The 944,379-nt window shown below is 41.5% G+C and overlaps 5 protein-coding genes, 2 long non-coding RNA genes and 2 pseudogenes across 18 annotated transcripts in view; 4 read left to right on the top strand and 5 right to left on the bottom strand.

The window, feature by feature from the left end:
- The first annotated feature begins 65,817 nt into the window (after window positions 1-65,817).
- Window positions 65,818-475,354, top strand: CREB5 (cAMP responsive element binding protein 5). Of its 2 annotated transcripts, XM_060156943.1 has the most exons (11): window positions 65,818-65,882; window positions 140,448-140,519; window positions 145,934-146,027; window positions 158,585-158,706; window positions 227,117-227,289; window positions 368,938-369,064; window positions 375,451-375,561; window positions 460,171-460,494; window positions 464,886-465,113; window positions 473,536-473,644; window positions 474,538-475,354. In XM_060156943.1, the coding sequence occupies exons 2-11, from the start codon at window positions 140,466-140,468 to the stop codon at window positions 474,699-474,701; spliced, it is 1,506 nt and encodes a 501-aa protein (XP_060012926.1). In that variant the 5' UTR covers window positions 65,818-65,882; window positions 140,448-140,465; the 3' UTR covers window positions 474,702-475,354. The 2 variants fall into 2 exon arrangements, with proteins under 2 accessions (XP_060012926.1, XP_060012927.1); XM_060156944.1 differs by lacking the exons at window positions 65,818-65,882; window positions 140,448-140,519; window positions 145,934-146,027; window positions 158,585-158,706; window positions 227,117-227,289 and adding an exon at window positions 341,326-341,374 and having other exon boundaries at window positions 474,538-475,353.
- LOC132524935 (small ribosomal subunit protein uS5-like) lies at window positions 269,080-285,458 on the bottom strand (annotated as a pseudogene).
- On the bottom strand, window positions 297,543-301,903 carry LOC132524674 (uncharacterized). Its single transcript, XR_009541966.1, has 3 exons — window positions 300,448-301,903; window positions 299,620-299,688; window positions 297,543-297,872 (listed from the first exon to the last, which is right to left on the bottom strand). It is a non-coding gene; the product is annotated as an uncharacterized LOC132524674 (long non-coding RNA).
- Window positions 311,508-312,038, top strand: LOC132524673 (large ribosomal subunit protein eL33-like). Its single transcript, XM_060156945.1, has one exon. The coding sequence runs from the start codon at window positions 311,668-311,670 to the stop codon at window positions 311,998-312,000; it is 333 nt and encodes a 110-aa protein (XP_060012928.1). The 5' UTR covers window positions 311,508-311,667; the 3' UTR covers window positions 312,001-312,038.
- On the bottom strand, window positions 431,933-585,020 carry TRIL (TLR4 interactor with leucine rich repeats). Of its 7 annotated transcripts, XM_060156938.1 has the most exons (7): window positions 582,197-585,020; window positions 568,612-568,717; window positions 464,211-465,065; window positions 459,659-459,735; window positions 459,464-459,559; window positions 447,551-447,608; window positions 446,235-446,916 (listed from the first exon to the last, which is right to left on the bottom strand). In XM_060156938.1, the coding sequence occupies exon 1, from the start codon at window positions 584,627-584,629 to the stop codon at window positions 582,197-582,199; it is 2,433 nt and encodes an 810-aa protein (XP_060012921.1). In that variant the 5' UTR covers window positions 584,630-585,020; the 3' UTR covers window positions 446,235-446,916; window positions 447,551-447,608; window positions 459,464-459,559; window positions 459,659-459,735; window positions 464,211-465,065; window positions 568,612-568,717. The 7 variants fall into 7 exon arrangements, with proteins under 7 accessions (XP_060012922.1, XP_060012921.1, XP_060012920.1 ...); XM_060156939.1 differs by lacking the exons at window positions 446,235-446,916; window positions 459,659-459,735 and adding an exon at window positions 431,933-432,040; XM_060156937.1 differs by lacking the exon at window positions 447,551-447,608.
- On the bottom strand, window positions 439,305-459,532 carry LOC132524934 (large ribosomal subunit protein uL16-like; annotated as a pseudogene).
- A 16,352-nt stretch (window positions 585,021-601,372) lies between the features above and the next one.
- Window positions 601,373-623,615, top strand: LOC132524203 (uncharacterized). 4 transcript variants are annotated; one of them, XR_009541817.1, is made up of 8 exons: window positions 601,373-601,762; window positions 604,585-604,684; window positions 605,227-605,324; window positions 605,866-605,916; window positions 606,679-606,748; window positions 606,915-607,018; window positions 610,579-610,651; window positions 618,632-618,757. It is a non-coding gene; the product is annotated as an uncharacterized LOC132524203 (long non-coding RNA). The 4 variants fall into 4 exon arrangements; XR_009541818.1 differs by having other exon boundaries at window positions 606,632-606,748; XR_009541816.1 differs by lacking the exon at window positions 618,632-618,757 and adding an exon at window positions 623,388-623,615 and having other exon boundaries at window positions 605,866-606,748.
- CPVL (carboxypeptidase vitellogenic like) lies at window positions 623,376-724,775 on the bottom strand. The gene is given in 8 exon segments (XM_060156046.1): window positions 623,376-623,508; window positions 649,010-649,192; window positions 673,149-673,322; window positions 691,272-691,338; window positions 696,598-696,677; window positions 698,088-698,146; window positions 699,132-699,246; window positions 724,662-724,775. Coding segments are annotated over 8 exon segments (897 nt in total). The 3' UTR covers window positions 623,376-623,403.
- Window positions 724,776-784,581: 59,806 nt separating this feature from the next.
- The window catches only part of CHN2 (chimerin 2), a 335,759-nt gene continuing 175,961 nt past the window's right edge, over window positions 784,582-944,379 (top strand). For both annotated transcript variants that reach the window (XM_060156930.1, XM_060156929.1), the window contains exon 1: window positions 784,582-785,036. In XM_060156930.1, the coding sequence (XP_060012913.1) occupies window positions 784,988-785,036 (49 nt within the window). In that variant the 5' untranslated portion in view covers window positions 784,582-784,987. The remainder of the gene's footprint in view (window positions 785,037-944,379) is intronic.

Here is a 944,379-nt window from a genome sequence, read left to right as displayed (position 1 = left end):
CAAGTACAAGTATATATAACTGATAAAAAATACAGAGAGGTGGAATGGGAAAGACGTGGAGAATACAGATTCTGGAGCAAGACTAGCTGGGTATGAATCCTGGCACTGCCACTTACCACCTGGGAGACCCCAGGCAAGTTACTTAACCTCTCTGGGCCTCACTTTCACCTCATCTGTAAAATGGAGCAATTACAGTACTTATCTCAAAGGACTGTTGAGAGGTTGAAACAAAGCACTTTGAACACCGGCTTACAGTTAGTGCTCTAAAAGTATTAACTTTTTAGTAAAAGCATTCTTTTTGTCTTCATTTCTTTCTTATCCCTTTCCTCCCCTTTTTCTTCTTCTTCTTTATCATCATCACCATCATCCACACTAAATAGTCAGGGCTGGCTACATAATTTGTAGGCGCAGTATACAATGAAATTTCAGGGTGTCTTGTCCAAAATCAAGAAAAAACTTTTTCCTTTCTTTTGTGGTCTCTCTCTCTCACCTCTCATGGTGTTTATTCGCTACCTAAAAACACACCTCCTTTCAAACACAAGGATTTTCCTGTGTTGAGTGCAGACCCTCACAAAGGCCTGGGGATCCTCCCTGTAACTTGGTGCACTCTAAGTGTGCCCCTAACTCTGACCCTCCTTGTGTTTGTGTCTAGCCTCCTGCCAGGGGTGAGGGCTGGCAGAGATCTCTGTGCAGGGGTGGAGGAGTGAGATGGCATACAGCCTTTTCTGGGGAGGCAGGGAGGTGGTGGGAGGAGGGACTACACATAAGCAGAGGCTCCAATCCCTGGCGAATACTTCATTGCCCCATTGGACTTCACTTACAAAGATAAAATTATTAAGAATTTTCAAGACAGTGATCACAGAGCATTAAAGCCCCAAGTGTGGGCTCCCTTGTGAACATGGGACCCTGTGTCACATGTCCATGAAGCTGGCCCTGAAAATAGCTAAAGAGATGTGAAATTACTTATCAGTCAATTAAAACCCCATTTTGATTATCAAGTGATTGGTTTAAGATGTGCAAACTGGAATTTGTTCCCAGTTTTGGTGAGGCCAACACAAAAGGGGTAAATCATTATATCCATTTGTGAAACTCATGGTGGAGGGAAAAAAAGTATACACACACACACACATATATATATATATATATATATATATATATATATATATATATATATATATATATAAAAACCAACTGGTCTACCCCAGAGATCTAGTTACAAAGTAACTTTTATAAAGATCTTTGTGCTCTCCTAACCAAAAGCATTAGGTCAGCGTTTTCCAAAGTGTGTTACATGAGAAAAGAGTTCTGCAGGGAAAAATTCGGTTACTGGGTAACACAAAATCAATTGAATTTAAAAATCAAATCATATCAGCACCACTTAGTTAATAGGACTAAATGTTTTCTTCCTGATTATTTACCTTATGTTTAACTCTTTTCTAATTATTACTGTTAGACTTTGGAAGGAGCAGAGAAACACAGAAAAAGAGAGCCCATTTAGCAAACAGATATCAACTTTCAGAATGAATTTATCTTGTAATTAAACTTGGCCTTCAGTTCTTCAACCAATGATCTGTTCTCTCACCTTCCATGGTTATCCACTCCCACGACCATACTCCTGACCCCCTCCTTCTGTCCTTTAGCTCACCTGCTTTAGTACTCACTAGCAGTTTATTGACCTTGTTGAGTTTTCCAAATCACTGACCATCACTTTCAATTACCTCCACTAGTGCCCTCATTTCCCTCCATATCCAGGTTAAATGCCATGTTTCAGCATTATGGACATTATTAATATCCTTAATTCTTGCATACTTATCCCCACCAAACATGGCTGGTAGAGCCTCAATCCTGGTTAAAACCATAAAAACCTACTCTGTGCTGGCACTTGGCTGGAGAAAAACTCACATCTGTGCTGACTGCTCTCACTTTAAACTCTTGGTCTCAAATCTCAAATGGACATTCAACAAAGCAGCAATCATATTCACTTCACTTTCCCACTCTCTAAAGTTACTATTTTATATGTTCTCCTCCTCACCCTCTCCCTATTCTTATCTTGTGACTCTGTCTCATTCTTCATTGGGAAAATAGAAACAGCCAGATAGGAATTCTCTTATTTTTTCCATCAGTTAATATATACATACTCTTTCCCTTCGCACCTTATATCATAATAAAGTGTCCTTGCTTCATCCTGTCAAAGACTGATTTGCACTTTGTAGCTGTCCCCTTACTTTTCAGTTAATTAACTCTTGCAAATATCTCTTCTCCTGTATCACTGCATCACAAATGTCCCTACTCTGTCTAGGGGATACACAACTAGAGCAAAAAACGTGCTCTAATATCTCCTGTCTAAACAACAAAATAAAAAACAAACCCTCCTCGACTCCATTTCTCTGCTCCCCTTCCTAGCAAATCTTAAAGAGTTGCCTATAACTGCTGTCTCTATATCCTTGTCTCACATTCTCTGTGTAACGCATTCCAGTTGGGTTTCTGTCCCCATTTCTCCTACTGAGACTGCTCTTGTCAAGGGCACCATTACTTTCATGTTACCAAATCCAGTGGTCTTACATTATATGACAGCTCTTAATTTTTTAAATCCCTTAAAAAAAATCTTGACTTCTAAGATGCCACATACTCCTCGTCTTCCTCCTACCTTACTGGCTATTCCTTCTCTGTCTCCTTTGCTGGTTCCTCTTCCCTGCTAGATAGATGATCTTTAGGGGCTGGAGGTTTCTGGAGCACATTCTTGGGTCCTCTTTTAATACCAAGCAATATATTTTTTTTTCCTGTGGGTGATCTCATCTAACTTTAAGGTCTTCAATATAACCTGCACACCAGTGACTACCAAATCTGTGTCAGTAGCTCTGACCTTTGCTTAGAATTTCAGATTTTCTATAGCCAACTGTCCACATGACATCATCACATGGATGTTGGATAAGGAGCTCAAACTTACCATGTCTATTGGAACAGAACTGTTGATATTTTTCTTACCCCCCAAATCTGTTTCTCTCCAAATCATCCCAAGTCAGCCCTGATATCCACTTAGCTACTGAAGCCAAAAATCTAGGAATTATCTTGATTTTCTCTTTTCTTTACTATTCCGTGTCAAATCTATCAGCAAACTGTCAACACTTCCTTCAGAATACATTCTTAACCTGCCCACTTTTTCCACTTCCAATACCACCACTCTACCACATGCCATCATCCTCTCTAGACTGAACAATTGCAATAACTTCCCAATTAATTTTTTTGCCTCCACTCTTAAACCATTATAATCCTTTCCCTACACAGAAGCCAGAGAAATGTCTTAAAAAAAAATCTAAACCAGAGCATGCTTAAAACATTCCAAAGGCTTCATATGACACTGGGAGCAAAACGCAAAATTCTTGTGTTGGTTATAAATTTTACCTGCTCTAGACCCTGTCAATGCCTCCATTTATCTCCTATATCTCTTCATGTGCACACTATGCATACCTCAGCCATGCTGCCCTTCTTTGCTTCTCAAACATGCCAAGGTCACCTTAGCCAAGGAACCCTTGTCCTAGTTGTTCCCACTGCCTGGAATTCTCATGACTCTTCTCATTCAGTGGCTTCTTCTTCTCATTCAGTGGCTTCTTCTTCTCATTCAGATATTGGCTCAAATAGCACGCTTGTTATTTATATCACTGTGGAATCATGAATTCCTATCTTATTCAATGTGTTATAACCAATTACCAGCATTATTTATTTTCCTGCTCAAATTGTTCCAGACTTGGACATTTAAGGGTCCCTTCAAGTTGCTTCCTGTGTCCTTTTGAGGTGTCTCTGTTATTCTTTGAGTACTTTATTATGTTCTGGCACAAAAAGACGTTTCAGGTTCATTTTATACTTTCTCTGGAATCAGCCATTTCTTCAAGGAACTTTGATTCCTTTTAGTGGAGAATGGTATTTAATAACCAAGATATGGGCTCTAGAAGTGCTCATTGTTATGGAGTATTATTATTTTTAAGACCTTCTCTGTAGACAGAACTAGCAAACATGTTATCTATTTATCTATCATCTACTTATCGATCTAATCATGAGTTCACACTGATACCCACAATTCCAGTATAACACTACATACTTTATTCTAGCCAATTCCCTTTCTATATTTGTAGTTCTCTTTTCCAACAGTGAGAAACCCATTATCTTTGATACATTTATTTGCTCAACCCCACTGTATGTAGCCAATCTCCTGGCACACAGGCTGTCTCCTTGGCCACACTAAGGTCCATGCAAGTTGAGACTCCATGCTCCCAGCCCTAGTGTTGTTCCAAATTAACCCCTTATAACTTTCCGGTAGGTATTCATTTATTCAGTCATTCTTTCATCTGCTCATCTAGCAAATGTTTACTGAGTATGTAGCCTATGTCAGGAACAAAGCTGAATGCTGTGGATACACCAATGACCAACGTAGCCAGAATATCTGACCTCATGGTTATTACCCTAGACCATATGTCTCTGCTCTAGCCTTTTTTTTTTTTTTCGCGGTACGCGGGCCTCTCACTGTTGTGGCCTCTCCCGTTGCGGAGCACAGGCTCCGGACGCGCAGACTCAGCGGCCATGGCTCACGGGCCCAGCCGCTCCATGGCATGTGGGATCTTCCCGGACCGGGGCACGAACCCGTGTCCCCTGCATCTCAACCACTGCGCCACCAGGGAAGCCCCCATTTTTTTTTTTAAATAATTTATTTTTGGCTGTGTTGGGTCTTCGTTGCTGCGCACAGGCTTTCTATAGTTGTGGTGAGCGGGGGCTACTCTTCATTGTGGTGTGCAGGCTTCTCATTGCGGTGGCTTCTCTTGTTGCAGAGCACAGGCTCTAGGTGCACAGGCTTCAGTAGTTGTGGCTCGCGGGCTCTAGGGTGCAGGCTCAGTAGCTGTGGCACATGAGTTTAGTTGCTCCGCAGCATGTGGGATCTTCCCAGACCAGGGCTCAAACCCACGTCCCCTGAATTGTCAGGCGGATTCTTAACCACTGCACCACCAGGGAAGTCTTATATATTTGTTTTTATTAAACTTTAAAGTTTGTTGTACCTAAGTGTATCTACATACCTATGTTATGCATAATTCTTATTCTAGAATTAGGGCTCAGTCACTCTTCACATACCCTTTTGCAGTCTCCATGCAGTCCCAAGTTAAAGAATGTTCTAGGTAGATATATGTGGATAAACATGTAGATGCCTTATTTGGTAGTCTTTATCTGACTCTGATTCTCAAACACAGAGTAGGCATAACCACATAAGTAATGCTTATTTCTCTCTGGTATGTTATGTGTTAACCATACCCATTTTGGCTCCAGGAAATGTTTCAAATCTGTAAATCTGCATTTTGTCATGTATCTCAGAGTGACTTAATGACCTGATTCATTATATTATAATAAAACACAATGGGCTCTTCTAAAGGAAATGAAATTAAATATATGGCCCTAATACTCATCTGCAAGTCAGCAGTGTCCCTTGAACACAGTAGGTTTTTGATAACAACTGGTTACTTTAATTAAAAGTTTTATATATATATATATATGTAATGTACTGCTGTAGTACGTATTGATTAAGACACATTAAGAGTTATTTCTCCTTCGTCTCCTTTCCTACTTCTCTCACACTTCGGCATTTCTGTTCCCTTTGTAAACCAACCTTTTGAGAGCTTTTCATTTTTTCTTTCATTTTCTAATTTTCTGTGGCCACATATCCAGCTGAAGAGTCTTGGCAAAAACATGCTTCCAGTTTTTAACATCTGTAAATACAGGTTTTCAGAATTTCACTGGAATAATTTTTACACCTCCCCCTGAGAGAGAAAATGCTAACACAGATATTAGAAATTGTTTAAGAGGCCTGATTTGTGGAAGATGGCTTCTTAGGGACTCAATTTGGGGATAAATGAGTTACTTTGTATTCCATTTCCTTTTTTAAAAAAAGACAAGTCTGGTTTTGTTCAGACCCCTTATTACATTTAGCTTCTGTTCTCATAATCCATCAAAATTACCAGCTGAAAGATCAAAAAATAAAAATAAGCGTTCCTGTTTTGAAGCATACTGTTTAAATAAATGCAACACTCCTCAAACATGTGGACCTATGTCCTATCTGCTTCTTGGATTTCCTGCAAAGTAGAGTCAGTTGTCTGCTATATCCAGTGAACTCTGAGGAGTAGATGAGAGCAAGCCACTTTTTTTTGGATGGCAACTTTCTGTAACTGTATTCAATCTAAGCCTGAAGTCCTCATTGGTTTCAGCTTCCCTTTTTAGTAAAATTCAATTTATAAACTTTATTTTCATTACATGTCATGCCTATGGTTGTTGGCCACAAAAAAGGAACTAAGAAACACAAAACAATTGAGACAGATAAAAGGTTATAACTGTGTCTCCACTGTCATTTTTGGTGAGGTACAGACCTCACTTTCAAATAGTTTCAAATATCCTCGGCAAGAGAAAAGCCTTCAACCAAGGTAGGAGACTGCCTAACTGCTGTGTATTTTCAAGGTGTGGCTGGGTTTCCACCTGGCTTTTTTTCTTTTGAATTAAGATGCCCTTACTGCCAAAAGGCTCTTAAATGCTCATTTGTAATGACGATAACAGTAAGATTTGCTGAGCACTATTGTCTGTACAGATTCTTCCAAGCTGAGACAGAGTCCTTCTAAACGTACCGTATATACTACCAGCAGAGACTCTGCTTTTGGAAGTGCTTCTCAAACTATCAAAATTAATCCCTTGGGAGAGAATGCTTAAAATGCAGATCTAGGCCACCACCAGAGATTTGATTTGCATGTTAGGATGGGGCTCAGGAATGTGCATTTCTCACAGGCTCCTGGTATAATTCTGTTGTGATGGACCATACTCTGAAGAACACTGTTTAGGGTATTGAGGGAACTCTTGGCTGTCACCATATCGTCGCATTTTTATGCGACGAATAACATTTCTGGAAAGCTATATATGCAAACACATTTTTGGTGAAGCCACCAGAATTCTGTCTGTGACTGACCCTGTTCTTTCTGAGAGGCATTACTGATTTGACGTCTGTAAACAGCAACCAAATATAACCAGTGAAGCTCTCTGTTCGAAGGAATATCTTAGTGGTTTATTTTGTAAGGTCAGGAATACATTTCTTATGTGAATACATGATCATCCTCTAATGGATTAATATGGATTAGCATATGGAAGGTTTCTCACAGAAAGGGAGCAATCATTCTCATATCACAAAACAATGACAACTGCCGGAATCTATTAGCTGAAATCACTTATGTCCCCTTTTCCTGCGTTATTTTCTGTTCTTCATCATAGCTATGGTTATAGTTGTGCTGCTAACGGGGTCACAGGCTGGGGTGGGGGCTCTGTTCGTGGTTTGAGGTTGAGGTTTCTGGTTTCCAGAAGCCTCAGTCTACAGGGAGTTCACCCTCATACTGGCCTTCCAGCCACAAGATGGGGTGACACTGGGGAGAAGTGTCTTTGAATTGGGGCTGTTGATTCTCAAGCTGGCTCTGGGCCCGAGGCTCCTGTGCTCAGAAAAAAAACCCAGCTTCAAATTTTAAACATTCATAAAAATCAGAATGGTGATATTTTTGACCTGCTGCCAACTTGTTTAACCTCTTTCTTCCTTTTTTTTTTTCTTTTTTAAATCAAATTGCTGGAATATGGTGTGTGAGATTTTAGAGCCAACGTTTTTTTTTTCTCCTGTTGGAAAAAAGTTCCCCAAGTGAGAAATTTTGTCAGGTTTTAGCCATGAAAGGGTGCAGCTCTTTCTTTGTCAATGATAAAACTGCAATTCTCCACGCATAATGTAACGATTTATGCCCTTGGCATCTTACAGTGTAACAGGGCCGAGGCGCATAAATTCTCCTCAGGTTAAAACAGGAGTAGACCTCACAACTTTGGCTGTGCCATCCCATGTGGCTCTAGTCGGAGAAGTAAAACCAAACCAAACACATTCAATAAGAGCAGATGCTTAAGTACTTTTTAAACCGATGGCTTTGTGGAGCTGTTTTCGCTTAAGGAGAGAATAATCTGAAACACCTTTTCCACCAGCTCATCCACTTGGGCAGCAGCTAAGCAGCTCCATGGGGCCTCTCCTGCTCTCGGTGCCTGCAAGGTTAGGTCCAGTGAAGGGCGAGCGTGGCCCAAGCCGCCCTCACTTGGCCACAGGTTTCAGAGGACATCTGCAAATCATTGTGTAAAACCAAAAAGTACAAATTCACCACAGCCTGACTCTCTTGAGTTGAGTCTGATGTTTCCTGTTTTGAAGGTTTCCTTGGTATCTTACACATCCACTGTGAAACACCAGCTGCTTTAAGTGACTTGAATTTACAGACCCTTTGATCAATTATCTTACCCAGTTTCTGATTAATTGAGAGGAGGGTTGAGCCATCCCCTTATGTAAATATAAGACTTAATTTTAAAAAATCCAGTCTTTTAAGCAAGTGCTATAGACAGAGACTTGCCTTTGTTTTTCTTATTTAATTTGCTTCAGCAGCAGGGTCTTTTCTCTCTAAGGATATTAACCCCCCCCACCCCCACTCCAGTGTTTCACAGCTAAAGCAAATGGGAAATGTTGCCAATGGCAGATTGAAAGCAACAGTGTGCCTTATCTCAGATTCTCACTCTTTGCTAATTCATTGAATTTGTAGCGTCCTTAGGATTTTTTCAAAATAGAGTAGGGAAAGTGAAGTAGCAAAAGAAAAGAAACAACCTCAGACTGAGCTAGGTCTCCCAGCTGAAGGGCAAGTTGAAAGCAACAGAACCTGTTTTCATTAGGCTGCTGTATTTTCCTTCTTGGTAGAAATTTTAAAGTGATGGTTAGGGCTTACGTTTGGTCATTGACATTCAGACTTGCAATAATTAGACTTGGTTTGTCTAGAAGCCAAAGCAGCTGAGCAAATACCCAACTGGGTTCATGGTATTGTGATATTTCTTTGTCATGTACTGATGAAGCTTAGCAAATATTTCTATACTAGTCCTGACATTTATCAAATGAAAATCCTCACTTAGCCACTACTTTAGTACTTCCAAGGATACAGTACTTACTATCGTGGGGCAGCCCTAGTTCACTACTAGTCAGTTTTGTTTGTAGAATGCTTCTCCACATTAATGAGGCCAAATTTGTCTCCCTAAAGCCTCATCCATTTGTTCAATTAATGAATTAACAGTTACTGAGTACTCTATCTACACGTTGATGGCCATGAGATAGTCTTTGGTTTTGTGGAAGCTCTGGTCTAGTTCAATATTTCTCAACTTTTTTTTCATTATTATTCCCTTAAGAAGCCTTTTTAAGACATTTTTCCCTTACTGCCATCCCCTCATGAAATTTTAATGTCATAGAAACACTGTATGTCTGATTATATACTATATGTATATTTGTGTTTTTACAAGTTTTTTCTTTTTTCTTTTTTTTTTTTGCTCTTCAAGAATGAATTTCTGCCCCTTGAGGGGAACAGCACCCCTACGAAGAATGCATAGTCTGGTAGCAACTGCAGATATATGAGCAAATAGCTAAATCCCGATATATCCACCAGAGCACCCGCTCCTCTACCTTATTCTCTGCCCTCTCTGGCACCCACACCTTGCACAGACTTCTAGAAAGACTGTACATTTCAAGTATTTGTTTAACCATTTCTAGTGGGCTCAATGACTGCTCCACACCCGTCACCCCCAAACAGATATGTCTACCAGGAACCAGTGAATGTAACCTTAGTTGGAAAAAAGGGTCTTTGCAGATGTAATTAAGTTAAGGATTTCAGGATGAGATCATCCTGGATTATTTGGATGGGCACTAAATCCAATGATAAGTGTCCTTAGTAGAGAACAGACTTGAGGGCACGGGGGGGGGAAGGGTAAGCTGGGACAAAGTGAGAGAGTAGCACTGACGTATATATACTACCAAGTGTAAAATAGATAGCTAGTGGGAAGCAGTCGCATGGCACAGGGAGATCAGCTCGGTGCTTTGTGACTACCTAGAGGGGTGGGATAGGGAGAGTGGGATAGGGAGAGTGGGATAGGGAGACGCAAGAGGGAGGAGATATGGGGATATCTGTATATGTATAGCTGATTCACTTTGTTATACAGCAGAAACGAACACACCATTGTAAAGCAATTATACTCCAATAAAGATGTGGGGGGAAAAAAAAAAGAGAAAGGCAGAGGGAAATTTGGCACAGACGCAGAAAAGCAGGCCATGTGAGATGGAGACAGAGACTGGAGTGATATGGCTACAAACCAAGGAATGCCAACAGCCACCAGAAGCTGGGAGACATTCTTCCCTGGAGCCTCTGCAGTGGAGAAGGCCTGGCCAAAACCTTGATTTCAGACTTCTGGCCTTTAGAACTGTGAGAGGGTAAATTTCTGTTGTTTGTAGCCACCAAGATTATAGTAATTTGTTGTGACAGCCACAGGAAACAAATAAGCCATCTCTCCTCCTCCTAGAGGCATACACACAGTCTTGTTCATCTGTGTGGTCCTAGTGCATAGCCTGGTGACTGACACATTGCACGGTAGGAACAGTGAGTGGGAAGCAACTCTAAGCTTACTGCTTCCTCTGCCAGATGGGAGCAGCTGAGGCCTACAGCCAGGTACTCCTTCCATTCCTCCTGCTCTCCCCAGCAATCTTCTCCTGTGTAGGCTAAACAGTCCTATCTTACATTTTCTTGTTTAGAAACATGCATTTTAAAAATGTTAAAAAACATAGATACACATAACTTTATATAAACTGGATTATATTATACAGGTTCTCCTGTAACCTGTTTTTTCTTCTCGTTAAATAACGTTATGGGCATCTCTCCATGTCAATAAATGTAGCTAAACATGTGTGGATTAATATAACTTATTTAACCAGTCTCCTACTGATGGATGCTAATATCTCTCTTAAAATGGAATAGCCATTTTGACATAGGTACTGTAAATCATGCCATATCAATAGAATGGAACTGTTACTGCTTTTGACTTGAATACTACACTTATTCTAATGTGGCAAATGGTTTCATGAGCTTTGTGACCTAGTTGCTACCTTTTTTTTTTTTTGATAGCATATTGCTATCTTCTTTTGACCCTGTGGTGAATTAAAATCCCTATATCTTTTAACCTGAATAGTTCTGAAGTAAAGGGCTCCTAAATTTGTGTTTGAGCAATTGATTACATATATTTAAAAACAATCCACGTGGGAGTTTTACATACACTTAGTCATAGTTTAGGCATGGTCTTGTTTCTGCTTTTAAACTGAACTCTATGTCATAAACATTTTTTTTCATACACTATTGACTTTTCTTTAAACTTTTAAGATTTTATATTTATTTCTGTTTATTATTGGGAAAAATGGATTTTCTCCCCTCATTTCAGCCCACTGAGATAATTCTGGAGCTACACTTTGTGCTCCATTATACAAGTCATTCACACCTAATAAGCAGGTACAGGCACACCTCAGATATTTGGGATTCAGTTCCACATCACCACAATAAAGCAAATATCACAATGAATTGAGTCACATGAATTTTTTGGTTTCCCAATGCATATAAAAGTTATGTTTACACTATACTGTATCTATCAAGTGTGCAATAGCAGTATGTCTTATAAAACCATGTACATAACTTAATTTTAAAATATTTTATTGCTAAAAAATGCTAACCATCATGGGAGCCTTCAACAAATCATGAGAGTAACATCAAAGATCACTGATCACAGATCACAATAATGAAGAAGTTTGAAATATTGCAAGAATTACCAAAATGTGATATAGAGATATAAAGTGAACAAATACTGTTGGAAAAATGGCACTGATAGGCCTCCTTGACACAGGGTTGCCACAAAACTTCACTTTGTAAAAATGCAATACTCTGAAGTACAATAAAATGAGGTATGCCCATATTTCAGTTTTTCCTCTGTGTTAGGGACTGCAGTGTCGAGCAGTACTAGGTGCAAGAGGGAACTCTGACTCTTACATCAAAAGGCTCCCCTCCTGGTTGATATTAAACTCCTAGTGGACATCCTGTCTTCCATTATTCTCCTCCCATACAATACCTCTATCAGATTGTACTGGCTTTTGTCTTGGCCCATTCAGGACAGGCCTTGCGCCTCTTTGTCCTGCTTTCCCTATAATACCTAGTACAGTGCCTGGTGTTCAACATAAGAGGTGCCGATTAACATTTGTTGTTTTAAATTGAAATGTCCCCAAGAATATAATGAATTCAATGTGGTGGATCCACATAGCCTCCCAGCAATCAGCATTTTCTTTTGCACTTGCTCATTAATCATCTATTCAATAATCCATTTCTGGAATTCACAAGGGATCGATGCCAAGCTCACTGGATTATATCCCCCTTTACCACTTTCTTGAAAGTCAGGACCTGGGAAAGCTTTGTGCAGGAAGTGGGGCTTCAAGTTGGTGTTGATGGACAGGTATGATATGAGTAAAGAGAAGGAGAGGCCTTTTGGAAACCAGAAATCTCTTTGTAGTAAATGTGGTTGGAAGACAGAGCTGTTCACAGATACAGAGAATAGTTTTATGTTAGTGAAATCTTGGTTAAGTGAGCACTATGATAACCCTGAAAAAGAGAATGTGGTGTTGGAAGCAGAGAATGGCCTATGCCCTCAGGCACATAGATGGAGAGGCAGGGAAGCCAGGCTGTTCTCTGCTTCCTATACCACATTCCCTTTCCAAGGCTGTTCTGGTGCTTGCTTAGCCAAGATTTCACTAATTCCATCATCTTTATAAATGTAAAACCTCAAATACATAAAAATATACTTATTGGGCTTCCCTGGTGGTGCAGTGGTTGAGAATCTGCCTGCCGATGCAGGGGACATGGTTCAAGCCCTGATCCGGGAGGATCCCACATGCCACGGTGCTCCGCAACGGGAGAGGCCGCGATAGTGAGAGGCCCGTGCACCGCGATGAAGAGTGGCCCCCGCTTGCCACAACTAGAGAAAGCCCTCGCACAGAAACGAAGACCCAACACAGCAAAAATAAATAAACTCCTACCCCCAACATCTTCAAAAAAAAAAAAAATATATATATATATATATATACACACACACACACACTTACTATCACCATACTTGTGTCCTATTTGATTTCTAGATATGGCTGTGGTGCCCAGCCACAGTGTGAAAGGACAGGAGGGGGTGAGTAGGAAGACCAAAGTGGTACAGAAGCCCCTTTTTGTCATGAGTTGGGAATGGTTAAGAAAGTAACTATTTGGGATATAAACCTCATTGATTCAGGCTAATTAGTGGTAATATAAGTAGAAGTGCAAAGTCTGAATTATTGAATACTTAGGAAAAGAAAGGCAAGTTGTAGGTGTTGAGTAACTCTAACAAATGCTTGCATCTACAACGTTCCTCATAATACAGCATTGCAGGTGCTGAGTTTAAATGGCAAGATCACAAAATTTAAGATTTCTTGATTTTCAAACTTCTATAAAGTTGTAAGTGCCAAAAAAGAGCCGCTTATTACTGTTAATACCATCCCATGTATATCTGCAACCCCTCCCTCTGTCCTACCTCCTGCCAAGCTTGTGAGGCCTTAAAAGTCACAGGTTACAGAAAGAACAAAACAATATCTGGGTTTCAGTTGTCACTTTTGAGATCACACTGAGCTCTCTACGTAACTTGAATAACAGGGTTTGTTGTGATGCGGGTCAAGTGATGCTGGAAGGAGGTAGGCCTGGTCTCAACTCACCCTTTAGAGCAGGGCAGGCCCTTCGTAAAGGGAGGTGCTGGGAGGTACCCTGTTAATTGCAGAGGCTCAGCCCAGTAGGTGAAACAGGCACACACAGTGGTTCAAGGGAGCAGGTGATAGCAATAGCCTGTCTTGAATTGGGCAGATGCTCAGCATGGGGCCAATGGGGAGGTGAAGGAGTTGCTTATTGGGAGGGTGGGAACTGCTGATGTGCCATGCAGATCCAGCAACTGACCAGGGGCTCATGGAGCAGTGGTACAGCTTGACCTTCAGTGGAAGACAGACCATCTCAGCATGCTGCCCCGAGCAGAAGCCCAGCCCTACAAACTGCAGAGATAGGGGTGGGTTAAGGTGGGACCTTTGTTCAACTCAAGATTTAGATACAGACGGGGGGCTCTGTAGGAATGTGTATCACAGGGTGAGTTCCCCAGGAAGCAGATTCTGAGATTCAAATCAGCATACAGGAGGTATATTTGGGAATGCTTTTGGGATCAACATCGGTGGAAGGATGAGATGGAAATCAGAATTGAATACAGAGAAAGGTTAGCTGAGATGCTGTCCCAGCAAAGGCCTTGACTGACCTCATGGGTAAACTTGGGAGAACTCAGCATTGCCCTGGGCTGGACGGAGAGACCCGAGGGGGTCAGGCCCTTATACTCCCAAATTGATCAGTCACTAGGTGCCGGCTGCCACTGGAAGGAGGTGTGGCTTTGGGCCAGACACTTTTCTTCAACAGAAGCAATTCTCAGAAATGGCTAACAGCTGAGGGCCATCTTCTGGCTGTACTCCCAGCAGCTGGAGGAATAAGTCCTTCCTTCCTGAAAGAGGATCTGGGGAGCACATCAGAATATCCACCTCAGTAAGTTACAGCCTGGGGGACAAGAGTGTCCAGTAGCCATGAATGATAGAATGGGGATATTAGAACTTTGATCAACATGAGAGGGAAGACATAATATTATATTAAATCTCACTGGATTGAGCCTGATGGGAGGGGAGGCTAGAGTGAGGGAGGGGTTATGAAAGATGGGAGGAATTGTCCATTACTATTTGCATACTTCCTCTCTCTGAACCCAGTTGCTCTGGGCCCTGGGGTGGGATGTGGAGGAGGGGAGGGCGATGGTGGGAGTTCACACAGGTTAAGGGCTTGATGATCCCAGCTATGAGAAGCTGAGGAAGACAGAGATGGGGAAATAAAAGGACTCTGTGGATATCTATGGGACATTTCTCCGTTCATTCTAGCAAATCTTGTACGTCATGACCCTGGGGCTTATAATGCCATAAAAATGTTCAAATAGTCAAATCCAGTCACCACGTACAAACACGCAATTTTAATTTTAAGAAATATTTGTCAAGGCATTGATGCAATTCTGTTCCTTAGGCCTAAATTAATATTCTTTTATTGTGAGATTTCCATTGTGTTGTTCCAGCCATTTTGTGTTTCAAGACCAGAGCAGGAGATTTTTTTATTAATTAATTTATTTTTAGAGAGACTCATCCCTTTTCTGCACAGCTCAAAGTGGTCTTCGATTTAACACCACTTGGAAGGCAGGAAGGAGGGAAAAATTGTTTAGATTGAGTCCAAGAATAGAAAATTGTTATACCAAAAAAACTTTCCCCTTTAAAAAAATGAAGTGAGTAAGCAGTGGGGAACTCACATTAGAGCATGTTTCAATGTCAGTGTTTAATGTGTCACAACATTTGGCTCATCTTGGCAAATCATGAAATTTTTCTAATTCCTAAGGTATCATTAAACAGCTGTTGTTTTTTTTCTAAATAATATTAACTCTGCCCCCTCCCCAACCAGGATTGTCTAGGTTTCAATAGCCTAGATTTTCAGTGCAATGGTGTCAATTTCACTTTGGAATCCTTTCACAGATTATGGATGTCCACTTCTCATGCGGGGGTATGAACATGCAAGAAATGGTCAAGAGTTTGCTGTTCGTGAAAAGATTCAGCTGTAGTGGCATCTGGACAACACACTTTCAAAACGGGGTTATTTCATAATTGCATCGGCTCTGTCCAAGAAAAGAGAACACATTCAAATTCCCTGTAATTCAAACCATTTGTTACCGGAGCTCTCTGTCCTGAGCTAGAGAGGACTGGTATCCTTGAGAGATTGTTGTGTTCCAAACTGTCCACGTCCCCTTGGCTTGAAAATTTCATTTTGGACTTGGTGCTGTGACCAGGGAAGTTGTATGAAGAGATGCTTTCCAGGTGAGAACAATGAAATGCTGCCCTTGGTTGGGCACGGACTATGTCTATGTGCTGAGATTTGTGTGTAATTCATCCAAACACTCCCATTGGTCAATCCAGAGGTTTGGTGCTCATAGGATCACCAGTTATTTGTGTGGCTTCTTACTCCACACGGGCAGAAGCCAGAGGTGGCAGGACGCAGAGTGACTTAGGGAGAAAAACATAGGGCTTGGGGGCCCAAAGAAAACTAGGTCTGCGTCTCATCGCTGGGCACATTCCTAGCCTTAAGCAAGCCATTTAACTTCTCTGAACATCAGCTTCCTTGTTTATAAGATGATCACACACACACACTCACACACACACTCACTCACTCACGCACTCACCTTACATGATGGTGATGAGAATTAGAGATAATATATCTAAGATGCTCAGCATACTACCTGGCTCATAGTGGATACCCAATACTTGGAAGTTATTATAATTGTTAGCTATTACTAAATAAAGTCTATGAAAAGGCTCTTTCTGTATAATCTAAATCCCCATTATGCTCGTCTTATGCCCAATCTGGCAGTAAAAGAGGGCTTGCTGACAGCATCCATCTTTCCATTCACAAGACACATGAAATATATGGCCTTCTTCCTAATGGTTTCCCAAAGGTCTGCTAGGTTTCCTGGCAATGAGTCAGCAATTCAAGCTGGTCCAGGTACAGAACAAAATTGTGCCAATAGCCACATTCCATGCACAGAACACTCCCCAACTGGGCCATACACGCGGCGGCCGTGTGTGCCAGCCTCTCGGGCCTGGCTCACCAGGCAGCTGCATAAATTGCTTCGAACATGAGGTTATTTATGGCATAACCAACCCTGCCTTTGGCCTAGCTCTTGTTCTCATTTCTTAAATGATGGTATTAGTGCTGGGGTAAGACACGCAACGTAGGAAACTGAATTCCACAGACAAACGTTGCCAGGTGCAGACTTACCAACTCCGACTGCGCTGGACCTTGTCAGTTTATTGTTGGCTCCGCAATTCCACGCTCCAGGGTGGCAAGAACTGCCCTAAGTGAAGACAGTCCACAGCACATCAGTGACAGCTAGGCAGAGAGCAACAGTCTGATTTTTCTGTAATTCTGAATTTGTGAGTGCTCTCAGCAGGGTATTCTGACAGTGATTATAACCTTAGAAGTAAAGTTAAAAGAAAATATATGTAAAAGAGTACCTAGGACTCTTTTATATATATTTCCAATTTTTGCCTCTTACCTCACCCTTTATCTGAAGAAACTTAAGATAGATGGAATGGTCTTTTATTCTTACCTTTCCCTAATTTTCAAGCCAAATTAACAACATATTGGAACCACACTTAAAATGTAATGAGTTTTACAGATTTTTATGATCCAAATTCTCCCCATCCCTAGTCAATCTAGTGCCCTTTTGTGGTGGGAAAAGGTACAGATGGGTGTAAGCCTTGGCACTGATTTTAGGAGAGAGGGCCGGTATGAGAGGTGTGAACTTTTATAATTTTGCTTTTGCTCCAAGTCCTTATGCCCTATGAACCAGCTGAGAAAGTAGGCCCATAATTGGCCCAGTGGGACTTAAATTTTTTTTAAAGCTGTGTCAGTGTGAATGGTCATCTGCTTCATCAGGGACTATAGCTCCAGAGATGTAGGGGCACCAGGAGATGATGGGATTGTGACCAAGTCCCTTTTTACTTTGACACCTGCATTTGTACCTTATTCAATCATTCATTCAATCAAAGAAATATCTGTTCAAATATTTATTCACATTCTACTATATGACACACACTGTGCCAAATGCTGGAGAAATAACTGAATTTTGTTTCCTGTGTGGTAGCTCTGGGGAAAGGGTGCTGTGATGCCCACCAAAAAACCGTCAATTCTTATTTTATTTGCAGGTGAATTACTTAATGAAATTATTGCTGTTGGTTCTAGTCAAGGCCTTTTAAATCATATACTGGGTGTTATATAGAAGCAATTAGAGAGGAAAGTTAACGACGTGAATTTCCCTTATGGATGCCAGCATTCAACCACCAATGATGGGATGCAGGACAAAGAGCTGACTTTTGTCCCTCAGAATCACAAAGGTTAACCTAAGGAATATACTAAGGAAATATATCTATATCCATGTTCATATCCATATATAATACCTATATCTACATCTTTTTAAGGATAGTTCATTGTCTTCTTATCTGACACCCTCTAAAGGGTTACATTGCATGATATCTCTGAGATGGAGAAGAGTGGCCATTTGTTGAGGGTAAGCTCTCTGAGTAGATATAGTGTTACTGCTTGATGCTTAGCACACTTTGCTTCTCCTCCCTGTTTAAAGTCCTTCCAATTTCCTTTGAGAAAGCTCCCTTCCTCCATTTCTACCATGTGGTGTGGGTGGAATTTTAACTCCCTTAAAACTTCATGCCTTAAGCTAATCACTCTGCTTCCTCTGGCTACAGTATTGCTTCAGGGAGAGACCATTAATCCAGTAATATACATTGAGATGAGAGAAAACCTTTGCTAGAATTTCTAGAAAAGAGAGATTCCTTTCTCTCTTCCATGGAATCCACTAGATTGAATGGTGTAGTACGTAAGAATGGAGACAGACATTCCTTTTGTCATCCCAAGGAAAGCCCTCAGCTTCAGGGGTGACACAGGGAGAAGAGGACACTGTGGAGAGCCTGAGGAAACTACAGAAGGAAGAGCAGAGAAATGCAGAGAAGCCTAATCCTTTGTGATACCTTTTTTTAAAATTTATTGTTATTTTTTGGCCACACTGCATTGTGGCATGTGGAATCTTAGTTCCCTGACCAGGGATTGAACCTGTGCCCCCTGCAGTAGAAGCTCAGTCTTAACCACTGAACCACCAGGGAAGTCTCCTGGGTTTTTCTGGGGTTTTTTTCCTTATTTTATAATTGAAGGATAGTTGACTTATAATATTATATTAATTTCAGGTGTACAACATAGTGATTCAATATATTTATAGATTATATTCCATTTAAAGTTATTACAAAATAATGGCTATGTTTCCCTGTATAATATATTCTTCTTGCTTATTTATTTTATACATAGTAGTTTGTATCTTTTAATCCTCTACTCCTATCTTGTTCCTCCTTCCTTCCCTCTCTCTACTGGTAACCACTAGTTTGTCCTCTGTATCTGTGAGTCTGTTTCTGTTTTGTCATATAGGTTCATTTGTTTTATTTTTTAGATTCCACCTGTAAGTGATAACATAGAGTATTTGTCTTACTTTGACTTATTTCATTAAGTAATACCCTCTAGGTCTATCTATGTTGTTGCAAATGGCAGAATTTAATTCTTTTTTATGGCTGAGTAATATTCTATTTTATATATGTATATATATAGAACACATCTTCTTTATCCATTCGTCTGTTGATAGACACTTAGGTTGCTTCTATATCTTGGTTATCGTAAATAGTGCTTGCTGCTCTTAACGCTGGGGTGCATGTATTTTTTCGAATTAGTGTTTTTGTTTCCTCTGGATATACACCCAGCAGTGGAATTGCTGGATCATATGGTGGTTCTTCTTTCAGTTTTTTGAGGGACCTCCATACTGTTTTCCACAGTGGCTGGATGGAATTATACAGTCCCACCAACAGTGTACTAGGGTTCCCTTATCTCCACATCCTTGCCAACATTTGTTACTTGTGCTCTTTTTCATGATAGCCATTTTGACAGGTGTGAGGCGATATCTCACTGTGATTTTGATTTGCATTTCTCTGATAATTAGCAATATTAAGCTTTTTTTCATGTGCCTCTTGGCCATTGATACTGTTGGAGCTTCTAGATCAAGCCTTACCTGAAGTTAGCATAACCTCTGGACTTTCCAACCATGGGAGCCAATACATTCCCTTTTTTTGCTTGAGTCAGTTTGAACTGGACTTTGTGTCAGTCATGACACACAGACACACACATGACATAAAGAGTCCCAATAGGTACCATGGATTTTGAACTCTTCCTAAATTTCCATCAGACACCTTTATATAATGATAGAAGTAAAGTGCATTCCAAAGGTACTCATAAATTCAATCCAGACGTAGATTACATACATCTCTGCTCATACAAATTAAGAGCTAACTGGAACAAGTGGCCGGGGTGGCAGGGAGAGGTGGGAACATTTGAGATTGTTCAAAGCATTTGAGACTGGGGGGGAGCAGTAACATATGACTTTCTGGAATAGCTTCCACTCTCGTGAATATGTTCATAAAACATATCTCCTAGAATAACAATCCTAGGACTACACAGTTAATAATACTAGGTTTCCCACTGTGCTCTGTCCTCTTTCCCACTCATAGGAATTAGTTCGCATTTAGGACACACCACAACCTGTGGTTGCAGGTCCACACTACTGGGCTGCATGAAGGAGGGAGAAAGATGTCTGTAAAGGAGCCAGGAAGAAGACAGGTTGCCTGAGCCGAGAATGGAGCGTCTTTTATGTTCTTTGATAACTTTGAGATTACCCTTTCCTATTCCTTTCTCCTCATCTATTAATGAACATGAACTACATCCTGGCCTTTAATCATTGATATCATTTCATATACACTTTTTCATTATCCTCATCTCTCTTTTGCTCCTACGAACATCTGTTTCCCAGACCCACTCTTTAGAATTGAGCATATACATGGCAGCTTTCCCCATCTCTGAGCCACGGAGCTAAATTTCCTATGCACCTTCAAGCATTAAATTGAAAATTAAGCTGCATGTACCATACTTTGTTATAATTACCGTTTAGAAAAAAATCCTTGTTAATTTGGTATCCAAGAAAGTTATGTGGTCCATATGCTATGTAAGAATTTATAGTCCAGAGCAATAAAGTTTGGTAATAAAGGGATAGTGATGAGTGAAAGGGACAAATGTAAATTAACATTCCCCAAATAAATCAAACAGTTTAGAAAACTGGGCCATTCATGGAAACCACATGCAACTAGTTATAATTGCCAGTTTCCAAGTTTCTGATTTTAGTTTCCTTAAAAAAATTTTTTAAAAACAAATAGACATGATTTGAAGCTTAACATTCTGGTATCATTTGACAGTCACAGCGCTGCTGAGCCTGCCACAGAAATCATTCTAATTATTCTTATAGAGTCTTTGGCATTGGCTTGGATAATGATAGGAATTAGTGAGTCTTACCTAGACAAGGTCCCTTCCTTTGAGGAATTTATCCTTTACAACTATCTGCACTGGCCTGAGCTGCACTGGGATCAGTCTCTCCTCATTGATCCAGAAGAGTCTCTTGGCTGACGATCATGACTGACATCATGTTTCACGGACTTCTCTGGGCCAGGCCCTGCACTGAGCTCTTCATATGCATTCTTTTCATTCTCACAGTCTTTAGAGGGAGTGTATTACCTAAGATTTTTTTCAGTTGTAAGTACGAAAAATGCCAACTAGAAATGACTTCTTAAGTGATAAAGAAATGAACTGTCTCTAGGAAAAAAAGGTCTAAAGGTAGGGCAGGCTGGTATAGTTGATAGATAAGGCTATAGAGGGGAAAAGAAGTGAACCATCAAAGACATTATTAAGCACATTAAGGAGTTTGAACTATAACCTGAGATCAGTGGTGAGTGATTAAGAATTTTTAGCAGAGGAAGGACTTGATCAGAATAAAATTTTAGCAAGATCTCTCTGACTGCAGGGTGGAGAGGAGATTCCTGTAGTATTAAGGCTGGGTTTACAAGTCCAAATAAAGCGGAGGAGGAAGGCCACTACTTGGCTAATTCAAGTGCCCTACTTGTGCATTATCTGGGGCCTCCCTGTGACTGACTTTGTTGGTTCACTTATCAGCCATTCCCAATTCCTTTCTCCTTTGTCCACATCCCACTTCAGAGACTGAAAAATCCAGATACTTTACTAGCCATTCATCTAGAGGTGGTCATGTGACCCAGTTTGACTATGGGCTTCTGGAAGAGTTCAACTTCTTGCCTGGAGCTGTCTTTTGACCCTGAAGAGACACAACTAAGGATGAATGCCCACATGGAGAAGGAGAATGGAAGGGACCTAGGACCCTGACGACATCACAAATTCTTCCTAGCTACCTTGTTCAGCAAGCAATAAATGTGCCTATGGTTTAGGCCAGTGTTTGTGACTTCTTCTGTTACCCACAGCAAAAAGCACTCCTAGGAAAGTGATTTTCAATTCTCTATTTCATTTTGATTGTGCATACACTTTTTGAATCCTTCAAGCAAGAGATGGAAGTTTCTATAGTGTGCTTATTACACTAACAGGCTGGAAGACAGAGCTCTGTAAAACTTCTGCTCCCTTTGGAATAAAAATGTGTATGTGCAATGCAGTACCTGCTTGGTCAGCCTGGAGAAGGCTTGGTGAATTCCTGCAGCCGTGGCTCCATTTCTTGCTGCCCACGATTGGCATGGGATTGGAGTGAAGTCCATTTGGCCTGTGACTGGACCTGAGGGACCAAAAGCAATAGTAGAGAGGATCATGAAGATTTTTTTTAAAAAGTACCATGAAGTTTTAATAAGGCTTCATGTTTGGAGAAGAATATTACTTACCAACATGCTTTTCCTTTAAGCAATTTATGTTAATAGAAAAGTGTCCGAAAGAAAAATTAAACAGAGCAGTGGGGCACGTTATATTTTTCTCAGACAGACACGGCACTTTTATTAGAACCTTAATGAAATGTATACCCATAAAAGACGCGTCCCCGCCCCCATCCCCACAACTTAAACATGGCCGACGGTAGTCACACACACAGAATACCCGAGCCAGCTCCACTGATTAACGTGTCGTCTGAGGTCTGCCATCACCTGACAGGATAAGGCTAATCCGAATCGACTGCATGCCATGTTTTTATGACATGGAGCTATTGAAAAGTACAGGAATAATTAACTGGAAATGTAATAGAGGAAGCTCTCTCTGAGCTCAGGCTGTCACAGAGTATAACACCTGATATGGCTTCCCTGAGCACCAGACCCACTGCAATAACACTTTTCATGCTACTTTCTTAAGAAACTGGTGACTCAAGTCATCCATCAGTGCAATTCGTTCTGAAGAGAGCATGACAGCTGTGGCAGGTACAAAACAGAGGCGCCTTGTTCCACTGAGTGACACTAATTATGGGTAAGGGCTTTGTAAACATGCCTCTCTGTTCGAGGGAAGTGAACAACATATAGTAAAGCACCAGCATAACCAAAATGACGTCTATAAATAAATAGAAAATAACTGCACTTTTCTAATTGAAGGCAGATAGGTAAATATATCAGGGGGCACTCAGGCCTGCTTTGGATACAATGAGTCATTTTCTACTCCCTGGCAAAGTGAAAAAGGCAATTGGCTCTTGAAATTTCCCCAGATGTGGCATGCTGGAAAGAAGGCTTTCCACCTATACAGCTTCTATCTCAATGAAAAGTGTGTATATGTTATAACACACATAGGTGTATGTTTATATGGGTTTGTGTGCAAGGCTCTCTCAACTTAGAAATAAATTTTTTATGATACAACATCATTTTAGGCAATGGTTTGGCACTCTGGCATTTAACAGAGAAGTGATAAACATGATGATTATTTACTGAGGCTAGCCCACTAAGTATGAGCTGAACTTGAACACAAATAAACCTATGGGGCAATCAGTAGGTTTGCGGGCATTCGTTAACCTGAGAAGATACACTCATCTGCTGTAGGCTTGTATCCATAGTTAGACTTGCATTCAGCTCTGAGAGAAAACCCAAGATAACAGCTTGGACTGATAGAAATCCCTTTCCGTCTCATGTGAAAATACAGGCAGATGGTTCAGGGCAGCTATGATGCTCAGTGGGTCAGGGAGCCAGGCTCTCTCTACTGTGCTGTTTCACCTTGGATGGCCCACACCCCAGGGTCACAACAGTGAGTGCTGTGTTTCAGCAGCAGGATGGAGAAAACTTGACAAGGGCACACCTGCACTGTTTCTTGGTTAGATTCCTGGAAGCTGCCACATGACACCTCTCATTGGCCAGAGCTAAGTCATATGGGCATACCTAGCGGCAAAAGGGCTGATGATGCGTCTCCATCCCTGGAGGTAAAGAATGTTATGAACGTAAAGAAGTGAACATGGATACTGAGAGGACTACTGGTAAGCTCTGCATACTTGTTCCTATTGAGGAAGAAAGCTGTTTTGTAGCATGTAATAAGATAAAAGCTCCTGCTGCCCTGGACCATTCCCATTTTCCTCATTCTTCTTTCCCTAAATCCCTCACTAAAACCAGAGATACTTGGTGTAGGCCAAGAAGCAAATCCTAAATGGAAGAATTTTTCTTACTCCCCAGGGAGGGGTAGTAGGAAGGCTGCCCCGCTGGTTCCTTCTCCCAAATCTTACTTTGCCCATGCCCAAATTCCATAGCACATCTTTTTCAGCATGAGTCTAGATTCTTGATCAAAAAGCAACTTCCTCTAGGAATAGCTTTCAATGTCTTTAAGATTTTTACAGTTTAATTTGAATGGGTTTCTGAGTTTTTTATCTTTCTTGAGTGCACAAGTCTTTACTAGAAGAAAATGACGTTGAGACTGCCCATCTAATATACTGGAGATGAAGGGAGGTATAATAAATTAGATATTTGTATGAATTTTTTAGGATTTTGCTGTTTGCAGCCTTTGGTTAAGAATTCTGTTAACCTGGATTTTTTTAAAGGAACATTTTTCTCCATGGGTCTTTTTTCATCTAAGCAATTAAATAATAAAGAAGAAAATATTACACCCAAACCTTTTTTCTGCTGAGTTTTTCTCTCTCTGGTTTAGAGATGTATGACTTTGTGTGCATGAGTGTATATCAGTTAGGTAATGTACTTTGAGGGCATGGAGTGTATGCATTAGAATTATTCTGTGTATGACAAGAGCTAAGTAAATACGGTATTGTGCCAGGAGTTCACTGTGGAAGCAATTGCTTGGAAGAGCATTTAGTGCCACTCTATCCAAGTCAGAGCTTTCACTGAAGAATTCTCAGAAGTGGCTCTAGCTCATATAAAGAAGGAAAGATCCCTAAAGTAAAAGGAGAGGGCATTTTGGGGAGTGATGAGCTGAACAGGGTGGAGGAGCAGAACTGAAACTCACATCACCACATTCAGCGTGTGCTCACTGATAGCAGAGGAGAAGGCCATGTGGAGGAAACCCATGTTGGGTTCTACAGTAAAGGAGATGATAGCCTTTACTGAGCATCTATTGTATGGCATGCATTTCCCTAGGTGTCTTGCAAACAGACCTTCATTTAGTCTTCACAACAAGCCTGGGAAACAAGCACAATCATCTAGTTTTACAGATGAAGAAACTGAGACCAAAAGAAATTAAAGACAAAGTCAAAGCTGGGGCTTGAATACAGTCTGCTGATTTCGCAGGCTCTGTCTACTATACCACACTGGGTTTGACACAAGGGGGGCAGAAAAGAAGAGCTGGTCAAGTGGTTTAACCTGGGGCTCTTGCTCACACAGCCCTCACATCTCATATTCCCCAGTAGTCACACTTTCATCAAAGCTGGGCCAGCTGCTGTGTCTCCAGGACTTGACATGGCCTCTAGCAGCTGGGGAGGCCGATGATGATGCACAGCAAACAGCAGGATCCTTAGTGGTTCTTGGATATCATTGCTGGTCACCACTTCCTAGCAGATGGGACAAGGCCTGGGAGTTCTAGTGGTTAACCAAGGCCTGTTGTTTTCTTTTTAGGCATTGTCTTGGTTCCCAATTAGCCAGGAGATTTGTTTTGCTTTTAAGTCACGAAGATCCCAGCTGTCAAAGTCTTTCCTTACCAAACATCTGTAGCCATCCCGCCTTGGGCTATAAACTCATCTGATCTCCTACTCCAAGCTGCCTTGAATTTGACCTAGTCTTGGCCATGAGACCTTCAATGAAATGTTAAGCGGTAAGTGGTATTTGTGAGTCAGTCTTCCCTCTGAGTCAGAAATAGAACAATGTCTCAGCATGTTAGAGGGAGTATGGGGCCACCCTGTGATGAAACACAAAGGGCTCTTCCCCCTTCATTTTCCTGGGGTACAAAGTGATTTGTGATGTATATTGAGAGTCTGTTTTTGGTGAGAGTGAGGATAAAACCTCGGGGCAGCCAGATGAATTCATTTTCCCTTCTTTCTTCTCTCCCTCCCTCCTTCCTTTCTTTCCTTCCTTCACTCTTTGACTTTTTACTTGCTCCAAAATAGTAAAACTTAATCATTCAAGGAGAATTTATATTTCTCCTTAACATTTTGATTAAGGAACTTATTCCTAATATTAATGCTATTGTTTAGTAAAACTGTGGTAGAATGGAAAAAATACTGGGTTAGAAGCAAACAAAACAAAACAAACTAAAAACCAAACCAAAAAGGTTTTTGAGTGATGGCTTGACAAATTGAGAACTGAGAGCTCTCAGGCAAGTCACAAACTCGATGAAGTTTCATTTTCCTAAAGGAAACAGAAAGACAACCAAATTTGCCTCACCTCCCCTACAGGAATGTTATCAGACACTAGTGAAATAATCTGTGTGCAAATGCTCTGTAAACTAATATGTGTCAAGAACATGGTTGGCAGTTTAGGTTCTGGTTTCAGACAGGTCTGGGAGCAATCCTTATGTGGTGTGACTTGGGAAAATGACTTTATCTCAGTGGTTCTCAACTGGGGGCAATTTTGTGCTGCCCCAGGGATATTTAGCAATGTCTGGAGACATTTTTGGTTGTCACAACTGGGAGGTGGGGTGCTACAGCATCTAGTGTGTAGAGGCCAGGGTTGCCACTGGACATCCTACAGTGTACAGGACAGCCTCCCATAAAAAAGAATTATCTGGCTCCAATGTCAATAGTGCCCACATTAAAAAACCCTGCTTTATCTTTATAAACCTCAGTTTTTATTTCATCTCAAGGTAAGACAGAAATAATAGAGTACTTATTGCACAGAGTTGTCACGCAGGTTGAATAAAGTAACACAACTAAATCTGAGCGCCTAGCATATGTTAAGTGTTCATGGAAGCTCTTCTGTGCTCAATGTTCCTGTAGCTGCTCGCCCCAGAATCCTTTCTACTTGTTTGCAACCCTTAATTATTAATCCTTCCTAAACTTACATTAGTAAATATACGTATCGTTGTGGCTGCCTAGTATTCATTGCCCCTCTTCAAGAGCATACCAGTTTCCTTTCTGAGAATTTCTTTTCCCCAATTATGTGAGCTCTTGGTGGGAACATAAATCTAGACACTTCTAAGGATGTGACAGGGGCCATGTTCTTCCTCTCCCTGTCCCTGCATAGCTGGGGAGAGGTCATGTGACCTGATCTTGGCCAATCAACCAATCTCTTCCAGGAGGTTGACTCCGGAGCTTAAGAAGTAATGAAAACATGTAGCAGCATGCTGGCCTTGGGGTTCCTGCTGCTACAAGTATGTCTGCTTCCCCATTCCACAGAGCCCCTTGGTTCCTGTCTCTTCCAGTGACTGTTCTCCAGCCTCTGGTGGACACACTAGGGTTGCCATAGCCTTCCAAAACATTTCCAGAGCTGTTTCTGTCTGTGGCAATTGAAACTCTTGGCTGATCACTTATCCATCAATGACCCAATGAATAGAACCATAGGACTATATGTATTGTGTCTGTTGGTAGAGGAGATAAGGATGGGGGCGTGGGTTTGTAGCCTAGATGGTAGCAAAACAGGGAAGAGCTTCTAACTGTATTTTTCCCAGTAGCACCGCAGCAATATTCAGTTCTAAGTTCTAGAGCTCACATTCTTTATCGAAGTAAAAGCTGAATCTTCCTCCTCCAGCCAAGTCCTTATCAATAAACATAAATTAGCAAAGTGTATTAACTCTGTCCTGTGATGAATCCTTTACATTTGGCTAATAGATTTGGGCAACAATATGACTTAAGCTATTGATTTAAGCAAATTCTCAGAAGTACATGGTACACTTATTGTAAAATACACATTTGAATCTATCCTTCTTTTCCACTTTATCTTTTGTGTTTGCCAGACCCTATTTTAATATCTGTATAGAATAGAAACCTACATTTTGTGTCCATTTGGGAATAGTCTAGCCAAACAATGACACTGGCTAGTGATAAGCACAAGGAAGAACAATTAACACATTCATTAACTGTTGTTTTTAGGTTGTTTCTCTGGACTAGAAGTGTGACTTCTGGTGGAAAAAAAATCCAATGAGTTTCACTTTCTCTTTAGAAATAACAGCTTAATAGCAAATCATATTTGTTCAGTGGGTTTAAAATTTGTCAAGCACTTTTTTAAAAAGAAAGAAATGGAAAATTTTATTTGAGCCAATCTGAGGATTGAGCATTTTTAAGTTTACGAAAAATATTGTACATGTATATCTTTTCTCATTAGAAATTCAAGTGTGTGAGAAATTTAAGCAGCTTTTCTTTTCTAAGGGTAGAAAACACTATATATATATATATATATATATATATATATATTCTTTTTCCTTATAATTACAAGATTTTGAGTATGGTTCCCTGTGCTCAAATTTTTAAAAAAAATAAAATCATTAAGTCTCTGATGAAGCCAGTTAGAAGTTCAAGACCTCTGAGGCTCAGTCTTCTCACCTCTAAAGTGGGAAAAGTAATAGTAATTATTGCAGTTGGTTGTTTGAATAAATGAAACCATGTGTGTATAGAGTTTTAAATTTATTTGAAGGGTTTGGTTATAGACAAAGATTTTATAATTTCTGATACTGGGGGAGAAGTTATTTTGTCAGTTAAGACTTTTTGCTAAGGATAAACTCAACTAAGCACTAGAAACAACCACCACTGTATATCACTCTGGGTCAATCAAAAGAGGAAACACGTCATGAATAGCATCTTCAGAGCAGTCACATATTTCAGAGGGAAATCTAGGACTGGAGAGACCTTGGTCTTTTCCAATATTAGTGACATAATGAAGACAACTCTCTCCACTTCTCTCTTCCCTCTCTTCCCCTCCCCAACATGGCAACACAAAGCAGATGCTTTTGGTCTTGGGACATGAAGAAAGCAAATACACAATTTTCCACTGATCAGCTTGGGTGTAGTCAAAGGAAATTGGCTAGTGACCTAATTTGGGCTACTGACCCCAAAAAGAGTGTGACTGATGCTTGGGGATTGAGCCCTACAGCTGTGAAAGTATCCTACCCCTGCTGAATTCCTGTCCATTTTTCAAATTCAAATAAGGCTTAGAACTAAAGTTTAGGCAAGTTGAAATGGAAACATAAAAATCTATCTAACTGCTTATTTCTCTAATATTTGCTCTCAGTCTTATCTGTGAATGGTTTAGTAATTATTATTTTTAGTTTATCTCATAATGAATTTGTGTTTCCTCAATTGGATGTTAAAATTTTCTGTTGGAAAACTGGATAGGCTTGAGCAGAAATATCCCTGAAATAAAAGAGAAAATGCCAGTCTTGAGATTACATGTCTGTTGCACTACTGCTCCCTGGTGGTGGCATACTCAAATTGCAGGAATACTAAGAAAACCCCCCAAAAAACCCAGTCCTTTGAGGATGAGATATGAAGAGACTGTTCACAAGTATAGTTTCTCTTTGACCAATTCCCCTACATCCACTGGTTTTCTGATTAGTGAAAAATGAAGAGGCTGAGTGGACACTTGTCCATGTATCTTCTAGCTAAGTCCTCTGGACTTTAGAATGCACTGAAGGCATGCCTTGTCAAGAGGGAAAATTCCATCACTGATATCACCAGCAGAAGCACAAGTCTCCTGGGCCATCCACCATCATCCAGATTCCCTCCCAAGTCCTTCTATTGTTCATGCTCACACTCTCAGTCTGTCATCAGCAAACTCCCTTGAATCCTCAACTGCTTCTCTGAATCACCCTTGGCCCTCTTGCTCCACCTGCACCTACCTCCCTGATATTTGTCTCAAGTGGTGGCTGCTCTTTCTCTCACGCTCCATATACCTGGGGGCATTGACACAGGATAGTTGTTCTATTCTCATGGTAGGTAATACCTATTACCCACGAGAAAGTATTTGCTTTCCTTCATTTTGCAGAAACCCCCATTTTTTTTTAAAGCTCATGACATATTACTATTCTACTCAACATTCTCTTATAGCCCTCGTCTACTAGCCTCCCAGTTAATCTATTTATAAGATTGTTACCTGATTCACTGTCTTCTTCTTCATTCTACTCCAGTTAGTATTCTTGGTGACTTCAATATCCATGTGGGTGATCCATCCAATACCTGGACTCTCAGCTACTTAATTTCATCACCTCTGATTACCTTTTCCTTCACTCTACCTCACCACCCATTCCCTTGATCAAACCAGTAATTGTATCCCCTCTAAAATATCAATTTCGAACATCTTTCTCTTCAATACTTCCTATTCTTCTATCTCATTTATTCTACTATCTTTACTCCAATAATTTTTTGACCTTATCAACTATGTCTCATCTCTTGATGCTACAGCATTTTTCACTACCCATCACCCTCTTCACCTTTAAACATAACAGCACTGGCTCCTACACCCACATCCTATGCCTTCTTTTCTATGACAGTGGAAGATATGTCCATGTTTCACTGTGCTCCAGATCCGAGTCTCTAACCTTTGCTCCTATTATCTCCTTTGTCTCATGTAGTATCAGTTGTTTTCTTCTCTACTTGATTCTCCCCATCAGCATACGAACACATTCTAGTACCTCCTTTCTATATCTACCTTCTTTCAATCCCCCATCCCTCCAGCTACTAATTCCTTTCTCTGCTCCCCTTCACAGCAGCATTTATTGACAGTTGTCTTTATTTGCAGTCTCTATTTCCTCACCTCCCATTCTCACTTCAACCTACTCCAACTAGGTTTCCAGTTCCTTCACTGTACTGAACTTGCACTGCACTGTACTTGCTCCAATCAAGGTGGTTAATGCCTGTTGCCAGTCCAATTGTACTCTCATTTTAGCCCCCACAGCATTCATACAGCTGACCACTCTCTGTTTGAAATCTTTTTTTTTCCTCTTGGCTTACATGTGTTGTTTTCAAACATTTTTGTTCATATAGCCCCTAAAAAATTTTAGTAAAATTTTGTAGACCCTTGCACATTTTTAGAGTTGACATCTATATTTTCATCATAAGTTTAAATAGTTGCTAGAAAGAAAATGTCCAGTATGTTATAAATATTGACATTTTAAAATTAAACTGTTATATTGCTCTTATTAAATGTTCCCAGTGGAATCTAAACACAATATAAATTTGATGTTCACTAACAACCATTTAGAAAACACATAGACTTCTTTTAACAGTTAGATATTTTATCAATACATTGTTTCCATTTCCCCTCGAATTTACATTTTCAATTAACTTGCTGCACAAAAATTTTCCTAATGTAATATATTGATATTTTATCACTCAACCAATTTTGTAACTAAATTATGTATATAAATTGATAATAAAACTTTAAAAATTTCCTATTCCTATAAGGCTCTACAAATTAAAACACTTCTTTTAGATTCAACTATCATTATAATTATTTATACACTTGATCAAAATAACATAAATACTGTATATTACACATTCTGATGAAGAAGTATTAACCTATAAAGAAAATTTTATTATAAACAAATTCTTATGAGTTGGCTAGGGCTTATTTTTTTCCCAATTAGTTCATATTTACACAGATACAACTTATTGTTATAATGAGACAGAATTCAGCATCAATTCTCTCCATTTTTCCTTTTCGAAAGATTTAAGCTGAGAAAACCTGTTTATATAAATAAGTAGATAGAATATTGCTTTAGAACTGTATGCAATTCTTTGAACTCCTGAGTTATATGCCAAAAATCACAGAGTAATTTATTACAAATTTTTTTTTAATAATCCACCAGTTCTCAACTCAATTAGGTTCTCCTCCAACTTTGTGGAAAGCAAAATATTGGCTATCACCTGACCTGCACAAGGCTTTGTCAGCTAGATATTACAGTCATGAACTTCATCAAACTGACACCAGTATTGTTTCTTTTTTGTGCCCGGGACAGTTTTACACTGTTGGGTACTGCTCTGTAGTAAGATCTGGGAGAGAAGAAAGTGGGAGACAAGTGATTGTGAAAGGAAATGAGCTGGAGAAGCTCTTAGTTTCAGTAGGCACATTCTCAGGCAGGTAAGTTTCTGGAGAGAGTGAATAAGAAGTCGAGGATCTGGAAATCACTTTCCTTAGCACTGTCTATGCTTGTATTACCCTTAAATCTTTGCATACTCTGAAGGCCTCTGGTTTTCCTCCTAAATCAATAGCCTTTCCTTCTCCGTCCCTTGGCTGGTTGTTCCTCCTTTGCTTACCTCTAGATGTTGAGGGCCCTGGGCATCATTCCTGGGCTCCCTTGGTTCCCTGTTTAGGCCATGTCTTCTCTAGGCGATCTTAGTCCCAGTGCTTCAAATACTGTCAATAAACTGAAGCTCCCAAACTTGTATCTCCCATCCTGATCCCTTCATGCCCTATCAGTTTTTCCTGGGAGCAATGCCTCAGTAAGTAACATGTCATGAATCCCCATCTCAAGCTCTGCTTCTATGGAACCTGACTAGGACAGTGGTCACCACCTTTTGTTCTACGAGAAGACATTTATGGGGTTTATAACCCTGGCAGCTAATTTTTTTCTGGTAATGCCAAGTCCATTAGTTATATTTACTTGCTCATAGTAAGAGCCTTATTTAGAAGTGAGAATTATCACGATGCCTTTGCATTAGTCTAATGATGATTGGAGGAGACACCTATCTTTAGAAGAAGAAAGAATGGAAAGGAGAAGTCATTACATTTTTCATTAAAGGAATAGGGGACAAAGCCCTAGAGTTTAAAAGTAAAGGCCTTTCTATCTTCTAATGGCATTTAAGTAGTGGCAGGATGTGCCCTAGTCTGAGCCTCGGCAATCCTGCATTCAAGAGGCCACTGATACTCACAGCTAGGCTGTGAGGCTTGGGGAGAAATACTCAACGTCTCTCTGCCTCACCTTTGTCAACTGTAAAATGAGAAAAATAATACAGAGTTGAAAGAAGTAAATGAAATCTTGTATGTGAAAGAGCTTGGTAATTATAAAACACATCATAAAGGTGAGGTGTTTGAGGTATAAAAGTGACATTCTGGTTAGTTCAGGAATTAGAAGTGAAGGAATTAAGATACTGCACAAATGTGAGCTTCTTTAAATATATAGAAATAGGGGAAATGTGTTAGAGTCTTATGCATTGTTTTTTGTTGTTGTTGTTGTTTTTTCTGCGGTACGTGGGCCTCTCACTGTTGTGGCCTCTCCCGTTGTGGAGCACAGGCTACAGACGCCGCAGGCTCAGCAGCCATGGCTCACGGGCCCAGCCACTCCACGGCATGTGGGATCTTTCCGGACTGGGGCACGAACCCATGTCCCCTGCATCGGCAGGCGGACTCTCAACCAATGCGCCACCAGGGAAGCCCTGCATTGTGTTTTAAAGAATTATTTTTGTGGAAAATATATTTCTCATACTTAAATAAAAGCAGAGTAAGGTAGAAGTACTTTGTAAATGATAAAATATATATACACACTATAGCTCCAGTGACTTCTGAGAACTATTTAGGGAGTTAAATTAACAGTATTTCATAGGATTTATTAGTCATAAAAAGCCCCCCAGAGCTGCCTACATAAGGCTTTAATTATTCAAAGATTGCACTTTGGCACCTCAAACATTGCCAAACCCAGAAATCAGAAAAATGAACACCTTTCTTGGTGGCAAGGAGAGACATTTTGCATAGGAAGCAGTCATGAAATTGGGAACCCCAAAGTTAGAGGCACCCACAACTTGAAGGTAACTTAGACGTCTGGGAATGAATTATTTTCTAGAGAAGAGGAAGGAAGCACTTGAAAGGGATTGGGATAAAGCCAAGAAGTAAAAAATAAATGACAGGAGACAGAAAAGATGAGCAAAGGAAAGCAGGAGCAGAAAGGTTAAGAAAGTGGCAGACAGTGATAAATGAGGAAACCAGAAGAGGCAGAGGGAGCTGGCAGAAGCAAAACATTCAAGCAGAACCAAGGAATGCTCAGAGACCAGGAGGGAAGCTGGTACAGGTCCCTCCATCTCTGTGGACCGCACCCTCCTCAGCGCCGCCTGCAGGCAGCACGGTGCCAGTAATATGACCTCTGTGCCCACCCTCTCCAGGTGACAGACATGGAAATAGCCTTGTTTTCCTATTTTCATTAATGAAAATAAAAGGTTTACTATTATTACTTGTCCTCTGGGACTTGGAACACCCTTTCCAGACACCATCTTCAACATTCAGGACAAAGGCTGCTATTTGAAGTACCTTTTCTGGTCCTCTAGAGTTGTAAGTCCCCTTTTTCTGCTTCTGCACTTCTCTCCTTACTCTGGTCCTAAGACAGTACTCAAGTGTTCCTCCAGTATTTGCTGATGAGCTCTCTGAGGGCAGGCCATCTTTACAAACTCAGTGCATAAGACTTGGTCTGGTATACACCGTTTCTAATTAAAATCTGCTTACGCAGGTAGGAAGACTCTTCCTCTTGAGACTGTACAATTTTAATGGCTCAATACTTAGATGGTTAAGACACCAGATATTCCAAGGACCCACATTTCCATCTATTTCTGAGTGTGCCACACTCTGTTCTGGGCAGTGGTGAGCATTTAAAGTCAATAATAAAGATGATAACAACGGGTAATATCAGGTCATGCCTGCTCTGTGCCAGGAGCTGTGCTAAGCGCCTTACATATACAGTTAGTTAATCCTCACAGCAAATTCTGCCCTCAAGAAAGACAGATAAACGATTTAATGAGACAGGCAGATATATACACTACTAATAAACAACAAATAAATTATAAAACAACACAGCAGGTAATATAAAAGTATGGGAACTAGGGACTGGAGGGTAACTTTCCTGCATCTAGTAAGGAACAGCTAAGTAATAATGGAGGTATCCTTGTAATTTTAAAGTTATTTCTTTCTTGGGACTTCCTCGGTGGTGTGACTAAGACTCCACACTCCCAATGCAGGCGGCCCGGGTTTGATCCCTGGTCAGGGAACTAGATCCCACATGCCGCAACTAAGAGTTTGCATGCCTCAACTAAAGATCCCACATGCCGCAATGAAGATCCCACGTGGCGCGACTAAGACCCGGCATAGCCAAATAAATAAATATTAAAAAAATAATAAAGTTATTTCTTTCTCAAGGATACAAATGGTCCAAATAGACCAGAAAAAGTCCCTCCCTGAGTATTACCCTTGCAAAAAACAAAATAAAGCTCAGCAATATATTTTATCCCATTGAAAAGCAAAAGTTCCGCATTACAATCTTATTATTTGGGAAGGATATATGAATTGCTTAAAGGTGCAAATATTATTTATGGTGCTTATATTTAACTAGGATGCTAGTAAGTATTATTGCTCTTATCTCTCCTGTTTATTATAGATTGGTATTAAGGCATGACTATAAAGCTCTTTGAATAAATAATTTTAACTGCCTAGTAATATGAGTGTTCACGTTGATTAAGTGGATATTTTGCACATGGCTAAGAGAATTCTCTTGAGCTTTTTCTTTGGAAAGACAGCCTCATAAAGTGCCATTTGTGGAATAACTGACTTTCCCATTATCAAACCGAGTACCATGCAACTATTTTAAAAATTATATTTAAGCATTTAATTTTGATCTTAAAATAGAGAGATGCCTAGCAGAAAGTGGGCTGCAAATTAGCTAGAATGTGTAAGGTTGCATCATGCTGTATGCAGTGTGGTGAGGTGGGAGGGTACTTATGTGGGGTAAAGATACACCAACTCTAAGTCCTGCGGAATGGTTGGTCATAGGAGTCACTGTTCTCTGGGCTCCAGCTTCTCTACTTGTTAAATGCAGGATTGGGACTCTACTAGTCTTTTATCTGCTACTAAGTTCTATCCTAGGACTTCATTCCTATTTTCTCTCATGAAGTCAATCCAGACTCATGATGTCCCTTCTGAATATGACATCATGATAGTAGGGGTATGTCCCTCCTATGACATTCAGGATAGTAGGAAAAAAGACATGACTTCAGAGATTTCAATAGGAAAGTTACTCTTTGTTATCTTGGAACTTAGAAGCATGTTAGAAAGTGATGTTTTTTAAAAATGATGCCCATTATATCAAAAATGCACAGAAGTGACCAAGTGTTAAAAAGTGGTTTGCTCTGGGTGGTTAAGACAATGGGTCATTTAAAATTTCTTCTAAATAGTTTTATATATTTTCCAAGTTTTCTGTAATGAATGTATATCACATGCATATACATATTAATATATTCAGAAAAAATAAAAGCACTTAAAAAAAGTGTCCCCAATGTTTATAAAGTGTCATCAGTGAACCAAACTCTACCAAACAGTTGTTTTTTACTCTATGTATAACTTAAATTTTATAAACACTAAAATAATTGGCAGGGACAGATGAGTACCTCAGGTAAAAAGGGTGAATTCGAGGTTACCAAAGTTACCACTGGTTACTTGTCCAAGATCACACAGCTAGTAAGAGGCATGAGTGGGGCTTGAATTCAGGTAGCTGGCCTCCAGGGCTCATCCTCTCCCCCCATGCCTTTTCCAGCTTCTCCAGACTGCAGCTGTATGTGGATTAGAAAAACCCAAGGGCAGGCTCCTCAAACGTTGGTTGCTTATCCAATTTGGTTCAGAGTGCCAATCATCTGCTGTTGCAGACCTTGAGGGCTGGGACTGTGACTGGTTATAAACACAAGCAAATGGCCTTTCTTTGTGGATTGCTTTCTTTTTTGAATAGCACCTTGGGATTCTTTCCAGAGAAGTACCTTTATGTTCTTAACACAGCCAAACACTTGATTTTCTGTTAATGAGCTTAATGCAGAACTGGAACTAAAGGTGAGCTGGCTGGATGAGTGCAAAAATTAAGTGAGTATGTTAGACACATGTTTTGAGTGGGTTATTTCCAGACTGAGCTTAGTTCAGTGATGTGCTAAGTCTCTCTTCAGCTGCATGTCAAAGCCTGAACCAAGCATATGCACTGTCTTCATGGATAACTCAGGCTGCAGCTCCACAACAGAACAGGCAGAGGCAAATTAGTTCTGTGGCCGTGACCTGGCATGTATTTGCATAACTAGATTGGCAAGATCTTCTTAGGAAAGGCTGGCTGCCCACTTGTCCCAGAATATCATGAATTGGTGGTTCATATAACCTCAATTCCCAAAACGGACAGTCATAGAATTATAGCTTCAGAATGAGAATGAACTTCAGGATTATCCATTCCCAGCCCCCACCCTATGCAGAAATGCCTAAATAACCGTTGACAGGTGGTCACCTAGTCTCAATTAGAACATATCCAATGACAAAGACCTCACCATTCTATAAGGGGACTTGTTCCATTTTGGGGGCAGTTCTATTAGAAAGTTCTTCCTCTCTAACATCTCTTAATTCACTCTCTTCTGCCCTGGGAAGCTAAAGAGCTGTGCTGTCCAATATGGTAGCCATGTTGAAGTGTGGCTCAGGCTAATTGAAATGTGCTGTAAATGTATAATACACATCAGATTTCAAAAACTCAATATGAAAAAGTTTTACGCTGATCATGTGTCGAAATGACACTGTTTTTAGTATATTGGGTTAAATGCAATATATTATTAAAATTAATTTCACCTGTTTCTTTTTACTTTAAAATGTGGCGACTAGAAAATTTTAAATTACGTATGTGACTAGCATTATATTTCTCCTGGATAGCACTGCTATAGAGTATTCTAAGTCTGCAGCCTCTTACAAAAGGCAGCCTTCAGATTTTGGAAGACTGCTATTGTGTTCCCTCTAATTTTTAAAAAGATATGTCATAGGTTCCTCCAGTGCTCTTTAACATAATTTCTAGACCTTTCACCATTTATATTGATACATTCCAGTTTTTCAGTCTCTACATTCAGCTGAATACTGTAAACTGAAGACTATAAGTAGGATGTAGCAAGCCCTGTGGGGCTATTATCTCCATTGTATTGATATTACACTTCTGTTAAAGCACATAGCTTGCTGTAGTTTTTATGTGGCCCAATTATACTATCCAAGGATTCTTAACTCCTAGTCTGTGACCCCTGCTGGTCACCGACAAACTCCAGCTGAAATTGTAAACCAAATTTTATGACTATGGACATTTGTCTATGAGATAGTCTTTAGCTTTTGTCAACTGAAAACAAGAAAACAAAACCCAAAAACTGCACAACCTAAAAGTTGCAAGTTATGTTTTATCCAAGGAACTTACTGAAGACTATAGCCTAGGAAACAGCCTCTCAGATAGCTCTGAGGAACTGCTCCAAAGAGGTAAGGAGGAGTCAGGATATAGAGGAGTTTCTCCTGAAAACAGACAGACATGTAGTTGAACATCAAAAGATTACTGCTAATCCAAAAAAACAGACATCTAAAGTTAATGATTTTAGTACTTTTCTACGTATGGAAAGATGCAAGAGTCTGGGCTCATTAAATTATTCCTTTGATGTGCATCTTAACTGTCTAGGGCCAGTATCCTGTTTTTCTCCATTCTGAATTCCCCTCACGGTGCACCATCTGGGGGGCAGCTGAAGTGGTTGATGGCCTGATGGTGGGCAACATACCTTGTTTACTGAAATGGCAAGCAAAATTTTTTTGTCCACATTTTCATAGATTTTCAAAGAGATCTGAGACCTACTAGATGGTATTAGGGCTATAGTTACTTTAAGTCCTGGGATGTCTTCTCACAAAACTATTTTTAATCTCAATCTGCCATACTACCATACTTTTGCATTTTATATTTTTAATGGATGATTTTACATTTATCCCTATTAAGTTTATTCTTATTCATGTCAGCCTGTTCTTTTAGTTTGTTGAGACCTTTTGCCTCTCTTGGTTTATCTGACATTTAATGAATTAGGCTTATCTCCCAGCTCTGTCACACCTGCAGTTTTGATAAGCATGTCTTTGTGTCTTCATCCATCATTAATTGAAATTTTGGACTGGATAAACCATAGATAGCACTTGGGAGTCTGTCATTGTGACTCCCCTTCGGGTAGGCAGTGGTTCATCAAGCAGATGACATTCCTTGGGTAAAGTTGTTCAACCAGCTACAAATCTACTCAATTGTACTGTCATTCATGTCATTCTTGCCCACAGGATGTCAAATTCTTTCTTGAAATTAAGATATATTTTTTTCCATGATATTCCCCTGATCTCCACGACCTGTAAGCCTGTCAAAAAGGGAAATGTGACTGGTTTGGTGAAAGACTGATTTTGGAAACCTATACTGTCTCCCAGCAATCACTTCTCACGAGCTTTTAAATAGTCTGTTCCAGAATTTTGCTAGAGGGTTGACATCAAACCCACAGGGCTGTAGTTTTTGGAATCTACATCCCCCATTCTCTAACATCTTTCTGAAAATTGGAACAATTGTCTTAACAAAGGCTTGGTTGAAAATTAAATTTACATTGGGGCTTCCCGGTGGCGCAGTGGTTGAGAGTCCACCTGCCAATGCGGGGGACACGGGTTCGTGCCCCGGTCCGGGAAGATTCCACATGCTGCGGAGCAGCTAGGCCCATGTGCCGTGGCCACTGAGCCTGCGCGTCTGGAGCCTGTGCTCCGCAACGGGAGAGGCCACAACAGTGAGAGGCCCGCGTACCTCAAAAGAAAAAAAAAAAAAATTTTACATTGGATTGAACATGAGAAATAACAGGCTTCTAAGTAAGCTGAGCCACAGTAATAAAAGGTGATAATGAATAATGATGCATGAAGTTAAACGACAAAGTTACCTGCTGCCAGGGGTCTAGATAAAGACACAACCTACCCCTCTGATATGTTCTATCCACCAATTTAAGCCATCTGCTCCCCCAAAGCAATGTAATTTGTTTATTACATTTTGTTTTCTGTTGACTCTTAACGTTCTTTAAGGTTCTGGAAGCTATTGTCTTTGAGATATCCACAGTTTATTTTGTTTTAAACTCTAGAACAGCCAAACGCTTTCCCACTAAGAATCATAAACATTTTCTCTTTTGTTAGAAAAAGCAGATGTCAGGATGCTTCCTCTGCTCAAGCCTTAGGGGTTATCAATAAGGACAAGGCTTGGCTCTCAGAGATCCCGGGGCAATGGTTCCCAAACTGGAATCACCTGGAAGTTTTAAAATCCTGGTGTCCAGATCACATCCCCAGAAATCTGGATTGCTGGCTTGGGTGTGGATGTGTGTCAGGATTTTTTAAAGCTCTACAGGAGATTCTAATGTGTAGCCAATGTCAAGACACTGAGCTTTGCAAATAGTTCTGAAAGTGGAGTCCAGACCAGCAGCATCAGCATCACCTGGAACTCGTTAAAATGCAAATTTTCACTCCACTCCCCCAACCCAGCTACCTCCAATCTACTCTAATGCTCCAATCTACTCAATCAGAAACTGTGGAGGAGCAGCAGGAATCTGTGTTTTAACAAGCCCTCCAGGTGAGTTTGATGCATACTAAGGTTTGAAAACCATTACTCTAGGCTCTCCTTTCTCCTGGAAAAAAGATTCCCCTGTGAGTGCCACTGACCCTGAGAACGTCTGGTCTGAGGCCAATTAAAGCTCTCTAAAGCCTCAGAAGCTGGCAGGTAAGCTACGCAGAAAGCTTTGAGTGCTCTATTCCCTCTCAGCCAGCGAGCTGGCCCGCAGAACGAACCATGAACGCTATCGAGCCAGGATGGCTGGTACATGGTCTACTTGTGATGGTGCTAGGCTGCTACAAAGGAACCAAGGAAGAATACCACCCTGGAGGTTAAAACGCAAATTTCGGTCACTTCTGGCACTTTGAGGAAACAGAACGTAAACATCAGCAGGCAGTTGGAAATTAGTGGAAGATCTTTGGTATCACACCTTGGGGTGGGGGGTGGAAGCATGGAGTGTTTGGAAGAAACTTTGGCCCGAAGCTGCACTGTCTGCAGCTGCAGAGCCACTTGTCTTAGCAGGGGCTGGCATTGGAGGAACTGTACCCGTTTTTTGGATCTTCTTTCTGGCAGTGTGACCTTGACTCCCATAATTTCTTTGAATCTCAGTTACCTCCGATAAAACCAGGGAACGATGAAACCTACCTCATGGGGTTGTTCTGAGGATTGAGATAATATTTGTGAAAATGCCCAGCACTGTTAAGTGGTGGTTATTCAATAAGCCTCCTGTGCACCCGCCAGGAAATCAGTTTTGTCTTTAGCTAGAGTTTTAGAATGAGGCCTTAGCAAAACCATGGAGCAGAACATTTGTCTGTAGAGCCTTTTCTGATCCCGGTTCTAGAAACTTCCTTTTTTCCCCATGGCCTCCTTCTTTCTCCTCGACCTAGAATCTTGGCCTCTCTTTACCCTTTTGAAATTCATTTCCATTTATCAATCAGATGGAAGAGAGGAATGTGCTAATCGAGATTAGGGTGTACATGGCTTAGAACTCCTTCACGTCTTAGAGTTTTCAGAGTGAGATGCAATTTAACAGTATCTGAACATCCTTTAGCCCTCAAGAGGAAAGGGAAGGGAACCCACACATATTGAGTGCCTTCCTCAGAACAGGCAGTTTGCTCTCCTTTTTGTGCTCATTTAATCCTCAGAAGAGGTGCTCCTATTACCCCATTTTAAAGGTGAGGAAATCAATGGTGGAATTTAAGAAACACCATCAGATGGTTGGGAAGTGGAATATTTTTCCCAGAGCCCCTCAAAACATCACACTGGTTTCAGATTTTGATTTCCCATAGGGTTAGTATAGATTCTTGGCTGAAACAAACAGAACGAAAAGTTTGTTTTCAAATCCATGCTGTATCTCTGCCTCGTTGAGGGCCATACAAAACTACCTCTACTTGTGGTTGAAGAAAACCATATATACCACAGCAGAATGAGCTATATGGGTTTGCTGACTGGTCAATTCCTAATAAAAATTTGACTTTTTCTTAACCCACCTATAACCTATTATTAGATAATAATTACTCCTAAGTACAAAACAGAACTGTATTGAGGTGGATATTTTCTCCCAGGGAGGAAGTTGGTAGTGGTTAAATTTTGCTTACCTCTTATTAGTCACAGGCAAAAAGTCCACCGAGGACCCCAGGAAAAATAAGATGGAATCCAGGTGATAAGGTCTTAACCTCTTCTTGCGCGCTTGGTCTAGTTTCACTTGCTCACAGGGTGCCGCGTGCAGAGGCCCTGCATCAACGGCCCTTCACACCACAGCTCCTGGCATGAAAACGCCGGGCCTTACCCCTCAGCTCCGTGACCGGGTGCAGAAGAGCCGAGCACATCACTGCAGTTCAAGATGGCGGCGGCTGGGAGACGCTGCTCCCAGCCTGTCAGTCTCGCGAGAACTTCACCCTCCTCCCCCGGAAGGAGAACCCTAAGAAGCAGCCCCACCCACAGCCTGCTGGGGAGGGGAGGGTATGTGTTCTAGAGTGTGAGCTCTCATCTCTCCATTCTCTGATCAAAGAATAAAACTTTGCTTTGCTTCGGAACTGAACTAGGTCTCCTTCTACAGGTAAGAGCTACACCAGGCAGGAGGACCCTTATGGAGTCTGACTTGAAAGTGTCAGTAACATTATTACATTATTTGCATGAACATTAATAGTCTACTGTTCATCGCATAATGTTCTGGAAGACAGTTCTCAAAATGACAACTTGTTATTCTATCATCTCCTGCTCTCCAAAGCCTTTCCTGCCCTGCCCTCGCCTGAAGAATCTCTCAGCCCGTTGGTGCGCTCACAGCACTCATGTGTAATAGCACCTAAAACGCTGATTAGCTTACTTGTCTGTCTCCCCACAACCTATCCCCATTAAGCAAGATACTTGTCAAAGAAAGGGGTCAGTGTTTTATTCAGCTTTGTTCTTTCCTCCTGAGTTACCAAGAAGAGAGAAAAGTAAATTTTATGAATCCGTGGAAATTGCCTGGCTGTCTGAAAGAGGGAAGGAATGTGAAGAGGTGTGGGGAGCAAGGCTGGGTAATTAGGCCTTGAAAATGAAGCAGAAGGATTTATGCTTAAGGTCGATGCAGCAGGGAGCCGTGTAGAGCGTCGTGGAGTGAGTGGTGTGGAAGGTAAAGGCAGAACGAGGCGCAGACTGTACAGAATGAATCCAAGCTCCAACCTGTGAGCCTGCCACTGGATACAGACATGAGATACACTCAGAGCTATGTTAGGTGCGTGCATATTAATGGTGAGAAAGAGGGGACCCAGAGAAATGAGGACGAGATGAGAATCAGAGGGAGAAAAATATCACTCCAAAGCTTCTACATCAGATAATTAGCCGAAGAATGGAAAAAGTAGTTGGAAAAGGGTAGCAATTTGGGGAGTACAGAAGCTGGGGAAGGAAGTTAGGATACATTTCATTAGTTGGATTTCTCTTTCTTTGAAGTGTTAAGTGGGCATACAGATATCTTAAAATTTAAATTCTGCTTTTTCCTAAAAGTATAACTTAAGGGTGAAATAACCTCATCACTCTTTACATTTTAAGGTGTCCTTATTTTAGATATTATCAATGTAGGCTTTAATTCTCTCTGGAAAATGAATACTTTCCTGGGTCCCATGGGAGTTGTTCCTTGTGGCATTTGCACAGACGACCATCTGAGCTGAGTGCTTGTTACATGGGATGAAATATTGTTTAGGGTTAGCAGGGAGACATTACAGGCCACCCACTGGACACCCTGAGAATGAAAAATAGGCCAAAGGTCTCGTGTCTTTAACTGGAAAAGTACAATTGCAAGATTAACAACAGCAATCCCAGTGTGCGTTACTGCTAGTGGAAACAAGCGTAGGATATCATAACAGAGGAAGAAAAGGCAGCAAATTTGCTTTCAAAGCCCAACATGTGACAGCTTTACAATCGTCTTTTGAATGGTGTCTGTATTGGTTTCCTATTGCTGCTGTAACAGATTACCACGAAATTTAGTGGCTTAAAATTATGCTGCCTATCCAAGTATTGCAGCATTATGCTTCCAATAAGAGTTCCCACCCTTACCCTACAGATAACCAAGAATGAACAAGCATTAGAATCTTCATATTTGAATGCAGATCATTTCATTTTAAAAAGAACCTGAACTGTTAAAGTAGTTACCTTTCCTAACCTAAAAAACAAAAGAGAGATTATTCATTTAATATCTTGGAAACGTTCTGTTTACTAGCTGCTGTCTGACAAGGAGATAAGTTTAGTAATCATTAGAGAGACACAGCATACTTGGTGCAAACAGAAAAGCAGGACATCAAAACAAGGCCACTTCAGAAGTATTTTCCAGTTTTTTTTTTCCTACTGAAGTAAATCAAAAGAGTTAATCTGAGTTCCTGTGAAACCCTTTGCCATTGAATGCTGTGACTGACTGAAACTCAAATTTGTAAATTTCCTTGTTGTTAAAACTAAAATAATTACATAGGAAAAATTCGAATTGTACCTCTCTTTATCTTAATCTAGAGATCTTTAATATTCCAGATTTACTGAAAAATACCAAACCAGAGTTTATGTAATTAAGATTTCTCTGTTAAAAAAACAATGAAAGTATTAACATTAGTTTTCTTTCAGAAGAGTCTTTCACTGATTATATGCACCTGTATTTTTTTAAATGTATATAATAGTTTAAAAGAAACAATGATAAAATAGCACTACAGCAAACACATGCACTTAGTTGACTTTTAAACTACATAAATATATATTAAATAGTTGAAAGATAAAGAGTATTTATGTCCTCTGAAAGCAATTCTTACTTGGAAGCAGAGTTGTCTTTTTAAGACAGATTAAAAAAAAAACAATAAAGAATCTTGCTCATGGATAATCACCTTTGCTAGTTAACCCAGTAACCACAGACATGATTCCTGTGCAGCTTTGTTAAACTAAATTGTTCTCCTTTGAAGTCAGTGGCAGAAGCCTTGTGCATGAGAATGAAAAAAGAGAGTAGATGGATTTTTATAATCATTTTTAAAATAAAAATATGAATATTACAAAACACAAAATAATAGATACAGAATGTTAGCATTGCATAGATATAATACAGTCTAGTGAGTTTCCAGCTAATTCTTCAAAGCCCCTGGGTGCACCCCAGCGGGTAGGAATCTCCTGCCCTCACATCCACCAGAAGAGCTCCATTCAAAATGATTTATATATTTACATACATATATTCATATATCTGTGTATCTGCTTACTCTGATCACTCCCCTTGCATCTAACATAATATTGTTGTCCACTATTTGGGGGCCACCTTTTTCTACTTTCCTGATTTAAACATTAATATTATTGTTTTATACAGTCAGTGTTTGTTTAGATTCACGCACTTATTTGCATTTTCTTTGTTTATCTTCCTTTCTGGCATCTCAGACCTTCCTTCCATGATCATTATCCTTTCTGAAGTTTACCCTTCAAATTTCCTTAACTGAGGGTATTCCAGATATACTGCATCACCGATGCAGTGATATACTACATCACTTTTAGGAATGTCTTTATTTCACCCTTGTATTTTTGCTGTATGTAAAATTCTAGGTTGATTGTTTCTCTAAACATTTTGTAGATTTTATTACACTATAGTCCGCTCTTTGTTGTGGCTGTTGAAAAGTCTGCTGCTAGTTTAACTATTCTTTTATGGATAACCTGTCTTATTCCCTCTAGGTGCTTTCAATACTGTCTTTAAGTCTTCTTTAAGTCTTTGGTGTCTTGCAGCTTTACTGTACTGGGTCTTCATATGAGTTTCTTATTATTTATCCTCCTTGGGATTTGTGCTTTCTAAATCTGAACATTCATGTCTTTCATCTGTTCTCAAAAATTCTATGCCATTATTACTGGCATTTTCTTTGAAATCATCATGAACTTCAATTAGACCTTTATCAAGTGTCTTATTCTATCCTTCATTTCTCATAATATTCTTTCACAGTTACCATTTCTTTGTCTCCCCCTCTCTCTCCTGTGTTTTGGTTAATTTCCTGAGTGTTATCCTCCATTTTGCCAACTTGTTTTTCAACTGACTAACCTATGAAGTTATCCATTGTGCTTTTAAATTACATTTTTAGTTTTTAAAATATTTGGTTCTGTTTCAAATCTGCCTAGTATTTTAAAGTATCACTACCTTCTTGAGTTTTTAATTCTGTATTTATTTCATTAACATTTTATACCTGGTTATTTTATGTTCTGTATCATCCATTCCAATATTCAGAATTCTTGGTGGTCTAATTCAGCTGTTATTGTTTCTGCTGACTCTCACTCATGGGACCTGTTTCCCCATGTACTTCATAATTTTGGATTTTGAGTGCCTCTTCAGCTTTATCTGTAGGAGTCCTGCAAGACCTGAGTTGAGGGTGAGTCCCTCAGAGGGAATCTGTGTTTACCTCTGCCAGGCCCTGCACGTCACTACTCATCTGGGTCCACACTGGGTTAACTTCTTTTTTTTTTTTTTTTGCGGTACGCGGGCCTCTCACTGTTGTGCCCTCTCCCGTTAAGGAGTACAGGCTCCGGACGCGCAGGCTCAGCGGCCATGGCTCACGGGCCCAGCCGCTCCGCGGCATGTGGGATCTTCCCGGACCGGGGCACCAACCCGTGTCCCCTGAATCGGCAGGTGGACTCTCAACCACTGCGCCACCAGGGAAGCCCCTGGGTTAACTTCTTGACCTGAGGTTTCCTGGACTGCACAGGTAGTATCAATTTAACCCCAAATTTTCAACAGGCTTGTGGTTATAAATTTTCAGGGAAGATGTAATATTCCAACCCAGAGCCTAGGCTGAGACAGAAGACTTCCTTGTTGTTTCCCTTCACGTGGTTTAATTTGGAAGGCGCATCCTTTCATTATTCTGGCTTTACATGAGGGCTCAGTTCCAATTCCCCATCTTGCTTTGGCCCTGGTGTGGCCATTAAAATCTAAGCCTCTTGGTTATAAAGATTGGCAGGATAGGCTCAGATTCAGCTAACACCTGTTTTGCAGCTCTCTTCAGTTCAACTATTTGTTTACCCTTCCTTACTTAATAGCTCAACTATTAAAAAGATGTTTATGATATTTCATCCAGCATTGCTAGGTACCCAGTTCTAAATATTTCTCCAAACAGGAGTTTCTCATTATTTTTTCTGATGAAGAAACTAAGGCCCAGAAAAGTTCATTGACTTTAAAAAGGCACAGCCAAGTGGAAACTAAAACTGAGCCTCTGAACTCCTTGTTCATGTCTTCATGGATCACACAAAATAATAGTGCTTCCACTCTTAGAGCTGGCGTTTGTTGTGTCACTCCTAGTAACTCTTGAGATAACTCTGAAATCAGAAGTCAGTTTCCCCCAAATTGTGATAACTTGCTAAAATAAGGTGAGATTAAATCACTGTCACAAGGTCATTTGATGTATTACAGCTGTGAGATAAGAAGCCTGTGTTTCTGACTTCCAAGGCTGTAGTGACATGAGTAGAAAATTTAGTTGTAATGATTTCTTAAAGCAGGTCTTGGCATCTGAATCTGGATTTGAAACCACTGATCATGGAGAGGAACAATCCATAGTTATGAAACAGACACATTTTTAGGCTTCATAGAGGTGTATCTTATCAGCATCCGGACTTTCTCACATGCAAAAGCTCCAAGTTAAGCATCTTTACTGCATATTAGGAAAATATGCATAATTTGAAATATATGTGTATTCATTATTCATTCTAAAAAAAGGAAACACTATTAAAAGGAATCTGAGTAATACTGTACAATACTGCAACTAGCAAATCTTAGAATAGGGAAAGCAAATATGTGTTTGAGGTTTCAATATAAAGAAAGAAAAGACATTTGGAATTTCAGTGATCCTGTCTCAAATGACTGCATGTTAACAAACCACCACCACCACCACCACCAAAAAAAGAAAAAAAAAAAAAAATATATATACACACACACCCCCCAATATAAAATGACCTAGGGCTATCTGCTGTGGTTTTGTTTTGCTTCATTCCAAATTCCTAAATCTCCGTTTGTCATCCGAATTTCACTTTTTTTTTCAATTTTATCAACTTTATTCAATTTTCATCTTGTTCTCAGACGGTGTTCACCTTACTTATTAGCATTTTTTCAAATGTAAGAAAACCGAAGTTGTGGGTTTGAAACTTCCTGTAGAGGGCGCTATTGATATTGTCAACTCTACTAAACATTAAAAAAAAATACATGGTTCATAAACTATAGTCTCTGCTTAGAAGTCATTAAGTTGATATTTGGGAGAGTTGCATGAAACCAAAACTCTAAGCAGACTAATAACTCTTAAGCTGTTTAAAACTTGTGAAACCAGCGTTCCTCTGCTGCAGGCTTTTTAACGCTGGAGTCTGAACGTTCTCTCCCCTCCCCCTTTATTATTTAATGGACAATTCCTCTTCTGGTCTGTATTAACAATGGTGCTTGGAACTCGGCATCGATAACACACTGTATGCCCTGTTGTGCTCCATGTTGAATGATTTGTGTGTCTTTGAGAAAGTCCAGCTTCTCTTCTTAATCTGGTATCCTGGAGGCTCTGTAATTTACTCCCACGGTTCCCTGCCATAACGTATTTCACGTCAAGTGGAAGGTTCTCTTTTTTTTTTTAAACTCTTAATAGAGATATTTTGAAACAAAGACAGAGGGCAAAGAGGATCTTCTTAGGATATTAAATGAGAACATAACCATAGCTTATTTTTCTTTTGTATTATGAGGCAATTGATGATTGCCTGGGGCTTTGTGGATGAATCAGACTTTTAATAAGTTTCAGTGAGAACAGTGTTCACGAAGATAATTAATTGCTCTGCTGTGTGAAAGCTCATGTAGATAGTGTTTTATTCTGTGTAGACTGTTCATAAAAAAGCACACTATTCTTTACTACACGAATGCTTATCGGCCTACCTTCTCAGAAAATATTACTTTTCTTTTTTTAAAAAAAAGAAATCATTAATAACCTTATTAAACCAGAAATGAAATATGTTACTGATCATTCTCCAAAAGTGGCACTGAAAAGAAATCTTTTCTTTCGGAGGATCTGATGTCTTGCATCTATTGTTTACAAAACTCTTCTGAATGCTGACAGACACCTCTCTTCTTATTACTTTTAACCTTGGAATTTTGGCAAAGTGCTTCTTTTTCCTCTACATTACTTGAGTGATTTCAAACCAGAAAAATTCTTTGTCCAATCTTTACCCTGTCTCTGTGGCAGCATTGTAAGGGACTGTAAGAAAATGACTTCTAAAGCATCACTTGTTAATACAGAGGGTTTTTCTCCTGATGGCTACAATTTACATGCCAGGGGCCCTATAAGCCCTCCAGCATTTTCTTGATGCTATGAAGGGAAAGAAAAAAAAAAAAATCAAAGTTTCTTAGAGTCTGGAATGCTTTCCCTGGCAATTCACAACAGAGTTCAAGTCAAGTTTATGATTTGGACTCAAACTTAAACTTTCTTTATGCATTTTTAACTCTTTGAAAGAGAGGCTGAAGATAATATAGTACGCATTACATGTCTCGTGCTATATTTGTTTTATTATTGATTGAATTTTTTAGTCTTTGCTAATAACTTTGTTTAGATTTTTTTTAAACAGAGAAAACAATCCACTTATTAATATGTTTGCTGTTAATTTTTTTCAGTTAAAAATTATTTATAGGATAAAACTATATTTGTATCATCACTTGGTTTTCTGTTCTAATTTGGTGTTCTGTTCAAATTTAGTATTATATCATAATTTTATCAAAACTTTTTTTATATGTGTCATTGTGGTCTTCAGACTTCTTATAGATTTCCATAAGTGCAATTTACTTGTGGCCTCAGGAATTATGCATTGTTCTCACATGTAAGAAGAGAGTAATCACACCTCTGTCAAAGGGCAATGTGAGGATTAAATGACCTCATCTGAATAGCCTAGCATAGTGCCTGGCACATAAGCACTCAGTAATGTTTCTCCTTTTTCTCCCTCTTCTTTCCTTGATCTTAATTGGCTTTCATTTGTCACCACTAATATGCCATTACATGTTGCAGAATGAATCTTTTGGAACATAATTACATGAGAAAATAAAACTGATTTAAAATATTTTCATGCTTTCCAGTATAATCATAACATGAAATAAATAAAATCAGATCAACTGGCCTAGAGAAAACTCTGTGCCACGAGGAGTTTTGCTGTGCTGTAAGGTCTACTCCAATTCCAGTGGGCAATCAGTTAGTGGCCTGCAGTGCCCCCTTTGGTGACAGCTGCCTATCAGACACTCTTAATTCACCAAGTATTTCTGTGGCTTCAGGAGTGATTGGATGTGGTTCTTCTCATTAAATATCAGAACAACAAATGACTCTCCCATCTCTTTCTCCTTTTTTTCACTTATGTTTTTCTACTCTAGGGTTGTTAGCTCTTCACCTTTCCTGTTCTAAGGAGAAATTTTATTTTCTGTGTTTTGGGGTGTGTTTCTCAGTAACCTTTGCATTCCTAGCCAGGGTCCATCCAGAAAGCATCCTTCCTCTCCTAAAGTGGCTGTTTTGGGAATATCCAAAGAACCCTCTTATTCTCCCCATTCTCCATCAGAGGGGCTGCACTCAGCTTCAGAAGATTCTGGCTTCTGGGCCTCCATGTCATGGTTGCCTCTTCTTTGATTCTCGAGTGGAGGGTTTATTCTACACACCATGCTCTTGCTTTTGGCAGCCCAGTATTATATGTGCCTATTTTGTGGGTTATACAATATTTCTCTTGTAGGGTTTCACCCTTGGGTCTTTTAAAATTCACTCTTGCCCTTTACCAATCATAGATCAATTTTTCCATTGTGCATCTAACCCTTCATAGAATCTTAGAATTTCAGTGCAGAGCAAGCTTACAGTTTATCTAGTCACATCCTCATTTTCATAGGTGCAGGAAAGGAGGCTGGGAGTGCTGAAGGGATTTTCTAGGTATAGGTGACACCTTAGTCCCGTAACTCAGACTTTGTCTGTCTCATGATGCTGTTTCAGCTTTAGTGAGTTCACGCTTAATGCTGTTTTTTTGTTTACTCATTCGTTCTTTTTAAGTATAGCAATCTTCCTCAACCCACAAAATAGTGATGCCTTTTAGCCAAGAAACATCAAATATTTCTGTTGGATCTGACTCTCTTCTCAGAAACCTTGTTTCCTCAGACTCTGCATTTCATAAAGAAAGCAACAAACTTAAAGTTTTAGATTTTCAAACATCTCTCCTCCTATCCCTTCTCTCTGCTACATTTCCACCCATCTCCCCACTTGTTTCAACTTTTCTTGGTTACTTTGATATTCTGATGATTGATTATGGATTCTGGTCTCATTACTATTTCTGTTAGATCTTAATTACCCTTTCTCTGCTTTCTCCTAGTCTTGTAAATGTGATGTAAATTAACGTCAACTTCTGGCTTCCAGTCCAGTATGTAAAGAGCTTGGAAGTCATCAATCCCATCCTCACAACTGAAAATTAACCATCTAACAGAAAATGGTTTGTTCAAAATCATAATAACAACGATATATTGGGTAATTATAGTTTATGGATAAGAGAAAGGAAGGCAAATTTATAAGGAGGAATTGGGAATTCTCTGTTATAATGTGCCTGGGCTACTCATGAAGTGGTATAGTGTTAACATGGACTTGAATTAAGATGTAAACAAATGTATATTGCAAATTCTAGGGAAACCACTAAAATTTTGTTTTAAAAGTATAATTGATACGTTAAAGAAGAAAGAGAAAATGGAATCATATAAAATGCTCAATTAAAAGCAGAGAAAGAAGAAAAAGAGTGGCAGACCAAAAAAGGAACAAAGAACAAGCAACAAATATAAAGCAGTTGCAAATATGGTAGATATAATTCCAGCTACATCAATAATCACTTTAAATGTGAATAGTCTAAACACACCAATTAAGAGAGCGACTGTGAGAGTAGATAAAAGAGACAAGCCCTAACTATATGTTGTCTGCGAGAAATGCACTTTAAATATAAAGACATATATAGATTAAAAGTAAAGGGATGGGGAAAGATATATCATGCTAACACTAGCCAAAAAAAAGAGCTGGAGTAGCTATATTAATTTCAGATTAATTACTCCTTAACATAAGTAATGTAGTCTTGTGGAGAGTAAGACATTATTTAGAAGTCTTTGCTTTCTTCTCATAAATTCCATATGAAGAGAGAGTCCCCCATCTTTCAACACTGGGCACAGACTTCACCTGCACTTGACTGTGCCCCCTGTAATTCAGTGATATGCCGTGTCTGTTCAGTGTTCAGGTCTGATTTGGTTTCACCATGGATCAAGAATTATTGCTCAAAATTTTGTCAGGAAAAGAAGCCCGTTTGGATATTCCTCTTCTAACCCTTGCATTTTTATTTGTTTACATAGAGGAAGTACAAAAGAATTATCATACATTCCTGTTTTGTTTTAGCACATTTGTTGGTTTTACACCTTTTTTTAATTGGAGTGACTTTTATGTATTTGGAAATGTTCACCAAAGTTATCTTCCTTCCTACTTTGAAAGGATAGAGCTTCTCTCTCTTCTCTGAAAGAGTAGAAGGACTGAAATTACTTCCCTGGGGGCATTTAAGAGGAAACTATTTGGAGGTGAAATTCACCATGTACCTGGGAACACTGTCTAAATTTTCCTTGGCAAAGGGCCTATATCAGGCTCTTCTCATGGAAGATAAACACAAACCCTTTTAAATGATGTCTGCTGATCTCATCATAATCTCAGATTCCAAGATTCAACTAGCTTGGGGTACTCACCTACTCTCCAGGGGAACAAGCCCACTCCAAAGCAGGATACAGCCATTTCCATTAGCGGTCAAGGGCAGTTTCTCTGAACACTGGCTTTGCAGTATGAACTTCCCTTTTATATAGTCTTCATTGAAGTGACATGATTTAGAGTGGGTGAAGACGAACATTTGTTAGGAACAAAGTAAAGGAAGAAGGAGAGGCCCTGCCTTCTTACTGACCTTCCTGGTGTTTCTGTTTTCAATTTTCCTTCATGCTACAGTCTTGGTACATGTCAGGACAAGGTTGGTGTTAACCAAGGTTCCCCGGACTCTTTTCTTTTTCCACTGGCTCAGTTGGGTAGCAAATATCTGACTTGCACTCCAGGTTGCAACAGGTTGGTCTACATTGTGTACTACATGCAGTGGGATGTGCTCCAATTACAAAGAACATCCTAAACAGCCCTTAATTTCAATAAAGACATAAAACCCTTTTTCCTTACTGGGGCCAAGAGTGTCAGACCAAAGGAGGTATTCTATGAAATGGTCTGTAACATAGGGCAAGGAGTTCCTTTTCCATTTTTTCTTTTTTCCTGTAACAACTCTAGGCAAATTCCTCAGAAATCAGATTGGCAAAGGCAAACAAGGGGTGGGCTGGAACTCTGGAATTTGGGCTTGCTGAATGCATGCCATTCCCTTGCCACGCAGCACAAATTGATGCCAACTGCAGAAAATAAAGATCCAAGTCAGAAGAGCAATGCAGGCACAAGGTAATCATCAGCTCAATTAAACTGGTCATTCCACAAATAACCTGGAAACAGCAGGATTGCCAAACAATCTCCAGCCCCTGAAACATTTGCAAATGAGCATGACAACTGAGATTTTTTTTTCTTTGTAGCCATACACTGTCACATTTTAATGATGGATTATAGACATGGGCTTTTGGGAACAGACTGTAGCAAACATGATTCTACACTTATTTTCTTCTAATCAGAAGATACAAAGGCTTATACATATATATGGCACTGTGCCCCAGAAAGAGTTAGATAAAGCTCTAGAAAGAGAAATGTGGGATGATGGGAATGTACATACACTTTCCCTTCTTTTTGAATGCAGGGCAGATATGCTTTTATTGTCATAAGATACCTTATCTTTTGTTTTATTTTACATGGTATTTTTGCACCTGTTGGGGATGTTTATAATAAAATATAAAACCAACTGGTATAGCATATGTATCTAATTCTATAATATATACTAATCTATATCAGTGTCATTTAAAAATGGCAAATTAAACATATTTTTCATAAACTAGTAATATAATCTCTCTATGTCATAAATATGAAAGTAACATGTTATTTCAATCGTCATGATGTCAGGAAGATATTATTTAGGAACTTAATGAGATCAGAGACTTACTGCACAGAAAAAAATATATTTTTCTATATGTTTGCTGTGTCTGTTCTACTTAGTTCAATCATTTTAATTGCAATTTCTTTTTATTTTTAAAACAGGACCATAACTCTTGGATGCTATTATTTCTTTTTATTTTTGGCAAGTTGAAGAATAGCAGGTAAGACTGTAAGAATGAAGCCACAACTTCTGTATTCTTCTGTTTTGTCCCTGTCTTGATCTATCTTTGTCTCCTTTTCCCTTCTCCTCCTCTCTGTGTTCTGGATTTACCTTTATTCATTTCACTGGGCTGTGAGTACAAAAAGAGGAAAAAATCTGGGTCTCTTTTTATGAAGACAGATTACCTTATGATACATTTTAAATGCCACGAGGATATACATTTTCTCGAAGTGTTTTCTTGTTCAGGACGGTACCTTGGACTGGAGGGATAAATAATATATGGAAAATGATTTCCCAAAAAGAACTTATTCTTAAACAGCAATGTAATAAATCAAAAATGCAGAGAAAAAATGTGGATCGGAAAAAAGTCCATAGCTTTGGTTTAGGTCCCATATGTGTGGATGTGTGACATCCATCAGTGGGATAAACAGTGCCTGGTGGCTGATTTACAGAGTGGGATTCCTCTCCAAAAAGGCAGCCATTTACCCCTTGACAATGCAATGAGTGATGGCTGCTGTATTCCAGAAGGATCTATTCGGGAAGCAAAATTTAGGATAGGGTAGGACCAACACAAAGAGATGGGGAGACGTAAGGACCCCATCTGCCTGGATCTCTTGGGTTGGAGCCAGCCTCTTGAGGATACAGTGGCTCCCTCTCCTTCCACTTTGTGGGATATTGAGGATTTACACTAAGGAAACCCATACCTGCCATAGCTGCCCCTTGGTCAGTTTATTTGGATTAGTGAATCAGGATAGAAATGGTTCCTCTTTTTTTTTTTTTGAGGGGGGGGCGCGGTTCGCGGCCCTCTCACTGTTGTGCCCTCTCCCGTTGCGGAGCACAGGCTCTGGACATGCAGGCTCAGCGGCCATGGCTCACGGGCCCAGCCACTCCGCGGCATGTGGGATCTTCCCGGACCGGGGCACGAACCCGTGTCCGCTGCATCGGCAGGCGAACTCTCAACCACTGCGCCACCAGGGAAGCCCTCCTCCTTTTTTTTTTAAACTGAGTCATCAGCCTAACATAAGACCTTCATGTCTTCATGTTTAGCAATTAGAATTACCACAGATGAGTTCAGTAATGGTAAGTCGGCAATGCTGAGGCTTGATTTGTGCCCTCACAATCCTACCTTTGCCACAAAGCCTCCCATTATTCTGGAAATATTCCATGGGTGCTATTCCTTTACCACACAAGAACCTACTCACCAAAAGAAAACATTAAAATCTGAGTTTAATTCAAGTGCACAATGAAGGAGAAAATGGTAGAACCAGTCAAAGCAGTTAGACTCTGGTATTTAAGCCTTGGGCTTTAACCTCAGGTTTCACGAGTTCAAATCCCAGTTCCAGGGGGAGAGGAAGTGAGGAATTACTGTCTAGTATGTACAGAGTTTCCATTTGGGATGATGAAAAAATTCTGGAAATAGATAAACAGTGGTGATAATTATACAACAGTGTGGATGTAAGTTAATGCCACCAAATTGTATACTTAAAAAGGTAAGTAATTTTATGTTCTTTCTATTTACCACAAATAAATGCTGGTGAGGATGTGGAGAAAAGGGAACCCTCCTACATTGTTACTAGGAATGTAAATGGTGCAGCCACTATGGAAAACAGTATGGAGACTTCCCAAAAAACTGAACACAGAACTACCATATGATCCAGCAATTCCACTCCTAGGTATTTATCCAGAAAAACAAAAAAACAAAAAACCCCCACTAATTCGAAAAGATACATGACCCCAACATTCATAGCAGCAAATTATTTACAATTGTCAAGATATGGAAGCAATCTAGGTGTCTATCAACAGATAGACAAGGATAAAGAAAGGATAGAAAGGATAAAGAAGATGTGATATATATATATATACACAAACACACACACACACACATATGTACACACACAATGGAATACTACTCAACCATAAAAAAGAATGAAATTTTGCCATTTGCAATGACATGGATGGACTTGGAGGGTAGTATGCTAAGTGAAATATGTCAGACAGAGAAAGACAAACACTGTAGGCTATCACTTATATGTGGAATCAAAAAAATAAAACAAACTAGTGAATATAACAAAACAGAAACAGGCTCACAGATACAGAGAACAAACTGGTGGTTACCAGTGGGGAGAGGGGAGCAGGAAGGGGCAAGACAAGGGTAGGGGATTAAAACGTACAAACTACTAGATATAAAATAAATAAGTTACAAGGATATATAGTATAACACAAGGAATATAGCCAATATTTTCTAATAACTATAAATGGAACATAACCTTCAAAAATTGTGAATCCGCGTTTTGTACACCTGAAACTTATATTATACATCGACTATATCTCAATTTAAAAAATGCAGAAAAAAATCCCAGTTTCACCTCTTGTCAGCCATTTAGGCAAATTGCTGTACCTCTCTATAATTCAGTTTCCTCTAGAATGGAAGAGGATAATAGTGATATTAGCTTCACAGGGTTATTCTAATTGAATGAGATGTGTGGGACAGACTTACACTGATTCCTAACAATCAGAGTTAGCTGTTGTTTGATGATTTATGAGTGTGAATTCTGTCATTAAAATCTCTTGCATCTGTAGTAGGATTCTTTGTGGAAACCATCAGTTTTAGTTCTGCTTATAAGGCAGACCTACATCTGTTTGAGATCTCATGTAAGACTTTCATTACTCTTAAAAGATGCCCCTATTGATAAGAGTGTGGGGGTGGGGGGCCCTCTTGCTGCTTGTAAGCCAGACAGTAATTGGTGCTACCATTCTGAAAGGCTATCAAGCAATATGGCAATATGGAACAACATTCAAAACATGCATAGCCGGTGCATGCAACACCATTTCTATGAAAAGTAGTCACATATGTGTGTTCAAGTAACAGGTATCCATTGTAGCACTGATTATAATAGCAACAAACTGGAAACTATATGAATATCTATTCATAGTCAATTGATTAAACCCCAAAATGGAATCCTATATAACCATGAAAAAGGATGATGCCATATTATAATATTCCTATAGATAAATGTCACAATAAATTGTAAAATTTAACACCAATTTATGGGAAAAGGCAGTTTGAGAACAGAGTATGTAGTCTGACCACATTCATGGAATTTATGCTTACATGTATGATACAATTTCTGAAAGGACAGTCATCAAACTTTTATAGTGGTTATCTCCAGATGGATTATAGGGAGACATTTACTTTCTGTTTTAAACACTTCTGTATTACTTGAGGTTTTTACAAGCATGTATTACTTTCATAATGTGCAGAAATAAAAAAAATATTTCCATTAAAAAAATGAAAGAGAGACCATAAGGGACCTCTTTGGCTATGGAGAGAAAGAACAAGCCCTCAAGGTGTTATTCTAATTTAAACCTTTTATTTTTATGTAGCATCCCCCAGATCTGAGTCCATAAAAGGAAACGGATGAACAACTACTGCAGTGACAGCAATAAATAGGGTCCCAGCAATCTTAATTATCTTTGCATCTGTCTTCCTCTGGCAAATTCAGTCAGTGTTTTGAGTATCCTTCCAGTCTCCACACCAGTGACCTCCACCTTCTTTGCCTTTGCTGATTTGTCTCCGTAGTGGAGCTAAGGTCAAAGCCTCATTCAGCAGCCCACTCTCATAATAAATGCTCAGGGCAGCCATTGGCTCTCTTGCCCACAGTCCCCCCAGCACATATGGGACTTGGATATGCCTGGATCACCAATAATGGCCAGGATCTTGCTATGCAGGGCCCTCTGTTCTTCATCAAACAGGTCTATTGCTCCCCCACAAACACAGGATTCAGCCTATGAAAGGATATGACTCCCACACAATGATCACTGAGAGGCACAGTGGCTTTCAACCTCTGTGTATATATGTGTGGGTGGGTTGCTCAACAAAACAAAATAGTGTTATGCAGGAGAGTGAAAGGAGAGACAAAGCATCTGGAAATAAAGGCCATTGCAGCAGGATGTGATGGAAAATGGGGATTCTGGAATCAGACTAGGTTAGAAACCCAGCTGCCTCACTTATTAGCTGTGTGGCCTTGGCCAAATTACTTAGCCTCTCTGAGTTTTAATACGCCCATCAATAAAATAGGAGTAATAACATCTTTCATCCAGAGTTGTCAGGATTCACTGAGATAAAATATATCATGGGCTTGAACCACAGTTAGTGCTCACAAATAATACTGTTCTTTCCTTCCCCTCAGACTTTGGCATAGCATTAAATAGCCACAGCAGTCTTGAAAATAGATGATTTTTCTAAAGAGCACAATGTTCCAGTGTACTGTTCGTACATGTTCTCTTTAAGTGTCAAGTAAGGGCAGTGTTGTGAAAGCTATAGACAGAATATTTTAAAACCAGGGTGGGGGAGTGGGGAGAAATGGGGAAGCTTTATATTTTCTAACTCCTTTAGTGGGCAATTTTCATGATTCAGATGAGGTTGAGAATAACTTTCCAGGTTTTAAATATTCTGTATCATGTAAGAATGAGGAGGAATCACAGATCAATTAGGTTTAAAAGCTACTGAAATTTTCGAGAATCATTTAAATAAAGTACTTATAAATGCTCCTAAAGAGATGTGAGTAACCTTCCACGTCAGCAGTACATGAGTTAAACATGTGGGTAACGATGATATAAAAAGAGGTGGTATGTGAAATATCAGTTCATATGAGGTGACGCTCAATATTAATTTATGTGATATCAATACTGTTTTAGTCTAAATGAACCTTGCCTATATATAAAACACTCCTAATTATTGTAAAACCGTTACTTTCCGCTTACCATTGATCTTTAAGGAAATTACTAAAATTTTTGGAATGTGCTGACACAGCACTATTATTCCGGGTCATTATTCAGAGCAGGTGTCAATCTCTTTTACTTAATAATAAGGCAGGGGAAAAAAAAACAAGAGTAGTTTTTCATTTAATCAAGTCTCTCTTTTAAAAAATAAAAGAGGAACACATTAAGATAAGTGTAACTTTTATAGGGATGTTAACACTCTAATACCCTTTGGGATAGGTGAAGCTTTTGATTTTCAGACCAGTTCAAGAGAAAACATGAAATTTTATAATGTGGGGAATACGATAATTCCTTAAAGGAATAGGTCAAGCCATCAGCAACTGATGGCTTTCCAGACGAGGTCTCCCAAACTTGAGCCAAGTGACCAGGTTGTCCCTTGTTAAACAACATTTCACAGTTGACACGCACCCCGACCTCCAATGCAAGAGTATAGCATTTTAGAGCTCTACCTGTTAGGATTTTAAGAAGTGACTGCAGTAAATCTCAACCACACAAGAGTTAATAATTACACAACTGCTGGTGTAAAAAGGCATTTGTATGTCAAGACTGGAAGGGAAAATTGTGATGGTTTCAATTAGAACATCAGCCTGTGTAAAACTGCTCTGTTGCCCACAAACTCAGGGCAGATTTGTTAATCTAACTGTGCTTCAAATACAAGTGGCTTATATGAAGGCTCTTAATTTGAGGACAAATGGGATTGATTCCTTTATTCTAATCCACAGAACTGCAATATTACAGCTTACATGCAATTTTATGTAATGAACATTTGCTGAACATATTCTAAACGACATGCCTGGTGCTAAGCAGTTGACATGGATTATTTTATGAAATTCTCTCCAAAACCTTATTAAGGCATAACAGTATCTAACATTTCTTCCAGTAATTATTATGTGCCAGGCATTGTTTTATGCACTTTACATATATTAATTTATTGAATCCTTGCAATATCCTGGGAGGTAGATGCTAACATTAGCTCCATTTTACAGACGAAGAATCTGAAGTTCAGAGAGGTTAAAAACTGGCCAGGGTCACACACTTAGTAAGTGACAAAGCTGAGGCTGTTAGACCTCCTGCTCTGCTTGCTGTTACTCTGAGTATGGTGAGCGTGGATCTGGGGGCATGGCGGATCTCATCAATCATGTGGCTGTACTTAGGGCTGGCTGCATAATTCCTGGACCCAGAGCTAACTGAAAATGCAGAGCACCTTGTTCAAAAGTCTGGGGAAAAGTGCCATTAAAGATATTAAGTAGAAAGGTTTTCCTCTCTCTCATAGTCAATCTCCCAACTTGTCACAGTGTTTTAAATTTACTATTTATTTTTTTGGCTGCGTCTGGTCTTAGTTGCGGCACTCATGATCTTAGTTGCGGTGTGTGGGATTTTTCCTTGCGTTGCCAGGCTTCTCTCTAGTTGTGGCGTGCGGGTTTTCTCTTCTCTACTTGCGCTCCTGGGCTCCAGAGTGCGTAGGCTCTGTAGTTTGCAGCCCGTGGGCTATCTAGTTGAGGCATACGAGCTCAGCAGTTGTGGCGCGTGGGCTTACGCCACATGTGGGAATCTTAGGTTCCCTGACCAGGGATAGAACCCACGTCCCCTGCATTGGAAGACAGATTCTTTACCACTGAACCACCAGGGAAGTCCCTAAATTTACTATTTAATGTCGTTCAAAGTAACAAAAAATTAAAATATTAAATTATTAGCATTTTACCATTCATCTTTATATTGTGCATGCCAGTTTTGAATGTAAATACGTTAACTTCTATACGGAATCACTGAATTCACACAATTTGTATTTCACGGCTCCTATGTGCATACGTATTTTGGTCTTACCTGCACAGTGCAAATGCTGCGCAAAGTGAACTCGGCTGTATTTCACACGTGCACACGTTCCACCAACATTCTGCCTTCTGTTTACTTCTAAGGAAAGACTGAAAGGAAAAGCAGTAAGGGCAGCTCTATCCTTCCTTTTCCACCTGTGTCATCATGTTCAGTTTAAGTGGTTAGTTGCCCAACACAGGGACTAACAAGAGTAAGATAGGATTCCTAAGTCTTTTGGGTGTCTTAGAGCGCCTCTGCCTTTTTTCTGAGTTCCAAGGAGGTTCTGGTTTGCAAGGTAAGCATGGTCTCTCAGGGCTCTCAGCGTCCGCCTCACCCCCATCCCACTCACCACAGAAGAAAAAGGCTTCCCTTTTAGCTGCTTCGCGTCTCACAGACTCCCATGCATCACCGGTCCAATAGAATTTTGTGCGTCAGGAAGCGCCTGGAGCGCTACATGCAAATTAGGTGGGAGGGAACAGTGAACGCGCTTACTGCGCAAAGCGCCTGTGCTCCCGCGCACGCACGCGCGCATGCTCTGTGTTCCATAGGACATGGCGCTGGTACTGGCTCGAGAGGTCTGGGGCTTTCTCCTCCCTCCGCCTTGGCCCAGCTGGGCAAGCTGCTCACTGCTCTAAGACTTGAGCTCCTCATTGCAAATGAGAATGGGTCCAGCCACCTCATAGGATTATTGTGAGGAGTAACTGAAAGAACACACATAAAGGTCTTCATACAAGTCTTGGCACAGAGTAAATGCTTGGTAAGTGTTAGCCAGTGTGCTGTGGTTGTTGCTGTCTTTGGATGAGTTTTGCAGTTCCGTTTATTTGAAAATATTTATCTCTTCAAATAAGACAATGAAGAAACCAGGGTAAGATTTATCTTAGAAGAGATGGAAACTTCCCAGTGGTCCCATAGCAATGGGTTTAATCACAAACCCAGCAACAGTCTTCCTATTACCACTGTTAACTCGGTTAAGAAGTTTTGAGTTGGGCTTCCCTGGTGGCGCAGTGGTTGAGAGTCCGCCTGCTGATGCAGGGGACACGGGCTCGTGCTCTGGTCCGGGAAGATCCCACATGCCGCGGAGCTGCTAGGCCCGTGAGCCATGGCCGCTGAGCCTTCGCGTCCGGAATCTGTGCTCAGCAACAGGAGAGAAAAGTCTTGAGTGAAAAATAAATGGGAAAGGTCCCTCTAAGTCGTGTATGTATAGAAGGGACGAGGGAAAGACTTCTCTAGGGCTATATGTGTCTTTATGGGAAGCAGCTAGAGGATTGATCTTAAGCATATGAACCTGGGGTCATTTTTTTTTCCTTTTTTTTTTTCTTTTCTTTTTAATTTTTTTTCTTAGTGTTGCAGGCAGCAGACTCTTCCTGTTCCCTCCCCGGCGTCCCAGGTCACTGCCCGTCTATGAATTCACTAGATCACAGTCACTCGAAGTGGGGTCCCCAGACGCCTCAGAATCACAAATGCAGAATCCTGGGCCCAATGCCAGATCCTTGAACAGAAATCCCTGGGGAAGTCAGGGAGTTAACAGGTTACCTAAGTGCTTCTTATGCCACTAAGTTTGAGAACCTCTGCAGGAGCCTAGGAGCTGGGAAGGAGACCCCTTTTCTTTTTTCCCTCCCCAGTACTGGGCAGGCCTGTCAACCTTTGTTGAATGTTGGAGAAATGACTGAATCCAAAGCATGAGGCAAAAGGATTTCTCCCCATCTGAGGACCCTTGGGATGGTTCTCCTCAGGCCTCATATTCAGTGGGTAAGCACTGGTAAGGCTGTAAACTTGTTAAAATATTAAAATTCTTCCATAGGGTTAGTATATACCCACTGCTCTGACCTCTTGGCTACCCCACTGGCCCAGCTGCCCAGGCCTCTTCCTTGGACTGCCCCATGATCCAGCAACTAAAGGGTTAACCTCTGGTCTAACAGGGGTCTCACCTATTCTCATTTGTCAGTGTAGGTACAAGCCAGCTCTTCATAGGTCCAATGAATGTGGTACCTTATGGGCAGGCTTGTGCCCTGCCTGTGCCCCTACCCTGTGGAGGTAGGTAGGGTGGGAGTGGAGAGGACCCTGGATGGTGGTACCCCAGCTCGTTTACCTTGACTCTAGTGTAAGGGTCTCTGTCTCCACATATCCCCCAGGCCATAATGGGTGGAATCCCAGTGGGTGAGGTGGCATTCTTGGAGGTGGTGCTGGCACCCCAGCAGGCAAATGCCCCAGGTTATGGCTGCCACCAGCTGAGGTACCCCTGCTTCTGGAAACTGCAGCCTCCATGGGACTTTGGCTGTGACAGATCCTGAAAGAGATGGGGTGAGCACGAGGCATGCAAAAATTCAAGTCCACAAATACGAGGGCTCTGTTGGCATGGTTTGACAGGCGAGAGCCTGCTTGGTACAGATGATGCATGCAGGGATTAGTGTGGGGCTAGGAGAAGTACAGGGAAACAGGTTGTCTTTTCATCTATTTGGTCAAGTTTGCTAAAATCACTGAATATCCTCCTGTCATGGCATTAGCCACATTATTTTCATTGATAAAAATGAGGGCAAGTGCTTATGTAGTATTTGTCCTGTGCCAAGCACAATTCTTAACTCCTTTGAATTAGTATAATTATCACCACCAGTCCCATTACAAAGATGAGGAAACTAAGGCCGAGAGGTTATTTAAAACTGAAGTAGCAGAGCCATGATTTGAACTCTGCCAGCCTGACATTGGAGTCCACACTTATAAACACCACCTCTCTTCTTCAGTTTACATTCAAAAAAATTGTGTGTGTGTGTGTCGGACTTAGTTGGTAACAGAGATCTGGAATATATAGAAAACTGTAATACAATGGCTTAGAAACATCGTGAATGAAATTGCTGTCAGTTCTGCAGAAGCTGACAGATGAGTCAGCACCATGAACAATATTGCTGATGTGGAGAGATTATCTGCTCATTGAGACTCCAGGTAACCTAATGATTATCAAGTTATTGAGATCACTGGAAAAGTTCCATGTGTGTTCCTTTGTCAACCATGGCTCGGACAGGGGCATTGTTTACCTGGTGACAGCATGTCAAACAAATGATCAGCAGCAGTTTTTAAAGACCAACAACTGATTTGGATAGTTTTAGAAACTGGTGAACTGCTTGCATTAAAACTCATATATATGTGCTTCTGTTTAGAGAATACTGGGAATTAAATGTTTTAAATTTATATGGTGATTAATTACTTACAGGTTTTTAAATATTTTGATTATTACCTCAGCTTTGCTTATTCAATTCTCCATTCTATTCCTTTGGTCCCCACCTATTAGCTGGGAAAAAAGATAAACTCTCAGACTTAGCACTACTACATCAAGCTGCATTCCTTTTCTGCCTCAAGCTTGCTCCTGGTCTGGCTTACACTTTTTCTTTGAGGGAGAAGGAGGTAGATTCCTGCTTTACTGGAAAAGGATGTCCTGATAATTGAGTGGGAATGTGGGCAAGGAGGCTGTTGCTTCCTTCCGTCAACCCAAGTAATTGAGCTGTCATATTTAACGTTTTATTGGTTAAGATTCAAGTTAGGGCTGGAGCCCTTCTTCTGCAATTCCTTCAGGGGCACATGTGGAAGACAGCAAATAGCAAACTCAGTGATGAGTTCTGAATAAGGCTGTGAGAAATGAACAGTCGGCAGTCCCTGTGGTATCAAGAAACACTAAAGGGAAGAGAGTTGTTTAAACACTTAGGAAGGAAACACAAAGCTCTTCCATTTAGTATGTCAAAACCAGCTCAGAAGTATGTGACAATCCAGGCAAAGCATTACAATTTCTAGCCAGTCCAGTCATGATTCTTTGGCAAACTGCACAGTCATGGTTGTGATGCATTGGGATAAGAGGTACTATATAAATGTCAGATGTTACATAAATGTCAGGAATGATTATTGTTTGTTAATGGGATCTAAACTGTTCCTAAGCAAAGCCCCGACATCCTTAGCAAAGGTTCTAACCCGTGAGAAGGTAAAGCTCAGCCCTGGTTCTAGAAAAGAGCCCAGTTGGGATTTGAGGTTTGAAAACAGGGGTTGGGGTGGTGCCGGTGCCACCACTTGATCAAGTGGCTTCAGGCCAGCCTCTTAACCTGGGGTTTGCCTTAGCTCACCTGTAAAATGGGGATAATTATAACACCTGCCCTATTTCTGCTCCTTGTGCTGGGCTGTTGCGAGAATCAAGGGAGTTAGTTCCACGTGGGTTTAATTGCTTTGTAAAGTGTGAGCTGCCGCGAGGATGACAGTGGTCGTCTGGGATATGCTGAAATTTAGCCTGTGCCTTCCCTTTGAGTCCGACTCACAGAGAGAACATCTGAATGGAAGTTAAGCTGAGGATGGTGATGGTGACTTGGCTGATGATGAAAGCGCCTGACTCCTCCTCTCAAGGAATTGTCGGGAAGATACTGCAGACCAGGGGCCCGGATCCTGCATTCTGGCTCTGGCTCTGCCACTTGCCAGCCTGTGAGCTTGGGCGAGTTACAGACGAGGCTCTGGAAGTGATCGCCAAGGGCCCTTCCGGCTCTGACGCTGAGTCTAAATCAGTCTCATCACTTGGCTCTAGCTGTGATTCACCTTCCCCCCCACCCCCCAGGAGCAACTCTCGTTCCAGCTTCTCACACGCGAGAAGCAGGGGTCTTGGAAAGGGTGGGGGCAGTGTATTGCAAGTGAGTGTGCACAATAAAGAAGTTATTCCTTTGGAAGTGAGGTGGAGAGGGGCGGGTGCGGGGCGGGCGGTGAAAAGGGGTGTCGAATGAGTGCTCTGAGAAGCCAGGATGCAGGGAACATTGTAATGAGGTCACGACTGTCGCAGGCAAAAAGGAGCTGGACATCTGCTGGTGGGGGAAGGGGGAGCGTCCTGCATTTCTGTTTGGAGAAAGTCTCTTCCGGCATTCTTCAGCACCCCCTCCCCACCTCTCCCCATCCCCACACCTTTCAAACGCTACCAGGCCCTCGTCACGGGACAGCCCGTGTCCCTGCCTCTCCTCCGTGGTCCTGTCTGAAACCATGAGGATTGTTTCCAAGCTGACTCACACCACTAATGTCAGGGAGCCGTGTCACACGGCGCTGGGCTCTGCAAGCTGTTGCTTGCGCGGTCGCCACTGCCGCCGCCGCTCCCCCGCGGGTGCACCAGGGTCCGCTCTTGGGGCGGGGGCGGGGCGGGGCCGGGGCGCGGCCCGCCCCCTCGGCGCGCCGGCCCCGCCCCTCCCTCCCTCCCCCACGGACCGCAATGATTTAGAAGTTCAGGAATCCCACGTGACGTCACCGGGGGGGTGATGTAATGCACTCTAAATAGAATGTATTGTAATCTTTGCTCAGTCCAACGTGGTCCCTTCACCCGGGCTCCGCTCTTGCCTTCTCCACACTTGTTTGGTAAGTTCCTAAAAATACGGCTCGGCCACATCTGGGGCTTTTGCATTTAGACACTTTTGTTGCACTTGCCGCGGGAGCCATCTCGGGAGCGTACTTGTTTGCAGGGGTTGGTTCTCGGCAGCAGCCGCGAGGTTACTTGGTCCAGTGGGCAGGTCGCAGGGCAAGGAGTAGGGAAGATGCGATGCATTTTTTTTGGAGGGTGATCTGTGTTTGTAAACACTTTGGCGGACCAGAGGGAAGTCCGGCCTCAAATGCTGGTGGACTGTGGAATCGGCTGTGTCCTGAGGCTATCCCAGAGACCCCACGCCGTGTCCGTCCCGGAGCGCGTCTTGGTGGCCGCCGCGCCGTGCGACTGGAGGGATGCTAACGTGGAACGAGCGCCGTGTCCGCCCCGGCGTGCGTGCGTGTGTGGGAGCGCGCGTGCGTTTCCCTGACACGGGGAACAGTTATGAATCGGGGGTGTGTGTTTGCCTCCAGAGACCTGGCAAGGTGCGGAACCCTCCAGAAGTGCGGTCAAGCGGCGGCAGCGGCGGCGGCAGCGGAGACGGCGAGCCAGGAACCTCCCCCCGCGTCCCCAACTTCCCGGTGATGCGGCGGAACCCCCGGAGAAAGTTTGCAAACTTCCAGCGGGCGCGGCGAGGACGCCGGGTCACCTAGGGGGCGGACGGGCCGGCGGGCGCACGGGGGGCTAGCTCCCTCCCGGGTGCCAAGCCTGCTGCTGCCACCTCTTCCGCAGAGCTGCCCACCGCAGGTGGTGGGCGCGCGCGCCGGGGGAGGGGACATCGTCCTTGGAGGGCACTTGGCTTTCACTCCAGGCGCGGAAGGCTCGAGCGTGGCGAGGCTCTCCTCGCCTTCACTCCTCCAGCCGCCTCTTGCCTCTGTCCGGTTCTCGCTGGCATCATTACCTCTTCCCCGCCGCTGCCCCAAATGACAGCTCCCGCTTTTGCCGCGGCGGCGCGGTGGCAGTTCTCAGGACCCGGCGGCAGAGTCTTCCTCTCCAGCAGATTCTCCACGGAATCGCTTAAAACTTTTCAAGACGTTCTTAGAGGGGCAAGACGCACAAAGGAACCAAGGAGATGTTTTCTTCCGGCGGCTGCATCCCGCTTTTCCTTTGCTATAGATTTATTTCGAGGAGGTAGTGGGGAGGTATCTGGTAGATAAAGCCTCTGATCTAGCCCACCCCAACTTTCCCTGAACGAGTGCAGCCTCCGCTTGAGGCTTGTTCAAGGCCAGGAACTGAAGTGGGCTGCTTGTAGATTTCGTTGTCAGAATCCGCTGAGTGTTTGATTTTTATTTTTCCCTCCCTCTCTGACATGTGTCAAGGAATAAAGGCTGAATACAGGTCCATTACGTCATTCTGCAGGCCAGTAAGTGTTTGATTAACAGCTTCAGATACTCAAGGGTTGGGGGCTTAGAAGTGCTGACAAAGCAACAATGCTTTCCGCCCCCAGCCCCCAACGTACTAGTACAATCGCCAGTTCCCTGGGCATCTTTATTGCCCTCTCCTCCCGGACCCCTCCTTCTCCACCCCTTCTCCCGCCCACACTGTTATCACTCTGGCCCTGCCTCCGCCTTTTACTGCTTTCCCTGGGGAGATCACAGTCCCCGGAGTGAGGGTAAGAGCTTCTGGTGGCTGAGGGGAGCGCGGTGCCTGCTCAGCGCACGCACAATCTGCCCTTTTCTATTATTTAAGAAAGGCACCAGCGAGCTCGCTTCTCCAGGGCAAAAATGCTCAACTCTGATAGAAAAGGCATCTCAGGAAATGTTTAGAGACATTATGATAATACAGTGTCCCTGTGGTGACTTAGGAAAACAACACACTCGCTGCAAGCAAAGTACTTAATTTTACATAGCGCCTTCCTCAGACCGGTTATCCGAAGAGGGATGATTGAGGATGCTGACTAAACCAAATTTAGCCAAAGGCTCAAGACTAAACGTTTCATTTCCAAAGTGAGGGAATGTGAGTCGTCGAACCCAAAGTACCATACAATAAATTGGTGCGTGTGTTTTAACCTTAAGTTTCTATATTTAAAGAGGAAGTTAAATACTAAGTCATTGAATTGAGTCAGAATCCACGTATCTGGCAGTTGAAATAAAAATACTGTGTGTGACATGTTTAAGGGGATAAAAGTAAAAAGAACTCGGGGATGGGGGCGCTGCAGTGTGCAGCAGAAATCAAACAAGAGATTTCCTAACAGGCTTTTGGATGGGGGTGGGTGGGTGCAGAAGATTTGAGTGCTCTCTGATTTGGAGTTGGTGAAAGCTAAATAAAGGAAAATTTATATTCTGAGTATGTGGGAATTTCTTGAAGAACACATGTTTTGTTATAATCAGATCTACTTTCTTCAGCGTGAAAGCCATGCTGTAGAGTAGGCATTTGTGAAACTCCTGTCTGGGGTCTAATTGACATCCTTCCCCAAGTTTGTGGCAGTATTTATTATTTATTCACATCTAGAGATGAAATAGTATAACCTCCACACAATACATGTGCATCTAAAATGTTAAACTCCTTGTTTGTGATGCATACATAGACCTAAAGGGGAAAATGGCCCGGGTCACCAGCACTGGAGAGTGTGATTAATGATCAGTGATTTAGTGATCAGTGATTAGTGGTTTTATTCAAACTGTTACCTCTGACCAGAAGCACACATCAGAGGATTAACAGGCTCTTTAGATAAATGCTCATTAGTGGAAGGGGAAAAGCAAAGATAATAGGCATGCACCCAGGGACAACTTTCGAAGAAAATCATTCCCCGTCTTCAGAATAATAAGCTCTATTAACAGAAAGCCCTTTTAATTTAAAACTTGCTTTTATCTTGTAAATCAAAGTTAGATGTAAAAGTTTGTAGTGCCATTATAACCTAAATTTTCCCATATCCACTAGATGTGGATTATCTCAGTAGCGATATTTTTTTTATTTAAATAAACAATTGGACCTTTAGAGCAGCTGAACTCTGACAAGTCCTTAAGTCCCAGGGTTTGAAGGTGTCCCCCCTTCTGGAATGGAGAGTGCAGCTTGCTAACTAGATGGCGCAGTGTTATTTGGTGTTCTGTGCTGTGTCGTGCAGGAGTCTAAAGGAGCAAGTAGCTGCTTGCGAGGTGTTCTTCAATACTTACAACAAAGTTGATTCTGTGTAAGGTTGGAGGCTAGACAGTTCTACAAGTTTTTAGTCACATTTTCCATGTCAGTTAAATCTGGGGAGTTCAAGGCTACTGGAAAAATTAGTCTCATTACTAAAAGAAATTTAGAGCCCGAAGGAGAGGAGGTACGGGAGTCCAGGAGGTACCCCTGGGCTGCAGAAGTGATTGTAAAATACCAGACCTGTTCTTTTTTTTTTTTTTTTTTCTTACTGAGAGCTAGTTTCACAGTCTTGAGGTCTGAACTATTGAGGCAATACTCAAAGCTTTATTTTCTTCCTAATCTTGCTGGGGAAAAAGAAGATACTAGAAAGAAAGGAAGAAAAAATTTGATTTGGTGTCTGCAGGAAGCAACACGTTGCTGATTTTATTCTACAGATAATGGTAAGGTGATGTTTATTACACTTATTAAGCAGAAAGGGAACTTTGTAGTTGGTTCCAGGAGAACGATCTTGTAGTTTCATAGGTGAGATTCACAAATGGAATTCTTACTTTACACTGACTTTTAATGTTGCTTTTGTAGTTTCCTGGGACTTGATAGCATTTTGTTGGAAGGTGTGTGTGTGTGTGTGTGTGTGTGTGTGTGTGTGTGTGTGTGTGTGTGAATAAGACCATTATTTCCTGGGTAAAATAATGTTCATGAGCATGGGAAGTGCAGTGGGGAAGCTACAAAGCATGTGAAATAATATGCCAGGTAAGAATTCTCTTTTCCACAAGCTTTCCTGAGATTTTTATTTTTCAACTTTACTCAGACTAAACTTGTTTACTCAGTTGATATCTTCCAGCCAACTGGTTTTGACTGTAAATTGCTGATATCCATAAATTGCTTGTCAATCAGAAGTCAGTTGTGACCTTATGTAGTTTATATATGAGCAGAGAGCTAATTAGAACATTCCCACAAAAAAGTGGAAACAGTGCCTTTATTTTTATATCTTTGTGATGTCGCAGCTTTTGTTCGAATAAGGGGTTAAGTGAATAGTAGTTTGTTAGATTTTCCCTGTATAGCTTTTCAATGACAGTAGAAGATTTTTGTTACGATTATTTGTTGCTATTATTTCCCACACCTGTGGATTCAAAACCAATCAGTTGTAGACTTTCCGTGGCTGTGTTCATACTAACGTCAGGTTCCTGCTCTCCTGATTTCTTGCTATAATTTGCTGTTTAGCAATGATGCACCACAATCCTATAGTGTTTCCTTAGCATTTCTTTGCTTCTGATTAAGCTGAAAATTATTTTGTGTGTGTGTGTGTGTGTGTGTGTGATGTTCACTGGATCACCAAGATGTGAATTTTGTGTCACATTTTGTAGTTGGTTTTCTTCTGGTTATGTTGTTAGATTAAAATTGGGGATTTGAGTGGACTTATTATTTTAGTCATCTTTTTTTCTTCTTCTTCTTCACTTCAAAGCAGTGCTGTTAGCCACAAAATTAATGTGATCATGGCTGGTGTTTCCCATCTATATGCTTCTTTTGCTTCTTCCAAATTGGATTTCTACAGCAATTTAAGATCTTTTTTTAGAGGCAGCTTTCTTGGATGAAGATGGAACAGTGATCTCAGTCAATTCATTATCTTGTCCAGTTTGACTACCAGCTGTATTATGGGAATCAACCAATGCTTTTATAAATTAGTGTTTAAAAATTTAAATCTAGGACTATTTCTCTGAATCCTATTTAAGAAAATTACACAGTTGAGATAAGGTAATAAACTGGAGTGGGGGGGGGGACCAGCTCCAAATATTTAAATGTGAGAAAGAAGCACTTTTAGATATGCTAAACAGACTTAAAGAACCTTTTTGTGTTGCTATTTGTAAACTAAATAAGCTATCTACTTTATGGCATTGCTTTAAATAGAAACTCTGACACTTTAAAAATGACATCATGTTTAATGTTTTCACTAAAGAGTTCTTACATTTTGTAATTAGGGGAAAAAATGGGCAATTAGTGTTTTTTGAGGATCCATTAGTATTTCATTGTTGGGAATCACAAATCATGGATTTAATGTAAGAAAAGAGAAGAGAGAGAGAAGGCTTTTACAAGTGTCCAGGTAATACTGGTAGTACTGTTGCAGAAACAAAAGTAAAATTTTTTCAAGCTCTTACTGAGACTCTGGTACCTTCAAAATAAAACGCTAAAAGTTTAGGGTAAATTCCTGAATGTATAAGATGTTACAGTGACATTTCCATATTTCATTCCTCCAAGCTCACTCTGTTGCCCATTTATCTTTTCCGAGAAATAGATCAGAATCAACTTAACACTTTAAAAGTACATATTTTAGCCGCTTCCTTCTACTTCCTCAAGGTTCATATTTGTAATCTGTACCCTAAGATTAACAAGGATTGAAAACTACCAGGTTGGCATTTGGCTTGAACTAAACTTAGTAAGAGTTCCTCTTGGCTTAGGGGTTCTGATGTGAAGTAGGCTTGTGTGATAGCATTAAGCAGAGCTGGAACTGGAGGGAGTCTTCTTATTGATAGAGCAAGCTCGTCACTTTGCAGAGGAAAATCTCGGGCCTGGTGGCTCTCCTGGCTCATCTAAGGCTGAGAGCTGGAGAGTGCCAAACGGAGCCTAGAAGCTGGGTCCCTGCCTCCAGGTTGGGTGGTCTTTCCGTGTGTCAGGCCGTAAATGCCCTTGTCCTGAAGGAAGCATAACCATGGCTTTGGATGCTTTGCTCTTTTCAAGCCTTTTGATCACTAACCTTTCAATGACAAATTTTTATCAGATCTTTTGAATGAATGCCCTGACCATAGAAACTATAGTTTCTTTTTTTTATAAATTTATTTTTATTTACTTATTTTTGGCTGCATTGGGTCTTTGTTGCTGCGCGCGGGCTTTGTCTAGCTGCGGCGAGCAGGGGCTACTCTTCGTTGCGGTGCGTGGGCCTCTCATTGCCGTGGCTTCTCTTGTTGCAGAGGACGGGCTTTAGGCGTGAGGGCTTCAGTAGTTGTGGCACGTGAGCTCTAGAGCGCAGGCCCAGTAGCTGTGGCACACGGGCTTAGCTGCTCTGCGGCATGTGGGATCTTCCTGGACCAGGGCTTGAACCCGTGTCATCTGCATTGGCAGGCGGATTCTTAACCACTGCGCCACCAGGGAAGCCCAACCTATAGTTTCTATTCTGGTTATTTTTATATATCTGCAATGTTGATTTTTCTAATATTGGCCTCCTTAGTTGAAGGCCGCTCTTCTTCTTTACCAATACGATTAGACATGCCCTGTAAAACTACACCATTCAGATTTCATTTGAGACTAAAGGCCAGGCAAAACAAAAAATGGTCTATAGGACTGTCTCAGAATAAGGCAGTAACTTCCTTTACTTCCTGTCTTTTCTTTTTCATCTCTGAGGAAGGGATCCAAAAAATTCTTAAAGTTAAAATAAATAATCTTTCTTTTTGTTGAATAGAGTAACAAGTGCTGTTTTCACGCTGGCAGATGCGCGTTTGCCTAGGATCCGTCTGTAATATATTATCTTTCCAGGCTGGTATATATGAGAGTGTTTAGAGGTGAATAAGGAATGAGTTGAGTCTGGAAGTATGCTGTTCGAGGTTTGAATGGCAAAACTTGACTAATCATAACTAATTCATGCATGCAACATAGGGGGCTCCAGAGCACCAAACATTTGATTTAAGATGATGTTTAGGTTTTGTTGTATTTAGGATGGAGCACAAGAATATCTCAGCAGAAATCTTGAATGCATCTACTGTGTGTGTTGTTTGGCCTGACCCACAGTTTTCCTTTCCAGCTCTTTGCATGAACACTTTAATATCAGAATTTAGGTCTCTTTTATTCTTTGATTACACTGAGGAGCCCCTGTGTTGCATGATTTCTCAAATATAACACATTTCAGCCAGTTTTATGCAGTTCTCTCTCTGCTGGCTTCCCAAGGGGGGAAAACCACACGAAACAAAAAACATCTTTGTTTTTGTTTGAATTAGCTGATTATTAGAAGAAATACATTTTATCTCCGTTTGCCAGATCTGGTGGGACCATTTTACTTTGTCAAAACAAGATTTTCTTCTTTAAGTCAACTATAATGCTGTTCGGCTTCTGAATGACCAGGTACTAATCCATGAACCAGAGGTAGAAGGCTTTGAGGATAAAGACCACTTCTAGCAGGGTACCTAGGTATGACGAGGTGTGCCATTATGAAGAGCTGATTTGCCTCACTGCAATGACAGCATTGCCCACAAAAACATTGCCTTCTGGAAGGAAAGAAATATTATAGGCTCAGACTTCTAAATTTTGAGCAGGGGCTGATGCTGTGCTGAAGATGACCCTCAGAATGTTGAGGGTCTCCATGGTGATTTATTAAACTGCAGCAGGATAAAATATTCACAGGCTAGAACTTGACCATCTACATCTTAAAAACCTTAATAGTCCTCTTCACTTATTCTCTGTATTTTCCTTATGCTAATGTTTTTCTAGATTTAATTTTTATTTTAATTTTTTATTTTAATTTTTTAATTTTTTTTATTTTTGCGGTACGCGGGCCTCTCTCTGTTGTGGCCTCTCCCGTTGCGGAGCACAGGCTCCGGACGCACAGGCTCAGAGGCCATGGCTCACGGGCCCAGCCGCTCCACGGCATGTGGGATCTTCCCGGACCGGGGCACGAACCCGTGTCTCCTGTATTGGCAGGCAGACTCTCAACCACTGCGCCACCAGGGAAGCCCTAGATTTATTTTTTAACATCCATTCTAGTTACTGTGCTTTCATGAGTAACCCTGCAATAACAAATCGCAAGTGTGTGCACAGCAGAGAGGGGATATTTTTCCATAAGCAAAATAGATTTCAATATCAAACCTTAGAAGAAACAATTAGCAAGACAAAAGAAAGAAAGGTTTGAAATCCGATTGGTGGCATGCCAGGCTCTGCCATTCCTAGCTCTGCAACAGTGTGGTTTAAGGCAACAGGAAAAGCCTGAGAGGCCAGAAGAGGGTATCCCCAAAGTGCTGCCTCGAACTCATTATGCTTCCCTGCCTCAGTTTCTTCATTTGTGATAAAGGAGTGTTGGTCTTGACCATCACTCTCCAACAGTGGGAGCCACAAATGCAAGCCACATATGTAATTTTAAATGTTCCAGTAGCCACATTAAAAATAGTTTAAAAAATCAAACAGGTGATGTTAATTTTAATAATTTTATTTAACCTAATATATCTGAAATATTATCATTTCAACATATAATCAATATAAAAATGTTGATGAGATACTTTATGATTTGGAGCGGGGGGGGGTACTAAGTCTTTGAAGTCTGGTGTGTGTTTATAATTACCCCACATTTCAATTCGGACTAGTCAAGTTTCAAGTGCTCATAGCCACATGTACCAGTGACTATGGTGTCAGGCAATGTAAATCTATAGGCTGTATCAATGCTTCTAATCCAGGCAGCCCAACAGAACCACCTGTGGAGTTTATAAAAAAAAATACTAATACCTTCCCTGTCCTGTCCATTTTGACTTACTTGGTTTGGGGTGGGGGCCTGGGCCTCTATATTTTTTAAAAGCTCCAGAAATGCTTCTGAAGTTTAGCCAGGGCTGAGAATTGCAATTCTAACTGATCACTAAGGAATCTTCTACTCTAATATTCCATGATTCTATTTAAGGAAAGGGATTGCAGTAAAGCATTCAGAGTTCAAAGGGCAACAAGCGGTTATTATTAGTGTGCTGCACTCTACAAAACATGTTTAAGAAAATGTAATTAATACAAATTAAAGTGTGCAGATTAAATATTTTAGAAGATAATTCTTGGTACCACAGATGAGCTCGGTTTTGTGTACGTTTCAGATATGGATTGTTTGCTTCCTGAGAAATCTTAATTTAGGATTTGGTTTGCACGCAGACTCTTCGAAACCCTCCGTTTTGGAAGAGGTCAAGATCACCACATTTCAGTTATTTTGCTAGCTTACTTCTTTGCCCCAGATACTACTTGCCTTTAGCTGGTTTTGGAGGGATGCTTTTACTCGATTTGAGACATCTGGATCCCCTTGTGTTTCTTCCCTCTAAGCTTTTAAAAAGCTTCGTGTCAGACCAAACTTGCTGTCTGCTCATGTCAAGATGTTAGTTGTAACCCCCCCAGACTTAAAGTGTTCCTTCTATTTGTCATCCTTTAAATACTAGAGAATCAATATTTCTCAGTACACACCAGAATGTTTTCCTTTAATAATTTTTTGAACAATATACCAGCTTGCGCATTCAGTAAATGATGCGAAGAACCCCAAAATAAAAAATAATAATTTCCAAACTCCTCACCCATCTTTTTTTGAAGTCAACAAACAGCATTGTTTGTGGAGGAGAGGAGAGACCTCAGGGACGGTCCCTTGTGACTTCATGCTGCCGAGAGCCTCTGCATTCCCACATTCGTGAGTCATTTCACCCTGAACCTCTCTCCTTATCCCCTGCATAGCAGTCTGGTTCCAAGTACATGTCTCTCTAACCATGAGCTTTTTAAACGTGACTTTAAACCTTTTTTAGCTACAAAGCTACACGTTTCTCTACATTTTGTGGTGGTAATATTTGTGTTTTCTGTAATACCATTCATCGGGAGAATTTTAAGCTCCGTTCATTAACACACAGCTTTTTTTTTATAAGTATTTTTTTAAAAATTTAATTAATTAATTTTTGGCTGTGTTGGGTCTTTGTTTCTGTGCAAGGGCTTTCTCTAGTTGCGGCAGGTGGGGGCCACTCTTAATCACGGTGCGCGGGCCTCACACTATCGTGTCCTCTCTTGTTGCGGAGCACAGGCTCCAGACGCACAGGCTCAGTAGTTGTGGCTCACGGGCCTGGTGGCTCCGCGGGCATGTGGGATCTTTCACGAATCAGGGCTTGAACCATGTCCCCTGCATTGGCAGGCAGATTCTCAACCACTGAGCCACCAGGGAAGACCAACACACAGTTTTTTGTTTGTTTGTTTGTTTGTTTTCTGTACGCGGGCCACTCACTGTTGTGGCCTCTCCCGTTGCGGAGCGCAGGCTCAGAGGCCATGGCTCACGGGCCCAGCCGCTCCACGGCATGTGGGATCTTCCCGGACCGGGGCATGAACCCGTGTCCCCTGCATCGGCAGGCGGGCTCTCAACCACTGCGCCACCGGGGAAGCCCCACACAGCTTTAATTCCCATTTTATAGATGGAGAAGCTGAGAGACTGATACTGTGTTCGTTAATTAGAAGGTGATCAGTGTGAGCTAAAAGCTCGTGTTTATTAGTGTCTAAATATAAGCACTGCTCTGGATGGCTTCCAGATGGGGAGTTCCCAATTGTGTATATTATTGCATTTGTCTTTGAATTTATAAATAATGTTCTTTCTGATACTTTTCCATGCATTATTTTTGCATCAATGATTTCTCTGCTAACTCTTACTTCCCAGCTTCAGGCTACATGTACAGACCTGGACTGATTAACAAATACATATGGGTATATCAACCTCTTAACATGGGATCTGCTCCAAAAGTTGCTGGAGACATCTGCTACAAACCTGTGTTTTTGGTGGTATCTAGGGAAACTTTCTTCAGGCTAGTTTGTGATTGACTGTTAGAGGACTTTGTGGAGAGACTATGAGATTAAAGATGTAAACTGTTAAACTCTTTTGGGTATTGAAAGGAAAGGGTTTTAGGTATTCATTTATTGAGCAAAATAGACTTTAGCCCTAGCTCTTGAATTGTCTTTAATAAAACATTTTAACTCTTGTTTTACCAGTGTCCTGTCTTCATACTTGACCTGGAGCCATGTGCTTTGGAGTATTCGGTTTTTGTTTTCTCCTAATAATGACTAGGGTTGGACTTAGTCATTTGCAGTCTCTGTCTACACCTCTGTATTTTCAGTGGATGAGATACAAGGTGGGATTAATAGTGTGATCTGTGACCAGTGCCAGGGAGGGGCCACTTTGGGTCCCTTTCTAAGCATTATACTAACGTTAAAGTAATTTTAATGACCACACATATATGTGGTTACGGTGGTTAAACTTGTATATAAACAAAAGCCTTAGCCGGTGAAGACCAGGATGTTATTGGCATATATACTTGTAAATGTGATTATCATCTTTTTTAGGATGCCCATGGATAAATTGTTCCTCCTTTTGAGCAATTGATTTAGATACACATATTGGTGATTAAAAGATATTGCTAGATTAAAAAAATTGAAGCCATCTTTTAAGACACTCTTCTTTTCTAATAAGGCCTGCCTAAGCTCACATTGTTTACAATTTCATCTTCCAGCTTTGTGAAGCCAGATGACTAACAACCACCATTCTAGTGCTGTGTTGGTGGATGTCATCAAAGATGATGGTGCACAGTGTTTTGGCACCACGAAGCAGCGTGTAATTTGAAATTGTACTTTTTGCTAAATACCCATGCTAATCTTCAAACCATTCAAAACATTAAAAAACAAAACAAAACAGTGATCTCTTCCCATTGGATGGAGGTAGTTCTGGCAGAGAAGCACAAGTATTTTTTTCATGTGCCTCAGAAGCACTCAGAAAAATCAGGGAAGGAAAAAAATTACACATAATTGCTTGATATGCCCTTTTGGGAGGGACATTCTTAAGACAGGCAGGTTAACCCTTTAACTCAAGATTCATTTTTACCCTTTCCAGGAAATATGCTTTTTTTTTTTTTTAAATTCCTGAAGCAAAAAAACTGTAGTATCTTTAAAAGAAAGGCTGTAAATGGATGCTTAATCTTTATTTAACATTTAGCAGATATTTTAGGAGGTATATTTAGGAACTCTTATATTCCTTTACATAGTTCTTGTTATTTAAGAACTATGATTTTATTTAAGAACTATGTATTTTATTATTGAAAAATAGAGGATTCTGGAGATTGGTTGCACGACAGTGTGAATATACTGAACACTACTGAACTGTGTACTTGAAAATTGTTAACACAGTAAATTTTGCTATGTGTATTTTACCATGATTTAAACAAAAAGGAGGGATAAGGTTTGCTTGTACCCATTCCCAGGATAGAGAAGTAGAAGGCATAGACCACTTGTTCAAAGTTAGGTATAGCAGCTTTAGTGTCTTAATGGGAGGAACAGAAATCTAAAGAGGACTTCTGTACTCCAGGCCAATGCAGAGAGGTGACAGATGTGCGATGTGATTCTGACATATTGGAAAATCCAGGGAGGACAATAATTAGATACGCGGCTCAGATTGTCTCTTTTCTGGAGACTGGCTCGGATCTGGATGCATCCTGTATATAGAAAACTGTATCATTTAGTTTGAAAAATCACACACCATTTGGCATTATTTAAATATCTCTCTTTGTATTGACTTGATTGCCTTTCTCAGTGCAAGGATATGTTCAACTAAGAGCAATGAAAAAACAGAGCCTTTGGTTTCTGTAAGGGAATAGAAACCCACACCTCTCCTCCCCTTCCCCCCTTTCCTTCCTTCCTGCCTTTATCAGCTATTTACCGAGCATCTATTACGTGCCAGGTACTAGGGATACATGATCGAAACCCAACGCAGTCCCTCTCCTCCCAGATCTTAACCGGTAGGAGAGACACCAAATAGGTCCTTGCAACAGAATGTTGTGGGAGGGTGAGGGGATGCAGGTCTGGAGGCAGAAAGCCCAGTGAGGGTGCTAGTGTGGTTGTCCAGACAAGAGGTGATAGTGGCTTGGGCTGGGATGGTGCCAGATTCAAAAGCCATTTAAGAAATAGGATCAATATGACTGGAGAATTGATTAACTATTCGATAAGGGAAGGGAGAGGGGTTTATTCATTCTAAGGGAAGAGGGAGCCAGGCAGGAGAAGCCTGACCCAGTAATGAAGTCTGGACTGTCCTTTGTGGCGGTAGAGGAGGGGAGGGTTTCTGGCCCGGTGCCCCATGGGCTTGTGTCAGAGTCCTTGGAAGAGAACAAAAAATAACTGTGAACAAAAACTCAAAGAGCCACTATAACTAAAAGCTGTAGTGCAGGTGTTGGGTTGCAAGGCAGTGCAGCTTTGGCGTTTTGTGTCAGAGAGAGGGGCCTCACCCCTCAAGACAACCACAGCTGTGGCACTCAGGGGGGGTCCAGCGCATGGCCAGGTATATTAGTTTGCTAGGCCTGCTGTAACAAAGTACCATAAACTGGGTGGCTTAAACGATAGAAATTTATTCTCTCACAGTTCTGGAGGCTAGAAGTCCACAATCAAGATGTCAGCAGGATTGGTTCCTTCGGAGGGCTGTGTGGGAAAATTGTTCCAAGTCTCTCTCTTCGGCTTGTAGATGGCTGTCTTCGTGTCCAAATTTCCCCTTTTTATAAAGATGCCTATCATGTTGGAGTAGGGCCCACCCTGAAGAGCTCACTTCACTTTGACTACCTCTGTAAAGACTTTATCTCCTATTAAAGTCACATTCTAGGGTACTGGAGATTTGGGGGACACAATTCAGCCCATAACAGTAAGTATGCCCATCAAGAAGGTAGCACCCAGGGCAAGTAGTACTGGGACCCTAAGGGAGCTGGCAGGTTGGGAGTTGTGGGAATCATAACCAGACATTTTTTTAGCACATGTTTAAAATAGACTTCTGATGGACCCCCAGAAAAACTTAGAACAAGCCTTCAGAGATGGGGGTCTATACATTACCAGGAATGGACAAAGTCAACAAAACAAGTCCATACTTTAAAACAGATGTATATATATTACACTGATGAATGAATTTGCTGATGTGGCCATTGTCCTTGGTTTGGCCTTGAATTTGTCTTCAGAGTTGTGAAAGAGCAATGCCAAAAGGGCAGCACCAACTTTTAACCTTGAGAACAAAGAATGAAATACAGCTGTAGTTTGTCACCCTGCCAGGCTTAACAACCGTTGTTTTGATGTGTTAATATTTACTGACAAGGACAAAAGCCACCAGTTCCCATAAGCAACAGACACATCAAGTTGAACATAGGTGTTTCAATGCAGGAAGAGAAGTAATTCTGCTTTTCTAATTGTTGATGGCCAATTTATGCCTATGCGCTACCTCTGTTTTACACAATGAAAGCACAGAAGACAAAATTTCGTGTTTTAAAAACATATCATCCTAAAAAGACAAATAACCAATTTAAAAATGGGCAAAGGATCATCTGAATAGACAGTTCTACAAAGAAGATATACAAGTGGCCAGTAAGCACATGAAAAGATGTTCAACATCACTAGCTATCAGGGAAATGCAAACCAAAACCACAGTGAGGGCTTCCCTGGTAGCGCAGTGGTTGAGAGTCCGCCTGCTGATTCAGGGGACGCGGGTTCGTGCCCCGGTCTGGGAAGATCCCACATGCCGTGGAGCGGCTGGGCCTGTGAGCCATGGCCGCTGAGCCTGCGCATCCGGAGCCTGTGCTCCGCGACAGGAGAGGCCACAACAGTGACAGGCCCGCGTACCGCAAAAAAAAAAAAACAAACAAACACAGTGAGATTACCACTTCACACCCACTAGGATGACTATAATGAAAATGACAGACAATAGCAAGTGTTGATGAGGATGTGGAGAACTGGGAGCCCTCATACGTTGCTGGTGGGATTGTCAGGTGGTACAGTCACTTTGAAAAACAGTCTGGCAATTCCTCAAAAAATTAAACATAAACCTTATGATCTACCAATTCCACTCCTTGGTATACACCCAAGAGAAATGAAAACATATGTCCACACAAAAACTTGTACATAAATGTTCAGAGCAGGGTTATTCATAATAGGCAAAACATGGAAATAACCCAAAGTCCATCAACTGATGAGTAGATAAACAAAATGGGGTATATCTGTATGTTGGAAAATTATTTGGTCATAAAAAGAGATGAAGTAATGCTATGTACTACAACATGCATGAATCTTGAAAACATTGTGCTGAGAAACAAAACCCAGACACAAAGGGCTCTATATTGTATGACTCATTTATATGAAAGGTCCAGAATAGCCAAATCTATGGAGACAGAAGGTAGATTAGTGGTTGCCTAGGGCTGAGGGTGGGGCTGGGGACTCGGGGGTGACTACTGAGGGAAGTGGGTTTTCTTCTTTTTTATACATTTATTTATTTTGTTTATTTATTTTTGGCTGCATTGGGTCTTCGTTGCTGCGGGTGGGCTTTCTCCAGTTGCAGCGAATGGGGGCTACTCTTCGTTGAGGTGCATGGGCTTCTCATTGTGGTGGCTTCTCGTTGTGGAACACGGGCTCTAGGCACGTGGACTTCAGTAGTTGTGGTGCGTGGGCTCAGTAGTTGTGGCTCGCGGGCTCAGTAGTTATGGCTCACAGGCTCTAGAGTGCAGGCTCAGTAGTTGTGGTGCATGGGCTTAGTTGCTCTGTGGCATGTGGGATCTTCCTGGACCAGGGCTCGAACCCATGTCCCCTGCATTGGCAGGTGGATTCTTAACCACTGTGCCACCAGGGAAGCCCTGTTTTCTTCTTGAGTTGATGAAAATGTTCTAAAATTTATTGTGGTGATAGTTGCACAAACCTGTGAATGAATATTCTAAGGCCATTGAATTGTAAACTTTAAGTGGGTGAATTGTATGATATGTGAATTATATATCTCTATAAGCTGTTAAAAAGAGATAACACATCATGGAGAAAAATACAGGATGCTAAAGTTAGTTAGACTATATGCCAACTACGGTATTTTGATCCAACAATTTCTCTACATATTTGGGATATATAAAGATGAGCTGTGGAGAAAGGTAGGTAAGAGCATTACAGACCTTGGTAATAGGAACAGTCAACTACTAAAAATCTTACAGCGTATGCCATGTGTCTCCAGCCCATGCCTCTCTCCCGGGCCATGAATCCTGACTTCTAGCTTCACCTTGACCATTTTTTCCTAGATGGGCTGCTGCTGTTCCTTAATTTTCAAATTGTTCAGACATGATCTAATCCTCATACCATTTCTCCTTCTGACATACCCATTTCAGTGGGGGCCAAAATCATCCGCTGAGCCCCCAGCTTGAATCTTCATGACAGTTGCTGACTTTGCCTTTTCCCTTGGCCATCATGAACATGTCACTGCCCATTCTTCTAGGTCCCACATGAACCGTGTCCTGTGATCCTTACCCTTCTGCCCTGTCTTTCTTCTCCACCAGTTCCTTCTCTGAACTGAGAATTAAGGGGAACAGAATGATTTATTGAGTCTTTACTGAACCTACTCTTTCGATCTACCATGTCATCCTTCCTAACAAACCTACCTAGGAGCTGGAGTTATCCTTTTTATAGATGAGGAAAGTGAGGTCCAGAGGTTGACTGACAAACCAGATAATGTGACAAAACCAGTAAATGGAGGCGTTGGAGTTTGGAACCATTTTGTTTGGTCCCTGAGCTCAGACTCTTTCCATTCTGGCTACTAAATGAATTTTTCTACTTTATGGCTCTGAACTTCTCATTTCCCTGCTCAAGAGCCTTTACAAGCATTTGTTTTAAGACCACTAGGCTAACGCCAGCCACCATCCCGGTGGGTATACACCATATTCAAGCCAGACCCATAATTAACTCTTATTTGTGTTGAGTGCCTCTCTGCCATGTTCAGACTCTCATCTTCCCTGGAACACCTGTTCTTGTCCCCTAACCCCTCACTTGTGGAAACACTCATCTCCAGATCTCTCAAACCAAAAACTGAATGCAAAATTAATTAATTCCTTTGTGCTTTGTTAATATTTTTCTTGGGACTAAAAAAAGTCATATTGTGGTTATTTTGGGGTTTGTCATAAATTCCTTCTCCTGGATCATCAGCTCCATCACAGCAGGAATTGCCTTTTGCTCAGTTTTGATTTCCCTCACAGAACCTAACATATAGTCCCTTACACAGAGTCGCTGGTTAATTAACCCTGAGTGAATTGATTATCGGGATACTCAAACATTGTTCTTTGTCATGAATTTCCTGTTACCAGCATGACATGTTTGATGTCTGGTGAGTGTTCCTGGGAGGACCAGCCTAGGGCGATTCTTTAAGTGTATTGATGGACGTTCCCATAGCTTAAAAACTATTGTAATAGCATTTTAGAACTCCAAAAATGGGGCGAGATGAGTAAATCACATTGGTTTTCACAACCCTAGGGAATAACTGATTTTTTCATTTGTCCAGAGATGAACGTAATTTTTAAACAGTTTCAATCAGAACATAGACACATTTAAAAATTCTGCTTCCTTCACTTAAAATTATACCACAGACATTTTTTTCATGTTGCTACATAGTTTTCAAAACTATGATTATGCGTCATATTCCATTGAGTTGCTATACCATAATTTCCTAACCATCCCCTATTGTTTGACATTTAAGTTTGCTGTGGAATTTTTTTTTTTTATGATTATAAAAAACACATGACCAATCTTTTGGCAAGAGGAATATGTACTCTGAAGAAGACCTTCATCTCCTTCCCCTTATGCTGGTTGAAAAATCTTCCTTTAGAGTTGAGCCTAGGCAAGATTATGACTGAGTCGAGGTTTGTCTTGGGCACCCTCACATTCTTTTTATTCCTTTTATTTCTGCCCCCCTTTCTCTCAGCACATTCTGTTCCACCACAGTGCCTGTCACAGAACCTCAGGGCTATCTTCCTCCCCCAGACCCTGACCTGTCTACCATAAACCCTACCCTTCTTCTCCCTCCTCCTGACCAGTCTTTTCTCTCCTTCTCTTGTTTCTCCAGAACCTCGATCTTAGTAAGATATTAGACATAATCAGTTTCCTAGGAGTTTGTAATTTTATGTGATCTGGAGATGGCCATGTGGTAGCCCAAAAAAGTACATCATTAACTGTGTACCTTTGCCCTCTTTTGCTAGAACTCTCCCAGGTTCTATGGGTATGGCAGGGCATCAACAGACAACATCTCTATACAACTAGAGAGGCATCATACAGCAGTTAAGTGCCAAAAAGAAAGATGAAGCCAGGGAAATGGATACAGTGTGCTCTTTCATCTTTCCAGATGGAGTAGTCAGGGGATGCGTTTCTGAGAAGGTGACTTATAAGTAGAGAGCTTTTGAAGTGAGGGAGCAATTCCTGCGGAGATCTGGAGAAAGAGCTTTTGGACAAAGGGAGCTGCTGCTCATACTAAGGCCCTGGTGTGAAAGCAGGGATGGAGACAGTAAGGAGGTGGGTGGCCAGATCATGTAGGGGCTTGCAGACCATGCTATGAACATTGGATATTAATCTCAGCAATAAAGGAAGCCATTGGAGAGTTTTGAGAAGAGAATTCATCACTTCTAAAGACCTCCATTGTTATGGTTGAAGAACAGACTGTATAGGGGGTAGGGGGGCAATGGGGAGACCTGTTAAGAGGAAGAGACCATGGCGGCTTGGAGTAGATGATTTTGAGAAGGAGTTTGGCTAATGGCTAATTTTGAAGGTAAAGGCTGAAATGATTTGCTGACAGATTGGATGGGGGATAAGCAAGAAGTCAGGGAGGGTGCTAAGGTTTTTGACCTGAGACACTGGGAGGATAGAGTTGCCATCAACAGATGAGATGTGGAGGGTTTGGTGGGAAAGACAAAGAACTTGATTTGGGGAATGTTATGTGTGAGGAGGCTTCCAGTAGACAGTGGGATGCTGCCACTCAGGGAAGGGTTTGGGGCTGCAGAGGCAAGATCACAGTCTTTGGAATCATCTAGGCCAGCCTCATCTCACAGCACACAGCCCCAATCACAGTGGAATTTCAGGTGGTTGAAAGCACCAAGCCTTTGTCAGCTGCAGGGTCTTTGCATATGCTGTGCCCTCTGCCTAGACCATTACAGCCTGGATAACTGCTACTTTCCCCTGGTTCCCTACTCTAAATTCGGTCCCCCTATTAAATTCTCAAGCTACCCTGAACTTTTCCTTCATTCATTTACTGTTTTCAAATGTATATTCCTTTAAGTGATTTTTAATTTTTAAAACTTTAAAATCCATATGTCCCAGTAGAATCTAAATTCTGAAACGTCAGGGGTCATGCATGATTGGTTCCTCTCCATTTTTCCAACATCTAGTGCTGGCGCATTGCAGACACTTCTTCAATATTTGCTGAATGAGTGTATGACTGTTATTAATTTATTACCTTATATGTGATATGTTGCAGTTCCTCTGTTTTGTAATCATATAGTATAGTTCCAAGGGTAATCGTACCTAATGATTTTCTTATCTTCTTAAAACGTAGACTAATTTATTATTTCATGGCTCCATGTGTTTCTTGTGAACAAACACTTTTTTATTAGGTAACAGTGAGTAGAGGCTGGACTGTGGTTGAAGACTGAATGGATCACTTGACTGTGAAACTTTGAAAAGAAAAGGAATTTAAGGCTTATATAAACCTTCCAATCAAAATCCCCCCACCTCCTGTTTCCGTATCAGCAGTTTTGTTGCATTTCTATGGAATCCTCTATCTGGCATCGCCTGAGATTATTTTATCATGACCTTTGACAAGACCTATTACTTCCTACTCACCATGTTTATTGGGGGACAGAGGCCAGGCATGGCGGGGGAGGGGTGGGAGCATTGTGGGGGAGTGATGGGGGTCTGGGTCGGCTGATGACCTCCTTTGGTGGCTCTTGGAAAGGTCCGTTGTCTCCAGCCTCATCCTGGAAGATTATAGGAAATGATATAATCATTTGTGAGGGAAGAGGTCTGATTTACCGAGAAAGGGTTGTTTGCTTTGAGTCTCTGTTTTTGGTGGTGTCGAACTGTATGAAAAACAGGATTAAATTAGAGATTTTTCTCTTTACTGTCTTTAAAGCTAGAGTGAGCTTTCAGAGGAGGCTGTGTTGTTTGGGAAACACAGATACTGGTTCCATGAATCGATACTGGTGTGTGACACAGTTATATGTAGAAACTGATTGGTAGATGGATTGATTGATATATGTCAATTGGAGAACTTCATGAAAAAAGTCACCGTCTTTATAGAGAACATTGTTGTGGGAGAGACCCACTCAACAAATATATGTTGAGTGCTAGACATTGGGGAAAAGTGGTGAACAAGGTAGAGAAGGTCCTTGCTTTCGTGGAAGTCATGAAATCTACTGTCAGTCTCCTTATCTGTAAGAGAGAGATCATAATCATACCTACTTCATAAACTTTTCAAGAGTAGCAGATGCCCCTGAATGTGAAAACACCAGCTGGATTTAAAAATGCTATATACGTTATGAGTGGCTATTATGATTGATGTACCAAATATAGTTATTATTCCCTTTGAGAATAAATCCTGATTAATTATTTCTAGTTCTGAATATTCTATATCCCCATGCGACCTGATTTTATCCTTATAATTTGGGGAGCTAAGCTTCCTTTCATTATAATCCTAATGGTAAGAAAAGAAAATGCCAAGTATATAGTTTGGGTTGTAAACAGTTGTATTAGTTAGCTATTGCTGTGTATCAAATTAGCCCCCCCCCCACCAACATATATTTATTAAGTCAGAGTTTCTGTGGGTCAGGAATCTGGCTGTGGCTTAGCTGGGTCCTCTGGCTCAGGGTCTCACAAGGCTATAATCAAGATGTTGGCCAGGTCTGCAGCCATCCTGAGCCTCAACTAAGGGAGGATATACTTCTAAACTCACATGGATGTTGCAGGCCTCAAGTTCCACGTGCAAACTTTTTTGTATGGCTGTTGGCAGGGTGAGAGTAAGCAAGGTTCTAAGAGGGAGAAAGCGAGAGATGGAAGTCACAGTCCTTTTGGTAATTTAACTGCAGAGACACAATATCCCATTAAATTTGCCATATTCTTTTTTTTTTAATGTTTATTTATTTATTTATTTTTGGCTGTGCCATGCAGCTTGCGGGATCTTAGTTCCCCGAGCAGGGATTGAACCCAGGCCCCTGGCAGTGAAAGCACTGAGTCCTAACCATTGGACCTCCAGGGAATTCCCACATTTGCCATATTCTGTTTGTTAGAAACAAGTCAGTAGGCCCAGCCGGTATTCAGGGGAGGAGATTACACACATGTATATCATAAGATTGGGATAATTAGGAGACATCTCAAAGACTGTCCGATATAGCAGTACTTGTAAATAATACTATGAGTTGATGCTGTAGTTATGGCATTAATAATGTTACACTTTTTGAAATGAAAGAAATAAGGGAAATAAGCACCATGACTTCCTTAAGACACAATAATTAGGACAGACAAGGGAGGTTGATGTTGGAAACTTCTAGATTTTGAATTGTGACCAATAAAGAATCCTGGTTCATTCTTTTGTTTCTGCCTTTGGCTCATGCTTGGACATTTATAACCTCTGTATTTTTCAGGAAAGCATTTGAAAGGTACCTTCTAAATATTGGAGGTAAACAAAGGTCAGTCTTTTCTAAGCAAGAATACCAAATTAAAAATATGTTAATTTTAATTTGCCATTTCACAGGATTGTTAAGTCACGTGTTCACTTGATTACTTTTTTGAAAAAATTAACTTTATTGAAGTACAGTTGACTTACAATGTTGTGTTAATTTCTGCTATACAGCAAAGTGATTCAGTTATACATGTATACATTCTTTTTCATATTTTTTTCCATTATGGTTTATCACAGGATATTGAATATTGCTCCCTGTGCTGTACAGTAGGACCTTGCTGCTTATCCATGCTATAAAAATAGTTTGTATCTGCTAGTCCCAGACTCCCAATCCATCCCTCCCCGACTCTCCCTCCCACTTGGCAACCACAAGTCTGTTCTCTATGTCTGTGAGTCTTTCTGTTTTGTAGTTAAATTCATTTGTGTCATACTTTAGAGTCCACATATAAGTGATATCATATAATATTTGTCTTTCTCAGTCTGACTTACTTCACTTAGTATGATAGTCTCTAGGTCCATCCATGTACCTGCAAATGGCACTATTTCATTCTTTTTTTTATGGCTGAATAGTAGTCCATTGTATATATATACCACATCTTCTTTATCCATTCATCTGTTGATGGACATTTAGGTTGTTTCCATTGTTCACTTGATTACTTTTAACCCCGACCTGAAAACAAGCTGGTCTAATCATTTGGAGGTCGTAGGAAAGAATATTCTCCTAAGATACAGAGGAGACCTAGTGCTATGGGAATGAGTTTGCCAGGGTTGAGAAAAAGCAAAAAAGACCAGTATGTCCAGAGTGTAGTGGGCAAGGGATTAAATGCTACAAGATGACGCTGGAGGTGAGGTGTATCAAGCCAGGTTAGGAGTTTAGATTTCAATCTAAATGCAGTGGAGAGCCATTGCAGGTTTTGGGGCGACTGCAAGCAGCAATACTTTTTTCTGTGTATGTGATTCTAATTGCATTTGTTATTGCATTGAGCTGTTTTTCAAAGAAAGATTCTGAAATCTATTAACTAAAGCCATGCTTGGGCAAAGATAAAACAAGCACTGAAACTTTATAATAGGATGTTTGAATTAGGCAGTTCATTTAACACAGAGGTGAAGTGTTGTGTATTTCGACCAGCCAATGGCAAAAGCAATGTGGTAGATGCATTTGGAATGAGGTCCTCGTATCATAGGGATTCCTAGTATTACATTAGTTTCACGTGACAGGACTTACAAGAAATTCATTCAGAAAAACATCCAGTGTAGGAGTCTTTTTGGCATGTTCTGTGCATATTTTCTCAAACAAGCCGCAATCATTTTTCGGTTGTGTCATTTATGGCTGGTGCCTGTATGTAGTCCTGGAGCTCTTTTCTAAGCCGGCAGGCACTGAGGCAGCTTGGCAGTGTCATGTGGGCTTGTAAAATTAGAGCACACCATTTAAAATAGTGGTCTTGGTAAATTCTCTTTCCTCCAAATTCCCTCTGAAGCTGACCTTGTGAGAAAAATACCCCGAAGAGGAACAATAGGGCATCTCTTTTTCCTGCAAGGGTAACTAGGAAAAGAAAGATCCAAAGTTTTAACACTGGAAATCGGCCAATCCTAATGCTAAAGTCTACTTGCTGGTGTGTTCCTTTCTGAGTCAAGATGAATTTTAGCTGGCTTGAACAAAAATGTGAAAAAATGCCAGCTAAATCTGAAGTTCAAGGATTCTCTTGGCTTTTTTTTTTCTTTAATTTTAGAGATAAATGTACTGTTTTCTGATTTAAGAAAAAAACTCATAGAAAATACAGAAACATGTAAAGAAGAAAATTCTAACCAAAGATAATCACTGTTGGTGATTTTGATGTATATCCTTCATATAATCTATGTCTATCCATCCATATCGTGTAGCTATAATTCATAGAGTGTTTGCAGTCTTGTGTTTGGATTTGTTTTCTGTTTAACGTTATTTTGTGATCATTTCCACAAGTTCATGATGTATGTTTTGAAAATATGATTTTAATGACTCTAATCTTCTATTTGTCATAATTAAGTCATTCTGCTTCTTATTAGATGCTTAGTCCATTTTGAATTTTTCTTTGGTAATGCATACGTTTTGATGACCCTTCTTTCACATAACTCTTCATCTACATCTCTCATTTTTCCAAAGGAATTAATCCAACAAATGGATTTTGATACATTTTATTAAATCGCTTTCAAACAGCCTGTACCAATTGCCTCATCATCATCAAGGCTATGCCGAGTGCCTTTCAAACTTGACCTCTAACCAGGATTTAGGTAGTCACTAAAAGAGAGATATTTGCCAATTTGTTAGGTCAAAATTGTTTTAATTTGCTTTTATTTGATTAAAAGGGACGTTGAACGTTATATCCATTTATTTACTGGCAGTTTGTCAATTGTCTGTTCATGTCTGTCTATGCCATTTGACCGTTTTAGAAAGTTTATTTTTTCTTTTTTTTTGATGGGGATGATTTTTAACGTCTTTATTGAATTTGTTACAATATTGCTTCTGTTTTATGTTTTGGTTTTTGGGCTGCGAGGCATGTGGGATCTTAGCTCCCCGACCAGGGATCGAACCCTCACCCCCTGCGTTGGAAGGCGAAGTCCTAATGACTGGACCGCCGGGAAAGTCCCCATTTTTCTTTTAGAGTATTAATGTTTCGCTTATTGAAATTTACATTTTTTAATATGGCAAGGGTATGCACTCTTAAAAATTTAGAGGCATAAATATAGCCATAGACTTCTACCATATAAAAAGGTTTAAATTTATTTTTTGTGGTTCTTAGTTCCTGATATAGTGGTTTATATCTGAGCTTGTAAATATATAAACACAGTTTACTTTTAGAATAATGTCACTTCTTGTTATTGGTTCAGTTACATGAATCTTCCTTATATTTTTCTGCCTGTTTCCCTTTCCTTCTCCTGTAATAAAATTTTTTTCAAGATCCAGACTTCTACTTATCTCACTTGATTCAACTACACTTTTAGGTGGCAGCTTGCCAAGGAAACCAAATCTGAAAAGAATCACATGGGAGAACTGAAGGGGGTCAGTAGCTCTAGAGAGAGGAATAGTCAACGAAAGAAAAAAGATAGCTACTTGTTTATGTCGTGTAAAGAATGAACTTCCTGATGCCAGCTCAGAGTGAGCAGGCTTAGTTAGGAGGCCGTGGGGCTCAGGAATTTCAGGTATCCGACAGCCCGCTCGCTCGCTGCTTTTTCTGCCTGTGGCCAGAGGCAACTGGTTCATCCCGGCTCCATCTCCGCTCCTCGTTTTATAATGGAGATAATAATACCTCAAAGGTATGCTCTAATTAATTCTTCTTAGAGCCTCTGAAAATATAATTACTAATTATGACAACTATTAGATCATTAATTCTTCATTCCTTTTATGGAATTTCAATCAAATGCCCCAAATTCAACACCCAGATTCCGTTGTTTGTGGAGACTTTGTTGCCTAGTATTAATAGTTTCTTGGCTTCCTTATGTTTATTTTACCCCATGCTAAGTGAATTCTTTAAAATGTAGAAATTTGAAAGTCTGTTGAAAATATTTAGAAATTTTGAAGTTCCAAGAAGAGGGAATGCCAAAAAAATTATAAAGTTAAAAAAAAATTTAAATTATAAAGTTTTATATCTCCACAGATCATTGTAACTCACTAATAAAAATAGCTAAATATTTGAGACTGTTGGTTTTTAAACCACGTTAACTTCTTTTTCCTCAAGGTGAACCATAAAATCTGGTCATTGGTAAATAATTATACCTAAGACTATTATAGTTTACCTAGATATTCAATAGGAGAGTCATGTGGGCGTAAATAATTTAACAAATGGGACACGTTCTGACCAGTGGCCCTGACTTTTACTGTGCGGTTTTAAGTTCGAAAATGTGTGTTGACTGATTAAGAATCTTTTTGTTAAATTCAGAAAATTAATATGGCTCTGAGTTGAAAAGAGTGAAAAGGGTTTATGCATAGCATTGGTGATTTTTGTTCAATGGCGTTGTTTGATTTAGTGTGTGAGCGTCTTATTTTTCTAATTAGGTCATGTGCACCCTAAGAGTAGAGACCATGTGTTGTAATTCCTCTAAAAGCAGAGGGATTGAATGAATGCTGGAATTATCACTTGGGCCACCTGGCTTTTTTCACCCTGACTCAACCTATAACCAGCTGTGAGTTTTTGGACACTTAGGTAACTGCATGCTGCCTCAGTTTCCCAGTCTCTAAATGGGAAAATGATACCTTCTCTAATTTACAAGGCTGTTGTGAAGTTCAAGTGAAAGGAACTCTATGGTTAAGAGCTTTGTGTGGGCTAGTAAAAATTCAGCGTCATTTTGTAAGGTTGGTTTTTTTCCAGATGTATGATTGTCAGTGGAGATGTGTGTTTTGACCTCTTCCCCTCCATTTTTGCCTGGGAGATTTTGCATGCTGATAAGAGCTAAGAGTTGATTTAGCATAGTTATTATCAGATGTTTCCTGCTCTCGTGGCCTCTAGCTTCTTCTGGTCTGGCCTTCATATGAACAAGGGCCATACAACCAGCCTCTTAAATTTAAGTGTCAGTGGCATCGTCTTCATCAGCAGAAACATCTCAAACATTTATTTTCTTTGCGGAAGGCAAGTTTTAGTGGGGGAGTCAGTTTATTTCTGAAACGATCTCATTTACCTGAATGAGGAGCGCATATTTATTTTCAGGGTAAGTGGCGAGGGTATGTAATTCTCGTGTGACAGATGAACTAGACACTCTGCTGTAAATTACATTTGGCTGGAAGAAGATGCTGTGGTATGAAACCACATTTCTGCCTTGCTTACTTTCTCTTCTTGGGTTGGGGCTGAGAGCTGGAAGATTGGTGAGTCTTTGATTTACCTAGAAAACGAAAACTATTCTTTAGAGAAAGCAGAAAGGGGTGAGTAATCCCATCTATACTTATTTATATAAAAAAGAGGATTTGCGGATGTGACCTGGGTCCAGCCTTTCTCTTGCCAGGAGACTAAAAGTGTCACAGAACATGTCTGAGTGGCTTGTGGCATTACAGTTTATTTTCAAAGGCCTTTTGATAACACAATTAAGCCTTTCCCTTTGTTTTATTTTAAAGTTGCCCTTACTGGCTACATTAGTGTGTCGCAAAGTGGGAATTTTTTTGTTGTTTCTGTGAGCCTTCAGTCTCATAAAAATTAAATGTGTGCATTCCTGTAACCTGATATGCCCTCTCCAGTGAAAATCAATGCTTCGTGCCCTTGCTTCTCAAGCTGCAGAGGTCTTATTTTGTAGCCTGTGTCCGTTGTGTGTGCATTTGCGCATATGGCCTTTCATCACCCATGTTTTCTGATGTTTCTGAAGCATATCTGAGACCTCAGCCCCACTACAAACAATCTATCGGCTTGTGTTTAGCTTCCCTGTGTGTTTGCTAGAGAACAGCAGAGGGTGGTTTTTTGTTTTGTTTTTGTTCTTTCTGTGGCCTGGGGAGTAGGCACAGAACAGCACCAGTTTATTACTCATCTGTGTATTATTCCCTTGGTTGTGGGTAGCAGGAACATCTGAAGAAGATGGATTTCTGGAGGGGTAGCAAAACTGAAAACCGTTCAGCTCCCCTTCAGACTTGAATTATATTATCTTAAATATGCCAAGTACAAAGAGTCTGATAGCCAATTATTTGCTAATAATTATAGCCAATTATTTGCCTGTGCTTAGATGCAATTATAATTTTTCCCTACCCAGTGGAGTTTCCATTGCAGGTTTCTTCTAGGAAATAATCAAATGTTGAATTTTAGGATTAGGTTCCGAAGTAGAAGAAAGACTCCGGGATTCTCTCAGATTCTCCTTGAACTAATCATTGCCTCTGATAAATGGGACCAGCCTAGCCTTTTGCAGCATTTGACTGTGAGATTTAAGGATATGTTACCAAGCTGATGGAATCTGGGAGAACAGGCTGCATTTATTCTGCTATATGAAAGTCCCCGAGTGTAATTTCATGCTATGCTGGTGAGGTAACGCAAAGGTTATGTTAGAGCAAATGATGAACTGTCCCTAATTGTCCTTCCCCCACTTTTAGAAGGACAGCAAGCATCAGAAGTTCTTTGGTTTGGTGCAATTCGGTCACGATTTTGTCTGATGTCACTGATTCAGTGACAGCATCCCTCAGAGGTCTCAGCTCTTACTCACAAGATGCCACTTGCATGATCAGTTGAAAGGATTCTTAGGGGCACGGCTAAAGACTTCTTATTACTGTTTGTGATTAATCAATTAATTTGATTAATGCCTACTATATGCTAGGCACTGTGTTAAATACTTTACTTACATTGTTTTATTTAGTTGGTATTATTATCTCTATTCTGATGAGGAAACTGAAGTTCAGAGAGACTGAAAATTTTACCCAAGATCATGTAGCTAATAAGTGGCAAAGACAGCATTCACTCTCTGTCATGGGTGCTCCCTTTCCTCATACTGTATACAGTGTTGGGAGCACAAGGAAAGGTCTGTAAAGCTTGCCAAGAGAGACCACCATTCCATCTTCTTCAGATAAAGCTATCTGTATGACGAAAATACCACTGAAGTCTTGAATCCATAGGTCTTCCTTCCACCACCTTCCACCAATACAAAATGCTTTCTAGTTCTGTCACCAAATATTTTACTGGGTCCCTACAGAATCCTAATTTTAAGTGGTCATTGATTTCAAGAAGTACAGTAAAAGCACAGCTTACTTCATGTAACAACGTGAAACTTAAGGTGCAGTTGGTACTATAGTCTAACTAAATGGAATTGCAAGTGCTGTTATTAGTAGTCGTAATATTAATAGCTGTGTTTAAAGATACAATCCTGTTAACTATAAGCAGTGTAATATCATCCCACTTCTTAAATGCAGTCACTCGATGATTAACATGCGCAGTATTATTTGTATGATTGTTTTTGGAATTATAGTCCTAAATCTGTTCTGGAACAGAAAAGAGAATATAGACATTTGTGAGATTAGAATCTGGTAACTTTCAGGCTCAGAGTGCATTTACAAACACTGGCATTCATCCCTGTGTGATATTTCCCAGTTATCCAAAAAGGCTTTTATTCAGGAGCCATTTGTGGTTGGGATGCATGGTGATGCATCATTTATACAGTGCCTTAAGTGTTTACTGGGTAGAGTGTGCAAGAGACAAAGCACAAGAATCCTGCCTGAAGCCCTTACTATCTAGAGACACATTTACTGTTATATAATAGAATTTCATCCAGGAGTAGATATTGCTTAACTCCTTCATTTCCTGAGAGCTGAAGTTCAGGGATTCCTTCAACGTTTCGATAGCCCCCAACATGCTGATTTGTGTTTTCACCTCCAAAAGACAGTCACACTAAAGAGTATGTTTTGCACTCTAAAAGTGGGCAGGAGGTGGGATGGGAAAGAGGGTGTGGACTCAACCAGCAAGTTATTGTTTAAGGGAGTGTTGGGACAGGGCAGCTGAGGGTAGACTAGAGATCACTGAATCCCAGCTTTACACCCGAAAGGCCCTCTTTGTGTTTTCTTACTTTTATATTTGAAAGATTTTTTTTCTACTCGTTAAGTATTAATTAATTCGTTTTCTTTAAAACTGAAGGCGTTCATCGTGGTAAATCAGAAACGGTGATAATCATGAGCTGACTGATGGTACCACGCCGAATCAAAAAGTTTCCAGCCAGAAGTAAAGCTGGCATTGTACTTGGCTTGTGAGAGCTTTTTTTGTGAATCATTAAATGTTTAAATATATGTTAAGCTTTTGGAAATACTGAAAAGTGAACTGAACTCTGTTATTACTTTCACAGACTGCTTAGGAATCCAGGGACCCCCAAGTGGGGAGCAATTGGATTTAGCAATTGCCATAAATTCCCTTCTACTTCTAACGCTCTGTGATTTGTGAACACCATTAAAACTAATAAAACTGACGTGTTGCCAGTGTGCTCCCAACAGCAAGTTTTGAAATCCAGGTCTGACATTTTGTGGGGTGAGGGAAGAAGCAAATTTAGATACCCCCAAAATTTGGAGAGCAGGGTAAGTATGTGGGAATAGCTGTGCTTTGGGTGTGTCCCACAGTTTTCCTTGGTAAGCAACCAAAGAGAGCAGTGTCTCCTTTGTCATCCTTGACCACAGACAGTTCTACTTGTGATAAAAACAAACAAACAAAACCAGACCCTTTATATGATGCTTTGTCTCCACATCACGTGTGGACCATACGCACGCAACCCTTTATTTAGCCCAGGCCCCACACTGCAGGCAGAATGATCTGGAACACCAAAGCCAACTCTATCAAACCCCTGTTGGGTCTCAACTGCCCATGGGAATAAAAATCTAACCTCTTTGGCTTCGTGTATAAAGTCATTGACAATATGACCTTAATCTATACCTGATTCATCTCCACACATACATTAGGAACCTGCTACACTGAATTTTTCATCATACTTGCAACTACCTGACCTTTCATTAACCATTGCCTTTACACATGCTATTCTTCTAACTGTAATATTTTTTCTGCTCAGTCTTCGTTGAATAAGTTCCTATAATAATCTGGCTAAGATAACAGCACTTATTATGTACCAGGCACTCATTGGAGCTTTACAGTGAGCTGGTTGCCATTATCAGTATCATTTTGCAGAGGAGGAACCTGGCCCAAAGTCACATAGCCAATAAGTGGTGGAGCCAGGATTTGAACCTGTACAGCCCATCATTTCTGGACCTATACTCTCAACCCCCATGCCATACTAGCCCTCCTCTAAGATGCACATACAAAGTTGAAGGTGTTCCTAAATCCCTCAAATGGAGTAACCTCTTTCATTCTTAGGATTCGCAAAGTGCTTTCTAGAGCAGTCTAGTAATAGAATTTAGCAAGTGGCATTATTATTTTGGTCTTTCTGTGCCTTTGTGATTTGTGGGTAATTTAAGTATCGTTCAGTTTTGTGGGCCCAGGGCCTGGCAACTTGCCTGCCACCAGGTAAACACTTAGTAGATTTATTTCTTCAATGAGAGAATGAATGAGTGAATGAACAAACACGGAAGCACTTGTCTGTACTCAGATGGGTCAGATCCTCTTTCCTTCTATGACATATTTCTGGGATATCAGTTGAAAAACACTTCCTTCCAGTAGACTTTACCTGTCTCAGGGGTGTAGAACATTCCAGCAGGAAAACTTAGAGCTTTCAGCTGTCATCTTCATGTGACAGTAAATCATTTCCAAATCCTGCAAAGATGCCCATGAATTCTGCTGAGTAGCCATGTAGCACTAGAGTCTGACAACATTGATTTATTTAAGTATAGGTTTGGTGCTCTGTGAGAGCTCACCATCTGCTTAAGTTGTGTTTACTTTAAGTACCAGTCAGTGTTTTCCTGACGAGTTATAGAAAAATGGTAGTTCGACTTAATTTTTAAGCGAAGTCTGTTTAAGAATAATTTGTTAATTACTAGTTGGTTGATCTCATTTCGTTAAATTAAGGGCTTCAGTTAATATCACATGCTTATTGCCAGCTTGCTAGAAGCCGCTGCAGTGGTGCCCGTAGTTGCATGATATACTGTAGTCCTATTCCTCTGTGCCAGCCTCTGCCCTGGCTTTTAAATTCATCTTTAGCTAATTTTACAAGCCTGGAGAGTAACCTGATGGTTTACTAACTTTAGGATTGCAGGTTGGAAGCTTAATTTAATAGCCACTTATAAAACCGTTTATGCGGAAATTGGTATAATAAGGCCTTCAATACCATGGGTGCACAGAGCCATTTCATCAAGGCTGATAATTCAAAATACAGGAGAATTGGAATACACACGATTTGGGCTGAAGGTGTTTCATCAACCGCACACAAGACAGCATCCAAACCTTGCTGTGGGGTGGTTTGGAGTCCAGTGATTTTTTTGGCAAGAAAGGAAATAGTTGGCAGACTGTCATTGGGGAGGTCTAAGGAGGCTGGCCTGGGCCATTATAAAGAACACAGTGAGGTTGGGTGAATCTGGATGTGTAATCGTTTTGTAAATGTTTTGGTTTCAATAAAATCCCAAACATATTTTATCAATGCATTTTCCCTCGTAATTTTCAGACCTTTGTGTATTTCAAGGGAAATTTCGTCCATATGTTTTTGATTCATTTATACTTAACTCATCAAAATGTTGTATTCTACGAGTTTATTTGATGTTCAAGAAGACTTTAGAGCTTGATTTAAATACCTTCTAGTGTTCTTTCCTTTCCTTTTTAAAAATAGAAAGCCATCTACTCTTGGCAAAACCTAAACGCACACACACCGAAAGTTTGCATTTGGTTGAAAGCTCTAAGCCCATAAAGCTGTTAAGCTGGGCCAAATGCATTCTTCAACTCCTGGTAAAGTGTGAGCTCTGTTCCTCAGAAGTATAGAGAGATCTTTACCTTTTGATAATCTCTGGTGGCTGTGCACATTGAAAGAAACTCTAAAAAATTAAAATGCCTGCCACCTGCTAGATCTTTGATCTTGGCACTTTACCTCCCTTCGCTTCAGTTTTCCCACCTGTAAAGTCAGGCCATCTTTGTCTTGTCTACCTCCCAGAATTACTGAGAGGATTAAAAGAGCTCATATGAAAATACTTTGGAAAACACAAATAGCTCCACAAATAGAATCACATCTCTTTTCTTGATGTTATTATCCTTTGAATAAAATAATAGATACTCAGCCTTTAGTCAATGTTGATCATGTGCCACGTGCTATGTTAGACATCTTACAAATTACTATCTTGTTTAATCCTCATGTTATTTGGTAAAGAGTAGATACTTTAAATTTCTACATTTTGGAATGTAAAACTACTCCATGTTATTTACCCAAGGTCTTCTAGTTTGTGGGAGAGCTAGAATGTAAATCTCGCCCTTTATGAGTTTTAACCATTAGGTTGTATAGTATATGGTTGAAGCCATATTAATCCCTGTCATGTTGACTCAATATCAAAGTTTATCTTGAGTTATAACTAAGTCTGTCCATGTGGTTAAGATCACTTACATTTTCTATTACATTCTCTTATTGAATAGAGTGAATGCATATATAATATTATGCTGTTTGATTATGTACATATTAAAAGATCATTCATTACATCGATAGCAGAGAAGCTAATTTTAATTGAATACCTACTTTGGACCAGACACTACAGAGCTCATTATCTGCTCATTGCCTTTCATCCTCACAACAGCTCTATGAGGTAGAGACTGTTATTGTCAAGTGCCGTGAAGATCTGGGATTTTACCCTACTTGCAAGCTAGCAAATTAGCCTGCCAGTTTCATGGATGCTGGAAAAAGTTATGAAACTCCTGGGTCAGAAATAAAGTTATTATTGACAGCCAGCAAGCAGCATCACTTTCATCTTTGCATCAGTTTCCCTTGGCCCCCAGGTCCTACCAGGGTGGTGTGCACTGGCCTATGTAGGTTTATGTTATGGCTGAGGAGCTAACCCCAAGCTTAGAGATCCATTGCTTTTAATACTGTGGTAAGAAACCTTGCCTGACCTTTGCTCCAGAAACAGACATTATCTTTATTATACTGGACGGTAAGCAAACCTGCCCCGTGCTCCAGATGGACACACTACATCTATCTTACTGTTCGCTATACAAACATGTTGGAAAAGTACCAGCCATGAGTGCCTCTGCTTGTAAGACAAACATAATGGCAAGAGACTTAATGGAGAGTTGTCTCCCAACAATTATCTCCATTTTACAGACAAGGAATCTGGGCTTAGAGAGGTTTAGTCATTCATTCATACCAGAAGTATTTATTGAGCACCTGTATGCATTAAGGTCACACCGCCAAACAGTAGAGGAGGGGGCAGCCAACATAGGCTCTAAGCTATTAACTTGTTTCCTGACCCACTTACCCCTCACCTCCTCAGTCATTATCCGTCGTGCCTCCCTACCTAATGACTAATGATATAAAACAGTAATTAACTTAAGATGATAATGACCCTTTGGGACACATGCTTCTCCTGCCATCAGGTTCTCCCTCTGCAGCTTGACCCAGCCCTAGATACCTAGATGCAGCAGGGTTGCCTAAGACGGGGGCATGGTATTGGCAGCGCCTGAGAGAAGTCAGATGTCATAGTTAACAGCACATGGAAGACAGCGGTGCTGGGTGATTAGAAAGTTAAATGTGAATAATTTTGTTATGGAAAATTTAGTTTTGGAACTTGGAATAATTTGGTCTCTGTACAAAATTCAGAAGGTTCTTTTTCCCCTGTTGCTCCCTCCCCCGGTTAATCAGTGTTATTTTATATTTGTATAACAATGCCATGAAATGAAGTCAAGGTTTTGGTAGTGCCCATGCTAGCTTGTGGGATTCCTCTTGTCATGTGCCTGAATCAATCTATGGGGAAATATTAAGTGATTATGAAGTTGGAATCTGGGGAGAAGAAAAAAGTCTTGGCAGTGATCTGACCAGAAGTATCCTTTGCAAACAAAGATGTCTCCTCCACCCCATGGGAAGGTGTCCCAGGCTGTAATTTCTCTCCTCTGTCAGCACAGGCTCCCCTGAGAGAGCTAGTTTGTCAGTTTTCCTAGAAAAAGAATAACAGTGGACACGGATTAATGAAGAGGGCTGGTATCTAGCTTTGCACTGTGGTGAAGAAACAAAGCAAAACTGAACTGGTCAACCTTTGCCCCTTTTAACCAAGAGACTTCAGGGGAGACATTCTTCCCCTGGCATCTCTCCATCAGAGGGGAAACTGTACCTTAAGAAAAAATGAGAGAAAGAAGCCTACCTTGATTCACATTTAGGCCCGTCACTGTGTTCATGGATTAGCGTAACACAGTGAGAAATCCTCTCCTGCTGGCCTACTTCTCAGCACCTGAAGCGATTGGCCCTGTTTCCTGAGCTTGTTTCACTCCCTTTGATGCCAGAGAAAATCTAATTAGTGAAGAATTTGAAGGAAGGAATTTTGGAGAGAACTCTGCCACCCCAAAATCTCAGCAGAATGGGGCCATGACTCTTCCTTGTGAGGCCCTCACTGTCAAGGGTTGCTTCCTAATCTTAAAAGTTAAGAAAGCAAGTTTATACACAAACTCTCTGTGATGGAGCCAGGCCTCCTTCAGAGCAGATGATTCTAGAGCCACTTATCTTGCAAATGGATTCTCTCTTTGGACAGCCTCTGTATATCTGTAGACTAGGCTTGCAGAAAGAGAACATTGCTTTGTGCACCTCAGCAGCAAAGTCAAGTGGAAGAAGAAAATAAGAATCTTTGGAACCAAGTTTTACTTAAGAATGAAAGTGGGCCTCAGGAGCTAATATTCTCTGAATATACTTGATGGGGTGAGGAGGAAATGTTTGCTGCTTTGCTCCGAATATCTGAGGTCTGTTCATGGCAGTTGCAAAACAACCTCAACAAACAAAACCAGACAAAAACCCAACAATGTGTGATGTGTTACTTTCCTAATTACTTGGTTCTGCGCCTTCCCCACCCTTCCCCCCAGGAAGCCCTTAGAGCAGCCAGAGTGCCTTTCCTTGGGGGAACCATGCAAGATGCCCCTGAACACATGTGGCTCCAAAGGAGCCTTCAGTGCAGACCCTCTCCCCCTCCCGCTTCGTTCCTTTTGATGGTTCCACCCCCAGTTTCCTTGTTGTTGTTTTTGGTTGATCTGTTTGTTTTGGGTCCCCTGCCCCACCCCCCAGCTCCAGGAAGCTGTACACACACTGGAGCATTTGGGGCTGACTTGGCAGGATAATGTGACTGCTGGCAGCTTCCAAAATATGACACCAGTGAAAATATGAACCAAATGTTCCTTGTATGCTAGGGTGTGAAGTCTTCATCACGCCTCTCTCTGAGAGCAGAGAGCACGAAAGATCTAGACAGCCTTGGGTCTTGGTCCTGGCTCTGTCTCTTAATTGCTGGGTGATATCTCTGCACACAGTTCTTTATTATAAAATAGCAATCGTCTTACCCACTTCATGAAGGTGTCATTGGGTTCAAACAGAGTCATTTACTGAGTGCCTACTACGTGCCAGAGAGTGTGCTGAGGTAGCTCCTCTGCTGAAGCATGAGCTCCTCAAAGGCAAGGTCATTTCATACTCCCACTGGGCTGGACAAGTTGAGTCTGACAGGCTGGGCTTGAGTCTTGTCTCTGTCCCTTGTTAGCTCTGTGACTTTGGGCAAGTTACTAACCTCTCACCTGGAAAGTGGCAATCATGACAGCACCTGCGTCAGAGAGCTCTTGTGAGAACTAAATAGGCTATCACACGTAGCCCAGGGCTTGGAAGGTGCTCCGTGAATGTCAACAATCGTTACTTATAAGCCCAGTACTGGGCACTTAGGCACGTATCTGTCTTTTGAAATATAGTAAATAGTAAGTGCTCAACAAATGCTAGTTCCTTTTTCCATAATCCCTCTTCAACAAGTCTTCCCTTTCATATCTGACAGGTTACCGTGGTGTGTTTCACTGGGGCCAATCCCAAGAAAGGAAGATAAGGTTTTTCCAGAGGGATTTTAACTCTGAAGGTTCTCTTCATACGTGTTTGTTCTTTCAGTCACTACAAACCTACAAAGGGATAAATGTGGACCAACCAACTCCACGTCTTAGGGTGTTTGTCCCTTCATGTAGTCATTTGCTTCAGTTGAGCGCAAGCTCAGTGATCCTTAGCCATGTTGGTGGTGGTGAGAAAGCAGTACCAGAGAATGTTCCCTCAGCATGTCACTGGGACGTGGACCCCACACATACACCTGCTGGGGGAAGGGAGTGGATGGTTGTGCGTGTCTGTAGCAGAGGTGGAGGTGGTCGGTGACTTCACAGCTGAGAGAGCTAGATAGAGAAGTCGATGACTCAAGGGTCTTTTCGTTTCCCCAGCATTTCCAAAGGGTGGCTTCTGATTACATAACTGTCCCAGATTCTTTGCCAACCTCAGGTACACCTCAGGCCTTCTCTTCTTCCCATTGGCTTCTTCTTTTGACTTGGAGCAATGTTTATGAAGACCAGAATCTACTAAAGAAAGAGTCAAGAAGCAGGAAGAAACCACTTCAGTGACTGAACGTTTTTGGGCGGGTAGGGGATGTGTATGTGTGGTTTCATTTATATTTGCTTCCAATTTTTTTTTCTAGATCTTAATTTACTGTTGGACATGTCAGAGTTCATTTGGCTCTGACAAGCTCCCTGACCCCAAGGACCTTCATTCTCTAAACTCCACTTCCCTCTGGACTCAGGAACCCTCAGTGTTAGTGATACGGAGCTGGTGGGTTTAGCTGTGGGATTTTGCCACCATCTTCGTGTGCCCCCTGGGGGACTCTTCAGATGTTGAAGTGGGCCTTTAGCCTGCTTAATTCTTTGCATGGCTTGACTGTGGTCGCTGGCTGTAACTTCCAGAATATGCAAGCCCTGAATCCTTTAGGGCCTGAGGGGTTGACAGATCTGGAGTGGGGTTTGTTGGGGGAGGGGCAGGATTGGTAAACTAGTAGGGCTTATCACTGCATTTACACTCAAATCTTGAAAACAAAAACCAAACAAAACCCAACTACCAACATGTGAAGTGTTACTTTCATAATTATTTGGTTCTATTTTCAGGATTTGAATGCAAACCCAGTTACATGGGCCCTGTGAGCAGGCAGCATTCGGGATGATCCAGTCTAACCTTTCCATTTTACAGATGTGGGAAACTGAGGCCCGGGACGGTGGGGAGCTCAAATGACTTGCTTCTGGTCACAGTGCTAGGAGCAGAGCCACGGCTGGGACTCAGGCCTTGTGATTCCTTCTTCAGGGTTCCTTCTGTTCTCCGCTCACACACCTATCCTTGACTGAGGTAGAAGCGAACCTCTGGCTTCTTAACAATTCTTAAGCATTTGGCAAACACTCTTACCTTTTTAAAAATGGAGTTTTCCTGCTCTTCCTCTTGGCTAAGTTTCTGCTCCTTCTCTCTCTTGTCATATGTGCACACGGAAGCAAAGTAAGTCACATGCAAAAAAACTCAAGTTGAAAAACCATCCTTTCCCCTGGCCACTCACCAGAGGTCATTTTTTGCACCTGGTTCTGTTTTTCTTTTTTCTGGAAGTGACTGCCAAACTCTAAATAATACACTTACATCTATGTTTCTTTCTTTATCATATTTTTACAGCATCTTTTGTTTGAAAATGGGGATTTAGCTCCGTTGCCCTGCTTCTTCTTTACCCGCTGCCTTCTCTCAGTGTTCCATTACTACTTCTACTCCTCTTGGTCAACTGTACCTTTAAATTGTAACTTGCACCTTCAGTTTGTGTTCTGTCAACTTTCAGCCAGTTTCCTACAATGGAGCTCTGAGCCCTTTGAGGACTCATTCCTTACCCCACTCCCTTCCACACTCCACCTTTTGTCAGCTCCAAGTTACTTTTCACCTTGTTCAGGTGATTTTCCATTCCATTCTGTCTTGCGACAACAGTCATGGCTTCTGTGCTTTGGTTAACTCTAAAGTTGAAAACCAACAGATAGCATTTACATACTGAGACTATGCAATTTCTGTTTGTTGCTTGGCCAAATAATGTATTACGATTTTCTCTAGGGAACTTAATGTCATAACTTGAGGGCCTGTCAAAGAGGAATATTCCTGACATCAAGGTCATGATTGGCTTTTTTTTAATGTTTCATTGGTTGTTGAAAATCATTTGACCAAGGTTGATAACAGTCAGTTTCTCCTGAGAAGGTCCCTGTCAGGCTTTCCGCCAATTTTTTCCCTACTTCTTTCTTCTAGCTCCATCCCACACTTCACGTCACAGTGAAATGGAGTCAAATACTGTTGAGTTTTCTTAGACTTAGAAACTCAGAATTTGAAGATGTGCTCTATGAGGTGTGCTCAGTCAATGATGAGATTGATTCTTTGGCCTTCTTTTGGACAACTAGAATGAAATCATACGTGCCCTATAATCATAAGAGAAGTTATTTTGGAGAATCAATTGATATTGCTGATGAGTTTAACTTTCTTTGTCTATTTATTTATTTTTGGCCTTTTCTTCCCAAAGGAAGATGTCAGTATAATAAATGCTGTTTGTTTGATGGGTCCTGTTGTGATTGATAATAATGATTCTGATGCTTTCTGTTGGACCAAGATCATAGAAAGCCCAAGGGTATTTATAATATGCCTAAACTGCGTTTTAAATCAATTAGTGGGTATCTGAGGGTTTTATATAATACATCAGTAGAAACAGCTACTTAAGGAAGAGCCTGGAAAATCTCAAAAATTATCCCAGTTTGAAAGTGTGATACCTGCTGTTCTAAATTACCATTCTGATACTTGATTTGTATATTATGTGGAATATTGAAATAGATAATTTACCAAGCATGCAATTTCTTATGCTGAAGAAAATATGCAATTAGGAAACAGCCAACATAGATTTAGAAAAAAGTATTTGCAGCAACTCAAATGGCTGATGTTAAACCATAATTTTCCCCAGATAATGGATTGCCACAGGAGCTGAATCTGCTTGGCCAGATGCTTCACCTCATCCTGGCTTTGTATCCCTTTCTCTCTCTCTATGGATCTTAAATGGGAGAAGACAATGTGGGGTAGCAGGAGATGAAAACTGGCTCTCTAGATTTGTCTCAAGTCTTGGCAAAATGTTGAAGATGGGTTATAAATATGTTCTCTGCAGTTCGTAAGTCCTTTTTTTCCCACTCTAAATGGTTCTTTTAAAATGATTTTTAATTTTTTATTGAAGTGTGGTTGATTTATAATGCATTAGTGTCAGGTGTACAGCAAAGAGATTCAGTCATATATATATATATATATATATATATATTCTTTTTTCAGATTCTTTTCCACTGTAGGTTATTGCAAGGTATTGAATATAGTTCCCTGTGCTATACAGTAAGTTCTATATATAGTAGTGTGTATCTGTTAATCCCAAACTCCTAATTTATCCCTCCCCCACTTTTCCCTTTGGTAATCATAAGTGTGTTTTCTATGTCTGTGAGTCTGTTTCTGTTTTGTAAATAAGTTCATTTGTTCATTTTTTTAGATTCCACGTATAAGTGATAGCGTATATTTGTCTTTCTCTGTCTGACTTACTTCGCTTAGAATGATAATCTCTAGGTCCATCCATGTTGCTGCATATGGCATTATTTCATTCTTTTTTACGACTGAGTAATATTCCATTGTATATATACACCACATCTCCTTTATCCATTCATCTGTCAATGGGTGTATAGGTTGCTTCCTTGTAAGTCCTTTTGAAACAGTCATTTTCTTTTTGATGTGATGGGGTGTTAGAAGTTGCTGATGATGAAATAGTGATTTGGGCAAAAAAAAATCTTCTAATATGCTTCACAAGTACCCTAGCACTAGTTATAATCTAGAAAACTGTAGGGGTCTGTGGTATGTGTGTGTGGAGTGGGTGTGGGAGAGCAGAAATAAGAGTATGATTGGGAGGGTCCCTGATAGGGAATCCCTATCCCAAGGGAAATATCATTATTGGAAAGTAGCTAATCTATATTGTTGCTGACATCTAACATTCCTCAGACCTAAAGTTAACACCATCTGTATTTGGCTTTCTGTAAGCCTTTCTGTGGTTTGGGCATAACAAGCAGGGCCCAGGCTGTTCTGGTCTTTTACAGTTGATCTAGATTCCAGCCACTTTCCTGGGATGCCATTCTGTCCTTTTGCTGTCCGTGTGTGTGTGTGTGTGTGTGTGTGTGTGTGTGTGTGTGTATTCTCCCTTCCCGCCGCCTGGAAAATTAGTCTTAGGTGAAGCTGGTTGTGAGGCTATAGCTTACAAAGGAGTGTATCTGAATCTACCTAGAGGTGGCATGATGTCTATGTGTATGTGTGTGTGTTGTGGATATACAGTGAGGTGGGACAAGGAAGATCAAGGTTGTGTGTGCACAGAAGTATGGCATTCCTACAGGAGCATCCCTATTCGGGTACCACTTTCCAGAGAGTGTTGCTAACCTGGTCTTCCTGTCCTGGGTCCTGGGAACTTGAATGTAAATATGGGTTGGGTTTATATACAGTACAGTTGGCTTACTTTTAAAAACGCTGATGGGTTTTGTGAAGATCTCTGAGCTCACATTCTTGACTAACTTCCATAGGGTTTCCCAAACAGATCATGTATTTTAAAGTGTATACATATAGAGCAGACATACATTTATAGCAATTGCAAGTTGTGTGTAGGTGTCACTGCTGCATGTCCTGGCATTAGCTGCCAGCTCCTCTTGGCAAGGAAATAGGTCCCGACTCCTCCCCTCTGCTTTTCCTGCCTCATCTGTCAGTCCATCTCTGAGCCACTCCAGCCCATCTTGGACTGGTGATTTCTTTCTATCATGGATGTTAACATCACTCCACAACCTCAGCTCTTTGCCTGCAGTTACTCAAAGTTATGTTTCCCCATTTCCATGTCCTCATCATCTCTAGCCTCATCGGATAAAATGATCCTTCTTTATGACAGATATTTTATAATAAACTGTTATAATCTTGCAGTGAATCTTTTTTTTTTTTTTTGCGGTACGCAGGCCTCTCACTGTTGTGGCCTCTCCCGTTGCGGAGCACAGGCTCCGGACATGCAGGCTCAGCGGCCATGGCTCATGGGCCCAGCCACTCCGCGGCATGTGGGATCTTCCCGGACCGGGGCACGAACCTGTGTCCCCTGCATCAGCAGGCGGACTCTCAACCACTGCACCACCAGGGAAGCCCTTGCAGTGAATCTTATAGTTAAAAAGCCTACCCAGACACATGATTACCAAAAATGCCCTAAATATAATATAATAGAGAAACAAAAGAAAGGTAATTTCAATAAAATAATATGTATTCATATCAATCAAGATCCCGACAGGAAAGAACACAATTAAACAAGAGCTTTTTTTAAACTGAAAAGACTTGAATGAATGTGAGGTTCGGGGTTAAGGGAACCAACTGAAGAGAGTAAGGGACCCAGAGACCAGGGACAGCTGGAAGCTCTTACCACCCCTAGGCCTACAGGAGCCCCACTAGAGCTGGAGCTGGAAGGTGGGAGGCAGCCATACCCTCACCCTTAGGGTTAGGAAGGAGGGAGGTGGGGAGTGAATACCCCAGTCTCTTCTACCTCTCATCCTGGGATCTCCTGCCACTGCCTCTCATTGGCTGGATGAGAGAAGACAGAGGGTCAGGGAGCGGGGGGATGCAGTCCCCAGGGCTCAGCGTCCTGATGCAGAAAGGACAGAGAAAGGCAGAGGATGGATCAAGGTGGGGTGGGGCAAATGGAGAAATCAGCACAGTATTTCAGTAGGCACCTGCCAGGTGCCATGCCACTGGAGGGCTTAACGAAGGGTCAAGTCCTCGCACCTTGTTGTAGGATTTCCCCAGGAATACGGGAACGCAACTAATGTATTGCCTTGTGTTGGCAACTCTGATGTTCTCAAATGGCAAACAACTTTCATTAAAGTTCCGAATTAAACCAAATACAATTTTCTCTTTCCAGGTTGCCTTTCTAAAAAAATCCTTCAGCATATATTAAAATCAAGTAAAAATACATTTTGTTTATACATAGAAAATTGAGTGAGTTTCTCAGATAATTTTAAGTATATTTTTCTTCTACATGAATGGCATTTGTGCTCTGGGGGAGGGGGGGTGCAGGGCAAGTATCTGTTCAGCAGGAGTGTCATGTCTATTACAGGATGATTGGTATCCCTGACCCCTACCCACTAAATAAATGCTCATAGCACCCTTCCAGTCACAGTAAAAAACAAAATGAAGCACCCAACAATTTTCAGAATAACCTCAGGCTAGGGCCTGTCCTGCTACCAGCCACTGCTCTAGCTATTCCTGGTGCCATTTACTATGTCATCACCCACGAAATTGCTAGAAGTACAAGTTTCCTCCAGTGCAGTTGGCGTAAAACAAAAGAAAATCTCTGTAAATTAAAATGCTGCCTTCCTCACCTTGCAGGGATGAGGGAGGTTTTGTAGAGCTTTTTGCTGGGAGAGGATGCAGTCCAGGCTAGTTGCTATCTGAAAGAGACTCCCTTCCAGTTCTTATTCCTGTGAAGGTTCCCGCATCACTTTTCTCCTAAGCTGTGTATTTGTAGCTAAGGTGGCCCAGCCACTGCTTTCTCGGACATCAGATCAGCCTGAATGTGGGCTCCTGAGGCACCTGTGATGACAGGTGCCAGCATCTGAGTCCCCGCCTCTCTGCCATCTATCAGCAGTTCTCAGTCTTCTCCCAGGACTTGTGTCTTCCAGTTTCCCTCCTCATCTGTGTTGGCTGTGCTGCCTCCCACTGCCACCTCACAACATCTGTGCATACCACACCACCACCTGAGCTTAGTAAGCCGGGCCAGTTTATGTCATGGTCTGTCTGATTGGTCTGCCTGTGGCTCCACCCTCCCCTTATTACTATGACGCTTGCTTCTTCTCTGTGTCTGTGTCTCAGGTCCCCAGATCCCACTGGAGTGAACATTATTCCTGTGGTATGCTATTAAGCACCTAAAATTCCTTTCTAAAGGACTGAGATTCCAGTATGCCAGTGTTGTTCTGCAATGTAAAAGAGCTGGTTCGCTATCTCTGCGGTATCTTCATCACGTGGAAGATTTGGCTAATTGTAATGGAATGTGTTTTAACATAGGGCTGGTCAGCCATGGAGGGTTGTGTATACTGGTACCCACCTCCACATCCCTTTCTGTAGTGGATGCTAAAGGGATGACCTTATAGTGGCTTCCGCATACCACCTCACTTGTCCTCAAATGGGGCTGCCTTATAATTGTGCAGTGTCGTCTGATCACCCCCCTAATGTATTGGGTTGGCCAGAAAGTTTGTTCGGGTTCTTCTGTAACATATGGAAAAAACCGGAACGAACTTTTTGGTCAACCCAATACATTAACACAGTACTTCTTTCACCTTCAGTTCTCTTAATCAGATGATGAACAGAAACTTTAAACATAGCCTTTGGCAGAAGAAGTGGGGGGAGGTAAAGCTGCACATGAAGCCTGTTCAAGTCACCAGTTACATGTGTTGAGGCATTACAGTTGTTCACTTATTAGTAGGCATATGTCAATCCCAGACATATTTTGCAATGCGTACGATGTGGAACACTCTAGGCTGAACTCCAAGGAGCTACAGAGATGGACAAGATTGAGGGTGCTTACTGTCTGGGGGGTATCAGGCAAGCAGACAGACCAGTTCATTATGATTTGGGAGTAAACCAAGGGGGCGAAGGGAGTAGAAATTTTTTTATGGGGACATTTGAACCAAGTACAAGAAGGTAGTACAAATTTTAATAAACAAAGAAGGGAGAAAGGGTGCAGCTGACTTAGCATGAGAAAAATGCTATTTGTAAATTAATTGCTAAAATTCTGTGGTTGGCCTGGGTAGTGGCAAGAGATTCAAGATGGTAGATATGTAGGATTTATGCAGCTCTGAACCTGGCAGGGGATAAAAGTTGGAGATGGATGGCAAAGCGCCTTGATCAACCGACTAAGGAGCATAGATTGCACTTGGGGGCTTTGACGCTTCAGATGGGCATTGAGGAGGGGCCAATCACAGCAAAACCAGGATTCTAGGAATATCGCTCTGGGACAGTGTGAAGGAGGGATTAGAGAGTTAAGAAAGCAGGAAAGATATGGTTAATGGGCTACTGAATAGCTCTGACCAAGATGATGTGGGCAAAAGGTCTGCACGTGCTCGTGGCAGATACAGGTGGAGAACTGCACTCATTTTACGTCTCGGTAATGTTGGAGGAATGACTGATACCTTTATTTCTCTTCTTACTATGTGAGAAGTGGTACTGACCTGGTCAGCTTTTAACCTCTCAGTCTCACTGAGGCCAGACCACAGAGGGGACGATCACATTTTTTTTTTTTCTGTGCTTTCACTGGTGCTGGGAAGAGAATGTGATATAATCTGTTAGTGTGAAATCATAAATGGAACTCAGATTATTCTTAGGCAGGCTGCTGACTTAATGTTTCTAAGCAATAGCTAGAGTTTACATCCTCCTCTTGAGAGGAAAAAAAAGTTCCATCTGAAGCGTGTACTAAAGAGAAAGGCTGAGAGGATTGATTTTTTTCCCCCAAAGAATCCATAAATATTTACATAAGTGCAAGTTACAAATCTGTGGCTTGGAGATTATTGAATTTCACTGCTTTTACACTCACAGCATATAAATTTCCAGCAGGCATTTGCTGGTTGTGAATGTTCGGTCTTTGGAGAATTGTCTCCTAGTTTGTTTCCTTTGCTCTTGGAAAACAAATCTCTCATGTGCTGTTTTTAATGCTCTCACTTATGGGTATGGATTGGGCCCTGGAAGCCATGTGACAATGGTCCTTAGCTGAGGGGGCTTCACTGTGATGGACTGCCTGCTGATGGGGGCACTGCACCCCGAGGCAAGATGCGGCTTTTAAAGACCCTTTTGGTAACACAATCATTCTCCCCAGAAGAGAGCCCTAGATAGTGGTGTAGTTCCAAAGTCTCTGTGGACTTCTTAAGTAAATGAAAAAACCTCTAAAGATCGTGTCCCTTTAGCGGAGAGACACGTCAGCAGGTCTTTCCTAAATATGGATGTTGCATCTGCCATTTTGCACGTGGGCAGACCTCAGCTGTTTTATTCTTGGCCTCTCTTTATAGAACTGGGCCAGGGGCGCACTCTCTTCTCGTTTGGCTGGTCAGAACAATTGCTGTCCAGTAAAGCTTTTCACTAGGACTCTGAATTTTATGATTGCTCGATTTTGGACTAGCCTACTAATCTCAGGGATCTAAATCTGTATATGCTGAGTAGTACGTTTCTTCAGTATGCAAGGGACAAAGTCCTCCCCTGTGTCTTGCCTGTGACCGGCGGTTAATACACATTTGTGGAAATGGAGAGTAGTTGACCTGAAAGCAGTTCCCATCTGTCTTCTTTCAAAATAATTTTAACGTTTGTTTTTAAATTTGAGAAGGTGCTACACAAAAAGTAAACAAAATGAATTTGAAATTCCTGCCAGTGGACCGTGCCAGAAAAACTTAGTTTGTAGAAGGTGGGCTTTCAGACAGAGAAACAGGGGCCATTTCTGTCTTGTGTTGGGACACCTTGGTCACTTGCAAAAGTGGGTACACCTTGGTCACTTGCAAAAGTGAGATTGGCGGTAGGTGGGCTTAGAACTGGGTTTACCCCCGGCCTCAGAACAGAATCTCAGGCCAGCCTGCCTGAGCAAAGGTTTAGCTTAGTGTCCGTGGCTGTAACTGGTGTGGTCCTGATGAGAGATTTGTGATGGGAACCCAACCTGGGGGCGGGTGAGGTTTCTCACCAAGCAGACAGACTGAGACCATAGAATGAATGGTGATTTTCCATCAGATTCTGTACCATTGGACAGGACTCCAGGTCAGGAAGGGGGACTTGGAAGAGCCTGGCAGGACGCTTGCCTCTACTACCTGACTGGAACAGGGAGCCAATATGGAACCCTTGAGAAGAAACCTAGAGTTGGGAGCCTTGCTCTCTGGGCATGTAGAAGCCCAGGTTTTTTAACTGGCGTAGAAGATTAGGACATACTAGCCATGAGGCAAATGATTCATGCCTCAGATTCAGGCAATAGCTCCTTTAAGAACCCCTACATGAGGTCAGGCTTAGCTTTGGGTCTTGGGGGAAGGCCTGAGACTGTGTCTTATTTATTGTATATCTTCTTGTGTCAAGCAAGATGCCTGACAGTGTAGTACTCATTAAGTAATGGATTGCAATGTGAGTGGCATGGGTGGTGTTTCAAGAATGTAATAAAGCAATGAAAGCCTGTGTAAGGTTGCATTTAAGTCTACAGCAACATTTAAAGAAAGCCTTTTACTAATACTGAGGTTATACAATCCCCAAAATAGGCAGGCAAGAAAGGGCTGTGTCAAGAGAGGGATCACGAACTTACTCTGGAAGCTGTGTATTCTGGTGAAAAAAGAAAAAACAAAACAGAACAAAACATGGGCTGTGGTTTCAGGCAGATCTGGGTTTGAATCTCAACTTTGCTAAATACTAATTATGTGATCATGGGTAATAACTTCACCTCTCTGAGCCCAACTTAGTCACCAGTAAAATATGGATATTTTTGCATTCCTGGAAGGGGTATTGCAGGAATAAAATATTTTAACGTAAGTTAAATACTTAGGAGGTGCCTGAGACCTAGTGGCCCATGGGAATGCAATTCCCATAGAGAGTCCTGAAAGAACCGACTGTGAAGGAGAGAGGCAAGAGGATTTTAATGCCTTGCTGTGGGATTTGATGACCCCAACGGGCCTCGTCCTTACACTCCCTGAGAGATGCGATTCTTGCTGACGTAATGGGCTGAGTCGACATTGTGCAGATCTGATGACAGGACACCTACACCCTGTCACCCTCCCTGCCAAGACGGACCATACTCATTGGCGCTGACCCCTCCCCATGAACTGGGCTTTACTCACATCCTCCTGGAAAATTCAGCCTGGTACGTTCTTAGCGAGGGACCGCCTCTCAATCACCTCTGCAAACCCCAGCCCTCTCATCCTTCATGCAGCCATCCAGGTTTCCTGTTTTATCAGGCAGAATTTGAGTTTGCATCTTGACTGTCCTTTCTTCTGATTTGGAGGAGTGGGAGAGCACAGAAAATAAGAATCAAGAAGAGAGGCTTTTTTTTTTCCTTCTGCCTGGACCCTCAGAAAAGTGAGACTAGCTGTTAGATCTGAGTCATGTAGCTCTGATGTTTTTCATTAGGTCACCCATAAAGGCAAGGCCTATGGGGCAGTTTTAGGTTCTGGAATCATGTCATCATGGGATGCATTAAATCCCCTCTTCTACACTTCTGCCCCCACCCCATCCCCCTCTTTTTCTTCCAGGTGAAGCAGAGGGCAGGCAGGATACACATTTATGGACCTACTCGTTCTACTGAAAACATGACCAGGCTCTGTGCACGTGGAAAGGTGGGCTGACACGGTAGCAAGTGTGTAGTCCAACTTGGGTTTGTGCCGCCCTTGCCTTTGACTGGCAGTGACCTTGCTCTTGTCAAGTACGGTTGTCACTGTCTAATATTTACTGAGTGTTTACTACGTTCCTAGCACTGAACAGGTGCTTCATATATGTTACCTTGTTTAACCCTCACTACAAATCATAAAGTATGTGTCATTATCCTCATTTTATACATGAATAAATGAGGCTTAGAGAAGTAGATGAGTAGAATGGAACTGTGAAACTAATGATTTTCCTCCAGCTGCAGTTCCTGCCACTGCTGATGTGTCTTCTGTTGCTCATGCTCTTGCCAAACCTCACTATCTGCCCCTTACAACTGCCCCACTGCATTCATGTGATGAAGACATTTGATGTCTCTATAAAATAATTTGTCTGGCCTACTTCACAGAATTGCTTTGAGGAAAAAGAGTTTTGCAAAGGACTAAATCTTTTACAACTGTAAGGAAACTCACTAATATGCAGTTTTATATAAAGGAAATGAAAGTTGGCAGGAATAGCAGAGATAAATAAAAATTGGTAAAAGAGAGAAGGTAAAAAGGAAAACGTGCTTACCATATCTAATTGCTTCACATGTGTTATTTTATTTAAACTTCATAACAAGTCAATGAGGTCCCTACTAGTACAATTATTACCCCTAATTTACAGATGAGCAAACTGAGGCACAAAGAGGTTAAGGACATTGCACAAGATCACATACCTGGTAAGCAGCAGACCTGGTCAGCAAGAGTCTGACTCAGGAGCCTGGAGTTTTAACTCTGATGATTTGATGTTCCGCCATCCAATGGCTTTCACAGGGGTAAGGGCAAGGGGCTAGGAAACCCATGAAAGGGTCTCCTAACTAATTTTTTAGATATGGTGTCTGTCATGGAGGTGGTGACAGCTAAGGTGACTTCTAAAGGACTCTTGGGAATTGGCAGTAAGACAGGAGGGTTAAGGAAGAACAGCATCACGCAGAACCTTATTAAGGAGTCTATACTTTACCCTAGAGGACAATGAAGGGTTGTGTATGCAGGGGAGGACCATGCTTAGCTTTGAGTTTTAGAAATATCACCCAGACAGCCACATTGACCATACGGCAGGGCTGGGGGAAGGGTGGTATGATGGGTGAGAATGAAAGCCATGGAGTGCAACAGACTCAACTGTTAATACCTGTCTGAGTCTTGATTTTCTCATTTTGAAAACAAAGAGTAATGACAACACTTACTTAGGAAGGTTACCCTGAGGATGAAATGAGAGCTGTTTTGCACAGTAAGTGCTTCATAAAGGCCAGCTGTTCATACTGTGAGTTGTTACAAGAAAGCAGTTAAGGATGAAGATGGTTTTATCTGGGATGGTGGCAGTGGGAATGGAAAGTGGACAGGTTTAAGAGATGTAGAATTGAGAGCATTTGACCATTAATCAGATGTGGGTGGTAAGAGAGGAGAGAAAGAGAGAGCTGTGAGAGGAGAGGAGTGGTAGAAAAAGGAGAAGAAAGCACAGAAAGGGAAGGAGAGGAGGAAGGGCTATCAAAGAAATGGAGAGCCTATAAAAATACCCAGTGTTAGCAAAGACATAATCATGGGAGGAGATAGACAGAGGAAATACACCAAAGAGAAAGAACATTTGTGGTTTGATGAGGGAAAAATCTACGTATTCATTCAACCATTGTTTATGGAGCACCTATTATACTAGACATCAATCAACAACGCAAGATGCTTTGGTTACTGCATATTTTGATTGTATATTTGTTTTAGCGTTTGTGCTCATTAAATGTTCGTACTCTGAGTTTAGGGTAGAAAATGAGTGATACTTATTTTCCTGCATAAATGCCTTTTGGTAGTCACAATTTTCCATGAACTCATCATGATTAGAGTCTAGAAATTAGTGTGTGTTTTTTGAGTAGTGAAGTATGTGTATTTCATGTGGACTGATGGCTGACATATGAGGCCATACTAGGATTTTCTGTGACAGCTCCATTTCCGTGTCATTGTAACACTTTCCCCACAGACGATTTGTTAAATGGCTCTTCTTTTTTTTTTAAGCATTTAAAAATTTTTAATTGAAATATAGTTAATTTACAATGTTGTGTTAGTTTCAGGTATACAGCAAATGATTCAGTTTTACATATATATATTCTTTTTCAGATTCTTTTCAGTTATAGGTTATTATAAGATATTGAATATAGTTCCCTGTGCTATACAGTAGGTCCTTGTTGTTTATCTATTTTATATTTAGTAGAGTGTATATGTTAATCCCCCACTCCTAATTTATCCTCCCCTGCCCCTCTATCCTCCTTGGTAACCTTAAGTTTGTTTTCTATGTCTGTGAGTCTATTTCTATTTTGTAAATAAGTTCAGTGTGATTGAATGTGTAGACCTTTTCATTTAAATAAATTAAAAAGCAGAAATCTCTTGCGTCAGAATGTGTCCTGATTTTGTTTCAGAAGATATTGGCCTTGTAGCCTTAGAGAGCTTAACTTGTAAATACATTGCCATTTTTCAAACTGAAAAACCGGGGTAAAATGTAGTGAACCCACTTGTAGACTTTAAAGTGTATGTGAAACAAGCTTTATTGAGATATAATTCACATACTATAAAATTTCCCCTTTAAAGTATACAGTTTAGTGTTTTCAAAAATATATTCACAGAATTGTATAACCATCACACTATCTAATTTTAGAACATTTTCATCACTCCCAAAAGAAAACCTGTATCCACTGGCAGTCACTGCACATTTTTCCTTCCCCCCCAGTCTCTGGCAATCATGAATCTACTTTCTGTCAGCATGGATTTGCCTATTCAGGGTATTTCATGTAAATGGAATCATACAACATGTGGCCTTTTGTGTCTGGGTTCTTTCACGTAGTATAATGTTTTTAAGGTTCATCCATGTTGTAGCATGTATCAGTACTTTCTTCCTTTTGATGGCCCAATACTATTTAAACATGAGGATAGACTGCGTTTTGTTTATCCAATCATTAGCTGTTGGAAATTTGGATAGTTTCCACTATTTGGCTATTACAAATAATGCTGCTATGCACATTCAAGTACAAGTGTACAAGTTTTTGTGTGGACATATGTTTTCATTTCTCTTAGGTGTAGACCCAGGAGTGGAATTGCTAGATCATATGGGAACTCTATGTTGAACATTTTGAAGAACTACCAAACTGTTTTCCAAAGTAGCTGCCTCATTTTACAGTCCCATCGGCAATATATGAGGGAATGTGATTTCTCCACCTTATCAATACTTATTATGTGTCTTTTTGATTTTAGCTGTACTAGTGGGTATGTCGTGTTTTGATTTGCATTTCCCTAGTGACAAATAATGTTGAACATTTTTTCATGTGTTTCTGGGCCATTTGGATATCTTCTTTAGAGAAATGTGTATTCAAATCATTTGTCCTCTTTCTAATTGGTCTATTTGTCTTTTTATTGTTGAGTCGTAAGAGTTTTTTATGTATTCTGGATACTAGATCCTTATTGAGGATATGACTTGAAAATGTTTTCTCCCACTGTATGGGTTGTCTTCATTTTCTTGATCGTGTCCATTGAAGCATGAAACTTTTACATTTTGATGAAGTCCAATTTACTCATTTTCTCTTTTGTTGCTTGTACTTTTTTGGTGTCATATTTAAAAATCTATTGTCAAATCCAAGGTCATGAAGATTTATGCCCATGTTTTCTTCTGAGTTTTATAGTTTGGTTCTTACATTTAGTTTTATAATCCATTTTGAGATAATTTTTGTATATGGTGTGAAGTAGGGTTCCAGCCTTATTCTTTTGCACCTGAATATCCAGTTGTCCCTGTACCATTTGCTGAAAAGACTCTTTTTTCTCCATTGAATGGTTTTGGTATCCTTCTTGAAAATCAACTGACCATAAATGTAAGGGTTTATTTCTAGACTCTTAACTCTATTCCGTTGATCTATGTGTCTTGATTACTACTGCTTTGTAGTAAGTTTTGAAATTAGGATGTGTGAATCCTTCAACTTTTTCTTTTTCCAGATTGTTTTGGCTGTTCTGGGTCTCTTGCATTTCCATATGGATTTTAGGGTCAGCTTGTCAATATCTGCAAAAAAGGCATCTGGGATCATGACTGGGACTGCATTGAATCTGAAGATGAACTTGCCATTTAACAAAATTAATGCTTGCAATTCACAAACTTGAAATGTCTTTCCATATATTTAGTTATCCTTTAATTTCTTTCAATGATACTTTTATGTTTTCAGTATACTAGTCTTGTACCTCTTTTGTTAAATTTATTGCTAAGTATTTTATTATTTTGATGCTATTGTAAGTGAAATTGTTTTCTTAATTTTATTTTCTGATCATACTGTATAGAAATACAAATGAGTTTTGTATATTGACTTGTATCCAGCAACCTTGTTTAGCATGTTTATTAGTTCTAATAGTTTTTTTTTTAATTGATAGGTTCCTTAGTATTTTCTACATAGAAGATTATGTCATCTGTGATTAGAGATTATTTTATTTATTTCTTTCTAATCCGGATGACTTTTATTTTGCTTTCTTGCCTAAACGTCCTGGCTAGACCTCTAGTGAAATAGAAGTGATAAGATGTGATATCCTTCTCTTGTTCCTTATCCTAGGGGTAAAGCATTCAGTCTTTCACCATCACATATGATATCAGCTATGGGGTGTTTTGGGTAAATTTCCTTTATCAGGTTTAGGAAGCTCACCTCTTTTCCTAGGTTTTTGAATGTTTTATCATGGAAGGGTGTTGAATTTTGTCAAATGCCTTTTCTGTGTCTACGGAGATAATGGTGTTTTTTTTTTTTTTTTCCATTTATTCTATTAACTTAGTGTGTTATATTGATTGATTTTCAGAAGATAAACCGACCTTGCATTCCTTGGATAAATTCCACTTGGTCATGGTGTATAATCCCTTTTATATGTTGTTAGATTTGGTTGGCTTGTATTTTGTTGAGGATTTTTGCATCTATATAAGAAATATTGGTGCATATTATTTTTTCCTTCTTGTGATGTCCTTGTCTGGTTTTGGTATCAGGGTAATGATAGCTTCATAGGATAAGTTGGAGAATATCCCCTTTTCTTTATTTTTTGGAAGATTTTGGGAAGGGTTGGTGTTAGTTCTTTAAACATTTGTAGAATTCACCACTTAATCCATTCAGGCCTGAGCTTTTCTTTGTGGGAATTTTTCTTTTTAATTGCTCATTTAGTCTCTTCATTTGTTATAGGTTTAATCAGATTTTCTACTGATATTTTCTCTTGAGTCATTTTTGATAGTTTGCGTCTTTCTAGGGATTTGTCCATTTCATCTAGATTATCAAACTTGTTTACATACAGTTTTTCATAACACATGTACTTTTGTTTCAAGTTATTACAAAAAAACGTTATTCTTTTTGAAAATAAAGTCTTCTGCAAGACATAGCTATGTAGCCTTAGAGTACAGGCCTGTGATTATAACTATTACAGAGTGCTTACTGTGTGCTGGATATTTTGCTAACTACCTTACATGTGTAGTTTCATGTGCTACAGTAACAGTTTGAGGTAGGTACTATGTTATCTGGAAACAGAGGCTCACAATGGTTATGCGGTTGGTATGTGGTGGGACTAGTAACTGCACCCAGATAACCTAGACACTTAACAGTAGAATCCTTTGGGAATAGGTACTGAGTCCCATCCTGTCCAAGTCTTGGGAGAGGAGGAATTCCAAAGTCACCTCTTTATACAGAATGTCAGGGGGTCCTGAGGACAGGATGTTGAGTGCAGAGATGTCAGGACTCGTGCAGCTTCAGGAGAGTTCCAGGAACCATGAGACTGTAGTACATACTGCAGAGGTAGAGAGTAGGACAAGAGGATGTTTTGAATTTACCCAGATTATTCTCTAGAGGATGCCTTAAGCTTAGGTCGAGCGGGGGTATGCTAGGGGCTTGGAGTGGGGATACAGCACAGAAGGTTTGGCAGCTTGATCCAGGGCAGAGGGTGCTAGAAAGGTGCTCGATGTAGTTTCTCCAGCTTCCAAGGTAAGAGGACAACTTGTACTCCATCTTTGGAAACACCCCATAGGGCCTGGAGCTTTCTAGAGCAGTACTTGTGTATTTGTATCATAAATGTATTTTCAGGACTCACTGGCACGTAGATTGATCCCTGCCCCCCCCCGGCAGGGGCAGAAACACTGGCAAATTGGTTGTTCTGCTCTGTTCTAAGAATATCCTAGTATTCAGGGTCAGAGGGCCCAAATTCAAGTCCTAGCTTTGCTTTTTACTTGTGGTGTGACCTCAGTCATATTACTTTCCCTGTCTAAATCTCAGATTCACCATCTGCAAAATGAGAAAAAAAATGCATCCCTCTCATTAATCATTCTAAGTTCCAAATTAAATTAATGTATGGAAAATGGCTTTGTAAACTGTTAAACCCTACAAAGGTTAACGAATGGCTCTTTTTTTTCCACATATGGAAAAAGCCACTGAATGAATTATCTCTTGCTTGAGTGTCCATTTATGTCAGCCCGCTGAGGTCATACGGTGTGGCTTTGAAGTGGAGAAAGTGTGACTGTCAGGTTTTAAAAAGAAAGCAGAGAGACTATTTCTCTTGCCTCTCTGCAAGGTAGCAAGCACAGCTGTAAAGGCAATGATTTCACAGAACCTGCAGCACCTTCCCGGGGCAGAAACAGTCAAAATAAGGACAACCGAGAAACCAGACTTGGGAAAGTTGGAGAAATGAAATAAAAACAGACCTGGAGGGCATAAACATCATCTTCAATTATAAAAAGCGTTATTAAAATAAATAGGTTCTTATGTTTCTTTTGTGGTCTTTCTAGAAATTTCCATCTAGTTATTACCTGATCACTTTTATCCTAAGTATATGACGGAAAAACAAAAGCTCTGAAGTTTTTAGCTTGGTACTTCGTGAAAATTGAGAGTGATAATATTTCTCCAGATAATGTCGTATCTATTATTGGTTATAGTTACTAGGGTTCACTGATGATTTGGGGAAAGTTTCAATCAGGCTTGAAAGAAAAAAGTGGTTAGGGTGGAGGAAAGACAGCAGGCATCGGGGTTGGCAGATATGTTTGTTTCCTGGCTCCCCTTTTTTCTAGCTGGGTTCCTTGGGGAAGTTATTTACCTCAGAAATTCTCATCTGTAAATTAGAAGAAAATACCTTTTCAGTAAGGTTGTGGTGAAGACTAAATAAACAGCAATAAATCTTTGTTTGTAGCCTTCCCTGCCTTCCTTTTGATTTAGCTTTTCATATCGTAAGACCAACATCACTTAATCAGAAAACATTTCCAAACAAGTTTTTCTCCCTCATTCCAAATATGCCCTGAATGGTCTGACTTTTCTTTGTCCAGGATTCTGAGAGCTACCCTAACAGGATGGTTGGATGACGTGTATCTGGTCCATTGACTCCTCCAGAGAATTCTGAAATCGTCTTGAGTCCCTAGGTCAAGGCCTTGTAAATCTGGGCTGTGATCTAGGAGAATTAGTGGTCACGGTGGTTCTAGGCATATGAACATGATTAAATATTCCTTGGACATAGACCACTGTATCTGTCAGGGTCCCCACAGCAATAGATGGCACTCTCCCAGGGATAATGAAAGGAAGTGTAGTGAAGAGACTACTTCAGAACTGTGGGCAGGCTAACAGGAGACCTGGAAGGGCGAGGGGGCCAAGGGAAGAACCCACTGGGGAGGGCTTGGCTGTGGGAAAGGGGCTGCCTACCATATGTGGAGACACAATCACTGCCACCCGAACCCCAGCAGAGAGGTAGTGCCAGGAGTGGACCCTTGACCTCTCTCCCTTTCCTCCCTCCAGTTAAGGAGATTTGGGGGCAGTTGGTAAAGGGCAGCCTACTAGGACATGGGATGGGGGTGCAGACAATGGATCTGGAGGGGCAGAGGAAAACCACCCAGAAGAACTGTCTTCTCTGTGAGGGAGGGTCCTTAGGACTGTCTCTGGCATTATGCAGACTGACTCCAGTCCTGGAACCACAGGGCAAGGGCAGCAACACACAAGTACAACCTTTTATTCCCGCCTTTTATTTCTTTCTGTCCTTTCACACATCTGGAAAGGAAAAGATTTAATACTACTCAGGTTTGGTTCTGAGAAGTGCTGTCTACTGCTTGCTTGCTTGCACTCTTGGCCACAACTCTGGCAATACGTACTTCAGATATAGCTCCTGTTTGCAAGATCTCTTTGAGGATTTATGAAAATGGGTTACTGCTCCTGGTGATGCTTGCAATTGTTTAGTTTCCTTCTGTAGACAGATGAGGAATTGCTCTTTTGGCGTGATATGAAGTGTATAGAAGTCACCCTAGATCACATCAACAGCCTACCCATTAGCCAGAATTTTCCAACATAGCTAATTTCTTGGGGCTACTGTCTTGAAGCTACTGCAAATGTTCCCTAGGATCAATGGCAGAGAAAAGCCGTAATCAGCCTAATGCCCATGTCAAGTTGGCCAGGGCTGCATCCTAGGAAAGAGGTTGGATTAGTGAAAGAACATCTCACGGGCGACAGCAGAAGCAACTTGGAGATATTTGGTCCCTCCAAGAAAAGTAGGGAGTGCCAGGCAGTTTTGATTGGCCTGAGGATACTTGAAATTCTGCCACATTAAAAAAAGATTATACTTCTGGATGGCCCCTAGGATCGGATGAGCCCAGTGACTGCAAGTTACAGGACGATGGGGTTTAGTTCCCTATGAGGAGGAAGTTCTTAAACAATGAGAGCACATGAAGATGGCCAGGTGGCCTTACAAAATCATGACATGCTTCTGCAAGGAGCAGTTTAATTCAAAGGTCAGAACTCCAGAAGCTGTGGCAGAGAGTAGGTCTGGGCACAGAGCCTGGGAACAGAGTGAGGCGGTGCTCAGTGCCCTGGACAGAAGTCATGAGTTTCTGAGTGACGCAGCTTACCTGCAGAATAGACATGGAGTCCCGAATTGCTGTGGCAGACAAGCCACAGGCATGCCGTGCTGAGCTCATTTCTGGGATGGAGTTTATCTGTCTCAGGCTGCTTCAAAGGCCTGAGCCGAGACCTAGCTGCTGATGCTGCCCAACATCTTAAAGATGGTGTCTAGTCTCTCACGGGGACAAGGTCACCATCACTGCAGGTCCTGCAGCTGCATCTGGTTGATGAGTTCTTTGGGATGTTGAACAGACTCAAGCATCACGCGTAGTTGGACAAGATAACCTTGACCTTCCAATTGGATGAGGATGAGAGTAAGCTCTGACTGGGTCTGGGGCTAGAGACAAGGAGAATGGGATCTTATCTGTCTTAGACAAGGGCAGATATGCCCAACCAAGGATCATGGTCAATGTGTTGGGAAGGCACTAGAAGGGGGAATAGAAGGTGCTAAGAATAATAGTTTAATTCCATTTTCCTGAGTCCTGACTCGTATGGGTAGATTGTCACTCCTGCTTCTGTGCTCTCAGAGTCTTCCTTGAAACTTGATCTAACTTTTCACATAGACATGTAGTTATCAGCTGCTGTCTGCTTCCCTTGAAGACCACATAACAATAGTTAACATTTATTGAGAGCTTACCATGTGCTAAATGAATTACAGGCAGCTTTTCATTCAGGCTTCGCAGCAAGCCAATGAGGTAGTAGCAGTAGTTGTTTTTCTTATTATTCCTATTTTGTAGATGAGGATACTCCTATTTTGAGCAGAGGGATAGGGAGAGGATGAAACTCATTTCTGTGTTATTCTGTATCTTGACCGCTATGTTATCTCTTGGGGACTTTGTTTTTTTTCCTATAGATCTCCCCAGTACCTAGGGTTCCAGGCAAGTTAGGCTTCCAGTAAAAATTGTTTTTGATAAATAAGTGGACAACCCGACTCCCCTCTGTGCTTGCCACACTGTGTGATTACATACTCTAACAAATATGCATGCAGATTTACTGAATTCTGTTCTATGCTGGTGGAAAAACGTAAAGACAGAATGATGCAGAGAAAATACTCCTTGGAGAAATTAGCTCAGGCAATTAAGTTTTCTGGGTAGTCCTCAAATTATAGCTTGTGTTTAATACATGGAATCAAATAAAAAATTAGGACCTTGATTTTTTTCCTTGTCGTATAAACATAACAAGTTTATATATGAATAAAAATTAATGTCTCTGCCAATGAATGATACAAAAATGCCATACTATTCTTGCTTGTTATTTTTGTCACCATAAAATAAACCATATTTACATGATTATGTAACCATATGCTTTTCAGAAGTTTTAGATTTAGATTTCATAATAGTAATAAGAACTGGCAGTTACATAGCATTTACCATGTGCTGGGCACTGTTCCAAATTGTTTACATATGTTAACTCCTTTAATCCTCATATACTCTTATATCCATGTGAGGTAAGTGCCATTATTATAAAATATGAGGAAACTGAGGCACAGAGAGGTTAAGTGACTTGTCTAAGGTCACACAGGGAATTAAGGAAAGAAAGATTTGAACCCAGGTGCTCTTAAAGACTACAGAGTACTATGGAGCTGTGATTTGTTGAGTAGTCACTGTATGCCTCATTCAATCTTTACCACAACGCTGTGTGGAAAAGAATTGTTTTGTCCATTTAACAAATAAAGAAACTAAAATTTAGGGAGGCTTAGAAATTTGCTGAAGATGGAACAGATAGCTGCAAAGGTCAAGGCAGGTTCACAGACCCTTACAGCGTCCTTGCCATCATCACATGCTTTTGGATGTATTCCTTTTATCTTACTCTGAGTCTTTGATTTATTTTGTACACAATCAATGTTCATTGTAGAAAGAAAAGGAATATATACATATACAAAAAATGGATCATCTCATTGCCTAGCTGCAACCACTGTAAACCTGTTAATGTTTTGGTATATATCCCTCAAAATTTCCTGTGTATATAAAATCACAACTTAAGATACAAGCATGATTTGTCAGTTACCAAAGTTTCTTGACTAACTTTCAATGGATAAACTGTCTTTACATTTAAAATAATTACTCAGCTCTGTAAAAACCAAAGCAAAACAAATCTAGTCTATTGAGAAATAAAAATTGTATTTGATGCACTTTCTCCACCCAAATGAAAATGTTCTTCTTTAAAAAAATATTTTTTATTGAGGTAACATTTGTTTATAACACCACATAAATTTCATGTGTACGGCATTATATTTTTACTTTTATATACGCTATAGCGTGCTCACCATTAAATTTTTGGTTTCCATCTGTCACCGCAGAGTTGACCCTCTTTACCCATTTTGCCCTCCCCCTGCCCCTTCCCCTCTGGTAACCACTACTCCATTCTCAGTATCTATGTGTTTGTTTTTGCTTGGTTTGGTTTGTTCATTTATTTATTTATTTTTAATATTCCACATACAAGTGAAATCATATGGTATTTGTCTTTCTGCACCTGACTTATTCCGCTTACCATTAATACCCTCAAGGTCCATCCATGTTATTGCAAATGGCAAGATTTCCTCTTTTTTACGACTGAGTAATATTCCACTGTGTGTATGTATGGATGTATGTATCTACGTGTATATATATATATGTTTGCATATGTATATATCAGTGTGTATGTGTATGTATGCATCTATGTATCTATATCTATCGATCAGTCTATATCTATCTATATATATCTCACATCTTTATCCATATATCCATTGACACTTAGCTTGTTTCCATATGTTAGCTATTGTAAGTAATGCTGCAATGAGCATGGGCGTGCATATATATTTTTGAATTAGTGTTTTCATATGCTTTGGGTAAGTACCCAGAAGTGGAGCTTTTGGTAGTTCTATTCTTAATTTTTTGTTTTCCATGGTGGCTGCACCAATTTACATTCCCACCAACAGTATCTAAGGGTTCCCTTTTCTCCACATACTTGCCAACACTTGTATTTCTTGCCTTTTCGATAATAGTCATTCTAACAGGTATGAGGTGGTATCTCATTGTGGTTTTGATATGCATTTCCTTAATAATTAGTGGTGCTAAACATCTTTTCATGTGCCTGTTGGCCATTTGTATGTCTTCTTTGGAAAAATATCTATTCAACACTGACAGTTTTTTAATTGGGTTGTTTTTTTGTTGTTGAGTTGTATGATGTTGTAATATGTTTTGAATATTAACCCCGTATCAGATATATGATTTTCAAATATCTTCTCCCATTCAGTAGGTTGTCTTTTCATTTTATTGATAGTGTCCTTTGCTATGCAGATGCTTTTTAGTTTGATGTAGCCCCATTTGTTTATTTTTGCTTCAAAAATATTCTTTTAACTACTAAATCCAAAATATGGTATTTAACAGTCAAAGCAAAAAAAAAAAATAGTACTTGATATTGTCCTAAATTTAGTTATATGAGATTGAAAAGGCTTCAGTGTCTTGTTTGAAAGGCAAATCAGTGTCTCTTCTGATAGAAAAAAAGTATTATTATTATATCTAATAAGTATTGTATATTCACTATACACCAGAAATTGTTCTCTCTCTATTCTGTATATAGGTTCTCTCTCTATTCTGTATATAGGTTCTCTCCATATATAATAAAAATATTATATATTTATATTATATATATAAATAAGTATATTATATATTTATATTATATATAAAAATAAATCTTCAAAATAAGCCTAGGAAATAGTTTTATCTCCATTTATAGATGAGAAAACATGCCCAGAGAAGTTAAGTTACCTCCCAAGGTGACACAGCCATGGTTTGAAACCAGGCAGTGTGACTTTAAGTTAGAGCTAAAGTGGTGACTGAGAGAATTAATCCCAAGGTCAGTGTTTAGACTCTCATACTGTCGGCCTGTGTTAGTTATGTCACAGGGATTGTTTCTTACTTTGGGGGAAGTCTAAATACTTATTTATGCATGACATAGGCTGTGTTGTTTAATTCATGAGAAGGTGAGCATCTGCCTTGTGTTCCAGCCTCTGTCCTAATCCTGGGATGTCTTTAACCCTCACAACAACCCCAAAGTAAAGTTATTATGATCCTCGTGTTTTATATGAGGACTGAGGAACAGAAAAGTTAACTGTTCCAAGTCCCTTTCTCTCCAGCCTGGAATTCTTTAGTGCTTTTCGTTACTCAGAATAAATCCTCCTCTTGGATGATTTGAGGCCTGCCTGCTTCTCAGTGACCCTTGACCCCTTTCTCTCTTGCCCACCACACTGCAGTCTCACCAGTCCCCTTTTAGTCCCTCAGACACCCCAGCTCTTTGCTTCTGGGGTCCTCTGTGCCTGGAACACCCTCTCTTGTTCATTTGCATAGTTGAGCTCATTTGCATATTTCAAACAGCTCATTTGCCTAGTTCAGGCCTTAGCCAACCTCTCCCTTAAATACGTTCCCTTGTCCACCTTTTTCTCTATCACATTGCCCTATTTATATCTTGCAATGGACTTTCCAAAATGTGCAGTTGTTTTTCTTGGTCACTTACTTGATTTGTGTGCCGGTGGTTTTTGCTTACTCTCTTTTTTGTTCTCCGTGAGAACAGGGACCTCATCTGTCTCCTGCTCTCACCTAACGAGGTCCTCCAGAGACATTTGCTGGAAGACTGACAAGTCTTCTGGAGGCAGACAGGGGACATGAGGGAAGAGAGTGACTCTTCAGCCACCTTAAAACCTGAACCCTGCACTGGGCTTGGGTGAGTGAAGATCTGTGCTGGAAGCAGCCAGCCCTGGGACAGGAATCTGGGGTCATCCGATGAGTGAAGACAGAGGCCACTGTCCACCGTCTGGAAAGGCCCTGTGCCCGGCTTATTTGTCCAGATGTTCTTGGGAGTGTCTCATTGTCACCTTTGGGTCCATGACCCTGGCCTGTGGCAGGGGAGCCTTGCTCGTACTTTGAAGATTTCTGATGAGTGCTGTGGGGTGTGCCTTGAAGTGGCTTGTGTGCACTGTTGAATTTGGCTTGCGACAGCCTCATTTTTTAAGGGACTATCTGAAGCCTGGTTTTGTTGTTTGTTTTGCTTTCCTTTTCTTACCTTAGCTCACTGAATCGCCTGGTTCAGGGGACATGTAGACACCAGGTTGACTCACTGTCCGGCCCTGACACTGAGCAATTTCTCTCATTCTGAGAAGTCTGCAGGACGTTGGGCGGCTGGGGGATGAGGCTCCGTGGAGAGAAGCTCTCTCTTATGCTACTCCTTTTTGAACTTTCTTTGAGTGATAGTAGCGGGAGAAGTCTTGCAGCGATGGTTTGGATGTGAGTGCTGGTCTGTGTAGGAAAACTTGAGAATCAATGAGCTTGGACTTCAGGGTGCATATTGGCGAATCCTGACCTCAGTTTCCTCGGGCGTTGACGGGTAACTATTGGTTTCCAGTGAGAGAGGGGAGCCTTAATCTCACCATGTGTGGGATGTGCCCCGTGGGGCTGTGTTTTGTAGGCAGTGAAGTTAAGGCTTGCCCAGAAAAATAACATGTTTTCCTTGCCTGGTGCTTGAGCTGTTTGCCCAGTGGCTGGCTGATTAGCGGTTTGGGAAGAAAGGAGACATTGGTTAACTTGGGTGTCCGGAGGATTTGTGTGTGTGTGTGTTTGTGTAAGTGGTTGTTTCTGTTTCTTTGGAAATAGTAGAGGACAGATGAAGAAATAACGATGATATTACTACTTTCAACTTGTGTTCAATTCCTTGAAGCATCTTACAAACATTAGCTTGATGTCATTATTTAAATAATCCCATCACGTCAAGAGTGCCAGAAATCCTTTAATGTGGGGATTACAAAGGTGGATAGGAAAACTGAAGGTTTTGGAAATGACTGAGAATTTTGCCATTCTAACTCATATTTGAATGGCTTTATCCGGCTGTGTTCCCTACAGAGGCACTTAGTGGAGAAGATAAATCAAAGCTGTATCTAATCAAGGCTTTCTTTCAGCCTTGACGGAAAATGCTTTTTTGAGATTAAAAATGGCTGACACATAGGATGTGGTGGTACATGGAAGAGATAGTTTCACTAAATAAAATTTTCACTACTCCCAAGCATTAAAAAAAACCCTCAAAATTTGCCAGGCTTTCCCTACATACAGACCTTTCTGCATTGGGAGGGTGATCTGCTTTGAGGCACAGAGGTCTTCGGCTAATCATCTTGGACAACCCAGTGTCCTGGGTTAGGGAATGTTGCTGTTATTGAGATGTGAGCTCCCCATTTGCCCAAGTGGTCTTATTGACCAGATCTTTGATTTGTACTGTGACTTGCTTTTTTCACTGCTAAACTCTTACTGCCTTATTCAAAGTATTTTTATTAAATACCACATGTGATATTTGGGGAATGAAAAGAAGAGGGAAGAAAAGAAAAAAATAGGGAAGAGTAAGAACAAGAATAAGCAGTAAGGTGATAAAGGATAATATAACTTGCTAAAGAAAATTTAATAACAAAAGGAAGATTCAGTTTCTTTTTTGGTAGCCCAAGTGGAGAGTGGATGTAAACAAATGTCATAATCTGTATTAGTCTTATTTCTTTTTTTCAGACTTTATTTTATCACATATATAAACATATATATGTATATATTGATATATACATAAAATCAGTATTTTAAATATCAAAATTTCTGTGTCTGTTTTACATCAACTGCATTTTTTTAACCTTTTGACCCCCCCCTTTACCTGTTAGTCTTATATTAGTCTTATTAATCTGTATTAGTCTTATTTCTAATGACTCCAGGTGAGCCTTAGAAGTACCCACTGATAAGAAGGCACTGAGTTTCTCAGTTTATCCCGGGTGCCTCCCAAACTCCACTTTTTTCCTACCATCAGTGAGACTGGAGTCTGGATGGTAAGGACAGCGTGGCCAAGCTGTCGGGGTGGACTTGCCTAGCAAAGAGCTTTCCCTTCATTTCTGTGGTTGGAAGCAGTGTTCCAGGAAGGTAAACAAATTCATGTGCCTTTCCAGCTCTGGCTCCTCCAAGCCCAGGGCGAGGTGTCTGATGCTCCCTGGCTTGCTCAGCCAGCAATAGCCAAATTTATCCCAGGGTCAAGTGACCCATTACCCAAGCTTATATGTCAGCTGGTATGTCACAGAGCTAAGGTTTGAACACAGACCAGACTCCAAAGCATTTCTTGACATTGCATCTCAATTAGAAGACAAAGAAAATAATTCTACTTGGGAGCCTACGAGTAAAAAGCTGGTAAATAAGGTTTGGCTTGGTAATTGCTAGATTATCAGAGAAGCGTAGGAGATCAGGATCTCTTTAAAGATCATCCTCTCCAACATCTTTCAGAATCTTTAATCTTTCTGCACAGGCTGTCAAATGTAGACATAACTCTTTGCACTATCCAGTACTTCAGCAATTCTATGTGCTTACTACAAGGTGACTGATAGAAACAGTAACCAACATTTCACAGTACTTTACAGTTTATGTAGTTCTTTTTAAAGCACATTTGTTCACCCAATACCCCCAGAGGCAGATGATGCCAGTATTGTCTGTAGTCTCTTTTTATAGTGAGAAAAGTAATGTTCAAAGAAGTTAAGTAATTTGCCCAAGATCACACACTAGTAAGCAAGGGAGCTGAGATTCAATTATTGATTTTCTAACATAAAATCTGGTCCCCTGGCCACAGCGTTAAGCTTGTTGCAAATAATGTAGTCTTATTTATCAGAATTAAAAGTAAAATAAAGCCTAAATTAAAACAAACATAAAAACCTTACTTCTAGTACAATTAAAAGATCGCTTCAAGGTGTGTGTGTGTTTGTTCCTTGAATTGATAGCTGATCGTGAGAAATGTTTAGCTGTGAAAGGAGATTATGTGGTATTTGACGTAGTTAATAAAACAGGCTTGCTTTCTCATGGCCCCTGATCTCTCATAGCACTTTGCTAAAACTACTTTATGGCCTTTAAAATTCTACCTTCCACCATAGACATCTGTACATGCCTCACCTCCCTACTGGATGGTCACTGCTCAAAGGGCAGGGGCTATTTTTATGAGCCTTCCTGTTCCTAGCATGGAGCTTAATGCTTGGTAGGTGCCCGGTGACTGTGTGAGGAAGGAATGAGTGAATGAGACCAGTGTCCTCGGTTTCTGATCCTGTCCCAGCGCATGCCGAGGTTGAATCACTTTGGAACAAGTTCTGGGCGACAGGTAATCAATCACTGTCCACAGGTCACTCTCCCTGAAGCTGCCCCTGAACAGTGCCCTATGAAGATCCTAGAACTGGCTCGTTGAACAGCTGTAATTCACCCATGTGGGCTTGGGGGCTCTCTGCTTCCCCTTTACCCAGCCTTTCAATGGAAATGTCTGACCGGCCTCCTTCCAAATCCCCTCTGGGTGCTTCGTGCCCCTGCCTGCTTTCACTTTTCCTCTCGGAAGAGTCCAGGTTCAGGGTATTTCCTAGGCCCTGACCTCCACCTCCTGAGTAGAGAGACCACAGTCAAGCTGAGGGAAAGGTCCTAGGTTTGGGGGAGCAGGGGCATTCAAAAAAGTCCCTTTCCCTTTCCATGCTGATTGGGAGTGTTGACTGAAAAATGGAGCTGTTGTCTGGGGGCCCGAGCCCTGGGGAGAGAAGGAGCTGGCCCCTCGTTTGTTTGTTAATAGCTAGGACCTTCTGATGAATTGGAGTCTGGTACAGTGTAACCTCTCGTGGGTGGTGGTTCAAGGAAAAGGCCTTTTCTTTCTGTGTCCTTTTTTCCAGTATGTTTCAGTGGGTTTATAGGCTTTAGTGAGTGGCTCTTTTGTTTAATAGGAAGTTGAAAAAGACATGAAGGACTTTTCTAGTCTGTGGAAACGACTTAGTGATTCTCAGAAATACATCTGATTTCTGCACTTTTAAAATACAGGCTTAATGATCCTTAACTGTGGTGAACTTGGGCTGCGAGGCAGACCCGGGTTTTCCTCTTATACCTCCTTGGAGCTCAGTAGCCTCCTCTGGGTTACGTTTAGGACTAGGTATCGGTTTTGAGGCTTGAGCTAGTTTATGGAGATGAAATAATCTCTGTAATGTGTGTCACACATACACACTGCAACCTATCAATTAGAAAACTTAGGCCGAAAGATAAAAAAAATTAAATGTGTATATATGTGTGTGTGTGTGTGTATGTATGTGTATTTATATATGTATGTATTTGTGTGTGTGTGTGTATATATGCCTATTAGTAAGTTTTTGCCCTATTAATAAGTTTTGAAGTTGGTTAGGGTTAGGGGGCCAGTGTTCCCCTAGTAAGTATCCTATGAGCTGATGATTGATGGTACCAGTAACATAAAAACAATTTGAAATCTTGTGACATTCTCCGCTTAAATTTTAAAAGGAAAAGAAAACCAAAATCAGACAAAGCATGGTCCTTTTGGTGATGCTGTCCTCAGCAATAATATAAAATTAACAAGGCAATTATCAGGAGTGAAAGGGCATCTGAACAAGAGCCGTTTCCACCTTGGGCCAAGGCTTTCTTTCGCTACCATTGCGTCAACACGGCTTAGAACGTTGTGGTAAGTGAACTGGAGAGTGGGGCTGTAGGTAGCCAAACGAGGTAATTCACTTAAAAAAGTCTACTCTAGTTTACTCATCTGTCTCCGCTATGGATTGAAAGCGTATGCTTATGCTTAGTTAAATTTTGGCAACAGTCCCCAGCCCTCCTTCACATTGAAAGGGAATGATAATTTCACATACTTTTTTGAATATTCATAAAGTTTTTATTGGCATTGAATCTAGCCTCATCCTAGGCTTAACTTTGCCTGCGTTTTCCAGAGCTGTGTGCAAAGTATAAAGAGGTGGGTATGTGTTTAGTCTCTTATTTTCATTTCCTCTGCTGTATGCTGACTTTGTTTTCGTTGTCTCACTCTTACTATTTTCTTACTCTTATCTGCTTTTTACCTCTAAACCAGTGGGCAGTGGGACTAATACTATGATTATTCTTGCAAAATCTGCACTATTAGCTGTTGGGTCGGGAAACTTTGGTGTTGCACGGGGCTGCCCATTCTGCACGTCATGGAATATTTCGTACCCCTGACCCCACCTATTAAATGACAGTGGTGACTCCCAGAAACAGTGGCAACTAAAAACTGGTTTCACATATTTCCAAATCCTCTTGCTGGGCCATGCAAGGAAATTGTGCCTTCTCTAGGAAAGCCGATGAAAATGTGCCTTTTGCTAGTATTTAAGATATATATACTTTTTTTTTTTTTAATTTTTTTTTGGGCTGCGTTGGGGCTTCGTTGCTGCACGCGGGCTTTCTCTAGTTGTGGCGAGATGGGGCTACTCTTCATTGAGGTGCGTGGGCTTCTCATTGCGGTGGCTTCTCTTGCTGCGAAGCGTGGGCTCTAGGTGTGCGGGCTTCAGTAGTTGTGGCGCGTGGGCTCTAGAGCGCAGGCTCAGTAGTTGTGGCTCGCAGGTTCTAGAGCACAGGCTCAGTAGTTGTGGTGCACGGGCTTACTTGCTCCGTGGCATGTGGGATCTTCCCGGACCAGGGCTCAAACCTGTGTCCCCTGCATTGGCAGGCGGATTCTTAACCACTGTGCCACCAGGGGAGTCCCTGCTAGTATTTACAGAGGGAACTTTATTAGAATGATGACAGAATCTTCAGATGACTTAAGATTTTTACCTAAACGTGGCCCTTAAGTGACCTGCTAGTACTGTCAAATGTTCACATGCTTGACATTTGACGCATAGTGCGGTAGGAATCTGAATCAAGTCTTTGAATGTATTTTACCCTTGTATTCAACTGACACGGTGAGATGGGGCAAGTTCTGAACACAACTGCTGGCTGCTTTAGATAGGACTTGAGAATGCCTAGCTTTCTTCTGGAGTAAAAGGTAAAAAACACTCAGTTTGATACCATCATTCTCAAATGTCTTTTACTAGTAAGTCAGTGATGGTAATCATAAGATTTAATACTAAGATGAAATAGCCTCTTACCGGGCCTTGCAGAGAGCAGAGAGGTCTGGCATGATCACCACTGTGTTTCATACACAGTGTCACATTTTGTAGCTCTGATTCATGCATGAGAAGGAAACTTCTCAGATGTTTTGTTAAAGATTACTTCAGCCTATACCTCACATGGACCAAACATATATTGTTGCTGGAGACGCAAGGATACTTGTATAGAATAAAGATACCAGGAAAACAGTTCTAGCCAATAAAAATCATTTGAATGTGTGAAAAGTAAGCCAAGACTAGAAAGTTGTAATTTTTCAGAATATTCGAAGATATTCTTTTTACATGAAAACAGTTTAAAAACCAAATGCACTCAAAATGTCTTAAAAAGTATCCAGAGGCAAAGTGGTCCCATTTGGGAGCGGGTTACAATTTTTAAAGTCAAATTTTACTATAGTAGAGCAAAAAAGGGAAAGAAAGAACTTTTTCTTTCTTCTGCTAAGTTATTCAATTTCTAAAGGCAAGCTGCTTTTGACCAGAATGAAGAATATACCTGGTTTTGCATTTAATTTCTTTGCTATCATAGTTTTTCCTCTCAGGGTTTCACAGGGCAATTATTTTAAATTGCAGTGGAAGACTTTCTGGAAAGGTACAGATGACAAGGTCAACTGAACCCCTGGTCACCTCCTATTCCAATTTTTTTTTTCTTTTCTCATCAGTTTGTTCGTATTGGGAGTAGGTAAAAGGAAGAGTTTGCTTTTCAGCCTGTCTTCTGAGGTTGGGTTCAGTCTCATTAGAAACAAGCCAAGTAATTTTGTTACATTCAATATTTCCTTCAAAACCTGAGAATCTCTAAGCTAGTGTTTTGTTAACCACATGCATGTCAAATAAACTTTTCATTGAAATGAGGTGTGTCCTGCCAAAAATGTATTGTGCAAGGTGGAAACAGGAAGAGGAACACAGACTTAGACATACGGCCTTGGGCACAGACACATACCCTGCAGAGACTAATACGCTGCACCTCTAAGGTCCAGCACTGTTGCTTAACAAGTATGTTCTGAACTTCTGAACCCATAGGTAGGAAAGCTGTGAGACAGTATTGTGTGAAACATAAGTAGAAATTAGCCAGTAACTTTGAAAACAGGGCTCATATCCAAAGAAACATATGGAAAACTTAACACAAAAACAAAAAAAAAAAAAAAGAGAGAGAGAGAAGACAGAGGAATCTAACATATGAAAACCCAATCCCACTGGAATGTTTTTTCATACACAGTATAAACGCCACATAAATAAAACCACAAACCTCTGCTAAAGTACACGAGAGGACGTGAGCCCCCAGCACTCTCTCCTGTGAGGGCCGGGAAGTAAGGCCCTGTGAGTTTCCAGAGACAAAAGCTCTTTGGAGATCCTTCCTCCTGGGAACCATGGGCCTGGTTCGAAGGGACATTTGCACAGTCCCTTAAGCGTGATGCAGCCTGTGAAACAACCCTAAAGAGGTCTGTGATTCAGGCTGTGGGACTCTGAACTTTGGGGATACCAGTGAATGGTGGACATCTTTTAAGGACAGTGATATTCTGGTTTGAACGGGATGGCAATGTTTAGCTGCAAGTGGTCTGGGTAGAGCTGAGGACTCCCAGGGAAGAGTTCTGGCTGTAAACTGCCCAGCAAGACACCCCCATTCTCGCCAAGTTCTGTTGAAATTTTCGCTGAGAAGGTAGAGTCCCACCCTTGGTCTTGTTCCCTGTATAAATCTCTAGTTTGAAAACTTTGCAGCATTCAAGGCGTTTCAAGCTTGAGGGCTGAAATGTCACTTTAAAAGCGGGGTTAAAAAGGTCACACAGCTGCAAATAATAATAGCCCAATGAAATTCAGATTCTAGCTGCAGCCCACTTCAAGAATAACACTGAAACAGGAAACAAGCCTACTAGATCTTTTTACCAGTAAAGCTAGTAAGAGCACATCTCATAAAATGAGTGTGTGTATGTGTGTGTGCGTGTGTGAGAGAGACAGACAGACAGACATACAAAGAGAGACAAAGACATACATAACAAGACAAAGACACAGAGAAACAGACATACAAAAAGAGAGACATAGAGTTTTCAAGAGAGAAGATACACACAGAAAAACAAAGACACAGAGAGACACAGATGCAGAGATGGATACTAAGACCCACTCACAAAATAATTGATTTTCTTGGACTGAGATTCAAGGGTGTTTATTTTTCTGTTTGAAGTTACGATATTAAAATAATTCTAAAGAATTTTAAAATAATTTAAAAATTATTTTTTAAATAATACCTCTGTAAATGGTCCTATTTACCATGTTTTACTAAAATGGCTCTGTATCACACATGAGCAAATAAAGTAGTGAAAGGTACCATATCCTTCAGATTAAATATATAATTCCTTTCCAATAGCTAGCCACGTGTTGGGAGAATGACCCTGCACCCTGGCTTTTAAAGTAGAATCAGGCATCTTAGAATAAAATACTTTAATGTGTGCTTTTGCTGAATTTGTGTTGGGTTATTACTGAGTGTGGCTGTTTGCGTTTCTGACCAAGACACTGAGAGAAATATTTGGCGTTTTTTTTTTTTTTCCAGAGACATGAAGTACAAATTGGCTATACCCTTAACTAATTTAGATAATAAACAGTCTTTGCTTCCAGAAACAAAGTAAGACTGATCTGGAATCTCACACAGTGTGATGAACTCAAGATGTTTGTCGGCTAACCTTGGCATTTTAGGAAGGACCTGTTTCCTCTTCTAGAACCCTTTCTGCAGTCTAGTAAGCTCAACAGGGTAGCGAAGATCTGCTTCACAGGAGTCCTGCCAAGAAGACTCATTCCACGCTCATTGTAGGGCAGTAAAGGCTGACAGAGGTTGTTAACATCGCTATTAAAATGCAAGCCCCCTTTCAGATCTCTAATGCATTCATGTCCAGATTAACAATACCAGAGCTGATGAGGATATCAATATTATTATTAGTGCTCATTTATATATACAGTTGTGGCTTTGAAGTTCCCAGAACTTTTGGTGTTGATAAAAGTGCATGCCAGATTTTCAGATTAAAACAACATTTTTAGTGTCTTACTATTCCAAATCCCATATCACTGTATGAATGTGTTTGCTCTTGTGGGGGAAATTTGGGCCATTACACTGAGATCGGAGTTTGCTGTTAACTAAGAATCCGTAATGACTTACTATGATTTAGATGGGGAAGCATCACTGTTGGCTGATTCTAGCAAAGCAGATGATGTAGGTTTTTTTCCTTTTGGGCTCGGTTGTTGCTCTTAAGTTGAAAATACGTATTTACAGTATTTTGTGTAGACTCTCCAAGTTTTTTGTAGCATTTGTTTTTTGCAGTGTTTGCCCTTCATGAAGTAGTAATTCCAAGTATATACCTAAATGCCTGGCAAAGCATTTGAATGGATTGCATCAGCCATTGTGGAAGATTTCCCATTTTAGACCAGGAGGAATTTGTAGGGTCAAACGCTAAACAATGAAAGAGATTCTTGCTCATTGAGAGGCCAGCTGAATCCAGTGGCAGTTTAGTTTGAATTGTAAATCAAACCTGTCATCTCCTTGTCGACTACGAAAAAGCTCTACTCGCTTTATACACCATTAGGGTTTGTTATTAGGGTTTTGTATTGTTTTCCAAAACTCTGAAGGGAGATTAGACTCTTGAGGCATTTGTTCTAAGTGAACATTGAAGCTAAACTTTGGAAAAGGAAGAACAAAAAATGATACTATTTGTAAAGAAACTCTGAAATGATTAGACAGCTCCCTCCACAATTATTACTGTATTTAACCAAAGATATGGGGCACTGGGTGTTACTCAGAGGGCCCTCTCGGGGTGCCATAAACAGTCCACACATGGTTAATAGACTGGACTCCAGTGGTTTCAGCATCTGTGACAATATTAACAGACTGAATTCATAATGAATTCATACCTTTACATGTGAAATTTAATGAAAACTAGACTGTTGTTTTCACCAAAAGCAACTTTGACTTTTTTCCATTAAACCTGGTGAGATTTCTTCTCTGGTCATAACTGGGAACAGGTGGAATTATTGGCCTGCACAAACTCTTGCCTTGCTGAAAACTTGGCTGTGGGCCGAAAAGTTTGAGGACCACTGCCTTAGGAGTAGGAAAAAAGCAAGCTGTTTGAGACGGTTTATTGTGGTGATTCAGGATTCATTATCCATCCCACAAATATTTATTGAACGCCTACTATGGCAGCTCTGTGCAGTGCAGCCTGGGGTATGGCGGTTGCCAAGCAAAACCTGGTTCATTAAAACATCCCAGCTAGTAAAACAACTGAATGGGAAATGAGAAGATGAGGCCTGACCTCTGAGGACCAAATGCAGAACAGCCTGGCTAAAATCATGTCTGAGTAATTTGCCCCCCATGTGATGGATGATAAAAGAATATACACAGGGCTTTAGTAGGAGTCTGCTTGAGAGAATAATTATTACAATATGTGCTAGAAAAGAACCATAATAATAGACCATAAAAAGAGATCATGGCTCTTGACTAATACATCAGACCAGATCATACTGGTTGATAAAAGTAATGAAGCCTGCGTGGTAGAGTGGTACTATTTAGTAAAACTATCCCCAACACCCACACAGGAGGAATGAGCAAGGGTGTGCTGTTTATAGAGGGCTAAATGTGGGAACGCAGAGCATCAAAATAAAGCAGTTGAGCTTCACACATATATATACACCCACTCAGACCTTATTCATCACTTAAAACGTATTTTATTTTAGCAGCTGCCATTTTACCTCAGGACACTTATTCCAATAGTATGTTGCCAAAGCATTTGGTCCATGGGATTCATAGCATGCGATAAATTGATACAGATTCATATATGTTTTAATAATAAAATAATACAATGACTGGTAACTCAGTTGAACATAATGAACTCTAAACTATTTGAAGGCAGACTCAGTAGTTGTCTAATTGATCCTATTCCTCTAAGTGTGGCGTCCAGACTATGAAGGCTCAATAAGACAGAGTAAATCTATATGACTGAAATTTTTTTTGCGACTGAACGTTGTTCAGTCTCCTATCACTAGCATCATATAATGCCATGATATTTGCTGCAGTTCGTATGCAAATTATAACCAATAATTAAGATAAGGTAGCTCATGTTGACGTTAAGCAGAATTGATAAACTATTACCATTAAGGGCCTGAATTTATGGGAAAAGTCAGCATTTTGGTGGACTCAGGTTTGGGATAGAGTTGTGACTATGGTAGAAGAATACTTCCTCCTCATACTGATGTGGCAAGGCTTGGTCAGTCTCTTTCTTCACTTTGGCTTATTAATGAATCCCCTTTAAACTGCAGCAGTAGCACTTCCAATCTCGACCACTTCTATTGGTTGGACATTAATTTATTTATTATCACGAATTACTTCTTTCAGATGTAGACCATACATGTATTTATATGGAACTTTCTTGGAACATTCCCATTTTACCATCATGTAATCTTAATATTGGTTAATAATATGACTAATATTGGCATTCTTTGGTTGCTTTAGCAACCAAAATTGTTAAATGATGTCCAAGAAAGACTTACTTTATAGCAACTTCTCCATTATACATGAGGAATAGTTAATATTAGAGTGAGGTTCCAGTAACACTTGTCCACAAAACCTCCCCCCACCTCCAAACACACACACTTAAATACCTTTAAGACCTTTCTCCATAATTTGGAAATGGCTCCCTAACTGATTGGTGTGATACAGGAATGAAGGAGTTGAAGATTGATATTCATACCCCCATTTAAAGGAGGGGAAATTGGGGCATGAAGCAGTTTAGTGACCTGGTAATGGTCAGGCAGATCATGGACCCAGAGACAGAAAAGTTCCAGGGAAGTGTTTTAAAAAGTTTACTAGAAAAACAAGGCATATTTAATATTAATGAATAACGCAGTTACTATGCTGTTTGTTCTATCTTGGATCAAAATCATTTTCTCAGCTTTAAAGTCACTCTTTATTTGGAGGCTTAGAAGTAAGTCATCAGCATTCACAGCGGGGAGGAGGGATGCTCTATGATAAGTGATGGCAAAATCACATGAATAATGAGATGTGAGAAGTCATTTTAGTTGCTCATGACTTTCCTCAGACAAGGGCAAGTGGAAAACTTCGGAAGATACTTGTATTTTTTTCCTTCTTCTTCTAAATATAATAGAGTAAAAAAGTTTAACCAATATTCCTGATACAGGAAAACTGTAAAATTATTCGACATTACTGCCTTGATAGGTGACTAGTCATTCCAAATGGAGAGTGAAAAGGGCATTACTTAGTGAAAATTGAGGAATAGTGATGTGAAGAGAGTTTACATTTAAAAATTTTTTTTTAATATCTGACTAGGAGTGTTATCTAAGGCAAGTGTTTTCATTTTGTGTTTCAGAAAAGTGAAAGTATGCCTCTATTTCCCAAAGAATATATGTGGATATATTAGTGTTTGGGGGAAGGCTGTAATGACGTACAAATTAGAATTGGTGTTTTTTTTTTTTTGCAAGATGATAAAGTTTTCTTGGATGAAGGGTAACTATTCCATGAGTGAAGCAGAGTTTCCTCTTTCAAGGGTGAAGGTGACTTAAGACTCCTTTGGAATAACCTACAAGTAGAATTTTAAGGAAGCACAGGACTTCCTTTCTTCAGAGACAAAACAGTAGGTTTTAGTTCTGTAATGAAGCCGTGTCCCACCAGCAGCACATGGAGCTTATTTAAACTCAGTTTCAAAACTGGCAAAAAGAAAAGTATGATTTAGAAAACTATTTAAATTGTGGAACTTCAATTGTATAGTATTCCTTATGATATTTTTTAAAAAAATTATGTTACTGTATAGATTAGTAACCACACAATCATATATATTGTACTTTTATCGGTTTGGGGGAAGATTTGCAAAGATATTTGATTACGCTCAATTTTTGCCTAATGAACTTACCTTAGAACCTAACCCCTGCATAAGAAAAGACCATACTATAGTTTAACATATGCCTGAGATCACAACATAAGGTTTCTCCCTGCAAACCTACCTTATTCCAGACAACTTATCTAGATCAGAGGGGCAGTCGCCTTAATCTGATTTTAATTTCAAATTAGCCTGTAAAACCAAATTAATGAAATATTTAAGGTAATGCTTTTTGCATTTGCTGATTTCTCGTCACTTCTGCACAACTTGGATAGCTTTTGTTGAGGCATCATCAAATGCCTGAGATGAAAGAGAATTTAAGACCGTGGCTCACTGCCAGGGTCATTTGCTAAGCTGGCTGTAGGGCTACCTTGCGTCCCTTGTTCATACTGAATCTCAGTGGGGTGATCATGGGAGAATCATTTGACCTGATGCTCAGGGTTGGTCCTCACACTGATGATTGCCCAGTAACTACCCTTCTCTTGCTCTTTGCCTTGCACAGGTGGCATTTTACCTGATAATAACACGCTCCAGGCAGAATTTCTGCTGCAATAGACATTGTTTTTGGTTGCACTTTGTTGGCATTTTTTCTTCAAAGTGCAGTAAATATGCACTCAAGAAAACACAGTGGGAACTTGGACTGCAGAGAGCCTAATAAACTTGAGCAAGGCAGGACCTGTTGTTCATGTTTATGTTTTTCTCATCTAATTTGGGAATTGGCATAGGAGTGGGCTCCGAGCCATTGCCTTTCTCAGGTAGAAGCAGGAGATATTCATGAATTTCTGTTTTCCTTCCTCTCTCCCCCTGACCCTTCAGATTTATGAGGAATCCAAGATGAATTTGGAGCAGGAGAGGCCGTTTGTCTGCAGTGCCCCAGGCTGCTCCCAGGTGAGTGTAGGGGGGTCCTCCACTCTGGCCTGCAGGGGATGCAGTACCTTCCCCACAGTGAGGCAACTCTCACTTGGCAGTCATGCCTGTTGTTGGCTTTTCTTCTTCACCAAGATATTCTCAAAGTCCCCCTCACCATCATCATCACCATCATCATCACCATCATCGTCACCATCATCATCACCATCATCATCACCATCATCATCACCATCATCATCATTTTCCACTTTGACTAGTTTGAACTACTTCCCTCACAGCCTCTGAAATACATCAGTGTTGGCCATTTCCATCCATAACTTTCCCCTGGAAGCGAGCCAGCCGCATCCTGCCCACCAGATGTTCAGGATTGTTATTTCAGACAGGGGGAAAGAGGGTGCTCTTTTTGACAATAGCCACTTGAAGTCTGGGCCTTTGGATTACTGGTAAAATAGCTCACCATCAGAGACTGAATTCGATTTTGTTTTGTTTTCCCGTTTGAGTAAAATAAACCCCCTATGACTCATCTAGAACCCATAGTTTTTCCATTTATCTAAACTTTGAGAGAGGAAGTTGGCCTGCTATGCTGGGTTAACCCTCTTTTAGCCTCTGATGGCTGCCATCAAGTGGATTAGACGTGAGGCTTACATGAGGTACTGTGTGTGGAGTGTTTAGTAAAGGACCTGCACGTTGTGCTCAATTGATGCCCACTGTTGCTATGGTGACTGCTGCTACTATTGTACTAGAACCCATCTCTTTGAAAGAAACTGGAAACATCCATCATCTAAAATCAGAATTTGACCTTTTTCCTTTGGAACAGGATGGTGACTTTTTCTACACTTGACCCTTAGGATATCTCCAAGTTCCAGTCATTGGAAAATGACCACACATGGTGCTCTCATGCCAAGATCTTCATTTTATGGGATAAAGGACAAGTTTAGAACCCCGAGCACAGGCATGTGGGTAGTTATGCTCTCTTTCTCTGAAGTGCCCAGTAGTTTCAGGTGGAATCAAGCCCCACTCTCTTGCCTGTTTATGTTGTGGGGTTGGCAGCACAGCGTAGAGCAATGTCTGGGAGTCAGTGAGAGGTGATGTCCATTAAGGACCCTTTTCATTGTATCTCCCCAGAGAGTTTGAGGAGGGTTCTGGAAGCTTCCTGGAGGGACTATGTCATGGAAACATGAAATGTTATTGCCTTGCGATGCCGCTGTTGACATCAGCCACCAGCTGAGAAACCAGCCTCCTTTGCTTGTGTTCTGGCAGATTCTCCAGGGGCTTTTATATGAATGTTGGTTTTTACCTAATAAATAAGGAAAGCAGTAGAGAATATTATTTTGAATTTCAACTATATTTTGGCAAGCTGGTTTTGGAGGTCCTTTTGAAATAGGAAACACTGGGAAGACACAGATAGGTTGAAGTACTGGGAAAAGTTCTGCTAGACCAGGACTCTCCATTGTGAATGCAGAAAATTGCCTTATCTAAGTTAAAACTGATTTCCACTTAGTTTCCTTAAGGGGGAGTCTCAATAGCCAGAAAGAATCCAATAACTTGAGCAGTTTGCTTTGCTTTGGCTGTAAAAATGTGACATTAAGTTTTATTCAATTTGAGTCACTCAGCACATTTTTGAGGGGCCTGCTCTGTGCATAAAACACATGTATCCCTGCCTTCACGGAACTTCTAGCCTAGGCATTACATGTGGAACCACATGAGCAATTCATCAGTTAATTAATGAATTGCAATTTTCCATGAAGGAAGAGCACAGGCCACCCTGAAGACCATCCTAGGGGGATTTACTTTACTTGGGGAGGATAATGGGGGTGTCTCTGTGGAAGGGGCATTTAAGGGAAAGGGATCCTCAAGACACTTAGCAAAGGCCAGAGAGGGTTCATGGCAAGTTAGGGTTCCAGGAGAGTCCAGGATTGTGAATGATGGTAGAGGAGAGCCTTTAAGAAAGGGGTATTTAGCCGCATCCAGCATTTGGATAAGTCAGAGAGAAAAGAAGTGCACAGAGGACATTGAACTGTGTGGCAGAATTTCCCAAGCTTGGCACTACCAATATTTGGGGCTGAATAATTCTTTGTTGTGTGTGTGGGGGGCTTCCCTGTGCATTATAGGAGGCTTAGCAGCATCCCTGACCTCTATGTGTTAGATCCCAGTAGCGCTCCCCAGTGGCGAAAACCAGAAATGTTTCCAGGCATTACTAAATGTCCCCTTGGGGGCCAAATTGCCCCCGGTTGAGAGTGACTGCCCAGTGACTTGCATTTTGGCTTTAGCCTTGTTTCTTTTTGGATCCTTTCCCTTTTGGGAATCACCTACTTCTAAGTGATGCTCCCCCATTCTGTATTTTAGGTATTGCTCTAAGCCATCTTTTCTCCTTTTTGGAATCAGGCAGGGTATAAATAAATAAATGCTACAGACGTGTGGTCACTGGTGTCAGACGCTGCTAGAGCTGGCACAGCGAGAGGCCTGAGCAGGGGCTGTTGGGTTTGGCAGTTGGCTGTTTGCCGGCGACCTATGAGAGAGGAGTCGGGGTGGGGGCCAGATTGAGTGAGTGGGTAGTGAGGAAGTGGAGGTAGCCAGCATAGAGGAGCCTTTCAAGAGTGCTAGGGAGTGACGGGAAGCAGAGTGATATAATGGTAGCCTGAGAAGGAAGCAGCTTGAGAAAAGGTTTTTTTTTTTTTTTTTTTTTAACATCTTTATTGGAGCAAAATTGCTTCACAGTGGTGTGTTAGTTTCTGCTTTATAACAAAGTGAATCAGCTATACGTATACATATATCAAGTCAAGGCTCGCCAGGCTGGATTTAGTCAAGGGCAAGGAGGAGTGAGCATGCTGGCTTGAAGGACCACAGCTGGAGTGCCCTTCCCCAGACTACAGGGGTGTAGAGGATCCTGTGTGGGGGGGGGGATGCTCATTCCTCAGAGACAGGAGGGAATGGAAATAGGACCTATGAAGTTAATGTAAATTCTGAGATGGAGGTGATAATAAATGTTGAAGGGGTGCATTTCAAATGACCTTGAACTTCAGTGAAGGAGCAGGTCATTTCCTTGAGAAGGCTGGGTGAACTGAGGAAAGGTTTGGAGAAACATGAGACTTGAGAATTTACATAGTTTCTTGGTTTTAAGGCAAAATTCCAAGCCTCTTCCTTCAACCCCCACTAAATTTAAATGTAAAGATATATCTAAAACTTGATGTCTCTATTTAATGTGGAAGTGTTTCTTTTTCTTGATAAGCTATTATAAAAATATGAGCATCTTTCAATTGAAGAGATATTAGAATTGAGAAAGTATGGTGGTTGGCCAGTGATTCCAGGGGTCTCCTGGTGGGGTGTTAGGGAATCAGTCCATCATGGCATTTACTTGAGCGATGTTCCATAGCCTGGGACCTGCATGGAGAAGAAAGGATGGCTGGGAATTGGAAAGGGGAGTAAATATGAATTATGTGTGCTTGCGCTGTGTTGGAGGTGATGGATGGATTCCCCTCCCACCCCCTTTTTCCCTCATTGGAAAGAACCTTTGCTCTATTAGGAATGGCCTATAATACCTGGGAGGTTTGTGTGTGTGTGTGTGTGTGTGTGTGTGTGTGTGTGTGTGTGTGTGTGTGTGTGTGTGTGTGTGTGTGTGTGTGTGTGTGTTACGGCTCCTTATAAGTTAGCTTTGTCCCAAAAGTGAGGAGAAACAAGCTTCTCTTGCTCTTTCTGATCTCACAAAGTCCAATGTTAACTTCACTGTTCCTTTGCCCTCTGCATTTACCTCATTTTAAGTTCCAGTGGCCTCTCTCAGCTCTGTATCTATTGCAGACTGTACCTTTTGGTTATTTACAATTTGCTATTTTCCTACCAAATAAAAAAAAAATCACAGATATCCTGTATTGTCTCATTTGGAAGGTAATTATAATTAATATGAGATATCATGGAGATTATTAGTAGTATATAATAAGTGTTTTTGTTTATATTCTATTTTAGGTTATTATTTTATGGAGCCAAAAATGGCTAACAAAATGACTGCAAATGAAGGCTATTCCCATGTTGTTTTTTGGTATATATTACAGAAAAGAATTATAATAAGGCTTTTGACAGAAAGACTACGAAATTTAACCTCTGTGTCTAAGCCACATATGGTAGTGTCACTTATTTGATGCAGTCATTCTACTATAGTGTTATAGAGGACCAGATGATCCTGCAGGAAAAACCCACATGTCATGAAGACTTCTGTGTATTCAGAAATCTGGCATGATCACCATGTGTTGCAACTTCTGTACTCTCCAATTTATGTTATACAAATGACAAAGAAATAAGTGATATTTATTTGAAGAACTACTTTTAGACTATTCCAAAGGATTTAGCCCAGTGAATCCCCTCATTCCCGTGAATACAAATTATGCTGTTTGCAGAAAAGATTTCTACCTTAATATACAATGGTAATTGAAGTTTATAATGGCTAGCCTGAGGAGCTGGGACACTCTGAGAGATTTTCTAGATTGTCAAAGATTCGGAAATATTCAGCAGACTTTATTGTCTTTTGTTGAATTTTCATTTGACTTTGATAAAGCAGATACTCTGTTAAGTTCAGTTATTAAAACATACCAGTCTGAGTCAGGATAGGCTGGGATCTGCTGCAATAACAAATTAGTTCAAAGCTTCAGTGACTTGACACAACAAAGGCTTATTTCAGTTGCCCAAGTGTACATTTCAGTTATAGATTGGCAGGATATTTTTCATAATCCTTCAGAATTCAGAGATGCTCTTCGTAATTCTTCAGAGATTTAGGATGATTGAGGGGCCACTATTTTTTGTACTGTGAATCTCTTTGCTAAAAGGGAGAGGGTCTTGCCCCAAGAAATAGATGCTCACATCTGGATGACATGTCACTTCCATTCATGACTCAATGGGTAGAACTACTCACACGGCCCCACCCAACCACAAGAGGGCCAGGAAATCCAATTCCACCATATGACCAGAAGCCAGACAGCTGAAAATATTTGGGCGCAGCATTTTTGACAACCATAATATCATTCCCTGAAAATTAAAAATAAAGTGTTGGTTTACTACACTGCATGGAGTATAGAACACTCAAAATAATTTGCTGTTAGTATAAATCATATGTATAATTATAATTAATGAGATAATCAGTGTGCAAGGTCTTCATAAACAGAAACATACTATGCAAATGTCATGGGGTACATCTGTAGATATATATGGCAAATAATTAAGCGTGACGTGTAGTTCTTTTCCAAAGTTTGACATGAATGCATATGTGGTTGCGTAAAATAATTTGTCATTTTACTTACCATGCTTTCACACTTTTTCAGAACTAATTTTTTGTTTTCCTTGTCACGTTTGCAGTGCTGAATGAATCTTTTTCTCTATGATGGTGAAATATATATTACAAAACTGAATGGCTCCTCTCCCCTCTCCCTTTTTTTCTATTTGTTTGACAGCGCTTCCCAACAGAGGACCATCTGATGATTCATAGGCACAAGCATGAAATGACTTTGAAGTTTCCCTCGATAAAAACAGACAATATGTTATCAGGTAAGGAACCATCAGGCAAAGACGCTTTGGGTGATCAGATCAGCCTCATGTGAGATACTTGTTCTACAGAATAGGATGATTTCCACTGGCAAATTCTACACCTTGAAAATTTATATTTCTAAAGTATAGCTGAGGCTTAAAATAATGGTAAGCAGGAATGTAATCCGCTAATGTAGTGTTCACTCAAATAATTGGAGAGCTCTGACTTCTTGTTTTCTGGAATGTGAAATATTTATTACTATGAAACTTGGCTCCATGTAAGGATTTTTTAACATCACATACCTGTAATTACTCAAGCAACAGATGTTAATTGAGCATCTGTAATGCACACTGCACTGTTCTGAGTGCTGTGGAGGTGCGAAGATTGATATGATTACTGTTTTCGAGGACATCACAGTGTGTGTGTGAAAACTTAGCTAAAATAGAGGACTGTCCATCATATCTATCAAATGAGCATTGTAAGGAAAAATGCTATGTGGCTTTAGCAGAAGGAGCTCTCTTTCTGGACTGAGCTGGTCAGTGAAGTTTTCCTTAAGAAATAGTACCTGCTTCATAATTGGGAAATTAAATAAGATAATGTGTGGAAATACAAGTGCTCAGCAAATGTGATCATAAATAAATAATAATGATAATCCATCAATTAATTTCCATTCTGTCCCGTCTTGAGAGGTAGTGTGGTAAATTAGAAAGAGTGCAAGGAGTAAGGAAACTTGAACTCTAGCCTGGCCAGATGACCTTGAGCAAGTTGGTAAACACTTCTGGGCTTCAGTTTCTTTTTCTATTAAATGGGAATGATTTTATCTGCCCAGTCTATTTCACAGGCTTATTGTGATCCAATGAAAGCATGTAAGTGCAAGAGTTTCATAAACCCTAGCAGGGCAATTGAAGCATTTTCTGTTGCCTTTCTCAGGCTAGAAATATTTCACTCAAGCCACTGTCTCCCTGGCATCGTGAAAGAAATAATACGCCCATGAACATGTTTTAAATGATATCAGAAGAGAAACTGACTGCACAGGCAAAACTGGCTCGTATAATTGAGCATTTCTATGGCAGTTAAATTTTACAAGTATTTTTTTTTTGCTGTACGCGGGCCTCTCACTGTTGTGACCTCTCCCGTTGCGGAGCACAGGCTCCGGAAGCATAGGCTCAGCGGCCATGGCTCACGGGACCAGCCGCTCCGCGGCACGTGGGATCTTCCTGGACCGGGGTCCGAACCCGCATCCCCTGCATCGGCAGGCGGACTCTCAACCACTGTGACACCAGGGAAGCCCTACAAGTATTTTATTATCGCTCTTATTAGTAAATACCCTAAGAGTTTTTTCAGACAGGTTATTATTACAACCCACATTTTACAGATAGAGATGAAGGGGCGTGGGAGAGGGAGCAACTTTCCCAAACTCACCAACAGGGCAAAAAAATAGGGCCCTTGATCCTGCAGTCCTAACCCTCTGACTTGCACCAGCTACTGCCTTGTCAGGCTTCATCAGTTTATATGTATGATCAAATACTCCCGGTGACGGGACTGTCCACAGGTCTTCACTGTCTGGCCCGTGACTTGTTAGTGGTGCAGATGGGCTGTGATTTGCAAGACTCTCGTGTTCAAAGGCAGCTTCTTCCCTTCCCTCCTCTACCACCTCTCTCTCAGCCTGTTTGTTTTTTATTGAACTAGATGGCTCTTCAGAAATAACTTTGTCTTTCCTTAAGTCTAGAAACAGAGATGCAGAAACTCAAATTTCTAAGAATTACGAAAGCCTAGAAGGGTTAGGAAGGGTGTTCTGTTCTTTTGTTTTTATCATTTATTACGTTCTATAGAGTCACACGTGGTGTAACCTTATAGTTTAACGATGAACATGTATAGGAAAGTAGCAAGGCTCTAGACTGTGGAATTCCCAATATTTCAAGTAATAAGTTCACCCTTTATTTCTCCCAAACAGGATCCCTAAAATAGGCTGCCTGGGGGTAGGGAAGTGGGAGGTGAGTGTGAAGGAGTGGTGATTATGTAGCGATATGATCACTATAGAGGTAAGTACCAGCATAGTATCTCTCAGGTAGACTGCTGGGATGGCCCTACAGGGAGCCCCATCCAAAGGTCTGAAAAAAAGTAGCTAAAGATGTGGGAACGTTTCTATAGATTTCCTGTAGGTTTTTGATGAAACTCTTGAAGCTTTTCAGTAGTTCTTACCAGATTCTTATTAATTTGTTATGTCAAACTCAGAATAAGAAAATGAAGGGAGAAATAAATGAGGAAGAACAGCATGAATGATATAAGGGCATATTTTATTTTGCTTTCTCAGGTTTTATATTGAAGCTGGTATGAGGCCATTTCATACTCCCAATGAAATTAAGTGCTAAATTTTTTTAAACCATTTTTTAATTGAAGGATAGTTGATTTACAGTGTTGTGCTAATTTCTGCTGTGCAGCAGAGGGACCCAGTTATACACAGATATACATTCTTTTAAAAAAATATTCTTTTCCATTATGGTTTATCCCAGGAGATTGGATATAGTTCCCTGTGCTAAATTTTTAAACTTGCTACCCACTCTGCATGTTTGTAGTCTCGTAGAAATTTCTTGCTGGAACAGAATACAGAGCTATCCAGTCCAGCTCCAGAGGCTGAGGTGTCAACTACATGTCATATGCCAATGTTGTCCACACTGAATTGTAATATGCTATTTGCTGAGTATTTGAGCTTTGCATTTTTTTTCCAGGAAAGTCTTTAAAATATATTTATCTCAAACATCATTTCAGTTTTAGCATATTAGATTGTGATTGTCAATATGGCTGAAGTTTTATTTGTTCGTATCTTAATTTACTCAGATTTGAATTTATCAAAAGCTTTAGAATCTGCTTTTATTAAAAATATGTTCATTAGAATTTTATTTCTTAATGTACCTTAAACCTATTTTGTGGCCTCTCATGAAGATGAATAATTTTGTACAGCTCAAAATATAGTAACAATAAAAATAAAAATAGTATAAATCAAATCTTAAATCAGAAAGCCTCATCAGGGCAAAAATGTTCAAGGCTATTTTTTTTTTTCAAGCAATATTTGGGCTATTTTTTTAAAGCAATATTCAGTTACCCAAAATTTCATTTCAGATGAATTGGAGTTTAACATATATTAAGGAGATAAAGTATAGTAGGTATGTTTATTACTAATTTCAGGGTGTCTAGCTAACCTAAATTTTGGAAAATCACTTCATCCTTCTTTAATTGCAAATATTATAGTTAGGGAAGTTATTAAGATATCACACATATACATTTGAAGGGTAAATGTCCAAAGAGTTGTAAGATCTGAAATAATTTTATAGCTTTGCCATAAAGTCCATTTTATTTAAGCCAGGTAGACTTTATTACTCAAAATGACTGTAAATAATCTTTTTTTTTTTTTTTGTAAATAATCTTTGACATGCCACAAAGCAGGATAATAAAAGTGACGGTCATGGTGTTTTATTAACATTAGTCTGCTTTTACTGATAGACAGTAAACATAAAACCCCTCCTTCTAAAGGGACAGTACATGTCCCTAGTAAGGACATGAATAGGGGTGGTGGTGTTGGATTCTGAGGGCAAAGACTTCCATTCCTTCCCACCTTGGTCCTTCCATCCTTATTTGGGCTCTGTGGTACATTTCCAGTGTCCTGATGTGACGAGGGGCATGAACCTTTCCCTTCAACTATTCTCCGTCTGATAGAAGATAATTTCATGGTGAGGGAAGTTGTGATAGCAAAGGTTTTTAGGTGCCAGTTTTGAAATGAGAATCCATTGAAGACAGTATACGTCCACATACAGGTTGTAAAATTACCAGCTACCACATGACACCAGATCTGTTTGGCTTGCAAATTATGATCAAATTTCAGTATTAGAGACAAAGAGGATGGTGTTTGGGTCTATTTTAATGGTATTATGTCTAGGTATCCAGAAATTCCTAAATCTTGCCCTATCAAACATCCCCACCCCCACTTCTTTACAGGGTTCCCAGGGTCTGTACAGGAAAAAGAAAAAAAAAAACAGAATAGGAATCAAAGTACAACTTTGTAGTTGAGCAAATAATAAGCAAATAATATACTAAATGAGAACTCTTGTGTGTGTATGTTGTGTGTTGGGGGAATACGGTAGAAATATTGACGTAGAAGATGACTGATTTTGCTTCATGAAAGGGAAGATGAAGTTCAAGAGTACTGCAAGCCTTTCCCAAAAGATAAAACCTGATCCACACTCAGGTGGGAAACCTGAGAAAGAGACAGGGGACCATGCCTTTAAATGCCTAGTCAGTTCCCTCACCAGACATCACAGCCCGATTAATGCTGCAGGCAACTGGGCTGTGCTTGGAGAGAAGTTAGGACAGGCACCAGCTGAGGTGTGGGAAGAGGGTCTGAAGTTGCCCCTTCATCACCATTCATTTAGTCAACAAACATTTAATGAGGGCCTGCAAGGATCCTATTGTGCTGGGTGCTGGGGATGTGGCATTGAACCAGACAGATGAGTTCCCTCTTCTATGGAACTGATTATATGCTGTTGTGGGTAGGGAGAAAGAGAGATAATAGACAAAAAAACCAAAAACCAAACAAAACCAAAAATCCCCAGATAAATAAACAAGAAAATATCAGTTAGGGAGAAGTGCTCCGATGAAGATAGAACATGATAATGTGACATCAGCGGCCAGCAGGCTCCCCAAGGGAGGTCAGGACAGGCCTCTTCTAGATGAGTGGCATTTCAGCCAAGACCTGATGTTCAGCACTCCAGGCTCAGGGATTCTTTCTCCCTGACCTCTGAATATGGTGGGGCTGGAAGTGGTAAAACCCCAAGACCAGATGCAGTGCAGCTGACTGTATCTTGCGCTGACACATGGAAGAGAGGCAAGAGAGACTGGCTTCTTCATCCCATCTTCCTTATCACCGTCTGATGCAGAGCATCTAATATAAATGACAGTATAGTCCTTCAGAACCCAACTGAGACCTGGATTAGGTCTAGTCTAGAAGTAGGGCCTATCTCTAGTTCCAGACTCTAAACCTAATACTTACTGTGGAGAAAGCAAAATGTTTTCAATGAAGTAGAACTTTTGTCTCCAAGAGATTGTTTGTGATCAACCAGACAATCTCAGAACCCGAATCCATTGCTCATGGCTCTTTGCTATAAACCCTACTTAATAATCCAAGAGCATTTTAAGGGAGGAGCCAGAGGAAAGGTGACATATCTCACTCCAGATTCTTTTTGGAATGAACTGGGATATAAAAAGTAAATATATATAAAAAAAAAAAGTAAATAAATCTCTGTCTCTGTCTCTGTCTCTCTGTCTCTCTTGCGCGCGCACACACACACACACACACACACACACACACACACACATGCTAAGTATGTCCCATACTTAGCTTCTTTCTCTTCCATTGATGGTAAAGTTACATAGTGACTTCTCATTATGGAAATTAATCAGATCTTTATGGAACAGAGGGTGGTGGAGATGGCTTGCATCAGAGGGCAGCATGATAATAGAAATAGCTACCATTTATTGCCTTATCTTATGCCTGTAATATTCCCCCTGCTTTATATACATTGTCATTTAATCCTGGCCACTTTTTTTTCATATGAGTAAACAAGATCAAGAGGATAAGCAATTTGTCCAAAGTCCCTATCTGTCTATAATTTTCTCACTGTACACATAGATTTGGTGAGGTACACATATTATTTTTAGTATGTTTCAGCCTTAGATTTATGTTTGGATATAAATCTATGAACTGATTTTTCTTATATTATTGACTTATCCCTTCAATACTCATCAAATGGAGAGACTGGTCAAACATTTTTAGAAGGAGATTGTAGCAACACATACGAACCTTCAAGTTGTGAACTTTCAAAGATGCAAACGTTGTTAGCGTGTCCAGTCACATAAGTTAGTTCACGTTGTCATGTGAGTGCATGTGGTTGTGCTTTTGTGTAGTTTACTGTACTGTGTTTGTTTGTTTTTTATGTATTATTTGTATGAAAAGTATTATAAACCTATTACGGTATAGTACGATATATCCGACTGTGTTAGTTGGGTACCTAGGCTAATTCTGTTGGACTTACATGAACGCACTTTTGACACAGAACTCTTTTGTATGTAGGGACTTACTGCATTGGCATTTGGACATGTCAGCTTCTCATTCATGTTTTTAGTTGGTCAAGCAAAATAGAATTTTGAAAATTCACCTGAATACGTCAAAGGCATTGATCTACAGTCTTCCTTTATATATGAAAAACTGGCTTCCAGTTTGTTTAATCTGGAAACCAATCCCTTTTGACAAAGAGTATAGTAGAACTCAGGCAATGAGTGACTAAGTGGAAACATTAAGCTTTAGCTTCCACTATTCAGGGCAAATTTTGATCCCTTTGTTCACGTGGCCAGCAGAGACATGGTTTCACAGTGTTAATAACCCTTTTTCCCAGCTCAGCTCCTCTAAAATGAAATAAAGTTGTGGCTTAATTGCTGTTGGAACACTTAGGGGTAAGCCATGGCTAATAGTGAGTATGTAGGTGTGGAAAGTATACTTGAATTATTTAAGTCTATATCTATGTCTTCTGGAGCCATGTGTTGTAAGAGATGCCTTTATCAGAGCATTTTCTAGTTGACTCACAGCCTCTCTAGTCTACCAGCTCTCTAGCTTGAAATAAATGGATTCCAGCATGTGATTCAAGAGTGTGAGAGCGTGTCTCACTGACCTGGATCACCCCAGTCCGGGTCAATTTTTAAGCATCCCACAGCTATTGTTTAAAAACCAGAGTTACCTTTGTTTGTCCCATGGTAGCACTGCCTCTTGGGACAGATGTAGGGAAATAGTTATGTCAGTGTTACTGAAAGGACCCTAGTGCTCCTATTGTATATTCACACTCAATAAAAGGCACATTTATCGCAAAGAAGCCTGTCTAGAATTCCTCGGAATTCTGTCAGTTGTTACTGATTATTACTCTTATAAAGGATTATGCATTTTAAAATTCATTTAATGTAAACTCAATTAGGACTTTATTAAAATTCAGATAAGGTATAAGAATATTTTAAAGAAAGCATTTGCTGAAAAATTCATGGGGTAAATATGACTATAAAAAGAATATTAAAAGTCTCGAAGAGAAATGCCTTTTTTGAGAACCCCAACTCTTACTAAAATAGATAGGCTAATTCCAATACTTTTCTCTACTGATTTGAACAGCATTCTTGAGGAATTCCATTAAGCTACATTTTGTTGGCTGAAATTGAGTCATGTAAATAATAAAAATGCATTGCCTTTTAAAAAATACCCTATAGTTAGAATGGTCACTAATTCAAACTGATCTTTCTTATAACTGGTCTGAATTAGTGAGGCTTTTATAGTATCAATTTAATACAAAATGATGTAGAATTACTTTATAGAGTCCTTTAGTGATACCGTAGCTGAGACTGTCAGACCAATAGGAAAAAACATTTGCTTAGGGGACTCATATTTTTCTCCTCTCGTATATGATGGGAAGTCTGCTTTTCCTTTTTTTTTTTCTTAATTGATGGCTTGTCACCTTGCCTTTATTTTTTTTCCCATTGAGGAAAATGAAATATAGACAAACATATAACTCAAACACAGCTCTGAAACCGAATAAGGTAGCAACCTATTATTAAATGTAGAACAGACTAAACACTTTTTAAAAGAAGAATCGGGTTTCTGCTTTAGCTGTGTGCTTGTCATTTAGGCTTTGGAATAATCATACTTGCTGGGACTGAAGCACTTGATGGTAGACAGACTATGGACTGATTGGAAAACTTAGTGAGATGCTTTTTTTTCCTAGTAGTCCTGACCATATACTTGTGGTCCTTCCCAGATGTAATGTGATACAGGATTTCCTATCATAGAAGTGATGGGTGAATTCCTAACTCATAATGCCAAGTTTGTGGCACTCTTCCGGGCAGATATGCAAGTAGAGCCTCTGCATGGCAAATGTCCTCTACCTAGCTATTTACAGAGGCAGTGATTTTATGAAAAGATGCTCCTGTTTTCAAGAAACAGACTCATCATTCCAGGAAGGGAACCAGATGTTGAAATATGATGAACTTTTCAATCTTTCATGTCCGATTGGTAAAGAAATCCCCAACGACGCTTGAGAGGAGTACAGGAGGGTAAGATTTCTCACTTGCACTGGCCCTGGGTGTCTAGGTCTTCTGAGAACCTGGTGTGCTCTTTGTAGACTGTGAGAAGGTAGCATGCAGGCATTTCTGCAGCACCAATGCAGATTTACAAAGGTAACAACAAAATACTTTCAACTCGGGTAAAGTTCAAACTCAAAAGCTATTAAATTTGTGTTTAGTTTGAGATTTGGGGTTATCTTCTCTCATTCAGATGGACCTCACTGGAGTGGAAGCACTAAAAGAAAGGGGAGCATAAGTCCTTAAACAGTCATCTCAGCTCTGAGTTCCCACTGGAACCAGTTCCTGTAAGACCTTGGAGTGTGGCCTGTCACTGCGGAACACACCTTAGCTATTATCCCCTAGTAGAGCATCGGTCACTGTTATTCAGGACATAGAAATTGCTGCTGCTGTAGCTAACTGGTGCATGCTTTTGGTTCTAAATAAGGTGTAGATTACAAGAATTTTAACTTATGACCATGGATATTACCCACTTACTTCTGGTCTAATTTCAGCTGGAGTAGTTATTTGACAAGGCATTCATGTGGCTGAGAAACTCTGCCTCTTTTATTTAAGCAGCTGATAGATTTAGCTGTTCCCCTTTTGAAGATTTGCACATTGCCTGGCTTACTTGGAACTGGTACCATGTGGGATCAAAGATGACTAGAGACCCTGTATTAATTCTAATAAATGTTAAAACAAAAGTTAAGCTCCATTTTCTGGTTCCTGTTGTAACTGGAAAGAATAGCTCATTCACAAGAAGAAAATGAATTAAATATTAGGAACAGTGTGCCTTATCTATTCCAAATGTGGATACAGATTACAGTTTTGCTTTTCCCTCACTCTTATCATATGGCAAAGAAAGTCACGTTTGGTAACAACTCTGGGGCCTTCCTCTGAGTCTTTGTCTCTGGGGATAGGAGGGAACCAGCTGTCTTTACTGCCCATAGCTCCCCTTGTTCCATAGCTTTGTTTCCCTATTGCTGCAGAGAGGCTCAGCATGATGGACGGTGCCATTACTGTCCTGTGCCATGCTCCTTCGGCCTCCCTTTGCTGAGAGGCTGTATGTAGGTGCATGCCGGTACCTGGGAATAATTTTGCGTTAGAGGAGACAGAAAACATCTCTCAACTTTGCTTGGGGCTTGGGCCCCCAACTGCCAACCTGAATTCAATTTCATGGAGCATCTCATGAACATGTCTCAGAGTTCAGGAGTCTCATGGAGCCTCTAGGATTGCTATTCTCTCTACCTGGAATCATGGTCCTCAACTTGTAAATCTCCAACAAAGGAGCATAGAGGAATAAAAGGAAAATTAAAACCTGGCAAACTAAATTCCCATTGATGACAAGTGGTCTACTATTTCAGTTCTGTCATGTGATACTTTCTCAGGTTTTTTAGTCACAAAAATGTTCCTCTCAGATAGTGAAGAGTCTGTAGGCTTGTAATGCAGTTCTATTGTGTGAGGGATATAAATGATTCCAAGATATTTCAGAAGAACCAAGAATTGTTAGGAATGTCAATTACTTATACAATTAAGCGACTCCATTACTAAATGGGGCCAAAGGCGACTTTCAGTTTCCTCATAAGTAAAATGGAGGAAATAATTTTTACCTAATGTGGTTGATGTGAAAATTAATGAGATGATGCATACAAAGGACTTAGCACTGTGCCTGGCACGGACTAAGCATCCAGTAAACGTATACACACGCACACACACACACACACGCACATACACCCTTAACACACACACACACCACCCTTAACACACACACACACACACCCCCCACACCCTTAACACACACACACACACACACACACACACACACACACACCACACCACACCCTTATATTTCCACTCTCACGTTTCGTCTATGTACACCTTCTGTTCATAAATCTCCTTTATCTATATATCTAGCCCTTACCTCTGGCCTAATTTCCAGTGTCTAACCAGTTGTTACTGATGTTCCTGTTCAACTATCCTTTATGTGGTCATATTTTCTTTGATCTACTAACAGTGACTTTTGCGGTACGCGGGACTCTCACTGTTGTGGCCTCTCCCGTTGCGGAGCACAGGCTCCGGAGCACAGGCTCAGCAGCCATGGCTCACGGGCCCAGCCGCTCTGCAGCATGTGGGATCTTCCCGGACCAGGGCACGAACCCGTGTCCCCTGCATCGGCAGGCGGACTCTCAACCACTGCGCCACCAGTGAAGCCCCCTAAAAGTGACTTCTGAAGCGAACCTAGTTGTGGTGGTGATTTTAGGATTCACAGAATCATGTAACTTTAGAACTTTATTTGAAAGATGATGAAGTTGAAGTCCAGAGAATGTAAGTAATTTCCCCAAAACCACATGATTTTCTAATCTGGATTTCTGGGTTGTCAGTGTTGTCTTTTACACATGCACCAAAGACCTTTGGACCTGGCAGGAGAGTCTAGGCAAAGCATGGGATTTAGATTGAGAAGGGATTATGTCCGAAAGTAAGAGAGGACTTAATAGTGATAAGATGGTTACAAATTGTGTGACCCTGTGCAAGGTACTTAACTTATTTCTCCTGTCCTAAAATAATATGCACCCTACTTACCACATAGGCTCTTGTGAGATCTATTAATAGATTCTAGACGATGTGGGTAAAAATGTAAACTGCAAAATGCTACATAAATACTAATTTTATATTTTATAAGCCACAACACATAACTGCTATAGGTATATATTGGATACTTAAGCATATATGTGTATCTTAATAAATTAATTAATTTTCTAATAAAACTATTTTCAGTGAAACCCAATCCTTTGCATGTCTTTTATCTATAATGTCCAATTTATGATCGTCTGTTGTAGGCTCTCTATGTACTGCAAAGAGAGCTCAGAAGCTTGGAGATTGGGCTAAGAATGGGAAAGAATGCAGATGGGTATTTTGTTGATTGGAATCCAGATCAGCCATTCGGTTACTTCTCAGGCAGTAAAGCTCTGTGCCCATAGGGTATCGGGAGACATTGCCTTGGAAGGGCTGATTAAGTGGAGATATCAAGCCATTTCAGCTTCATGGGTGTTAAGATATTCTTTGAATCTCAGTAGATAATTTACTGGGATTAATTACTCTAATAAATAAATAGGATTCTAATTTCTTGCCATATAGGAATTTCTAAAGAGAGTGCAGAAATTGCAAATTCGTATCAGCTTGAGGGCATTCTTCATTTGACTGGTGGTGATGGCTTAGAGGACTGTGCAGGAAGAGATTTGAGACTGAGTGTAGGTCAAGCTGGACAAGGGCCATAATCAATCTAGCAGTGTCTGCCACAGGCTCAGGTGGGAATAATGCATGTATATATATAATGGAAATAGCACCAAGCCCTTGGTTATAATCCTAGTGTTGCCACATCTACCTGGGAGACCTTGGACAAGACCCTTAATCACTCAGGCCTTCCATTTTCTTCGCTTGTAAAATAATTGGTGTGGCCAGACTTCCCCACTGGGAAGTGGTCCTCTCTGGTTCTTTTATCTTCTGTTTCTGTGAAAAAGGCAGTTTACACAGTTTTATTCATGTCCACTCGAGTGCACCTTTACAGGGAAGATGACTGTCCTTAATAATTACAAAGGTGAGATTCTACTCTGCTTACCTTATAGGATCTTGTGAGATCTAGATTCTAGAGAATGTGTGCGAAAATATTTTATAAACTGCAAATGCTGCATAAATATTAAGCCACAAATAGTGGTTTCAGATCCTCCAGTTTTTAAGTAGTACGCTCTCCAGACCATCAAGAATATGAAAGAAATTCTATTCCTTTTAGAGAGTCTTCTCAAAACATTCTTTTGGCTACAGCAAAAGGAAAATAAAATTAATAATTATATTTTTAAGGGATGGAAGCTGAATGTGTTTGACTTGGAACCTTTCATCATCCTTCTGTGACTCCGAAAATGAGAGAAAGAATTGCTAAATTTTTATTCTCCATTAAGAAAAAGGAATTGAATGCTTGTTTCTCTCTTTTTGTTTGATATAAACATTTATAATTTTTTTTGTCCTCCCAGCCCCCTAAAATCAGGCTTAACATGGACTCTGTAGATATTTTTGGCCTTATTTTAGCTAAATCATGTTTTCCAGTTAAAAGAGAGTTATTCCACACCTTGCAATGTGTATTCAAACGATATGAACTCCAGAAAGTCAACTGTGGGATCTCCTCGCCTGAAGTTGTCCAGAGGGAGGCTTGGGAAGCCCTCCCATGTCACAGCCTTCTACACATCATGTTGCTCCTCTGGGCTTTATGGTTTTATTTTCTTCCATATTCTCATTTTATTTAAAGGGCTGGAAGATTATGGGTGGCCACTCGGCATCGTCATTAAGGCGAGGGGAGGGGATTAGTGAATTTATTAGCTCATACTTGCCACGACTTTTGAGGAAAAGGTCCTGTTTATGATCCCTCGGTCTCTGTTTTCAGATCAGACTCCAACCCCAACGAGATTCCTGAAGAACTGCGAGGAGGTGGGGCTCTTCAATGAGCTGGACTGCTCCCTCGAGCATGAGTTCAGGAAGGCTCAAGAGGAAGAGAGCAGCAAGCGGGTAGGTTTGCTTGGACGGACACCTGGACAGGTGTCTCCTCTAGCACCTGCTAGAAACATCTGCATGGGAACTAGGTGGCACCGCAGACTGTGCTGATAATGCTCTAAAACAGCATTTATCCGTTTGCAAGTGTTTGATGGTTTTTGTTTTTGAAAATGGATGAATCCCTGGTTGTAGAATCCAAGGCTAGAAAAATCATGGGAAAAGCAGATTATCTGAAATATGAAATTGAAGCCAAAATAAAGTTACCTGATTCTTGACCTGAGTCAGAAAAACTCACAGAATTGTTCTATTCAAAAGTTGTTGTTAAAAAAAAAAAAAAAGTTGTTGTTTTACTGTGCTAAATAAGAGCAAGCTTTACCTGCGTGGTGAGTGCAAAGGACAAGGGTCAAGGGGTAAGATGACAAGCGAAGGATTGTAGCAGTAGAAGAGAGGATTTCACCTGATTTTGGCCCAGGTTGTAACTGTCTGATTTGCATTATCTTCCCGGTATCTCTCCACCACGTTCATAATTCCTTTCTGGTCATATTATTGAACATCTGTTGTTGTGGGAACAAATAGGTTCACTATAAGTGTGGATTATTTGTCCTTACAAATGTAGAAAAGTCACTTTACGAATCCCTCCAGAATATAGTCAGTTTTTATTGTAATGTCGTGTAAAGTGATTTAAAAATCACTTTACCAGATTAAGGAAAAGAAATAGAGTCACAACTAAATATGATAATGAAGCTTTTTGGTGTTTTTAAACTTTTTTGATAGACCATTATTGAATGCCCACAATGTACTAAACAACAAATTAGATACATCCCATGAACAGAGACTTAGACTGTGAAAGCTGGTTGAAAGGAAGCGCCGGCTACATCGTAATGGATTCTGAACTTCCAGCTGTTCCATCCGGAGAAGAAATTTTAAAAGGTTCTGATATTTCTCTAAGTGTTTCAAAACCTTTGAATCCTCCTCTATGTGAAATTATAATAATCCCCCTCCACCAGATTTTTCATGTCACATTCTCACATCAAAATAGCCATTTAGTCTGTACTGCTTTCGGAAAAATCCTGAAAATAGGTTACAAGAGGGGTTTAAAATCTCAGTCAACTCATTTGATTTATAATTAGTCATTCATACTTGACAACGCCCCTACACCCGCCCAGTGAAGCGCCTTTTTTCTTTTTCAAAGCAAACACTTATTTAGCACTTATTTGCCAGACACTGTTCTGAGCACTTGATATTTTTAACTAAATAAAAAAGAAGGCATGCGTTCTATATTTCATGGCAATAGAAATAGATTTTTAAAAAAACATAAAAACAGCAAGGGACCGAGGAACCAAAAAGTCTAGTAAATTTCCTCTGGTTGAGTAATAAATTTAGCTTTGCTGATGGACATGGCATATGTAGATGACTGAGGGATTAAGTTCATTCATTCCTTGAGATAGTCAAGGTTGGCTTCTTCCAAACTATAAGAAAGGTGTGTACTTGGTCTGTATCGTCTTCATTTCTGATAGAAGGGTTTTAATCGAAGTGTATACCCTTAATTTTCCCAAAGACATTTTCCAAGATTTAACAGCTTTAGGAAGCCCATGGTCGGGGGGCGGATTTAGATCTTCTCCTTTGCATAGTACTCATGATCTCCTATATGAAGCCCCATGGGAGGAAATTCTTGCAGATCTGAATTCCAGGAAATAGTTTGCTTCCCCTGAGGAACTGAAATATTTTCTCCTCGTGGACATGAGAATCCTGTAACCAGTTCTGTTTCTCTTTTTGCTTTGACTGCTTGTTAACGTGAAGCTGAGTTGACTGCTTAACTTTGAGAACTTTTTAGAACACTGTAATGAGCATTTTACTCCCCTCACGGACTAGATTTTCAGTTCCAGTTTATATTTCTTCTGGTTCCGATTTTTAATTTAAGAAAACATTTTCATGCTATACATTTTTTGTGTGTGTGAGTTGCCTTTGTGGGTTGAGTACAAATAATTAAATGCTAAAAATTAAAATAATTAGGCAAGCAAAGTTGAGGAGGACTATTGTCACTGTAGAAATAGTCTTTTTCTCTTTCACATGTTGCTCTTAGCAACACTAGTCATGTGATGACTTTGAGATGGGTATGTGGGTGGGGGACCCTGCAGCGAGCTTCCCCCCATGGTTTTGGGGTGGGCCCCTCAGGAGACCAGTGTCTCACACCCCAACTTCACTTTCACACACTAGAAGTTGGACAGCGTTCAGACTGTTGAGGTATCCTCTTCCATTGCCTAGTTCAAACTAGAGGGCCATATCCAGCCTCGGTGACCATGACTACACATTCTTGAGGCCTAATTCAGGATGACTCATCCAGTGGCCAGATGGGCTGTGTTGGTGGCTTCTGCCCTAGCATTTCCTTGGAAGCCACAGGATGGGGAAATGAGGAGTAGGAGATGCTCTCCAATCTGCCAACATACTTTTTTTTTTTGCGGTACATGGGCCTCTCACTGTTGTGGCCTCTCCCATTGCGGAGCACAGGCTCCGGATGCGCAGGCTCAGCGGCCATGGCTCACGGGCCCAGCCGCTCGCGGCATGTGGGATCTTCCCGGATCGGGGCGCGAACCCGTGTCCCCTGCATCGGCAGGTGGACTCTCAACCACTGCACCACCAGGGAAGCCCCCGCCAACATACTTTTACACATCCCTTTGACCACATTACTCCAGCTCCGAACATCCCTGGCACACTGCTACCCCCAGCTCCTACTTCATTTGTTTGTTCCCTGCTTGAAATGTAGGAATACAAGTTCTTTTTTCAACACATACCTTGTCATCATTAAGTTTTGTCTTCTTCCTCCCTTTCGCTCCACATTCAGATAACTATTCCTTTTTAATTTGAAGCTCCAACTCTCTTCTAATTTATTTTTCTCTGAGACTTTTAACAGAAGACTTGCATTAGTTCCCTCAGCAAGTTTTAGTAAAGTGGGAGATGGAATCGTTTATTGGGAAAATTTGGTTAAAAAAGGTTTTTGGCTTGAACTTTCTAAGTACTTTATACAGAAATGTTAGAAAGACTGGACTGGTCCTTCCCTCCACCTTTAAAATTCTAGCTGAAGTTTGGTCTAGAAAATTCTATCAAAGAGCAAATAGAGAATTGATCCTTGTTTAGCCCGTGTGGCTGTCTGTTGGGGAAAATTCTGTTCTACAGACTATATTTAATCCTGACACCCTTTTTCCAAAGCATCCCAATGTGTGTATAGAATGAGGACAGGCAAGAGGCAGGTAATGACCAATAGAAAAAGCCCCAATGTCTGTATCCATAGCATATATTATATAGCAGATGACACATTCCATAATTGCCTCAGTCTTCCATCGTAGTATAAACCCATAGCTTCAAAACTCTCTAATGAGAGATATTTTTTTTCCCTTGGAAAAGCATCCTTCACTAGCAGTATCACAAATCTCAACTTGCCTACGGCTTAGAAGTCAGGCTGGTCCTGAAACAGATGAGAAACTTTTGTTCATCATTCACGCAATAAATATTTTTGAGGGCCCACATTGTGCCAGGCACTGTCCAAGGCATTGGTGAATATACCGTGGACTAAAGCTGATTTTGAAACAAAAAAACAAACAAAAAAATCCCACCCTTCAGGTAGCTTACTTCTCATGGGCAAGACAAACAGTAAGCAAGTAAAAACAATAAAATGTATAATATGTCCATAGGTGATAAGTACTATAGAGAAAAATATGTAGCAGGGAAGAGGCACAGGGAGCGCTGGGGGTTGTCTGGGTGGGCATCACTGGTAAGCGGACATGCAGCCAAGACCTGAAGGAGGAGAAGGCTGAACCAGGTGCGTACTGGGGAGGAGAGTGGGGAGAGCAGCGGGTGCAAAGCCCTGAGGCTGGAGGGCGCTCTGTAGGCTGGAGGAACTGCAAAGAGCAAGGTACGTAGTGATGCAAAGAGTGGGCTGAGGGGGCCCGTCCAGGAAGGCTGTGTAGACTTCAGCTTTTATTCTGAGTGAGATGGAGAACTGTAGGACAGTTGTAAGCAGAGGTGTGATAGGATCTGACTTATATAGTAGAAAGTTTACTTGGCTGCCTAGTTGGAAGTAAACTGTTGGAGGGGAGTGGCAAAGTGAGACCAGGTAGGATGGTATTCAACGAATCTAGATTAAAAATGATGGCAGATTAGTCCAAGGTACAGATGGAGGGGGTGGTTAGATTCTGGATCTAAGTTGAAGATAGAGCCAACAGGAATTGCTGATGGATTACATCTGGGGAGTAAGAGGTGAACTTCAGGATGAACCCAGGTTTTTGACCTCAGCAACTGAAAGGATGGAGCTGTCTGTGGGAGGAACAGGTTTGAGGGGAAAATTGAGGAGATTTTTGCAGACTTGTTAAGTGGAAACATCTAATGGGCAAATGAATGTATAGGTATGTAATACAGGACCTGTCTGAAGATGTCAACTGGGGGGTCATCAGCATGTAGGTGGTGTTTAAATACATGAGACTCAATGAAATGACCTGGGCCAGGAGTGAATGGAAATGAGGTAGAGAAGAGGTCTGAGCAGGGAACGTGACAGAGTCCTCCATCCTCCAAGACAGAGCCTTCAAGTCTCCTCGGTGGGCAGAGATGACACAGAAGACCACGAGGCATGAAGAGTCAAGTCAAGTATGGGAACCCTAGCAGTAATACTGAATGGACTCCAGTAACTGGCAATCGACATGCCTATTTTGTGTTCCACGTTAGAGGAAGAAACAAAAACAAAAGATAATTTTTAAAAAGGGTGAATTAACCTTTCACATTTGATTTCTTTTTTAAAAAAGAGATCCAACAGTACATATGTAGGAGGTGGCAGATAGCTTCATCATATGATAGCAGTTGTGTGGGAGTGTGTGTGTCTGTATGTATAAGAAAGGAAGGGGAGTTGAAAGGACTAGAAATGAACTCCTTTGTCTTGCTGAGAGAAATATAACATTACAGCCTAACGTGGTGAAGGACCCTGAAGATGAAAAGCGCGGTGTATAAGTGTTAAGTGTTGTTATTCTCCCCTAGGACCTAAATCTGACTCATTATGCTGATGCAGCAATAGCAAATTAGGGCATTTCCATGCTCTAGAATTCCTACCCAAATGATGAAAAGTGCAGTCTATTCCCAGAGGGTGTTGACTGTTTAACACATGGGAACAGGGGACAAGCTACAATCTTAAGATCTTGGATCCCAGCTCAACAGGAGTCATGGAACAGGGCATGGCCAGGTCAGCCTCAGCTCAGAAAAATCGGCTGCTCAATCTGATTAAATTCTGTACCTGGAAATCATGTCACCGGACACTACCAGTTACTTGAGGAGAGAGGGCGCAGAAAGGGAGGCGCTTTGCCTGCGTTACAGTCTTGCTCTATCAGCTACTATCAGGCATGGCTGCTCTCTGGGGAAGATGTGAGTGGCATTGTGTGAGTGGCTGCTGGGTGGAAAATAAAAGATACCAAGTTGAGCGAACTTGCAACAGCTGATGTTTCCGGTTATGTTAACATGTTGCTTCTATGATATTTGTGTAATACAATCCCCCGCCCCAGAAGTCTGGAGAAAAAGAAACATTCTGAAACCTAAACTTGGTTTTATTGAGGTTTTGCAAATGTCACCATGTTTGCTAAATCCTAGTAGATGAGATTGTTTTTTATCTTTTTGGCTTTTTTTTTTTTTCCAATCAGCATGACTGAAAGGAAACACCCATTGGCAATGTCATTGAGAGATGACAACCTATTTCTTCCCCTACCCCAATAACTGGAAAATCTAACCCTTATATCATAAGAATTCTCTTGTCCTCCCCCTCCATTTCAGCACACTACAAATGTAAGGCACTTTCAGCTCTCTCCTTATAGGTTTAAATTGTGCTCTCAGCCTAGATGGAATTTGATGCTGGAAGAGAAGCTGGCTTGGTCTTTGCATCCCACTCAGTGGAATGACTAAACCAGTGGATAAACTGGAAGCTATTTCATGAGTTTTAGTTCCCTGGGATTTAGGATTAATGAGTACAATCTTAACAGAGATTATTAAGAGTTGGTATCCACTTCCACATATGTCAGTGAATCATGATGTGATCTCAGGCTCAATTTTAAAATGGAATGGGAGAGAAAAAACAACTCATAGAGTTGGTTTCTTTTATTTGTTTTTTGGTGGAAAGTCAGGGTATCCTCAAAGTTGCAAAATGCATCGTCTGTTGCCCTGCAAAGAGTGAGCACATAAAATCAAGTATCTTTGACGTGGATGATGAGGGAGGGAAGGCCCACGGCTCTGAGGAAAACTGACCCAGATGGGTACTGGGTGTTTGCTCATATCGTCCCTTGGACAGTTTGTATATTTGGCTAATTTGGACCTTAATGGATGAGTCGTCACAATCTAACTTTCACATTAAAGAGAAAATCTCTCTTGAGGCTGAGGGTTTACTTTCTAATGCTAAATCATCTGGCAGTTCATGACCCTGCCCTCAGCCAGTGTTAGGAGCCAAATTAAAAGGGGGTGGTCACTGGTAATGGCAGATGAATGGCAGATGAATGGCCTGTGAGTGGCAGGTTTTATTGTTGTTCAGTGGTTTTTTTGGTGTAGGTTTTATTTATATTTGCTGTCACATGACATTTGTTCTGACAAGACTGAGGTCTCTGCCTGAGGTCTTTTTGAGAACCAATTATAAGGTTTTCAGAGGCTGAAGTTTGAATTAGAAAGTTTTGCATTCATCCCATGCAGTGATGGGTGTTCTCCTCTGAGATACTGATGTTTCCATTTGAAGCTGTGGAGTAGAAGAGATTTGGAGGACTGGATCCTAAGATACAACATGAAGATTGCTAGAGGAAGCTTGGCATTGATTTTGGGAACGTCTATTTGTGTTGGAAATACTGCAGAATAAAATAGTATTTTCTTGCACCAGTATTTCCTATTCAGTTGTGACTGGGTATGGTAATAAAGTATTTCTATAGTCAGGAAGCATATCTGACACGTGGGACATTTTGAACATGTTATTAATGATAATTTGATTTTGGTCCCTCTAGTTAACAGGGAATAATTATAGGTGGTTATGGCAGTACTACATTCCCCATTTTAAATACAGAAGAATAAACTATCCAGAGAGACAAAAAGAGTTGATAGGCGTCCACTAAGGGGGTCCAGTGACAGGGGGTGCATATCCTGGCTTTTATCCTACCTCTCTGACTGTGCTCCCTCTGCCTCCTTGTCTTTTGCTGTATCCACTTTCGGGTGGTTTCTGTTTACACCTTCTCTTCAGAAAACTTGTACATTCTCATAACCTAGCAATCAACTCCACCCAACAATTCCTTTATCTGTCCTCACCGTGAATATTCATCTCTACTCTCCAGCTGTTACCAGCATTTCCACTTGAAGATGCCGCTGCTGTTTGTAACGTACTGTGCCCAGAACTGTGCTCAAGGCTTTCCTGCAGAAACTCATTGCCATGTCTAAACCCCCCCACCTGCCTCTGAGTCTGTCAGAGACATAGTTCATCCACCTCAGGAGGCAGCTTTGCCTTCCCTCCCTCCTTTGCACCCCATCAGCTTCCTTAGGCCAGAATCCTCATCTCTTCTCTTTATTTTCCATTTCTATCACCTCAAGTCTAGCCCATCATCACTTCCTACTGAGTTACCTACCGCTGCACATTCCAAGAAAATGTTTTGACCTCTAACCCAACTTTAAAGAAATACCTAGAATTACGTATTATCGCAAAATTGAATGTATTTTTTAATAAGTGAAAACAAACCGAAATATTTAGATGTAAAAAAAAAAATTGTTCTTGAAAGTGTTTGCCTCTCACTTGTGGTTAAGTTGAAAGTTCTTCCAAGTACTGTGATTGTTAAAAGGTAGAGGGGTTGGTGTGGGATGTCATCAGTATAAAAGGGAGTGCTTTGGGAGCTGTTAAACTGCAATCTTGATTCTAGGAGATTCTATGCATGGAATGCATCTAAAAGGACCAAAGCAGGGATGGGGGTGGGATGGGGAGGGGCACTTAAAAACTGAGTCACGGGCTTCCCTGGTGGCGCAGTGGTTGAGAGTCTGCCTGCCTATGCAGGGGACACGGGTTCGTGCCCCGGTCTGGGAGGATCCCACATGCCGCGGAGCGGCTGGGCCCGTGAGCCATGGCCGCTGGGCCTGCACGTCCGGAGCCGGTGCTCCGCAAAGGGAGAGGCCACAACAGTGAGAGGCCTGCGTACCGCAAAACAAACAAACAAACAAATAAAAACAACAACAAACAAAACTGAGTCACTCTGCTATACAGCGAGATTGGCACAGCTTTGTAAATCAACTAGATTTCAATAAAAAAAAAATTTAAAAAGACTAAGAAAAGGAACTAAAAATGGCCCAAAACACAATGGAGCCCTGAAGCTCTTCAGGCACCATCATCAACCCAGACTCAGGTTGTGAAGATCGCTTGTTTGGCCTGCCTTCCCATCAGGCGGGCTTACTGTAGCTGAAAATTAGTCCAATTGAATTATTTGGCTGGGAGGCTCCTCACTGAAATAATTACGAAGCTCAGCTTTAAGAGCCGAAAAAAGGGCAGCTTTTCCCAGCTGGAGACTTTCTCATCAGGGTGCTTTCTCTGTTTGGGGGGGGGGTTGGGTTGGGATCTCAGCTGGTTAAAATCACTCCTTACCTGTCCTGAGGCAGGCAAGCCAGGCTGGGATTTCAAGGTATTAACCCAAATGGAATCACAATGGCGAATGGACGCTCTCCTCTGAAGGAATCCATTTCCAGCTGTGAGTAATTCAGGACTTGCAACCCACCAGACTCCCGCGGCAGTGGGTGTGTACCTGGGGCCAGGAGGCTTTTGCGTCTGCCTAGGGAGCATGTCCTGTCCTCTGCGAGGCCCTGCATTCATGCTCCCGAAAGCAAGCAGGAAAACAGATCGGTTTTCTGGGCTGGATTAAAACAAAATGACTAAAAGATGAAGCTTCCGTTCTGGGCAAAAAAAACAACGCTCACATTTAGAAAATTGGACCACATGTTAGCCGCACTGAGCATCTGCAGCTAAGAATCACTTACCTGGGCCCCTCACAGAGATGTGAGGAAAAAAATGACACCAGGAAAAGAGGAAAGGAAAAGAATATAATAATTACAAGAGTCTCTGCTTCCATCATCTCATAAATCCAGGTGAACATTAAGTATGGTTAAGAGCAGGTATGGGAGTGATTTACTCTGGGAACCCTGCTTTAGCATTTGTGTGCTGTTAAGTTATTTCCATATTGATAAGGCTGAGGCCAGGAACTGGGATTCCACACATTCCTCCTGTCCGTGTTGCCAGCATATTGGCTGTCGACTCAAACCTGGGGTGCAGTGTCTGATTTTAGTACCAGAACCCTGGAGGAACAGTTTCCTTGTCCTTAACCCAACTTCCACCAAAACCCAAAAGCCTAGGAAAGCTGATAAAACGGTGGATTTCCCCCCCTGTACCACATTCCTACACTTTGGGGAACTGGCCCTTCTGCTGACCCACAGAGGCTGGTTGGATTGGAGAGGAGGTCAGGCCTTCCCTGGGGTGGCCAGGCACAATCACCTGCTGGCTCCTCCCTCTTGGGCTGGGATGCTTCTCATATGCTAGGAATATTGGCTGCAGACTTCTCCAGAACGTAGCTGGGCTTTCCTTTGTTCCTTGCTTTCTGGGATATGAAAGGCTGTTTTTAGCCTCTTCGAACCTGTGGCTCTTCCGTGTGATGGGGCCGGTTTCTCCTTTGGCTCTAGAGGGAAATGGAATGCCAGAAGGGCTTTACGCTCCGCATCTCCTCTAAGCGCATATTTTCTAATAAAACTCACTAGCGTTGGCAGAATCAGACTGTTGTGTATGGAGATGATATTTAGACTTTTTGACCTGAAGGCGAATGTGAGCTGTTTTACTGGACAGCTTTGGAGCTAGAAGGACGGATTGCCCCACCTGCAAGCTCTCCCTTCATTGTCCTGCATGCTGGGGGCTTCCCCAGTCTTCTCCGTGAAGTGGGGCAAACCCCGCATTTTGGGTTCAGCGTGGCTGCAGCCCAGGCATCCCTGGGATCTGAGTTACAGGCAGAGCACACCATCTGTTATATGAAAACTTTGAAAGTTGATCACAGTGCTGACCGATCCTGCCTGAGTCGGGTGCCGGGCGCCGCCTTTCTCTGTGGCTTTATGTTTGGGTGGGGGCTTGTTTGGGCTCTGCAAACAGTCATGTCCCCAAAGAAGAAAAGCAGTCGTGTTTTGTGTGCCTGTCGGGTTGATTGACTACAGATGGTGCAGTGCCAAGCATTCTGAATCACAGCCGCTCTCAAAGAAGTCGTCCCCTTTCTGGCTTCTCCCGGTATGGTTTGTTATGCACAGAGCTCAGGAACTTTCCCAGAGGATTTACAAACGTGAGGCTATTGCTGGATTCACTGGCACAGTTGGTCCAGGCATTCCTGTTGGTCCAGGCATTTCCACGGCAATGTAGAGCACATGTGAGCGCCACCCTTCCAGCCCCATTTGGTTGGTCCCCAAGTGACCAGAAGGGAACAAGATGGTCCAGAATCCTGGCAGCCCCTTTTGTGGTGTGGTGTGCCAAAGTGCGACATACACTGTCATACCTCTGTGCTGCTCGTCCACCTGAAAACTGCCTCCCGACACCTCCTGCGCTAATCGCAACAGCTCCGGTGTGGATTGTGAAGTAAGGCGGAGTGTTGTCTGAATTCAGGACGAGAGCAAGAAAACCAGACTCCATCCCTCATTCTCTAAAAGTCATGCAGCATGACTTCATTTTCTCACCGGTAAACTGGGCCTTTTAACTACCTTGGAGTTAAAAACATACATAGTTCAAATATATTGAGATCTGGAGCATAGAAAATAAAGCCGATTCCTAGGTACATGGTGTTAGATTCACATATTACTGCAACATCTCACCTCGTACATTCTTTCAGGTGACTGAAAGAAGTGTCCTAAAAGGGGTCCTGGGAACAGAATTCCAAGTCCACTTTCACAGAGACAGTAAGGCAGTGGTGACATCGCTGCCTGAAAGAACGTCTCTCCCCTTCATAGCAGGAGGAGGGGAAGAGCTCCTTATTCTAGATTTCTGCTAGATGTCTTTCTTTAGTATCATAATAATGCACATATACACAAGTACATGTCTTGGGCAAAGTGGGCCATCAGGCTTTGTGAATAATTCCTCGCTTTTCTGACCATTACCTAGTATTGCCTACCATGTGCAATTCAACACCAGTTTTAATGACATTTGATGTCCAAGTACAGCTGCCTGCTGCCCTCTGTGAAGGTGGCACGCCTGATTTGCCCATCAGCTGGGTGTGAACTTAGGAGTGATTTCCCATTAGTGGTGATGGATTTGCACGGATCCAAACACACACACCCGCCCATGGACCCCCTTTTGTGGCCAGAAGCACATATTGCCAGACAGCTGGCCAGGGCCAGGGGTGCAGTCTGTGATCACAGGAGGGAGGAGCTGCTCTGACCTCATTAGTGCCCTTCTTCTAATTGAGGGTCTAACACTCACAGACTACAGCTACCCATGCCGCACTCCTAATACAATGGACTGGTATATTTTACAGAAAACAATCTGTTAACAGTACTGATGGAGTAGTCCAAGCACTATTTTCTCTTCTGAGATTTTAAAATTTGCCCTTCCTAACGTCTTCTGCCTTTTAACAAAATCTCACCATACCTCAGCAAACTTGCCTAAATCGTGAAACAGTGGTTTGTTGCTGTGAAAGAACTCTGAGATTGCACATTTCTGTTTCAGTCAAACTGAAAGTGTAGAGGAAAGCCTGAGAAGCTCCTGTAGAATGGGCGACATCTATATGTCTCTGATCTTAGCGTTCGGGTGGGTGTTAGGAGGTAGAATGTGAATGAGGCTTTGTGTGTATGTTAGGAATGGCTTGAAAGTAAGTTCGCCACTAAAATACTTTCCTTGGATGCTTTGTGGGATTTATTCAGCTCATCCTCCTGGACTCACTGGCTTTTAATCAAAGAGTAAATAATCACTCCAACAGAGCCATGCCCTGTACACATGAAATGTTTGACTCGGTACAGTTTTCAAACATCCGTTTACGGCTTACTGTGCTCATAACTCTTTCACCCAGTTCCTCCTCCTTCATTTGGAAGTCCTAGCCCCGACTTCCTCATCCCCTGCCCGGGGTGTTTGTGAAGCCCCTTTAATCTGTGCCGCTGAGACCATCTGACATATTAGCCAGCCGAAGAATGAGGTCCCGACCAAGATGACTAATATTTGCATTCGTCTTTCCGTTCTGTAGAAAAGAAGAAAGAGACCAATTCTGATTCTTAAAGTGGTCCTCATTTTCCACTCCCCCCTGGCAGAGGTAACCTGTCCTTGTGCCAAATGCCTTTCCCAACAGCTGTTTGGTGATTCTGTGTTACCGGGCTCACTGTAAAATCAGGCATATCCTTTTAATTACCTGTTCATATTTCAGCCATGCCGAACTCCATGGCACAGAGAGAGGGGAGAAACCTTCATTGTAATGGATTTTTAGTAAGACTATCTCGGAGATAAGAGTCCTAAATCTTGGCAGGCTCTTTAGAGCACACACTTTGTGATTGCACACAAATTCTTGGCTCCCTAGAGCTGTGTTGTAAGTGAAGTGCACTGCACGGGGCTGGGTAATAAGATACTGCAGATACATTTGAGAGCAAGGTACACTTTTGCTTTATTTATGAAGATAGACATGCTGGTTGAGGGCTTAATCACAGCTGATAAATCATTTTAAGAAAGCCTATTAGAACCATATGCTGATTTTTTTGCATTAATATAGTGTGTCTGTTTCCAGTCTAATAAGACAGGGTTTTCTCTCATGCTCTCTGTTTCTCCAGTGTGGACTATTTATCTGTTTAAGTGGTATCACTCGTGTGGGAGCATTTATCTCTTTAAGAGGTACCATTAATAAAATAAGGTGAAAGGAAAGGGGGAAGGAAACATGAGTGAAAGGGCCCATTGCACAATGCCTGTGTGTGTGTGTGTGTTTGTGTGTGTGCGTGTGCATGTGTGTTTATGGTATTACAAAGGAAAGAGTCAAAAAGCTGAGAACAGGAAACATCTCAATTAGAGTTTCGGAAAACCGTGGATTGGTCTTCACTCGGCATAAGGTAGTCATTTCAGCCCAGGTGGTTATAATACTATAGTAAAAGATTATCTGAATATGGGTGGGGGGGTGGAGTGTGCACTGACATTTTGGTTACCTCACTTCTCCCCAAGCTAGCAGAGGTCTGCCCCAGGAACAGGTCCCAAGGCTCTTTAATGAGAGCCATATTGGGGCTCCAACTCGGAGCCAAGTTCTGTTTTTCGCTAATTGCAGGGGTGCCTTGCAGATCTTTTCTATTATTTCCTGATTATACCCCTGCTCTTTTTATTATCTTGCCAAAATTCAAACAGTAATAATTGCATGATTTATTGTTTATTTATAACCCCTTCTACTGTGTCAATCACTGTATTAAATAGATTTTTAAAACAGCAGTGGCTTTTACCAAATGACTAGATTTCTTTTACCTTCCACAGAGAAGCCATGCATGGTGAATCTCACTTGGTATTCCTCAGAGTGCTTCCATGGCCCTCCCTCTCCAGAATCCTGTCTTTCTGACCGTATAAATAAGGGCTGGTTTTGGTGCACAGAGAGAGCTTGCGTGCCAGGAAGATGTTTTAGGAAAGGATATTAATTTATCCTTTAGGAGTATATCCAGGTTTGGGTTATATGACTCCTAAGTTTCTTTCCAACTCACAGTTTCCACGATTCTCTGAAAACTGCGTTTAGAGATAAGGATACGTGAAAAGCCCATTTTAGACAAATTTAAACATAGTGGGGAAACCTGACACCAAATTACTAGAAATTGAGATTATGAACTAGTAATCATAAAATTCACTACCATTCACTTAGGGGTCCCTACTATTTGTCAGGCATGGTGCTAGAAGTTTTGTTTACATTATTCCCTGATTGTTGCAACAATCTTATGAGATAATTGTTTTTACCTTCATTTAACGTAATAAGAAGTTAAAGCTTAGGAGTTTAAATAATTTGCTGAAAGCCACAAAGCTCGGAAGTTACAGATCCAGTATTTGTACATAGGACTGTCTGCTGGAAAATGCCTGTGCTTCCCACTACTTCAGCCTCTTCCTATCTTTATTTCCTTATGGTACCTGTATTTTTTAATATACCTGCTAATTTACTTTAAAAAAATGTTCAGTGGAAGCTTTGCAAAACATCAAGCTCTGCTTGATCTCCACAAACACGTGAAAAAATCTTGACTGTACCCACTCTATCCTGGTCTTTAAAAATTCTTCTGTAGGCCTCCAGTCTCAGCCCCAAATTCTTCCGTGTTCTGTAGCTGCGGCTGCAGCAGCACAGCTGGCCCTGAAACCTCAGGAAAAAGGCAGCTTCTCTTCATAATGCATTTTTCAATGTCACTGAGGGCATGCAGTCCACCACCACCTCCCTACTCACCAAAATACATTAATTCCCGGTCCAAACCGGACCTGGGCCCATCTCTAGTGTTGTGTAACATCCTCCTATGAGATATTTCCTTCCTTGCTTGCTCCCAGTGACCACTGCTTTCCTGGAGTAAGATGAACATTTGCCGAGTGGAGCTGTATTTGGAGCCTACATTAAATTCTAATAGAGTAATACCTGGTTGAATGCCCCCGAGGAGAGCACACTTAGGAGAATGCTGCTATGGTATCTTAGGACATTGCCTTGAACTGGGGGGGGACGGTGGTTGCTACACCATTATTTCTGGGTGTCATAGGAATTTGGGCAGTAGGATAGAGTAATTTCTAATACGTAGGCTGTGGTCAGCGCTATATATTTAAACGTTTGATTTTAAAGGAAAGCTTTGTCGTGCACCTTCGCTCCACCCCCAACTTCCACCCCTGGAAATGTTTCTATTATGTCCTCCCAATTCAAGCCAACAAACTTTATTGACGGCTTAAGATGTCCCAGGTGCTGTGCTAGGGGGACCAGGTGCCAAGGCTGTGTTCTGTAGGGGAGCTGCTAGTCTGAGGGTACAGGGGGAAGCTTGGCTTTCTTGATGGGTCCTAAGCTCCTCTGGAATCACAGGTACAATAGAAATGGCAATGACTGTGGCTACTCAGTTTAGCTGCATATTCCTCATGACCTGACCCTGACTTAATTTACCAGTTTTCTCTTTTGTGTTATTTTCTCTCTTGTGTCTTTTCTGTTCCAGGAAAATGGAATAAGTCTCCCTTCCCTAAACCTATCTGTGTCTTCCCCACCTCACTGTGCTCTTGCCCACAACAGTTATCTCTACCTGGAAGGTGTTCCTCTCCCCTTATCTTTGACCAAATCTAACCCATTCATAAAAGCCTATGTCAGATGCCACCCCCATGAAGCCTTCTCTGATCCCCCCTCACCTGATGTAACCTGGGCCTCCCCGAATTCCCACATTACTTTTCAAGCACTTCTTGTGGCACTTCTACCTGCCTATGTCATGTTCTCCTATTCGCTGCATTCTCCTCTCTCCCCTCGACTGTAAGCCATGTTGTTGCAAGGCACTGCCTAGCCCCTTCTGTCACTCCCAGCACCATTGCCTCACACATGGAAGTAGCTCCATGAAGAATTATTGGAATGGGTGAATGAATGAACATAAACGCATGAATGAATGTCCTTAAACAGCAAGATTACTTTACCTGGTTTATCCGAGGCAAGGAGAGCTGAAGGGCCTTCTACGGCACTTTGAGAGGTCTCTTAAAGCGTTTCAGTATCCATTTTCTTTTCAAGAAATTTGCTAATCCATGAAGGAGCTAGGATGACTGAGGATGAAAAATACCCAACAACATAGTTATTGGTTAATAGTATACCGTGTAGAGAATCTTGAATTGAAAGCAAGAAGGCTTGGAATGAGGAATTCATCTTTTCATTCAGCAGTGTTTTATATGTGTCAGTCATTGGGATGCAATAAGATATCACTTAAAATGCCAGCACTTATAATAAAGTGTGACAAGTGTTTCGTACCATAATAGTAAAATAGGGCTAAACTAAGGATTTCCTAATGCAGTAGTGTGTGTGTGTGTGTGTGTGTGTGTGTGTGTGTGTGTGTGTGTGTGATGTGGGGAGAGTGGTAAGTTAGGTTAAGTAACGTAACATTATGAGCCTTGGTCTTCTCATCTGTAAAATGGTGATAATAATTATTTATCTCATAAAGTGTTGCTGATGGCAAACAAAGTCCCCTATGTAAAGCACTGTAACGTATATGCAGTGGTGCTCAATAATTCTTGTTTTCTTCCCCTTCACTATATGTATACCCAAGGCTGCTGAGACCTTAGTGCCAAATCTGCGGTGGGAAACTAAGCAAATACTTTATGCCCATAATTTTTCCTGGATTTTAGGTGGTAGTTGTGACTCAGAAGTCCCTTTCATCATTGCAATGGGCCAAGAGACTAAAACCTTCCAAAGCCTTTAGTCAAAACTCGGAGGTGGGTTTGGTGTCTATGATCCGTACCCAGCAGGAGACAGTCTTCTGTTGTTACAGGTGATTCTTATATAAATCCAAAGTCTTAGGGCTTCCCCAGCATTTTCTTTCACAACCCAGGTAGTGAGTATACCCACTATTTATTTTTAGGAAGGTTTGGCAGATGTTGGCTAGGCTGATTTCCAGGTCAGAAAAAATGTTCAAGGATGCTTTCTTCCGAGCAATGTAGTAGAAGTTCCCATGGGGCAGATGGAAATGAAACCGTAACATCTTTAGAACACACTCACCTATTCCTCAGTTACTTATCCGCAAAATTGCTGATCCTGTGGATACCATCTCATTTTGTCTTTTTTGGCGTTTGAATAGCTTCCCGGAACGATGTGCTTCTTCCAGTGTCTGGGTGTTGAGGACCACCAGAGCTTTGGTTACTACAGAACATTGTTGGTAAAGAAAAATAAAAATAAACCCTCTTTGGGGCAGGTTGAGTTCATGGTTTAGGCAAGTTTGGCCTGATTGGAGAAAACAGTCTGCATGGCCGAGTGGACTGGCCATTGCTGGCCATTTCAGGGCCAGCTATACACAAAAGAGATGCTGCTTGCCTGCCACTCCTGGTCCTTCTGGGGTGGGTAGGAGAGAACATGGGTATTGCCTGGGTCCACACCAGCTTGGAGCAAAGGCCCTGAATCATACAGTTCACTCCTTCTTTCTTTCTTTTTTGTCACAAATATTACAGATGCAGAGGCCCTCAATTCTCTACTTATGGTATCTGATTTATCCATACCTTATTACACCCCTTACCAAGAATGGGAAAACTGGGAAATATTAAATCCATGATGGGGGCAGAATGTTGACTCTTCCACCTTGTATCAAAGGAGGGCAACCCATGAGGGAGTTAGAGCTGAGACATGACAAATACCCTGGCCATTTGCAGTGAGAAATGCCAAAATGGGCTTTTCCAGTTTCCAAGAACTAGTTTGGGACCATCACAACCACAATTACTATTATCCCTTCCTAAGTAAGAGCTGAAAGACCAACTTTCTGCCCCAGTAAAAGCCTGTCTTCCTGTCTTTCCTTTTGCTACCAGAACCAAATAGCCAAAGGTCAGTGCCACACAAGTACTTCTATTTCAGGGTTTACCAAAATGTCTTCCCTGGAAAACCACTCCTGAGAAATATGCTGCATCAGAATCCCAGCATCACCAGCATCACCTGGGAACTTGCTAAAAAGACAGATTCTGGGACCCCACTCCAGACCGATTTGGTAAGTCTGGGTGTGGCAAGTCCCAAAGTAATGCTGATGCTGCTGGTCTGGAGACTACTTTGAAAATCACTGTTCTAAGGAAATGCTGCTCTAAGGATTCCTTTGTCAAGAGGTTCACTGTTCCTTTAATCTTACTCTTCTCTTGGGGATTCACAATGTACGTTGGCATTTTAAAGGCTTGAAGAGGTCCTGCGTGAAAGAGATCTTGCTCAACCCACCATTTTTTTTTTTTAACATCTTTATTGGGGTATAATTGCTTTACAATGGTGTGTTAGTTTCTGCTTTATAACAAAGTGAATCCGTTATACATATACATATGTTCCCATATGTCTTCCCTCTTGCGTCTCCCTCCCTCCCACCCTCCCTATCCCACCCCTCCAGGCTGTCACAAAGCACCGAGCCAATATCCCTGTGCCATGCGGCTGCTTCCCACTAGCTATCTACCTTACTACGTTTGTTAGTGTGTATATGTCCATGACTCTCTCTCGCCCTGTCACAGCTCACCCTTCCCCCTCCCCATATCCTCAAGTCCGTTCTCCAGTAGGTCTGCATCTTTATTCCTGTCTTACCCCTAGGTTCTTCATGACATTTTTTTCCCTTAAATTCCATATATATGTGTTAGCATACGGTATTTGTCTTTTTCTTTCTGACTTACTTCACTGTGTATGACAGACTCTAGGTCTATCCACCTCATTACAAATAGCTCAATTTCATTTCTTTTTATGACTGAGTAATATTCCATTGTATATATGTGCCACATCTTCTTTATCCATTCAACGGATGATGGACACTTAGGTTGTTTCCATCTCCGGGCTCTTGTAAATAGAGCTGCAATGAACATTTTGGTACATGACTCTTTTTGAATTTTGGTTTTCTCAGGGTATATGCCCAGGAGTGGGATTGCTGGGTCATATGGTAGTTCTATTTGTAGTTTTTTAAGGAACCTCCATACTGTTCTCCATAGTGGCTGAACCAATTCACATTCCCACCAGCAGTGCAAGAGTGTTCCCTTTTCTCCACACCCTCTCCAGCATTTATTGTTTGTAGATTTTTTGATGATGGCCATTCTGACTGGTGTGAGATGATATCTCATTGTAGTTTTGATTTGCATTTCTCTAATGATTAATGATGTTGAACATTCTTTCATGTGTTTGTTGGCAGTCTGTATATCTTCTTTGGAGAAATGTCTATTTAGGTCTTCTGCCCATTTTTGGATTGGGTTGTTTGTTTTTTTGTTATTGAGCTGCATGAGCTGCTTGTAAATTTTGGAGATTAATCCTTTGTCAGGTGCTTCATTTGCAAATATTTTCTCCCATTCTGAGGGTTGTCTTTTGGTCTTGTTTATGGTTTCCTTTGCTGTGCAAAAGCTTTGAAGTTTCATTAGGTCCCATTTGTTTATTTTTGTTTTTATTTCCATTACTCTAGGAGGAACCCACCATTTTTGTAACTTATTATTTGACCACAGAACCCTTCTCTTTCTGTGGAATAGCCCTTAACATTTCATGGAGCCATAATCCTTTGGAACCAGCTTTGCATGACTGCAATGGAAAGAGCTTGAGATATCTTGACTTATTGGTTTTGTGGCCTTACCAAGTCACCTAACATTTCTGAGCCTTCATTTCTGTCTGCCTTGTAAAGTTATGGTGGGGTTTAGGCATAATTATATGTAAAGGGCGTAGCAAGTTGCCTTGCTTGCATGTAGAATATACTTAATAAATGGAAAGTGTGTTTTGTCTAGTTTATGTCAGAGCTATGGTGACATTTGTTCCACCCCTACTCTCTTTGAATGTCCTGTCACTTCAGGACATTTTGAACGTGTCCAAAGATTTCTTGAAACTTGGGCCCATAGTTTCTGTCTTCAAGTGAGTAGCTCTTCTTGATATGGGCTCTAATTGAGTCAGCACCAACTGTTCTGTAATTGTCGAGGAGAATATTTTCATGATGAAGAAAAATAGCCAGCAGGAGAGTTTTTGAGGATGCTTTGACATCAAGAGTACATAGCCTTTTTTTTTTTTGTGGTACGCAGGCCTCTCACTGTTGTGGCCTCTCCTGTTGCGGAGCACAGGCTCCGGACACGCAGGCTCAGTGGCCATGGCTCACGGGTGCAGCCGCTCCGCGGCATGTGGGATCTTCCCGGACCGGGGCACGAACCCGTGTCCCCTGCATCGGCAGGTGGACTCTCAACCACTGCGCCACCAGGGAAGCCCAAGAGTACATAGCATTTTGATTCTAAATTATGTGAAAGTAGTGTATAAGCTTTAATGTGCTATAAAAATGAGTGATTGTGCTTATAATTATTATTACCTTAGCAAACGTTTTAGGTTAAAAAAAAAAGACTTGCCATTGCAGAATTGGTGTGTTTCTCTGAAAAGGAAGAATATGATATTTCTTCCCCTTCTTTGGTCATCCTCTGACCATCATCCGTCTCAGAATCTCTTTGGGCGGACCTCTACAACTGTATGGGTTATATATGGGCCTGTCACTTCAAGGCTGGAGCTCAGAGAGGCAATGAGAGGGTAGAACATTGAGTAACTTTTCAATAAGTCCTCACAACCCAAGGACACGCCCCAGTACTTCTGACGCAACAAAGTTGGAGACAGGGGAATATGATTTATGAGGAAAGGCAACAGATTTTTAATTCTTCTATGGGAGCAACTGGAAAGCTCTGGTCTGGAGCATGCAACTGGTTTCCATAACTTAATTGTGTGACCAGCTGGCCCCCTGGAAGGAGATGGGCTCCAATGTTCCCAGAATACGGGGAAGAGGTTGATGGACTGTGAGGCTCAGCAAAGCCTGAGGCCCAGGGAGTAGATGCTGAGGCCAGGAAGGGAGCCTTCTCAGCATGGCTCCCTGCAGGGAGGCCTGTTGGCAGGCAGAAGAGGGTGTATCAGGAAAGTAGGAAAGGAGTGAGGCAAGGGGAAAAAAAAAATCACGGATGTCCCAAGTTTCCACAATTTTATCAAAAAATTTTCCATGAGTCATCTTGTGACTTTCCCCCAAATTTAATGTGATAAAACCACTGCCCCAAGTATAATTAAACTGCAATTACCCAAGACCAAGGGGGTGGTGCATTTTAATCAACCTCTTCCTTCCCTCCACCACCCAATCCAAGGTGGGAAAAATAAAGAACACAAATTGTCTCTCTTCCTTCTTCCATCCTGATTCCCTTGCTCTATGGCCTTCTCAAAGGGGGAGCAAAACAGAAGGCATTCCAGAATAATTTCCTCCCACTCAAAAGTAGTGAAATAAAGTGAAAGCCATATAGAGGGTGCTGGAGGACTATGGCTTTTGCTTGTTTGTTAACTCAGCCCAATTTCAGGATATCTTCGGCTCCAACGCACTTTGCATTACATTTCCATATGGTAATCTGCCTTGAAGGAGGGGGTGTTTGGGACACTTGATCATAGCACTAGCTACTTTTTGCTTAGCACCTACTATCTGCCAGGTGTCTTACAAACATTGTCTCTTATCCCAATAAGAAGTCCATAAGGCAGGTTTTATCACTTAAAATTTTACGGATGAGAAAGGAAGCTCAGAAATTCAGTTACTTGTTCTTAGTCACCCAGTGGTAGAGCAGGGATTTAAAAAGTCCCAAGACAGTCCAATTCCAAAAGTCCCGTCTGATCCTGGGAAGGAGCAGTGATGAACGGAACAGGAACAAAAGCAATTCAGAGCTGCTGTTCTTGCTTTTGAATGCCTCCAGACTGTTTGTCACAGGCTCCAATCCACCCGACCCTTGTTTTTCTCACTATGACCGGATAAGAAGGGTCATGCTTGACCTGGAAGGTGTTGAAAGGCCTGCCGCTGAGTGCAGCTCATCGAAGGGGACCATGTTCGCCATTGCTGTGATCTGGGAAGGTGCTGTGGTCCAGCTGGACCCCTCTCCAGCTGCTCTGAGGTGGCTTGGGCTGCTGTCCAGAGTGCACTAAGCCATAGCCAATGTCAAGGACTCCTAACGTCCAAGCAGGAAACTGTGACTGAAAAGCTGAAAAAACATATGATCCCATAAAAAGCTGCCTCTGGGGAAAGAAGCCATTAGTCAGCCTTATTTATTTATTTTTTCTTCTTGCTGCAAAGTTCAATACAGACGAAGGGACTGTGATTATCATATAAAAGGCTATGCAAAATTGCCCTCCCTGTACAATGCTGGAGAAAACCTCATCCTGGCCCTTCCTTTATCCTGGCCCTTTGCCACAGTTAGCTTTGTTTATGTTCTTCAGATTCCTAATGCTTTGACCACAATTGTGATGGCCCACGTCGGAGCACAAGTGTGTCTCAAAATAAACAAGCAGAGTTGGAACTCTCCAGAGCCCCCTCTCATCTCCACTTCAGGCTTTTATCCTGCCTGATGACGGAGGCTGGAGGAATGGGGTGTCGGGGGCCTTATTAAGACAAGATCTTGTGCAGGAAAAATGTGCTTAATGAGCTTAGGAAATACCTTGTGGTCATGAAAGAGTAATAAAATATCCGCTTTCTTGGGCGAGATCAGGAAACCTTGACTGTCCACTCTGAGGTTTTGCCAGTTTTACTTGGGAATGTGCTTTTGGAAGGGCAAATGGTTTTTTTTTTTTTTTTTTTAATGGGTGGCAGGAAAAAGACACAATATAATCTTTTGAGGAAAGCCCCATGGTCAACCCATGGATGCAAGTGAACCTCACTTCTTGTCCTTTAGCAATCTTTTGGTACTAGAGATGTCAAGTCGTTTTTTTTTTTATTTCCTTACATCCGTATTAGTTTCCTAGGGCTTCTGTAACAAAGTACCATAAACTAGGTGGCTTAGAACAACAGAAATATATTGTCTCACAGTTCTGAAGACTGAAAGTCCAAGATCAAGATGTCAACAGGGTTGATTCCGTCTGAGAGCTGTGAAGGAGACTTGGTTCCATGCCCTTCTCCTAGGTTCTGGTGGTTTGTTCCAATCTTGGGGTGTTCCTTGGCCTGTAGATGCATCACCCTGATGTCCACCTTCATATTCATCTGGTGTACTCCATGTGGGAGTGTCTCTGTCCAAATTTCCCCTTTTTATAAGGACACTAATCATATTGGATCAGGGGCCCACCCTACTCTATCTTAACTAATTACATCTGCAACAACCCTATTTCTGAATAAAGTCACATACTGAAATACTAGGGCTTAGAACTTCAACAAATGAATTTGGGTACAATTCAGCACAATAACACCATCTGACAGACTTATCCAGGTTCTGTTTTACCTAGGAATTCTGAAAATCAGCCAGTACAGAGGGGTATGGAGACCCCAACTAAAAACCAAGGTTGAAATTTTATCAATGGAAAATTATTCATTACGTTTGAGACTTTGTTTGCTCTTGAAGCAGGATTTTGTAGGGCTTGAGGGAAGCCAGTGCCATGTCATGAGGACACTCCAAAAACCCTATAGAGAGGTCCATGTGGCGAGGAAATAAGGCCTCCTGTCAAGACAGTGGTATAAGTGACCCATCTTGGAAACAGACCTTCCAGCCCCAGTCAAACCTTTAGATGAATGTAGCACCAGCTAATGTCTTGACTGTAATCTCATGAGAAACTCTGAGCCAGAACTATTCAGCTAAACTGCTACTGAATTCCTGACCTAGAGAAACTGTGAGATTCTAAATGTTTATTGTTTTCAGAAACTGAGTTTGGGGTAATTTGTTATGTAGCAATAGAGATCTCATATGGCACTCCTGCTACCCCAACCTTGGAAAAGCAAATCCGTATCTATTATACTTTATGAACAGTATTATCCTGACAACATCAAGGGGGAAAGAGTCCCAGACCAACAGTGACACAGGCCTTAGGGGTAGGAAATTTTTCTGGTTTTATTTGTTTGCTTTTTTTTTTTTTTTAAACATCTTTATTGGGGTATAATTGCTTTACAGTGGTGTGTTAGTTTCTGCTTTATAACAAAGTGAATCAGTTATACATACACATATGTTCCCATATCTCTTCCCTCTTCCGTCTCCCTGCTTTTGTTTTTTAAAGAAATGGAGGAAATGAACTTCCAAAGCAATTGAAAATAGATATATTTTATCAACTACAAGCAATTTTGGCCAAATTGGCAATTTTGTTCAGTTGAGCAGCAGGATAGTATAACAGGAAGAGTACAGAGTTTTGAGCCAAGCTGTCTGTGCTCAGATACCAGCTTTTACCAGCTGTGTGATCCTGGGGAAATTGCTTTACCTCTCAGCCTTAGTTTTCTCGTCTGTAAAATGGAATAATAATAATAGTACCCACCTTATACAAAACAGTTAATAAAGGCAATAACTTAGGACTGTGTTTGGCACACAGTAAGATTAAGTTCCTACTTTTGAGAATACAGGGGTGGGAATATAACATGAAGTGTCCCATAGTTGAATTACGACACATGTTGAAAGATGCAGCCTCTCAGGAAATGGGAACTCAGAACTTGTATGACAAAGGGAAGACTGCGCTTTCATAACCTACCTTCCTGAACCTTTAGACATACATGAACATAATAAACTTCAGGAGGAAAGGTAACTGTTCCTAGCTACAGAAGGGACACTAAGAGCGGATGACTTGTTCAGGGCCATATGACTCATGGAAACTATGATTGCCACATCACTTCCAGCAGTGCTGCTGTCCTCTTTCCTTTCATTTACACCTGCATTTTACATGGAGAAGGTGACCTAAGTCATATTGTCAAGAAGTCATCTCAGAAAGTGCCACAAGGATTTCCTGAAGTACACGGTGTTTTCAACTCTATTTGATAAATACATAAAGGCTAAAAGGCTAAAGGACATGTTAACAGGATTTTGAGCTCTGCATTTGACGTGACATTTTCTAAGAAGCCTTCAATGGACTTAGTCCTGTATTAGGCAGAGATGGCCTCCTCTTCTGTTCTAAAGGAGCTTGAAATCCCTGTGCCTGTTTTTACTTCCTGGTACAATAACCAAACATGAGCATATTGTGGGGTGCCCATCCTGAGCCAAAGCCCTGAGAGGTTGGACCTTGATCTCCTCCTCCCCTTCCTCCCCTCCCTCTCCTCTTTCTCCCCCCTTGTTTCCCTATCCACCCTCTTTCTCCTAAATGATGCTACATAGGCTGAGTCAATATCTCTTTTTAAAATAAAAAACAAGTGTCAACATTGATGAATCACAGTGACAGGTCAAATTTGAGACTCCAACATTTGCTTTTGTCACAGGGTTTTTCAGTTACATTCTGGGGACCCAGATCCTGTCACTCGACCCTGGAAAAGCAAATCTGTATTATCCTGACAACTTCTGGTGAAAAGAATCCCAGACCAGCAGTGCCTCGGGCCTCGGGAATAGGAATTTCTAGAAGAAGAAAAAAAAAAAAAGAGGCATTTTTTTTTTTCTAACATCTTTATTGGAGTATAATTGCTTTACAATGTTGTGTTAGTTTCTGCTGTATAACAAAGTGAATCAGCTTTGATCCAGTTGCCCTTCGTATTGTTGTCTCCCTGTCCAATTTGCTAGAAAATTTCCCACTGGCTCTTGGCTTACTCTCAAATTGGAGTGCAGTCTTTCAGAGATTACTCTGTATGCTAAGAGACAAGGAACTCTTTATTACACAGAATGGGGAGGCCCTGGCTTCTAGGAAGGGCAGATGGAGGCTCTGGACACTGTGCCTTAGGCCCGCCCCTCCCTCCAGGGCACTCTCGGGCTCCTCCCTCTCCCAGTGGAGGGGGAAGGACCATGGGGACCCCTTTACTTAGGCTGGAGGGAGAATGCGATTTAAACTCAGTAACAATTAAGGCAACCCCTCCCCTGACTGGGGGGCCCCCTCACACAGCTATCCCTGCAGCAAGATAACACTTCTAGACGGGAATTCCAGTGGGAGGTGGGGATCCTCCTTCTTTACCCACTTTTCTCAAAATATGAGAATTTTCAAACAAGGGAAGAAGTCTCAGATAATATTTTCTTCTCTTCATGTCCACTTCATCTTTCATTTATCTTGCTTCCCTTCACTTACACTCGCTGAAAAGACCTAGATTTGCAGACACCATCTTCAACGTTATCACAACAAACATTTATGTAGTGCTTCCATATTAATTCATTTAGACCTCACAACGATGCTATGAGGCAGGTACTACTGTGTTCCCCATTTTAGAGATCTGAAAACTGAGGCACAGAGAGATGAAGTGACTTTCCCAGGGTCACAAAGCCCAGAGTTGACCCCAACGGGTCAGACTGCAGAACCTGAATTCTCAAACCTCTGGTGACCCACATCACTTCCCTCTTGTGATTTATTTCTCTTTAGAAATTCATTCTTCCCTAAAATTTGTTTTTGACGGGTGGGCTTATGTGCTGCAGCTCCCATTTCAGTTTCCTCCTAGTCCTGGGTGAATTATGCAGTGAAATAAGGTGAAGCCCTTGCCAACAGCCTGATCCCCCCGATGTATACCTTCTCCTATTTAAGGCCCAACCCAGTCATGCAGGAGCAGTCCTGCTAAGAATGCTAGGTCAAGCCTGATTTGATCGCAGATTCACAATTTCTGCAGGAATACAGCCCTTCCTCAGTATCTGCAGGGGACTCGTTCCAGAACCCCCGAGGATACCCGAATCTAAGGATGCTCAAGTCCCTTGTATAGATTATATTTGCATATAACCTAAGCACATCCTCCATATTCTTTAAATCATCTTGAGATTACTTATAACAATATGATGTAAATGTGGTATAAATTATTGTAAGTACAGTGTAAATGATATGTAAATAGTTGGCAGTATGTGGCAAATCCAAGGTCCAAGGTTTTGCTTTTTGGAACTTTTTGGTATCTGCCCCCCCCCGTCTCAGTTTCTATCTACAGTTGATTGAATACACGGATGTGAACCTCAGATATGGAAGCGGAGGCTTTGTCTCCTGCTGGCTGCAAATAGCAAAGTCTTCCAGAGTTAAGCTATTTTCTTTAGGAAGAGTGGACGGAGGGAGGGAGGGAGGGAGGGAGAGAGGAAAGAAGGATGGAAAGAAGGAAGAATAGAAGGAAAGAAGAGAAGAAGAGACAAGAGAGAGGAAGGGAAAAAGGAAAGAAGGGAGGGAGGGAGAGAGAGAGAAGAGAAAGAGGAAGGAAACAGGGAGGGAACTAATGGAAAGGAGGGAAGATAGCAGAAAAGAATATTCACTGGCATGGTGACCATGAATTTCTCAGGGAAGATGTTCTTTCAGGCCTCCTAAACCTGACCGTTTCTGCAGCAGGCTTCTTTTTCCCCTTGATTGGGTCATGCTAACTTTCGTCGCGCTGAGACTTTACGTTTGGAAGCCCGGTTATGTTCTTCAGGTTTCCTCTCTAAAAAGAAGGAATGGGAAAAAAATGTAGCAATTTAATTAAAACACATCAGATCAAATCAAGGTTCGGAGCCCAGAGCTGTAAAGGGGTCCCTCAGAGACCCTGAGACTTTCTTGGGGCTGCCAAAGTGTTTAGCGTCAGAAGTCACTCCTCACGGAGTGTCTGATTTCCCCATCGGGTAACACGCAGCCTGCCTGAGACACCAGCAGGACAGTGCTCGAAAAGCACCTGGACCTGGAGGGCACACGAGGGGGCCTCTTTCTAGCTTCCTCTATTGCAAAGACAGAATCATTTCGAGAGAACAGTGGGGAACACACGCCTTTCGAGTTTGCAGAGGTTCTACGCCATGGCGTCTGTCTTTCTCCATCCTCTCTTGGGGTCCGTTTCTCCTTTTTGCTTCTTCTCTTCTCCATCGCAAGGTGCATCTCCCTGGAATGTTGTCTTTGCTCCCTGCCTGCCAGGTAGTGAATTCCCTTCCAGCCCTGAAACTCAGTGATTCTCCCAGTGATGGGAACTCTGTCTCTGCTGTTTCCAGGCTCTGATCCAGCTCAGATCTCGAGTCCCTTGCAGTACGATTTGACACCTTCAGGAGGTAGCAGGGGGCTGGCCTGACCAGACTAGGGTTTGTGGAATCGCTTACTGAATAAGGCTCAGTTCCAGCATTCCAGTCCGGAGACAGTCATCAGTCTTAAATTATTCACATTATTTATAGCTTCAGTACCATTTCAAATAATATGTACCACTGGTTACTGAATATTCATCAGATGCTGAGTACGTACTAATCGCTTGTGAGTGTTCCTTGTTGCCCATTCAGTAGTATTTATGCACACAATCTTATTTAGTTTCACTTAATCCTCATACAACCCTAAAAAGTAGCTATTTAATGCCCATTTTACAGATGAGGAGACGGTTAAGCCCAGGGCGGTTAAGTAACTTGCTTAAGATCACTCTACCAGTACGTGGAGGTATCTGAAGTCTAACTAACCCTGGCTTGTCTTCATCTGTAATCATACCTCCAACAGAACTAGCTACCAAGTATTACACACATCCTATAACTGTGCTGGAAGTTTAAGGTGTGTAGTTTGATTTAGTCCTCATAATCACCTTGCAAGATGGGAGGGTTGACTCCATTTTTCAGGTAAGGAAACTGAGGGTTAGAGAGGTTGAAAATGACCACTCTGGTATATCCGCTGAAGTCCAATAATTGTTTAGAACAGCTCTGAACTTCACCGCCAAAACACAAAAGAAGTTTCTATAACATGCATTTAAAGGCTTTTTGTTTTTCAACATAGCAGAGCAGCTGCATTTATTTTGAGCACATGGTTGTTTAAAATTACCCCCTGAGACAGCACACCTGATGTGGATGCCTGGGAATGGACTTGGAGAAGGTGCAGACCCGACTGCTGGGATTACTGGAGAGAGTGGAAACAGTCTATTTTGATGAATACAGGGGGAGCTAACCGAGGCATAAATGGGGGGCTACATTTTGACGTTCCTCTGAGTGAAAAAGAGGGGAAGATTCTCAAGAAGAACATGAACTCCCAACAAGACTTCAAGATTTGTTTTCAAATCTTGCAAATTTACAGCTGAGTGTTTGGAGGACCAAAATAAGGTCAGTAGTCTGTCATGAGAAAGGAGAATTGAATCTCAGTTTCAAGCCCTCCGCATCATACTTGATATATGCACATCCTTCTTTTTCTCATTCAATCTTGGTTTTATATTAAGCAGTTTTGGGTGCAGTTTGGGTTTCGAACCACGCACCTATTGGTCATTCCCTACCTTGAAGTACCTTTCACTAATAAATCTCTGTAAATGGATATGACCAAGTTCAAGTGAAATATTTTAAAATGTCACTTACAAAAATACTGGGGGGAAAATCTGTATGTTGCCTCCATGGTTTCTTAACTCATTTCAACTAGGCACATGGACCCAGTCCTGCAATGAAGTCTCCTACATTGCCATTTCCTGAAAGTATTTGTAGTGGAGCTAACATGATTTGCTCAGCTGTAAATCCTCTATTCTGGTCAATATGTAAGTATTCAGAGGGACATTTTGGTTCAAATGCCAATGTTTTGCTTTAAAGAACAGTGAGCAAAAATAGACTTTGGTTTTTAAAATTTAAAGCCAAGGTAAAGTTAGACGTGATGATGGGCTGGAAGAAGAAAGGTATATCTTGTTTTATTGAGAACTTAACCATGTGCCACTTATTGTTTTAAGTGCATTTGTGTTTCTTCTCATTAAAAAAAAAAAAAAAGACCAAAAACAAACAGCCGAGAACACCTATAAGACAGGTACTATTGTCATTCCCATTTTACAGATAAGAAAACTGAGAAAGAGAAAGATTACGCAGCATGCTCAAATTCATATAACTGGCTAATGATAGAACTGGGATTTGAACCCAGGTGACCCTAACTCCAGACTAGACACTGTCTTTATGTTATACTGCTCTATGAAGGAAATAAGACCCCTGTATCATTCTGGGGCACCACTCACTGAAGAAAATTTTAGTTTGTAGAAATCCGTAGAAAAAGCCAGTCCTGAGGACCAGCTTCCTACAGCCCCAGCTGACAGATGGCTGTGCTTGCACCAACACTGTAAGAGACTTTGTGCCTCCTATGAATAGGCTGAAAACTCATAGAATAATCTGGCTGCGTTTTGGCTCCTCTAGAAATGTGTCAGAGAATTGGAAAGAGCACTGAGTCTGGAGTCTGAAAGTTTGTGTTCCAGTTCTAGCTCCATCCATCAGTGGCCACTGGAACCCCGGATAAATCACTTACACTGTTAAGTATCAGTAAAATAGGCAACAGTAACACTTCTGTCTACTTAAACAAACTTTAAAAACTCTTCTATGATCTACAGAGATTGAGAGAAAAAAGTAAAGTCCAACATCATCATAATTTTGAGACCTTATAAACTTTAGATTAAAGGGATCTAGATGCCATGTCTTTCCCGGACCACTGAGGAGTGAAATTAAAATGATTTTAGACTTACTGGAACTAAGGAGAAAACTTGGCTTTGGATTTTAATTTCCTTTTAAGTAAAATCCTAGTATTCAAAGCTAGGTGATTTTGCCATAGGCAGTGGCATTGGAAGTGTTCTTACCTGCCTGAAAATGCTTGCAGCTACTTCAAATATGATTCTATAATAATATTTTAACAGTGGTCAAGATATATTTACAGCCTTTGCAGAATAGCAGCTTAAAACACTGGGGGAAGAATATATCTTCTGTTTATGTCTATCAAGATGTTCTATTTCTTTTGGTGTCATTTTTATAAATTGAGCTTGTCTAGAAACTTGTCCTTTTAAGTAAAATTCCGAATTTATTGGCATCAAGTTTAGAAAATATCCTCTCTCTTTTTGTTTTCCACGGCATATATAGCAGTAGGCCTTTTTCATTCCTGATGTATGCCTCCTTTCTTTTTTTTTCTCGATTAGTCTTGGTGGGGGTCGATCAGTTTTATCAGTGTTTTCAAAGAATCAAGCTTTGACTTTGTCCGTCTTCTTGATTGTATGTGTGTTTCTTATTTCCTTGATTTCTACTTTTATTTTTCATAATTTTCTTCTACTTTCTTTGGGTACCCTTCTTTTTGTAACTTCTTGAGGTGGAAACTTAGATCAATTGAGATTGCAACCATTCTTCCTTTCTAACATACACAGTTAAAGCTATACATTTACTTCTTTTTTAAAAAAATGGATTTATTTATTTATTTTATTTTTGGCTGCGTTGGGTCTTCGTTGCTGCATGTGCGGGCTTTCTCTAGTTGTGGTGAGTGGGGGCTGCTCTTTGTTGCAGCGCGCGGGCCTCTCATTGTGGTGACTTCTCTTGTTGCAGAGCACAGGCTCTAGGCACACGGGCTTCGCTAGTTGTGGCTCGTGGGCTTAGTTGCTCCACTGCATGTGGGATCTTCCCAGACCAGGGCTCGAACCCACGTTCCCTGCTTTGGCAGGCAGATTCTTAACCACTGCGCCACCAGGGAAGTCCCTATACATTTCCTTCTAAACACAGCTTTAACTATATTCCACAAGTTTTGGTATATTAAATTTTTATTATCATTCAATGAAAAATATTTTCTAATTTTCACTGTGATTTCACCTTTAACCCATGAGTTGTTTGGAAGCATATTGTTTCAATTCCAAACATTTGGGAATTTTCTAGTCATCCTTCTGTTGCTGAGTCTAGCTCAATTTCATTGTGCATAGAGAACATATTCAGTATGATTTGAATTCTTTGAAACTTGCTGAGACTTGATTGTGTGCAACACTGGCAAGTTGCTTAACCTCTCCGTGCCTCAATTTCCTTGTCTGTAAAATGGAGATAATAATAGTGTCTTCGTCAAAGAAGTCCTGTGAGCATTAAGTTTGGTAATGTATTAAAAAACAGTACCTGCCACATAGTCAGTACTCGGCACCATCAGTAAATGTTAGCTATTATTAATTATTAATTAATTTTGTTACTGGTTACTGTGTTGGATCTAATATAAGCATCCATTGCCTGTCGCTAGCCCACCTTGCCTGTCTGCTCTCATTTGCTGTTAAACTGTAAGACATGTGTCTTAAATATCACATAAGTCTCACGGCATTCCCAAGAAATAGGCACTATTAATATCTGTGTCCTACCAACATGGGGATTAAGGTACAAACTAGGTTAAGAAACTTGAATGGAAGACTCTGTTTCTCAAGATATTAGCAACAGCCTGTCCTCAGTTCACATTTATATTCCTAGCTCATATTTCGTTCCATACAGATAAAGTAAGTAATAATTTTGGAATCAAGTGGTTTTGTGGTTGACATTTTTGTTGGGTGCTCCCTGTGGATATCTACATCTTTCAGGCCAATCTGTTCCCCCATCGGTAGGTTAGCCTCACCTCAGCCACTCAGTTTCAGTCTGAAAAAAGGCAGAGTCCTGGAGAGCTGAAAATATGCCCAGGTTCCCAGCCCTTAACACCCTCCAAAGACAAAATCCATCGTCGTCACCTTGTGGGAACTCAACAAATAGTGGCTGATAGACCGTCATGGTATCAGTTCTGAAAATAAGCACAGACATTTTTGGTTACCAGCCCACCGTCACCCAAGTCGTAAAGAGAGTGAAATCAACATTCTTTTCCATTCATTGGGCATAAATTGTTATGGCTGTTTCCAAGGATGCATGGTACACGTGTAACGTGGGGGTCTTTCAGGAAAATTTGACATTAAGCCTAGAGTCTTGAGAGACCAGTTGGTATTTTCAAAGAACATTGAAGACTTTACCATATTTCATAAATGGCATTTCCAAAACCATATTGGCACTAGTTTCTCAACCTATTTTACAACATGCAACACCTGGTCTCTTGCTTAGTGTGATTTCAAAGGGGCTGGTATGATTCTTCTGAGTATCCTAAATCTCCCTGGATGTCCTGTAATTGCACAATTTTATTCCCTTATTCCTTTAACATGTCACCTCCTACTTTGTTTATTGGTTCTAGTATACAATCCCTTGGGAAAGATAACATTAAATTTCATGAATTGTTCATACTGTGGATGGGTGAGTTTATTAGATTGGCTCCGAAGAGCTTGTTTAGGTTCAGATTTAGGAGGGGGAAGGGAGAGAAAGGAGGATATAGGTAAAATGGGCATCTGGGTTTGGGAGTGCTAGGTGAAAGAGCCCTGTCTTCTGAGGCTCTGCGTGTGATAGCCAAGGAAGCTTCATGTTTTGCCTGAGGCTGCCTCTGCCCACATCCTCCAACCGCACGCACATCCACATGCCATTTAATTAGATAATTGTTGTAAACCTTTAGCAGTAACACTGTTACTGTTATGTCAAAATGTTCTATTTTTATATTAAAAATTGCTCTTTTTCTGGTTCTTGGGTGCACAATTTGTATTCATCCCTGGTCTTAGAGAGCTTTTGGGGTTGTATCTAGTCTTGATGACAAAGAAGAGTTGAGAACAGGGAAGTGAGGGGATTTGAAGAATGTCAGTTAGAACTGTCACTGTGGGAGACACCTAGGGCTCATTCAGCTCTATTTTTTTTTAAATAAATTTATTTTATTTATTTTGTGGGGCCGCTTTGGGTCTTTGTTGCTACACATGGGCTTTCTCTAGTTGCGGTGAGTGGGAGCTACTCTTTGTTGTGGCGTGCGTGCTTCTCATTGTGGTGGCTTCTCGTTGCAGAGCACGGGCTCTAGGCATGTGGACTTCAGTAGTTGTGGTGCGCGGACTCAGTGGTTGTGGCTCGTGGGCTCTAGAGTGCAGGCTCAGTAGTTGTGGCGCACATGCTCCGTGGCATGTGGGATCTTCCCGGAGCAGGGCTCAAACCTGTGTCCCCTGCATTGGCAGGCGGATTCTTAACCACTGCGCCACCAGGGAAGTCCTCATTCAGCTCTATTGCCTCTTTCTGCCATGATACTCGGGAACACGTGGCAGAACTTCTTTTCATGGACCTGCCCTGCACCCACCTGGCAGATGAACTGATGCTCTTCATTCTGCTGGTAAAACAAAGCTGCTGATGCCCTTGACACCTTGAATGCTCATAACTGCCAGTTCTTTAGTGGTTACCAGTTGGCAGTTGTATTTATTTCTACACTGTCAATGCTGGTTATACCTATTGTTGTAATTCCATAACTTAATTAAATAATGTGTACATGAATGAAATATGAGCATGAAAGGCAAGACCTAATTTGAATGCTGGCAAAGACTTACTAGGAGAATCTCTTAGAAATGCTATCAAAATAAGTATGGGCAAGAATTATCAAAGACTGGTAAGGTATTAATATTTGTGGAAATACAGACAAGTTCTGCCCTCAGATTGCTTTTTCTGTGATCTTTAAGTTCTTGCTCTGCTGTTAAAGATCTAAAACTAGAAGCCATTGACTATACATTTAGGGTGTGGTTTATGCCAGAAAGAACATGCAGAGCTCAGTCAGCAGACCCACACTCAGAAAAGGCATTGGTCCTCCATCAGAAGATCTGCAGTGCACTTACTTTTATTTATATATATATATATATATATATATATATATTTTTTTTTTTTTTGCGGTACGCGGGCCTCTCACTGTTGTGGCCTCTCCCGTTGCGGAGCGCAGGCTCCGGATGCACAGGCTCCGTGGCCATGGCTCACGGACCCAGCCGCTCTGTGGCATGTGGGATCTTCCCGGACCGGGGCACGAACCCGTGTCTCCTGCATTGGTAGGCAGACTCTCAACCACTGCGCCACCAGGGAAGCCCTACTTTTATATATTTTAAGTTAACAAGATGCTTAAAGTATATACCTATGATGTTTATGCTCCTCCCTTTATTCAGCTTTTTAGTTAATCAACTAACTACTTTGTCTCAATGGCTTCTACTGTAGTTAGAAAGGTGTCTGTTCTTCTTTATGTGGAACTCAAAGGGCTTACTTTGTATCTAGACTCTGTCTAATTAACCAATATTATCTCACTCAATCCTCACAACAACCAAAGGAGTAGGCTTCATTACTATCTTCATTTTATAGGCAAATAGAGACAGAGAAAGGGAAAGTATGTTGCCCAAAGTAACACAGTAGATGGTAGATCCAGATTCTAAAGATTGACCCAGTGCTCATAACCATTGTGCTATTTATTTTTAAATATCTTAAGTCGTTTTCTGGCTTATTATGTGTATGGCTTCTTTTGGGGAACAGCGATGCTGGGAGCAAAATTGACTGCCTGCCAATATTCCTTTATTTCCAGAAGGTGATAAAACACTAGTCGTTTCAGACACCGTGCTGAGGACAATTCTGTTAAATCTTGTGAAAGAGACAGTGTGGAATATGCCGGACTTTGCACCTCAGACCAATAATCATTAATGTAGATAAACACAGACGTGAGTGTACATGTGTGTGTGTGAGCACGGGCGCACATGTGTCCTCATTCCCTGTGGCTCACTGATGAGGAACTGGTATTTTAGTGCCCTTTTGTGCCACTGTGCTTTTAACTGCTGTTAAGATAAGGAGTAATGTCCCTCCAGCTGTACATAATAATGTTGTAATTCCATCAAGGGGCTTTGATAACTTCATAAACCCTGACAGAAAAGCTTGAGTGGATTTTCATGTCACCATAACACCAAGATGGAATTACAGCCTTAATTTACTGTGTGTACATTTTGGGGGGTACATTATTTAATGTTAAATCCTGTTAAAAACAGATCAGCTGATGCCGTCTGGCTCTATTTTGTAGTGGCATCCCAGCCTCCCCACAATTTTTGATCTTCGATTATTATTTTCTTCATTGTCCTAATTACCCTGCTCATCACCATGGTGAATATCTTGTATCCATCATACCTTCCTTTTTTTAGTTTACAGAGTGCTTTCTCTTCCCATTCATGATCCTGGTAGCCTCATAAGAACCTCAATACTTGCTTTTTTCTCTCCCCTGGAACATCTGAAATTTAGTTATTTGTGTTATATGGAACATATGTACGTTGGTCATTTTTTAAGAATAAAAGCAATGTGAGCCCTCTGAAAATTTTCAGACAGGGCAGGAAGGCGTAAGATGAAAAGTAAAGTTTCCTGTCCTTCTGCCTTCCCATAGTGCCTCTCCCCACAGGTGATCCCTGTTAATAGTTTCTTTATATCATTCCAAAAAAATTATTCATATACCATAATTTATAGCATCCCAGAAAAAATAGTATACATTTCTTTGCCTGTCTATTCATTTATCTGTCCATCTCTCCTTTTCTGTTTATCCAAATGAGAAATGATCTGCCCCATGTCATTTTAAAATACTTAATTATATATCCTAGGCATCTTTCCATGTCATTATAAGTAGTTTTCCATCATTTTTGTAGCCACCACATAACAATGTCAGTCATTTAAAAGTCTGTTTTCCAGATATTATTTTAGGTTTTAAAATGCGTGAGTCAAGGGTACCTCAGGTTGAAGAGGTAGGCTTACAGTAGCCAGATCTTGTCAGGACATATCTCAATCCAATCCACCAGAGAAAAAAGGAAATTTCTTTCTTATTTTGTAAATGATTTCCTATATTCTGTGTTTAATATAAAAATAGAACCTCCTGAAAATGTCATGCAATGCCACATTTCTGCGTGACTGGGAGCAGTTGAGACAGGGAGGCGTTCTGGACCAGGTGCCTGGAGACCAGCCATGTAACCTTGAGCCTTTCTGGGCCTCTGTTTCGTTTTTTGGGGGTGTGGGAGGGTACATTTATCTAGACCTCAGTTTCTCCATCTGCAAAAGAGGGCAATTCAATAGATCTAATAGAGGCTGAATGAAGGTTAGAAGCATGGGCTCATTTTGAATTCCAGCTCCAGCGCTGATTCACCATGTTGGGCAAGTTACTTAACCCCTCTGAGCTCAGTTTTCTCACCTGTAAAATGGGATTAATCATATCTGCCTCATATGAATGCTGTGGTCATTAAAAGAGATGCTTATTTTTGCCTTGATAAATGGCTTAATGAGTATTCTAAGGCTGCTTCACAGTTTATAGTTGATGAAGTAGCTTTCCTTAGACGAAGCTGAATTTTTCAGCTTTCAGGAAAGCTATTGTCTTTCCATAACTTAGCATTTATTATTGTCCCTTAGATCACAAACTTTTAATGTAATGAAATTGATTTTGAAATGTGACTTACAAGAGTTGGTCTCATTGCCTTATAGATACATTATTGTTTGTTATTTTCTCTATCATAGCCAGGCACATGGTGGTTGCTTTGTAATCCTGGTTGATCCAGAGATTTGTGAACTTTGGATGTTGTACTGGGACGCTAGCTATAGAGGCTTTTCATGAATTCCTGACTTTGGGAGAAAAGTCTGCGCTCTCAGATGTGTGTTCCAGCCCACTTTCCGAAACTCTAATCCCTTCTCTTTTTAACAGAGAAGAACAACAGTCTAATTTGGATTTCCTAGTGTGCATGACTTTTTAATTTAACTTTTGCTCTGATAGACTTCCTGCGAGCTGATGTGTAATCCATAAAACACAGAATTAGCAGGCTGACACACTGGCCTAGTGCTTTGCGTTATGTTAAAAAAAAAAAAAGGCAGCAATATATTTTCTTAGGAAAACAAGTTTCTCTGGAGGACAGGTCTCCTAAGATAAACAGTGAGTTCTGGAGAGACATACAGGATAAGGCCTAGGCTCACCTCTGCACAGCGCTGACCCTGCAGAGCTGTCATTTGGAAAGTACACTGTTGTCTCCTAAAGATATTGCTGCGCATCCCAAGCTGGGAGCAGAGAAGGGAGTGTGGGGCAGGGCGGAGAGAGATCCATTAACCCGGTTGGTGTACAGAGGCAGCCAGAGACAATATAAATCTGGGAACTGCTCTGCGCGGTGAACGCCCCTGCAGAAGTTAGAGTAACAGACAAATTAGCATAATGTAATTGGCTGGTGGGGTCAGCCCCTGTCTGTGAGCACAAGCCGTTGGGAAGGTCGGGAGAGGCAGATAAAGGATTGTGGGGGGCAGCATTTTGTCTGTCACTGTGAAGGCGTTTTCATCTCACCACTGCATAGATCAGTATTACAGCCCTGGAGACAACCGTCTCCAAGTTAGTAAAGTTTCCATTTTTGAAAAATTCTTTCCTTGAAAACAAAATCTCAAAAATCCACTTCACTTCCCCTGGCCCCCAAACCCAAAGCAAACAAAATAAAACAATATAAGTAAAAAAGAATAGAAGAAGGTTTCCTTTTTTCTCTACTCAGCTACTTAACTCTCTCCACCGACTTTTGGAAGCTCCTTCTGGAACTTTGAAAACTGCGCGTTATCTTTTGACTAGTGAGTCTCTGGGTGATTAATTTGTCTAAATGACTTCACTCATTGCCTACTTGTTGTGCAAGCGCTACCTAATCCTTTCTGTGGGCAAGCTTAGATATATGTCTTTTTTTCTGGCCTAAGAGCTACACTTGCCTGTACAGAAAAGGACGCAGAGACACTCCCCTGCTGGGACAGAGGTGTTTTCCCTGCGCCATTTTGTTGCTCACGTTATTTTCAGAAACTTAGGAGAAGACCGTCTACTGGGGCTGCCGTATATTTTTTAAAGTTTCGTTTGCTTTCTTTACCTCCCTTAAATTTTCTTTCAAACTTCAGGAGCTGAGTTGAGCTAATCAACATTGTTAACTAACTTCTCTGGTCAAGTTGATTGTCATCATTGTCTGGGACAATCCCCACTCTCGCTGTATCTGTATTCTCCACTCTGTCTTCAGGTCCCATTCCCCTTTCTTTCCATAGTCACCCACTGCAGTGTACTCATTATATTCTTAAGTCTCCACGTATCCTTATAAAAATACACTTGTGTGTATCTGTGTGTGTGGAGTGGCAATGTGCTATCAATCATCTGCTGTTACTTTTTTCATGCAACACTCTTTTAAAGATTCACCCTTGTTGCATACTTCTTCATTGCTTCTAACTGCTATATAGCATTTTATGGTATGAATCCACCCATCCTATTTATCTATTACCACAAACAATTTTAGAACATTTTCATCACCCCAGAAAGAAACCTGATACCTATTAGGCATCACTTCCCATCCTCCATCCCTCCAGTCCTAGGCAACCATAATCTACTTTCTGTCGCTATGGATTTGTCTATCCTGGACATTTCATATAAATGGAGTCATATAATACGTGGGCTTTTGTGACTGACTTCTTTTATTTACCATAATGTTTTCAAGGTTCATCTATTTTGTATCATGTATCAGTACTTTTTATGGCCAAATACTTGTCCATTGTATGGATAAACTTTTTTTTGTTTATCCATTCATCAGTTGATGGACATTTGTGTTGTTTCCACTTTTCAGCTATTATGAATAATGCTGTTGTGAACATTTGGGCACACATTTTTTTGTGGACATAAGTTTTTTGTATGGCTTGGGAATATACCTAGCAGTGGAATTGCTGGGTCCTATGGTAGCTCTATGTTTAACTTTTTGCTGAACTGCCAGACTGTTTTCCAAAGTGGCTGTACCATTTTACAATCCTAACAGTTTGAGGATTCCAATTAGGGTTCTTCCTTGCAGGGACAGACTGCCCTGGCCTGACAGGTGGTCAAGACCTTATTGAGGCGAATGGGAGGATGTGCATGGAGCTTGTATGTTATATGTAGGCTGCAGTCTCTTTATCTCCAATAGGAGATATTTATCTATCTATCTCTAGAGAGAGAGAGGAGAGAAGAGAGAGAAAGAGAGATAGGACTAGGAAATCTGAAGCTTATAGAGCAGATCAGCAGCCTGGAAATTTGGGTAAGAGTCGATGAGTCCAAAATCTATAGGCTGGAAACTCAGGCAGAGTTTCTATACTGCAGTCTTGAGGCAGAATTGCTTCTTTTTTGGGAAACCTCAGTCTTTGTTCTTAAGGCCTTCAACTGATTGCATGAGGCCCACCCGCATTATGGAGGGTAATCTGCTTTACTCAAAGTCTATTGATATTAACGTTAATCACATTTTAAAAGTACATTCACAGCAACATCTAGACTGGTGTTTGACCAAACAACTGATGACCAAAGCCTAGCATAGTTGACACATAAAGTTTACCATCACACCTCTGGACTCTTGAACCACTCACTTGGCCTGTACTCATATGTAGGCTAATGACCTCTGGCATTGTCTTCTTCTGACATTTAACTTCATAAGTATATAAGGTTTGTCTTGCCAACTTCTTGAAGACAGGCATCATATCTTATACTTCCAGTGGGTTCCCCAAAATGCCTAGTGGGGTAATCCACATGTCATGCTTAATAAACTATTGTCCAAATGTGAGTGCACAAAAGAAGTGGCTTTTTAAAAATAACATCAGTGTAAATCTTTGGGGTGAAGAATTGATCTTTGGTATTTTGCATCCCATTCTCTTTACCCCCCAGTTACAAACCAAAAGACTTGAACAAATTCTCCAGACAATTTTTGATTTGAATTTTAGTAGCATCAGTTTTTTGGCCAGGCAAGCATTTCATTTCCCTTCTCTGGTATCAACTTGAGTTTAAACTCTGAAACTGACCTATAAATTTGATGCTCTTCTGGTCATTTTCACACCTGAAACACCTGGCTATCGGTGGGACATTCTGTGTCTTGAAAGTTCCTTTTGATTCTTGCAGCCCCATCTTTCCTAGCCCTTTTTAGCTTCCTATTCCATACCCTAGACAATTATATGAATGATGCCCCAATATATTTTGGGGTGTTTGATCCCAACTTTGGTGAAATGCAGTGGACCGAGTGAGCTCTGTGGTTTTCCCAGTCACTGGCGAAATGTTCCTATGATGTATTAAACTGTCTCAAGCTTACACAATAGAATGACTGTTGTCAGTGACAGATGACATTCATGGTACCACCCTAAAAGCAAAGAATAATTACAGTCAGATAATTGAGCACCAGGGCATTGGTGGGGTCAAATGGAGTTAAAGAGAGCTAAGCATACAGAAACGTCCAACTCTAGGTCTTACATGTGTTGGGAACGTTCCAAAATTCAGAGCATAGAAATCCCCACCCATGATGCTAGCTAGCTCAGTAAAGTTTCCAGAACATCTGAATCTTTATTGCCCTTTGAAAAACATAGCAGATTCTCCTTCTACCCACATGGCCAACTGTCCTGAGGGCTAATTAACCAAAATCATATTTTTTCCTAATTACTTCTTTGTTAAATACTACCACACATTATTTTCTTTATGAGTTTTCCCTAAGCCAGAGACATCCAAACTTTCTCAGGTCCAGGCACTCTTAGTGTTTCAATAATTTTTTCATGGCACGTGTTGGCCAAAAGAAATACCATGTCATTCTGCTTATTAAGTAGTTAGGTCCAGACATCTTCATAAGTATACAAACATCTCAGTAGCTATTTGAAATAAATAATACATACATATTGAAAGAAAAAAGAAAACTTTTATATCATTCTTAAATAATTATAATTACTTAATGGGGTATTTGTACCTGTTGGACTTCCCACAAGTTCTCAAACCTTAGAGTCAGATTGGACACCACCACCTTTGTTTTCTGTTCCATATTTATTTTTGCGTGATATTTGCTTTTTATCATGGTGATCAACCAAAATCCAGCTTTGCAAAGATGTGATATAATCAAAGGAATGTAGCATGATCTAATGTTGAAACACTGATGGCCTCAAGTTTGCACAGTGTCCAGCAGATTGCCATGTTTCCCTCAGGCTCTACAAGATCCTGCTGCAACCCTGTGAGTTCAGTGTGGCACCCTGGGGTATCTCGGTGCACAGTTTGGGAAATGCAACTCTAGGCATTAAATGTGAATTATTAGATCAAACATTAAATCTGTGAAATCTAGGAGGAATGGGACTTTCTGACTTGTCCTTAAGACTAAAATTTCTCTTCAAGCAGTCATATTCTGAGATTTATACCTATACACCTAGCTGTTCTTCATTTTCATAGGAAACTATATGTTTATGTTCAGGGTAGCATTTCTCCCCCTCTTCCTTTTCATTCTCTATTTTTTGAAATACATACAACTTGCCATTTCCCACTCTTTTTTTTGCGGTACGCGGGCCTCTCACTGCTGTGGTCTCTCCCGCTGCGGAGCACAGGCTCCGGACGCGCAGGCTCAGCGGCCATGGCTCACGGGCCTAGCCGCTCCCCGGCACGTGGGATCCTCCCGGACCGGGGCACGAACCCGTGTCCCCTGCATCGGCAGGCGGACCCTCAACCACTGCGCCACCAGGGAAGCCCTGCTATTTCCCACTCTTATTCCTTGTCAACAATCGTATGAGCCAGAACAGCCTGGTGAGCAATGCTGTTTACTTTATTGGTTGCCTGTTATTTTTGCACTGTCAACTTTCCGTTTTATTTTGGTTAGTAATTATTATTAAGCATCCTGAGGATGAGAAACCTAGTACAGAAACTACATATGGGGAAAGAGAAAATGCTGTTTTCTCACAGAGGTTACACACTGTGATTCTTGTAATTTCTGATGCTTTGCTTCAAGCCCTTAGCTGTTTGTGAGCCAGCAGATGTCACATGAACTAAGACCCCAGAGAGCATCAGCCACTTGCTTGGTTTCACGAGCCTGTGCTCTAGTGTCTGCAGTGGATTTTAATGCCGTGGCCTTTGGCTGCTTTTCTGAAGAAGTCTCATGACATCACTAAGCTTCAGGCTCAATGCTATTTTAGCCTTACTTTATGTCTCTTTTTATTCTAATAAAGATTCTGCCCCTGCTGCTTCTGCTGTTGTTGCTGCTGCCCTTGTTTCTCCCCCTCCTCCCTCTTCCGCCTTTTCTACCACCACCTCCTCCTTCCCCTCATTTTTCTTACGAAGGTGTCCACCATTTCTCTTGCAATATCTGAGCCCCAGGGGGCTAAACACCAAGCCCATTGGATGAGTGGCTACAGCAGCTGGAGGTCCATGGTGTCTCTCCCAGGTCCCCAGATCCAGGACGTCTTTCCAACGGACAGGGAGACTGGGAATAGGAACGCTGCCCAGTTGTGGAGGTGGCGTAAGTCAAAGTTGCAGTGAAAATGGCCATCCTTGGTCATTTGTTTCACGGTACAACCAAATAAATGACTCCCTCAGTTGCTGACCCTGCTCTCCTCCGTCCCTTCTGCATTTTCTAACTCCTCTCCCCCAGCATCGTCCCCCCTTCCATCTCTCATCCGTCCTTTACTGCCTCAACGTCTCCACTCAAATTTTGCATTCCACCTTTGACTCCAGCCTGTAAAATGTTCTCGCCGCTGTCCCCAGTCAGGTGGAGGCTGCCATAACTCCCGTGTGATATCAATAACCCACGCTGGCAAAGCCAATGAGGTAATTTTCCCTGAAGCTCTAAATATAATTTAACAAGTTAAACACTGTAGCATTGTGGTAGATGCGCTATTAAGGGACTGTAAATTGCTTACATAGCATCAATAAACACAGTGCCCTAAAGCGAGGGGCTGTTAAGACTCTATAATCTAAAGCAGCACTAGGAGTATCACCCCAAGGCTTTAACTTCACGTCAGATAAAAACAAAGTGGCTGAAGTCTTTAGTTGATGCCAAATGTACTCAAGAACACAACAAGCTTCAGGGGGTAATTACTTTCTGAGTGCCTGATGTGGATTCGCTGAGCAACACATCTGTTATCATATTTGCCAATGATTAATTTGATTCTTCCATTTCCACAGAAAATGGGGGAAGTTGATGGTTACAAGTGCCAAGCCAATTGGTATATGGCCCCCAGAGAATAATGTATCCTTTTCTTGGGATAAGAACAAAAGTTTTAGTATAATCTACTCTCACACTTTGGATTATACCCCATAGAATTATGTGTATAGAAAAAGATTTGGGGTAATTAAATTATCTTTGGCGTTGTTGAAAGGGTGCAGAGTTGTAAAAGTTAATGTCCTCTTTTGGAAGTGAAATAATTCGTGTTTCAGGTTTTGTAATCCTTAAAGCTTCTCTCCCCTTCTTTTCCCTTCCCCTGATGTGCACCCAACCCTAGTCAAATCCTTGCACAAAACATACTCCTTCTGCAGTTCCTTCCCAGGTTCATACCCTCAGCCAACTGGTGACTAACCCTTTCTGTGTTTTAACTATTATCCAGAGTATTTGGTCTAAAGTATTCGCATTTGAGTTCTGGAAAGCTCTTAGCATTTTACAAATGTTACCTCATTAATCACCACAACCATCAGACTGACAGTGTTTGCCTTATATTAAAAGCTGCGGAAAAAAGAAAGCTCAGAGTGGCTTGGGGACCTGACCAAGGTTGCTTGGTGAGTCAGGGTGGGGAGAGGGAGAGGACTTGCCATCTCAGGCACCATTCCATCCCCCAGACCTTGCACCTTCTCACCGAGGAACACCCCTAAAACCCTCTGGGGTAGGGCCTTCAGGTCTGCAGGATCTCTGGGTCACCTTTGTGATTTCTGAATATTTTGTTCTTTGTTTCTAACAAGCTAGCTGAGGTACAGTTAAGCCTGAACAAAAGCTCCTGAATAAGATTTAAAAGTTTCCTTTGTTTCTTTACAATCAGGACCATCTTAAGATGATGGGGACTTTTCACCTTGTTCCTCTAGGCTCTAGTATAAGATACCAATCCCTGGATGACAAGCAATAACTGTGAAAGAAGGATGCATCACTGGGGTTCAGAAGAACAGGCAAGATGCCCTCTGCTTATTTACCACCAGCAATAGCAACTCACCTTTCAACTGGGTGGTCCTGAGATTGCCCCTCTGCCTTTTCAGCCCCATCCTTTGGGCTGCATGTTGTGTTGCTTTGGGACTTTTCTCATCGGGGTGCATCCGAATTCTGGCTAACTGGGTTCACAGCAGAAAGATGGTTGAAGGAGGGGGATGACAGCATTATTTGACCTGGACCTAGCAGTCCACTTGGAATGGCATTGGTTCTGGGGCTGCGTTGAAATTCATTCTCTGTTGTGAAGGTAGGCAAGATCTGGGAGATATTGATACTTTTTACACATAGATGACTAAAACTGCTTCCAGCTGGTCCAGGCATCTCTGCTGGGAAATAGGCCACACTCCAGGAGATGTTTCAATTGATACCAGTATGCCAGGCTCACTACTACGCATCTGTCACTAAGCATGGGGGCGGGGGGTGATTCAATTTTCTCTCCTGGCTTTCTTCATGCCAAGAAGATACACTCAAAGTGCGCTACTTTTGATGATAAATTATAAAAATCCTAAGATCAAAAAATTTTCTAAACAAGAACAACTTCATCTGAATTCTGAGATGCTTTAGTTAATTTCCAAATTCTGTGGCACTGCAGGATTCCCCCTCTTCTCACCCATTCCTAATTCATTTCTTAAAACACAATCTAAATATATCATGGGAGATGCACCATTACTTTCCCTTCTTTCAAGTAATGCATTTTTGTGTAAACATGTTGTTTATGACAGAATCTTTTCTTTAAAATTAATTTATTTTATTTATTTATTTTTGGCTGCATTGGGTCTTCGTTGCTGCGCGCGAGCTTTCTCTAGTTGCAGTGCGCGGGGGCTACTCTTCGTTGCAGTGCGCGGGCTTCTCCTTGCGGTGGCTTGCTGCAGAGCACGGGCTCTAGGCCCGCGGGCTTCAGTAGTTGTGGTGCGCAGGCTCAGTAGTTGTGGCTCATGGGCTCTAGAGCGCAGGCTCAGTAGTTGCAGTGCAGGGGCTTAGTTGCTCCACTGCATGTGGGATCTTCCTGGACCAGGGATCGGACCCATGTCCCCTGCATTGGCAGGCAGATTCTCAACCACTGCGCCACCAGGGAAGCCCCTATGACAGAATCTTTTACGGATGCTTTGTGTTGCCTTTGCTCAAGAAAATACATTTTAAGAGAATTCTCCCCAGCGTGAATGTAATGTTTCATTAGCCAACACAACCTTGTTTATTTGCTTTTTAAAATTTTATTTGGGAAAGGAAATCAATTTGCACCCCTGACACGCTGCCAGGTTCCTGTTTATAAGCACACAATAGGCAGCTTGGAGGGGGCAAAAATAGATAGTTTATGATTTCAGCATTAAGTATGACACAATCTGTATATGAAACCATAGAGGCAACAGTGTTTTCCTGTCCCCGCAGTCACGCTCTGCAGTTTAAGCTTTTTTGTCAGCGCATTATCCAAGTATGCACGAAATAAGTGGTCCTAATTGTGCCGGGCACTTTAAGTGTGAGGAAGAATTGTCAGAACAAAAAGAGCTCTTAGCTGGGGTTTTTGTTGTTGTTGTTGTTTTAGAAAACACTTTAAGCAACTGGCTGGGACTCAGCCCTATAACTGTGCTGTGCTCTGGGGTAAGCGTCCCTGCAACATAATTCAGAGTGTCCTCAGGCCCTCTGCTGTCAGAGATTCCGATGGGCTGGCGGGAGATGGGCAGGACCTGAAGGCCAGTGTGCCCAGCATCGAAGAGAATCCCTTCCCCCTCACTCTAGACCCCTAAGGGTGATGTGAGGAGACGGTCATCCTCTGGACTTGACCCTCACTCCTCCCTTCTTTGAGTGTCCGTCTGCCTTTCTCTTGCCCAAGATGAAGTCATTACATTATTGGTCCAACATATTCAGGTCCAAAGGTGACCCTGAGATAAAGTTACTCTCTCCACTTCACAGAAGTTAAACTCTCTACAATCATCCATTATAGCAGAAAGAGCACTGAATTAGGAAGCAAGAGATCTAGAGTCTAGTCCTATTTCTGCCTTCATTTAGATGTGGGCCACTGGTGCGGTTGCTTCTCCTTCTCTGGCCTCCATTTTCTTCCCTCTAAAATCAAGGAGTTGGATTACAGGGTCTCTGTGGTATCTTTCATCTCGCAAGGTCTGAGAGCAGCTACGTATCAGCATCGTAGAAATCTTCTCCTGGAACTCGGAGTTTCTTCTTTCCTGTCTTCCCAGCCTGCATCCAAGCTGGATCTCCTGTGTTGGGTTTTTCCATCTGTGGTCCTGTTTCTATTCCTGATGAGGTGGAGATAACTTCATCCCTCCTTTTCACTGCCCTAGTTTCCACTGTTTCAGTAATTATTTTAACTTCCGTGAATCTGCTTTTTCTTTGTTCTTTTTCATGGTCCTAAATTGCCACTGAAACCCACGCTTAAATCCTGCATAGTTCCGCTGGCCAACAGAGTTAGTGTCTCTTGGCTTAGAGACCCTGTGCCTGGGGGCAGGACAGGGTCCCTTTCCATCCCACCTTGCCATTTGCAGTCAGTCTGTAGCCGCAGCCTCTTATTGAATCCCTGAAGTTCTTTTCCAGTTTCTTAAAGTGATTACTTCGCTGAGCTTGTAACAAGCTCTAGGTATGCTCTAGATGTGAATTTAGAATGTTCACATGGATGAGTCAAGGAGGGAAGCCAACTTGGGGTGGGGGAAGCTTGACTACAAGGGGAATCTTTCATTATTCATCTCTGCTAGTGATTAGAGGGCACTATTGGATAGATATAATTGGATCATATCCCAGAAATCAAGATAAAAGACCATAAATAAGCATTTCACCCTCCTCCTTCCAACACTGGTTAAGCAACCCCCTACCCACACTCCACAGCCTCCGCTTGAATTTTGTTCAGTCTGTGCTAAGTCTCAGTGAACTAGAGTTATCTTAGAAAGAGTAAGCACCACTCTGTGTGTGTGGTGTGTGTGTGCACAGAAAGCTTCCCCAAAGCTTGCACGTGCTAGAAAGATAGGTTTTCTGAATTCCCTCTCGGCAAAGATAAAAACTCAGTGTCAATTAGGTCTTTTCCTTCAGCTGCCATTGGAACAGCACTAAAGACCTTTCAAAAGAGTTCTTGACGGTTCTAATCCCAGTAAATGAAAGGGAAGAGAGAAAAGGGAAAGCGGTACCATTTAACCTTGTCAACACTTCTTCAGATATTGGAGCCTAAACCTCTATCAAATGTGGAGATGTGAAAAGATGTTTGAATGAATGGAGCAACACCCAGGACGTGGCTTGGGGGAATGGTCGCTTCTTCTGCCAGCAGATGATTAGATTTGATGCCTAAACACTGTCATCGTTCCATTAAAAAGGGGATGGAGAATTAGTTAGCTACCCAGAGAAACCCAGTATTATGTATAAATGCAGAACTTACTTGCAGGCTAAGCTGCTTAACCAGGGTGAAGATAATACAAGCAGTTCAAATACTTTGTCCTTCATCTTTTGCCCTGAATGAATATGCCTTTTACTAATGATTATAAACCTTTAAAATGGCTTTTCATGGTGAGATTCTGTTTAAGTTTCTAAATTCATCTGTAGGGGTTTGAAACTATCTCATAAAGTGACTAGTAAACAATATAGGTATGAAAAGACATATGAAAAGTATTTTTTAATACATAGGCCTACAATTGGTTTCTTTTCTTTAAAAGTAACCAGACAACAGATACATATATGTGTATGTATACACACACACACACACACACACACGTATCATCGGCTTAAGGACATGAGCATCAATGCAGAGGAAAAGATGTAGGCCTTTTGTCCAAGGACTCACTTACTAAAAGCTTCTACAATTTGAGTGTGTTTCTTTGCTTTTTCTTTCTTATTTTCTGCATGGCATGGGCTGAGAATCGAATCTGACTTCCCACATGGCAGGTGAGAATTCTGCCACTGAACCACCCATGTACCTGGGTGTGTTTCTTACGTGGGTCCCTAACTCCCCTGAGATCTCATCTTTGTTTTAGGTTTATAAATATTGTTTCTTAGCCATCAACTAATCAGTAAATTTGTTCCACCTTAAAGTTGTCAGTGGAGAAGCGTCGCAATGGGATGAAAATGAACTCAAGATGGCAAATTATAGAATGTTCAAGTTGCCGAACACCAGGACCCTATAGATTTGGTGTCTGACCACGAGAGTGAAAGGCTGCCGTGGGAGATCACCTAAATACAAGTATCTCATTGGCCTTAGTGCTTACTTAGCAAGCCAACCCGTAAGTCCTGACTATCTAGGGTAGAAAATGCAGCTTCTAAATGGACGCACTTTCCTCCCATCCAGTAGCTGACAGAAAGGAGAGCTGAGCTCAGCACAGTACTGGCGTTATGGTACCTAGACACCAGGTGCCAAATTCTTCCCTCTGTGATTCCCATGTGTGAAAGCGTGCTTATGCCGAGCCCAGTTGTTTCACCAGGAGGAAGGTAGACAAGTCGGAAGCTGTGGCCTCAAAGTAAGACCTTGCTTTCGGGGTGTGTAATTGGGTTCAGAGGAGCCTTACCTGTCCTGGCTCATCTTTGTGGGGTGGAGCTGGCACACGTGGGTTGGCTGCATCTTAGCTCTGCCTTCTGTTGTTTTTATCAACCCAGTCATGGTTTGTTAGGCACATGGGTAAATACAGAGCCAGTTCAGTTAGCGAAGTCCTGCCCTTAGATGGTTCAAATGAAAGGAAAGGAAATAAAGGTACAGATAACAATTTTTTTTTTTTAAGTTATAGTAGGTGGGGTGGAGTGAAAAATGTCACTGGGTCCCAAACTGGGGTTTCTTATCTTTTATCATAATGTATATATAAATATACATTATAAATAATATATATAGACTGTATATATAAACACACTATTCTGTGTGTGTGTGTGTGTGTGTGTGTGTGTGTGTGTGTGTGCTTTCAGAGGAACTATCTGAAGAGATATAGTAAAAGATTAATTTTTTCTGCATGTTAGGATGATAGGTAATTTTGTTCCCACTTACTTTTTTCTCGTATAAATTTTCTCCATGAACAAGTATATTACAGATACATAACTTGTAAAGTAAAATAATGCAAGTTTAATTGGAACATAGTTGTACTGCATATTTTCTGATTGTCCATGCAGGCCCATTTCCCCCTTTTCCGCTCCGCTGTCTGCCCTGCAAGGCTGACCCGTTTACACCACATGAATGAGCACCTTTAACCTGTCTTTTCCCACTGGATCTGGGCCAATGACCACAGGGGCACCACAACAGGTTCCAGAGAGGGAAGAAGGGGAGCCTGAGGGTCTGTTCTTACAGCTCCTTCAGTTACAGTTTGACTAAGGGTCACAGTTCTGGCCAGGTGCCCTCTCCACACAGCTCTCTCCTCCCCTGGTCCCGCTAACCTCTTCTCTCTCCTGAGTCCTGGTAACCTCTCCTTTCTCTCACTCCTGGAAGCCTAGGGATGCTAACAGCTCCCTGCTGAAACTGGGCCCAGGGTACTGCACTATGGCTTGTGCTTCCCTCCACTCTGCCCACAACTTTGCAGCTAGCTCCTCTGCTAATCACTCCTCAAATTACCCATTTTGAGCATGCAGTCTGTTTCCTACTGGGACCCAAAGTGATACAGTAGTCAGACACTCTGAAATTGTGCATTTACCTGTAGTAATTCTGCTAGATTAACTAAAGCATCAGTTTTCTTGTGTGACTAGAATTTTATCAACATTATGAAAGAGGTCTGATGGTATGATGGAGTGAAATGAGATTTTAGAAATCAAGGAATGTGAAACCTTCAGAAGACAAATTGTATGGAAAAATGAATTCATGACTCTTAAGGAAGTGTTTTAAAACCATGAGATCCAAGGGAGGAAAGTCCTAAAAGAGATCCTTGGTCGTCAAAAAAAAAAAAAAAAAAAGCCATTGGATTCTTTTCTTTGTTTAACATCTTTATTGGAGTATAATTGCTTTATGATAGTGTGTTAGTTTCTGCTTTATAACAAAGTGAATCAGCTGTACATATACATATATCCCCATATCTCTTCCCTCTTGCATTTCCCTCCCTCCCACCCTTCCTATCCCACCCCTCTACGTGGTCACAAAGCAGTGAGCTGATCTCCCTGTGCTATGCAGCTGCTTCCCACTAGCTATCGGTTTTACATTTGGTAGTGTATATATGTCCATGCCACTCTCTCACTTTGTTCCAGCTTACCATTCTCCCTCCCCATGTCCTGAAGTCCATTCTCTACATCAACGTCTTTATTCCTGTCCTGCCCCTAGGTTCTTCAGAACCAATTCTTTTTTTTTTTTTTTTAAGATTCCATATGTATGTGTTAGCATATGATATTTGTTTTCCTCTTTCTGACTTACTTCACTCTGTATGACAGACTCTGGGTCCATCCACCTCACTTCAAATTATTCAATTTCGTTTCTTTTTTATGGCTGAGTAATATTCCATTGTATATATGTGCCATATCTTCTTTATCCATTCATCTGTCGATGGACACTTAGGTTGTGTCCATGTCCTGGCTGTTGTAAATAGAGCTGCAAGGAACATTGTGGTACATGACTCTTTTTGAATTATGGTTTTCTCAGGTATATGCCCAGTAGTGGGATTGCTGGGTCGTATGGTAGTTCTGTTTTTAGTTTTTTAAGGAAACTCCATACTGTTCTCCATAGTGTATCAATTTACATTCTCACCAACAGTGCAAGAGGGTTCCCTTTTCTCCACACCCTCTCCAGCAATTATGGTTTCTAGATTTTTAGATGATGGCCATTCTGACTGGTGTGAGGTGATACCTCATTGTAGTTTTGATTTGCATTTCTCTAATGATTAGTGCTGTTGAGCATCCTTTCATGTGTTTGTTGGCAATCTGTATATCTTCTTTGGAGAAATATCTCTTTAGGTCTTCTGCCCATTTTTGGATTGGGTTGTTTGTTTTTTTGGTATTGAGCTGCATGAGCTGCTTGTATATTTTGGAGATTAATCCTTTGTCAGTTGCTTCATTTGCAAATATTTTCTCCCATTCTGAGGGTTGTCTTTTCGTCTTGTTCATAGTTTCCTTTGCTGTGCAAAAGCTTTGAAGTTTCATTAGGTCCCATTTGTTTATTTTTGTTTTTAATTTCATTTCTCTACAAGGTGGGTCAAAAAGGATCCTGCTGTGATTTACATCATAGAGTGTTCTGCCTATGTTTTCCTCTAAGAGTTTTATAATGTCTGGCCTTACATTTAGGTCTTTAATCCATGTTGAGTTTATTTTTGTGTATGGTGTTAGGGAGTGTTCTAATTTCATTCTTTCACATGTAGCTGTCCAGTTTTCCCAGCACCACTTATTGAAGAGGCTGTCTTTTCTCCATTGTATATATTCTTGCCTCCTTTACCAAAAATAAGGTGACCATATGTGCGTGGGTTTATCTCTGGGCTTTCTAACCTGTTCCATTGATCTATATTTCTGTTTCTGTGCCAGTACCACACTGTCTTGATTACTGTAGCTTTGTAGTATAGTCTGAAGTCCAGGAGCCTGATTCCTCCAACTCCTTTTTTCTTTCTCATGATTGCTTTGGCTATTCGGGGTCTTTTGTGCTTCCATACAAATTGTGAAATTTTTGTTCTAGTTCTGTGAAAAATGCCATTGGTAGTTTGATAGGGATTGCATTGAATCTGTAGATTGCTTTGGGTAGTATAGTCATTTTCACAATGTTGATTCTTCCAATCCAAGAACATGGTATATCTCTCCATCTATTTGTATCATCTTTAATTTCTTTCATCAGTGTCTTATAGTTTTCTGCATACAAGTCTTTTGTCGCCTTAGGTAGGTTTATTCCTAGGTATTTTATTCTTTTTGTTGCAATGGTAAATGGGAGTGTTTCCTTAATTTCACATTCAGATTTTTCATCGTTAGTGTATAGGAATGCAAGAGATTCTGTGCATTAATTTTGTATCCTGCTACTTTACCAGATTCATTGATTAGCTCTCGTAGTTTTCTGGTAGCATCTTTAGGATTCTCTACGTATAGTATCATGTCATCTGCAAACAGTGACAGCTTTACTTCTTCTTTTCTGATTTGGATTACTTTTATTTCTTTTTCTTCTCTGATTGCTGTGGCTAAAACTTCCAAAACAATGTTGAATAATAATGGTGAGAGTGGGCAACCTTGCCTTGTTCCTGATCTTAGTGGAAATGGTTTCAGTTTTTCACCATTGTGGATGATGTTGGCTGTGGGTTTGTCATATATGGCCTTTATTATGTTGAGGTAAGTTCCCTCTATGCCTACTTACTGGAGGGTTTTTATCATAAATGGGTGTTGAATTTTGTCAAAAGCTTTCTCTGCATCTATTGAGATGATCATATGGTTTTTATTCTTCAATTTGGTAATATGGCGTATCACGTTGATTGATTTGCATATATTGAAGAATCCTTGCATTCCTGGGATAAACCCCACTTGATCATGGTGTATGATCCTTTTAACGTGCTGTTTGCTAGTATTTTGTTGAGGATTTTTGCATCTATGTTCATCAGTGATATTGGCCTGTAGTTTTCTTTCTTTGTGAAATCTTTGTCTAGTTTTGGCATCAGGGTGATGGTGGCCTCATAGAATGAGTTTGGGAGTGTTCTTCCTTCTGCCCTGTTTTGGAAGGGTTTGAGAAGGATAGGTGTTATTAGCTCTTCTCTAAATGTTTGATAGAATTTGCCTGTGAAGCCATCTGGTCCTGGCCTTTTGTTTGTTGGAAGATATTTAATCACAGTTTCAATTTCAGAGATTGTGATTGGTCTGTTTATATTTTCTATTTCTTCCCGGTTCAGTCTCGGAAGGTTGTGCTTTTCTACGAATTGGTCCATTTCTTCCAGGTTGTCCATTTTATTGGCATATAGTTGCTTGCAGTAATCTCTCATGATCCTTTGTATTTCAGCAGTGTCAGTTGTTACTTCTCCTTTTTCATTTCTAATTCTGTTGATTTGAGTCTTCTCCCTTTTTTTCTTGATGAGTCTGGCTAATGGTTTATCATTTTTTTTTATCTTCTCAAAGAACCAGGTTTTAGTTTTATTGATCTTTGCTATTGTTTCCTTCCTTTTTCATTTATTTCTGATCTGATCTTTATGATTTCTTTCCTTCTGCTAACTTTGGGGTCTTTTTTGTTCTTCTTTCTCTACTTACTTTAGGTGTAAGGTTAGATTGTTTATTTGAGATGTTTCTTGTTTCTTAAGGTAGGATTGTATTGCTATAAACTTCCCTCTTAGAACTGTTTTTGCTGCATCCGATAGATTTGGGTCGTCGTGTTTTCATTGTCATTTGTTTCTAAGTATTTTTTGATTTCCTTTTTGATTTCTTCAGTGATCTCTTTGTTATTAAGTAGTGTATTGTTTAGCCTCCATGTGTTTGTATTTTTTACAGAGTTTTCCTGTAATTGATATCTAGTCTTCTAGCACTGTGGTCAGAAAAGATACTTGATACTATTTCAATTTTCTTAAATTTACCAAGGCTTGATTTGTGACCCAAGATATGATCTATCCTGGAGAATGTTCCATGAGCACTTGAGAAGAAAGTGTATTCTGTTGTTTTTGGATGGAATGTCCTATAAATATCAATTAAGTCCATCTTGTTTAATGCTCAGTTATTTAAAGCTTGTGTTTCCTTATTTATTTTCATTTTGGATGATCTGTCCATTGGTGAAAGTGGGGTGTTACAGTCCCCTACTATGATTGTGTTACCATTGATTTCCCCTTTTATGGCTGTTAGCATTTGCCTTCTGTATTGAGGTGCCCCTTGTTGGGTGAATAATTATTTACCATTGTTATATCTTCTTCTTGGATTGATCCCTTGATCATTATGTAGTGTCCTTCTTTGTCTCTTGTAATAGTCTTTGTTTTAAAGTCTATTTTGTGTGATATGAGAATTGCTACTGCAGCTTTCTTCTGATTTCCATTTGCATGGAATATCTTTTTCCATCCCATCACTTTCAGTCTGTATGTGTCCCTATGTCTGAAGTGGGTCTCTTGTGGACACCATATATACGGTCTTGTTTTTGTATCCATTCAGCCAGTCTTTGACTTTTGGTTGGAGCATTTAATCCATTTACATTTAAGGTAATTATCGATATGTATGCTCCTATTACCATTTTCTTAATTTTGGGGGGTTTATTATTGTAGGTCTTTTCCTTCTCTTGTGTTTCCTGCCTAGAGAAGTTCCTTTAGCATTTGCTGTAAAGCTGGTTTGGTGGTGCTGAATTCTCGTAGCTTTTGCTTATCTGTAAAGGTTTTAATTTCTCTGTCGAATCTGAATGAGATTCTTGCTGGGTAGAGTAATCTTGGTTATAGGTTTTTCCCTTTCATCACTTTAAATATGTCCTGCCACTCCCTTCTGGATTGCAGAGTTTCTGCTGAAAGATCAGCTGTTAACCTTATGGGGGTTCCCTTGTATGTTATTTGTTGTTTTTCCCTTTCTGCTTTTAATATTTTTTCTTTTTATTTAATTTTTGATAGTTTGATTAATATGTGTCTTGGCGTGTTTCTCGTTGGATTTATCCTGTATGGGACTCTCTGCGCTTCCTGGACTTGATTAATTTTTCCTTTCCCACATTAGGGAAGTTTTCAACTATAATCTCTTCAAATATTTTCTCAGTCCCTTTCTTTTTCTCTTCTTCTTCTGGGACCCCTATTATTCGAATGTTGGTGCATTTAATGTTTCCCAGAGGTCTCTGAGACGGTCCTCAATTCTTTTCATTCTTTTTTCTGTATTCTTCTCTGCAGTAGTTATTTCCACTATTTTATCTTCCAGGTCACTTATCCGTTCTTCTGCCTCAGTTATTCTGCTGTTGATTCCTTCTAGAGAATTTTTACTTATTGTGTTGTTCATCATTGTTTGTTTGCTCTTTAGTTCTTCTAGGTCTCTGTTAAATTTTTCTTGTATTTTCTCCATTCTATTTCCAAGATTTTGGATCATCTTTAGTATCATTACTCTGAATTCTTTTTCAGGTAGACTGCTTATTTCCTCTTCATTTGTTTGGTCTGGTGGGTTTTTACCTTGCTCCTTCATCTGCTGTGTGTTTCTCTGTCTTCTCATTTTGCTTAACTTACTGAGTTTGAGGTCTCTTTTCACAGGCTGCAGGTTCGTAGTTCCCGTTGGATTTGGTGTCTGCCCCCAGTGGCTAAGGTTGGTTCAGTGGGTTGTGTAGGCTTCCTGGTAGAGGGGACTAGTGCCTATGTTCTGGTGGATGAGGCTGGGTCTTGTCTTTCTGGTGGGCAGGTCCTCGTCTGGTGGTGTGATTTGGGGTGTCTGTGAACTTATTATGATTTTAGGCAGCCTCTCTTCTAATGCGTGGGGTTGTGTTCCTGTCTTGCTAGTTGTTTGGCATAGGGTGTCCAGCACTGTAGCTTTCTCGTCATTGAGTGGAGCTGGGTCTTGGCGTTGAGATGGAGATCTCTGGGAGATTTTTGCTGTTTGATATTACGTGGAGCTGGAAAGTGTCTGGTGGAGCAATGTCTTGAACTCGGCTCTCCCACCTCAGAGGCACAGGCCTGATGCCCAGCCGGAGCACCAAGACCCTGTCATCCACATGGCTCAGAATAAAAGGGAGAAAAAAAGAAAGAAAGAAAGAAAGAAAGAAAGAAAGAAAGAAAGAAAGAAAGAAAGAAAGAAGGAAAAATAAAATAATTAAAATTTAAAAATAATTATTAAAAAAATAATTTAAAAAGAAAGAAAGAAGAGAGCAACCAAACCAAAAAACAAATCCACCAATGATAACAAGCGCTAAAAACTATACTAAAAAGAAAAAACCCCAAAACAAGTGGGCAGACAGAACCCTAGGACAAATGGTAAAAGCAAAGTTACACAGACAAAATCACACACAGAAGCATGCACATACACACTGACAAAAAGAGAAAAAGGGGAAAAAAAAAATATCGTTGCTCCCAAAGTCCACCACTTCAATTTGGGATGATTCGTTGTCTATTCAGGTATTCCACAGATGCAGTACATCAAGTTGATTGTGGAGATTTAATCTGCTGCACCTGAGGCTGCTGGGAGAGATTTCCCTTTCTCTTTGTTCGCACAGCTCCTGAGGTTCAGCTTTGGATTTGGCTCCACCTCTGTGTCTAGGTCGCCTGAGGGTGTCTGTTCTTTGCTCAGACAGAACGGGGTTAAAGGAGCCGCTGATTTGGGGTCTCTGGCTCACTCAGGCCGGGGGGGAGGGAGGGGCACGGAGTGCGGGGCGAGCCTGCGCGGCAGAGGCCGGCGTGACGTTGCACCAGCCTGAGGCGTGCCGTGCGTTCTCCCGGGGAAGTTGTCCCTGGATCACGGGACCCTGGCAGTGGTGGGCTGCACAGGCTCCCAGGAGGGGAGGTGTGGAGAGTGTCCTGTCCTTGCACACAGGCTTCTTGGTGGCGGCAGCAGCAGCCTTAGCGTCTCATGCCCGTCTCTGGGGTCTGCGCTGATAGCCGCGGCTCGCGCCCGTCTCTGGAGCTCCTTTAAGCAGCGCTCTCAATCCCCTCTCCTCGCGCACCGGGAAACAAAGAGGCAAGAAAAAGCCTCTTGCCTCTTTGGCAGCTCCGGACTTTTTCCCGGACTCCCTCCCGGCCAGCCGTGGCGCACTAACCCCCTGCAGGCTGTGTTCACGCCGCCAACCCCAGTCCTCTCCCTGGGATCCGACCTCCGAAGCCCGAGCCTCAGCTCCCAGCCCCGCCCGCCCCGGCGGGTGAGCAGACAAGCCTCTCGTACTGGTGAGTGCTGGTCGGCCCTGATCCTCTGTGCGGGAATCTCTCTGCTTTGACCTCCGCACCCCTGTTGCTGTGCTCTCCTCAGTGTCTCCGAAGCTTTCCCCTCCGCCACCCGCCGTCTCTGCCCGCGAAGGGGCTTCCTAGTGTATGGAAACCTTTCCTCCTTCACAGCTCCCTCCCACTGGTGCAGGTCCCGTCTCTATCCTTTTGTCTCTGTTTTTCCTTTTTTTCTTTTGCCCGACCCAGGTACGTGAGGAGTTTCTTGCCTTTTGGGAGGTCTGAGGTCTTCTGCCAGCGTTCAGTAGGTGTTCTGTCGCAGCTGTTCCACATGTAGATGTATTTCTGATGTATTGGTGGGGAGGAAGGTGATCTCCGCGTCTTACTCTTCCGCCATCGTGAAGCGCCTCCAGCCATTGGATTTTTTGTGTATTTTTCTTTTCTTGAATTCTTGTTTTAAGAGTAAGGGTCAGAAGTGGTCTGGTGCTTTTGCAGTGAAATGAGTGAGGGAGGGATGGATGTTATGAATGGGAACGGATGGATGAAGTAGGGAAATGTGGACTCACGGAGGCAGAGTTGTGATGGCAAACAGAGTGGCCAGGCCTCAGACATAGGCCTCACTGGGAGGTAATGTTTGAGCAAACTTTTGGAAAAAGTGAGGGAGGTAGCCATGAGGATAATGCGAAGGAGCCTTCCAGCCTGTGGGAGCAGTGGCACCAAAGCTCCCATGTGTTAGCGGAACCTCAGGGAGGTCAGTGCGAGTCTGGAGCAGAGTGAATAAGAGGAGAGGGTGGTAGGAAATGAGGTCACAGTGATGGGTGATATCTCGTAGGTTGGGGGATGTACCTTGCAGGCACTGTAAACATGGAAACCATCTCATTGACCCCCATTGCACTTCTCTGGACACCTAAGGATTCAGAGAACCCAGGTTCCCAAAATTTTTAAAAATGGGCTCTTAATATTCAGACAGGATTTCCAGAAGCTTCTTTGGGGATTGTCATCTCCAGTTGTGGCCAGTTACTCTGCGCTACATAAGTGCTGTTTGGTTCGCTGTGGTCAAGAGAAAAATGTTATCTCTTTATATCAGGATTTCATCGAATCAGACAGACTGAATTGCTCACCAGTCACCTGTGTTGCATTATGCATTTGGGTTTTGCTCTAAGATTTAAACAGTAGTAGCTATGATTCAGTTTCCTTGGAAGCAATAACAGTTCAAAGCTTATCCAACGGCCAGTTTCCAGGACAGAAATATGCTGCTTAATTAATATCGATCATTAGAACAACCTCATAGGAACTTAGGTTAGTGAAGTACTAAACAATTTACAAAGCAAGGCCACTCATGGAGAGCCACCTGACGGGTTCCACCAGCAGCACAATGAAGTGCAAGCCTCTTCATTCGCTATTGTTTCAGAGGAGGAAGTCTATCTTGTTGCACATTTTCCTTCCCACTGAGGATCACATTTCTATTTTATGTTCAGAGAGCATAATGTTGCCAAATATTCAGGAATGCAGATGCCCAACCAGTGCTCCAGGCAGGGGAGTTTTGAAGCAAATCCATTTTAGTGGGCCAGCCCTACCTTCCAGCTCTTTTGGCCAGGAGAGAAGAGCTGAGGAATGGGGGCCTGGGAAAGGCAAGGGAGGGTCTCTCCTCAGACCTGTGCTGTATCATTAGCAGCTTTCAAGAGAGCGCTCCCTTTATACTTCTGGGCATTAAGCAAGTACTTCATTTTCTTTGAGATGGTGAAGAAATAGACCTCAGCATCCCTGTGGTAGTTTTACATGCGCTCTTATTTTTAGTACTTTTACATTTCCTGGTAAGGAAGGGAGAGAAATTTGTTTAGTGGTTCTAGAATGGGCCACTTGCCTGCTGCACAGCCGTACCAGGTGCTCAGTGTGACTTCTCAGCATTTCCCTGTGTGCTCAGTGCTGCTTTCATGATATTGAAGCCCCTTTTCTTCCTTATGCCACACAGAAGCGCCAGCATGGCAATGCCGTTGGTGCCATCTCCTTACCTTTCCTGCACCTGCCTCAAGACCCCAATGTTTTGCTTGTTTCTAATCACTTCACTTTGGCTTTTTTGGGTCTGTTTTCTAGTTGCTAAGGAAGGCCCGTCTTGCCTCGCTTCAACCAGGGCTTGAGTTGACCAGACACCTGGTGGTTTGAGGAGACTGCTGAGCTGTGTTCTGGCCTCTGTGTGTTGATAGGACGTATGAGGACTCAAACCCACAAATGTTCCCTCTTTATATCTTTGGCTTAAGATGACTGTGTGCCCAACTTAGACAAGAGGAAATTGTAGACTGATGGCTCTTATTTCCGTATCATTACCTCGGAAATCATAATTCATGTATCCATTCAATCATTGGTCATCTAGTTCTGTGCCAGGCATGGAGCTTAGGCACTAGCGATAGAAGAGAAAACGAGGCAGGCACTGTCCCTGCCTTCCTGAAATTTATAATATGGTGAACTGGAAATAGTAAGTTACTGTGTGATCAGGATAAGAGGTGATAAAGCTCCGGAACTTGTGGGAAAGCAAAGAAAACAGCTATGGGAATCGTTATGGAGGTAGAATCAACAGACTGAAGAAGTTAAGAAGGATCATGTGCTTAATGGTGGATCGGATGCAAACCCAGACCTGTTGACTAGCCCTTTGCCCTCCAGACTGTGGTCTAATCAGCTCTAGATGATGCGTCTTTCCCTCTTCCTAGTGCGTGTGTGAGAAGGTATTTTTCTGACTCATTTGTTTTTCATTCCCTTCTTTCCCTGGATTTCCATATTCCCTCTAAACTGTAGGTCCTCTAAGAGAGTGCCCACTTTTCCTTTTTTGTCTTTCCACAGTATTAGTTACACTTACTATGTATTCACTCAGCAAACATCTATGTGACAGGCATTGTATTAGGCCCTGAGGACAATGATACGAAATCACACCCTGTTCCTGTAACCAAAGTGTTCACAGCTAGAAGGGGAAAACTGACCTGAAGTATGTAAGTAAATGTACCCGTGTGTTACAGGAGCTTTGAAAGAAGTATGTATGGGATAAGATGGAGGACAGAGGAGTGGTTAATTAATTATAATACGGTGATGTGGAAATAATGATGACAGTTACACATTGTGCTGTGCTATAAAGGCAAGGATTGGGGTGCTGAGGTAGAAGATAACAGGGGGGTGGATATCTCTAGCTAGGGAGGTAGTGTTAGCATTGGTAGTCATCATGATAATAATAATTATAATAATGGCTACTAACACTTATTGGACATTTAATGTGTCCAACATTGCACTCAGCTCTGTATTTACATTACTTAAATTAATCTTTATAAAAATCTTACAAGGTAGGGTTGTTCCTATGTGACAAATGAGAAAAGTAAAGAGATGCTATAAGCTTGCCCAAGATCACACATCATTCATTTCTTCACCGAATAATTGAATTTACTGCACATCTACGAAGTGCGTGACACTGGCTGTTGTGAGATGAACATGGACTATTCCCTCCTCCAAGTTTCCTGGAGGAAGCATTTGTGAAAATAAGTCAGGCTTTCTAATGGAGTTGTGGACAAAGCACTGTGGGAGAGCAGAGCAGGGAACTAACGGGGCCAGAAGGAGTGGGGGAAGGCTTCACAGAGGAGGGAGCGTCAGAGCTGGATCTGATGAATGAATTGACTGCAGAGAGGAAGTGCTATGTGCCAAGGTGAAAAGGAGACATGAAATGGTGTGGGATAGTCAAGAAGCATTGAGGTCTGTGTGTGTGAGTGGTAGGGGAGGGGCTGGGGAGGATGGGTTGCCAGGAGGTGGTGTGGGAAAGATTGATGGGGCCCAGTTTGTAAAAGGCTGAAGTCGATGGGAAGGTACACATAGGAGGTCATGGATGTCCAGCAGAAGTGTTTAAGTAGGCTGGTGCTGTGAAGGAATGCACAGCTTTCTGGAAGAAGGTTCTTGAGAAATGAGGAACCTTACCAGTTAGCAGTACAATGTACAGTATCATTTTCAGTGGAGTTAAATGAATTTCTAACTTCCAGGATATCTGTATATACAACAGCCCCAGAAATTTGCTCCACTGTAATTCTAATAACCTGAATGAAATCCTAGTGCCGTTTCATTTGTTCTATCCCATAAGATGATATTTAGCAGAAGCAACCAAGACGGTAACATGGGAGATAAGAGCAGAGACACGGACAGTCCAAGGCACTGAGAATCTGAACAGGAAGGAGCAGGATCTTTGAGAGACACCCCAAAACTCTTTCTCACAGTCAAGGGTGGCACCTGAGAAGACATTTATTGTCTTGAGCATTTTACTACAGTACTAAATGAATAGCTATAAAATGCTTACAGGGATGCTTCAGGGCTCTGCTGCCTCAAACCCAGTATTAGAAAGGATAACAGAGGTCTGGGATTGGAGGAGAGCATGGACCAGTCAGACGGATCTTGCTGTTCTGTATCCTGCAGACTGATGTCCAGAGCCCCAGTCAGGGGGACTGCCTGCTTCCTGGAAATGTGTGAGTGGGCCAAGGCCACTGAGGGTTACATCAGCGTGCGAGCTGCCTTTCTACCCATTGCAAGAGAAGTTGCCTTAGAAGTTGAACTTGATCCAGACGTCAGAGAAATGGTCTCTTTCTCAGGCTTTCCCTGAGCTCTTGGAACTCTTAAGGAAGGTGAACTAACATCAAAGAGTGAGCTAGTGATGGTTGCTTGTTTGTTTTGGTAATTTGATAAAAGTATTGATCAACACTTTTTGAACTACAGCCTTCCCTCCCTAATCCTAATCTGCACTATTCATTGTAAATCAGTTTAGAAATGCCTGTGCAGCCAGCATGACCTCGAGACAAGGGTCGCTAATCAGTCACTTTGAAATAGATTAATGGTGTATTCCCAGGGTTTGCTAGGTGTGAAGGCAGTGGTGATGACATTGATCCAAATTAATGGTATGATAGATAGACTGTAGTTCTCAGGATCACATACCAGCATCAGTTAATAACTTCTTTTAATGTCCATAGAAAGGATATCAGGTATACTTCATTTTTTGCCGTGTCACTTTCCGCTAGAAAATATTTTTACAGAGAGACTATAGAGGCAGTGTGGCTTAGTAGGTAACAGCCTGGATTCTGAAGCCAAACTGCCTAGTTCCGAGCTTCTCCACTTATTGGTTGTGTGACTTTGAGGACACTTAACCTCTCTGTGCCTCAGTTTCCTCATCTGTAAAATGGGGATAATAATCATACCAAACTCCTAGGCTGATGATAAGGATTAAATGAGTTTTCTGATATATGGTCATGCTGTGTAAGTGTTAGCCATTATTTATAATATTTCCATTAATATCAGTCATAGGGAGTAGCCACCCAGAATGAACCATTACTCTCTGAGCTTCCCATTCTCAACTTTACTAGAAGGAAAGAAGTACACATTTGCTGTCAGGCACTATGATGGAACATTTGTTATCTTACGTGAAACTCTACAATCCGGCCCATTAGATGATTATCTCCATTTTAAAGATGAGGAAGGTATGGCTCAGAGAACTTAAATAACATGCCCCAGATGATATAGAGCTGAAGTGAACTTGAGCCCAATTGTAGTTCTCATGTTTTCCTTCTGTACTTTTGTTCCTTTTAGAATTCTCCAGGGATAAGTAGCAAACTCTGAAAAAGCAGAATTAAAAGTGCATGTCAACGCTGGCATTTTCACAGTACCCTGTGCTCTCTTCTCCCTTCCTCTCCTGCAGAGGTTGCCTGAGATGGTGTCTTATCTTATGTGGTCCATCTTGCACTGTGTGACTATGCCAAGGAGAGAGAGGCAGCCTGCGTGTCCCCTGGTCTCCCCCAGCCCCCTGCCTTGCCTCCTCTAATACCTCACTGGTTCCTCTGTCATGGAGCAGCCCACCCTCTCAGTAAGATTCAAAACACTCCTACTGTTCCAGCTCCCGAGAGCACCAGAAAGGAGTCAACACCCTCTAGAATCCCTCCTACACCTCCAGAGAGCCTAGTGCCTTCCAGAAGATTAGAACCTTTGTTATTCTGTGAAAGTCTCAGACATCTTTTGGATGCAGTTCCTCGATGTTTACATCTGGGAAGTTCTGAAAGTCTTCATAACTGCCCGGGCATCATTAAGATGCAGACAATTCTGAGATTGCACAACTCAGCTTGTAAACACATGTCGGGATGACCCTGGCTCTTTATAGAGAAACTTATGAAGTTTCTACACCTTGGCAGTTGGAAGGAATATAGATTTGAAGATAACATTTTGGTACTTCATGGGAATCAACATCATTTTGCCTCTATGCTCCAACCTTCACTTTCTCTGGTGGTCCACCTCCCTTCATCCTTCATTACCACACCCTAAAATTATAGTTGTTTGTAAGAGCATGGACGTACATTCATATACATCAGGTTGTTTTTTGCATATCGTATTCCAAGCCCATGCATGCAGGACAATTACCACTCTCCCTCCAGCTCACTGACTATGCAGTCAAGACTCATTATTACCCTGGTTCTCATCCCATTCACGCCCTTTATGTCTCAGAACAACAGTGAATGGAGAGCAAGGTATATTGCAGGACATGAAGGGAATAAGAAGGCCAAGGACATGGGGATAAATCTGAACTAAGGAGGGGAAATTTAGGTGAAGATGGTTTGTCTGAGGAGCTTATCATCTTTGATGTTTGAGAAATTTTACTTTTTGTTAGCTGTTTCTTGAATCATGATCCTTGGGTCTGGTGGAAAACTGTAATTTTTGGAAGGCTTATTTCTGCAAAAGCTTATGGTTATGGAGAAAAAGCAATGTTTGTAGGCCCGTGAATCAGAGTCTAAGGAGTCTGTTTGGATATTTAGTGTCTCATAAAATGTAACGTAGAAAAGACTTGTGGAGCATCAGAGCTGTAAAAGGTCGTGGAGACCATGTGGTCCTCACCCCTCCTTCTAGTGATGAGGCTGTGAAGCCAAGGGAAGCTGAATGATTTATGCAGGTTACATGGCTACAAGGAGGGTTAGAGAGACTGAGGTAGAAGAGACCTCCTGACTCCTAAACCAGAATATTTTCAACATTATCACACGTTACTAATCATTTGGAAGCATTTGAACCGAAGTATGAACCATGTATTATGAGAGAATCTTAGCAAGAAGAGACCTTGGAGGTCATCTAATGCCATCTCCCTCCTGATGCAAGAATCCTCTTGGTGACATTAACAGATGGCACTACTCCCTACTGATGCTAGGAAGCTTAGTACTTTATAAGGCAACTTGTTTTATCTTTGCCTATCCCTACATATTGGTAAATTTACCCCAACAAAAGGTCGAATTTCTATTTTTAAAGCCTCTGTCCAGGAGGAGTGAGTGTGGCCAAAGGGGAATGGAATGGTATTAGTGATGGTGTAGAGTTTTACTCCTAATGTAAGGATAACAATGCCTATCTTGTAGGGCCAGTGTGAGGATCAGAGGTGCAGTTTATAAAATATCTACCATAAAAGCTGCTTCAATAGGTACTCAAATTTTAGTTATTGTTGGCTTTTGTCATCATGATCCCATTTTTTGAAATTATGCCCTCTGGAGCGACATAGACTATGTCTAATCCCGCAAATATTTGGAAGGCAGTTAGCATGACCTCTAAGCCTTCTTTTCTTCAGACTAAATATTCCCTGATTCTTCTACCATTCTTCCTGTGATGCATTTTGGATGCCTCCGTTGCTTTCATTCCCTCCTATTTGTCAATTTTCCCCTTAAACTGTGGTGGCCAAGTGTGGTCAGTCCGATGTGCTTGACAGTAGAATAATTACATCCCTTGATCTGGACATCGCACTTCTCCTACAACAACCTAGATTTATGTTAGCATTTTTGGAGGCCAGATCACACAGTTGGCTCAAGTAAAACCTTGTTCTACTATCCAGAATGTTAGCGACGTCTCCCAACATTGTGTCAACCACAGATTTGACAAGCATGATTTTTACATCTTCATCCAAGCGGTTGATAAAAATGTTGAACAAGAAAAGGCCAAAGGCTGAGCCTCCCGGAACACCTCAGATCCTTCCCTGCATATTGACATCCAACCGCTGTTTGGTGACGTTGTTTCACCAGCTCCAAGTCTACTCACCTATGCTAACAAAAATGACTCAGCAAGATATAGTCATTCTTTGTGTTTTTGAAATTGGATATTTATTTAAAGATAAAATGCCATTCTTTTATCAAGGAAGACAGGTTTTGAACCCATAATTGGGAAAATGTGAACTCAGAAGTAATTTCATGTTTGAGTTACTATGTAATGCTGAAAGAAAAAAAAACAACAACTTCTCTTAATGTGAAATGTTAATGCTCGCTTAAATTTGTTTGTTTTTCCAAAATGTTTTGAAATTATTCTCTGGGTCTGGGGGAAGGAGGCTGGAGAATTTGCAGATTTCATGCGTTGGGGAGAAAGGAGATTTTTGAAATATTAGGATATAACTTTCAAGAGCTTTTTCCATCTCTGGTGGAGATCACAGAGACAAAGAGATCTCTTAAAAATGTTGGTGGGGGAGGGTGTGAAGTATATCCTAGATAGTCTTTTTTGATTCTTTTTAATGGTTCTCAGAGAAGATTCTTAAACTTTTTGAGGGGAGAGTTGTTTCTTTCTCTCATTTAATGTGATTTATGCTGAAGAAATCAAACCAGTGTCTTTGCACCAGGTTTCAACATTTTTGAACCAAGTTTTTCTTGGTTTCCATGGTGGAAACGATTATGGATATACCATTTGAGCCAAAGTGCTCAAAGACTTGAAGCTCGTTCCTTGGTATCTTCCTTGAAGGGCTCGTTTAATGTTTTCTCAAAGGCTTTACTTTCTAATCTACGTTCCACGTTTGTGGCTTCCTTCTTAATTCTGATCCTGTCTATGTCTCTACCCCATAATCAAACAGGTATGTTAACATCTAACATATCTTAACATCTTTTATTGTGATCACGCTCTGAGATTTCAAGATAAATAGACAGAAGAGTTAGCATTCTCAAAAATCGCCCAGGTAATAAAAGATAAGATTTCATTATACTGAATATTCTAGGAATGTCATTTTATAATTTACTCATTCTCTCACTATTTACTGCAAGCCTACTGTGCCAGGCACTGATCTGGGCCACAGAGACTCAATGGGAAGTAAAGTTCGACTTAGTCTCTTCTCTCATTGTGCTTATATTCTAGAGGGAGAAACAGATATTGATCAAATAATCGAAGACAATTGTAAACTTGTGAAAAGTGCTATGAAGGAGGGGGAGATGGTGCCCCTCATTGGAGAGGTCAGGGAAGGCTTTCTCTCATGACGCTTAGTTTGTGATTTGAAGGTGGAGTCTGGGGAAGAGTACAGGTGGCAGAAAACAGCATATTCAGCTCTGTGCTGAAATGGAGCATCCTCAGTATGAGAGCAGGAAAATTCATGCAGGTGGAGTGAATCGCAGACAGCCAGAGTGAAGGTGGTGTGAGATGAGCAGGGGAGGTAGGAAGGGTGTCATACAGGCCTTGGAGGTCACACTGAGAGTGCTGTCGGGGTCTTCTGAACCATGAGAAGCCACCTAAGAAGCATGGAGAGGGTGGGCCATGTAGCTGGATTTGTGTGCGATGAGATCAGTTTTGCCTTTTGAAAGGGTGACTGTGGCTGTATTATGGGAAAGAGGAGGAAGGGAAATCAAGTGAATGACCAGGGACCAGTTAGGAGAGCACTTGTTTAATCCAGGAAAGAAGATGGTGGTTGGGTGGAAGTTGGTGGAAAAAGAGACGGAAAGAGAAGGATGCTTACCTTGAATTTATGGTACTTGGGGACTACATGTGGGGGTGATAGAAAAGAGGGGCCAAAGGAGGGTTCAGACATTTTATATTATTGTTTGTGAACTTAAAGAGAATATTATTTTAAAAATTGTATAGCTCTATTGATAACGTTCACTAGCACAGCACAACAGGAATAATAAAAAGAGAGTCAGAAATCCTTCTGTGCCTCAGATATATTGACAAAGTAGGTGACTGTGAACAGGATGAAAAATTTCAAACATCTTTAAGGATCTAAACACTGGAAAAATAATACTTAAAATGTTTACTTCATCACAACCTCACTAAGACCTAGAGAAATAACTTGGTGAAGGTTCACTTTCGAAAGAAATAACGACTATCTTTATTTTCGCTATTACTTTTAGTTTGATTCTCTACGCCTCTAGATCCTAGAAAAAGGACTCAAGCGTATCCCTGTGCTGCCACCCCAATACAAATCACCGTTTCCTTTCACCTCACTTTAAGCAACCACAATATTTTCCCACATCAGAAAAACCTTCCAGTATATAAGGGGAGCCTTTGGATCGTGTGTGTGTGTCTAAGCCTGTTCATGCCTTTGGGATCTCAAGACAACAGTCGGCTTACAGTCTAAGCCAGGTGCCCAGTTGCCATCTGGGCTCCTGACAAGCTGTGTGGTCAGGGTATAGAAATCAGAAACCTGGGAAAGGTGCAGTGTGAGGGACACAAGCACCCCCGATACCATATATGTTATCACCGTCATTTAACACACAGTGCAGGAAATCCTGTTCTTTCCAGAAGAACTTCAAAGAACCACTACTAGTAGTCCTGGGTAACTGTTTTTTTTTTTTTTCTTTGCCAAAGCGCAGACAGATAGATATTTTTCCTCTAGTAAATTGCTAGTGACACTCCCATTTCTTTCCTGTCATCCTCAACCCATTGTCCAACTGACCTCTCAGATTTCCCTACCCTTCAAGGCTGAAGGGCTGTACCTGGCTGTTTCCAGAGGCCCACTGAGTTATGTTGCTTTGCCCTGAACTTTCTTTTTCTCTTCTAGGTTCTGAATTTCTCACATTTCAGCCCCACCATGTTGATCAGCCCTCTTCCGCCTCAGTGTGAATCCTCTCTTGTTGTCCCATTGACATTCTTTTCTAGGAAGAGCTGTCTTTTAAGCCAGCTTTATCATGCATATTTTACCTTAGTTTTGAATTTTAAACAAAGAAACCTTCGTTCAAGTCATCAGAAATAAATACATGATATTAGGTCCCTCAAGTGACTCAGTTGTGTCATTATTTTCTTCACTACTTTCATGCAGTGTTTGTTTACTAACTGCCTACTGTGCTCTAAGCACCATGGATAGAATAATGAACACAAACATTCTATATTCTTGAGGAAAAGACCGTGAACAAGTAAACAGACGAGAAATCATTGTCAGTATTCCATTCTTCCACCAAATTGTTAGAGATTGATTTTATGGAAATACAGCAGAGTTGTAACTCTCACTCCTGTCATTGGATCCCAGACACCCTGTTGTCTTTTCCAGTCGTTCATCCTCAGTCCCCAGGTTGTTGAGCTTGGGTCATGAGTACCCAGATTATGATTTGGAAAAGTAGTTTCCTGGAAAAAAAGAAGAGGTGGTTAGTCTTACAGGACTGAAAAAGAAAAAATAACAAGTGTGCTTGTCATTCAAAGCAAGGTGCTGAATGGCTCTTCGCTAAATCATAGTGTTATGCACTTACCACAGAAATCATTTTCAAATGCAATATATATCACACCAAGTCAGAGCAGATATGCACTAAACATCCCTGATGTAAACCTCCCATTGGGATGGCGGCAGGGTGATTAGCGAACTTCCAGGTATTTTCTTATGTGCTTTCCTCTTAAGGTGGATAGTTATTTTTCATCTCATCGTAGCTGTAAGTTGTAACAAAGATAAATGGACCCATGGCTTGCCAGAAGCCATAACTCTGTATTTAGTGGACATGACCAGATTCCCCATTTTGGCCTTTGAGAGTAGACTGAAGCATTCACCTCTTCTGACCCTTTTCCCTCTGTCTTCTGTCTTCTCTGGGCAGAATATCTCGATGCATAACACCGTTGGTGGGGCCATGGTGGGGCCTGGAGCTCACCAGCTTGGCAGCACGCGGATGCCCAACCATGACACCAGCGTTGTGATTCAGCAAGCCATGCCGTCACCCCAGTCCAGCTCTGTCATCACGCAGGCACCTTCCACCAACCGCCAGATCGGGTAAGGAGACCTCTTCGCTGTCTCTGGGTCCTGGCTGGAGCTCAGGGAATGTTCTAGACTTTCTCCTAGTTTCTAGTCCTCAGGTTGGATAAGACAGAAGTTGGTTTTCCTGGCTGGTGTGATATTGCCTAGAGCTCAGAGTGATGTTTTTGATGGGAGAAGGGAAGAGGGAGTCTCTGGTGGAAGCTCTTTGACCCTGACTTTGGGGAGAAAAGCAAGTCATTCTGTGTCATTGTTTCTTCAAACAAGATTCTTGAACTTCAAGATGACCATGGGGAAACCCCATGGATGTTGAGAGCAGAGCATGGTTCTCAGGACAAATGCTTGAGGATGGTGGAGGGAAGTGTCACCTGCCCAGCCTCCTCCCTAACAGAGTATGTCCGTCCATTCCTAAGGTCTAAGCCCATCACCTGTGTCTTTGGTGTATTTCCATGGTCCTCCTTCCCTCTGATCATTTCTTCTGTGCTTCTCTTCCTTTTTAATACCTTCTCATTAGCTCTCCTCTCTCCCTGCATTGGTCCATATTCATTCCTGGAGTAGACAAAACAAAGAAAGCAGGCCCTATCCCTCTCATTTACGTAAAAAAAAGACAACACTGAGGCATTGAGAAAAATAGGTAGAATGCTCCCAGACACTGTGTATTATGGGATGGAAAGAGAGCTCACTTCTGAGTATCAGGTGATAGCTCTCGGCCCTTGTTACTCAGAGTGTGGTCTGAGGACCGGCAGCGTGTGTATTACCCAGGCGCTTCTTAGAAATGCAGGATCTCTAGCCCAGCTTCCTTCTCTCCAGAATGAGGATGGTATCTCTTCTTTCCACCCTCACAAGAGTAAAGTGAAAAGGAAATAAAAGATTTAAGAGTGCTTGGGATCTTAGAAAGAAAAGGTAGTAACTTAAGCCAAAGAGCTATGATAAATTTATGTTGCTGGATGCTGAGAACTGCTTGCTCTCTGTTCCCAGAATTCTCTGTTTAAAATAGGAAAAGGAGCTTGCTGTGTTTGGTATACGCCATCAGAATTTAGTTTGAATATTCCATTGAATAATAGATACAGTGATTTTAAGAAAAATATTAGAAGCTGTCCCACTATTTGTCAGTCTGTCTTTTCCCTTTCTTGTTTTAAATGCTTGTAAGAATTCCACACCAACAGGGAGCACTAGGGACCATGGCTTATGCCTCCTTAGAACGCTCTAGAAAGGGTACCTTGTCTCTCACATTTCTCAACTCATCAGGATGGGTTGTGACATATGAAGATGAATCTTAAGTGGAAGTTGTGGGTGATGACTATGCTGTGAGTTTGCCATGGGTACATTTGGTTTCCCATCCAAGAAACAGAAAGTTAATCTGGCCATTTGAATGCGTGGCTTTGTTGGAAGAAGCCAATGCTAAATTCGCAAGTGTCTCTGTTAAAGATTTCTTTTCTTCTCAGATGACTGTGGGAGCCAATGTTGCACCACCTAAAGCAAAAACCTATAATATACTAAGAGGGTGGGGTCGTTAAAGACAGCATTTCAATCTCAAGGGACTCCTTCACTCCAGGGGCTTGGCTTTGGGCAAACAATTCACAGTTAGGCAAGCTAATTGTAATTATTTTATTTTCCTTTCAAGGGGAGAAAAACATAAAATGTGCTAGAGTTTACTAGCAGTTTTACAGCATTCCTTCTCCCCTGGAGTTCTGCTTCCTGCCCCACGACTGCCCTCTTGCAGGACCTTCGTATCTGGCCATTGTTAGTACAATGCTGGTGTTTGTGAAACAATCATTTAAGGGTTAGCACTAAATTCTAAGATGGGTACTGACTCTGTCAGTAATGTACCCAGCTGGCCCAGGGCTGTACAGTTGGATGACATTCCTAGGCTGTGTCACTGCCCTGGCAGGTGCGGGTGTTTCTCTGTTACATGTGACCTCCCGACCCACTCTGTCTTCTCGTTTATTCCCAATCCTGGGGTGTTATGTGTCTCTCCTGGTGTGTTCTAGGAGATAATGGTCACTTTTAGGACTCTATCTTGTTGCCGAGCTTGAAGGAAGCTGTTTCTTTGCTTCACATCCTTCCCTGTTGTGCTTACCATGTTGATTCCAACCCCTACTTCCTGTCATTTCCATTTTCTCCACGTGACCTATCTAAAACCTTGCCCGGATGATCATGGGGGCTCAGCAAGTAACAACCCAACCCATCTCACCAGTGGATTCAGAATGAAACTCTAGGTGGTAACATTTGGGGATGGTTGACTCTTTTAGTTCTCTCAGCAAAGAGGAAATGAGTACTTATTTTAAAACATGAGTTCCCTCTGGAGACTGTGTCTTTAAATGAGCATTTGAAATTGCAGATAGTTTTCTTTTTTTTTCTCTGAGGCTGCACAGACCCATATTGTAGTAATATTCTGATTTTTATCACAACCTCAAATATTTAAGTGTCAAAATCTGGCCAAGCCACCTGCAAATGTTTGCCATGGCTACTGGCCAACAAAAACAGCAAACAGCAATGAAAGTCTTCATTCAGGCTCAGCACTTAAGCTGCATCCAGCCAGAGAGGCTGGGACCCACCTGTGCCCACGCACAGGGCTCTTTTGCTGCGGCCAGTGGGTGTGTTCACGACTAGAACTTTGCGGGAGAGGGAGGGGGCTGCCTGTCTCCTATTCCCCCCTTTTCTTCCCTTCGACTAGTGCTCGGCTTCTGTTGCCAATCCCACTTTTGTTCTCCTTTCTGCCACTACCCCGCTTCATGTTGTATTTAAACTTAGCGGTTTGAATGGATTGGGAGTGATATTGACATGAAGGACGGGGAAATGAGAGTAGTGCCTGTTCTCAGGGAAGATTTGGGGGACAAAGTTTATGCATCCTTGTGTGCGCATTTGATTTTCGTACTTTTGGAGCAGGCATTGAGCCAAAGTAGAACAAAATGAGTGTGTATGCAAAAATCTGAAGAAATAAGGTTATAAAAGTAGGTAGACAAACCACATGGGCAACTTTCAGTGCATCCCATGTCCCCCCCCACACACACCATGCCGATGCCCAGTTCTGTCCAAGTAGCACTTTTATCCCAATAGAAACTGGAGGTAAGTATAAATATCCCAAATTGCACTCGTGTGGTTAGGCAGCCTAGAAAATCACACAGCGCTAGAGAGTGTAGGAGGCATCCCCAAACTAGTGACTACTTGTGCTTAGTCAAACGGGCGGACGCTCTGTCGGAAAGCGTGTCTTTGGCTGATTGATGGTAGCATTTTAGGAGATAAGTTTTCCAGGTGAAAAAAAAAAAAGAGTGAGCCATGGGCTGTGGGAGAGACAGAAAACAAGCATGTGTTAAATATAGATGAAATCGATTCAGGCTTGGACCAAATATGTGGCAGATTCCAAGCAGTATCTCTACTCCAGTCATTTTTATTAGATATCATGTAACAGGCTCATTAATTCAGGACCAAGTCTGCAAAACCCGGGAAAATGGTGGATGAGTAGGTAACAGTAATGCAAATGCTCTCTGTCTCTTCTTCTGTCTTCTTCTCTCTTTATCTCTCTCTCTCTCCTCATATGAGACATTTTTGTAGGAGCCAGTAATCAGTTACGTAGGTGGCTATAATCTTAATACACCCCAGCCTTCCTAAAGAAGCCGATTTCTCTTTATGGAGTCAATGTTATTAGATAATTCATGCTCAGTAATTCTTCAGGAGAACTGTGAAGATAATATAGAGTGTAGAGGTCTACAAAAATGGATGTCAGTACAGAGTTCTGACGGGTTATGGGAGGCACTGCCAAAATATTCCACAAAATTTCTTCCTGTTTTCAAAATGTTCCATAGATTTAGTTCTCTGTATGGAATTGGGCAAATACATAAGCTTTTTAGATTACTGGCGACAGTTATTTGACAGTAATTGTTCACAATGGAGGTGTGATACATCTAACATCAGAATATACAAGTGTTCCTACCAAGGCTGATATTTGCACAAAAGGTATCTGGTCCATTGTGGAATATTCTAGTTAAGATATCAGGAAACTAGAAAATATGTTCAACAGCGTGTGTATATGAAACCTCTCCCTGATTATATGCCCGTTTTAGTCCTGGCAAATATATGTTTGTGTGATGTGCAGCTCTATTAGCTGTTTGGTCATAAGCTCTATTTGCATGAAGCTGTCCTTAGGCAATGTAGACCTAAAACTTAGCCAGAAATTTGTATAAAATATCGTAGAAGCAAATCTTGTTTTATGTAAAAATAAAAAGGAACTGATACTCATCATAAATTGTATTTCTCACAGCTTTTACGTGATTCTTTAATAATAATACTAATAAAAAGAAGAGCTTATCCCATCTCGGAACTTGTTGGCATAAAAAGCAACACCACCTCGCCTATCGGGGAGAGTCATGTGGCTTTGTTGTATGAGTTGTCGTTGCTGCTTGAGGTGTCCATCGAGATGGGAATGTTAATTGATTCAAAGGTTTTTGTGTTATTGTTGCTCTGAAAAAAAAAAAAGGAGAGTGGTCAATAAATGATGCCATCACAGAAAGGCACCAATTAAAGAAGCCTTAGATAACAAAGCAGGTTACAGTTTAAGAATGTGCTTGCTCTGTAAGTGCATGGGTGTATAAATCCATTATTAAGAGTTTTCTTGAACTCCACAAACCAACGGAACATGATTAAGAGTGTCACTGCCCACAACCGGACAGTGCTAGCGGCATCCAGGCCAGCCTCTTCCTGCTAGAGGCAGCAGCCGGCAGGCCCCGGCTTATCACTGGCCGCCCCTGCCCCCTACCCTTCTCCAGGACAGCCTGAAGCCTCCTTTGAGTAATTCAGAACAGAAGCCATCATTTCCTGCTTTGTGTTTTGCTGAATATCACGGCCGTGAACATTGCTTTATTGTTAGAAAGTTGCTGGATCTTTCACAGCGCCGAGAACATTTACGAGGGCCCTTCAAGGGGATGCTTTCTGGGAGGGTTGACGGACTTAACCATATGGCTCCCGTTAAACCCCATACAGAGCCTTGAGAAATTACCTCTGACAAGGGGGCCAGCAGCCTTCCACTCACAGAGTTTTATGTGTGGAATGAAACATTAAGTACTGATACTTGAGGAAATATAAGGTTTCTTAACATTCAAAAGTTGTAATACCACATGGTATTGTGGCCAGATGAAGGGGGCAGAGCCAGAACACCAGAGCACATGGCTGCATATTCCAAGAAGCAGAAAAACACCCCTGCTCTCCTCTCTGAATCTGGTTCTTGCCTGTGATCCCTCAGGCCAGTCTTGTATGTCTTGGTGTCTCAGCTTCTCACCCAGAACACAGCAAGTCTGGTATCTTAGCTCAGACTGCTATAGAAAAATACCATAGACCCGGTGGCTTAAACAATAGGCATTTATTTCTCGCAGTTCTGGAGGCTGGAAAGTTCAAGGTCAAGGTGCTGGCAGATTTGGTTCTTGGTGAGGGCTCTCTTCCTGCCTCGCAGATGGCCGGCATCTCACTGTGTGATCACCTGACCTCTTCTTCGTGCATGAAGAGAGAGAGAGAGACAGACAGACAGACAGACAGACAGATTGACAGAGAGAGAGGAGAAAGAGACAGAGAGATGGTGTCTCTTCCTCTTCTTAGGACATTAATCCCATTATGGGGGCTCATGACCTGTTAAACCCGCAAAGGCCCCACCTCCTACTACCATCACACGGGGGTTAAGTCTTCAACATATGAATTTGGAGGAAGACACGTTCAGTCCATAACAGCTAGTCTTCTTGGGAAAGAAAATTGAAAGTCACTCTTCAGTGGCTTGAGCTATTTGTTAGAAAAGCCCGGGATTAGCAGGCTGATACTAAAGAGAAGAAAGGAAGCTAACGTTTATCCAACATCTACTATGTGCCAGGCACTGATCTAACTTTGCATGTTGTTTTCTATCACATTCCAAGAGCCCAGAGGGGTAGACATTAGTTGCTCTGGTTTTTTTTTTTTTTGCTCTAGGAAGAGAAGTAACTTGTCCAAAGTCATTAAGCCAGTGAGATGAGCAGATTTTTGAATGTGGCTCTATTGGACTTCAAAGCACATGTTTTCCCTGTGCTCCTGCCCATAGCAATCCCAGTGCTGTGGAAGACACATGAGCATGTCTCACCATTTGGGAGAGTCATCAAACCACAAGAGTTGGCTAATGCTTAGTCTCTGGTTACAGTGTAAAGAGCTTCTGTGCTTTCATACACCTGCAGGGCGGTCAAGGGCAGAGGTGGACACACTCAGTTGCCAGCAGCTGCTTCAGTCCTTCAGTAGAAATACACAGAAGTTCCCTGGCCCTCAAGGAAGGGGGATTGGGGGCTGTTTGAGCACGTGGATACAAAAAGGCCCTGTACCTGGGAGATCTGGCCAAATACCCTTATTTGTAAGAAAACCAAAGTCAGCACTGAGAGTGCTGCCCTTTCTCCAGCCATTTGGTTGCTGTACAGTTGGCTTTGTGGTTTGCAGGAAGACCCTATCCCCTGCCCAGATGAAGTGTGACTTCCAACCTATTCTGATTCCTGTGTGGATAGTTGACTTTGCCTGTGACATCCTCTTGGGGGAGGATTTCATTTCTGAATCTTACAAACAGAAGCCCTGCTTACAAAGTTCCAGAACCTTCCATATAAGTGTCTCTGTGTGTTTTGACCTTCTCTTCCCCCCGCCATTTCTAGACTAGATAGGCACAGGTTAGGGTCTGCTTCTAGAGCAAGTAGCCTAGGATCATTCAGTCTGTGTCTGTTGTAAATTTGGACACTTGTTCTTTTGTGCAGCATGTTGAAAAGATATGCCTGGAAAAGACGAGCTTGCTCAGAGCCAAACCATGTCAGGTCAGAGGGTAGTCTTGGAAAAGCATTGACCTTGGGTTCAGAAGTCATGGGTTAGGGCTCTGCCACTCAGAAAGGTTTATAACCTTGGCCAAGTGCACAACAGCCCTCGGCTCAGTTCCTTCATCTATACGTGAAAAGTTTAACCAGCTGATTACAAGTCACTCTCAGCAACACAATCCTCATTCAGTGCTTCTTTTCTGTCTCAAATATATTTTCTCTTTCGGTTTGTTTTCCTCCAGGAGCTGAGTTTGGTAGGGGGTCTAGATGATCTGAGTTCCAGGATGAGTTCATGTGCCCACATGGGTAAGAACAGGATAGGACTTGGGAATGCTTGGGAAGAGGAGACCAGTACGGTCAAGAGAAGGGTCCTAACATATGAAGCCAGAGAGACCTGACTTCCAGGCTCAAATCCTAGGTGAATCACAACAAATTTATAATTCTATCACATGGGAATGAACACACCCGTTTTACAGCTGAGTAAAGTGAGGTTCAGAGATTACATGACTTGCCCCAGGTCATACTGATGATGGCAAGAGGCAGAACTGGAAGCCAGGCCACCTACACCTCACTGTCCCAAGGGTCCAGATGAACTTGACTTCTCCAAGTTTTGACTTCCTCACATGTAAAATGAGGACGCATCACTAGAAAATTCTCAAAGTCTCATCCAGCACTAAAAAGCTGATGATTTTCATAACAGATTTAATTTTGAAAACTACTTGGAAGGTCAGTTGTTTGGGGGCTCAGTGCTATACGCAAGACTATGTAGTTTCCTCCCTTGCACTAATCTTATCAACAAACTGTTCTTTTATTCTCATTTTGCTAAAAGTGGCTTATTGCTGAAGATCTGACTAGAAAAACACCTAAACAACAGAACAGTCTTTTAGTGAAAGACATAAAACAAGTGTAATGCAAGAAATTGGGACAATTATCTTGCCAGACACAGCTCTATGGGAAGATGCAGTCCACTGTCTTCTTTTTTAGACTTAACTGTTTTTGGGGTTACTTTATAGATGGCCTGAAACATAAGGCTTTAGCTTATATCAATATTTAGTGTTTTCCTAGGGGTAAGCCTTGGATAAGATGCCAAATAACTAAACACTGGGACTTGAGGATATATATTTCTCATAATATAAAATGCAATGATTAACTGCACCTTTCTGTACTTGTCAGAGTTCCTACATGGGGATTGGCTCAGTATTTTCTGTTTTCAGGGCCCGAATCATGAAAGCCTAGCTGGCTCACCACTGTAGGTTTACATGAGTCCCAGTGTTGTGTTTAAAAGAGTCCCAGAGCTAAGTGTAATTATTCCTTGAAGAACACCAAAAGGTTTAGTAACATGGGAAAATGACTGGTATGTGCAACGCTCTCCAAGGTGAGCATGTTATGAGAAATGAACCTGATAAAGCAGAGTTGGTCCTTTGCAACTGGGAGGACACTTTGCTTTTTTGAAGACTGAGCATGTGCTTGTAACATGGCAGTGTCCCAGGGAGCATTTCTGATTATTTGTAACTTTCACATTCTTACAGACTAAATGTCTCATAAAGTATAAATAACTCTTGTCTGAAACTGATTGACAAGTAGTTTCTGAGTTAAAAGAGAAGGACTGCAGATAACCTGTGGTGCCCATTGCAATACTGTGTATTCACATAATTGGACATTTTAGGATTTAAAAGATAAAGGATTTAAAAAGTTCTCTCATATGTATTTTTCAGTAATATTAGTCCAAGTGGATTTTCTTTACCATTATTTTTTATATCCTTTCTATGGAGGATTTAGTTAAAGATGATACAAACTATGTGGACCTTTTACCTTTGGCTGGATGAGAATATCACATAAATATCCAGTTTGGTCTTGGATTTTGGATACAAAGGGAATCCTTCTGTTAAGTTTCAGTTACATGCAAATGGAATCCTATTTCAGTGAGGCAGTGCAATGCCATCGCTAGAGATTTGAGAGCCTGGCTGGTGGTTCTGACTCCACCACTCACAACCCCTTGACCTCTCTGGGCCCTACTTTTCCATCTTATAAAATGAAAGAATGAAACTAGATTGTCTAACAAGTGCCCTTTTCTAGCTCTTAGGAACATGTTTGTTTCCTTATCATGACTACCACTCGACCACAGCACTGTTTGGCTGGTAGGGATTATGGAAGAAAACATTTCATAAAACAGATACTCCACATTTAGCAGACAATCTAGTAATCTATTTACCGAGTATGTTGTGCTTTTGGTAAATATCAACTATAAAATTTCTATAGAGTAATAAACATTCTTAATGGTACCAGACACATTTAAAAGAACTTGGAGTTTTATAGTTTCCCCTGCTTTGGCAAAGTGCATTTTGGCTGGTGAATAGACCGGTAAAGTCTGTAAAATGATAGGACCCTGGTGAGTGTGGGGTACAGACATGCTGGAATGTGCTTGGGTTGCTTTTTACAGAGTTGCAGGTCTTTGCAGAGAACAGATGGCCCCAGACATCTTTGAAATGCTAGAAATGACTTCCTGAGTATACTCGTCATATATTGGTTCCGATCTGGTAATTCATAAGCCAAATACACAGCACTTTACAGCTGACCTCCGATCTATTATTTTCAGTCCATAAAACCAATAAACATCGGTACACAAACAATCATAATGACGACTGCCACAACAAACACCCATCCCCGGGTCACCAAGCCACTGAACACTTGTCAAATGCACGGTGGCATTCTCAGCGTCTGTGGGGGCTGGAGGCCAAGCGTTTGGCAGGTTCTTAGGGATCACTGCTTAGTGTGACATTTCTTCTCACTCTTCCCAGAGTTTTGCTCAAATTGAATACTTGAAGAGATAAGCAGTAAAGTGCTAGATTGAAGAGAACTGGAGACTGCTTCCACTTCAGTATTATTTGGGTAGTATGAGTGACGCCATTTGATGAGCCTGCAAACTCAGTGAAACCAAAGTCTACCCCTGAAGCTTTCTATAACCCTATATTGAGTCAGGGTGTATTTTTAATGACAAAATTAGACAAAAATGCAACTTTATAGTTACATGTTTCAAATCACAGCCTCTCTAAAACATAGAAAGAATGAATTTAAAAATAATCTGAACTAAATTGTATATTGTTAAAGGAGACTGGGGAATTTTTTTTTTTTTTTTTTTTTTTGCGGTACGCGGGCCTCTCACTGCTGTGGCCTCTCCCGTTGCTGAGCACAGGCTCCAGACGCGCAGGCTCAGCGGCCATGGCTCACGGGCCCAGCCGCTCCGTGGCATGTGGGATCCTCCAGGACCGGGGCACGAACCCATGTCTCCTGCATCGGCAAGCGGGCTCTCAACCACTTGCGCCACCAGGGAAGCCCAAGACTGGGGAATTTTAATCTCCAGTTGCATCCAAATGAAAATTGTGTGTGTGTGCCTGGTGTGTATGTGTACGCACATTTCCTAATACTTTTCTTTACTGGAACATGATTTAGGCCATTTGACATGTATATAACCTTATTCAAAACTCTTGAAGAAAATTTCCAGGGGTATTCCACAAAGCACGATTTTTCATAATGCCCTGAATGTTCTTTATAACCCCCCTCTTACATGACAATAAACTACGCCAGCACCTTGGAGCCACTTTTAAAGAATAGTCACAGAGACTAACAAGCATAATAAGATTAAAAAGGAAAAAAACTCATGTAGCTGCGCGTTAGGCCCTTAACCTAGTTTTCAGAAAACTGAAACAATTCCTCATTATCTAGAAAATGACCATTTGGTTGATGAATTATATTTTCAGGAGTAGCCACTTTTTATTTCTCTGACACCTTGACATCACTGGCGTGTGGGATGAGATACTTAAGTGCTAATGCGGAGGTCCCTGGAGGGTGGTGACAGCTAGATCCTAGAGTCGGGGAGAGAGAACGCCACCTCAGGGGGTGACTCCCTCCCTGTGAGGAACAGGGTGAATATCTCATAGAAAACTGGCTGTGGCACTAACCATGGGCTTGGGGCTTCACCAAAGAAGGATTTGATCTACTGGGAGATTCTGATTCATAACTGAAGTGAAATGGGGGTGGCAGGGCACTCCTCTAGAACCCTGACTTTCTCTTCCTCCTCTCTCCCTCTTTCCTCCCTCTTTTCTTCCCGTCTCCCCTAGAAAGAAAGGAGGAATCCCTCAAATTATTCATATCTGCCATTTGGCCATGGCTCTGGCTAAAAGTCTGGAATTGGAGAAAGCTTAAAACTTTTAACTAAAAGGAAAATAAGAGATTTTCCTTTTAGATTGTGTGTGTGTGTGTGTGTGTGTGTGTGTGTGGTGTCAATTACTCGAAATGTCCCAATCCCCCCTCATTGTGTGGATAGCTGCTATTTATTTAATTTAGCTCTGTAGTCAAGCACTTAGCAGGAAACCAGAGGAGTGACTTTGTCCAGATCTCTTTTGGCAAATGCATATGTGTGTTTGTGTGTGTGTGAGTGTGTGTGTGTGTGTGTGTGTGTGTGTGTGTGTGAGAGAGAGAGAGAGAGAGAGAGAGAGAGAGAGAGAGAGAGAGAGAGAGAGGTTGATTTTTATAAAAAGAGTGTGCGAAACTTTGGCTGCCCCACCGAAGCCACAGACAACCAACCTTATATTGGGTCCACTGCGTTCCATAATTATTATTGCCATTAGGAATAATTATTATTTGCCTCATTGAGTTGGCAGTTTGGAACCTGCCTGAGACTGAGGGCTTCTCACAGGAGCCGAAGCACACAAAGGCTGAGTATTCACCCACAAGTGCTTCAACATGTTTGGACGACATCCTTTGCTTGGTTCACTTCATTGTATTTCAGACACATCGAGCTTCAAATTGAATGAAAAGTTTATCAGATACAAAACCAGCGTGAATGAGCGCCTGCGCTCAGACAGCTTTTTTGATTGGGCGCCAGAATTCTTGGCTTTTCTCAAGTCTGGAGATGAGCAGTCTTTTCATGCCACTCTCTTCCTTTAATTAAAAATAGAAAAATAAGTAATAAGAAGGGTCTTCAGTTAGAGGCTGGGCTTGAAATGGTACAAGAGGGAAAAGCAGAAGAATGACAGGAACACCCAATGGCAAGGCAGCTCGTTCATTTAGGAGGCAGAATAGTTACAACCTTAACTTGATTTTTTCCTGATTTGTTTTGCCTCCTTGCCCACGGACTCTCCGGATTCCAGATTCTGTACTGTTTCCTCGTCCTTTTGCCTTATCATTTTGAAATAGCTGTGCCATGGGTATCCCCTCCGCCCTCCTTAGGGACCTCAGAGAGAATGTGATCAGGTATTTTGAACCATGGAGCCCTCACAACAGAAGCTGTTCTCGGCGGAAAGGTTCACTGAGTCATTAAAGAAAAAAGAGCATGACAAGATGTTCTTCCAGACGTTGTTTTTCCTATAAGACTTTGTGGGTTTCTTGCCAAAGTCTATACCAGTCACAGGCTGGTGAGCATTTAAAGAGAAGAGCCCACACCCTTCTGCGTGGGGGTCTGTCCCCTCCCCTTAACCTGTTCCTTCCAGAGTGGAAGTTTGTAGCAATAGCTGCTGAATCAGACCCCTCAAGAGCCTCCTCAAAACCGCTGAATCAGAAGGAAAAAAAACCCAACAGTTTCCATTCGATGTGTCAGACCCAACACAACTGAGTGAATGTTGACTTTGTCTCCAGACACCCAAACGGTCTGTCCTCCATCCCAAAACCAACTGCGATTCCTAGACAGGGTCAGGGAAGACCAGGGCAGCCTTGCTGGGCACTAGGCCAGGCACCATGTCTTCAAAATAAATATTCCTCAATCGGTCGGGAATGGAGGCAACTGGGTACCCGCCTTCTCCCAGATGTGGTGCCTGTATGGGGTGAGTGACAAGAACCTCTCCCCTGTCCTAGGCATTGAAAAGAGATTTCTTTTGTTATTACACTCCATTAAGTGGGTTCCTTGGGTGAATACTTCTGTACAAATGAGAAACAAGTGAAAGTTTCACTGTAGTGATTTCCAGGGATTTGTGGTCCTCGATAATATATGTATGAAAACTGTTTAGTGGGGAAAATATTACAGAGGAGCATTCCTGTCTGAGTTTTCATAAAAGATGGCAAAATCGTGCTGTAGAGAAAAAGAAATCCAGCACTTTCTCAGTAGTAGTAAAGCTCGTCTTCAGGTTAGATTTCCTGCGAGTGTAGAATTGCCGCTTTTTCATTTGTTCTAGGAATTTAGGGGTAGAGAAAGGCCAGGGAAATTGGCCTCCACCTGCATGGAGTTTAATAAAGATGGACCCTTAACTTGTTCATTTTCAATGGTAACCTTCACAAGGAACCGCTTTTTTACAAAGCCCTGTGGAGTATATTATTTATATCAGTCCTAATATACCTCATTGTTACTTTTTTATTCAAAGATCCTGTTGTACCAAGCCCTTTTTAGTCTTATGATAGAAAGTGCTTGTTTTCAGGGTATTTCTTTCTATAGAAAGCATTTGATCCTTCATGTTTTCATAATGAATTTCTCTGGAGTTTTACAAAATCTAATTGTTGTTACATTGGTTTCTATACTGATGGGTCTGATGTTTCTTCTACTAAATGTTGTCTCTCCGTTAATTGACTTAGCTTTGAGTCCTTTTCTACAGTCAAGCAATGAAAAGAGCTTGCAGATTTTGTTAATTGTTCCGAATGAGGTGTGTGGTGAGTTTTGGGGAGCTTCCGAACAGAACTGTGTACTGTCAGAGACAAAAGTCACATTAGATGGCAGACCCCAAGGGAGAAGAGATGATATCACAGTCTGCCATATGACAACGCCGGGGAAATAGTTGTTTTCTCAGCTGCACAGAGATTTCTCCCCTTTTTCTTTTTTTTTAAAAGGGAATTCCTTTATTTTTATTTTTTATTTGTTTATTTATTTATTTTTGGCTGTGTTGGGTCTTCATTTCTGCGCGAGGGCTTTCTCTAGTTGCGGTGAGCAGGGGCCACTCTTCATCATGGTGCGCGGGCCTCTCACTATCGCGGCCTCTCTTGTTGCGGAGCACAGGCTGCAGACGCGCAGGTTCAGTAGTTGTGGCTCACGGGCCTAGCTGCTCCGCGGCATGTGGGATCTTCCCAGACCAGGGCTCGAACCCGTGTCCCCTGCATTGGCAGGCAGATTCTCAACCACTGTGCCACCAGGGAAGCCCCCCCCTTTTTTTTTAAATGACTGCCTGGTATAAAAGATGAGCAGGTAGATCCCAGCACGTTATCATGTGATGTCTACGTGCCATGTTATAAATATGAATTATTAGAATACTAGAATCCACTCAACCATTCAGGAGCTGCCAAAGGCGAGGGTTGTGGCGATTGGCCAGGTGGGCAGGGCACCCCATCTCCCAGGTACCCCCTCACCCAGAGCAGTTCCACATTTATTCACTTAGTTGAGTTTCTACATAAACATTTCTCTTGATAAAGAGTTCTATAGCAAGAAAACAGTTTGAAAACTACAGGCTTAGGAGATTCTTTTCTGTATATGTACTAGGAGAGAAAAGGTGAATTCTTGGATGTGCTGATGCAGGCATCATCTTGAAGTCCACTTCCCCAGAGAAGTAGTGATACCTTCGCCATTGTGGAGGTAAATGAGATTGGAGAAACAAGCTGTGGTTTCTGAAGTGAGGGCGTGGTGAGGGGAATAAGCCATGAAAGAACTTTTAGCAACTGGATGGGAGGAAGAAAATTGTCAAAAGGAAAACATAAAGACTTCATGGAAATCTATCCATTTGAATCTCTCAGCAAAAGGTAGAACGACCACAGAGGAAATTGTACTGTTTCAGTTCACTCTTTTAGGCAGATGCAGTAACACTTGGGATCACAGGGTCTGAGGCGCTGAGACCCAGGAGGGCCAGAGAGGCAGCACCAATGGACCGAGGACCCCAGATGCCCTTGCGTCGCCCGTCCACCTTCAGTCTGCAGATCTCCTCTCTTTGCCTAATTCAGTTTAGCTCTCTAGGACTTTACTAGTATTTTTTCTCTCTGCAATTTCACCCGTCCCACAGTCCAGCCTGAACTCTGCCCCTCAGCATACCTAGAACAGTATAAAGGCAACTTCCTTGGAAGCCTCCGCCCCAGTGCTCAGCCCCTAGGATAATCCCTTACTTCTTCCTCCTTCGCAGGCCCAGCATGGCCTGTCTCATAGGCAAGCCTCAGTTATTTTCACCTTTAACTATGGTACATGTGTTGTTGTGAGTCGAATTGCATCCCCCCAAAAGATCTGTTGAAGTCCTAACCCCGGCTGCATCAGAATGTGACCTTATTTGCAAATAGGATCTTTGCAGATACAATCAAGTTAAGATGAGGTCATACTGGCTTCTGGGGGGCCCTAAACCTGATGATTGGTGTCCTTATGAGAAGGCCACATGGAGACACCAGGAGGATGCCATGGGATGGCACAGGCAGAGACTGCAGTGATGCAGCCGCAAGCCAAGGAAAGCTAAGATATGTCAGCAACTGCAGCAGCCGGGAGAGAGCCGGGGAACAGATCCTCCCTCAGGGCCTCCAGAAGGAACCAACCCTGTGACACCTTGACTTCCGACGTCTAACCTCCAAAACTGCGAGAGAATCAATTTCTGTTGTTTTTAAGCCACGCAGTCTGTGGTAATTTGTTATGACAGCCCTAGGAAACTAATACATGTGTCTTCATGTAATTATGGACCTGTTTGTTTTGCCAACAGAACTGTGGTTAAAAAAAAAAAAAATCTCTTACTCCATTCTCCTTTTATTCAACTGTAACAGATGTATGGATAAAAACATTAAGTGAAAAAAGCTAACTAGGAATAAAAATAAAACTACTCTCTGGAGTAGTGGTATCTTGGAGTCGGGACCTGTTCGGTGGGACACCCCCAAATCTCCATTTGTACAGAAAGGGAATAAAGATGACTGCTCTCCATCAAACAGATCCCCCATTAATATATTCTAATGAAAGATATTATTAGAGATGCATTTTACCTGGGCTTCAAACCTGTACTGCCATAAAATCCACTTTGAGGGGAACAGCGGAGAGTTTTCTTTAGCCATGCATTCTCTGCTCAGTGGTATCTGCCAGATTCCGAAGTATACACTTTTTGTTAATTAAGCTGTCTACTCTGTAGTTTGCAACAGAGGGAAGATCAACAATGCACGTAGCTATAGGGGCTTTTACACTCAGCCTTCCAGAAGTTTTTAGCAGCTAATGACATTCCCTGAACATTGAAGGCAAGGTCACCCATGACTGGTCTGAGGAAGGACAGTCCAGGGTGATGGGTTTTTTGGTTTTGTTTTCCTGTGTGTAGTGTGTGTGTGTGTGTGTGTGTGTTTGTGTGTTTGTGTTTGTGTATGTGTGTGTGTTTCTTTAGACAGTGAGCTTAATCACCAAGAGATTTCTTTTAGGTTGGTACCTAATTCCTTTCAGCCCTTCAGCCCGTGGGCTGGTGCTCATTTTCATGACTGATCAGGGTTTTAGCTGCTGTTCTCCTAATACACGTTTTTGAAAAAGGAAGTAGCTTATGTGGCGGCACTGTTCTTTTGATCTGTTAACTTTTCTTAATTCTTTTTGAAGCATCCTTCTGCCTCCATCTCTGGCTCTGAGTGATTTAAAGGAAAAATCCTGGAGTTTATATGCTCCAAGAAACCTAATGCTCTGAGAAATCCAATAAAGCCCACCGCCAGAATTGTGTCGGGAGGCGAGCGGGTACGAGATGACCACCCAGAGCGAGCGCCCGGATGGGAGGGCATTAAAACCAAGTAGACAGATATCTGTGTGAGTCCACCACTGAGCAGGGTTTGCCAGCTATAGATCCCTGTGAAGGTGGGACTAGACTGACACTGACTCAGCATTAGCAAATTTCTTATTTGCAATCGGGGAAGTTTATTCACTCCTCAGTGTAAAGAAACAAGGGCTCTTCTTGCCCTTCGCATTCCCCCCCCCCCACCCTTACTTAGCAGCTTTGTTTGAATTTTCACACCTTGGGAACTTTGCGTTTTTTTAGATCTAGAGTGATTCTGGGTTTTCTTTCTCTTAATGGGCTCATCAAATCACTATGTCACCTCGATTCCTTCATATTTTTAATAAACCTGAAAACGGAAGCAATTCCGCTGGCCAAGCCACTGAGGTGCTGTGTTGTGACACATCCTCAAGCTCATGCTGTTTGTGATCTTCATCCTTATTGGTCAGAACTCTGGTTGGGTGTTTTCCAAACGTGGGTTCCTCTCCCGGTCCTGGTGAAAGCCCCGTAGATGAGCATGGTGGCCATTATGGCAAGAGGAGAGGGAAGGAAGCAGAGAGTTCCCCGGAGCTGCTCAGAACTCTGGGAGGGATCCAAGATGTTCTGATAATTTTCGTCAAATAATAACTGTGAAGAAACTTCCCGCAGTTCAGACCAGTAAAAGCAATGGGATAATTGTTCCTGTCAGCCCTCTGACAACTCCTGCGTCTCCCCAGCTGAGACATAACAATGGAACTCTTCGTGTGGCTTATTCTATCCTTTTGTGCTTTATAACTTCCATCAGAAGTAGAGAATGATTAGGGGCAAGAGCAGGGTCAGGATAATTTGATCACTTTCACCAGCAAGCATTTTTCTCTGGCATGGTAAAGACAAGCAGGAAGGCATCATGAATCTCAGACTTTGAAATGATTAAAAAAAGTCCAACCTAAATACAAAATAAGTTTTCATTTACTAAGTCTTCTAAAAACTGATTTGTAAGCAAACCAGTAATAATCCCATTCTGGCTGGTGGCAACAAGTGGGAAAGAAGGACAGCCCAGCATGGCCTCAGGGCATGTTTTGTCCATCCCACAAAACTACCTTCTGGTCTGGCATCACTCTTCTCGCCTGGCAACTGCCTGGCTCAGAAGGGCTGCAGTCTGGAGTGTCCTGGCAGCACCCCACAGGGCATTTCTGATGGCAGAAAACCAGACCCAAGGTGGAGAGAGTGGTCCAGCCCTGGCTTCTGGCAGTGAGCCTCTTGCTATGTGACCAATCATACATAAGATCAGCTCAAATGTTACTGTAAAAGGTGGGTTATTAAATCCATAGGATTCTAAATAGTTCAGTTATTTATCTACACTTGACTTTATTCCAAAAAAAGGACTTACAGAGACTTACAGAAAGCACAGTACAACAGTATTAAAAACACACACAAAATCTGTGGAAGAAAGGAAAGCAGTGTGAGAAAATTCTAAATGAGATGGAAAGACACTGAAATAGTTTGCTGCTAATGACTCTTGTCATGATTGCTATCATCTTTTAAGTAAAATCAGTGCCTGAGTCTGCCAGCACGGAGCACTTCTGTAGGAGAGCACTTCTATAGGAGTCATCAACTTTTAGGAGAGAAATGAAGCTTGTTTTTGGCTCTGCAGTGGAGTTTTTTAGGTATACGTTCAACTTCATCTAATCATTGGTACTGTGTATCATCAGCATAGTGTTTTGGAACATGTGTTTATGAGCACTGAAAGAGGAGGCCAAAGGTAGCAGGATTCTTTGGGAATTAAAAAAAAATAAGTTTTGTAAAACTAAGCAGGCCATTGTGGAGGTGGACTGAGGGGGGGTGCGAGGGAGGGCAGACTCATTAGCATCCTGATATAAAGTTCTAAGCAGCGAATAAGAGGCTTAAATACATAAAGAGCGAGGCTAAATTTGGGCCAATTTCCTGTGAAATCTCTTGTGTAATATTTTCAATTTGTGCTTGTTTAATGTGGTTTATTTTCCTAAGGTTCACGGTATAGGTTTTAAATTCAGCCTTGACTACACACATGTGTCGAGAGGTTATAAAACGAGAACCAGCTCCTACCAGTCTCCTTTAGGTGGAAAACATTACCTCCTTTTCAATACCTAAAATTTCTTCATGGGCACTGACTTAATCTTTTTCCTATCCAGTTCCTGACTACTTTTCCATCACCTGGTTTCACCAGCACCTGTCCAGTGACATTGGTTAGTGCACCTAAGGATGCTACAAGGCCTCTTCACTCCAGATCAGGACTCCAAGGCTATTTTGGGCAGGCCTGACCCCTCTGTGAAATCTCAAATTCTTGACACAGAGGGATAATTCCACCCTTTCCAATTAAAAATAGAGAAAACACCTCAGGCCCTCCAGAGGGCTCTGATTTGCAGTACCAAGTTCTAATTTTGGCCTCTGATGTCCTGGATCACATCTACTCTAGGATGGGGCCATTTTGTATAGATAGCAGTAGTGTTTCGGTGACTTGAATACAGTATGCAGGACCTGTATTGTAAGTCAGACCTTAATTAAACTAAATAGGACCTCTCTGTTGTTTGTGGCACTTACTATATCAGACCTTGTCTTATAGTTACCTGGTGTTTGTCTCTCCCTCTAGGCTTTAAGTCCTTAAAACAAAGATTGTGGTGTATCTCCTGCAACACCCAACATGCTACATAATATAGAAGACTATATACTACTGAAAGTGTGCTTATACATGTGGGTATAAAGTTGTCGAAAAGAGACATCATGTATATGCCAAGTTTCTTAATTTAAACAGTAAGAGATCTATAGGAGAGATAATAAGTTGCCCGAGTGTTTTTATCTTCTTCATTACGTTACCATTCAACAAAATATTCATCATTCATTCATTCAGCTAACTTTTACCAGGGACTTTTTTTTTTTTTTTTCCTGAAGGTACACAAGCCTTCTAAGTCTAGGTTGTAAAACCAAATAATACTGTTCACAGTTCTAGTTTCATTTCCAGCTGTACCTGTGGTACAGGGTGCAGTGATGTTGAAATCGGGCATCTTCTCTTTGCCTCCACTGTATTTTCTTACCTATTCTTTTGACTTCTGTTTTCTCTTGGCATGAGTCTTTCTCAAGACTGTGGATCTGGGCTACAAATGGTCGAGTTATTCTCCAAGCCACTGTTTTCCCTGGAAGGGACAACCTAATTCTTAGCTGCTGCTGGCTTTCTTACTGGGGATGTAGTCTCTCTCTTCTCACCTGCCCACCCAGCTTTCTAAATAACTCAAGTGTGGTGTCAGGAAACTAGCAGGCTAGAAATGTGAGCCTCACTTTATGGTCACTTTCCCCCTGACATTCTATTACGAGAATTTTCAAATATAAGAAGCTTCAAGAATTATTTATTTACCACCTAGATTCTACAATAACCATTGCACTATACTTGCTTTATCATATATTTGTAGATTTATCTGTCTCTCTATCCATCCATAAATCCTTCTTTTTTTGATGCCTTTCAAAGTAAGTTGCAGACTCAGTCATTTTACCTCTAACCACTTCAGCATCCGTATCACTAAATAGAATTCCTTATTTAGTTATGGTTCTTTTTCTGTCTTTGAAGTTTATAAAGAGTAAACTGCACAGATCCTAAGTATGTTAACGGCCACATTTAATGTAGGATATCATTTTCTTTTCAGTTTTCCTCATTATCAGTAACTAATCATGAAGATAAAAAAAAAAGATTCTGTAATATCCAAGGTTAGCATATTTAGGTGGTGAGTATTCCCGTAAGTTTTTCTTACCTGGCAATATCTGTTCTAGTGTGAAAGGGGCAGGAAGAGAAAAGGAGTGTGTGAGGCTTACATGTTAAAGGCCTCGCTTTGTAGACAGACGAACAGCTCCTTCTACCACCTCTGTATTCACTGACTTTTTCTTCGGTCCCTTGTTGCTGCAACAGTAGGAGAGGTTGTATATGTGGTGGTAAGGGACACAAGTTTTGGCATCATAGAGCCTAAATTCAAACTCAAGTCACACTGACCTTGGACAAGTTGTATTTAATCATTGCTCAGTGCATCTGTTCCCTCTTCTGTTAAAATGAGGATAATATTACCATCTGAGGTTGTGATAATTCAATAAGATAATGGATGAAAGTTATCTGGTACATAGTACATGCTCAATGATATTAATTCGTACCATTATTACCACCTAAATACCAGCTCACTGTGTGGTTAGAGGTAAGTGCATAGGTGTGTAGTTAATTCAGAAAGACTTTAATTTGGTAATCTTCAGTTTTCAGATTACCAAAGTGAATCTTTTGTGTGCTCAAGGAATTTTCGAGGAAATACTGAAAATGTATTTTCCTCACTGTTTTAACGGAAATGAACACTATTTAGTGTCAACTGAGATGTCTACGTTTGTGTCAGACAGCATAACCATTGGCTTTTCCTCACAGTGTCTCCATCTTGTGTCCCCGGGGTAATGCCTTACCTAGGAAGGGAAGAGCAAGAGACAAAGGATTTCATGTTTCCTCCACACAGTTCCCAGGGCTTTCTTTGCAGCCTGAAGTCACAAGGTGGTTTCTTTTGTGCTCAACCACAATACCATTCCTTAAGCAGCCAGGCTTAAAACCCAGTAGCTCCCTTGGCTTCTCCGCTCCACTGCCCCCCATCTTAGATCAGCTGCACATTCATCTGAATTTGCTCCGTACTTCCCTGCCAAGCCTCACGTGTTGTGGTGGCTTGTACGGTAACACTCAGAAAATATCTGTTGATTCGCTTAGGTCATGTGGCTATTTCTCAGAAACCTACATGGGGAAAGTTCAGCTCTTCCTAGGAACTAAACCACAGTTACTTGCTGCTTCTGCCTGCCTTCAGAGGTGATAAGGGGAGACCAGTTTAGGAAGAGTTAGAAGCTGTGAAAGCTGTTCTAGAAGGTAGACACCGTCCAAGGAAGACTGGCCACAAAGTGGCATCAAAAGACCCACAGTGGGACAATCTGAGGCTAAAGCCTTCTTACTGAGTCAGAAAAGGACAGATGTTGGGCATCGCTGACCGTGGGGAGTGGAGGAAAGTGGCAATTCTGACATGTGGCTGATACAACGTTAGCAATTTCCCAGCTCTTCGTGTGTGGAACCTGTGTGCTCTGGGTGTGCCAGACACTTGCTAGCACAAGTGAAGATGCCCTGAGGGAGTATGCAGGGATTTCCAACCTTGCTGAGTTTAGAGAGTCATAAATGGGATGGAGCTGTAGTGTGGTCAGTGTGGGTTCTGAAACTAGAGTTGAGGCAGTTCGGATCCTTCAGCCCCTTTAAGTTAGTCTTATCGGATCAGGCCATCACGGAGCAGATAGACAGGTAAGTCTCGGAGACCTCTGAACCCAATTAAAGTTATACCACAAAGAAATCAAACTCATGTGGTTTGCATTTCAGAAAGCTACATTTGGTGGGCTGTTCCTGTTTTAATTCGGTAACCTAATGCAGACCATGTGAACATTTGAAACGCTTTTAACAGTTAAACCAGCTCAAATAACACAAAACCAGAGCAGCAATAAAGAATGAATTAAAGCTGATTGCAACTGTGGCCAACATAATTTTTTTTTTCCCTTGCAAAGAACCTGGGGGGAATAGAATGCAGGACCAGTGGGGGAAGAGACTGGTATCTCCATTTTCAACCTTGAGTAAAGCAGCAGGCACTTTGACTTCTTTTATTTCTTAAGCAAATGTTTGAAACAGATCAACTTAGAAGGTATATTTAAATCTTGAAGGGGTTTGCGGTGAGGGAGCAAAGGGGATTGACATCCTTTAGAACTGATATCTTGGTAGTTGGTAGCCCCGCATTCCCTCTGCTAAGTCGGGCAGTGGGCAAGGGCATGGTGCTAAGCCTACAGAGGTCAAGAGTTCAATCCTGCATGGGTCACTTAGCCTCATACTGGAGGAGGTGGGGAGGCGAAACTTGTTTGAGTGCCGTAGCCGGTACTTCCAAGTGTCTACAAAGGGTCGCCCAGGAAAGAGAAGCTGAGATAACGATAGTGATCAGTCAGTGTGTTCCATGTACCGGGCACTATTCTAGGTGCATTCAAGGCCACCTACCTAACCTGCCTACTGAATTCATCTGTGCCTCAGTTTTCTTATCTGTAAGCTGGAGATACAATTATTATTCTTATTTTACAGATGAGGAGAGAGGCACAGAGAAGTTCAATTACTTTCCTAAGGTTGCATAGATAATAAATGACAGGAGTAGGATTCAAACACTGGTAGTCTGGTATGCATAGCTTCAGCACCACCACAATATACCCCTCTAGCAAGTTAAGGAACTCGAAGACAAATCCAGTTGCGAATAATGTGAACAAATGACATAAGCCTCATCCTAAGTTATTAGCCTCTCGCCCAAAGAGGATTGACTGCACCGATAACCACACCCAGACATCACAGTGTGCTGTGTGCGCTTCACAGTAATTTCTCCGTTCATGTTGGTTGAACTGAATTTTATACACACCTGGAGGACGCCTCCCAAAAAATGGTTGGCGTGCTCCATCCATGAATGGAGAAATTTCTATGAATCAAATCTAAAAGAGATGGTGAGTGTCCACTGAATTTATTTCCATGTAATTCCAGGCACTTGATGGGAGAGCCATGGGGTGTGAGGATGGCAGCTTGGGCCCAGCCCTGCGACCTGTGCCGTAGGTGATAACTAACTAACCGCCTGCCCCATTCCCCAGAGTGTGCTGACTTTGTCAGAGATCCAAGGGAGTAAGGACCCATTAATGTCAGATCCATTAGCAACAGAAAGCCTGCCAAGTGGGAAAGAGTGAAACTACAGGAAGAAATTTTATTTGCAAACTCCTGAGAGGTTATCACCAGCAGCAGGGAGCCAAGGAATCACTGGTGGGCAAAGGGGCTCCACTGAACCCCTGAATTTGAGTTCCTTCCGGAGCAGTGGGAAGCCAGCCATCAATCTCTTACGCAGGCAATGCTCAGTTCATCTGCCTGACTTTCACAAGCACTCCTCCCCAGAGGATGAGAAATCTACCTCCTTTCTCCTTATAAAATGAAAACTGGTGTCTACATTGCCGGCTAGACCCCCTGAACAAAACAGAATTATGAAGTATAAATAAAAAGGTAAAGCTTACCACTGGTTTCTTTTTCTTAACCTCGTAGATAAAGTCAAATGGTTAATTATAGTATCTTAGACTAGGTAACTGTTTTCACCGCCCCTGCTCTATTATTAGTGGGGAGGAGTGGATTCAGATACTTGATGAATATGATGTCTGTTTGACTTGAAGGTAAAGGAAATCTAGTTTACCTCCTTCTACAACTCTGGTTTCAAGGATTACAGCCCACTTAACTCTCATTAAGGCCTGGATAAACATAGGCTGCCTATCTCCTAAACATTCCTCAGGTTATTGGTCTAGTTACAATTAGCTTTCTGGAGAAGTTTTCAACTCCTCCCGATTTCCCCAGGCCGACCCTGCCGTCTTCCTGTGGCGCACCTATGTGACTTTTAGCATGTCACTTACCCAGCTGGACTGGGCATGTCATGTGCCTGGAGCTCTGTAGATGATGATTAAATAATCAGTGAAGAGTACATGGTGATTGGTGTAGGCAGAATAGGATCTTGATTAACATTAGGGATAAAAATCTGTTTTCTCTCTAAGGAAGATTTTTCATATCAAACTCTATTTCAGCACCTGCTTCCAGAGAACCCAACCTGTGACAGGCTCCTTCATACCTATGTGGCCCAGATAACCAAATCCCTTGACTTCCAAACAGTTTTAAATTAATTCTTCCTCCTCATTCAGTCTTCTCTGCTAGAATTTAAAATTTCTGGTCAGCAGCCCCTGCAAGCCACTCTAGCTATAGGAGGACACAACATTCTCTGAAACTTCATATGGTTCAGGAACACGAGTTGTCAAAAGATCTTCTTACATCCCACTTGGGTCCTTGAACATCCTTAAGTTATTCTAACTCTAGTCTTTCAGTAAATACTTCTTGAGCATCCCCACCTTCAAACCCCCACTATCCAATGTCTGTGTTCTCCTCTATGAAAAAATATAGTTTACATATTATGCATATATATTTTTCATATATATTTTATATATACAGATGACCCTTGAACAGTGCAGGGGGTAGGGATGCCAACCCCCCTTCCCTCCGCACAGTAAAAAATCTGTGTATAACTTTTTTTTTTTTTTTGCGGTACGCGGGCCTCTCACTGCTGTGGCCTCTCCCGTTGTGGAGCACAGGCTCTGGACGCGCAGACTCAGTGGCCATGGTTCACGGGCACAGCCGCTCCGCGGCATGTGGGACCTTCCCAGACCGGGGCACGAACCCGTGTCCCCTGCATCGGCAGGCGGACTCTCAACCACTGCGCCACCAGGGAAGCCCTGCAAGTTTTTTTGAATGGTGGCAAATCTCAAGAAAATTTTCCAGTATACTTATTGAAAAATATCTGCATATAAGTGGACCTGTGCAGTTCAAACCTGTGTTGTCCAAGGGTCAATTGTATAAATAAATAATAAAATAAATAATATGTACTTTATATATTTTAATATATATTTTTTTATATTTGTATCATATTATGTGCCAGATACTGTGCTGGGCTCTGTGAAAATAATGGAGAGAAAAATAAACAGACATGATCATGGAACACATGGTCTATTGAGGGTGATGGACATTAATTAAAGCTTTATACAAATACCTATAAATTGTAACCCTTTAAAGTACAAATGCATGTTGGTATGAAAATATCTAGTAGAAGAGCTTGACTTTGTTAGGAAGGTCAGGGAAGATTTTTTCTGAGAAATTTTGAAAGACTTTCAATTCTTAAAGTCTCAAACTTTAAGAATAGTGATGGCGATATATATATATATATATATACACAACATATATATATATATATGTTGTATATATACATACATATATACGTGTGTGTGTGTGTGTGTGTGTGTATATATATATATATATATACAGCCAATCAATTATCTAATTTGAAATAGTTTTAATAGTTCAACACTTCTTTCTGCTTCTACCTCAAGTCCCACGGTATGCCCACTTTCTTTGGTGGGTTCTATGTATGTCTTCCATTTTATACAGCAAGCACCCAGCTGTGCAAAAAAGGATAAATCACTTTTAACTTTAGCCAAAGGCTGGACAAAAAGAGCCCTCCTCTTTCTACTTCTCAACCCTTCCCACCAACATGGTCTTAGTTTCAAAGCTGGTGACGAAGATTGAACGTGCAAAAGGGTCTGGCTTATGGCTCTTTCTTTTGGCAGCAGCAACCTTGGGAATAATTGAGAGATCACATTTCAGACCCATTTTGCACACCATCAAAGCAAAGGGGATAGGAGTGATGCTTTTGAAATTGGAGGGGCCAGGCCAGTTTTCATGTTACTCCAGTTGAAGTTCTCTGGCGTCACAAGTTCAGCAGATGGATATCATACACCTACCTCTGGTGTGGTGTTCTGGGTTCCTTGGGAAATCTGATCCTTGGCCTCACTTTCATCATGCCTACCACAGCGCTTTAGGCCAAGGCCTCCTAAATCACGTCATTCAACCCCCCTCCACCCAGTGAACCTAAATGTTGGGGATTTCCCTGACCTCTCCCAAAGGGACCACCTTTCTGACTGGAGGATTCTTCTCAGAGACGATATGGTGCAGTTTTTATGAGACTGTGGGGTATGTGGCAGCTACATAGCTATGATGAGTGAATATTCCCCCAAATCAAACATGATGAGTGAGAACTCCCCAGAATTGCTTTTACTAAATATCTGGGCAGCCAGGCCAGTGGGGGACCAAGATAAAGGTGGTCACTTCAAGGTTAGAGATGCTTTAAATAAAACAAACTGAAATTTTACTCTTCCCAAGGGGCAAAAAGGAGCCAACTACGCTGAATATCTCAGAACTGAATTTCTTGGATTGCATATATTAGAAGAAAAGTATGATCTAGACTACAACTTATTTCCATAGCAGCACTCTCGGATCCAAAAGAAGTGAGCCACAGATGCTTAGAAGCATCTCAGTTGCCCACTTTGAACAGTTCATATTAAACTGTTGAAAGGAGGATGCACTAGAATTTTCTTTTCCTATTTTTCTATCCAAATAAAACACGTTTTTTTTTTTGCCATATGTGAAGCCTTTTGAATGGGTTAAGAGCATAAACTTGTAGCTAGATAGACCTGAGTTCAAGTCCTGGTCCGACCAGTTAACAGCTCTGTGACCTTGGACATGCTTATCTTCTCCCCACCTTGGTTACATCATCCACAAAGTGTGGATATTAGCAATCAACTCACATAGCTGTCATCAGAAATAAATGTATGCATCAGATAATGCATACATAGAGTATTTAGCATTGTGTTCATTTTAAGGACACAAAAGTATTCGCTGTTATTATTGTTGCGATTGTTATTAGCATGTGATAGTGATTTTCAATAGTGAGAAGGATCCCAGTTTGCTTAATGACTTGTGAGCCTTGGAGCTAGGACAGTGCCATATGATGCTGTTCCCAGCATACCTGGTGCTTAAATTTGCACTGGGACCAAGCCCATAATTTAGTATGAAACATAAAATGTGTGATGTTCCAGCCTGCGCTCAAGAATGTGGTTAATGGATAGTTAAACTTTCCTGAGGCAAACTCAGAAATTACTGGATCCATTATCTCCTTGGCAGTATAAGCAGTGCAGCTCTTTTCCTTTCCCAGCTACAAAATGCCTGTTGACAGACAATCTGGAACCCAAGGGTTGGATAAGTATGGGTTGCATGAGGCCTTCCGTTTAGATCCTCTGTTATTGCTTTCTGATGAAGTGTAGGCATTTGGCCACCAGGAGCAGAGAGCAATACAGAAGAGCATATACCTCTCTGTAAGTGGAAAGCTCATCTCTTGGTCCTGCTTACTGTACCACAAGCGTTTTCAGGTGTCCACTGGGGCTGCTGAATGATACGTCCTTTCCAGTGTACTCTCCACCAATAAAATGTGATAACAGTACCCTTGGGAATGTTTAGAGAGACGTGATTCCAGATCAGGAAAGTTCAACAGTGGACCTGGAGAGTCTGGCCTAGATGCAAGTCAGATTTCATGCAAATAATTCTTGGCTGGATCCAACTTAGGTTTGGATGTTTCTATTAATTTGCTGTTGGACCAGATTAAAGGGAGTAAATAACCTGTCCTCATTCCCAACCTAGGACCACATCAACCCCTACCTCAACTCTAGACACTCCTCGTTCTCCTGACTTTGGGACCCTGACGAGCCACAGCTTAGCTGAGTCTTGCTGGTTCTACTTGGCAAGGATTCCCAGGCTATGTGGGAGGAGGGATGGTCTCCAAGGCATGGGAGAGCAAAATGGGGAGTAAAGAACAGGATGCCTCATTGGACTGCCTTCCATCAGGGGGAAAAGAGATAATACTTGTTCACTACATTTGAGTTCTAAGAAGGTGGGAAGATGGACCTAGAATTATACTTCTTTGGCAAACTGATGTTGATTTCCCTCTGAAGGAAAAGGCAGGAAAGGGAGCTAAAACTAAGATTTATTTATCCATGAACTTGGCATTTCAATGAGTTATCTCATGTAAGAGAAGGTGTGTGAAAATGGTGGGTAACCATTCGGAGGGCTAGAAGGATATTTTGTGTGTGGTGGAATGTTTTAAAGCTACCCTCGAGCATCATCAGATACTTGGTCTGTGAATTATTTCTCTGATCATTAGCCTGAAGAATTGTAACAACTTCTCGTGATGCATTTGGCCATTCCTTGTGTCCCAGGTTAATTAGTACTGGCAAGTCCATTAAGCCAGCGTAATATCACTCACCCCTCACCCAGAACTAGTGATTGAGCATCTTGAGGGCCACACGCCTTCTTTACCTCACTCCATCCATCATTACTTTATCTGAATCCTGCTCCCTCTGTGAAATTGGCCTTTTGCTCAATTTACATTCCGTGCAGTGACCTGATAGTGTGAAAAAGCTCAGCGTAGGTACAACCGGGGAGTTTTCCCTACAGAGTTTAAAGGGGATCTTGACTTAAAGTAGGGTGGGATTATTTTTATGCTCTATGGTATATTTTAGTGGAAAGAAGTTTCATTTGTTTTTGATAAGTGAGGGGAAACTCACTTTTTTTGAGTATCTGAAGTGACTTAGAAAAGGCAAAATAAGACTCATAGCTTTTGACGGTGTGTTCTCATACACAGCCCCAACCTTTCTCCTGTTTTGCTGACAGATTTCGAAGAGAATTTTCTGTAAGATAAAGATGGTTGTTTTCTGTACATTAAATTACAAGAGATTAGAAACATTCCCTTTTCTTCAAATTGTGTTGGCAGTTTGATCTGTAGGAGGTGATCGAAGCTTCAGCTTTCAACTAATTACTATAGCTTAAGTTTCTGTCTGAAAGTTTCATTTTAGTTCATTTGAAGTATATACAGGAAAGAAGAGAGAGAGAGGGAAGGATTGTAACAAATATGGTGTATTAGCTCAGATTGTATTTGGAATTTTCTTCCTCAAATAATATTAATTATAAAAGATGTGAAAATAAGCCCGTAACTATGTTTTCTTGGGGTTTTTTTCTTTCCTACTTATTAAAACTGAATCCATGAGAATGTCTGGAAATATAAAAATAATTTTAGAAGATGATATTTGCAAGCATTTTGGTCTGTTATTAACATGAGACTGTACTGGGGGGGGGTGTGTGAGAAGGTCTTTCACAGATACTTCATCTAGCCAAAGTTGATACCCCATTTCACAGCACAACCTCTGTCAGTGATGAGTCCCTAAGTGTATAATGACAGATGTCCCCAGCTCTGTACTATTGCCAATTAGTAAAATTATAAAATCGATTTCTATCTTACAAATAGGGAACTTTGGTTCTTAAAGTTCCAGGGCAAGCCCAGTTTTTGTCGATTGTTTTAGCTAAGACTTCATTCTTTGATCATCGTATTGTCCTTGTAAGCTGTCTAACAGGTCAGGAATATTTAGTCAATGCCTGGATGTGAGAATTGTTCCGTGATGATCTTTAAGATACCTATTGTCCATCCTTTTGTGATGTGCCTGCCTCGATAGAAATGCCGTCTGTGATTTGATTTCTGCTTGTCGTGAAGTTCAAGGGGGATGAATGGAGTTATTAAAAGGAGCCATGCCATGTTGAGAGGGTGGGGAGCGAGGTGTGTCTGGTAGGAGTTGGTGTGTGGGGGTGGAGGCTTAGGGAGGGCTGTAGGTACGTAGCACATTGTAGTGACTCCTGCCTCTTCCCAATCCTCTCTCCCCACCTCCAGTTCCATACCCCGGCCTTTATATCCCTGGATCCCTAGACCTGCCTTGTATCCTCCCTTCCTTAACACCCACCTCTCCTTGAGTTCCCTAATATGCCTTGGTGGTTTGGAAAGAAAATGCTGTTTGAATCCAGGAGTTGCTGAACAGGGGGTAGAGGAGCAGTGCAGACACTCCCTGTCCATTTCCTCGGCGTGCCCAGCCAAGCACGAGGCACAAGGCTTAACATTAATCAGAGCAGCTGCGTGAAGGTCAGACAGCGGGCCTTATGGGTAATTTCATATACGTCAAGTTTTTTAGCGTGGTTTTCCCGAGAATCCCTTTTGTGATAAAACTCACTGTAGCAGGCAAATGCCTGTGGTGGTTTAATTTAATGACATGAGAAGCAAGGATGGTAGGAAGGAGATGGAGAAGCGAAGGAGTTAGCTAGTACACAATTTATGTGAGAGAAACATTTTGCAGGCTAGACAGTCATCCGAAGATTTTGTTTGCTTTAAGATTTGGTGTGAGGCCAAGGCAAATTTTTCAGATTATTCCTATTCTACTACAAATACTGGGTAAAATGTGAAAGAATTGTGCCACTGGTACCGTCCCTGTTGTAGAAAAGCCAAAGGTGTGAGGGACAGGAACGGGAGTTATCCAAAAAATACTTGCAGTACATATTCTAGGGTGTTTAAGTATGTGTTCTCCTCTAGAGGAGTTGTGGGACTCAGAAACCACACAGGTAAATAAACAGCTCAACCCAAGTTAACACATTGCAGCTAAGAGTTATAACAGCCTCTTTGCCTCCCCTATCCCACCCCACCCTGCTAGAGCTTCGGTAAAGGGTCATTTCAACCAACATGAGTTTCACGTTCTTTCCTTTTTCTGCGTCTACCTTCTGGTTGGGTATATACAACCAAAATGAGAGAATCAAACGAGCAAAGGAAAGGAACATGTAACATTCCCAAGAATGGGTGATCTCCCTTCAAATAATCGCCATGTTGGTCTTCATCTTGGGGGACCCTTAGACCTTCTTTTATCCCTATTGTTGGGAGGGAGGGGAGGTGATGCCTGGTTCTACGTAATAAACTTTAGTAGACACTGTCTATTTTAGTGTATGGAGGGTGGGGTAAAATAGGAATTGTTCTAGAGACATAGAGGATAACGACAATAGAAAAACACAAAAGTAGGAACTATGTGAAACAAATATAGGAAGAGTGGGGAAATGAAAAGGGTATTAGGCAAACTGGACAAGCAGGGATGCAGTCTTTGAAGGTGGGAAAGTAGTGGGGACCATTAAAGACACAGGTGCTAGAACTAGACCCCTGGGTTTGAAACCTGAGAACTCCATTTGCTAAATGTGTGACTGGGGGAAATGTACCTCAATCCCTCTGAGCCTCAGTTTTCTCATCTGTGAAATGGAAATAATAATAGAGACCATTTGCAAGGGTATTTGTAATGTATAGAGGAGGCAGCCCATGAGCACTGGGCCCATGGAAAGTGCTCATCATGTGTTTGCTTCAATTATGGATGGGGTCTTAATAGCTTTAAGTGACAGAATAGGAAAGAGAGCTCTACACTTGGAACTTCTAGTTGCATTGGGAATATTTCTGTACATGAAATGGCTGAAAAGTTAAGCAAGACAGATCAAAGCCACTCAGAAATCTTGGAGATTGTTAATTCAATTCTTCGGTCTGGAAAAAATAGATATCTCTTAAAATTCTGTTTGCTGTAGAGGCCATTGAAGCATTACTGTAAAGATCTAGGACAAAAAAGGTATGTTTGGGCAGAAAGTTTTTGCTAGAGGCTTTTTTAAGCACCATAAAATTGGGACACATTATTGAGAACTTCTTATGGTCACCAAAAGGTAAAAGCCATAAAGTGAATGTATAATATTCATGTGTAATCAGTTTGTGAATAGATTATTCTATAGCATATTTTCATCCAGTCAGGACAGATCTTTTCTCTTTATACAACTAATCTGATCTGTGTCAGAATTCACAAATTTGGACAATTTTAAAATAAGAACCTGTTTCCAAATGTCCTTCAATGGAGGAATGGTTAACCAAACACTGGTACATCCATACCATGGAATATTACTCAGCAATAAAAAGTAACAAACTATTGAGACATGCAATAACTTAGGTGGATCTCAGGGGAATTACAGTTAATGGAAAAAGCTAACCTCAAAAAATTACATACTATATGTTTCCATTAATGTAACATTCTTGATATGACAGAATTATAGAGATGGAGAGCCGACTAGTAGTTGCCAAGAGTTAGGGTTGGTGGAGGGGCTGGAAGTAGCTATAAAGAGGTATTGTGAGTAATCCTTCTGGTGATGGAATAGTCTGTATCTTGACTGTGGTGGTGACCACACAAATCTACATATATGTTAAATTTTAGAGAACTAAACACATACACACAATGAGTGCCTATAAAACTGGTGAAATAAACTCTGTGGATTGTATCAGTGTCAGTATCTTGATTTGATGTTGCATTATAACTATGAAAGATGTTACCTTTGGAGGAAACTGAGTGAAGAGTACGAAGGACCTCCCTGTGCAATTTTATACAACCTATTGTGAATCTATAAGTATTCCTCCCCCCCCAGATTGAAAAATCAAAGATATGTTTAATTTCTAATTTGATTTTAAGTTAGTTGATTTCCACAATCCTACCCTGACAAGACAAGGTTCTCCCCTTTCAGGCACCCATGATAATCACTGAAAAGATCGACCGACTGACTGCTTTTTGAATGTGAGCATCTTAGGGTCAACAACTGCATACTACCCCGAAATTCATAAATTCACTGGATTCCATGGCTACCAGATGAAGATTCAATGACAGAAACCTTTATGTGCGATTAGGTGAACTCTAAAAAGCATGAAGAACGACTTGTCCACAGCCTTTAAGAACTTAGCCAGTACGACCCCAAATGTTTTGTTTTGATCACAGCCTATCTGTTGAGGTCTTCTGATCACATTGAAAGAGGAATTGGGCAGTCACTGATCTGAATCCTTGTTCCATGTAGTACCAGCTCCCTTATCACTATCCCTGTAACCTTTCTATCTCAACCAGATGGCAAAACAGGGAGGAGAGGCTGCAGTAGACTGTTCAGAACTGGGGCGCCCCAACCAGGGGGAAGTTGTCTCAAAGAAGGTCTTTGTTGCCTATGGCCACCACTGAACAGTGACTACAATCTGAATGTGTGTGACATCCTGCTGTGGGAGTTTGTATTTAGCTTGTAGATCTTCCAGGGAGTGTGATGTTTTTGAGGAATAATAACTGATTTGTCTGGGCCCTTTTCTGCCCATATTTTGAATTTAGATTTTTTTTTTTCCATTCCAGTTTAAACCTGGTAAGCTTACTGAACATGCTGCTTTCTGCCCCTATGTTTTAGTTAGTTGGTTAGTCAGTGAGTTAGCTGGTAAGTTACAGCCAGTTGTGCTTTTAGTTTAGAAAACAGAGTGTGGAAGATTTTGCTGTAGATTTAGGGCGTCTTTAGGTAATTTGTAAATGTGCATTGTTGATGTAAGAAGGAATGTGTCCTCAGGAGATCTGTGGCCAGAGCTGGATTGTTTCACAAATTTAAGGGTAGTGCTGACATAGGAATATGTATAGCATACAGTATTTAGAGAGATGGTATGCATAAAAGAGTGGTAATCCTCTGCATTTGTGTGACGCTTAAAAAGTTTTCAAACCAGATCACATGCATCTTTTTGTAATCTCACTCCAGGTAGAGCAGGAATGTGGGACAATTTCCAACTACATTTTTTTTTTAAACAAATAAAGAACCAAAGGAGACTAGAAGGGCCATGACTTATTCAAGGTCCCTACTACAGGAAGCGGGGAATCAAAGACGAGTTATAAAATTTTTTTTTTTTTTTTTTTTGTGGTACGCGGGCCTCTCACTGTTGTGGCCTCTCCCGTTGCGGAGCACAGGCTCCGGACGTGCAGGCTCAGCGGCCATGGCTCACGGGCCTAGCTGCTCTGCTGCATGTGGGATCTTCCCAGACCGGGGCACGAACCTGTGTCCCCTGCATCCGCAGGCGGACTCTTAACCACTGCGCCACCAGGGAAGCCCGAATTATAAAATTTTTATTTTGGTGCTCTTTTCCCTGGAACCCACTGCCTCTACACACACCCTTGATACCAAAGAACTATGACAAATTCTATTTCTCCTTTACATTGGCTTTAGATATTGGAAAGAATCTATGTTTATGGTGAGATCTGGGTTTATTTTCTGCCATCAGAGACTCACATGGGTGAGAGATTGACCTTGAGGAATGTCAGTGAAAGGATCATTTTAATGGCCATTGATCTTTTGAATATATAGTTAACAGAGTTTATAAACCCTTTTTTCCCTTATAGAACTAGATAATGTAAGACAAGACTGCCTACTAAGTAGTGCCTGATGTTGACTTACTATTCAGAAGAATTAAAACTTTTTTTGTTTGAATATTCATTCTATTTTAGTGGTTTGATTAACCTTCTTATTGGTCAGATAATCTGTCTGATGAAGGAAGTATTGCTCTTTCTAGGGCAAGAATCCGACATAATTTCTCACTAAATGATAAAATAATAAATATTAAATAAGTAATAAAATAATAAAATAGTCATGAGCACAGCCCTCTCTAATTCTTCTCAGTATACATCATCTTAGTTGTCTCCTGTTTTTGCCTTAGTTTTTTTCATCTATTACAATACCATAGATTAAAATAATCTTATCATTGGGATCAAAATTGTTTCAGTTGAAGTAGAAAGGTTCTTAATGACAAACACTACTCTTAAATAAATCATTTTAACTAATTTATTCTTTTGCTTTATTTCAAAAAAAATTATGTAAGTTGATTTATTGCTTGCATTATACCCCAGAGCCCTGGAAGAATTAATATTTTCTCTTCCAATCATTATGTGACAGCAGCTTGAGGACAAATAGAACCCAGGAGCTGATGTTTACGTAAAGACTTAGGACACAGAACAGTTTATGCCTTTTCTTATTTGAAAAAGTTGAGTCACACAGGAAGGTCTTAGAGGACATCAGGAAACAGAGTAGCCTAATAATTTTGATAATTAGGATTCTTCTGACACTGGGATGGCTTATATAGAGCGTATCAGGTCCATAGACAACTGTATGTCTCACACAACCAAAAATATCCTTGCTTGGTCCTAACAAGAAGAAGAAAGTATTCGTGTTTGGTGTTAAGTGGTGGTAAGTGAAAACTTCTAATTTATAAACCCAGGAAAATTCTACTTTAGGTGAGAAGAATAGCAGTAGGTTCAGAAATAAGTAATCCACAATTGCTTTGTACTTTAGTATTTTCCCAAATTCTTCTAGATATTGCGAGAAAACCCATCTCTTTCTTCTCTCTCTGATGTCATCGTCAAGCACTTATCTTGCATCTGTTTGGTCAAAGACCTAACACTTTAAGGCGTGTGTGGGAAAGAGTATGGGAAGGGTCTTCTTTTCTATGTTTAGCCTTCATGCTTGGAATCCCCTTATTCCAAAAATATCTTCTTGGGGAAACCCAAACAATGTGCTAAAATTAATACCCCAAAAGGAAATGAACTGGAGTTGACCTTTGCAACTTCCCACTCCTTGTTTCCTGCTATTCTAGTGACTTTCTCAAAAATGGCACTTGTCCATCCCTGGTCTGGTTATCAGAGTTGAAGCTGATTTCCTGACCATGAGATGCAGGAGTGAGGGGCACAGCACTTTGAGCAAAATGGTAGGTTTGGCAAGTCAAGATTAGAGATGACAGACACAAAAGAATGCATTTGTTATGATTCTGTTTCCATGAAATGCTAGAATAGGCAAAATGCCCTGTAGGAACAGAGAGCATGTTAGTGGTGGCCCAGGAGGGGACCGGCAGCAAAAGGACATGAGAGAAATTTTGGGGTGACAAAACTGTCTTGTGTCTTGATTATGTTGGTGGTGACACAGGTGTAGACACTTGCCAATACTCAATGACTTTCCACATGAAATGGATAAATTTTATCATACATAATTTATATCTCAATAAAGTTGATTAAAAAAATTGTGATTAGAATACAATTTGAAAATCATTACTGCCATCTCCTTGCTTGTCCTTTAATCTTGTCTTCAGGACAGAGGAAATGACAATATTTGGGGACAGTATTTTGATAGCAAGCACCACTGTTTATGTTTTATAAGATTAAAATGTCCATGTAATACCACTGAAAGATAATTTATCTCATGGAGCAGGATTGTTCTGCTTAATTTGAGACATTGACATTCTGTTCTTCAAATTATCCTATGCCTGCGGGTAGAAATACTCGTTTGACTTAAAAATATTTACATATTAATTTCATTGCTTCCCTGCTAAGAGTGTGAATAATCACCCAACGAGTTACTCCCATGTCTTCTTGATTCAAATCACACACCTTTTTTACAAAAAAAATTTATTTATTTATTTATTTTTGGCTGTGTTGGGTCTTCGTTTCTGTGCGAGGGCTTTCTCTAGTTGCGGCGAGCGGGGGCCACTCTTCATTGCGGTGCGCAGGCCTCTCACTGTCGCGGCCTCTCCCGTTGCGGAGCACAGGCTCCAGATGCGCAGGCTTAGTAGTTGTGGCTCACAGGCCTAGTTGCTCCGCGGCATGTGGGACCTTCCCGGGCCAGGGATCGAACCCATGTCCCCTGCATTGGCAGGTGGATTCTCAACCACCACGCCACCAGGGAAGCCCTGAAATCTCACACCTTTGTATGGCTTTCCTGGCAGATACCTTTGGTGTCCCTGCCCAGCTTTGGTATGAGAACAGCCACTCACCCCGGAAAAGAATCCTCAGCAAGCAGAAATGGCTCATATTCACTTGCCCTCTGCTTCCTGATTACAAAATGTTCCTAATCAGAACTGGCTCCTGTTAAGCCTTTGCAATCTTTGTTAGATGCAGCATGGCATTTCCTTCTCTGTATATGCTCTTTTCTTTTTAATTGTCTCAGGAATACCATCTTACGTTATACATGTAAGGTCGTCAGAAATAAATAAGAGATTTATCTGCTGACAAATATAATGATCCCTTTGAGAAACTAGATTGTGGTTACTATAGTTAGGCTTTGGAGGCAAATATAAAAGTTGTGATTTTCCGATTATTTTGCAGGACTCATTTCAAAGAGATTCTAGGTGAATGGCAACCCTTTAACTAGTATTTAAAATGTGAACTTTGAAAAGATATACGTACCCCCATATTCATTGCAACACTATTTACAAGAGCCAAGACATGGAGCCAACCTAATTGTCCATCAACAGATGAATGGGTAAAGAAGATGTGGCGTGTGTATATATATATATACATATACATACACAGTTGAGTTCTGAACAACATGGGTTTGAACTGCATGGGTCCACTCATACACAGGTTGTTTTTGATAGTAAATACTACTGTACTACATGATCCACACTTGGTTGAATCCACGGATGCAGAACCTTGGGTATGAAGGAACCATGGATACGGAGGGCCAACTAAAAGTTATAGCAGATTTCCGACTGCATAGAGGGTCAATGCCCCCAACTCCCACGTTGTTTCAGAGTCGACTGTACCATGGAGTATTATTCAGCCATAACAAAGAAGGAAATCCTGCCTTTTGTAACAACATGGATAGACTTAAAACACTAACCCAGAGATACAGAGAATGGACTGGTGGTGGCCAGAGGTGAGGGGAGGGGTTGGGGAGGGGAGGGGAGCACATGAGTGAAGGTGGTCAAAAAATACCCCAAATGTATATGTATTGGAGGTGGAGGATAAAACTACCCCAGAAATGTGTAAAAAGTGGGACCTCATGACTGAATGTAAGAGGAAATAAGGAGAAGAAAGAGAAGAAGAGAAGAAAAACGAAAGAAAGACATACATAATATGTCCTCTGAGTGGGAGCAAAACAGTGTGTACGTACATGTGCTGGGGGCATGTGAGGCCTTCCAGGGACTGGAAAGTGTAAATTCATCTGGCGCATTCGTTGCCAGGAGGACCCAATCCATAATAACAGACTGCCTGCCATATGAGAAAATCGTACCATATTTCAGCTGCTGCCTAATGGATCTGTAAAACCTTAAACCAGGTGGCTCTCTGAGTTTTAATGAAGTACACAACTCTGTGTTAGTTATGGGACCAAACTCTGGAAGTATGATGCATTGGAAGGGAAGTGGTTTTATGCTTTCTTCTTTGTTAAAACGAAATGATAAAGACCACTGACTTACCCAAAGGAAGACCAGTGCCCATAGATTTTTTTTTTTTTATCATGTGCATACTTGAAAAGATTTTCTCCTAACAAAATAAAAGAGGCAGACTTGGGATTTGGCTTGCTTTTAGAGCTCACAGCAGTACAGTTAAACTGAATTTCTCTTCCTCCCTCTGGCTTCCTTTGTTTTTCTCCAGACTTAGCGCTTTGAAACAAACACTGAACAGTACGGGACATGGTATTTCCTGGGTAATGTCATTGACTGTGAGCTTTGTTTATTAAGCATGACATTAGGGCACTGAGAGATCTTATATGGCTTCCTCTTGTACCATACAGATTACACACACACACACACACACACACACACACACACACACAGGCTCCTTTTGCCCTTCATTTTGGTTGTCTTTCCTCACTCTTTAGGAGAAAGCAGGGCAAGGAGTGTTTTCCCCCTTATGTGTGTTCACAGGTTTCATACTTTTCCATTTTCTTTTCTCTTTTCTTTCAGTTGTGATTTTTTTTAGTAGCAGAGGGGTGGGGGAGGTCGAGGAGTGTAGGTGGAAGGATAGGACTTTAGCAGTAAAATGCCAGAAAGACCCTTTTGGCAGTAACATAAGAAATTATGTTTTATTATGTTTTAAAACATGAATGGGGGGAGGGAAATGTTAAAGGGGAAATACTATGTAATTGAAGCTGCTAACTAGTCTATGGTCAGAGCCAGGCAGAATTTGGTTGGCAAGGGCGCTGCTCTAAGATGTCATTTGATATCAATCCCAGTCTCCCTGCCTCCCTGGCCCCTGTCTTTCCTCCTTCCCCACAGTACATGAGCAGGTTAAAATCCAGGATGTAAGGACTCATATCATTGACCTAAAACTGTTTTAGAAAATCAGATTCCATTGTTCACTCCTTCAGAAGTCATTACTGCTTTTCTTAAAACAGGTCTCTGAAATTCCTGAGGGCATGGGGCAACTTGATGGTTGACATGTGTTGATACATGAGTAATCTTTAGGTCAATAAAGGTTAATGATAGGGACTGGTTGGTTATATGTAAGTTTAAGTATTGCCTGGCTCAAATATGAGAAGAATAGGGTCTCTACATTTCTTCTTAAATTATCTTAATTTAAAAGAGAAGATTTTTTAATTATTGGCATAAAAATTGATCAGTTGTAATTATTCATCTGTGTTCATTCATAATCTGTGACCTACTTGTATATCATGCTATCTCTGTGGTTATAATAGGAAAGTCAAATAACTCCTCCTGGAGCTTACCATTTAAAGCAAGATGTCAGAGGCGTAACTTTATTTTTAGATATTTATTTTGTTAACATCTTCATTGGAGTATAATTGCTTCACAATGGTATGTTAGTTTCTGCTGTATAACAAAGTGAATCAGCTATACATATACATATATCCCCATATCTCCTCCCTCTTGCGTCTCCCTCCCACAGAGGTGTAAATTTAAATAGCCATGCAGATACATCCTTCTACAAAGTTAGACCTGAGGTAGTTACGCAACCATGATCAGCAGGAAGCAGTGATAATTTGAATTAGTACAGTAGTTCTTGAGTAGGAGGTTGTGTGTTTACCTTTTGAGAAATGTGTGCTTTTCTGACTCGTACATTTTAGACATAGCTTTCTTTTAGGTCCTAGGTCTATGGGACAGTTTGTCCTTTGCTTTGAAGCCATTTGTGCTGGACTGCCTATAGTTTCCATCTTGATGAATTTCTAGGCCCTGAGCTCACCTGCTCCTAGGCTCCTTAGCTCTGGGAGCACATTTTTTGCAGAATTTGCTCTAGGATGGTGGTTGAGTCCAAAGTGCTTTTTCTATCCTTTACATGGCATATGGCATGGGCTTATGCACCCAAAGAGCCTGGGTACCATCGTTACATTTGAGTGCCCATTTAGAATATTTGTTGAATGAGTGCAGTGCCTGGGAAGGATAGGAAATATTGAGCTATCCCTTTGCCTAATGAAAAAGGTAGTTTTTATTTTTATTTATTTGTTTTAAAAGGTAGTTTTTAAGTAGAATAATCCTCTTATGTGGATTTTGATTTTGATTTGATTTTGTCTTTAGGCTAGAGAGAGCTGTATGGAAGGATTTTTTCTTTCCTCCTGCCATGACTCTGTGCAATGAGCTGGTTTTCTCCTTTTGTTTCAGATCTGTCAGGGACCAAGGCCACCTGGTTGAGTTGGAAACACTAGGGTGTGTGGTCTTCACTGGGTCTCCTGCAGTCGGCAGTAGCGTTGGCTGAGTGGGAAGGCTTCATGCTCGTTGTGGTCAGAGCCCACAGCTTTTGAACCCAGCCTGGTGACTGGGCTCTGCCACCAGTGCCGGGGAGGGAGGTGGCAGAGAGATGAGCGTGTGGGGTCAGAGCGGGCAGGAGGAAAAATCGGCTAATGGACCATCGATCACCCAAGGTTACCGTCGTGAGGGGGACCTTGGGGGGGCCCGGAATCTGTGCCCTAGTGTCAGATAATGTTGATTCAAGGGGCCAAAGCTTAATATTGTTCTCAACCAAGAGTTGGAAGCTCTCCAAGGGCGTCTTCGAGGGCCTTTGTCGTTTTCCTTTTCTTGAGCAGCTTCTCCCTCACTGGCCTCCCAAGCGTTGCAACTCAGGCCGTCAGGTCTTCAGTTCTGTCCTTTCAGGCGCTGGAGTCCATCTTTTCTGGTACATGTTTAAAGGCTGTAGCAGTGTCTGCCGTTTATTCATCTTGGGCTTCTTTCTGTGTCCCACTCTGCCAGCTGGGTGAACGGGGGAGCTGGCAGCAAGGGAAGGGACCAGAGGGAAGGTGGTGAAAGGCCTGCTCAGAGGTATCTGGCTTTGGTTTTTCCAGAGTTTGATAGCATTCGGCTTAGTGACCACAATTCAATTATAAGCACCACACAGCCATCCTGAGTGACTATATTCTTGCCAAAAACTGCTGTGTAAAGGCGGCTGCATTTTTGTTATCCTTGCCTGATGGATTTTTAAGTATATTACCCACATACATTCACACAAAGGGGAATATTTACTACCTAAACAGGGGGACCTGAATCCCGCAGGCTAAATAAACCCAAATGAAAACACAAGAACTGCATTTACGGGCCTCCCAAAGATAAGAATTCAACCTTTATAAAGGTTCCTTCAAATGAAAAATGGATGGTAGAGCTGCTAATGGCCCAGTAACCTAGGAATGTAAAACTCTTCCCTAATGTGCAAGGCCCTCGGATCTGTTCCAGCTTCTCGGGATAGAGGATTTTCACCCCAGGCTTCCGCACGGGTCTGGGCCTAGAAGGTCCCGTTGTGGCCTTCAAGATTTTACGACCACCTTGGAGGACAGACCATCTTGGCAGTTTTTGTGTTGCCTCTGTTTTGTGTGCGTGTGCGTGTGTGTGTGTGTGTGTGTGTGTGTGTGTGTGTGTGTAAAAGAGAGAGAGAGAGAGCTTCCTGTGTGTGTCAGTCTATGGGGAGAGAGGCAAGGGCCAAGGTAGGGGAGAGCGTGTTTATCTCCAGCTTTTTCCAGTTAGAATTTGGTTGAGGTGGGAGACTGAAGGGAACTTAGTCTTCTGAAACAGTGGGAGATGCAAGTCTTCTTCTTAAGCTTGGAGGAAGAGTTAGGAAGCTAAGAATTTACCTAGTAGAATCACTCCTGCATGTGTTTCTCTGCAGAAATAGGTTATCCATTAGGGCAAATGTGAGGCAATAGATCTCGCCCAGCACGTTCTCAGACTTCTGGTGGTATGGAGTGTCTCTGAATCTCGCTACCAGTAAATCCTGCCACTATATTAAGGACAAGTCACAACATGCAGGTGACTTCATGTCTCTGTTGTAAATCATTTGAATATTATTTTAAAATAAATATGGTGGGTGGGGAAAGGGGTTAATTACAAAGGGGGTGAGGGAATTTTTTGAGGCGATGGAACTCTTCTATATCTTGGTTGTGGTAGTAGTTACATGACCCTATGCATTTGTCAAATTTCATAGAACTGCAATATTAAAAAGGGTGAATTTTACCATCTGTAAATTGTAACTCAACAAACCTGACCTCCCTTAAATTACAGATGAATAAATAAATAATGAATGAATGAATATTTCTTTCACTTGTCTCGTTGCTGCTTTGCCAGCCAACCAACCCTTTAGACGATGCCTCCTTTTCAAAGGAAGGACACCACGTGGTCAGCTCCAGCCTATGAGCTCATGATGCCAGTAAGGCTGTTCCAGAAAAACCAAAGATGGTGTGCATTTCCTTCTGGGGCAGATGACCTAATCCTCCAGGTAGCAGTGCCCTTGTATGGTTAGCACAGGTAGGGAAATACTTAGCTTCATGCTGACTCACCAGGTAAAGAATCATCTCTCTGAATGAGTCAGAATCACAAATGTGTTCTGCACAGTCTCATGTGTCTTGCACTGTGAAAGACTCAAAGCACCAATGAGGGCAGACGCTTGCAGGTCTCACTGGCCCTATATGGATAACATCCGCAATCTGCAGCTCCCCCATTTCCTGGCATGGTCCTGTTGAATTCAAGCCCTCTAGCTCAGTCAATCACATACCCAGTTAGGTACAGGAGAAACTAATTTAAATTTATGCTCTACTAATGTTGTTTATTCAGTTCTAGGTAAGCCTAATAATTGTAGAATAAAATGTTTCAGCGTTAAGTATATTTCTGGACGTATTTCTGGAAAGGAGGTGTGTGCGTGTGTGTGTGTGTGTGTGTGTGCGTGTGTGTGTGTGTGTGTAAGGATCCAGAATTAAAACAGGTTCGGGTAATGTAAAATACCACAGAAAGTAGGGGTTTCCAAGGAAAACATGGGGAAACGCTGTAGGAGAATCTAATGTATGCTATAGCTTTTAAAAGGAAACATTAATAGTGAAACATGCCCTCAAAGGGCAAGTCAGTAATAAATTTCGTGTCAGAAATTACCTGTCAGTAGGATTATGTTAAATAATGTTGAATTGTTATTAGTTGGAAGGGAAAGAGGAGAGTAACTTTCTCAAAAGTGTTCAAAGAGTGTCATGTTTCACACACAAATCCCATTATTGTTTAACAGGACTTTTGTGCTTAACCCTTCTCCAAGATGTATTGAAAATTTTGACCATTTTAGTTCATTCTCCAAATACAGTCATTAAAGAAAAGAAGCCAAAGTTTCTATGCAGGAATTTGGAAGTACCCAGAGGACTAGCGTATCTGATTAGACATCCATTGTAGAGTGTCCTGATTGATAAATGTATGCCTGCTTGCTGGAACCACAAAGAAAAATATCTTCACTTCTTTGCCTCAGCAAAGCAGTAATGAAATAGTGGCGGCCTCACCATTTCAACATTTTGCTTGTTTTGGCCAAATAACTAAAAATGTATTTTCCCCTTGAAGAAAGTCTCATTGCAAATGTGTGAATTTTTAAGGTTCACTGCAATATATTTGGTCTGAAACTGAGTCCGCTCATTGAGCCGGGGCCCAGAACCCCACCCTAGATTCAAAGAAGTTGGAGACTACTGGGAACAGAGTGGGAAACACAGCTGAGGCTTAAATGTGAGCTAACACATTGTCACTGGGCTTTTTACAAGGGCTGCTTATGACTCATAGGTGTCAAATCATCAAGCCATTACTCCTAGAATAAAAGATCACTTCAACTTGATGTGAACGGAATGAAGGGTGATTGCTCCATTGGATTTGGGTTTTTGAAGGACAAAGTTAGAGGTAAGCTTTGGGATCCCTCCATGTACTTTGATTTGACCCCTTGATTACTGATCATTACCTACCTTGGGTCCCTTTTGGAAACTGTCATACTTGATGACATATTTGACTTCATGACATTCACACAAGATCTTGCCAGTGAGTGACTGCCTGACTGCATTAGGCATTTGTGGAAATCTTTATTTCTTCAGGTCAGCAAATCTCAATATTTGTAAATTACCCCAGGAGTAATTTACACATGGCCTTGGAGTGGCTTAGAGTCATAGATAAACTTTCCAATGTGTAAGCCACTGCATCCTTTGGGGGCAACTTAGAATCCGGGGAGGCTTCTTGCGAGCCTGGAGCGTTCTGATCTGCTTCAGGAATGCTGTCTTGAGGGTGAGTACCCTGGCCATTTCAAAGCTTGCTCAGATGGCAGTCATTTGTGCTAGCCATTTGGGATTTAATCTTGCAGTTATGGAAAGATCTTTTAATTACATTGCAAAATATATAATTTCATAATGTCCTGTTATGATTAGTTACAACATACAGAGGCTAGGCTGCTGCTGTCACTCATAATATACTTGGTGAGACCAAGACCAAGTCAGTGAGACCATGCCTTTTACGTGAGATACCACGCTCACCACCAGCAGGTTTGCTGTCCTGGTCTAGTCTTGCTTCAATTGAAAAGGGTTGGATACTCTTGTTGTCACTTCGGAGAGATTCCTCATGCTCCAGTCATAATGAGGGACACCTGCATTTCCAAAAGCTTCTTACCTTCATGTGAAATCCCTTCCTGGCTTTCAGCATTTTTTTTAAACTATTAAGCGAAACTATCTTATGTTATAATTGTGAACAAAACTTCTTAAATATTTTAATCATAGAAATTTCAAATATTATGTAAGTACAAAGATCAGGATAATGACCCAGCATGAACCTACCACCCAACTTAAACAATTATCAGCTCACAACTGGTCATGGTTCATCCGTGTCTCTACCCACTTCCAGCCTCTCCCAAGGTTATTTGAAGCATATCCCAGATATCTAGCATTTTATCCATAAGTATATCAGCATGTAAGTATGAAAGATAAGTATTCTTTAAAGAAAAGTAACCATGATACCATATTTTCACCTAAGAAGTTACCCATAGTTTCTTAATATTTTAAAATATCCTTCAAATTTCCTTGTTTGTTTCATAGGATCTTGGCCCTTTATTTTTTTAAATTAATTAATTCACTTTATATTTCTTATATAAAACTGCTACAGTGGTGGCCATAGATGGAGCCTGGGCTCTCTACAGGGAGACTCTGGTGTGAGTCTGTAGGAGATGTCTCTGGATTCCTGATAGGGAGACTTGGTGAACACGGTCTCTTTTCAGAGGTCAGGGTGAGAGAGCTGTAAGTCTTGGAGATGGCATCATAGTTGCCCAGGTTGGCAGTGCAGCCCCGAGGATGACAAAGTGTGACAGTCATCCATACTGGCCATCAGCAGAAACTTCTTAAGTGCAGAGGCCAAGATGATGCCAGTGCCTCTGGAGGTGGGAAGAGGCACTCAGCATGGAGGCTGGTGCCTTGCAGGGACAGTGTGGGACCTGCCTGTCTTCTTCTCCCAGTAGCATTGCCGCACGGGGACAATGGAGAGCTTGATGATGGCCCCTAGGATGACCCTGGCAACCTCCTTGGAGCACTTAATACTCAGACCGACATGGCCGTAGTAGTACCAGATGGCAACAGAACCTGGTCCACTGGCTAGTGTAGGTCTGCTTTTGCATGGACATAATCTTCAAAACCTCATCCTTGAGGCACATCCCCAGGAGAAAGTCAGTGATTTCAGATTCCTTGATGGGAAAGGAGAAGAGAGGAATCTCCTCCAGGGATTTGGTCTCCCTGTCCTTGATCAGGTGGCCCAGCTCGGCCTTGCTTCCTTGAACTCTGTGATGTGAGCTGGGCTGTTGCTGCAGCCAGGAGTACCCCAGGAGTACGGGTATACCTCTGCCATTTGGTGCTTTCCCAGATAAGTGCCCTTTATTTTAATCGGGACTGAAATAAGGTCTGTACGTTAAAATTGGTTGACATGTCTTCTTACACGCTTTTAAATCACAGATCTGTTTCCCCCCGCCTTTTTTTTGTTTTGCCTTGAAATTTATTTGTTGAAGAGTTTGTAGAGTTTTGTACAAAGTGAATATTGTTGATTCCATTTTCATGGTGTCAGTTTAACTAGTTCCTTTGTTTCTTGTATTTCTCATAAATCGGTAATTCGGGCTTTCTAGACTTCATTTAACATCAAGTTCAATTTTTTGGCAAGAGTACTTCATAGGCAATGTGGGATACTTCTGTCAGGAGGCACCAAAATCTGCTCGTCTCTCTTTGGGATGCTGGCAGTCATTGACAATCCTCACCTAGATCCATTACATCTTTGGGGATTGCAAAATGGTGAAGTATATTTCTATCATTCCTTCTTCACTTATTAGCTAGAATACTTCTGTAAGGAGGACCTACCTTCAACTATGTGACTACCTGGAAGTCCAGTTCAAAACTTCCTACAGTCTGTGGCTCATTTATTTTAATGTCAGAGAGATGTCCTTTTACCCAGTAAGTACCCAGAAACAACCCTTCACCAGTAAAAGGCTGTAGCATGCAGCAGGAAAAACCAAGCCAGGACCTCAGGAGTCGTGCCTCTACCTCTGAGATCTGTATGATGTTGAACAAGCTATGTAATTTCTTAGAGCTGGCAGGTTCCAGGCCCCTACCTACACTTCAACCAGAGAAGCAGTTTTTTCTTAATTTCGTTTGAACAAATCAAGCCATGACTTTCTAAAAAAATTTTATTTTATTGAAGTATAGTTGATTTACAATGTCATGTTAATTTCTGCTGTACAGCAAAGTGATTCAGATATATATATATATTATTTTTCATATTCTTTTCCATTATGGTTTATCACAGGATATTGAATGTAGTTCCCTGTGCTATACAGTAGGACATTGTTGTTTATCCATTCTACATATAATAGTTTGCATCTACTAACCCCAAATTCCCAGTCCATCCCTCCTCTAACCCCCCTTCCCTTTGGCAACCACAAGTTTGTTCTCTATGTCTGTGAGTCTGTTTCTGTTTCATAGATAAGTTCATTAGTGAGGCCATGGCTTTTAAAAATCGTATGTAGTCTATCACTAAGGTCTCTTTCAGCTAAGACATTTTATGATTTTCATTTAGGGTAAAAAATATATAAGTCCCCATCAGGATATTTAGGATCCAGTGACCATGAAGAGCTAAGTGTTATTTCTAAGAATGTGTTATTTCATTTATTCATCCATCAGTTCAGTAGTTCATTTATATTTTTATTCTTTAAACAAAGGTTTATGCTATCTAAGTCGCTATAAAGTCTGAAGCTTGGGAGTGGGCATTGTGGGCAATAACCTTTAGGGGATCTCCTGGGGGTACCATTCTTGAAGCCTCAGCCTGAAGTTCAGAGAGTTGAGGAAAGGATGCTGGAATTCTTGGAAGTCTTTATTGACATCATCCATGAGAATGATTCCATGTACTTGAGAACTGTACTTGGAATTTTACCCGTGGAAAGCCTCCACAGGGGAGCCAGTGTAGGGGATGCTTAATGATATCCCTGAGAGGGAAAAGCAATTCAGAAGAACATCTGAAGAACTCTCGTTAATCGTTTACATGACAGAGTTAATCTCAAATTGTAGAGGAAAAATACAATAAAACGATCCTACTTCGAAACTCCCTGTCCACCTGTCCCTCAGTTCTCTGTGCAGAGAACTCTCATCCGTACAACTAATGAGTGAGTACAGGTTAGGAGCACAAAATCCAGTTTTAGCACAGTCCCAGGTTCCAAATAGGAAATGTGGACTCTGCTTTCTCATTAGTGCGCCTGAAATTCCTCTCTGGCTATGTGTATTCAGAGTGGCTCAGGTCGAGGGGGTGAGTAGAAGGAGGAAAGCAGAAAACACAATTCCAAAATCCACCATTGGAATCACACTGGCTTGTGACAGAAGGAGCACAAAAATAAAGTCGACAGTTGTCACCTCTGAAATGAGGAGCAAATGGGGGCTTCGCTTCATCACAGTTTCACTCAGTACTTAGTCACAGAAGGTGCTGCCGCTTCCCTGGCACTTAATTTAATAATGGGAGCAGTTCCTGGCAGGAGATGTTATGAAACAACCTTAAGCCTAAGAGGGGGAAAAAAGAGCACTGCTTCATTTAATAAATTCGGAGCCTTTCTTGGAGGCCATGAAGTTCTCAGTTCAAGTTAATTATTGTCAACAAATATTTATTTATTCACTTGATGAATATTTATTGAGTGACTCTTTTGAGCAGCGTGCGGTGTAGGTGTCACCCTGACACAGAGATGACAAGAGGCAGTCCCTTATAAGCAAAAGGCAGAGACAGTTTGCACAACTCATTATGAAACTAGGCAAACTTTGATAGCTCTGCATGAAAGGGGTCCAAATGAAAGTTTTATGAGGACACGGTAGGAAGCAGTTAGTTCTAGGTGGAGACTGAGAGGCAGCCTAGTAAAGGAGATGGTATCGAAACTGTACTTGGAAAACTGGGTAGAACTGCACTGGGAGAAGCCAGCAGGCATTCAGGATGGAGCATCCACAGTGAACCAGGAAAGGGCGTGGGGAACAGCTGTCCCCACTTGGCATCCATGTCTTCCTAAAGACATTAGAGCTTGGAGTCTGTGTGTATGCCGCTGGGTGAGAGCATGGTGCTGTAGGAAAAGGAGGAGATTTTTTTTTATGTTTCCTTCATTTGTATCAACTGCATTCCTACCGATCTTGTCAGAAATCACATGTCATCTCAAACTCTGAAAAAATTCATTTCATTCTGTTTTTTTACCCTGCATCAACACATCTTCTTCTCTATCAGATGCAACTCTGATTTCAGGACTGGTGAAAGGACTCTAGGCTCCCCTGAGTAGCCACCCACAGTTAGCAGTTGTCCCACTTTTCAGGGCTCCACGCGGCCTGTGGCTTTGCTCAGGTTATCCTGCAGGACTGGTAGGACTCTCGGATTCTAGATCTATACACAGACACAGACACAGCCACATGCAGCTGGGCCAGGCCTCCCATCCCAGTGAGCAAAATCTCCATGAGCCTCCCCTGAGACATGGAAACTCACCAGGCCTTGGGTAAACACCCCGCCTTGCTAGACACTAACTTCAACCATTTGATTCCTGCCTAACAAGCTACCAGTGGGGTTAGGCTAGGGATCGTAATATAAATCACTTTCTTTCTCAGTTTGAGGAGAAAGGGTAAATTCCTTGCAATAGGAAGGCAGGTATAATTCAGGCATTGCAGCTTTCTCTTCAGCACAACAGCAGTTATTCTCTAGATGCACAGAGCATTTTATGATTTATAAGGAACTTTCAAAGGCTTAATATAATTTGATTCTTGTTACAGGTTTGTCATTATTCCCACTTGCTATGTAAAGAAATCGAGAGGCTCATTCATTAAGATAACAAAAATAATGGCTCTCATCAGGCACATTGCCAAGTCTTGTCCTAAGTACTTTTTACATTTAACTCATGGAAGCCCCTAAATTGTCCTGCAAGGTAGATGGTGGTTGTCCTCATTTTGCTACCAAAGGAAACAGGCATAGAGGGGTTATATAACTTGCTCGAAGGACCACAGCTAGCAAGTGGGAGAGGTGGGATTTGATCTCAGCCATCATTGTCCTGCAAGGTAAATGGTGGTTGTCCTCATTTTGCTGCCAAAGGAAACAGGCACAGAGGGGTTATATAACTTGCTCGAAGGACCACAGCTAGCAAGTGGGAGAGGTGGGATTTGATCTCAGCCATCATGGCTCCAAGGTTGCACTAGGTGGCCCATAGCCTGGTTCTGGAAGAGAATGGTTATCCAAGTCTACCACTCACCCAGCCAAGAGGATTCCTGGATATCCCAGGGAATGCTCCCCAACGGCAAATGTTTCTTCTGGACAAATGCCTTCTCTCTCTTTGGCCTACTCTAACTTGGGTAGATTTTTTTTTTGCTGTACGCGGGCCTTTCACTGTTGTGGTCTCTCCCGTTGCGGAGCACAGGCTCCAGACGCGCAGGTTCAGCGGCCATGGCTCACGGGCCCAGCTGCTCCGCGGCATGTGGGATCCTCCCGGACCGGGGCACGAACCCGCGTCCCCTGCATTGGCAGGCGGACTCTCAACCACTGTGCCACCAGGGAAGCCCACTTGGGTAGATTTTGAGAGAGCTATTAAGGAGAAAATTGTTTGGTGCCTGCTTATTTTTCCCTGTCATTGGACATTGAGATAGACACCATCCTTTTCAGTAAGGAAACCACACATCTAAACCTGCCTGTTTCTCCAGAATGACAATGTAGAAAACCTTGGGAAGGAGAAGGTGTTTCCATGTTTTGTAGGGAACAGAGGCTCATAGGGAAACAGCACTGGACACAGCACTAGAAAACCTGGATTGTGGTCATGGGCTAAAGGTGTGACCTTGGACTAGTGGTTGTACCTCTCTGAGCCTCAGCTGTATCAAATAGTAACTCTTTCTGCCTGTCTCATGTTAAAAAAAGATTACAAGAATTACTGTGAAACTGTAGCATACCATACAAACGTAGTGTGTTACTATTGTCCTTTACAGTTTCTAGCCAGTAGTTTTCTCCTCAAAGCATATCCTTGTACTTCAATGCAAGACTTTTTAAAAAATGAGATTTGAAAACAGTTTGTAAGCTTCTGCATAATTTAGGCGTTATTGTAATAAAATGGACTTGATTTAGTGAAGATTTTCAAAACAATAACTTTTAAGATGGTACAGTAATTCATCCCATATGGTTTGAACCAGGGATATATTTAATCTATATAGATAAGAGAAACAACTTTTGCAAGCTTCTCATAGATTCTTCTAGAAAATTCACAATAAGTCAAACTTTTAAGATTTGAAAATATTTTAGATTTGAAAAGATTTGCTTTCAAGGAAATTAAATCTTGACAAATGGGGCTTCCCTAGTGGCGCAGTGGTTGAGAGTCCGCCTGCCGATGCAGGGAACACGGGTTCGTGCCCCGGTCTGGGAAGATCCCACATGCCGCGGAGCAGCTGGGCCGGTGAGCCATGGCCGCTGAGCCTGCGCGTCTGGAGCCTGTGCTCCGCAACGGGAGAGGCCACAACAGTGAGAGGCCCGCCTACAGCAAAAAAAAAAAAAAAAATCTTGACAAATGGAAACAATATTGTGAGGTAGTGAAGAGTGTGGGGGCCTCAGAGAAAAGCAGAACTTATCTGTAATCAGAAGAGTTGGGCTTGAGTGCTGGTTCCACCACTTCCTGTCCTGAGACCTTAGGCAGATTATTGAGCTGCTCTTGGCCACAATTCCTCACCTGAAAAATGGGTACATAATTATAATTAACGATATAGGTGTTTATGAGGATTAAATGAAATAATGCAAGTGAGCATTTAGCATAGTAAATGCTCAAAAATTGTTAGCTTTTTCTGAAAAAAATTGCATATTATAGAATTCCCTTCTTTAAGCATGGATACACCATATTTTCTTTATCCATTTATCTGTCGATGGACATTTAGGTTGTTTCCACATCATGGCTATTGCTAACAATGCTGCAGTGAACATGGAGTGCTAAAATCTCTTTGAAATTTTGATTTCCATTCTTTTGAATAAATACTCAGCTGTGGAATTCCAGGATCATATGGTAGTTTTTTTTTTTTTTTGAACTTCTGTACTGTTTTCTTTTTAACATCTTTATTAGAGTATAATTGCTTTACAATGATCTGTTAGTTGCTGCTTTATAACAAAGTGAATCAGCTATGCATATACATATATCCCTATATCTCCTCCCTCTTGCGTCTCCCTCTCATCCTCCCTATCCCACCCCTCTAGGTGGTCACAAAGCACTGAGCTCATCTCCCTGTGCTATGCAGCTGCTTCCCACTAGCTATCTATTTTACATTTGGTAGTGTATACATGTCCATGCCACTCTCTCACTCCGTCCAAGCTTACCCTTCTCCCTCCCCGTGTCCTCAAGTCCATTCTCTACGTCAACATCTTTATTCCTGTCCTGCCCCTAGGTTCTTCAGAACCAATTCCTCTTTTTTTTTTTTTTTTTTAGATTCCATATATATGTGTTAGCATACGATATTTGTTTTTCTCTTTCTGACTTACCTCACTCTGTATAACAGACTCTAGGTCCATCCACCTCACTACATATAACTCAATTTCATTTCTTTTTATGGCTGAGTAATATTCCATTGTATATGTGTGCCACATCTTCTTTATCCATTCATCTGTCGATGGACACTTAGGTTGCGTCCATGTCCTGGCTATTGTAAATAGAGCTGCAAGGAACATTGTGGTACATGACTCTTTTTGAATTATGGTTTTCTCAGGGTATATGCCCAGTAGTGGGATTGCTGGATCGTATAGGAGTTCCATTTTTAGTTTTTTAAGGAACCTCCATACTGTTCTCCATAGTGGCTGTATCAATTACATTCCCACCAACAGTGCAAGAGGATTTCCTTTTCTCCACACCCTCTCCGGCATTTATTGTTTGTAGATTTTTTGATGATGGACATTCTGACTGGTGTGAGGTGATACCTCATTGTAGTTTTGATTTGCATTTCTCTAATGATTAGTGATGTTGAGCATCCTTTCATGTGTTTGTTGGCAATCTGTATATCTTCTTTGGAGAAATGTCTGTTTAGGTCTTCTGCCCATTTTTGGATTGGGTTGTTTGTCTTTTTGATATTGAGCTGCATGAGCTGCTTGTAAATTTTGGAGATTAATCCTTTGTCAGTTGCTTCATTTGCAAATATTTTCTCCCATTCTGAGGGCTGTCTTTTCATCTTGTTTATGGTTTCCTTTGCTGTGCAAAAGCTTTGAAGTTTCATTAGGTCCCATTTGTTTATTTTTGTTTTTAATTCCATTTCTTTAGGATGTGGGTCAAAAAGGATCTTGCTGTGATTTACGTCATAGAGTGTTCTGCCTATGTTTTCCTCTAAGAGTTTTATAGTGTCTGGCCTTACATTTAGGTCTTTAATCCATTTTGAGTTTATTTTTGTGGATGGTGTTAGGCAGTGTTCTAATTTCATTCTTTTCCATGTAGCTGTCCGGTTTTCCCAGCACCACTTATTGAAGAGGCTGTCTTTTCTCCATTGTATATTCTTGCCTCCTTTATCAAAAATAAGTTGACCATATGTGCGTGGGTTTATCTCTGGGCTTTCTAACCTGTTCCATTGATCTATGTTTCTGTTTTTGTGCCAGTACCATGCTGTCTTGATTACTGTAGCTTTGTAGTATGGTCTGAAGTCAGGGGGCCTGATTCCTCCAGCTCCGTTTTTCTTTCTCAAGATTGCTTTGGCTATTTGGGGTCTTTTGTGTTTCCATACAAATTGTGAAATTTTTTGTTCCAGTTCTGTGAAAAATGCCATTGGTAGTTTGATAGGGATTGCATTGAATCTGTAGATTGCTTTGGGTAGTACAGTCATTTTCACAATGTTGATTCTTCCAATCCAAGAACATGTTATATCTCTCCATCTATTTGTATCATCTTTAATTTCTTTCATCAATTTCTTAGAGTTTTCTGCATACAGGTCTTTTATCTCCTTAGGTAGGTTTATTCCTAGGTATTTTATTTATTAACTTTTTGTTACAATGGTAAATGGGAGTGTTTCCTTAATTTCACATTCAGATTTTTCATCATTAGTGTATAGGAATGCAAAAGATTTCTGTGCATTAATTTTGTATCCTGCTACTTTACCAATTCATTGATTAGTTCTAGTAGTTTTCTGGTAGCATCTTTAGGATTCTCTATGTATAGTATCATGTCATCTGCAAACAGTGACAGCTTTACTTCTTCTTTTCTGATTTGGATTACTTTTATTTCTTTTTCTTCTCTGATTGCTGTGGCTAAAACTTCCAAAACTCTGTTGAATAATAGTGGTGAGAGTGGACAACCTTGTCTTCTTCCTGATCTTAGTGGAAATGCTTTCAGTTTTTAACCACTGAGAACAATGTTGGCTGTAGGTTTGTCATATATGGCCTTTATTATGTTGAGGTAAGTGGAACTTCTGTACTGTTTTCTATCAAGCTGCACCATTCTATATTCCCACCAACAATGTGCAGGGTTTCCAACTTCTCCACAGCCGTGCCAACACTTGTCTTTGGTTTTTTTGATAATAGCTGCCATGACAGGTGTGAGGTGTTAATCTCATTGTGGTTCCGATTTGCATTTCCCTGATGATTAGTGAGTTATATTGAGCATTTTTTCACATACATGTTGGCCAAGAAGTTATTATGTTAAGTGAAATGAGCCAGTCACAGAAAGACAAATACAGCAGGATTCTGTTTATATGAGGTATCAAAAATAGTTGAATTTGTAGAATCAGAGAGTGGAATGGTGGTTGCCAGGGGCTCAGAGAAAGGAGAAGTAGGGGAGTTCCTAATCAACCAGCATGAAGTGTCAGTCAAGCCAGATGAGTAAGCTCTAGAGACCTGCTGTACAACATTGTACTAATAGTCAACAACAATGTATAATAAAGTGTAATAATAATAATACATAATAATGTGTAATAAAATGTAATAATATACTTAAAAATTTGTTAAGTGGTTATATCTTATGTTAAGTGTTCTTACAACAATAAAGTAAAATTTTAAAGTGAAAATGGCCCTGAAAATTGAGAAGGTCTGACCCTGATTCTAAATATAGGAAAAAATATGAATATGGCTATTTAGATCATCCTCACAGAACTGGTCATTTCTTAAAATTGTTATGGTATAAGCTTAATAATACGTTTTTGAATTAGATATAGCACTGGCTAGTGACTCTTCGATAATGCTTAAATAAGAGATTCATCAATACGGAATAATTGGATAGGAGGAAGAAAGGGTATTAACATGGTAAATTATTTTGCACAGATCTATTAATAACAGGACCCTGGTGCCTTACTAGGTAAGCACCCAGTCTTCTGACATCATTTCTAGAATAGGATGGTCTCACTAAACCCCAGATTTGGATCTCCAGGAAGCTTCCATCTTAAATTAAATCCTACTCAATAGTAAATAGATTTTGATTTAATATCCTTGAACTGATGAGTGTGCTTAGATTACTGTATGATTTAAACAGTAAATAAAAGTTGTCTCTATCAAACATATAGTTGGAACTGAATCAGTGAAAGACTTAGAATTAATAGATCAGTGGAGCAGTCAATGCCACGTCTCTGATTTAGTCTCTGTTATTGAGGTAGCAGAAATAGAAGGAACCTACTCTTTGGAAATGCCCAAAATCACTATGCCTGAACCCTTTATGCTAAGATTGTTGAGGTTTTTGTTTTGGAGCCATCTGATGAGAAAAGCTACCTTGGAGGGAATTCCTTTAATTTCTTCAATAACTAAATCCACTTGGAAGAGGTGGTTCCATTTATACCAAGTGTCTTAGTGAACAGTGCTACTAAAGAATTCTACTATTAAAGGGAACATTCTAGAGCCCACTTTTCCTATGAAATCACACCCACCAAGGTCATGTCTTGGTATCACCAGATCTTCACGCAGGCCTGGTACCTAATAAAGATCATTATTGTCTCCAGAAGGAATCTTCTTTAAGTGATGAAGGTGTTCATAGGGTAACAGTTTCTAACTACAATTTATATTTGGCATTATGGAGATACTAGGAACCATATATCCAGGAAATGCCTATACCATTCACTTTTCCATACCTGGCCCCCACAATAAGGCTCCCTCCTTATTGTCATCCAGAGCCATCATGGTGAAGAGGAAAGAGGCCACAGATTAACCTGCATTTAATAATATGCTTATCCAGCCAGCCACTTTAGAGTCAAGAGATGTCTGTGAAGATTGCTGTGTCCTCTGCTGTAGAAATGCCATTAACCAAAGAGACAATCAAATGAAAAAGAGAGAATTAAATGAAAATCTATGATCCAGTTACTATTGAAGATGAAGGAATGCTTGCTGGCATTAACATTTTACAAAACCAATGAGGAGTCCCTGAATTAATTTCACCTAAAGTCTAGTCCCAAATTTGGAATTGAAGGCTAATCGAAAAAGTTATATTAAATCTCTATTTCCAAAAGAATTTCAGAATGGTGTGGACATTTCCACATGCCTAATATGGCAACATCTCCTGAGGGCCCTCAGAACTGAGTGGCCTTGGAATTGTGCAGTGAGACTAGGGCAGCCCCTAGAGATGTCCTGACTAGGATTAGTCAGAAAGTCCAATCTAGTCTTGGCTGGCCCTGGAGATTCAGAGGGGTCACAGGGAATCCTGCATCTCTGGTAGAATAATGTTTGCCTTGTCAGGCAGTGTGTAAAAAACTGTTGGCACGCAGGGTTACTGAAAAATGCCGAGAGCCAGAAAGTTTGGGTTATGATAGTTATGAACAAAGGAAAGTATTTACAATATCCCCTTGCTCCAAAATAGATTTAAACACTATACAAACACAATGGAATGTGTACATTCATTTCTAAATGGGTCGTCTCCTACCCCCATGTTTAGGTCATAGCTATTTCTAGGCTTTCATGTGACAAGACCTTCACAGACCAAATTCAGTAGTGTCACTTCTGAACCAAGTGGCTGCATGCGCTGTGGTTTTCCCTTGTTTATTTTGTCTTGTTTTATTTTACACAGCTTGTATCACTAGCCTCCCAATCAAGGTCAGTAGATTGAATTCAACCCCATTCGTTTAAAAGACCGATAAATTCATGCCAGCACCATGATCTCACCCCCCTGAGTAGCAGAATGTGGCCGTGCTGTGCTGTGAAGTCAGCCTTCCAGACGCAAGTGTTCAGTGTGACCCTGAAACCACACCTGAAAGACAGGATGGTGTCGTCATACCAGCACGTGTTCTGACTTCAGCTTCATTTATTAAGGGCAACATGTATCCGGAGGTGAAAGAAAAACCTGAAATGGTTGATGTATTGTTATAATTGAGGAAGCGCCTGTAATCTAAATAAACGATGTCAATGGAGAAGACTCATCCAAATACCAGCATGGAATTTCCTAATACTTGCTGCCAATTTGCTATCGAGGAGATGGTTAGGAAGCCTCAGGTGGATGCTAACTGCACAAGGGCCAAAAAGGATCTTATTACCAGGGTGGAGGTCAGTGATGAACATTATGATATGAAGTCATATTCCTTGCAGTGCAGTTCTTTGCAGTGTGCGAGGTTGGAGATCTGTGTGCAGGCAATGTCGAATGTTTCCTGTGTGTGAAACTCAGGTGAGGAGAGTGGCAAGTTTCTCTTGTCACCAGGTGAATTCTTGTACACATACACACATTCGTTCTCTCTCTCTCTCTGTTTCTCTTTCTCTCTCTCTCACACACACACACACACACGCACACAACACCCCCTTCCTCCCTCCAATCATATATCCTCCTAAAGATCTTCATTACATCAGCCATGCAGGAAGGGAAAGAAAACCCTTACCAACTTGTAGTCATCACACTTTCCCCTAAGGCAGCTATTACAACACTATGAAGATGTACTCTAGCAATGAAGGGGCACCCAAAGAGGAGGGAGACTGCACCATCCTATATAACAGCTGGGGCTGAAGAGAGCAGAATTACAGCTGGCATTTCTTAAACTTGTATTATGTGTACTGAGTGTTTTATATACATTTTCTTAGTTAATCTTCACATCAATGTCTTGAGGTAGGGACTGTACTTATTTCCATTTTATAGATGAAGAAATTGAGGCTCAGAGATGTTAAATGACTTATTTATGGTCACACAAATCCACTCTAAACCACTGTACAATGCAAGCCAAAATACTCCCATCTGCTTCTTTATATGAGAATGTGTAGAATGACAACTTGTTGCTCTGCACCAAATACAGTCTCTACTTAGATATGTATGAATACGGATGGCTAATAATATGTTTGGGCCTGAGTGTGTCCAAGATTTCATAGATGGACACTTGCACACTCTTATACTGGTAACATTTCGTCCTGTTAACAAATGTTTTGACCTTGTGGTAGCCTCTGGTCATATTCTAATATTTTTAGCCAAAGTTATAATAAAAGAATCTTTCTGTTTCGAAATAGCCTTGCAGATCAAGCTCTGTACAATCCAAAATGCCACTTCTCTGTTTGGCGAGGGTTAAATGGTTGTCTCAGGCCAGTGTTTAGTTCACATTCTATAAATGGCTCTTACTCCTTGATCTGACTCACTGTATGTATTACAGCAAAGTCACTTACAGATCAATTTATTTTTAGAATCTTAAAGAAACAGATTCAACCGGGAGTGTTTGTCAGACCACAGGCTAATGTGAGGGAAAACATACCTTGGTGAGGAACTTTCTGTTTGACTCCTCTGCCCACAGCTCTCTGTTAGTGATAGGCCTTTGCATGTTGTCTTAAATGTTTTGAATTATTTAAATAGCAGAGTGGCAGAATTTTATGCCAACATCATACATAAGAGAGGAGTTTTTGTGGTGTGCAAGTGGGAGAGCCTTCTGCATTTTAAGTAAAATAATGTCAGGAAATAATCAGCACAATCTTCATAAAGAAGAGAAAGATTATATACCCGTCGCCTACCTTGCGGCTTTGTAATGGAAATTTTCTTTAAGATCAAAACCCAGGAATATGATAGGAACAGTGATGATAATGGTGATGATGATGGTGACGATGATGAGAGCGGTGATGATGATGGTGATGGTGATGACGATGATAACCACCGCCACCATTAGGAAAGATTCTGTATCCGTCCATTAAATAAATATGGCATGCTGCCCTCTACAGGTATTCAGTCTAAACCGGATAGTATCAAATTCATATAAATAGATGAAGCATTCTCAAACACACAGACCAATGTATAAATGCAAATTGAATATTGAAGCCGGTTAAATAAGTAAAACCTTTATACTCTACAGGTCTCATTTGTGTGAATTCTGAAGCCAAAGAAGGAGCAAGCATTTAGTAACATTTATTTTAAGTTTCTCTTCTGAACTTTTGAGTATGTATATTTGAGGCCAATGTCAGAAGCTGGGGAGACCAGCTGGGAGTTTGTGGACTAGTTTTCTGTTGACACTAGAAAAAGCTAATTGTTCTTTGGTTTGCCTAAGGCCTGTTGTTTATGGATAACAACAGGTGTTTAATGGACAATTAATAAATAACAACGGGTCTGGAAATCTCAAATTTGTTTGCTTTTCAAAAAGGTTGGATTTTATACCACATTCAACTAACATTTTTAGAAACGAAACTAACAGGCTTTGAAAAAAAAAAGAGGGTCCACCTGGCTCCTTCTTCACCCTTCTACTTCTGCCTTACCCCAGTCAATCATTGTTATTTTAGTATCTGGGTTGAACATTTTTCTCAATTTACTCTGTGCTCTTCCTTGCTGGGGATATGAACCAACAGAGGAAACACTGCTGGGGAAAGAGTCTTTAGAATTGATTTCTTGTACCCTCCTTCTACCCTTGAGTTTAGTTTACGTTAGTTCAGCTTGATCACTGAACTGTTCTTAATGTTATTCCTTCACTCTAAAAGGAAGGGCTGGTCAGTGGAACTGAGAATCCCCTAGTCCTAACTTGCTGGGATTTTGCCATATGGGCCAATGAGAGCATAAAGCAGTAGTGATGAGCACCAGCTTTAGAGAAATCCTGGGCTTGTGTCCAGCTCCCTCCACTTACCTGCTGGGTGACAGTGGGCAAGTTATAGAATGCCTCTGAGCCTCAGTTTCCCATCAGCAAAATGAGTACAATAGTATCTACCTCATAGAAGTTTTGGGAGGATTTTAAAACACACTACAAGATAAAGCATTTTATAAGTACCATCTTGTTTCATTCCCATGACTACCTTGTAAGGAAGAGACTACTATCTCCCCAACTTACAGAATGAAGAAATGAAGCTGAAGGAGGTTAAGCAAATGAATCCAAAGTTACAGGGCTGGTAGGTGTGGAGCTGGATTCAAGCCCAGGCTGAGGCCATGCTTTTGACCTCTGTGTCATTCTGTCAGATATCTGTATCCATTTCCCCCCCCACATGTCACTAGGATGCTAAAAAGAATGTTTCACTTCACTCTTGAAGTCCTCCCTCTCCCCCATCCTTCCGATTTCTGGCCAGACTCTGGTTCCCCCAACTGCAAGAGGTACAGGTGACAAGAGAGTCAGGCTCTGCCACCTACGCTCTCAGTGCTTGGTGGACATGGAAGAAGCTACCAAAAAAATTCACTCTACCCCGTGGCTCTCAGAGTTGACTTATATAGTCAAAAAGGAGGGGATCCTTGTTAGTGGCTAGTGTTAAAATCCCGAAGCGCAGTCAGCCAAAACCTCATCCAGATGCAAGTGTGTGGTCACTGGTCATGCATTTCTGTTTGCTGAATTCCATACAGCCAAGGCAACTGCCTTGCCTCGCTGAAGATCCACAGGGGAAAAAAGTTATGTGCGCTAGTACGAAAAAACATGCAAGCAGAGTTCTCCCTTGTCATCAGGAATGTTTGAGACAGCCATGTTTATTCTGTGGCTGCCGTCCCTGGTAAATGTGCCATCATTTCTCATGTGGGGAAAACTGACCCAGAGCTTCCTTATTGGCTGCTCATTTTGTTAAACTGACATAACATCGTAGAGGATAATCTATTGCCATCAAAACAATTTTGTGGAATTATAAAAGTATATGCATTTTAGTGAAATAACTACTGCTAGAGGCTTTTTGGATGTTGTCAGACTGAAAACGTGTGTAAGTTGTCCCTAAGTACCATATGCTCCTTTTCTTCACCTAATTTCTTCCATCCTCTGGGGAAAGTTTACGATAGTGATATTCTAACAGATCATTGTCTTTCCTCATTAGGTACACTCATTTTATTAGTTCATTCTTTGCGAGTGCGTTTTTGTATATCTAAAATATGTAGTAGCCATTTTATGATAGTACAGATTCATTATTTTCTGTATATTCTTATCATAGATTGCTAGAATAAGTGACCTTTGCTGTGTATGAAGAATGACACTCAGTTCTACCTTTAAATATCACTTTTTGTCAAAGGCTCCACTGGCTTTACCATATCTGAATTGGATGATTTTTAATATAAAGTACTTGGAATTGTTGAAGTATGGAAGAATTCAAATCTAAAATTAAAATTTCCTGGTGATCTTTTTGATACAAGCACTAGCTAATATTCATTGACTGCTTACTATACCCCAGGCTTTGTTCCAAGCTTTATCTGTGTTAACCCCTCAATTCTCATAACCATCCTACAAGGTGCCCATTTTACAGACAGGAAAATCGAGGTGTGAGAGGTTAAGTAACCTGACCTTGGTGACACAGCTACTAAGTGCTGTTTCTGGAACTCAAACCCAAGGGGGTTGGGCCCAGCATCTGCTTTCTTAACCCCTCCCCTTTACTGCAACTTCCACAGCAGGGTGATAGAATCCATTTTATTGCTTTTAAAGGACATTTACATACTCTTTTTAAATGAATACAAATAGACTGTTACCTTTAGCCATAGAGAGAAGGAAGAGCCTATTTAAGAAGGGATCTAAACAATAAGCCATAATTTATTTTTTCTCATGCTCTATCGAAAGGCCTGGTGAAGGAGGCCTATTATGTCTTACTCCCCCTGGTGTTCAGGAAGGGTGCCTATGGGGGCCCTTAATCAGATGTAGCGAAAGGAGCCCTGGGAAGGCTTCATTTCCTTTCTGTTCCTGAGCTTGAGAAACAAAAAGCAGCTAGAATGTGATACAAGAGTTCCTTTCCTCATCTGTTTTTCCTCTCAAGGCTTGCAGTAAGTTCAGCATCCCATTGCAACCCTTGACGGCCAAAGTTATTAAAATTTCTAATTTCCTAAAATTTCTCCTGTCCTCCACCCCTATCGTTCTGCCACGCCCCTGGCCTTCCTCCAGGGCGTCTGGTTTTCCATAATTAGCATGGTGGTTCTGATAATCTTTCCCTGTCTTCAGCCCTGGCTGCTGGGCATTTTTTCCCCCAAATCTCCATCACAGTTTTCCTTGTTATTGTTTGCTTGGAGTTTCTGATAGCCAGTATTCCATGGAGAAAAATGTAAGATCACCTTGAACTTTCAAGTCAACTTGAGCTTCAATTGTTTGTATTAGATAAAACGGCACTGGGACCCTTAATTTAAAGAGTGGCTCAGCCCTGGCTACCTGTGGCTCTCACTTAGGAAGCGTTAAAAAATACCAGTGCTTGGGCTCCACCCCCAGAAAGTTTGAATCATTTCTTCTGGGGTGGAGCCCAGGCATCAGCGTTTTTATTCTTTTTTTTTTTTTTAATATGAGGTCATGGTTGAGAAACACTGTACTAAATTAATCTTTTGGCTTAAGTTTGAATACCAAGACCCTGAAAGGCCTTGGTTCAGAAATATATTAAATTCATTTAAATGGACAGTTGTAGTTCCTGTCTGTTTTAACCTGTTTGTTAAAATGTGAAAAGGGATTTTTGCTATACAGCATGGTCATCCCCAAATTAAAGGGAAAGGATGAAGTTCGTGGCACTTTTGAAGTGCCCTCCGCCCTAGGAATCTCTGGCCACATCCTTTGCAAGAGGCCAAAGTGTTCTGTAGCTGAGATGTTTCAGCTTATCTTCAGCCCTGAGGCAAATCAGGACGATCACCAGAAATCATTTTCATGTCAGTGCCTAGTGCATACTGGGTGTTCAAGAAATCAAAATTTGTATGTGGCTTAGTGCAAAATGCAGGGGCTACTGTTACTGTGTGATTTTGGAGATAAGTCTGGTTCCTCATCTGTACAATAGATTTAATAGTGCTTGCCTTACAGGATTGTATACAAATTGAATTACGTAATTTATGCAAAAGCTGCTAATCTACCCGCTACCACGCAGCAGTCACTCCTCCCCAAAGATCTGGAAACTCTTCCCAGCTCAGAGGAGGGAATTTCTCTCATACTGTCATTACTATGATATTGGCTGACATCATCGATTTTATCTTTCAAGGAGTCCTGTCATATCTCCCATCTGTAAGACCCTAAAGACAGACAGCGACCAGGGGCTTTTGTGGTTTGTGCTTACAGCACATACAATAAGACCACGTAGGTTTCCTGGACTTCCCTCTGTTGATTTACTGAAACCTGTTGCTGCCAGGGCTGCCACAGCATCCCCCCATGCCTGCCTTTTGTCCATATCCTGTCTGGTCACCTCCCCTGGTTCTGAGTCCTTCCAGCAGGCTTACCATCTGTCAATCTACTTTGCCCTCAAATCCTTCTTGAAGAGGTTTCAGCACCCAAGGGAAGTTAACAGGCTCCTCCAGAACCCAGGGGACTTGGCCAGGAAATTTGCATTTCAAGGGGTAAGAGAAGAAGATGACTAGAGAAAACCAGCAACTTCTATGTGAGCATCCAGAGGGGGCAGAACTGGAGAGAGAACAGTGTGAACTCAGAGAATATCACGTCCTGTAGGAGGACGGACGTGGTGGTCAAGGAATAGACTTAGGAAGTCAGACAGTAGCCCCCGAGACATTAGAGAGGCTCTGCTGCCTGTTAGTGCTCTTTGTGTAATATTTCTCTGACTTTTCTAGGAAAATCCTTCTTAGACATGTCCTCTGCTGTGTTCATTCACTCAGCAAACTGTGATGAAGTGCCTAGCATTGGCTAAGCAGAAAGGACAGCCCTGACTCAGGGAGTACAGCCTGGTGTGTGCGTGGTGGGGGAGGATATGAAACAGGCACTGAACACTGATAGTTTTAACTAGGTTAAAAACAGCCAAATTGAAAACAAACAAAAAACGTAAGCCAAACTTCCAATGCATTTCCTCCCTCAGGTTCCCGTTTTCCCACTTAACTAGTGGATAGTGGTTAAGAGCCCAGACTTCTAAGTGAGGTTATCTGTTTAAATGGTGGATTCACCACTACCTGTGTGATTTTTGGGCTAAATGATACCTCACTTTACGTCTCTGAAAACTGACATCATAAAAATGCTTACAGATTGTTATGGAGATTAAATGAGATAATACACACGCAAAATCCTTAGAAAAGTGTTAAGCACGTAGTAATCTCTGAACAAAGGTGAGGTTACTAGTATTAATCCACCAGACTATGTTAAGACAGAGAGTCTGAGGAGGGACACACAGAGGCAGGCCCTGTAGGGAAATCCAAATGACTAATTTATTGTCCCATTCTCCGTTCACCCTTCCCTTAGAGAGTTGTTCTGGAATCACGCACCCGGTGTACAGGTCAGCCAAACTTTTCGGCTACTGCTGGTTCCTGAACTCTTCTTTCTGGCCTCAATTGACAGAGCTGAGAGGCTCTGGGCAGCCAACAAACAACTCTGTATTTGCAGTCGAGCAGGCAGCTGCCAAGTGGGGAGTTTCTTTGCTCCAAAAGAGAAGCAGGACAGTCAGGGGCTGAATGGTCTCTGCTGCTTTCAGAAAACTCATTGGCCTTCCAGAGTTAGTCAGGACCCTGGACACATAGGGCTACAACATTCTCCTCCTGAGGTAGCCTTTACTTCTTAGGAGTCTCAAGTCTTCCCAGAGCTCTGACCCTCCCTGATTCAGATATTCTGAACAGCTGTCTCAGCTTTGTATAAGGGATGGTAACTAATAAATTTCAAAAGTTAATCTTTGTTTATCAGAGACGTCATTAACATACAAAGGCTCTCTGCCAAGTTGAGTTTCCACCATCAGAGAAGCATAGGCATTGATTACGTTTCTATAAACATCGAACTTTTGACCAATAATGGACCAAGGAGCATAGATTTGGAAGGACGGACTTCTACATCGCATTCAGAAAACATGGACTTCCGAGGTTGACAGGATCCTCAGAGGTCTCCCAGTCCAAGCTGTCCATCCAGTGGATAACTTCCAAACAGCCCTAAGAGGTTGTTGCCCAGCTCCTGCCCAAACCATTCTGTGATGCCCTGTGCTCACCTGCTCCTACAGCACCCTGCTCCTGTGATGCCTACTTGGACAGCTTAAAATTGTTAGAAAGTACCGCTTCTATGGAGTCAATTACGTTTTCCTGGATTTCTACCCATAAGACTTAGCACTACTCATTTGACTTAACACTAAATCCATGTATCCCTTCTCCAAAATGTTGCTCACTTCTCATACCAGCTGATTAATTACCTATTCCTAATAGCAACTTCGGGAACAATTAGAGATCTACATTTCAGTATAGTCTGTTTGAAATTCTTATTCTCAAATCTGTGTTTTTTGGAAACCCAAGAATACTTGAAACCAAGTGCTGAAAAAACATGTGTTTTTCATTTTCACCTGACATATTGCATCTTAAGGCATCATTCTGGGTGTGCAGCAGCTGAAAAAGTTTGAAAAAATGTAACTGCTCAAAACTAGAGTGATACGGGGACACATGGTGAAGCAAAATGGTCAATGCATAAAGCAGTTTGGTGTATGGCTTGGGGGTGGGAATCATTCCAATTGCATAGATTACCATAGAAGAGGACAATAGCATGGTTAAAAGTCTCAAAAGTTTCCAAATACATTTTTCACCTTGATTACTACCCTGCTAGTCAAGAGAGTGACTTTTTGTACACAGAAGACATATGTCGATAGGTTCCTTCAGTATTAATTCAACATTTATTTATTAAGTACCTTCCTTGTATTCCAGGCAGAGAATCAACACTAGGAGGTATGCGTGACTATCTTCCCCACGTTACAGGAGAGAAAACTAGGTACAAACATTAGTAACTTACCCAAAGTTATGTAACTAGTAAGTGGCTGCACTGGGGTTAGAACCAGAGATCTGGCCACAGAATGCATGGTCTCAACTGCCACCCAGCACCAACAGTGGGACACACAGACGTGTGGAAACCTTTCAGCCCTGAGCTGCTGAGTGTACCTTGAGCAGGACCGTTTGTTCTTTTTCTCTGTGGGAAGGATTTCAGGTTGCTGACTCCAAAGCGTCATCGGCTTTAATCTGTCTCTAAAAATTCCTCACCCCAGTTCCAGTGTGTGGGGTTTCCCCCCAAGTCATTCAAAGCAATTCTCTAACACCAGCTGGGTGTCCTACAATTCTACTCAATTCTGACACCATCTCTCCAGAGATAGCATCAGATCACACATGTTAATGGTTCAGTCCCACAAAACTGCCCTCCAGCCCACTTCAGACCCTGTTGCCAGTCTAGGTTGTCACCTGTGCTTCTGACCAGGACCAGCTATAGATCAGAGATCTCCATGATCCCCTCCTTGGGTTCAGTTAATTAGCTGGAGCAACTTACAGAACTCAGAGCAACATTCTACTTACTAGATTACTGGTTTATTATAAAAGGATCTAACTCTGGAACAGCCAGATGGAAGAGATGCATAGGGCAAGGCATGTGGGAAGGGGCACGGAGCCTCCATGCTCTCTCCTGGTGCCACTCTTTCCAAATCTCCAACCCCAAAGCTCTCTGAAACCTGTCCTTTTGGGTTTTTCTGGAAGGTTCGTTATGTAGGCATGGTTGATTAAGTCATTGGCCGTTGGCGATTGATTCAACCTTCAGCTCCTCTCTCCTCTTGGAGGTCTGGGGGTGGGACTGAAAGTTCCAACCCTCTAATCACGTGGTTGGTTGTCCTGGCAACCAGTCCTATCCCTAGGTTGGGGGAGGGTGTCCCAAAGTCACTCATTAACATAACAAAAGACACCTTAGGAAATTCCAAGGGTTTTAAAAGCTCTGTGCCAGAATTGGGGATGAAGACTAAATAAATAATTCTTTTGTAAGTCACAGTATCACAGCCTCCCAGCGGGGTACCCTAACCCCACGCCTCCCTTTGGTGCCCTGACAGTCATTTTGGAGTTGCTTTCTGTGTGGTGTGTAGTAGAAAGAACCCTAAGACTGAACACTGGAACTCCTGAGTTAGAGTCCCAGCTCCATCGGATAAGAGCTGTGTGACCCCTGGCAAGGCACTCCATCCCTTGAGATTCAGTTTCTTCCTTTGTAAAAATACCCATCTCCCAGGTTTGTGGTAAGGATTCTTTGCTTTCTAACAAATGTTGACCACCTCGGACGTGCCAAGCACTTGGTGAAGTTATGGGTATGCACTGGTAGATAAAATAGACGTGGGTGCTGCCTTTTTATAGAGCCTGCAATCACGTGGGGAAGGTAGACAAGAAGTAAGCAAACACGTGGATGATTGCAAATGGAAATGAGGGTTCCGAAAGAAATGAAAGAGCTCAGCATTAGGAAATTGAGTGGGTGGGAGTACCTGCTTAGGTAAGGCGTCCAGGGATGGTCTCCCTGGGAAAATGTGTCCAAAAGATGAGGAGATACCTGCCAAGTGAAGAGCAGGGAGAATTTCAGGCCTAGGAATGGCATCTTTACAGGCTCTGAGCTGGGAAATATGATTAAAGAACTGTAAGGCCAGCTGGCCCGAGGCCAGTGAACCTCGCCCGGGAGCGCTCCCTAATAAAGCTCACTTGAAGCTTTCCTCTGTTTCGCGGTGCCGTTTGTTAAGATCCGACCTTACAAGAACATTTATCATATATGTGTATGAGGGCCCTTTGTAAACCAAAATAGGATAAACCCATGTAAAAAACTTCAATTGCAAACAAAAAAACAGCATGGGCCCTGTGCAAAATCCACCTCGGACCATGTTCTTCCCATAAGAGTCAAGACTAACATTCTAACCCAGGGAAGTGTGTTCCCTTTCCACAAGATAACAGCCTTTATCCCTCACACCAACATTCGAGGTGCGTGGACTGAACAAACACAAGCAGTAATGTTTTCCTTGATTTCCATCATCTACCAAGGAGCAGAACTTCCTCCCTCTCTCACTTTTCCATTTCCTCTACCTCCTGTCCTTGCAGATTGGGCAACAGTTTCTAAAAATTTCCTGCAGTTGACTAATGACAGGACATGGGTGTCTGGAGTCCAAACTGCCTGACTAGAGCTAGGACAAGATGTTGAAAAAGAAGCAAGGAGGGTCCCTGTCTGATTCTCTGCTGACGCCTGGATTTGGGGGTGACTGTCAGTAGGGCTGAGCTCCTACTTTTCTCTTCAAATGTTTTGGTGTTTAAATGTTTTGTTCAGCATCCTTAAATATGTCTAGAGTACGTAAGGAACACTGGTAACGCTAAGGCAGGAAGGACTTATTGTAAGGGGATCCTTGGAGAACGTAGAATGCTGCCGCTTACTTCTCCTTAGTGTTCCTTACACAGAAGATGTAACTGAAGTATCAGCAACAGTGTCACCAAGAGAAGATTTTTCAGCCCATCCTCTTGAAGGTTAGCCAGCCCCTGACCCTAGTCATCCTCTATGACATCACCCATTGTCACTTTCCTCACAGCATTTATCATTCTCTGAAATATCATATATTTATTTTTTTGTTTGTTATCCACCTTCCCCACTACAACGTAAGCACCGTAAGTTCAAGGAACTCACCATCCTGTTCACCCTGTGTACCCAGTTTTCAAAATAGTGTCTATAGTTTAACGGTTACTCAGTGGCTGAATGATGAATGTATCCATAGATCAAACTGTAGTAATGACAGTGATCACTTCCATAGCTCTCATCAAGTTCTAGGCACTCCTCCAAGTGCTTTAAACATCTAATTCACTTAATCCTTTGGATAAACACATGAGGTAGGCATTAGTATTGTTCCTATTTGTAGATGAGTAAACTAGGGCACAGAGAAATGGAGTATTTTCCCGAGCTCACACAACACGTGCCAGAACTAGGATTCAGACTCAGACCGTCTGGCTCTAGAATCCACACTTTCATCCACTACACTGATATTGCATAGAACATGTTGTTGTTCCAAAAGAAATAGCCATGATACCAAAACAAAACAAACAAAACTCTTTGACCACAAAATTATTTTCCTCAAATGAGACCCTTAATCAGTTTAACTGAAGGAAGATTCAAGTGTGTTTGTGTGTGTTTGTGTGTGTGTGTGTAAAGAAAAGAGAGGTAGAAAATTTGGTGCTGTGAGTGTTCTTTTAGCCTGAATTCTTGGATTATCAAGAATTACTTCTGCTTCTGCCTACGTCTCACACCTAGAAAACTACTTTTGAGAACACCTGAAGAGAAAGTAAAGAAAGTGTCCCTTCTATAACAATGACCATTTCTACCCTGTGCAGGGTGCTCACACAGTAGTCAGGCCAGTCTGAGAATGGTGAGTCAGGAACCTTCCCTGGCATCCTTTTGATTTGCTGGCCACTTGGTGTATGGATCTAACAGCAGTGGCGGCGATGGTGGGGACTCAGGGTAGAGGGGGTCGGGACGGACGATTATAAATGTATGGGCGTCATAAGCTTGTCCAAAGAAATAAATACAGAGGCAGGGGCACTGCATCTCTCTTTGAGTCTCCTTGGTCTTGCATCTTCAAATCTAAAAGATAATAATCTAGCCTGTCTCCAGTTATTGGACAGCATAAATTCCATGCTGCCTATAAAATGAGACCAAATCTGTAAATCACTGTTATCTGAAGCCAGGAGTCTGGCTCTTAAACAAAAGAGTGAAAAGAAAATCGATGAGTCTGAAACCTTAGCCTGTCTTCTTGGCTATCTGATCAGTTAAGATTCCCAGAATAAAATGTAAAATGAAGGTAATTGATAACAATTTTGAGCCTCATCTTCTTCTCAAAGGTTGGCAGTGTTTTGTTAAGTGTGATCTTGGTTTTTCCCATTATAGCCTTATAAAATGGTGTACAAATTTCCACTTGAGTTTCGTTTGAACTTTAATCTATGCATCCAACCTGTCTCTGAACAGCCACTGGAATCTTTTGGCTCTGAAGGAGTTTGTTTTTAAAAAAACTATTTTCACCCAAAGCTTTAATCATGCCATTTCCCTTTCAGACCAGTTGAACAAATAAATGCATACTCATGAATTAAAACTGGTATTTTATAATAGGACGGGCAAAAAAAATCCGAATCTCCTCATTATATGCTTTACTCTCTCCTTAAGGGAAAATATTTAATATTCCACATCGTTTGATGATTATAATTTTAAAATTATTATGAGCTATGCATCACAGAACTTTTTCATTGTACCATTCACTGCTTAAAAAATGTAGCTGGCCTGATGTCTAAGGACCTTGCAAGCCCTTCTGTGTGTATCTTGCCTTATTTCCTCAGTTGTCACACTGGTTCTCCTCAGTGACTCATGCATAGAGCTTCAATTATGTAGTTCTTGTCTCTTTTTTTCTATAAACCAAAGTCCTACTACCTATCCTTCAAGTTCTGCCTTCTCCCCTCACTTTCTAGCTCTGGTCCACCTTACTTTCTGAACTCTTAGAGGAATTTAATCTGTATCTCCAGTATCCTCCTTTAATTTTATATTTTCATCTTTAAAAAATGTTTTCTACTATTACAATTGCCTTTTCAAGGAGATATAAGCAGCTTAAGGGTAGAGCACTATATCAGTTAGGAACGCATTTACCTGCAAGTAAGAAAAAAAAAATACAAAAAGACGCTTATTGTTCTCATGGAACAAGAAACACTTAACCCCCAAATAGCCAAAGCGATCTTGAGAAAAAAGAACAAAGCTGGAAGTATCAGGCTCCCTGATTTCCGACTATACTACAAAGCTACAGTAATCAACACAGCATGATACTGGCACAAAAACGGACACATAGTTCAACGGAACAGAATAGAAAGCCCAGAAATAAACCCAGGCACCAAGATCAATTAATCTATGACAAAGGAGGCAAGAAAGTACAAGGAGAAGAGACAGTCTCTTTAATAAGTGGTGCTGGGGAAACTGGACAGCTACATGTAAAAGAATGAAATTAGAACATTCTCTCATACCATATACAAAAATGAACTCAACATGGATTAAAGACCTAAATGTAGACCAAAACCCATAAAACTCCTAGAAGAAAACATAGGCAAACACTTTTTTTTTTAAATTTATTTATTTTTAGCTGTGTTGGGTCTTCATTGCTGCGTGTGGGCTTTCTCTAGCTGCGGTGAGCGGGGGCTACTCTTCATTGTGGTCCGTGGGCGGCTTCTTGCAATGGCTTCTCTTGTTGCAGAGCACGGGCTCTAGGGACGCAGGCTTCAGTAGTTGTGGCACACGGGCTCTAGAGTGCAGGCTCAGTAGTTGTGGTGCGTGGGCTTGTAGGATCTTCCTGGACCAGGGACTGAACCCATGTCCCCTGCATTGGCAGGCGGATTCTTAACCACTGTGCCACCAGGGAAGTCCTAGGCAGAACACTCTTTGTCATAAATTATAGTGATATTTTTTGGGATCTGTCTTCTAAGGCAAAGGAAATAAGAGCAAAAATAAACAAATTGGACTTAATTACACTTAAAAGCTTTTGCACAGCAAAGGAAACCATTGACAAAACAAACAAAAAAAACCTACTGAATGGGAGAAAATGTTTGCAAATGATATGACAGATAAAGGATTAATATCCAAAATATACAAACAGGTCATACAGCTCAATATCAAATAAACAACTCAATTAAAAATGGGCAGAAGACCTGAATAGACATTTCTCCAAAGAAGATATACAGACGGTCAACAGGCACATGAAAAGATGCTCAACATCGCTAATCATCAGAGAAATGCCATGCAAAACCACAATGAGATATTACCTCACACCTGTCAGCATGGTTATCATCGAAAAGTCCACAAATAAAAAGCGTTGGCAAGGACGTGGAGAAAAGGGCACCCTGTACACTGTTGGTAGGGATGTAAATTGTTGTGGCCTGTGTGGAAGGCAGTATGGAGACTTCCCAAAAAACTAAAAGCAGAACTACCATATGATCCAGTAATTCTACTCTTGGGTATATATCCAATGAAAACAAAAACACTAATTCAAAAGGATACATGCACCCCGATGTTCATAGCAGCATTAATTACAATGGCTGAAATATGGGAGCAACCTAAGTGTCCATCAACAGGTGAATGGACAGAGAAGATGGGTGTGTATATATATATATATATATATATATATATATATATATATATATATATACATACATACAGATGAATACTACTCAGCCGTAAAAAGGATGAAATTCTGCAACAACATGGATGGACCTAGAGAGTATTATGCTTAGTGAAATAAGTCAGACAAAGAAAGGCAAATACTGTATGTTATTATTTATATGTAGAACTAAAAAATAAAACAAATGAATATGACAAAACAGAAACAGACTCACAGATATAGAGAACAAATTAGTGGTTACTGGTAGTGAGAGGGAAGGGGGAAGGGCAAAATAGGGGTAGTGGATTAAGAGGCACAAACGACTATGTATAAAATAAATAAGCTATAAGGATATATTGCACAGCATGGGGAATATAGCCAATATTTTATAATAATTTTAAATGGAGTATAATCTATAAAATTATTGAATCACTGTGTTGTATACCTGAAACTAATAAAATACTTAAATCAGCTATACTTCAATTAAAAATTTTTTAAATTAAATAACAACAAAAAAGAAACACCTAATGTACTTAAATCAGTAGACCAATCTTGACAGATCTTTCAGTCTTCTTTATCATTTTGAAAGGGTTATTAGAATGACTCAGCTGACAAGTTGCTGATGCAAGAGATATTAGCCGTTTTAAAACCATAAACTCCCCAATTTAGTCAACAGTATTCTAACTTTATACCTCTTCTGTGCTCTATGTATTTGTCCCCTCTCCTAGACTGTAAACTCCATGATGACTGGTATTATGCCTGCCTGTTATATCCCTAATTATTTGTGGAATGAATAAATCACCATGGTCACCCAAAACTCTTCTACATTACCTACAGCTTGGTAGTTTGTGTTCTGTATATTATTTAGTGACTCTGAAAGTCTCTACCGTCTATGTATATTTATTTTGGTTTAGGGTTGCTAATTTTTGGACCAACCAATTTCAGTTGTCTGCTTTACAGTGTCTCTGTTGATTCTTTTATTCACTCATTCATATTGTTTTCTGGGTCCAGTCACATTCCAGAGAGGCACGTGCAGTTAACATGGTGCATCCCAAACTCTTGGCAGCCCACCTGAAAATTCTCAGTTGCTCCCAAGTCGTGCCATTGTTGCATGTAGCTCAGATCTGTGCGCCAAGATTGCTGAAGAGATGAACAAAAGCATGTCCAGTCAACTGAGCATGCCAAAGGAATCAAATAAAATCAACAAATAGTTATTGAGCAACAAAAACATAGGATTGCAGACTTGGATGAAACCTGAGAGATCATTTGTTCCAATTTCCTCCTTTCTAAAAAAAAGTTTAATGTGCTGGTCTTTTCTTTTCATATTTTAACCTTCTTTTTAAAATAAGCAAATAAATTCACACAATACCCCTCATTTAACAAAAGAGGAAAATGAAGTGCAAGATCACGCAGATAGTGAGTGGCCAGAAGCCATATTTGTGCTTCTGGTTTCTGCCCTATACTTCTTTTTTTTTTTTAAACATCTTTATTGGAGTATAATTGCTTTACAATGGTATGTTAGTTTCAGCTTCACAACAAAATGAATCAGTTATATATATACATATGTTCCCATATCTCTTCCCGCTTGCGTCTCCCTCCCTCCCACCCTCCCTATCCCACCCCTCCAGGCGGTCACAAAGCACCGAGCTGATCTCCCTGTGCCATGCGGCTGCTTCCCACTAGCTATCTACCTTACGTTTGTTAGTGTGTATATGTCCATGCCTCTCTCTCGCCCTGTCACAGCTCACCCTTCCCCCTCCCCATATCCTCAAGTCCGTTCTCCAGTAGGTCTGTGTCTTTATTCCTGTCTTACCCCTAGGTTCTTCATGACATTTTTTTTTCTTAAATTCCATATATATGTGTTAGCATACGGCATTTGTCTTTTTCTTTCTGACTTACTTCACTCTGTATGACAGACTCTAGGTCCATCCACCTCATTACAAATAGCTCAATTTCGTTTCTTTTTATGGCTGAGTAATATTCCATTGTATATATGTGCCACATCTTCTTTATCCATTCATCCGATGATGTCTGCCCTATACTTCTTAGAGGGACCATGTCTGGGGTTCTCTGCTGGGGAGATGAAGGACACAGAGGAGTAATAGTAACAGCCTTCATCTATGGAATGTGTTTAGAGCTTTTGCACATGGGACCATCACATTTGAAAGGACTGGCAAGGATTACTAATACCACATTACTGATGAATTTATCATCTTCCTCCTCTGGATTTGCTCTTCCTTCTGCATTTCCTGACTCAGGGCCACACCATACACCTGGTCACGTTCTTTCTGTGTAGCTTTTCAGGTATGATAAAATAATTTGTTTATATATAATGATTTGTTTTGAGCCTCCTCTCCTAGGTTATAAAGTCCATAATAACAGGTATCATGCCTGCCTGTTAAATCGCCAATTATTTGTGGAATGAATAAAACACCGTAGTCATCTAAAACTCTCCTACATAACCTACAACCTGGTAGTTTTTGTTCTATGTACTATTTACTGATTTTGAAAGTCTCACATTTGTTCTTTTGTCTTCATTGCTACCATAACTGCCTTAGTTCCGCCCCTCATCACCCTTTCTCTAGTCTCCTAAGTGGTCTCTCTTATCCAGCCTCCACACTCTTCAGCTGGAGTTACTTTTCTCAAACACAAACTTGATCACATGATGCTTCTGAGCTTAGAAAATCTCCAGCTTCAGTGGGGCCCTATAATTTTCATTCATTCATTCATTCATTCACTCACCCCAGAAATGGTTTTTGAGAGGCTATAATTTGGTAGGCACTGTATGAGGCACTTCTATGTAGAGGTTAATATAATAGTTTGCTCTCAAGGAGCTTGTAGACCGATGATAAACAAGTATAAAGTAGTTAAATATCTAATTACCATTTGTGATGACACTCAGTACAAAGGAAACAACTAGGGTGGTAAAAAGGAGACTAATGGAAGAGGGCAAAGGACAAGGGAGAGAGAGATTTAGATGGGTTATGCAGGAAACGCTTATCTGAAAAGTGACGTTTCACATGAGACCCCAAGGATCAGAAAGAGCTGTCCATGTGAAGATGCAGAGGGAAAAGGATTTTCACAGAAGGAACAAGGGATGAAGGCCCTTTGGTGGGGAAGAAGTTGCATCCTTCCATCTGTGAATTGAGGATGTTGCTGAATCCTTCTAGTTCTACAAGTCAATTAAGAACTTATATTTAAATGTAAAGTATTTGGTGATTTACAGTTTTTAATTTTATTTTTTACTGTATCACTGTGTTTTTCCAAAAACACTTGGTAAATAGTTTGACCAAGGAAGATTAGTAGATCCTAGGTCTGGAAATTAAGAATTCAGATAGCTCAGTGCTTCAGACTGCATGGTCTTATCAATTTATAGCTTGACACATCTTCTTTGGAAAATTAGTATGCGTCTTTTGGAATCTTTTTTATTATAGTCATTAGCCACAGGACTTCCTTCCCTTGGTATAAACATTGACTTAAGATATTTATTAATGGTTTTTGCTATATTTTTCCAATGTTTATCAAATTTCTGGGCTTCTGTGTGCTGATGCCAGGGTTCTTGTGAGGTATATCAGCAAAGATACGGACTAAACACCTATAATATGTAACAATCCCTATAGTGTTGGTTAAGAAAATCTTGGCCCAGTCTTCATTCAACTTACTATCTTAAAGAAAGAGATCAGGGCTTCCCTGGTGGCGCAGTGGTTGAGAGTCCGCCTGCCGATGCAGGGGACACGGGTTTGTGCCCCGGTCCGGGAGGATCCCACGTGCTGTGGAGCGGCTGGGCCTGTGAGCCATGGCCGCTGAGCCTGCGCGTCCGGAGCCTGTGCTCCACAACGGGAGAGGCCACAACAGTGAGAGGCCCGCGTACCGGGGGGAAAAAAAAAAAAAAAAAAAAAAAGAAAGAGATCAGACATATATGTATCATATACAACATATATATAACACATAAATGCAGAACTGGTTGCCAGGAGGATATACATGTTCTTTCTCTCTAAATCTTAAAGAGAATATGTCAATGCAATTGCTACTATTACAACTTATATCAATAAAAATGTACTCCACATAGCCTTCAGAAATTAGTCCGTTTTGTAGATGAATAACTGAGACTGATCATCTACCAATGATTTTTTTCAACTCACAGCAAATTAGAGAACCAAATCTGGACATTTTGTCTTCTTTGAGCAGGAGGTTGGATCATAAGTGGGGAATACTTTGTGCACTCCTTCCCAAATTTCAGAGAAATAAAATGTTTACATTCATCTTTTTTATCCTGATTATGTATTGCATGAAAGGAAAATTAGCACCTCTACTTATTTGAAATATTCTGGCTTCACTTTTTGAAAAAAATTTTAATGGAATATATTGGACTGAGAATGTGTAATGTCCACACCTAGCCAAGTAGCCTCCCTTCTGTACTTCATGAATGCTTCATAGCATTTGTTTCTCCGGACCGACTAAATAGTAATGACTCAGCATAATGATTTCAATTTCTCCTGATACTCAACTAGGGTCTGATAAGTTTCTTGGCCTAGTCTTATCTTTGTTTGGCCTTGAGCATTTTCTAGAATAAGTCCAACATTCTGATGCAAGCATAGGTCTCTTCTTAAGTCAGAATACAACAGAACAAAATTCCTTAAAACAAATGTGCCACGCTAAAATGTTAGCAGACATTTACTCTAGAAAAGGGAGTAAGCATTTCAGTAGGTTTAATTTTTATGTCCCAAGAGATACGAACTAAGAAACAGAAATATGGACTTCTGTGGTATTTATTACATTCTTCCTGAACTGTATACCTTTTATTTCTGAAAAGTGAGCAATGAACATACATCTGTATTTAACAAAAGGAATCTATATTTCAATTTTTTAGTATGTGAGAAAATTCAAAACAAAGTATCCATCATTCCTTGCTGTTGGCTTCTCATTGGAACTTGAATAATGCAGCTGGGCATTAAACATGGACTCAAAGACCACACAAAGCCTTATCTGAAGCTCACCAAGAGCAGATGGCAAGGAATCCTGATGTCCTGTCTTACCTACTATGTAAGAGAACCCAGTTCTCCACCAAGTTTAAACTACGACAGGCAAGAGCTAGTTATAAAGGAGGTTTACTTGACACTTAAAAGAATTTCAGGGCTTTCCTGGTGGCACAGTGGTTAAGAATCCGCCTGCCAATGCAGGGAACACGGGTTTGAGCCCTAGTCCCAGAAGATCTCACATGCCGCAGAGCAACTAAGCCCATGCGCCACAACTACTGAGCCTGCACTCTAGAGCTCTCAGGCCACAACTACTGAAGCATGCAAGCCACAACTACTGAAGCCTGTGCGCCTAGAGCCCGTGCTCTGCAACAAGAGAAGCCACCACGATGAGAGACCCGCGCACAACAAAGAAGAGTAGCCCCTGCTCGCCGCAATTAGAGAAAGCCCGCGTGCAGCAACGAAGACCCAATGCAGCCAAAAATAAATAAAATAAAATAAATTAATTAAAACAACAAAAAAAGAATTTCAACCCTGAGGCCAGCAGTGGTGCTGTGGAGTCAAAACAGATGTCTCTCAATCCTTCAGGAGACCACAGGAACTCACAACTGGTCGTGTTTGTAGTCTTCCATGCACCCACAGCTGCAAAAACTTGAGAGCTCTCTGTCTCTGTCTCTCTCTCTCTCTCTCTCTCTCTCTCTCTCTCTCTCTCTCTCTCTCTCTCTCTCTCACACACACACACACACACACACACACACACACACACACACACACACACACACACACACACACACACACACGCAGATGGACGTAAAACAGGAATATAATCCCTCTGTATCCACTGCATACAGGATAAAACCTGGCCTCACAATCTCAGATCTGGGAAGAATTTGGTTGAAAATGCTAACCTCAGTGATTACCTGCACTAGAGCATTGGAGGCAAATGAGCAGGGTGCCCTGTTCTGTCAGCTCAGTGCCGAACTGTGAAGTTCTAGGTAGTGAATCAAGAGCCTGAGCCACAGAGTCTAGTTCTCCACCAGGCTGCTCACACCAAAAAAAAAATGTGATGAGCAACCTTCACCTCGCTGATACTACTTATACTTAGACGTGTCCATTTTTACCACATGAACTCAATGACAACACCTCTGGGGTATGTTGACTGTGATCACATATGGACTAAAAGAATGCCGAAACACTGTGATGTTGGTAAAAAGTTGATCAAACATCTTTCAAAGCAACAACAACCATGCAAAAATAACAATTTCAACAACTACTACCCCAAACTATAGATACGTGGCAGTTCATATCACCATTTGAAGAAAAATGCTTCTTTTATATTATTCCTATCAAATGATTTCTTGTGAAAATTGGATTAAGGAAATTAGATTGAAAGCATTTTTTTAAAAAATTTACAGTGATCTTAGGAAGAACTATGGAAGTGACTTTCATACGGTGAGCTCCATAATTAAAAGGGATTACAAAATCTGAGCTGGCCACATGCCGAAAGAAAATGAGCCTTGACATTGAGAATGTGACAGGACAGCATTTTAAAATTACATACCTCCTGTAAAGGCATGAAACTCCTGTCTCCCCTTCTTCAAGCTGATAATTCCTACCTAGCTCCCCAGATCAAGACCCCCTTCCCCAGTGTACTGAGAGAAAATTTTTTCCTCACCTTCACTTCACTGGTCATTGTAGCAGCATGGCTCTGAGAAGGAGTTTTAATATCTAGTTCCATTTTTCCTCAGAGCTTCATTGACAGTACTTAAAAATCCATTCTCAAACACGTTTTGCTGCTTGTTCCAATTCTAAATCTTTGGCACAGCTGGGTTTTTCCTTTCGGAATGTTGGTTTTCTCCAAATGGTTGATGAGTGTTGTACTGAAAGACATCACCCAAAACTACTCCTCACCTTCACCTCAAGTCAGGGACCAGAATTTCATTATTAGAGGAGGTTCATTCTGGCCTCTAAGAATCCCTAATGGAAACACAGTGTTCCTGGGAGCTAAGAACCTTGGGTCAGTGCTAGTTAATACCCTGGAGGAGATTATTTGTCCCAGGCTACTCCCATGCAACTCAGGACCTGATGGTTAATAAGTTCTGAGGGAACAAGCCAGAAGCTGGATTTGAAGGGCCATGACAAATGAGCCCCCATCAGGTGATGGCTGGAGGGACCATTTTTGACTTATGGAAGATGGGGCTAAATTTTCAAAGAGGAAAGCATGGAATCAGGAACTGTTGGACCCAGACAAGTCCCTTGGAAAGGTCATTGTTCAGGTAAAGAAACTGAGACTCAAAGAGTTTGGTGATTTGCCAGAATCAACGTAGCAACTTTGTGCTGGGCCAGAACCAGCACGTGGATCTCTTGACTTCCAATCCGTACTCTTTCCACTCTGCCAGAAGGGACTTATCCTCAGGCGTGGCAAGGGTAGAGGAGTATAGACATTTATTTCCGGAAAAATTGGTGCTTTGGGTCTCCTGCATTCCTAGCAACATAATTTTCTCTAGGGGAAAGGAAATGATGAGTTAGACTAAAATAAGAAAATATTTTATAAAACCACCTTAGTGAGGAGTTTGTCACCTTCTTGTTCTTGTCCCAGACAAAATATCCCAAGTCCTTCAGGATTTCTCTTTTGTTCTTTACCTTCTGCTTCTCTGGCCTCCAGTCCCTATCCCATTAGTTTTTTTTTTTTTTTAATTAATTAATTAATTATTTTACATCTTTATTGGGGATCCCATTAGTTTTTAGGGATGGATCATGGAGACTGGAAATACACACACAGCAAATACATCTGTCCATTGGGTAAAAAGAAAAGCATGTGTGCACATGAGTAAGTCTGTGTTCATGTGTGTGCAGGCCATGATGTGTAGAAAGTTCAAGAGGTGCACCAAAATTAATGAGTCCTCCACAAATAGCTGGGTGCAAGATGGCCTGTATTCAACCCAGCAATTGTGCTGGAACCCCAAATCAGAGCCTACATTGTTCTTTGTTGCCTTTGTTTCAAGCTCAACACCAACCTTTTTTTTTTTTGCTATAAAAAAATAAATCTGAAAACAATAAGTCTTGTTCATTGACATAAACCGGCTGTCCGTTCCTTGTGGGACCCATGCTGATAAAAACCAGGGGGAAACTATTTTATTTGCAATGTAAAGAGTTTTAGCCTGTGGAGGTTTTTTTTAGTTCAACAGCAGTAAAGGTAGGGACAGCAACCAAATAAGCTGTTAAAATCTGTATCCCCCGCCTTCACCCTTCTCCCAGTCCCAAGAGACATAATTAAAACTCCAGAAAGTGAGAAGCTGTTACTAATACTAACATAACTATTTAGTGCAACAGAATCATGCATTTGCCAACTTCTTTTTTTAAAAATAGTTCAAGCTGAACTTTATTTTGCTATTTCACATACAAAGGCCTTTTCTCCATGTAAGTGCTTTCATATGATTTGCCAATCAGCCTATTAATAGTTGTCAAGGAGTAGACCTGTTGGCCGGCCGTGGGGTCATACTTCTTAGGGCCACTATGTACTCTTCAGATGTGCACTTCACTCCTGCTGAAAATGGTCTAATTGATGGCTCATATATTAGCCTCATTCCAGTTCTGTTTAGAAAGAGACTTGCAGTTCTAGCTGACTAAACTGTCCTCTGTAAGTTTTTGTATGCAATCAGAATAGACATTGGAGCAGATGGAAATGTGCGTATATAATAAGTAGTGTTTTTGTTAAGGTGGATGAAGGCATGCATGCCTAAACCTCGGCCCAGAGTTTATATATACACCTTGTTCAAAATTTGTAGAAAGAGACCGGAAGCGGAGTAGATTTTAACTCTGTGGAGTAGATTTTAACCCTGTTTTTCATGTTGGGGCACTACTGTTGAGGGGTTGACTTCCTCCTACACACACACACACACACACACACACACACACACACACACACACACACACACACACACACACACACACACGTCTGGCGCTTGTAGATTTTATGAACTTCTCCTCTCAGTCAATTAGTAATTATTTTACATCTTTATTGGGGATCCCATTAGTTTTTAGGGATGGATCATGGAGACTGGAAATACACACACAGCAAATACATCTGTCCATTGGGTAAAAAGAATCCAGCAGAGTCCTAGATCTGCCCCTGGAACCAGCTGTCCTGGGAATTTCTAAAAACACTTGCAAATTCCCGAAGGGAATCTTCTAGCTAATTTTAGGGTGTATTCATCCAAGGTCACTGAAAGGGCTGGAGTGTATGGGTCGAATTTCTAGGTGGTTTTGTGTATTTGGCACTTCTGTTTTTTTTTTTAGCATCCTTATTGGAGTATAATTGCTTTACATTGTTGTGTTAGTTTCTGCTGCATAAAAAAGTGAATCAGCTATACCTATACTTGTATCCCCATATCCCCTCCCTCTTGCGTCTCCCTCCCTATTCCATTCCACACTGGCTAGAGCGGAACTTTTCATTCTCCATTCACTTGTGGTGCACACCCTGTTCCCATGGAGACCTTTGGCCACTCCCTCCCCAATATACACGCAGAATCTCAGACACACATCCCCTCTAAATTGAATGGAACTGTAATGACCTTAGGAAGGTTAAGTCCTCTCTGTGTCTGTTTATCTATAATGGGAGATAATATAAGTATCTGCTTCAGCAGGTATTGTGAGACTAAATGAGATAATACATGTAATGAGTCTGGAAAGTGCCTAGCACATAGGAAGAGTCAGCGCGTCAGGTTTTACCATCATTAACGTCACAACTTTGAGCTTGAGACACCAAAACGCCTTCCTTCAATCTAGGACAGTGATTAATAAACTAGGGCTCCTGGGCCAAATTCAGCCTGCCACCTGCTTTTATATGGCTCATGAACTTAGAATTGTTTTTACGTTTTTAAATGATTAGAAAAATCAAAAGAATGATATTTCCTGATATGTAAAACTTACATGAAAGTCAAACTTCAGGTCTACAAATAAAGTTTTATTGGAACACATCCAGGCCCATTCATCGGCATACTGTCTACTGCTGCAGGATAGAAGGGTTGCAATAGAGAACGTATGGCCATGTGGCTGGCAAAGATGGTACTTTACAGAAAAATTTTGCCAAGCCCTGGCCTTGGAGATGGCATAAAGTATAGGTCATCCTCCAGACCACCAGAGAGTATTCGACCCACTTGGAAGGTATTTGACTCAGGATCAGAAAAGATAGTTTTGCCTTTTCATTTCAGACTTTTTTTCCACAATCCTCTCACTAAACTAATAGTAATGTTTTTTAGGAATAGATCATGTCTTATTATATCTTATGTCCTTTGTAGTGCCTTACAAATAGAAGGTAATCAATTGTTATTTGATGAATGAATAATTAAATGAGTGAAGGAATGAATGAATACATAGAGATAAATAGATGATAGATACATACATACATACAAACATACATGCATAGTGTTTTGGAACAAATTACTTACCTTTTTATTATTGCCACATATGAAATATCAGAATTATTATAGTCTTGAAGTAATGCTCTAATAAGCCATCTAATTACTAGAAAACACTTAGGATAATATCGAGAACAGTAAGCGTAACAGAAGAAGCTCTCTGAATTGAAAGTCATCTAACCGTTCACTTTGAAAATGTGCTGACTGATGGCCATGTCCCACAAAATGTGCAAAATCAGTAGGTAACTCTTTGGGCCCCATTTACACCTGTTTCCGTCATTTAAGTTGTGTACATACCAATAATCCACAATGTCTGCTTTTGGCGGTTGTACTTGATACTGAAAATGCGTAATCAATTAAATACTTGAAACATTCTGTGACCAGATTAAAGTGGGGAAAAGTAATATTTAAATACCTTCTCTGAGCCAGATGCTGAGTTGGGCATTTCACATAAACCTGGAAATGCAGATTCTCTGGAGCAAGGTTTTCTGTCCACATTCTTTGTAAATTGTGTCTACTTATAGCCATTGAATGGGACCATAGCCCAGCAGATGTGCTCATTTTTTGCTCTCTTCATAAGCAGTATTGATTGCCCTGGCCAAGTCAATTGTGTGGCCATTTCCATTTACACATCATTTAGCTGCCTGAATTGATTGCTTCTGCCAGGCCACAGTTATGCTGTTTCAATCATGTAGATCCAGGTAGTCTCAAACCTTTCACGTGGAACACTAAAACATCAAAACACCAGACTCTGAAGAATCAGCCTAGCATTTTTAATTCCGTAGGAAATTAATGTTAAGATTAATAGGAATTTTATCAGAAATTCATCAGAATTTTATGTTGTTCAATAGTACAAAATAGATCAGAAATTTCTGGAATACATATTTCTTAATAACAAAGAAAAAGAATATCACCAATTGTTTTCCAAACAAAGTATGCATTCACCAAGACAGGTAAATACCTTTGGTAGCAGATGGCTCTTTAGATCTCAAATTCAATGATCTTTTTTTAAAAAAGAGGAAACAAATGGTGATTTTAATCATCTTTGATCATTGGATGTTGGCATATTGAATTGAAGTTTTCTGATGTGTTTACTTGGTTCACATAAAGATAGCAAGGGTCGGTGACCTGGGAAAGCAAAGTACCGTGCTGAATGGGAACAAAACCCCCTTTACAGGCTACCTGCCGTGGTGGCAGCAATCCAGCGCTGGCACTGGTGGTAAAAGAAGGAATGGGAATATAAAGACAGCTCATTGCTCGAGGGCATGATTTTGCTTCCATTGGTGGTTTTTTTTTTTTTTTTTTTTTTTTCAATTAGTAGGAAAAGCAAGTTTGCACCTCCTGGCAAAATAACCTGTAAAACAAAATATATGCTTTAACAAATAGACTTTAGCATGGGCCAGGTAAATTCTATTGAAAATCACAGTAGTGACTAAAGGTATATTTACTGTTGCCGTCTTTTTAGACTGTCGTGGAGACTATGCTAAAAATAACACAAAAGGCTGTAACTGCATTCTTGGGGAGAAAGTGTGTTTCTCAGTGAATACATTCAAAAAGTGGCCTCACCAGATGCCTTATTAATGTTGTGGCAGTGTACGTGTAGCAACATATTGAACAAGCCCTAAATGAACTTGAATCACAGGTTTAGAACAACTTTGGGGCCTTTCTATTTCTGTTTCAACTTTTTTGGGTCCATTTTTATCCACCAAGCACTGGGTACCAACCTGTGCCAGACCTAACATTTTGCTTAACTTTCTTTCCTCCCATCACAACTTACCTGTTCAATGTGCTATTTGCATTATGAACAGCACAGGTTGCATTTTGAGCTGGAATTGTTTTTCTTTCATAGGCAGTGCTGCACCTGTCTCTTGAGCTTTCACACTTTGAAACTTTTATAAGTTCACTATTCTGTGTGCTATGGTGGAGTAAACACTGGATGGGAATCTTAAGAGCCTAATTTCAGTCTGCTCTGCTACTTTATACCTCTGAGCCTTAATTCCTCATTTGTAAAACAAGATAAATGACATTTGACCTACTTGTTTTTTGTGGTTAAAAGTGAAAGACATTGGGCTTCCCTGGTGGCACAGTGGTTAAGAATCTGCCTGCCAATTCAGGAGAACCGGGTTCGAGCCCTGGTCCGGGAAGATCCTACATGTGGCAGAACAACTAAGCCCGTGCACCACAACTACTGAGCCTGCGCTCTAGAGCTGCAAGCCACAGCTGCTGAGCCTGTGCGCCACAGCTACTGAAGCCCACGCGCCTAGAGCCCGTGCTCCGCAACAAGAGAAGCCACCGCAATGAGAACACAGCGCACCGCAACAAAGAGTAGCCTCTGCTTGCCGCAACCAGAGAAAAGCCCGCGTGCAGCAACGAAGACCCAACGCAGCCAAAAGTAAAATAAATAAAATAAAAATAGGTAATAAAAAAAAAAGTGAAAGATATTGATGTTGTTATTGTGCAAATTTGTAAACATAACCAAATAGTGTACTTTGGCTATGGAGTAATTTCTTGCTCCCAAAACAATTGATAAACAACTTTATTTTAAAGGTAAACTTAGATGAGATGCTGGTGCGGCTCCGAGGCTCTACCAGCTAATGATTTCTATGGATTCCAGCAACAGGGAGGACAGGATGGAGGAGATACGGGACTGATGGTGCTGGTCCCCTGACCTCCGAGAATGGGTGCTCCGGCCTGCTGGGAACAGGACTTCTAAAACGACAAATATGTCTGGAAGGCTGTGGTCCAAGGCCATTTTTGCTGGCTATAAGCGGGGTCTACGGAACCAGAGGGAGCACACAGCTCTCCTGAAAATTGAAGGTGTATATGCTCGAGATGAAACTGAATTCTGTCTAGGCAAGAGATGTGCTTACGTGTACAAAGCAAAGAACAATACAGTAACTCCTGGTGGAAAACCTAACAAAACCAGAGTAATCTGGGGAAAGATAACTCATGCTCATGGAAACAGTGGCATGGTTCGTGCCAAATTCCGAAGCAACCTTCCTGCTAAGGCCATTGGACACAGAATCCGTGTGAGGCTGTACCCTTCAAGGATTTAAACTTACTGAAAAGTAAATAAATAAAAGTGTGGATTTGTTCCCTTGTAAAAAAAAAAAAAAAAAAAGGTAAACTTATAGCAAGCCCTACTTCAAATTTTATATTAATTTCTCATATCTTACATTTTAAATAATGACTTTTCTACTCTAAATAGTGTTATTACAGTTAGAATAATCAGATGATATTTCATAATTCGCAACTGCACACCTAAGGCGAAAGCTCCCATTTAAAAATTGCTTTACAGCTGTAGTGGAAATGTTTTCACATTATAGTTTCAAAGTTTATTCTAGTAACCTAAACTCTTAATGGTTCTAATTTTATTAATGTCAAAACATGGCTATTTATAAAAAGCAGGTATAGAAGGGAGAGGACTATTCTGTGATCTAGTTAAGATAGCATTATATTGAGAAAGGTGGTATAAAGGAAAAAGGCTAGCTAGAGCAGGTGTGAATTCTGTCTCCTATACTTTCTGTGTGGTCTCTCTACTTTCTTAGAGCCATAATTTCCCCATCTATAAAATGGGAATAATAATATCTTGGAGCAATGTTGTAAAGGTTAGAGAGAATGCATGCAAGATGCTTTGTACACAGATAGATGCTCAATAAACTATTATTACATAACTATCCCCACACACATCCAGCTGGGAATGAACTCTCTTAGGTGCCCCTTGCTAATGGGATGATCACGATGGGTTCCTATGACACTACTCAAACATGTAGTTTCATTGCAGGCTGTCATGTAAGTTCAGGGAAAATCTGAGTCAATAAAAGATGATTGGTGTCCAGCTGCCTTTGCACACATGCCCCAAAAGTGAAAAATGTGGTGACAGATATTCCAAATTCAATCTTGTTTCTTCTATCTATGACAGTCTTTTTCAATGAGACTTGGTATGACATTGAGCCCTTTACCCCCCGACATGAGTGAAACAAAAATTAGGAAAAAACTGAAATTAAGAAAATAAGTAACCCAGTGTGTTTGATTTGGCAGAGAGTTGGAGTAATTACCCTGGACAATTTCCACATAAAATGTTAATATCTAATAGAAAATATTTCTTTTATCAAAAGATGTGAAGGTACCACTTTGACAGTGACTTTTATCCTGGAAGAGCCATCCATAAATCATTAGCGTTACCATTTGAAAAGTAGAACTGGGCATTTTCGCTAAACATCTATGAACCTTTTCCCTTTGAGGCACTTCGGGTTGATAGGATATTGAGGCGCCAGTGACTTTCTTGGGAACAGAAGTAATTCTGTACCCTGTCAGTGTGTTGACAGGGCATGCCCTTTCCAATTTCCAGCATGAAGGCAAGTAGTGTTTTATTGAGCCCGACTGAACGTGGGTGAAAACATTCATTATACATTTATTTTATTTCTTTAGAAGTAGCTATTTCCATGATCGCCATTTCCTGATTTAAACTTTGGGAAAATATGAGTTTTCCACTCATCCAGGAGAACACGGGAGACGTCACCTCACATTATTTACCAGTCAGGTACAAAGAGGTTTTCCCATAACAACTATCTGTGAATGAATCCATAGACTGTTCAAAAGACTCATTTCAGAATCCAGTAAAAATTAGGTTCAAGTGCAAACTCCACCTCCCAAAAGACGTGTAGCGGCAGTGGTGTGCTGGTAAACCAGCTTCCTGCAGGGGATGGTCCTGATTTGTAGGGTTTACCGATTTTTGTGCTCCTAGTGGTATGACCATTTCAACATAACAACAGTTTAAGAAGCGCTTACAGGATTCCTGAATATTTAACAATTGGCTCCCCCAAAGCTGGTGCAACTGGCTTTAGCACATCACAGCCTTTAGAGTGAACTTTAAAATCTGAAGCCCTGACCATTGAAATTTTTTTGGCTCCAAACGCATTTTAAAGAAGCTGGCAGGTGCCTGTTACTTGAGGCTGCATATAAGAACACATGGATTTTCCTCATGTACTTGCCTTTCCTGCATGGGTTAAAGCAGTCTTTCTTTTCCAGTAGCCAATATATGTTACACTTCTGAAGTTTCTGACACAACAGACCTCTAATGAAAACACTGATTTTTGCAAATAAGATTCTCTCTCTATCCAAGCAATTAAAAATTTAAGATACACTAGTGCATATTTCCTCAGCAATTAGCCAGGATTTGCTGCTTACAGGAGGCAGTGCAACTCATTCCTCTCCTGGTTCTCAGCTTGCCTTGGAGTTTTGCAGACACCCCTCTGCTAGTCGGGTGCTGCCTGCCTGTCGGTGGCTGGCAAAGTGATTTGATTCCTTTATGTATGTAATACAGTAAAGCGCTTTGAGGCTTGCAAATGACACTGTTTAAATCAATACATAATGATTTATCACATATCGTGGAGCGCTTATAAATGTATTATGAAGCACTAGAGCACAACAGCATCACAGGCTAGTGGGAGGCATGGGTGGGAGGCCTGCATGCTGTTTTCTTCTTCACTCTGCTACTGAGATGTCGTGTGACCCTGGATAATTCATTTACCTTTGCTGTACTTCGTTTTGTGTGTTTGGAGAGTAGGGTCACCAGTGTTGAGATTACAAATGGTTTGGAGACATGGGGTGGCATATGGGCAATATTCTTGCAAATTAAAAAATTACTATATTTTAATATCTCCCATAGAACCAAGCATCACAGTGGATACCAACTAGGTATCCTGGCTGAAAAGTGAGAGGTTCAAAATACGCACATTTGTAGTAAAAGTATAAAGGTAGACATAGGATGCTAATAGCCAAATTCACGACCCCATGACCACTATAGTTGGGGGAGGGGAGTGACTAGGGCCCGGGAGGGGGTTATGGGTGAAAATCCAATCCTATTTGTAACATTTTATTTCTCATTTTCAGTGGTGGGTACTGAGGTTTTTCTTGTATACTTTTTAAACTTTTGCTGTCTGAAAATTTATACCAAAAAGTCCTTAAATAAAATAAAAACTTAAAGGTTTCTGTTAGTCATGATATGGGTGAGCTTAGCTTTTATAATGGTGTCATATTTACCAATGAACGAAAAGGAGTTTTTGCTTGTGTCTTTGTTTTACACAGCCATGCAGTTGGGTGAGCTCTAAATGTCCTCAGTCAACTGAGCATTGTGCAAAGACCATAAAAGGAATAACAGCCAGGGTTTAATTAATCCCCATCAAAGCCAACAGTTCATTAACGTATTTCATTAAAATGTTCATTAAAACATTTTTGAAATGTAGGAAATTGAGCCTATTGAATAACATTTCTATTGATTAAGGAGAGAAAAGAAATAGAGATCTATTTGGGAACTTGTCTAAAATGCAGCCCAGCCATGCCCCTCTGTGCACTGGTCACATGACAATATCATTACAATTACTCATAACAATAACCAGTAAGGCACTTTTGACAAAAACTGGACTCTAATTGGACATAAGTTAAGTTAGCTCAGCTGAAAATAGAAACAATAGAGAAAATATTTTATGAAGAGGAGGATAGGGAGAGAGTTTTATTGAGATACTCTTTATTTTTTTTAATTTTTTTTAAAATTAAATGTACCCACGTTGGCATAGCCTTCCTCATTCCCAGAAATCAATATGGTAATGTGGTTTAGGCTCTTGGATGAAATCACTGAGTGCAGCATTCTTATGAACTAAAAAGAAGTCACTCTCGTTTATTTGCCCCTAATAATTTCTTCGTTTGCTATAAGAAAAGCAATATTCTGAGTTAAAATCTGATGATTTTGACGACAGCATGATGTATAAATGATCTGAACTCTGGATGCAGAGTCTAAAATGGGGAATACCAATGTCCCAACCAGTCCCGTTGGGATTTGCACTACACAAAAGGTTGTCAGTACAAGCTCCTCCTCTTCTCTCCTGGACAAGGGGCCCAGGGAGCGAACGAACAGGAGAGGCCTAAGAAAGTACATCTCTGCTCTGTCAGCACTTTCACTTGTCCTGGGGTTTAAAGAGGGAAGTTATTGCCATTTTATTCCAGAGCACTTTATTTGTAATGCATTCCTCCTTGATTATACCAAACCAGTTTTCATACATTGTACATTTGCATATAAGAAGATTTTAACTCCTCTTTTAGTATCCTTTTTTGAAAAATATTGCAAGATAGCCAACTCATGGGACAACCCATGAGACTATGTAGAGGAAAGAAAAGTAGAGGAAAAGGCACTTTTCTAGAGTATTTCAAATCATGGGATGCATGGGATATGCTTTCAGGCATAATGATCCCAAACACACGTAATCCCTTCTGAAAATACGCCTGTGCCATCTGTAAGGCACCGACCTTATCACCCGCATCTGCCATACTGACACAGGGTCTTAAGGGTATAGTGGATGTGGCTGTATAAAAGAATTTTCACGCCATGTATTGAAGTAGGTGACCAATTCAAAGTTCCAAGGAGAGGTCTCTGGACAGTTGGTGCCCAAATATAACCTTTCAGATCAGGAGGAATTCAGGACTAAGCCTGAGTCTGCTTTGACAGCTCTGTCTCGTGGCATGAGAGCTGAGTTGGTCCTCAGTCCCTTTGGTCTCCGCAATTCTTCTCCTCATCATCGCCCCCACCCCCAGCCCCACCCCTTGGCTACACTTAAAAAAATGGCTCCAAAGCTCTCTATTCCAGTCATTGTGTCTCCTTTGTGAAGTAGTGGAACCAATCGGCTATCCTAAGCCAGCTGCTTCGATATATGCTGACATGACTCATTAGAGTGCAGTCATAAACTCATTCATAGAAATATTCTGAAGGATGTTTTTATTGCTTTGTTGTGTGTGTAAATCTCTTTGTTTACACACAGAGAACACTGATTGTACAAATGATGAAGTGCTGGTTCCATTTCTTGTCTGCTCACTGAGCAGGCACATTATGGTCTATCTTAGGTTACTCTTGCGTAAACAATGTTAGTGACCATGAGCATCGTTCACTCCACACCTTTGTCCTTAATACAGAGCATGCAATGTGAATAAAAGCACTGATAAGGGTGGAGCATGGCTTGCACACCAGGAATAATTATGGCTACAGACAAATGATAAGATGAGTTTTTAATTGCTTTTTGGAGCCATTTCTCCTGTGCATGCCCCAAACTTTTATTTTCCAATGAATAGGGTAGAATGTCCAAAGTCAAGGAGTAAAAATTCATTTCATGACCAACTCTATGGTTGCCTGAACCCAGAAAGAAACAGAATTTGGGTCAAAACCATCCCTCCTCTATACCTCTGCCCATGAACGGATTGGAGTTGTTTGTTTTGTTTTAAAGGCTTCTTTTGTTAGATTGCCTCTCATTTGGGGTGTCACACAAGCTAGAGATGCTTCACATGGGTGGTGGAGGCAAGAGTCTCTGTTCTGTGCAAACAGCAATTATGGTCACTGCAAGAGAAGTCAGTCATTGCAGCTGCACTCAGAGCTCAGGCATCCTTGAATAAAGCACATCTGCACTCATGCATAGAGAAACGTGAGAGACGCTATCGTATAGACAGCTCGCTGAGGTCTGGCCAAGTGGCCCACCAGCAGTTCCTGGCGTTCCCCGGAGGATGCAGCCTGGCTTTCTCAGACTCCGAGCTGATTAAAGCAAGGGGTGATAGGAAGGCCATGCTGAGTCTCTAGTTTGGGGAGGGGGCTAAGAAAAGGGCTGACAGCTGCTGCACAACTGGAGACAAACATGGGTAGAGATAGCAGCCTCCTGTCATGAGAGACAAACAGCACAAAGATATGCTCTAGGCTATTTGCCATGAATGAGTGCTTCCTCAGTAGTCCTTCGATTGGCCAGATCTCTCTCACCTTTAAGTCTCACTGTGTACTAAATACGCATAAATAGGCACTAAGTATGATATATACGTCATAATTTATAATATAAGTCTTCAGATGGAGAGATCTCCAAAATGAGACTGAGCGTTTTATTTGGTCCTCTGCCTCAGGACGCTGCCTTCTTGGCTCATCCCGTCCACAAATGTGCAAGAGAGTCTGTTTTAAACAGCCTACTCAGTAAGTGTGCCAGGCGGATGGGATTTTTCCTGTTTATTAGGCGCCCATGAGGAAAGCCTTTGCAGGCGATTACTTAATATCTGGAAAGTCCCTCGGCAGCTGGAATCGGTTCCTGTGGCGCTCTAGAAGATGGAAATGGTGTTCAGAGTTAAATGCCTGATAGGATGTCAGATATTTTAGGCAAAGGAGGGCAAACCCAGGCTCCAAAAGAGGCAACAAGGCACTTTTTTTTCACTAGAGAGGAAGTTTAAGGTATCAGCTGCACACTTCCTAAACCCATTTCAGCAGCTTTTTATTCTTCTTTCAGTAGGCCGTGACACTCTCCTGTAGCCAGATACGCCTTGCGTACAAAGAGCCCAAAGCCTTTGACCAACATTTTATTATTAATCCTCATGGTATCCTTTGGCAGAAGGAACTGGAAACAAAGCTATAGAAATACACATCATTTTGTGACAACACATTTTACAATTATTTTTAGTTGTTAAGCTGCTTCCTAATTTACACACGCAAGAAAATCTGTTTCAGTATGGATTGGATTAAATCACACTAAATTTCAGTATGATTTGGTATGAGTTTAAAAAACAAAAGTGGAATACAAATACAGTGGTTCAAGATGGCAAACCAAGTGCATATACCTACCTCTCCTTGAAACAAGAAAAAAAAAATATATATATATATGAACTATAATCATACTGCAAAAAGACAGAGGGTACCATTATTGGATCAGAAAATTTGAGGATTTTCTAGAAGATATGATCAGAACAGAGGGAAAAAAGTCACATTGTCTTCTTCAGTGCTATATTCTCTGTCTGAATGCCTTTCAACACCCATTCATCTAGTACCAACTGAGCTTTTGCTATAGGCTGAATTTAGTTGGAAGGGTGGGGTTGAGGTGTAGAGGATGGAAACATGGCCCCTTCTTCAAGGATCTTATTGACTCCTGCTTCTGGTATTGTTCTCCCTGGCTTCCAAACCCCAGTTCAGATGTTGTTGCCTCCCCAGTAGAGCCTTCTTTAAATGCTTCGTTTCCTCAACCCCCATTCCCAGTGGTCTTTCTGCTGACACGTCGTACTGTGCTCCCATAGCATTTATTGCATCATACTTGTTTATGACTTAAATATATCACTTTTGCTAGATGCTTAATGTTTCTTAAATTAATATACTGAATGGGAATAAAGGTTTTCCCCTAAATATTCTCTCTTTTCCCCACCCCTCTCCCCCTAACTTCCATGGAACCCAGTCTTCATGTCATTAGAAACTGCTTCTCCCCCATCTGCATGAAAGAAAAGTTTTCTCAACTCCTTATCTGGCTGTTTGCATATCTGTCAGCATAAATTACTTGCTAGGTTTAGAGAGACTAAACTTCATAAAGAAAACTCCCTGTCTTTATCGAAACAGTCAAAGAATTCATTAAAGCTCTGATACTTTCTGAACTTTATTTCTCTGTTGAGTTGCTTTTTTTCACAGTTGATTGCTTTTTTTCAAGTTCATTCTGATTCTTCTGGCTTTAAGGCACACTCATTCACCTGTCCTTATCGGGGACAGGGGGGATCCTGCTTGGGTCACTACCCTTCTCTTGCATTTACAGAAAGTTTGAGAACCAATTACATTATTTTTAAGGGGAGGATAATGAGGATTTAATATAAAGTTGCAGAGACATGTGAAATTTATAAATGACCACTGCTTTTCCTGTCATAACAGGCAAACATGCCAGCCGTGAAGGAAACTGACCTGCTGTACTTGGGCAGAAACATCATGTCACAGGGAGACACAGTTCTTTGTTTGGATCCATTTCCTATGAGTGCATTTCACATTAGGTCTGTGCATGCCAACCCCCGGGGCAACATGGTTGCCCCTTAGTGAACAGCAGGAAAATCAGCTGCTCTTTCGGCTGGCTGCACAGTCCTGATCACCTAGAGAACATAGTTACATCACGATGAGGAAACTAAAGGAAGCAAGCAGAAGAAAGGTCTGGTTGTTCCTCTGAGGGTCTAGGGAGTTAAAAAGGCTGCCTTATGGCTCTGATCGGCCCCTATCCTTGATTAAAAAGGTGAGAAGAAAACCCAAGATGATATTCCAGGGGCTTGGACTATTATGAAGCAGAGACCCCCTGAGTACCTGCAAAGCTCCAATGGTGGGTGACTCCACCATTGTGGCTTCATCGCAGCTCAGGGTTTTACAGCACCACCGAGAGGCGTTCCAAACACGATGTGGGTAAGCGCGCTCTCGTGCTGTCCTCGGCAGGAAATGGTGGTTAAAGTTGGCCCGCTAAAACCTGCACAGCGCAGGGTTGTTGATTTTTGCTCCCCACAGCAAGTCTTTGGGGGCCAAACCATAAAGCTGACTTGTCATCTCTCTCTGAAGTTTGATATAAGCACTTGCCCCCTCCACACACACACACACACACACACACACACACACACACACACACACACACGCACACGCACACGCACACACACCCTAACCCTGATGAGCTGACCCATGAATATGCTGTGAGATGTGTGAGGAAGCTTCTCTGGAGCCTTCGGCCCTGGACAAGCTCTGTCTCTGTTTCTCTCAAGGAGGATAATGAAGGGATGAGAGAGTCTTTGGTTTATGAGTTAACAGTTGTCTGCCCATTTGGTTTCAGTATCAGGTTTACTAGTTAATACTCGTTGCTATGGAGGAAGATATATATGTGAGGGCATCAGTATAGTTGAAAGATCACAGTTTCCTCTGTTAGTAAAATCCACTTCTTATGTGTGTCAATATGTGGATAGGATATCACCTGGAGGAATATCTCCCCCCCCCCCTGCTGTGTGAAGCCTCAAGGAGTCCCTAAGGCAAGATGGGACCATAAATCTCTGGTTTAAGATTCCATATTTATATTTTCCAGTTGGAACAATCTCTGGTTTCTAGACCAAGGTATCAGAGACTGAAAGCCTGTTCTCATATGGTGATTTGATTTCTCTCCCCATATATTTCTGGTATTTATTTTTCTTCTAGGAATTTAATGATTCTCATCTTCCCTTTTTATGTATGTGTGTGTGCTCATTTTTTCTACCCTCTTCTCTCCTTTGCTCATAAGAAATGTGTTCTTTTTTTCCCCTTTTTTAAATTGAATTATAGTTGATTTACAGTGTTGTGCTAATTTCTGCTGTACAGCAAAGTGACTCAATTATACACATTCTTTTTTTATATTCTTTTCCTCTGTAGTTTATCCCAGGAGATTGGATATAATTCCCTGTGCTATACATTAGGACCTTGTTTTTATCCATTCTAAATGTAATAGTTTGCGTCTACTAACCACAAACTCCCAGGCCATCCCTCTCCCTCCCCTCCTCCCCCTTGGAGAAATGTGTTCTTCTACACCTTGTTATGTATTCTTTCTTGTGCTTTAGTACTCCTACTATTTTATCAAACGAGGGATTGATCATTACTATTCCTTCCCAAATGCAGGCTAAAATCTTTGGGGTGGGGGAGGGTGTTTACAGTGCCTCTCAGCCCACAGAAAAATTACCTGGAAGGCAATTACTCAGATTCCTAGGCCTCATCCTGAGAGATTCTGATTTGTGGGTCTGGACTGGGGCCCAGAAGTTGCATTTCTAACAAGTTCCCGGGTGATGCTGATGCTGCTGGTCTCAGGACCTCAATTAAGAGCTGTACGGCCCTAGAAACCCATCATACAGGACTTTTCTGCTTACTTACTTTCTAATATCTTTCCATTGGAGAGCTATCAGCCTTGTCATGAAAAACAAGCTGGACCAGTCATCTTGTTGATGGAGGTGGAATTAACATTCTTGTCTTCCAGCTATGTGTAAAATCGAGGAGCAATGAGCTAATTCAGCCCTTCAAGTACAATTTGATATTTCAGATTCCAAATCTTTTCCAGTTTCAATTCCTTATAGAAGTTTAAAAATAGTTTTGTCTATGGAAAGAGAAAAATATTATAAGTCGCTTTTTTCTTTCCTCCCCACCTCCTTTTTTCCTCCCTCCCTCCCTCCCTCCCTTCCTTCCTTCCTTCCTTCCTTCCTCTGAAGGTAAGGGTTTAAATAAATGATATTTCCTGTTTCATTCTTCTGATTACTCTTGTGCCTGCCATTTTTCCGTCGTTCTCCTTCCTGTGTTCCTGGGCAAAGAGTAGCAACTGAGTTGGAAAACATGAAGCCTGTATATTTAACATTTTCTCAAATGTGATAATTGGTGATTTTCCTGAGGCTTGCCACAGAGGCTATTTCAGCATGCAGTTTGTTTTTATATCCCAAAGATTCACCAAAAGGCATAAAAGATTAGAAACAGAACTCTTTTCGTCTACATTAATGTTTTTCCATAGCAAAATGGGCAGCTTTTTTCGGGTAGGGAGATGGAGGTGATTAATAGTGGAAGAGCAAGAAGGAAAGGAGAAGAGAGTTTTAGAAATAGTATATTCTCCCCAGAAGTCACAGAACATGTACAAATAATGAGAGTTCTGAAAGAAAGACAGACCTGGCTAAGTATGGTGTCGGGAACGTCTGTGATCTCAAGCTATTAAATATTACCCAGCTCTTTCTGGCTGTCATAATTCAAAACCACAGTGACACTGCGGTAGCTGTAAGTGTAATCTTGCTGTTGCCCAAAAGACTATGAAGAAGACAAAAGCTAGGAAAGATCAGAGAGCATATTGGGTTGAGATAAGGAGGTTACCTCATTTTTCTATGGAAGTTTCATGAAATACCCAGTTTGACCTCTGCTCTGGGATAATTAATTTCAGTGATGCGAAATAGGGGAGGAGTGAAAGGTATGGGTTGGGGGTTGGGGGGTGGAAGAGAACGGGAGCCAATGCTCAACATTTCCGGGATCTCCTGTAGCCCATCTAAAAGGACCGGGCAGGGTTGCATTAAACCTGATGGGAAAACTCTGCTTAATACATTAAAGAAACAGCTTGCAGAAACATCTACCTTCCTTCCTTCCTTCCTCCCCCAAACAGTAATGAGTCCAAATTGCTAATAAAACATAAAAACTCAAAGATGTTGTGCATGGGCCATTTTTCTGAGCTGGTTATTTTTTAATGTTAGTTTTCCCACAGCTGTGAGCATGCTGTAACTATCAACTTACCAAATGCCCCAGTTTAAATGAAACTTGAAAGAACGTATTTAGGAACTTTATAAAGAAGGTAGAGGGAAAAAACAGACAAGCAAGCGCTATCAATTTTTTTTTCTTTTGATAAGAAAGAGGAATTTGGGAAGGATATGGTGGGGGGATGGCTTGAACCGATAAAGTCTTAGCAAACAGTGGTTGAAAGAAAAGATAGATTTATTCCTCGCCTTGCAAAGCCAGTATTCAAAGATTGCATTCAACCTGAATGGAGAGCAAGACAGAAGTATGTGATAGAATTTCATGCACGTTACTGTGGACATGATCTAACTTCTGAGGTTAACTTACCCAAGTAGAATTAAGAGGCAGGTCTAAAGTACAAGGAAGAACAAAGAATGTTTCTTACAGCTTAAACATATACAAAATCCCAAGTAAAGGACATTCCACCCAGGATGGATCAAATGGTCTGAACTGTCTAAGGAAATGTACTTTGTGCTCTCTTTTTTCATTTCCACCTCTCAAAAAATAGTAAACATTCTTATTTGGAAATGTGTGAACACTGTTACAAGGGGCAGTTTGCCAAAAGTTTAGGTCATAATCAAGAAACGAGTGTGATGAAGATTAGGCGTGCACTTTAGACCCAGAATTAGAAGTTGAGCAGCATCATTCCAGCTGCAAAACACCTTAGGGATATTTAATGTTCTGTGCCCACCCTTTCTAAACGTATATGACTCAATATCCCCAATGAGTAATGTGTCTGGCAGCCATACCACCTTCAGCTAAGCTCTCGTAAGCTGAACAGGGCTGGGCTAGGTTGGTGTTCTTACGGGAGACCTCCAAAGTAACCCTGTCAGCGATGATTCAGTGGGTAGTTCCCTGCCTTGAGTCAGTCCCAAATCACTTTCCTTTCCTGGCATTAACAGGTCCTTTATATATGCAGGTGCAGCTTTTTCGAGAATCGGTCCAAAGCCTCTTTTTTTGCTTTAAAACATTTGTTTTGTAATTTAAAGTAAAAGGCAGTGTAGGAGTGGCCCAGAGAAAGGGAGGAGGAAAAGGAAGGCAGCGGCAGAAGGTGGAGAGAAGTGATCCATTGCAGGCCAGATCCCATTACAAGAAACTCACAAAGATGCCCCTAATTATTTGACTGTATACTGGGGCCTGGTTGCCATCAATTTTGCTTAGATCAAGTGGGTCACCAGCAACAAGATTTGGAGATCTCCTTTGATGTGGAGAGTGAAACAAGGATTGATGCTCTTGGGATCTTGTAGAAAGTTCTGACTTGCCCCCAGAAGATCCATTCTAGACAAACCCAGATGATTTGCACAGCCACATCTAAAAGTTCTCAGATGTATGCTGTCACTGGGTGGACCTGATCAGTCCCAGGGTGACCACTGAATTGCCAGCTAGAGCCGTCAAGGATACTAGTCCTTAGTGTGTGTTCTTGTAAGCACTTTCCCTGCCCTTCTAGTTGCTTGAAACTACCATCGAGCTTCGTTGTTGGCAGTTAAAATACTACTGTGTTCCTGTCTAGAAGCTGCTGTTTTGAGGATGTTTAAATTCTTAAAGATATAGAATGTTTTGACCTTTTTGGAGTATAAAGCACTTGTTAATATGTAAGAGGAACTGTGGCAATATTTCCTTTCTTCAATGAAATATGCTTAGGCTGCTTCTATCCACATTAAACCAAGGATATGAATAAATCTGCCTAAATATTTTCTTTGGGATAGGAATCATTTTCTAAGTAAATCCCATTGGATGATATAAAAAATAATAAAGAAAGAAAAGAAAAAAGATGAAACAGTTAAAAAAAAACCTTCTCAGTGCTACATAAGAGAAGAATTTGTTCTGTTTATTTGTAAACTTGCAAAATATTTCTAAGTTTGCAAATAAAATAAACATTTTTCTATACAGTTGTTTTTGAAGTCACATCCAGCCTGTCTCCCTAAGATGACAAAGCCCAGGAAACAAAAACAAATATCTGTTCAATGGAGTTGAAATTAGTCCATGTTTATACTTTTATTTGAAGGATGTGTTAGACTTTTAAAAAACTACAAGTGGTAAATATTCAATTATTATTAATAGATTTTTCTAAACTTTTGCTTTGCCTTTAAAAAGAAGAAGTTACAGTGAATAAGATAATTAAAGGTTCAAAAACTGCATGTCTGCCTTTTAGTCACATTTAAGTTAATTATATGTCTTCTTGCATAATTTCCCCAGCCTTGAATATTGCATAGTCATATAAAAAAATCAAACTTTTTCATAAAATGCTCTACAGTCAGGTTATACCATATTTTAATCTTTATTAAACTCTATTTGTTTCAGAATTCATTGTGAGGGTATGTAAAGAAAATTCATGAAGTTTCCCTTCCTAGGTCTAATGCGTGATCTCACTTTACACTGTTCAGTTTTTATTAAATTTCTTTGCTAACTGAATGCTAAAAGATATATAAGAAAACTAATAAAAAGCATATCACATCTTTTCATTTGCGGAAAAAGATCAACATTCTGCATTACAATATGAGGGGTCACGTCATACATTCCTTTCCATTTTCTGGGTTTTGAAAACATCTCTCGATATGTCAAACTTTATTTATTTTTTAGTAATCATGTTTATTATATATTGTTACTATACAAAATTCTATTGTAATTATGCAAATCTGAATGTAGAATTATGGAGGTTTGAAACAATTGCTATAGTCAGTAATACTTATATGTTTTCCCCTAAAGCATGGCTACAAAAGAAAAAATTACTTACTACAATCTTTAATATCATAAGAAAAGGACTAAATGCAAAAATTGGAACAAAAATGTTTACGAAGAGTTAGGTTTTCCTCTAAACAGAGTTTGGGTGAAAACAGGCTTTATTCCAGTTAGAGTAATGGAATGTAGGAAATAACTTACTCTTTCTATATTATTTTTATGATATGATTTCAGTCTATATTGGAACCACATTCTATTGGTATGCCTCAAGCATTCGAAGGCATTGGGTTTTACTAGTGGCTGAGCGTGTGAAGTTTTTTCCCCAAATTCACAGCAATACTTAACATCCAGGGACTCCTGTTACCTCCCTCTTCCAGGGGTCAGGGTCTCCTTTCTTACTGACCTCAGCTGCCCACGCCTTGCCCTTCCACCCTGCCCTGCTCTGATGTCCCATTTGGTGGGACCCTTCCCAGTGTGTAGCACAAGAAATGCACCAATTCCACCCACCAGAGATCCTTAGGCCAGAAAGAACACATCTGACATGAGGCACCAGGAATGCTTTCTTGAAGTAGAAAGCACGTGATTTGAGCCTTAAAGAAGGGATAGAACCATGAGTCCTGAAAAATGTTTCAAGTAGAAGGAACAGTGTGAGCAAAGTCGTAGATGTAGGAAAGATCAGGAGAGACTGTGTTGAGAGAAAGCAAACATGTCCAGTTTGGCTCCAAACAAACCTTATAGAATATATGCTGGTGAATAGTGGCAGATGATTCTAAAAATATAGGATGCAACCAAATAAGAACAGTTTACTTCAGTGAACAAGTGAAAGCTTGTTTTTGAGCAAGGAAATAAAATTATGAAAACCCCATTCTGATGGCATCCTGGAAAAGAAGAAAAATTAGTGAAAAAAGTGATGAAGTCTGTAGTTAACAGTATCAAACCGGTGTTAGTTTCTTAGTTTTGATAAATGTGCCAGGGTTAAATAAGATGTGAATATTAGGGAAAGCTCCGTGAAGAATGTGCGGAACAACTCTGTATCATCTTTGTGACTCTCTTGAAAATTGGAAATTATTTCAAAATAAAAAGAAACAACAATAAAACACTATGGGACTTTATCTCCAACACAGGACCCTCACATCTGGGCCATCAGGGGATGGTTTTGTTGTGGCTCCTAGAACAGAAGTAAAGCATTTGTTGTTTTGCTGTAAGCTCTGGAAGTCTGTTTCCTGTGTCAAGAATCTTTGTTTCTGTAATTTCACCTGCTCCTGGGGTCTGCTTCTTCCTGTGCCCGCCATAAGGATGTACCTCTCAGCTGGAAGCCAAGGGCGGCTCTGGGGACTCAGGCATCAGATCACGAAGGACTCCCAGCTCCTGGGGGCTTCTTTTCTTGCTTTCTGTACCAGTTGTCCCGCCATCCCCTTCCCTTGATGTCACTCTGAATATTCTTGCTGCATGTGATAGAAAGTAAAACGTTTTTAAGACCAGTTAGCACAGAATTTGAAAAAGGCTTATTTGAGTTCACTGCCTTTTAATAGGTGATTTTAAGTGTACCTCTCCATTAAGACCATGTACCTGAGTTTGGGATTCTAGGGGCTACCGTGTTTCTGTCACTGGAAATATTTTTACAGTCATTAATGCAAATTAAGAGAAGCTGATAGTTTATCCAAACATAATATAAACATATTTCATCCACGAATACTTGTACCCAGAGTAGCTTATATGAGGTAATTGTCCAAAGTTAGTTTTTAATTCTGCCTATTTCCCATGTGCCATCTCAAAAGCATGAGAGGACATATCTATACAAGTCAAGACAACAGGAGTTTGCTAATACAGAAATATACAGGTGTGTGCATATTTATATGGTGTGCATGTATGTTTTCCATCAGTCTATAACAGCCTGCTTTGTTGATGAAGTTATAATTACACTTCCTACAACAAACTCTTATCCCAAAATGTGTACTAGTTTGCTTGAGTTTTTTAGTGACATTTATTGCAAAATGAATACAGACACTTCCTATTTAGAAATATGTTTCCTGCTTTCCATGATCTCTTCTCAAAAAACGGAGGCTCTCTTACAACTAGCTTTAGCATAAGCATAGTTTGGGTACCTTAGATGTCGCTAGCTTCAACTAGAAGAGAGCAATCCTAATTTTGCAGATTGTCAAGAGACAAGCAAGAGACTTTCGGTCTTCTTCCCTGTCTCCAATACTTCTTCTTAAATTCTGGTAACACTTGGGTTACTCAGTTGCCAGTCTACATGTGAGGGTTCAAAGCAGATAATGAAGCCAAGAAAGAAGAATTGAGCCTTTCAGTTCTTGTTTTGTTTAACAGCTACCCCAAAGGAAAAGCAACAAGGTGTAGTGGATTAGAGTGGGGATACATCAATCAAGTGCCTGGGTTTGGGACTTGTCTCTGCCACGTGCCAGCTGTGGGATCTCGGGCAAGTTACTTTACCTCTCTGAACTTTATTCATCTGTAAAAGAGGGATGAGAATTGAAGCAAGCGTTTATTTAGTGAGAAATTGCAGATTCGCTTTTAGCACATTGCTTGGCATGTAGTAAGGATTTACTGATTAGTTTTTATGTTCATAATAATTATTATTACACTTCCCTATTCTTTTCTACCTCCAAAGTTCAACCATGTACCTCATGCCACTGAAGTGTACATTTAAAAAAGGTTAAAATGGTAAATTTTATGTTATGTCTGTTTTACCACAATTAAAAAAAAACCCAACATAATGAATGGGAAAAAACAAGAGTTCCGACCACCCCAGCTAACCAAATACAAAAATCACTTTTCAAAATTAAAAAACATACATCCAGGAGGCCAGACAGGTTATATTATGGAATTATATTATGAAAAATTAATAGTTTTCCAGAAAAATTATATTATGGAAAAAACACCACACTTAGAGGTCCTGGGATCTAGTTAGTAACTGTGCTCTTGGTCTAGTCCTTATACCTTTCTGACCTCAGCTTTCTCCTTGGGAAAAGTTCTAGGATGATTAAATGAGGTAACAATTACTTTGTAACATATAAATTGGCATGATTGTGGCCAGAGTCCCTGTTGCTTTTCATCCACTTCTAAGAACAGAGCCAGGATGTTGTACAGAACTGCAGGAAAAGTGTCCTGTTCATAATGCATTTATTGGTTACAAAAACATCAGGGCATTTAATAATGCGCTATGAAATAGGCCCTGACAAATTCTGATTGACAGAGACTGTCCGTCTTGACTCAGTTAAGGGGAAATGCCCTGGGCCCCAGCTGTTGAATCAGTGGGCCATTTCCAATGCCCCTCAGCTGACATCTTGTTCAGAGCACAGCCTCCCCTCGCAAGAGCCCAAAGCCAAGAACGAATTAAGGAAGATCACACAATGAGACTGTCTCTCCACAACTCAGAGATACCAGGCCTCTCGCCCAGGGTGTAGTAGAAAGAGCTCTGAAATAGGCACAGGGGCCTGGGGTGATTTTGAGCTTATGACCCTTTTCTGTACTTCACTTTTCTCACCTGCAAAATGAGGAAAGTTGGTCTTTAGAATTTTCATGGTCTAACACCTTACGAGGTTGTGTTAAAAATACTTTGAAAATTTTAGGATATTTCCCTGCTTTTCTCCCACATTTAAACATTGTAGCCCTTAGACTCACAGACACCTTGGCTTCCTGCACCCCAAGACCCCCCCACCCCCCATCCTTCCCCTCCATTGCCCTTTCTAAGTCAATATAGGCCATCTGCAGAGGAGGGACAGATTTATTTAAACCCAATGCCACTACTGTTTAGGAAAATTTGGGTTTACCTGGAACAACATAAGGATTTTCATAAAAACATCCACAATTTAACTTTCCAATTTTAAGATGTATTATTTGGTTTTTGAAATTTGGGGTGGTAAATTTCTCAAGTGTCTCCATTTTTTAAAACAATCCAGGGCCTCCAGGTCTAATAGAATGAATAGTATCACACATTGCAAAGGACCTCCCCATTTTAAAACGTGTCCCAGGATATTTGTTTTCTTTAGAAAACATCTGCTGGAAAGCAGCCTCTTACAACCTGTTGGGCAGCCCGCATTCCCAAACTGACCTGGGACCATCTCCAAGTGAGAAATGTCTTAGAGGTTTTAAAATCACATACAGTAAAGTTTGTTGTTTCAAAACATGTTTTAGGATTTTCTTTTTAATCTCGTTCCCTAGCTTTTGAGGCAAAAGACGTTCTCCATCTAAAGCTCATGGATAATTTCAATTTTATCATTTCTGCTAAATCTCAAAAATGGTAATGGGTAAAGCAGAAGCCTCTGTTGACAGGAAGTTTATCTCTTGCTAATAAAAACTACACATATTTATCTGAGTGTTAGAGCCATGTTTTAACTCATTCAAGAACAGTGAATTGTAAAGGGGAAAGTACCCAGGCAGAGGGTATCTAAAAGCTTTGGCCCCATGTAGAATTGTTTTAAAGCTCCTTATCTTTTGTTGCTGGCAAATAAAATCTTCAAATTCTCTGCATTAGAGTAATTTCTTTCTTGATATTTACAAGCCTGGGGAGAAGGGGTAGAGTGCTTGCAGGAAGGTGATAGGGCAAAGGAAGCTGATTCCCTCAGGCAGCTGACTCTGTTGCCTTTTCATCTTTTCCTAGGCAGAGCACAGCCACAGGAGGGACTGGATAGATGATTCTCAGTAAATTTGTACTCCTTAGTCATCTGAAGTGACTATTGTACTTATACTGACTTCAGGGCTCTCCCCTGCCTCCTTCCTGGATTTTACTCCTACCTCACTAACTGATCCTCCTCTTTCTGTAAGAGCGGCCTGCATGACTCAGTTCTGAGACTTACACAGTCTGTGGCTTTCGAGATAATGCATTGGAATTGATGCCCAATGGATGTCTTCAGCCCTAACTGCCCTGCTGAGCTCAGATGTTCCTACCCCTCTGCCTTCCTGATTTTTCCATCTGTATGTCACTAGACATCTCAGATTTAACTTGTCCAGAGCAAAAGTCTCCCCCCTCTGCAAGTCATCTACAATACCAGTCTTCTTCATCAAGGTCATCAAGGTCAATAGCAACAGCATTTACCCACTTGATCGGGTCAAAAATGTGGAGTCCTCCTTGCCTCCTCTTCCTTGCTCCTGTGGCCACACAGGTGCTGCTGGCTTCACCTCGGTCTCTCCTGGCTCTGCGGTCTTCTCACCCACGTGTTCTGCTACCAGCCTAGCGCAAGTCCCCATCGCCACTCCTACAGACTATTGCGAAATCTCTCAACCGTCCCCCAAACTTGAATTCTTACCTTCTGACGGTCCATTTTCCATACAGCAATTAATGCAACTTCTTAAAAATACAAATTGGATTATGGCAGTCCCTTCTGTAGACTTACCAATGGCTTCTCTCTGCCTTAAAAGAAAATAGAAACTTTTTGCTATGGTCTGCAAGACCCCTACCTACCTCTCCCAGGTTCTCTCTTTCCACTGTCCTTCTCTTTCCCTGATGGCCTTCTTTCTTTCCCTGCAGGGAACACATACAGTCCTTTCCCGTCTTAGCACATCAATCCAGTTTGTTCTCTCTGCACACTTTCTCTCCCATATCTATACCTACACCTCTGTATGTCCTTATTTGATTCTCAGGTAAAATGTCATCTTTTTGGAGCAGACTTCCCCGAACACTTTATCTGAAAGACTTCACCACACCCAGTATCCCATCTCATCACCAGGTTTTATTTACTTTGTAGGAGTTCAAACTATCTGTAATTATTTATTTGTTTGTTTACTAGTTTATCATCTCTTTCCATCCATTAGAATGCTGTCTCCCTGAAGTCTGAGACCTTGTTGGTTTTGCTTTCTGCTGTGTCTCTGAAACCTAGAACCTAAGACTCAGCAGCATCCTTCTCCCGATACACTTCCCTCCCATTTTCTGTACTGGTGCCTCCAGTACCACCCCAAGACCTTATGGCTTTGCATTTCCTTGAGTTCTCAGTATATACTATGCTACAAATTTGCCTTTATCAGCTAAAATCTTCTGTGAGATGACTTGAAACCAGTTAAGAACAAAAGGGCATCAAGAAATGTAGACAGAGATATTGAAAGAGGAGACGAGAGAGAAACAAAAGGATCTCAATTTTGCTGAGGTTTGGCCAGGCCAAGAGATATCCGGTAACACCAAATAGCCTTTGTTAAAATAACAGAAACTTTTGACAAATTAAAATGAAGCTGCCCCAGACTGATTTATGGGGCCTTCCAGGCTCAAAACCGTCTAACCTTGCAAAATTGTGCTACCCTATGCAACCTTGCATCGAGGATACTGTTTCAGTTTGAAATAAGGTGCACATGCGCTCTCACACACAAAGGCATCTCAGATTTGAGACAGAGAAGACCCTGGGTTGGACTATGAGAAATCAACAAGAAGGATTTTTTTTCACCAGATGGAAAGCGCAGTTTGCTGGCAATTCTAGAGTATTCATTTCTGAAAGTATCCAGAACTTTAAAGAAGATGGCTACTCCCAAACTATTTCATTCAAAGATGAGAGTCATTAATAACGATCAGTATCTCTTCATTCCCCAACTCTTGGAAGCCTTCCTCTTTTGTCAACAGGAAGCTCCTCTCAGTAAATGGATGTAAAAAGCTTCAACAAGTGTCAGAATGAAAGGGGTAGGATGGCCCCTGACTAGAAGGGTAGTAAGTGACCAAAGAAATGCTTGCGAGACCTCTTTGCTTTTGGCATAGCCATCATTATTTTTGATGTTCACTGCCCTTTATCTCTTACAGCATTGCTACCTCTGTTGCAGCATTATTTCCCAGACATTTGGCACCTCCCAAGGTTTTTCCTTTTGTCTGTCCCCTGCTTGGGTGTGTGGTGTCTATTTCAATAGCTGTTTCAGTGGTGCTGTGACCATATTAATATGACAGAGAGTTGGTCCAAAAGAAATTACAAGGACCATCATTGTAATTCAGACACTTAATTCCCACTTAGCAGTAGATGCAGCCCTTGATGACTCACAGGTCATAATCCTCATTCCCCTTTATCGGTCACTCTTGTTTTTGGGTCTGTGGATGGACTGGCACTTTTTGAGGTTAAAAATAAAAGACTTCTGAAAAACATTGATAAGATCCTTTGGAGAAAGAAAAGAACCCCAGAGAAGGGGACCCTGTGCAGAAATCTGTAGCATTCTGTTGTATACCGAACCAGGACCACTGTTGGACGTTCAGTTAAAGTTCTAGAAGATAACCAAGTTATGCCAAAGTTGTGGTGGGCTGGCACCATGCAATATACTCGTCAGTTACCACTAATATTTCCTTCCCCTCCCCAAGGTACCCTCCCTGTGATTGTCATTAGGAGACTGGGAATATTGCAAAGTAAACATCTGGAAGCATTGATAGTAAACATAGGAGAGAAATGCCTTGCTACACCAGCCACAGGTCAGGAAACCCTAATCTTATCGGGGGTCCTGGAGACCATAATTCCATAGACTGTTTAGATGGCGTTATGTTACTGTGAACACATATGTTTTGTTTCCATCCTTTTTAGGCATCCTGTTTGGGGAAAGCTGGTTTTTAAAGACTTGATCATTTTAGGGCAGATTATTCTGCTTTTTACCTTAAAAAAAAAAGATGAAAGAAAATCACAGCTCCTTTAGAGCCTGAACAGCAGGGAATATACACAGGTATTTCTGTTTGTTTTCTTTTATTTAGTTAGTTTATTTGCTTGCACTATTTCAGGGACTAAGGATGACCACATAGAATTCAGTCTTCTTCAAGTGTGGTCTATGGATCAGTAGCATCAAAATCTGGGGCGTTTTGCTTAAAAATACATATACTTAGGCCCCACCTTGGCTGTTGGAATCTTTGAGGCAGCACCTGGGAATCTGCATTTTAATCTGGTCTCAGGTACACCAAATCTGAAAACCACTGAACTAGAAAAACACCCCGGTCTGCTGGTTGGTTATAGTACCTGGCTGGGGGTTAGCCTTCAAAGCATTGAGATTCATCTGTGCATGCCTGCTTTTCTTTCCCTGTAAAAGGGGCATAGCTTAAGTTTAATACAAAGAGAGCATGCTTTTTTCTTGGGGACTTTTAACCTGGGGTCCATGGTTAAAAGGAGGGTTCCCAGTTTTTATGAGATCCTCAAGGAGGATCGTTGCTCCAGAAAAGCATGTTCCAACACCAACTTAAAAGCATACTTTCCAGTTTGGGTGGGAACATTGGGAACTCAGATTGGCCCAGACGGTGCTTGAGTTTCTCATTCTTTCCTATTTCTATTAATGTCAGAGGAATTCTAAAGCTATGGAGAATGAGAAATTTAGGATTTTTTACCTCCAAACCTAAAGACCCCTTGGACATCAAAACATCTACTTTTTCTCTCAGAGGAATGGAGAGGACAAGACTAAGTTATTTATGAATTGTACAGCGCTACATGTCTAGAAAGACAGGAACACATAGCCGTGCATATGAAAGTGTCACTATGATTGTCGTCTTAAAGGTCTAGATCTGAATTTCAGCATAAGGCAGGATTAACTGCACCTTTCTCTCTGGGATTTCTGGTGTAAATACAGACACCAGAGTCATGTACAAGCCTGAGAGGGAAAGTAGAATGTGGAAGCGGGTTTGGAAACCAAAATATTATGTCAGCAGTTTTCTCTTTCATTTATTCTCTCTTATCAAAACCAACTTTTTAACTCAGGGGCTCTGTTAATAAAAACATAGATAATTTCATTTGGAAGACCCCAGAGCTTCATGTTTGGGGTTAAAAAAAAATTCCTCTCATCCCCTCCGGGGAAAAGTGTTGGAGGGCTCATTCTTCTCTCAGAACCCTCTGAATAAATCAGTGCTGGTGAACTCTCCTCAGAGTAAGGGGAGGTCAGTTATTAAATACACACAGAACCTATAGCTGGAATCTCTGTGAAAAGAAAAACAACCACAAGTACAATTTCTAAGTTTAAGCCTTCCTTTTTATTTCTAGTACCCTCAAAACCTCTTCAAATTCATTCTTACTTTTGCATTTGTTTTTTTCATTTTAAAATGTTTAACAATGAAAACAGCTAATAAGAGTATACTCTCAGGGCTATTATCCAAACAAGTTAAGTCGTCTTTTTCAGAAAGCCTTTTTGTGCAACTGCAAAGTATTTGGGGGTCACTATTTACAAAGAAGACACCCAGTGTTTTAATTAAAATTATGCAAAGGGGTAGCATCCCAGATAGGAATTCTCAGCAAATGATGGTCAGGTTCCGGTAGGCACATGTTTTCCTCCCCGTGAAACGAGGAGACCCAGCAAGAAAGAAGGAGCCTCGGAAGCCAGCAGCGTGAGGGCTCTAGGAGAGCGATAGGTATGAACGTTGCAGTGTTGGCTCAGGATGTGGGCCCTGATGAGATTTCAGGGTGTGACGAGGAGGTGGTGAAGACCAGGTGAGGGGTGTGAGGCAGGCAGCACCATCCACTTACCTGAGAGAGGGGAACTCCGTTTCTTACTTTTTGTTTGTTTGTTTTGTTTTGTTTTTTGCTGTACGCGGGCCTCTCCCCGCCGTGGCCTCCCCTGTTGCGGAGCACAGGCTCCGGACATACATATGTATATAGTCAGCTATTGTACGTATATGTAAATATATGTGTATATATGTATGTTCATATATATGTATGTCTACATATGTGTGTGTATATATATATATATGTGGCAATGAGACATACAATAGCTACAAAACAAGGAAAAGTATCAATTTCTGCAAATTTTAACAGGGAGGATAGACAAGGCCATAATTTTGATGTTTCACACAAGCAACAATTACAGTGGGGAAAATAGAATGGCAAGCTAAAAGACATGGAATTGAGAAGAAGGAAAGTTTGACGGAAGTGATGCTTCCGAGGAAAAGTCCAGTCCGTTGCAGGCCTCACCGACTTCTCCCCAGCTGGCCGGGTAGACCCAGAGCCTCTCCTGATATCATTTGCCTAGCCCTGCTGGTGCTCATGAAGTACACAGAGAGCAGTAAGTCTTCACCACCCAGGGCCTGGACCAAGGAGGCAAGTGGGGCACCCAGTCTCAAGGTTGTGCAGTTGCTGCCCTGCCCTTGAACGCCCCCAGGAGTGCATGCCTCCTTAAATTTTGCACCCTACACATCTCGTCTGCTTCACCCTAGAGGAGGCCAGTCACCACACTTTGTCTACAGGGACAATGGGACTTTGGTAGATAACCTCTCCTAACCAAGGTTATCTACTGAGCCTGTGGTAGAGGCCTCTTTCTCCCACACCGTCAGGCGCCCACCTCTCCTGAGCAGAGCAGGATTATTCCCCAGACGGTCCTGTTCAGCCATGTCCTGGCTCCGCTCAAGACCAGAACATGAATTCAGTGCAGTCTGGCAACACCATTAGCCTCTGATCCTGTTTATAATTCTACCCACAGACATTTGAACCTCCTGTCCTCCACCATTTTCATTGTGTTCTTCCTGTAGTCCTAACCTTGAGTTGTAGGAACTGCTGGTTAGAACAGACACCACACAAGCACTTTACAATATATGTAAATTAGACCCTCACACTGTCTTAAACTTAAACAGTGATGTATGTCAATCACTTCTCAGTAAGACAATAAAACAGGAAAAAAAGAAAAAAAAAAAAGAACTGACGCCACCGTTCTTTAGGGATGAGTAAGTCTCAGTGGCAATTTCCCTTTCCTTAGGGTGACCCGACAACCATATGAGAAGCACCCCAACCAATAGGAGAATGCCAGTTCCTCTCACCTAGAGTTTCAATTCCCCTGGATACTTCATATAAGAAATTGGCGGAAATAGTCTAATGTCAGCTGCTCTGATAATAAAAACCTCAGGGTGCTCATACTGGCATCGCTGCCACGTGGATTTTGGGAAACGGAAGCAAGAGGAATCTAAGGCCCCCAGAGGAGAAGTGACATAGTGCAGGGATGGACAAGGCCAACCAATACATTTTCTGGTATTTATTATTATTATTATTCCAGGTATTCTAGAAGCTCCAGATCTTAAGGAAGCCACAGAAGAGGTGTAAGAATGGAAAAGGGGAAAAGGACTTTTAGGAGGGAACATATTCAGGGAAGACCGAGCAGCCTGTGCTGCCATCACTCAGTTCAGTCACATTTCTTGAAGACCTACTGTATGTGAGTCAGGTGCTTGCTAAGAGCTAGGGGAACTGAGGTGGATCGGCCCATCCTCTGCCCTGAAGAAGCTAACGACTCCCAAGGAAGACAGGCACGGAATGGGTACTTTCCATAAGTGGCTTATTGCTGCGGTAGAATCTGATCCAGGAGCCCAGAGAAAGGGGCACTTCTACCCCAGCCTGGGAGTCCAGCAAGGTGTTCACGGAAAAGGGAATGCCTGAACCGAGGAGTTTATTCATTCATTCACTCGTTCATTTATCCAGCAAATATCCATTGAGCGTCAACTGCTTTTCAGATAACTGTGGTGCGTTCGAGTGATACAACGACATTCACATTTTACAGATGGAGACGTTAGGGGGAAAAATACACTATGAGTCGGCAGAATTGATGATAATATTTTAGGGCTGATCGAAGGTCTCTCATAACCTCCCAATACCTACCCCCAAGGCTTCCCGATGCCTCCATCATTAGAAATTCATTCCTTTGTCTGTCACATTCAACATCGCCACTTCAGAATATCAAAAATAGGTTTGGACACAAGGAAGGCCAGCAAGTTGCCTGAGGGTACTTGGAGCCAGAGCTGGGATGTAGGAATTACAGTAGGTATGAGACAGAAGTAACCAATGGCTGACCACTCTCTCGCTTTCTCCCTGGGAGTGCCAGGAGCTGACGCTAGCAGACCTAGCCATCCAAACCAGCGAATCCTGCTTGCACACAGTTTAGGAAGCATGCTGCACAGGTTGACCTAGGCAGCCCCTCAGCCTCTGTCCACTGTGAAAACACGGGACACCCAAGTTGAAGGGAACGCTGAATGACACCATGTGGGTATGCAGTGGTCTGTGACCGGAAGGTTCGCTGGAAGCAATTTGCAAAGGAGGCCTTAGAAAACCACCTGGATGGTTATTATAAATTAAAAAAGGAAGAGATGCCACTTTTTTTCTGAATAATTTTTAATACTAGGTTTATGGCTGGGTACATGTGATAGTCATTAGAGCTTATTTAACTCTGAAATTATCTGGCCCCTCAAATTCCACTGGGACTGTAGGAATCGTGGGTTAAATTTTAAAAACAATGTCTGAAAGAAGACGATATGCTTTTCCTTGAGGAAAATAAATTCAGACTTAAAAGAAAAAAAAAATCAGCTCTGTCTAGGAAGGATCGTTATCATTTCTTACATTTGCTGTGTGTTTCCGTAATGTGTTGGAGCTAAGAAATTCACCCAGGCACACAAAATTTACTTTAGTTGGCTATTGTGCTCTTCAGTCCTGCAGTCCAAGTTGTGCTTTTCGAGTGGGTTGTTTTGGAGATAGTCCAAATCCGTTCTGAACTCTGAGCTCAGATCTCAGAGGTTTTCACTTCTTCGGAGCCGAACATTTCATCAGGAGTTGCGAGTATGTGAGTTACACCGAACAGCTGCACGGTACCCACCACCCTCTCCCCAAGGAGGACACGTTCTGAAAGGAGGGTGTCGTAAGCATTCCTGAGCAAGCCAGCTAATCTGGAGGCCTAGCCTGTTGGCCAGGGGCTACTTCTAAGAAGGCTCCCGCTGGAATTACAGCATCTTAAAACCCTGATCCTCAAAGCCCCTCTTCTTCAGAAGAGCAACTAGAACATGGAGGGGGCTAGCGGGGAGAGACGACGAGAGGGCCAAATGGGTGAAAAAAGAAGCTCTTGAGTCGGAGGGGAATTTCCTTTTGGGAACAGGATATTCTCTATCATTAGCTGCTCACAGGAAGGGAAATAGGAAAGCAGGCTTTCTTTTCAGGTGGGGAGAAGCCCATAAGCCAGTGAGAATGCCTGATTTGGAATGGCGGGGAAGGGGAGGGTACTTATGTTCAGAAGGCAAGTGCAAATATAGTACTCAGACCCCTTTGAACTCTGAATTCTGACTCCGGCCAGTGCTCCAAAGAAGTTTTATTAGAGTGTCAGTGTGTCCTGCACATTGTTGGCCCAGTGGCATCATCATCTCATCATCATCAGGTACAGGGTCCTCGGAGTTTGGCTAGAAGCACTGAACCCATTGGTCACGTCACCCCCTGATCAGAGGCACCCTCGCTGCCTTGGAACCTTTGGCCTCTTCCTCCTCCCAGCAGGAGCAAAGATGCTGGTGTGTCTCGTGAGAGGTCTGTGCCTGGCTTTGGCCAAAACTGCCATCTCCTTTGTTACTTTCCAAGGAAGGCACAAGAAAGGTACCTTTATGTAATCTTTACCTACAGCACAGGGCCCCTTTTACTTACTTCAGTAAAAAAAAAAAAGAGAAAACAAAAAGCCCCATCTAGCAGCTTAACCCAGTCCCTGGGACAGGGTGTAAGAAAAAATCCCGTAGAGAGCATTTTCCCCTTGTGGTTACAGGAAGGTGTCAATTTGGAAAGCGGCACCACATATCCATTTTGATGTCTAAAATAATAACATTTAAATATGAAAAGTAAGGCAAGCTGTAGGGAGTGGAGAAGGGAAAGTGAAAATCCTCAGTATATTAACCAACGTGGTCGATGGCTCTTATAAAAAGGAGAAAGTCATTTATATAAAATCTTATCATCCTGCCTTGAAGTGGAAAGGGTGGTAGAAGCGATTGGAGATTTTGTTTTATTTATTCCCTGCATCAGAAGAAAAATCAATAGCTGCTTGGCGAGTCAGACGTAAGTGAGTTATACAGGCCACTGACATGGTGGACCAAACTTTATAACAACCACATTTGCTGCTGTCAGGCCACAGGCTTCAGTGGCGCCAGCTGTAATTGCGGCTGATCACCTCTAATTCAGAGCTGCCTGCCTTGATAAAGGTGTCACTGGAGCAACTGTGGCATCAGCGTCAATTGGGGATTTCATGCTCCAGGGCAGACTGCTGGAGAAAGCTCTCCGCCACCCCAGCCTCCAGGGTCGGGAGACTGTTGGGCAAAACTTGCTTTTTAAGTCTTCACTCTGAGTTTGGTGATAGTCCCTAAAGCTCTGATTGAAATTCCAAGGGACTCAGATGAACAGCCCTGTCCCCTGGCAGCAGATATCTTTAAGAAGCTAGGAGATTTCTCTGAAAGCAGAGTTTAGAAGTGGGGATCTTTTCTGCTTGGCCACATGTGAAGAGACCAACATTTGTATCACCTGGTCAACTCACTGATCACAAAAAGCGACGAGAGGCAATAGATGATTATTTTTGAAAAAAAAATAAATTGCAACCCCATGCCTTTCTTCTGCTTTTGGTGGCATTAAAAAAAAAATTCTAGCGAACTTCCCATTTTTTAAAATTACTTTTTCTTTTCTTTCTGAAGGAGACATTAAGGGTGAGGGGACGAGAAAACGGAGAGAAGAAAGAGTTAAAAAGCTGTGCTAACAAAGCGGCCAAGTGTCTGGACAGTTCTAGGTAAAGTCCTGAGCAGGAGAGGCGTGAAGTGAGGGGTAGAATTCCGCCATTTAAAGGGCTTCACTGTCATTTGTGAAGGATAATGTTTGACTCCCCCGCACAACCACCCCAGGCTGTTTTTCCTCCCTCTGTCATTACAAAAGAGACACACATGCTGCCCTCCCTGTATCCTCACAGACGGCCCCACCCACACCAGTGCTCCCCCAGCCAGTGGGGGGGACCCATAGCTTGTCTTCATTTTGAGGGTGAACGTATTCTAACTCCCTCTTCTTCGAATGACTCACCTGAGAGTGGAGTGCTAATCTCAGGCAGACGAGGTCTGTGTTTTGCAACGAGGGTCCTTTTCCCTTCTGCACATAAAAGCGACCAGCAGCGTGGGCCAAGCGAGCAGGGACTGTGATTCCCCCTTCTGGATGGCTCCACACGCAGGCGAGTGTTTGGCCCAGAGTGGGTTTGCCCTTGCTGACAGGGAGGTCAGATGCGACAGATCTCTGGAGGGCTGGTGGTTGGCACTGAGCAACAGAAAATCCCATCCAGCTCCAGGAAAAGAAAGGGCTGTGGGTCATGGAAACGTGTCACCTGGTCCTGAAGAAAGCCTGCGCTGGTGGCCTGTCCTGGTTTTTCCTGCTCATCCTTCCAACCTGCTCTTCCACCTCTTCGTCTCCACCTCTGCCTGTGTCTCCACTGTTATTTCCCTTTCACCAAATTCAGGGACTTTCTTCTTTTTTTTTTAACCAGCATTAAAAAAAAAAAAAAAAGAAAATTGGAACCAGTGGACCCCTGCCCGTAGAACTCCGGGTCCCCCTCTGAGTCCCAGGCAGCTGCTGGGCCATCCCCAGGCGGTACTGTTTCCCGGCTCTGTTTACTCGTTTCTAAGGGCAATTGCACCACTAAGGCTCCCTGAGTCTGGAACTCGGCCTGGGGCTGTTTTGGTTACATTGAAGTTTCTGCTTCAGTTCTGCCAGATTTAAATGGTGACTTCACCAGCACTGAGCTAAAAAGGAGAAGGGGGAGGAGGGCGAGCCCAGGAGAAAGAGAGCGAGCAAGCCGGAGGGAGAGAGCCAGAGCTGGGCGCAAGAGAAGGGCCAGCACATTACATCATCGCTTGGCCTGGAATCAAGTGGGAAGGATGTGACTCACTCAGGCTAGTTAAGCCTTGGCTCAAATTCTACACACACTCATTCCAGAGCTCTCATGTTCTGCACCTCAGGAGGGAATTCAGCCTCAGTGATGTCCATGAGGTTTGTTTTTAATTTTATTTTCTTTTTTCCGATTTTATAGATTTTTTTTTTTGGCCCCTACCGCCTTCTTTTCTTGAGTCTTCGTCGTCGTCCTCCTCCTCTGTCTCTCCCCCTTCTCCCCTTTCTGCCCGTCTTTGTTTCTCCTCTTCTTCCTTCTCCTCTTTCCCCAGCCCCTCCGCTCCTCTTCTGGTCCCGAAGAGGCATTTCTTTTCACTTGGATCAGAGTTTTTGTTCTAGTACAGCGACCTGAATGAGTTGAACCGAGGCTGGGTTGGGCACACACACACACAAAAGCAGCGCGAGCCCGAGGGATTGGAGCATAAGGGGCCACAAATAAAAAGCGAAGCGAGAAAGCAAACTCGGGCGAAGTTTCTTTGCTGCGGTGTCGATCCTAATCGGAGGAGACAGGGAGAGAGTTAAAATGCAGGAACCAATCGCTTGAATGGTGATGTAATGCAAGAACCGCAGGGTAGTTAAGTAATGTGAGAGCAAGGGGGTCAGGGTTGCAAAGCATTTACCTGCTCTCAAGGGGTTTTCAGTTTATTATCAATTGCAGTGACTGTAACTGGCTTCAGACTGCAATCTCTAATTATTCACAGACGCCCCTTTTTTATCTTTTATTATTAAAAGTAAAACTATATTATGGTATTTTAAAAAAACATGATATTATCACAGCTGTGTATTATTTTCCACGAGGATTCTCTCTCTTTCTCTTCTTAAATGGCTCAAAACGGTTGTCTTTTCATAAAAGGTCGAAGTGAAGTGACAGTGGGAGTGGGGGTGACTTTTTGGGTGTAACTGGTGAATTGCAAATGCCTGGAAAACCCTTTGGTTTGTCATGCTGAGTAGGAAGAGTTGTACTATTGCATTTATTATTAAGAATGTACTGTCGGTTTTTAAAGTAATAGATGATGATCCCCAAAAGCAGCTACAGCCTTTCACCTATTATTTCAGTTAATGCTAACAGCGGTTAATTTTAACTTCCTGCTCTTTCACGTGACAATTAACTTAATCCCGTGCTAACTTTCAAACCTGTATGTTCTTGAATTATTTTCGAGATGAGATTCTCTAGTTGTGGGAGAGATGATGAAAATTTCTGGATTGATTTGTTGAGAAACAGCTAGTTAATATTTGTGAGTAAGGAATTAACATGAAATAAATGGAGAGAGGGACAGTCGATGGTGTTCTTAATGTTCTAACGATCCAGGGTACCCAGAGAGAGAGAGACTTATACGTTTTGAAAATTATGACCACACTTCTGTGCGTTTCGTAAAATATATTTAGTGCTATGATGCTCTGCCTGTGCTGAATGCTTTCTGAAACCATCCAGCATTATTAGATAGTTCTCAGCCGAAGCCCTCCGCAACTAGAGAGCCAGCCCAATGAGAGAGTAATCCCCGACTCCTGGCTGCTCTAAAACTTCTCTGGCTCAGTCTTGACCATCATACAGCTGGTGCGTATTGAGGCATGGGGCACGTACCAGAAAGGTGTTTATGTTTATTTATTTCATGCATGTTTTGGATATAATTAATCATGACTTTTTATGGATCTTCTCCCCTCTCGCCTTTTTTGGGCAGAGGTGGAAGGGGGAGATGATTTTTGGAAGAAACGGCATGATGTGGTGGAGGTCAGGAGGCCTGAGTGCTAATCCTGGTGAACCTTGAGCGAGTCCCTTAAAGCATCTGGGCTTCATTTCAAAATGAGGGAGCAGACAAGGTGGGTGACAAGCCCCTCCTCCCCACGTGGAACCAATCTCAGGTGATCTCTGAAGTCCCTTCCAGCTCTAAAGTTCTGTGTCTGTGTCCGTGTTCTGTTAAACGGTATTTGACATAAGTTTTCAGAGAAAAGTACATTTGAATTCGAGATGAATTAGTGCCTTGAAAGAAATGAATGGAGGAGGGTGAAGGGGAACATGTTTTTTCTCACTTTAAAAGTTGGTTTTTGTTTTTGGCATGAATGTTCCTCTTGTGAAATTCTTAGTTTCCATGTGCAGTCTGTAAGGAGTCCTCAGTGAGATATAAAGATGCATAAAGTGGTCCTAAAAATGCAGGAGACATTTCTGTGTTGTCCACTCGTATTCATATTCAGAACAGAATTTTTAATTGAATTTATTCTCCCCCCCAAAGACTGCACAACTTCTTGATATGTTTCTGTAATTTTAACATAAACTTAAGTTTTTAGATGCAATTGAAGGCTATTTAAAACCTTCGAGAAACTTGAAAGGCAAAACTACATGTGCTTGTTAGAAAGATAATTTTACCAGACAATATCCCTATTCTTCAGCCAAATTCCAGGGTAGTAGCCTTATTGTAAAGTATGTATTTATGGATCCAGCTTCATTGTGCACAGGGAAGGATCACAACTGTGCCTATTTGGCGGGGAGGAGGCGGGTGGTGTGGGGCTGGGATTACCCAGAACTGAAACGAAACCACTAGTGAAGGTTATTAGTCATTGTGCAGAGTTTGATGACTGCCAAGTGGGTGCTTGAGAGTCTTCAGGAATAAAGAGAGCGTGATTTCTTTTTTAGAGCATTACAGTTTATGTTGACCTGGCTCCAAGGTGTTCACCTATAATCAGAAGGGTCCTGAAATGACTGACGGAGAGGCAGGGCAAGGGGCATGAGCCCAGCTATGATCCTTGGTCAGACTTACAGTAGTGCCTCACTTCCTCCCCATGATAACCCAGAAGGATAAGAAGAATCATTAGCTCTGCTGTTCGGTGATTGTTTTGTTTTGTTTGGAGTTTTTGTTTTGATTATTGTTGTTTTCTAATTGAAATTTTTATTCAGGTACTTGTAGGCTTACATGAATTTGTAAGAAGTAATACAGAGATTCCCACGTACCCGTTACCCAGTTTCCCCCATTGGTGACATCTGACAAAACTCTAGTAATATCACAACCAGGATATCGACAGTGCTACAGTTCACTGCTGTTGCTCAGTGTTCCTTAGACTTACCTCTACTTGTGTGTGTGTGTGTGTGTGTGTGTGTGTGTGTGTGTGTGTTTTGCTTTTATCAATGTGAAAACTAAGGGTCAGCCTTGCCACAGTTCACACAAGCTCTAACCCCTTGGGTCCAGTCCACACAAGGTCTAGCTTGCCATCACTGACAAATTTTCCTCCACCGTCAGGACCATCAGGGGCCTCGTGGCTGTGCTTGTTAATGGGCTATCTTGGTGATTGTCCATGTTTTACGTTCCTTGGGGCATGGCCTTAGTGGTAGCTTTGCCCTCTGTGGAGGGTCCTCGGAGCCACGCCTCACATATTAGCATCAGCAGGTGGAGGGGGAGGTAGGGCTTTGATGGCATAAAAGAAGTAGCACAAGTCTATTCCATGTGTATGCCAGGCACAGAGCAGAGGGTTGCCCACTGTACATGCCTAAGCTTAACCCTAAGTCAGTGCTGAACTCAGCCTTCTTCCTCTTCTCCTGCCATTTCCCCCCTGGTAGACACATCTATGACATGAAGAAAGGGGAGGACACCAGGAAGTCAGGCAGCTATTGGTCAGAGAAGTAGTGCGGGATCTTCTGAAAAGAGCATGTGTTTGTGGGTCAAAAGGCCTGGGTTCAAGTCACTCTTCCACTTCCTGGTTGTGTGACTTTGGCATGCTACTTAACCTCACTGTGCCATGGTTTCTGTCTTCTTTGTAAAATGAGGATAACCATACCTACCATGTGGAGTTGTGAGGGATAGAGACATTCTTTTTTTTTTTTTGCGGTACACGGGCCCCTCACTGCTGTGGCCTCTCCCCTTATGGAGCACAAGCTCCAGACACGCAGGCCCAGCGGCCATGGCTCACGGGCCCAGCCGCTCCGCGGCATGTGGGATCCTCCCAGACCGGGGCACGAACCTGTGTCCCCTGCATCGGCAGGCGGACTCCCAACCACTGCGCCACCAGGGAAGCCCTAGAGACATTCTTTAAGGGCCCTGGCACACAGTGAGATCACAGGAATCGAGTCTCAGCTGCTCCCGTCATGATGATGCAGGAAAGGGTCCTCCTGGGAAGTCTCTATGCAGGCGACTGACTGCAGATTCTAACTGGACGTCCTGTTCCCAGCGTCGCTCAGTCTTCTTCCTTTTCCAGCCTCTCTTCCCTTATGCCTTGTTTCTATTCAGAAAATCATGCAGGTCTGAGATCAAGTCAGGTACTTGAAACAGAACTACAAGTACCATTCTGATTAAAGTGAGGTGAGGACTAGTGCTGATGAAACCTGCCAAATTCCCAGTGACCTGAGTGGGGGGAGAGATGAGAACAATGCAGGTTGGAAGAAAGACCCTTGTGTCCCCATTCATGCTCAGCGATGGCTTTGTGAATGGGAAAATGGAGTGAAATGGAGATGAGTGAATTCAGTCGTGAGAACTGGATTCTACTCCTGGCTTGATTAAGAGAATTTCTATTTGCAATAGTTTATGTGTGTAACGCCTATCTTTAGTCGGGTGAGGCTCCCTTTTAAGCTTGTTACCTCCTCTCGCATATCTTTTCTGGTGGTAAAAATGATGTTTGGAGAATGAAGAGAAGTCCATACCTCTTTTCTTCCTGTGCCTACCCTGGCAGGAGATTGATGAAGCAACGCTGCACCCGAGAAGAATTAATCAATAGTTCGCAATCATTATGGAGAGCACAACAGTAGTTATACGATAGCCAAGACCCAGCTAGCTATCAGCAAAGTCTTGCTTTCCACCACATGATACCCAAAATTGAATTCTACCGTATAATTTTTTTCCTTGCTGTCTTTAATGACTAAAATAGCACTGGATGTGTCCAAAACAGCAAAGCCTGGAAAAAAACAATAATAAGGTTTCAAAGGAATGCCAAGGTATCTATTAATCCATAGACTCAATCACTCGTCTTAATGGGAGATGGAAAATGGGGCCAAGAGGCTGTGTTCTATAAGCTGGAATGCCTACTATGAATTACTGTATTTTAGGAACCTATGGACTTTTCAAATCAAAGATCTTTAAAGGCTGAAGTCACGTGGAGCTGGATACATGTGCTGACGTGGCAGAGAGGCCATCTAGGCCCCTTGTAGCCTTGTGGGCCTGGCTGCCCACTTGGCTCTGCCCCTCTGCCCTCAGTGGGGCCCATATCACTGCTAAGTAAGGGCTGACAAGCAAGCTCCTTTGCAGAGGTGGAGACTGCTTATTCAAAATCAATACGGCCCATGTGACTGTGCCCCATGAAGCTCTTTGGAGTCAGACAGCTCTGTGTTCAGGCTCTGGCTTTGCCACTTGTAGCTGTGTGATTTCTGACAATATGCTGCAAGTCTCTGAGCCTCCATTACTTCATCTATGAAATGGAATCCATGAGATAATGCCTAAATGCACTTAGCGTGGGAAATGTTCAATAAGTGTTAGTTATTTAATAATGGGACCAGCTGACTTTTTTTGGAAGTCTGAATAATAGTCTATTTGGGGCATCAATAGTTTAGAGAGAAACACTGTCATTTACCAGTTCCTTCCCAGAAAGGTAAACTGAGTCACAGAATGCCAAGGAGACTGTGGACAGAAGAGGTGAGGAGAGAAGCATATCATTGGCTCTATTCTCTGTGAGCATCTCTTCACTGGCCAGAAAATGAGGCTTAAGCTCTCACTTGAAAGCAGTTTATTTCAGAGCCAAGAAGAGCTGGGTCTTTTTTTTCTTCCTATGCCTTTTAGTAGTAGATTTCTTTTTTAGATGGCATAAAGCAATTTTTCTTTTGCATTTACCTCTTCTTGACCTTCTTATGTATCATAGTACTTCAGTCAGCTCAGCAACACTCTGCAATAAGTGGCTGATCTCCTTTAATTCCTCTGGAATTAATAATAATAGCAATTATGATAAACCCATTTAGTATAAATGTACACGTAAATTACTCTCACGTTGCATTTTCACCTTTAGTTTTGCTTTCACCAGCATCCACCCTAATATGGTTTACAAAGTGAGCTCTCTCTAGGCAAATTATTTTTCTTAATTCAGACCTGGCCCTAGCTCGGGACGAGGCTGCTTTTTGCCTTTTCCTTCCACCGAGGGTGAAGAGGAAGCTCCAGTGTACAGGTCACAAGGGATGGCATTTGCTTTGCCTTTACTCTCAGCACCCAGAACTTCCTTAGCAATAGAATAATAATCCTCTCATTCTAAATGCATTGATGAGGCGGGAACTTTAGAGATCCTTCAACCCAGCGCATTCATCTTACCGATCAGGAATTGAGGCCACCCCAAACTGTGACTAATTATCTGCTATCATAAAGCTATTTGGTGGCAGGTGCCAAGACCTGGCTCTAATGCAATGAAGAGAACATTTTCACCCTGCCAGGCTCTTGGGTTTCCTGGAGCCAGGAACCGCATCTTCTTGCTCAAGCTGATGCTTCTTAATCCCCTTTTGAGTTCTGGCTCCTGGGGATGGTGTGGTAGGAAGAGTGCAAAGAAGGACTCAGAGGTGCAGGGGCACAGGGGAGCTGCTGGCAGGCCTGGAGAAGCTGGGAGTCATTCAGGCACCTGGCTGTGCAAACACTCCATCCTCTGGTCTGGAGGGAGGGGTGGGGAGGCGGACAAGATACTTTGCTTTCTGCTTCCAACCAAAAGCTCCCTGGTGTCTAGTTAGTGGGTGGGGCGAACCGTCCCTAGTCCATAAGTGAGACGGGGTAAACGTCCAGGAGTCAGCTCTGTCTGCTTGCCACCGCTCTCTCGCTTCCTCCCTCTCCCCACACCAGCCCTTGATACACTGAGTGCCTGGCGATGAGGACAGAGCTTGGAAACCCCCCCGAACCAGCACCCACCCACCTGCAGGATGACCTCTGGGCTCTGAAACTTGCTGCTTCCTCCCTCTCGCTCCCCACCTAGGGAACGGTTTTAGACCACAATTCCCAACCCAGCCCCACTTTGCACTTTAATCCCAAAGAGACTCTGACACTTTGTGACCACAGAAAACTTGTCACTTCATTACGATTCTGGAAAAAAAAAAAAAAAAAAAAGCGAGAGAGCAAAGGGTAATTCATAGTTGTTTTAATGACTTTGCATCCTTTCCCAGGGAGGCAGCTTTCAGCTGTTAGGCACAAAGGACGCCAGCACTGACATCTAAGAGTGCAAAGCGGGCAGCATTTTTCATAATGCTTTATCACGAGATTCTTCACAGCCAGTTAACCCAATTAATCTTCCCACAGTAATTATCCAGGTGCTGTACTATTCAGCTTCCCTGCAGTCTCCAAAGCTCCGTGGTGTGGAGATGAACTATTGTGCCTCCCGACCTTGAAAGGATGTTTCTAACTAATTAATGACTGTTAAGTGCTTGGAAAATGCACTTTGGAAATATGCTGGTGCTAAGATGTCTGGATCTTGCACTGTGCAACTGCATGGTATGCGAGTCGGAAATCATTCTTGCTGTTTGTAAATCATACGAAGATGAGTATGACCCCTTCTTTTCTCAGCTAGATATCTGTCCCCACATCCCTCCCCTACCACACATTTGTTCCTTGTTCATTTCTCCCAATCTGTATTAAGCTGACTTTGGTGAGATAGTCTGGTGATTCTTAGGATTTCTTCCAGGAAGTGAGAAGGCTCATCATCGTGCTGGGTCTTCCAGCCATGTGGTCTTTAACGAGGCGAATTGAAAACTGCTATTGGCTGAACTGCCAGGAAAAGAAACATGGTTTTCTGTATGGTAAAGGGGTTTTGAAACTTTTTTTTTTTTTAATTTATTTTTGGCTGCGTTGGGTCTTCATTGCTGTGCGCGGGCTTTCTCTAGTTGTGGCGAGCGGGGGCTACTCTTCGTTGCCGTGCGCGGGCTTCTCATTGAGGTCGCTTCGCTTGTTGCAGAGCACGGGCTCTAGGCGTGCAGGCTCAGTAGTTGTGGCTCACGGGCTTAGTTGCTCCACGGCACGTGGGATCTTCCCGGGCCAGGGTTTGAACCTGTGGCCCCTGCACTGACAGGCGGATTCTTAACCACTGCGCCACCAGGGAAGCCCTCGAAACTTTTTTGATATGAACAACAGTAAGAAATATATTTTATACCACAGCCCAGTGTACTCATATGTATATGTTTACCTATGTGTGTGTATGTATAGTTTGATGAAACAATTCTTAATCTTAACTGTGTCTAACTTCTCGGATATCACATCCTATAAAACACTAGCCATGTCAGATTAACCTGATTTCACCAATTTCTCACTAATTGATCCACTAATGAACTACAGCCAGAGTTCAAAAAGCACTGGCCCAGTGGAAAGGTCAGTGGAGTACTGGACCAGGGTCAGGAGACCTGGGTTATATTGCCAGCTCTGTCCCAACTCCAAGATTCCGTCCCCAGACCTCAGTGTCCTCATATAAAGTTAAGGTATTTGTTTTCAAACTGAATTTACTCTTAGAGTACTTTAAAAAAAAAAAAAAAAAGAACTTTTTATGGGGAAGCCCAGTATGGAAAATAGAGCCTCTGATTGGCCCACAGCTCCTACCTCAACTCATGTCCCCACCTCCACCCAGAAGTCCTTGGAACACAATCTGAATATTACTGGACTAGAAATTTCCTAAGTCTCTTCTTGTTCTGGCATTCATTGATAATTTTATTTCCTAGGTAAGAGAGTTATCTAATGAAACACACCAGGTTTTACTTCCATTGATTCCGAGCTGGGAATTTTCAACTGGTCATCTCCAGAATGAGTGGGAATTTTTGCTGTAGGACCATAGTTCTTTTCCTGTTTCAGCGTTATGGCTTGTTCTTAGGCCTCATGGGCTAGGCTTCTTCAGGGAAAGAATGAGTTTGAAAGGCCTTTGGTGGACCTGCGAGCAGGCAGACGTGAAGATGTTTATTTATGTCATTGTGTCTGTTTTCTTGCCTACTAAATTCAGCAGGTTCTTGACTGTTAACACAGCTCAAGGCATTTGGCTTACAGCTGGTAAAATACAATTTTCTGGTTCTCCGAAAGAAAGGTTTTTCAGACTTATCAAGAGAGAAGCTCATAAGACTTCTTGAACATCAAATAGCTCTTACAAAACACCATTTTGATGAGTTAAGTGTAAATGAATCAGAAACATACAGATTAAATTTCCCTTGAAAGACACATGGGTTTAAGAATTAAGGGGGGGAAAGTGCTTGGCAAGATGGATTTCAGGTTTTTGCCAAACCTCAAAATGTTTGAAAAATGGTTTGAGACATTTTTACTGAACGCAAAATGCCACGGAGTTCACCCATCCCAGACATAATAGCGAATCTTTCTGACAACAACTTTATGACAAGAAAAAAGGCCTGTGGGGCTTAGCCATTTTCTCAGTTCTCTTTTAATACCGCCCTCCCACCCCACCCACCAAAAAGCCCCACATTTATAGGGCGAGGAGAACTGTCTGATTGACAAACTAAAGTTTCAAGTCAGGCAATTACCAGAAAATAACCCCACCACTCTTAAATTTTTGGATTTTTTTCCCCCATACTACCCAAAGTCAATTATACCATTTTCTAAGTGGAATAATACACTCTAGGGATATGCAGTATTTGATATATTTTATTCACTGGTGTCTAGAGCAATGCACAGTTATTCTAGTCAGTTGTCTGACATTATAGTGTCAGCTTCTTTGGAGACAGAAAAAAAAAGTCCACTGAAAGCAAACGGACTGGAGGGAAATATCCATTGGTTTATTAAAACAGCCGCACTGTGGAAATGCTATATATTATAGAGGCAGGGCATGGGTTGCGGTTTTCAAGTTGCTGGGAACGGTCCCAGGAACTTGAATTCTGTTATAGCTTCTTTATTGAATAAGCTATATAGAACTTTTCCACACTTTAGAATTTTTACTGGCGTGAGGAAAATCAGGAGCAACATAGGAAGGACCCGTGGACTGATTACGTTAGGAGAGCTGTGCATCTTGTGTATTCAGTGCCCTCCCATCCCATTCTTTTTTACTAGGTACTCCTGACAGAAGCCAGCTGACAATCTCATTTTTCACATGCGAAAGCACAGACAGAGTGGGTTTTGGGTAAGCTGCGCACAGCGAGTGAGGGAAGGAGCCTGGGTGAGAAGGCTTGGGCCAGGCCATTTGCTCTGTGAAGCTACCTTGTCTTAAGCCCTTGTTTCATTTTCCTGTTTAAGCCAGGATGACCAAGGTTTGCTTGCCTGCTTCCTTCCTTCCTTTCTTTTCCTTTGAAATAAAGGGTGTATTCAGTGACTGCCAATATCGATTTAGAAAGTAGGGGACAACAATGTACTTTTCAAAATGTTTCAAGTCAATGTAGACCACACACACACACAAATCTATGCTATCTTTAAATCTATACGTTTTAACTTTATGCTGGAAGTAATGGGAAATCTATTATCTTGTTAGTACAGCATCTGACACCATGTTTTGAGGTAGGACCTTCCTCTCCAGGAACTAAAATTAATTTGTTGCAAAAGGAGCGCCCAAAAGGGAGAGTAGAAGTCACAAGAAACACAGAAAACTGTTTTCAGTACCTCCAATGAGAATCCTACATGGCAGTGATTGTTAAAATATACAACCCCTCCCCATCTCATGCCTATTTATGTTTATTGAGCTCAAAGTGAGAAATAAATGAAAACTAGGAATACTGGAGAGAAAACTCAGTGATACCAGCTTCAGAATCAGAAAAAGTAGGGCCAAATTCTGGCTCCATTTTTACCTTTTCCAAAGCAGCTTAATATAGGATAATAGGGCCAAGAAGGGCTTCTTTGTTTCCAGAAAATGCTGAGCCCCTGCCCATAGCTCAGTGCCTCCCTGCCACTTACCCCAAATCTCTGTCTCCCTTTTAGTGTACTGCCCTCTAATTCAAAAAGGATCAAATGTGTGCACTACAGTCTATCAAGCTGTCCTTTTAGTTTGTAACTCAGACACCTATGTGAAATAATAGAAAATTAATTTTAAAAATTCTCAATGTATGTAGTCATCTACATACCCAGTTTGTCCTCTCCAGGGGGGTCAGGCTGAATGGACACACATCAGATAGCATGTATTTCTAGACAGGGCTTGTTATCACTCAAAGAGATTGTTCTCATCTCGTGTTAAGCTATGAACAGCAGTAATTATTTAATATCTCGTTGGCCTGTGTTGATGTACTTTAACAACCTGCTTTGCACAGATGGTTAACTCGGCTTTGAGCCTCTACTTACCAATATCTCCTCTCCCTCACTTTCACACACACATATGTAAGTGAACGCACACACACGTGTGCTAACTTCTCATCTTTCCTGGAACAATTCTTGTGTCTCCTTTCCTAAGTTCCCTCCCCTGAAACCCCCAGGGTATCAGATATCAGTTGGGGGATTCTCCCTTTACACCTACTCTGACTTCCATGCCTTGTCTGTTTCCCTTACTACATGATGGATTTCTTAAGGGCAGGGATGATCTTTTATTGACTCTGGGCTCCCAGCACAGTTCTTGAAACATAGCAGGAGCTGAGTAAATGTTTAAAAAAATAAACTTAAAAAATAATTTTAGTTGTGTTTCTGTTGGATTGTATTTTTACTGAAGCCACAAAAAGTAGGTGGGACTGAAATTGCCCCTCCTCAGGCCCTCTTGGGTTCTTGGTCCTTGTAGAAAATTCAAGCAGTAAAATACAGTGGAGTTTTTGCTCAGATGATGAGCTCCCTGCTTGATTTCAACATTCTCCCTCCCCTAACCTATGTTTATCTGCATGGTCTTATTTATATCTATTTCCTTTTGATAAAAATAGAAGCTCAAAAAAGTGAATTTACCACACAAGGGATGATACTTTTGACTCGAGCCTGAGTTCACAGATATAGTTAAGATGCTGCCCTGCATGTGGTTGTCCAGCTAGATGCTCATTTTCTGAGTCATCTGACTTCTGAGTTTTCACTTTTTTAAGAGTATAATTAAGATAGGTTCCCAGGGGGTTTAAAAAAAAAGTGAGTAAAGCAGACAGTCTATATGTTGAGACCCATATAAGGAGATTTGTGGGCACCTGCCCAAATTGAGAGAAGCATTACAAGCTACTCAAAACCTACTGAAATGTCAACACACTTTTGAAAAGGGTCCATTAGGGATGCAAATTTGTGGTTCCCTGATTATGATAAGCAGTGGAAAGAAAACAGTGAAAACCATTAGGAGGTTTTGAGAACTTGGTTTTGAAGAGTGGGGAAGGGAACTCTAGTTTTTTGTTAAGGGCTGGGCTTCGTTTCTTTTCCTAGCCCTTCCCTGCATTCTGAACCAACAATTCTCATGATTTAAATGATCCTTAAAATTCCTTCGGTTTTGGATAAAGCCAATTAACTCATGTCTAAATGGGGCAACTTTGAAATTTCACACATGTCAGATAAAGTTCATTTTAATAAGATTCATTCTGTGGATTACAAAGCTCACATCAGGCTTCTGATGTATTTCGGTTTGTTCTTACAGGGGTTTTTCCTATAAAAGGTTAATTGTAATTTAAAATCTATAATTCTAACTGCGTAGTCTTTTACAAATCAACTCACACCAGAGGTATATTTCTATTTAATAATCATTTAGGGCTTTTCTGTGAAAATAACCGATTCATCTAATTAGAAGGACACCTTTAATTCTGGCTGTCCTGAGTTGTTCACACATGACATCAAATGATATCCATAGTAATGGATAAACTAAATTGGGGCATAATTTTTGTGTAATCACTCTCAATGTAAAAAAAAAAAAAAAAAAACGTAATTGATTTCTCCATCTTCCTTGATCTGGAAGGAATTGTATCAATTTCCAGGACGTCATAAAACAAAATATTTAAAGTATGTTTCAAATAATAAAAAAAAAAGAAATACTTAACTTAATAAAGATGTGGAATTCATTTGTGAAGAAAAACACTGGCTGTGGACCAATAGGCCAAAGAGTTTGCCAGAAGTCTGCAGTAGACAGTCATTCCTGAATGTCCACTCTCTCCATCACTCCGGAGCCCACTCCATATTAAGAAAATGAATTCTCTCAGCCACACTGGACTTTGAAATCACTGATTTTGTTTACTTTGTTTTTGAGTAAAAAACCAGAAGATCCTTTTTTCAATTTTCTGCCCACTCCATATTAAGAAAATGAATTCTCTCAGCCACAGTGGACTTTGAAATCACTGATTTTGTTTACTTTGTTTTTGAGTAAAAAACCAGAAGATCCTTTTTTCAATTTTCTGCCTTATAAGGAAAGCAATCCATGGCACTTATAACTATAGTTCTTTATGCCCTGTTTTAACTAAAGAAGCTTGCTTGGCATATATATTTGATGCTTGGGAACCTTACTTAAAAATTATGGGTTTGGACTCTTCTGGAGAGCTTCAACAATTGAAACCATTGGCAAAAAAGGAAAACACTTAACTATCATAAGAACCGTTGACTGCTTCAACATTAACCTAAAGCAAAAATCAGAAGCCCTGGAATGAACATTTCCACTTGGCATTTTTGCTTTTGTGCTTTTCAAAAGGAACAGCCTCAGGCTTCAGAAGGGCAGAAAGGTCTATTACTAAGAAGAGCATGTAGGTGAATACCCTGGTACTCACTTACTTTGGATCATCGTCTTAACTTCTAGAAATCTTTCCAGATTATGGTATTCTCCGTCCTTCTCCATCCAAATGGAGTGGAATATTCCAGAAAGCAAGCACAGATTTTCTCAATGGTTAAAAGAAATCAGAATGACTTTACCTCTGGCCGTCAAAAGGTACATAGCCCCTGCCATCAGGGAGCTATGAGTCTAATGGGAAAGATTGACACTAAATAAATAATCATACCTATAAAAATATTGTTAGAAATAGCATGAAGGAAAAGCACATGGAGCTATGGAACCCTCTAAATTAGAGGCACCTGGAATTTGGGGGTCAGAGATAATTTTAAGAAAGTGATATTTAAACTGAGACCTAAAAGGTAAATAAGAGCTGGTCAACAAAAGAGCAGATGGCTAAACATGCCAGGCAAAGGCAGTAGGATGTATTAAGGTCCTGGGGTAGGAAAGAGCTTGGCACATTCTAGGAAACGAATGAAAGCCAGGATGGGTGAAACATATCAAGTCAGATTGGAAAGTAGTACTACAGATATCAAAGAGGTAGAACGCTTAAAGGATGATTTTATTAAATTCTGATATGCTGAGCAAAGCCATGGAAGAATGTTGAGGAGGGAAATGTCATGATTAGATCATTCTGGCTGTGATGCAGAGGTTGGATTGGAGAGGAGCAAAACTGGAGGTGGAAACTGTGGGAAGAACCAAGTGAGAAAAGATGGTGTTTTGGACTAGGATCTTGGTAGTGCAGATGGAGCCAAGTGGATGGATTCCAGGTCTATTTTGAGGGTGGAGAGAATAGAATTTGGTGAATGATTAGAAGTAGAGGATGAGGGGTTGTGAAAGTTAATGCCTGGATTCCACGAATTCCCTGCTATCAAATATATTTAACGAAATATAGGACCCTTTCTAGGGAAAAGGTTCTAAAGAGGAGACACTGCATTAGTTAGGGGTCTCCAGAGAAAAAGAACCGATAGACAATAGGCTATGAAGATATATATGACTTATTATAAAAAATTGGCTCACACCGATTATGGAGGCCGAGAAGTCCCATGCTCTTATCCCTGCGAGCTGAAGTCCTAGGAAAGCTGGTGGTACAAATTTCAGTCCAAATCCAAAACCCTGAGAATCAGGAACACTGATGGCGTAAGTCCCAGTTCAGGGGCTGGAGAAGGCTGATGTCCCAGCTCAACCAGTCAGACAGAGGGGTACGGGGGGCGACTATTCAACCTTTCTCCTTTTTATCCTTTTTAGGTCCTCAGCAGGTTGAATGATGCCTACTTACCTGGGGAGGGCAATCTGCTTTACTCATTCACGAATTCAAATGCTAATCTCTTCCAGAAACACCTTCACAGACACACCAAGAAATAATGTTTAACCAGATATTTGCACATCCCACTGCCCAGTCAAGTTGACACCTAAAATTAACCATCCCAGGCACCATGACCGGATCATCCATAGGGCTCAACGTAGGCAATTAGGGAATGTTATCTTAGCTCTTTAACAGGTAGGGTCAGATAGCGTTTACTCCTCAGTAGTGAAAATGTTTCCTGGCAAGTCACAGACTTGGAGGATTTTTGTCATTCTCAGAATTGTCCAGTTTAGTCCCAGTCCCAAAGGGCCCAGTGGTACCACAATGAAAAGACAGTAATGGCTTATTTGGTAACCTGCCCCGCCTCTCTCAAAGAATATTATTCTGTTTAATAATAACTAATTCTAGTGTACGGAAGAGTGAAGCCTTTATTTCATGCTAATTAAAAGGATCATTTTTCATATGCAAGAAGGAACTACCCCCTCACCTACCCCTCAGAACTTCTGGTTCCTGCCCTGCTCGGCTAAATGGTCCCTGCACCCAGGCATCTTTGGAGCCTGCTTCTTGTTCAAGGAAAGGGAATGTCCAAAAAAGGCTAGTGACGAATTACCCGTTTGTCCACAGCTTTGAGGAAAACCCACTCACAACTGACGTGCTGCGTCCCTGAAGTAAATAGCTCTGGGCCTCTCCATAAGCCAGGTTACCTAATTATATAATTTTAGAGTCAGAATGTCCTTAAAGATTGTCGGCTCAGCCACTTTATTTTATACGTGAAGAAACAGAAACTCAGAGGTCTTGAGGACACAGCCCATGATCACCAGGCAAACCAGTAGTTGAGAAAGTGACATGCTTTCTGGGATATTCAGATTCAAAGCCAAGGGCTCAGTTACTTCACTGTATCTTTTTATGATCTTCAGATTGACACATTCTGTTCTGGTGAGCCACTGATTTCCCAGGGCCTGAGGAGAAACCAAGCTGTCGTCACAGATCAGTGAAGGGATTTCTTGGGGAACGGTGAACTCCTATGAGCAAGCATAATGTGGCACGTGTCCTTTAAATGCACTGACAGTCACTTTCTATTTCTATTTCTAGTAGGGGCTTACTGTCGATAGCTAAAATTGACATTTACTGTGACCATAACTCTACCACAAATTAAAATCAGACCCATGTCCCTCTGGGGAAGATGTTTATTAAGCTGTAGGAAGACATCTGAAATGATACCAAATTACATTTAAACTTGAAACCCCAAATACCACACTTGTTTGGGCGTAGGAATAGGACTGTCTGGGGAATAATATGGGAAACTGAGCAAGTCACCCTCTTTGGCAAAACGCAAGGCCACCAGGGAAGGGAAAAGTGCCTTAGAAGAGATGCTTTATACATAAACCCCCGTGTGGCTTTTAACTAATCATTTAAGCCTAAACAAAATTTCCTTCAGAATGAACTTAAAGGAAAAATAAGCCCTGTAAAAGTTCCATGCCTTTAAAGAACAGACACAGATGTTCCAATTGTTTTTATAAATACACTGAGAAGGGGCTTGAAAGAAATATCACAATAAAACAAGTCTACCAAAACGCAGACCTGCGTTCCAGGGTTTGACCCAGCTAATGCAGACAAAAGCATGCTTGGGACCGAAAGTCTTTATATCACTTTTGCCTTTTAACATGTAGATGTCTGATGTCTGTGGGTGTTTGTGTGTAGTGGGTGTGTTTATGCACGTAGTACGGTCACAATCTCAATCTCTGAGCCTAATGATAGAACCAACTCTGTCCAAAGGGAAGCTAAAACTCAGTGGCTTCTTTGCTTGTGTGTCCAGCCCATGTGTAGCTTTGAAAATAGCAAAAGCCTCGTTGCAAAGCCCTTTGAGATCCTTGGATGCAAAGTGCAAAGTAAATGCCAAGTATCATTATTATGAACTTTATTGCCACTATTTTATTAAGTCTTTCAGACTAATATCAATTTAGCTTCATGATAAGTGCTACAAAGTGGGAGAACTTGAAAGGAAGCCCGGGAAAGGTTGCACAAGAAGGGCACACGAGTTTCCTAGAAACTCCACCCCTGCCCCAAATCCCCCTTGCTCAAGTCAATGATAAGTTGACTGTCCCTTCAGGATGGAGTTTCAAGTCATCATGATCTTTAAAAAAGAGGCCTGTCATGGATGTGTCATGGGGGTACTGCTGCCAGGAAGTGAAACACCATGTACAGTGCGGTAACCTCATTAAGTCATTCAACAAACCTTTATAAGGCTCCTGTTGTGTGCTGAGCTCAGTGCCCTGTGATACTCTCCCTCCAGTCTAAGGGAGAGACTGGGACCCGCTATGAGAGCACATAGCAGAGACTAGCCTGGACTGAAGAAATCAGCAGGTTTCTCCAAAAAGATAATATGCCAGGATACACCAGGACTCCCAGTATTGGAAAAGACATTCAGATCCCTCAGAGAGGCTGGATGTTCTGAGTCTTTTCCCCAAACCACTTCACCCTGAAATTTAGGAGAATATAGATTTAGTCTATATTTTAAAATGACACTAGCAATGATTTTATGTTCTGAAATAGATGAATCATTTCTTGAATAGAATATACGCTGATCATCCTCCAAGGGCCAAGCGCACACAGAATATTATCTCATGTAGGATTATCAGATCATCCTCCTGCCACACCTGTGAAGTGGTGACGATGGCCCTCTTTTTGCCTATGAGAAAACAGAGAAGTTAAATGATTTGTGCAGAGCGCACACTTGTGGTCCGTGGTGGGGCCAGCAAGCGACTCAAAGCCTCTGCCTTGTCAGCAGCACAAGGCTGCTTTATTCGACTTACTGGTTAATGATGGCAGCCAGCATCCTCTCTATCATTTCTGTCAGCCACTCTGACTGGAATAAGTGAAAAGAACAGACCTACTTTAGGACCATGAGAGGTCTGCCAGTTCTTCCACCTCCTCCCCTACAAACCCTGCCAGATGGGAACGAATCTATTTTTTCAGAGCCTAATAAGAGGAAATTCCAAAACCTCAGTAAGCCATTTAATTGTTTTACACTATTCATTCTCAGCAAATATTCCATCTTTTAAGTTAAATCCCATGTGCTGCTGAATAGGTGTACTTATTCTTATTGTTATTATTCTGCTTCAGTTGGGTTTGAAAGTAACTGGTCACCATTCTCTGAATATAGTCATTTGGAAATTTGAAGATCGTATCGTCATCTCCCAGTCTTCTTGTTCCTTTCACTTTTCCATTTAGGTCTTCCCTTCTGGCCTTTTAGTATTTTTCAGTGCTTCTTTGGAACCTTCTCCAAGTCCTCCATACCTTCCCCTTCTGCCTCCCCCCACCAACCCCTCACACCCCATCCTATGTATTTTGGTTATTTGGTTACAGCCTTGGTTTAGAATTTGCAGCTGTCTGTTAGGATGTAACCTAGTGAGGAGATTACCAAGCCTTAGGAGTGTCTCTTTCCTTGTCTGCGTTTCCCTGGAGAGCAAGTTACCCTTGAGCATTTCAGTTACCTAATCATTAAGAACAACTTGAGAAATCAGGCTTTTAGCAGGCTGAGGTTGCAGAGTCTGTGCATGTCATCTCAGCTGCCCAAAACCGCTCCTACATCGTTGACACATCCCCTCTCCTGCCAGTATACCTGTGGAGCTAATCATTCCTATCACCTCTTCCTAAAGAGCTGAAATCATCCTGGGAAGTGGCTGTGTGGGACCTGTCATAAATTTGGTCTCCCGGGAGAGGTATTTGAAAACTGCCTAAGAGACTGTGCCTCTCGATCCAAGAAGAGGTTAGATAAAGACGTTAGTGAGGGTGACCTAGTGGAGAGCCTTGCAAAATGCAAGGATGAGTAAAGGTTGCCCAGATGATCCTTTCAAGAGCTCTTCTCTTTTTGCTGGCTGAAGTCTTTCGCAGCTGAGCGCCTCCATCATTCAGCGGCAAAAAAAAAAGCAGTCCATTTGGAACATAGGTATTGGGGGATTGTGCTGGGTGTGGATTCCACCACAAATTACCATTCAAATATGGTCAGCGACAAGCTGAGAGTCCAGAAGAAATCAAAACCGAATTGCTGACTTAGAGCTGGGGGAAGGGGATGTTTGTAAGCGCAGGGAGCTCTCTGCCTCTCCGGAACATCCAGGCAAATGTGTCAGTGAAGGTTTTCATGAATTATTCATTTATGGGGAATGAATGCAAGCAGCAGTCACATGTAAATGACAAGGCTCATAATCAGAGTGCTACTTATTTGTCCTTAGGAAGCAAGGAAGAAGCTTATTAACAACTCACAAACAGGAAGACATTTTACTTAGAGAGATGTTTCTATGGAGAAGAAATTTGCCCCTAGCCAGCCAGTAGATACATATCATTTATTTGAGCTTGCATTCAAAATCATCTTTTATTTTATGTCTTTTGAACTGCATTTACTTCCTCTTTCCAAGTGTACTTTATAAATAATTGATACAACTGAGAAGTTATTGGCTAACTGAAAAGCCATCTCTTCATGTCTTTAAGTCTGACCCATGGCTAAAGCCAAACTGTTCAGGCATTTAGGGTCTTTTATAAAGGGTCTTTATAAAGAGGCTTTAGCTCTTTACCAGGAAAAAAAAATCAGATTTTGAAAATGAATTTTTTTCAACAATAGTGCATCAGAAACCAATCCAAAAGTGTTTTTGGTTAACTTAAGTGAATCAAGCTGACTGCATGACTAATTCAGATTAATGGTGCAGAAATCAGTCATTAAAGAAGAAAAAAAAGATTGATTTACTAGTCTCAACAGAATGACCATAAATTCGCATCTCCCCTGCTATCACTACTCTCTCTGTTTAAAACATTTGAAAGCACTAGTAAACATCTCCTCTGCCTGAGTAGATGCAGCATATATGCTATAAAACCCAGCAAAGACTCCAGCAGGATGCAGCTCTGTTAGCTGTATGACATTTTATTACTACCATTGGCCCTCTTGTTGTCAGGCTTTCATTGAAAGAAAAAGAAGTTACATTTCCAAGATATCAGATATTACATCTGTAAGATAAAAGCAGCAGTAATACAAAACTGATTTTTTAAAAAGAGGCCCAAATTTATTTTGCATGGTAAATTTAATTTCTGACATCCCTGGTGATAATTACAAAAGTGTTCTTGTCAATATCGGTAAATCAGTGCAAAGCAGATATGTTTAGTTGACCGTGGTGTGGGTGTCACTGGTACGTCTGAGTTCAGAGCTCTGAACATTATAAAGTGCAGCCTTATTACAGGGCAGGCATCCAATTTTTAAAACATTATATAGATTAGAGAGAGATGAGTGTTCCTGAATTATTCATAGCCTTTTCTTATGAAATGCCCAAAATATAATTTCAAATGGAAATTAATTTAATTCATGCAAAAATAAATGGGTCTAGAACTCATCTGAAAGCTTGAGTTTAATCTAAGGGGCACTGATAAAAAGTACGGATTACCTTGGAGGTAACTAGTTATGCTTTTCAAGAACAGAATTGGGTTATGTTAGGCTGTTAATGTACATTAGTTTCACTTAACGACTTGTAAATCAAGTTCTCGTTAGTTAGCAGAGATAATTTATTGAACACTGTTCTTGCCATGTTCATTGCTAGTCGAAGAGATCCTTGAAAACTATGTTTTCTTAATTCAAGAAGTAATTATTAAACACCTATTAGGGGCGTCTCTGGTGGCGCAGTGGTTAAGAATCTGCCTGCCGATGCAGGGGACATGGGTTCGAGCCCTGGTCCAGGAAGATCCCACGTACCGCGGAGCAACTAAGCCCGTGCGCCACAACTACTGAGCCTGCGCTCTAGAGCCCATGAGCCACAACTGCTCTGCAACCACAGAAAAGTCCGCGTGCAGAAACGAAGACCTACTGCAGCCAAAAAATAAATAAATAAAATAAAAATAATAAAATAAGTAAATTTATTTAGGAAAAAACAACACCTATTAGGTATCATGTGCTTTCTCAAGTTTCGGAAGTATCTGCCTTGGTGAACAAAGCAGACACAATCTCGGACTTATGAAGTGTATTGTCTTGTTGGGAGCAAGGCATTTTTAAAAATCACTCAAAATCATTAATGAATTATAATTGGGAAGCAGAGATGGTAAACTCCAAGAGGCCATGAAACATATCTATTTTGTTTATCATCCTGTTGTCACCAGTTGAACATTTGTAAATGAATTATTATGCAAGTGACCTAATTTGCCAAATAGGTTTTCCCCTCTGAAATAAAAGTGTATAGAGCCCAACACGTATTAGGTGCTTCATTGGTTTTTTGATGATTGATTGAATAAATGGTGATTAAATACGACTAGGGAAAAGTACAGGGTGCCTGAGAGCATGGCAAAAAAGGCCCCATCCTGGTGTGATTACCCGGAGAAGGTTGTAGGATTACTTATGTCAAGGGTCTGGGGCAGGAAGGAAGATGGCGCTTTCATAAAGCTGGAAGAAAGTCATTATGGCAGGTGTGTGTAGCCCAGGGCCGTGAGCTGGGAAGGCAGCGAGGGGCCAGATGGTTCAGGGCCGTGGAGCCGTGTTGAGTTCTATCACGAGGATATGGGTTTACTGGTATTGCTGATGAGCTAAAGCATTTGCCATTTTGCATTGGCTATTTTACTAGCTTTTCGGGACAAGATAGGGGCTAGGGGCTGGGTAGAGGATAGGATGCAGATACTAAGGCAAAATTCTCTTCCTGGACACCCAGAGGTCTATGTCACCAAAGGAAAAGTGGGGTGAGGGGTGGACAGTTCTTTCAAGGAGATTCCCGATCTTTATCAGAGGTCCTCCCTTGAGCCTGAGGAAGCTTTGAAAGGGAAAAATACATATTTTAATTGAATTCTGCTGATATTTTTGTGCCTTTTCTCAAGCTATTTCTACTTCATAGTAGAATTTCTACTTTCAAATTCCTCATTTGTTAAAAGAGGAAATACAGTATTTGCCATCCAACTTCAGGAGCTTGGCCGTGAGACCTGGTACAGAGCATGAGCTCATTCTAAAAGATACAAGTAATATGATGTCTTTTAGAATGTGGGCCAGATAGCTTTCTTGTTTTCCCAGTTATTGCTTCAGTTGGATTTTTGTCATTGTTTTCAGGAAAAACAAGAGACTGAGGACTGATCTCTGGGGAACTAGTTTGGTTCCATTTTGAGGAAATATTTTCAAGGATCCTTTCTGAGAAATACCGTGAAGTCATTTTGCAATTCTGTAAAATTGTTGGTGGGAGGAATCCATTTGCCTCCATGAAAAGGTTTGGGATTCTAAAGTTGATGGGTTTTAAAAGAAATATATATGCGAGGAGTTTTGGACTCTTTTATATCTGTTAGATTGTAGTTGTTCAATTAAAGCTAAGGGTTGATGTTCTTTAAGATCCCAGCCTTACTCAGCGCTTTCACTGCCATGGGCCTGGCTTCGATCCCTGGCCGGGGAACTAAGATCCCACAAAAAGAAAAAAGAAGAAAAAAAAAAAAAGATCCCAGCCTTAAGCCACAGTTGCTTGATTGAAGTATAGTAATTAAGCTGTTGTTTGGTCAATGCTCCAGAATAATAATAACAAAAACAATCACAACTAATTTTATTAAGCATATTCAATATATTTAATATGTGATAACTCCTAATGCCCTGAGGTAAATCTCTCTATCACCTCATTTTACTCTGGAGGAAACGGAGGCACAGAGAGACCAAGTAACTTTCCCGAGGTTTCACAGCTAATAAATGGCAGAGCTGAGATTCCAAGTTGGCAGACCAGCTCCTGAGCCCATGTGCTTCACTACCCCACTCTACAATGTAGTTAGTACTACAGGGAAGAAATTAACTCTGCTGTCTTTCCATTTCACATTCTGCTTGATTATCCTGGCAATTTGCTTTCTTTACAAAACTAGGAATTTTAAAATCCCACTTAGGAGAAGAATGAGTAAATAAGCATTTCTCATTACAAACTGCCTCCTCTTAAGACTTAAAGAGTTTTGTGTTCACCTCTTCAACTCTTCAGTCTCCCCATCCCAGACAGAGACTAGTTTGCTAAATTAGGCCACAACACTTCATTGAAGAAGGTCCAGAGGAAGCACATCTTTCTTCTCATAAGCAAATACAAAGATAGCAGTCAACAAGGTTTCTCTAGTCTGTGTGTGAGATCGTGTTACATTTAAATGAGAGTGAAGTGTGGGCCCCATAGAATGGATTGGGTCCGTTTTTAAGCAATTTCTCTCACTTTTTAGGAACACCTTCTATTTGGAATTTAAGAACTAGGTGCTGTACCAGCTCAATTTCACTTAAGAGAGACACACTGAGCCCCTCCTATGTGCCAGGTGCCAGGTTAAGGGCTGTGGACGCACCAGTGAGCAGTAAAGAATACCCTTATCATAATGAAACATATAGTCTCACTAGGTTGAGAATATCTCATTTTCAGTTCGAGCCCTAGAATCTGAATTTGAGAGTTTCAAGGACCTGTAGTCTGATCCATTCATGAAACAGATGATGAGAAGGAGAGCCTAAAAGCTAAGGAAGTTTCTTCTCCAGAGTCAGAAACTCTAATAGCAATGGCATCTGGATCCCCTGCTGCTTGCCCACTCTGCCTGCCATTTTCTTGCTTTTCAAGCTTTTCTTCAGTCTTTCCCCCGCCCCCCAACACCAAGTTCTTTTGTTGTTATTTTTTTATCTGCTCAAGATTTCTTAGATGGCTGTGGTCTGATTTTGATGCTAATATTGATCTTCCAATTTTCCAACCTAATTTTCTTTTCATCATTCGCCTCTTCCCTTTGCCTGTCCACGTACCTGGCCTATCTGCCTGTCTTTAGAGTTTAATAAGCAATCCCAGGAGGTCGTGGATCTGGTGAAGACCTGGGAAAGAGGAGCAGTCTGCCGTGATCCTCCCGAGATCTTGCAAACAAAAGCACTGGCCCTTGGCTCCTTAAAGATAGTTGGGCTTGCCCAAGGGCAAGGAAGACCAGCAGGCATCTTTACTGACATCCCTAGATTGGATAACATCCTTTGGAGGGAAAAACGAGGCCATGAAATCTCTCGCTGTGGTACCTATCATTCTATTAAGGACGGTGAAAACACAGTCTGTCATCCCTGACATCGTAATTGAAAGAAAAGCTTACATAGATTTCAGCCATAAGCAGTATGTTTATACAAGTGTATAAAGAGGAATAATCTGTCAAGTTGGAAAACTCTTAATGCTATGGGACTCAGTTTCATAATTGAACAATCCAATATGAGCTCACACATCTTACCTTGTTCCATGCCTCAATAATTTTTAGTAGAAATACTTTACCTAGAGGCATATGCTTATTAAAAAGGAGGCTCGGCTCGCTCAAAGCCTGGAATTAACTCATGGCAACAAGCCTGCACTGGAGAGAGACTGTTGGGTCTTTGTTTTCACAACTTTGCTGCAATTTGCCATCTTATTTTCAGAGCCTAGCTGATGTGTTGTTTGGGAAGTTTGGGTTTTTTTTAAAGGAAGAAAACATAATTTCACATGGATCAGTGACTTCTCAAGTTAGCAGTATTGCAGAATTTTACGACTTCATTGGAAAGTCCAGGGAGCAATGTGAATATCAAAGGAAATGGACCATGGATTTATTTTAATATAAAAAAATCAATAACTTAGTTATGCGAGCCATCAAGGTGGGATGGGGGCAGCCCTATATTGCAAGTTGAGAATAAGTCCTACTTCTTTTCATGACCCGTATGACCTTGGGCAAATTTAAATGTCTCTTAATTCAGCTTCCTCCTAAGTAAAATGGGAGTAATAGGACCTACCTACCACATTGCATTGTTTCAAGTCACATGAAGGTGAACATATTTAGAAAAGTATGAAGCAATGTATAAGTGCAATATAAAAAATTTTATGCAATGTATTACATAATTATTATTTCTACATGCACAAAGGGAATTAGACAATTAATGCAAGTATTCCAATACCATTCTTGCTTCAGTGGTCTGAATATTCTGGACAAATGATTATTTCTCAGGCCAAGCTACATAATAACCCCATTCTAGTCCTTTGTATATCTAGTGATGGGTAGCCATAGATTTTTGGTTTTGCAGTTTTTGTAGTTTTAAAAACCTAAGCAAGAAGCCTAGAAAACTCCATTGGTTTTGCAGGTGGAGTTGGGGAAATTATTTACAGAATCTGGGTAAAACAATAATTCAAAATTATTCAGAATTCAAACATACAGATTTCTGTAATAACCATTTTTCCCTCCAAGTATACGTTGCTAATTGGCCTGATTGGTATCATTAGTAATTATTATTATAATCCCAAGGGAACCCAGTACCCTGAAAGATTTTCTTAATTAATGAGGGAATACTTGATATTTTAAAATCTAGGAGACCTATGCATGGTGTGGAAATAACTGACCTAATAAGAACATTGAATTAAATAAAACATACTATTCCCCAATTATTCTGTACAACTGGGAGTTTTCCACAGTTTGGGGAAGAACGAAAACTTGTTTTAAATTTAATTACTTTTGCGTCTTCATTTATATCACCATTAAGTTGTTTAATTGATTTCTTTTTTAAAAAATAGCCCATCAATAAAAACTGATAATCAAGGTTACCATTAATATGTTGGGAACAAAATATAAATGATGATAATGTGTTGCCCTTGTTTGAGGATGATACTGCACATCAACATAATCTAATATTTTTAGTTGTCTTTCCTATAACAGTTTTTACGTGTCCCTAACTGTCTGCACTCAAAGCATTACCTCTGGTGACTAGGGGAACAGATATATGGTAGAAGACTGTATGTATGTATAGATTTATGTATCTATATGCATGCATGTATGTATAGATGTCTGTCTCTATCTATGTGGATATCTTTAGATGAATGGTTGGATGGATAATTAACTATCTGTAGGGTTTCATTATGAAAGTGGGGAGTTCAGATTATTAATCTTGTACTTAGAGGAACTGACCATTATTAAATATTCTGTACTTTGATATATAGCTATTTTCTTTTCAGCAAAGGTCCCAAACAAAACATTAAGACTGTAGGATACAAAATAAATGTCTGATGACTGAGCAGCATTTTATACCTCTCTGACTGAGCTCTTCACCTCTGAATGACATAGACTTTAAGACCCAGTGACATTACAACTACAGAATTTTGGACCAGTTGAGACCAACAATTTCCTAGAATTGTACAAGCTGAAGGGCCTTCAAAGGCCTTACTAATCCTTACTGTTCATCCATCCTCCAGAGGTCCCAGGGGTACATGCCAAGAAATACCCATAGTACTTCATTTGCTTTTCTGAGAACACTCATTTCATTGTTACAAGCTTCTTATATTAGCCTATCTATGTAACCACTCACACACATTCTATTAATAGAACTGGTTGTAATTTGTGTACATCTCCGTAAACTCTGTGTAAAGGTTTTATATATTTTTTATATTTTCATATATACAACTTCCTAAACATAAATCTAGGACTAATCCTTCTATGATGTGTGTAACTCTGATAGCAAGCTATGTTTCCAAGGGACCTTTCAGGCGAAGAGAACAGAAAACTTAATCTTCTTTGGAATCGTAACAGCAATGCGAAGGAAGAATATCTTGGCATTCTTTTTCCCAGTTTAGGCTCCATGAGTCACCCATGGGAGGCAAATGAGCTCCAAAGAAAAGACTCTTCATGCTACCCTTCCCTGAAACACAGGAAGGCGTTGGCCTGCAGAGAACGTCTCTCGGCAATCCTTACCCAGCGCTTAGCATGAGGGATTTTTTTTTTTTTTTTTTTTTTTTTTAGAAAATACATTAATTTGGGAGGCACAAGTTTCTATCACGGCATTCAGGATAAGATGGTTTAACATGGAAGACTCAGAGGTCCTGAAGGGTGTTTGTTTATTTTGTTTTATTTGTTTGTTGTTAAGTCTTTACTTCGATGGTTTGACATTTATACAGCTCCCCAGAGCGAGAGCATCAGGAGATTGAGAATCTAGCCAAGGAGGTCACTTGTTTGCCATTTTTAATAAACACAAATAATTCCCTTTTTCCCTCAGTCCCATATTCCCTGCCTCATTAAATCAATTTAAGACCCTTAAATTTTTTTCTGGCAAATTGAAGCAAAAGAACTGTGTACTCCCCCAAGGAATGCTTACCCAAGTCCTGCAGGTCAGGCCGAAATCAGTTCCTGTCACACAGCCTAACACCTCGAGCTATTAATGAAATGAGGGATTGGTAATTGGGGGCTGGGCTCCAGACTTGCCTTGAGAAAGGCTCGTTGCATTGCTGTGAACCATAATCTAGCTACTTTGGTTTGTGACCTGGGTTTGTTGGGGTTTTTTTTCCACTCAAAGTAGAGAACTGTGAAAAAGTCAAAATGGATTTCTATTGGGAAATTATGAATGAAGTTGACTCTGCAAATCCAGATAGTGAAAGTATATCCAGAGCAAAGCCAGGCAGGCTTCCAGGCAGCGGTGTGAGAGAGTGTGGATAAAACAAATGTACACAGATCTCAGGCTCTAAGGTCCTCCAGAGGGCAGAGGCTTCAGAGTAAACACACAGGATTTCACCACCAGGTCCCTTTCCTGAGATGCAAGGTTGTAGAAGATTTACCGGCGTGTTGTCTATTGAATATCAGTTAGATAACAGAGGTCAGGAAATGAACTGGAATTTGATGTATTAACTAGGAAGTAGCAAAGGAAGCCAGGCTTGTATTTCATTTGTTATTATTTCCCTAATATCCTTAATTATGTGGCTCCCATCAGGGGATCTGATCTGCTGCTCATGTAATGGTGTTGTCCCCGCTGGCTCTGGACATGGGAAACAGGCAGTGAATCCCCTGATCAGGGCATTGAGAATAATGTTTGCTATTTTTTTGTTGTTGTTGTTCCCAGGCCTGTCCCAGGCTCTCTATCTTCTCTGCTCCATCTTCACAACAGACAGAGACAGCCCATGCCAGCCTCCATGCCAGGGACCCTGCCCAACCCTACAATGCCGGGCTCTTCTGCCGTCTTGATGCCAGTAAGTGCTTCTGACTTGTGCCGAGGTTGCCCCATTTGAAAGAGTACAGGAAGAGCTGAGATCTAAGCTGACAGGGAAGAAAGTGGCTTCTTCTGGATGGAGAGTTGAGCTGGGCGCCAGTCTGCTTTGAGTGCCTTGCTGTGCATCCCTAGGCATCTTGCTGGCTTCTCCATCCTACAGTGCTTCCCTAATGAGGCATGGTTCCATCTTCCTGCTGGTGACAAGTGAGCTTGTCATACCCAGGGAATGGAATTTGTCCAGGGACACGGGATTTTATGACTACTCCAAAGCCTATAGCTTGGGCTACATACAGAGTGTCATTAAATTGCCAGTGAGTGGTCTAGCCAGGACTCAGAGTGATAATTAGAATAATAGCAATAATAACGATGGTACATAATAACTGCTAACACGTATCCGTGTGTATCATGTTCTGTTAATCACGTTAGCAGCGTTTATTGAGGGCTTCCCGTGTGCCAGTCACTCTCTGAGCATTTCATCAACATGTGAAACAACCCTCTCAGGTAGGTACTAATACTATCCCATTTATTTGAATGGAGAAAGTAAGGTAATAGCTTGCTTGGCTGAGAAGTAGAGTAGCTGAGTTTTGAACCCAGGAATTCTCTCTCAACCACTACATGATCCGTACATTCTCTCCTTTCCCTCTCACAGCAAACCTCTGAGGTATGCACTGTTATTACCCTCATTTTGCAGATGAGGAAGCTGAGGCACAGGAGGCTAAGGAACCTGGTTAAGTGACTAAGTCACTAAGAGCTAGTGAGTGACAGAATCAGGATTTAAATCCAGGTGGTCTGGCTCCTGAGTCTACAGGCGTACATGCTATTATACTGCCCCTTCTGAAAACAACAGATTCATGTAGAACGCACATACAGACTGTTTCAGAGCAAACCTTGCTCTCCTGCCGCGGGATCCCCACCCCGTACATCGTCATCCTCCCTGGCATTGTGCTTCGGTGCACATGGCTGGTGTTATGATTTACAGGGCCATAAGGTTCTGAAAAGCCTTAGAGGTGATATGACAGTTCAATTAAAACCCTCCCACAATAATATCAGGAATGTTTTGCAGAGCACTTTTAGCATTCTAAGGAACTGTCTACATTTGCTGTTTCATTTTGTCCTCACAGCAGTCCTGTGGGAATATGATCGCAGTCATTATTGATATACTTATTTTACCAATGAAAAGCTGAAGAGTCAGACATTGAAGGGATTTGTCTAATGTCACACAGCTTGTAAGGGAAGACTCGTGACTAGGACGCACACTCACCTCATGCTGAACAGCCCAGATCATCCCAGGATGAGCAATTTGCTCATTTATCCAAGTGGAAGCAGGGGGGTGGAGAAAGCCTTGGTGGACCAATTGTAGAGACATGGACCTGCCCACTGTAAGTATCAGGTAGTTCAGGCTAGAAAGATTCTTTGCAAAATTGGGTCAGAAAGACAAGTGAGCTGACTGACTTTACCTGCACCACTCACCTTAAACATCTTTAGGTAAAGGAAAACAGCACCACCAATGCTGTGATGCTGGGTTTCATTCAACCCCACTAATTGCATGGAGACTTCTACCACAAGCCATCTTCATCCAGGCTTTAAATCCTTCTTGTCCAAAATAGTTTCCTTTCGGGAATTCTATGCATTGTCCAGAAAAATATCACTACAATGACCTTTTTTCCCTATTTGACTAAACTGTGTTCCATTCCCAGGGGCAAAGGTGGGACATTCAGGCTGAAAAGACCCAGAGAAAAGCGTGCCTGGCCCTGGTTTCTACCACATCACTTCATTGTACAACTTGAAATAATAGAGGAGTTGAACAGAAAAAGAGTCTTTGGGTCTTACCTGGTGGTCCAGTGGTTAAGATTTCGCCTTCCAACGCAGGGGGTGTGAGTTCGATCCCTGGTCGGGGAGCTAAGATCCTACATCCCCGTGGCCAAAAAACCAAAACATAAAACAGGAGCAGTATTGTAACAGATTCAATAAAGACTTTAAAAAAAAATGGTCCACATCAAAAAAAAGAAAAAGAGTCTTTAAAGTTTTAACAGAGAAGTCAATACACTTGAAATTTTTAAAAAATGTTGATGCGTCGGAATAGAAGCAAAGGATCAGGTGCATGGTAAAGAGCCAGTGTAGATAAAGAGAGTCAGGAGTTCCCAAACCCATGTCAGCGATGTGTACAGCTGTCATGAAAATAGTGTCAATCTGGAGCAGTGATTCTCAACTGTGGACAGTTTTTTACTCCAGAGGTTATTTGGCAATATCTGAAGACACTGTTGGTTGTCACAACTTTGGGAAAGTGCTACTGCATCTAGTGGGTAGAGGCCAGGGATGCTGTTAAACATTCTACAATGCGCAGGATAGTTACGACGACAAAGAATTATTTGGCCCCAAATGTCAGTAGCGCCAAGGTTGGGAAATCGTGATTCGGTGTGACACTAATGTAGCTCAAGAAAATTAACACAAGGTATCTAAAAGCATATCCTAAGAGTTCTAGGCCCTAGAAATCTGGGCCTTTTCTTCCTTATTATCAAGTCGCCAGCCCTTGCACTGTAATTTTGGCTTGTCAAGTGTGGTCTTGCCATAGAGTTCTTGCCCTGAGAAATCATGCTTCCTGTGGCATAAAAGATTAGTTTATGTCTGTAGGTGAAGGTGAGATTCTTAACTGATCTGTAGTGCACGCTGTCAGGCTACGTATTTCACAAAGCTCTAGGTCAGAAACAAATGATGAATTTGTTCATTCATTTATTTATTTCGTAACATTTTGTTGAGCACCTGCCATGGAGCAAGCCCTGTGCTAGATGCTGGCATGTGGTGAAGAAAAAGGCGGGCGTTGACTTCCAGCACTTCACTGGGTCGTGATTTCTGATCTTGAAAGTCAAATGCCGAGATAATTTGGGAATATGAACACCCATTTATAATTCCAAAACCCCAGTGAACCGCAGGCATTTTAGCTCCTGTTTTCCAGTTTGTTTCAAGGGAAAAGAAGAAGCTCAAAAAAAGGTGATATCCTTTCCCTGGATGTTTTACCTACAGTGCTCAATGTCGCTTAGTATTTAGCAAAGCCACTCCCATCTTCTGACCTCTTAATTCTAGTCCACTCATTAGAGCCACACTCACGGGCAGAGCGTTATTAGCACAAAGCACCGAATGGTGGTTTTAAAGAGGCTCTTGCTAACCCCCTATAATTACTTAGGTGGAAAAATGCAATTTTTTAAGGTAGGAAAATCAGCCTGTTTTCAGTATTCTGTTTAATTAGTCAGTCATAAGGTAGAAAGGGTCCTAGACTGTAATTTTTCTGAAAAGTGGGAAGCGTGGCTGACTCTGGATCAAGAGGCAGCAAGCAGGCTGCTCTCACTTCTTTGTAGAACATGATGGCTACAAAGCATGACGGAAGACGCTGGATAATCATGTGTCCTTCTGAACCATCCTCCTTCAGGAAACTGAAAGCCAAAGCTCCTTTGGACTTGATTTCCCTCTAGGAGAAGGTCACTAATTGGAATAAAGTGTTGAATCCTATTCCGACTCTCCTATCCCCTAGCCTCTGGAAATGGGAGTTATAAAGTAATAAGCATTTTTTAGAGAAATCTCCGTGACTTAACAACGAGAGTACACAGATGTACTTTATGACACTGAACTGTACACTTAAAAAGAGTTAAAATGGTAAATTTTATATTATGTATATTTTACCATGGTTTTAAAAAAATTAGACTACCCAGGCTGCCTGGAGATTTAGGGGAATATGAGAGTGAATACAGCTGGCCCTCCGTACCTGTGGGTTCCGTATCTGCAGATTCAACGAACCATGGACTGAAAATATATTTTTTAATACCAGAAAGTTCCAGAAAACATCACTTGAATTTGCCAAGTGCTGGCAACTATTTACATAGTATTTACATTGTATTAGGTATTATAGGTAATCTGGAGATGATTTAAAGTATAAGGGAGGGGGGCTTCCCCGGTGGCGCAGTGGTTGAGAATCTGCCTGCTAATGCGGGGACACGGGTTCGAGCCCTGGTCTGGGAGGATCCCACATGCCGCGGAGCAACTAGGCCTAGGCCCAGGCCCGTGAGCTACAGCTACCGAGCGTGCGCGTCTGGAGCCTGTGCTCCGCAACGGGGGGCCGCGACTGTGAGAGGCCCGCGCACCGCGATGAAGAATGGCCCCCGCTCGCCGCAACTGGAGAAAGCCCTCGCACAGAAACGAAGACCCAACACAGCCAAAAATAAATAAATAAATTTAAATTAAAAAAAAAAAAAGTATAAGGGAGGATGTGTGTAAGGTTTATGCAGTTACTATGCCATTTTATATAAGGGACTTGAGCATCCTTGGATTTTGGTATCAGAGGTGGGTCCTGGAACCAATCCCCAGAGGATACTGAGGGACAACTCTATTTTATTTTGTTGAATTGGTGCTGCAAAAGGTTTTGCTAGAGTGCTCTAGAAAGTTCTCCTTCATTAAGTAGCTCCTTTGGAAACAATTTCACATATTCATACATTGCTAGATAACTGATAAGCTAATTCTGGCCAAGGTAAGGCTGATGGTGCTTTGCTGTGACAGGAAATGTGCCCCAGTCATTCATGAGAGGCCTTAGGCAGGCACCTCTACTAATCCACACATGGGTGTCATAACTATACTCCCCCCACCCCTGCCCTTGGGGTGGACACAGCAGGAATTGCAGTGATAGAGTCCCAACAATGGTAAAGGGTCATTTAGTTCAACTATTACTCTCAACTCTTCTTTGTGAGGTTTCCATCCTCCACACTTTGACAAACTCCAGGGATAAGGAACTCTGTATTTTCTAAGACTACTTAGGCTAACTGAGCAGAAACCTGGTTCCCTAAAATTTCCAACCATTGTTTTCATTTCCATCCTTTGGCAAATGGAAAAACTCTTGCATTGAAGAAACTATTTCCCCCCCTGAGGAAAGTCGAATTATTTTCTGTGGGATTTCAGTATTAAGTATTTATTAAGCATTATTCTAGTTCTTCAAAAAGTGCTAATTTTCTACTAAACAGAAAATATGAATCAGACGCACCCTTCCTTGACTGAAATAGAGATTTTGCTGTATTTACTTTTTAACAGGGACGTGCCCCAGAGACAAAAGAAACGAAATTGAGTTATTTGTAGTGAGGTGGATGGACCTAGAGTCTGTCATACCGAGTGAAGTTAAGTCAGAAAGAGAAAAACAAATGCCGTATGCTAACACATATATATGGAATCTAAGGAAAAAAAAAAAAGGTCATAAGAACCTAGGGGTAAGACGTGAATAAAGACACAGACCTAGTAGAGAATGGACTTGAGGATACGGGGAGGGGGAAGGGTAAGCTGGGACAAAGTGAGAGAGTGGCATGGACATATATACACTACCAAACGTAAAATAGATAGCTAGTGAGAAGCAGCCGCATAGCACAGGGAGATCAGCTCGGTGCTTTGTGACCACCTAGCGGGGTGGGATAGAGAGGGAGGGAGGGAGGGAGGGAGGGAGACGCAAGAGGGAAGAGATATGGGAACATATGTGTATGTATAACTGATTCACTTTGTTATAAAGCAGAAACTAACACACCATTGTAAAGCAATTATACTCCAATAAAGATGTTACCAAAAAAAAAATGCCAGAACTCAATTCAGATATTTGAATGTTAATTCTAGACACTAGGGCAGGCCAGCAGGACAGTGGGGGTCATTGATCACGAGTCTTCAGCACCCTGACTGCTTTCTTCACCTTTCCAGAGCCCTAGCCCTGCTGTGAGGCCTAAAACTGCTCCGGTGTAGTCAGACACGGTTAACAGGGAAGAGAAGATGTTCCAGGGGCAGCAGCTCAGATACCTCTGCTGAATCATTTTGATTGTGGTCATGAGTTAGAGAGACAGGGAGACACGTCATCTTTAAGAGGGTGGCTTTTTAAATGAATTTTTTCTTATTGCTAAAATGATTCACGTTTCTGTATAAAATTTAGAGTGAACAAAGGAGCCACAGATAACCTGAGATAACCGTTTGGTATAGTCTGTATCCTTCCAGCATTCTTCTATGCATACGTTATTCTGTGTAGCTATAAAAATAAGCATGATGAGTAGTATTTGGAGTGTTCGCAAAAGTGGAAGTATTGCATACTTTTGTTTGGAAATGATCTACCATGACAACACGTAGCTCTCTTTGGCATCGGGCGTATTCTCTAGAAGGCGCAGCTTTGGATGATTCTTTGATGTGCGTGAGTCCAAGGCTCAGGAGTATATTGTTTACCCTTCAGCAAACCACAGGCTTTGCCGGGAGTTATTCACAGAAATTCTAAACGATCCATTTGAAAGAGAAATGCAGCTTTGTCTATGACCTAGACTGCCTTTCTCAGACTTCTGATCCTGTTACTTTCCTTTCTCTTAGATGGAGAGACAAATGTCAGTGAACTCCAACCTCCTGGGAATGCAAGGTCCAAATCTCAGCAACCCCTGTGCTTCTCCCCAAGTCCAGCCGATGCATTCGGAAGCCAAAATGGTAAATAACAGTTATAATCATCCTTTTGTTATTTCACGACGTTTTCTTTCTTTTGATTTCTGCTCTGACTTCCAGACTTCAGTTAAGTCAGGTAGATGGCTCTGTCTTTGTTTCAGTGAATAGGTCTTTCTGTGGAAAAGCTGTGCAGAGCTTGGCTCTCTCTTTGAGGCTATTTGTTACTGAACCTTGGCGTCGGATGCTCATATAACAAACGTTGGACCAGCATGTGGCCTTGGTGAAAGGGACGTTTGGAAGTTTGGGGAGATCCATAGGAGTTGAGGAGGGATGCACCCAAGTATGTGTATATTTGCTCAGAAAGTGAAATTAGCATAAACAATCCAGAGTTTCTCTCCTTCGAGGTAGTCACAGTTTCAGTGCCACTCTTCCTGTCCCCACGGCCACCAAGACAGACATGTGATTTTTAAGCACATACTACTATGAAAATATTTTTCAGTTTTTGTTATAGTCAGATGTGACATTGAGCTGAAAGGACCAGTGCCTTGTTTTCTCACAGGGTAACTGCAGGTCATGCTGAAACGTGTGATTTCAGGTGACAACTTCAGTGACTTTTAACGTATGAGACTGATGTGCAGTAAGGTCAGTCCTTCCAATCAAAGTGATAGATTCATGCATTTCTGTTCTACCAAATATTAATAAAAGCAATGCCTGTCGATCTTGGCCGTATAAAGTAAATTTGCTGGTTATATTTAGTGGAGTTACTTGAAGTAGGTCATTCAGTTTTCGTACAAATTCTGACACCACAGTTAGTAAGGTATCAAATGTCAACAAAATACACTGCAGCAAAGTTTTTAGTATCTGCTGTTGGATGGATAGCTTTTGCTAGGAGTTGGGAGATTTATTTGGTTTGCTGACTGACAGCGTCAGGGACCCTGTCTAATGGCTGGGGTGAGGATGTTATTGACATCTCTGAAAATTAGCCATCCATACCCAGTGACTTCGTTTTCAATGGCAGCAAGTTTTTTTGGCGCCTGCTTTGGTCACGTTCTCTTGGAAACTTCACTCATTTCACTTGCAGCTTCTCAGCCCAAGGAAGCAACTGAACTCCCAGTGTTGGCTACGTTGAGCAAATAAAATCTGTGGTTGGGAGAGTTCTCTTTGCTGTGCCACAGTCCCTGTGACATGCCAGATGGCGCCGGCACCTTCAGCAAAGCTCGTTAAATCTTTTTGGAATCGGCAAATATTTTTTCAACTCAGGCCCTGCTGAGCCAAAACAAATACTTGCTGGCAGAGTAAAGTCCAAACTGGCATCTGTTTTGGAGACTAGAGTAATGCCATTTACATTTTTTTAAAGGAAAATAAAAAATGAATTGTGACGGTACTTAAGAAAAAAATAAAATTAAGTTATTCATGTGTATGAATAAGTGTTCTGGGTCTAAGCATCAGATGCTACTCCTCCAGCTGGATTATTTCGGAATCACCTAGTTTAGTTCAGGGTCTGTATCCCTTTTGAGGGACCTGCCAGACAAACTTGAGGTAGATTCTAAAGCACACTTCCAAAGCAACTTTCCCTGCAGTTGAGTTTCATTGGATTTTACGCCACCACTTGACTCTGAAGTGTCCTGCCCCTCTTCTTGCTGGCAAAGAAGGAAAATGCTTCCAAAGGGAGTACAGGTTTCTAGTTATTTACATGTATGAAATAAAAACGTACGATATGGCAGATTAATAGTGAATGATATCAGCAGGAGACAAAAGGGAGAATTGGGCTGTACTTGTAAAAATAGCGTGACCCTGTGAATGTTCGTCGAGTTAAATGTTGAGCAGGCATACTCCTCTGCTGATTCATGTTCTAAGTGAATGAATATTTCCAGATCCATGGTGTCTGGGCAAACCAACTGTATCATGAAGTAGATACAGCTTTTCCCCCTGCTCCAAACTCCCACGCCTAACCCGGGTATTGCCAATACAAATATGGATTACTGTTAATCCAAAGGGAAAAATTGTAATATTGGCCACTTATATTTTGGAAGAAGAGCATTTACCTAGTAGCTTGGAAAAGCGTTAAGTGAATGACTTTTAATACATTACTGAGCGTCCCTATTCTGATTTCTGCTTGCTTTATTCACTGGAGAAACCTGTCATTGCCATCTACTAACCGTACAATATTTTCTAGCAGCTTTGGTTTACTTAGATGAAAAGCTTTTATAAAATACAACGTAGAGAAGGAAAAAAATCTTCCACAATGTTAATGTCAGCCAGAGCCTCCCCAGGTTTCTCAGAGCTATGGGCTTTGTTGTTCTATGCCTAATTTTCTTCCTGTGTAAGACTAGAATGGATTCCAGATTTCAACTAAGACTCTGGTTTCGCTGTTTTCAAGGACTTTTCCAAAGGTCACACATGAGCTTTTGTGATGAAGGCGCTGTGTGGGGTGTGTTCTCAGAGCACAAGAGAAAGCAGAGAGCTGCCTGGGAGGTGTTGCCTACCTCACAACGCTGCAGACCTAGTCTCCTGGGAATGGTGCTGTCAGAGTGTCCGCTTTACACTCCCTCTTGGCCACTGACAAAAGCCATCATCCTGAATCTCTGGGGAAACTCAGAGGTCCTCGAGGTGGACAAAAGCTGTAGACAGGATTGCTTTACAGGTACAGTTTTATTAGAAGCTGTCTGACAAGTGATGGCTCAGTAGAAGACATCCATTTTCTTTGCCCCAAATCGGTCACTTCTGTTGTGGAAGAGAGCAAAATAGGTGTCCCCAGTTAGCTCCATCTTGCATTAACCTGCAACATCTTAAATCAAAATCATACATGTTCTTCTTTTGATTTAATGTGTATTAGTATCAAGCAGTGCACTTCAGTGTATCCAAGCTGATTTGATCATAAGTCTGGCAGATAATAATTTCGTTTTATGGATCTTTTTCTGAAGAATTAAGCCAAGAAGCATATAACTTCACAATTATGCAAGTGAATATGTGCATATTGGGTTTCATTTGGGGGTCAGAGCAGACTCAGAGCTGTGAGAGCCTTCCATCTTTGCAACCACACAGAGAGATAGGCTCCTCCTTCCAGATTCCTGGGATTGGTGGGTGTCTTCCCTGAAAATGGGGTCGGCTAGGAGGAAGTTCACTGGATACCTGATGGACAGTTTTAACACTCAAAGGGGAGAGAGAGAGAGAAAGAGGAGGATGAGCAGAGAGAAGTGGAAAAGGGGAGGAAGAAGGAGACAGAACAGGTAGGAAATGCAAACCAGACTGGGACCCGTATTTCTAGCCTTTGCTGGGTGCGAGTGATTCTGCAATGATGTGGATGTGCTGCTCTCAGAGTTATGTAGATTTGTGTTCATTTCTAGCTGTGAGAATTAGACCAATTCTATCTAACTTTGAAAAAGGTTTTCCTTTTCTTCTTTTTAAAGAAGTCAATAATAGGGTTGGAAACTACATAAGGGGTGGGGAGAACTTGTCCATACACCTGTCTTGAGTCTCATTAATGATGAGATGACAACTCTCATATTGGAACTGATTAAAATGAGGACGGCATATAAACAACAATTCATGGAGGGCTCTGGCCACTCTGCCCAGATTCCACCTTCAGTTTGGACAGGGCTAGGAAGCCCAGGAAGTATTGATACCAGTGAGAAGGTATGTATAGCTGGGACCTGATTTTATTCTCAGGACAGCCCCATAACAGGGATATTGTCCCCATTTTACAGCTGAGGCAACTGAGGCTCCAAGAGGTTAAAAAACTGGCCCAATGACACATCACTTAGCAAAAGCTAAAGTCTCAGACTCTGATGACAAAGCTCTTCCGTCACAACATTGATCCTTTGATAAAAATACACAGCTTCCAGGTATCAGTAACCAGATGATTAAATCAAATTCTTTTTAGGTGAATTTATATATACATACTAACGGGAGACAAGGATGGCAAGGATAGTTTAGATCTCCAGATAACCTGGAAAAAATGTGGAGTGGTTGTTTAGTTAAACAACCAAACTTACCTCTTGGTTAAACCAGAGCTCTGTGGCTTCACTGACTGCTCCAGCCTCACTGCCTCTTATTCAAACACATTTTAATCATGACATTTCTTGTTTTACATGTGTGTCTCCCGCACTTGATTGATTGGAAGCTCCTTGAAAATAATCCTTGCATTGTGTAAGCTCCGTGTACTGAGAAAGGCCCCATGAATGAGAACTGAATTTAATTGAGTTGAGTTGAATTAAAATTATGAGAAGGAACCAAACCCTAGCCCTGGAAATGAGGGTGAGATGGAGTGAGTAGGGGGTACAGGTGGGGCTAAGAAGGAGAGGATAAAGTGTGTTAAATGTTAAGCTAAGTATTCAGCTTGTAAAGAGTAGCTGACGACATTTGATGTGTTTGAAAGACATCTAGAAACAATATCCGTCATAGTTTTTCTTTGAGAGGAAAGGAATATGTCATGTCTGTTCCTTAGAAAACAGAACCTGGAATATCATTGCCCTCCTAGGAATTGAGAGCAATCAATACTAAATGCTGTTTCTTCCACTGTGGTGGATTGATTGTGCTGTATTTTGGTCACCTACTGTCAATACCTCATCCACAGTTAGGTTTGCAGTTTATTCAATGAATACATAAATATATACATTAATGAATGAATGAAAGAAGCCAAAAGGATTGAGAGTCAAGACCTTTGAGAGATGGAGGGCACTTAGTGAAGAACTTGTCCAGTTCCTCATTTCACAAGTGAGGACACCAAACCTGGTAGAGACTTAGGGAGATCAAGCCATCATTTAAACACAAAGCTGGGCTCCAACAAAGGCCTTCACGCTTCTATCCAGAATTGTGCTTTTTCCACCAGCTGTACTGATAAATTACGAACAGTGCTTCTTTTTTTGGCTCATGGTTTCCTCCTGGCAGATTGGCAGACAAGAAAACTGGGGTGGTAGAGTCAGCAATCCATGGTTAAATCTCTGCTTTGTTTTGAATGTCAACCTGGGTGTGTTTGTGTTTGCCTTTCCCCTCCCTAATTATCGAGCTGGATAACTGTTTGCCTACAGTGCCCGTTGGCCACCCACTGTCCAACAGATAAATCACAGAGAAGCCTGGCTCCATATGGAGTTGCCTGGAAAGTTTATACACATGAAAAGACAGTCTCCAGGTAACATCTCTCTGGCACTCTTGAGAAATGCCGTTCTGCGATTTGCCTATTTGCTTTAATCATCCCCAGCTTCACTTCCTAAGTGTCCAGGAATAAAAAAGCAGTGAATAAATAGGCTGTCTGCTTCTCAGAAGCTTTGTGGAGAGGCAGGAAATGCTGTTGACTTGACAGACACTCTCTTCTCATTAACTTTCGAATCATGCCAGCAGCCATGTGTCCCCGTAGCCAGTGATCAAAACGCGATGATGGGCTGAACCAAGATGACCACCCTTCAGAATCATTCTCCCTCAGTGCTGTGAAAAACCACTGTCCAATATGCAGGTGGATAGGAATTAGGTAAGATTCTATGACAACAATCACGAAAATCTACACTGTCACTAATATGTATGATGGATCTTATTTTAAGGGCAATTTGCCTTCTTAGAACACCATGGTAGAAAATAATAATTGTCAACAGTAATTAATCACTTGTGTATGTGGCAGAAATTATGTTAAGCATCTTGCAATATATTATCTCATTTAATTCTCCAAACAATACACTTAGGGAGGTACTGTTCTTAATCTCATTTTATAAATGAACTGAGAGGTTGAATAACTTGTGAAGAACAGACAAGCTGGTAAAATATGGTGCTGGGATGTGAACCCAGGCATTGGGCCCTTGGTCCTGACCGTAAACCGTAATGTTTTGCCAGCAGTGGGGATGATCGTCCTATGAGTTCATATTAGTAGAGCACTTTCCAAATTGCAAAGTGCTTCCATGTACATTGTCTCCTCGGAGCCTCATAGCAATCCTCTAAGGTCAACAGGGAATTATTACTATCCTCATTTTATAGACACAGAGAGGTTCTAAGTGACTTTTCCAGCATGATCCAGTGGCATAACCAGGCCCTGAGCCCAAGTCTTCTTTGATTTTTGTCCTGTTTCTACTATATCATGCTGACCCTGGAGTCCCCATGATAACTTATCCCGAATCGAAGCAAGTTCTTATAAAAGCGAAATTCAGTGGTGTTAAAGTATCAATAAGATGAAGCTCAAATTAATAGCTAGGCCCAGCCACCTAACTATTCGCTTCTCTAGTTCTCGTCATCTAAACACCAGAGAGAAAGCTGATTCATATTTCTGTCTGGCCAAGACAACTGCTGAATTAAAGAACGAAAAGCAACAACACAACTCTAGGAGCTAATACAAGCCCTGACTCCTTTCTCTTGGCTGGAAGTATAAACTTTCACATGCCATTACCACTTCGCCCGTTTAAACTGTAGAATGTTTAATTTAGGAATATATTGTGTGGAGTTTTGTGGTACAATGTAAGTGATTAGATTATGAGATCACTGATAAGAGCTAGCAACCATGTATTTATATTTCTACAGAACAATAAATTCCTACAGCATTTACATTCCGTGTGCTGATCAGGATCCCAAACACATGGGATTATACATTTGACTATATTTGTTTTGAAAATGAGAATTTGAGAGATTAGCAATTGCTTATGAATCACCAAATTCCAAAGCAGGAAAGGATTATATTGGCAAAATTCTTTCCTTTGAGAAACAAAGGTCTGAAGTTCAAGTTAACAGCTGGTCTAAGGTCACATAGCTAATTAGCAAAAGAAGGGGAATTAGAACCCAGATTCCAGGTTTTCAGTTTATAGTACTTCACTCTCCATGTGCTAGTCAGGAGTTGACAGAGAAAGCCATCTGCTGGTTGCTGTGATAGTGAATTTTCTAAGGGAGTGTTTCCTGAAGCGTTGTCAGTACCTGGGGAGAAGAGGGTCGATCAGCTTTTCCCGTTTATATCCAATGGGAATTGAAGTTCATCATCAGAATGCCTGAAGGAATGGGTCCAGTTTCTGTAATTCTTCCTGAGACTTGGGGGTCTTGACGTGAGACCACTAAGCTATTCTGCTTGGTCATCCAAAGCATGGATTCATGATAAGTATTGCCTCTCTTGGCACCCAGTACAAACTGACTTGATTTTGCCTGCCACCAAGCAAAAGTAAACTTCCCACTTCTCATTGCTGTGATTTTGGGGACTGCATGGATCTTACTTGGGCTTTCGGAGATCTGTTTCGTGCTGGTGTGAAGTGGGGACCGAGCTCTCTGAGCACCCAACACAAAGCAGTATTGAAATTGTCCCTTTCCATCAGCCCTCTCTGGGCTCTCACCATCTCCACCCTCACCAGCGGCTCCGCGCACACACACATTCAGATAGTCTCCTAGGACTCACTGTCTTCCCAGTTCTCCCTCTTTCTCTTTCTGCAAGTATCCACCCTGTTTTGGTAACCGTGGCAACAGGTGAAATACAATCCCAATATTTGCTTGCTGCCTCTGTCACCCAGCCCAGCACGCGCATCGCCGGCTCTTGTTTTTGTGTTTGTTTAACGTCCCCAAGCCTGAAGTCAGATGCATCTGGGCAAGGACGCCACGCACGGTCGGTCTGGTTTGGAACACCCCCTCTCACACAGTCCTCAGGCACGTCTTCTTTGTGTGTTTGTATACGTGTGCGCACGCGTGTCTCCTTGTCTGCTTTGGAACGTTGTACAAAGAAGTTCAGCTTATGTTAGAATAGCCAAGCGGGAAAAAAAGGAATTTAACACAACTTGTTACAAGGAAGTTCTGCTTTGCAGAGATATATTTTGGTCTTTTTCTTGGAATTTATGTCGCTTACACTTTCCAAGATTTTTGCCAGCACCGCTAATAAGGAAAGTTTGCTTTGCACTTCGGGATGATGGTCTGCCTTGAGTTGGTTTTTTATGTGGCAGGTACAGCAGATCTGTCAGAAAACTTGTGCCTTGAGGGGGATGGAAGTGGGGGCATTGGGGAAGATAGAGGAGGGAGGCAGAGTTTTCCTAAAAGTGTGGGATTTTTCTTTTGTTAACAAAATAAAAGGGAGAATCCAATCTTCAAATCCCAAACTAACCAAGAATATATTTTTCCTGTTGGTATCCTTTAAAATGGTCTTTCTGTCCCCTGTTTGTTTGAAAATCTAGCTGTACTATATAGTATTGTATATTTTATATATTTTATCTGCCTTAGTATAAGATGAATCATTAGGTTCTCAGAACCGGTGAGTCTCCACAGTAAAAATAAGTACATCAAGTATTTTTATTTTGAAACGGTATTTGCAATCACCAGACAGAAGATGTGTTTAAGGAGGATGAGATTTTCATCCAACTGTGGCCTTGGATTCTAGAGATTAGAAGTGCAACCAGGCAGTAACCTGATTTCAGTAGAGAGCCAGCATCTGAAGAATAAGAGGGAACAAGAAGAGCGCACTTGGGTAGAATTTCAGAGTCGGCAAGTGTTTCACTTGCACCCTTTCCTGGAATGTGCTTCTCCCTTTTGGCACCTCCGCATGGAAATGTGCCCATGTTTCCAGGGTACCAGTCCTGTGTCCCTCCCAGCCTCTCCTGCTTCACTCAGCTCCGCGCACCATGGTCACTCTCTGAAAGCCCCTCCCAGGAGGCTGGCATTTTTCTGAGGGCTTCTGGCTGCCTTGCCTCTCCTATCCTATTTCCTTCGCTTTGCAAACTGCACTCCTCCTTTTTTTACAAGACTTAGCTCAAATGCACATCACATTTCCTGCAAAGTCTTCTCAACTTCCTCAGGTAGACAGGAGCCACGCCTTCTGCTGGGGTAGACTCCATTTGCACCTTGTTTATCTATTCCTTGTACAGGATTTATTACATGTCATCGTCTGTGTACCTGCCTCACTGCCAGCCTGTGAACTCCTTGAGAACAGAGGCCAATTTGATGCCATGTCCCAGGGCTGGCATCTTTCCTGCACGTTCTAGGTGCCCAGTAAATGTTTGTTGATAGAATGAAGGAAGGCAAGTCATAAACCAATTTAGATGGAGATGGTACTGTGACTTATTATGCCGTTCCACGCTTTGGGCTTTTTTTTTTTTTTTTTTTTTTTAAAGCTCCAGGGATAAGGTAGGACTTAACTCAGATGATTGATTCACCAGTGGTAGAATTTCAGGACCCATGACAAGTGGGTGGGAGAGAGACATTTGAGCAGGTGAGAATCCTTCCCACAATTTCCCAAATCCCTGCATCGGTATCTGGGGGCTCTGCCAGCCACAGCCAAGTGCAGCTCTGCAGAGAAGCCCTGCATAAGACTTCTAGTTTATATCCTGCTTTTGAAAAATTTCACATGATACTATGAGCATTTTCCCATATCACTAAATATCTTTTGAAAACATGTTAATAATTGTATAACTTATCCTATGGCTATTACATAAAAATTTTCACTTTATTTCTATTTCTGGGTATTTAGATTTTCTCTACTAGAAATAACCTTTTGATTAGAAAAATAAATCAAACAAAAAACGGATCTGAAATTATTTAATTATATCTTTGATTATTTCCTTAGGACAGATTCCTAGAATTAGGATTACTAGGTCAAAGGGAATAAACATCTTAAAGACTTGATATATGTACTACCAAATTTCTTAAAATTTACACTTATTTTCATTCCTCTCTGTAACATAGGAGGACATCTATCTCATAGCATTTTCAGAAGTATTAAACATTCTCATTTTAAAACAAAATCTTGGCCAGTTTTTGTTTGTATTTTGTACATTATGGTAATGTTACACATCTTTTTCTATATTTGTTGGCCACTTGATTTTCTTTTTTTGATACATTTCTATACTTTCATGCAATTTTTCTTCATTGGGGTGAGTATTGGAATACAGGGAACAAATGATAGAGCAGGTTATCCTCCCTCTACTGCATTTTTCAAATTCTTAATAATTAGCTGGCTTTACTACCTTACTTTACGAATTATATTTTTGTTTCTAAAACTCAGTGCATGTCTGAAAATATATTTAGGAGTTCTTTGGTGTTTTGTTTACGTGTCTCTTTTGCTTGGATGCACAGTGTTTTGAGGGTTTAAAAAATATCCTTAAGCTTTCTGATTTTTATAGTTATTCAACTGACTTATTGCAAAAAATGTTGGCTTCCCTAGGAGTATGAATGTGGCTCTTCCACATTTTCTGTGCTTCTCTAACCAAGCCTTTGTTTATTTAAATATAAATCCAAGTATCTTAAATAAACTGGAGATATGTTTGTGTCTCTCACACTTATCTGAGGTAGATTATATGGATCCTGCTTTATCCCATTTATGAGAAATCAATCTCTGACCATTTTTATTTCACCAGCCATGATGGAAGTATACGGATTTATATTGATTGAACTTTATCGTATTACTCAATGGTTAAATGTCACTGAATCCGTTCTCAAGCAAGAAAGTTAAACTGAAAATATAAAATAGCTAAATTCCCATGGGGTGATATTAATGGAGTATTATTTTAAGGCTGAGTGAGTCTTATGTTAACCAGACTGTAACCTCCTTGCTAGTGCCTAGGCCCCCTCAGGGGAGGGATCTGACTACCTAGCACATAGTTGGCACAGAATGTCTCTTCGTCAAATCAATGGATGTGAGTAACTATATAATAATATCAAACATGCATTCAGTGCTGATCATGGGCCATGTGACCATGTGATTTTCATGTTATGAAGATTCAGTGAGGAACGGCACATAAAGCACTGAGACTAGGCATTTACATGTATTCTCTTATTCCATCCTCACAACTACCTTATGAGGTAGGTATCCCTGGTTTTTGTTGTTGTTGTTTGTTTTATTGAAGTATAGTTGATTTACAGTGTCATGTTAGTTTCAGGTGTATAGCTCAGTGATTCAGATTAGATAGATAGATAGATAGATAGATAGATAGATAGATAGATAGATCTCCCTGTATTTATAGGCAGATTAGCTGATGTTCAGAGGACAGTGCCCAGGATCACTCAGCCAGCAAGTAGCAAACTGAAGATTTGAACCCTACTCTGAAATCTGACCCTTCCATGCTGGATCTCTGCTTTGGCAACCCCAAAACAACACGGTGACTGGATTCTAGTAGGGGTAGAAGCAGTGACAATTAATTGGTACGTATTTATTATTAGTGTCAGCTATGCACTAGGCTTCCTTTTTTCTTCTTCTTCTTCTTTTTTTAAGCAGTAGACCCCTGACATTCCTGAGAGTTTTGCCTGGCATTGCTGGGAATCCCCAAACCCATGCAGGTAGCACATCACATCCCTGTACCCAGGACAATAGGCAGAGAAAACCACATTGCAGTCCTGACCCTGGATGGAGGGCCAGACTGACAGTATTCCTGCCCAGAACTGTGTAGCAAATGTAGTTTAAATCTGCACCCCAGCGAAAGTTCAAATTACTATAGGTCCTGAAATTTGAGGGTTATTTTTTAGTATTTGAAACCTTGAATGTTAAATTGGAAAATACCAAGTCTCTGTGCCTTTAACGATAATGTTAATAATGACTGATAGCTCATATTTTAAGATATGTAGAACATTTTCCCACCTTTCACACAGATGATCAAGCTAGCCTTTTATGGGAGCCACAACTCTCAACTAGAATTAAGAATAAGATGAGTTTGCTTTTTGTTTTTCTTTGAGAAGTAGAATGAACCATTGGTTGAGAACAAAGACCCTACAATCAGACTGCCTGGCTTCAAATCCTAGCTGCCGGACCTGATTGCTTAACCTCTCTGTTCCTCGTTTTCTCATCTGTAAAATGGGGATAATGGTAGAGCCTCACTTATAGAGTTATTTTCAGGATTACATGAGGTGATACAGGGACATCATCTGATACAGTACCTGAGACACAGTAATTTCTCTTTCTCTTTATGTATTATCTTCTTTCCTTCCCCCCCCTACTTCAAAGGTTACTTCTCTTTCTTTTATTGGTTTAATTCATGATTTTTAAAACATACTTGTACAAAGTTCTCATAGAAGAGAAAACTGAGACTAAGAGAGATTAAGTACCTTACCTTTGATCATTCAGCAAAGCTGTGGTAAACGCAGTTCTAGAATTCAACTCCCAGTTTTGATTAATGCACTAAATTACTCTGCTCCTTATAGGGACTTAGATATGAAAACCCCTGGGAGTTACACAGCTGTTGCTTTGAATTCACCAATTAATTGAAATATGTAAGAATAAAAATGACTTTAAAAAATGTTTAAAATAGTTAAAAGCTTATTTTAGAAAGCAGAGCTCAGTGCAGCATATTTTTGAATCTCAAACACATGTTCTTGTTTTATGGTTTGTCAGTCCACAAACATATGAATATGAAAACATTTTATAACATTGAATATTTTAATGTTAAAATATTAGGGCTAAAATTACACAAAAGATGAAAGGCTCACCAAGAAATATATATTAAATTCCACTGCCTAAAATAGGCTTTCACTATGTCTGTACAAATTACTTGAAATTATACAAATATTTGGAATATGTCTAGCCGCGAGGCTCAGCTATGTACCCTCAAATGACATGAGCGGTGCTATGCCAACTTTCGGCATTTATTGGTTTTCCGAGACACCTAGGATCATTATTGGTTTGAATGAGAACTTCCCTTATGCTCTGCAAGTGGGTTTGGAAGAAATGCTAGTGAAGGAGAACTTCCCAGTCCCTTGGATGGAGGTGGTTGAGTCTCTAGGACATAGTTAAGAAGGCTCTTTGCCAACATACCCTTTGGAACAACCATACCCGTGATAACAGAGTGTGAAGACCTGATTATTTTCAAATCTGATGAATGAGTCCAGCTGTTCTGTAGACTGGTATGGGGTATGTGAGAACATGGCATCACAGCGAGAGCATGTTTATCTCACTTCATCATTGCAGTGAATTTTATCTCCTGGGAATTTTCTTAAAGAGCAAGTCTGGACAGTCATGGCTTAATGACCAGGAGCTCTGCAAGCTAGTCGTTCCTCAGTTCCAGTTATGCAGAAGACAGGGCCTGCATTTGGAAGGAAAGATAAGCTAAAGAGCTGTGCATGTTCCTTAGACAGAGATAATTTGTCACATCATCACCATTAATCTCTTAGTTCCCAGCTCACTTGGTTCCAAGATATCTGCTTTGTAGATTTATTATATCTGTAGAAATGTCTCTACCAGTCCACTGAGCCATCAGTTCCTTTTTTCATCCTTTCATTGAAAAAAATATCGAGCCCCTCTAAAATGCCAATATTATACTTGGTCTTTGGGAATAAAACTATGAATAAGACGTAATTCAAGCCTATAGGAACTTACAGTCCAATGGAGGAATCAGGTAAACATACAGACTACCAAGTATATTGTGATAAAGGTTATGATAAAGTCAAGTGCAGAGTGTGTGTTAAATCCACCTTCACGGTGATGGCACTAAGACCTCCAGAGTGGCTCTCCAGGAAGACCTCTTGGATGAGTTAAGCTCCTATTATGCTCTTCAGCACAGTGGCCACTAGCCACATGTGGCTACTTAAATTTTAAATTCATTAAAATATAATAAAATTTAAAACTCCAGTTCTCAGTTTCACTAGCTGCATTTTAATGTTCAGTAGCCACATGTGGCCAGTGACTACCATATCGGACAGCACAGATAAGGAGCATTTCCATCATCACAGAAGTTTTGATCCAACAGCACTGGTCTAAGCAGATCGAAAGGGTGAGAAGGAAGGGTTTTCCAGGGGGAATAAATAGAGTGACCAGAAGCCTGGAGATACTAGAGAAGAGATAGTGTAGGAAGTTAGCTAAAAAAAAAAAGAAAAATTTAAAACATGCATGTATGTATATATGTATGTATGTATGTATGTATTCATTCAAGAAGCATGTATTGTTTATGCTACAGTTACGGATTTTGCAAAGACACAATGCCAGCCTCTAAATAACCTGTATATATTGAGCAAGGTTGGGGGAGGGGTCATAAAAAATTACCAAAAACTGTATTTGAGTTCAAAAGAGAGACTGATTATTGGGGGTCAGGAAGGAGACTTGAAGGGTCAGACCAGTTCAGTCTTCATGAAGTTACTGCTTTTGATCTGGGTCTTGAAGAGCTGTTAGGATTCAGACAGGGAGGTAGAGTTAAATTCCTTACCTTGGTTAAAAAAAACATTCGAGTTTCTTCCAGCGTTAGGGTTCCAGCAAGCAGCTGAGAAGCTGAGGACTCTCCCCACCGGCATATTCATTAATGTCTTTCTCGTAAGACTGCCGTTTGTACAATGGAGAGCTTATTCGGCTGTGCCAACTTACACGGAATAGTCCCCCTTCTAAATGGTGTTAGCATGGATTAGTTTAGGGAAGCTTGAGCCAGATCTTGTTTGCAGTAGGTGGCTGAAAAAAGAACTTGGGGAGGGAGGTATTAAGGATTATGCAAATCACTGGCTGATATGTAGGCTGGCAACTGGAGACTTCTGTAAAAGCAGCTTTTATGTGCCACTAGTTGAGGGAACTTGGAAGCAGTTCTAGGCATGTTATGGGCAGATGACTTAGGCAGATCCAATGAAAATAACAGTAAACAACCATGTATGTATATAAATTTTATCCTCTGAATTGTACAATCAGGTCTCATAAAACTCACCCCTGGCCGCTTATTCCCTAAAGTTAGAGACAGTGAGCACTTCCCTTTTCTGTTTGGTATTTTTCCTCTGCTGGGAGTGTCTACAAAGTGCAATTGAGTTCTTGCTTATCGAAAAAGCCGCTTGGCCTTCCATTTCTAGGTGATGTACTTTGTTGTTTGGGAAACACTGGTCACAGAAATCTGTTTGAAGGAAGAGAAGGATTCGAGGGACCAACAGAGAAAGGTCTCCTTAACAAAAACTATTCTAAAGTGTGCTTTATACTCACGTGGAGATCAGGTCTTTAGAAATTGTGTAAAATGGTGAACAAGATAAAGGGAAAAACAGTTTTGTTGCAGATCCCTATTTAAACTCTCCTTCCTTTTTTATTCTTTTTCAGTAGAAAACCATTTCATACGTCTAACTCTTAAGAAAACAAAAAGGTAATTGCAAAGATGGCATGAATGGTTTGGGAGAAAAGGAGACTTTTTTTTTCCATTATCACTTGGCAAGTAATTTCTAAAGTTTACTTAAATGTAGTTTGATATTTATTCAAGCAAATGAAACTTAAAAGGACAATATTCTATCTGGATTTTAGGCTTTGAGCTTCTCAAGACCAAGAACACACTATGAACACATTACCTGGCCACCCAGTGGATTTTCTACACACTTGCTAAATTAACAGATTTCTACTTGACTGAAGGTTGTTGAGTTACCAGAAGTTCTGTGGGGTGGGGCACATTTCAAAAGGCTTGTAGTGCTGCCTTTGGAACTCCAAGGTGGATCTTCTGCAAGGAGTTCTTCTGCCTTTAAGGCAGGCCTGACTCTCACACAGGACTGGTGTTCCCCAAATGTGTTTAAAAGTCAGTCATTCAGAACTCAAAACAATTTTTTTCACAAGAAATGTCAGAGATGGTTACTTTCCCAGGGCTGCCCACAAAAGCCTTTTATTCCGTAATGTAGCTAAAAGAGTCTGTCTACACGTGTTGAGAGAAGAATGGAGTAGTATAAATAGGACTCCCCTCCCACCATCACTGGAGACCGTGCTTTTTAGTTGCTGTAGGGGCAGCCACCTGGGCTTTACTGAGAAGGAAAGGAAACACGTTTCTCTCTGAGGGGAGCATATCCCTGGAGTCGTCCCTGGTACGGGCTCTCGTAGAGTGAACCTCTACAAAGTCAAGATGTATTACTTTTTTAAAAAGACAACTCAATACCTCCAGAATGAAGTGTGTTTTGAACTTTCTCTTCTTTTATTACTGTGAGCTCCATTATGGCTATTTCACACCATTACTGGATTTAGAAACCAGAGGAATGATGATCATACACTGAAGAAATCAATGTCCCTAGGATTCGTCATTAGCAAAGACAGGCATCTCATACTGGCTTAAGATATCGACATTTTCATAGCCCTTAAAAATAGCCACAGTGCACCGTTCTCACATTCGATTGATATATTGTGACTTTTTGATGTCGGAGCAATTGATTGATTGATTCTTTTTAGCACCAAAACCAAAGGCAGGAGTGATGGAGATGACCTAGAGGAAGATTAAGTCTTGCCCTGCCAGGGCTGAATTAACTGAAGCGATTCTATATGCTTTACTTCATCTTAGACAACAAGCCCTTCATCTCCTCCTCATCGTTAATAACACTACCATTTTCTAACATTTTTGTCCACCTAGAAGTTATATCTATGAGTTCTTAAAACATAAATTACTACCCTGCCAACCGTCATTCACCTATAATGATACACTTGCAAAATTTTCAACCAGTATCACAGACTATTGCTTTTTCCTGCTTTGCTTTCACTATCTGAGAGTTGAGACTTGGATGAAAGTTTAGACCCTAAAAGGCTATGGCTAGTTGTCCTTAGTGATCAAGGCTATTTTTGAAAGAAGAAAAAAAAACAAAACTGGACAGTAGAACACTTAGGGAACAGTTTCTCTATTGGTTCGTTGAGCTGCCATAACAAAGTACCATAGACTGGATAACCTAAACAACAGAAATGTGTTGTCCCTCAGTTCTGGAGGGTAGAAGTCCAGGATCAAGGTGTCAGGAGGGTTGCTTCCTTTGGAGGGATGTGAAAGAAGGCTCTGTTCCAGGCCTTTCTCCTAGGTGGCCCCCTTCTCCCTGTGTCTTCACATGGCTTTCCTCTGTGTGTCTTTGTCCTAATCTCTGTTTATAAGGAAGGACATCAGTCATATTAGATTAGAGCCCACCCATAGGACTTCATTTTACCTTAATTACCTCTTTAAAGGCCCTATCTCCAAATATAGTCACATTCAGAGGTACTGGGGGTTTGGACTTCAATGTATGTATTGTCAGGGGGAGCACAATTCAGCCCATATCAATTTCCAAAAGTAAACTGAAGATTACTTAAATCTCAGACTCTTAAAACAAAACCCTGACCAGGACCCTGTGATCGGCCTTTGCAAAATCAAATCTCAAATTCTGGCAGAACTTTGGTGGGAACCTATAAAGCCCCGCAGTGTCGAGTTGGTCTGTCCGATTAAGAGCTCTCCCTCAGTAAACATAGAAGCTTGCAGAGTGGTCCACTTCTGAAGCTTAGCTTCAGGGCTGGGTTAGGGTGATGGAACAAGAGAGGTGCCCAGGGTACAAATTTAAGAAAGCACTCACTCTTAGAGTTGTGCAAATGATGACTTTGCACTGATGCACTTGCACAACCATGACAGTGAGTATCCCCTTAAGAGTTGTGCCCTGGGTACCTCTCTTGCTCACCCTAGTCCCAGTGCTTCTTCGGAGGAAGGAGAAAGCTGTCCCCATGTCACATTCACATGGCTCTTTCAACTACATCCTGGCAAACATCTAGTGTTTAAGTGTTCTCAGAAGTAACTGAAAGTGTGATTAACAGAGGTCGGGGGAGGGAATATGGGTCCTGAGTCCTCAGCTGGTTGTTAGTGACAGCCACTGAACCAGGGATAGCTTTTGAGGTCCCTGTGCCGTATCTCCACATTCATGACCCAGTGGCAGACTTGCTCTTGTTTGGCCATATTCTCAGCCATGTACTCAGTGGCCTAGAGAACAGCACGGAATTTGGGAAGTGGGTCATTGCCCCTTTGCCTGAGTCTATGCCCAGCTTAGAATGTGCTGAGATTTTGGGTACTGTATCAGTGCCCTGGCCCCATCTGAAATGCCAGGCTGTGTTCTGAGAGCTGAGAAGAAGCAGAGGCACCCTCACCTCGGCCCATGGCTGTCGCCTCTGCCATGAACTTGAGAAACCTATCTGCCATGGCAGAGCAGAGCCCCGTGGCCCAGAGCAGATGTGGCCACGTTGGCTTGGAGCTGTCTAGACAGGGGAGAAGTTTCCTTCTTACCCGCTTCAGTGACGGGTCTGACCACTGAAGCAATGCAGATGTTCTCCTTCGAGAAGAGGCGTGATTAGCGAGGCAGTGAATGCTGCTGTTTTCTAAGAGACCAGCAAGGACAGCTCAGTCCAAGGCTTTCAGGATTAACATTTTCATGCTACCCAGGACCCTCTGGCTCCCCTCTTTTGCTGAAGAACCTGTACTTCCTTTTAGAGCCTGCGGGAGTACTCCTATAGAAAACCCAGCTTCATGCTAGCTCAGTGCCTTGATGTGAATTTGTAGAGCCTGACTAAATATCTCCTGGTTCTGAGAGGAAAATAAAAACTATCTCTACCCTTCCATCTAACTATTAAAAATGCACTGTAGAATTTCCTTTACAAGTTGGTCTCTAAGGAGATGCAAAGCTAATTTTCCAACAGGCCCCATCTATTTTAGTGTCACATTAAAGTTTCACCAATTATATTAGTGATAATAAATTCTCTAGCGACACGAAGGGAAAGAAATTTCAGTACAAGGGCAATCTGCCTGTAACTTTCTCATTCTGTCCTGCCATGTGGAGCAGCAAGAAAAAGTAGGTTCAACATGGCAACCATCTGTAGCAGACCATTTTAACACCATGAAGGCTACTTGAATTGTGTCTTGGGGTAAATTATCTTATCCAAGACATTGCTGCTCAAAGTGGGGTTTCTGAACCCACAGCATTAGCATCACCTGGGCGCTGGTTGGAGCTGCAGGATCTCGGACCCCACCTTGGACTTACTAAATGCAAACCTGCATTTTAAAAAGATGGTCAGGTGGCTCAGAGGCATATGAAGGTGAGGAGAACTGATTTAGGAACTATTGAACCTGAGGAGATTCTGGCCCAAGACAGGAATATTTTGAAGTATCCACTTTACCCAAAAGCTGCTAATTAACTTTAGCAGTTCTGTTACAGAAGATGGTTTTTTCCTGTCGAGTCCTTTTGTAGTTGGTCCCTGACTTATCCAGTCTTCATAAGGCCCCTTCAGTTTCTAATGAAGCTTAATTGATTAGCTCTATTTGTGAAAGGCTCAGGCCCAAGTAAGTACATGCCCCCACTGGGTACACAACTAAATAGTTTATGAGGTAATTCGTATTTTAATGTCTTTCCTAATGAGTCCTTTCAGTAATGAAATCCCCTGAGAAAATGTTACTGGTTTACAGACATTTCTTAGGATTCTACAGAGGGGAGACTGATGGAGCTAGAAATTTTAGGCTCCAGTGTAGAAAATAGTTTCAGTTCAAAACAGGTCTGATTTTCTTTTTTCTCAAAAAATTTTATACCTTCTTTTTCATACCTTATTTTATAAAGTTTTTTATACTTTATTTTCTAAGCTCCTTCCTTCTCCATCATTTTCCGTATTAGAAATAAGATTTTCTTTCCTGAGGCAGTTCTGGAACTCCTTACTTCTGCTGTAAATAAATAATATGAGGGCTGCCAATGTGTATCATCTTATATGAACAAGAAGGATAGATGGAGAGGAAGAGAAAAAGGGACACACACACACGCACACACACACGCATACACATGCACATACACAAGCGCACGCACATAAGCGCCGGGTCGGTGATTTGATGGTTTTTCGTTGTATTTTAAATATTCTCAGCATCATTTCTGTAATAGACAGTGAGTGCATCAATCATTACTCATTAAGGCTAAAGCCAAAATGAATCCCATAATGAGAAAGAAGCATTTAGAACTGCAAAGTGGCTGAACAACAAGACAGTTATCTGCAGCATGGCAGAATTCTATCCAAAGAGAGGTACAGCCAATTCCCTTTACGTGAGGGAGGCAGCAATGTCGTACAGGTTTGCTGGCAGCTGTGTAGAACCTGTCATGGTGAAGGGACTCACTTTCCTGTTTCCATGGCAGAGCAGAGAGAAGATACACGCACTCTTAAACCCTAACTTGAAGCCAGATACCCAGGCAAGGAGGACCAGTCCCAGCGCATTTTTTCCAGTTTCATCCTCTGAGGAAGGTTCAGGCATGTTCTGGGCTAGCCTGCTGACATGACACCTGTGGCCTGTCCTGTAAGTGATGGAGAGGCAAAGCTTGGCCCTACTTTGCTTGACACAAAGATCAAAGCCTCCCAGCCTGTACTGGATGATGAAAAACAGCCTTTGTTTACCAGTTTTGCCCTTTCATTTGTTAATAGCCCCCCTTCCTGAGGGAACAAGCTTTCTTACCTGGATCCAGGAAATGGAGAAGATCCTGAAAGGTGTGGGGAAGGCCCTTCTATAATCACTGTTCAGGGTGGTGTGGTGATGTCTGTTCCTCTAGGAGAAAAGCCAGCACAATATGACAGGGTCAGTGGATGTATTCCAATTGGGCCTGTGGCCATGTGGCTGGCTTTGGTTGATGGTTTGTTACCTGATGGCGTTGGATAAGCAGGATAAAAAATAATGACTTAATAGGCCATGTTTTAATAACATGTCTATAGGTCACTTGGAACAGGAACAGTGAAGAGCTGAAGCGGAGTGTTTTGTTTTCCTACAGCCTGGACGGCCTTCATGGTAGTCTAAGCAAGTCCAAGTCTATATAAGCCACATTTAGTGGTAAATCCCTAGAGCTGTGCGTATCTTGGGTTTTTATGAATGAGGCAAGCAAGTAGATGTGTAGGACCCCTTTGAAATCCAAGTTAGAACTCTGGTTGTCATCATGTGAAAGAACAATGTGTAGGTTAGGGGAAATCTCTTTACTTGAAGCCAGAGTTGGTGATTTTCAGGGCAGAGACTGCATTCTGAGCATGACCCTATTGCAACGAGAGAACATGCATCCCAGCCAAAGAGGATGAGTTACTAGGGCTCAATGTTGTGAAACAAGAAGAATCCCAGAGTTCTGAGAAGACTCTCCAAACGCCCTGAGCAGGCTTTGTGGAGGCTACTTTGTTCTTGAGAAGTGAGACTTCATTATCTATGGAACAAATGAAGCTAGAACTTGGCATTGGAGGATACCGCTGAGCAAGGAAGCCTCTATACTTGACTTACTACGCAGGGAGGAAAAGAAGCCTGCCTGTGCACTGGCATGCAGTTAGGATTTTAGAATGGCTTGTAGGTCTTGGTCCTCCAGACAGTGGGCTTGTGAGATGCTGCCTGGAAAGGAACAAAATGAAAGAGGGGAAGAAAAGCTCAATGCAGTTTTTCTTCCAGTGACACAGCTGCTTTTGTGCAGAGACAAAGAAAGCAACAAGAGAGCAGGAGGCTATGAGTTAAAAAAAATTTTTTTTATTTAGCAATCAAAGAGGATGTAGTGCTTTTGAAAGTTCATGCTTCTACTAAAGCTACCTTGAGCCAGTTGTACCTATCTGTGAGGAAGAAAATAGCAAGGGGGAATTTGTGAGCAGAATTCAAGCCTGGCCGTATAAGGCACATACTCTAGCCCCCTATTCTCTAGGTATTTCAGCATCTGTGAGAGCCAAGGCCTCAACACAGAGTGGTAATTTCAGCAACTTCTCTGAACACCGTTCTGGGTGAGTCAAGTCAGCTCCTTCCCATTTACTTATGAGTTAATTGGCATTTAAACTCAAGGCTCCAGGCCAGTGATTTATTTTAATAATAAGTTAGCCCCATGGCAGGCCCATGACTTCATGACTGCAGCAGTGGAGAAAGGGCACACCGCCCTGATGGATGTCTCAGTGCTGCATGTGGCTGATTTACAAGGTGCTCCTCTGATCTGAGTCACTCTTGCCTCCTCTGCTTCAAGCCCCATTGGGTGGCACCCAGCTATTGGAGAGTCTACCTGCTTAAAGGGACAGTGAAAAGAAGTGGATTGAATACAAGTAATTGGGAGGAAATTATCCTTGAATAAGAAATCATCAGACACTACAAATTGTGAGGGCAGCTGGTACACTGGCCAAATCCAATCAGTTTCCATATGTTCATTGTATGTTGCTTTTGTGAAGACAAAAGACCATAGATGCTGGTATTAACTCAGACTTTAAATTATTGTTTTGAGTTCTATCAAATGTCATCTGCATTTTAGAGGTCTCATTACAACAATGCTCGTAGTGATGGAATCAGCTGATTTTTCAAAGCAGTCTTTAAGGTTATTTCATGTTTATTAGGTTGCTAGGGGTACCTAATACATCAGTATGAGTAGAAGAAGTGTTTAATGCAGTTGCCAGACTTTTGTGCAAGATAAATAGTTTTACATGTCTCAGAAGTAGAATCCAATTGGCCAAGAAGTTGGCTAAGAACTGAAATTTGACATCATTCTTGGCAACTCACCTTTTTTTTAATGTGTATAATATAAAAAAGTACACTATATCTTTTCTAGATATAATACTAGACCCAAAATGTAACCTTTAATAATAAATCTATATATGCAAACGATCAGGTATTTTTCCTAATTCTTGGTCATCGTAATAGACAGCATTTCAAATGGAATAGACTTTTTTCTTTTTTCCCTTAGTATTCTTAAAATGAGAGCATATGTAGTACACATGTATGTTACAAAGCACAGATGATATAACAAATACCTGTGAATGTACCGCCCAGCCCCAGAACTACATCACCAGTCGTTTCTAACTACCTGCGTGCTCTTCCACAGCCCATTCTCCTACCTCACCCTAGGTCACCACTATCCTGAGATTTGTGCTAATCATTCCTTAGCATCTAAAATGTAGTTTTATCATGCATATGTGAGTTTCTTAGCAATAATATTATTTAATTTTGCTTATCTTTAAGCTTTATATGGAATGGTTCTTGTATGGAGTTATCTGGACTTGCTTTTTCATTTAACATGACAAATTTCTGATAAGAAAACTCATGAATATCATTTTAAAGAATTGGTTGGCTGTATATTAAACATTTTAAACTCATATCATAGGCATCTGATATACAAGAAATATAAGAAATACATTTTAAGCCTTAATGTGAGCTATGTAATTCTTCCCTATTAGAGTTAGAGACGCTTACAGTTTCCATACTTATTATATTTTAATTAGTAAAAGATGATTAAAACATATGAATTAAGCCTTATTTTGATGTTTCTGCAATGTGGTAATTAAACCCAGAGAAGATATATTTTCCATGATATACTTATACCTAATTAGCATGTAATAATTATCAAATTAAATACTCATTTTAAATATGGAATTGAAATGTCATGAGTTGAAATCTAATTTTTTGGAATGAATTTATCAGGTAATGAAATTTCAGGCTTCCATCAGCTTTCAGGATTGTGCTAAACATAGGCCTAATTATCCCTATGGAATCTTTCAATTATCTATCTGGTTGAATACAGATTCTGAAAAATTTTAAGGGCGGAAATAGAATAGTTGATAATCTCATCAAGGATTAAATGGCACACCCCTGGTTGAAATGTTTTGGTTTAGATTCTCTAGACTTTTCCTAAATATCAAGGCAATTTTTTTTCCTTCCGCATTAGCCAACAAAGGAAACAATTTGGCTGCCCACAAGCCTGGGAAGTATCAGGTAGCACAAGCAGACTGTGCATGGGGCAGTGAGGATGGAGTGGAGGGGAGAGATGCTCCTTCTTCTCTTATGTGTATTTGTTTACTAAGATGCCGTTCTCAGCATTCTAAGAAAGGCACGACTCTGAAGGGATGGCCACATCCCTGGTATTAGGTATGTTATAGAACAGCATCTCTTAAAATATTTTCCACTGGAAACATGTATTTTTCTTAACCTCCTTACTATTTCTGACAAAAAAATGAGATTCCTTTCAGCAACGAATAAAGAATAAATATAACATGTACTCAGGTTTCCGTAAAAACGGGTTAAATTAGCCATTTCAGAATGGAGGGTGATTTTTCTACTCAGTCATGGAGTTACTTATGGTTTGCAAATATCTGGGAGGATCCAGTGCCTTCCAGATAGGACTTGCCTTTTTATGTGAAATTTGTGTGTTATAGGTGCATTTTGTTTTTTTCTTTTTATTATTAATGTAATTAAAACATTTTTTTTTACTTTTCATTTTGAAATAATTTTAAACTTACAGAAAATTTGCAAAAATATACAGAGAGTTCCCATATACCCTTCATCAAACTTTCCCTAATGTTAACATCTTCTATAACCATAGAATAATTATCAAAACCAGGAAATTAACATTGGTGCAATGCTGTTAGCTAAACTACAGACTTTCTTCATATTTTACCTTACCCCCCCGCAGTGTCTTGTTTCTGTTCTGGCCCCCAACTGAGGATCTCACACTGCATTTATTTGTCATGTCTCCTTGGTCTCTCTGATCTGTGAGTTTCTCAGTCGATCCTCAGTCTTTCATGAACTTGATATTTTTAAGAGTCAGTTACTTTATAGAATGTCCCCCAGTGTGTGTTTGTCTGAGGTTTTCTCCTGATTATTGGGGTTAAGTATGTTTTAGAAGAACACCTCAGAGGTGATGCTGTGTCCTTTTCAGTGTATCATGTCAGGGGTACATCATGATGATAAATCTTATTACTGGTGGTATTAACTTTGATCATTTGGTTAAGGTGGTCTCTGTCAGGTTTCTCCACCATAAAGTTACTATCTTTCCCTTTGCAATTAATAAGTATCTCAGGAGAATATTTTGAGACTAAGGTACTCCTTGTTTTGAGGAAGATCTTCACATAGAAATCTGAATTTGTGAAGTAAATGCTGTTGTAATTTCCAGCATTAACAAAGGATCCTACATTTTCCCAAAGGATTCACCCCAAGATTTCATTTTAAATAGCAAGCTCAGTTCTAATACATTTAAAATATGGCTCATCTAATAAGCGGGGAATTATACAACTCTTTGAGGCAATGTCTACTACAATGTCTTCTTTTACGATAACATATGTCTTCTCCAACAATGCACGAATATATTCTCATCCTCTTATATGATTAGAAAAATAAGTAGAATTTCTCATACCTGGCAGGTCATTGAAAGAAGAAACTAGAGTTTATCTTCCACTCTTTGTTCGTTGCTGAAAGGAATCTTTTTTTTTTATTGTCAGAAATAGTAAGGAGGTTAAGAAAAATACATATTTTCCAGTGGAAAATGTTTTAAGAGATGCTGCTGTTCTATAACATACCTAATACTAAAGTAGATCGGCTAAGAGGATATCAATTATATGCCACACATAATGATTCTATTCCCTGGAAAACAAATTGACAAGCTATACCAAGACCTTTGAGGTTTTAGTTAGCCTTGAAATTGTCTGTATACTTCAGTTCCACCTAAAAGAATCAATTCAACAAAATAATTGCAGAACTAGGCAGAGGATCTTCACTGCAGGGCTGTAGAAGTGGTTGGGTAAACAATGAGGAAACAATGTAATGCTGTAGAACAATTAAAATCATATTTTCAAAAAACAATGTCAGGAGAAAATGCTCTGGTGATCACAGTAATATACTATGTGGAAAAATAAAAATAATACTGTCTATACAATATGTCCCTAATCTCTCTCTCTCTCTCTCCCTCTCTCTCTCTCTCTCTCTCTCCCTCTCTCTCTCTCTCTCTCTCTCTCTCTCTCTCTCTCTCTCTCTCTTTCTCACACACACACACACACACACACAGAAACACACACACAGAAACACACACACACACACACACACACACACACACACACACACACACACACACACACACACACACACACACACACACACACACACACACACACACACACACACACACACACACACACACACACACACACACACCCCTACCTGGTAGGAATATATCAGAAAGTTATCTTCAGATGTTAGAAGCATGAGTGATATTTATTTTCTTCTTTATGCTTGTTTTTCAACTCTTCTACTCTAGGTTTCTTTTATTAACAAGAAAAAAATATTTCTGAGAAATTAAAATTAGCAGTAATTCCACAGGTGCCTTTTGGGGAACTGGATTCTTTGAAACCTCTTTCCAAGTCCTCTTTTCAGCTCTATGTAGATTACAACTTTGAAAGCAACTAAATGCAGTTTCTGAGCTTATTCTAAATATTTGTTTGTATGCATATGCACACACACACATTCAGATAGTCATAATGAACTTCTTGGTTAAATAAAATGAATAAAAGTTTAAAAATTATATCTGTATTTCAAGAAGAGGTTTCAATGTCTATATTTTCTATGGTTGACTTTCTAACAATAAACAGAAAATCTGTGGGATCTAAGGACTGTGATACAAGAAAGGATGAAAGAAGGGTAACCCTACAAGGGAATATAGTTCCCCCTGGCAAAACTAAAGGTGGAGGGGGTGCTGGTTATTTTTTCTATTATTTTTTTTCAAGCTTAGTCTTTAAAATTAAACTTATTAAAAAAAACCACCCTATTTCAACCCCATCAAATTGCAGAAAGCCAAATATCTAGCTTTCATTTTTAATCAAACAGGCTAAATATTCATGTTTATGTGACTAAATGAAACTTTTGTATGCAGTGTTTCACTCCATCTGCATGAATAGTAGCATTGTGGCAGGGTGAGGTCACTGCAGAAGGGAAAGTGAGGTAAGAACACAGCTGAGTCTACAGGCTTTTCTGCTGCAGGGCGCACCAGCTCCTTCTTAAAGCCATAGAACTGCCATTCTCACACCAAAGGCCCTCAGTTTGTTTGCCCTGGGCTGCAGCAGGGCTTGTCTGTGTGCAGGGATGCGCTGTGTGTCATGAATAATTCAAGTGTTCCAAGAGAGAACCAGAGGTGCAAGGAGTAGCCTGTGGCCAGAACCGCAGTCGTGTATAGTTTCTGTCCTCTGAACATCCATTTTGGCCACCTGCTCTCAAGGGAAAAGATGGTCCCATCCGTTTCCTGCTGCTCACTCACAAGACCCGGGAGGGATCTCTGCTGTAGTGATGCGATCCCACGGTGGTGTGTTGCCCTCCCCGGCAGCGGCAGGCTGACATCTCAGAGCTAAGTCACCAAAAGATTGGCTAAAGATGAGTGTCTGTACATATTTTACTTACAGTTCCTACTAACTTAGAGGAAGAAGTCGGTTGCCAAGAGCACGCTGGCAAGCAGCCCTTTGCCAACACCATCTTATTAGAGCTGTGAGAACTTGGAAAAAAAAAACACTCCTTTTTTCCGCCCCGCAACAAGCTCTCCAAGATTTTTACCTCTTGCTTTATAATGGAGAGGAATCCTTTACTCTCCGCTTGGCATCAAGCAGCATCCAATTTAAAATATGGATACCAAGCCTTTGCTTGTATCTGCCTTGGTAGGTGCCACGATACGAAGAATAACAGCTTTTTTAAGCTTTTTTTTTTTTAATTTGACCTTGGTGTGAAATACATTTTTTTCTTTTTTTTAAATTAAGGGTACTTTATTTTATTTATTTATTTTTGTCTGTGTTGGGTCTTCGTTTCTGTGCGAGGGCTTTCTCTAGTTGTGGCAAGCGGGGGCCACTCTTCATCGCGGTGCGCGGGCCTCTCACTATCGCGGCCTCTCTTGTTGCAGAGCACAGGCTCCAGACGCGCAGGCTCAGTAGCTGTGGCCCACGGGCCCAGTCGCTCCGCGGCATGTGGGATCCTCCCAGACAAGGTCCCGAACCCATGTCCCCCGCATTAGCAGGCAGACTCTCAACCACTGCGCCACCAGGGAAGCCCGAATAACACCTTTTAAAAGCTCTCCAGGAGAACTCTCTCACCTGAGATCCAACCCCCATCACCTAAAAAGGTGACCACTCTGAACCGAAACTGTAAGAATGTAAGGTTGATTCTTTAAAATTACCACGTTCCATAGATTGCATCCAGGATTCAGTATTGAGGATAAATGAAAGCTTAAGGTTAACCAGGTTAGGCAATCTGACGGTTACAAGATCCATGCCCCTGAGAAGGTTATAGCCCCACGGAAGTAGGGGAGCAGGAAGTTAAACAATGCAAGGCAGTTTGTGACCAATGTGCCATAGGCATGCGATCAGGAGGAAGTACTATAGAAATTCAGGGAAGGAAAATGTGCTTCTGGACTTGGTGGACTTCGAGAGAAGACCTGGTCAGGCAATGAACAGGGCACTGAAGGGGGAACAGGCTTAGGCTTTTCCGGTTGAGAAAACCAGTATGAAGAGAGGGGTGGTGATGTCTTATTTGTAACAGCTGCTCAAGATAGGATATACGTATATGTATAACTGAACCACTTTGCTGTACACCTGAAACTAGCACAACATTGTAAATCAACTATACCCCAATATAAAATAAAAATTAAATTTAAGGAAAAGATACAAATTCTCGAATAGATGAATCAGCTGACAGCTGACCAACTCTGTGTACCGGGATGGGCAGTAAGTAGACCTGTTGAGCTGAGAGGTTGCTCTGTCTGAGAGACATGGGGAGTCCTATTAACAGGGCATGCTGGGCGCTAGCCAGACCCTGGAGGCTCTGGAATGCCAGGCTCAGGAAATGGTCATTATCTTTTAGGCAAGAATGAGTCACTGAGGATTAGGAGCAGGGAGGAACACGATGAAATCAGCTTTTCTGGAAGATGAATCTGGCAGTGACATGCAAGAAGCACATATCAGCTAATCATAATAAGGAAAACACCGCACTGCGGAATATTACAGGTTCCACGTTGGACAGCGTTAGACCGTGATTAAACGATGAGTTCTGCTCATTTCTGGTAGTGGCTGCAGAACATTGATCCGGGCGGCTGCTCACTATGAGAAGAATGAAATGGACACTGCCAGCCAGACACCCAGCTACCACTCAGGTAGCCTCTCAGGAGCAAAAGTGTATTTCCGAAGTGTTTCAGAGATCTTCAAGTCCATTCATTCATTCATTCATTTAGCAAACATTTGTTCAAACCTGCTGTATGCTGGGCACCGTGATGGGCCCTGGGGGTCTAAAGAAAAACAAAACAAAACAAACAAAAAAGAAAAACAAAACACATTCTATCTCCTCAAAGAACTTATATCTAATTATTATAGATTTTTAGTACAGAACGTCGGAAGGTGCAGAAGCCCAGAATTTACAGCAGATGTAGTCCCAGTGTGTGTAAACCCTGTTCCCTTGAGTGATTTACCCACCTGTTGGTAAGCACTCACTGGCCTTGCAGAGGGTCAGTTCCTCTGTGGCCCTGCATCTAAGAGAGAGAAGGGAAATGGAGGGCAAGTCACAGCCAGCGGAAGGCCTCCCAGCTCCCTTTCTCGGTCAAAAGCAGATTGTGTCTAAGTAGCCCTTGCATTTCAGTGGGATGGAGACCTGTTTATTTTGCACTTAGGAATCTTTTCCAGAAATTTTAATTGAGAACCCAGACTTCCTGCACCAACATGCCTGACACTGGTGTTCTGCAAAGCGGCCCCTCCTCCCTGGTTATTATTTTCAGCCACAACCGTATACTTTAATATGTATAACTGATGTTCAGAGACATTTGTTGGAAGCTGAGAGCAGTATTCAGAGAGAGAGAGACAGAGAGGTCAGTTGGCTATCCTTGCATCATGTTTAAATTGCTGGTTACAAGTCAGTGGTTTTACAGATAATTGGTTCAGGCACTCACCTTTCTAGGATTGTATGATCAACTGTTAATAAATGAATTTTGACAGTCTGCAATATGTTGTTTACAGGTCCCATGTTAAACGCAGTTAGTGCCTATCACATTACATTATTGCCAGTTATCAATTACCCATGCTAATTTTTTTTGAGCATACTGTTAAATGGTGTTTTCTCTGAACCAGGCACTGTTCTAAATACTTTACAGATATTAGCACCCTGCATCCTTATAACAGTCTCATGAGGTATTTACTAATATCATTCTTATTTTATAGAGGAGGAAGCTGAAGCACAGAAAGGTTACATAGCTTATTCAAAGTCATGCAGTCATGCAGAGTCACGGTAAATAGCAGAATTGACATTTAAACCCAGGAGTCCCACTGCTAGAGTTTACACCTTTAACCACTATGCTGCCATAGCAATAGGCAGCAATATGAGTAAAGAAAATACTGAGAGTAATAGTATTAATAATGCTAGTTGGAGTAGTTTTGTAGCAGTGGTAGCAGTATTGTAGTAATAGCAGTATAGTATTGTAGTAGTAGTAGCAGTATAGTAGTAATAGCAGTATAGTATTGTAGTAGTAGTAGCAGTATAGTAGTAATAGCAGTATAGTATTGTAGTAGTAGTAGTAGTAGTATAGTAGTAAAGTGTAGCAGCAGCAGCATTAATGGTAGTAATAGTAGCATTGTAGTAATTGTATTGTACTATTATGGTACCAGTAGTATCGTAGTAGTGGTGTAGCAGTAGCAGCTGGTTGTAATAGTAGCAGTAGTGATGGTGCCCAAAGTACTGTAGTAGTACTGCTGTAGTAGTAGTAGTGGTGGTGGTGGTGGTGGTAGTGGTAGTAGTGGTGGTGGTATTGTGGAAGTAGCAGTGTAATGGTTACAGCCATCATGGTCTCTTCCATCCTTGTCACTGTTTTCTCCTTTCAGAGATGCCGATATGGAGGCTTAGAAAGGCCTAATAACTAGCAAGTTGCAGAACAGGGTTTGTGCCCACATGTATCTGCGTCCTTTGCTACCTCCTAGGATGAACGCATGAGAAATAGCTGTTTCTGTAGCCTGTAGAAATCACTGCTCAGGTACGCTTATGTCAAGTACACAACAGCCATTGATTTGGTGGTGCTGCCCTAACCTCTGTGGTGCTTGAATGGTTTGTTGTGGCTGTTATCCTTGGTTGAATCTCTTGTCATATTCAAGCTGCCAGTTGGCTGGGGTGTTGCTGGTGAATGTGAGGGCTGGTGTGTGAAGGGAAGGGAGTCCCTTGGGAAAAGCCAGCCAAATTAGTTGTGACTGAATTAACTTGTTGATTCAGTGAGACACATCAACCCAGTAGCCTCATGTAGACACCGCTGGGGTCTGAGCCACCAGTCTGTAGGTCACTGACTCCAGCCCCTGTGAAGTCCCCACCACCACTTAGAGCAGTAAAGACTGATTAAACATGTTTATATGTAATTTGAAAATGGTTCTTTCAGGAAACGTGTGGTTCTTTAAAGTCATTTTAAAACCTGAGATTTTACTTTCATTTATTTACATTCTAGCCCAAAAGAGCCCAGAGTTGAGCACAAAGTCCCATGATGTATGGAGTCCTCCAGGAGAATTGTCAGAGCTGTTTTATATATTTTTACTCTATCAATATAGCCTTTCACAGTTCCTAATTAGTTTTGTTAGTTGACTTACAGAAAAGTGTATTTAAAGTGAGACGTCAGTAATTCCACTGAGAGAACGGCATTAATGGAAAGCACACACTGTCAGGAAGCCAATGGGAGAGCAAAGGGTTCCGTCCTGAGCACCCCTAGTTTGTACTGGGGGTGATTAACTCAACTGTTTCTCTTGTTAGAACACACTTCAGTAGAAACCTCTGGAGAATATTCAGGCAATGGTTGTATGTGTTTGTGAGTGTACAGGCGTGCACACACACACACACACACACAAAAAATATAATTTTTTTCTTAAAAGAAGTAAATAAAGATTAATTGAGCTTTTGGAATACCTACCCAGTATACTTCTGTTAACATTTATGTCACAGAGATTGTGTTGGAAACTCAGCTGCTTTTGGGCTAAGGTACCTGCATATCTTGCCAAGTAGAAAGGAAATAGCTCCAAAATAAAGAGAAGGAGCAATAAAATATAAATTTACCCAATTCTGACATGTACTTTTGCCAGATATGTGAAATCTGACTTCGGTTATTTATACTTACATGGGATTTCTTAGAATAATGTATTTGAAGAATGCTGTCTCAGAATTTCAATACCCAGAGCAGATGTGCAGTGTACTTCTGAGGTTTTTACACTAGGTATCTGTGTGCAGTCTGCCAGAAGTTAAAGATGCACAATTAGATTTTTACAGTGTACACATTCACGCAGATCAAACCGTGTTCCTTAGGTGAGGACTTACTTTTCTTTATTTCCTCCTGACTTTACCAAGTGGAGCCTTGGCTGCCAGCATTTCTAGCTAAGTAAGTTTGCTGCAAAGCCATCTCCATTCGTGCTCAGGCCAGGATGGAGGGTCACTTGCCTTTGTACAGAGGATGCAAACTAGGAGGGTCCTGTGTCATTACTCGATCTTGTCTCTGGTCTGGCAGCCCTGGCAGTGGGAACTGTTGGGAATGTACGTACCACGCAATTTTTCAGAATGCATGACATGGTCAGTTTATGTTTTTCTGTGGTGTGTCGTGGTTGTTTATTATGTGGAAGAAATGGAAAGCTTGCCAATCCACATCACTAATGCAAGTCTGACTAATGACATCAGCAGTAAACTAGAATTTAGCTTCTAACCACATACAAGTAGGTCTCAGGCTGCTGGTTATGCTACGATGTCAACCCGGTGCCCCCTTCATTAGCTGAAGTGCTCTTCAAGGTAGATGCCAAGAGAAAGAATTTGGTTTTGTTTTCCTAAAGCACAAAACATCTTTTGAACAATACACATACTTCTCTATCATCAGTTTTCTGGCTTGTTGATTTCCCAACTCTGTTAATTACACCCTCTGAGTTCTGTATTTCCAGGTCTTTATTAGAACCAACATTACCTACAGGAGAGTTGATTTCTAAATCAGATTGAGTTTACACACACACACCTGTCTCTCCTCTCCCCGGAGACCCCGTTGGGTATCTACATGTGGCAGCACTTCTGATGCATCCTGACAGGTTAAGACAGTAGCCTAACCAGTGAGGAAAGATGTTTACAAGGTCCTACTGATGATACCACCTTGAAGATCCGAGGGAATGATTCAGACCCGCCAAAGTTTTAGCTTCAGCCAATGCTGCCTCTGCACGTTTGTGTTCATCTGATGGGCAGCCTTGCCGTAACTTATGTGGGGCACATAGTATCATTTGTGGCTGTCTCATTGCGAATCAGCATTTAGCTTGTTGGTAGCCTGTTTTACCACACACAACAAAACTATTTATCAAAAGGCATTTCACTCCAAAGTATAGCAATGACTTATGAATATGTGTCCATTCAGGGCAGATCTGTGTCTAGAAAGAAGAAGAAGTGATAAAAGAATAGAAATATTTAAAAAGAAGTAGAAAGGGGCTTCCCTGGTGGCGCAGTGGTTGAGAGTCCGCCTGCCGATGCAGGGGACACGGGTTCGTGCCCTGGTTCGGGAGGATCCCACATGCCGCGGAGCGGCTGGGCCCGTGAGCTATGGCCGCTGGGCCTGCGCGTCCGGAGCCTGTGCTCCACAACGGGAGAGGCCACAACAGTGAGAGGCTCACGTACCGCAAAAAAAAAAAAAAAAAAGAAGTAGAAAGAAGCAAAACCAACCTATGACTGGTTTTCACATTAATGCCTGTATAAGCCTACACAGCTATTTTCTTGGCACAGAAACACATACAAATGAAATTGTTGCTGAGTATAGAAGAGAGAAATTTAATTAGGTGTAATAATAGCACTTTTCATTTTCAAAGCACTTTACCAATGCTAACTAATTAATCTTCCATGATATTTCTAAGTGGCACAGTTGTCCATTCCTCCACATCTGCTGAGGGTAGCACATATAGGGTACTCCCCTCCAGGAAGATGCTGGGAGTCTCTGTCTATGCACACTTTCTCCTGCTTCCCACACATTAAACCTAAGAGAATATTGTCAAATGGGGGAACTATGACATGGCACAGAACAGACTGACAGGGTTAGAAATAGAGACAAAGGAAGCAGATGATGATATCCAGAAATTCCAAATGAGTCAGTGTATGCCTGATGATCTCAAGTTCAAGAAGAGAAAAAATTCAGATGGAAAAAAATGTATTTTTAAAAGCAGTTGTTTGCTTAGATGTGAAATGTGTTCCTGAGAGCAAGGAAGAGCTTGGAGGAAACCGTAGATGGGGTTCCACGTTCGCAGTTAACCAGCAGTGGGCAAGTTATTACCTGCTCTAGAAGTTTCCTTGCCTATAAAATTGTGGATGTCAGACAAGATCTCTAAGGTCCCTTTTTCCCTCAGATTCGTGGGTTTCTGCTCAAGGTAAATGGTGAGTCAACAGGCATTTTTCAGAAGCGTCTTGGCAGAATATTTTCTGAGCAGCTACCTCTTCAGCTGCTGAGCTGGGATGTGGTATAAATCACCAGGCAGTACATTTATCTAATTAAATTTAAACTCAAGCCTCAATTAAAGATTTCTCTCTCATGGTGCTGTCCCAATATCACAGATGCAAAGAGGGTTGGGTCTTTTTCAGTTGGAGAAAGTCACGTCGCTAACATTTTATGTGATGGGAGGGGTCCATATTTTCTCCTATATGTGGTCACTTTAAACTGTAAGATGTAAGTGTATTTATCATTTGCCCTATGGAAATATTTGCCTGTGTAATAAAAATGATAATTTCAGGAAAATAAGCCAATTGTATATGCCAAGAGTTGAGAAGGTTTCAGTGATTCCTTAAGTATTTGTCATTTTTTTTAAATTGTTTGATCCTGGTTGTTTTGGGAAGCAGAATAGTTTTTAGAACTGAATTTGTGACATAAATATAAAATAGTGAGAAACATCTGAATCTAAACTATAACATAATTGGTTGAGGATAAAACTGACCTCATTCTCAGACTTCTTGAGGAAGAAAGATGGTGGTGAGGAGAAAGGTCAACTTGCCAGCCCAGACATTTAAATGAAAGCTTTAGAGATTTCCCCAAATAATCCATGCAATGATGCAACCCAAATTTATTTGTTCTTTAAAGTTGGTTACCATATTTGGCATAAACTATTGTTTTGATTGTCAATTTGGGTCAGTTAACTTAAACACCTCACATTTCAAATAAAATCCTAAGGAAAAAATAAAGAATTATTGTACCAAAAAAAATTTAGTATTAATAGAATGCTACAGATTTAAATGTCAAAAGGACGTGATCAAATTGTCAGGTCATATAGATTAATTTAATTTTAAAGGAATTTGAAATTTCTTGGTGGTTTGAATTTTCTTGCCAACACTTAATAAAGAACTATCTTTTGTTGTTATTATCAATGTTGACAGGGACTTAAAATTGTATATATAGCATTGAATGCAAATATTCTGCTGAAACATGACTAATGCTATGGAACTTAAAGCAGAATAATGCTGTGACATAATAATTTTAGTGACCATATAAAAACTGTCTCACTGTGCACTCAGAATTGAGAACCGTCTGTGTCTTGAACCCTCCACCCTACTCAACACAAAAGAAAATAAAACAAAAACTTGATAAACCTAAGTAGATTTTTCTTTCCTTCAGCAAAATAGTTATCTATCCTAAATTTAAATTCTTGACCATTTTTTTAGACTCTCAGATGACCTCTAGACAGTATAAAACTGAGAGCACTGTTCTTTTCATTCATTTATTTCCTCATACTACTTTCATGCTTCATTTAGAGCTGAGAGACATAATAAATCAGTTAGAAATTCTTGGCTTTAATCATTAATTCGTATAAATACAGAGTCCCAGAGGATCTTTTTCATAAAAGCATTCAGCTGAAATGCGGGGCTTGTTTCTTACCTTCGCAGAGTTTACCCAGGGAAGATACAGAGTGCCAGGAGCTGCGAAAAAAGTGGGAATCGTAATGGAGGCCTAACCAGGCTTACAGCATGACTTGAGCACCTTCATCAGCCCCAGAGCTCCTTTTTTTTTTTTTTTAAATTTATGGCAGTGTTGGGTCTTCATTGCTGTGAGCAGGCTTTTTCTAGTGTCAGTGAGTGGGCTTCTCATTGCAGTGGCTTCTCTTGTTGCGAAGCACGGGCTCTGGGCACGCAGACTTCAGTAGTCGTGGCATGCGGGCTCAGTAGTTGTGGCTCGCGGGTTCTAGAGCGCAGGCTCAGTAGTTGTGGCGCACGGGCTTAGTTGTTCCGCGGCATGTGGGATCTTCCGGACCAGGGCTTGAACCCGTGTGCCCTGCGTTGGTAGGTGGATTCTTAACCACTGCGCCACCAGCGAAGCCCAGCCCCAGAGCTTCTTGAGTGTGATGAGATCTGAAGTTCCCTTGTTTTTCCTGTGAGCTTTTCCTGATGATCTGTTCTCCTGTTTAATATGAAAACATGCTTACTCTCACAACCAAGAAAATCTTTTCCATGCTCCTCTGCATCCTTAGTACTTTACTAACAGGTAAAGTAACATTCTGCAGTGTGTGTCCATTATATAAATATATCTTTTTTTTAGGAGTGCAATAAGCGATGTTTCAAAGGGAGTCCCCTTTTCTTTCTATAATTTGTTTTTCAAGACAGGCCAAAATTTCTCAGGAGCTTGGGACGGGGAGAAAATTTTAGTCTTTGGGAATATGAAAATCTTGGGCTTGGTGCTTTAATATTGTCAAGAAATCTGTGACGTTCCCCTTATAGCTAATTAAACACCCTCCATTCCTAACCCCTGTTATCCTGCCACACTTTAGCCTTTAAAGTTGGTCCTGACGCAAGGCACAACTTTCCTTTCTCCTGTGTTTAACTGCTTTAGAAATAGGCCTGACAATAAGAAGGGCCCTTGAATATATTTTCAGTGGATTCTCAATATTCCTATGAATTATCCTGCTCGTATTCTGGGGGGTTTGGTGATTGATAACAGACATATTTCTATTAGAAATATTTGTTGACATTTTTCCCCTTATTCATAAGATATGAAAGCATGATATAATCAGAAATGTAGAGATTATTTTATTTGGTTAGGGCAGTATAGAAATACATTCATGGTGCTAGAGATGTGTCCTTCAGTAACTACTCAATGGATATAAAAACCATTTTTTTTTTCTATTGACCTGAATTCACCCCTAAGTTCTCTATCATTTTCTTATGTCACTCATTATTTAAAAAAATTTCAACCAAACTGTAAATGATATAATGTTAACATTATAACAAATTACACAGTGTTATAAACAGGCCAGAGCTGAAATTCAGGGACAGTCCCGATTTTCTTTTAAGGAGAGTGACCTAGAAGTTGACACTTTTAGTCTACCACTAGCCATCTGGGCTTTGGATGGCAAACATAACTCTTTGCCAAACTGTAAAATTCATGATGTTTAAGAGAAAGATCAAAACTAAAACGAGAGGGTTTATATGTACAAATATTTGCTTAGTGCATATTTGGATGGTCTTAGAACATTTGATTCCGTTGGGTTAAAAGAAAGTCTGAGCCATAATTTATTTGTTTTCTATTTTCATAGTATGTTTTTCCACTTTTAAAAACTCTTCGCAAATATTACTGATTTCTAAAGCTGTTATCTTCCTGTGAGAAATAAAATCCCTCACCACGGATTGACTATTACATTTTAAAACTCAGGTCAGTTTTACATGTTGTAAAAATAAAAGGATTTCTTTTATTCTCTTCCTTAGTGTCTAGATATAAATGTTGGTGGTAATTTCTGTTTCTCTTGTTGTGAAGAATTTATTTCTGAGGATGACAAGATTTAGAAGGGTCACTTACACTCTGTTGATGTCACATAAATCATCTTTAGTCACTTCCATGTCTTATCGGACCAAACAATTTTGCCTTCACATGGTCTTTTGTAGATGTATACATAATGAAGTTTATAGTCAAATTCTCTGCTTATATAGCCATGAAATACCTAAACATTGGTCATCAAAATGGTGACAAAGATGAGCTGATTATCTCACTGTTATTTATGTGAGTGATATTTTTATTATTTTGAATTATGAAATATTTGATAGCAGACTTTGTTACAAATTAGCCTTTGAATATTTCACCTGTTTTTGTCACTTGTGTCGTGGCAGAAACTTTGTTACAAATTAGCCTTTGAATATTTCACCTGTTTTTGTCACTTGTGTCGTGGTAGAAACCATAAAAAGTGGGGGCAATGGTAGACATATTTACATTGCCCATAGTCTGGTCTGATTTTCTCCAACGCAATCTGAGTTTTGGTAAAGGGCAGTAACACAAGAGTCTGTATTTCCTAGATGTTTTACCCTTGTACAAATCTAGCACTTTAAAATGTAAAAATATTCATTCAAGATTCTTTATAAACTTTTCATTCAAAGAACCATGATTACATTTTAGATTGCAATTAAATATTTAATTGTTGCTCCTTCCTTTGGCATTCTCTTAGTAGAGAAAATGCCAGAAAATCACATTGGCCTTACCCATATCTTTGCATTTACATCTATTTTTAATCTTTCTTGTGGAGCCATGACTTAAGTGGACAATAAAGGAGAAAAAAAGAAAGAAAAAACCCCACAAAAACAACTGAAAAAAAGAGAGTCAGCACGAGCGATAAAAAGAGAGAAAAATATTGGTCAAGACATGAATGGCTGCAGAGGAGGAATCTCTTCTTTGCCTGTTGGTATTTACAGCAGAAAATCTGTTTCTCATTCATTGCGCCGGATCTCAAACCCAGCAATATTTATGATGGGCACTTACTAACGTGTCATTAGAGAGTAAATGGGGTAACAGATAGAGTGTGTTTCCAAATGTGGTCACCACCCTGCTTCAGGCCCCCTCTCTCTACCCTGTTGGTGGCTGATTGCTGCAGCTAATGCCTACGAGCAGGTCAGTTTGGGAATTAACCCCAAGTCATCATTGACTCTAATGTCAGAAGTTTACTTTGGGTGGTACAACAGGAAAAAGCAAGACCTTTAAAATCAGACGAACATGAGTTTAACACCTTGGACAACTGACTTAGACTTGGAGCTACAGTTTTCCAGAGAGTAAACTAGCAGACCTAATACACATCAAATAAAAAAATAAATGAGATAATATTTGTATATTCCTTAGCATCTGCCTAGTGCATAAGAAGAACTCATTAAATATTGTTTACTGGTTTAGCCACTATGTTTATTTTCTTTATGTTATACAGCATCTCTTTAAAGTTACTGAAAAATCATTTGGTTAGATAAATGAGAAATAAAACCCTTTCTAGTGAAAAGAAGGAAATGTGCCACTTCATGTCCTAGGATTTTTGTTAAATTCTCCACTTGGTTCTTGGTAAGGGATTGAAACAGACTTCTTGAACCCTTCGAAATTGCTGTCTAGCTTCCTCTGGAAAGCGCAGGAGAAGGTGAATTGGTTAGAGTATAGCAAACACTTGAGAATCTAGGAGTGGGAATGCCAAGTTTTCAGCTGTAAGATTGAAGACGGTCCATCATCTGTGGCTGCTTGTTGAGATGGAGACCTGGGAATGGGTTTCATGAGTAATTAAGCCTTAAATAGCAATTAGGAGGACCCTCCCTCAGGCTCCAGGTCAGCCAGACTTGGTAAACCTTCTAGACTTTTTGGTCCCCTCACCTACTAGTCTCCACTGGAAAGTGTAGGGACAACCATGCCTCCTTAGCAAGGTTTCATTTACAAGATAACTCTTGGGGTCAGGGAGATACCATGCTTTGAGCCTCCATAAATATGAATCATGTACACCAATCATTTGTGCACCAATTTAAACACCGAGCCCAAACATTATTTCTATACTGATGACTAGTTGTGCTTCTTTTGTGTGTTTCTTTTAACAAAGAGTAATACACGCTTGGTTTTAAACTGCATGCCAGGAGAAAAATTCTGGAAGGGGAATTGCTCTGGACCCTATGTTTTGTCTTCACATCATGATGTAATTTTTAAAAAATCAAACTGACTTCCTTCAAGATTTATGTACCCAAGTAACTTAGCCCATTTTTAAATTCTTTCTGCCCCCCCTCTGTGTATGAATTTTTTATTTCTTTTCATTGTGACTGTGTGTACCAGACTCAGCTATAGGCAGTACGTCACTGACAAGTCAGAAAGCATATCTAAGAGAGAGAGAGAAAGAGAGACAGAGTAGACATTCTGAGATGGGTTAGCCAGGCTCTCTTGCGTTGCTCTATTCACAACATTGTTTTTTTTGGTTGAGCTTTGCTCTGTCCTTTCAGGAATCTTCCTATTAGTAAATATCTTAACAAACCTGGGTTCATTTTGAAGTTGGCAGGAGTTTTGATTAGAGATGTTGCAAAATAACCATTCAGCCCAACGTGGCTCTAAAGACTCAGAGTTTCCAAGATGAATCAGGACAGACATGGCATAAACTGATTAACATTTTTAACCTTTAACCTGGGGGTGGGAAGAGAAGAGGGACACTGTGAATTGGCAAACACCCTTTCTACCACCCTCAATTTTATTTCTGTGGCTTTTTCCATGTGGCAATTTCTTTCAAGATTATTAAGTTGCAAAGCATCTGTATCTATCCAGCCCCTGCTTCAAAGTTCCCAGCTAGGGACAGAAACAGCCCATTTTGCCTGAAGCCTCTTCAACCTAAAGCCATTTCCTATAGATCCATCCATTCCTGAGCCATTTAAAATTCAATTCCTGTGTAAGGAATTTTGCATTTATTCAGGTGGCCCGCAAATACATTAAAGTTTAATTTCGTTGCAAAAAGAAAAAAATTAAAATGTGAAGAAAGGTACTTTAGAAAAACTATGCAAATGTCCTTAAAGTATTTGAAAGTTGGCCAGTTGAAAAAGATTCCCATCAGGATAGAAAACAGTACTATCATTTATGAAATCTTTGGATTTTGCACGTATTAGACTCATTTGGTTAAAAATGCAGAATTCAATCCGAGTTGGATGTATCGTGAGAGAGGGGAGTGAAGGTGGGGAGGGGGAGTCTGAGGGGGCAGGTTCCGTAGTGTGGAGGGGGACATGAAATACCCATGGTGGAGGCAGGGACACTTCTTCCCTTTCCTTGGAAAAGATAGTGAAGAAAAAGACTCTTGTGGGAGGTGAGAGGGTATGGAGATGGCGAAGTTTGAAGGAGGTGACCAATGGCAATTGGAGGCTCTTATATCCCATGCACTAGTCTTATGGATGTAGAAGTGAGGTCAAGTTCTTGTGGGGGGGGGGAGTTTCACCTCACCCAAATGGGTAGAGAATCTGAAAACCATGCTGCATGAAGAAGGGGTGGAAGGCTCCCAATCCCTAATCTGAGATGTGATAATTATCTTCATATATTTGAAAATCTGCAGTGTGGGAGAGGAGTTGGAGTTTCAGAAAGACAGATATTACCTCAGGGTGGAATAAGTCACTTCTTAGTCAGTGAGCTTTTCCTTTCTGGGTTAGAGGATAAAATGGCAGCCTTCTGAGGATACTGTGTATGTGTTTGGGGGAAAGGGATGCCTGCATGGAGTCTCTTCTAGTCTTAGTTCTTTATGAATAAGTTAAAGTTTTAAGTACTCACTTCTGGACAGATACCAAGAGAGTCCTACAAACACAGAAATTTGGTCAGGAGCTCCAATCTAGTCCCGCCATTTATGACACCACATAGAGAAATTCCTCCCACCCAAATGAGTTAATCGTGTTGGCCATCTTCCCAGAAGGAGAGAGTGTCAACCAGTTGATAAGATCTGAGTTGAGCAGCTTTCATTGAGGATAACCTTCAGTCAGTCTCACCCTTCTTCTCAGGCAGCCTCCTGGGCAAGGCAAGAACTTTCTCACTCTTCAAGACTATTCAGAAGACCCTGTCCTATAATGAGTGAGCATAAACCTCTAGCCATGAATGCTTGGGTGTAAATTCAGTCCTCTGATACTCTAAAGAGGACTGAACGATGAAACATTAATATGCAAAGAGTTGGGGAGGTTTAAAAAAGGGGCATTTATCTTCATTCCTTAGATTACTCAATTTATTTAAAACAAAACAATTCATCCATTTCTCCCTCCCCCCTCCACCTCTGGCAAACCACCAATCCTTTATCTGTATCTCTGAGCTTGATTTATTTTGTTTTGTTTTGTTTTGTTGGTTTTGTTTTTTTTAGATTCCACATATAAGAGAGATCATACAGTATTTGTCTTTCTCTGTCTGACTTATTTCACTTAACATAATTCTCTCGAGGTCCATTCCTGTTGTTAGAAATGGCAAGATTTCATTCTTTTTTATGGCTAAATAATATTTCATTGTGTATATATACACCATAATTTCTTTATCCATTCATCTAGCGATGGACACTTAGGTTGTCTCCATATCTTGGTTATTGTAAATAATGCTGTAATGAACGTGGGGGTGTGTATATCTTTCTGAGTTAGTGTCATTTTCTTTGAATAAATACTCAGAAGTGGAAGAGCTGAGTCAGATGGTAGTTGTGTTTTTAATTTTTTGAGGAACCTCCAAACTGTTTTTCACAGTAGCTGCACCAATTTACAGTCCCACCAACAGTGCACAAAGGTTCCCTTTTCTCTACATCCTCGCCAACACTTGTTATTTCTAGTCTTTTTGGTAATAGCCATTCTGACAGGTGCGAGGTAGTAGCTCATCGTGGTTTTGATTTGCATTTCCCTGCTGATTAGTGATGTTGAGTGTCTTTTCATGTACCAGTTGGCCATCTGTATGTCTTCTTTGGAAAAATGTCTATTCAGACCTTCTGCCATTTTTTTAATCCAATTGTTTGGTTTTTTACTATTGAGTTGTGTGAGTTTTTTAGAAAATATATTTTGGATATTAGCCCCTTATCAGATACATGATTTGCAAATATTTTCTTCCATTAAGTTGCCTTTTCATTTTGTTGATGTTTCCTTTGTTGTGCAGAATCTTTATAGTTTGATGTATTCCCACTTATTTATTTTTGCTTTTGCTGCTTTTGCTTTTGGTGTCAAATTCAAAAAATCATCTTCAGGACCTATGTGAAGGAGCTTACTGCCTGTGCTTTCTTCTAGGAGTCTTATGGTTTCAGGTCTTATTCAAGTCTTTAATACGAGTTGATTTTTGTGCATGGTGTAAGATACTAGTCCAGTTTCATTTTATTGCATGTGGCTATCCAGTTTTCCCAACACCATATATTGAAGAGACTGTCATTTACCCACTGTATATCTTGGATTCTTTGTCACAAGTTAGTTGACCAGATATGTGTGGGTTTATTTCTGGGCTCTTTATTCTGTTTCACTGATCTATGTATCTGTTTTTAATGCCAGTATGACACTGTTTTAATTACTATAGCTTTGTAATATAGTTTGAAACCAGGGGGTGTGATGACTCCAGCTTTGTCATTCTTTCTCAAGATTGCTTTGGCTATTTGGGATCTTTTATGGTTCCATTACAAAGTTTATGGTTGTTTGTTCTATTTCTGTGAAAAATGACATTGGAATTTTGATAGCAATTGCATTGAATCTATATATGGTTTGGGGTATTATGGACATTCTAACAATATTAATTCTTCCAATCCCTGAGTACAGAATATCTTTTTTTTTTTTTTTCCTTTTTCTTTTACTTAGATCAACTAGTCCTCTTTTGACCAGGCCTGCAGCTGTAATCTTATTCAGTGGGTGCCTTGTTTATGAACCTCCCATTTATGTAAATGACATGTCCTGGAGCCTCTAAGCATATGTCCTGCTGCAGCTATGACATAGTTAACTATACATTCAAGTGGATGCAATTAGGCTTCAAAGTTAACACCTTATTAAGGAGGAGGGAGGAGTCGGAGGAGGCTCCTTTGATACCTGACTGAAATGTAATTTCTTGAACCCCCATGGGGACAATCAGAGTAAGACCATGGTCAAAATGAGGTAAACCATCATTTGGAATTCAGGAAGGTGGAATCCAGGAAGGTGGGATCAGATTTAAAAGGTGAATAGGATCGTTGGAACATCCTTCCAACTTTAAAATCATTACAACAAAAGAGAAGGGCTATTGACAGTGGGGAATTTAGGCCACTTATTAGCAGTAGGCCTTGTAGCTCTATACAGCTATGTCCTGAGTGAGCTACTGCTGGCCAGTGACAGACATGGAACCCAAGCTCAGACTGGAGCAGGCCCCACAACAACTTCTCCCAACAGCCCCATTCTTGCCTGTGATGGAAAATTTTGTATAGGAGGTAAGAGTTGTGAAAAATGAGCTGTGAGGAAGGGGAGGCAGTGGAGGGAAGGGGAGAGAAGAGGTTTCAGGCAAATCTCCATCTGTTGTCCTGCCGGCGAGAGCAGAGCTGTGGCCACTTTGAGGCAGAAGCTTGTTGCCAGCTTTCTTAGGTCTCTGCACAAGTCTAGTGTACTGGAGCACCTGCTTCTCACCTGCTTCTAATTGCTACTAAGCTTAGTCCCCCCACCAAAGTTGGGAGTAGGGAAGGAGAAACACAACAAAACACAGAGCTTTTACACATTCCCTGCAGTCTTGCCCAAGAACATCTTCAGTAGCCAACCTTCCTGAATAAAGTATGGGAAGAAGAAAAGAATTTTTATTGGCTATGCAGGGATACATTGTAGAGTTTTCATCATGATTCACTTTTTTCATTCATTAGTCCACTTACTATTTGGTTTTCATAACCAGAAAAAAATAACTAAGAAAAAGGATCTTACTTACAGTAAAGACAGATCTTACAGTAAAGACAGTCACATCAATGATGATACAATGAGTTGATAATCTACTGACGGTTTTTGCCAGTGAACAAAATGTGGGTGAGCCTTCAATTTTGAGTCGCAACGTCACTGGTGCTTTTCTCTTTCTTCTACTAATGGGGGAGTTCTCTCATATGTTAAAAAAAATACATGCAATAGTAGCAGAGCCAAAAAGAAGAGCTTTGTCACCAATTAGTTTCAGTCTTTGACTAAATCACCCTACATCTCTATGCCTCAATTTCTTTCTTTGTTCTGTGAGAGAGTTTGGATGAACTGAACTCTAAGGCCCCTGTGGTTCTATAAAGCAGAAAGAAAAAATGCTCTTCCTTTAGGGGAGGAATCAAGGTTTGAAATTCCATGGTCACAATTCCAAGGATTTTTCAAGGGAATGTTTAGTCAGTTAATGTTGCCTTGTCATGGTTGCCATCTTAGAATAGGGGGATTCTCCTCAAGTGAGCCTGGGCAAGTTCCTTCTCCTGTTAGGGCCCCCCTTCATCTTCGATAGGAAGATAATGATACCCACCACAGAGAGTTGTGTGAATGCGTGAAATGATTCTTATCAGGCTCCTGGCACATGTTAGAAGCAGGACATCCTTCTCATGTCATGCTCTCTCTGTGTGGGCATTTCATCTATAGCTCTACCCCTTCCAGAAACTTCCAAGTGTATTTTTAAGTGGCAAGTGCTTAAAACAAAAAAGGATCTATATTGAGGCCCAGACCTGGCACTTCATAATGTTTAAAGCATCGGCTGCCAATTTGCCATGTCGGTAACATCTGATTTACAGCTCCCCGTGGGTGGGTGGGTGGGTGGGTGAGTGAGAGCAGTCTCTCAGGAGAAGACATTTTTCATGCTTACAATTTTTTTCTTTGGTCATTTCAAGAAGGGTTGAGTGACTGTGCTCCGTGGAGTCAGAGCATTCCTGGCCTCTGCATGGCTGGTGTGTGAGCCTCTGTTTTCCCCAGGCAGTACATTTCTCAGGAGGGGCAGGTCGCCTCTTTCTTCGTGGCTGGTAGAAACTAGACAGCAAAGGGCAGTTCTCATTTGTGAAACTCGCCCACTTTCTTGGGCAGCCACCTACCTTGGCTGCCCAGCCTCGGCTTTAAGGGGCGTGGAGTGGTTTCACATATAAAAGTAGTTCCACTTCCTCAGACAGCAGACGCTGGTGGGGTTTCCTGAATTTGGCCGAATCTCTCTTTACAGAGACCCCACTTCAGGCTGCCAGAAACTAGGACCTGTGGGCTCAGGATTAGAAAATGCTCAGGTTAATGGCCAAAAAGTGTTGGAAGCTGGTGCAAAAGAGCAACGAGGGCAGCAGTGTGACCTGGGCAGGCTGAGGCAATTGCTTAGAGCAAAACTGAATGGGAAGCAGGGTGTCCATGAGGGCCCTGGAGAATGTGAAGCCACACCCACCAACAGAGGCCGTGAGACAGGATCCCCTGAACCCTGACTTCCCAGGAGCAACAGAAAGTGAAGAGAGGTGGGGGCCAGTGTGTCCACCACAAACTCACCCCCTACATGAAACTGCTGATTCATCCAGCCAAATACTTAAGAAAGGAGTAAGAATTGCTATGAACAAAGGAAACACAGGAAGGTAAATTCTCTTTTAGAGACCTTTCCAAACTACATATAGTAAAATTCTCAACTATAGTTTTCATAGAGCAAAGCAGTAACGTCTTTTGTAGAACATGATCACTCACTCATTTTTTTGATATATTAACTGAGAGCCAGAGAGACTGAAAGACTTGTCCAAGCTCACTCAGGTTTAAGACAAGAGAGCTCAGCTTTCCTAAGCAAGTCCCCCTTCTAAGAGTCACTGCCTGGAAGTATGGAAAGCATTTGGATTTGAAAGTGAGCCTGTGATCTGGGTCTCGCCCACCATTTTGCTAGGCCATGATCACAGGCAGCTTTCTTAACCTCATTGATCTCAATATGGACCACGTACTATCAAATGTATAGGCAGTTGTAAGGATTAAATGAGTTATTACAAGGCAATGCTTTAGAGAGCTTTAGAAATTGTTACTATTATTTTCAAGCATGTAAATTTCCCCTTTAAGCCCCCATCTAGCATTTCTTTTTCAGTGCTTTATTAATACTTTCTTAAGTAGCTTGGTTTCCAAAAAGGAATCATCTTAAGATTGGTTGTGTTAGATTCTGCCTACCTCTACTGTCATGCTTTCATGCAGAGCAAAAAAAAAAAAAAAAAGTTAAGACCTAATTTCAAGTGTTACAGCCTAATTTAATTTAATATATAATTTACACTTACCCTTAATTAGGAAAATACAATAACCAAAAAGAACCCAAGGAAGTAGTTTTTTGCTCTAAGGCTTAAGCAAAAATACCTAAAGGTGGTGCCCAGCTAGATAGCTATTCTTACCAATTATTCTTCTAAAAGGTTTTTAACAACTGAAGCTGTTCCAGATAACTGGTAAATTGAAGCAGAGGTGGGCAAACTGTTTCTGAAAAGGGCCAGATAATCAATACTTCGGCTTCGTGGGCCATATGATGTCTGTAACTTCCCAAGTCTGCCATTATATCTCAAAAGCAGCCATACACAATACATGAATGAATGGGCATAGCTATGTTCCAATAAAACTTTATTTACAAAATCAGACAGCTAGCACATTTGGCCCAAGGGCAGTAGTTTGCCAACCCCTATCTTTAAGAAACGCGTATCTTTCCCTGAATTTCCCTGTTTAGAGTGGTTTTCATTGACACCCCTGTCCCCTGAGCTCACACAATTTCACCTAGTATGGCTCCATCCCAGTGAGTGGCTTGAGGGACTTAGGGAACACTTAAATTCAGAGCTGATTTTTAATGGGCAAAGTCAGCCTGTAAGAGCCTGAGTCACTTAATCTTTTCCTAGCATCTTTCATTTCATTTCCCATGCCAGGGCTTTACAATATAGGGGTGGATGGAGAGTTGTTTTCCAACATGAAGATTTAAGCTGGAATATTGCCCAGGTCATTTCTCTCATATTTCCCTCTAATTTAGAGGTTGTTCATTAACTGGTAGACTTAGAGGGGAGAGTTTTATGCTCTTGACTACTGAGGAATTCTTTCATCTTTTTTTAATTGAAAGGTCTCCAGTATGAGGGCATTTTTTGTTTTGTTTTGTTTTCATTTCCAGTTCATAGTTGCTGTCAAGACTTGGAGAGTTTTCTGTTTTCTACCAATAGGTTGCTTTCATACTTTCAGAATTTTAGCTGATAAATAAACCAACGGCTTCTGCAGGTAGTAGTTGAGACTGAGCTGAGATAATCAATAACTCGAGTTTTGTTCCCCCCCCCCCTTTTTCGGCATTCATTTTGTCAGGGCCATGTCACTTCACTCACTCAGGCCTTCATTTCCTGGACTATGAAAGTATTATCAGAGGCCAGATATCACTCATGAAGTTGCCTCTGGGTCCTTTTAAAAGGCAACCTCTTCCTCGGCTTCTTTTCAAAGACCTGGAGTGTTCTTCCCAGAATTCTACATTTATAGTATGGACATTTGTTATTCTGAGACTTACTCTTGCCATAAGGTATTACATAATTATTTTCCCTTTAGGTATAATTACTGAATTGCCAACCTTGAGACTCTGTTTTGCGTTATTTCACACGTATTTTCGAGTTTTGATTTAGGTCTCTGCGTGGTTTGCCATAAATCAGCAGAGTGGGGGTGGGTAGCGAAAGGACATCAAAACACAGCCCCACTGCTATAGAATGTTACTCAAGTGACACTCCATAATTCAAATCCTGCAAACCATGGGGTAGCCAAAGCAGGGCACTGTGACAGTATGAGCTGTTTTTGTTAATAGAGATGAAATTATGGGTGTAACTAGCTGGCAGTCCTCAAACAGACTTCAACAAACTGTTTACTCAGCTGTCCTCAGGCAACAACTTAATACTTGTGGATAAAATTATTCTCCCACCATCTCCCAAGTGGTATATTCCAGGGATCCCAATTTGTTCTCACTAATAAAAAGAAAGAACAAGTTTGTAATTCTCCAAACACAGTTTGAGATTCTGGTTAGGTTTTGTTTTTAATGTATTCATAAAAATCGCCTTATCCTTTTGTGTTCTGCTGTTCAAAAATCTATAAGAAACTGGAGATCTAAAATGCTTTGTGTGGCCTAAAGAAACCTTGTGGTCCCTAACACCAAAACCTTGTGATTTTTTTCTTTGCTTGCACTATTCCCTTCATCCTCAGTGCCTTCCCTTCCTCTCTCCTCTCACGCATCCTTTTTGGTCCAGCTCAGGCTACTCCTCCTAGAAGTCTTCCCTTATCCCCTAGCTTCATCCACCTGAAATTGACCTATGAATTTTCTCTGATCCAGTTTTTTTAAAATTTCATGCACTGTTTTAAGATATACAAGACTATACAACAAATAATCAACAATAATCACCAATTTTCCCACCACCCATAGGGTAGAAGCCCCCTGAGTACTAGAAGAACCACTATCTGATTTTGATATTTATCATTCCCATGGATATCCCCATATAATTACATATTTTACATATTTTATATAATATATAATACATTTATGTATGATATATAATTATATGCTCTACATAAAATATTAACAGGTATTTGATATTAACGGATATATATAGTATAAATACTGTAATATTTTAGTACATTTTTTTTGTTTGTTTGTTTTGGGTTTTTTTAGTTTTTTTTCTTGGTGGTACGCGGGCCTCTCACTGTTGTGGCCTCTCCTGTTGCGGAGCACAGGCTCCGGACACGCAGGCTCAGTGGCGATGGCTCATGGGCCCAGCCGCTCTGCGGCATGTGGGATCTTCCCGGACCGGGGCACGAACCCGTGTCCCCTGCATCGGCAGGCGGACTCTCAACCACTGCGCCACCAGGGAAGCCCAATATTTTAGTACATTTTAAGCTTTATGTAAATGTTTCTATGCTGTGTGTCTTCTTCTAAAACTTGCTTATTAGGGAGGGGGGCTCACATTTAGGTTTATCAGATTTATCATGTTGATTCTCATAGTTCAGTCATTTCTGCTCCTATAATGTATCTCATCATCAAAAGTTATCACTCTTGTTGGTGCGCATTTAAGGTGTTTTCACCTGAGCCCATAAATTTTTTAAAATCACTATTATGACACTACTGTTGTATCTTAAGATTATGTACCTATATATTTTTTTACCCTCTATGAGATTGAAGGTTTACTTGAGGGCAGAGACCACTTTTTGTTCATCTTTATATTTGCTGCAATGCCTCCTACTGTCCCATGAACCCAGTTGGTGATCCATGTGTGTTTGTTGTTTTGAATCAGATCCCTACATGAGAGCCAGGAGGCATCTCTTTTTTACAAATGAGGAAACTGACATCATGTAACTGTCCTGTGAGCTTAGAAGTTAGATCCCCTGGTTCCCTTGGCTAGGAAGTTAAGCAGTGCTGTCTTAAAAACCATTTTCATTTACTAGAGATCAGAATTGCTTTTAATCTCTATATTTCTATCAAAATATATTCATAAGACTCTGAAGTTTTTAGTCCAGAACTTGAAACTTCTTGGAAAAAATTTAAAAGTCACATTAGCTCTGCTTTTCATATGGAGGAACTGCATCTCATGATAAAATGTGATTGAATTAAAAACAATTTTTTAACGAAGATATAATTCATATACCATAAAATTTACCTGTTAAAAATGTACAATTCCGTGGTTTTTAGTATATATACAGAGTTGTGCATCAATACTATCTAATTTTAGAACATTTTCATCACCCCAAAAAGAAATTCCTTATCCTTCTTCTCCCATCTCCAGCCCCTGGAAACCACTAATCTACTTCTTGTCTCTAAAGATTTGCCTGTTTTGGATGTCTCATATCAATGGAATCATACAGTGTGTGGCCTTTTGTGACTGGCTTCTTTCACCTAGTATAATATAAGGTGCTTTTAAGGTTCATCCATGAACCTTGTCAAGGTTGCATCATGTATCAGCACTTCATTCCTTTTTATTGTCAAATGATATTCCATTATATGGCTATACCACATTTTATTCATCCATTCATTAACTGATGGGTATTTGGCTTGTTTCTATTTTTTGGCTATTATGAATAATGCTGCTTTGAGCCTTCATGTACAAGGTTTTTTTTTTTTTTTTTTTTTTCACGTACAAGTTTTTGTGTAGACGTATGTTTTCAGTTCTCTTGGGTGTATACCTATGAGTAGAATTGCTGGGTCATACGGTAACTCTATGTTTAATTTTTTGAAGATCTGCCAAACTGTTTTCCAAAGCAGCTGTACCATTTTACGTAGTACAATAGTTCCTTATAAGGAACTCAACACTCCAAAGACATTCCTAGCTTAATTCTTACCATTGAATGTTCTGAATTTTAAAACAATGTCTGAACTCACTGTATTATTCCCCGATGTCACTACACTTGTATTTCTCTAACTTAATTTTCTCATTCTTACCCTTATAGTTGTGAATGAAACAATCTCATTTCAGGTTGCATTTATATATTAACCTCAATTTGGCCTAGTTTCACTGTAGTGAAAAGTCCTTGTAGTGCTTTCCCTCCCAAGTTTGTTTTATCTAGCAAACAAATGGCTCTGGTATAAAAAGATTATCAGAAAAGTACCCACCCTGGTTTTAAAATATTGATCTTTTCATGTAACTGCATTAACTGTAGCAATGTAGGTGATTTATATTTGAATGAAAAGAAGAAAATAAGACAGTGGGAAGTGTGAAGTCCTGCAATCATCACCGCAAAACAATCAGAACAAGAACAAATTAATCGGCTGTCCAGATGTTTGCCCATCAAAAGTTCTGGGACTTGTGACTCATCTCTGTTTTGGAGGCTTTTTTTAATTGCACAAATATAAGCCTTCACACTGTTTCTTTTAAATTTTTTGACGCTTGGTGAATTTTTTAAATTGAATTTATTTTTTTCTGATTGAAAGATATGTGTTAATGCCAAAAACAATTTTTAGGAAATGTAGGAAAAAAGAAAAATAAATAAAAGTAAGTAACCTATAACCCAATTACTCAGAAATGACTACTCTCAACAGAGTATTTTCTTTCAGTCTTTTGTCTATGCATAAATATTCTTTGAAAACATCGTTTCTCTGGTTGAACGACATGTCTTCATATGAATGTACCATGATTTATGGGACCATCCCCCTGATGAAGAACAGTTTATTGATCTTTTCTGTATTGTTTGTTGATGTTTCCATGCTGAATTGTGAATACCTTTAATTCATTTTCACATTATGGTGGGAAAGATGACCCAGGCATACAGAACTTACCTACTCTTCCCGTGGGAAAAACAGGAAACAAGAAAATTTCATAAGAAAATACTGAGAACTTGTAGGTACTAGAAAAACATCTTCATGTAAACAGTTTTCCAGCTGTACTTTATAATTTCATGTACAATTAATATAAAAAGTTGCCTAGTACTTAGGTCTAATAATGACAAGGCAATAGTTTTTAACTTAAAAGCAGAGGATTATGGTAACTGTGCATAGAAAGAGGCCAAATAACACTTTAAGGACTTTTGGTACATTAAAGATGTAGGGATAGGAAATTATCCCTCCCCTTCCTTTTAAGATTTGGCTGTCAGTTATCATTAGAACTGATTATTGTTGTAAATCTGTGATTCTCGATCATGTTGGAGATATAACATTAGTTAAATTTAATAAAAGTCTTCATGCTTTCCTTCATGAAATCCATTTACAGATACAGGGACTATTTCCATGGGCATATCAGTAATAAGGAGTATGAGTATGAAATGAATTCAAATTACATTTATCATTATCATTTTTGGAAACTCCTTAAGGAAATGGAAAACGTCCTAGTATGTTGCCAAAAACGACAAAAAAATGACTGGGAGTAGAGAATAAAGATCATTTTTATAATTAATTCATATGATCCAGAGTAATAAATATCACTTGGGTAATTAAACAAGACTGAAAAAGAAAGTTAACAAAATAAACTTATTTCAAAATGCTGACTACTTTTTCCCTTCATTTCTTACCCATGAGTCAGATATATCAAATATATCTTGACTTTATGTTAGGATTTAATAGCATATTTTTACAGATTTTAAAACTCCTCTCATTCATTCCAAACTGAGGAAGCCAATCATTTTTACCGTTGTTGTGAAATACCAGCCATGCCAAGACAGATTTCTTCCTTCTCAATGCATGTGCAATCTTATAAAGAGCTTCTGGTGACTCAGAAAATCCCATGCATCAATTTTCCAAATTGGATCTTATGTGATTAAAAATAAATTTAAATCAAACAGAGACTTTGGTGTGCTGAGAATTCCCATGTCAGGAGTTGGCAAGTGTCAACCATGTGTAGGTGTATGTGTGCTCACTAATACTATATGAGCCTTTAGGACCTTATTTGAAAAGTTCTTTCCTGGAAGAAGAGTAAAGCGTACCGTTTTGGAACGCAGCCGGCCATATCCAGCTCTGCTTCAGAGGAAAAGAGAGGGGGGTGGGTAGACACAAAAAAACTCCACCGTTTAAAAATCAAAGAAACGGCTCACCAGATTTGTTACCCTGGGATATTTATTACCTGGAATTAGTTTCTGCCTAACCCTTCTTAGGTGAAGGAGAAAGGAGAAGGATGAGTATTCTTATAGCACAAATAATGCATTTTTCTAAATTATACTGACTCCCTCATCCAGGCCTGCTTCCCATGACTGTCATCAGTTGGTGGCTGTGACTAGGTTTTTCTGTTTATAGATGAAATTGACCAAAGGCATAACCTGCTTTTGGTTAGTGAAAGAAAAGGGTAAACCTACATAAGTAGTCAACATCTGGGGTCCCTTGAAGTAAATAAGGAGTGTTGGCAATGAATAGAGGAAGAAAAGGGCGCTTCTTCCAAGAAGGTCATATGGTTGGTTATCTAGGTAAGGTCTCTAAGCCTTGTTAGAAACTTGGAATTTGTGCTCCTCAGACTGCCCTGTAAGACCCAGCTGAAAACCGCCTGGCTGTGACTCACCCTCCTGTCACCCCAGATGCTGTCCAGTTCTCTGACGCTCATTTTCTGTCCCTTCCACTAATCTGGCACTTAAGACTGTCAGGATTTGGTATGTATACTTTTTATTCTTCCAACTAGACAGTAAGTTTCTTGAGGGTAGGAGCCAGGTCTTCTGCTTCTCTTCACTTCCTGCTGTCTTTCCCACACTGTCCAGCCTGTTGGATTGGTTTCTGTGTCTCAGGCAAGGAAACTGCAGTCTGCAGTGTAATGCTTCTGCCTTTATACTTGGGAGATGACGAAGCTGAATGTCAACTGAACAGACAATCCCCCCATGAAGTGGCTGTGCTCTACACCACGCAAAACACAACTTTCCCATTCTAAATGGAGGAAATAGCCTTTAACTGAGTACTAGAAAAGGCATTCCACAATTCAAGGCATGATTAATACTGTATTAAAATTATTCAGAATCAAACCTGTGTAGAGCACCTGTACTTTGGTTCTTAGTGGTTCTTTCCACTGTTGTTCTTTGAAATATATTGAAGCAGATCCCCAACATACAAGACAATGTTTTTTTCTTTCAGCAGTGAGTAGCTACAGCCTACTTTTTCCCCTTTGCCCTGTAGTTTACATTTGTGATGGCAGAGTGGCAACATATATCCAAACTGTCTTAGCCAAAATAGGGCTAGATTCTGAATACATATTAAATTGGAACTTGAGGAATCGATTTATGTTATTTCTGTAACATTGAACTCTGAGGGGAGAAATATTCATTCCTGCCAAAGCATCGCCAAACGTTTTACATCCTAAAGGAGGGGTGGATTTGCTGTGTCATAGTGTAGGGAAGGCCACGGTGTGGCTGAGTTGACCTTTCTAGGGGCAGATGCCCTAGCGGGGACAGTAATGAATGAAGCCATTTGGAGAGATCAGTGCCCTTTGATTATCCTGCATTCAGCAAAACAGATGGGATACCCATGCTCTAGGGAAAGTATGAAGAGAAATCCTGAAAAATCCCTAATCTGCCTGATTCATATTGAAATTATGCCTTATTTGCACAAAGCCGTTAAATAGGCTGTGATGGGAAAAAGAACTTCTAAAATGTTGGTATGTGGTCTTAACGAATCTACAGGAGTGGAACTATCTGGCAGTGTTTTCATTTCCAAGGGAACTGGGCTTGAAATGTAAAATTTGTCTTTAGTCATAAGAACCTTCTGCAAGCCAACTCCAGAAGTCAATTTGAGAAATACCTTTGTGAAAGGTCAAGCAGTGCTCAGGGTAAGTCATCCACAGCCTTTCCTGCCCAACCTGAGAAGCCAGACCTTTAGCACTAAGGTGGCTTCCACACAATATAAAGATATTTCCCTCAATTTTAGGGTATTTCTCTCACCTGTATAAAAGTGTAACTTAATCATTTGAAATAAATTGAGAGGTCGGACAAGATAGTTACACAGAGTAGCTGTGAATTCTTCCATGAAATTTCCTGCCAATCAAGTAGTTTATTGTTTTATACAATAATTTTTTTTTTTCTAGAAATAGTGTATCTAGTGCTTAGACTGCGCCGAGGCAGAGGGTTTGGGCTTTTCTACAATTTTAAAAATTAAAAACGAACTTTAGGAACTGAACTTTTACTAGAGATATTGCTGAACCCAAAAATACATTAGACTTCAACAGCGTGAAATTTTAAATTGAACAGTTTTTCCCATACATGAACAAACTTCTCAACCAAAAATAGATGACTATGCATACTCGTATGTCTGTCTGTTGTTTTGGTGAAAATACAGTAGGAATGTTTTTGACCCAAGACTGCTGAAGAAATTTTTAGAAAGGTTTACACAGCATCTTTTCAGATATAAAAAGTTAAGGTAATGCTAGGATGTTTGTTACGGTGGCCTTGCCACCTCCAGATATAAGTGTCACACAAAATTTGTAAAGTTTCATGTTGATACACCGTCAGCAGCAGAAACTAAGAACAGCATGCTTAACTGGAAAACCTGAACATGTATGAAAAATAAGAGAATATATCCAAAGTAAGTAAAATATATCAGTTTTTTTAATTGAAGTATAGTTGATTTACAATGTTGTGTTAATTTCTTCTGTACAGCACAGTGATTCGGTTATACATACATATACATTTTTTGTTTTTATATTCTTTTCCATTATGGTTTATCATAGGATATTGAATATAGTTATCTGTGCTACACAGTAGGACCTTGATGCTTAAAAATATATCAGTTTTAAAATTAATTTTTTTAAGTTAAAATGAAAAGAAGAAATGAAAGAAACCCTGGTGCCTCGTTACATAAACTTCCCGTTTTTGAAAGCAGAATCTCTCAACCAGTAACAACTGAGGAGGTTGTTAATGTTAATTAAAGATGTTAATAGGAAGATGGGATTTAATTCCACTTGATTTTATCCAACTCAGTAGACATTTTGGGGAAGGGAGTATTGGAAGGTAAGTGTTGAAAATACCAAGAAGACTTCACATTAAGGATTTGGCATTTCTTGGGGCATTTTATTTTATTTTATTGTTTAGGTTTGTTTTTATTGATTTAAAAACTGTATGTTTTAGTCAAAAACCTTGGAATATTTATTTGTTTATTTAATTTACTTTTTACTGAAGTATAGTTGAATTACAGTGTTGTGTTAATTTCTTCTGGACAGCAAAGTGACTCAGTTATACATATATATATACATTTCTTTTTTCATATTGTTTTCCCTTATGGTTTATCACAGGATATTGAATATAGTTCCCTGTGCTATACAGTAGGACCTTGTTGTTTATCTATTCTATACATACCAGTTTGCATCTGCTAATCCCAAACTCCCACTCCTACCTTCTTCCACCCCTCTCCCCCTTGGCAACTGCCAGTCTATTCTCTATGTCCCTGATTTTGTTTCTGTTTCATAGATAGGTTCATTTGTGTCATATTTTAAATTCCACATACAAATGATATCATATGGCATTTGTCTTTCTCTTTCTGACTTACTTCCCTTAGTATGATAATCTCTAGTTGCATCCATGTTGCTGCAAATGGCATTATTTCATTCTTTTTTATGGCTGAGTAGTATTCCATTGTGTATATGTACCACATCTTCTTTATCCATTCATCTGTTGATGGACATTCAGGTTGTTTCCATGTCTTGGCTATCGTGAATAGTGCTGCTATGAATGTAGGGGTGCATGTGTTTTTTTGAATTACAGTTTTGTCTGGATATATGCCCAGGACTGGGATTGCTGGTTCATATGGTAACTATTTTTAGTTTTCTGAGGAACCTCCATACTGTCTTCCACAGTGGCTGCACAAACTTACATTCCCACCAACAGTGCAGGAGGGTTCCCTTTTCTCCACACCCTCTCCAGCGTTTTTTATTTGTAGACTTTTTAATGATGGGCATTTTAGAAGTGAGCAAGTTGTCGAGGGAGGAATAAGGTTCAATGAGCCAGAGACTGAGTTAGCCAGTGGTGAGGGGAGGGGGACACCATAGGCTCTTCCACAGGCTGTATGGAGCAGAGGAGACACCGGAGTGACAGTGACATTGCTGTGAGGTCTTGCACACACATCCACCTGTGCACCTGAGGTTTTGTTTTACTTGGCACTTCTTGCATGAGAGAAGGAAGGAAGGAAGAAAGGGAGGGAGAAAAAAAGAAACGATAAGGATGATTTGACATTTCCAGAAGTTAGGGGAAAACCCTTGCCCCCATGAAATTAGTGATTGATATGAACAATGAAGGGGTCTAAGTATTAGCATGAGACAGAGAAGCTAGCATAATAGATCTCCAGAATACTAACCCTCAGGGGAATCCTTAGGTGTCTCCCTCATCTCATGCTTAAGCCCAGCCCTGATACATAAGCTCACAGATCACATTTCCCCTTAATATGCAGTGTCCCTCCTAAAGGCTGACTTGGTCTTGTCATTGGCACCATCTTCATGTCACATTTACTGCTTCATTAACTGGCTGATGAACCAGAATTATTTATCACATTCTTATATTATGGTTCTTCTCCCCTATTTTTTATCCAAAATATCACTTGTTCCAAATTACATGTGAAAATTAGTAGACTTAAATATTGGTCCCAAAGTCATCTTCCTTCAAGTTTATAAAACACTTTATTTGTAAGGCTAATGAGGGAAATCATTATATTCTGAATAAAAACAAAATCAAATGTATACCATATAACCATTTGTCATGATTAGGTTATTTTGAAATAAAACAAGAAAATTGTAGACATCTCTTCCTTTTTCCTCCTCCTTTTCTACTTGCCACCAACAGGATCAGCAGAAAATGTACCCTCTGGGTCACCAGGTAGACGTTTGGCTTAGACTGGCCAAGAACAGGGTCAAGAGTGTGGACAGCTGCGATGAAATGAGGGGGGCATTTAGGGACACCTGGTTTGAGAGCCTTGAGGGAATCCTCGGGTGAATCAATTAAAATCTCTGCCTTAGCTGGCTCATGGTTAAATGGGCACAAATCTTATCCACCACCTGAGGATCCAATATAACCAGTAACTCTAGCGTAAGCACCACAAACAGAGCTTGGCACAAAGCGGCAGTTAATAAACCTTGCTTGGGTTTTCTTTAATAAGCCACTTCCTGAATGAATGATTCCTCTGATCCTGGGCAACGCTGGTCTGGACAAACTGCCGATACACTGGCAGCCTTAGGTATAAATATCCACCAAGGAATGAGAAAACAACAAAAGCAACCACCCAAATGAGTACGGGAAGGACGCCATATTATCTCTGAATATGGCCCCTGAGTGGGTGATAAACACTAATGACTGTCATCACTCAGATGACTTTGTCCTGTTCTGAGCATCTTCCCACCCTCATATTTCATTACAATTGATGGGTTTTCTCGTCACGCATGAAGCATTCAGGGTAAACACAGCTAGTGCGACACTCCAAGTCTTGCAGGGGTAAGAATGTGTGTCTCCACTTGCCTTCAGGGCCTGCAGGGCCTGCAAAAGACAGCTTGACACGGGCATCCTTTGGCCTTCTCTCCGCCCCTGCTAACCCAGCCCTGATAAATAAGCCAGCTAATTGAATTAATAAACAACTCTTTCTTTTTTTTTTTAAACAGCCAGCTGGCGTGCAATCAAAATGTGTGATAAATTGTCTGTCACTGCTTTAACCACAGCAGGAGGGGAGTGGAAAAATTAGCCACTTCAACCCTTTCTCGCTGCTCCCAGTTTTCCTACTCTGTTCGCTCAGCTATAGGATTTTCCCCGCGCCCTGGCGTTCTCACTTTGGCTGAGGTCCAGGACCGAGTCGCTATGGGTAGAGAAACGTATTTGGCTGCCCTTGATGATGGATCCTTAAGCCCAGGCATTGTGGGGGGAGGCAAAAATGCCGAGCCAGCCTGTGGGAAAGCGAGATTTGTCTGCTGCCCTGGCAGGGAGGGTTCGGTTGTGAGCCTGTGGTTTGCGCCCACAAGATTCTCGTTAAGGGAGGGGAGTGGATGTGGTTCACAAGCAAAGTATTGTGATGTCTGCTTTTTCTTGCCCACCTCTAATGCCAAACAGCTTTGGGGACTTTCTGGAATGAGTGCGAAGGGCTCGCCAGAGTCTTCGGGATTATAAGTGGCAACCACTTTTCACCCATTCTTGCACCTTAGTTTTCTTCAGTATCTCCTTCCACTCTTTTCTACCCTAAGACCTGATTTCAAGTCACTCCTGTTAAAGGTATTGACGTTCAGAAGCTGGTCTTCAGGATAACAGATTCTGTACAATTGAAGGGGACTTTTCCGTATTCATTTTTTGGCTGATCCCCAGTGCAGTTTCTCAAAGTCAAAAAAATAAACAGTCCCCTTCGGGCTAAATCCATGTGGAGCCGTCATTAGGCTTTTCTGTGTCGTCTCATTTTGTCGGGAGTGGAGACCTCCTGGGGTTCACCCGAGTTGGGAAGCATCTGGATTGTATATTCACTTTAACACCGTAATTCTCTTAGAGGTGCTTTCATTTTAGGATGTTGCCTTGTGTAATAATATACAAGTCATCCGCAGGGAACGATCGGGAACTGGCAACAGATGTAGACTGGGTGAATGCAGGGGTTCTTGATCTGTTTGATTCATGGGCTTCCAAACACTTACACTTCCAAGGAACTTTTCCCAGAGGATATGTGCTTTATTGTCTATATAGAGCAAAACCTTAATCCACTACCCTTAAATGGGGCTGCATGAAGCCAGGATAAAGTGATGGCTTTTTTTTTTTTTTCTCATCCTTCAGGAAAACAAAACTTTTTGGGTAAACTTCATGGAATTGCTAAAGTCAGACCTTGATTATTATCAGGCAAAAAATGGGCAAAAACTTGATTATATTCTTATACTAGAATGTTTACTACAGGTCTTTTTCCTGCTTTCATTGGTATTTTCATCCCTGGCTGTGCTAAGCTTCTCTGCAGATCCAACAGCTTCTTAATGCGGTTGGGATGGTGGAAAGGAGAATTAAAGTAATTCTGAACCGACAATGTGAAGTATTGTGCTTGGGAAACTCCAGGACATTCACACCTCTGTGGAACAGTAACTGGCTGCCCTGAAGAATGCACTTGAACTCCATGGGACAGAATCCAAAAATTCCAACAAGGATCCTGTTTAAAGGGCCATAGGAAAATCTCTGGGCAGACTTATGCATTATTTCTGGGACCTGGTCATGTGCCATTGTACCTTCCCCCTCCCCTTTCCCCCTTCTTCATCCTATACACACGTGCACACAGACACACACACCCATATACACTGACTGACTCCATGTTTTGTTCCATTTCCTTGGTCATGAGGCAGATTCCGATGGTGTTGAGAGAGAGAGAGATGGTGATAGTTCCCAGAAGGATATTAGTGGTCATGTCAAAAGGCTGAAGAAGGAGACAGCCAACTTGCATGAAGCTTCGTGACATGCTTCGTGAAGGATTTTATATGCCTTGTCCCCAACGCTTTCAAAGAAAACATGAGACAGAAAATTCAAGCTTCCATTTTTCTATGACATACTCTGTTTTTATTTTACAGAAGATCTGAGAGGAGAAAAGAAGTAAGGGGAAGTTATGCAGATTTCCATATTTCCAGGCTCCCCTCTTAAAATTCTTTATAGATGGAAGGTAGGGTGTAGGTGGGAGGGAAGTCCTCCTCCCACCCTTATTGACTAAATAAAGGTGGACTCTATCTGCTAAAAAGGTTTATGAGAATGTTTACTGTAATCTCTGGATTTTGGTTAATTATTTGAAAGTAGGAGTATTAAATTCACTGTTGAATTCAGAGCCCACTGTGATTAGTTTTCTGCAGACAAATAGGGTATATACCTCTTCTCCCACTACACAGGCCCAATTCCATGTGCAAACCTAAGAAGTTACAGAGAAGAGAATGTCAGGGCTGAAACTTTACATACTTCCCTTTAAAGATCTTTACGGGGTTGGAATTATTTGCAAGATAACAGAATACAATGCAATAACCATTTTAGGAGCCAGAGGGAGAAAACTGGGAGAAGTGCCCCAGCTGCCACTGGGAAAGGAGAGTACGGTTAGGCCCTTACTGACACTCCCCGATAGGTCTTGGGATCTGCCCTTGCCTCCTAGTTTGGCAGATGCTACCAGGAGCACCCGCCTCCAGCTGAGGAGATGCAGATGCCTGCCAGTTTAACAAACTCTACTCCTAGCTTCCCCCCAAGCACAGTGGCTGACACTGTCACTGTGGCTCCTGACAAGAAGTAGCCCAGCCTCAGAACACATTGCCTCAGTGCCACGGAAAATACACAGCACATGGAAAATACACAAATAGGGTATATACCTCTTCTCCCACTACACAGGCCCAATTCCATGTGCAAACCTAAGAAGTTACAGAGAAGAGAATGTCAGGGCTGAAACTTTACATACTTCCCTTTAAAGATCTTTACGGGGTTGGAATTATTTGCAAGATAACAGAATACAATGCAATAACCATTTTAGGAGCCAGAGGGAGAAAACTGGGAGAAGTGCCCCAGCTGCCACTGGGAAAGGAGAGTACGGTTAGGCCCTTACTGACACTCCCCGATAGGTCTTGGGATCTGCCCTTGCCTCCTAGTTTGGCAGATGCTACCAGGAGCACCCGCCTCCAGCTGAGGAGATGCAGATGCCTGCCAGTTTAACAAACTCTACTCCTAGCTTCCCCCCAAGCACAGTGGCTGACACTGTCACTGTGGCTCCTGACAAGAAGTAGCCCAGCCTCAGAACACATTGCCTCAGTGCCACGGAAAATACACAGCACATGGGCTGTTAGCATTTTCAGATGTCATCTCTGTTTCTTATTTAACTTCAAGATGCAGCTGAGTTCCAGATTAGTCTCCAGGATAGCAGAGGAAGCTTAGACTGGCAGTCAGGAGGCATGGGATCTAATTCACCTTCAACCTTGAACTTGTCATGGGACCACGATAGCCTTTTCATCTTGCTGAGCCTCCTTTTTTTTAATCTGTGAAAGATATCTTGAAATATAAATAAAATGTAATCTGTGTTTTGCTCCAGGTGGGCCCCCAAACTCTTCCAGTTATTAGAGCCTGTGGTTATAGAAAATAATTCTTGGTGTCGTTTATGATCACTGCCATTTGTGAGACAGAGTGAGTTGATGAATTCCATTAAGGACAGAGAGGAAATGTCACACGGAAGATATTTTGTTATTAAGTTGGATTTTGATATCAGCCCATTTTAATACCCACATCACAACGGTCTTGTGAAGTCTCCTTCAAAGTAATAAAATAAATAACTGGTTGGTAAATGGCATTGACTCCTGGTTTAGTTAACCTGGCAGTCAGATTAAGGCAGGGTTTCTCGATCTTGGAATTATTGACATTTTGGCTAGAGAATTCTTGTTGTGAGGGACTGTCCCATGCGTTATTAAATGTTCAGCAGTATCTCTAGGCTGTACCCATTAGATGCCAGTAGCACCTCCCCTCCAAGTTGTGACAATCAAAAATGTCTCCAGATATTGCCAAGTGTCCCCCAGGGGGCAAAATCACCCTCGGCTGAGAACCACTGGATTGAGTCGTGACTGAAAGTCCCCAGTTTAGGTCAGGTTTAACTACATATATTTGATATGCTGCAATCTGAAAATGCTAGTTAGCCCCAGAACACCAGCAGTATCTATTAGGTTCAGGTTAGAACAATCTAACCTTGATCGGAAATAGCACTAGAAATAACCATTTAATTTACAATGTCCCAGGACCTCAGAATAATGGAATCTACTAGATTTCAATCTTTTTGGAAATGGGCAGAATTGTCTTTGTAGAATATATCTTACTGTGCACAGAATAAATGCTCATTAAATGTATGTTGAAAGAATGAACAACTTCCCCCAAAACACCAGGGGAGCACAGAAGGAGGAGCTGCCATGCACAGCCAGTCATTCTGGGTGATCTTTATTCTACAGGAGAAAATGAAGCAAGTGTTGGCCAGTTGGAAGGGAAGAATCTTTGGGAGGGAGGCTGTCATTACCCTAGCTGAAATGGAGCCAGGTTAAAACTCTCTTCTGATTTAAAAAAAAAAAAAAAGTCATGGAACATTTAATGACCAACCACAGTGCATCAGAGCCCAAGCTATATGTACGTCACCCATGCCCCCCAAGAGCATGTAAGAGTGAAAGATTCAGTTACTTTAAGTCTTCTGTATTCCTAAATTGGCATATATTTTAGTGGCGTGGGATGTGGAGGTCTCATATGTGCATCTGACATGTTAATCTCCCTAAAATGGTGGCCTCACTGTTTTTCCTAATGCACTTCAAGAGTATGACCTTAAATTGCATTTGAAATGTCTCACTCAGTTGTCCTGACAACTTTCTTTTCTCACAGAATCCACCTGTATCTCTCACCAGAGACATGAGTACTGTATTGAGTTGGTTTTCATGGTTGGTGTTTTATAGGTATTCTTTGAACCAACCTTCAAATTCAGGACAATATTAAATCTAAATTCACGAATCATCAGGTTCATGAGATGTGTAGATTTTGGCTGATATTATTTTGTAACCATTAAGTTCTGAAATGAGCAAAATTGACTTAATAGGAGAAGCTTTGCCTCTTACCTGGGTAATTATTGTCATTTAGAAGGAAATCAACCAGGCTGGTGATCTTCCAGCCCCATCTCCACACTTCACTGTGGGTGTCTGTTTTAAAATTTGAATGGCAAGTGCTTTGGGGAACCATTACCTAATTAGCCCTAGGTGAGAAATTCTCTTCTGTGGTGTCCTTTTGATAATATACTTAATTGACAACTGAGGTTACCGAGATCTGAATTTTATCTGAGATCAAAACTAAGCAAAGAGCAGGAGAGAGTGCTTTCGGAGGGCTTACCATCTCTGCACATGAAAAGTGTGCAAAATTAGGATTCAGAAAGAAGTGTAACTGTTATTTCAGAAGGTAGATTAATATAGTACTAAGTACCAGTGTGCTCAGCATGAATCTTGAATACACACTCCTAGAGTCCCTGATTTTTATCCTGTGATACACACTCTATCTTTAAGTGAAAAATGGAGACTAGTTTAAAAATTTTAAACCTGGGATGATAAAAGAAAGACTTAGAAGAATGAGTACATGCTTCTTTACATTCATTTTCCCTGTCTATATTTCCCGTCTTCCAAGAACACCAAGGGAGGCAATACTGTGTAGCCAGATTGAGTAACTTAGATGTATTTTTTCTTGTTGGAATCTGATTTAAAGATTCCCCACCCTCTCCCCTGGGAAAATAGTTGGGGTTGGTTGCAAAAGAGTATCATATTTACTTCTTTGTTTGTTTAAAAATTGAGTTTTTAGTACATATCCCTCCTACTTCCAGCAAGGATTCTTTTTTTGTTTTTGTAAAGAAAGTAGGATTTATTGGTGGGCATGAGTAAGGAGGGGACAGCAACAAGGCTTTCATTAGTGCAGGGCCCACGGTTTGTCCAGAGGGCCACGATTAGGGATGTATTTGGCCCCACAGCCATCCGGGATAAGCCGCTTTTCTGCCACCATGTTTTCAAATTCGTCGGAGTTAAACTTAGTAAATCCCCACTTCTTGGATATGTGGATCTTCTGGCGGCCAGAGAACTTGAACTTGGCCCTGTGGAGGGCCTCAGTCACATGCTCCTTGTTCTGTAGCTTGGTGCGGATGGACATTATGACTTGGCCAATGTGGACCCTAGCCACTGTGCTCTGGGGCTTTCCAAAGGCACCACGGCCTATCAGCTCCAGCACAGGACAGCATCTTGTCGATGCGGATGACAGTGGAAGAGGTGGAGCTGCACTCGGATGTGAAAACCATCCTTGCCACAGCTTTTCACCACGTATTTGTTGGCACAAATACAGGGAGCCTCCAGGGCTTCAGAGGAGCGCTGCTCATACCCATCCGACACACCATGTGGCCACAGAGTGGGAACTCATCCACCTTTGACCTCTTCCGCCCCAGGTCAAAGATGCGGATCTTAGCATCAGGGACACCTCGGCAGAAGCGAGATTTTGGGTACGGCTTGTTCTTACAATACCGGTAACAGCGAGCGGGGCGGCGTCCCACGGTGACACCATGATCTTTAGTGGTGCGCCGAAGGGAAAGAGGCGCTCCCACGCCTGCTCATGCCTTATATAGGCAGTCTGTCTTCACGCGTAGGAACCATGGAGTCCGGGCGAGGGCGGGTAGACGCCCTCAGGTCGAATTTTACCTGAGATCAAAACTAAGCAAAGGGCAGTGGACTGACGAGAGTCCTTTTGGAGGGCTTATCTCTCTGCACACATGAAGAGTGTGCAGAATTAAGTCCACTCTTGCAGAAGCAGTAGTCTGTAAATGCAGATGGCCCTTCCCCTGGTCAGCTGGGCTTCCCCCACGTGAAGTCTGCAGCCTCCAATATACTCTTCAAAGCATTATGCCATTCTGAAAGTCAGGCTGGATGCTGGGTGGAATGTGTCGCAGAAACGGAAGAACAACTCCCCATTGCTAGAGCTGCCATCACTATTTCCACTGGGCTTAGCAGTGACACGTTTGGTTAACCATTTTGTTAGCCTCCGGTTAACCACGCATGCTTTGAAAACCTTACAGAAGTGGGGAGATGTCTATATATAATGTTATTCATATAAAAAACAACCCCACAAGATACAGTTCTTTCCTTAGCTGCCACACCAAATCCAGACTCTCTATAACTGGCATTTGGTGAAAGGAAGAAATCACTTGATAAACACCCTTTGGTGATTAATTTATCTGTAAACTAGGGTGGAGTGGAAAATTCTCTAAAAAAGGGAATTGAGCTTGTCTGAGTTTGGAGTCCTTTGACTCAATCTTGTATCCACTTCTCTTTTACAATGATTCTGCCTTATCATTGTATACAAATAAATACAAATATTAGAGCCCTTGGGTAGATAGAGCATGTTTTCCACCTCCAGTTGAGCTGACTTCCTTTCCTCCTCTGTATCTTTTTCCCTTCCCTCTGGCCTTTTGCCTCTTTCTTCCTTTTTGCCTTTTCCACATGCTTTTTATATTATCTACCATCTTCTTCTAGCTAGGCAAACTGTCAGGCTGCACCACAAAGAACAACGTCAGGTTCAAATCCCTTGTCTACACTGGCTCTCGAGCAGGTGACTTAACATTTATTTCTTCAGAGGAATTTCCTACATCTTCAGATCATGGGGGATGATCTTCATCACCTACTTCGAAGGTTTAATATCTGCAAAGAACTTTGCTCACTCTAGAAGGAAGGCACTGATTTAGGATAAGCTACTACATTATTGTCAGTCCCTGGTGAGTAGTTGCTTAGAAGAAACTTGGAGTCAGAAAAGAAATTGCTTAAGCTGGAAGAGAAGACAGTGCATGAAAATGATATCTTAAGCTTGTTAGAAGATAAATTCTTAGGCCATTTTCAATGAATAAATCAAACAGAAAGCTTTCTGTTTGGCGTTTTTAGAACGGTACTTAGTTGTGACAATATGATTTAAAGAGGTGGTTCCACATTCCCCACTCCACCACCCCCATTACTTAGGTTGTAGGCAGTGAAACAGTAGAGTTAGGTCTCTGGTTTATTGAATTGTACACCATGGAGACAATAGAAATGAAGAGGTAAAAAGATAGCTTAGCAAGAGACTGTAATTTCACTCTTAAAAATGTGCCAAATAGTTAATGTATTCTGCTAGTCATACCTCCTGAAACAAGAAAAGCTCTCCAATTAGAAAAGAGTACAGAAAACTTATTCTTCAACAGCTAGATATTAATGGAATTTTTAAAATGCGTGTGAGAATCAACATGATTTGGATACACATCAGCTCAGAAAAAAAAGTTGTTCCTCATTTTTTGGCTGGAAATGCTCTGGACTATCATCTTCTTGGGCCTAATTCAAAAGTTCTCCTTAAGCATAACTTTTTATAAACACACAAACAACCAGACTCTTCATAAATTATAAATGGCTTCTCTTGGAAATGCCTTAAATGTAGATATGCATTATAAAAAATATTTTTTTTTGCCTTAAATGTAAACATCAACCAAAAAAACCCCCATCTTTTGTGTTTTGTTTTAGTTTCCCCATGCACAGCTTTATTCTTGCTGCTGTGTTTTGCCTAAAAACCCAAAGATTGTGCTGTGATAGAAGCTTTTATTAATGATGGTGCTCCTTCATCCCAAGTCTCTCCCAGGTTTCTCCTGGTCCTTCCTGCTCAGTGAGAACAGGCCATTGACAAATGGCATTACTGATTCTCCATGTGCTCAGAGCCCAGGGGCTATTGGTGGATGTGCTGTCTGTGTTGTCTGAGAGCTGCTGAGCTGAGCACCATACAGTCCAGACCACTGACAGGCAGACCGGGAACTCTTTTTTAGGAGGATCGTAGAGCCATCAGAGCAAGTTGATTTGGCTATTGGTCCAGTGGCTTTGGACCACGAACACTTACAAAGCACCCCCCAAAAAACTTAAGCAGCACTTAATGATCAGAGTTTATTACACACTCTTTCTCTTCCCCATCCCCATCCCCAGTCTTCTCCCATATCTTTGTTGACATGCTTGGGGGAACTCAAGCAGGGATCAGATCAGAGGCAAAGGAGAGTGTGGAGAACAGAATGTACCATACTATTTTACCAAGAAGAAAAACAGAACTGGTCATACGCCACATGTTAGTGAGGTGTGGATATCGATACCAAGGGGCAGAACAACTTATACTTCCATACAATCTACTACCCATAGTTTAAGAGAAACACATGGAGACTTTTTACCTATAATAACCTTGAGGCCCCCTTGGCCAGACAACACATGTCTCCACAAGGAATGGCACACATCTTGCCATTCCCCAGCAAGTGGAATAAAGCTAGAACATGACAATATGGAACATGACAATATGGAACAGCCGTCTTGGAGAAGCCTTGCCAACACCAGGCAGAGGTGTGTCCGGGAAGGTCCTTTTAGTCAGACATTCAGATGCAGAAGTTTGAGCATCTGAGTTACTGAGAGGTGTCCTCTGGGGATGGAGTGGGGGTGGGAGGGCAGTGCCCACTGAACACAGCTGCTCTAGGAAGGGTGTGGGTAAGGATCTGATGGAGGACTGGTGATGGGGTGCCTGGCTGCTCCACCCGAGCAGCGCACTGCCAAGTTGTGGACCTCCCGCCTCCGACACTGCCGTGCAGTGGCTCTTCGTGATGGTCATCAAGCACACACCCAAGGGCTGCTGTGCATTAAAAGGGGAGCAATTGGTATAGTTAATGTTGCCCGCTGTCCATCTTTCTTGGGATGATGGGAAGTGTAGCAGTGAGGAGAAATCCTATCCATCACTATTCATTGCATCACGTTTTTGCCCAGTAATGAGGTCACCCCAGTCAGGAAGGGCCCTGGGATGCACATATGGTATCAAGTTTGCTGTGGGAACTTGAATCTGAATTTCATGACTTCTGTGCAATTAAAACCCCAAACTTAGTGTTGCATTAACATGGATTTTCCATAGTGAGTTATAAATGCAAAGTTCTATGTTTCATATGTCTTTTTCTAACATATGTTACTGCCTGTGTTTCTGATTAAAAGCTCGTCCAAAATAAAATAACAAAGGATGACTTTTTTTCCAATAGAACTTTCTTCTATGAAAGCTAGAAATAAGCCCTTACCTAAAATTACCCAGGCTTGCAGGTGCTGGGTTTTGGGGTGTGTGTAGTGTTCACTAGCAAGACAAAGGGCATTATTCTCCCTGCAACCACCACCAGAAGGCATTCTTTCTGTGGAGAAAATTGTAGGCCAACGTTTTAAAGACATTCCATGGCTAGGCACCACTCCTGGAGACTTGCAGGCAGCAGGCAGGCAGGAAGGCAATCATCAAATATTTATTCTAAGGCCACTGCGTATTCAGCACCTTTAAAATTGCCAGGGAAACCAGCCAGGAGCATGTAATACCTGCTAGGGCCAAGTTAGTACCCAAGGTCATTCCGTAGTGCTTAAGGAGCTCAGTAATCTGAAAGGAGCAGGGAACCCTAAAACTGTAAGATGGCAGTATCTCACCTGGGTATGGGGATATTGACAGAATAGGAAAATAAAATCCAAGAAAAGGCTCATTAACTAAAGCCGATACTTAACAGTTGCACCACCCCCATCTTTTCCTTTTACATCCCCCTTAACAGACACCCAGCTCCCATTCCCTACACACAACACACATACACACACACACACACACACACACACACACACACACAAGCATGCACTACTGCTACCATTCACCATCATCATCACCTCTGCCCAGAAACTGAACCCAACTGGATGGATCAAGTCATCAGTTTGTTTTTTTTTAAATAATGAACACATTTTAAAAATAACAAGGCAAATGTGCTAAGCTGTGCAAATACAAGGATATTCATCACAGTGTCCTTAGAGAGGGAAAATGGTAGCAGCATGTATGGAACATCAACTGAGAATTGGGATACTCCTCTAGAGAAAATCCAGCGTCTATTAGGCATGACGTGAGATTTTGTGGGGGGCAGGGATATGGGGACACGGGCTTGTATGGCACACATCCTGGCCTGTGCAGAGGTGAGCAGGACTCTCACCCTCTTGCATTAAGTTCTCTAATCTAGTTTTGTTGATGCAACTGAAAAGTCACATTAGTTGGTTTTTTTTTAAATTATATTTATTTTATTTATTTATTATTTTTGGCTGCGTTGGGTCTTCATTGCTGCATTTCTCTAGTTGCGGCAAGTGGGGGCTACTCTTTGTTGCGGTGTGAGGGCTTCTCATTGCAGTGGCCTCTCCCGTTGCGGAGCATGGGCTCTAGGCGTGCAGGCTTCAGTAGTTGTGGCTCACGGGCTCTAGAGCGCAGGCTCAGTAGTTGTGGCGCACGGGCTCAGTTGCTCCGTGGCATGTGGGATCCTCCCGGACCAGGGCTTGGACCCGCATCCCCTGCATCGGCAGGTGGACTCCCAACCACTGCGCCACCGGGGAAGCCCCACATTAGTTGTTTTGACATGTGCGTCACATAGGGGTGCTCTACAAAGTCATACGAAATCCCTGCATCCTCTGTTACATATGTAACCGCCAAGCTGCGTCTCCTCTGAGCTTCCAGTGTACAGTACTGGTGTTTTGGGGGGTTTGTTTTTGTTAACCAAGCATACGATGTTACACTGATCCCCGTTAAATTTCTCATATTGGATTCCTTGATGCTCGTCTGCCAAGATCTTTTTGGATACTGGCTCATCGTCCAGTGTATTTAACACTCTCTACTAGCTTTGTATCATGCACAGTTGATGGATGTGGCTTGTGCATTTTCTCTTTAGTTCTAAGCCAGCTGGGAGATGATAGAATTGTAGAAAAAAGAGGGTGCCAGTGTGTGGCAGAGGAGTCAAATTCCCTGAGACATACCGAAAACCTGGCTTGGACCGTATCCATTCTAGGGCAAAGTATCTTTTTGGCTTTTATTGTTCACAATACAGTGTTTCACTTAAGGTGACATCATAGTGAATATCAGTCATTCTCAGATGAAGTCGAGAGTTTCTATTAGCCCTATTAAAAGATAAGAGATTCTTATTTTGCTTAAGTGCTTTATTTTTAAAATAATTTTTAATTGACAAAATTCATATAACATAAAATTAGCCATTATAAATTGTACCTTTCAGTGGCATTTAGTACATTCAAAACGTTGTGCAGGGCTTCCCTGGTGGCGCAGTGGTTGGGAGTCCGCCTGCCGATGCAGGGGACACGGGTTCGTGCCCCAGTCCGGGAGGATCCCGCGTGCCGCGGGGTGGCCGGGCCCGTGAGCCGTGGCCGCTGAGCCTGCATGTCCAGAGCCTGTGCTCCGCAATGGGAGAGGCCACAACAGTGAGAGGCCCGCGTACTGAAAAAAAAAAAAAAAAAAAAAAAAATGCACAGCCTCTTAAAATGCTCACCAGCCTGCTGAATTATAAATGACAGCCCCTGAGTCAAAGAGATGCAGGGAAGCAGTATCTGAAATAGAACAATTCTATAAATGTGTGTTCATTAATTTCTTCACTTAAGAATAAATTGAAGGCTCACTCTTGCAGAACAGTAATTACTATACGATTTAGACATTAATATAAAAAGGGTGGCAGGGAAATTGCTTAAGATTTGTCTCTGGGGTTTGTTTGGCATTTTAACCACCGAAGTTTAACATGTCACCTAGCGCTTAGGTCTGCTTTACCTCACTTTAGAAGTTATACCCGCAAATGGACAATGAGAGCGTGAAATCAAACACTGAATTCTTTTCCTTGCTTACTTTAGAATTGCCGAAGTTCCACTTTTCTGAGGTACCATCCTTATTTGTGAGATTTCCTTGCATCATTTTCCAGTGGACTAGAGTATTGATGTATAATACAATTCCTTTGTGTTTTTTAATAATTACATCATTTCTAATATCTTCACAGTTAATACTTTTTAATGACAACATGACAAAGAGTATGAATAGTTTTCCTCCCAGACCCTATAGGATCCTCCCCTTTCCCTGGTAATCTCTTCTGCCAACCTGGTAGCCTTTTTTGAAATTTTACTACCAAACCAAAATCTAAAGCAGAAGAATACTTAAACTGTGAAACCATCAGAGCTGAGTTACATTATACAAGTTTTCAAAGGAGCATACTTTATTCCAAGTGATTAAGCCGGGTGTGATTTTAATTTTCTTAACAATGATTCTGAAATAAATATGGATTTTAAGATCCACTCTGCTATCAGAGTTATATGATCATTCTCAACAGACATCCTGAAGCCAAGATGTGAATCTGGGCATTAAAGCTACTTCTGCCTTGGCTAAGTGAAGTGCATAGTTTGTGTAACTATCCCGTGGCACCCTCTCATCCCTACCTCTTTCCAACTTTGGGAAGCATTTTGGGATCCAACTGGCGACATAGTGTCATAAAATTCCGTGGATAAATATCAGTTATTTTTCGTGAATTCAGAGACTTAATTTCAGAAATCCTTGATACCTAGAGCAAGTCAGTAATCATCGATATTGCAAGCACTCCTCCAGTGAAGGCTTCTGGAGGTGTCACACCATTGACCATGTGGACCATTCAGGAGCCTGTGTTACCACCTCCGCTGATCAACTATGTTGGGAAGGAGAAAGAAAGAGGAAATTACATTTACAGAAATACTTTGGGGTGGCCACTGATGGTGATTGTTTCATGTTCAAAAGGAAATACGAAGATGGATTTTATCTTATTTTCATATAGATAGTCTCTCACTTGTGGTCAATCAGCAACACTACATTTTGATGTTATCACGTTCTTTTCTGGAACAAAACCCAAGAGCCGTTTTTAATTAAAACCTTTCTAGAAAGAATGCTTCAACCATGCCTACCCCCCATCCAACTGAATTTCAAATATTTGTTTAATTCGGTTTGGCTTTCAGAGTCTGTAAAGCATAAGCAATCGGCCGAGCTGAAAATGGAGAAGAAATGTTTTTACAGTTCCACAAATGTTTCTAATGGGCAAGAGTGAGTTGTTAATGGGAGATAAATTGCCTGGGGTGGGTGTGGGTGGCTGTGTCGTGCGAGTGTGCTCACGCAGGCCACATGCGTGCACCCACGTGGAGGTAATGACGTTTGCGTGTACCTGGGCCTCACAGGACATGCTGTGATGCAAAACTGTGCTAAGCTGGAGAGTAAAGAGGTGCTGGGACGGGGCCACCATGGCAGCGGTCGTGCATGGTATGGGATGAGGTAGATAGCTGGTTTCTTACCAGAACTCAGATCCTGGGCAGCAGGCCCATCCTCCCGTTGGGAACAGTGAACAAGGAGCTGATAAAATACACAGACCGAATGAAAATGACCCCTATTGACTGAAACCAGCTGTGTCAGGCTTCTCGCCGTCTCTCCTGATTTGCTCTCTCAAATAAATGGATGTGGTAGAGGATGAGAGAAAGTAAACAGAATCATTTTTTCTTTCTTGCAGTCGCACCTCAGTAACAGCCCTGGTTTTTGTAGCTGAAAAATATATTTGCTCATTAATTTCCCTCTCTCTCCCTTGCCTTTTCTTGGCATTGGGTAGAATGTTATTTAAAATAAGACACAGTTCGGCTTCAAAAAGAAAAATCATTCTGCAAAATACAGCTTGGACTCATTTGCTGGTCATTTATCATCCCTAAGAGAGTGGGGTACAAATATCTTTATTTGGTATGTTTCAATGATTCATAGGGCGATGACTCTTGTTGGCACTGGGTTACAGGGAAGCAGCGGTCTCTTTAGGACTTTTAGAAGTGCCCCAAACTGTTTAGAAATGACATGGAGAATATTAAATGGGGCATATGCACAGCAGCTCGATAATCATTTGTCTTCACCGCCTTCCTTTCAAAGATGAGGTAGGCTGGTGCTTTGGGGGTGGACTCAACCCACAGGCCTGAGATTCTCTAAGGGGTGCTTAAAAGTCTTCATTTCCACACTCGGGTGTGTGTGTTTTCTTTCCAGTACTTCAAAAAGGCTTTGGTTTTATGTGTCTCCCATTTCCTTCGGGTAGTGGGCAAATAATAATGTGCCTAACATTAGTGCCCAATAAATATTTGTTGAACGAACAGTTAAATGGAATGTTATAAGGCTTATTAGTATTATTGCCTTGGCATGAAACCTGCAAGAATAGACTTGAGGCAATCAAGTAATTTCCCTTAACGGTGCAAGCTAATTATTTGAGAGATGAAGATCTGGTGCATAGTATTTATTTGTCAGGCTCCATTTGCTCCTAATTGAAGGTGGAAAAGTTGTTTGTAGCATTGAAGGGATAACATAGTGACCCACTGCTAAACAGCTTTTCAATTTTCCATGCTACTCTTTCAGGGAAAATGTATCAAGATGAAGTTAATGCGCATTCCTTTTGTTTATTTGTGTTTTCTTTTTTGCTGTTATCATTTTTTTTAGATTTTTAAAATTTATTTATTTTTGGCTGCGTGGTGTCTTAGTTGCAGCACGTGGGATCTTCGTTGAGGCATGCCTTTTTGTTGCGGCGTGTGGGCTCCTCGTTGCGGTGCGTGGGCTTCTTTCTAGTTGTGGCGTGCGGGTTTTCTCTTCTCTAGTTGTGGCGCTCAGGCTCCAGAGCACGTGGGCTCTGCAGTTTGCAGCTCGCGGGCTCTAGTTGAGGCACGCAAGCTCAGTAGTTGTGGCATGCGGGCTTAGTTGCCCCGCCACACGTGGGATACTAGTTCGCCGGCTAGGGATCGAACCTGCATCCCCTGCATTGTAAGGCAGATTCTTTACCACTGGACCACCAGAGAAGTCCCTTCTGTTATCATTTTTAGAGGGCAGGCAGGGTGTGGAGCGGGGATCTCTTTTGACAGTAATTTTATAATCCACCTACCTGCCTGTATGACTTCTGAAGTCATTCTGCTAATGTTGGTTGTCTGATAAAATTGTCCTTTCATGGGAATGCCACCTGCAGTGATCCAAGATGAAAATGCTACATTCGCATCCTAAACCTCAGAAACTTTCATTTCTTCATTCATTCCAGAAATATGAATTCAGTGCCCAATATGTGCCAGGCTCCGTGCTAAAGCTTTGAATTTAATACTGAGCAAAATCCAGCATGGTTCCTGCTGTCATGAAGCTTATAATCTGGGGTGGTTGGTGGGTATTAACTGAATGATCATACTAAAAATCGTAACTACAAACTGAATTTTAAAAAGAGGAATATGGTTCTACTGGGTCCATGTAACAACAGGAATTGATTCAGACCAGGAGACCAGGGAGAAGTTTACTAAGGAGGATCCTGCGGCTGAGAGCTCTAGAATGTCTGAGGAGAAGGAAAGATCATCCCAGGCAAGAAGATGATCAAATGCAAAGCGTTGGTGGGAAGGCCGGGCCACACTCCTCAGTGCCTATGCATATACTATATTAAGGGCTTGACCTTCATCCTCTGAACATTGGAAAGACCTAGAACGGTAATATATCTGAAGGTTAGGAAGTAGGGCTAGGGAGAACAGATACCTGGACCTTATCAGATCTGTGTTTGGGGGGGAAATATAAGGACCCATTCTTCATAAATGTAACGAGAGGTGATCGTGCTAAGCTCTGGATGGTCCTTTGCTGCAGTTGAGCTGCCTGGAAATTCTCACCACCCACCCTTCCCTCTGCCAAGTTTTGGAACGAGTGTATCGGGGTCTCCACTTGTGTGCTGGACTGTGCAGCAATGGCATCTTGTCATTTTTTTCTGGGTCCTGCTCTTCTTTCTGCCTTTCCTTTTAATGATGGGGAGGTGGTATAACACAGTTTATTCCTGTTTTGGCAAAGTGTGCATGGCAAGCCTTTCAGCCCCTTCTCTGCTGGCGTAGAGAACAGGCTGTGGAGGTAACTCACCTCCACCCCTCTCCAGCGGCGAGAGCTTGGGCACGTGGCTTAGTCTCTCTTTGTGCCTTGCAGGGTTGTTCTGAGGATTAGGTGAGTTAATACTTGTAAAACACAGAACGAGGAGTGGCACATCGTGAGTGCTCAGTTGATGCCAGCAGTTATTATTAGCTATTTTTACTGATATGGCAAGGTGTCAAAGATGTGTATTGTTGAAGTGAAAAAAAGCAAGATACCAAACGATATATCATAAAAAGGGCTTGCACAAACGTATTCTGATAAACGTTAAGGATATGTCTGCGGATACTTGGTGGTTATATCTGAGGAATGGGGCTTAGAAGGAAGAAGGTAGGCAGGTAGTTTTTACTTTCTCACCACATATTCTTTTCTGTTTGTTTGTTTCGTTTTTTTGCGGTATGCGGCCCTCTCACCGCTGTGGACTCTCCCGTTGTGGAGCACAGGCTCCGGACGCGCGGGCCCAGCGGCCATAGCTCACGGGCCCAGCCGCTCCAGCACGTGGGATCTTCCCGGACCGGGGCACGAACCCGCGTCCCCTGCATCGGCAGGCGGACCCTCAACCACTGCGCCACCAGGGAAGCCCACCACATATTCTTGTAGTATTTTTTTTTTTTTTTTACTATGCAGCTGTATATTTTTATAATAATGAAATTATAAAGAATAGTCTAGAAAATCCATCAATAGTATTTGCTATGTCAATTAAAAAATAATGATCTCAATATATTTTTTCATAATTTTCTTCACTTTTAAGTTTGGAGATATCACTTAGAAACTTTTCTTGGAGTAAAGAAATGTGTATCTGAAGTCCAGCAATTCATCCAATGTTCACTTCTTTTGTTTATGTTCTATTCAAATAAGAGTTTTTTTAAACCACGTGCTATCCCATTGTTATAAAATTATTCTACTTGTTCTTCCGTCTCTACATATGCACAGAGAGAGCTGTCTGGAATACTGTTCACCCACCAAACAAACAATGCATTTGGTTCATTGGTTGCTGACTTCATTGTACTTTTAAGAGTTGCTTAAATTTTTTATAATGAGCATTTTTATAAAAACACTGAAATCGGGGCTTCCCTGGTGGCGCAGTGGTTGAGAGTCTGCCTGCCGATGCAGGGGACACGGGTTCGTGCCCCGGTCCAGGAAGATCCCACATGCCGCGGGCCCGTGAGCCATGGCCGCTGAGCCTGCGCGTGCAGAGCCTGTGCTCCGCAATGGGAGAGGACACAACAGTGAGAGGCCCGCTTACCGCAAAACAAAACAAAACAAAACACTGAAATCATTTCTAAAAATTGGAGATGAGGAGTATCTGTTCACTTTTCTGTTTAGTAATAAACACAATATGAAGCATCTAATCATTCCCAGGGATTCAGGAAGCTTAACTTTTTCAGGATGATCCTGGTGCAGGTCAGTAGCTTCTGTGTGGTACATGTTGCTCATGAAAGAGGAGGCAAGTGGGCTCAGTGGTTACTGCATCAGGGCACAGGAAATGTATTCAGTGATTATCGGATATTAACATATAGTCTGTCAAACTGCCCCCCCTTTTTTTAACAGGTGGAGGCTGTTTACATTTGACTAAAGATTTTGACGAACTGAGTTGGTACTTATCAATAGTTTAGTCTGACCAGCTGAGAATCATTAATATTGTACAGGGCTGGCACATGGTTGCTTCCATCATCATTTAAATACAACTCTTCCATTTCGCAGTGATTACACGCCACCATCATCAATCAGATAAGAATGCAAATCAGGAGAGAACTTTGAGTCCCCTAGTAAATATTTTATGAAGCCAATGTAAGCTTGCCAACTAGAATATCATCTCTGCAGAAGATACATTTCCAAGGGGTAACTGCATTATACAGTACTTAGTACATTGTGCCCCTCAGGATATGATGATAATTGTCCATGTACAAGAAAAAACAATTTTGAAGAAACTGCGACCAAGTTGATTGCCAACTGATTTTTTTTTTAACATCTTTATTGGAGTATAATTGCTTTACAATGCTGTGTTAGTTTCTGCTTTATAACAAAGTGAATCAGCTGTACATATACATATATCCCCATATCTCATCCCTCTTGCGTCTCGTTCCCTCCCTATCCCACCCCTCTAGATGGTCACAAAGCACTGAGCTGATCTCCCTGTGCTATGCGGCTGCTTCCCACTAGCTATCTATTTTACGTTTGGTAGTGTATATAAGTCCATGCCCCTCTCTTACTTTGTCCCGGCTTACCCTTCCCCCTCCCTGTGTCTTCAGGTCCATTCTCTACATCTGCGTATTTATTCCTGTCTTGCCCTTAGGTTCTTCACAACCTTTTTTTTTTTTTTAGATTCCCTATATATGTGTTAGCATATGGTATTTGTTTTTCTCTTTCTGACTTACTTCACTCTGTATGACAGACTCTAAGTCCATCCACCTCACTACAAATAACTCAATTTCATTTATTTTTATGGCTCAGTAATATTCCATTGTATATATGTGCCACATCTTCTTCATCCATTCATCTGTCGATGGATACTTAGGTTTCTTCCATGTCCTGCCTATTGTAAATAGAGCTGCAGTGAACATTGTGGTACATGACTCTTTTTAAATGATGGTTTACTCAGGGTTTATGCCCAGTAGTGGGATTGCTGGGTTGTATGGTAGTTCTGTTTTTACTTTTTTTAAGGAACCTCCATACTGTTCTCCATAGTGGCTGTATCAATTTACATTCCCACCAGCGGTGCAAGAGTGTTCCCTTTTCTCCACACCCTCTCCAGCATTTATTGTTTGTAGACTTTTTTTGGCCGTACGTGGACCTCTTACTGCTGTGGCCTCTCCCGTTGCAGAGCACAGGCCCCGGACGCGCAGGCTCAGCAGCCATGGCTCACGGGCCCAGCCGCTCCGTGGCATGTGGGACCTTCCCAGACCGGGGCACGAACCCGTGTCTCCTGCATTGGCAGGTGGACTCTCAACCACTGCGCCACCAGGGAAGCCCCTGTTTGTAGACTTTTTGATGATGGCCATTCTGACTGGTGTAAGGTGATACCTCATTGTAGTTTTGATTTGCATTTCTCTAATGATTAGTGATGTTGAGCATCCTTTCATGTGTTTGTTGGCAATCTGTATATCTTCTTTGGAGAAATGTCTATTTAGGTCTTCTGCCCATTTTTGGATTGGGTTGTTTTTTTGATATTGAGCTGCATGAGCTGCTTGTATATTTTGGAGATTAATCCTTTGTCAGTTGCTTCGTTTGCAAATATTTTCTCCCATTCTGAGTGTTGTCTTTTCATTTTATGGTTTACGGTTTCCTTTGCTGTGCAAAAGCTTTTAAGTTTCATTAGGTCCCATTTGTTTATTTTTGCTTTTAGTTCCATTTCTCTAGGAGGTGGATTAAGAAGGATCTTTCTGTGATTTATGTCATAGAGTGTTCTGCCTATCTTTTCCTCTAAGAGTTTTATAGTGTCTGGCCTTATATTTAGGTCTTTAATCCATTTTGAGTTTATTTTTGTGTATGGTGTTAGGGAGTGTTCTACTTTCATCATTTTACATGTAGCTGTCCAGTTTTCCCAGCACCACTTATTGAAGAGGCTGTCTTTTCTCCATTGTATATTCTTGCCTCCTTTATCAAAGATAAGGTGACCATATGTGCGTGGGTTTATCTCTGGGCTTTCTATCCTGTTCCACTGATCTATATTTCTGTTTTTGTGCCAGTACCATAGTGTCTTGATTACTGTAGCTCTGTAGTATAGTCTGAAGTCAGGGAGCCTGATTCCTCCAACTCCGTTTTTCTTTCTCAAGATTGCTTTGGCTATTTGGGGTCTTTTGTGTTTCCATACAAATTGTGAACTTTTTTGCTCTAGTTCTGTGAAAAATGCCTTTGGTAATTTGATAGGGATTGCATTGAATCTGTAGATTGCTTTGGGTAGTACAGTCATTTTCACAGTGTTGATTCTTCCATCCAAGAACATGGTATATCTCTCCATCTTTTTTTAATCTCTTTAATTTCTTTTATCAGTGTCTTATAATTTTCTGCATACAGGTCTTTTGTCTCCTTAGGTAGGCTTATTCCTAGGTATTTATTCTTTTTGTTGCAGTGGTAAATGGGAGGTTTCCTTAATTTCTCTTTCAGATTTTTCATCATTAGTGTATAGGAATGCAAGAGATTTCTGTGCATTAATTTTGTATCCTGCTACATTACCAAATTCATTGATTAGCTCTAGTAGTTTTTTGATGGCATCTTTAGGATTCTCTAGGTATAGTATCATGTCATCTGCAAACAGTGACAGTTTTACTTCTTCTTTTCCGATTTGGATTCCTTTATTTCTTTTTCCTAATTGCTGGGCTAAAACTTCCAAAAGTGTGTTTAATAATAGTGGTGAGAGTGGGCAACCCTGTCTTGTTCCTGATCTTAGTGGAAATGGGTTCAGTCTTTCACCATTGAGAATGATGTTGGCCGTGGGTTTGTCATATATAGCCTTTATTATGTTGAGGTAAGTTCCCTCTGTGCCTACTTTCTGGAGAGTTTCTATCATAAATGGGTGTTGAATCTTGTCAAAAGCTTTTTCTGCATCTATTGAGATGATCATATGTTTTTTTCTCCTTCAATTTGTTAATATGGTATATCACATTGGTTGATTTGCATATATTGAAGAATCCTTGCATTCCTGGGATAAACCCCACTTGATCATGGTGTATGATCCTTTTAATGTGCTACTGGATTCTGTTTGCTAGTATTTTGTTGAGGATTTTTGCATCTATGTTCATCAGTGATATTGGCCTGTAGTTTTCTTTCTTTGTGACATCTTTGTCTGGTTTTGGTATCAGGGTGATGGTGGCCTTGTAGAATGAGTTTGGGAGTGTTCCTCCCTCTGCTATATTTTGTAAGAGTTTGAGAAGGATAGGTGTTAGCTCTTCTTTAAACGTCTGATAGAATTCACCTGTGAAGCCATCTGGTCCTGGGCTTTTTGTTTGTTGGAAGATTTTTAATCACAGTTTCAATTTCAGTGCTTGTGATCGGTCTGTTTATATTTTCTATTTCTTCCTGGTTCAGTCTCGGAAGGTTGTGCTTTTCTAAGAATTTGCCCATTTCTTCCATGTTGTCCATTTTATTGGCATATAGTTGCTTGTAGTAATCTCTCATGATCCTTTGTATTTCTGTAGGGTCACTTGTTACTTCTCCTTTTTCATTTCTAATTCTGTAGATTTGAGTCCTCTCCCTTTTTTTCTTGATGAGTCTGGCTAATGGTTTATAAATTTTATCTTCTCAAAGAACCAGCTTTTAGTTTCATTGATCTTTGCTATCATTTCCCTCATTTCTTTTTCATTTATTTCTGATCTGATCTTTATGATTTCTTTCCTTCTGATAACTTTGGGGGTTTTTTGTTCTTCTTTCTCTAATTGCTGTCGGTATAAGTTTAGGTTGTTTGTTTGAGATGTTTCTTGTTTCTTGAGGTAGGATTGTATTGGTATAAACTTCCCTCTTAGAACTGCTTTTGCTGCATCCCATAGGTTTTGGGTTGTCGTATTTTCATTACCATTTGTTTCTGGTATTTTTTTATTTCCTCTTTGATTCATCAGTGATCTCTTGGTTATTTAGTAGTGTATTGTTTAGCCTCCATGTGTTTGTATTTTTTACAGTTTTTTCCCTGTAATTGGTATCTAGTCTTATAGCATTGTGGTTGGAAAAGATACTTGATGCAATTTCAATTTTCTTAAATTTACCAAGGCTTGATTTGTGACCCAAGATATGATCTATCCTGGAGAATGTTCCATGAGCACTTGAGAAGAAAGTGTATTCTGTTGTTTTTGTATGGAATGCCCTATAAATATCAATTAAGTCCATCTTGTTTAATGTATCATTTAAAGCTTGTGTTTCCTTACTTATTTTCATTTTGGTTGGTATGTCCATTGGTGAAAGTAGGGTGTTAAAGTCCCCCACTATTATTGTGTTACTGTCGATTTCCCTTTTTATGGCTGTTAGCATTTGCCTTCTGTATTGAGGTGCTCCTATGTTGGGTGCATAAATATTTACAATTGTTATATCTTCTTGGATTGATCCCTTGATCATTATGTAGTGTCCTTCTTTGTCTCTTGTAATAGTCTTTATTTTAAAGTCTATTTTGTCTGATATGAGAATTGCTACTCCAGCTTTCTTTTGATTTCCATTTGCATGGAATATCTTCTTCCATCCCCTCACTTTCAGTCTGTATGTATCCCTAGGTCTGAAGTGGGTCTCTTGTACACAGCATATATATGGGTCTTGTTTTTGTATCCATTCAGCCAGTCTATGTCTTTTGGTTGGAGCATTTAATCCATTTACATTTAAGGTAATTACTGATCTGTATGTTCCTATTACCATTTTCTTAATTATTTTGGGTTTGTTATTGTCTTTTCCTTCTCTTTTGTTTTCTGCCTAGAGAAGTTCCTTTAACATTTGTTGTAGAGCTGGTTTGGTGGGCTGAATTCTCTTAGCTTTTGCTTCTTTGTAAAGGTTTTAATTTCTCCATCGAATCTGAATGAGACCCTTGCTGGGTAGAGTAATCATGGTTGTAGGTTTTTCCCTTTCATCCCTTTAAGTATGTCCTGCCACTCCCTTCTGGCTTGCAGAGTTTCTGCTGAAAAATAACAGTTAATAAGCTGTTAACCTCATGGGGATTCCCTTGTATGTTATTTGTTGCTTTTCCCTTGCTGCTTGTAATATTTTTTCTTTGTATTTAATTTTTGACAGTTTCATTACTATGTGTCTTGGCATGTTTCTCCTTGGATTTATCCTGTATGGCACTCTCTGTGCTTCCTGGACTTGACTATTTCCTTTCCCATATTAGAGAAGTTTTCAACGATAATCTCTTCGAATATTTTCTCAGTCCCTTTCTTTTTCTCTTCTTCTTCTGGGACCCCTATAATTCAAATGTTGGTGCATTTAATGTTGTCTCAGAGGTCTCTGAGACTGTCCTCAGTTCTTTTCATTCTTTTTTCTTTATTCTTTTCTGAGGCAGTTATTTCCACTATTTTATCTTCCAGGTCACCTATCCATTCTTCTGCCTCAGTTATTCTGCTATTGATTCCTTCTAGAAGTTTTTAAATTTCATTTATTGTGTTGTTCATCATTGTTTGCTCTTTAGTTCTTCTAGGTCCTTGTTAAACATTTCTTGTATTTTCTCCTTTCTATTTCCAAGATTTTGGATCATCTTTACTCTCATTACTCTGAATTCTTTTTCAGGTAGACTGATTATTTCCTCTTCACTTGTTTGTTCTGGTGGGTTTTTACCTTACTCCTTCATCTTCTGTGTATTTCTCTATCTTCTCATTTTGCTTAACTTACTGTGTTTGGGGTCTCCTTTTCACAGGCTGCAGATTTGTAGTTCCCGTTGTTTTTGGTGTCTGCCCCCAGTGAGTAAGGTTGCTTCAGTGTGTTGTGTAGGCATCCTGTTAGTGGGGACTGGTGCCTGTGTTCTGGTGGATGAGGCGGGATCTTGTCTTTCTGGTGGGCAGGACCATGTCCGGTGGTGTGTTTTAGGGTGTCTGTGAACTTATTATGATTTTAGGCAGCCTCTCTGCTAATGGGTGGGGTTGTGTTCCTGTCTTGCTAGTTGTTTGGCATGGGGTGTCCAGCACTGGAGCTTGTTGGTCATTGAGTGGAGCTGGGTCTTAGTGTTGCGATAGAGATCTCTACGAGAGCTCTCGTCGATTGATATTACGAGGGGCTGGGAGGTCTCTAGTGGACCAATGTCCTGTACTCAGCTCTCCCACCTCAGAGGCTCAGGCCTGACATCTGGCCAGAGCACCAAGACCCGGTCAGCCACACGGCTCAGAAGAAAAGGGAAAAAAGAAAGAAAGAAAAATAAAGTTATTAAAATAAAAAATAAATTATTAAAATTAAAAAATAAAGTAATTAAAAGAAAAGAAGAGAGCAACCAAACCAATAAACAAATCCACCAATGATAACAAGCACTAAAAACTATCCTAAAAAAAAAAAAAAGCGGACAGAACCCTAGGACAAATGGTAAAAGCAAAGCTATACAGACAAAATCACACAAAGAAGCATACACATACACACTCACAAAAAGAGAAAAAGGGGGAAAAAAAAAAAATATATATATATATATAAAGGAAGAGAGCAACCAAATCAATAAACAAATCTACCAATGATAATAAGTTCTAAATACTAAACTAAGATAAACATAAAACCAGAAACAAATTAGATGCAGAAAGGAAACCCCAAGTCTACAGTTTCTCCCAAAGTCCACTGCCTCAGTTTTGGGATGATTCATTGTCTATTCAGATATTCCAGAGATGCAGGGTACATCAAGTTGATGGTAGAGATTTAATCTGCTGCTCCCGAGGCTGCTGGGAGAGATTTCCCTTTCTCTTCTTTGTTCACACAGCTCCTGGGGTTCAGCTTTGGATTTGGCCCCGCCTCTGCGTGTAGGTCACCCTCTGGCATCTGTTCTTTTGGGAGGTCTGAGGTCTTCTGCCAGCGTTCAGTAGGTGTTCTGTAGGAGCTGTTCCACATGTAGATGTATTTTTGATGTATTTGTGGGGAGGAAGGTGATCTCCACGTCTTACTCCTCTGCCATCTTGAAGGTCCTCCCTGCCAACTGATTCTTTAAATCTGGCCCAGACTCTTTTATTTATTTATTTATTTATGGCTGTGTTGGGTCTTCATTGCTGTGCGTGGACTTTTCTCTAGTTGTGGTGAGTGGCGGCTACTCTTTGCTGCAGTGCGCGGGCTTCTCATTGCGTTGGCTTCTCGTTGCGCAGCACAGGCTCTAGGCGTGTGGGCTTCAGTAGTTGCAGCACGCGGGCTCAGTAGTTGTGGCTCGCAGGCTCTAGAGTGCAGGCTCAGTAGTTGTGGCGCACGGGCTTAGTTGCTCCGTGGCATGCGGGATCTTCCCAGATCAGGGCTCGAACCCGTGTCCCAGACTCTTTAAATCTGGCCCACTGCCTAATTTTGCACAGCACAGGAGCTAAAAATGGTTTTTCCATTTTAAAATGATGGAAAAATATCAAAAGTAGAATAGCATTTCGTGTCATGTGAACGTTATATGAAATTCAGATATCCTGTCCCTGTCCCTGTCCAATATATGTAAAGTTGTATTGGAACACAGCATAGTCATTTGTTTACATACTGTTTACAGCTGTTTTTGTGCTAAAAGGGCTGAGTTGAGTAGTTGTGAGAGACCTTAAGGCATGCAATGAGGAAAACATTTACTATCTGACTTTTTATAGAAAAGCTTGCTGAGCCCTGCTTAGAGATCAGATTCAGGGAGAAGTTATTTGTGTGCATGTCTGTTTGCTTATTGATGGACGATGCTTTCGTGTTGGACGTACCTGGCCTGTGACGTGGTCATCAAAGAAGCTGTAGGAGTGCAGTGGTCCATATTCTTCTACTTTCCTCATTTCCTTCCCAAAGTCAGAAGAACGTTACTATGTGAGAAAATTAGATTATTAAAGGGACTGTGAGAAGTATCATGGTAACAAATGGGAAGATCTACATATTGACTCAAGAAGTTATGGATTTCTTACCTAATTTGAAGACTTAACATTAGTTCTGTTCCTGTATTCCAAAATTTGAAGTGATTTCCTCTTTGGGTCTGAGAAATCTTTTGAAAGGCAAAAATGTTTTATTCTTATGACTCATCATAAAACACAGTGCCATATCGGATGGGCCCTTTGTTCAGTGGCATTATCACATTGAATGGTTCCATTGGGTTTATACTTGCATTTGGCTGTCAGTAGGATATGATTAACAACTGGATAGTAGGAAATACCTTTTAGCAGAATATCTAGGGTATCCTGCTCATTTCCCATGACAGTTGAATTAATTAACATTCATGGCTGACATTGATTCTTCTACCTACCATAATATATATGAAAATTTGAAATTAATATAAAAGTCATACTGCTACCAGTAAAAAAATGTTAACAATAGTACCATAAAATATTATAAAATTGAAAATATGAGTCATTTTGATTCAAAATCCCTATTGTGTACACGACTGACCTCAGCTGTCCCCTCTTGTTTTGTTCTGTTTCAGAGGTTGAAGGCTGCGTTGACTCACCACCCTGCTGCCATGTCAAATGGGAATATGAACACCATGGGACACATGATGGAAATGATGGGGTCCCGTCAGGACCAGACGCCACACCATCACATGCACTCACACCCACATCAGCACCAGACACTGCCAGCCCATCACCCCTACCCGCACCAGCACCAGCACCCAGCACACCATCCTCATCCTCAGCCCCATCACCAGCAGAACCACCCACATCATCACTCCCACTCCCACCTTCATGCACACCCGGCACATCACCAGACCTCGCCACACCCACCCCTGCACTCCGGCAACCAAGCACAGGTACACCTTTTTCATCACCTCTTTCTCCCTTCTCGTTAACAGTACAAGCTCAAATATGGGGCTCATTGGCAGCAACCTTGTTTGACGAGCCCAGGTGTTCTATCTGACACTCTGGGGGGGGGGGCTCTGGGTTACCCATAAGACCCTACCAGATCATAGTTTCTATAACTAATAAGGTAAATATCAGGTTTAGTTTCTAGGGGCAAACGTAAGCTTCAAGTTCTCCAAAATCTATTTTGCAGTGTGTTATAATGTTAACCCTAAAAAAGTAACACCAATGGAGGACTAAGAATTTAAGCTTTAAAGAAAGATGTGAAAAAAGGATGAGAAAAATAAGTTAATTCTAACCATGGTTCTATCTGCAGTACTTTATAACATCATAGAGACTCAATTTTGTCACCTGCAAAATGGAAGTTAAATACAATGGGCAATCTTCTGAATAACAGTAAGTGTTAAAAATATAAAGGGTAACAATTTCAGGCAGACAAAGAGGCCCGGTAATGGATGTTAGGGTGTAAGGTGTTGTGTAAATGGTAAAGAAAGGTGACTCATTCCACCCAGTGAGAAATGTGTTGGAGGGAGAAGGCAGAGAGCCAGGCTCTGTAGATGATCAGTTCAAGGGGAAGGCCAAATCCCAGTGGTGGAAAGTCACCAGGAGTGGCTAGAAAGAAAGCCAGCATTTAGACACAACCGGAAGAGGGTCGGGGGATCTGGCAGACATTACGTCACCCAGCCCAAGAAGAGCGGCGGGTCCATGTACCCGAGTGAGTTTTAGTAAGTGGATGAAGGGCATGTATAGGAGCATGGCTAGTCCTAGACATTTTGGACCTTCAAGTGGGATGACCTTTGTCAGTTCCCTCCACCCATTCAAACTGCCAGGTTCCAACCAGCTGGGTCAGAATGGTGTCAGAAGCTTGGAATCACACTTATTCACTGTCTCCTCCATTGTCTGCCTCTGTACCTCTCACCGGGCAGCTTTTAGAGACTTGCATCAACCCCTCCAACACACACCAAACCTGGACAGCCATCCACAAAATGTGTTATCCATAAGCAACTCTCCATTCAATAGATAAGCTTATTTATTAGCTAAGCTTACTTTTGCAAAGTTCTTAGAGGTATTCTATATAGAAAATAAGAGTGTAGGCTTTGGAGTGAGAAAACTTTCATTCTTTTCCCACCTTACTTGTTGTATGACTGTGGTCAGTAGATGAACCTCTCTAAGCCTCAGTTTTCCCATCTGTAAAATGGGGTGATAATAGACCAAGCTCATAGACCCTCAGGAGTATTAAATAAGAGAATGTTTTGCCCTTGGCACAGTTTTCAATACATGATAGCCATGATTAATTCCAAACCGAATAATGTGATAGAAGCTTAGCAAGTAGTTTAGCAATAAAATGCTATCCAAAGCACCTTTTTAGTCATGTGCCATAGTAGGACATATATTTAGAAGGGAAAAAGAGAACTATAATAGATCAACTATAAACTATAATAAGGTCAAAGATAGGCAGAGAGAGTCACATGTATACTTCTATTTTTTAAAAATGGATAGCATCAAGTTTTGGTTGCATTTGTGAGCGAGTTACTTCACAGACAAGCTTAACAGTTCATTAAATATAAAAGCCATTCATTAGCTAATTACGAATTAGCCAATTGCCCTCCATCTCAAGTCAGTAAGTGGCCAGTTTTATATGCAATCAGTTAATTGCCTTTATAATTGGCTGCACAAAGTTGCTTTTTTATCCTATGCTACTAAAAAGAAAGAGTCCAGGTTGGTCTTGTTGAAATTTGAACAAGATCATTTAGACCGTATTCAAAATGCCACTGTTAACTGTATTAACTTGGTTGATATTGAGATTCTTGTCATGTGGCCTAATTGTATGATTGTCAGAACAACAGAAGTTTATTAAGGTCATCCAACTCTGAGATTCTAAGATGACTTGGAATAAATTCTGTCATTTTGAAATTACAGTTAATTATTTTTGATCAAAATTTTCAGAGCATCTGTGTCAACATAATGCCATTCTATTTATTTTACTGAAGTATAGTTTGTTTATAATATTGTGTTAGTTTCAGGTGTACAGCAAAGTGATTTGGTTATGCATATATATGTATATTCTTTTTTATTCTTTTCCATTATAGTTTATTACAAGAACTATGAATATAGTTCCCTGCGCTATACAGTAAATCCTTCTTGTTTATCTATTTTATGTATGGTAGTGTGCCTCTGTTAATCCCATACTTCCAATTTATCCCTCCCACCCCACCCCTACAGAATGCTATTTTAAAAAGATAATGATAGGTAACGATAATTATCGTTTTTGATAATTTTGTTTAAAGCACAAATTCTGGTCTTAGGGTTGCATTTTCAATTTCTCCTGGCTTCTTGCGATTCTTTTGCATATAAGAATGTGACTTCAGAGTCCTGGTACCACTCCTTGGCCACCAGGAATTTCTCTTAACCAAACCACACCTTGACCCTGAACCTGGACTGCACCTGAAACCACCATGTAACTTACCCCTTTGGGTAAAGGCAGAGGAGAAGCATGGGGGTAAAGGCTTGTTAACGTTAGCGTGGTAGAATACAGTATTGAAAGAGAGGTCCCTGCACCGGAGATTAAAACCCGGTTTTACCTACTTGAGAGTCTTGTCTAGGGCTGGCAGTGAGAGATCACTAATTCATACAAAGAAATGAATGAATGTATTTCATTCATTTTTTGCCTGTTAATCCCATACTCCCAATTTATCCCTCCCACCCCACCCCGACAGAATGCAAAAATAGCCAGGTTAGCGCCTTCTTTCCTAGTGCTTTGCTTTGCGGTGGTTAGCTCAGAAGTTACTGCACCTGAAATGACTAGTGCTAAACGTTTGCCAATAACAAGGAATACATCTTCATCAGCCGCTCTGGTGAGTAAGATCTTAGACAATTTATTTTGTTATTCCTCTGTGATTCGGAGGAAAGGAATTGCCAATAAACAGTTTTAGAAAATGCCTTTGCTTTAAACAAAATTACTGAGATGCAATCTAACCTCAGTCCTGAGACTGATTCTTTTTCAGTTAGTCATGGAGGGTTTGATAGAGTTAGTTTAGGATTAAAATATATCATCATCAGTCAGCTGATGTCAACCAGGAGCCATTATTAGTGCAATTACAGTCGTTCTGATTGATTTCAATCATAGGGTTGGAATGTGGTAGAAAAGGTGGCTGGGTTTCATTTTTAAAACTTTTTGCCTGTTATTTCTGCAGGTTAAATGCCTCTTGTAAAACAACTTTATAGGTATTACAGCCATAAGCCTGAGTGACTGAGCAATGAGAGGGAGGAGAAAAAAAACACCACCACCCTTTATTGAGAATGAAGAAAAGGGAAGGAGTGAAGTGCATTAGGGAAGCATTAGGTGTCCAGACTCATCAACAATCAGTCATAGAAATTTCACTAGGTGCTGAGTGTCTGCTGTATGAAGGGAAATAAAGCCATATGTGTGGGAGTCCCTAAAACCTTAGATGTTGTTGAGCCCCATGCAGACCTTACAAGGAATCTATAAGCATAGTAAAACTTTTTAATAAAGTGCTTTGCCACTCCTAGGATTTCCTTATAATGTAAGTATATACAACCACCCCTCCCTGTCAACAGACACGGTGTATTAACAGGGCTCAGTGCTGCATCACGATGGACTTTCGAAGGCCCCGCTTCCCCATCACCTAGAAATTCACCCACTCACCATCTCCTGTAACTCCTTCAGCCTTGGTCAAGCTCTGAGGAGGAGACAGGTCCATTTGCAGTTTGCAGGTCCAGCTAGGCATTTGCAGTAAGAACTGTGAAATTGTGACTGACAAAAGGATTTCAGCTGCTTTCCAGGCTTCAGGGGGTTCTTTTGATAGGAGTCACAATGGCAGTGCTGTCCCAGAGGTGTGTTCTAGGAACATGGTTTTGACACCATTAGTATGAAAGGCATTCACAACCTGCCCAGAAGGAGTTTTCTGCAGATGACAGAAGACTCATCAGTAGGGTGACAGTCACCCTGACCTCTGTTTTCACCTGTGCCATACATTGGCACTTTGAGATTTTACAAGGCACCTTAAAATATTTTTAACATCTGAGGAGAAAAAAAAGTTTCTTCTATCGTGATTCAGCCAAATGCCAGTCAGGGGGAAAAAACCTACTTGACTCTCTTTTCGCAGATCATCCCTGTATCTTTTGCCAAAATATCACAGAAGATAGCGGGGGTGATGCTTTTCCTTCTCATGAGCGTGATCTCATTGTTGACTTCATTCTTAGAAAACAAGTGTAACGTGCTAACTAAAACAAGCGACTCCCTGTGTTTTGCATTTCAACACCTTACCCAGCCGTTCCTCCTCTCTCCCCATCACCCCCTCCCCCCTCTCTTTCCCAGCAGGTTTCACCAGCGACACAACAGATGCAGGCCACCCAGACGATACAGCCGCCTCAGCCCACAGGGGGGCGCCGGCGAAGGGTGGTGGATGAGGATCCTGACGAGAGGCGGCGGAAATTTCTGGAACGGAACCGGGCAGCCGCCACCCGCTGCAGACAGAAGAGGAAGGTCTGGGTGATGTCACTGGAAAAGAAAGCAGAAGAACTCACCCAGACAAACATGCAGCTTCAGGTGCAGGCCACTGTCTCTCTCCACAGGACTCAAAGGCCCTGTGTAACATTGGCATTTCCTGCCCCGGCAGGCACTTGTTGACCTAAGCACTAACACCACCCCTTAGCCCGCAGAGCAACTGCAGGCTGATTCCTCAAGGTTATTAGTTCCGAGACACTCTACAAAACAAAACAACCATTCAGTTTTACATCGGTCTGCTCTGAGGAGGGAAACCCTGCCCAATTAATTTATAGGGCTGGGAGCAGAAGCTTGGTCAGACAGAGGTTCAAACTCTTGTTCTGTACCCACCTGCTGGGTTTAACCTCTCTGGCTCTCAGTTTCCTCACCTATAAAATGGGAATAATAACCTCATAAAGTTGTTGGGAGGAATAAATGAACTAATGTCTACAGAGCCGTTTGTACATCATAAATCTGCAACCGAAAGGCCGCTCTTTATGTCCACTGGGTGACGGGGTTGCTTCACTTTACACTAGATTATCTATATTTTTGTTTAGTGGAAAAAAGGGAGGTTTGTGTTTATTATTTTGCTCCATAAGAAAAGGCATGTTTCCATCTCATTTTTAAACTTGACAAGATTTGGATCTTGCATGATTTTTGCTTTCCATGGGTGGCTCAGTGGGGGGACATTTTATAACAAGGCCACTTCTAGGAATTTTTGAGAACCTCCAGCACCTGGAGCTTCTCCAGCGGACTTCATGCCATACACATGACACAGTTCAGGACATTTGTTCTAACACAAAAAGAAGTGCACTGTTCACCAGCAGAAGAAAAAGCAAGTATTATATAAGTCACAAGCAGGCAGGGATAGCAGTAAAAATCGTGGATTATAGTGCTGGATTATATACAGTGCTTCCAGGAGCAGAGATAATGGCTAAAGAGTGGAGGGAAGAGGGGAGAGAATGCCTAAAATAGGGAGAATCTGCTCCTCAGTAGTTCATAGGTCACCTTCACCCCCCATCCTCTGCGCATCCTCAGAAAGGAGCAATTAGGGTGCCAAACCCCCCTTTGCATATTTAATTCCATTAAGTGGAAATGGTCTTGAGACATCCAGTGTACAAATTGAAATTATACAAAGAAAGTTTGGGTTATACAGGGACTGACTGTCATCATTTATGGATGTTCACTCTCCCCCCCAAAGTTTATCATTCTTTTAACGATAGACATGAGAAAGAAACTGGGAAACGTATATAGCAGATATGGGGGAAGTAAGATAAGAAATCCTCCCACTGGCTTGTACGAAGCTTGTGTGAAGTTGGAGACTCTGTTACCCTCTCCCCCGACCACTTACCCCCTTTTCTAATGTCGGGTCTAGCGTGGAGAGTTCCTGAGTGTCTGTACTCAGTATCTGCTGAATAAATGAATGAGCTCCCCATCTCTGGAGTGTCCAAGAACTAGCTGCCTGACCACTTGGCAAAGATGCGATTTAAGGGAATCAAGCCGCAGAGTTTGGCTGGACTCAAACACCGCCGAAACCACTCTAACTTGAAAGTCTATAATTCTAGAATCTGGCAGGCCTAGTAGTATGTGAGAAGCTTTTAGGTGGACATGAGTACACATTTTTAATATTACTAATAATATTTTAATTTTTATGTGCACTGAAAAATGTAATCAGAACATCAAACCTTCAGTTTCACAGATATTTTTGGTAAGGACCAGGCTAAATCTTTAAAAAATGAGTTAATTTGTACAAACATGTTAAGTAAATAAAAGTTCTGGTGTATGTGACCTAGCAAATATCACAGCAGTGGTTTTGTAATGACTGAAATGTGAGAAGCCCTGGAATTTGCTACCAGTTCTGAGATCTGCAAGAGGATCATGAACAGGTGCAGGTTTTCTCAATCTCAGCACGATTACCTTGGGGCTCAGTAATTCTTTGTTGTCTCCAGTGCAGTGTAGATACTTAGCAGTATCCTTGACCTCTACCCTCTAGGTATCAGTAGCACCCTCTACCCCACCCCCAAGTTGTGACAACTGAAAAACGTTCAGACAATACCAAACGTCCCCCGTGGGGGGCAAGATTACCCCTGAGTGAGACCCACTGACCTAGATGAAGGAGCCTTGAGTAGTCAGCTGACATGTAATCAGATGCGGACAAGTTCTTAAATCAGTTTTAACTAAAATGAGTCCTTGCAGAATGACCCCAGGGTATTGACCATCATTCTAGAGCCTGAAGACATGGAGGGGGTCATAGCAGAGAGCCAGGAAAAGTGAGGATACTGGTTTACTTTGACGTCAGATGTGTTCATGACTTGACATATGAACATATGTTATAGCTTTCACTTAACATATAAGGTACTTAACATATAAGGTATATCCTTTATGCGAACCTAATCTACTTTTTTAAAAGAGTATATTTTAAAACATGCTTATTGCCAGAAGAGAGACTTTTTATTTTATTTATTTATTTTTGGCTGCATTGGGTCTTAGTTGTGGCTCATGGGATCTTTTGTTGCAGCTCACGGGCTTCTCTCTAATTGTGGCACTCGGGCTCAGTAGTTGCGGCCCGGGCTTAGTTGTCCTGCAGCATGTGGGATCTTAGTTCCCCAACCAGGGCTCGAACCTGCATCCACTGCATTGGAAGGCAGATTCTTAACCACTGGAGTACCAGGGAAGTCCCAAACGTAATCTATTAATTTTCACATTTTTAGAACCAAAATGGAAGGATAAGAGATACTAGAATTCTAGCCCCTGAAAACCAGAAAAAAAGTCCTATTGGGGCCATTCAACAGGCACCAGTATTTTTGGTTGTTAAAGCAGTGCCTGAGGAAGGGACGGTCTCTGAAAAGACTACGTTGTTGGTGTTTCCAACCACTGCTTTGCTTCACAGGGACAGAAACCACAAGGGCTCCATGTTTTCTGTGATGCCGAGTGCTCTGCATCATGCCGTGTGATGCTGGAGAGGATATGCAGATTCTGCTACCTTTGAATGACCCTTTCCCTCTCACTGGACCTTTGTCAAAAGAAAAAGTTGTCTCTCTTGAGGCTGGTCCAGTGAGCCAAATTTTAAGTAAACAGAAATGGAAGGTGCTACACAAACAAACTCCCTCCAAAAGGAATATCCAAGGTCTGGATGGCCAGCTGCCACCTTTGAGTTGTTTTCCAGCATAAATCTAGTTAGGCTGCAGAGCTTCAGATTGGAAAAATTAGAACTGAGAAAACAAAATCAAACTCCCAGACTTCATTTCCTCATCTCACAACAAATCTCTACCCAAGAGGTCAACACAGGTATAGGAATTGGAAATATTAGAAACCACCCAATCTGAGATTTTATTTGGGAGAAACTGAGTCTCGGGGGACACGAGAAGTCTTCCTGAAAGTCACACAACCAGCAAGTAGTAGGATGAAAACCCAAGCGAGTCTTCTCTTGACCTAACCCACTGCTCTGTGATCTTTCATTCTAGAAAGTTCTTCAACTATGAAGGAATCCACATTCTTTTCACTGACAGAGTGGCTGAGATCAGCTCTAAATTCATCAACTACTAATGTGGTGCTCAGTGGATTGTGTTCAATAGATGATACGGAAATCGTGTGGTCGCCCACGGAAATAATTGCTTTTCTTTTTCAGTACAAAGACACATGGCCTAAGTCGCTGCTGAAATTTTAGACACACGAGCTCAGGTTTAGGACTTGGCAAGAGAATAGGCCAGATGGGAACTGTTGCTGTACAAATTGAAAGTCCTTTGTTTTAGAATGAACCAAACCTGGCCTCAGTTAATCTACAAAAAAAAAAAAAAAAAAAAAAATAGGGGAGGGGCTATGTGGCAGGGCTCATTTTGATAATTATTTTTTTGGCATGGACTACTGCTTGCATCAAAAAGCATTTGGAGTTTATCATATTAACAAAATGACATCCCCCCAAAACTGAAAATGTAGCTATTAGGGACTTCTTGGAGTGCTTGTTTAAAGTATGTTATTACAGTGTTGAATGTCTATATAGGGGTGCTGCTTCATCCCAAGGCAACTTTATGGGTTTAAGAACAGATTAATCTTAACTACATCTATACTCTTACAGTCCCTATTTAAATGGCTAAACTTTTAGGAGTAGCAAACCCAAACTAGTTTAGAAAAAAGAATGAAGAGCTGATTTCAGCAAGAGAATCAATACTTATTATTAATACTTTGCTTTTGCAAAGTGCTTCTATATGAAGACCTATAGTTATTATTAGAAACTACACAAGGGAGTAAAAAAAAAAATTGGTGATCTGCATCAATTCATAATGCAAGGCAATTCAGAATAAGAAAATGTCTCCAGAAGTCCTGGTTTCTATTTCCCTACTAGAACTGCAGGCCACTTTTGATTTCTTTCATGCATTTTGAAACATTTGCTGTCTGGTTCTTCTCTTCCAAAATGTATTCAAGGTGATTTCTATTAATGTTATCTTGAAAAGGATTTTTATTTAAAATATAGTCTAGTATTTGTGCATTTCCTACATCAGTCGGTCTATCAATATAGAATGATATCTATCAGTATCTATCAATATGGAATGTTTATGCATGTGCACAGCACACATGATTCACTCCGCTTCCTCTAGGGCAGAGATTCTCTACTGTTTTTAACCCAGATGCTCCCTTATGGAATCTGATGAAGGCTCTGTAGACTCTCACAATATGGAAATGTACATGGACTTGAAATTTTGCACAAAAGTGAAACTGTAAATGTTGCTTTGGAATCTGCCCTGTTAAGATTTGGAAGTACAGGAGGTGCTAGAACTGGCTCCCTTAGGAAATATATGACTTGATATATAAGCCCATTTGAGAACACCAGAAGCAATTAACTAGTGAATAAAAAATCAAGATGGAGACCTTCATTAGATTATTAGGTAATTAGCATTCTCAGTAGAAGGCAACTCATAGAATAAAAAACTATCTTGCAGGAAGTAACTAGAAAACTAGTCCAACCACCTTGTTTTACACTAGGTTGGTGTGGCAATTTGGGGAGCCAAACCCGATTATTCTCAACTCTCATTTGAGAGTTCCTTTTTCTGCTGGAAGCTGCCCCATGAATTTCTGTTGCTTCTCTGGCCATTAGACTTTTATTTAGTCCTTATCAGTATCGTACTTATGTGTGCATGATCTAAGCAAGAGGGAGGCTGATTGCTCTTGTCTATGGAGAATATTAATTGGCATTCATTTTCCAACCCTAACATAGCTAAATAACATAATTACTAATATATTACATTAAGAAATATGTCCATATTCACATATATCTTTAAATGATGGTCAGTTGTTACAGTGCTCTCCAGGTTCCTACATTTTTACAGACCCTCACAACTCCCAGGTCCTCAGTTTCTATACTTACAATGTATTGGTTTATTAATAAAGTGCTTTGCTGTCCAGAGACAAAAAAAATGCCACTAAAGTCATCTATTTTCTATGGGGCTTTGGTTATAGGCCAGGACACCACATACACTGTTTGTTGTGGTGATTGGTGCTGTTTTATTGTGGCCTCTCATGAAAGCAAAAGGTTTATCCTGAAATGGTTTGGGATATGCCAAGTATTGTAGGCAGTTAGCTCCTTGCAATTGTAGGAGCCCGAAGAACGGAATTCAAGGTGTTTTTTTTAAGGAAGGGGCAACGTACACTTCGAGTCTGGGGGATGGAAGACTGCCTAGAAAAGGTGTGACTGCTGAGGACACAGAGGAGGAAGAAATGGAGACTAAAATCATCCCCTCCAAGGCAGCCGCCAAGTGAGACTTTTCTTTTCTTCCAGAAGTAGAAGAAGGCAACAGAGTCCTGTTGTTTTATTTTAAATACTTTCCTCGTTTGTTTCCTAGATCATGGAAGAAAAGTATGGCTGGATTCACTAAGGACTAGAGCGTTACTCCACTTTCTTAGAACCATTGTCTACAACGGACAGTTTCCCCTTAGGGTCCAGGTGTCTAGCAGTTGTGATTTCAGAAAAGTGTTATCTCTATAGTCCAAAGACAAATCATGTCACATTTCATTCTGAGGCCAAATATGTATACATTCAAACATCTTAGTTTTTTCTCCTTTTTCTGTTCTGTTTTTGTCTGTTTTGTTTTTAACCAGGGGCTGCCTTCTGTTTAATGGTCTAAAAGTAACTTTCTTTTACACAGGCTATTTTAAGCAGAGGGGGAGCTGGGAAAAGGAAGGATGGCTATCTGAATTTAAATGGGCATAAAATTAGAGAAAAAAATAGTGTTTAAGGCTAAAATAAATTGTCCTATAAATAAACTTGTCCCACTGACCCCCAAATTGACAAGGGTCACTTTCAGCTTTGATAGGGCCCCTTATCAACTGCACTCATTTGGAGGTGGGAGGTGCAATTCACCTTCCTGAACGTTCTCAAATTTAAGAGCAGTTTTCCTGTGAAATTAAGTGATTTATTCATCATTAGTGCTAATTTCTCAGGCATTTAAAAAAAAATTTATTGGAGTATAGTTGATTCACAATGTTGTGTTAGTTTCAGGTGTACAGCAAAGTGAATCAGTTATACATATACACATACCCATTCTTTATTAGATTCTATTCCCATATAGGTTATTTCAGAATATTGAGCAGAGTTCCCTGTGCTATACAGTAGGTCCTTATTAGTTATCTGTTTTATATATAGTAGTGCATATATGTTAATCCCAGTCTCCTAACTTATCCCTCCCCGCTTTCGTCAGATAGGCATAAAAGCCTTGTAGATGAGATTTTTATTATTTTTTTATTCATGCTACTCAACATTTGATTACTTATAATGTATTTTGCAAATGAATCTGAAATTAGGAGGTATTCTTTGAAACAATTTTCCAAAAAATTTTTTAATTAACTTCAGAATCCCAAACTTACTTTTTAGGTGATAAATACATGCCTCAAAAGCCAAGTTCATACTGAAAGTGTAGATACAACTTAATGACAAATGTTAAAACACCTTCTTCTGTGTGCATGCTTTTGAAACGTCTCCTCCACGTGGAGTGTAATTGCGGGGCAGCCACAAATGAACATGGGCCAGAGAGAGGTGTTACTTATCACAACTGTAAAATGGCTTATTTGCTACGTTTACAGTTTACTTTTATCAAGTGGCAGCACCTTGGAAGCATCTGTTCTACATTTATACAGTTGTCCCTCAATATCAGCGGGTATTGGTTCCAAGACTGGCCTCAGATCCCATAATCCGCTTATGCTCAAACCCCATCCTCAGCCCTCTGTATCCGTGGTTCCGCATCCTCAGATTCTGTCAACTGCTAATCATGTAGTATTGTTATCTATGGAAAAAATCTGCACGGAAGTGGACCCGCACAGTTCAGACCCGTGTTGTTCAAGGGTCAACTGTATTTGTAGACGACGGTGCCAAGTACATTATTCCACAAACTATGAACCTATCTTTGTGAATTACTACATAAAGTGGAGATTTGTGGCACTTATCTAAGTAAATCCACAACACCCTGATATTGAGGAGGGAAAAAGTTTATAGACTGAAATTAGCCAAACTAGTTAATGAACCAGTCAAATTAACTCAGTCATGGCCCTAAACTCTATTGCCCTTGGCCTCCCTGGGCTGACCTGATCCCACCAATCGAGGACCTACGTTTGCTCTGTATACTTCCATGCTTCCTCCTAAGTGGCATCAGGCAGAAGGACGTGCTTTGTTGAACTCTAGCCCATGAAGAACTTCTTTTGGGAAATCGGCTTATTCTGAGGGCATTTCAGTTTGAAGCCGCTCACCCTGCCACACAGTTCCTCCCCGGGCCTCACGTTCACCTTCTATTCGTGGTCAATGTCAAACCTGAACCTGTAAGATAGCATGGGGACTTCCCTGGCAGTCCAGTGGTTAAGACTTTGCCTTCCAGTGCAGGGGGTGTGGGTTCGATCCCTGGTCGGGGAGCTAAGATCCCACATGCCCTGCAGCCAAACAACCAAAATATAAAACAGAAGCAGTATTGTAACAAATTTCAATAAAGACCTTAAAAACACATGGTCCATGTCAAAAAAAAAAAAAAAAACTTAAAAAAAAAAGACAGCCTGAAGAGATTATGAGAGCTAAATTTATTGAGCACTTCGTATGTGCTAGGCATTGTTCTGCGTGTTTTGCATGTTACCTCATTTAATCCTCACAACAACTCAAAGAACTTTGTACTATTTTCATTCCCATCCAAGGTTGCTAGAGCTTAGCTGGGTTATGTTACCTGCCTAGAGTCACCCAGTCAGTGTAGAATGGAGGGTCCCACCTAAGTAACTTTTAATAGGATTAAGCTCTTGAGTTAAAACCTAGTCTCTTCAGAAAGCCCCTGGGAAACCTGAGGGCCAAATCAAAGGCAAGCTACAAATTTTCAGGTGAATCCCGTTAAATAATACTATTAATGTCATTCAGACATAACAGAAAAGAAGTGTGCCGGTTACACTGTTGAAAGTGCACGGGGCCGTGGGCTTGTATTCTCTGGTCTTCTTAACATGACTTGGATCCGTCTCTTTCCAGAATGAAGTGTCCATGTTGAAAAACGAGGTGGCACAGCTGAAACAGCTGTTGTTAACGCATAAAGACTGCCCCATAACAGCCATGCAGAAAGAATCACAAGGATATCTAAGTAAGTCATTGACTTGTTTGCTTGTCTTAGTGTCCAGTTCTTTTGCCACCAATTTCTCATTGGATTTATTGAAAGAACAAAAGTAAAGCATAGACTGCACACCCAGGTGGATATCATGCTAGAATTCTTGAGTGGCTGCCAGACTACTGCACCAGAGGGAACCCTTCTTTTCTGACCCCATTCATCACCATGACCGCCACCTCCTAATAATTTCTGGCTAGACGTTCCCTGGCATTCCACATTGTAAAATCCCACCAAATTCCAATCCTGCAGCCGGTAGGAGCCCAATTACTGGTGGGCTAGCAGTCTTTTATGGGCTGGGAAACAGGATTTGGGTGAATTATATCCAGTGCCTCAGGATATGCTACATGTTATTCACCAGGCTGAAAAGCTAGTGACCTTGTCTCAGTTTACCAATATGTAAAGTGGATCTGTTTTTCTAGATCCCAATATCTGCACCTGGAATGTCAATAGGTTCAATGCTAATTGAGTAGGGGATGGCGGAAGAAGGGGGGATTCATGGCTGAAGGTCAATTTCTTTTCAAATAATTTTTTAGATTGAGCAACACAGATTCTCCCACCACATGTGAGTATTTTTCCACATTTGATATATGGATGGCTCTTTGAAAAGACAAGATGGGGACTTCACATGCCACAACTTAAACACATCAATTCATGTTGCTGATCTAGAAAGCATGGCTTTGCTTGTAGCTATAAACTGGGAAGGCATAGCTTTGTGACTTTAAAATAAAGTTTTGGAATTAACCTCCAGGAGAAAACGTGTGAAACGCTCCTATTTCTAGCAAGCATCTAGCAATATTTTTTGAGTAGTCTCCAAGTCCACCCAGGAAAGAGCTATATTGGGGTGTGTGTGTGTGTGTGCTTTTTCCTAGGTCCAGAGAGTAGCCCTCCTGCAAGCCCCGTCCCCACGTGCTCTCAGCAGCAGGTCATCCAGCATAACACCATCACCACTTCCTCGGCCGTCAGCGAGGTGGTAGGAAGCTCCACCCTCAGTCAGCTCACCACTCACAGAACAGACCTGAATCCGATTCTCTAAAATCCGAGGGTCAGACCTTGCCTCCAAGGAGAGCTGTCGCATATCCTGCGTCCTTTCTTTTAAGGGCATTTTTAGAATTAACTCAGACCTGGAAGACTCCTCAGCCCTTCAAAGACTGGCTTTCATTTTTATAGTTATTATGGAAATGTTGTCTTTTATACTCAGTTATATAAGCAAAAAAGGGAGTTATGCAATTAATAATCTATCAGCTTGGGAAATGCTTTGGTGCTTTTCTCCAATTTTCTGGTACCAGTTACTTGTTTATAAACTGAACTCTTTCTGTATATAGTCATGGTTTCATTCTTATCAGTCCAACCCTTTGCCTGAAACGTTGAATCTTGTTAAGCCACAGCTTTTAGCCAAAATGAGGCGTACCTAGATGTCCAGTATACAGACTGCAAGGCAACTGGGGGAGAAGTCTGATGATGTCATAGCTTATGTTGAGTTGGTGCTATGATGTCACCAGAATCCCAGATAAATGGAGAGCCTTTTCCACAACCCTGTTTCTCTTACTATAAAAAAAAGTATAAGCTCCATTGATGTCCAAATAAAATCAGCAAGCATCTCACCACCTCTCCTCCTACTCTTGGTCCACTTCCTTGAATGCCCAATTTTCCTTTCCATTTCCACTTTTACCTGGGCTCCCTATTGACTCTTTATTTTTACTTTCTGTTTTATTTTTTCCCCTTTAGCGTTGCATGCAAAGAAGAAAATAATGTTTAAAGGAAAAAAAAAAAAGCTAATGTGGACCTAGCCATGGCTTCCCTTGCCCCTGACCCATTCAACTCTTGCTTTTCACAAAAGAGTAACCGGGAGATGTTTAATGTGCCTGGTTTAATGTTTTTAATAATCAGAGCAAATAAAAGGTGGCTTAGCCGTAGGTGAAGCACCGTTGAATGCCAGCTGTGGAGACGCTAGGGAAGGGAGCTTTATAGCCTCAATTGTGGGAGTCCAAATTATGATGCAGAGCTAGAACATCATACCCTCGAATTACAACTGGTTTTATATGGCCTGTCTATAATGTTGAAAATCCATGTACTATATAATAATTCAGAAGGGCTCTGTTCACTACACAGATTATGTTGTTCAATCATTAGCTGCTAATAGCCTAAGATATATTATTATTTTTTTCTTAAGCCTATGGAACCGTCTTTGCTGTTCTGGTGGGTGAAAGTAGACGAACTACTGGAGGAACAGAGAGAGAAAGAAAACCTAATGTTTCCATGGAGGTGCTTTCCGCCCTCCCACAGCAGTTAAAGCACTCTGGCTGCTCAAAGTATCCCCTGGATATGGCTACTCCACTCTTCTGAATAATTCTGATTTATACTTTCAGCAACTTTCCTGGATTTGCCCATTATAAAAAGCAGATAGTCCGAACCACAGTTGTGCCTCCTTGAAACAAGCCATTCTACTGTGCTAAGGTTTTAATATCACATCTCACAGATAACTGGGGCTAATGTTCTTCTCTAGTTGTCTAGGCAGGTGCTGGTGTTTCATCTCCATTTGAATGCTTGACCTCCAAACATGTGTGTGTGTGTGTGTGTGTGTGTGTGTGTGTGTGTGTGTGTGTGTGTGTGTGTGTGTGTGTGTGTGTGAGAGAGAGAGAGAGAGCGAGAGAGCGAGAGAGCGAGCGAGCGCGCAAGATAATGGGATTTAAAAAAGTAGTATTTTACAAAAGGTGTAGCTTTTATAAGAGTTCGGAAAAGGGAAGGATGTGGGTTTTTTTCTCTCAGTATAGTGTAAGAATCTATTTTGGAGAAAAAAAGAAAATATAAGGGTTATGAAGCATGGTTTTTATAACTAGTTTCAGTTTTATCTAATAACTTACTTTTTAAATCAATATTTATCAACAATCTTTTCATGTATGCAGTGCTTTCAAAAAGAAAGTTTTGAGTTTCCAGGGAAACGCATAACTTGGATATATGATCTAAAAAATCAAAACAAAAGCAAAAAAAAAAAGAGAAAAAAGACAAAAATGCAAACAAGGATTTTCTATTATATTTTAGACAAACATATCATTTTTAAGTATTTTAAATACTGAATTCAGTTATTTTGTTTTGTTTTGAATCCCAGCTGTAATAGCTGAATGGTTTAACCTAACTGGCTTCCTAAGAAGTTTAAGATTTAGCTAAAAAAGCAGTTAACATTCTTGTCTCTATTTTGAAATCAAAAATAATTTTTTCTAAACTCCTTCCTAGGACCATTTATGTGTCCCTCTAAAAAGGAGAAAGAGCTCATTGAAATATTTGGGTATTTTAATTTTTTAATTTTTAAAAAAATTTTGTTTTGCTTTAAGTGAAAAATATTTTCTTTCTTTACTGCATGCATAGCACTTAATGAAATGGATTTTTAAAAAATCCACTGGTGATATCAGAATGTCCAAGGAGTGGGCTGTCACTAAAATTATGGTTTACTTTACTTCTGTTCCACCTCTTAATTGAAATATTTAGTTGTTAAACCAAAAGCCTCTGCAGTTAAGAACTTGCCTGAGTTTTAATTCAGCAGCTTGACAGTCTGACTGACGTGCATTATAGATAGCTCAATTATGTCTGTTTTTTATGCTAAGAAGGCAAACCACCACACACAGGTTAGCAAACGGGCCTCAACGTATAATTAGAATAAACTTCTTCTTATACTCAGGGCCTTTAGGTATGTTCATTAGCAGTGTGGAAATACAGTGAATGGAGGATGCCAGCACGTTGTCAGAGCTTCTTGAAATCCTGAACAGAAAGGCTCATTGGTCAAATCCAACACTCGACTTATCATTATTAAATATTTCACTTGAAGGCCTAGCTTTCACCAGACTGTAGAATCATCTGTCTGCCTGAAAATCTCTCCATTCTTGTCCCACACTTTTTGCCAATCTGGGGAAACATTCTGCCCCGTTCTCCTCTCCCACCCAGCTACTGGGTCATCCGTCCATACGGTCACAGATCAGTTGCAATGACCTTCAGAGCACCCATCCTGAGGAGGGAGGGCCTGCAGCGCAGCACTGCCTCTCCTCGTTCACAGGTGGGTTTCTGTCAGCAGGATCTGCTTCTGAAGTCACTGCCAACCTGCCTGGAAACTTCCACAGCGCCTCCCCTGCCTCCTGTGACAGGAATTAGCAGCCAAGATAGGGACACCTGATAGCGTTTCTACCAGGTCAGTCCTTACCTACACTGAGGCATTCCCATCTTAATTGTTTCTCCTTAAGACATTTCTGAACATATGCCAGGACAGGTAGAGTGAAAATCCTCCCTGTGCATGAATGGACTCGTTTTAACGCCTGGCGTGAGGTCGGATGTTTTCCCTTTACCCTTCCCCGCAGCCCTCTCCTATCTCCACATCAGTGTTTGCCAGTCACAGTCTTAACACGGCCCATGGGGACGAGCAATCTGTGTACTGTCACTGCATGCCTTCTTTTCATTAGGGTGACTTACTTGGAGCAGTTGCTCTTTGGAGCCTGTCAGGTCCAAGAAATCAAATGCAGTGCGTGTTCCGAATAGAGGGGCATCCGTGGTGAATGTGCAGGTGGCTGTGGTCTGTTAGTTCAGAAAATTGTCGTGTGCTAGTTGAGCTTGTCATTAAAAGTCAGCCAGCTGCCATAAAAGACCAGCCTTTGGCTGGGGGGGTTTTAAGCATCTGTAACTGCTATAAACCTAGCCATCCAGTTAGGATAGAATGTGCTTCTTTCTGGTTAATAAAAAACCATCTAAGAAAATATATATGTATGTATGTGTGTATACAGTGGAATTCAAGGACCAAAGCAAAATTTGAACAGGAATCTATTAATTTAGAATTTTATAAGATATTTATTAATAAATGTTATTTTTAAACATTCCATTTGAACAATATTCTTCTGTAGGATCTACTTGTTTTTAAAGGATTAGTTCATAATAAACTACTCTAGTTGTGTGTATCTTCATTTTACAGGGTTTCTAATGGCTATTCTCCATCATTTGGTGGAAATGTTTGTTTAGACCTCTGTGCATAGAAATTTCAAGGATTTGTATTGCTCTGTGAGTTATTTTTTAATCTATGTTCGGAACAGTTTTAAATCATCTATTTCTTTTTTCATTTTTAAAGTAAGCTCTTTCCTTTAGGAAGCAGAGTTCAGCTAAAGGGAATCGGTAACTATAACTGGAACAGCTCTCTTGTAAAAGTGTAAAAACAGCTTCATCTCTGCTTCTCCCCACCGCACCCCAACTTCCCAGAATGCCTTGCACTATTCAGCTTCCTTAGTGCTCTTCTCGTCCCTTCCCAAACCGTGTGCAGTAGCTTTAAGCCATTCAAGTTCCATTATGCAGTATATCTGAGAAGGGAAAGGAAATAACCCGTTTAAGTTGGAATAAAATCGTGCCTATGCGAACAGTAGCAATTTAGAATCACTCTTCTGCTTTTAAAATAATTTATATTTTAAAATTGCACTTTAGCATTTGTAATCCCCGTCAGTTTCTCTCGTTCTCTTTCAGACCTCCTCCCTGCCCTTAAACTTGCCTTCACCCTCCCCTTCCCAACTACCCCACGCTTCCTCTAAGGCTCTGAGCTGCATCATTTAAAATACTTTACGGAATATTTGCACCAGGTACATTTGCGTGCGTTCACCAGTAGCATAGCCAAGACGCATTGCTCACATCAACCTAGATGAAGCCTGCTACGAGAATGCCAAGGAGAAGAGCCAGTATACTCTTTCTCCCTTTATTCACAGCATGTTTTTTTAAAATGTTATATTATGCAACAGATGTGAGGGAGCAGCTATGCTACACTTAAGAATTTTCTATCTTATCCTCCAACCAAAGTGTGCTGAATGAGCCAGGAGACATTCTCTTGTGCATCACCATGCACATCAGACTGTCGTCCTCGCCATCGTCTCTCTGGGCTGCTGAAAAAGAAACGGTGACCCTAACTATTTCACTCCTAGGTCTCAAAAATACAATGTTGCCTTGTACCGTAATTAGGGACAGCACCTCTATTTTACAATTATAACCTAAGAAAGGACAAGAAGACACTGAAGCAATAAACTTACAAGTAAGATCCAATACCAAAACAAAGAAAAAAACAAAACAAAACCCAGCTCGTCATGTTGTGAAAATGAAAAAGTGTATGTCCGTTCAAAATATTTTACTATTTCTTGTGGAGTTTTTCAGTGATGTAATGCTTATAGCCAAATTGCTTAAAGAGTGTTTATATATTTTTTTCCTTATAAATTGTCTATTTTTTAAAAAAGCTATTTAACCACAAGTTGAAGAGGGGGGGTAAGGCCAAACTGCCAGCATTTCTTAAAAGATTAATGTTCTTAAGTGGCGCTCTGATGCCTTTCCAAGCTTATCGTCAGAGGGGGCTCAATAATGATCAGCTGTTATACTTAGACCAACTTATAATATCTAGCTCATTAGAAGCCAGGATTTAGAAAGCTCTTCTTAAGCCATTGAAGATTTTCTTGCATTGTGTTTCATTTTATAGAACTTTATAGGATTCTTTTTTTTAACAGAATCATTTTAGCCTCAGGACTGAGAATGTGGAACCTGAATACATTAGCTTTAAATACATCATTAAAATCTTATGCACAATAAGCTCATTAGAGTCTAGTTTGCTCCTTTAGAATACCAAGGCTATAGACGCTACAGGACGTGATGAAAGGTATCAGCCATGCTGAAGTGGAGGGGGTTTCAGAGAAAGGACCCTTCCCCACCAGCCAGCCAATAGAACAGAAGAACTGCTCGCCCTCTTTCCTTCTGTGTTCTGCTAAATCACACCTGCCTCATAGAGAGAGGAGTTCTGCCTTTGAGGTTTGTCTTGGAGAAAAGATAAACTTGAAATGTCCTCCCTGGAGAGGACATGGGATTTGGGATCTTCCGAAAAGGCCCAGAAAAAATGGCTCAGTTCAAACACAGTGTTCTAGGACAATTGGAATATAAATATTGTCCAAAAGATAGAACTAAGAGAAAAAAGGTTAACATTGTGCAAAGTAAGTGTTAACTAAGGAAGTCCTCGGAAAAGGTGCTGTCACTTTAAGTTCTGGACTCCGTGGGGTGGGGGCGGGGGGGGGGGTTATTTGTAATTGTAAACAGCAAAGCATTTGTGTTTGTTTGTCTGTTTGTAAAGCAACCACCTTCCTTATTGGAAGGAGAAAAAAACTGGGGGTACATACATGTAAATTCTTGCAGCAGCATTTAATATGTTTAATTTTATGTTAAGCTTTTTGTTGCATCGTGAACACATTTATTGTTACCAACGGACAATGAGTTCATTAAGACTGTTCAACTAGGTCAGATTTTTACATCTCTTTCTAGCAAGAAGAGACAAGATTTTGTGCATTTGTACAAATGTTAATAATATCACTGCAACCCCAATATAATAAAGCACTCAAATGCAAATAATATATGTACCCTCTGTATGATGAAATTTGGGTTGGGGCCTAATGACATCTACTCTGCACAAGGTTTTATTCCTGCCTCATAAACCAAGGCTTAGGCTTTCAGGGTCACCATCATCTAGGGACAAAAGCAGGTGAGATTTTCTCCTTCCCAGACCATCACTACTCTCCCACTGCCTCTTCCATCCAACTTCCCAACTGAGGCAACAAGTCTAACACATTCACAGTGGGTTGGCCACATGACTTTGGGATCAGCAGATTTTAACAGTCAAGATATACAGCCAGTGTAAATTCATGTTTAAGTTGTGTCTGTGAACCAAGAATCACTTGCTGGCTAGTCTGACAGTCACATCCTGGTGTTCTTTGTTTGACCTCCAGAGAAGTCCGAAGGACAGGCTTATTAGCCCAGTATGCATGCACTCTTATAAACATGAACCCCCGCCTTCCTCTTCCTCCTGCCTTCCTTCCTCTTCCTTATTCTTTTATTATTTTTTCTAGTCATGCTTCTCTTTTTCTTACACTCAATCTGATCCATCAGCATGGCCAGAACCCAACCATCCTTTATCACCAATGTTACTGTTGCAGTTCTGTCCAAGCTACCAGCATCTCTTATCTGGATTAGTGCAGTGCTCTTCGAACTGGCAGCCACAGGGAGTGTTTGAAAATGGAAGTCAGACTGTATTCCTCTACTACTTAAAACCCTGCAAGGACTTCTCCACTCATTCAGAGCAAAAGCCAAATACCTTACTATCAGGTTCTATAAAGATCCCACCTGCCCTCACCCTGTTCATTCTGAGTTCATCTCTTACCATTTTCCTTCCCCGCTCACACCTCTCCAGCTCCATTAATATCTTTGAGGTTCCTCAAACATCCTCTCACTATCCACCAGAGAACCTTTTCACACACTGTTCATTCCCTCTATCCAAGATATTCTTCCCCCAGGTGTCAGCCTAGCTCCCTTTCTCATCTGTCTCCCTCTCAGTAAAGCCTTTCTATCCTACATGAAATTATATCACTCTCACTCTTCCTTCTCATCTGCCTTGCCCAGACTATACCTTCTATAGAATTTACCTCCATCTAACATAATTTTTTTTTTTTTTTATTGTCAGTCTCCCCCAAGTAGAATGGAAGCGCCACAAGAGAAAGGGCGTTTTCAACCTTCTTCACCCTTGCAACCCAAGATCTAGAACAGTGGATACACAATGGGCACACAGTAAACATCTGCAAGACGGGGATCTGTTATTTCCCTTCTGCCTTCTCCTTTGTTATCAGAATGCTCCAACCCATCCACCTGGTTGTGTGGCCATAGCAGTCCGATTTTAAAACCAAGTGCCAGGGCATGTCATCTGACACCTCGCCTGACCTTGGGACAGGATATTTGAAATTGGGACAGAAACAACAATTTGGGGTATGGGGCGATGATGGCTGTTCTAATGGCAATCCCATCTGTTACATTTGCATTAGGACCACTCAGTACACACATGGTTCCCAAGAGAGGCTTCGTAATACCCATCCCACACTCATTTGCAATTTTAAAGCCATTAATATTGGTTAAAAAAATTGTTATGATCCCACATTTATACTTTGAGGATAGACGACTCTAATCTCTACCCTTCCTTTCATCCCTGTGTGTCCCTGGGGCTTCATAATGTCCTTTTATCTCACATTTGCTATTGTGGTTGATTATTCGTTGGTTACTGGATCACATTTTAATTTTGCATTCCATATTTTCTTATCCAAGAAAAATAGTTTTTTAGCAAGACAACCTTGTGGTTTGGGACCTAAGTATCTTCATTATGAGATCATAAAATTCTGGAGCACAATGGGCCCCCTTTTTAAAGTAATTGAAAGCAAGACGTTTTGTGAGACCTGTTCCCATGGCAGTAACATCAACTTTAGCAGAACAAGCATGAAAATTTCAGCTGCAAAAGAGAAAAAATACTGATTTTAAAAATATAAAGACAGGGCTTCCCTGGTGGCGCAGTGATTGAGAGTCCGCCTGCCGATATAGGGGACACGGGTTTGTGCCCCGGTCCGGGAGGATCCCACGTGCCGCGGAGCGGCTGGGCCCGTGAGCCATGGCCGCTGAGCCTGCGCATCCGGAGCCTGTGCTCCGCAACGGGAGAGGCCACAACAGTGAGAGGCCCGCGTACCGCAAAATAAAAAAAAAAAAATATATATATATATATAAAGACAGAGTCTGGGTTTAGATTTGCCCACTTCAGAAGCTACTTCCTTTTAGCAACTGTAGATGATTTTTCAAAATGGCTGAAAGGATGGATACATGATAACATCTGAAAAATAGTCTTTTAGCTGGTAAACCTAGCAAAACTATTATTGTTATCATTGTTATTGTTGTTATTGAAAATGGTTATATTTATACCTGAGACTAACACAATATTGTAAGTCAACTATACCCCAATAAAAATTAAAAAAAAAGAAAATGGTTATATTTAAACCTGAAAATTAAGTCATAAAACTTTTAGTAACCACTAAGTTTCATCTTATATGTTGTCAGATACAGTGTCTCTGCTCACATCGTATTTCCTTATATCAACTGGAGGCTGAACTGCAGCAATTGTCAGTAATCTTCCATAAATTTCTTGAGACCAGTATTACTACAACATAGATGCAATGGGCTATAAAAAGTTCTCCCATAAGTCACCTGCACTTTCTCAGAAAGAGATCTGCCTACATGTTCCCTTAAATGAATAAAAAAAGGAAGATCCTACATTCACAATACATTCTAATTCCTCAATACTCCTACAGCAAGAAAATTGTTCTGAGTAAACATGATTGCTTGTATTGCATTTACACAGGATGAGTCCTTGATCTACTAATATTATATTCGAGTTACCTTAAATGGAGCACCCTCTATTTAAATTAGCTCACTGACTTTGACCTTCATCAACTCATCCCTTAGTCAGAGGGGATTTGCTTAAAGAAAGAAAAACCCTGTCAAGTATGCTTGAGTGAAGGTGAATTTCTTAGGATGTATGAGGTAGGTCATGGAGCCCAACTAGGTATGGTGGCAACTATGACAATGACTCTGGAAAGTCATTAAATAGCTAATCTCTCTGGTTTGTCTTGGCCTCTGATGCCAGATGTTTTCTCTTCCTGCTCCATGTCTGCTTCTCTTTCTCTCTTTCTCTCTCTTTCTCTGCAAACTGGTTTGTATACTCACTTAATTGCTTCTCTGTGGGCCCATCATTTCTGCTCCAAAGTAACAGCCTCAGCCTCCAGCATATCTATGGTCTTTTAGTTCTAACTCCCAACACCAGCTCAGTTTCTGTCTTTCTGTTCCAATTTCTCAGGAGAAAGAATCCGATTGACCATATGGGGTCAGGTTTTTATCCCTGGTACAATCAACTATGTCTAGGGAAGCAGGGTTACATGGAATTATAGCTCCTACTTCTGGGGGCAGAGCAGGATTTCCAAAAAGGGAGTGAGGAGAAAATGACTGCTAAGAGAAATAGTTGTTATTTCTAAAACCACTTCATAGAAACAATTAAAACATACCAAGGGAAAAAAGTGCAGTGAGGAGACAGCATAAAGCTGGGCATAGAGCAGATGTTAACAAACGTTTGTTGAATGAATGAATGGTTAATAAATTCTTATGTTACTGGAAGCTTGGAACTGAAACAAATTGAATATTCATTAAACATTAAAAACTAATTTTACAAAGCAAAGAAATTTTCTGGATACTACGGCTCAGCTTGTAAGGCCATAATATCTAAAATATAAAAATTAACCATCAACAAGAGTGAGAAAGATTTTGCTTGTCATGTTTTATAACTTCCTACTCTCTTGCTTTAAACTGACTGATTACACTTAACAGTTTCCAAGAAAGATCACTGCTATATTTTTCTCATATTCTCCATAAGTGATTCCAGTGTGTTTGTGTTTGTAAGTATGTTGGCATAATGTCTCCAGGGATGAGGTTAGGAAACACTCTTGTCCCCAAACTCCCTCCAGGTACTATAGTAACTTTCTAAAGAAGGCTTTGTGACAAGGAAATAGGGCAGCTCTTAGCAACAAGCCTCCAAGAAAGCAATGAGAACTGCTACCAAGAAGGCTAGAATAAGTGAACATAACAGCCTAGAGTAAGAATGAACAGTTCTTCATTTTCATTCTAAATTGTCTATTGATTTCCTACATGACCTTAAACCAACACAGCTGTCTTCTCCTTACTTGTATCCTTTGTCAGTATAAATATACACAGAGTGAAGTGGGAATTATTTCTGTGGTGGCTACATAAGGAACTCTGCCCAATACTGCACCATACCCTTCTCTGGAAATTTCTCTTCCCCTTACTCCATCCACCTGGCTCTGGCAGGAGATTGATGGCCCAGCCCTCTGGCCATAGCTTCTCAGTCTAATACTCTGCCCCTGGCTCCCAATGAACAATGAGCCCCAGTAACTGGATATAGGGGCAGGGGACCTAGAGAGTCAGCCTGTCTCTCTCTGGTAGCTGAATCTAAAAGATGTAAACTTGGGAGCTACCAGGAGCTAAGTTCCCACCCAGTAAGGGAACTAGTCTGTAGCAAGAGAGAGAAATAAAGCCAAAACAGCAGAAACAGAAGCAAGAGGCAGAAAGAGAATTCTGGTAATGGTCACTTCCTGTTGACGTAGTCCTTAACGGCTCACTGCAACCGTGTCCCTCCCCATCGCATGGTTTTACCATAAAATAGCCCAAGGTCCTTTGGATAAATCTCTCCTTTCACTTCAACTAGGTGAGTTTCTTGGAGGCAAGAGAGGTCTAGTAAATGCTCTCTCCCCAACGCTGCCATGGGAAACCACTGGAAGGGCTTCTCCAGCCCTTTAAGACTGCCGCACCAACATAGGAAAGGAAATGCAACGTTCCCAGCCGTTGCAAAGCAGACACAGCTTATTCTCACTCCACACACCAGGGCATTGCCACACTTGAACATGTGTTTGAAGTGGCTCCCTACACCTACAAGCCGCAGGTACCGAAGGATATCCACACCATCTATTTCACAGATGACATGTCAAGTTTAAGTTCTTCTTCTTAAGGAATGTTTGCAAAACTAGCATTATACTTGCCGAGAATGGAATTGTTTTCAATATTTTGTTGAATGGATAAAAACTGCTAATGTCCTTCATTCTCTATGGGTCCTTATATGCACAGTAAAATAAACATGTAAGTAATACTTTTCACTACAAGTAACAGACAACTCAACTTCCAGTGGCTTAAGCAAATAGGGATTTATTTTTCTGACATAATAAGAAATCTGAAGATTGAGCTCTTGGCATTAATCTGGAAACTGAATGAGGTCAGCACCAGTAGCTCTGCAGTACTCCTGACCTCTCTCTGATACCTCTCTCACTTCTTAGTCACAAGATGGCTGCTGAAGCTCTAGAGCACATCCCCAGTCCAGGGAGAAAGGATTGGGGGAGGATCAGTACCAGACCCATTCGTTTTTCTTCTCTTTTACTTGGAAAACAAAACCTGTCCCTGAACTACTCCTATCCCTGGTCAACCCAGTTGTGTATCATGGACCAGAACTAGGTCATTTAGCCTCTCTTAGCTTTCAAAGAGGCTGCAACAGTGGGGAACCAGATCGTCATGCTTGCTTGGACCCAAGCTTCCCAACTAGTGCACTGTGTGGAATAAGGCCTGCGGGTTGCAGTTAAGCCACATAAAACTGTTCCCCTCATTTCCTGGTATAGCAGAAGCCTTCTGGCTGGTTGTCTTTGGCTATTAGCATGGTCTTCCAGAACTCCTTGCAGGGTGGTGTCCAACGACACGCTCTGTTGTACCTGCAGGCGGTGAGCACAGGGACCAGGTGAGCATGACTGCAAAGGTGCTGCCCCCGGGCGTGTGCTGGAGGAGCCAGCTGCAGAGTCTGCAATGGTGCACAGGGACAAGAGGCCTGTGGGCTGCTGGAGGAGTTTCTAAGGGACAAGCGGTTTCTAAGAGACACCTATAGCAGGCATCTAAGGAGGAGTTTGCATAGCCCAAGGTGTGGTCATTAGGGGTTGGGGATCGATCAGGGAGGTCAAATAGGGGCTTCTGGTGGGCCCCACTCTGGTTGGCTACCCCCAATCTCAGCCTTTACCTCTATCAGGAACTTCTGTCCCTGGGCAATTGATGTACCATTTTAGTAACATCCAACCTACCAGCAGGGCCGACTACACATTCTGAAGATTAGAACTTCATCATGATCTTTAGATACTTGATATGAAAAGTTTTACTGAATTTGAAATACATTCACATCATCACATAAAATTTTAATACTCGTCAAAGAAACATTAGACTTGAAAAAAAAACTTTTCAACTATTATAATTTTGAATGGTTGTAAACATGTTTCTGATTATTTTTTTTAGTCACCAATTTTGTGTGAGCAAAAATTGTGATGGCGATCAAGAACTTGAAAAGAAAAATTTGGAAGAGAAATGACAGAATGTTTAATTAACCATTTCAAGCCTAAAATCTGATTTTTAAATGTTAGGTTTGTGGAAACACGATTGAGTTTCTTATTTTAAAATATTAGGAAATATCTTATTTGGAAATATCATCCAAATTTAACAATTTGTCTCTTTCTAAATATTTGTATTTCCTTTTTCTTACCATAATTATATAATATGGAAAGAATATAATAGATTTGTTTTTCTCCAAGCCCCATATTGATGCCTACAGATTCCCTCCAGGCTAGCGCAGCCTATTGTGAAGATTTAATCATTTTCTATGTGTCGAGTCATGAAAAAATGTTTGGAAGCACCGGGTGAGACCATCTACCATCCATCCCCAGAGGTGGGCACGCCACCATCCCGAACACACTGAGGTCCTTTTCGCAAAGAAGACTGGGTGGAAGAATGGCAGCTGGGCAGCCTGACAGCATCTGCCACGATGGGTTATAAGTTTCCATTATATTGAATTCAGAGCACTGAGTAGCTGTGTATGCTCATTTCCTTAGCTCTCATTTAAAGGTAAGCTAAGACTTGGCCCCTTGTACAAAGCAATTAAATGAAGTCCATCTGTGCATAGCTCTTTCCTCCAGGTATGTCCCGGAGTATGGTCCAATTACCTTAATAGCAACATTACAAAATAATTCCATTTTGAATAGACTATTTTGCCAGCCATAAGCCAAGCTTTCTGACTGAACTGGGATGGCTACACTGTTTCTTATTCCTTTGCCATCTTCCAGCCTCTGAGAACAAAGAGTTTCAAGAGAACAATGTCTTCTGCAAAGCCATTTTGTCTGCATCTCATGGGGGGTGCTAAGTCTGCCTTGATCACCTTAAATCTTGTATCCACGGCTCTCCCTTACCCTCACTTTTCTACCTTTTTCTACTTTTCAAATGAATCTTATTCAGTACGCAAAACCCATGAGTCAGTACAATGGACTTGAAGTCAGCATTTCCAGGCCTGAATGCTGGCTCTGTCATTGGCAGAGTTTTTCTCCTGGGTTATAACCTAACTGAGAATGTAGACTGGTATCTCATCAGTACTTCAAACAAATAAGGTGCTCAATAAAAATGTACTAAACCGTCCTGATGTCTGGATACACATCAGGCATTGAAAAGGATTGAAACTGTGCAAATGAAGGAAGCTGGCGTGTCATGTGAAAAGAATTATCAGATATCATCCATTTTTTAGGCTGAGGGCTACTGGTGATTCAAAGACAGCCATGGGGTTCACCACCTGCTTTGTCCTGTTTCACTTTTGTGGTCCAGATTCAAGGGGAAGTTTCAGAAAACTAGAGTTGACTTCAAAACCCAGAATAATAAGATTCATTTGAAAAATGAAGTCCGACTAACAATTTAGCACAATAAAATGGTGCAGGTCTTAGAGAGATAGAGTTGTAAAATAGCAAAGGGGAGCATTTGCTAAGCCATCTCAAGATACAAAGTAGGCAGTGTCAGGATCACTTAAACAAAGGGAGAGAAAGATAACTCTGCTGGCTTAATATGTGGCAGCAGTTATGCAAGCCAACTAAACATTTGATGGCAGGGCTGTAAGACAAGAGGATAAATCAGAAGAAAGTAATGGGATACTTTAAGGCTTCACCTGAAATGAAGGGATGCACTGCATGACTGCACTGATGCATCCTGTGACCAGGGACCAGCCACATTGGAATCACCTGGGAGCTGGTTAGAAATGCAGAATGTCAGCCCTCACCCCCAGACCTAATGAACCAGAATCTTCATTTTGATAAGAACCTCAAGTGTCTGACGAGCAGTTAGAGTTTGAAAAGCATTCCTTTAGGTAGACCTATTCCATCTGGTGGCCTTGATTTGGAGACCTTGATCATGAAAGAAAGTAACAGGAAAGGAACCAAAGGGTCTCAGAAGACCACATATACCTACTGGTGCTGATACAGGTTTCGTTCACTGGTAAACACACAGCCTCCTCTGCTTATTTCCAATTCAGCTTTTTTCTGTTCCTTTTCTGCCCTCCACTCCAACACTTGCCTCAGACTTTCCTTTCATAAAATAACACCATTTAGTTCTAACTTAGGCCTCCAATCTACATCCAGGGGAAATATTATCAATATTGATTGCTGACTTTAAATTTTTTGTAAAGCAGAAACTCATTCTGCTGATAAACCAAGCTCACAAGAAGTTCAGCAGTCGATTAGCCCTGTTCTTGGGAATAGAATCCAACATTTAATATAGCACTCTACCACTTTCTTTTTTACTTTTAAAATATTTATTTATTTATAATTGAAGGGACTTCCCTGGTGGCCCAGTGGTAAAGAATCTGCCTTACAATGCAGGGGACACAGGTTCGATCCCTGGTCAGGGAACTAAGATCCCACATGCTGTGGGGCAACTAAGCCCGCGCACCACAACTACTGAGCTGGCGTGCCTCAACCGGAGAGGCTGCGCACCGCAACTACCGAGCCCATGCGCCCTGGAAACTGCGCGCCACAACTAGAGAGAGAAAACCCACACGCCACAACTAGAGAGAAGCCCGCGTGCCACAACAAAAGATCCTGCATGCCTCAATGAAGATCCTGCGTGCGGCAACTAAGACCCAATGCAGACGAAATAAACAAATCAAATAAACAAATAAACGATAAACATAATTGAAATACGTTTGACTTATAACACTGTATAAATTTAAGGTATACACCATGTTGATTTGGAACGATTATATATGATAATATGATTGCCACTGTAGTGGTTGTTAGCTCTGCTGTCAAATCACATTTCTTTTTTGTGGTGGGAATAATTAAGATCTAGTCTCTTAGCAAGTTTGATGATTATGCTACAGTATTGTTGTCTCTAATCACTATACTGTGCATTAGATCTGCGGGATTTTTTTAATCTACTAGTTGTAAGTTTGTACCCTTAAACCACGTCTCTCCTTTTCTCCACCACCCCAGTCCACGGTAACCATCATTTTACTCTCTGTCTTTACGAGTCTGATTTATTTATATTTCACCTATAAGTGACATCATATGGAATTTGCCTTTCTCTGCTTGATTACCTCACTGAGCATAATGCCCTCAAGGTCTATCCATGTTGCCACAAATACTCTACCACAGGGCTTCCCTGGTGGCGCAGTGGTTGAGAGTCCGCCTGCCGATGCAGGGGACACAGGTTTGTGCCCCGGTCCGGGAGGATCCCACATGCCGCGGAGCGGCTGGGCCCGTGAGCCATGGTCGCTGAGCCTGCGCGTCCGGAGCCTGTGCTCCGCAACGGGAGAGGTCACAACAGTGAGGCCCGCGTACCACACACACACACACAAAAAAAAAGAACTCTACCACTTACACTACACAAATAAACTTGTAAAAAATCTACTTTCTAGTAGAGATCAGATAGTTTTCTGATTAATAGGAAATCGGGACAGATTTCATTATTTTGAATTAATCAGTTATCATGACGGAAAAGCCTCCATTGAGTTCATCACATCGTTCAGAGCTACTAAGAGATCTTAGAAAACACCAAATTCAGTTGTTCTCAAAGTGTGGTCCTGGCACCAGCCCAGAAACATCACCTGGGAACCTGTAAGAAACAAAAAGTCTCAGACCCCACCTTAGACTGTTTAAACCAGAAACTCTGGGAGCGAGGTCCAGTAATCTGTGTCTTTAAAAGCCCTCCAGGTGATTCTGACGCCCACTCAAATTTTTAAATTACCGGTATAATTTAAGAACAGATAAATCCGTCAGAAAGAAAGATCAGGCCAAAGGAACCAAGGAGTTTTCATAGAAAAAAACTAAAGCATACTCACAGCAAGTATTTCCAACTAGGATCCTGACTCTCATCCTCAGCACCAGCTTAGTCAAAGGCAAAACATGTGGGATTGCATTGTTTAAAGAGTCAAGTAGAAATACCTGTTTCCTCAGGTGATTTTAATTGGTAGCAAACATTCAAATACTCATTTATATGAAGGTGTTTTTCAAAGAAGACACTGTTCCGTAATCAGCTAGCAGCCTAGAAACGATAGAAAGGGATCCTGGCAATTTCGCTGGAGGTGTTGCTTCTCTGCTTTTAAGGTTTATAAAAAGTCTGCTCCCGGGTCACATCATTTTACTCTTGTTAACTTACACTTTCAGATTACAAAACACTTAATAATCAGAGTGGCTCTTCTGTATCCTATAGTGCATTCAGGCCTTTCGGCTAATGGATAAATTTCCACCCCCCCTTTCGAGTGTTCACTTATCATAAGAAGCATTTCAACTCCATTTCGGTATGCAAACAGCCAGATCCTGCAATTAGTCCGTGCTCAGTTCTCCCAAACCAGGGGCCGCTTAGACACAGGTCAGGACTACATGATTTTTATGTTCAGGAGTTGATTACACTGGCTAAGGGAGAGGCACTTAAGTAAAGTGCACTATGCTTTAGTAGCTGTCTTTATGGTACAGGGAAAACCAACATCTTAATACCTGCAGTCTTTTTATCAAGTTAATCAAATTTTAATATGAGAATGTGTATTAAAATTAGGTCACTTAGTACAGGCTAAGACCCTTCTTCCTCCCTCCTTGTCTGTTCTGCAGGCCACACAATGCCATGTTATGAAAACTGCCCTTTAAACCTGATAAAATATTTAAGACATGTGTCCTGATAGTGTTATGTAAGCAAATACCAAGAAAAGTCCAACCATTAGTGAACCTGATCAGGCCAGTCTCCAAGGACTGGGAAAACAACCCAGCGATGGCTGCAGAGCTGACCTGCACAGAGAGATTCCGAGGTGTAGATGCCTACAAGCTCAGAGACCAAACACCCCAGACCCTTCTTGAAAAGCGATCCTCTACTTTATCTCTTGTTACTTTAGTTAGGTTCAAGCAGTGCCAAACCTCGGTAACTTTACTTAGGAAAGATTAAATATTTGTGCCTATAGCATTGAAATCATAGGAAAAAACAAAGAACGGGTGATCTTGAGTGATGGGCAAAGATGATATATTATATATATATATATGTGGTTTTTTTCTCAGCAAAAGAACTACAAGTCACACCAAATGAAATTTTAGGATTGGAGGATCAGATAATTTTATGAGACCTTTTTCCCACAATGAACTTTCTCCTTGAGCCAGCACCTGGATTCACAGATCGCTTTTAGAAGGACAACTCCCAAGTCTATAACACAGAAACCTAATTACTGTCATGATTTCTTGACCCCAATTCCCAGTGCCACTGGAGCTCCATAGCTGTCTTAGTCCATTGGATCCCAGTCCCCACTCAGTGCCTGCAGGCGCTCAATAACGATTTGCCTTGTGCATTAATAAATGGATACATGGATATGCAAAGTGGTTCCTTTTTCTCCTTCCCCATCCCAAGCCAGCCTGGTGCCCTAGAACCCCGGTACCTATTTTGTACACCTTCACCATCATCTGTAACCCTCAGTTCTAATTATTTGGCAACTTTGGCTACTTTGCCTTCATAATAAAACCCAAATCTACCTCCTCTTCACCATGCCCTCGTCTTTCCTGTAGACTTCATTGTTTCTGAGCTGGGTCACTGCAATCCCCTGCTAACAGGCCTCCCTGCTTCCATTCATGTCCTTGCATTGCCCCAACTGCCAACCCACTTCCTTTTTAAGGCACAGATTGCCTCTCCCCCCTCCTTCTTCTCTCCTCTCTCCCTCCCTCCTGCATGCAGATACACGCGCACGCACACACACACTCACTCACACACACACTCACTCACACACACACTCCTGCCCCAACTTATACATCTTCAATGGCTCTTCACTGGGAAACAAGCCAAGTCCAGATTTAGTAACTAGATGCATCGATAGGATTCCACAGTATCACTTCAGACTACCCTCTCCTTCTATCTTCCCACATCCTCTGTATCTCCTCCCCACTCCACACTCTGCCCCCACCACCCCAGTGATGCCTTTCCCCACACAAGGCCTGAACCTTCTCCTGGATGACTGTTCCTCAGGAATCCTTCCACTGACCCCTCCAACCCGAGTGAGCCTGCCCAGCTCACTCATCCTCTGAGCCCCTGCCGCTACCCGTTCTTCCACAAAGCTTTTCCAAGATATTGCCAACTAAAATGCATCTATCCCTCTACCCTCCTCTCACAGTGCTTTAATCTTATTTTTATCACGGCACACTGTGCTTCATATCAATATTTATATGTGTTGTCTCTCCCACTAGACGATGGTATCTACTGGATCAGTGTTGTATTTTACTCATTTCTATAATCCCATATGGCTTGGCACTCAGTTTACTTAGCACTGAGAAAGAGCTCAGCAGAGCTTGAATATATGCCATGACTTCTATAACAGTGTCAGAGATATACACATTCTCTGTCTCCTGCTTCCTCTCTCTTTCATACACGCACACGCACACACACACACACACACACACACACACACACACATAATTAGCCCCAACCCAAAATAAAAATTTTACGTAAGGACTCTGATATCCACATACAAGAATATTTTGTCCAGTGATGTCCAGCCTAAGGCCTTCATTTTTCTCATGTGACCTCCTCAGGCAATTAGTGAAATCATCAGTCATATGAAGAACATGTAACTTGCAAGCCCCCTTAAAAGCACATGTAGATGGAAACACACAGCACAGCTCCCGGCCATTTCTCTGGTGATGGGCATTAACTCTGCGTTGGGAGAGCCATTCCAGGAGTCCAGCAGAGCTCTCTACTCCCACTCCACACTGATGTGCTCCTTCAGACCGTCAAATTGGGCTCCCTGGTTTGCATTCTACACTAATAGTGCTTTCATCCCTTTGATTCAGTGAGTCACTTTCTCCCAAATCAGCCATTTTCTGATTCTGACCCAATAGTTGCCTCAGGCTAACAATCTTTGCCAGATAAGCACGTGAATTGTTGTTGAAGCTGGGAGGAACCTCCTAAGTCTCCACTTGGGTTAGACCCTCTCGTGATTCCGCAGACGTGGCTGCAGGATACTGCTTAGAGCAGACTGACAACTTGCCCTTGTGATCTGGGCATCCCAATCTGTTTACCAACTAGCAAGCACAAGCATTTGTCTACATCTTCCTCAATTCAGCAAATACACTCTTCATTCTAGACACTGGGCAAACCTCAAAGGTGATAAACTGCAGAAATGGATTAAAACATCCCCCAAATTATATTAAAATCCTCTGAGTAAACATGACATTCAATCGAAAGGAAAGAAACAGACACTGGAGACCTGAGTATGGAATTTAAAAATTACTAAATATAAGACCAAAAATATTTGTTTTCATATTTTTCCTACTCCTATTTTCGAGGTGGAGAAAATTATTTTTCTTCCAGATCATTTCCTCTGTAGAGCTTGTGCTTGGCACCCAGAGCAGTTCTAATCCTTTGATTGGTAAGAGCTGTTGAAGAGAATGTGTCTAATTAAATCCTGTATTCTAGAAATAAATAGGCTAGTTAGCTGCTATTCACAGCTGTTCAACTTCTCTCATCAGTGGTGTTAGCAGTTGAGGAAGGTGTGGACTTGGTTAACCCCAGATTCCAAGGAGGAAGAAGTCTTCCTGGCCTTGTCCTCAGGTTTTTCTTTTACTGGGTCTTTAGTGAACCTACAAGGCCAAGTTCCTGGAATCAGGGTGACATTTATTCATTTATTAAGTCAATCAACATAATTCAACCGAGCTAAAATTAAAAAACTAAACACTCAGTTAAAAATCATAGAAATAAATAAAATACAGCTCTTGCCTCAATTCACAGACCATCAATGAGGATGGACAGGTAGCAGGAGAACAGGCTGACAGGTGATATAACAGAGGTGAGCCCAGCGCTGGAGCCCTGGAAGAGGCATGACAATCTGCCTGGTGTGCTTCACAGAGGAGGGGATGCTTGAGAAGGGGTGACCTGCATGGAGATTCCCAATGGGCACAGATTGCAAAGCAGGAAGATTTACGACAGAAATTCAGCCCTGGATATCGGAACGGAAAATGAAGACTTTATAGGTTATGTCCTAACAACAACAAAACTTTCTCAAGCATAGCCTTTAGACATTTATTTTTCACTGTGACAGATTATAGTTTCTAAAAGGGACAACAGTACCTCCCATCGCACATACCCCTCTGCAACATGATCTTGGCCATCTCCCGTTAAAAGGAGGAATCTGTATCCACACTCCTTGAACGTGAATAAGCCCTGGGACTGCTTTCACCAGTAGAATTGCACTGAAGTAACACTGAGGTTGTCCCAGGCATAGGCCTTCACTGGCTTGGCTTCTTTCACTTCTTACCTCTTGAAAGCCAGCCCCCATGTAAGAAGCGTGCCTCCCCAGGAGCCCACTGTGCTGTGAAAAGGCCAAGGCACATCCACATAGAGACGCCCTGGAGGAAGAGATGCCATAGGAAGAGAAGAGAGAGATTGAGAGAGAGAGAGAGAGAGAGAGAAGAAGAAGGAGGAGGAGGAGGAGAGAGGCCCAGGGTTTTCCAGACACATGAATGAAGACGCCATCTTGGAAAAGATCCTCCAGCCCCAGCAGTCCCAGCTGACTTCATGCAGACCAGAGATAACTACCCAACCAATGCTTTCCGGAACGCCCGACCCACAAAACTGTGAGCAAAATAAAACGGTTGGTTTAAGCCACTAGGTTTGGGGATAGTTTTTTGTGTGTGCAGTGAAGCACTTACTGAAATACAGAGCTTCTAAGGTAGGTACATGATGCTTAGGGAAACAGAATCCTAACATGACGTAGGTTGTCATCTTGTTATCCCATAAATATCGAGATGAAAGAGAAACCCAAGTCCCTTTGTGTTCTCTGCTGTTTCATGTGTACTTCCATTCTACTTCTGGGACTGATCTTCTCCCTTTATGTAGGTCAAAGGCAAACAGTACAGCAATTCATAATATTCCTAATGCGTAAAAGATCTTTTGTGGAAGCTACCTGGGTGTTGTCCTCCCCGTGCCCAGCCTCCAAGTAAAGGAGCTGTTTAAGTGTTAGCCTGTCAAATAATGGAGAAAACACTTTCCAACCGTTTTTCATCTTTGCTATAAATTCTAAAGGTATACTCGCACACAGGTTAATAAAGACTTGGGTATTCATCACTCATGTGACCCCAGAGGCATGATTACCTGCTTTGAAGGCTTTTAAAATCTCCCAGCGGTGGCTTCCCTGGTGGCGCAGTGGTTGAGAGTCCGCCTGCCGATTCGGGGGTCCGCCTGCCCATGCGGGGGACGCGGGTTCGTGCTCCGGTCCGGGAGGATCCCACACGCCGCGGAGCGGCTGGGCCCGTGAGCCATGGCCGCTGAGCCTGCGCGTTCGGAGCCTGTGCTCCGCGGCGGGAGGGGCCACAGCTGTGAGAGGCCCGCGTACCGCAAGGAAAAAAAAAAAATCTCCCAGCGAATACTGTAATACTTCACTGCACTGTAGGTAAAGGGTCACTCAAGTTTTTATGCATGGTTAATATGAAAGAGGGAGAAAATTCAGCTTAGGGCACTGAGATTTGTTTGTTTGTTTGTTTTTTGCGGTCCGCGGGCCTCTCACAGCTGTGGCCCCTCCCAACGCTGAGCACAGGCTCCGGACGCGCAGGCTCAGCGGCCATGGCTCACGGGCCCAGCTGCTCCGCGGCATGTGGGATCCTCCCGGACCGGGGCACGAACCCATGTTCCCTGCATTGGCAGGCGGACTCTCAACCACTGCGCCACCAGGGAAGCCCCAAGGGCATTGAGTTTTACATTAAGCGGGGACTAGTTTAGTCTTAGAAATAGCAGAGTAGGTTGGAATCACTTGCTATGGGACTATAAGTCCACATCTCCCACCAAACACTGAGGTGCCCCATAGAGCTTTCCAAAATGAAATGAACTCACCCAATACATTAGGAAGGTGGGAAAATAGACTCAATAGCTCAGCTTTGTGTCTTCTTTTCCTGCCCTCATCCAGCCCCAGCCCCAGCTTTGAGTCCTGGATTCATGGACTCTGATTTCACTCCACTTGGAAATTAGCAAATGGCAACACTGACCAAAAAACTTGTCATCAGGCAGGACCTTTGTGAAATGGCTCTCTAATTAGCCATTTCATATTTTTGTTATTTCTTCTGCGATTCATGTTAAAAATATGTTCCACGGATGCCAGCCCGCTAGGACGCGAGGAGCCCTTGTCACTCAGCAGTAATTCAGTGAAATAATAAATAACCGCGTCGGCAGCTCTGCCGCCCACATCAGCTCTTCCCCATATGCTCCCAGGCCAGGGGCCCGGGCTCCCCACACCAGTCTCCATGCTCTCCGCAGGGCACAAGTGGTCACCACAAACAAGGAGGGGATCCTGTCCTCCCAGGAGCCTGCTCTTGGCAAAGAGAGAAGGATTGTGGGTATGTCTCCTGTGTCAGAGGTCACCCAAGGACTCGTGTAAAAAGCTGTCTTCTCTTACACCCTGTTATCAAAAGCAGCGTATATCTCTTGAGTGTAATTTCAGGAATGGAGGTTCCTAAGGGAAAGGTGCCATTTCATCCACTAAAGCCGGATCAGCTGGAACTGGGAGACAATGGCTTACATCTGCAGAAGAGCTTAGACCCGGACCTTGTGTTCTGTCAGCTTCTAGGTGGGATCCCCTCGCAGGCTCTCGCCAAGATTTCAGCCAGGTCCTCACCCTACCCTGGCCCATATTCGTCCTCCCTGAGCATCTCAAGAGAGAAACAGTAACTTCCCCTCAGAGGCTCACCCTTCCTCATCTGTGTTAGAAGAACAGTAGGGAACTATCAAAATATGACAGAGAAAGATGTTATTCAGACAACCCTGGGCTACAGTCATCATGTTCATTGTGGCAAGCCAAATGTGGCCTGACATACCAGGCAGTATGTCAGTGGAGATGACAGAGAGAGAAAGCAGCGAGGCAGAGAGAACTCAGCCTCCGTCCCCACCCCACAGAAGGCTGGATTCTCATTTAGGGCCAAGGGTTTTAATCCAGCCTATCGCTGGATGTCAAAGAAATAAGAAAATTCCATAGAGGCATTAGAATTTATGTCCACTCAGGGACACTCAGAAACACTCCTGTTCTTTTTAGAACCTTCTGTACACAATGAACAGAGTTCTGATGAGAGATTCTCACTTCCCTTATTTTTTGTACCCTTATTGGCACACCATCCCCAGCGAGTGGGTCTTGGATGCCTTTTACTCCATAGATTTCTAGATAATGTCAATCTTCTGATCTAGCAGCCATAGGTGAATGACAATGGAGACCACCACTGAAACAATCACACCTCCTGTGACAGGAAATGAGCAGAAAGGGTAGAGCAGTTCTGTTATTCTTCCAAGGCCCTGTAGGATGAGATAAAGAATAAAGGCAGTTAGTGAAATGTTCTAGCCATTCATTTTTCTTTTTGCTCTCTTGATTTTTTAAGCAATCATTGTGTGATGTGGACACCCTCAAAACATTAATTCTTTTGAAAAGTCCCTTATATCCATCATGTATCATTTCTAAGTAAAGAATAGGTTTTTCTTCACTTCTCTTAAACTTCGTCAGTGCTGCCTGCATAAAAGGTAATTGATTTTAGAAATAGATTTTTTCGTATAGTAATCTGAGGTTTCGCTGAAATCTCAAATTGTCAGTATTTTCTGATCATTTCGTGTAAGTTTGCTTAGTGCTATGTTTTCTGTATAGGCAGATTGTCTTAATCCAAGACTCATGAGGAATGCAAGCAGAACCCATGTGTTCCATGATTTCTTTTCTCGACACTCCAAACATTAAAGAAATTGAATTTACTTTAGAGCTATACACCTTTGGAAGAAGATCCTTGGAACAATCTAGGAAAACAGAACGATGATGTGGCCACAAATGGCCTCTTGACTGTTTGCATGGAGTTTTTTAAACTGGTCCTTTCTGGAGAGGGATGAGGCACAAAGTCACTGTCTTAAAATTGCATTTCATACCAAAAAAAAAAAAAATACCCGAAAGCAACATAAATGGCTAATTTTGGAAAGTCAGTTGAATTAATTTTGATATATTTATATGGTGTAATGCTCGAAAGCTTTTTAAAATGGTGATGACTTCTGTATTTATCCATAGCAAAGACGCTCATGATACATTAAGTGAAAAAGTAGATTAGACTGTATAGTGTAATGCATATTTTGGTTTTTTTAAAGGTGCATGTAGAACCACAGAAAAATATCTGGACAAACATATGTCAAAATAGTGTATGTGTCAAAACGGAACAGTGCTTATGCCTGAGTTTTGGGTGGAATTATGAGGGATATTTATTTTCTTCTTTACACTTTTATTTATGGTGTGACTTTATTTTAATTCAGAATATCTATTACTTTGTACTAAAAATAATGAGATTTTCAATTATAATATTTTTCCTTAAAATGTGGATTCTTAGCACATTTCTAAACTGTGCTATCTCATTCTGTCGTTCAACACTGAAGATTCTGGGATGGCTAGGAAGGTGTCTGCCCTCAAAGACACTTTTACAGGGGAAGACAGTGCAAAAAAATCTAGAGGTGATAAAGAGATATTCAAGATATAAGGCTGGCAATAAAGAATGAATAGACCACATATCCAGGGTGTTTTTAAATTCTCGACCTAAACAGTTTTTGGATACGTTATAGAAACATTTTATTAATTCAAATCCCACAAATTCAGAACTTGTAAAATGTCTTTAGGAGCTGAATGGAAGTTATCTTTGGAAAGTTACTTATTAAGAAAGACCTATTAGGGCTTCCCTGGTGGCGCAGTGGTTGAGAGTCCGCCTGCCGATGCAGGGGACACGGGTTCGTGCCCCGGTCTGGGAAGATCCCACATGCCGCGGAGCAGCTGGGCCCGTGAGCCATGGCCGCTGAGCCTGCGCGTCCGGAGCCTGTGCTCCGCAACGGGAGAGGCCACAACAGTGAGAGGCCCGCGTACCGCAAAAAAAAAAAAAAAAAAAAGAAAGACCTATTAAACAACAAGTAATTCTTTAACTTTCGTAAAGAGCCATTTGAATTGTGTCTTCTAGTTGACAAACTGCATCCTTCTCAATTCTTGTGTAAGCCCACTCTGTGCAGTGCAAGACATCATAGGTGCTCGACAAAAGGGTTGTTATTATTATTACTACATTTCATATGACTTTACTATAACGCACTTACAGTTCATTCCTTACATGCAAATAAGGCTATTTCTTACAAATGAATGTTATCAATAGTCATCTTGTTGAATGCACTTGGAAGTAACACTGTGAAAAAGGTTCCTTTTATACCGAAAGTATTGATAATACAACTGCATTCTAGTCAGGCTTTGAACTAAATTTCTTCTGCTGATTAACCTACAAGATTAACAGGTCATATAACTTCAGATTTTTTTTTTTTTTTTGCGGTACGCGTGCCTCTCACTGTTGTGGCCTCTCCCGTTGCGGAGCACAGGCTCCGGACGCGCAGGCTCAGCGACCATGGCTCACGGGCCCAGCCGCTCCGCGGCACGTGGGATCTTCCCGGACCGGGGCACGAACCTGTGTCCCCTGCATCGGCAGGCGGACTCTCAACCACTGCGCCACCAGGGAAGCCCAACTTCAGATTTAATTAACAAAATTTAAACTGGTAGTAGAACGTCAAACGAATAGTAATCAAATACATTTCATCTGAAAATTGAGATTCTTTTACATATTTTGCTTCTCCTGACTGCTTACTATTTGATTAGATTATACTAACATTTTCTTTTCATCCTAATGAAATCAAATAATTCTAATAAGAAATGTCATTTTCCTGCGAAGTATTCTTACAGTGTAACATTCTTTTCATGCACAGCATTGTAATTGGTATCGTTTGCTGCTCATTGAATTACATTAATTATATAGAGGTATCAAATTTGCAAATAAAGAACATTGGGATGCAACATAGAATAAGATGTTATTCACAATTTCATTGTCAGCCAACAGTGATGATATTCAAAGAGAAAGAAAAGTTGTGTGTGTGTGTATCATGCACACAGTATAAGCCACAGAACAGAAACATTACATCTAAACAATAATGAAACAGAAATAACTGTGACCAATTTTGAAAAAGAAAGGACGGATTCACTTCGTTAAATAATATCCTTCTTTAAATTCACTGTGAATAAGATAGTAGAAAAGAACATGTAATATTCTTATCCCAAAGCAGAGGGCTTTCTGCCTCCCCAGTTCTTTTTCTTCCTTTCCCCCCTGTTGCTCTGTCTTCTTTGCCCCACTTCCCAACTCACACTTACACACACACACACACACACACACACACACACACACACAGCATTAAGTAGCTAGGAATTTACCAAAACATAGCAATACTAAAAAAAAAAAAAAAAAAATTGAAGATATTTATGCACTCAGCTCTAAGAATAGTCAGAAATGATGTACCAGGAAAGTCTAGATTCAGACCTCTGGCCATGGCACGTGGGGTTTTTTTCAGGCTTCATTGTGTGAAGTCAGAGGTCTGTCATCTATGAAACACTAACACTGACTTGTTACTTAGAAAATAGCCAGTGGTATAACTAGTCCCATCTTGATTCCAGATTTAGACAAACAACTGAAGAGAAATGCAGTCCTTCTTGAACTGGAGAATCATAAATGGGACAGGGGCACCAAAAATGCCCCTTCAAACCTCAGTCTTATTTCTATTTTCGTTGTTAACAAATGAAGTCCAAATTGCTATTTAAATATCAAAGGAAGATTAATCCAAAAATTCTGATAATTGAACCTATTTTACATTTTAATTTTGTTTAAAAGTATGAATATTTTCTTTCTTTTATTTATTTAAAAAATTTTAGCACCATGAAGTCAAGGAATTCCAGCATAAACTCTCATCTTCCCCAAACGTTTCATTAGGGTAAAACACTTTTTCTTTGTATTTGAGTTCATTTTTGGGGGGATGGGGGTGGGGGAAGAAAGGGCGGGATTCTGACATAAGAGAATGGCAGTGCTTCCCAGATGCTTTCTGCCATGCTTTAGGGCAGCTTACTTTAAAATGTACGTGGGAGAGGTTTCTAGACTGCCTTTCCACACCTAATAACTCACCCTTCGAGACTTCATGCCCGTACTTATCAGGGTTGGGAACAATTTTTTTTATTATTATTTAAAAGTCTTCCTTGCAGTTACTTCCTCTGAAACAGACCACCTCTTTCATTAGGAATATTTATGGGAAATAATATATTTGTACAGTTGAAAGCATCACCTGTTTTGCTAAGTCAATTCGTGTCTGAATGCAAATTGTTAGAGGATTTACTCAACAACATTTGTTAATGGAAAGTACTAATCAAAACTTTTCTACAGCAGTAAATTTTTATATTTTTTAACTACTGGATTCCAATTAAATGTATTCAATAGAGCAAGCTTTGATTAAAATTTTTTTTAAGAGATTATGTATACAGCACTGTGGAAAACAAGGCAGACTAGGTATGCAGGCACTTGTACCTTCTTAATAGAAGTCTTTACCTGAAGGTAAAACCCAATAAAGTGTACCCTATAATGTGCTGTGGACTCTTACGTTGATTTACCTGAGTTACCCTGTCAGCAGAAATCAACTTTACCAGGTACACACTATGCTTATATATTTAGTGCATATAAAAGTGCATATAAAAGATCCTTTTTTCTTTTTATAAAGAAGTACTGAATTTCATTAGGGCACTTGTTTTCTTTAAAAAGTTCTTTGTTAACCATGGGATATACTGATTGCAAATAAAGGAAGTTATGGCACTGTGTTGATGTTTTTAAAGGGAGGGAAAATCCTTAATATGAGCCTACAATTTCAACGAAAAAAAAAAAGCATAAATACAAGGTTTGGCCTTACTCGAATTTAGCAACATCTCTCAAAGAATCTCCTTGATTTCACTGATATATAAATATTTTCCTAAATGACTCAAAAAGATGTTATTTTATTTAATTGAAGTCTGTGAGGAGAGGATTGGGAATAGATGGCTGAAAATCATTTGGGTTTTGGGGGGGTGGAATCCCAATTTTCTTTCTCATCTAAGGATATTTAAACACAACATCTTTGCACATTTCCTGTAAAAATTTCACAGACCTTTCATATGTAGGATTCTTGCCCCTATATTTAAGTTTCAGGATTAGTTGCAGTCTTAAAAAAATATTTAATTCTCTTTGCTCTGTGACATGGCTTAATGAATCTAGGTTGAGTTTCTTTAGGAAACATAAGAAGCTTCTTGACAACTGAGAAGTCTCCCAGACACTCATTCCTGTCAGAGTTTTCCAAAACCACACATAAGCTGAGGCCACGAGGTTCCTACATCAGACAAGAAAAGAAGACCGCGGCTTCCCTCCCTGACCTCGGTTATGATTGAGTGAGAAATGTGTTTATTGCTCAGGCTCGCTGAGTGTTTAAATGTCCCTATTGTGCGAATTATGAGTGCTTTGAGTGCAAATTATGAGCAGAGCAGCCACTCTTTATAATTTCCAACTGTCTGATCTACTCTATTTGTCCTTGCTCACCATCCACCCTTGAGAATTGCAAAATCCCAGGCCCATTATTATTTTTAATAATGCCGTTGCATTAAAACCTTGGTTGAAGTCCTCTAGTGATTTTTCTTTCCCTCAAAATCTATATTGCTTTTAAAAGCATTTCATTAAGACTGCGTTTTTAAGGAGGAAAGAGAAAGGAGAGATGGGTGACATTAGTCAGCTGCGGCAGACATCCTTTTTAATCCTAAGATTAAAGACAAAACCCCCAAAACTACAGAAAAGAACTGTCTCTTTGCCTTGGGCCCCTGACTTTTAAGGGGGTAGCACTGCTGGTGAGAGGCGCAGTTACGTAGGAGAGAGATGCAGAACGGGCTGCAACTCTGCAGCAGCCGGGCTGCGCGCGGCCACCTGGCCTGCGCCCAGGTGTCCTTGCGCACCCATGGGAGGGGAGCGGAAGCCAGGTGCCTTCCTCTCGGGACAGGGGGCCTTCCGGCGCCCCGAGCACTGAGACACTCTGCCCTCGGGTTTCAGGAGTAGGAGGTAGGGGCCGACAGTTTGACAAATGAGGCAGGAGATACCTCCGGTCTCTCCTCAGTTGTCCTGAGGCCGCCGCCTCTCCCCAGCAAGCGCCCCTTCCCATCCCTTACAAAGGAAAGCGAATCTATTAGCTCTTCGCTCCCAGGAGTCCCGTCTGCCCCTCCCTGAAACATGCACATAAAAGGTGGCAGCCTTGATAGGGGTCCTGGGGAAGGAGAGGTATGAGTGCCAGGGGCTCCGGGTCACCGCCCCAGATTCGCCGGCGTCGCAGCACCGGCATCTTGGCCTCTCCTGGAGCCCCGCGGCGTTTTCCTCTGCTCGCGCGCCCTCTGGCAGCACTATGGAGAGATTTACCCGGCGCGGGGAGCCGTGGGGGGGAAAACACAGAGCAGCTGCGTGCCTTTGGCCGGGAAGAAAGCAAGGTGGGCGTGGATCTGGTGGCCCGCCACCTACCTAATACACTGGACTGGGCTCTTCCCCAGTGTGTCAAGGTGATGGAAGCTGAGGTCATGGCTTCCCTGAGCTATATGTTAGTCACCAATGCACCCCAAACAGACTTTCCTAAGACCCCAGATTTAGAAAGGAGAGCAAGGAGGTCCCACCATTTCTGGTACTCACCTCCCCGCCCCCCGCCCGCCCCCCAGCTCCATCTACACACACACACACACACACACACACACACACACACACACACACACACACACACACACACACACACACACCCCAACCACCTATTTTCTTTACTCATCCACAGCATCTCCAACACATTCTTAAACCCATGTGATGGCTTTTTTGATGTCGGCTTGGCTAAGCTAAAGTACCCAGTTATTCCATCAGACATTAATCTAGATGTACTGTGAAGGGCGTTTGCAGATGTCATTAAAGTCACTAATCGGTTGGCTTTAAGTAAGGGACAATCTGGGTGGGCCTGACTTAATCAGTTGGAAGCCCTTAAAAGCAGGGCCAAGACGAGAGAGAGAGAGAGAGAGAGAGAGAGAGAGAGAGAGAGAGAGAGAGAGAGAGAGAGAGAGAGAGAGCGCGAGAGCGACAGAGAGCGAGAGAGAGCGAGAGCGAGAGCGAGAGCGAGAGAGAGAGCGCGAGCACGAGAGAGGGAGCTGGAGAAGAATCCCGCCTGTGGACAACAGCTTCAGCCCTGCCTACGCAGCCCCACTCTGCTCGTGAACTTCTTTTCCTGATTGCCTGCCCTACAAATTTTGGACTTGCTCCGCTGGCTCCCACGATACTATAAGCCGGTTCCTTGTAATAAATCTCAATATATAAATGTATTGATTCTGTGTCTGGTTGAACCTAGATGATACAATTCATATGGCCCAAATCAGAAGAAAGTACTAAGGAAATTCACAGTGCCAGAAGATTACACCCCAGTTCCTCCCAACTGTCAGCCAATAGATAGTTTCTGAATGTCTATTGGTGGCAGGAACAAGGCACTGTACTCTGGAGATGCAACCGAGAGCTGAGAGGGTTTCTTCCCTTGGGAAGCTCTCTCATATACACACACACCCAGCTCCATATGGCAACTTTGGTCTTTTCAAACCTGGACCAGAAGCTAGCTCTAATTAATGGTTTGTTGTGGGTACCAGTGGCATGCTTGGAGCTATACAAAAATCTAGTAGGAGAACCAGAGCCTTAAGGGCTCTCCGTCTATCAGCAGGAAAGGTGAAATGCTCATTTATCCCATTGCCAAACATCCTGAGGCATCAGTCCCCACGGTGTTTTCTTTGCCCTTACGGTTTCTATATATGGCAAAGGGATGACACCTACTGATAATGGATTAGAGCTGTAGAATGTTGGCAAAAGCAAACTCAACTCAGGCTGGCAAAAGGGCGGCTCCTCTCTAGATTCATCAGCAGAACCCCTGGTCCTAAGCCAAACTGAGAAGCCCAATAAAAGACCTCATTCCTTCTCCAGCATCTCCTACCCCTGCCTCAAGGCTCAGGGCCTGTCCCATGATGGCAGGAACCCAGTGCATTTCAATCCAACAAATGTTTAATGAGTACCTTCCATGCTACAAGTTTACCTTCTACGATCTCATGTCCTGAAATAGGTTTTGTAATCACCATTGGCCTGCAAATGAATTGCTATATTGAATGATAATTTCATGGGTATCCTATTGACTTCTCCATGTTGTTGTTGTTCTTTAACCTTTTATTTTTCTCCTTGATATTGACACCTTCACTTGGGTTGGGTCAGAACTCTTTCCTGATTTTACCTTCTGTTAGTCTGTTTTGCTTCCTCTCAGCCCCATCTGGAAGGATTTTCTTCTCACCCTAGCCCTCATGATTATAAAGCAGGTGTGTTCAAGGGCTCTGTATTGGTCACTCTGTTGTCTGAATCTACTCCCTCGCCTCCAGAGATGAACTGTACACTGAAGGCCCCATATCTGTACTCATATACAGGAGAGAGGATGGACCTCTCTCCTGAGCCATATATTCTATTGCTGTGGACACTTGGGTGCAGCACAAGCACCAGTTCCCCCAAAAGAACTCAGCATCTTCTCTCCTTCTTTTCTAATCTGTCGCTCATTCTAAAAGCCATAGCTGAGTTAATGGTGTTGAGAACCGTGTCTACCCAAAAGCCCACTCCAGGAACTCATGAGGCATTCCTGCTTTCCTCTTCCTTACCTTGTGCATTCAATTGGTAGCTGAGTTTTATCAATCCGTTGCAGAATGTCTCTGGTCTCTGATCCTCCGACCCACTGGAAGTGCCTTAGTCTAGGCCTTACGAAGTTCACATCAGGAGCAAATGGTCTTCTAATGATATCCCCGCTTGCATGTCTCTGCTCTCTCCCCCATTCATCTTTCTAAAATGCAAATCCTCTTGTGACACCTTCCCATGTCAGAAGTGTCAGTGGTTTCCTGAAAGCCTTCCATGACCTTCTGCCTTCCCTCCCCGTGCCCGCTCTGAGCTAGCTGACGGGTGGCCCTCCTCTGTGTTCCCACTGCATCCCAATCTCACCCCTATCACAGCACTTAGCACAATGTAGCAGTTTCTTCTTTAAACATTTCAAACAGAGAAAAGTGCAAAAAAAAATAACATAACAACTACCAACATACTCACCACCCAAACTAAACAAAACTTTGATGTACTGATTTCAGTACTTCTTTTTAAAAGAAATTAGCCATGATAAAAATAGTTGAGATCCCTTTGTGATTCATCTATCATTGAAGCCACCGCTGTTCAAGTTTGGGGTTGATTTGTTGCTGAGCTCTTACACTTGATTATTAACTCCCAATAATGGTTTCCCTCTCTTGTTCATCTACGAATCCCCGGGACTTGCCAGATGGAAATAAATAAAGGGAACGAGTAAACATTCGTTAAACGATTGTATGAATGCGTAGGTCCACGCCCATGCCTCCTGTGGCTCAATCCTCATCACACTGAAATGCTATCTCTTAAAATTTTGCCTAATTAAAGTACAATACTTTTAGAGGCATTGGACCCTAAGAAGTTATCCCTGTTTTCTAGAGGTGTTACCCTTAACTAGTAGCTCTCTATGTTGACTGCACGTTGGAATCCACTGGGGAGATATTAGAGGGCTAATATCTGGATTCTGCCCCCAGCGATTCCTATTTAATGGATGAGATGCCTCCTAGGCAGTGGGTTGTTAAAAGCTCCCAGTGCTTATGACATACAGACAAGGCTGAGAACCTCCATTACCTCCTAGAGGCCTCATTATCACTAGCGTCATCAATAGCACCAGCACTGGCCATTGGTGAGTACTAACTTTATGCTATTTATGTACATTATCTTGTTGATTTCTCACCACAACCTAAGTACTTTTATTATCCTCATTTTACAAAGGAAGAAAGAAAGCAACACTCAGAAGGGTTAAGTAACTTGCCCAGAGTCAAACAGCCCCTGGGCCCTGCTGTTCTCACTGCATCACCAGCTTCCACCATGACCATATAGTCCCATCCCTTAACTTGCCTATGGCTCTTACAAAGCCCAGGATTAACAGAATCTCAAATACCCCTAAAGAAAGTCGTTGAAGCCTGGCATCACCAGTGCTCTCTAAAACCCCGAGCTTTCATTGCTAACCCTGCTTCTTTCTTGAGTCATTTCCTGAAGTTGGCTATAAACTCCTTGCCTGAGCAGCTGCCAGAGACTCAAAAAGGTGGAGTCCCTTCAGCCTCTGCCCACCACACCCTCTTTGACTACAGGAAGATTCCTCTCAATTACACCCTTTAACGCTCTGTTCCTCCCTCCCTTGTCATGCTGGACTGCTTTTTCCATTGCTCTCTGTCTCTTGTTCTTCCTTTACAGTATTGACATGATACCATTACACCAAAAATACACAAGACTTACAACTCGAGATCACACTACTGCCTCTTTATTCTCCTGCTCTGTCTTTTTAAGGCAAGCGTAGGAGGAAAATACACATCAGTATCTACTCTGTATACTGATTTCTTTATAAGTGTCATGCATGTGCTTTCAATAGTGTTCACTAGTGTTTTTCAATAATGTTCCAGCAACAGGATTTTACTGTAGGAGAGACCAAGGTGCGTCGTCTTGGAATCTTGGAACGTTACGGTGTGAAGGGATCTGGGAGATCACCTAGTCTGAGTGCGGCCATAACAAAAGAACTCAAAATGGAAATCTGTGGCACTGCCTCAATGGTTCAGCGGTGGACAGTGAGGAAACAAATGTCAGATTCGGGGGAAATGCTCCTCCTTGTTATGCAGTCTATTGGCTGCAAGAACGTAGGAGACCAAAATGTAGGCGATCACGGGGTAGTAAGCCTACCGCTCCTGGGGAAGAGGTTGCTATTGACTCTGTGTGGCAAAGTGTAAGAAGAAAGAGATGAGCTCAAGAAAGAACTGACTGTTTTACAAGCAGAAAAGAAAGGAAATACATTCCAAAAATTTGAGGCCTGATAAAGCTGGTCAAGGGACCACTTCCTGATTCCTGATAGTACTGAGAAAAGATTCAAGCAACAAAGATCCAAAGCAACTGAGGGGAAAAAAATCAGACTAATGGTATGGTGCCCAATGAAACCTTTCCGCTGGATAAAAAGACCCCAGGTAAAAGCCTATGAAAGGAGTAGCTTTCCCACCAAAGCAGAAGAGCACCATGAAGTTGTGACATGGAGGGCCACGGAGGTAAGAAAGCAAGGAAATAAAGATTGGATCATTTCTCTAGAAGAATGATGGGCGTGGTTGCTGGCTCATAGAATTGACTGGAAGCAGAGAGATGAGAAAACTGCTATTGGTTCGAAAGAATCTATTTGAGATTTAATATTTTGCAAGCAGGAAATGGGCTGAGAGAGCCATTCATCTCTCTAACAGGACATGTCCCCTAACACCTACTTCGTATTTGACCAAAAGGAAAATAATGGAGAAGGAAGAAACTTCAACAGGTGGAGCCACACACTGTGAAGAATCTTGAACCCTGTTATTTTTTTCAAATAGATCTTTATAGGAGTATAATTGTTTCACGATACTGTGTTAGTTTCTGTTGCACAACAAAGTAAAAATCGGCCATATGCACACACATGTCCCCATATCCCCTCCCTCTTGAGCCTCCCTCCCACCCTCCCCATCCCACCCTCTAGGTCATCGCAAAGCACCGAGCCGATCTCCCTGTGCTGTGCTGCTGCTTCCCACCAGCCAACTATTTTACATTCGGTAGTGTATATATGTCGATGCTACTCTCACTTCGCCCCAGCTTCGCCCTCCCACCCCATGTCCTCAGGTCCGTTCTCTATGCTTACCTCTTTATTCCTTCCCTGCAACTAGGTTCATGAGTACCTTTTTTTATTTTTTAGATTCCATATATATGCGTTACCATACGGTATTTGCTTTTCTCTTTCTGACTTGCTTCACTCTGTATTACAGACTCTAGGTCTATCCACCTCACTACAAATAACTCAATTTTGTTTCTTTTTATGGCTGAGTAATATGCCATTGTATATATGTGCCACATCTTCTTTATCCATTCATCTGTCGATGGACACTTAGGTTGCTTCCATGTCCTGGTTATTGTAAATAGAGCTGCCATGAACATTGTGGTACATGACTCGTTTTGAATGATGGTTTTCTCAGGGTATATGCCCAGTAGTGGGATTGCTGGGTCATATGGTAGTTCTATTTTTAGTTTTTTAAGGAACCTCCATACTGTTTTCCATAGTGGTTATAGCAATTTACATTCCCACCGACAGTGCAGGAGGTTGAACCCTGTTATTGACCAGATACTGCGTTATGTCTTACAATCTTCTTTTTTCCAAAAGGGAGCATGATTTGTGGTTGCCCCATCCCTGTACCACCATTGTATATTGGGCGTGGGGGGAGGGGGCAGATAATCTGTCATTTTAGTTCACACGTCTGGACCATCATGAGCTTTATCCTGACCCAGAAGAGATGCCACATATAGCACATCCCCTGCAGATCCAGGACTTAGAGCTGGATGCAGTGACTAGGTGGGACTTCAGATAATCTCCCTTGGACAGGTGTGAGTTGGTTTATGTGTGTTCAAGGTGGACTGTTGTAGAGACATTTTCCTCACCAAATAGTCATTCACTCCTCCATATTGCAAGCCCCCTTGCAATTAGGCAGAGTCTCGTGGGCAGCTCTGGCTAATGGGCTGTGATCAAAAAGAGTGTTTGTTCATTTTATAATCCCTTTTAACCTGGCAAAGATGTTCACCCTTTTCCCATGTCCAGTTATAAGAAAAGAATGGTAAATAGCTAATAAATTAGAATTAGGTTTATAATTTTATATCCAGGATAATTACCGGTTTTTAATATGCATTTTAGCTTATCTGTAAATAACCTAAAAGTGATGTTAAGATCCAACCAGGTAAATCCCTTCTGTCATATTCAAGTATAAGCTGGTGGGTGCTGTGTGATAAATGACCACAATGTTCCAAAAACACGCAACATAATGTATCATATATTTTAAATGTTCAGTAAATATCCATTTATTATCCTTTCTTTTTGAAAAAAAAAAGAAAGAAAGAAAAAGAGTCTCTTGCTTCTGGGCCAAAGCATTTAGAAGCTGGTGTGTGAACTGCTGGCTCTCTCTTTGCTAGGAGACCAGGGAGCCACGGATTATGATGGCAGCACGATAATATCAAAACAGTCCAGATAGTGGAAATGCCTCATGGAGAAGAGGTGCCCTAGAGCGTGGCCCAGCCTGCAATGGAGTTTGTGTGAGTAAAAACCTTTTGTTGTCTTCAGCCACTGAGGTTTTCAGGGTATTTGTTACTGCAGCCTCACCTCACCTAGCCTATCTAACACAATGGCTATGACTTCTGGTGTGTCATTCTGTTACCCACATGACTGTGAGGCCCAGAGAGAGACACACAATAATGGGCTGACCCTGAATGCCACTCAGAAAATCATTAATGAGGCAAGAGGAATGGACTTGACACATAAATGTCGGTGTGTGAGCCCTCTTTGATTCATTCACTCAATGGCGTTTATTGAGGTTCTACCATGTACCAAACATTTATAGGTGCTGGAGATACGGTGCCCAAAAGAGGGGAGGTCTCTGGTCTCAGGTAGCTGACATCCCTGTTGGAGATAACCAAGGGAACACAAAGGACAAACAAGATCATTTCAGAGAGTGGGTAACTGCTACGGAGAGAATAATTGGGCAATGTTGTAGAAAGTGAGTGGGCGGTCAGGGAAGGTCTTGGTGAGAAGGTGACAGCTAAGCTGAGACCCTAATACCAGGAACCAGCCATGCAAAGATCTGGAGGTGCAACTTCCAGACAGAGGGAACAGCAGCTGTCAAAGCCCTGAAGTGGATGAGTTCTTATTTGGTGGGTTTGAGTTTTCGGTTTGACGGAAGTCTGGTTTGGCTGGAAAGGTGTGAATCAAGAGTACAGAGAATGAAATCAGAGAAGTAGACAGGGGATCGTCTAGGACCTTTAAAGACATCTTGAGGTGGTTGGGTCTTATTTTAAGGACAGTGGGAAGCTGTCAGATGATTCAAAAGAGGGAAGTTACACGGTCTGATTGGAGACTGATTAACAGCAGTGGCAGCAACCCAGGTAAGAGAAGATGAGGCTTCAAAGGAGGTGGATGACCGTGGATACATGTTGGAGAAAAGCAGCCCTTGCAGATGGTTTGGATGTTGCAAATGAGAACAAGAGAGAAAGGAATCAAGGATGACTTGTAGGTTTTCAGCTTGAGTAATGAATAGCAGTGGTGCCGCGTACAGAGCTGTGAAGACTTGGCGAAGCCTGGACTGGGCATCCGAGAGCATGCAAAATTCTCACTTTGAGATGCCGTGAGACATTCCCATGACTATGGGAGGGAAGCAGGTGGAGTTTCAGGGCAAGGTTTGGCCTGGAGATATAAATTTGGGGCCAATCAATTTATAAATGTTATTTAAAGCCAAGGAACTGAATGAGATCACTTAGAGAGAGTGTGTAAATACACAAGAGGTCCCAAGACTGGGGTCTAGGATCCAACATCTATCTCAAGGTCAGAGAGAGGAGGAGTCGTTCTTCCAGAATACTGAGACCTTTTCCACTCCAAAGGGCGGTTTGCTTTTTAAAAGATGTTCTAAGACATATAGATTTTTCCACATATCTTAGTAATAAATGTTACATCAGAGTCTCCTGTGAGTTTTAAGTCACACGTGTCACTGTGGGGAAGCAGCTGTGGTATAGTGGGAAGTGCATGCAGCCGAGGGTCAGAAAACCCTGGAAGCTTTCAGCCACTTTGCCACTTACCAGTGATGTGATGAGATAAGTCATAGGTTTGGGTTGTCGCCAGAATTAAAGAAAGTAACGGACGTGAACGTATTTTGTACGTTCTCAGCTGCCCTGTCTCTTACAGTAGTCTCTAGCCACATGTGGCTATTTAAATTTAAATCAAATCAACTTAAATACTCAGTCCTTCACGACTAAGAAGACACGATGAGTAACTGCAATGTGGGATCCTGGATTGGATCCTAGGACAGAAAAACAGACACTAGTAGAAGAAACTGGTGATATCTGAATAAAGCCTGTAGGTGAGTTAGTAGTATTGTATCAAGGTTGATTTCTTCATGTTGACAAGTGTAATGGGTTATGTAAGTTGTTGATGTCAGGAGAAGCTGGGAGAAAGATATAGGAAACTCTCTGTGCTCACACAATAAAAAGTTAAAGAAAACTCAGTTTCTCCGCCACACCAACCACATTTTGAGTGTCCATTAGTCACATCGTCATGGACAATCTCCATCATGGCAGAAAGTACTATTGGACAGTGTTGCCTACAGTCGTAAACGAATGTACAGTTTTATTAAGTAGGGCACTTGACCACAGCACTGTGCCTCACAATGATTTCTGTGGGAGAAAGTCAATGGTTTCAATGAAAGGACTAAAGTCATGTCTAGGAACAAAACTCCAGTCTGCCCTCTCACACCCAAATTAACTGTGTTATTTTACACTAGCTTCTGTTTTCTCCTCCAAAATGTGACAGGGTTAAACCAAATGATGTCTGAAGTACCCTTTCCATCTAACATGCCACGGATTGTGAACAAAGAATACTATGAGGAAATAGTTCATTATCTCAGTAACCCATGGAGAAGATGCTTCTGTGGCAAAATTTAAGTCCGCAGGGGTGGGAGGGGAGCAGCAATTCCCCATCCCACCCCTGATCTGCCCCAGTGCCAGGTCATTCAGCCCTGTTGATGGTGCAGGAAGGATCTTGAAACACACCCCCCTTTACAGAGAGAGGCGGCACACACAGGGTTTTGATGAGTAGACAATAGAGGAGAATAAATAGGAAGTACTTTTCTTAATGTTAGAAGCATCTTACTTTATGCTAATTTTTTTGTTCATGACTCACAGTTTTAAAAAGTGAAATAACTCAGCTTAGACTACATAAGGATTTAGAAAACACTATTGACCAAGGAAGGTAGTGACTATTGATTTTTTCCTCCTCTTCATACCCCAGTGAGCAGTCAGTAATAGTAATCTGCTGTCCTAATGAAGCACTTTCCATCCAAAGACATTTAAGATGAAGCATGAATATTAACCCATTTATTTCCACCATGTTCATTGACATTAAGATACGGTATCTTAATCATTGACAATAAGATGTGGTCTGAAATTCTGAGCACTATTTATTTCCTTCCTTCCCTTGTTCTTCATTAAGTATACATCGGTTGGGATTCTTGGCTAAAACTTCTGGCAAGTTTAAGCCAAAGGGATTCTTACACCACAGATCTCCTGGGAGACTTGCCCTGAGATTTCATAATTCCCCCAAAGGAAACTGGAGTGCCAATAGGAAAGGGCAGCCAGAATGAGAGAATGCCCACCACAGAGTTCAACCCATTTATATTTTGTGTTTTTTATGCATATTCATTCGTTTTATAAATTAATCATAACCTGAATGCATAAATGTGGAACTTTTATTACTTAAGTTACTGTTATACTCCCCCCCGCCACCAACCCTCTCTCTCTCTCTCTCTCTCTCTCTCTCTCTCTCTCTCTCTGTGTTCATCAGAGAAAGTATATGTAGTCATTGATACTCATCATTGTCTTGAGTTAAACAGCAAAGAAAGATCCTATTAAGGGCCCTTAATCTCTAAACACTATATTTTCAATAAGACAGATATATGAACAAAGGAATAGATATCAGTATAACGTATCATTTGCCAAGGCTTAATAAATATTGGTTTGATGAGTTAGTAAGTCCTATAATAGAAACTGTTGTTTAAATAACCAACTATTAGGTTGAACAAATAAGTATTAAGAGATGCACTTTCTATCAATAACTTGATAATTAATGATCACTAACCATGGAATATATACTACGGCTAGGAGAAAGATGACAAGAGGATTCTGCTATCTTTTCAAATGCACCCTTGTACCTTACGTGCAGCTAGAATCCAAGTTCTCACCTGTAATGTAATAGCTGATGCTTATAAACTGGGTTCTGTAATAACCTTTAAGAGTTTTAAAGAATTCTTTCTGTTCTATCCAAGCCTAGAAAAAGGCAATATTATATATCTTTGTTACAATATTTGAGTTTATTTTCACAGCACGTTAGGGCAATAATAAATAACAGTGGCTTCATACTTTCTCCATCTACACCCTTGTTACAATCCTTTCCACCAGCCCTTAGAAATGATTAGTTGTATTCGTTAAAAGCCCAACTACCATGGAACTGAATGGTTTTTTATGTCTTGAGATTAACAGCATCTTCTTAAGAGAAATGCAAACAACTGCTGAATTCCAGAGGAAAGGCAGAAAGCAGCCAGTGAGATTCCAGATCGTCACTGAGCATTAAGGTATATTTCTAAGGGAGGGGTGGCACTGTTTGTTTCCACACCCTCTTCTATAGACGGATCATCCAGAACAGACATAGGGAGCCATTGGTGGCCTTGAATTCCGTCTCCTGGGAGAGAGAGGACTGTCAATGACATTGCTAGACAAGTTCAATGTTCCAATCATGTAGAGACTGTATCAGGGATGTGACTTAAGCATGCTAAGCAGAGACAACCCCCTCCATCGCACTGCAATATCTTCTGCACCCTTTTAAGAAGCATGCCTTTGGGTTTGGAAATTACTCAGATATTTCTGACAGTGATGTTTTCTGGAGGACTAACACTAAGAGTCTATCAGGTAACACCTTGGCAAGGATTGCTGGTGGCTAACCCATGCTGGCTCTGCTCCAGGAACCTAATAAAGTCTGAGGGAGCACCCCTGAGAGGGGGTCTGTGCCGTGGAGAACCAGATTCCAGGTCAGGTCAACCTGGTAGCCGTCAGCTGAGTGTCACAGTCAAGAGATGGCAAGGGCACTGCAGGCAGTCAGGCATAAAGGGCAACATGAGAACAGCCCAGAGAGAAAGGTGGGTGGCCAATAAGTCAGAGTTATGACAAAAGCAGAGTTAAGGCAGAAGAGGCTCCCCAAAGCTCCTGGTTGCTAGATCCCTTTATATAGGAAACTGAGATCCCTCATGGCTTAAAGGAGCAGAGCCTCCCCCGACCAGGCCCAGGAGAACTTACCCAGAGAAGGCAGGAGAGCACCAATGGGTGAGCAGTAAGAGGAAAACCCCACATCTGGGGAAGGTATTTGCATTCCTCTCTAACTGTTCCTCTACCAAGCACGCTGCTGCCTCTGGGCCTTTGAACTTGCTCTTCCTTCAGCCTGGAAGCCTGCTGCTCCAGGATTCACCAGCCTCCTCCCTGGCCTCGTTCAGATCACTGCCCCATCAAAGAGGCCTTTCCTGACCACCCTATCTAAAAGAGCACCTTCTGTACTGTCTCCCTCTCATCCTCCTTTATTTTCCTACATATTCTAGCACCAGCTTCTACATTAAATATTTTCAAAAATAGAATTCAAGCTTCCCGAGAGCAGGAACTTAGAGTGTTTGGTCCATTGCTGTGCCCCTAACACTGAGCACTGTTCTTGGTAGTTGCTTAAGACATATTTTTTTGAACGAACGAACTGAGAAATTATTCTTGCATCTTTACATGGGTTTGGTTTACATCGTATAATTCATTCTCTTGTATTGGGGATGTAATTATATGATCCTTCTTTGCTTTTGTAAAATACTTAGGTTATACCTTGTAGTCCCTGTCTCTCTTTCTCTCTGCTTTTCCCGTGCTCCCTTCTATTTCTTCTCTCTCCTACCCACCCACTTCTAAACCTGGCCACCCGTAAAATATTTCTGCATCCTGCATTCATGAATCCATTCAACCAGCATTACTGGATGCTCACCATGTGCTAGGCACAGTGCTAGGTGCTGGGGATTTCATGGCAAAGGAGGAAGAAACAAACTCTGCCACCAGGAAAGTTATGGTCTACTGGAGAAGCCAGGAATTAATTTTTAAAAGCTCACAAATAAATGGAAAATCACCCCTTGATGGGGGTGTCCAGGATTGGTGCGTGTGCTAAGTGCCGTTTGTGGGGGATGAGCTGGTCAAGGAGCTCAGGGAAGATTCCAGTGGGGACACGGTGAGGCTCTACCATGGGGCTGAGGAGCCTGGGGAAGAAAGGCGAGAGGCCAGTGTGGCTACAAAAGTTGGTAGGAGCAGATCATGCAGGGCTGGGAAAGTGGCCCAGAGGACTTTGGCCATTATCCTGAGGTCTGGAGAACCACAGGAATCAATCCACTGACAGGTGTGAGTAAATACGTGAGGCCAGTGAACACCGTGTGGGAGAGAAACACGATCACACTGGGCGGAAATTCAGTTGGGTCCACTCTAGACACTGGGGTTCATTCTTATAAAAAATACAAAGATAAATGATCCCTGTCCTTAAAAGCCTTTAAAGCCAGAAAGCCCCATTGGCTAAATAAAGGAAAACTTGCATGGTACAAACAAATGATTCCTGGCCAAAGCCTCCGAAAAATAGTTGATCACAAAGTACCCTTGTTGAACTATCTTTCCGATGATCCCTAGATAGTCCCAAACCAATCCATTGAACCCTACTATTCTCAAATAATAAGGGAACATTTTCTTCAAAGATTAAAACGTAAGTTTTCTATGATTCTGAGATGGCAGATGGGGAAGAAATTGGCCTTTTATAGGATCAGCTGTGCCTGATGAGATTTTGTAATGAAAGTCCCTGGGTTTGTTTGATCTGGACAAACCCCCTGGCCAAGTTCATTGCTAGCGTTAACTATAATAGAGGAAACTATCAATTTTACTATAGAAGCGCAAGGGCACTTAGCGCCTTCTATGTGAGGGATATTATCCCTCTCTGAAGTAGGTTGGGAAAATAAAAAATGTTATTTTGTGTCAGACTTATTTAATGTATATTTATTTATTTGACTTTAAAGCTATTTAAGGGATAAAGGGGCTCATCTTTAAGTTTCCTCCAGCATTGGTGGAACGTTACCAAATAAATCTGAAAGACGTAATAGGTGTGGAATAAAAGGAGGCAGAATTAAGGTGTGAAGAGAGGGACATATCGTGCGTGGTACACTTACGACATTTAAAAACTGGTTTCTTAATATGCTCTCAGATGTGTTTATGGTTTATGTGCTTATGATATTATGTCTCCAGAGAAAAAAAAAAGAAATGGGCTGAGTGTGGAGTTGTGGAAGCATGGGTAGGGAGACAATATACACTCTTCTTTCAATGGGGAGTCTCTCTCCATCACCGGAAGTCTCTTGTGCAAACTAAAGATATAAAGAGCATGGAAACCGTAGTCCAAGCATCCCCACAGTGATGTGTTTTGTGTGATGTTTGATTTCATTTTAGTTACTATTTAATATTTTCTTAATCTAGGCTGCCTTTTATCTGACATCCTGGAACATTTCCCTGTACTTTCTCTATTATTTCCTTCCCTACTAATGATGTTTCTGGAACTGAAGTATCCTCTTGATACGGGTTCTCTTCATTAACAAAGGGAGCACTGGGTTTGATTTATCTGTAAAACCCCTGGGATGAATTTTATGCTTAGATGTCAAAGAAATTCTCCATCTCCTTCTTGACCATTAATTTTATCATTATGGAAATAGCTTCCATAATTGATAAAACATTGTCAACTGAGTTTGACAGACTATTAAAACACTTCTGAAGATTTGTAATCTCAAGCTCCTGTCTCTTGGGGCTTGCTTAAAACATTCACACCCATATTTATATTCTCTCTTAAATGTCAGTGGAAAAAAATGTTTGTGATAAGGTCATTGTAATGCACACAGACAGTGATCAAGAATCATTTCCCTCCAGTCCTGGCCAAGTCATGTTATTATTAATAAAACAGGGTAAGTCATTCATCTTTTCCCACTAGCTGAGAAAGTTGAAGCTTTGCCATAAAGAGGAAGAGGACCACCCTACTAAAGGCATAGCCTGTTGTGAAGTCTGGAGTATCTATTTTTTTAATTGAACTTTTTTATGTTGAGATAACTGTGGATTCACATGCAGTTCTAAGAAATAATAGAGCTCCCATACGCCCTATACCCAGTTGCCCCTAAAAATAACATCTTGCAAAAACTACAGAACAATATCTCAACAAAACTACTGACATTGATATGATTCAGATTTTCCCTGTTTCACTTGTACTCATTTGTGTGTGCACGTAAGTTCCATGCAATTTTATCACATGTGCATATATTTGTATATCTACCACCACAGTCAAGTTACTGAGTAGTTTCTATACTACCAGGATCCCTTGTGTTACTCTTTAATAATCATACCCACCTTCCTTCCTCTCCCTTCCCTATATGGTATCTATTTTTCTTTGAGCTTTTATGCGTAATAAAGAGAATTCAAATTATGAAAATTAGTTGCCTTCAATGAAAGCATTTGAGCTTCTAAAGAAAGGTGTCCCCTTGTGACGGATGCGGCCAGAGCTTGATTTCTACACCTGGTTTCAGCCCCCACTCACCTACCCGGATGGGCAGCTTTGTAAAGGGTCTAGCCTGCACAAGTGCGTGTGTGCTTTGCATTCAAGGAGACAACAGTGATAAGAGATGAGGCATTATGTGTTAGTAAGCTTCATTTTTTTGCAAAATGCCATTGACAATATTCCACTGAAATGAAGAATTTTCAGATAAACCAAGAAATTGTTGCCAATCTCAGGGGCTTCTTGGAAAGTTATAAGTGGTGGCGTCCAAGGTACACAATTACCTACTAGTTAGGATGAGGACAGTATAACTCTCTGGAATTTATACTTAGATGAACATGTATCACGAGAATTTTCCAAAATTCATTTTTAAACCAATGTGGAAAGTCAGCTCCAGTTTCTCTCTTTTGTTGCAAACTGAGTTTTTTTTTTTTTAAATATGAACTCCCAGGCCAACACTTTGTACCTGCTAATGTAGGCATCTTTGCCCATCTGATATAAAATGCCAGCAAGTAAGTCCTCAAAGCCAGCTCAATGGCTCAATAAAATATGGTCTCCTTGTCACCCTTGGTGCTTAAATCATTTGCTGTCAAACTGGGTGGCTTTCAGAGTTGACATTTACTGCTGTTTGCTGCAAAAGAGATTGTAGCCGCAAGGAGAGGGCCAGAACTGTCATTAAGCACTGCCAACTATGAGAACAAAGGCCTTGGTTAATTTTTTGTGATTCTGTTGCAGTCCTATGGTTCTTAAGACAGATGGTTTTTAAATGATGGATTTTCAACAAGAGACACTCAGGAAGTGTTTACCCAGTGGTCCCAATGGCCTCATGCATATACAGACACTCAAACCCATACAAAGAAACATTATAAGATCTTTTATCTTCCTTCTCCCAACCCCCCTCCTCTCGCTGTCTTTCACTCAGTTCTTTTTCCAAAGTCTCTAAGTAAGTTAGATCCAACATGGATAGGCCATACACATATAAGGAATTCATATCAGCAGTAGGAATGAATTTAAGAAGCTTTCAAAGGTTCAACAAAGACATTATCAAGTGCCTTATATGTTTATGGCACTATGACAGTTGCTTTGGTGGACACCAAAATGAGTTTCATCCTTCAAAATGGAAGAAGCTAATACTTATCAAGCACTCATATGAGCCAAACCCTTTGTATTTGTCATTTCATGCTACTCTCACGAAGACTCTGTGATACTTCGGCGCTACGATTTTCCACATCAGGAAGCAGGAGCCCAGACAGGTTAAAGGACTGGCCTAAGGTCACAGCTAATAAGAGGCAGAGCTGAGATTCAAGCCAGGTGTATTGGAAATCCATGCTCTTTCCATACTGTGTCCTTTAACTTGCAAAGAAGGGGATAATACAGGTTTGGAAATGCAAGTATACACACAACTGTAAAACAAAGCAGATTACAGTAAATTGTGTAAGAAATGTCAAATCAAAGAGTTACAAAGAGGGACTTCCCTGGTGGTGCAGTGGTTAAGAATCCACCGGCCAATGCAGGGGACATGGGCTCGATCCCTGGTCCAGGAGGATCCCACATGCCATGGAGCAACTAAGTCCATGCGCCACAACTACTGAGCCTGCGCTCTAGAGCCCGTGAGTCACAACTACTGAAGCCCACGTGTCTAGAGCCTGTGCTCCACAAGAAGAGAAGCCACCGCAATGAGAAGCCTGTGCACCGTAAGGAAGAATAGCCCCCGCTTGCCGCAACTAGAGAAAGCCCGTGTGCAGCAGCGAAGACCCAATGCAGCCAAAACTAAATAAATAAAATAAATAAATTTCTAAAAAAAAAAAAGAGTTACAAAGAAACTCAACATAAGGTTGATGTGGTGGACATTTCCATGATTACGTTTCAATGACAGACTCATTGTCTCAGCTGCTGGGAGTGCTGATGACATACAACCATTCAGCTGTCAGCCCCTTCAGGGACTGTCCCATCTACAGAGAGCTACCTTGTCTAAAGTCATACCTTCTCCCAAGAAGCCACATCTATTGATTGTTTGATGTGGAAGCAAAAGCTTGGACATCCTGGCTCGACTCAGTATACCTCTTAAGGATCGTTCTAGCTCCAGAGCTCCCCATGCGTTGGCTGCATCTGTTGTTGATCCATCACTAGAGCTCCTGCTCTCATCCCCTGCCTTCCACAGGGGTTGACCCCAAGGACACTCCTTAATAAACATCCTATATGCTAAGCTCTAACTCAGAGATTACTTCCCAAAGAAACCAACACATGACAGTTGGATAGATTTGAAAATTCTTCACAGGAAACAGCACATGAAGTAGATCTTGGGTGACAAGTATGATTCCAACAGGACAACCATGTAGTTATTGTTGGAAAGGCAATTGTGACTCTGCTATAGAAGGTCTTGAAAACTAGATAAGGAGTTTGTACCTAGCTGAGAAACAGAGCGCCTTTGAAGCCTTTGAGCAGAGATGTGACGTGAAGCAGGCTATAACTTAGAAAATGGTGTGGTCATTTATGAGGACAAATGTTGAAGATGGAGACAGAAGATTGGGAGTTCACAGAGGAGCTGGTGGCCCAGATAACTCCCATCGGCAGAATATTAGATAATTTGGCAGAAGACTTAGGTCTGAATCCTGGCTCTGCCTCTTACTATCTGTGGGACTTTTGGAAGTCCCTTTATCCCTCCAAACTCAATTTCTTCTTCTGCCAACTAAGACAATACTTACAGTGTGGAATGGCTGTGAGCTTGCAAAACATTACACACACACACACACACACATACACACACACACAGACGCACAAACCAATCTATAAATCCCTAAACAAATGCAGGTTTTAGCTGTGAAGATAAAGAAAGCTAGCCTAGAGCAGGAGCTAGCAAATAACCCACCATATTCAGTCAGCCTGTCTGGAACACAGCCATGCCCATGCATTTAGGTATTGTCTGTGGCTGTTTTCAGGCTACAATGGCAGAGATGAAGAGTTGCTATATGACCCTGCAGAACCTAAAATATCTACTATCTGGCCCTTTACATTAAAAGTTTGCTACCCCTGACCCTGAGCATAGAAAGAAAAAGGAGATGACTGATGTAAAAGACAGGACAGAGGTCAAATCTATAAGACCAGTAAATGCTTGGGCTTAGGGAAACAGAGAGAGCAAGAGAAAGGACCAATAACCTTGAGGTTTCTAGCCCAGGTCCCAGCAAGATGGCATTGTCATTAACTACACTGAAGAAATCGGAAGAACAGTTTCACTTAATTGTTGGTTTCATTCTGGACATTCTGAGTTTCAAGTGCTGGTAAGAATGTTCAGCAGAATGATGAAGACATGAACCTGGTCCTCTGGCAAGGGTTCAGAGGTGAGGTTTTGGCTTTTGGAACAGTGTGCATTGACATGAAAAAGAAATGAAGGAAAACTGGTGATTCTGTAGGCAGTATAATTTTGACTTTAGTCTTCCACTTTTAAATGGATTGAGTTCTGTCTCATATTTGAAAAGTTATCCAAAAGACTTAGTGCTTAAATTGGATAGTTAAAGCAAGGCTTTCCGATCATTATTATATTAAGCAGAAAATGAGAAAAAGACAGTAAAGTTCTATTGTTGCTAGAAAGGAAATATTTTAGAACCAGGCAAAGGCTCCTCTGCATGGAGGGCATCTGACCACGTTACTGGCCCCTAAGCAGCACTTGAAAACCAGTTCTCATGTCCCAACTGATGTGGGTCCCGGGAGATATTTAATGGTTTTCTGCAAATAAAAGGATTTCATGGTTAAACAACTTTGGATAAAACCAGATGAAACAAAGTTAAGGCTTTCTTTAATTAAAGAACTTCTCAGAGCTTTCATTGTGTTAAGAGGCACTGGAATCCCCAAGAGGTAGACAAAGTAAGTAGATAAGAAAACTGGGGTTTAACGCAGTAACTTGCCCAGGATTACAGAGCTATTAAGAAGCAGCACTAGGAATCAAACTCAGAAACTGCTTCAGTGCTCACAGCAATTACTCTTTCCTAATAATGATGATAAAGGGATGATGATGGTGGTGGTGGTGAGAAGTGTGATTACTGCCAAGTGGTTCCTGTGGTACTTGCTATCCCTTGGAAAGCTGTGGTAATCCTTAGACCAGTGTATCAGTCACCTGGTGACAAAGGAATGTCATATCAACCACTTGAAACTCAGTGACATACAATAGTAAGCATTTATTCTATTGCATGCATCTGCAGGTTGGCTGGGCAGTTTTGCTGATCTCATTAGGGTTTGGCTCCAGCCTGTGGGTTCAGATCAGGTCTGCCATATGGAGCTCTCATCTGTCTCAGATGAGCAGGCGGCCACTGGCAGAGTCCCCTCACGGTGGAGGCAGAGAGCCTCCTTTTGCATCACAAAGTCACATGCCTGCACCCTAGTCAAGGGGCAGGGATTTCCCCTCCATCTCTAGGGAGAACTGCAAAGTCAAATGGCAAAGGGGGTAGATACCAGGAAGAATGAGGAAGAATGAAGAAATGGAACCAATTATTCAATCTCCCATGACCCATGTATAAAATTCATCTTGGGACCATACAATAAAAAAATTTAATCTGTCTCTTTAAATAATTCACAGAACCCTGGCACCATGAATTCAAGTTCAGTCAATGCAGTATGTAACAACAATTTTCTTTTTACTCTTATCCCTGCTTATTTAGAATCTGCCCAAGCCTGGGCTAAATAAAGTATACACTCTTGAAACAGCTCTAAGGGTTTACTAAGTATATTAACAAATGGTCTACAAGTCCCTTTGTGTTCCTTTGCCCAGGGTATTAGAACTGTTCACATGGCCTGTCTGCTGATGCTTCTCTGGGTCCTGCCATGCTTGGGGCCTGCTGTCCAACTGCCTCTCCCCAGCCGGTGAGACTAGAGGCTCAAACTGAGGCTGAGGTTTTAGGGGAACTGAGTAGGGCCAGCTTGAGTGTTTTTGAGTGTCCCTGAGCCTGCGAGGATTGCTTGGGCCAGGAGTCCAAGGGGGTGGTCAGAGAGAAGGGTGAAGAGCAGAAAACTTGCCCAAAGGAAGGAGATCTGAAGGTGGAGCAGCTGAGAAAAAGTGTGGAAAGAGGGTGAGGTTTTTGTGAGAGTCTTGTGGCCTCGTTCTCAAAAAGGAGCGAAGCTGGAGACTGTATCTCTGAAAGCTGTAAGATTCTTTGATGACAGTGATGATGAAATATCTGATACATGAAAGAGAAGATATGTAATATATATTCACTTAGAAATATAAAATGATACCTGTCACCTCACTGCTCACCTTAGAAACCAGTATATTACAGCATCCACCTGTATGCTCCACCTCTTTCTTGAGGGAAACCACTCTTAGAATGCTGTGTTGATAGTTCTCTTGCTTTAAAACAAATTGTCATATCCTGTATGTACATTCTTGAACATGCAGGAGACAATGCTTAGTTTTCCTGGTATTTGAGTTTTATAAATATGGCATCACATTACATGTAATCTCCTGCACCTTGTCATTATTATGTCCCTGAAATTCTTCATGGTTTGGAGTCGCTATGTTTCATTCATTTTCACTGCTCCACAATATACTTTATTAGAAATATACCAGCTTATTCGTTCTCCTGTTCGTAAACATTTTAAGCTGTTTCATTTTTGCTATTATGAACAATTCCATAATTTGGATGTGTTTCCAGATACAGGTACCCAAGAGTTTCTCTGGGATACGTAATTCAGAGTGGAATTTCTGGTTTAAAAGCTTTTACACTGTTGTTTGCAATTTTATTCCAAAGTCATTCTTTCAGTTTGTAAGTCACTAGCAGGGTGTGAGAGTTCTTGTAGAATCACATTCTCAGCAACACTGTGTATTGTCAGACTTCTAAATTTTTGCCAGTCAAGCAGGTAGAAGACAAATCCCCTTGTAGTTTAAATTTGTACTTTTTGATTACCGATGAGGTTGAGCATCTTTTCATGATTTAATTCACCATGTATGTTTCTTCTTCAGTGAAATACTCATTTCTTTCTTTTGCTTATTTTCTTATTTCTACTAGGTTTTTTCTTATTGATTTATTGTAGTTCATTATAAATACTAGATACTAATCTCTTGCCAATTACGTATAGTACAAACATCTTTTCCCATTGTGTCGCTTGTCTTTTCATCCGTTTTATGGTGTCTTTTGACAAACAGAAATTTTCAGCTTTGAGGTAATCAAAGTACCTCAAACTTTTCATTGTGTTTTCTTAGAGATATATCCCTGCCCCAAGTTTATAAAGACATACTCTTCATTTGTCTCCTAAAAGTCTTAAAGTTTTGTTTTGAACATTTAAGCTTTTAATCTATTTGAGATTTGGGGGGTGGGGTGAAGCTATGGTGTGAGGTAGGGATCTGAATGAATTTTTTTCCATGTGGATAACCCATAATCTCAACATATTTAATCACAGTGACTCTCCCACCCATCCACCTCATGAATCATCTGCAAGGACACCTCTTCCAGGTAGCAAGGCTGCCTCATGTACAGGGGATGTTGCATTGATCAATATGTCTTCTCCTGTACCCAAACCATACCACCTCAATTACTCTGGCTTTACAATAAATCTTGATACCTGGTAGGACCTCCTGGTAACTAGGTTACAGTTTGACTTTGAGGCAAAGAATGAGGCTCAAACATTCTAACGAAGAGGATAAGAGAAAAGATGTTAAAGAGTTTAGTCCATTGTTTGCTTAAAAATAATATATGTTATTCTCTTCTGTTCCTTAAGGCTAGACTAAGATTGCTTTCATTAGAAATGCATGTTAGTGATTCTAGCTGATATACAAAATTCAGACTCCCCGGTGATCCAGACGAAGGTGGTGAAATTTGACTTTTCTCTTTTTGCTTCAAGGCATCAGCTGAGATATGTTGCAAAAATGATCAGCCCTTTATGACCCTTAGAAAATAAGGCCACATTAAAATGTTACTTTTGTGCTTATTCTCAAGTATCTCTAATGCTGTGACATGTCTGCATTTCTTCAAGGTTATTTATACAGGGCTTCATGTTTATAGAACTAAGATAACTGGATGAACTTGAAGTTTCCTCGGGGCGGGGGGTGGGGGTGGGGGAGTCTTAGGGACTCTTCTATAAACTCTCTGCTCTCTATGGACCACACATTTTATAACTCATTCTGTATAAACAGCCCAAATCTTTTGAGCATTTTCCATCCAGTGAATGTTGAATAAATTCCTTTTAGTGGTGACATTGACTTTTTAGGCTGTTTATTTGGACTTCCTCATTGGAGATATAGTCATACAAATTGAAGAATCTTTTAAATGTGATGGCCAGGATGCACTGTAAGTCATGTTTATAAATGGGTTTTTTTTCTGTTTTTTGGATTTTTTTTAAACAGGACGAGACAAGGTGTAGTAAGTGTCAGGACTCAGGAAGGACTTCACAGAGGAGATGTTTTTTTTTTTTTTTTCAAGAAGATGTTGGGGATTGGAGTTTATTAATTAATTTATTTATTTTGGTTGTGTTGGGTCTTCGTTTCTGTGCGAGGGCTTTCTCTAGTTGTGGCAAGCGGGGGCACTCTTCATCGCGGTGAGCAGGCCTCTCACTATTGCAGCCTCTCTTGTTGTGGAGCACAGGCTCCAGATGCGCAGGCTCAGTAGTTGTGGCTCACGGACCCAGTTGCTCCGCGGCATGTGGGATCTTCCCAGACCAGGGCTCGAACCCATGTCCCCTGCATTAGCAGGCAGATTCTCAACCACTGCGCCACCAGGGAAGCCCATAAATGGGGTTTAATATTCTCCATGAAGGTGCAGAAAGAGAGGCAATATATAGTATACACAGTACTCACTATTCAGTCCAATACATGGTAGAGCACATAAAAAGTAGCCCTGGGGGTGGTAAATGTGTATCTATATAAATGTATATTTTAAAGAACTTTGAAAATTGGCTTACAAAGGAATATTAAAGTTGCAAAGAATTAGCAATATATGTTTAAGTATCACCTACTAGAGAACATACTCATGGTTGAAGAGCAGGAATCAATAGCTTAGAAAGAAGAAAGCCAGCCTTCTGGGTTCCTTTTCATTTCCCGTCATCTCTCTTACTCCCTTCCAAGCCCTGATACCCTTGTCTTCCCTTTGCCCACCCGCAGGTAGCAGCATTATCTTTCTTAAACATGCTCATTGAGCCCTTTCTGTCTCTTTCAGTTCTCCTCTCATGTTCCACCCCACTGTGGACCCCAGGCCTGTTCTTCTATTAGAAAGGTCTGTGCATATCCTGGTCCACCTCCTCTTTCCTTGATGGACTAAGAAGCAAACTTCCTGTGGGAGTCCTTAGCTCTCTCAAGGTTTAACCACCATGAGTATAAATGGTGACATGGCTGGTGTACCACTGGAAAATAATAAATCCCCAAAGAAGTTAGACCTTGGAGCAAAGATGCTTCTCTGTTGCCTCTGGCTCTTTTTCCTACTTGTACAAGGGAGGTGCCTGCCTAAGTGTAAAGTTCACAAAAAGCCTTGCCAGAAGCTGGAAGGGCTTTGAGATGAGGTGTGATTCTTGCGTCATTGAACTCCCACACTGGACTTCCTTTGGGCGTGTCACACATCTGCAGAGGGAGGCCCCACAGGAAAGTTTTACAACCTCTAAGGGAGGAACATGAACTAACCTATCTATACAGTTTATGAAGCTTATTTTTTACTTTTATCCATATATTCCCTTTTCTTCCTTTTCCCTCCCTTCCTTCCTTCTTTCCTTCCTTCCTATCTTTTTTCTTGTTCTCATCCTTTCATTCTCAACCTGTTTTTTTCCCCTGACTTAAATCTCTTTAGCTTTTCAAACCAGTCCCCACCTTGGCTCATGGCACCTATAGGATAAACATGATTCTTCCCTTGGACAGTTTTCATATTCTGAAACGTCAGTATTTAAACAGTCCTCTGGAGTCTACTCTCCCTTCTCCAGGCTGATGTGGTTCTCATTATCTTCTGGCCAGGTGTCGTCCCACTTTTATTCCTGCTGGGGTGGTTTTCTTCTCCCCTTTGTGCATTCAGAGGACTGAGAAGAATATACTCAGTGTCACCCAGCTGGTTATTTCATTAAGTTCGCAGAGCTTGCTCCATTTTACCTGAAGGAAAATATTTTTCATGGCTAAATTGAAAGCTAGTATAGATTATGGTATATCGGTTGCAGAAATGAAGTTTACAATGGGAAGAGATTCTAATTGGGGGTCAGAAAGCATGATGAAAAATGTTTTAATGGTGTCGTTAGTATTGTAATTTATTCATTGATTCTTGGTTTGTTACTTATGCATTCATAAGTACCTGCTTGATCCATAGCCATCCCCTACACTGAGAATCTCATGATGAGAAACTTCAAATTGTCTTCAGAAAAGCATGCATAGCATCAATTTGAAATTGATGGTGTATTAGTTAGGGTTATTAGTTAGGGTTAGGCTTCTGTAGCAAAGAGACACCCCTCAAATACAATGGCTTAAATAAGATTGGATTTTAATTCTTTCTCACATAAATAGGCAGCAGGGCGGTTCTGCTCAGATTCACTGAGGGGCTCATTTTCATTTAATCTTGCTGTTGCGCCCGCCATCCTTAAAATGTTATCTTTGTCTAAATGATTGAAACTGGGTTAGTGTTTTGTCTGATTTTAATCCCTTGGGAAAGGGAAAGAAAGGAAATAGAAGGCAAACAATTTCCTTTCAGATAAATGAGGTGGAAAATGCTCACATCATTGAAGCTTAGATTTCATTGGTGAAAAACAGCCAGAGAGCTATTCCTAACTACAAAGGAGTCTGGGAAATCTAGTTTCCAGCTGGGAAGCCATATTCCCAGGAAAAAAGGAGGAGGAATTTAAAGAGATAAATAGTAGTCTGTAATAGGTACTCTGAGGTATCAATTTTGGAACCAATTCCAATTATCATCAGTTCTTCAAGGCACTATAGAATGATGGTCAAATGCTCTAGCTCTGGAGGCAGAAAGCCATGAGTTCTAGTTTGGGCTCTACCATTTACTAGTTGTGTGGCCATAAGCAGGTTACTTAACTTCCTTAAAACCTCAGTTTCCTCAACTGTAAAATGGGAAACATAATGGAATCCGTGTTAAAGATTATATGAGGGACTTCCCTTGTGGCGCAGTGGTTAAGAATCCGCCTGTCAATGCAGGGGACATGGGTTCGAGACCTGGTCCAGGAAGATCCCACATGCTGTGGAGCAGCTAAGCCCGTGCGCCACAATTACTGAGCCTGCGCGCCACAACTACTGAGCCCACGCACCACAACCACTGAAGCCCGCCCGCCTAGAGCCCGTGCTCTGCAACAGGAGAAGCCACTGTAGTGAGAAGACCGCACACCACAACAAAGAGTTGCCCCCGCTTGTTGCAACTAGAGAAGCCTGTGCAGCAACGAAGACCCAATGCAGCCATTAATTAATTAATTAATTTTTAAAAAAGATTATATGAAATACACAAGTGCTCACATGATAAGTGGTCAATAAATGTTTCCTTGACTTAGTTCCCTGAAGGGAGGAATTGACCTCTTGTTAATAATAAGACTTCCAGGCCAATGAGAGGTCATCCAATAAACAGCTTCCTTGTTTCAGCAAAATTGATTTAACAAGAGTCTACTTTATAGAGGGCACTGGGATCGTAGCTATTAATTTATGAGCTAGTTCTGCACCTCAAATGACATGGATATAGCAATAGTCCTTTTCTCATTGAATTTAGAGGGATAAACAAGATACGTTTTTCAAGAGCATAACTCCCTCTCTGGCATATAGTAAGTGCTGAATATATGTTAACTCAATATGATATAAGGTAAATGCTAAATATTGTTACAGGCAGTGCTATGGGAATACAAAGGAAGAAACAATTCTGACTTGGAGGAACAGGGAAGGTTTCAAAGAGGTGATAGCACTTTAGCTGGGTTATTAAGGATGAGTAAGATTTCAAAAATTTGAGATTTTAAAGGGATGATTTCATCAGAAAAAACTACATGGGCAAAGTATGTAGGTGAGCTACAGTGTGGCATGTTCAAGGAGAGAATGTCTAGATCACAGATGCATGAAATAAGAATGGGAGAAGTTGTGGAGGATAATACAGTGTGAGATCAGATAGTGAATGCCACGCTTATGAATTTACACGTCACTCATGAAGCAGTGGAGAGGTTTCTGAGGAAGAGATTTTCATACTCTGAGCTATGTATGAGGTTGCCCACCTCTGATATCAGAAAACAGGTAGATTAGAGGGGAGAAAAATGGATGAAATGAGAGGCTGGGAGTTCAGATGGGTGACCACTGCAGTAGTCCAGGAAAAGAATGATAGGGTCTGAATCTGGGCATTATCATTGATAATGGAAAGTAAAGGATAGAAAAGAGTCACTGAAGAGGTAGAATCAATAGGTCTTTAAGACTGACCAAATAAGAGATGTAAAGGAGAGAAGAGAGTTTAAAACACATAAGATTTCTGCGTATTATAACTCAGGGAATGTACGCTAACTTCAAATAGATCTGCTGAAACTAAAATCTACTTGAACATAGCTATTAAGATTTCCAATATAAATGACCTGAGGCAATGGTACTTCTTGCATGATTGGTGCTGTAATAAGTTTGAGTAGAAAAAAAATGCATAAATCCCCAATGTGAGTACCCAATTGTATTCAAAATTTAGCCTGACAGGGTCTTCAAATGTCACCAGAGAATAACATTCACTTTAAGAAACATGATATGAAGATGACTTCTGCTTCCAGTTTAATGACATACCTGGTATCAGACTACCCCTCCTGCTGGGGACAACTGTCAAGTTGGAAAAGATACAAAGAAAAAAATCAGCTGTTTGAAGCTATCAGAGAGTATCCAAAGAAAAGAGGACTTGAGATGCTCAGATCCTAGGGAGAGGAAAAGTACATTGAGGAGAGCCCAATACTCTGTACTGGTTGCCCCTCAAGGTATTTGCTGACTCCTGAGATGTATATATGTGAGGTGAAATTTGTGAAACTAAACCCAAAGTACTTACTAGGTAGAGATTTTGACAGTTTCACAGCACAAGGAAGACAAAATTAGAGCTCTGAGCCTATAACAAGGAGTCTCCAATGATTTTTAGTTGAGAGCCCTGAAAGTGATACACCTTAAAAGTAAGAGCAAATGAGAACTCTACGATCCTCAACTGGATCAAGGTGATTTTTTAATATGCTATATGCTTGCCAGAAGAAAATTAATGTCCGGGTTCAGGAAGATAACACAATCCAGATTCTCTACAATTTTTCATATTCAGTGTCCATGATCTTTCATAAAAGATATAACAGGCATTTTCACTAAGATAAGGAACAAGGCAAGGGTGACCACCGTCTCTTCTATTCAACATTGTACTAGAATTATTAGCCAGTGCAATCAGACAACAGAACTCAAAGGTATAAGGAGTAAAATGAAGTAAAATGATCTCTATCTGGAGATGATATAAAAGTATACTAGTAAAGCCACAAGGAATCAATGATGAAACTAACTTAAACAATAAAACAATTCAGTAATGTAGCAGGATATAAAACCGACATTAAAAATCAATAGCTTTCATATATACAAGCAATCTAAAGTTAAAAGCTATAATGGTAGAGGAAACTTCATTTAGCACCAAAAAAGCTAAAATACTTAAGAACAAATTTAATTATAAATGTGTAAAATTTATACATACAAGGAACATTTTAGTAAACTCCTGAAAGACTAAAAAGTAGATCTGAAAAAATGGAAAGACATCTTTTCTCGGACAGGATAGCTCAACATTATAAAGATGTGAGTTTTCCCTAAGTTAATTTACATATGCAGTGCAATCCCAATAAAAATACCAACAAGCTATTTTATGGAGTTAAGTTGATACCGAAGTTTATATGGAAAAACAAACATGCAGGAATAGCCAGGAAACATTGAAAATAAATATTTATGAGGGGGAACTAGCAGACACTAAAACATACTATAAAGTCTCTATAATTAAAACAGTGTGGTACTGGCACAAGGCCAGTAGAATAGAAAAGAAAATCAAGAAATAAACTCAAAAACACACGAAAATTTAATATATGATAAGGGTGGCATTTGAAACCACTGGAGTAAAGATGGACTTTTAAATAAATGATGTTGGACAACTGAGTGGCCCTTTGGAAAAAAAGATAAAATTAAATCCATATCTCACATTATACATGAGAATAAACTCCAAATGGTCTGGGGATATAAAGAAAAAGAAATGAAACTATAAAGTACTAGAAGTTTATATGGGTCAATTCTTCTTTAGCGTTAATGTAGGAAAGCCTTCCTAACTATGACTCAAAATACAGAGGTATTACAAGAAGAGACAGAAAACAAACTTGACTAATAATAATTAAAAGGTTTTTGCATGACAAAAACAACAAAATACAATTTTTAAAAAGCCAAAAGACAACTGACAAACTGGGAGAAATTGTTTCCCCAAAATATAAAAAATACTTAAAATGTGTAAATAAAGGTATTGATATTTCACAATGCATTACAGATTGAATTCATTAATTCTCACAATGCTTTTAAGGTGGGTGGCCAGTATTATATGTGATACTTTCAGATGGAGAAAAAGGGGCAGAAATATTAGAAAATCAGCCTAAGTCACACAAAAGACTAAAGTATCAGCAGCCCTACTCCCCAGCTAACGCTCCTCTCTGTGCATATCCTTCTCATTGAGCATACACTCTCAAACCCCAAGTCTTTGTTTCTGTTTTCCTTATACCAGGAACAACCTCCCTCTTTCTGATTATTTCACTTCAATTCCTGGCCATGCAACCACGTCCCAGAAATTACAGTTCAAATCCCACCTCCTTTGGAGAGCTCCACAATCCTGACCCTTTTATCAGCCATGACACATTTTTTAAATGTTGTTTGCAAATTGATTTATCTCCCGAGAATCTTCATGTTATGTTGACATGAAGTTTTCATGGCTTTCTTTCCCAACTATACTCCTTCCTGTGGCAGTTTCTATGGGAAGAAAACTGTTTGGAATTAGAAAAACATAAATCTTAGCTGAATAAGTGGTGGCCTTAAAAGCCATACTAGATTGAACAAACCAATCATTTATTTTTACTCTTGATATGATAAGGGTGGCATTAAACTACAGCATGTCTGATAATGACAATGTTATATTGCGATCTAAGTTTTTTGAGTGCGACCACACGTATTCAGGCTGTGGTGGATAGGGACTGAAGTTTTGCCAGGCTAGGGTTCCCAGATCACCAGCTTAATTTCCTGCCAAGCTCTGCCAGTTCAGAGCTTCCAGACAAGTGGGGCTTAATTTAAGCCTCAGGGCCAGCTGCTGCCCCAGTCTACTCACTGACAGCTCCTGGGATCACAGGACAGTGGTTGGTGGAGAGTAACCAGAAAGACAGCAATTCCCCCACTAACGACGGTCTCTTTAAAAAAAGCTGGGAGGTGCTTCTCTAGCTCCTCCTCTTAATTTTACATAACTCTGCCAGTTGATCAGAGCATCAATTCACATGCCCTGCGAAAGCAAACAGCAGAGAGCAAAGAAATTGTTAGGGCTGCTTTGGACTCTGTTAGAGGGTGGAATTTTGAAAACATCCTACAGTGTTAAATAGTTATAAATTCTGTTTTGTTCAACCCAGAACTCAAAATTTCCTTTTGTGTGTGTGTATGTGTCATTCTATTAAGTTATTAAGTAATTTATTAAGTTAAGTAATTTTAAAATTCATTCCTATTATAAATTATTCAAGTAAATAGAAAAATATATACAGAGCAACACATAAAGGTCATCCTGCTAAGCCTTATAAAAACATCTTGATGGAAATTTCATTGAAATTAAACTGAACTTTTAGATTAATTTGGGGATAAGATTGTCACTTTTACAACTGATTTTTTCCTATTCAGGAACATGGTACATTTTTGTTTATTTAAGTCTTTTTAATGTCTTTCAGTAAAATTTTATCATTTTTAAAGTCTTGCATATTTTTGGTTTCATTTGTGCTTTGGTATTTATTTTATGTTTCAAGTTGGTATTTTGAAATGGATATATTTTTCCCCAATAAAATAGTGTATAAAAGCACAGTTGATTTTTATATGTTGATCACTATCTGGCCACTTATTGACCTTATTTGATTCACTTGCATTTTTTTTTAAAATAATGCTTCCTCTCCACGACCAGAGAGTTTATTTTTTTATAAATTTATTTATTTTTGGCAGCATTGGGTCTTTGTTGCTGCGGCGGGCTTTCTCTAGTTGTGGCAGGCGAGGGGCTATTCTTCGTTGCAGTGCGCGGGCTTCTCATTGCGGTGGCTCCTCTTGTTGTGGAGCACAGGCTCTAGGCACGTGGGCTTCAGTAGTTGTGGAACGTGGGCTCAGTAGTTGTGGCGCACAGGCTTAGTTGCTCCGCGTCATGTGGGATCTTCCTGGACCAGGGCTCAAACCCGTGTCCCCTGCATTGGCAGGTGGATTCTTAACCACTGCACCACGAGGGAAGTCCTCACTTGCATTTTTAAGTAGATATTTGTATTAGTTTGTTAAGACTGCCATAATAACTACTACAGAATGGGTAGCTTAAACAACAGAGATTAATTTTCTCACAGTTCTGGAGGCTAGAAGTCTGAGATCAAGATGCTTGACGGGTTCGGTTTTTTTGAGGCCCCTCTCCTTGACTAGCAGATGGCTGCTTTCTCACTGTGTTCGCATATGGTCACACCTTCATCTGCACATGTTTTGGTGTCTCTATGTGTCCAAATTTCCTGTTCTTATAAGGACACCGTTCATATTAGATTAGGGCTCACCCTAAAAAACTCATTTTAACTTACTCAGCTCTCTAAAGACCTTTTCTCTAAATATAATTACATTCTGAGGATTAGGACTTCAACATACAAATTTAGTGGGGGAGGAGGGGAATGACAAAAATTCAGTCCATAATAACAATTATATCTGCAAATAGTGACAATTTTATTTCTTCCTCTTGTTCTAGTCATACTTCTAATTTCTTTTTCTGGTCTTACTACATTATCTAACTCCCAAATATAGTGTTGAATTCTATGGTAATAATGGACATCTTTTTCTTTTTTCTAATTTATTAGGAATACTTCCCAGGTTTCAATGTTCAGTGTGATGTTTGCTCTTGTTCTCTAGTAGATAATCTTTATTAGGTTGAGTAACTTCCTTCTCTTATAGCTTACTAAAGGTTTCGTAGGGTTTTGTTTGGCTGGTTGGTTGTTGTTTCTTTTGTTGTTTTTATTTATTTATTTATTCATGTAGAGCTATTTGATCGTAGCTGTTTGACTTTTCCCCCCTACCCCACCCTGATTTCAATTAAACATTTAAAAAATTTCAACCACCAGTAAGGGGTACATGGAAGAGAGATTTGGAGTGACATTAAGATCTGTTTTCAATCTCACTATTTTTTTCAGTTTTATCCTCAACAAATAACTATGTTTGTGAATGACATGGGATTTATTCCAAAAATGTATTTTATAAATGCAGTGTTTCATACAACCTGAAAGCTAGACAATAGCACTGCAAAGGGTGAAGATCAGACCTCAAATATTCTTTAAACCATGAATTAGAAAACATTCCTTTACACTCTCCCTGCCTAAATCTTCACTATGCCCTCCATTCACCTTTGTCTTTTGGCTTCTCTAAAAGACAAATAGAAAGTCTTACAGCTAATATAAGATTATCTTTACACATTGAAGTAGGAAAGCCCAAAGAGAAAACTATGCTGTTCAACCCTTTAGCAGTTGTTACTGAGTACCCAGTGATAATGCTAAGTTTCCACTCATTGGGTGCCTCTCACTTCCAGTGTTTTTCAGAGTGCCAGGGAACTAACAATGAGTAAGACACAAAGGGCTTACAGTCCAGTTTTGGAATCAAACTGCTAATGCAGGTTTGTTATATTTTTCCTTAGATTCTGTTCAATATGTTGGCAGTACTTGGGTAAGGACAGATAGCACTTAATTGCAAATAATTCTGGAGCTTCTTGGCAATGCAGAGCTACTTGAAATGAGAGAAAAGCAAGTGTACTTATATGATGAATAATATTAGAACCCAGGAGGCATTTAGAAGATGGAAAAAAAGGAGTGGGTTAATTTTGAACCATTTTCAATTTCCATACCAGTCATTACCCACATTAGTGGATTTATTATGTTCTTTTTCTTTCCCTAATAAGAGCCTTGTAAAATTCAGCACATCATCAGGCAACCTAATAATTACCATATTTAGGGGCAAATGTTAGATCTTAGACAGAGACTATTTATTACGTCCCATTCCCTAAAGTTTGACTGAATGGTCATTTTTCTGCTTCCCCATTAATAATCATAATAAGTAAACTGCAAATAAAGAGGAGGAAAGAACTCAGCAAATCAAAACTTAGAAAACTGGAAAGGTCAGAGCAATAAAGCATCCTGCCATTACTCACAGACTGTGTAAGATATTAGTTATGATTCTTAATTTTCATGACCAAAATTCTAAAGGGAATGAAAATGGCACCAAATGAATCCATTCAATTAATGTGGAAGCTCAGATGGAAAAAAGAGCAAAATAAATAATTCCCTGAATCTGCCTTTTACCAACTCAAGTCCAAAATCGTAGGCCTCCCTGGAGCCTAAGAATCACAAAACAAAAGCTTAATGTGACTGGTAACTTAAGTGTTTGCTAACCTTTTGTCCTTTAAGCTCCGTGGAACAACCAGAAAAACATTGCGTGATGAAGTTGCGCTGGTTGAATGTGCACTGGGTAATGGCATCAATCTTCGAATATTCCCGATCCAGGATTTGAAATACAGAAACAACTCCACCCCGAAGATTTTTTTTTAGAAAGCTCTTTTGTTTCTTTGGATTACACTCAAAGATTTTCTTGCTGATTTCCAAAAGCGCATTATTCATTTAGTAAACTTACCCCTTGCTTCATCACAAAAGATGTTATAGATACCTAAACTCTAACTCAATACAATTACACGTCAAGGAAATATTTTGGAGCTACCACATAATTTTTTGGTTACCCATTGTTTGGCTTTCAATTTGAAAATGCCTTTTGCAACAGACATATAAAAGTCTGCTCTGGAAGATTTTGCATTTTTTTTCCCCTGCCTTTCTGTTTTCTTATCCAAATGTGAAACCAATAGCTTTGTTCCCATTATAGTTTTCTTTCCTCCTCCTAAAATCTGGGCATTTTGGAGTGGGTGTTTAAAGACACCTTCTTCAAGTATTCCCTAAGGCTAAAGCAACAAGAACTCACTCTCTGTTTTTGAAAAGTTAGAACAGTTGGAAATTTTGAACAACTACTTAGTGCCAACACTGCCCTTGATCTTCTTTTTACAGTACATGGGGTTTACACTTTGTGAGCCAGATTCAATCCCAGCGGACCTCTGCTGGAGAACACAGGAAGAAATCTCCCCGCATGTCTGCAGGGAGTATTTTCCGGCCAGAATGCATAAACCATTGAGAATATCTTCCATAGAGTCTGCAGAGAGGAAGATAATCCATTACCCTCCAGGCATTTGGCTGGGGTAAGGGGGTGGGGGGAGCCCCGCCTCCAGTGATACTAATGGGAGTTACATTTGAAAATCTCTCAAAAGCCAGATCCTGGAATACAGTTCTTTCTCCCCACAGGTTTTGCATTTCTCTGAAAGCCACATTAGGAGAGCTAGGGAACCAGAAAGTAAATCATAAGCTTTAAGAAAATATATAAATCCAAAGAATGGATAAATATATTCTATTTGCATAGCCGCTCTGAAGAGTTGCATTAGCTAGATCGAGACAAACCTTCGTGCCCCGGTTTCAAAAACCCTTTCCACACTGACCAAATCAAATCAGCCTCTCCTAGTGACCCTCAACTTTAACACTTCAAAGTGACGCACTGAATTACTTTTATTGTTGCCACAGTATTTGACAGCAATCCAGAGAAGGCCAATGAAAACCAGGACCAGAGAGAGTTAAATGCTTTCATGGAAAAGAAATGCCCTTTGCTGACACTGAGTGCCAGCACATCATTAAGGGAAAGACAGGAGTGAGGCCTTCTTAAGAGCTGACATTAAAAATTGCCATCCACGCCGTAAAAGACAGGCCTTGTGTATTTTTTAAAGCCCAAAGCCATAGCAGCTAAAGGGTAATAAAAATTGCATATAAGAACATTATGGTGGGGAGACTGTTCCCAAGAACGCTTGATCCAGGATTTGGTATATATTATATGAATTTGGAATATATCTATATGAAAACTCCACCCAAAGCTAGTGGGACTTTTCAAATTTCAGAGTGGGGAAAACCAAGAATCTGATAAAAAAAAAAAAAATGGGCAAGTAATCTGAAAGCACGCTGTTCCCAGAAAATAAGTAGAATACAAATATTTGAAAAGTCCTTGACCATAATTACAATGAAAGAAAATCAAATCAGAAAAAAAAGTATGTTTTTCACCATGAGATAAGCAATGATGAACCAGTTTGGTGACACACAAGTTAAAGACGTAGGGAAATGGCATGTTTATTCTCTATGAGTTGGCTGTGTATTTGGAGATAGTATGAACGGAAATAGACAATCAGTTTGGCAATATTTAGCAGAACAAAAAATGTATATATCCTTTGCTCCAGCAACTCTACTTCTAAGGGTTTACAAATAGATATACAGCAAGTTTTTAGTAATAGAAAACAATCTAAATGTTTAGGACTGGTTACATTAAATACAGTGCATCCATTCGTGAAATACTTGGGGCATTGCTAGATGTAATGAGGCAGATCAACAAATAAATACGGACTTGGAAAGAACTTCAAAGTATAGTGTGAACTTTGTGGGGGTTTATTGTAAGTGTGATAATACTCTCCCCTTTGTGTAAAAAAAAAAGAAAGAAAAAGAAACATATATGCAAATGTTTATATACTTGCATATACATAGAAAAAATCTGGAAGGTTACATAAGAAATCATTAATAATGGTTGCCCCAGGGAATGGGATTGTAATGTGTGTTTGATTGTATGTTTTTTGTAGAGTTGGAAACATTTTATCATATCATTATATATATATAATCAAGAAAAAGTGCAGAGATGCTCAAATTGGGATGAGGTGGAATTGCCCTGGTTCTCTTGCACATTGCCCTGGTTCTCTTGTTTAAGTGGCTGAAAAACAATAGGTATCCCTTATGGACAACTTAGACATGGAGAGAGTGTTGTCCTCTAAGAAGCCACCAGAGGACAAGTTCAATCATGTATATATGATACTCCTGGATTCTTTCATAGGAGAAATTGTCCTAGACCTCCTTTTTTTTAAAAAAAACTACAGTCACCAACCATGCTGTACATTACATCCCCAGGACTTATTTATCTTATAACTGGAAGTTTGCCCCTTTGACCACCTTTACCCCCCCCCACCCCCGCCCCCGCCCTGGCAAAACCAATCTGTTCTCTGTATCTATGAGCACGGGTTTTGTTCTCTTTTTAGATGCCACATATAAGTGAGATCATATATTTGTCTTTCTCTGTCTGACCTCACTTTTAATTGATGCCCTGAGCATAAAGAAATGATTTCCATGTTTAGAACTCTGTTTAAAGTGGTAAGTACATCAATTCAAACAAAGTAAATGTTTTACCAGCTTTTGTTTCTCAATGAAAGTACTCCTTTCGACAGAGATTTTTACCAAAGAAATGCTTGCTTTTCAGGCAGAATTTCCATGAGTGTCAACAAATATTTGCAAATGCTGTTGTCTTTAATTAATCAACTTAAGTTCTATGAATTTAATGGGGAAGTATATGGTGTAAGTGTTAAAAAAGGAAGAGGAATTGACAACTAATAGACAGTGGTGTTACAGATTTTCATTTTTAAGAAAGCATTTGATGAAACACTGGACTATCATTTTCCATTGAAAATCTATTGTCAGTGTTATATGAAGAAATGACCTGTTCATCCAAACACCAGTCATCAGCAAACTTGGCCACCTATCCTACATCAACTTCATTTGGGAATACTAAAAATGAAATAAAAGGGCTGAAGAACAACAGAGCTATCACAAAACCATGAAAAATGCAAGGTGCATCTCATGTTTGTTCATTGAACAGAGAAAGGAATGAGAAGTGACAATAAGGGGAGGTAACAGAAGAGCATCGAGAATCTCTTCTAGAGGCCCCTGATTTCACGAAAAGATTCCCAAAGAAGCCAACTCAGATACAGGATGGAAGGGTTGTTTGGCTGCAGATTTGCAACCCCATGGATGGTCAAGGTCGATTCCATGTTTTTCTTTCCTTCCTCTGAGCTTCCAAATTGGAGGACGGTTATTCTTCCATTGTGGATATAAGTAGGGTGGCTCCATGGCCAGGTTTGCCAGGGGTGGTCCTGGTTCATTCCTGTAGTTTCTAATGTCATACCCTCCTCTTTCACTATCAAAACTGTCCTAGTTCAGATGATAAATTATATAGCCACCCTAATATAAATGGATTAAAGTGGGGAATAAGGAACAGGGCCCCTTGGATTATGACTGCTATGCTGAAAACATTTTTTGACCACCTCCTTAAAAGCTAAGTAATTGATGGGATATTTAAAAAAGTATTCTTGGAAATCAACTGAATTTCTCTGCAGATACCACTCTACATGGCTCAGAAAAGAGAAAACGATTCTTTCTCTGTTATTTGCCTAAAGTATGTTGTCCATAGGGTGGAAACACATCGTAGTATGTGAAATTCCACGTCCTGGAATTATGCCCTATATAATCCCCATCGCTTGAGCATTCTCATAAAATCCCCTCTCCTTGGCTAGACCAAGTGATTTACTTCTAATCAATCGAATATGAGAAAGGTTGTGGTGGAGGGAGGGTCAAAAGATAAGACTTGGCTTTTGTTAGCACACATACTGTTTTGCTGGTTTTGATGAAGAAAACTGCACCTTTAAGAGGCTCCTGCAGGGCTTCCCTGGTGGCATAGTGGTTGAGAGTCCGCCTGCCGATGCAGGGGACGCGGGTTCGTGCCCCGGTCCGGGAGGATCCCATGTGCCGCGGAGCGGCTGGGCCCGTGAGCCATGGCCGCTGAGCCTGTGCGTCCGGAGCCTGTGCTCCACGGCGGGAGAGGCCACAGCGGTGAGAGGCCCGCGTACCGCAAAAAAAAAAAAAAAAAAAAAAAAAAAGAGGCTCCTGCGGCAAAAGATTAGGGGAAGCTTCCCGCCAACAAACAGAGACTGAAATCCTCAGCCCAACAGCCTCAAGGATCTGGATTCTGCCAAAACTACACAGATGAGCTTGGGGGCTCTTCCCCATGCAAGTTTTCACATGAGACCCCAGCTCTGGCTGATACCTGATTGCAGCCTTGCGAGGAGTCCCCGAAGCGGAGGGCCCAGCTAAACAGTGCCAGATCCTGGAGGCACAGAAACTGCAAGATGATAAGCTGTGTCAGGCTGCTAAATTGGGGGGTAATTTGTAACCTACACCGATAACGATTAGATTCTGTGTGATGTTGGTAAAAACCACTTAACACCTCTAGGCCTCGGTTTTCTCTTCCGCTTTGTGCAGAGTAAGGCCGAATAGATAAATATTCGTGGGCTAAACGAATGTGACACAGAGGTGGACTAGTTAATCTCTAAAACTCCCCCTAATGCAAACACTTGACAACGCATTGTTTAGAAAGGGACAGCTCTTGCTGACAGATTTTAAAATATGTGTTGTACTACTTCTCCTTTGATGCTACATTTTTCAGTATTTTTATATTGCCTTCAATGTAGATGTGCTTTTAAAAAGAACCTCAAAACAGAGGCTTCTTGTTTGAAAGGTTGCCTCACCAAGTTTTTTTGTTTTAAAAATATTTTGACCTGTGCACGTCTGCATAGTTGAGGATCACTGCAAATCTTTGATGGAAATGGTCACGCACCCTGCAACTTTTGAGCAGATACGGGTGTGTTTTATGATCACTGTCTCACCTGGCTCCAGAGCAACACCTGCCTCTCATTTAGGATGCAGGGCGACTGCAGCCTGGCCAGGGTGTTGGACACATTTCATTTCACCTTTCTCTGAATTCATGGTAGAACCTTTTTATACATTTTCCAGGTCATTTCCAAGAATCTCTGGTACTAAAATACCACAGGTCTGTGCTGACCCTGCTTTCGTGAGGACTAAACTTTGCTTCATTGTGGGTAAAAATGGTGTTTTACAGGCTGGAAACAATATCTTTGATGTTAAAATCATTCCCATGGTGAACTCCAAAAATCTTTTTGGAGGCGACACTTTACGATCTTTACCAAAACTTATTTGAACATTTAAAAAACTTATTTCTTTTTTAGGGAGTTATTTAAACAGTGAAAGAAAAATGCTACCATCCCAGCGCCATCTTGCACGTGTACCCATACACAAGTTCCACATATGCAGCTCCAGACAGCCAAATAGAAAGAGGAAAACCAATTATGCCTCTGTGGCCAAGTGCCTGGGCTCAGCGGTATGGAGATAAAATACTCAAGGCTTGGGGCTTATTTTATTTGTATGTGGATATTCCGGCTTTGTGTGATGACTCACTGATTATTCTTATGATGGTATTCTACAAAAGGGACTGCTTTTGGTTTAAATAAGTAAACAAAAACACTACACAGAAATGTCTCTTTTCTCGGGTAGAAGAGTAGGAAAAACAATATGAAATTTGTGTACATGAAAAAGGTTATAGGTTATAACTTCATGTTTTCTAGAATCACTGAGGTCTCCTTAAAATCCTTTATATTTTCAGAGAATTTAAACGCTTCCTCTTAACCCCCACTGCAGGATCTTACTTGTCCCCAAATTATGGCTTAATATGTTAACCACACAGTTTCCACAGAGGCCTTGTGAGGTGGCAATTTCAAAAATCTTATAGATAAGTGTACCTAGAGCTGATGCATTAACTCTACCATCCTAACCAATGAAAGATGCAGAGCAGGTATATTTTGGGTATGAACAAGCACTTCACTGCCACAGTGCCAGGTGTTTCTGGGGAAAAGTCAGATAAAAGAAGTTGTTAGGAAGGAAAGGTCACTAATTCCAAGAACTGTGATTTCTGCAAGCTGGTTTTGTTTTGTGACTTTTTAGTGTAGTTTAAAAAATAATGACTGTATGACATTTCACATAAGCATGAGATTTCTAGTTGTAAGGCATCTTAGAGATCAGTTTAATTCAATCACCTCATTGTCGGAATTGAGGAATCCAAGACCCATCAGTAGGTGAGTGAGTGACTTAAACAAGAACATATATCTAGTGGAAGATTCGAGACTCTGGCTCATAAAGGAGGCTATTACAAGGGTGAGTGAATGACACTGAATAATTTATAAGGAATTAATGAGGATCCAAAGTTGAAAGATGGCCGAAACATGAAAGCTCTAAATTTACAGTTTTTGTTACTATTTAAAAATATATTTGTGAGGGAGCACCTTAGAAAGATGTAGTATGTACAGTATTGGAGGGAGAGGTTCTGGTGAGGAAATCTCTCTCAATGCTTTATTAGCACCTGTCCTACTTAACAGATAATATGAAATCTCACAGCCATAACCAGGGAAGGTTTTCCATGAAGGTTTTCAGTCCAGCATGAAGCTGGACTGAAAACACCAGCCCTTTAAGCCCAGAGAGTTTGCTAGCAACACGGAACCAACCTGCCAGATGAAAAAAAGGTAGGAATAGGCTTTATTTCCTCCCTTGTGGTCTGATTCCTGGCTCAGAGGAAGAGACTAACCAAAACATTCAAAAACTATAATTATGATAGCAAAAATATAGTTAACAGTAAAATGATGAAGAGTAAAAATGTTGCTTTAGGACAACAAATCACTGAGATGAAAAAATCCCTTGAAGGACCAGGAGAAAGGGCAAACTGATGAAGGGAAGTGATAGTTATGGAGGCACAAGCAAGACTCAACCTATAAAGCACAGGGATTCCAACCTACAAAGTGCAGAAAAGCTCAAGGAAAGCTGCAACAGACTTGATACCAAAGATATGACTGAAAAGAAGTTAATACTTATGAACTTACTGATTTTAATAGTTATAATTATTTAGCTTTGGGGTGTTTTAGAAATAAGATAAAACAACGAAAAGAAGGTAAACATGAAATAAATAAAAACAGAGACATGAAACTAGGCCAAACATAACAACTATAACAATAACTATAAATGGCTTAGTAAAACCTCTTTTTAAAAGATGGGTTTAGCAAACCTAAATCCAGTTATATGCTGCTAATAAGGGATATGCCTAAACCAAAAAGACACTAAAAAGTTAAATTATAGGCAATTAAGAGAGTGGGCTACTAGCAGAAGGATAAACAAATAGACCAGGGAACAGAACAGAGAATCCAGAAACACGCTTATATAGTTGCTTCATTCACGACAATGTGACACTACAGTGCAGTGGGGGAAGCACAGACTTTTAAATCAATGGTGCTGGGTTAACTGGATAACCATATGGGGGAAAAACCTCATCCATTACCTCACACCATACACCAAGATAATTTTGGATAACTGATAAATGTGTGAAAGATAAAAAAAATTAAGTACTATGGAAAAAAAAAAAAACTTTGGAAAATATCTTCATGACCTGGGGGTAGGTAAAGGTTTCTTAAACGTGTTACAAAAAAGTACTAACCACAAAGGGACAAATAAGTGTATATCATTAAAATTAAGAATGTCTGTTCATTAGAAGACACCATTATGAGAGTGAAAAGGCAAATCACAGCGTGGGAGAAGATATTTGCAATCTGTATATTAACAAAAGACATATGGAGAATATATACAGAATTTCTACAAATTAAAAGACGACCCAATAGAAAAATGGGCAAAAGTCTCAAACAGGCACTTCACATAGAGAATATTCAACTGGCAAATAAGCATAGAAAAAGGTGTTTAATATCATCAGACATCAGGGAAATTCAAGTGGAAACCATAATGAGATACGACGGCATACGCACTAGAATGACTGAAAGTCAAAAGCCTGACATACCAAGTGATGCAGAGCAACCGAAGCCCTGACCCACTACTAGTGGGAGTGAAGTTGGCACAGCTACTTTAGAAGATGATTTGACACTGTCCACTCAATCAGAACACCAGCAGATCCAATCACCCAGCAGGCCCATCCAGTTTTATAGCAAAGTGAAATGCATGTGCGTGTACACCAAAGATGGGTACGAGAATGTTCACAGCAGAACGATGTAATTGCCCCAAACTGGAAACAACCCAGATGTACATTACTCTAAAGTGGGTAAATGGTGGTATAGTCATAGAATGGATTCTACTCAGCAATGACAAGGATTGTGCTCTTTCTCCATGCCAACAAGTGAATGGATATCGAAGCATAATGATGAGTGGGAGAAGTCAAACACAAAACAGTACAACTGTATGATTTCGTTTATAAAAGGTACAAAAACAGGTGAACCTAATTTTTGCTGTTAGGAGTCAGATTACTGTTTATCTTTGGCGTGGGGTTGTGACAGGGAGGGAGCTTGACGGAACCTTTTGGGATGCTGGTGATATTCCATTTCTTGATCTGGGAACTGGCTACACCAGGCAGTTCACCGTGGCAAATTTCTCAAGTTACACATCCTCATTTCTGTATATACGTTATACTTCAACATAATTTTTTTTAAGTGTTAAATGCAAATTATAGGCAGGTTTTTCAAGCAAATACAAACTAAAAGTAAGCAGAAGTCGCAGTCATAATATCAGAAAAGGCCATTTCATGGCATGCAGTATTACATGAATCAAAGAACATCATTTTCTATCTACTGGATCAATCCACCATCAAGGTAATCAGTTGCAAACCTCTATGCATCAGATGAACTAGAATCAAATCATATTAAGTAAAATCTTTGAAAAAGAAATTTACCAAAACAATATTGTTAGGTATACCACGTAGATTCCCATTTATAAACAGGTACATAGCAATTAATGATGGCAGAGGCACGGTCTACAACTTGAACTTCCTCTCACTAAGGCTAATCGCACGATTGTCACCTCCTTGGTCAGAAAACCTGTAACCTAATACGTTCTGTTCCTCGTGAGGACCAACCAGCTACTTGATGTCAGGCCCAACGTATACAGACCCTCTCTAGAGGGTGGCAATTTGCCCTCACTGTGCACTGTACATCTGGGACAGGAGGTGACACAGAAGAGATGAGGCTGTATCAGGTGGGCCAGAGTGGGACGAGAAAGTTTTAGGGCAACTGGTAGCATTGATTCCTCCCCAAGGCCATCACTGATTTTGGTCCATGTGTGCACACTTTGTAAAGTTTGTTGCTTTTAGACCTTTATCGTGCACTCATGACCAAAAATAACTAGAGGGAACGCTGATCTTCAAGAGAATCTCTGGACTTTGAACTGGCCCATCCATTACCTGGTGTGTGAAACTTGATGGACCCAGTACCACTTTCCTGTCTTATGTACAGGAAAACCCTAGAAGCAAAAAAAAAAATGTCAGTGCCTACACTTTGGGCATTTGGCCTAATTTTCTAGTGCTGTCTGGGAAAGGAAATGTGGAGGGTTCCACCTACACCAACTCACAACTTTGTTTATTTTCCTTTCAAGACTCCTTCGGAGGCCAAGATGTTGATGAGATGAATAGTCCATTTATTGCCCTGGGTTAGGACATCACAGTCTGTCATTGCACCATGTGTTTTTATGTGTGAACTTGGATGCTATATGAACCCTTAAAGTGGGGGAGGCAGTAGGGGGATGACAGCCGGTGGGAATGAATGGACTCGTTTCAAGATTGATTTAAAAGATGATGGGGTCGTAGTAGACCCTACCCTGAATATCAGTGGGCAACGGCTGTAAGAAAATAAACAAGTCTAGAATAAAATATGTGGAAGATAGCACTAGCACGCATTAAATAAAGTTGACACATTTAATCACCCGCGGTTCACTTGTGATCTGCGTGGCCAAAGGAGAATTTGTAAATACTGTGAGAAGTCAGAGGAGATGCTAACTGAGTGAAATGGAATAATTGTTATAAAAAATGACTAATGACACCCATCTGCCCAGCTGCCACTTTAAGAGAACAAAATATAAATGCACATGCTCTAAGTGGGGAGGGGGCACAACTGTATTACTGATCACTAGAGTAGGAACATGCAAGAGTCTTATAGAGCCATTCCACTGAGCACGGTCTGACCCAAAAGAAATGGAGTAAATGTCAGAGCCCTGGAAGCAGAGGGGGAGGCTGGGGTCCAGATCTGGGCAGACAGAAAATGGAGACAACTAAAAACAGATGATGAAAACTTCTGGAGGATTAACTGACAGTAGCTGCCATGCCTCCAGCCCAGGATAAAGGAGTGTTTCAGCACTTGTACCTCATCTTCCTCTGCAAGGGATGAATAACATCTTAAGTTGATCTAGAAGCCACAAGCAGGGACAATTTTTTCTTGTCTTAACAGCCCAGAAGCTGTTGTTTCTCCTTCACTACTGATTAGTTTGTGTCTTAAGGACCTGGGACTCCTGGAACTTACCATGTTTCTTCTTTGTTTCAATTGCTAGCAAACTCCAAACTAAACCTATGATTCGTCAAAAGTTTCACAGAACTTCATTTTCCTTAGGAGCTCTGTGGGCTGTCTCCAGTCTGGCTCTGTTTTATGTCCCTTTCCTTTTCTCCTTTTGCCTTATGCCTTGTGCCTATTTTTATTTTATGTTATTTTGTATTCTATCTAGATCTCAAAAAACATCTTAAATATTTTGACACGAGGTTCTGGTAAAAATAAAAGGCACCAGGGTGACTTTTCGTAATTGTGCTCTATAAAATAGGATTTGCCTTAAAAAGGACATTTTTGAACAAGATCAACAAATACGGAAATGGCGAAACTGGAACTTGGGAGAAGGAATCCACGTTTCTTGCCTTGCGGGGTCACGCTCCTCAAAAGGTAATGAAACTATTTTAGATCTGTGGTCAGATAAGCTCCTCCATTTCACCTTAAGAAGCAAGGAAAATACCAGGGAATTAATACAAATTCTACCAAAACTAATACATATTTTAAAGTTTTAAATAATAAAATAAAATACAATATTTCCCTAACCTGTTTACCTTATTTTCAGGGCGTGTTATGTTTCAGATGGGCATATGTTTGGATCTTCATTTTTTTATTTGTATATTTTAAGATTGTTTTATTATGAAAGATATACAAATTTGTGTTAATACATGAATGAAAGATAAAGTAAAAGTCTTCATTCTCTTGCCCTCATCTTCATCTCCAGAGGTTAGGATTATTGACCATTTCATGTCTGTCTTTCTTGAATTTCCTGTGTGTCCACACACACAAATGCACAGATTTGTGATGTTACTGATACATTACAAAAAGAAGCTTTCCATTGTAAATGGATCGTATTAATATACCACAGTTTGTTTATCCTTTGGGTGATCTATTTAACGTTTTCAGTGTTTGCTCTCATTTGATTTAACAGCTAAAATGGGAAAACAGACAGTGGCCATGTCAGCCCATGGTCATTGGAGGCATTCCCCATTGAATCCTAACACATCGGTGGAGCTGAATTCACTTGCTGATAATTTCTCTCATCTACAGCAGGAATTTAATGAGAACAAACATGGCCGTACTTCACTGGTCACATGTCAGTGGGTTCAGGTTCCCTGGACAGGACTTGGCACTCACCAACAGCCTTCCTGGGTGCTAGAGATCATTGCTGCCTTAAATTTGTGTTAAATTAGTAACTTCCCAAAACGGCCACCAGAGGGCAACAACCACCCAGAGCATTCAAAGCTATTGAGCCCCTAGCACTTCCAGGCCGATGTTTAGCTCCTAGCTTGAATGTGTGCTTCTGCTCACATTGGCTAGTTGTTTTTTTTTTTTTTTAATTCCCTTATAACATTTTAAAGGGACATGACTGACCTCCCCCTCTCCAATTACTGAATGCAACAATGCAGGTAAAGTGCTTTACACGGTGCATTGCTAAATAAACATTTAGTTATTATTTTCTCTCTTATCCCATGGTAAAAAACAGAATCATCCCTTGCTGTGATAGTCTCCCTAACAAATATATCCTTGTCATGCTCTTCCATTTAATATCGGTCAAATGCAGGGTTATTGCGTCATTTCCAAAAGTGCTTCTGCCTTGAACTGTTTGATTAATTCACGTATAGATGAGTGAGTCTAGCTAAGTACACTTTAAAACTTTGTTTTGATCCTTATTTCTTGTTAAAGATGTATTACCTTATGTACTCCCTGCCCAATAAAATATATTTTGTGGAATATACACATTATATGTACCTTTTCATCAGCATATTGGGGGAAATATCCTTTTAAAAGTGCATTTTCTTAGTTACCATCATCACAGAGGCAGAATTGTGGCCGAAATTAAGCTTGTTATCACTCACAAACATTATTCAATCACTTTCATGCCAAGGACAAATGGAAACTTCCTTTCACTAACAAGTGGTTCACAAATGCAGCTGAAGGGGGGTTCCACTGAATTTTTTTAAATTTCCACTAGGTACATATATTTTATATGTAAATATAGGCAAATGTGTTTTAATTTAAACAGAAAATAGACTTCTGATACTTACCTGCCAATATTTATAATTAAAAATTCAAAGATTTAAATGAGTAGTGAAGACAGTAAACCATGAGACCACACGGTGGCGCTATTTCACAAACTTGAGAAATGCTAGAAACAATCCTGGTGAAAACAGGAAGACCATGACTATACGCGAATGAATTGCCTTCATAGTATTACCCCAATTAGAAGGAAAGAATCCAGTAGAGTTTAATGTTTTCAATTAATTTCTATAACCTATCTAAACAATTAAGCAGCACCAAAGTGCAAATGTAAGGAGTATGAGGAAATCTCATTGTTGAAAAGTGAGTTAAGAAATTACACATAACGGCTCCACGATGCTAACTTATACTATTGCTTTTAATAGCAATATCTTATCGCTCTCTCTAGATGTGCAAGGAATTTCCACTTGCATTGTTATATTTTGTTCTTCCAGTGAAGCAGGCAAGGGAGCTTTTGTCCCCATTTTACAGCTGAGGAAACTGAAACATTAAGAAGTTAAGTGATAGCTCCTGGCATTCAAAAATTGCAAAACCTTCTGCAGCGCTGAGGAGCATTTGGGGTCCTAACACCTTACTGATGTCTGAGAGGGAGTATAAATTCCACTGGCGCTTCACCTAAGCCACTTGGGCACTCTGGCTCTCAAGTGCTCCCCACACCCCACCCAGGCGGAACTGGTTGTATCCTAAAGTTTCCATCCATTCCCCATCGGCCAGCACAGGCTACATCCACAGCGCTGATCATGAAGAAGACCACAGCTTCCACAATCACAGAATCCCCAAGGAGCCTGTCTTCCATCCCAGAAATGTGAAATGATTTATTATCTGCACCCTCCCTTTAGCCGTGGAGCAGGAATCTGCATCCTGTGTCTAGTCTCATGATAGGGGACTGCAGAAAACAAAATACCATCCCCTCATTTCTTATTCATAGAGAAGGCAATGTATAATCTGATTACATACATGATGGATTGGATCCGACAGACAGTATAAAAGGCAAGCCAGAGAATATTAACTAGGGAATGGATTTTTCACTGATATTCAATGTCTCCTGTAGTCAACAGTGAAGGGAGACAAATGCAAAGAGACACACAAATAACTTTCCGTTTCAAACTTTCAAATAAATCCCTCCATCAGGCAAAGGCTGTTTGCTCCATGCCAGGCACCTGGTTGTGTGCTTTATCTACTTCACCTCTTTTAATCACCCTTGTTTTACAGACACGAAAAAAAGAGGTTCCAAGAAGTGGTGCACAAACAGGACTTGGAACCCATCTTGCCGAGCACACCCAGACCGATACTCTTGACCACGAACTACACTGCCTCTCGGCATGTTTCCGGGACGCACCCTCGGATGCCGTTCAGGACCTTCCTGCATGGCCACAGGCTGCTTTCAGCTGCTGACCATTCTGAGTGATGGCTCCTGAGACTAGATGTGGAATTTGAAGAAGTGAATGAAGCTGAAGCCTTCTTGAGCTCAGGCCACTGTGAGTTCTAGGAGTCACTGAGGACTCCAGGGCAGCAGAGGAAGCCAAGTTGCAATCAGAAAGCATTTCTAATTAAGCATCTTTGGTACACTGCCTAAAGAGGTCTTCAAGAGAAAGGACCGAAGCCTCCAAGTTTCTAGTAATTTGCTGCGATTTAGTTTTTCATTCTCAGTAAATATTCTCTATCGTGCCTAATTTTGTACTTGTCATTGTATAGCTTTTTGTTTGTTTGTTTGTTTAAAGAGAGAGTTCCCCAAATTGTATAAACTTCAGGTTTCACAAAGTCGGGATCTGCCCCTGCCTGTGCCTTTGTTAAATATTTTGCCTCTCATCTCCTAAGAGGCTGAAACAATTTCTCACAAATCTTCAGGCTGTCATGGCTCAACAGAGTGCCTGAAACACAGCTGTCCTGGAAAAGGAGAGGGAAGGAAAGAAAAAAGGAATGGAGAGAAGAAGGAAATGGACAGGATTATACGTAGTTGGAAATCGGTTTGATCCATGGAGGGAGAGTCAGCACTGTTAAGAGCATTATTTTTTTTTAAAAAGCAACCTTCTAAATAAACTGGATCTCTGCTCTTCTGATAATTCTAGCACACTTAGGACAGCTTCAATAGACTATCCAATAATAAGCCAAAAGACTCACTTTATCAGGGCCTCTGTATGGCTAGAGACAAAATCTAGACTTTATTCCTGTGATTTTTTTTTGACATTTTGTTAACTAGAATTACCCGATTATGTTAACCACTAAGGATCAATCATGCATTATTTGGCCCCCGCCCAGCTGGAGGGTCTTGAAATTCCTTAAACAACTCAGCCACTTGTTCTGGAAGTTTGCAGCAGCCCTGTCTCCTCTGTCACACAGTAGCTGCCCCCCAGTCATCTTGGGTGCCGTGTTTACAGAGCTTTAACTGTCATTTAGATCCTTGGATCTGAGGATGGGTAATGTAACTGCTATACCAACTTCACTGGCCCACGCTACCTGGGTTCACCATCTATGCTGAACATATTGACAAATTCATTGATGATAACCCTTCTTTTACACCTCCATAGATGTCATTTTTTCTTTTAGGTAGTATCTATCTCCAGAGTATTGGGGCTCAGGCTCATGTCAACTTGGGGTGTCAGAGTCATACTAAGTAAAATGACAAGGGAAAAATGGTTAAACAAGCTTCAGAAATATAAACAAACACATAGGAAATGCTTATTCTTTCCATTTTTTAAGTAAAACATCTGTGCTTGTTTTATGGTCTTAAAACACAAGCTGCTGCTTAATCAAGTCATTCACATTAAGAGACAAGAAAAGACAAGGGAAGATTTTTTTCAAATGTGGGGCATTTAAAGGAAGTAGTGGAGTGTCTTCATCTGCTGTATGTTCATATAAAGTAGAAATAAACAAGGGCATGTTTATTCTATTAAGCGTATAAATCTTAAGGAAACCCAGCTGCTGTCCATCCCCAAGGCTTCTACAAATTTCCTGTTCATAATGTCTGACCTTCTTTGTTATTTGTTGTTCTTTGTTTGTATGGCCTAAACTCAGAACTACATTAATAGCTCTAGTCTACAATTAAACTTCTGAGTCATTTGTTTTACCTAATTGTTAAGAGAAAGTCTAGTTCCCATAGTCTTGAATAAAATTTTATTTTATGGAAATAGAAAACACCCTTTGCAAAAAAAGTAATTATCTATCATGAATTCACCATCCAAGCTTGGGTAGGTGATGTTTGAGCATTATATTTTGAGACAGGTAAATATATAATTGAAGCCCAAATGTAGATGTAAAGTTACTTTTAAAAATATCCTCCTTGAAGATGAGGTTTAACTCTGTAGAGTAGCTTTCTTTGTCTCCATTCTCTTGGTTTTCATCTTTTTTTTTTTAATAAAGCTACCCTCAAAAGCTTTATAGGATTACTAATTACCCAATGTCACCTATTGACAGAAGAAAGCCATTAGAATGGTCTCTAGTTACCTGAAATTCAAGTTGGCTTGCCAAAGCTCTTAAGGACAAATACATGCATTTGTTGGGCTGCTCCTGTCCCACGGGGTTAACTAAATGATCTGGAGGTGGGTGAGGATACAGGGGCCCTTGCAAAGCAGTGCTCTCCCCTGGGGAGGAAAGACATCCTGGGGATGTGCAGCTTAAAACAAACAAACAACAAATTATCTATATTTTTTCAGCTGAATCATATCTTTTCACGTAGCAACTCTCTTCAGGGCATTCATAAAACGCTTCCCGTCGGATATTTCTAGCTACAGGATGCTCTTTTTATTTAAAATGGAAGCAGCTTTGAATTCTCTCCGCAGAGAAGAGGCCCAGAACGCCGGCGGGAAGGAGCAAAGGGTCATGGGCTGCTGGGATGCGCAGGAGTGGAGTCGCAGGAAGGCCGGGTGGGGCTCGGGGAGGAACGGGCGCGGCTGGACGAAGGCGTCCACGTATCACAACGAGGCTGAGCCAGAAGCTACAGTGTTCTTTGCACCCGCCCACTTCCCCAGTCCCCTCCTTGGCTTCATTCTTAAAAGCAATTTCAGGAGCGCCTTTCTTCTGCGCGCTACAAAACGAAGTGGCCGCTAGAGGGCAATATGGTGCAAGACAAGAGCTTGGTCTCACCCCGAGGTGAAATTATAGCCATATAGATAAACAAAATAAAACAGACAGGTATTGTAAAGAAGTGTGCTGAGTATGCTTTCCAATCCTTCTTCTCCATACACTCCCCAAAATATCAAAAATTAAATGAGTGATAAAGTACTGTGGATGCTAATCCATCATTTTTTCTCCTAGGTTGTGAGAATTAGAAGGAATTTTAGAGAAAATCTCAACTCCTCAACCTCGAAACAGTCTAATTTCTGGAAGCGTTCTCTGCTCATAAACCCAAATTACACGATCAAAGAAGTGGAACTCAACCAGGGGGGTTCTGCTTCTCAAAATGTCGATAGCACAGAGGTTGAGGAATCCTGGTCCAAGGCGACAGCACAGCTTTTAGATGCATTTCTACCCAGGGATGTAATCTAGTCCTGCAGCATTTTAAACCAGGCACACTCTTCTTGTTGTCTATATGCATCTCCTATGCACTGTGCATCTGTTCCCTAAGTAGACCTGTCAGTGTGACTGAAATGTATTCAGCAGATAAGCTGGTTTTTCAGATCCCTGCCAGACCCACGAGACCCCTCCACTGCACTTCACTCCTTCATCTCAGGAGTGATGAAGCGCTCGGGGAGCCCTCCGTGTCCCCAGAAAAGCTGTCACCAGCTGCCCCCTCACCACACCTGGACTCCTGGGTCCTGGACTGACAGCAGTGGATCCCCTGGCCCTGCCCCTGCAGGTGGCCAAGCCAGTGGGCAGGAGATCAACTCTACCCCAAGGCACTCTGGTCTGGGTTTCCACCACTTGTCATCTGCGTGACCTTAAACAAGTCACTTAGCCTCACCTGTAAAATGGGGATGATAACAGCACCAGCCCCATAAGGGTGCTGTGAGGAGCAGATGAGCTAATATATGGAAAGCCCGGTAGGTCTGTAAACATGACGGGCATTTCCCTTCTCTCACCCATAGTGCACAATCCACTTTTCGTTTCTTCTCTCCCAGGGCTTCGCCCAAGTGCATGTGCAACTTCTGTCATTGTCTCATCATTTAATTGTTTAAAAAATACTTATTTTATATGTCATTACTATATGTTTCACCTTATTATTAGCACTTTCAACTATTTTGCCCAGAGACAGTGCAGAGCAGTGATTGCAAACTCTAGCCCCGGAATGCCTGAGACTGAATCTCTCTCTGCATGTCTCTAGATTTCTGACCTTGAACAAGTTACTTAACCTCCCTATGCCTCAGTCTTCCCATCTCTAAAATGGGTGTGATAACAGTACCCATTGTTATAAGATTAAATTAATATTGTTAAAGTACTTGGCGCAGTGCCTGGCACATAATAAGTACTAAATAAGATATACGTAAGTGAAAACAACAGTGATGAGGTTAATACTATTTCCCCAGTACCTGAAAACAGAACCCAAATGTGCCAGAATAACAAATGATGGAATAGCTGAGGCTAAACTTACAAGGCAAGAACTCTAGGGTCATCCATTCTCTGTGGGGGGGGGCGGGGGCTTGAGGGGAAAGCTTCCTTTCCATCTACAAACATTTGTGTGCAGGAAATGCACGTTTGGTCCAATCCTCTAATTTTACCAAGAAGACAAATTGAGTACAACGTAGTCAGTGCTGCCTTGTTCAGAGGGAGGAAGACCAGGACCTGGGCTAGACCCACAGCTGGCTGCCCTTCTCCCTCCATTTAGTGAGTTCCATAACGGTAGTATTGATCTGACACTGTTATGAACCTTCTCCGTGACTTGCAACCCAGCTTCCCCATAGCCTGAAGCAGCTTTATGTTTCTTACCACGTGGCCCTCCGAGGACGTTTGATGTCTCAGGGGCACAAAATTCAAAGTATCTAGAAAATAATAGCTGATTTTTTTTTCTTCTATCAGTGGGTTTCACCTCAAATAGAATACCATTAATACCACAGAAAGAGAAATTAAAAGGAAATAAAATCAGTAAACAGACTACAAGAAGGACATTATGGAATTGTTCTTTAAAACTCTGCTGTCCTGGGCTTCCCTGGTGGCGCAGTGGTTGAGAGTCCGCCTGCCGATGCAGGGGACACGGGTTCGTGCCCCAGGCCGGGAAGATCCCACATGCCGCGGAGCGGCTGGGCCCGTGAGCCATGGCCGCTGAGCCTGTGCATCCGGAGCCTGTGCTCCGCAACGGGAGAGGCCACAACAGTGAGAGGCCCGCGTACCGCAAACAAACAAACAAACAAACAAAAAACTCTGCTGTCCTTCAAGGGTCACTCCAATAACACCCTGTACTTCCCAAATGCGTTTCGTATCCTGCTGGCTTATTTCTCTCTCCAGTCTATGAAATTTAAGGGCAGGGACTGTCACCATGAACTCTGTGCCCACAGCAGCCCGAGCACAGCGTCAAGCACACAGCAAATCTTACAAATATTTGCTGCTGCCTTGGAAGATGATGTGGACCCAGGCCCAGGAGGACAGCATTTCCCGGAGTGTGGCATGTGGACCACTGCTCTCTCTCAGATTTTAAGTAGAAAGAGAGATGCTTTTAGATAGGACATGGACAAGGTATTAAACAACATTGAATTATATAATGAGAAAGCTATTCCTCTTTCATTCATCCTTCTATCTTTCTGATTCCTTCAGGGGGAAAGTTTCCATTTGTGCTAATATGTTTTAGGATGTCTTCAACTCTTCTTTCTCTCCCCACCGCCAACATCCCAGACAAACTAAATAAACCTAAGAATCAGAATGTTTAGCAGGCAAAAATATCTACCAAGAATTTAATACACTGTCCTCATTACATCTGTTTATGACCATCCCTTATTCACAGCAAGTGACAACATCGGTTTTCCATTTTCCATCCTTGTGGCAGAAGCAGTTGTGCTTGGCAAATATCCCACAAAACTCTGCTCCCCTTCCGTCTGCAGTCAGGAGGGACCATGTGACTGACGTTTACCTGTGAGATGTGGGCGGAAACATCTGAGGACACAGCAGACACGATCCTGCACACTCTGCACATTTAATCCTCAGAGCACACAAATGCAGAAACCGTTGTGTGATTATCCCCTTAACACTGATGAGAAAACCAAGACTTAGCTGGAGAGGGTGAGTGACTTCCTAGAAGTTACTAGAGTCACTCGGTCACTAAGTGGGGGGCCGGAACTCAAAGTCAAGTGCATGTGGGCATGGAGCCCGCAGCCACCACGCTTCCCTCCTCCCGGCAAGGACAGGCTGCTAGGGAAGGCAAGGTGTGGGTTGTTACTGACGCTTCGATGTGGTTCTTTGGACTGTGACACAGCCCCAGATTTTTAAACTAGGTCTGGCTACACAGGGTTAATCTGAATTGGGCAGGGGTGGACAGGCATGCGACAGTCAGCACTGCCAGAGTGCACCACGCTACTTAGCAACGGGGAAAACAAGGGGCACGCCAGAAGGAAGGGAAATGAGCCTCAGGGGTGGGTGGAGGAAAGAGGGCAGGCGGGGGGAGGGGCTGGACCCTGCCGAATCTGGGAGGTTGTGAGCGGTATGGGCACTGTGGGCTTTGGCCCTTGCCAGTGAGGAGAGGATCCTGTGGGGAGGTCACCCCCACTGCCAAGGGCTTTCCTGTAAAGCAAGAAAGGCCCTGCTAACCTTGGAGGATGACGAGGCCAGCAGAGCCGTCTGTTTTGACATCCAGACCCTATGTCTCTTTGGTGCTCTCTCTCCCTGGCCTTATGGAGGGTAGAGGTGATACCAGGATCTTGAACGTTTTAACCTGAATGCTATTCACTTAACCGATCTGAACACTTTCTCCTTATTCTTCTCAACCGGTCACTATGCTTATGAGGTGCCAAGGCCAAAAAGGAAGGCAGAAAACAGAAGTCCCTGGTCATCTAAGTTCAACTTAACCTCGGCATATAGGTGGCCTGCAGATGGTGAGCAGAGGAGCCAGCCCTCAAAGGGACTAGACTGTGGAAGCATGGCCTGAGGATGGGCCAGAGAGAGGACGCAACTGTCCAAAGCCAAAGTCTACTGCGACCCCTGACAGGAGAGAACTCCAGATTAGTAAGAAAGCCCCAAGGAAGGCCCACCCATCCGGGAAAAAACTGGGCCGTTTCAAACTTCCAACTAAAATGTGTGAGGAGGTACAACGGATACCCCCATCCCTCCTTAGTGTGGGTTATTTCTGTTCTGTTACACAATTAGAGAGATGCAGAGAAGCTGCACCTCAAATACCTCCATGAAAATTGTATTATATTTCCAAGGAATTATCTTTAATTTTGTAAAGGGTGATAAAGATACTGTGTTTATATTTTTCTTTTTAAAAAGAGGCATTTTGAAGTAGGATAAGATGATGTGATGTCTGGGATAAGCTTTAAAATAATTCAACAAAGAATAAAAAAGAAAAAGGAGATGTTGCAAATCATTGATAATTGTTTATCTGAGTAATGAATCTTTGAGGCTTGTACTATCCCTACTGTTGTACTATCCCTACTACTTTTATGTGTGTTTGAAATTCATCGTGAAAACTAAAACGTATTCATGGAACAGACACCAAAAAAACTTGCCAATGTGCCCAGGATATATTCCTTTGGTTTGAGTAACTTCAAAACAGCTGAAACAAATTTCCACAAAACCTTCAGGCCTAAAATCTCTGGGCTTTAATGGGCACTTTGTGAAAATCGATTAATCAGGTGATATTGTTATTAATGTAGGGAATTAGGGGAATGACAAATGAAGAAAAATGTGTTTTTCAAAGAAAAAATAGAGGCTGGGTACCAGGAAGCTGGTAAAGGAGGATGTAAAGTGCAGAAACCACATTGTGGGTTTCAGGAAGTTGGCAGAATGTCTTCTCAAAGGAGTTCTCTGATGGAAATAAAGTACCACGGATGGAAGACCGGCATACCTGGGCACTACTCTGGTCCTTGCCACTAACTTGTTGTCTGTCTTTGGGCATCTCATTTGTGTATGTATTCATCAAACATCTGCAACACCAAGGTGGGGAGAAAGACCCAAATGGCACCAGCTAGTCCTGGGCTGCTCAGCGTCTCTGGGAGAGGATGCTGACTAACCAGGCCCTGTTTAGCGTGGTCCAGTGCTGAGCGCGCACTATGGAAGGCATGATGGGGTTGTTGAGGCCCCAGGGGAATGCAGAGGGATGAAGAAGGGAGGGGCATGTGTGAAAAGGGGAGACAGGGTATTGTAGGGGGAAGGAACCGCATGAACAAATTTATGGAAGCGTGATACAGATCTTCACGGATCTTACACGGCTGGAGCGCAGGGTGTTTTAAGGAGGTGCCAGGGGACACAGCTAGAGAAGTAGGTGAGGCTCAGATCCATATGACAATTCACTCAACACGTAACTATTGAGTTCTTACTGCGTACCAGGCAGTGTGCCAGGGATGGGATATAGCAGCGAATAAGTTAGAGAAAAATACCCAACTTGGCAGAAATTACCTTGGCGCCGGTGAGGAAAGAGACCATAAAGGAGGCGAATGAAGATAAGAGTCTATCAACCAACAAGCTGACAAGCGCAGTGTGGTATCGAAACACACCAGTGGCGGGGGGCGGGGGCGGAATGAGGGGTGGGGAGACAGATAAGGAGTGTCAAGGGTGTTTGGTTTCAGTTTGAATATTTGAAACGTGTTCTGAAGGAAGAGAGGAATGAGCCTTGCTGGTAGCTGGGGGAAAAACATTCTGGAAAGAGCTTTTAGGACCTCGCATACTAAGAGGGAAACCTTTGTCCTCACAGCTATGGAAACAATGGATTTTAATCCAAGGATCCAAACCGTCAAATTTCAGTCTGTAGAGGACCATTTTCATAGTTCTATACGGCAGGTAGGTAGAAAGAGGCTGGGAGACCAATTGGGAAACAATTCCAGAAAAGACACTCTAAGGGTATAAATTAGAAGGAGTTGGGGAAGGGGGGTGCAGTGCAAGAACATACAGAGAAGAACTCCAAGTTGGTACGATCCGTGTGACACTGGCTGGGAAGGAGGAGGGAGGATGGAGGTTCCGATGACCCCTGTTCTGATTCTCACAGAGGGGAGGGCTATGGGGCATGTTTGAGTTGGCCACCTACTAACCTTGCCCGATCCTTGGTCACATGTCTTACCACCAGGGACACAGCTCTCACCAGGACAAGAAGGGCCAGTCCACACCCAGGGCTGCCAGCAGCCACCCTAGCACACGGAGGGTTACTCTTCCTGCCTGTGGTCAGCATCTCTCCACGTCACACAGCATGGCCTCACTCCCTGGGGAAGGATGCACCCACACCACCAGCTGGAAATCTTGCGTATTTTGAAAAGAACACCCTATCCTAAAAGGCACATTGCAATGAAAATTTCCAAGGAGAGGAGAATGCCACTGTGTCTGTTAACTACCAGAGCCACGTTTTGTTTACTGGGGCAGGCTGCTGTACAGTTCTGCTCCATTAGGCTAACTTGTTTTCAGATATAAATTAGAGCTGATGTCCCGAACCCACTGTGCTGCCTCTTCACACAAACACCCCGTTCCCTGGTGAATGAGTTAGCAGGTTTGGTAGATGCAGAAGATACATCTTTGATTTAATATTCAAGCTAAACAAGAAAAACCGCCCACTGGAGCACAGAAATAATGATGCAGTATAATAGCGAGTGGTCCACGCAAAAGCCACATATCTGGGGCAGGTCAAAGGTCTAACTGCTTCCTGATGTGCCATTTGCTGTTACACTTACTGCATCAGAAAGCACTTGGCCACTGAGAAGATGCAGCAGGAATTCTCCTGCCCCTGGGCCATATGCAGGAGTGCTCAAAGCGTAGGAATCACCCTGAGAGGCCTGTAGCCATCTGGGCAGGCAGGGCTGGTTAATATAAGCCCCCTCCATGGCTGTAATCACCTAGGATGGCAGAAGGTTCTCTGTCCCTGACATCTTTCCACACATCTGCCTGGTTACCACCACCACCACCACTGGTGACTTCATTAAGTTAAGGCAATGGCTCTTGACTAGTGGTCAACAGGACTGGCTACATATTTTGTTGGACCCAGTGCAAAGGGAAAATACGGGGCCCTTTGTCCAAAAAGTAGGGAAAAAGTGCAGTTGAACTAAAGTATAATTTTTTTTCCTTCTTCTCTAGTCTCTACCTCAACTTGTTATGGTATTATTAACTTGCTATTTAATGCCATGCTAAGTAAAGAAAACTTTAAAATTTAAAGAGTTCATGTGAATTTCACTGTTCATCTTCACACAATGCAATGCTAGTTTTAAAGGCAAATAGAAGTGCATTTAACTCATACATGAAACCATCAAAATTACACAGCTTCCGTTTCATAGCTCATGCATGCATATGTATTTCATTCTTACCAGAATGGCGGAAATGTTGCACAAAATGAACTCAAATCGCTTCTTGATCACAGGCTTTCTACCAATGCTCTCTGCTTTTTGCTTACTGAGAATTAAGGAAAGAAAAAGGAAATACAGGCTATCCTGTCTTTCCCTTTCCTTCTCTGTTATTGTGTCCAGGGTAAGTAGTAGCCTCATACAGTTCATAATAACTGATCAGTGTTAGTTTCTTAGTTTTGACAGATGTATCATGGTTGTGTAAGATCATAACATCAGAGGGAAATAGGTTAGAGAACGTATATGGGACCTCTCTGTATTACCTTTGCAACTTATATGTAAATCTAAAATTATTCCAAGATAAAAAGCTTATCAAAAAGAGAAAAGACTTTTGTAGCACACACCTTGTCAAGAATTACTGGGTTAAAAAGGAAAAAAAAAGCATTTAAGGCATGACAGCAGCATTTATCTAACTTGCCTGATAAGCTTCACCTGGGATGAATTCCTATACCCATTTCTAGAAGATTCTGATTTATTCGATCTGTAGCAGGTCCCAGGATCGGACTTTTTAAAATTTTTATTGGAGTATAGTTGATTTACAATGTTGTTACTTTCTGCTGTACATCAAGGTGAATCAGTTATACACACACGTATATCAGGATGGGATTTTCAACAAGCCCTCACGCTGAGAAGTCTTAGCAGACAAATTCGGGAAATATCGCGAGAGTGCAGTGGAACTAGTATAGTTTTAAGAGTCAGGCAAACTTGGGGCCACACTCCAGCTGTGTGGCCTTTTCTTACCAGATTTTTTTACTTACCAGCTATGTGACCTTTTAAGCACTGACTTAACTTCTTAGAAAATCAGTAGTAATAGGGCCTTACCGTAGTAACATTTAAATGAAGTACCTACAAAAATACCTAGCACAGGGCTTGACACGCCATGTGTTATAATTGGCACAAACACCTTGTATTCTGATTTCTCCTTCTAAGGAGAACGTGAGGTTAATGAACTGTGACCATAGTTCTTTAAACACGTTACACCAAGACCCATGCCTTTTTTCCAGAAGATGACTTAACACCAAGAAAATAGGGGGTATAGTCTCTTCTTCAAGTGTCCCTTTATTTAGAGATTGGCTTGCTCGTTCATTTTCTGGTAGACAATAGAGAGACAGCTGCCCTTCATCGTGCCAAATGACAAGAGAGTCAGACTGGACATGTCCACAGGCTTCTGCCCTGAGGGAAGGTCGCTTGTACAAGCACAGCTGTGGCAGGAGCAGAACCCTCTGTGTGTCCTCCTTCCCCACCGGCCACCCCAGTGCAGGCCCCAGCACAGCTGGGGCACTGGAGGAAATCCCTCCTTTGACAGAGGCCAAGAAGCAGTGTGGGTAAAACATGAACACTGCTTAGCGCTATATCTCATGGGAAATAAAAAGACAGTGAAATCCTTTGGCTGCCTTTTGTCTCCGGATGTCCTGAAGCTTCTGGTCTCTTTATGATGGAAAGAACTGCCCCCTAATTGAGACAAGCCCTAAGGTAGTGTGCCACAAAATGCTGGTTCTCTCACCCCTGATAAAATAATACATTAAATTTGTATCATGTCTGCACATCTTAGAGAAAAATCCTTCGTGGTGCTGAGAAGAGGGACATGTCGCAGGCATTGGCCAAGAAGCAAATGAGGTAAAGAGGTAATGAAGATTTGAAGCTTAAGAGGTAACATCCATGAACAACAAGGTCCTACTGTATAGCACAGGGACTGTATTCAATACCCTGAGATAAATCACAATGGAAAAGAATATTAAATATATATATATATCTGAATCACTTTGCTGTACAGCAGAAATTAATACAACATTGTAAATCAACTAGACTTCAATAAAAATGTTTTTTAAATAAAAAATGTTTTTAAAAAAAGAGGCAGCACCTGGCACAAGGTTTTATAGAGAGGACACATGCAAGATCTCGGGGGAGACCAAAAGGGAAATGGAGGGTCATCCTTTATAGAAGGTTTCCCGTTCTACAGTAAGACCGCCCTCGATGCCGGGGCTATTCTAACCATCCTTTCGACACATATGTAATGGGGCCTACGTATTCCAAGTCTCACGCTAGATAGCCATTCATGACACTGTTCTCAGATGCCATCCAAGCCCAAGGAAATGTTAGATGGTATGTTGTAGTTTACACACACACACACACACACACACACACACACACACACACACACACTAACCTACTGAGAGCAGCCAAAGTAAAAAGGGAGACTTTACTGGGAGACCCTAAGGGTTCCCAATGAAGGGCAATCAGGCTTCACAAGGGCCTGAAAATAGGAAGTGGATAGTCACTCCAAATCAAGGAAGTGCCTCGCCTGGCTCTCCAGGGATGGGCAGTCTCTGGTATCTGCTGCCCTCACCATCTCTGATTCACGGCAGAATTCCCCCACCCCCTCGCTTTCTACCTCTCTGGACACATGGCTGAAAATGGTGCCCCCGAACTCCAGAGCTCTGCCTTCTCCAAGCTCCAGCCCAACCCAACAACCAGCCCACTTTCCGGTTCCTGGAGCAAGAGTCTACTGTGCCCAGCTTGGGCCATGAGTTGACCAGCCTTGTGGGGTCTCGTAAACTAAGCACGATCCACACTCACAGTCCCTCCTGTGCTATGGGAGGTCAGGACCAACCCTCCAAGAAAGGGGCTTGGTCTCAGTAGATACCTCAAAGGACATTTACTGCAGGTGAAAATGTCGTGCTGCTAAGTCAGAAATTTCTTCTAGCACCTTTGCCCTCTTTTTCATATCTCCTCTGTTCATCAGTTCTGTGTTGCACACTAGGATGTTGGCATCTGGATGAGAAAGGAAATAAAGTGAAGGAAGATAGCAATGACAAACCATTTTAACTTAAAGATTATCTGCGAAACAGAGATATCCAGACTGCCTGCAATGTTTTTTTCTCACTTCACGCGCTTGAAATTCATACTGGAGCAGAAACGTCAGTCAATTCTGCAAGTTCCACTTATGGCGTGGAGGAGGGAAAAGGTGCCTTTTCCCCAGGAGTGGCCTTCCAGGCCACAACTCACAGGCGGAAGGCACAAACACGGGAGGCTATAAACTGCTCACAAAGGAAGAAAGGCAGAGTGGAAAGGATAGGAATGAAAAAGGATCTGAGGGCAGGAAGGCTGGTTCAAATTAATGAGACAATGCGAGCCTTGACATTCTTGATGGATGTCAGTGGTTAAGTGCTAGCCGGACCTTCTGAGGTTACAACCTCCATTCAAACCTCAGCCCAGGATGGCAACCTGAAACCCAAGGCCATGGGCAGCGAGCATCTGTGAGCCCGGCATGGATTAGTGCCGTGGCCTTGGGAGGCCCCTCCAGGCGGCTGCTTCCTCCCTGTGTACCAATTACCCCCCAAGCCAGGTGTGCTCTGGGGCGGGGGGGCGACAATAATACCAAGTAATTAAGACAAAATGTTCTTGGCTGTGTCTCAGGCATATTCCTTGTGACAAGAACAAAGGGTTAGTTGATGAACTAATTTTTGGTGGGGGAAGCAGCAGCATCTATTATTAAATGAATGCTTAGAATTTTTGTTTGTTTGTTTTTCAATAGCCCCATTATAATTTCAGTTCAGATACTCCAAAGCTCATGTTTCCTAATTTATTATCGCTTGCTACAGTCCTCTGGGATCCAGTAATTGAATTTTACTGGCGTCATTACCATATCCACAAACAAGCGAGTCTTCCTGAACTAAATCAGTCAAAGCCTGTTGGCTGACCCACAGGAGATGTGCCCAGAGTGGGAGCTGATCTCAGCATAGAGAGGCGGGCATGTTTCCCTGGCCAGGGAGACTGGTTACCGCTGGGTGCCAGGGAGGCTGCACGTGGTCAGCTCTGAACATCTGCGGGAGAAGTAGGAGCAGAAGAAAAGAAAAACAGGAGGCTCCAAAGACCAGACTCCCCAGATAACCAGGTTATTATCCCACTGCAGTCCAAAATAGATGAGCGCTGAGAGGCGGGATCTACATACTTGGTTGAGAACCAGGAAATTCCACAAGGAGATGTTGAAATTCCATCTTAAAAAAAAAAAGCAGATCGACAGCCTACATCCTCCCCTTTTTACATCCAAAACAGGAAAATAAAAATCATAACCTCAGATGCATTTTAGGGCTACATGGACACACGGTGATCATCTAAATAAATCCAGTCTCCTCATTTTACACAGGATGCTCATAGGAAAAAAAAAAAAAAGAATTCTTATCTCAGTGTGATATTTAAGATTTGTTTTTTAAAAATCCACGTCTTTCAAAGATTTACCTTCAAAAACTTAGGGCAGGACTTCCCTGGTGGCACAGTGGTTAAGAACCCACCTGCGAATGCAGGGGACATGGGTTCGAACCCTGGTCCAGGAAGATCCCACATGCCATGGAGCAACTAAGCCCGTGTGCCACAGCTACTGAGCCCATGTGCCACAACTACTGAAGCCTGGGCGCCCTAGAGCCTTAGAGCCTGTGCTCTGCAGCCAGAGAAGCCACCGCAATGAGAAGCCCGTGCACCGCAACTAGAAAAAGCCCGCGTGCAGCAACAAACACCAACGTAGCCAAAAATAAATAAATAAATAAATTTATTGAAAACAAAAAACAACAACAACAAAAAACCTTAGGGCAGCACGGAGGCGGAGTGCAATGAATACAGACAGAAATCAACTGCTACTTGATGCCTATAAGCCCCCGGGCAAGTCGCTGAACTCTAAGGCTTGATTCCTTCATCTGGAAAATGGGAATAATCATATTATTGGCTTCTCTGAGTACGGACATAATGCATACAAGATATCTCACAAAGCATCCGGCGCCCAGTCTTAGTGAAACATCATTCTACCTTGGCATTTGTTAAGGAAATAGATCACTTATTTTGAAAACACTGTACTACTAGGAAAATAAGTGGCTGAAAGGATAGGACTGTTTTGATGGACCTGATCCTTCTCGAATAGTTCCCACTATATTTGAGAGCCCAGGAAAGGAGAAAGGCCCCTCAGGTGAGCATCACCAAATTTATGAAGGCATCGGGCAAAGACTTTGGGTAACTTTGTCTGGGTGGCTGAAATACACACCACTGGGAGTTTGCAAAAGCTATGGGGACTTTGGTGCTCTGACCCACAGATCATATCTCAACTCAGATACCGCGATGCACAATTAGGGAATCCTACTACTTCTCCCCCACAGGCTTCAGTCTCCCAGGTCCTGATTTTTTGTCAGAAGAAAAAAAGCAACTGCTCCACCATTTCCTCCCCTGTTTCCATGCCCCTTCCCTATATCCTTTAAGTAATAATCAAGAAAAATATCCCCAACTAAATCAACCATCAACACGTTGAATTCTGTTAGGGGCTGAGTTGTGTCTCCCCCTTGACCCCAAAATTCAGATGTTCAACTCCTAACCCCCAGGACCTTAGAACGAGACGTTATCTGGAAATTGGGTCACCGCAGTTGTCATTACTGTTAAGATGAGGTCATATGGAAGTAGGGTAGGCTTTTTCTTCAGTAGGACTGGTGTCCTCATAAAAGGGGGAAATTTAGACACAGGCAGAATGTCACACGAGGATTAAGTCAGAGGTCAGGCTGATGCACCTACAAGCCACGGAAAACCCAAGATTGCCCGAAAACCACGAGCAGCTAGGAGATAGGTGTGGAGCTGGTTTTCCCCACAGCCCTCAGAAGGAATCAACCCTGCTGACACCCTGATCTTGGACTTACAGTCTCCAGAACTATGAGAAAAGACATCTCTGTTGTTTAAGCCAGCCAGTCCACGGTACTTTGTTACAGCAGCCCCAGCAAAGCAAAACGCATGGCAACCCCTTTGTTACGGAAATAAAGCCTCTTTTACCTCCTCAACCTTGTTCCAGGACCACTGTGACCTGAGCACCTAGCGCCCTGCTACCCACACCCCCTTCTCCACAACACCTTCATGGAACAGGCTTGGTGGTGTCTGTGAACTCAGGTCCCAGAGTTTGCCTCTAAACTCCAGGCCAGGAAGCAGTTAGTACCATGCTGGTGTAGGGGGCTGGGGGGAGACAGCACCAACACCATCCAAGGTCACATCCCTCACCCCTGGCCTCCCCTCATCAGATGGCTATCATAGCCTGAGAGATGATAACACAGATTATCCGTGTTTTGCAGCCTTATTCAGCTCCCTTATAAGGGAGAACTATGCCCCTAGAACTCTTGCAAACTGGAGTAGCTATTATAAATCTGAGCTTGCAGATGAGAGACTGATGTCATCCTCTCTTTTCAGTAAAAATAGAAAAAAGTTAAAAGAGGAAAGAAAATGCAAGAAACCATCTCTAGCCCCCCACCCCCTCTCTCTTATCAACACACACACACACACACACACACACACACACACACACACACCCCACCTATACACACAAATTCTTTTCCACTAGCTTGTGTCTCCTTTTATGGATGTGTATTCACAAGAACACACATACTGGTTTCTGTCCCCTGGGGTAATGATGATAAATATGCCAAGGTCAGCAGCTCCATCAGCCATGGAAGCTGCTCGCTCTGGCAACTGCAGATAATCATTTACCTGGTGAGACTGGTTGCCTATACGACAATTCATGCTTCACCATATCGCTGAAATGTCCCTTATCTCACAAAAACACTTGTCTTATTGTGTCTTTCTGGTGCACAAAGAAATTCATAATGATTGTTTTGCTTTGGATTTTTTTTTAAAAGTCTTAGTCATGATTTTGTGGGGGAAGAAGTTACTAGAAAACGGGGACTAGGTGGAAAATAACATCAGTGTGTTGACAAAAATATTCTGTTCCGTATCCTAGAAAGCAAAAACTCAGGCTTCAGTAGATCCAGAAGATCTTCGATGGAAAACTCCTCTTAGCCTAACTCTCTTCTAATAGGACTAATGCTTAAAATTAAAAAAAAAAAAAAATCCATCAGCTTTTATTGAGAAACTACTATGTGAAATGCACCATATTAGATGATAGGAATACCAACATAAATAAGACACAATTCCAGATTTATTCTAAGCAACATGAAATCTGTACATAGTACACAAAGGGAAGAAATGTATGTTAAATTTCCCAAATGTTCACTGTTTGAGAACTATGCTCCTATATTAAAGGTAGAAAAAGTAGAATCATATGGTACCCTGAGTCAAATATACCATCTTAGAGCACCCATCAGTTTTCAACCATTGCTATATAAATGGACATTTGGATGGAATTACAGCTATTAAATGACTTGCCCTGATACACCAAGTGTATATGACTTACGTGAACAGTCTGGCATGTGTGTCTCAGTGGGAAAGGTTGAATAGCTGCCTTGCAGCACTCGTTAATAAGCAGGTATCCAGGAACTCTACTTTAAGCTCGCCAGGCTCTGTGGAGACACAAAGAGAAATGCAAGATGGGATTTTTGTCCTAAGGGAGCTCACAAACCAGTGGAAAGAACTAACCTCACAGCATAAGACAGTGACCCATCCATGTCAAGACAGAAGGAAGCGTTTGTGGCTGTGAGATGGACTACCCGTCTCTCATTAAATATTTACAGATGAATAATGTAACTCTGGGTATTGTCCTTGACGTATAGTACAGATTAAGAAAAAGAGGCATAAATAAAGGCCAAACTACTTACAGATGATTTTTAAAGTGTTGTATTACGGAAGAAAAGAAACGTTTGCAGTGAACCTTGAGAACAATCCCCTGATGTTTTATCAGTTGTCCTGTGTGCATGCAAGGCCCCAGAGCGTCAGGATTGACAGCTAGGACTCGAGCCAGCCTGGCTTCCCATGGAGACTCAAACACCTCCCCACTCAGGGATCTTGGTCTGAACGTATAACTTCTCTGTGCCGCCATCTCTTCACCTCTAACGTGAGGATAGTAATGGTACCTACCTCAGAGAGTTACTGTGAGGACTGAATGAATCAGTGTAGGGAAAGCTCTTAAAATAGTGCCTGAAACAAAACTAAACACCCTCTGTCCCCAAATAGTCAATACTTGAGTCTTACTTACTCGCTTTATGCAACACTCACTTTAAGTCTTTACATACAGGAAATAATACAGATATAAAACCATATAGCACAGGGAGATCAGCTTGGTGCTTTGTGACCACCTAGAGGGGTGGGATAGGGAGGGTGGGAGGGAGATGCAAGAGGGAGGGGATATGGGGATATATGTATATGTATAGCTGATTCACTTTGTTATAAGGCAGAAACTAACACACCATTGTAAAGCGATTATACTCCAATAAAGATGTCAAAAAAAAAAAAAGATTTAGACAGGAGAGTCTGGAAGGCAAAAAACGGAGAGTGCATTGCATCTTAAACCAGACAGCTGCTGGATACTGGAGTTAGCTCTTAGAAAAGAGCTCAGTGAAAATAACTGAAGACGGAAGACTAAGTGCCTTTTGGACCTTGCCTAGTTGCTGTTACTGTGTAGCACTTTGGAAGAAAAATATTGTGAAAATTTACTAAATAAAAAAAGCTTTGGCAATTTAAAAAAAAACAAAGATAAAAATCTCAAATAGAGCATCTCCCTTCTGTAAGATATTCCACGTTGTCAGTTAATAATAGGCAATATTAAAACTAAGTTTTTTTTATTTTCTCTGTGACAATGAGCTATTTTTTGTCTATCTAAAATTTTGAGATCTGGTGATTATTACACAGTATCAGGTTTGCACAATCCTTGCCAGGAGTGGGGCATCTGTGGATTATTCCACTAAACAAGAATCCTACTGTATATAATTCTTTGTGTTCCTTCTCCATCAGTTTGGTTTCAGGTTAAGTATTTGTTTAGAGTTCAATGTGAACAATAGAAAGGCACTGGCTTTTACAAGACAGGCCTTCTTCCTAAGCAAATGAAGTATATAGTAAAATGTCTAATTGAGAATTCATGATACCATGATTGATGATGTTCTCAAGTTGACACTGAAAGCCCCAAACATAGGGCTTTAAAAAGTACACAACTCTTCACTCTCCTTCACTTGAACTCTTTCCGATGCTACCTGCATGTAATCCAATTCATAGAGCTGTTCATTTCAAAAGAAATCTCACATTAATCTTATTTGGAAAGGAGTCTCCATGTTTTATATAACGTTGGGGGGTTAAGAGTTAAGTAAAAATAAAACATATTCCTGGGTGCTAATTTGCATTATATTAACATAAATTATTACACAAACTTAACTTAAAAACATCCAGGTGTATAAAATCTCCAAAAACACAGTCTGTCAAATCAAGGAAATTTCTTATTTACTACACATAATAAATGCTTCTGAAAATAAACAATTTAAAAAATCAAGGTTAAACATGCTGTTTGACAAATAAATCTGCATATGACTGAATAAATTTGAAGTCTGTGGTACACTAATAGCAACAAGAAAATCCAGACTCAGCTCAAATACTGACTTAGTTGATTCAATTCTTCACTGGTATAGCCTAACAGAAGAAGAGTTGTATCCGCTTCTGGGCATAAATACTGTTTGTCTCCGTCTTGCATATTCTTCTGACATGATGTCTAGCATTCATTTATAAGACTTATAAAGCTCAGAAGAAGAAAGCATGATAAAACAGCCTATTGCTTAAATATAAAGCAATCAATAAAACTAGATTCAGATGCCTAGATGTTGAAACTATTAGACAGAGACTTTACTACAATTAAGAATTAACATATTAAAAGATCTAGTGGAAAGTTACACGACACAAATGAACAGATATGGAATTTCAACAGAGAGGAACATTTTTAAAAAGAAACCAGGGCTTCCCTGGTGGCACAGTGGTTAAGAATCCACCTGCCAATGCAGGAGACACGGGTTCGAGCCCTGGTCCGGGAAGATCCCACATGCCATGGAGCAAATAAGCCCATGTGCCACAACTACTGAAGCCCGCATGCCCTAGAGCCTGTGCTCCGCAACAAGAGAAGCCACCGCAACGAGAAGTCTGCACACCACAGTGAAGAGTAGCCCCACTCGCCGCAACTAGAGAAAGCCCATGTGCAGCAATGAAGACCCAGTGCAGACAAAAATACATACATACATTAATTAATTAATTAATTTTAAAAAGCATTTATTAAAAAAAAAAGAAACCAAAGAAAATGCTAGGGAAATAAAAAGGTATCAGGGATGAGTAATTTCTTGAAGGGCTAATTAGCAGACTAGAACCAGTTGGAAAAAGATTAGTAAACTTAAGGATAGGCCAATAGAGATTATCTAAACTGAATTACAAAGATTTTAAACATGTAAAAGAAAAAGGAGTACAGAATATCCAAGAGGTACATAGGACAATAATAAGTGGTCTAACATACATGTAATTAGATTTCCAGGTAAAAGAGAGAAGGAAACCAGAGCAGAAGAAATATTTGAAAAACTATTTCAAATGGTTAAGAATTTCCTAAAACTACTGAAAGACAACCACAGATGCAAGAAGCTCAAAGAGACCTAAGCAGTTTGAACAATGTTTAAAACACATGGACACATCACAAGCACACTGCTGAAAGACAACTTAAAGAGAAAAATCTTGAATGCAGCTAGAACAAAGACAGACATTATATAGAGAAACCGATGTAATTAGAGCCTTGCCAAAAGCTAAGCAAGCTAGAAGACAATAGAGAAACACTTCTAAAGTACTGAAAGAAAAAAAGTCAATGAAGAAATCTCTACACCCCCAAAGAAATATCTCAGAAAATAAAGACATTTTCTGAAAACAAAAGACAAGATAATTCATTGCCAACAGAACTACAAGAAATGTTAAAGGAAGTTCTTCAGGTAGAAGGAAACTGGGACTTACTCTCATAATTATAGAGTACCAGAAATGATTTTTTTAAATAAGAATATATGTATGTATTATAAAGCATATAATGTTATATATAAGTATATATATTATTTTACATAAACATATATATAATTTCCCCCAAAGAAAACTGAACTGGCTATATTTTTAGCAAGGATAAAGAGAGACATTACATAATGCAAAGGGTTTGTTAGATAATAAGAAAAAACAATCCAAAATAGAGCTTCAAAATACACAAAAACAATTGAGATAACTGAAAGGAACAGACAAATCCACATTATATTGGAGACTTCAACATTTCTTTCTCAGTAGTAGAGCAGATAGACAAAAGAAATCAGCAACGAAATAGAAGAGCTGAACGATACTATCAACCAGCCGTATTTACTTTACATTTATTAGATACTTTACATAAAATAGCAGAATATATATTCTTTTCATGTGCACATGGAACGTTTATCAATATAGAAAATATTCTGGGCCATAAAACAAATTTCGACAAGTGTAAAAGAATTGAAATCTCTGACCACAAAGGAATCAAACCAGAAATCAACAACAGAATGATATCTGGAAGATCTCCAAATATTTGGAAATTAAACAACACACTTCTCAGGAGAAGCCATAATGGAAATCAGAAAATATTTTCAGTTGAATCAAAATTGAAATACAACATAACAAAATTTGTGGGGAAACTGATAGCCTTTATAGTACTAAATGACTATATTAGTAGAACAAAAAAGGTCACAATGATCTAAAGTTTTTACATTAAGCAACTAGAAAAAGAAGAGATCCAAAGCAAGGAGAAAGTTGAGGATGATGATGACGATAAGAGCATAAATCAATAAAACTGAAAAACAATAGTCAATGACATCAAAAGCTGACTCTTTGTAAAGATCAGTAAAATTGACAAACCTTTAGCCAAACCGAAAAGGAGAAGACACAAATTTCCAATATCCAAAATGAAATAGGGGACATCACTATAGATTCTACCGATATTAAACGAATAATAGGAGAATAGTCTAAACAGCTTTATGCCAATAAATTTGATAACTTTCATGAGATGGGCAAATTCCTTGAAAGACATAAATGACCAAAGCTTATTCAATAATATTAGATAATCTGAAGAGTCCTATATCTATTTAAGAAATTTAATTCGTCGTTAAAAACCTTCCCACAAAGAAAACTTCAGGCAAAGAAGTGAACCACCAACATTTAAGGAAGAAATAATGCATATTCTACACAAGCTCTTTCAGAAAATAGAAATGGAAGAAACGGTGCTCACTTTATGGAGCTAGCATTGCTCTGGCACCAAAACCAGACACAGACATTACAAGAAAAGAAAACTAGAAACAAATACTCATTAGGAACATAAATGAAAAAATTCTTCTTCACAAAACATGGAGAAGTTGAAACTAGCAATACATAAAAATGATAACGTATCATGACTAAGTGGGATTCATCCTAGAAATTTGTGATTGGTTCAGCTCAAATATAATCAATGTTAATTCACCATATCCACAAACTAAAAAGGAAAATAGTATGATCATTTCAATAATGGAGAAAAAGCAACTGACAAAACTCAACATACTTTCATGATAAAAACTCAGCAAACTAACTTCCTCATTCTGATAAAGGGATCCTGTTAATATACAAAATCTTGAGCTGACATCATACTTAATGTCAATGATTGACTGTTTTCTCCCTAAGATTAGCAATGAGTCAAGAAAACCTTATCTCACCACCTCTATTCAACATTGGGTTGCTGTTTCTTTTTTCTTTTTTTTTTTTTTTTTTTTCGGTACGCGGGCCTCTCACTGTTGGGGCCTCTCCCATTGCAGAGCACAGGCTCCGGACGCGCAGGCTCAGCGGCCATGGCTCACGGGCCCAGCCGCTCCGCGGCACGTGGGATCTTCCCGGATTGGGGCACGAACCCGTGTCCCCTGCATCGGCAGGCGGACTCTCAACCACTGCGCCACCAGGGAAGCCCTAAAACCAATTTGATTTCTATATGCTAGAAATAGACACCTGGGAATTGAAGTTTTTAAAAAGTACCATTTACAAAAGTATCAAAAATGTGAAATACTTAGAGATAGAGCTGACAATATAGGTGCAAGGTTTGCAGGCTGAAATTATAAAACATTTGTTAGAGAAATTTAAAAGAACAAACTGAATTGAGAGATATACTGTATTCACAGATCAAGAGTCAGTATTAAGATGTCAATTATCACCAGCTGATCTATAAATTTAAGGCAATCCAAATCAAAATCCCACCGGGCTTTTTAACTTTTTTTGTTGCAATAACAAGCTGATTCTAAAATTTTTATGGAAAATTAAAAAAGCTAAACAGCCAAAATCAACTTTGATAAAGGAGAAAATCTGGATGATTCACACAACTTGATTTCGAGAAAATTTGGTATTGGCACAAAGACAGACATATAGATCAATGGACCAGAACAGAGTGTCAAGAAACAGACCCACACGTAGGGCCAACAGATTGTTTTCAACAAAGTTGCAGAGATTTTTCAATAGAGAAAGTATTGTTTCTTCAACAAAAGTTGCTGGACCAGTAGATATACCTATGCCAAAAAAAAAAAAGTTATGGGCTTCCCTGGTGGCGCGGTGGTTGAGAGTCCGCCTGCCGATGCAGGGTACACGGGTTCGTGCCCCAGTCCGGGAGGATCCCACATGCCACGGAGCGGCTAGGCCCGTGAGCCATGGCAGCTGAGCCTGCGCGTCCGGAGCCTGTGCTCCCCAACGGGAGAGGCCCCAACAGTAAGAGGCCCGCCTACCACCAAAAAAAAAAAAAAAGTTAACTTTGCTGGATTCATACCTCACACCATACAAAAATCAATTTGAAATGGATTATAGTCCTAAATGTAAAGAAAAACACCGCTAGGAAAATGAAAAGGTAAACCAGAGACTGGGAGAAAATATTTGCATAACATATATTTGACAAGGGACTTGTATCCAAAACACAAAAAATATTCTTATAACCTCATAAGAATACAAAGAACCCAATAAAAAACAAAAGATCTGAACAAACACTTCCCCAAAGATACACAAGTGGCAAATACTTACATGAAAAGATTCTCAATATCATCAGTCATTAGGGAAATACAAATTAAACCAAATAAAAGAATACTACACACCTAATAGAATGGCTTTATTGAAACAGGGAAAAACCAAGTGCTGACAAGTGTGTAAAACAACGTGAAATTTCATACATTGCTGGTGGGAATGCAAAATGGCAGAGGGCAACTTTGGAAAACAGTTTGGCATTTTCTTATAAAGTTAAACACACACTTACCAAACATCCTAGCAATCCCACTCCTAGAATCTACTAAAGAGAAATGAAACACATTTCCATACCAAGACTTGTATGCAAACGTTTTAGCTGCTTTGTTCATAACAGCACCAAATGAAAACAACTCAAATATCCATTAATTGGCAAATAGATAAACAAAGTGTGGTACATCCACACAATGGAATACTACTCAGCAGCGGAAAGGAATGAACTTCTGATTCACACAATAAAATGGATGTATCTTAAAGCATTATGATGAGGGGAAAAGGCAGACACAAAATGCAACATACTGTATGATTGCATATATATGCAATTATAGAACAGGCAAAATTATAGGGACAGAAATCAAATCTGTAATTGCCCATGGCTGGAGTCGGGGGAAGGGGATTGACTAAAAAGGAACTTTTTGTGTCGATGGAAATGCTTTATATCTTGATTGGGGTGGTAGCTACATGACTGTATGCATTTGTGAAAACGAATGGAACTGTACTCAAAAAGGGTAAATTGAACTCTACGTAAATTATACCTCAATAAACCTTACTTTAAAAAAAAGAAAACAAAATTGAAAAATGGAAAGAGAGGGAAAGAAAGAAAAAAAGAGAGAATAACATGACAACAAAATGCAATGCATGATTCTACATTGATCCAAGGGGATAATAGCTAAGAAGGGCATTATTATGACAAATGACAAATTTTGAATATGGAATGTAGATTTGACAATAGCATTTTATGAGTGTTAACTTTTCTGATCTTGATAATTGTACTATGGTTATAATGAGTGACACCAACAAGGTATAAGAAAGAACAGCCTAAACAGAATTAAGCACAAGGCAAAAATAAACAGAAATTGGTGTGTGTGTGTGTGTGTGTCCAGCAATCACAACGGAAATAGAAAAAGCATACAACCAAACAAGGTGTGTGAAAGCACTAAGAGCACATAAATGAGATCTTCCAAGAAGCAAACTATATTCTTCTCAGAGCAAGTCACCCTTTTCCTTGGCACAAAGAGTGTCAGAAAGTCTTTCAAAAGAGATGGGAAGCAGAGGTCAACACCTTCTGAAAAGTGGTTCCAGAGCAGGTGGGGTCAGGGATATACTTAGCCCAGGGATGTACTTAGCCCAGGGATGTACTCAGCCCAGGGATGTACTCAGCCCAGGGATGTACTCAGCCCAGGGATGTACTTAGCCCAGGGATGTACTTAGCCCTTTTTTCTTTGTGGAGCCCTTCCTGAGAATTGGGGAAGTAGTAAGTGTGCAAAGGTAAGAAAAGACACGCAAATAGGTACAGTTTAAATGTATGATAAGCAGTCCTAAAGAAGAAATATAGAGATTCTGCACATGTAGCAAGGGAGCAAAACACTTCAGAGAGAATAACCAGAAAATATCAAACTAAAATTGTTTTAAAAGAAACCCTTCCCACTTCCAGCCTCAACACACACACCCAAAGCCACCATCATCAACAATACATCCACATGATGTGGTTACCATTTAAAAGACAAAAGATTGCTAAAAATAAAACTACTATATGATCCAGCTACCCACTTCTGGGTATTTATTCAAAGAAAACAAAAACACTAACTTGAAAAGATACCTGCACCCCCAATATTCATGGCAGCATTATTTACAGTAGCCAAGATATGGAAACAACCTAAGTCTCCATCAACAGATTAATGGATAAAGAAGATGTGATATATATATATATATATATATATACACACACAATGGAATATTACTTAGCCATAAAAAGAAGGGAATCTTCTTAGTGCCACATTTTTTGCATTTTCCTGCTTTTTGTTGGCAATTTTGCTGTTTAAAAGGGCTCCCAAGCACAGTGCAGAAGTGCAGGCTAATGTCCCTAAGTGCAGAAAGGCTGTGACGTGTCTTAGGGGGAAAACACACAAGTTAGATACACTTCCTTCAGGCACAAGTTATGGTGCTGTTGGGCATGAGTTCAATGTTAATAAATTAATTATATATATTAAATAAGGTGTCTTTAAACAGAAACACACATAAAATAAGGGTATATATTGATAGGTTGATGAAAATGTTGTGACCAGAGGCTCACAGGAACCTAACCCTGAATTTCTCCTGGGAGCAATGGTTCAGTATTTGCTAATTCAATGTTTGCTGTGACCTTATACAACATAACTTCTGTGAATGAGGAGAACTGACTGTTAGAAGGACACATATCCAACTCACAGTGGTAGTTACTTTAGAAGACAGAGTGTGCGGAAGGAAATCAGGGGTTTTGTCAATAAAGACATTTATTAAGGCTGAAAACAAACATTGCAAAATGTTAACTGTCATTGAGTGGTGCTAATATGGGTGTTTGTTATTATTTGCACTCAGTTTAATTTCCTAAAATAAAAATCCTTAGAAAGACACAATTGAGAAAGAAAGGAAATAAGAGGGTGGTCACCATTAAAAGTATGTCTGCACATGGTACAGTGTACATATACTAAGAGTTAAGTATACAGTCAGCTGTAGGGTAAGCATTACTTCATCAAAAACTGTAACTTGGAAAGGTGAATAACTGCTACTTGGCTACAGCTGGTCTAAACATACAACAGTGCTGCCTGTCTCAGCATTAACTATGGCACAGAGCTAGCATTTATAAAACTTTGGTGAGTTTGAAAGAAATGTTATGAAGTTACACAGCCAGGAGATGCTGTTGCTTGCAATGTTGGCACATGACAATTTATTTCTCTAGTGTCCGATGCCAGTTCACAGCCAAATTACAAAGCCACGTTTCTGTGTCCATACGGAATCACACTGCCTGGAGCTTAAAATCTCTCAAACATATGTAATGGGATATTTTGGTAGTCTGCCTCAAGTTAAAGCAACCAGGTTTCAGGAAGCTACATTTTTTCCTAATTATTTCAGTAGTCAATATAAGTAAGTATAATCTCCAAATACTTCAGTCTCCCGTGCAAAATGAAAAGAACACTATTTGCCACATGATAGAGAAGGACGAAGTGACCTGAAATCCCTAGGAAAAAAGCACTTGTGTGTGCAAAGTATCCTTCTGAGTAAACTAAGAGTAAAAGGACACTTGGAAATGTTATCACTAAATTAACAGGAAGAGGGGCCCTATGTAAGCAAGACCATTTACGCAGCCTTAGTTCCTATCTAAAGGATGAATTAACTTACGCCAACAGTTTACTAAACATAGGAAAGTTTGCTCAAGTAGTAGCATATTCACTTCCTTTTTTTAAGTAATGAGAAAGTATTTCAAGAGCTATCCTTCCACACCAAATTATAGAAGAGCCTCAATTAAACAAAACAAGGGGAAGGGAGAGGCACCTTAATCTCATTACATGAATCTTCTAATTGGTTAGGGCAGAATGCCTTGTCCGTGAAACTTCTAAAATGTATCATACAACTGTCATGCTACCAATAATACATCTAATATTTATTGAACACTTGCCCTGTAACCGGTGCTAACACTTTTTACCCATTTATTCCTTAAAATTGCACTATGGAGTCAGGACCCAGGATTCCCATTTTACTGCTGCAGAAGCTAAGGCACAAAGAGATTAAGTAAATGAAAAGAATGCAATCTCAGATGACTTAAAATTCTTTCACCACTTTAAAATCATTCTGAACCTTAGTGATGTTATAATTCTCTGAGATGATGAAGATATGAGGCTGGGTAGGAATCTGTCTTCATCCCGGGTCATGGTCTGGAAGTTTGAATACATTTCTGACATGAGAATGCTTCATTATCACTTATCCCCAACTCTCAGAGGCAAAGGGGGGAGTGGTGAAGTACAAACACCAGGTAATCCAGTGTCTATTGTAATAGTTTCTTAATATACAGTAGCTGCCCATGTTACTGTACTTCTGGTGAAAACCAGGTGTTTGGCAAATCAGTGAAGGTGGTCTGATCACACGCTAATTATTACCTGGCAGCATCACAAAACGATCTGCCCTCATGAAAGCAATAATCTTACTGGCTGAGCCGAGGACCCCAACACATTCCAGACTGTGTCAATGGCTCTTTAATTGAACACTCCTACCTCTTACAAAGTTTATTCTTTTTTTCTTTAGGAGTTTTATTTTTCATGTACTTCGTAATGGCAAAGATGGCCTCCAGTTCAAGGTAATTCCTTCTCATTGACCATGAGAGTCAAAGGGCTTGACTTCTAATTCAGTGTCCTTTAAACAGCTGAATCCTGCTGAGACCCATCATTTTCCTGTCACTGGTGTTTTAACAGCATTTTCACACCACAGCTGACCACCTGCTTTTAGAGTCATCTCATTGTTTCTTTGGCTAGAAGGTCACACAGCATTTCTTAAAAATTAAGTCCACACTCTACTGTGGAAATGGAAATTAAAAGAGTGAAAGAGGAAAGACTTCCAGCTTATGTTTCATTTTCTTTGATGAAAACTGCTGTAGAAAAATGCAGTGTACCATTACGAAGGGTATAAAATATTGGAAACTCCAACAAGAAAACATCTCCATTAGTAAGTGGGTTTATTGACATAACTGAACATAACAATGTATAACATTTATTCATTTCCCACTGAAAGACTTTCCAGTGAAAGTGTTTTTACATGGATTTAGGCATTAAGCATTTTCAGTGATTTTTGCAGTTGAAAGGGTAGGTGGTGGGAAGAACCAGAGGTGTTGTTCAGACTTTCAATGGGACTCACTTTATTACACTACTGTGTAAAAGCAAGAGCTAAGAAATGCAATTGCTCTCTGAATGAAAAAGCTAGGAGCACAAAAGGTGCAAGATAACCAAAAGGTTGCACATAAGAGCAAACAACTACACTTCTCCCAAGTACCAATACGCTTGGAATCTGAAGCAAGCCCTGGCAGCAAACTAAGAATAACAGCCTATTTCCTGTGGTTTATTAAGTTTGGACCCCACAGATAAGACTGCCAGAAAAACAGCTGTACTTTAAGTGGTCTGGACATTTACTCATCTGAACATAAACAAAGATCAGCTCATTTAAATCCCTGTGTCCCGACTCAGCTGTTGGGACGACAGCAGGCCTGGCTCAGTGGAGGCCAAACATAAAAGGAGTGGAATGGGGTTGAAGGATCCCTGGACTATGATAGATTCCCTGAGTCTTCAGGACCCTCGGGGGCTTAAGGCCCTAAACAGAAGATTCACTGTTAGCCTTAGCACCTTTGCAGTGGCCTCCCCGGCACCCCACTGCCAATGAATCTACAACCACGGTGAATACAACCATCCTGTACATCTTCCAAGTGACTGCGTTTTTTGACCACACACAAAATTATTAATGTAAACCAAAGCACTACATTTAGTGATAAACATCTACTTCATAAATATCAGGGAATGAAAGTATCCCAAACAGCTGAAAACAACTGAACAAATAAAGGAGCCTAACCCTAAGTTTAAAACAAAAACATTTAAAAGAAATACTGCAATTATTAACTAAAAGATAAGATTTAATAACATGGAAAAAAAACACTGGGTAATGGAGGAATTCATTTGCAAAATATATAATTATTTCACAGTGAGGTTTAAGTACTCATAATCTTCTGGTTTTAGTAGAAACATACAACCACCGATGCACATTTTTTCACATTTTCCCTCTCTACTCTTTCATATAAAGACAATAACATGATCAAACATTATACTATCAATTGCAAGTCACCTTTTGCTCACTTCCTATTAGGAAATTACCTTGATCACTTAACTGTGCAACTCAAGAGAAGTAGGGCACAGTCGACTGCGTGTCACTGATGAAAACGTGAGAGGTACCACATCACATTTATTCCAATCTGGACAGGTTGTCAGAGATGTGGTAAGTGAACTAGAACACTGCCATTCCCTATGGGGTCATCGGTTATGTACACGTTACATTCTTCTATCGAGTCTGGCATTGACATTTCCTTTTCCACATATAGGTTTAAAAAAATAAAATTAAAAAGCCACAGGAGCAACCCTGACAGAGAAGTCTTGCATGCAGTCTTCTCCTGAGAAACTATGTAATCTTAGTTAACCCCAAGGTCAGCAAAAGTTTTTGTGGTGTTAATGTTAAAAGGAAAATAGTTGAACTGCCCGGCTCAACTAAAATAGTCCTTGAGTTTATTGGTCAGTGTGTTAAATGTTAGAGCTCTTCACATTGTTGAAAAAGAAAAATAGCGTCTCTAATTATTTAAACATTAAGTTTTCCTGAATGTGCTATCAACCAACAAAGAGTTCCTCTGCGAGTGTTAAACTTTACCACCTGTTTACAACATCACCCTTCTTGGCCGAGACCACCAGGCCAGGGGAGTCAGTTGCCAAGCCTCCTTTGTAATGGTAATAAGTTCTTTTTTCCTTAAATAGAAACAAAACTCCTCTGTTTGACACTGAACAACCAAAAAAAGCATGCATCCAAATCTCTTTCTGGTCACGTAGGGAGCAAGGAGCACCCTTTTCTATCCCAAAGGGGGCCAGCCTACTGCATTACAATGCCAAAAAAACCCCAAAAAACATCCATTCTCATAGCTGCACCAATGTCTGCACGTTAAGAAGGCCTCCTACCTCTGGACCCCACCATCCATTTGTCCCCTACTCTTGCTCTTGACCACCAATACCATCCATTTACTTCACAAGTGAGCACTGGGATTGGAAGGTGGTGCAGAATTAGCCATCTGTCCCCTTTGGCCTCTCTGGCAAGCGCACAAAAGGGGGAAAAGAGGTCGGATAAAATGAGATCTTCCCCTGAGGGGGGCTGCGGGGGCCCGCGGAGAGGTGGCTCCCCTCCTCAAGGCCAGTGAGATGGTCTCCACACCCCTGGAGGCCCGGATCTACCTAGTCGGCAAATCGCTGCAGGAGATGGTCCTCCCGCCTCAGGCTGCCGCCCGCGCCGCCGCCCCCGCTGTCCATGAAGCGGTCGCACGGGAACTCGATGAGGTCCGCCTCGCTGAGTGCGCACACGGTGGTGCGCGGCCGGTGCGACTGGAAGCCAGAGAAGTCTGCAGACACGCCGGTGCCCATGGAGCGCAGGGGCCGTCGGGTAGAGTACATGTGGCGAACGTGGACGGGGGCCCCGCCCTTCCGCCTGGCCCGCAGCTTCCTACGCAGCCAGCGCGACGCCCAGGCCGCCAAGGCCAGGAGTACCAGCAGTGCGTTGACGGCCAGCAGGGCCAAGGTCAGCAGTTGGTAGTCGACGCTGCTCTGGCTCCCAGGCTCCGGCAGGGTGACCAGCCCCGCGCAGTGGTCCCGGGGAGCCACCGGGCAGACCCGGCCGCCTAGCACGCCCTCCACGCACACCAGGTAGGGAGTGTCTGCCCGCAGCTCGCGAAGCGTGGCCGAGTCGCTGCGCTCAGGCAGGTAGACGAAGCGGTGGAATTTAGGCTGCTGGCCAAAGCGGTCGAAGAGTAGGCGGAAGCGCGCGCCGCCCAGCGTCCGGGGACTGCGGTGCTCGCGCACCGCCCAGCGCACCGCGGCGCTGTTGGCGCCCACCGCTTCCACGGTCAGGTTGCACAGGATGAACTTGTTGAAGTCACACGGGTCGGATACCAGCGGCGGCAGGCCGACCCCGCCGTCGGACTGGGCGGTGCTCTCCTGCTGCTGCGCAGCCAGGTGCTGCTTCGCCGCGCGCTGCCAGGGGTCGCCGGCTGGCGCAGAGCCCAGCGTGGCCGTCGGGGTGGGCTCCGTGTGGGCTGGATCCGACGGAGTCGGACGTCCCCGCTCAGGCTTCTCGAGGAGGTCCAGGGGGTGTGGCGCCGGGCCCGCGGCAGCAGCGGCGTTGGAGCTCGGCTGCTGGAGGCCCGGGCCCCGCCGGCTCAGCCTTAGGGCGCTGCGGTTACTCAAAAGCTCCCTGGCGGCCCCATCCCAGGTCACCCCTGGCAGAAATCGACCCCTTTGCTGTGGCTGTGGCTGCGGCGGCGGCTGCTCCACGAGGGCACCTGCAGGGGGCGCCACCTCCTCCCCCAGGGCTGTGGGTAGGGCATGCCGCTTGCTCTCGGCAGTCGGGGAAACCGAAGGTGAGGGATCTGTGCAAGACCCGTTCTGCAGTTGCTGGTCATCCAGGTAATCCAGGTACTTGCCCCGCAGGGCCGGAGGGTGGCGACACTGCACGAAGACGGTGAGGAGCCGGCCCTGCGAGTGCCAGTCACCCATCCAGCGCTTCAGGTCCCTCAGCCGGCAGTCGCAGGTCCAGCCGTTGCCGTCTAGATCCAACCGATAGAGGGCTGGGCTGGAGGCGAAGATGTCCCCGGAGAGGGCACTGAGCGCATTGTCGCGCAAGCTGAGCTCGCGCAGCCGGCCCAGGTGGCCAAAGATAGTGGGGTGCAGAGCGGACAGCTCATTGCCGCTCAGGTCCAGCGCCTCCAGGCTGTGCAGAGGCTCCAGCAGCGCCACGGGCAGCTGGCTTAGCCGATTGCCCTCCAGGCGCAGCTCGCGCAAGGCCTCCAACCCCCAAAAAGCCTCGGGCGCGAGGTGCGTGAGCTGGTTGCCCCTGAGCGAGAGTAGGCCAAGGCGCGGCAGGTGCTGGAAGACGCGCGGCCCGAGGTGCTGCAGGCTGTTGGCCGAGAGGATGAGGGTGGAGAGAGAGCGCAGCGGTGCGAAGGTGGCCGCGTGGCGTAGGGAGGGCTGCAGCTCGTTGGCAGAGAGGTTGAGGAAGCGCAGCTTCCCCAGATGGGCGAAGGCGTTCTTGCCCAGAAAACGGATCCGGTTGGACTCCAGATGTAGGTAGAGCAAGTTACCCAAGGGGGCAAAGACGGCGTCCGGCAGCGCCCCCAGGGCGTTCCCGTCCAGCCGCAGCTTGACCAGGCTCTCCAGTCCCTCGAAGGAGCCTCGGCTGAGGCGGCTGATCTCGTTCCCGTTGGCGTAGAGGATGCGCAGCTTGCGCAGCGGCGCCAGCGTGCCCGGGGCGAGCGCCTGCAGGAGGTTGTTGCCCAGGTAGAGCTCCTCCAGCCGCGAGAGCTTCTCGAAGGTCTTGGGGTGCAGAGAACGGATCTGGTTGTACTGCAGGTCCAGCCGTCTGAGCTGCCCCAGGCGGTGGAAGTCGAAGGCCGTGATGTTGGTTATGAAGTTGCCGCCGAGGCTGTAGGTGAGCACGTCCTGCGGGCTCGGCAGCGAGCTGGTCTTGGGCACGGCGCGGAGCCCCCTGTTGGTGCACAGGAGGTGCTGGGGGTGCTGGCAGTCGCAGCGCTCCGGACACACCGGCTGGGCCCGCGGCGGGAGCGCAAGGCAGCCGCACACCACGAGCAGGAAGCGCAAGGCGCGGGCAGCCTCCATCGCCGCCCGCCCTGCGTTCTGCGGCCCGATCGTCCTCTTGGCCCGCCGGCTCTGTGTCTCCTCTGCATTCCCCTTGGCCTGGCCAGAGTCGCTAAATGGCCTCTTTCGGACTTAGCAGCGCCGTCCAGCCCCTCCTCCGCCCTTTGTCCGGTGGCTGGCCCGGGTCTCTGCAGGCGGGCTTTGCCTGGCCAAGTCAGGCGGCGCAGGGCGCTCCGCGAGCTCCGGGTGCTACTTGTTGCATTTTTGCAGAACTTTCTCCGGGTGCGCGTCGGGGGCGGGGGGGCCGTGGAGGGAGGGAGCAAGACCTGAGCTTTTTGTTTGCAGCTTGAGTCCGGAGAGCTGGATTCCCTGGCACGGATTCTCCCCGCCAGCGGATTCCCCAGCTGCAGGCGGGAGCCCTTCCAAGAGCTCCTCCGGGCGCGGCTTGGCTGCTGCGCCGGGGAGGCTCGGCCCCCGCAGCCCGCGCCTCCTCGCTCCCAGTCCGGGACCGGTAGCGCGGCCTGGGTGGAACAGCCCCGGGAGGAGCCGGGGGTGTGCAGGCTGCGTCCGGAAGGGACCCAAGTCTGCGAGTGGCGAGCAAACCGGGCGGAAATTCGTTCTTCCCACACTCTGCCCCCCGGGGATGCAGGCGGGGGGGTGGGGGGAAGGAGATGGCGGAGGGAGGACAGACCCCGGTAGGGGGAGGAGGAAACACTAAGTGGCTCCGCGTCTGGTCAACCGGAGCCCGGGACGCCAAGTGAGAAAAGTAGGGATTAAAAACAGCTGTACGAGTCGGACACGCCGGGCTGGGGGCGGGGGTGGATTACCGGGCGAGCAAACGGGATTTGCAGACAGAAACCTTATTTTAGACGAGCACACCAGTCGCTTCGAAGCAATGGGATCGTGAGTCGTTTTATTAGTTTTTAAGACACTTGCTCTTCCAGGTGGCCCCCTGCAAGAAGTTGGGGCAGCACGGAACCTGCCAGCGTTCTACGGGAAGTTTCGGGCAGCAACAAGGCTGGCTGCCAAGAGCTGTCGGTGGGCTACTGTCAGAAGAGGCTAAATCAAGACATCCTGGCTGTTGCGTGCTTGGGTTTTTGACATCGTTGTACTGGTGGCCAATAGCCGAGGAGAGGTTCCGCCCCTTCTTAGGGATCTAAACTGAGTAGTTGCTTGGCCCTGCTGTAGGCAAGAGCATGGAGAAAGCTCAGAACTGGTTCTGCCACCGTGAAAGTCTGTCAGATTTAGGTGATTTAGTCCCATTAATCCTCCTCCAGTCTTAGAGCCCTTGGGGCAGGCTCTGCACGTGTGCATGTATATATAATAACCTTCACAGACCCTCTGGTAACTGCTACCTGCTGGGCCCTCCCCCTTTATGCCTGGACTTGTGGTGATCTTCAAAAATTTTGCCCACAATTTTTCAGACCTGGTTTACTTGGGGGAGTCTTAACACTTATTATCAATAGGGAGTGGAGCATTTATTAATGGCTCCATTCAGGGCAGCCCCAGCTGAGAAGGAGAATGGGCAAGGAAGAGCTGTTAATTACTGTTTGTTCCTGCAAGCTACCCCCTACCCTCATCCCAGGGTGTTCAGAAAATGTAATTTTAAGGACCTACTGTGTGGAAAATTAAAGGAGAGAGACATATCCTCACCTCAGGAGGCTGACAATCTAGTGGGGAGGGCAAGACAGGAAAGGTCAAATAACAGTGTAAGGCTGTAGTATGAGAAAGCTGCTGAGATGCAAATGATTTTGAATAATTCAGTGGTGATTAATTGCCTCCTTCAACGATTCATATAGGCAAGTGAATTTAAAGAAAAATGAGACCGTTGGCAGCATAGTCAGTGAACACTTATGGATGAGCAGGGACCTTGGGTCCAGGGAGATGGGGCTGGAGAATGGAAGGTAGGTAGGTAGGGAAATGTCCATTCAGAGCACAGTGCACAGAGCAAGTTTGCTTGTGATTTGTTTTGAGATTTCTAATAAAGGATGAACTTGGGGAACCAAGTATCTTTCTGAACAAGATGAAAGATGAAGTTGCCCAGGCAGTTTTGTAGTTTGGGTTTTAGTTCTCCTTGTGAGAAACCTCTGAAATCCTTTAGTTCTTGACTCCAGTCCTCCTTATGAAGGTCTGGCTGCCCTAGAGGGTGAGGCCCAAGCTTGTACCGTGTAGCACAATTTCTGATCTGGGCCCCAGAAGCTGCGAGGAGGACCTCAGTCCTTGGTGGCAACAGAGGTCATTCGATTGTTCAGAGGAAAGAATACTAAGAAGCTGCTGGCTTTCAAATTGAGCTACTAGATCTACCTGGGCTGCAGCTATAGCAGCATCTGCTTTTGAGGCCCTAGCCTTGGGACGCACAAACGGCCTTCTGAGCGGGAAGGAGGTCGGAAACTGAGCGGTGTGATGTGGAAGTGGAAGGAGCAGAAATCAGACCCTCCTCCTTTGCATAAGCTTCCTCTTTTCCTGACTCTTACAAGAAAATTTTCAGAGTAAACGAGGCCGGGAGGGGCATTCCCTCAGAGCTCACTAGTTTGGACTAATCACTTACTCCACCGAGGGTGTTGTTCCTTTGTAGATGCCTCTAAGTAAGATTAACAAAGTTATCAGACCCCTGCAGTTGTTCAGTATTTTTTTTAATGTCTTGGGTATTATTGTCCAGTGCTTAATATTTCTACCAGTAGTCCTGGATTGCAGGTAAAAATAACATCTTCCATGGTTTCATGTCAAAAGACGATTGGTTTCCCATAACGTTCAGTTTTCTTGAAGTAACACATCTGCCCCATGTAGTTAGCCTTGCTTAAAATAGATAATAGTATGCCAGATTTCAAATAAGTAGAAACAGTTTCTGATAGGTGTCGCTAGCACCCTCAATCTAGTTTCAGTTAGGGTAAAATTTTGAGATCTGCAGGTAAAGTAAGTGTGTGTATGGGTGCGTATACGTTCTTTCTGAAAAAGCGTGATTGCCATCTTTTAAGAAATGCTTCCCTTTTTAAAGGCATATAACCTGAGGTCAACTTTACAAATGAATGACATTAAAAAACTTCAGAGTACACATATGTGATATCCATATGTGCCCCCAATGGTCTCCATGTCTGTGGTGCTGTGTGTTCAGGTGTTCGATTTAATCTCAGACCATGTCTCTCTTCAGGAGTTAAAATTTTGCTTGAATTCGGTAGTCTTAGAGCCCCTGGTAGTAAAGAGCTATAAACGTAACTCCGTATTGCTGCTGGTGATCAGGCAAGAAGCATGTAGTGAGAACTTAGCATGTGCCAAATCCCAGGATGAGCCCTGGGAAGGCAGCGCTGATAAGACACAGGGCCTGACCTTAGGGTGCAACAACGTAGTGCGGAGACTGATGGGCGGGGAGCCGTTGCCGTGGGAGCCCTGAGGAGGTGCACCTGGCTGGACTGAGAGCTTGAGGAAGGTTTCCAGAGGAGGGAAGTGCTGAGTACCACCTATGTGATGGCGAGCAGGGCAGGAAAAGTGCAAGAGACTGACTTAGAAACCTCCAAATCTTCTGTCTGAATCTTTGTTGGTGAGATTCTTTTGACATGTGTTTTTTTAATAGTATCACACAACCTGTTCATACAATGACTTCCAAATAAATAGTCCCTTATTCCCCTTTAAGGCTTTCAGCAGGGAGTTGACATGATCACATTTGCACTGCAACATCAAGAGGTATCTCTGCCTAAACAAAGTAGGTGCCACACAAAGAAAATGTTCTCTCTCTAGTTCTTGCCGCCTCGAACCTTGAAATCTCTGACAGATTTGTGTGGGACATGTGTTGACAGAACGTCCAGACCCAGGTATTCCCTTATGTAACATACACCCAGGCATTATATAGATACTATAGATACAGTACACTCTTGGACCAGGGCAACCTAGGTCCCTACCCTGGACCCTACACTTTAGAGGGCCATAAGAGCAGGATTTTGATTTCAGGCTTCCAAAGATATGTAACCACCCACTGTCCACATCCCCACTCCTGCTCAGGATTCCTGGGACCCTGGAATTCCTTACTTAATTACCTAAGTCTGTGCAGGCCTTTTTCCTATCTGTCCTCCTGGAGACCAATCATATCACAAGTGTATACCCCTAGGGCCAAGAGAAGGCTAAAGGGTAGCTGTCAAAAGAATCTGGAGGTGTGGGTTGGGATTTCAACTCTAATGCCTGGGAGACCTCCAGGAGATTCCTGGTAACGCAGGACCCAGAGCTAAGAGGAGGAACCATAGACCAGTGCTCTAACCCCAGCCTTCTCAAACATTGGAGATGTCTGTCCATATGTAGCATTTTAGGAGAAGAAAGTACATGTACGTGGATTAAAGAACAAGGAGAAAAATTACAGGAGTTTGAAGGAAAGCATTTTTTAAAACATAAATTCTACTTTATTATAACATAGCCTATACCTAATTTTCTATAAAAAGCAATAATTTTTAGTAAGAGTAAGGACAGAGTTGTCTCCATTTAAATGCCTATCTCTTAACTATGTAATGTCTTTGTTTATGGATGGATCCCAGCTTGATCAGGTTCCAGGAGAGACAAGTATTGATTATGCTTAAATGTATAATTTGCATAATCACAAGTAGAGAAACCCAGGAAGGAAAGCTGTTCGTAAGAGAAACAAGAGTTTTGTCATTTCACTTTTGGAAAGTTTGCCCTTTAAATCTCAAGCACTCTGGGGGTAGTTTCAGAGGTCAGAAGCACGAGCAACTTTGGGCTGGTTTCATGATACATATATGTGGCCTAAAGGTTTTCAGCTATTCTTGCCCAGGCATGGAATCTCGGGCTTGCCAAGGATGTACACACTTCCTTCCCAAGCAACCTGTGGTTCCCTTGATCTTCAGATATAGAGGCAGGAGGGATTCCAGGCCATGTCTTCAGCAGCCCCTGGAGCTGGCGTGAGTTGGCCCAGGCTGCCCTGGTGCAGGACAGGTTAGGGGAGAAGAGCTCAGGCCTAGCTCCTAGCTGCAGGCCTAGCTGCAGGGAGAGGTAGGCCTGCCACTCCCTGCTGGAGCGGCAGGCTTAGCTGACTCAGGGCAGCCTGCAGAGACGGCAGCTGTTTCCTCATCCCTAGTGAGCCAACCCCAGACAGGCAGTGTGGCCCCTGACACAGATGAAGTAGGACACCAAGAGTCCCAGTGGTTCCTTGGCATGCTGTCAAATGACCCCCAAAACTCTATCTGAATCGAGCCTCATCTTAGCCCCAGTCTGAGAGGCAAGTTTCTTTGCCTTGGGGATTAGCAATGTGAATGAGAGAATCACTGGTTTACTGCATATCTGCTGATTCTCCATTTTTGCCCTTAAGGAATGCAGATTCCTGGAGAGGTATTAGCCTGATTAAATCAGAATCTCAGGGGGCAAGGCCCCAGCACCTGCATTTATAAGCCACCAGATGATTTTTTTTTCACCAGATGATTTTTAGGCACATTTAAGTTTGAGAAAATTGATAGACACTATTTCCAGAACACCTGTTCATGATTGGCTGATCATATCCTAGTAACAACAGTAGTAACGCTGCCACTGATGTAATGCTGAGTGCCAGGCAGTAGCCTAAACGCTCTACATAAAGTAACTCGTCCATTTCCACACCTACCTAGGGAGGTAGGAACTACTGTTATCCCCATTTCACAGAAGAAGAAACCGAAGAGCTTATTAAAAATACAGGATCCTAGGCCCAGCCGCGGAGAATCTGATTCAGAACCTCTGGAACAGGGCCTAGCAATCTTTATTTAGCACATTCCCAGGTATCGCCTTAGGTATTGTGACTGAAGGAGAATTCTTACGGGCTTATTCAAACATTTCAGTGTCTCCTTTTCTAGGAGCCTAGGGATTGACAGAGTAGACAAGGTCCATGCCTTCTGGGAGCTAAGCATGGCCCGGGAGTTAAATGCATATAAAAATCCAGGAGCATGGTGGCATCATAAACAGGATGAGCACCATTTGCTATGCTCGTAGCAATTATCTTTTGGAAAGAAAATAATAAAGAACTAAAACCTTTGTAGAAAGCATCAGTCCACTTAATACTGTATGTGTCTAAGGCCATTTACAAGGTGGAAGCTAGAAGAAACTTTTTGAAATGTTAACAGTTGAGAAAAAGAAAAAGCTAGAAGAAAATTTTTGAAATGTTAAGTTGTTATCTTTACACGGTGAGAAGATGAATAATTGTTTACACCCTAGGCTTTGGCATTTTCTAAATGCTATACAATTACTATGGATTTCTTTGAAATTAATAAAAAAATTTTAAACAAGTGCTTTCATATTTAATATCTGATTTCACCTCAACATGTCTCATAAGGCAATTAGGTGAGGGATATTCATATCCCCAATTTGGAGGCAAGGATGCTAAGAATTAAAGGAATTAGCTAACTTCTGGAATGATCCACCGCTGTAATGATAGAGTTCAGACCACAATCTAAACTGTTGACTTCTGACCCCAGGATTTTATAGTTAGATCTCGCTGGGCTCCCTGTTGATACAAGCCTATGTGTACAACTATTGAGGCCAGTTCGGGGTGATAGTCAAAATATTTAGCAACTGGTCCAATAAGAGCACCAGCCAACAAGGTTTGTCAACCAGGTTTGGCGCTGCCTGGTCAGGAGAGACAGAGGCCAGGCCAGTGCCCACCAGCTGAGAGTGTACTCACCTGCACTTGACTAAACTTTTTTTTTTTTAATTTATTTTATTTTATTTTATTTGCGGTGCACGGGCCTCTCACTGTTGGGGCCTCTCCTGTTGCGGAGCAAAGGCTCCAGACGCGCAGGCTCAGTGGCCACGGCTCACGGGCCCAGCCGCTCCACGGCATGTGGGATCTTCCCGGACCAGGGAACGAACCCGTGTTCCCTGCATCGGCAGGCAGACTCTCAACCACTGCGCCACCAGGGAAGCCCTGACTAAACTTTTTGAATGGTGCTTTAGGCATCTCTTTTTTCTCTTAATAACTGCATTATTAAAAACAATTTATGTAAGGCTTGGCACAATAATCAGTAACCATGAGAAACAACACACAAAGTTTTCCTGGGTCCACGTTTCTTCCAAACTGCAAACTTGCCTGAGGCCTGGTGCGTTGCAGTCACTCAAACCTAACAGCAGGATGTTGGTGAGAGGGCACAGATGATCCACTTTGACAAAAATACGAGTTTTGTTTTCAATATTTTAATTCAGAAATTGTCTCCCACTGTCTTTGGTGGACTGACAGATACATTTGAAGGGAATTTCATAAAAAAATACTATTTTTCTCACAACTTGATCCGAATTGTTATAATTAATGGCTTAAAAATATTTGTAGGGAAGACACCTCTTTTGAAGAGTATCAACTTCAAGGATTAGCCACTCATCCTGTAAATGTTCAGTGATTTCTTATCAAAATCTGGCATGTACAAGTGGCAAGTACTCCCCACCCAAGAAACCTCCCCCAGAACTGTGGATGTCTCCTTATGCTAACATCACTGTATGGGGCCAAAATCGTGGAGGCAGTTTCATACCCGTGTGGTAATTGGGCACAAAAACCATGACTCTGTTCTGGCAGGAAACACTGTCAATCTTAGTAATGGAAATAATCTTGGACAGTGAAATAATTGACTGTATACAGTGTAAAATACCCTCAAACTATTTGCAGATTTCATCAAAAGACCAAATGTTTTTTACTTAAGACCAGGAACATGGCAGGAAAGGAAATTAGAGGAAGGAAGCATCCGTCCCTTTTTCAGTCTCTGTAATTTCTATAAAGATTTGCACTTTGATTATGCTTAGTAGCACCATATGCTGGAGTGGGACTCAAGATCAAAGGTTCCAGCCACAGCACTGGAGCCTTGCTGTAGGCAGGATCAAACATTACTGTTGGTAGAATGCTAATGTATCTGTAAGGACACTCCTTCAGCTTCTATGCATCCCTATTTAATTTCCAAAATGTAATTGGTATACCTCAAACTTGAATGCTTTTTTTATTGTCTGCTGTGATACATTGTACGTTGAAAAAAAAGTGGTTGTTACCATTTAAAGATATTTAGAACTAAAGAATTTTCAAAAGCTTAATGTAAATTGTCAAGTTTTATAGTGTGTATGACTTTAAAAACTGGGGGGAGTGAAGGATGGCTGAACCCTACTTTGCTTTGGTTGATGAGAGAACAGTACTTTTTTTTTCCATTCTCCTTTTCTCTGCAATCAAAATTTTCTGCGATGAACACTTTATTAAAATAAATTTATTCATTTAGTTTTTGGCTGCGTTGGGTCGGGTCTTCATTGCTGCGCATGGGCTTTCTCTAGTTGCAGTGAGCGGGGGCTACTCTTCGTTGCGGTGCACGGCCTTCTTACTGTGGTGGATTCTCTTGTTGCAGAGCACGGGCTCCAGGCGCACAGGCTTCAGTAGTTGTGGCACTCGGGCTCTAGAGCGCAGGCTCAGTAGTTGTGGCGCATGGGCTTAGTTGCAGCGTGGTACATGGGATCTTCCTGGACCAGGGCTCGAACTCGTGTTCCCTGCATTGGCATGTGGATTCTTAACCACTGTGCAACCAGGGAAGTCCCTGAACATTTGTTTTTGCAGTTAAAAATCTTTGGTAAAAACGTACATGATACCATTTTCACTTTTGCTTTCTCCATTGCCCTGCCATGTCTTCCTTCCCTTGCTACAAATTGCTTTTCTTATAAACCTTTTAAAAAAATCAGTCTTAATAACGTACATCATCTTGGATACAAACAATTTACTATATGCAGTGTAAAAACCCCCAAAGCATTTGCAGTTGTCATCAAAAAGCCAAACATTTGTCATAAACTGCCCATGTGATACCTATGGGGTAATCAGAAGATGGAGTCCACTTGCTGGGTCTCTGACCTTGAACTGTGTCACAGTCTCTCTGATCAGTGGTTCATTTTCTCATGTATAAAGAGGGACAAATAATACTTGCCCAATATATGAGTTTTGGGAAATATATGTGAAAGCTCTTACAAACTATAAGTGTTAGGAAAATAGGATTGTTGCTAACATTTCAACTTCCTGTGTGCCTTCTCAATGAGAATCTGAGGTCCTCCAGGGCAAGACCTTAAGCCTTATGCACAGCTTTTTGTCATCCTCTGTAACACGCAAGAATATCTTTCTTAAATTGTAGGTCTTTAATAAGTGTTAGGCTGAGCAGAAAGGCAAAGAGGAGGGAGGCACATTCTCAGGTGACTGTTTCTTCTCCCTTTCCTTGTAGGTTCTGTTTCCATTTTTTCATTGTTCCTTTGCTCTACTCCAGGCTGCTCAGGCCCAGGGCACAAAGTCTTCAGCACACAGGTTCTCTCCAGAGAGCTCTACAAACAGGCCTAGATTCTGAGCCAGCTCTGTGATCATTTAGTTCACCAAGTGAATCATTTGGCCGCTCTGGTCATCGTGCTCTATGAAATGGCTGTAATACATCGTTGTTTGCCCGGAGGATTCTTATCACCAGTAACAGCCCTTGTGAAGTTAAAAAATTATAAGGGCAAAAAGGATGAGCTTCTGTGGTCCGGATGGGTCATATACCGGGTCTTGGTCTTGGAGAGTCACAGTGTACAAGAGCATGTTCAAGGCTTGGGGAAAAAAATCCCGCAGAAAACAAAAGAAAAAAGAAATGGGAGGTGGCAGGTAGGACCATGAATCTAGTCTGAGACACACTGAATTAAAATGATCACTAAGATCCCTTCCAGCTTTAAACATTAAAGAATCCATTGCATTTCTTCCGTGGAACATTATTCAGTATCACTAGAGTTTGTTAATGATAAAGTTCTTCAAATGTGGTGTTTTATTTGTGCTTGACTGATCTCAACAACTCACAGTATCCGATTGGTTTAATATCAATTCACAATGAGCAGGAAGATATATACTGAAGTTGTCTCCAGTCTCTCATCCTCCTGCAAAACTTGTTTTCTTTGCCCCCAGGTTGTCAAACTAGCAAATTATTAGACTCCTCTTTCTAACAGCTTACAGGTGTTAGAGTCCCATAGTGGTAAGTGCCATTCGTCGTATTGATGATTCTGGGCTAAGTAATTGTTGATGCTTCAAAATTATTTAGCCACTGTACTGGCACTGGTGGGGTGTTTCCTGGGAACCCAGCCATTTGGGAAAAACTCCCAATAGTGAAACCCTCAGGGTAATTACTCTAGTCTCCTGTGGGTGTAAGAACGCTATTGATAATCAGTGCATGACTCTCATGATTTTTAGAGGTGACAGATTATAAGTACCAGTTTAACTAATCCAGAGTGATTTTCCATCCGAGACAGGGGGCTACAAACACCTGCCAGAAAAATAAACAAAAACGACTAGCATTTACAGAGTGTTTGTCATGTGCCAGGCATGGTTCTAAGCCCTCCACAGGCTTTAAATCATTTAATCCTTCAATAACACCATGAGGAAAGTACAGTCATTACCTTCATTTTATAGACAATGTAATGGAAGCAAGAAGAGGTTAAATAACTGGCACAAGGTCGCACAGCTAGTAAGTGACAGAGCTGAGACTTGAACTCACATTTTATGAAAATTGTCATTCACACTTTTCACATGAATCCTTGGTCACAGTGTCCTTGTCATCACTAGAGTCATTTTTCAGATACACAGCATTTTCCAGAATGTCATCTGCCATTTCATCCACGTTGTTTGAACTATAGGATTTTTTAATATGATTCTGTCAGTGGAAATTTTCCAAGCCACCAATACTTATTCACATATAATTAGGTCACATGTTTTCTTTACTCCTACTATAGGTATACAGCCATGATCTCCAAAATACTACCACTTAATGATATTGTTTCCTCCCCCATCACTATACTTATTTTTCAATGAAGAACAGCCTTTTGTTATTACAGAAGCAGTATATATGCATTGTAGAAAACCAGAAAATACAGAGGGCAACAATAAGAAGATAAATATATATCATGTTCCCACTGTGGTAGGCTGGATAATGGCCCTTCAAAGATATCTATGTCCTGATCCCCAGAACTTGTGAACATGTTAAGCTACATGGCAAAGGGGAAGTAAGGTTGCAGGTGGAATTAAGGTTGCTAATCAACTGACCTTGAGATGGGAGGGTATCCTGGATTACCTTCATGGAAACCGATTATCACAAAGGTCCTAAAAAGTGGAAGAGGGATGCAGAAGAGAAGTTCAGGGCGATGCAATACGAGAAGGACTTGACCTGCTGTTGCTGGCTTTGAAGATGAAGGAAGGACCATGAGCCAGGGAATGTGGGCAGCCTCTAGAACCTGGAAAAAGCAAGGAAATGGATTCTCCCCTAGAGCCTCCAGAAAGGAATGCAGCCCTGCCAACACCCTGATTTAGCTCAGTGAGACCACGTTGGACTTCTAACTTACCGAAGAAATTTAATCCACCAAATTTTTTGGTAATTCGTGTGCAACAATGGAAAACTAATACACCCACCAACCAGAAACTGTTAAGTGTTAATATTTTATTATATATATTTCTAGATATTTTTATACACACATATGTATTTTTTTTAATTTTTATTTTTTTGTTGTTGTTTATTTATTTATTTATTGGCCATGCCATGCAGCTTGTGGGATCTTTTTTTTTTTTTTTTTTTTTTTTGTGGTACGCGGGCCTCTCACTGTTGTGGCCTCTCCCGTTGCGGAGCACAGGCTCCGGACGCGCAGGCTCAGCGGCCATGGCTCACGGGCCCAGCCGCTCCGCGGCATGTGGGATCTTCCCAGACCGGGGCACGAACCCGTGTCCCCTGCATCGGCAGGCGGACTCCCAACCACTGCGCCACCAGGGAAGCCCCATATGTATTTTTTAACTAAAACAAGATCATGATGCTGTAAAGAGTTTGTTTTCCTTTAATAATAATCTCTCTCTTTCCCTGTCAATAAATTTTCATAGCATCTAATACTGCAATCATATTGAAATTACCCTAATTGTTCCCCAGCTATTCCCCCAAAGCTGGTTTGTCCAAATCAGGATTTAGGTCTGGGCCATGCATTTTTTTTTTTTTTGGGCCATGCATTTTTAATGGTTTTATGTCCCTTAGGTATTTTTAATCTAAAACAGTCAGTTTTTTCATCTACTAATTTTCCTTCTCAATGTTTGTCTGATCGCTTCCTCATGTGGTCACTTAGCTTGCTCCTCTGTCCCCTGTATTTCCTATAAATTGGAAGTTACATCAGAGAGCTTGGTCGATTCACGTTAATAAATTTTGTCTAGAATACATTTTGGGTGCTGTTGTGGGTTTCATATGGCACTCCATCAGGAGGTACACGCCATCTGGTTTCCACCATTAGATATCGAAACTCAGACTGTCCTCTGGTTATGGGATGGCAGCCCGAGCTTGCTGCTCTAGAGGGATGTTATTCCCTTGTAATCAGAAAGTATTCTGTGTGGATTTACTTTAATGCCATACAGATGTGCAGTTTCCCCTCAACTACGCACCTACTGGCCAGCTCCATCGGACAGCCCTTGCCTGAATGACTGTTCATGAGAAATCACAAAATGGTGATTTTTCTAATGCTATCATTTTTTTCTACATTAATTAGCTGCCATTTCTTAGTGAAGAGACTCTTTCCCTAATCAACTAGGTCTGTTTGGTTACCCTGACAAACATTTTGGATTGGGGAAGCATTTTGGACTGCTTCTTCCTTTAGTCATCAATTCTCAAAGGGAGGAATTTAACAACAACCTCAATGATGACAACTAATATTTTTCTGCCTCTTTTCGAGTATCATTATGAGCTCACAGATTTTCACAACATCAGGGTATTCCTTTCTAGAATCCTCCTGCGTGATCATGTTACCAATTTGATGTATGTTTAGGTTTTTCAATTCTAGGATTTTTTTTTTAGTTGTAATTTTTTAACAGGTAATGCATTTATGTAATTCAATATCAAAATTATATGGAAAAATATTCCCAAAGAATTCTTATTTCTACCCCTGCTCCCTTCCCTCCTATATAACAATATTTTATTAGTTTCTTATTTATATGTCCAGTGTAGTGGGGTTTTTTTGCATATATAAGTGTGTGTGTGTGTGTGTGTGTGTGTGTGTGTGTGTGTGTGTGTGTGTGGTGTAGATATACAGCCTTACTTTAACCCCTCTCCAATTCGTATATATACCCCTTTCTTTTTTTCTTCCACTTAATGGTATATTTTGGAGATCTCTCTATATCAGTACACAGAAGCCTTTCTCATTCTCTTTAGAACTTCTTAGAACTTCATTGTGTGACGTCCTGCAGTTTATTCAACCGGTTGCCTGTTGTTGAACTCTTGCATTCTTTCTAACCTTATATTATTGCAAAAAAATGCTTCAGTGAATAAACGTGTACATTTATTATCTTGTACTTGAGCAGATATAAAGGTAATAGATTCCTAGACTTTGCATTGCTGGGCCAACGGGTTATTATATCAGTAATTTTCTTTGTGTTTCTAGATTATCCTGCAAGGACTCAATACTTTTAACTACTATGCTAAATTGCTTCTTGAAGGTCTTGGTGTCATCACACAGATGAGTGCATTAAAAAAAAAAAATGGAGCCTTAAAAACATATTAACAACACTAAGGTGAGACCATGTAGCAACTATCTATAGAACTCTTGTACAATGCTGGGAGGAGCATAAAATGATACAATCATTCTAGGGGACGGTTTGGCAATTTCTATATTAAGTTAAACATGCGTCTATCCCATAGCCAAGAAATATCACCTCTAGGTATTTACCCAAGAGAAATGAAAACATGTTTTGAAAAAAGAATTTAAGAAGTATATTCAGAGTAGCCTTATTTCTAATAAATCTAAACTGGAAACGACTCAAATGTCCATCAACAGTAAATGGATTAACAAATAGTGGTATATCTGTAGAATGTCACTCAACCATAAAAAGGAATGACATGTATTGATACATTAATAATGTGGATAAATCCCAAAATAATTATGCTGAGTAGAAGAAGCCAGACCAAAAAAGGACCGTGGGTTCCATTTATATGAAGTTCTAAAACAGATAATGCTAATTTATGGTGATTGAAATCAGAATGGTGGTGGCCTCTGTGAGTGCTGGGAATTGGCTAGATAGGATCAAGGTACTAGGGAACTTTCTGGGGTGATGGCAGTGTTCTATATTTTGATTAAGGTTGATTACGTGAGTGTAAACAATGATCAACAGTCATAACTGAATGCTTAATATCTTTGTAGTCGTTTTATTGTGTCATGTAAATTATGCCTTCAATTTTTAAAAATTTGGTCCTCAGCAAGACTCTTTAAGAAGGGACATAGCCTTCTTCCCTCATCACCCCAACCCTGTCTCCTCTCTTGTTCTGGATCTCTTAATACTCTTGACCTCTCTGACCCAGTCTTACATTTGACTAGCTTTTACTTTTATAGGCCCAAGTCTTAACTCCCCGAGTAGGTTGTAAGTATCCTAAAACAGAGTTAGGATCATGCCACCTCACCTCAATACCCTTTACAACAATGGTTGATAACCTAGGCTGCATATTATTAGAATCACCTGGTGTCTTAGCTCAGCCTGCCATAACAAAATACCAGGGGCTGTGTGGCATAAACAACAGAGATTTATTTTCTCACAGTTCTGGAGGCTGGAAGTTCAAGATCAGAATGCCAGCATAGTCAGGTTCTGGTGTGGCCTCTCTTCCTGGCTTTCAGATGGCTGCCTTCTCACTGTGTCTCACATGGCAGAGAGGGAGAGCAAGCTCTCTGGTGTCTCCTCTTATAAGGACACTAATGCCACCATGAAGGCCCCACCTCATCACTTCATCCAAACCCAATTACCTCCCAAAGGCCCCATCTCCAAATACTATCACATTGGGGGTTACAGCTTCAACATAGGAATTTGGGGGGGCCACATTCAGTGCATAGCACTTGGGAACATTAAAAAAAAAATTAGCAGTGCTTGAGTCTCATGCCCAGAGATCCTGATTCTCTTGATCTGAAGTGGGACCTGGACATCTGTATTTCTTTTAGATTCCCCCATAACATGCAGCTAGGGTTGAGGACTACTCTGTACCTTCCTGTTCAAGGTGAGGTCTGTGGACCAACAACATCAGCTTGTTAGAAATGCAGAATCTCTGGTCCCATCCCAGACTGGTGAACCCAAATTTGTATGGTAACAAAATCCCCAGCTGATTCCTTCGCACCATAAAACCTGAAAAATGCTGGTTTACGGCATCTTGCATAGACTCTCATATAAGTATAAGAATGCTTCATCAGTCAATTCCTGTTTAAATCCAAATAGATGAACATTTTGTCAGCAAACCAAATTTCAGCTTTTTTTCATCTTGGAAGCCTGGCAGGGTGCAGATCTTGTCTACAAATAATTGCACCTTAGTGTGAAGCTTTTATATATTGCCCGTATATCACTGTCTATTAACAAAAAAGCAGCAAATAGACCCAATGTTACAAACAAAATCCCAATGTTTTTGCAAATATTTATACTACCATCCCAGCAATTCTATCACAATGAATGATTACTTCCTTAGCTTCAGGTGAGCTTTAAAATTGACAATGAAACAGAATAAGGTACTTGTACTCCAACTGAAAGAGAAGTGGCATTTAGCACGGAGTCTGAATACTGTGTAACTAATAAATAATTCAGTAAACTAGGGAAAGAAAAAACATGCAAGCTTAAACAAACAGCAGAGCATTCCTAATGCTTAAAATATCCTTAAGGTTGGGAAATGAGAAGATTATTATATATGATGCTATTTTGTGGCACAGAGTGCTAGGTTTCAAAAGATTTGATTACAATAATTATGCTTAATACTAAAAATATAGAAAGGAATGCAGTCTTACCTGATGTTTCAGAAGGCACTTGAAGGTCTTGTCATCCATCAAGATCATCAATGTGGTCTTCAATATGAATGTGGCTCATGAAAGTACTGAATAAGAGATTCCAGGCTGACACACTAAAAATGATGAATTTCCACTTTCCCTTTTCAGAAGTATCTAATGGATAGTTCTTTATTTTTAAGAACTAGTAATATGAGAACCTTTGTGCTTAAAATATCCTCTGAATTCAGTATAAATGTGTTTTTAAACTCCAACCTCAAGGATAATTTCTGCTACTGCCGATTGGTCACCTCATTTTCCTTTCTGTTCGTAATTGATAACTTCCTCATTATTAATGACATAATTAACTGGTTTGCTAAATTATATCAAAATAACTTTCTGGTTTAGTTCATAGCACCCTTATGTTCTATCCAATAAACTAAAAAGAAAAAATGCTAATCTATGTTAAGTACACATACATGTATACACACCTACAAATTCACCTTTATTTATTTATTTAAAACCTTACATATTTTTCATTATTTTTTTTGGCAGTGCCACAGCTTGCGGGACCTTAGTTCCCTGACTAGGGATTGAACCTACGCGCCCTGCGGTGGAAGCGTGGAGTCTTAACCACTGGACCGCCAGGGAAGTCCCACAAACTCACCTTTAAAAGAAGGGAGCCTCAATAATGTCTTGTATTTAAATTCCATTTCCCAATGCTTACGGTTGACATTCATCTAATTAGTGATCTGATTCGACCCAAAACGTTTTTATGGGATGCCTATTGTGTGCCCAACAGAAATACACTTTGAAATTAAAAATCTTTTTTTCTTGATTGAATTATAGTTGACTTAAAATATTATATTTGAAACTAAAAATCTTTTATATTGGATAAACATAAAGAGAATTTATATCCCAGTGTTGCAAATATTGAGTAAAGACCTTGCTGTTTCAGTAAAAATCAATTTAAAAGGATTTTTTTCCCCATTCCTTCCAAAACAACCTAGAAGATAATGGCATTTCTCCCTTAAACATTATACAAGAAAATCTCCTTTACATTAATAAAGTAAGAGACAGAAGTTTTTAATTTACATTTTTCCTTTTAGCAAAGATTTTTTTCTATTTTTATTAATTTTTAATGAAAAATAATAAATACACTTCTTACAAACAATTGAAACATTAGAAAAGGATATCCAGTGGGAAGTAGGTCCACATCTCTCAGAAGTGTTCCAGGCACATACAAACATGTGTTTTATATCAATTTATAGCTCCATCTTTGCACATCATCTTATTCTCTGCTTTTTTTCACAGGTGCCATGTATTCTTCCGTACCCTGATGTTTTTCACTTAAGTAATTTTGGAGGTTTCCCCAGAACAGTACATGTAGATCAAGCTCATTTTCAATGCTGCATGGTATTCCAGGTATGGATTTAACCATCCACTATCCATATACATTTAAGTTTTTTTTCTAGGCTTTTGATATTATAGACAGTGTTTAATAAATAATGTGAAAATGTGTCCTTGCACCTAGATGCTAATATCTTCAGAATAGAATCTTGAAAATAAAACTGCTGTGTCCAAGAATATGGGCATCTATAATTTTGATACATGATGCCATGTTTCCCTTCAAAACGCTTGACCCAGTATGCAGTATCTCCAGAAGCGTTTGAGGGTGCCTGTTTGCCTGTATGGGTGCCCATACATCGTTTTAGCAATTCATTCCTCACTCTCTTATATCATTAGTGTCTCCCGCTCTACTGGATCAGTCGGAATACGAACATGCTCTTGTTTCTTGCATCTTAAAAGAAAAAAACCATTTATTGGCCCCACTTGCCCAGTCCATTACAGCCCCATTTGTCTGGTTCCCTTTTGTGGCAAAACTACTAGAAAAATGATGTCTACACTTACTGTCTCTAATCCTTCTCTTCCCTGTCTCCGGACGCACAGACTCAGCGGTCATGGCTCACGGGCCCAGCCGCTCCGCGGCATGTGGGATCTTCCCGGACCGGGGCACGAACCCGCATCCCCTGCATCGGCAGGCGGACTCTCAACCACTGCGCTACCAGGGAAGCCCTTCCCTGCCTTCTTGAATCTTCTCCAGTTAGGACTTTCAGCCTCACCACTTTACCAAAACTGCTTCCGGCAAGTTGCCAATGACCATTGCTTCAGTAGTGGTGAATTCTTAGTCTTCATCTTGCTCTGCTTGTGAGCAGCCTTTGAGAGGGTTGATCCATCCATTATTCTTGGACCATTTCTCGTGGCTTCAGTGATGCCACACTCTCCTTCAACCATACAAACTGCTCCTTCTCACTTTCCTTTGTTGGTTTCTTCCCATCTCCATGACGTCTTTTCTTTCTTTTTTTAAAATAAGTTTATTTATTTATGGCTGCATTGGGTCTTCGTTGCTGCGCGCGGGCTTTCTCTAGTTGTGGCGAGCGGGGGCTACTCTTCGTTGTGGTGTGCAGACTTCTCATTGTGGTGGCTTCTCTTGTTGCGGAGCACGGGCTCTAGGGGCATGGGCTCAGTAGTTGTAGTGCACGGGCTTAGTTGCTCCGCAGCATGTGGGATCTTCCCGGACCAGGGATGGAACCCGTGTCCCCTGCACTGGCAGGCTGATTCTTAACCACTGTGCCACCAGGGAAGTCCCTCCATGACATCTTGATGTTGGAGTGCCCCAGGTCCCAGTCTTTGGACCTCATCCCTGTCTGTGCCTCTCCTTTGGCAATCCAGTCTACCCACATGGCATTAAATACCTTGTCTGTCTCAAAGACCTCAAATTGTCTGGTTGGATCTGGCCTTGATCTCTCTTCTAAACACAAACTTGTGTGTTGAACTACCTACTTGATATCTCTACTTGCATATCAGAGGGATCTCAAGAGACATGTCAAAAGTGTAGTATTTTCCTAAAACTTCTTTCTTCCACTTGTTCACACATCACATCCAACCCACTAGGAAACCTTGTTGGCTCTACCTTCAGAATATATCCAGAGTCTGTCCACGTCTTGGCACTTCCACCTGCAACACCCCGGTCCAGGCAGCTGTCATCTCTCACCTGGATTATTTCAATAACTTCCCACTTCCATTCTCGCCCCCCCCCACCATCTGTTCTCCATAGCACAACACAGCAGCCAGAGTGATCTTGTTATTACCTATCAAATCACATCACCCCCTGCTCAGAACCTTTCCATGGCTCACAGAGTTTAAAGGCAGAATGTGACTCTCCCCCCCCCCCCCCCCGAGAACATTCCTCTCTGATCTCATCTCCTATTACTCTGCTCCTCTCTCTGCTCTAGTCCCACTGGCCTTTTTGCTATTCTTCTGGTGCCAGAGCAGGCATAAGCTAAGGGATCTAAGGGAAGAAAAGAACAGAATCCAGAAATGGACTTATCTGTGTATTTAAATGCTTTATTTAAAATGCTTGTTTTAGCATTTACTGAAAAGGGGGGAAATGATATACTTTCCAAGAAATGGTTTTGGGACATTCAGGAATGAAATGCAGGCAGATCTGAAGTCTGAGCCTCCTGGGTGATACTCTGTGAAATTGCATTTCATTTCACCCAATCTCCTAGTTAACACTCAGAAACACAGGGGTTGTTTTGCACCCCATGAGTGTGTAGGCACGTTAGCAGAGTCTCGGGAACAGACGGATGTGAGGCAGGGCCAGGAGGGAATAAAAGCCCACGAGTGTACTTCTAGGCTACAGTGGAACCCTCAGTGCTCAAGACAGTACCATCCACAGCTGCCTATCTCCTTTGGGGACCTGGGAAGCTGTGGCTGTGTCTGGGAGCACGCCGTCTTATCTCTTACCTTCTCTGTGGAGATATAACCATCTCTATGTGTTTCCACATCATTTGCCATCATAACTGGTACATTGAACAAGCAGATCTTAGAAGGTTCAATTGCAAAGCAACATTATTTGTATTTCCAAGTATCTTCTATAATCCATTCCATGGGATATTTCTTTACCATCACCTAGATGAAAATTCAGGCAGACCCCTGAGTTGTCTGGTGACTCTTCAATAATACAAATGGATCTGCAGTCAGTCACTTTAAATCGCAAAAACCCACTCATTTTAGTAATTAAATTCCATGTAATAGTTAAAACCTTGCTTTGCAGATAAACCTTCTCATCCTCTAAGCCTGCAGTAGGGGTGGGGTTGTGATCAGCTTTTTCTCTTTTTGTCCAAGCAGGGCTTCTCCTCTTGTTACCCTATTATGCTAACCACAGTTTCTGGCTTCTCCAGGATGGAGATCTGGGGAGACAGAGTGGTAAGAAGAATGGAAGATCTTTCCTGATTGATATTATTGTGGTCAGTCTTCTCCAGACTCAGCAGATATTTTAAGGTAACTCTCTTATGTGGGGATCCTTCAGAAACCCACCGATGAAAGAAGACACCTTCGTTAAAATAGACTTCCGGATTTCCATCAGTGACAGGCTTCTGGAGGGGCAGAGCCAAGTGGCAGCCCTTAACAGCCAGCAGCAAGGTGGGTGCAGTTACTATAATGGGCAGAGTGTCTGCAGCAGCAAAGCAGAGTATTTCAGCACATGAGAATCTTTGGTGTTTGTTCATTGTTCATGGTGGCCCTAGGACCAAAACAGATCGGAATTCTACTAGGAATCACTTGATTTATGTAACTGGGAAATCTCTAGATCCAGTGACTATAAACCTGAGTTCAATGTAGAGTCATAGCTCATCACCCAAGTCTCAGATCTGAATCAGCTGAAAGACAGAAATGCCCGGATCACTGATTTTGCAGCTGGGTCCAAGGAGGAGCCGCAGCGACAGCACCTGGGAATTTGTTAGAAATGCAAATTTCCAGACCCTCCCCCAGCCCTACGGACGCAAACACTCTGGAGGAGGGTCCAGCAGTCTTTGTTTTAGCAGGCACTTCAGCTGAGTCCTGTGCATGCTAAGGTCTGAGAACTCTGACCTTAAGGGAAGGAGAGGCTGGGAAGCCTTAGAAGGGACCCTGTAACATTGCTGTAAGTACCTAGTGTCAATCTGCCTTTAAGTCTTCTCCGGAAGATCTGCAGCCATTAACTAGGGTAACTGCAGTGAGGAAGGGGGACTGTCTAGGCCTTTGGGAAATTTCTAGACGTTAGTTCTGAGTGGATGCTAATCTGTAAAGTTCCAACATGCCTCTGGACCACGGAGAGGGGTTGGGGGTAGGGGTCTCGTGTGGTGATCAAATAATAAATGAAATTTGGGGGTGTGGCTGCCTCACAGTGGGTCTACTCACCCCCACTATGGTTACTTTCCCATCCCTGAATAGAGCTGTAATAGGTGTCCTCAGCAACTAGAAGAACCCCTGTATTGATTCCCTGACCTGGGTGATGAGCCTTATTATGGTAGGCAGGACCATGCAGAAGCCACCTGGAATTTCCTCTTCTTACCTAAGAGTAAACTAAAAGCAATGCCACATCCCTGGGAGAATTGCAGAGATTAGTATTTCCATCTAATATTTGAACAATACAGGGGCTGTTCCACCACATCCTCATTTAACTTATCTGTTTGGCATGACAGAAGGAAGATGGTTATTGGAGAATGACTGTGGATTCTTATGGAATCATTCAGGTACCGGACCAGATGTAGCCTCTTTACTGGATAACACAACAGTGCTTCTGGTGCTTTGAAGGCAACCATTGATCTGGCGGTTGCTTTTTTTCCTCAACACCAAATTAGCAAAGATCCCCAGGTGGAGTTTGCTCCCAATTAGCAGGATCAGCAAAACACCCTCCCTGTCTTACCTCAGACCTCTGTGACTCTTCCGCTGTCTGACAACATCCAGTCTGCAGGGGCCTGGATCATCTTGATATTCCCCGGAACACCATGCTAATATATTACATTATTGACACGGTGAGCAGGAAGCAGCACATACTCTCCATGCCTTAATAAGACATATGTAGGCCAGAGGGTGGGAGAGAAACGCCAAGAAAAGTCAAAGGCCTACTACCTCAGTGAAGTTTCTAAGGGGTCCAGGGGTCTGAGAAATGTGGGCATTTCCTCTCCAAATAGAAGGGCAAATTGCTATACTTTGTATCACCTACCACTGAGAAAGAGCTACAGTGTTCTATATCTCTTGATTTTTGAGATAACATAGCCTCTTTCTGAGGGTATTGTTCAAAGCAACATTTGAGTGATCCACAAAGCTGCCGAGTTTTGTGTGGGGACCAGAGCAGAAAAAGCCTCCCTAGCAGCGTTTCTCAGCATCAGCAGTGCTGACATTTGGGGGACAAATAATTCTTCAATGTGGGAGGCTATCTGTGAATGGTAGGATGTTGTTTAGCAGCATCCCTGGCCTCTACGTCCGGTTGTGACATCCAGAAATCTCTACAGACATCGCCAGATATCCCAGGGGGAGCAAAACTGCTGTCACTTGAGAATCCCTGGCCTACAGCATGTCTAGGTAAGCCTCGGGGTGAGTAAAGCGCTGGCTGACGCTTAACTGCAACCTCGTGAGAGACCCCCGACCCAGATCTTTCTAACTAAGCTATTCCTGGATTCCTGACTCTCAGAAACCATGAGAGATAATGAATGCTTGTTGCTAAGTTTGGGGATAATTTGTTTTGCAGCAATACACTGATCTACCAAGCCATACGGTTGGCGTACACAGCAGCAATTGTCCAGTGTAGGCAGTGTACACCAGACTGGAGTTGAGCAGGTCCTGAATGTGCAGGTGAGCTCCGTGAGCAGGCAGCTCCTACTCCCATAGCATCTCCTCTTGCTGCACTGTAAGTCTCCCTCAACCCACACCTTTGTCCTTTTGGGATTGACAGATGGTGGGGGAAGAAACTGTTTGGACCAGGTTCACAGATGGTCCCTTACAATTTGAAGGCATCAGATAGATGTGGACTGTAGAAGCATTATAGCCCAAAGCAGGAATGCGGTAAGAGAAGTTCTCTCAAGGCTGAAACCTGAGCAGTTGTCCACTTTGTCTGGATGGAGAGATGGCCAGAGTAGGGGTATTTGCCAATTCGTGGGTGACTAGTGGTTTGGTGTATTGGTGGCACAGGAGTCTGAGGAAGACGTTTGCAGATGAATCTCTAAATATGGGCACCCTCCTATGTGAATGCTCACCATAGGGCATCCGGAATGAGGCTCTCAGTAACCAATTGGACGGGATGCCCATTTTGTGGATGTCAGCAGGCAGCCCCTTTCCCAGCCACCCTGAGGCTTGCTCAGTAGGCTCACGTAGGATGTGGCCATTGTGGCAGGAAGCCAAGTCACGTGTGGGCTCAACAATATGGACTTCCCCTCCGCAAGGCTGCTCTGGCTGTTGTCACTGCTGGATGCCTAAGCTGCTGACAGCAGAGACTAATGCTGAGCCCTGATGCGGCATCATTCCCCAGGGGGACCAGCCAGCCACCTAGTAGCAAGTTTATTACATTGAACTCTTTCCATTGTGGAAAAAAACGTTATTGGAATAGTCACACTCCTTAGAAAGGAAGGTTTAAATCATCTTGCCAGGAAGGAGCCCCAAACAACTGAAGTGTTGGTTAAAGGCAAATGGAACATGGGTTAGACACTGGAAGAAGCTCATTAACAATTATTATTCAACTATTATCATTATCAATCAACTAGTTTTGTTACCAGTTACCAAAACAAGAACTTTTGCAACTCTGCAATTTCTTCTTTGCTTGTTAAGCATAACACTGAGTGTCGTTGGTGGTTAAATTTACAATTTAGTCTTTAGGTTAAGGAATATCCAAGGTGCTATGGTGACTAAAAGAGAAGAACTGACATCACCCAGAGCTCAATACAGTGGCTGAGGCTGCCTCCTTATAGCGGTGCCACTCTGTGTTACCCCCCTTTTGGGGACAGAGTGAGCCTACATTCATTTATATGACGCGGAAGTATGACGTTGGATGGATACAATGGAATGTGTGGATCTGAGTAGCAAAAGAATGGATATACCAGATTGTGTCTCTTGGCTGTTAGGTCCGAATTCATCCTTCTAGATACTCTCCATCCCCTTTTCCAGACTCACTCATCTGGCCAATTTCTTGTTAGGTTCTTCCAGTGGGAGGCATAGGTAGTAGGTCCCAGTGTGAGAGAAAGAGATTAATCATTTCCCCGGCTACTGGCAGCAGCAAGATTGTGCAGCTGGGCTTGACTGCTTGTGCTACAAGCTCCACAAGCCTGGGGGTGGTTGCGGCAACACTGGCAGTAAGTAGCCACTCATAGGATCCAGCCGAGGGACAGTGGCAGCTTCCCATTCTAGGTTACAGCTGCCTCCTTTCTCTGCTCCTAGCACTTCCAGCAGTTTTTAACCAGTTCCCTACACTGCAACCTTCTCTGCTTGAAATATATATAGTGGTTTCTACTCTCCTGTTTGGACACCGAGTGCTACAGAGGTCTTTCTGTATCAGAACAAAGTCAGCTTCCTCATTCTCTAGTTTAAAAAAAGAAAAAAAAGTGCATCATATTTATGTAAGAAGACCCAGATAATGGATACTTAAGTTGCTCTCAATCTTCTTTCTTCATCAGTAAGGGCAATAAAGACATTTCCATTTTAGTAAAGTATCGTCAAGGCATATATTTGGCAATGTTTGTCTCTTCCTCAGTCTGGAACGATACCTGCTAAAGTTCTTATGCAGGGATCTAAATGGCTGTTATGAGATTCAACTAGACTGTAGAATCTAGAGAGTGTCCATCTGCAGCTAGTTATTTATTGCTTAATAAATATTCTAAAGTACTGTCCACATATATGCTAGTCTTATCTCTTCCAAATGAATTTCAAGCACCTTGAGGCTGGATCTTATATCACCTTTTGAATATGTTAATGGGGTGTGGAGAGAAGTTTTAGTAGTGCCTCTTCCCTTATGATTAATGTCATCTGAATGTGTCATCTGATTGGCAGTCTGGGAAGAGCCCTACATGCCTTCATGCGAATGGGGCTCAGGTTTTCTCTTGAGAAAGAAGCTGATGACACAGCTAACACTGCCACATAGCGTTGTGGCTCAGATCGAGGTCCAGTTAATTTTATTATTGGTCTTCCTCCAAATCCCTTTCCTGGAGGCAGTGCTCCTTAGAAACCATTTTCCCTTAATTATAAAATATTTTACTTGATTTGTGGGCAGTGCTCTAATTCCACCTGTGCGGCCTGTCCCCTTGGTCCACCTCGGGGCTGGAAGGCTGCCCAGCCCAGCACAATGCCCTCGTCCCCACGAGGCTGCCTCAGTCCCCATCTCAGCCATCTGATATTCTGCTTCCGCTAGACGAAAGAATGAAGGCCTCTTTAGCTCTTTGCTAACACCATCCTTCTACTCTGTTTTCTGATTGTATCTTCTTTAATTAAACAGCACTTCTGCTATCTTCTCATCTTTTAGGTATTCAGATCATTCTGGCATTCTACTTCCAGCTCTTAGATTTATTTGAGTTTTCTAAAATGGGAAAGGTTGGGTCCTGTTGACAGTTGCCATGCCAACTCCCAATCAGCCTTTTCCTTGGGAGGATTTTTCTTTAGCTGCTCTACACTTTCACAGCAACTTATAGTGTGACAGGAATCTTCAAACATTCACAAGCAACTTGGCCAATAGGGATGTGGGGCTGCAGTTCCTAAGATGAATATCCAGGCTTTTTCCAGGAGGGTTCTACTTTTATAATCTTCAACATAATCCCTTTAAAGCAAGAATCCCTGGCAAATCTAAGCTGCTATGGTATGAAAATTCTAATTAAAGGCAACAATCAAAGCTGCTTTTGGTGGTAATGCTGTTATACTGTCAACCTCATTGTCAGTCAGATTAACAAAATACACTTCTAATAACCCAGCTAATGCAGGGAGAAGTAAACAGCCAAGTCCATTTAACTCTCAGAAGCTTAAATGCTGTTAAATCACATTTCCTGTTTATGAGGCTGAATCCGAGAAGATATGCATTAATTATATGTCTAAATAGTCCAAAAACATGATAAGGCATTTTTTATATTTCAGTAATAATCACACATAACAGTGATTTATGATCGCTTCTACTACAGTTAACAAAATAGTTTATACTGAACATTTAATAGATTAAACAGCAGTTATCCAAGATAAATCGTCCATTGATATGCTCATTTTCTCGATAGCCACATCCACAGGCTAAGTCCACAACTGGATCACATCCACATTTCATGGTAATTGGTTTTAAAACTATCAAAACAGGAGGAACATGGAAATTCCATCCGCAAATCCTCAACGGCCCATTGGAGATCTCTTAATGCATGTGCTTTTCTTTTCATGGGAATTCCACATGCAAGTTGTGAAGCAGAGGAAGGTGCTATTAGAAGTACCAGGTCTGACATCAACACGAATTGGTTTTACCTCTTGCTGGTATGTATTCCCTATGCTCACATTCAAAGAAAACCCAGAAAACTCTTAGATCTCCATCTGAATTTCAGTCAAAGGATTCAGTTCTGCCTCTTTCATCCCAGCCCAGTTTTCCTGTCAGGAGCACCACTGGTTTTCTCTTTAGCTGTCAGCACATTTGGAACAGATTTTTCTTTCTGGGAAAAGATTCTACAGCAGTCTAGATTTTAGTTTATAATTTCATTATAAATAAGAGAGGCTTTTAAAGAGTCACTTCAGAATCATTGCACAGCTTCATCTGGGATTTGGCCAACAGTTGTTAGAGTTCTATTAAATCAGCTTTCTTCTAACAGTGAAAAGAAGAGGTGGAAATTTTGTATTTTCTCAAATCCTCAACCACTGCATCAAATAGCTAAGAATGATTAAAAATAAAACGACATGGAGTATTTGGGGACTGTACATTCTACTTTTGTTTTGTTTCCCCAGAGATGAAGAGAATTGAGAAAATGTCATCTTAGCATATGTAATTTGAAGTCTGTCCCTTCTACCCGAGCCTAGAATCCTCTTGTTAGGCATAACATAGGGTGAGGAATATGTTGTTATTACAGACAGGGCTTAGCTTGTAGCTGACAAAGGAGTACTGCTATGACAGAAGATGGAATTTTTATTTGTAATGGAAGAAAGGGTTGACTTTCTAAATACCTAGTGGTAGATCGAAATTTTAAAGAAAGCTAGATAAAAATCTATTTTCAGAGCCTTGTTGCTTCCTAAGAGTGAAACTAGAATTTCCCTTCTTAACCCCAAGATAGATAAACACTTCTGTTTCACACAAAACACCACAAATCAAATGATGGCCAGACTTTCAGTTTCCCATTAGAAAATACCTCGGTTCATTCAACAGTAAATATTAATGAACACTTGTGAAGTGCCAGCTACTCTATTAGAAGCTGTGTCCGGGGTTGAACACAAGAGACCAAAGTCCCTGTCTCTATAGAGCTCACGCAAGCTTCTCGTAAGGGCTTCTGGAGTGAATTGAAACATTAACAAAGCGTTGATATGATGAACGAACTAGTGTTCTTCACTAAATGGGTGAAGTCGCAAATGTGATAAGAATCATAAATTTAAAAATACTACCTAAAGAACTTCTGCGACATTCTTTTCCTTTATGTAGCACCGAGGTCCCTGAACTTCTTCACTGTTGTGCTAATTGTAATGAACAGAACTTCTATATTCATTTGTCCCGTGCAAAGGGTTGTTTTCCGGAAACTATCTCGCTGAAGAGAAAAAAGTCTCTTTTCTGGGGAGGTTCAGACACGGAGCTGTAAATGATTCTGGCAGGATGCGTGCTGAAGGGAGAGGATATTAGCAATTGGAAAATGGCTTTGTTGCCAGAGGCTACATACGAAGGCATTAGAAGCCACATGATAGAATTAGACGGAGGATCTGTACAGGTCTGGTTAAGCTTAAAATGTCTAACAACCCACCAGGAATTGATTGTAGGACAGCCTTAGAGCAGCCAAATGTACCTTTTATTATCTCTGAGAAGGGAGTCTTATTTTGAAATCCAGAATTTTGGGAGAGTGATCATGACTGAAGTCCTAGATGCTTTGCTCTAGTCCACCCACCCCACTCCTCAGTTTTGGTACCCAGCTCCATCCCACTGTGCCTTCTCATTTAAAAGAGCTCCAACCTTGAACGTCCCCATTGCTGAAAAAGGAAAGAGGAGGAGAAAGAGGAAGATAGGAAATACTTCTCTGCTACTGCAAGTGATTTGAAGGTTTGGGACTGTGCTGGGGGATGTATAGCCGCTTCTGTCCTTAGACACGTCCCAACCATCTGGTCACTTGGGCTCCCCCCTCCATCTGGCTCTAATCATCTCAGCCAAACTTAGGGTTGTCTGTTGGTGGCTGTGATTTTCTTTTCTTAAGTTTCTCATTAATTTTGTCCTGCCTTAGTTTTGTTTTCCTTTTAGTAATGCAAGTCTTGAATAAATTAATTTGTTGCTCATGGGCAAAAAAGTGGCTTCAACAACCAGCCCAAAACATCCTCAAGCTATAACAATGTTGATTCACCTGTAAAAATCTGCATTTACTCTACTCAAACCTAATGGTGTCTTCCTTTTGGGCCATGAACACACCCATTATATTTCTCCGGGGGCTAAGAGGACACCTCAGCACAGGTCCTACAGTTCTTCCAGAAAGAGCTGTCCCGAAAGCAGATGGAAGGATAGGAGGCGGCATCAGAGAAGAGCTTAGGCTTGATTTCTGTTAAGTCTTTCTGATTTTTTTTTTAAACCCATGCACATGTTTATTTAAATAGCTGAAGAGTTTATAATCCTGGACATTGAAAATAAATACATTTTCTCTTAGGTGTTTTGACTTGGTTTGAGCTATGTTTCCTTGTGTTACAAAATGGTCTGGTCTTTTAGGAAGCCACAAGTTGTAGACACTGAATTGAGCTGAATCATTTATCCAGCGAGAGCATTAGGAACAGGTGGGAGCAGTTACTAGAGGTAAAACAGAGACCCAAGAAGAACAAAATGACCCTCTAGGAAATGTTCCAATGCCTCAAGACCAGAGGGACAGGGGGAGAAGTCACAGGCACCATCTCGCTAATGATGACCACACCCTCTGCACAGGGAAGCCGGGGCATTCCCTGTATTAGAGAGCAGCGGGCATCCTGCAGCCAGGAGACCCATGCTGTCACTCTGTCTCAGTCTACAGGTTTGGTGGCCCGTAGATCCCCCTCCTCATAAAATTCACTGGCTTCTGAGCACCTCCTGTGGCCCTTAAGAAAGAATCAGCCGCTTTGTGACCACTTTGTCCAAGCTGCTGCAACCGGTTAGAGATACACTTAAGTATCACTTAAGTATCTTCAGTGAGTTAGTGGATGATATTAAAAATTGCAGTAGGATTAAGTGAAGACAACAGGACATACTGTTGTCTCAAATGCAAAAAGAAATAGGATCTACAAATAATAAATGACTAGAAGGACTAGTATTAAAAGTTTAAAATTCGTTATATCTGGGCTACGAGCTTATGGATCGTTTTTACATCCTATATTTATTCGTATTTTTATGTGTTATCTATTACTTCTCAACGTGGCATAAATAGCGGTGCTTGATGCTTGGACACCCCCCCCTTCAGTTAAATACTTCCTGAGCACACACAGTGCGTGGCACCCGGTGGAGGGAGCAAAGCTGAGCACGTTCCAGGGCTTTACCTTGAACTACTGCTTCCGTGAGTCTGACAGCACCGGCCCCTCCTCCAGGATGAGATCCTGAGCTTTTATTCCCTTCACAGGCCCAGGACTCCCAGCTGGTCCTGCAGTGTTGGTAGTATACTCTCTCAGGTATGGGCGAGGCTCCCTCCTGCCCTTCCTTCAGACCCAGCTCGGATGTCAGCACATCAGGAGGGCTTTCCGGACCACCCGATGTAATCATGCCCTCACCTCCCACCACACCGGATTCCGCGTCGTGCTTTGATTTTCTTTATGGCGTTTGTCAATATGTATCTCTGTAGGTATGTGTGCACTTGAACGCTGACCTGCCACCAGAATGTAATGCCTTGGAGGAGAGGTCTCCAGGCTTGCTCATTGCTATATCTCTGTCCATCTAGAACAGTGCCTGTCACATAGTGGGCACTCAATAAATATTGTTGAATTGAAGTTCTCTTCCTCAAGGCAAAAGGAGAACAGAGATGCAAAAGACATTGCTGAAATAGAGTAAACAGGATTTGACCACTGGTTGAATCGGAGAGAAAGGCAGGAGAAGGATGGTGATTGCAAGAATGGGTGTGTTCTCAGCAGACAAAGAAAAACTAAGAGGAGCTTCTGGTTTGGAGGGAAAGAGGACCAGTCTGGACATGTTAAATCTGAGTTTCCATCTGGAAAGTTGGAGTTGTGGGTGAGAGGCTCTGAAGAGAGGTCATGACTTTGCCATGCTAGAAAGGGAATATGGGCAGTGATGTTGCAGCAGCATGTTGGGGTGAAGGAAGAAAACAGGGATCCAGTGTCAGATCTTTTTGATCGTCTCAGTAGACTAGGAGGCAAGGCCACTCGCTGAGAGTAAGGACAGCAGTCAGTGTGTCATTTGGAACTTGAGCCCAGGCACAGTTTGAAACAACTGCTCTGGTGAACATACAGTCAACTCCTGAGGAACAGCAGGGCAGACCCATGTAGTTTTTCTCTCCAATAAATATAGAATCCTTTTATAGTGGTTTTATGAAAACTATTCAGGAAGATGTGAGAAGGAATAGCCTTGACATTGTATATCCATTTTGAGGCATATATTAGTTTTATCACTCTCTTTGTTTTCTGCTAGACAGTTTTTTTTACATATTGTTATGCCTTTCATTAGGAATTTGTTTTGGGGAATTTATTAAGATGCCAGAATCCTTCAACATCATAAACATGGAAAAGTAGCAACTATTCATTGCCAACATTCCCAACTCCTCTGCTGTCTTTCCCAGTGTTGAACATCTGTCCCCAGGGAAGCCCATCATCACCTCCCCTCCACTCCTAATACCAAGTTGTTTTCTTTACTCGGTGGCTTTGGGCAGAGGGGAGAAAGAGCTCATCATGAAGACTGGTGGTACTTGGGCCTTCCAGGCCACTGTTGCATCGAAAAGGGGAGCAGGGGAGAAAGGGGGACCCTAAAATCCATCTCACTGTCTGGGGAGGGCACCACATGCTGCCCTGGTGGTTCAGGACCCACCCCTATGTACCTCCTTTTGGTCTTTTCCAAGCATGCCTCCCCTATCTCTCTAGATCTGATCTCTTGTTTTTATTTGATGGTACCTCTGTTGGGAATTTAGGGATTTGTGTGGAGTGAGAAGCAGGAAATAATAATAATAATAATTTACATTCCCACCAACAGTGCAGGAGGGTTCCCTTTTCTCCACACCCTCTCCAGCGTTTACTGTTTGTAGACTTTTTGATGATGGCCATTCTGACCAGTGTGAGGTGATATCTCATTGTGGTTTTAACTTGCATTTCTTTAATGATTGGCACTAGTGTTTTTAAACCACCCAATTCCAGTTTTCATAACTGGGGGTATGCTAATAACTCAAGTTTATTGAATTCTTTTTCTTGTCTTTGTAATGTTTCCAAATTGAATATGTGACTAACAACTCCTTTTACTCTACTTAAGCCCAGGGAGAAAAAATTCCACTAAGGAGTTGAAAATCCCAGAAAATTTGGAATTGGGGTTCAAAATCACATGCTCCCTGGGCTGGTGCATCTTTTTACTCTCTGACCACCCAGCAAGGGAAGAATATGATCTAGAAGCAAAGCTACATGGAGTTTGGTTTATTTAAGAGGCCAAAAGAGAACTACATCTCTCAGTGCATAAGAAACTAGAACTCTTAAAGACCTTAGAACTAGAACTCTTAAATATCCTTAGAACCTGTTAGGTTCTAGGCTAACAAATGTTAAGGTTTTTCAGGGGTAGAAGGAGCTCATTCGAGGGAGCCGTGTCTTATTAGAGATCCCTTTCCCTCTGTCCCTCACAGCGCTACCCAGGAAAGTATATGCTGGTGAAACTTCACCCTGAACAAACAATTTACTAAACAAAATCCCTCTCCACTATTCCCTCTGTCCTGCCCAAGATCAGCTTCAATTTTCCAGTGCAACACCACTCCCAGTCTTTTTTTTTGGATAGAATTGATGTATTTTTTTCACTTTTGTTTATTTTTGCCCCAAAGCTTTTGGCATTTCCCTCCAGTGAGTCACACTCTGGGACCATCTCAAAATGACCTCCTTACAGGATGTTTCTCTTCCCCGGGGAGATGGGAAATTCGTATAAGACAGCCTGTCCCAATATGTTACTGTACAGTGTGTGGGGATTTCAATAAAGAAATGCCATTTCACATGCCACCAAAGCCACTTGATGGATGGACTTACAGGCAGATAGCCTTCGAAATCTTTCCCCAACTCTATAGAGACAAGATGGAAAAACGAAAGCATGGTCGTTAGGGGTTTACTCAAATCAGTTGAATATGGGAATCAGTCCTTCTACTTTTTCCATCGCAGAAGTTTAGAGTATAGTTCTTTGAGAATTTAGATTTTGTAACAAAATAATTGAACTATCAGGGGTGGGAGGATAAAAACAGGAGGAGAGAAGGCAGGGGTGCCCAGAGCCTCACCATTTCCCCAGCACACTTGCGCTCATGCTTTAGGCAAGGTCAATGCTACTCTCTGGACCTCCAGCCTTCCTCCACCCCTCAGTTTGGAAAACTTCTCCTCCCCAGGAATAATTCATCACTCCCTATTCTCTGCTCTCAGAGCGCTTTGTACCTTCCTCTACGAAAGCACTTAGCACTCTGGGACTATGGTTATTTGTGCAGTGGTTACCCACCTTCCCTCTCCCATGCTCCCCTCTCCCCAGTTAGAGGGTCTCAGAGGCAGGGGAGTGTTGGCAAAAATTGTCTCTGTATCTTTAGCACCCAGAACAGGTCCTGTCACCTATGAGGTTTAATATGGCACATTCTAGTGCAACCATGATGGCAGCCATGATGGGGCCAGGGATCCAGGAGAATCTCTATTCATAATGTTGATGTATCTAGTTTTCCTGTTCTCTTCCAACAATGCTCCCCCTTCCCCCTCCACAATTCTGTCAGGCACTCACTTCCCTTCTCCCCTTGGATTCATGTAAGAAAATTTTAAGTATCAGCAAAGATTCCTAGATGTACATGTGAGTTTTGATTATAAATATTCATTGGGAAATAAGGAAGATTAACAGTGTGTATTCCCACTGTATGTCAAAAGGTAGAGTTGGCTTTACTCTTTCTACTGAGCTTTGACTTCTGCATATGGTGGACGTTTTTTGGCTCTGGGCTGCCTGGCATCCGGGCTTCCTTTCTTCTAGTAACAACACCTTGTTTTGATTTTTTTCGGTGGGGCGGTAATTGTCTTCCCCCATTGGGTGCAGTCTTAGTGGTACTGAGTTCAAGGTAGCCCACCCTCCCTTAGCCTGGGATGAGTTATCAGTGGTCACCACTGGTATGGTGTGGAGTTGGGGAGGGGATGTTTTTACTTAACTTTTGCAATAAACAATTTGCAAATTAAAGATTTAAGAAAAAGAGTAATATTGACCCAAAAGATCTGGCTAGATGCAACGAATTTTCCTGTTAAATCCGTTTGAACAGCAACCACAGGCCTGGCCTCTTCTACTCAATTGCAGAGCCCAGGGGAATGCAGACAGCCCACGTCACACTCCTGAAGTTGCCAAAATTCCCTTTAAAATGATCCAACAGATGTCCTTCCTTGGGGTCGAGCAGATATAAATCACAATGGTCTGCTTTCAATTCCTAACTCGGTGTCTTAGGGGCAGCAAAATCAATCACTCTCAGGTTTGTTTTCTGAATGTTTTTTAAATCTTCCAAATTATAATAGCAATAACCATTACAGTATGCAAGAAAAGGTAATCTGAGCAGGTAGTTGTATTTCATCCCAGGGTACAAACTTCCTTTGTGATGGTGGAGTTGAATGGGCCCCCATCACTCATCTTTGCAGCTAGTCCCATGGACCAGAGAGCAACCCCGAAAGTGCTCAGCATGAAGAATGAAATGGTTTCTGAACTTAGAACCAGGGGCTTACATGGCATAAATATCGATACGGCCATGCCCACATACCATCAGCAGTAAGAGGAGGGGTCTTGTCATTCACAGGAAGATAGAAAGGGAATGCCAGACTTTCCCAGACAAATCAGGGCTCAAGTCAAGCAGTTTATTCCAGGATCTGTCTTGGTTTCTGGCCTTATCTACCACGTTTCTGGTAGCATGAGAAAAGATGGCTAAAGAACTTCATATACATAAGTAATTAAATGAAAGCTCTTAGTACTTTCCAGAGAATCAGGATTCCAATTTAAACTAGTTCCTCTTGGACAACATCTAGTTTCCTATAATCTGGTGTATGTAATATTTAAAAATAAAGCCCATTTTAAATTCTGGTATACACTGCAACCCCAAATGGGGTCACCTGACACTTACCCATTGATGTCATCAGGTGAGAAAGCTTCAGGATCAGGAGGCAGGGTGCCTTCTCTGTGGAAAAAGGATGGAGTTTAAGGAGAGACACATGAGTTTGAATCTGGACTGGCTCTGCCATTGGCTGTAGGAACCTCAGGCAAGTCTCTCTGTATCAATGACGTTCCATGACCTCCTCTGTGAAATGGGAAAACCATCTACCTGGTGATGTCTTGGTGAACATCTGGCACATTTTAGGGGCTTAAAAAGAATAGCTGTTATTATTACTTCTGATTCACAGAATTAGGTGTCTACAGCTGAAATGAATCCCCAGGGAAGGCCTGTTTCGCCTCGTGGTAACAACCTCTTAGAGGTTGAGGCTGGGCCTTCCAGACCTACTCATGGGCTTCCCAATAGACTTCCACTGCAACAGAAATGCTTTTCTGCCTCTTTACAATTGCAACCCAAAGGTCAAATCAAGTCACTCCCCACCCCACCCCGCAGCACAATGCAACGACAGCATTCAGCAAGCTCCCCCTGCCCTACTTTGTGTCTAGTGGGGGTGGGGAGGGCAGGGCTAACACTGCTTCTCATTCCAGATTCTGCAGAACTCTTCACTTCTCTGATCTCAGCAGACATGTTGCCAGGGTCTCCCTCTTTCACCTCCTCAAACCCCACCTTTTCTTGAATTTTTTGCAGCATCTCCTCTCCACTGTCAGGCCGCCCAGGGAACCCAAACACTCTTCCTCTGGCCTTCTGCTGAGCAGACTTAGCCATGGACCTATCCTCAGGGCTCTGCTTCCACAGAAATATGACCCAAAAGGCAGTTCTTTCTCTGAGAGCCTGAGGCCAGATTTTTAATATTTACATATATAACATAAGCACAAAACGGTATAAAAATCAAAATATACTTAAAAAATTGTCTCTTTCACACCCATGCCCAGTAACACATTGTCAACACTTCCTCCCCTACCGTTATTGGTTCCTTGTTTATCTTTCCAGAGGCACTCTATTCCTTACAAAACTTCTGTGTGTCTCTCTCCCTCCCTTATTTATTTATTTGTTTGATTTTATTTCCCTTCCTTCCTTTCTCCCTTCCTTTCTTATAAATGAAACATACTATATTTTTAGATGCCTTGTTTTTTTTAACTTAACAAAATCAGTGCATAGTTTAAGGCCACTGTTAAAGTTAGACTTTTTCTGTCCTCTCAGTGTTCTCCAAACCTTTATGCTATGTCACCCCTTTTGTTAAAAAATTGCTGAAGGCATACCAAAATATGTATAATTATTCACTCATTTATAAAGTATAACCATGCCACTACTATACTAAGAACATTTATACTATGAAATATTAATTAAAATGGAAACTTTAAAATGATAAAGGATGACATTTTAAATACTTAATTCTTAAAAATTGATTTTTAGTAGTACAAAATATTTATGTGTTGAATATACTTTGTCATGTTTGAAAATCTTGGATTACCCTTTTGTGAGATAACATTCAAATGTCTGGTTATATGTTCAGTTTATTTTGACACCTGGTTTCCAAGTCCATCAGAGCTGAAAAAGACACATTCCAGAGCTGTAGATCCAAATGGAAGCAATACCTCATTAGATGAGCTTGATTAACTCCCAACATGCATTTTTCAATCCCATCTTTTATGTAAAGACATTTGTTGAAATTTTTCCTGAGTTAAGGATTTTTTTTTTTTTTGGTAATGCACACACAGTAAATGGAAATATTTCCAAATATCTGTTTTCAAAATGCTCTTGCCATAGATTAAATTTCTTTTGAAAAGAAATTACATTCTCACTAATTTTTAAAGTATCACTTCTACCTTGAAAGGGCAGATTATGTGTTTACTTTTTTTAAAAATATCTGCTAGATGACATACTAACAATAGCCACTCACTCATCTGCAAGCCTCGTCTTTTTGTCAAAGAAAGAAAGAATGCAGGACCCATTCTCAGGTTCTACAGCTCCTTTAAATACACTGCCCTGAGATAGCCCATGTGGTACGAGAGACTGACCCGGCCATTTCCCATTGCATGGCAAAGAGTTATAGAGATCCTACTATTTGAAGACGTTGTTTTTATGAAATGAACCACAATGATAACATCCTACAGGCGTGTACGTTGCAGTCACTGGCAGTATGCTGGACCCAGAAGCTTGAGAAGATGCCTCACCTGTCCTCACTATAATTCCCCTTGTTTATATAAGTTGTCTGCTTGCAGTAATGGCAGTCATGTGACACTTTCTGCCTGTCTCTTGTCTGGACTAAGGGAGGGCACCTTAATGGACTGGTGTGTCTCATGGAGGATGCCTACCCCGCTGGGAGAGTCTCTCCACAAAGGACTCTCTCCAATTAAATTCAAAATTTTGCTTTTCTTTAGTCTCTGAACTCCCCTCCCCTCCCTTCTTTTAATGTAACATACCTGCCAGATTCAGTCTCCATAGGACTGTAGCCTCAAGGGACTTGGCTAGGGTTGCTCTGGGAAGGCCTGGCATGTTGTCCCCAACAGTCCCCACTGGCCTAGTGCCTGGGACAGGGAGATGATAAAAATGACAACATCTAAAATACTGACAACATCTACCACTTCTACTTATTGAGCTCTGATTTTGTGTTGATCCCTACTCTAAGTGTTCCATAAGAACACTCCATTCTGCCTGTTCACTGTAGATATTTTCTATAACACCTCCCTAAACACTGAATTAGAGTTCTGAAACACTGCTCCCAGGGAAATCCAGGATTTGGTTCCTACTAGCCTTTGGTCACAACATTTTGGTCATCCAATCAAAACATAACCTTGTTTTATGTGTGTTAAAGAAACCTTATTTAACATATATTGTTGCTTCAATAATATTGACCTCATAGCCAACAGCATATAACTCACGCCTAAACGAACCTTATCTAACACACATCTTTTCGCCATAAGGCACATCACAGCCTTCTTGTGCTCAAGAACACTAGCACTTCAGCACTATGCTTGGGAGTCCTTTTAAATAGCAAAATCACCAATAAAAGCACAAACATGCAGAAAATGTGGCACTAAGTAGACTGCCAAAAGGATGCTTGTTTACATTAGGAGAGCTGAAACAAGAAGGCAGTGTTGCCTCGTTTGACCTCAGCTGAGAATGTGCACATTGGGTAACTCAAATTCGTCATCACTCTGTGCATGTTCACAAATGACCACAAAGTGAGCAAGTATTGATTTGGGGATTACAAGTCAATTTTAATCAGTAGGGGATGCAAATATGGAATCCACTAATAATGAGGCTTGCCTATATCGTCTCATGGTTCCTTGGTGAAACAAACATGGTTCCTTGTCAACTATGACAATGATATATGAGCTGGAAGGAACCTCAGAAATCTCTTCTGGCTATCTTCTTTGAGACTTTGGGAGGCCAGTACAGTGAGATGACTTATCCAAAACATCCAGTGCATGTGCGACACACCTGGGACTAAATCCCAGGTCTCCCAGCCACAGTTGGTGCTCTTTCCACTACATTATTATTGGGACCAAATGCAAATATTTAACTTGCATGTGGGGCTATATGCAAAGCTTTGTGCACACTTCCCCCAGTTTATTCTCTGCAATAATTAAAATTTGCTTTTGATCAGAATGTTCAATTTGAGGTTTCACAGTATATGGGCACAATGAACAACATGTATAAAAAAAAAAAAGGAAAATCTCAACCCTGAATGAAATCAGGAACAAAATGAGAAATTAAAAGAACTCAATAAAATATCTTCAGCATGAGGCTTTGACTTTTTAAATTTAGTTTCCCAGTGAGCCAATTCATAGATGGGTAATATGAGGGGGAAATGATGTGGAAAAAGCCAAATGTGCTGTAGAATTAGAGATGTGAGCATGTGATGCATAAATAGGAAAGATGTGCTGAGATGTGATATTTTAGTTGGAAAATTACTCATGTATGCATATTTATAAATGTATATATCTTGATGCAAGATGATCTCAAATTTTTCTGATATTCCAACAATTATTATACAAAATTAGGTTATTCTTTATTTGGCTAAAAGAAGTACAGAATTTAAAACCCAAATTAAAAATGTCTCTTAACTAATGTGGCCTGCAGGCTGTTTGATAAATGCGTATATTTCAAATGAACCGACAAACTAAAAAAAACAAAACAAAAAGAAGAAAGAAAGAAAAGGCAAAGATTTAGTATGTTCTCTGATTAAGATCCTCTGCTTATCGTCAATCAGTACATCATTTCTTTTACATATAAGATTTCTAATTCAAAGAATTCCAAGCTACCTTTCTTGCTAAGACTTTCTACATTCCAATGTCTCTTCCTCACCACCATTATAAGGTCACCCATTCCTCTGGAATGATGTCAGATGTTCTTACCGGATATTTACCAAACACCTTCAGATGCATGGTATGATAAACTTTTCTGTTATTTGTAGAACAAGATGTAGTTACAACTTTATTGATTTACTGCACTTTTCACATCATTTTAGAAGGAATTTAAAATTCCTATTCAAGGCCCCAATATCCCATTTATTTATCCATTTCCATCTGAATCGGTGTCTCAGAATCCATCCTTTCCATCCCTTAAGTTAAAAGATGTAATTCTAACTCATGCACAGCACCTTCTTACAGTTAATTTTGTAGTGATCCTCCAAAACAGAACCTCACTCGTTTCAAGGATAATTTTTATTGATGAGAAACATTTTGCAGATTTAAAAAGATAATTTTCCTATTTATGTGACATTTTCTGTTTTGAAAATTTTCTTTTCAAAGATTAAAATCCCTGACGTTCTCTTTTAGGAAAGTAGCTGATCCATCAATAAGGATCCCATCCTCTTTCAAAAATGAATCGTTTAATCATGTCAAAAGATCTCAAAGGCTGATCATAGGGCAAAATGTGGCCTCCACCTCGAACAATTACCTTAAAGAAGAAAAACAGAAGAAAAACTGAAATCTAGAGAATCGGATATTCCAGATAAATGGCAAGTTTTAATTTGGATTTAAGTATTCTTAAAGCTTACATGAAATAAAGAACATATTATATCAATCCATGCCTTTGGATATGTTGATTGTCTGCTTTTGATAGCATTAATAATAGGTACCTTAAGGTAAGAAAGTTTTAAGATTGTGTAGTTATTCAATTTTATACCAAGTTGCGTTCATCTTTGACATGTATAGAACTGGAAAATTCCTCCTTGTCTTTTTCCTCTTGGGACGAAGCTGTCTGCGCCTCCGTGCTGTGCTGTAATTCTTACCCGGTTATGGCACTAAGGTGGGGAGACCTACCCCAGACCAGCTCTGCCTGCAACTGGGTGGAGGAATCTGCCTAATTCCACCCTTCAGTTAGCTGGTCCACTTGGCTGTCACACTAAGCTATACCTTCCGCCTTAGCCTGTACCATTAATAAAGGAGATATTTTGATCCTCCAAAAAATTAAAACAATAACAAAAGAGAAATCCTTGATAGTTGAAATTTTAAGAGCCCATTTTTGAGCAGCAAAGAGTTAGAACATTCTATTTCTCCTGACATTTTATTATGAAACATTTTCAAACATAGCAAATTTGAAAGAATTTCATATATGCACCATTTAGATATTCTCATTAACACTCACTTTTCTTCTTACAGATGGATCTCACTATTCATCTATTAATCCACCTTATCTTTTTGACACATTTCAAAGTAAAATGGGGGTATCAGTATACTTCTCCCCAAATTCTGTGTATAATTTACATATAACGGAATCCACTAGTCTTAGGGGTAAACTCAACAAGTTTGGATAACAATGGACCCCTCTGTCACCTCTCAGGATATATAAAGCATCCTTAAAACTTCTGTAGTTGAGGTGAGTTCAGACTCACACAAGAGCCTACAAGGGGCCACCCTTAACGCCAGGCTCTGCACTCGGAAAGTCTGGCTTCAGCCAATGTCCCAAGGACCTCTCTACAACAAGGGCAGGCCTTCATGATTCAAAAAGGGAAAGAACCGACACTGAGTGCTGGGAGGCCGCATGCAGGAGAGATCCCTGTGGCCTGAGGGGTCCTGTTGCACATGTGGAGAACGGACAGGAGTTAGTAGTGGCTGATGTAAGTGAACACATGCAGTAAAGCAATCACATTCAGTGACTTCTAGCTGCTGAATCACAATCAAGAATTAAAGGCTACTTTAAAAAAGTCCCTTTATTAGCGGCCGACCTTGTACCTGCATCAATCTGAAAAGACCTGAAGCAGAAAAAAAAAAAAAAATATATATATATATGTATATTTGCATAGTGTGTTGATTATATTACCCCCTCCCCCCAACACCCACCATCTTCCAACCTTGCTGTGAGATAAGTGGATCAACGTTATTAGATGAATTTTATTTTGCAGCTTACAGCTGTAGAAGCTGTGCCCTGAACAACGGCAGAGAGCACCCTTCACAGCAGCGTCGAGGAGACTGTTTGGAGCTATAAGGGGGCTTGTCCAGGTCATACAATTGTAAGTGGAGGAAGCAGCTAGAACCCTGGCTTCTAATGCAAACACCAGTGTTTTTAATCAAATTACTTACACAATAATTCCTTACTTTGAACAGAACTTTACGGCTTAGTCCCAGAACGTTTCACTCGCCTCTGAACAGCCCTCTGAGGTAGGTGAGGAATGAGATTGGCCCTTACCCCTCATATACCACTGGAGACATCTGCTCTATGCTACCCTCCATCAGCCGTCGCCTGTGCCTTGCTGCTCTGACAGTGGCGTCCATCTACCATTTGTGTTCCAGCTTGCATCTGGAAACACCCCGTGTCCCACTTTTTGTCACAGACTGAAAGTAAACACATCTGTGACAAGAGCCCGTGCATGTGGCTCTGGAGGGAAACTTCTGCTGCCCCCACTATCCCAGGCTAGAATTCTCTTCCTGTAGCTTCTCATCCAATTCTCCGGCCTTGGCAGGAATCCGATGAGCGATTTCTATGCAGCTTCAGCTCAGCCGAGGACATTTGACGAAGTCATGTTTATGACAAAACCCAGCTGCTTAAGCTGGAAATGAGTTTGGTGGCAACCATCCAGAACAGTAATAAACTGAGTACTCAGGAGCTAAAGGTCATCCTGTCCTCCAGACCAGAGCTGCCACTAATGGGGGAATAGCACAGTGCTTGATGGCCTGGGCTCGGGAGTCAAAGTGCAGGAGCACGACCAGAGGCACAGCAAGCTGTGTGACCTTGGGCAATTAACTTCATGTCTCTGAGTTTCTGTTTCCTTAACTGTACAACAGAGAATAAAATATTATGTCCTGGGATAGTTGTATAAGGAATTAATGGAATAATATTGGAATACTTGGCACAGTGCCTGGCCTGGGATGGTACTTAAGAAATATCAGCCGTTGTAATTATTCTTCCAGTAATTATCTGTATTCAAATTCCAAGATCAAAATGCTTGCATCAACCTAACCAACCTAGAACATTGTGTTCCTACATTAGCATGGAAAAATCTTGGTTTAAGCGAGTTAACACAGTAGTTCTCAAACAAACGTGCATAAAAGTACCTGAGCTTGTTAAAGCAGACTGCTGTGCCCCCTGCATTGGCAGGCAGATTCTTAACCACTGCACCACCAGGGAGGCCCCTAAGAATTTGTGTTTCAAACAGTTCCAAAGTAACGTTGGTGCTGCTGGTCCAAAGACTACGCTTTGAGAACTGCTATTTAAACCAACTTTCTATTTTGTGAGAAACCAGGCAGTTCTGTTTTTACATCAAGGGAGAATACAAAGAGAAGTTTGGTTAACATCTACTCATGACCTCACCTTAGTGTATTTTTTCCTGATCATCTGCTCTCCTGGTGTTTATACACACACACACACGCACACACACACACAGTCTCTCGCATACATACATCCACCTTCTACATCCATGATAAACAAGTGGTAAAGAAGAGATGACAGGGGTTAGGTGTTATAATTCTTATTCACAGTGAGTTGCCTGATCCCTGGTCCAATTCTGAGCTGCCATATGTAATGACCAAATGACATCATAAATGATGTCATTAAGATTGGAAAGAAAAGCTCATTTAGGAACAAAGTCTTTTTCACATACCACAAAATTCTCGATGTTCTCTATCAGATTCCCATACAGCATTTTACTGAAGTTAACCTCAGAAATAAATTTATGAGTGCTGAAAAAAAACCCACTCTGCTGTTTATAGCCAAGCCACTCACCACTCACGAATCAAGAACACAAATCACTACAGAGTTTTTAGAGCTGTGTAAAAAAATGTGACAGGGTCATGATTACATATTTAAATGTGACAAGATTAATCTCAAGGCCTCCTGGATAGAAATGGTCTCATCACCAGAAACGGTATTTTTTGGGTGCTTTCACACTAGAACTGAAACCCCTAAACTCATGTGTTCCAGATGTCATGAATTTTCAAAGGGTTATACAAAACACTTTAAAGCTTCATTCCACTTTACGTTTTAGAAAACAATACAATGCTCCCAGCAACTAGAAACGTGGACGTGGCAATAAAGGTTTCTCAGTTGTGCCTTTTGAGATGAAATATAGAGGGAAATTCACAATGGGTGTGTTGACATAGATGTGTCAGGGGAGACTTCCTGGGAGTCTTGGAGGAGCAGATCACCGGACAATGGTGGGTGGGGAGGGGGAAAGGGATACACTAAAGACAAAGGAAACTGTGAGTTCAAAAACAGTGGGAAGGGCTTCCCTGGTGGCAGTGGTTGAGAATCCTCCTGCCAATGTGGGGGACGCGGGTTCGAGCCCTGGTCCAGGAAGATCCCACATGCCAAGGAGCAACTAAGCCCGTGTGCCACAACTACTGAGCCTGGGCTCTGGAGCCCGCGAGCCACAACTACTGAGCCCACATGCCACAACTACTGAAGCCTGCGCACCTGGAGCCCATGCTCCGCGGCAGGAGAGGTCACAACAGTGAGAGACCCGCACGCAGCAGCGGAGGGTAGCCCCTGCTTGCCGCAACTGGAAGGAGACCGCGCATAGCAACGAAGACCCAACGCAGGCAAAAATAAATAAATTAAAAAAAAACAAAAGCAAAAAACTGTGGGGCATGAAACTGCATGGCACGTGCAGTAATCCAAAAGAGGTTCCAATTGTAAAGAGTTAGTGGGAAAGCAGAAGGGACCGTTGAACAGGTAAACCCCATATGACATGCTGCTGGGATGCATGGACCTTATCCTATAGGATTTGTGTGTGTGTGTGTGTATGCGTGTGTGTGTTAAAATACACATAATATAAAATTATCATTCTAACCATTTTACAGTGAACAATTCAGTAGCATTTAGTATATTCACAGTGTTGTGCAACCATCACCACTATCTAGTTGCAGAACGTTTTCATCACCCCAGAGGAAACCCTATACTCATTAGCAATCACTTTCCATTCCCTTCTTCCTGCCAGTCCCTGGCAATCACTAATCTACTTTCTGTCTCTATGGGTTTGCCTATTCTGGATATATTCTCGAGGGTTTTAAGCAGAGTAGTGATACGCTCAGATCTGCATTGTAGAAAGATGACTTAATATGTAATGAGGGGGCTGATTTGGAAGGAAGTGATACTGAAGTAACGAGGCAAATGAGGAGACTAGATCTCCAGGTGAGAGATGATGTACGCTCATGTGACAGATGGTGAGAAGGGGAAGGGAAGAGAGATGCTGGGGTAGAAATAATAAAATTAGTGATTACTCAGACACAAAGTTTAAGTGAAAGCACCCCCCACCCTCCAACACACAAACATCCTCCCCATTTCAGGCTTCTGACATGTGCAGCTTTGCAAGAAGTGATGTTATTAACCAAGAAAGAAGAAGAGAGGCACATGGCAGAAGCAGATTTGGGAGGCAGATGATACAGGATAGTTTATAGTCCTTGTTTTCTACTACAGGTTGATACAGACACTCAAGAGAATCTTGTTTGTTAGTTTCTGATTTACACTAAATTTCTTTTATTATTTTTATTCCATTCCACATTTACAAACTCTTACCTTTTTGTTTTCAGACACTAACCCTGAGTAGAAATAAAATAAATATGCACTCAAATAAAAAATATACTAAAAAGAAAGGGTACTTGGTAATGAGAATAAAAAATAAGCCAAAGCTGTTAGCAGCCACCTCTTAACAAAGAGTGAGGCAAGTCACTTTCAAAAAAAAAACCAAAAAACAAAGTGAAGGTCAAGGCTCAGGGCTGCTCCCACAACACTCAGGGAAAATGCCTTCAGATTCACCACTATAAGTTCTAGGGTAGCAAATAATTATTGAGGGGAAAGATGCTGACCTAAATGTAGCCATCACAGTGGCATCGTTTCTAGAGTAGTCAATATGGAGCTTTGATGCTACCTTACAGTTCCCAAGAGGCTCTCTAGGTGCACCATCTAACTTAATCAGTTGCAACAATATCATAATTTAGGATTTCCACTTTTGATTATGACACAATAATAGCATGGGTCAAACCAACCCCACTCTATTAAGAACAACAATAAAAGCTTAAAGGCATGGACTCAGGATTTAGCAGATCTGGGTTGGAGCCCAGCTCCATGACCTGGGCACAATGACTTAACTAACTCTATTTTCCCATCTGTAAAATGGAGATAAGAATTAGGGTGACCAGTTGTCCCAGTTTGCCCAGGACTGAGGAGTTACTGCAAACATAAAACTTTTAGTGCTAACACTGAAAAAGTGCCAGGCGATCTGGAATGGTTAGTCATGCTAAGAATATTTAACTTTCTGTGAGAATTCATAGAAATAATGCATATAAAATGTTACATGGCACTTGGTCCACAGATGTGTATTAAGCTTGCACCACGTATCATACAGGCAAATAATAAGCACTCAACCAAAGGTCATCATACTATTATTATCTGAATTTTTATGGTCAAAGGAATATGTTTTTCCTTTAAGAGCAGAGAAAGATTAGAAGTTACTAGGAACTGTAAACTTCCTTACTATACTTCTTCAGAAAGATAGGTTATAGTATTTTCTTTAGAAGGGGAAAGATAGATTATAATATTTTCTTTAGGAGGGGAAATATTTCTCTTCCAGGCTTCTTTTATTTCCGTGCTATGAATCTTTCCTTCCCATGGGAAAGAATATTCCAGTTAAAGTAAGAAAGCAACTTAAATAGGAAATCAAACCTCTGTCAACAGGCTTAACTGTCTAGAGTGAATTGTATCCCTTAAGCCTGACACCACCAGGATCCATCCCATTCTTTCTACCCCCTTTCACCTCATGCAATGCCAAACACCCTCTTCTCCCCACACAGAAATGTCAAGCAAGCAAGACCTTACTTGTCTCAGCAGAATGGCAAAAGCTGTTGTGTCCTTTTTCCCTTTTAAGAACCCACTTTACAACACAGGGTTTCATGCAATTAAAAAGTAATCAAAACGTTACTCCCTCCATGTCCAGTTTGTATATTAGATATCCACAAGAGGATAAAAAGCACGATCCAGTTCATTAACTACCCTTACTCAATATCTAGCTTTATGATCCACATTTGTAGTTTTCTTTGGGAAGAGAGAATGAGAATGGGGGAGGAGAGGGCAGAGGTTATAGCAGCAAATGCTCTCTGCCGGGAGTGTTGTGAGGACTTAGATCCTGGCTCGCTGTCTTCTGGCTAACATGGAAACCAGAACCAGCCAACTTGCCAAAATTTTGCTTCCTGCAAACAGTAGTGCAGGCCAGCTCCAGCAGTGGTGTGCTGGAATTCTTTCCCACTGGTTTAGGAGATTGGATTATGCACGTGGCTGCCCCACTCCACATTTGGGGACATTATGTTGGTAGCCTGAAAACAGCCATGGTGGGAGCATTTACACCACGGAAATTGGCAAACACTACAGATCAGTGGCTCCCCTCCCTCCCAAGCTGGTTTACTCTCAGACCACTGGTTCTCTGACATTTTGATGTTCCTGGGGAAACACGAGACATTAAGGCATTCTTCCCCTTTCCCAAAATAAATCAAAGAAATATCCGTCCAAATGGGTAAATTATCTTCTCTGAAACTTTGGCGCAGGATATCAGATGGTCTGGGTTTCAAATATTTGCAGGAAGGTAAGAAGGTCCTGTTGCCTGCTTCCATTCCTGCCTGTCCCCACTGAGTTCTAGTATTACCGGCAGTAATAGTTTCAAGACCACACCACCAAGTTGTCAGGATCCTTCTGTGTATCAGAGCCCCTAAGACACTCCAAAGGTGGTCTTTTTGGGGCCACTCCTGACCAGAGAGGGTATCTACATTCAACTGTGTTCCTGACCCACAGCCTAAGGGGACCCCAGACCCGCAAAGGCCCCCAGGTTCCAGGAATTTAGAAGACAAAATACGGCAAACGGTGCAACATTTTCTATGATGCCATTTGTTGAAACAGAACAAGGCACACTGTCTTTACTGCTAAACAAAAGAGTGCAAGGCAAAAATAATGCCCTTAGTCCAGCTGACAACATAGCAATACTGCAACACCACTTTATTTTGTTCCTTCATGCTGCCCACTTCTCTACCCAACTCCACGCCCTACCTTGTTTGTTTATTGGCTCCATTTACTATTCCCACAAACAACTTTGTAAATCTGGTTATGCTTCAAATTGAAACAACGAAAAGTTATTGTTTAAAAGGTAACCCCCCATTCCTCTTTGTTCCTCAATAACATTAATTTTTAAAACCTGTTCTCCATGTGCAGATAATACTTTAAATGTTAGCCTTCTTAGTATTTATTCACTTCCCATAATGAAATGGTTCTCGGTTAAATTTCAATAGATTATTGAAAACCACTCAATAGCTAAGAGAAAATTATGCATCATTGCTGAGCTGTTACACCTCAGCAAATAGATCTGCCATCCAATTTATAGTTTAAATAATACAATAAATTAGCCCCCTGAGTATTAACTAAGTGCATATTTGGGTAGCTTAATTTAGTAGCCTTCTTTTTAAGCTCATCAGTCCTCTTTAATGAAATAGAACCACATGAACTAAGACGACTCTTGGCAAATAATCAGAGTAAAATTGGGAGTTGCTATTGTTTATTATTGCCTTTGTTTTCAAGAAGCAAGCTGTATGTTTTTTTCAGAAAAGGGAAAAAAAAAAACCCTCAAATACTGAGAATTCAATTTTTTTTAAAGGACAGGACACACTAGTCAGCCAGTGAGATAATGAAACTTCTACAACCCCTTCCATAAATTTTTTTTCCCAGAATATTTCTCCTTTTTTCTCTTATGTAACACAGAAAGGAAATAGTCTTCAGTGGACATAAACAATGCATCCTTTCGTTTAATGGGCATTGTTTTGAACTATTCATCATCTCAGCATGTCTAGTCTATTTCCTAGAAGACATTCTGGTGTGTACTTGCATTCCTTGAGAATTGTAGTATTTGAATATACACACAAATGAGAGGGGTGTGGGTATAAGGTAGGGGACAATTTGATTTTAATTCTAATTCGCTGAACATTTACTGAGTGCCAGGAACTGTGCTAAGGGGGTTGCTACAATCATAAATCGTACATTATTCCTGTCCTCAAGGAGCTCAGCGTCAAATAGAGGAAGAAGGCAATTGAAGAGGCAAATGAAAACCCAGTGTGGTACATGCAACAGGAGATGTACATAGAGAGAGATGCAGAGAAGGAGGAATTCTGGGAGAAGGGCTTCCTAGAGGTGATGCTGGAACTTAGCTCTGAAAGGCAAATGGGGGTTTTCCAGGCAGTCAGAGGAGTAGGAAAGGCCTTATAAGAAAAGCGGAGGGAATCCATGGGAATTATTGGCTGACAGAACAGTAAGGTGTGCTTGGGGAATTATAAGGTGTTTTGTTTTGTTTTTCAGGATTCTAGTTAAGAAGGAGGGAGAGTGAGAGTCCAGGTTGAGGAAGGAAGCAGAAGCCAGATCAAACATCTTTACTCTTCTATGTAAAGAGTTCAGACTTTATTCTTCAGGTATCAGGGAGTTAGTGAGGGATTTTAAACAAGGAAAAACAGGATCGGACTTGCATTTTGGAAAAAGCACAGAGAGAAGGGTAGGTTGGAGAGAAAGGAGACTAGTTAAGACCAGTTAATGAGGCTATTGTAAAAGGGAAAAAGTTTAAACAACTTAAAAACACATATTCAGAGTGTTCTTGAATAGCATCTTTTAAAATTTGTGGCTTTTCTTAAAACACCACAAGGCAAAAACTTTTTCATTCTAGAATTTATAATGTAGGGTAGCCATTGTTTTTTTATGTCCCCCAAAATGCTGTATGTTTTTTTATTGGTTTGTATAAAATCAGTGTTTTTCTTTTGAAGTAGTTCTTTGTGGTTTCTGTGTCAAGCAGTAGGAAGTGAGTAAATCAGGTCAGTGAGAAGGATCCTATAAAGCAGATGTGAGAAAGGCTAGCTAAAGAACTGGGTGAGTAGTATTTGCCAATTACTATTCTTCTTAATTTTCTGGTAAGACTCACAGCAAAGCGACTGGCTAAAAAACTTCACTCCCTCGTCGTTTCAATGGAAAAGTGATGGAAGTGAGGGGATTTGTGCTGTGTTAGAAAAAAGATTCAGGTTCTTCTCCCTGTGGTCTAGGCCTTGCCCGCAAATCCAGGCTTAAGTTGAAATGCCTATTTTATTAGTTGCTTCTTACACTGAGCCACTGTTGGTAAGCTGAAGTGATAAGGTGTTGAAGGAGTAAATTTCTAATTTTTTTTAAAGCTGGTTATTTTGATAGCCAGCATCAGCCCAGGCCATCCAGAAAGAAAAGTGCATCCACACAACCAAAGCAGTACCAAGACTTGGATATGACATGTCCACTCCACCCTTTCACTGGGTGTGGATGCTACAGTCTTTCAACTGATGGTAGCCAGAGAAGAAGATGGGAAAGAGAGCAAGAGAAAAAGAAGACAGACCATGTTTATTAGACATGGGAAAAGACATTAAGTGCCCCCTTCCACTTAACAAGCCCAGCTGAAAGATGCCTAGAGACAAGTCCAAGAGTTGGCGAGATAGTGGAATAACCAGAACCCTTGTACATTACTGGAAAGAATACAATCAATTTGGAAAACAGTTTGGCATTACCTAAGGAAGTTGAAGATGCTCAAACCCTGTGAACTCATCCATTCCACCTCTAGGAATTATTCTTAGAGAAAGTCTTGCACGCAGGCCCAAGGAGACATTTGCAAGACTGTGTACAGCTGCAGTATTTATAGTAGCAAAAAGCTGGAAACAACCCAAATGCCCATCAGCAGTGGAATGGACAAATGATATAATCACACAATGGAATACTATGCAGCAATGTAAAGGAACGAAGCACAATTTTGCATGTATCAACACGATGAATCTCAAAGTATTGAAGAGCAAAAGTATATTGCAAAATCATACAGAATAATTCCTTTTATATAAAATTAAACATGAAAAGTAAAATATCATTTATGGAGATGTATATCTGCAGTAAAACTATTAATTTTTTTAAAAAAGGAAAAGGGTGATAAAAAAATCCAGGGCAGTGGTTTACCTCCAGGGCCAGTGAGGGAAGGGGATGGGCTGCTGGTAATGCTGCATTTCCTAAATGACTGGTAAGCGCAAGGGTATTCATTTATCATTGCTTTATCTTACACAAGTATGATACGTATTTTTGGATATTATTCAATTTTTAACTAAAAAAGAAAAGAAAAAACCCACCTACTGATGCTGCCAAACTCACAAAAATGAATCTTGAAGAAATTTAACGTGTTCTCTGTTGTGCTTTTTCCTTCTGCCCAACACAGGGATGATGAGATGAACCCTATATCTAAAAACAATAAGTGGGGAGGATACAGAGAAGCAATTGAAGGAAACAAAGGCAAAAGTGGGAAGTCCCCCTCTGGCAAGCAGCTCCAAGAAGACAGAGCTGGTGCCAGAATAGAAACCTTGGGACTCCGGTTGCTGCATAAAAAAATAAATAGAGGAACAAAAATAACACCCACATCTCCATGCTGGACAGCAGAAGAGCAAGAAGTTGCCAAACATTTGGTTTTTTGTTTTTGCTAGATTATTTTTTACTCTCTAAATCTAAGCTCCTATATTCCCCTTCTTCCCTGTTTCTATATGTTAGAAGCTCAGTACAAATGAAAAATAACAAAACAAAACAAAACCAGAACAAAAGCATTAAGGCTGGATGCTTCATTTATTGTCAACAGGGATGTTTCAGATTATTGTTAAACTAGAAGGGACTCAATGCTTTAGAAACATCTCATCACTAAATTTAGTGATTTTCATATACTTTTGTTAGACTGCCATGCAGCAAAACATGGAACACCTCCCCAGTCCCCTCTACTTCTTCCATCTCTCATCAAGACAGTTTCCTTGTTATGGTGAAGGGAAAACTGGATACAACTGCCATATTTCTAGTCCTATCTGATGAATAATACTCAGCCCATTTCATCATCTGAGCCTTTAAGACACAATATCTCTTAAGGACCCTGTTAGATGGGGTTGGGGGAAGCGTCTTGCCCTGTGAAAACAGATTCATGCTAGGAGAGGTCAACAAAGACAATAAAATAAATATTTATTACATGCTTACTAGATGCCAGACAGAGTGTCAAGTAATAAATGAGCATTATCTTAATTAATTCTAATAATGAATCCTTCTGCAAGAGAGGTAGGTATTAATATCAACCCCAGTTTACAGATGAGGGACCTCCTGGAGAGGTTAAGTAACTTGCCCAAGGTCACACAGCTAGTAAGTGGTAGAGCTGGAAGCTAATCCAGGTCTAACACAGTATTCATTATCTTAATCCCTAAACTATAATGTCACTTGAGTATGATGATAATAGAAGTAGTGAGAATCGCCAAGGTAATAAAAAATAAATAAAATTCAAGCTCATAACTTCTCAATCTGAGGTCACCAAAGGTAGTCCATGGTTTGGGTTGGGGAGAGTCTATGAATTATTTTCAACAATTCCAATAGTCTAATCCATGGGTTCTTTGTCTTTTGTGTGCCTTGGACCCCTATGGCTATTTAGTATAGCCTATAGATACCTCTCAGAACAATGTGTGGGTTTTTTTTGTTTTTTTTTTCTGGTACGCGGGCCTCTCACTGCTGTGGCCTCTCCCATTGCGGAGCACAGGCTCCGGACGTGCAGGCTCAGTGGGCATGGCCCACAGGCCCAGCCGCTCCGTGGCATGTGGGATCCTCCCGGACCGGGGCACGAACCCCCGTCCCCCGCATCAGCAGGCGGACTCTCAACCACTGCGCCACCAGGGAAGCCCCAGAATAATGTTTTTAAATACATGATTCACTCATATATATATTATGATACATATCATAATATATATACATATATATTATAGATTACAGATGAAACCATTACATTGAAATGATCAAAACAGCTAAACATGAATTTGTGATACATCAACATACAACCTTCTATATGAACACATATAGAAGAGCAACCTGTGGGTCTGATAACTCCTGTAACTTTAAAGTAGTGATGGTCATAAGCATTGTTTCTAGCTATTTGCAACAGCATCTGTATTTGATATGAAAATATCTCTGCTTTCTATGGTGACAAAGTCAAAGGCACTGCTAATACTGCTGTGGTTTGTTGCCTACATTCATAATGGAAGGAAATGATGTTTCAGTTAGAGGTTAGTGAAAATAAGGATGCAATTTCTTTCCCTTCTAAGTTCACTGACCCCTTGAATCCTAACCACAAACCCTTACCCCAGGTTAGGAATCTATTAAATAACCAACGATCACCTAATGGAAGTGCTAAGTTTACTCCTGATAAGGCTTCAGTCTAAATCATAGCATTTTTATTTTTGCTTTGGCATGGAACTAATTGTATCAATCTATGATATCAATAGTGTTTGATCAACAATTAATATCCAGAAACACACTGTGACTGGTGGGCAACATCTGTGCTGAGAACTCCTCTGGATGATGTTTACAGGAGACGCTGCTTGATCTAGTTGTATCTTTGCTGCAAAGTAACAGAAGACTTTGCACATGAGGATCACATCATTTCAGCATGAGACAGAATGCTGCTGGGAAAAGGAAGCTAATGTTTTGAGTAAATAAAAGAGTTCTTCTACGAGTCTAAATTACCAATGGTCTATCAGTATTTTGAGAGAACAAAGATCACTTGTAAACCTACAATGCATGGCAGGGAACTGAGGTTTAAAATTTAGTTTAAGGTTTTGGCTGAGGATTTCAGAGAACCAGAGCCATACCAGTAAATACTGTTGACTAGAGGACACTTTTCTAAATGTGATGCTTCAGATCAATGGCTGGTTTGTTAAGAGTAAATCTATGTTCTCAGGTTTCCGGTTGGCCTGTAAGTAAGTAAAATAGGTCAGGATTTAGAGCACCCTTTAGGCATCGGAACAGAAGTTTCTCCAAACGTAAGCCACACAGGATTCCTGCAAGATGGAAGCCATTTCCTTATCAATAGAGGAACAAAAGACATCACAGTTTAGGGTTCCCCAAAACCAGATGCATATTAAATTCCCTAAGAAGTCTAAATATTGATGCTCAGGTCTTACCCCAGACCAGTAAAGTTAGAATATCTGGAAATAGGCCTTGGGAATCTATATTTGCAAGGGTTGAGACACAATGGCTTAGGAAAATGTAGTGGACAAGGATGGTTCCAAATTCTTTGCCATTCTTGCCATCAGGAGGAATATGGCCTTACTCTGTGATTTGCTTTGACCAAAAGAATGCAATGGAAATAACAGTCTGGGGCTTTTGAACCCTGGCCTTAAAAGGATGGGCATCTTTTGCTTCTCAGGTTGGGAGACCTGCTGCTATGCTGTGAAGTCCAGGCCAGGACACTAGATGGTTAGAGGTCATATGGAGAGAGCACTGGAGGACAGGAGATTCCCTTGGAGACTACCTAGGAGACTACCTTACCCAGCTTTAGCCAAACTCTCAGCTGAATGCAGCTGCGTGTGCGACCTCGGCCTACCCCAATCAGAAGAACCACTCTACTGAGCCCATTCCACCCACATAATTGTGAGAAATAATAAATTATTGTTGTGGTAAGCCAGTAAGTTTTGGAGCGATTTCTTATTCTGTAATAAATAACTGAAAAAGGGAAATATTTCTTGACAATTCTTGATTCTTTTCCCTGAAAGATCTGTTGTTCCTATCTTGGCATCTTGATGTGAACTGAAAAGCAAGGCTGGATCCATCTTTCTAACGGCAGATAGAAGACATAATGACACTAAGAGCTCAAGTGAAAGCTTACATTATGCAAACAAAGGAAGACCAATACCCCATGTGGCCTTAGGCAAACCACCAACTCCTGCTGCTGTCTATTCACCCACCCCCACACAAACCCTGAGAGCTTGCAACTGCATTGTCTTGGTGGCCTTTGTGGTAGACAGATGCATCATCAGATCCCCTTTCAAGGATGGACTTGCAGCCCAGCTGTGGGAAGTCCAGTCAGCAGACCGCCTCCAGCTCCTTCGGGGTCTGCCTCAGCTGCAGAGCACAGCCTTTCCCCAAAATGATGCCCTTCCTGGGGCATCCCACATTTGGTGACTGAGTGAGGTGGGGATATAAAGGCCTGATCATTTTTGTCTGATGTAAGATGCTCTGATGGAAACTACTCTCTCTGGAGCTCCCTTGCAGGTTGGCCAAGGTCTGTCAGGCCTCTATCATAGTTTGGTTTTCTCCTCTGCCAATTCTACTTCCTACCCCTTCCTTTCTCAGGTGTTAATCCCTAATAAACATCGTGCACTCCAAACTTTGCCTCAATGCCTGCTTCTGGAGAATCCGTGAAGCTCTTGACGGCAAGTTTTATATTGAGGGCGGGGGTATGTTTTGATTGCTATGTCTGATTTTCTGTCCACAGTCTGATTCCCAAAAGTGGACAGAAGAACTTTCCCCAGGTCTGGAAGATGGAGACAAAGAACCCATGAATCAGGCCATCCCTCTTGGTAAAAATCAAGAGCTGGGAGAGAGATGAAGATTCTGTTTAACAATTTCTGTAACAAAGCCAAAACATTTTCCCAGGAATTAGCTGCATTTGGTAATCACTGTCTCAAATCTGTTTAACAGTTACTTTCCTCCATTAAATACTGTTTTAATTTCTCATGCCCTATCAATTAGTTGAATGCAATAGTTACATTTATTGCTCTTTGCTTACTCTGATTTTGTCAGTGCAAACAAGGACTTGCTGAAGACCTTTCTAGAACTGTTGGTTTCTTCAGAAATAGTTTCTAATGCTCCCTAAGATGTTTAAAATTCTAAATTAAAAGAAAAAAAGAATTATCAGAAAGTTCAAGAGAGGCAGGTGGCCAGCTCGGTCATTCTCTCTGGATTATCCGTGGACATCATGAAATCCTAGCCTGACCTTCCCTTCAACTTGAAGGACTGTGGTTATTCTTTTCTCCCTTTTTCAGTTGTGTGTAGTCAAAGAAACAAAATAGTTGATGTTAATTTTAGAAAAGCACAATTAAGAAGCCGTAGTTGTTAATTGTTTTCTGTCTGCACGCCGGTCTTATCCCCATCCTCCTACTCCCTGTAAGCACTCTGCTTTTCTTTAGAAAACAGCCTCTTTTTTTTTTTGCGCTACGCGGGCCTCTCACTGTTATGGCCTCTCCCGTTGCGGAGCACAGGCTCCGGACGCGCAGGCTCAGCGGCCATGGCTCACGGGCCCAGCCGCTCCGCGGCATGTGGGATCTTCCCAGACCGGGGCACGAACCCGTGTCCCCTGCATCGGCAGGCGGACTCTCAACCACTGAGCCACCAGGGAAGCCCGAAAACAGCCTCTTCTATGTGGACTGGATGTACTGCCAAACACACTGGCCACCACCCACACTCTACCCACCTCTGTCACCACCACCACCAAGGGCAGACTTGTAGCCTTGGTCCGGTGGCCAACCAGAATCTTCCATCCTTCCCGCTCCATGGCCCCCACAGGTACTTAAAGCACAGCAGTGCTGGGGAAAGAGCAAGATGTGGGCTGTCAAATCTCAGATACTATTACTATTTGAAGCCTTAATCAAGTTTTCCAGGTGAAACTTGTTTCTACATTTATAAGTTAGTAAATACAATCACATAATTTACAGGGGAGCTATGAGTATTCCATAAAATTGTGGATAAGAAAGTGTGTGGCAGACCACTGGCCTGAGGGCTTGCAAATGCTGAAGGATTGGTAGCCATCCTTAAGGTCTCCTTTGGCCTTCCTGACACCCCCATGCACCAGCGACCAGCCCACAGCCGGTAAGTGGCAAAACTGAAATTCACATAGGTTGGTCTAACTCCACAGTCCACCTTCCTCTCATTACCCCAGACCGCCTCCCATTGGTCACGACTCTCCAAAACAGTCAAGCTTTGAGGGTGGTGGGCTCCTTCCCTTGGTTTCTCTGTATGTAACCCCTAACAGAAGGTCTGATTCCTGTTGGAAACTCAGGGAGAAGCCCCTGAGAAGAGTTTGGCAGAACACAGTCCTGAGGACTCCATAAGCCAAACCTGGGTCAAGGTCAAAGTATAAGTCATGGCTCAGGGCTTGTGCTTTTGGGGGCTGGGGGACTCACTGTGGCTGCCTGAGGAGGGCACCAGGATGACACCAGCATGCCAGGTGCTCCCTGTGGATACCTAGCTTTCAAGCTGGTTTAACTACACAGGAAACACCATGTCTCAAACAGGGATCAGTCCTCACAGCTTAGACATTACAAAGCTCGTCTCCTCTATTTCAGGACCTCAGAATCAAGTATCAAGAAGGTGGTCTCAGAAAGTAGATGGAGAACCTTCTTCCAATACAGCTCCTAACATGACTCCCTATTTCCTGGGGATCCTCCTTCTCTGACCTCTATCTGGCCTGAATTCATCCCACTGCTGCCATTTTAAACTTTCCAAAGCTTTGAAAATGTGTTTAAACATCTTCCACAGCGACAAACACTGCATGCTTCCACTTATATGAGATACTTAGAGTAGTCAGATTCATAGAGACGGGGTAGAATGGTGGTTGCCAGGCTCTGGGGAAGGGGTAATGGGGAGCTGGTGTTTAGTTACAGAGTTTCAGCTTTACAAGAGGAAAAGAACTGTAGAGGGCTTCCCTGGTGGCACAGTGGTTGAGAGTCCGCCTGCAGATGCAGGGGACGCGGGTCGTGCCCCAGTCCGGGAAGATCCCACATGCCGCAGAACGGCTGGGCCCATGAGCCATGGCCAAAAAAAAAACCAAAAAAACAAAAAACTGTGGAGATGGATGGTGCACAACATTATGAATGCATTAATACCACTCAACTGTATACTTTAAAATGGTTAAGATGGCAAATTTTGTTATGTATATTTTATCACAATTAAAAAAATTGGAAAAAAATAAACTTTCAGTGGCCCCCCACTACTTAAACAATGGAACACTCACCCCTTTGCCTACCATCAAGGTCCCATGATCTCTTTCCAGTTTCTCTCCCAGCTTTCATCCTTTACGCTCCAGATTAGAAACCAGACTGTATGCTCTGCCTGTACCCTGCCCTGTACGCTCTCATTCTGAGGCTCTGCCCACCAGTTTCCTCTGTTCATTTTAGCCAATTTCAGCATCTGTTCTTTTACTAACATTAGAAATTCCCAGGTAAAGCTATAACCTTTCCTAACACTGCATGAACCTTGCCTCACCACTTATTGAGCTCTAGCACCTTTTTAAAAATCCCAATACTCTGTCTGACTATAGACGGGCACATGCATGTAACTGAACAGCTGACACTGGAAGTAAAATACATTATTTCTCAGGCCTGCCTTAATTATGGCAGATATGTATGCAGGTTCCAATTTTAACTGTACTAGTTTACTACTGCCAATCCATCATTCCAGACGTGGGTGCCCTTGTGAAGTAGAAAACCTCTGGGCTGGAAGACAGAGGGCCTAGAATCTAATCTCAGCTCAGACATAAAATGGGTAGGAGACTTTGGAACAGTCACTTAACCTCTGGGCTTCAGTTTCCCCACCTGGAAAATGAGATCTAAAATTTGTTTCAACTGGAAAATGCTACCTAGAATATGGAGATAATCCATCCTGTAATTATTGAATAACCTAAGCTGATATTGAAAATGAAAACATAAAATAAAATTAATGATGACTCAAATTGCAATCAGGAAAACAGAGTTGTTGGAAACAATGCAAAACTCATGGTAGAAGAAGCTACACCCAGTATGATTGCATAGGAATGAAAATTGACCAGGGACTCAAGTCTTCCTTTTAATGTTTACATAGAAAATAATTAATCTCCGTTAGAATATTTTCATTGAAATCAAGATAGAAAAAATGCTTTTTTCAGAAAATTTAGCTTCATGAAGCTTTTTTCTAGAAAGATGTTTTTAAAGAAATTCATCAGTGTTATTACTCTGATTAAAATTTTATACTGATTAAATTTTATATTAAATGTGGCATCAAAAAGTCTTTGGAGTTGAAATGACAATTCAGTGATGTAAGAACAAAATGTCCTGCATTTCAAAAGCAGTGGCAACATCAAAACAGATCATGAACAGCAACTGTGACATTTGGAGAAAGGCAGAGAAAGACCCCAAAAGGAGCAGCAGGGTGGCCTCGACAGTGATGCACATGGGTTGCCACCAGCTAGCGGGAGAGAGAGGATTAGACCTTTGTTCTATACTGCAACACTATTGAGTCATACAAACACACACATCACACTCTGAAGGCAACTATCTATTCTATACTGCTTGCAAACTGAGCCCCTCCGGACATTAATGAAAAATATGTCTCAGATCTTTCTTTGAAGATATCTTAGCGATAACTCAGTTCAAACCTTGTATTTTACAGATGAACAAACTGAAGCTCAGAAAAGCCCAGGACTTCCCAGATGATGTAACAAGGGAGGGTGCAAGTCTTAGAATGGCACAGATTGTGGAGGCCAGGCCAACAAGGGGCAACAAAGAGCACTCATTCTTCATCTGATCTCCGAAGGCCTGACGGAGCTGGTTGGTTTTCCTGGGCCTCCCTTGATGGAGAAACGGCTGCCCATCTCCGTACCTTGACACTCCCCCGGGAGAGCTGTCATTCCTTTAAGTGGACATTTTAGGGAACCATCCAGAGACAAGTCTACTTTGGTTTCGATTTTTAAATTAAGAGCTGTGGAGTTTGGCAGAGAGTGAGTTTTCTTTTTTGGCAGACACATACACATGCTTCTGTTTTGTGTGTCAAATGCTAAAAAGCCAAGTCCACGGTTGAGGCCCGTTTCTTTCATTATCAGATGCCTGACATCTGAACAGTATCCTTAATCCACAGAGAATGCTTTTGTGAACACCAGAGCTCCTTTCCCTCCTTCATCCCTGCCCCTCCCCCCAATCTCCACACACCATCCCCAATCCTACGCTGAGGCATTAGGGGAAAGAGCGCCGCCAGCACTGTAAAATCACCTACATAAAATGCAGATCCCTCGCCGCTGTGTGGTAAAACACTTCTATCACAAACACATGTGGGCCTCGCTTCTTTTGTTAGCCGGGTTTTGGCAGCCACAGGAGTGCCATTTCATCTCTCAATGTGTTTTGCATTCACCACAAGAGTCAGCGGGCTCAGTGTGACATTTGCCACAAGCTTCTGAGTGGTGGTCAGTCCCTTGTCCCACCTCTACGGCCCAGGCTGCCCTGCAGCCCCAATCTCGCCTCCCAAGCTGGGCGTTCCGTGCACAGCACCGAGCAGGACACGTGTGATGCCAGGCACTGGAGCGTTTCACAAGGAAGGTCCATGGGACATAGACTAACAGGTGGCTGAGGCAGCCGTCAAAGGATCTGGAGGACATGCTGAATGCGACCGGCCGGATTCTCATCATAAAGCAGTGCGGCGGACAGGGGGTTAAGGATGTGCCCATCGCTTCCTGGCAGCTCGGCATGCGTGTTTACCCTTAATGGCCTGAATACTAATACTCCAACTTTCCTCTAAGGGAAAATCAAACATTTTCCCTGATCTTGATTTTTACCATTTATAATTTTCCTTTCTTTTGTGTATATTCTTATAAGTGATCCATGGTAACAAAAATAATAGCAAATGTTTCCTATAAGTCAGGGACTGCTCTAAGCTAATTAGCTTATTGAATCCCCTCAATAACCCTATGAGGATACTATAGACTGAGTGGCTTAAAGAACAGAAATTTCTCACGTTTTTGGCAACTGGGAAGTCCAAGACCAAGGTGCTAGCTGACTGGGTTTCTGACGAGAGCTCTCTTCCTGGCTTGCAGATGGCTGCCTTCTTGCTGTGTCCTCACATGGCCGAGACAGAGAGAGGGCAAGCGACCTCTCTGCCGTCTCTTCTTAATCCCATAGAATCAGGGCCCTGCCCTTATGACCTCATTTAACCTTAATTACCTCCTTAGAGGCCATATCTCCAAATACAGACACATCCTAAGTTAGGTCTTCAACATCCTAAGTTAGGGAGACACAATTCAGTCCATAACAGGTAGATATTATTACTACCCCTATTTTATAGGAGATGAAGTCATGGTATAGAGAGGTGAAAAACTTGCCCAAGGTCACACAGCTATTAAGTAGAAGATTAAGGAGGCAAACCATGGTCTTCCTGCCTCAAATACTCTATTATAGTACTGAGGACACTGGAACACTCTATTATAGTATTGGAGGCCACTGGAACACTGTAGTATAATGTTGGAGGCCCCTGTAACACTGTACCATACTATTGGAGGCCACTGTAACACTCTATTATAGTATTGGAGGCCACTGGAACACTCTATTATAGTATTGGAGGCCACTAGAACACTCTATTATAGTATTGAGACCACTGTAATACTCTACTATAGTACTGAGACCACTCTAATGGTCTATTATAGTATTAGAGGCCACTCTATAGTGGTCTCTAACCACTCTGTTACACAGTCTCTACATATTTTATAGGTATACACATGTATAACACACATACACAAACACACATATCCATATAACCTAATACTGTATACAGTTTTCTTCAGTAACAATGATCATTCCTAAACTAGTCAGCAGTTGAGGTAAAAAAAATCTCCCCAACAGAAAGATGTCTACAAGCAAATTTTTCCTTGTGGGAAAAAAGAACTCAATTAAGAGTGTGTGTGTAGAGGGTCATGATACCAAAGAGGATAGCATGAATATGCTCAGAAGTTGCACTGGAAGGGATCTCAAACCAGAGCAAGAAGTTTAGAGCTCTGTCTATGGGATGTGATTAACTTTCTGAGTACAAACTCTACCCTGACCCGCCAGGTCCCGTATGATATGGCCACAGCCAATCCTCCATCTTTGCTTCCCCTCTTTCCCTATTCCTCCCTCAGATCCACTGGCCCTCCTTCCTTTCCTCAGGCACATCCAGCTTATTTCTGCCCCTTGGCACATTTAGACATTCTCTGCATGGAAACGCTGGCCCACATCTGCACACAGAGGCTGCTTCATGTCCTACTGTCTCACCTCTTCAGTGAGGCTTCTGGGACCCACCATCCAAAGTAGTCCCTGTACCAGCTGTTTCACATCATCCAGTTTTATTTTCTGGCATTATCTGATTTGTGAATGTCTATATTTGCTTATTTTCTGCCTTTATTTCTTCCCTCCTTTGAGTAAAATCTCCTTGATAGAGTAGACTTTATTATCATATTCAGTCTGCTGATCTTATAGCAGCCAGACCATCCAGTCAGTGAATGGGAGGATGCAATCAGAAATAAAAGAATGTGGGCATTTCATTATTAAGCTAATATTTCTTCATTTCTAGCCACAGGGAAAGCATTACTGTATTCTAATCATGGGAGGTAAGTTTAGAACCTCATGAGTATTGATAAATATCTTTTTTTTTTTTTTTTGCGGTACGCGGGCCTCTCACTGCCGTGGCCTCTCTTGCTGCGGAGCACAGGCTCCGGACGCGCAGGCTCAGCGGCCATAGCTCACGGGCCCAGCTGCTCCATGGCACGTGGCATCCTCCCGGACGGGGGCACAAACCCGCGTCTCCAGCATCGGCAGGCGGACTCCCAACCACTGCGCCACCAGGGAAGCCCGATAAATATCTTTTTTTTATACTGCCCCTAAGGAACGCCTAACAAATGTCTTTCAAACATGTGAAAAGATTAAATAAACAAGTTTTTTTCCTGAGTGCTCCTCTTCTCTTCTATTTAGTTAACATTCTCCATCTTACTGGCAATTAAGTATCAGAGGCAATCTGACAGACATAGGCACACAGGCTCTGGGAACAAACTGAATAAAGTTTGAATCCCAGTGCTGTCATTGGATGATTCTGGATTAACTGTTTACCTTCTCAGAGTCTGTTTCCTCATATGTAAGTAAAATGGAAATTATATTATATAATTTTCAGAGGTTATTCTAATATCCATGAAGTACCTATCACAACAGTCGGCACATATTTAGTGTTCAACAAACGAAAGCTATCTTTATCATCATTGAACTTAAATATAGGTAGGTGAGCCCATCCCTTATAACTCTGATCTTTTATTTGCCTCTTCTTCATTTATTTTGCACACAAAAAATCATAATCTATCTTTTGCCTGATTTATTTGCATAGCTTATGTAGATCAGTAGGACTACTGACACACATGATATTAGTTCTGTACTGGCAGAGACACTTGTTGCTCTCAATCCTCCTACTAAGAAAAACTAGAAAAGCTGGACAAAATACAGAACACACCCACCTGAAAATCCTGAGGCTCACCCAAGGCAGCCAGGATATAAGGGGTGTATTAGTTTCCTATTGTTGCTATAACAAACCACCACAAATGTAAGTGTTTTAAAACAACAATAATTTCTTATTTTATAATTCTGGAGGTCAGAAGTCAGAAATGGTCCCACTGGACTAAAGATGCTGGCTAAGCTAACTAAGATGTTGGCAAAGTTCCATTCCTTCTGGAGGCTCTAGGGGAGAATCTGTTTCTTTGTGATTCCTAATTTCTAGAGGCTGCCTGCACTCCTTAGCTCATGGTCCTTCCTCTGTCTTCAAAGCCAGCAACAGAGCATCTTTGAAACCCTCTCTGACTCTGACTCACCTGCTTCCCTCATTCACTCATAAGGATCTTTGTGATTACACTGGTCCATCTGGATAATCCAGAATAATGTCCCCATCTCTAGGTCAGATGATTAACAACCTTATTTCCATATGTAGCCTTGATTCCTTCTTTCCATACGATACAACATATTGACAGGTTCCAGAGATTAGGGGGAAGGTCTCTTTGGGGGCCCATTATTCTGCCCACTACAAGGGGCCAGGCTTGCAAACTGAAGGGAGGGCAACAAACTGAGTGTGGCATTCTCTGACCCTGTCCACATCAAAGCAATAGTTGATTCAGCGGCCAAGAGGCTACAAAACCAAGCATAAAGTGGTAGTTAAGAGACTGGAAACTTGAATGGAGCTTTGGGAGACAAAAAGTACAGATTTAAAGTCACTCAATTCCAGACTTAATAAAGGTGCTTGCCTCTATTCTAATTGCCTGACAGAAGCAAAGCAAAATCTCTTTGAAGATAAATATCATCAGCCAGAAACTCAAACTATCTCCATAATTTTACCTGTTTAATGTCTGACATTCAACTGAAAATTTCTAAGCATATCAGGAAAAAGTACCCAACTACCATATAAAAAGAGAAGAAATAAATCTCATGAACACAAAGCTGAGCAAACATACCACACAGGAAAGAGTACATACTGAATATGTCCATTTATAAAAATTCAAAAACTTGCAAAAGTAATCTAGGCTATTAGAAGTCAGGACAGTGGTTACTTCGGGGAGGAGGGGAGTAGTGACTATGGGGCGGGGGGGGGCACTGGTTCTATTCTCTTTATTTAGGTAATAGTCACAGGGGTATGTTCACTTTGTGAAAATTCATTTACTTGTATATTTGTGACTTGTTCACTTTTCCATATTATGTTATAACTCAGTAAGTAACAAAGTAGAATCAACCTTATATTACACTGTTAAAATTATGCAAAAACCTGTACCTGTGAACATATGAATCAATTAAAATGCAATTTCAGATGTTGAAATTGTTGAACTTTTTCTTTTTTAAAAATATTTGAATTGCTATATAACTTGTGTTACTTAAAAAGAGACAAATAAACAACAAAATTAAGTCCAGATTATTTTCTGCAACTGAAGAGCCTCCACTTGTCCAGGAATTTCAATATTTTGGAATCTGTCTTCAGAGTTAACTATTTATTGTGGTCCACAACTCAATACCAGATTCAAGATCACTCAAGTTTACAGAAGCAGATGGGGCTGACAAGGCACTTCCCATCCTCTCTTGAGATCTCTCTGCATGTAAACAGACACTTCTTTCTGTCCTTCCCTGTCCCATTTTCAGATTTCATATATATACTGCCAGAACTGTTCCTGCTCTGAGACATTTAGTTTGCCATTCCACCAGTAGTTAATTCTTTGGTATAATTTATCTCGATTTAGAAACTGTAACGTTATAACTTTTCAAAGTTTACCTTCACTTGAGCCCAGAAATATGTCTCTCAACTGTTTCCATTGTCCAAGGTAGTTAACATTTTGTGTAATATTTAAATTTCTGTTAAATTTCATGTTATTTAATGGTTAGAATGACCGGGGTAGGGTAGGAAGGCTACCTTTTCACATTAGAATACCCGTAATTTCTGCTGGATCTATCATTTTTTTAAACATAAATGAGTAATTCAGGTGATAACCCAGTGACCCCTGATAAAATACTTTGTTATCTCTCATTTACAGTTCCAAAGCAAAGTACTTTTGAAGTAATATTCCTATGATTAATTTCTGTTTGGAGCATGGATTTGCCTAAAGGAAAACTCAAGCATTAGAAAGCTATTCTTCCAAATACTTGGAGGTACAGAATTGAGGTCCCAGTGTTACCTCACATAAAAAATTGGGGAATAAAATCCAGTCTAGAAGAATACATTTTTCCTCTTGAGACTAACTAAGCAAAACTAAGGGGCTTTCTTAATTCCTCCAGAAACTTTCTGGAGGTAAACAGTGTAATCATTGCGTAAACATTAAGGAAGACCTATTCATCTTCGAGGAGCTGAGACCTGCAAACTGGAGGAGCAGTGGACAGGCTTGGCCAGAGTAACATCTGACCCCTAAAGGAGAGGTCACACTAGGGCATCAGATAGATTTTGTCCTGGGGTTCCATGTGTAATACGTGAATGTGATCATAGGTTTGCCAGAGGAGATTACATTGAACCTTCCTCATGTAATTTGTTCACGCTCTCTTTTGTTCCCCAAATAGACTAATTCTCTCATTAATGATTCACCTTTTGGGGTTGAGTATTATCCTTTTTTTAATCTTTTTAATTGTCACCTTATCTCTTAAATAATACCTACACTATTGCCTGTCAACTTTTGTCTTAAACATTGAGTATTTGTATTTTAATATGAACTCAGACCACCCTTCCCTGTGGAAAGGAGGGCAACAGAAGACACCTTTAGGTTGTTGTATGACTTTGCTTAAGGCTGACCATGTCTTATGGGTATTCGGGCTTTCGTTTCAATCTCATCATCCCATTCTCAAAACCTGCGTGCCGGGAAGCATTTTCATACCTGATAGAAGCTATCCACTTGCCGTACATAACCAGCCACTTCAGGATCAGATTTAAGGACCTTCCAAACTTTTCTTTCTGCCTTCTTATAATCCTGGGATCCTTTCCAGTTCATGGCCATCAAGGAGCGCTCTGTCAGGGGAGCTGCCACGATGATGTCCAGTTGGCCATTGTAGATTAGAACCTGAAATGAAATTGAGCCGTGAGCAAATGCAGGATTCAGCAGGGGAAGCCAGTCAATGTATCTAGGTACAGATAGTGCACACAAGAGAGAAAAGGGAATGTTAGCTGCTCTGGGGCACTGCTCAGAGACGCCAACCCAGGAACTCAGTAGGGTCCCTTTCTTCCAGTTGGCTACATACACCAACAACCTGAAATAAACTCAAGCCTTGTCTCAACCACTGCATTCTTCCAAAAGTATGATTCTTCATAGGAATCTGCAAACATCTCTCTTGTTGCAAAAGCATTTGTGCTGTATTACCCAGCAATATAGGTTTTACTTGGATGTATGGCTATGATAAGGAAGAAGACTGTGGTTACAGTTCAGTGGAACTAAGGAATGGTACACGCTGGGACTGTCATGAAGCCTGCATTTGATTATTTTCACTTTTCAGGCCCTGCAGCAGCTGGCAAGCTGGGCATTCCCTCGTGGCTGCTGGTAATCCATGTTGCTTTCCACTCCTACATTTCAGTGACAACTATAATTTTTTGAGGCAGACAGATAGATGCAGGTGCCTCAAATTTGTTATTTGTTGGAGGCAACCATGTCTGCTATGCCACTTCCAAAGACCTCCTTTCTTAAATAGGATAGCCACTTGTCAAAAATGAGGAATGTCCTTCAAAATGCCTAAGATACATTTTTTTTTAGCCAAGTTGATGGGTACTATAGGAGAAACTCTGAGGCAACTCTGGTCTTTTCTTCCCAAACAGCTTTCAAGATATTCAGATAATACCCAATGCTGCTGAAGTTGTGAAGCTACTGGGGGCAGTGTGAATGGCATTACTCTTCAGGAAAGCAACCATCACTTTTTAATGCAAAGACTTTATAATGTTGAGACTTTGTCCCAGTAATCCCAGTTTGTGGAATAAACTCTATGAAAATGAGCCCAAAGAAATAAAAAATATATATATTTAACAATATTCACTGAAACTTTATAATGACAAATTTGAACACAGTCTAAAAGTTCCATATTAGTGAGTGGTTAAATAACCACGGTACAGAAATTCTATGAGATATTGCAAAGCCGTTTAAACTGTTGGACTACAAAGTTGTCACCTCATTCTCCTTGAGTCCAGCCTCTTTCACCTGAACTCAGGAGATGGCTATCTTAAGCTTGTGTTCCTCATCCCATTTTTCATTCCAGAAGTGCACATTATGGGGCTCACTGCCCTGCTCTTTGGATCTGTGCTCTTTACTGCCTGTTGATAAAGTCTGAAAATTATTGCCTCATATACTATATCCATCTTATATCTGTTTATAGTGTAAGTGCAAACTCAGTGGATGATAATGCCACAAGAAGAATTCTGATTTAAAAAAAAAATTGTTCATCATCAGCTTTCTCACAAAATAGTTGTGGTTCATTTATTCTCTGTAAATAAAAAATTATTTTTTCTTGTAAAAATAAATAAACTGTTGGACTAAACCACGAAGCAATGTAGAAAATGCTTATCACATAATGTTAAGTATGAAAGCTGAATGCCAAATATATATCCCAATTATGATATATAAAATTGACATACTTATTTACATATATGGAATGAAACTTAAAAAAAAGGAATAGAGTTGATTAATTTTGGTGGTGGAAATCTGAGTAATTTCCCCCTTTGTTTTCTACTCTCCTTAGGCTATTTTTCACACTTGTTGATTCTCATTGTCACTCCACCACCAACGAAGAGATTTTCTTCAACTCCATGCTACCTTTGATCTATTTGGAAGCTCTGGTTTGACTCAAGTGAAGACCTTCTGTTGAATCCTCAAACTGGATATAAAATGTTTCACTGCATGTTTCCATCTCTGCCCTCCTGGTACAGGCTTCTTAAAAGGCTTATACATAATTAAAAAGCCCAGGACTTTTACACACTCCAAATCCTCAAGCAGCAGTGGGCCAGGATTCAGCCTAAGATGAAAGAGCCCTGGGCCTCACCTATAGGAACACAGGGTCTTTCATGTTACTCAGTCCTCATCACCACATCCACTCTCCTATGAAGAACCCCCCCTTACAGAAAATCCTGATGGATTTAAAGCCTTTTTAAAAAACTCAACTATAGCAATAAAAATTTGCATTGTTTATACAAAGAAATTGCCTCAAAGACCTTGAATACTTATGGCCCATGCAAAACTCCTACAGCTGTTTTGCCAACAGTATGGAAACAATTACACATGATCTGTACCAGGAAACAAGGCTCAAATACTTCACCATCCTAGGAAGGCCTGATTATAGCTGATTAACGAAGATAATCATCTATAAAGTAATTCTTCTAGAATCCAGTGAAAAGATGCTGATTAACTAGCAAACACTCAAGTGTATGTAGCCATCTTTCTTCCTCGTGGCTACTCTGTGAAGCTTGCATCTTTCTGAGTGTCATCAGGATATTGTTACCTTACTATCATCAGGATATTCTGAAACTGGTTTGAATTTTCATCTTTGAGGGATGATAGCAAACTCCACAGGTTACAGCAAAAACAGGCTGATATGTACAGCATTAGGGTACACGTTTGTTGAAATGAATTGAAACGAAGCCCATCCCTGAGCCATTTCCCTTGTTTTTCAAGACATCATAAACAAGAATACTAACACTCCAGAATGAGGCAGTGAAGGGCTGGACTGCGTAATTTTGTGCATGTGATGTGCAGAAAGCCTACTTTTGGGGGCAAATGGAAATCCTTCCTTTGCAAAGCAAGGAAAACAGTTTTAACTACTAAAGGGTACGTAAGTCAAATGCAGCAAAAAAAGAAATCAGGTTAATGATCAAGCGAAGTGATTTCAGAGCTGGCATTTAAGGCTGCCTTAAATATAAGAATTCCAGAGCTTCTATTTTTATCTAAATGTCACATTTACTCTCTTCAGCCCCCACAGGAATATCCCAGTTGGGTGCCTCCAGGGCTGGGTGAGTGGGTGAGATATCCCAGGATCCGGTGACAGTGAGCTGAGAAGCCAGGTGGGTGTAGCACAGGGCTGGGTGGTCCTGAAGCCGGAGGGCACGTGTTGGCCACCCACATCCTGAGTGACAGAGAAGTTCCAGGACAAGGCTTAAACCGCAACGGGTTGGCCACTTACGAAGGATCTGCACACATTCGCCCACTTCTTCCTGGTGGGGTGATCTGTCCCGGTTTGCCCTGGACGGAGGAGTTTCCCAGGATGCTGGGCTTGCAGGCTAAAACTGGGACAGTCTGGGGCAAACCTTCCCCTGAGGCTTGCTGGTATTTTAAGCAACAGGGTGTAAAGACAGAGAGGTGGAGACAGAAATGAATGCAGCTTTTAGCTACGCTTCCCTTGTCAGGAGTGACTCTAACAAAACAAGGGGCAGGGAAAGCGCTGGTTGGAGCAGGTTTCCAGGGACACAGCAGGCAGCACTCCTGAGCAACCAGTGTCCTCACTTTCCTTTCTGGTCAGCTGTGAGGCCTCAGTTAAAGAGCAGAGGCACTCCTTTTAGGGAATGTTCTTTTCTTTTACTACTTAGAGGTCTGACTGGTTAGTTTGTTGAAACTGATGGTGATGCGAAGACATGGAAAAATACTTATTAAAAAAATCAATGAAAAACTATGATCCTACTGTTCATGCTCTATAATTACTATATTTTAAAAGGATGCTTCAAACTTGGGAAAAGAATACATCAAAATACTAGCAGTTAAGGTAGTCAAAATATGGGCGATTTGTTTTAACTTGGCTATTTTCTAAGTTTTGGGGGTATGTTGGGATGCTTCCAAAACGAAAAAATAATAAAAAGAACAATAACACTAAGAGGTTGGACACCTCAATTTGGCAAAAGATGGGTCTTTATTGGGGAATAATTTGTGCTAACTCAAGTATTACCAGCTCTCAGTTCTTTTCATGACAACTAGGTAAACAGCATAACTTTAGTTCAATCATAGATGATCTTAAAAACTCATTCCAGAATTCAAGCATTTACAAGAGATGGCACTAGGCGATTTGGATTACGAGCATCCCTCTCTCTCTCTTTTTTTTTCCAAAAGGAAGAGATGAGAAAATCATTTTTTTAATGTTCTTTACTTTCCAAAGTGTTTTCATGTACACATAGCTTTATTCACATCCAGCTTCACAGGGTAGGGATGAGACGTATTACAGGGCCCGCCTCCACTTTACTGTAAAGGAAATCGTGACACAGGGAGGTGTCAGAATGCATCCTAGATCCCACACTTCCAAACTTCTTCCTAAAACGCCTTAAGAAAGGAGCTAAATTCCTGCAAACAGCAAGCATTTACTGACTCCCCACAGCTACATGTTTAAGTGCTACTCCAAGCCTTAGGAAACAGAGTTGGTGGAGAAGGAGACATAGTTCACATCTCCGGTTCAGAAACAATCTCATCTGTTTGTCCAACTCTGGAGACATCTCTCATTCCTCACTTTGGCTCTATGGACCAGGATGTGTGCAAGGACATTACTCAGCTGGCAACAGATGCCTGACTTCTGTTATAGGGACTGGCCCTCCTTAAGCAGCTGTGGAACAGCATCAGCTCCTGAAGAAGAGAGATCTCTTAGCCCTCACTCCACCTGCAGCCCTTGCACGGTGCCTGACACCCCATAAGACATATGGACACTTGTAGAGTACAGGCAATTGTGCTCTTTAAAGGCTTTCTGTAATGCTGTATAGTGATTGCCCTTTTGTTTGGCCCAGGTCCACTCCCCCTTCCCCTGGTAACTGTATTCCCATTCCCTCAATGGATACAGCCCTAGCGGAGGCTGGCGATCAGTGTTCTTCCTCCTCTATGCAAGGGATGAGCATGTGACCTAAGCTAGGGCACTCAAATGCTCTCTCCCTAGAATTTGGATTGTGGACAGAATGACACAGGGTTCCCTGATGAGTCTGCCCGTTAGTTTTGCTACTTGGATCCCCAGAGTTTTCCCTGGTCCCTATCTTTCCTCACTCTAGTTCTTCAGTTTGTCCATGAATTCTGTGACCTATCCTGTCTTCTGACCAGTTCTTTTCATGCTTCAAGTAACCACAGTTGCTGCTGTTGCTAAAAGCATGAAATCCAAACTCATACACCATTGGACCAGTGCCTCACATGCCCCAGCATGCAGTAACTGGGAATTCTTGGACATGTGGTTTAACCTCCATGAGTTGTGGTTGCCTTTCCTGAACATGTAGATGTAAGACCTACATCTCACTGTAGTGAGAATTAATGAGAAAATATGAACAGGGTTCTAAGCACAGCACTGGATACAAATTGGGGGAGTTAGGTAAATATGGTCCTCCTCTTCAAGTAGGTTGATAATGTGATAATGACTTGGAAGACTGCCTCAACAAAGAACTTCTTCTAGAATAAACCTCCAAAATATGCATATGGTCTTTCTGTGTCAAATACTCTTTTGTCAGTCTCACTCTTTTAGACAAAGGCCAACAGTAGGAGGGAATCCAGCCAGGGTAAACCTGAACTCTATGTACTCAAATGCATGAAATAGCATGCCTTTCATGACTAATTTTACACACATTGGGCATGGTGTCTCAGCAGTCTTTTCTTGGTACTCAGAGCCATAAGTCTATAAATTACCCTTTAAAAGGAACTTGTAATTTTGAAGCATCCCAAGGAATTTCCCCATACCTAAATGCTAGAAAAGTATGGTTAAGAGTATAGCTTTTAAAAGGACATTTGGGAATAGTAGAACTCTCTCATTGTTCTAATTAAGTTGCAGGAACTGTGCTAAGCATTTTATATCCATGATTTTACAACACCCCCAGAAGGCAAGTGTTATTTATGCCATTTTAGGAACAAAGGGACAGAGATGCAGGGAGGTGAGCCAGCTGGTAACAGAGATTCAAGTTCAGATCTGCCTGAGTCCAAAGTGTGTGCTTCTAACCCCTCTTCCACACTGCTCAGTGTATTCCGCTCCCTCCACTGCTCCCCCGCCCAGAGAATACACTGAACAGGTGGTTTATTCTTTGTAATTACACATGCAAGGAGCAAACTTAAATGTAAGCATGACTCTTTGGAATGAAGGATACATGTTTATAGTTAAGAGCACAGGCTCTGTAGCTGGGTTTGAACCTAGCTCTGCCACTTACTAGCAGGATTATCTTGATTAAGTTACATAGCCTGTCTAGAGGTCAGTTTCCTCATCTGTAAAATGGATAGAAGAGAAACATATATGAGAGAATTACATAACATAATGCATGTAAGCTCTTTGTGTCCCAGGCACATAGTAAGTGTTCAGTTAACACTAGCTATTATTATTGCATTTGAATAATTCAAATAGCTATTCAAATAGCTCAATTTCCAAATGAGATGTTACCTGTGGATTTCAATTGTGATTTTGGAGGTTAGAGTTAGAATAACGCTTAGGATGGCAAGAGTTCTAACGTAACTGCACTAGGTCATCAATTTCATAAAACAAATGGCAGGGGCTTATAAAAGTCGTATGACACTTGCAGACAGGAGTCTTGAGCTCCAGCCCTGGCTCAGTCTCCCAAGGCCTGTGCTACTGAGTGCCTTGGAGCTGTCATCTACTCACTCTGAGCCTTAATTTTCTCCTCTGTGAAGTGGAATATCTATATCCTAGAGTTCTTGGGAGGACCACATGGGATACTAGTTATAAAAATATCCTATAAGCTGAAGAGCAAGGTTTTATTATTGTTTTTGTTACTCTTTATTAAGAATAATCTGAAAAATAAATTTCTATAGTGGTGTGCAAACGTTTTCAATTGGCTGCATTTAGCTTGAAGATATATTCATCTAGGTCCACATGGTGTTGTTATTGTTTTTGCAATTAGATGCTGTCATTTAAATACCCAGACATCTGACCACGCCAGGCCTATATTTCCACTCGGCCACGATGAGTGCAGGCTGTGCAATAGTTATCTCCCTAAGACACAGTCCTACCCCTTCCTGAGTGTCCTTCCCTCACCCCCAACAGAGATGCAAGGGCAGCTGTCATTTATTCAATGCTTATGCTATCGTTCTTCTTAGAAGAGAAACATATTCCTCTGTATCTATGTCTCTGTCACGGGTAGGAAAGAAAGATCAATAGGTCTCAATCCAACTCTACTCATTCATTTCATTTTCTTCAGCTAAGTTTCACTTCCATGTGAAATGGAAAGGAAGTGGCCTTTTGTCTGAGCTGGAGAAAAGAGTTCCTGTTCACTTATACATGGAATGTGTTTGTTTGTTGGTTTAATCTGCTCATGTGAAATTTCTATTTATCCAACAGTAAATCTTTGTGGTGAGCCTAAGGATGGGCACCAAGAGAACAGACATGAAAAGATGTGACCCTGTCCTCCTTATACTCCAGATATTTTTTTAACTTTTCAATATAGTGAATAATCAAAAGAGGAAAAGCAAGTTTACTCTTTCGTTCTCTAAGTTTTCCTTAAAAAGAGGACTTAAAAAAAGTCAGTTTCACTTAAATCTTTCTAAAATCTAAATCATTTTAACATTTCAAACCATAAACGTTTCAGGTTCTGGATGTACATAAATCAGTAGTTTTTTCATGGATTTCACCCTCTCAGCAAGAAAACCTCCCTCTAGGAAAGACCTAGTGAAAAGAATCAGATGATGATTAACCCTTATTTTACACAGTATAAGCTTCTGAAGGATAAATATTTTCCAGGCAGATATAAAGCAACCAATTGTGTCTGCTAAAGATAGCTGCACGCCAGTTTACCTGCCAACTCAACTAAGAAGATCCCACACCCTCTAAACTCAGATTTTGACTTCAAGTAAGTTTGGGGGACAAGGGATGATACTCAAAGGGGAAAAGAGACAACTGTGTTTTTGATGGTGCCTGCGAACACTTGAAAGAAGGGGTTTGGGGCAAAAAATGTAAATAAATGTGCATTTTGTTATATTTTCATTGTTGCCTGTATTAAAGCATAAGCCTGAAAATAAATCACATTAGGCCCACTTTCTGGTCTAAACTTTACCTTTTTAAAAATCCAAACTGAAACACACGTGTTGCTGACGGAGAACACAAAGCATTTCTCTTTAAATCCCTGATACCTCCCCTACTTATTAGGAAAATTACAGAGATGCCGCAGAAGGAGGCTTTGGTCTCTCAGCACAACAGGAAAGCAAACTGAGCTTTTGTGAGAAGGCTGGATTTTTGTTGTTGCGTTTTTAGACGAAAGATTTATGCTTATATTTTGGCCCATTTACAATCCATCATAATACTTTGCAGACAAAGTTATGCTCTTTTCCCAATGATCCAGTGACCTTAATCTCTAACATTTTGTGGTTTCCTGTTTGGGGAAACAGCCTAAGCTATTCCAGGCTGCACAGCATTCCCAGTTGGCTGCTGTCTGTCTTAGTTTTGAATGTTCTCCTGTTCGCTAATCAAAAAAAAAAAAAAATTTTTTTTAAAAGAAGCCTTCCCTACAGATGCTAAATCAATGAAACTCCTACAAAGCAGCCCCCCACACTTCCTCTTCTGGCTGCCTTACCTATCATTCTTCTATTACAAACTCCAACATAGCCAGGAGTTCTCTCTGCCTGGAGCAATTAGCATGACCCGCCAGTAACTTTCTCCCAAATAGAAGAGAATTAATTTCATTAATATCCAACTCAACCCAGGGCAATCCCCAAGGGTTTCTCAAAAGCTCAGCTGCAAAAGAAAAACAATTTCAGCTATATAGTATAACGTTTAGCAATTTTCCCCACTGGAGGCAGAGTTGTTATTCTTCCAGGGACAACGCCTGGGCCCCAGTTGCCCGTCGCTCGCACTTTTGGCCCTACTTCTTCCTGGTGACTTTGCAGGGATATAGGGCTACAACACTCAGGAAGCCTGAGTCCCCTGGGCCTGCCTGGAGGAGACTGTGGTAGAAAAATAATGCCAGCATTGAACGAAACAGTAGTCACTTCTGCAACCAAGCCGTTCTTCAAATGAGACATACTTTGCTTCCAAGTTTAAGGAAGACAAAGAAAGAGAGAAAATGGACTTAGAATAAACACCCCCATGTTCGTGCCATTCCCCTACCAGCTGGTTTTGCCAAGATGAGTAAAGAAAAATGAGAGTGGGGCAGGGAGTTTGAGTAAGTGTCCAGTGGTTACACAAATAATAGTGAGTGTCCAGTGATTACACAAAGAAAATTATTCCTGCTTTCTTGCAACTTAACTCCAAATAATTTAGTTGCTTTTAGAATGGAACAAGAAGCAAAGCCAACCTGAAAATAATCCAGTGAGCCAGCACTCCAACTGAGGGATCTTTGAAAAAATTTTAACTACCTAGAACAGCATAATTAACATGACTTTTAATAATGACCCCGAATAATATTTTCCTCCCATTTGAATAGAAGAGTCCTGGGGGCCCACTCTAGGGGGTCCTTTGCTCTGCTTCTTGTTTCAGGGTCTGTTCTCATAGCCCTTTTCTGATCCCCTCACCTCTAACCATCACCTCTCACCTATTGTCCATCCTCAGTAACTGGATTTAATGAACTCAAAGTGCTCCAGGAGCAGGCCTGCCTCTCCCCCAGACAAGTCTCTCCAGAGAGGAGTGTCCTCCCTGGTTGTCAGAATGTCAGCTTCAAGGTCATGCCAAGGGTCCTCTCCAAACACTGCCCCATGCTTGCCAATGTTATCACTCTACTAAAAAAGTGGGCTGAGGAACCAATTACTTTACCTTTCCACATTATTAAATGTACTTAATTAATCAGTACACATTTGCACATAAACCAAACCAACAAGAAACAGCCCCGAAAAGCAAACAAGAATTGCTATAATTTATAATATTTAAGTCTATAGGAATTGACTCACACTCATCAATACAGTAGCCACTGGCCACACATGGCCAGTGAGCTCTTGAAATGTAGCTAGTCCAAACTGAGATGTGCTCTAAGATACACATTGAATTGTGAAGACTTAATACAAAGAAAAGAATGTATAATCTCTCAATAATTTTTTAATATTGATTAAATGCTGGTATGATAACATATTGGATATACTGGGTTAAAGAAAAGATGTTATTAAATTAATTTCATCCGTTTCTTTTGATATTTTTAATGTGCCTTCTAGAAAATTTAACATTCTATATGTGACTTGTATTGCTATTGGACAGCAGCCACATACCTTGGATTTGGTATGTCCTGCAAAGAAAACTGGTCCCTTTGTCAACAGCTGCCAGATGACAGCAGTAACTTCCAAGGACAGCCACTCTTAGAGGAGTGATCTGCAGTGCATGAAGCTGGATTAAGCAAATCAGGAAGAATTTCCTATGGAGGAGTGGAAGATGCTCCTACAGTCTCAATCATTACAGCAGGAATAGGTAGGAGCTACAGGAAAACCCCTTGCCATCAAGTCCCCCTGCCAGCTCCCTGTTCCCCAACATTATCAACATCACTCAAGTTCAAAAAAACAATAGTTGTCGCCATAAAATTGAATGGATTCACCAAGGATTTTGAGGGTGAACAAAACCTGAAAGCTGAGCCCCTGCCACTAAACAGTGTCACTGCTGCCCTACTACCCATTGTGCCCAGGCAAGACAGGGAATGATCTCCCTGCTGAAGTTATCCTGAGGGCCAGCTGAGAGCAGAGTGGTCTTGTTGCAGGAGGAATGCTAAACCACCTGGAAAAAGCATTAATTTAGAGGAACCTGGAAGCTCCCAAAGGAATATAAACAGTGGGAAGGGAGGCCTTAGAGAGGCCGTAGAGTACTCACCAAGCAGCAAGGTGCAGCTCACTTTGCGACCCACTTCTCCCATAATAAACTTTCCTTCTAGCTTGAGAAAATTCTAGTTCTCTGTGGATGAAGATTACTTTGTCTTTCTCTTAGGAGAGGACTAGAGTGACAGTAAGTAGGCCCTCATCCAAAGAGCCAGACAGGTCACTTCTACAAGTCTAATTCCTACCTGTTGTTATCAATCTCCAGGTGAGTAGCAAAGTCAGTGAAAAGCTTCCAGCCAGGCTGATCTCACGAAAGAAAGCAAGTGGCTGGTTGTACAGCTTACTTTTCTTTATCAAAAAGTTTTTTTTAAAAGTCTAAGTGGTGCTCTGGCCTCTTTATGTTTTCATCTACATGGGAAAACCTGGTATCAGTCAGGTTGCAAGATTCTCTGCCCCATACTCTCAATAGTGATATTCACCAAGGTCCCCTCATTACTCTGCAATTAGGGTTTTTTTGGTGGTTTTTTCCTCCCCCAAACACAACTCTCCCTTATTTGTTAAGGAAAGCATCCCTTTCCCTTTTCTTCCTAGAGAACGTCAAATGGTCTCAAAAGGATTGTACACATCCCTGTAGCAAATAGGGGGACTGTCAGGGGGCTGAAGAAACAGACTTGAAGGTGCAGTGAAAGGAGCACCACGTGAGGAAAATCAAGACGGAGGAGGTCAAGGGCTCCTGCCCAGAGCGATTCTTTCGAAAGCTTGGTTGAAGGTTCTTCTGGCTTTCATTTAGTCACATGCCATTCGGCACAAGGACACTGTGCCGGGTGCTGTTACCCAGTGACAACACTAGAGAGCTGCTCATAACGAGTAAGTAGATAGCACAGGCTGCCCCATTGGGGGGGGGTTGGCACGGGGTGGGACGACTTCTACAGTGCAGGCCAGGCAAATCCAGTAGGGAAAAGCCCCTAGGAAGAGCCTGAGAGTTGTGAATGTGGCTTCCTTAGGCAGTGGGAAGTATGTGAACGCTGCTCTCCTTACTGGACTACAAGGCCAGGGCCAAAAGCCATGGAATTAAGTCATCCACATTCAGATGGAAGCAGAGGAAACTGCAGTGCAAAGAGCCCTGGGCCTGGAGGCAGATCCTGTGGCAAACAGACTTAAATGATGATGGTGATGATGATGACTGTGATTAGGAAAACCCAAACCCAAACCCAAACCCTGGGTCTATCACATCTGATGTGACTATCGTAGAGAGCAAATAAGCGCCCTAGTGCCAATCTATCCATTAAACACGAGTAAAGCTTATTTCTTAATTTCCTTTTTTTAAAAAATAAAATATTAATGTACACTATTTTCCCCCCACACCCCAGGGGACGGTGGTTGGCACACGCTACTTTGAAGACCACTGGTTTCCAACAATCCAATCTTTTAGAACATGTTGGCATCGTTTTGCATCTTCTGTTATACTAAGACACAAGAAATAAAGACTGAGAAGCTACTGCAGCGTGGTGACATGATTGCACAAGAGATATTCCTCATTGTTTCCAGAAAGCAATACTCTTCTCACGCTTTCCGTATTTATCTTTTCAAAGTAAAGTCAACTGATGTAATTGCCTGTGTTTCATACCAGCTGGATTTCATAGCAACTGGATTTAAATGTGCGTTTCTTAGCTTGTTGATTTTTAGGTCCCTGGAATCTACATAACAAATGGTATCACCACTTAATATCTTTCTTCTTGGAACATCCTCACTCTGCTGTATTTGGGTGGCCCCAGATTAAATTCTACTTTTATGTTGCCATAAATCACAAACGTACCTTCTAATGTTCTGAGCATGAGGTACCTTCAAACAACACATCATCAACAAGCAAAGCAATCTGAAATAAACCAATTCACACAGCAGAATATATTATCAAATGGCTTAAAGAAATAAGTAAGAGTAAATAAAAATATATGCTGGTTCTCATTTGAGTATTTCATCCCAACATCAGCTTAAAGGACAAACAAGAAAAGGCGTCAATAGCATGGCAATTTGGGGTGAAGTCAAAATCTGTTTAATAATTTATGGGTATGCTTTTTTCCTTTTATTCATTGAAATGCTTAAAAATGAAAGAAGCCCAGGAGAAGCATGCCTCATTAAAAAAAATTACTGCTGGGCTTCCCTGGTGGCGCAGTGGTTGGGGGTCCGCCTGCCAATATAGGGGACACGGGTTCGTGCCCCGGTCCGGGAGGATCCCACATGCCACGGAGCGGCTGGGCCCGTGGGCCATGGCCGCTGAGCCTGCGCGTCCGGAGCCTGTGCTCTGCAAGGGGAGAGGCCACAACAGTGAGAGGCCCATGTACTGCAAAAAAAAAAAAAATTACTGCTGTTCTTGCACTTGGATTATAACTAAAATAGGTAAAAGTAATTCACAAGGAACTCGACAGTGTAACTGATTTTCAAATGCATACTATTTTTATTTGCCTGCAAAGTGATGACTGCTTATTGATAGTATGATTACATAAAACACATGTCCCAGGATTAGCTTCCCTCTCTTCTGTTATGCTTCCCTAAAAACTACTCCCTCCTCACAGAAGTTTTTCACAGAATGGTACTGGCATTCTCTTTATGGTCTTCAAAGGGTTTGAAAGAAAAGTGATCATATCAGATTATAGTCAACAAAGCTAGACTTTTCCCATCACGGTCCGATGGAAGCTCAGAGTCCAACTTAGCAGTTGAATTGGACCCAATTAAGTGTTAAATTTTTATTGATACACTAGACATTTATCAAATCTAGTTTCCTGGCACTATCACCATTGACATTTTGCCATCAGAAGATGTTATGAAGGAAAATGCCACAAGCAATTAAAATGACTGCTAAAATGACTTAGATTTACTAGAAAAATTTACCTTTCAAACTTCTAAGTCACATCCATTAGCCAGGAATTGCCCATTTCTAAAGGAAGAGCTTTTGATAGCCTAGGATAAGTAAATAAAACTCCTGACGACCTGGGTGTCAAGATTTCAGTCTGGTGGTGAAGCTGAGAAGCATTAAGATCCTGAATTCTGAAGATGCAATTAGTTGAAACTTAATGAGCTGCAGAATGATAAGTGACAGGGAAATGTAACTTTATATTTACAATTTCCTGACTAGATGAACTTTTAAACACAGCAAACTAAGCCCTACCCAAGGGCAATTTAACCTTTAAAAGCAAAAGCATATGGAGGTATTAGCCTTTGGAGATGGTACCTCTTAAAACATCAGTGGCCTTCCAGACAACTTAGCAACAAGGGCAACCTCAATCCAAGGGCAACATTTTGCTTTGGATCCAAATGGCCTCTAGAGCTGTAGCTCCTGTTTTTTTGAAATAATGGTTTCATACAGGAAATACACCCCCCCCCACACACACACACACACACTCACAAACACACACTCACATTCTCTCTCTCATGTACTCTTAGTCTTTAAAAATATAGCTTATATATTTTTAGGAAGGCAAGAGCTGCAACCAAACAGAAATGGAGGTTGGAAACATATTCAGAATCTCTAGCAAGAATCTTTATAAGAAAATGTAACTTCTTTATCATAAAGTACTAAGGACCGGGGGACTTCTACAAAGAACACGGGACTCAAAACCAATAGCTTTCATGGGGTATGGGCTGCATTTCCTAGATTTTAGAGATGCCCTATCCCTATCTATCTGTCCATCTATCTATCTATCTATCTATCCACCCGCTACTATATTTTATTACTTTGAAAATCAGGATACATCTTACAATCAGTGTATTTGTTTTTGTTTTCTAAAAAATGCTGCTTAAAAGAGGAAGGAATATAACATACATAATATAATCAATAGTAACTGGAGTGGTGAATTATTTGCACTTACTAAAATTCAAATAAGTTTACTATAAAGACAGCTTATGATGTAAATGAACAGATCATCTGTCTTCTTTCTGTCATTCTGTCCTTTCCCCACTCCTTTCCTTCCTTCCATCCCTCCTTCCTTTCTTCAAAGTTTACGGCACACTACTATGTGTTAGTTGCTATACTAGGCAACTAAATCAGAACCTTTGGTGGACGGGGTTGTAATTAAGTATTTTTTAAAGCTTCCCAGGCACTTCTAATGCAAAGAGAGCAATGTGAACCACAGCTGAAGTGGAAGAACAGTTTAAGAATGGTAGGAAAAGAGAAGATTAAGGGAAGTAAAATGTTCTAAGCAACATCTACTCTCTGTGAAGCCTTTTATTACTTCCTTTGTTCCCAAGACAATTCTTCTTTCATTATTAACGTTTGTTAAGTGCCTACTATGTGCCAGGCACAGTGGTAGGCCCTGGGTACAGAGTGGTGAACAAGAAGGTAAGATGGCTGCCCTTACTCGGTTTGTTGTCTATGAGATAGAATTTTACAGATTAGGAAGTGAAAGGGAGAACTTCAATTCCAGGCAGCTTGACTTCTGACACCGAACATATTTTAACATCACCATCAGGGAGTTGTAACATAATTTGCAAGTAAATTGGCTACCCACCAATGAGCATAGAGAGCCAGGTAGAAAAAGATTATTTTAATTACCTGCTATTTTGGATTATGTAATCAATGTCTACCAGCGAGGAAAACTGATGGAATTCTCTGTGAGAGCAGATCAGTGTCCTTGCCTCCACCACAATGCCTCATAATTCTCTGAAGTATGCTGAGGGACTTTAAAGTCATGGCCATACTAAGCAGTCCACATGCTCACAACATGGTCAATTAAATCTCTGCAAAGCACTAATCACAGTCTACCTCCTTCAAAATTTTATTGTATATATTATATATACACCAAAGAATGTATTATAACATATCTGTAGGTTAGGAAGTATAAGAATAAATATACATTCACAGATGCACCAGCCACCTTAAGAACTAGTATAGTACCAATATCATTGAATCTACCCAGTGAACTTCTCCCCTATCCCCACCCCCGTCTGTCTACCCCACAGAGAGAACCACTATATAATACCATTTCATTTATAGGCAATATCCAAAACAGGCAAATCCACACATACAGTAGATTAGTGGTTTCCAGGGGGTGGAGGGAGGGAGAAAATGGGAATTACTGCTAAAGCATAAGGGGTTTGGGGAGAACATGACAAAAATATTCTAAAATTAAACAGTGATGATGGTTGCAAAAACTTGTGCATATTTAAAAAACTACAGACTTGGGGCTTCCCTGGTGGTGCAGTGGTTGAGAGTCCACCTGCTGATGCAGGGGACATGGGTTCGTGCCCTGGTCTGGGAAGACCCCACGTGCCGCAGAGCGGCTAGGCCCATGAGCCTGCACGTCCGGAGCCTGTGCTCCACAACGGGAGAGGCCACAACAGTGAGAGGCCCACGTACCACAAAAAACAAAAAACAAACAAAAAACTACAGACTTGAACATTTTAAATGGGTGAATTCTGTATTATGTGAATTATATCTTCAATCAAGCTGCTAAAGAAATAGTATAAAGAAATCTTTATACTCTTTATGTATACTTTATGTATACTCTTTATGTATGTAATACATATATGTATACTTTATGTATACTCTTTATGTATGTAATACTCTTTATGTAGCCTTCAAAATATTAATGTTTTAAATAACCACCATGCAATCATCAAAACCAGAAAATTAACAGTGATATAATACTATTTTCTTGCTACAGATTTTATTAAAAAATTTCCACTTGTCCCTTAATAACCTTTTTCTGATCCTGGATGCAATAAAAGGTCACATGTTATATATATTTAGTTGTAAAGTCTCCTTAATCCCTCAGTGTTTGTGTGTGTGTAGGTATGTGTGTGTCATTCATGTCCTTTGACAAGTACCAGCCAGTTATTTTGTGGCTAAATTTTGTCCCCTAATTTGAGTTCGTCTGCTGTTGCCTCATGATCAAATTCATTCATTTTTGGCAACACACATTAGTGTTGTTGTGTCCTTCTCAGTGCAACATATCAGGAGGCACAAATGTTGATTTGTCCCATTACTGGTGATGTTAACTTAGATCCTTTGGTTCATATGCCAGACTTCTCCACTATAAAGCTACTATTTTCCCCTTCATCATAAATATTTTGAAGGAGGATACTTTGAGGCTATGTAAACATTCTGATTCTCATCATACTTTCACTAACTGATGTTAGTATCCACTGATGATTCTTTCTTGAAGCAATTATTACTGTCCTATTTGTCAAATAATGATTTTCTATTCCATTATTTCTTACACACTTATTAATTGGATTTTTCTCCCATTCATTTTTTATTTGTTTACATCATCATGAACTCTGACTTTAAAGGGAATGCATATTATGTTTTATAGAACAGAATAATGCTTACTGGTAGATTTTTATTAGGTCAAGAAAGTCCCATACTATGGTAGGCTAAATAATGCCCTGTCACAACATATCTAGTCCTAATCCCTGGAACCAGTGAATGTTACCTTATGCAGAATAAATAAATAAATAAATTAATTAATTAATTTAAAAAATAGAGACTTTGCATGTGTGATTAACTTAAGCATCTTGAGATGGGGAGATTATCTAGGAGGTCCTTAAATGCAATCTCATGTATTCTTCTAAGAGGGAGGCAGACGATATTTGACCACAGAAGAGGAGAGGGCAATGTGACCACAGAGGCAGATGTTAGAATAATATGGCCACAAGCCAAGGAAGGCCAACAGCCACCAGAAGCTGGAATGGATTATCCCATTACAGCTACCCTATTGACACCTTGGTTTCAGCCCAGTGAAAGTGACTTTGGATTTCTAACCTCCAGAACTGCGAGAAAATAAATTTTTGTAGTTTATGCCATCAAGTTTGTGGTAATCCATTAGAGCAAGCACAGGAAATCAATACAGATACTACTATTCCTCGTTTGCTAAAAATTTTTATCCTAAGTGGGTTTTAATTTTATCAAATCCACTTTTTTGCATCTATTAAGATAGAAAATTTTTCTCTTTTAACATTTTAGGTGGTAAATTACATGATAGAACTTCTAATACAAAAATATCCTTGCATTCATGGGATCAACCCAACCTGATCTTTTTTATTCACTGGTGGATTAGGTTGTATTAATATTCTGTTTAGGATTTGTACATATATGCTCATAAGTGACGCTGCTCATTGTATTGCCTTTGCTCCTTTGTCAATGATCAGCTGACTATATTTATGTGAGTCTATTTCTGGGCTCTCTATTCTCTTCCATTTATCTATTTGTCTGTTCTCCAGCCAATACTATACTGTCTTTTTGTGTGTGTGTGGTACGTGGGCCTCTCACTGTTGTGGCCTCTCCCGTTGCGGAGCACAGGCTCTGGTCACACAGGCTCAGTGGCCATGGCTCACGGGCCCAGCCGCTCTGCGGCATGTGGGATCTTCCCGGACCAGGGCACGAACCCGTGTCCCCTGCATCAGCAGGCAGACTCTCAACCACTGCGCCACCAGGAAGTCCTATACTGTCTTAATTATTGCAGTTTTATATTAAGTTTCCAAGTCAAGAAGTGTCATTCATCTGACTTTGTTCTTCTCCTTCAATACTGAGTTGGCTATTCTGAGTCTCTGCCTTTCCATATAAGCTTTAGAATTAGTTTGCCAATACCCATAAAATAACTTGCTGAGATTTTGGTTGAGATTTCATTGAACGTGTAGATCACGTTGGGAAGAACTGACACTTTGATAATATTAAGCCTTCCTATTCATGAACATGGAATATCTCTCTATTTATTTAGTTCTTTGATTTCATTCATCAAACTTTTGTAGTTTTCTGCATATAGGTTTGTACATAATTTGTTATATTTATGCCTAAGCATTTCAATAGTTTTGGTACTGATGTAAATGGTTTTGGATTTTTTTTTTTAAATTATTTATTTCTTTCGTTGCACCAGGTCTTAGCTGCAGCTCCAGAGCTCCTTTAGTTGCAGCTCTCCAGCTGCTTAGTTGTGGCATGCGAACCCTTAGTTGCAGCATGCATGTGGGATCTAGTTCCCTGACCAGGGATTGAACCCAGGTCCCCTGCATTGGGAGCGCAGAGTCTTATCCACTGCGCCACCAGGGAAGTCCCGGTTTTGGATTTTTAATTTCAAATTCCACTTGTTCATTGCTGGTATATTGAAAAGTGATTGGTGTTTGTATATTAACTCTGTATCTTGCAACTTTGCTATAATCACTTATTAGTTCCAGGAGTTTTCTATTGATTCTTTCAGATTTTCTACATAGACAATCATGCCATCTTCACTTACTCATTCTCCAATACTTTTATTTTCTTTATATAGAGCTGAGTTTCCGATCTATAACATTATCCTTCCCTGTGAAGAACTTCTTTTAACATAATTGGCAAGGTAGGTCTACTGGCAATAAATTCCTTCAATTTGTACTTGTCTGAAAACATCTTTATTTCTGCCCCATTTCTGAGGGATAGTTTCATAGGACACAGAATCCTAGGTTGGTGATTTTTTTTCTCTCAACTCTTCAGATATTTCATTCTCTTTTCGCTTGCATGGTTTCTGAGGAGAAGTTAGATGTAATTCGTACCTTTGCTTCTTTATAGGTAAGGTGTTTTTTCCCCTCTCTGGCTTCTTTCAAGATTTTTTTCTTTATCTCTGATTTTCTAAAGTTTACATATGATATACCTAGGTGTCGTTTTTTGGCATTTGTTTGCTTGGTGTTCTCTGAGCTTCCTGGATCTGTGGTTTGGTGTCTGACATTAACTTGGGAAAATTCTCAATCATTATTTCTTCAGATTTTGTTTCTGTTCCTTTCTCTCTTTTCTTTCTGGTATTCCCATTATGCATATGTTACATCTTTTATAGTTGTTCCATTTTTTGGATTTTCTGGTTTTGTTCAGTCTCTGTTCCCTTTGATTTTCAGTTTTGGAAGTTTCTACTGTCATATCCTCAAGATCAGCAATTCTTTCCTCAGCCATGTAGTCTACTAAAGAGCCCATCAAAGGCATTCTTCATTTCTGTTACAGTTTTTGATTTCTAGCATTTCTTTTGTCATTCTTTCTTAGAATTTCCATATCTTTGCTTACATCATCCATCTATTATTGTATGTTGCCTACTTTTTCCACTGAAGCCCTTAGCATATTAATCATAGTTTGCAAAAATTCCTGGTCTGATAATTTCAACATCCCTGTCCTATCTGACTCTGGTTCTAATGCTCGTTCAGTCTTTTTAAAGTGTGGTTTTTGCCTTTTAGTATGCCTGGTAATTTTTTGTTGAAAGATGTACATGGTGCACTGGATGGATACAGGGTACTGTGCTAAATAACCCTTTTGTAACATGGTGGTAAGATGTGGGGGATGGAAAGCACACTAGAGTCCTAGGATTAGGTCTCAGTCTTTTAGGAGCCTATGCCCCTGGACTGCGAACCTCACCAGTGCTTTGCAGTTGCTCCCCCTCACCTCTTAGGTGGGACAGCATAGCTAAAGGCAGCTGGAATTGGGTGTTTCCTTTCCCCCACATGGAAGTCTAGAGCTGAAGTTGAGTATTTCCCTTCCCACAGGTAGATCAGGCTCTGATAACCCCTCAGTGGGTTAGGCTGTGGTAAAATAGCTTTCTGAGGGCAGGCCTTATTACAAAAAACAAAATGCTCTGGTGTATTTCAAGGTGGTTACTTTTACCTCCTCCTGCCATAAGCAGAAGGGATTTTTCACCAGTATTCACTGTGAAGACATTGCAGAACTCCTGGAGATAAAACTACAAAAGTGGGGGCTTCCTCCCATGACTGGATTCCCCTGGAGTTTTTAAGGCTCAGGCTTATCCCCACTGAGCCTCCAGTAATTCATGAATTACAGCTCAGGTTTTCCTATCCTGGCACTGGTTCTTGTGGAGGTTTCTGCTCATGGATTTCTGCTTAGAAAAGTGATTCTCTGTACCCACCTGTCGGTCTCTCCTGTTTGTGAAGTAGTTTGCCCTGTGATGACTTCACTTCTCTCACAGGTCTAAGAGGAGTTGTTGCTTTTTCAGTTTGTTCAGCTTTTTACTTGTTGTTAGGACAGAATGGTAACTTCCAAGTTCCTGACATGCCAGACTGGAAACCAGAAGTCTGTCAAGTCTTTTTTGCTTTTGTGTTTTCCATGGTTTTTTGTATAACTTTTCTATGTAGCAGGTGTTTAAAGGCTTCTGCTGAAATGTGTTGAACATCATCAGTAATAGCTTATATTTTCAAGCACTTTCTAAGCACCAGTCATTGTTTTAAGTGTTTTATCTAAATAATCTATTTAAACCTCATAAGAACTCACCTGTAAGTACCATTATTATTCCCATTTCACAGATGAGGAAGCTGAAGCACAGAGTGTTTTAAGTATCCTCCCCCAAAGGAACATAGCCAGTGAATAGTGGAAACAGAATTCAAACTCAAAATGTCTAACGTGAGAACCCATGCTTATAACCACCATGTGCCATGGACCCAGGTAACTCCTAGAAATCGTGATAATATTTAACCATGATCTGATTTAATCATGAATTCCAATAGTCCAACAGATTATTTCTCACTCTAGTTGTTCTGGAAACTGCTAAAATGATATTTCAATTTACCACCTAAATATTTGAAATTACTGAAAAGAGGATGACTTTGAGTACACATCCCCTGTAGGTCTTTACAAGAAAAGGATTATGTTTTCACATAGTCTGTACAGAAACTGATGTACTACACCCTTGTTCTTTTAGTTCTATTAGTTTCCAGAAACTGATGAAGGTCTTCCTCAGCCCATCAGATATCCCACATTGCATAAAATGAATCTAATACTAGAAAGAGACTTCCATGTTCCTATGAATAGAAGCATGTGCACTATTTTCTATGACAAATTACTACTGAGTCTTACATAAATATAACCTTGAGGGTACTAATGTTTTAAGCCAACCTAGATTGTTCTGATTCCACTGCATACACATTGAGGTTCACCACCATTAACAGACAAGCCAAGGATAATCGCTGCCCTGTGGGCTATGCCAGCTGTAGCCATGGATATGCGGTCTGTTTCAGCAACAGCCACTTTTTGGTCTGCACTCAGACTGACTGCATACTTTATTCTCTTTCTTTCTGGAAACATGGTTTATCTGCACCATTAATCTATTCTCTTTTTCTGACAACTGATTCAGAGTTTGAAAGTTTAGAAAACATTCTGATTTCACTGGAATTCACATTGATAGGTTTAGGATACATGGGAAACAGAAACAGATATCTTTAAATATCAAGGTGCAGGCTCATTTTTAATCAGCATATTCTCCCTTATCAAGCAAGTGGACACTGTATGGCGATCAGCCAATACCAGGAGAGTTTACACCATCAGGTGAACTATATGTCTCACGCTATCCTCACTTGGCTGAGAAAGCAATCATACTCTAGTTAAATTTATACAGTGAGAAAACCTATCTTGCAAGGGCACAGAAAAATATACATGGGAACTTCCTTATCTGCTCTCCACTCAAAAAAACCATTTTGCATTCCTTAATGTTACATTATAGCCCAGTGTTTACATCTTGAAAACATAAGTGCTAAGCTCTTTTTGGTTTAATAAATTTGTGGATAATAAATACCTGATGGATTATGAACAAGTTTATTAGATATATTTTTGATAGACCACTAATTTATAGAACTGAATTTTCATTCATTCATTCATTCATGTGTTACTGACATCTGCTCAAGGCTGGTGCTATGACTGACAGCCCACAATGGCAGTACAGTGTGCTAAGTGTGACCACAGCAGTAGAGAGCACATGGTCTGAGACCTCAGAGAAGAGGACAACCTGAAGGTGCTCAGAGAAGGCTCCAAGCAGGCAAGCACTAAGGGCCACTACATTTCCCTCACAGAACCAAACACAAGAGTGGCTGAAATCCTGACCTCATCTAGTTAGGCCCTTTCTTGCCTACAAAGTAAGTATTTCATGAAGTTCTGCAGGTATATAATGGGTGTGTAGACTCTGCATGCCATTGGCCTTAGATTATTTTGAATAAAAGTTGTATGTCTAGGGCTTCCCTGGTGGCGCAGTGGTTGAGAGTCCACCTGCCAATGCAGGGGACGTGGGTTCGTGTCCCGGTCCGGGAAGATCCCACATGCCGCAGAGCAGCTAGGCCCGTGAGCCATGGCCGCTGAGCCTGCGCGTCCATAGCCTGTGCTCCGCAAGGGGAGAGGCCACAACAGTGAGAGGCCCGTGTACCGCAAAAAAAAAAAAAAAAAATTGTATGTCTAGGATTCAAACTCTGTGTACTAGAGGCAGGATCAGAAAATAGGTCTTCTAGGTCGGGCATATTCTAAAACACAATCTAGTAAGGGTGTATTAGGTCAAGGGCTCCCTGGGTAGTACTGAAGGTTGTGCACTGAACAATCCCAAGATACACTATTCCTAACTTAGACATTGCTGAAATGTGTTTTCCTTATGTCAGAAAATGGCAGTAAAGAGTCTGGTTCAAATAAAAGCAGTATATTAGGACAATTTTTGGACAGATAGAAATAAAGTATCTTGAGGAGAGGTTGCCTTTTGTCTGATTCATGTGCTGGTTACTGGTTACCCTGTTTTTTGTTCATTCCAAACATTACTCTTGCCTCTGCCAGGAAACAGAGAGAAAGTGGATCACCTCTGGTGGTGATCTTCTCTATCATAACACACTTATCCTGTTGAGCTACCCCCAGACCATGCCTAGGACATATGCTAACAGTCCTGGAGGATCAGAGGAGGAGGTAAGAAGAGAAATAAAGGGGAAAGAAATGCACAGGATGACTGTCTCCCTGTCACCTGCTCATGGTGTCCTTCCCTCACAGTGAGAATTCGAGGGTCCACAGTTCCTTTGCTTGAACCTCTGGTACCACCAGCAGCAAATCAGGCAGAACATCTCAGTCAGATAACACAGTGATTGACTTTACATGCCTCGAAACAGGGACATTGTCTCATTCAATGCTTCAACCTGACAGACTAGCACAACGTTTGGCTTAAAGCGGCCCTGAAGAAACTGTGATTGAGCAACGTGAATGAATGCAATTATCAAGCAAAAAGCATTTTTGGAATAACCAGTTGATTTCATTTATCCCTGACTTCATTGGGATTAACATAATAAAGCAAACAATAAGGGAAAATTGGCTTACACAAGGTCAGTCATCTTCTCGGCTCTGCTCTCTATTTTTAAGAAATGATGAGAGGTGTCATGTGCCAAAGAGAATTTCATTTTTAGGAACTTACGGGGGAAAGTGATTTAATTAGAAGGAAAAAAATAAAATTTTTAATTCAAAGAAATCAAACAATGCAGCAGTTGTTACTTACATTTGTAAGATATCATAAAAGTAAAAAAAGGCAGGAGTCAAATTAAGAATAAAAGAAGGTCACTTCTGCTTTGGGTGATCTGAAAAGTTCCTAAAATAGACAGTAACTAAAGTTAAGTCTCTTACCTTATAATTATTCATGATTTCAGTTAACCATGGTTTCACTGACTTTACTGTATCTTCTCGCAAGTACTTTTCAACTTTGGATCCATCACTAAAAGCCTGGTTTCCCACGTGGATGGCTTGTCTCACTTGTGGGAGGGACAAAAATTTCCTGTAGTAACTTTGGTCCTCAGGTTCCTGGCATCAGAAAAATATTAGGGAAAACGAGTGGGTGGTGGGAACAGTACTCTGGGGAAAGCTTCAAATTTCTCCTAAGATATATCACAATGAACAAGATGTGACACCACTATTAACTGGTCTCTACCCTGAATATTTTAACTTGGGGGGTTGGGGAAATTCAATTTTACCAAGCAAATCTGGATGACCTGATACTCTTGGAGCCAGTATCCAATTTGCAAATGCTGGATTTTTCCTTTTTGTAACAACAAAACTTTTGTGATCTGTAACTCCAATTAAAAACCCCATTCAAGGCAAAAATAGGAAAAATGAAGAGGCGAGATTATCAAAATCAATTTGCTCCTTGTTGGAGGCTCTTGGAAAAGAAGGTGAAATGGACCACAAGGGGCCAGGGAGGTGATGAGGTGGATTAAAACCTGAGGATTTCTTTTTCATGTTCTGCCGTTTATTAAAACCACACACACAAAATAATCAGCTGACCATAATTTAAGGAGGAAAATATTATCAAGTGTAAGAACAGATGATACCTTATGAAGGACATAAGACAAAAGAGAAGTTGTCCATGAGCCTTATTTTTTAAAAATACTGCATAAAAGTCTCTGTAAGATTCATTACGCTAAAAGAAAAAAAAAAGGAGTAAATGCTGTTTTTAAAAAGTTACAAAAGGATAAAAAAGAGTTTGAAATCAACAATTTTGTGAATCATCAATATTTTTTGCTAACTGTGAATACATTCTCTTTGTAAAGAAAAAAAATTAATCACAAATTTTGCTTCTTTCTTGCCTAGCGTATGTTTTTCTCTTGGTAGAATCTAAATCCAAAACCACAGGGTTGGCAAATTCCATTGAAATTAGCTTTATATTTTATTTACAAAATAGTTAATAAGTAAGGCAATTTTAAAAACAGAATGTATTGTCATATCCACTAGACATGGTTATACAAATCCAAATCCCCAGTCTGGCTCCCTCTATCTTATTTGATTAATTCTACCCAAAAGGCATCAAATTTTGGCCCACTTTTATGAAAGAAACTATTTGAATACTTTGAGAAATATTCCAGAGGGCTTGAAGTGAGGGCCGTACTGAATGCATGAAACATCTTATGTTAAAAGTAAGACAAAGCAAATATTTTCATAAAGGCTTTGGCAGTTTGGATTATCCAAGCTGTCTTAAGTACAGAACAAATAATGTGGGCATTTTCAAGAAACTCACTACAGGATTGGAGCTCTGGGACCTGATACCCATAACTGCAATCCTGGCCTGTCTCCTTCACAAAAGAACTTCTGTATAACAAGCTCTAGTGGGGGAAACTGTGTTAATCGGAGACTTTTTTTGAGTTATCTGGAATATCACGCACTCTCAATGGTCAGATTATAATGTATACAACACTGGCAGGGTAAAAAATCCTATAGATTAGTATACCAAATAATGCAATAGAGTTTGGACATGTTTGTCTAGTGTAAAGTCAGCTCTCCTATTTCTTAAATTGGAGGAAGTTTGGTTTTGCCAAAAGTTTTAAGTAAACACTATTATGTTTTTTAAAATTGTTGTCATTACCGTGCACTGTAAAAGGTTGTAGTAATTAGAACATCCTGTAACATTCTGGAAGTAGGAAGGCTCGCTTATTAACTCACCATCTAGCAGCTTATCCAGTAACTAGGTTGGGAGAGAGGGGAGAAAGGAAGGAGGAAAACATCAGGGCGGGTAAAAATATACAGGCATTTGTCATTTCATTTATTCAATAACTGTTTCATTCACAACCACTTCCCACACATCTTCTCTGCGCTATAGACACTGTCCAAGGCATTGGGGAAACAGCAGTGAACAAGGCAGGCCGAAAATGCTCCCTCATAGAGCTTATATTCTAGAGGGTACGATAAACAAGCATTCACAGGTAAAATATGCAGTGTATTAGAGAATGATAAGGGCTAAGGAGAAAACTAACAAGGAGAAGGGTACAGGAAGTGCCACGGGTGCCTGTGGGGTGTGTGTGCCTGGGTGGTGGGTGTGGGGGACACTGCAGAGAGGAGGAAACGGGTCTCACTTAGAAGGTGGCATTTGAGTAAAGACCTGTTGGAAGGAAGGAAGCAAGCCCGGAAGACATCTAGGAAAAGAACTTTCCAAGTAGAGGAAACAGTGAGCCCAAAGGCCCCGACTGCGGGAGTGAGTCTTGTGGGGAAGGGTTACCATAACATGATCATTGACCACTCACCCATGTACGAGGAGACAGGGCAGAGGATATGGACATACACCCAGGCGCTTGGAACTGGTGGAAGTTATCTTTGGACTGCTGACATTGAAAACCTGGTCATCAGCTGAAGGTGAGAGCAGTCAGCATACTTGTGTGCTTTTCTCAGGTCATGTTGAGCTGCACAAAGGCAGGCATGGAGTGGTATAGAGAGGGGCATCTAGCCAGGACTGTGGTTTGGCCAAAGGAGTTGGAGGAGGTGCAAAGGGGGGCCGTAGGTGGGGAATGTATGTAATGACTGAGCTTGGGTTTATGTTGGGTAATTAGAGAAATTAAGACCTGCAGGGGTAGGGGACCATGAAGAGGTAGTAGGATCCATGGACTGAAAGACAATGGGGTTGCAGGACTGTAATTCAGAGAAGTGAGCTGGGAGGAAGGGAGGTGGCAGCTGGGGGAAGACGTTTGAATCTGTTGAATCTGAGATTGTGGAGTGATTGCTGGCTTTTTTGCAGGGGGTAATGGGAATAAGCAGCTAAGGTAAAGAGAACAAGATCACTAAATGAGAGGAGACTAAGAAACTGAGGGACCAAGCATTAAAAAGATCATCCATGTGGAGACTTCAGTCACCAGAAATGATGACAAGAGTAATGCTGGAAAGTGACACTGAGGCAGGAGCCAAAATATTCAGAGAATGAGAAGGCGAACGCCAGGGGTGTGTGTCGGGAGAGAAGCTGATCCTTTCAGCTCCGACTTACCGCTCTTTTATTAACTAAATCATTTTAAGGGATCAGAACATCAAAAAGGCTTTATTATTTAGGCTTGAGATTTTGACATTTGTATTCTCTTGGGTTTCAGGATTTCTTGGAGTCTTGTATTGCATAACGTGAAACACATTTTACCACTACTTGATTACTTTCCTAAGTATCATTTCATCTATTTCCTGTGAAAAAGCAAAAGTCTTTTCATTTATCACACAAGATTTTGGACCAGTGGTCACAGAGACGTTGCATACCTTCAAGAGTTTTTTTGTGGGGGGAGGGGTGGGGGGTTTCTCTAGTTTTTGATGAATCTGGTTTGGGAGAGACCTCATGGGTCATCTTGTCGTTATCTCTGAATACACACAATATCTGAACTTTTCAACAGTTTCACTAATCCTGTGGACGCTTAGGCTGCTGGATCACGCACCACAGACATCTTTCTGCTTTCTTTATCCCTTTGAGTCTATCAAATATTCTTGCTCTTGACACTGCTTACGTTTGCTCTTGACATATGCTTCTTCAGAAACACATCAAATGTCTCGCTTGCAGATGGGTCTCATGCAATGTAAAATCTCATACTAATTCTAAATTCTAAACGCTTAGTCCTTTTTACCCTTTCTGCCTACCACAGCAGACAGCCTAAAACCGGTCTTGAAAATACTGTGATTGCAAGTTGAAGAATGACCCAACATGTCCCTGATAAGATCCTTCTTCTTTCCTTCACATTCACAATTGCACAAGAAATTCTGAATCCACGCTCTGCAGCCGCATCAAGTGTCCCGGCACAGAAAGGGGAGCCCGCCAGGGTGCTGCGGGGTGGCTCGGGACTTCCTGAGTTCTCCTATTTACACAGCTTGCTGCCGTCAGAACTCACAACAAGGGCAGTCACTGCCCTGGCACCCTATTTGTAAAATGGAGCACAACTTTGTTACCCCACCCTTCTCCATAAGTTTGTATGTCTGCTGTTTTGATCTGAACCAGCTGACCTACAGCGCCTAAAAGACTATTAATACCAGGCCTCGGCCTTAATAATAACAATGCTGTTAGGTAAACTGTGACAGGCTGTGTTCCCAGTAACAAGATTAAAGGTCTCAAAATTCAGTCCTCACCTCATTTACTAATGTGTCAAACACACAGGCTCTATGGCAAAGGTGACAAAACCCCCCAAGGAAGATTGCTTACACATGATCTTTGTCTGCACTGGCCAAAAACCAAATGAGCAACAAACAAGACCCTCCTGCATCCTAATACTTAGTATAGTCTTACATTTTAAACAACCAAAAAAAAAAAAATAAAGGTTGAAGAATATAACTATGTTACTTGGTCCTCAAATTTAATTTTAGGAGAGCGATGTGGCGATATTTACAAATGCCAATGGCTCTCTGTAAAAGTTTCAAGCGACCACCCTTTATACTCTTTGTTCCTGACACACAGGAACATGTGACATTTGTTACACTGTGGCCACTTCCCCAGCTGGAGCACTGTGTGTGGATATTACCCTCTGAAGGGTTTAGAGCACATGTGGAAGCATATGCATCCACTTTCCAGGTTGCCTTTCTTCTGATTTCTTTATGGTAGGGATGCCTTGAGGGCCTACACAGCATTTCAAGAAATCAAAACAGTTAATGAAAGACACAGTTAGATAAACACCCCGAGGTGATCTCAGGTTTAAAATATGGTCAAAGTAAATTCAAAGAAACCCAGATGGCTCTTTTCTTCCTTACGAGCCCACTGTCTCGCCTCCTGATCTCGGGACGGCACCAAGGAAACACCTTTGCTAACAACAAAGAGCCAGGCCAGGCACCGCAGTGCTTCCGGGACCTTCTCAGATGGTGCTCATTGCGCCAGGGCAGCGCAGGCCACAGAACTCACTTCAAAGGCCTGAGACCACTTCTCCTCCTGGATGTATTTCACGCACTGATCGCACTGCTTCTGGAAGTAGTTTCTCTGCTTCTCATCCAACAAGCCAATTTGGAACAGGAATGGTGCATAGCCCTGTATGATCTGAGGAGAAAAGAAGCAATCACAGACGCTGCATGGAGAGAGAGGGATGTGAGGGAAGCCCATCTGCTTGTGAAATAACCCTTTGTAATTTCTCAATTAGCGGAGCAGGACAACACACACACATATACACACACCCCCCACACAAACATAGACGTACAACACACACAATGCATACACAACACAAAATACACCACACAAACACACATACATAAGACATACACACGACACACACATACACACACACATACACAAACACACACACACCACACACACAATTCGTGTATAACACACAAATACACCATACAAACACATATACACAAAACATACACACACACCACATAACCACACAAACACTCATACAACACACATGTACACAAAATACACACAAACACACCAAGCACAGGTACACACACTTGTACATACACACACTGACACTTGCACTCACAGCCAACGTAGGCTGACATATAGTAAGTTGACACTGTAAAACATTTGGTAAAAATTAGAAGATTTAAATCATTAGAAAGTCAACTGAGCAACAGTATTTCCCTTGACGAAGTTAGGTCTGTAGGGTAAGAGGAGCGTCCATCTGATTAAAGGGTATTTACTCTCCTTAAGGAACAAAATGGAAAGGAAAAAAGAGTCACCTACTGACTCGGGATCAGAATACGCGTCTCCAAGAGCAATTCCCTTCAGGTTAATCTTCATGGTCATCACGGGGTTGAGCATGTGGATGTAGTGGGCAATGGCTGGCACGTATTTCCCCGCGTAAGACTGAGAAGGGTAGACGTTAAAATGAACCATCACAAATCAATGCTACTAAAATGAGGTGTTTATGCAAATTAAAATCACAATAAAACAGTCAGTATTTTCACAAGACACATGTATTTCTTAACCTCGCATTGCAAATTTGACAATAGCATGGAGCTCTGTCCCTTCCTTCTTTTGTCATCCCAAATAGCATGGAGTGACATGCAGGTCACAGGTTAGGAGGGCAAAAAAATAAGTGAACGTGTCCTAAGTGAACATTCTAATTTCCTTCCAAAAGAAAGAACATGGACACCAGTGAACACAATTCTGCCACCCTTAGGGTTTTCCTTACCAGAAAGTTCCATTGCAAGCTTTATTTAAAAAAAAAAAAAATCCCAAGGCCAAAATTAAGATTTTAAAATCTGTACAATGATGCCAAAATTTGAAATCAACATGGATTAAAGGAAGAGGAAAAGGATAAATAATATTTATTGGCCACTAAAATGGTCACTTGAACTTACCTCTGTTTCCAACCTTTTCCAATACAAGGCTCTTTTTCAATTTCAAAATAGTTTGCTGACACAAACATGATAATACTGCTTTTAGATTATGCTGACAAGAGCCACTATTGGTTCAGTAATATTTAAAAATAGTTCTGTGTTTCTTCCATTAAAAAGTTGCCTTCCTGACATCTCCACTTGTATGTCTAATATTAAACTTCCTATGTTCAAAACGAATCTCCAATCCCCAAGCCCTCCTTGCAGCCTCCATTTCCATGAATGTAAACTCTGTTCTAACTGCTCAGGCCCAAAATCCTGGTGCCACCGTTTATCTCTTTGACTCACACCTCGTGAAAAGTCCATTAGTGAATCTCATCAACTCTACCTATTCTATCAAAACACATCCGGAATCCAGTGTCTTTGCACACACCCCCTTTGTCACCTTGCTCCAGGTACCATCATCTCTCGCCTGGATTCTTGCAGCAGCCTCCTCAATGGGCCTCTGTTTTTGCTCTTACCGTCATCCAGTCTAATTTCAAGACAGTGGTCTGTTAAATTAGATCATGCCACTCCTCTGCTCAAATCCTCTAATGACTTCCCATCTCTCTCAAAGAAAAAGTGAAGTGCTTTTTCTGGGGCATAAGGGCTGACATGATCTGGTCACTTCACTCACATTACCCCCTACTATCCTCTTGCTCATTCCTCTCCAGCCTCTCTCAGACCAAATCATAATTGTGATCTGTACTGTTCCTCCCCTTGCATTAGCTCTTTCTGTCCCTGGAATGTTCTTCCCCAGATATCCATACGGTTAACTCCCTCACTTCCTTCAGTGAGGCTTTCTGAGGGTTGCCCTCCATGGCCACCCTATCAAAAATTTTAACACCCCTTTCTTGATATTTTATATTCCCCTTCTCTCCTCTTTCGTCTTAATCTTTATCACTCTCCAACAAACTTTTACTTTTTACCTTGTGTATTGTTATTCCCCTACCCACACTAGAATAGAAGATCCACGGACACAGGGATATCTGTCTGTTTTGTTTATTAGTGTATCCCCTGTACCTGACGCTGTTTGTTATTGCTCAATAAACAACTGCTCAATGAATGAATCTTGAATTAGCCTACATGCATTTGAAAAACAGCAATGCACATATATTCTAGATAGACTAGATACATCATGTGGGTACATATGGATCTGCAGAACTTTTACAATATGTCCAAGGCTCTCCAGGGCCCTGAAGTTCAAAGACTGGAAATTCTGGAGAGCTCTCATTTTTTCCATGCCATAATCATATGCTGCAGTTATCATTATTCCCATTTCAACGTAAGGACACTGGGGCTCAGAGAGGTTAAGTGATAGAGTCAGAATTAAACCTGGTCTGACCTACTCCAAATCCTAAACCCCTTCCAAATTATGATGGAAGAACTTAACTGACATAACTCACACAAGATCCCTTCACTGATGCACTCCTCTTGTGAAATAATAATTATTTCGGCAAAGTATTGAATCAAAGCAGCTTATCCATTCATACTCATGACTACTTTTTATTTTTTATTTTTTGCGGTACGTGGGCCTCTCAGTGCTGTGGCCTCCCCCGTTGCGGACGCGCAGGCTCAGCAGCCATGGCTCACGGGCCCAGCCGCTCCACGGCATGTGGGATCCTCCCGGACCGGGGAACAAACCCGTGTCCCCTGCATCGGCAGGCGGACTCCCAACCATTGCGCCACCAGGGAAGCCCTCATGACTACTTTTTAGCTTCCATGTCTGAAATTTGCTTTGCTGTATAACTTTGCTATATTCTCCTTCTAGGGACAGTACGTGAACATTTATCAAGTAAAATTTCTGTAAATTGACCAAAAAAGCAAATTCTCTTGACTAATCATTTCACTGGTACAGATGTATTATATAATCTTCATTCAATGATGGTTTATTGGGCAACTCTTCTGTCAAAGGTATCATAACAGATACTTGAGTAGACACAAAAATGAATAAAGCACAAAACTCATAAAGATCACAATATCTTTTAAAAATACATTATGGAAAACTTGACTCAAATGTGATAAGGCAGAGTCTACCATTTCATGGCTTATTATTTCCACAATGTGTACAATAGCCAGCACATAGTAGGTACATAAAAACATAGCTGATAAATGAATGACTAATCTGACATTATTTCTAAACACGTTTTCTCTACTGGAAATCAGTACAAATGCTAAGAAAGTACACCTTCCAGTGATGCTAGCACTCAAGGTGTCTTGTTATAAGACCTAGCAACAAAACACCTCCCTTGACTTTTTCAGAGATGGAAGGGTATGTACTTTATAGGTAGTGATGACAAACTTAGGCTAAAACAGTCACATTTTTATGGCACCTTCCCCCTTGCGACCATCATATGTATCCGGGATTCAGGCAGGAGATTAAAAAGGTACACCCACTCAATCTGAGCATCCACCATCAACAGATTATTTCACCTACTTTAATTCGAGCCAATGTAAAGTTAACATTATCTTCCTATATTTTAAAATGATGAAAACAAAGGTCTGTGTGTTTCACATGCCCACCTGGAATTCTGTCCGGGCTTGGCTGCCTCCACGCTTCCCATTTCTCATATCAAATCACATTTCAGTCAAGGGTCCTGGATAGACTAGGGATCTCTGGTCCCCCAACCTGGGACCCACCCTTGGATTTATCCACTGCACACTTGCTAAGTGGACCATTTAGGAAAATGAGACAGTGAGATGGGTAGTTCTATAACCACATTCAAAACAGATTCCTCAATGTTCAGTCTACATCTACTAACCTAACTGTGATGATGTTTACCTTGGTTTTGGCTTTCTAATGACTATCACACACTTCCTTGCCCTGTGTCAGTGTGACAAATCCTTCACTGCCGTTTTCATTAATCATTCCACTGGTTGAGCGACTCAGGCTGTCACACAGTAGACAATTATAGGATTATTTTATGGAAAACAGACACCGAAACATTACAATGAAATTTTAATTATTTTCACTCTCCTTGTTGAGACACATTTCTTTTTTCTTCAAGATCAGATTTGTTTATTCTTCCTGAACCATTTGTTTCTCGATTTAATGATTCTCTGACCACCACGAGCACTTTAAAAGACAACCAGACAATAAATCAAGTATGTTTGATTTTACCCAGTTTTCCCTTTTCCGGATATGTTTTAAATAGAATAGAATGTCAGACTCTGGGGGGAGAAGTTAGGTGTGGTTGTCTGATGGATCAGAAATGGACTATATGGCCCTTAGGACTTATAATTGTGATCCTGTAATTTTATGAACTCTTGTTTCTTTTGTTCTGAGTTCTGCCCATAACAACAACTAAAGCAATGACAACCACAACTATCAGCCCTGTGGTTTCTCTGATCTCTGGCTGGGGTTCACCAATGTGGTCAGCAGCTGGCCAACGAAGTTCCTGAAGTCTGTGAATTAACGCTAACCTTCTACCCTCAGATCAGACACTGGCCTCAAACAAGCTCTGAACAGCATCAAAGCAATTATAAAAGGAAAGAGGAAAAGTGTGTCCAGAAACTGTTTGAACACATACTATTTTAGAATTCAGCAGTGACCTTCAAATGAGGAACTCAGTCAGACAAATATATTTAACTAACATAATAATTCAAACTAGATTAGCAATCAACACGTCAGGATTTTAGTTTGCCCTTAGTAATTATTCCTTTCCAATATTTAAAGAAGCTGCAATTTCCAACACTATTCTTGTATGGCTCCTTTGCCCCATGGTGACCGTATTTTGAGCTCACCTCTGACAAGAAGGGGCAGAGCCATTAGGGTATGTTCGTATGTGCTTCTATTCGGAGCTTAAAGAAGCAGTAAACCTCCTGTTTTCCTCTGACATCAGAAGGATCTCAAAATTCAGCTCTCAAACGTTTATTTCCCCCATGAGAGAAAAAAGGTCTCAACATCAGAGTTGAATAGTGTTTTTGAATCTTGGTTTGCAATCTTTCTGTGTTCTTACATGATGTTTGGAACAGCCTAATGGAAATCACGTTAGGAGCATATTGTACTTGTAAAAATAGTCTAGAGAGAATGTAATACTTGGTTAATTATCCAGATGTGTAAAAGCAAAATGAAACGGGACTTAAAGAAACTTGTAATTGTGTATTCCATCTGAATCTCTCCCTTCTTACATGTTTCAACAACATTCACAGCCGACTTACTGTACCCCTGCCACCCCATTACTTTTAAGGGAGTCAAAAAATCCATATCGAAAATCAAGCTTCAATCAGCTCCTCCAGAAGAAACAAAACCGTGTCAGAGAATAATATTATAATGGAAACAATGTCCTCTTACAGAAATATCACATATGTTAGCAGTTACTATTGTTTAAGCTACTCTTAGTCGTCTGCATTTCTTACTGAAGTTTAGTTTAAAAAAAAAAAAAGTAGATGCAGCTACATTCACTCTCTGACTTGTTTCTAAATATACCTTTTATGGTAAAACTCGCAGAACCTTTATCAGTGATAATGAGCAATGGCCTTTGAACCTGGTTACCAAGTGTCACTATTCATTGGCCCTCACCTCTGCCTGGAAGTGGAAAAAGGGAGTTGTCATCCTCGGCAATGGCATGTCAAGGATGGTCAGGGTCATTCTATGCTCGTTTCCCTGCTCTGCCCCCAAACCCCCAGCCACTCCAGCTAGAATGAATGTCTCTGAAGAGTTCACTTCGGGGCTGGTGAGAACTCTTCCATGTCCTCCGGGAGGAAACCAGGTGGGCTGCCCTTCTGGAGAGAGTCACATTGGTGTCATGTCCTCTAGCTGTCCCCAAACACAGACTATGGTGGAACCAGCCCCATGTACAGGGGTGGCCAGAGTGAATAGGGGGATATGCTTTGAAGAGAATTTTATACACACATTGAAAACTACAAAACTTGGTGAAAAGCCTAAGTTTAACGGAGTCACACAGGACACAGCAGCCAAGAGGACAGGATTAAGCTAGGGTGACCCTGACTTCATCTAGCCTTGGGGTAGAATCTTACTTCACTTGGCACCATTATTGCTTCTGAGGAGAGAATAGGTGTGGCCTTAACACGGCCAGTTCAGAAAATTAATGAATGGAGAAAACTGGAGCTTTGGTATTGTGGTAATCTCTACAACTTCTTAGACATTGCTAGACCATGTGTCATCTAATTTCAAGACCACACTGCTGTGATTTAAAAAAAAAAAAAAGGCTTCTAACGAGAATATGACTTTATCTAAACATCTATTTCTCTTGACTATGAGCTTAAAAAGAAATGTAGAATCTACAGGAATACACATATGAGAAAAACATTTTGATGTGTATCCAACTTTTAGTCACATAAATTTATGCAAAAGTATGTACAGCCTTTCAAATATGTTCTTATTTCGTTTTGAGATGATGCTTCTTTAAAAATTAATTCCATCAGTGACAAACATACGTGAAAAGGATGTACCTCGCCTCCCCCCAACTCTAACTTCAGTGCCAGTTTTGGAGAAATTCATACCCAGCTTGAAGCCAGGTGACTTGAACAGATGAATAAACCCTTTTGTTTAGAGATTACAGTTAATTTGACTTTTAAATAAAGAGTGTGAATATACTGGGCCACAGTCAACAAACTGAGTCCTTCACTTGCTCACTATAGATAGAAGTCAGAAGGTTGAAGCTGCATAATAGATATAATTTAGCATTTCTGGTCCCCAGCCTAGACATCTCATCCAATTGGGTACTATTTGTGTCGCCATGCCACTTGGTCTAGCATAGTAGCTCACTTCAGACAAAGCTTATATTGACGTCTGATTTACTCATAGTCTTTTCCACGTAACCAGAGAATCAGCAAATATGTGTTGATTTGACTTAGATACGCTATCCAAAAGCCCGAGGCCCAATTTTGCAAACATTTCCATATGCCCCTGTTCAGTTCTCCAGGTTGCAGCGTAAACCTTGACTTTTCTAATATTAAATTCATTAAATAGTCACAAATCCGTTTTCAATTCTAAAAGAAAATATTGGCAAGTCAGAGGAACATAACTGAAAATAGACATCTGTCATGAGCTCAAGAGTTAAACCAGCTCAAATGTCATCTAGTCATATTCAGCAAGTTCCAAGCTTGGAGAAAGAATTACATTCTAAGGACTTCAAGCCTTTATATCACTTGAAACTTCCATTTACTCCATAAAACTTGATGATCAAAAGACAGAAATATCCAAGAAGCTAGAGAACTTCTTTTCTGTTTGTATAAGGTTAGTAACCCTTAGAGATTCTGTACAAAATATGTAAGGGATGTCCGACTCCCTTGTACAGACAGTGGATCTATTCTGTGGGAAAAGGCAAGTCTTGGAAACAGTGCAGTTTTGAGGAGCCAGGCTCCAGAGAGCATCTTCACGAAGCGGGTTACCATCCTTAGCCCATCCTGTGACTACAGTCTTTGGGTGATGGAGTCTGGCTGCTTAGGTTCCAATCTTGGCTGGGTGAGCTTGTAAAGCCTACGTGACCTCTCTAAGCCTCAGTCATCTCAACTGTAAAATGGGGATGATAATAACAGTGCCCGCTTCATAAGGCAGCTGTGACGATTAAACAAGGTAATGCACGAAACACTGCTTAGCATCACGCCTGTCATATGATCCACTCTCAATAAACATTCTCAAATAAGATCTACAAATAAAACAAGGGGACTAGATACGTTTGAAGGCATCCTTCTAATCACCAAATTTAATGATCATAAGCCTGGACTAATAAGATAAAGGTATGGCCTACATAAAACAATTATAGGCCTATAGTTAGGGTAGTTCTCCCTTCCCACCCCTTCACACGTATGTCAGTGCGTGAAGTTCCCCTATTACAAGTATCTTTCTATGGCTTAGGCTCTGTCCTCTATTCAAGGACAAGTATGTTGGAAGTACATTTAATTGATCAGATTCTCTCTAATGGATAGTGAGCTGGTAACAAGTCAGAATGGGGGAGAGAAACAGTACAATCATGATGGGGATGGAAGAAGCATGGGAGAAATAGGACCTGAGCACAGCACAGCCAAGGAAAGGAAGGCCTTGGGTGGCAGGCAGGGCACTGGATGACCCTGGAAAATAAGGGAGTAGAAAGGAGGTTCCCAGGGCCTGGGGTGCAGTACAGGGAGAGAAGAGCCATGAAAAGAGATGTAAAACAGCCAAAGAGAAATATCATTGATATTTTTATTTTATCTGGCAAATGCCGTGTGTGAAGCCACTCTATAACATCCATTCAACACTGTGCCTGGTATTGTATGAAACAAATGAAACAAACCTGGCTCTCACCTCCTGGGAGCCTGCCACCAGAACCCAGGACCATGACGATTTCAATAAAGAAATCAGACCCTGTGAGCCCAGCAGGACTTCACTCATGCAGATGAAGATAAAGTATCCTATTAAGCTCACTAATTTTTAAATAGCTTCAAAGTATTGCCTCAGATTCAGCCTTCGAATTAATCACGGTTGCAAAACTGCTTCTAAGGAAAGTAGGCCTCTCCTGCTGATCGGGAGATGCCCAGTTTTAACCACATGCCCTGCCAGTTTGGAAGTGCTCCCACCCATTGGCACAAACGCCTCTACACGCTAAATCTTTCCCATGAGTGGACAGAAAGCCACAGGCTCAGAGGCCAGTGGGCAGACCCCTCCCTACCGTCACCTCCCTGCCTTCCAGCGCCAGGGCTGTTGTGCTTTAAGTTTTAGCTGGGCCCACATACACTTGAGTGGATCCTAAAGAGTGTCTGTACCTCAAGAAAAAGAGCAATCTCACTAATAGTTACTGGCTCGGAAAGGATGACACTTAGGAAGAAAGTTAATGATATGAATGAAATGCAGCTTGTTCCTCTTTTTGAAGTACATTTTTTTCATGCCTTGAGGAGGGTGATTTATAGACACATTTGTCTCTCTTTAGAGAAAATTAATTCCAGTTGGTGTTCTGGGCAGAAATGGAGAGAAGGGAAGGAGACAAAGCAGTTCTTCCTTCTCCGCTGCCCCAACTGCAGGTCTGCACTATGCCTTGCTGTGGCCTCGCGTGGTCCACACGGCAGGGGCGAAGGGCCTGGATCGGTCCCCACACATTTTGCTACCATCCAAAACTTCTAAGCTCCACCATCATTTTCTGATGGAGCAAACAATTTCTTTTAAAGATGATTTCAAAATAAGAGGGGAGACAATGCCATACCCCAAGAACAAGTGAGCAGAGCCTTGTAAACATCTCAGCCCCTGTTTACATGCATTAGGCCATATGCTTTGGAGCCATAACATTTTAATATAGCTTTTCAACATGAATGGTAATAATAGTCATCATATGCTGGGTACTCACCACAGCCAGTCACTCTGCTAAATATTTGAGGAGGATTATCTAATTAAATGCTCAAAACAACCCCATGCAGTAGGTACTGTTATTACTTCCAGACTCCCTTACACCAAAGTTAGGGCGCTGAACAGCTGTTCCAGCCCCTTTGAGCACCAGGCTACCCTCATTCATAGCACACAAATGTGGAGGATATTTAGGTCTAGTACCTTTGCAATCAAAAGCAGAAAACCATTTCTGAGTTTATGCATTTGTTTTCCAAGAACAATTCTACAAATCTAGCGGCATTATTTGTTCAGGAAATTAAGAGTTCACAAGAGAAAAGATTGCCCTTTCTTGAAAAATCTATTACAACATTTTTTATGGTGGCGGACACAGGGAGGGTGGGTTGGTATTATGTTAAAACTGCAATTGTATACAGATGCTTTAAGAGTACATCTAGGTAACTACAGTTGAGTATCCAGTAAAGTAAAATATCCCCGGAAGTGATCTAATCTAAAAACCAACCCTTCTGATTGTAAGATGAAAAGCAGAGGCCCAGAGAGGTCACAGAACTTGTCTGGAATCATCCAGAGAGAGGCAAAGCCAGCAATGAACCTCAGGTCTCCTGATTATTAATCCAGAATTCCACTTCTCCATTCTGCCTCCTAGCCTTAAAACCGAAAGACCAGGTGGGACAAAGTAGACTAGGGAAACACAGCATTCTGCCAATAATAAACCATCAAGGCATTATTTAGTGCTCTACCTTTTAGAAAAAGATGTGCCCCCAGATTTAATGTATCTTGTGTGGTTCTCATGAAGATGCTGCTGCCTGGCAAGTGCATCTCCGTCCCAGGCTCTGCCTGCCCTCATTCCCGTCTTCCTTCATCACTTGGAAGGCACAGGTTTCCTTAAAAGTATTCATCCTGGCAGCAGAGAATATAAAAAGAAAATTGTCCTTTGCCACACACATTCAGAAACTACATGCATGAAACCACCAGGCAGACATGAGATAGACAAGTCAACTTTTTCATTTGGTATTCGGTAGCTTTGCCGAAAGTTCAACATGATGGTTAACAACATTGTCACATTATTTGCAAGACGAGGAATTACACACTAAGCAGATCACTCTTCTGTTGGTGGTGGAGAACTGGGTGTTTTCCAGGGTTGCTACCAAAATGACAGGAGTGTCACTTCCTCCATCCCCCTGACTCCAGTTATTAGTTCTAGAATGGCCATGGGATTCAAATGGATAATGAGATTCAGGTATATGGTGGAATTATTGGGAAAGAGAAGTTGAGCTGGTAGGCTATACCTAGAGCTCTGGAGTGGGTTGGAGAGTCAAGGGCACAGGTGAAAAGAACTTATCTGAGAATGAAATCAGGGAAGTGCAAAGCCAAGTGAATAGATGGAGAGAACGTGAGACAAGATCCTGATAAGGTTTGAGCAACCAGATCCAGCCACACCTGATGCCAACAATTCAATCCCCTGTTTTACTTAAGACACTTTGAATAGGGTTTCTGTCACTTGCAAGCAAAAGAGCCTTGACTAATACACCCATATTTATCCTTCAAAATCCAATTTAATTGCTGTCTCCTCTGTTTGACTTTTCCTGAGGATCCCATATTGAGAGGTAGCTATTTGCTCACCTTACACTATTTGTCTTTACAGCTACTTCTCCAACTGTACTCTTCATCCTGTATGGTTAGACTCTGATTTACAGTAGAGTTAATGTCTTAATCATTGACTTTCTAATACTTGTCCAAAGCCTCAGACATAGTACATACTCAGTATATGTGTGTTGAACTGAATTGAATTTGATTCTCAATACTGTTTCAGGAAACACTGAACCCTTCAATGGTTTCCCATTACACTTAGAATAAAGTCTAACCACTCTGCCATGAGCAACAGGGCCCTACACGATCAGCCTGCCTCTCCCATCTAAGCTCCTTCTACAGAGGCTCAATGTTTCTCCTTGAGTGCACCAAGCCTGTCCCTACCTCAGAGTCTTTGCATTTGCTGTTCCTTCTTCCAGGAAAGCTCTTCTCACAGATATTGCAGAGATCACTCCACTACGTCACTCAGGAATCTGCTCAATTGTCTCCTTACCGAAGAGACTTTCTCTGACAATCTTATCCAAAATAACACTTCCATCACTCTCCAGCCCTCACCCTGCTTATCTTTTTCATGACATCTTTTTCAGACATATCGCTGCCTGACCATCTGGTACATATTTATTTCTTTCATTATCACTGCTTTCACCTCTGGAATGTACGAATGCAGGGAATTTTTCTGTTTTGTTCACAACTGTACTCCTAGCACCTAAGAATTTTTGTGTTCTCAAAATATCGGCTGCTATACATTTTTAAAATAACCTTAAATTTAAAAGGATGAAAAACAGCAAACCTTAAGATTGAAACCAACATATGCAAATGAACTGTTCATTAAATTGTAACATAATCACCCTGGAAAAAACCAGAATTAATTCCCTGCTAGGGCAGGGAAACTACAAGATAATCCTATAACTTATAACTAATTTGTGCCAAAGAGCAAGGAAATGCTCAAAGGCTAACGGGGACAAACGGGGACAATGTGTCAAAAGGACACAGGAGCCAGCCTGAAGGGTTCCCATTGACCAACTATAGGAAAATACAAGCATCAAAAACAATAATAATATCAATAAAATTTAACACAGCAAACAGAATTTACAATCCATGAGTCCCCAGTGATATTTTTAAAGTACATATCAGAGAAGAGGAAGAAGGAAAGATGTTCTCTACAGAAGAATGCCAGATGATATCTAAAGGAAGATAGATCAGAAAAATCACCATTTTATAACCCCCAGTATAATAACTGATTCAGACAGGAATCATCAGTGGATGCTAAAACTACTTGGTGACATATTTGGTGTGTGTGTTGGGGGAAACAGATGTTCACATGGTCTCAGATTATTTATTAATTTCAAAGGGAAAATGGTACCTTTTCAATGGTGAGATCTGGCAGATACCATCTTGACTAAGTGACCAGTAATGGAACAAAGATGTTATATGCCTTCTGATGTGATTGAATAGAAAGTAAACAACATCCTCTATGTAGTGTTCTTGCCAAATGTTTTCAGTGAATCTAAGCATTGGAAAAGAGTCAGACAAAGTCAGAAAATGGGACATTCTACAAGGCACCTTGTCTAGACTCTGGATAATCATCATCACAACTGACAACACCACCAACAAAGACATGGTACTGAGACATGACAACCCACTGTGATATATGAATCTTTATTGGGCACTGAATTTTTAAAACTATGCTATGGAGGACATCTGCGGGATAATTGGAGAATTTTTTATATGGGCTGAATTAATATTGATGTGTGTGTGTGTATATACTGAATGAATAAACCACAAGCGTCATAATATATTTCAGTCCTGAAGATGTTGGAAGCATGCAAGAAAACATGACTTCAACTCACCTCCCCAGTGGCATAAAAGTCATTGTCTTTATAGTCAGAGAACAACTGGAAAAACTGAGTAAGTGCACTGCAAAAAGAAGAACAACAATAAAAATCACATGGAATCATGCTATGCTACACAATTTCACCCTTGGACAATAGGCTTCACATTTGAGTTAAGATACTATTATGCTATAAGTTCCTGTAGGCATTTTTTCAACGTCTCATGTGCATAACACTCCATACTCTGTGGATGGTTAGAAGAATACTTGTGGGCTTACTTTGTGATACTCAAAGTTGAGACAAGTGAACATCAACACTCTGGGAAGGTTTCCAATTCCCTGGGTTACCAACTTGGATCACCCACCTGTTGAGGGGACCCTTGAGCAAAGTGCTACAGGCTTTCACCTATTACTTAGCAATTTGTGGAGTTAGTTCTGCAAACCTTATGACCCCATTAATCTCGGGTTGCGGTGAGGTAATGGGAACCTTAGTTGCTTACCAACCTCCCTCTGTGGGGAAGCTGAACATTTCTATATTCTAACGGGGCTCCCAGCATTTCAGTGTTTTAATAACCAAAGAACAGAAAAGGTGTAAAATGACTGTAGTCTAAGGGAAAACCACCAAATGGTCACAGACATTGAAGTAAATGCACAGTGGCCTCCAGGGTCAAAAGAATCACATTTAGGAAAGAATGACAACAGCCACCTTGGTAAGCTGAAATAGATTTAAACAGCCTCCAGAAATTATTTTATAATAAGCAAGAAAAGGGTGGATTATTGAATCATTCTCTACTTGAACAAAATCTTTCAGACAGGAAACAAAAACTTGTGAAACTCAGAAGCTTTATGAATGTTTTGACCCAGATTGCAATGCCTGAGAAGCTAGGCAGGGTTTCTGTTCCAGTTTCCTGCTGAGGGACTAAAAGCCGTAAACCAGCCAGTGAACATGAAAGGCAAGGAGGCCCTGCAAAACCAGGAGAAAGAGAAAGTTCAAGGGTCACCCAGAGGCAAAACTGGGTCATTACAATCACCGTGATCCTGGAAATACTTAATTTTCAAAGGCTTCATAAAAACCCACCATTAAACTCTACTGTAGAGTTTCAGTTTATTTCTCTGTTTATTATTTATAGTAACTAAAATCTTTGTAGCAACTAAATCTGGGAAGCTGCATTATACAGCGTCCATGTTTGTGCTGGCAATGAGCTAGCTTTAGAGCTGATATAAAAATAGGAGTTTATTCTCCAGCCTTCCCTCTCCAAACTTCAGGCTAAAAACTGCTTGCCTTTCTCTCTGCCTGCTAGTTGGAATGGCAATAGACATTTTAATATAGTAAATCTGAACAAAGCCTTGTGCTTTAGCTTAAAGCTTATTTCCTTAAAGAATTTGTTGGAGGATTGTCAGGGCTGCTAGATTTAGCAAATAAAAACAAAAGATGTACAATTAAATTTGAGTTTCAGATAAACAACAAATAATGTTTCAGTATTAATATGTTCCAAATATTTCATGCGACATACATAGATTAAAACACTATTCGTTGTTCATCTGAAATTCAAATTTAACTGGGCATTCTGTATTTTATCTGACAATCTTAGCTGAAGGAGATAATCTCCTAGGTTGCTTCCAGCCTGAAAAAGCAGGATTATCTAGCTGAGGTTTCCAAGGCAAGGTCCCACTTGAGGAAGCTATCACAGAGATTTAATTTCACAGTAGGATATGAACAAAAATTTGGCTAATCATAGCAAGGCCTTAGTAGGTCTTTCTAAAATGGGAACGAAGCATAAAATAGATAAATTTAGTAAGTTGCACGTACATATATCATTTGCTCATTGAACTGTGTTTTCATCAAGGACTATACCATTATGTGGTGAAGGGTTGTTTCAAAATAATATCTAGAATAATGCTCACATAAAATTGCAAATTTTAGAAGTAGAAATGCCAAAATACATAAGGCATAATACATGCACATGTGTGTGCCGTGCACTCCATGCATTTACTCAGGCACAAGCGCCACATGGCACACAAGGCATGCCTCTTCCAGGTGTTTCCATTTGACGACCTTGCTGGCATTGTGCCAAGGCCTTGTCAATTTGAGTCAAATTTTAGTCAACGGCTACCTGGTGGCAGAAAGGTACATTAAAGGACAATAGGATGAAACACAGATTGCAAGGGTGAATGAGTAGGAGAAAATACTCAGATAATTTTTTTAAAAGGGAAGATGGGTTCAGGGCAGAGAAGATAGACGTAAATGATAACGCATTAGAGATCCAAAGACAACCTTGGACTTTGGTCAGCTCTAGTGGAGTCAGGGTCATAGTAAGTACAAGACATCCAGGAGAACTGAGGTTAAAATAATCTCAGCAGAAGCTCCGTACCAACAAAAGCCAAACAAGGTATAGCTTTTGTTGCTGACAGGCTGAAAGCAGCACAGCAACAAGAATCTCGGTGGTTTCGTTCTGTTGCATCAGATCAGGAGCCATCCTCTGCATTCATTCATTCCACTTCTAGTATGGCCAGGCCATGATCTCTGCCTGCACCCAGCACGCAGTATTGTTCTAATTAAATATAGGAAACTGTTTCATAGTCATACTGCCATGAAGCTTTGTTTAGCAATACATACTATCTCCCATGCAAACCAATACGTGGAATAGAATAGCAGCATTTCCGTCTGGCTGCTAAGAAGACAACTTCAGGCACACTGGGGGAGTGGGGACTGGGGAGCTTGCGTACTACTGTGTCAGCAGCACCAGGAACCATGTCGGGCACATAGTAGGCAATCAAAAAATAATGGTACATGCCGCGGAGTGGCTGGGCCCATGAGCCACAGCTGCTGAGCTTGCGCGTCCGGAGGCTGTGCTCTGCAACGGGAGAGGCCACAACAGTGAGAGACCCGCGTACCGCAAAAAAAAAAAAAATAGTGGTAGAGGGAGAGTGGCACCAGCTGGTCTACTCCAGTTAGAAAATTTATTATTCTTTAGGAAATTTATATATTTTTCTAAACCAGAGAGGCATTGTGGTCCTAAACACATTCCAAATAGAAAAAAAAAAATTTAAACATCTTGTTAGTGAAAAAGTTTCACTTCCAAACACAAAGAAAAGCAGCCTAAATGTGAATGTCAAATGTCTTTAGGAGTCTCCTTACAGCCGTGCACTAATAATAGCGAAAAGGAATTGGATTTTCAGAAAAAAAGAAAGATGGTTTTCAAAGGGAGAAAAAGAATGTTCTACTCTTTAAACCAATAGTAGACAATTTATAGGTTTCAAAGCGGCCTTCTTACTCCAAACACCCATCTGGACAGCTGGAGAGAAGACTCTAGTCACAAAGGGAAACAAATAGTGCAAACCATAAAGGAAACAGCTGAAATCAGTTTTCTGCACTACTCTTGATTAACTACTTTCCAGTTCTAAGAGCCTGAAGCAAAAAGAACTAAAACATCTATAAACAATGGATGCTTTGAAATAGGTTCTCTTTACATGTCTTGCAAGAGGAGATGAACCACATGTCAGCAGTAAATATCCACTCAGAGGGTCAACTGGAAGCTGTGACCATCTCTGGGGGAGGGGCAAGAGAGTCAGAAAAGGAAGGGCAAGGGTGCAAGGCTCGGGCTTAGAGGGTCTGATGCATTTCTTTAATACAGACCCTCCGCCCTCAGGGTGTTTGCTAGTTAAACAACTGAGGTTGTTTGGATTTAAGCCAAAAGAGGGTTGGAGTAGGAGGAGGGTATGGGGGAGAAGCAGGTTTCCAATCTGAAAAATGAGAGCTCACAGTCAGTGCTAAATGAGAAAGACATGGCGCTTGAGTAAACTTGTAAAAGACAGCGGGCAGGATTATGTCTGTGGCAGGGGAAAAAGGAGGTGCCTGAGCTGTGGGCAGGGAAGAGACCCCTGTCAGGATCTGGCTAATCTGCCCCCAGGACCCATTCATTGTATCTGGAAGCAGAAGTGTGCGTCCTATCCAGCCCGCCTAGAAACTGAATGCAAGTGTTAAAATAATGGGACATGTGGCAGATGAAAGTGTGCAAGACAGACAACAACCATATCATTTTCTGGGGCAGCAGAGAAGAGAGAAAAATCTCTGGGAGAGAGGCCGGAAGTTCTTCCTTCCTCTCCCCCACTCCCACCCCTCCCAGCCATTGGCCTTGGGGAGAAAGAAGAATAAAACGGAAAGCTTTTGTCAGAGATCAAAAAACTCTGACTCCTATTAGATTCACTTTCACTTTGGGGATTGGTTGGGTTTGCTCACCAAGTAATTAGCAGAATGAGTGTTTGGTAAAAGTGGGGGGCAGGGTAAAGGAGCTAGTTAACTCTTCCTGGCCACTAAGATTCTTTTAGTAAATTATTACAATGCGTAAAGGGGTGCCCTAGTGATCTGAAAGAATCCAGGACTTGGTCTCTAGTAATAATTTACAGACTGAAAAAAAAATGTGACCGAATAAGAAAGGTCACTTACTTTAAAAACAAGTACTAAAAAATAGCTATAATGAATGTAAGAAAAAGAAAGGAAGACATTAGACGTATACTGTTTGATCAGGCTTACAACGTCACATTTTCCTTAATTTCTTTTTTAGTAAAATAATAATTTTGTAATATGAAGGGAAAAGTAAGAGACTCGCTAACAAGCTAGCTTTCAGCCTGGAAAAGGCATGAAGGAGAAACACAAGAGTAAAAAACTGCATTTTGTGAAGGCCACAAAAAGAGGAATCCTGGGAAAGAAAACAAACAAACATCCAAGATGTTGTTTCCTGGCAAGAGCGAAGTTCAATATAATGTTGGAAAGCAAGCAGAAACCTCTTAGGCATCTAGGTGAAAGGTTGGAAAATCATCTTTGGTTGAACAATTCTGCTCTGTTTCCATTGTTTTTCAAAAGCTATGTTTACAAAATTAAAATTATGCCTTAAGATGTCAGTTCTTCTTGCTACTTTCTCTACTTTCATACTTATCAATGATAATGTAATAAAGTGGAAAATAGGCCGTGTGCGCGCACACACACACCTCACATAGAAGTATTCTTAAAAGATCTTCAGGAAATGGACTATGAAGACCAATCAATAATACTTCTAGGGCTTCCCTGGTGGCTCAGTGGTTGAGAGTCCGCCTGCCGATGCAGGGGACACGGGTTCGTACCCCGGTCCGGGAAGATCCCACATGCTGCGGAGCGGCTGGGCCCGTGAGCCATGGCCGCTGAGCCTGTGCTCCGCAACAGGAAAGGCCACAACAGTGAGAGGCCTGCGTACCGCAAAAAAAAAATAATAATAATAATAATAATATTTCTACTACTGGAAGAATTTTCCTGTTGAAATAGAAAAACGTTTGGTCTGAAGAAGGCTGAAAGAGTCAGGGCCTTTTACCTGTATAAGTCTCGTGCCACATCGTCCTCATCCACTGCATATCCCTGGAGATGTTCAGTAAAACTGAAGCCTGTGCCCACCTGAAGGTGAAATAAATAAGCAGGTATAAACATAGAGAAACACATGTCCTGCTGAGAGATATCACCTGGGAAGGAAATCAATCTTATTCCAAAGGCCATGACTTTGACCTCAGATTTTTGCCATCACCCACATGCACTCAGCCGTCCTCACAGGAGGATGCTGCATGTCACCTAGGTCCCCCTTCCCTCCTCCAAGCCCAAACAAAAGAGCAGCGCAAAGCTCTGCCCTGAAGTCAGTGACTGAGCTGTGCTGATCCTGCAGCGGGGACCCTGCCAGATGTTGCTTTAAGAACAAGAAATTCACCTTTCCTGGCTCCTGCTATAGTATCAAAAGACCCCAAGTTGTCTCCTCTCTGAAACCTGGAGGATGCACTGCTCTGCCTGCTAAGAAGGAACTTAGGCTGGAGATAAAAGATAGTTGTGTGTGTGTGTAGTTATTTTTTCCCATTTCTTTATTTATGGGAAATATGGCCACTAAGCCCTTTCACCTTCAGCAGACAAGGGGCTTTAAAATAAAGATTAGCTTTAAACTAATATTTCCTTATACCTAGAAGTTCATGGACAACTGAGCTGTAAATCAATAGAAGAAGCTACTACTTATTTTGGGTCAATAATATACATAAGGAATGCACCCCCTCCACACACACCAGTTGTAAATATTTTTGCTTTTGTTTTTTCTCCAAACACCCAAGAGAACAGGACATTTAATTAAACTTTTATTTAAATACGGTATTATAGACTAGGAAAAAGGATGGTTGACAAAACATGGGGGAGGGCAAGAATGTTGGACTTTTTTCTCCCTATTTTTCTGTTTTATCTTTGAACCATCTGGGAAATGAAAGAACTTAGAGGAATTAGTTAGAGGACAAAGAAGATACTCCCAATCTGCAGAAGCTGACCCTAAAGTTACTTTCCTATACTGCAGTTTATAGGATTTAAATTCATAAGAACTTCCCAAGGAGAATTCCACCTTTTGCTCCCCCTGAGATGAGGCATTCTGTTCACTGTGATAAGTGACGGGGGCCAGTTTTGACTTTTTATATCTAGAACTCAGTTTGAAAGATTAGGACTTCCCATACTATATAATAACCCATGCTATAGCGAAACCCACATCATCAGGAGAAAGAAACTAATCCCTTATCCTGGATGGTATAATTCAGTGATCAGGACATTTTATAAGATTAGAAATGAGGGAAGGAGAGAAGGCAGCAAGTAAAATTCCCAAACTTGGATGTAATGATACATGTTAGAAAAGTTAAATTTCAAATGTGTTCTTTAAATAGACAATTATATTTTAAAAAGAAAAAAAATTCAATCTGTATTTTTTTCTATTTCTTAAATGTACTTAATGAAAGAAAAAAGACAAGAGAGACCAACACTGCCATTTCACAGGAGCCTGGGGATACTCACTGGATTATCAATGTAGAGCATGGAAAATACAGTGGTCCAAGGAAAGTCTCTGGCACGCACTAGTAAAGCAGAGAAGAGGTTTTAGACTGGGTCATTAATAAAACATCCCATCTAATGCCTAGCTCTGGTTAGGAGCCCAACATGCCTACCTGTCCTCTTCAGGTGAGCGAACCCTTGGTGTCCCTCTGACGTTGCATTATACTCTCATAGTAGGGAACAGATACCGGCACCTTTTTCTTCTCCCCTCCTCTCCTTTACTTTTCCCAGAATCAGAGAGTTTCTACATCTAAGATGAACTTTGGAAACAAAACCCCGTGCAACTGGTTCATGCAGAAACACCCATCAACCAGGGATGTAATAAACCCATCTGCCCAGTTGGGTGAATCATCCTTAATGTCCAATTCTCCAGAATCTGCTTCCTCCCATCCAATGCTGAAGAGAACCACAACTTCACAGAATTGTGTACGTGAATATACTGAGTCACAAACTGGTTCACCCTCCACATTCTGACCCAGGGAAAGTAAACAGTCTCCCCTCCCCACCAAAAAAATGAGATGGAGGTAAACCTGGGTTACAGCTGGATGTGGTTCCTTCTCCATTCCTTCCTTCATGCCAGCCCCAGCCCTCAGTATCTTGCTTCCAAGATATCCGATCATTCATGTGACTGAACCGTACAGTGTTCAGTTCATGTGAATAACTAGGGATATAATTCCACCCATTTGTCCTACGCAAAAGGGCTTACCCAAATACTAATAAATACCAACTGTTTTCATAAGCCCGGGTTGCTTGAGTCAGGAGGAGACTGGCAGAACAAAGCTTGGAACCTTTCACCCAAATTTTAAGGGAGAAAGCAGCCCAGCCAGGACACGCACCCTGGTGGCTCCTCCTTCTTGGACAAACGTTGCCAGAAAGTTATGTTTTTATAATCTGGAACTGTAAAGCTATTATTAGTGGCTCACTGTTCACTCTAAGTTATTTCTAGAGCAGATATAAAGTTCAAATGAAAAACTCTCCATGGGAAAACAGAGTCCAAGCAGCACTTACCGGCCATGTTTCTTGTGACAATATAAGGTCCGTGTTCCACAAAGAGTCCAAACATGGATGAGCCTCCCGGCCCTCCCTGCAGCCAGAGGACGACTGGAGCATTCCACGGCTCTATCTAGAAGGGACAAAGAACCCAGTGACTAAATAGAGTGCTAAGGCTGCAGAATACATCCAAGCAAATTTACCCCAACCCTCTGTCTTTCACAGCCTTGACTCATCTAAGTCTCATCAAGCCTTCTCAGACCCCAGTGACCACTCTCCACTGTCATCTCTTGTTGTTTTGATTTAGTATTTGTTTCATATGCCGGCATCTATCTTGTGCAGTTAAGTCTTTTCTCACTAATGGCCATAAAAGCCACAGATTGTAGAAGCTTAGCCTTTGTGTGCCCCTAGACACCCAGCATACTGCCTAGGGCACGGTTAGATTTCTTTAAAGCTCTTTAAACTTTCTGGGGACTCTTCCATTTGACCAACATATTCCCAAAGAGGCACAACAAAGAATCCATCCTCCTCAGTGACAATTTTCCCCTTTCACTGAGAGCCCAAATTGCCTTTCTGATTTTATTTCCAGAGAAGGTGACCACGGAGATAACAGGAACTTCATTCAACATGATGAAACTGAGAAGAACAGAGAGAGGCCCTGAGTCATCTAGTCCATGCAAACAATAGCAACAAAACCCTGAACGAGGTATGGATTTATTTAGGAGATGTGGCTGATGTAAATAAGGAAAGGTCACTGGCAGGGTTGGGATGCTGGAAATGAGCCACTGGTAGTGGTCAACACCGTCACCCCTGATGACAGAGTGGTCTTTACTTCTTTCACGCAGCACCTCGCGGGGGTCGGCACCACGCTAGGAGGAGGTCCTAGCAGAGCAGTGAGTGAAAAAGACAATTCCTTGCCCTCTTCAAGCTGACATTTCATTGGAAATACTGACAGTAAATGAATGAATAAATACGAGGATTAAAGAGTGTGGAGAGGAAATAAGGGTGATGTTAAAAGAGCGAGTGAGGGCAAAGAAAGAGGCATTTCCTTTGGACACAGTGATCAGGGAAGTTCTCAGTGAGATCCTGAGAATGAAATTGAGACGTGGAAGCTGAGAAGGATCCAGCCACAAGGAGAGCCAGGGAATGATACTGTAGATGGAAGAAATCCTCAAGACAGAGAAGAACTGGGTGGGAGAGCAGTGAGCATGGAGGTTGCCTGGCCCTACGTGAAGCCTTGGGAGCAATCTGAAAGAAGGTCCACTTGGTCTCCACAAGGCTCAAAGCAGAACCTGATAGTGAGTCCTCATTGGATGTCATGGCTCATCTGATGTGCAGTCAGTCAGGTCTGGCAAGAAAGGATCCTACTGCTTCAGCCCAGAATGAAATCCTGCAACCTCTTACTTAGCCCAGTCACACAGAGACAGATCAGTGTTGCATTAGAAGGTCAAAGTGGATTGGCTCATCCATCTGGATGATGTGAGAAGGCCGTGGGCAGAAGGCAAGACGAACTCAAGGGGAGGGGATCTGGCACCCACAGCCAAGAACCTGGAAGAAGAGCTGAGCTTACAGGGTTCTAACCATGAAAACAGCAGGGACAGAGGGATTTCTCTTATCTAGTCACCAAATATCTACAGAGTCCTTTGGCAGCTTTGGGGAGGGGCCAAGGGAGCGGGCTGAAAGAGTGGCAGCGGTCAGAACAGCTGTGAGCTGGAGAAAAGCCTGCCTAGGAGGGGCCACCTGGGATCTACTCTCCAGTGTTAAGGAATTAAATGAGATAATATAATATTTGTAAAGCCCTTGGAGCAAAACCTAATGCATGATAAAAAGCACATTAAGCACGAATGATTATTATAACTAAGGAAGCAGGTAGAAAAAGTTGGAGCCCAGAGTCAGACTGGGAACTCAGATCAGGGCTGTAGCTCCAAGTGTCAGCACAGTGTAATGGATAAGTCTTGTGAGCTCTTGTTCCAAACTGGATTCCAATCTGGGCCACTAGCTGTGTGACTTTAGGCAAGTTGCCTAAGTCCTGTGGACCTCAGTTTCCCCACCTGTAAAATGGGGATCAATGATAGTACCTATGCCATGTGGTGGTTGGGAGGACTAAATAAATTAATTTTCATAAAACCCAGTGAGTGGCATATAGTGCCTGTTCTACAGATGTTAGCTATTGCTACTGGGTTGGCCAAAAGAGTTAGTTCGGGTTTTTCTGTACCATCTTATGGAAAAACCTAAAGGAACTTTTTGGCCAACTCAACATAATAGAAAAATACTAGGAATTTATAGACAGTTTTCATGTAAAACATCTATAAATGAGAGAATAGGAAAAGTGGGTCGTTTGCTGTTTATTCTTGCTCCTTTGGACATCTTCCCTGGTCAGTTTTTCGCTAGTTGGTTCTCTTGCCTCAAGTGTTGCAAATGTCTATAAAGAATTCAAGAGAACCAGGAACTTATAAGTTGAGGGAGAAAAAATTAACATCAAAGCTGGACTTTTAAAGCCACTGTAGGGAAGCAGAGTGACCCTGGAACTGGTAGCCAGACAGGTGCTGGTTCTACTTGGCCACGTAATAGCTGCGTAATCCTGGGCCTCAGATTCTTCCAGCCCTCTGCTGCCTCGTCCATCAAAGGGCAATAAATGCTCACCTCAGAGGCTTGCCCAAGGACCCTAATGAGAAAACGTATCATGAAATGATACTGTCAACTCTATTGTGCTGAATAAATATAACTACCTCTGCCCTAGACTGCCTGGCCCCAACTGTGTGTTTTGTTTGAACAAGTGATTTTTATCTCCCCTCCAATCCGCTATCTTGCTATTCAATATCACTCCCCAGGACCACCTTCCACTTGTATTCACTCAGCAGTAGGAGAGTATTAGAGGTGGAGAAAGGATGGAATCCAAATGGAAGTAGTTCCTGCCTCCCGGGCGTGTGAGATACTGTGAGTCCATCCATTCCAGTGGACCTCCAGCCCCCCACTTCCTTCCTATCGTGCACATGAGCTTCTAGAAGCCCTGGAGAGCTACCCATGAGCCAGTGGTTCTCAACCTTGGACACCCATTAAAATAACTCGGAGAGCTTTTTTTTTTTTTTAAAAAAAACTACTGCTTAGGCCCAAATCCCAGAGATTCCAATTCAACTGGTCTGGGGTGAGGCAGGCACCCGTCTGTTTTAAAAGCTCCCAGGTGGTTAAATGTACAGGCAGGGCTGAAAAATCTGTGAGGGTGATAGAGAGTTTGCCCTCTTGGGTGCCCGGGGCCCTCTGATCTCCACCCTATCCTCCCCTGCTTTTCATGTCCCTTCCTGTGACCTGGCACAATGATGGGACCTCCGGGCTCTCAGAAAAATAGGCTGACCCTGAGAGGCCACACTACAAAGTCAAGTCTAACACCTCAGTGCCAAACATCTTTATTATGCGACTTTGAAGCACAGGACACTGAATTCTTGGAATGCTTAAATAATAGGAGATCTGCACACACCCCTCCAACCTCAGCTGACCCTGCTCCTCAAATTTACTTTCCTGAAGGAGGTGAATGAGCTCAACAACCTCTGAAGAAGCTCATTTTTTAAAAGAAAACTCCACGCACACATCTTCTTACTCTGATGAGCCAACGAACCTGTGAACTAATACTACCCATATCTGGAATGAAATGCAAAAGTCAGATGCTGGAAAAGAAAGGTTCACGTGTACATCGCAAAAAGTTAGTTATAACACAGCCTGCGGACTTCTGTAATATACTGTGACATCACAATGTCATGACATATAACAATAATTATGTCAATAATAATGGCATAAAGTTATTATGTGATAATTCCTTGGGTGATATATTCAGCTCTCAGTTGTGAGAATGAAACCCTTCTCCCACTCGCTAACCCCCATTTAGGAAAGAATAAAAGTAAATGAAGACACCCTGAACAAAACCACACTGCAAAACTTAGGATCAAATGAAGTAAGAAACAACTGCTTTACTTCATTTACAGATTTACAAAATTCAGGACTTTTAAAGTGCTTATTATTTTGAAACTATAATTCAAGAGTGTATGAAACAAGAGAGAGAATGTGTTTATTTTTGTTCAAATTTTGAAAAATTTTACTTAAAGCTTTTCATATTATAAAGAAAGTACTTACTCTTAATTTTTTTCCAAAGAGGGTATAAAAAAATTCCCCCTTGCCCCACCAATCCTATTCCCTAGAGATGATCATAGAAATATTTAGTCTTCCAGATTTTTCTCTATACCCCACCTCACCTCCCCACATGTACATATACACGAATCTTACAGATGTTACATATGCGATATACATAAGCACTTTTTTTTTTTTCAAAAATAGAATCAGGCTATACATAATATTCTGTATTTGCTGTATTCACTTAACAACATGTTGTGGAAATATCTTCGTATCAGTACATATTATCATTTGGCTGAATAGTCTGACACTCTGAATTTACAACAATGTATTAATTCATTTAACATATAACATGAACAGGCATTATTCTAGGGCTGGGGATTCAGACCAGCTCCACTCATGGACAGGAAGGATACTTAATGATTAAGAGCATAGGTTTTGGCACCAGACTGCCAGGGTATGAATTCTAATTATGTGATTTTAGAGCTGTGTGACCTTGGGCAAGTTACTTAACGTCTCTGTGTCTCAGTGTCTTCTGCTTGAAAATAATAATAATAATGTCTATCGTACAGGATTGCTGTGCAGATTCAGAGTTAATATACGCCCAGCAATTGAACAGCTCCTGACATGTCTACTTAAGTGTTAGCTCTGATTACTCTTCTGGTAGGGTGGGAAGACAGGTAATAAATAAGCGGGTGATATGAAAGAGCAATGGAAAGACGTTAGATTGAACAGTTAAAGAAGTCCTCCGGTGATGGGCTAACATTTGAGCTGAGACCGGAAAGGTGAGTAATCCCCTATTGATAAAAATTTATATATTTAATTAAAAAGAAAATAAAATCTCTACTAATGACATATAGGTCAGAGTAGTGTAGCAAGAACTGATGATCAAAAAGAAGGGACAAGGAAATTCTAAATATAAAAGAAGGGACAAAGGAATCATAAATAGTTAAGTGAGAAGTCTTTCTAACAACAGAAGGGTGGGCACGCAAGTCCCACAAATCTGCCCTCTGCTTGGTGAGCAAGAAACTATGGCTTTGCCTCAGAAGTCCTTTCAATTCTTCTGGTGACCCCTGGTGGCCAATTCAAGAACTTCGACATTCCTCCCTCAGGGTTTGTTCCTAAAGGAACAGCCCAGAAGGAGGCAGGTTATCTACTGTTTTTTAGATCCCTACTGAAGTAAATTTCAGTCTCTCACATTAGTAGATTCCATTATTTATTCACTATGATAGTGAAAAAATCTACCCTATGCCTTAATAGATTGTCATTCGAAGTAAGTAAAACATTTATTTGGTTTAACATTCTGTACTTAAAGAGATTCTTAGAAACACCCAGCTTTTTCCTTTCTCCTTGCTTCTAAGTGAGCGTAGAGGAGACTCTATATGGGAACACTAATAAAATGAAACCAGTACTCAACCCTCCTGCCCTACTGCTTCCCATGTGGGTACCATCCCCTTATGTCCTGAGTCTTCCTTTTCATCCCTGCTCCCCATCAAACCATACCCATCTTCGTTCCGTCCTCCCAGGTCCTCCTCTACATCACGTGGTAGAGACAACCTTCTACTCAGGCCTTACACATAATCACTGAAGTAGTACATTCATACATCAGGGCCAGGGGAGCACTAAAGACTTGCCGATTTCAGTACTCTCAGGTAACAACACTGTATTTTACACAGAGGACTTGCTGGAGTAACTCTAGGGAATCTTAGGTACCCAACAAGTATTGGGGCAATATTTTCTGCCAATGCCTAGGGCTGGGTACATATTCTAGCCACCCTCTTCCTGAACCCCCAACAAGGAACACCACACTTTGTAAGAGAAAACAGCAACTTAACCACTATAGACTCAAATCAATGTACCACTTAAAATAAGAAGTACAATTAGTAAATTAAGGCTCCCTTCACACTTCTACATGCAGAGGCTGATCATTTTTGGTTTAAGCAATGTGTTCTGTCATAACGGAAGTCATTAGTACCCCAAGTAAATGTTTTGAAATTCCCCCGAGTATGTTTGAATGGACTCGCATTTTGCCACACAGATCCCAGTTCAGCTGCTACACTAATGGTATTAATCAAGACACAGCTTTTTATTTAAAGCAATTGGTTTTTTGCCTAAAATTGTTAACTAGGTACCTAACAAAATTTTTTAATAGTATTTTTAAATTAATTTATTTATTTTTGGTTGTTTTCGGTCTCCATTGTTGCACGCGGGCTTTCTCTAGTTGCGTCGAGCAGGGTCTACTCTTCATTGGGGTGCACGGGCTTCTCATTGCAGTGGTTTCTCTTGTTGCAGAGCACAGGCTCTAGGCACGTGGGCTTCAGTAGTTGTGGCACGCAGGCTCAGTAGTTGTGGTGCACAGGCTTGGTTGCTCCGCAGCATGTGGGATCTTCCCGGACCAGGGATTGAACCTGTGTCCTCTGCGTTGGCAGGTGGATTCTTAACCACTGCGCCACCAGAGAAGTCTCCCTAATAACATTTAAATTCTACATACATACTCCCAACACATGTAAACAACTTGCTTAAGACATTCAGTGCTTTTCAGGGGAATTTTACTTACAGAGGTTGGTTTCGGCCACTCACTTAAAACTTCCTACACAATGACTGTTGCCACTGCACTATCATACAGGCAACTAACTTTTCCAAACTTTTATCTGTTTCTGAAGCCTCCTTATATCACTCCCAAGCTCCCACTGACTCTCAACAAGTTTTGAATTGTCTCATTAATTTGAGCCAACTCACATCCCACTAGAATTCTCTTTACCTTTCTCCTCATTAACCTTTCTACCTGGCTCTCATTCCTTCATGAGGTAAATCTGGCTTCTCTGTGCCTCCTTCAAGAAAGCTGGACATTAGAAGGAATGGGGGGAGGGTGTTAGAGAAAAGGCCTGACTTTCCTTTCTTAATGCATAGAAAGAAATTGCTGAAAAGGTTGCTCTCTTCTCCATGTTAAAATTTCATTTCTCAGGGTTTCCCTGGTGGTGCGGTGGTTGACAGTCCGCCTATCGATGCAGGAGACGTGGGTTCGTGCCCCGGTCCGGGAAGATCCCACATGCCGCAGAGCGGCTAGGCCCGTGAGCCATGGCCGCTGAGCCTGCGCGTCTGGAGCCTGTGCTCCGCAAGGGGAGAGGCCACAACAGTAAGAGGCCCGCGAACCCAAAAAAGAAAAAAAAAAAAAAATTTAATTTCTCAAAGGGAATCAGGCACGCAAAGGTTTCTTCAAAGATTGACTATATCTATGGATGGGATAATCTGTAATTTATCTTTTGTAGCTACTTTCTTTTTGATTTGTCTCACTCCACCTACCTTCTACTTTTCTAGGTCTCTGATGCCATTAGTACATAGCAAAGAGAAGATAAACAGTGAAAGTTAAGAAGATAAATGTCTGTGACTTCCACAGCTTTACTGTTACTAGTGGATTTGTAGCCATCCGTGGTAGACATATTTTAAGAGATCTGTCCAGACCACATTCCCTACTCTAAGAATTGATTCTCCATTCACCAATGGAAAGAGCCCATTAGCCATGTTTATTATCACATGACCCAGCAACCTCAGCCTCAGCTGACTGGACCAAGAAAGAACACCTGACCCAAACTGGGCCAATCACACTTTGCCCCTAGGAGAAGTGCTAGTTAATCTCTGTTGATTGTACAATCCAAGGACAGATAGGCTTGGAAACTGTAGGGTAGCCATCTTCTGCCAAATGCCTGTAGAAGCAAAGCACATTGATCTGCAACGAAGCACAGATGAGTGATCCATTGGTCTTGACAGAATAAGGCTGAGACAGAAAGACTGGCTGCCCTGGCTCCTGACGCCTTCTCAACAAACACACAGTAAATTTTTCTACTTTTTTAACTATTATTTTTTCAACCTGGAAACACTGACCTTCAATTCTGTTACAAGTTCTAGTGTTTGCCCTGGCCTCCGTCAGCCATGAGTATCATATCCAGCCCAGGGCAAGAGTAGGGGCAGAATGCCAGAGGGGTCTGCTCCCCGCTGAGCCACTTCTTCAGTGTTCGCCAACTGCCAGCATGCTAGGTAGGCTTCCTGTGTCCACCAAGGAACAAGGAGATTTTAACATAAAGGGGTATTCATTATAATGGGAGAATAACCATAAATATATAAAGAGAACTCTAAAGTGTATTCTGGGCTAAGGGAGAATGTCCACGATGGACAAACTCATAAGGTGGGGCGCGGCCCTTCCCAAGGCTACGGTCCAGACCTTGTTGGGTAGCTGAGAAGTTCACGGAGGTGCCCAGGCAAAGCTGGCCAACAACCCCTGGGCAAGTAGGAAAGGCCGCCTGGACAGTGGGCTGTGGTGGCAGGGCCGGGAGTGCAGAGGAAGTCAGGATGTTGGGAGCCTCCTTGCTTGAACGAAGGCACAAAACCAGGAGTGCATGGTGTCCACGTCAGGAGGGCTGTGGGAAGCCACTCTCCGGGATGCAGGTGGTCCAGGCTGGTGAGAGGGTGCCAGAGAAAGCTGGGCTGTAGGAAGCCTGCTCACTGGCAAGACCTGGGATGAATGGTGTCTATCTTGTGAGGGCCATAGTCAGGTGGTCACTGGGACAGAGTCCAGACTGTAAGCTTGCTGAGGGTCTTCGCGGTCTGGGTGCCCAGCTAAGGCAGAGCGCCACTGGTTGTCCCTCCACACACACTGCTGACAGACTGAGCAGCAGGTCCAAGAGAAAGCAAAACGCAGGACAAGGGGCCAGGAAAAGAAGCCAATTTCCTCCTGCAATGTCCCTCCAGCACCCTCTACTGTCAAAGCTTAATATCGTGTTCACTGAAAATTCAATACACGTTAAGTTGATCAGTTATTATTTGAACATAGGGAGTATAAGAAAATACGTTTGGAGATTACATTAGAGAAAGATGCAGGAACTAGTCCATAAGGAATCTGGTGTGTTTAATAAAGTTGTTTAAAAATTTATAATAGATTATACTTGTTCGTAGAAACCAATCTGGAAAGCATAAAACAGACAGAAAAAACAAGTTTTTTTAATCCTCCTAGCCTAAAATCATTGTGAACATTTTGATAGCATTTGTATTCTTGCTTTTACATTATGATTTAATATGTAAATAAATTTGCTTTTGTCTTCAAAAAAAAATATCGTGTTTGCTGAACAGGAAAAATATTTAAAACTCTAGTACTGTGGAGCAGGTAAGAGGGTAGAATTGGAGCCGAGAGGCAAAAAACACAAAAAACAAAAAAAAAGTACAAAAAACACAAAAGCGCGCACATAAACACACACACAACCAAAAGAAAACTGGTACAGTAGTCACCACTCCAGAAGTTCTAGATGTCACAAGATATCACAAACATAGCCCAAAAGTACATGACAAGAGGCTCTATGAGCTATCTAATGCTGCATAACACGTCTCTAAAATTTAGGGGCTGAAGACAATAATAATCACTTATTATCTCTCTTGGTTTCTGTGGGACAGGAATTTGGGGCTATCTGGCTGGACAGTTATGGCTCAGGGTCTCTCATGAGGTTGTAGTCAAGATATCAACCAGGGCTGCAAGTTGTCTGAAGGCCTGACTCCAATGTTGACTGGAGGGTGGAGGCCTCACTTCCTCTCCAGAAGAGTTTGTCCATATGGCTGTTTTAGCATCCTTCCAGCATGGCATCTGGCTTTCCTCAGAGTGAGTGGTCCAAAACACCAAGGCAGAAGCAGCATTGTTCTTAATGGTCCAGGCTTGGAAGTCACACAGCATCATTTCTGCTATTAATGTGTGGGTCACTAAGGCCAGCCTTGATTCAGTATGGAAGGGGACTACACAGGAGAACACATACCAAGAAATGAAGATCACTGGGGACTCTCTTGAAGGCCAGTTACCACAGAGGCCACAAATTCAAGAGTTCATTCACAAACCAGAGTTCTCGGATGCTTTTATAACTTTGGTTGCACATTAAGGGATGTTTTGTAGGCAAGCCGACTAAAACTGTAGATACCATAGAATGGAATGTAAGACTGGGAAGGGACCTTAGGAATCAACTTTAACATCTTTATTTCTCTATGAGAAAACGGGGGCTCAGAGAGTATAAATGCCCTGTCCCAAGTTATATAGTGAGGAACCGCAGACCTGCAACTAGAATCCCAGTTTCCTGACCTCTAGTTCTCTCTTCCTAAATTCAAGTGCACGGACAACTGCACTGGAATCACTGTGGAGCTTGATAGAAATACTGATCCCTGGGCCCTCTCCAGGTCAAATGAAACAGAATCTCTGCTGGGAGAGACTGCACACTGAGCTGGGGAATCTATCATATTTGTAAAGCTCCACAGGTATGTCTGATGAGCTGTAGCAAATTTGGGAACTACTGCTTTCTACCACCCTGGCTGTTACTGAAGCAGTCCAGACACCCAGAGGAGGGAGTGAACTGAGTTTGTGCAGAGGCCCCGTGGAGCCTGATTCCATGTCTGCACTCCCTGAGTGGGCTTTTTTACTGGCTTCCAGGGACCCTTGGGGACCTGCTCTCCTGCTCCCAGAGAGAATGCCTTCTGCTTTGGCCATGTGCATCAGAGTGGCTCACTGCCCCTGCACCGCACTGTGGATTTGTGGACCTGGACCGCGTTGCTGGATATCTTTTTCCAATGAAAAGGATGCTAATATCAAAAAATAATAATCCATATGTCTTTTTATATTCGTGAACAAGAAAAATCCCAATTTCACTTTGTAATTTCCTTACCCAGTAACAATTAGTCCACATTCTTGGCTGGCATCCAACTCCTTCCAATTTGGAATTGCTCCTTATCTCTTGCTTCTTTAACCTCCCCAACTGTGTCTGATTTTGTTCTGTAGAGTATTTGTGTTAATACGAGGAAAACTAATGATGATGATGATGATAATGACATAATAACAGCCACTCTACTTACTATGTATCTATTTTTATTTTATTAATTTTTTTTACATCTTTATTGGAGTATAATTGCTTTAAAATGGTGTGTTAGTTTCTGCTTTATAACAAAGTGAATCAGTTATACATATACATATGTTCCCATATCTCTTCCCTCTTGCATCTCTCTCCCTCCCACCCTCCCTATCCCACCCTCCCTATCCCACCCCTCTAGGTGGTCACAAAGCACAGAGCTGATCTCCCTGTGCTATGCGGCTGCTTCCCACTAGCTATCTATTTTACGTTTGATAGTGTATATGTGTCCATGCCACTCTCTCGCTTTGTCACAGCTTACCCTTCCCCCTCCCCATATCCTCAAGTCCATTCTCTAGTAGGTCTGTGTCTTTATTCCTGTCTTACCCCTAGGTTCTTCATGACATTTTTTTTTTCTTAAATTCCATATATATGTGTTACCATATGGTATTTGTCTTTCTCTTTCTGACTTACTTCACTCTGTATGATAGACTCTAGGTCCATCCACCTCACTACAAATAGCTCAATTTCATTTCTTTTTATGGCTGAGTAATATTCCATTGTATATATGTGCCACACCTTCTTTATCCATTCATCTGATGATGGACACTTAGGTTGTTTCCATCTCCGGGCTATTGTAAATAGAGCTGCAATGAACATTTTGGTACATGACTCTTTTTGAATTATGGTTTTCTCAGGGTATATGCCCAGTAGTGGGATTGCTGGGTCATATGGTACTTCTATTTATAGTTTTTTAAGGAACCTCCATACTGTTCTCCATAGTGGCTGTACCAATTCACATTCCCACCAGCAATGCAAGAGGGTTCCCTTTTCTCCACACCCTCTCCAGCATTTATTGTTTCTAGATTTTTTGATGATGGCCATTCTGACTGGTGTGAGATGATATCTCATTGTAGTTTTGAATTGCATTTCTCTAATGATTAATGATGTTGAGCATTCTTTCATGTGTTTGTTGGCAGTCTGTATATCTTCTTTGGAGAAATGTCTATTTAGGTCTTCTGCCCATTTTTGGATTGGGTTGTTTGTTTTTTTTGTTATTGACCTGCATGAGCTGCTTATAAATTTTGGAGATTAATCCTTTGTCAGTTGCTTCATTTGAAAATATTTTCTCCCATTCTGAGGGTTGCCTTTTGGTCTTTTTTATGGTTTCCTTTGCTGTGCAAAAGCTTTGAAGTTTCATTAGGACCCATTTGCTTATTTTTGTTTTTATTTCCATTTCTCTAGGAGGTGGGTCAAAAAGGATCTTGCCGTGATTTATGTCATAGAGTGTTCTGCCTATGTTTTCCTATAAGAGTTTGATAGCTTCTAGCCTTACATTTAGGTCTTTAATCCATCTTGAGCTTATTTTTGTGTATGGTGTTAGGGAGTGATCTAATCTCATACTTTTACATGTACCTGTCCAGTTTCCCAGCACCGCTCATTGAAGAGGCTGTCCTTTTTCCACTGTACATTCCTGCCTCCTTTATCAAAGATAAGGTGACCATATGTGCGTGGCTTTATCTCTGGGCTTTCTATCCTGTTCCATTGATCTATATTTCTGTTTTTGTGCCAGTACCATACTGTCTTGATTACTGTAGCTTTGTAGTATAGTCTGAAGTCAGGGAGCCTGATTCCTCCAGCTCCGTTTTTCGTTCTCAAGATTGCTTTGGGTATTTGGGGTCTTTTGTGTTTCCATACAAATTGTGAAATTTTTTGCTCTAGTTCTGTGAAAAATGCCAGTGGTAGTTTGATAGGGATTGCATTGAATCTGTAGATTGTTTTGGGTAGTAATAGAGTCATTTTCACAATGTTGATTCTTCCAATCCAAGAACATGGTATATCTCTCCATCTATTTGTATCATCTTTAATTTCTTTCATCAGTGTCTTATAATTTTCTGCATAGAGGTCTTTTATCTCCTTAGGTAGGTTTATTCCTAGATATTTTGTTCTTTTTGTTGCAATGGTAAATGGGAGTGTTTTCTTGATTTCACTGTCAGATTTTTCATCATTAGTATATAGGAATGCCAGAGATTTCTGTGCATTAATTTTGTATCCTGCTACTTTACCAAATTCATTGATTAGCTCTAGTAGTTTTCTCGTAGCATCTTTAGGATTCTCTATGTACAGTATCATGTCATCTGCAAATAGTGACAGCTTTACTTCTTTTCCGATTTGGATTCCTTTTATTTCCTTTTCTTCTCTGATTGCTGTGGCTAAAACTTCCAAAACTATGTTGAGTAAGAGTGGTGAGAGTGGGCAACCTTGTCTTGTTCCTGATCTTAGTGGAAATGCTTTCAGTTTTTCACCATTGAGGACGATGTTGGCTGTGGGTTTGTCGTATACGGCCTTTATTATGTTGAGGAAAGTTCCCTCTATGCCTACTTTCTGCAGGGTTTTTATCATAAATGGGTGTTGAATTTTGTCGAAAGCTTTCTCTGCATCTATTGAGATGACCATATGGTTTTTCTCCTTCAGTTTGTTAATATGGTGTATCACATTGATTGATTTGCATATACTGAAGAATCCTTGCATTCCTGGAATAAACCCCACTTGATCATGGTGTATGATCCTTTTAATGTGCTGTTGGATTCTGTTTGCTAGTCTTTTGTTGAGGATTTTTGCATCTATGTTCCTCAGTGATATTGGCCTGTAGTTTTCTTTCTTTGTGACATCCTTGTCTGGTTTTGGTATCAAGGTGATGGTGGCCTCGTAGAATGAGTTTGGGAGTGTTCCTTCCTCTGCTATATTTTGGAAGAGTTTGAGAAGGATAGGTGTTAGCTCTTCTCTAAATGTTTGGTGGAATTCACCTGTGAAGCCATCTGGTCTGGGCTTTTGTTTGTTGGAAGATTTTTAATCACAGTTTCAATTTCAGTGCTTGTGATTGGTCTGTTCATCTTTTCTATTTCTTCCTGATTCAGTCTTGGCAGGTTGTGCATTTCTAAGAATTTGTCCATTTCTTCCAGGTTGTCCATTTTATTGGCATAGAGTTGCTTGTAGTAATCTCTCATGATCTTCTGTATTTCTGTAGTGTCAGTTGTTACTTCTCTTTTTTCATTTCTAATTCTATTGATTTGAGTCTTCTCTCTTTCTTTCTTGATGAGTCTGGCTATTGATTTATCAATTTTGTTTATCTTCTCAAAGAACCAGCTTTTAGTTTTGTTGATCTTTGCTATCGTTTCCTTCATTTCTTTATCATTTATTTCTGATCTGATCTTTATGATTTCTTTCCTTCTGCTAACTTTGGGGTTTTTTTGTTCTTCTTTCTCTCTTACTATGTATCTAATAGCAACTCTACTTACTACGTATCTGACACCATTCTGAGACTTTATCATATTATCTCATTTCTCTCAAAGCCATTGTTCAGAAGGTATTTTGATTCTCATTTTAAAACAAGGAAACCAATGCTCAGAGAAGTTAAGAATGTGCCCAAGGAAGGTCACATTTGGCATAAGGAGTGGAGCCAAGGTTTTATCCAAGCCTGACTAACTCAAGAGCTATACTTTTCACAGCTGTTATCTATTGCCTTTCATGACTAGTTTTCTCAGGATCAACATGGGATGATCAAGAGCAAAGATTTCTCCACCAGAGACCTCATTTTAAAATCTAATTCTGCCCATTTCTAGTTGAGTAACTTGGGGCTAATTATCTAATCTCTGTAATCCTCTTCATCTGTAAAATGAGGACAGTAATTCCCTCCTCATGTGGCTTTAGTACGGTCTTCAGAAGAAAATGCACAGTGCTTTATTAGCACATAGTCAACGTTCAGTTAAGAACAGCTATTTTAATTGCTAACATTTTTATTGGCTTCATTGTACTTTTTTTTTAATAAATTTATTTATTTATTTTTGGCTGAGTTAGGTCTTTGTTGCTGCACGCAGGCTTTCTCTAGTTGTGGCGAGCAGGGGCTACTCTTCATTGCGGTGCGTGGGCTTCTCATTGTGGTGACTTCTCTTGTTGCAGAGCATGGGCTCTAGGCATGCAGACTTCAGTTGTTGTGGCTCGTGGGTTCTAGAGCAAGGCTCAGTAGTTGTGGTGTGTGGGCTTAGTTGCTCCATGGCATGTGGGATCTTCCTGGACTGGGGATTGAATCAGTGTCCCCTGCATTGACAGGCAGATTCTTAACCACTGAGCCACCAGGGAAGCCCTTCATTGTATTTTTTATTCCATGCAAAATGCCTATTCATTTCTCTTGTAGATTGCGTCCCTAACTGCAGACCGATTTCAAGTTCTGGAACCCATTATGCACTGATTTGTATATAATAACAGGGGAGCCTCCCAGAAATAACAGGAAAAGAAAATTAATTTCAGAAACAGCAGTCCAAAAAAATACTCAGAGGATATGACAAGTGTGGCATCCTTCCTGGGTTTTTCATTTTCTCTACCTTCAGTTTTTTTAAGGGGTCACTTCTCTCCTGATGATCATTATCAGCTGCTTCCCTGTGACAGGCAACGAACTAGTATTTCTGCCAAATGAAAGGAACTCTCTCCCATCTCGGTGACCACTGCTTCTCCTTCTCGCATGCTTTATCTCCTTCACCTAAACTTGCCTGGTCCATAATTTACAGCCTGACTGGCTCCGCAGGAATGGTTGCCTTGAGGCCTTGGAGACCTAACTGTGTGTGTGGGCTCCCCTGTAAGGAGGTCTTGGAAAAATCTATCCCAGCTGCCATGTGGTGACACCTAGTACCGTCTGTGGTGACAGCTGTCAATGGTACCATCTTTTCATCTCTGCCTCTTCCTGAAGCTCAGTCTATCACTTCCAACAGAATACTATGTGCTTAAGCATCTTCTTTCCTGCTGTGGTGGTGTGGTTTTTATGTCTTCTGGGATCATCTTAGAACGTATTTAGGGCTATAATTCTGGGCCCAGAAGAACATAATCTGGTCAGGGGGTACATAGGTAGGTCTTCATTTAATTAAAAGGGGGGCCCCAATAGCACAGTTATTGTTTACTGCAGGGGGTTTCAGTCTGGAAACCAGGAGTGGGTACAGCAGACCCTAAGCCCACTTCCCTGACTAGCTTTATAGTCCCAGAGAATCACCAATATCCTAGATAAAGCTGTTCACCTCTCAGAGGCAACCTAAAAGGGAAAGGACTGGGTCTTTGTTTGGTTTTCATTTGATCACTTCCCTCAACATTAATTGCTGTTTTCACAAATCTGGATCATTACTAAAAAAAAGTCACCATGTAGAAGTCAATGGGGAACTTACTGGTATCATAACCAGCCACCGAAGCAGAAGAGAGAGTAAGGAATCAGGTTTGGCAGGGCTGGGGTGCAGGTGGAGCCCTGGTAGGACTTAGAGGAGTAGGAAGCAGGATTAGGAGTGCTGACCCCACAGGCTGCACTCGCCGCCTCAGTCCTCCATTCTAGCCCTCATCCTAGGCGGACGAGTGGGACAACGTACCACCTCTATTGGGGTTTGCCTGCTCTAGGTGTTTCCAGTAAAAGAACTGTGGGCCACTTTGGGGCCAGGAGCACTGAATCCAGGGTGGTAGCCTGTAGGCTAGAGTGATGGTTTCTCAAGTGTGGTCTACCTGCTAATTCTACAACTTGCTGGCCTCTCCCAGTTTACAAGTCAGAATCTCTGGGGGAACGTGAAGATCATTCCTAAGTACAATAAAATGTGAGGATCACTGAGAGAGAACATACTGCAAATCACTAATCCAGGTAAAATTTTCAAGTATCCATTTTGCACAGAATAATGGCCTCCAAAGACGTCACATCCAAAACCCCAGAATGTGTGAATATGTTAAGCTACGCGGTAAAGGGGAATTAAGGTTGCAGATGGAATTAAGGTTGCTAGTCAACTGACATTAAAACAGGGAGAGTATCCTGGATTATCCAAGTGGGCCCAAAGTAATCCCAAGGGTCCTTAAATGAAGAGGGAGGCAAAAGACAAGAGGCACGGAAGGTTACATGAGTATGGAGTCGGCCAGAGTGATGCAATGTAAGAAGGATTCAACTCACTGATGCTGGCTTTGGAGATAGAAAAAGGAGCCATTAGCCAAGGAATGCCAGCAGCCTCTAGAAACTGCAAAAGGCAAGGACATGCATTCTCCCCTGGAGCCTCCAGAAGGACCACAGCCCGGCTGACACCTTGATTTTAGGCCAGTGAGACCGGTGTAGGACTTCTAACCTCCAGAACTGTGAAATAAAAAATCTGTGTTGTTTAAGCCACTAAATTTGTGCAAATTTGTACAATAGCAATAGAAAACTAATATAACTCCTATTCATGATAAATGCCTGTATTCATGATAAATGCCTGTATTCAATGATATGGATAGATGTGATATCACAAACCATACAGTATGGTTTCTGAAAGGCATAGAGTTTAAGGGACTTCCAAGAACATGAAGAAAATTTCCACCTGTTAGAAACAGGTCATCTTTCTAGGCTTAATTTATCTCCTCAAGATAGCTGTGCTAGATATTGGGATATTTACTTGGTTGCTTCTGAAGATCCAGTCTCTACTCTGCTCTGTGCCCTGGTAGGCAGATCTCTATGGACCAGACTCCCTTGCCCTTTGTTTTCCAGCTGGGTTCCCCCAATGGGAGGTACCAGTAGGAGAGTCTAGAGGTCACTCAGGTACCAGCCTTGCACTTGTACAACCCTGAGAGTGAGTCTCTCCTTAAATTTTGTGCTCTAGGTACCTTACTTGCCTCACTCAACAGTAACAATGAGGAAGAAATATGTAAGGGGTCCAGGAGAAGCCTTCCCAGAGTGGGTGACAGCCTGAAAATGGCTATGAGCTCCAACTATAAAGTATCTAGAATTCCTCCCCATTTCTTATATGCCTCCTTCCACCCACAACTACCTGGTGAACTGTCAGAGGCTATGGTTGAGAAAGTAGAAATGAAAAATCAAGAAAATATGATCCAACAGTACCAAGAGAAGCAATTTAGTTCAAGCAATTTACCCAGTCATTACATATGCAATGCTGTTATATGCAAATCACATGCAAATATAAATACTACCCTCCACAGGAGGGTAAACATTTTTTGTTTTCTCTGGCTTCTAACGCAAATTCAATTTGGAAAATAAAAATAGAAAACTACCCTGTGTTGGGATAAAATTTGTTTATGCATCTCACTACCTCTTACAATAACCCCAATAGTATCCATAGGCCTAAAGCAGTTTGTTCCTGCTGAGGAATTGTGTGACCTTGACGTGAGCTAAACAGAATTGCTAAAGTACAAGCATATACGAACCTGTGTCTGTATGGATGTGAGAAGGTAAATAGCCCCCTCATCCAGGAAGCCATCCTGGGTCACTGGTCCTCCCCACCCCTCCCCTAAAGGCCCACAGAGTGAGTTCAATTCTCTCTCCTCTGTATCCCCACAGAGCACTACTCAGTAAATGGGTATTGGATGCATGAAGGAGTGAGTGTAAGAATGATAATTGGCACAGCAAAATCCATAGACAGAGCAGCCAAATAAGACTACAATTGACTAAATTTAAACAGGCTTAGACATGCATCACCTGTGAACTTCAGGAATCTCCCCACTCCTTGTCCTTCCTTGGCTCCCCAAGGCCCAACCCTGCCCTCAAGTATTTTTAGAACAAAACAACAAAAAGATAGGAAGAAGACTGTGGCAGGAAGAAGGTGGCAGCATTAATATTCTGAACAAGGCTGCAAGGAATTTAAAAGCCGGACCTCCCCCACTAACGTTTGTTTCCTGCACATAAACAGGAACACCACGCAGAGTCACTGCACTTATTTTTAGAAAAAAAATCGAAAAGATTTAAAAGAAAAGAAAAGCACCCTTAGGTTGGTTGAAGACCAATGTTTCTACCTGAAGCAACAGAGTCAGCTCTTGAGCATCAGTGTCCTGTGAGGGCGCTGTTGCGGGCCTACCTGAGCTGGAAAGAACCAGAAGAAAAGGTTGCTGTTGTAAGTCTTATTCACAGTGATGTAGCCGGAATAACTCGTCAAATTCCATCCTGGGAAAGGAGTCACCGAGCTCAACCGTCTTCCTAGGGGGGGAAAAATATTTACCCGAGGATTAGACAAATAATAAATACGGGGTGAGCCATTCCATCTTGGCCAGACTTCTCCCAGGGGCCAGGTCTGGAATGAAGTGATCAGAAAGGCTACAAGGGGATTGGTATAAAGGTGTTTACTGGTAGCAACTTCCAGCCTGCCCTGGCCAGTTCCACATATTCAAAATTCACCATTTAGCCAAGGGCAAGTGACATTTTAAACCTTTTCTTTTTGGTTCATACCTTATGAACTATAATAAGAATTTTTTTAAGAAGAAAAGAAAATCACCTATCCTTAGCTCCACTCTAAAGAGTAAACCAAGGTGTTCACATGGGGCCACCTGGAAGGCCAAGGCAGGATAAAGTCACCTAACCCCAAAAGGTGGGGCGGGGGTGGGGGGGAGTGAAAGAGAAATAACAGCTAAGGAGCTCTCAGCCTGTGTTCTCCACACTCTTCTTGTGGTGAAAGCAAAGGGCCTGCTACTTCCACTAAGGGAAATGGACCAGGCATGTGGGGAGTAAGAATGACTGGGGCCGGCTGGGGAGGGTGGGGAGAGGCAGGCAGTGAGACTATGGGTGATCACGTGGCTACTCAGAAGGAGCCAAATAGGACAAGGGGCAGCTGTAGAGGGCAGAGGTCCTGGTTTTCTAAGGGCAGCAAAAGGACAGGGACAGGGAGGAGGAAAGAGGGAATGCTCAGAGAGGTGAAGCGCCCAGGAGTAAACAATACTACTATCAATAGAACTGGGAACACCTACAAGGCCACTATACCAAGGGCTTTACATTACGTGGTAGGTATAATTATTATCTCCATTTTACAGATGAGAAAGCTGAAGCACAGAGAGGATAAGTAACTTGCCCGAGGTCACACAGCTAGCACCGGAGAGCTGGGATTTAAACCCAGAAGTCGGGCTGCGGAGTTAGCCCCTGCCCCTACCCTGCTACACTGCATCTCAGCTAGAGAGTTAGTCAAAAGGTATGAGAAGCAGGGAATGGAGGGGGAAGCAGTGATTAGGAAAGGAGTGGAGAAGGGACAGTAAACAGGTAGGAAGCAGGGTGTGGTGGGGAAGTCTGGGTGAAGAAGAGTCCTTTAGGGGGAACAAAGTAAGTGTCCCCAATAAAAACAAAATTGTTCAAGAAAAGCTACTTAAGTCTGAGACTTATTAAGTTGGAGACTGTTTAGTAGACAGTAGGTAAGGAAGCTCGATCCTACTCATGTGCCACCAACTAAAGATGTCTTCAGTGGGGTACCAGAGCCCATGGGCCCTGGAGTGCTAATTGACATCTCTTCCCAACTCGGCGTTCAGTGACAGCACAGACAGGATGCAGGAAGCCATGGTGTCAATGTGGATGCTGATTTGTCCACCCTGGGCTTTGTGTGAGGATCAAATGAAAACATGCATATGACCCTTGAGCACAGAGATGGACATAAAATAAGGGCTTAGGCAAAGAGAGGGATGATTCTCATTAGCCTGTGGGCCACCCCAAGAATAGCCTAGAAGACTTTACCTTTTTGGGGCTCAGTCCAGTTCCCCCAGGAAAGATTGTTTATTCCAACCTCTTTACCTCTTCGCCATTCTCTTCCCAATGAGATCTATCCCTCCCCACCAAAAAAAAAAAAAAAAAAAAAAAAAAAAAGATTTTAAGGAAAAGAAAAGGGAGATGTTTTGGGGAAAGTGGTATGTGCCTGCCCTTCCTATGCCCCACCCTTCCCTCTTCCCATCTTTGCTTCCACTCTCAATTAGCCCACAGAAAGATCACCTCCAGGGCTGGGCAGCCTTTAAAACACTTCTTTTGGCCTTTTTTTTTTTTTTTATTGAGGTGTAATTGACATACAACATGACATTAGTTTCAGATATATATAACATGATTGAATATTTGTATATGTTGTGAAATGATCACCACAATAAATCTAGTTAACATCTCTCATCACACACAGCTACAAATTTTTTTCTTGTGATGAGGACTTTTAAGCTCTACTCTCTTAGCAACTTTCAAATAGCAAGACAGTATTATTAACTACAGTTACCATGCTGTGCATTACATCCCTGGAACTTATGTCTTTTGTAGCTGGTAGTTTGTACCTAAAACACTTTTGAAATATTTTTCACAAAACTATTAATCTTCTCAAAATCCAACAGAGATCCCCCCCAACAAGGAGGGCAGAGAACCAAAGGCTGAAGCATTGGGAATGAGTGAGATGTGAATCCCAGAGGGCTAAGTGAGCACTTGAGAAAGACAGAGAAAAATGAGAAAGGTCAAAGTAGAATGAGAAAAAGAGAAAACATATAACAGAAAGGAGCTGGAGGGAATGGACTGTGGGAGATGGGGTGATTGAATCTATCTATCTCTCTGAGACCAGCACAACACAAGGTCCGCTGGCCTGCTCTGAAAATGACTCAGATGCTTACACAGTCCTTCCTTTCTGAGCATTGTAAAGCTGTTTCTCTGCTGCCTTGTACTGACTGGAGTTTACTTTCTACCTTCTCTCCTGGATCAGGGGCTTGTTGGGAAGCAGGGAATTTGTCTTGTTTATCTTTGTACCCCCAGGGACACAGTATGCTGGTTTATACACTTAAGACATTCGATACACATTTTTTAATGAATAAATGTGAATGAATGAACTAAAACATGACACACTGGCAATGCACTAGGATTAGCTTACTTCTACAAAAACCTCCTAAGGCAGGCAGGCCTTATTAAGATCTCAAGAAATTTAGAAAGACTTTTCTCTGCCCCACAAAAAAGTGTTTCATCCTGTTTTAAATTTCCTTTAACTAAACCCCAGTAAAATAAAAGCTTTTTCAACTAAATTGATTTTTTGCATTTTCAAATGTCCCGTTCATCCTTCTAGAATCTATTAATGGAATGTGGAAAATAAACTCCCAAGATGGAGGAGTTTCTTTCTTCCTGGAACCGTGACTCATAATACAAATGTTGAAAACAGTTGAAAAAAGGAAAAAGGTTTTCTTTGAAGCGACTTCACTTCCTACTTGTTATTTACTGTGCTTGTGATAGAAACACTTTCAAAAAGATTAGAGTATGACCAAAGAAGGGCTTGAACCAGTTAATCAGGTACTTCATATTTGCAAAGACTTGCATCATCATCAGGATGGACAGGACACTACCAGGCCATAAGTAATAATAAATTAAGACCTAATAGCAAAATATTCTTTAAAGTTGGTGAAAAGGCAATGTCTGGAAACATGCTAAAACTGGCCTCCTACATTCATTTTGTTTCAGAGAGTGAGGATTTATTCTAGCTGCAGAGAAAGCAAACATGCAATTACAGTTACATAAAACTAAGCCAGTTAGTTTATGTTGGAGATTTTTTAAAAAATTAAAATTTCCCTTGTCTTTTTGTCAATTACTGTTTATCTCAAAAATGTTCCATTACGATATTAAGACTCATGTTCCTAAGATTCTGACAGACTTGATAAACAAAAGGGATTCAGCGGAGTGAGCTGACCATCTGTCCAGAGCTTCCTGAACTTTCAGTAAAGCGGATGAATACAATTATCCTTAATTGTGTTGTCAGGACTGCAGTTGAATACCCAGAGGTACCTGATTTTGGATTAGTCATTTAAAATTCTGTTCAAAGATTTTTGACAGAACTTTAGAAAGTGACATTACACCAGATTTAATATTTTAAATGTTGTCACTCATCAGATGGTGATCTATCAGGCTTAGCACAAAAAAGGACAGAAGATAAAACTATCTCCCTCAGAATCTTTCTTTACTACTGCTGACACCCATGACCGTGAAATGCTTGTAGGCGAGAAATCCAGGAATGGGAGGGATGTGGACAATCTCTCAGGCAGATTTCTCTGTATTCTTTGCACTTGTTCTACCAGATGTACGATTCAGAGACACCATGGCCACATTGCCTTAATGCTCTGTTTAAGCTGTCTTACTCAGTATGCACAGGCCCTTTCTTATTTGCCCAAATCTTACCCTACACCCTCAAGTCTGGTCACATAGTACAGCGGTTCATACCTCAGGCTCTGGAGTCAGCAGAAATAGGTTTTAATTCCATATCTGCCACTTACTACCTTTAAATGGTCCTGGGCAAGACACCTAATTTCTCTGGGCTTTAGTTTTCTCATTCGTAAAATGGGAACAATAAGTATTCATTTTTCATTAGAGTTGCTATAAGGATTAAAAGAGCTAATTTGTATAAAGCATAACGTCTGAAACATAGGTCTCAAATTTAAATTCTACAAATATTTATTGAGTGCCTATTACATACAGCCGCTGTGCCAGGTACTCGGGATACAATTACTACTAAATGTTAGCTATTTATTGATATTATTCTTACTACTACTACTACTACTGCTACTACTTTCTATCTGGATTATGCCAACCAACAGGGATAGCTTCCTTCTAAAAATTTCCAGCACGCCTTCCTCAAATGTAATACTTTAGAACTTTAGTATGCATTGCCTGATTCCTTAATTGTTTCACGTGTGTGCATCTGGTCACTCCAAAAGAGGACAAGCTTCTTAAACAAAGGAAAATAAATTATAGCAGGCGAATTACAGAGCGCAAGTCAGAAAATTTGGGTCTTAGACTCATCTGTACTACTATTTATTACCTATGTCCCCTTGGGCAAGTCATGTAAAATATTTGAGTCTCAAATTCCTCATCTGTGAATTGGCAGGGTTTGGTTATGAGTATTTAACTCCTTTTCAGCTCCAAACGAAATGATTTGCTTTGATTTACTGTGAATAAACATAATCTAAGTCATCAGTATCCATGGAAGCCAAAAGGAAGGCATATGATCCAGTTTGGTGGATTTGGGTTAATGATATTTTGCCTCTTCATTTATGCCTAGTGATATCAGCCTATGCCATTGGGCTGCCATCTTTTCATGACTTTTCTACATCAAGCAAAAACAAGTCTTAAAAAAAAAAGACTACACAGCCTCACTACATTATCACTGACTATATTATCAAAGTTTTTCATCTTTTCTTAGAAAAGAGATGGTGAAACATGGAGCCAATGTATATTTCAGACAAAGATATATGAGCAGGACTCCAATGCACCCTTAAGAGGGGAAAATAGGGCTTCCCTGGTGGCGCAGTGGTTGAGAGTCCGCCTGCCGATGCAGGGGACACGGGGTCGTGCCCCGGTCCGGGAAGATCCCACATGCCGCGGAGCGGCTGGGCCGTGAGCCATGGCCGCTGAGCCTGCGCGTCCGGAGCCTGTGCTCCGCAAGGGGAGAGGCCACAACAGTGAGAGGCCCGCGTACCGCCAAAAAAAAAAAAAAAAAGGGGGGGGGGAGAATATTTTGGTTTTAAATCAAACCAAAGACAAAAATGATGACAGCCTATTGACTATGAGAACTAAAGAAAAGTTGCTTTATTTTAAACTTCCATACAGAGTATGTACATTTATTTTAGATCTTTAAAATGATCATTTCCTTAAAATTTCCAGTTTCAGCTCCACAGTCCCATGAAATCTACCAACTTATCAGCCTCACAAGCATTAACTCTGCCTTCCCACCTGCGACTAGGGATAAACTCCGAAGCAAACACCAAGATCTCCATCCATGGATTCTCATCTCCTTCAAGAAAATGTTCCACAACAGACGTCCCACCCCAATCTACTTTCCCCTCTCTACTGGACTATTTCCATCATTACCTCCTACCCTCCGTAACTCTCTTCCTGACCCTTCCTGACTCCATAACTCCCTCCAGCCACCACCCCATTTCTCTGCTCCCTTTTACAAACAGCTCTGCCTATATACCGGTTTATATTTCAGGAGTGTCCTGAGGTCCAGAAAGATTACATAATTGATCTTACACAGTGATTTACCTAAGCACGAAGAAGCATTAAGGGCAGAGGCACGTCATAGTTTTTAGTCTCTGATGACATCAGAAGACACTTTTTTTGTATTAATAATAGAAAAACCCACAAACTCTAAATAAAAGCCATCAGCAAACACTAATATTTAGAGAGCAATTTACAGGTTATAAAGAGTTTTCACATGCATTTCCTCATATGATTCTTTTAACATCCCTGAGACTTGGGTGGGTTGTTTTTTCTCCATCTTATTAATGAGGAAACTGAGTCCTAGGATGTTAAGTCAACTTACCAGGCAAAGGGGCCCAGCACAGTGGCTGTGAGCCTAGGCTTTGGAATGAAGCTATCGGGGTGTGAATTCTGCATCTACCAGCTGGTGTCTGTATGACTCTGGCAAGTAACTTCATCTCCTTCTGCTTTAGTTTTCTTGTGTGTAAAACAGATGCACTTCCTGGCTCGCTGCGATGCTAAAATGATTTTTACATCAAATGCATGGAAGCAGTAACTGACATGTAGTAACCAATTGTAGACAGGCCCTATATTAGTTTTATAAATAGATATGCAGGGACTCAACCACTGGTTAATCTGACCCTGATGAACTTTCATTTTAGCTCTAAACTCTGATACTATATGACACCAAATCATTAATATTTGAAATAAAACAATTGAGTAAAATACTAGAATGTATTTTGGATCCTGTGAGACAACTGCTAAAAAAAAAAAACAACTGTTGAAACTATACCAGAAGGTAAGTTTCTGATTTAAACTTACCTTCTGCAAACTTCCCAGCTTCAATATAAGGAGTTAGAAATAATGGCTGTCCTGGATCTCCTTTATGTGGTGTGGAAACATGGGCGTTTCTGTATAAGGAGCGAAACAGCCCATCACCACCAGGGCTGAGCACCAACAGGGCCAGCAAAGCAAGCGCCTTCCACATGGCACCAACCGTTCTGTCTAGACCTAGGATGGAAACAATAACATTCCACAAATAAATACAGAGTAAAAATTTACCAATCCCCTTTACACGCAAGACATTCATTTAGTTACTCAAAGAAAAATATATATAAAGCTCTTTGCTAAGTACCTTAGATACAACCTAAATAAGAAAGACCCAATCCTTGCTCACCCTGAAATTAACAGCCTAATGGAAGGCTATTCAAGGGATTTACAATGCAACTAAAGAAACGATTTATATTTCTAAAACTGTGGTCTGGAAAGTAAATTTGATGAAGGATTACATGACGCATCAAGACAACAGGGACTCTGTAAATAGATCGTGAAATGAGTGGGAGAGACAGTCATCTGCTACAGGCAGAGGACTGAGAACACATTTCAGGCCAAGAGAACCTAGGAAGGCCTTACCAAGGTCGGAGGTGAATAAAAGGTGGGTGGAACTCAGCTAGGCAGAAGAAATGGGGAAGCATCATTGGTGGGAGGCACAGCTTGAGAAAAGGTGAGACCTGAGCTGTCCCTGGGCATTTTGCATGTGATTTCTGGTCACGTTTCCATCTCTTACAAATCACTAAACTTTGCATCCAAGAACAAAAAAGAAAGAGACAGGGAGGGTCCTACAACAATTTTCAGGCCCCTGCCCCTATAGCTAGCTGACAAATGAACTCAAGAGTTAGACTTCACACTTTATTAACACAAAGCTTTCCAAGGATCTTCCACTCTGATGTTTGCTTAGAGTATTCATCTGAGCTGATAATAATAATGGCGTAAAATTTTACAGTGATTTCTCTAAACTTGTAAACACATAAATTGTATTTACAATGGGCTTTCCCATGTATTTTTAGCTGATTTGAACATCCTAATAAATCAAGCAGGAAAGCAAGGATTATTATCATCAATCCTAGACAAAGAAAACTTGACTCAAAGGAGTGCCTTATCCATGGACATCAAAGTAGAGAAATAGGAACTAGTATGCAATCAGGGCCGGGACCCGGGTAAGGTGAGTCTGGTGCAGATGCAGGGTGGGAACTCGTCTTTTTTTAAATTTTGAGACTTTGTCTATCGTGGGTTTTTTTTGTACTATTTTTGATTTTTTCAAGTATTGCATTAAAATACTATTTATCTTGATTATTGAGTTTTTTGGCACTCTTAAATTTTGTATCCAAGGCAGGCACCTCACTTGCTTCCCCTTAATCCTGACTCTGCTAAGTATTATAATGCCTACATCAGTGCTATTACATTACTCTGCACTGCTGCTAGTTAAATACTCTGCTCACTCAGATTTCTGGATGCAAAAAGAAATATACAATTTATGCAAATATAATGTCCGCTTTTGACTGTTTAGTGCTTTAAAATACAAAGCCACTAAAATACCTTAAAAACTCAAAATGTGTAGAAATCTATTAATCACATGCTTATCACAACCCAACTTGGCATAATAGGAAAATATTGCTTGTAGAAAATTTTAAAAGCTTTTCAGCCACATTTCCCCAATAAAATAAAAGTTTATAATTTGATTGAATACATAATCCTTGTCAAGTCTTTCATGGTTAACTTAATAGAACGCCCCAGACTTAATGTAAACAAGCCCAACCAAATAGAGTATGTAGCTAAAAAATGCTTTTCTCTATTATTTACTATAATAAGGAACAAAATGAATTTAGAAACTAAGTTTAGGTTCCCAAGAAGCCCAAGGGTAATTTAATGATCACTATGGCACTGATAATACATTTTTTTAAATTATGAAAACTTGTTACGCTAACGTTTTACTAACAGCTACTTTCAAGGAATGCTTGAATCAACAATCTTACTGTCTAACAGGTTCGCAGGGAAAAAAAAAAAATCTGTGGTATTAGAAACATATTGGAAGAAGCTCTTCCATTAAGAGGTTTTTTTCCCGTGGGCAGAAACAAGAAACTAATCACACCACCTAATTTCTCAATCTTTCTGCTGCAAACATCCAGCCCCCGTTAATGGAAGTCATTAATATTAAAATAACCAGGGTAGTTACAGCACTTTTTCTGTAAGCAGATGTTGACTCAAAGATGTTAAAGACAGAAAGGTAAAACCAGTCTCGTTTTAACTGCCATAAACCTAACACATAAAAGTAAGAGTTGGGTCAATTTAGGAGCTCCCATTGACATTTAATCAAATAACTATTAGAGTCATGGTTTCCCATGTAGGTGAATTAAAGTAACAACATACTTCATTTCACTGTTTCATTTAATGGTCAGAATTCCTGAACTGTGCTTAGCTGTCATCTCTCCTAATGAAAACGAAAGCCATATCATGAACGGAGAAGTGTTTCTTTTTTTTTAAACATCTTTTACAAATGTTTTTGCCTATCCTAAATTAGTCAGAATCTTTTTATTTATTGAATATTTATTGAGTACTTTCTAAACTAATAAACCCTGTACTGGAAGTTATTGCCCACAGAGAGTGAAAAAAAAAATTATTAACCCTACACTGTATCACGTGTCTACTTGAAGTGATATGAAAACATGCGTGCTATTTCCAGTTCAAATACATCCTACTGAAGGATTCAGGCAAACTGTTCCTCTTAAGAAATGTTCAGAAACCGAATAAAATCTAGGCAGATACAAAACAATATTGGCAGACTCAAATAAGCTAAAGGTCAAAACCATGTGATTCACTAAAACTGTCTTACTAAGCCTTAAATATTACAATTGGAAATCATGTGTCTAATGTAAATTTTTTTGATATAAACAAAGCTATTTATCACAGTGTTATTTAGAATAATGAAAACTGTCAACAATGTAGACAATTTAAGATAAGTAAGTTACTGTACATCAAAAAGATGGAATTATATACAGCAATTAAAATGACTACTGAGAATGTTTTGGAAAATATACTAAAATATTAGGTAAAGAAAAGCAGACTATTAAAATAGATGTATGGTATTTTCTCCTTATTTAATACACTTAAGAATTTCTAAATTTTCTACAATAATTAACCTTATAATTAGAAGAAAATTATTTTCGGTTTTGCTTTTTTATCACACAGTGAAGCAACTGGTAGGCATGGCTTGTTCCTTATTCCTTATTACTACCTGGTTATGACCTCTCGCGTTTCCTAGGAGTAAGAGTTCTGTCTGTTCTTTTAGAATAAGTTCTGCTCTAACATTCTGTGAAGATGTGTCCTGATCTCCTAAAACCATAGAACCTCAGAGACTCAAAGTAAAGTCTGTCTTTGGTGAATTAGAAGGCTCTACACTAATGTGAGATGTTGTTCTAATAATAATTACTCTTATTATATTTATATTTAGTTCTGCCTGGAGTAGAGTCCATAACGAATGTGCATATAATTGGTACTAAGCAAATATGTGTTGAATTCGTGGGTCTAAATAGTGAATCATGGTATGTTAGACATATGGGCGATAGTACATGCTCATATGGTTCAATTCCTTCATCTCACAGACTAGACAACTGAACAACTACAGAAGTAAGCAAGTAACTTATAAGTAAGATTACACCACTGGTGAGCAGTAGGACCAAGACTCAAAGCCAGGACTCACTTATGGCTCTAAATCTAATCTGCTTTCCACTCTCCCATCTTTGGTTATGATTATATATATTCAAATATTTTGACTCTTATTGTCTCAGTAGATAGTAACAGTCTGTTATAGTCCTAAACCCCTTTCATTAGATCATTAGAGCATGCAGTAAAACAATAAATAAACAAATGAATATACAGAAACATTAATAAGTAAGTCTTTCTAGAGAAATTTAGGTTTTAGAAATGATTTGTACTAATTCAGGTTCTAACACGACTCATTCACTGAACCTTGGGCAGGACACTGACTTTTCTGGGTCTCGGTCAATGTGTTAAAACCAACGGTTAGATTTCCAGGAACTGTGAGAGCCAGCTGTCCAACACAGCCATTGTTTAAAATTAAACTATAAAAGCTTACCATTAAATAAGTTATATTAAAAACATAAGTAATAAATACTCAAAACTCATCACTTCTTAACTATTTTACTACATTTTACCATCATCTATGCTCTGGAGTTATATTTTTCATATTTGTCTAATGGACAGATTATATAATGGTTTGCTACTGTGCATTCCTTTCCAACTTGGTGTTCAGCAACATCTCATAGCTTGAAATCAGCCACAGTGGGAGTATTTACACCACAGAAATCAGAGACACCACAAATCAGGGCTTCCCCTGCCCACCCTACCCCAGGGAACTAGATGTTCAACATTTACCTGCTCATGTGAGTCTCACGTTCCTTATTTGAAAAATGAGCTGGAAACTACGTTCCATCAACTCACACCCCAATCTAATGGAAATGATCAGAAGAGACAAAAGGGGAAAATCTGGCAAGTTGTCATCCGTGTGTAGAAGCAACCAGTAACACGCCCAGATAGGCAAGGCTTAGAGAAAAGAAACCTGAAAAAGCCACTGGAAAGTGTGTGTTCTACCAGGGAAAAAAAGAATCATAAACAAAAACTCCAGAATGAGGACAAAGAAACAAACAGCAAACGTGTCAAGCAGCCCTATGTTTTCCTCTTCTCTCCTTCCCATGTCTCCATTTTACATTATAGATTATTCCAAACAAAGGATAAACATCATTCATGTAATAAATGTCATAGCTGCAATTAAAACAATTATTTGGAGTCCCCTCACATATTTAACTGGCTTTAATAGCTCCCAACACAAGAAAAATATTCCCCTGGACAAACAAACAAAAAACAGGCCAACTAGTAACAGACGTTTCCATGAAACCTGTAATTAAAGGGAAAAGAAAGTGATCCCTCTACCCAAATAAGACTCAGTCACCTCACAAGATTATTCAGGTATATCCAAAGCATTTGAATCCTGTAATGAAGGGCTATTGTGCAACCCTGAATTAAATACCAACCCAAATCCCAAGTCTAGCTATTTTTGTTAAAGGATTTCCATGCCAACAAATGGTAAAAGAAAACCTTTATTTCAAAGGATCCAGTATTCATTTTCCTTTGGACATCATTTTCATTTCTAAAATTGATATTTGAAGCACTCTTTTCCCAGAAAGGACTAGTACATGACACAAGGTGATGGGCAACCTTTTGCTGAAGCATCACTGAGACTTACATGCCTATCTCCTTTCCACAGGCTACCCCTCCAGCATCAGACAGTGGCGTCTAATCTTGCTAGTTGAATTAGTCATCCCTATCTCTGCCACCATATCCTTGGGCTCACAGGAAAGGGAAACAAACTCGAGTTACGTGGCAGGTAGAGAATAAAAAGAATCAGGAAGAGGAGGAAATAATACTATCTGACACTATAGTAGGGAGCTTACCTTGAAATCTCACTCCAACCAGAAGGAAAATTGGCATGGGGGTAGGAAGTACAAAGTAGACATGTCCCAAAATGTTAATACCAGCTTTGAAACAGAAAGACCATCCCCATGATCCAGGACATCCTCATGAGAACGATACCAGTAAAAGCTACCAATTATTCAATGCACTCCAGGTACATGAACTGTGCTAACTGCTTTCTATTTTTATTTCTAATCTTTACCAGGTAGGTACTATTATCACCCCATTTTACAGATGAGAAATTGATCCTCAGAGAATTTAAGTTACTTGCCCAGGGTCACACAGCTAGAAAGCAGTAGAGCAACGAATTGAGGCCAGTACCAATCAATTTTCAAAGACCATTCTATAGTCCCATACCAGCATCTCCCAAAATGTGCTATGTGTGCCAGGGGCTTATCTCCCTATTCAGGTAAGTATGGAAATACAATACACAAAAATAAAATTTTTGCCAGAAGGTAAATGAGGATGAGAGAAGATTCTTCCCCCATGTTTCAGAGGGAACATGGTCCCACCAACACATTGATTTTGGACTTCCAGGCTGCAGAAATCTGAGACAATAAATTTGTGATGTTTTAAGCCACCCGGTTTGCGGTACTTTGTTATAGCAGCCTTAGAAAACTAATACACAGATAGTTGGGAAGACTGTGGAAGGAGTCAAGGTGGAGGGGATTACAAAGAGTGGAACTTAAACAGTTCTACTTTAAGTTATTATTAACCATTCAAGCGAAAATTCTGAGAGGTCAACAGTAAAACGGGAAAGGGAAGCTAAATTGAGTTTGCATTTAAGACATGTCTGGCATTCTGGTAAGCCAGGATTTCCCACAGAATCCTTTATGGAATACTAGTTCAGCAATATATAATTAGATTTTATAAGAACAAAACGTTGGGAAAATCTGGGCTAAACAAACTTAAACGGGTTTCTTGGTTACAGAATGAACATTTCCGAGCCTTTCACTTGCTACTGGATAGCATGTGTTTATTTGACTGTGTCACTATCCTTAGGCCCTAAGTTCCGAGATTTATATAAGACATACTCAGATGAGGAAACTAAATCCTAGGTTGACTAGTTTCTCAAGCACTAGGTTTAATTTTCTCAAGCCCCCGACTCAACCACTAGATAGTAAAGCTCGAATTTGAAGCCAGATCTAGATGATTCCAAAGTCCATGTATTTTTCATATATCGTTATATAAATGACATAATACAACAAAATCTGCCTCCATGCAAATTTTGACAAAAGCAGAATTCTGGGTAAACTGGATTACCTTGGCATGCTATTTGCAAAATTTATAGGTGCTGAAATTGCAAGTGATTTAAGGGCACGTTTATTTACAAAGAAGTGAGACTCACATGACCAGAGATTGCTTCAAAATGAATATCTAGCTTCCTTCTGTTTTGAAAATAATTTGAGGGGATGGATGAAGCCCTCAATCCTCATGGCAAAAGAAATGTCTTCCACTGAGAAATTCCTTATTTTTGGTGAAGTAAATGTAGCCCTATTCTTTTTAAAACGATCCTCCTTTTTGCTATCTACTATGACTAAATTTTCCATACAAAAAATCAGGATACACAGTGTGGCAAATACAAGGATAAGACTGGGTATAATGGATAAGAATATTTTATATGAGGATGATCCTGGGAAATCACTCCATGTTGTCACCTTACCCAGGTGACAGGTAACTCCTTGATTCCAAAAGAGATAATGTTGTCATTGGGAGTAATCTCCATGCAACACTCCCTTAGATTATTCCAGTACTTCCCACATCTCTTCTCTACACATAGTCTCATTGGATCTTCACCACCACTCTTGAAAGGAGTTAATGCAGCTCTTCAACAGAGGCCCAGGTGGATGGAGCAACGTCCCAAGTAATGACACTCTAGTCAGTAGCAGAGCTGGGACAGATTCCAAGTTCACTGGACCAGTTATTCATTTGATAACCAAATATATTTTAGCTCCTACTATGTGCTAGACTCCAATGCAGGCACAGAAAACAAGAGAGACAAAGTGTCTGCCTTCATGAAGCTTCCCATACAATGGAGACAAGAGAGAGGAAACATATTAAGAACATCAAAGCAGGGTGAACGGTTACAGAGGGATGGGGTCAAGAAGCGATATTATTTTATTTTATTTATTTATTTTATTTTTTGCAGTACGCGGGCCTCTCACTGTTGTGGCCTCTCCCGTTGCGGAGCACAGGCTCCAGCCACGCAGCTTCAGCGGCCATGGCTCATGGGCCTAGCCACTCTGTGGCATGCAGGATCTTCCCGGACCAGGGCACGAACCCGTGTCCCCTGCATTGGCAGGCGGATTCTCAACCACTGCGCCACCAGGGAAGCCCAGGAGTGATATTATTTTAGATTGGGTGGTCAGGGAAGGCCCCTCTGAGGTGGTGACAGGTGAGAGGATCTGAAGGTATTAGAGAATTTCAAGTGACTATCTAGGGAGAAGAGAGTTCTGGGCTCGGGTAAGGAAAAAGAGGAACATAATATGTAAACAAGTGGTACAATGGGAAAAGCAGAAGATTGATGGAGTGAAACAAGCAAGTAAACAAATATAAAAGAGAGCTTTTCTCCAGCTCACTTTAAAAAGAAATCAGCAGAGGACTGAAGGTGTGATCTTCAGGAGAATTAATGAATTGATTGTTAAACTCAGCCTTAGGGGGTGGCATTTCTGAGAGGGTGTGACTCTTCCTGCAGAGTTAAAGAAGTTGAGTGACACAGACATAGAGAACAAACTTGTGGTTGCTAAGGGGGGTTGGGAGAGGGATGGATTGGGGGATTAGCAAATGCAAACTATTATATATAGAATGGATAAACAACAAGGTCCAACTGTATAGCACAGGGAACTACATTCAACATCCTGTGATAAGCCATAATGGAAAATATGAAAAAGAATGCATATATATATGCATAACTGAATCACTTTGCTGTGCAGCAGAAATTAACACAACATTGTAAACCAACTATATTTCAATAAAATAAATTTAAAAAAAAGAAGTTGAATGAAAATAAAATAGGGCAAGAGGGTAGATACCCCACCAATAATAACCAACTGAGCAATTTTGGTTTGAGCTTTCCTTGGAATTACCTACCAAACCAGAGGGATGAAATGAAGGAACCCACATGTGCAAACACCAGATATAATGCCTGGCACACAGTCAGCAAGTATTTGGGAAGGTAATACAGTCCAATGGGAGGAGCAGAAAGAATTTAGACACAGCTTCAAATGTGGCTCTGTCACTCAAAAACTCTGTACCACTAGACAAAGTACTGGTATACTGAGTGGACCCACACTACCACTCATTGTTATGGTGACAATGATATCGTACATATATAAACTCATACCGGGTATAGCAGAGAGATGAAAGACAGTCCCTGCCCTCACCTTCTGAGACCTTAGAACAGTCCCTGACCACAGAAGAGATGCTAATTAAATCTAATTTCCTTTGCCTTGTCAGTGAATTATTATAATAAGATGGGTTTACAGACCTGAATATTTATTCAACACATAGAGCATATATGAAAATATTAATATAAAAAGGGAGAGAGGAGTTTTAGTTGCTAAATATTTGGATAAAGGCTTGGTGACCATGCATTCAGAATGTGTCCCACCTGAGGTTTCATTCGGAAAATATGGCCACCATCACAATAGGTTGTTATGGTTCCCAGATTAAGTAGGCACTGCCTTCTGAAAAGATAGACAAATTCATTAAATTACCTGGCTTCCTGATATTTGGTTGACATGGATAAAGCTCTGTGTACTCTAAAAGTCCAAGATAAAAAATATTTCAGTTTCCCTCTTTCCTGCCCTCTGCCACCTTATTCTCCATCCTCTTTTCACACCCTCCCCCTGTGCCTCCTACAGTGGGAGTAGGAAAGACTCCACTCCATTCATATGGGTACATTTTTTAGTTTGTTATAAGTTATCAAGGAGAACTGTGGCTTCAATAACGCCGTAGATAGAACCATCATTAATATATAAACTGACAATTAACACGTATTTTTTTTTCTGTTTCAAGAACTCTATATATTCAGATTTTCCTCAAGGTCCTGCCCTTTTTCTCTCCTTCTGTACATTCTCATTCAACCATCCCTTGATCACTAACTGCTAGTCCAGAATTTTGTTCCTGACCTTGCTGTTGGGCTCCCCACACTCAGAAGGCTCCTCTGCATGGGTACCCAGTTGGTTCCTCAAACCCATCGAGTCTTATAACAAAACATCAACATCCCCCCTGAACTTCCCCCTCCTCTAACTTCCTGATTCCTAATGACACCCAAGGCTCATGTTAAGTCATTCACAAAATCCCACCTCTCTTCTTTTTTTTTTCCCTTTTGGTTCATAAGTCAACCCTCACTTGCCCTGGGGACATTTGCAAAGCCTCCTAACTTGTCTCTCAGACCTCAGGTCCTCTCCACACCCATTCAGTCTAACACTGATGCCGAAGTGAGCTTTCTAAAGCGCAAGACACTCCCCTCCTCAAATGCCTTCAGTGGTTCCCAACTGCAACCAGAATAAAGTATAAACTTCCTGCCATGTAATTCAATGTCTTCCACAATGTGACTCTGGCATAACTTTCCAGAGCAAAGTGATACGACCCCTTCATAAACACTATGTTCCAGCCAAATCAAACCCTTTTGTGTTCCCCAACTTTACTCTGCCTTCTATGTCTTTACCTCCAGGCAAATAGTAGGCACTAAATCAATATCAGTTGAATGATAATAGAATTTAGGTGGGAGTATACAGTACACTGTAAAATTCTTTCAACTCTTCTGAATGTTTGAAAATTTTCAAAATCAAACATCAGTAAAAATATTAGTCCATTTAGGATGAAAGAATGAATCTCTTGGGAGGTGGGTTATCCTCCCCAGATACAGGTACAAGAAGATATGTCAAGGGGTCTTTCTGAAAGATGAGTAACAGAATATGGAGTCGCAAAAGGGAAAGGAGGAAGAGCTAGCCCCTAGATGTCTAAATAAATATTTTGGCCAGTAAGCAACCTTAGCAATTTAAACACAGCCACTACCTAGAATCAGAACACAAAGAGAAGGTTAAGAGGTAAGACCTAAGGATACTGGAAAGATGTGATGCTAAGAATTTGCTTTTTCAGGCTAATGGATCTAAGAACATCAAGACTTATTACCACCACCCTGATCTTGCTCCCCAGATTCTAAGGTTAAAGCAGTAAAAGAAAAGCATGTGGTTTCATGTCCAAGGCAGTACCTGCAATATCTTCTTTGGTTCAGTTATACTCAGGAGCATAGGTTTTATGAAGAAAGCACCTGATCACTGTCCTGTGAACTGAGTCTTGCTTAAAGCTTTGAACTTGCAACTATATAGCATGAAAGTTCAAACTCCATCACTTGTTTTGACCAAGTACAGTTCTTAGCCCTCTGTCCAGGTTACCCCTCTCCCGAATGAATATAGGTATTAATTATTTGTTCTTCTAGAACAAATTCTAGAGGAACCTTTCTAATTATGGGAAACTTGTCCTTCTTAAGGTCTTCTTCTAAACCGCTGGGAATGTTAAACAAAAATAATCATGTTTGCTCTTTAAAATGAACTATACTTCATTTTAAAGAATGGGTCATTACCTATTTTAAAGGTAACTTTACTTCTTTAAAGGTAACTTTACCTTCTTTAAAGGTAACTTTACTTCTTTAAAGGTAACTTTACTTCTTTACTTTAAAGGTAACTTTACTTACATTACCTATTTTAAAGGTAACTTTACTTACTTACTTGAACTATACTTCATTTTAAAGAATGGGTCATTACCTATTTACCTTGGGTATTTGGGAAAAGATAAAGGGGTATCTGGTGTTAGCTGGGGCAGTAACTAAGCTCTTCCTCTCTTACTGTCTTAGTTTCATGCACACCAGGGTAATATTCAACACAATTTTTCTTCTAACAAATCATACACTTTCCAAAACAAAAACAGTCATTAACAAAATACTGTTATGCTGTTTGCATTTTTTTTCTCCCCCCAAGGGCAGTGAACTGATAAGTCCAGTGGACTTCCTAAACACTCTTCTAAGTCATTTGAACTGCCTGTCAGTCAAAGCCCACTTATTTCTCAGGCTATAAAATCAGTCTAATAGAACCCCACTGTAAATTAGTTTATAAGCTGGATTCGTATGTAGTGTTGGGCCAATGACATCCCTCCAAAAGAACCGACTCCTATAAAAGAAGAATAAAACAGCTTCTTGCTAAGAACACTTGCATCACATTATAAAGGGTTTCCACTGGACTTAGATTAGCCTGCAGTACAATTCTAGAAAGCCCAATCAGCTAAGGGGTTTTGACAACTTTTCAGACTTTCATATGCCAGCAAAGCCAGTGCAATCTACTTTTCCAAAAGCATTCCAATTCCTATTTTGAACAGCTTTCTTAAAAGTTATTTTTCAAGTTACTAAAATGCTCCTTGGATTTTTTTTTTCTCCTTACATCTCTGTTCTTCCTCATCCCTCACCAAAAAAAGTAAAAAGCAGTTGTACAAGTATCTTTCAAATGCAGAGACTGAAGCTTAGTAAGCTTAAATAATTTGTTCAAGGTCACCAACTCGCCAAAGGCAGAGCTAGGATTCAAATCCATACATATGCCAAAGCAGCTTTTTTTTCAGGACACCAAGCTGACGTGAAAGACACTGGATGTTTCCATTTACACACATCTCTACGTGTCCCTCTGGCTCCTATGAATTCCCCTGCAAGGACCTAATCCACTTGGCAGAAAGTTGCTTCCACCTGTGCCATGCCCCTGGTTTTCTTCTAATCCTACATTCCGGGAAAAACAGCCTTTTCGTGTGCCTTCCTTCACTCAAGCCAAGTCTCCTTTTGTGGGACACGCACTAATTAAAGGCATTTTCCGCTTTCCTCCACAGAACCCACGAAATAAAACATCCCAAAGGGACTCGGTGAAGGAGAAGGAGGTCGTGTCCGACGCCCACCCCTCGCACTGAGAGTTATGGCGGACCACACAGCTTCGCGCTTCCCTGGAGGGGCGCCTGGCCTGGAAGAAGCCCGGAGGCGACCTCCTCAGATTGTGCCAGAAGCCTTCGGGAGCACGTTCCGGGCTGGGCGCACACAGAGCAGAATACCAGGACTCCGATTTGGAAACTACTAGCCGGCCCAAACCACCTGACCCCAATCTCACCTCACCGGGCTTGCTTTCTCTACGGTGCTGAAGGCTTCTGAGACCGCCCTCCTTACGCTCCGTGCGTCCGGGGCCCAGAAATCCCCGCGGAGCCGCGCACTTACGCAGGGCACACGGCGCTCCTCCCTGCCTCGCGGTGCGCGGGGACCGAGTCCGGAAAGAGTGAGGCGGTCTCCCTTCGTCGCCCCTCGCAGTCACGCGTACCCTGCAGACCGCGAGTTTTTGAGTGCTTCTCTCAGGAGGAGGAGACCCACGTGACCTACACCTACGGAGCCAAAGGTAAGTCCCCACCTATTTCTCCCCGCGACCTGGCCGCGCCCGGTCAGCGCTTTCCGTCGTGGAAAAAGCCAGCAGTCTTAGAGTGAAATCTTAAAAATGAACAGAGAAAGACTGACCACGGTGCAGCTCCATTTGGTTTGTTTGTTCCTTTGTGTTCCTTTTGACTTTCTCGCCTGCTTTTTTTTTTTTTTTTTTTGTGGTACGCGGGCCTCTCACTGTTGTGGCCTCTCCTGTTGCGGAGCACAGGCTTCGGACGCGCAGACTCAGCGGCCATGGCTCACGGGCCCAGCCGCTCCGCGGCATGTGGGATCTTCCCGGACCAGGGCACGAACCCGTGTCCCCTGCATCGGCAGGCGGACTCTCAACCACTGCACCACCAGGGAAGTCCTCGCCTGCTTTTTTGAAGCTGCTATCTTAGAATTTCCACCGTATTTTGAAATAATGTCCCCACGCCCGTGCTTGCAAGCCTGGTGTTTGCACCTGGAAGCAGAGTGGGGTTTTACTCCCCCTGTTTAAAAGGCCCACATGCATTCCTGGATAGTTATTACACATGGTAATGGCGCTAACACTGGGGACACACTGAGAGCCAGTACTGTGTCCAGTGCGTTCTCTGCCTTACTGCATTGGGATGTTAGAGCAACCCGATGTGTTCTGTGCTATAACTATCCTCACTTTGCAGGCGGGAAACTGGGACTTAGAGAGATTAAGGAGCCCATTCAGGGTCATCTCTTATAAGTGACCTACCTGAGTAGGTAGTATTAACCACCACCAGGTGCTGGCCACTAAGCCAGACACTGGAGGAAGACAGAGACTTGTTTAAAAAAAAAGAAACAACAGACCCAAAATGGGGTCTCTTGTGCTAAGCCCCTGTCACCAAACCAAGACCTAATACCTAACCTGATTGCAATTCCAACCTTCCCTATTAACATAATCTTAACCAGTCAGTCTGAAATTTCCTGGTCAGCACCAGTGAGGTAATTCACCTGATGGACCCTTTGTCCTCCAAAAGAAGGCGAAGTTGCCTGAAATAGCCTAAAATAATTCATTTTTTTCCATTTATGACTTCCTATCCCACCCCCACCCCCACCTTTAAAAACTTTTCCTTTTCTGCAGCTTTTTGGGACTCCTTTCTATTTGCTAGATGAGATTCAGATGGGATTCTACCCAGTTCCCGACTTAAAGCCAATTAGATCTTCAACTTTACTTGATTGAATTTTGTTTTTTAAGACTAAATAGGTAAGGAGATTGCAAGAGCAAGGGGATAAGACAAAATACAGGAGTGTCATCATTCCCATGTCTAAGTCCCCAACAGGTCCCGTGGTTCAGAAAAGGCACAGTTATTAGAGCATCCCAGCCAGGCCACTTGGCTTTGAATCCTGGCTCTGCTATTTAGCTACTAGCTCTGATCCATTGTTTTTAAAGGTGGCCAAAACAACGTCACCATGCTCCTTTGCAGGGTGACTTGGCCGTTCGTCCCATCAACAGGTGAAGTCTCTCTTCCCTCCCCTTGAATCAGGACTGGCTTTGTGTCATGTTTTGACCATTAGAATGTGAGCAAGTGCCAGTTCTATCCCAGGAATCAAAAGGCCTTGCAGCTTCTGCTCTGAGACAGCTGCCTTGGGACCACCATGACAAGAAGCAGGTGTGGCTCCTGAAGAGTGAGAGGTCACGTGCAGGGGAACCGAGGCATCCCAGAGACAGGAGCACCAACTGGGAGACTGGTGAGAGAAGCCATTGGGACCTTCCAGCTCAGCCCACCCTGCAGCAGAGTGCAGCTGCATGAGCCAGCCCAGGTGAAACCAGCAGTGGAACAGCCTGGGCAGCCCACCAATCAGGGAAAAAAAATATCACTGTTGTTTTAAGCCACTTCAGTTTGGGGGAGTTTGTTATGCCACTAAGGCTAACTGTAGCATTAACTTTCGGATCTGGAACAAATTGCTTAATGTCACTGAGTCTCAGTTTTCTCATAAATACTTACTTTATTGGGTTGTGGTGGACACTAAATGTAAGTCATCTGGCCCAGAGTGTGTGCTGGGTGGCTGCAGCCATTGCTATCTGCCATCATACACTATGCAAGGAAGTACATTCTACACACTTATCTTTTTATGGAGAAAAATTTATTGGTGGGAAAAAATTTTCCTTTAGGACCAAAATCACACCACCCTTAACAAACTATTAAATAAAATAGGTGCAACCTTCCTACCTGGACAAATATACCTTTAAAATGACCTGCAAGGCCAGATACAAACTCCTAGATGATCTGCACCTGGATGTGGTGATGTAGGGAGAGCTGGTCTCCAGCCCCTGGTCTGCAGCCACTTCCCTTTTTCCCAGTAAGCTCCAGTCCCAGTATACTTTACTGAAGTATAGCTGATTAACAATGTTGTGTTAATTTCTGCTATACAGCAAAGTGATTCAGTTATACATATATATATTCTTTTTAATATTCTTTTCCATTATGGTTTATCTCAGGATATTGAATATAGTTCCCTGTGCTATACAGCAGACCCTTGTTGTTTACCAGTCTTTAAGAAACTTGGAGTTTAGCTGGGGGGGCAGGTGGAGGGAGGCACTTAAATTGATCCTTTAATTGACACTTAAATGCTAAGTACTATCATTGAGGCCTATTAAAATCGCTGTAGGAACAGAGAACCAACTGACTCTGCATAGGAGCCAGGGAAAACCCCTCAGAGGAGGTGACATGAAGCTGGGCATTAAAAATGAATAGACATTGGGCTTCCCTGGTGGCGCAGTGGTTGAGAGTCCACCTGTCGATGCAGGGGACATGGGTTCGTTTCCCGGTCCGGGAGGATCCCACATGCCGCGGAGCTGCTGGGCCCGTGAGCCGTGGCCGCTGAGCCTGTGCGTCCGGAGCCCGTGCTCCGAAACGGGAGAGGCCACAACAGTGAGAGGCCCGCGTACCGCAAAAAAAACAAAAAAAAATAATGAATAGACATTGAGGGGAAAGGGTATAGCACAAGCACATAGCATGCCGTCTGTGAATTGATGCTGTGTTCTGGGAATGACTGACTGTTTGGAGCTACTGGATGCATTTGGGATGGATCAGAGGTTGGCTAAATGGAGGTTAAAAATTGGTGTGGGAAAAGCTTGAATGAAGTCTGATGACATTCAGAATTAGTAGACTGGAAAATCAATTTTCTTAATGAAATAGGTTAGAATAGAACAGAACAGAAGAGCATGTGTTTGCCAGGACTGCTATAACAAAGTACCCAAAACTGGGTGGCTATAAACGGTAGAAATTTGTTGTCTCGCAGTTCTACAGCCTTCAAGTCTGAAATAAAGGTGTCTGCAGGGCCGCATTCCCACTGCAGTAGGAGGATTCTTCCTTGCCTTTTCCAGCTTCTGGTAGCCCCAGGCACTCCTTGGCTTATGGCATCATAATTCTAATCTCTGCCTTGGTCTTCATAGGATGCTCCCCTTTTTTATAAGAGCACCAGTCATATTGGATTAGGGCCAGCCTAATGACCTCATTTAACTTATTACCTCTGTGAAGACCCTATTTCCAAATAAGGCTGCATTCTGAGGTACCGGAGGGTGGGGGTTGAGGAATTCAACATATCTTTTTGAGGGGACATAATTAAATCCATGAAGATGGGAAAGAAAACATCAGAGTATATCATGTGTTATGAAACTGTTTCAGTGTGTGTACATATGTGTCATGGCACTAGTTTCCTGTTGGTACTGTAACGAATTACCACAGTTTAGTGGCTGAAAACAACTCAAACTTACTGTCTTATAGTTCTGAAGTTGGAAGTCTAAAATCAAGGTTTCAGCAGGGCTGCATTCCTTCTGGAGGATTCGGGGAGAATATGATTCTTTGCCTTTTTCATCTTCTAGAAGCTGCCCACATTATTTGTCTCCTGGCCCTGTACTTGCATCACTCCAAGCATTGCTTCCATCCTCACATCTCCTACTAATCGTTCTGATCCTTCTGTCTCTCTCTTATAGTGGGCCCAACAGATAATCCAACAGATAATCCAGGGTGTAGGGAGGCAAAATTTGCCACCCCAAAGTGTGTCTCTTGAGTCTCATTTTTCTCATGGGGCCCTTGTAAGTATGTAATTAAATTTGATTTTCTCCTGTTCATCTGTCTCAGGTCAATTTAATTTTTAGACAAGCTAGAAGAACCTAGAAAAAGTATGAGGAATTTTTTTTTTTTTAAATAGGTGGTGTATCCAGCAGGATCCTTCACTGGCTGGAAAAACTGCTTTCCAGAAGACCACTGCAGATAAAGAGATCCTGGGACATCTGATAAAAGCTGGCATGAAGGTAAGATTTCCTATTACATCAGCCTTCCAGAATCTCTGTCTGTGGGATTTGGTAGAGCAAAAGTGGTGTGAATGTTTTCACTCTCTCTTTCTAAATATAGATTAGTAGGAGAAAATATCTGTGGAACTACAATACCTTGGACTTAGTGACTCTGGTCAATTTGGTACTTACCAAATGGCTTTAATGATCCATTTCCTCCCAGAGACAGTCAGTGTTTTTTCTTTGTCCTTGTCTTTTATGTTTGTCATAAGGAGGAAAAACCACAGAATAATTACAGAGGCATAGGCTGTATAGGGCCCTAGAACCTGCAGTTTGAGCCTCAAAGACTAGTGAGTTCACAGTTCTCAGCAGACTGGCATCTGTTTAGACAAACTTTGCTGTGGATTAATAGGCACATGAGGTAAAAGCTGTTGCTAAGGGACATCTTGGAAGCCAAAGCCACAAAATTGGTTGACATGGATCGAGCATTTAAGAGCCATTAGGGTGCTTGCCACCTCAAAAAGGCACCCATGAGAGGATAAGTTGGTCACGGAATGGGTTAGATCAACACTAGATCACCTGCCAACCTCAAGAAAATTTCCATGTAACGAGGTACTCTGTAAAACAACACATAACCCCCAACCCCATGACATATTCCTCCTAGGTACTTCACTTACAGGGTTCCTGGCAGCCTTACCAGGTGTGTAAGGATGGTCACTTCCTGGAAGGTACAGGAACCTCAAGGTATTTTGGGGACCTCGAGAAGAGAAGAATTCACTGAAATGTGTAGGTATTGCATGTGAGTCTGATGGCAAGTCCTTAGCTTGGCTTCCTGGCCTGAAGAGGCATTTAAAAGTCCAATCTGAAATTTCTTAAGAAAAGTTCCAACAAAGCAGATTAAAAGAGTTACATGGTCAATTGCTATTCTTGCTATACTTACATAAACAGGCCAAGTTTTTTGAAACTAGTTTTGCAAACAAATTAGTCCTAAGTTGTCTACCTTTGGTAAAAATTAGGATGATTTTAGAGAGAAAAATTATGTTTTAGTAATATACTTGTGGCTATAGATTCTAATACTGTCCCTTGTCTTCGAGGTTTGTTTTCTACCTATAAACTGGGTTGGATCCTGAATTCTTCTTCCAGTTTCCTCCAATATTTGGCTACAACTCTCCAAGCTAACATTTCTAATTTTCTCTCCCACCCTTTTGACTTGAAATCATTAAGAACTAAAACTGTCCTTTTTCTGAAGCCATGCAAGCTAAAATTGGACAACCTGATATAAACGTCAGAGAAATCACCATTATAGCTCATATATAGTCTTCATATCTGTTGCCATATAAGCCACTCAGAAAGATCACAAGAGACATTCAAACTGCAAACTAGGAAAATTTGTCAGTTTGCCACTACCTGCCCTCACTCTATCTGAAAATGCTTTGAGCCAGACATCTAGAAATATTTACTGGCTACCCTCAGAACTCAGAAGCTGGGATTATGTTTTGCTCCAATCACTAGCCGTTATTCTACTTTGTTTCCATAGAAGTGCCTCTTATTAAACACCTGATTGCTTGCACTATAGTCCTGACTCTGGGAGCTCACCTGCATCACCACCTCCTGAAATGAGTTTAGCCAAAGTGACCTATTGTCAGGGCTAAGAATCTGGTTCAGTGAGATAGAACAATCTACCAACTCAACTTTTGGACTGTGAAACTTCTTGGGGAAGTTTCAAAGGCATAACTATAGGGAAGCAAAATTTGCCACCCTAGAATGTTACTCTTTGGCATGAGGATTATTTTAGGTTGATTGTCTTTAAGAAACAGAAGACTCAGGAAGTCTTTTTTTTTTTAGCCTCTCCCTTAAGCTGCCTAAGAGAAGTTAGATACTGGTCCTGGAAGAGCACCATCACCAGAGATATCTACAAAGAATATGGGTTATAGGTGTGGTAGGGGGACTCAGCAGGGCCTTAAGACCAAAGTTCTCTCTGGGTCCCATTGCCTTTGCATGGCATAGCAAACGTTTGTTTACCAAACATTTGTTTTTCCATCTCCATATGAATTTCCGTTCTCCCCTTTGAGGTTCCCAAACCCCTACCCCCTTCTCCTTCTCTCAGATGGCATATAAGCCTCAATTACTAACTTGTCCATGGCCCTCATTTTTCTTATGGGGTCCCTGTATATACATAATTAAATTTGATTTTTTCCTGTTAAAGTGTCTTATGTCAGTTTAATTCTCACCAGCCAGAAGAACCTAGAAAGGGTAGAATGAACTTTTTTCTTTTGCCAACAGTGACATTCACAGCTTCTGGAGATTAGGGTATAGACATCTTTGGAGGGAGTGGCATTACTCAGTCTACTATAGTCATAATGCAAACCATATTTGTTACTAGGAGATGAGGTCAAAATAGCTTGAAAACCACTGAACTGGAAGTCTTCTGAATTTTTCAAGTAAGCTATATTGCTTATTTTTTTATTATGAACATAATACATTATCATTATAGAAATATGAGGATATATGAAAAGATCAGATAAAAATCCTGTTGTGACTCCTAAGAGATAACCAAATGATACATTTTTTTCTAATCTTTTCTCTATACAAATATGTTTAAAACAAAACTGAAATTATATTATACAGAGTTATTTATCTTCTTTAACAGGTAGCGTATTATATCCCAGTTATTTTCACACATAGTTAATTCAAAAACATAATGTTAATGGCTGCATAATGTTCACCTATATGAATATACCATAATTTATTCAACCATTTTCCAACATTTGGTCATTTGAATTGCTTCCAATTTTTTATTGCTATTAATTCACTAAAACGAATCCCTGCAAAAGATGATGAGGGCTTGGGCCAAATTGTATGTGGTAGTTCCTATATTAGTTTCCTAGAACTGCTGTAACAAATGACCACAAACTGGATGCCTTAAAGCAACAGAAATTGATTCTCTCACAGTTCTGGAGAAGTCTGAAATGAAGGTGTTGGCAGGACTGCTCTCTCTCCTGAAGCTCTGGGGTAGGATCCTTCCTTGTTTCTTCCAGCTCCCAGAAATCCCCGGCATTCCTTGCCCTGTAGCTGCATCACTCCAATCTCTGCCTCCATGTTTACGTGACTTTTTCTCTGTGTGTGTCTCTTCATGTCTTCGCCTCTTCTTATAAGGATGCCAGTTATGGGATTTAGGGCCCATCCTAATCCAGTATGACTTCATCTTAACTATCTCCATCTGCAAAGACCCTCTTTCCAAATAAGGTCACATTCTGAGGTTTTGGGTGGATATGAATTTTGAGGGGACACTATTCAACCCACTACATTCCCTATGGAAAGGGTACAACTTTGAAAGATATTTAGGTGCATTGAGAGGATTTGGGGACAGCTAACCATGGGATGGGCAAAAAGGATGAACCCGTACATTTTCATGAAATAATCATTTCCCTGTCTTTATTCACACCCATTCTCCAGTGAACTGTGGCTTCTGAAATGGCACATCTAGTGAATCCATGAGCAAATTCTGTTTGGAAACGACACTGCAGTGGAGGAGATCATCTGTAGGGTGTGCTTGCATCCAGACTGTGCAGGTATAATTGGCAGCAGCGTGGGAGAGATGATTTTGGTGCGTTTCTTTCCTTAGAGACAAACGTATTCCTTTTCTACACTATTCACTGGCATATTTTGGCATAGCTGGTCAAATATTACTAATACTTTAAAGAGTATTTCTTTACATTTCTCTCCAAGTGACCATAATTGTAATCAACCTAACAGCTGAAAAATCAAAATATATGACTTGCAGAGGAGGATCAAACTGCTAGAAATAGTATTTTTAGCCCATTTCTGTATCAAGAGTTCTCAAAGGTGGACAAAAGAATGGCTGTGTAAAAAGATTGGTTAAGCCTTCTTCTCTGATTGGCTTTTCTGAGAACAACTTTAAATTGGCCAGTTGATCAGTCCAGATGACTTCAGGGTCCCCTAAGCCCTTGTGTTCTCTGCACCTGCATATCCTGGGAAGGTTCTAGTTTGTTAAGCCCTGGTGGTTCACAGCATGAGTTGGACCCAGGTTCAGATCTAGGACCTGCCATCTGGTGACCTCAGCAAGTTACTTAATCTCAGCTTTTTCAACCATACATGGTAAAAATAATATTAGCTACCTCACAATGTTATTAAGAGGGTGAAATGAGAGTGTGTCCATCAAGTACTTGTCATATAGAATGGGCCCAATGAGCCATAGCTATAGCAATAGTAATGATGAGCATGACGATCTGTGAGATTTCAGTCCTGTGACTGTCATGCTTTTCAACTGTCTCACCCAAGGTACTAAATTGTGTCCTCTCCCCCAGTGTCTTCCATGGTATCTGGACACCACAGAAAAGTGTGTTCCTCACTGATCTACCGCCAGAGCTTTGCAGTATGTCTTACATCCTGTCTAAGAAGATACAGAGAATAGCTCGTTTCCATGTCTCAAGCAGGTAAATACAATTTCAGTCGTCTTGGCTTTCACGTTTGTAGCTGCTGCCGCCAAGATAATGTGGACCTGGAATGAAAACCAAGGGAACTGATTAACCTTGTAGACAGCCATGCCGCTGTTGGAAGTGTCTTTGTCTCTCCCTACACTTGTCATGGCCTCTGCCATTGCTCCTTTGAAGTGTTGTTAGTATCTTCAACAGCGCCTCATGGCTTGAGAACACAGCTTGGAGGCACATCAGAAAGAGGAATGTCACGGCCTGCCCATTGTATTAACTTGCTCTATAAGCCGGTTGCTTCAGAAAAGAAGTCAGATGTGTCGCATTCACACACGTGCAAAAAAAAGTCATTGTGCTATGAGGAGAGGAGAGGAGAGTGGATCCAGTGGCTGAGACCCCACAGCTCTTCTGCCCCTTGGCCATCAGCTTTGAGAAGTAGGCCCAGGTGGCGCTGACCCAGCTGTAAGGCACAGACACGTGCCCTGATAAATTTATGGAAGTGCTTCAGTCTCCTTACACTTAGTTAGGAAGGGCCACCTCCTAAGACCAGCCACAGGCTACAGCCTCAGGGAAGTTGTGGATAATTACATGGTAATTATTTATAATAAGTGCTTCCACTCTCAGCACGATTATCCTTCCCTGGGTTGCTTGCCTTCTTGTGCCTGGTTTATGTAGGGAAGTAATGTCCAAATTAATCTACATCTTTTGTAAGTGAATCTACTGTCCTCTGATGATCCAGCACCCTTTGGCAGCAGGTGTTAAGCCTTCCTTACAGAAGGCATATTTTCAGTTTCCCTTTGGTTACAGAGAAAGCCAGGCAAACAAGACTTTGGTGGATTAAGGATGAATTGTGGGATTAATATAGACTTGGTCACTAAGGACAGCAGAGCTGCCTCTGTGTAAAGCCTTGACAAATAATCACAGGGAAGCTTTGCAGGGCCTCATGGTTTGCCGAACACTTTTCATATATATCATCTCTTTAATTTGCACGCCAGCCCTGCAAGGTATATATTGATGTGATGATGAACCTGCCAGTACGCTCACTGGAGTATCTGATTAAGGGCACAGCATGGCTCATGGAGAAGACTGATGGGGATTTGAATCCCAGCTCATTAGCGGTGTGACCTTTGCTGTGTTAATTAACCTCTCTAAGCCTTCAGTTTCTCATATATGGAAAGAGGACAGCCCTACAGGGCTGATCTGAGGATTTACTAACTTGCATGTAGAGCTGATATAACAATGCCTGGCCCATTGCAAGCAAGTTATTCATTGGTTAAAGGCAAAAAATTTACAAATGATAAACAAAGATCAAAGGAACCAAATTGGTGAAATGGCATGTGGTGTCTCCTCTTTTTGTTTTATTCAGGTTTTATTTTATTTTCCTCTGATGCTAATAGTGGTTAGTCCAGGGGCTCTCCTTACTAACAAAATATTGTGCCTGTGATTACTTGCATGATTCAAAGAAGAGTTGGCCTAGAAAAGGGATTCTCTATTTTTCTGGTTCTGTAACCTCTTGAGGGCTTCCAAGAACTTCAGGAACTAAGTAATATTACCAAATAAAGGGATACAAATGAAATAGGTGAAGGGTGGTCCTCGGCAGGAATGCTCAGTCAATGACATGAAACATCATGTTTTTTTTTTTGCGGTACGCGGGCCTCTCACTGTTGTGGCCTCTCCCGTTGCGGAGCACAGGCTCCGGACGCACAGGCTCAGCGACCATGGCTCACGGGCCCAGCCGCTCCGTGGCATGTGGGATCTTCCCGGACCGGAGCACGAACCCGTGCCCCCTGCATCGGCAGGCGGACTCTTAACCACTGCGCCACCAGGGAAGCCCATGTTGTTTTTTATATAGGGTGGTTCAGGCTAAACTGCTCAGAACCTCCTGCTTGGTTGACTTCTATGGGTTTAAAAGATTCTCCCTTGAATTTAAGATGGCTATACTCTCAGAGCACACAACAGTTGGGAAGAGAGGATGCGCTAGAAGACCAGTTCCAAGGTCTCTTTCTTCTCTAGTCTCTGTCACTGGCTACAGCCTGTCTCTCAACTCTGGTTTCCTTATCTGAAAGTGGATGTTGTAACAACTCATCTACTCCATCCACCTTTACTACCATCCTCACCCCAGAGAGTGGTGATGGATGACTAAGTGAGCTGAGGAATAAGAAGAATGCACTGGGCTAATTGTGCAGGGCATGTCGTGGGTGGCACAGTGATCACCAATGTGATATAAACTGGCAGTGCTTAACTGGTCCTCTTCCACCCCACACAGAGATCTGTCAGCAAAAAGAATAGAAAAGGAATGATCCCTTCCTCTTCTCAGAAGAACTCAACACTAGATTCTTCAAAATCTGGGCTTCTTTGCAACCGGAATGGTCAGGAGAGTTAGTAACCCCACTTTTCCTCTTTCTGTGTACCCAGTTGTTCATTTCTCTCAGGAAATTCTTGACAAAAACAAGCAAACAAAACAAAACACAGTCACTATTCATTCTTTGTGGATTCCATATTTGCAGATTCGCCTCCATGGTTTGGATAACACGGCCCTCAGAATTCCTTGCCCAAATGTCTGCAAGTCTGATTCCAGAGCCTGCATGCTAATCTTTTTTGGATTCTGGCTCCGCTTGGGGGGTGTCCAAGGAGCATACTTACAGATCTTGTATGTATAGGATAGGGTGTCAAGGAGCAGGACAGGCTAAAAGGCTATCCTGCCCTATACTACCACGTTCTGACATAGAGCATTAGGGAAGGAGTCGCGGAATTCTAAATTCAAATCTCATTTTCCAGGTTGTTATAAAGGCATATTTTTCAAGGTAAGAAGTGTCCAAAGACGGAGAGAATGAAGAGTGCCCACCACTGAACTAAGAAGGTATCTTGAGACTGAAAAATGAGGTAGGCAGTTGCATATAATCAGTGGATCAGTTTATTATAGGATAAATTACATATAGAGTGGAATTGGGTAAACGGCGATACCCCTGTTTGTACTGTAATTCTCTGCTCCGCTGAGGGGCCTTCGGGACGTTTTTATAGTTAAACTAGGATATGGGGGTATGTGCTCAGAGACAAGGAGTGTATTCCTAAGTTGCAATCGTATCTGACTTACGATGGGTAACTAGTCTTGTGGATGCCAGAAATGCGTCAGTATCATTGTTTGGAGACTAACAGAGCATAGAGGCCACCCAGAACTAATGAACATTAAACAATATCTATTAACTATAAAGCCTTTGACAATAGAGAAGAGATTTACTACACAGTACAGTCCTAGGTAGGTTCAGTGGAAGGACAGGAAGAACTGAACAGGCCCAAGATGGTATTGGTTATGCTAACAGCCATACAAGAGGGTAGAACGTATTTTGTTTGTTACCTTGGTTTATAACTTTTAAATACTTAGACATATGGTACTTGGGGCTCCATTCGTACTTTAGGCTTGGAAAGAAATGAACCTTTGGTGAGTCGGGTTACTAATATTTGGGACTATCATAACCTGGTTTATTCTGACTATTATACCAGGGCAGTGGGTCTCACGGTTTCAGAACCTCTGTAGCCATATGATCTGGCAGCATGGGTGCCAGTAGGGGCTCAACCCAGCAAGTAGTGCTGGGAGCCTCTGAGAACGTGACTGTGTTCTGTGGTGAGGGCTGCCATGGGGGCATGTCTGTAATCTACCTAGGGCAGGGTGCCGACAGATAAGGAGCAACAGTCAGAACTGCACGGAGTAAGTGACAGAGCAGTAGGACCAGAAAGATTGTGAATCCCGAAGATCAGGCCCCTTCCCTTATATATATAAGGAATAGCTCCTAGCATGTTCTAGGATCTAAATGGGAGAAGGGAGATTCCCCATCCCTTCTCCATATCCCTTTAAACCATTCGTTTTTGGACTTCTCTCCAAATTCAGCAAGGGTGAGCTCAAACTGGATTCTTTTTCAACAATATAAAAAGATAGGACACTTCTTACACTCCAGGTGTGACAAAACAGTACACATCTGACCAATATATAAAGTACTCTTATTATCGTCTAAACTTGGTTGACACCATTTGAGAGAAAACAAATACATTTTAACGGCCTAAATAAAAAAAGCAATTACCAAAAAAATAAATCTCTTTTCAAAGTTAGAGGGGAAGACAAGGACCCTCTGGTCCTTGAGAAAAAGGTATTGAGCTCTAAAAACAAAAAAGGCACTGAGCCCTAAAAAAACAAAAGCTGTTACGCCCTTACTATTAGCCGAAAGCCATGCTAAGTGTATCACACACATTATCTCATTTAGACCTCACCCTAACCCTAAAAGGTAGGTATGATAGTCTCCATTCCATAACAGAAGTAACTGAAGAACAGAGATGTTCAACAATTGGTCCAAGGTCAAAGAGCTATTAAGTGTCAGAATCAAGATTCAAATTGAGGCCTATCTGATACTAAAACACCCATCCTTTTTACATCTATGTCTAGTGGCCTCCATTCTGGAGCTTAAAATAAATAATTGGATTATTCACATCACCTGCTCTGCTTCCCTGTTTCTAAATTCTGTCCCTTTAGCAAGGTCACCAGTGGACAGTCCTCCCTCATCTGGGACCAGGAAGTTAGGCTGGCTGGAGGGGGCCAGTTGACAAATGTCATCTTTGTGGTGGATTTCTTATAGGGTACAGAGCAGCTGGAGAGGACACTTCTTAAATATCCTCTGTTTGTGTTGAAACAGTATTAGGGCATCCTGTCAGGCTCTGAGTGCTGGGCAATAAGCCATGAGCTGACGGGTCCATTGGAAGCCACATACCCCTACAGAGTGGATCAAGCATTCACCCTTTGGCTATTGGTTTAGCAGACTTACTTTTACATTCAACCTTGTTTTTTCCTCTCAGATGTAAAGAGGGCCAGGGGTAGAGCAGTGAAGCATGATAAAATGGAAGAAAGTTTAGATACAAGGTTATCCTAGACTTCAGAGAGGCACTTTGAAAATCATGCATGTACTTTGAATTTTTTGACATCACGATCTCTTGTCTTCCCTTCCCCTACCAGACTAGTCCATTTTCCCTCTATTTGTAAATTCTCACGTGGCATGTCACCTTCCTTGCAAATCTGTTGCGAAGTAATCACATCTCTGTATTAGGTTCCGTTTCTAAAAATGTCAAAACAAATCTCAATGATTAAATGCAATGGATTAAGCTTTAAGCTTTTTACTTCTCTAAAATGGATACGATTTTAATTAGAAAATTATAAATCTAAGCCACTGTATCACCAGACCACCTCCAAAATATGTATAAAGCTCTAACTCTGAAAAAAAAAAGTTAAATTCTATATAATGACAGTGATCTTGTTAAATAACCAGCCACATCTCGTTTTATTTCATTTGGGTTGAGATTTTGCCCTGAGGCATCTGAGAGTAAGACATCTCTTATAAAGGTCGTCTATGAGAGAACCTCTGAATTTTTTCTCTGTCTATAAACTCTAATTAAATATGCATTTATTGGTGTGATTTTGACCAGGGAGCTTTTTATTAGTATAGAAGTGACTATTACTCTCTGGCACAGTTTATCTATGGCATTATGCTAAATGTTGAGATTTTTCGGTTCTGCATAGCGAAAGACAAAGTCCAAGAAGTTGTAATTCTTTATCAAAACTGACACTTGTTTTATGCATTTGGGGATCTGTGTAGAGAACGCTACCCTGCATCCTCAGCGTTAAAATCCTGTGGCTGCCAGTCACCAATACATCTAATTTTAACGCAAGAAAAAATGTCTAGCAAACATCAAAACAAAAGCTACCCTTTGAGCTTCATTTTCTTTTTCATGCATTTGTCCATTCTGCTCCCTCTTGGTGTCAGCAGGAAGTAATCTCACTTTTGGAAAGGAAGTCAGTATCCTAGCTGTGCTGACAAATTGTAGGGAAATGATTGCTGAATTTTATCCCTCTTTATTTCCAAAAGAAGAATAATGAAGAGCTCTCTTTTCTTCCACTTAACATCCTAATGATCCACATCTGCAGTTTACATTGCAGCTACCCATACCTCTGCACAGGAAGAAAAAAAGAATGAGCTGTGACACCCCTCCCCCTCCCCTGCCACACACATTGGAACCTGTCGCTAGTACATCCTTAATCAATCTCTGAAATTGCTCTGGGAACTATACAATCCTACCCCAGTCAATGCCCAGCCCCTGCTGGTTGAGGCAGCTACATAGCTTGTGGTAAACTGCTATCCACTATTCCTCTATATTTAGAACTTCTCTAGAGAAATGGCGTTATCTCAGTCACTAAGCTGAAAGCGGCTTAAAGTTAGTTTTTCACAGTTGTTTATTCACAGTCTGTTTCATGCACCCTTCATTCACCTTGCTTTAAAAAACTTCCGATTGATGCACAACCACAGAAATGCAAACTGTTGAAATATCGCCTCCTAGAAAATTGACTGTGATTTGCATTTTGCTAATGTTGGAGTGGGTCAAAATGTTATTTTTCTCTCTCTTCTCAATAATGTTTCATTAAAGGTAAATTCTACTCCCTTCTACCAGTGAAAAGCCACTCAATGACCTGAATAAGATCTGGTGATAGGAAACATATTTTCAGTAATACTGAACTCATTTTTCTGCCAGAACAAATTAGTCAGTAACTATCGTGTATGTCACAGAGGTTTTCAAGAGGCACTTAGGAGGATGCTAGAAAAAAAATCCTTCTGTGTAGATTATTAGAAATGTCATGGTGCTAATGGAAAAATGCTGTAGTAATCTTTTTGTTTCATTCTTCCCTCCTAAACTACTCTTTCTTGTTTGCAATTCAGCTCTTAGAAGATATCTTCTGAAAAATGGTTCCAAAGAGAAGCAGAAAGGAAATTTTATAATTTATCCCAGAAAAGGCAAGATAGAGGGGTAATCAGATAATGGAGGCAAAGATGCAACTGAACTAATCATTTCTCTGAGTTCCCATCTTCACTGAAAACTGAATAAGGAAAGGGAAGTGGGCTGGGTTTAGAGGATGCTTTCCTTAGAGTAGGGTATGTTAGAAATAGAGTGAGTCTCTGAATGAATGAATGAATGACTGTAATCAAGGACTGTCTTAATGCTCTTTGGAATTTGAAGGAAAAGCAGTGTACAGCATACGCATAACCCCTTGGGACCTCAGTTTCCACCATCTTGTAATAGAGCAAACAATTGCTACATTTATGGGCTGTTGAGATTAAATACCGTGATGTGAATGAAACATCTAACATGGTGTCTGGTCCATAGTCATAGAAAACCAGAGTAATGCGTAAAGCTATGATGCAGGTATGTAGGGGTGGGGGTGGCTAAATCATGAAAATTCGGGCAGAAAGACTGACTTTATTTATTGTGTAGCCTGGTCTTTATGTGATTGCGTTACTATCAAAGTTTATCAGAGAGGAAAAGTGACTCTTCGGCATCCTCTGCGTGATCCATTTTCTCATGTGCGGAGTTGATTGTGTATTTGTAGGGACAATTTATGCATTTCCCCCAACTCTCTGTTATAATGAGTTATTAGGCATGATTTGAGTTAACTTTTTAAATATTTATTTATTTGGCTGCATCGGGTCTCAGTTGCGAGAGTTAACAGTTTAACATCAAAGTGTTCCCCGGGATTTTGCTGGTTCCTTTTGGCTTCTACTCGAACTTAACAGAGATTAGTAGAAGTAGTATTTGTGGTTTCATCCTGTCTTAAATATTTACAGACGCTTAACTCTTAGAGAGATACTTTTCATTTTCCAGCAGATGTAAACTTTAAGTATAAACATTCCTTTGGGAGCTTTCACTTTGTTCTGAAAGTGAAAACTATCAGAGGAATGTGACTTAAACCTGATTTCCAAATGAGACATCGTCCAGCAATTGAAATATCCTATGCAGTTATTATTCCACTGGAAAGTACCCTTTCCCCCCAAGGAATGTGCTGTAAGAGGAAATTAAAACCTAGCTGCCCAAATTAAAGCCTATTCAGTCATTAGATGGCTCTTTAGCCTTCGTGAGCCTCGTTTGCCTTCTGGGTTGCAGGGAACAAGAAGGCCTTCCGGAGCAGGTGAGAAGAGGCTACTGCAGACTCCTGTAAGCAGGAGTGTGATTTATCTGAGGATCACAGAATTTAGACCTGAGATGGATCTAGGGCATCATCCTCTTCAGCTCCCTCAATTTGCAGACAAGGAAACTGAGCACAGAAGAGGTTAAATGGTTTTTCCAAAATCCACAGCTGTTTGAGGAAGACTCAGAGTTAACCCCCAAATCCCTACCACATCCTGAAATCACAGAGCCCACTAGTCCTGAAGGTAGGGTGAATTTCTCTAGACCCATGTGCTTTGGATGGTGGAATTTGAAAACTCTCTGGGTTGATGGTTGCCTCAGAAGAAATAAAAAAGCTACTCTTTTTAAAAGGTAGAGCAGTTACAATGTGTTTTTTTTTGTAACATATCATGTACTATCACTGAGTTGATCCTGAGTTCCATGGTGCATTTAATCTGTATTTTGTATAAACAAACTGCTAGTGATCACTACCTAAAGTAGTTTGGAAAGCAAGGTAATTGAAAATTACGAATTCGACTCTTTTGAAAATGCAATTTTGGCCAAAACAAATGTCTCCTTTAAAGAAGCAGAAAGTGGAATCTGTGCATGGCCTGTTGAAACTAATTATTTAGAGTCAAAGGATCTGGGAGCTGGAAGGGATCACACAGATCAGCCAATTCAACCCTTTATTTTACAGAAAAGGACACTGAGGCCCATTGAGTTTACCTAAAGTCACACGAACCAGTGACAAAACTGGGAAGTGTAGCACTCCAAAATAAGACTGATCTCTTTTTCTACTTAACTGGAAAGTCTCACTTAGAGAACATCAGGGTAGAATCATGATGACTTCATAAATGTTCTCTAAATTTTTGTAGAATTTATAATTTATCCACATCTTAAATCCAGTGCATTGATTCAGCTTACCTGTCAAGGACTAATCATTCCCATGACACCGTCCAGGTTACAGTTCTTACAAATAAACATTAACTGGAAAAGTATATTAATGTGATAATAAACAAGCAACAATAAAATTAAGGCAATTCGTCCTTAATCACTTAAACACAAGCACTATATTTTCTTGTTAAATGTGAAATGGCAAAGAAATATGAAATCCACATCAGTGCCAAAAATCGAAATGGGCATACAGAGGTCCTCAACTTTGTTTCAAGGAGAAGCAGCGGCTCACTTCCCTGATACATTGAGATCTCTCAGGGAAGGTTTGGAAGGCCCATGTTTCTAGAGGGCTGGAGGCAAGGGTAAGTGCCAATAATAAAGTCCCTCGGTAGAGCAGGGAAATGGGATGCCTGATATTAGACACAGCCTTCCCACAAGTCCTCTTGGCCATCCTTCACCTCCTTGGCGAGTTTGTTCAGTTGTCACCTTCTCAGTGAGGTGTCCCTGACCACCCTGTTTAACCCCTCCCACAGTGCCCACCCCAGGATTACTGACCCCTTTGACCCTGTTCTATTTATTTTCCATAGCACTTAATCACTTGCCAACTTAATTCACTTTGCAGGCTGTAACTTACTCATTATTATGCTAGAATATAAGCTCATGGGAGTAGGAAGTGTTTCGTTGTTTTTGTTCGCTAATGTTTTGCAAGTACTTAGAACAGTGCCTGATATATAACATGGTCTCAATAAGTATTTGCAGAAGGAACTAATGCTTTCTCCTCAAATGGCATTCTTTGGGCTGTCAAAGGTGCCCACCTTTTTTCTTCTTCCCATTGGTGGTCACCGTCTTCTGCCTGGACATGCCCTGTCCATCAACACGCAGTCATGGTGAAGAGCCAGGCTTCATTATTACCTTGCCCTCCTGAAAAATAAACACTGTGGATTTGGGCTCTCTGATAAAGATAGGCTACTTTCTTAATATCAGTGTGATTTTTCAGCCCTCATAAATATTTCTACATGTTTAAATCCTACTCAGTTTGCCACCTTCTGCATTCTACATTAACCTAAAATGTGTATTGAACACCTACAATATGCACAGTTGGTGCCAGACATTCAGTGGTGATGGGAAACATATGTAGTATATTCTGGAATTTATTAGACTAGTGTCCCATAAAGCTTCTCTAACTCCCTGATACTCCTCCGGTCAATTCTTTTGTACTTCTCTGGGGCAGACAAGGTTACTTGCTTATCCATCAGTCATTCCCCTTCCTGTTTGCTGTCTCAGTTTAGTTTGGGCAGGGCAACAATGTGCTAGGAGTTGAGTCATGTTTGACCTCAGTCAATCATGGCAATCCCTTTCCCCTTTGGCAGTGACTGTTCTACAAGTGGTCACGTAACCCAGTCCTGGTCAGTGAATTGTAATGAGAATTCTAGTGGAAGGCTTGGGATAGATTTTCCTCCCTGTTAAAAGATAGGGGAAGTTCAGCAATCCCCACTCCAAATCCCAAAGTCTTGATTCCTAATTTGAGTGGTGTCATGTGAGAATGTGATACCTGGTGCTGTGACAGCCATATTGTGACCATGAGGAAAACCATCACATGTGCACTAAGGATAGCAGAGAGGAAGGATTGAAGGTGTCTGGGCTCTTAATGAGATTGTTAAGCCAACAAATCCAGTCTGAGACCACTCTTATCCCCTGACTTACTGACCGCATTCACATATCTCTTAATCATTGATATCTCTTAAGCACTGATATCAAATCTGCAGTCTTTTCTATTTTTGATCAGTGTGAAAAATTATAGACTATTTTTGTCTAAAAATGTCTGTCAACCTTGGGATAATAATATTAAGAAAAGATTTTACTTTCTTGAGCTTCTCCTCTATCACTGAGTTTTTCTTTTGTTAACTTTATTTTCTCAACCTTCTTTTATAAAATCTTGTTTCTATTAATTTTCTGTACAATAATACCTATAAGCTGTCTCGCTTCTTACGAGATATTATCTTAAGCCCCTTCTTTGTACCTTAATAACAAGATAGGGTAAGGTGCTCAAGATTAGGGGAAAAACTTTAATGTTTTCAACATTATCCCAGACCAGACTCTCATGGCTGAGAGTTTGGAGAGGGAAACAGGAGGAAGGAGAGGAGAGCATGGTTGCAACATTTCCAGTCCTCTTTGAACACTGCTACCAGTGAATCTTCCTAAAACACTGCCTGCAGTAACATCTTTCTCCTGTTTAGAAAGTCCCAAGGACTCTGTAGGGCCTGCCAGATAAGGCTTCCACCCTCTTCTTAGTGTTCAGCATCTTTCACAATCTAGACCCAATTGACCGTTCCAGCAGGAGCATCTCTGCTTGTCCTGAATCTCACTCTTTACCCAATTGGATCTGTCTATTTGCCTGTAACTTTCCTTACCCATTCATGCTTCTGGTCCTGTTTATATTGGTCCCTCACCTGGAAGGATGCCCATCCAAATTCTACCCATCCTCTAAACTGTGTTATTTACTAGTTAGCGACAGGCTTCATGTGGGTACCTGAAAATTGCATAGTGAGACTGGCCTTTTTATCCAATTTTTAATTTAATTCAATTTGAATTAAAAAACTGATAATTGAAAATTAAAAACTTTTGCTCAGTGAAAGACCTTGTTAAGAGGTTGAAAAGACAAGACACTGGCTGGGAGAAAAAATTGACAAATTATGTATCTTATAAAGGATTCATATGTAGAATATATAAGAACTCTCTGAACTCAACAGTGAGAAAATAAAAAATTATTTATAAAATAAGTAAACGTGTTGAATAGATATTTCACCAAAGATATATGGTTGGCAAATAAGCACATGAAAGTTGTTCCACACCACTAGCCATTAGGGAAATACAAATTTAACTCCTAAAGATGTATATCAATACATATCTATTAGAATGTCTAAAATAAGAATTATAATAACAAATGTTGGCATGGATGCTGGGAAATTGGATCTCTCAGACATTGCTGATAGAAATGTAAAATGATGCAGCCACCCTGGGAATCTGGCAGTCTTATTAAACATATGTTTACCACACAATTCAGCAATAGCACTTAGGCATTTATCCTAGAGAAGTAAAAATTTTAGAGTTGATGCTGGAATGAGTTAAGACTTTTGGGGCTGTTGGGATGGCATGAAAGAATTTTGTATGTGAAAAGGACATGAATTTTAGGGGCCCAGTGGCAGAATGCTATGGACTGAACTGTGTCCTCCAAAATTCATATGTCAAAGCCCTAACCCCCAACGTAACCCCAAAAGGGTCTTTTAGGAGGTTAAGTGAGGTCATAAAGGTGGGGCCCTAATCTGATAGGACTGTGACCTTATGAGAAGAGGAAGAGAGCGAGATCTCTGTCTGCTGTGTGAGGACACAGTGAGGAAGTGACCGTCTGCACCTCAAGGAGAGAGCTCTCACCAGACACTGACCCTGCTGGCACCTTGATCTTGCACTTCCAGTCACCAGAACTGTGTGAAAATAAATTTCAGTTGGTTAAACAACCCAGTCTGTGGTATTTTGTTATGGCAGCCTGAGCAGACTAAGACAGAGCTTTTCAGATTATCTGTTTCTTCTTGAGTGATCTTTGGGAGATTGTTTCTTTCAAAAAGTTTACCTGTTTCATCTAAGTTGACAAATATGTTGGCACAACGTTGTTCATAATATTCTCTTATCTTTTAGTATCTACAACATCTGTAGTGGTATCCTCCCTCTCATCACCATAATTGGTAATTTACATCATCTCTTTTTTCTTATCAATCTAGCTAAAGGTTAATCATTCTTATTGGTCTCAAATAACCAGCATTTAATTCTACTGATATTCTCTATATTTTTTTTATTTCCTACTTAATTTTCTATCTTTTGTTTTCACTATTATCTATATTGTTTCCTTTCCTCTCCTTACTTTGAGTTTAATTTGTTTTTTCTCTAGTTCCTTAAGGTGCAAGCTTAGGTCACAGATGAGAGATTTTTTCTAATGTAAGGATTTAATGCTATAAATTTCTCTCTAAACATTTGTGATATTGTGATTTGTAATTAGAAATATGTATTTGGTCTTTGTCTCCATTCCTGGAAAAAGCTTCTAAAACTTCTGGAATTTCTTAAGTGATAAGAGTGATGAAAGTGTCTTTTTTTATTTAGAACAAATCCTTTTCAATCACACCTGAGTTTGCATTAATGAGGTGATTATAGAGAGCCCCTAAAGGTGGGGGCTTTTGCCAAGGGAATAAACCCTGTGACTAGAGGGTTGAACTTTCAGCTCCATCTCCTGACCTCCAGGGAGGGGAGAGGGGTTGGGGACTGACTTAATCACTAATGGCCAGTGATTTAATCAATCATGTTTAGGTTGTGAAACCTTCATAAAAATCCCTGAAGTATGAGGTTCAGAGAGCTTCCAGGTGGGTGAACTCATGGGGCTCCTGAGAGGTGACAGGTCTGGAGAGGGCATGGAAGCTCCACACCCCTTCCCCATACCTTGCCCTATGCATCTCTTCCATAGGGCTGTTTCTGAGTTATATCCTTTGTAATCAACCTGTAATCTAGTAAGTAAACTGTTTTCTTGAGTTCTGTGAGATGCTCTAGCAAACTATCAAACCCTAGGTGGGAGTCATGGGCACCTCCAACTTACACCTGATATGTCAGAAGCACAGGTGACAACCTGGACTTGAAATCGGTGTCTAAAGTGGGGACAGTCTGTGGAACTGAGCCAACCTGTAGGATTTGACACTATCTCCAGGTAGATGGTGGTAGAATTGAGTTAAATTATAGGACACCCAGCTGATGCTGAGAATTGCTTGGTGTGGGGAAAAAACTGCTACATATTTGTGACCAGAAGTGAAGTATATTAAGAGCAGAATGTTGTAAGAAAGTAGAGGAGAAGCAGGAGTGATTTTCCTTTACAATACTACTTTGGCAACATAACACAAATTTTGATATATCTTGTTTCATTTGCATTGAGTTCAGAATACTGTCTAATTTCTCATGTGACTTCCTCTTTGACCCATGGGTTGATTAGAACTGTATTTTTTAGTTTCCATTTTGTAACATGCTTCTTCTCCTAAAGGACTTTTTTTCAGTGTTTCGGGTAGTGTTGAACTGCTAGTGAAGTATATCCTTAGCTTTTGCATCTATCAAAAAATCTTTATTCTCCATTTTTGAAAGATATTTTTACTGGGTAAAGAATTCTAAGTTAACAGTATTTTTTCCCAAATACTTTAAAGAGTTTACTCCAGTCTTCTGGTTTGCATTTTTTTTTTTTGAAGGGAAATCTACTGTAATTCTCATCTTTATGCCTCTGTATGTAAAATGTGTCTCCCTTTCCCTTCCCCAACCCAGCTCCTTTTAAGATTCTTTGTTACTGGTTTTCAGCAGTTGATTATGATGTGCTATGTTGTAGATTTTATCAGTTTAAAAAGTTCATTGAACTTCCTGAACCTGTATATTTATAGTTTTCTTCATATTGGAACAAATTTCAGGCATTTTTTATTAAAATATTTTTCTGTCTCCCCTTCCCATGATCCCCCTGTGACTCCAATTATACACGTATTAGGCCAGTTGGTGTTAATGTATAGACCACTGATGCACTGTTCATTTTTTTCCTGTCTTTTTTTGTGTGTGTGTTTCATTTTTTGCAGTTTCTATGGCTTCAAGTGCACTAAGCTTTTTTTCTGTTGTGTCGAATTCATTAATCCCATTCAGTGGATTTTTATATCAATTATTAATTTTTCATCTCTAGAAATTTGATTTGGGTTTTTAAAATATTTTTAATTTTTCTCTTCATTGTGTTCATGTTTTCCTCTACCTTCTTAAACTTGACTACTAATTCTACCATTTGTGCCATTGTTTTGTTCCTATTGATTGGTTTTTCTCCACAATATGAGAAGTATTTCACTGTTATTTTTGTGTGTGTGTGTGCACAAATAAACAAGAGTGTATATAATGTATACATACAAGTTAAAGAATACTAATAAAATAAACACATGTTTAAAGCTCCATTATTAAAAAATAATAAGCTTATTGTTCCAAAAAAAATTACTACCACCTTATCAGTCCCTCCCTGATCACACCCCTCCCTCAGTCCACTCAGAGGTGACATCTGTGTTGAATTGTGTGCTTCACTAAGATTTATTTATTTATTTACATATTTATTTATATTCCTAAAACAATATATTATTTTTGATTATTTTAAGCCTTTCCCAAAACACCACAGTTCTTGACATATATTTTTCACTCAATATGTTTTTGAAATTGAACTGAATAAAAGTGTATATCTTTTGTTCATTCATTTTGCATACTGAATAGTATCTCATAAATAAATATTCCCAAAATTATCTATTTTCCTGTTTCTGCATGTGAAAGCTATTTCCAGTGTGATTTTTATTTGCTTACCAATAGTGCTGCTATAACCACATTTCCAGTTATCCCCCTTTCCAAGCACAGAGAAGGAGGAATTACACTTCCTGACCCCTTGTGGTTGGGTGAGTTCATGTGACTTGTACTGACTAATGAGTTATGAAAAGATGTGTGCAGCTTCCAGGCTGGAGCAATTAACTGCTGATGCAAATACCTCCCTGACTGTCTCCCCTCTGGAAAGGAGACCTACAACATTCAGGAAGTGACTGCCGTATGACCTTGGGAACATGAGTGACTATGATGAATAGAGCCTCCCAACTGACCTAAAATGGCTAGTTAGTGTGAGTGAGACATAAAATTTTGTTAGTATAAGATTCTTGGGTGTTGGCAGCAACAAAGTCTATCATGATGTAGGAAATATCTCATTGTGGTTTTAATTTGCATTTTCCTGCTTACTTAATGAGGCCAAACATCTTTTGATATTTTACTGGACATTTTTTGTCCCTTCATAGAATGCTCACTGATGGCTTTTCCATTTTTCAATTGATTTCTTTGTCTTTTATTGATTTATAGGAGTTCTTAAAACATTTTGGATTCTTATCTTTTGTCAGTTGTGTTTCAAATTTCTTTCTATAATTTATGGTTTTTCTTTTAATCCTATGGTTCTTTAAAAAAATAGCTTTTCATTTTAGAAAATTTCAGACATATACAAAAATAGAGAAAATAGTATAATAAACCCTCATGGAGCCATAACCCAGGTTCAGCAGTTATTGACTCATGGCCACTCTTGTTTCATCAGTGATCCCTATTCATTTCCCTCACTGGTGGATTATTCTGAAGAAAATTCCAGTCCTCACATAATTTCATCTGTGTATGTCTGAAGAGAAGATCTCTTTGCTATTTGTAGACTCAGCTTTGTGTAAACTCTGTTCCCGTCTCCCACCTTGCACAGGCTGAAGGCTTTTTCCCCTTCCCCTCAAACCGAAGCTGTAGGCTTCTGAGGAGCATTTGTGTTTCAGCCCACCAGGTGGCTTTAGCCATCCTTTCAATTATATTGGGCTAAAAGCACTATAAATAATTAAGCTTAGTATATACTCATGTTGCTTAGATATTTACTGGTAGGTGTGTTTTATGCTCATATGTTTTTTACACTGTGTGTGTTTACCACTGTCCATTTTAACCTATAAGTTTCTAAAATGTATGAATTGTTCCTATTGGCCTTGTTTGAAATAATGCCCAGCCCAATGTGATTCAGAATTAAATATAGAATAAATTATATTTGGTGAAAGTGGACATCCTGGTAGTTGTTAGGATATCGTGAGGAAAATGAACTCAAGTTATGGCTTGATTTTCATAGACAGTTCTAATGGGTATAAGAAGAAATTTATCTCACATGGAACAAAATGTTTCCGTGTTCTACTCATTTCAGTTTTCTTTTTTTCACACCTATTCTAGGTAGTCTATGCATTGTATGTTCAGCACTGTTGTTTTTTAAAGGTACTTAAAATATGTGGTCCTACTGTGGGTAAAGGCACTATACTGATATTACCACGCTACAAGAATCTGGAAGGAGCATTCTGTCATTTAATCCCTTCAACTGTATCATCTAATCAAGTTGCTTCTTCTCAATTATTTGTGTACAATGTACTTTGTCTTTCAGAGTTTAACAATTCCGTTTGCATACCTCTCTGAAGTAATGTTTTTAATAGTTATTTTAAGCAACACTCCGTTAGTGATTTCTGTCCTATATTTTTTTATAAATGCCTAAATACAATGATTTTCTGTTAATTAAAAAATAAATACAGTGGTTTTATTGCTTTTATATTATCTTTCACTTAAAAAAGGAGAAAGAGCAGATTAAGTAGCTGACAGTATATCAAAGAGTAACTGAAAAGACCAACACAGGATCACTGCCTTTTCCTGCTTTTTCTCCTTTGGTTTCTACCAGTTCGCGTCCTTTGCAGGGCTGTCATTGCAGCGCTGTCTCTTTTCCTTGGGGCTTGCTTAATACGTTTGATCCAGAAATGCCCCTCCCTTCCCTCTGACTGCTGCTTGCACAGGTGTCATGCCTATAGCTCTGCTTGCCCTTATTCCATGGTTATCTGGCAGGGATAAGAATTGTGCATCCCTTTGATCCTTATATTTGACCTTCTTGATTAACCCGGTGCTTCCAGACTTCCAGCTGAAGCCCATGGTCTAGAGTTGTGCTCAAGGAATCTCACAGAGTAGAGAGGCTTCCCTGAGCTCTTGCACCTGCTTCTAATGTGCTTTCTTGGCCACTTTATGTTTAGCGATTGATTGATGGTGATACTAACGAAACTTTTTCTTTGCTTTAATATCTGACACATTTTTTTCCAATTTTCATTACCAGAGCAACTCTAGGGAACAACGAATCTTCAAACGCAAGATTTTAATATGCCTTCTGTATTAGGGTTCTCCTGAGAAACAGGACCAATAGGATATAGATATAGATGTAGAGAGAGAGAGAGGAGAGAGATTTATTATGAGGAATTGGCTCATACAGTTACGGAGGCTGAGAAGCCCCACAAGCTGCCCTCTGCAAGTTGGAAATCCAGGAAAGCTGGTGGTATAATTCAGTCGAGTCCAAAGGCCTGGGAACTAGGGAAGCCAATGGCGTAAATCCCAGTCCAACGGCAGGAGATGAGATGAGACGCTCTAGTTCAAGCAGTGAGGCAGGAAAAAAGAGGCAAATTCCTCCTTCCTCCACCTTTTGTTCTATTCAGACCCGAGTCTACCAATTCAAACGCTAATCTCATTTGGAAACACCTCACAGACATAGCCAGAAACAATGTGTAACCTAGGCATCCAGCGGTCCACTCAGATTGATGCATAAAATTAATCATCACACTTTCCTTCATGCCAGTGTTTCTTTTATCTGCATCCTTAATAAAACATTTGTTCTATTTGATCCCAGAGGTTTGCCCTTCCTTTAAATTAATTTGGATGCTGTGAATGTTAGTCCCCCTGCTCCCCACATAGTTCATATTTTCACCAGTTGTTCATCGGATGGCTCATTTAAGTAATTTGTATCTATCCCCACTTTATACTGGCTTTTGAATGTTTAGTGAATATTTCTAAGACCAATCATTACGTGACAAATGTATGTCTTCTAGTATTTTTGTTCCCAAGCTCCGTGGACTCCTTCTGACTTTCTGTAATATCTAACCTCAGGCAAAAACAACTTACAGTGCTCTGTAACTCAGCCAATCCATTTCTCTAATGGATACAAACCCACATTTCTCTTGTGGAAAATGACTGTCTACCACGTATGTCAATCAAGCTGAAAGGTGCTGAAAGTAATGAACTGCCAGTTTGGTTCCCAGTCCTGACTCTTGGTTGCAAAGCCCTGTTGCTACTTACATATGCACTGCTCTTTAATAACGGGCTCTGACAGCACCTTATAAGCTTCCCACTCCATTCTTTCTGCCACACTTCCAGAAACCAAAAAGCCCTTAGGAACACCCAGGGGATTTCACAGGTCTGTAAGAAGAACAACCTGTTAATTGGGCTTGGTTATTCTGTGGGGATAGCATCCAACATAATATGTGCGTAATGGGATAACGTACAGCATGAGCCAGTTCAGAGCCCTGAGGATGAGCTTGCCAGGAGAAAGAGCATCTCGCCCCAAATAAGCGAGTAGGGTGGGACCCCAGAGGGAAGGAATTTACCCAGACTCCTCTTCAATTCAATCCTGAGGTTTTTATCAAGAGTCTTCTGTATACAGAGTGTAAGGTCAGAGACTTTTAATATTTCATTCACATGTGGGCAGGGAAGACAAGCTCTAAAATCTTGAGATACTGTTTAATCAAATTCCACAAACTAAGTATCTGCCAAGAGACAAATCAGAGCATAAACTTGTTGCAGCCAAATCCGGGCATGTGACATAATTAAGGAAACTACCCGTGTGTCTCCGAATAATGCATGTTCGTTTTTCAGTATAAACACATGCCAAAAAGGAATAGGCCTCATCTCAAGCCAATACCAAGTTAAAATACTCATGTTGCTGTTTAAAAGTAGCCATTCCTTGATTTGGAAAATAAAAATATGGTTCCTTCTCTCATATGGCCTTTGTCTCTAGGGTATGTAGTGTGACAAATAGACAGGAAAACAAATAGGTTCTGCAAACAGTGCAGAATAACAAACCTAGGTAAAACCTTTTCCAGTTATAGTTAAGAGGTTTTTGGTTGTTCTTAAGGTACAGATGTAGTGGAGTGATAATCCTTTGACATAGAATTTAAGTGGACCAAGGAAAGGATACCCAGTCCAAAATGTTTTCTCCATATCCATATCACAGTGCCTGAAATTCAGTAAACACTCTTGGGAGCTAAGGTACCTCTGAAATTTTAGTCTCTAGTAGTTTTCATGCTGAAAACTCAGCCTCTTTGCACTGGTGCCAAATCGAATCGCAGAGACGGAGTTTTGGGTGAAGTAGAAAAGAATAGCTTTATTGTTTTGCCAGGCAAAGGGGGACACAGCAGGCTCGTGCCCCTCAAAACTGTGTGTCCCAACCCAGGAAGATTTGGTGTAGAGTTTTATAACAATAGTTCAAGGGTGGAGTTGCTAATAAGGATCAGGGTGTGTGCAGGGCCTGCAGTCCTTTAATCTGGCCTCAGGTGGTCTCCTGGTGAGATTCTCTGGTTCTCCAGGCTATCAAACCACAGCCTTCTCTCTGGAATGAGAACTGCTTCATCAAGTAGTTTATCCTCCATTTGTTGGGGGTGTTAGTTCTGTAGAAGAGGTCAAAGATAGTGTTATGTGTATCCCTTGAGGTGGACCCAGGGCCTGCCCCAAGGCTGCATTATTGTTTCTTGACTGCTCCTCCCTTGTCTCTGCATCCCTCCCTTCCCTGATTAGCAACTGTTCGAATCTGCCCTTTGGAACTCAGGGAAGGTTATGGAGGCTGGAGTCTATTCCCTACAAACAAGAAACAGGGGACATGGAAAGTCTTTGTGCCCAGGAGCCCCACAGGGTCCTGCTTGGTTTCAGTTTCAATGAAAAAGGTTAATTCATGAGCACATTAATCAACATTATCATCTTGAGTAAGATTTTCCATGGCTTACATGTCTCCTTTTAGAGTCCTAAGAGTTTGAGATTGGAGACTGGAGTGGGGAGGACACATCTAAAGCATGAGGTTTTCCTTGGGAAGGATTGAAAAATAAAACTAGTAATTTGCAGCCTATTATGTTCCAGGCATTGTGCGTTGTGCCTGAGGCCATCATGATCAGTTCATTGAGCAATCCAGGGACACTCATACTTTTATCAACCAGGCCTCTTGTAGTGGCAGGGAACACAGTCAAAAGGCTCTTTTCTCTCTCTCTCTCTCTCTTTTTTTTTTTTTTTAAATTAGGTAACTAAAAAGTCTAGAGGTTATTTCTTTCAGGTACAGCTGGATGTGGGTGCTTGAACTGTGCTTTCAGAATCTCTTAGCCTTTTTTTCCTTTGGAGTTATCCTTATGAGATCTCCCAGTTTACATGGCCTCTGTTTTGGTTTGTCATCTCAAGAGGAGAAACATACTCTCTCTCCCAGCATCCTTATCAATCCCAAATGGAACTTATAAGGGACTTGGATTGGCCTTGCTCAGCCCTGTTGTTCACCTGGGTAGTGGGGCTCCCTAGACCATCACAAGAACCCAGGAAGGCACTGGAATACCTGGGTAGAGTCAGTACAGAGTAAAGCATAAAGTGGGTAATGAGAGACATGAGAACAGGAGGCTGTGTTAGTTTCCTAGTGCTGCTGTAACAAATTACCATAAATCTAGTGGCTTCCAGGAACACAAATATATTATTTCATAGTTCTGTGGATCATAAGTCTGAAATGGGTCTCACCAGGCTATAATCAAGGTGTCTGCAGGGATGCATTCTTTCTTAAGGCTCCTGGGAAGAGTCTCCTTCCTTGCTCATGCAGGTGTTGGCAGAATTCACAAGTTGTGTTCGTAGGACTGAGGTCCTCATTGCCTCGCTGGCTCTTGGTCATGGTCACTCTCAGCTTTTGGAGGCTGCCTGGATTTGCTCTCTCATGGCCTCTTTCGTCTTCAAAGTCATCAGCAGTGGGTCAGGTCCCTGTCTTGTTCTGAATCTTTGCTGCCTCTTCTTCCTTTGGATTTCTCTGACCACAGCTGGCAAAGAGTCTTTGTTTTTAAGTACAGCAGTCCCCCCTTATCTGCAGTTCTGCTTTTCATGGCTCTGTTACCCGAGGTCATGCACAATGAAAAATATTAAATTGAAAATTCCAGAAATAAACAATTCATAAGTTTTAAATTGCACATCATTCTAAGTAACATGATGTAATCTCGAGCTGTCCAGTTCTGTCCTGCCCAGGACCTGAATCATCCCTATGTCCAGTGTCTCCTGAAAGTCACTTAGTAGCTGTCTAGGTTATCTGATCCACTGTCGCGGTTATCAGATTGACTGTCGCAGTATCTCAGTGCTTGTGTTCAAGTCACTTTTATTTTGCTTAGTAATTGCCCCAAACGTCAAGAGTAGTGATGCTGGCAATTCGGATATGCCACAGAGAAGCTGTAAAGTGCTTCCTTTACAGGTGAAATCTCTCAACTTAATAAGGAAAGAAAAAATTATATGCTGAGGTTGCTAAGATCTACGGTAAGAACGAATCTTCTATCCATGAAATTGTGAAGAAGGAAAAAGAAATTTGTGCTAATTTTGCTGTTGAACCTCAAACTGCAGTCATGATAAATGCCTGGTTAAGGTGGAAAAGGCATTAAATTTGTACGAGATATTTTGAGAGAGAGACACCACATTTTCATAACTTTTATTAGAATATATTGTTATAATTGTTCTATTTTGTTATTAGTTATTGCTGTTACTCTCTTACTGTGCCTAATATGTAAATTAAACTTTATCACAGGTATGTATCTCTAGGACAAAACATAGTATGTATAGGGTTCAGTACTATCTGCAGTTTCAGGCATCCTCTGCGAGTCTTAGAACATATCCCCCGTAGAGAAGCGGCAGAGGACCACTGTCCTCATTTGACTAAATTGGACCCACTCAGAATCTAGGGTAATTTTAAGATTATCTCATGATCCATAACCTTAATCACATCTACAAAGTCCCTTTGGCCATGTAAGGTAACTTATTCATAGGTCCTAGGGATTAGGGTGAGGGCATCTTTGAGAGGCCGTTATTTGGCCTGCCAGAGAGGGGTAGGGAAATGCCAAAAAAAAACTATCGAATGCATCATTTTAAAGGAATGAAGTAATTGTAACTGAAGCTTTCAAGCATGCCTTCACATATAGTTCCTACAGATGGAACTTAAGAGCTGATTTGGAGGGAATCCCCCAATTCCTATATCCTTGACTGTAAAGAACAGTCAGTCCTGTGTGAAAAGGTTGTCCTCAATTGAGCACTCAGTGTGCACAGGGGAAAACTCATGGAATAGAGAAGGAGGAAGAAGACAGCCATCCAGTTAGCAAGATCAACCGAATCAGATGTAGGGTCTAACGGATCATGTTAACATATTGGGATAACGTTACCTCCTAAATGGAACCCAAGAAGTAACTAGGTTTATTATGTAGGGAATTCACACAATGATCCAGTCCCTTAATGAAACGTCTTACTGTAGGTCATTAAAAGTCAGCATTGGGCTTCCCTGGTGGCGCAGTGGTTGAGAGTCCGCCTGTCGATGCAGGGGACGCGGGTTCGTGCCCCGGTCCGGGAGGATCCCACATGCTGCAGGGCGGCTGGGCCCATTAGCCGTGGCTGCTGAGCCTGCGCGTCCGGAGCCTGTGCTCCGCAACGGGAGAGGCCACAACAGTGAGAGGCCTGCGTACCGCAAAAAAAAAAAAAAAGAAGTCAGCATTATCTTCTCTCCAGGATCTAGTCCCACTGCGGTCATGGTAGCATAGGTGCTGTAGGCATCCTAGCTGATTTCTGTTATTTGACTGGTTGTATCTAGTCGATCAACTTTCTGACCCAAGAATCCTCTGACTTTCAGACTTAGGCTCACCTTTGCTTATGATGAGATCAGTGTCTAAAGTTTACATTAGTATACTATAACAACAGTCTATGAATCTGTCTATTTATCTATCGTCATGTAACCATCCACTCATCATTTGTCAAAAAATTTTTTGTTAAAAATAACCTTTTGGATTCAGGAAAATCCTCAAAATCAATTTTCTTTCTCTTGCAGTTGGAAAATGAATTCTAAATTATTCATGTTAATATCCTCTAGATAAATTGAATTTTTAGAGTATTTAAGAAAAGCTTAGTAAAGTCAATCTTTTACATTAATGGATTTCATTTTTAAAATATTAATTTCACATTAACCATTGCTTTTTGACTTATGCAGCCTTCTAATCAACAGTTTTGAGAATCATTCATCTTAATAAGAAAAATAGGAAATTATTAAAATTTTAACGTTATAAAACACTTCTTTTTTCAACTTTTGTTTCTGGCCATATGCCTTACTCGATATCTGGAAGAGACTCTGTTGTTATGTATCACTTTAAAATGCTGGATAAGATAGTTTTTTAAAAAACATCCTTTTAAATGCATGTCTGAGCTTACAGAAAAATAAGGGAAATCGTCTCAGGCCAGCAAAATAAGACAGCAGGAATCCAGAGCACTGCAGCTGGCGTTGCCCTGAAGGCACCTGCCAGATGCTCCTGGCTTTGAGCTTGGGCCTGACCTTCAGTAGCCACGTAGTAATTTATCCTCCAGACCGGAGTGCTTGGGAAGTGAAAGGTGGTGCTGTTTGGAATACACTGGGAATTCCACTCCTGCTCAAGATCTTGGAGAGCTGCTAGAGAGTGTCCCTCCCATCCTAACAACAGGAAAATGCTTAACGGTGTACAAAATCAATCACAGTTTTCCTGAACTCATCAGAGGGCTGAGGTCACTGGCAACCAGGAAACTGAATTTCAAATAGTAAAAAGTCCCCCTCAAGGAGAGTCAGGACACATGGATTGTTTTACCTTTGACAGTGCATGGGAGGAAGAGGCGGCTGCCATAGGGTGGGGGAAGAAAATATTAAAAACAAACAAAAAAAAAAGAATTCCTAAAGGCTGAATAGGCAGTAGTATATCAATTAGAATAACTGGGTACCCCAGACACATGGGGATTTGTACCCACTCCCAAGCTCCTCCCCTTAGTCTCCACTGGGCGCTTCTGAGAAAGATTTCGGGTAGGTCAGAGGCTGGAGAGAGCCCCTTTTGATTGGCACAGGATACAGGGAGGAGGTCACTGTGACTGTGCCCTGATGCTCCTCTCATGGTGCATAACTAAGCCTTGTCATATAGTAGGAGCTCAGTTATTATTTGTTGGATGAACATTTGACATTAATTCCACAACTTGGGGTAAAAAAGTGGTTACATCATTTCATTTTTAATAAATAATCTGGCCGGGATCCCATCTACCAGAGCTAACAAGAATTTCTACCCTCTCGGTCATTGTTAAGTGGTCTCTTGACCCCTTAGGGTTGCAGAGGATCCAGGAGTGTCTCGTGCTGTCAGGGAATAGGAAACCATTCTCTAATCTGTGCTGACACACTTATACCCCTCATGGTCCCTTTGAATGCAACGCTTCCAGTTTCTTTTTACCAAGCCTGGGCACGAGGCTTATTTGCGTTAGGTCACACCGCCATCTGGGAGGACCCTTAAAAGGTTCTGTCCCCTCACAGAGCACTGGGTGATGGTGGGCATGGGCTGCCATCCTTGAGAACTGCCACCCCCACTCCACGTCGTGGGGAAGTTTGCTCGCTTCACTCCCTGGAAAGATCACTTGTGCCTTTCCACGACCCAGCCTCAGCCTCTCGGTCAGCCTTGATGGAGAAAGGACTGCTGAAGGTTCTGCTCAGAAACCTCAGGCTTGAATTTTACCATATAAGAGTTGTTTGACCACCTTCAGACACTAGGGGACCCAGGAACCCAGGCTCAACACGAAGACTTCTTGTGGTAGGAAGGGAAAATTCTCACACTTATCCTAAGTCTCCTTCAGCAACAAGAATAAGGCAGACATCAATATGTCAATAGTTTTTATATATCCTTTGTCAAACAGCATTATTGTGATATATGTAAATAAATACTCTCCTTTTCTAAGTAGAGGGACCAGGTATAATTACTATGCATTCACTTCTCAAATGACAAAATATAAAATACTTAATAACTGTTCTGTATCATACGAACGAAAAGCACAGTTGAGAACTAGACATTTGTTGGGACTGTTTGGTGTTCATTATGTTTATTTTTTTTTTATGCTAGACCTTCAGTGAGTTAGTGCACATGAGGGTATATTATTTCCAGCAAATTAGCTTAGGTATTACAAACCTCATCTAATCACTACCTTATTTTGAAAATATTAGAATAATTTACATTGCTAAGCATTTGATTGATCTATTGTCTTATATTTTCGAGTTATTATGTTCCCCTAAAGGTGGTAGAAACACCACTGAGAATTAAGATGTCTCTTCATTAATGATATAGATTATTTGATTTCCAGATATTCACATATTATGGTTACGTGTTCTATTCTTAATATTCCAAAGTCAGTTCTTCCTCTAATAGTTTTTTTTTTTTTTACTTAGAAAGGAAAATATCATTTCACACCAAGCATTTTAATACCTGAATCAAATTTTAAATATTTAAAACGTGACAGAGGGCTAATATCATTGTTATACAAAGAAGTCATGTAAGTTGATATGAAGAAAGGCTTAAATCTATAGTATATCAAGTTAAGGCAAATAATGAGCCAAGAAAAATGAATTTGCTCCAAATTGGACCAAATTTTATTACAATTATTATATAAAGAGTTATTACATACTAATAAGAGGAACACTGGCATAGCAATGAAGGAGCACTATAGTGCAATGATAAAGAGCCCAGACTCTGGAGTTAGAGCTAAGTTCAGATCCAAGTCCTATCACTTGCTGAGGGACCTTGAGCAAGATCCTTAACTTTCACACACCTCTTAGTGTTCTAATGTGTAACACAGAGTTACTAAAAGTGACTGCTTACCATGTAATTGAGAAGAGGTAAGTAAGATCATACGTGTACAACTCTTAGTGCAATTACTGGAACCCAGTACCTATTGTGATTTTGGCAAAAGACATGAATAGGCAGTTTGCAAAAGAAGAAATACAAGTGACTAATAGACATAAGCAAAAATTTTGATCTCACTAGTAATCAAAGATAAAACAGCAATGAGATACCATTTTTTTCCCTAGCAAATTTGAAATGTTCAAATGAAAATATGTTCTCATTCTTACTTTTGATATGTATGTGGTGAGTCCTGGAATGAATATAAATTGAGACAATTTTTCCAGCAGGCAATTTGCCAGTTTTTATTAAGGGCTTTAAACATTTCCTTCATCTTTGATGACACTCAACCGTTGCTCTACTCCAACGGACTCAACTCACATTGTAGTTTGAAATTGCACCATTTATATAGAACACACCGTGTCTGGTGCCCTCAAGAGTCACACATCTGGGGCCCTGCCAGTGACATGCACAACTTACAGCAACCAAGCCTAAGAAAGTAAACAGAAAGGCACCTACAGATTTATGTGCAAGAATTTTTATCCCAGCATAATTCACAAATAGCAGAAGCCATGGAATAATTTAAATTTTAATTAAGACTATGTAATGACATGGGGAATATTCATATAAATTTATTCCAAAACAAAGGTAGCTTTCTTACTGATTCCAATATAAAAGTAAAATATAATCGTTTTAAATGACACAATATAGAAAATTAAAGTAGTCATAATAATTTCAACATACAAAGAGATAGCCACTTTTGATATATGTCCTAACAAAGTATTTTACACGTGTATATTCATATTCCTACATAAACTGCAAAGAGCAGACTGCTAAACTGCTAATCCCCACAGGGAGAAAAATACAACAGAAGTATTAACATAGTTATTCATGCTGATGGGATTATGGACAATTTGTCTTTTCTTTTGCTGATCTCTTTTTTACTTCTAACATGTCTACAGTTAGCATGATTACTTTTTAAGAAAAACATTTTAAATAACATGCTGTAAATGACTTGATGTTCAGCTAACTTATAACTATTTCTTTCAGTGATTTGAATGCAGAATATAAAAAATAGACATATTTCTTTTGCAAAATGTGAAATAACATTCATTAATCACTTTGCTGTCTTCCTCTTAATGAAGACATGCAAATGCGTATGCAAACAAGCTGAACTTCTGTTCTGAGGCTGTGACAGGATGCTCTGCAAAAGAGAAGGTAATGATAGAGCTTGAAAAGTAGGAGGGCAGAGGAAGGTTAGCAGTGATGGAAGATTTCGATTCTGAATGCCTTAAAAGAATTGTATGAGCCTATAGTGTTCTGTCTAACAATAATAAAATAAGATCACAAACAGCATCTTTAAGAGAAGAAAGCTAGTCATTGTGGTATGACAAACAGAGTGTAACCGAATGGGGAGACGAAGACTCGTATCAAAATGAAAGTGTATAAAGTTGCAACTTTGTTCAGACTTCTCCCTAAGTCTTGCCAGATCATCATTTTCAACTACTTGACAAGTTCAGTCAATATTACTCACTTATAACCCTAGGATATTTTTACCCAGTATTATACATTTGGATCAAAATTGAAAAAGTCAGTTCAACATTTAAACATTTTATCTACACAATTCCATACATTTACATGTCTAGAAATGTAAATTGAGTGAACTCGGTGTCCCCCAAGATCATTAGGGTTCAATAGAAAAGACTTCAATGTCACAAGAGGGTATGAAACATTAAGATTCTAGATATAACTGTCCCAAAAAGAATTGGAGCTAGGCTTATAGAAGGTTAAAGTCTTTGGACAGGGCAGAAGAGAATATCAGACAGCATCCTATTGTGTTAATTCTACTCCTGCCTTTTTGTGTGGAAAATCGGGACAGCCTACCGCCTTTAAATGGCTTGGGAAACCAGAACAAAGATAAACACTCAGCTGGATTTTACAAACATTTTTGAAATTCTATTATAGGAAAGGTTCTTGGGTTGGGGAAGGGAGATGCAAAAATGGCAAAACATCATTGCTGCCCTCCAGAATCTTCCCATCGCGTGAGAGCACCAGATAGAAAGAAAACTGCAAATCATAGTGGAATTTCTTTAAGGGCTGAACTGGTGGTATAAACACAGGAAGTGGAGATTAAAGGGCAGTCCCCTGGAAGGGGGCTGTGATCATTATTACAATGATGGTAGACCTCTTCACTCAGAGCAGGGTTCATGGAATAGCATCGCCCAGGAGCTTGTGAGAGATGCAGACACTCAGCCCCTCCTCCCCGCCCAGACCTCCTGAATCAGAATCTCTGAGGGTGGGACCCAGTTTTAACAGCTCTGCAGGTAATATTCATAGGTTTTAAAGTTGGAGAAGCCACATTGCTCTGAAGTATAGACACCTGTGATGTAAGAGGATATGGTTCTTCCTGTTGTGCATTTAATAGCCCACAATTTAAAAAATCAGTGATGATACAATCCCATTTTAGAAAAATATATGAAAATATGGAGAAATACAAAATATGAAAAAATTGCCCTTATGAATTATTAGTCAGGGTTCTCCAGATAGACTAAGTAGAATATATATGGCCAACCCAATTCCTTTATATATGGAGGCCGGTAAGTTCCGGATCTGCAGTGAGCAAACCGGAGACCTAGGAGAACTGATGGTTTATTTCTAGTCCAAAGGTCAACAGGCTTAAGACCCAGAAAGAGCTGATGTTTCAAGTCAAGAAACAAAGGCAAGAAAAGAACTGGTGTTGCAGTCTGAAGGCTTTGGGGAAGAATTCTCTCTTAACTCGGGGAGGATCAGCCTTTTTGTTTTATTCAGGCCTTCTGCTGATTAGATGGGGCCCATCCACATTAGGGAGGACGATCTGCTTTACTCAGTCTACTGATTTAAATGTTAATTTCATCCAAAACCAGCCTCATGGAAACACCCAGAATAATATTTGACCAAATATCTGGGCACCCCATGGCTCAGTCAGGTTGACACATGAAATTAACCATCGTACCTGAATTAACTGCTGTAAACATTTTGGTTTACCTTGTCACCTTTTCAGTTTCAACCCTGAGGAATGGGAGTGTATGTGGGTGAGGATAAATTCTTTGGGTATAATAGTTAGCTAAAGTACCTTTTGCCTGCCTGCTGCCACATAGGAGGTGGAAGTCAAGTTCATTCACCTATGTTACTACCTCTTTATGTCCAACCTGAGGGTTTCATTTTCATATATTCATGACGCATAAGAAGTTGAGGGGTTTTCTTCTCCAAAGCGATTTTTCTGGCTGTGGCGTGAAGTACTTCTCTGGCATAAACATCACTCTTCAACCCCATCTGAGCTGAAAATCCCATCTCTAATCTTTCTGATTGAGATTTGCTGGGAAACATCTGCCTCCCTGACGGCTGGTGGCTTTTGTGGGATTGGCCCTAAGGTCATAGCATATTGATGCTTATTCATCGAGAAGTATATTTTAAAAATCATAATGTGGACTAAAATTCAAAGAAGAACTGCCCCCATGTTGATTGAGAAAATTTTATCCGAATGTTAGATTATATTCTGTTTTCTTTCATCACAGTGGCGGGGGTCGTGTGGTCTTACAAAAGGTCTTGACAAGAACTTGATTCTCTCTTTTTCCTTTATGACCAGAGACAGCCCTAAAAAAATCATTAAAGCAACATTAGCCCTCCCCATTCCCAACTGACTCCTTTGACAGTACGTTCTCTTTTCTAAATCCCGTCTTTCCCATAAGTGGCTCTACATCTTAGCAGTACATTGGAATCACCAAGGAGTTATAAAAAATACCGATGTTTGGTTCCCACTCGCAGAGATTTTCGATTTGATTTTCCTGGGGTGCAAGCTGGGCATTGGGATTTCTGAAAGGCTTTAGGTGACTCTGATGTGCGGCCAGAGTTGCAAACCATTGCCCCAGGACCCTTGTTATTCAAGGTGTATTGATGCGCCATCTGCATCACCTGGGGCTTGTTAGAAATGCAGAATTGAAGTCTGCCCCATACCTGCGGAATCTGAATCTGCATTTTAACAAGACTCCTAGGTAATCTGTAGGCACCTTAAATGTTGCATAGCCCTGTCCTATGTATTGGTGTTAAAATCAATTAAAATTGGTATAAAATCCCTGGGTATTAAAATCAGTTTAGGGGATAGGGAAACTCACTCAAGTGAAAATAGCTATGGTTTAATGTCTTAGGTCCCCCAAAGGTGATTGAATTCTAGTAGGTGTTCACAGCACTGTTTGATTAAGTCAGAAGTGAAAATTCTCACCTGAAGCTAACACAACATTGTAAATTAACTGTACTTCAATTAAAATTTTTTTCCAAAAAAAAGTGGAAGTTCTACTTATGGGACTTCCAGCAACTGGAAGCTGGATAGGATGGAGTTTTTTTGTTTTTTTTTAAATTTATTTATTTATTTTTGCGTTGGGTCTTCATTGCTGTGCGCAGGCTTTCTCTGGTTGCTGTGAGCAGGGCTACTCTTCGTTGCGGTGCGCGGGCTTCTCATTGCAGTGGCTTCTCTTGTTGTGGAGCACGGGCTCTAGGCGCGTGGGCTTCAGTAGTTGTGGCAAACGGGCTCAGTAGTTGTGGCTCGCGGGCTCTAGAGTGCAGGCTCAGTAGCTGTGGCGCACAGGCTTAGTTGCTCCGTGGCATGTGGGATCTTCCCAGACCAGGGTTTGAACCCATGTCCCCTGCATTGGCAGGCGGATTCTTAACCACTGCACAACCAGGGAAGCCCTAGGATGGAGATTTTGATCAGGAGCATTCGTGGTTCCCTGAAATCCCCTCACTTGGGCAAATGCCTTAGTATCCCCGACACTATGCCCGTCCCTGCCCAGGCCCTTGGAGTCAGATCCCAAGCTCATCCTGTGAACTGTCCAGAGCCCGGCCTGTGCAAAGGTGTGTGTTTCAGGCAAGGAAAATGATAGTATCCTTCTGGGTTCAAATAGAGAAACACCAGTGCTTAAAGCAAAGAAAATGTAAAGACTTCATTTCTCACCTGAGCAAAGGCTCAAACAGGAAAGTGTTTACCAAAAAAGCAGAAAGAAACTTCAAACAGAAACTAAAAAGTCAATTTTCTTTTCATGTGTTCTGAAAAGAATCAGCCAAAGCGGGGTTCAAATTGATGCCTGTAACCGTGATAAATTATGTACCCTCTCTCACTTTTGGTTTTCTTAACCAAATAAAGTGAGGATGCTAATACGTCCCACTAGGTTTGTAGTTCATTTTTAAAAGATGTAAGTTTTTTGGCCTCAGTTTCCCCAAATGGAAAATGGAGCTCACGACTTCAGACTTCAGGATTGTTGTGAATATAGGTTAACATGTACAGCATGGTCCTGGCGCACAATAAATGCTTATTATGTGGAAGGTGATTTTTCTGTATCACTAGTGGCAGGGAACGTCCTGAGTGGTGATAAAAGTAGCAGCAATAGTAGTCGTCAGCAAATATGAGTTTTCTCCCCTTTTTTCTTATGGGGGCCAGATTTAACAGAGAGTTTATGTCATCTGCCTACCTTCTTACCCTGAACCCTACTTTCAAATTCTACCAGGATTCTTATCCAAAGAAGCTGGTGGGAAAATGTCTCAGTGTGAGGTATTGCCATCTTGTGTAGGGTGTGTGTGTGTGTGTGTGTGTGTGTGTGTGTGAGTGTGAGAGAGAGAGGGAGAGAGAGGACTTGAGTAAAACTTTTAATATTATACATGCCACTCCCTGGAGATTCTGAAACACTCTCTACCTAGCAAAGTCACCCTCTCTCCAGCTGGACATAAATATTATTGAGTACTAAAATAACGTTGCATACACGAATATCATTGCCTTTTACCTAAGAATAAGAAAAGTTAAGCTCCTTGTCCAAGGTTACCACATGATATGTAGCAGAATCAGGGTTTGAACTCTGATTTATCTCCAGAGCCCAGGCCTCTCTCACCTGTCTTAATGTAATCTCACACAAGTGATGGAACATAGGAGTGGTAGGTAGAGATGAAAATTACTTTTGCCTCAGACCATTATTCTTCCAGACTACTCTGGAGAGATAGGTGTAAGCACACTGTGCTTTGCTCTGAGGAATAGACACCCAGAACTCCTAACTGGGCTTCTGTGTGGTAGACGCTGCATTACATCTGTTGTTTCATTTGAGCTTCACAAACTCTGAAGTAAGTACTGTTCACCCCATTTTAAAGATCAGGAGACTGAGATGAAGTAACTTGCTGAAGGTCTCACAGCTAATAAATGACAAACTAAGATTGAAATCTGGGTCTGTCTGACTGCATAGATACACATTCAACTTTTCCAGAATCATTTCATACCTTGTTTTACAAACAAATCTGGAATATTTGCAAAAGGCTAAAATATGTTTTCTTATATCAGAAAGTTGGCCCAGATATTGTGTCTGTTAGCTTTCTTCCAATGCCCACTTACCCTCCCTCCTTAAAAAAAAAAAAAAAAAGGTTTGTTTCTGTTGTGTTGTTGAATCTGTAGCTGCCACAGGGAATGAAATGAGAATATTGATTCAGAACTTTTCTGGGAGGTGAGGGCACAGAACATTTAGAGTACAGTATCCTGCTTAGTTCTCTGAGCTGACAAGCTAAAACTGAATGAGAAAATGCCAATTATCTAGAAACAGACTTTAAGGCTTAATTTTGGATGTTTTGTTAAAAAAAAAATGCTGAAAATAAAGTTGCCACCAGCATAGGTAATACCTATAATTCCCAATTAGAGATAATTTTTGTAGCTTAAAACCTTGTCCCAGCTAAAATGTAAATGTTCCAGGGAGGAGGAGAGGCATGGTACTGTAGGATGCCCCAGGGCAAGAATGTAGCTTTCCTCTTATCTTTCTTCCCAGCATACTTTCTTCCTAGCTACTCCCTGACACATGGTGAGTGCTCAGTAAACATCACTGAGTGAAGTGGTGAATGCATAAATGAGTGAAAAGTTAGAGAACAAATCCATCTGATACTTTTATGAAAGCAAACTTCGATAATGAGAGCATAAAGCCAGAGGTACCCCAGAAGACGTGAAAAACAAACTCACTGCACACATTTGCCCAGAGTAGGCTTAGAGCTCTCTTCAGTTTAGTTTATCCTAGATTTCTCTTTGGACATAGAGGGTAGAAAAGATTTTTGTTATCTAAAATGTCAGGGAACAAAGCCAGAGGTGAACTGTGGAAGAATGCATATTCAATGAGTTTTTGAACTCTATCACTGAATTTCTGAACTCTGATTTTTTTTTCCTTTAGAAAGAAAGAAAAGCCTTCATTTCTCTTTTTCTCTCTCAATACCTCTGTCTCTCTCTTCCTCCCCACTTCTCTCTCAAGTCAAAGAGGTTGTAGCTGACAGCCATGCCATAAGTGTGTGCCTGATCTCCCAAGTTAAGTGGCAAACAGGGAAACTCGGTGTTACCCCGGACCCCTCCGCATCTCAGATTCAGGAACACTTGTGCTTGCGGCATGTCGCCACTAGGGGTCCCCAGCGGCAGGCGGTGTGAACTGGGACTTGGGTAGCCGAGGCGGCCTCCTTTGTCTGCACCCCAGGTGTGGACTCCTTTTGTTCAGAGGCTGGGCTGCTACCTGCGGCGTCTGAGCTGTCTGCTCCAGTCACCCAGCCCTGGGCTGTCTGCGCACCTCTTCGGAGGACGTGCACTGTTTCTCAGCTTCTGCCTTTAGTTACACCTGACGTTACCCCGGAAGAGCCAGTGTTTTCTCTTTAACAGGACTAGGTATCTTTGCATTAGAAACACGGCTTAAACTGCAAAGGGAAATATTTCTCACTACAACAAAGAGTATATCTATGTTGAGAAATTAATGGCAAAAGGACCCCTTTTCTATAGTAGAGTATTTGCCATAAAATATTTAAAACTAGTTGACAAATAGCCCCACTCTTCTCCCGAAAGATGGCCCCTGGATTAATCTTGAAAGTCAAGAATGTTTCATTCTATGCTTAGCAAGGAGAAGAGGAATGACCTTCACAAACACCCCCAAGTGCCTGAAATGTGGGAGCCCAGCTCCAGCCACAACAGCCGCATGTACCCTTCAGTGTTTTCACGTCTGCCTTTAAACTTCAAAGGAAGGAACAGTAAAGCAAAAATAAACAAATTACAGTAACAGAAGAGCGCCTCTGTAAACAATAAATTACAGGAGTTGTAACAGCTGGTGATGGGAGTGGGGGTGGGGAATGCAAACATTTGCTCCATGGAAATTTATTCTTGTTTTCACCATCTTAGTTTTTCTTGTTCACAGCAAAATAGTGGGTCCTTAACATGCCCGTCAACTTTTTTGTGCTCCAGATGCGTCACTCATCACCTAGTTGCTCAGTGGTCACAGCTACTGATGTGAAAATTAATTGGTGTACATGAGAACCATTCATGGATTCATTCGTTCCTTGGTTTACTCACTTATTCCACAGATATCCACTGAGCACCTATTGCGTGTACAGCATGGTAGAGACTACAAAGGCCAGCCAGACAAGGATCTTACCCCCCAGGAAGCTTTTAGTAAAGTAGGGAGGTCAAATATGTTCCACAATTGTGACCAAAGCAAGACAGAGCATCTGCCATTTGAGAGGTGCAGAGAAAAGACTATAGGAATTCAACAGAAGGAGAGCCGATTTCTGGCTTGGGGTTCAGGGACGATTCCCCAAGAAGGTACATTCTTCTTGAACCTTCACGGTCTGTAGGAGGTCCAGCAGGGAGGGATGGGAAAAGGCCAGTGCTGGCAGCCCCAGCGGTTAGGGGGCGAGGTGAGGCAGGGTTACGTTTGTGACAGGGACAACAGGAAATATGTTTGGAGAGGGAAGGTGGGAAGGCTTTAAATGCTAAGCTAAGCATGAATGCTAGGTTAAAACAAAATGGTAATTTTTAAGCCTAAATAGACTAAGTTATCAAGACTCCTTTCATCCCATAAGTACTTTACTCTTTGAAGAAAGAAGGTAGAAATATCTTTAAAAAATCCCCACTTCTCAAACAGACTTAAGATCTTTGTAGCACCAATATTTCCGTTTTTACCAGCAGATAGGCATTACCTAGAAATAAGGCCGTACATGAGTGAATAAAATATATGAATGAATTTTCTTATTGCTTCATTTAGAGGAATGCTTTGGAAGGTCCACAAACAGGTTCCTGAGCCTACTGAGGAGGTTAGCATCTTGTTTCCTCTCCCTTCTGCTAATATATTGATATTAAACATTTTTGCAAGTAGCAGCGAGCCATTAAGCCTCTGAAACTAAGTTGATGGTGAGCGATCATGCCTGCTGAGTTTTCTCTGTTGGTTATGACTTTAACAATCCAAGTTATTAACTTTCAGATTTTAGTACTGAACCTAGAGCTTTCCTTTTGTTCTTCAAAATAATGGACTTCAGAGTTTCCGTCCATCTCCTACCAATTAGCTAAGCCTCCCCAGTCATCCCGTTTCTACTCAGCAAGCGTATTTGTGGGTCTTGTATTCTTCTGACCTCTGGACCCAGTGGAAAAAAAATTATTTTCCATCTTATTCTACTTTTGTACACAGGGTGCCTTGGGGTGATGCCTTCACAGCAAGTGTCCCTCTGTCCCTTCATCTGTCAATTGGGAATAAAAAAATAATCTACTTCACAGGGCCATGCTTTACTTTCTCTAACTAAGGACTGTAAAGCTCTATGAGGGTAGATATCATCATCCAAACTGCAGAAATAGAATTTGACATCCCTTTGTGAGACTTCTGAGTGATGAAACCTGTTGGCATATTTCTTGATTTGGGACAAGAAAGATACAAACCTTGGGCCGAAGATGAGCATTTCCCCTGGTAGAACAGGTCACTGCTGATTAGTTATCTCCAGTTATCTCCAGATGCAGTGGAGAAAGCCAAAGTTGTTCAAATCATAGATTCCATCTTTCAAGTAAAAAATTTACAATCACTTATGGAGCACAAACTGTATACCAGGTACACTGTGACTTTACACATCTCATGTCATTTAATTTTCACCACGCCCTACATTATCAGGAGTTTGGTTGGGGGTGGAGAAACTGAACCTCAGCAAATGTGAGTAATTTGCTCAAGGTCCCACAGCTAATAAGTGGCAGAACCAGAGTTTGAATCCAGGTGTAGTCTCCTTCAAAGCCCAGAGGGAGACAACCCTACTAGGTGACATAGCCAAGTCAGACAGTCCACCAGCTAAAGATCTGGAGGGATACACAGATCACTAGTCAGAGAGGTAGATGATGCCTTTGGTCAGGAGAACTCTGAAAAAAACAGGAATTCTATTCTGACAGAGAGGTCAAGGTTGTGATGGGCCATATGTCCTTGAAGGGCTCCACATAAAGCTGCATCAAGGCTGCATTACACAAAGAAGAAGAAGAATGGGAGGGGGGCGGAGTGGAGGTGCTTGGGTCTCCGTATACCAGGCTGGGATGTTTCAAGTTCCATGTAGATGAGTGTCAGGAGGACTCAGTCCAATGTGACTGGAGAGTGCTCCGGAGCCCTCAACTATTCTGCAAGCTGCATTAAAAACAAAACAAGGGCTTCCCTGGTGGCGCAGTGGTTGAGAGTCCGCCTGCCGATGCAGAGGACGCGGGTTCGTGCCCCAGTCCGGGAAGATCCCTCATGCTGCGGAGCGGCTGGGCCCATGAGCCATGGCCGTTGAGCCTGCGCGTCCGGAGCCTGTGCTCCTCAACGGGAGAGGCCACAACAGTGAGAGGCCCGCGTACCGCAAAAAAAAAAAAAAAAAAAAAAAAAAGAGCCTTATTGGGAACATACACTGGGATGGCATCCTGGAGGGAATTAAAAAAAAAAAAAGTTTAAATCAACTAGAAAATGTGACATGGGTGCATACTGTGATTATTCAACATTTATTATTCACTGTGTGTTAGGTGCTTGGTTGAGGTGGACCCCCTAGGATTGGCTGCTGTTCCTGTGTCACTCCTGATAATTTTTAAATTGACTATGTCCTTTTAACCATGTTTTTAAAAATTGAACAACCACAATGTGAACAATTTCCACTTTGCTACATAATGAGAGTACTTTCATTCCTTTAATGTTTGCTTTTTCCTTTGAACTAACAATTTCTGTTCAAATTTCACAGTTTTCTGTGGCTTCAGGAATGAAAGAACCGATTACCCTGCTGGGAGCGTGAAATAGACTTAAAAAATCTGCATGATATTTCCTCCCAGTGAAATTAATTTAGGTTTAAGTACAGGAGTAAAGTACACACCTTGTGCCAGAGTCTCTTTCTCTCACACACCTGAGTAGTTCCTTATCCAGAAAGGGCACAATTGGACCTGCTGCTAAGTCTTAAGTCTTTTGTGAAGATCCTTTGCAAGACTGCAGTGTGAGAACCTCTTTTTCTTTGACACCCGGCTTTGTGTGGGCCTGATGGCATATCTGGAACGTCTCTATTTCTTTGAAGGCCCAGCTCAAAAGCCCAGTGGACCCGTCGGGCACTGTCCATGGCTGGGGTACTTAAGAGCAGCCGGATTGGCTTGCCGGGTGTTTCGAGGGTATTTTAGGAAACGCACCTTCTTGCAGGGCAGGAATCCTCAGCTCCAGAGCGACAAAGGACAATTTGGAGGGGAGTGCAAGGAGCGCTCCATAGCCGCTCTGGCATCCCAGGCCCCCTTACGCCTAGCATCGTGTCCTTAGTGACCCCGCCTTCGCCCTCTGGATCGCACCCCGGCTGTCTCGCTGCTCCCGAGTCCGGGCGGGCGTCGCGAGTCCCGCCACCTTCCCCCACGCCCCACACCCGGTCGCCCTCAAACCTTTGGAGCCGCGCTGCGCACCGCAGCCATGCTCACCCCGCGCCCCCCAGCGGCTTCCCCGGCACCTCGGGGTCCGGCTCCCCGGGCCAGTGTCGCCCCGCCCTGCAGCCCACAGCCTCCCCCTCCAGCCCCCGTCGCAGGAGCTGTCAAGCCCGCGGCAGCTGAACCAGCCCCCGAGCTCCCGCGTCTCCTCTCCTTCCTTTGTGTGCGCGCGAGCGGAGTTGGGGAGGAGGGAGAAGGGGGAGGTCGCTCTGTCTGTCTGTCTCCCGCCGCCTTTGCCCGGGCAGCTTGAAGTGCCGCCGGGGAGGCGGGAGCCGGGGGGAGGGTGCGGGGAGCCGGCGGGGCGTCTCGGGGCCGCCCGGGCGCCCTGGTCCCAGCCGCGCGCTGGGGAGCGCGCACCGCAGCTGGGGCTCAGCTGGAGGCACGATTCGTCTGGTTCGGCCGCCCCTCGGCCTCCCTCCGCTCCCACCTACCCTCGACACTCGCAGAAAAGCGTGCGAAGGCGCCGAGAGTGACGGAAACCACAAATAAATAGCGGCGGCAGCAGCGCGTCATCTGGCGGAGCAGGAAGTGCAGGCAGAGTCCGGAGGCTGGTGCTTTCTGCGCGTCCCCAGGACTTTGCCATGGGCTGGGGGCCGCGGAGGCTGCGAGCTGCCGGGCCAGGACAGCGGCGGCGGCGTCCGCACCGCGGCTGAGCGAGCAGCGTCGCGCGGGGCGCGCGGAGATGGCAGCGTCCAGCAACTCCAGCCTGTCCGGCTCTTCGGTGTCCTCCGGTGAGTTTCAGCCCGTCGGGCGCGATTGCCCCGCTGGGTCTGTTGCCCGCTGCCCTCGCCCCGCACTCTGGGATGGAGAGAGCCTACCTGTGGCCGTCTTGCCCGCTCTCCCGGGGTGAGGGCAGGCGGCCGGTGTGACACTTGTTTGGCTGGCCAGCACCCTCGGTGCCCACAGCACCTCCGCGCCTGGCGTCTGACAGCGCAGAGGTGGGGGAGCGGGGCGCCCTTAGTGTGCAGACGCGGGGGTTCTGGAGATTTGGGGAGCAGCAGGCGAGAAGCGAACCGGGTAGGGGCGGGCTCGCACTTTCTGGCGCCGCTGGAACCCGGGCTGGCGGGGCGGGGAAGGTTAGGGTGACGCTGGACGCCCCAACCCGCTAGCTCTGGGGTGCCCGCTCCGCGGGATGTCCACATTCAAGGCAGTGGGGAGCAAACCCTCGCTTCTCGCAGACTTGATTTTCTTTGTTTGTTTCAGAAATTAGCTCCGTGGAGACCCACGCTTGGGGTATGGGTTTGAGATAGAGGTAATTCTCTTTCTGGTTCTGATCGAAGCGAGTTAGGGGACGCGAGGTCGAGCCAGCCTTTGACAATTTGCCCGTTTGCGTGTGTGTGTGTGTGTGTGTGTGTGTGTGTGTGTGTGTGTGTGTGTGTGTGTGTGTGTGATTTTCCTCTGTGGCCTCTTGGAATATGTTCTGTGATTTTACTTTCCAGGCATACATATTTTTTTTTTCAAGTGCGGCCGAGGAAGGAAGGGCTTCTTTCAGCTTTTCTACGTTGAACAGCGGGTCTAATTGAAGAGAACAAATTGCTAATGAATCTGAAGGAGTAGGAATCAATAGAAGCAGACCCACTGGGTTCTGAGTATGACAGGTTTCTAATCAGGATGATGCATTAGGTAGAATTCTTCTACTTCGCTAGTCATTGAAAACTTTAATGACAAACCCTAAAGGGTTAGCTGATAAGACATTTAGTGTAGTTTACAGCATTCATGGGTCAAGAAGGTCTTGAAGTCCTAATGGAGATGCTTAATATATCAATATTGTATTAATTCCTATTGTGTGTGTGTTTTAAATTATTACCCAAAAATTAAACTCACAAGAAGAAACACCTTGTTGGAGGCATTGGACAGCAAGCCAAGCATTAAGGAACCATATCTCTAGATGTGTGACTAATTAAATCATAAATGCAAGGTGATTTGACTAAGGTGCAGTTGTGACGTGGAACAAGGTGATCACTTGAAAGCCATTTATTATCTTTTTTGGCAGGTTTTAGTTCCAGGGAAATAGCACTTCCTTTCTTGATCACTGCCAACTAATGAAAAGCACAGTGTTGTTATGTGTACGATGTAGTTGAAGTTTCTGGTAGTAGCAACCAATGGGGCAGAACAGTCATATCTTATTAAGAGCAGCAACAAGTTGACCGCCTGTGGTTTTAATTCTGAGAACTCAGCAAATGCTACAGCTTATTTTTAGTACCCCCAAACCACTGCTGCTGCTTTTCAGTTCATTTTGGTTGACTAACATTGAATTTAAAACACAGTGATGTTAGCTTATGATTAGCATATGGTTATCCCTCTCCGAAAATGGCCCACAAGAAAATGAACTGGTGGGGGAGAGGTGACGAAGGGAAAGAAGAAAGGATAAAGGACAATAAGGCAGTGTTATCACATGATTTACTGAAGGTATAAATTACAGATGCTGTGGCATCTGAATTTTCAGATCTTGATGAAAGATCTCCTTAAGCTTAAGGAATGTTATTGAAAAACCTAACTCAGCCTTAGGAAGAATACATGGGTTTGAAGCAGCACAGTATAAGCTTTAGATGATGTTAATTGCTTTGTAGATAGAATAGAGATGCTTGTGATGGCTCTTTTTTCTGCTTTAGTTACCACTGTTTTAAATCCTAATGGAAACTGGAAAATTTTGCGAAAGCTTAAATTCAAAAAGTGGGCAGAGGTATATTTTTTGGTATGACTCAACCATGGGCCATGAGCTTATATTGGCTAATTCACCAATTAATCAGGCACTTTGTCTTGAAAAATTTGAGAGCCAGCATTCTCTTTTTAAGCTCACCATCGTGTGGATCATGAATAATTCAGGTGACACAAGCAATTCACACCTGTGGGAGGTGTTGGGCAGGAAAGAATAGAGCCTGTTTGTGGTGGCAGCTGGGTTCTCTCAGGCAAAGGCCAGAGTCTGAAAAATTAGGACACTCCATCAATCTATTAATCACCGTTTTGGAGGGCCTACTATGTGCCAGGCAGTAAGTTATAAGCATCAGATTCAAGGAGGTTAAGTGAGGAAGATAATTTAAAGGATTTCTTCAAGTTCTGAAGTTCTGGGATTATTGTCCTTGAGTTTGGCTCCAGCAGTGGGTAACTTGGGGTAAGTTATTTAACTTCTCCAAGCCTCAATTTCCTCATCGATAAATGAGACTGATGCTAATAACAGGAACTATTTCATAAGAATGTCATGGGGATTAAGTGAGATAACGTGTATAGAGCGTTTAGCACAGGGTGTGGCACTAAATAAGTGCTTGGTGTGAATAAAGTTTGTTCCTTGGAGGAATGAAAAAGAAAGCTCTCACTGACTCAGACTTTAGGTACAGAAATAAGTCCAACACACATCAAGTCTGCCTCTTACCTTGCATGTTAAGTTTGGTCTTGCGGTTTGAGCTCCATTAAACAAGCATTTATTAAGTTTCTTTTAGGTTTCAGGCATAATCCCAAGTGTATGGAATAGAAAAATGCGTCAAGATCCTTTTCCTCTCCATCCAGCAGCAGAGATGGACAAGCAAATAGCAATCTATTTTCCATTTTGATAAAATAAATTATGGGGAGGAGAGTGCAGGGAAGAGAGTGATGACCTCAGTTGTGAGGGGTCAGTAGGGGTGACATATGAGTTGAGCCTTGAAGGATGAGTGGAATGTTTTCAAAAAGCAGAGCGCGGGAAAGGCATTTCAGGAAGAGGTAAGATCTTAGGCAAAGACCTGGAGATAGGGAAGTTCACTGCCTAATTTTCAACTCCCTCCTTAGGGCTATTGACCTGTTTTCTTGGTGGTTCCTCTTCTCTGGACAGTTTCTTTCTGCTCAGGTAGCAATGGGTTTAGTGGCACAGCTCTCCAGTACCTTAGGACATACTTGGGCAATTGAGCACTGAGAAAGGAATGGTTGATTCTGTAGGGTCCAGGATATGGAGAGGTGAACTTGAATAGAATACCATGGGTTAAACCTCTCTTAGAGGAATAGCCTCTATTTCTGGGAGGTTTAGGTTTGGATGGATTTGTGTGAAGAGTAAAAATCTAATAATTTACTCATATTAAGCTCAAAATTATCTGATTTTCCTGAGAATATGTTCTTACCTGCTGTTGTTGGACCACATTACCCAAGCATCTCATTTATTCTACATTACCAGCTGAGTCACAACAGATGAAATAATCAGGTTAAAATTAATTTTTAAATACATTTTCTGAGAACTCTTTAGAAATGTGTTTCTGAAATATTCAATTATGTGTAAAAGAAATTGCTTTGGGGCTTCCCTGGTGGCGCAGTGGTTGAGAGTCCGCCTGCCGATGCAGGGGACACGGGTTCATGCCCCGGTCCGGGAGGATCCCACATGCTGCGGAGCGGCTGGGCCCGTGAGCCATGGCCGCTGAGCCTGTGCGTCCGGAGCGTGTGCTCCACAACGGGAGAGGCCACAACAGTGAGAAGCCCGCATACCACAAAAAAAAAAAAGAAAAAAGAAAAGAAATTGCTTTGCCTTTTTTTTAATGATAACTGCTGGTGATTAAATTTCACAGGCACCTAGGTTGGCAGGAAGGTTTGATTACCTGTTTTATTTTAAATCAGGGGGAAAAAAATCCCTATCCTTAAGTTTTTAATCTAGCCTGTGGTACTTGATTATATTCTGAAATAAACAGTGGTTGACTTGCAAAGTACTTCTCTTAATAGTCATGAATTAGATTTGCTTTTATAATTGAAATAAGAACTTTTTGCATATTAGTCATGTGATCACCAAATGGGTAATTTCATAAAGTAACGAAAAAAATCAACTCAAGTAAAGTAATAGATAAAAAAGCTATGAGATGTTTTCCAGTAACTGAACAAAGTAAAAAAATAATAAAGGGACTCCTGGGATAAGAAGTTGTTAAGATTTTGAAAACATAAACACACTGTATTATAGAAATAATATTGACAGGGACTTTTGAAATTAAAATGCAAATAGAAAAAGGTAAAAATCAGCGTTATGTGCAGAGTCATTGAAACCGTAATTGGGAAAAGAACATTCCTGAATGGATTGAGGGATTTATTTTTCCAGATTCTATACAACAGTAATTGTGTGCCAGGTAAGTAATGCCATTTTCTGCTGTCAAACTGGTGTTGATCCTAGAAATGATAAATAGGAATTTTCATTACTTGTTATTGGCGAGTCACAACCAGCGGCATATACAAATCTTTCACATTCCTAGATGCAGAAGGCAAAATTGAACTACAGTAATGCTGCCAAGACTTATATACGTGTAATTAGAAACTCCATGGATCCAATACTACAAAACAGGGTATCTTTGTTGAAACAGACATTCACACTGAGAAGTCTTCTAGTCCTTTAGACTTCAGAAACATTCAATTATGTGTAAGCAAAATAGCTTTACCTTTGTTTTAGTGATAACTGCTGGCAGTTTAATTTCAGTCACCTAGAACGGCAGGAAGATTTGATCACCTTTATTTGAAATCGTGTGCACAAAAAAATTGCGATTTCAGAAACATTGCAAATATTTTTAAAATCACAATCTAAAAGTCAATCCCCTGAGAGAAATCATTCACTCAGTTGAAGAATATTGTTTTTTGCTGTTTTTCTGGTGACCTTTCCACAGCTTATTTTAACTTATTAGATTTTCACTGTACTTTGTGGTACCTGAGATGAACTCAGTGATATAAAATCTGAGAGAAAAGGAGGCTCTTCTTAAGCATGACAGCTTGTTTGCAGTGTTTGACAAAGGCCCACTGATTTGTGTACTTTGGTTAAAACTCCAGATGCCCCCCCCCACTCCCACTAACCCTATGAAGAGTTTTGAATGACCTTGACATTTGTTCAACTTTTGGGGGATGCAAACCCCAGGTATTTTCTGAGGCCAGTCTCTGTGGGGTTTAACTGAACAATGTGTTCTTTACACTGCCTCCTGGGGCTTGGCCTGAGTGTCAGTCCTGCTGAGGGCCTTCTGCTGCTCTGCAGGGTCTCCTGTTTTCACATAATGGTGAAAATAACCGGACATTAGGATTGGAAAACCTATACATGAGCAGTGTCATCTTGGTATGGTTTGGGAAAGCGTTTTCTGCCGGAAGGTTAAGATTCCTGCCAAGATAGTTAGATATAAAGAAAGAGAAAGGAACTGAGTGATAGACATAAGATTAATAGCACCCAGCTATCATTCACCCATGATTTATCTTTTATGAATGTATTCACATTTCATGGCTCCTAAAATATGTCATTGAATTTTCAAAATGAATGGTTGGCTTGCCTCTCTCTCTGTCTCTTTCTTTCTTTCTCCCTTTTGGTTTTCTCATCAGTTATTATGTTGGTCACATTTCTATTTAGAGATGTTTTCAGAAACCCTGCCTTTGGTCTACTTTACTGTTAATAGTTTCCTAGTCCTCCAAGCACCTTGCTGCTTCTCCTTCCACTTGCTCAGTGGGAAAGGCAGCTACTGTTCTCACATGGATTCTGGTCAGAGCATCAAGATGGACACCTCCATCTCTGGTGCAGGCTGGTGGGTGTGACAGAACACACTCATGTGTCTCAAAGTTACAAACGAAAGAAGAGGTTTATATAAACTTTCCATGGCTAGAGGAAAACCCAGTTGGAATGTGCTGAACCCACATGCAGTCTGCTCTGCCAGGGGACCCGTGTGGCTGTCCACTGGGGTCTGAGGCTGAAGATGGCATGTGTGCACTGGGGGAGAGCCATCCACCAGCTGCTTGTGCAAATAACCTGCTTCTTCCCTCATTTATTACTAATTGAACACCATCGTGGGGACCAGTCTTCTAATATAGTCTTTAGAGTATGGCCTAATGACAACATGGCCTTGCTTCAGCAGTTTGGCCTGTCAAAGTCACCCAACTTCAGCCCATTCACAGTATCACCTCCACAGTTTAAAGTGTTATTTTCAATCATCCAATGTCTTAGTTCCCATAGACATTCTCTAAGAAAGGTGTTCAATTAATAACCTTATTTAAAATGTCATCATCACCTCAGGTCAGAGGGGACATTGATCAGATTCCTGGAATTGAGATATCGCCCACTCACTATGCAGGCCGCCAATCACCCCATGCCTTTGGTGGGCCTGTGGAGGAGAGCATTTTGTCGAGGAGAGAGGCTAGATGCCAGTTGCCTGGCATAATCAAATAGATCTGAATTGATACAGCTACTATGGAGAACAATATGGAGGTTTCTTAAAAAACTAAAAATAGAATTACCATATGACCCAACAATCCCACTACTGGGCATATACCCTGAGAAAACCATAATTCAAAAAGACACATGCACCCCAATGTTCATTGCAGCACTATTTACAATAACCAGGTCATGGAAGCAACCTAAATGTCCATCAACAGATGAAAGGATAAAGAAGATGTGGTGTGTATATATATATATATATATATATATATATATATATATATATATATATATATATAAAATGGAAAAATAGTAACTCATGAAAAGGACCGAAATTGGGTCATTTGTAGAGATGTGGAAGGAGTCTGTCATACAGAGTGAAGTAAGTCAGAAAGAGAGAAACCAATATCATATATGAATGCATACATGTGGAATTTAGAAAAATGATACTGAATAACCTATTTGCAGGGCAGGAATAGAGACGCAGATGTAGAGAATGGATGGGTGGACATGGGGGAAGGGGAGGGTGGGATGAATTGGGAGATTAGGATTGACATATATACACTACAATGTATAAAGTAGATAGCTAGTGGGAACCTGCTATATAGCACAGGGAGCTCAGCTCTGTGCTCTGTGATGACCTAGATGGGTGGGATGAGGGGTGGGTGGGAGGGAGGTCCAAGAGGGAGGGGATATATGTATACATATAGCTGATTCACTTTTTTGTACAGCAGAAACTAACACAACATTGTAAAGTAATTATACTCCAATGTAAAAAAAAAAAAAAAAAGAATCAAATAGATCTGGAGAAACAGTCTGCTTCCTTGAGCTGGGGAGAGATCCCACCTTCTGAAATGTGTCTTCGTTAGATGTTGTAGGAAGAGCCATAAATGTGGAATCAGAAGATTCCGGACATTTAAACCTTTAACCAGGATATTTAAACCCTTAGCCAGGGCACCTACATCTTTTACCAAAGCCCTTAAATCCTCTGTCAGAGCCCTTAAGCCCTTAACCAGGACCCTTAAACCATTAACCAAGGCCCTTGAACCCTTTACCAAGGCTCCTCAACCCTTAACATAGGCACTTTAACCAGATACTTAACGAAACCAACTATCTAGCTATGTGGTCTTTGGTGAAGTTAGCCCCTCTGAACCTTAAATGCCTCGCTGCAAACTGCAGTTGTGAGAGTCTGTTTCTGGAGCTGAGATGAGCATCGACAGAGGTGATAGAAGCATCCCCTCTACAGACCTGGCCAGCACGCCTGCTTATTAGAGGCCAGTTCTCTTTTCCCTGTCTCCTTCCCTTAATGTCTCTGAGCCTCAGTTCTCTTGGCTGTAAACCAGAAATAGTGATATCTGACAAATTTATCCCATGGGGTTGTCATTCCTGAATTACTGTTTGGGAAAATGCGTAGTAAACTGTAAAAGCAACTAACACTACTGAATGGCTGCTAAGTGTCATTCTGTTTACATTATCTCACACAATTTTCGCAATATTTCTCTGAGGCAGACATTATATCCCATTTTGTAAACAAAGAAATAGGTTCAGAGAGGGATGGGGCTTGGATTTGAGGTGATAGGATTAGAGCAAAGTCTTCCTAATTTCAAAGATCATGCTTTTCCCTCTTGAAACATAAGGGGTTGGTTCATTTCTATCTATTTACAAAGTTGCTGACATTAGAGTTTACCGCTGAAATCCATGCTCATGGTTGACAGAGAAAATATAGTTACATACTTGTGCTTTATTTTGTTGCCCTCAGTAGTTAGCCAGACCCTCACCTCAGTCTGACCAAAGCTTATTCTCACCAGCAATACGAACTGGGAGGTGTTATCACGTCATTACTCTTCAGAGTGAACACCCAGGATATTAGACTTGTGAGTATCTATACTTGAGAATAGTCTTGCAAGGTGAAGGGTATATAGGTATCCATTGTACTATTCTTGCATCTTTTCTAAAGGTTTGAAAATTTTCTCAGTGAAAGAAAAAAATTAGGCAAAAAAAGAAAAGTACTACTTAGCATTCAGTTGATTTTCTTCACTGGCATTTCAAAAGCGTTCCATTTTGTGTGAGGACAAATTTTGTGTCCTGTTATCATCTCATGAAACTCCCAGATTCTGAATCCTCAGGCAGCAGAATGTCTATTTCTTAGCTTATATCTTAAGTGAAAGCATAAAGGAGCTGAAATTACAGAAGCAGGTCAGGCAGAACACACGCAACAATTTCTGCCTGAGAATTGTTGGTTTTTTTCTCCCGACCTGGATTGACCTGACTTTTCACTGTAGGTTTGGACCAAAGAGGGGCCTTGGAGGTTGTTTAGAAGATGCCAGCATAGTATAAGCAAGAGAATCAGGGTCCAAAGAACTCCAGGAACTGCCCAGTGCCACTCACCTAGTTGGTGGTGGGGCTAGAGCTGAACTGTAGTCTAGGACCCACGTTTCCAGAACATCATTCTCCATCCTCCTTCCTGGCTCATCCTAAAGAGTAGTTATCATCCTTAGAGAACTTCTCGCAGATGTTTTTTCTGTCTGGCTTCATACAGGCTGTTCTATTTAATTATTTAATATTTTCAACAAAGAGGTCATAAAGCGCTTTGTATGTTAGATGGGCCTTAGAACTCAAGGCTGTTGTGTCAACAGAGACAGAGACTTAAGTGATCTGGTGTCTGCCCTAACTATATATAGCTATGCTGTCCAATATGGTAACCACTAGACACATGTAGCTATTTAAATTTAAATTAAAAACATTCATTTCCTCAGTTGTAGTAGGCACATTTCAAGGGCTTAGTAGTACACATGGTACTACTGTGGTAGCTAGTGGCTACCATATTAGGCCACGCAGAAATAGAACATTTCCACCATTCTGCAAAAGATTCTGTTGGGCAACACTTGTAGACAGGGTATGAAGTTCTAAGACAGGGACTTTACTAATGTAAAATTAATTAGCTAAGGATAGAAAATTTGATAAAATGTTCACCCATTCTTGTGTTTGCTCCTTGTGCTGCTTGGGTTGGATTTTACTAATTCTGCAAATTGGCTTTTCATAAGTAATTTTTTCATAACTTTGAGGCAAACTGTGGAATGACAGCTAGAATATAATGTTGGGAAGAGTAATTAAAATGTTGATAAACACTGCTAGTCCTGAAGTTTGATTCAAGCTTTTTAAAAAATGGTCTGTAGTTTCCTTAATGGCAGCTCCATTTCTTTTTGAAATAAACCCACAGTGAGTTGTAATTTCACCCTCCAAGAGGAAAAAATGCCATATCCAGAAGAAGTTTGGATCTTATAACTGCATTTCTTCCCCAAAATTATAAATAAAATAGGGAAATTGTGAATGTGTGGACTGAGGTTGCTAGTGGCATATCTAAGCTATGCTATTTAAGAGAGATTTTCTGCCAACTTGGCCATCAGCAAACCATTTGCCTAGAAGTATTTTGCTTCTGCAAAAGCCCACATACAGGGCAAAGAAAATGCACTGGTTTTTGGAAAATAAAGTTAGCTTTTGGAATTTTCAGCACATTTAATTGGGGGAAATGTGTGCATATAAGATGCAGGAACATGACAGTTCCTACGAAAAGGAAGCTGCCCTCCTCCTTGAACTTCTGTTACCATCTTCAAGTGGAACAAAAAAATGGAAAGGTGGAGGGTATCTTTCAAGTGTCAAGCAGCTGTCAAGGAAGAGGTGGATGTTGAGGCCAGTGGCCTCAGAAACCACACTAGCCAGAAGCCTGTGGCATGAATGCTTGTTCTTTATTGATATGATTCAGATCACAAATTTCAGGCAGTATGAATCACAGAATCACTTGGGTGATAACCTTACATAGTTCTTTTCTCTTCAGAGGCCCAGTACCTAGATTTCATCATGCCCCATCACTGCCCTGAGGACTACCCTCAGTCCTGGCTGAACACTATCTTCTTCAAGGAAAGGAAACCTAGCACTTCTTAGTTATCTCACATAATGCCACTCTAACAATGTAAAGTGCTTTTTCTTAAATAATTTTGTTTCCAAGGAATAAACCTGAGAAAGATCAATTTTGGGGGCAGCAAGTAAGCAGGAAGCAGGGAGCATGGTTTTGGGGGTAAATCTTCTGCAGCATCTACTAGAGTGTGAGGGCTGCAACACTGACCTGTAAGGGTCTTCTCAAGACCTATACCTGCACTGTCCAATATGGTAGCCACCTGGGCAACTTAGCCCTTGAAATGTGGCTAGTCTGAGATGGGCTGCAAGCTAAAATACACACCAGAATTGAAGACTTCGTACAAAACAAAAAGAATGTAAAATGTCTCATGAATAACTTTGTTATATTATATTTTGAAATGATAACATTTTTTGGATATTAGGTTAAAAGAAAACATATTTTAAGAAACTTATTTAAAAATGTTTAAAGTAGCTGCCAGAATATTTAAAATTACATATGTGGCTCACATTATATTTGGATTAGACAGCACTGGTCTGGACAACTCCAGTGAGAATGTTCTAGCCTTTCTCACAGAATCCCTGCTGCTTGGCTCAGTGGCTCTCATGGTTGCCGTCCTGTCCACTTTCCAAGCCAGAAACTTACCCTCCCTCCCACCCCCCAGGTCCAGTTCAGCCCTGATTCTTAAGTCCCTGTTTTGGATTAGTCTCAGACACTGAGAGACATCCTTCATTTTTCTGGGTCTGTACAGTGACTTTGAAATGAAATACTATAGAGAGGGACAAACTGGGAGTTTCATCAGATTCTTGTTTATATAGGTTTTGTGCTTTGTTTTTTTTTTGGTTTTTGCTTCACGATAGTTCTAGACTTTACATATTTACTTGTGAGTTTTATGTATACCCCTCTTTCCAAAGAAAGCCTGCCATGTGATAATGCTATGAAGTTGGAAAGAGAAGCTGAGAGAATAAGGAACACATTTTCTCTTGACCTGAAGCTTCTTGCCATGAGTATGCATATGTGTATACACGCATGTACATGCGTGGTATATGTCTGTATGTGTGTGTTTATGTGTATATGTATACACAGAAAGCCAAAGTGGATTGGGTTTCAAACAAAAGTTATTTCCCACCAAATGTATGTTAATATCAAGGGAAGTGAAAAGTCAAGCCTAGCATTACTTTTGGTAATGAAAAAATTCACTTGGGATTTTGCTAATGATGTGTAGATATTAATACACATAATTTGGCTGCCTAACATTGATTTAAGTTGCTCATTCAAATTCATTTTATTACAGAAAAATTAGCCATTTTGTTCTACAGTGTTTGTCCCTGCAGACAGTGAGACTGTAAAACCGTGTTTATTGGGTAAATAATACTATTTTGCTGACTTTCACATGCAAAGAGAGCATTATGATGTCTCCTTCAGGAAGTGCTGTGAGCAGTTAAGTTCTCGTTGGGGGTCTGGTGAGTTCAGTCAGGTGTCCTCTGGTTATCTCCCTCGTGATCCATATCTAGGGTTGAAGGTACTGTCAGTAACCTGGGCACAGAGGGGTTTTTTTTCTTATGTGATGTGCCTGAGGGTTGAACTTTGTCCCTGTGAGAGCCCTATGCTTGTTTTAAGCGACCAAACTAACCCACGTGCTTTTATTTCTTTTTTTTTTCTTTTAAAGCAAATGTGAGTTCTTCCTCAGAGGAAAAAGCAATTGACAGTGGCTTTGTCAACTCTCTTGAAATAATATCAGGTTCAGATTAGGAGCATAACCACAGCAAATCCTAGGGAATTATGAACAGAAGACATGATTTGGAACTAGACAATGTAATTTGTCACAAGAACATAATAATTGCCACCGTACTTATTTGGTTCTATATTCTAACCCCAGGAATAACATTAAGGGGTGTTTTGTAAAAATGCACAGCAGTCTTTCAGGGAAGAGATGCCCTGCAGATATCTTATTTTTCATAAATAACTGAGTGTAAATCTGTCATTCAGGAATTCATGTAAACATGTTTCTGAGAGCATATGTAGCTCTAGCTTGTGCTTCTTCTTATAGTAATGAGTTCCATCCATTTTCTGTCCTCAGAGTGGACTTGTATTTCTTTTTATTGCTTTGAATGTAACTCTCTGAAACTTATTTTTAACATCCATTCCTGGCTTTGTAAATAAATGTGGGTTCATTTGAACCCTGGACTTCAAGGGTGATGTGTCATGTATCACGTGCTGTGAAGTTGGGGATCTGGCCCAAACACTAGCACCAACGGCTGTGTTAACTTGGCCCCCTCTGAATTTCCATTTTCTCATCCATGAAATGGGCTAATAATACCTGTTGTGAGAATCAAATGGGAATATGTTTGTGAAAGAAACTTGAAACTTGAAAATTTGTGAACAAAATGTAAAAGTCTCTGGTCTCATGAAGTTCCCATTCTAATAGATGCTCCATAGATTTCTTTCCTGGGTGATAAGTTGATGATGCAGAGTTCATGATCATCTAATATAACTGGAAAAATCTCTTCTAAATGTATTATTTTGCTCTTCTTCAACAACCTTTCAAAATCTTGAAGCGTAATCCCACCAGTTTAGAATTTCTCCACTCAGTGTGAGACTTCACTGTGCATCCCATATTCCCGTAAACATTTGAAATGAGCCTGGACAAATCTCTCATCCAAAGGCACATCACTGTTTATACTTTACAATCCAGAGGAGTGGCTCTTTTATAAATCAAATTTGATGTAATAATTAATATATGCAAATGAATATCTGTAATAGACATGCAAGTTACAAAGCACAGCAAGGTAACTCACATAAGGAGAGCTACCACCCAACCTAAAACACTTTGTTCCCTTGCATCTTCCTGGGTTCTCTTCTCCCTTCTCCCTTCCCTCCCCCACCTTCTGTCTTCCTTTCTCTCTCTCTTTCTTTCTTTCTTCCCTTCCTTCCTTCCTTCTTTCTTTCTTTCTTTTTCCTTCTCTCTTTCTTTCTTAATTGGAGTATAATTGCTTTACAATGTTGTGTTAGTTTCTGCTGTACAACGAAGTGAATCAGCTATATGTATCCCTATATCCCCTCCCTCTTGGACCTCCCTCCCATCCCCCCCATCCCCCCCATCTAGGTCATCACAGAGGACTGAGCTGAGCTCCCTGTGCTATATAGCAGGTTCCCACTGGCTGTCTATTTTACACATGGTAGAGTATTTATGTCAAATCTAATCTCCCAATTCGTCCCACCCTCCCCTTCCGTGTCCTCCCTCCAGAGTAACCACTACTTTGAATTTCCTGCTTATTATTCCCTTGGTTTTCTTTCTTGAAATGATTTTATCACATATCACTAAAATACGTGCTCCGTGATGGTGGATATTTTTTGTCTGTTTTGTTCAGTCAATCCCCAGTGCCTAGAACTGTGTCTGGCATGTAGTAGGCACTCAATAACTAGTTGTTGAGTAAATGAATATGTCAGTATCCCAAGTCTATCAAAGGAATGCCGCTATAGTCCCTCTTTTATCTCTTGTAGGTAAATCAGTTCTGTAAGTGATGTAAATTCCATCACTGTTTCACATTAGCTGCGTGCCTTTAATGATTTTTAGAAAATTAGTATTTTTTAAACTGATAATACAGATTATTTGCATTTAGTTGCAATAGGAGACTCCCAGAAAAATTACATAGACTTTTCTGAACCAGGACTTCTTTTTAAACTTGATTTGTAGTTCACAAGCAGTTTTCAGGAGTGAATAGTGAACACTCAAGGAACATAAGTAGTAAAGCTAGAGTTCAACAGGGAGAGCTGTAGAGAAATTTGTTTTAAACGGATAAAATATACGTGCTACAACAAGGATGAACCTTGAAAACATTATGCTAAGTGAAAGAAGCCAGCTAAGAAAGACCACATACTGTATGATTCCACTTATGTGAAATGTCCAGAATAGGCAAATCATAGCGACAGAAAGTCGATTAGTTATTTCCTCCTGCTGGGAGGGTTGGAGGGAAACCAGAGTGACTACTAATGGGGTATGGCTTTCTTTTGGTGGTGATGAAATTGTTCTAAAATTGATTGCAATAATGGTTGCACCTGTGTGTGATTACACTAAAAGTCATTGAACTGTACACTTTTTTTTCCCTTTTTTTTCTTTTTTGTGGTACGCGGGCCTCTCACTGTTGTGGCCTCTCCCGCTGCGGAGCACAGGCTCTGGACGCACAGGCTCCGGACGCACAGGCTCAGCGGCCATGGCTCACAGGCCCAGCCACTCCGCGGCATGTGGGATCCTCCCAGACCAGGGCATGAACCTGTGTCCCCTGCATCGGCAGGTGGACTCCCAACCACTGCGCCACCAGGGAAGCCCTGAACTGTACACTTTTAAAGAGGTGAATTGTAGGTGTGTGAATTATATCTCAGTAAACCCGTTATTTAAAAGAGGCCAAAAAATTAATAGAGTAGGCATGAGAGGGTGAAAAGACTGGAATATACTTAAAGATCAAGTCCTTTCCAGATAGGATGCTTGTAATCATATGGGAGGCATTCACTCCAGTATTCACTGATATCTTTATCAACACATGGAGGTACCTCTCCTCTTCCCATTTTTGTTTGCACATTCATCTTTTTCTGCTGCCAGCCTCCGATCTCCTGTAAAGGTTCCACAGAAACGTGTTCTCTGTGACTGGTTCTCAGGGTCAGCTCTGCCTGCACTAGGCAGATACCTCCTTCCCCAGTGTCCCCTAAAGGCCATGGTGTCCTCCGTCCTCTGGCTGAAAAATGAGGGACAGCAGCAGGTCTCTGCTGATGCTGGACAAAGCAATTAATGCATTTCTCATGACTAGTTAATTAGATTTTTATGCAGCTTTTCAAGCCCTGGGCACAACTCTTATGCCCTCCAAGTGGAACGGCGGTCATCTGGGAACCAAGTTTCCCACTGTGTACATGGTGCTGCTGGATGTTATCAGCGCAGTGATGCCTCTCTTCCTCTCTTCCATGCCCCACCAGATGGATGCATGTGCAAACGTTTCCAAGGGTATCATCTGTTGGCTCTTTTGTTGTTTCTAATCAAAGAGCTGACACCCTTTGATCATGTCAGATCACAGTATTGTACTGTAAATACTTTGTTAGAAAGACTAAAATATTACATGGGTACAGCTGTCTCAGCTGTTCTGACTGCTTACTTTCACCCTGAACAAGTAGAGAAAAATGCATTTGATCAGATCAGATGTAAAATATGAATATTACAAATATGAAATTTTCTAGAACCACATAGAGTTCACTACAATGAATCCAATCAATAAGCATTTTAAAAAGACCTGTTGGTTTTGAGTACCAGGTTGTTGTAGAAATCCTCCTTTCCCCACAAGTTTAGAGTCTCCTAGAGCAAGATAGACTTCCCGTTGGTTGGAGGAATATCTGGCTCTGGTGGGGAGCTTACGGAGATAGAGACTGGCATCTTTGGGGAGCAGAGTCCCTGGGTCATCACTTTCATGGGCAGGCTTCAATCTTCAAAGGCTTGTATGAATTTATACGATGACTGGCTCCCCTTCAACTTGTTCATGGCCTGTCCTCTTTCTTTCTCCCCATGGGAGAGCTAAGATGGGTACCCACACAAGATCCACATAAATACCCATTCATGGGAGTGTGAAGGCAAAGCAAGTACGGAAACGTCTTCCTTAGTTCTTTCCTTAAGGTCCCATTTGCAGTATTTTCTTGGCACCCAGAGGAGGAAGTGGGTACGGGCTACAGTGGATTTGTTGTTCTGTGTCCTCCCTCGGGAAATCTGGATGCCCTGAGTCCCCTGCGACAACGTGGGCAAGGTATTGTGCCTTGTGCTGGCCTCTGCAGCTGCCCTCACGTCTCACCCCAGGTGTGGATTTTATACATTGGTCCTCCTACTTGCTAATGTCCTTGGCCAAGCTTTCCCTAACAAAAGACACACTGTCCCTGGGACATCCTGTGCGTGTAATTTTTCTCATGCTGACACATTTCTCATGCTGACACATTTCTCATTTCTCATGCTAACGCATTCACACTTCCTAATTTCCTGACTAGAACATTCCAGGGCGTGATTATTGCATGGGTTAGGATGCTTCTGCAGAAAACCCCCAAAGAAGCGGGAGATAGGGATACTATACACTGTGGCATTCCACTCTCTCTGCTTCTCTGCAGTTCTGTGGGCTCTCCCTCTTGGTGGATGGGCTCTGTCCTCAGCTTTACTCTCCTTTTGGCGTCAAGATGACATCGGCAGTCCCTGGCATCACGTTTACAAAGAGAAAAGGGATAATATTTTCCTCCTGACTTGGTGGAAAGTAAGAACACCTGTCTCAGAAGCATTCCTCCCCCCAGCAGACTTCTCCTTGCCTCATTGGTCACAGTTTTCTCACATGCTCATATGCAAGCCAATCACTGGCAAGAATAGGATTCCCGTGGTGCACACAGTCCAGTCATGACCCCCTTCCTGGAATGGAGATGGGGCCAGCCTCTGGAAAAGTGAGGACATCTGGAGGGAGCAGGGTTCTGTGAAGGAGGATGGAGGAACCAAAAGTGTCTGCCACAGGTATGTCAAGAATGTCTGCAGCCCTTGAAATCTCTAAGGGCACCTAGAAATACTGAGAGTTCTAAGAAACCTGGCCTCCCCCAGTCAAATGACTTATTTAGTCTAGTTGAGAACCTAATGATTAGTGAACCTATTCATTCTGTAATAATATTCAGTCCCTGACAAAAAAAATGTATCTGCTTCCCTTCCAAGTTAAGGTGACTGACAGCTTTTACTGATGCATTGTTTTCACTTGTTAGTGCCTTATGGTTTGAAACACTTTGTTTTGTGGTTATGAGCCATCCATCAAAAAATGGATGGATTCTTCAGCTCTAATGAAAAGTAGGACAGTGAGGGTTGAAGGTTTTGATTCTCAACTGACTTTAACACCCCTGAGCCTGGTGTAAGTTGGAATTGTTTTATTAGAAATTCAGGGAATAATAGCAGCTGATTCAACCACTCCTGGTTGCTATGGTGAGGAATTTTTAAAGCTTTGATTTATGAGAAACGGTGATCATTAGCAGCTCTTTGTTTTTAAAACAGAAAGCCCCGCAAATTGTGAAGGCTTGAGTGGAATAGATGACTGGCACCTAATTGGAGAAAGAATCTCAGGTTATTTCCAAAGAAAAGAGAACAGGCAGAAGGCTTTTGGAGAGCAGATTCCTGTTTTTCATTTTTATGGCAGGCCAGAGTGTGTGAAGATCGTTGGACAAGGGGTCATGTGACCCAGGTCTATGCTAGTTCTGTCTCGGCATTTGCTTTTCATATGGCCTGGGGCCAATTACATCATCATTTTGTAAATTTTTGATGCTCATCTGTCGAATTATTAGGTCGGACCAGATCATCTCTGAGGGTCTTGAAAATTATTTTGTGACTCTGCCGATATCCTCTTGCCAATTTACAGTGTTCTGGTGGTGTGCTGAAGGGAACAACCCTCTGTCCTCCCACGCGTACTGCACATAGCAGTTATCACTGGCCCTATTTGCTCCTGGCACCTGGTCTGTAAGATATGAAGAATTACTGCGTACCTTTCCTGCACCCACTTTTCAGTCCTTACAGTAAGCCCAGAGATATCCCAAGTGTGCTCCAAGGGGAATATTATACAAGCCTTTCGGAATTTCTTACACTAAGAAATATATTTTATACTACAACTCAGAACACACAGACTGTGCGCGCGCGCGCACACACACACACACACACATACACACAATTCAGTGTGTACTTATTGAGTATTTATGATGTTCTAAGTGTTAGAAATATTATTGCAGTGAACAAAACAGACAAAAATTCTGGTCCTTATAGAGCTTCTAAATACAGAGAAGTAATAAACCAAAGAAACTATATGTAATCTGTATATTTATGAAATATATGCAACATTATTATATATAACTTATAATTTCCTTAATATATTAGAAGGTGGTAAGGTCTATGGAGAAAAATAAAGCAGGAAGGGAGATAGGAAATAGTGGGGGGTGGTGTCTGATTATTAAACTGTGTAGTCAGGGAAGGCCTTACTGAGAAGATGACATTGGTGTTGAGGGAGCCAGCACGCAGATATCTGGAGGAAGAGCATTTCGGACAGAGGGAACAGCAGTTACAGATGCCTGCATGCGGGCGTGTGCCTGATGTGTTCCAGGAACAGAAGTAATATCAATGGGTCTGGGGTGAATAAGGGGTAAATAGGACTGAGCAGAAGGGGGATGGGGCAGATCACGGTGGGCTGTACAGGCCATTGTAAGGACTTGGGCTTTTACTCTGAGATCCATTATCCCTTGGTAATCCATAAGGTTCTAGAAGAATGACATGATCTGACTTGGGTTTTAACCAAGAACCATTCTGGCTATTGTATTGAGAGTAGACTAAACATAACACTCTGTGTGTGTGAGAAAGCTCCACAAGCTGTGCTTACCCCTTCATGTGTGATGTGCTGTATTTTCTTTTCTATTGTATTCTACTTCATTCATCTAAAAACTGGTCAGCGCCCACAAATTGATTTCACTATCAGGTGGCAACTGGCAGTTTGAAAAACAGATTATAAATTGGCCTAGAGCCCCGAAGATGTAACAATTGAGCTTCCTTGCTCAAGGCATGGTTGTGGTATACATGGCACCCTATGGAAACCTCGTATTTACGCTCAATAATAGTTTTCAAGGAGCTTTTGTTCATTTTTTAACTTACACTGAATAGCTATTTTATTAAAAGCTGATTTAAAAGTTCATCTTTTCCTACATATTCAGCAGACTTTTATTACCAATTTGGTTCTTTTTGTTTTTTTTTTTTTTGCGGTACGCGGGCCTCTCACTGTTGTGGCCTCTCCCATTGCGGAACACAGGCTCCGGACGCGCAGGCTCAGCAGCCATGGCTCACGGGCCCAGCCGCTCCGCAGCATGTGGGATCCTCCCAGACTGGGGCACGAACCCGTGTCCCCTGCATCGGCAGGCGGACTCTCAACCACTGCGCCACCAGGGAAGCCCCCCAATTTGTATTTTAAATAGCTTTCTTTTTGTTGAAGTATAGTTGATTTACAATCCAGGTGTACAGCATAGCAATTCAGTTTTTTCTGATTATATTCTATTATAGGTTATTATAAGATATTGAATATAGTTCCCTGTGCTATACAGCAAATCCTTGTTGCTTATCTATTTTATGTAGAGTGGTGTGTATCTGTTACTCCCATACTCCTAATATATTCCTCCCCCACTCCCTCTCCACTTTGGAAATAACTTTTATATAGAGCATTTTAAATATATTTAAAGTAAAGAGAAAATTATAATGAACCAACTTGAACAATTGTAAACTCATGGTCTGGTGTCATCTAAACTCAACCCCTATAGTTCGGATCATTTTGAAGCAGGTCTCAGGCCTGGTGTTATTTCATCTGTAAAGGTTTCAGTTGTTATCTTAAAAGATAAGAACTCTTTACAAAAATATGCCACATTAGTATTCTCTCACATGAGCGCACACATAGACACAGACATGCGCGCACACACACACACATACACAAGCAGTAATTCCCCGTTTAGTCTGGTCAGCAGTGTCTCTGTTCATTCACCTGAGGACAGAAATGCAAGTGACTTTAATGAAATGAAGCTGTGGTCATTGTGGTCATGCTTTCCTGATGCTGAAGATGGTATTTCTGGATGCTGCCAAGCCCCTGTTGAAGAAATACTTTCTTACTTTCAAAAATGAGTCACTTCAGGGCTTCCCTGGTGGCGCAGTGGTTCAGAGTCCGCCTGCTGGTGCAGGGGATGCGGCTTCGTGCCCCGGTCCGGGAAGATCCCACGTGCCGCGGAGCGGCTGGGCCCGTGAGCCATGGCCGCTGAGCCTGCGCGTCTGGAGCCTGTGCTCCGCACCGGGAGAGGCCACAGCAGTGAGAGGCCCGCATACAGCAAAAAAAAAAAAAAAAAGAGTCACTTCAATCCTATTCCCCATTTATACCTTGGTTTCTTCTTAAGTGTGACCTCCTTTTCTGTGGCTCTTGACTAATCAGTAGTAAGCGCCTTGAGAGAAGGTCTTGGGTCTTATGACCCTTGTGCCACCCAGTGGCTTGATGTGGCTCCCCACACACAGCAGCCATCACACTTTTGTTAATGTTCTTACTTCCTTTTCTAAATGCAGAGTTGGGGTAGCCTTTCTTGGCCCTGTGGCCCATTACTCCTTTGGCCACATGTTGTAGCATCATTAACATCTGACTTTTCCAGGAAGCCTCACTTCTACCAGGATGGAAGCTTTCTGGATCAGTATTAACTCTTTGACAGGAGGCTTCAAGTTGACCTCTGTTCTTAAAGAGCATTTTTTGTCCCTTCTATTCCTTGAGCTCATTATCCTCAATCAGTAGAGTGTGGTGTTTCTCTTTCTATGATAGTGGCCCTAATCTCCACCAATTGATTGACAAAATTCTAATTTGCTATGGGTTACATTACTGGAAACATTGTCATTTCTAAATATGTGTAGTAGTCATAATTCCAGGTAGAGGTAAGTAAATATTTGTATGTTTGAGTATATGGTGTATACTAATTCAGTGTTGAGTGTCCCTTATTTAGCAAATTAATTACCCAAATATTTTATCTGTAAGATTGGTAAGGGAAGTGGCAATACTTCAAGCCTTATTCTTTTCATCCTTGCTTTCTCCAACCTTTTCCCCTTCTCTTTTCCATAAAAATTGAGTGCATACTTGTGCCAGCCACCATGTGTGGCTCTGGGTAACACAAAGATGGGAAGCAGCATCCTTGTAATTTCTTGTTCAGAGTTTGTCCCCAGTGGATTGTCTGTCACTCCATAAAGGCAGGGACCCTCAGGTCACCAGCTACTAGCAGAGGGCCTGCCATATAATAGCTTCTTAAGAACAGTTTTTGGATGAATGGCTGAATGAATGGAGATATGAACCTCACCACAAAGGAGTTTACAGCCCAAGATTTGGTAGTGAGTGTGGACTTGGTGGAACTTGGTAGAACTTGTAAGGTCCTTATCATTTATAAATATTTGCAGTTTGAAACTTTTCCCTTAAGTTGCTACCCCTCCTGGCCACTATCTCCTGAGTTTTCAGTACCCTCTTAAAGATGCCAGAAGCTTGACATGGGGATTCTTACACACAAGAGCATAGGTATGGCCTCTGGACAACAAACAAGAAAGACTGAAACGGGGGGGGGGCGGGGGGGGGAGGACTTCACTTCCTTCACTGTCTACCTCTCCTGCGTATGTAGCTCTAGCTAGATGAGACACTCCCAGTTGCTCATCCTCTCTGGTTCTGGAAACGTCTCAGTCTTGGGAGGCCTCCCGGATGTCCTGATTATGGGGCTTGTTTAGCCTGGAGGCAGCCCTGTAGTTGTAACTTGTTACCATGAGGAAAGCACTTTCAAAACCAGCACACAGATCTACGTCTGTCTTTTCTTCTCTCCGAGTTACAATTTTATGTTTATGCTCTGCCAGGAGACGTTTACTACTGGTTAAAGAGGAATTAAAAATACTTGTTGCTCTGTCATTCCAGGGCAAGGATTCACTCTGGTGGAAATTAATGTTGTGTGTGTGTGTGTGTGTGAATGTCTGCATTTATGCATGTCAGGGTGTGTCTGTGAGTTGCTGTATGTGTGCACATGTGTGTGTCTGTTTGTCTCGGTTTGTGTTAGTGTGTCAGTGTATGTGTGTGTCTTTGTGGGATATATGTGTGTCTTTGTGTCATAAGGCAGATTCAGTTCCCAGGGGAAAGAAAACTTTCAGAGGCCCACAACCCATGGGACAAGTTTTCAGCTACTATTTTTTTTTTTTTTTTTTGCGGTACGCGGGCCTCTCAGTGTTGTGGCCTCTCCCCTTGTGGAGCACAGGCTCCAGACAGGCTCAGCGGCCATGGCTTACGGGCCCAGCTGCTCCACAGCATCTGGGATCTTCCCAGACCGGGGCACGAACCCGTGTCCCCTGCATACGCAGGCGGACTCTCAACCACTGCGCCACCAGGGAAGCCCTCAGCTACTATCTTTTCTTGTGGTTTTGAATTATTTACTCCTCTTCCTGAAGTGACTGATTCAGAATATGAAAGAGTTCTCTCAGAGAATGGAAAAGATATCATTTAACATTTTAATGGTTATATATAATTAATCTTATTATGTAAACCAATTATTTTTAATCCCTGGTGGAGTTTGTAACTAAGCCTAAGTAATTCTCCAGGTATGATGAATGACAAGCCACAGAGTCAGAATGTCAGAGAAGCAACTATTTTGGGGGGTTGGAACATTTTCTTTTTGAATAGACGTTTTTAGTTGCTGAAAGAGTCCTCATAGATTCCCCTCAAAATTAGAAAAGCAAGAGGAAGAGGAAATTACAATGAATAGTCTTAAAATTCCAATTAATCTCTCAAATAGTGATTAATTTCCAGAGACCTGGAGACTCAGCAGTATATCGGAGAGAAAGGAAAAGACAATTAGGATTGGGGAAATTGGTAGAGGACACTTGGGTAGGTGGAAATCCCACCAGGATTGAAGACTGTGCTAGGATTGAGATAATTGACAAGGTTGGAAGCCTGCCAAAAACTATCTGGCGTTGGCTCTTCTTAATGGGACAAATGTGCCCATTTGGAAACCCACGAACCATGTTTTCTAAAACTGTCTGTTGTCTCTTTATGGGAAACCTCAAATAAGATCTGTTATCAAATTAGAGTGCTTTCTTTGTCACCTTTTAGCTCATCCTTTGGCTGAAACGTTGGCCCCTTACCCTTCTTTGTGCTCACGGCATTCTTGGGGCTCTCCTCTTCCTAACAATCAACATTTCAGTGAGCTGGTTCAAATCTGTGTTGGTTTAAGATAGTGGATGCTTTAAATTTCTGAGACCACTGATGTAGCCTGGAAATCACAAAAACCAATTGATGCATCAACTTTTTCCTCTATAAAGGCAAAATAACACCATGGCAGTTTTTTTTGTGTGTGTGTAAATTATTGAGGACAGGATAAATTGGAACAAAGAAAAAAATAGCATGTTCTCACAGAGCTGGCTATACTTATGAAAATAATACTTAGTGTAACACGCAAATGCTAAGATCGAGTGGATTCAGTTTTAAGTCGTTTGGAACTTACTTGTATGTACCTGAAGTTTTAATTACAGGGTAATGAAGATGGTGTTAAACTTTTAGAGTAGCATGACTTTTGATCTGTTTCTTCTTTCCAGTCTCCTAGCAGTACTTATTAGGGGGAAAAACTCTCTAGAGAGTGAGGAATAAACATCACAGTCCCTTAAATTTCTATGTGTATGCAGCACTTTACAGAAATAATGTTAAGTGAAGTAACCATTTGTGGTCAGCTGGAAAATGTAACTTTCAGAGGGATTTGACCAGCTATACTGACCTAGAAAACTAAATAAGCAGTTTGGAAAATCTGGTTTGTGTGTATAATTATTTTTATATTATCTCAGGCTGTGCCTTGCAAAGAGCAGACCACAGTAGTTATCTGACCTATTGCTCTACCCTTGCCTTTTCTTCAACACGGTAATTATGTAAGACTCAGCATGTTTTTCACTAACTATGAGCCATATGCACATTCCTTAACTTCAGCAGCCCTCTATCTGGAGGCGACTCAAGTGCTCTGTAATCTCTCAGTTTGAATAGGAAAGATATCTTAAATTGGGACCAGTGGTAACATTTATAGACTGGGAGGGCCACTGGGAAAATAAAAGCATTTGGCACTTTTATCAGCTGAAAATGTCTTGAAAGTTGTGAGGTCTCAGCTATTTTTAATTAAAACAGAAAAGTATCTTCAAGATCAAAGAGTCCTAACAATGCTTTTCATTTGAATATAAATATTTAGTTGGGGTATAGGTTACAGGATGTCTTTAAGGACCTAAGGTCCTTTGGGCTTACTGTTTTTAATTCTGGTTCTTCCTTTAGTTGCTTGGAGCACAGAAAAATGATTTCCTTTAGATTGTATGCATGCTCCTAAGGATATCTGAATAAAAGATACATTTCTGATAATTTGCCATCTCAGCTTCATCCCTTGGGCAGCAGGCTGGAATGCAGTAACTTAACCTGAATGTGAATGAATGCATATGTGCAAGAGGGTGTGTGTCTCTTCCTGGATTTGAAGGAATTGGCATTAAAGCAGTTTAATCAGGATACCTTGGATGGCTTATCATCTTGATTAGCTAGCGTTGCAATTAGAAGACGCTGAACTTTTGTTTAAAACATGAAAGTGACTGGTGGAGTTCAGATATTAATAAAACTAGGCTTAGCCTATAGTTTTAACCCTCTACTATCTTACATTAAGAAGAAATAAAAAGACGATTCAAGGGAAACAAGGAACTGGAATTAACTACAAAGCTGTAAAGGGTCCTGGGTGATTTTAGTCTTATTTGGGATTGTGATATCCCCTCCTACCCATCCACAACCCTGACCCCCTCCAGCACAGCAGCACCTCTGTTCTCAGCTCCTGAGTTGGTTCCTTTTTCTTCTTTATTGTAACCATAAATACTAGACGGTAGAAGTCATGCTTAGTGAAGGGAGGCATGAGGAGTAGTGGAATCACACAATATCTGTGTTAAAAGGTTATGTCTTATTAAGATACGCTTTTTAAAGTTAGTTCTTAATATAGACAGGACATTTAGACTGTTTTCGATGAGACAGGCTCTGTCAGAGATTGATCCAGTGGTCCTTAGTCCTGATTCACCAGGGATGGTTTTTGAAGAAACAGTGGCCTAGGCCACATTCCAGATCTAAAGAATCTTTTAGAGATAAGGCTGAGAGATACACATGTGCAGTCAAGGTAATGAAACACTCTGTGTTTCCCCAACATTGAGAACGATGAGTCACCTAGAGCCTTGAACAGTCAAAGGATGGTCCCTGGTGACTGCATCACCTAAAGTTTGTTAGAATTGCAAAATCTCAGGCCCACCCCACACCTACTGAATCAGAATCTGAGTTTTAACAAGATCTCCAAATGATTTTTATGTACTTTCAAGTGTAAGAAGCATTTATTAAAAGCCCTTAAATACATGAGCAGGAAATAGGGTCAGAAACACAGATGATTAGGACCATGGTTAAGTGAGGAAAAAGATCTCCATACAATGGATTGCTGCTAGCTTAAATGAAGTTTGGGTAGAGTTTTTGATGACTTAAGAAATGCTTAGGGCTTCCCTGGTGGCGCAGTGGTTGAGAGTCCGCCTGCCGATGCAGGGGACATGGGTTCGTGCCCCGGTCCGGGAAGATCGCACATGCCGTGGAGCGGCTGGGCCCGTGAGCCATGGCCACTGAGCCTGTGCGTCCGGAGCCTGTGCTCCGCAACGGGAGAGGCCACAACAGTGAGAGGCCCACGTACCAGAAAAAAAAAAAAAAAAAAAAAGAAATGCTTATATTAGAGCTCTTCAGTGAGAAATAGAAAGTTCGAGAATTGTATCTGTAGGAAGACACTGTCTCTACTTAAACATTAAAGAAAGAATTTCCACTTTTGAGGTCCCGGGCATAATGGTATAAAAGGTACTGGACTTAGCCTCCTGTTATGAAAAGCTGTGAAAACTGGATAATATATAAACAACTCATTCAGGTATTGGAAAACAACCAGAACAGAAATGCAGTAATTGAGTGAGAGGTGGAGGAGTTCTCTAGGAGATCCCACATGTACGATGACTTTTTCTCTGAGACCATTTTTCAAACCAATATATAGGAAAATAGGACCCAAACAGAAAACTTCAGTCTCCCTAGGCAGAAGAAACAGAGGTCAGAGTTTGAGAGCATCAAGGATTTGAGAGTCAGAGTCCCAGAGAGGAAGGAGCTAGAGAGAAGGAGCCCTAAATATCTCCATGAAAATGCTTTTAGGATCTTTGGTCAACTACTAAGCTGGGCATGTGCAGGGTGAGAGGTGGGAAGTAGCAGAGAGAAGGCTGGAGAGAAGACTAGAGATTTCAGAGGCCATATGGTGCTAAAGAGATGTTGGAGTTTGGGCTTAATGAGAATAGACAGACCTAAATGAACACTCTGAGCATTCATGTGAGGCTTTAGAAGACCAGGGTGAGGTCCTAGGGAGGGAGGATTTCACCCATGCCTTGATAGGATCAAGGTGATCCACAGGTAATTTAACAGGTGAGCAAAACAAAACTCAACCCTCTGTAAGAAAAATGACATAAGACAGAGTTCACATGCTATCTATAATGTACATCATAAAATTAAAATTATTTCATCTGTGAAGAAGCAGAAAACGTGACCAACAGTCAAGAGATAAAGAAAGCATTAAAAACAGATCTGCAGATGATCCAGATGTTAGAGCTACTAGAAATGGGCCTCAAAATAATCACGATTGGTATTATTAAATTCTTTAATGGTTAAAGAAAACGGAAGACTTGTATTAAAGATAGTTCTTTAGGCAGAAGGAAAATGATCTCAAATAGAAAAACATAATTGCAGGAAGGAATGGAGAGCTATTAGAAATGGTAAATATATGCATGAATAGAAATAAATATTGATTGTTTAAAATAACAGCAATAGTCCTTTTGTGGGATTTGCAACATTTATAAAAGTAAAATATATAACAATAATAACACAAAGGATGGCAAGGGTAAATGGAGTTAAACTGTTCTAAGGTTCTTGCATTGTTTAGGATGGGGTAAAATTACTAATTTAAAGAAGACTGAAATAAATCAAGAATGCATTTTGGGGCTTCCCTGGTGGTGCAGTGGTTGAGAGTCTGCCTGCCGATGCAGGGGACATGGGTTCGTGCCCCGGTCTGGGAAGGTCCCACATGCCGCGGAGCGGCTGGGCCAGTGAGCCGTGGCTGCTGAGCCTGCGCGTCCGGAGCCTGTGCTCTGCAGCGGGAGAGGCCATAGCAGTGAGGGGCCCGCGTACCGCAAAAAAAAAAAAAAAAAAAGCATGCATTTTGTAATTTTTAGGATAACCTAAACCTAAAAATTTATTTTTAGGGTAAAATAATAATTTTAAAAAGGTATAACTAAAATGCTAACAAGGGATAAAAATAATTTTTAAAAATTTTGATTAATTTAAAGGGAAGTGAAAAAACAGGAACAAAGAATAGATATAGATGGGACAAACGGTAAACAAATTGTAAGATGGTCAACTTAAAAGCAACTATATCAGTAATTACATTAAATGTACATCAACATTCCAAGAAAAATATAAAGGTTGTCAGAATGGATAAAGAAAACCAACTGTAGCAGGTTTAAATTTTAAGATACTTTATAAAGACACAAAAAGGTTGAAAGTTAGAGGTAGATTTACCATGCAAAAACTAAACAAAATAAAGCTTATAACAACATATTAATATCAGATGAAGCTGATTTTAAAGCTAGAATTATTATGAGACATAAGAAGGGACATTTCTTAATGAAAAAGGGAAGTTATAACAATCCTAAATTTGTAGGCACTTAATGATACGTCTTCAAACATCGACAGACTCAAAGGGAAAAATAGACAAATCCAAAAATCGTTGGAGATTTAAGTAGATAAAAGTCAATAAAAAATAGAAGACTTGAAAAATATGATTATGTAACTTGATCTAATTGGCAAGTACAGAATGCTACATCCAGCAACTGCATTCTTTTCAAATGTACATGGGCCCTCCTTTTAAGTGCTCATGGGACGTTTGACAAAATAGATCACATCTTGGCCATAACATATGTCTCAGCAAATATCAAAGGGTTGGAATCAGTGTATATGATCTGACGAGAGTAAAATTAAATTAAGACTTGATAACAGAAAGATACCTAGAACATCTCTAAATATTTAGAAATTAAGCAAAACACTTGTAAATACCCCACACAAGAAAAAATTACAATGTAAATAAGAAAATGTTTTGAGGTGAATAATAAAGGTAATGAAAATGCAACATATGAAAATTTATGAGATGGAACTAAATCAATACTTAGAAGGAAATTTATACTTTTAAAATGTATACAGCATAAAAAAGAAAAAGTTGAAAATCATTTAAACATCCACTCAAGAAACTGGAAAATTAATAGCAAATTAATCCCAAAAGAAAAAAAGAAAGGAAATCACAAAAAGAAGAGCAGAAATCAAAGAAATAGGAAAAATATATATAATAAAAAAATCGACAAAACCAAGTGTGGTTCTTTAAAAATGTTAATATAATTGATAAATTCCTTGAAGACCAGCCAAGAAAATAAGAAGAAAAAACACAAAGAATGTCAGCAAAAAAAAATGAAGGGGTCACAACTACAGGTCAGAGATATTAAAAGGAAAGTAAGAGGATATTACAATCAACTTTATGTCAATAAAATTGACAACTTAGAGAAAATTGATAAATTCCTTCAAAAACATAACTTACCAAAGTGGACATAAGAAGAAATAAAAAATCTAATAGTCCTACATATTGAAATTGAAACCAAAATTAAATGTCTTCCTACAAATTAAATTCCAGACCCAGACTGTTTTAGTGATGAATTATTCCAAATATTTAGGGGAGAAGTAATGCCAATCTTATACAATCTTCGATTCTTCCAGAGAATAGCAAAAGATGGAACATTTCTTAACTCATTTTGTGAGTTCAGCATAATCAAAGTCTGACAAGTACTTACTAGGAAGGAAAATTACAAGTCAGTATCTCTCATGAACTCTAAAACTGTTTTTAGCAAATAAAATTCCGTGATTTATAAAAGGATAGTACATTGTGATCAAATGGGATTTATTTCAGGAATCTGTGGTTGTTTTAACTTTTAAAAAATAATCAAAGCCTCATTAAAAGAATAAAGGAAGAAGAAAAGAGATGGAGAATTTATACTGCCAGAGATTTAGATTTACCATAAAGCTACAGTAATTAAGATAGTGTGACATTGACTCAAGGTACATGAATAGAACAAAGGAATAGAATAGAGTTCTGAAATAATTGTTACAGATATCTGTAAATCTGACAGAGTTCTTAAATCCAGAGCACATAAAGAATCCTATCCTACAAAACAATTGGAAAAATAAGTCAACTCGATTAAAAATTAGGCAAAATACTTGAAAGGGCCTTCACAGAAGAGAATATCACAGTTGCCAGTAAACATGTAAAATATGTTCAACATCATTAGTCATTAGATAAATGCAAATAAAAATACCAAAAAGATACCATTACGTACCCACCAGAATGGCTAAAGTTAAAAAGGCTGACAGGGCTTCCCTGGTGGCGCAGTGGTTGAGAGTCCGCCTGCCGATGCAGGGGACACGGGTTCGTGCGCCGGTCCGGGAGGATCCCACATGCCGCGGAGCGGCTGGGCCCGTGAGCCATGGCCGCTGAGCTTGCGCATCCGGATCCTGTGCTCCGCAACGGGAGAAGCCACAACAGTGAGAGGCCTGTGTACCGCAAAAAAAAAAAAAAAAAAAAAAAAAAAGGCTGACAATATCAAGTGGATGTTTTAGATTTTTTGGTGACCTGGAGAAAGGAATTCACTCTGTCCTCCCTGTCCTTATAGTTAAAACTCTGTATTAGCAGCTCTTCTTCCATTTTCTTGGCTGTAGCATCCCAAGTCATCTCCCAATTGATTTAGTCTTTTATTTTATTTTAATTTTTATTTTATAATGGAGTATAGTTGATTTACAATGTTGTGTTAGTTTCAGATAGATGTACAGCAAAGTGATTCAGTCATACATATACATATATCTGTTCTTTTTCAGATTCTTTCCCCATATAGGTTATTACTCTTGAGTAGAGTTCCTGTGTATATAATTCCTGTGTATATAGTTCCTGTGTATATAATTTATATATAAATTAGATAATCAACAAGTAGGTCCTTGTTGATTATCTAATTTATATATAATAGCGTGTATATGTTAATCCCAACCTCCTAATTTATCCCTCCCCCCGCTTTCCCCTTTGGTAACCATAGGTTTGTTTTCGAAGTCTGTGAGTCTGTTTCTGTTTTGTAAATAAGTTCATTTGTATCATTTTTTAGATTCCACATACAAGTGATACCATATGATATTTGTCTTTTTCTGTCTGACTTACCTCACTTAGTATGATAATCTCTACGTCCAACCATGTTGCTGCAAATGGCATTATTTCATTCGTTTTTATGGCTGAGTAATATTTCATTGTATATATGTACTACCTCCTCTTTATGCATTCCTCTCTTGATGGACATTTAGGTTGCTTCCATGTATTGGCTATTGTAAATAGTGCTGCAATGAACATTGGGGTGCATGTATCTTTTCGAATTAGAGTTTTCTCCCCATATATGCCCAGGAGTGGGATTGCTGGATGATATATATAGTAGTTCTAGTTTCAGTTTTTTAAGGAACCTCCATACTGTTCTCCATAGCGGTTGTACCAATTTACATTCCCACCAACAGTGTAGGAGGGTTCCCTCTTCTCCACACCCTCGCCAGCATTTATTATTTGTAGACTTTTTGATGATGGCTATTCTGACTGGTGTGAGGTGATACCTCATTGTAGTTTTGATTTGCATTTCTCTAATAGTTAGCGATATTGAGCATCTTTCCATGTGCTTTTTGGCCATCTGTATGTCTTGCTTAGAGAAATATCTGTTTAGATCTTCTGCCCATTTTTTGATTGGGTTGTTTGTTTTTTGACATAGAGCTGCATGAGCTATTTGTATGTTTTGGAGATTAATCTCTTGTCAGTCGCTTCATTTGCAAATATTTTCCCATTAATTTAGTCTTGCCTTTTGCTCAGAGTCTTCTCACATCACCGAGGTAGATAGAGCCAATCTACTTAGGCCTTCCAATGAAACACTGATTCGTCATTATTGCCATTCCCCAAATTAACCACTATTCTGACTTTCTCACCGTAGATTAATTTTGTCTGTTTTTGAATTTTATATGCATAGAATCATACAATATGCACTTGTATACTCTTTTATATCTAGATTCTTTCACTCAACATTATATCTTGAGATTCATCCATATATTATGTCTACCCATGGTTCATTCTTTTTCACTTTTGTAGAATATTCCAGTTCCTATATGTTTATCTCTGTATACTTATGTATTCTTTTACTGATGGATTCTTGGGTTATTTCCAATATGGGACTACTACCAAAAAATGCTGCTATGAATATTCTGTACGTGCACCTATGTACATTATCTGTTATCTATATACCTGAAAGTAGAATTGTTAGGTCGTGGGGTGTGTATATATTCAGTTTTATAAGACACCGCCAAATAGTTTTCTAAAATTGTTTTACCAGTTTATATTTCCACCCAGAAGTGTATGAAAATTCCATATCTTCTCCACTTTCATGTCCCATTTCTTGTTGACTTAAAATTCTTTTGAAGGTAATCACATTTGACTAGACTGTTAAAACCACCACAGTAGCAGAAGCAGCAAACAAACATGATAGGAGAGACAGTCCCAACTGATATTCCCAAGTCAGATCATGCTAAAGGCTACTTAATGAAAGGAAAACTATTAGATGAAATTGCTGTCCCATTTAAGAAGGCATTACCGCTTAATCATTAACTGAATTCTTATTTTCCCCTAGAAATGTCGCAATTATGAAAAATTATGAAATGATTCCTGATTAAGTGACACTACATGTGAAACAGTAAATATAACTGAAAAGGGTGGACTTTTAGGCTTAGTCAGATACTACTATTTTAACTAAGTTACGTATGTAACTAAGTAACATAACTAAGTTATGATGAGAAGAACTCTCACAATACAAACATTTTTTTTTCCTGTTCGTTGAAGGCATAAACTGGGTTTATTTCTAAAACCCTTCTTTGCTTAAGGAGAGGTCACAAGAGAGAAAAGTCAGAAGCTGTTTCTGCTGTTACTAACTTTGTAATCCTAGTCACTTAATATCTTTTGTCTCAGTTTCAAGTGTCTGCTAAAGCTATGGAACATTATACCTTCTCTGTTTACCAAAAACATTATTGTGAGAAGCAGTTGAATGCCTGTAACAGCTAATCCATATGTAGATTTAAAGTCAACAAAGCATTTTCCACATATTCTCATTTCTGTATTTAAAATAATCTTATAATGGGTAAAATGCTATTCTAATGGAAGGGTTTTTTTCATAACGATAAATCATATTTTTCATATGATAATCTTATTTGTTATACATCTTATGTTGTAAGCAGAGCCCAGTGCGGTGCAGTCTAGAAGTCCATTTGCTCATTCTCTTTTGCCTCAGTAGAAAGGAATAGAAAGGATGATGCATAATGAGTAAAACACGTATCATCTCCTGGAGATGGAAAATAAGGATAGAGGCAGATTTCCATTCAGGAGAATTTATTTGGGCTTTGGAAGTAATTTAAAATGGCTATTCCCTCTATTGGCAATTTGTAGCCTGCCTGAGTTGACACCTCCATTTTCAATCACAGCAAGATTGCTTTTAGTTGCAGGGAATTGCTAAAGCCAGAGCTCTGAAATCCTGAATCTGAACCCTTTTCAAACTCGTTATATTAAAGCAGATGGAACAAAACATAGGATCTTCTCTCGTAATTGTCATCACATGCTTTACAAATTATTTAAATTAATCCATAATTTGTCTAAATCAAGAGGGGGAAATATGGCCCAATTATAACGTTGACCTATTATATCTGGACATGGCAAATTTAGTCCAGAAAGATATGTTAGCCATCAAATATGCAAACTTAATGTGAAGTAGTTGTTGGGCTTTTATATACATGTGAGATCTAAGAAAGACAATATTATTATACAGACAGTGACTAAGTTCCCAGATCAGTCAATCCAAACCAATATATGGAAAACTCTGTGTGTGTGTGTGTGTGTGTGTGTGTCCGCGCACACATACCTTCTGACTGTCTATCTGTATGGAGATATGTACGTATCTGTTTAGAGCAAAATCTCCAAAGATTCTTTTTGTAAAACTGAATTAGATTCTAGAGGACATTAGTGTTGTAGTTTAGCATCTCTCTTGGTTTCCTATCCATACCGTGGAAAATCTCTTAAGGCAGAAGGAGACCGAAGCTGATCGCCTGCTGTGAGCTCTTTGAGACCCATTTTGAGGAATCATCACCAATCACACTGGGGAAGGCGACTTACCTCACATGGGGGAGAGTTATAATTATTGAGTGGGTGTTGTAGTCACCGAGCTTTCGTGTAGTTAAAACATTATTCTGAGACATGTACTATAAGCCATGGGATTAGGCCTTTATTAATAAAACTCCCCAAATGGTATTTGCAATATGTCATTCCACTTGAGAAGATAAATAGGACAGAATTAAACTAACACAGAAAGATTACTTATCTTATAATTAAGAACATTGTAGGAGAATGAATTTTGAATTTATAGCAGATTCTGGGTTGGCTGGGGAGACATATTAAATAACCTTCCTTTTTTAAAAATATCTTTTGAGACATAAATTCTCTGTGGGGAAAAAACATAGAACAATGAGCTGTCTTGTCTCAACTGATTGCCTAGTGTTCCAAACACTTTGAAAAATGAAGGGAAATTTAACATTTTAAAATGATCTTTTAGAAATCTTTTATTATGAGTGGGGAAGAATGAACTAAAGTCCTAAAGTATTTAGACTTTTTGGAAACTTCCATGATGTAAGCTTAGGTAAGTCTGAGATAGTCCAGCGCACAGAGCATGGTGGCATGAAATGCAAACGTGAGTCACCGATTTTTATAGTCAGCTAGAAAAGCAGCGCATTTTTAAAAAAGAAAAATAGACAATATTTCCTGACATGAAGACAGTTACTATCTTAGTTTCTCTTTGGAAACTTCACAGAGCTTTATCCTGTTTATTTACTCTGTAGCAGCGACCCTGAGCATCAGCTTGGGTCTGTATTTTAAGATCTTGGCTAAAATGCCGTATGTTCTTAAGCAAACCAAAGTAGAGAATTCAACAGTCACCCAATTTATACCATTAAGGTAAAAAAAAAAAAATCAATTTATGCAAATCAGAATCAAATTCATACCAATTTATCTATGGTATGAATTTTCAGGTTTTCTCTGAAATTATCCTGGGGATCATAATTTTGCTTTTAACTTTCTCAATGTAGACCCCAAATAAGAAGAAGATAATTTTATTGTAAGCATAGAAAATAGATTTTGATGACCCATTTTTTTCTTTGTTCCTCCTAAAATGAATTTCTTAAGCTGGTCTTTACTTTTCCCATCTACAAAGTGGAGAATATAAAAGGTTTCCTGAAGCTGTGAAATATGTAGAGGGCATTCATGTTTTCGGAAGCAAGTTGGAATGTATAATTACACACAATTCCCAGCATTTTGTGCTTATGAAAGGAGTAATAGCAGTTCCCTGATCTCAAGTCATTAGATCTGTGGGGAGATGTAATGTGATGCTGCCATTTGTTAGAATATTTTAGGACTATACTACTTCACTGTTTGGTATGACATTGCGACCAGCTGTAACTGTTTTGGCAGAGTTAATCGGACTTGTTTCCCCCTGGCTCCCACCATCACAGCATCCCACTGGCAGCAGGAAGCTTCTTGAGGAGATGGCTTCATGCTTTGCTGGGTACTGTAGCCCACATCAAGCCATCAACATTTCCATTTTCATACTTTTCTGACTTGGAGTCATTTTCCCAACTCAGTGATCTCCTTTCTGCCATTAGCCACCTGCACTCCATTAAGTTGTCTGTTCCATAGAGATAGAAGCATCGAGTTCCTTGATAAGGGGTGTCTGCTGTCCACCATTACTCTCCCTTCTTGTAGCAAAGCCCCTGATTTTCTTATGGGTGCCCACTTTTCCCTGACTCTCTCAGTCCATACACGTTCAGAGCTTCTGAGGGTGGCCTGTGACTCCAGCTTCCCGGAAAAGAGCTTCAGGGATTGGGCGGGAAGGGGCACAGGAACCATCAGCCATTTGCTCTGGCTTTTGCTTGCGGATTTGAACTGTAGCCACCTTGCAGTCATCCACGTGGGCACTGAGAGAGACCACACCCACGTCGGGGCAGAGGTGAGAGATGGAGAAGTGAGCCCTGCATCACGGTGTCTGAACCTGAATGGAGTCGTGGCTGAAGTTCTACCTCTGGCCTTTTAGCTACCACAATTTTTTTTTTTCTTTAGCTCAAACCAGTTGGAATTGGGGCTTCTATCATCTGTTACTCTCAACAGAAATAACCCTGAGTAATCCAAGCCTAGTATCTATGGTCCAAATTCAAAAGAATTTCACTCCTTTGTTTTATCCTGGGTATTCCCACTAATATATCAAGGCTTCAGAACCTTTCTTCACCCATGGATGCTGGTACCAACAAGATTGCTCTTGAATTTGAGGCCTCAGATTGTGCAACAAATAAGTTCTCAGCCCCATGTACTCAGTGATAAGCATAGCTTAAAATCAGGGTACCTACAAGTCACTGCTTCTAATTCACAGAGAAGCTGCCTTTTAAAATGTGTGTGTGTGTGTGTGTGTGTGTGTGTGTATATATATACACACACACACACACAAATACACATATAGATGTGTGTTACACCTTTGTAATGGCTAGGTCAACAATGTTTAATTAATTAAATTTGTTAGATTAAAAAAAATAAGCTCCCCATTGGGCAATATCAGGAAATAAATACACCAAGGTAGAGAATTTGATGTGATCAGAGTCCAAGATGATTTGGCTGCAGGCACAGTAGCAAAGTGGGGGGGTTGTTTGTCCCTTATGACCCCAGGTTTCAAGGAGGCCAGTCCACCCACATAGCCAGGGCAGGGTGCCAGATAAATGAGCCTGTGGCACTGCAGCCCCATTCTCCTTCCTGAACTCTCGGTTCACGCCTACTCTTCCTTTTGCTCCCACCCACTCTGTTCCAGTTTAGCCTGATTTCCAAGCCGAGTGGCATGCTTTCCTTTCTGGCCCACGGACTCAAGGATGGAATCGATATCCAACTTTAACCCTTAAAGCTCCCAGGCCCACTAGCTTGGTTTGCCCAGCTCCTGGCCACACTTTCTCTGGGCTAGGGGTGCTGTTTCAGTCTTTCTAACAGGACGGTGGGGTGAGGAAGAAAGTTGAGATGAAAGAGTAGCAGATAGAAAAAGGGCAAAGGTAATCTGTTCCCACATGAGTCTTCACCTTATCTGAAAAGACTTCCCTTTGGCAAAAAAGGTGAAACTGAGCATATGACATATGCTTCCTAGTGCACCAGATTGTAATATTATACACTGGGATCACAAAGTCTGGATATTACAACCATAAACGTCTGTAAACGTTTTAATGTTTTGCGCAAAAGGAAAAAAACAACCAATGATGTATTCTCCTAATGAGCTGCTTACGAAGATCAATTAGCGATATTCCCAAACTCGAGATAGAAAGAATGGCACCCGCTTCAGTGACACACTACATAGCTGCATTAGTGAGTATGATGGTATTCTCATTGGTTTGATTGTCACTGTTTGCTACAGCTGTGTTTTATAGGTTAGAATCCTAGGACTGGAAGGAACCCTTAGATGAGGGATTGGAAAACTACAGCCTACTGCCAAATCCAGCCCACTCCCTGTTGTTGTAAACACAGTTTTACTGGAACCCAGCCACAGCCTTTCACTTAAGTGTTGTCCGTGGTATGTAAGTGTGTATGTGCTTTCGCATACACCGGCAGAGCTGAGTACTTGTGACAGTGACTGTAAGGCTGACAAAGCCTAAAATATTTACTGTCTGGTGTTTTACAGTGAAAGTTTGCTGACTTTGCTTTAGAAGGCAATTTAAATCCATTTGCCTGTTTTCTGGAATGATTGTATTTTTGTTGCCTCAGAAAAGTATTTGCCCAGTTAGTAATGATTCCTAGGGATGAAGATTGTGTTGTCTCATTGGTATTCCAACTCCTACTAACCAAAAATTCTTTGTAGAGATAACTTACTTAAATCCTTCATGGTACAAGGTAGACCCAGTTCCTCTTCTTTTGTCTTTAGTTTGGTTGTTTTTGTTTTAGCTGCTCAATGAAATCTTTTCATATATTTAAAGACTATCAGATGGCCCAATTTTTGTCTTCCCTCCCCCACCCCCCTGCCCACAGGATAAAATCCATCCCTTTTAACATTCCCAAACCTTGAAAAATTTTTTTTTTGCGTGGCTCATTTACAAAGCCTTTTCCATTCACTGTGATGACATTTCTTTATTATACCAAGAACTGGACATTGTACTTTGATAATATTTACCTATTACGAAGTGCAGGTATAGAACCAATTTGGATCTCAAAACATCTTGGGAGGCCAGCTAGGGTTTTTACTACGCCCATTTTGCAGATGAGGGGCAATGAGGCTCAACAAGGTTAAATACACAGCCCCGTGATCACATAACCAGGAATTGATAAACCTCTTCTAGCTTACTGCACTGCCCATTGCTTTGTAATGAGCCTGGCAGGAGGACAGTTTCAATAAACTATATTGCATGTGTCTGGTGCAATACTGAGCTTGCTTTGGGGGAGATAGTCTGTCCTTCATTGTATATCTACTGGTTCAACTTCAACTCAAAGTTGTTTGTCCATGGGGCCAGTGTGAAGTGGGTCCTCAGTGCACTATTTAAATATTGTCACTGTGTTCTACGGTCACGGCAGGCAGGTTATGTGTTAGCAGAGGAACTGGAGGAGAGTGTGGTTAAATTAGCAAAAATCCATCACCAGCCGGAGAAAAGGTGTGCGTTTTGCCAGGAGGAAGATGTTCCATGGTGTCATCTTTCTGTACAGTGGGCAATGTTTTCTACATATCTTTCCTGTATTGGACATAGCCAGCCCATCCCCCTGTTTTATTTTGTGCCATTTGTTTTCCTCTTCTGATGTACGAAATTTAGTAGTCTAATTTGCCCAAATTACTTTGATTTTGGAGTCTGTGTTTGAAGTTATTCTCTGCTGTCCTCTTTTTTCATCATCATGTGGTGTTACCGTGAAATTCTTCTCTGAGTCATTAATGAAAATGTTAAGCAGTAGAAACAAAACGATATCTCCTTAATAATAATATATCGTTCTCAACCAAGCACAAAGATAACGTAGGGGCACTGCTGTAGAAGTATGAAAAAAACAATCGTTACTGCACTTTGGGGGTGGACATTTTCCCACTTACTTACTTTAGCCTTCTAGGTGTTTCTTTGTGGACCAGATTATAGCTCTGGTACTGTCATTAGCACTTTAGATTATCGGTTGCAGTGTATTAAGGGAGATACAGGCTGCTTCTTGAACATTCTGCATTTGTATTTAAGTTTAACAGTGTTTCCTTTTTTGGTTGTATGTTGCCTGTTGTTCACCTTTTATCCTAGCAAAAGATCACGATTCCTGTACACACAGATCATCTTACTAATTGAGTTTCTCATTGTGTGTCTTCAGGTTATTGCAGTTTAAGTATTTATTTTTATTACTAATAATATTAGTCAATAATTTGAAGCCTAAACCACTTTTCCTTACACAAACAGCAGCAACTTCTTCTTCCAGTGTATTTGTTTCTGAATCATGCAGTTCCCGGTGATTATGTAAGGAGGAGAAAGGGCACACTTTGACTATGAGACCCAAGGCTGGGATTGAGAGATGCCAGCAAGGACAGTCATCCTTGGATTTGTAAACAGATTTGTAAAACTGTGACATTTTATGAGGACATCATTGGGAGAGAATAGATTCAGGACCTTGCTGTCATTTTTATAGTCAGAATTAAAGTGAGATGGGACTTTAAAATGGGAATTTCTCTTTTCTTACCCTTTCTTCCAGTCTTCCTTTAAAAGCTACTTAAAAAAAAATTCCTTTGTATTTTCCTAACCTTCTCTCTAGTTTAGTGGCCAGCTCGTATTCTCATCTGACCAGATTTCTTCTCATCCTTTTATGTGCACAGCCAGGAAGCCTTCCTAAATCACTCTCCCAGCATCACAGCTGCTTTCTCCCTTTGAGAAACAATATACTCTAGCTCTTCTTTTTTTTTCCCCTGTAGAGTTGCATTCAACAGACACAATTTCCATGTCTAAGAAGCAGTCACCCTTGAATTTTGCATACTTAATTTCATTCTAGTAGCTTCAAACCTACAAACAAAATGAGTGACCTGGTATGTATTTTTATTCGAGAATAGCGGTGCATCTTTTTCGTAGTGCTGGGGTTTGGCTGAGACCATCTCTTTCCAGTCTGAGCTGACCGTGTGATCTTTTGTGTGCACTCACATATTTTAGAGTTGTGGAACGTCCATTGAATGCAGGATGCCATTAAATTTTGCAGGCTTCTTTCTGAACTGTTATTTGTACACTCTGTGAAAACTTCAGTTATTTTTATGGCAAACATTATTTTAAAGGAACAGTGGTGTCAATGACTATTCATTGATTATTTTCATTGAATGGTCCTCATACATCTATAATGTGGGCCAGTCTTTTTAACATTCCTTGTTATGACTTGTTTGTCTTCATTTCCATTGTCCTGTTTTTGCTTGGAGGTTTATGTTATTTCTACAGTTTATATTGTTTTTGTTTGTTTACCCAGTTAATGCCCTTTTTTCTTAAAGTTACATTAAAGAAAAAACTGATCATAGAGGTTCAGAGCTTGGGTTTCAGAGTCCGAGTGCCTGTATTTAAAACCCATCCTGCCACCAAACTAGTTGTGTGACCTGGGCAAGAAACATTGTCTCTTTGTGCCTCAGTTTCCTTTTCTCTAAAATGATGGTAATAGTACTACCTAACTCCTGGGGTGGTTGTGAGATTAAATGAGTTAAGTCATATTATGTGTTTAGAAAGGAGCCTGGCATACAGGAAATGCTCAACAGTGGCAGCTGTTAATCATCTTTATTGTTCTCTCCTGAAGAGTAAGGACTATGTGAAACAGTTGTTTTTCAAAATCCCTTACAAAACCTCATAATAGAAATGGGTACTCCGTGTCCTGGCTATTGTAAATAGTGTTGCAGTGAACATTGTGGTACATGTATCTTTTTGAAAGAGAAAAACAAATACCGTATGCTAATGCGCATATATATGGAAACTAAAGAAGTGGTACTGGTGAACCTAGTGGCAGGGCAGGAATAAAGACACAGATGTAGAGAACGGACTTGAGGGGACGGCGGAGCGGGGAGGGAATGGGAAGCTGGGATGAAGTGAGAGAGTAGCATCGACGTATATACACTACCAAATGTAAAATGGATGGCTAGTGGGAAGCTGCTGCATAGCACAGGGAGATCAGCTCAGTGCTGTGTGATGACCTAGAGGGATGGGATAGGGAGGGTGGCAGGGGGGCTCAAGAGGGAGGGGATATGGGGATATATGTATACATATAGCTGATTCACTTTGTTGTACAGCAGATACTAACACAACATTGTAAAGCATTTATACTCCAATAAAGATGTGAAAAAAAACAAAAAAGAAAGAAATGGGTACTCAAGGAACGTGTTAAGTAACTGTGGCAGGTAGAATAATGGTCCCTCAAGACGTCTACGTCCCACTCTCTGGAACCTGTGAATGTGTTATGTTACATGACAAGAGGGACTTGAGGTTTTGCAGATGGAATTAAGGTTGCTGTCCGTTGACTGGGATGGGGAGATTACTTGGATCTTCCTGGTGGGCACAGTGTATCATAAGGATCCTTTAAATGTGGAAGAAGGAGGCAGAGGAGTCAGTGGCAGAGGAATTTGAAGTAAGAAAAACTCAGTGAGCCATTGCTAGCCTTGAAGATGGGAGGGACCACCAGCCAAGGACTGCTGGGCAACCTCTAGAAGCTGGGAAAGGCAAGGATATGGATTCTTCTTCCCTTAGAGCCTCCAGAAGGAACACATCCCTGCCAATACCTTGATTTTAGCCCAGAAAGGCTTCAGAACTGTCATATAATAAATTTATAATATAAACATATACAATTTATAATAAAGTTATGTTAGTTTAAGCAACCAAGTATGTGGTAATTTGTTAAAGCAGTAATAGAAAACTAATATAGTGACCAACTGACTGAATGAAAAGATTTTTTGAGACAATGACACCAAAAAAAGGTACCAGTGTAAGAATTTATACATTAAGAAGACATAATGGCTAGAACCAGTTTTTAAAGCAGTGGATTTTAAACCTTCCTTGGTCAGAATCATTCCTTTAAAACAGCTAACATGCCCGTAAATATAAAGTTTTGCATAAAATTTAACAAGGCCCACAGACCACATGGAAACCCTCCATTGACTCCAGGTTATAACCCTAGGTTTGTTCAGGATTTGTTAAGACTCAGCCACTGACGAGTTTTTAACAGTGACCTGGGAGCATTTGCTACCGGACTGTTAGAGTTGTCTGGTACGTTGAGGTTCTTCTGAGCAGCTGAAGACTCTGTAAATGCTAATCAAAGCTATAAGGTAACTTAGAGGTTTGGGCCCCCTTTTCAGTCAAATTGAAAGTTTAGAACCTTGTTCTCTGTTTCTCAGTTTACTGTGGCAATAGTATATCCCAAGTCACATGATCCTTCTGTACTCATATTCTCCATTTTCAGAAAAGATTCATCACCACTAAAGTAATTAAACTCGTGTTTTAAAAGGTGATTTGAAAGCTAAGGTAACGTTGGAGTACTGGTCACCTTTTTCCAAGGTTTTGTTTGTTTTAGGGCAGTCATGAAAACAGGTTTTATCTCCATATCATAGGAAGTGCTAACATTTATAGCAGATAGTATAGGTGTTCTCTCTGTTGGTATGGTTTCATTCATTCATTCAGTAAGTTTTGATCCAAGACCAACTAAATTCCAGGCATGGTACTAGGGATGAGGGATACCAATGAAAAAGAAGTTGAATGTAGACTCTGTTCTTGAGTTTACAGTCTTGTGATCTTTGTTAAAAAGTAAATACCCCTTGGAGGTATGGTTTAAATGTCACAGCACAGCCATTGTGTACTTTATAGTGAATGAGTTTACCAGATATTGTCTTGAAAATAAGCTTTCACTGGAGGAGGAGAAGAGGTTAGAAGTCCAATAAGAGCCAGAGGGGGAAGCGTAAGATTTCTGTAAGAAGATAAGAAAGGATGGTAGTAGCATAGCATCATGGGGTCAGTGAATAATACTTTCACTCATACTGGATTTCTCTTCGAGTGGATCCAAACTATTCTTTAAAAGTTCTGGTAAAGAGTGGATAAGTGACAGAGAGGGTGTGGGATGGCCAAAGGTGATCAGTGTGACCCACCCAGACCTGGCTTGAAGCCCATCTTTGTGACTCATTGAGCTCACGGGTTGCATTAGTGAGTCTGGCATTTCCCACAGGCTCTGCTGGACCTAGCCATGGCTGTTTGTAAGACTGCACCTTTGTAGACGATGAAGAACTGCCACAGAATGAGCTGTGATTTCACAAAACACCCTGTCTCTACCTTAGCCTGGTTGCTAGAACATTCAGGACATTCTCAGCCATGAAATGCTGAAGGACTGTATGTGAGAGTGAGAGAAGAGATGTGTATTAGTTTCCTGCTGCTGCTGTAACAGATTACCACAAATCCAGTGGCTTAAAACAACACATGTCTTACAGTTCTGGAGGGTCATCATTCTCGAGTGGGTTATCGGGGCTGCATTTTGAAAATGCAGAGGGAAATCTGTTTTCTCACCTTTTGCAGCCTCTGGTGGTTGCCCATGTTCCTTGACCCCTGACCCCACATCGCTCTGGCCTCTGCTTCAATTCTCACATCGCCTTCTCTCTCTCACCCTCCTGCCTCCCTCTTGATTATATTGGGCCTACCCTGGTAATCTAGGATAATCTTCTGTCTCAGAATCCTTAATCACCTCTGCGAAGTCCATTTTGTCATGGAAGGTCACATTTTCACAGGTTCCAGGTATTAGAATGTGGACCTCTCGGGGCTGTTATTCTGCCTGTACCACAAAGTGTCAAAGGTGATGACACCCAAAGGGCCAAAATGTTTTGCTAAGGCCTTGAAACCAAAATCTCAGCCCCATCGAGTTTTGGAGCCAGACAAACCTTTGTAACCCCAAGAGGGCCCATCTTCCATTTCCCATTATGATGAACATGATATGAAATGTTTTAATGTGAATGGAATTAGCAATGTCTTATCTCACGTTGGACTCCGTGGGGAAAGTTGGTGGAAAGTGGCAGATTTCCAGGCTATCTGCCTTGCCTTTGCAGGTCTGTAAATTCCTCATCAGACTCCAGACTGTTTCCGTAATTCCTCATCCCGTTGCCTTTTAGAGTGTGCTTTACACTGCTTTTTTGGACAGACATGACATACCTTTTCAGCATGTGTTTTTCTGAAGCTGTTATGAAGATTTCAACTTTATTTTCTCATAGTTAGGTGTCACCACGAAGCTTTGTATTTTTTTCCAGATAACTTTAAAAATCTGGTGGAAAAGAGAAAGGGGAAAAAAAAATTGAATAGAACAAGGGCCTTTGCCAAAAACTTTCCTGGGTTCCTTTCTGTCTAACATCTCCCCTCCAGGCTGAAGCAGAGAGGAAAGCAGGTCTCGAGGCCAAGGCTGGAGGCAGGAGATCAGCTGTGAGCCAGGACGTTAGGTAACAGGGCTAGCAGCCTCAGGACCAGACAAACAGAGGTTCCAAAGCTAGAGAAGCAAAAGATGCAGGTAGGAGGACAAAGGAGAGGCTGAATAAACTGTGGTGCAGAGTGGACACATCTTGTGTGTGAAGAGTTCTTTCCACTGTGTCTTGCAAGGGGCCAGAGCAAAATCTAAAAGGAGAATGCCTGGGCTTTGTACTGCACAGCATTGTATATGCGGTGTTTTAAGTTACTGTTATTCCATCTTTTGAATTTTTGTCAGTCACTCATACTGTGACATCTACCCCCTTTTTTTTTAAATATCTATTTATTTATTTATTTGGCTGTGTTGGGTCTTAGCTGGGCACGCGGGATCTTAGTTGAGGCACGCGGGATCTTCTGTTGCAGCACGCGGGCTCTTCGTTGTGGCACGCGGGCTTCTCTCTAGTTATGGCTTGCTGGTTTTTCTCTTTCTGGTTGTGGTGTGTGGGTTCCAGAGCACATGGGCTTTGTAGTTTGCGGCACGTGGGCTCTCTCATTGAGGTGCGAGCTCAGTAGTTGTGGTGGGCTTAGTTGCCCTGCGGCATGTGGGATCTTAGTTCCCCGACCAGGGATCGAACCCGTGTCCCCTGCATTGGGAGGCAGATTCTTTACCACTGGACCACCAGGGAAGTCCCTGACATCTACCCTTTTTAAAGCTTTAGGCCTAATACTATGTGTATTATCCCCAAATTTAATGTTATCAGGCAAACTGGTAAATTTTTTTTTCCACTGGGAATGATCATATGTAAGTATGATCTTAAGAATGTAGAATATATATATATGAATTCATTTTATTTAACAAATATTTGTTGATCAGCCAGTATTCATTGGACTATGTGCCAAGGATTCTTCTAGGCACTGATGATGCAGTATTTAACAAAAAACATTGAAATCCTGTCTTTTTTTTTTTAACATCTTTATTGGAGTATAATTGCTTTACAGTGGTGTGTTAGTTTCTGCTTTATAGCAAAGTGAATCAGCTATAGCAAGGAGAATCAGTCTCCCTCCCACCCTCCCTATCCCACCCCTCTAGGTGGTCACAAAGCACCAAGCTGATCTCCCTGTGCTATGCAGCTGCTTCCCACTAGCTATCTATTTTACATTTGGTGAAATCCTGTCTTTGAGGTGCTTATGTTCTACCTGGGAGTGACAGACTACAAACAAAAATAGGAAAAATTTAGTGAAGGAACAATAGGGCATGGGCAGGGTTGTAAAGTATTGAAGAGGGTTGAATTTGAGATAGGGCGATCAGAGAGGGCCTTCCTGAGATGAAGGCACTTTTGTAAAGTCAGAAGGAATTGAGCGGCATGGTTAGTGGATATGTGGGGGAAAAGAACATCCTGGACAGGGAAACAGCAAGTACAGGTGGGAATATGCCTGCAGCTTCAAAGAACAGCAGAAAGACCAGTGTGGCTGGAGTCGAGTGAGCGAGTCAGGGAGAGTAGTAAGAGATGAAGGTGGCGTGTGTGAGTGGAGGGTGGTTCACAGGTCATGGGAGATCTTGAAGATCCCAGCAGGGGCTCTGTTCCTCTGAATGAATGGGAACTCACTGGCAGCTGCTGAGCAGAGCAACGATATGACCTGACGTTTATTTTCACAGGATCGTTCTGGCGTCTGTGTTGAGAACGGACAGCAGGGTGCATGGGCGGAATGAGCAGTAGCATTTAGGGGCCTATTTCAATAATATAGGAGAGAGATGATGGCTTGGACCAGAGTGATGGCAGTGGGGCTGGTGACACAGGGTTGAATTCCTGGGATTTTTTTTTTTTTTTTTTCCTGGGATATTTTGAAGGTAGAGCTAGAACAGGATTTGCAGATGGACTAGACGTGGGAATGAAAGAATGTGGAGTCAGAGATGACCTCAAAGTTGTTGCCCTGAGCAACTGGAAGAATGAATGGAAAAGACGGCAGGAAGAGCAGGTTTGGGGGAAGCCATCAGTGGTTCAATTTGGATATTCAATTTGATATACTCACTAGACAGGTCAAGTAGGCAGTTGGATATGTGGGTCTGGAACTCAGAAGAGAGGTCCTGGCTGGAGATACGAATTTATATTTATACATGCACACATACCATAAAGCCATCAACTCGGGTCCCCACCACCACACTTCCTAGAAACCATTAATTCTAGCCTCCATTTATCACTGCTCTTCACAGCAGCCCCCCTACCTTGGCCTAAGCAATGAAGATCTTATAAAAAGCTCTTGGCCGCTTGGTTCTGGGTTTCTTTCCAGATTCTGGTCTGAGTTTTCCATTTCCCACCTCCTTCCATCAGAGCTTGGATTCTCTTGCTGAGCCTAGCCCTGAGGTTACAGACTCAGTTGCACAGAGCCTAGGCACTTAAAGAAATTGCCCGAAGTGAAGAATGTGATAAACTCCAGAATACATGCCCCACCTACAGATAACAGCACGATTCAGCTCCCACCAGGTGCTCTTCCCAGGGAGGGGAACCCATTGTAGCCAGTTCTTCTCAAAATCAAGCCAGAAATCCGTGATTTAAAAAATGTACAGTCTCCTAGTTTTTAAACATTGGCAGCTAACTTACACATTTTTCAAGACTCTGTGGGCCAAACAGAATGTATCTGCAGATCAAATCTAGTCCACAGGCCGCCCGCCTTTTACCAGTGAGGAGCCTGTTGGACAGGCTGACTGGCTGGGTTTGGCTCCTGAACAGAACCACTTGGATTCTCCACCTTGGTTTCCCACAGTGCAGGCAGAGGGCACAAAGCCCCCACCCTGGGGAGGTTCCCAAGGAACACTGTGCCCTGAGCCTGGCTCCTAAAGGCCCTGCTTTTCTGGAAAGGATAACGAGACATCTTCCCCAGCACCTCTCTTGAGAACATTTTATGTTCTGTTTTCCTTCATCTCCTTCCCTCCTGATACTGTATCTCATTTCAAAAGCAGAATGAGTATTGATCGTATCTCATAGGTGAGACAGGTAGGTAGGGACTATTGAATCAGCACCTCTGTCTGAAATGCTTGATGGTAAGAAAAAAAAAAAAAGATTGCAAAATAGTAGCTGAATGAGTCTGAGAGCGCAAGTTAGTCTGAGGGCAGGTAGAAGAAACTATATATTTTTTCAACAGTTATGCATTGAATACTTGTGAGGTGCCAGTTCTTTTACTACGTGCTGTGTGTACAGAAAAAATAAACCAGTCTGCTCCTAAGAGAGTCACAGCCTAGTGGAGGAGACAAATATGAAAGGAAACAAACTGTAGCAGTATGAGGACAGCAGCAGGACAGAAATGCCACAGAGCAAAGAGCAGGGGTAGAGGGAGGGTGAAAAAAAGTCTTTCTGGAGGCAGTGATAGCTGGGCCAAGTTTTGAAAAATGAGGAGAAGTCTACCAGGTAGACCACCGGGGGAAAGCATTCTAGAAAAATGACTCGCATGTACAAGGTTTCAGAGGTATGGTGTAACATGGAGTAGTTAAGGAACTCTGGTCATTGCAAGAGCTTAAAGTCTGAAGGAAAGGGCAAAGCTCGGCATGAGGGGACAGGGCAGGAGAGAGTGCCAGGGACCAAGTCCTGAAGGGTCTTGTCAAAGAGGAAGAAAGAGGGACCAATGCATTCCCATCTTCGCTAGAGGGCTGCTGAGGCAAGCATAATCTTGGTTGAGAGGGAAACAAACAAACAGAAATCCCCTTTTTCTTCCAAAATTTATGCCAAGAGGAGAGCCACCATCAACCTGAAGCCACTTAGAAAGTTTGATGTAAGCTTCATTAATTTCCCTTGAGACCTGCCAGTCATATAAGACATAGAACATAATAATAATATCAAGCACTTATATGGTGTTTACTCTGCAAGACATTGTCCCAAAGGCTCTATATGTGATGCATCCCTATAACTCGCTGAATTCTCAAAACCACCCTATGATGTAGTAGGTCCCAATGTAGTTAAGTGACTTGTCCAAGGTAATATGACTTGTAAGTGACAAAGCAGGAGTGGAACCCGGGCAGGCTACCTGTAGTGGCCTTGCTCTTGACTGTTCTACAATGCTTCTGTCTGCCACATCGTGGTGTTTCTCACCAGAGGCTTTGTAAGACAGATAGCAAATGTGTAGCAACCAGAGACGGGGCTGTTGTATTTGTATAAAACCATCTCTTTGGCATTGTTGGGAGTGACGATTATAAATGCAAATCGTCAGAGACCCTGCCTTAATTCAAAGGCAGTGGGAGCTGCACATTTACCTATGGCTGCCTGCTGCACACTGCTGATTAGGATGTCACCATGTTTACATGAAATGGTGCAGCCCATGGCCACATCTTTTAAGGCAGTCAGTGATCTGTCTTGGTGGAAACAGAATAGGCTCTCTCAGTATTTTAGATAATTTTCTGCAAGAACTCTGGAGGGCTGGATTCAGGGTGGATAGACTCTTTAAATGGAGTAAGTATCCATTATGTTCAGAAAGTTTTGCAATCTCTCTTTGATGCTTATTGCACATTAGTTAAGAACTGTCTTGGATAAAGAAAGGAAGAAGTTTAAATGCTAAAATCTTGAGAGTCTTTGTTTGGAGAAATCTGCAGCACTGACTCTTCTTAAAAATAAAGGAAGAGAAAAGTCAAAGAATCATAGTATTTCTATGAGGAAAACAGGAATTGCGGTTCTCAGGGTGAATGCTAGTCTTTTTACAGCATGACTTTTTTTTTTTTAAATAAACTTCAAACCTTCTACACATGTTAAAAGTATTCCCGTCTGCAGGGAAACAAATTCATTTCATTAATGCCTTCATTATTTATGTAGTCAAAAAACAAGTATGGAAATAAATATCACTGAGAGAGATTTGTAAAAACAGACATGTTTTGTGTTTTCTTTGAGACGGCTTAGTTATTTTAGAATTCTGTTGTAATCTAATCAGTCAATAACTACATTTTAAAAATATGGTAACGGGAGGAAATTACTTTTCAGAAAATGTAACTTCTTTTTTCAATGCCTTGAAGAAACACAAAAAAACAATCAATAATCAACCTTTCAAAAATATGCTACTTCTGTTCTTATGTCTCACTTTTCATAGAAAAAAACCCCATTTCTGGCATCTTCCACCAATTTGAGACCATTGTAGTTCACCTAATGTAGGTGCATTTCACTTTGGGTCACAGGTGTAATCCTGAAAAGTTATGTACAAATCAGTTTCCTAAGTTGCACCATTCAGAATGTACTCACATAGGAAGAACTCCTCATTTGAAAGGGGTTCTATAGGGAGTCGTTTTGGGAAATGAATAAAACATTTTATGTGAAAATACCTCAATATCCCAATTTTTAAAATTCAGATTTTCAATATGCCAATTTACCATAAGGTAGGCATGTTTGTATTTATAAGTGACATCGTTTTACTTTGTGTATGTTATACAGATTCTGAATTAGAGGATCTTAAAATACTCCAGAAATTTGCTTGCAAAATATGGGCAGATAGGTGTTATCACTTGTAGGGTTGGAACAAATTACAACAGAGAGCCGAGAAGAATGTCGCCAAGTCTCAAGACTATCGAGGGAAGAAAATCCCCAGTTTCCACATTTGTTGTTAGTGTGCTTGCCAGATATAGCCTTTTGATCTAAAATTACATAATTTAAATAAGTCTGAAGTTAATTGCAGTTCAGTGCTATCACAAATCTATTTTTAGACGCCAAAAGTGCACCCACATCGGACTACCAGGCAGGGTTCCTGCAGGATCTGAACATTCAATGCCTCTTTTTTTTTAAAAAAGAAGTTGCCCTGAGTAACAGCACACTGGATTGTTCTATTGTTAACACTAAGGAGGGAACTTCCTGATTTTTTTTTTTCGTTTTTATTTAGTGGTTTCTAAACTGAAAAGGAAATATTGAATGGTGCTTAATTTCAAGTTTGTGGGTTATATATTATTTGCTTCCCCACACCCACTTTCCCCCTTCCCTGTCATTTCGTAAGTGGTGTGTTCACTTATTTACGCCCTTGTGCTCTCATTTCCGAGGCTGGGATTTCCCCTTCTTCTTCTTGGTTGGAATTTTGATGTAGAAGAGAAACTTCAGGGGAGGGAAGGTGGCACAGAGAGCAGAGGTGGCCGTGGTTAACCACTCTCATTGGCTGGGGACGAAATGTCTGAGGCTGTGAAGGACACAATTCACCTCCCACACGGAGGGATGCACCAACCAAGTGACTCCTCCTTGGAGGAGTAAGTGGTTGAATCCTCCTTGGTCATTTCTGGCATCCTCTTTGAGAATTTCAAAGCAAGCATTACAGTATTATTAAGGCAGCAAGGCTTGGTCCAGCATGATGGCTGATGGGTTTTGCTTCCAGGAGCAGTGCAGCCTTCTGGCCGACTGGAAGGCTGTTTTGAAGATGGCAAGGCTGGGTCTGGACTCAATAGGAAAGAGTGCCCTGATTGATTAGAAATGTCTGCTTTGGGTGAGGGATAAGGAAGTGTGGTGTATATGCCATATGTTGCCATTTCCCTGTGATGGATGTTCCAGCTTCTGAATAATAATTAGGAAATCAGCATGCTCATCCCAGTTCTGTTCCTAATGAGCAGTGTAACTTCAGGCACGTTAACTTCCCTTAGACTTGCTTTCCTGGCCTTTCAGAGGGGACTAGACTATATGAACCTTACAGGACTCGGATTCCATGAACCCAGGCCAGGTCACGTGTGCCTGTCCATTGTTCATGAGCTGAGCCCTGAATCTTCATCTTGGCCTCTAGGTTTCTTTCCAGTCTGACCTTGTACTACTTTTCAGGCCATGTCTTCAGTTTCCTACACTTACTGGCCAGGCCAGATACCCCTGGTTTCTCCAGCTTGCTCCACACTTTCCCATCTTGATCTCCTTTCTTCAGAAATGTCTCTAAATGTAATGCCTCTGCCTTCCCCTCTTCTTTGGTTATCAAAATCCTACTCATTTTTTTCAGACGCTGAGCCTCATAGAACTTTTTCCCTCGTGGAACCTTTAATACTCAACAATCTATTCCAACTGGCTATGCATTTGTCAGATTGCCTACAAATCCTGCCTGAAATTCATGGTGGGCAGGATTTGTGTTTTATTCATTCACTTTAAAGTCTAATCAGGCTAACAAATTGTAGTAAACATTTCTTCAAAGAGGAAAACAAAAACCAAGGAACAAGGATAGAAATAATGTGGCAAGGAGATTCATTTAAGTCAACACACACTTAGTACCTGTTGAGTTTGAGCAAAACAGGATGAGGTACTTCAGTGGGGACAAGTAAGAGTAAGAAATAGTCTCTTTTTCAAGGAGCTTATGAATCATCATCATCATCATCATCACCATCACCATAGCTTCCATTTATTTAATGCATATTGTTTACCACATCCTTAACCTGTATCCTAAATTCTTAGAACAAACTCGCAAGGTATTATCATCTCTATTTTACTGATGAGGAAGCTGAGACCCAGAGAGTTTGAGGGACTTGCCCAAGGCCACATAGAGCTGGTAAGGGAGTGACTTACTCTCAGCTCGTGAAAAGGTTTTCCATGCTTCAAATATGCCTCAGATCTCTCCCTCTTCAAGTCTTGCCTGTCTCCCTTTTCCAGCTGGGTCCCTGATAATGTGTGAATCTATACATATATAAAATGAATGCATTAATGCCAACTTCTCTTTTTTCATTATGAGGTTCTAAGGGTGAGGTAAGAACATCTAATGAAAAGCGAGCAGAGAATTCTTTTCCGTTCAACAAACATCTATTGAGCACTTGGCAAGGCTTTGACAACTTAAAGAGGAAGACTCTCCCAGTGTTAGAACAACTCTCTGCTTTATAGGAGAAGAGGCTGGGGTGACACCCATGATGAGATCATCATCTGGGATTTATGTTGTATGGAGAGAATTACTTCTTGCCTCCAGCAGAAGCAAAAGGTTCCCAGAGTTCTCTTGTCCTCTTCCTGGTTCTGGTCCATGCAGCCTGGAGGGGTGAGGGGAGATAGGCACTGCGTGGAGTGGACAGTCTCAGAAGGAACTGATTTGCTGGGAGTTGCACAACCAGAATAGGTTTCTGGAAGCATGTCAGAGCTTCTTCCCTCCATCCAGGAGTGAAGGGTCAAAGTAAGGCCACTGTTGGCATAGTTTATATTCACTGATCTTCCTGTGAGTAAGTGGTGAGGTTGGTCAAAATCTGAGGGGGCTCAGATTTTGAGCCACTGCTCACAGTGCTGTGGATTCAAAGGTTAATAAGGCACAACTGGGAGAGACCTTAAGATGGCGGAAGAGTAAGAGATCACCTTCCTCCCCACAAATACATCAGAAATACATCTACATGTGGAACAACTCCTGCAGAACACCTACTGAACACTGGCAGAAGACCTGAGACCCCCCAAAAGGCAAGAAACTCCCTGCATACCTCGGTAGGACAAAAGAAAAAAGAAAAAACAGAGACAAAAGAATAGGGATGGGACCTGCACCAGTGGGAGGGAGCCATGAAGGAGGAAAGGTTTCCACACAGTAGAAGCCCCTTCGCGGGCGGAGACTGCGGGTGGCGGAGGTGGGGAAGCTTCGGCGCTGCGGAGGAGAGCACAGCAACAGGGGTGCAGAGGGCAAAGCGGAGAGATTCCCGCACAGAGGATCGGTGCCAACCAGCACTCACCAGCCAGAGAGGCTTGTCTGCTCACCTGCTGGGGTGGCTGGGGGCTAGGAGCTGAGGCTTGGGCTTGAGAGGTCGGATCCCAGGGAGAGGACTGGGGTTGGCTGTGTGAACACAGCCCAAAGGGGGCTAGTGCGCCACGGCTAGCCAGGAGGGAGTCTGGGAAAATGTCTGGAGCTGCCGAAGAGGCAAGAGACCGTTGTTTCGGGTCCACGAGGAGAGGGGATTCAGAGCACTGCCTAAATGAGCTCCAGAGACGGGCACGAGCTGCGGCTAAAAGCGCGGACCCCAGAGATGGGCATGGGACGCTAAGGCTGCTGCTGCCGCCACCAAGAAGCCTGTGTGCGAACACAGGTCACTATCCACATCTCCCCTCCCGAGAGCCTGTGCAGCCCGCCACTGCCAGGGTCCCGGGATCCAGGGACAACTCTCCCGGGAGAACGCACAGCGCGCCTCAGGCTGGTGCAACGTCATGCTGGCCTCTGCCGCCGCAGGCTCGCCTCGCATCCGTACCCCTCCCTCCCCCCGGCCTGAGTGAGCCAGAGCCCCCGAAGCAGCTGCTCCTTTAACCCTGTCCTGTCTGAGCGAACAACAGACGCCCTCAGGCGACCTACACGCAGAAGCGGGGCCAAATCCAAAGCTGAACCCCAGGAGCTGTGCGAACAAAGAAGAGAAAGGGAAGTCTCTCCCAGCAGCCTCAGGAGCAGTGGATTAAATCGCCAAAGTCAACCTGATGTACACTGCATCTGTGGAATACCTGAATAGACAACGAATCATCCCAAATTGAGGAGGTGGACTTTGGGAGCAACGATATATATATTTTTTCCCTTTTTCTCTCTTTGGTCTTGGTGCTCTGGCCAGGTGTCAGGACTGTGCCTCTGAGGTGGGAGAGCCAAGTTCAGGACATTGGTCCACCAGAGACCTCCTGGCTCCATGTAATGTAAAGCCACGAGAGCCCTCCTAGAGATCTCTGTCTCAACACTGAGACCCAGCTCCACTCAATGACCAGCGAGCTACAGTGCTGGACACCCTATGCCAAACAACTAGCAAGACAGGAATACAACCCCACCCATTAGCAGAGAGGCTGCCTAAAATCATAATAAGGTCACAGACACCCCAAAACACACCACCGGACGCAGTCCTGCCCACCAGAAAGAGAAGATCCAGCCTCATCCACCAGAACACAGGCACTAGTCCCCTCCACCAGGAAGCCTACACAACCCACTGTACCAACCTTACCCACTGGGGGCAAACACCAAAACCAACAGGAACGTCAAACCTGCAGCCTGCTAAAAAGAGACCCCAAACACAGTAAGATAAGCAAAATGAGAAGACAGAGAAATACACAGCAGATGAAGGAGCAAGGTGAAAACGCACCAGACCAAACAAATGAAGAGGAAATAGGCAGGCTACCTGAAAAATAATTTAGAGTAATGATAGGAAAGATGATCCAAAATCTTGGAAATAGAATGGAGAAAATACAAGAAATGTTGAACAAGGACCTAGAAGAACTAAAGAGCAAACAATGATGAACAACACAGTAAATGAAATTAAAAACCCTCTAGAAGGAATCAACAGCAGAATAACTGAGGCAGAAGAACAGATAAGTGACCTGGAAGATAAAATAGTAGAAATAACTACCACAGAGCAGAATAAACAAAAAAGAATGAAAAGAATTGAAGACAGCCTCAGAGACTTCTGGGACAACATTAAACACACCAACATTTGAATTATAGGGGTCCCAGAAGAAGAAGAGAAAAAGAAAGGGACTGAGAAAATATTTGAAGAGATTATACTTGAAAACTTTCCTAATATGGGAAAGGAAATAGTTAATCAAGTCCAGGAAGCACAGAGAGTCCATACAGGATAAATACAGGGAGAAACATGCCAAGACACACAGTAATCAAACTATCAAAAATTAAACACAAAGAAAAAATATTAAAAGCAGTAAGGGAAAAGCAACAAATAACATACAAGGGAATCCCCATAAGGTTAACAGCTGGTCTTTCAGAAGAAACTCTGCAAGCCAGAAGGGAGTGGCAGGACATATTTAAAGTGATGAAAGGCAAAAACCTACAACCAAGATTACTCTACCCAGCAAGGATCTCATTCAGATTCGACAGAGAAATTAAAACCTTTACAGACAAGCAAAAGCTAAGAGAATTCAGCACCATCAAACCAGCTTTACAAAAAAAGCTAAAGGAACTTCTCTAGGCAGAAAACAAAAGAGAAGGAAAAGACCTACAATAACAAACCCAAAACAATTAAGAAAATAATAGGAACATACATATCGATAATTACCTTAAATGTAAATGGATTAAATGCTCCCACCAAAAGACATACACTGGCTGAATGGATACAAAAACAAGACCCATATATATACTGTCTACAAGAGACCCACTTCAGACCTACGGACACATACAGACTGAAAGTGAGGGAATGGAAAAAGATATTCCATGCAAATGAAAATCAAAAGAAAGCTGGAGTAGCAATTCTCATATCAGGCAAAATAAACTTTAAAATGAAGACTAGGGCTTCCCTGGTGGCGCGGTGGTTAAGAATCTGCCTGCCAATGCAGGAGACACGGGTTCGAGCCCTGGTCCAGGAAGACCCCACATGCAGCGGAGCAACTAAGCCCGTGCGCCACAACTACTAAGTCTGTGCTGTAGAGCCCGCGAGCCACAAGTAGAGAGCCCACATGCCACACCTTTGGACACCTGCGTGCCTAGAGCCTGTGCTCTGCAACAAGAGAAGCCACCACAAAGAGAAGCCTGCTCACTGCCACAAAGAGTAGCCCCCGCTCGCCACAACTAGAGAAAGCCTGCGCACAACAACGAGGACCGAACACAGCCAAAAGTAAATAAAATAAAATAAATAAAAATAAGAATAAAATGAAGACTGTTAGAAGAGACAAAGAGGGACACTACATAATGATCAAGGGATCAATCCAAGAAGAAGATATAACAATTGTAAATATTTATGCACCCAACATAGGTGCACCTCAATACATAAGGCAAATGCTAACAGCCATAAAAGGGGAAATCGACAGTAACACAATCACAGGAGGGGACTTTAACACCCCACTTTCACCAATGGACAGAACATCCAAAATGAAAATAAATAAGGAAACACAAGCTTTAAATGATACATTAAACAAGATGGACTTAATTGATATTTATAGGACATTCCATCCGAAAACAACAGAATACACTTTCTTCTCAAGTGCTCATGGAACATTCTCCAGGATAGATCATATCTTGGGTCACAAATCAAGCCTTGGCAAATTTAAGAAAATTGAAATTGTATCAGGTATCTTTTCCGACCACAATGCTATGAGACTAGATATCAATAATAGGAAAAATTATGTAAAAAAATACAAACACATGGAGGCTAAACAATACACTACTAAATAACCAAGAGATCACTGAAGAAATCAAAGAGGAAATCAAAAAATACCTAGAGACAAATGGCAATGAAAACACGATGACCCAAAACCTATGGGATGCAGCAAAAGCAGTTCTAAGAGGGAAGTTTATAGCAGTACAGTCCTACCTCAAGAAACAAGAAACATCTCAAATAAACAACTTAACCTTACACCTAAAGCAATTAGAGAAAGAAGAACAAAAATACCCCATAGTTAGCAGAAGGAAAGAAATCATAAAGATCAGATCAGAAATAAATGAAAAAGAAATGAAGGAAACAATAGCAAAGATCAATAAAACTAAAAGTTGGTTCTTTTTTTTTTTTTTTTTTTGGTACACGGGCCTCTCACTGCTGTGGCCTCTCCCGTTGCGGAGCACAGGCTCCAGACACGCAGGCTCAGCGGCCATGGCTCACGGGCCCAGCCGCTCTGCGTCATGTGGGATCTTCCTGGACTGGGGCACGAACCCGTGTCCCCTGCATCAGCAAGCGGACTCTCAACCACTGCGCCACCAGGGAAGCCCTAAAAGCTTGTTCTTTGAGAAGATAAACAAAATTGATAAACCATTAGCCAGACTCATCAAGAAAAAGAGGGAGAAGACTCAAATCAATAGAATTAGAAATGAAAAAGGAGAAGTAAGAACTGACACTGCAGAAATACAAAGGACCATGAGAGTTTACTACAAGCAACTCTATGCCAATAAAATGGACAACCTGGGGGCTTCCCTGGTGGCACAGTGGTTGAGAGTCCCCCTGCCAATGCAGGGGACATGGGTTTGTGCCCTGGTCTGGGAAGATCCCACATGCCGCGGAGCGGCTAGGCCCGTGAGCCATGGCTGCTGAGCCTGTGCGTCTGGAGCCTGTGCTCCTAACGGGAGAGGGCACAACAGAGGCTCGCGTACCGCAAAAAAAAAAAAAAAAAAAGGACAACCTGTAAGAAATGGACAAATTCTTAGAAAAGCACAACCTTCTGAGACTGAACCAGGAAGAAATAGAAAATATAAACAGACCAATCACAAGCACTGAAATTGAAACTGTGATTAAAAATCTTCCAACGAACAAAAGCCCAGGACCAGATGGCTTCACACGTGAATTCTGTCAGACATTTAAAGAAGAGCTAACACCTATCCTTCTCAAACTCATCCAAAATATAGCGAGGGAGGAACACTCCCAAACTCATTCTATGAGGCCACCATCACCCTGATACCAAAACCAGAAAAAGATGTCACAAAGAAAGAAAACCACAGGCCAATATCACTGTTGAACATAGATGCAAAAATCCTCAACAAAATACTAGCAAACAGAATCCAACAACGCATTAAAAGGATCATATACCATGATCAAGTGGGGGTTTTCCCAGGAATGCAAGGATTCTTCAGTATACACAAATCAATGTGATATACCATATTAACAAACTGAAGGATAAAAACCATATGATCATCTCAATAGATGCAGAAAAAAACTTTTGACAAAACTCAACACCCATTTATAATAACAGCCATCTAGAAAGTAGGCATAGAGGGAACTTACCTCAACATAATAAAGGCTATATATGAAAAACCCACAGCCAACATCGTTCTAAGTGGTGAAAAACTGAAACCATTTCCACTAAGATCAGGAACAAGACAAGGTTGCACACTCTCACCACTATAATTCAACATAGTTTTGGAAGTTTTAGTCACAGCAATCAGAGAAGAAAAAGAAATAAAAGGAATCCAAATCGGAAAAGAAGACGTAAAGCTGTCACTGTTTGCAGATGACATGATACTATACATAGAGAATCCTAAAGACTCTACCAGAAAATTACTGGAGCTAATCAGTGAATTTGGTAGAGTAGCAGGATACAAAATTAATGCACAGAAATCTCTGGCATTCCTATACACTAATGATGAAATATCTGAAAGAGAAATTAAGGAAACACCCCCATTTACCACTGAAACAAAAGAATAAAATACCTAGGAATAAACCTACCTAAGGAGACAAAAGACCTGTATGCAGCAAACTATAAGACACTGATGAAAGAAATTAAAGATGATACAAATAGATGGAGAGATATACCATGTTCTTGGACTGGAAAAATTAACATTGTGAAAATGACTCTACTACCCAAAGCAAGCTACAGATTCAGTGCAATCCCTATCAAACTACCAATGGCATTTTTCACAGAACTAGAACAAAAAATTTCACAATTTGTATGGAAACACAAAAGACCCCGAATAGCCAAAGAAATCTTGAGAAAGAAAAATGGAGCTGGAGGAATCAAGCTCCCTGACTTCAGACTATATTACAAAGCTCCAGTAATCAATACAGTATAGTACTGACACAAAAACAGAAATATAGATCAATGGAACAGGATAGAAAGCCCAGAGATAAACCCATGCCCATATGGTCACCTTATTTTTGATAACAGAGGCAAGAATATAGAATGGAGAAAAGACAGCCTCTTCAATAAGTGATAGTTGGAAAACTGGACAGCTACATGTAAAAGAATGAAATTAGCACTCCCTAACACCATACACAAAAATAAACTCAGGCGTTGGAAACGCCTCATAGATTAATTGTATTGTTTCCTTTACTCTTAGAACTACCTGTTAGATCTGTGGGAAAGAACTACAAGACAGAGCTGCCAAGTAAACTATGAAAAACCTAACAAACTTTTTATCTTAGGTATTGGCATATCCCAATGATCTGTACTGTTCTAGGGTGCGATGGCTTAGGAGTGGATATGATTTGAACCTAATACATTTTTAGAGGGTGTCAAATTCAGAACCAGGCAGATCCATCTCCTGACCCTAAACATGGTTCTAAAGTAAATCGCTTGAGGAAATTGGATCCCAAAGATTACAGGTGGGGAATTTTGAAGTGTGTCCATATTTCATTGGAGATCAAAGAAGCCTAACTAAAAGAATTGTTTTTATTACATTACAGGTTGCCTGGTTACTCAAGGAGGGGAGGCTGGCTTCAGAATTTTACATGAGCACTTCTGAAAATGGACCCTTATCTTTTTATTTGTTATACAGGGCTGACTCACATGATAACTTCTTTTTGAAAGGGCTATTTTATCTTGAAGATTATGAGTTTGGAGGAACTAAGGTGATTGGCAGTGGAAAGAATCAGAATGTGTGAAATTCCTTAAAAATTTATTGACTTAAGTAACTTTGTGTTACACATAATAAAAAAAAAACTTAAAAAAAAATAAAAAAAATAAACTCAGAATGGATTAAAGACCTAAATACAAGGCCAGACACTATAAAACTCCTAGAGGAAAAGATAGGCAGAACACTCTATGCCATAAATGACAGAAAAATCCTTCTTAGTCCACCTCCTAGAGGAATGGAACTAAAAACAAAAATAAACAAATGGGACCTAATGAAACTTAAAAGCTTTTGCACAGCAAAGGAAACCATAAACAAGATGAAAAGACAACCCTCAGAATGGGAGAAAATATTTGAAAATGAGGCAACTGACAAAGGATTAATCTCCAAAATTTATAAGCAGCTCATGCAGCTCAAAATCAATAAAACAAGCAACCCAATCCAAAAATGGGCAGAAGACCTAAATAGACATTTCTCCAAAGAAGATATACAGACTGCCAACAAACACATGGAAGGATGCTCAACATCACTAATCATTAGAGAAATGCAAATCAAAACTACAATGAGGTATCACCTCACACCAGTCAGAATGGCCATCATCAAAACATCTACAAACAGTAAATGCTGGAGAGGGTGTGGAGAAAAGGGAACCCTCTTGCACTGTTGGTGGGAATGTAAATTGATACAGCCACTATGGAGAACAGTATGGAGGTTCCTTAAAAAACTAAAAATAGAACTACCATATGACCCAGCAATCCCACTACTGGGCATATACCCTGAGAAAACCATAGTGCTAAAAGAGACATGTACCGCAATGTTTATTGCAGCACTATTTACAATAGCCAGGACATGGAAGCAACCTAAGTGTCCATCGACAGATGAATGGATAAAGAAGATGTGGCACATATATACAATGGAATATTACTCAGCCATAAAAAGAAATGAAATTGAGTTATTTGTAGTGAGGTGGATGGACCTAGAGTCTGTCATACAGGGTGAAGTAAGTCAAAGAGAAAAACAAATACCATATGTTAACACATATATATGGAATCTAAAAAAGAAAAAAAAAATGGTCATGAAGAACCTAGGGGCAGGACAGGAGTAAAGATGCAGACGTAGAGAATGGATTTGAAAAAAAAAAAAGGCAGAACTGCAGCTGAAAAGCAGCTTACGTAACTTAAGTACAATAGCACACATCATGTATGCGTCCTCATGGCCTTGTGCATCTAATGCCTTTAGAGACCACAGGAAGGAACGATCTGTCGTGCCTGAGAGTGTAAGAGAAGGTTCCACGGAAGTGGTGACACCTTTGCCAGAAGTTGAAAGATGAATGGGATTTGACCAGGCTCAGAAAGGGTGGGGGAGGGGCACTCCAGGAAGAGGGACCAGCAAGTGTAAAGGGTAGAGAGAGCAGGTTGGCATAGCTGGAGCTTGGGGAGTTCAGGAGTGAGGTCCTATGAGAGCCACAAATTCTGGATTTTCTGTTTCAAATAGCTGATATGTATGCAAATAACACAGTCGCCCAAAGATGCCAGCACAGGCCTCTCCTCCGTGCTACATCTGGCGCACAGGCCTGCTGTTGGTGCCTCCTTCCCTGCCCTTATCACTTACGAAAGTGGCTGCCCAACACCCTCCAGAGAACAAGTGCCCATTTGTCCTGTGACCACATGCTTCCCTAGCCTTCTGCCCACGGCCAGTCTACCCCGCTTCCTGAGCTCAGCTTGCCAGAAGGATGCAGGCTGCTGCGCTGTGCCACTGCGGAGGGCACTGCCAACACAGACCACCCTGACGGCCTGGCATTGTTCAGTGGCCTAGAAGGGGCCAGAACTTGTTTGCCTTGCCCCCTTACAAAGATTGGCCAGCCCCTGGGTTACAGAAAACAAAACAAAACTAACTAACAAAAGCCTTCCTGCCCCTGATGGTGCATCACAAGTCCTGACCTTTTACCACCCAGTCTTGACCTTCATCGTATCACAGCCTGATTCACTGAGACAGGAGCGCTGACACAGTTCTATTGTTTCCTTGGCCAGCTTTCCCTTTCCGAGGCTTTGCTCTCCAGCGAAAAACAAAGCAAAGTGAAAATCCAGCAAGCCCCAAATCCTTCCCAACTCCTGATCCTCAGGTGGTCAGTGTTACAGTATTTTGAATTTTGGTTTGTTCTTGCTGTTTTTAGTGGAAGCATTGTTTTTATAGCAAAAGCCTTATTGTCCGTGGAACCAAGGGTTTGCTCTGCCTTGTTCAGGTTCTGTGTGTGAGGAGCCGATGCACCAGCCTGTGAGAGCAGAGCTGAGACCAGGCAGCTAGCGGGTCAGTTTGATTTGGGGCTGGAGGGTACCTGGCTGCCTGGGGCTTGGAAAACAGACCCTGCCCATTGCAGCCAAGTACAGTCATTGGGTCTGACTTTGTTGCAGGAGATGGGAGGAAGTCTGGCCAGGGCAGCTGGAGGTGAGGTCCGGAGAGTCTGGAGAGGCAGTGCCAGGCAGGCAGTAGTGATATCAGGAAGAAGCAACCCCTGATATCCAGCCCCAGACCTGAGCTCCAGACTGGCTGCCTAGGACACAGCCTCGCAGTCAGACCTGCTTTCAGACTACTCACCTGCCAATTTATGTCTCTCTTCTGCCTCTAGCTCATTAGCTATTGCTCCCCCAGTTGTCTCCAGCATCCATTTCTCCTTCTCTACTTCTGCTGCCGTGACCTTCATGCAGGCCCTGCATCTCCTCCAGGTTACCATTATTGACCTAGTGATGAATTGCTTCCCGGCCTGGAGTCTCTCCCTATCATGTCTGCCTTTTGAATCACTGCCAGATGTCTTTACCTGAAACACGGTTCTGATCACGTTATTCCCCTACCCACAGATCTTTGGGGGCTCCCTCCCAGTAAGACTGCTATTTCGAGGCCTCAGGCCGTCAGCTTTGCCTCTCATACCACTTCCTGTCTCATTCTCTGCAAGGAGTATGATCACCTCTTGTGCCCTGAATATTTCCTGTAGATTCCCACTCTCATCGCTTTGCCCAGTGGATCCACTGGGAAGCTTGCTAACTGTTAAGCATACAGTTTCTCAGGCTCCACCTCGAGGGACACACAGCAGTAAATAGGGGTCTGTCCCGTCTCTATCCTTTTGTCTCTGTTTATTCTTTTTTCTTTTGCCCTACCCAGGTACGTGGGGAGTTTCTTGCCTTTTGGGAGGTCTGAGGTCTTCTGCCAGCGTTCAGTAGGTGTTCTGTATGAGTTGTTCCACGTGTAGATGTATTTCTGGTGTATCTGTGGGGAGGAAGGTGATCTCCGCATCTTACTCTTCCGCCATCTTCCCCTCGTCCCCCGGATGCTTCATGTTTAAAACTCTGGCCCCGTGGCGCTGTGGATGAGCCAGGTTGGAGAACCAGTGCCTTTGCCATAACCGTTCCTGTGTGCTGGTGTTCTCTCTCCCATCACCAGAACTCTGTCTGTTCTTCAGTGTCCAGATCAGATGTTACTTCCTTCTTGAAGAACTCCCGGAGCCCAGCAGTCAAAAATGACTTCTTCTTCCACCCTGTAGGTTTGTCCTGTGGCCTTTGTACTCTAAGCTGTTTGTCTTTCGCCTGCTAGATTATAAGTTCCTTGAGTGTAGGGAGGGCATTTTATTCATCCCTGTGTATCTTGCAGCTTCCAGGAAATTTAGCAGCTGCTCAAATGTGAAAGATAGCATGCAGTTGAATAACCAAGTAAAGATATAAAGATATTACATTCACTTACCTGCTACTTTACATCTACAAGGAAAAAAGAGACGATATCTCAAGAATGATAGTGGCACGAATGCCTACAATCAACTCCATTTTAAAAAGTTCTGGAAACATGAATTTAAACAAGTAGCACTTTCAGTTGTTTAGCCTTGTATAAGAATTTTTTTCTTTGCTGTCTTGCCTCATGAAGAGAATGTAAAGCTTCTGAGAGTATCTGTATTGCCAAGACTTTGCTGACGTAATATATAACATAAGGTTTATGATTTAATTGTTTGTCTGCAACCATTTTTTCTATTATATTTGCTTTTGTTAACCAGCAGAAACACCTATTAGCTCAGGCTTCTGTTAACAGGCATAGTTTTATGGCATTCTCTGAGATGAAAGGAAGACATCAGGAGTCAGCTGTTTATAGCTTTTATAGCAACACCTTTATTGATATATATGTGCATCTTTAATATCCTTTTATCTGCATTGCAAAAATGAAATTATGTATCCATTACCAAAATTAGATCGGAGATGTATTGGATTAGAAATGCCTTCTTCCTAATCCTTAAAAGACCAAAAGGCTCTTCTTTGATAATTCTATGAGGGTTAAAATTCCTTTTTATTTTCAGATGTTACAGATAGGAGATTAACCTAGTTATGCTTTGCCAATATAAGGAGTGCATGTCTCAGGGAACCAGGCAATGCCAACAGAGATTTCTGATTCAGGAATGCACAGAAGATATGAGACTTGCATGAATTATAGCATGATTCACTAAAGGATATAAAAGTACTTTGCAAGTAATTAAATAATTAAATATTTTAGAGTAGGAATTCTTATTTCCTGTAAGTCTTCCTGCTTTGAAGAGTCTTCCTTTTTTGTGCATGTCTGAAACTTCTTTATAATTTAGTAATAGTTCTAATACATACTAATTATAGGCAAGGAAGGCAAAATTGAATGAAAATACTAAAATTAATAAACCAACATTTGTTATGTATCTACTATGCAGGACACCTTGCAAAGGACTGTGACTTAAAATACTCACCTCTGATAAGACCACTTTTTAGGGTTGTTATAGGGCTGAGAGGTAGTAAAGCACCTGGCATGGTGAATGCTGAATAAATGCTCAGCAGTGTTTTTCAGATAACTTTGTGTAGCCTGTGCAGAATTTCAGAAAGAATGAGTTAAGGCCATCCAGACATATTAGCACTGTTTGGATAAACAGAGATTTCACTCTTTCTCCACACGGTGTTTTAAGCTTCCTATGAGGAGAAATGTGTCAGTATGTGTAAACTGTAAATGTTTGTTTTCAGCTATGAACGTGAAGCCAAATTTGGAATTAGGAAGGTTTTCATCATAGAAATGGAACTAATTATGTACAATTCAAGACAATACAAGACTTGGGGCACGACACTTAAAGATTCAAGCAATTAAATTCAGGTGACAGTGGTTTGTTTTGTTTACCTTTTGGAAAGTGCTTTAAATTTTACATCTCTCTCAAGAAGCTTATGTGCTGTACATACAGGTTTAGACACAAACACATTATCTTTAACCCCCAAACAATGGTAGAAAAGCCCTGAATCAAGGCTCTGCCACTGTAGTGGGTCAAATAGTTGCCCCCCGCCCAATTCATGTCCACCTGGAACTTCAGAACGTGAACTTATTTGGAAATAAGGTCTTTGCAGATGTAAGTAGTAATAAGATGAGGTCATGCTGGATTAGTGTGGTTCTTAAATCCAATGTGACTGATGTTCTTACAAGAAGAGGAGAAGATGAAGACAGACACACAAGAGAGAAGGCCATTTGAAGATGCAGGCAGACGTAGGAGTGATGCTGCCACAGCCAGGGCACGCCAGGGATTGCCCTCAACCTCCAGAAGCTGAAAGAGGAAAGGAAGGATTCTTCCCTAGCGCTGTCAGAGGGAGCATGGACCTGTTGACACCTCAATTTCAGACTTCTGGCTTACAGAACTGTAGAAGAAGAGTTCTGCTGTTCGAAGCCAATTTGTGGTGCTTTGTTACGGCAGCCCAAGGATACTAATACAGCCACTTATCAGAGATGCACTTAAATGCGCTGATGTGCTATTTTCTATCCTTAAAGTGGGCCCAGTAAAACCTACCACACAAGATTACATGAGGATTACATGAGATATTCTATGTACAAGTAGTTGACACATGCTTTTTGTGTTAAATTCTGCTCTTATGCAACAAAGTGCTACCCCTTGTTCAGGGTGAGATTTCAGCTTAGGGAGAGGAAAAACTATTTTCTACAGGACCATCCAAAAATGTAAGCAACATCTTCTGAGCAGTCAATTTCCCCTCGATGGAAAGATTTAAGATCCAGGGTATGGAGGATAGTGTATAAGTTAGAGACTGTACTTCAGTCCAAGTAACAGAAACCCAATTATAGTGGCTTAACCAAATAGGGATTAGCCAATAAGGATCTCATATAATAAGATGTCCTAAATTATGCCTTATGAGCTAGGAAAGAAGCCTCAGCGTGCCATCCAGGACCCAGGCTGCTTCTCTCATTCTGCCCTTCCATCCTTACATGTTTTTCATCCTTGCTGCCTGAAGTTGGTTGCCCTACTTCCAGCCTCACAAAAGTCATTCGAGCAGGAAGAAGAAGGCAATGTCAAGAAGGAAGGGACAGCCCATATTAAGAAAGCAAAACTTTCAGAAATTCTCAGTACACTTAAGTTAATTCTCATTGGCCAGAACTGGGTCACATGACCTCCCCTAAACATGAGGATGTCCAGGAAATTTAACTTTTAGCTGGGCTTGGTGCTGCTTTGAACAACATAAACATTCTGTTTGTAAGGAAGCAGGGGGCTCATGGATTTGGGGTAGCTAATTAGTAGAGTCAGCCATAAAAGGGATTCTGGAATAGGTAGGAGATTAGACTAGATGTGTCTTTCCAACTGTGAGTTTCAAAGATGCGATTAAGAGATCATTTCCTACCCTCAAGGCATTTACAGTTTATATTGGAGGCAGGTTTTGGAGTCAGCTGTGTGGATTTGACTCCCAGTTCAAGCCCTGACTAGATACAATAATCCTGATTGTGGGAAAGTTATTTATCCTCTCTGTGCCTTAATTCCTTCATCTGTAAAATAGGAAGGATAATATCTTCTTTATACTGTTATTTTGAGGATTATATGAGTTAAATATTTAAAGTGTTAATTTGCTAAATAAATGTAGTTACTATTTTTCCACTAGAGGGTAAGCTCCATGAAGCCAGGAAGTGTATCTGACATACTCGCCTGGTAACTCAGTACCTAGAACATAGTCAGCCTTTAACAGATCATTGTTAAGTGAATGAATGGATAAGATCACCAGTCCTAATACTAATACAGCTGACCCTTGAACAACACGAGTTTGAACTGCACTGGTCCATTTATATGTGGATTTTTTTTCAATAGTAAATACTACAGTACTGCACGATCTGTGGCTGGTTGAATCCGTGGATGCAGAACCGCTTATACAGAGGGCAGACTATAAGTTACACTAGGATTTTTGACTGTGCAAAGGGTCAGTGCCCCCTAACCCCTGTGTTGTTCAAGGGTCAGCTGTATAAAGATTACTCGAAATAACTGAGATTTGTCATTTCTCAAGTGAGGTTTTGGTACATGTATCTGAAGCACCTTCTCTAAATATGAGGTGGGAACACTCTACATTAAGGGAAAAGAATGAAGGCTTAAGGATAAGAAGTTGTCTTGATCATTGATGTTAGTTTCAGACAATAGAAGCCACTCTAACAAATTTAAGCAGAAAGTGATTTGTTACAGCGTATTAAGAACCTTAAAGAACCAGGACTGTTCTAGCAGTAACTTCCTTGCCATCACTGCTCATACTCACCTTTGGTGTTATGGGGTAGTGGAGTGAGAATCTCTGCCATAGCTGCCCCAGACAGATCACACACATCAGGTCTATAAGAGCCGATCTCCCTGTACAGCCACGGCTAAACACCTACTCCTTCCAAATCTCATCTGAATGTGTTTGCTTGTCAGAGTCTAGGTCACATGCAGACCTGTAGCTGCAAGGGAGACTGGGAAATGTAGTTTTTAGCCTTCCAACGTCTGTAATCCAGGCAGGTTTGCTAAAGGGGGATTGGAAGGGGTGCTTAGCTAGCTAATGCTCAGTGTCTAGCACAGAGGTTGCTCTGTGCAGCTGCATGCAGTTGTCCCACCAAGACTACATAGGAAAAAAAAAAGACTATGAAGAGGTCACATGGGGGCGTGGCCACTGAGAGGAGGCTCTGGAAGACCAGAGGAACGCATTGAAGAGTTCAGGCCCGCATAACCCAGGAGCCTGCAGAACAGCCACCCAAGAATGGACAACAGGATCCTGATGAGGGGACGCAGGGAGTCAGGAGAGGAGGAAAGGTGAAGGTAGTTGACCCTGGGCGTGCATGACTGTGTGCAGAGGGAGACCTGCTCCTGTATCTCCTGTTGCCTTGGCGCTGTCCCAGCTGCTGAGCTCCAAGCAGGGCCATCAAGCTCACCTCACTGCCCAGCCACCCCCATCCATCCCAAAGCAGGGGTGACAAAGGAGGGGCAGCTGTGCAATGTGGCTCCCATGACCCGACCTGTATGACCCTACAGCCGGTCCTAAAACGTAGACTGTGGGGAGGAATGAGGAGGAGGCAAGGAAGAGTAGGGGCACCTGCCACACTGCAGGACCTTCTATTAGGACCTTTCAGGCGTGAGGTTGGAAGGAAGGAGCTGGGTGATCTTTAAGAAAAAAGAAAAACCAAAAAACTTGGTTGAAGGTGTGATTTTCCTTTCTTTCTCTTCTTTTTTACCTTTTGTCTTTTCAGTTTGAGTCATGTTTTATAGACTGTGTGATATAGGCAATGGGGCAGCTGAGCAATTAGCTGGAATTTATCTTGTGGACAGCCAAAGTGGCAAGCTGATAATTCAAGTTCAGAAAGGATCTTTTACAGAGGAAAAAAAAGAAACAGCCATGATTTATCCCCACCCCCCTTTTATTTACTTATTTATTTAGTTTTGTAGGCCTTGTGGAGGATTTGGTGGATTTACTGACATCAGTTCTTCCTTTGCAGGCACATCCATGTCAGTCCTCTACTCAGTTATACCTTTTGTAAGGACGAAATCTATAAATGCAACTTGCAGTGTGCAAAAACCATTTTCTAGAAACTGATTCAGTTTAATGTCATTAAATGCAATCAGAAGTTACCAAGCATCTTACTGGAACTCTCTTCCAAATGTAGCCTAATCCAATTTACCTTTCCTTTGGTATTTAAGTTCCTGACAGCCAGAGTGGACATTTCTCAGACACAGCAGTTTGGCTTGTAACAGGTGCTTTTGTTGCTTGATTCTTCTTCATTCACTTCCTGTTACCATCTTGGTGTCATGTTGCAGTGAGCCTTCACTGGGTTATGGTCAGCTCTAGACACAAAGATGCTGCCATATCAGATATGACCCCTTGATTTCAGTGTCCCGGGTGTGTCAGATATTTGTGCATGAGTGAATGGGACATAGCCCTGTTCTCAAGCCCCAGGCGACTTCTCACTCTGTTTTAGAATCACAGAATCATGTGCTCATGTGAGAATACTTTATCTCTAATAAACCTGGAGTTTAATGACTCTTTCCCACATGATTTTAGTGTTTCTTTTTCAATTGAAAATATTCTTTTTGAAGAAGAAAAAGTTTGCATATGAACATTCAAGAGGAAGGAAAAAGCCATTCTGTCAGCTTGAACACAATTGCAGTATTTTAACTCTCACTTTGCAGTTTTGAAGGTATGCCTCGAGGTGATTTAATTATCTGCTTCTGATCTCCTCACAGAGAAGTGGTAGAAGCCTGGGGGGTGGGGAACTTTTCATTCCCCAGTATCTTCTGCTAGGAAGCTGGTGCTCATGGATCATTTATTCGAGGAATTATTTTAAAGCCCATTTTCTATTTCACATAAGTTAGAGCTGCATCAGGCTGGTCTGGCGAGGATGCTCTTCGATGATGTTTTGAGACCTGGACACGTGAGCCCCGGATTAGGGGACTTGGATAGTCTAGGAGCCAATCCTACTAGCATATGAGGGGGAGCTGACACCCCGTTGAGCCAGATCTACCTGCAGGGCCCTTCATTAACCAAAGACACTCTAATAATGAGTTCTGGCTGCAAATCCCTTTTGTCATCAGGGAAACCCAAAGGAATTAGACATGGTACTTTCTTGGAGTCAAAGCCATTCATTTATAGGTATGGGTTTTCCTTAAATACATCCTGAGTTAAAGCAATAGATTTCCTTCAGAGTCATCGGAGACAAAGATTGGGACTGTCAATTGGCCTTGCCATCGAAAACCTACTTGCTTTCCCGGGCTGTCTGACCTGAAACTTAGACTGTCAACATTTGTCTACTCACCTGCTGTCTTTGCACTCATCTTCTTTGACCACACATGAGCACCATGAGTGAGGGCCAGCAAGCTTCCCTGAGTCCATCTGCTAGAACTGTCTAAGTGTGGTCCAGCCGAGCCCTGGTTTCCATTTGGCTTGGTTACGTCACTGTGCCCTCTTATGTGTATCTTTAAATCGCCACTTCAGTGGCGCCACTGTCATCTCGAATACAGTGTGTATGAAACTAACTTCATGGGCTGTCTCACAATTCAGCTCAATAGTCCTCACAACTTTTATATGCCAGTGGCAACAATTCTGTCCTTGTCACCTATGCTCAACTGTTTTGACTGTTCCCTGTACTTCACTGTTGCTTCATCTTTTTTTTCCTTTCTAATTTTCCACATTTCCATACACCTAGATTGTAGCAATAATCTCCTAGACCCATGAGTATTAGATCTGAAAGTCTCCTTTTGCAACTAAACCAATATCTTCAGTTTACAAATGAAGAAATGGGAGCTCCAGAGAGGTTAGATAAATTACTTTGTTTCAAACTAGGAGAGTCAGGCCTAGCATCCTTCTTCCTGGTCTTGTTTTCTCGCCACCCTGCCAGGTGATGTCCTGGTCCCCCTTCCACTAGCCTCTCTCCCTTCATCCATTCTGTGCACTCAGCATTCACATTTATTTTGCTGAAATATTTCTTTCATCATCTCTCTCTCTTGTCCACAAATTTTTGGTGATCCCTACTGCTAGGATGAGACAATATAAATTTTGCTACAATATTGCTAAGATGATGACAATATAAATTACCATTCAAGCTGGGACCCTTGAGAGTGAAAGAAATGCTAAGACAACAGACATAAACCAGGACATATGGTCATACTTCATGTAGTAAAAATCATAAAGACCAGACTTTCCCCTCTGGAACTTAGGGTTTTCCATATTCAGCCCCCAATTACATTTCTAAGCTCTGTCCTTAATAACCTACACAGCCCTTTCCCCAGCCAATGTACTCATCCTTCTTGGCTTCATGTATATTTCTGCTTTGGAACCTGAACATTTTTCTCTGCTTACCGAACTTCTCCGTGTTCTTTAAGGGCCTAGTTGGGTCCCCTTTCTTCCATAAAATCTTCTAAGTTAGTTGCATCTCCCGAAGATGTGTAGCTTCTCCTAAGTCATGCACTTGCTGTCTCTACTACTAATCTGACACTTACAAGTGGTGAAATGAGCTGTTCTGACTTTTTTCCTCCATAGTGAGGATGTAGTCTCTGATAAGCCTCACCATAAATGTGTCTGCCTGAAAAGAGAGAGACCCAGAAAATAACAAAAATGAACAAAACTTTCAAAGTGGATATAAGAACTTATTGATGAATGTGGAAAACTGTACAACCTCTGCATGGGAGAATGCGTCCTTATGTAACAGAAGTTTAAATGCAATCCCACTTCTGCCTGCACAAGTGTGAAATAACATATGTACAAGGTTATTGCTTGTGGCATTACTGTAATCCCAAAAGGTTGGAAGCAACTAAGTGTCCAGCAGTAGGGAACTAGTTGAACAGACTGTGATATAGCACATAGCACACAGTGGAGTAGCTGTAAAAAAAAAAAAGAAGGATAATCTCTGTGTATGAATACGGAAAGATCTATAGGACACAGAGAAGGGGAGAAGCAAGGTACAGAAGAGTGGATGTGATTTGCTACCCTTCAAGTACTTTTAATTTAACTTTATTTCATGAAGTACTTTATTTCATGAAATTCTTTCTTTTATAAAGTAGTGTGCAGTGTGATTAATTTTGCATTCCCTCATTGGCAGTATTTTCATGTTTGGATTTGTAGAACTGAATAACCATCTGGGGAGGGACATCAGAGCTATGCTTTAGAAAGCTCTTTCTGCCACAGGTGAAGGTGCGTTGGGACGAGGGAGGAAGCCTGGAGAAGGGGTGATCTACAGGTGGAATTGGCACCCAGGGCTCCCAGCCTCTAGTCTTGAATGTGGTTCTGTCAACCAGGTTTCTTTATAAGAAGCTCAATCATTTGCTGGCTCCGTATCTCAGCATTTCCCTCTTGTTGCCCTTGGCCTTCAAGAGTTTGGAGTTTTGTTTTCAGGTGAACGTTTATTCAGAAGCACCATTTTCCAGCCTGGTAATTTTGAGCACCAGACTTGTTTTGCTTGGTGATGTATGTGGTGGTTTCTCCCAATAGCAGACGGAAGGAGGAAACAGATCCTTTGTTCCACTCATCACGTTTCATTCTGACAAATGTAATTTACAGCTCTTTAAGAATGTCATTTAAGGGCTTCCCTGGTGGCACAGGCATTAAGGATCCGCCTGCCAATTCAGGGGACATGGGTTTGAGCCCTGACCCGGGAAGATCCCACATGCCGCGGAGCAACTAAGCCCATGCGCCACGACTACTGAGCCTGCGCTCTGGAGCCCGCGAGTCACAACTACTGAGCCTGCGTGCCTAGAGCCTGTGAGCCACAACTGCTGAGCCCGCATGCCACAGCTACTGAAGCCCGCGCGCCTAGAGCCCGTGCTCCGCAACAAGAGAATCCACCACAATGAGAAGCCCGCACACTGCAACGAAGAGTAGCCCCCGCTCCCCGTAACCAGAGAAAAGCCTGCGCGCAGCAATGAAGACCCAACGCAGCCAGAAATAAAATAAATAAAATAAAATAAATAAATTTATTTAAAAAAAAGAATGTCATTTAGAAATAACCCCCAATTAATAAACCACTTTGCAATTATATTTTATTTTCCTTCTAACACACTTTGACTCTTATGGGGGTGGGGGGAAGTTAGGACATGACTTTTTAATGCAGACATCTGGAATGACCCGTTCTAAGAGAAGCTCTGTAGGCAATAGTGATTCCTCCTTCCCAGCCCCTGCATCCAAGCAGTTATCAACCATAATAATAGATTTTCTTCATGAAATGTCTTCAGGAATGCTCTATCCAGCTGGCTTTTTAATTTTCTTATGTTTTATATATCATCTCTTATTATTTTCTTATGGAGAAGGAAACTGAGGCTCAGAGAGGTTTAATAACTTGCTCAAGGTCATACAGCCTACAGTGTAATGACAGGCCTGGGTTTGAACTCAGGTCCTCAGGCTGTGAAGCTGGTGTTTGCGTTATATTCACTGCCTCCATAACTTGGCCAAGCTCTGTCAGTTCTACCTTTGCTGTTATCTTTCACATCAATTCCAAACCCACTGAGAGCAGTTATGAGCACCCTCATTACCTCTCACCTGGAGCACTGTGATTGCCTCCCGGAAAGGCTCAGTTTCCAGGTTTTTCCTCTTATAACCTGGAGGTCCTACTTATCGCCTAAAGCTCAGTCTCTCTGAAGGGCCACAAGTATCCTCCCTCCACTCGACACATTTTTCTGGAGTATCTCCCCAAATACATGGTGATTTTTTCCTTCAAAATATAATTCCTCAGCACATAGGATTTTGTTTTCAATTTGAGTCCTTACAAAATCTTCCATCTTCACTAGGATGAAGTTATTCATCCAGTTATTTACAGTTATTCATCCAGTTATTTACTTGGAACCACAAACATTGTTGGGGCAAGACACATTAGCTTGAAATTACCTAAAATAAATACCAGCAGTGGGTGCTCATGGTGGTCATCTAATGGAATGACTTTTTTTTTTTTTTTTTGCGGTACACGGGCCTCTCACTGCTGTGGCCTCTCCCATTGCGGAGCACAGGCTCCAGACGCACAGGCCCAGCGGCCATGGCTCACGAGCCCAGCCACTCCACGGCACGTGGGATCCTCCCGGACAGGGGCACGAACCCATGTCCCCTGCATCAGCAGGCGGACTCTCAACCACTGCGCCACCAGGGAAGCCCTGGAATGACTTTTTAAAGGAAGCAGATTTGCACAGCTCTAGTGATTGTTCATAGGCTCTGCCCTCATAGAAGTGCACATTAGATATCATTGTACACAGGCCTTTTCAAGTTTCTTTAAAAAGCAATAAAGTGGTGATCACTAATTTCGTGGTGCTCATGAATTCACATCCACACAATCAAATAAAAACCGGTCTTGTGTTACATAAATGCAGCTTTGTGGCTGGGATAAAATTTCCAGTGACAACATCACACACAGATCCCAAAGTGCTTTGTCTCAAACTGTGTAAATGATGTGAAGATGGTGCGCTGCAGAAATCTGTTAGACGGTTCAAAAAGTGACTCTAATGATGACTAAGATACTGCTGACAAAGATGTGTGTCAAGAGAGTAATAAAATTGTTTCAAAAAATATGGAAATGAAAAAGAGCAATATTTCTAAACGTATCATCTTATGCTACCTGTGACTGTGCAAATATAAATTAAATAAGTAAATTAAAATTAACTATTTCATCTTCAGCCTTAGAAGTTTACATATTTAAACTGACCAAAACCCTGTTTTCCTTATTTTCTCATTGAGAAGACAGACAGTTGCTTTATTTTTAGGGTCTCCTTATGGTCATGGTCTCAACACTGTACTACTCACAGAAAATCAGATATAGATCCTACCCTCAGGACCCTCATAAACCAGGAGAGAAGTGTAACAGCTACTAAGTGTAGCTGTTACACTTCATTGCGGTGTGTGGGCTTCTCATCGTGGTGGCTCCTCTTGTTGCAGAGCAGGGCTCTAGTCACGTGGGCTTCAGTAGTTGTGGCACACAGGCTTAGTAGTTGTGGCTCTGGGGCTCTTGAACGCAGGCTCAGTAGTTGTGGCGCAGGGGCTTAGTTGCTCCGCAGCATGTGGGATCTTCCCGAACCAGGGCTCGAACCTGTGTTACCTGTATTGGCAGGCGGATTCTTAACCACTGCGCCACCAGGGAAGCTGTACTGTAGCTGTACTAAGTGTAACAGCCACCCTCATCTCTTGAAACTCTTCCATTTCTTGGCTTTAGTTGGCTGTCCTCCCACCTCTCTGGCTGCACCGTCTCAGTCCCCTGAGCTGGCTCCTTTATCTCAAAGCCTCCTCAAATTTAGTGGCACGAAACAACTGTTTTATTAGGTTCATGGATTCTCTGGATTAGGAATTCCAGAAGAGCCCAGAGGGGACAACTTTGTTCTGTCCCATGATGTTTGAGGCCTCCACTGGGAAGACTTGAAGGCTTAGCTGGAATCATTTAGGATGTCTTTACTCATTGGCACTGGGTTTCCTCACAGCATGGTGGCCTTACAGTAGTCAGATTTCTTACATGACAGCTCAGAGCTCCAAGCACAAAAATTACATTGAAGAGTAGAAGCTGCATTGCCTTTTTCTGACCTGGTCTTTTTCTGATGATGACTACGCATTGTTACTCCTGCCAGAGTCTTTTGGTTATAGGCAAGTCAGAATTCTGTCTGAATTCAGGGGAGGGGACCTAGACCCCACCTCTTGTGGGATGAGTGTCAATATCACATTGTAGGAGATCATGTAGGTTGGGAACTATTGTTGTGCCCATTTTTGGAAAATGCAACCTGACCTAAAGATCTTTGGCCGGCCCACATATGACAGAAAGTAAAGATAGAAAACATAGCGGATGTTCTATGGCCTTAAAGAAAAGTTATTTATGGATGAGGCTTGGGCAAAGGAGGAAGGGTAGGATGTAGGCATTTGAAAAGGTAGTGATGGGAACCAGATATAGAATTAATGAGATCAAAACAACTGAACGAAAATGTAGGATTAGGGAGAGAGATGGCTGGCTGTTTTCGAGTCTGGATGTCAGGAAAAGGGTGTGCCTCAGTCAAAAAAAGGGAAGAGAGGCAGACAAGTATATGCGGGAAGGAGGTCCAGCAGCTGTTCACAGTAGCATTTACAGTGTCTAAAAGCCGATATCCTCAATCCAGCCCTCGGCATTCTGGCCTTGAACCAACACTGCCTTGACACTCCAACATAGATACCTCTTTGTGGTTAATTCTAATGGCTGCTTCCATTGGGTTTTCTGCCCTCTTATGGCATCTCCCCCCAAGCCTGTCTTCCAGCAGAGTATGCTTGGGTAAGTGTTTCCTGGGTCCTGCTGCTCTACTCTTATACCATCTGCAGCTCCATTATTTGACCCATTCACAGCATTTGACTCTGTACCACCCTCGTCTCTTGAAACTCTTCCGTTTCTTGGCTTTAGTTGGCTGTCCTCCCACCTCTCTGGCTGCACCGTCTCAGTCCCCTGGGCTGGCTCCTTTATCTCAGGCAGCTCATTATTTGTTGGGTCTCCCCTTGGCTATTTTTCCTGATTGTTCTATACTCAGCCTTGCGAAGGTGGGCTTCTGGTGGACCGTGGGCCACTGAGATGGGCTGTAACTTTTGTGAGCATGCGTGTAAGCACATATTTCTAGGAGATGATCCAGAGCTTCATCACATCCTCAAAGTTGTCTCTGAATTAAGAAAAAACAAAAGGCCTAGACGCACTGCTTTCTGCATATTTGCTCCGTGGCTTCAACTCCCTTAACTCTAGGATCCCTCCTTGGCTATACGTGAGTCTCTTTGGGGAAGCTTAAAAAAAATACTGGTGATCAGGGCTCAATCTCAGACCAGCTGAACAGAATCCTGGGCATAGGGTCCAATGGGTAATACATTTTAAAGAAAGCGTTAGCCCTGCTTTGTGTCAGTCACAAAGATACCCCCATGGTTAATACTTTAAACTATTTTCTCTTTACTAGGCTGAAATAAGTTACACCACCTTAAAGAGAGTTGAATTATATCAGGATTAGACTGTCAATGTGGATGACAAAGATCTGGATTAAAAAAAAAATCAGTATAGAGAATAGTTTAAATATAATTGTTTGCTTTGGGTTGACTTCATTCAGCTCCCTAACTCCTTTTTTCTTTGTCTAATTGTTCCTTTTATCTTTAATCTGTTAAAGTGAAACTTTCTTCCTAAAAAGAAAGTAGATTTTAATGGGTACAGTTTTCAGTTTTGCAAAATGAAAAGAGTTTTAGAGATGGATGGTGAGGATGGTTGTACAGCAATGAATATGCTTAACGCCACTGAACTATACACTTAAAAATGGGTAAGATGGTACAAATTATGGTATGTGTATTTTACCACAATTTTTAAAAATAACAAAACTTAAAAAGACAATTGACTGTTAACCAAAAAAGTGCAACTAGTTTTAGATGAAATAGAATCATTGGCCTTTTAAAAAGAGGTTTGTTGTTTCTCAGTATAAATTCAATCCATTGAGAAGTGATATCAAAATTATTTCTCTCCAATCACAGTGAAATCATGAGGGTTTAAAGTAGCTGTTATGGAGAATTCCACAGAGACAAAAAGTCAGAAAAATGCCTATTTCTGCCAAATTCAGTTAATGGTAACTAAACCGTAACTTTTCTTTTCCCACTTCAATGTTTATTTCCTAGACAAAATATTAAAAACTACATATTTGATATTTAAAAGTCCTTATAATGTAAGGACCAGCATAATTCGTGAAGATACTTTTAGCTGGGGTGGGTATATTTTAAAAAGTGATCAAGAAATTACCCAGAGAGACTGTGTTCCCTATGGTTTGTGTGGTGTAGTGGTTGAACTCACAGAATCTGGAGCTGGAATGCCTGGGTTTTAATCCAAACTCCACTATCAATTATTAGTGTGATCTGGGACAAGTTAATTTAACCTGTGTATGCCTCCAGTTTCCCCACCTGTCATATTGGCCCCAGCCTCATAGAATTTAATGAGATAATACATGTAAAGCACTTAGGATGGAGCCCAGAGCTTTTAGTATTTCCCTATCACATTGAGTTTTAGGGGTTTCTGATTCAGCAAACATTTCCTATGTGTTGACTGTACATTGCTGGAGAGAGTCACAAAACATAGCATGAAACAGACTCTCCTTTGAGACCCTCAAAGACCACCTCCCCAGTCCTAGCTCTTTGTACCCTGGCCCTTCTCCTGAGGTGTCATAACTATTTTGCCTGCAGAGTCAATGATGCCGCCCCTATTTCTTCAACTTCTCCTAACTCCACAGAACATTCACCTATTTAGTGAGCTTCAGGTTTTCTGGAGGCTCCAACTGTGCAGTCTCCCTGCTTGTCTGGGTGCCCTTGGTCTCCCACCTGGCTTCCTTACTGTCCTTCCTTGGGAGCTGCACTGCTTTGGGGCCCTAGATTTCTTTTCAGCCTTACATTCACAGCACGTGTTAGTTAAGTGAATTTTTGAGTCTTAGGGTTTCGGACAGAAGTTGGTTGTTCCTCTTTTCATCCACTGATGGCTTGAGAGAAAGTTTATAAAAACCTGAAGGGATTTGCAGAGTAATACTGCTCTTACAAAAATGTGTCTCAGAACCTAACTGAGATTCCAGTTTGACAAAAGAGAACAAAAATGAAAGAAGTTGTGAAGGGCTAGGACACAAGGTAAGAATGAAAACAATGCTTATGAAACCACCCTTTTTCATCCCGGGAAGAGGAGGCAGCTGGCACAAAGGCACAATCCGATGCCCAAGAAGAGGGCACGACTTTCATGTGCGCTTCTAGACTAGGCTGACCGAACTCACTGTCCTGAAGCCTCTTGAAACCTTGGTCTGAGTTTTTACTTCTGCCACCTGAAGGATCCTGGCTTCGAAGCTGAGGAGGCTGTTAATTACCTAGCAGAGCTTTTGTAAACTGCTTAAGAGACGTGGGTAGGCAATTGGGACTTCTAGAGCAAAGACGAGATGATTAAAAGAAAATCTTCTCTGATTAGGCTTAACATACCTGCCTTGTCACTGTGAGTCCGAAGAACTTTACTGGAGATGGGAGGAGGCTTCACGAGAGACATGAGACAAGCGGAGTAGTGTCTCTGGGTCCAGAAGAGTACTACATCTCCCTCTTGCATTCAGGGAAGAGAATCCTGCGGCCTGGGTGATGAGTTACAGCTGAGGAATAGAGAATTTTGATGCCAAAGAGACTAGGTACAAAGGACACCCTTTGTCATGGTGGATGAGTGTAACGAGAAGGAAAAGGGTTAAGTTTTTTTAAAAAAAAATTTTTATTAAACTATAGGTTTTTTTTTTGGGTTTTTTTTGCAGTACACGGGCCTCTCACTGTTGTGGCCTCTGCCGTTGCGGAGCACAGGCTCCGGACGCTCAGGCTCAGCGGCCATGGCTCACGGGCCCAGCCGCTCCGCGGCATGTGGGATCTTCCCACACCGGGGCACGAACCCGTGTTCCCTGCATCGGCAGGCGGACTCTCAACCACTGTGCCACCAGGGAAGCCCTAAACTATAGTTGATTTACGATATTGTGTTAGTTTCAGGTGTACAGCTTCAGATTCTTTTCCATTACAGCTTATTATACTGAATATAGTTCCCTGTGCTATACAGTAAATCCCTGTTGTTCATCTATTTTATAGAGTAGCGTGTACCTGTTAATCCCAACTTCCTAATTTATCCCTCCGCCTCCCCTTTCCCCTTTGGTAACTGTAAGTTTGTTTTCTATGTCTGTGAGTCTATGTCTGTTTTGTAAATAAGTTGATTTGTATTATTTGTTTAGATTCCACATAAAAGTGATATAATATTTGGCTTTCTCTGCCTGACTTCTCATAGTATGATAATCTCTAGGTCCATTCATATTGCTTCAAATGGCAATATTTCATTCTTTTTTATGACTGAGTAGTAGTCCATTTTGTGTGTGTGTGTGTGTGTGTGTGTGTGTGTGTGTGTGTGTGTACCATATCTACTTTATCCACTCATCTGTTAATGGACATTTAAGTTACTTCCATGTCTTGGCTATTGTAAATAGTGCTGCTGTGAACACTAGGGCACACGTATCTTTTCGAATTAGAGTTTTTGTCTTTTTATGGATATATGCCCAGGAGTGGGATTTCTGGATCATATGGTAACTCTATTTTTAGTTTTTTAAGGAATCTCCAGACTGTTTTCCATACTGGCTGCACCAATTTACATTCCCACCAACAGTGTGGGAGGGTTCAAAAAGGTTCAAGTTTTGAGTCAACTCATAAAGTCTGTTTTAAATAAAACAGTAAAAGCTTGACTGCCACATGAATGAAGAATCATCTCAGAAAGCCCCGATTCAGATACTTTTCATGCCATTGGCTGTGTGACAAATGACAGCCAAGATGTGTTTGTCCTCCACAAAGCAAACTGCCGATACACTTATAGCCTGAGATCTCCAAGCAGGGTTTCCTAGGAAACTGGGCCACTGGTAGGCCTTTCTCACTGAGCACTCACCAGAAGGGGGACACAGTAAATATTTCCTTTCTCCCTAACGTCTCCTCTCTCCCCTCCTCTCTATCCTTCAACCCCCCACATCAAAAATATCTGAAGAATGGATGATCCAATAAGATACTAAACAGGTGATATTATTAACTTCCTATTGAAAGAATATATTTGCTAAATCACAAATTGACTTCATCGCCTGTCAGGTGGACCAGCAAGACAAGAGTTGTGAAACTATGCATTTTCTGGAAAAATCCATAACCAGTGATCCCAGTCATTTGTTATTCCATTGCGGGGCAAGACGGTATATGAGAAGATTCAGGTGGGATCTAGTATTTACTGACCATTTGTGTGCGAGATATTGTGTTCCAAGTTTTAAAGGCATTCTTTAATGCTAACGAGCCCCTACATGGCAGGCACTTACCTCATTTCACAGTCGAGGGAAGTGCGGTCCGGGGAAGACTAACTTCCCCAGGGTCACCTAGCCAGGGAGAGTGGAGCAGGATTTTGAGCCCAGGTCCACTCCCCAATTCTTTCCACTATAGCACATCCTCTGGATGAGTGACAAGTTGGTTTTGAGCACTGCCTTCCCTTCCTCTTCCTCCCGTCCCTTTCTATCCAAACTGCTGACCACGCAGCCAGCAAGAACCAAACACCCTTCCAAAAAGCCTCCACTTCTCCCAACAGCGACATCCTTCAAATCCAGCCTGGGCCTCAATGATCATAGTTTGGGAAGTAGCAAATTGACTGTCCTGGCCCTTCTCTCTTTTTAAAATGAGAAGCTAAAGTCACTTTCTGTTTGAAGTCCTGCCCATCTCTTAATGGAAGTACTCAATATGGGTCAAATCCATCCTTTCCCGTTGATGCTTTTCCTGCTTGTCTCAAGCCCCACCCACCCCTCAGCCCCGGTAGCACTTGGAATTTTTGTGCTCAGTTGGCATTTCTCACCAAGTGCCTTCTGACCTCGCCTACATTTCTCCCTGGCAGGACTGTCATCGGGATACACTCCCCTGTATCCCAGAATCTTTGGTACATTAGGCACTAAATGCATGTTTCTTATTGGTTTTTAAAGGATACAAAGAGCAAATGACTTTTCTCCAGGAGGAACTTGAGGGGTGTGGATCCTAGCCCCCAGAACAAAGCCCTGGTTCCCCTTTGAATTTCCTTTAGTTCTCCATGACCTGGGGATGTCAATGTGTCCCTGTTCTGGGAACCTGGTATTCATCACCTGCATACGCAGTTTAAGCTGAGTCAGATCACAGAATCCTCCCCATACGCAGGACAAGAAGAGGCTCCAGAACATTCCATCTGTGTGTGTCAGGATCACGCTCCTTGTGTTTCGGCTTATCTGTAATTTGGATGACTCTCCTTGAAGCAGGACAGCCAAATCAGCTTCCTGCTGATAACAGTAATCAGATTTTATAGCAAAGACCCCAGTTAGGGCAAACAGAGAGGCAGCCCAAGTTATTGCTTTGTGCCATGGAAGGTTCTTTTCCATTGAAGGCTGAATATTTTGTGCTGAAACCTTTGTCTTCCCTGTACCTGGCATATTTCTCCTATACATGTTACGGGAGTACCTTGTTGAGTATCTTCTTTATTTTATTTGCTTAGTTAAAACCCTGGAATTAAGATTTGGGAAACAAATTAACCATATTTAGTGTATGCAATTGGCTCAAAAGTGTCACCCATTTTAGATAACGTAGGAAGAAGTGTCAGTTATTTCTTGGTGTATCAGCCATTTTCAGTGGTGTTTTTCATGTCGTTTGTATTTCATACCAGTTAAAAAATAGTTTCTCCCTGGGTACCAACATTATAGAGTATGTTTTTCTAAAAAAAATTACTAACTATGCCATGCATTTTCAACTTCTCTTAGTCTTTGCATTTGGAAAATGCTACCTGCTCTCTAGGTAGCTTTGAAGGTAATAATAGACGTGAGAATGCATGGATGCTTCTGCACCAATCCCAAGGAAGGCTTTTCCAGATGTGGAACGCCAATGGGGAGCTGATCTGCCTTGGATAATGGACAGCTGGCAGCCTGTAATCTTTTGTGCTAAATTGGCACTGGAGCCACAGAAGGCAACACAGCAGCTGGGCTGCTGGGATTCAAGTCCCTGCACATGGCATGGCTCCCCCCTCAACCCCGCCAGCTGCTGTCTGCAGGGACCCCAGCCCCTAAAGCAGGATGCACTGCTCTGGGAAGGGAAAGGAGCCTGTAACTATTGCCTGGTAGATGGGAGAAAACATCTTGATTCACTCAACTGGACCACAATTGGATAACCAGAGCTGGTGTTTTATTGTATTGACTTTGGCATTTTAGTCTTAAATTATTCAGAGACCAGTTCTTAAGATGAGGCAGGACCATAAATTAAAAGAATGGACGATATCAGCTAAGTAGAGAAAACAATCCCCTCTCAGGGTCTTGAACCATGTGGCTCCTGTTCTTGTCCCAGCTCTTCCATTTAGTGATTGTTAAACCTTATACCAAAACCTCCAAGGCTTCCTGCCCCTCCATCGTGTCCTGGTTTACCAAATGGGATAATACCACCTGTCCTGTCTGCTTCACAGGCTTATTCTGGGGATCAGAGAAGCTAATGTAAATGCTCTGCCCACTGCAAACCAATTGAAATAGAAGGCACAGATGGATTAAGAAACAGAAGTTGGTAGGCATGGTCTCTGTCTTCTAATTTTCTTCCTCTTCTGAATTACAGCCTCCATTGTAAGGCTTCCTGATAATAATAATAGCTATCATTTGCTAAGCACTTTTTATGTGCCAGGCTTTGAGCTAAATGCTTTACCGGCCTTGTTTTACTTAATCCTCATGAAAACCTTGCTGATTGGTACTCATTCCTTCAGTTCATGTAAGACTGGGTTCTGAATCCATCATGATCTTCTAGACAAGCCCATGTACTTGCCTTTAATCTGCTTTCTAAATGAACGGGCTGCATTCTTCATTTTCAGTTTTGACACTTTTAAAATGATTAAAAATTTTATCAGTAACTGAATCACTTTTTGAATGTTTGAATGCACCATAAGGCCAGAAAGCATGGTGTACAATTATGACTATTCAGCAGAGAGAGAGAGAGCTACAGTGACAGAGAGCAGAGAGTAGGTGTAGAGGAGGGAGGGAGAAAGAGAATACATGACGGAGAGAAAAAGATGTAATTTTATGTGTGTGATACGAATAGTGATTTTCTAATGTTTTACATGCAGATAATCCTTAAAAGCTTATAATTAATTAGTTAGTGGGCTTTTGATGTTCATAGAGCAGGAGATTTGGAAGTACATGATCTTGATAATCTTCATAAAAGATCAGAAGATGCTTAAAGTGAAACAGTACCCAGGATTTCAAAACTTTGCTGAATAAGAAATGATTACAGTGGGGGGCAGGAGGGTAGAAGAGGTGAGAGGAGGTGGAATGAGAAAGGGGATTGAGATGAAAACTGGCTTCAGAAAATCCTTTCACGAACAACTCTCCTTTCAGTCATCTTCATCTTCACTAATCGAGTGCTTTTTTTTTTTTTTTTTTTGCGGTACGCGGGCTCTCACTGTTGTGGCCTCTCCCGTTGCGGAGCACACGCTCCAGACGCACAGGCTCAGTGGCCATGGCTCACGGGCCCAGCCGCTCCGCGGCATGTGGGATCCTCCCGGACCGGGACATGAACCCGTGTCCCCTGCATCGGCAGGCGGACTCTCAACCACTGCGCCACCAGGGAAGCTCCCTGATCAAGTGCATTTTAACTTTGGCTGTGGCAGGTCCCTGCCTGACTCTGACAGCAGGCAGACAAGTTTGAGCCACAGGTTGTTGTCCACATTAGTGAAAGCCCTCTGGTTGTTTGCTTCTGGCCCCATTAAATAAGCAGGTAGTGATTAGGCTGCCCATTTTAACATAGAACTTCATGATTCTAGAGCCTACTTTAAAGATGAAGCATTTTGCAATTCAAAAATGTTCCAAGTGCCCTTCCATTTCTAAGATGCCCTCCAGGCTGGGCAGTCCTTTAGCTGGATGCCTCTGAAGAGCCTTGTGGGTGAATCCTGCCTGGGGACCAGAGCATAACCAAGTCAGACACGGGAATTTTTAGTTTGGTTGGAAATCTCTTTCTGTCCAGGCCAGCAATTGAATTTGAGGTTTGGAACTAACATTTATAAAGAGGAAAAGAGAGAGTGACGACTTCTGCAGAATCAGTTCTTGTATTTCAGATGTTGATTATCCAGTCTTGAGAATTATTTAGGGCTTTTGTTTCTCCATTTTCTCTAGCAGCTTTGCTTTTTCTCCGTGTGCAGTTTCTAGAAAACAGGCAAGGTAAGAGACATGAGTTAAAAACTCAAGTCTGATCATTTTGCTGCTAATACGAAGCTCCAGTAAAGGTTTGTCCTGCTCCTAGAGGGCAGAGAGGGGGCATTTCTTATGAATCTTTGCACTTCTCCCCACCAGCACTTTACGTAGTGTCAGTGATTGTTGTTTTTAGGTGGATTAGATTGAAGTGAATATTTTACTGTGATTTGCAGGAGAGAGATAGAGGACAGGGCTTCTGAGGTCCTGCAGAGAACATGGCCCTGCCTGTGACTTTGGTGTCAGTCATAAGGTTTTTCGCACATGGAGGGGACCCTTGATCTGTATGGTGCTGCCTGCCCCTCACCACAGGCACGGGGCTCCCTCGCAGTCTCTGCAGTCCGGACTCAGGGTCTTGATCTCCCCAGTCTAGACGCAGCTCCCTCCCACTGTCAACCCATAGAAGTGCATCTGTCTCCCCAGCCCCCATCCAGCGTTTGTGGGTTGACAGTCCAGGCAGAAGTGGCAGTCCTCATATGCATGTGGACACTGCCTGATTGAGAGCTAAGAGGCTTGCCAGGGAGGATGAACAACTGGGACTCTCCTGGTCCCGTGTCATGGGCAGAACAAAGACAAGTCAACGGTAAGGATTTGGAGCAAGGCAGGTAATGGAGACAGCCTGCATCCAAGACCCAGAAAGTGGTGAGTCTGAAGCGGGTGGATGCTTGGCTGCTGAGCTGAGAAGGAAGGACTGCTTCCGCCGAGGGGAAAATAAAGTTATCAGATGCTTCTAGGTCAGTGGTTCTCAAGCTTTTGGGGCTCAGAACCTTGTCATTCTTTTAAAAATTGAGGGGCCCAAATACTTTTCTGTGGGTTATAGCAATCAGTATTAACCATATTAGAAATTAAAACTGAGAAATGTAAAAACTAATTTGTCAATTTATTTCAAACAATATGCCAGATGTATGTTAACATAAATTATTTTCTACAAAAACTATGTTTTATGAAAATAATTATTGAGAATAATGTCATTGTTTTACTTTGCTGCAAATCTCTGTCGTGTCTGGCTTAGTGGGAGATGGTTGAATTCTCTTATCTGCTCATGCGTCCGATCTGATGCTATATCCCATGTCATGTGTCTTCTGGAAAACGCTACACTTGAGGGAGAATGAGAGTGAACAAGTCAAATAATGTCTCAGTGCTTTTATGAAAAGAGTCTTGACCTCTCAGATCCCAGGTGTCAGGGATGCCCAGGGGCTCCCCAGACCATCCTTTGAGAATTGCTTCCCTAGGTGCCAGCTCCCAGAGACGCGCCTCTCTCTGTGTTTAACATGTGGCCATCTTGCACGATGACATTTCTGCATTAGCAGAAAGTGGGTAATGGTGAGCCAAGCGGATAATTCTTTTTCAAGCTTTTGTCATTTGAACAGTGCCTGTGAACATTCCACAAAGCATCACAGAGACAAGCTAGAGTAAGATCGACACTGAATGTCCCATTGGGCAATCTGGCCGAGTTCTTGCTCATTGACTGGCAAAAATGATAATCCAGAGCATGAGACAGTCTCCCTTCCACACTTTTCAAACCGTGAACCTCAAATGCTACGAGCCCCACTTAGTCTGGGCAACACAGACGTTTTTCCTTTCCACAATTACTGCAAGCTTTTTAAGAGAGGAGCAGCTGCTCCGCAGCCTCTCTGAGGTTTGTGTTTCAGGGCCCGGGGGCAACTAAAATCTGCTTTCCAAGTGACCAATATCTGGGCAGTTTACCGACTCATCTGGTGTTTTCTGGGCAGCACAGATTTATCTCACTTAATCGTGACTCCCTTTTTCCTGCACTAATCAAGACAGTGACAGAGCTGTGACACCAGCAAGATGAGCATGGATGGAAGGTGATGATTTATAAGGACTGTGATCTAGCTTTGCTCAGGCCCAGACTCGGCCAGCCAGAAAAGGACGGTGGATACAGCACAATGGATACAGCCAGTCTGTAGCCAACGTGCAGATCAAAGAAAGACCGTTAAAAGACAAAAATAAAACACATTTTTATGTTGTTTTAAAGCAGGAACATCATTTCTAATGTGGCTAGGAAAATATTCAGCTTCATTCTCTGTCCCTTGGGAAAACTACATGCATCATTGCTCTGACCTGTCCAAAACTGGCAGTGGGATAGTCTCTGTAGATTCAGTTACAATCACAGAATTGTATAGTGAGAAGGAGAGTTAGAGATCATCCACTGTGAAGGCCAGGGTGTGTGTGTGTGAGTGTGTGCAGTGTGTATACATGGGAGGGAGGTGCAGGGTAGGAACAGTGTCACCACAGCAAAGGCCCATGGGTCTTGTCTCTCTGTGTCCTCTGCCGGACCTAGCTGTGGAACTCAGACACCACACTAGGGAATTGGAATTAGCCAATTCCCACGATCTCTGTGATCCCTGACACCTTAGAGGATTACTTAATCTCTGCATCTCAGTTTCCCCATCTGTAAAATGGGTATAACAATAACACCTATCTCATAGTGTGATTTTGAAAATTGAAAGGTAGTATACATAGATGCTTCTTACAGCAGTGTACAGTACATAGGAAGCACAAAATAAATGTTAGTCATCATCATCATCTTATTAGTATTACTATTATTTATTATTAGACACTTCTGAAACTCACTTTCCTCATCTGCAAAGTAGATTTTGCCTGTTGGTGTGGGGATTAGGTTAGAGAATTTATGGTCAAGTCTTGGAGAAGCTGTCAAGTGCCATTAAAAGTAATGTACTCTATTTGGGGGCCAAGTTAATAGAACAGTTTTTGAACCTGGGTGTTTTTCCATGTGTAAGACTCCAGTCCTGGAGCAGTGACATGGGATTTTCTGTACTGTTTTGAAAGTAGGGCAGTTAATTTCAATTAAGTGAATATATAAAAACAACCAGAGGAGAAACAGCAATATAGTCACAACAGGCAATAAGAGTTAGTATTCATCTTGTGTCAGCACCGAGCTAAGTACTTTACAGGTAATATATTGTGTCACTCCTCACCACACCTCTTTAAAGAGGTGATGTTATTATTCCCAGTTTGCACATGAGGAAAGTGAAATTGAGAGTTCACCCAGGGCCACTTAGGCCAGGGTTGAACCCAGGCAGGCTGGGTCCCCAGTCAGCACCCTTAACCAGTGTAGGAGCAGGGCTAGAGGTCCAGGAGGCGGACGGGGAAACATCCGAGTTTGAGCTCAGCAGGGCAGTGTTGTGCTCTGCTGGTGAAAGAATTAGATCTTTTGTTCTCTTTAGATGAAAGATATGATGCTTTATCAGAACTATTTGGGGAGAGGAGCTGGCTGCTTCTTAGGTGAGTAAATCGTTGACCAGACATAACCCAGGGCTGGAGCCAAGAATCAATTCTTGAGAAACGCGGGAGATCAGGTGCAAGGCTCTAAGCGCTCTCCAAGGAGCAGCCACGTGGGACAGTGTGAGGAGAGGCCTGGAACAGAAATCCACAGGCAGTTTCTGAAGGGACCCTGAGACCCTAGGAAAAAGGCAGAGGTGAGCCCCAGACATGAGGTAGAAACTTCCAGAGTAGGGAAGTGCAGCCCCTTTCTCAAAGGGGCTGGAGGCTGTCTCATGGGGCATGGGTATTTTTTCCCTGTCTCAGTCCAAAGCTATTTGGTGGGACAAGATTATGCCACAGCAGAGGCATAACTAGCTCTTTCTGGGGAGGCTCTATAAGTTAGCAATATAGAGCGGGAGCTTTAGAGTCAGGGAGACCTGAATTCAAATCTCAGTCCTGCCACTTAAAAGCTATGTGGCTGTGCCGGCACTTAATTCTCCGAGTCTTCGTAGGATGGTTGTAAAGAATAAATAAGAAGTTAGGACTTCCCTGGCGATCCAGTGGTTAAAACTTCGACTTCCAGTGCAGCGGGTGCAGGTTCAATCCCTGGTTGGGGAGCTAAGATCCCACATGCCTTGTGGCCATAAAACCAAAACGAGCAATACTGTAACAAATTCAATAAAGACTTTAAAAATGGTCCACATCAAAAAAGTTTTTTTTAAAGAATAAACAAGAGGGCTTCCCTGGTGGCGCAGTGATTGAGAGTCCGCCTGCCGATGCAGGGGACACGGGTTCATGCCCCGGTCTGGGAAGATCCCACCTGCCGCGGAGGGGCCGGGCCCGTGAGCCATGGCCACTGAGCCTGCGCGTCCGGAGCCTGTGCTCTGCAATGGGAGAGGCCACAACAGTTAGAGGCCCGCGTACCGAAAAAAAAAAAAAAAGAATAAACAAGAAATTGCATATAAATAAATAAATAAATTACCAAGCACTTAGTAAGCCCGCCAAAAATGGAAGCCATTAGTATCATTGTTACCATTACAATTAGATCTTCTCATTGACTGGTCCTTGGATTTTCCAGTTGTGTTGAGGGGCTGTCCCTTAACCATGGCTTGACTCCAAGCTATTTTAGATCGTCATATGTGATGCCCGTTTTCAGGACAGGGCCCCATGGCTAGGGGCCTGGAATGGTGCTAAGCTACCATTCCTTACGCAGGTATTACATGCATGATAGTATTGGCCAGGCTTTTCTGAAACTAGCCACACAGCTTGATCCTGTTCTACCCCAAGCCTTAAGCCAATGTGCAGGAAGAGATGGCCAACTGCAAGCAGTCATGCCCCTGGCTCAGCTGATGAAGGTCATGGTTTACCATTTCTTGAGTTGGTGGGTCTCCAAACCCTGCCAGCACTCCCAAGAACTCTGGTCATGCCTCTGAGGAGCCTTCCATCTTTACACTGGATGGGAGAGGTTACCAACTCTGAACAAGACTCAGGCCTGTCTGTGAAATGCAGGACCTCTCTCCCTGCTCAGTGTAGGTCATTAGCTGAGCAGGCAGTCCCAAGAATTCTGCAGCGTTCATGTCCTTTACTTGTTAATTGGATGGTCGAGGACAGGTATTGTTGGAGCATCTTTAGGAGCCAGATAGTCTGCCCCAAAGAGAAGTCCTCTGTGTGTAGCAGACCGGAGTCCTCCTTGTGTTCCCTGGGTACGAGTTTGGCAGACTGATGTCAAACCCAGACTGGCACGGAGGCAGGCCCAAGGTGGGCAGGAAGCAGGAGTCTGCAGGGTAGGTGTCAGGCGCCTACCACAGCCCAGTGTACGGTCCAAGCAGCAGGTTTCAGGTTTTAGTATCAAGGTCTCTAAAAAGCATTCGCTAGGAGCTACCAGAATCTTGCAGGGAGATTCTGCTGGCATCCAGAATGTGAGCCAGGGCCCAAAACGGGGAGCCCCAGGAGCAAGGGAGATATGGGCAGAGTTTAGCCATAGGTGTCCCTCGAGCTCTCCAGGACCACGCCCCCCAACACAGGCTGGGTCATCACACATGCACAGGAGCGTCTTTAAAACGTTGCTCAGCCTCCAACATAAACATCTCTCGTTGGACACCACACGTGACAGCCCTGAGAATTTCTCCAGCTCCTCCAGCTGCTCTAAGCCAGGATAAAGTCAGCCTCTCAGCCCAGCTCTTGCCCATCCCCTATTTTAGCTACCTTTTATCAAGTCATATGCCAGGCTCAGTGCTAAAAGCTCTACAAGCATTCTTTCCTGTAATCCTCTTAGCCACCCCGTGAGGTAGGTGTTATTATGCCCATCTTATAGGTGGAAAAACTGAGGTGTTGAGGGGTCGAGCTGTCTAGGTTAGATAGCTGATAAATGACAGAGTGAGGATGCAGATTAGGCCTTTCTTCCCCAGAGCTCAAGCTCTGGACCACCCTTCCCTGTGACTTATTCAGCTAAGATGAAATCTTATTCTGTGTTCAGCTGCTTCTCAGAGTTGCTTCATCAGACTGGACCAGTGGTTTGCAACCTTAGCTGCACGCTGAAATCACTCAGGAAGCTTTAAAAAGTACCCATGCCTGGGTTTTGCCACCAGAGATTCTGATTTCAGTTGGTCTGAGGGGCAGCCTGGGCATTGTCTGGACCAAAAGTTGGCCAAGTTTTTCTGTAAAGGGCCAGATAGCACATGTGTTAGGCTTTGCAGGGCCATATGGTCCCTGTCACAAGTACTCAGCTCTGCCTCCGTGGAGTAAAAGCAGCCATAGACAACACATGAGCAAAGGAACATGGCTGTGTTTCGGTAAAACTTTATCTGTAAGAACAGGTGGCTGGCTGGAATTGGCCCACGAGCCATAGTGTGCCAACGCTTGATCAAGTCAGTCAGTTCCATAGTAGATTCTATCCATCGCCAGCGAAATTAGAATTCATATTGCTTCTGTGGACCTGGTATCTGTGGTATGGTATCTGTTCCCCTTGGGCACCCATAAACCCTTCAATCCACTGCCTTCCTGCAGGCTTGGAGGTGTTGGCCCAGTGTCTATGATTTGTCTTTTTTGTCAAGGACTCCCACCTCCCCTCAGGTCTGAAATCCTGCCATGAACCATCCCTGTTAGGCGGGGATGTTAGGCACCGATTAAAATCTAGACTCTGGCTTGCTAGCCCTTCTCCATGAGGAGTTAAAATTGCCCCTCTTTTGCTTGGCTGGCGGCCAGGTCCTCTGTAATTAGGAGGATTAGCTGGACCCATGAGGCTGCCACCTGTCTGACAGGAGGACTGCCCCTGTGTGATCATGCTTCCCCTTTCTGCCCCAGCACCCTGCACCCCTACCCCCGTCTCCCCCCAGAGCCATCTCCCAGGGAGGTGTGGCCCCACACCCTCGTCACCCAGACCCCCACTTCTTTCCTTTTCCAATTGACCTTCCACGTCTGCCCGGTTCCTGTAGTTTGAGTAATAGCATCATTTTCGCCTGAGGAATTCAGTATATCAATTAATTTTCTTTCATGGAATATTAATAGAGTATCCCTGAAATTGTGAGTTGTGATTATTTACAAAGTCAAAAGGACAACTAGAAGGTAAAGCTGCAGAATTGCTTGTGGCGATCGGAATTATGCCCTGACCACCTAAAAATAGCCTGCTTTCCTCATCTCCCCTCATATGTCAACTTGTCCTTGGTAACGGGGTGTAAGAGACACCACAAAAATGCCAGACTGAAAGAAAACTCTTAATATAGGTGACACCTAAGATATTAGCAGTTCATGTACACAGAGTCTTTTTGTAAGTTAGTTGTTTAGACATCGAAATGCATTTGTTCCACAAACATTTATTGAGACCTTAATCTGTTCCATGTGTCAGGGATACAGGATAAGGCTCCCATCCTCGTGAGAGAATCCATCACATAAACAAATAACTGTATAACCATATCAGACGTGCCATAAGAGAGGCGTGTTCATAGCTCTGTGGGAGGAGAGGCTGGAGTCAATGCCTGAGGTTACAGGGAAAGCTTCTCCCAGGGAGTGAGAGGCGAGTTGAGTTGTTTGAATAAATTTCCCCACCAGGAACAGGAGGAAAGGCATTCCTGGGAGAGGGCCCGGCGTGTCAAGGCAGGAATGGGATGCGACTGTGTGACTGGAGTGTGTGGTTCCTGGGGGAATGGTGGGAGCGGAGTCTGGAAAGGGGCAAAGGGACGTGTAAAGCAGTCTGGCAGTGCCAACTTTAATGGGCAATTTGGGCCAATACAAGCCTTTTAAATAGAGGGATAATTCGATCCAGTTTTTGTTTTAGAAAGAGCTTCTGGTAGCCGTGGGGATCCTGAATTGGGGTGGGAGGTAAGGAAGGAAGCAGGGGCTTCCTATTAGGAGCTGTTGTAAAAATAAAGAGGTTCTCAACTAAGAATGTGGAAGCTAGGATGAGAAGGAGTAAGAATGTACAATTGTGCTCAAGAGATGTGATTGGATAATGAAGGCAAGTGAGGAGTTCTTTATAATTAAAAAGATAGAAGAAAGAGTGGTGTTTTAGAGGGGTGGGGAAGTTAAGGGGTTGGAATTGGGGCCTGTTGAGTTTAGGGAGTCTGAGGAACATACAGTTTGGGGTTTCCCATTGGTCTGTGGGTCATGTGGGCTGAAACTGAAGAGGGAAATTGGAGGTAAAAATGATGCATGGTCAGTAATTAAATCCATGGCAGTGAATGAGTTAACTACAGTGTGTGAGAGATAAGAGAAGGGAAGGGAAGAGATGGGATAGTAAGAGAACAGGACAGGTCTATAGCATAACCCCAGGGAACACCAGCATTTAAGGAACTGAGTAGAGGAAGTACCAATAGAGCAGACCTGATTTCTGGATCAGTTATGAATTGGGGCAGTGTTGAGGAGAGCAAGGGGATCTGTTTACACCTGGGACTGAACTACGATGTACCACTAGATGAGCTTCAGGATGTCTTAAATATTTACCCTGGAACCTTGCCATTCATTACTCCTGCCATTCAGGGTATAAGACTCCATTCATTTGTTTCTTCGTTTACTAATTGAACAAATATTCTACTGAGTGCAAGACAGTCTACTGGGCACTGGGTGTAGATGTGGCTCCTATGCTCTGTTGCTTATAGTTTAGCAGAGGAGACAGACATTCAGCAATAAACTTGGAAACAGATGTCGTTTTTAGTTGTGTGATTGTGGGCAAGTTGTTTACCTTCCTCGGTCTCAATGTCTTCATTCAAAAAAAGTGGATGAGGATGTGTAGAAAAAGGAACCCTCCTATACTGTTGGTGGGAAAGTAAATTGGTGCAACCAGTATGGAGAATAGTATGGAAGTTCCTCAAAAAACTACAAATAGAACTACCATATGATCCAACAATCCCACTCCTGGGCACATAGCCAGAGAAAACCATAATTCGAAAAGACACATGCACCCCAATGTTCATAGCAGCACTATTTACAAAAGCCAAGACATAGAAGCAACCTGTAATAAATGTCTATCGACAGATGAATGGATAAAGAAGATGTGATATATATATATATTATATATAGATAGATAATAGGATATTACTCAGCCATAAAAAAGAATGAAATAATGCCATTTGAAGCAAATGGATGGACGTAGAGATTATCATACTAAGTGAAGTAAGCCAAAGCCAAAGACAGATATCATATGATATCACTTATATGTGGAATCTTAAAAAATGATCCAAATGAACTTATTTAGAAAGCAGAAATAGACTCAGACATAGAAAACAAACTTATGGTTACCAAAGGGGAAACGGGGGAGGGATAAATCAGGAGTTTGGGATTAATATATACACACTATTATATATAAAATAGGTAAACAACAAGGACCTACTGTGTAGCACAGGAAATTATACTCAGTATCTTGTAATAACTTACAAGGGAAAAGAATCTGAGAAAGAATGTATATATAACTTTGAATCACTTTTATGTACACCTGAAACTAACACAGCATTGTAAATTAACTATACTTCAGTTAAAAATATTTTTGAAAAGTGGCTGATAAGAACCTTAGCAATAACTAAGGCATGTATAGGACTTACTGTTTATAACCCCTTACACATATTATATAATTTAACACTTAAACTGACAACCTTGATGCTTTAAAAAATTGAGTTTCCCTTCCATGCTGTCCCCAGTCCCCAATTCCTCTTCCCAGAGGACACCAATGTTACTATTTTCTTGTGTGCCCTTACTGGGGTATTCTTTGCATGTACAACCTGTCACTGTGTGTGTGTATCTGTGTGTATGTATGTGCACATGCACGTGTCTTTCTTCCTTCCTTCCTTCCTTTCTTCCTTTCTTTCTTTCTCTTTCCCTTTCTTTCTTTTTTTCCTTTCTCACTTCCTCCCTTCCTTCCTTTCTTTCTTGTGAAAATTGTAGCATGCTTTTCACTGTTCTCTACCTTGCTTTTTTCACATAACAAAATATATCCATTATACAGCACAATTTTACTTAAGTTACCTGATATTTATGGACATTTAGGTTGTTTCCAGTATTCTGCTATTATAAACAATGCTGTATCAGTTCCACATATGCAAGTATCTTTATAGGATAAATGCCTAGGAATGGGATTGCTAAATCAAAGACAATGTGTATTTGTAATTTTGATGATGATGAGCAAATTTCTCATCTTGGTGATTTTACCAAGTTCTGTTCTTATCAGCAAGATCTCCCATGGTTAGGAGGGTCCTGTGAAGTAATGTGTTTAAACATTACTTTAAATGTGAGCTGAGAAGGGGTCTATACTTTCACAGCGTCCTCATCCCTGTGCCTCCCTACACAGTAGCTCTACAGCTTGCTGTCAACACCATGGAAAGTGATGGTTACACATAATGGGGCAACCCCTTAGAACCCTGTCCAGCCATGGCCTCTAAGACAGGGGTCCCCAAACCCCGGGCCACGGACCGGTAACAGTCTATGGCCTGTTAGGAACTGGCCGCACAGCAGGTGGTGAGCGGCGGGCCAACGAAGGCCGCTCCCCAGAACTCACGTTACCGCCCGAGTTCCACCTCCTGTCAGATCAGCAGCGGCATTAGAGTCTCATAGGAGCACGAACCTACTGTGAACTGCGCATGTGAGGGATCTAGGTTGCATGCTCCTTATGAGAACCTAATGCCTGATGATCTGAGGTGGAGCTGAGGCGCTGATGCTAGCGCTGGGGAGAGGCTGCATGATAATGACCTCAGCTCATTTGTCCATACAAGCCTTCTGTGTTGAACTGTGTTCAGTACTACTGGTTCTTCCGTTTGTTTTGAAAACTCTCTTTTACATTGGAGTTAGGTATCAGGGAGAAGAAAGGACACTAATTAAGTGGATCCATGGTAGTCTTTTAGTGGGACAGATCCTCAGTTCAACTCAAGAAATGTCTGCTGAGTACCTACTGTGTGCAGGGCACAGGGCTGCAATGTATTGTATTTTGAAATACTGCCGACAGCCATAGCTGTGTTAGCTGTTTCCATGGACTTTGGCAGACTGACATTGCTTTGCCTTTTTCCTTTCCTAGCCTCTCATAGTTTTCATTGGCAAACTGGTTGCAAACCAGGGCTGATTCCCTTAGCGTAATAGGAGGGTTCCTGAAACTTATTTTCGAAAATGAATTGTTATAAAAATTAACAATGTTTTAACTGTACTGTGGGGGAGGGTTTCTATTAAAAGGAAATTCTGATGTTGAATTGTTTTGAAAGGTGAAACGTTATTTTCTGTCTATCTGGTAAAGGAGAAAATTTAACTAAAGGGAAAATAAGTCAAAATTTCATAACTTCAGGAATCTGAAACAATAGCAAACATAAAAAAATATTTTTAAGAGCTGATGAGTAGTGAATACTAACAAAAAGGATCACATGATAGAATGTTAGCTGATCTGAAGGAAAGACATAGTCTTATTTGCTGGGCTAATAATAGCAAATCTTGCCAGTGTAAAAAATGAGAATAATGAAAGAAGCAACAGAGAAAGAAGAAAAGGCTGAAAGAAAAAACCCACACACAGAAGAGGAAGAATAACAGCAGGTGATGGACACCCAAAGTGGCAAAGGAAATTAAAGCCAAATAGTGAAAGTGGCAGCAAAGAGGAGAGCTGGCCCATCAGAGAGAAAACAGAAGCCATCTCTCCATGAAGTTGCAGATCTGACCCACTTTAGCAGCTCCTGCCTGAGAGCTCATTGACCATAGGATGTCTGACCGCCACCGGGTCCAGTCCTTCCAAAGGATACCATGTATTCCTGCATGACAATACCTTATAACTTTGCTCGGGTGAACCTGATGCCAGGTTACGGTTCCAAGTGCTTTATGTATGAATTCATTTAACCCTTCTAACAACCCCTTAAGGAATCATTATCCCCACTTAATAGATGAAGTAACTGAGTTGCAGAGAGAGGCTGAGCAGCTTGCCCAAGGTCAGAAGCTGTGAGTGCAAAAGCTACATGTGATTGGCAGAATTCTACGATGGCCTCCAAGATTCCCACCCCTTAGTGCACAGACCCTGGAGAATTCTCTCCCCTTCAGTATGCACAGGATTTGTAAGAATGATGGGATTTCACTCTCTTGAATGGGTTCCATTATATAGCAGGCAGGAAGGGATTTTTGCAGATACAGGTAAGGTCTCTTATGAGTTGATTGGAATTCATCAGGCGGGAGATTTTGGTGGGTAGGCCTGACCTAATCAGGCAAACCCTTTATAAGAGGGTCCAGGCTTTTCCTGAAGAGACAGAATTAAAGCAAGAGAGTCTTCTGCTGACCTCAAAGAAGCACACAGTCAGGCTGTGAAAGCCTATGGAGGGAGTCACATGGGAAGAACCAGAGAGTGGCCTTAGGAGCCGAGAGTGGTCCCTGGCCAGCAGTAAGCACGGAAGTGAGGCGCTCGGCCGTCAGCCTCGGGGACAAGAGTTCTGCCAGTTTGGAAGAGGACCCTGAGCTCAAGGAAGGAGCACAATCCAGCTGACACTTCAGTTTCAGTCTTGTGAGACCCTGAGCAGAGTCCCCAGTTAAGCTCTGCCTGGACTTCTGTCCTGCAGAGACTTGAGCTGGTAAGGGCGTGTTGTGTTCATGTGTTCCACAGCAATAGGAAATGAATGCGCTGGGATTCGAACCGCATGATTCTGGCTGCAGAGTTCACCTGTTTCCCCACTACTCTAGTCTGCCTCTTAGGAGAAGTCATATCTCAGAAATCACTGATTCCTGGAACCTGAGAGTTAAACAGGGACCTTTGAGATCGTCCAGTCCCGTGGCTTAATACAGCCTTTCCCTCACAGCAGAAGCATGTGTGAACAGGTTAGGGGAGCTACTCTGCTTAAAATGGGGTGTGGGAGCAGGAAACTTGTGTCATAATGGAGGCACAAGCAGACAGCTGCTTCTGTCTCCTCTGCCCTGAGGCACCTCTGAGGAACACAGTTTGAGAACCACTGGTCTGATCCAACAACGCATCTGGTCTTTATATTTCCCTCGACCACATCCTTGTCATCTGCTGACTTCTGTTTGAATGCCTCCCTAAACTTTTCTTTCAATCCGGGGACCATTCCTCTGGAAAGTTTTCTTTCTGTTGCATTAAAACCTGTTCTAAAATTCCAGCCATTGGTTTAGGTACAGCCACAGGTGTTGCACAGAACAAATGGATCCCTTCTTTCTCAAGACTGCTTACCATATCATCAAAGACAGCGCTCCAGTTTCACATAAGCCTTCTCTTTTCCATGCAAAACATCTCCATGCCCTCCTAGGTGTTTCCAGTCCCTTCACCATAATTGTCACTTCTCTCCTGAACTTCAGTTCATTTATGTCTCTCTTAGAGTAAGGTCAGGAACTAAGTGCAGAACTCGTGGTGTGGTCTGCTTCACATGAACTCCAGCTCGCCTCACACCAGCCACAGTAAGATGTTCTGTTTCATCAGTGCAGCATCAGACCACAGAAGCTTCTTGGCAACCACAGTGCAGAGTTGACTCATATCGCTCGTAGTGTCAACCAAAGCTCCTTTTTCACACATGGGGCTGCTAAGGTGTGTCTCCACAACAATTGACTTGTGTGTGTTTATTTTAACCCAAACACAGGCTTAACATGCATCACTATTGTTTCATCAGGGATCTGGTGTATATCTTGCTTGATCCTAATTAGGTCATCCAACCACATTACTCTTCTTCCCAGCGTCACTTCAACTCTCAACTTGATCAGTATGCCATAAATATCCTCATTGGGCTTATTGACAGAATTTTGGAACTGGAGAGAGCTAAGGTCATAGTCCTCTGGCATCCTATTGATGGCCTACTCCCAGTGTTTGGGTCTTTCAAACAGTTACCAGTCCAACTCATTGTATCACCTACTGGCAGTTATTCAACTCATAAAGGTACCCTCAGAAATGTAATGAAATATTTCCTGGGGCTTCCCTGGTGGCGCAGTGGTTGAGAGTCCACCTGCCAATGCAGGGGACACGGGTTCATGCCCCAGTCCGGGAAGATCCCATGTGCCGCGGAGCGGCTGGGCCCGTGAGCCATGGCCGCTGAGCCTGCGCGTCCGGAGCCTGTGCTCCGCAACGGGAGAGGCCACAACAGTGAGAGACCCGCGTACCGCAAAAAAAAAAAAAAAAAAAAAAAAAAAATTTCCTGGAGTCCAGGTACAGGTATTGAATTCTCTGACCTCCCGAGCCAGGAGGTCACAAGAGCTCCCAGTGAGCAGTCACAAACACTCGGCAGCATCTTTCCCCAGTGGTGCCTCTTACCCGCCAATCTGTAGTTTGGTCCTCCTGAGATAAACATTTCTTCCCACAACTCTGTTCTCTCTCATCTTGTTTGTTTCCACTCAGATTCACATGGGGAAAGATAAAGACTCTTTAGAGGATAACAGTGGATCTCGGGGTGCCTAAAAATTGAGGCAGAGTTCATTTTTATTTCAGAGGAAGAGCCAATCCTAAGTGTTTTTCTGTAAGTAGGGTAGTGGCTCTGGTATGAAGAGCAGGGCAAGCTGAGATGTGTGCAGTTAGAGGCAAGGTTTGTACGTGGGGATGGGATGATGAGAGAGATGGAGGATAAGATGAGCGTGGTTGCCACGGCATAAGTGCAGGTGTCTGCAGCATCAGCCTTTTTTGCCGGTCCTTTTGCACTTTCTGTATCAGCTATGCCGTACGTGAAAGCAGGGCAAGGTGAGAAATAGACCAGCCTGCTAACGTGGAGGACATGGTCCTTGGTGGCACTGGGAACAGCCTCTGCTCCATGCGGGCCCTTGGAGTGGATGCATGCCGATATCCCCCGCCAAGTGAAGATTCTCTGATTTCATGATTCATTGAGGAATCATAAAAACTGATGTGAATGGGCTTGGTGGAGGTAGTCCATGAATAGAAAATTAATCATGATGGTCCTGTCTTGGTTCATTTTTTTATATACCTTTCCCCTTTATAAAAATGAAAGTTGCCACAGGTCTCATAGGACAACTGTGATACCCAAAGACCAAGAGCTTCTATCAGATAATTGAAAATGAAGTATTTTAATTATTGTGGTAAAATTTTACAATGTGATGTTCACCTATTGTTTACACTACCCAGTATGTCAGTCACCATCTCTGATAACTGTTGCAGTTTCTCTGGGGAGGGAGGTGTACTCACCTCACCTACTTTCTGTCCAGATGTTTCTGGTGGAGTTGACTCCACATTCTGCTCCGTGGGGCTCTGTGACCCGGGTTTGTCTGGCCAATCAAAACATTGACACTCTCCTGTGTTTGGGTTAAGTCAATGAGATGCAGGGAGACTTTTCTTGCAATTTCTGGAAAGAAACCCTTGGTATTTTTTTTTTTTTTTTTTTTTGCAGTAGGCGGGCCTCTCACTGTTGTGGCCTCTCCCGTGCGGAGCACAGGCTCCGGACGCGCAGGCTCAGTGGCCATGGCTCACGGGCCTAGTCGCTTCGCAGCATGTGGGATCTTCCCAGACCAGGGCATGAACCCGTGTCCCCTGCATCGGCAGGCGGACTCTCAACCACTGCGCCACCAGGGAAGCCCGAAACCCTTGGTATTTTTCACTGGACTTGGAATTGTCATGATTTGAGGCTTAAGCTGTTTTGGCTGTCTGCTTCCAGGAAGGGAGAAACTCAAAGAGAAGGAACCACAGAGGAGGTGGAGTTGAAAGATAGAGCAAAACTGGATCATGGTCCCAATCGGTGGGAAGGCACCGATTAAAATCTAGGCTCTGAAACCAGATTGTTTGGGTTTGAATTGCTCTTCCATTTACTGTCAGGGTCACTCAGGACAAGTTAGCTTCCATGCCTCAGTTTCCTTATCTGTAAAATGGGAATCATTATAATAGCTACTCACAGAGTTATTGTGAGGATTAGGTGAGTTGTGTGAAATGCTGAGAACAGTACCCTGCATTTGGTATGGACCATACAAGTGTTTGTCACGATATGAGCTCTGTGTCCAGCCAAGCCTGAAATCAGACGCTCCTCTCAATTTTTCAGTTCTAAGAACAGTATAGTCTCTTTTTGTAATTAGCTAATTTGGATTTTGGTTTTGGTCACTTAACCCAAAGAGTCATAACTAGTAGATTCAATGAAATCAAATTCTTACTCAAGTTTAAGTTTTGTCTTCCTTAATGAGACTAAAATAAAAATAAGGCAGAGTCAGATATTCCTTTCCTGATTGTTATCCATTGGTGAGTATGATCTCGGAACAGCCTAATTCCTTCTCCTTCCCATCTTTTTGGTAGCATTTGTTTGAAATTACTTTTCAGAAATTCTTTTAAAAATACTGCAGGTCCTGATTATCTAAGAAAACTCCAAACATTGTCATCAGATTTTCACAGCAAGTATATGCTTTACCTTCTTTATCCCCAATTCATGAAATATTGTAAAATGTTCATATAATAGAACATGCTAAATGCAGAAGAGGGTAGTTGGCTGGGGCTTTGGGTGGGAGGGAGTAGGGAACAAATCAGAAAACCTGGGAATCTACCTTGGCCTCAGCAAATACCTGGCTCTGTGGTCTTGGACAAGTTATTCTCCTCGGTTTCCTGGTCTGTAAAACAGGCAAGGTGATATCTAAGGTTCCCTCCTTATTGATTTTGAAATGTATGGAAACTTTCTTAAGCACTTAAATAATAGATTTAATTTTCTGTGTAGGTGAAATGATGAAAAAGAAGTGAGAAAAATGATAAATCTTAATGAGACCCATCTGTATTTTGTGATTACCTTAGAATTGGTAGTATGTATTTTAAGATTTATCCATCTGGATCTGAGGGGTTTTGTTTTGTCTTGTTTTGGGTTTTTTTTTCCCTAATTTCTTCTCTCTAAAAATCCATGTGCCATCTCCCTAGGTCCTCATGGTCCTTGGTAATCAGCAAGGATCTTGGCCATTTAGGCTGAGAATTGCAGCAGAGGCCCTGGGCCTCTAGTCAGCTTTAATTAGCAGACAGCAGGCAGAGAGGAACAATAAGGTAACCAGAGTAGCAAACAAATAGTAAACTAGAGACAATGGAGACAAAGACATGGAGACACAGCAAATGACTAGAATTTGCTCAGGGAGCTGGGAAGAGGGAAGCCAGAACTCTGTTATCCTTCCTTTCTCTTAGACTGTAAAGCCAGGCCTGACATGTCGTAGGCACTCGGTGGATGTTTGTGGAGCCGGGAGGCGAGGGATGAATAGATGCGAGCATTTGGCTGTGTGTGGACACACTGGCTCTTGCCAACTCAACTAGCCCAGGGACAGCGAAGGGAGGAAACAACAAAAGAAGACTCAGGATACCGATGTACCAATGCAAAACGCATTTTCCACCGCAGAAGGGAAAATATCATAGGAGGCATTGGATGAGGAACAGTGAGACACTTGAGAAAGCTCTTAAGTTGCCGACGAGCATTTGTTTTTGAAACGTGGCGCTTACTTGCAAGTAAGTATTCATTTCGTGCCCCGCTATTTGGCTTTTAGGTTGGAATTAATTTAAAAAGCTGTAGCATCTTTGAGTCCAATTTCCTCTTTTCACATAGCATCTGTCCCTGACAGCTTGTGTGAGGCTCGGCCACTTGTTGAGGGCCAGGCTAGAGGAGGAAATGGCAGGGGAGAGGCGAGGTGGACAGACGCCTCTTGGTGGAGATGGCACTCTCGGATGCTGCGCGGCCCTGTCACGTGCATCCGAGGCTTCTTGGTTTAAGCAAGGCAACAGATGTCTCCGAGAGGGGGATGCTGGCAGCCTCACAAAGGCCAGCATGACTGAGGGTAGGCATGAGTGAGCTAACAGGGGAGCAGGGCACACATGCTTGGGCCCTCTGCTCAGAACTAGAAGATAGGCCAAAATTGGATAAGAGAAAATTCTAGAACTCAACAGAGGGTGGATGGCAGAGAGAAAATATAATACTAATTTGGAATAAACACTATCCCAAGGGGAAGAGCTCACTATTTCCAGAGGCAAATACGCCCTCGTGCTTTCTATATTCAAATAGATGGCACAGAAGATAAAAGTCAGCGCTGAACTTGGCTTTCCTTAGATGTGGTCCTGTGCCGCCCCTTGATGCATTTACCTGGAGGTTTGGTTTGGAATGTGACTGAGAAAGAGAACCGAAGCTTTCTCCCCTTAGATCTGTCATTCTCATTTCTCGGGACAAGCATATCAGTAAATCCAAACAAACCTGTATCTCATTTTGGAACAAGTAATTGAGTTTGTCTTAAGCAGGCTCTTACAGATGGAGCCTACACTTAATCCACTTTCTGTTTGATGTTTTCAGTGTTGCTTTTAAAGCAGTTTGTTTGAAGTTCAAGGTATTAGGATTTCGTTCTTTGGAGACCTCGTTCTTAATTTAAAGGAGTCTTTGGAAATTGCTTGGGCCATGTATTGAATCTTGTTGCTGAAATTAGCCGGAATTTCCCTAATTGTGCTGTACTGTTTTATAGCAGAAGGCCCATTTGACCAAATATGTGCTGGGTTCTTATTCCCTTTCTGGGGCTTTGCTTGTCTCCCCTGTGTGCCTCCTACCCTCTATCCCCCATAGATGTTCTGGCTACATTTTGTTGCTTTGGTGCAAAGGCAACTGGTACTATGACACATCCCCCTTGAAGCTTATGGTTAAAGCCTGTTCTCTGTGGTTCTGTGGGTACTTGAATCTCCGTTGCTCTCCTCATTTCCTTGCACTTGGTGCCTGAAGAATACAATCGGCCTGATTGCTGAGCAGATTGTCACAGATCCATGGAAGGCCATCTGTGGGCCACATTAGGGCTTAAGCACTGACATAACCACATGTCTAAAAAGCAAGCAAGGTCAGGAGCCACAGGGGTGCCTTTGGCCAGGCAGTATTCTTGTGAGACTGGAGTCCACCATGGATAAATGCTTAGCCACTTTTACTGACAGTTTTCCAATGACACAAGTAATAAAAGGATACTTACAGAAAAATTAGAACAAAGCACAGATGAGCAAAAAAGACAACCTCCCTGAAAATCCTTCATTTAGAAATAATCACATAAGTCTTGATGTTTGTGCTTCATATTTCCTTCCATGTGCATATATACACGTAAATATGTATTTTCTTTTAACAAAAATGTGGTCAGACCATTCATAATAATTTTATTTCAGAATCCACTGTGAACATATTTCCACATCTTTAAGTACTTGAAATCATTTTTAGTCACTCTGGGAGTTCAGTTGCATGAATGGTACTTATTTTTTTTAACCCGTCACCAATTGTTAGATATTTAGACTGTCTCTAGTTTTTCTTTCTAATAAACCATGCGGTGGTGAACATCCTTGCAACTAAATGTTTATGCAACTTTAACTGTTCCTTTAGTATTAAATTCTAGACATTTGTTTGTCAAAACCCACCATGATTCTTCTTAAATTCCATATATATGTGTTAGCATACAGTATTTGTCTTTCCCTTTCTGACTTACTTCACTCTGTATGACAGACTCTAGGTCCATGCACCTCATTACAAATAGCTCAATTTCGTTTCTTTTTATGGCTGAGTAATATTCCATTGTATATATGTGCCACATCTTCTTTATCCATTCATCCGGTGATGGACACTTAGGTTGTTTCCATCTCCGGGCTATTGTAAATACAGCTGCAATGAACATTTTGCTACATGACTCTTTTTGAATATACGGGATTTAAGAAAAAAAAAATGTCATGAAGAACCTAGGGGTAAGACAGGAATAAAGACACAGACCTACTAGAGAATGGACTTGAGGATATGGGGAGGGGGAAGGGTAAGCTGTGACAAAGCGAGAGAGTGGCATGGACATATATACACTACCAAACGTAAAATAGATATCTAGTGGGAAGCAGCCGCATAGCACAGGGAGATCAGCTCGGTGCTTTGTGACCACCTGGAGGGGTGGGATAGGGAGGGTGGGAAGGAGGGAGACGCAGGAGGGAAGAGATATGGGGACATGAGTGTATGTATGGCTGATTCACTTTGTTGTAGAGCAGAGGCTAACACACCATTGTAAAGCAATTATACTCCAATAAGATGTAAAAAAAAAAAAAGATCGTTTTGTGATCTCAGATTAACATCTTTATTCTTAAATGGAGCATAAATAACATTTATTGGCTAAGATTATTTGCAATAAACAAGAGTGTTCACTGTTAAAAAAAAACCACCATGATTCTTATAGGAATCTATTTTATATGCCCTCTAGGATGGTGCAGAACATCTGGGTGACAACATTTAGCAGTTAATGCTTCTCAAACAAAACTTGAGTCAGGGAAAGAAGTGAAAGGGGTTTCTGCCCTTTACTCTCTGGAAGTTTTATGTGTATTATTTCCTGTTATAAATTTGAAAGGAAAGACTGGGTTCCTCATATATTTTGGTTGTTCCAAGTCCTAAATGTTAGAGGAAATAGGTTTAAAATAGGCCTCATGAAGACCAGAGGTGGACATTTTTATAACAGCACTTTCACCTTGTGATGCAATTTGTACATCCCAACTTTATCTGTAAGATTATCTGTAACTGTAGTTATAAGTGGCAGAGGAGGAAGGGAAAGGGCAGTCGTCTTAGTTCTTTTCCGTGTCGCATAGAGATGCATGTTTCTGATATGCTGTGGACAGTTACTGTAAAATGCAGACTAATAGTGTTTCACTGGTGAATAGAAAATACTTAGTGAGGACGGAGTGCTTTGAGCAACTTCTCAATCCATTTATCAGAAGAGCTTATAATGGAACTCTCGTTTCAAGGGAGGTCAAACACTAATAAATATTAAGAAAAGAAAGTTAAAAGGACATCAGGTTAATATTTTACTATCCATTCTTTGATCTTGGAAAGGCTGAAATATTTTTCCACACTAATTCTGTGATTTATTGATTCATCCTTGACAATCGGCTTATTGGAACAGACACAGATACCTTGCTTTTAACTTCAGCTCCAATTTCTATAATGCTTTACAAGGCCAGTGGATTTTTATGTGTTCACCAGCATCACTTATTGATACTGCCACAGATCTGGAATAGTCTTTGCTGGTTAAAAACTGGATTGGTGTCAGTAAAAGCAGCTGAAGTGTTACTGATTTTTGGTTTAAATGCTGTAATAACCTGTCTTGGTTTTGTTGTATTGGTTTGAGAGAAAAACAATAAAATACCCTGTACTTCACTGACTCTGCCATACTTACCTGTATTCAGGTGCATTCAGAATCTGATCGTTTTCCCACTTCCATTGTTACCACTCTGGTCTATTTTTAAAAACCCCACAAACATCTCATCTCCATCTTGGATGATTTCAGTAACCACCCAACTGGCTGCTCTGTTTCCACCTTTGCCTCCCTTTATTCTGATCCCAGAAGCCAGAGGGAGCTCCTAAAATGTAAGTCAGATCATGTTGCAGCCCCTCCTCCCTCAGAGTCAGCACCTCTGCCCCTACATGACTCGCCCTAGTCTTCCTCTCCGACCACAGGCCCCCTGAGCTGTCCCATTGAGAAGATAACAGAGCTGTCTGGAGAGGATCTGCATGAGCCCCCAGCACTCATCTGCATGCAGACCTTGGTGCCAGATCCTCTGCCTTCTCTTCTTTGCCAGACCATGACTTGTTCCTGTTGCTGCCCAAGCTAACCTTGTTCCCTTGTCCACTAGATCCTCTCCTCTCCCACTCGATCCCCTTGCTCGTTCTGACAAGTCCTCTTCTCCAGCATCACCAGTGCTTCTCTCTACTGGATCCATTCCTAACAGCCTACTAACAGCCTGTTATTTCTCTCATTTAAAAAACAGGACAACACAAAAACCATCAATCAATCAGACAAAAACACCTTGCTTTTTTCTTTTTCTTTCTTTCTTTCTCTCTCTCTCCCTTTCTTTCTTTCTCTTCCTTCCTTCCTCCCTTCCTCCCTCCCTCACTCCCTCTCTCCCTCCCTCTCTCCCTCTCTCCCTCTCTCCCTCTCTCCCTCTCTCCCTCTCTTTCTCTCTCTCTTTCTCTCCCCACCCCCAGCTTTATTGACATATAATTGACAAATAACATTGGGTAACTTTTAGGCATACCACGCAATGGTTGGATATGTGTATACATCATGAAATGCTGACCACAAAAAGACTAGCTGACACATCTCTCACCTCACATAGTTACCTTTTTTGGTGTGTAGTGAGAACGTTTAAGACCTACTGTCTTAGCAAATTTCAAGTATGCAGTACAGTATTATAACTGTAGTCACCATGCTATACACGGTTCTATGAGTTTGACTTTTTTGGATTCCACATAGAAATGAGATCATGCAGTATTTTTGTTTCTCTGTCTTGTTTCACTTAGCATAACTCCTTAAGGTTTCATTCATGTTGTCAAGAGTGGCAGGATTTCCTTTTTTATGGCTGAATGATATTGTATCATATATATATCACATTTTAAAATTCATTCATCCCCTGAGGGACACTTCAGTTGTTTCTGTGTCTTGACTGTTGTGTATAATGCTGCAATGAACATGACAGTGCAGACATCTCTTCAAGATAGTGATTTCATTTCCTTCAGACATATACCCAGAAGTGGGATTGCTGGATCCTGTCTTGGTTTAATTTTTAATTTTTTGAGGAACCTCCATACTGTTCTCCACAGTGGCTGCACTAGTTTGCATTCCCACCAACAGTGCACGGTGGGTCCTTTTTCTCCACACCCTCACCAATGCTTGTTCTTTTTGTCTTTCTCATAATAGCCTCTCTGACAGGTGTGAGGTGATATTTCACTGTGGTTTTGCTTTGCGTTTCCCTGGTGATGAGTGATGTGCCGCACCTTTTCATTTGCCTGTTAGCCGTTTGCATGTCTTCTTTGGAAAAATATCTTCTCAGGTCCTTTGCTGATATTTCCATCAGATTATTTGCCTTTTTGCTATTGAGTTGTACGCGTTCCTTATTTAAAAAAAAAAAAAATAACCACCTTTCTTGACATCGTTTCCCCCTCCAACGATCACTGCATTTCTCTACTCTGTTTTCAGTAACTGCTTTGTCGTGCACTCTTTTCCTCCCTTTCTCCCTTGAATTCCCTGCGGTCAGGCTAGTCGGGGTCGCCAGCAGCCTCCGCAGCATTAACTTCAAGGGTCCATTCTCTGTCCTCACCTTACCTGACCTCTCGGCCGCATTTGCTAACACTGATCACTCACTTTCCTCCACCGTGAGACATGTTTCTTCTTCTGTCACCCACAATCCACACTCCACTAATTGTCTTCCTGCTCCAGACTGCTGATGGCTCTTACTTCTGTGTCCTTGCACCTTACTACTCTCGCCTCCCCTCACTCAGCTCCAGGCGCACTGGCCTCCTTGTGACTCCCCACCCATGTCAGGTGCGTTTCAGGGCCTTTGCACTTGCTGTTCCTTCTGCCACAGATGCTCTGCTCTGTGACACCTGCATGGGTCTCCACCGTTCTCTTCCTTCAAGTATGGGCTTAGATGTCCCCAGCGTTCCCTGTGTCCTTTGCCTGCCCCTTTTCTCCACAGCACATCTCATCATCTGACTTACTATTTTATGTATTTGTTTCCTTTATTGTCAGTCTCCACCCACTAGGCTAAGCTCCTTGGGGGGCTGGTTATCTGTTGTGTTCTCTGCTACATCTCCAATGCCTGGGACAGTGCCTGATAGGTGCCCAATAAATATTTATTGAATGAATGGAGAAGTGAATGAGTCATGAATGTTCTTGGTCTGTTAGTAATGTACTTGGAGAAATACTTCAGTAGCACCTCCTGAGTCTCATACCTTATAGGAATTTCAGATTCCTAGTTTTCTTAGAGTTATTATGGCTTGGGAAAAACAAGGGTGTTTTGAGAGGCGGAATGCCTTTCCCGTTTTGCCAGCCTTTCTGTATACACAGAAACACTTCCTCAGAACTCTAAATTCCAGGTATAATTTTTAGAGTCTGTCTTGTAAGCACGAGAAGGTGCCATTTGGGGGCCAAACTGAATGACGGGGGCAGAATCCGAGAGAAGCAGCTGAGAGCTTGCCTTAATGCGGCTCATGTTGCTTCAGAGGCGTTGTAACTGCAGGTTGAGAGACTTCTGTAAAGGTAGCCAATGCCGCCTGCCTGTCTTCGGTGCCCCTGCCTGGCTAGGGCCCTCTCATTTAGTTCCTCTTCTCCATGCACATCAGCACATAGCACATGCCTTGTTCTATCCCCTGTCTCTGCCTTTTCTCAAGTATTTGTTTCTTTCTTCAAAAATCCCTTCTCCTCTATTTCTGCATACTGAAGTTCCCCTTCTTATTAAGGCCCAGCACAAATACAGGCTTGCCTGTGAAGCTTTTCCAGATCCTTGCCTGTCAGCACGGACTCCCCCTGTGGACTGTGCTCCTTAGACTAGCAAGCTGCAGGTGCCTCAGTTTTGCTGTGAATACAGACACACAAAGACATACAGACACAGACATACATGCACACACATAGGTACAACAGACACCCGCCTCCTGCCAAATACAAGCACATGGAGGGCAGGGATTGTATGCTACTTTTCTGGAGTTTTCAACACACAGAAAGCGCCCTGGACAGTGAAGCCACTCAGTATAATTAGAAATGTGATAAAATTGACACAAATCCTTTTTCAGTAGATAAAGACCATTCTTATAAATTCCCCTCCTACTGGTCATTTTCCTTTCCCTCCTGTTTTGTGTCTATTCGACATTCTGAAGAGAAGCCCCTTGTGCACCACACTGAGGCCTCCTACTTAGGCCAGGGCGTAGCTGTGCTACTGTGTGCCTGCCCAGGGGCCCTCGGATGTGTCTGCAGACAGAGGCTGTTCTTGTTTGGCAAAGAATGAAACAGGTTAAGCAACTTACATAAGGATGTCCTGCAAGGCAGAGCTGGATTTCAACCTCTGTTTCTCTGAAATGCTAGTCTGGGGGTCTCAGCATGATATTGCACTGATACCAGGCCAGTTCTTCATCAGAAATGACACAAGTGCAAATCTCAGGAGTTAAGAAGGAAAGGTAAAACCATTCATGGTTATTGAGGGCTGTTGCTTTTCTTACCAGTGTTCTCACTTGGTGGCATAGATGAATCCCAGTGATTCTTGGCTGTTGAGGCTACTTACTTCCCTCTTTTTATGATACGTTGTTAGTAAGACCAGGAGAAATGAGCACCTGAGAAACAGACTCACGCAGATCTGGCCTCAGTGGCACTACTGCCTTTGCCAGCAGAAAGGGTTAGGCAAATTAGCAAAGGGCCGCAGGCTCTTGTGGGAGCCTCACTGATGTCTCAGACATTGCGTATTGGGTCCCAGAGGAGGGAAAGTCAGCGTGATCTTGGCTGGGCTGTCTGTGGGCACCACGTGCTAGAAATCATCCATGTTGAAAGAAACACGTGGGAAGCCTGCAGTTAGGATCACTCCAAAAAAGGGAAGTGTCTGTTCCTGTTTCATCACCTTAAAAATAGATATAGTTGTACCATATTTTTTAAGCATAAGCTAAAATGCTGTATTTGTAAGGATTCCGATGATGTTGGGTAAATAACTTGTGTTTTGCCAAGTGCTGTGGAGTAACACAACAGTCAGTGCTGTGCACTCCAGCTGGCATGAAAGGTACTTCCAAGAGAACATTTGCCTAACAGACCCTGCTAGCTCTGGCTTGCAGGTATTTGCATGCTACGGGGCTGGGTTCCTTTCCATTGTATACTTATTTAAAAGGTTTCTTTCTAATGACTCACGTGCACTGAGGGACACGAGGTAAACTGGTCCAAATCTACTTAGCAGTCCAAAGAGGCACAACGGAGGCCAGATATTTAATGAACGTTTTCTGAATTGCCTTGCAGGGGTGCAGAGTGACTTATAACGGGTAAACACTCCTTGGGATACTTTGTCACTAGCCTGATTTTGTGCCCCAAGTTACCAGCATGACAGGCTCCCCACTGGAGGCGAGATTTGCACTTGGGAGCGAGGCAAATCCAGGAAATGCCCCGTTAATGGCTCTGCTGGATTAGAGAAGGGGAAACTGTCCGAAAGAACATTACTCATAGTGATCCATGGTGATGTCTGTTCTCAGGAGAGAGCGTACTTACTCTTTCATTTCAGCTGAAGTCTTGTTTGTCATGGGTGTTTGTGGTGATCCACGTAAATCAGGACATTCTTGAGTTCATAGGTAGTGATGTCTGGAGACCGTATCAGAGGGCCCACAGTCAGGCTGAGCTTCATTTTTCTGAATGCTTTATGTTTTGCTAAGCATTTTCAGAAATTCCTGTTCACCTGATACAGGTTTTGCCTTTTGCTAGCTCTTTGCTTCATTTTGCTCGTATGTCAAATAAGGATGGAGATATCACCTCTTTGAGAAGTCTTGAGATAAGAGATAATAGACCTGGAAACCACAACATGTATTTAATGTTCTATTTAATTTAATATTGCATATAACTCAAAACACTGACTTTTTATAAGAGTAATGCAGTTATGAAGCAGGGTTACTGATACTACTTGGTATCCTGTGCTAATTCCTGTATTTGAGCTTTGCTAGGGAGGAAGCCCAGAGGACTGAGCTATAAACACAAATAATTGATACATGAGGCGGAAAGTGGCAAACATTTTAAGAGACAAATTAATAACTCTCCATGAGAGCACAGATGAGATCCTGAGTGTCCAAGAAGAAGAAACAGGAAAGACAGAAAAAATAGCACGGAATGACGACTTGGAGGCGGGAACCCAGAGGGGGCCCAGTGGGAGTAGATTTCATTAGAACTCAGGGCACGTGAGGGACAAGAGCAGAAGTTAGACTAGGGGATCTAACTTCTAGACCCCCTAGTCTAACTTCTAGAAAAAAGATGGGGGTCAGATTATGGAAGGTCTTACATGTTAGGCTGAGGAGTGTGGACTTTGGAGCAGAGGTGATAGTAAGCAGTGATGAGAGAGACTGGAGGCAGTACACCAAACAAAAGTTGATGATGTCTCGAACTAGGGCATTTCAGAGAGAATAGAGAGGAGGGTCAGGCAAGAAATACCCTACCTGGAGAAAAGACAGGACTTGGCCATGAATGAAGTGTGAGAAAGGTGAGCTGGTGAGAGGAGGTAGGGGGAGCGGTCAGGTGGTTCATTAGGTCATGAGGTGTCTCCCTGGGTCTTTGGCGCTGGCTTCTGAATGGACAACCTTGAGAAAATATTGCCCTTTTACATTCATTCTCAATTTTGTATGATGCTATTTTCTACTTTTAAGTGTGCTTAAAATAGCCAAAGATACAGCATAGTACTTTGAGCCAACAAAACAATATGACAAGTCAAACTGGTAGAGTTAAAAAAAAAAGAAAGTGGTCATTCATTTATCAGACTTGAAGACTTTCTCCTTTTCAAAAATGCCAAAACAAGAAACTCTGAAGTAGATAAATTAGCAGGTGATTATTTGAATAACAAAAGGAATCTTTTCCAAAAGCTTTCCTTCGTGGATTCTTTAAATAGTAAGCACCTTGTCTTCACTCATTTAAAATGTGATTTATTTGTAGGCATTTGATAAAACACAGGAACAAGCTTATCACATAAAGCGTGATATCCCCTAGAGCTACATTTTAACATGTGCAATATTTTTAAAAATACTTATTTATATATGTATGAAGTAGCCATCACATAAATACTCTAAGAAACTTAATTAGTACATTTTCATTTTCTGTTAGTCAATTTTGGAAGATTAAAGCTGTAAATTTTTTATTAAACATAAAAATGACGAGTAAAATTTGCTAATTATTTTGATTACTGTCGTTTGTATAGTCTCATAATAAATACAGTCTAGTTTTTATAATGTCAGCTCTGAAAAACCCTAACAATGGCTTCCTTTTTGAATCCTTAAAAGTGGTAAATTTAGTTATTTTAGGATTTTCTAGAAGTTCCTAGTTTTCTTCTATAGAATGCTTTTTAAAATTACTCTCGGGCTTCCCTGGTGGTGCAGTGGTTACGAATCAGCCTGCCAACGCAGGGGACCCAGGCTCGAGCCCTGGTCCGGGAAGATCCCACATGCCGCGGAGCAACTAAAGCCCGTGTGCCACAACTACTGAGCCTGCGCTGTATAGCCCACGAACCACAACTACTGAAGCCCGCACACCTAGAGCCCATGCTCCACAACAAGAGAAGCCACCGCAATGGGAAGCCCACAGACCACAACAAAGAGAAAGCCCATGCGCAGCAACGAAGACCCAATGCAGCCAAAAATAAATGAATAAAGTAAATACATTTAAAATTACTCTCTGCTACCCAAAAGACTTGAAAGGAAGGATTTGAACAGATATTTATTTGTACACCGATATTCATAGCAGCATTATTCACAATATCCAAAAGTAGAAGCAACCCAACACCAATGAATGAATGGATAAACAAAATGGAACATTATGTACCGTTAAAAAGGACGAAATTCCAACACCTGCTACAACATGGATGAACCTTGAAGACATTATGCTAAGTGAAATAACCCAAACACAAAAAGACAAATACTGCATGATTCCACTTATATAAGTACCTAGAGTAGTCAAATTCATAGAGACTGAAAGTAGGAGGGTGTTTGCCAGGAGCTAGTGGGAGGGGGAAAGGGGAGTTAGAGTTCAATGGGCACAGAGTTTCAGTTTGGGAGGATGAGAAAGCTCTGGAGATGGATGGTTGCATGACAATGTGAATGTACTTAGGATCTCTGAACTATGCACTTAAAAATGGTTAAGATGGTGAATTTGTTATGTATATTTTATCCCCCTAAAAAACCACAAGAACTCTCTGCTAAACTGTAGTTCTGTAGAAGCTCTCGTAGAAAAGGACAGTGGCAGTGGCCAATCTGGAACCGGATGAGTGTCCTTACACTTGCAGTCTTCCAGCCTGTGACCATCGGCCCTTCCTCGGGGGTCCTCTGGCTTTGCCCCTGCTCCCCAAGAGGAAGTACATCTCACACACTTCCGGGGCCACAGGTGGTTACAACAGTGTTTCACCTCCCAGCCCTCAAAGTGGCTTGCTCCAATGGGTTGCCAGATGGTTTCAACAAAAAAACCAGAGATATATTTTTAAGTTTGGAGTTTTATCAATTTGTGTCCTAGACAGAAAACTCAACTATGGGGCCTTATTTGAAAAGGAAGGGGGAGAAAAATCTACAGCCAGGATGATGATAATCACTTCTTTCTATACAGTACATTTAACCTCAAAGAGTGTTTTCATTCTAATGCAATTCTTTGAGATTAAGTAGGGCAAGTAGTATCATTCATATACTCTAGTGAGATGAGATGAGGACTGCAGGTTTAAGTGACTTGCCCAAGGTTATCTCGCTAAGCCAGGGCCTAAAGAAGGGTCAGTCCCAGTGTTCTGAGTCCAGATCTGCAGCCCTTTTCAGCGCACCTCATTCTCCCTTCAGAGAAAGGATGAGGGGAGTCCTAGGCAGGCTCTGGGTCACCCGGAGTGCAGGACACCACGAAAAGACCAGGAGCATCTGAAAGCCTCTCTCAGGAGCAAGCATTCTACTTTGTGCTGTGTTTAGATCCCAGGTGAACCCATAAATGGATCTCCTTTTGAGAGCAGGGCTCCCCATCAACTTCAGAACTGTCGAGGCCTCCATTCAGATGAAAATTCTGGGTGTCCCGGGAGCCCTTGGCTTCCTCCTGTCTGGACCGGATTCCTTGGGCTCTGGCTACCCCCGATGTCACTGGGCTACTGTGGAGAGGCAGTGTGCTTAGGGGTTGTATTAGATCCCTAGGGCTGCCATAACAGACTACAGCAGGGCAGCTTAGAACAACAAAATGTATTCTCTCACAGTTCTGGAGGCTAGAGGTGCGAAGGTGTCAGCAGGGCTCCGCTCCCTTTAAAGGCCCTGGGGGAGAATGCCTCCTTGCCTCTCTCCTAGTTTCTAGCAATCCCAGCAATCTATGGCATTCCTTGGCTTGTAGCCGCATCACCCCAATCTCTGCCTCCTTATTCCCACGGCCTTCTTCCCTGAGTCTTTCTGTGTCTCTTCTTCTAAGGACACCCATCCTTGGATTTAGGGCCCATTCTAATCCAGTATGTCCTCATCTTAACGAATTACATCTGCAAAGACCCTATTTCCACACAAGGTCACATTCTGATGTTCCAGATGGACATGAATTTGGGGGAAGACGCTATTCACCCCACCACACTGGTCGGATACAGGCTCTGGAGCCAGCGGGCCTAGCGGCCTGTCCCTCCCATCTTTAGTCTGTCTCGCTTCCGGGGGCCTCACTCTGTATCTCACACCAGGGGCAACAGGCTGACTTCTTGCTGTCATGTGTTGGTGCTGGCCTCCATTTCCTGGTTCCCAGGCAACGTTTCCCTGGAGTCATCGCTGTGTGCGCCTAGCAAGACAGCTTAAGGTCTGCCTCTCTCTGAGTTTCTTTCATGACGCACTTGATTCATAGAGATCATTCTTTCCATGGAGGAACTTGACAGTCTGTGTAAGGCTTGCCTCCACTTATGTGCTCCCTTTGGGGCACCCAGAAATCATTCACTCATTCTTGTGATGTGTTGGGGCATTAGGGCGGATCTGGGGCCAACTCGATCACTCCACGTGGCATCTCCCCTTCCTCCCTCAATCTACCAGGACAGGTGGGGCAGTGCCCCCTGCCCTCATATGCTCCAGCTCTACCTGAGAGTTCCTTTATCCACTCCTCTCAGGGCTGTGCCTGAAGGTGGGTGGGGATTGGGGCTGCTTCTCAGGACCCCCCAACCCCAGCCTCTAATACCTTTCTTTTTTTTTTGGCTGCGTTGAGTCTTGGTTGCTGTGTGCAGACTTACTCTAGTTGCGGCAAGAGGGGGGCTACTGTTCGTTGAGGTGCGTGGGCTGCTCATTACGGTGGCTTCTCTTGTTGCAGAGCACGGGCTCTAGGCACGCAGGCTTCAGTAGTTGTGGCACGCGGATTCAATAGTTGTGGCGCAGGGGCTTAGTTGCTCCATGGCATGTGGGATTTTCCCGGACCAGGGTTCGAACCCTTGTCCCCTGTATTGGCAGGCGGATTCTTAACCACTGCACCACCAGGGAAGCCCTCTAATACCTTTCTACCACCATCCACTGGTCTGCTACTTTCCCCCGTCTATGGGACCTTATCAGAGCCTTTGCTTACCGAATAGCCATCCTTCCAAATCTTCAGCCCATGCCAGGATCCAAGATGTTGAAACAGAAAATAATTGATTTCTTTGTTTTCTGCCACCGTGCTGTGTCACCCCTTCTCTCTAAAGTAATGAAAGCAGTGGTCGTAGCTGGTTGAATGAGCAAGGGTCACTGGGTACCGCGGCAAAATACAAAACAAACACACAAAGAGCCACTGGGTTAGTGCTTAAAAATATCCTCCTAACTCTAATGTTTCAACTCCGCGGTTTAGTAGAAGTTCAGGGAGAGCAGAGGACATAAATTAGTGAACCAAACCCAATTTGCAGATGACTAAAACCTGATCCTTTGGTATCCCTGAGAGATTTATAGGATGTGAAGTGTATCTGAGAGTTAAGAAACCAAAAGTGACTGAGGGAGCAAGTGAAAAAACATATTCAGAGAGGCTTAGCCAAGCTATAATTGTAGAGCAAGGTGATACCTCATAATAAAATAGCATTAAAAATTGTAAAATGTGATCAGCTGAACAATAACTGTCTTGCTTAATCTGCTTTGGAAATCTAGACTTGCATATTTAGGATAAAATGGAATATTATATAATAATAATATATTATATAATATATAATATATATAATATATATATAATATATAATAATAATAATATCACGTATAATAATAATACGTGAACATGGACCTATTTTAATTTCAATGTTGGCTGAGTACCCAATACAGTAAATGTGCCATTTCAAAATTTGGGAAGGACATGCACACAAACTGGTTTTGTGACTCTGACCCCTCACCCACTGAGGGTGTGACAAGATGGAGAGCTAGAATTTTGGAGCAAACTGTGTGCTATGCTCTAAATCTCATCCTCTCCAAAAAAGGTATGAAGTGTGCTTGCCTCTTTCTTCAAGCACAGAAAGAACAACTTCCACCAGACCTCTTGGAGGGTTTAATATGTGTCTGCATTTTGGGGGACACAGTGAACAGGGGTCTGATTCACCCCTAGAAAATCTAAAGGGCAGGTTGCTCTCAGATTGGGGGTCATTGAGTGTCTGGAATTTGTCAGGGAAGAGGAGCAACTATTTCCCATGAAGCAGATGTAAGCTGGGCCCCAGGGACAGCTGTCCAGGAGAGCCACTTGGAGGGTAAACTGACACCCAAAGGAGGTGAGCCTCTAGATTTCCAGTAGCTGAGGAAGGAGCCCTACAGATTTGCCTGTGTTAAGGATACCTCAGATGCGAGATCCCCAGTGATTGTGGGGAAACCCATGAAAACACTCCAGGAGAAGAAGCAGATATTTTATTTTATTTTTGCATGTGTGATTTCTCTTCTTTCTTTTTTTAAAAAATTGAAGTATAGTAGTATATAGTTGAGTTGAGTATATGTAGACTTACAACATTATGTTAGTTTCAGGTATGGAGTATACGCTCAGTAGTTGCTGTGGGCCCCTAAGCCATCTTTCAGCAGTACTAATCCAGTAAGGCCTTTCCTTTTCCTTCTCTTCTCTCCACCCTGACCTGGAGGAATCAGAAACTACAGTTAGCAAGAAGAATAAAAGGGCAAGGAGGGAAGAGAGATCTTCTCCCTCAGGCAGCTAGCTGGAAGCAGGCTGAGACAGGAAAGTGAGGGAAGTTGTAACTTTGAATTATTACACTGGACTGACTGAACACGTTAATTACTCCACGTTGTGTTTTGTGAGTTGAGTTGCAGACAAACTTCTTATTATCCAAAAGTAATCTGAAAGACATGGGATTTGCCCTAAATTTCTTTCAGGACGGGGAAGAGTTAACTTTACCAGAATAAATTTAAAGTTTGGACAATGGTAGACAAAAATAAAGTTGCTTATAGCCCATGAATTTTGCTTATTCAAAATAGTTGTTACACATATTAAGGTTTCAAAGAGATATAAAATGTCTATAGCCAACAAATGCTTTTGAGCTCTTAGTATGTCAGGCGATCCTGTTAGGTGCTAGGGCTAGAAATTACATAGAAGCACATCTCTTTATCTGCTGTTCATATTCTACATGCTGAAAATCATAAAATAACTATTCAGCACCCAGCATTTCGCTAGGGATAGTTTCTTCTTTGACGAAGATGAATTTTGTTTTTTAGTTTTGACCCTTACCCTGATTGATTACAAAGCTTGTGATTTGTAAGAAAAATTTGCATTTGTTAAAGCTTAGAGACATGATAAAATGGAAAACTGAGTCAATAGCTGGATAATTTTTAGAGACGAAGTAATCAAAGCAATTGTAGAGTTAGCTATTTGGTTTACATTGCACAGAACGCAAAGTCTGATAAAGTTTACTTGTGTAGAAGGCCACATGGGCTGCCCGGAAAGTTACTCTGCGTGCCCACATTTTATTCTTCTGAATAAGAAAGCACGTCCACACACTGTGGGTCTCGCTTGCTTTCTCTCCCTCTCCTTCCTTCTCCCCCATCTCCTCCTCTTCTAATTCCCTTCCTCTCTCTCTCTCTCAATCTCTCTCTTTTTCTCCCCTTCTCTCTTTTTTTTCTCTCCCTCTTCCTCAACTCCCTTGCCCCCCCCAAAAGCTTTTTAGACACATACTTATTTGAATCTTATTTACATGTTAGATTTCTGTGTTCCATGTCTAGAATGCTCACATCTAGGAGGGAAAAATTGCAGAATCGGTGTCAAGCAAATAGCTCAGAATGTTCCCAGTATTGTGATTTGCTTTCAATCCCGTTGCAGGTTAGGCCCCCTTTAGGATTTTGTCTGGAAGCTGGTATGTGAAAGCTCATTGATTGAGTAGCACACAGTGTGAACCAAGAAAGTCCCTAAACTAGCTGTGTCTTAAGAAGCAGATCTGAAAGCATCTTATTGCTTTGTCAGTTTCCTGGGAGGGTGTTTCAAGCTTAAAAACTGTAGTCAATGTAAACATTTCCTGAGAAGTTAATTATTAGTATCTCCTGAAAATGGAAGTACTGGCATCATGTAAAAGAAAGGAGAATGTTCTAAGTAGTTTGTTTAATAAACAATGAGGAGGAGCCACAAAGCAAAAAGTATAGAAGGAGGGATAGTGATGGGAAGACAGAGTCCCTCTGTAATGTATCACTAACGAGAGTGCTGATTGCCAGGGTATCGACTTGGGGACATAATAGGAAAAGGAGATCCTGGGAGCTATAAGAAAGAATAAAATGGTCTAGCCGATGCTGCATGAAGTGCTGTATCTTTGACCTGTGACAAATTCACCCTCCAACAGCAAACAGAGGTCCAGGGAATCTTGTGTCCAAGGTGATTTTTCATGTGTTTTGTTTAGTATTTAAATATTGGACAGACCACTTAATCCAGGATAATCAGTTAGGTTAGAACTGCTGCAAACTCCCTACTGTGCCAGTAGCTTTGTTAGCATCCTTGAGGGATGACATGGGAATGTAATCGGGCAGCTCAAGGGGAATTGTTTTGGGTGGTTTGCATTCTGCAGACTTCCCAGGTTTCTGTCCTCTAACACAATAATGAGCATTTCCCTCCAGAGGTGTGAAGTATGTATAATAACTGGTCCTCTTCATTTTAGATGTGATTCATCATGTCCAAGCCTCTTTAGTATTAAGAATATAATTTTATTGTGTTGACATTTTCCAGGGAGCGGCCCCAAACCCCCACTGGGGGGACAACAGGAGGGGGATATACCCAGATCCATCCTATCAGTTCATTGTCTCCCCTTCAGCTAAATCCTTTGACCAGACCTAGGAAGTTGATATTTGAAAAGCCCAGTTTCCTATAATTCTAATGGCCCCCAACCCAAGGATCACTTCAAATGTTTTTTGGAGTTCTGCAACCTCTTTTACCCATTTTGAAAGTCTAATTTAAAAATCTAAATGGAAATCATTATCTATACATAATTATATAATACATTCCATTTGCTTTGGAAATCACATTTTTTGAAACATCCGGTTTGAGGGAAAATAATAAAAGGGGTCTATGAGTTACAAGGTTGGTAACTATGGTTTAGTCAACCTCAATTTACAACTAATGTCATTCCTAGTATGGGGGGCAGAATAACAGCCCCCCAAAGATGTCTTCGTCCTAATCCCTAGAACTTGTGACTCTGTTGATATGTGGCAAGGGGGAAGTATGACTGCAGATGGAATTAAGGCTGCTGATCAACTGATTTTGAGATGGGGAGATTATCCTGAATTATCTGGTGGGTCCAGTGTAATCACAGGAGTCCTTTTAAGTGAAAGAGGGAAGCTGGAGGGGCAGAATCAGAGAGAGATTTGAGGATGCTATGCTGTTTATTTTTGAAGACAGAGGAAGGGGCCATGAACCAAGGAATGCAGACAGTTTCTAGAAGCTCGAAAAGGCAAGAAAACAAATTCTTCTCTAGAGCCTCCAGAAGGGGCCGAGCCCTGCTAAAACCTTGATTTTAGCCCAGTGAGACCTATTTTGAACTTCTGACCTCCAGACCTGGAAAGTAATAAATTTGTGTTGTTTTAAGCCATTAAGTTTGTGGTAATTTGTTACAGCAGCAATAGGAAACTATTGCACTGAGTGTAGCATGTTTCTGGATTTTGGTCATTTAACCAAAATCAGTTAACAGTATCTTCTGGGTACCATGACATACAAATAACTGTATGAGGGTTGTTGTAAAAGTATAGAGGAAGTAGGATAAATGCAAACTCCTTACCAGTGTCTCAGTGTCTGCATCATCTGCCCCTTCCTGGCACTCCAGCCTTCCTTTATGTTACTTCTCCACAATCCTGACTGCAGCTCTTCCAGCTTCCTGCCAGTTCTTCACACTTCCTGCCCTGGTGCTTGGTTCATGCTGCTTCCTCTGCCTTGAATGCCCTCGTTCCAGATCTCCCAACAGCTGCTTTCTTCACATCCTTCAGGCCTTAGCGTAACCTTTCCTCCTCTGTTTTCAGAGCAGTGTATCGTGTACAACTCCAAACCTTAGTGGCTTAAAACAATGACATTTGTTTGTTCCTCAGGTCACAGCCCAATGTGTTTGATGCGTGTGGGAATCAGGGATAAGGATGGGGACGCCCCTGTGTTCTACATGGCCACCGAGCCTTTCCCTCACGTGACCCCCACCAACCCCTTGGCCTTCTTGGAATCCTCTGCAGGTTCACCTGCTTTCACCCGGTGAGAAATCAAAAACCTGTGGAGGATTGTTCAGGCCAGGCCTGGAAGTGAGAAGCATCACTTGGGCTCACATTCCACATGACCCCATCTAGGTGCAAGGGGGTAGGCAGTCCTTCTATAAGCTCAGATGGAAAACTCGCCACTTGGTGACTAATTGCCCTGCTGTGCCCCTTCTCAGAGATGCTTCCTATAACATCCCTAAGCAGATCTGCCTTGTGAGTCTCATGGTGATTCCTTATTTATTTTCTGCATAGTACTTTATCCTTCATAATTATTTGCCTTTTTGTTAACTGTGTTCTCTCCACAAGTCCAGAGCTGCGTGAGGATAGAGATCATTTGTTTTGTCATGACCATATGCACAATACTTGGCAAAGCTGGGTCCTGTAGAGTAGTTTACCAATTAATAATAGTTAATCAATGTGTGATGAATGGATGAGCCGATGACCCAACAAATGAATAAAGAGAAAACAGAGCCCTTATCTAGAAGGTATCCACTTTGTAGCAAAGACAGAGCCAATAGCTCATGGTCTTTTACAATAATTAATTTTAAGAAGCCACAAAAATCTTTGAATTAAAAATAACAGACCTTGTACTAGGGTTCAGAAAGTGTTTGGAGTGGCACGGCTCTTTCTGCAAAGTTCAGTTCTCCTGGTGAGCAGACGGGGAAGGAGCAGTGCTGTGTATTTATTCTGGTTGATTAATTCCATTGTTGTATTTCTGAGTGGGGTGCAGACCTTTCAGACACCCTCCTAATTCACCTCATCTCCACCCCCACTCCGCTCACAGAAGCCAGATGGCTTACTCCTTCCCTCCCCTCCTCTATTAGTATCCTCATAGTGGCCCAGGGCATGGGAGCATACCATTTAAGACGACTGAGTTTTTTATCTTTCTTCTCCTTTCCCTTCCCATTGTCCTTTTCTGGCTTAGTGTGCACCAGGAGTGTATGGCAGTCCAAGAGGCAGAATGCCCAACCCAAGGCTTCCCCTCTTGCAGTGTGAGTAGGGCTCTAAGGAGGGATGCTGTGGCATGCTCAGCTACTTTTCCGGGAAGGCTGGGCTGTGGCCTGTCTCCTGGAGGGGGACATGGAAAAGGTCCACTCTACCTAGTTCATTTGTGCGGCTCTGTCTCTGGCATGGCTCCTGATTGGCTGGGCTTTGGGGAATGTAGGAGAGTGAGGGGCCTGAGTGCAGATTCCTGGAATCGCTGGCTAGGCAGGATGCCCCCTACCGCAGATGGGTTTCTCCCATCACCCCATTCTCTCTCCCATGGGGCAGGCATATGGCATATCCTGGGTAGAGGACCGAGGACTTGTAGTTGGGGTAATTCCTGTGAAGAGTACAGTGTGTACTTACTTTGCTTTCTTTCCCTCGCTTTGGCGTTTTTGTGCAGATGTACGTTAAGATGAACACTAAAATCAAGGATGTGTACAAAGATGTAGCAACAGGTATGTTCAGTAATAGGAAAAAAATGGAAATCAAGTTAAACGTTCACATAAGGGAGTAGATAAAAATAAATTATGGTACGTCCATATAATGAAATACTAGAAAGTCATTAACATTGATCGTGTAGGAGAGTATTAAATGACATGTAATTTAATTTTTAAAAATCAGGCGTTAAAAAAGGGACACCATGTGACCCCATTTTTTCCAATTAAAACTTTTTTTAATGTATAATATATAAACAATGAAAAGAATAAAGATCAAAATGGGGTGGTTATTGTGTAAATGTGATGATAGGTAAATTTTTCTTTTATTCTTAGTGCCCAATGGTATTTTTTAAATTTTCTATAATGAACACACATTTCTTTTGTAAAGGGACATAAAAATCTAAACTGTTACTTTACAAATTAGATGGCTAGCTTCCCAAATAAACACTTGTTCCTGAAAAATGACTGTTGACAGAACTTAAAAGAGCAAACCAAGTCATTGAAGTGCAATTAAAAAAAGCCCAACAACTTGCTTATCTGTTGTTCCCCAGCCTCATCCTGGACCCTGTCTCTCACTTTCCCTCCCACCCACCTGTACTAAGTGCTGAGGCCTCCTCAGTGTCTGGAGTGGTGCTGGTCGCCACGCCCTCCCATGGCATTCCTACCGCCATTGCCTTAGTTTAGCCCTCTGTCATCTTCTGATGAGACTTGCCTCCAGGCCCGGACTCACACTTGACACCTCCCACCCCCCCATCCTCCCACCCCCCCATCCCCCCACCCCCCCACCCGGCAAAGGGGGACCCTTCTCAGGAGACTCAGCTCAAAGGTCACATGTTCTCTGAGTCTTTCCTGACCGTCTCCATTTCTGTTCCCAGAATCGACCCTTCTTTATGCCTCAGTCTTTGTTCTGAACTCTCTTATGGAAGCTTTAAATCTCTGCTGCATTTCTTTCTTTTTTTAAAGCCACTTTATTGTGGTATGATTGACATGTAAAAGTTGAATGTACACAACTTAATGAGTTTGGGCATAAGTATAGAGCCGTCACCACCAAGGCCAGAGTCATATCCATCACCTCCCAAAGTTTCCTCTTGTCACTTTACCATTATTATTGTTATTTTCTATTGCCCTTCTTGGCACTTCGTGTTTACACTTCCCCCATGGTAATTTGTGTGATCCTTGCAACATCCCCGTGAGGGTTATAGCCCCACTTTACAGATGAGAAAACGGAGGCACAGAGAGGTTAAGTAACTTGTCCAAGGCATCACAGGGAGAAACTGACAAGAATGGGGTCATACTCAGGTAGTACAGCTCCAGCATCTCTAATCTCTACACTTTACATATTTAGGTGCTGCTGCTTCTCATATTGATGAGGCCTTTCACATGTCTCTCTTCCTTTACCATATTTGTAGAGGAGGGATCGTGTTTTAAATGTATCTTTCTTTATTTGATGCCAAGCCCAGGGCTGGCATATAGCAATCTCATCATAAATATCGACTATTTATGCAACAAGAGTTTATTGAGCCTTTGCCATATGCCAGGCATTGTTTTAAGCACTTGAAATACATAAATAACAAAACACATCAAGATTTCTGCCCTCAGTGGGAGGGCAGAGCAGTGACTTAGATTCTAGTGAAAATGTCAAGGGCAAGTTGGGTAAATGACTCAGGTGTTATTTACATGACATTTTTACTTCTTCTGTATCCATGCTTCACTAGATTTCATTTTAAATTTGGGGTATAATATAATAATATAATTATTATAATTATATTTATATATAATATATTTATATTATTATAATTATATAATATAATATAATTTGAGGCAATGACAGTGCTGGAAATTAATACAGATCCTTCCTTTGTCACATGAGAGCTCTGTAACTGATCAAGTGTTAGCGATCTGTCAGTGATCACATCATGACTGCCTGATGCATCTTGATGCTTTGAAGTGTATTTTTTTAAACTTCAGTGCATATCTGAAAATATCACCTTTCTCTCGTTTCTTTGTGTTCTTCTTTCTTGCTCATATTTTTTACTTTTTTCTGTTTTTCTCCCCTCTTCTCTCGTGAAACCATCTCAATGCCTCTCACTGCTTCCTTCTGCGCCCTCTGCCTGCCCTTCTTTCCTTCTCCTTCTACCATCCCAAATGTATGTTATTAACAGTTGATCAAAACTCAGGAAGATGATATGATTTTCTCTTTCAGCCTGTAGGGTAAAAATGGCAAGGCATTGATCTGATCAAAATTGGTGTCACCAGCAACTATAGATTTCATTTGGGTGCAGAAGAAAGAAGAAAGGCTAGCTCTAGAGGGCAGAATAATCTCATGAGGTAGGCTTTATTTCTGTTTTATTAATAACAAAGCAGAGATTCAAAAGGATTAATTGTCTAAAGTCACCTAAATAATAAAGAACATGTAAAAGAATATGTTCTTCTACACTCTATTGCTTACCACCTTATACAGAGGCGAGCTCTGAGAAAAATTTGCTTTTCCTACCTAGGGGATATATTCTTCTGGGGTCTCATGTATTAAAATGAAATTGAGGTGGTAAGAAACTCAGACTGTTCCCAAATGATGGCATTATTTTAAAACAAATGGAGCCTTACAGGAATAGCAATAACCTATTATATTTGCAAAGCACTTGCTTAAAAATGTATCACCGGAATATGCTGTTTCTTCCTTTTCCCCTCCCTACACTCCAGTCTCCAGGAATGGAAATTACTCATTCCTTAGATTCTACATTAAATTTAAACGGCCATAGCGTGACCATAGGAAGCCCCTGAATTTATCAATAGTTTCCCTGTATCTTGAGCAATCACACAGCCTAGATTTCCAGAACATTATCTTTTGCAGATGTTTTGTCAAACCCTGTTCCAAAAATATAGTCAGTATTCCTGTATCTCTGTTAGTCCACTGTGTTCTTTAAACACTTACAGTTGGACTTGAGCCTCACTGTATCAGCTCACAGTTCACCAATGACCTGCTCACCGCCAAGGTCAAGCCTTTCCCTCAGCCATAGTGCTTTTCAGCCTTCCCGAGATATATGCAGTTTCAGGGTCAATGCTTACCTTTAGGGTTTTCCCCCAGGAACGAATTGTCACATTTTAAGAAGGGTTGGAGGAAAAATACCCAAACCCCTAGCCTCTAATTTAGTTGATATGAACCCAAGCTGGAAGGATTCCCAGGAAATAGAGGGACTGTGGACTAGTGAGAAAATCTTCACTAAGCAGGTGGGGCAAATGATTTAATGGCTGAGGTCCCAGAGGTGTCAGCTCAGTCTCGGAAAAATGCAGATGTACCCCTGTTCCCCACCTGAGGCTCCCTGTAGCACCCTACTGACTGCTAAGGTGGGAAGGCACTTTATTTAAGTGACCACTGAACTCTGGGAAAGCAGCGAAGTTAGAGAAGTGCTGTGTTTAGGACCATGGTACTTGGCCAAGCCAGGAAACAAAGATTAAGCTTCCTAAACATTAAATCATTCATTCCCATGTTGCTTTACTTAGGAAGATTTCTCTTGGAAACTCTTATTGGTACGTTGATTCTTGATCTCCCCCTCCTCTCTCTTCTGGCTCTTCATGTCCATACCCTTATTTCCTCTAGGGCAGAACCGGGGGTCTTAAGGGAGTTTATGAGACGTAACTCACTGTGGGTGTTTATTATTTTTAGAAATTGTACACAATGAAGAGCTCCTCAAGGTCACAGAGTCCCAACGTTCTGTCTGGGGGGTGCCATTCCCTTTTTGATTATAGAGTCATTCTGCCCAGTGTCTTCTTGGAATCCTTCTTTTTCATCTGCTGTCCATACTGCTTGCCAGTATATAAACTAACGTTAACATTAGCCTGGGACAATACCACTTCTGGGTACACATCCAAAAGAATTAAAAGCAGGGTCTCAAAGAGATATCTGTACACCCATGGTAATACCAGCATTATTCACAATAGCCAAAAAAAGGAGACCACCCAAGTGCCCATCAGTGGATGAATGGATAAACAAAATGTGGTATATACATACGATGGAATATTACGCAGCCTTAAAAAGGAATGAAATTCTGGCACATGCTACAACATGGATGAACCTTGAGGATATTATGCTGAGTGAAATAAGCCAGTCACCAAGACACAAATACTGTCTGATTCCACTTATGTGAGATACCTACAATAGTCTAATTCACAGATACGCAATGTAAAATGGAGATTGCCAGGGGCTGGGGAGAGAGGGGAAGGAGGGATTGTTGTTTAATGGGTATAGAGTTTTAGTTTTGCAAGATAAAAAGAATTCTGGAGATTGGTTACACAACAGTGTGAATGTACTTAACACTGCTGAACTGTATGCTTAAAAATGGTTGAGATGGCAAATTTTATGGTATGTATTTTGACACAATTAAAAGTAAAATTAAAAAAATAATAACCTGGGAAGAGGAATTGGAAAGTTATAACAACAAAAATTCAGATAATTCACTGTCAACTAATACTTCTCAGTAATTACTATATACAGTATACCTGAGCTGAGAGCCAAGAAGGATATTAAGATAAATACAGCATGGTTCTTGTCCCCAGGGAGATGCTGGTGTGGTCCAGGTTATGAGACATGCACAGAATATTAATTGAATGAAAATTCCAAGAAGTGCAAGTTCACATTAGGTACAAGGTAGAACATTTGAGATGATCACTTAAGGTGAACTGAGAAGGACAGGTAGGAATCTAAAACCAGATAGAAACTTTTTTTTTTAGATTACCTATGCCTGTATTAAAGAATGAATAATTAAGACTTTATGGCCCTTTATTTTTCTGAGTTCTTATAAACTGTTCTGAGATGGAATAATTCCAGGCATCTCTTCCATAAAGTGTCACTTGATTAAATCAACATTGTGTGTTTTAGGGACAAGACAGTGCTAAGTACCAAACCCCTCAGAGGTTTTAAACACCAGCATTCTCTATATAAAAGCGCCAACCTTACTGTAATTTAGCATTCAATTGTGAAAATATTGTACAATTTCCTGAATTCTTATGAAATGATTGTTTTTATCCTATTCTTAGAAAACAAAGCCATAGATTTATTTCTACTTTTTGACTGCCTCAAAAACGAGTGTAGTGTATGAGAGACCTGATACCATGTGTGCTTCTAATTTAAGGATCTTCCCGTAGTTGTGAAATACTTTACTTTGTGATGGGAATATCTGAAAGAGAGAATATGTCAGAATTGCCCGGCCAGGCGTGCTTATTTTGATCTGATCTATCTTTCTTAGCGTTGGCAGGCCAGCAGAGATGGCAATTTCCCTGCCGTATAATCCTAGGAAGCTGATTGCTGAATCCTAAGAGTCCTAACTTCAGGCTAAAGGTGAAAATAATTCCTTCAGGGAGTAATGTCTAGATCCAGTCTGCAGAATTAAGCTGATAAGCAGTGACATTGCATTAGGAGGTTACAATAATAGGATCACCTTAAATTAAGCTCCCTTGAATGAATAAAATAAAGCTATTACTCTGAGGTTCACCTCAGCCTTGTAAAATGCCTGGCACATCAGAGGTTCTGGAAAAAATGTCAAATAGATGACATGAAAAGGGGATATTCTGATAATGCAGTGATATTTTTGAGGGTTATCATATATGATTCATTTATTTTTTAATTTAACAAATTTATTTACCTCTCACTTTGTGCTGGACACTATTCTAGGTGGTATAACTGTGAATAAAAGATAAAAACCTTTGTCTTTAGGAATCTTACCTTCTAATGGGGGAGACAGATGATTTTTTTTAAAATTGTGAGAATGCCAAAGAGAAGAGATAAAGTAGGAAGGCATTTCTGAAACATGGTGGTGGGTATTGAAATTTTAGATAGGGTGGACCATACATGAATTATAAAATTTCCAAAAATTTGAACACATGAAAGATTATGATACTCAACGCCATTTAATCAGTGTGGTTGCAAAGGCCATGTGTCGGGGTATGAGGAAACTGATGCCAGGCCTTGCTTTCATTCATGAGCAAATTATTCACTCCTTCAGACTCAGTACACAGCTGTCAGATGTGCATTTTGGACGCATGAGCTCCAGATCTCTTTCAGCTCTAAAATTCTGTAAGTATTAATGTTTCTTTAATGATTTAGAAGACCCTTCAGGATCTTTCAGTTCCCCAGAGTTGTCAGTATGAAAACCAATTACTATCGGATACATTTTTTGGAGCTTTCTGGTCATTTAGATTTTGGAGAAATAGGAATGTTTGCCATATATATAATGCATAATGAAATCAGGTTGCTGTGGTCTGAATGTTTGTGTTCCCCCAAAATTCACACGTTGAAATCCCAACACCAATGTGATGGCATTAGGAGGTGGGGACTTTAGGAAGTAGTTAGGGCCTGGGGGGTGGAGCCCTCCTGAATGGGCTTAATGCTCTTAAAAAAGAGATCCCACAGAGCTCCCTAGCCCGTTCTGCCATGTGAGGATGTAATGAAAAGTCTGCAACCCTTATCCAACCACGCTGGCGCCTTGATCTGGGACTTCCAGCCTCCAGAACTGTGAGAAACAAATTTCTGTTGTTTATAAGCTATCCAGTCTGTGGTATTTTGTTATAGTTGCTGGAAGGGACTAAGAGACAGGTATTATAAGATGTTGATCAGTTATAAAACTGCCATACTTTTGTAATCATTTTCTTCTGTAATTTCAGGTAAGGCAATTTGATTCCTTCCATTGGAAATAAATATAGGGAGAGAGCCATTTATGTGGTATGAGTTGATTATAGTGCATTTGACTACAATTTAGTAGTGAAGAAGCCCACTTAGAATCACATATTCACTATAGCACCAATTTTGTGACACAATTCAGTATCCTTAGAAATTGTCAGAGGAGATGGAGTTATCCAAAATGCTGAGATTACCTGATATAAACTAGCCTAAGCCTACTTGTAATGGACCTGTGGCATCTTTATGCTAAAAGCCAGTTTCCAGGCAAAGCTGAATGGCTGGAGCTGCTGCCCCCAGTGTGATATCTAACTTTATTGAACTCATACAAGGAAATGTGATTTTTGCCATAATGTTAAGATTATACTTTTAACTTGCCAAAGCAAAGAGCTCAGCTTTCATGGAGTATGAAGTTCCTCTAGATAATCTTGATATATTCTTCTTCTGCCTCTTTTTTTGGTGTGTCAGGGGATCCGGGGGGTTAGGGGAGGTTGGGAGGGTAGAGAATCATGTGGTTCCTGGAGCTCTGTAAGCAATTATTTGCTCTGCTGATAAAAAAGTGTTTTTTTGCTATAAAAAGAGGTGTAGGTAACCCCCAAATAAGTTTCAGTTCGGTCATTGTGCTGGAGTTCTGGGAAAATAGACTGTTCTTTTGAATTTCTAAACAATAATAATTTGTTTAATACATTTGCACCATTCATGATAAGTAAGACATCTTGATAAGGAAGCCTTGCATTGGAAGAGCATCTGTAGAAAGATCACTATACAGATAATGAGAACAGTTATGTTTAAATTAAGTGGACACCAAGGGATAGGAGTAAATAGGGAAGGAGGAAGTAATTGAAACAGCAAATAGTCTGAGGCATAGAAATGGAAATGTGTGTAAACTCTGCAAATTTAAAAGTCATTTGGGTGCCACAAATTATGTTATTAATTTCTCTGGAGTTTTGAATAGGTGCAAGTAATGATTTAATGAAATGACCATGGAAAGAAGTCAACATATGTACCAAAATCGGGGAGGAAATCTCTTAGCATATGCCACTCTGGGACCAAAGGGTATTTCCCAGATTCTTGCTACTCAAAGTGTGGTCCGTGGACCAGCAGTATGTAGCATCCTGGGAGTGTGATAGAAATGCAGAACCGTAGTCCCCATTCTAGACCTACTGAATCAGAAACTGAAGAATGAAGTTGCCAGGTGATGTGTATGCACACTGAAGTTTAAGAAGCACTGCCCGAGGGACTTCCCTGGTGGCGCAGTGGTTAAGAATCCACCTGCCAATGCAGGGGACACGGGTTCGATCCTTGGTCCTGGAAGATCCCACGTGCTGAGGAGCAACTAAGCCCGTGCACCACAACTACTGAACCCACGTGCCACAACTACAGAAGCCCACGTGCCTAGAGCCCACGCTCCACAACAAGAGAAACCACCACAATGAGAAGCCTGCGCACCATAATGAAGAGTAGCCCCCGCTCACCACAACTAGAGAAAGCCCGCGTGCAGCAACAAAGACCCAAGGCAGCCAAAAATAATAAATAAGTTAATTAAAAAAGAAGAAGCACTGCCCTAGAGTCTTTATAACAGTTCATTCATTCATTCAGTAAACATTTTTTGGGAGGCCCTTCCATGTGCTAGAAACTAGATTAGACAATAGGAATGCATGGTACCTGCACTCAAGGAATACGTAATTGGAGTGGGACAAATGAGATGTATTAGAAGTTAGAGTTAATAGGCTTTGTGCTTGGCTGTGGGTTGTCAGGATGGGGAATGTGCATGATGCCCCAGGCATGATGCCTCATGCCCGTAGCCCCGGGCACACGAGTGTTGGTGGTCTCTAGCTAACTAGAGGTAGAAGAGAATGTATCTAGCCTTGAAACATTGAGTTTTGAGGCAGCTATGGAATCTGCAGGTGGAAATGTCTAGCAGGCAGTTGGAGTTGACAGCAGGGGATGGCGAACTGGGACTGCATAGACCAAACCCTGCCCTCTCTCTGTTTTTGCAAACAAAGTTTTACTGGCATGCAGCCATGCACATTGGTTTACACATTGTCTATGGCTGCTTTCACCCTATGAGGGCAGAGTTGAGTAGGTGCATCAGAGACCCAGACACCCCGTGGCACACAAAACCAAAAATATTTTTCTCTCGAGCTTTTTACAGGAAAAGTTTGCTGAGTCCTGTTCTAGAGCATAGCGGAGAAGTCTGGGTTATAGACAGCCATGTGGAATTCAAGCAGCCAAGCGTGTGGATAAAGACTGTCCTGGGAGGTGTCAGTGAGAAGAAAAAAGGGCAAGATCAGAGCCCTGAGACAGACATGGCTTCGTGTGGTTTTTGTGCCCGGGGTAGCTCCCCTGGCCATTCAAATTCTTTTTTTTTCCCCTGATAATTTTACAGCAGTTTTGTTTGTGTACGTGGGAGGAGGAGGGGAAAATTATTATTATTATAAATTATTATAAATTTATAATAATAAATTTGGCACTCGCAAATTTATTAAGCCAAGAAACTTGCATTAGTTCTGTGACCCATCCTGTAGGTCACTTATGATCCTAATAATTTAGCAGATCCTGTATGGTAACAAATAACGCTTACCTTTCAATAAAAGCTGTAAGTAACATAATAGTTTGGGCCTAATAGCAGAGAAGAATCTCATCATCTCATGAAATAGAAAGGAAAAGTTTCATTTCCTTGTGAATTTGTTTTGCCTGACTCCTGTGGCTGGCAGGGCTGTGCAGAGGTGCCCACAGCTCCTGAAAAGCCCCTATCCTCTCAATCCGGTCCCAAAGCCGTGTGGCCACAAGCTGGCATGTTTTCTGTGCTTTGCCCAGTCGTGAGGCTGTTGTTCTCTACCAGATACAAGGAACTGGATCAGAGAGAGAGGAGCTGCGAAGGGAAGCAGGATGCTCCTGGAGCACGGAAGCAGTTTAGGGCATTAAAAAGGGAACTGCATGTGTAAAATCTGCAAATTTAAAAGCCGTTCGGCGCCATAAACTCTTACATACTTCTCAGAAGTTGTGCATGAAACATTTTAATGGAGTCACCACAAAAAGTCAAGGACTCGAGCCTCAGTTCTTAGCCCACCTTTATTAGATAAATAACGCAGATAGTGTTAAGTCCTGGGCTCCAAGGGGAGGTTGAGTTGAGGTGAGGAGGAGAAAAAGGATGCAGGTGGAGGTCAGCTCAGCACCCTCCCATCGGTGCAGCCACCCTAATGTCACCTTTTCATACCAGCACGAAGGTGGTCCTTGTACTGTCCGGTGCCAGGCATGGTGGATGGTGTCTTCACAGACACCCTCTAGTTTAACATCCTCATGGACACAATTCAGATATAACGGAGCTGCCAAACTTGTTTTGATTTCAGTTTGAGGTGTAAGATGCTTACTTCTGAGAAGCTCCAGGAGCTCTTTTGGTAAACCTACAGTTGCACATTGCAGTGCTCCATTAGAGGTTCTGTCACCCCTGGTTAGCAGTGTGTCTAAACCACAGGGGAGGGGAATGAAAAATGAATACCTCCCTGCAGGCAGAAAGTGCAAAACTCAGAAGCCTCAGTTTGGTGGCTCTGGGACCCCAATCTCCAGTGTGTAAAGTTTGGGGATGGGCATGGTGGTGAAGAGCCCCACTGCCGGCAGGTCTGACAGAGGAGATGTGGTTCCATTAGAGACGCTGAGTCGGTCTCCACTTCCACAAAACAAACTTCATTTTCTTTCGGCCTTTCCAGTTGCTTTGAGGGCCCGAAGCTGTCTGTTCACAATATTGCAGTGTTGGGGTTTTCTTACAGGGCCGTGGCTCATCTGGGCTTTTGTTTACTCTGGAACCGAGTGGCACCAAACCCTTTATCACGTCTTGCTTTCCCAGTGTGAATGAGCCAGTGTTGCAATGCCCAGTTCCTTTGTGTAGCCTTCCCTCCCTCCCCTGCCCCTCCCCAGCCCCTATCTTTCAGCAGTATTTCCGTGTTTTTGTGACTCTCCACGAGAGGGTGAAGTAGAAGATTGATGAGTGAGATGATGAGCATCAACATTTGGTGAGGAGCTGGGCTCACTGAACCCTCCCTGGCCCCCGGGGGGTAGGTCCAATAGATTTCTCTATTAAAGAGGAAGTAACGGGGCTTCCCTGGTGGCGCAGTGGTTGAGAGTCCGCCTGCCGATGCAGGGGATGCGGGTTCGTGCCCCAGTCCGGGCAGATTCCACATACCGCGGAGCGGCTGGGCCCGTGAGCCATGGCCGCTGAGCCTGCGCGTCCGGAGCCTGTGTTCCGCAACGGGAGAGGCCACAACAGTGAGAGGCCCGCGTACTGTAAAAAAAAAAAAAAAAAAAAAGAGGAAGTAACGGAGATTTAGAAAAGTTACATAATTTGCCCAAAGTGGTACAGGCAAAAAGTAATAGAGCTGCATGAGAACCACATCTCCTCTCAAGATTGGCCGGCAGTGGGGCTCTTCACCACCATACCCATCACCAAACCTTACACGCTGGAGACTGAAGTCCCAGAGCCACTGAACTGTGGCTTCTGAGTTTTGCACTTTCTGCCTGCAGGAAGATATTCATTTGTCCTTCCCCTCCCCTGTGGTTTAGACACATTGCTAACCAGGGGTGACAGAACCCTGTGGTTCTGAGCAACACGGTCATCCTCACAGAGGTTTGCCAGTAGGGCTTTTGGCTGGCATCCCCACAGATCTGTGACTGTGCACTTTGTGCAACTTTACTGTAAAAAAACTCTCTTTATTGGGAGAACTAAAGCCAAATAAATATTAAAGAAACATCCAAACCAACAGAGCAACTTCGAGGATATGGCAGCTTTCCTCACTAACATCTAACAGCCAGCTGGACCCCCGACCCTACTCGGGATAGCAATATTAATGACGGTTCCCAGATTTTAACCTGTCCTCCAGACTGTCCTGCCACACCTAGGTGCACATTTCCCTGGGGTTCTTTCCTTCTTGAAGATTCTCTTTCTCTTTCCTCAAGTGCTTTCAGAGTTGTTCCTTCTGGGCCTTGGAAGACCTTTTCTGTCCCATGGCCATCAGCTGGCCCTCTCCCTCCAGCCTCCTACTATATCCCTTCTTTCTTTCACCTCACATCCTATTTGCAGGGGTGCATCTGCTGCAACCAGAGAGACCACATTGTTCCCATCTTTACTTGTTCTCCAACACCAGAACCTAAATCACTTAAAATTAGACCCAATGCTGGGAGCACTTAGGTAAATTTCTCCCTCACGGGAGAAAGTGGCTTCTTTTAAAACTTGCTTTAGAATGGCATTTCTTTAAAACACCATCATCTCTTCTACAGAACAGACCATCTAGGGAAAATCTTTACAGATCGTTAGCAGTTCTGGTACAAAGCTTCCTTGGTGGAAAACAGTGGACATTTTTTTGGAGAGAGTAGATTTCGGGGTTGTCTGTGCCTTTTATTTATGCCTGCTTTCCTAATATTGCCCTCTGGTGTGGACAGCCCAAGATCTTAAAGCAGGGGACGAGGGAGTAGATTGATTCTTAGCGCCAAGGTGAAGACTCGCTGTGCTCTATGGTGCACAGGCGGTGCAGTGGCAATGGAGGCGGACGTGGGAAGCATATGCCAGGTGCCCGGCATTTATTTTATAGATTTGCTGATCTATTCCCCACAGCCCTCCTGTGAGGGAGGAGGTGCTCTAATGATCCCATTTTATGGATGAGGAAACCAGGCACAGAGCAGTGGACTGACTTACCCAGAGTCACCCAGCTCATGGGTGGTAGAGGTGGTATTTGAACGTAGGCAGTGTGGTTTCAGAGATTGTGCTTATTTATACCCCTTCTTCTGTACCTCTTGACACAAGGACAAGGAAAGCTTGTCAGTTCCTTTAGGGATCTTACGGATTAGTCAGAGAGACATTTGCCAATCTAATTTAAGACATACTGTGTTAAATACCACACAGAAACACAGAATAGGGTGCTTTTAAGCCCTGGATATTTTCATGTGGTGTAAAAAGCCATTTTTGGAACTGCCTTCCATCCCAGAGAATTATCAACCACTCAGATAATTGAGGAAAATGAGGTAAAATGAGAAGAAGGGTCCTCTCCAAGCCATTTTTCCTTGTAATTCACCACTGATCAGGGTCAAACAGCTTTTCTCATTCTGCTTCCTAACACCTCTACCTGTCTCCACTAGTGAGTCCCTGCCTTTCCTGGAACCAAAAGTTTAAGTCAGTCCCTGATTACTGTTGCTTTTAAATGCATTTTAACAGGGACAGTGTCCCACAGAAAGGTGGAATGTGGCTTTACCCTTTAAAATAGAGATGGCTAAAGAACAAAATTCCAAATACCAGATTCCCATCACGATGGAATAGCCTTTGCTAAATCTCCTCAAGCTTCCCTGGCTACAAAATGGGCAAAATCAAACTTGCTTCCTCCTCCTCCTTACCTGGTGGGAGTATTGTGAAGGTAAAAGGCAATAATTGGTATGAAGGTGCCCTGAGCTCCATAGATACGAGCTCTATAAAATCCCAGTATATCATTAAACCTGCTTTATTGGGATTTGGATACAGTCTGTAGATCAGAGAAGTAGGTCTTTCAGCCAGTAGTTTGGAGTCCCAAGGCTTTATTCCAGAAGGAGAGTATTTATGGCAAATACAGTCAGATTAACACTATCCAAGTCACAGACAGCCTAGAGTTAAAGGATGGGCACACTTCTCTTTGGGAAGCACTTCAGTCATTCTTGAATGTCTCCTGCGATGGGGAGCTCCCCACCTCCTGAAGCTGCCACTGGAGACCGTTAGAAAGTACTTCCTTGGATTGGTGCTATTTCTCTGCATTCCCGAACGCTGCAGAGCCCATCCACATCTGGCCCCTTCGGCTCTTTGAAGACATGCACCATGCTCATCCAGAGACATCGCTAACCTAGCTTCCTTCAACCATCCATGTCTTACCTGATGAGGTTTTGAATCATCTCATTCCACTCATTCTCCTCCAGACATATTTCAGTCCTCCCCTAATATTATAGAGTGTGGCCCCCAGAACCACACTCGACACTCCAGAGAGCCTGACCAAAGGAGATGGCCACCTTGTCATCCTATTAGCACAGTCTGAGGTCAGAGTTTTCTGGGAGCTTTGTTACTCTATAATAGCTACTGATGTTACACCAATTACAATCTCTATATCTACATTGTATGTACCCCTGCTAGGTTGTGTCTCCCCAGTATTGGCAATGATTTTTTAAATTCTTGGCAAAAAGTTACATCTGTCCCTCGTAAATGAAATTTTATTGAATTTGGTGCCAGCCTATTCAGTTTTTTTTTAATCCCCATTTTACCATCTGATATATTATCTACCCCTCACAGGTGGCAATCCAAGCTTCTGAATCTTTATTCCAGAAAGGGTAAAGAGCATGCTTCTTTCAAATATAGTGACCTTTAATTAGATCTCCTGTACATGGATAATTTTGATACAAATGCTCACACTTTTGGTTAAAATGTTAATAAAAATATTGCCTAGGATAAGGCCAAGAAATATTCTTCTATCAGCTAATTTGAGCCCTTTCTACTTGTCAATCATCAGATTGATTATTAATCTGCCTAATTGTACTGGTCTCTAACCTGTGGTTTTTTTTGTTTTTTTTTTTTGCGGTACGCGGGCCTCTCACTACCGCGGCCTCCCCTGCTGCGGAGCACAGGCTGCGGACGCGCAGGCCCAGCAGCCATGGCTCACGGGCCCAGCCGCTCCGCGGCCTGTGGAATCCTCCGGACCGGGGCACGAACCCGCGTCCCCTGCATCGGCAGAAGGACTCCCAACCACTGTGCCACCAGGGAAGCCCTAACCTGTGTTTTGTAACCTTGTCCAAAATGCTTTGCGGACATCCCTCTTGTTTGCTTCATTTTCTCTGATATCCCAATCTTATTCCTTTATTTCTGGAAAGATATGACTGGCATTACTATGACTTCAATCGTTCTTAGTGAGACTGGATTGGCTTTATGGCCCCACCATTATCACTTTCTTTTTCAATCCATCCCATTTATAATTTCTGGGATCAATTTCCAGCTCAACCACCAATATCTTAGAGAATTTTCCTTCTATCTCTTTAAAAAAAATCAAGACATTTGCCTAATTCCTTGCTTCTGGCCCCACTCTCATGGATCATGTCTTCCTCCAAGGTCTCTGTCAGCAGGTTGTCCATCCCGTTTGTAAGCCAGAGACTGTTCTCCCTGGCAAGGAAGCCAGTGGCAGCTGGGAGAGGGATTGTGCCTCTTTTTTTTTTTTTTTCGGTACGCGGGCCTCTCACTGTTGTGGCCTCTCCCGTTGCAGAGCACAAGCTCCGGACGTGCAGGCTCAGCGGCCATGGCTCACGGGCCCAGCCGCTCCGCGGCATGTGGGATCCTCCTGGACCGGGGCACGAACCCGTGTTCCCTGCATCGGCAGGTGGACTCTCAACCGATGCGCCACCAGGGAAGCCCCTGTGCCTCTTGACATCCATCAGCATCACACCTTGGATGCCAGGCAGTTGACTCAGGCCTTCTTTGATGTTCTCCTGGTTCTGAGCCTCACCAAATTCTTTTAAATACTACTTTCAGTCTTTAAGTGACCCTTATTAAAATGCAAATATCTCTTAGAAGGGTTATTAAGCTAACAGCCTATGTAGTTTCAGGGGTGAGGGGGCGTTTTAAAGGAAGACATCCTTAACTACTCACTATGGCTGGGCTGAAACATTAGACCTTCCTGGGACACTTTATCTGGTGCCACTGAATGGAGAAGAGCCCAAGCCTGATTCATTTTGGGAGGCTGCTATGTTCCTGTCATATTGTTGGCAGGAACTGGAGGAAGGAGAGGTGTAGAAGAAAGAGAGGTGGATTAGGAGTTAAGAGACATAGTCATGTTCCCATGATCTGCTCCTAAGTAGACTCAGAGACCTCTGTATCTATATCTATAAAATGAGGAAGTCGGGTCAACTCAAACTCATCTGGAAGGTCATTCCCAGCATGATTCTGTGATACTTTATTGTAATCCAATCCCATCTTTTCCACTATAGTTGGCTCTGTGTCCTATTAGCAAGTTGTGTCACCTCTCTAGGTCTTAGTTTCCTCAGTTTTAAAGATGGAGTAATGACTAATTCCTGGGTTTTCTAAATGAGCAGGGCTCACAGAAGCCTGGGGAGAAGCAGGATAGAGATGTGGGAGAGGGACTTTGTCCTCCTCCCTCCCTGTTCAACCAAAATAACTCAGTATTTACCCTTCGGTCTTCTGCAGAAGCTTTTATTCAGGGAAAGGTTTTTGTTGTTGTTGCTTTATTTTGTTTTTGCCTACAAATGAATGTATCTTAGTACGTCCATGTAGTATAATATCACAGGACACTCTGAAATTCCCATCTAGCTCAAAAATCAGATATTCAACTCTTTGAGAGCAGGCATCAGGACTTGTCATTCTGTCTTCATTACCTTTTGTAGTGTCTAAAGTATAGTAGATTTCAACAAATGTTTGTTGGATAAATATGCAATGATAATAATAATCACTATTACTGAGCTCTAATTCCATGCCAGGCATTCAGTGCTTTAATGGGTTACCTCAGTTAATCCTTAAAATAAACCTATTAGGTAGTTATTATTTTTTCGCATTTTATGAATGCCACAATGGAGGTATTAAGACTTGAGTGGAATGGAGGCAATTTGACATATATATTTATGTATGTATGTGTGTATATATATATATACACACATATATATATATCAAAACCAAGGCTCTTAATCACCTTGTTACATGGCCTCGTTTCTGTCTATGGGACATACTGAGTAATATGGATGAGGAAGCTGAAATGCAAGGCCAACAGGATGGGGAGTGTGAATCTGCAGATAATACCTGGAGAGAGGGAGAGGGAGGGATGTTTCAAGGTGTATGAGAAAGGGCTTAGGTGAGAGGTGGAATATCAGTTCCACAGAACTGGATTCCCTAGACCACCAGCATCAGCATCACCCAAGAACTTTTCAGAAATACAGATTCTCAGGCCCCATCCCAGACCCTCTGAATCCAAAAAGCTGGAGATCAGGCTCAGAACACGCTCACAGGGCATGTTAATAAGCCCTCCAGGGGATTCTGATGCATGTTGAGAATCCTGCTGTGGACCAACTTCTGAAGAGTGGTGAAGCTTCTGGTTTTCTCACTGTTGGAATAAAAGTTCTAAATCGGCACGAATATTTACCTCTTTGATATCTTAAGATGACACTCCACAAGATGCTTGCTTGGACTGAGAGACTAAGTATGCCATTCCTTTCCTACCTTCTGTTTAGTCTGTAACCTGAGGCCATCACTTAACTCCTGATTCTTTGCCTGTAAAATGTGGTTAATGATGCCTGTTCCCTATTGGGGTAGCAGGAGAAATGTGTAATTAGTGGCTGCAAGGCACCTGGAGCCCAGAGCACCCTATAAATACTGTAGGATAATAACCAGTTTATGGCCTTAAGTGCTGCCTGCAACTTGACACATTTAACATTTCTTCTCTGAATTGTAAAGTTGAAAGTTAATTTAACTGTTCAGTATTTGCACTGATTTTTTATTCATTCTTTAGCCCCAAATCGTGTGCGTGTGTGTGTGTGCTTCCTTCAAACTTCCAGAGGAAATGGGTAAGAAAGAAAACATTTAAAATATCAGGACCTTCTCAGAAAATAACCTCTCCAAAGCATGATGTTGGATTGGTTGTCAAACAGATTCTTCAGATGATTTAAGCAGAAAGGTGAGAGACTCCATGGGCAGAGATGCTTGGTGCCAGAGGTAATGCTGGTTCTTTGAGATTCCAAGCTGCAATTATTTAAAGATGGTTCACCTTTTCACTTTATGAACATTTTCATTTCTGCTCATCTTTCTAATGGTAACCCTCCTTTTCCTATTTAGAATCCAAAAAGTCTGAATAATATTCTCTACGCGGTCATTCTTTATTCAGCTTAGGCAGATACCTCCTTTTTTAGGCAAGACTGCTTGTCCTATGTATAAACTCATTTTAGATTAGATTTACAAGAGTACAGGCTAGTTTTTTTTTACTCTAGTAAAAGGTTTTTTCCCGCCTTCATCTTAAGCAGATGAATGGCCAAAAAAGACCCAGATAGAGACACAGCAAAAACATTTCTTTTCAGACGTCGACCAGGGCACAATTTACATGGAGGATACAAATGTGAATAGATAAGCAAAGAGGGGCTTCCCTGGTGGCTCAGTGGTTAAGAATCTGCCTGCCAATGCAGGGGACTTGGGTTCGAGCCCTGGTCCGGGAAGATACCACATGCCGCGGAGCAACTAAGCCCATGTGCCACAACTACTGAGCCTGCCCTCCAGCCTGCTCTCTGGAGCCCGCGAACCACAACTACTGAGCCCCTGTGCTCCAACTACTGAAGCCCACATGCCTAGAGCCCGTGCTCCGCAATAAGAGAAGCCACTGCAATGAGAAGCCGGCACACCACAGTGAAGAGTGGACCCCGCTCACCACAACTAGAGAGAGATAGCCCACGTGCAACAATGAAGACCCAACACAGCCAAAAAAAAAAAAAAAAAAAAAAGATAAGCAAAGATACGTGTGTAAAAGAGGGCTTTATACCAACAGTGTGGTATGGAGAAAAAAAATTTAAATGCCAACTAACTGTAGTTTTAATTTTGTATGTTATAACTTTAATATTGGAGCATAATCACTGGGCAGGGAAAATAACTCCACCCTTTTATTACCATTTCCTGACATTTTAAATTATATGCTATTCCTGAATTTAAAAAAAAGAACAGCAGAATAAGGATCATTCGGACCCTGAATCAACTCACTATTTTATAAAACCAAGTCTCAAGTAAACAGGCTTGTTTCTCCTCGTGCCTATGCTGGAGGTCAAATGCTTACAAAAGCCTAAAATAACAAGTTGACATACGTTTTCGTTATTGGAAATAAGAAAGAAATTCAGCCATCTGCTAATGGAAAGAAAAGTTTTGAAATAAAGCTAACAGCTGCTGTCGTTTCTGAAGAAACATCTCTAAATTCTTCAGAAGACAGTAATGGTGCTTACAACAGCTAAAAATCATTCAGGGCACCATTAACTAATTATGAATTACCTGGGAAATCATGTTTGCCCTTAGAAGGGCCATGCAGACTCCTTTTAGAAGTTGGTCTAACTTTACAACTGTCTGGGGTTATTCATTGCAGACTGAAGTGTTTCCTTTTCAAGTCCAAATAAGTCGAAATAAATTGGACAGCGGATTCCCTGTGAGGGAAAAGAGACTGTGCCCTCCCTTTCCTTGAAAAGCACTGGCTGAACCCAAGAATGGCTTCTATTTCCACCAAGCTTCAGAACAATCTGCAAAGCACTTCAGTGAAATGAAATAGTAGCATGTCTGGCAAATTGTGAGGGTTGACGGCAAACAAAAAGGAAGAGTTTAACTCCTCCTCATCTTCCAACTCTGGCATTAAGCTTCAGATAAGGCAAGAAAAATGGCTAACGCTGGGACTGCCTGCCCCTCATAATAGAAAATGGTCCTTCCAGAGATATTTTCTCATTTTTCTGATCACCTGTCTTCTCAGGGCCTGTCTTTTCTTATCGGGAGTAAATTATTTGTTTGCAACGTTTCTGAGATTGCTCTAAGAAGATCAGTAGAAATGTGGTGAGGAAAGAGAATATAATTTTACTGCCCTCAGTTCTCTGAAATCCAGGGATTTACTTCCTGCCAGCTCGGTAATAATTAATGTAAAGTGTGTGTGTTTAATCCTGCAGAAACTTATCAAGAAATAAGTGCTTTTAATCATTGTTTGGATGATCCTAAAGCATTTTAATATTACAGTGTTTAGGGCTTCCCTGGTGGCGCAGTGGTTGGGAGTCCGCCTGCCAATGCAGGGGACACGGGTTCGTGCCCCAGTCCGGGAAGATCCCACATGCCGCGGAGCGGCTGGGCCCGTGAGCCATGGCCGCTGAGCCTGTGCGTCCGGAGCCTGTGCTCCCCAACGGGAGTGGCCACAACGGTGAGAGGCCCGCGTACCGCAAAAAAAAAAAAAAAATTACAGTGTTTAGTCGGCAAACCTTTGCAATAAAGAAAATACGTTGTTTGATTGAATTAGGTAATAAAGTTTCTTCTTGTTTTTTTTTAAAACAGGAACTGTTGCTTTTCAGAAAAAATAATTTTTTCTTGAGGAATCTGCATGGCAGTTTTTTGTGGTTCCTCTCTTTTCTGACCTCTCAGAGCTCTCACTGTCTGATCTATTCATTCCTCATCTTTCAGTATCTACTTTCATGTGCTTGCTGTTAATTCTCTTTTTATGTCCCAACCAGACTATAAACTCCTTGAAGGTAAGCATCATTTTGTTGTTTATTTCTCAAAGTGCCTAAATCAGTAGATTGTCAGGCACTTGTAACAAGATTTTATGTGTTTAATCACATTTAATGATCTGACCCATTTCTTCTTAAAATAGTGAATTGCACATCATTCTATTTTTTTTAAATTTTTCTTTCTTTCTTTCTTTCTTTCTTTATGGCTGTGTTGGGTCTTCGTTTCTGTGCGAGGGCTTTCTCTAGTTGTGGCAAGTGGGGGCCACCCTTCATCGCGGTGCGCAGGCCTCTCACTATCGCGGCCTCTCTTGTTGCGGAGCACAGGCTCCAGACGCACAGGCTCAGTAATTGTGGCTCACAGGGCTAGTTGCTCCGTGGCATATGGGATCCTCCCAGACCAGGGCTCGAACCCATGTCCCCTGCACTGGCAGGCAGATTCTCAACCACTGCGCCACCAGGGAAGCCCCACCTCATTCTATTTTAATATCATACAGTCATCATGAAATGTAGTGTGTTTGACAGTCCCTCTTCTAAAATGACCCTGGCCTTCTTCAGCACAGTGGTCTGCCGTAAAGTTCTTCAGTCCTGGGCTCCGGATGGTTTGGGTATCACACCTAATAAGCGTGATTTGAAGTAGTGTCACTCCATTGAATGAGCTTCATCGCAGTGCATAGGGTCAGGCTGAATAATTTCTGTGTGAGTGTGATTGGGAATTGTTCCGACTCTGAGAATCTTCCATGATTGGAGAACATAAGAGAGAATGCCTCTCTTAGATGGATATTTATTTGTTTTTTTAATTACAAGTCATAAAGGGTTAATGAAGTTGGCCTTTCTGAAACCTGTTCTTGGAATTTGATTTTGGTCCCTGATTGACGTTCAGGAGACAAACTCATGTTCTTGGATGTTGTGTATGTGTGTGTGCGTTTCTGTGTGTATGAAAAACAAAGGAATCAAGTTAGTTTTGAGAACATATCATTTAAATTCTTAGAAACCCCATAATTGCAGGTTTCGTGGCATGCATATCATATGAAGAAAAGAAAAATAGCCCACTAAACTTGGAGACCTTGCTTAGGTTCACAATACATCACCAAAGAGTAAAGAGGGGAGTGTTGGTGATATTGTTATCATTTTTATTTTTAGAAAAGCCCAGAGCTCAGATGAGAGCTTCCTTGCATTGAGTCAATTTAGAAGGTGTGTAGTATATAGCATGGGAAGTTGATTACAGATGTGAAATTATGCAGTACGTAGCAAGGGCAAATGTTTATTCGTATTCCAAATGTAACCCACTTTAGTGGGTTAAGTTTAACCCATTTTAATGCTGCAGTGGGAAGCGGGTTTGCTGTTTCGGTTTGTGGGCTTGAAGATCTCCCTAGATGGTAAGAGAGGCACACCTACGGAAACTGGAAGGCTATCCAGGCTCCCTCCTCACCTTTGGACAATGTCTTTGATTCCAGTTTATAAAAAGTGAGTCCAAAGTCCCTACAAAAATAAATGACCTTCGTCCTGTTCAGGTCTTGTTTCAGACTGTTTTCCCCTTTCTTGTGGTCTAGGGGATGTTAAATGGTCTCTGTCAGGGTCCTGGCAGGGGCAGACAGCACAGTCAGCTGGGGTGTTGAAGAGAAGTTAATGAAGGGGCTTTTCTACAGAGGTATAGGCGGGCCAAGGGAACCAGAGATTCTGAAGCACCCAGGGGTTGCCAACAGTGCAAAGCCGCAACCACTCCTGGGCCTGAAGGGGCAACAGGAGGAAACCGTGTTACTGCTGGAGCCAGGGGATGGCTAGAGCCACAGGAGAAGAGCCTGGACAGTGGTAGCTGTGAGGGTCATCCATTGCAGCACCAGAGCAGGGAGGGAGCAGGAATAAATACCCCAGCATACCTCTCCTCCCTCCTTCCCTTTCCTGCCCAAGCCTCCCATTGGCTGAACCCAATTGGAAGCCTGAAGCAAGGGAGCCTAAGGACTACAGTTCTTAGATGTTCATCTCCCTACTGCACACACACACTGAGGAGACCCTTGGGAGAAGAAGAGACCACTCCTGTCAGAGAGTCAGCTCTTCCCTTCAAACTCAGCGTTACCGACATAGTGATTTTTCATTGGATTTGCTGCGGGATAGAGGGCACAAGGAATGAATGAAATCAGAATTGGGGTGGAGCGCTGGCTTGTATGATCTGGAAAAAAAATCATGAATAGTAAGATATGAGGTATATCCATAAAAAGGAAAAAAGAAACAAACAGCCGCATGGAGGAGTGGTTCAGAGCACCTGCACTGGACTGAGACTGTTCACGTGGGACCCCAGGTTGGCCTCTTACTAGCTGGCCAGTTTCTCTCTGAGGCTCTTTTTGCACATTTTAAAAGTAGGAATAATGATCATACCTACCCGTGAGTAGGCTGAAGTGTAAAGATAATTGTAAAATTCTTGGCTTGAGACATAGCACTCAAGAAATACAGCTGCTAGCTGCTAATCCAAGTTATAGACAGGAAGGCACAGTCTTGTCTCGTGGTCCTGTCCCGGAAGATGTCCTTCCTTCTGCACCAGGAGTCAGAATGGGTGAGGATAAGGGCATGAGGTCTTTATGTTTGTAAAAAGGGAGCGTGGACTACAGTCAGCTCAGAAACACCCACTGTCTCCTCCGTTCTTGGCTCTGAGTAAAGAAGGCTCTGGCCTTGCTTATCTCTCAGGTGGCGGTAGCCTGTGGAGCTTAGAAGTAGGCAGCAGAGAACTTGACTAAAGAAGGATACATGCTAGGTTCCCACCAGGTCAGGGCTGGATGGGGGTGTATGCGGAGCAACAGCAAAACGGGGGAGGCCCACCCAGGCTGTGTGATCACATTCTTCACCGGCATCCCACACCAGGTCCTAACCCACTCTTTTCTGAGCCCATGGCCTCCATCGCTTCATGTCGGGGCTGCTGTTAAAAGGATTCACAGGCCCGCCTCAGAGTCTTATCCTGAGAAAATGACTATTCTTGGGAGAAGAGGTGACAGAGTGAGTGAGAGAGTTACACGCAGCTAAGAGTAGATCAAGAAGAAATTGGGGTCTCTTGAGGAAAAAAGGATCTAATAAAAGAATCTAAAGATGTACTTGAGTCCTCTAAACTAGCTGGCTTTCCCTTACGTTTTTGTAGTTTTAAAAATAAAAACTAGAAGCAAGTTGGATGAACATAAAGACACTGGCAGCCTTAGGAATTAGGGGCAAAATTCTGTTCTAAATTCATGAAATCGTGGCATGGTTTCATATTCAACATGACTCTGTTTCTACCACTAGCATTTTCCTGGCTAATTTCTTCTCCATCCCTGGGCTTCCTTCTGGTTTTCCAATTTATATCACCTCATCCCCTACCCATCCCCAGGTCTCCCCAACCCATGAATAAGCCAGTGGTTACAGGGGCAGCACATTTCGTGTCAGTAATCTCTGGATTTTCAGCAGTAATGGATAAGAGTCAGAGACGAGATGAGTGTGTGAGCTGGTGAGAAAGGACCAGATGATAATAAAAAATACACTGTGTTATGGGGCTGGCAGCCCTTGATATTTTGAAGATTACTTGGCCTTTGACAACCAGTAGATTTGATCCCCCTTCTCTCAGAAAATACTAAAACGTATCTAAAAAGCCATATGATGAATAAATTCAATCTCATAGCTACTATTTCACCACAGAAGATGAGTGTAGAAAAATTTGGCTGCTAGAGTTGTGGCAGTTGATTTGACATCAACTTTGACATCACAAAGCTACAATGGTGAGGGATTAGAAAACATTCTTCCTACAATTCTATTTAAAAATAAATTCTATTTGGAGAATGTCCATCAGATTCCATGCTTGTCACATCTCTGTCCCCTAAGTGTAAGAATTAGGGTCAAAGGACTAGACTGGAGTGAGAAAGTCAAATGCAGAAATACCCCTCTGGGTATATACAGGAAGCTCCTGTATGGAGGAAGAGCAACTGTGTACCCTTATTATTGATACCTTGAGTCATTTACCATGTGTGAGAGATAAGTTATCTTAATCAGTGGATACATTCAGAATACTTTAGTGTAATAGCTTTGAAAATATTGTTGATATAAAATGCATTTAGAAAGACATCTAAAATTCCATAGTGAAAGTCTCAGTGGTGGTCAAGGTCAAGTATGCCTTCTTTCCGGAACCATCTATTCAGTGCATTGGTGCTCACAGGAGTGGAACAATGGAGTCCCTCCAGCATCTTCTGTCACTATGGCAGGCAATGGAGGAAAGCCTATTACAATGTAACAAATGAACTCTGAAAATAGAACCGTCCTAAACAGCTAAAGGTTGCATATGAAAAACCTACAAACAGCTCCTGCCAAAGGCTGAGCCTCTTGACCCAGCAAATTATTACTAGTTCGTCCTAAGTGGTTTCTTAGTGCCCAGAGGAACACCCACTTCCTACCGGAGGGTAGGAAACCCTGGACAGGGGAAGCTCCCACCAAGTGCTTGGACTCAGACGCTTGAGACAAAGGACCTTTCACTGTTGTTTAGAGGCCCAAGATCTAATCATTTCTGGCTGCTTTCTTTGCTTTTTCCTTTTCTAGTTTTTGAATTCTGACAGCCAAATCATGCCGCACTAGTTACTGATTGGTCTGTATCAGAGTTTGCAGATGTCAGGTAGGGCATGCTGCACATCCTGGCTGAAGGAGACTTCCAGTATCCCCAGTTCTTTTCCTTTTTAATCCCGTCTGCCAGCTTGTGACTGGTCATTTGGACACTGTGAGCAGTGAAGATGATTTGTCTTGCTTGAACCTAGCCCTGAAAATGCAGTACTGATGGCTGCAATAGACATTCTTAAGGAGAATCTGATTTTTTTCCTCTACTTCGATAGTGGTCACTCAGTTGATCAATCAAACAAGCATTTACTGAGCACCTGGTGTATACAGAGCTCTGCTCTGGGAGGTGCTGAAGAAAGTAAAGCTGCAGGGTAGCACCGGGGTTTGGGGGGCACTAGGGTGGCTTTCCACTGGATTCACACCTCACTTTCATTCCATCAGAAGCCACAGGACACCCACTGGGAGTAATCATGGTGAGGGCTCTGCCCTGAGCAGCCAGGGTTAATAGGCCACATGCCTAGAAGAGAAGGCGAGACAGCAGGTTGCCCTGGAGGAATTTCCCGTGACCCTCTCCTTGCCCCTTGACAGGATGCAAGCAATCCTTTCATTCAAAGCCTGCTGGTGCCTCGTGTATTTGCCTTTGCATTCATTATAGGCAGGGAAAGATGGCTTTGTTAAGGCACAGACTTCCAGTGGAAATGATGATCTAGCCTTTGTGAGAAAACGCTCCTTTGTCAGAAACACTTAACATACAAACCAAGAAGTCTCCTTCCTTCTCAGAACACTTAAAGTGAAACCAATGTCCCAATCCTCCCTTTTACCTTCACCTTCCTTCTCTTCCCTGTAATGCAGAGCCCAGAGAACTCCTACTCACCCTTCACTGCCCAGCTCCAATATAATCTCCTCTGTGAAGTTTTCCTCCTCCTTCCCACTCACCCCTGCCAGGGGCGTGGCACTTGCACAACCCCCTCCCATAGACACCGTTCAATTCTCTTCCCTCTGGAAGTGGGAGCTGCCAGAGGGAAAGAACTTTCTTACTCATCTTTGTGCCCAGCACCTAACATGAGCTCAGGAACAGAGTGACTGGTAAATATTTGTTATGTGGACAAATTAGGAAATTGATAAATGATCTTTCATAAAGGCACAGGTGTGTAAATATGCTATTCCTCCTTATGACAGTGCCACTGGAAATAGATAAACAGAGGTTACAAGTACAAACATCTTCAGACAGGAGGATAATATTAAGGAAAGATTTGTTTTAATATTTGGTTTCTGATTCTGGTCGTGGAAGCAGGAACTTTCACATACCGGGATTAGGAAGACAAATGTGCCACTGTGCAAACAGCAAGAGGATATGACTCTCCCGCCAGCACGCGGGACAGCTGTCCCAAGTGCCATGAAGACAGGCGACCCTAAGATAACGGCGAGGGGGGGGGGTCTATTCTTCTTGCTCTGTTATGTAATGTAAATATTCTCCCTTCCAGAAATGATTGGGCCCGCCTGTTGTTTGCCTTATTCTTAACCCTTTAATTATAGACCTGCCAATGCTGTCATCCACCCTGCCAGGGTGACAGGAAGGCTTCCCTTCCTGCGTACATTTGTTCAAGCATGCGGCATCCAAGTGATAAATACACGCTGCTAATGCCAAGTTGAACGCTGAGGTTTTAATTAGCATCTTGCAGCTTGTGAAGGGTTGCTTTGACTCTTGTTTCTCCTTCCTGTACATCGCTGTTGCGCTTCCTGTGCTGTTTTTGTTGCTTTGTGGTACGGGGGGTGAGATGTCTGAAGTGTTGCTATAGTGTGCGTGTTTGTGATCTTTAGAAATATTTTCTCTGTAAGCAGTTATTTTTAAAGCAAGTGATAAGAAACCGCAGAGCACTGAAACCCTGGAGAAAAGCAAAACTTGAGGCTCTGGTTTTCAGGAGGCTTCAAGTATCACGGCCACAACTACAGCCACACCAGACACCCTGACTGGGCCTCATATGTCTTTATTTGGCTTACAGTAATAGGTGAGGTTTAGGTTGGTTATAGATGAAGACAATTAATGCAACCTTAGACCTAAGTAAACAGGTTTAGCATTGTGAAGCAAATGTATTTAATGCTTGTGATAAAATGATAGGTCAGCTTTCCCAAGATGACCATTGGGTGTACATAGTATTATTTTTATGGGGTGCAAAGGAGACGGCCAACTTTGGGTAAGGTTCGGTTGCCTTTGATCCTCAGCATCCGTATCTGTAAAATGGGATAATACTACCCACCTCACAACGCTGTTTGATGATCCTGTGTGATAATATATATGAAGTCTCACGATGTAGCAGGGTTCATTGGGAGAGGCAGGATTTTATAGTGGAAGAAGCCTAGTTGTCAGAGTTGGACAGACCTAAATTTGAATATTCAGCTTTACTACCTATTAACTGTGTGACTCTGGGCAACCTCATTATTCCTCGGTTTACTCACCCGTACAATGGGACTGATGATCTCTATTTTATAAGCTTGTTATGAATATTAAATAAGACTACACCTGAAACACCTAACAACATCATGTAATGAAAGCCTCTCAGTAGAGGTTAAAATACCTGTGTCTCTATTTATGATATGTGCCGCAAATGATCTTTCAGAAAGGGGGGTGTCATCTTAAAATTGTATTTATACAAAGCCTCTCAGGTAGCTGGGGTTCTCTCTCAGTTACTTTATTTTGCACCCCCAACTACTTTCTGGAAGAGACACAGTCGACCTGAAATCACCTTAATCAATGATAGTTTTGCCTTCTTGTGGAGGTTACTTAACAGCCAAGCCTCCCAGTCTCTTCTGACCCGCAGTCCCCAGCTCTCTTCCTCCTCAGACACAACTCCCACCATGGCAGAATCTTCCAGAGCCGTTCTGTGCTCTGCCAACACTGGGCTGGCTGTACCACGCTTTCACAATTTAACATCTTAGAGAGCTCTTCGTATCAGCCACCTTATTCCTTTTAGCACCTTTGTAGTTTTCCATAAACAGAGTTTTTAAAGATCACTTGAAAAAAGTAATGTAGCCAGTGGTTATGTTGTCCACATTGTACATGGATCTTTAAATTTTTAACTCCGAAAAGGCTAAGGAAGAAGTGAATATGATGCGCTTTAGGAAAAAAATGTCTTAGATGACTCAGAAATGCCAAAGATATACATAGAGAACTTCAATAAAGTTGTCCTATGAAATATGAATTAATGAAAGCACTATCTCTAAATTTGTGTATTATTTTATATCTGGTTTTAAGTACATATGTATAACTGAATTAATGAATTAAATAGTATTAGTAGGTATCTGATGATTTCACTGATGTCTCTAAAAGTTTATATATTCAAAAACTTTTTGTAGAGGATCTGCTCATTAGGAAAATGGAGGCTGCCTTCTGCTGGGGGTTGCTTAGAACTCCCCAGTACTTAGCAGTTCTAGTCTTTTTAAAAAATTTATTTATTTATTTATTTATTGGTTGCACTGGGTCTTAGTTGTGGCACGCTGGCTCCTTAGTTGTGGAATGTGAACTCTTAGTTGCGGCATGTGAACTCTTAGTTGCGGCATGCATGTGGGATCTAGTTCCCTGACCGGGGATCAAACCCAGGCCTCCCGCATTGGGAGCACGGAGTCTTCTGCACTGCGCCACCAGGGAAGTCCCCTAGCAGGTCTATTCTAAACAAATAGAAATCAAAGTAAAGCAGGCATAGGCTGAAGTGTCACCTGTATTACTAAGGGCAGGCAGGAGGGTGGTTAGCCAGGTGGACTTGCACACCATTGAACCCCAGAATTAAGTAAGCTTACCTGTCCCCCAGGTACTGCAGAGCTAGATCACCAGAAAGGCAGCCCTTCACCTCCAGGGCAGCGCTCCCAGGTGCTGACACAAAGCCAGGCGACAAATGGCTTCCATCTCCCCAGGACACAACATAGGCCCAGATCGAGGGCAGGAGTTCACTTACCGAGTGAGCTTCACAGGCCAGGAGTAGGGAAGTCTTCTCCGCTAACACCGTGTATTTGGGCATAAAGCCTATACTCACTTGGACTGATTCTCACCATGCATGTGAGGCAATTCGATTATTCTGTGGCAGGTGAGGGGTTCACTTGTTCCATCAGCGGGGGAAGGAGGGCTTCACCAGAACTGCTGGTGTCAACCTGCCGCCTTTTCACCTCCAGGTCACCTGGAACCGCTCTGAGCAGAGAATGCGGCAGGGGAGACTGTAGCTGCTCCCCAACTCTGATAATTTAAGGGATTCAGGAGAGCTCTCAGAGGGCATCCCGCCCAATCCCTGTTTTTACAGATGAGAAAACTGAGGCCCACCTGGGTTGGGGTTGCGGGAGTGGGTGAAAATCACTGAGTGAACTGAGAGTGGAGCTGGGGCCAGAAACTCCCAGGGTCATTAACAAGAGCACAGATTTCTGCCCTCGCTTGAGATGCCCGTAGCGAGAAATCTCTAAATTTTCCATTTTCCAGACTCGTTCTCTCCTTCACAGGAGGATGCATAGCCAGTGGCCCTCTGAAAGGCAGGTTCCACTGCAGCTGGTTCTGTTTTCAGCCTGTAAGACCAACAGTGACCCGGCAAACGTGGCCAGAGTGAATGGCTGCTGACATGTCCATTCTTGCCATCAATTACTACGGTTATATTAACCGTGCCGTTTGTTATGAACTGAACTAGTTGTGAGGAATGGTGGTGTTAAACCAGAGGGCCCATTTGTTGCCAGACTGGTTGCTGATAAGCCAATATTCTAGGCACGGGCTGAATATTTCTATTGATAATGAAACTGAGGAAGAGTCACACACAGAACCTGTTACATAGAGGGCTCTTGAGGAAGGAGAATAGGGATGGATGGTGGGAGAAATAGAGAGAGGGAGAAGGAGAGAGGGAAGGAGGGGAGGAGAAGAGAAAGGAGGGAGGGGATTCCAGTTAGTGAGATTTCACATTTTTTGGTCTAAAAAAATGGCAGAAAAAGGAATAATGTCCTAAGTATCCTTGCTTCTCTAATGCTGCTTTCTACAGTGTTCAAACTGTGTTGTATTGCTGAAGCAGAAGAGAAATAAGAAAAAGCTGAAATTTTCACTTTAGCTTCTGCACTGCTGATTCCTCTGTGGGATTAGGGCCATGGGGAGAGAAATCAATTGGCTCTGAAGCAAAACAGACCTGGATTTGAATTTTGCCACTAACTGTGTGACTTTGGGAAAATTACTTAATCTTTTTGAGTTTCATCTTCCTCATAGCTAGGAGATAAAAATACTTACAAGACCCGCCGTTATATGCTTCCTTAATTAGCACCCTGAACTTTGTCTATCATGTTTTTCCTAGTTTATTGTAATTTTTCCTTTTTTAAAACATATATTTATTTTATTTATTTATTTTTGTCTGCGTTGGGTCTTCATTGCTGCACACGGGCTTTCTCTAGTTGCGGCGAGCGGGGGCTACTCTTCGTTGCAGTGCGTGGGCTTCTCATTGCGGTGGCTTCTCTTGTTGTGGAGCGCGGGCTCTAGGCACGTGGGCTTCAGTAGCTGTGGCACGCAGGTTCAGTAGTTGTGGCTCGCGGGCTCTAGAGCGCAGACTCAGTAGTTATGGCGCACGGGCTTAGTTGCTCCATGGCATGTGGGATCTTCCCAGACCAAGGCTCAAACCCGTGTCCCCTGCATTGGCAGGCAGATTATTAACCACTGAGCCACCAGGGAAGCCCTGTAATTACTTTTTAAATGTTTGTTTGCCTTCATTGCTGGACTGAAGGCACTTTGAAAGTGGGGACTGAGTTTGCCTTACTCATGGCTATATCTTTTTTTGTTGTTTTTTTGCGGTACGTGGGCCTCTCACTGTTGTGGCCTCTCCCGTTGCGGAGCACAGGCTCCGGACGCGCAGGCTCAGTGGCCATGGCTCACGGGCCCAGCCACTCCGCAGTATATGGATCTTCCCAGACCGGGGCACGAACCCGTGTCCCCTGCATCGGCAGGAAGACTCTCAACCACTGCGCCACCAGGGAAGCCCATGGCTATATCTTTATATAGCACTGTGTAGCACAGTGCCTGGCACATAAGTATTTGATGAAGGGATGGATGGATGGATGGATGGATGGATGGATGGATAGGTGGATAGGTGGGTAGAGGGATGAGCGAATAGATGGGTGAACGCGTGGAGAGATGATTCAGGAAAATTGTAAAGATTAGATATAATGTATATAAGCGACCTACCCCCAAATCTAGAATCTACTGGGTACTTAAAATCCCTTCCCACTCTTGGTAGAAGACCTCACTTCCTCTTCTGTCTCTGCACTAAGACTTCCCTCTATTTGACTCCGAATATAATACAGGCAAAAAATCTTTCTTTCCTTGCCAGTAGCAACATTTCCAGGGCTATGATTTATGAGCTGCTTTCATGAGAATTTAGTCTGTCACTGCCACTGCCACTATGTATGTAGAGGCACAAATACCCACAGTAAGGTCAAGGCACACAAGAAAGATACTATTATAACAGGAGAAGAAAATGGCTTTTCTAAACGGCAAGAGTAGAGAGCTGCCTGGAGGTGCACCTAAGTTGTCTTTTCTAAGGAAGAAGACATCTTCTTCAGGAAAGAGATGTTTAAAAGAATAATTATCAAGAAATAACTGAGCAGTGGGAAGAGGGAATGGGGGAGGGGCAAGATAGGGGCTTAAGAGGTACAAACTACTATGTATAAAAATAAATAAGCTACAAGGATATATTGTACAACACAGGGAATATAGCCAATATTTTATAATAACTATAGATGAAGTATAACCCTTAAAAATTGTGAATCACTGTGTTGTACACCTGTAACTTAATATTGTACATCAACTATATCGCAGTGAAAACGCTGAGTCCTAACCACTGGACTGCCAGGGAATGCCAAGAAGAGATTTTAAAAAGCCATTTTCTACTAAAAAAGAGAAATAACTGAGTAAGATAATCTCTCTTTCCTCTCCATTTTAACAGCACTTTTCAGTCTAACCTTTCTATATAACATGCCACTTTCTACCTTATGCTTTGGTTACAATGCACGTGTGGCCAGAAGTCGGATGCCCAGCAGGCAGTGCTTGTTGAGTGAATGAGCTGACGTCTTTATTTCATCTTCTGATTTCTCGTGATTAGATTCTGCATCCTGCCTTTATAGCTACACCAGTGCCTAGTGCAGTATTTTGTGCCAAGTAGTCTGTAAGTTCTAGGTAAATATTTGTTGGATGAATAAATGAATGCCTGGCTTCTGGAGGAAAGCCAGGAAGACATTCCTCTGATGAAAAGAATTTGTGAAGAGGCAGGCAAATGCTGGAAGGGAGAATGTTGGGGGCTGGAGGAGAAGAGAGCCTTCCAGACTGAATGGAAATAGTGAGTGTGGGGTTGTCCCTAAAGAAACAGCAGAGGAGGAAGTATGTGAATTTTAAAGGAGGAAGTTATCCACCAGGAAATCAGCTCCGTCACGCTGGGAGGAACCTGCATGTTATAGAAACTTAGGACCAGGAAGTGGGGAGGAGGCCCTGGAGGAAAGGGAGACCAGGGACACGGGCAAGAGGTAATGACAATGATATCCGAATTAAAGCTCCTATATCTTTTATCTCTCTTGATCCCCATCCCCCTTTATTGGAAAGAGATGTTCACCTCCATGTCACTGCCACATCTCCCAAAAGAGTTATTCATACTCACAAGTTCAGTTTTCTCAACTTCCATTCACCCTTCATCTTCTTTAACTGTGGCTTCTGCCCACACTCCATTACGAGGTCATCATAAACCCCTTGTTGCTAAAGCAGTGGGTCCTCCTCAGGCTTGTCTCATGTGAACAGCTTCTGATACACTTAACCACTTCTCCCTTTTAAAATCTTTCTTGTCTTGCCTTTCACATCAGCCCATCTCATGGTTTCTCTCTTATCTCTGGGGTCTCTACTTACTCTCCTCTTCTGCTTATCCCTTAAATGTTGATGTTCCTGGGGGGTTCTGTCCAAGGCCTTGTGTGTCAACTACTTTAGGGGCTGTAGTCGCCATCTGTATGTTGGGGCTTCCGTTTCTAGATCTCTTGCCTAGATCTCTCTTCTAAACTCGTAGCCCCTTAGATATGCTCACTTGGCTGTCCCGTAGACGTTTCTTTCCAACAGGGAAAAGCCGAGTGCATCACCATCTGCCCAACCTGCTCCTCCTCTGGTCTGGCCTGTTTCTGTGAATGGCATCACTATCCGTCCAGTTCCTTATGCCAAAAACCATTCATCTTCTTCCACCAGAAGTCATGTTTCCTCCTCTCCTTTTCTGTTTACATCCAATTTATCACCAAGTCCTGTAGATTCTGTCTTCTCAACATCTTCCAAACCCATTCCATTTTCTCCATCTCCACTGACACCGTTTGAGTTCCAACCATTAGTGTCAGCTGCTTAGGTTACTACCCAGCTACCTGAGTGGTCTCCACCCCCCTTATTGTCCATCCCTCCCATCTTCTCTTCCTCCAGTCTGATTTCACACTGCAGTTGGAGTGATCTTTCTAAAATGCAAACTGGATGCTGTATCCTCCTTGTGCATATTTCCCCTTCCTTCTAGAACAAAGGTAAGCCCTTAGCATGGTTTTAAAAGCCCTTCATTATCTGGCCCCTGCGTGCCTCTCTAATTTCATTCCTAGCCATTCTGAAACCTACACACACACACACACACACACACACCCGTCCCCCACACACACACCATGGTCTCTCTGTTTCAGCCAGCAGGCTGAACCACTTCTAGCTCTCAGCACCATGTTCTGTCTTGCCTTTCGTCCTGACAGGCCACACCTTGGTCTACTAGTCATGATCCGTGAGCCCCTTTGTTCACAAAGGCACTCCTTGCCGTGGGCTGCTGTAAGTAGCTGTCTGGGTGATAGCATACCTCCTTGACTAGGCTTAATGGCAATGGTACTGAAGTTACTTATGATTCTCTCGGTCTTTGGGGACCCTAGGTCTTGCTGTTAGACTCCACTTTTCTGGGACAATTCTTGAAGGAGCCCTGGACAGAGCTGCTCGAGGCCAGATGTAACTGGCCCAGGCCCCATTCAGCCTTCTGAAGGTTAGGAAGTTCTGCTAGATACTCCTTTATATATCCTCTTGCTATTGGATTGCCTCCTTATTTGTTTGTATCCCTCAACAGGAAGGCAACAAATCTGCCTTGCACTTAACCAACTCTTTATTGAGAAGCTACTACCTCCTGAATACAAGAGTCAGGGCTGTTCCAGTCATGCTGTTAGTGCCCAGCTGAGGGGATGGGTTAGGGCTGAACCCAGTCTGGACTCCCCTCACCAGGCCTGTGCCCTGACTCAGGGCTGTGTCTCCCAAAGGAAGCATATTCTTTACACACAGGTGCTGTCCAGTGACCAAGCCATGCACCTGCCTGAAAGGGACACCTTTTAAAATTCATCAGAGGTTCTTGATAAGCTAAGGGTGACCCAGACTTCAGAGAACAAGATAAATGAGGTTCTTGCTCTCATAAGTGCTGTCTAGCCTGGGCTATATTTTTGTCTCAAAATACAAACAAAAAATACACGAGCACATAGTAAAAAAAAAAAAAAAAAAAAAAAATCAGATAGTGAAAAGGCTCTGCAGACAATTTAAAAAGGTATCTAAGACACAGCTTTAGGTTGAATGGTACAGGAAGATGTCTCTGGGGAGCCAGAACATTTAAGCTGAGATCCAAATGATAATGAAGCCAACCATGTATAAATCAGAGGGAAGAGACTGTAACATCTCCAAGACTGTGTAACATCTCCAAGACTGTGTAACATCTCTAAGGCTGTATAACATCTCTAAGGCTGAAACAACAAGGTTCTACTATACAGCACAGAGAACTATATTCAATATTCTATGATAGACCATAGTGGAAAAGAATGTTTTAAAAAAATGTATATATACATATATATATATATGTATAATTGAATCACTTTGCTGTATGGCAGTAATGAACACAACATTGTAAATCAACTATACTTCAATAAAAATGGAAAAAAAAAAAAGGCCTGAGTAGCTGAGGTATAGTGGGCAAGAGAGGAGACAAATGAGATGACCAGGGAGAGGTGGCCAGGGGCCAGATCACGCAGAGCTTGAAGCCCTACCTGCCTTGTTCACTGAAGCATTCCCAGGGCCTGCCTTGCTGTATTTATTCAATAAATACCTGTTGAACAGGAGAAACTCATGCCTCTACATACAGAATAAGTGGCCCAGACAGAAGCTCCGTGTGGCCTCAGTGCCCTCTAGTGACCACAGACTCCAGCCCAAGGCCCTCGATGGTTGGCTTCATCATCTTTAGAAAATCTCAGTTTAGCCTTGGCCTTGGGGCCCAGCCTGTGGGCCCAGCAGTGATTTCTGGAATATGTCTTACTAACTATTCTCTGCAATTAGGACTAAGTCAGTTATAAAAATCCCTGAAATGAGAGCGACAGTCAGATGCACGCCAGGGCTTCATTCCTTACCCAAGCAGCAGTTTCCAAAGAGAATACATGGATGTCTTATTTCTCAGGGGAATGCTGGGGGCCTGGACAGGTGACAAGTGTTAGAACACATTTCTGTATACCGTAGCCAGTGTGACAGAAAGGAAGCTCCATAACAGCCTTGACATCTCAATGTCTCGTGGCAGTTAGGATGATCTCCAGGCCATCTCACCGCTCAGGCATGGCACTGTTGGGCTGGACTGGCCTGACAAGACCATAGCCGCAGGCTGCACACTGTGGCCCCTCACACGCTTCCGAAGACCCAAGCCTGGGCATCGTGTGTGTGTGTGTGTGTGTCGAGGATATGTTGCGGCACGTACACAAACAAAGCATACTCCTTGGGCTGTCGTTGTTTGCTTTCGTTTGGATCCCAACCCATTCTGTGCCCATTAAGCCCAACAAATTCCAAACTGTCATCTCATTGTGAAGCTGTCCCGTGGCTGATTGAAAAACCTGTTTCCACCCAACTTCCCTGGAAAAAGCCCATGAACTGCAGCCCATTTGCAAATGTGTGCATCAGTAAATCAAAAGTGACAGCAGAGGGCTTCCCTGGTGGCGCAGTGGTTGAGAGTCCGCCTGCCGATGCAGGGGACGCGGGTTCGTGCCCCGGTCCGGGAGGATCCCACATGCCGCGGAGCAGCTGGGCCCGTGAGCCATGGCCGCTGAGCCTGCGCGTCCGGAGCCTGTGCTCCGCAACGGGAGAGGCCACAACAGTGAGAGGCCCGCGTACCGCCAAAAAAAAAAAAAACCAAAAAAACACAAGTGACAGCAGAGACCTGGCTCTTCTGGGGGAGGGGATGGCAGAGGGAGGGACCCAATCCTTCCACCCTCTATTTCCCAAATCATCCTCCTGATGCAGTATAGGCAGCTTTGCTTGAAATATTCTTAAGGGTGGCTCATCTCCAATTTCCTTGGTAGATCATTCTCAAAATTGGTGAATCTTTCACTCTCATTTTCCAAAGCCCCTGCATGTGTTTTTCTGTGAGTCTAGTCATCCTCCACTGAGCCAAGCAAAGGAATCTGGCTCTCCTTGATGTTTACAGGTATTTCCTCTCTGGTTGTCACTTGCCCAAGTGTAGCACATATGGTGTTCTCTAATTTTTCTTCATTAATCAGTCCCCAAATTCCTTTACACTTGCTCCTCAGGTGATTCCATCAAATCAACATATTTCTGGAGCTAAAAATGCTTGGAAGAATATAGCCTACCAGCTGCAGCCACCAAAACTTGGGGGATTAGCGTGTTTTTGCCTTACTCCTTGGCCATATGTTTCCACAGGTTCATTCCTAGGAGCGTTCTGTGCAGCCGTTTGCTTCCATACAAATGTACTTAGTTTCATTTGTATATTTTTTCTAATTGAGTATAAAAGGCATCAAAAATTAAAATGTATATTGATAACCTCCAGTGTTTGGTGAGGGTGTGGGGAAATGGGCATTCTTTCACACATGATTGAGAGTTCCAATTGATACATCTTTTTGAAGGCCATTTTCACAATAGCTTTGAAAATCAGAAATACACCCATCACCCAGCAGTTCAACTTCCCAGAATATAAACTACATGTATAGCCTATCATTGAAGCATTGTTTCAAAATATTGAAAATAACTTAAATGTCCATCAATTGGAAATGTTTACATAAGTGAATTAAATGCATTTTGGTATTCTGGTACACAGATATAGTGGAAAACCAACCCACAGTTTTAAAAAAGGAAGCCACAGATCTATATGTACTGACATGGAAAAAATGCCTAAGAAATATCATTAAGTTCAAAAGCAAATTGCAGGACACTATATATGATGTGAGACCATTTTTGTAAATTTTTTTTTTGTGTGTGTGTTACATGGGCCTCTCGCTGTTGCGGCCTTCTCCCGTTGCGGAGCACAGGCTCCCGACGCGCAGGCTTAGCGGCCATGGCTCACGGGCCCAGCCGCTCCGCGTCATGTGGGATCTTCCCGGACCAGGGCACGAACCCGTGTCCCCTGCATCGGCAGGCGGACTCTCAACCACTGCGCCACCAGGGAAGCCTGCCCCTATAAATTTTTATTCTAGCCTTTTACAAGACAAAATCTGGAAGGATTTGCATAAGTCTATTTATGGTGCTTTTTTCTGAGGTTAGGAACTTTGTAAAATATACATTTTTTAATTGTTGGGATTTTTCTGCTTTGCAACATGCTGTGTATTTTAACAGACATATTAAATTATTTTTGTCGTGCTCTTGATCTAGAAAGATGACTTTTTATGACACATGCTCTCTATCGCCCGTCTCCCTCTCCTTGGGCCTCACACATGGAAGAGCTTTCCGTACGCTGATCCCAGAATTCCTCATCCTCCCCAACAGTTCAGAATGGCAGCACTATCTTTTCAGGGTTTAACTACTTCAGCACGTAAGGTTTTCTCAAAATTGTTTCTAAGGGTTTTTTTAAACTTTTTATTTTATATTGAGGTATAGCCGACTAACAATGTTGTGATAGTTTCAGGTGCACAGCAAAGCGACTCAGCCATACATATACATGTATCCATTCTCCCCCAAGCTTCCCTTTTTTAACCTGTACCTCCAGGCCCCTCAAACAAGCTTCTCTTTCTTCTTTTCTTTTTGTTTCATATGTTCCAGTCTTTATAGCTTGTTTCATTTGTGTGGTTTTATTACCTATTTTTGTAAGGTTTTGGTTGTTTTCTAAGCATCTATATCTTTTTTCCCCCTTTCCCTCCCTCTTCAATGAGCAGAGATACCTGCTTCCCAGCCTGCTTAGAATTGCTCATTAATATTTATTTCACAGGATTTTTAAGAGGGCCAAGGGAATTGGGCTTGGCTTTTTACTGCAGAAGCCCTGGTCTCTCTTCTTTTGACTTCACCCTTAGCTCTCCTGGACTAATACTGTGCATGCTGCATGTGTTATTATAGGAATTATTTTTTATTGGGTCTTTTTACTTCTGTTTTATTTTCAAGGTGGTGATTTATTTAGACAGCATGTTCAAAAAGAGAAACCACCTAGCGCTCCCATGAATTTATTTCTCATTCATGTTAATTTTTATACAAGCAATATGAACAGAAAATTAGGAAATGCAGCTGAGCAAAACAAGAGAAAACTAGAAATTACCTATGTTTTCACTATCAGGAATAGCAAATGTTAATAATTGGGTTTATAGCCTTGTAGATCATTTCTGTGTATATAAATATTTATCTTTTCCTTAAAATGGGATCATATTTGTTAAATTGTTTTGTAACCTGATTTGTTTAGTGCATAATGTAGCATGAATATTTTCCTATGTCATTAAGGAAAGATAATAATAACAACAAAGATAGAGTTTACTACATGCTAGACAACCCATCCTATCTTCAAAACATGCTGTATGTTGGGTAGTAATACTACTCCCATTTTGTAAATTGAAAAACTGAAGCACAGAGAGGTGAGTTAACTTGCCTGAGGTAACACAGCTAGTAAGTGACAGAGCTACGTTTTGAACCTAGATAGTCTAGCTCTAGAGGCTGTGCTCTGGACCACAGAGCTCTGACCCATGCCATCATTTTCATGGCTATAGTAGATGGTAATTTATTTAACCCTTCCCTTCTTTCTGGGACGTTAGATCCACTGTTATACACAAAGCAGCAATGAACACTTCGTTCAAACATTCATCTTTGTACACATGTTCAATTACTGCTTTAGGCTGAATTCCCATGAATAGAATTGCTGAGTCAAAAAGTTTACACATTTTTTAAAGTTTGGATACATATTAGTCAACATTTTTAAGCAATTTATTTTCTAAGCCTCTTTGACCTTTATAATTCATTGTTCCTTTCGAATAATGTATCACTGTCCATTTGGGTTCAATGATAGTTTTTTCCTTAGAACATGGAGCTTCTTCTGTTCTACTTCCTCCTCCGTCCTTCTGCCTTATACCCACCTCTAAAATGTTTAACAAAATAATACCCTTCCCCAAAGCATAATGCCTTTTGTTGTCAGCACTTCCTGTATCTTGTATCTCCTGGACTTTAACTATTAGATGGGGTTTGTGTATTAGTGGAATACAGTCCCACCATTTGACTTGATGTCAGTTTTTAAAAAAATTTTACTTCAGATTGGAGTATAGTTGATTTACAG

Source organism: Lagenorhynchus albirostris, chromosome 8, assembly GCF_949774975.1.
Source record: "Lagenorhynchus albirostris chromosome 8, mLagAlb1.1, whole genome shotgun sequence".
Lineage (NCBI taxonomy): Eukaryota > Metazoa > Chordata > Mammalia > Artiodactyla > Delphinidae > Lagenorhynchus > Lagenorhynchus albirostris.
This window is presented reverse-complemented; position numbering and strand designations above follow the sequence as displayed.

Coding starts and splice junctions, on each gene's coding strand:
- CREB5 (XM_060156943.1), top strand. CDS start 140,466: ATGAATTTGGAGCAGGAGAGGCCGTTTGTCTGCAGTGCCCCAGGCTGC. Junction 158,707..227,116: donor AGGAAGAGAGCAGCAAGCGG/GTAGGTTTGCTT, acceptor TTCTCTGGGCAG/AATATCTCGATGCATAACAC. Junction 375,562..460,170: donor TGCATTCGGAAGCCAAAATG/GTAAATAACAGT, acceptor GTTCTGTTTCAG/AGGTTGAAGGCTGCGTTGAC.
- LOC132524673 (XM_060156945.1), top strand. CDS start 311,668: ATGTCTGGAAGGCTGTGGTCCAAGGCCATTTTTGCTGGCTATAAGCGG.
- TRIL (XM_060156939.1), bottom strand. CDS start 584,629: ATGGAGGCTGCCCGCGCCTTGCGCTTCCTGCTCGTGGTGTGCGGCTGC.